The sequence below is a fragment of the Crinia signifera genome, chromosome 3 (assembly GCF_055691185.1).
Source record: "Crinia signifera chromosome 3, ASM5569118v1, whole genome shotgun sequence".
NCBI classification, from domain to species: Eukaryota; Metazoa; Chordata; class Amphibia; order Anura; family Myobatrachidae; genus Crinia; species Crinia signifera.
Genome location: NC_139219.1, coordinates 35,617,649 through 36,482,677, shown reverse-complemented (window position 1 = coordinate 36,482,677; position 865,029 = coordinate 35,617,649). Strand labels below are relative to the sequence as shown.

At 45.3% G+C, this 865,029-nt stretch overlaps 1 protein-coding gene and 1 long non-coding RNA gene across 4 annotated transcripts; both read right to left on the bottom strand.

Moving 5' to 3' along the window:
- Positions 1-164,839: 164,839 nt before the first annotated feature.
- Positions 164,840-175,875, bottom strand: LOC146062469 (uncharacterized). The gene is made up of 3 exons (XR_014471334.1): positions 175,522-175,875; positions 173,567-173,612; positions 164,840-164,958 (listed from the first exon to the last, which is right to left on the bottom strand). It is a non-coding gene; the product is annotated as an uncharacterized LOC146062469 (long non-coding RNA).
- A 52,269-nt stretch (positions 175,876-228,144) lies between these two features.
- Positions 228,145-860,276, bottom strand: PLCB1 (phospholipase C beta 1). 3 transcript variants are annotated; one of them, XM_083175632.1, is made up of 33 exons: positions 859,863-860,275; positions 823,604-823,681; positions 656,662-656,730; positions 513,579-513,719; positions 501,696-501,775; positions 462,114-462,167; positions 457,765-457,840; positions 451,470-451,570; positions 447,194-447,360; positions 402,917-403,063; positions 394,868-395,025; positions 390,216-390,298; positions 372,766-372,850; positions 370,500-370,677; positions 353,346-353,419; positions 343,826-343,922; positions 341,141-341,225; positions 339,283-339,407; positions 333,527-333,681; positions 331,979-332,143; positions 330,715-330,814; positions 327,558-327,662; positions 326,311-326,420; positions 319,260-319,392; positions 319,078-319,140; positions 316,782-317,001; positions 307,148-307,328; positions 298,604-298,680; positions 298,431-298,520; positions 296,940-296,997; positions 288,738-288,824; positions 257,785-257,864; positions 231,865-232,001 (listed from the first exon to the last, which is right to left on the bottom strand). In XM_083175632.1, the coding sequence occupies exons 1-32, from the start codon at positions 859,959-859,961 to the stop codon at positions 257,811-257,813; spliced, it is 3,495 nt and encodes a 1,164-aa protein (XP_083031758.1). In that variant the 5' UTR covers positions 859,962-860,275; the 3' UTR covers positions 231,865-232,001; positions 257,785-257,810. The 3 variants fall into 3 exon arrangements, with proteins under 3 accessions (XP_083031756.1, XP_083031757.1, XP_083031758.1); XM_083175630.1 differs by lacking the exon at positions 257,785-257,864 and having other exon boundaries at positions 228,145-232,007; positions 859,863-860,276; XM_083175631.1 differs by lacking the exon at positions 257,785-257,864 and having other exon boundaries at positions 228,145-232,001; positions 859,863-860,273.
- Positions 860,277-865,029: the final 4,753 nt, after the last annotated feature.

Sequence of the window (865,029 nt, the reverse complement as noted above, 5' to 3'; positions counted from 1 at the left end):
TTTTTTAATAATATTAGTGATTCCTCATCCTCAAGATGCTGTGCTCATGGCACAACTGTTCTCATGTCATATTCCAGGAGTAGGAAAAGGTTCGTACTCACGTCTGGGTATTATTAGGGCTGCACCGGACAGTATAATTGTTAGATTCACTGCCTCACAACACAGGTCATGTGTTTCATTCCCACCATGTCCCTAACTGTGCGGAGTTTGTATATTCTCCCCGTGCTTGCGTGGGTTTCCTCCGGGTACTCCGGTTTCCTCCCACAATCCAAAAAATATACTGGTAGGTTAATTGGCTCCCAGTTAAATTAATCCTAGAATGAATGTCTGTGCGTGTACATGTGGTCAGGAATATAGACTGTAATCACTGGGGCAGGGAGGGCTGTGAATGTTTAAATGCTCTCTGGAAAGCGCTGTGGAATATGTGTGCGCTATACAGGGGTAAAAGTGAGGGGGAACTCGTGGAACTCAGTTCCCCCACCTTTAATGGTAGGGGGAACTGAGTTCCACCTCCACCATAGCCCTCGACAGTAATTCCAACAGAAATGCCTTTCCCAGCGGCTTCCTTTTCTGGCACTGCGTATGTGATGTCATGCTGTCAACACTGCTGAGGTGAAGATGAGACGAGAGGTAGCTGCTGGATGGAAAGGGTCAGTCACAGATATGTGTCATTTGTCAGATACATGAAATGGGCACTTACTGTGGACATTTTTTGTTAGGGGTACTACTGATGTTGGCATTATGTGTACAAGCAATACTACTGTAGGCATTATGTGCAAGAGATACTACTGTGTGCATACATGTAAAAGAGACACTTATGTGTCATAATGTGAATAAGGGACACTACTTTGTGCTGTAATATGAATCAGAGTCACTACATGTGGTGTAATGTGAATATGATTGTGCTACTGTGTTGAATAATTTGAATTGGGAGTACTATTTTGAGATCACTGGGCCTTATTCTGCTCGATACGGTGGGATCGTATACCGGCGGATCGTTTTTTTTTTTTCAACTGCGCATGCGTAGCTTTCGCAATGCGCAGGTGCGGCGACCTCACACCGCTCACGGATGGGTCTCTTCGTGCGAAAAAACCTGTCCGCAAGAGTGCATTTTGGCCCAAAAACAGGTGGACGCCAAAAATAGCTCCGGACCACCCCTAGAGATACCGTATGAGAGTGGACGCCTGGGTCTGCTAATTAACGCTGATTACTACTGTACACCTGAATGTAACTAATAAGCAATGAGGGTTAAAATGATGTTTTATTAGGGTGTTTATTAGGGTACATAATTGAGTTAATAGAAAACAATTATTGAATAACAGTTTGAATAATTAATTAATTGTCTTAATTATAGTTCAAAGGCAAGATTTTCAGTGCCATATATGTGAAGGCTATGCCACCGTGCACGGACGTACGCTCACTCTAACGATCGTTGACACACGCTGTGGCGCTGCACTGTGGCGTACGCTCAGATATACGGAAGATGTCGGTGTGAAAATGGACGAGACCCGTCCATATACGGTGGCGTACGCTCTGTTGTACGCCAGTTAACGGCGTCTAAGAGGAAACCCGTCCATATACAGTGGCATACGCTCAAGTGTACGCCACTCCCCATTGTCAGTGTTTGTCCGTATGCGGCTGTTCTGTGGGCGGACTTACACTCACCGTCCGCGTACGGGAAACATACGGTGAAACGGACCGTACGTACGTTGCACCGACCGAACCAGAATAAGGCCCACTGTCCCTTTATAAAGTATAAGAGGTATGGCACAAATTTCGTAGTTTGCATGAAGTGCCAAAAACCCTGGCAGTACTCGCGGCTCCACCTAATTGGGCGGGAGTCCGTGGCAGGGGACATGAGTTCCATCACCTCTCTGGGACCACTTTAAGCCCTGGCGCTATATAACTACTGTGACTGGTTATAGTACTAGTTATTGTGTATAGTGCAGCACATTTACTGTACATAGAGATTGTGGATATTCCCTGCCCCAGTGCAGTTTACAATCTATTCCCTGCCACAGGTACATGCATACACACTAGGGTTTATTGTTGGGGGAAGCCATGTATATTTTCATTTTGTGGAAGGAAATCTGAACACCTGGAGGAATCCTATGTAAGTACGGATGGGATATACAAACGCCACCCAGTTAGGACTAAGGTACAGTAGGAATCAAACCTGTTTATAAAAACCTTAAGGCCCCCATACACATATGTGACTTCTTGGAAGCAGAAGTTGCATACAATTTACCTTGAACTTATCGTTAGCTTCCCGGGGGTGGCAGGATCGCATACAATACATCAGTGGTTTCTAATCTGGGCTACTCGTATACCTGGAGGTAGTCTACAGACCATTTGGGGATACACAAAAATAATATTGGTAATGGCAAAAGAAGTCTTCAGTTGCCATGGAGATGAACCATGTTGCTTCACTTCAGTGGATTTTTCAAATTGAGAGGAGGGTACTCATAAATGAAAAGCCTAATAAAGGGGTATGGGAACCGCTGCGATACATTGTGTACCTTTTTCAGATCCATTCGTTTTTCCATGTGTCAACCAATATTAGTTGACTCATTGACTCAATGTATTTCTGTGAGCCACAGGAGTGAATTAGATGCAGGCACATGGCGACTGGATCATGCCAATCGCCATGTACTGTATGTCGCACATGGCGATTGGTGCGTCAACAATGAGCGTGGCTTCATCTGTACTTACAGGGAGAGTGTGTCTTCATCTCGCCCACTAGTACTGTTATTATTATTACTATTATTAATATTGTTACTGCTGCAATATATTTGTATTATGTCATTTATATTTGCAATAAATAGTCATCTATATTTTGCTTGGTACTTTTTTGGTCACATTTTTTGATTGTTGAAGCATGCAAACAACTCATCAATACTGTATATATATACAGGATCGTAGAGAGCAGGCAATGCTAAAAAGTGGCATAATATGAATTGTTGGCACTGTGGGTATAATCTGTACCCTATAGGGCACGACTATGGGGCATACATTGGGCTCCTCTGTGTAGGGTTACCACCAGTCTGGGATTACTCCGGACAGTCCCGTAATTAAGACCGGCGTCCGGAGTCCGGAGGGATGGTGTTCCCAGACCATACAATGTCCGGGAATCGGCATCTTCATGGTTAAAGTTTATTTGGAGGCGGAGCGCCTCAGCCGGCCCACCTTGCCTGATTGAAGGAGACATCTTTGTCCTGCGGTGCACTAAGCCACCTCTTGCCGCACATTTAACATTGACAGTGGCGGGTGGGCGGGCACCGATATACAGAGGCTCTTTCCTCCTGACCGCCTCCCGAAGCCCCACTCCGATCTCGCTGACAGGATATAACCCCTGGCATAGGGCATATAATCCCTGGCATAGGGCATATAACCCCTGGCATAGGGCATATAATCCCTGGCATAGGGCATATAACCCCTGGCATAGGGCATATAATCCCTGGCATAGAGCATATAACCCCTGGCAGAGAGCATATAACCCCTGGCAGAGAGCATATAACCCCTGGCATAGGGCATATAACCCCTGGCAGAGATCATATAATCCCTGGCATAGGGCGTATAACCCCTGGCTCCCACACTTTCATCCTGGTTCCTACATTAAAAAAAAAAATTGCCAAGCCCTGGCATAATGTGTAATGGGCACTCCCCCCTTGGCAACGAGCAAGTACCCCCTGGCAGGCATCATATAACCCCTGGCATAGAGCACATAACCCCTGGCAGAGAGCATATAACCCCTGGTATAGAGCATATAACCCCTGGCATAGGTCATATAACCCCTGGCAGACGGCATATAACCCCTGGCAGAGAGCATATAACCCCTGGCATAGGGCATATAACCCCTGGCATAGGGCATATAATCCCTGGCAGAGAGCATATAACCCCTGGCATAGAGCATATACAGTAATCCCTGGCATAGGGCATATAACCCCTGGCTCCCACACTTTCATCCTGGTTCCTACATTTTTTTTATAATTTGCCAAACCCTGGCATAGGGCGGGATGTATTACTATTCATCGCCGCCCTTCGCCTGACAGCCGCCGCGATGCTGCCGCATATGTACTAACATATGCGGATAGCATCGGGTTGCGGTGACGGAGACCCCCGCGATACCTGTGATGTGGTCTGCGGGGGTCTCCGTCACATCCCGGCGGCTGCCAGTGTCCCCCTGCGTCTCCTCCTCCCCCCTCACACAGGTGTGGGATCTGTGTGAGGGGTGATAATCATCTGAGTGAGGAGAAAAGGAGCCCATACACGGCCCGTTGTGGACCGGCTCCGTTCTGTAGTACGGTAAAAAAAAGTATGTGCTGCACATACTTTTTGTACTAGCTACACATCGCATCGGATCGCATTGCATGCACACTGCATGCACAAGGCATGCGATCCGATGCAATGCGTGCTATTTAAGTCCCAAACCGATCCGTTAAACGGACCGTGTATGGGCAGCTAAAAAGCGGTGTGAGAGAGGAGAGCTGTGTGAAAGGGGGATCTGTGAGAAATCATGGGAGCTGTGTATGGGGGATCATCTGAGTGAGGAGCAAGCATGGTGTTGGGAATCTGCGAGAGGTGGTGTTCATGGAAGCTGTGTATGAGGGGATCTGTCAGAGGTGGTGATCATCATCTGAGTGAGAGGGACAGCTTTGTGAGAGAAATCTGTGTGGCATGGGGATCTGTGTGGGGTGCGGATCTGTGTGAGTAAGGATCACCGAGTGAGGATGTAGAGTGATATAAGAAGAGGAGCTTTCTGTGCGAGCTAGGATCTGTGGGAGGAGGAGGGAACATAATTTTTGTAAGGGGCAGACCGATGTGAGGAGAAAAAGCAGTGTGTTTAGGGCAGGGTTGCCGACTTTCAAAAAATCCTCTCCGGGAGAAGCCCGGAGAGGAATCTTGCATTACGAGTTTTGGGGGCGGGGGCTTAACAGTGATGTCATTAAGCCCCACCCCCATTACGGCAAATAGCCGAAATAACTGATATCCATGGAGGGGGCGGGGCTAAAATGACACGATTGTGCCGTTTTAGCTCCGCCCCCTTCCCTGAGACCCGCGGATTGCGGCATATAAATGCCGCGATCGGGGGCTCAATGGGGGTCCCCCTGATTCCGGGAAGGTTGCCCACCCTTCCGGGGGCCGGGAGGAAGGACCCGATTTTCGGGAGACTCCCGCAAATTACGGGAGGGTCGGCAACCCTGGTTTAGGGATCTGTGTGGGAGTAGCTCTATGTGTGTGTGTGTGTGGGGGGGGTTTGATCTATGGAAGGAAGAGCTGTGTGATGGGATGGCAGTGTGACAGAGAGAGCTGTGTGAGGGGGGATCTGTGTAATGGGATGTTTTGTGAGGGGGAGGGCTGTATGAGGTGAGGGAGCTGTGTGAGATGGAGGAGCTGTGTGAAGGGGATATCTATGTGAAGGAATAAGTTGTGTGAGGGGGATAGCTGTATGAGGTGGGGGGAGCTGTGTGAGATGGGGGAGCTGTGTGAGGGGGAGATCTACGTGAAGGAATAAGTTGTGTGAGGGGGATAGCTGTATGAGGTGGGGGGAGCTGTATGAGGTGGGGGGAGCTGTATGAGGTGAGGGGAGCGGTGTGAGATGGAGGAGCTGTGTGAGGGGGATATCTATGTGAAGGAATAAGTTGTGTGAGGGGGATATCTATGTGAAGGAATAAGTTGTGTAAGGGGGATATCTATGTGAAGGAATAAGTTGTGTGAGGGGGATATCTATGTGAAGGAATAAGTTGTGTGAGGGGGATAGCTGTATGAGGTGGGGGAGCTGTGCGAGATGGAGGAGCTGTGTGAGGGGGATAGCTGTATGAGGTGGGGGGAGCTGTGTGAGATGGAGGAGCTGTGTGAGGGGGAGATCTACGTGAAGGAATAAGTTGGGTGAGGGGGATAGCTGTATGAGGGGAATCGGTACATCTGCCAGACCAGACTTAGGTCTACAGTCATTAGACTTGGCCCATGGCGACCTTAAGTCATGTCGACCTTGACCCATGTCGACCTTTAACCCTGTTGACCTTGGGACCAGTCGACCTTCCTGGGTCGGCCTAATGACTGACGACCTAAGTGTGGTCTGACAGATGACCGTTTCCCGCAGTGGTGTAGCTATAGCTCCGCAGCCCCCGCGGTGGCGGGGAGGCGGAGAGAACATGTGGGCGCCGGGGGTCTGCGGGGCTATAGTTACGACTTACCCGCTGCTGTCTGGTGGCCTGCCATCACGGTCCTGACTCTCCTGGCGCCGGCTCCTGCTGCTATAATGAAAACACTTGGAAAATGGCTGCCCCCGTACTGCAGACAGTTTTCTGTCTGCAGTATGGGGGCAGCCATTTTCTAAGAGTCAGTTTTCATTCTAGCAGCAGGAGCCGGCGACAGGAGAGACGGGACCGTGACCGCAGATGCCGGCGGGCAGGTAAGGTCATGATGGGGGGGCGCCGAGGGGAGGGAGGGGAGGCGAAGTGAGGGGGGCGCCGATAATTTTGCAGCGGGGGGGGGGGATTAGGTAGTTACGCCACTGGTTTCCCGTATGAGGTGGGGGGAGCTGTATGAGGTGAGGGGAGCGGTGTGAGATGGGGGAAGCTGTGTGAGGGGGACGATCTTTGTGAGGTGGGACGAGCTGTGTGAATTAGGATGATCATCTTTGTGATGGGGTATAGCTGTGTTAACTATTGACCAGCTTATTATAGATTAAAATGCAATAACATAACAGGATTGCTGGTACAGTATGTGCTACGTTAGCTGCAACCTTAGGATGCAAAGTGGTTAGGCTTGGTTTGTGACCTGGTAGCATTCTTCTGATCAGGACACAAAGTGGACAGACAGACATGGGTGCCCACAGGGCAATTCACATGAGTTATTTTGTAGCGTAAAAGGTGATATATGGAGCAGTATGTGGTTCACATTAGTGTAAAACTAATCTATCTACCTTTCAACGTTTCGGTACTTGTTTCCTAGCACGGAGCCCATCGCATTGTATACCATAAGACTAAATATGGTATGCGATGCGATGCTGCGCGATGTTGTACAATATCAAATTGTATGGCATTGTATGCCATACAATGGCATACAATGCGATGGTATACGATTTTTTATTGTACAACCACCCAGACCCACTATCAACGCCAACCCGAAGCGTGGTGAGCGCAGTGAGCCCGCGAGGGGCGGCGGTACGCGTCCTCCGACCTTTTTCATACCCCCACTATCCACGTCGGCGTGGAGTTGATTTTATATAGTGTGGCGAGCGCAGTGAGCCACCGAGCCCGAAGCTTGGCGAGCACAGCGAGCCCCGCGAGGGGCCGCGGAATACAAGGTCCCCGTGGGTTTGCACGGGGGGACCGATGTTTTGTACAGACGCATTTCTGTGCATGTGCAGACGCAGGGTGCAAGCAGGCACGGCAGTGGGGGGCATAGCCCATGGGAACGCCCAGCGTTTCATGGGCGTTCCCATTAATACACTAATTCCCTAGTTCCTAGGGAAATCCAGCGATTACGAGGGATCGGAGTGGGGGGGGGGATTCGCAGCGTTGCATGCGGACCAGAATAAAGTCCTATGTGTGCGCTATTTCATGTGAGCGCTGATTTCATGTGACGTCGGCCCCAGCTGGGAACGCCAAGCCTATGTTCCCAGGGGCCGCCTATAAAACTGTGGCCATTTCCCTCTTTGCTTGGCAATTTTCACATCTATTTTTGACAAATTCACTTGGCACTCAAAGGGTTAATAACATGCAGAGGTCTTACAAGCTCCACACAGATTGGGCCATGGCCAGGGATCAAATGTATGACCCCAGTGCTGTGAGGCAACAATGCAAACTTACCTAGAGGCTTCCTCTATTAGATAAGCTCAGAGAGGATGTGAACGTAGGCAGAGATGAGGGCGGGGCTGGGCTAGGCATAAAACTCTTTGATATAAAACTACGCAATTCACGCATATTTGAGTAGACGCTGCCTTAAAAAGATTACCATAGCACATAGTGACCTCCCCTCCTGCATTCTGCAGGAGACTCCCTGAAATAGCAGCAATCTCCCTCTCTCCCTCATTAGTCTAGCAATCTCCCTCATGTCACCTAGCCCACATTACACTGTTACATCATAGTGACCTCCCCTCCTGCATTCTGCAGGAGACTCCCTGACATAGCAGCAATCTCCCTCTCTCCCTCATTAGTCTAGCAATCTCCCTCATGTCACCTAGCCCACATTACACTGTTACAGTTTTGAGGACAAAAGGAATGAACGATAGATACATTTACACTGAATCATCAGCACCATTTCCCAGCACTTTACCTACATTTGTATATAAGTCATAAAAGATTCCCCTCAGATGTAGCAGGACACACCCACGCTTCTAGGTGGTGTAATGTTCACAATCTCTTTTCACAACCTCTCCATATATGGAACTAGACACGCCCTTTGGGTGGAGCATGACACGCCCCCTTAATGGGGTGCTGTGTAAATTTCTACTACCAACTATAATCTCCCTGAAACTAGTTTTCAAAAGCTGGCAAGTATGCCATAGAATCATGTCATTAGGCCCCGACCCCTCCTCAGTGGTCACTGATTCCCATTATACTTCTCCACTAGGAAGTAGGCAGGATTTATGAGGAGTGTCCACTCTTCTGGAGCTGTGGTGGAATAGCCCAAAATGCTAACCACTGTGCTACTGTACTGCCTACGGTAGCTCTGCCAACCCTTTAACTTATACATACCTGTTTTATATGGGAAAACAATAATAGTGGAATGCTCTGTTAACATTATGGAGACAGTGGAGAAGTGGGAGTGTGCCGCTGATGGAGGAAATTGTCCTTCCTTCCTCCTAGCTTAGCTGTATCTGGACAGGTTACACCATTTTGTTTCTGAAACCCCCTCAGGACAAGCAAGAAAACAGAACCCACAGGTCTAATGATACTGCCGGCTTGTAATTAGAGTTCCACTTACAGGTGACTTTGCTGGACGCGCCTACCTTCCTGCAGCCTTTATAATATACACTGATTTTCCCTTTCAGCTCCCATGCATTCTTTATAACTCTGTATTTCTCTCACATAGACGTGTGTTCTATTGCTGCCATGTAATGCGACACAACTGTGGTCTCTACTCAGGAAGAAGTTATACCCATAGGACAGCTTTTTGCCTTATCCTCCGGCAACTATGCATTATACAATATGTACATGGCTGTAGAGAACTAGACAAAGGTAAAAAGACAAAATAATGAATCTACTGAAATTTGCAGCAGTGCACCAATAATTCAGGATTATACGTAAAGCTTTGTAGCCATATATGGCCATACATTTTATATTTTTCGAATTTACTATGGCCGATATACTATTCCAGGCTAGGCATATTTATATTTTTGAAATGGGAATGCATATGCCATCGAAAGAATACGAGTCGTAATTTAATTTACAAAACGGCCATATGTCACACTAGTAAGCCCGCTTGAATTATTGCCTCTGTGATTGCGTGTGTTTGTGCATGTGTGAGAGAGAAAGATGCAGGGTGGCATTTAATAGGATGCGATTTTTAGTCACTTTCCAAAATCGCACATTATCGCACTTTTCAAAATCACAGTTTTTGCCGCAAGTTTGCATATTTAATGAGATGTGAGTTCCGGGCAAAAACTTAAAAAATGCGATATTAAGTCATGATGAAGATGTGCGATTTTTAGTCATGAAAAATACTGGATGCCTTATTTTTTTGCTGCAACATAGATATCAGTTTGAAGTACACCCCCAACCACATCTAACTCTCTCTGCACATGTTACATCTGCCCCACCTGCAGTGCACATGGTTTTGTCCATTAGAGAGTGATTGTGCCTTTCCGAGTGAATCAGAATAAGCCCCTTTATTCGGTAAATTCCTTCACTAATCACAAATCCAGAAACCAAGCAAGAGAACGTAGCGCATCACACTTAAGGCCCATACGCACTGGGAGACTTTGAGCTGAAAGCCGCTAAAAACAGCATGTGTGAACAGCTTTCTGCTCAAAGCCGCTCAGTGTGTATGGCCCGGCGATGAGCGCTGCTGCACGCTCCCACATCATCACCAGGATAGCCGCTCATCTGCTGGTAATATCAGCAGATGAGCGGCTTTGAGGACGGCTTTGCATAACACTGCGCTATGCAAAGCCGTCCTCTCCCCGCTGACTATGCCGGGCAGGGGGAAAGCCGCTCAGTGTGTATTCACTGAGCGGCTTTCCCCCCAGCGATGACAGCGGTCATCGTTGTCCATACACGCTGGGCATAGTCGCCCATAGTCGCCTAGTGTGTATGGTTTTTGTCTGCACACCTAACTAGTTGCCATAAGACTGAATCGTGGGTCTATATGATAAGCCTTTGAGAGAGCTAAAGTAAAGAGAGCTAACCAACCAACCAGCTCATATCTACCATGTTACAGGCTGTGTTACAAATTACAGTAAGGATCTGGTTGTCTAGTAATTTATCTCTGTCCCCTTTATCTCTGTACAAGCTAGGGCTTAATGTCACCCAAAGCCATCTAGAGCTAACATCACCAGGAGCTTCTGGTCTTTGTTTCTTTATGGATGGTCTTTGAAGATTTAGTTCTACATGTGTTCGTATTTTCTTTCGCTAAAAGAGCCATTTTCTGTTAATGTACAAGACTGCAAATTGTCAAAATACCACAGCAGCCACCAATCAAAACAAATATTGCCAATTGGCCTTCATTTTCCAGCATGCTCTAGGAGTTTGAGAAAATTCTGTACATTGAATGTGCTGATAAACACGGCTAGGTATGCTTTGTATCCTGTGGGGATACTTCTATTATTATGTCATTAACATTTTTGTATATTTCATCACTTTCCCATAACATATTGTAACGTGTATCTCTGCTGATCACAGACTACATTTGTTATATTTTGCCTCATGTTCATTTTAGATTAGAGACCAATTAGCATTTTACAGCATCAAGTTAGCTATTTAACATGGGGCCTAAATCAGATCTGAACGCAGGGCACTTTTTGTTTTTTAGCAAATGGACAAAACCAAGATTCACTGCAGGTGGGGCAGATGTAACGTGCAGAGAGCGAGAGAGTATTGGATGAGTTATTTGTAAAGTTCTTCGGGTGACTGCCAGATGGCTGTGCCAATACAACTTGATGACAGAACCATTACTTATATACTTGTGCTACAGCGCCAGCTGGGCAGCCAAAAGCCAAAGTCTCCTTCACCCGCCACAAGCATTAGATCCTACCTGCCAGTTGTATAACTTCCATTACATGCACATGGGCAGTAGGACTGACGCATCCTTGAGTGCCCATACACGCCCATACATCGGCAGCATGGATGGTGTAATGGTTAGCATTACTGCCTCACAGCGCTGAGGTCATGCGTGATCCCCACCATGGCTCTAACTGTGCAGAGTTTGTATATACTCCCCGTGCTTGCGTGGGTTTTCTCCGGGTACTCCGGCTTCCTCCCACAATCCAAAAATATACTGGTAGGTTAATTGGCTTCCAAAAAATTAACCCTAGAATGTCTGTGTGTGCGTGTAGCGCCCCTGTCATTTACCGCACGCTGGCTCCTTCATACATGGGGGAGAAGTGGTATCAGTGCACATAATGTGCGCTGATACCCCTTCTCCTTCATAATAGCGCTGTCCCTGCTGTTAGCTCTGGGCAGCGCTGGGGATCTCGCATGAGCAGCGAGATCCTGCGCATGCCCAGTCGAGCCTGTCGGGGGACACGAGACAGGAGGGGACATCGCTGGAGGAGGGAGTTAGCGCTCCCCAGTTTCGGCAGACAAGATGTTAATGCATCTCGTCGATGTCCCTTCCTGCTTCGCCTCGCTAATGAGGCGAAGCAGGAAGTATTATAGCGGCGAGATAAGCGCCGCTATAATACATCTGCCCCTATGTTACATGTGTGACCAGCTTAATTAGCACTATCGACAAAGGTTGATGCTCAAACCAGGCTGAAAATAGGTACAAAACCATTGCTGAAAATAATTGGCATATATCACTCCAATCGCTTCTAACACTAAGCTCTGGTAGAACATTGAAGTGTATGTATATCGGCTAATGTGATGGAAGCTTTGTTTTGTATAAGGTTAGTTTTTATTAGTCAACCTTTCAGGAAAATACAGAACTTGTATTACAGAACATGAAATCCGAGAAACAAAACGACAGCCTTCAAAAAAGAATATATAGGGGTTTATTCTAGTTCATTCTTTCTGACAAAATCCTTCTTAGATGGACAAAACCATGTGCACTGCAGGGGGGCAGATGTAACATGTGCAGAGAGAATTAGATTTGGGTGAGTTATTGTGTTTCTATGCAGGGAAAATACTGACTGCATGATTTTACACTGCAATATAGATCTCACTTTGAAGAAAAACCCCACCCAAATCTAATTCTCTCTGCACAAGTTACATCTGCCCCACCCGCAGTGCACATGGTTATGTCCATCTAAGAAGGATTTTGTCAGAAAGAATGAACTAGAATAACCCCCATAGTGTCTGTCTTAATTTTACTAATGACCCTTTCTTAAATAGCCAAGATACAGTATAGCCTATGGCAATGCTACTACGTAAAACATTAGAAACATTCAGTAATACTTTAGCTGCATTATTTCCAAGCATACAGTTATAAAATTGCTTTAAATGGACAGCATCAAGAGGGTGTGTCTAAATATCAACATCATAGTTTTGATGTTGACATTGTTGAAATGTCAACAATGGACATGTTGTGAGCCGCAGAATGACGACATATGGCATGGCGACATTATGCAATGAACAGTGTGTTAGGGTTATGCTACAGAAGTGGAAGGTAAGAGTTAGGCACCAGGGGGATGGTTTAGGATAGGTACCAGGGGTAGGGTTAAGTTTAGGCTATGAGAGGGTAAGGTTAGGTTTAGGCACTGCAATGAGGGTTTGGGTTAGCTTATGGAAGGGATGGGTTATGGTTGGGCAACATGGGTATGGCTAGGGTAAGGCACCCAGGGAAGAGAGTTTTGCGGATATAGGAGGGTAGATTTAGGGTTAGAGCTCAGCTATGGGAGGGTAGGGTTAGGCACAGTTAGGGTTATGGTATGGGAGGGTAGGGTTAGACTTAGGCAAGATGGGGTGAGTTAAGGCCCCCTTACACTTGTTCAACTTATTGTTCAACAAATTGAACCTGATTGACTCGAGATTTATCCTATGTGCAGGAGGTTCAATCTCTTCCAATCTCTTGGTTATACCCAATGGCACAGGATTGTGGATTGTGTCCAACACATCAGGCACATAAGATTTTGTCAGATAAAATGACTCAAATTGGATTAAATCTCACAAAATCTCACAAGTGTAAGGGGCCCTTTAGGCTACAGAAGGAAAAGGTTAAGGCACCAGGAGGAGGATTAGGGTAAGGCTATGGAAGGGGGTGGGCTAGGGTTAGGGTTGGGCACCAGGAGGATGGTTAGGTTTAGGAGATGCAAGGGTAGGGTTAGTGTTAGGCACCAGGAGGAGGGTTAGGGTTGGGAACAGGCGGGTGGTTTGGGATAGGCACCAGGGGGATGGTTAGGTTTAGGCTATGGGATGGTAGGGTTAGGCTACATGGGGAGAGTTGGGGTTAGGTTATGCAAGGGTAGAATTAGTGTTAAGGTGTGATAGGATATGGAATGGAGAGTTATGGATAGGCACCAGGGGGATGGTTTGGGATAGGCACCAGGGTGAGGGTTAGGCTTAGGCTATCGGAGATTAAGGTTAGGTTTAGGCACTATAAGGAGAGTTTGGGTTGGCTTATGGGTAAGGGTTGGTCACCATGAGGATGGTTAGGGTTAGACACCTAGGGAAGAGAGGTTGAGGCTATAGGAGGGTAGATTTTTGGTTAGGCATGGGCATGGAGGGAGGGTTAGAGCTAAGCTACGGGAGGGTAAGGTTAGACACAGTTAGGGTTATGGTATGGGAGGGTAGGGTTAGAATTAGGCAAGAGGGGATGGGTTAGGCTACAGAAGAAAATTTTTTAGGGTAAGGCTATGGAAGGGGTGGGTTAGGGTTTAGGCTACGGGAGGGTTAGAGTTACGGAGTATATTTCAGCAAACCATTGGACTACTAAAGATAATCGTGACTTTGGTGGTGCTTCGGTCTCAGCTGGAAAAATCCACCTTTTCAGCGCTTGTTGATATGTGAGTATTATAAGCAATTCTGTGGGAACATCCTTCGCATGCTGGATGTTAGGTGCCTCTAGGGATCAGGTCTGCAACTACAATAACACCCTTTGTTAACTGTCACATGAGATCATTTAGTTATGTGTTAGCCTAAAGGGCCTACGATGACTCTATGCGCACAAAACTGACAAGAGAAGACTCTGCGGTAGCCAGCAGGCAGGTTATCTGTGTTCTTTGCTGGTTGTCCCTTACTGCTACGTTTCATGTTCTGGAAGCCAGATCCATTGTGGCTGACCAGGACTGGTTCCACCGTACTTTAAACAAAATGCAGCACAATTATTTTGTGTTGGGAATAAACAATGTCACTTATTATTACTTGTAATATATATGCAAGTCATAACTAGGGTAAAGACATAAATAAAAGATTCCATTAATCATTGCGATCTCCCCTATTTTCAGCAAAGATAACTTGCACGTGTAATACAAAACTCCGTAGAATTGTATGTTTCTTACATTTATGTAATTTTGTATACTTTTCCAAGTTAATAAAATGAGTCACAAAAAAGAATCCTTGACAAAGCTGTCCCTAGAGACAGTGAAACGCTTTGGAAGCTGCTTGCTCACTTTGGCCCCTCACTGCCATTGCCACACTGCGTTATTTGGATCCAACCAGCCGTTTACCATCTTATTTCTTGGAGAAAAAACCATCTTTCTGAGACCCTCCACCTGACTCCATATATGCCATTATCAAGCGGAGAAGATTGCATCCACAACCCCATACGGAGATCACAGCTTCTTCAGCAGTCCTAAATGGACACAAGACTCCCAAGGGACAAATAGTGGTAATTATATCCATCTTCTAAATTCGCTGACTTTTTTCAAGTGGAAACTTTACACACCATCTCAGTTCAAAAAAGAACTTTATTGGGTCCCTATTGAGATACCCACTCTACGGCACATATAGGACGGATCCTATTAACATCCCACAAAAAGTGGCAATCATTGAGGGCTTGAGCTTTTATTCATATATTTTATTGTGTATATCTTTATCATATTGGTTTATTTATTGCTATATTCATGTGTAATAAATTTTTATATTGATTTTCCTCATTGGCAAGCGCTACTTTATTTTTCTTTTCCACAAAAAAGAATGCTGACAGAATTCTACGGAATAAAAAAAAAAAAAAAAAATTTTTTTGTATTACAGTTTGTATTGAGTTTTGCATTACACTTGCAGGTTATCTTTGCTGAAAATAGGGGAAAGGCATACAAAATTTCACAAATGTAAGTTTCTTATAGCCCTTTTCACACTGCAGCTCTTAACCGGTATATTGCTGATTTTTTAGCCTTTTAAAATGGTTAGAGCTGCAGTGTGAAAGCACCAGTCTGCATTTACCGGTTGCAAATAACCGGTATTTGCAAACGCGTAAAAAGCAGAGTCCAGAGCCGTTGTTTTATGCAGTGTGAACGGCTCTGAACCATTATATACAGTAGGACTCAGGCAGTAGCTATGAGAGCACAGTGCATATGTAATGAGCCACTCATTACATATGCGCATGTGTAATTAGCGCTGTGAATATGTAATGAGCCTCTCATTACATATGCACATATGTAATGAGCTGCTCATTCATATGCACTACGCTTCTTATAGCTACTGTCTGTCCTGCTTTCACCATGCAAACCTGCTTGACCTGCGGTATTTATGTGCAGTGTGAAAGGGGTTTAAAACGGTAATATACCGTTTTAAATACCGTTTCAAAATACCGGGTCTCAAACGTTGAGGCAATGTGAAAGCAGCATTACATTTATGTCATTTTGTATACTTTTCCAAGTTAATAAAATGAGTAAAGAAAAAGAAGAATGCTGACTGAATTCTATAGAATTAAAAAAAAAAAATGTTTTTTTTAAATGAGTATTGTATTACACTTGCAGGTTATCTTTGTTGAAAATAGGGGAGATCACAATGATTAATGCAATCTTTTATACAAGGTAAAGCAGAAGATACAGGGGGTATATAACTATGGGTAAATTTACTAAAGCTAAAAATGAAAAGATGTGATATTGCCCATAGCAACCAATCAATCAGATTCCTTATATCATTTTCTAAGATACAACTGAGAAATGATGGACAGAATCTGATTGGATTGTATGGGCAACATCTCTTCTCATATTTAGAAAATTAAGTATTCAATGTTACTATTCCGTGGAAAAACAGTAAAATAGTGGCCGTTTCCACAACGGATAGATGGAATTCGCATTCCATCTATTTATTGTTTTTCCTTGTTCTCTCCCGGTTTTTGTAAATTTTGTGAATCCGGGAATCCATGTGTTTGGGGGGGGGGGGGGTTTCCTCAAAATGTCCGCTAATTCAAAAATGTAGAGCCGTTTGCAAAGAGCCAGGTCTGCAAATGAGAAAATGGCTGAGATTGGATAGTCAGATCCCCTTATTTTCAAAAAAAATAGGAAAGAAGGGGAAACCTTGAGTGAAATTTTCTTGACTGAGGTCATCAACCATATTTCAAATTTGATCTCACCAGTTGTGGTAAGAATAGGGACACCCATAAAACTCTGGGCACTCCCTTGCTGCCGCCCCTTGTCTGCCCTCCTTCCCTCCCCTTAATGAGCGAACGGTTCAAAGAGTCTGAAACTCACCAAAACCATTAGCTCCCCGGGTTTGCACATTCGCATATGCACGCATTCCCAAACCCGGAACATCGGGGATGAATTCAGCCAATAACAAATGGGTCTGAATCGCCCCATTAAGCGGGAGCAAAGAAAATATCATTATTTTTTTCTCCCATTGCTTCTAAACCCTGAATTTCAAAATGGAGAGGCTTCTGCGCCATTCTCCTTGTGGCCGGACAAGGGGATTACGTGTGTCCAGGCATTGGATGACGTAGAACATAGACAACCTTATCAAGTGGTGGAGTTGGTGGATTAATTGTTATGGTAAATGAATATTAATGAGATTATCCCTCTGAGAACAGAATGATGTAGAGAAAATGCAGAAGGAGTGTTGGTGAAGAATATTTTGGGCAAAGTGATATAAATAGTGATGTACTCACATCTGACATTGGATGTGAATATTTCTAAATTTATTTCAACGGCAGGAGCTGGCTCATCCGGTTCAAGACTCCACTACTGTGCACATTTTTAGAATTTCACCAATTTCAACGGAATGCTTTGTAAACCTAGGGTAAGAATCGCAGGATGGAATAGATCAGTCACTGTCCTCCCCCCCCCCCCCCCCAAGGAATGCATATATTGATCTCCTAAAATGTATTGTAGTTTATTTTAAATATTGATAGGTTCTGAATAAACAGAAGATTTCCGTAAGGGGTTTGAAAAGGAGGCAACGGACCCCAAGAATTTCCAGTTCATTCTGTCAAATGTGTTAAACGTAGAAGTAACTGTTGGAGCAAGTAAAAAAAGATGTGTTTCTCTCTCCCGGGCTAGCCTAGATCAACATTTATTCTGGTGGGTAAAACCAAAATATCAACATACAAGAAGGGTCTAGACGAGTGCTAGGGGGAAATTTACTAAGATGCGAGTTCTATTTCGCATAGGATGTTGCTATGGGAATCAGAATCTACTTATTATTTATTTAGCACCTTCGAGAAGATAATAGATAGTATCTGATTTATTGTCCATAGCAACATTCCATCTTAGTAAATTTCTCCCTTAAATTGAAGCTCCCTTAAATTTAAGCTCATACGTACTGTACTTCAAAAGAGATCAAGTTGTGGGGAAAATAAGAAGCACATTTCAAACCCCCCAACTGTACCTTTTTGGCCAGTACAGTGCTGTTTTTTTCTGGTCTGTACTGGCCAAAACAGGCTTTGTTAATTCAGCCAGATCGCATTTCCCAATATAAGTATAGGAAATGCAATCTGGTTATTAAAAAAAAAAAAAAAAAATGATAATAATAATTATTATTATTAAAGGGTTTGGAGGATGAAAACTGTTCAGAAAGCCCATTGACACATTGGGGTAAATTTACTAAGAAGGGAGTTCTATTTCACATGGGATGTTGCTATGGGCAACTAATCAGAATCTAGGGATATGGTCGGTTGGGATTGGATTCTAAGATAGTTGAATGGATAAGAGCATGGTTGCAGGACAGAAAACAGAGAGTTGTAGTAAACGGAGTACAGTCAAAGGAGGGAAAGGTTACAAGTGGAGTACCCCAGGGATCTGTACTTGGACCGGTGCTTTTTAATATCTTTATTGGTGATATTGCAAATGGAATTGAGGGTAAAATGTGCCTTTTTGCAGATGACACAAAGGTATGCAACAGGGTAGACACACCAGGAGGGGTAAAACAAATTATTGAGGATCTAGGCAGATTAGAGAAATGGTCAAGAGAATGGCAACTACAGTTTAATGCCAAAAAATGCAAAATCATGCACTTGGGTCTCAGAAATCCAAAGACTAAATATAGTATAAATGGCACTATAATGGAAACTACAGAGGAAGAGGGGGATCTAGGTGTCACTATTTCAGGGGACTTAAAAGCAGGTAGGCAATGTAACAAAGCAATGAAGAAGGCAAGTCAGATGCTTGGTTGCATAGGGAGAGGTATCAGCAGTAGAAAGAAAGAAGTAATAATGCCACTGTATAGGTCATTGGTACGACCTCACCTAGAGTATTGTGTTCAGTTCTGGAGGCCATATCTCCAGAAGGATATAAATACATTAGAGACTGTACAAAGAAGAGCAACTAAAATGGTGCATGGCCTATATCACAAAACATACCAGGAAAGACTAAAATATCTTAATATGTATACTTTAAAACAGAGAAGGGAAAGGGGGGACATGATAGAAACTTTCAAATATATCAAGGGCTTTAACAAGGTACAGGTGGGAGACATTCTTCACAGGAAGAGGAGTAGCAGAACACGAGGACATGCACTGAAACTAGAGGGAGGAAGATTCAGGGGAAATGTGAGGAAGAATTACTTCACAGAAAGAGTAGTAGATAAGTGGAATAGCCTCCCAACAGAGGTGGTAGACGCAAATACAGTAGTTAAACATGCTTGGGATAGGCATATTGATATCCTTACATAAAAATAAGGATCAAATATGGTTTGAGGTAACATGTTTAAAAAAAGGGGCAGACTAGATGGGCCAAGTGGTTCTTATCTGCCGTCAAATTCTATGTTTCTATGTTTCTAAAGATGGTCGACAGTCATTAGGTCGACACCGTTGGGTCGACATACGGGAAGGTCGACAGATGTCTAGGTCGACATGGCACAAGGTCGACATGGGACAAGGTCCTAATCTGTCTAGGTCGACACAACCGTTAGGTTGGCATGGGTTAGGTCGACAGTCAAACTGTCGACATGGGGTCTTTCACTGTTTTTGAGCCGACATGTGCCGACAGTCAGTATTTGATGCCCTACCATCCACTAGGGCGTGGTGGGATAATAAAATAGTGTGCCAAGCTTAGCAAGGCACCATGCCAAAGCGCAGCTTGCCATGCGAGGAGACGCGGTGCACTTAAAACTGTGTCCATGATGACGGTGTCGACATTCGAGTAAAAAAACAGTGAAAAACCCCATGTCGAGCTTTTGACTGTCGACCTAACCCATGTTGACCTAACGGTTGTGGCAACTTAGACACCTGTCGACCTTGTCCCATGTCAACCTAGACACCTGTCAACCTTGTGCCATGTCGACCTAGACACCTGTCGACCTTGTGCCATGTCGACCTAGACACCTGTTGACCTTCCAGTATGTCGACCCAACTGTGTCGACCTAATGACTGTCGGCCATCATTAGGTCGACCCAATGATCCCTTTCCAGAATCTATGTCTTATTTATTTAGCACCTTCTAGAAGATAATATACAGTATCTGATTGGTTGCCTATAGAAACATCCCATGTGGAAAAGAATCCCATCTTAGTAAATTTTCCCCATTCAGGTGATAGTAATATAATATGTAATAGGGTGAGAAAACGGGAGCCGGATAACTGACCGGCAGTTGGGATTCCATCAGTCATTACACCGACGTCGGAATCCCGACTGCTAAAAGTCCGAATGACGGGCATCGGCTTTTCTCCCTCGTGGGGCCACGACCCCCATAGAGGGAGAATAAAATAGGTGGAGAGCGCAGCGAGCCCGCAAGGGGCTTAATTGCTCCCCCCCCCCCCCCCCCCCGCTTTCTGAGTCCCTGCCAGGGGCAAACGCAGGATTTTCAAAAGGGGGTTTCCAGAGGGGCGGAGCAAAGCACGGAGATGGACACTTAGGTGACCCAATATATGCTTTGATGTCCCGCGGGTGGTAGGGGGTATTATATCAACCGCTCAGCATGTAGGGCCTGGATCAGTAATTTCCACTAATTGCCCCTTTACTGCACAGATGGTGAGAGATGAGGTGGGAGAAGGGGGCATTGGGCTGAATGAAGGGGCCCTGATACATAACTTCCGGGGTGGTAGAGGATGTTTAATACGCAGAGGAGGGGTGTATAGTGGAGTGGGCTTATTATTCATAATTTTCTGGTGGGAGGACAACTTGCTTGACTGCAGATATCTCCAGTTCCCGGAAATAGATTTCTTAGATTTTAATGGAATTAAAGACTAGAGAATCCCACCTACCAAATGTTATTGGGGACTAGGGGATCAGAGTTCAGGAGGCAGAGCAATCTGCTAACGAGTATATAAAACGACATACCAGGTGTGTGGAGCTGGAGCAGTAACCAGCTGCTGGAAGGCTGATATCTCTGATTCTGGGAAAAGTAGAGACAAGCCACTAGTGTCCATCAAAAGGGGGAGAGTCCCAGCTTTTGGAATATACCCTCAGAAAAACTCTAAGTCAGACAGAACCTGAAATATCTGACTGGGAAGAGCAATTAACAGGCTTGGATGGGGACCACTGCTTTGAAGTCAGATATCTCCGGTTCCCAAGGTCTGATTTTAAAAATTCTTGTACTCATGGAAAAAGGGGACCCTCAGCTTTCAGACTGCTGGGGGGGTTTCTGGGTACTCGGAAACCCCCCCTGCGTGCGCTACTGCCTGCAGTCGAGATTCCGACATCTGGTTAATGACTGTCGGAATCCCGACTGTCGGCCTGTTATACCACAACCGAGAAAACATCCTTTTTTCACATTATTTTAGTAAACATAATGTTAACAAATCTGCCCCTTAGAGAGAAACCAAGGGACACGGAATGCATCACAAACCACCTAGAAGTCATTGCACTGCAATAATAGAACCTCTCGTTCTGTCTTTGTATAACCATACCATATGACAGCTATTGTATTTAATCTTTTCTATATCAACTGTATTTCGGTGAGTCATGCCTGTATGAAAAAATACAACCTTTAAAACATCTAGACATATATATTTTGGGTTTCCTAGCATGCATTAAGCTACGCTCATCTGGAGCTTGCGAAGGTTGTAGAATGAATCATCCGCTGTCAGGTTTGATATCCTGGGGTCCAGATGCCTAGAGGGTGCCTGGCAGGTAAGTAGATCTGTGTTTGCCTTCAATATATAATATTTGCAGAAACGTCTTCATCATCCTTCTCTCATCACACAGGTGAAGTAGAATGGCTCTGTCCTGTTAATATGATGGTTATGACTCATGAATATTGTTAGGCTGCAAAAACAACCTGACTTTCAATACACAGCAGTATGCTGAGAAGAGAAGTAAAATAACACGCAGGTTTAAATGACAACGGCGACTTCGAATGAGAACCATCAGTAGCATCAGATATGGTACTAAGGGGCAGGTTCCGGATCACTTGGAGTGATCCGAAATAGGCCCCAGTTTAGATGGTCAATTTTTGTGCATGTGCAAACCCCAGCACCGAATGGCATCGGCGAGTAACACACTCGCTGGGCTGTTCGTTGCGGGGAGGGAGGGCCGGGGATGGACAAGAGTCAAAATGGCGCTGGATCATGGGAATGTCAATGCAGGTGGGCCGATGCCTGCCGGGGACAAACGGATGACGTCACAGGACGTCAGCCAGCCCACCACCACGTCTTTGGCGATTTTAGACTGACTGAATATTATTTCCAAAGGCAGGAGAATGATTTCTCCTTCTAGCGTCCGCATGTGCACGGTATTTGGTGGCGGGCGGCCATTCGGCCTGGCCGCGGGCAGCATCTCAGCTCTTGGTAAGCAGCGATTTTACCAAGTCAACCAGAATCAGGTTGAATCACCTAAAAGGGTGGACGTTGAGTGACGATTAAGATATTACTTACATAAAGCTCTGTCTAAAGACATTGTGCTTTCTAATTAGAGGTCAGGGGTGAACCTACTATTAAATTAATAAAGCTTTAGTTTCAGGCCCCTGATACCATAGGGCCCATTTTCTGTACTGTATGGTTATAGCATATCACCAATATCACCATGACAACCAGGCTTCTAGTCCAGTATAGCTGCCATTACAGCTAGGATGCTCGTGGGAGTTGCTGGGAGTCATCGCCTAGCTCTGTGATAGATCTGTAAATAGTTTAAAACGACATCTGCCCGCTGTAGACTCTCTCATCATGCCAAATACCTCATCTGTCCTCGGATAGACAGGCTGGTGGGAAGCAGCTCACTTATGGCCCTGTTTCAAGGACTCCACAATGTAGGTCTGCCACTGTTAGAGACCAGCTCAGTTGTGGTTGATAGCAGTGGCGGTACCAGAGATGGGGCTGCAGCACAGATTAGAATTCAAATAGGGAAGCCACACTAACTGCCAGAGAGTCAGTTTGGAATGGCAGTTGGAGTGGCTCCCTTTTTTGAATTGAGCCGAAGCCCCCTCCCCCTCTGGAACAGCCACTAGTTGACACCCACGATGTGGCAATGGTGTCGTAATATCAACATACAAATAGCCTCACATCCATTTACATTTTGCCCATAAATGTATGATTTTTTGGCGTCCGAAGACAATCTGTAAGATACCATAAATGTTGCATAAGCACACACAAGATCGCAGGTGACTTCAGCACCGTCTATAATTTAATTGACCCCATAATGGTTTTATTCCAGGATCTTTTTGCACTTTCCCAGTTTCTTTTCTTTTTTTTCTGCTGTTGGACTTCTAGACTTTTTTCCTCCTCTCTAATGACGGGTTCTTCCAGTCTAGGTATTGTTAGATGTATCCCACTGCACAGATTCATAATAGACAAAATAGCAACAATACTGATGAGAGGATTTGTTATAGTGTCATAATCCCCATTTCTATTATGTTGTTGCGCTCCTATTGCTTAGCTGAGTTCCGGTAAAGAGGCGAGGAGCGTGTTCCTGGATGTCTAGAAGTTACTGATGATTACAGAGTAAGCTCTCAAATTCCTCCCCTGAAATTGAAGGTGTTATTCCTATTGAGGCCTGTAGATTGGTGAACATATATCCCAAAGTATCTATCTATCTATCTATCTATCTATCTATCTATCTATCTATCTAGGCAAATATGAATGTATATTTGTTCTTCATAGGCTCCTACTGTCAGGGCCGTGGACGTTCGGCGCTGGGGGGCTGGTGCCACCACCTCTGAGCATGCAACCTCCGAGCGTCCGCGCGTCACTTCCGCCCGACGGGGAGACGCTGACAGGAACCCTCGGTGTTCCCCTGCAGCCGCTCAGCGGTTGCTGGGCAACAGGGGACGCCGAGGGACACGCGCTCGGCCACCTGAGCAGAATTGGGAGCCAGGGGCCGGGTCACGGAGGCGGCTGCTCATTTGCTGCACCATCCCTTTTAAGGGATGGCTGCAGGCAATATGGTGCCGGTTATAGCTAATGCTCAGCTTTTTCTGGATCCAGCTTCTGTTCCTGGTTATAGGCTCCCTGAGGTTCTGGTCCAGCTACCCAGTGCCTGGATCCTTTCTGCCCAATTCCCTCTCCTAGGGTCACGTAAGTGCTCCTGTGGAGCCTGGCTTTTTGTTATTATCAGTTCTTGCAGGAATTAGCCCTTTTCTCTGTTATCATTTTTGGCTGCCCAGCCTGTTTCTTTAGTTTAGGCTTAGGTTAGCCTTTTACCAGCCCTGCTCATATCTTTTGCCACTAAGGCTGGCTTTGTGTTTCAGTTATATTCTCCCACCTTTAGGGGTCCTTGTTAGGCAGGGAATTCATCCTGTTCTGATACCTGTTGTTTTGGGGTTTCGTATCTTTGTTATCTATATCTGTCCGGTGGTGATATCCCATACTCTCCCACTTGTGCTTGCGACTGGGCCGCGTCCCCGTCCTTGGCCTGGTGCCGGCAGACATGGTGTCTTTTTCAGTTAGGCCCGGTAGTTAGAGTTACCTCTTGAGCATACCTCTGACGATCGCTAGCCCTTTGTCCCCTTGTAAGACCTGGTTACATCGGGGTTGGAGCGGGCCTAACTCGCTCCTTCGAATGCGGCGGCCACAGGTAAACACTAGCACTCGCAGGGGCTTGACATCTGCCAGAGGTACTCAACAGAGTCAGTGTAGGGTTCGCTGTGGCCGTCCTAACCAGCGGTCCCGGCTATGGGCTAACGCCTAACATCCAGCTCCTAGCCCCCTGGCATAACACCTACAGCTTGATGGATCTGGAACAAACCTGGTACACATACCTTTCATTATCCAACTTAAAATACTGGCTGGTTTTAGACAGGGCCATACATCGGATATATGTAAAATTCATTGCTACTGTATTTTTGCCTGTTCGGTAATGCTTTCAGACAGCCCTCCACTCATATGGGTGAAACCAAAACAAGGTGGTCCATTTGGATCCTGTATAGGTTTAAGTTGGATTTTTGGCTCCAGTAGAACCCTACAGCAAAATTCGCTGGGCAGAACTTTGACCCAGGGAGCTTGATCTTGTCCGTCCACTTGAGGGTGTCACGGTCTCGGGCTCAGAGTAGTGAATACCAGGCTGGGGATTGACTGGACCTGATGCAGGGGTGCGGGATCTTACCATGTCCTAGGTTTTCGCCAGCAACCCCTGCAATTGGGATATGGGCTTCGCTGCTATAAATACGCCGGTCGCGCTACCCTGATCAGGTTCCCCACATGGTGCTGGTAACCTATGGTAGTCCAACAGGGTGAACTCAGGCATTCTCATGGTCGTCATAGCTTTCGTCAACATTAAAAGTCAGGAACTGGTACAAGATTGCAGACATGGAAGAGTCAGGTACAAGTTGGGTCATACACGGGATGTCACAGGAAGCGGTACACAGGGAGCAGGCAGGAGAATGGTCACAGGGCCAGCCACGGTCATACACAGGATTTCACGGATGCAGTACACAGGCAGCAAGCAGGAGAATGGTCACAGGACCAGCCGAGGTCAAACACAGTCACTAGTAGGGTGGCCAATCCCGGGATCAGTGGGGTCCCAGGATTTGGTACCAAAATGTCTGGGATTTCAATCCGGGGATTGGAGTATCCAATCCTGGGATTTTCCATGCGCAGTCTAATGCCGGGCAGTATCCTATTTTCTGAACTACCCCCCCCCCCCCCCACAGGCACACACAAAGACCCTCTTTTATTGGATTCCCCAGGGTGTGGGTTTTCATCCAACTAGTGCTGTATTTTTGTAGTGGTAACCATTTACAAAACCAACCTTCTTTTGCCTTGTAAATAATTGCTGCTTTAAAAATACGGCTATTCTCATAGAAAATCACACCCTATTACATAAAGTCAGGGGAGATCTTCTAGAGCCAGGGCACAGAGCGGGTGGCGTGGTCGCATTTGATGTGACCTTGACAGCGGACGCACTTCTGGCTGCTGTCAAATCACTTGACACGCCACCAGTTAAGCAGTGAATATACACAGAAGGCACAGAACCCGACAAGTCTTATAGGATACAGGCACTATTAGTAACCAAATTTTATTTGTACAGGATTGAGGTCTTATAAATTTGACATTTGTTTCATCATCAGGAGAATGATTGACAGTATGAGGTAAATGTGCTAAAGCTATTAAATGTGAAAAGTTGTGATGTTGCCTATAGCAACCAATCAGTTTCTGTCTATCCTTTATCTATTGCATACTAGAAAAACTAGATGATTGGTTGCTATAGGCAACATCAATTATTTTCATTTTTAGAAGCTTTAGTAAATTACCCTGAAGTCCTTTTCCACTCTATTTAGGAGTCAATCCTATTACCTGTAAAGTGCGAAACTTTCCATTAAAGTGGTGTGTAAACGGTGGCAATGGCACCACAATTCCCCTAACCCTCGTGGCCTGATCTCACCACGGATTTGTGGGGTAAAAAAGAGGCCGGCCAGTCTTTTGACAGAATTTTTAAAATTCTCCTACCTGCCCCGCCGCTCATTTGCTCCCGACTGCCCCACCACTGGAACTCAGCAGTTGCCGCCCGCCCCACCGCTAGACTTCATCAGCTGCTTTCTGATCTGCCGCCGGACTTCAGCAACTGCCGCCAGCCCCGCCGCTGGACCTCAGCAGCTGCTGCCAGCCCCACCGCTGGACCTCAGCAGCTGCCGCCCACCATGCACACAGGATCTATTGGATTGGACCCAATACATCATGGGTGTTAAAAAGCACCCACGATGTGCCACTGATGGGTCCCATCCAATAGATCCTTTGTGCAGCAGGTTCAATCTCTAGGGTTCGACTCAATGCACCTGGGACCATGCATCAGGTCCTATGGGATGTGAAACACATGCGATTTGGTCCAATTTATCGGCCCGATCCATTCTGAATCAGACCAAATTGCAGTAGTTTATGGGGCCTTAATTGTGGCATCCAGTCGCACCTACTTGTGCTACAACTTCATCACGGGAAATAAGATTGACCCCATAATATATTAGGTGGAACAACAAATAAGTTGGTCTCAGCAAGTTATATACAATAGAGATGTGTCAGAACCAATAGGGTATCACTCTCCACCAGGGGTGTATCTGTAATTAGTTCAGGGTATGTGGTGCACACAGGCCCTGGGTCCAGTAGGGCCTACTCCAATTATGATGGGGTAGGTCTTAAAAAACATGGAACGGAGGGGGCTCAGGCGGAGACTGCTCACAGTCTGCTCCTCACTTACTGTGTCACTGTTAGTCAGGACATGGCCAAAACTAGGATTTCTGGCTCCTGGGGCAAGGCAGTAATTTGGTGCCCCCACAACATAGGGTCACAAGGCTACAGAAGAACGGCGTGCTCCCTGCGGCGCAGAGGACAGCAGCCCAGCCACACAGGAGCGGTATCTACAGTATTCTCTGTTGAACACTATACACATTACAGAACACATGTACTTACCCTTATAAACGTTACAGAACACATGTAGTGCCCCTTATTCATATGGGTGCCGGACGGGGTCCCGACAGTCGGGATCCCGACAGGCATTCAAAACACTGACAGCCGGCCTGACGGCCACCTGCTATTTTCCCTCGTGGGGGTCCAGCGAGCCACCGTGCCCGTAACGTAGCGAGCGCAGCGAGCCCGCAAGTGGCTTAGTTGCACTCGCCATGCTGTCTGGGTCCGGCCAGTCGGGATCCCAACGTCGGGATAATGACTGTCGGGATCCTGACTGTCGGACCACTATAACGCACCCATTCATATTACAAGCATAGCAGTGTCTCTTATGCCCCTTTCCCACTGCAGCTCTTAAACGGTAAATTGCAGTTTTTCCCCTCAATTTACCGTTTAAGGCTGCAGTGGGAAAGCGCCAGAGTTGAAATACCGGTTAAAGTTAACCGGTATTTCAACCCGTTTAAAAAGCAGAGTCCTACACGTTTAAATACCGTTTTTTAAGGCAGTGGGAATGCCTCTTAAACGGTATTTAAAATCCCACACTACTTCCCCCTCCCCTGGTACCTTTCCTGGACCCCCCCTCCCTCCCCTGGTACCTGCCCTGCACCCACCCCCTCCCCTGGCACTTACCTGCGTGGGGGATCCGGGTAGCGGGGTCCGGCATGGGCACAGCATTTCCGGTCCCTCCCTGTGGCTGATGGATGCAGGGCAGTGGGGTGGCAGCAGGGTGGGATCCGGGCAGTCCCTGGGGCCGATGGTAACTAGTAGTTCCCACTATGCGCATGTGTAATGAGCGCCGTGCATATAAATGAGCCGCTCATTACATATGCGCATATGTAATGCTGCATCACACTGAGTGACTCACTGAAGTCTATGCATGCTCACTGCAGAGGATTTGCTTCTGCTGGGCTGCACAGGCAGCAGCCCATGGAAGCACTGTAGCTCTGGTGATGTGCACAGAATGGCTTCCTGCTGGAAAGCTATTGCTGTCATCGCTCTATGTACTGGCAGCCCAGTGGGGGAGGAGTTTTCAGTCCTTTGTATGATGGATGAACTCCTCCCCACATGAGAGGAAGTCACACATGGAGCCTGGTGTTGTGACCAGGGCCGGCGCCACCACTAGGCAGGTCTAGGCATTTGCCTAGGGCGCCGGCCACTGGAGGGCGGTAGTGAACTGGAAAGCTCTACCACCGCATCAGCAGCAGCAGAGGAGCAGGACAGAGAGCCGGAGGAAGGAGCAGGAGCAGGTGTTTGGTGAGGCACCCCCCCTGCCCCCCCCCCCCCCCCCCGGCGGCCGGGCGGACACGTCGCCACCCCCCCCCCCAGCAGTTGAGCGCCGGGGCACCCATCCCGCCTGGAGCACTCCGGTGCCTAGCACCGGCCCTGGTTGTGACTCCTGACAGGAAAGACATGTGATCATGTGACACATGAGGACTGGTAGAGACACAGACAGCCAGCAGAGAGCTCCAGAGGTAGATCCCCCCCCCCCCATGGGTAGAATATGCACCCTCCTCTTGCGCGAACGCGCGTGCACACCCGCGAACACACCGGAGCTCTAATGCTGGCTGTCTGTTTTAAACTGGAAACCTCCTGGTTTTCACCTTCGCCACTGCTCCTAGTGCAAGGGCCGGCTCTACCACTAGGCAGCTTTAGGCATCTGCCTAGGGCGCCGGGATCTGGGGGGCGCCACCAAGTCTGCAAATCAAAAAATCAAGGATGTCTATGAGGATCCTTGTAGTATTTAATGCAGGCGGCAGCTGCATAACTTCTAAGACCTCACCTCTATACTTTCCTTTGAGTCATACTTCCTACATTGCTGCCCCTTCTCCTTGAACTCTGTTGTAGGTGCATAGGACCTCCAGGATAAGCAGGGGACTTGGCCACCTACCCAGGGGGGGGGGGGGGGGGGGAGTAGGTTGAAGTTTTGCCTAGGGTGCTGAGAAGCCTTGCACCGGCCCTGCCTAGTGCATTGCTTTGCCCTTGGCCTACAATGCAGTTAAGATGGCCCTGATTATGTACACATTAACCTGGAACCAATATAAGAAAAAGGGACATTTCTGTGAATTTTTGGAAGTAAGAGAACTCTACCCTCCTGATGCTTATATATTCAGCATTCTGTGCTGATTCTGTGTCATCACCCACTACTATTTGTGCTGCAGTCTAGTGACAAGGGGATATACAGTATGTGTAATAAAATACTGTCCCTCCCTCTGTTTCTCTGGCACAGCTCGTTGTCACCACCCACTTTCCCTATTTCCCAGGAACTATCTCTTGCTGCATCCCAGTGCTCAGGCAGGATTACAGTCAGAAATAATCATTCTGCAAAGCACACCCCCGAGACCAGCATGCAGGCACCATTCTGAACAGAGACGTAACAGTAATGAGAGAGAACAACAGAAGGGTGAGAAAGTGACACATCATTAATGCATTGTTCCAAGGTTAATAAAACACATTGCAATACATTACTCCTGCTGCTGTAATATTTTGTATAATAAAACCCCTTTATTGCACAGTATTATAAATGAAGTCATGCATGACCCATTTATTTATTTTAAATTAGGGGATGGATTTAGGAGGTAATTCAGGTTGATTCGCTAGGCTGCACATTCGCAGCCTTGCAAGTCCACCAAACCCCACCGTGCAAATGGTGGCTGGGCACCACCCATTGGCAAGGCGAATTCGCACGCAGGGCATGCGAATGGATGTTACACAGTAACATCCATTCGCAGCCTGCTGGGATCCGCCCCCATCATTCGATGGTTGCCAATCATCAAATGATGGCGTAGGCTCACGCATATGTAAGGATGCCTCAGAGCATGATGCTTGTCTGCTCGGGGGGAAGTTGGCGTGCAGCTGACACCTGGGGATGTCAGCTGCCCGCCCTCCCGCCTGTCCGTCATGCCTCATTACCATGAGAACGCCCAGAGTTCACATGGGAACGCCCATGAAACACTAGGCGTTCCCATATGGTAATGGGGCAGCCAACTGCCCCATGCCCCTCTCCACCCCCTGCCCGCAAGGTGGCTTGCTTGCGCCCAGCGAACAATCTGTTCACCTTGGCCATATGCAACAAGCGCATGTACATGCGCAGAAATGCGCATGCACAATCAAAAACATCTGTCCGCTTGCGAAGGAGTGGCTATTGCGAATGGACCTGGATAAGGTCTTGAGTGGCTTTTGCAAGCCAATTACTGGCCACAGTTTTGAGCCCAGAATATGAAACAGAATTAGTGTTAAAAGCACAACACTTATTTTACAAAAGCAGAGATGCTGCGCTAATAGTTGTTATTAAGGCACCTCGGATGTATCCACAGCAGGGCCGGCGCCACCACTAGGCAGCTCTAGGCATTTGCCTAGGGCGCGGCACCTGCAGGGCGGCAGTTTGCCCCTCACCCCCAGTGAAGTGTGTAAAAAAATTGCTGCCCCGGCGTCCCTGCAGTGCTGGGGCGGTCAGGGGTGTCCGTGCCGTAGGGGTACCTGCGGCGCCGTCATGTGTATAAAGCTGGCTGCGGCCGGCGGGGTCCCTGTAGTGAATAGCAAATAACTAGCGCTATGCGCGCGGCGGCGCGGGAAGCACTAGTTATTTGCTATTCACAACAGGGACCCCGCCGGCCGCAGCCAGCTTTATACACATGACAGCGCCGCAGGTACCCCTACGGCACGGACACCCCTGACCGCCCCAGCACTGCAGGGACACCGGGGCAGCAATTTTTTTACACAGGTACCACCCCCCCTCCCTCCGGCACCGGGGCGCCCCCACCCCGACTCGCCTGGGGCGCTCCGGTGCACCGGCCCTGATCCACAGGCACACGCAAACAAGTGAAAACTTTAGATAAACAACAGATATTTATTATAAGATAATATAAATTAAGGTACTTATGTATTATCTGGGCTCCCATGTTAAATGCACCCCATTTTTTCATACCCCTACTATCCAACTACGCATGGAGTTGATTTTATATAGTGTGGCGAGCGCAGCGAGCCACCGTGCCCGAAGCGTGGCGAGCGCAGCGAGCCCCGCAAGGGGACGCGGTCTCATAAGAAAAACGGGAGCCCAGATGTTACATAAGTACCTAAATTAATTAGGCGGCCACCTAAAATAAATAAAATAATCACAATAATAGTTCATATAACATAAACATACTAATACCAGCCAGTCACTTGCGCAGTGATATACAAACTCCAATGGTTCTTGGCTATCTGCTTAGTTCCATTGTAGGAGGTAAGTGAGAGATACTGATAGCTGCCACTTCAATTTACACAAACTGAATTGACTTGTTGGGTGGCACCAGTGGCGGCTCCAGAGGAGGGGCTGCAGCACAGTCCAAAATTCAAAAAGGGGAGCAACACCAACTGCCAGTGAGTCAGTTTGGAATGGCAGTTGGTGTGGCTCTCCTATCTGAATTTTGAACTATTTTGCAGCCCCACCTCTGGAGCCTCCCCTAGGTGGGATGTGATGGATGCTCAGTGTGGCACCTGTGTGGGATGCCGGACGAACTTGTCATTCATTTACAAGGCATGAGTTTGCTGTGTAAGTGATTTCCGGATTTGTCCAGCATCCCGCGTAGGATTACATCCTGCCTTTGGTTTTGAATTTCCAGCTCACAAATATATAAGTTAGTAGCACCTTTAGGCACTAGTGTATCTATAATGGGTGCAGTGTGCATGATTCCCACAGGTTCCTGGGTCCAGGGGGCCCACACTCAGTGGCGTAACTATAGCTCCGCAGCCCCCGCGGTGGCGGGGGGGGGGGGCGCAGAGAAATTGGGGGACCCGCCGGGGGGGCTGCGGGGCTATAGTTACCCGCGGTCTGCGTCTCGCCCGGCTCTCTGTCGGGACCTTCCTGACGTCACGGTCCCGGCCGGCTCCTGCTGCAATGAAAACTGACAATTAGAAAATGGCTGCCCCCATACTGCAGACAGTTTTCTGTCTGCAGTATGGGGGCAGCCATTTTCTAAGAGTCCGTTTTCATTGTAGCGGCAGGAGCCGGCCGGGACCGTGACGTCAGGAAGGTCCCGAGAGAGAGCCGGGCGAGAGTCGGACGCAGACCACAGGTAAGAAGGGGAGGGGGCAGGTTAGGTGGGGGGTGCCGAATAAACGTGCGGCGGGGGGGGGGGGGGGGGGGGGGGCGATAAATAGTTAGTTACGCCCCTGCCCACACTGATTACCTTGCACCTATTTTTTCAATACTTACCTCTCTGGAGGCCATTGCATCATGCACAATTCACAGGCAAAATAGTGTGGTGGTCATTATCCCATTTTCCCAGAGCCCAGCACATGCGTAGTAGACTTGGGCACATCCCTGGGGGGCAATTTACTAAATAGGGAGTTCTATTGCACATGGGACGTTGCTATGGGCAACCAATCACATACTATATATTATCTTCTAGAAGGAGCTAAAGAAACAAGAAGTAGATTCTGATTGGTTGCCCATAGCAACATCCTATGTGAAATAGAACTCCCAACTTAGTAAATATTCCCTCTGGAGCCTACTGTGCTTCTAGAATCTAACTCTCTGCACATGTTGCATCTGCCCCACCTGCAGTGCAACATGGCATTGCCCATTTTGAGACCAAATTTGCCCTGCGATCGTTCTGAATTAGGCCCTTAATGCGTCCCTACCTTTAAGACACTTTAATGCATTAAATATATTTTATGGCTGTATATTTAATCATTTGAAACTCATCGTATTCCTGATTGGGGAATGGGATAGGAATTTTCTAAAATATTTGTATGGATTTCCATTATAAACGCAGTTCCAGCCTTCTGTGGAATCTGCCAGACAGGATAAGGCATTCCTTAAAACACATCACCGGCACCTTCTTCATACTAGAACATATACAGGATAAATCCACTGTTTAAAAGAGATATTAAATATTTATTATACATGAACTGCATGCATGCATTCATTACAGTTCATAAGAAATGGCATACATATTTAAACAGTGTCAAACTGGGGATATAAAAGATACACAGGGGAGGCAAATTGTAAAGTATCAATTGAAAATGACAATTTCTGCCAGTATTTCCTATCTGCCAGTGTGAAATACATGTTAAACAATAATATGTGCATTTTTCTAATATTCCTTTATTATTATTATTATTATTATTATTATTATTATTATTATACACATGCCACTGTGTATGTATCTATATAGAAGTATTAAGAATAATTTTTATCAGATAAGGGGATTCGGTATGAAATCCCGATGGTCAAAATCCCGACAGGGTCAAAATCCCGACAAGGACAAAATCCCGACAAAGGACAAAATCCCGACATTTAAAATCCCGACAAGGACAAAATCCCGACATTTAAAATCATGACATTTAAAATCCCGACAAGGTCAAAATACCGACATATAGAATGTACAGGTGAAACAGTTAACATGACTTTTGGTCGACAGGTCGAGAGGTCGACATGAGGTTTTTCACTGTTTTTTTACCTGAATGTCGACACGGACACAGTTGGATGTGAACCGCAGCCCCTCGCATTGCTCGCTTCGCTTGCAAAGCTTCGGGCACGGTGACTCGCTGCGCTCGGCACACTATTTTATTCTCCCACGACGCCCTAGTAGATGGCAGGGCATGAAAAACCGCCGGTCAGCACATGTCGGGTATTTTGACCTTGTCGGGATTTTGTCCTTGTCTGGATTTTGACCCATTCGGGATTTTGATCTTTCAGGATTTTGACTGCATCCCAGATAAGGACTGAAGCCTATATGACCACACAGAGAACAGGGAAACCGCAGGTGCACCTTAAACCAGGGATTTCAACCTTTATCAACTTGCGGCACACCATCAGACCCCCACGACGAACACCACATACACAAACCAGCCCCAACTGGGAAAAAAAAACCACACCAATTGGTCCCCACATAAAACAAAAAATCACATTAGTCCTCACATAAAAAAAACAATAATTTACACTGCACTCCATAGAACACAAACATACAACACACTGGCCCCTAGATGAACACAGTAAAGTACAGTACAGAATCTGTGCCAGGCTTATCTGCTTGCAGAACACAGATGAGACCTTATGCCAATGTCAACTGTTTTTAAAATGGAGTGAGCCAAGGTCATGTCAGATGCTTAGTTGCATAGGGCAGAGGTTCCCAAACTGTGTGCCATGGCACCCTGGAGTGCATCTGAACACTTGCAGGGGTATAAAAACAATAGCACAAAGTCTGAGGCTATGGCTTTATGTATCCATCCCCACATCCACTAGAGCGTAGTGGGAGAAGCATCGCGAGCGAAGCAAGGGGCTGCGGTTGACTTCCAACTGTGTCCATGTCGACTGTGTTGACATTCGGGTAAAAAAACTGTGAAAAACCCATGTCGACCTCGCAACCTGTCGACAGAAAGTCATGTTGAATTTTCACCTGTATTTTGACCTTGTCGGGATTTTAAATGTCGGTATTTTTACCTTGTCGGTATTTGACCTTGTCAGGATTTTGACCGGCTGTAAATGGCTGTCGGTATTTTGACCGTCGGTATTTTGACCATCGGGATTTTGACCGTCGGGATTTCATACCGAATCCAAGTATGAGGACAGACTAGCAAAATGAGGAATGTTACCCTGGAAAAGAGACGTTTAAGGGGAGACATGCTTAACATGTACATATATGTATATCAGGGGACAATATAACGAATCTAGATAAAAAAGCTTTTGTTGTTAAAAGTGATGTAGTCTTTTGGGGTCAATCATGGGGTCCTGAAGGGTAAAACCAATGTTAAGCACACATTAAAACTTTTATCATATAAATAGACCTAAGGCATAACAATTCAAAATGTAATTTTTGTGTTGTATCATTGTAAGAGACACTTTTCTTTTGTGAATGGTCTCCAAATTATCCACCAATATATACGTAGAATATGGCCGTGCAGCACAACCATGCCATTCCGCAACTAGTGTTTCTGTGGATAGTTATTCACATTGCGCTTGGGGAACAAAACTGTAGCTTGTGGCCAAATGCAGCACAGAATAAAAATACCACGAGCACAAAGTGCCAGCGTTACACAGCCGAAAGGAAAACTCTGACAGTGATAGACCATCTCCTAGGTACTGCTTCAGATTCCGTAGCCTTAAAGCACCTTAAATATAAGGGACAATTTGATCAAAGGGAGACGCTTACTAGATAGTGTTGAGCCGTTCTAAGCCAGTCTGGATAAAACACATGTTTCCGTAGGACCTATTCATTTCTGGGTAATTGTACATCTGCGGCCATGTGCTGAATTGTATGCATTTCTGGGGGGAAATAAGCAGAAAATAAAAATACAGCTCATGTATGACCATGTACTGAGGCCAGTGGCAGAACTTGTGAGTGGTGGGACAAGGTGCAAAAATATAATTTGGACCACCTCCTCCACCCCCAACCCAAGTTCCCAGTGCACAACATGGCATTGGGTGACAGGGAGAGGCAGTGGGTGACAGGAAGAGAGTGGGCCCCTTATTCTTCAGGAAGAAATCCTGAAGCAGCCCAGGGGTAACGCTAATGACCCGGCTTTGGGGGGGTAACACTGGTGGCGGCCCGGGGGGTAACACTGGTGGCGGCCCGGGGGGGTGGGGGGGGGGGTGGAGGGTGGGGGCAGTAATACTAATGATCCGGCTGGGGGGGAAGGGTAGTGACATCACCCAAGAGCAACCTGTGGTCATCTTCACACTGGTCAAAGCCGCGGCCAGCCACTGGGTAGTCAGGAGTTTGTGGCTACGGCCGCTAACCGCTGTGGTAGGGCGGTTTGTGGCCCAGCCAGGGGGAAAAGTGGCCAAATCTGGACCGGCCCACCAGAAAATGGACCGGTTTCCTGGCGAGCCAATCCACCCCTGCCTGCAGCACCAATGGTATTTCTACCTCTGACTCCGGCACACAATTTGCAAAATACATGGATCTGCACTTGTAACATTGGACCATAGTTTATGTTAAGCGGGTGTGGTTGGAAAGGTCTACAGAGTCTAGGTAAACAATTGCTAGGTCAACCACAAAAGGTCAACATGCAAAAGGTTGAAATTGACCAATGTTGACAAAATGTTGACATTTACAAATGGTCAACACAAGCAAAGCAATCAACTTGATAAAGGTAGACGGATGAAAAAGGTAAACATGAGTTTTTTACTTTTATTACATTGTTGGGACTTTTTTGTGCTTTACAATGCGCCAATATTCAGAGAACCACGCATGTGCACAGTCCGTAGCATGCATGCGCTAGACAGCCACGTCCTTTGAACGCAGGCTGTACTCTGGCTGATTGACAGGGCATTTGTGTGCAGCACCCTGGCATTTTCTTGTAGTGCTGCCAAAAAGCGCAGACGGACCTGGCCCTTGGAAGAGAAGGCCGCTGATGTCAACAGCTCTGATCACCCCTTGGCCATCACAGCGCCGAGTAAGTCTAGAGTTACGCGAGGCTGCACTTGGGTGGGGGGTTGTTATTCCGAATGGATTTCCCCCTCTTCGCGAGGTTACGATACCATTCGCAGCCTTGCACAAGGGCATGATTTGACTCTGGCGGGGAGAAGTCTAACTAACAAAAAGTTGCAGCCCTGCGATCAGGTCTGAAGCGGCACCTTTGTCAATTTCGACATTGTGCATGCGTAAAACACTTTTACTATTAGCATTCAACTGTGCTTAAAAAAACATTTTATACTGTAGATACATCTCATGTATAAAGAAATGCTCAAGTACTGTATAAAGAAATGGAGTACGGGGCTTTACACACACAGAAAAACATAATATTTACAAAAAATAAGCAAAGCACCAATCAGCTTCTGGTAATAAAACAGAAACAGCCAATCAGAAGCAGTCATTATCGTCAGCATACTGGGTTTATTTACTACAGTTATTATTTGAAAAAAAAAAGAAAAAAGATATTCGGTACTTGTGTATTATAACGGAGCCCACGAAATCGGCCGAAAATTGGCCGAAAATCGGCCGCAAATCGCATGGAAAAATCGGATGCGATTTTGCGGACGATTTTCGGCCGATTTTCGACCGATTTTTCACCTTTTCCGGGCAATTTGCATGCTGTTCCATTATTGCACACCTTGCACACCCCCGATTTCCATCGTAGTGCATCGCATGCAATATAGTGGCATGTGATGTATGCCATGCGATGCATGTGAAGCGATTCGATTTGTAATTGTACAATCACCCTGATGGGTGCTTACAATGTTAAATGCACCGCCATTGTTAACGCCACCCCCACTATCAACGCCAACCCGAAGCGCGGCGAGCGTAGCGAGCCCGCGAGGGGCGGCGGTACGCGTCCTCCGACCTTTTCATACCCCCACTATCCACGTCGGCGTGGAGTTGATCTTATATACCGAGCCCGAAGCGTGGCGAGCGCAGCGAGCCCCGCGAGGGGACGCGGAATACATTTAAAGTAATCCGCGTCCCCTCGCGGAGCTCGCTGCGCTCGGCACGCTTCGGGCTCGGTGGCTCGCTGCGCTCGCCACACTATCTAAAATCAACTCCACACCGACGTGGATAGCGGGGGTATGAAAAGGTCGGAGGACGCGTACCGCCGCCCCTCACGGGCTCGCTGCGCTCGCAACGCTTCGGGTTGGCGTTGATAGTGGGGGTGGCGTTAACAATGGGGGTGCATTTAACATTGCAAATCACATCGCATCGCATGCCACTTGCTGGCATGCGTTGCTATGCGATATTTAATTGTACAATCAGGGGCATTTTCCCGAAAATCACATCGCATACCATCACATAGTACCTGGGGGTGTGCAAGGATGGAATAACATGCAAATCATCAGGAAATGGCCGAAAATCGGCAAAAAATCGGCCGAAAATCGGCCGCAAAATCGCATCGCAGATCAAATCGGTCAAAAAACGGCAAAAAATCGGCCGCAAATCGGCCGATAAATTGGATGCGATATCGGATGCGATTTGGATGAAATCGGGCGCCGTTATAATACACAAGTACCAGATATTCCTGTTTATGTGGAAGCACTAGACACAGAAATGCCTATTTTCAAGCAGAGCCAACAATTAATTGTATGAGATGTTCCCCTTAACTTGTTTTGACTGCACTGATTATTGTGCCTTACATAATGGAACACTTAAAATAAATAATTGACACAAACAGAAGGGAGCTGGGTAAAGCACATGGCCAGATAGCTGACTCTGGTGAGCACAAAAAAGGTCTTCTCTGTGCGAAAAACATACCTGAAAATAAAATCCTGATATAAAACACTGGTCTTCAGTCGTACATACTCTACTGCAGAGTTGGGGAATGGTTTTTCTTAAATAAGTTTTTATTAGGTCACAGAATTACATCACTCTTTGAGATACATGGTATGAATATACAAAAAAGGGAAAAAAAACACGGACATACAAGTCAAACAGAGCAAATAATCTGGATGCACTCTAGAGTGGAAATGATGACAATACCTGCGCATAACCACTGACCTAAGTTTGATCAGAGAAAGACAAAATGAAATAGAAAGAGTAAGAGAAGGTATAGTGTAACCAGGTAGCGTAGAGCCAGAATAGTGGAGAGGAGAGTTAAAAGGGAAACAGACACAAAGGGGGCGGGGGGAAACAAGTAGCATTACAAAGTCAAATTAGACAACCTATAAGTGCGTGCCACTAGCTTTCACACTGGTCAGCTCAGGGATGAAGCGTTACTCATGCGAATGGGGGGGGGGGGGGGGGGGGGGCTAAGAGCTGACACCTCCCATGTATCTTCCCTAATTAACGTGAAGCCTTGGGATTCTCTAAACTCCGCCCATTTGAGCCACCTCAAATGGATCGAGGATGCCGAAGAGGAATATCGAGCATTCGTAGTTTCAAAGAGAAAGTGGTTATGTACCTTGTTAATAATTTGTCTAACCAAGGGTATCTCTGTCGACTTCCAGAGATGTCCAATATATGCTTTGGCGGCAATTAATATGTGTCTCAGAATGTAGAGGTCCCCTCCTGAAAATAATTCTGAATGGTGTAGTAGCGCAACTACCGGGTCTAGGTGTATTTGGGATCTGAGTACAGCACTGATAAGGGAAGATATATCTGCCCAAAATGGAGAGATTAGCGGGCATTGCCAGAATATATGTAGTATAGTACCTATACCGCCACAGTTTCTCCAGCATAAGTGTGAAACAGTCGGCCAAATGGCATGTAGTCTCTTAGGAGTGAAGTATGTCCTGTGACAAAGCTTAAAAAACATTTCGGCATGTTGTATGCATTTGGACATCTTGAATCCCGAATAGAAGATAGAGTCCCAAACTTCCTCACTAAAAGACACATTCAAGTCAGCCTCCCACTTGAGCTGGACGGGCAATTTCCCCTGTTTAGATTCGGAGATTAGGTAATCATACCACCTCGAGATACTGCCTTTATGAGACCTATTATTCAGTTTGGAGGTAAGAGATCTGGGAGCAGGCAACATAGGCGCCGGGCCCACCTGGGTGGCCGATAGCCAGTGGCGAATTTGTAAGTACTTATAAAATTCGTTTTTAGATAGGCCAAATTTCTCCTGAAGGACAGAGAACTGGAGTAGATGCCCCTCCTGAACCAAATGGCCCAGGTTGGAGATCCCCGCACCAATCCAAGAGTCCAATCTCAGGTTCGGGATGAGTTTAGAGATGGCCACCAGAGAGATCTCTGCACTCGGCAAGCCAAGCCCTCCCGTATCGCCAAGCACCCCAGACCACACCTCCAGTGTCGTTCTAGTGGCTAAGCTAAGGTCCGATTTGTTTGGGATGGCCGGGGAAGGGACCCAAAGCAGATCAACAAGTGGGATGTTCGAAGCTAATGACCTCTCTAAGACCACCCACGGCTTCGGGGTCTTGAGATCGAACCAGTCTCTAACCTGACTCAGTAAACAGGCGGTATGATATCTCTCAACATCAGGGTATCCTACTCCCCCCAAAGTCTTCGGCAGTACTAAAAATCTTCTAGCTAGGCGGGGTCTTGAACCTTTCCAGATGTACTTAGTAAAGAGGGAATTGATTTTGCAAAATAAAGACCTGGGAGGTTTTCTAGGGATTGCACGGAAGAGGTAGAGAAGTTTGGGAAGGAGGATCATTTTAGAGGCCGCTAGTCTGCCCATCCATGAAATCTCATGAATAGACCACTCAGTTATTAGTTTTTGGAAGAAGTTGATGAGCGGCAAAAAGTTGCAATCCATCAAGTGGGTATCTTTAGACACTAACACTCCCAGGTATTTAATTGCTCTCGCTTGCCATGCATAGCGATATTGATCTTTCATGCGAGCTACTTCTGCAGTATGAATATTCAATGGGAGGGCTTCCGTCTTGGTTGTGTTAAGCTTATAAAAAGATACGGAAGAGTATGTTTCTAGTACCTCATGTAAAGCAGGCAGAGACGTTTCTAACTTTTGCAAGCATAGGAGAACGTCGTCCGCGAACAGACAGATTTTATGTAAAATGTTTCCTATGACTGGTCCGACTATACGACTATCAGATCTGATCTTCTCTGCAAGGGGCTCAATAGCTAGCACAAAAATAAGCGGGGATAGTGGGCACCCCTGCCTAGTACCATTAGTTATCTGGAAGCTGTTCGAAAGGCATCCGTTCACAAACACTCTCGCGGAAGGTTGAGTATATAAGGCGAATATAGAATCCAAGAACCTGCCATGAAGACCAAAGCGTAGTAATACTTCTCTTAAGTACCCCCAGTGTAGCCTATCAAACGCTTTCTCAGCGTCTAATGAAAGCAATAGTAGTGGGGATTTAGCCCGATCGCACACTTCCACAACGTTGAGGACCCTGCGAGTGTTGTCCGGTGCCTGTCTACCTGGGACAAAACCCACCTGGTCACCATCTACAAGAGACGGGAGCAAAGGGGCCAGCCTATTAGCTATCACTTTAGCATAAATTTTTAAGTCTGTATTTAATAAAGCAATAGGTCGGTAGTTCTGGACCGAGGTGGGAGGTTTACCAGGCTTGGGGATAGTAACTATTCGGGCTTCAAGCATTTCGCTGGGGAACTCTTTATTCAAAGATGCCTCGTTAAAGACTTTCGTTAGGATCGGGCTCAGCTCCTTCTTATAACATTTATAAAAGTTAGATGGGAAACCATCAGGGCCGGGCGCCTTGTCATTTGGCAATCCGTCAATCACCGTCTCAACCTCTGACGGAGACCAAGGAGCATTAAGAGCCTGACAGGCACCAGAGTCCAACACGGGCAATTTGATACTATCTAAGAAGGCAGCTATACCGGCCTCTGAGGGCTGAGGAGTGTATGGGTCCGTACTTAAATTGTATAGCTTGGCATAATATTCCGCGAAAGTGTCTGCTACTTGGAAGGGATCGACAACTCTAGCACCCTTGGAATTTATTAAGAAGTCCACTTTAGCTTTGGCTCGTCTGCCTCTCAGCTTCCTAGCCAAAAGCCTACCAGCCTTGTTACCAAAAAGGTAGTATCGCTGATTTAGCTTAGAGATATTTTTTTGTACCTCACGGAATGAGGAGGCATTGATCTCTAACCTGTGCAAGTGTCTTAAGAACTTTTACGTCTGAGGGGTTATCCTTATGGGCCGCTTCCAATCTAGAGAGCTCCTCCTCAGCTGCCAACATATCTCTAGCCTCTGCCTTTTTTGCTCTAGCAGCGGCCTGTATTGCAGAGCCTCTCACTACAGCCTTCAGCGCACACCAATGTGTGAATATCCCAGTATCATCTGGATTGTTAGTAGTAATGTAAAGGGAGAGGGAGTCCTGGATGGACTTCTTGGAGTCCATATGCGTCAAGGCTGCACCTCCCAACTGCCAAGGGCCTGGAGGGATCCTAAATGAACCCAAATCCCACACCAGTTGCACCGGGGAATGATCTGACCACGTGGTGGACAAGATGTCAGCTCCACGAATGGAGGCCAGAGTCCATTTGTCAGTCAGAGCAAGGTCTATTCTCGAATACGACTGGTGGGGATGTGAGAAAAAAGTGTAATCCCTCAAACCAGGGTGTTTAGCGCGCCAAACATCTTGTAAGTCATATTCATTAATAAGTTGCTTAAATTTCCTAGAGTGATCAGGGGGCTGACGGGCTCTAGAGCTTAAAGAGCGGGACTTATCCATAGACGGGTCTAATACCATGTTGTAATCCCCTAGTATCAGGAGAGCACCTTTGGCATATTTCTGCACAGTAGAGAAGAGTTTCCTAATAAATGCAATTTGTCTAGTGTTAGGAGCATAGCAGGTGACAAGTGTGGTCTCAGTCCCTTCTAACTGGCCCACTAATATTAAGAATCTGCCCTCCGGGTCGGCATATTGAGAGGTAATGGTGAAGGAACAATTAGCAGACACTAATATGGCGACACCCGCCTTTTTATGAGGACCATTTGCAGTGTAGCAATGTGGATATCTGTTGTCGAGAAATCTGGGGGGGGCTGATCTGATAAAGTGGGTTTCCTGGACGGCAAATATATTTGCTTTCAACTTATGGAAGTAAGCCAAAGCCAACTTTCTCTTTTGGGGAGAATTTAACCCTTTAGTGTTCAAAGAAAGAATGTTAACCATATGGAAGTATTGAGGCAAAAAGCATATGATTGCTTCTATGGGAGGAAGCAATTGCATAATAGCGTTTACTCGCGTAAAGTGAAGCTACTTGAGACAGAGACATGGGAATACCAGACACATGAGGGAAAAGAAGAGTAAGAGAAAAAACAGAGAAAAAGAAAAGGTTAGAACTGGCGGCTCCTAAAGGAGTCGTAGTGAGAGACCTGTCCAAGGTCACCTCAACCATGATGTTTGGGGGGTAGTGGACTGTCACCCCTCAGAAGAGAAAAATGAAAAGTACGGAGAAGAACTTATAACATATAGCAACTGTAACCCGTAATATAATATAACTCAGTTTTAGTGTTAGCTAACACGGCTCCCGAGCTTGAACAACGTATGGGATAGAGAGGACCGCCTAGGATCAGGACACATACCTGAAGAAAGCCATCCCTATATTAGATAAATAAATATGCTGCCGTCTGTACAAACTTTATCTAACAAGTTAGTCAAAAATAAGGCAATGCCTACCGGTAAGTGTTTATACACCTACTAAATTAAATACCACCTACAGGGTAATCAGATAAAACCCCTGCCCCATCTGTTCACAGGAGCGCGGCGGGCCGGCGGCCGACCCAGGAGTACATGCCACCCTAAGCCCTCTGCTAGGGCAGCCCGCAGGTCCTACCTCTATCTCTACAGAAGGGGAGCCTTTAATTAGCCTTGTGTATAAATCTCCATAAATATAAACCAGATGAGGCATATGCCGTAAAGGGATCTACGAAAAAAAAAAAAAAACAGGACGCTTATTGGTGTAAGAGTTGTCTGTATAATGTATTAAATTATTGCTGTCTATTCTAGCCTTTTAAACTATAGGTTGAGACAGGGGAGGAGTGTCCAATAAAGAAGGGAGGTAGGGCCCTGTAGGAAAACACAACAAACAGGGTGGCACTGCAAAGCCCCGACTGCACACAGAGAGACGGTGGCACATTCAGGCAGCCTAAAGTATAATGGAATGAAATATCATTACTCTGTGAAAACATTCAAAGAACAAACTCGTAATAACAACACACGGATTAAGGTAGCTTATGAAATCAAACAAAGTCTAAATTAAGTTAGTGCACCGTGTCGGAGAGCTGGTCCAATGGAGGCGCTACTCCACCGACGACCAGTCCTGCTGGAGTCGCCGGGCCGGAGAGGCACCCGGGGCTGTATCTTGTAGCTTCCATTTGGACAACAGCTTCAGCCCATCCTCCACTGACGAGATTGTAATTGTAGATCCTTCCTGTTGAATTAGAAGACGGGTTGGGAAACCCCACCGGTATATTATATTTGCCTTCCGAAGGGCCGATGTAACTGGCAGGAAAGAGCGCCTTTTAAGGAGGGTTGCTCGCGAGAAGTCCCCAAACAGCTGGAGAGATCCCAGAGCCGCAGCAGAGTCCGCGGAGGGTCTGGCAGCTTTTAATATGGCCTCCTTGATATGGAAAAAGTGTACTCTCATCAGAACGTCTCTGGGTACACCCTCCGGGGCAGACCTAGCCTTGGGGAGTCTGTGAATTCGGTCTATCAGGAGGTCGGCAGGCGACGCTGAGGGCAGTAGTTTCTTAAAGATGTTGATAACAAAGTCATGAAGGCCACTGTTGGAGATATTCTCAGGTATACCCCTCATCTTGAGGTTGTTCCTCCGCGATCTATCCTCCATGTCTGCCAGCTTCTCTCGTAGGGCGACAACCTCTTCCTCCAAGGTAGCGTGGGAGTCTATAAGATCATTATGGGAACCCACGAGCTCTCCCATCTTAGTTTCGAGGGCATCCGTGCGCTCTCCCAGCTCGTCTATAGACCTCTGGCATGTTTGGAGGGAGGAACGGATTTCGGTTGTCACCTCATCTTTCATTTGGGTAAGCAATAGCTTTAGGGTGCCAACGGTTAAAGCAGCGTCGTCTGCAATCTCCGCCCTGACCGGGGGATCAGATTGGGTAGCAGGAGGTGGGGACAAGGCCACCGGGGTGTAGTTGGAGGCAGATGGGGAGGGTGATGTTGAAGGGTTCCTCATTTTACCCCCTGCACCTCTGGGAGATGGTTTGAAGAACGGAACCTGAGAGACCGCTTTAGACACCTTATTTCGTTTGGAGGGCATAGTTAATAATTATGTAATATAAACAAAACTGTATCCCGGTGGGGTGCACTGTGAGATCTAGTATAAGCTCATCTCACACACTCAGAGTTCAAACAGAACCATATCCGAAGTTGCTCAGCTAAATAAGATTCCTATCCGAGGGGTGAACTGTACATGCTCAGGGACAAACCACCATATTTCTCTGGGGCTCTTATCTCAGAGGTGGGGGTGGCTGGGGGAGTCCCAGAGGCAGCCTTATATTTAGTGGGGAGCACCTTAGATGTGATGTGAGGGAGGGTAAGGCTAGTGTGTGGCCTCTCCAGCCGTGTTACTCACAGGTTGCAGAAGTTTTCCTCCAGCTATGAATTCCAAGATGGCCGCCGCCGGAGTGGGACCCCAGGTGAAGCAGGCTTCTCTCTCGTCCCCCGGGTCCCCAGATAGGTCAGCAGTGGCAGGGGAGGTAGGGGCACCTCTCTCCTGTAACCCCCGCCGGAACCAGCGTCTCAGGGTGTCTCAGCGGCTCGTTAATAGCCGCGATGCGGCTGCGGAGCTCCGTCGGCGGGCACCGGCAGCTACTAGAGGTCGCGGCTTCAACCCAGGTGAGGGCCGCAATCCGCAGGACGGAGTTTCTCCCGTCCCCGACTCCGCGGCACTCTCACTGCTGAACCGGAGTGTGCCTGTGGGGTCTCTGGGCTTCCCCAGCCGGGCAAGAGCCTACTATATATTTTTTTTTTGCCTTTTCAAGGGCTAATTGCAGGAGCGCTGTGGTAATGCGTCCTGCTTCCTGCACAGCCGGACCACGCCCCCGGGGAATGGTTTTTCTTTCTACTATTTATGGCTCTGACAATGGCGTAGACTAAACTAATATAGATTTTAGCGTTAATAACCATTCCATAAAAATATAGTGAATCTTTAATGGATTCTTTCCTGTGTGACGTGCGCGGCAGGGTCAGGATCATACAACGCCAGAGCGCATTTAATCAGAATCATGATCAAAATTCAAATGTATGCAGCATCAGTTTTCATTCATCAAAAGCAAAGCCTCAAGGACTAGCTGTGTAATGTGAACAATATTAAGCATGATCTGTGCTATATTATCAATCTCCTGAGTCTTTGCAACCTGCGAAAGTATTATAGTGCACCTACTGTACTGACAATGCCTAGAGCTCCCATCATTTGGAAAGAGAAATCACCTATGTTTTCTCAGTATATAGAAGCCACGCTATCTTCTCTTATGTGTGCCAAATGCATTCACGTGCCAGGTTGCTGAAAATAAAGGCCTGGCATCTGTTCTCGGAAATACTTGTTAATGTATCAGTTATACTGGTACGTGTATGACGTGTTATACAGTTCTGCAAGCTTGAGTTTTCAATGAAAGCTCTTTAAAACGTCACCTAAAGCAACTACTACTGTATGAGGGTGGTATATGTTGTCAACATTCATGCAGTATATCAACATGCTTGGAATGTTGACATTGATTGCGTCAACATTTGTTATGCTGGCACTGATTCCATTTCTCCATGATTTAAAAGTTCATAAAACATCCTTGGTGGACTAATGGTGACTAGTCGGGTCTGGCGGCTCTAGTGCTATCTTCCGGGTCTGGCTGTGACATCCTGATGAATTCTGGAGGATCCTGCAGTGCAGTTCTTCTGGTGATGGGCACCATGATAAAAGAGGGTTTGGGTGGGGTAGGGGTGGTGTTAGTGGTGTCAGTGTACATGCTAAGAGAGCCGCAGAGAGAGGGTGGGAATGGGATTAAAAATAGGCCCTGGCATTTAGAGTACGCAGGCCCTTCATGGCGACAAAAGTGAAGGATGCAGAAAAGGGATGTGGCCACTCAGCAGGGGGCGTGTCCTTGAGTGTAGTGTACCACACCATATACAACTTCTACACATTATGCAACAAAATACTAGACCCCATTATACTTGTCCCTTGCACATGATGCCAAATGGAATGAGCCAAAATTCACATAATGCCACATGGATTGAGCCAAAATTCACATAATGCCACACGGATTGAGCCAAAATTCACATAATAACACATGGATTGAGCCAAAATTCACATAATGCCACACGGATTGAGCCAAAATTCACATAATAACACATGGATTGAGCCAAAATTCACATAATAACACATGGATTAAGCAAAAATTCACATAATAACACACGGATTGTTTCAAAATTCACATAATGCCACATGGATTGAGCCAACATTGAAATAATGCCACACGGATTAAGACAAAATTCATAAAATGCCATACGGATTGAGCCAAAATTCACATAATGCCACACGGATTGAGCCAAAATTCACATAATGCCACAGGGATTGAGCCAAAATTCACATAATGCCACACGGATTGAGCCAAAATTCATATAATGCCACACGGATTGAGCCAGAATTCACATAATGCCATACGGATTAAGCCAAAATTCACAATAAGCTTCATAAACAGGGACATTGTCTGCCAAAGGCGCATTGAACATTTACACCATAATGTCCATTACACATTAAGGGGGAAATTTACTAAAGGAAATTTGTAAAAAATAGCACATCAATACGAATACGAATTGCCTTATTTTCGGGATAGTAAATGTCAAAAATAAGTGAATTTCTGGATACAAATACACCTATTTTTTACAAATTTCCTTTAGTAAATTTCCCCCTAAGTTACTCGCCATTATGTCCATTCCTGGCAGATGTTGATATTCTACATGCTGCTATTGCGAACATGTGGACAATCTGCAGATGCCAACATATTCAATGTTGACATTTCAACAATGTTGGCATCATGATTCTCAACATTCTGGTGTTGATATTGTAGACTACATCCCACTATAACTTGTCAGATCGTCTACTCAACTGGAGGCACCGAGAAGTTCCACAGACAGCGGTATTTCCACAATCAAGTTGGGCTGGCAATACTGGTTGTTCCAGAGCAGAAGAACAAACAAACAAAAATAAAAACAACTGATGTGGTTATATTCCCTTTGCCTTTCAAAGTGGATGCCCATTGTACAACTTTAGATATAGCTGAACTGCTACAATCATGCAAAGGTTTGATTTTTAATGTCTACCTTGATGAAGCCACTCCAACATGGGTAAGGAAATAGGGATTGCAAAAAGGTTTGACCCATCGATGGGGTATTTGATGTTGTATTGGTTGTAGCTTGGTGAAACCTACAAGACAAGCAATTCTGATGATGGAAGTCCCTATAGCTCCTGAAAAGTTCTAAGTATGTTCAAGGAGGTTGATCTTGGCAGGTAAACATTTAGTAGACCCATGTAAACCCCATGTACTCAGCAATCGCTGAGTGAGAGGACACTCAATGGTTTGCCTATAGGTCCTGTAACCAGGGCAGCCATCAAGGGGGGGGGGGGGGGAATGGACTGCAGGGACAAAATGGGGGCCCAGGACTGGAGTTTATAAAGTATAATTTGTGAGAAATACAGTTCACATTTCCCTTGAAGCAATGTAGAGGTTGAGTAGTGCAGTAAAAACAGGTCTCACCAGGCAGAGGCGGCACTACCGCCGGTGCAGATGGAGCAGTGCACTGGGGCCCGAGGAGTTAAAGAGCCCGGTGCCTCCATCCGCTCAGCGCCTCCGTCCGCTCGGCATGTCGAAGTTGTCATTTTTTTTAAAATGTTGAAATGTGCGGAGCTATGCGTAGGTTGACCCACTCATCCCTTTAATCCGGGACACATATTAATTACACAGGTTCTGTGGCTGGCTTTCACCTGGTTTTAAACTGCCACATCTCAAGACTCCTGGGGCAGTTTAAAACCAGGTGATATGGAGTCTTGAGATGTGGCAGTTTAAAACCAGGTGAAAGCCAGCCACAGAGACTCCATATCACCTGGTTTTAAACTGCCACAGAACCTGTGTAATTAATATGTGTCCTGGATTAAAGGGATGAGTTGGTCACCCTAGCTATGCGCGCCCGCTTGCAGCGGGGGGGGGGGTATGCGGCCGGGCAGGATGGGGTGGGGTGGGGGGGTTATAAAGTTTGGCAGGATGGGGGTATGCGGCTGGGCAGGACCGGGAGCATGAGGATGGTCAGGGCGACAGGTGCATGTCGGAGAGAGAAGGTTGCAGAGGCAGTGGTAGCAGTGCCCTGTACCTAGTCTGCATCCATTCCATCCTGTAAATGCTAGTTTCCTTCGGTAGCCACAGCAACAGGCAGCCAATCGCAAGGCTGCCTGTTGCTGCTCTCAGTCTCCGAGTCAGACAGGAAGAAGAAGACTCCTGTCTGACTGCTCTGAGGCTGAGCATGGGAGGACTTGAGCAGGAGCGCCAGTGACAGGAAAAGCAGGACTTGCCCACCCGGAAGGTGGGCAAGTCTCCCGCTTTCTGGTGATAGCCCTTGCTCCCCCCTTGCCCGCTGGTTTAATTACCATAAATTGTGGGTCCGCGGTGAGGGGGTGGGGCTTAAATTACACGATCTCTGCATTTAGCGTAATTTAAGCCCTGCCCCTCTCCACGACCCGCGAATCATGGCGTTCCCAGCATGGGGGCGGGGTCAAGTAATGTCAGCCTTGCCCCCGCCCCCCTAAGAGGTGAAATCTAAAGTAGGCAAGTATGACACCTCCCCCCCCAGTCTATAACCCTAACCATACACATACACACACCCCGCAACCTAAATCTAACTATACACCCCCCACCTCTGCAGCTCAGCTCTAACTATACACCCCCACCCCTGAAACCTAACTCTCTCTCTCTATATATATATATATATACACCCCCACCCCTGAAGCCTAACTCTCTCTCTCTCTCTCTCTCTCTCTCTATATATATATATATATATATATATATATATATATATACACACACCCAGCCTAACCATAATTATACACACCCCAGTAGCCTAACACTAGCTATATACCCCCACAGCCAACCATTCACAACCCACCTGCAGCCAGGGCAGCCGAGAGGAATGCCGGGCCCCGGTAAAATGTCAGGGGCGTGGCCTAAGTGTGGGTGGTGTGGCCACCTCCCTCGCTTAGGCCACACCCCCAAAATTTTTACAGGGGGTGAAAGAAAACTCTAAAAACTCTAAACTCAGCAGCAGCACATGAGCTATCATGCTATCAGTGAGATGCTCATGCTGAGCCTGCTGTCAGCACAGCACATGCTGTAGGTGCGTGCTGCTGCTTCTGCCTGGGAGGGATGGAGGGGGAAGGGAGGGGTCAGACCAGGGCCTCTAGCAAGCCTTGGCCCGGGTAATTAGTACCCGCCCCCCCCCTCTCGGCTGCCCTGCCTGCAGCCTAACCCCACCTCTCCTCACAGTCTAAACCTAACCATACACCCCCCTGCAGCCTATAACACTAACCACACAGGCACACAAACCCTGCAGCCTACAACCCTAACTGCACCCCCCCACAGCCTATAACCCTAATCATACACGTACACACACTGTGCAGCGTATAACCCTACCCATACACACACACCCCCCTGCAGCCTATAACACTAACCACACAGTCACACAAACCCTGCAGCCTACAACCATAACCGCACCCCCCCCACAGCCTATAACCCTAATCATACATGTACACACACTGCGCATATGCCTATAACCCTCAACATACACGCACACACACCACGCAGCCTATAACCCTCACCATACACGCACACACACCATGCAGCCTATAACCCTCACCATACACGCACACACACCACGCAGCCTAGAACCCTCACCATACACGCACACACACCACGCAGCCTATAACCCTCACCATACACGCACACACACCACGCAGCCTATAACCCTAACCATACACGCACACACACCACGCTGCCTATAACCCTCACCATACACGCACACACCATGCAGCCTATAACCCTCACCCTACACCCACACACACCACGCAGCCTATAACCCTCACAATACACGCACACACACCACGCAGCCTATAACCCTCACCATACACGCACACACACCACGCAGCCTATAACCCTCACCATACACGCACACACACCACGCAGCCTAGAACCCTCACCATACACGCACACACACCACGCAGCCTATAACCCTCACCATACACGCACACACACCACGCAGCCTATAACCCTCACCATACACGCACACACACCACGCAGCCTATAACCCTCACCATATACGCGCACACACCGCGCAGCCTATAACCCTCACCATACACGCACACACACCACGCAGCCTATAACCCTAACCATACACGCACACACACCATGCTGCCTATAACCCTCACCATACACGCACACACCATGCAGCCTATAACCCTAACCATACACGCACACACACCACGCAGCCTATAACCCTCACCATACACCCACACACACCACGCAGCCTATAACCCTCACCATACATGCACACACACACCACGCAGCCTATAACCCTAACCATACATACACACACACCATGCAGCTATAACCCTAACCATACACGCACACACACCACGCAGCCTATAACCCTCACCATACATGCACACACACACCACGCAGCCTATAAACCTCACCATACATACACACACACCATGCAGCCTATAACCCTAACCATACACGCACACACACCACGCAGCCTATAACCCTCACCATACATGCACACACACCACGCAGCCTATAACCCTCACCATACACGCACACACACCACGCAGCCTATAAACCTCACCATACACGCACACACACACCGCGCAGCCTATAACCCTCACAATACACGCACCCACACCACGCAGCCTATAACCCTCACCATACACGCACACACACCACGCAGCCTATAACCCTCACCATACACGCACACACACCACGCAGCCTAGAACCCTCACCATACACGCACACACACCACGCAGCCTATAACCCTCACCATACACGCACACACACACCACGCAGCCTATAACCCTCACCATACACCCACACACACCACGCAGCCTATAACCCTCACCATACACGCACACACACCACGCTGCCTATAACCCTCACCATACACACACACACACCATGCAGCCTATAACCCTAACCATACATGCACACACACACACCACGCAGCCTATAAACCTCACCATACATACACACACCATGCAGCCTATAACCCTAACCATACACGCACACACACCATGCAGCCTATAACCCTCACCATACACGCACACACACCACGCAGCCTATAACCCTCACCATACATGCACACACACACACCGCGCAGCCTATAACCCTAACCATACACACACACACACACACACTGCAGCCCATCTTTGGTGCACACTGTTTTTTGAGTGGGGGGGGGGCAAAGCATATTTTTGCACCTGGACCCACAATACGCTAGTTCCGCCTCTGTCCAAGGCATTTCAGGTGTTTAAGAAAAGGAAGGGGGGCCCTGCCTATTTTGTCAGTCCCAGGCGTCACAATTTCTGATGGCAGCCCTGCCTGGATCAGACATAATGCTGCCTCTGAGCCAACCAGAAAGCTGGAAAGGCAAATGAACAAAACCTTCAGCTGGGGTCCAAATCTGCTAAAACATGCCACAAAAACATAATACACCGAAAGAACTACAGTTTGATAGACCTTTTTATCTTCTACATGCAACGTTGAGGAAGATGGTAGTCCTGATTAATGGTCTCCATGAATACATGTTATACTGTAGGTTAAAAAATGATTAAAACTCCATCAGAAATGAGGAACAAGGTAAAGATATATTTCCTGTTCTTAATCACCAAAGTCATGAACGAGCAGGTCATATACTGTATAAGCACTAAGAAGATGGGGATCCAATTATGCAGCTGTACATTTATCAAGCATCCTTTTATTGGAAATCCAGAGTGCACTACAGCACGACAATGACCAACTCTTCATTATTTAAAGGGTCACTACAGTAATCCTCAAATCTGAAAATGTAGGAAGGTAGAAACTGTGGTTCAATTTGAATCTGACATTCCACTGCAGCTGGCAATATTCTTTCTTGTTCCATTACAGACAGCTGAATCTCCGCACACACCTTTAGGACCTAATGGGATCAAATCCAGGTCAAAAGGCTGAGTCCACAGGCACTTGTCTTACTGTATTATTACTTGCTCCACCCCTCTTTAAGGATCAACCAATTTTCACAGTGAATTTCTGAAAAACAAGTCTGGCAAGCTGTCAGTCGTCACGGTCTGCCTGCTGTTGGAGAAGCAGCTTCCGCGTCACAGGGCAGCTTGTTGCAGAAGGAGGACACAGGGCATGTTGGACCTAAACCCTCAGTTGTTTTGTGTGCAATGAGTAATGCACAGCCTCTTATACATACTAACAGTGGCTATCCATGTTCTTCTTCAGAGAGTAGGAAATTAGTCTGCATACATTAAAGATCTGAATTTAAAGTATATGATAAGCCCCATACACACTAGGCAATATTGTTCACATTGTTGCTCAGAAAGGAGCTTCTCGGGCCCCCAGTGCAAAGGGGGTACTTCCTGCGCCTTCTGGGGAGCGGGTAGGGGGGTCCATGCCGACTTCTGACAGCTATCCGCCGGGCTATGCGGTGGCACGGGAAGAGCTGCCGAGTTTGAAAACACTGGCCGCACGCTGATTGGCTGAGATTCAGCCAATCAGCGTGCGGCCAGTGTTTTCAAAACAGAATCGCTTTCCGCGCCGCCGCATAGCCCGGCGGATAGCGCTAGTTATTTCTTATTCACTGCAGGGACCACCCGCTGCCGCCAGCTTTATACACAGCGCCGCAGGTACCCGCGCGGCAAGGACACCACTGCAGGCTCCTGTCAGACGCCAGCATGGACCCCCCTGCCCGCTCCCCAGACGGCGCAGCAGGTACCCCCCGCCCCCACCCCCCGGCACCGGGGCGCCCCCACCCTGACTCGCCTGGGGCGCTCCGGTGCCTTGCACCGGCCCTGCTTCTGAGCGATCTTGTTCACAATATCGTCCAGTGTGGACACCCAATACCATTAACGATGCACGCTCCGGCGCATCATTAACGATAATTGATGTCTTCCAAACATGCAGGTCAATTTGGCAATATTGGCAAGCTACCTGCATGCATGTTTAGCGGGCCTGGTTGACGTAAATGAGCGTTTGCAGCGGCCGATATTGTTCAATGTGTACAGACAATATCGGCCACCCACTATATTGGCCGCAGTCCCCATCAGCTAATGTGTATGGGGCTATACTGACAGCAATACAAGAGGTCCTAAGATGCACCGCACTATAGACCAATCCCAACTTTCAACCTTTATGCTTAGCTGATATTCTTGTGACTGGGGGTTTTATTCCTTTTTGAATAGCTTTGCAAACCCTCAGATAGATTTTGGTATGTAGTTATTATTTTATTTATTACCAGTTATTTATATAGCGCACACATATTGGGCAGTGCTTACAGAGAATGTTCAGCCACTCACATCAGCCCCTGCACCAGTGTAGTTTACAATCTATATTCTCTAACACTTGTTTTGTTAGGAGACAGTTCATCTACTAGTATATTTTTGGATTGTGGGAAGAAACTGGATTACCAGCAGGTAACCCACTCAAGCACGGGGAGAATATACAAACTCCGCGCTAACCATTACACCAACCATGCTGCGCAGATGATACAGATAGCTCCACTAATGTTAGACTGCATCTATGAGACTGGAGGTAACACTTTTGCTGTGGATTTAAGAAACTGCTTTAGTATAGTGAAATGGCCATCACCCTTTGGTGTTACTCAATGGGCCTTATCTCAGTCAATCTTGTTGTACCCTCCTGTTGCTGGTATGTGCAGCATTTATGATGAGGTGTCCTGCGTTCCATTTGTGGAGCATTGTCCTGTGGTCCATTTCTGGAGAGGTGCCCAGCATCTTTGTCATAATGGAGGAATACTTGTAGTCCCTCCCCCATTTGAATTTTAAACTGCGGTGCACCCCTCGTCTGTGGCCATCCCTTGTTGGTACACAAAAACATTCCCTCTGAAGAAGCAACGCTCCTCACAAAAGCAACACCCCTTAACGTGGCATAGATTCTTCAAGGCTGCACTGGGTGTCATTGGGGTGACACTTTTGGCTAGCCCTGTCATGCTTAATGCAAATGGATATCAGGACATGCAGTCACTTGGAGAACTGGAAGAAGTCCTGCAATGCACTTGAAAACAAAATATTTAAAAAGTAGCTACACACATACAGTACCACAACCAAGTCCTTTATTAAATAAACAGTCCCCGATATAGAAAGCAATAACCACTCCTCCATATATAATCATACACAGTAATACATTATTCATATTCACATACGTCCCATGAACATTATAGTAGGGTGCTGCATTCCCCCCCTCGTATTTGTTTTATCTATACATACCTACTTTTTATTTCTTCTCTCCAGGAAAAGCCTGGAAAGGAGATGTTTAACGTCCCTTCGGAGGCGGGGCCTGTCTTTAGCTCTGCCCCCTGCTCTGTTTTTATGAGTTTTACTGGTTTTATTTTCATCTTGCTGCATCACTATGAAGGGGGCAGGGTGGTGGGATAACAATAAGATTATTGTGTTAATATTCTCATTATAATCATCATCATTATTATCATTTCAATTGTTTATTATATTTATTTGTAATTTATGACCTAAATGTCAATAGAGTCAAAAAGAATGTTTGTATTGATCAGTATGTAGCTGATAATAATTTTATGTTATTAATAAAATAATGTTTTATGTTTTATTTTACAACCATTGAAACTCTACTTTGACTTAATTTCACGGCATACAGTTCCCCAGTATAGTGTAATGGGATTGGGTATAGGTCCAGCATTGCAGGGAAGAAAATATTACATGCTGTTCATCGGAAATGTAATCCACGTGTGACAGTAAATAGTTGGTTTGGTTCCAGGCGAGGATCAGTGTACTGGTAATCACCATAATAAGCATGCAAAGTGCATGGAAAGCAGCAATGATAATCCGCTACTACTTCCCATGCAAATACAAATGTATCTATATCTATAAGTGACTGACTTTCTGATGCTGTTTGGGGGCAGGGTGGGGCTCCGTTTGTGAAAGTGGAGGCGTGTTGCTGCCGTTTAGGGTATTTATCGCTGGGAATCCCTCCCCGTTCCAAATAGAAAAATAACTCCATTTGACAGACAGGTCAGCAGAGCTCAGCCAATCAGGGGAGCATGGCTGAGGTGACCCTCCCTGATTGCCGGCTTCTTCAGTGACAAGAGTCATAGGGGATATATACCATGGCGTGATCATTTTGCAGATCATGTGATATTGCAAATAATTTCATATTTAGGGATATATTTACTAGCAAAGAATGTAAACATTATGCATTATGTCGATATGGAAAAGGCATTTCCGTGTGTTTATGTCGACACGGATACCATATAAGTGTACCGCGTACCCTCGCATGGCTCGCTTCACTTGCTATGCTTGAGGCGCCATGCCTCACACTATTATATTCTATGCCCACTTGGATAGTAAAGTATGAAAAATCACTTATTATAAAAAAAAATATGAAAAACTCATGTTGACTTTTTCTATGTCGACCTAATGCATGTGTCGACCGAATGACCATGTCAACCTAATGCATGTCGACCAAATGACCATGTCAACCTAATGCATATCGACCTATTTCATGTGTCGACCTAGTGACTGTCGACCTACAGTGGTTGACCAAATGACTGTCGACCAAATGCTTGTAGACCTAGAGAACGCATCGGACCCGAGGGGGACATAAAATACATCTGATTTGGGCCGATTTCTTGGCTCGATCTGTTGTGATTGGGTGAAATCTGCCCAAATCGGACAAGTGTATGGGCACCTTAAGACCTTTCCTTAGCCAACTCTGATATTGTATCTGATATAAGGTTCAATCTTGGCATTATTTCTAAAAGTAAGCCCTTACTCCAGATACCAAAAAAAAAGAGAACAGGATTTTAAACAAACATTTAAACATTTAATCCAGGGGTGTCCAAACTTTTTGCGACGAGGGAAAGATTTGGTGAGGTGAAAATGTGTGGGGGCCGACCATTCAGCGTGACATTCTTTGAATCATTAAGCACATCAGAATGGTCCACCACTCTGCCCCCATTCACTTTATGTCCTCCAGCGTGCCCCCATTCACTGTATGTCCCCCAGCCTTGCCCCTTCACTGTATATTCCCCTGCCTGCCCCCATTCGCTGTATGTCCTCCACTCTGCCCCCTTCACATTATATTCCCTGCCTGGCCATCCTTCTCTGATTGTCCCCCAGCCTGCCCCTCCTTCACTGTATGCCCCCCATTCACTGTATGCACCCATTCACTCTGTCCCGTAGCTTGCCCCCCCTTCTCTGAATACCCGAAAGCCACCAAACACATCTCACTGTGGCGGCCGGCACCTCCTCACTGCTGCAGACAGCAAGGTAAAGGCACGCTCGCCGGGACCTCACCTTTAGTGTCCTGTGCTGTGCATCCTGCATCTGATGCTCCGCCCGCTTCTGGCTGGAGGCAGCAGGCCACTTGAAATGACGGCACGGGACGCAATTGGCCCCCGGGTCTGACTTTGGACATTCCTGATTTAAACAATTAAAAAAAGATTCAGGGGCAGATTTATTAAGCTCGGTGAAGTGATAAAGTCTCTGGTTTTTATCACCGGCCAATCTTCTCCTAACTGTGAAGTTACAGGCTTGGTTTAAAACATGACAGGTAGGAACTGATTGTCCGATGATAAAAACCAAACACTTTATCACTTCACCGAGCTTACTAACACTGCCCCTTTGTGTTTATTAAAGATAATTTGCCGTACAATAATTCCAGAAATGCTTACATAAAACAAGTTTTGATGCTAACAGAGAAAACAAAACACTTTGGGTATATCTCCCCAACCAGACATCCCACCCTTAATAAGGGCTTGAGTTGGCGACATTGGACCCCCTGGTGTAGAGCTCTGTAGCACCTTCACCGATATTTAGTAGAAAATAAATTGGCTTACAGCCATTCAGTCTTTGGCAGTAGTATTTTATTGAACCAGGGTTGCCGTCCCCCTAGAATGTGAACAGTCTCCCGTTGCCCCCCCTTTGGCAGGAATCACGTCTTTGTAGCCCTGCCCCCCACTGTGCAATGCCTGAAATACCGGCACTGCACAGCAGGGGGGGCGTGGCCATGAGGACGTGATCATGCTGACCACATCTCCACTCGAGATGATCCGCCGGCTGCCCCGCCTCCGTACCACCCCATCTGTGCCCTCCCCCCCGCCTCACTGAACTGGCTGCCCTCTCTCAGAGGGGGTAGCCAGAAAGTAGGCAACCCCGGGGTTGACTCATCTGTATCTTCATAGAGCCCCTACTTAGAAGGCTAAGTTGTTTTGGTCTCCAAGAAGCACAATTTATTTCCTCAACCAGAGGATCATCTGGTGATGTTGGGGGGGGGGGGGGGGATTGTTCTCCGTCCTGCATGACATGCAGAGAGAGGAGACTTCTGATGCTCAGAGGCAGCAACCAACTTGGACCCACCACAGTCCAACCCACAGAAGCTTGTGTTTGGCTTGGAAGGTTGGTTGTACTGGGCAAAGTCCTACTGGGTGTTTTCTATGGTCATAGGGTTTTTATTTGCCTTATTATTAACATGCACCACAAACCTCTATAAAGTAATTGACATGTTGCATGTCGATATACTAGCAACGTTGACTTAATAATAACTGTCAACATTTTGTTTGTCATCATGTAAACAGCATCACTTTATTGTACATTAACCTTTTTTCCAACCACCAGTGTGGCTTGAGATGTTCACAAATGTGTCACCAGATCTAGAGATGTCTACAGATGTCCACACCAGTTTACAACCACTGCCACCAGATCAACTGTTAATCAGTGGTCTGTTGGTTCTATGCGCAGGCCAATGTTTTTTTTATTTTGTTACCTGTGGGGACCAGTGTGATTATTTTTCATATGGGAGCCAATAGTTGTTTTTTTTTCTCCTGTGGGGCCAATGTGTTTTTTTTCCCTGTGGAAGTTTGAAGGAGTGGCAAACAATTTTAAAATCTTTCTTGGTGAAAAAGTTTGAAAATCGTTGCTGTAAATAGGGGCCTATTCAGTCCTGTAATCCTGGTGGGCAACCATACATATGTTGTGCGGTCCCTAGCAAGTGCAGGCTTGCCCCAGTCTGCTCGGGGCAGGCGGATGATGTCACATGACATCAGCACCCACCCCCAATTTGTTGGAAAGCGTCCACATGAAGTCCTGGATTACTTTTCATAACGAACAGAGGAAAAAATCATTCAATAGTGAGTATTGCAGGGATTCGGAAGGCAGGGGGGACGTGCATTGGGAAGGGCGGCGTTTACCTGCTCAATAGTCAGGGAATATCGCAGCCTAGCGAGCACATCTGAATTGGACCCATAGTGCCTAGTGCATTAATGTTTTCCTATACTCCCTCCCCTCAAGAGAGCAAAGAAAATAATGAGAAGTTTTATTTTAGTAACTACAGTATATGCCTACAAAGTAATGCAAACTGTTGTGGACTTTCCCCACTTTATTGTGAGGAGAGAACATTCATTTCTGGGTAATAATTCTGCATTAACCAAAATTTATTGGGGTCATTTCAGAAAGGTGCGAGTTGGGTCCTGTACAGTGGCGTAACTATAAAATTTAGGCAATGCCCCCCCAGTAAAATAAACCCCCGTCCTCCTCCCAACCCTGCCTTACCCCGCCGTCGCCGGGTTTGTGGCCAGGACCTGCAGAACTACTTGTCCTGGCTGGCTCCTGCTAATGAAAATGTCCATCACAAAATGGCTGCCCCTAACAACAGACCATTTTTGAGGATGGTATATATATATATATATATCTCCATCTGTTGCAAGGCTTGAGAAAGGGGTGCGACATCCCCGAAATGTTGCAGATTAAATTGCACCTTTTGCACAGAAAATTGTTGCCCTGAGTGCCGCCTGTACTGCTATTGTGTGTATATATATATATATATATATATATATATATATATATATATATATAATTTTTTATTTATTTATATGCCCTGGACCAATGTGGCATAATCACAGTGGCAGGAGATGTGCTCTCATGTTCCAGCTTAATTTAGCTTTTTTTTTTTATTCTGGGTTGACTTGTTGAAGCGGGAGCGTGTGCTTTGTGGCCGAGGGGGCTGCCAGCATTAAAAATGAATGATCAATTCTAACGACTGCAGACATTGAGCTGTACAGTGATGGATAGAGGGGGAACTGCAGTTTGGGGGGGAGGTGGGGATGCAGAAAATGAAACCCTGGCAGAGAGTAAATACTCTGTATTTAGAGCTCACTTTGTGACGTATGTTTCACTGGATGCTTCTATAATGACACCTCGTCCGACCAGTTACACAGCTTATTAATTTCTTTTTTTTTCTAGACTGAAGGTAATTATCTTCCCATGACTCACCAGCACACGACCAGTCTATAGGTACCATGCAGAGCTGATAATTATTTTAGCTGTACTATAATCTTTGTTTCCATAGAGAAAATGATTAAAACTGTTCATTTTCTATTGCAATGCAAATGATGTCGAAGTCATGCGTTACTGTTTTACATATGTACACAATGTAACGAGGTCTGTAATACAAATGCCGTTTTACACAATGAATCAGCATGACGGAAATCCATGTACAATCTCCTATAATTTCCAGTAATAGCTTTGTGCAATTTTTCTAGACTCCCTTAAAGGAACAGTGATTGATTTTTCCTGAAATCAAACATGAGAGATGAGAGCGGTCGTATTAAAAACTAATTTATTTATTTTTACAGCAATTTCAGCCCTGGCTTTCATTTGCTAGTGATTGTATAGAAGAGATTCCCCAAGGATCTCGGAAGGGGTAGCCAGGTTGGCACAGTAGGGGGTGGGTAGGGAGGGAACAGTGTAGGTGAGCGGTACAGGCGTTGTGGTGGAGCAATTGCATCACTGTGCCCCCTGTATACAATGCCGTGGTTACTTGTATTGTAAAGCGGGTCATGTGACTACAAATATGCAATGCAGTGCAAATCATTGGCTGCCCACTTTACTCAGCAATGTGCAAACGCAGCCCGGTAGTGCCACCCAAGAATCTAGAGCCCTAGGTTGTTTCAGGAGAGTATGATGTAATGTGTCTATGAAACCAGTTCTACATGTTGTAAAGGGATATTTAGCAAATGCTCTATAGTGCATGATTTCCCAGTAGGCATGGGATGCACAGGCATATGGGTGGCACCTGGTGGTGGTGGCATCACAGCAGTAACTGTATTTGCATGGCCCTGGCCTCCCTCTTTTGTATTAAATAACTCTACATCACTCCTCTCCGGCCTTGCACAGGCTAATATTAGCTGATGTGTCATGTGGCAAACCGTGATTGGCTCAATGAGGCCATCTTGCATTAAACCAATCACGGCTCACCACGTTATCGCTCCGCCTGCTTGCATCGGCTAATATAAACCCATGTGATGCCACAGAGGCAGTCTGATGGTGGACAAGGAGCAGTGAAGAGCTCCTAAATATACAAGATGGCTGAAAGGGTGGCCATGCAACAGAGCTTAGGGAAGTCGCCCGCAATCCCCCCTTGAGCCACCTGGGAAGGTCCCGGGTTGTAGGATTGCATGCGATATATCCAGTGGCGGCTCAGGAGGAGGGGCTGCAGCACAGTTCACAATTCAAATAGGGGAGCCACACCCACTACCATTCCAAACTGACTCACTAGCAGTGAGTGTGGCTAACCTATTTGAACTGTGCTGCAACCCTGCCTCTGGAGATACCACTGGATGTATTGCATGGGATCCCACCCAAGTCTGCCCGTCTCACCAGCAGTTCAAGAGATTGCTTGTGCAGCTGATGTGACTCACAGGCTCCGGTGCAATGCACATGGGACCACACATCGCATCGGACCTGCTGTAATTCACCTGCGATTTAGTCTCTTTTAGGGGGAGATTCTCTAAACTATAAATGCGGTAAAAACCCCGCTCTAAGCATTCCCCCGGCAGGTTATCGCGACAGGGGGCATCGCCAGAAGAATCTGGTGATGCCCCATAGAAGCCTATGGGCTTCTAACATGACCCACCGCCGCCCCGCACCGACCCACCGCCACCCCGCACCGACCCCCGCCGCCCCGCACCGCCCCCCCCCCCCCCCCCTCCCCTGTGTTCGGGCTGCTCGGACCTGTTGCCTCCTCCTCCCTGCACTATGATCCTCTTCCGGGTGCAGGGATGAGGAGAGCCCGGCGCAGCAGCAGCAGCGCCGGGTAAGGGAAGGAGGTGAGAGCTGCCGGGTCCCGGTGGGACCCGCTATCTCCCACCGCAAAAAACAGCTCTTAACGCAAGAGCTGTCCTTTGCCATAATAATCGCATATGTTACAGCATATGCGATAATTATGTTAGGGGTAGCCGGCGATGGGTGGCGGTAAGGGGGTGCGGATGTTAGAGCATCCCCCAATTAGTGAGATTGATCGCCGCACTTGATCTTTGAGAAAGCCGCTGACATAAGTAAGCGGGGAAACGCATCAGTTCACAATTCCTTCTGCCATCTGAAAGGTACTGCCGGCCGGCATATTGGTGCCTCAAACTGTAATTGTGCTGTGTCTCCAACTACCTGTATCTGAAATTTCACACTCAAGTGTTTTTCTCTGTGGACTTTGATGCTAACAGCACCTCCCTGATGCCCTCCAGCCGATTATAAGCAGGAATGTGGTAATTATATCAAACTCCAATTTAACACCTCTAATATTGGACTGATAACCAGGGCCGGATTAACAATGGGGCTGATGGAGCTACAGCTCCAGGCCCATTCTCTAAATAGGCCCATTCTGTAGCTGAGGGCCAGAGCTTTCCAACGAGCCCAGCCCCGTGTCGGTAGCCCCCCGGGAACCAGAGATACCGACAGGCAAACCTGGAACGTTTTCCCCATAGGATAACATGGGACCCGCTAATTCCGACCTCCACCCGGTTCCAACGGCTGCCAGTTCCCCCTCCGGCATCACAGAAGCTTGAGGTTGATCTCAGTCGAACTCAAATCGCTGGGCCTTCAATCTGATACCTGGTCCATATGGGTTCATTGGTTCTACAGATATTGCGGGTAAACCAATTTTCTTTCATTTCTGAAATGTAATTTCATGGCTGTTCATGTTGTTTGACAGATTTCTCTGGAACCAAATGGCCCAGTTTCACGGGACCAAAATCATTTGAAGCCTACATGTAAATCAGTCATTTGGTTCCGAAGATGGTTGTTTAAAGGGGGACGGGGGTTGTTTTCTCTCCCCCTCACACAAAAAAATGCAGGGACTAGGCTGGTGTAAAACGGTCCAGTCCGGGAATGTCCCTGCATGATCTTGGGGCCATATTCCCAGGTAAATCCCTGCATTTTCTGGTGTGAAAGGGGTATTATTACAAATAGCCGGGACATGCAGTGCTCTGAATACAGCCAGGCAGCCCCTGCTCTCTGCCCAGCTGTCAATGGCTGTCATTTCTGCCCGGCGGCGGCTATCCCCCAGTTACCGCAAGCATGTATTCCCCCTTGGCAATGAGCATGTAATCCCACATGGCAATGAGCATGGAACCCCTGGCAATAAGCATGGAACCCCTGACAATGAACATGTTGGTAAGCAACACTTAAGTAGCATCATTTTTCATAGGCATTATGGTGTTTGGCATAATACGTAATGGAGAATATGGTGTTTGGCTTAATGGGCATTATGGTGTAAATTTTTAATGTGCGCCTTCAGTGCGCAATGCCCCTATTTATGAAGCATATTGTGCATTATTGCTCAATCTGTTTGGTATAATAATGTGTATTTTGGCTCAATCCATGTGGCAAAATGTGTATTTTGCCTTAATCTGTGTGGCATAACGTGAATTTTGACTCAATCTGTGTGCCATAGTGTGAATTTTGGCTCAGTCAGTGTGAATTTTGGCTCATTCCATGTGGCACAATGTGTAAGAGGCAAGTACAGTATAAGGGGGTTACTATTGTGTTGCATGATTTGTATAAGTGGTATATGGTGTGGTAAATTTAGGTAGCCACATAAAAGGTGCTGAAATGTTGTCTACCAAGTTTCGGCTTTCAGTATTTTTTTTATGACTGGAATGCTGCCTCGCCCTGCAAGTATCTTAGAACATCGGTATCCTGCATGTGCACCTTTGGAGGGCGCCCGCCAATATATCTCCCTGCATTTTTCGTATGCCAGCCCCCTGCCTTTTCCAGGCATATATAATTAGTTGAAAGTACTTACACAAATACAGACACACCCATGAGCAGACCACCCAAACAGAACACTGGTCACGCCCCCCACATTATTAGGTGCTGGCCGCAACCCCTATTATTGTGCATAATAGGCCATTGATAATTTTCAGCTCCAGGCCCATTTAGACCTTAATCTGGCTCTGCTGATAACATATGACCACTTATTTTTACTAACAATATTGGACTGTTTATCGACTACCATTATTAACCCTCTACCAATTTGAGGCTGGCAAAAGTGGATCCATCCTATTACATTTAAAAGGGGACGGTTTGTTTTCCACTTGCAATTTTAGCTTATTTGATGATTTTTTTCTCAGGATAACCCTGATTTTTATTTGTATATTTTTTCTATTTCTAGTGTTATTTGTATATGTCTGGTATCGGCCGGTACCTATGAAATTGATTATTAAATTTTTTTATATTTAATTTGTTTCTGTATCTGTAAATGTCCTAATTATTACCCTAGACTGGCTTTAATCTATCCCTTAAATCCAAGTGCTTTCTTTTACCTTGCTTCGTTTGTTTCTCTTTGTTAGGATTGGTGATCCTAAAAAGTTAGCAGCTGGATTTTGGGGGTTGTGAAAATATATTTTGTCATTAGCGCTACTATTTTTTCTTTCTTTTCTTTGCCATAATTATCGCATATGTTACAGCATATGCGATAATTATGTTAGCGGTAGCCGGCGATGGGTGGCGGTAAGGGGGTGCGGATGTTAGAGCATCCCCCAATTAGTGAGATTGATCGCCGCAATTGCAGGAAAAGAGCACAAATTGCATGTGAATTGCATAATGTATGGGGCCCTTAAAGATCACTGCTCGCTGGGGGAAGAGAATTGAAAGCGACTAGAAGTCCCGGATGGGTTATGACCATGCAAAAGAGCTTAAAGGCTGTGGCCCACCAGATAAAGAGGGAAGAAGATGCCTGGAAGTCCCGCATGGGTTGCAGTCATACAAAAGAGTTAACACCTATATATCTCTCAGGAGGAGGCGGGGCAGCCAATGATGATTTGCTGAGCAGCCTGACCCTAAAATCTGCCTCGGCCTCTATATAAGTTGCCCATAGCAACCAATCAGATTCTTGCTACCAATTAGCTAGTAATTTGTGTAAAATGATAGCTAGAATATGATTGGTGGATCTTGGCAACACCACAGAATTCCACAAAGACACACATGCACAGGGAAATGAATCCAAGTAGCCTACTAGAATGTTCTGGTAGAAATCAGAGCACCCGCTAACTGGGGGTATATAGATACACCGTTCCTCCCAACTATCCCTTTAGCGATTGGACAGTCCTGCTGCATAGTGGAGATCAGGACTTTTCTCCACTATGGAACCTCTCCTCTATGGGGATCTGGAGAGCGCATCTCATGTGCTGTGCTGTCCTGACCATTGCAGAAGCGTTATATGGTGTTTATCGGCTAATGCTCCTGCACTGGCACTGCAAACGCAGGGGCAGATCATGATGTATTAAGCCCAGAGCCAGATTAAGGTCTAAATGGGCCTGGAGCTGAAAATGAGCAAGGGCTTATTATGCGCAATAATAGGGGTTGTGGCCAGCACCTAATAATGTGGGGGGCGTGACCAGTGTTCTGTTTGGGTGGTCTGCTCATGGGTGTGTCTCTATTTGTGTAAATACTTTCAACTAATTATATATGCCTGGAAAAGGCAGAGGGCTGGCATAAGAAAAATGCAGGGAGATATATTGGCCGATGCCCAACAAAGGTGCACCCGCAGGACGCCGATGTCCTCGGATATTTGCAGGGTGAGGAGGCACTCCAGTCATAAAAAAAAAAAAAATGAAAGCCAAAACTTGGTAGACAACATTTCAGCACCCCTTATACAAATCATGCAACACAATAGTAACCCCCTTATACTGTACTTGCCTCTTACACATTATGCCACATGGAATGAGCCAAAATTCACACAGATTGAGCCAAAATACACACTATACCAGGCATGTCCAAACAGTAGACATCCAGCTGTTGTGAAACTACACATCCCAGCATGCCTTGACATAGTTTTAGCAAATAGCAATAGTTGGCAATGCATGATGGGACTTGAAGTTTCACAACAGCTGGAGGGCCATAGTTTGGACATGCCTGCACTATACCAAACAGAATGAGCAATAATGTACAATATGCTTCATAAATAGGGGCATAGCACGCATGAAAAATTTACACCATAATGCCCAGTACATGTTAAGCCTCACACCATAATCTCCATTACGTATTATGCCAAACACTATTAAACATTATGCTACATAAGTGCTGCTTAGCTACATGTTCATTGCCAGGGGTTCCATGCTCATTGCCAGGGGTTCCGTGCTCATTGCCATGTGGGATTACATACTCATTGCCAAGGGGGAATACATGCACACGGTAACTGGGGGACTGTATTCAGAGCACTGCATGTCCCGGCTATTTAAAATAATATCCCTTTCATATCAGAAAATGCAGGGACTTACCCGAGAATATGGTCCCATACCCTCCAACATGACCCATTGCATTCGGTACACATTGCTCTGCTCCTGGACTTCCCTGGTAATGTATGATTGTCATCACCTGTGTGGAGCTAGGTAATTGATAAGAATGGTGTTTCAACACAGGTGATGTCAATCATACATTACCAGGGACGTCCAGGAACAGAGCATTGTGTACCGAATGCATGTTGGAGGGTATGTGGTCCCAGGATCATGCAGAGACATTCCCGGACTGGCCCCTTTTACACCAGCCTATTCCCTGCATTTTCTGGTGTGAGGGGGAGAGAAAACCACCCCCATTTAAACAACCAGCTATATCTTCAGAACCAACTGACCCATTTACATGTAGGCTCCAAATGATTTTGGTCCCGTGAAACTGGGCAATTTGGTTCCAGAGAAATCTGTCCTCAAATAACATGAACAGCCATGAAATTACATTTCCGAAATGAAAAAAAATTGGTTTACCCGCAATATATCTAGAACCAATGAACCCATATGGACCAGGTATCAGATTGAAGGCCCAGCGATTTGGGTTCGACTGAGATCAACCTCGAGCTTCTGTGATGCCGGAGGGGGAACTGGCAGCGGTTGGAACCGGGTGGAGGTTGGAATTAGTGGGTCCCATGTTATCCTATGGGAAAAAGTTCAAGGTTTGCCTGGCGGTATCTCCGGTTCCCGGGGGGCTAGCGACGCAGGGCTGGGCTCGTTGGAAAGCCCTGGCCCTCAGCTACAAAATGGGCCTATTTTGAGAGTGGGCCTGGAGCTGTAGCTCCATAAGGCCCATTGTTAATCCGGCCCTGATTAAGCCTGGTGAAGAGATAAAGTGGAAGGTGATAACGCACCAGCCAATCAACTCCTAATGGTTATTTTTCAAACATAGCTGATTGGCTGGTGCGTTATCACCATCACCATCCACTTTATCTCTTCACAAGGCTTAACACATCTACCCCACAGTATGCAGCTTGTTCTTTCAATATCAAAAGAACGGCCAGATAATTGGATGCATGTTCACACTAATGATAATAATGGGTAGCCGAGTCAAGATAGGGGCCACCTGGTGGTAGATATGCATCCAATACAGTATAGGTCATTGATGGCTAACCTTGACACTCCAGCTGTTGTTGAACTACACTTTCCAGAATGCCCTGCTACAGTTTTACTATTTGGCCATGCAGGGCATGCTGGGATGTGCAGTTCAACAACAGATGGAGTGTTAAGGTTAGCCATCACTGGTATAGATGAAACTATGCTTTTCGCTCCATGCACACAGTGGACGGGATGTACTAAGGAAAAAATGCGGCAAAACCCCTGTTTTCGGGGGTTTTACCGCATTTTCAAATGTACTTACAGTACTCGCAGCGATTTCGGTGCCCAAGGTATCGCCACCTTTGGGTGACAATAATCTATAGAAGCCTATGGGCTTCTTAACGCTGGTCACCGCCACAGCGCTACAGAGGGAATCGCCCTGATTCCCTGTAGAAGCCTATGGGCTTCTTACCGCAGCGCTATGTGTGTCTCAGACCCGGAAGTCCAGCGCCGCATCACACAGGACAGCTCTTATCGCAAGAGCTGTCCCCTGCGTTACTATTCGCAGAAGTAATACCGCAGCTTTCAATCTTCTGCGCCATGAATGTTATACACTACAATAGATGAACATATGCCTTATATTAAATCCGTACAGGAATAACATTGCTAGATCTGGTTGTTTCTGTCTCCGACCCTCTCTTCTGAAAGTCTGCAGCATTTATTTACTCCTGAAGTTCCTGAGCTGCAATCGAGGTATCCGCCTGAGCTGAGAGCAGGAGTCCTTGGGGGAAACACGGCACAGAGCCGTTAATGACATCTGAAGCCGAACGCTCCCACTCCTACACGCAGGAGCTGGCTCTCTCACATGGACCACACTGCACTGGAACATTGCCAGCTATTGACAGATAGGAAGACTGCAATTAGAAAACAATTTCCCTTTTCCATTTTATTGTCCCCCCGCATATAATCATCTATGATCTTATTACATTACTATTTTCAACCTCATAAAAATGAACTACAATACAAACTTATTAAATGCTGGCAAGAGGGCTCTGCTCAAACAATGGAGGCTATGCCAGCTGCTGCAGTATTATATAGTACTGTATATCACCTATACAGTATATGGGGCTATTCCATAAGGCGTCTACTGCATTATTGTGATGAACCTTTTCTTCTAACTTAAACCTTGATTACCCTTTAGAAGTAAATCACACGGACACGTGACCTGAAATAACGACACGGACAACCACTGCATAAGTTTAAAAGGTCAAGGGTATTTATTGTTGTTATGACCCTATTGAAAAGGGATGGCCTGGAGAGCGCTTGGAGACCAGCCAGTCATAAAACGTTAACAATGGCGGCGACTACAACGCCCCAACTTGTAACCAGGGCGATGAACCGCCCCCATTGGATTCAAAGCCAGCCTGTGCTGTGACTGTCTTGCCGCCCCTTCTAGTGCATGGTGAGGACAGTTCTAAAAGTGTCCTACGTCCCCCCTCGGGGGCAGGACTCACCAGCCTTCCTGGCAGAGGGTGGCAATACCTCACAGTGACCTCCTGTACTTCAAACTTGACTGCTGATCGAGAGCGCCCTCCCGCCAATTAAGATTGAAATTAATGAGAGCCAAATTTGTGTGAAGGCCAAAAGGCCAGGTGGTAGTTTTAGCACAAGGGAGGGAGGGTGGGAATCCAGACTCAAGAGGAAGATGGATCACCTGACTACCTCTTATATACCTCCACCTAAGCTACCACCCCTTCTACACCTGATTGGCTACCCCATCTACACTGCACCTCTATGGGTAAGTGACACTCTGATTTCTAGCTTTTGTCATACCATCCCAAACTGCACAGACTCTTATATTCCCTCATGCCTAGGCAGCCCTCGCTTTCTCAAATCACTCTTCAGGATTACCTGTTCGTTATCGCTGAAGCCATTTACAAAGCTCTGTTCCTAACTCAGACTGGTTCGCTGGGCTCCGTATGTTCACAGCCCCCGTAAATGCCCCCCACCCACCATTGGAATTTCCTCACTAGCATGCGAGAGGATGTGTATGGTAACACATCCCCTCGCATGCAATGACGCAGTCCATAGAAGCGGGATACAGTTGTTGGAGCTGACTTATATTGGATTGACATATATTGGGTCGACATCCTTAGGTGGACAGGCCATAGGTCGACACCTATAAAAGGTCGACATGGCTTAGGTTGACAGGAACTTTAGGTCAACATGACAAAAAAGGTTGACATGACAAAGGACGACATGGTATTTTAAAGGATCTTTTGCAAAAAAGGCGTTTTGTTTTATACCTTACCATCCACTAGGGGGTGAAGGGAGAGTAAAATAGTGTCCAAGTAAAGCAAGGCACCGTGCCGGAAGCATATCGACCTGTCGAATGCCGACCTACATTGAGTGGACCCAATGACCCATACCCATAGAAGCTGGGGTTTTGTGCATGTGCAGTGAGACCACCGCCTGCCCCGATGCCTGCAGGATCCATTGCTCAGGAGCATGGACCCTGCTGTCTCCACGCGTCCTCCTCCTATCTGGTCATGGACATGGTCGACATTGACAAAAGGGTGACACAAGCAAAATGTTGACATGAAAAGGGGGACACCTGAGCACGTGGACCCCAAATTAGTGCGCCGCGTCCCCTCGCGTGGCTCACTTCGCACGAGATCCTTCGGGCCACCCCGATAGGAGTTCTATTGATGGGAGGTTGCTATGGGCAACCAATTAGCATCTATTTTTTTTATTTAACCCCTTCCAGACATTTGACGTACATTTACGTCAAGGTCGGGATGTACTTCCCGACACATGGCATAAATGTACGTCATGCCATTTAACTGTCACCGCGTCTAGAGACGCGGTGACAGAGGGACGATGTCTGCTGTCCCTGACAGCAGACATCTTCCCTCATTGCCCAGGGGGGGGCAGCGATGCCCCCGCCCTTTGGCGATCGCTGTGATTGGCTGTTCAAATGTGAACAGCCAATTACAGCATTTTCTGTGTACCGGCGAATAACGTTCGCCGGTGACACAGGGATCGGTGGTGATTGGTGCTGTAAAGTACAGCACCAATCACCACCGGGTGTAAGGGTGACACTGGTGTCACCCCACCTCACCCCACCTGCCCCCAAAAGGCTGTGATTGGTCCGTCGGACCGACGGACCAATCACAGCCATTTCACCTCAGATGAAATAACGGAGACAGACCTGCAGCCGCCATTCCGGTCAGGAACAGCGTGCAGAGCGGTCTCCGTGCCCATCTGTGCCCTATACTGACCTGATCAGCGTTGGTGGCATCCGTGCTGCCAGCTCCTGGTGTGACTTCCTTGTGCTGCTGCTGCTGCAGCAGCGTCATTGTGTCAGAGATTTAAATTGTGTGCTATAATTTTGTATCTGCTGCCCCTTGCTGCCCCCCTTTTGTGCTGATCACTATAAACTAAGTGATCAGCACCTTTTTTGGGGTGCAGGGTTTTGTTTTTTTTATATATACCCTGTCAGGTTGCACCCAGAGTTGTGTGCCTGCTGCCCCTCACTGCTAATCAGTGTTGCATCACTGATCAGCAGGTTTTTTTTTTTGAGGGTGTTGTGGGTTTTTTTTTTAATTTATTTTACACCCACGGTGATTTTGTGGGTGTTCTGTGGCCGCTGAGCGCTGATCAGTGATGTACATCACTGAACAGCATTTTTGGCACAGGGTTGATATAATTTTTTTTCAGCAGTTTTTTTTTATTTTATTTTTTTGGAGAGTGCTGTGGGCTTTTTTTTTTAAATTGTTTTTACACCCACGGTGCTTTTGTGGGTGTCCTGTGGCCGCTGAGCGCTGATCAGTGACGTACATCACTGAACAGCATTTTTGGCACAGGGTTGATATAATTTATTTTCAGCAGTTTTTTTTTATTTATTTTTTTTGGAGAGTGCTGTGGGCTTTTTTTTTTTTTATTGTTTTTACACCCACGGTGCTTTTGTGGGTGTCCTGTGGCCGCTGAGCGCTGATCAGTGATGTACATCACCGAACAGCATTTTTGGCACAGGGTTGATATAATTTTTTTTCAGTAGTTTTTTTTTATTTATTTTTTTTGGAGAGTGCTGTGGGCTTTTTTTTTAAATTGTTTTTACACCCACGGTGCTTTTGTGGGTGTCCTGTGGCCGCTGAGCGCTGATCAGTGACGTACATCACTGAACAGCATTTTTGGCACAGGGTTGATATAATTTATTTTCAGCAGTTTTTTTTATTTATTTTTTTTGGAGAGTGCTGTGGGCTTTTTTTTTTTTTATTGTTTTTACACCCACGGTGCTTTTGTGGGTGTCCTGTGGCCGCTGAGCGCTGATCAGTGATGTACATCACTGAACAGCATTTTTGGCACAGGGTTGATATAATTTTTTTTCAGTAGTTTTTTTTATTTTATTTTTTTTGGAGAGTGCTGTGGGCTTTTTTTTAAATTGTTTTTACACCCACGGTGCTTTTGTGGGTGTCCTGTGGCCGCTGAGCGCTGATCAGTGACGTACATCACTGAACAGCATTTTTGGCACAGGGTTGATATAATTTTTTTTCAGCAGTTTTTTTTAATTTTTTTTTTTGGAGAGTGCTGTGGGCTTTTTTTTTTTATTGTTTTTACACCCACGGTGCTTTTGTGGGTGTCCTGTGCCCGCTGAGCGCTGATCAGTGACGGACGTTACTGACCAACATCTGTGCTCAATTTTTGGCGCAGGACCTTTTTTTTTTTCTTACACTTACACGTGTTAAAGCACTACATACACACTACATACCCCCCGTGTTGAAATAAAGTTTGTACCCCCCCCCTACACTATACACGTGCTGAAACACTACACTAAAAATAATAAAAATGTCCCAATCATCGCAAAGACTGTTTTCAGCGGAGGAGGCATATGCCCTTCTTGCCTCTGACACTGACACAGCCAGTGAAGTAAGCGATGAATTGGCATTTGTCTTAAGCTCCTCTTCCTCCTCTAGTGATGAGGGACCCCCTCAAAGACGCCCCCGTAGAGCAGCTGAGACCCCCCCCCCCCAATGATTGATCTCGTATGGACCCCACCACCAGACAATTTTGAGCCCCAGGTTCCTGAGTTTTTGGCCAACCCAGGAATCCAATTTGATAGTACAGGCCTCAAAGAAATTGACTTTTTCAAAGTCTTTTTCTCTGATGATTTTATAAATTTATTGGTGGACCAAAGTAATTTATATGCCCAGCAGTTTATTGCCCAAAACCCCACGTCATCATTTGCTAGGTGGACCCCTGTAGATGCAGTAGAGATGATGACGTTTTGGTGTTACATATGGGCATAGTTAAAAAGCCAGAAATTAGGCAATATTGGAGTACAGATGTTCTGTACAGCACCCCACTTCATCGTATGGCCATGACCCGGACTTGTTTTGAGACGATCCTTAAATTTTTGCATTACAACGATAATGCACAGTGCCCACCCAGAGATGATCCCACCTTTGACCGGCTATTCAAAGTCAGGCCGGTCATTGATCATTTCAGCGCCAAATTTGCTGAGATGTACATCCCCCAAAAATTAATTTGTGTAGACGAGTCACTTATACATTTTAAAGGAAGGGTTAAATTCCGCCAGTACCTTCCCAATAAGAGGGCAAGGTATGGCATAAAAATGTATAAGCTGTGCGAAAGTACCTCAGGGTACACCCACAGGTTTAGGGTATATGAAGGGAAGGACACAAGAATTGAACCGCCAGAATGCCCCCCCTCTCTCGTAGGTGTTAGTGGAAAGATTGTCTGGGATTTAGTGCACCCCTTACTGGATAAGGGTTATCACCTCTATGTGGATAACTTTTACACCAGCATCCCCCTGTTTAAGGCCCTTGGTTCAAGAGGTACAGCAGCTTGCGGTACTGTGCGCAAGAACCAAAGAGGCCTCCCAAAAACGCACATTGCCCAATTACTGAGAAAGGGTGAAAGCAGGGGAATATGCACCGAAAATATGTTGTTGGTCAAATATAAGGACAAGAGGGATGTCCTTATACTGACAACAATTCACGGAGACAGTACCACCTCCGTCCCTGTACGAGGTACCAGTACCCACACCTCAAAACCTATTTGTATCCTTGATTACAATAAGTACATGGGCGGAGTGGATCTTTCAGATCAGGTACTGAAGCCGTACAGTGCCCTGTGGAAAACAAAAATCTGGTATAAGAAGCTGGCCGTGTATATCATCCAGATGGCACTGTATAACGCTTACGTACTATTCCGTTCTACCAGCCAGACGGGGACATTTATGCACTTTCAAGAGGAAGTCATAAAGGGCCTAATATTTGGGAACCAGCAGGCAGAGGGCCCCAGTACTTCTAGTACTGGCCCCAGTACTTCTAGTACTGGCCCCCGTATTGTATCAGGGCAGCATTTTCCTAACGAAATCCCCTCCACTGGAAAAAAGGGCAGGACACAAAAAAGGTGCAAAGTTTGCTATAAAAAGGGAATACGAAAGCAAACAATTTTCCACTGTGAAACTTGCCCCGACAAACGCGGCCTATGTATGAAGGAGTGCTTTAAAATATACCACACATCTATGGATTATTAGGTTCATCATTTCACCGTGCTTCGGGGGTCTTGCTAATGCGACATAGCACCCACCATTCATTCCACCAGAATGTGTGATGCAAAATCCAAATATCACTTCTTCCCTGCCATGCACCCAAATGGTATTTTTTGGTCACATATGAGGCATTGCCGTACTCGGGAGAAATTGGGGCACAGATTTTGGGGTGCTTTGTCTCCTTCATTCCTTGTGAAAATGAAAAATTTTGAGCCAGAACTGCATTTTTGTGTAAAAAATGTAATTTTTCATTTTCACAGCCCAGTTGTACCACATTTGGTGAAACCCCTGGGGGTTTGAAATGTACACTATACCCCTAGATGAATTCCCTGAGGGGTGTAGTTTGCAAAATGGGGTCACTTGTGGGGGGGTTCCACTGTATTGGTGCTTCGGGGGTCTTGCTAATGCGACATAGCACCCACCATTCATTCCACCAGAATCTGTGCTGCAAAATCCAAATATCACTCCTTCCCTTTTGAGTCCTGCCATTTTTTGGTCACACATGAGGCATTGCCGTACTCGGGAGCAATTGGGGCACAGATTTTGGGGTGCTTTGTCTCCTTCATTCCTTGTGAAAATAAAAAATTTTGAGCCAGAACTGCATTTTTGAGTAAAAAAATGTAATTTTTCATTTTCACAGCCCAGTTGTACCACAATTGGTGAAACCCCTGGGGGTTTGAAATGTACACTATACCCCTAGATGAATTCCCTGAGGGGTGTAGTTTGCAAAATGGGGTCACTTGTGGGGGGTTCCACTGTATTGGTGCTTCGGGGGTCTTGCTAATGCGACATAGCACCCACCATTCATTCCACCAGAATTTGTGCGGCAAAATCCAAATATCACTCCTTCCCTTCTGAGTCCTGCCATGCACCCAAATGGTATTTTTTGGTCACATGTGAGGCATTGCCGTACTCGGGAGAAATTGGGGCACAGATTTTGGGGTGCTTTGTCTCCTTCATTCCTTGTGAAAATGAAAAATTTTGAGCCAGAACTGCATTTTTGTGTAAAAAATGTAATTTTTCATTTTCACAGCCCAGTTGTACCAAAATTGGTGAAACCCCTGGGGGTTTGAAATGTACACTATACCCCTAGATGAATTCCCTGAGGGGTGTAGTTTGCAAAATGGTGTCACTTGTGGGGGGGTTCCACTGTATTGGTGCTTCGGGGGTCTTGCTAATGCGACATAGCACCCACCATTCATTCCACCAGAATCTGTGCGGCAAAATCCAAATATCACTCCTTCCCTTCTGAGTCCTGCCATGCACCCAAATGGTATTTTTTGGTCACATATGAGGCATTGCCGTACTCGGGAGAAATTGGGGCACAGATTTTGGGGTGCTTTGTCTCCTTCATTCCTTGTGAAAATGAAAAATTTTGAGCCAGAACTGCATTTTTGTGTAAAAAAATTTAATTTTTCATTTTCACAGCCCAGTTGTACCAAAATTGGTGAAACCCCTGGGGGTTTGAAATGTACACTATACCCCTAGATGAATTCCCTGAGGGGTGTAGTTTGCAAAATGGGGTCACTTGTGGGGGGTTCCACTGTATTGGTGCTTCGGGGGTCTTGCTAATGCGACATAGCACCCACCATTCATTCCACCAGAATGTGTGCTGCAAAATCCAAATATCACTCCTTCCCTTCTGAGTCCTGCCATGCACCCAAATGGTATTTTTTGGTCACATATGAGGCATTGCCGTACTCGGGAGAAATTGGGGCACAGATTTTGGGGTGCTTTGTCTCCTTCATTCCTTGTGAAAATGAAAAATTTTGAGCCAGAACTGCATTTTTGTGTAAAAAAATTAAATTTTTCATTTTCACAGCCCAGTTGTACCAAAATTGGTGAAACCCCTGGGGGTTTGAAATGTACACTATACCCCTAGATGAATTCCCTGAGGGGTGTAGTTTGCAAAATGGGGTCACTTGTGGGGGGGTTCCACTGTATTGGTGCTTCGGGGGTCTTGCTAATGCGACATAGCACCCACCATTCATTCCACCAGAATGTGTGCTGCAAAATCCAAATATCACTCCTTCCCTTCTGAGTCCTGCCATGCACCCAAATGGTATTTTTTGGTCATATATGAGGCATTGCCGTACTCGGGAGAAATTGGGGCACAGATTTTGGGGTGCTTTGTCTCCTTCATTACTTGTGAAAATGAAAAATTTTGAGCCAGTACTGCATTTTTGTGTAAAAAATGTAATTTTTCATTTTCACAGCCCAGTTGTACCACAATTGGTGAAACCCCTGGGTGTTTGAAATGTACACTATACCCCTAGATGAATTCCCTGAGGGGTGTAGTTTGCAAAATGGGGTCACTTGTGGGGGGGTTCCTAACTTTTAGCATCTTATGGTGCCTAGAAACCTACATGGTACCTAAAAAATAATCTCATAAAAAGGAGGCTCCAAAATCAAGTAGGTGCTCCTTCTATTATGAAGCCTGTGGTTTGGTCAACGTGCACACTAGGGCCACATATAGGATATTTATGAAAACAAAAGAATTGGGGGAATCAATTTTTAGTCACATTTCTCTAGTAAAATCTACTGTGTTCCTTAGAAAAATGTATTAAAATTGAAAATCTGCAAAAAAAATGAAATTTTCAAATTTCACCTACACTTTGTTTTAATTCCTGTGAAACACCTAAAAGGTTAACAAACTTCCAAAATGCTGTTTTGAATACTGTAATACTGTGAGGGGTGCAGTTTTTGAAATGGCATCATTTATGGGGGTGTCTCACATACAAGTCCCTCAAAGTCACATCAGAACTGAACTGGTCCCTAAAAAAATCAGTGTTTGAAATTTTCTTGAAAATTTGAGAATTTGCTATTCATATTTTAAGCCTCCTAGTGTCCAAAAAAATTAAAAGGAGGTTGAATTAATGATGGAAACATAAAGTAGACATATGGTCTATGTTAGTTATTAACTATTTTGAGTGGTATGATTATTTGTCTCACAAGCAGAAAATTTAACATTTTGCAAATTGCAAAATTTTCAATTTTTTTTACGACATTTTGGTATTTTCCACAAAAAAACACAGACTGTATCGACCAAAATTTACCACTAACTTGAAGTACAATGTGTCACGAGAAAACAATCTCATAATCACTGGGATAAGTAAAAGCAAAAAAAAGTTATCCCCACTTAAGTGATACATGTCAGATTTGAAAAAAAGGGCTCTGTCAGGAAGGCAAAAACAGGCTGTGTCGGTAAGGGGTTAATTAGCACCTTCTAAAAGATAATAGTTAAAACCTGAATCGATGATTATAACAAAATGCCATCTTCAATAGAACCTCCCATCTTAGTAAATAACCCCCATGGATGGTAGAGTATGAAAAAATCCCCCCAAATCTCGAAAAAACTCACGTCGACCTTTTCATGTTAACATGTTTTGGCAAAGTCGGCATGTTGACCTTTTGTTGTCGAACTATTTACTATCGACCTAGACCAGGCACTGGCCAAACTGTGGCCCTCCAGCTGTTGTGAAACTACACATCCCAGCATGCCTTGCCATAGTTTTAGCATTCCCAAATAGAAAAACTGTGGCAAGGCATGATGGGACTTGTAGTTTCAAAACAGCTGGAGGGCCATGGATTGGACATGCCTGACCTAGACACTGTCTGTCAGCCATCCGGATAGCCCATTCCATACAACAGCTCAGAGATACTTAGATGTAGTAATTAGCTTCCAGCAGCAACAGATGTGATCACGTTGCTTCCTGCTGGGACGTCAGTATTCCCTCTTGCAGTTAATTATGTATATGCAACGTTGCATATTAAATGACGTCTTGGGGAAGATAATCCCCAATATTTCTTATTGCATTGTTCCAAAATAAAGTGAAAGTAAGAAGGAATCTTTAAAACACACTGACACGGAGAACTGACAATCTACTTTTGCTGTGTGATGTACTGGAAGAGAAATTAGACTGCACAACATCATATGTAGCTGCCCGAGAAATTGAACTTGACAGCTACACCCTCCAAAAAAGAACCCATGGGTATTGACAGAGAAGAATACAAGTGTGCTAGCAATTACTGTATGTAGGAGCCATGTGTATTCCCTCATTGGGGAGGGGGCAAACTGCCCAGTATTCAATGCACGGTGGGGGCTTGATGCTGAAAAAGTAATTTGAAAGTAAATCAGTAAAGAAAGAGTAAAGAAATTAAAAGTAAGGTCTGGTAGGGTTGATTGGCTGGAAATGAAGGATGAAGTCTTACTGCCTTTGGAGTTAAGTACTTTTTTCAGGGTGATGTCTATTGCCATGTACTGTAGTTGTACCACAGGAGATTTCTACCTCTGAGACTGTTCTGATAATAACGCTATCAGACAATGGTATTCCTGCAACTAATGCTGCCCATACACTTGTGAGATATGGCATGCAATCATTCGATTGATGATAAAATGATTGTATGCATTTTTTAAGGGACCATTCGAAGCGATGCACGGGCACACCGTCGAATGTTGTGTCAATAGATCTTATGTGCTGCGCATAATATCTATCAAATTGCAGGAGCGATCGAATGTGGTTTTTGCCACATGCGATCGCTCGAATGCAATCCGCGGGTGGGGGGGGGGGGGGGGCGGAGGGAAAGCTTTCGGCGGCATGGTGTTTGGGGAGAGGGGGCCTTAGGGACCACTGCTGGCGTGGGAGAGGGTGGCGAAGAGGGAGAGCTCAGCCAATCAGAGGGCTGCCCACAAAAACAGAAACAATTCTGCCGCCACCACTGACCCCCACCGCCCGCTAGAGCTACTTCTAGCGCTACACTACAATGCCGCCCTCTGCCCACCCTCTTCCAGACCCCAATGTGCCATCTCAAGTTGGCATGTGTCATCGGGTGCTGAAAGGGGGCACTTTTTGCACCACAAGGTGCGATCGGATTGGATGGACATCGCACTTTGATGTCGCATTGAATCCGATTGCATAAGGGTATAGGTAGCATAAGAATAATCCTTTCTTTTTATAAAACAGTTTAAATAATAATTGAGAATAATTGAGTTAGATCATCTTCTCCTTATCTTGTTTTATTGAGACACATGACAAATTCTGTTCTTGATAACTTTATTTGCTAACTACTTAACAAGAATCCCATGTTCTTACATCAAATAATAATATACGATGTGTAATATTGTGATTTGCAGTTACTAGTGTTGGCAGCCGTTTTACGCGTTACGAATCATAGAGCCTGCTAAATTGACCATGGTGTATCCTTATGGGGAGGTGGTGTGGTCTAGTAGGAAGTCAGTGTTTACTATAATCCAGGGTTGTGGCCTCACTGGGAGGGGGAAGGCGTGGCCTCACAGGAATCCATATCCTGGAGGATATGACACAATAATATGACAGTGCGGCATCTTGCTGCAGAGAAGCCGGCATTTCTGGAAGCTTAACACCTGGCTGTGCTCCCCCTGCAACCCTATTGTGATGAAGAGGGCTAATAAATTGGGACAGTCAGGGATGCTGTGACATACAGTACAGTGGATTTGGGTGATTGTTAGGGAACTCTTGCACTATTTCGTGAACCCTTAGAGCCAATCTACTGGAGGGTCTTCACCAATAACAGACACCCTTCTTCCCTTAGTGCAGATGGCACACCGGTACTTGAGATGCCGCCTGGTCTAAACCTGCAGGCAGTAGGGATTCATGTATAACTAGGTAAGAGACCGCAGTAGACACAGATTCAAGCGACTAATAAAATAATACTGAGAGCTAGACCAAAAGACTGAAGTAGGAATGGACTTTAGTGACAAAAAGAGCAGATTGAATTGCCAATAGGGGATTTAGTCACAAAGGCCCTTTTTCTGATTGAGTCGGATGGTTGCGTATTTCGGACGGGCACCGAGTGTTCTTAACCCCTGCCTATTGTACGGATCGCTCGTGTCGTCCGAATGCGGTAGTATGCCAAGCGAATGGACCGCGAGTGGATGTTGCATCTGAACACCCACTCGCTGGCCTGTGGCAACCTCCCCCATCCTCTGATGGTCAGGCAGCCACTCGGACAGTTATCTGTGTGAAAGCAGGTATATGGGCGGGCAGCTAACATCCACCTATGTCAGCTGTCCGCCCCCACATGTGTGTCACGGCCAGATTTCCATACACACGCCCAGCGCTTTCATGGGAACACCCATGAAACGCGGGGCGTATGCATATGGTAATGAGCCCAAACTGCCCTTTCTCGCCCCTCTCCACCCCCTGCTCGGACGGTTCCGTACAATCGTTTCCCACACGAAATTCACACCATGTTCGGACGTGCGAGGCGTTCGCACATGCGCACACACAAAACATCGGCTGTCCGTCCGCACACGCAGCCGTCAGACTCAATCAGAATAACCCCCAAAGTGTGTGAAGACAGAATTTGGAGGTGGTAACAGGCAGCGGTGGGGTAAACAGGTGCCGTCCTGGCCATTCAGAAGGCAGTTTCTGGATGTGCATAAATTAGCTGTTGCAATCTCACTTGCTGCTGGAGAGCCTGCTACGTACCAGGAGAGGGGCTCAGCCTACGTGTCGACAGAGGCACCCACCCAGCGACATGACCCCATTCGCAATGATGGTACCGATGTATCAGCAATTGTACGTCATTGACGTAAATGATGCCGAGCACTAGGCGTTCCTATGCTCAGATTATCTTCCTTTCATATTAGCATATAATGTAATTGCATTTTGTGCCTTCTGTCTATTCTATCCTATTGTTCCGCATCTCTTTATTGGGTAGGGAACCACATTTGCCAGTCTCGTTGGGAATAAAAGGGAAGAGCCTTGAAGAGAGATAAAGTGGACAGAGATAAAGTCGCAGTCAATCAGCTTCCAACTGCAATTATATATTACGTTTATTTGTGTCTGACAACCCCAGTACCAGCCGCAATTAGTAGCGCACCTTTCACACTACATTTTTTTCCCTTTAGTGCGGGGATTCGCTTGGTGAGTGAGGGGGAGAGGTCTGAAACAGGCTCTTTTTTGACCGTACAATTCTTCCCCTATACTCTTTATTACTGTACCTAAGGTACCTTTAGACACCTGTTTTCTGCCTGTGCAGTATTTTCTTGTGTTTGTAAATCAGGGTTTGTTATGTATTTAGAATATTGTATACCCTGTGTCTGTCTATGTTGGTAATATGCATAGTGTACCATCATATCTGGCGCTAGGTTCTGCTTTGATCCACAAAGCTTTTTTTCATTCCATTGTTCCATATAAACTTTCCATATAAATGTAATATCAAGTTTATGAAAGATTAATGCAGCTTTTCATATAAATCACCTGAACATCTTAGCGAAGGGCTGTTTAATATCAGGCTCTGTCATTACCCAGCGCTCACCTCTGTGGTTTCATCTGGACTTCCTTAAATGCTAAGTTCATGTGATATTTTGTGAACTGTACGCTATATTGATTTACAGCGTTATTACGGAAATAATCCCATTAATAACCTACTTGTAAAGGTATAAAATAATTCAGTAACTGATGGCAGTGCAGGGGCTAGCTGCAGTTATTTTATTCTGTGGCTCTGCTAGCCCTGTAATACAGATCAGCACAGGGGCAGAACTCTGGGAGGCAATGGAGTCATCTGCCGCAGGGCTCCTGCTCCCAAGGGGGCACCTCTCCTCCCCTGCTAGTTTCAAAAACTAATAAATCAGTTAATTGAAAGCCATTGATATCCCTTCTGTAACTGATTTCTGAAATATATATATGTGTTCTTTCTCTCTCACTCTCTCTCAATATATACAGTATGTGTGTGTGTGTATAAAACACATATATTTCAGAACAGACACATTTATTTATTTATTAACAGTTTCTTATATAGCGCAGCATATTCCGTTGCGCTTTACAAAGGGGACACATACACTATTATATTATATAAGGTTGGGGCACCAATATATATCTTGCCTCCGGGCAACTGTGACAAACTTACGCCACTGGATCAGCAAATCAATGAGGATAACGGTCTATCAATGGCAGGAGAGGGGCGTGGGGGGGGGGGGGGGTCATGAGGGGGGGGGTTAGATCATAGTGTTGACAGTAATTAGATCAAATGCACAAGGTTGACAAAAGCAGAAGATCGACAGAAAAGTTTTTCACATTTTTTTAGTGTACATTTGTAAATTTTTGCTGGTGGATCCCCCCATGTACGCCTTTTGCTTGTGTCGACCTATTGTCCATGTTGACCCTCCACACAGGGCTAGATTACCAAATACTGTAGGCCGAGTAGGCACCAGCCTATTGGGCCCGCGACAAGAAAATCCTGTAATAATGGAATCCACCCATTAGTACATGAACCATAGACATCAGACTCACATTACAGTTTCCACATGGGAGACTGTTGGTTGATAAAATGGAAAACATATTAGGAGATAATGGAGGTCATTCTGATTGGCTCTCCAAGCTAAAGCCGCCCGCCACCCATGCGAACGCCCACCCACCACGTGCACGCCGATGTCACCCGCACGTTTGCGAATGGATGTTTTGCATAAAGATCCATTCACAGCTTGCGTGCGATTTCTAAAGGTGCCCACAGACGCTACAATTGTACTGTGCTATGCGTTTTTGACTGTACAATGGTTCTATACAATTTTTCTTCCAGCTTGCTATGAGATGTGCACTTAATTGCATGTGATGAACCCATGTTTGTAATGTTAAATTTCAGATGTAGTCTAAAAAGTACGTGCAGCACGTACTTTTTTAGACATGCAATATCGGGCTCCAGGGAACATAAACACCATCCAATAATTGTACATAAGATGCAATTTGTGCTTAAAAAGTACAAAACGCATTCGATAATTGATGCGTCTGTGGGCACCTTAAGGCGTATGCAAATCTAAGTCACTCTCTGGTTACTTTGCAGCACCTTGGTACCGGAAGAGGACGGGCAGCTGACATCTGGTGATATCAGCTGCCCAGCACCCGCATCATGGGTGAATTACCATGGGAACACCCAGCGTGTTCATGGGGATGCCCATGAAACACTAGGCATCCCATGGGCACGACTCCAAACTGCACCCACACGCCCCCCCCCCCCCCCCGCTTGCACTGATCCGTGCGGACAGGCCGGTGACTATACAAGTCGTTGCGTCCGCTCGCACAGATGGTCGGCACATGTGCAGCCCATCAACATCGCTCACCGTTGTGAATTCGCAAAGGGGAGGATAGACCAGAATGACCTCCAATATACGAGGGGGTCCCTGAGATCTGAACTTCCTAGGGGCCTCCTCATTGTTCAATGCTGCTACATTAGTCCTTACTACTAGCTGCTTGTACAGCTTTACATTCACCATAGGGTCACAATATATGAAACTAACAAGATTTCTAAGGGCCAGATGTATCAAGCTTCAATAAGTGATTAAATGGATATAGATAAACAACCAGCCAATCGCCTCCTACCTGTCATTTTTCAAACCCATCCTGTGACATGGCAGGTAGGATCTGATTGGCTGGCTGTTTATTACTGGCCACTTTTTGAAGCTTGATACAGTACATCTGGCCCTAAAGCTTTCCCATAAATATTATTTAAAGCAGGGTTGCCTACCCTCCCGGATTGGCCGGGAGGATCCCGAAAATCGGGTCCCCCTCCCGACCCCCACCCCGGAAAGGCGGGCAATCCTCCCCGATTCTCCCTCACCCTCCACAATCTGCCTGGCCTCCTCCTTGAATTACCGCAATTTGCGGGTTTTTTTCGGGGAGGGGCGGGGCTAAATATGCAAATTGTGCCATGTAGTCCCGCCCCCTCCTCGAGGTCCCGCAAATCGGGGTGATTTTTTTAGTGCTGGCGGCGGGGCTTGATGACGTTTACATCAGGGCCTTGCCCCCAGAAGTGATGCTGTCAGTCTCCTCTCCGGGCTTCTCCCGGAGAGTTCAAAAGTAGGCAAGTATGATTTAAAGATGGCATTATTCTCTAACGCAGGGATGGGGAACCTTCGGCCCTCCAGCTGTTGTTGAGCTACACATCCCAGCATGCCATGCAACATATTTAGAATGGCCAAATAGCAAAACTGTAGCAAGGCATGCTGGGATGTGTAGTTCAACAACAGCTGGAGGGCCGAAGGTTCCCCATCCCTGGTCTAACGATCGTGGATGGGATTTTTCAAATCCTGAAGAGAGATACAGGGTAAAGAGATAAAGTATCATCCAATCAGCTCCTGTCTGCTTTCATACACAGCCTATAACATGACATCTGATTGGCTAATACGTTAACTCTCTCCAAGCTTCGATATACCTCCTCCCATGCAGCCCCATACAGCCGGATCCCCCTTATCTCTGCCGGGAGCAGTAGGGTCTGAGGTCTAGACCCTACTGTGCATGCGCAGATCTCTGGAGAAATGGTGCGGTGGCCATTTTTCTGGTGATTTGTGTAGCACTGCTGCTGCCAGCTTCACTGTGCGTGCCCTGATCATTATAAAAATTGCCACTGCGCCATTTTCCTGGGATCTCAGCAGTGCTTCTACTGCTGTACTCCGGGGGTGATTATTGGAAAAATGAGTGCAGTTTATGCGGTGTGGGGCCCTGAAGTCAGGGGCCCGTGTGCACCATGCACACTGCATCCATTATAGATACGCCACTGATCCCATGTATTTTCACTCATAACACTACACCAATTTCCATATTGGAAGGGGGGACGACACTTGAGCGTGATATCATTAAGCTAAAACGAGGCGATGATGACACTTTAGCCCAGCCCCCTCATCGGAGATCGGCATATCCGGTTATTTAAACGGCGCAGTCAGGGGGGAGGTAGCCAGGAACAGGCTCGGGGAGCAGGGGTCCCCCTGAAACCGGGAGGGTTGCCCACCTTTCCGGGAGGCCGGGAGGGGGACCCGATGTAGACAACCCTGTATTATATGATCATATGAAATATCTAATAAATATAATACTAAGATTTTATAAACTGGGGGAAATTTACTAAGATGTGTATTCTACTTATCATGTGATGTTTCTATGGGCAACCAATCAGAAGGGTGTTACATACTTGGGTACTTGTTTCCTAGAAGGGCGCCCACGATTTTGATCTTAGGCATCGCAAGGAAAAAAATTGCGTCGGTCACATCGCATGCGGCCAAAAAATCGCATGCGATGCGACCGACGCGATTACCGCGATTTTACATAGGGAACAATGTTAAATGGCCCAATTGACCCAATTTCACATAGGGAACAAGGTTAAATGGCCCACAGACCCCAAATACCCACCCTGAAGTGTGAAATGCCCCCCCCCAATTGTTAATGCCACCTCACGATCAACGTCAACCGAAGCGTGGCGAGCGGCGGGGGTACGCGTCCTCCGACCTTTTCATACCCCCACTATTCACGTCGGCGTGGAGTCGAGAATAGAAAGTGTGGCGAGCGCAGCGAGCCACCAAGCCCGAAGCGTGGCGAGCAAAGCGAGCCCCGCGAGGGGACGCGGAACACGCTCCCGAAGCGTGGCGAGCGCAGCGAGCCCCGCGAGGGGACACGGATTACTTAACATGTATTCCGCGTCCCCTCACGGGGCTCGCTGCGCTCGCCACGCTTCGGGCTCGTATTCCACGTCCGCTCGCCACGCTTCGGGCTCGGTGGCTCGCTGCGCTCGCCACACTTTCTATTCTCGACTCCAAGCCGACGTGGATAGTGGGGGTATGAAAAGGTCTGAGAACGCGTACCACCGCCCCACGAGGGCTCGCTGCGCTCCCCACGCTTCGGGTTGGCGTTGATCGTGGGGTGGCGTTAACAATTAGGGGGGCCATTTCACACTTCAGGATGGCTATTTGGGGTCTATGGGCCATTTAACATTGTTCCCTATGTAAAATCGGGTCAATTGGGCCATTTAACATTGTTCCCTATGTAAAATCGGTAATCGCGTCGGTCGCATCGCATGCGATTTTTTGGCCGCATGCGATGCAACCGATGCAATTTACATTTTACCATGCATTTCTATGTAAAATCGCGGCCATCGCATCGGTCGCATCGCATGCCATTATAATGGCATGCGATGTACATGCGATGCCCGCGATGAGCGCCCTTCTAGGAAACAAGTACCCATACTTGTTGCTGGAAAGTTACATGCTCATTGCCAGGGGAGGGGTGACATACTTGTTCGGGGAGTTACTGCTCAGAGCGCTTACGAAACCGCACTTCCCCTGGCAGATGCTAGAGATCTGGAAGGACCTCTAGCATCTGTCTCCTAGAAGGTGGCAGGGATTTTTGGGAGTCCGTTTTTACTGGTGTCATGCCGTCCAAATGGAGTCTGCAGAGACCCGGCTCCTGACCTACTGCACTGTGCTGCGCCCCCCAGGACCCAGCGCTCCAAGCTGTAGCCTATTGTTTGATCAGGCACTGTAACTCACATCCTAAACCTAACCATAAAATGGCTGAGGTTATAAGGTGACACAGAAAAGGCCACCCTTCCACCCAGTACAGTTATCTTCTCCTGGACTTCCCACTTAATTTCTCATTACAGTCACATCTAAGTGCCTGAGAGGTACACAGCGCCAAGTTTCCTGAAGGCAGTAATATGCTACTGTGATACGCCAGCATTTCTCATTCTGGAAATAAACTTGCTGAGTCACTTAAGATCCTGGACACAAACTGTCCCATTGTCACATAGAAACCACAGGCTCTATGATGCTGCCATGTAGATAATCCCAGTCTCTAAATACAGCATATAACAGTGACAGAGGGCTGGTTAGTGGCCGTGTGGAGGAAGGAGATTAGTTACTGTACTCATAGTGATTATAGGATATAGTGTATTATATTGTCACCAACTAGTTACGCAACTAGGCATAACAGCGAGGGGCATAACTTAAGGCCCCCATACACTTGTCCGACCATCCTCTAAGGCAGGGGTGGCAAAACCTGTCCTCAAGATCTACCAAACGGTGCATGTTTTCCAGGCAACCTGTGGATCTATAGTAGGAATGACTGCAGCAGGTTTGAAAATGTGACAGTTAGTAATGACTACACCTGTGCACCAGCTAGGGAGTCTGGGAAATGTGACAGTTAGTAATGACTACAGCTGTGCACCAGCTAGGGAGTCTGGGAAATGTGACAGTTAGTAATGACTACACCTGTGCACCAGCTAGGGAGTCTGGGAAATGTGACAATTAGTAATGACTACAGCTGTGCACCAGCTAGGTGATATGGGTCATGTGACAGTTAGTAATGACTACAGCTGTGCACTAGCTAGGTGATATGGGTCATGTGACAGTTAGTAATGACTACAGCTGTGCACCAGGTAGGTGATATGGGTCATGTGACAGTTAGTAATGACTACAGCTGTGCACCAGGTAGGTGATTTGGAAAACATGGACCATTAGTAGATCTCGAGGACCGGTTTGGCCACCCCTGCTCTAAGGCATGATGGGAGAATATAATAGTGCACCGAGACACCGTGCCCGAAGCAAGGCGAGCATTGCAAGCCATGCGAGGGGACGCAGAACACTTAGATGTTATCCATGCCGACTTTATCGACACTCGGGACAAAAAACCCCTCAAAAGTCGACCTTTTGACTGTCAACCTTGCCATTGTTGACCTTATGCTTAGGTTGACCTTCCAATCCTGTCGACCTTAACCATATCAACCTATTTTCAACCCAATGCCTGTCATCCTAAATAGAGTTTATTTAATGACCCATACCCCTCTGCAACACCAAATGCCCGCTGGTCAATCCCTGGGGATCGGTATCGCCAAATATATTTCTGCCATGTTTACATAAAAATGACACTCAGTGACTTTGCCCAGATAATGCCAATGATGGTGCCTACAATTTATAATAACGAATGTAAATATGCAAAGGCCGACTGGTTGTCGGAAAATAATATGAAGATAAATATAATTCTGAGATTCGGTTGCTTACAATGTATGAAAAATTTTCAAATGAAAAATTAACACGGTCTTCAAAAAATTCCATCATTTGTTCTTTGTCTGGCCTTTTGTTATACAGTCATTGTGCTTGTTTCTTGCTGAGCGCCATTGTCTCAGTATAGCACACGCCGTCTCAAGTAACCCGAGATCAGACGCACGCCGACTCTTCGCCTCCAGGCATTATGGGAGCCTCTCGGATTTGCAGGGATTTGCAATTTCAGATCAGCAATCCTTGTAAATCTTATGATTCCCTAATTTAGCTCTTTTCTAAAACCCGTTCAAAGTAACTCAATCCATTGTGTAAGTTTAACAAGCCCGGAGCTATGGCTGCCATCCGTATAAAACACTCTGGTTCTTTAAACAATTAGACTAGAGAACACCAACCAATTTCAGATCTGGGGCCTTATTCAGGTGGATGCCGGACAGGGTCCCGACAGTCGGGATCCCGACAGGCATTAACCCAACGTCGGGATCCCGACTGTCAAAACACAGACAGCTGGGTTCCCGACGGCCAACGGCTATTTTCCCTCGTGGGGGTCCACGACCCCCATAGAGGGAGAATAGAATAGGTGGCGAGCCCGCAAGGGGCTTTGGTACGCTCACCATGCTGTCTGGATCCGGCCAGTCGGGATCCCGACGTCGGGATAATGACTGTCGGGATCCCGACTGTCGGACCACTATACCACACCCATTCAGGTCCGTTCCTTTCTGATGGTGGGCGTATGCGCATATGCCGGGTATGTGCGGCCACGGCGAACATGGTGTTAGCTGGGCAGGCTTTGCGAGGGAATCGTCCTTGCGAATGGCAGCAGGACCACCATTCGCAAGGTGGGCTTTGGTGGACTTGCAAGGCTGCGAATTCGACCAGAAAAACACCCCTGGTGTATGGCTAGATAATAATACAAATTAAAAAGAAACTTCCTCATTAAGAATTCAGTACACCGTAACACTACAGCTTCCTCTAGCTGACATCACTGTATTAAATAACGGTGCAGATACAGACCCATTCGTTCGCATCCAAATTCAGCCTTGGTCCCAACGGTGGGGGTTTGCACATGCGCGAGTATGCGCATGTGCAAACCCTGGGAGCGAGTGCCTTCAGCGAGTTTCACATTCACTGACCCATTCGTCATACTTGCTTACCTGCCCCTCTCCATGTGGGAGAAAATGCTCTGTTCCTGGACTTCCCTGGTAATGTATGATTGCCATCACCTGTGGTGAAACACCTTCCTTATCACTTACCTAGCTCCCCACAGGTGCTGGCAATCATACATTACCAGGGAAGTCCAGGAACAGAGCATTTTCTCCCGCATGGAGAGGGTCAGGTAGGCAAGTATGCCATTCGTGCCAGGAGGGGTGGAATGGGGACGGACTGGAGGCGGCAGCAGGTGAACACCCAGCATTTTATGGGCGTCCCCATACAAATGCTGGGCGTTCCCTGGGAACGCATGCGGGTAGATGCCTATGATCAGGGCCATTTGGGTAGTTTCTGTTGTCATTATGATTTAGGGCGAGATGTACTAAAGGGAAAATGCGGTAAAACCCCCATTTTCCTATGTACTAATACCCGTTCGCAACGATATCGCAGGGCAGGGTATCACCACCTTTGGGTGGCGATACCCTATAGAAGCCTATGGGCTTCTTTTCGCCGCCCGCCGCGTCGCCGCAACCCCGCCGCCTCGCCGACCCCCCTTTCCCCCCTCCCTTGGGCTTACCTTCTTGCAGGTCCTCCTGGACCCCGGAAGGTAAGCCCTTCCTCCCCCTAGCAACGCAGCCGGACGTCCTTCCGGCTGCAGGGGGGGAGGAGGAAGCGCCGGGGACAGCTTGCTTAGCTGTCCCCGGCGTGAAAGCAGCAGAAGCCGGCTGGGAGGTGACGGAAACCCCCCGCAGACCACAGTACAGGTATCGCGGGGGGCCTCCGTCACCGCATCGCGATGCCAGCCGCATATGTTAGTACATATGCGGCGGCATCGCGGCGGGGGGGGGGCGCGAAGGGCGGCGATGTATTTTAATACATCCCGCCCTTAAAGAGAGTAAACACAGTTGTTGACAATAAATGGCGTCACCCAACCACTAACCATGAGTGAAAGAAAAGTCTGTGAGTTATCATATTCTCTGACAAATGGCCAGAAAATCACAAATTCTGCTAGGGTATGTAAACTTATGAGCACAACTGTATATGCGCACACACACAGTGTGTATATGTATATATATATATATATATATTCCAGAGGGGTAGTCGCACACACAAACTGAATCAGCAACTGAGTGCCCGGCCCAGAGACATGGCGTATTGTATAAAACAAAACTGTACACCAGCAACATCAGATTAAACAAAGTTAATTTTTATAAGGCATTTTTTTTAAAGTGCATGGGCCCTTATTCAGATCTGTGCGGCCGGAGCCGCATACGGTGCTCCGGCCGCACAAACCAATCCCCGCCCACAATACGGATCGCCACGGCCGTCCGTACACGGCTGGCTGGCGATCCGCATGAAAATGGTGGGGCGTACGCCTCCACCATGGTGGGAGCTGCCCCCTGCATTCGATGGTCGACGACCATCGAAGGCAGGGCCGCACGCTCCACCAGCTCACGCAAGCTTAGACCACACGGACAATCGTCCGTGTGAAAGCTTGTATGGGGGCGGAGAGCTGACATCCTGCGATGTCAGCTTTCCGCCCCCATCACTGGCGTCATAGCCTCATTACCATGCATACGCCCCGCGTTTGCATGGGAACGCCCATGAAACGCGGGGCGTATGCATAGGGAAATGAGGGTATTAAGCCCCTCACGCCCCTATACGCCCCCTTTGCGGCGTATGAAATTTTTGTGCGGCGAATTCCCCTGCACATGCGCAGAATGACCTCTGCGCATGTGCAGAGCGAAAACATCGGCGGTACGGCCGCACGCGGGCCGTACCGCACAGACCAGAATAAGGGCCATAGTGACAAAATATACAGCAAGAGGAGGCCGCAAAAAAAGTAATAAAAATACTTAGCAGCAGGTAAAGTAGAACAAGTCCCGGTCCTCCTCCATTAGGTCATTGTACTATATATATATATATATATATATATATATATATATATATATATATATATATGACAGCAGGTAGTGGACCAACGGCGCTGACAGGTGCAACTACTCCAGCCAATTTAGAAGAACTTGGTAATCAGGTTGATTTAGCAAGTCAGCACTAAATCCAATTTTTAGGACTGCAGCCTCCTCCAAACTCCCTGGACTCTGGGAGTAAACAATGGATCTGTCAAAAAAGAGGACAGGAGGGGCGCTCCATAGTGCATAAATGACAGTTTTAATAAAAATGATCATAAAACCACTTTCAAAAAAAGAGACAAACAATTGCTTGTACCATAAAAAAGAACGCTGTGGGCTGGGTACCACAAGGCTTTTGTATATACAACACGACCCGGCAAACTCCTACCAGCCGTCCGGAGCACTATCGCCAACCAGGATCACCCACTGGGAACACCGATGGTGAGAACAGCGTGTCGTTGGAAGCCGTAGGAACAGAGGCATGCAGGGGAGCCGGGTACACACACAGCAGACGTCACAGGCCTCACCCTAACTAGTTTCGTAGTAAAACTTCGTCAGAGGGCGTGGCCTGTGACCGTCTGCTCAGAATATTTATCAGAATGATCATCCAATCAGGACACTGCAAAAAAGGTGCTCTATACTAGTGCTGAATGAAACGGTGCTAGTCATTAGTTTAAGCTGCCGCAGGTGGTCTAAAGTCAAAAGACTGAATCTTTTATATAGGGAAAATAAAATAAAAGAAGCACTAAAGGAAGGGGAATAATTTAACTTTACGTATAAACATAGTTTACACCTCAAATATGAGGTTTTTAAGAAAAATATCATCTAATTAGATTATACAGAAAAAAACTTTTTATATACAATGGCGGCCGGCAATAGCAGATCGCAGTGTTAATGACACAAATGATCATTCTGAGTCACAGTAATACAATCAATTGGATACATAGCAAACCATAATAAAAGAGGTACAAGAATACATACATAAAATGACCACATTATATATAAGTATACACAATACATAATATTGAGAAAAAAAAATACATATATATATCATTCTATTGTATAGGTCGACACATGTCGACTATTATAAAAAAGCATACAAATTAGTCATAAAATATCTCTAAAAATACAGCTATGCATGAAGAATAACGGCAAGGATTCCAAATCTTACTAGGCATCTGAAAAACACGCACAAATATGGATAATTGTAAGTTATCAGAGACTATGTTGATAATACCAAACTTACATAATATGACAGTTGATACATATACAGGCTGGCTCTAAACGAAGCAATAATATAAGGCAGATACAAGTATAATAGCAACAAGGTTGACATAAAAAAGGGATAATATTAACGGTTAATAAAAGGAGTAATTTCGTACCCCTCGTTTAACCCAGCGGGGGTGAGGGTCCCGAGGGTTATAATCCAAAAAGTCTCACGCCTTAGGAGTGCCCGATCTCTATCTCCACCCCTTTTATTCGGGGGTACAATTTCAATTCCCTTCCATCTCAAACCACTCGGGTCACTATTATGGGAGTGTTTAAAATGTCGAGACACCCCATGGTTCAGAACACCATGTTTAATGTTCCGTGTGTGCTCCAGTATGCGGGTTTTTAAAGATCTTTTTGTTTTCCCGACATACCGGAGGCCACACGGACAGACCAACAGATATACAACGTAAGATGAATTGCAATTAATAAATTGCTTGATTTTATACACATTATTTGATGTTGATTTGAAAGACAACCCTTTATCAACTAATGGGCAGATTTTACATCTGCTACAAGGGAAACAGCCTGTCAGGTTTAGAAAAGTGGTAGAACTTTCTCTGGGGTTCACAATATCTAGCTGACTTTTAGACACCAAGTTTTTAATGGTCTTTGCCTTGGTGAACACAATTTTGGGGAGATCTTGGATATGTGGCCCCAAAATCGGGTCTCGTCTCAAGATATGCCAGTTTTTCTTTAGAATATCAGAGATCTGCCTCTCAGAATCATTGTATTTTGTAATGAAGAGACACTCGTCAGAGGTACTTAGGGCTTGATCTTTCTCTTTATACTGAATAATGTCTTCTCTAGCTGAATCTCTCGCCTTATTCAGGGCTGAGAGGACCACTTTCTGGGGATACCCCCTTTCTCTAAATCTTTGTGTATAGATTTCGGACTGAGCATCAAAAGTATCTATATTAGTACAGTTCCTGCGTAACCGCAGGAACTGGGAATACGGGATATTATTCTTCCACGGTTTATGGTGGCAACTTTCGTATTCAAGATAGCTGTTGCTATCGACACTTTTGAAAAAAGTGCATGTCTCAATGTGAGAAACTGATGGAAAATTCTCAACACTCAAGACTAGATCCAAAAACTTAATTTTAACCTCCTGAAAATTAGATGTAAAAACCAGATTAAATGTATTGGTATTGATGTCATGCATAAATTCATCAAACGATATTTTGTCCCCTCTCCAAATAATCAAAATATCGTCGATATATCGACGGAAAAAGAAAATGTTAGAGCTAAGGGGTCCACTCAGGACTTGGGTTTCCCACTCTCCCATATAAAGATTTGCCAGGCTGGGGGCACAAATCGTCCCCATAGCTGTGCCCCACAGCTGGAGAAACCACTCCCCCAAAAATTCAAAATAGTTGTGTTTGAGGACGAAATTTAAACAATCACAAATGAAGTCTCTAGTGGGTAAAGGCACAGAGGGGTCTCTAGAAAGTACTCTTTCAATAGCTGAAAGTCCTCCTTCATGGGGGATAGCAGTGTATAGGGATTGAACATCTATACTTGTATATATATATTAAGCTGTGACTTTCAACCCTTTGGTTTATTTTACAAAACCGTCATCATGAATTAAAATTTTTGAAAACTCATGTTGACCTTTTCCATGCCGTCCTTTACAATGTCGACATTTTCACGGTGAACCTTTTGTCCCTGTCGACCTTTTCACTGTTGACCTTTTGACCCCTTTGACCGTCGACCTTTGCACCCTGTTGACCTTTGGACCCTGTCGACATTTGGACCCTGTCGACCATTAGTGGTCGACCATATGACTGTAGACCTAGACATTGTAGATTTAATATACCATAACCCTCCAAGAGATCGTGAGCCAGCCTAGTCTTCAATGACCCGGGTCAGAGCCATAACTAACCTTGGTCACAACCTGTCGGGGGACACGGGACAGATCCATGATGCTCTCTCCACATTATCATTCTCCAAAGCTTAGAACATCTAACCCAAAGCCTGTTGCTTTATCTCTCACCACATTATGGGATTAATACATAGAAGCAGTGGCGTAACTAAAATTTTTGCCCCCCCCCCCGCTGATATTGACATCGCCACCCCCGCCCCATAGCCCCCCACCTTCCCGCCCAAGTAAAGTTAAGCACCCCCTTACCCCTCCGCATGCCGCCGCATTCCTGGTCCGGCACCGTAGATATCCTCCTGGCTCAGTCTCCTGCAGTTCTAATGAAAAATTACACGACAAAATGGCTGCCCCCTAATAGCAGACAGTGTTTAAGGATGCTAGAGGAGGCCGCCGCCTCCTCTAACATTCCTAAAAAACTGTCTGCTGTATGGGGGCAGCCATTTTGTCATGTAATTTTTCAGTAGAACTGCAGGAGACGGAGCCAGGAGGATATCTGCGGTGCCGGACCTGGAATGCGGCAGCGGTGGCACGGGCGGCTCTCCCGCCACCCTCTCTGCTTCTGCCACCTGATGAGCACTGGCAGCGCCCCGCTGGCGCTTGCTCCCCCAAGCAGCCGCAGTGGCTGCCATACTGTAGCTATGCCACTGCATAGGAGGGTATTCAATTCTCCCGCTGTTTGAAATACTGGCACATACCTATTCAATGCGTCCGTTTTCGGCAGCATCTCACCCCCCATGCATTTTTTTGACTGTTGGAACATTTACGACAGTCGGAGATTGAATAGTTCTTGTCAAAATGTTCCCATATTTTTGACTGTTTGAATTGGCACACACTGAATACACCCATTAAAAATAAAGGTAATTAAAAAATGACTCTTACTTCCTTTCAATCCTCTCCCGAGCACACTAAGACTGTATGATACTTCTGATACTGTCAGAGTGTACAGGAATATGAGTCATGCAGAAAGTAGGTCACCCCAAACATTGTAAACTGTTGTCTCCTCTTACTCCTGTCCAGAAGGCACCCATGTGTAAGAACGTTATAACATCAGACAGGTTATACTACTGCGCAGCTTATTCTGCTTACAAAGGACACAATAAGAAGAGCTTGGTTTTCATTTGCTTTCATTACTTTAACATACTTCGCAACTTTGGAGGAGGCTGTCGCAACTTTGGAGGAGGCTGAAGAGGGACACTCATATTTTCGGGGGCGAAAACTGCTCAGACACAGCGCCTGCCTAATTAGACACCGAGCAGAGCAGCGGCAGACAGGGGGACTCTCAACTGCCCCACCTCCATTGCAGGACACTAACGACCCTGGGCGGGATGTGGGACCTTCCCAAACAGGACGTCCAGCAAAAATCGGGAAATTTGGGAGGTATGCTTTAATCAAATTGACAGTGGTTTAGGTCTGGGTCTGCCACACGGGCATGGGGTGTTGCAGTGGAGGGATATTGCACACATTAAGGGGGGTATTCAATCTCATTTTTTTCACCTCGTGTAGTCGAGTTTTTTATGGTTACGTTTTGCTCGACAGAAATATTTTTTCCTGCAAGCCGTGATCTCGCCAAATCAAAGTGTCAATCCTCGTAGTCTCCTCCTGTCGACGTTTGGAACGCCCATAACTCGCAACATTGTATAAACTCGCCTTCGCGCCATGTCCGCGCCTATAAATAGGCTTGTAACTCGTGTTCCCTCGTAGTACTTGCTGGTCTCCTGCTCCAAGGCTCTGGCCATCCGTGCTGCACAAACTCAGCAGCTCCTGCCGATTCAGCCGGGTACATACAGTCAACAATTGTAATCGACCCATTCACAGATGATTCATAGAAGGTGTAGTATAGAAGTATAAAGAATTCACTAATCATATTAAAAAACAAGCGGAAAAAACACATGTACTTCAAAATGCAAACACAGCCGTTCTCCTAACGATTACAGCATTTGATGCATGTGCTGTGTATAGTTGAGGAACAGTAGACACCTTCTATAAAAAAAAGCTATTCAAATATTCTCCTTGAGAAGTGTGCTTCTGCACCATGTTTGTTGCTAGAAAATATGCACGCAGCATTTGCAATAGACATGCTGACTACACCGCTGCTGTTATGTCCTTCACAAAACAAGTTCTAATAATGGCCATAGTAGCAAAATATGTATGAGGAGTAACAGATGGAAACCTCAAACAATTTCGCAATAAAATACAAACATCACGCCTCAAGATGGAGGCGAGCAAAACACCCAGAATAATTGCCTAAAGTGTGTCGAGAAATACATACATACCTGAACATTGAATAGGGTGCGTGTCAAATCGAGTAAAAAAAAGGGTCCAAAAAGCTCGGCTACTCGAGATCACATAATCTCGACAGGCGAGCAAAAAAAAAAAAAAAAAAAAAAAACCCGAGCGCGGAAAAAACCCCAAGGATTGGAGATCCGAGATGCAAAAAAACCCTAAATTCTCAGGTGAACTTCATGAAACGCTTGACGGCGACCGAGCTCAAAAGACATTGAATACCCCCCTAAATCTGATCATTTTTGCAGATTATTTGGTACTTGTTTCCTAGAATGGCCACACCGATTTTGATCGGGTTGGAAAAATCGCGTCGGTCGCATCGCATGCGAACAACTCGCATGCGATGCGACCGACGCGATGGACCAGATTTTTACATTGAATCAAATGTGAATAGGGTCCCTGGGACCCTATTTTACATTGGATTCAATGTAAAATTGTCCCCAGACCCCAAATGGCCCCATTGTGAACGGCACCCCACGATTGACGCCAACCCGAAGCGTGGCGAGCGTAGCGAGCCCGCGAGGGGCAGCGGTACGCGTCCTCCGACCTTTTCATACCCCTACTATCCACGTCGGCGTGGAGTTGAGAATATAAAGTGTGGCGAGCGCAGCGAGCCACCGAGCCCGAAGCATGACGAGCGCAGCGAGCCCAGCGTTCTGCAAGCTTGTTGCAGTGGGAAAGGTTTTTATTACTTTATATGTTTGAGCACAGGTGATTTCATTAGTACCTCAGTTATTTTGATGTAACCAGTGGCGGCTCTTACCCTTGCGGAGGAGGGGGGCTGCTGCGATGCTCCCCCACCCTCCAGTGCTGCTGTACTCCCCGCTGCTGCCGGTCCCAGCTGCTGGTCCCCTGCATGGGGCCAGCGCATGTTCAGTAACTTCATACATACTGCGTATCCACTGGCCCAAGCCTCCATGGGCTGCCTTTGCAGCAGCCCCTGGAGGCATATTCAGGTTCCCAGGTCCAGCGCATGTGCAGTATGGTCTGCGGTACTGCTCGTGCGCAGAACCCGTTTGTGGCGCTGCCCCGCATTTGCGCACACCCCGGAGGGAGGGAACACTTCCCAATGGGACTGCCCTCAGTGACTGGCAGGTCGAACTTCAAATAGGAAGTCACTGCCAGTCACATTGAAGCCAGAGCAGTCTCACAGACTGTATCCCGCTTCACTTAGGCACAGAACAGTGGTGGATTTTATCTGTGGGAGGGGGATTGGGGGCTGCAGCCCATAGGTAAAAACCGCCACTGGATGTAACTATACAGTATGTAGTGAAACCTCAATATTACGAAAACCTGCAGTGCTAGTGTGCCTTGAGGAAAGAGGTTGGGAATAAGGATAATAAAAAGAACTTGGTGCAGATAAATGTCTTATCTTCACATTGAACAGTGGTGTCTACAAAATATTGAGTTTCGTTATGAGCTGCAATTTACGCAATTTACCAGAAACATATAATTATCAGGTAGTAGCTGACTTGTAATTACAGCAATTACAAATGTTGGTTCTTCTAAAATCAAAACTTTGCTCCTCCCCCTCTAATTGCAAACATCAGCTAAACAAGTATAACGAATATAAACATTTCAGAATGTAAACCAACCATACAACATTAAGGGCGGGATGTACTAAGGGGAAAATGCGGTAAAACCCCCGGTTTACCGCAATTTCCTATGTATTAAAACCCCGCCGCCATGTTACTGCAGTGTAGGGTATCACCACCTTTGGGTGGCGATACCCTATAGAAGCCTATGGGCTTCTTTTCGCCGCCCGATGCCTCCGCCGCAAACCCACCGACTCCCCTCTCTCTGGCTTACCTTAGTCCAGGTCCTCCTGGACCCGGAAGGTAAGCCCTTCCTCCCCCTAGTTACGCAGCCGGACGTCCTTCCGGCTGCAGGGGGAGGAGGAGGCGCTGGGGTTAGCCTGCTTAGCTGTCCCCGGCATGAGGGTAGAGGCAGGCGGCAGGGAGATGATGGAGAAACCGGCACACCACAGTACAGGTATCGCGGGGGGTCTTCGTCACCGCACCGCGATGTATTTTAATACATCCCGCCCTAAAAGTTGAAAATGACCATTGTTAGCTTGATTTTTATTATGATCAAATTGTGACAAGTAGTCCAATAGGTACTTGTGTAGTTTCACGGCGCCAGCACAGCCAGCACTTCCAGGTTCTACGCTCGCCACAACTATCTAAAATAAACTAACTTAACTCCATGCCAACATGGATAGTTCATACCCCCACTATCCATGTTGGCATGGAGTTGATTTTAGATAGCGTGGCGAGCCCGCAGTGTGGGCGAGCGAAGCAAGCCCCGCAAGGGGACTCAGACGCACGGCACCATGCTGGCGCCTGAAACTACACAAGTACCGTCCAATAACAAGTAAGCATACCCTGAGTACCCCCCCCCCCATGAACCCCCAATTACACTTACCTGCAATGATCTTGGAGGGCAAGGCTCTCATTGGATTCTGTTTTCCGCTGTGAAACCCTGGTGCTGTAAAGTGAACTCCCAGTGTTTTATGGGCATCCCCATGAAAATGATGGCAGAGCCGCAGCTGGATACCCAAGGGAGGATAGATGGGTAAAGGTCAGGAGAAGTATAGCTGCATGCCATTGGTATATAGGTGGTATTGGAGGCTATAGAAACTGTTGATTTCTCCTAGGGAAGAGGTGTCTGGGGAGAAGAGCAGAGAGTCAAGAGCAGAACCTTGTGGGAATCCAAGGTTAAGGTTAGAAACTACTGAGAAGAGTGAAGGTGCGTACATACGGATAGATTTGACAAAAGATCTGGGCGTTCCCGACCGATTGAAACGACCAATCGCTCAAATCGTTCCGTGTGTATGAACGATATATCGGACGATGCGCGTACCCGCCGGACGTTGGTAGAGGTCGCTGATCTTTCCTGCATGCAGAAAGATCAGCGACCAATCGTTAATGATGTGTACCAATCGTTTCATGTGTATGCACGATGAACGATTTGGTAAGGCTGATTGACTGGCTCCATCTCCCTCCACCATTGTTAAAGATCAATCCTTCATGTGTAATCTGTTGTTCAATCGTTCATCATTTGTCACCAATCGTTTGTGCAGGAGGTTCAGAGGATTTTTTTAACAAGATTGAATCGTTGGCCAAATCTATCCGTATGTACGCACCATAAGACTGCAGGGGTTAAGGTTAGGCACTACTGGGGTGGGTTAGGCTGCGGGGCTATAGGGTTAGATTAGACATCAGGTAGGGAGGGTTAAGGTTAGGGGGGTTCGGGATGAAGGTAAATATACTTACCTAGCCTCTGGGAGTAAAATGTATGCTCAGAAAGTGTATGTACTTATATAGAACATGGAGATCCTAAATTAAAGAGATGCTGTATCCAATTAAGAGCTGTATTCATTATATTCCATAACACTCTATTCGAGTAACTGATATGGAGTGGCGGCAAGGTTCATTACAGCTGCTAAAACGGAATAGTGGGGGTGTTGCTCATAGAAACTAATCTGATTGAGTGTCTTAAATAGATAAAAGCTACTTTCTGATTGGATGATATAGGCAACCAATCCTCTTTTTCTTGGAAAGTTCTGATAAATCTATGCCTATGTTACTAACACTGTGGGTGACATTTAATAGGATGCGATTTTTTTGCACTTTCAAAATCGCCCATTATCGCACTTTTTGCAATCGCACTTTTTGCAATCGCACTTTTTGCAATCGCACTTTTTGCAGCGAATTCGCATATTTAATGAGGTGCGTGTTCCTGGAAAAAAAAGTGTGATTAAGTGCGATAATGGGCGATTTTTAGGCATGAAAATGTGCAAATTTTAGGCATGAAAATGTGTGAATTTGAGGTAATGTGCGATTTTGTGTTTATATAAAAAAAAAATGGTGTGAGGTCCCCCCTCCTGAGCATAACCAGCCCCGGGCTCATTGAGCCGGACCTGGTTCCAAAAATACGGGGGACAAAAAGCATAGGGGTCCCCCGTATTTCTGAAACCAGCCCTGGACTCTTGGACCGGTCCTGGTTCCAAAAATACGGGGGACAAAAAATCTGGGGGTCCCCCGTATTTTGAAACCAGCACCGGGCTCCAACAGCCCGCTCTGTAGTACTCTGTTCTCTGCGGAGCAGCCGATGATCGGATGACACGGTACGCTATGCACTAAATGCCTGTGCAACCAAATACTCGCAGCCCAGCAATTAAGCCTGAATCAGGCCCTCTACACTGGCGTAAGCCAACCCTAACCCCCCTCTAGTTCCCAACTCACTTCTACGCTCATGTAGCCTAACCCTTCCCTAATGCCAAACTTAACCTCTACATTTAGTAACCTAACTCTACCGCCCCCGCTAGTGCCCAAACGTAACCTATATGCTCACGTAGCCTAACTGACCTTAAGCCCCGCAGTACTTAACCATACCCTGCTGTAGTCTAACCCTAAACCTCCTCTTAGTATCTAACCCTCTACTCAGCTATGCCTAATCCTCCTCCTAAGGCCTTACCCTAACCTTTACCACCCATAGCCTAAACTAACCCCACTAGTATCTAACCCTAACCTTCCGTTAATACAGCCTAAACCTATAACCCCTAGTACCCAACCTCAACTCTTCCCTCCCATAGCATCACCCTAACCTGCCCATCCCTAGTCCTTACCCCAGGGGCATTTTAAGAGAGGAGAGGACCCGTGTGCAGCCTCTGCTGTGGGCCCCCTCCTCTCTGATAGCCTGCAGACTCTTGCATTATGCCAGTCTACTCTACATGCGCATGTCAAAGTTTCCGGAAACATGGCGTCCACACCTTTTTCCTGGGGACATATCCAGTACACAAGCGGAAATTGCTCGGACATGGCAGTGGCGGCCTTTTTTTAGTGATTTGCATCTCCGGTGCTGAGATGCCGCCGCGGGACAGAGGGGTAAGTATAATGTATGGGTGCAGTGTGTCAGGAGTGGGCCCCGCTGGACCCAGGGAACTGTGTCCACTAGGGTGAGGCATAGAATCCCCTATGCCTCCCCCTAGTGCCGCATAAACAATACTGACACGTGTAAAGATTTCTCGTCTAGAAATTAGACCACAGCTGTTATTGTTTAATGAGTAGACGGAGCATTATATTACTTTTACCACAACTATGTTCTTTCTCAGTTTATTGTTGGCCTACACCCACAATGTAAATATATGTACAGGATCACACGTCAATGCATTGTGCTCTGCAAACTAAAACAGCTCATTTGTGAGTATAGAACCGGTGTTACATAGTTACATAGTAGTTTAGGCTGAAAAAAGACTTACGGCCATCAAGTTCAACCTTTGGTTAGTGGGTATGTTCTATTTGTTATATACCTGTATACAGGGGCAGAACTCTGGGAGGCAATGGAGTCATCTGCCGCCGGGCTCCTGCTCCCAAGGGGGCACCTCTCCTCCCCTGCTAGTTTCAAAATCTAATAAATCAGTTAATTGAAAGCCATTGATATCCCTTCTGTAACTAATTTCTGAAATATATATGTATTCTTTCTCTCTCACTCTCTCTCAATATATATATATGTGTGTGTGTGTGTCTAAAACACATATATTTCAGAACAGACACATACACTATTATATTATATAAGGTTGGGGGGGGGGGGGGCACCAATATATATCTTGCCTCCAGGCAAATGTGACAAACTTACGCCACTGCCTGTATATGAATTGTGTATTTTGATTTCATTTTGGACAAATTACGATTGGAGCTACAGCACCTGCAACAGGAGCGCATACGATGTATTGTATGTGATCTTGCCGCTGCGACCACGGCGGCTCCCCGCCTGGATATCGAATGCGAGGAAGGCATGGCCCATAGAGCAGCACTCTCTGCCCTTCCTGATGTCTCACTGGCCTAGAGCCTAGAGCCGGTCTCTGTGATCACCCTGTGGCATATAAGAACAAGGTCACATGCATAAAGCAAATAATGTCTATAGGTGTGTACACACGCATCAATTTACTTTCAATTCGATTTGATTTGATTTGCTTTCAATTTCCCCAATTCCACCACCTCGATTTGGCCTTTGCTTTCCATTAGATTTCACAATTTATTTGCACTTTTGCATACGATATTGATTTTGATGTGCATTCAAGGCCCAGCTCTGGGCACCATAGCATTTGCACCACCTGCACCTATAGCTGTTACATGCTTGCTTATACCTTCTCCGTATTGGATGCTAGAGATCAGTCTTAAATAGAAATAACAGATCCTCGTTCTCTAAGAGAAGAGTCACCAGAGCAGCCAGGGGAGAAGGACCATCCACCGCACAGCGCCACTGGAGTTTGAGGCAGAGTTGGAGGAGAGACTAGCCTAAAGGTGACGGGGGAAGCAAGAGGGGTCATTCCTTCAGTGACCTTTCAGAGAAGGTGCTGCTGCTGGGTGAGAGAGCCCTTGATGTCTGAGGAGAGCCGGAGTAGGGCCGTTGGCTGACTGACTAGGTGGCACCACCATTGAGCTATCCTCAGAGGAGGAAAGGGAGAACCACAATTGCGCAAATTAATAGTGTGTAAAGACATAATGAGATGGATATAATGAAGCCCTAGTTTGGTAGCCATGTGGGATGCTGGCCCAACTTGGACGGTTTATTAAAGGGGCAGTCACTTACAAGGCATGGTTTTACCTTGTCAGTGTTTGCCCTTTTAAAAAAAGTCCAAGTTCCGCTGGCATACTGCATAGCCGCCGAACTCAATGTGTGAATAGTTACACTACTCTGTGGCATTTGATTTGGGAGTACTCTTGCATGACCACACCCTTCCTCACAGGACCATGCCCATTTTATGGTGCATGCTACCCCTTTTAAATTAAGGGAGGGAACCAATGCTTTCTATTGTATAGGGCAGTGGTTCCCAACCCTGGTCCTCAAGTACCCCCAAAAGTGCACGTTTTCCAGGTCTCCACACAGAATCACAGGTGACATAATTAACTCCACCTGTGGATCTTTTAAAATGTGTCTGAATAATGAGTGCACCTGCTGGGTGACTTGGAAAACGTGCACTGTTGGGGGTACTTGAGGACCAGGGTTGGGAACCACTGGTATAGGGCAACAAAATGTCTACTTGGCCTGTTGGTGTCGTCTAAGGTTGCTGCAGAAGCAAAATGGTTCAGTATGTATCTGCATTGATCCTGTGCATATGGACAAAGCTCTCAGAATGCATCAATACCTCAGAACTGTGGAGCAAGTAATAGCTGATAGTCCAAATGCAAACATATGTACCACTTTGTTCAGTTCTATTGAAGATGGGATGTTAGACATAGCAGCCAATGAGAATCAACCTATTTATTTAGCACCTTCTAGAAGATAACAGATAGAATCTGATTGGTTGCCCATAGCAACATCCCATCTTAAATAGAACTCCCATCTTAGCAAAAAATTAAAAAGTGCATTCTGGCAGATCCCACTGGACAAGGAATCATCCACATTCATGACACTTGCATATGCAGAGGCCTTGACATATTCCAACAATGAATTGACTACCTTCTTCGAGATATACCCTTGTGAGGTCATTGTGGATGACATCCTCATTTGGGGTCACACCATAGAAGAACATGGCCTGCTCCTGTGCAAGGTCCTCCAAAGAATTCCATGAAATTAGCATGCAGTGAAATCCTGATAAGTCTCATTCAGAGTCGTTGATGTCTAAAATGTTGGTCATCTAACTGTTTGCATCAGACACCAGATACACCATTGGCCCCTTTATTTGTCACAAGGTGGGGGAGACCTAGTATATGTTATTTAACCTTTGCCGATGTTGCTCTTATCGCTCTCCAATTTACTCCCAGGGGCAGATATACTACTGATTTTGCATTTCAGTTACAGTTGCATAAAGGTAGGGTTGAGTCTTTAAGAAGGTTTTACAAGTTCAGAATGTGTAAGTAATTGACAGTAGGTGAAGATTCAGTGTGTGACTAGTGGAAGTCTAATATTTACATTAGACGTACACCTGTCCTTATACTGTACGTGTTTGCTGTGCTAACATTCACACTGTGACTAAGATACTAATCTCTAGCCACACAGGTGAAACAGGATATGGGTTGTTATTCTGCATATAAACTATAAAAACCATAGTTTCTACTCTGGCCAAGATATGACAAGGAATTTTCTTTTCTTGTTATCAGCGAGCTTAAAAGGAAAGTCCTTGCTGTCTTCTCCAGCTCCTCGTGTCCAAAATTTCCCCTGGGACTTCCATCCTTACCTAAATCACAAATCTGCTTTAGTTTGTAGTGTAGAGTACCCATATATGCATGACTAATGGTAGATTAGTCCTGATCTGCTAGCTGATGGGGGGTGGGTATAAGACTCCAGATTTGTGCTCAGAAGTAAATTTTCTTTAATCTCATATGCAGAGGAGGGAACATAACAAAACTGTTGTGTCGCAGCAGCTCGAGTGTTCTAGTTTGTCGGGTGTGTCTTACACTGGTGCCGATGAATGCCGGCATATCATTACCCCACCTGTGCTTGTGCATTTTGTTTTGATCCTTGTGGCTGTTTTCCATATGAGTCCTGCTTATTTCATCTCATCTTTGCTATGGCTTTCACAGGTCTTTTTGCATCAGTGAGTTTTTGGTTCCCATAGGCGTGCTGTTATGGTATTGCTTAAGTTGAATGTCCACTTGAGTTCTCTGCAGGGTTCGGCATTCAAAGACCTTCCAACTGGAAGGTTGTCATTGGGTTCCTCTGCATCCTGGTGCTGACTTAGCCTTATTTAATTTATGCCAAGTTATCCCCATCCCTACCCATTTCCCTGGTTTCCCTGCTTTTCCTTCCTGGTTAGCTGTCTATCTTAATTAACTTTCTTGTTTGTTTACAAGAGGCACCTTGAATGTTTGTAGTATTTGGTAGGGCACGGTTATGTGTATTGGTTATCCTATTGGGTTCGATCATCCTCCTCCTTGTATGTAGTCATGCTATTCACTGTTTGGGGCATGAGGACATGTGTTGGGAGGCTTTCCTGTGTAGGTCTGTTGCCCACCTGGGGTTCTGATTGTACTTCTTACAGCGGTGAATGATTTAGGAACTGGGCATCTCCGGGCTTGTAGTTCGTGTTTGCCCAGAATTTCTAGGTCATATATCAGAGGTGGCCTTAGTGAGGTGGGCACAATCCACCCAAAACAGATGTGCCCCAACATAATGGAAACTCGAATGTGGTAGGCTACCTAAAGCCACAACTCTCCAAAAGACCAAAGTGTTAATCTTTCTCTTATGTTAATCTTTAATCTGACATGACATTATGCCAGCATGAGATGATAAGGTATGATAATACCTTATCATCTCTCGCTAGCATGATGTTATGGCAGAATAAATATAAACATAAGAGAAAGATTAACTCCTTGGACTTTTGTAAATTTGTGGCTTTAGGAGGTTTAGCACATGACAGTTTCCATTAAGTTGGTGAACATCTGTTTTGGGTGGATTGTGTCCACCTCACTGATTGGGGAGTTTTTCTTTTTTTTTAGTTAGTGCTTTTTGTGTTAGAGTAGCTTATTTGAGTGATGGGTGAGGGTTCAGCTACTGGTCAGTGCCTAGTTTGGCAGGAAAAAATGGCAGCGTAACGGCCAACGAGCTGATTAATAGTTTTGCTCTCTATCAATATACCTGTAGGCTGGTTTCTTAACTGGGCATTATTTGGCATTGGTTGGGGAGTTGGTGACCTGTGTGCATGCATTTGAATTGCAATTGGACTTGCAAGAATATCGTTGTCAGCAAATAGTAAGCGTTGGTCTTGTTGGCTGCTTTTTTCCTTTAGGTGACCACCATAAAGAGTTTATTCTTGACATTTAAATATAAAAAGTCAAAAATGCCACTTCTGCTGTCTGTGTCCATTTTAGATTCAGTAAGTGTTAAGTTTAACTTTATTGGTATTGATTTATTTGTCATTTGCTGATAGGGCCTATAATGAAAATATAAGGGTGGAAGCAGGTGTATATGATCGTGGAGGCCGGAGAGGCTGAGCCTCACCCGTCATACTCTAATGAAAAGAGCTGTTATCAAAAGCAAAAAGAAATAAAATATTAAAATATTTCCATCGATATATACTAAATACATACTAAATATATACTAAATACTAAATAACATCTTTGTATATTCCAATAATTTTTATATTTTTTAAAAATTGCCAATTGGTAAAGTATTTCTAGTTATTGGGATGCTGGAGTGAGAATCTCTGTGCTGTTAATCCTATTGAGACACAGGTGAATATATAACTAATTGACATTCTCTTGGTGTTAATTGTGTGTACGGACGCTTGAGTAGGGGAGCATTAACGCATCCATGCCAAGTGGCCAATTGTCTAGTTATCCACCTATACAAATAAATACGTCTATACGTATGTTGTAAAGAATGTCGATATGAAATATGAAACAAATGATCACTTAACCAACAGTCAATGTGCAACCAGGTCAATTGAATGGTCAATGTAACATAACCTCTATCGCAGTTGTTCTCAAACTCGGTCCTCAGGACCCCCACACAGTTAATATTTTGCAGATCCCCTGACAGGTGCATTCATTCCTCATTGACACATTTTAAATGATCCACAGGTGGAACTTATTATTTCACTTGTGATTCTATGAGGATACCTGCAAAACATGCACTGTGTGGGGTCTTAAGAACCAAGTTTGAGAACCTGTGCTCTGTCAGGTTCTGTGTGTAAAACTGGCTCTGTTACTAGCCAGTGCCACTGCAGCCTGTGATATCACCACCCGTCACTGGGTGGAACCTGGAAGTGCTACTGTATATTAATACAGATATTACTTACAGTATGTTTGATATTGCAGTTATAACATCAGACATTGTCTTCCCAATCCAACTCAATTGTCTGTATCATCGGCAGATCATTTCAAAATGATGCATTGAATCAAAATATAAAAGTATGGGGCAGTAGTAAGTCACAGGAATGCTATTTGGTGTTTGCAGTACAACCACAGCAGCAGGGACCCATGGAAGCAGATGCTATTAAATGCAGTGTTCCTTCTGACAAAGTATTCAATGAGAAAAATTTGCCGTGTTTTATGGCAAGTTTGTGCTTTTCTCGCGTTGGACGGAGAATTTTGGTCTCAAAAAGCGAACAACCCTATTCAACGTGCACTTCTCGCCGTCTTTCTAAGTGATTTTCGCCGTGTCTCTCCGTGTAGCAATTCTCCATCTTTTCATGGAGAAGTGGAATGTGAACTTTTAAAATAAAAGTTTTTTTGTTTTAATTTTGGTGTAAAAAAATCAGGAATTTTGTGAAAGGGCATGTTATTTTTATTCATGCGCTAATAGCACATGAATATATATTTAATTTTGAAAAAAAATATATATATATTTTTACACAGAGCAGCCAGCAGGGGGCCGGGAGCTGAGAGCCGCTCATTAGATATTCATATATTCACTGCACCCGATCATTACATATGCACGATTGGGTACAGTGAATACCCGGTCCCCTGTTGGCTCTCCCGCTGCAGGGGTTAAGATTCGCCGCGAGGGGCAACTCTCCCCTCCGACATTGAATACAGGGAGAGCGAGTGGCAACCAGCCCTCCGGAACACAGCGAGTGTGCAGCGAATCCTAAACAGAATTCGCTGCACACGGCAATATTTTACATTGAATACTGTACATCACAGATCAATGTCCAAAATGTATGAAGTATCAATTTAAGTTATGGGACAAATCAGAATCGACCAGAGAGAAAAGACAAACATTTTTTCAATGGTTATTGAAATATAACAAACTAGTTAGCCCTTGCGAAAATGTTGCATGCGAACGGGCCAAAAGTCAAAAAGCCAATTTTTAACTTTGATTTGTAAACAAACAATACAATGTGCAATTCTAAATTAACAATTCATTAGAAGCGGAGAGCTTAATCTTTAAAATGGTACCTCGTTTATCGATTTTGGTTAAGTATGAAGCGAGAAAAGGGTATCGTCACCAAAAATCACCTTCTAGAAATAATATATGATGATGATCAGTGGCGTAACTATGCCTCCGCAGCCCCCGCCATGGCGGAGAGGCGCAGAGTAACTATGGGCGCCGGGGGGGCTGCGGTGCTATAGTTAGCCGCTGCGCTGCTGCCCGGCCGCATCTGCGGTCACTGTCCCGTCACCGGCTCCTGCTGATAATGAAAACTGACACTTAGAAAATGGCTGCCCCCGTATTGCAGACAGTTTTGGCAGCCATTTTCTAAGAGTCACTTTTCATTATCAGCAGGAGCTGGCGCCGGGAGCGAGTGACGGGACAGTGACCGCAGATGCGGCCGAGCAGCAGCGCAGCGGAGACTGGAGCAGCGCAGCGGAGACTTTGGGAGACTGGACGGGACAGTGACCGCAGATGCGGCTCTGTCAGGTATGGGTATGGGGAGGGGCACCGAGGGGAGGGAGAGGGGGAGGGGGGCGCCGAAAAAGTTTGGCGGGGGGGCGCAAAATATATAGTTAAGCCACTGATGATGATGATGATGATTGTTTTTGAGTTATTATTTGTTATTATTGCAAGCAAAGGTTCCAAAAAAGATGTGGAATATTTCACAAACCAAATACAGGGTGAAGCAAAAAAAAACCTTCCATATTTTCAAGGTTAACATAAAAGGCATGGTAAATTTCAATGGATTTTACATTATTTCAGCCAGATGGCGGCCTTCATTTGAGATATACAATTGTAGTCTAGTTCTTAATTTTGGCATCACTCGGCAGGTGATTCCATCGTTATCACTGCAGTTTTCTGTAGAAGCGCACTTTCATTTGTCTGGCTATGTTAACAAGCAGAATTTTCATAACTGGACGAAAAACAACCCTCATCAGCTTCATGAAAGGCCAATGAGAGCTGAGGTCTTCAAACATGGACCAAGAACCATTAATGAACTGAAGGCTGCTATAGGCCAAGAATTGGCGATGTAGTCAATACCAATAGAGTATAACATACTTTTTAATGTACTATAATATTTGGTACTCTTTACCTAGATGGGCGCCAGCGATTGAAATCGCGGGCGTCGGGGGTAAAAATCGCGGTCATCGCGGTCATCGCGGGCATCGCGGGTAAATCGGGATGCCCGCGATGACCGCGATTTTCCCATAGGGAACAATGTTAAAAAGGCTGATTGACCGCGATTTTACTGTTAAATGCCTCAATGGACCCGATTTGGCCATAGGAATCAATGTTAAATGGGCCACAGAGCCCAAATAGGCACAATTAACCCTTAAATGTCCCCCCAATTTTTAACGCCACCCCACGATCCACGCCAACCCGAAGCGTGGCGAGCGCAGCGAGCCCGCGAGGGGCGGCGGTACGCGTCCTCCGACCTTTTCATGCCCTACTATCCACTAGGGCGTGGAGTGAGAATAGAATAGTGTGGCGAGCGCAGCGAGCCACCGAGCCCGAAGCGTGGCGAGTGCAGCGAGCCCCGCGAGGGGACGCGGATACCTTCACAGGTAGACGCGTCCCCTCGCGGGCTTCACAGGTGTCGGCGTCGCCACGGACACCTGTGAAGCCCGCGAGGGGACGCGTATAACTGTGAAGGTATCCGCGTCCCCTCGCGGGGCTCGCTGCGCTCGCCACGCTTCGGGCTCGGTGGCTCGCTGCGCTCGCCACACTATTATATTCTCACTCCACGCCCTAGTGGATAGTAGGGCATGAAAAGGTCGGAGGACGCGTACCGCCGCCCCTCGCGGGCTCGCTGCGCTCGCCACGCTTCGGGTTGGCGTGGATCGTGGGGTGGCGTTAAAAATTGGGGGGGACATTTAAGGGTTAATGGGCTCTGTGGCCCATTTAACATTGATTCCTATGGCCAAATCGGGTCCATTGAGCCATTTAACTGTAAAATCGGGTCCATCGCGCCTTTTAACATTGATTCCTATGGTAAATCGGGAGCATCGCGTCGCGGGCATCGCGGGTACATTTATGGCCGGCCGCGACGCGACCGACACGATTTCCATGTTTAACATGGGTTTCAATGGGAAATCGCGGGCATCGCGTCGGTCGCGTCGCGGCCAGACATAAATGTACCCGCGATGACCGCGACGGGCGCCCAACTAAGTAAAGAGTACCTAATATTTAGTAGCATTTACAATTACTTTTTGTTAACCTTCAATATCTGGAAGTTTTCTTTTCCCCTCACCCTGTAGAAATAGCAAGTAACTTGGCACTTTGCTAAAACCATGTGGTACTGCTGGTGGGGCAGATGTAATGCTCAGAGAGAGATTTAGATTTACGAAGGGCGGGTCCAAACTTAAATCTAAATTGCAGTGTCAAATGAATGTTGTACAGCATTTATGGGATACATGCAAAAGCAGCCAGTTTTTACCCTACATGCAATGCGAATAAATATATGGGGGAAACCCAGCGCCTGACTGGACTTATATAATAAAATTTATACAATGAGTATCAAAAATGTGATTTAAAAGAAAGTTTTTTAATTAATATAAATATATGCACAAACTATATAGAATTTTTTGCATAAAAACAGATATACATACAATTGATACAGATGGGGTGGGTGGGGTGGGTACGGGGAACAGAGGGCAATTAGGTATATATATATATATATATATATATATATAAAACAATATGCTAATAAGCTATTGGGCTTTAAGTAAAAACTACAATAAGTACTTAGCTCAATAAAAGAAAGATAGTTTTTTAGAAGTTCTTTTTTCTAATTAGGAACTAGGAGGCAGAGCATCAGTTCCGAGGCTGTGTAGCACATCGTATTGGAGGATTGTCCCAACGCGTTTCGTCCACTTATGGACTTCTTCAATTGTATTGGGCACCCATTAATTATTACTTATGTTGCGCCCAGGGCCGGTGCAAGGCACCAGAGCGCCCCAGGCAAGTCAGGGTGGGGGCGCCCCGGTGTCTGCCGCCCGGGTACCTGTCCTGCGGCGCTGTAAAGCTGGCAGCGGTAGCAGCGGGGGGTCCCTGCAGTCAATAAGAAATAACGAGCGCTATCCGCCAGGCTATGTGGAAGCGCTTCTGTTGTGGAAAAACTGGCCGCACGGCGCACGCTGATTGGCTGAATCTCAGTCAATCAGCGTGTGGCCAGTGTTTCCAAAACAAAAGCGCTTCCGCATAGCCCGGTGGATAGCGCTCGTTATTTCTTATTGACTGCAGGGATCCCCCGCTGCCACAGCCGCCAGCTTTTACGCACATATACGCTGCAGGACAGGTACCCGGGCGGCAAGGGGGGGCGAAATACCACCCTCTAGTGGCCGGCACCCTAGGCAAATGCCTAGATTTGCCTAGTGGTGGCGCCGGCCCTGGTTGCGCCATAAAGCACCGGATTTAGCCACATACAGTATACACTGTATTAGCTAAACCAGTCTAGGTTCCCTGTTAGAGCACCCAAACTGCAATGTTGCCACTTCAGAAGGATTTGAGCGGCAATATTGGAGCAAATGAGAATCAGCCTGAAAATCTGGTTCTGGGGAAGATAACTTTAAACTGATATTATACTGAAATACATACTTTTCTTACTAAAATTAACAAAAAAGCACCCAAATTCACGAATACTTTTGCATTTGAAAACCGTCCTACTGTACTACCGGTATCAGATATAGTTGTATGCCAATATTGGATTCAGGTTGAATAAAATAATCAAATAGAGGTATACCTACTATAGCTTCTAACAATTAAGGGGGTTATTCTGGTTGATTCGCAAGGCTGCGAATTTGCAGCTTTGCCTGTCCACCAAGCCCCGCATTTCGAATGGTGGCCTGGCGATTCCCTCGTAGGGCCTGTGATAGGATGTTACACATCAACATCCATTCGCAGGCTAGGGGGATCCACCCACATCATTCGATGGTCGGCGAACATCAAATGATGGCGAAGGTACACACATATAAAAGTCACTTACATATGCGTGGCTGCTCGGGAGGAAGTGGATGGGCAGCTGACATCCGGTGATGTCAGCTGGCCGCCCCCGCGTCATCTTTGCATGAGAACACCGATAAAACGCTGGGCGTTCCCATATGCAATTTACCCGGCCCACCGCCCCATGCCCCCTGCCCGCACACTTGGGTGCATGCACCTGGCGAAACACCCTGTTAAAGGGATCAATGCTCACGGACCTGAATAAGGTCCTAAGATTCTGTCTATCATTTTCTGGGATGCAATAGAAAAATTAAAGACAGAAATTGATGGAAAAAAACAAGTTTGGTTTATTTTTGTTAGCCCATTGTACTCTATGTAATAAAAAATGACAATTTGTTTTAGTGAAATGCAAATTTCTTTATTAACATGGAACTGGGCCTTATTGTTATTGTTGTCATAGCGATCTTATGAGCAGGAAAATGTGCTCTTGGAGGCAACCCCCCCCCCAGCATTTAACCTTCAGAAGAACATTATACACAGTCAGCAATTGATGAATGTCTCCAGTTTCTATTCCGGAAATGTCAAATTCCTGCCCTTGGATGCTAACACAGTAATGTCCTAAAATACAGGACAAAGTGAGTTTGAATTGATGTGGAGAATAAAGTTTTCTGCTTTTTCATTTAATAAGATTGCTTGTTGGGAACAAGCCGATGTCTGTATACATTGAATAGTTTGACGGTATACTGGTCAGCATTACTACCTCACAGCGCTGAGGTCATGGGTTCGAATCCCACTATGGCCCAAACTTTGCAGAGTTTGTATATTCTCCATGTGCTTGCGTGGGTTTCCTCCGGGTACTCTGGTTTCCTCCCACAATCCAAAAATATACTGGTAGGTTAATTGGCTCCCACAAATATTAACCCTAGAATGTCTGTGTGTGTACATGTGGTAGGGAATATAGATTGTAAGCTCCACTGGGGCAGGGACTGATGTGAATGTTCAAATATTCTCTGTAAAGCGCTGTGGAATATGTATGCGCTATATAAGAAACTGGTAATAAATAAATAATAAATAAATTAAGACAACATTCAATATGAAAATCTAGACCCAGCGCTTGCAGTTGCTCAGAGGTTATGTAATAGAGACATATTAGAGACAGCTGAGGAATTTTATGCACCAGATGGTGGGTTGTCAAAGCCGGTGGTCATCGGCAGCTTTGCCAAAGAATGGTTTAGTAAATCTCCTCCAAGGAACACCAGATAAAGAGGAATACTTGGAATGACATAAGATTTGCATCTCTTTTCTGCATGGATCACTAGCTCCCATTCACTATTATAGGACTATCATGGGGCTGCTCCCACCCTGTAGAATGCCCTTCCACGCACAACAAAACTCTCCACTAGCCTCCAAACTTTCAAGCGCTCCCTGAAAACTCACCTCTTCAGGCAAGCTTATCATATTTAAGTTCCACACGCATAACCCTCTGAGGCACTTACAGATGGAGCGCCTCTTAATCTTGCGGGTCCTGGCGATTCTATCGCCAACTGCCAGGACCCGCCATCAGACAGAAGGGGGCGTGTGCGTACACTAGACACTTGCGTGCCCCATTCCATCTGAACCATCCGCCACCTTCCATCGATTACATGCCGATTATTGTAGACTTTGAGGTAAACATGGTACTCTAGAATAGTGTTAAGCATGTTGCTTTGTAAAGTGGAAGGGATGAGGATCTGGAGGAATAAACAAAGATGTGGGGAGAAATGTAATAGGGTAACATTTTTTAGAAATGTGTGATTTTTGGTCAAAAAGTCTGAATTTGCACGTTTTCAGAAAATCGCACATATAATAGGATGCAGATTGCCGTAAAAATCAAACTTTTTGCCATAAAATTAGCACATTTAGACCTCTCAATTTTTTACACACTTCAATTCACATCCAAATGTTTTCCCATTATAAAGTATACAACTCACAAATGTAATAGGGTGCGATTTTTGGTAAACATTACCAAAAATCACAAAAAAACAAAAAAGACCAAGTTCCGGCTGGGGAGATTGACAGAACCAGGTACAGATCAGTGAGATCCGTGCCTGGTTCTGTCCAAAAAAATATGTTAAATCGAAAATTTAAAGGAAAAAAAAACGGCATGGGGTCCCCCCTCCTGAGCATAACCAGCCCCGGGCTCATTGGAACAGTCCTGGTTCCAATAATACGGGGGACAAAAAAAACTAGGGGTCCCCCGTATTTCAAAGCACTGGGCTCCAACAGCCAGCGTAGACATGCCACAGCCGGGGGCACATTTTTTACATAAGGTCACCCAGCCGTACCATGGGCACTGTGGCTCGTCAGCACTAGACAGGGTACCTCGGGGAGTGGGGACCCCCCAGTAAAGGGCCCCCCCCCCAGGCTTCACCCATCCAAGGCTGAAGCCTGGGGCTGTCCCGGCATCCCAGGGTGGTGGACACAGAGCTGAAATTAGAATAAAAAACATTGCTATTTACAATTGAACTACAAGTTCCAGCAGGCCCCCACCACATGCTGGGACTTGGCGAACCACAATTCCCAGCATGCAAGGCATTAATGGGCCCCCTTAGACTTGTGGTTCAATTGTAAAAAGAATGTTAAAATAAAGACACATTCACCCAGAATGGTACAGCTTTATTACATTAATTTGTTTTATACCAATATACAATACCATCCCTTGCTCCAGTGGTAATCCTCTGCTGCAGCTCACCCCACAATGTCTGCGGGGTGAGCCCTGTCCCCCCGCAATGACTTGGGGAATGTCACTGTTCTCTATGCTGGAGAAGCCCTCAGATCTGATTGGCTGTAGGCGTCTCCATGGAGACGCTTTCAGCCAGTCAGGGCTGAGTTTCTTTCCCTTGACTTATTTCTCCTGACTATGTCCCCCATATTTTTGGAACCAGGACCGGTCCGAGAGCCGGTGCTGGTTTCTGAAATACGGGGGACCCCTACACATTTGGTCGCCTGTATTTTGAAACCAGGACTGCATCAATGAGCTCGGGGCTGGTTATGATCAAGAGGGAGGACCTCACACCATTTTTTTTTACGCAATACACTTTCATGTTTAAAAAAATCGCACATTTTTGTGACTAAAAATCACACTTTTTCCATACTAAAAATCGCATGCGAATCCTGCCTTTGACTTAAAAATCGCACCCTATTACATTTGCGAGTTTAACAAAAAACTAAAAATGTGCGATTTTAGACACGCAATTTAGTGCAAGTTTAAGACATGTCTAAGAATGTGACTAGGAATGCATGGATGGAGATGAAGGTAGGAAAGACTAGATGTTTGAATGGATTTGGCATGAAAAGCCGGCGGTCGGGATCCCGGCGTTCAAAATCCCGATGCCGGAATCCCGAACGCCGAAATCCCGACAAGGGGGGGACGTGGATCGCCCCCCTTGCGGGCTCGCTGCACTCGCCACGCAGCGGGCCCGGTGCCTCGCTACGCTCGGCACACTAATTTATTCTCCCTCCGAGGGTGTCGTAGACACCCACGGGGGGAGAAAGTGACGGGATTTCGGCGTTTGGGATTCCGGCGTCAGGATTTTGAACGCCGGGATCCCGACCGCCGGGATTTAAACTGCATCCCGTTTGAATACTGGATGGAACATAAAGGATGTTTGTTTCATGAGAGAGCTTAAAGAGATCTAAGGATACAGTGAGTTTGAAGTTAATAAGTCAGTATTAGAGCAAGACCATCTCAGCAGCACTGAGTTTTGGAAACACTTTTATTGGGATGGCTTGGAGCATTCATGGCTGAGGTTTACCGCGTCCAATTCTATGAGTTGTGGTGACAACCGAATTAAGGGCTGAAGAGAGAGTGCAGTTATATGGGGAGGCAGCTAGATTGGTTCATGACAGACAAAATATATAAAAGGAAGATTGTTAAAGTGTGGAAAAAAAGCATCAAGCGCATCAAGATGATAGTGCATGAAGTTACAGAAGGGTTATGGAAAGGAGATTAGATGCTGGGAGCATGTAGACTGGTTTGGGAAAATTGTAAATAGCACAGAGGTGGAAGAGTACAGGAGCAAGTGGTGGAAGAGGACGTCAACTGAGAGAACAATATAGAGAAGGAGAAAAGTTTGACAATGACAGTGTCACGCCTGGACTATCTGTGTTCCTGGCACTGACCTGGGTACGCCAGTGCAGGGCGCAGGGAACCGGAAGCGGGGAGGCTTGAGGTAGCTGGAGCTCATGCACAGAGGTAATGATGAGGATGACCTGCCGGGGACACAGAGGATTGGCTGAGACCTAAAGCAGAGGTGCGGGGTCTAAACCGACAGCGGTGTTCACCAGGGACCCCCGAAAGGGGATATGGACTTAGCTGCAACTGCCGACCAGGTTGCGGCCCTCTGCCCAGGGTCCTCTGTGACTTTGGCAGGGTTTGATACTCTAAGATGTTTGTGGGGTACTTAAACCATCGATGGGGATCGATGGCACTGAATGCTTGGTAGCAACACAGAGGGCACTGAGGAATATGGGTAGCAGGATGTACACAGTATTGGGGACTGAGTACCGTGAGATGCGGCCTGGGAGCCGGTCGATGGTATTCGATGGTGCGTCCTGTGAGCCGGAGGAGAATACTTGAGATGCGGCCTGGGAGCCGGAGGGAACTCGATGGTGATCACTGTGGATCGCTGGAGATCACTGGGGATCGCTGAGGCGGCCTGGAAGCCGAGAGGTGACGGGCATGGGAACCCACTAGTATCCGGACATTGAGGAATAACCTGGGCTGCACAGAGAAGGCCGGGTCACACGGCAGATGGAACTCATTGAAGCTTCTGGCGGGAGTGGAATAACCAGGGGCGCTGAGGATATCACAGGTAACAGCGGACTCAGGTAACCGGAACTCTGGAGCAAGTGGGGAGTCTTGAAAGAGCTAGACGCTGGAGAACTCTCAGGGGAACTGATGAGTTGTTCAAGATGGGGAGGAGACTGTGAGACAGGCTTTTATCCCTCCAGGTAATGAGGGAATGAGACGCAGGTGTGAGAATAGCCGCAGCAACAGCACACAGACCAGGAAGTGAGTTGGAGCTTACCTGGATCATGTGACCCCCAATCTGATCAGGGAATACACCTGGAGTTCTAAGTGACACAGGGAATGACTTGGAAGCAGGAGACATCACGGCAGGGGTTGCAGACTGTACCAGCAGCTGATCTGCAGAGCAGATTACACCAGCGTGCCGGTAAGGGGCGCACGCGAGCGGCATGAGAACCGGGGTTCCTGACAGACAGTCATTGAAATAATCTATAGGGATATTGACATCACCCAGTACGTCGGAAGGTAGATGACAGGAAGAGAATTGGAGAATCCAGACATCAAAGTTGTTAAGTAATTGGGAGACAGGTCTACTATATAGGTATATGTGTTTTTTGATTTACAAAGTATAAAACAGCTGGGACAACCAGGACCGCCATTAGGGGGGTGCTGTGGGTACAGCTGTCCCGGGCCTGTCCTCTCTGAGAGAGAGAGGGAAGGGCCCGGTCTACTCATTTTGCCCACTGCCCCCCCGACTGCCTCCGCTGTGCTGCCTGCGCTGCGCTCGGGGCACTGAATGAAGCAGGTCATGGAGAGCAGGCTTCTTAAACTCAGGATGCCAATTAAAATGCTGCTCCAGCTTCAAAGCTTGCGTACCGTTAGCCAATCAGAGAGGCTGCCGGTATGCGAGCTCTGATTGGCTCACCAGCCGGTGCTGCATTTTAATTGGCCGCCGGTGTCCTGAGTTGAAGAAGCCTGCACCCTGGACCTGCTTTGTTCAGTGCACTGAGCGCAGACAGCACAGAGGAAGGGGGATGAGGAAGCAGGTGCCGGGCGGTAAGTGAAGTGAGAGGGGGGTAGACTGAAAATCAGTCCTGGGCCCCAAAATTCCTAGTGGCATCCCTGGGGACACTATATAGCAGTGGTTCTCAAACTGTGTGCCTAGGCAACCTGGGGTGCCTCAGGACACTTCAGGGGTGCCTTGGGTTGGTGGACCAGGATCAATTCATATTATTTATGGTCAATGTACCAGGCAAAACCAGTGCTGGTGGCTGCCAATCATAATATATGTGGACAAAACAGAAGCAAATCCTGCCCCTCACCAGATAACTGTGACATATACACACAATGCACTTCATTTAATATATTTTTTTCTGAATTTATCGATAAGAAGCACTTGGCCTCGGGGTGCCTAGAAAATATTTTGATGCTCTAGGGCGCCGTGATTGAAAAAAGTTTGGGAACCCCTGCCATAGAGTATACTGTAAATTCCTCTTCGGCTGCACTGATATTTGCACAGACCACAGAGGAGAGTTGGATTCAGGGTGTTCCATGCAATGGTGCACCTAATGTTCTTTATAAGGAGTAAAATGATTTTAGTTCATTTTGGTTCCATGATAAAATATAAAAATTCCAAAGGGTGTGAATACCTTTTTATATGCAATGTACAATAACAGTCAGAGCTGTCACTTCCAAGAACATCACTTAAAGGGCAAGTCTTTATAGTCATTGACTCACCCACTGGTATCAAGAACATTTCTGGGGGTTGCCACCTTCTCTGGGAATCAATGACAGCATTTTGTCTGTCATGTTTCTACCTTTAATAACCAAGTACAGGTTTTACCAAAGGCAAAGTACCATGAACAAGACTCAAAGCAGTTAGGGGCAACTTGATACACTTCAGAGACGCTTTGGGTGGCCCTGTGCTCTTCAAAAGGGCCATACGGTACATTACCCTTGACCTCAATAGCAAGTTCAATGACAGAGACTCTTATCTGTAATAACAATACCAGTAGGTCTTTTAAACAAGCATTACAGCTATAACGAGCATACACGACAGCAAAAGCAGCCAAGAGCTGAAACGGGAAGTGAAGGAACAGAGGGTTTCATGCAGGGCTACCTGTTTCTGATTGCGGACTTAAGGTCATATGGTTATATACTGTATATTATGCAGTGATCAGTGAATAGATGGCGTGCACATGCAGTGATCAGTGAATAGATGGCTTGCGCACGCTATCTCTTCAGTGCAAGGATGGAACTGGGGGCTGCTCAGGGAGTGTTAGGCACACCCTCGAAATAATGTACATGCTGGGTCACTTTGCCTGTGCATTGCCCCCCCCCTTTTGCAGAGGATCTGCACATTTTGCCATGGCTCCGCCTCCTTTTCGTCAGGGTCGTGGCATGTCCTGCTCCTGGCAAAGTTGGAAAGTAGACATTACAGTATATGCAGCTTGAATACTGTCAATGATTCTATAGCATCTTAAAATGATTTCCCTGGACTATTTGCTGCTGGGCAGAAGTCATGATAGATTTGTCCATTACACACTGACGTTAGATTCTAGAGGGAACTGGATCTTATCCAGGTTTTAGGATGTTTAATTTACTGGTCGGTAGAGATGGGCAAAGTGACTCACAAAAGAGAGTGGTGACCGATTGAGCAGTGAAAAGAACCAGTTCTTTTTTGGGACGACTCACTGGCTTGCTTTGAGAAAACAAGAATGGTTATTTACGGTTTGAGTGTACACAGTGTAGTATCTGTTCATTTTATTTACATTTCAATTGTTTCTAGTAATGTAAAGCAAATTTCATACATTAATCCCACAGGTGGTTATTTTCACTTATTTTTCTTTTTATCCTGCTGAACACCGATAAGATCCCATATGCCGCCGGACCCACTTGCCCGATTAAGTCGCTAAAATGATTATCTCCACAGCGTCAGGCCTCAATGTGTTCAACACCACACACACAAGTGTGTAAATAAAGCCAGACAGGGGGGATACCAGACAATGATGTAGCACATGGCAGTTAGTGGTCCACTGATGTGATACACCAGGAAGTAAAGCAAGTGGGAGACACAGACAGAGGGAGCCCAGCTCACTGGATCTTTACTTCATAAATCTGGTGCTGTAAGTTAAAAGTACTACACATCCCAGCAAACACAGATCTAATAAATAAAAAACAAGTGCACCGCCTAGCCAAAGTCTGTGTGTCTGTGAGTGAGAATGTGTGGTCATGTTATTCACCTTTCTGTGATACTATGCTATTAGTCCAGAAGATGTCCAAGCACTGTCTTGCTGCTTCTGGTACTGGGTACACTGCTGTGAGCAACATACAGCTGTACCAAATCCTCTGCTGGGACCTGTGGTGCTTTAAGTTCTGCAGCAGCCCTGTTATTCAGCACTCCGCAGCTCCAATGCAATACTCTCCGGAGTTTGTACATCTCAGGCGCCACAGGTGGCAGTGCTGGGCTCAGACATGGTGTGGATTGGACTCTGCGGAGCTGGATGAACTACAGCCCTTAGTCAGTCAGTACAGTTCCTGTAAGCTACCATGTGTGGCACTGCTGTGCTCAGGCAAATGCATTTCAAAGGAACCATTCAGAAGAACTGGTTCAGTCACAAATGACCCATCTCTACTGGTCGGACCTCCTGTTGGTGTACACTGTCCAGAACTTTACCCAAGAAGCCTGTTCTAGGTATTCCACCCGATTGATTTGGAAGAAAACTTCAGAGTGATATCATTGGATCACAGAAATATACTAGGGGGTTGGGGTCTCAGTCAGACCTCCTATTGGTGTATGCTGGCTAGAACTTTGTCACAAGGAGCCTGTTCTGAGCCTGCCACTGGTAAGAACTGAAAGATATGACCATAATTCAATTGACTAACATAACTTACAGAAATGGAGGAGGGAAAACATACAATGTTGTGTACTCAAAAGCCTTTGGATAACAACAGTAATAACAAAAGGAAAACTCAACAATCTCACAATGTAAAAGTGATTATACAACAGTCACCTAATGGGTGTGTTTGAAGAGCTGCTCATTATTTTTAAAATGTTGACAGTTACATACAACTCGATGGTAATTAAATGACTTGGAAGATTTAACCCAGGCAATGCTGGCTACTTCTGCTAGTATATATAGAAAATTGTATGTCTGTATGGATATGTAAGATAAACGCAATAACTGATTGGGATTTTACGAAAATGTTCATTGAGATTCTACAAGTCACAATCGGCTATGAGTCATCTCACTTTCATGTTAATTGGCTAATTAGAAAACAAAATAAATACAATAAATGGTGTGAGGACGTCTTGTGGACAAAAAGTAGAATGCTACTAGAGACTGATCGGTTATGGAGTAACAAGGGATGTTTACACACCACACACACACACACACACACACACACACGTATACTATTAATTTAATTTTTATAAACTCAAAACAGCTCTCAACCAATTTTTATGAAGTTTTCTCTGAAATGTTTCTTGAGACCTTTGAATAACATAGGCTATGAATCACCTTGCTATAATACTGTTTTGCCATCACATCTCTTCCCACATGATGAGCTTCACCTCTCAAAGTACCTGAGCCATGTCACTCTGCTTAGAGATGTGGCAGCGCGCTGACTGTGACTGTTTCAGTTTGAGAGGTAGAGGTGGGGCAGATGTATTAAGCCTGGAGAAGAGATAAACTGGAGATAAAGTGGAGATAACTTGGAAGAGTTAACGCACCAGCCAATCAGCTGTGTTTGAAATATGACAGTTGGGATCTGATTGGCTGGTGCGTTATCTCCTTCCACTTTATCTCCAGTTTATCTCTTCACCAGGCTTAATACATCTGCCCCAGAGTGAGCTGTCTTGCTACCATCAAGCAAAGTTGCTGCGATACCTGAGGAAGCAATGGCAATGGTTTTCTTCCTATCGCTTCTGACTTATTAATCAAAAAGATTTTCTGGTCCCAACAGGAGCCTTAGAAAGAATAGCCATCCAGAAGTGGCAGAACTTGTATCTTGTGGGCCCAGGTGCAAAACATAATTTGGAACCCCTCCTCCACCCCAACCCAAATTCCCAATATGTAACACTACAGTGGATGTCAGGAAGATGCAGGGGGAGGCTGAGTGTGACAGGGAAAAGCAGTGGGTGAGAAGAAGAGGTTGACAGGGACACCAGTGGGCCTCTTATTATTCACTGCACCTGCTGCACCAATGGTAGTTCCGCCTCTGCTTTCAATGCTGTCTGTGATCAACTCATAGACCTTTTGTTGTTTATGGTTTAGCTTTGTGACATTCTCAGCAACTGTCTCAGAGAGCTGGATTGGGTCATGAGACAGCTCCCTCAGATACTTATGGCTGACTGTGACGACTCCATATTCTCTGTATGGCGATGGAAGACCAAACAGTTTGCTAGTGTGGCCAGACATTGAAACATCTTCAAAATAGCAGTTGTAAATAATGTCCGTGATCTGCTGGAACACCTTGATTAGAGTCTGACAGGGAAGCTTCATCTAGTGTGCGTTCTCCGTGAGCGTCATCCTCCAGCAGCCCAGGTGCTGTACGCACTGACTGGAATGTAGGGTGTTCTATTTCAGTAAGAGTTTTGAGACAAGCAAACGACTTTGGACCTTAGCTGCATTCGGCGTTGCCGGGATGTGCAGTGTTCACTTTACCTCGAACTTGATTTTTCTTCACACCTGGATGACTTGGCATTGGCTTTCCTTGTTTCCTTGTTTCCTCCTGCAGAACTTACAGTATTGTTCTTCCACACAAAGTATGATAGAAATTAACAGTAGAGGAGAGTTCTTGCAAAGGTGTCGCCTTTCTTCAGGCCAAAGAAGTCCAAGAGTGTAGTGTATTTTTCAGAGGGTTGTTGATACGTTCAATGACGTCTACTTTGGTAAAATACACTCTTTTACCTTCTCCAAAGGAACAGCAAGATGCTTGACAGGGGAAAACCGTTTGTGAATGGGGTAGCACAGGATCCGCCAGACTGCTGATGTGCCCCCTTGTCTTGTACCTTGTTACCAGGTCTAGCTCTTTCTCAAAAGTAAACCCTGCCTGGTCCGACCCTTTGTTGTATTTGCAGATGTATTTGATGGATTTTAATGGAGTTATAAAACTCAACGTTATCATGGGCCGAGACGGTACAAGACAGGACAGGGTTGCAAGGCACCACCCAACGTTTCTGAAGTTCAACGCCTTTGATGTCGACAGTGGACCCTTCCGTCTGCAAAGGACTGCTTGTGGTACTGAGGGTAAACATCCTCCCCAGTGTGGGTGTCACTGATGAGGGGCCTGGGGTACAGTAGTGCCCCTTGCTGCACGACCCATTGCTTACTATGCAAGGCGAATTCCAGTTGAGACTTCCATACAGGCGAGTATTATGGTCGACTTGACAATCTCATGGTGGGCCGGGTCCAGCTCGGGGTCAGGGATTTCAGCACAAATCACTTGGTCAATCAACGCTGGCTTAATTTTATCTACCACCCACAACAGAAGGTGAACCTGGGGGAGACCTAATTTCTTCCATTCCACTGAGAACATGTGAGACCCGGTTGGTATGGAAAGTCGTCTTTTTGTAAGGAGTTTCAATAGGCATTTAGGGGATTATTCAGGCCTGATCGCATGGCTGCGAATCCGCAGGCCAGGTGATTATAGACTGGCTGCTCATGCGTATGGCTCTTCAGCCGATGTATCTGATTTTGTTGTACCTTGTTCTTGTTCTCTATTGTATTCTAATGTAAGTGAATGTTTCCTGTATTGCTTATACATTTAGTATGTACTATGTAATTGGGATTACATAGATCTCTTTTAGCACCATATAAATAAAGGATAATAATAAAATAATAATACAAAAGCACACATACACATACATTGATTATTAGGTCGACAGTTTCTAGTGTCAAAAGTCAATTGATCGATCACTATTAAAAAAATGTCGACATGCACTAGGTCAACAGGTACAGATGGTCAACACAAGCAAAAGGTAGACAAGAAAGTGGTCCACACATGAAAGCTTGCCATGTGTTTTTCATGTTTTTTTTCTATGTTGACATATGTTGACAGGGAGCCCCAATTAGGTCCCTTCGCTTTGCTCGTCATGTGCCAACATGGATGGAGAAGTTGGTTTTCAAAAAAAATCATGAAAACCTCATGTTGAACTTTTCATGTGTTGAGTTTGGTCCATGTCGATCTAGTGCATGTTGATATTTTTCATGTGGCCACCGATTACCTATCGACCAATAGTGGTTGACCTATTGACTGTTGACCTATCAACCAGATTACCTATACACACAAACTTCTTACTGAAATCTATTTTATACATACCACCAGGGGCAGAGAGCAGTCTAGCGGCACTGTAAGTGGATTTAGGGGTCACCTTTTTGGACACCTAGGAGTGTAGGGAATAAAAATAATGGTGGTAGAGCTTTAGGACAGGTTTGGTCCCCCCCTGTTGTAGAGGATGTGGCTGTCTCTCTCCACCATTTGCAGATCTTCCGGAGACAAGAGGACAACACTGAGAGGGGAGTATTATTTTTATTCCCTACACTACTAGGTGTCCAAAAAGGGGATTGACTATTTGCTGAGTATTAATCCATATATTGTATCGTTCCCCCTAAGAGAGCTGGGGAGCTCTCTATATACGCAGACGGGCTGTTTCCTTAGTGTAGCACCATGTTATTCTTCAGAATCCACTGTTTATAGGATTTAGGGGTCAGGCCGCCCCTAGGCACAACGATTTTGGCCACACACATTGATCTTGACGTCACACACATTGATCTTGACTGGACCCAGAGGAATACCAGGGGGTGAGAGGTACATGGTAGTGACATGGGAGGCTGGCGTCCTGTCCTCACCACGGTGCACCCTTATATCTCCACCTGTATCTATGTTCCATGACAGCCTTCTCTTCCTTTTGCAGTAACCGATAAGTGCAGTGGGCTATTACCAGAGATGGGTCCCACGGCCAGTGCCAGATTAAGGTCTACATGGGCCCGGAGCTGAAAATTATCAAGGGCCTATTATGCACTATAATAGGTGTTGTGGCCAGCACCTAATAATGTGGAGCGTGAGCAGTGTTCTGGTTGGGTGGTCTGCTCATGGGTGTGTCTCTATTTGTGTAAATACTTTCAACTAATTATATATGCCTGGAAAAGGCACAGGGCTGGCATAGGAAAAATGCAGGGAGATATATTGGCGGGTGCCCTTCAAAGGTGCACCCGCAGGACGCCGATGTCCTAAGACACTTGCGGGGTGAGGCGGCACTCCAGTCATAAAAAAAAATACTGAAAGCTGAAACTTGGTAGACAATATGTCAGCACCTTTTATGTTGTCACTTAAGTTTACCACACCATACCCCTTATACAAATCATGCAACACAATAGTAACCCCCTTATACTGTACTTGCCTCTTACACATTATGCCACATGGAATGAGCCAAAATTCCCACAGACTGAACCAAAATTCACATTATAGCACACAGATTATGACAAAATTCACATTTTGCGCCATGGATTTAGCCAAATTACACACCATACCAAATAGATTGAGCAATAATGCACAATATGCTTCATAAACAGGGGCATTGCACGTCAAAGGCACGCATTAAACATTTACACCATAATGCCCATTACATGTTAAGCCACACACCATAATGTCCATTACATATTATGCCAAACACCATAATGCCTATCACCCAGGCAGAGAGCAGGGGGCTGCCCGGCTGTATTCAGAGCACTGCAGGTCCCGGCTATTTGATTAATACCCCTTTCACACCAGAAAATGCAGGGATTTAACCGGGAATATGGTCCCAGGATCATGCAGGGACATTCCCGGGCTGGCCCCTTTTACACCAGCCTAGTCCCTGCATTTTTTGGTGTGAGGGGGAGAGAGAAACCACCCTACCCTTTTAAACAACCAGATATATCTTCAGAACCACTGACCCATTTACATGTGGGCTTCGAATGATTTTGGTCCCCTGAAACTGGGCCGTTTAGTTCCAGAGAAATCTGTCCTCATACAATATGAACAGCCATGAAATTACATTTCAGAAATGAAAAAAAAATCGGTTTACCCACAATATCTCTTGAACCAATGAAACCATATAAACCAACCTGGTATCAGATTGAAGGCAATTTGGGTTCAACTGAGATCAACCTCGAGCTTCTGTGATGCCGGAGGGGGAACTGGCAGCCGTTGGAACCGGGTGGGGGTCGAAATTAGTGGGTCCCATGTTATCCTATTGAGAAAATGCTCCAGCTTTGCCTGGCAGTATCTCCGGTTCCCAGGGGGCTAGCGAAGCGGGGCCGGGCTCATTGAACAGGCCTGGTCCTTAGCTTCAAAATGGGCTGTAGCTCCATCCGGCCCATTGTTAATCCAGCCCTGCTCACATCCTGTATAAACATGAAACCAGAGGCGGAACAAGCGAGTTGTGGGCCCAGGTGCAAAAATATGGTTTGGGCCCCCAAACACACACAAAGAAACGCATAGTGTCTTTTTGTTTACTTCAAATTTAAAGCCCATTAGACATTATGCCGCACACTGTAGTGCCCTTTACACATTCACACACTGTAATGCCCATTACACATTCACACACTGTAATGTCCATTACACATTTACACACTGTAATGTCCATTACACATTCAGACCGTAATACCCATTACACATTATGCCGCACACCGTAATGCCCATTCCATATTATACTACACAACATAATATCCATGACACATTATGCCGCACACCAAAATGCCCATTACACATTATGCCACACACCATAATTCCCATTACTCATTGTGCCACACACCGTGATGCCCATTACACATTATACTACATGTAATGCCCCGTAGTATACAGTTAATGCCCCCATTAGTGCCCCTTACACAATGCCTCCAGTAGTGTCCAGACACATAATGCCCCCAATAGCATCCCTTATAATACTTTTTTTGCAGCCTGTCATAATGCATCTGTCCTCCTCCACTATTGCTACTGATGATGATTGGAGTGAAGGAGAGAGGTGCAGAGCTGCCACTGTGTCCTGCTTGTGTATGGTGGTGCCACTGCTCTGCTGGTGGCGGGAAGCTTCCAGGTGCTGTCTGCCGGTCTGCGCTGAGACGGGAGAGGAAAAGCGGCTTTCCTGCTCGGAGATGCTGCCGGCTAGAGCGCCACTACATGGCTTGGAGGGTACATGGGGAGAGGATACGCAGCTTCATGGCTGGCTCGGCGGGGATGGGGGGAGAGGAGCCGCAGCTTCATGGATGGATGGGGACAGGGAGAGGAGAGGTAGCTTCTGGGTGGAGCTTCCATGCCAGATGGAGGATGGAACTGCTAGGCAGGGGGGACATGCCAGGTCCCCTGCTACTGCTGGCTGCGCTGGGTCACACTATTATTTATAAAAATCTGAGAAATAAAATCAAGAGGGTGATTGACAGCTGCCACCCATAATAGGTGCCGTCCCTAGACCCGTGCCCCCACCCTCTAGAAATTTTGCATGCAGAAGGCTACATAGCTTTCTGTTGCTGCAGTTCTGTGATGCAGTAATGTCTGAGACGGAGGGAGTACTGTCTCAAAAATTGGGGGGGGGGGGGGGGTCATCATCGGGAGGTTTCCAGGTACTTGGAACCCCCCCCCCCACACACACTGCGTCTAGGTACAACAAAGTCCCTTCAATTAGAATTAGTGTGGAGCAACGACTATCTCTATTGTTTTCCCCATCCTGCAAACTTTACTAACTTTACTAGGAAACTTTTTCCATGTTCTAGATTCACCTCTTCTCTTGCCGGGGTCCAAGGGACTGCTGAAAAAAAATCTGTGACTCTTCTACACCTTCCATGAGAGCAGGTAAAAGGTAAGTATCCTCAAACAAGGGTAAAATGTGACAAAAAGGTCAAAAATACATAACACAATGCATAAAACTGTAATGATCCAGTTTCTATAGGCAGCATGTTTTCTGTAACACAGCTGTGTGGACAGTATAGAAGGAGATAGTTGGCAGTTTTCCCTGAGCTACTGAGCTACACAAAGACAATAGGCTGATGCAATTGAGTAAAACTTATCTCATGGAAAAAAAATAGGCCAATCATATCTATATTTATATACATATATAGTCAGATTTGCTGAACAAAGCCACAAAAATGATTATGATGCAGTTCACCCTACGCCTGATGCACACCAAAAATAAATGTGCTTAATGAGAGATCCTGCTCCTATCAAAGGAACCAATAGCCAGGAGAAAGTCTAGAGTACTTTATTAAATGCCTGACACTGTGGGTTCGTTAAGGGAAAGGACGAACATTCAAGGTTAGTGCTAGATACAGTATATTCTGAAATAAAATATTTAGGAAAGAATGCAACTAAGAGATGTAACAATCGAGGCATTTGATATGCCGTCTGATCCGATCCCATTTCCAATCAGACAACAGAGGCGTTATAAAGTGGAAAAAGTTGCTAAGATAAAAAGTATCAGTACTTGTTTCCTAGCATGGCGCCCATTGTGGGTCATCACATACCTTAACTTAAGGTATGCGAAGGACGCAACCGACGCGATAGTTCGGCTATTTTTAGCCTTTTCCCCGACAATTAAAAAATCGCGTCCATCGCATACCTTAACCCCTTCCTGACAGAGCCAGTTTTTGCCTTCCTGACAGAGCCCTTTTTTTCAAATCTGACATGTATCACTTAAGTGGGGATAACTTTTTTTTGCTTTTACTTATCCCAGTGATTTTGAGATTGTTTTTTCATTGTACTTCAAATTAGTGGTAAATTTGGGTCGATACAGTCTGTGTTTTTTTGTGAAAAATACCAAAATGTCGTAAAAAAATGGAAAATTTAGCAATTTGCAAAATGTTAAATTTTCTGCTTGTGAGACAAATAATCATACCACTCAAAATAGTTAATAACTAACATAGACCATATGTCTACTTTATGTTTCCATCATTATTTCAACTTCCTTTTAATTTTTTTGGACACTAGGAGGCTTACAATATGAATAGCAAATTCTCAAATTTTCAAGAAAATTTCAAACACTGATTTTTTTAGGGACCAGTTCAGTTCTGATGTGACTTTGAGGGACTTGTATGTGAGACACCCCCATAAATGATACCATTTCAAAAACTGCACCCCTCACAGTATTCAAAACAGCATTTTGGAAGTTTGTTAACCCTTTAGGTGTTTCACAGGAATTAAAACAAAGTGTAGGTGAAATTTCAAAATTTAATTTTTTTTGCAGATTTGCAATTTTAATACATTTTTCTAAGGAACACAGTACATTTTACTAGAGAAATGTGACTAAAAATTGATTCCCCCAATTCTTTTGTTTTCATAAATATCCTATATGTGGCCCTAGTGTGCACGTTGACCAAAACACAGGCTTCATAATGGAAGGAGCACCTACTTGATTTTGGAGCCTCCTTTTTATGAGATTATTTTTTAGGCACCATGTAGGTTTCTAGGCACCATAAGATGCTAAAATTTAGGAACCCCCCCACAAGTGACCCCATTTTGCAAACTACACCCCTCAGGGAATTCATCTAGGGGTATAGTGTACATTTCAAACCCCCAGGGGTTTCACCAATTTTGATACAACTGGGCAGTGAAAATGAAAAATTACATTTTTTTACACAAAAATGCAGTTCTGGCTCAAAATTTTTCATTTTCAGAAGGTATGAAGGAGAAAAAGCACCCCAAAATCTGTGCCCCAATTTCTCCAGAGTACGGCAATGCCTCACATGTGACCAAAAAATACCATTTGGGTGCATGGCAGGACTCAGAAGGGAAGGAGTGATTTTTGGATTTTGCGGCTCAGTTTCTGGTGGAATGAATGGTGGGTGCTATGTGGCATTAGCAAGACCCCCGAAGCACGGTGAAATTATGAACCTAATAATCCATAGATGTGTGGTATAATTTAAAACACTCCTTTATACATAGGCCGGGTTTGTCGGGGCAAGTGTCACACTGGAAAATAGTTTGCTTTCTTATTCCCTTTTTATAGCAAACTTTGCACCTTTTTTGTGTCCTGCCCTTTTTTCCAGTGGAGGGGATTTCATCAGGAAAATTCTCATTACTTGGGCAATGTGCGTTTTTGGGAGGCCTCTTTGGTTCTTGCGCACAGTACCGCAAGCTGCTGTACCTCTTGAACCAAGGGCCTTAAACAGGGGGATGCTAGTGTAAAAGTTATCCACATAGAGGTGATAACCTTTATCCAGGAAGGGGTGCACTAAATCCCAGACAATTTTTCCACTAACACCTACGAGGGAGGGGGGGCATTCTGGCGGTTCAATTCTTGAATCCTTCCCTTCATATACCCTAAACCTTTGGGTGTACCCTGAGGTGCTTTCACACAGCTTATACATTTTTATGCCATACCTTGCCCTCTTACTGGGAAGGTACTGGCGGAATTTAACCCTTCCTTTAAAATGTATAAGGGACTCGTCTATGCAAATGAATTTATCTGGGATGTACATCTCTTAAAATTTGGCACTGAAATGATCAATGACCGGCCTGACTTTGAATAGCCGGTCAAAGGTGGGATCATCTCTGGGTGGGCACTGTGCATTATCGTTGTAATGCAAAAATGTAAGGATCGTCTCAAATCAAACCCGGGTCATGGCCATACGGTAAAATGGGGTGCTGTACAGAACATCTGTACTCCAATATTGCCTAATTTCTGGCTTTTTTACTATGCCCATATGAAACACCAGACCCCAAAACGTCATCATCTCTACTGCATCTACAGGGGTCCACCTAGCAAATGATGACGTGGGGTTTTGAGCAATAAACTGCTGGGCATATAAATTAGTTTGGTCCACCATTAAATTTATAAAATCATCAGAGAAAAATAATTTGAAAAAGTCAATTTCTCTGAGACCTGTGGAATCAAATTGGATTCCTGGCATGGCCAAAAACTCAGGAACCTGGGGCTCAAAATTGTCTGGTGGTGGGGTCCATACGAGATCAATTATTGGGGGGGGGGTCTCAGCTGCTCTACGGGGGCGTCTTTGAGGGGGTCCCTCATCACCAGAGGAGGAAGAGGAGCTTAAGACGAATCCTTCAAATTCCCCGCTTGCCTCACTGGCTGTGTCAGAGTCAGAGGCAAGCATGGCATATGCCTCCTCCGCTGAATACATTCTTCTGGAGGACTGGGATGACATTTGGGATGACATTTGGGATGCCATTTTTATTTTTGTGTTACTGGTAGTGAAATGTTTCAACACGTGTATAGTGTAGGGGGGGGTACAAACTTTATTTCAACCCGGGGGGTATGTAGTGTATAGTGTGTATGTAGTGCAGAAAAAAAAAAATACTTTATACAGGAATTTGATCCCAATAAAAAAAAAAAAAATTGAAGGGGTTAAAAAAAAAAAAAATTGAAGGGGTTAAAAAAAAAAAAAAAAGGTCCTGCGCCAAAAATTGAGCACAGATGTTGGTCAGTAACGTCCGTCACTGAACAGCGCTCAAAGGCAACAGGACACACACAAAATCACAGTGTGTGTAAAAAAAAAATTAAAAAAAGACCCCACAGCACCCTCAAAAAAAAAAAAAAAGGTGATCAGTGATGCGACACTGATTACCAGTGAGGGGCAGCAGGTGCACAACCTTTGGTGCAACTGACAGTGCAACTGGCAGCAACTGACAGGTATATATATAAAAAAAAAACTCTGCACCCCCAAAAAGTTGCTGATCACCTCAGATATAGTGATCAGCACAAAAGGCGGGGACAGCAGACACAAAATATAGCACTATCTATCACTCTCTGTCACTATCTCTCTCTATCTCTCTATCTCTCACTATCTATCACTCTATGACACTGCAGCAGCATCACTGACAGTTATATATATGAAAAATAACCCCTGCACCCCCAAAAAGTTGCTGGGGGTGCACAAAAGGGGGGCAGCAGACACAAAATATAGCAGTCTCTATCACTCTCTGTCACTATCTCTCTCTATCTCTCTATCTCTCACTATCTATCACTCTATGACACTGCAGCAGCAGCACTGACAGGTATATATATATATAAAAAAAAACCTGCGCCCCCAAAAAGTTGCTGATCAGTTAATTTATACTGATCAGCACAAAAGGGGGGGCAGCAGTCAGTTATATAAAAAATATATAGCACAATCTGTCACTATCTCTCTATCTCTCTCTCTCTATCTCTCTCTATCTCTCTATCTATAACTCTATCACACTGCAGCAGCACAAAATATTGCACTCTCTGTCACTAGGCCTCTCTATCTCTCTCTATCTCTCTCTCTCTATCTCTCTATCTAATAACTCGCAGCAGCACAACACAGCACAACACAGCACAGGACGTCACAAGTAGTAGCAAGATCCAGGCAGTGATCAGGTAAGTATTTAGAGGGGTTCTGGTCAGTATATCGCGGCAGCTGGGCACGGTGACCGCACTGCACGCAATTCCAGACCGGAATGGCGTCTGCAGTGCAGTCACCGTTAGTTTAAACCCCCCTCCATGGCTGTGATTGGTTCGTCGGTCCGACGAACCAATCACGGCCTTTGGGGGCGGGCGGGGTGAGGTGGGGTGACACCAGTGTCACCCTTACACCCCGCGGTGATTGGTGCTGTACTTTAAAGCACCAATCACCTCCGATCCCTGTGTCACCGGCGAACGTTATTCGCCGGTGACACAGAAAACGCTGTGAATGGCTGTTCACACTGAACAGCCAATCACAGCGATCGCCGATGGGGGGGCGGCATCGCAGCCCCCCTGGGCATGCAGGGACATGTCTGCTGTCAGGGACAGCAGACATGTTTAAACTGTCACCACGTCTATAGACGCGGTGGCAGTTAAATGTCATGACGTACATTTACGCCATGTGTCGGGAAGTACTTCCCGACCATGACGTAAATGTACGTCAAATGTCGGGAAGGGGTTAAGTTAAGGTACCGATGTGACCGACGCGATTTAACATTGAATGCATTGTATTCAATGTTAAATTCCTATGTAAAATCGGGTCCATTGTATGCCATTATAATGGCATACAATGCGACCGATGCAATGGACCCGATTTTACATAGGGAACAATGTTAAATGGCCCAATGGACCCGATTTTTGATTGTATACCTACCCTGATGGGTAATTTGTATGTAAAAATGGCCCCCCATTGTTAACGCGTGGCGAGGGGCGGCGGTACGCATCCTCTGACCTTTTCATACCCCCACTATCCACGTCGGCGTGGAGTTGATTTTATATAGTGTGGTGAGCGCAGCGAGCCACCAGGCCCGAAGCGTGGCGAGCCCCGCGAGCCCCTGTGAAGTAATGCTCGCCACGCTTCGGGCTCGATGGCACACTATATAAAATCTACTCCACGCCGACGTGGATAGTGGGGGTATGAAAAGGTCGGAGGACACGTGCCGCCACCCCTCGCGGGCTCGTTGCGCACGCCACGCCTCGGGTTGGCGTTCATTGTGGGGTGGCATTAACAATGGGGGGGTCATTTGATCCATCAGGGTGGGTATACAATTAAAATTGGGGTCTCAGGGACCATTTTACATTGGTTCCAATGTATAAAATCGGGTCGGTCGCGTTGATCGCATCGCATGCAAATTGGTTGCATGCGATGCGATTGACGCGATTTTTTAAGACCCGATGGATACAATTAAAATTGTTGGCATGATCATCACATACATTATTGGCTTATTGGTCTTTCAGACTAAATATCCACTTTATGGGGAGTGGTACTGGCCATTCCTGTTGGAACCATATTTCCCTATTTTGATGCTGCAGGGAGTTAAGGGTGTGTCCAAGTGGTAGAGTGAGGTGGCTGGGACCATGGTTCCCTGATCGCATCATCACAGATCCGCCTCTGGTAGAGAATGCCAAAAACCAGGCACTGTATAGGGGCTACTGTGACGCGATTTATCGGGTCCCCTGGACCACCCACTTGTAATTTATTGTGGGTGGCCGAGGAAAGGTCGGCCTCCAGGAAAGTAGGGGACTTGCCTACTCTTTCTAGAGGCCCGGGAGGACCACCCAATTAATAGACGCCTCCCGGGAGAGTAGGCATGTATGGTTGGCGCTGGGGTGGGCGCCGTCACGATTTATGTAAATCTCTTATCTGGCTGTGGCTGAGGTTGCTCTGCTTTTTCTGCACCAATGCATCATTTCATTAATAAATGAATGATGTAGCTTTTTGCCATAGATATGTGCCTTTACATATTGTTTCAATTTGGGGTATTTTCTTTAAGGTGGCTTATTGATTCAATAATAAAATTATTGGTTGGCTTGAGATCTTCCAGCAAAAAGAGGCACTATGGGGTAATTCAATTGTTATCGCCATCTGATCTCCTGTCTAAAGTGAAGGGAGACCACTGTGCGATATTCAGTTGGTGGTTATTGTACTGATCCCACTCATTACGGTTGGGTTTAGCTGCGCACAAATGAACGCAATAAATCCTGTGTGGGTTGAATTACCCCCTAAGTATATATTATTTACCAAGTGTTTATTTGGTAGAAGTGAGATGCTGGTTTATTTCATTTTAAGGCCATACACTAAATAGTCAGTGGAAAACTTTTTAAGGGTTTGGGAAATTCTTGTATTTCGCCATGCACCTGCAAATGTTACGATAGAGATGAAGATTATAGTTTGTATTCCTAAAGAAGTTGTACCAGACAGAGCATCAGAAGCACAGAGCACACACGTTATCCGATGTTACCATTAGTCTTTCAGGCCCTCAGGTGAATGGTGATGCAGAACTGTCTGCACAGACAACAAATAGACCCTAAAATACAATGATCTGTGTGTTGTCCTTTTGAAGTACAGGCGGATAGTGCTCACGGCTGCATCACTTAACATAGATACTGTAGACTTGTCACATACTGTACAGTAAGTGCTGAGAGTACAAAGGGATTGTGGGCCAGATTCTCTAAGCTTCAAAAGTGATAAAATGGAGAGTGATAAACAGCAAGCCAATCAGCTCCTACCTGTCATGCCACAGACTGTGTTTGAAAAATGTCAGGCAGGAGCTGATTGGCTGGCTGCTTATCACTCTCTATTTTATCACTTTTGAAGCTTAGAGAATCTGGCCCTGTATTACAATCACATTCTGCATTAACTCATTAACAATTATATGCCATTATTCTGATCACATTGAGCGCTTTCCAAACACTACTTGGTGTGTTACCCAGTGGCGTAACTAAAGCACCGCAGCCCCCGCGGTCGCGGGGGGGGGGCGCGGTGCATGTGCGGGCACCGGGGGGCTGCGGTGCTATAGTAATGCCCCCGCCCCCCATCCCCCGCAGGCTTACCTGTCTGCGCGTCCCGGCTCCCCTCCTGGCTTCAATCAATTCTATGGAGACGGACCACGATAAAATGGCCACCCCATAAAGCAGACAGTTCTCTGAAACTGTCTGCGGTATGTGGGCGGCCATTTTATCGTGGTCCGTCTGCATAGAATTATTGATTATAGCCAGGAGGGGAGCCGGGACGCAAAGACCGGTAAGCCTGCGGTGATGAAGGGGGCCGGGGGGGGGGGGGGGAGGCGCCCCCCATTAACGGTGGGGGGGCGCCCCAAACCAAGCTATGCCACTGGTGTTACCCTTGGAAAGTGGTGACAACAAAGTGCTGGCTTTTCTGCAGTGACAGCAGCCAGTTGCTGCATTATATTCTCCTGCAGCACCTAGCTCCTCTCACAAAGGAACATCTGGCACCACACAGCCCCATCTCCGGGGGCAGTCAGCATGTCCAGGGATGCTGGGCACTCCCTCTGAGTAATGGAACAGTGACACTTCATGCTTGGCGTGTGCTCTGAAATGCACTGTCAAGTATGGGACCTTATTCAGACAGGTGTGTGCCTTCCTAAATCATGTCCAATCAACTGAATTTACAACAGGTGGACTTCAATTAAGCTGTAGGAAAATCTCAAGGATGAACAGTGGCCACAGACACAACTGGTCAGTGACCATCAAATGAGTCTTCCTAACACATCCCCTGGCATGGTTGTGGGGTGATACGGTGGCAGGGGATGGGTATTTGGCGGTGCAACATCACAGGGACTCGATAAGCTGAGAGCTTTGCATCTTACTGAGTCAATCAGAATGATCCCCTATGTACAGAGGCCCAGGACAGAATTGGGCACAGGGTCTGAGAGTTATAGTGGGCACTAGCGAAAGGTATCTGGGTATTGCTGAAGCTGTTGGGGGCAAGTCGTAGGCTTGTTACTGAAAAGACCGTTCAGATATGCAAAGCCGCTCACACGGATGGAGAAAGTGCACCTACCATAGGGCTGCTACAAGTTCCAAAGGTGCGCGGAAGGTGAGTGTAATGACGCACAGTGGGTCTCCCCATACTTTAAACATCAGACGCAGCATTAGCATACAGACGCAGACATGACTAGTCTAAAACATGCAGCTGCTCCATCTGAATCAGGCCCCTGATTGCATTTTTAATACAGTTTTTTTTCAATAACTATTATCATACAAACTGTATAACAGACTTTTGCGTCCAATGATGGATTTGGCTGTACAGGGGGGCAGCAGTAAAACATTTCCAGACACAAAGCTGTGTAACCTGGGACTGTCCTTACACAATATGAATATATGGCAGCTCTGCTGCAGTGTCTGAGAAGTGATGAAAGGCGGATGTTTGCCTATCACATTATGCTGTGCCGTACACCACATAAACGGCGCGCCAGAGACAGAACAGCATGAAAGAAAATAAAATTCTTCATACTGGAACATCTCAGCTTTCTCTTTTAGTAAAGCGGGTGTCCAATACAGAAAACAAGGGATTCCAGGTTAAAGAAGACAAAACATCTATTTGGTCTTGTTATTATTATTATTATAATTTTATTTATAAGGCACCACAAGTGTTTCGCAGCGCCGTACAAAGGAGCAATACAGGGAGACAAAGCTTGGCATAACATTGAATAAATAACAAAAATACAGTACAAATAAAGAGCGCCACAGATCAATATATATTACAGCTTAAATGTAAGTAGTGAGGACTCAATCAACATACAACTAGAGGCTTGATGCCAATGATGGAGATGAGTATGCGGACGAAGATGGTCACTGAGTGTTGGAGTAAAGGAGAGCTGTGAGTGACATGTGAAGAGAAGTGGGCTTTGACAACAGGAGGGAAGAGGGCCCTACTCGGAGAAGCTTTCAATCTAGTAGGAAGGGGAGACAGACAGATTACAAGAGGTGCAAGCAAGTGGGTGGTGGTTAGATAGCAGGATGTAGAAAGGCAAGAGGTCGGAGAACCAGCTGGTTTATGCAGTGGAAGGGTACGCTTTGATGAATAGGTGAGTTTTCAGTGCCCGTTTGAAGCTTTGCAAGGTCGGGGAGAGTCTAATGGAGCGAGGGAGTGCGTTCCACTGAAGGGGTGCAGCACGGGCAAAGTCCTGTACTCTAGCATGGGAAGCAGTGATCAGGGTGGAGGAGAGACGACAGTCGTCAGCCGACCGTAGAGGGCGGGAGGGTGTATGAATGGAGATGAGGTTAGAGATATATGGAGCAATTGTTAAATATATTATATAACCAGTGGTGGCTCCTACCTAATGGTAGGAGGGGGCTGCCGCTGTCCTCGATGCCGAACGCCCCCCCGCCGCTCCCCCTGGGCCCCGCTGCAGCGTTCCCGGTGCCTGTACAATGATGACAGGCGCCGGGACTCTGTACTGTGATTGCAGCCAATTGCTTTGGCAACAGCCCATAGAAGTAAAATCGCGGTCCCAGCACCTGTACAATACAGTTCACAGGCATCGGAACCAGCACATGAGCAGTACCGACTAAGGTACTGTGCATGCACACACCCACACACACACACAGGAGCCCATAGAGGCATCCCGGAGGTAGGGAACACCTCCCAATGGGACTGCCTTGGGTGACCAGCAGGACGGACTTCCAATAGGAAGTAACAAAAGAAAACGCTGCGCTGTTAATTGAATGAAAAGTGTCAAATAGATCAATGAAAATTATTTAATGACAATTAAAATACATTATTAAAAACAATAATTAACTTGATAAATGGATCCAATTTTATAGTCACCAATTTGTAAAGGGTTGAACCTGCACTGATCCAGGAAGACACGTGGCAAATGTATTACCATCGAAAAATCGGTGGTGGACTTTAGGCTCTAATAGCCCCTTAAAAATATATTCTCACTTCAGTGATAATAATATATTGTGATGTTAATAATAATGAGCAGCAGTCTTCAAAATTGCACTAGTGTCAGTGCAAAAAGATGGTCAAGTCCAGAGTCTGGAGGATATCCTGGACTCAGAACTTGCACAGCAAAATACAAAGTACCCAAAAGGGGAATATAAAGGCTGCGCTGGTTAATTAAAAATACTATATCCAATACACCATGGAGCGGAGCACATGTATAGCAACATCACCGGCAGCGTGAATGAGAGACACGCATACCGGCAACAACATCGAGGCTCCTCCGTCAGTCTCCTCCAGGCGAACACTCCACATTCACACTTTGCACAGGACTCCACCGCACGGCACCACAGGTGATGTATGTGCATACCGTGATCTGACACATTTATTGTCCAAAAGACTTTATTACAAAGTAACAACTGTCATTGGACAAAAAAACTGTTCATTGTGGCCCGGCAACATCATAATTATCTAAAGCGGCAAATTGTCCATATATGCAAGTCTGCAGTTTATATACCCAACTGTAAAGCTATATACGACCCGTGAATTCAAAGTTATTTACTTTGTCATTTGTTCTTAAATGTGCACATGTCTATTAGCACATTGGACGTGGATAGTGGGGGTATGAAAAGGTCGGGAGGACGCTTTACGCTGCCACTCGCCATGCTTCGGGGTAGCGTGGATAGTGGGGTGGTTTTAGGAACACATTCACAGCAGCCATACAAGTTACGGTACTTTAAATGCATACATCAGTACTATATGCATATAAAGTACTGGAATCGCATCGCACGGATCACACGGCACTAAAACGGGACATGCGATACGATTTCCTTCCGCAAACGTAGGTAGCTAAATTGGGTGCCCAACTAACACATAAGTACCTGTAAATGTGTTCTAAAATCTTAATTTTCAACTGTCTTTTTGTTTGTCCAATATGTTGTTTCCTGCAGGGGCAGCTAATTAGATAGATGACCCCCTTGGATTCACAAGAAATATGTTTTTCTAAATTGATATTCCTTTTTTTGTAGTTTTTGAGTGAAACGTTTTTATTGGTTTTGTTGTTTGTTTCATTTTTACATGCTTTGCTGTTTAGACATGAATAGAAGCCATTTGTCATGTCCTTTCGGTTGGGCTATTTCGGATGTATAAACATGACACCAATTCTTGTCTTAAATTTCTTGATTTTTTTATAGATTATTCTCAGTTTATTTGTTACTATTTGTTTCAGATCCTCATCTAGTTTTAAGATGTGCCAATTTTTTTCAAGGATCTTTTCAAACAATCGGTGATTGCTATTAAATTGTGTGATGAAAGTGATGTCTTCTTTAGTGTTCTGTGAGTTATTTGACTTATATTTGATGGTTTCTTTAGGATCCATAATTTTTAATGAGTTTAGTTGTTGACAGGTTTTTTTGCTGGTAGTGGTGGTAAATTTAATGAGTTCATATATTGTAATCTTTAAACTCTTCGAGTTCTTTTTCTGTACCTCCCCAAACAAAGAAGAAATCGTCTATGAAGCATTTCCACATTATGTCAGTATCTGTTGTTTAACCATATGGAATTGTCCTCCAATTTTGAAACAAAGAGGTCAGCATAAGAGGGCATGAAGGATGTGCCCATCGTGGTTCCACACGTTTGAATGTAGAATTTCCCATCATTCCAAAAGTAATTATGTTTCAGTATTTATTCTATCCCTTCCATAATGACGTTTTTTGGTGGTACGATAGAGTGGACTTTTTTAAATAGTGATGGGTATGTTCACATCCTTCTTGATGTCTAATGGATGTGTAAAGCGATGTCACGTCACTTGTTTCCCATATGAAGTGATCTTTCCATTCTAGTTGGTCCAAGATTTGTAAGATACAGAATTTGTCTTTTAACCACAGATACTAGTGGTTGTAGGAATGAATCGAAGTATATGAAGAGGTTTGAAGAGATGGATTGTATACCGGAAACAATTGGACGGCCAGGTGGATTTCTAAGGTTTTTATGTTTTTTTGGCAGACAGTAAAAGGTGGGAATTTTTGGATAGTCTATTTTGATGAATTTGTATTCAGTTTGAATGAGGATTCCCAAGGTCATAGCTACATATAGGATTTCTCTCAATTTTTTCGAGACTCTTTCTGTCGTTTTGTAAGGCTTCATATGTGGTGGTGTCTGACAGTAGACGTGTTATTACGTGTATTTTTAGCACACAGTAAAAGGATTGGTGTCAAGTTTTATACATCCAAAACTGCCCAACCGGAAGGACATAACAAATGGCTTTTATTCATGTCTAAACTGTGAAAATGAAAAAGGAACATCAACAAAACCAATTAAAACGTTTCACTCAAATATGAAAAAAAGGAATATCAAATTTAAGAACATATTTCTTGTGAATCCGAGGGGGCCATCTATCTTATTAGCTGCCCCTGCAGGAAACAACATATTGGACAAACAAAAAGACAGTGGAAAATCAGGATTTCAGAACACATTTACAATATTAAAAAAGACTGACAACCCATAGTCTGTCCAACCATTTTTTTTAGAAGTTCATGAGAAAAATCCGTCTGGTCTCCATTTCACTGGAATCAAAACAGTAAATCCACCTTGGAGAGGTGATGACCACATCAAACTTCTCAAACAGATAGAAACCAAGTATATTTTTGAATTAAAAACATTAAATCCAAATGGGATGAATTTAGATTTACATTTGGGGGGAATTTTACTAAAGGAAATTTGTAAAAAAATAGGTGTATTTGTATCCAGAAATACACTCATTTTTGACATTTACTATCCCGAAAATACGGAAATTCGTATTTGTATTGATAGCACATCAATACGAATACGAATTGCCGTATTTTGGGGATAGTAAATGTCAAAAATAAGTGTATTTCTGGATATAAATACACCTATTTTTTACAAATTTCCTTTAGTAAATTTCCCCCTTAATGCATTCCTTTAAATTATATTTTATTCCAAAATGTTATATACTTTTTTTCTCTTTCTTTTTCTTTCTTGCTGTCTAAATTATTTTATGCATCTATTTATGACATATATATTTTTTATCCTTTTATATGTCCCCTTAAATCATAAGGAACCTGTATACAACCCATACTAGGCATGTTAACATGTGTTTCCCTCTAATTTGGTTGACCACTTTCGTGTTACAAATAAAGTTTTTGTCCTATAAAAAAATAAGTTTGGAGCAACAAAGGCATTCTTGAAAAAGTGGGCCAAGCATGAAATACATAGAAGAAGCTGCCACCGTGGAGTCCGCTTCCCTACTCCCTCACATCATGCCTCACTGAAGCCCCATCTCCGCTGCTAGCGGTGATCGAGGACGGGCACGGTGACATAATCGCCAAGCACACACTAGCTCTGAAGAGAACGCTGTGCGAAGAGAGCAGCAGCTGGACCTCCTTAACATTGTCCAGCCAGGCGCACAGCCTGCGGTGGTTTAGATGTGGTGCAAGTGCAGACCCATGGACTTTCCACCAACTCATAAAAGACTGTAAACATTTTATTTATTTATTTATTACCCGTTTCTTATATAGCGCACACATATTACGCAACGCTTTACAGAGAATATTTGAGCATTCACACCAGTCCCTGCCCCAGTGGAGCTTACAATCTGTATTGTTGGTAATACAAGAGACAGTGACATAGAGAGCCACGGTAGGTCCCACTAGGCATGACCATGTCACTTAAAATTGACATAAGACTGGGAACCCACTGACTACCTTGCTTGCGGGAAGCGGGTCCTTCCTCCTTGAATATTTGGGAGGATGGTGCATGTGCACTAGAGAGTCAGAGTCTTTGCTTCCAATGCGTGGGCGCCATCTTCCCTAAGATATTACTGGGAAGATGAGCTTTAACCCTTTGAGTGCCAACATCTCTGTGAGAGATGCCAAAATATCTGCTAAAAATGCCAGCGTTGCTCACATTTGTTATATAAATTCAAATATTTTTTTTTTGTGTAAATAAAGATTACATTTCCTATATAAGGTAACATTACAGGCCATTATGATGAATAGAAATGCTTGCTTGGCAATTTTCACACCTATTTTGACAAATCCACTTGGCACTCAAAGGATTAAGTATAGGTATACTATATACCATGTTTTGAAGGTGCCATATTGATGAAAGTATTACTATGTAAATGTAAATAGTTTCTATATCTAACAATAGGCGCATACACACTGGGCGATTTCAGACCCTTTTCTAAGTGATCTGACCAGGAGCATGGATCACTCCTTGTGTATGCCCTGCAGCGATGGCGATGCTTGTACCCACGTGTTGCTATCACCCACACTGCTTGCACTGGCTTTCCCTAGATCACGGGGCTTTGCCTTTCCAGGTACTGGAAAGAGCAGCAAGATCCCTCTCCTGGCACAATAGTGGGCATGCCCTGTAAAACCTTCACGCACTAAAAGTAAATACCTATCATAATGCAGTGACGTTAGTCTCACATCCCATTTATTGATATTTCTCAGGAGATTCCCTGTATTTGTGATGCTTGCATCCTAACATGAATTGTCTACAGTAGATGCATATACAGTACTAAAATACCAGTAAGAGAGATATCTCTATATATATATTTGATGTTGCCGTTGAGCTCTAGATCCCTGAGTTTCTAACGTTTATTAGAAATCATGTCTGGTAGATTAGTCAGGAAGAAATATGACACGTTACAGGAGTTAGAATTTGTCAAATTAATTTTATAGTGACAGCATTATCTTCTTCTTGCTCTCATGGATTGGTGAGTAGTGACAGAAGAGCGGAGGCTTCCTGTCCTGTAATGGGAAATATAATTCAGAGTGTTCTATTACATCTCGGTTCCTTGCACCCAGCTCCCGCTGCACACCCACACACAGGAGCGAGGACACAAGTTCCAGACCAGAAATAAAAGCATGGAGTATTTATCCTGCAATCACATTACAATTCTCATGCCCACTGAGTCTTCCAATTATGCCAAAATAATTGCTTCTGCTGGTATCCCAGACCCACTCTACATATTGTGCCTCAGTCGGTGTTGTGGTACAGGTTAATGCCCTTATTCGGATCTGATCGCAGTACAAATTTGTTCTCAAAATGGTAAAAACCATGTGCACTGCAGGTGGGGCAGATGTAACATGTATAGAGAGAGTTAGATTTGTGTGAGTTATTTTGTTTCTGTGCAGGGTAAATACTGTACTGGTTCAACCTGACGAAGGTCAATAAAGATGGAAAGGTTGTTGTGATAAGTCGTTGTGCTATGTTATCTTATTAACAAAGTCCTTTGAGTGCCAACAACCTGCTCTGATATCTATAGTGTTTGCACACTCTGGATGGCACCTGGGCAACAAACAGTAATCAACAATTGGAATTGCAGTCCTACACTGGATATGTAGGGTGAGATTCAATAGGATGAGAGATTCAGAAAGTGAGAGATTTGGTGAGAAATCTCCATTTTTTTTTAAAGCGGCAATCATTTACACGGCAAAATCAAACTAGTTTTGCGGTGTAAATGATTGCCGCTTTAAAAAAACCTGGAGATTTCTCACCAAATCTCTCACTTTCTGAATCTCTCATCCTATTAAATCTCACCCGTAGTGTGTATATATATATGTATGTATATTTACATAGATATAGACGCTTACATACAGTACTATTTTTCAGCAGGAACTAGCAGGAACTCAGTTCCAGTACCTCTCATTAAATATTATATCATCAGGATCCGGGTTCCTGAGCCTGACCTGGGCTAAAATGTGCGTCACTTAAAATAGTTTTATTTTAAAGTTATTTTTAAGTACCTTCTTTTCTAAATAATATACTGGTATAGAGAAAAAAAAATTCTATCTATCTATCTATAGATATATATATATATATATATATATATATATATATATATATACACATTCTTTTTAAATAGCTCCACCCCCAGACCCAGAGTTCCTGAACTTATTTTTCCAAAAAGTAATGTTTGGGGTGACACCACCCCCCCCCCCCTACTGAACTTCTTTAAAAAAAGGTAGGCAAGTATTTATATATATATATATATATATATATATATATATATATATATATATATATTCTTTGAATGGGATGATCCGGCTCTCCATGTATTGAAGATGTCTGCGCCGGGTGCCCGCTCCAGTAAATAAATAGAAGGCAGGGGGGAGGAAAAGCAGCACTCCAGGCGTCTTGGCAATAAATCACAATCAGGCCATCATATATATATATATCCGACTCAAAAGTATAAAAAAGAACTCGACTGCATTATTAATGAAGCAACTACTACAGGAACTCTACCTGATAATGTCAAATCTTATCTCACCTCAGAGTTCCCAAATACCCCTATTTTGTATTGCCTACCAAAGGTTCATAAGAACCCCCCGCGCCCACCCGGATGGCCAATAATTTCGGCACGTGACTCTCTCTACAGTCCTGTGTCCAGTTTTTTGGATTTTTTTCTTCAGCCGTGCATCAAAAATACGTCTACCTATCTCCAAGACACCACAGATCTCCTTCTGGCAATGTTGACTCTTAGCAACCTGCCGACAGGTGTATGGCTGATCACCCTAGACATCTGCAGCCTATATACCAGTATCCCCCATGATGGGGGACTGGTAGCTGTACGCAAACTACTGTGCGATAACCCCCATTACTTTGGACCTCCAGTCGACCTATTTATCAAATTATTATCACTGACCCTCAATCGCAATTTTTTCTTGTTTAACAAGAGATATTATCAACAGTGATCTGGATGTGCGATGGGGTCCCCAGTGGCCCCATCGTATGCAAATGCCTATATGGCAGACCTCGAACAATCCCTGTTCTTCAATGACGATGTTGCACCATCGATTCTTTTCTACAAAAGGTACATCGATGATGTCCTGTTATTCTGGACGGGCTCACAAGAATGTTTCATCTCCACCATTGACAGTATCAACAACATGGACTGTCCCATTAAGTTCACATATACTATGAGTCAAACCTCTGTGAACTACCTGGACGTATGCATTCTAATCACAAATGGAGCCATTGAGACATCGATCTACTCTAAATCCACCGATAGAAATACTTTGCTTCAAGCCCAGAGTCATCACCCACCTGCCCTGAAACGGGGTCTTCCATTTTCCCAATTACTTCGGGTAAAAAGGATAACAAGCTCTCCCAGTGTGTTAGAACGTGATCTTGACTCCATGTCGGCTAAATTTAAACAACGCGGGTACTCACACGATACCATCACTAAAGCCAGGAGTAGACTTGATGGCTTATCACGAGCCGATACCCTGAAAAGAAAAAACAGAGATACCCCCATCCTGGACAGACTAGGATGGGTGAGATCATGCAACACAGGTGACACTCAAATCTCATCTGCCTCCAAACTATTATGGCCGCTCATCCAGAATGATAGAGATTTGTCTAAACTGAAAAATACATATTTCATGCCGATTTATACGAGAGGTCCAAATATCAGAGACTGGTTGGTGAGAACTGACCTATCGACCAGACTTACACCTGGCACCCACAAAAAACCTGGTGGGTGTTATAGGTGTACGGGATGCACCACCTGTAGTGCGCTGACCAGCACCAAATTCTTTACACACCCCCATTCCGGATACAAATTCAAAATAAATCATGCATTATCTTGCACTAGTACCAACGTGGTCTATCTGTTGGGTACTTGTGTATTTTGGCGGCGCCCGACTTGAGTATCGTTCGATGAACGTATCGCATCGTATGCCATGTACCCGATGGCATGCGATGCGACGCGATTTTTACCCCCTATACGATGAAAAATCGTATAAGCACCCTAAAGGGTGCTTTTGAGCACCCTAATGGGTGCTTACAATGTTAAATGCACCCCCACGCCACCCCCCCACTATAAACGTGAACCCGAAGCGTGGCGAGCGCAGCGAGCCTGCGAGGGGCGGCGGTACGCGTCCTACGACCTTTTCATACCCCCACTATCCACGTCGGCGTGGAGTTGAGAATAGATTAGTGTGTTGAGCGCAGCGAGCCACCGAGCCCGAAGCGTGGCGAGCGGACGCAGATACCTTCACAGGTAAACACGTCCCTTCGCGGGCTTCACAGGTATCCGCGTGCGCTCGCCACGCTTCGGGCTAATCTATTCTCAACTCCACGCTGACGTGGATAGTGGGGGTATGAAAAGGTCGTAGGACGCGTACCGCCGCCCTTCGCGGGCTCGCTGCGCTCGCCACGCTTCGGGTTCACGTTTATAGTGGGGGGGTGCCGTGGGAGTGCATTTAACATTGTAAGCACCCATTAGGGTGCTTAACATTGTATAAGCACCCATTAGGGTGCTTATACAATGTTTAATCGCATCGCATCGTATGGCATTGTATGCCATGTACAATGGCATACAATTTGAAAATTGTATGCCATCGTACACTAACCAACGAAATCGCGTCGCATCGCATACCATCGTATGCGTAATGGTATACGATGCGATGGGCGCCTCCAAAATACACAAGTACCATCTGTTGAAATGTCGGTGCGGACTTTGCTATGTCGGCAAGACCATCAGGACTTTTCGAGAGCGCATCGCACAACATCGATCTGCGATTCGGGCTGCTTTAGCAAATAAACCCAATGAACAACCTGTCGCCAAGCACTTCGCTTTACTGAAACACAACCTCTCGAGCCTCAGATATACCCTAATTGATCATGTGCCAGACAATATGCGTGGTGGTGACAGGAACAGACGTCTTCTCCAGCTTGAGACCCGTTGGATCTTCAAGTTACAAACTGTTTCCCCCAAAGGCTTAAATGAACAAATTTCATTTAACATTTTTCTTTGAGTCTCCCATCTGCATTCCATCCTTCCTTGCTGCTTTATTGTATACACACTGTTGTTCTGTTTTCATCATTTATTATTGCATCCTTTTGTCACAAGTAGTTTGTTTACTTCACGCTCTATTCTGTCTATTTCCAGGTCCCTACGCGTCATGGTTGCCAAGCAATCTGGACGCCTGCTCAGGATTACGGATGTGAGACGGCATGACGTCTCCATCACGTGACTGACTGTGGCAGGAAGTGCCCGGGACGTGCGGCAGATGCCGTGGGACGGCTGTCCTTGAAGACGGAGTAAAATCCGAAACGTCGGAAACTTCACTGTGTTGGTGTATTTCTTGATAAGTCCCCTGGAGTGCCACTACCTCTACCCGTATTCTATCCCGCTGAGTGCAGCACCCGGGCTGTTGTCACTTGTGTCTCCTGGAGTGCCAGTATCTGCCTACATATATATATATATATATATATATATATATATATATATAGGCGTGGTGACGGCGGCACTCAGTAGAAAAGAAGAGACAGGAGACCTGATAACTTCCCAACGTTTCGAGATCTTGCGATCCCTTTATCAAGGTGCAAAGAACAACAAAGTAATGTGAAAAACAACATACCTTTAAGCTGATCCGGATCCCTTCACGCCCACCAGCCATCCCGCCCGGCTCCATCTAGTGACGTCATCCAGGGGAGACTTCCGGCGTGGCTACGAAGGGCATCCACGATCTGCCCATACCTGCAATATTGTGATACAATATATTGTAAGTGCGAATAAAATACAATAAAATGCAATAAAAATACATGTGGGTCGCGTGTGCCAAAGACTATACTAAAAAACATGTCAAGTGAACACAATAAGACAGGCGTCCTATGACCCCGATCTGCTAAGTGCAACAACACTGCAATACATATAAACACGCGACTCGTAATACCTGTATAAAAATATCATTAAAAGTAGTGAAATAAAGTGCTTCTTATAAAGGAATTTAGTGAAAAATACATGTCCCTGCAACATGTGCAAAAATGCGTGGTTGGTCTCTAAGCAACAATATCACCGCCCACAACTTGTGGGGGGTGTGTTCATGTATATGCTGCAACTATCTAGAAACTCACTTAGGGGCTAAATGATAATTGGTACCCAAATAGAGATATTGATGGCGCAGATGAGCATTGGCCATATCGCCTTACAAAAAGCAGGAGAGTCCGGCATGCTCATTCAAGCCCCTGGGGGACAGTGTGTCGAGCCGATGTATCCATCTGCTCTGCACAACATTAGCCCTCTGTCTCCCCCTCTTTTTAATGATGGGATCTGTTCTATTATCCTGTATCTCAGGGAGGCTAGTGTGTGGTGGGCCATGGCAAAGTGCCTAGCCACGGGCTGTTCGCTACTACCTACTAATAGGGCTTGTTTAATGGCAGATCTATGGGCTGCAGCCCTCTCTTTAAACGTGCGGATTGTCTTGCCGACGTAATGTCGGCCACACGGGCAACTGACAAGATATACCACGTAATTGGAATTACATGATACCCTCTATTTGATTTTATAGGGTTTGCCGGAGTACGGGTGACAAAATGTGTCTCCTGCAATCATGAAGCTACAAGTGGTGCACCCGCAACACTTATAACAACCGGGTTTAGGTGTACCGAGGAAGCTAGAGGGTATATGGGGTTTTGCTTCAGTCACATCATTTTTGATGAGGTAATCCTTCAAGTTTTTCCCTCTGGTATAAGCACACATTAGTTTGGAATTGTGCAATGACCGCAATGCCGGATCAGTCCGGATGATGGGCCAATGGGATTTGGCCATTCTACTGATCGGCCTACTCTGTGAATATTACGCATTCACCCAAATGAATTTGTCTGTTTTATTATTGCGGTTGGTAGGCCTCATCGCTGCCTGGGGGTCTCTTTACCAACCTATATCTATCTATTTGGACAGCTTCCTACAGCCCTGTGTGCAAGGCCAGCCCACGTATTTAAAGGACACTACGTCTTTATTGTTGAAATTACAGGGGTTGGGACGATTACCAGGGGATTGTCTGTTGTGTACCGTGGACGTCGCAAGCCTCTACACATGCATACCGCATGAGGGGGGGCTCGCGGCGGTCAGGTCACTCATCACGGACAATCCGCTGTATAAGGGTCCCGACATTGACCTGTTTATCAAATTATTGAAGCTTACATTGACTAGGAATTTTTTCATGTCTAACAACCGATTTTTCCTCCAACAGTGCGGGTGTGCGATGGGGTCCTCTGTGGCCCCATCGCTAGCCAACAGCTACATGTTTACTGTGGAGCATAAGTTGTTTTACCAAGACCCCAGGATCAGCAGGCATCTGGTACTATACACCAGGTACATAGATGACCTGCTGATCCTGTGGGCAGGTCCCAGGGAAGAGTTGGAGGAACTATTGGAGAGCCACAATGCTTCTCCTTCCCCGGTAAAATTGACATACACCATCAGTAAAGAAAGCATCCATTTTTTAGATGTTAACATCAAAAACTGTGGTGGTATGATTGCCACTTCATTGTTTTGCAAACCAACTGATCGCAACAATTTGCTACTGGCCTCTAGCCACCACCCTCCCCCGCTTAAGGCAGGATTGCCATTCTCCCAAATGCTTCGAGTTCGCAGAATTGTCAGCGACCCAGAAGAAGTGGAAGGGGCTCTTTCCAATATGGTTGAGAAATTTAGTGAACGGGGGTACCCGGTGGAGGAGTTACAAAAATCTAAAAACAAAGCCTTAGCTCTGACTAGGGAACAAGCGATGAGGCCTACCAACCGCAATAATAAAACGGACAAATTCATTTGGGTGAATGCGTATCATTCACAGAGTAGGCCGATCAGTAGAATGGCCAAATCCCATTGGCCCATCATCCGGACTGATCCGGCATTGCGGTCATTGCACAATTCCAAACTAATGTGTGCTTATACCAGAGGGAAAAACTTGAAGGATTACCTCATCAAAAATGATGTGACTGAAGCAAAACCCCATATACCCTCCAGCTTCCTCGGGACACCTAAACCCGGTTGTTATAAGTGTTGCGGGTGCACCACTTGTAGCTTCATGATTGCAGGAGGTACATTTTGTCACCTGTACTCCGGCAAACCCTATAAAATCAAACAGAGGGTATCATGTAATTCCAATTACGTGTTATATCTTGTCAGTTGCCCGTGTGGCCGACATTACGTCGGCAAGACAATCCGCACGTTTAAAGAGAGGGCTGCAGCCCATAGATCTGCCATTAAACAAGCCCTATTAGTAGGTAGTAGCGAACAGCCCGTGGCTAGGCACTTTGCCATGGCCCACCACACACTAGCCTCCCTGAGATACAGGATAATAGAACAGATCCCATCATTAAAAAGAGGGGGAGACAGAGGGCTAATGTTGTGCAGAGCAGAGAGCAGATGGATACATCGGCTCGACACACTGTCCCCCAGGGGCTTGAATGAGCATGCCGGACTCTCCTGCTTTTTGTAAGGCGATATGGCCAATGCTCATCTGCGCCATCAATATCTCTATTTGGGTACCAATTATCATTTAGCCCCTAAGTGAGTTTCTAGATAGTTGCAGCATATACATGAACACATCCCCCACAAGTTGTGGGCGGTGATATTGTTGCTTAGAGACCAACCACGTATTTTTGCACATGTTGCAGGGACATGTATTTTTCACTAAATTCCTTTATAAGAAGCACTTTATTTCACTACTTTTAATGATATTTTTATACAGGTATTACGAGTCGCGTGTTTATATGTATTGCAGTGTTGTTGCACTTAGCAGATCGGGGTCATAGGACGCCCATCTTATTGTGTTCACTTTACATGTTTTTTAGTATAGTCTTTGGCACACGCGACCCACATGTATTTTTATTGCATTTTATTGTATTTTATTCGCACTTACAATATATTGTATCACATTATTGCAGGTATGGGCAGATCGTGGATGCCCTTCGTAGCCACACCGGAAGTCTCCCGTGGATGACGTCACTAGATGGAGCCGGGCGGGATGGCTGGTGGGCGTGAAGGGATCCGGATCAGCTTAAAGGTATGTCGTTTTTCACATTACTTTGTTGTTCTTTGCACCTTGATAAAGGGATCGCAAGATCTCGAAACGTTGGGAAGTTATCAGGTCTCCTGTCTCTTCTTTTCTACTGAGTGCCGCCGTCACCACGCCAATATACAGCCGGTCACCTACGGGCCACATTCCGGCGGGCACCAGCTCATCAGTTATACTGGAACGCAATTGGGAGTGCCGCACCGCTAACAGACTGTATATATATATATATATATATATATATATATATATATATATATATACAAAGAGCTTTGGCACTCTGGAGGAAGGGTATCAGCTTTGGGGGTGCCTTACTGACAGAGTCAATATAGATGGGTGATGTTCTGCGTAGGCAAAAAATCAGAGTCGGCACTCTCCAATAGTGATAAAGGATCTTTAGTAGAAAAAATACATTACAGGTGCTCCAGGTGGCAACCGGCCATTTCATCAGGATGTGGGCTGCGGGTAGAAGGTGTGCAGGTGCCAGGGCAGTGTGCTGTAGGTGCGATCTTACCTGACTTAAATAGTGGATCCCCAGGGTGTGAGTGCTGTCAGCTGCTGCTCCGTTTCGCGCCACTGTCCGATCGGCGTGTCTCACGCTTCCGGGTTGCGTCGCGTCACCACGTCCCCGTCAGGTGGCTTACGCTGAGCTTCCGGGTTCTGTGACACGCAGCCGCTTCCCTGGTGCGGTTCACGTGACGTCATTCTGTGGGCGGGACGGCTGTCAGATGCTGCAGTACGGAAAAAAGCAAAGAGATGTAACGGAAACCCTGTAGGTCTTTGCTATACGTGCATAAAATAACAATACAGTGCAAGGTGTATTTAACCGTGACAGTGGGGGTCCTGTACAACATAAGTGTGGCTAGTGGTAGCTAGTAAGGTCCGATGACCGAATACCTAAACTGGTGAGACAGATGGCTTACAGGGCCAGTGCTGACAGATATGAAAGATATGAGAAGAAGAAAATTAAAAAATGTAAAGAGTGTTAAAAATATAAAAATATAGATATGCATAATGGGACATATGACTCTGGTGGAAGAGAATATGTATATAAAGCATAAATGGAACAGGGGCAGGCATGCATAAAGAGATAATGAAGGTAAAGAAGATAATATACACTATGGAGGGGCTGTGCCATAAATGGTACCCACATAGAACCCCGTTGTGATAACCTAGCCCACCACCCCTGTATATGATAAACCATAGTGTATATTATCTTCTTTACCTTCATTATCTCTTTATGCATGCCTGCCCCTGTTCCATTTATGCTTTATATACATAACCCGGGATAGAGATAGAAAGAAATAGATTCTCAGAATGCGCCCTTCTTACAGTACTGGTAACAGGACAATTATTTTGTCTAGTACACAACAGAATTACAATAATAATTTGTGACTTTAAAATTTTGTCAATAAAAATTCTTTATTAAAAGATGTCTTCTCAGTGGTGGTATAAGCCCAACGCGTTTCGTCAACAACTTGACTTCATCAGGGGCATTTGACAGCAGAAAAATACACAGGAAATTCACACCGAAATAGGTTCCTTTAGTTTAGCCAATAAATTCTGAGGGAGTGGTGGCAAACCCGGATGTGAACTCCTGGATTCCAATCACTGAATGATTCAGTGATTGGAATCCAGGAGTTCACATCCGGTTTTGCCACCACTCTATAAAATACCAATTGGTGCCAATTATATGGCAATTATAGGAGGATCAGTGGACACCATTTCCACATAGGATATTTTTCATAATACTATCCAGCGATCTTATTGTTGAAAAAATCGTCACCATAGGAGAAATGACTGCTGTATATGAGCCTTACTAAAGGAACCTATTTCGGTGTGAATTTCCTGTGTATTGTTCTGCTGTCAAATGCCCCTGATGAAGTCAAGTTGTTGACGAAACGCGTTGGGCTTATACCACCACTGAGAAGACATCTTTTAATAAAGAATTTTGGTACTTATGAGTTATCTGGGCGCCCGATTTTTTGATTGTATGCCTTAAGTTAAGGCATACAATCAGATGCGATGCGATGCGATATCGCATCGCATCGCATCGCATGCGACCATCGGATGCGATGACCCGATTTTTCCATAGGAATCAATGTTAAAATGGACGGAGTCCATTTTAACATGGAATTCAATGGGAAAAAGGGGTCCTTTTCATACCCCTACTATCCAAGTGGGCATGGAGTTGGATATAAACCTGTGGCGAGCGTTGCGAGCCACCGAGCCCGAAGCGTGGCGAGCGAAGCGAGCCCCGCGAGGGGACGGTATTCTATGTCCCCTCGCGGGGCTCGCTACGCACGCTACGCTTCGGGCTCGGTGGCTCGCTACGCTCGCCACAGGTTTATATCCAACTCCATGCCCACTTGGATAGTAGGGGTATGAAAAGGACCCCTTTTTCCCATTGAATTCCATATTAAAATGGACTCAGTCCATTTTAACATTGATTCCTATGGAAAAATCGGGTCATCGCATCGCATCGCATCGCATCCGATGGTCGCGTGCGATGCGATGCGCCCGATCCGACCCGATTTAGAAATCGGGCGCCCAGATAACTCAGTACCAGAATTTTTATTGTCAAAATTTTAAAGTCACAAATTATTATTGTAATTCTGTTGTGTACTAGACAAAATAATTGGGTACTTATGTAGTATCTGGGCGCCCGATTTAGAAATCGGGTCGGATCGGGCACATTGCATCGCATCGCATGCGACCATCGGATGCGATGCGATGACCCGATTTTTCCATAGGAATCAATGTTAAAATGGACTGAGTCCATTTTAACATAGAATTCAATGGGAAAAAGGGGTCCTTTTCATTTTTTTTAAACCTGTGGCGAGCGCAGCGAGCCACCGTGCCCGAAGCGTGGCGAGCCCCGCGAGGGGACACAGAATACCGTCCCCTCGCGGGGCACGCTTCGCTCGCCACGCTTCGGGCTCGGTGGCTCGATACGCTCGCCACAGGTTTATATCCAACTCCATGCCCACTTGGATAGTAGGGGTATGAAAAGGACCCCTTTTTCCCATTGAATTCCATGTTAAAATGGACTCAGTCCATTTTAACATTGATTCCTATGGAAAAATCGGGTCATCGCATCGCATCTGATTGTATGCCTTAACTTAAGGCATACAATCAAAAAATCGGGCGCCCAGATACTACATAAGTACCAATAATTGTCCTGTTACCAGTACTGTAAAAAGGGCGCATTCTGAGAATCTATTTCTTTCTATATATATATAAATATACAATCCACAGTGACCGGCACTCCCTCTGCGTCGATCCAGTAATTCTTTACCCGGTGCCTCCTTGTCAGGACCTTGTGCTTAAATGTAGAATGTAAGCAAGAAGGTGACACTCCCGGATTTAGCAAGTGAAACAAAAAGCAATTTTATTGCTAGTACAGTTCCTCCGACATGTTTCGGGCACAATCCGCCCGTCCTCAGGGATCAAAGTACAAGTAGCAAGTGACCGTTTTTAAATACAGAAAAGAAACCCACCCCCAACAATCATTAGTGTACATTTTACTCACCTGTGTTCCCCAGAGTCCGGCTCCACGCCTGGCTCCACACGTCTCTCAGCGCTGTGGGTGACGCTAGGCTCAGCGCCTCCCCAACGTCGGCGCACCGCCATGACGTCATCCCGCATCTCCGCTGCTGCGTGTCAGACGCCGGCATCCAAGCTTAGCTCTGGCTTACAAAGGTTTCTGAAAAAGGATATTACACAACATTATAAATACAAAGTGCAGCGTGCATAAAACCAGCATATAATGTACAATGTACATGACAGCCTGTTAAGACAGTATAACATTACTGATAAGTGCAATAAAGTTGTGTGATAAAAACCATAAAAGTGTTGTGCTATAATGAAGAAAATATATATAATAAAAAAAAAATGTATATGCAGCACCATTTAACAGATCCATTTAATTTTCATTATGATTAATTTTAGGCTCGTGCTGATTATCTCATTGATATACATATCTTAGTGGACATATCATAATAGGTAATAATAAGGTGGGATTCATCCATTTATAGAAAATGATGCAATCCCAATTGCTCATTCAAGCCTATGGGTGAGATGGTATCAAGAAGGAATATCCATCTTGATTCTGCCTGTAAAAGCATCCTACCCCTGTTCCCTCCTCTTTTGGGGATGGGAATGTGGTCAATGATTTTAGACCTGATGCTGGCTATGCTATGTCCTTTTGATACACAGTGTCGGGCCACAGGTTGATCACTGTAAGTGCATGACGGATGGCGAGCGGTGGTTGTCTTGCCCACGTAGAGAAGTCCACATGGACAAGACAGAACATAAATCATGTATCGGGTAGTGCATGTCACCGGGTACCTAATCTTTACCTTACGCCCTGTGTGTGGGTGAGCTATCGTGTTGCCCACCAACATGGAGCTACATGTGGTGCACCCAACGCACCTATAGCACCCAGCTGGTCTACTCAAAAAGTGCTTGGGTGCTACCTCCTTGGTCATCTCTGTAACATCCACTTTGACAAGTAGATCTGCCAGGTTTCGTCCCCTCCTGTAGGCTGGCATGATCTTTTTGTCTCTGAGGCCTACCAGGTCTTTATCTGTGGAGACTAAAGGCCATAGTTTTTTTACCTGTTTGGTGGTCTCATGACTGCCGTTTGCATATTGGGTGACCCAGGGAATCTTATCAGCCACATTACTGGTTCTGCAAATGGGTTTGAGGACACTCTCTCTACTAGTGGACATCACCTTTTCTCTGATTTTGCTAAGGTCCCTGTGTTTGTAGCCACGCTGTTCAAATTTAAGCTGCATATTATTTAAATCAATGGTTGCTTTTTCCTCGCTGCTGGTGATCCTCCTCACCCTCAGCATCTGTGAGTAGGGTAACCCCTGTCGCAGAGCTGTGGGGTGGCAGCTATCATAGTGCAGCACTGTGTTTCTATCAGTGCTTTTAATAAAGATAGACGTGTTGACCATATTGTTGTTCAGGCTAATGTTGACGTCCAGAAAATTAATCTCCTGTCTACTCATTACATAAGTAAATTTCACAGGGCTAGTTGATTCATTGTGTGTATAAAAGACGTCTCTCAATTCTAACTCACTGCCTGTCTAAAACACAAGCAACTCATCAATGAAATGCAGGTACAGCAATACCTTATTGGCCTGTGGCCCCTGAAAAAAAAGGTCATTATCCACGGTTTTCATATAGGCGTACGCATACGACGGGGCCACATTGGACCCCATGGCCACGCCCAGTTGTTGGCAAGCATCCTTCCATCAAAATAAAAATAATTTCTCGTTAATACCAGGGACAACATTTTCAAAAACAGCTTCACAGGCGGACCTTTATATGCTGGGCTAGACCCTATGAGGCTGCCCACTGCCCGCATGCCCTCCTCATGCGGAATAAATGTGTACAGCCCCACTACATCTGCGGAACAGATGATCACATTTGGAGGCAAAGTTCCCAATGCATTAAGTGAGTCCAGAAGTGTGTTAGTGTCCTTTAAGTATGATCTGGTGCCCTGTACACAGGGGTTCAATAAGGCAACCAGGTAGGTTGACACAGGCTGGTAGAGAGACCCACGTGCAGACACAATGGGTCTGCCCGGGGGCCTCTCCAAGCTCTTGTGCACCTTGGGTAAGATGTAAAATAAAGGTATAAGGGGGTACTCCGTGCGCAATGCTGCACCCAACTCACCCGATATGTCCTTATCCAGTACCGCTCTTGACAAAATTTTGTCCAGTTCAGTTTTATATGTTTTTGTGGGATCTGTGGATAGAGTCTCATAGGTCAGTTTATCCATCAATTGACGGTTGCACTCCAACACATAGTCTGTTAATTCTAACACGACCACGGCTCCCCCTTTGTCCGCTTTGCAAACTATGATGTCTGTGCGTTTTTGTAGTCTTGTTAAGGCCTCCCTTTCTGGTTTGGTAAGATTCTGATGTCTTTTTGAATCGGTGGTTTGTGAGTTGCCTGCTGACGCCATCATACGCGTAAATGCCTTTATTGAGGGGTTGGTTGTTTGGGGGTCGAATGATGATTTGGCTTGTAATTTTTTAACCTGTGCCGGAATGTCCGTATCTTCAATGGGCATAGCTGTTTTATTGCCACAAAAATTCTTTCAGACGGAGGGAGTGACCAAATTTGAAGCAATCTAGCTTCCACTGAAATTTATTAGGTGGATGACTAGGGACAAAAGATAATCCCTTAGAAAGAACGTAGGTCTCTATGGGGTACAGAGGGTTTTTTTTTTATTAAATTGAAGACGAGGTCTTTCATTATTCGGCTGTTTTTGCGGCCGGCTCTGCCTGCTGTTCTGCTTGCCACGCTGCGTCCGCCTCCTCTTCCTCTGCCCGCCGGCGGTTTTAGGCCTGTTCTGGTCTCTATCCCTAAAGGGAGAGCCGCATTGGCTGTTGTTTGGGCCTGACTTTCTGCCTCACTTGCAGAGGTACTCGTACCTTCGTAGTCCGTAAATCGTTGTCTGGACCTACGTTGCCAGTTAGGGGCGTTGGTCCTACTCTGTGGGACCTATGTACTCAACCATTGGTAGACACAATTTTGTTCGTAATCCAATTGGACCTTCCATTTCTTTTCTCTTTTAAATTTCAGTAATTCTTTGTGGTACAGATCTATCTGCTTCTTTAATTTGGTGCTCCAATCCATCTGTGTATCTTCTGTTAGCGTGGGTAGATTAGTATCTTCAAATGTACGGATTTTCTCCCGTGTCAAAGCTAACTCCTTAGAAGACTCATTCACCACCAAAAGTACCAAGTCCATAGAGCATTTGTTTAGAATGCTTACCCAGCGTTTGCAGAAAGCAGTATTTTGTCTCCCGATGGTCGGGGCATTGTGTACCCGGAACCCCCGGGGTATCTGCTTTTCCTTGTAGTAGTCTGCTAATGTTGAGGCATGCAACATGAAATCAACCTCCCGTTTCTTTAAGAGGTACCAGTCCCTGTATAGGTATGTGTTCTCGACTACCAGGTCCTGTGTTTGTGACGACACAGCTTGCAAGATTGAGTCAACCTCTACATCCGAAAAGCTGAAGAAGTCGCCTGTGTCGATTTGTGAGAAACTCACTCCTGGTATTGGTTGTTCCATGTTGTTGAATGTATCAGCTCAGTTACTATAGTTCCTTCAGCCGCCTTCAATTCAACAGTGAGCATATACAGATGGGTGAATTCCCTTAATGAGGATAAAAGGAGACTATAGGGTGCCTTGTCAGGTAAACAGCTGGATAGCCACCTCCAGCTTTCACCAATACACAATCCATAGTGACCGGCACTCCCTCTGCATCGATCCAGTAATTTTTTACCCGGTGCCTCCCTGTCAGGAGCTTGTCCTTAAATGTAGAATGTAGGCAAGAAGGTGGCAATCCCGGATTTAGCAAGTGAAACAAAAAGCAATTTTATGGCTAGTACAGGTCCTCCGACATGTTTCGGGCACAATCCGAATATACTGTATATATATATATATATATATATATATATATATATATATATATATATATATTACGATAAAACAAATGAGTAGCGCTCCATAGTGTAAAACTAAAGTTTAATAAGCGATACAAGTGTTCGCAGATACAGCCACTGAGTGCTCGTACCAAAATAACTGCTGTGAGCTGGTTACCACAAGATTTTACAATTGAAAAGCCAGGCAAATGTCCTACCACCATCTGGGGCTCTGTGGGAACTCAGCAACCCGCGTTGCGGGTGAACACAGCCTGTCGAAGACCCGTTCAGGAACAGAAACGGCTGCGGGATGCCTGGCACAGCAAGAGCAGTCGTCACCAAGACCTGCCCTACCCCGTTTTGTCTCAAACTTCATCAGAGGGCGTGAGAGCACACTTCGTGTGTGTGCCTGGTAACATATATACATATCTTGCGGTATCCAGAACACACTGTGGAAATTCTTGGTACAAGCAAACCCCTGGCTTGTTCACACGTACTGTGGTTGGGTCCATTAAAAAATATATTTCTGGTATCGTCAGACTCACGGCCATCTCAGCCTGGATGACCCAACGCTTCCTGAAACTAAACATGGCTAAAACTGAACTTCTAATCTTCCATCCCCCGAACATCCCCTCTTCTCCCACTACTATCTCCATCAGCATTGGTGAAACCGAGATCAGTTCCACCGTCCAAACGCGCTGCCTCGGTGTCATCATTGACTCCTCCCTCTCTTTCACCCCCCACATTCGTGCTCTCTCACAGTCTTGTCGCTTTCACCTACGCAACATCTCGCGCATCAGACCATTCCACTCCACTGACGTGACCAAAATTCTCATTCACTCTCTTGTAATCTCCCGCCTTGACTACTGCAACATCCTTCTCTCTGGGCTACCTCTCACCCGTCTCGCACCTCTCCAATCCATTCTTAACGCTGCTGCTAGGCTCATCTTCCTCTCCCGCCGCTCTACCTCCGCCTCCCCCCTCTGTCTATCTCTTCACTGGCTCCCCATTCCTTTCCGAGTTCTCTTTAAACTCCTCACCACCACCTACAAGGCTCTCTCCTCCTCCACCGCTCCTTACCTCTCTTCACTGATCTCTATCCACACTCCCTTCCGTCCACTTCGCTCCGCCGACTGACCTCTCACCTAATCACCTCTTCCCACTCCCGTGTCCAAGACTTCTCTCGTGCTGCCCCCCTGCACTGGAACAACCTCCCGCCACCCATCAGGCTTTCTGATTCCCTTACCTCCTTCAAGCGCTCCCTCAAAACCCACTTTTTTCGACTAGCCTATCCCTCCTCCTAACCTCTTTTGATCTGCCTATCCTGCCTCCGTTCCCATCCGTTCTTATTTATCCTATTGTTTTTCGTTCATCCACCCACCTCCTTTTAGTGTGTTAACTCTTATGAGTAGGGTCCTCCTTCCTCACGTACTCACCCTACCTCTTTACCTCACCTGTGCTCCTGTCCTGTTCTTCCCTTCCTCTACTTCATCTTCAGCCTCCTCGACAATTTCGACACCTACTTCAGAACTGATGCTGATTTTAGTTCTACCAGCTATACCCCTATTTATGCTGTATTTTATCAACACACCCTGTACGTTACCTTGTCATTTGTTTTTTGTTTGCTATGTACGGCGCTGCGGACACTTTGTGTCGCCTTATAAATAAACGTACTACTACTACTCACTCATATGCTAAAACAAAGAAAAAGAGCCATCATGGGAAACACAGTGGAAGAATCTAAAAAAAAAATGAAATAAATGACCACTCAGCAAATACACATAAGAGAAATACGACTTCAAGCAGCGATAGAAGACAGAACTCAGAAATGTCAGCTAGAATTACATCAAGATTAAAACCTCATCTAGCAGCGATGGCCTGTGGGGCAGAAAGGATGGGTGGTCTCTTCTTATCCAGGAGATTTGCAATTGATGACAGCGGAACACCTGATTTGTGAACGCAGGTCTGGTCGGATCGCGTTCTGCGGCCGCACTGACACTAATAGCTGTCAGCATCAGGAGGCATTCATCTTCTCTTGGTATTAACAGATTAAATAAAATGCTCTAATAGACACTTATTATGTTTGACTGAGGAAAACAATTAATATGTGGCGAGTACTATTGAACAGAAGAGCAGCTAGCTACTGTATAAATGTGTTCATTCATATTTTATATCAATGCTTATAAATAGATGGGTTATTTTATATGACAGGAGAACAGATCAATGAATGCACTCAAGCCAACAGGAATACAGACAGTGTTTAATGCGTACAGAGGAGCATGAAGAATAAGGCTGCAGCCATTGGCGCACAGTGCGTTGTAGGTGATGACATTTCAGCTGTTGATAAGACATGTCAGGGGAATGCATGACAAGAAGCAGAGAGGCAAAGGCGATAATGCGTCAGTAATAGACTGTACACAGTAAATATATATTTTAAAAGTTCAAAGAGCAATAAGAAAATGCCTATGACAGCGGTTTTGAGAACTAAAATGGGCTTAGCAATTAGTGTTCTTTCCATACAGTTTATATGGGACACGTAGGGCCTGATTCAGCCCTGCACGCAATTCCTAATGTGGTCGAAACTGGCAATTATTTTTTTTACCCCGCTTATGTGCCATTCAGAAATCTCCGAGAAGGGGAGCAGAGTGGTTTTAGCCTGTGGGTGATTAGTCTTAAGCCCCGTACACACACTATATGACTCCGATATCAGTAACAATATCGGTGGTGGTCGAAGGTCAACAATATAGTACGTACACACTGGAGTTTTTTCTGGTTCACAGGCAGCGTTGTGAAGTTCTCAGCGCTGTGTCTGATTTTAACGCCGCCCGCAATTCGCAATGCCAACCGACCCCCTTCGCTCGACGAATTCACCCACGCGGCTGATAATGGATGTTTTGCATAAATATCCATTCGCAGACTTGTGGGCGAGGACCACTTTATTTGATGGTCGCCGACCATCGAATGATGTGAAACGAGAACGCAAGATTAAGACACTCTCAGGTGTCTTACCTTTGCGTGCGCCCTGTGCAAGGACAGGGCGGGCAGCTGACATATGGCGTCACTGCCTCATTTCCATGGGAACGTCCAGCATTTTCATGGTTCCCATGGGCGCATCCATCCGCCACCGCCCGACGCCCTCCGTTCACACTGTTGAGTGCGAATGTGACGCCGAACTTGCAGTTTACTTTTCCCATTCGCACCAGGCATCTGCACATGCGCAGATGCCAAACATCGCTCCATGCAAATGTGCTGGGGAGCGAACGGAACAGAACAAGGTCCTCTGAACGATGTTGTTCTGAGGGTTATCTTTTCAAATCTCATCTACTGTGTACTGGGCTATACTCGGAAGACTCTCCTCAACTTGCCTCCCTCAGGAGCAATCACATCCTAAAATCACTCCGCTCCTCAGAGACAGATCACAGATCTCTGTATAACTCTGCACCTCATTTTCCCAACAGTTTATTTTTATACATGTTTATGTACAGTATACCGTTATGTCCCATATATATCATTACCGGTAGTTGACCTACAGTAGGAGCCAGTTTCATCTTTGTTCCTTTGGCCATGGCTCACCATGGCTAGCCATGGCTATTCTATTGTTCTCAGCTGCAATGCAATACATTGAACAATAGAGTAGGGGATTAGCAGAGTAATCCAATTACTCACTTAATCCTATTATGGACATAGATGGCAGTGGCTCCCAGTGTAATTGGTTATCACAGGTGTGTGCATGCACAGATTCATCTGACTTGGATTGGGTCTGCTGCACCAGGAATGGGGGGTTACGGCAATACAGATAATAATAATGACAAATACCATCACAGGCAGTGAGGGGGGTGATGTAGACAAAGCCAACTATAAATATGGGCAGATATTGGCATGGAATTCCAATCACTGGAAGCAGATAGATTGAGAATATACTCTATCTTCAATTATCGTCAAACGGTAAAGACATAAACTTTCCACCAAAATCGGCACAAACTATACCCAGTGGGCCGGAGTAGGGGCACATACATACTGGGTGACTTTGAGCTGAAAGCAGCTCAGTTTTGTCATCTGAGCTGCTTTCAGCTCAAAAGCCAGTGTGTACAGGGCAGTGATGAGCGGTGAGCAATGATGCGGGGACATGCATCTGTGCTACTGCTGAGCACTGCAGCCCCCACTGAAGCCCACTGCTTCTAGAGCGCAGGCTTCTACTTTACCTCCGGACGCTGGTGGCCATTCAAAGTAGAGATGGATCATTCCTGAACGAAGCGGGTCTTTTGAACGGATTCCATAAAAGACTGAGGGAGCCGTCGTTCTTTTACTTTCAGTTTCGTTTTTCATTACAATGCATTTTCCTGATCTCAGCACTGCCACCTGTGGCAGCTGAGATGTACTAACTCCGGAGACTGCGTTCAGTGCTGCTACTGCAAGTAAAAGAAAGAATAACAAGGCTGCTGCTGCTAGGGATGGCCATCGGTGCAGACACCATCGACGGTTGCCATCGATGGCGATTCTGCACCCAGCCATCGATCAGTGTTTTACTCGGTTATGTATGTTCTTATTTGTTCAGCTTACTGTTTTAAAAAAAAAAAAAAAGTTAAAAAAAATGGCAATAAATGATTGTAAAACAAATTATGCTATTCTCAAATTACCCCTTCTTTCAAAGTGAACCGTTGATCTGCCCAAAAGATACAGATCTTTTCACCGACTGATCTGCTGGATCCCAGCTCTCGTTAGTGACCCGTTTTGCCCATCACTAATTCAAAGTGCGGCATGTTCTGGTGAGCGAGCCAATCAGAGCTCGCATACCAGCAGCCGCACTGAGGGGTAGATTTATTAAGCTCGGTGAAGTGATAAACTGTCTAGTTTTTATCACCGGCCAATCAGCTCTTACCTGTCATTTTTCAAACCAAGCCTGTAACTTCACAGGTAGGAGCTGATTGGCCAGTGATAAAAACCAGACAGTTCATCACTTCACCGAGCTTAATAAATCTACCCCTGATTGGCTTCCAAGTCAGTGCATATTTTAAATTGCCACCAGCGTGCGGCGGTGGAGGAAAAGACTGCGCTCTGCGAGCTGTGGGATTCAGCTGGGGTAGCGCAGCATAAGGGGAGGTGGGGGACTCTGCACTTCACTTCACTCTGGGTGGGGGGGGGGGGGGGCGGCGGCGGACTAGAAATCAGTCCCGGGCAGGCTCCACAATTTCTAATGGCAGCCCTGGGAAGACATGACAATGTTTTGGTGAAACGTAAGCCAACTCCGCCCCCTCCCGCCCACAAACGACTGCATTCTGTCAATCATCTGACATCTACAACCCAACTGTATCAAAAGACGCAGGATCCGTACTGCACATGCGCAGTTGCATTGGCTTGACTATCCCTCTAATCTAATACTGTACCCACTATATGGGCTTACCCCTATTTCTGAAAACCTATGTACAGTATCTGTATAATATGTGATATACTATTTGCCATTTGACGCACAACATAAAAGATGTCTATGATGGGTTTTCAAAACTGTTTACGGAGAATTGTAATTTAATTATAATGTGAAAATATGAACGATTTACATTTGCATTATGGCATATTACAAGTGATAGTTCTATAAATGTATAATTCTTTCCATGCATTTAAACATTACTTGCTGATATACCCTGCATATATTTATTATGTCGGCTATGGATTTTCCTTTTTTAAATCAAGATCTGGTGCCAGTTATTATCTCAGTGACAGCTGTGAAGGGAAACACTTACGGTAGTTGTTTCTATTTCTATACACATTTATATATGCAACATTTCCATCCTAAAAAAAATAATTACAGCATCCCTGCCAAACTGGAAATGCAGTGATATTGATCTGAAACATGTAGAAATGCAACTAATGATATTGCCAGATATTAAATGAATTGGCTGTCTGGGCCGTATTACACAGATGCTATGCAAATTTACTAAGAATTGCGTTTCTGCAATTTTGCTGATTTTATTGCAACAAAGTAGCAATTTTACAAATCACTAATTTACTAATGGGCAATTCACATGTAAATTGAATGTCAAACTCAACTTTGCACCAAAATTGTGGCAAACCACCATCGGAAATATGTGGTTCCTATGTATTTCAGTGAACCAGCACTGGGATCTTGAGCCAGTCCTGGTGTTGGAAACATAGGGGAAACAATGCTTTCAGGTCCACTACTGGAGGTAAAGCCACAGCCAGGGAACACAATTGACTGGGTCCTCCAAGCCAAAGCATTCAACCACCCAACTACAAACCCCAGCCTTGATGCTCCAAAAAAGTTGGGTCCACTCAATAAAATGGGGGCTATCTACAGCACCCCGGCCGGTGGGTGCCAATTTGATAACATTTGTGTAAAAGTAAGAGTGATATAGTCTTTTATAGGATGGCTACAGTTCCCAGAAAGCCTACCCTACATACTTGGAGAACTAGAAGTACCATCATGTGGGGCTTTAAGAGAATGCTGGTACCTGTAGTCCCCCTGTAAATGATTTTTTTTTTTAATCACAGGACACACACCATTGTCAGTACAACTTTAATACACAAAGATATTTACTTACCTTGTCCCTGGTGCCGCTCAGTTCTCCTTTTCAGTAGAATCCTTTACACAATGGGGGTTAGGTTAGATATATACGCACCCACCCCTTGCAGAAGAATGGTCCTCTTTTCCATTCGCATCCTGGAGGTTAAAAAAAAGAAAGAAAAACTTGTGCAGTAGCGCATCACTCTCAACCCTCGGACTCACCTCCCCATGTGTGATTCTGGCACACCACCTCATGTGTGACTTTGTCCTTCCTCCCCACATGGGCAAGATGGCAAGTCATTAGTATGTTTTTACATTACTGTGGAATGATACCACAATATTTTCCTCTTTATCACTCTTGGTTTAGTACATACCCCCCCCCCCCCCCCCCATTTTCCTGTATGTCTACAATGTTTTCTTGGTAAGATCATTTAAATCCTGCTTTGTGTTGTATGCCCAGATGTATGATGTCCCTAGGGATACATTCATATATAATGTAATTACCATCAAAATTAACCTTATTACATGAAATCAAACATTTCATTTGTCTAGAGTACCAGTGTGTAATTTCTAATACTGCCATCACAACTGTGTATTGTATAATACATGTGACCTTTTGCGTAAGTTATTCTGTTAAAAAGAAAGTGTGTTGCTTTTAGAAGCTTGTAATGTAGTTGAAAACAGTTTAAGCAAGGTTAACGTATTTTAAACTATACTAAGATAAATGAGTCAAAGAAATACATTCCTGGGAAAGGTAAATTGAAAACATAATTCAGGAAGCAGTATTAGCAAGGTGATTTAATAAAGATGAGAAATATAATCTAGACCGCAAACAGAAAGCTGTGCTCTTTCGTAATCTTCTTAAATAAAAACCATAAAAGAATCCTGAGACAGTAAATTGTTACATAAATAATGCTACAAAATACATTTTGTTTTGTGAAAATTTTGCCTGACCTTGACAAGTCACTTGCATGACCTTTCACTTGCATGACCTTTACTTAACTCCTTTAGCACTTGCATGTTGTCAGCATACAGGTGTTATCGGTGGCTCAAGGAAGAGGGAAGACGTGTACAGGAGAAGAGCAGGTGACCAAGGACAGAACCCTGCAGCATGCCAATAAGAAGGCTGGAGGGGGGTGGGGTGTAAGGTGGAGCCAGAAGCAGAGGAGTGGTTGGAGACTTAGTAGGTCAACCAGACGTGGACAGTGCTGGAGAGGTCAATGGACTGAATGGTGCATAGGAGAGGGTGAGTAATGATGTTGAAGGCCGCATAAAGGTCAAGAAGGATGAGCAAAGAAGTGGCCCTTAAAATAGGTCAACAGCAGATCATTGACATTTTTGGTTAGGGTAGTTTCAGTGGAGTGAAGTGGGTGAAAGCTAGTATGGTGAGGATCACTGATGGAGTTGACAGAGAGGTAGCTGGTGAGAAGAATGTAGACAAGCTGCTCAAATAATTTGGAGGCAAATGGGAGAAGATAAATGGCATGGTAGCTGTTGGGTGAGGCTGGGTCAAGGTTGGGTTTTTAAGAATAAGTGAGATAGGGCATGTTTAAAAGGCGAGGGAAATATGCCAATGAAAAAGTATAAGTTAAAGAGGTTAGTAAGGAAGGAACATGCAGTGAGAAAAGGGCAGTGGAGGAGGTAAGAGGGGACAGGGCCCAGCGGGCAGGTGGAGGGGCGAGAGCATAGTATTAGAGAGTGGACTTTTTTCGGCGGATGTAGCACAAGGGAGGGTAGGAGTGAGGGGATGGATTGGCAGAGGGGAGAGAGCAGGATATTTTATGGCAGATTTCCTCAATCTCAAAGAGAAATAGGCAAAGGCAATGACCGTGAGCAAGGAATGCAGTGGAGGCAAAGGAGAGTGTTGAAAGTGGTGGGGAGTGACCGAGAAGAGATGAACAACTAGAAGAAGAATTGCTTAGCAAAGCAGATGTAAGGAAGAGGAGATGAACTTGAAGTAGAAGAAATCTGCCAGACAGCGTAATTTCCTCCAGAGGTGTTTTGCAGTACATGGTCATTTTTGCAGGAAATGGGCCAGTTTTAACTGTCAGGGCTGTGGTTTGAAACAGCAGATGGAGGCATAGCATAGAGGGGAAGCATTATCTAGAGCAAAGGTAAGGGTAAGGATGTAATAGGGGGTCATCTGGTTGAGGCAGGTCATGGTGGATAGGAGTGATCAAAGGGAAATAACATAGATTTAGGTTGCTCCTTCAAAATCAGCAGAGAAGTAATATAGATCTGGTCACACCTGGTAAGGACCTTTGCATTAAGGACTTTGGTACATACCTACCTGCTTATACATCTGACCTTGCCTCCCTCGACTTTACAGAGTACAACAGTCACTTTTGTTCTTAACATTTAGCTGCCCGCTAGTGAGGATTTACCAACACGGATCAATTGGGATACTACTCCAGATACCTACCTCCAGCGGCCTCCAGATTGTTCAATCTGTGATCTTGGACTCCGACCAATTGGGATTCTTTGCCTAATGGTTCAGTGCAGGTTTTTATTTCTTTTAACAAATGGTCCTACTGTTTACTATTGTCCATTTTTTTTATTGTTGATATTAAATGTGTTCATTGATTCACTTGTCGTTCAATTAATTTTTTAGAGCAATGCTTCTTTTTGTTTCTGTTTGTGCATGTTTTGTTTGGGAATTGACTACTCCCATTGGCAGCTGCTTTCTTAGAGAACATCCGTGATTGATATGGGCTCGGGATTAACATATTGTTAATATCTTTTTTACCTGAAAAGGTTGACCCATACAAAAGGTCGATACAGTCAAAAGGAAGGATGGATTGTAAATGATGAAAAAGTTGAACAAAATTATTCAAAGAACCATATGTAGACCACAGGTGCATCGACCATTGAATCTATCAACCTTTTGTACCTGTTGACCTTAAGCACTGTCGACCTTATATGTGTCAACCTTTTCACTGTCAACATTTTGTATCTATCGACCTAAGGCATGTCAATGAGTTTACTGTTGATCTACCATCCAGAACCCGTTATACCGCCATGGGCTGCAAGATTACTATGTATTTGCAAATCTGTGGAATAAGGCTAATTTTATTACAAAATAATAATTTTGTTTTTCTTAATAAAAGTTGACTTAATTACTTCATGCAACTATTGTAATAAAACAAGTTCAGGTTAATATGAATATCTTGCCCTTCTATATTAGACTGGTAAATGACACATACAGTAGGTATAATATTACATGCATAATTTAGATGAAAGTGCTCTAGAACAAGGCTTATTTGAAAACTATTTTAATAAAAATAATACTAAAGACAAATAAAAATAAGGGAAACCATATGCAAAGCCTTCCATCGAAGGTAAGATTAAAGAGCATATAAATCCTGATTTAGGAAGTCATTTTCAGCTGCTGTAAAATATTTCAATATCATGTGTCAATCAAAACAAATGGCTGAATTAATTATCATAAGACATGTCTAGCAATTACAAATTGAGGTAACATGGCCATTTAGTCTTAAGGATTCCATACATTACAACGATTTTGCACAATTTCAGGTGATTAAGACCTTTCGGGACGATATATAGTTTGGGTACTTGTTTCCTAGAACGGCCACCATCAGGGGTAATCGTGTACCTTAACTTAAGGTACACGATTACCCCCGATGGACCCGATTTCCTTTGAAATCAGTTCCATTTTGCCGGCAAAGGCAAAATCGGGTCCATCGCGTCGGTCGGGTGCATTAACATGGCACGCGACCGACGCGATGCACCCGATTTTGCCATAGGGTTCTATGTTAAAATATTTTTAACATTGAAATCGGGAAAAAAATGGGAAATGGGCCACCCCACGTTTGAGGCCAACCCGAAGCGTGGCGAGCGTAGCGAGCCCGCGAGGGGCGGCGGTACGCGTCCTCCGACCTTTTCATACCCCTACTATCCACGTCGGCGTGGAGTTGAGAATATAAAGTGTGGCGAGCGCAGCGAGCCACCGAGCCCGAAGCGTGGCGAGCGCAGCGAGCCCCGCGAGGGGACGCGTATACCTGTGAAGTTATACCCCTCGCCAAGCTTCGGGCTTGGTGGATCGCTGCGCTCGCCACACTTTATATTCTCAACTCCACGCCGACGTGGATAGTAGGGGTATGAAAAGGTCGGAGGACGCGTACCGCCGCCGCTCGCAACGCTTCGGGTTGGCGTCAATCGTGGGGTGGCGTTGAGGGGGTTAAAATTGGGGTCTGGGGATAATTTTACATTGAATCCAATGTAAAATAGGGTCCCAGGGACCCTATTCACATTTCAATCAATGTAAAAATCGGGACCATCGCGTCGGTCGCATCGCATGCGATTTGGTCGCATGCGATGCGATGCGACTGACCCGATCAACATCGGTGTGGCCGTTCTAGGAAACAAGTACCATAGTTTGTAATGTGTCAAATCATTGGGGCAGCATGGACGATATAATGGTTAGCATTGCTACCCCCTAGCGCCGTGGTCATGGGTTCGATTCCCACCATGGCCCCCAACTGTGCGGAGTTTGTATATTCTCCCCGTGCTTGATTGGGTTTACCCTGGGTACTCCCACATTCCAAAAATATACTGGTCGGTTAATTGACTCCCATAAAAATTAACCCTAGAATGTCTTTGTGTGTGTGTGTATATATATGTGGTAGGGAATATAGAATGTAAGCTCCACTGGGGCAGGGACTGATGCGAATGTTCATTTATTCTCTGTAAAGTGCTGCGGAATATGTATGCACTATATAAGAAACTGTTAATAAATTAAATAAAAAAATACATTGTGTTTTCCATCTGATCCGATTCGATGTGCGGTCCCCTGCGAGTGTCGTATAGGAGCCCCTAGATCGCTCATACTGCACCATTGATTTATCGGAATCGGATGGAAAAAGGAGTGCTTTTTGCGCATTCGATATGTCGCAGGAAGTTTGACTGGCATTTCCAGTCCCTGTGGCCCCCTGATCCAGCCCTTCAGATATATCTTATGGTACAATAGTATACCATTAGATATATCTCATGCGATTTATCATGGCTTGATCAATCGCATGAGATATATCGGTACTTGTGTAGTTTCGTTGGGGCCCTTTATATAGTAGTTTCCTGAGAGTCAGGGTTTGGTACTTATTAGCTATTTTGGGAGTCTCTATAGTAGGAGCATCCTATTCAAAACAAACTGTTACGTGGAAATAAACAGCTAGAACTGGAAGTAAAGCAATGTACTATTTAAAATCCCTTATTATTTGCATTATTGCTTAGCCATGATACAAACTGTGAACACTGAACTCAGGAATAAGGTGATCCTATCCCCAGGGCTTCCGGTACGCTTCCATTAGAAAACAAATTTTACCCTATTAAAAATAAATCACACTTTTTCACATGCCGGTGTTAACTAGGACCCAATAATACGTCTACAGGAAATTGGCAGAGTTAAACAAATCAAGCCAAAACAAATGAAATTTATTACTGTAGTAATTAGATTGTCGAATAAATAAAAAAGACAATTTGTTTTACAAAGTAAAAAAGAACGAAGAAGCCATCAAAGATTTCAATGATACATTATAGTCAATCCCGAATGAGATTAATTGACTATCATGAAATTGCAAAGCAAGATAATAAGTCATTTACAACTAAATTATATTTTTCTGAATTTAGTCATTATTTAATATCACAAATAGGCAGAAAATGCATACATTGCACTTTTGCACCTTACAAAGCACATCTCTGTCCATATTATGAATCGACCAACCACTTACTCTTCCCAACCACAGCAGGGCAGAAGCTGCTGCAGCAACCAGACCAAGTCTCCAACTATCCACCTTTCCTTCCCAACCACAGCAGGGCAGAAGCTGCTGCAGCAGCCAGAGCAGGTCTCCAACTATCCACCTTCCCTTCCCAACCACAGCAGAGCAGGGAGTGCGCCCCTCCAGCCTGGCGCCTCCCTGCTTTGCAGGATCTGCTGAGCGGCTAGCACCGGCCCTGGAATTATCTGATATTCAGTAACTGGATGGGCTGAGTAGAGTTCCCCGGTAAGCTGAGGGTTCAAACAGCGTGTAATAATATTGTATTTTTTTTTTTTTTATATTATATGAATGCATTATGTACTTTTGTTATTGCCAAGCTGCCCCTTTTTCTTTTTGTTAGAATGCAGCGCCCAGCGTCTGTCTCCATACACTGTTTAGTGTGCAGCCTACAGACTGCCTTGTCCCCTTGCAGCCACTGTAGCTAGACGTCACCCTGAGTGACAGCTCGCATAGCGAATAGCAGGGCAGAGACCCCTGACCCTGCTGGCAGCGTTTCCTTTCCTGTAGGGAAGAGATAGCGTGATAGTGTGCCTCAGAGCGTGTGTGACATCCTCCATGCCTGTTTGCAGCTCCACGTGCACCGGAGCGCGTAAGAGCAATCCCCGCTGTACTCCCGTTACAAGCGTGACCTTTATACAGGGAGATTCATCATCATTGGCAGCAGCGTCGACTGGGAGAGATACCGCAGCATAAACCAGTTAATTGCCATTAACCCTGCACAAGCTGAACGCTACAGTTAAGTAACACCTGAAACTGTGATTCCCATGCATCAGTTGTATTACACCTGAAGTTAACTACTGAAGTACTGTTGTATTCTACAAGCCTGTCACTTGAATAAACCTCAAGTTGGTTATATCTTCTAAGTGTGTCGTCTAACAACCACACAGCACGTATTTATAGACACTCTGCCAATAGGTTATGGGCCCAGCACGTCACGTGCGCGAAGATTAACCCCCTAAAGACCAAGTGCTAGCGCAGTACATAAAAGAACACAAAGGAATTATTTCCAAAATTGTCATTTGTGGAAGAGTTAACGAGAATGCACAGTACAGGGCATAGCATGAACTTTCCAAAACTCAAAGGCTCAGAGAATTACACTACATGGAAGTTCGCTATGGAAATGCAGCTTAAAAGGGAGAAGCTATGGAAAGTCACAATAGCTCCAGGAGATAGTCCAAACCCAGAAGAGGTAGACAAGGCCATTGGCACAATAGGCCTGGCTGTGGAGCAGCATGTTTACTCTACAATCTGTGGGAAAGAGTCCGCTAAGGACTGTGGACTTGTCTAAGTTCTTAATGTTGATTTGAAGTTTTGATGTTCTGAATGTCTTTTCTCTCTAACCATATTTTCGGTTACAGGTATAACAAAAGGACAAAGTATTGTATTAAGTTCTTTTATGTAGCCGAAGACAGCCTTGAGCGAGGGGGAGTGTTAGAATGCAGCGCCCAGCGTCTGTCTCCATACACTGTTTAGTGTGCAGCCTACAGACTGCCTTGTCCCCTTGCAGCCACTGTAGCTAGACGTCACCCTGAGTGACAGCTCACATAGCGAATAGCAGGGCAGAGACCCCTGACCCTGCTGGCAGCGTTTCCTTTCCTGTAGGGAAGAGATAGCGTGATAGTGTGCCTCAGAGCGTGTGTGACATCCTCCATGCCTGTTTGCAGCTCCACGTGCACCGGAGCGCGTAAGAGCAATCCCCGCTGTACTCCCGTTACAAGCGTGACCTTTATACAGGGAGATTCATCATCATTGGCAGCAGCGTCGACTGGGAGAGATACCGCAGCGTAAACCAGTTAATTGCCATTAACCCTGCACAAGCTGAACGCTACAGTTAAGTAACACCTGAAACTGTGATTCCCATGCATCAGTTGTATTACACCTGAAGTTAACTACTGAAGTACTGTTGTATTCTACAAGCCTGTCACTTGAATAAACCTCAAGTTGGTTATATCTTCTAAGTGTGTCGTCTAACAACCACACAGCACGTATTTATAGACACTCTGCCAATACTTTTTACATAATTAAAATGTGTGACTTGCAATGCTCAACAAATGATTCTCAATGTGATTAAATTGACATATGTGCCAATTTAATTCATATCCATATAGGCCGATTTATCATGTGGTGTGCTGTGATAATATCAGCCCATTTGCAATGTTGTTGTTGTTTGGTAAAAGTTTAACTTGCATTGTCAAAAACTGCCGCTGGTTTGTCGAATCCACGATTGTTTTCAAACATCGACTTGTGGTTTTCGCCGATGTACAGTTTCCGACTGTCGGAATCTATTCCGACAGTCGGAAAAATGGACCCAACATTGAATAGGTCGAATGTAAATTCAACCTAATCTTGGTCGGAAACAGACAACATTTTTGCCTGTCGGAAATATCGGCAAGGTTTGAATACCCCACATAGAGAAACATTCCATTACATTGTATTTAGTTGTTTTTTTTAATCCATTTTTACAAATCAAGTGTTAATCCCCTTTTTTTATTTTGTTTCATTTTAGTCCTCAATGATAGCAAGAAAAATATTGATCCTAGGCATGAATCTATTTGAAGATCAGATTTAACGTTTTATTGACCACTGTGTGGCGTCTAGAAATATGACCATGGGGTTAAAGTTCGCAGGATAAAGGCCTACTACAGTCAATGTAATTACATTGCCCTCTGACTGTGCCGGATTCAACCATACTCATTATTGATCTTGCTAGGTGCTTCTATAAACACCCATCACACGCTTTTAAAATATATATTGAAGAACAAGTTAATGACCTCTCTTCCTTTAATGGGTAAAGTACTCAACATGCTGGATTCGTCATCTAGCTGTTTCTTTAGGGGAGGAAAATAGTATGTAGCTAAATTGCTTAAAAAGGCAACATAGTCAACGTTTTTAACAGTTTATTTAAGTTTGTACAGAACTGAGTTTATATACAAATACCAGGGGAATAACGGTTATAATTATCAACCACCTACCAGAGCAAGGTGATGCTTCCATATACCGTAGCTGTACTGTAGGTACCTGCAATATAACCAGGATTATAGAAAGCCTTCTTCAGGTGGACATGTGCACTTGGTGATACAATATATTATACAGAAGGTCAGGCTGCTGTGAGATTACCGCTAATTCCACATACAGTAAGGGACCTTATCTGATTGCAGTACAAATTTGTTCTCAGAATGGGAAAAACCATGTGCACTGCAGGTGGGGCAGATGGAACATGCAGAAAGAGTTAGATTTGGGTGGGATGTGTTGAAACTGAAATCTAAATTGCAGTGTAAAAATAATGCAGCCAGTATTTACCCTGCACAGAAACAAAATAACTTACACAAATCTAACTCTCTCTATACTTGTTACATCTGCCCCACCTGCAGTGCACATGGTTTTGCCCATTTTGAGGACAACTTTGTACTGCGATCAGATCTGAATAAGGGCCAATGTACAACAAACTGAAGGGGATATTTATCAAAGCTTGGAGAGATATACTGTAGTGGTAGATTTAACAATGAATGATATTCTTGTTAACACTCATTATAAATGATAGATGGTGTTCCAGCCAATCGGCTCTTAACACAAAACATGACACTTAGGAGCTGATTGGCTGAAGCACCATTTATCATTCATAACGTCTGAGAATAGGAATATCACTCGCTATTAAACCTGCTTCATAAAGTACCAACCAATCAGCTTCTAATTGTCACTCGAGGCTGTTTTTAAAAATGACGGTTGATTGGTTGGTACTTTATTTACTCATGTCACCGTTCATTTTTAAAGGCGAACCCTACTTAACTTACATGCATCACCAACAAACACCACTTTTATGACCTATAAACACTGTTGGAATCCATAAGGGTATACAGTTAGCAGTGATAACCAAAAGCATTTCAACGATTTCACCAGAACCTCATGACCACCAACATCACGGACAGAGGTGTGCAGATAAATGTGCAGTGTTGGGTTACAGAAGATAGCAGCAGAATCTTCTCTGTTCATCCAGACTTAAGGTGCATATACAATGGCCCTTATTCTGGTTGACTCACTCGCTCCTTGCGAGTCACCCTAACCCCGCCTTGCGAATGGTTAGCCGGCGCCACCCATTTGAAAGCGGGATTCGTTCGCAAGGCTTGCAAATGTATGTATGACTTGAACATCCATTTGCATGCCAGTGGGAACCTCCCCCATCTTTCGATGGTCGCCGACCATCGAATGGTGGTGAAGGCGCATGCATTTGTAAGGGTGGTCCAGACCACTCTTACATATGCTTGTAGAATTGCAGGGAATTGGGTGGGCAGCTGACCTCCGGTTATTTCAGCTGGTGAGCTGTCTGCCTCCTGCACGTGTGCCACGGATGCATTAGCATGTGCACGCCCAGCGTTTTCATGGGAATGCCCATGTCCCAGCCAGGCACCCCACGCCCCTCTCCACCACCACCCCCCTAAAAAGGCTGAGTGTGTGCACTCGGCGAACAGACTTTTCGCCAAGTTTGCAGGCACCCAGTGTATGCACATGAGCAAAACATCGATCCCTGTGTGAACGAGCACCCACTACGAATGAACAAGAATAAGGGCCAATGTGCGATCCCCGTAGCCACCGATATCAGCTTGCCAATTCAGGCTGGCAGTAAGCCATAATGGGACTCAGTATGTGAATCGTTCCGTTCAATGCAATCTCAACCCTTTGAGTTCTGAGTGAATTTGTCTAAATTGGTGGGAAAACAACATTTTTTATTTGGACTTATATAACAAATGTGAGCGACACTGCCATTTTTAGGGGATATTTTGCACATCGCTCACAGAGATGTTGGCACGCCAAGGGTTAATGGCTGAGGGTACATCACGTCAAACCTGTCACAGTCACGATGAGCTTCAGTACATCTGTATATAGAAAACACACACACCTAGGGTATAAAGGGCTTATTAAAAATAAATACCAGAAACCATTTTCAGCTCCTCTGGCATCCCATGAGTATCCAAGCATAAACATGAATGAAAACAATGGAAAATAATATACAGTGAAATGATTTTTTAAAAGGTGACATTTATTACAAAGAAAACATTAAAATATTGCACAGAATATATCAGTGCAAATAGAGCTCATCTGAGCCAAGAGGACAGCAATAGGATTAAAAGGTCCCAATAACAGGAGTAGGGTTAATGCGTTTCGTCCATCTGTATCAGTCATCATCATTATGCAGATGAGTACTCAGGGCCATTGCGACCACTAGGCAGCTTTAGGCATTTGCCTGTGGGCGCTGGCCACTGGAGGGCAGCAGTTTGTAGCAAGGCAACCCCCCTCCCCCCCCCTGGAGCCAGGTGAGCGGTGCTGCACTCGTACATATCCCCCACAATCCCCTTGGGACTTGGTTGGAGGCGGCCACATCCCCCCCCCCCCCCAGTGGAGCCAAGTGAGTGGCGCCCGCAGCCGTATAAACCCCAGCTCCCGCGGCTGTATCCCCCCAGTGGAGCTGTGAGGTGGCCGCACATCCCCCCATTTAGCTAAGTGAGTGGTGCCCGCGGTCACATACACACACCCCCCCCCCTGCCCCGCCTGGGGCACTGATAGCACTTGCACCGGCCCTGTGAGTACTGACTGCAGTGGTTTGCTGTCCTTTGCCAGGGTTGGGTGGGGAAGTTTAAGTTTAGGCTGTGGAGAGGGATGATTAGTGTTAGACATCAGATAGGAAGAGTTAGGTTGGTAGAGGGGTGAGGGTAAGTATACTTATCAGCCATTGTCCTGATTCTGATCATCAGTATTCTGCCGACCGGCTGCCGACTGCTGGATACCTGAATGTATTTATTACATCTAGAGGATAATGAAAATAATCTTTTGCTTTCTTAAGGTCAACAAAACAGTGAAGTGTCAATTAAAATGCTGATATACATGAAGGCTAAAACAGGCTTGGTTTACATTTATTATTATTCCTATTTAAATTCTCTCGGTCAGAGCTGCCAAACCAGCAGTTTAATAGGGTGTGGTATGACTGGCTGACGGTTGGAAACCCGATGGTCAGTATACTGACAACAGAATCCCAGCTGCCGGTACTCCGACAGGGGGGCGAGCGCGCAAAAAAGCCCCTTGAAGCCCCTTGTGCACTTGCCATGGGTTCTTTTCTCTCTCTATAGGGGACCCCCACAAGGGAGAATAGCCCCTGTTGGATGGGATCCAAGCTGTCGGGCAGTTAAACAGTTGAGATTTTGAGTTCGGTATACTGAGTCATCCAGCAACCCCTTCCTTAGGCCATTTCCAGTAATCTACAACCTGTTTGTTAGGGATCCCAACTATCGGGCAGTTGAACAGTCGGGCCGCTGGCCAGTCACCCGGCACCCGTATTATAAATATACCTTTTAAATGCAACAAAAAATTGCTGGCTCTGGGCGAGCCCATACATGCGGACTGATTTGCTTTGTATACCAGGATTGCTTTTATTGCATCTATCTGGTATAAAACCATATTGCATTTAATAAAGCATAGATTTGTTTTTGATGACGTTCCAATATACGGTATTACAACTAGACCTTAAAAACTCTGCTACATTCATATGGTATACTACATCTCCATTAATGAGAATAAATAAGGGATTGCTTCTGTGCTGTAACATCTGCCGTCAGTCTTGTTTATATTTTGTAGTCTGTGGTCTTCATTTATTTTATAGCAGCCCAATATGACACAGAACTTAATGTTCTCTCCAGTATTCCGCTGTACGAGTAGTTGTGTAGGATTACTGGAAATCTGGTGAAGAAAGAACATATGAGACTAAGGCCCTTATTCTGGTCCATATGCAGCCAGTCTGCGTTCACACGGGGACCGATGTTTCTTTAGTGCGCGTGAACATCCCAACATAGCAGGTGGGGGAAGGGGGGATGGGGGATGGAGATGGGCAAGGGGGGTGTGTGGCCAGCCTCATTACCATATCGGAACAAGGATGTTCATGCCAAAAAGTTTAGGGCAACCAGCAAACAAGGTTATGTGTGTCACAAGCAAGCTCTAAAAAAGCAGAGCAAGACTACAGGATACAGAGCAATGCAAGACAAAATAGCAACACTCTCATTTGCAAATATGTAGTATTACAGATGGCAGCCCGATAAAGTTGCATACTGTATGAATGACCCCTTTGAAAGTCAGGCCTCAAGCTGGTGATAAGTATAGATATAATCAGAATAACTGAGCTTGTGTATCCTACTCATTCCGTCAATGATCCATTATGAGGGCGAGATGTATCAAATGGAAAATGCGGTAAAACCCCGGTTTTACCGCATTTTCCAATGTATCAAAAATGATACCGCACTGAAGGGTATCGCCACCTTTGGGTGGCGATACCCTATAGAAGCCTATGGGCTTCTTTTCGCCGACGCAAACCCGCCGCCTCGCCGACCCCCCCCCTCTGGCTTACCTTCCTGAAGGGTCCTCCTGGACCCCGGAAGGTAAGCCCTGCCTCCCCCTAGTGAAGCAGCCGGACATCCTTCCGGCTGCAGGGGGAGGAGGAAGCGCCGGGGACAGCATACATAGCTGTCCCCGGCGTGAGGGGAGAGCGTGGCGGCAGGGAGGTGACGGAGACCCCCGCACACCAGTGTACAGGTATCGTGGGGGGCCTCCGTCACCGCACCGCGATGCCAGCCGCATATGTTAGTATATATGCGGCAGCATCGCGGTGAGGGGGCGGCGATGTATTTTAATATATCCTGCCCTGAATGAGCTGGAACAGCAAGAGAACAGATTAGGGATTTCCTTGTCTCAAAAGTAAACTCATTAGTAGAGAGAAAATACCCCAAAAACAGAAATCCTGCATCTACGGAGAAAATAATTAACTATACAACTTTCATTTGTATTTGATTAAAGCCGCAGCTACCTGTATGTATCTCAGTGACTAAAGGTTACCACTTGGAATTAGCATAAACATTATTAAAAACTCAACAGAACTTGGAGACACAAGTGCAGCCAGTTTACAGTAGCTTTGTCTTAGTCCTTTCCCTACATAACACTGACCTTTACCTCCTACATACAAGGCAGGATTGATGTCTTAGATAAAATATTACCCCTCAAAACAAGAAAGAGGATTGGAGAGAGATAAAGTAGATGGTGATATCTCCCTTCCCTTTATCTCTTACCAGGGCTTAGTAAGTAGGGGCCTATTTACTAAGTCTTGTATGGAGATAATTTGGAAGGAGATAAAGTACCAGCCAATCAGCTCCTCCAGGCTGTGTATAAAAAATGAAAGTTACTTTAGGAGTTGGTTGGCTGGTACTTTATCCCAGTCTACTTTATCTCCATACAAGGCTTTGTAAATAGATCCCTGTACCCTTTAAAGTCATACATTTGAACTCTTCATTCTGAAACTGAGCTTACACAGGCTTCCAGTCACACTGGGCCTTGTGAGTATTTGGCCTTGCTGGGTCCGGGAAATGGTTTTTCTGAAGTTCGACCCCCTTTACCCCTCCCCCGAATGACTCTACCTGTCAATCAGGCAGAGGTATTCATAATACTGAAATGCGAACTGTGGGTTGGGTCACTTATGTGATACAATCTGAATATGGCCCTATGAGAGTAATGTGAATGTTGACAATGTCAACATTCAGACCGTGTCATCATTCTGGTGTAGACATTCTTAATGTTGACATGATCACCACATACAACAAGATCTTAGTCGAAAAATTAAAGCTTCACTAGCACCTAGGTAAATGTACGGAGCCTATCACTCCCCCGGGGAACCCATCTGGAGCCACTGTAACTTCTGCTTGGACATTGAAAAAAATATCCCAGCTGCAAACCATCCTTGATGTTATTAGACCTGGGAATACCCCAACTAACATTGTTAATTACAGTAAAACCAGCTCTGATTATAATACGTTATAATACTAGCCACGAATAACTGAGCTATAAGAGTCAATCGAAATATCCATTGAACAGTATCAATTAAAATTCCAAAAAAATTGATAATTAAGTCTTCATTATCAGTATGTTTAGCAAACCAACCAAAGGCATTAAGCTACAGTAAAACGAAATGTGCTAGTGGTAGGTCGTACCACAAATGAAAGAAAAATATTGAAATAATGGTTTGCCAGTTTCCAATTTTGCCAAGATGACCAGTGTGGCAGCACAGTGCAACACCCATCTGCAAATGCAGGGGCATTTCCAGGTACATAACCATAGGTTTAGCCATAGTGGGGGAACAAAGTGCCATTGCTATGGGGCCCAGAGGAATAAGGAGCCCCAGACCCAGGTTGTGGGTGCATGGCCAGCGGCTCTGTGAGTTCCCAGTCCCTCTGTCTTCGGGAATAGGCACACAGGGTCTATTCACCACTTCTCTGCTCACCAGAGCAGTGCCGGGCAGAGGGGACCCCTAACTAATCCCCTACCACAGGACACTGCTGGCCCTGGGCAAAAATCAGGACAGATGGGAGGTATGTTAAAAATGCCGTAACTTGAGTCAAGGACATCATACATATATTTTATACATGTATGTAAAGATTGTTAAGATAAAGGGGGAAATGTATCAAACATTGGAGAGAGATAACGTATTGTACTAATCAAGCAGCTCCTGTCATTTTACAAACAGTAAAGTAACAATTTTACAAATGAAAAGGACAGTTAGGAGCTGATTGCTTGGTACTTTGGGGGGGGGGGGATGTACACAGCCTCGGGGAGTGATAAAGTGGACGGAAATAAAGTAGCAGCCATTCAACTCCTAACTGTGTTGGACAAATTACAAATAGTATGTGATTGGTTGATACTCCACTGTAACTCTCTGTAATGTTTGACACATTATTGCAACATAATCATTTCAGATTGTCCATAGAACATTTCCTGATCTACAGTAGGCATAGGTGAGCAGCAAGCCCTCCGAGGACCATTCCGCTTTCCAGCAAACCTCCATACAGGGTAGTTTTATATACATTTCTAAGAAATTCAATATTTTGTTAATAGCTGGTCCCCCTGAGAAGCCGTAACCACATTTGCTATATTATGTTCTACCTGCAGGGCTGGTGGATGTGTCACTTCCACTTTACAGAATTATTCCTTAATCATTGAATCCACAGCACCAGCCAAGTGCGTATCCCGATGGGAAAAGTTCTTGAATATTCCATTCCAGGATTGCTTTGATATGTGTGAACTTGTCTTTCTTTTATGGATTTTCAAAATGCCCAATATATAAACTCCATACATGTATGTTATTCTTTATTCATATAGGGGGTTAGTCTGGTTCATTTACTCGGATGCGAATTCACATCCTTGCGAGTGACCCAAAGCCAACCTTGTGTATGCTGGTACGCCGGCCCACCATTCGCAAGGGGCATTCGTTTGCACCGGGGAGCGAATGGATGTTTTACATAAACATCCATTCACATGCCACCGGGACCCTCCCACATCTTTTGATGGTTGGCGACCATCAAAAGATGTGGAAGGTGCACGCATATGTAAGGTTGCTCTGAGCAACCTTACATACAGGGCCGGCGCCACCACTAGGCAAATCTAGGCATTTGCCTAGGGCGCCGGCCACTGGAGGGCGGCATTTTGTGCCGCCCGGGTACCTGTCCTACGGCGCTGTGTATTTAAATCTGGCGGCAGCAGCAGCGGGGGTCCCTGCAGCCCATTAGAAATCAGGAGCGCTATCCGCCGGGCTATGCGGAAGCGCTTCTAGTGTGAAAACTCTGGCAGCACGGCGCACGCTGATCTCAGCCAATCAGCGTGCTGCCAGTGTTTTCACACTAGAAGCGCTTCCGCATAGCCCGGCGGATATCGCTCGTGATTTCTAATGGACTGCTGCTGCCGCCGCCAGATTGAAATACACAGCGCCGCAGGTCAGGTACCCCCGGCACCGGGGCGCCCCCACCCCGACTCGCCTGGGGCGCTCCGGTGCCTTGCACCGGCCCTGCTTACATATGCGTGTACGCTCGGGGGGAAGTAGGTGGACATCCGGTGATGTCACTTACCCACCTCCCGCATGTCCATAATGGCTGAATTAGCATGAGCATCCACTGTTCTCATGGTAACGCCCATAAAAAGCTGGGTGTTCCCATATGCTAATAGTCCTGTAAATTTTCTGCGGATATCTAATCAAATATTTGTTGATTAGCAACCAATCAGAAACTATCTAATATTTGCTAGAAGGTGCTACATAAATAAGAAATAGAATATGATTGGTTGCTATGGGCGATATCCCATCTTCAATAGAACTCCCATCTTAGTAAATTTACCCCTTAATATTTTATCTTACGTACTTGTTTTATTAAAATTCATTTATATTTTAGTCTATGGAGATTGCTTCGCAAATAATGTCAACGTTGTTTGTTATTTTGTCTTGCAAGGTGAAGGAACACATTGCAGGGAATGTCAGCCGTTGTTCTATTCATCAGTGTAAATGACATTATGTGAGGTGTGTTCCAGTAAGTTCTCTCTAATTGAATCTTCCACTTTAAAACGGCAAAAGATCATGGTTCTCAAGACCAATGTTTCACCCATAATGAATTGTGGTTGACAAAATGCTTCCAATTTGCTTAATTCCGTACATGAACAAACAAGGAGCAATACGTCCTGAACAAGGGCGACAGGAAAATACATTATGTTTACTAACGATTTGCACAAGTGTCATTAGATGACAAGCACAGGCATCTTTAGAGAAAGGTCACAGAGGCCGAGAGGGCTATTTACTAATATTGCTCTAAGGTGGAAATATCTTCGGCCCATAACAAGCAATTAGCTTTTATCCGTCTAGTGCAAGTTTAACCGTGAAAACTATCGTCAGCAATCAGTGTCAGTAACACAGTCAGTGGCGTAACAATGACACTGCAGCCCAAGCTATGGCTTGGGGGAGCCGGCGCTGTGGGGGCGCATGGTCTCTGCGGATTCCAATAGGTCTGGCCATCCGTATGGAATCTGCTGAAATGTCCCTCCAAAAATGGCCACTATCTTAGAGGAGACAGATGCTAGAGGTCCTACTGGGTAGCATATACAGTACATATGCCTACTCTGAAATTACATATTTCGGGTAGCAAAATATATAGATATATTTCCCCTGGCAATGAGCATGTAGAGCCCTGGCAACAAGCATGTAACTCCCTGGCAATGAGCATGTAACCCCCTGGTAATGGTAACAAGCAAACAACCACTGGTAATGAATAAGAAACCACTTTTCAAGATAACCAGCGTTGGCTTCGTTTCTCAAATAATTTAAATAATGACGGTTTCTTTCAATTTAGAAATGTAATCAAATAAAATCATAATAAGAACATATATTAAAAATGGAACACATACAATGTATATATAGGTTTAAAATGGGTGGATACCCTTAAGACACTCTTACACTCCTATATCCAGGATATTTGTAAGCAACTGGGAGGGATGTCTCTATTATAGGGCATCAATATATTACCAGGCAGCCGATATCCAGATAAATGGTGCAATAGTAGCAGATGAATTCTGGTTGATTGTCTGGTAAACCTGGGTAGTGTGTGTGTGTGTGATTGCTGCTGGTCCAGTCCTTTTAATTAATGAAATGGTGAATGACCAGGTAGAGATGGTAGGTCCCGTATCCAGTGGAGCTGTTTTAGTTTGTAATCCTCAGTAGTGTGGTAAGTGTCAAGGGTATGGTAAGTTCTGAAAAATCTCTACGCATTTCTCTATGAAAGGTATCCCAGTTTTATCAGGATAAGAATTCCCTCCAGCCAGTTTGCATGGTGTTCACTTGAACGGTTGATAAAACAATTGGAATCAGTTGGTTTTCTAAGCACTTTGTACATATTTTATTTTAAGCAATATAGATCCACAGATCCAGATAGGCTAGTTCTTTTGACTAACAGAGGGTAAAGTCAGTGGGTAAAGGGGGAAAACTTTTTTTAGGTATATAAGTGAAGGGAGAAAAACAAAAAGTGGAATAATTAGACTGAAGACAGAGAGTGGAAGTTTTCTTGAGGGGGACAATGTAATAGCAGATAATATTAATAATTATTTCTGCTCAGTATTCACTGCTGAAAGAGAGGGGAAGGGGCCACAGTTAAGTTGCAAGTATAGTCAGAAAACTGAGGGAGAGACAAGTACATTTACAGAGGAGAAAGTCCTCACAGAACTCTCAAAACTGAAAGTGGATAAATCAATGGGGCCAGATGGGATACATCCAAGGATACTAAAAGAGCTTAAAGGGGAGCTGGTAAAGCCAATAACAGAATTATTCAACCAGTCACTAGCTACTGGAGTAATCCCCGAGGACTGGAAAACAGCGAATGTAGTTCCACTGCACAAAAGTGGAAGCAAGGAAGAGGCAAGCAACTATCGACCAGTGAGCCTTACATCAGTAGTAGGGAAATTGATGGAAACACTCTTAAAACAAAGAGTTGTAGAATATCTCAAAACCAGCAACTTACAGGATCCAAAACAGCATGGGTTTACTGGGGGAAGATCATGTCAAACAAATCTTATTGACTTTTTTGACTGGGTGACTAAAGTAATAGATCAAGGTGGGGCTGTAGATGTAGCTTATCTAGACTTTAGTAAAGCTTTTGACACTGTCCCACATCGCAGACTGTTAAATAAACTTGAAAGCTTGGGATTGGATTCTAAGATAGTTGAATGGATAAGAGCGTGGTTGCAGGACAGAAAACAGAGAGTTGTAGTAAACGGAGTACAGTCAAAGGAGGGAAAGGTTACAAGTGGAGTACCCCAGGGATCTGTACTTGGACCGGTGCTTTTTAATATCTTTATTGGTGATATTGCAAATGGAATTGAGGGTAAAATGTGCCTTTTTGCAGATGACACAAAGTTATGCAACAGGGTAGACACACCAGGAGGGGTAAAACAAATGATTGAGGATCTAGGTAGATTAGAGGAATAGTCAAGAGCATGGCAACTACAGTTTAATGCCAAAAAATGCAAAATCATGCACTTGGGTCTCAGAAATACAAAGACTAAATATAGTATAAATGGCACTATAATGGAAACTACTGAGGAAGAGAGGGATCTAGGTGTCACTATTTCAGGGGACGTAAAAGCAGGTAGGCAATGTAACAAAGCAATGAAGAAGGCAAGTCAGATGCTTGGTTGCATAGGGAGAGGTACCAGCAGTAGAACAAAAGAAGTAATAATGCCACTGTATAGGTCATTGGTAGGACCTCACCTAGAGTATTGTGTTCAGTTCTGGAGGCCATATCTCCAGAAGGATATAAATACATTAGAGACTGTACAAAGAAGGGCAACTAAAATGGTGCATGGCCTACATAACAAAACGTACCAGGAAAGACTAAAAGATCTTAATATGTATACTTTAGAGCAGAGAAGGGAAAGGGGGGACATGATAGAAACTTTCAAATATATCAAGGGTTTTAACAAGGTACAGGTGGGAGACATTCTTCACAGGAAGAGGAGCAACAGAACACGAGGACATGCACTGAAACTAGAGGGAGGAAGATTCAGGGGAAATGTGAGGAAGAATTACTTCACAGAAAGATTAGTAGATAAGTGGAATAGCCTACCATCAGAGGTGGTAGACGCAAATACAGTAGTACAATTTAAACATGCTTGGGATAGGCATATTGATATCCTTAGAGAAAAAAGAGTTGTGTAATCCCAGATGGGGAATTAACCTCACCTGGGTACACAGAACCCGGCGCTCTGTGAGTATATAAAAAAAAAAAAAAAATTTTGGGTAGTATTCAACTTTCTTACTCAACTGCTGCACACATCCAGTGAGCAAGCCAGAACTCACAGAAACAGGGAAAATTGGATTAAGTACAATTGGATGATATTGCGCCGTTGAGAAGAATAGTATCTGAATTGTGTCTGCTGAATAGAAATGAGTTCGGACACACTGCTATAAATGTAACAATTTTATAATCAATAAAAATGCATAGAAATATACATCACATACAATCAATAAAAAGAAATAAGGAAAAAGATATACACATAATAAAAATTACAGCCAATAGTAGCAAATTGAATATCTGTTCCCTCTAATGGGGGTATAGGGATTATATGTCTCCTGTTGTTATTTTTATAGAACGATCTCAGGTGCTACAGAAAGCAACAATGGTTTGTCTGGCAGTCCATATGACCAATAATCAATCTATAACACTCCGGGCAATATGTTTCAAATAAGGTGTAAACAGTCCATCCTTAAGCGTGTAAGTGACACGCAAAGTTTGTAATAATGCAGAGACGGACTGAGCAGCGCAATTTGTATTTGGACCGTGTGTCCACAACTCAGTGTCAATTGATAAGGTGTTTTGTGCTCACCTACTAGGAGTCGGTGTCCGGTTCAGTGTAGTCGGGATAAAGAACTTTGGAAGCGCCGGCTGCAGGCTGGCTAGGAGAGCCGATGTGTGCCTTAGTGGATGTGCTCGTTTGTATGAGCCGTCACGCTGGCGTCCCGGGAACCGGACAATCAGGTCCTTCTGCGCTGTGGAGGGCTATTGCCGCTGGTTGCACTTGGATAGGCAGTCTTGCAGGTGGAGCGATGTAGCAGAGCTCAGTCAGATTTGTGAAGCTCAACAGGAGACAGGAATTGCGTCAACGCGTTTCGTAACCCTTTGCTTGCGGGAAACTTTTTCAAGACAGGTAACATCCCATGGTAGTGAGGCTATTTAAAGGCTGAATTTGCTTAGCTGGTTCTCAATTAGCCAATTATTAATTGTAATTCAATTATAAGAAAAAAATCACATAAAAATATTCACATGTAGCAAATTCATATAAAAAGCAGTGTGTCCGGCATTTGGAGTCTAGTATACTGGCCATAAATATAATACATCCTATTCATAACCGTCATGTCAGTAGGAGTCTGATATTAATTTAATAGAAGTATAATTCATTCAATTCTGGACAGTGCCTATTGTTCTAATAGAAAGTTTCAAAGAATTAGGACATCGAGGATGGCAGCATCTGGTATATGCATATAATGAGGATATTTTTGCAGATATATTTAAAAGATTTAATATACAGAGAATACTTAGTATACAGAGAGAAACTAATATACAGGGAGATACTAATATACATGAAGGAGCTAGTATACAGAGAGAAACCGATATATAGAGGAAAAACCTGTATAGATATAACAAGCTCAGGTTGGATTTGTAATAAATCGAGTAGTCCATGTTGAGAGCATGTATTTAAAAATTAGTGCGTGTCATTATGGTTCTGAATGGATTTTTAGCAATAAAGATATGTTCTGAATACATATCAAGAGAGGGGAGAACTGATTTGATTGCAAAAGGATTTTTTTATAGAAATTATATATAAAGATATACATCTAGAATTAATTGATACATTTATTTAGCTAAGTCGGGGATGGTCAGAGAATAGAGAGAGTACAAAGGAGAATATACGGGAAATTCATATAGAGTCTATATACATTCTATATATTTGTGCATTTCTATTAGTCCTTAATTAGAGTTCCACATACAAAGAAAATTTTTATATACGAATAAATTGATCCGAGGGCATAATGGGGGAAGAATGGGGAGGAAGATATATATATATATATATATATATATATATATATATATATATTTTTAGCAACTTTGAGGTCGCTTCAATATTTATATGAGTTTTTAGTTATCCCTTAGTAAGAATAAAGTTCTATTTTATTTTATTTTATTATATTTTATTATATTTAGTGGAGGAAACCCATAGGGGTTGGGGGAGGAGGGGACTGCAAACCGTCAGTGTCGCTTTCAAAAAACGCACAGATGGTAGACCCCAATTCCACCAACCCGCATGGAGCTCCATGATCTTGTTAGAGATTTATTTCGTCTTAGAGAGAGTCTTATATGTTAGTCCATTCCTACAAAGTCAAGGGCCTCATTCAGTCCCTGAGGTTTCAGTGTTTCTAGCTTAAAAATCCATGATGTTTCTGCTAAGCATAGTTTTCTGTAGCGATCTCCCCCTCTTTTTGTATTGGTGATATGTTCAACTGGAGTAATTGTTAAAGTATTGGGGTTCCCTTCATGTTGCTCACAGAAATGTCGGGGGATACTATGATTTTGGATTTTTCTTAGTATATTATTCCTATGTTCCCTGAATCTTGTTTTTATGCTGCGTATCGTACGTCCAACGTACTGCAGCTTACATGGACATTCTAGGACATAAATACAGTATGATGTCTCACAATTAATGAATTGTTTAATTGGAAAGGTTTTTTTATTATTTGTTGAGGTCATTAAGTTTCTTTTATTAGTGATCTGTTTGCAAGTTAAACAGATGTTTTTATTGCATCTAAAGCTGCCATTGGGTTTGGTTGGAATCCATGTTGCCTGTGGCTCTGTTTTCAGCGAGGGAAGTAGGCTCGGTGAAATGTAGTCTTTAATATTTTTGTTTCTCCTAAAAGTCACTCTCGGTTTTATAAGATGACTTTGGAGTATTTTGTCCTGATGAAGAATTTCAAAGTTATCCAACACAATTTTTTTGATTTGATTCGATTTTGTGTTGAATTTGGACACAAAATTCATTGTGTCTTTGGCAGTTATTATATCTCTCTCAGATGTTTTTTTGGGAGATAATAAGCTGGTTCTTTTTACTTTTTTCACCTCATTCAGAGCCACATTCAAGATGGATTCTGGATATTTGCGTCTTCTAAAATGATCTGTCATTAGCTGTGATTGGGTATGATATTCTGAGTCCAATGTACAGTTTCTGCGTAAACGCAGTAATTGATTTTTAGGTATATTTTTAATCCATGGTCTATGGTGACCGCTATTAAAATGTAAATAGTTATTTGTGCCCACTGGCTTCCAATAGTTTGATGTAATCAGTACATCATTTTCGATGGAGAATGCGATATCCAGGAAATTAATAGTGTTATAATTAAAAGTGTGAGTAAAGGTGAGATTGAAAGTGTTAGAGTTAAGATGGTTCACAAAATCCAAGGCCAGTTCCTGTCCCCCTTTCCATATTATAAAGAGGTCGTCGATGAAACGGCCATAGAGGACCAGATTCTCTCTATATGGACCGCCCCATATAAGATGTTCTTCTAGGCGGCCCATATAGAGGTTCGCAGAACTGGGTGCGAATCTGGCTGTCTTGAAAAAGTTTCCCGCAAGCAAAGGGTTACGAAACGCGTTGACGCAATTCCTGTCTCCTGTTGAGCTTCACAAATCTGACTGAGCTCTGCTACATCGCTCCACCTGCAAGACTGCCTATCCAAGTGCAACCAGCGGCAATAGCCCTCCACAGCGCAGAAGGACCTGATTGTCCGGTTCCCGGGACGCCAGCGTGACGGCTCATACAAACGAGCACATCCACTAAGGCACACATCGGCTCTCCTAGCCAGCCTGCAGCCGGCGCTTCCAAAGTTCTTTATCCCGACTACACTGAACCGGACACCGACTCCTAGTAGGTGAGCACAAAACACCTTATCAATTGACACTGAGTTGTGGACACACGGTCCAAATACAAATTGCGCTGCTCAGTCCGTCTCTGCATTATTACAAACTTTGCGTGTCACTTACACGCTAAAGGATGGACTGTTTACACCTTATTTGAAACATATTGCCCGGAGTGTTATAGATTGATTATTGGTCATATGGACTGCCAGACAAACCATTGTTGCTTTCTGTAGCACCTGAGATCGTTCTATAAAAATAACAACAGGAGACATATAATCCCTATACCCCCATTAGAGGGAACAGATATTCAATTTGCTACTATTGGCTGTAATTTTTATTATGTGTATATCTTTTTCCTTATTTCTTTTTATTGATTGTATGTGATGTATATTTCTATGCATTTTTATTGATTATAAAATTGTTACATTTATAGCAGTGTGTCCGAACTCATTTCTATTCAGCAGACACAATTCAGATACTATTCTTCTCAACGGCGCAATATCATCCAATTGTACTTAATCCAATATTGGGTACTTGTTTCCTATCTGGGCGCCCAGGTTTTCTACGTACGGCACCGTACTGAAATCGGATCGCATCGCATCGTACACATACACGATATTGAACGATGCGATGCGATGCGATGCGATGCGATCCGATTTCCCATAGGAAACAATGTTAAATGGCTCAATTTAGCCAAATTATCATAGGAACAATAGTAAATGGGCCAAAAACACCCCTGAACATTGAAATGTCCCCCCAAAAGTAGTTGACGCCACCCCGCCATCAACGTGAACCCGAAGCGTGGCGAGCGCAGCGAGCCCGCGAGGGGCGGCGGTACGCGTCCTCCGACCTTTTCATGCCCTACTATCCACTAGGGCGTGGAGTGAGAATAGAATAGTGTGGCGAGCGCAGCGAGCCACCGAGCCCGAAGCGTGGCGAGCGCAGCGAGCCCCGCGAGGGGACGCGGATACCTTCACAGTTATACGCGTCCCCTCGCGGGCTTCCCAGGTGTCCATGGCGACGCGGACACCTGGGAAGCCCGCAAAGGGACGCGTTTACCTGTGAAGGTATCCGCGTCCCCTCGCGGGGCTCGCTGCGCTCGCCACGCTTCGGGCTCGGTGGCTCGCTGCGCTCGCCACACTATTCTATTCTCACTCCACGCCCTAGTGGATAGTAGGGCATGAAAAGGTCGGAGGACGCGTACCGCCGCCCCTCGCGGGCTCGCTGCGCTCGCCACGCTTCGGGTTCACGTTGATGGCGGGGTGGCGTCAACTACTTTTGGGGGGACATTTCAATGTTCAGGGGTGTTTTTGGCCCATTTACTATTGTTCCTATGATAATTTGGCTAAATTGAGCCATTTAACATTGTTTCCTATGGGAAATCGAATCGGATCGCATCGCATCGCATCGCATCGTTCAATATCGTGTATGTGTACGATGCGATGCGATCAGATTTCACTACGGAGAATAGCATGGTGCTCAATTAACTTAGTGGGCGCCCAGATAGGAAACAAGTACCCAATATTGATATCCTTACAAAAAAATAAGGATCAAATATGGTTTGAGGTAACGTTTAAAAAAGGGGCAGACTAGATGGGCCAAGTGGTTCTTATCTGCCGTCAAATTTTATGTTTCTATGTTTCTAACATTGAGCTATTCACAGAAAGCTTCCAATTCTGATTGGCTACCACTCCAAATCAATAAAATGTCGTTGATGAAACGTTGTCAGGATACCAGGTTTGCCATGAGTTTGCCACCAGGCCAATTTTTTTCCTCGCCCCCATTTACGCCAACAAATTGGCATAACTAGCGGCGAACATTGTACCAATAGCCGTTCCGACAATTATTATTATTATTTTCAAGTAAAAATTTAATACCATCAATAATAAAAGTTTTTAAAAGGGGTAATAAATCAGACTTATTAAGAAAAAAGAAATGGCCTTGATACCTTTTTGTTTATCAATGATGGTAAAGTGGGGCAACCCGGAACTTCCAGTGATGGCGTGGGACTTCTGGCCACGTTCCGGATGCATTCTGTGCACATGGGAGGACAGTGGGAGTGGTGTCAACTCCCACCTTAACATATAAACATTAAGAAGAAAGACTGTTTTGGGGGATAAAAGGAGACCTTTGTTCATTTCACTTCATACCACATTTCTGATGAAGGACCATCCGTCCATGCATTAAGGCCCTTATTCTGGTTGGTGCGGCCGGAGCCGCACACGGTGCTCCGGCCGCACAAACCAATCCCCGCCCACGAGACGGATCGCCACGGCCGTCCGTACACGGACGGCTGGCGATCCGCATAAAAATGGTGGAGGCGTACGCCTCCACCATGGTGGGAGCTGCCCCCTGCATTCGATGGTCGTCGACCATCGAAGGCAGGGCCGCACGCCACAGCAGCTCCCGCAAGCTGAGACTACACGGACAATCGTCCGTGTGATAGCTTGTATGGGGGCTGAGAGCTGACATCCGGCGACGTCAGCTTTCCGCCCCCATGAGTTGCGTCATACCCTCATTACCATGCATACGCCCCGCGTTTGCATGGGAACGCCCATGAAACGCGGGGCGTACACATAGGGAAATGAGGGTATGAAGCCCCTCACGCCCCTATACGCCCCCTTTGCGGCGGGCGAAATACGTCTGCGGCGAAGGGGGCTGCACATGCGCAGATTGACCTCTGCGCATGTGCAGAATAAAAACATCGGCGGTACGGCCGCACGCGGGCCGTACCGTCCGAATCAGAATAAGGGCCTAAGTGTGGTGTGCATTGTTTGATATTCCCTGTCTGGACGATCCCCCCTGCTCCACCCCTGGATCACCCAGAGGACTTCAATTACTGGTACCCTGAGCCTTGCTTTTCCACCAAGGTCTAGGACTGGTTGGATGCTGGGGTAGCAGACTGGGTGTGGTGTGGGGCTCCAACAGTGGGGATCCCGACAATCAATATCCCGACATCAGGATCCTGACTGCCGGTGCTCCGACAGGGGGGCGAGCACAAAGAAGCCCCTTGCTGGCTCGCTGCACTCTCCACGCTGCGGGCCCGGTGGCTCGCTGAGCTCGCCACAGGTTCTATTCTGCCTCTATGGGGTCCTGGACCCCCACAAGGAAGAATAGCCCATGTGAGTCGGGATTCCGACTGTCGGAGCATCATCCGTGGATTTGTGAATATATGCTTGTTTTAAAATACCATTGTGAGTTTTTTTGCACAAATGAAACTAACTCTTTTATCAAAATACTAAACAATTATGTTTTTCATTATGCTCCAAACACAGTCCAAAAGTCACCATGGCTATATTGTGGAAATTGATAGTCAACGTGTGTCGTCAGGTACTATTGTGTGCTTTTACATCCCCTATATTAATATACAATAGTGTATAAAGTGTAGGGAGTAATGGAGGGGGAAGAATGGATTATGGCATGTATTAAATAATAAATGTAATCAAAATAAATGGATATAAAATATTCACACATCAGCAACATCTGGCCCATAACAGATGGGTGATGAACTGGCAGGCCATGGCTGTACTGAATGTCCCGCTACCAGTAATGATGGCAGCCAGATTAAGTGAACCAGAGCTGTCGAACTTAATCCTATGCTAATCCCCTACTGTATTGTTCTATGTATTGTATTGCAGCGGAGAACAATAGGCCTTGGTGAACCATGGCTGGTTATCCAGAGAAAGCTAGCTGAAGAAGGCTCCATCTGTTCTTGCGCATATATACATACACTAGGTGATTCATCGCGCCCTACGGGCGCTCTTCACACCGTCGTAAGGGGCTGCGCCCCCTTAATTTGTGAACGTTAGTATATGAGAAATATGGTTAGAATTGAATGAAAGATGCCCTGTATTGCAACTTAGGTGTCCGCGAATCGCGGGAGGGGGGGTCGCGGAGGGTGCCGCGAATTGCAGGAGGGGGGGTTACGGGGCGGGGGTTGCGGCGAATCATGGGAGGGGGGGTCGCGGGGGTGTGCCGTGAATCACGGGAGGGGGGGTCGCGGGGTGGGTGCCGCGAATCGCGGGAGGGGGGGTTACGGGGCGGGGGTTGCGGCGAATCATGGGAGGGGGGGTCGCGGGGGTGTGCCGTGAATCACGGGAGGGGGGGTCACGGGGTGGGGTGCCGAGAATCGAGGGGGAGGTGTGTGTGCCGTGAATCGCGGGAGTGGGGGTTGTGGGGGGGGTGGGGGTGGGGGGGGGGTGACGCAAATCGCCACAAGAAAAAATCAACACAGAAAGGTCAACACATGTAAATGTTGACATAAGTGTGGCACTTCATTGGTGTCCATGTCGACACATGAGAATGAATATGAAAATATTCAAAAAATGAAAAAAAAAATCAAAAACTCATGTCAACCTTTTTCATTGTCGACCATAGCCATGTCAGTGTTTTCCATGTGCAATTTAATTCTGGAGCTGCCGCGAATCACGGGGGGTGCCGCGAATTGCGGGAGGGGGGGGTCGCGGGGTTGGGTGCCGCGAATCGCGGGAGGGCGGGGTTCACAGGGGTTCCGGTGGGGGGTTGCCGCGAATTGCGGGAGGTGGGGGGTCACGGGGGGTGCCGCGAATCGCGCGGGGGGGGGTTGCGGGGGGGGGGGTGTGACGCGAATCGCCACAAGAAAAAATGGTACTTCTTTACTTTCACGGCGCGTACTTCCGGGTTACGCTCGCCACTAACTAAGTAAAATAAACTAAGTTAACGCCATGCCAACATGGATAGTTCATACTTCCACTATCCATGTTGGCATGGAGTTGATTTTAATTAGCGTGGCGAGCGTAGGGAGCCACCGAGCCCGCAGCGTGGGCGAGCGAAGCGAGCCCCGCAAGGGGACTCTGACGCGCGGCTCGATGCTGCCACCGTGAAAGTACAGAAGTACCGAAAAAATCAACACAGAAAGGTCAACACATGTAAATGTTGACATAAGTGTGCCACTTCATTGGTGTCCATGTTGACACATGACAATGAATATGAAAACATTCAAAAAATGAAATAAATCTTCAAAAACTCATGTCAACCTTTTTCATTGTCGACCATAGCCGTGCCAGTGTTTTGCATGTGCCATTTAATCCTGGGGCTGCCGCGAATCGCGGGGGGTGCCGCGATTTGCGGGAGGGGGGGGTTGTGGGGGGTGGGTGCCGCGAATCGCGGGAGAGCGGGGTTCATGGGGGTTCCGGTGGGGGGTTGCCGCAAATTGCGGGAGGGGGGGGGGGGTCGGGGGGGGTGCCGGGGTGCCGCGAATCGCCGGAGGGGGGGTTGCGGGGGGTGTGACGCGAATCGCCACAAGAAAAAAATCAACACAGAAAGGTCAACACATGTAAATGTTGACATAAGTGTGGCACTTCATTGGTGTCCATGTCGACACATGAGAATGAATATGAAAATATTCAAAAAATGACAAAAAAACTTCAAAAACTCATGTCAACCTTTTACATTGTCGACCATAGCCATGTCAGTGTTTTCCATGTGCAATTTAATTCTGGAGCTGCCGCGAATCACGGGGGGGGGGGGGGGGTGCCGCGAATTGCGGGAGGGGGGGTCGCGGGGGTGGGTGCCGCGAATCGCGGGAGGGCGGGGTTCACAGGGGTTCCGGTGGGGGGTTGCCGCGAATTGCGGGAGGTGGGGGGTCACGGGGGGTGCCGCGAATCACGGGAGGGGGGGTTGCGGTGGGGTGTGACGCGAATCGCCACAAGAAAAAATCAACACAGAAAGGTCAACACATGTAAATGTTGACATAAGTGTGCCACTTCATTGGTGTCCATGTTGACACATGACAATGAATATGAAAAAATTAAAAAAAATAAAAATAAATCTTCAAAAACTCATGTCAACCTTTTTCATTGTCGACCATAGCCATGTCAGTGTTTTGCATGTGCCATTTAATCCTGGGGCTGCTGCGAATTGCTGGGGGGTGCCGCTAATCGCGGGAGGGGGGTCGCAGGGGGGGTGCCGCCAATCGTGCAAGGGGGGGTCGCGGGGGGGTTCTTTTTGCCGCGAATCGCGGGAGGGAGGTCGCGGGGGGGTGTTTTTTCCGCGAATCGGGGGGGGGTCACGGGGGAGGGTTTGCCGCGATTCGCGGGAGGGGGGGGTCGCGGGGTGGTGGTTATGCCGCGAATTGCGGGAGGGGTCATGGGGGGGTTCTTTTTGCAGCGAATCGCGGGAGGGGGGGTCGCGGGGGTGTTTTTGCTGCGAATCGCGGTAGGGGGGGTCGCGGGGGAGCGGGTGTTTTTGCCGCGAATCGCGGGAGGGGGGGGCGCGCGGGGGGGAAGGTTTTGCCGCAAATCGCGGGAGGGGGGCGCTCACCTGGTGGCTGTGGAGTAGCAGTGCTGGGCAACATGGGAAGGCAGTGGGTGTCTGGCACTGTCTGTGGGCTCACTGGGCTGGTTCTCTGTCACATACCTCCCAACATGACCCTCTCCAGGAGGGACACAATGCTCTGTTTCTAGACGTCCCCTTAATGTATGATTGCCATCACCTGTTTTAAACAGGTTAATTTCTCAGAAAGGTGTTCAGCACAGATGAAGGCAATCACACATTAAGAGGAAAGTCCAGGAACAGAGCGTTATAGACACAGACACCCACTTTGAGTGACAGATGTAGCCAAATATATAGGAGATGCATATATATTATATACAAATCCATACATATGTGTATATGTGCATGCGTGTGACCTGCGGCCTATAGCTACCGCATATGAATGTTCAATTGCACATTAATAAAGTTAATAGCAAACAAATGGAAAACAATCAGAGTGTAGAATAGTAGAAATATAGCTGAGAATTGAGTAGCTGCACCATTGCCAATATGTGAGCCCCAGCGTTCAGTAAGATGGAAACTCCTAGTGAAAGTGATGGATAGGAAGGTAGGCAGGGCAGGGCACTATGTTTCAAATGCCGCCAAATCGGTGGCATATGCGGTTGGGCACCGCCAGATCCGCTATCGGACTGGTACGTGCAAGACCATCCTGCTGTTGGAGCACAGCTGGTCTGACCTCCGCAGGTGCCAACCCACCCACCTAAGCCACTTGAGGCGAAGAATCGCGGTCTCGGTAAGTAGCAACATGTCACACACTGCACCTGTGAAATTTAGCATGCTAATGTTAGCACACATGTGGTGAAAGAGTAGACGTGTGTGTAAGTGTATGTGTGTGTGTATGTATGTGTGTGTGTGTGTATGTATGTGTGTGTATGTATGTATGTGTATGTATGTATGTGTGTGTATGTATATGTGTATGTATGTATGTATGTATGTATGTATGTGTGTGTATGTATATGTGTATGTATGTATGTGTGTGTATGTATATGTGTATGTATGTGTTTGTGAGGACTGAAATATTTCTACATAAAAACACAATTCATTTACGAATGTAATTCTTTTTCACTTCTTTTCATATGTTTGATGAACAATTACGCATCAGAGAGAGAGAACGGAGGAAGCGCCCAAGAAGGGAAATGGTGGAGGAAGTGGAGGAGGAGAAGGCACTTCCCCATGACCATACCCCCCAAACCCTCTACCTGTCCATCTCCTCTCCCAAATCCCACCCCATGCTTCCTACACCCACCCCATGCTTCTTACACCCCATCCCCTGCTCCCTACACCCCATCCCCCCAATCTTCTCATTCCCCCACCCTTATTTCCTACACCCCATCCCCTCAACCTTCCCATTCCCCCACCCAAAACCCGAACATTGTTTACTACACCCCACCCCCTCAATCTTCCCATTCCTTCACCCAAAACCCAACCCATTGATCCACACCACCAGCCAACCAATATGTGGATTCCTCAACGCAAACTGGCATGGAGGACATAGAATTTGTTTGCTTATGATGAGCTGGGCCATAAGTACTATATATTTTTTATGTTCTATGTATGAATGTATGTATGTATGTATGAATGTGTGTGTGTATGTATGTGTGTATGTGTGTGTGTATGTGTGTTTGTGTGTGTTTGGAATTACAAAGGCTAGCTTAATTTATACAACCATTTCCCATCGCTACAGGTCCACCACGTGTCTATACCAGACAGCAAGCTATAAGGGTGGTCCTGAGCGACATTGCCTCACACCTCCGGGACACTGCACTCTGTATTACTGCACCAGCAAATGTTGGAGTCATTTTGTTATTTTTTTAAAGTTCTACATTTTATTTTATAGGGTGGGGAAAAATGTGTTTGATTAGGGATCAAGATTTTGTGTGTGTGTGTGTGTGTGTGTGTGTGTGTGTCCATGAATGTGTTTGGTAATAAATGTTGTGCTGTGGTCATAAATGTTGTATGGCTGTGTTTCTATAGGGTAGTATTGTAAGGATATAAATGCATATGATTGTCAATGTGTGATTGTGAGTGTGAATGAGATGTCTAACTTACTGTACATGACATTCCTAGCACAGTGTGGGGTGAAGCCAAATAAGGTAATAGTGGATTTTAAATAACACATTTAAAAAAAAAAAAAAAATAACATGACACAAACATTGAGCATCAAACACATTTAGGTATAAAAACCCATGAAACATAGGAAAGGCACACGTGTGTTTTTAAAGGCAGGACTTGTAAACAGTTAATTGAAAAGTGATAATAGACACTAATTAATTTCATTAGTTTTAACATAGGCAATGAGGTAAGGCAATAGATATAATTGAAGTGTAGTGATGAGCATGTTTATATGGGTTGTGTGCATGTGTCTGCATGATCCTGCGGTCGCGTAAATGTGCCTATGAGCACACAAGTGTGCGGGTAGTTTGAGTACACTCGCCTTTGTGTACCATTGCGAACACACCCGTCCGCATGTGGTATGGGCGTCGCTTCGCATGGCTGCATGCGCTATTGATGGCTGGCGGCTGGATATGGTAACAGAGCGACACAGACTAACGCAGGATATACTGAAAATGCAGCTGATGAAGTGACCAGTGGCCAGGATGCAGGGAATACTGATCATGTCGCTGGGAAATTCAAAGTCATTCCAGAAAATACTGTGCTAGCTTACTGCTAGCAGGAGACTGTGCTGTAACCACAGGCCCTGTGCTGCTGGCAAATACTAAGGCAGCCCCGATACTGCTAATGGCAATGCATGTAGTAATAATAACATGGTAATGTTGCTTGGAAATGCAAAGATAGTCCAGAATACTGTATGTAAGGATATTGCTAGCACAGAGCTATGCAGTAATAACAGGTTCAACGATGCTGGGAAATACAAAGGCAGCCAAGAACATGCAAGGATACTGCAATCATAAAACCTTATAGTACTGTAATAGCAATTAAATGCAAAGGCATAGAAACATAGGGGCAGTTTTCTTGCCCATTTGAAAATAAAAGTCGGTTAAAACTGACTTTTATTTCCTCCCAGATCGCCAAAAGGAGGCAGGCACTGATGTCATGTGACCTCAGCCCATACTTGCCTACTTTTTAATTCTCCTCCCGGGAGAAGCCCAGAGAGGAGACCAGGCAGCAGCTTGACGGGGCAAAACGATGTGAACGTCACCAATCCCAGCCCCCATTAGCAGGCAAAGGAGGCAATTCGTGGGTCCACTGATTGTGGGAGGGTGTAAAATGCAGTGAAATGACGCAATACGTGGCATTTTAGCCCCGCCCCTCGTTGCGGACCCACAAAAATCAGTATGTATCGCAGTGGTGAAGAGTGGTGCAGAGGACAGCGTGGCGGATGCGGGAGACTTGCCCCCCTTCCCGGGGGGCCGGGAGGGGGACCTGAATTTCGGGAGCCTCCCGGCCATTCCGTGAGGGAAGGCAAGCCTGACTCAGCCACCTGCCCCCAGCAGGCATCAGTCCCTCTGCGTTCCCAGGGAAATGCCCATTGTGTTCATGGGGATGCCCATAAAACACTGGTCATTCCCCCGACACCGCACATCTGTCCACCTCCTTCCCTACCCTGCCCATGCAAACTCTTCGGTGAGTGTGATACTTGCCAAAGGCATCCGCACAGGGGGTCTGCACAAACATTTGTCAACAGAACGGGGAGGAATTTAGCCCCGTCTGATTAAACTTCAATTACCCCCATAGTACCAAAAGTTATATAATGTGAGAATCAGCAAGTGAGAGATTCTGGGAGAGTTTAAAAAAAAAAAGAATTCCCAAGCGGCAATCGTTTACGCTGGAAAGCCAGGATGATTTTGCATTTAATTGATTGGCGCTTTAAAAACATGGGAAAACTCTCCCAATAGTTCACTTTCTGATTCTCACACCCTATTACATTTGGCTCGTAGAACACACACACACACACACACACACACACACACACACACACAGGGGCATATATAGGTTAATGCAGGGGGGGGGGGGTTTGCCCAGAAATCCCCTCTTTAGATTAGATTAGATACAACTTTATTGTCATTATCCTAATTTAGGACAACAAAATTCGATTTAGCATCTATCCGTATACAACCATATTATAAAAAAACCAGAAGTCCATACAATTTACAATTTATACAATGAATACTAAAAACCCAATAACCCCCCCACCCAAGCTACATTCCCTATTTAATTTAACAATGGCCCTTGGGAAAAAGCTATTCGTCATCCTAGACGTCCTATTCCGTAGGCACCTAAACCGCCTACCTGACGGTAGTAGTACAAATAATCCGTTTGCTGGATGAGTTAAGTCTTTTAAAATGTTGTGTGCTCTACGTAAGCAGCGTTTACTCTGATTCTCCTCAGTAGACGGGAGTGTAGTGCTCATTATACGTTGGGCCGATTTAATCACCCTCTGTATAAGTTTCTTTTCTGCAGTGGTACAATTTCCATACCAAACAGAAATGCAGCTGGTCAATATGCTCTCAACTGCACATCGGTAGAAATTTAACAATATACGATGTGACAGTTGATATTTTTTCAACATTCTAAGGAAAAAAAGGCGTTGATGAGCCTTTTTCACCAAGCACTTAATATTAGTTGACCAGGTTAGGTCCTCAGAGATCTGAGTTCCTAAGAATTTGAAACTGGAAACACGTTCCACCCATGCTCCATTAATTTGTATTGGCATGATTGGGGTAGATTTTTTCTTACGAAAATCTACCACAATCTCTTTGGTCTTGCTAGCATTGAGGAAGAGATTATTTACTCCGCACCAATCCACCAGATGCTGAATCTCATTCCTATATGCTATTTTATTATTATTGTCAATTAGCCCAATCAATGTCGTATCGTCTGCAAATTTAATGATGGTGTGGCTCAAATAACAACAACAATAGCAATTGTGTATAATACGATTACTAGAGCTGTCCCTACGTTGTTCAGTGTAAAGGACACAACTACAGTACATCATGCAGTGTAAGGGAGACATGTGAGCTACTGCACATGCCCAGTGGTAGCAGCTTCTTCTACCAAGTTTGCTGTGTGTGTGTGTGTGTGTGTGTGTGTGTGTGTGTGTGTGTGTGTGGATCTAAGTTCTCAATCAGTGCACTAGACCAGAGAGCAGCTACCATGTCTAGTGTCCTTACTAGATTCTTCTACCGACCCCCTAAACCGCACTAACTGCAATGCTCTGCAGATTGGGAGATTTTGGACTTCATTTGGAAACCCCCTTCACAAAATCCTGCATTTGCCACTGATACAAACTCCACACAGTTAGAGCCAGGGTGGGAATTGAACCCATGACCTCGGTGATATGAGGCAGTGATGCTAACCATTATACTATACGCTAAAACTTCTCATGAGCAAGGAGTCCATTAAATCCAAGGAAACCAGAGAGGACCAAGGAACAGTTCCAAAAATCAAATATACTGTAGGAAAAGGAGCAATACACCAAGACAAAGTTCACAGTGATACCATTGATACCATGTGTGGTGCACATGGGCCCTGGGTCCAAGGGGGCCCAAACTGCACACACTGCAAAATATAATTATACTTCCAGAGACTTATGCATGCATAGTAAAAAGGTCAGGGGGACAGTGGCATGTGTGCTATGTTCCCGGAGACCACCTGCATATGTATAGTGCAAGGCCAAAGTCTACTGTGCTATTAATAAAGAAGGGGCCATCTGGAACCATTATCTGGGCCCTCTACTCTCTTAAACTGCGTGATTCAGTGAAGTTTGAAGCAAATCTTCCATTAGGCAGGAAGCAGTGATGCACAAAGGTTGCTTTACAGTTAGGCTTATTAAAAAGTATAGTGAGACTATGGGGTAGATGTACAGTATGAAGCAGTGATAAGGGAGGAGAAGTGATAAAGTGCCGGGTACTTTATCACCGGCCAATCAGCTCCTGACTGTTAAGTTACAGATTGGGTTTAAAAAAGGATAGTTAGGAGCTGATTGGCCGGTGAGATAAAGTACCAGGCACTTTATCACTTATCCCTTATCACTGTTACATACATCTACCCCATAAGGGCTCTATTTGAAATTATTTTGAAAATCTACTATCGCAAATGCTTTTAGCCCAAAGGTATGCCCTGGGCTATATATATATCTCTTATATATTTAGCCAGATCTGTCAGTCAAGCAGTGTGGCAAACGGTGGGCGGGGTTTCACGGGTGATTGACAGGCCCATCTACCGTCAGCCACACTGCAAAAGCAAGGCACCTCTGTCCTACTGTTCTCCACAAGCACACACCCCTCCTCGCACACCACTCCCCATGCCTGCCCACTAACTCCATCCACGCCTGCTCACCACCCACAACCCCTCCCCTAACACACTCATCCCCAGGCATCTACACACCGCGCGCCCAGACCCCCCCTCATATACGCGCGGCGTCCCACCGCCCCACCGGACATTTCACCCGCCCCCCTTCTGCCTCATACCTGCAGCCAGAGGCGTAGGGAGGGCGGAGGCACCGGAGCACCCGCTCCGGCCGCAGTTGGGGCGCAGGGCGCCGCCCCCCCTCCGCACATGAGGTGAAGTCCTGCTGCCCTGCAATACTTCATTTCACACACGCAGGGCAGCGTGCGCCGGCGGCTGCCCTGCCCGGCGGCTGCCCTGCTCACCTGGTCCCGGCCTGCCGCCGCGACGTGATGGGGTGACGTCACGTGACTCACTGCTCGCCTCCAGTCCAGTCCCTAATCAAGCTGCTGCTGCTGCTCCTGCTCGGGCTGGCTCCCGGCCAGCGCTGAGCAGCAGTAATAAGGAAGAAGACTCCTCCCTGCCTATACAGAGAATATCTGTGCTGTGCTCCTTAAGGTAGACTTTTTTGGGGTTTTTTATTAATTATCATGGGGTCTGGGGTTTTGGTGGGGTGGGGTTTTGGTAGGATCTCTCAGGTTTCTGCTGCCACCCTGCTCTTCTCAAGGTGGATTTTAGTTTTTTACTAAAGTGGGAATAATCATGGGGTTTGGGGGATTTATGGGGGGGTGAATCTCTCTTATATGTGTCTTATATAGCGCAGCAGATTCCTTTACAGTGTCTTATATAGCGCAGCAGATTCCGTTACAGCGTCTTATATAGCGCAGCAGATTCTGTTACAGTGTCTTATATAGCGCAGCAGATTCCGTTACAGCGTCTTATATAGCGCAGAAGATTCTGTTACAGCGTCCTATATAGCGCAGCAGATTCCGTTACAGCGTCCTATATAGCCCAGCAGATATAGCGCAGCAGATTCCGTTACAGTGTCTTATATAGCGCAGCAGATTCCGTTACAGTGTCTTATATAGCGTAGCAGATTCCGTTACAGCGTCTTATATAGCGCAGCAGATTCCGTTACAGCGTCTTATATAGCGCAGCAGATTCCGTTACGGTGTATTATATAGCGCAGCAGATTCCGTTACAGTGTCTTATATAGCGCAGCAGATTCCGTTACAGCGTCTTATATAGCGCAGCAGATTCTGTTACAGCGTCTTATATAGCGCAGCAGATTCCGTTACAGTGTCTCATATAGCGCAGCAGATTCCGTTCTACTTCTGATGGGGCGAAGCCCCTCACAACGGTGTGAAGAGCGCCCGGAGGGCGCGATGAATCACATAGTATATATATATATATATAGTACATGCAGATTTTTTTAAATATATGTTTGTAATGTGTGTGTGTGTGTGTATGTACTCCGTAAACATTCATTATCATCTGGAATATATACTGGCAGTTCAGTTATATCACTCAGGTGCATTAAAGGGATGGGTAATTCTGAGTAAGAATAAATACATTGTTTCCCCCAGCACACTGAATGATATCAGTAACCAGATTTAAATACCATATACAGTAGTAGTAGAATTCAGAGATCTTGGTTACATGCATTTTGCAAATACATGGGTAAGCCTTCCAAGACATCCGTCAAGGCTTCTCTGCGTATTGGAGGTCCCTATTGGTATATCAAGGTGCGGGATGCGGCACCCCAAAAAACAGCACAAGCCAGAAATCCCAGAGCAGCACACCAGTGAGAAAACTAAAGTGTTAGTAAGTGTAAGAAGCCCGAGCTATGTACATTCATCATGTATTACTTTTGTACATAGCTCTGGCTTCTGACCTTAAAGAGTTCCCTGATCAATGCTTTTAACTCCACAAATATCCATTACGTAAAACACAGAAGATAATGTTGTATCTGGGCAGCTAAAGGCTGTTAAACCCGTGTTAGTATCTTGCCAGATGTTATTTCTGTCTGTTTTCTGTGCGTCCCCAAATGACACAATTCTGCATTTTGTTGGATGATTTCCATGGATTTATTTCATTTTGAATAAAAGAAACCATTTTTAGTCCTTCTAAACTTCTGAAACTATTCTGTTGCTTGCAGCCAAACTCCCAGTCCTGGGGCTATGTTCTTATTTTAACATATCAGCCTGACCTTTAGTGGGAATCCTCTTCAAATGATTTTATTATATGATGGATTATATTTGCAGTTTCTTCCAAAATCTAACCAATTCTCCAATCATTCTCTCTGGTATTTGTGGTCAGTTAAATTAAAAGACCAATAGATGATATCAGTTGGATTATTAACGTTACAAAGAGAAGATTATAAAATGTAGGCGTTCGGAGTCAGGCAAAGCAAATTGACATATCGTACTGTACACAGAAATATCTATGGGTCATACACGACATCCTAATATCAGACCATGCCCCCATTTCCATATCCCTTCTACACCCCAACCCGGAACCATGACTAGACACTGGAGATTTCCATCCACACTGTATAAATCAGAACAATTTAACCAATTCATACAAAACAAATGGCACGAGTTCGTAGATGACAACCTGCAACACTGGGACGACCTGTCCTTATTCTGGGCTACCTCTAAGGCAGTCCTCCGAGGACACATTCTGGCCTACCAATCTAAATACCGCAGAGATCACCGAGAAAAATATAACTCTTTACACAAATCAGTTTCGGAGGCCTATCAAACATGTAGGAAATCATTCTGACGCCATGTTTCTAGACTATAAACAAAAACGGCAATTAATGGAGAGCTTCCTACTGGCGGACGCTCGACGGCCAGTGGGCTTCACATCTAACCGATACTATAGATGGGGCAACAAAGCTGGCCGTCTCTTAGCCAACATGACAAAAGGACACACAACCCTCAAGTGTTCCGGAACTTCTCCAAGCGGCCACAAACAGCTGAAGCCGGCAGCAGGGGCTGCTGCAAGCTGTGGTGAGTATTTCTGGGGCAGGACAATCCTGACCTGGAAGGTTTGTTCTGCCCCAGGAAAACCCACCACTCAAGGGGTTAAGGGTCCACGTACAGATTATTGAAGTCAGTTGGTATCCCGCGTGGTCGGGCCAGCATACCACCCCCGTTTTGTTTACTGTATATCAATTTATTGTTTTTCCAGCCCACAAGTTCATCAGCAGTGGACACGAACCATATATTCAATCATTGTGATTGCAGGAGCAGTTAGTGGACAGGAAATAATGTAGTCAGTGAAGGGATGTGGACCCTTTTTGCAATTTTTTTATAACTATAATCAACTTAAATTGCTGATGCACTACTGTTTTATCTCTTAGACCGATTCCCTTAACATTTATTTGATTATAATTAACACAGTAATTCACATCCTCCGATCCGTGCTCAAGGTCAGACCATTAGGAACATCTAAAGCTTTTTTTGCATGTTGGAAATCACAACCTGCAGCTCAGAAACATATGACTGATGTCGCTTCAAATTCCAAATCAACAACTTCAATCAAGGGCTTGCAGCAGAGCGCACTTTACGAATCGGATTGGCTTGCTGTTGTCAAGGGCAAAAGTGGGAGAGAGGAGATTTTTTGTGTTGTTTTTGTCTTAGAACCAATTTACAGAGAATTTACAATGCAATCAGGCGAGCAATCAGGGTGGCTTCCAGGCTCGAGCCTCGTTGTTTTGTGCATCAAAATAAATTTTGGTCATATAGTTTATGTAGAATCTCCATATTTACAGAAGAGAGCTCTATATTGCTGCGTCAAACATATAAAGTGGTTTTGGTACTTGTTTAGTTTCACGGCGGCACTTCCCAGCAGATCGCATCGTATGCAAATCATATGCAAATCGTATGTAAATCGTGTGCGCTATTTGCATGTGATTTGCATATGATTTTCATGCGATTTGCATACAATGCGATCTGCTGGGGAGTGCCACCGTGAAACTAAACAAGTACCGTGATTTTTACGGAGGTCCAAGAGGGATGTAGTTGGTGTTAATTATAAATGTGAGGGTATTCCTATGTTTGTGCAGCTTGTAATGTTATGAAGATAGCGGCCTATGAGTTTGTCATCAAATACAAACGCCTCTATATTTGTCATTTTTGGCTCTATATTTCCAAAGTGAATCTCCTTATTTGCAGGAATTGAAACGAAAATTACAAATAATAAGACAAATCTGGGAAGTATGACCCCCCCCCCCCTCCCCCCACACAAAAAAGTGATGGATTCCAGGAACACTTTCATGCCTGAAAGCAAGAAACCCCTGGCAAGAAGCATGAAACCCCTGGCAAGAAGCATGTAATCCCTGGCAATGACCATGCAGGTCAATTAATTATAATTAATGTAAGGGGGTGTCAGAAACTTTTTTGGCAGGGAGGTGCAACATTTCTAATTACCCTGCTGGAAGTCAATGTAAATTCCATCTAATTCTTAAGCAATAGGAGTTTTCGCCCTTTTCTAAATAAGTCGTTGTGTTCTCTACTACAAATCTCTTTTTAAGGATGGGCCGCTGCTCAATGGCCTGTGTTGTGTCCCTTCCACCAAGAGCCGGTGTAAGGCTTCTTGGCAGCTTAGGCAAAACTTCAATGTACTCCCCCCCACACACACGGACACCAATACTCACTTTCTAGCTGCATGTGGAGGTGGCATCTTAGAAGTGCCACATAGACATCCTTATTCCTAGCACCCTAGGCAATGGTCTAAAGCTGCCTAATGGTAGAGCCCAGCGGCACTTTAAGAGGAGGAGACCTGTGTGCAGCATCCTCTATTCGGGCCTGCTCCTCTCTTCCGGCCCATCGCAACAATCTGAGCACTAGAGCTCTCAAACTCTACTGTGCAAGTCTGAAAAAATAAGATGGCGGACATTTTTCAGCTGATCCGGCACCACTGTTGACTTTCAGACACGTGACTCCGGACATGGAAGTAGTAAAAATTCTTAATATGCCACTGGTAGAGCCATCCCTGCCTGCCCCCCAAGCTAAAATTTGCCAGCAAGTCTATGCTATAAAGCCACAAAAGCCACAAAAAATCAGAACAGAAGAACCAACCGGAGAGGCTAATATGCAAACATCACTCCCACTATCCCTTACATTCAAGTTCTTTCTGGCCATATAGCGTGTGATACAAACATTGCGTGATCAAGCGTAGATGAAAAAGACATACTGTAGGGCAGTGGTTTAGTGTGATCAATGAGGGGGTTATTCTGGTTGGCTTGCTAAGCAGCGGTACTTCGCTGCTTAGCGGTAATTCCGCTGCTGTGCAAATATCCCAGACGCTTTGCGAATGTATGTTTCGCATAAATATCTATTTGCAGGGTAGCATGTGGAGCCGAAATCGGTACTTGTGTATTGTCTGGGGCCCGATTTTATCATTGCATGCCACTACTTGTATAGTCACCCATGGGTGATTTCATACCCCCACTATCCAACTACGCATGGAGTTGATTTTATATAGTGTGGCGAGCACAGCTACCGAGCCCGAAGCGTGGCGAGGGGACGCGGATTACTTACCATGTATTCTGCGTCCCCTCGCGGAGCTCGCTGTGCTCGCCACACTTCGGGCTCAGTGGTTCGCTGCGCTCGCCACACTATATAAAATCAACTCCATGCGTAGTTGGATAGTGGGGGTATGAAATCACCCATGGGTGACTATACAATAAAAAATCGGGTATTTAAAATGAAAAATTGCATTGCATGAATTGTATGCCACTATATTGCAAGCGATGCGATGCAATGAAAAAATCGGGCGCCCAGATATTACACAAGTACCCCGAAATCATTTGATGGGCGCCGACCATGGAATGCTTTCTACCCTGCTCGCTTGTGAGCGACACGGCGACTATGCAATCGCCGAAGGCGCCCACACAGCAGCCTTGCACATGCGCAGTAAGAAAACATCGGTCCCCAGTGCGAACACGCCGGGCACCGAGTCAATTGCAGTGAGGGCCATAGTGTCAGCACAAAACTAAATATTGTCTCACCTCCTACTATAGTCTTGAAGTTTCCGCACACATCACTGTCTCCCATATCTACTGCGTCTTGTGAATAACATTACTAGACTCACTTATAGACTCGTTTACTGCACACAAATGCACACCATATTTTCAAATAACATTATATCCTCAGGGACCTATAGGAAATTGCTGAACAGTCGTCCCGAAATCTGTTATGGTTTACTCAATTGTGTGATGTGTCTGGCGTTTTTATTTCTGTGTGTTATTTATCAGACACTCTCTCTCTCAGCTGAGATCGCCAGTGTTCCCTTGGTATCATTCATTTCCGCAGAACAGAAGCCTTATCTTTATGTACAAAAATATGTCACATCTAACCCAAACTAATCTTAACTGAATTTAAACAATTGCATTTTTTTTTTTTAGGAACAAAATTAATCCCTGGTATTTTGGAAAATAAGGCTGGGAAAAGGCTTACGCCTGATTAACCCTTTGTGTGCCAACATCTCTGTGGAAAAAAAATGTGCAAAATATCAGCTAAAAATGCCGCCGTCGCTCACATTTGTTATATAAATTCAAATAAAAAAGTGTTGTGTAAAAAAAAAAAAAGATTATATTTTCTATATAAGGTAAACATTACAGGCGATTGGCTTGGCTTGGCCATTTACAGTACACCCCCTTTTTTGACAAATTTACTTGGCACTCAAAGACTCATTCCATAATGCCATGTTTTCGGCCCATGGAAAAAGAATAGTGTACTGTACTTACTACCGGCTGAGTTTAATGGCTCTTAAAATGCCCCTGAGTTCTGTCAGCAGCAAATTGGTGCTTCTAAAAATAAGAACAATACAGTGCTAAAAATAATTTTGTTTTAACCTTTAAAGACCGTTTCACTTTCCTGATTTGTCTGACTCATGTCTATCATGTTAATCCACCTTCATGAATTATATTGATCAATTATAATATATACAGTATAATAAATATATTAATTATATGTAATTAATTATAGTAATCAACCTTCCTTAATATTGATTACAATGACAATTTATAGAAGTAACTACTTTTTCCATTATGTATGAAATTATTTATATATATGTTGGTTTTGTTTTTATGACAATTTATAACATTTTTGCTATACGCACATACTGTATTATTATAGATTATGCTGTATATATGTTACATGGATAATCTTTGAACAAGCTGCCTGTATAGTAATTGACTGAAGTGGAATTTGTGTTATTAATATGAAATGAAAGCTTACAACAATAAACCGTGTCGCCTGCAATTAAGGATCAAGCCCTATTCAGACTGGATCCCTGCTGAGCGAATGATCAGCAGCCAGCGATCAGGTAAACGCCGCCCACTACAGTGAAATCCCGCCCTGCAAAATAATGTGCTGCTGTGCGAATAGATGTGTATGCTAACGGACACTTTGCAGCAGAGCGAAATTCGACACATTGTGAACGCTGTGATAATTCCACCATATTACTTTCCTAAATGGGTAAGGGCAGGGCCAAAACTAGGGTTTCCGGCACCCGGGGAAAGGCAGTCATTTGGTCGCCCCCCCAAATAACTGCCTTGCCCCTGGTGCCGGAGGCTGAACGAACCCTGCGCCCACATATCTGTTGTGCTGCGGGGTCCAGGGGCGGCCAGTGGGGGTTCCGGTCCAGACAGCAGGGGTCCGAGGACGGGCAGCGCAGCGGCAGCTTTCACTTGCAGCAAGCTACGCTATTTGCCTGGTGGCGGGAAGCGCTGCTGATTTTGAAAAGACTTGCCGGACGCTGATTGCCTGAGAGAATTCAGCCAATCAGTGTCCGGCAAGTCTTTTCAAAATCTGCTTCCCGCCAGGCAAATAGCGTAGCTTGCTTCCAGCTGCCGCTATGCCCGTCCCCGGACCCCCGCTGCCCGTCCTCGGACCCCCGCTGCTCGGCCCCAACAGCGCCCCCCCTCCTACATGTAGCGCCCGGTGCGCATGACCCCCCAGCCCCCCCCCCCCCCTAGTTACGGCTCTGGTATGGGTTATAGGGTCGTCAAGAGGAAGGTCAACATGCATTATGTGTGACCACTGAAGGTCGACATGCATCAATGTCGACTTGTCTGAAGGTCGATATGGAGTTAGGTTGACAGGGTCATTAGGTCGAGGTCTACAGTCAAAAGGTCAACATTGGGGTTTTTCACTTTTGTTTATCCCAAATGTCAATACAGTCATGCTTCGGGCGCACTATTTCATTCTCCCACTGCGCCCTAGTGGATTGTAGGGAATGGAATACCGCCTGTCAGCACATGTCAGCTAAAAGAGAAGTCAAAACTCCATGTCGACCTAATGACCCTTCCATTCTTACCCCATGTTGACCTTCAGTCGTCGACCCAATGCATGTCATCCTTTCTCTTGTCAACCTATACCTTTATAACGCTATATCATTGGGGTGTCAGATAATGTGAACTGTTTTAAATGCTCTCCGCCCAATGCTGGAATTATTCATTGTTTGTGCTCTTGGTTTGTACATCTTATCTTATATACAAAATGCATTGCACATCCCCTTCACTATGGGCCTTATTCTAGTTCACTCTTTCTGACAAAATCCTTCTTATATGGACAAAACCATGTGCTCTGCAGGTGGGGCAGATGTTACTTGTGCAGAGAGAATTAGATTTGGGTGGGGTTTTACTTCAAAGTGAGATCTGTATTGCATTTTAAAAATAAAGCTGTCAGTATTTACCCTGCACAGAAACAAAATAACTCACCCAAATCTAATTCTCTCTGCACATGTTACATCTGCCCCCCTGCAGTGCACATGGTTTTGTCCATCTAAGAAGGATTTTGTCAGAAAGAGTGAACTAGAATAAGGCCCAATGTCTCTGCCATGGGGGATTGTTATCACTCTGCAAACACACACAGACCTTCCATAGATGACCGTCTTCTACCAGCACAAGTGGCAGCGGTGCCCAAAAAAACACCTTATCCAGGTGGATTTACCCTGACCCTCTATCTCTTACTTTAATGATGCCACGGCTGCAATATCTATACCAAATGGACTGGATCAATTTTTCACTAGAAGCTGAATCCAGAGCACTTATATAAATATGCTGACTGCCCATAATAGCGTTAATATTCAAAGAATTGTTAATTTAACTACTTAATATAATATGGAAATATTACACAATGGTGTCCCGTCCGTCTAGAACATTCAATAAACTTACAATCGGCAATCCTTATGCCCCAACACTTTAATAACTTATCTAATCTTATCTAAACTTAACACTAAAATAAAGAGACAGACACAAGTGCTGGCGTTTCAATATGAATGTCAAATTTATTGATTGACAACTATTTATATTGATTTCTATAAAAAGAGGGTGGCAGCCCTAAAGAACGGTCATAGAGAAAAGGAGGGCTAAGATGACATCACACCATTCACACTTCGTAGGTGTTCAAACTCTCCCACGCAACCCACCCGTGCGGATGGTGTAGTCCATCCCCTGTCCAAGGGGCATGGGCTAGTAGCGTATGAATGACGGGAGAGCGCACCCCACTTATCCACATATCACTTCCATTTGAACAAGGACCGTTCTTTACCGCCACAGCCAAGCCTTAGGCTGCAGCACCGCCACCCTAAAACGCTCAGCACTACCAACTAACAACAACAGAACCTCAAACTAAAAACCTCTAAATAAATCGTCCAGGAATATGGCCATTCCTTCAGGACTTAGATGGACACCGTCCGGCCTATACAGGGAACCCCGCCTATAGACGATGGAGTCATGCCTGATGACACCACCGCTATTTGCCAACAGGTATCACTGCACCGCAGCATTCACCTTTCTCCGTGCGCCATCCAAGCAGGGCCCCGACCTAGCATTCCTCCAGACCCGCCTGGGAATCATGGAGGACCGTACTAGTCGGCAGCTGGGGAGTGTCTGGGCTACAATGTGCAGGTCTCTGATGATAATCGACCTCAGCTCCAAGGCAGTGCAACGGCCAAGATCGTTGCCGCCCAGGTGCAAAATTAGCACCTCAGGGACCCCAAAGTCCCGCACTGACCTCTGCAACAGGCCCTGCAACGCTCCCCAAAGCTTGCCTCGCACTCCCAACCATCTGACCTTTCGCGCTTTCACACGCATACTCTCATCCAAACATGCACTCGCTTTCGAAGCCCAGTGGACAAACGAGTGTCCCATCACCCACACCATCTTGTCATCTCTGCGACCTGCAAGATGTAAACAGGTTAGGACATAATCCATCAATATCTCACCGCTCTCAACAATTCAAACACACTGGAGAGGGAGAGAAGAGAAAGTACAACCGTAGCCGACCAGACCTTGAGGCACACTGCACAGAAAACCCCCGGAGTAAACTATCCAGGACGCCATGTCAAATTGGAATTAAACCGAATTGTGCCCCCGGGGGAAAGTGGACCACCTCAAGACTCCCGCTAGAGTGAGATGAGTACTTATGCATCCAGTCGGCTACGGTCAGGCAGATGGACAGATAAACCAGGCCTAATGTATCTGCGAAACACTGCCGAACGCCATTGACCCAGAGACTGTATCTCTGTGTCGGAGTGACCCCCCAGCAGCAGCAGATGTGGCCGCCCCGATCCGGAAGGAGTGTGTGCCAAACTGCTTCGGATCCAGGCCAAGTGATACCAAGGCACGTCCAAAACATGGCAGAACTGGTACTTGGTCAATGAAGAACCATCTAAATGCATCAACCATGCCCCAGGGCGGTTGGGTCGCAACAGAGCATAGGCGCAAGCCATCGTCACTGGGCAAACCCCTTCCACCGGGCATGGCTGTAAGGACAGCCATTGACCACTCCCAGCCTGATCCGTCTTGGAACGCCGCACCCGGCACCAAACCATATCAACCTGAATTAATACATCCGAGGTGCAGGTCGATGTCTTGATGCGGCCACCAGCTCGCCGACCCTGAAAGCTCCATGAAATGCCATGGCATACGCCAGGCAAAACAGTTGGACCTCATAATTGGAATGACATATATCCCAAACTGCCCTCAATAAAGGAGGCAGCAGGGACAAGTCAATGGGCCTTCTGCTATCTGGAGCCACAGGGGAAGCGCGCCGCCAGCCTCTCAAGGCCCGAGACACCAGAAAAGACCGACCGGGGTCCGATCTCCCATGCAGCGATGAGAAGAACGACACACCGGCCAACAGCCGTCTCACAGCTGACACCGAATGCCCACCAGAGTATAAGCTCCATACAAATGCCAGCATGACATCGCTCTGAATCTTACCTGTTTGGGATGCGGACATTGTTCCCATTCCAGCCAGCCAGCCTGGTAACAACGCAGCGTCCTAGGAGCAATAGCCCGCATGGCTAGTTCCTCCATGCCGGCCTGATAACCTGCCAAACATAAGGAGGACATGGCTCACCAACCAGGTCCGCCCCCGGAGCCAGTGACCGAAACCTAGCCCAGTCCTGCCTGGACAGGGCGTCGGCTATCGAGTTGTCCACCCCGGAAACGTGCCTGGCAACAAAATGCAAATTCACCTGCAGACACCGCAACATAAGACGCAACATAAGACGCGCAAGCAAACGCACCACTGGCAGAGAGGAGGAGCTTTGTCTATTAATGGCCTGCACCACCCCCAGGTTATCACACCAGAAGGTGATGAAGGCATCGCGCAGACGATCGCCCCGCAGCATCGGTATAAAGTTGTAACTCCTCGCTGCTGCGCCGGGGGGTGGGCCAAAGTAACACCCCGTTAAAACTGCGGAGGAAAAATTCCCATACCCGTAGGTCCCGCTTGAGCTCTGCGTTCAGCCGAACGAAGAACTGGGACCTATTCGCCCCAGACATGGCCAGCTCTAGTTTCCGGCAAAAGACACGACCCATGGGGATGACACGGCACGTGAAGTGGAACAATCCCAGGAGGGACTGCAGCTGGCGCACCCGGAGCTTGCCGGAGGCCAAGGACTGCGAGATCGCCCCTTGCAGCCATGCTAGCTTATCAAGTGGCAACCTGCAGCACACGGCCCCCGTGTCAATCTCAATGCCCAAGAAAGAAAGGCACGTAGTCGGCCCCTCTGTCTTGTCTACCACGACAGGGACTCCGAAATGGGCAAACAGCTGCTGCATTGTGTTCAGGAGAGCCCCACAATGCGGGGAGTCCGCAGGGCCAACGCACAGGAAATCGTCCAGGTAGTGGGCGACCCCCGTCTCGCCCGAACACTCCATGACACACCAATGCAGGAAGCTGCTAAAGCACTCGAAGTAGGCGCAGGACACGGAGCAGCCCATGGGTAGGCAACGGTCTATATAAAAACCCGAGGGCAGCTTAAAACCCATGAACCTGAAGGACACAGGATGCAGAGGCAGCAGTCTAAAGGCCAACTCTATGTCGATCTTACCTAGCAGCGCCCGCTCCCCGAAGCCCTGCACTATCACTAATGCCTCCTCGAAGGATTGGTACCGTACCTGACACAACTCCGCCGGAATTGCATCATTTACGGAGGAACCCGGGGGATGGGATAGGTGCTGTATGGGCCGGAATTTGCCCGGCTCTTTCTTTGGCACCACCCCCACAGGGGACAGGACCAAATCCGGAACCGGAGGCTCGGGGAATGGTCCCACCATCCTGCCCAGGTTCACCTCCTTCGCCACTTTTTCCCAGACGACTTGGGGCATGTCTATTGTGGATTTTAAGTTTCTCTGTGACCCAGATGCCACCTCCCCACGTATGGGGAGAAGGAATCCCCGCAAAAAAACCCTCAGCCAGAAAATCCGCCTCAGTCCTGAGAGTCCTGCAGCCAGCCGGCTATGCGGTCGCCTTACTGAGGAGGGGCAGCGGCCGGAGTGGTTCTGGCGTTCTGCCTGGAAGCCCCTCCCGCCGCCTTGGAATGTGGGCAGTTCTTAACAGAGTGACCACCCCAGCACTTTGAGCACTGGTGCTTGAACTTACAGCGGTTCCCCGCTGCGCAACCTGCCCCATTGTAGGCAAAACATCTGCCGCCAGACTGCCCCCCACCGGCGCCCCCCGCGAAAGGACGAAGGAGCCTTGACTGCTGATGTAGAGGTGGTGGCGGGAGAAGTCGACGGCTTCTTACACATCCACACCTCGACATCCTTGCACCCGAGGGCCATGATATCGCAACCCGACTGCTTACGTCCATGTATGTGGACGACACTTTCGCCGTCGTCCACATACATGGCGTGCATCATATGGATGTAACGTATAACATTCATATGTTCTTGGGGCCTCGTTTCCAGGTAACAGGCTACGAACATAAACAGCCCCGTTTGCCATCTCTGGTACGTACAGTACGCCTCCTCGCCTATGCCCCCCCCCCCCCCCCCGACGCTTCACATCGCGGTAGTCTTTTTCATCCTGTGCCGTCATGGTGAAAAAGCTGACATATTTGCCTTCCCCTATCCTATCCCGAATGCTGCACCGTAGACCCCTCAGTACTGCCGTGTTCTCGCAGAGTACCACCTCCCCCCGGGGGAAAAGTGGGGAACCAGAGTCGCCACTGGAGGATTGGGAACGCCTGCGATGTCTCCTGGACCGCCTGCGCCTATGTCTGGATCTACGTCCCTCCTCCTCCCCGGAGGTCACAGAATCTGACCCCGAGGAGGAGGAGGTACGCGAGTACCTGCGCCTGCGCTTCTTGCGTGAACCAGAAGACCCACCTGTAGCAGCTCCTGCTGCGGATACTCCCGTGGCCCCTGACGGGCCGGCCACCAGGTCCTGTACGGCCACCGGAACGGATACCCCAGATGTGTGCACCGGAGGGTCCGGCCGCACTACGGCAGCGGCTGGATCAGATGTGGCAGGGGGAAGACCCAAGGCTGCCAAAACATGGGAGGAGGCACCCCGGACAGCCAGAGTCCCAGAGGAGGGAATCGCAGCAGGCTGGCCCCTAGGACCTGACCCGGAAACCCGGGACGATGGCTGACCCGCCAGCGGCGTCAGCATCGCCACCAGTTGCCTTACTACTGCCATGTCTATACTGGAGCCCGACGCTTGTGCAGGAGCAGGGGGCAAAACAGGCTCTCCTGTAGTGGGCTGGGCCTGTGCGCCCTCTGAGGGCCTGGCGCGTTGCGGGAACAAACACTCAACTCTACTCAACCACCTCCTGCGTGCTCTCCTTAAGGGAGTCATAGGGGATCCTGTATTGGGCTGTCCCAGGGAAGGGGGTGAAGAGCCCCCTCCCCCACTCTGTGCGCGCGGAGGTGGTGCCGCCAGCCTGCTGGCTAGAAGGGGGTAGAGGCGGGAGAGGCAATGGCACTGGAGGGGGCCGGGGCTATAACCTGCGGCGGCTGCCCCGTCATGAGGACCGCCCCCGGGACCTGGCCGGCATGACCTGGGAGCCTCCAGCGGTACTCCCGCCGCCGCGATGCGCCGCCGCGGCCTAGTGCCGCGCGGCGCCGCGTCATCAGTAGGTGACGCGGCTCCCCTCGTGCCTCGCCGCCATGTCCCTGTGCTCCCCGCAGTCCTGCTGCCCGGCCCGGCAACTACAGCAGCAGGCGGGGACTGAGCAGCGGGGGAACCGGGCTGTCGGAAGCGGGTAGGGTGTGGGAGATCCTGCGCGGGCGCGGCATGACTAGGCAGTCCAGCACAAGGAAAGCTCTCTGCCCACAAGAAAAAGCTGACAGACGCAGCAGAAGTAAGAGTGAAGGAGGATGAAGGGAAAGGAGAGAGATAAGGTACAGTGAGTTATAAGGGTGAAAACAGTGAAAAGGGGTTTTTGCAGGAGGGGTGTTCAAAACCAACCTTCTCCTATGGAAAACGGGCCAGAGAGGCAGGTCACCTGACTATCTGGCTATTCCTAACTGCAGGAACTCCTCCCCTGCTCCCTAATTGGCTATTGCTGCAGCATCATAGCCCCTAGCAAACCACAACTTTAAGTGCAGGCATCTCAGATTCCTTCGGTAGTTTATGTCACCTCATGGCTTAATCAGCCTTCGGTTTTCTTTCTTTTCCCACTATGGAAGATTATGTATTTGATATATATGTTTCCTTAACCCTTTGAGTGCCAACATCTCTGCGAGAGATGTGCAAGATATTGGCCAAAAATGCCAGCGTCTCCCTCATATTTGTTATATAAATTCAAATAAAAAATGTTTTGTTAAAAAAAAAAGATTATATTTCCTATATAAGGTAACATTACAGGCCATTCTGATAAATACAAATGTATGCTGGCAATTTTCACACCAATTTTGTCAAATTCACTTGGCACTCAAAGGATTAATCCATTGTGGATGTGATATATATGGTCTTCTGATATGTTATATAAGACATGTCACGTTAATTTTTTTTTATTCTGTATTTGTATTACATGCATTTAAAAAAATATATATATTGTGCAAAAACTCCTTCCATGAACACTAACTGTAAACCAATAAATCATATACAGTATACGTTATATGTCAACGAATTACTGAAATCCTTTAAAAAATGATGCCTACTGTATATTCCAGAATGAATTTAATCTCATTTCAGTATTTTGTACGGGTTATTGTAGGTCATGCAGAGGTTTTCTTCGAATGTCACTCAGCACCTCTGGGGGGTTTGTGCCACAGAGCGAGTTTAGCTAATTGTGTTTGGAGTTGATCATGCTGTCTAGTTAAATGTCCTCAGACGGCCCTAGTTTAGTGCCTACCAATTTGTCAATCTTTATCACAAATAAAGATAAGCATTCCATTCCTGTGGCTAAACGAGGGGCACATACACTAATTTATTTTGAAACCACATGCAAAGTTCTGGACTCAAAGGCCCTTATTCAGATCTGATCGCAGTACAAATTTGCTCTCAAAATGGGCAAAACCATGTGCACTGCAGGTGGGGCAGATGTAACATGTTCAGAGAGAGTTAAAATTGGGTGGGGTGTGTTGAAACTGAAATCTAAATTGCAGTGTAAAAATAATGCAGCCAGTATTTACCCTGCACAGAAACAAAATAACTCACACAACTCTAACTCACTCTGCACATGTTACATCTGCCCCCCCCCCTGCAGTGCACATGGTTTTGCCCCTTTTGAGAACAAATTTGTGCTGCAAACAGAACTGAATAAGGTCCAAAGTGTAATAAAAGTATACAACACATATTAAGCTACAAACACCCCAAGGCAGTAAAACAGCCAAGTACTTTAAATATATATACAATCTATAACTTGCTCTTTTTTTACCTGCAGTAGTATCAAACAGCTGTCTCCTTACCTATTGCTGGCTTTGGACTGGGCTGTTTATTGCATGATGTCCACTGAGGGTGCCGGATGATGCTCCGTAAGTCAGAATTCTGACTGTTATTAGTGCGTCATCGGAATCCCAACTGTTAAATGCCCAAGAATCGGGTTCCCAACTGACAGGGGCTATTCTCCCTCATGGGGGTCAACAAACCCATAGAGGGAGAAAAGAATCTGTGGTGAATGCAGCGAACCACCAAGCCCACAGCATGGCGAGCGCAGCAAGCTGTGAGCAACTCAGATGCATGCGCCGTTTACAGATAATCGGTCAACTCTGTTAACATTGGCATTGCGTATGTCTCTGAACCAGGCCCATTGTCCCTATTCTACTCCCTTCTGTTAACTCGCCCTTTGTTCAGTCTGCCTTTCATATGCCCCATAATGCACCGCCCATTGATGTCAAAGACTCTGACCATCGCAGCTCCAGCCATTATATGGTCCGGCTTGTTCTTACATAGGTCAGTGAATGGTGTATAGGGAGGGGCAGTCATTGCTGGCGCTTCTCATTTTGTTTGGCAAGTCATTATTATGGGGAAGTTTGGTTTTTCATAGATGAATACAATACTTTTGAATCTGGCTGTCATGGTTTGTGGCTAATTTAAAGCTTCAGATGCAGTGGCGTAACTATAGTACCGCAGCCCCCGCGGTCGCGGGGGGGGGGCGCTGTGCATGTGGGGGCGCCGGGGGGCTGTGGTGCTATAGTAATTCCCCCGCCCCCCATCCCCCGCAGGCTTACCTGTCTGCGCGTCCCGGCTCCCCTCCTGGCTTCAATCAATTCTATGGAGACGGACCACGATAAAATGGCCGCCCCATAAAGCAGACTGTTCTCTGAAACTGTCTGCGGTATGGGGGCGGCCATTTTATCGTGGTCCGTCTGCATAGAATTAATTGAAGCCAGGAGGGGAGCCGGGACGCGCAGACAGGTAAGTCTGCAGCGATGGGGGGGGCGGCACAGGCGGCCGGGGGGGGGCGCCCCCCAATTAACGGCGCGCGGGGGGGGCACCCCAAACCAAGCTACGCCACTGTTCAGATGTTTATTGATGTGTCAGGAGCCATTGGTTATGGGGCTGGTTTGGTGTGATTTATACCTGCATCAGGCTGAATTCGATCCCCTTTGCCGATTTTTGGGGTTTGCGCATGCCTTCAGCGAGTATCACACTCGCCGGGCATTTGCTCCAGAAAGCACAGACAGGGGACCTCCCAGCATTTCATGGGTGTTCACACACAAATGGTGGGGGCTCACATAGAAACGCTGGAAGTACACCCGCGAAAAACATTGTGTCGAGGTCCTAACTGTCAACCACATTCCCGTCTACCTAACGCTTGCATCTAACTTTCGTTACTGTCGATCTAGACGCGGTTGACTATCTTTAGGCATCTAACTATATGGGTTGGACTAAGAGTGGTTGACCAGAACATGGTCTATCTAGACACCATTGATCCACTATACCACAACCCCAATATTGTTATTTCCCTGTACATTGGTACATTCTGGTACGGTGACATTGTGTCCGTTATTGGGTCAGTTCTATACCTGCTACCTGCCAGTATCAGTCTCTTGCTCTGCCTCCTATAGTCGCATTGTCCTACTCGAAGACATGGGGGCATCAGAGTATCGGCTGGACCTAATTCACTTGAGAAAGGCAGCTGCTAAAGGTGAAGCCGAGTTTTGCAGGAGGCTAAAAGACCGCTGGGCAGGCGGAACAGATTCTCTGTATGAGGCTTTGGGGCAGAACTAGTGCACCTCAGCAGCAGTGCACTTCCCCATTGAGAGCAGCATGTTTTTCTCTACCACAGGGCAGGACATAGGATCTTATTATGGTAGACTCCCAATTTCGCAGCCTTGCGAGTCCACCAGACGCTGCCCACATGGCCTCCCACCCCTTCCCCCCTGCACACCTTGTTCCTCAGCAGGGCTTGGAATGGATGGTTTTTGCATAATCATCCATTAGCAGTCTTGGGTGTGTCCATCGCCTGTAGATCTGAGACACCTCTGTGGTGTCTCAGATCTCAGAGCACCCTGTGCGGGAAGCGGACGGGCAGCTGACATCCAATGACGTCAGCTGCCTGCCCAATGCGCCACGGGCCATTACCATGGGAACGGTCAGTGTTTTTGCCCCACGCCGGCACTGCTAGGTGCGATTGGAATGTCGAACATGCAGTTCGCCATGCCCGCTCACCCCAAGCATCTGCACATGTGCATAACTGCGCATGTGCTAAAAATCGATCCCCCCGTGTGAACATGTGATCACAGATCAGTACTATAGAAGTTGGCAGAATTTTATTGGTTACAGCTAATTCTTTGGACAGAAGGGTATGTAACACAGGAAAGTCTAGACAGTGTTTCCCAACTTCAATGGAAAAAAAGGGGGTGTACTCGAGATGGGATACTCAGAGTAGGAACGGGCGCCTTATGGGGTGTTGCGCCAAGCTGCTCCAACTAGAGGGGTGTCAACCCTCTGTGACGGGGGTAAGGTTATGAAAGAAAAGGTGGAGCGCTGTACATTAATAAAAAACATCAATGACAATTGTATGTGTATAAAATAAGGACTGAGAAGAATTATACTTATGTCTCTGGACTGCTGCTGATATTATCCCATCTGAATGATGGGCTACTTGATTCAGTGGGTATAGACCCTGTGAAGATGGTAGAAACAGGGTGCCGTCCTGGAATGCACAAAAGACGCTGGAGGATGATCTTAGCCCCAAATAGATGTGGGGTCCTCACAATAATGCGAAATTTGTAATGCACAGTGGGTTGGTTGGTTCACGCTGGAGGATGATCTGATTCCTAGGTACAGGAAAAGTCCTCACGATGGATGCGGAAATAAAAGTCCACAGTGGGTGGGATGAAGATCCCAAAAATTGGGGGGAGGCAATCCAGTGTTTGGAGGCAATAAGGAGGGTCCAAGGACGGGCAAGGAGTGGAGGGCAGCAGTATGCAGAGGTGCTTCTGAGTCCAAGTTAGATGTAGCAAGTGCTGCCTCCTTGCAGGCACCACAAATGGAACAAACATCACTAAAAACACTGAGCATGCCGTTAAAGATTAACCACCTAAAACAGCACAAGAAAAAGTAAAACGTAGAACAGCGACCCTCTCTGGAAGCTCCCGAGGGGTAACATCCAAAAGACGGGGCCAAAGATGGTAGAAATGATAGCAGCAAAAAAGCAATGAAAGTAACCAGGTGCCCAAACGGGGAACTTATGGCACTGGAACAAGTACAGCTGGGCTGGAAGGAAACTCAAAGAACTGGATGCCAGGAACAGACCTCAGGATCTCAGGAATGGTAGAGAGCAGGCAGACAGACAACTAAAACATAAGCTATCACCAGCAGGGGGTGGTCCCAAAGCAGCTCCAATAAAAAGGCCCAGGTGACCAATCCTGATGGGGGCACAGGACCAGCCCACCTCCTAACTATAATCAGCTGCGGGCTGGCCTGCCCATTGCCTGGCAACCACCAACCCGGGGAAGGGCCCATCACCCGTTGGCTTCCCCATTGCTAGGCAACCATGCGTGCATCGGCCAGAAGCGGCGCTTGACTATGTTGTCCCTGCCCAGAAGAAGCTAGGGGAAGGGGAGAGAGCGCCCGGGAGATGCTGCAGCCCCGGTACCGACCACGCACATCCCCTGCATGCAACAGTAAGCTTCTAATATTGAGAAATCTTCAGCTTCCTTTGCAAGGTCAGATAGCTTATGAATAGAAATGATCTGGAATGTACACCCTTGGGTGTCACCCTGCGCTCAGTTTCACTTAACAGTTTGTGTGTATGTGCTATGATGTAAATTGCTTGCAATGCAGTAATCACACACTGTGTTATAATGAATAAATATAAATAATTTTATGTTATTTTGAAAAATTCAACATATTCTGGGAATTCATCAAATGCATACAATATTGAGGAAATTTAAAAATATGGAAATGAGAATGTAAATAAACTTTAAAATAAATTAAAATTAAGGTACTTAATTTCCCACGATATTAAGTCGTACGACATAGAATCGCATCGCATGCCATACACCCGATGCGATTTAAAATTGTATAAGCCCCTATACGATTTTTAATTGTATAAGCACCCTAATGGGGGCTTACAATGTTAAATGCACCCCCACGCCACCCCCACCATCAACGCCAACCCAAAGCGAGCCTGCGAGGGGCGGCGCTACGCGTCCTCCGACGTTTAAATACCCCCACTATCCACATCGGCGTGGAGTTGATTTTATATAGTGTGGCGAGCGCAGTGAGCCACCGAGCCCGAAGCGTGGCGAGCCCCGCGAGGGGACGTGTATTACTTTGTATTCTGCGTCCGCTCGCCACGCTTCGGGCTCGGTGGCTCGCCACACTATATAAAATCAACTCCATGCCAGCGTGGATAGTGGGGGTATGAAGGATGCGTACCGCTGCCCTCGCCACGCTTCGGGTTGGCGTTGATAGTGGGGGTACTGTTGGGGGTGCTTTTAACATACTAAGCACCCATTACGGTTAATTATATTCTAGGGGGCACATTTAACATTGAAAATACCCATTAGGGTGCTTATACAATTTTAAATCGTATACCATTGTATATGCCATACAATGGCATACAATGCGATGGTATACAATTTAAAATTGTATAACATCGGCTGCCATCGCGTAACATCGCATACCATCGTATGCCTTATGGTCTGCGATGCGATGGGTGCCGTGCTAGGAAACAAGTACCAAAATTAAAAATACAAATACAAATAAACCAGCTAAAAAATATGTATTTGCACTGGCTATTAAATTGTAATAATAATAATAATAATATAATATTGTGGTGGTGGAATAAAATGGATGCTGTATCAAATTCTTCAAGTTGGAAGACTTCTTCCTAATCTACCTAGTACCGGTACACATACCACAATGGGGAAGGTGGGGGGTAGGGATGACAGACATGTGACTAAATAAGAAGAGGTTTGAAATTAAGTTCAAGAATATAGGTATTAGTAATGGAAGTGGTGGGGGAAGACAACAAGGGCAGCCAGGGATGCTGGGCTTCAAAGAGGATGGCACACTCTACCCCCCCCCCCCCACATCAAACATCCACTATCACTTTTTGCGGAATACATGCATTAACTTGATAATCATTACACAGATTGTTGTCAATTGTAAACATGCTTGTAACGCAAATAAAATGTACTGGTTGACTTTAAAAAGTAATTAAAGAAACACAGGGCTGTTTAAAAGGAATACAGATATACAAGAGTACAGGATGGTGGCCCTTAGTCAGTGTCTCCTCCTACTGGGTGGGAATTCGGGTGCATGAGAGCAGGAGGCTGGGCTATGAGGCATGATAGGGGCATTTGGGCAAAACAGCGTCAGTGACTCCCCAGTGGTGGAAGTTACGGTTCAGGAGAGCAGGAAGCTGGGTAGTGATAGGGGTGTGTGAGTATACGGGGGACTAAAGAGGGGCTTAGGGGTGATGCCGTGGGTGGATGCCGTTAATTGCGGGAGGGGGGGTCGCGGGGGGGGGGTACCGCGAATTGTGGGAGGGGGGGGGCGCGGGGGGTTGCAGTGAATCGCGGGAGGGTGGGTCGCGGGGGCGGGGGGTTGCCGCAATGACAGGAGGGGGGGTCAGGGGTGGGGAATCGCGGTAGGGGGGTCGTGGGGGGCACCGTGAACCGCGGGAGGGGGGGCCCAGGGGGTTGGCGCGAATCGTGGGAGGGGGGGGTCGCGGGGTGCCGCAATCGCAGGAGGGGGGGTGTCACGGGGTGGGGCCGCAAATCGCGGGAGTCACCGGGGGTGCCGCGAATTGCGGGGGGTGTGCTGCAAATCGCGGGAGGGGGGTCGCGGGGGGTGCCGCGAATCGCCACAAGAAAAAATCAACACAGAAAGTTCAACACATGTAAATGTTGACATAAGTGTGGCACTTCATCGGTGTCCATGTCGACACATGAGAATGAATATGAAAACATTAAAAAAAAGAAAAATAAATCATCAAAAACTCATGTCAACCTTTTTCATTGTCGACCATAGCCGTGCTAGTGTTTTGCATGTGCCATTTAATCCTGGGGTTGCCGTGAATCGCGCGCGGGGGTGGGGGGGAGGGAGGAGGTGAGGGGTGTCCACGAATCACGGGAGGAGGGGTCGTGGGTGGATGCCATGAATTGCGGGAGGGGGGGGTCGCGGGGGGGGGGGGTGTGGGTGCCGCGAATTGTGGGAGGGGGGGGGCGCGGGGTGTTGCAGTGAATCGCGGGAGGGTGGGTCGCGGTGGCGGGGGGTTTCCGCAATGACAGGAGGGGGGGTCAGGGGTGGGGAATCGCGGTAGGGGGGGTCATGGGAGGCACCGTGAACCGCGGGAGGGGGGGCCTGGGGGGTTGGCGCGAATCGTGGGAGGGGGGGTCGCGGGGTGCCGCGAATCGCAGGAGGGGGGGTGTCACGGGGTGGGGCCGCGAATCGCGGGAGTCACCGGGGGTGCCGCGAATTGAGGGGGGTGTGCTGCAAATCGCAGAAGGGGGGTCGCGGGGGGTGCCGCGAATTGCCACAAGAAAAAATCAACACAGAAAGGTCAACACATGTAAATGTTGACATAAGTGTGGCACTTCATTGGTGTCCATGTCGACACATGAGACTGAATATGAAAACATTGAAAAAGTGAAAAATAAATCTTGTCAACCTTTTTCATTGTCGACCATAGCCATGTCAGTGTTTTGCATGTGCCATTTAATCGTGGGGATGCCGTGAATGGGGGGGGGGGGAGGGAGGTGCATACCCAACATGACCCTCTCCAGGAGGGACACATTGCTCTGTTTCTGGACTTTCTTCTTAATTTATGGATTACCATCACCTGTGCTTAAACACCTTTCTTATCAATTACCCTGTTTAAAACAGGTGATGACAATCATAAATTAAGATGGAAGTCCACAACCCAGCGTTACAGCTCCAGACACACTTTGAGTGACAGATGTAGCCAAATATATAAGAGATAGCTGCAGTATCATATCATATTATATGATATAAGGGCAGTACGGATGGTGTAATGGTTAGCATTACTGCCTCACATCACTGAGGTCATGGGTTCAATTCCCACCATGGCCATAACTGTGCAGAGTTTGTATATTCTCCCTGTACTTGCATGGGTTTCCTCCGGGTACTCCGGTTTCCTCACACAATCCAAAAATATACTGGTAGGTTATTTGGTTCCTAACAAATTTAACCCTAGAATGAATGTGTGTGCGTGTACATGTGGTAGGGAATATAGATTGTAGGCTCCACTCAGGCAGGGACTTATTCAAATATTATCTCTAAAGAGCTGCGGAGTATGTGTGCGCTATATAAGAAACTGTTAATAAATAAATAAATAAATAAATGATACCAGTTTCCTCGTATGTTTTGTACTGCAGCGTTTGGTCTGGCTCAAAACTTGGACTCTTATTTATATTATTCTGCTTTCACTGCAGAGTAAACAAATCCACAAATAGTATTTTTTACGGGACCTGCCACCTACTTCTGGCTGCCTATTCCATGTGCATATTGTATAGTACTTGTGCTCTATAAATGCATAGAAAAAAATGCTCTCGTACGTCTACCCTGGAGACCACTTGTACAGCTGCCAAACTCAAGTCCCAAGGCATTCAGGTCTGTTCTTCTGCGGTGCCAACGCTGGGAAGCTGGGATGTGTCAGTATAGCACACTGTACAGCTTGGCAAAGTCGGCTACATTAGAAGCACTCTCCTGGGCAAACAGGTCTACAGCAGCACACCCTTCCCTTACATGCATAGTGCACAAAGTACTTGGCAGGATGTACATAAATATTTATGGAAATATTGTTAGGACTTCCTCTGGAATCCCTTGGACACCCCCCACCCCAACTAATAAATAATAAAAAACAATTGGAAATTACCAATTACCTCAATAAGCCCTTAATTACCCTCCAAATCAGTCTTCTTCCTCTGGATCCCAACAGATTAGTCTTCTGCAGCAGCAGTGTGTTTATGTGTGAGACCCATGTGACCCCCTGTCAGGTTTGTGTGACCCCCGGCATGCGTGCATGTGGTTTGGTCCACAATATAGTATATTGTATATACTATCACTGTATACAGCAATGGGTTATGCAATATTGCTTCAGTCTATAATTTCTTATTTTTTATTATGATCTAAAAAGACGAAGCAACACTGTCCAACCTTATTTTTTTCCTAAAATGATAATATATTAACAATAATAATAATAATAGTTATATGGATTCATATTTGTGTTAATATTTTATTTGTCCTTTGGATCTGTGAGGAAAGCACAAAAGGTACAGCTGGAAGAAAACACCATGCCACAAAATTGCATAGAATTTTTACCCAAAAATAAAATTAATTTGTGAAATTCAAACCAATTAGAAATAAACAACCTAATTACATAGGTACCTTTTATTCCTACGACTTTGACATATAAATTCACAATGTCCATTAAATCACTCACAATATTAATACCATGTTTAATATAACATTCATTTTGCAATTTCAGACAATGCCCCTTTAGTGTGTGAGCTTTAATTAACATAAAAAAAATTGGAGAACGGTAAATTCAAAATGGCCGGCATTTGTTAAAGAAATTTGTGTTAAAACTGGTTTTTGACTTGGAGAACCCAAGCTAATCTCAGTAGTATATAGATAACCAAAGTATGCAATCTAAAATATTCACTGTATATAGGTGTCATTAAACATGACAGAAAATTCACCATGAACGACTTCACACTCAACACGTAACAAGGTAAACACAAAAAAGGCACAAGACTAGTACATCGGAAAGACCCTTTTTTAAATTGTTTAAAATCTAGTTCAAGTAATATTAAAGCATGCCTGACGCATACATGCAGTGAAGGCAGCCATTTTGTTGCCAGAAGCAATATTCAGTAAGGTCACAAAGTGTCACAAATTCCTAGTGATACGATTCTTATGAATAATTGCTCAGATGACAATCTGGCTGCCTGTACCACATATAAGTGGCAGATATGCTTTAAGATTGTTACTGATACTTGCTTCACGTCATAGCCAAAACAATGCAAGATGTGTAACACAATACATTACTAATGCAAAAAAAGTGTCACTTTATAGATATAGTATAAAATAGTATATACAGTAAATTACTAGGACAAATGTCTTTTTTTCAATTAGTACAGTCAATATGTACAGCATTTCTCATGTGATTAGATGCTTTATTTAGGAAAAAAATGGGGTTTTACTGTATAATTGTGTTAGTAGCACCACCATCGGGTTACAGTGTAGATTATAGACAATGTCTACATCTATAGTCACTAGGTCGACCACTAATGGTCAACAGTGAGTAGGTCGAAACCGAAAAAGGGCCAACATACCTTAGGTTGACACTGCCAAAAGGTTGACACAAGCTTATGGTCGACATAGGCATGGTCTACATGAGTTTCCCGTGATTTCTTGTTGTCTATATAACTGTACATCAACATGGACACCATATATATGTAGCTTGTTTTGCCATGCTTCGGGCACGTTGCCCACAAAGTATGAAAAACCACCTTTAAAAAAAAAACTCATGAAAAACCCATGTCGACCTTTTGACTATCGACCTTGCATATGACGACCATAAGCTTGTGTCAACCTAAGGTATGTCTATCCGTTTTAGTTGTTGACCTAGTCATGGTCTATCCACTGACTGCAGACCCAACCATCGAACGTCAAAGGCCAGTAGCTTTACTGTAGTTTCAGCGTAATACTTTACTGTACTTCATTATACCTTTCTAAATCTTGTGTCCCCTACTTCATCTTGTATCGATCTGTGATAATGCTTCAAATGACAACACAATAAATAGCAATGTTAGACTTAAAGTAAGTTGGTAATATTGGATTTATTTATTTAAGTATGCTGCTCAGCTGGCAATATCAGCCTTAGGGGCAGATTTATTAAGCTTGGAGAAGAGATAAACTGGAGATAAACTGGAGATAAGGCAAAAAGAGATAAAGCACCAGCCAATCAACTCCCAACTGTCATTTTCAAACAGTTCATTGGTTGGTACTTTATCTCCTTTTGCCTTATCTCCAGTTTATCTCCAGTTTATCTCTTCTCCAAGCTTAATAAATCTGCCCCTTAGACCCTTTTACACTGCTGTAATAACCCAGGTTATTGACGGATCAATCCAGGTCATGGCTCACTGACAAACGTTACCAGAATAGTAACCTGGGACCAGTAGCTACCAGGGTCGGACCCGAGTACGGCTTCAATGTAAGCAGGTGACCCAATAAAAGCCAACAGAGAGCCGGCTTGCCAGGGCGTGGAGATGATATCATTACCAAGCGCCAGCAAAGGGAAATTACGCCACTAAGCCAGGTCCAGCCTGCATTGTGAATGGAGTTGAAAGCCCTGTTTCAAGTCCATTGTGAATGGACTTGAAACCTGTGTTCTATTACCCAGGCCAGACATGTTTTTTTTAGTGGAAAATGGGTATTAATCTGTGGTATTCTGGCCAGCTGGCATTGGCAATATCCAACTTATACTGTATTATGCTGGTCAGCTGGCACATGTCTAGGGGAGACACTTGATAGTGTGTGTGTGTGTGTGGGTGGGGGGGGGGGGTAGAGAGGGTGGTACAGCATTCACACTTGCAGTCATTACAACTTATTATTTTATTTTGTAACTTGTAAAGGAGGAGGAGGCAATAGTCAGGTGAGGTTAGTTTTACTTTTGCAGTCAGGAGGACCTAGCCCGAAGGGGGAAGTGATTTGATGGAGGGTGACCGATAATGTTGTGCCCAGGGGAAGCCTTACTCCTAAATTTGCACCTGGTTACGGGTAGGGATAGCTGAGCAAAACCAAAATGTCGGCGTTTTGGAGTTCTAAGCCAGAAGTGATGGTGACATGACCACTGGGACACAGAAGACACGTCTGCAATAAGCATACTGTTGGGCCACCAAAATGCCCACAGTATCAAGTGCTCGTTATTCTATCCTAGCAGCGGATGGACTACCACTGGAGCTGCCCAAGATCTAATGGGAAAAACAGCCCATGCAGCCACTGTAATTTGACAGTAACGTATGTGACCATTTCAATTGGCATTATGTTTTATTAAGTGTGATACCAGTGTTGCATATGTTTTATGGGGTGCAGTGGGGCCACTCTACCTGCAGACAAGGTCTCCTCCCTGGTTTTTAAAGTATGCAAGGTGCATGTGTAATAAAATCCAATTTTGATTTTAAATTAAATGAACTACGTGCCTGCCGCTTATAGTGCAGAGATGGGGCCTTTCTGAGACCAGATGATGAAATAGGGACCAGGCGACAGAATGTTATTCCGCTGGTTAGGGACATCTTAACATTTAGGCACACTGTACATCTAGGGGCTGGGTGGTGCCTCCTAGCCAGCAGCCAGACAGGGAAAGAATGTCAGCATGCTAATTGGTGGAAGACTGGAGCTTTCCATCCAATCCGAGTGCTGACAGCTATTCACTTTATAGAAGCCTATGTTTTGCCCATAACTTATAATGCTGTTACGATAGACCTGCCTTTGGTGTGTCAAAAGGTTGCAACTAAAAATGAAATCAAGTATATGACAAAATGGAAAATTCGTATGATATATATAAAAAAATTATTAACTTTAAATGAAAATGGATTATGTATATTTCTCAATATTAGGTTTATCCATACAAATTATTACTGCTTTTAATTTATGGGCCACATATGTATGTTTTATATTGCCTATTTTTGAAGACATCTATAACGATCATCAATAAGTCATCGGAGAACTAATATTAGCTTTCATACTAGCCTCATGCAAGTTAGATTACTGAAAACTAATGTCTAACTGGTTGCAATGAGTCACCTATTTGTGCGATTTACAAGTATTGTCCATATCTGTGTGCTACTAGTCTTGGCATTTAAAACCTTCAGGAAACAAGAACGAAGGGTGCAGTGTGATGTCACTTCCTGTTCAAGAGGAAGGAGAAACACGTGTTGCCTTATTCTTGATCAACTAATGATTACTGTAAAATCTTGTTAAACAGCATTTAGCATATTTTCTCCTATGTGTAATAATGAAAATATAATTCCTTATATTACTTTTTTTACATTAAAACAATGTAGCTTATTGTATAAATAAAGTTAATTAACAATAATGGTGCAAAAACAATGTTTTGACATCTTTCATATATTAAGATGCAGTATGACATTTAAGTCATAGATGCAATACAAATATATTGAGACAATTAGTGTAATCTTCAACCCTAACATAACTGCAAATGGGGGCAAGTTATGACAATATTTACATTTCCTGCAGTGCGGATTCAATTACCATACCCAATCATTCTGCAGCACTTTGGGACGTGCGACAAAGGGACATTGGATGTGCCTTATGGTTCCTAATCCATAAGCACTACTTTAACCGCCTCCTCTCCAGGAACTAATCCATTAGCCTACGGTTCGGATGGGACGATACAGCCCCCAGATCGGGTCTGTCCTCCCTAAATCAGGACCGTTGGGACCATGATCAACGCTAATAACCAGGTCAAGGATTATAGATAAGTCCACTCGCTCATGTATAATAAGTCCCTCTGTCAATTACATAACCATTCTGTTGGCTGCGGACCAATCAATTAGAAACCAGTCCTGTTTGTCTCATAACATGACTTTAATCTCAAAATGATGATGTTAAGGTTCCGAGAGCACTTACTGGCTGTATAACCTAGAATATTGGTTTATCTTACAGCGTTCCACAATAAGGCTGCCCCCACTGTTGCAAAATTTACAAGCTGCAATTTCCAGGTACTGGTTACTTGTTTCTATACCTTTAGTAGCCACCACAGATGAACCTCTTAAAGATGTATCTGGACATGCTCTAAATTTGTCTTAGACCGCTGGGTGTAACCTTACACCCACACCTTATAGGGGTGTAAGCGCACACCTTATAGGGGTGTCCTCTATCGATATTCCTGCTACTTTCCTTATAGATACTCCAACATGCGATAATGCTTTCATTTCAAGGGGACCAAGACCGACCTTATTTTTGAACATATCACAATATTAGATCTCTTCGGGGGTTTTCCGTTTGCGTTGTTTACAGTTATAAAAAAAAATGTACATAAACTACAGTACTTTAAAATCAATATTTTTGAACCTGCAAAATATATTTATATATATATATCTGTATTTTTAAATTTATATCCAAAGACTATTTCAACGTACAGTACAACACGAATTAATACCACATAGGGGTGTGGGGATGTGTTATATTACACCTATCTTTGTTACTGATTTGCAGAATCTAACCAACACGTTAGTATTCTTTGTTCAAACATGCACATGTGACTCCCTTATTTGTTCCGTGGGGTGCACTTCCCCCATAAAAATCCCACGCGTCCGATACATCTTTGTGTATACGATATGTTGTGGGTATATCTCAATAAATATTTTGCTGCAGAGGTCTCTCACACGTTGACCACAGTTCTCAAAAGACATAACCATTATCTCTTATGTTACAGGTACATAAAATATCAAAACAGCAAGCAACCAGTGCCTGCAAAAGCAACAAGTTGAATCTCTCAGTGCAAACATCAAGCCAATAAGGAGCTGTTTAGAAAACAATAACCACTGAAGACATTTCCGAAACTATCCCACAGACTGCTGTGCAGAAAAGGTGTGGCCAACTGCAGCCAACCAATCAATCAGATGCCCGCTTGCATTTTCTACAGTGGTCTAGACCAATGAGCTCTAAAATCTAATTGGTCTCATTTTTACAGAGTTTAATCTAGAACAGTTTTCACGAATGCCCAAACTGTGCTGCCCTTCTCCAAACCGGCCTTGGCTGTAGCTTACTGTGATAGCACTTCCATGCTAATGTCTGTGCACTTGATCCAACAAAAAATAAAAGTCCTTTTCACACTTCCGTAACAGTGTGCAGGCCAGGAAGTTCGTTTTTTTGCGTACTCAAAAACACCAACAAAGAAGCAATATATGATCAAATCTGCATGTTAATCCTTACACAATAAATGCACCAAGACTGGGAATAATATTAAATACTAAAATAAAAACAGAGTGCTGAGTGCAATACAAAATTGCTTCTCTTGGAAGTGTGCATTAAAAAAAGCACTGTAAGCTTCCGGCATGGACTATTATCCAGAGTCAGCATCCACATTGCAAACAACATGTAAAGGACAATGCGGGAAAGGACTCCTTGACAGTACTAGAACTATTGCAACCGCTCAGTCCAAGTTAGAGAGATGTATCCAATGGTTTGTCCGGAGTCTCCGCTTCTCCTTCCTCCTCATGATCTTGGCTTTTGTAGTTTCCCGAATTTGAAGACTTCACACTGTCAGGTGTTAAGATAGCAGCGCTGTGCTCTCCGTCTTCGCTAAATTTGCCCTTCATTGCTTCCTGAACAAACTCCTGAATTTCCATCGGAAGTCGTTTGAATTTGTCCTGGTATTCCTGATCAAGTTCAACCTGAAACTGGAACACAAAAGGAAAATATGATTTAAGGATGGAGTTAGACGCGTTGGAACCCATTTCAAAATGTGCTGTCAACTTATGCATAATTTCACAAAGTAGTACAGTAAATAAGAGACAATCTGTTCGATATAGTCTAGAAACTAGCACCTATAAGTTGTCTATATGGAATTCCAAAGCAGGATATGTTAGTATATATTTATTTAAAAGCAAAAAGACCCTGAAATTACATATATTCCAGCAAAGGTGGCTACTAATCAGTACCAGAAATGTGTGACTTATACTGTATCCTTTTCACACAGAAAACCAAATTTCCGGGTGAAGCAGTTCTACCCGATAATGTGCCATTCAACGCGGGTCCTTTTTCTGTGTGAAAGGGTCAAACCAGGGTCGTAAATCCCAGGTCTCCTACCCAGGAATTTACCATGGTATAGGATCCGGGATATTCGACCTGGGTTGATTCATTCACAGAGAAGAAATACCAGTATTATTCAGCAAATTACCGGGTAGGAATTTTTAACCAGGTAATTTGCTTTGCTGTGTAAAGGGGGGTCAGACTGGGACCGGCAAAATGACCCGGCAGAGTAAAAGCAGTGATTTTCAGACCGAAAGTGGTTACAAAGAGGTCAAAAATAGTCACTTGCAGAATCCATTCCTTTTTGTCCAGCATAATGAATGACCATACTGTAGGAACAATGGAAACAAATGATCTTTGATCAAGGAACTGAACAGTTACTGGAGTCTTAAAAGTAATTTTGGGGGGGGGGGCTAATTGTATAACCTGGCATTGATACTAATCATATACCCATACAACCCATACAGCTCCAATCACGTCAGTAGGGTTCTCAGACTATAAAAGTTTCATTGTTTGCTCTGGGCACATAATTGCTTGCACCATTTTACCAAATAAACCTCTGTATGGGCGGGATGTATTAACATACATCGCCGCCCTTCACACTGCAGCCGCCGCGATGCTGCCGCATATGTACTAACATATGCGGCCAGCATCGGGTTGCGGTGATGGAGACCCCCGCGATACCTGTGATGTGGGCTGCAGGGGACTCCGTCACCTCCCGGCGGCTGGCAGCGTCCCCCTGCGTCTCCTCCTCCCCCCTGAAGCCGGATGTCCTCCCGGCTGTCACACCAGGGGGAGGAGGAGATTTTGGAGGACGGGGGGGGGGGGGGGGGGGGGGGCGCGGACGTCGTACGGCGGGAGGCGAAAGAAGCCGGCCTTGCGAAAACGGGGCGGAAGGGGATTGATACATAGGAAAATGCCGTAAAACGGGGGTTTTACGGCATTTTCCCTTTAGTAAATCTCGCCCTCAGTGCAGTGCACTCTTGCACCATTTCAGCTGCAACTTACCTAAAATCTACACAATGCTGTATATATATATATTTTTTTAAAACAGCTGTAAGCTAAATTTGCCATCTGCAGCTGCAACAATCAATGGGCAGGATGCATATCAGTGTTTACTAACGCCGTATGCATGAAGACTTTAGCAAAGGACGGCTCTTGCGGTAAGAACGGTCTTTGCGGTGATAACACTTCCAGTTTTAGGATTTCTGGCTCACGCCACAGAAGGTGCTGGGAGGGATCGTGTTGGATCCCTCACAGCAGGGAGGTACGATAAAAGACCATAATATTCTATAGGGCAACACCGATCTGAAGATGGCGTTGCCCACCATATCCAAGCCCTGAATAGCATTTTCTGAGTTTTGACCGCTTGCTACTCTGCTGAATCTTACCCAATGCTTTGCCTTTCATTTTGTTAATTCTCATCTAGTGAATAGTGAATACTTTCCCGTTATGTCCAGAGAATCACAAGTTCCCCTGTGGACTCTCAGAAGATTAGACCAGCCTCCTCCATTCTGCCCGCTTGCTCAGAGAACTGTGCCGAAGTGATTGGCTTAAGCTCCTTACACACGGAGCAATTTGGTCGCTGAGTGATTCTGGCTCAGCGACCACATCGATGTGTGTCTCCTTTTCATCAGTGATCAGCGATGGTCGCTGATGAATCACTGTAGGAGAAAGTCGCTGGTGGCAGGAGCATGCTCCTCTGACCAGTACTGGGCTGGTCGCAGGAGCGCACTCATAGCTAACGTCACCCTGTACACACAGGGATATGGTCACTCAGCAACCATATTCCTGGTGATATTTGCGGAAATCTCCCCATGTGTACGGGGCTTTAGAGACATGATTTGTGTCATTAAGTTCCACCCCCTGCTGCCTGCTACCGTGGTGTGCATTCAGGTGAGACTTAATGATCCTGTTACCAAACTCTCCAATCAACTGAATGCCCCTCATGGACCTTATAGAGATCTTCCTCTGTGGAGGCAAACGTCTCCAGCAAATATGGTTTAACTGTGTCCAATCAGAGGTCAGAGACAGATTTGGTCATTAGATTATTACAGTTGAAGCTACAAGTATAAAATAACAGATGTTTCATAAAAAAAAATGCCACTGGGATAAATCATTGTAAAGTCTACTTTATGCAGGGAAGAAAGCCCCATTATATGGAGCCTTTTTATGTTACTCTACATTTCTTACAGAAAGTGCATCTTAGAACATAGGGCCTTATTTTTGTTAATTCTTTCTGACAAAATCCTTCTTAGATGGGCAAAACCATGTGCACTGCAGGTGGGGCAGATGTAACATGTGCAGAGAGAGTTAGATTTGGGTTGGGTTTTACTTCAAAGTGAGATCTATATTGCAGTGTAAAAATAAAGCAGTCAGTATTTACCCTGCACAGAAACAAAATAACGCACCCAAATCTAATTCTCTCTGCACAAGTAACATCTGCCCCCCCTGCAGTGCACATGGTTTTGTTCATCTAAGAAAGGTTTTTTTGTCAGAAAGAATGAACCAAAATAAGGCCCATAGTCCTACTGTACTTACATGCAATACAACTATTTTATTTCCTTCAAACTGTAATGGCTGTATAACTCCATTTTATTTTTCTGCATGCCATTCATTTTAACTTGCCTTTCTGCTTTAAAACCATACCTCCCAACTGTCAGGATTCTAAGCAGGACAGTCCTACTAACTGGACGCTGTCTATCGGTTCCTCCCACGGAGATCTTATTGTCCCACAGGTGGCGGGGACAGTGCGCACGGCATCTATTAGTGCAGTGCGGGTAGCCGAGAAAGCGCTGGGCACGCCCTCAAAAATTGAACCAAACCCACTCACCCCGCAGCTCCACCCCCTTTCTGGGACAGATCCCGTTTCAAAAAGGAACAGAAGTTGGAAGGTATGCTATAACTTTAAATCAGTGTTGACCTTTGCAAAGAAAATTTCTTGATTTATGGGTCTTTGGTTAATTTTAAGTCTAAATTACACAAATTCATGCCGTTTAGACACACTCCCCGTTTGTCCCACAATTTGGCTAGGAAGTGGTGGAATGCAGGAAGAACACCTACTCGGGAGTCTCCTGCAACCTCAGGGAGAGTAGTTAAGTTTGGTCTTACCCAATACAAATTCATTAACGGCATTTAATGGTTTGTGTATTAACATCTAATTTTTTTCATCCTCACAGACCTAGATTATACCACAAATCTAGCCAATGATAACTCAGTTTAATTTGTATAGTCAGTTTTTTTCCTCTTTTAAAGTTAGGGGAAAATAAGAAGGTCCCTTCTTGTGTCTACTGATGGTTCTAGAAATCAACAGACAACTATACTGATGTTGAACGGCTTCTCTGTAAACTGAGGGTCCCTGTTGCTGTATCTAGCACCCACTAATCTCTTTACTAACACTATTTATTTATTTTCATTTATATTCATTTTTTTGTATCACTTTTTGTATATAGCTCTGGCTAACTACCACTTACACTTATTAACACTTTATTTTTATCACTGCTGCGTTGCTTTGGGCTTTCTGGCCTATGCTTATTTTTTGGAGAGCCACACCCTGCACCTAGATATAGATATAGGGACCCCTAGCTTGGGGGCTAAATCATACATCTGCGCAAATATATGTAACCAATATCTCTGAATTCTATTATCATGTAGTGTTTAAGACTGGTTACCGATCGGCATGCCACTTATTATTTTAATCAGCAAGGTCTGCTTGTGCGTCTAATTCGCATAGCAATGTGAATAAGAAGCATTTAAAAGTTTTTAAAGTCGCACAAAATGACGTTTAGCACTACCAAGTAATGGCATGGCATGGCGCCCCTGGAATTAGAAGGGCTGTTTAACATGCAAGCAGGCTAGAGGTATGTGGACACATATGTAGATCTTTTATTTTTCTTTCAGTAGTCTCAATTCACACCGTTTAATACAGCCTCTCAGCATGCCCCCTCCTGCCAACTCTGCAGTCTCTACCTCTTTCTCCCTAATCTGAGCTGGCCAGTCCACCTGGTTTATCAAGTTTTCTGGATTCAGTACCAGTCCGTTGTTGCCCTGGAAACATGAAAGGTGGCATTGTCCTCCCAATAAAAATATTTGTCGTTTCCGTAAAAATGTGACAATGTAGAGAGCGCAGAGTTATCGATGACATCTCTATATTTAGGACCTTATTCAGGTCCCTTTGCTCCCCCGTGCATGTGCAGACGCATTTCAGCGCATGTGCAGAAATAGGCTGTTCGCCATACACACACCCAGGATTGCAGGCTGGGGCGTGGGGTGGCGGGCATGGACGATCTGCCCATGAGAACGCCCAGCGTTTCATGGGCGTTCCCATGCAAAACGCGCACGCGCGGGGGGGGGGGAGGGGTGTGACATCACCGGATGTCAGCTGCCCGTCCACTTCCTCCCGAGGGTGCACGAATAGCTCAGTGACCTGAGAGTCCCTGAGCTATTCGTGCATCTTCGCCAAAATTTGTGCACCCTAGTCTGCAAGTGGATGTTTATGTTAAACATCCAATCGCTGCCAGTGCGGGCGGACTCACGCTGCGATGGGGGGTTAGTGGCCCGGGCGGTGTTTGGAGGACTCGCAAGGCTGTGAATTCACAGCCTTGTGAGTGAACCAGAATAACCCCCTTAATGTGACCATGCATTACAACTAGTAGACCCCAACCAACCCAGCTCAACAGCATAACACTCCATACTGTAGGTACTGCACACCCTGGCATCAGAAATTCTCGTGGCAACTCTGCACCTCTAATTACAATGCCCCCTTTTAGTATCATCTCTGTTACAGAATGCACATACTCCCGTGATTTGTTGAAAAGCTGCCGCTTGCTACAGCGTACATGTATTATAGCATATTCTGTGATGAATTAATTATTTACTAAATTGATCATTCCTCTGCTGGGGGCAATGTTCCTCTTAAGACTAGTTTATATTTAATATCATTTCTGCAGCCTTTTCTCATATTAATAATGGCAGAGATGCGGAGAACAAAGGTTCTTCCAGCAGAAAGAGTTATTCTATGTAAACCTGTTCCGGACGTGAAAATAAACTCAGTTTATAAATAGGGACTGTTTTCCCTTCAAAGACGCCAGCTTAGGCCTTTTCATGACATTACTACATATTTATCACAGGTCTACTGAAAAATCTACAGAATTTTTTTCTATTGTCAGACCTATAATCAGATGAACTGGAAAACTTTTAAATTTCTATTAGAAGCTGACTTCACAGTGGAAAAGAATTTAAAACCAAACCAACGAAGCTTATTATATTACTAATCTGCGGCAGAAAGAGGCAAGCTGGGGCTTGCCTGCTGTTGTGACACCACAGGCCCTAGCAGGTCTGTCTTGGCAAGACCCGCTGGGATTTGTAGTTTCACAAGCACGGTAGAGCCAGAGGTTCAAATATTTTGTTCCAAAAATGAAATGTATCAATGCGGCATCTTGTCTAGTTTTCAGAGCTGTGAATTGTCACAATAATGCCATTCACTGCCATTTCCACCATCAAGGAAATCACTGGAGAGTGGGCTGGTCTACTCTGCTGGGAATCCCTGAGAGCCCCTTCCCCACACCAGCCGTGGGATTTGGGAGTTGCATTGTAGGAAACAATGAGAAATACAAATCTAACTGCTACATGTTTTAAAAGGATTTAAATTCACATTGTCTAATGCTGTGTATACACAGTGCGATTTGGGCTATCGATTTTGACTATATAGATAGCACGTTAGAGCAAAAACGCACCGTGTTTGCCTTTACCCGATCCCAATGTGCAGCGCAGTCTATTTCTATTATGTCAGAACAAGAGCCATGTTACTCAATGCAGCATGATCCTCACTCCGCAGAATCGCCCGAGTTATGTAAAGATGCGTATGTTTTATGTGACATATATGTGACTCAGAATAAAGTCCTCCATTTTATCACTATTTGTTCCTCCGCTACAAGGTATCTGGATGGCTCACAGACAATCTCTAGCTAGACAGTCAATAGGTCGCCACTAAAAGATTGACACTGAGAAAGATCTACATGCACTAGGTTGACACTGACAACGGTCGACCCAAGTTAAAGGTCGACCCGGCAATAGCGGACTCATGAAAAGGTCGAAATTAGGGTGGCCAATCACGGGATCGGGATCAGCGGGATACCGGGATTTGGCCCCAAAATCGCCAGGATTTCAATCCTGAGATTGGCGTCTCCAATCTCGAAATTTCAGGATTAGAATCTTAATCTTAGTCTTAATGCCAGGCAGCATCTGAGCACTCGCACAAACGCTACCTGTCTGTCTGTCCCGACCCGGCACCCAGCGTGGCGTAATGCTAAAGGTCACGCTGAACAGGCCGCACCCACACACCGCATGCTCCTCTGCCAACAGCCCGGCCGCTCAGTGCGCATCACCCACCCCGCTGCTCCGTCTGGCCTGCTCCCCAGCCTCACCGCCTGATGCACCAAGTACTGTATGTAAGTACTGTAAATGTGTCAGTCTTTTGGGGGGACGTAGGAGGATTTTTTTAAAATTAGGGATGCAATCCCTGGATTGAGCATTTTCCAATCCCAAATCCTGGGATTGAAAAAATGCCCCGGGATTGACATCCCTAGTTGACATTGGTTTTTCTAAATTTTTTTGATTCTTTACCATCCACGTGGAATCCGATTGGGAATAGTAAACTGTTCAGAAGCACGACGAGCATCCGCACTACACTAATCGGGGGGTCCGCTTGCTCAGGTGTCGACATTGACACCAAAAGAAATCTGAAAGACTTGTGTTGATTGACCTGGACATAATCCGTGAGTTATACCACCCCCCCCACTACATATGGTGACCACAAAGCAGAATTTTAGTAGATAAACTCCTTTATATGTTTAACTAGTTAGCAAAATAACAACAAGGTATATTTCTTTACAAGTCGTGCCCACTAAGCGTCATGCACCCACCTCCCACGTAGCGCAATGCAAATGAGATGTGTCTATCTGTCCCTTTAAATACTGTTAAAATCCTGTTTAAATTGTCCTTTTTGTGCCTGCTGTATTGTCTCCTGGAATAGCCTCAGGAGACCTACTTACTGTACAGTGGTAACGCAAATCATAAAAAAAGCTTGCTGACCTTAATATAGCAATCCATGTGTACCACGGTTTCTAAATAAAGAAAACAGGTCCTGTTGCGAACAACATGCTCAGATGTTTTCAAGTGAAAGCAGATTTCTTTTTGAAAGAAATGCTTGTAATGTGCATTTATGTAACAATGGTTACCTTTCCCCACATGATGCCCAGCATGGAACTGTCTCTGTAGGTCTCTGTAGAATGCTATGATAACCTAGCAAACAAGGGCATTACGTGCTATCACCCTCGCCTTGCCATCATCACCGCCCAGTGACCAGCTCTGTGTAGCCTATCACCCTGCTTCTAACATGACATTACAGAGACGAGCATCCTGCAGTGTAATTGCAGCAGAGGGGAAACTTACAGAGTAACCTTTTACAAAAAAAAATCAAATGTCAGACTACTTGCTGATAAAGTGGACATTGCAACTAGGAATACTTTGTGTCCTACAATTACAGTTATTCGCCACCTGGGTTCCTATTATTAACCAAACATCTACTTACGCAAGTCAGTTTGGGACAGAAAAGTTCAACCAAATGACTACTGCGGTTTGAGCTTACTTTGGGGAAGTAAGGCCCTTATTCTAGTTCACTCGCAGAGGTAAATTCCTTCTCAAATGGACAGAACCATGCGCACTGCAGGTGGGGCAGATGTAACTTGTGCAGAGAGAATTAGATTTGGGTGGGGTTTTACTTCAAAGTGAGATCTATATTGCAGTGTAGAAATAAAGCAGCCAGTATTTTCCCTGCACAGAAACAAAATGACTCACCCAAATCTAACTCTCTCTGCACAAATTACATCTGCCCCACCTGCAGTGAACATGGTTCTGCCCATTTGAGAAGGAATTTGCCTCTGCAAGTGAACTAGAATAAGGGCCTAAGTTTGTAGACTTTGACCTATAGAAATAATATCAGGACTTCTTGCTTTTTAATGAGTGTGTTGGGTATAGTACATACTGGGACATTTTAAGGCCACAGAGGCCCCATGTGCAGCTGGCTGCTCTGCTCCCCAAAATTGTGCTGTGCTCCCCCCATTCATGTTCCTGGCTGTACCATCTTTCTAGTGATCAATTTGGAAAGAGGACACAAGCAAAAAAATAAATAAAGCAAAGATAAACACCCATTTCCATAGGGCTTATGTACTTTGGGCCTGATTCTTGAAGTAAAAGCAAGAAGGGTTGGTTGAGGATTTTGAATGGTACTCTGTCATACGCATAAATTGGGACAAGTCAGTGGTGTTTCTGTTGCTCTCATCTACCTGTCATCCCTCTGCATATACTTTCCTGTTACGGTGGTGCACATAGTTTAAATATCTAGGGTAGTTCAAGCTGGGTGTGCCTAGGTCAATAATTTTATGAGGGAGGGTGTTCTTCAATCATTTGATACTCTGGCTGCTATATATGGTATACCTAAACACAATTTTTACTGATACCGTCAGCTCTGCCATGCTGTGACTGAGCAGTAGGGGGAGTGGAGCTACGCAACTCTCTGAGTCCCCTGTTCACGCACTAATAAGAAATATGCCACGGCACAAAATTATTTCAGTTCTGTACTCCTCTCGCCTCTCCTGGGACAGATGGTCTGATTGTGGGTGATTGATTTAGGCTCACTGAATTATGAATTCTGGGACTGCATTATTAGTTCCCCTAGGTGTGCCACTGCCTATGCTAGGTTCCAGCAGATTCAATTGTACACCTACTATCTTTACTGGACCCCAAGTAGATTACTTCCAATTAGAGGTTTATTGTCAGGTACCTGCCCCAAATGCTCAGCTATTGAGGCTGGTTTCTGGCACCTTCTGTGGCAGTGCCCTTGGTTGGCCTCCTTCTGAGGAGTTGACTACTAGCGTTGGTAGTACGGGCAGATCTGTTCCTCTTATGACCACCCGCATAGGTGTGTTTGGTTTACAATTAGCGGAATCTCTCTCACCTATCTCCGGTAAATAATCTGTTTACCTTGCCCCGTGTATGTATACCAAACGTAAATGTGCTTCCCTGTCTGTTAGTTTTGGACCTCTTTTTTCTGTCCCCCAATGTCTATCCAGCTACCCATCCGCTTACTTGCTTATTATTTATAGTTTGCTTTTATTTGTATCCATGTATGGAACTACTGTACATCAAACTAACTTTCAACCATGTGAATGATATGATTATCTATCTGTGATTGTATGTCTATCATTTCATAGATAATGTTTGTTAGGTACTTTGCTCTGAATTTGGCTTTATAATTTAGAGCAGTGGTTGCCAACCCGTAGCTCACGGCAGCGAATCGGGTGGCTCGACCACTCTGACGCCCGCCCCTCCACTATATGCCGCCGCTTCCCTTCTCCCCCTGAGCCTAAATTTGAGTAGGGTGTTTTCAAAATAATCTAAATGGCAGTTTAAAAGAACATTTGTGGGCTACATGCAAAAACAGCCATTATTTACTGTGCACAGAAAAAAATTATAAATATAAATGATCCTGTTGTATAGCAATATAGTTTGCTCCAGACACAAAGTTACTTGCTTTATTTGCTGTACTTACAATCACGAATCACACCCTATACCCAATAAGAAATCCATTTCGCCATTTAATAAAGCAAGAGTTAAATGACTTGTCCAATTTATAAGCTCAAACAACCTGCAAATCCACTTTCACAGAAATAGAACACATGACAAGCTGGAAGCATACTCCTATTCTGTAAACACTTACTATGTAGCTCATGATTTATTGAGTATACAGTGTGCCATAATTCCATGCATTCACTGTGGGTCATATACAATGGAGAACAAAGGATCCTCTTTTTAGAAGTCACATATTTGCCTTTTTTCATTGCCGTGCCTGAATGCGCCTACAGTACCTTAGCACATGGCCATGGTTGACAAGGTCAGATACCGGCTACGTGTTTTCCAGCCCCCGGAAAAATGTACAACGGTCTGATAGATTGATAGATAGAATGAACAACAGTCTGATAGATTGATAGATAGAATGAACAACAGTCTGATAGATTGATCAGATTCTGTCTATCATTGCATGCACATGTGAATCTATGGCTGCGCCTACACAATGCATTTTAGCAGAATGCGGTCAAACAGGAGCTGTTTAGCAGGATGCTTAATCAAGAGCAGGGCTGGCACTGGAGGCACTTCCTCCCCTCCTACGACACTGTAGCTGTGGGCTGCTGGGTGCCGCAGCCTGCGCCTGTCAAAGTATATGTGGGGCAGGCTTACTGGGACTTGTTGTTCCACAACATTACGCAATAGTTTCATCTATTATTAAGCATTTATCAGCTTGGTGCCTACCACCCCAGGGGCATCGGGGACAGCCCCGGGCTTCAGCCTGGGCAGGGTTAACTCTGAAGATGGAGGGACCCCTTTATTGGGCGTTCCCGCTCCTCTAGGGTCCCTGCGTGAGCTGACCAGCCACGGATATGAAAGCTTTGTCCGGGGAAACTTGCATTAAAAGTTTCTCCCGGCTGTGGCATTATCCTGTTGGCTGTTTGGGCCCGGTGCTGGTTGCCAAAATACGGGGGAGCCCTACTCATTTTGTCCCCATATTTTGTGAAACAGGACCAGCCCTTGAGCCTGGTGCTGGTTTTAGAAATCCTGGGGATCCCCTATGTTTTTTGTCTCCTGAATTTCTAGAACCAGCCCCAGGTTCTTTGAGACCGGGGATGGTTATGCCCAGGAGGGGGACCCCACGCCATATTTTTTTTTTAAATAATTTTTACTTTTACACAATTTTTTGGACAGAACCATGCACAGATCGTACTGGTCTGTGCATGGTTCTGTCCAACTCGCCATGTTGAAATGGGTCCATTTGTTTTGCGATTTTTGGTAAAGTTTTCCAAAAATCGCATCCTATTAAATTTGTGAGTTGTATTCTTTATAATGGGAAAACATCTGGATCAGAACTGAGATGTGAGAAAAAAATCAACAGGTCAAAATGATCGATTTTCGCTACAAAATGTTGGATTTTTAGCGCAATTTGCACCATATTAAATTGGCAATTTTGGAAAAAAAAACATGCAAATTCACCTGTTTTTTACTGAAAATCACAAAAGTCAAAATATCTCAACCTATTAAATATCACGCTTAAGGTGCCCATACACCAGGGGTGGCCAAACCTGTCCTCAAGATCTACCAACGGTGCATGTTTTCCAGGCAACATGTGGATTGATAGTAAGAAGGGATGCAGCTGGTTTGAAAATGTTACAGTTAGTAATGACTGCAGCTGTGCGCCAGCTAGGTAACCTGGAAAACGTGGACCGTTGGTAGATCTCGAGGACCAGTTTGGCCACCCCTGCCATACACAGTATATTTCCATGCATTTTGAACTAGATGGCATTGCACGCAAATTGAATGCGATGCGATCCGAAGCTAGTTAAAAATGCATGGGCTGCACAGACCTTATGTGCTGTGCGATGGGATGCCCGCGGGAGTGCGCATTGCATGGCCCCCTCGCACCATGTATGGGCACCTTTAGGCTCTGTTCTGTCAGGTTTCCCTGCAGTTGGATTCTCCAACACCAAAGATAAGTTAATTGACTAGTCATCTATTACCAGCATGGAATACACTTGAGAACCAGCAATTTAGTTTGCCAGAGCTAAATTGCCAGAGCATTGCTGGGACATTAATGTTTCCTATTCAATGCTGCAGTGGTTCCTACTGTATATTCCAATGTTCATTGATGTTTCCTGTGGTGTACTTGTGACCCTCTGTAACCTGCCTTGACAAGCTTCCTTTCCAAGCTGTACTGCCTTGCCAAGATTCCATGCCTGTTAAGCCACGGAACATCTGACATTAATCCAGGGTTGCCTACCTGACCCTCTCCTTCAGGGAGAAAATGCTCTGTTCCTGGGATTCCCTGGTAATGTACTATTACCATCACCTGTGGGGAGCTGGGTAATTGATAAGAAAGGTGTTTCAACACAGGCATTGGCAAACATACATTACCAGGGAAGTCCAGGAACAGAGCAGATGTTACCATTTTGCCTTCAATTGGTTCATGGACATTATGGGGTAAATTTATCTACAGTAAGTGAGAGATTTTGGAAGTTAGAGATGTTGCCCATATCCACCAATCAAATTCTGCTTGTCATTTATCTAGTACCTTCCAGAGCAGGTCTGACTAAACTGTGGCTCTCCAGCTGTTGTGAAACTACACATCCCAGCATGCATTGCCAGTTTTAGCATTTTCTAATAGCAAAACGGTGGCAAGGCATGATGGGACTTGTAGTTTTACAACAGCTGGAAAGCCACAGGTTGTCTAGCCCTGTTCTAGAGGTTAAAAGCTAGAAATGGACTGGTTGTTATGGACAACATCACACACTTCTAAACACTCTCACCTTAGTAAATTTACCCCTATGACCCGTATTCAATCACAGGTGAAAAAACTGCAGTTTCACCAGTTTTTTTTTTTTTTTTTGGGGGGGGGGTTTAGATTTGCCTACTCAATCCCAGTGCAGATTTTTCTAAAAAAAGACCCAGCATCAGACAAAACCACGTGTATCGGCGAAATTGCCGAAAATTCACGTGGATTCGTCAAATTTGCGGCCGTTTTCACGCATGCCATTTGGCCCCCCTCCCCCAAAAAGTGGGGTTTTTCCCTTTTTATTATCCCGAATGTCGACACAGTCAACATGGACACTGAAACATAGCACAGCCATGCTTCGGGCTCGGTGCCTCGCTACGCTTGGCATACTGTCATTTTCTTCCATACATTACTAGATTTTCGTTCCCACCAGACAGATTGGACGGATAGATCTTTACGTGTGTCTCCAGTTTTAGGTAAAGTGTCTGACAGGTACTTTATCACTTACTGATATAAGCATTCCTAATAACTAATATGCTATTGCATTGTTGAACCAAACAATATATCATATAAAATAGTATATATATATATATATATAAACAAAGTTTTCAAAACGGCACTCAAAGTAAGTTCTTATTGCATCTGTGGTGCAGGGTCCAATTGAATTTAAATAGAGTTAGCACTTACCCAACTTTGCAGGAGGGAAGAAGACAGACCAGCACTCGTTTTGTAGTAAGAAAAGAAAAATGTATTTGAAAGATGCTTACAGCATGGCAAACATCGTATACAACATCAAACAGACCCGACAGTCTGTTTCAACTGGACTCACGCCAGTTTTCCTCAGGGGTACAACACAGTAGCAAACTAGGCAGTATTTATCATAAAAAAGGGCGCCAGACCCGCCTTGGGGTTCAAAGTGCGCTGTCAATCAGCACCACGCACGGGGCTGAAAGCTTCCTGTTGCTAAGCAACAGAGAGCTGGTCTGAGTCGCGTCATGGGGGATTCCCTGTGATGCCTGTTAATTGTGTGCTACATGCCGTTTGAGGTTGCAATAATGAGGTAGGAGTGCGGGGGTGCAGAGCGGGGTACAAAAGAAATTTCACCAAGTGAGTTATGTGAATAAAATGACCATAACTTGTATGTGACGGGAACACCGATAACGAAGTGCACGCAAGGTGAGGATGTAGCGCTGTCAAGTTAATAGCAGGTGTTTAATTGCACGGAAGCCAGATTGGTGAACTCCTCATGTGTACAGATAGTGAACGACTTAATTGTGCATATGGACCGCTGAAAATAGTGTCACTGAGCGGCTGATGTCCAGAGTGTTACATCTCTGGTTACATAGTTGCCCTGACAAACATTGTAGTTTGTCGGAAGAAATGCTAATGCAATCACATATACAAGCATAGCGCACGGAGGCGCTTCATTGCAGACTTATAACAAATCATTCACAGTATAGTATTAATCCCAACAAAGGGATATCGTATTCAAGTCGCCTAACATGATTGTGATAAATAGCAAAAAGACAAGGTGCACTCGGCGGTGCTACATTCAGCAGTTCAGTGTCCAATGAGTACAGTCTAATATATATGTGTTGACACACGGCGGTGTCAGCTTTGGTTGAACTTGCATATGCATAATCGCACTCGGAGGTGCTACAGTAAGTTATTATAAATTCAGCTCAAAAGACTGTATAATTAGACACACGGCGGTGTCCAGCAGGTCCCAACAATTAGTAGGCGGCGACACACGGCGGTGTCGACTCTTGTATGACTATGTGTCTGAGATGTAGTTAAAAAGATGCAACAACCTGGCCAGAATAGCGGGGAATCCAGTCTGCCAGTGTTGTATCTAGGAGGTATAGGCGAATGGGCTTATAATATGTGCAACTGCTGCTATTAGACTATAGGAGGGGTGAAACATCAGTTAGTTCAGTATGGGAGTGCACTCAGGCACTGTGCGTGCGGTGGGTTCATATGAAGCAACCCATTTTGTAGTCTTCATTTAGACCATGCGGAGTTAGGGAATTAAGTCGGTGGATCCATTGTAATTCCCGTTGTAGCAGCAATCTGTCACGGTCCCCACCCCGTCTGAGTGGGGGTATATGATCAATTAGATGGCATTTGAGGTGTGTAATATTGTGACTCTTCTCCAGGTAGTGTCTGGCCACAGGGAGTTGCTTGAGGTCCAACGTCTCGTTGTTGTTTGCAAAACATTTCTTGATGGATGATCTGTGCTGTCCTAACCTTTCTTTAATCATCCTTGTGGTTTTACCCACGTAGAAACTTGCTATTACAGTCTAATCTGTGATTGATTTTAAATTTTTGTCCATTGGTGGGATTCTTGAACTCATTGCCGGTGACCATAAAGTTGCAGTTCGTGCATCCGGAACATTTGTAGACCCCATGTTTCCTTGAAAGCCAGTTGGTGGCACTTGGAACGTTGGCAGAAATGTCTGTTGCCACTAGTAAGTCCTTTAAATTGGGGCCTCTCCTATAGGCAAACCTTGGTGGTTTTTTCAGTATCGGTTCAAGGACAGGGTCACTGGCAACAAGGTGCCAATGTTCTTTGAGTTTGGTTTTGATGTGGTTTGAAGCAACGGTATATGTGCTGCAGAAGTTCATTCTGTTGTCAGATTCTTCATGGCTCTTTGGTTTAAGTTTTAATAGGTCATTCCTATCGATGTTGCGCACTTTCAGTCGTGCTGCTTGTACATCTTGCTTGCTGTATCCCCTTGTGAGGAAGCGTGTGCTCATTTCATCCAGTGCTGCTGGCAAGCTTTCTGGGTTTGAATTGATACGACATACTCTGAGCATCTGAGAGTATGGAAGCCCTCTTTTTAGAGCTTCTGGGTGAAAGCTTGTGGCATGGAGCAATGTGTTTTTATCCGTGGATTTTGTGAACACTTGGGTAGAGATGGTACAGTCTTTAAGCGTAATGCTGACATCGAGAAAGCTGATGGCTTTTTTACTGAAATTGATGGTGAAACGAATACTGCCAGGGATCAGGTTAAGGTAATTAACAAAAGCCAGCAGGTTGTCTTCACCGCCTGTCCATAAGAGAAACAGGTCGTCTATGTATCTTACATACATCTTAATGTATTTCCTGTACTGTAAATTTCCATAGATATGTTTGTTCTCATACGCCGCCATAAAGAGGTTTGCGTAGGCTGGGGCCATATTGGACCCCATCGCAGTCCCCTGGCGTTGCAAATAGAACCGGTTCAAAAAGAGGAAATAATTTTTATTGAGAATAATTCCCATCAGTAATGAAAGATAGTCAATGGGCGGACCACTGTATTCTCTACTGGAGGTGATGATCTCTCGGCAAGCAGCAAGTCCCTGTTCATGAGGGATGTTGGTGTACAAGCTGGATACATCTAGGGTAACCAAGAGGGTATCAGGTCTGATGTTAGTTACAGTATTTAATTTTCTTAAGAAATCTGAGGTGTCCTCAATGAAGCTCTCCGTTTGCTTGACCACTGGTTGCAGAAAAAAATCCACTAGCTGCGATAGGGGCTGGCATAATGAACCCCTAGCTGAGATGATCGGTCGTCCCGGAGGTGCCACAAGTGACTTGTGCACCTTAGGTAAGGTGTATAAGATTGGAATTATGGGATTTTTTTGTGTTAGAAAATCTGCAGTTTCCTTGTTGATGTAGTTATTGCAGACACCAATCTCAATGACACTGTCTATTTCTTTTTTGAACTGCCAAGTGGGGTCACGCTCAAGTTGAAGATAACAGGACTGTTCTGCAAGTTGATTTAAGGCTTCTTTGACATAATAAGAGTAGTCGAGCAGTACTATGCCACCCCCCTTGTCGGCAGCTCTAATGATCAGATCCTTATCATTTTTTAAGGTTTTGATCGATTTTCTCTCTTCAAGGGTAATGTTGTGGAATGAGATTTTGTGTTTTTCCACAAATGGGCAGGTGTCCCTTTTGAGTATTCTCATGAAGGTGTTGATTGAAGGGTTCAACGAGGGGGGGTCAAATTTGCTGGGTCTTTTTAGAGTGCTGGTATTGGTTTCTGTCATATTTATGCGTTGGGGTGCTGGATTTTTTAAGAAGTAGTCCTTTAGTCTGAGTTGCCTGCCAAACTTGTATAGGTCGACTTGCCACTTAAACTTGTCCTGGGTGAGGGTGGGTACGAAGGACAAGCCTTTATTCAGAAGGGATACTTCAGCCTCCGTTAATTGGTGTTTAGACAGATTATAGATCACTGAGCCGCTTGGTTCCTGTTGCCCTTTCTTTTTTCTTTTACTCCCACCTCTGCGGGTGGGTAGAGGGGGTTTTTTGGCGGCCTTCTTTGACGCTCTGAACGAGCCAGGTAGTGTGACTCCTGGGCTGAAGTAGCTGGAGCGTCTGAGTCGCTTGCCGAAGTCTGGGAGTAATTTTCAATATCCGTAAATTGTGTGTTGGGGCGTCTGGTACCACCCCTTCGGAATTGTGGGCGGGGTCTGCGGCTCTCGCTTCTAGAGAACCAAGTATAGACTCTATTCTCCTTGTAGTCTAATTTGACCTGTTTGTACTCTAAAAAGACCCAGCAAATTTGACCCCCCCTCGTTGAACCCTTCAATCAACACCTTCATGAGAATACTCAAAAGGGACACCTGCCCATTTGTGGAAAAACACAAAATCTCATTCCACAACATTACCCTTGAAGAGAGAAAATCGATCAAAACCTTAAAAAATGATAAGGATCTGATCATTAGAGCTGCCGACAAGGGGGGTGGCATAGTACTGCTCGACTACTCTTATTATGTCAAAGAAGCCTTAAATCAACTTGCAGAACAGTCCTGTTATCTTCAACTTGAGCGTGACCCCACTTGGCAGTTCAAAAAAGAAATAGACAGTGTCATTGAGATTGGTGTCTGCAATAACTACATCAACAAGGAAACTGCAGATTTTCTAACACAAAAAAATCCCATAATTCCAATCTTATACACCTTACCTAAGGTGCACAAGTCACTTGTGGCACCTCCGGGACGACCGATCATCTCAGCTAGGGGTTCATTATGCCAGCCCCTATCGCAGCTAGTGGATTTTTTTCTGCAACCAGTGGTCAAGCAAACGGAGAGCTTCATTGAGGACACCTCAGATTTCTTAAGAAAATTAAATACTGTAACTAACATCAGACCTGATACCCTCTTGGTTACCCTAGATGTATCCAGCTTGTACACCAACATCCCTCATGAACAGGGACTTGCTGCTTGCCGAGAGATCATCACCTCCAGTAGAGAATACAGTGGTCCGCCCATTGACTATCTTTCATTACTGATGGGAATTATTCTCAATAAAAATTATTTCCTCTTTTTGAACCGGTTCTATTTGCAACGCCAGGGGACTGCGATGGGGTCCAATATGGCCCCAGCCTACGCAAACCTCTTTATGGCGGCGTATGAGAACAAACATATCTATGGAAATTTACAGTACAGGAAATACATTAAGATGTATGTAAGATACATAGACGACCTGTTTCTCTTATGGACAGGCGGTGAAGACAACCTGCTGGCTTTTGTTAATTACCTTAACCTGATCCCTGGCAGTATTCGTTTCACCATCAATTTCAGTAAAAAAGCCATCAGCTTTCTCGATGTCAGCATTACGCTTAAAGACTGTACCATCTCTACCCAAGTGTTCACAAAATCCACGGATAAAAACACATTGCTCCATGCCACAAGCTTTCACCCAGAAGCTCTAAAAAGAGGGCTTCCATACTCTCAGATGCTCAGAGTATGTCGTATCAATTCAAACCCAGAAAGCTTGCCAGCAGCACTGGATGAAATGAGCACACGCTTCCTCACAAGGGGATACAGCAAGCAAGATGTACAAGCAGCACGACTGAAAGTGCGCAACATCGATAGGAATGACCTATTAAAACTTAAACCAAAGAGCCATGAAGAATCTGACAACAGAATGAACTTCTGCAGCACATATACCGTTGCTTCAAACCACATCAAAACCAAACTCAAAGAACATTGGCACCTTGTTGCCAGTGACTCTGTCCTTGAACCGATACTGAAAAAACCACCAAGGTTTGCCTATAGGAGAGGCCCCAATTTAAAGGACTTACTAGTGGCAACAGACATTTCTGCCAACGTTCCAAGTGCCACCAACTGGCTTTCAAGGAAACATGGGGTCTACAAATGTTCCGGATGCACGAACTGCAACTTTATGGTCACCGGCAATGAGTTCAAGAATCCCACCAATGGACAAAAATTTAAAATCAATCACAGATTAGACTGTAATAGCAAGTTTCTACGTGGGTAAAACCACAAGGATGATTAAAGAAAGGTTAGGACAGCACAGATCATCCATCAAGAAATGTTTTGCAAACAACAACGAGACGTTGGACCTCAAGCAACTCCCTGTGGCCAGACACTACCTGGAGAAGAGTCACAATATTACACACCTCAAATGCCATCTAATTGATCATATACCCCCACTCAGACGGGGTGGGGACCGTGACAGATTGCTGCTACAACGGGAATTACAATGGATCCACCGACTTAATTCCCTAACTCCGCATGGTCTAAATGAAGACTACAAAATGGGTTGCTTCATATGAACCCACCGCACGCACAGTGCCTGAGTGCACTCCCATACTGAACTAACTGATGTTTCACCCCTCCTATAGTCTAATAGCAGCAGTTGCACATATTATAAGCCCATTCGCCTATACCTCCTAGATACAACACTGGCAGACTGGATTCCCCGCTATTCTGGCCAGGTTGTTGCATCTTTTTAACTACATCTCAGACACATAGTCATACAAGAGTCGACACCGCCGTGTGTCGCCGCCTACTAATTGTTGGGACCTGCTGGACACCGCCGTGTGTCTAATTATACAGTCTTTTGAGCTGAATTTATAATAACTTACTGTAGCACCTCCGAGTGCGATTATGCATATGCAAGTTCAACCAAAGCTGACACCGCCGTGTGTCAACACATATATATTAGACTGTACTCATTGGACACTGAACTGCTGAATGTAGCACCGCCGAGTGCACCTTGTCTTTTTGCTATTTATCACAATCATGTTAGGCGACTTGAATACGATATCCCTTTGTTGGGATTAATACTATACTGTGAATGATTTGTTATAAGTCTGCAATGAAGCGCCTCCGTGCGCTATGCTTGTATATGTGATTGCATTAGCATTTCTTCCGACAAACTACAATGTTTGTCAGGGCAACTATGTAACCAGAGATGTAACACTCTGGACATCAGCCGCTCAGTGACACTATTTTCAGCGGTCCATATGCACAATTAAGTCGTTCACTATCTGTACACATGAGGAGTTCACCAATCTGGCTTCCGTGCAATTAAACACCTGCTATTAACTTGACAGCGCTACATCCTCACCTTGCGTGCACTTCGTTATCGGTGTTCCCGTCACATACAAGTTATGGTCATTTTATTCACATAACTCACTTGGTGAAATTTCTTTTGTACCCCGCTCTGCACCCCCGCACTCCTACCTCATTATTGCAACCTCAAACGGCATGTAGCACACAATTAACAGGCATCACAGGGAATCCCCCATGACGCGACTCAGACCAGCTCTCTGTTGCTTAGCAACAGGAAGCTTTCAGCCCCGTGCGTGGTGCTGATTGACAGCGCACTTTGAACCCCAAGGCGGGTCTGGCGCCCTTTTTTATGATAAATACTGCCTAGTTTGCTACTGTGTTGTACCCCTGAGGAAAACTGGCGTGAGTCCAGTTGAAACAGACTGTCGGGTCTGTTTGATGTTGTATACGATGTTTGCCATGCTGTAAGCATCTTTCAAATACATTTTTCTTTTCTTACTACAAAACGAGTGCTGGTCTGTCTTCTTCCCTCCTGCAAAGTTGGGTAAGTGCTAACTCTATATATATATATATATATATATATGGCCATTTTTTAGTACAGTAAACAATTATTAATACTTCTATTGCAGAATATTCCATGTCAAAAAGATGTAATTAACACATATTGCTCCTACAATGGAAAAATCAGAGCGCTAAATGGTTCAGTCCCATGCAATTAACTGTGAATGGCCTGACTTGGTTCTTACTTGTTACTCTCCCAGAAGTTGCGGGAGACTCACAGTTTTTTGGGTAGATGCCTACACCCATCAAAGAGTAGGCAAATCTTCCAGTGAAACTTGCAGGATGTGGAGAAAGTCAATGATATTGCGGTGCTGGGGGGGATGGTGATATTTTATGCAAATTGCAACATTTAGCCTCGCCCCCTAATCATGGACCCACAAACTGCAGTGGTTTTCTTAGGTTGGGGCGTGGCCTAATGACATGTGACAGCTACCGTCCTCTGATTGACAAGCTTAGTCTGGGTTTCTAGAATCACTCGTACATATAATTATTTCCCATCACTTTTGGTTGGGGTTTGGACAGAGCAGGGACTTTCCCTTGGAGGTGTCTGACCTGGAACCTCTGGTTTTAAAGTGTTATTATTCAAGGACAAAGACAAGACACAAATATTCATCTACTATTCTTACCACAATATGCAACATGGCAGTGGGTGGACAGAAGAGGATGACAGTCCTCAGGGGCTCCGGTGCACTGCATGTACTGCACCGATGGTACTTCTGCCCCTAGAGGGTGTATCCTGGACCAAACATGGTTTTATAAAATGACAGTAACCCCATTTATCACCTTAGCATTTTTTATACATAATGTACACTATATTACTTAAATATTATCACTTAAGATCAGTAGTGGCTCCTGCTATAGGGCTGCAGCCCCTCCAGTTAAAATCAGAACACCAGAGACACAGACAGACAACACCAGAACTCCGGTGCATCCCCCCGTGGGCACCCCCCTCAGGAGCTCTGGTGCTGGCTGTCTGTGTCCCTGACACACTGGTAACCTCTTCTCACCAGGCTTCATGAAGCAGACACAGCAACAACCCAATCCCTGTAGTAGATTCCTATTGGAAGCTGCTACTGCTCATCATACACAGAGCTGGAAACTCCTCCCCCTCTTGGGCTGCCAGTACATGGAGCGATGACAGCAATAGCTTCCAACAGGAAGCCATTCTGTGCAAATCACCAGAGCTACAGTGCTTCTATGGGCTTCTGTCTGTGCAGCCCAGAAGCAATTCTCTACAGTGAGCATGCCCAGACTTCAGTGAGTCACTCATGGAAGTTTTTTTTTTAATAATATTTGTGTGTAGATCTTTATTAAGAGTATAATTTTGTGTACTTTAATTAATATTAAAGTTATTAAAAGAGTGTATTTTGCTCTGTACCTGTGTTTGAGTGCATATGAGTACATCATTTATTTACAGTGAATGCACACAAACATTAGTACAGCGCAAATCAAACTAATAACCTGCAAATAATTAATGACTGCTTGCAACATGCAGTACCCAGAAAATTGCAACCCCCTTAAGTCTAAAGGCAGGAGCCGCCACTGCTTAAGACCCATACACACATGGGGACCTACCCCGTGCCAAGCAAGCTGGCTCAGCACATATGCAGTGCACCTGCAATGTGTGCTGCGCGATCTGTGCAGAGCAATGTTTTGCTTATACTTATAGGCAAAACACTGCGATCTAAGCGGGATAGATAGTGCATGCATTGACTACCTCTGCTGGCGATTCGTGCTTCATTTCTAGTCAAATTGCTTAGCGATAGGGCTTAAATTGCCCCGCCTGTATGTCTCAGACGCAGATAATGGGCAGGATGTACTAAAGTGAAAATCTGTTGAAAACCCCATTTTCTTTGTTTTTACTCCCTTTCCATATGTAATAAACCGGATTCCTTCGGTGCAAAGAACAAAGCCACTTTTAGCTGTTGTTTCCCTATCGAACCCTATGGGCTTCTTTCTATATTCGCACCAAGAGGGATCCATTCAAATTCCTCCCAGCACCCCCATGGCCACTGCGTCACTCTGCACATGCATAGACTCCTATATCATAATCCCGGACGTCCAGAGACCAGCACTCTTATCAGGAGAGATGTCTTTTACGATACTAATCGCATATGTTCGTGCATATGGGGTTAGTATGAATGCGATGTGACAGAGACGGTTAGTACATCCCGCCTACTATTTCTTTATAATTAAATCCCTACCCGTCAAAACCTGCTGCCATTTTCAGCTGACCAGTCCACAAAATAGTAGCAGACCCCTGAGGGTGTTTACTAAAGGTCGATTTTCGTCAATTTAGAATCGATCTTAATTGATGTTGGGCTTCCAGGGATAAAACACACATTTACTGACAGATTCATTGTAATATTCGTTTTTAAATGTTAGTAAATGTGTGTTTTAGCCCTGGAAAGTCAACATCGATTAAGATTTTAAACAGATCAACATCGACGCAAAATCGACCTTTAGTAAAAAAATACCTTTTGGTCTCTGTACAGTGCAGATTGTAAGTCAACATAGGGGAAATATGGCCACGTTGGCAATCCAAACAAGTATGGCCTTATCATTATGCAAGCATTTCCGATGTGGGCAGTAGTAATGCCCTGATACAGGATAGGTGTATGGGACACTTCTACAGTTCTAATTTCATTCCATTATGAAAGGCACAAAATAATCATTAAAGATATTACAGTGATCACATGACTGGATGTGATGATCCATCAATATACAATTCTACAGGTCGGGTCTCCCTTATCCGAAAAACCGAAATATTCTGAAAACCATGTTTTTTTTTTTTTACCCCAGCCCCTTTTTTTCATACTTTCCTCAGCCCCCTCATGTCGACGGCCTCCGGATCCTCTTCAGCGGCATCTCCGGTCCCAGGGGTGCATTGTGCGTATGCCGCCGAAGAGGAACTTGAAGGCCGCCGTGGACGTCGGGGGACCATCAGGGCACCACCAGAAGACCAGGTAAGTATGAAAAAAAAAAAAGGATTCCAAAATCCGAAAAAAACCCTTATCCAAAATGCACGTGGTCCCGAGCATTTCGGATAAGGGATACTCAGCCTGTATAATGTAATAGCCAATCAGAGTATACTGCATCTACCACAAATGCAAAAAACATACAATGTACCGTAATAAAATACTTACCATGTGATGACAGCTCATTACAAAGGTCTCCCAACAAACAGCATTTTCTTGCACCATGTGAAAAAACAAATACAAGAACACAAGTATTATATCATTTGTGTTGTGTTTTGCGGTCAGTAGAAATCTCAGAAACAAATGCTAAAACATGCTTATAACAAAGTGCATATTGTATACAGCATTCATGTTGGGGCATCGGCAAAGCTTTTGCCTATTTTAAAAGAGGGTCTGGAAATGTGGGGGAAATTCCCATGTATTGTATTAATTATACTCGCCAAACAGGCTATTGTCTCATTCCCACAATGAAGGTTGATGTTTTGAAGCGGATATGCTTCGGTGGGTGGCAATTCTCTATCTTGCATCACTACACTGATAGCACGGGCAGGATGTACTGCTGCACCAGTTCAGCGGCAGTGCGGGATGCCTGCATCGCCCAGACTTTTTTAAAGGGGCAATCACTTACCCCTTTTAAAAAAGTGGAGTATAGGATGGTCTAACTCTGTTCATGTTCTAGTGCTGACTTCAGGTTGGTTCTAGACCCACACACTTCTTGGTTGTCCATAAGAGAAAAGGCTTCAGTAATACAAGAGGCATTTTCACCCAAATTAAATGCATAGTGAATAGGAGAAATCTATACGCTGAGTCTCCGATACCTGAAATGCTTGGGACCAGAAGCATTTCATGTATCAGATGACATTTTTTGAATTTTGGAATACATGACGGCAGAGGGATCAGGTGTGTGTGTGTGTGGGGGGGGGAGTATGGGAGAAGGAGGCAGGTGTCGTTCTGGGTTATAGCAGGGTGGTGGCGGAGTGCAGGCAGCAATAGAGACAAAGATTATTCTAATTCTAATCTTATCGCCCCCCCCCCCCCCCCTGCGCGTTCACATGGGGTGCCAATGTTTTGCGCCTGCGCAGGCTGCGAGCAGGCACGGCAAGCTACATGTTCGCGTTCCTCTCGCACCTAGCAGTGTGGGTGGGGGGCACAGCCCATGGGAACACCCAGCGTATCATGGGTGTTCCCATGCAAATAGCCTGATGCCGCCGGAGTGGGGGTTGGGCAGCTGACGTCAGTGCTTGTTTCCCTGTTTCCCGCACAGGGTGCTTCGCCATAGAGGTGTCTCAGGTGTCTGAGGTGTCTCAGATCTGTGAGCGCTGGAGAAATCATTCGATAATCGCAGACGTGCGGAGTGGGGGGATTTGGGGGTGGGTGGTTGTTCGGGTCTCATCTGGGGGACTCCCAAGCCTGTGAATTTCGCAGCCTTGCGAGTCAACCAGAATAAGGGCCAAAGTTCCTGGTGAGTGCTGCAAATCATATTGCCTGCCACACCCACACTTTCAGTCATAGGCTATTGATACCAGATGATTTCATGATGTCAGGTCACGTCATGACATCATCAAACCTGAAAAGTACAGCTGCTTTAAAACGATTGTTTTCTGAATATTTCACTCAACCTGTACTACGAGAAACAATTAAAAATAAAATTTGTTACAAAATGATCCACGGGTTAACATGTTACCTATTTATTTTTTTAAACAATGCTTATGACAAATACCCACTATTTGCACACATTGGGCCTTATTTTGGTTCATTCTTTCTGACAAAATCCTTCTTAGATGGGCAAAACCATGTGCACTGCAGGTGGGGCAGGTGTTACTTGTGCAGAGAGAATTAGATTTGGGTGGGGTTTTACTTCAAAGTGAGATCTATATTGCAGTGTAAAAATAAAGCAGTCAGTATTTTCCCTGCACAGAAACAAAATTACTCACCCAAATCTAATTCTCTCTGCACATGTTACATCTGCCCCCCCTGCAGTGCACATGGTTTTGTCCATCTAAGAAGGATTTTGTCAGAAAGAATGAACCAAAATAAGGCCCATTATTAGCACACTAAATGTAGTAATACTAAATACAGCAAATTAAAATGATGTGTCCTCCTTAAGTGAGTAGAAAACAAACAATCATTTTGCTGTAAGGAACCCCAGGCCTGGGATACATGCAGCTTTGCATGCGCAGTACTGAACATACGCACCTTTGCAATCTCCAGATGATTGTGACTCAGACGGATTTAGGCTGTTCCTCTCCATATGTGACATGGGTGTCTGGTGTCACCTGAGCATAAGCACAGAAGGAAACCATTTTGTGGCAGTGGCGAGGGCGTGAAGCCGGATTTGTGTCTTTGCCCAGGGAATACTTATTTTAGATTCTTGTACTGAGCATAGGGTAGGAGTAAGGGTGGTATTAGTAAGGGTCAGCTGCCCTTGCAGACAGAAAACAGCGGGGGGCGCAATGCGTATGAATGAAGATGTGCATATCGTCACATTGTAATTCTGCCAGCAAGATATCCGCATTCCAATTGCAGCCGCAAATAGAGCTAGTATTTATTCCCATTTGTACAAATATTAGTTTTACAAAAAAAAGGGCTAGAAGTATTTTTTGATTGGTTACCCATAGCAACACCCCATCTAAAATCGAACTCGCATCTTAGTAAATAAACTCCAAAATGCACTACTGAGTCTAAACAGACCCACAAATACACACACAACAGTAGTAAAAGCAAGCATGCCCACACACTTAGCAGAGAGTTACATATTTTCTCTCTGTAATGGATTAATCATGCCTGGTGCTGCTATTACTGTATTTTCTCTCTGTAATGGATTAATCATGCCTGGTGCTGCCATTACTATATTTTCTCTCTGTAATGGATTCATCATGCCTGGTGCTGCCATTACTGTATTTTCTCTCTGTAATGGATTATTCATGCAGACAGCATACCAGTTTGCTGGTGGTAAAGCATCCGTTTAGTGATAATGGAACGTTAATTAGGCCATGTGAGGACCCTGTAATGTGTACAGGCATCTGCTCCTCACCAGATGCAATGTACGCGGACTTTGTGTCTACAGCAGAACAATTTCCTTGTGATTTTATTTTTTTTGGATTGCAGCCTCTCAGAGCAATTACTATAGTTCTGTGGTCTGTTTTTTATTGCTGCATTGCAAAGCCTGAGGTTTAATACAGTACTTACCCATTTTTAATGGAGCATTCACAGAATTGAAATAATGCTATTGGTTGCAAAGTGATTGGCTTTTTTTTTAGTGCATTGTTGTAGAACTACGGTATGAGATATTATTTTAGGAAATGTGCTGCAACAAGGTAGCAGCCATTAATAGTGTCCATGTAATTGGTGATTCGCAGGTCTTCACAACCTCTAGATGGGTAAGCAGTTAGGCAGAACTCTTAATGGCCCAAACGGCAATGATCTGCTTGTTCAGGTGTTGGACTGAACAATGAGAATGGAACAGTCTGCACTGCCGTCAAGGCCACTGAGACATGAATGGTGCCCGGGGGCTGATGGGGGTATGACCAAATCCAGGAGGTCTGGCCAAGCCTCCATAAAAAAAAAAATGTCAAAGAATACTATGCGCAGTGCCACACACTACAAAGGGGTACATCTGTATCCATCAGCACCTGACGTGCTTTTGAAAGAGCCCGGACCCAGATAATCAGTACCCCTCTTCCCCCCTCAAGGCACCACAGACTGCTAGATGAATTTTTAGAAAGAAACAATAATTGCATATATAAATGTTCTAATGTTGTCCATGCATTGCTTTACATTGCACCCAAACAACCAATCATCCAACAACAAGAGGGGAGGAGCGACTGCCCAATACTCAGAGCACCTCCATACACTACACCAGTGGTTCCCAAACTGTGCGCCTAGGATCCCTGGGGTGCCTCAGGTCGGTGGTCCAGAACCAATTCAAATTGTTTATGGTCAATGTAATGGGCAAAATCAGTGCTTGTGAATTTCAAGCGAGGCACAATTCTCTATCTGCCTCCCAGCCTGCAGCCAGACAGTGAGTGACTGTTAATAAGTTGATTGGTGGATGGCTGGAGCTATCTTCAAATCAGAGCACTGACAGCCATTCACTGCATGTCAGTAAATGGACAGACGGCGTAGGACCACAGGATGGGCATTATGGGTGTTTTTCTGGTCCATATGCAAGGCTGCGAATATGCAGCATTGCGTGTGGACTAAAGGCCATCCGCAGGTCTGGCTGCCACCCCCTTGCACACCGGGTTGGCAAAACATCCATTAGCAGCCTATGGGGCACCACTGACCATCGAATGATGTCAAAGGTACAAGCATATCAAGTGACTCTCAGGTCCCTTAGATATGCCTGCACACGTGACAGGAACAGGGTGGGCAGCTGACATCCAGTGATGTCAGCTGCCCGCGACTGCGTCACCGGGCAATTTGCATGGGAACTCCCATGATACACTGGGCATTGCCATGGGCGAATACCCCCTGTTCGCCGTACATACATGGCGCATGCACAGAAATGCGCAAACAAAACTTTGGTCCTCCGTGCGTGCGTAACCAGAATAACCCCCTGTATTAATTGGTTCTTGAGAAAAGGCCCAGGGCATATTATGCAGTTAAGATGGTCCTCACTATAGAGAGTCTGACCGGATGAATATCTCAGGCACTATCTTTGGAAATGTGGTGTCAATGTCATATGTCCACTGATTTTTTTTCAAAACATACCCAAATAAATCACCATAATAATGGTGTGAGTAGCCAGCAGATACCTCACGGGGCCCTAGGCAAGATACCGGTTTGGGGCCCTTGTCTCACAAACAATCCATAGCTCTATATTTTTGCAGCTGATTGCAGGTGGCATTGATACCTTGGCGCATGCACAGTCTACCGATAGTCAGCTGTGTGAACATCGGCGTTGTGTACAATCTGAATCAGGCTTTAGGTCTTTTGGAAGTCGGCTGAATACCTGTGTCACATTTATAGTAACCTGACTGCCCACATACAGTGGATGGAACCATTATGTGTGTCCAAAAATGTTTTATTGCATCAAAGCACGTTTTGGATGGACAGGGTATCTTTATGGGGTCCCTTATGACCTGCTGGGCCCACATAATCATCCATTCGCAGGCAGGGAGAACAACTGTACTGCAACAAGGTAGCAGCCATTAATAGTGTCTATGTAATTGGTGATTCGCTGGTCTTCACACCCTGTGTCTGCACATACGCAAAACATCCGTCCTCTGTGCGAATGGACCCAACGGATCTGAATAAGTTCTCTTTAAAAAAGTCAGTCCACACAGTCTCAAGCGCTCTCCCCCTGCAGCTGCTGAATCCCAGGTGAAAATATTCAATCAATGATTATTTCAATGGACAATCTCTATGCAGAAACAGGGATTATCTGCAGCGCTGGGTTAATGTGCAATTCTTTATATGGGGTTCGCAGGTTTTCAAAATTAACAGATTGTTCCAGAAGTTTTTTCTTCTTTTACTTAAAAAAACTTTTATTTATGAAGCCAATATATATGCAAAAAAAACTTTTGCCAAAGATATAAGTAAAAAACTTTTCCCAAAGATATGAATAAAAAATTGCAAAAAATACAAAATATAAAACACAGTATACAGTCTCGTTCCTTGCAGAAAAAAAGTTTTAAAAAAGGCTCACCGGACCTCTCGGGGGCAGAATCTCCTACCACTTAGATGTTTCTCAGTGGGATTTCTTTAGCAGGATGAAGTGCTCTTCCCTTCAGGCACCACACTGCCACTGTGGTGACCCTTCGGGTTTTCCCTGTGTTTGGATAAAGTATTCCCTCGTGTGTAGGAGATAGGGACAGGTAATCCTTAGAGCAAAAAGAACACACAGCCTGCGTTCCTCTCACCAGCCAGCACCTGCCTGCGCTCGCAGTCTGGCAGGGTCACCGGGACGCTGATCTTTAAATGTATGCTGTGGGGCTCCGATGTTATCTGGATACCTCTCCCAGGCTTCACTTGAATGTATGTGAGCCTCTCGGGGTGCGATTGTATATACCCCGGTACTGCTCCCTTGTGTCTGGCGGCTTTTTACTTTTCTGTGAGCTCCAATCTCCAGCTGCTCATTAACCCAGCGCTGCAGATAATCCCTGTTTCTGCATAGGGATCTGAATAAGGTCCAATGTTTCTCATTCAGGAGATGTGTCAAACCTTCTAGGTAGACAAAGTGAATAAAATAATGGAGATGTTTCCTCGGGTTTGAAGTAACATTTATCAAGTGTAGTCCATAAAGTTATTATAAGTATCAGTCTGTGAGCTCCTAGCTATCATTTTTCTAACACAGCACATAACAACAGTTAGGGGCTGTATCACTCTCCAAGGCTTTTAGTACCTAGAACTTGATTCAGAGATGGGCACAGAAGTGCTGAAATCGCCTTCTGCACCAGAGCGCACATGTGTGAGCACTTACACTGCAGTCTTGCCGTGACCGCAGTTTAAGTAGCGATGGGGGACGGTGGTGATGGACTGTTAAGGGGGCGAAGATGGGACATTTTGTGGGAGCTCAGACGGGAGGCAGCGGTGGCTGCGTGACTTCACTGTGGCCCAAAACACAAAACATGGCCGGCCGGCCTGCGCCTGGCTGTGCAGCCTGGGGTGTAGCAGGTACTACTGTGTGAGCTATTCGTGGTGTAGAAAAATGTGTGAGCTATTCGTGTTGTAAAAAATGCTCGCACTTTAGCGATGTGCCCACAACATTTCCGCTGTGCGTGATGGGTTACCCTGTGCTGGGTGGCACCCTGGTGCCACAGGTTGAAGTTTAGGGAGTCCTCTATAAAGGTTTTTTTTTTGCACACCTTGATTTGAAACATGGTCTATCCCGGTGGAAATATGAGCTCCTAGCTGGCTTTAATAGTGAATTATTCATCTCAAATAATAATAATAATAATGCGTTTGGGTCTTTCTTTTTTCATTTTAAGCTTTGAATATATATTTTTTTGTAATCATGAAAGACAGCTGCAGAGATCCTACAGATGACAGAATACACTTGAGAGGTGGGGAATGTACAAATTCATTAGTGCCGGCTTGTCCCGCTGTCCGTATCCATGACATAACGATGGTCAACTTTCCATACTATATTTGAGTTAATCGGATGTTAACTTGTGTTGCCAGATGGCAATGGCTAAAGCACTTTCAGTCTATACAATGTGTGACCTACTTATAAGACCAACAATCTGTTGCCTACCAAACAGCCGCTACTAAGTGGAATTTTGATTCTCAGTTTAAATGAAAACATGACATCCAGTATAGAGCAGGGTCTATTTACTCTGTCTGAGCACAACAAACCATTAGGACATGTTGCTTATCTGACAGTACAGATTATATAATTGCATTGGAAATATTTTATCATCTGCTTTCGAAATAAAGAGAAAAAGAAATTCGAATACAAAAGTATAAACTGACATATCCAAGCAACACAATATAATCCTAAATATATTAAATGTTTTATGATTTGAAAATGTAAATGACTTTGTTGTATTAAAAAATCGAGGATCTCAGTGGGTACCATAGTGCCGCAATCCTCTTACAGCCGCCTTTATCAATCTATGATGGCAAAAATATTATTTATTTTTTTCTTTTTATAATGAAAATGGTACTGGAGCCCAAGCAATTCTGATATCTACATATTTAATATAGTTCAGTGGGAGACATTTCATGCAAAACTTAAAACAGTGGGTTCTTCCAAACTGATGAGTGCCAGGAAATTGGGGGCAGAAGTGACAGTCATTGATAGCCGGGCAGAGAGCGGGGAGCTGCCCGGCTGTATTCAGAGCACTGCAGGTCCCGGCTATTTGAAATAATACCCATTCCACACCAGAAAATGCAGGGACATACCCGGGAATATGGTCCCAGGATCATGCAGGGACATTCCCAGGCTGGCCCCTTTTACACCAGCATAGTCCCTGCATTTTCTGGTGTGAAAGGGAGAGACAACCACCCCCTTTCCCCCCCTTAACCGGCTATATTGTATAACCAGCTATATCTTCGGAACCAACTGACCCATTTAGTGGAGACCAGTATCATATTAAAGAACTTTTAATTGGGCTTCGATCGATTTTGGTCCCATGAAACTGGGCCATTTGGTTCCAGAGAAATCTTCCCCCAAAGAACATGAACAGCCATGAAATTAATTTTTTAAAATAAAAAAATCTGGAACCAATTAACCCATATGAACCACCCTGGAATCAAATTGAAGGCCCAGCGATTTTGGTTTGAATGAGATCAACCTCGAGCTTCTGTGATGCCAGGAGGAGAACTGTCAGCCGTCAGAACTTGGTGGGGGTCAGAATTAGCGGGTCCCATGTTATCCTATGTTGAAACCGTTCCAGCTTTGCCCGGCTATATCTCCGGTTCCCGAAGGGCTAGCGACGCGGGCTGGGCTCGTTGGAAAGCCCCAGTCCTCATATTAAAAATGTGCCTATTTGGAAAGTGGGCCTGGAGCTGCAGCTTCATCAGGTCCATTGTTAATCTGGGCTTCCCCTCTGTCAGGAGGCTCCCCAGCCAGAACACAGTGACATCATTAGCTCTCCTGATTCCTGTCCCAGTATATACGTATTACAGAGGCTGCTGCTATTCTTGAATGTGACAAGATAGATGATACAGTAGATTTTATTTTTCTATGTTTACTGTATCTTAAGGTTTTTAAAGTTGTTTTTGTTCTACTACAAGTAAACTTTATAAAATAATTGTCTCTTAATTAAGTAGAGCTGTAAACAGCTCCAAGGCATAATTAAACTTTTAGTTGAAATCTAATATACTCCAGTGGTTTACATTTAATATACACAATCCATTACCCCAACATCCCGGGGGGGATGAAATCCTCTCTACCTGGACTCTCCGCTTAATTTATAATTGCAAATCACCTGTGCTTAAATTTCTGTACTATAAATCAAATAGTTCAACACAGGTGATTCCAATTCTACAGTAAGAGACAGGTCCCAATAGAGAGCATTTTGTCTCTCCTCGAATGGATCATGTTGGGTGGTATGCATCTAATAACCCCAGTGACGTAAAACTCCCCTGAAGCATAGCCGAGCACCGTATTACAGCCATTCTGAGCCACTCTGTGTTTTTTTTTTTCTTTAAACATTTAAATATATAATGCAGAAACTATGCTGCTGAATTATTTAGGTTTTTTTTTTCAGTCAAGAAAAAAGGCCAACAAATCATCATGAAAGACTAAAATGAAACTCCACCTTTTTTACAACCATATCCTTGCTCACCGACCAGAGAGACTACAACAAATGTAAAGTATATTAACATAAATCATAAACGCCCACTTCTGACCTGGGGTCAGCCAGTTTGGAGAGGCGGAGGGCATGCCGTAGCAGAAGTGGGCGGCGCAGGAGGAGAGATGGCATAATTGCATTACCGTAGCCCCGCCCCATTATGCAAAGTTAATTCCCAGCATTGTAAAAGGCGGTGGTGGAGATCAATGAGGGGAGGAGTTTCAAAAGAAGGAAGCAGCACAAGAGAAGTTTGGAAGTCTGAGAATGACAAAATATGTTAATGTTTTATGTAAAATACATCTCTAGCACTATATTTACTGACTCTGCAGTCAGATTTGTGTCCACTGTAGTATGACATGTAACCTTCTTTCTACACAAACTAACAGTGAACCATTGCGGATGACTGATCTACCTGACAATGTCTGGGAAAATGTTGATGTTGATTTCTATGGGCCAATGTACAATGGAAAATACATATTAGTCGCTGTGGATGAATATTCAAGGTATCCTGTTCTTGAAATAATATCTTCAACGTCTGCCACATCTGTCTTACCAGCGTTGGACAAAATATTTACTACTTATGGAATTCCAGGAACAATAAAGACTGATAATGGTCCGCCATTTCAAGGTGATGATTTCAGCAAATTCATGAAACATTTTGGAATTCGACATCAAAAGATTACACCCCTGTGGCCACAGGCTAATGGTCTTGTTGAACGTTTCATGCGTAATCTGGGAAAGCAAATAAGAATTTCTAAGGTATCCAGAATTCCAATTCAACAATCTCTAAATCAATTTCTTAGACAATATCGCTCTGTGCCTCATTCTACAACAAATGTCCCTCCTCAGACATTAATGTTTCAAAGAAAAGTAATCAGATCCACTCTTCCAGAAATCAATTTGACTCCTTCATCTAGAGATCTTCAGGTAAGAAAGAAGGACTCTGACAATAAACAAAAGGCTAAACAATATGCAGACCGGAAAAGAAGAGCTATTGTTTCAGACTTACAAGAAGGAGATCGTGTTCTGGTGAAACAAAAAGTAGTACGCAAGGACATGACGACTTTTCATCCAAGTCCACTGACTGTAGTGAAAAGGAAGGGAACAATGGTTGTTGCAGAAAATGACAATCACACTGTGACAAGAAATGTGTCCCATTTCAAGAAGATATTCCCATCCTTTTCTTCTGATGCACCAAGTCAAGCTGATGTCAACACACCACCTATAACATCCTCAACACCAAGTGATTCTATTGTGTCTGTTCCTTTGAGTGAAGGATCATACATTCAGACGAGAAGAGGTAGAGCCATTAAACCTCCCACAAGGCTTATTGAGCAGATATGACTTTCAATTTATGGTTCATAATTTTTTGTTCTAAAATGTTTTTCAAGTTTAATGTGTATTGCATATTGTGGGTCACTGTTTATGCTCAAATGCAGTCAGTACATTGTTATGTTAAAAGTAGTCATTTACATATGAAAGGAAGGGGGAGATGTAGTATATATAAAGATAGTTTATGTGCATTAGCTAGATAAGTTAGTATCTCTTTAAGAATCTTGCAGTGGGATAGAACAGGTGACCAGGAAGTAAGGGGATAGAAGAGGAAGAAGGAGAAGGAGAGCAAGCATGTGGGGTTGTCTAACTGTACTCCTGCAAATATGATTTATACATAAGAAATAAAACATCTAATCTTCAGTGTGCAAGATTAATTGAAAGCAACAAAGGTATGTCAAGATACAACATCCACCAAAGTTGTATTGTTCTCATTCAGCATGTGCGATAATCCAGTTTTAGTTATTTGATAAGAAAAATCACAAATCAGGTGTCAGTACTGTGAAAAAAAAAGAACTGCCCATATTTATAAAATACATTTAGAATTACAAGTATCGGAGACAAGCATAAAACTTTCTTATTTAAACATATTTTCCTAAACTCAACAATAAATGTATAATCCGCTCGTATTAACCAGCCAAAATACCTACTTTCCCATTTGTACAATATATTTCTCCAGCACAGTCGAGAGCATTTTAGAATAAGTTGAAAGCTTTGAAAAGTAGGTCACAGCGCACTTTCATTCCCCTCTTTACATAAAGTAACTCGTTTTCTATGAACCACTGGTTAGTGTTGTGCAAAAGCAATTAGAAATATATTTCTATGCAAAATACTTTTTTTTTTTATTTTACTTAGGAAGAATCCGAAATGTTTCTTCTAAGAAATATGAACAGACCGATAAAGCCTTCATTTCATTGCGAATTATTATTTAGCATTTTGCAGAAGTGATGGGGATTAAGACGGTTTGCTAAAGTGTCTTAAAAAGTTTCAGCATGTGTATAATTAGGGTAATTTGCTATTGCAGCTCAACACGTACAATTAATATGCTTTTTTTTTTTGGGTGGGTGGCGCGCGCGTGAGGGGGGTCAGTTCCGGGCCCCAACATTACTAGTAGCGGCCCTGAGAATTACATTTGGGTGAGTATTTTATTTCAGGGTAGGTACTGGCTGCTTTTATGCTGCAAATTAGATTTCAGTTTGAACACATCCCACCCAAATCTAACTCTTCCTGCATCTTACATCTGCCCCGCCTGCAGTGCTGCATGCTTTTGCCCATTAGACAGGCTCCTGACTTGTGGAACTCGCCCGTGAGCAGAGGCCCCACCCCCTGTCTGCGCTCAAAATGCCAGTGCTGGAAAGCAGCCCCAGTCCTTCCCTGGTTGCGGGTCTGCTACATACCATGACTTTTGGCACATCAGTATATATATATATACAGTATGTATGTGCAGATAGATCATATTCTGATGGTGTACACTGGACAATCCCTTTAAGTAATACCGCTTTCACACTGCCGAAACATTTCAAAAACCGGGTTTTGTAAACGGTATTTAAATTAGGTCTGAGCCTTAACATTGTAGTAGATACCATTTTAAATACCGTTTAAGTACCATTCACATCAGTCAACCCGTTTAATCCCCTGAACATGTTTCAAGGCAGAATGTAGTGAAAATCCTATCACAGGTCTGTAGTCTGTTGTTTATACTAAATACCGTTTCAGAGCCATTCTCACTGCATAAAAAACGGCTCTGAAACGTGTAAGACTCTGCTTTTTAAACGTTTTGAAATACCGGTTATCTTTAACCGGTAAATCAACTCTGGCGCTTTCCCACTGCAGCCTTAACTGTTTTGAAATGGGAAAAAAATGGCAATATATCGTTTAACAAGTGCGGTGTAAAAGGGGTATTATTGAAACATTTTTAAGGACAGAAATAGTATAAATGAATGCTCTGCTACAGGTATTAAACGTGAGGGACAGGGTCATTATTCTCCTTACACGTACTAGAGCACAGTTAGTAAAAAGTACAACATTCCTTTCTAAATATAGATTATTGCTATACGCGGTAGCTGACAATGCTACAATATTACACACTTGTTGCACATGAACTGAGACCAGATAAACAGGTTCCAATCTACTTTAGTTACGTTTTGTTTCTGGATTGAGTAATGTGTATCTACAGTATAACAGTTGTAGCTGTCCCTACACTAACCGCATTAAAGAGTGCAACATCATTTATTATATCTAGCCAGTGCTAGGATCATACGTAATGTACAAGGGTAGAAAACACCCTGTACCCAATCGGTACATAATCGGAAATGATCTGGAAAAATTCTGGTCAAGATGTTTGATAGAAAGAAAAGATTTATTGTTTGCAGATTTTTTTCCAGAAAAAAAAAAAAGTAATAACTTGGTGTGAAAATAATCAAAGCCAACAAGCTATTCAAATACGAAGCAAGGAAAGGGTGGAGGTGTAAGATCTGAATCCTTTAAAAAATAATAGTGCGTACACTTGGGAGTTTACACTGTAAAATGGAACCTTTTGTTTAGTTTCAGCGAAGTTTCCCTTCCTCTGGTTAGTCATTATAATGCTACCTTCAATGCTGGGAAGTTGCTGAGCACTTAATCTTGGGTCTGCCTCAGCTTTGGCAACATACCAGAAAGAAAGTAAATGTATCCATACAGCAAGTATTTTCCTGTAGTTCATGTAAGGCACAACTGCTCACTTTACGCCGGACTCAAGTTGCATGCAAGATGGCTGCAGTTACGTACACACCCACTGCGCATGGACCCAAATGCGGATATTCACCCTTATGCCGAATCGTGTGTATCTATGGTAACTCCCTACCTCTGTAATGCTCGGTCGTCATCATTCCAAGTAATAAGGGTAAACTGTGTAAATAACAGGTAAACTGTGTGTAACTAAGGGGTACACTGTGTGTATGTAATAGGTGTCAGGGCCACCACTAGAAATGTTGGGGCCCGGGACTGACCTTCAGTCAGGAGTGCACACTGCACAGTGCAGCATGCAGAGTGCCAAGCCCCTCTGTATCCTGGGCTAGGCGCTCTGCAGGCTGCACTGTGTATTGTGCGTGCCTGGCTGGGGGGTCAACGGGTGGGGAGGCGTTGTGCGGGTGGTGGCGCCGTGACACTGTGGGCAGCTGCCTGGGCTCCTCCAGAGCCCGGGGCCCTGGACAGCTGTACCCACTTCACCCCCCTGTCGACGGCCCTGATAGGTGTACTGTGTGTAAATAATAGGTGCACTGTGTGTAAGTAATGTGTGTACTGTGTGTAGGTAACAGGTGCACTGTGTGTAAGTAATAGGTGTACTGTGTGTAAGTAATGTGTGTACTGTGTGGAGGTAATGGGTGCACTGTGTGCAAGTAACAGGTGTACTGTGTGTAGGTGTACTGTGTGTAGGTAACGGGTGCCCAGTGTGTAGGTAACGGGTGCACCGTGTGTAGGTAACGGGTGCACCGTGTGTAGGTAACGGGTGCACCGTGTGTAGGTAACGGGTGCACCGTGTGTAGGTAACGGGTGCACCGTGTGTAGGTAACGGGTGCACCGTGTGTAGGTAACGGGTGCACTGTGTGTAAGTAACGGGTGCACTGTGTGTAGGTAACGGGTGCACCGTGTGTAGGTAACGGGTGCACCGTGTGTAGGTAACGGGTGCACCGTGTGTAGGTAACGGGTGCACCGTGTGTAGGTAACGGGTGCACTGTGTGTAAGTAACGGGTGCACTGTGTGTAAGTAACGGGTGCACTGTGTGTAGGTAACGGGTGCACTGAGTGTAGGTAATGGGTGCACTGTGTGTAGGTAACGGGTGCACTGTGTGTAGGTAACGGGTGCACTGTGTGTAGGTAACTGGCGCACTGTGTGTAGGTAACGGGTGCACTGTGTGTAAGTAACGGGTGCACTGTGTGTGGGTAACGGGTGCACTGAGTGTAGGTAATGGGTGCACTGTGTGTAGGTAACGGGTGCACTGTGTGTAGGTAACGGGTGCACTGTGTGTAAGTAACGGGTGTACTGCGTGTAAGTAACGGGTGCACTGTGTGTAGGTAATGGGTGCACTGTGTGTAGGTAACGGGTGCACTGTGTGTAGGTAATGGGTGCACTGTGTGTAGGTAACTGGTGCACTGTGCGTAGGTAACGGGTGCACTGTGTGTAGGTAACGGGTGCACTGTGTGTAGGTAACTGGTGCACTGTGTGTAGGTAACGGGTGCACTGTGTTTAAGTAACGGGTGCACTGTGTGTGGGTAACGGGTGCACTGCGTGTAGGTAACGGGTGCACTGCGTGTAAGTAACGGGTGTACTGCGTGTAAGTAACGGGTGCACTGTGTGTAGGTAACGGGTGCACTGTGTGTAGGTAACGGGTGCACTGAGTGTAAGTAACGGGTGCACTGTGTGTAGGTAACGGGTGCACTGAGTGTAGGTAACGGGTGCACTGTGTGTAGGTAACGGGTGCACTGAGTGTAGGTAACGGGTTCACTGTGGGGGTCTCTGTATGTGCGCAGGTGCTAATGTGCATGTGCAACCCCCTGCAGCGAACGCTTTCAGGGAGATTTTCACTCGCCGGGGCATTCCCACATTGATTGGCAGCCAAAGGGCATTTCGCGCCGGACACCCAGTGTTTCAAGGGCGTGCTTGCAAAAACGGTGGACGCACCCATAGAAACGCTGGGCGGGCCCAAGGGGACGCAGGCGTTCCCCTGCCTGCTCAGGGCGGGTAGATGATGTCACAATTCGGACAACAACAAGTAGCAAAAAAGTAAGTCCTGGGCTACTCTACTGATATGAACCATCCAATCACTCCTCTGTGAGGGCGCATGTGAGTGGATGTATAACCGTACACATTCGCTTGCAGCGTAGCCAGGGGATGTGGGTGTGTGTGTGTGTCAGCATTCGCCAGAGCGGCTCTGAGTATACCCAGCCCTAGCGAGCAGGTCTGAATAAGGCCCTTAGTACTATAGCACGATGAGCCCTTAATAAAGTGACATATTAATGTTTTTATTTTCAACTGAACTGATAATGCTGCTGCGTAATCCACTTATTACTAACACATTACACTCATTATTGATCAGGTGCAACCTGCACAAGCGGATGTTTGACTCAAAATATATGGTTCCCCTGAGTATATCTGTAACCAGTGGCTGAAATCAATGTCTAAATTAATATCATTACAGGCTGGCTAATAATACACGCATCGATTTGTTTTTTCTCTTTCTTGCAAAACATTTTTCCATTCATCTCTGTAGGAAAAAATATATATCGTAAATGACAGGAGAGTTCACATGAATTATTCACTGCATGCTCAACTATATGCAAGTGGCAGTTTTATTTTTTTTATGTCTGCGCATTAAGGGGGTTATTCAGACCTGATCGCTGCTGGGTGATTTAGCAGGGCCCTGCGATCTGATAGCCGTCGCCCAGACAGAGTGAAACCCCGCCCCATTCAAATCTGCCAATGGCTTGTAAAAATCACGCCGGTCGGTGCCCAGCTGCAAATCCATATGAAACCCGCTCAGCATTGAATGATTGCTCCAGTGTGTGCAGTCTGTGCGTAACCCCGGCCCTTTCACAGGTGTGCTACAGAAACAGGCAAATCGAGGCCAAAGATAACGTCACACACCTACTCAGGGCCACCACTAGGCAGCTTTAGGCATTTGCCTAGGGTGCCGGCCACTGGAGGGCGGAAAATGGAGCAGGTGTCCTCCACCCTGGATGGTATAGAGCAGGTGAGCGGCAACTTCGCGGCCACATCGCCCATCCCCCCGCCCCCCAGAAGGACACCCTGGAGTGACAGGCTGGGGTGACACCCGCGGCTCACACCACACCCTGCATGCAGCGTGCCCTGTCCTCCTGGCGTGTGGACCCGACAGCCGGATCTGGTATGGAGGTGAGCCGAGCGCTAACAAATCCCCCTGCCGCTCTGCATTGCATTGCCTGGCGGCACCCCACCTCCCCGAGCCTTGAGTGGGTGAGCACCGGGGCGCCCCCCCCTGCCTGGGGCGCTCCGGCGCCTTGCACCAGCCCTGGACCTACCCTGAAAACGATTGGGAATGCCTGTGTTTTTTGTTTTTTCTGACACGCCCAAAAAACAGCCGGGTGACACCCACAAATGGCGGCTTCCTGTCAGCGGCTTGCGAAAAGAGTAAACGCTGATTTTTGTTGCTGTTTGGCCTAGCACAAGCATGATATGATACAAACGCATGCCCAGTCTTTCCATAATCTGTCGCCATGCGTATTCCCACAGCCTGAATAACCCCTAAGATCTTCCACGAGCAAAGTACAACCTGCCTCTAGCAGATGTTCTCAAGTTTTATATCTGTACAGGAAAGAACTGTCTCTTGGAATTACTATATTATTTTACATATTAAGCAGGGTTATTAAGTTACAGTGTATCACCTGGTGTTTCCTTCCTCACTGAGCAGGAAATAAAAGGATAAGCTCAGTAAGAGAAGGCGGCTGTCTCAATAACTTCTTGTGAGGTCTCCAAAGTTATATTCAGGCTCCCGATTGCACCTTTAAAGGGGGAATTCAATTAGATGTAAATAACACGGTAATTAACAGTGATCAGACATTTTTCGCCGAGGTTGACAAAAAATAATAATGAAAAAGCGGCTTATTGCGTGTTTGTCACTTCCATGATTCGCCCTATTCAATAGCAAATTCTGTAAAATAGGATTCCTGCAATAATTCTTCCTGTCAAAACTAGGGAAAGTGTAGGAGAAAATATGGAAACCATACAGAAGAAGTCAAAATAAAATAGTTTGGGGTGATAAAATGGTGTCAAATGGCTGTTATACTGTATGCATTATAAAAAATAAAGTTTAGTGTTTTTCAAAAAAATAAGTGCTCGTATTGAATTGGGTTACATAAATAGGTATATGTTATAAGTATATATTTGAGACATTACTCCCACTTACAAACCCTTGCCCCACTCATAACGAACCACGGATATACCTGTCCCACACCTTGTACCCCAATTTCCATAATTTTTTATTTTTGTGGCACCAAAAACGACTTATTAATATTGGGCTATTGAAAACAATTAAAGACTTCTAAGTGTCTACTTAGTCATTCAAGGGAGAGTTTCAGGGGTTCTGAAGCAAATCCGGACATTTTTACCTTAAAACAGGAATTTTCTACAAGCTTAGAACCTGCCCAGAGAGGGTGAAGTGAAATTTGTGGTAAACCTTTGGAGAATTAGACCGAAAATGTATTGAGGACAATTGAATAGTGGGTTATTGTGTTTTTTTTTACTGTGAAATGGGGTTGTCACGGATAACTGAATTCCCCCTTTAGATTGCACAAAATCAATTTGTGTCCTACACCAACATTTATGAGAATACAGTGTATCAGTCTAAATATACACAGAATACAAATATAAGAAATAACAGTGGTGTATAATAAATAACAATGGGGCGGTAGACCTCAAGACCTTCACCTTTCTTGAGGAGACCCAAGGTAAAGGGAGCAGCGCTACAGAAATCCCTGTGAAAACGTCCACCTCGCCATTTTTTTCTGGAGATATGTGGTGCCTGGTTGACTATTGCGCTGGGCTTCGCTGTGGTCGGCAAAGAGGAGGGGACACAAATGGAGGAGGCTGCACGCGGGCCTCCTCCTCTCTTTAAGCACCCCAGAAAAATAATAATCATTCTCATTTTTAATCTACAATGAACCCATGATGTTTTGCCAACGACAATTATGGCAATACATTCACTAGGAACCTTTATTAAATTGTAGATCCGTGACTGGTTCCTACCCTACAGAGCAGCCTTTATGGAACTTTCCGATCATCCGGATCAATAAATTATAATCTTTGATTTTGATCTGAAATGTACAGGTGTTAAGTACGAGATTCTGCGGCATCAGAGGAGTGCTGACTGTAAACTAAAGTCTGCTCCACTTGTACAGCCTGCTATAATAAAAAAAAAATGCATGCTGTATATGATCTTAGGGAAGGGGACATATTTCTATTTGTCTTGAAGATCCAGCCGATCAATACGGTATTTAATTAAAACATAATTTGCAGACTCGTAAAGTCGGATAACAAAATGAGGTTGCAATTATAGAAATGAATTATTTTAACAAATGAAATTAAGGCCGATGTCTGATGTTCTCGGTCTTGTGATTACAATCAAATGAAATTGCAGAGGTAAATTACATGTGTATCGGGTGCTTTCTTAGATTAGACGGATCCGAGGATGAGCCATATCCTAAGGAGGTAATTTGTTAGATGAGAAAGGCAATAATACACAAAATGCATTAATGTGCCAAGGAATACTCAAGTCAGGATCATGAAATGATTGCTCTGTCTAGTAAAATCTGTCATTACTGATCTGTTTATATATATATAATATATAATTTATTTACCAGTTATTTATATAGCGCACATATTCCGCAGCACTTTACAGAGAATACTTGAACAATCACATCAGTCCCTGCCCCAGTTGAGCTTACACTCTATATTCCCTACCACATGTACACGCACATGCAGACATTCTAGGGTTCATTTTGTTGGGAGCCAATTAACCCACGCAAGTACGTGGAGAATATACACTCTGCAGTTAAGAATCAAACCCATGACCCCATTGCTATGAGGCATTAATGCTAACCATTACACCGTTCAGGCCGATTATATATATATATATATATATATATATATATATATATATATATATCTATATATATATATATATATAGATATATATATATATTTATACCCCTGATTCACACTTTAGAAGATATATATGTCAATATACGCAATGGGATATTCAGATCCGATGGCAGTACAAATTTGTTCACACAATGGGCAAAACCATGTGCACTGCAGGTAGGGCAGATGTAACATGTGCAGAGTGAGTTAGATTTGTGTGTGTTATTTTGTTTCTGTGCAGGGTAAATACTGGCTCCATAATTTTTACACTGCAAATTAGAGTTTGGTTTCAACACTCCCCACCCAAATTGAATTATCTCTATACATGTTATATCTGCCCCACCCTCCAGTGCACATGGCTTTGCCCATTTTGAGAACAAATACTCCGATCAGATCTGAATAAGGACCAATACAAGGCAGCCTTATCCACAAGCTTCCCTGCTGGCAAGGGGAAAAAAAACAACGTATGTACTCAATTGGTGTCACCAGAATTGTATAACACGAAAGTCCATATCAAAAGTTCTTTCTTTATTAAGAGTCTTTTTTTCAATAAAAATGTTTACTGATGACATATGTTGTAAATTTGGAAAAACATGTACTGCATCAGGGTGCTACATCAGATGAAGCATGTTTTATTACAAATCAGGGTTGCCAACCCCCCCGGAAAGGTGGGCAACCCTCCCGGATTCCGGCAGTCCCCTTCCCCCCTCATGTACCTGGTGGCAGAAGCTTGAAATTGCCGCGATTCGCGGCTTTTCAGCGGAAGGGGACGGGGCTAAATATGCAAATCGGGCATATTTAGCTCCGTCCCCTCATTGGAGACCCGCATATTGCAGGATTTGCATCACTGGGGGCAGGGACTGGTGATGTCTCCATCAGGCCCCGCCCCCAGAAGTGATGCTGACAGTCTCCTCTCTGGGGTTCTCCCTGGGAGGAGACTGTAAAAGTCGGCAACCCTGTTCCAAATGCACAACAATTTATATAAACTCTGCACAGTTAGGGCCATGATGGGAATCCAACCCATGACCTCAGTGAGGCAGTAATACTACCCATTACACTGTCCATGCTACCCATGATGTTTCATTTGTTGATGTATTGCTTGAAAGCAAAACCGACAGAGGGTCCAAGTGAAATGTAATAAGGTCTGTTTTTGGCAAAATACATTTTTCTTAGCAACCTTACCAAATGATTAGAAACTCCAGGGGCCAGATGTAATACTACCCACGTTCGGGGGGTCTTGTGGGATGCTGACCCAACTCTGACCTTTTTTTAAAAAAAAAGGGGCAATCACTTATGGTTTTGCCTTGTAACTGAATACCCCTTTAAAAAAAAACATTCGAATTCGGCTGACATCACGCACTGCTGCCGAACTCAGGCATAATTGTCAATTTGTCAAACTTATTTAGCACAGAAGGTGCATAGGGAATATAGTTTAGTAATATAGTATAGGAATGTGGATGTATATTGTATCCAGAAATACAGTATCCAGGATATAGAGGCTACTGAGTGATGTCATAAACATAGATATGACCAGGAGCTGTGCTAAACAATGTATGTACCAGCAGTGGCGTAAGTTCATCCAAATTGCCCGGAGGCAAAATAAGTGTTGGTGCCCCCCCCCAAATAGCTCAATCAGTAAGGTGTCTGTATCCAGTAGGGTCATGGGATCTAATACATGGTGTGATACTTGCAAAAATGATGTTAGAAGGAGGAGTCAGTCACATTAGCAATATCAACTGCTTTCAATTAACTGATTCAAACTTGATGGGAGGAGAGGTGCCCCCTTGGGAGCAGGAGCCCGGCGGCAGATGACTCCATTGCCTCCCAGAGTTCTGCCTCTGTGTACCAGAGTCCTAACAGTATTTTAGGCATTGTGCAACCAATTAAAAGAAAGCACCGTTACCATGAAATTTTTAATCCCAAGTGTTCTATCTATTACATCACGCACTGTATGTTTTAAACACTTGCTAACAAATTTCCTAGGCAAGCCGCTGCTAGCCATATTAACCAAGAAATACAAAGCGACAAAACTCTTGAAAGCAAAACCTGCCGTGTTTTACTTAGAATACAGTAAGAATTACAGTAGAATACAGTTCCCATTCAAAATGTCCAGCTTACACAAGCTGACAAGTGGCGGGTTATACCAGCAAAACTAATGAAGTGATTTAATTGATTAAGTAACTGGGCTGGTTATCGGCTGATGTGTGCCTACATAACACCAGCACACACATCATTCCCAACACTAACACACCTGGGGAATGTAGGTAGTGGGTCAAGCGGGTAACGTCATGACACAACATGACGGGACGCCCGCCTTCTCCAGAATAATGGGATACATATGGGATACCGGAATCCCGGTGGAGGGAATCCTGATAAGGGTCAGGTAAGTCTACTTATCCCACCCCTGTCCTCCCTCCCCAAAGCCTAAACCTCCCTTCCTGCAGCCTAACCCTCCCTACTAGTGCCTGACCCTAATCCCCGTTCTCCACTCCACAGCCTAACCCTAACCTCCCCCCCATTCCCCAGCCTAACCCACTCGCATGCTTGAGATCCCAGCAATTCTGGCACCGGCATCCTGATTGATATCGGGATTCCGGTTCCGTTCTCCTGGTGGTAGTTGGGGGTGCCTGGGTCGGTATTGTGAATGCCAGAATTCACAGCAACAGTCAGGAAAACATAAACATACAAAAATGGGTACTTGTGTACTTTCAAGGCTCCCATCGCATGCCAAATGTAGTGGCATGCGATGGGATGCGATTTTTGTAGTTTTTAAGCATTTTTTGTAAAAATCGCATGCGATCGCATGCGATTTTTAACAGAAAAGCATCCAAATGCATTGAAATTAGTATCAAACATGTTCAATGGCCCCCAAATGTAATATTTCAGGCTTTACCACCCCCACTATCAACGCGAACCCGAAGCGTGGCGAGCGCAGCGAGCCCGCGAGGGGCGGCAGTACGCATCCTACGACCTTTTCATACCCCCACTATCCATGTCGGCGTGGAGTGGAGTTGAGAATAGAAAGTGTGGCGAGCGCAGCGAGCCACCGAGCCTGAAGCGTGGCGAGCGCAGCGAGCCCCGCAAGGGGACGCGGACACCCGTGAAGCCCGCGAGGGGATGTGTATTCCTGTGAAGGTATCCGAGTCCGCTCGCCATGCTTCGGGCTTGGTGGCTCGCTGCGCTCGCCACACTTTCTATTCTCAACTCCACACCGACGTGGATAGTGGGGGTATGAAAAGGTCGTAGGACGCGTACCGCCGCGTTGATAGTGGGGGTGGTACAGCCTCAAAAAATGACATTTGGGGGCCATTGAACATGTTTGATACTAATTTCAATGCATTTGGATGCATTTCTGTTAAAAATCACATGCGATCGCATGCGATCGAATTGCATGCGATGCGATCGCATGCAATTTTTTTGCTATGCGATGGACATCGTGGGAGCCGTGATTCTACACAAGTACCCAAAAATTTATAAAACACACTCTAACAAACAACATCAATACGTAAATGCATACAGGAATACATAAATGTATGGAACATGGACCGGGTTTCTATTGCTGCGTGTAGTTCGGCGGTAAGCAACTTAAACCGTTTACCAGTTTAATAAATGTGTAGCTGTTATTGTTCTTTGGTTTATTCCCAGAGCTGAACAAAACAAACGGTATAATGCATGAGTTCAGATAGATTTCTCCATCTGCAGCTTTGAGTAACAATATGTACCCTGCATCCAGCCCTTCCCTTATGTGTAGCGCCTGGCCTTGACCACTGCAACAGAAGCAGCAGCACAGGAAAACAGGAAATGTAATTTACTGGCCTCCGCTTTCCATCTCTCCAAATATAATCTGTGGTTTGCTAGTAACAGAACGCGCAATGCAAACACAGAAATGGCCTAGATTTATTACAAGTGTCGATTATTCTGTTTCCATCCACAAATAACAGTTTTCTTCCTTAGGCTTTGTTACAACGTGATCGATATTAGCTAAAGTGACCATGATAGACTCTTCCTGTGTCTGTATACTGTACTTGTTTATTATTATAAATCACCTCCCTGGTCACAATGGGGTACATGTATTAAGCCTTAAAAATGGATCTGACATGCCCTACTCAATCAGCGGGCCAATCTGACTGTCGGATTTGGCCGCTCCTGCTGCTGACCCAGCAGGTGCCGGGACCTGGTGAGCGACTGAGGAGGTGGAATGTATGCAGCGGGAGGTGGGACCGGGTGAACGGTGGGTAGGCGGGCAGGAGGATGGCGGACGGCACTGGGTGAGCTGCTGCTGCTCACCCAACACCGACCTCCCTGCCTCATCTCCTCAATCTGACTTTTTTTTTCAAGTGGATCCGTGGCTATTCGGCCAATCCACATGGTTTCGTGTCAGAAAAAACGGACCTTATTGAATAGGTCAGAGCCCATTCAGACCTATTCAAGTTGGGAACTGCCGTCTTTCCAACAAGACAGCAGTTTCGACTATAAATTAATATACCCCATAGTCTACGAGAGGCACAAAAGTTTTCATCTCTTCGTGGCAAAGTGCATTCGTGTGTCTTCTATTATTCCCACATGCAAAAATTACTTATTCTTTTACAGGAAAAGATATTTAAGTCATAGTGAAATTAAAGGATGCATTTATGGGGACAGTTCCTGTCAGCTGGTAGCTTTTAGAGCCTTGCTCTTACTGATTGTTATTGGCTAGGATGATAGGCGGAACTGGTAATTTGAAATCATGTTTTCATATAGATCCACATGAACCTAACAAATAATGCCAAACAGCCTTGTTTGGCAAACCACAGGCTTTGTAACTTAGCCACATCATCAACTTTTTCTTTAAGTATACGTCCAAGTGGGTTATTCAATCTCTCCCCTTATTTCCGATATTCGTGAATTTCGCTATTCAATCCCGGACATTTTCACCATGTTTCTCTTTGAGAAGCCGAATCTGCATTCACGGGAAATGGTGGCTAAAATCGCGAATTAGCAATTTTTTTTGTGGAAGATGTGGATTTACGGATTCACAACTTTTTCCAATTTTTATATTGCTTCCCGCAAATAGGAAAAAAAATAAAAACCTTTGAATAGACGGAATGCAAATCAGTCTATTCTCCACAAAATCAGCGGCTATTTTGCCCTTTTGCCACAGATTGGTCATTGAATACCCCTTTGTATGTGATGCTTTTTACAAATTATTTTACAACAAATTTACTAATCCCACATCTTTAGTACACTATAAGGTGCAAAATCCATGTATCCTTATGCGTAATCTGATGCTTACCATTCCTTTGCAGCAAAAAAATATTAAACGTACATACAGTACATTATTATCTAGATTATTATTTATTTATACGGAGAAATAAGGGATCCGCAGAACAAAGTATATTAACAAATGATCAAAATAAGAAAACTACTTCTGGTACAAGACAGGTAGGACATGATACAGTATATGAACTTTTGCTGAATTAGGGTACATGACATTAAGATAAGCATCAGGGTGGCAGAAAACAAAGGTTAGGTTCTGTTGTAGGGAGTATAGAGTAGAAGATAGTCTAAGAAAGAGAAGGTAAAGAACATGAGGGCAGAAAGCCCTGCGCGTGAGAGCTTACATTCAAAATAGGAGGGGCAGACAGAGGACTAGGATGAGAGAAGGCTGGGTTTGATGAAGAAGTGGGTCTTGGGAGCCCTGTTAAAGCTTTGTAGAGAAGTGGAGAGTCTGATAGGGAGAAGGGGAGAATTCCAGAGGTAGGGCACACCATGGATACTACACTGTTAGTGAATTAAGACACACAAGTACTCTGCAGGGGAATCACTTCCCATGGTTGGAGTGTCTCAGTCACATCAGGGATCTTGCATCATATGATGAACTAGCCAAACCCGCTCGAAGCAAAAGCTTCAAAAGCTAGTCTGCTACCTTGTGATTTCCTCTGTGTTTCTGTATGTGTGATTGCCTCTGTGTTTCAGTATATGTGAAAGAGAAAGAGATGTAGTTTCACTCGCTGCCAGCAGATGGCAGTGTTTCGGTTACACACGGACACTAGATATACAGTATATATAAGATGAGGAAATACATGGGTACGTGTATTTGCACTATATGCTCTAAAATAAACATTTCCTATAAAATATTCAAACACATTAATCTCATGATTAATTTAACAAATAAGTACAGTGGGAATAACTAATGATTTACAAGAAATTTTGGAGAGATTCAATTCGGCGTGGGCATTGCCTCACACCTAATTGAATGTGCTGCCTGATTCAATTATCCCCAGGCGCTGCAGGGAAAAATGTGTTAAAAAGCAAACTCTGCATTTTGACGAGTTAGATTTGGGTGAGTTATTTTGTTTCTGTGCAGGGTAAATACTGTCTGCATTATTTTTACACTGCAATTTAGATTTCAGTTTCAATACACCCCACCCAAATTTAATTCTCTCTGCACGTTACTTATGTCCCACCGGCAGTGCACATGGTTTTGCCCATTTTCCAAACAAATTTGTACTGCAATCAGATCTGAATAAGGGCCATTGTGTGGAATCTATGGCATACCATGCATTAACCCATGGTTTACTGCATGGGAAAAATGCCCATTAATTGAATAGCTCCAGACATGAAACCCAGAGCTATTCCACTCAAGGCAAACTCAGAACTCAATTGAATTCCTCTCATGGAAACATGAACAGGTGATTGGGTGGCCCTAGAGCAGCGATTCCCAACCTTTTTTTCTCTCCTGTACCCCTTGATAAGCTCTTTATGAGAACTCCCCTCCTCTCAATATGAAATATCCACAACACTTACGTGTGGAGTGGAAGTGAGCGGTATGCGTGTCCTTATATTAAAGAGTAGAGGAGGAGGAGTGTGTGGTCAGGAATCGCGTCTATCTGTGTCTTGCCGCTGGCTGAGTACTGTCTCCAGGATTCCCAATAATGCCTGTAGGATTAATGCCGTTGCTTCCTCCACCTATGTCAGCGCGGGGCAGATGACAGCTGATGTCAGAGGGCAGATTAGGTAGCTCCCAGTGGATTGCTGGTTGGGCAAAAGCACGAGGAGACGCTGATGACAATGCTGCAGACGAAAATGGCAGTGGTGCAACGTGATTTGACTCCATGGCAATGGGGAACTTCATCCGCTATTACCAATATTATTTTCAAGTACCCCAACCGGTCGGATTGGTTGTGTACCGCTGTCCTAGAGGTATAATAAGCATGGCTGTTTGCAGCATCTTTAATCAGACACACTAAGATCTGGTGCATCCTCTTCAATCTTAAACTGTTCGCAGTCCAAACAGCAGTATGGCTACAGGTCCCTTGGGGTCAAAATCATCCTGATACTGTACATGCTCCGTTACCAGCATGATCTGACATCATTGGAATAATCATTAGGTTCTCAAATCCATTATCATTATGTTTGTCTTTTATTCACTTATGGTCTCAAATCTCTAATGTTCTGTGCTCATATTTCAGAATGATTTTACGGCTACTAAGAGAGGTACAATCCCAAAGCTTCAGGTTATATCCTGTAAGGTTTTCTGAAAGAAACCGATAATCGAATCACATGAAATCTTCGGAATTTCATAATGGGCTAGAATATATAACATGAACTAGAAATGTTATAGTCCACTTGTGTTCTGAAAGTGGGCGGCAACAGGGTCTATGCGTCATTGCTAAATTTATATAAAGGAAGGTGAAAATTAATATTTAACATTTTCACCCAATATAATGTACACTAAGGGGGTGATTCAGGTCGGGTCGCTATGTTGCGCATTCGGAAAGGTGTCCAATGTTTTCTGCCTGCGCATGCGCAGTAGGTGGGGGTAGCCATGCAGGAGGCGTGTAGAGGGCATTCGCTTGCGTACCCACAAAAGAGATGGGTGCGCCCAGTAAAAAAACTGGGTGTCCCCATGCGACCGGGAGTGGCTACTGGCTTCCGTGGGCAGGCAGCTGAACATCCCCGGATGTCAGCTGCCCTCCATGTTCACGGAGCAGGGCGATGCTAATCTAAGGCACCAGAGAGGGACTTAGATCAGCGAGCGCTTCAAAAGTCATTCGATGGTTGGCGAGCATCGAATGGTTTGGCTTGCAAAGCAGCGGACTAACGCTGCTTCAGGAGTCAACCAGAATGAGGGTCTAAGTGTCAGCTCCATTCATGATAAAGGTGATGCAAGAGACATCATAGACACATCTGAATCCAATTACTAATATGGGGACCTAACTTCATAATGCTCCAAAAGTACAAAATATTTGGAGACTGACTGTGGGAGCATCCCCCACCTTCAGATGGTGTTTTTTCCTGCACCCCCCTGCTTACCTATGGGATGAAGATGGATCCATTCAGATGTTTCCACCACCACTCTGCTCCTTTGCTCGAGTCAGACTTGGCAATGATCAGTTTTACCCCTATTAAAATAGGATCAGCTGTATTTGCTGAATTATTGGGGGCTTCTCACCCCCCACCCCCATAATTAACATAATGATTAAGCCCTTTAACATCACCCAAAATCAACCAATAGCAGTAGCATTTCTTTAAAGTAAATTTTGCTGCCCCTGATTTAAAAAATATATAGGCCCTAGTAATCGGGGGACTTAGCAGAATACAAGTATGACAAATGTTTTCTAAAAAATGGTTAATAATGATGATAATAATAATAATAACAACAATTTTAACCTATTTCTGGATAAATGAGTCAATCCATATATGAGGAAAATCCTATAACAATAACATGGGCAGGGAACGTTTAGAAAAGTGATAGAACTAATTCTTCATCAATGCTGAACTGCAGAAGTGGGAAGTAAGCAGGCAATTGCATTTGTGGCCCCGAAGAGGTTATGTTATTTTTCATCACAGTAACCAGGCAATATGTAACTGTTCAAAGACAGCGAAGCCTGGGATTCAGAGGAGCATTGTTTTGTAAAGCTTAATATTACAGTAGGCAAACATTCCCGGAATATCACCCATGTTTTAGTAGCTATGGATAAAGTGCCTTCATGTACATTTGCAGAGGCTCGCCCAGATATCACTTGGCCTCACAATAAAGTAACCGCATTCTCATCACCACTCTGCACAGTATACTATTTCCCTTCCCATAATTCCCAACATTGAACTTTAAGAATTATAGTTTCATCACATACTTATATAGCACATACATGTAATTGACCCAATATGTGACACAATGAATACCCTCAGTGGCGTAAGTTCGTTACAGTTGCCCGGAGGCAATATACATATATAAAATATATATTTCTGTTAAGAAATATAGATAGATAGAGAACACATATATCTTTAAGAACTCAGCCACAGAAGCAATATCGTTGGCTTTTAAATAACTGATTTAAACTTGCAGGGGGGGCAGAGGTGCCCCCTTGGCAGCAGGAGCCCGGTGGTAGATGACTCCATTGCCTCCCAGAGTTCTGCCTCTGAATACCCTTATGAATGCATGATTAATGACTTTAGAAAATAGTGGAACTACCATGGGTGCAGTGCTGGCACCACTACAGGGCCTGGAGATGAGATACACACTCCACCTACTCCGCCATGCTCCTGGACACCTCCCAAGTCATGGAAGCACTGATCAATGGGAAAAGCATAGGAAGGAATTGTTCCAAACATGTTTTATACCACAAGATTAAAGATCAAGTACAGGCATGTTTTGACAGTAATATACAAGAACTGTTGTGTTACTGCTGAGCTAAATGTCAAAAAACAAAAACGGAAATGAAAATTTTGAAATAACTAATGAGACAACATTTATTGTTCGGTAAAGGACCATACACACTAGTCGATTTTGAGCTGAAAGCAGGTCACTTTATGCCATTTGAGCTCAAAACGGGCTAGTGAGTATAGCCGGGCGATGAGCGATTATGCACACTTCCACATCATCGCCGGCCCCAAACACCGTCCTGTTTGACAGGTGTATATAGTCTACTACTATGAAATGTCGTTCAACCCCGTGAAAATTGCTCAGTGTGTATGCGCTGAGTGAATTTCCAGCCAGCGTTTTGAACATCATCGCTGGCCATTCCCGCTGGGCAAAAACGCCCAGTGTGTATGGACCTCAAGTTTGCAGCAGTGAAAAAACAGAGTTTGTCAGCATGAAACATGGAAATAAATGTAAAGCATTACAAAAGATGTTTACAGACTGCAGAATGATTTCTAAACAGAGTAATTGCAGCAACATTACTGTGAGCTAACTGAAATTCTCTGCTTTGCTACTTGAGCCTTTTATCCTGTATTCTACCAGAGCCACTACATACAGACACAACTGTAGTACTGACTTTTGCATTTTATTTTCATGCTTTTACATATAGATCTTTCAGTTTTGAAGTCCAGGTGTCCTCAATATAGTAAGCAACAACCTCATCCACACACAATATTATTGCTTTTTAAAAGGTCAACCACACTATTACAGGATCTACTCGCCAATGTAATGAATGTCTATGAGATGGACAGTTGGTTCCATAACAAAACAGATAATGGGCCAGATGGACAAAGCTTGAAAAGTGATCAAATGGAGAGTGATAAACCACCAGCCAATCAGCCCCCAACTGCCATGTTATGGGATGTGTTTGAAAAAATTACAGTTGTGATCTGATTGGTTGGTGGTTTTTCACTCTCCATTGTATCACTTTTCATGGCTAAGTACATCTGGCCCTCTGTTTGATAAGTAGGGATAAGAAAAGCAAATCAGTGAGTCAAATGTTTTCTGGAGCTCCTGTAGAAACCAAACCGGAGAAAGTGAAATAAAATGTAACGTTTTCAAACTTGAACTTTCTTGAGCAAATGATCCAAGAAAAATAGAACTTCTGGGCCAGTGACTAATTATTTTATGCAAAACCGGAAAGTCCGCTCGTCTGTAATCCTGATGGTTTGTATTGTGGGATTTGGGTGTAGATGAATTACAACAGCGGAATTTATTTGTTTAGCTGACTTTTTATATCGGCTGTAGTTCTGCCAATGTGAACAAAAGTCATTCATAGAATGATGCCGCATGCTAAGTGCCTAGTGCCTGTCAACAATAGTGGGTAGAACATCACATCAAATTAGGACATATACCAATATGACAACACTATGCCCTCATCCATCTACGGAGTCCCCACTGACATAACTAAACCGCTTTGGCTTTGCAGGACTGGGCTGTCCCTGGGGACTATTACAGCACTGCCAACTCCTTTTCATTGATAGGAGCCAAGCGCTTCAGCTTAATGTCACACTGCAGCATCTGGCTCCTGTCCCTTGCAGAGGTGTCGGAATTTTGGTGTCACCCCCTGAAAGAGTGACACCTAGGAATGGCCTGAGCTCCCCTTGTGATTCCAATGAATTACAGTGTAATGAAACTGGCAATTATTAATTTGAAACCTGTTATTAAAACTGTAAATGTCTATATATATATATATATATATATATATATATATATATATATATATAGGTCCCCATACACACTGCGATAAGCAGCGAGCGATGCAACGCGTTATCGGTTTGATCACATTGCATCGCACGCACGCGTTTTGCATGTGATTTGCGTGCAATGCGATCAGCGGGCAGTACAAAAAGTATGTGCAGCACATACTTTTTGTGCTGTGCGATGCGATGCCCGCGGGAGCGGCCATTGCACGCTGATTATCACAGCGTGTATGGGAACCTTCAAAAAGGCTATTTATGCCTCTCCTCTATGAGATGAAGTACCACCACTGACCACTAGAGGCCACTCAAAGGCCCAAATTACTCCTTTGTGTGCTAAAAGATGTCATAACCAAAAGTGAAAGCAATTTTGGCAGATACACTGATCAATTTCAAACTTGCTGGGGATGGAGAGAGGGAGCTGTGAAGACAACGATTGGAGGTAGTGCTTGGGGTGGAGAGTTTGTGGGTAAAACTGTCACAGCTCAAAGTGAAAGTAAAAATGGTCACAGCTCAAAGTTTCAGAAGCCGTCATTCATGCGCAGACACCCACCATTGGGGACGGGGGCGAATTCGGAACTGTGTGAGCAGGTCTGAATCGGGCCCCTATATGTATAGGTCCGGCACCCTAGTTACATAAAGGGGGGATGCTCTTACATCCGCGCCCCCTTACCGCCGCTCATCGCCGGCTGCCGCAAACATAAGTATCGCATATGCTCTAACATATGCGATAATTATCACAAAAGACAGCTTTTGCGTTAAGAGCTGTCTTTTGCATTGACCCGGCGATGAGCGGCGGGTCCCGGTGGCTCCCCCCTCCCTCTCTTACCCGGCCTGGAGCTGCTGTTGCAGGGGGGGGGCGGGGGCGGGGCTGGCTCTCCTCCCTGCACACAGAAGAGGATGTACAGTGCAGGGAGGAGGAGGGAGCAGCTCTGTGTTGCCCGGACACAGGTGAGGGGGGGGGGGTCGGGGGGGGTCGGCGGTGGGTCGGCGCGGGTCACGTTAGAAGCCCATACGCTTCTATGGGTCATCAACAGATTTTTTTGGGTGATGCCCCACGTTGCGGTAACCCGGCGGGGGATGCTTAGAGCATCCAAAAATGCGGTAAAAACCCGATAACGGGGTTTTTACCGCATTTTTAGTTTAGAGAATCTCCCCCAAAGACTTTTGAGAAAAATAGAAACAGATTAGATTAAGCCATGAAAATGGTGTATAGGCTGCCTACCAAAATTAATCAGCAAAGCTGCCCATGTACAACTCCGAGGGGCGAAAGGACAGAGGAGATATGAGAGTAGCATTCAGATATATTAATAGAATTTAGAAGGGCTGATTTCTAGAGCAAGGGCACTCAGTGATATTGGATGGAGAAAATCTAGGCAGTTACATAAGGAATAACCCATTACAGCGAGGAATAACCTTCCAGCTGGTGTGCTGGGGGCTCATATGTAAAAATGCATAGAACAGACTAACGGCCATTGTTAGCACCTTAGTAATATTTAGAAAAACCACAGAGTATGTAACCAGAATGTCTCTGATTACAATGTCAATATTCACAAAGTCGACAGCAAAGTGTCAGTATTAATGCTGAAGACACAGTACATTGATATATGAGCAATGTCAACATTCCATCAGTGCCAACATAACGACGATGTTGACATTCTGAACATTAACAAAATATACCAAACCAAACTAAAGAGCACGGGAGATTCAAATCTTCAAATTCTAGAGCAGATGTTTTAAGCTTGCTGAAGTGATAAAGTGGAAGGTGGTAACGCGCCAGCCAATCAGCTCCTAACTCAAGTAACAGGCTGGGTTTGAAAAACCATACGTAGGAGTTAATTGGCTGCTGCGTTATCACCTTCCACTTTATCACTTTGCCAAGCTTAATAAATCTGCCCCTCCGTTTCTATTTGGCCTTTTGTCAAAACAGCCAAATGATGTTTGTGGGACCTATTAATAAAACTACCATCACATACTGTACAGTGTTACATTGGCCAAAAGAGCGGTGTCACAAACTGGTCCAATTAAAAACGACTAAAAACAAAACAAAAACATTTCAGAAACAATTTAAAAGCCAGAGATGGATCCAACAAATGAAGTAGTTGGGAACAGCACAACCTTTATCACAGCTATTAGCAGAACAGAGTATTTCAGCATAGGTGACACCTACATGTCCATGTGGAGGAGATTTTGAGGTGGAAATGACTAGGCTAATTGTGGCACCCACACACCATCATCATCAGCAATAGTACAGAGTACAGTGTGCGGGTCTCCAGTGAGATGTAAGCGAGGAGGTTGAGGTGTTCAATGCGCAGCACTGTGTGTCTATATAAGTTCATACAGTTAAATGGTCTAGTTGCAGGCAGCTAGCAAGCATAAAGCATGCATTGTTTTCAAAGCTATTTTTATAAATGGGCGAAAAGAATGCTAACGTGCGGTGAGCTCTGGGGTTAAACAATGACATTTTTTACATTCTGTTTTTTTTAAGGCTAAAAATAGATGTTATATAAGACAGAGGTGGGTAGTTGTGGGGAACGTTACCTTGGGCTTTTCATCCAGTATCTGCTGACGAATCTCTTTGTGCTTTTCTATAAGCTTTTCTTGTCTTTTGCTCTGAGCATCCTCTAACTAAAAAAAATAATACCGGGTATAGATCATTATCACCATGAGAGCCAAACAAATGTCATGAGAAATAAACATAAAGATACCATACAGACAATAACAGGCCACATCCTGAAGTGTATAACGTCATAACAAACACATGATCATGAAAACACAATGACACCTCGGTACCCCATAATTGCCTGCTCTCCAGGAATGTCCAGGAGACTTGCGAATTTCAGGAAGGTGTCCAAAACATGAGACCGCTGACCTCGGTTTGTCAAACCGGTCCTCAAGATCTACCAACAGTTCCCGTTTTCAAGACCAAACTGTCACAGTTTCAAACATGCTGCATTCATTCCTACTATAGATCCACAGGTTGCCTGAAACGTATGAATTGTTGGTAAATCTTGAGGACAGGTTTGGCCACCCCTGCCATAGACCATCCTCCTGGAGATCTGCCGACTGGAGACTTGATCATGTGATTGATATTATTGGGCCCTGCTTTCGCTGCACATCCATGCTATTTGTGTAAATGCACTAAGGTTGGCAGTGTTAGAGAGTAATCTATGCTGCATACAAACCGGGCACTAGTAAACGGAGGCACTGGATGATCTGACCTCCAACCTGATGATGTCACCACCAGGCGACTGAGCATGTGCATCCAGTGATATCTGTAATGTGCAGAGTATCACTGCAGGGCCTGATGGCTCATTGTTTATCACCGTAGGACTTATTTCACATTTACCGGAGTGGGAAAATTTGCTGTACCTATTGTTCTTGAAGGCAATCATTTAATTCAACCCTCAATATTGCTGCTTCCACTTAAGTGTAGGTGATGGGTGCAGACAGTGTATCCAAGGTCACCTCTCCAGCAGTACACAGCTCAGAGAGTTCTCAGTTCGTACAGTCCACAATCAGACATTGTGTACTAGAAAGGCTGCAGTTACTGATACCCCTCCATTTGATCTATTTTCAACCAGTTTAAAGCTGTGTAATGGTGGAGCTGAATAATGATGGTTTCAGTATAATCAAATTGCTTTAGTTGGCTGAAGAAGAGATTCCACAAGAAAATCGATGTATTTGATGAATAAATCAGAATCATCATTGTAATCAATCTTCTATAACACGTCCGCTGTAACTGTGGTTGTATCTCGTATCCCGCAGACAGCCGTTACAGTTTCCATTTTTAACCAACATGGAGACAAGAATAGAAGACTAGAGATGTTCAATGGAAAAGCACAATTTATAGGTACTCTATCCAGCCATAATTCCCTTCATTATAGGCCTTTAAATATAGCACCGTCTGCTTAATGTGCAGCAATGACATTTCAGGTTAACTCTTTGTTTTCTCTTGCATTGACTTGAGTGCAATGTCTCACTGTGTCTGCAACAGCACCATGGATACTTCACAATATGTGGATCTGTGGAATCAGGACACAAGGTTTGTCTGAGTCATAATGGGGGTGTGGCCGATGGACCACGAGAACCAATGTAAAGTCTGGGCGGCACCTGCTCATAGCTGCTTTGCATTGCTCATCTCCATTGGTATTAAGCAGACAACGCACAAATACCGGTGCTCGTGGCTCATGGGGTAGATGTGGCTACATACTCAATGGATGAGAGAAGCTAAGAGGTGATGCTAAGAGGGGGCAACTGGGCTAGACCATAAAGCTTGAGTGGGGCTGGTTGCTGGGGGCATGGCTGTAGACTGGGAGCAGTTATGCCCCCATTATCTACTAGTATTGGGTGCATTATAGCAACATCATAGAAATAGGGTGTTTACTCCCCCCCCCCCCCCTTAAAAATGCAGGTGCAGTTCTCCAGAGCACTGAGCATTAATTAACCTAAAAAGAACTAGGAGGTCACCTGGACATGGTGGGTGGGCCCATATATTTTTGGCCAACATTTGTGCCAAGCACCTAATTTTTGCTCTATGTTATATTGCAGAGTTTATAATTATTATTAATAACAGGGTGTGCGTCTGCAATTTCATGTGTGAAACTACAAGTCTCAGCATGGTAGCACCTCTCATTATGTATTATAGAATTATGGTATCCAATCTAGTTCCCCCGTATTCTATATTATGCACATACATACACATGAAGCAGAGACTAGCACCCCCCTTATTATGGTAAACCTCGAATAAATGTATACAATTTGTCAGTTTTAGGGATGAGTTTGGGGCCCGGTACCCTCTGGATTGGTGTGGCCTGGCTGCCTTGGTTCAGTATGATTTCCCAACAATCAAAATACCGATAATCAAAATACTGACCACCACTGGCTGACAGGCAAAATGCCGACACGCCCAAAGAGCCAACATGTAAAATGTTGAAATAACCAAAGGTCAACCTGATTTGAGGGGTGTCTATGCCCACATAGGTCGACATGGACACCAAATAAATGCACCGCGTCCCCTTGCACTGTCAGGCTCACTTGCGCTCCCCATGCTTTGAACTTGCTGCGCTCATCAAAGTTTTGAAATCTAACTCTATACAAACTTGGATCATGAAGTAAGAACAGATCGGTTTCAAAGAAAAATATAATGAAAACTCATGTCGCCTTTTTGACATGTCGACATTTTAAATGTCAGCATAATGGCATAATGTATGTCGGTATGTTGAGCGTTGTCAGTGTTTTGACTCTCGGCTAGTGGTTGGTATTTTGATTGTCGTAATATGACTGCTTCCCAGGTGCCTTGGTGCATCACATTACAGTATAGTATTTAATAAAGCACCTTTTTAGCACTATTATTTTATTACCTATGTAACAAGTATCATTACCTCTCACCCATGTAACACTTGATGTAGCGTATGCTTTTTATTAACACTTCCCACTACTTTAACCTCTCACTAGTGGGATGCCTGGGGGCGTTTGGTGTGTACAGGGCCGGCGCCACCACTAGGCAGGTCTAGGCATTTGCCTAGGGCGCCGGCCACTGGAGGGTGGTAGTGAGCTGGAAAGCTCTACCACCGCAGCAGCAGCGGAGCAGGAGAGCCGGAGGGAAAAGCAGGTGTTCGGTGAGTGAACACTCTCCCCCCCCCCCCCCCCCCCAGCAGCACGGCGACCATATCGCATGTCTGGGAAGACACACCGTGCACTGCCCCACCCCCTGTGTCCGGGCAGACACACGGCGCACCCCCCTCCTAGCAGGAAAGAGACTCCGAATTCCCCCCCTCGGCGGCCGGGCAGAGACCGTGCGCACCCCCCCAGCAGTTAAGCGCCGGGGCACCCCTCCCGCCTGGGGCGCTCCGGTGCTGGGTGTGTACTGACTTGGGGTCCTATATCCTGGACTTGTATCTCGGAAAGAGAGAACCCCCTGATCATGAGGTCACCTTCCGTGGTGCATGGTCCCATATATTTATGCCCAAAATTGATGGAAAGAATCTGATTTTTGTTTTATGTTTAATTACAGAGTTGCTATGATTGTTATCACGTTGTTATACGTGATCTCCTATTGTCTGACAGTGCTACATCCAGTCTTGCTGAGGGTCCCTTTTATTCCCAAATCATTTACTTTCTGCTGCCAATGCTTATCCTATTGACATATGATGCTGGGGAGAAAAGGGTTCCTGGCTGCATATGCAAATATGTATTACAGTAGGTTAGGTAATTAAATACTCAGGAATATAAATTGACTTTAAGTACACATTATTCCTCTTATCAAATTATGTGATGATTACAAAATGCAAATTCATCCCAAAAATGATTTAATATGCCATTGCCATTTAGTGCTGGGGAGGGGGGTATACTGTATCCCGTATATTTATTTAATGACTTTAATTATAGCTCCCGCTTTAAGCAGACGATATTTGACACTGATACCTGCAAGTCGCCATTATTTCCCTTGTGTGATTACATGACTGTTACATAATATTCATGGAACTCTGGAATTATACATAGATCCCGGTAAAGCCCTCCAGCAGTGATAACCTGGGATTTGCAGCATTCATGAGGGGAACTGATACAGGGCAATGCCGGACTTCTCTTGTTAGTATGATATAAGTTTGTCCATTTATACATTATAATAACATTAAAAGCAGGAGAACCATCCTCTGTACTGGTTTTATATCACCTAAGTGGATGGGCCACAAGCAACAGATGTTGGCTTTAAGTGTATTTCTCTACTCTGGCAGAAATCCTTCCAGATCCCGCACTTAATGCATGTGAATTGGGCAGGCAGGGACCAGGCCTAGTTTAAGGGACAAATGGGCCTGAGGATGGAAATGGTTTAGGGCTTATTATGAGAAGCACTGTGTGTGTGTGTGTGTGTGGGGGGGGGGCATGGCTTGTGCAGTGTGGGCATGGCTAGTGTCACGTAATGATCTAGACCGATACAATATCAGCCCCAATGTCTCCCTATATATGTAACAGTACAAATAAAAACTATAACTATCTATAGCTCTCTCTCTCTCTCTCTATATATATATATATATACATACACAGTATACAAGGGCGTAACTACCATGGGTGCAGGGGGTGCAGCTGCTATGGGGCCCAGAGCTGAAAGGGGCCCACTTTGCCTGTCAAAGTATCATATGCTATATACATTTTTCAGCATTAGGTGATAAATAGGGGCCCTTAAATACTTTTGCTATGGGGCCCACATGTATCTAGTTACGCCACTGACAGTATATATATATATATATATATATATATATATATATATATATATATATATATATATATATATATATGCAAAAAAGGTTACACAAAGCGCCACATAAAATTACTAGTAATCCCAGTTGAAGTAGGCTTAGAGTTACTGTAATTGCACCAAAGTCCAATTACATCCCAGCTGCAACCTTTCTTGAATGAGGGACCTCTGGGATCCACAGAGGAAAATCTAGGCAACAAAAGAAAGAAAGGTGTGCTCCATAGTGCATTAAAAGCGTTTTTTAATGAGGGTATAACAGCATCCCAGGTACATCACAATAAAGCCTCGTACCAAGTAAGGGGGTAAGTAACGGAGGGTATTTATTGCACTTTGTCACTCACTTGTACACTCACTTATTGTTTATCCTGACGACGGGGGAGACCCCGAAACGTTGATGTAAAGGATTAAAGCCTGTCCTACTTTCACCACTACATTGAAAGTCCCTGAGAGCCCATTCTTTCCTTCCCATATATATATATTTCTATCTTCAAACAGAAAACCATCATGCAGAGTTTTAAAAGAGGTAGAAACCTCAAGGACATCTTGATGAAAACAAATATTTCAGCAAAGGACCCTCCCACTTTGTTTAACATCCAAAAGAAAAAACCGGGATGTTACCGGTGCCCATCATGTACCACGAGTAACTCGATGGAACCAGGGACAGAATTTAAACACCCACAAACTGGGAAAAAGTTTTAAATCAGACACGTACTGGGATGTAAATCCCAATTTATCGTGTATATCATCATATGTCCTTGCGGAAAATACTATGTCGGACAAACCATCAGGACCTTCCGCGAGCGGATGGCACTCCACCGGTCTGCGATCAATGCCTGCCTAAAAGGCGAGGACATTGACCAGCCGGTGGCCCGACATTTCAAAGAATGTGGCCACACTCTCGCCAGTTTGAAATGCAAGATTATAGACCACATCCCCCCCCTAAGTAGAGGTGGCAACAGGCGTAAGCTGCTAACCTAGAGGAAGTCTGAATGGATATTCAGACTGAATTCCCTGAAACCTGCGGGCATAAATGAAAAAATAGACTGGAATGTCTTTATTTAAATTTTAATGTGATATTTGTCCTAAACTGCTGAAATTTGTTATGATAACATCCATTATTGATTCAAAATGTTCACATAATGTGTATACAAGGTCCAAATAATGCTGAGCTAGACTATGAAAATCAAATACATAGTTTTTTGCATGTTCTAACCATTGACTGATTTACCCCATACATCCAGAAGTGACAGGCTTGCTTTTAGCGCACTCTGTCCAATAATTAGCCCAGCAAGGGCTAATATTTTAAACTTTATATATTCACCTACAGGCTAAACATCAGACACAGCCTGATCACAGTTCGTTTTGTATGAGCACGTTTTGACACATATCCAACAATGTTATGTTGGTCTTAATTACAGCTGACTACACAGAGACCTGACGCGCCCAGCAGGAGAAGCGTCCGGGAGTTGCTAGGAGATGGAGACGGAGGAGTCCGGTGCCGTCACCGGCACTTCCAGAGGTCCGACTGCGGGACGCTGAGGGAAACTGCATGCTTTCACTACCTCACAGATTAGCTATTTAAGGTAAGAAAGTCTTTGCTTTCTTTTGGTCACCAGCACAGCACTACTTGCACTTTATGGTACTAGTCTTGAGGAAAAGACCTGTTGGTCTTGAAACGTCGACCATGATGTATCTGACACTATATGGAATAAAATCTGTTTAAACTTTGTCTGAGACCGTGGAGTGCCGCTTTTTCCTATCTGGACCCTGCCAGGCCAGGAGGTATCGAGACTATATATAGGTTATTGTCCTGAAGACGAGCCACAGGCTCGAAACGCCGTTGGCAGACACAGTAAAAGTTACTGTTTTCACCAAGTGCCAGGAGTGACGTTCTTCTTTCTTATCGATATATATATGACTAAATACTCCTCCCCTCTGAGGTGAAGTACCCCAGTGACCACTAGAGGCCACTGGACAGACCAAATTGCTCCTTAACTGAAAGTGAAAGCAAAATGATCTGTTTCAAATTTTCTGGACAGAGGGAGCTGTGAAGACAGGAATTAGAAGTAGGAGCAGATAGGGACTAAAGCCATCTTTTTGACAGGCTTTTAGGCAGTAGAAATATCATTTAATATTTAGGATTTATGGCCGAACGTGTGGCCAGGTGTTGGCTGGTGATCATTATGCTGTAATGGGCCTTTTTTTATTTGGGGGCCTGAAGCTCCATCTACCCCCTTGGTAATCTGGCATTGAAGCTTGACGGTGGCTATAAACCTACAATGCCTCATTTTGTCCAAGGCTTTTGTGTGGTAGAGGTCTAGGCCAAAGGGAATGTAACTGGTTCTGTGAAACGTCATCATGGCTACGCCCTTGTGGCGCAATGCTACATGTTGTGGCACCACGACTGGATTTCCCTTACCCGGAACCGGTATCCAGATGTTAGGTGGACAATCATTAGCTGAACACCATATGATCAATATGAGGTCGACATTTCAAAAGGTCAACAGATGAAAGGTTGACGCAATTTTTTTCTACATATTTCCCAAATTTTGCTTGATTTACTATCCATGTGGTTGAGTGGGAATACTTCCTGCCTGAAGTATGGTGACTGAAGCGAGCCTGCCAGGGTACATGTTTCCACTGGCCGTGGTCACATGTGATGAAACATTCAAAATGTCACCTCAAAAAAACTTAAACCCCACCCCCACCCCATAACTTGTTTCGACCATTTCTGTGTTGACAATGTCATGTTGAGGTTTTGACCCCCATCGACCTCTTGTGCTCTGTGCTGTGCTTACCTAGTGGTGAACGGCGGTATTTATACAGGTGAATAAAACTTTATGTAAAAACTCACTGACAATACTCTCTGTACATTTATAAATGCTTAATAGACCCGAAGCGCTGCCTGTTCCAGTTTTCGGTGTGCCCGTCCATTCATCAAGTGACTGTCAATGCTCTCCTCCATAGGGATCTTTGCTCGCTAGATTTAATTTAGATCAAGCTGCGTTCACCATCTGGCAATTGCACTGTACCAAAGGCAGCCATAACGCGGCATGTGTCACATTGCCTTAGCCAGCTGATCCCATGTCTGTGTCACCGTACTAAGAGGATAATGGATAATGGTTCTGATGAGCAATGATACATCATTTATCAAATGTAAGACACAGTATGCTAATGTACCAGGCACACATGCAAGGATCTTCTGTTTCATTTTATCTGTACGTACTAGCGCCGATCAACCGGCACGGTTCCTGTTCCTGGCGGATTCGATTTTTACCCCATCATTTACATCTATGTGTCTCCCATGACCCCTATTATTTTTCCACTATCTAATGTTTTAAAGTCATTACCCAGATGAAACATAGCTGCGGCAATTATGCAACACAAGGGAAAATAATACGTCTGGCACGGATCATTGGCAACACATTTATGGCTAAGTGGAACATAGATGTTCTATACAAATACAGTGTAATCCAATATCATACCCTTTTAATGTACTGCACAACTTCCTGTATGTAGGATCTGATCATTTCTGTCTTCTCCCTATGGAAAAACACAAATGAGATTTCTCACTGAATGTGATGGCAACGCAAGTCTGAGCATTGCTCTGCTTATACGGATTTTACATTTATTTATACTGTATACAGTAGTATCATCATACTGTGTCGTTATTTACAATCAGGAACAAACAGAGAAATAAAACCCATGATTGAACTTGTGGGATGTGAGCCCAGGTACAAAAATATAATTTCAACCCCCTCCTCAACCCCAACCAAAGTTCACAATATGCAACACGGGAGTGGGTAACGGGGGGAGGCAGAGTATGACAGGGAAAAACAGTGGGTGACAGGGGTAGCAGTGAGCCCCTTAATCATCAGGGGCCCCGGTGCAATGTACCTGTTGCTCCAATGGTAGTTCTGGCTGGGCATTAACAGACAGGAAGGTAAAACCAATTTAATAATCTATAGAATAATCAGAGATTGACACATGAGGTTATGGCCCTCACATCGCATATTGGTCACCAGAGACCAATACAAAGGTGCCTTACAGGATAAGTATTGTTTGGTTGAGGGTCTCAGTAGGTTGTCTGAATGCAGAAAGAAATCTCATACATGTACATTTTGCGTGACCTGTGTGGAGAATACTTGCCTACTTTTTAGGACCCCTCTTACTGGGAGGAGCCCAGAGAGGAGATGCTGCAGGCAACTTCAGAAGATGGGGACCAGACAATTAGCAGTAAAATGGCGCGATCTGTGGGTCTGCGAAGTGGAGGGGTGAAATTATACAATTCAATGCCCCAAACTGGAGCTACAACTCCAGATGTGGTCTCTACATCCTACTTGCTTCAAGCGGATGGGTTGCAAGAGATTTTTCTACCCTTTCGAGGAGCTGGGAACTACCCAAATTGTCAGGAGTCTCCTACAACTTCATGGATAGAGTAGTCAAGTATGGTGTGATTGGCCTGTTTGGTGGATACTGGGTTAAGATGTGCATTTAAAAAGTGCTAAAGCCTCAACAAATAGCCACATGCATTGCACAATGGATCTTAGCTGCGATCATTTTTCATCTTTTTCGCACCGCTGAAAAATAAACCCATCACCTTGCAAACTGACGGCTTATGGTACTTGTACCTCTTTGTGCAACTGTGTCACACATCTGTTGAAAAAATCTTCCTCCCACTATGTTTTGTTATAAATGTGACTTTGTACATGATATACCAATTTCTTTGTGACAAAAAGTTACAACATACAGACTGTGCTACCAACTGTAGGTCAGATTATCAGCAACCAATCAGTGGATAGGTATCACAGGAGCTCCAGATTCTGTTGTGGAAGATACAACCCTTACAATGGGTGTATAATATTAAATACGTCTTGTGGCAGGGTCAGCATACATGAGATGAATGTAAACTATCGGACCAGGTGTTATATTATATATAAACATAATATAAGGAGCATATGATGAAGCAGACTTACTCTTCCATTTGACTTTTATCTTTTGACTTTGTTTCTGTGACTTTCTCTTGTCTCTTCTTGTCCATCTTCTTCTTTAACTCCTTCTTTTCCCTGAAGAATACCAGGCAGAGTAAGGTGAAACGCGTAATTATAGCACAGAGCCATCAATGTTGTACAGACAGAAAAATCATTACTTTTCACAGGTTTCCTTGAGTTTTTTCAGCTGGTTGTTCTGGCATTCCTCTGCCACATCAGTCAGCTTCTGGATTAGCTGGGATACAGAGACACATATGTAAATTAATTAACAGTAAATATGATTAGAGTTCTATAGGCTTACTGTGACATTTGTTTAGGTGACTAGACAATGATGGTGAATTATGACCAAAGAGCATAGATGTAGCTTTTTATCTGATACTTATTCTTGAAAGCAATCTGATCCCTTAGTGAGAACTATTTTGGCACTGTCCACTATGGACAATTGCACAATTTATCACAATCTGGAGGTGTTACTTTGACCCCTATGACTATGACCCCCATATTAAAGCAACATACTGGATGTTGCCACCTGCATCTTATTTATATCAGATAGGAAAAGAAGATTAAGCCAAATTGGTCATTTAATAATTGTACAATATTCAGACAGTTACAGCAATTCACTTTGGAAAATTTGCAACTTCCTGATGTGTCCCATGCAAACACTGTGCGCTCTCATTTCAGGAGATGGGAATAGACATGCCGACAAATGTAAAAATGTAATTGTACCAGTGGCAGGCCAGTATACATGGCATTGTACAAGTACCCACCATTGCGGCACATATCCCAGTGGCTATTATATGGTTCTGTAGGACACATAATGCACCCTCTGCTGGTACACACGGCACTGTACAAGTACCCACCATTACAGCACATATCCCAGTGGCCATTATATGGTTCTGTAGGACACATAATGCACCTGCTGCTGGTATACACGGCACTGTACAAGTACCCACCATTACGGCACATATCCCAGTGGCCATTATACGGTTCTGTAGGACACATAACGCACCTGCTGCTGGTACACACGGCACTGTACAAGTACCCACCATTGCGGCACATATCCCAGTGGCTATTATATGGTTCTGTAGGACACATAATGCACCCGCTGCTGGTACACACGGCACTGTACAAGTACCCACCATTACGGCACATATCCCAGTGGCCATTATATGGTTCTGTAGGACACATAATGCACCTGCTGCTGGTATACATGGCACTGTACAAGTACCCACCATTACGGGTACTTGTGCTTCGGGGGTCCCCTTGATTTTATGAAACCAGCACCAGACTCAAGGTCCGGCGCTGGTTCCCAAAATACGGGGGACAAAGTGACTAGGGGTCCCCCGTATTTTAAGAACCAGCACCGGACACAACCAGCCAGCAGGCTAATGCCACAGCCGGGGGGAGACTTTTTATACAAGTCCCCCCGGCCAAAGCATTAACCCCCTGGCTGGTCAGCATGGGCAGGGGTCCTGGGGAAGTGGGGACCCCCCCAATGAAGGGGTCCCCCCCCTCCAGGACTTACCAGCCCATGCTGATAGTCCGGGGCTGTCCTCCATGCCCCTGGGCTGTGGGCATGGAGCTGATGCTTTGTGTAAAAAAAAGAATGTCAACTATTGTTTTACACTGGCGAACTATCAGTCCCAGCAAGCCTACCCCGCATGCTGGGACTTGGGGAACCACAAGTCCCAGCATGCGGGGCATTAAAGTGCCCGCTGGCACTTGTAGTTCTGCAGTGTAAAAAATAGTGCACAAAATCACACTGACACCCTGAAAAATAAAACTTTAATACACACAAAACACACTGATACTTACCTACCTTGAGCCCGTAGGTCGGTCCCTGGATCCTGGATTCGTCCTCCGGGGCTCCAGGGCAGAAGAGTCCGGTTCCGGGGCCTTGGTCCTGGTTCCGGGGCTGGTCCTGGGGTTCCGGGGCTCCTGGCGTGAAGAATCCGGGGTCCGGGATCCGTGGTAGTCCAGAGGGGTACCTAAGTAGGAAAATCCAACTCACCTGCTCCCCGGCGGCGACCTCCGGTGACAGCGCTGCTCCCGACTGGTACCCGGCTTCAAGGAGTTGGTCCGGCGCTGAGATGTTGCTCCCTCGACGTCTCTGAACAGAATGATTTCTCGGCCAATCAGGAGCCGAGAAAGTCGGCTCCTGATTGGCCAGAAATCATTCTGAATATAGACGCCGACGGAGTAACATCTCTGCTCTGGATGCGCTGAGATGTTACTCCGTCGGCGTCTATATTCAGAATGATTTCTGGCCAATCAGGAGCCGACTTTCTCGGCTTCTGATTGGCCGAGAAATCATTCTGTTCAGAGACGTCGAGGGAGCAACATCTCAGCGCCGGACCAACTCCTTGAAGCCGGGTACCAGTCGGGAGCAGCGCTGTCACCGGAGGTCGCCGCCGGGGAGCAGGTGAGTTGGATTTTCCTCCTTAGGTACCCCTCTGGACTACCACGGATCCCGGACCCCGGATTCTTCACGCCAGGAGCCCCGGAACCCCAGGACCAGCCCCGGAACCAGGACCAAGGCCCCGGAACCGGACTCTTCTGCCCTGGAGCCCCGGAGGACGAATCCAGGATCCAGGGACCGACCTACGGGCTCAAGGTAGGTAAGTATCAGTGTGTTTTGTGTGTATTAAAGTTTTATTTTTCAGGGTGTCAGTGTGATTTTGTGCACTATTTTTTACACTGCAGAACTACAAGTGCCAGCGGGCACTTTAATGCCCCGCATGCTGGGACTTGTGGTTCCCCAAGTCCCAGCATGCGGGGTAGGCTTGCTGGGACTGATAGTTCGCCAGTGTAAAACAATAGTTGACATTCTTTTTTTTACACAAAGCATCAGCTCCATGCCCACAGCCCAGGGGCATGGAGGACAGCCCCGGACTATCAGCATGGGCTGGTAAGTCCTGGAGGGGGGGGACCCCTTCATTGGGGGGGTCCCCACTTCCCCAGGACCCCTGCCCATGCTGACCAGCCAGGGGGTTAATGCTTTGGCCGGGGGGACTTGTATAAAAAGTCTCCCCCCGGCTGTGGCATTAGCCTGCTGGCTGGTTGTGTCCGGTGCTGGTTCTTAAAATACGGGGGACCCCTAGTCACTTTGTCCCCCGTATTTTGGGAACCAGCGCCGGACCTTGAGTCTGGTGCTGGTTTCATAAAATCAAGGGGACCCCTATTTGTCGGGGACCCTGATTTTATGTCACCAGCACCGGCTCAGTGAGCCCGGGGCTGGTTATACTCGGGCGGGGACCCCGCGCTCGTTTTTTTTTTAATTTAACCATTTATTTTATTTTTTACAGCAGAACCCTGCACGGAACATTGCGATCTGTGCAGGGTTCTGCCTAATTCGCCTAACAGACCCAGGTCTGAAATAAGTGCGAAAATTAGTCACTTAAATAATGCGATGTGCAAATGCGCATAGCATTAAATAAGCGACTTGTATACTTTTCTGTGCGCAAACATCTGGATGCGATAAAAATGCGAATTAATCTCGCATTTTTATTCACCAGACATTTACGCACAAAATATGCGATTTCAGCCCCTGTGCGCATCCCATTAAATCTGCGATTTAATGGGAAAATGCGATAGCGCCATTTTGTGGTCTAATTACCGCAAAATAGCGCTAATCGCATATCATAGAATGTCACCCATAGAATGTACAGGTGAAACTGTCAACATGACTTTGGGTCGACAGGTCACAAAGTCGACATGGATTTTTTCACTGTTTTTCTGACCCGACATGTGCCGACAGGCGGTATTTCATGCCCTGCCATCCACCAGGGCGTGGTGGGAGAATTGCGAGCGATGCAAGGGGTTGCGGTTCACTTCCAACTGTGTCCATGTCGACTGTGTCAACATTCGTGTAAAAAAATTGTGAAAAAACCCATGTCATGTTGACAGTTTCACCTGTACATTCTATATGTCAGTATTTTGACCTTGTCTGGATTTTAAATGTCGGGATTTTGTCCTTGTCGGTATTATGACCCTGTCGGGATTTTGACCCTGTCGGGATTTTGACTGTCGGGATTTTGACTGTCGGGATTTCATACCGATTCCGTAAGGAAACCTGTAAAATCTTGGCAGACGGATAGTTTAACATCCAATGATGAGGCCTTGTACTGTAGCTTTATATGGGTCTCCTTAGTAACTTTGCATCATAGTGAAATATTATGTCACTGGTTTAAAATAAATATAAGTTTAGACTAATTTCTACTACTGTCCACACCAGTCACACGCACCCCAACATTGGAGGTCTCTAAAATGGGATGCAATTAACATGCTGGTGGTTGAAAACCTGACGATCAAATTGCCAACAGTGGCACCGCGATGGTCAGAATCCCTACAGTACGTACTAGGGTAAGGCACTAGGAGGGTGGACTAGGTTAGGCTGCAGGGGGAACGGATGTGGTGGGGTAGATTTAGGTAATAACAGCAGATGAGCGGCTGGGGCAGCAATGACGCTGGAGCGCGCATCAGCTACCACCTACTTTCGAGCTGAAAATCACCCAGTGTGTATGGGCCTTTACGAGCAGGGCCCTCTTACCTTTTTGTCTGTCTGTTAATACCCAATCTATTTTTTATTAGTGTTTTTCATCCCAATTCTAAAGCAGTGTGGAATATGCCAGTGCAATACAAATAAATATAAAAAATGTTTCTTTTGCAAACACTTGTGTCAGCCCAGAAACTGTGTAAGTCATTGGTGTACATTTACTTAGATGGGAGTTCTATTTTAAAGGTGTTACTAACTTACTATGGGCAACCAATCAGATTCTATTATCTTCTAGATGATGCTAAATAAATGAGAAGTAGGTTCTGATTGGTTGCCAATAGAACTCCTATTTTAGTAAATTTACTCCTTAAACTTAAGGTTACTGCATAGTACCGACCAACTTAAACCACTGCATGTGTTTGACAATGTACCTTGTGTTTTCTGCTTTTATTTTAGATACAGACCTACACGAATACAAGATTTCTAAATACTGTAGTATGCATATGGAAATTCTTCAATTGAGTAATACGTTAAATAAGATAATAATTAGCCCACAGCTGAAATGAATGCAAACCATAATTGCATATTGTATTTTGTAAGAGAAAAATCTCTCTAGCCTTGAACAATGAGCAATTCATCAATGAAATACCTACTACAAGAACAGTTGGCTCATCCGTGTGTGAAGAAGATTTAATTGTGAGCAAATATTAATTTAAATGGAGCCCTGGGGGATACCGTAATTGTACCTTAGTCCAAGTACATTGCTGAAACACTGAGGAATATGAAACAGCACAAGAATGGTAATTGGCTTAAAATAGGTAAATCCACTGAGGAAAGTGTGGAGAGCTTTTTTAGGTAAGAAATATACGGCCTACACACATGCCGATATTAAGGCATTTTCTAAGCGATTTTGCTTAGTTTGGCAAAGTCGCTTAGCAAATGCCCTCACATCGGTGTATGTGTGGGGGCTATATCGGTATCCGTGCGCGTCCCCGCGCGTCTTTATCGCTGGCCGAGATTGATGGACAGTGTCCATCAATCTCGGCATCGGCAGTGTTCTCCCACCGGAGAACACTGGCGCTGTCTGCTCGCTTAGCACACAGAGCTGACAGCTCGCTCTGTGTGTGGGCTGTCAGCTCTGTGTGCTAGGCGATAGCGGCGCAGCACAGCCCGACCTAGCATAGCTAGGTAGCCCTGCACACATCGCAATGTGTGTAGGGCCCATAAGTCTCATCTTCTAATGAAGTGAGTGCTCAGAGTATACTTAATCATTTGCTTTCCGCTTATCTTATCTTATCTAAGGCCTGGTGAAGTGTTCCCTGGGAAAATACTGCAATATAATGGTGGCACTTTAACCTTTTGAAGCGCAGATGAACTAACCCTTGGAGAGCAATAAAGTAGAGAGAGATAAACTGTCAATCATCTCTTAGCAAACACAATCTGTAATGGCAGACAGATGGGTAGATTGCCTGGTAATTTCTTCTCACTTTAGCACTCTCCACATATTAGTACATAAAACATAATGCTTGATGTTTAAAGATTATTGGAATGTTCTGTATGCACTAATTTAGGCACTCTCTTTATACTGTATGTACAGATGTGTCCACATCCATCTATCCTCCATTCGATACATGACGAGTTATAAATAATGTGTGAGCTCTGTATGACTATTATGCTGGGAGTCTTATTTGAAAAACAATGCAACTAATTTGCAAATCTGCTGATTAAAGTGATATGCAGCATGCCTATATTCTGTGTGTGACTGCCACTGTATCCGCATACTGTACAAAATTCTACACGACACTGTATTCCTGGGTAGCACTGAAATGTATGCAAATGCAGAGGCAGTCACACACAGAATATAGGCATGCTGCATATCATTTTAATCAGCAGAAGCTGCCATTGTGAAGCAGTCTTGCAAATAAGACAGATTTTAATGGAAAAACCCCCCACAAATGTGCTACTAGGGATTCGGTATGAAATGCCGGCGGTCGAAATACCGACGCCAGAATCCCGACCGCTGAAATGCCGACAAGGGGGGGCCGTGGATCACACTATTTTATTCTCCCTCTATGGGTGTCGTGGACACCCATAGAAGGACAAAGTGCCAGCATTGTGGTGGTCGGGATTCCGGCGTCGGGATTTCGTCTGTCGGGATTCCAACCGCCGGCATTGACCGCATCCTGCTACTAGAAGGGTTGTTTAACACAAAGGAGGCTAGATTTATGTGGAAACATCTGTAAACCATAAATAGATTTTATTTTCCTAATACACTGGAGTTTGGATGTATGTGATCTATAGTCATGTTATTAACCCCTTGGGAGGTATGCCCATCACCATTGCCCCGCTTCCCCAGCCGCCAGGCAGTTTACAGTAGTGACGTAGGCGGCAGGCTCGGATAGTCGCGCCCATGGGAATGCCAGCGTTTCATGGGAGTTCCCATGTAAATGCTGGGCGTTCCCATGGTAATCGGGCCGTGTAGGGACGTCAGTGCTGGGCAGCTTACATCACTGGATGTCGGCTGCCGGCCCACTTCCTCCCGAGGGTGCACGCAAATCTAAGTGACCTGAGAGTCTCTTAGATATGTGTGCATGTTCCACATCATTCCATGTTAGATATACATTCGCAGGCACTGGGAGCAAACACACGGTGCTAAGGGGGGCGTACCACCATTCTCAGGGCGGGTTCTGGTTGACTCGCAAGGGTGCGAATTCGCATCCCAGCAAATCAACCAAAATAATCCCCAATGTTTCAGGGATTAAAAACAATGAGACATGTATTTTGACAGTAATTGCGGGATGTACCCTCAAAGACAGCAGTTTTCAGGGGATACCTGCAAAATATCATAAGATCTTCTAATTGTACTATGGATATCTCTTATATCTGCCACAGTCTATCTATCTTTGGCAGCAGAATAAGCCCTCATAGATTTCTATGGTGGCTGCTCGGCTGTCATATTTTCAAAGCTCCGGAATCAGTAGTACAGTGGGGTCATAAAAGAGGTGTGAAATGATTGTGGGGGAGATTCTCTAAGAATCTCCGCCCCCCTTCACCGCCCATCGCATATTTAATTATCGCATATGTTGTAACATATGCGATAATTAAGGCAAAGGACAGCTCTTGCGTTAAGAACTGTCCTTTGCGGTGAGAGTCGCCGGGTCCCAGCAGGTCCCGGCGGCTCCCCCCTCCCGCACACACCCGGCGCTGCTGCGCCGGGCTCTCCTCCTCCCTGCACCCGGAAGAGGATCAGTGCAGGGAGGAGGTCACAGGTCCGGGCAGCACAGCTCTGTGCTGCCCGAAACAGGTGAGGGGGCGATGAGGGGCGGCGGGGGGTCGGCGCGTGGCGGCGGAGGGTTGCGATAGAAGCCCATTGGCTTTTATGGGGCATCGCCAGATTTTTCTGGCGATGCCCCCCGCCGCGGTAACCCTGCGGGGGAAGCTTACAGCATCCCAAAATGCGGTAAAAACCCAGATAACGGGGTTTTTACCGCATTTTTAGCTTAGAGAATCTCCCCCTGTGTCACGTCCTTACTGCCCATTTAAATGCCTACATATCACAGGGATGGGCTCCTCAGTGCCGCTGAGAGTGTGAGGGTAGGCTTGGGTACTGGGTGGCATGACTAAATTATTGAGGTGTGGCCACACCCCCTAAAAAAACCTGTTAAACAAAATACAGGGCCTGATTCTAATCTGCTCGTTAAACTGCGAAGCTTGCATCGTACCAAGCATTTGTGAAACCCCCCCCCCTGCCACCGTATCCCCTCACAACAATGAAATGCTGGTCGCTCCCATGCCCCATCGCTGCCACCGCCCCCGGTGCAGCACAGAGGTACTGTATCCGGAGTGAAAGAACATATTTCACCTGTCTCTCTCACATCTGAAACCCATAGACTACCCTGGGGGTTGACACATCACTGCCCTCAAAGACAAAGGGATTTATGTACTAAGCCACGGAGAAACATAATGTAGACAGAAATAAAGTACCAGTCAGTCAGCTCCTAACTGTCACATTGCAGGCTGGGTTTGAAAATTGGCCATTGGGGGCTTATTGGTTAGTGCATACACCCATGGTTCTTCATACAAGTCCTCATCCAATTTTATTTTTATATAAACTTTATACAACAATTTAGTGGTGGACGCCATGGTACCAGTCGTCATTCATCCTTGCAGTACAGCACAAGCCGGAGATGAATGAATTCCCACCTACCTGTTTGATATGTTCCCTCTTCTGATACTTCTCGCTGTAGTACTGCTCCTGCCGGAGGTTGAGAAGTTGCTGTTGCTGTTGGTCCTTCAACTCTATTAATTTCTGCGCCATCTCTGCATCTAGTGCAGCTAAATCTTGCTCCACAGTAGAGGAATTATGATCCGGACTCCCAGAGTCACATCTGCAAGAAATATAAAGAATGCTTACACCCACACTTATATTCAGGCACATGTAAGCCACAAACACGCTACACTAGTAATGGGGACTACACACGTAGCGATGCTGAAGTGTTCCGAGCGATGCTTCATCGCCCCAACCGCTTCCGCATGATTGCTCAGCTCATAGTTCTGTGTCAGCGCTATGTACTGAGCAATCTGTTAGGGTCAGTGTTCTACGGTAAGAACACCAGTGTGCTGGTTATTAATCACCGGCGATAGCACCGCGCATCGCTATTGCCCCTACACACGCAGCGATGTTGGGGCATTTTCTGAACAATCTAGTGAGATCTCTCAGAAACTGCCTGTATATCGCTGCATGTGTAGGCCCCATTACACAACTAATGTCGCTCTGCATTTTGCGCTGTCTAGAACGCTTCAGCGAACCGGCAATATTCGCTGATGTCATGTTGTGGGGCGGGGCAGATCAGTGGAGCGCCATCAGGGGCGGGGGGGGGGGGGGGGGAGGCAGCTGTTTCAAGCATTGCCTCTTCCTATGTGTGAATGGGTAACTCGACCCGATTAACCTGTTCACACCGCAAAGCAACACGGCAACGAACCGGTAGGGACCTTTCTTTATTCTACCAGTTCGTATTGCCGTTTTGCTACAAGTTTGCGGGACCCGGTAACCCCTTTTACATAGCACCAATTACCGGGTCAAACTGGCAAGAAACCTGCATGAACCCAGGTGCGATGTAATACTGTATATTATGTTTAATACCATCACCCTTTGCTTTAGTTATAATGACAGGCAACTTATCAGATTAACAACACATCCCACTGCAGCTTGAATAGAAAATAATAGTGTGAAATGTATTACTGGGTTCTACGTGCTGTGATCCTTGAGCGCATAGCCACCTGCTCCTAGATAGCAGGAATGCATATGGGCAGTATGTATGGTGTAACGGGTTAGCAGATCATGGGTTTGTCTCCTACCATGGCCATAACTGTGAGGAGTGTATATATTCTCCCCCTGCTTGCGTGGGTATCCCCCTGGTACTCCAGTTTCCTACTACTAACCAGAAATTATACTGATAGGTTAATGGCTCCCACCAAAAAATGAATCTAGTTGGCCCAACTATCGGGCATAAAAAGACACACACACACACAGGGTGATAATGTGATGACTCTGGGCCAGATGCACTAAGCTTCAAAAAGTGATAAAAAGGAGAGTGATAAAAACCAACCAATCAGCTCCTACCTGACATTTTTCAAACACAGTCTGTGACATGGCAGGTAGGAGCTGATTGGCTGGCTGTTTATCACTCTCCATGTTATCCCTTTTGAAGCTTAGTACATCTGGCCCTTTATCTGTTACTGTACTACTGCGCATATACGTCAAGTCCCTCTGGGGACTTGAGGCCCAATTCAGACCAAAATCGCACAGCCAGTGTTCAGTTAAGACGCTGCCCCGTTAAAGTGAATCCCGCCTTGTGAATCAATGTGCACGCCGTGCGGATATGTCCAAAACCCCTCGTAACAGGCTCGTCATCTAATGATTTTTACACTGGGCACAAGTCATCGTAGGCGCCGCGTATCACTGGAATTATTCGGCGGCTGCGATGAAAATAGGCATATCCGACCTTGAGATGTAGTCACAGACCCCCACCCTACAGCTCTCAGGCACACCTAGCGTTTAACCTGACACTCCCAGCATTTTCCTAGGCACACCTGTGTTCTTCTTAGCCCTCCCACTAAACATCCAGGGTGAGATTTAATAGGATGAGAGATTCAGAAAGTGAGAGATTTGGGAAGAAATCTCCAGTTTTTTTAAAGCGGCAATCATTTACACTGCAAAATCAAACTGGGTTTGCAGTGTAAATGATTGCAGCTTTTAAAAAACTGGAGATTTCTTACCAAATCTCTCACTTTTTGAATCTCTCATCCTATTAAATCTCACTTCCAGTTTCTTCCGCCAGTCACCTACTTCATGTCAATCACCTTGCGATCAGAAAAAGTTCCAGGGCTTCATCACAGGATTGAATATGATGTCAGTGTACACCAAAAGTATTTGGGTGCGTTGAGAATTTTTCTTTGCATCGGGGTCCCATTTATATGGAAGGTATGAATAAAAGATTATAGCACAGAAGGTGCTTGTCCCCTCTGCAAGCCAACAATGACTAAAACTGTATACCCTCTACATAAAAGTGCAGACGAGCGTCTGTGGGAAGCAGCTCGTTACTGATGCTCACTGTCACCGCCCAGCAGGCTGGTTCTATAACCATTGCTGAGACCTTCATTACTTCCTAACAACGGTCCCTACATCTGCATCTTTCCAGTTCTCTGTATCAGAATCCTTGCAAATGACGGCCATATTTTCTATTAGCAGACTTATAAAACATACAAGTCATCTTTTTCACTGTCAGCAAAATGCTGGGGTTTTTTTTCCTCCGCTGATCTGACAAGTGACAAAATCACCAACAGAAGTGTCTGTAAGCCTTAATTTACTGCAAAATCCAGCAATGTGCTGATTACTGCATTGTAGATTGTGTTATTTTCTGCTATGGGAAACTTTTCTGATATCCATTGATAAGCCAGCAATTTGTATGCAGCTGCCAAAGGAAGATCCAGCTAGACACAAATTGCTTTTCCAGTGTGATGTGAGAACCAAGCCAGTCTCTCGCTTCTGAAGTTTACTGCAATCTCTACACCTTGCACATTCCCGTTATTAAAATCTCCACTACAGAAGGTTCTGTGCGTTCCGGTTACAGGATGAGAGGAAGAGCAGATGTTATGCAATGCTCAGGCATGGCAAGGCTGTTGTGCTTGATGTCCTATCAGACACAGTAGCAATAGGCACCGATGAAGGGATCTAGTCAAAAGCTCCACAATGGCAATGTTGACGTTCATTATGGTGACACCACAAAATTAGTAGTTTTTTTGTTGACATTGCTAAAAACAGGCAACATGTTGACGTGTCTCAAAATGCTGACGTGACAACACTCTCAGAATGTTAAGGCTGCGGGATGGGATTAGGCAGTATTGGGAGATTTATGGATAGAGGGGGGAACTTATCGGAACACTGGAGGATCAGGAGAGTTGTGTGCGTGCGCACAGCTAATACCACTTTTACACCAGAATGCCGAGTAGGACCCGGGAAATTGAACACAGGAAATTGCCAGGGCATGCCCTGCCTCAGACCCCATTTACACTGCACTTCAATCCAGGTTATTCCCGGGTAATGCCCTTTTACACTGAAAACGGATCAGCCCTGCCTTTCCTTGCTGCTGTCATAAAAAAATGGATTTTTGGCCTGTTGATGATGAGGTCACAACAAATGGAACATGACCCTCTTAGAGTTTTTTGCTTTATTAAGCTGAAAATATGCATAAAATCATCATGCATTGGAATCTTTATAGATGTAATGCATTCTCATAAAGAAAGATGAAGATGCGTATGAATACAAACTTGTAACACACTGGGGCACACTGGGCGGTATTCAATGAGAATACCTGCGAGGTGCAGCGAATCCTTTTTAGGATTCGCTGCACATTCGCCACGTTCCGGAGCCGGCGGGCTCCGGTATTCAACGTGTCAGGGGCTCGCTGCCCCTGACTGGCGAATATGAGCTCCTGCGGTGATTGCCGCAGGGAGCATGAGGACGGTAGCAGGCAGAGAGATGGAAGTCTCTATGCCTGCCCCAGAACTTTGTGGGGGGTAGGTGGGCTCCCCGGGTGCCAGGCAGCACAGGCTACCCCCCGGGGGTGCCAGCAGGGGACCGTATATTCACTATGCAGTGAATATATGAATATGTAATGAGCGGCTCGGCTCCGGCGCCCCCTGCTGGCTGCTGTGTAAAAAAAAAAAATTTTATTTTTTTTTTATTAAATATATATTCATGTGCTTACAGCACATGAATGAAAATAGCATGCCCCTCCTCAGAATAAAATTCCTGATTTTTTTACACCAAATGTAAAAAACAAAATACTTTATTTTAAAAGTTCACATTCCACTTCACCATAAAAAGATAGCGATTGCTACTCGGTGAATCATGGTGAAAAAAACCTTGAAATGTATTCGCCATGTGGTCATTGAATAGGGTGATTCACCGTTTTAGTCAGAAATTCGCCAAACAGCACAAATTCGCCATAAAAACATGGCGAATCAGGCTCATTGAATACCGCCCACTGTGTGACAGCCAGCGTGTGTTGCTGCAGATGAAGCTGTTAATTCACTGGGGAGAGTGCCTCCAGCACAGACTGTTGCTGTAGTGTAGGGTACAGGCTGCAAACAGCGTGGTAACGCTGCTTCTGCTGCGCTGCTCCATGTGTGGGTCTCCAGCAGATGACATACTGTAGGGCGAGATTCTCTATCACAGAAATGCGGTAAAAACCCCGTTATCGGGGTTTTTACCGCATTTCTGTATTCTCTAACCTCCCTCCGCAGTGTCAGCGCTGCGGAGGGAATCGCCAGAAAAAGCTGGCGGTTCCCTGCAGAAGCCTATGGGCTTCTTACCGCAGCGCTGTGTGAGGGATCCGTCACGGATCCCTCCCAGCATGCTCTGCGGCCGGCGCGTCAGTCTGCGCATGCGCAGACGGACTCCCGGGTCATAGACCCGGAAGTCCAGCAACGGCGCCGCATCGCAAGGGGACAGCTCTTACCGCAAGAGCTGTCCCTTGCGTTAATGACCGCATATTTTAGAGAATATGCGGTCATTAGAAATGCGAATGCCGGCGATACTGGGCTGCGGATTTTAGAGAATCCCGCCCATAATGAGCCAGAGCCGCAGAAGCACCAATCAGCTCTATGCGCCCTTCTCCCCGCCAAATAACCCGGATAATTACCATTTACACCACCCTGAGCCCCGGATAAGCCCAGTGTCCGACCCTGAACATTTGCCAGGTCAGATTCCTGGGGAACAGTACCCGTGTTCTTTTTTTTTTTTTTTTAGACCATTTACACCACGCCCTGCCCCAGACTGGAGAGGCAATATCCCGGGTCCAACCTCTGGTGTAAAAGGGGTATTAGAGGGTTACACTGGATCAGAGGTGCTTTCCCAGAGGTAATGCCAGGGCCACTGCAGCTGACAGGAGCATACCTCCCAACTGACAGTCCAACTAACCGACCCGCAGGTCCCGTAGGTATGTGTGGGGGGAGGTAGTTGGGAGAACTGGACTTCACCGCTGTTCTATAGAACAGGGAGGGAGGTAGTGCAGGGAAGGAGTCGGGGGCTGCCTAGCTGCTAGTGGAGGCCTAGCCTATGAAAACTGGGGGCCACGGCACTAGGCCACACACCTCCAGTAGAGGACATGCCCACCCAGTAGCCCTGCCTTAGGCGCAGCAGGTGCCGAATTGAAACAAACAATAGTTAGGAAGTATGTGTCGGGGATGATATAATGACACTGGAGCATGTTGACATTCCATATCTGTTTAATGTCGACGTTGTGAATGTCAACATTATGACTGTCAGCATATACCACATTCGCAATGAATATTACAAGACACAGAGCCTGATTTGGACACATCCCTGACCACTTTTCCATATGACTCTATTCTGGCTGCCCTAGGCTAATACCCTTGTAGTGCACCCCCCAATTCTCATAGTCTAAATCATGTGGATATGTAAGTTGGTGGGAGGTGCTGGGGATGTGGAGTTGTAAACTGACATTGTAGCCATCCCCCTATACAAAGAGTTGATTGAGTTTCCGCTGCAATGGCGTACAGATAATAGCACCAGCATTGGAACCCCCCACCCAGAGCCCTAGGCATGCTACAGACACAAAAATGTGAATCCAGGGCCGTCTTAACAGCAGTGTGGGCCCCTGGGCAAAGCAATGCACTGGGGCCCTTACCCATTCTCCAGCCTCCTAGGGGCAGGGGGTGCTATCAGCAGCAGCTTTGATGTCCCACGGGTGGCAGGGGGTGCTCTATCTTCCATTCAACATGTAGGACCTGGAGCAGTAACTTCTGCTAATTACTCCTTTACTGCACAGGTGGTGAGAGGGAGAATACTAATGTGTGGAAGGGGGCACTGAGCTGAATGAAGGGTCCCTTGTAAATGACTTCCAGGGAGGTAGGGGGTGTTTTATACGCAGGGGAGGGTTGGATAGTGGAGTGGGCTTAATATTCGTCATTTTCCGGTGGAAGGGCAGCTTGTTTGACTGCAGATATCGCCATTATCTGGAAATAGATTTCTTAGCCTTCAATAGTATAAAAACCTAGAGTTCCAACTTTCAGGAGGTGCTGGGAACTTGGGGATCAGAGATCAGGAGCCAGAGCAATCCATTGACAAAAATATAAAACTGTACACCAGATGTTTGGAGCTGGAGCAGGGACTGGCTGCTGGAAGGCTGATATCTCTGGTTCTGAGCATGATAGAGACAAGCCGCTAGTGTCGACAGAAAGGGTAGAGTCCCAGCATTTGGAAAATACTCTCAGAAAAACTCAGTCAGAGAGAACCTGAGAAATATGACTGGGAATTGCAATTAACAGGTCGGATGTGGACTGCTGCTTTGAAGTTGGATATCTCCAGTTCCCCAGGGCCGATTTTCAAAATTCTGGTATCCCTGGAAAAAAAGGATCCTCAGCTATCAGCATAGGGCCCTTATACACCTGGGGCCCCTGGGCAAGTGCCAATTATGCCCATACGAAAAGACGGCCCTGTGTGATTCTGGCGGTACCGTAAGTGTGGCTTAATGCGAGTGAGCCACTCGTAACTGAATTGATCTCTGTGTCATAAGAAAAAGTGCCTGTCAGCAATGTACCTTTTTTTTCATCCAGAAAAGCCGCTTTCCACAAAATAAATAATCTATGATTACTTGCATTTAGGTTTTATTATTGTTATCCGCTTTTATGTTAGGTTCAGATGATTGTTACTTTCTGAATTATTAATCGTATAACGTCGTTGGAATCTGGAGGGAATTTCATCCCCATACAGCAAAACAAGAAGCTAAATATTTACTGTAAGAATTACAGACTATTATGATGGTCGACTACTATTACTGCTACTGCTACTACTACTACTACTACTACTACTACTTCTATACAAATTTACTAAAAGGAAGCATCTGTGAGGACAAATGGCAAAATGTAATGGGAAGTGTCGTTATGCGCAGGTTGGGTACTTACATGGAGAACAGGTTTCACAGAGCAGCTGGGGAGGACAGAGAAGGCGTTTCCTTCCCATGAGGGTGCTCAGTGTTCTATTACTGGCCCATATTAAACCATTTTTTTTTTAAGTGTTTAACAGAAAAAAAGGTACTTGTTTCCTAGCACGGCCACAACGATCATTATCGTGGGCATCGTGAGGAAAAATCGGGGGCATCGCGGCCATCGCAAGCACTAAAAAATCGGGTGCGATGCCCGCGATTTCCCCATAGGGAACAATGTTAAATGCCTCAATTTAGCCACGATGCCCCCGATTTCCCATAGGAAACAATGTTAAATGGGTCAATTTACCCAAATCATCATAGGGAACAATGTTAAATGGGCCATAAACCCCCCAAACACCCCTGAACAGTGAAATGTCCCCCCAAAAGTATTTTACGCCACCCCACGATCAACGCGAACCCAAAGCGTGGCGAGCGCAGCGAGCCCGCGAGGGGCGGCGGATACCTGTGAAGCCCGCGAAGGCACGCGTTTACCTGTGAAGGTATCCGCGTCCGTTCGCCTCGCTACGCTCGCCACACTATTCTATTCTCAACTCCACGCCGACGTGGATAGTGGGGGTATGAAAAGGTCGGAGGACGCGTACCGCTGCGCTCGCCACGCTTCGGGTTCGCGTTGATCGTGGGGCGTAAAGTACTTTTGGGGGGACATTTCACTGTTCTGGGGTGTTTTTGGGGCTTTCTGGCCCATTTACCATTGTTCCCTATGATGATTTGGTGAAATTGAGGTATTTAACATTGTTCCCTATGAGAAATCGGGGGCATCGCGGGTACATTGAGCCATTTAACATAGTTTCCTATGGCGAAATCGTGGGCATCGCGTCTGGACCATTTAGGCTTTTTTAGCCGCATACGACACGACCGGCGCGATTTTGACTGTTTTCAATGCATTTCAATGGGAAAATCGGGGGCATCGCGTCGGTCGCGTCGTATACCACTAAAAATGACATACGATGCCCGCGATTGTGGCCGTGCTAGGAAACAAGTACCGAAAAAAATTCTATTTAATTATTTAACAAACAATAGTTTGCGGAAAAATGTAAATTAACAAATGGTTATAAAGTAGGTGACTATTTGATGTAATATTTTACGGTTTCCAGCAAATGTTTTACCAACGTGTAAATAAAATCTGGTAATACTGGTGGGTGGGCAGGTTAGGCAGTCCACATCTCACTGGTTCACACTTAGGTCCTCATACACGTGTACAAATAATACCAATGTTCTGTACTTTGTGCATGTATTGGACCTGTACTGCGCGTATACAGTACAGGTCCTGCATCGTTGGACAAACTACAGTTGCAGACTGTCAGTGGCTCTATCCACTAGGTTGCCAAGCAAGGGGAGCAAATATGTTTCTTTTTTTTTCTGTGCAGGGAAAATACTGTCTGCTTTTGCATGTAGGCCATAATTGTTAGCCAACTTGATTTTTGTTGCAGTACGGATAGTGTAATGGTTAGCATTACTGCCTCACAGCGCTGAGGTCATGGGTTCGATTCCTACCATGGCTCTTACTGTATGGAGTTTGTATATTCTCCTCATACTTGCGTGGGTTTCCTCTGGGTACTCCGGTTTCCTCCCACAATCCAAAAATATACTGGTAGGCTAATTGGCTCCTAACAAATAAACCCTAGAATGTCTGTGTGTGCGTGTACATGTGGTAGGGAATATAGATTGTAAGCTCCACTGGGGCAGGGACTGATGTGAATGTTCAAATATATCCTCTCTGCAAAACACGGCGGAATATATACTGTATGCGCTATATAAGAAACTGTTAATAAATAAAAAAAATTTTTTACACTGCAATAGAAATTCTCTCTGCACCCTACCTGCCTACTGTTTATCACTCTTCTCCGGTAGAAGCCCGGAAAGGAGTGAAAGGGGGCTGGGACAAGGCTATGTGTTGGGTGCGGGGCAATGCTGATGTCACCAAGTCCCGCCCCCATGAGTCAGCCACGTAAATTCGTGGGTTTGAGGATTGGGTGAGGGGCTAAAATTATGCAAATTGCGGCAATTCGTGTCATTTTTGCCCCGCCCCCTCCCAGCTGACCCACGGAATTTAGGATTTTATACAGCGAGGAAGGGAGGAGCGTCGGGACTGCGTCGTTGGGTAGGCAAGTATGCTCTGCATGTTATGTTATCTGCCCCACTTCTAGGGCAATACGCTTTGCCCAGTTGCTTTCTTGCATTACTTAAAAACATGAATCCGGCCCACTTTGCAGCATTTTGCATCAGCAGTAAAGGTAATAAGGCCTCTATTATGCTGGACACCCACTTTCAGAACTACTGCCCACTGGGAAGGGCGGCCAAACTCACTTCCTTTTGCTGTCTCTTTTCGCCGTCTTCTCCAGGATGGCCCGCCTCCTCATGCAGTCATTCTGAATCTCATTGTACTTAGTGGTGTGCTCTTTGATCAGGTCAGTAGTTTTCTTATGGTGCTTTTTTACAAGATCCTTCATTTCTTTGTAATGCTTCTTTTGCAGCTTCACAAAGGACTTCTGTTGTTTCAGCTCTTCGATAGTTTGCGCTTCCACCTCTGCAATACATATTTACAGAGATGGTGAGGCTCGGGTATTGTTATATTATAAACAATGCAATGTCATCCTTCTTGTGTTTCTATACATGAAAACAGGTATGTAGACAAACCTCAGACATATCAGAACTGAGGGCCTGATTCAGAGCTGGCCGCTTGGACTGCAAATCTTCGGAGCCCAGCAACCACGTAAACGCCACCCAGCCAGAGTGCCCCCCGCCCCCTTTGCATGGCTGAGAATACGTTTGCAACCGTGCACACGGGGAAAACCATTGGCAATCACTCATCATGTAATGGTTTTCCCCCTCTTTGCGGCAGTCTAGACTTATTTGGTGCTGCAATCACCGTGGGTAAATGGAGACCGTTGCTGACCACAGCAGCACTTCCTCCCCACGGCTGTGCCCATCTGCGTTTTTAGGCAGCACTCGCTGGCTGTGATCACACGGAGGGCACATGAGCATTCCTCCGATAATCGCTTAGGATGTAAATACAGCGAATGGGGCTGAATTAGCCCCTTAGACATTCATATGGAGAAACAATGGAAATGTCACATACATTAAATGAAGAACATCATTGATTAACTGCTCCCCTTGAAGAAGTCCACAGCTGGACGAAACGCGTTGGGTCCCTCCACCAATCCTCTATGCTACTAAGCTATGGACTGATAGCTTAGTTTCCGACCAGGGAAAGGACTTTGAGGAAAAAAACTCTCTTAGCGAGCTAAGTACACTAAACGATTCTTTAACATTGGAAGAAAAAAACTTTTTTTGTCAAATTTTGTACCAATTTATCCCACTTTCAGCCTCTGTCCCCCCACCCCAATCCCTTTCCATTTTTGTGTTCCTCAGCTGATATACCCATGTATATTATATATGTTTTTTTTTTTAAATAAATGTTTTTTTATATATTGAATGTATTATATTTCTGTGGTCATATTGTATAGAAGTAAGGTTGGGCGCCTGTTTTCTCTTCTCACTTCCTACAAAAATCCACCCGATTAACCAAGTCGGCTTATAGGGAATTGGGCTGCCACCTCATAGACGGGTGCCGGACGGGGTCCCGACAGTCGTGATCCCGACAGACATTCCCGACTGTCAAAACACAGATAGCCGGGTTCCCGACGGCCGTCGGCTATTTTCCCTCGTGGGGGTCCACGACCCCCATAGAGGGAGAATAGAAAAGGTGGCTCGCATAGCGAGCCCCCGTGCCCGCAAGGGGCTTTGTTGCGCTCGCCATGCTGTCTGAGTCCGGCCAGTTGGGATCCCAACGTCGGGCTAATGACTGACGGAGCCCTGTACCACACCCCTCATAGACTGTATATCTAAAAAGTCCTAAGGCAGTGGTTCCCAAACTTTTTTGATTCACGGAGCCCTAGAGCATCAAAATATTTTCAAGGCACCCCTAGGCCAAATATATTAAAAAATATATTAAATTAAGTGCATTGTGTTCATATGTCACAGTTATCTGGTGAGGGACAGGATTTGCGTCTGTTCGTCCACATATATTATGATTGGCAGCCACAAGCACTGGTTTTTCCTGGTACATTGACCATAAATAATATGAATTGATCCTGGTCCACCAACCCAAGGCACCCCTGCAAGTGTACTGAGGCACCCCAGGGTGCCTAGGCACACAGTTTGGGAACCACTGTCCTAAGGGTTTTTTAATCTAAAAGAGAGAGATTTCTGAGGAAATAAAACTTTCCCAACACTAATCACTATACATATATTTGGGTAGTCTTATGCGCCGGTGTCTTAGAGCTTTGTTTTGAAATAACTATATATATATATAGCAGCGACCCAGATAACCCGGACCTAAGCAGCCTCTCTGGTGATCAGACAGTGAGATAGAGACACAAAGGACAGAAAACAGGAGATATAGGAGGCAGGAGAGGGTGACACTGAGACCAAGAAAGAACAAGGGAGACTCCTGGGAAAAAAAGGGAAGACGAAAGATAAAAGTTACAGAATTAAATAAATAAATTCAATGACAGGGTCAAAAGCCAGTATATGGATGGCAATCAAAGAACATATACAGTACATTATAACATTGTCTTTGTCAGAATATTATATAATCTACCTGTTAATACGCTCAATATGAGGTCCTCAGCAGGAGTCGCCTTCGCAGGAGCCTTGACTGAACCTAGGGGAAAAATAAAGATTTCCTGATATATGAATGTGAATAGAATTCCTTCTATTATTATAGGCAGAGTCAGTATTTATAGCACAGGATGAAGCCTCAGCAGGAGAGTGTTTCCATACCTGGAGCTGGCTGGTTGTGAACTGACTGAGATGATGGCTTTGGCGTTAACGTGGAAGCATGATTCAGGCCATTTTCTGCCGGTGCCGGCCTGGGCTCACTGTTGGCTTCTGATGGCGCGTCACCTGCTTCTGCCTAGAAAACAAGTCACAACTGTTGTTATGTCCCCGATCACGCAGCATGTCAGTAGGTTTCCAACATTTGAAATATCTGCAGTAATCCCGATAGAACATGTTAGTGTTGTGTTATTTGCTTTTTATATTGAATATTGCCCCTGTTTACACAGGCACCTTCACCAGTCACTAGAAACCAGCAAAACCTCAGGCAGTTCCATGCATGTTGGCTAAACTTCATCTAGGCCCTGGGGAAAACAATGCACTAGGGTAAATGCCCATTCACAGGATTACAATGCAAAAAGAACAATCCTAGTTTACCCCTCCTGCAGTCACCTCTTCATATGTTTCCATACAGTGAATGGCTGATTGGTGGAGAGCCCCAGGCATCATCCAACCAGGTAGAGGGCCAGATGCACTAAGCTTCAAAAGTAATAAAATGAAGAGTGATAAACAACCAACCAATCAGCTCCTGCATGACATTATTCAAACACAGTCTGTGACATGGCAAGTAGGAGCTGATTGGCTGGCTGTTTATCCCTAACTATTTTTTACATTTTTGAAGCTTAGTGCATCTGGCCCAGAGAATGCAGCCTGTATTCTCTGATTGTGGGGGGATGCTCTAACAACCGCGCCCCCACATTGCCACAGATCGCCTACATAATTATCGTATATGCTCTAACATATGCGATAATTATCGCAAAGGACAGCTCTTGAGTTAAGAGCTGTCCTTTGCGGTGAGAGACAGCGGGTCCCATTGGGACTCCCGGCAGCTCCCCCCTCCCTCCCTTACCCGGCGCTGCTGCTGCTGCGCCGGGTTCTCCTCTTCCCTGAATCTAGAAGAGGATCATAGTGCAGGGAGGAGGAGGTCACAGGTCCGGGCAGCACAGCACTGTGATGCCCGGACACAGGTGAGGGGGGGTTGATGCGGGGGTCGGTGCATCGCGGTAAAAGCCCATAGGCTTAGAGCATCCCAAAATGCGGTAAAAACCCAGATGCTCCTATGCTTGCCTCTCTGTATGATTGCTGTCACCATTGCTGAACTAGTTCATTGATGAGAAAGGTGATGGCGATCATAAATTAGGAGGGATGTCCAGGAACACAGCAATTTGTACCTAATGAAAGAGGTCACGTTGGAGGGTCTACAAAAAACACTCAAACCTACAGTATATTCTCACATACACACTTGCAGGGGGGGGGCTTGGGTTTAGGCACTAGCGGAGGGAAGGTTAGGGTTAGCTGCGGGGAGGGGGTGTTAGGGTAAGGCTGTGGGGAGGAAGCATTAGGGTTATGCACTAGATGAGGGAAGGCTAGACTATGGGGAGGAAGAGTTAGGTTTCAGATGTAGGGAAATTATACCTAATGGAAAGGATTCATTTAATCAGAATGGGCAGCACGGACGGTGTAAAGGTTACATTACTGCCTCACAGCGCTGAGGTCATGGGTTCAATTCCCACCATGGCTCTAACTGTGCGGAGTTTGTATATTCTCCCCGTGCTTGCGTGGGTTTACTCCGGGTACTCCGGTTTCCTCCCACAATCCAAAAATATACTGGTAGGCTAGTTGGCTCCCAACAAAAATTAACCCTAGAATGTCTGTGTGTGCGTGTACATGTGGTAGGGAATATAGATTGTAAGCTCCACTGGGGCAGGGACTGATGTGAATGAGCAACTACAGGTATACTCTGTACAGCGCTGCGGAACCTGTATGCACTATATAAGAAACGGTTAATAAATAAATAAATGCCAGAGTCAGTATTCTGAACGTATTCTGTATTCCTGATATAAAGTCGTCACACTCTAATAATAGTTGTTTCTTTCATTTAAAATTCCAGTGAGAGCAGATGTCTCAGTAATACTTGTGGATAAAGCTTATATATATAGTTTAATACATACTGTAACGCTATCATTACTGATGTTACCTGAGCTGTAACATGTACCTGCAATTATACTGTATATTCAGGATGTTTCGATAGAACTGTACAGGTTTATGTTTATGTTCGGTTGGGTACATTATTGATGCTTAGAACACAGAACATTTTCACATTACCAGTTATACTGTATATGTAGCACAATAGAAGCTTTAGTGCCATCCAGTGAAAGTTGCGCACCACTACATTAAACAGCAGGGGGGAATTATTAACCTCTAGGGCAGGGCAGAAATAGGGCACACAGTTTTGTTCCTTTTTTATAAAGTAATACAGCTTATACAGTATATACAGTATGTGTCACTGTTTCCTGCCTAGATGACTTCTAAGAAAGGTCTATACAAACATAGAGGTCTGATTCTCAGATGGAATATACTTACCTACTCTCCTGGAAGTTGTGGGAGACTCATGGTTTTTGGGGTGGTCCCCTGCAATCACCGGAAGAGTGGGTGCTTCTCCTGCATCCCACTCGCTTCCTAGGGTAGTGGGCAGGATACGCAGATAAAGCATGGATTTTCTGTTCCTCATGGAGGGAGTAAGGCTAATTTACATAAATAGCCATCATTTTAGCCTCATACTCTCCACCAGGAGCTGCAATTTGCAGGATTTACCATTATGAAGGGCGGGGCAATATGATGGCCCTGCTTGGCTCCACCCCTGAGGACCCCTGCTGCTTAACCTCTCAGACGCTCTCCCAGAGAGTGGTTTTAAAACTAGGTAAGTTTGAGATGGAAGCAAAGCATATAGATTATGTAGCAATGAAAAGAGTATAGAAGTGGACCAGTAGGGAAGTTGCTCATAGCAATGAATCAAATTTATCAAATACATTGTCAATAACGATAGGTTGAAGCTAGTTGGTTGCTACGGACAACTTCTCTGATCCTCTATTCTTTTCACTGCTTCGTACATCAACCCCTTTGTATGTTGAAAAGCAAAAGGGGCAAATACATTTATTTTCCATTTTTGCATGTGGTGTCTCAGATCTGTAAGCACCCTGTGCGGGAAGCGGGCGGGTAGCTGACATCAGCTACCCGCCCCGCGTTACCAGGCCATTTGCATGGGAACGCCCAGTGTTTACATGGGAATGCCCAAGAAATGCTGGGCATTCCCATGGGCTTTTTGCTTTGCAAATAAACCTGGATGAGTCCCCTGGTATCTGGCCCGAAGCATGGCAAGCGAAGCACGCCATGCGAGGGTATGCACTACACTAATTGGGGGTCCACGTGATCAGGTGCCGACATTAACACTGAAAAGCATGTCGACCGTTTGCTTGTTTCGAGCTTTCACATGTTGACAGTTTACTTGTGTAACTCTTTTGTCAAAGTTGACCTAATGCATGACGACCTTTTGGTGTCAACCTATTGGAATGTCGACCTAGACCAGGGGTGGCCGAACCGGTCCTCGAGATCTACCAATGGTCAACATTTTCCAGATCCCCTAGCTGGTGCACAGCTGTAGTCATTACTAACTGTCACATGATCCAGATCCCCTAGCTGGTGCACAGCTGTAGTCATTACTAACTGTCACATGACCCATATCACCTAGCTAGTGCACAGCTGTAGTCATTACTAACTGTCACATGACCCATATCACCTAGCTGGTGCACAGCTGTAGTCATTACTAACTGTCACATGACCCATATCACCTAGCTGGTGCACAGCTGTAGTCATTACTAACTGTCACATGACCCATAACACCTAGCTGGTGCACAGCTGTAGTCCTTACTAACTGTCACATGACCCATATCACCTAGCTGATGCACAGCTGTAGTCATTACTAACTGTCACATGACCCATATCACCTAGATCAGGGGTGACCAAACCGGTCCTCGAGATCTACCAACGGTCCACGTTTTCCAGGTTACCTAGCTGCTGCACAGCTGTAGTTATTACTAACTGTCACATTTTCAAACCTGCTGCATTCATTCCTACTATAGATCCACAGGTTGCCTGAAAAAATGAACTGTTGGTAGATCTTGAGGACAGGTTTGGCTGCCCCTGCACTAGACACTGTCGACCCTTTGATCTCCACCCCGGTCCCACAGCTCAGTTTTGCTGCTCTTATTGTACAATGCTTGTACTAACATTTCCTTTTTACTAACATACCTACATTGTGTGTATTTTTATTTCATTGTTTTACTATTCAAATAGGTTAAGAAATGGTGTTTCCTGGATATTTCACCAAGCTTAATGAATATGCCTAGGGGTGCAGGGGCGTTTGTGTCCCCATTTGTTTGACCATAACAATTTGGCAGGTATGAAACATGACTTGGAGTCGTGTAGGGTCATCAATTTATGTCACCCGTGCCCACAAATATCTGTCCGTGCCAATGAGTTCCTTTTCTTTCTTTTTTTATAACCTAGATGGGTCAAAGATGAATAAATGTTCTTGCTCCGGAAATAGCGTCTCCAGTGACTAATGTCCTAGATAGTGTAGGTCAGGTGCGTCCTTATGCCCTCATTCCTGATCATGTACAGGGATGGGAGCGTTCTATTTGTTATAAGAACTTCTTGTCTGCATATGCGTTCCACCTCATCTAGGTCACACCACAACAAGTGAGACAAATGAAAGGAAAGTTCAGTTTATTTTTAGCTTCACAATGAAGATGAGTCAGTTCCGTGTGGAGGAACGCAATTAAGATAATTTAAGAGCCGGGATGCAGCCGCAGTAGTGTGTGGGTGGCCTGGGTGCATTAGTCGCCATGCTGTACACTACAGCACTTACAGCCTGCGGCGCACCAGCTGTTCCATAGCCACATGTTCTACCCATGGGGATGGTGACACTCTGTTGGGGGATAGCAATGGATTAAGACAACGTTACAGTATTGCATTGAGACACATCAATGTGTGTGTTTAACCAATCACACAAAGGGCCCAATTTATCCAGTACTGCTGGTCTTTCATCTATAAGCCTGCCCCCATACTCCCATTGGCTAGTTTCACAGGGGGTTGGGATCATTCGTCAGAATGATTCTAGGTCTACAGTCATTAGGTCGACCCCACTAGGTCGACTGGCAGGAAGGTCGACCTGACTTAAGGTCGACATGGGCCAAGGTCGACATGACTTAATGTCGAATTTGCATAAAGGTCGACATGAGGAAGGTCGACTGGTCATAAGGTCGACATGGGTTTTTCACTGTTTTTTTATCCGAATGTCGACACAGTCGACATGGACACAGTTGGCAATGAGAATCGGACCCTCGCATCGCTCGCTTCGCTCGCAATGCTTCGGGCACGGTGCCTCGCTGCGCTCGGCACACTATTTTATTCTCCCACCACGCCCTAGTGGATGGTAGGGCATGAAATACCGCCTGTCGGCACATGTCGGCTCAAAAAACAGTGAAAAACCCATGTTGACCTTATGACCAGTCGACCTTCCTCATGTCGACCTTTATGCAAATTCGACCTTAAGTCATGTCGACCTTGGCCCATGTCGACCTTAAGTCAGGTCGACCTTCCTGCCAGTCGACCTAGTGGGGTCGACCTAATGACTGTAGACCTAAATGCATTCTGACGAATGACCGCATCCCTTTCACAGGAGCCTGGGGGCGGGGCTTATACAAGAGGTGATGCTGAACCCCAGCCCAGGGACAGCAGCTGCAACTGATCCCTGCAGTCAGAATCCCTATGGATCCTGATGGTAAGTACAAGCGTTAGGGTTAGGGGTACTTATGTAATATCTGGGCTCCCGTTTTTCTTATGAGACCGCAACCCCTCGCGGGGCTCGCTGCGCTTGCCACGCTTCGGGCACGGTGGCTCGCTGCGCTCGCCACACTATATAAAATCAACTCCATGCGTAGTTGGATAGTAGGGGTATGAAAAAATACGGTGCATTTAACATGGGAGCCCAGATAATACATAAGTACCGGGTTAGGTACTAATGGGAGAGTTAGGATGATTACCTAATTAATAACTATATGGTGTAACAAGAATAATATTTAGAAGAGATTATATTGAAATTGCATACCTCCCAACAGTCCCAAAAACCGCGGGAATGTCACGGTTTTCGGGACATTCCCGCGTCCCTCCCGCAGCCGGCAGTGCCCCGCGGTGAGGGGGGGCTATTGGGAGTCCCCCTTGTCGGCTGATGAGCAGCTGGGAATAAACGCTGTGCGCAGCCAGGGGGCTGGGGGCACGGCTAGAGGCTCACAGAGCCTCTGGGTCATGCGCTCATAGCGGCAAAATGGGGGCGTGGCCTCACAGGTGAGCCACACATATAGGCCACTCCCTCAAAATTAGGCCACGCCCATGTCCCTCCTCCAGCTCATAAGAAGTTGGGAGGTATCAATTGCTGCTATCCCCGGCCACTCTATCACTATAGGAAGGCAACACTTATGGAATTGTAAAACCCTGGGGATTGCGGATTACTACATTATCTCATGAATAACACTGGCAATAAAGACAACTATGATAATTAATTGTAACTCTTTGTATATATCAAGGATATTACGAGTACAATATTCTATTATATGGTTTCATAAATAATACATATCCACAATGAAACAACAGTGACCACACTAGTCTAGTACTAAGGCCAGCTGTGTTAGTGTTACACTGCCACCTTGTGGTGAGAAGTGGAATAGTAAATCTTAGGAACAATGAGCCATACTGTATACAGTATGTAAGGGACACATCCCATGCCATAACCAAACTGTGTATGATACAGGGATTTCCTTTGGTAGATGTTATAACTATATTCTGAGGAGCACCTCCTAGTGGTCACTGAGTGATAAGGAAATAGTAAGATACATTGATTATGGAAATAATAGGTTTAACTGTCCGTATACTACTAGAAAGCATTTGGAACAGTTCTTAGTACAAATTAGCATTTGGTAATGATATGGTGATAGTCAATAAGGCTGTAGCTAGATCTGGAATTGGAGGCTGACATGTATAACAATATTTCATCATTCCATGCTCAGTACCTGTAAAATCTGCTATTTCTGTGCTAAACACACACAATTAGGCAAATATAACCGTGACGTGTAAGTGGCTCTACGTGGAATAATCCTACCTCTTTCTTTACTTCTTCCTCGTCTTCCAGTGTGAGTGCAGCCAGCTGTCTTGATCTCTGCTCCATCAAATTGACATATCTAATTGGATTTGATAAAGCTTCAATCACATCTGCAGGAAACATACGACACAAGTGGAATTACGTGATAATATAATAATACAGTATTACTTATTGGCATAGCATGGCACAGAAGTATTGAGTTGAGCATAAATTCAGTGGATGTATACTGATAATATAGGACTTTTGGAAAGGATTACAGAACGCGAGGGGCCAGAAGAATTTTGTACACCCAGATAACGAGTGGTACGCCCTTGGGCGATACCGGCATGATTTGTTGTTTCTGGAACAGTGTGTATGCTCATTTGCGCGATCCTACGGGCCCCACATGATGTCTTCTGGTGGGCTGTGCTGCACGGCCAATCGGAAAGAGGTTGTGTGGGACAAGGTGCACTGTAATAAAGGACAGCATGACATTTCATTCTGTCATTCACTAAATTGCACCGGAGCAAAGTACCGATTGTCTGCTCGTATGCGAATGGGTCCTGAGGCATAGTATTTCAAGGAGGGAGGGGTGACTTTGGGCTCTGTTTGGAAAAACAGAGGTGTGTCCCTGCTGTTTAGGGGGTAGGAAGAGGTGAGTAGATGTTTCTATAGTAACACATTCAGTTTGATGGAACTATCTCCTACATAGACAATAGTACTGCAGCCAAATAATTCAGCTTGGATCGCTAATTAGAGAATTTGCAAATTGAGCAATTAATATTGTTAATTATTCAGTGATGTCACTTGGCTGCATGTTTGGATGACAGGAGAAATCGTTAACAATATAGTGAATAAATACTAAATAATATCCTATTTATCATGTCTGAGTCTGATTCCTGAATGAGCCAACGCTTGAATTTCCGAACACGTTGTGCAGAATATCTGAACTGCTGCTGCCACCTAGTGGTTCTGGTACAACATGCACAATTATAGACGGACCACAGTCATTTGGGACACACGGCACCATGAAGCATCTGCTACGGAGCTCAGTCATACCATACATGAGGTGGCCTATGGATTGCTTGGGTTAGAAGCATAATCCTCTCCCAAACAACCGTGCTACAACTGTATATGAAAGAGAGATACAGTTAATATGCCGGGTGTTCCCAAAACATAGCTGGAAACTTTAAGATACAGATAATGAAAGAAATGTTTAAATGGTTTGAAGTTCATTAAAATAATAATAAAATAAATAAATACTGTACCTGCAAATGTGTCGGGGACGTAATCTTTCACCTCTATATAAACAAAGATGGCCGGCAGCGTCAGGGGCACATTCTTCTCATTTCTCAGACAGATATAGTGATAACCTGCGCAGGAAAGGGATTTATGTTTTATAAAGTTTGAAGAAAATACAGTTAGGTCCAGAGATCTGTTAGTCTGATAATGGCAGAGCGGCTCGGCGCATTTCGCTCCCGAGAGTAGAATTAGTGACCCATCAATCAAATCCTTATCCGTTCCCAAATTAAATATTTGGTGGTTTCTCAAAGCGCGATTCACTTACAGGGAAATACCGGACCACAGAGGAATCTAACATCGGCATAGGAATTGCGCGTTAGTACCTGTGAGATTGGCATGTTATACTGACATGTAGTACCTGTCCTACATACTAAGGACACGTGCCGGGTGCTGTGTTGTAATGACTGAGAGCATAAACAGCTGCTTTGTTCTGATTAGTACGTACAGGCAGTATATGGGTACGGATTAAAACGTTCTCCAGTATCTAGGTAGACAGTCAATAGGTCTACACTGGACAGTGACAAAAGTTGAAATGCACATGGTCAACATGAGATTTCTGGCTTTTTTTATGTCAATGTCGACGCTTGAGCATGGGAACCCCCAATTAGTGTAGCACATACACTCTTCATGCTTCAGACCCGGTACCTCGCTCCCCTACCACCGCTCTCGGCATACTTCACCGTTCCCATTTGTAGTCCACGTGGATCGTAAAGCATGAAAAAGTCCAAAAAAAAGAGAGGAAAGAAAATCACGAAAAACACCCTTTCTTTTGTTTACTATTGCCACGTCGACCTTTTGTTTGAGTTGACTAATTTTTGTCAATATCGACCTAGTGCATATATTTCTTTTGAAAATGTCGACCTAGTGCTTATCGACGGAACATTTTACAATTCCCAATCGGAGTTCTCGTAAATGTTAAAGTATAAAAAAAAGTCCAAAAAATGAAGAAATAAAAACATGTAAAAAATCATGTCAACCTTTTACTGTGTTGACCATTGCCGTGTCGACATTTTGTCAATATTGAACTTGTGCATGTCGACCTTTTGTTAATGTGGACATCGTGCTTGTCGACTGTTTGGTGTCGTCCTATTGACTGTCTATCTAGATACTGTTGACCTATCATCCGATACCAACACATACAGTATTGCTCTAAAAGGAACGATAGCCTGATTATCATATGGTCTCCTGTCAGCCAAGTGGTACAGCTCTAGTCTAGGAAACTAAAATGTTTGAACTCTGTGAATGGCGGCCTAAAGACAACTCTTGGTGTTGGGCCCATAGTTCAGGGGTACCCAATCTTGCACTCACTCCCCTCCTGTCTGTCCTGCCGGCTGTCCATACCATTTTTGGTGACAGCTTTCAGAATATGATGTTAGTGCCATATAGCTTATCACCAGAAATATAATGATGGTACCATTGTCAGGGCCGGATTAAATGAAGGGCAATAGGGGCAGTTGTCTCGGGGCCCCCACATCGTTAAGTTGTGTAACCCCTTTTATCTTTTACTATGTAAAGGTTAGAACTAAGTAACTAAGTGCCTCCACCCAAACTTTATTTAATTAGTGTCGTCTGGGAAACACTCATCTAATTAAGTATCTGCCTCTCCTATAATGTTACTCCCTAATGAACCTGGCTAACCCGTCAATAGAATAAGTAAGTTTAATACAATTTCTATTTATCAATACATAAGCATACAGGAACATATCAATAATAACATACAATACATTTTCATGCTCTTTATACAATACAATACAGTACCCTCTAATCCTCCCAAATCCTATACAGAAATACTTGCATGCATTACAAAAAACACCTTAGCTGGCCAGCATTAAAGGAATAATATATGCGCATGTTGGGGCCCAATGTAAGCGTACAGTTCAGTCTCCCTTTGAACTAATAAAAGTGTATTTATCTGAATGTAGTAGTTGAAAAGTATTAGTATTGGATACTAATGTATGTATCCAATATAATCAAACCTTTTCTATGTCTCTGAGAGTTCTTTATATACAATGTTTCCAGTTACTTAAATCTGGATTTTGAGTGGCATGTGAGAGTAAGACAAGGTGTCCTTTAATTATACTCTCCTTAGCTCTGTAGTTTCCTCTTTCCTTACAATTAAGCTGCAGTCAAATCTCTTATGTGAAGTGTGAACTAGTCTTATCTCACCCTTCTGTCTGCTGGCTCCTTAACTCTTTCTCTGCTGCACTTGAGTGGGATATGATGACATTTTATTTTTGCGGCTCAGTGGCTCCTCTGCTGGCTGGGCGGCTCTGCCGCTGTGATGATGTGAGTACCTCCTGCTTTAGGGACTGACACTCCCTTCGGGCTTTGGCAGAGCAATACTGTCAGTCACCGCTCTGCCTCCTCTGTCTTCCCCAACTTATAGCACTAGGCCACAGTCCTCCTGCCTGCACCGGATGACAGATGCTGCAGCTTGCGTTTTAGTTGGACGGGGAGCGGGGTACCCTGCTAAGTAGTAACTCCTTCCTGGCTCACTTAGTCATATTTAGATATTTAGCCACATAGTATAGCGCCTAAATATCTACAGCTCTCAATGTTCACAGCTATGCGGCATCAGAGAAGGTAAACGCTGGATAAAGGAGACTGTCAGTCTAAGGCCAGCAGCGTTTCTGGCAGCCCTTCAGAGTCAGCTCACTGGTCAACTGCCTGGCTCAACTGCCTGGCTCAAGGACAGTCCTTGTTCTCACTGATTGACAGCCTAAGGAGTCTCATGGGGCTCTGGAAATTTCCAGTGCTGTGCTTGTTGCTCTACAAGTCTTTAAGCCAGCATGGCAGTATACCATACATATAATATATGTACACCATTAAATATATTCTATATACATACATATACATCATATACATGTATAACCTAAAGTAGGGTTACAGTTGCGTGCTTGGACATCTGCACACAGACCCTTCTATTCTTACAATGCCAGAAGCTAGATGATACCCTCCCTCCGATTTCATCATCAGGAAGGGAAACTCAGGGGTGGTACACCCACTATCAAGATAAGGATGAAAGATACTGCTTGGGGGGGGGGATCACCGTTACCATGACAACACTTGCATCAAACATTCTGCGATATCTACTACGTTCAATGGATTCTGCTGTGAGCGTACCTGGCCGGATTGCAGAAACAGGTAATATTCGATGACCTATGAACTTTCCTCCTTCTTCGTATGCTGCTATCCTGAGACATGCCAGGGAGGGAAGCACTACCTGATAAAAGAAAGAACAAAACACCATATTTATGAAGAAATACTTTGACACAGCTGGCAGGTATGGCTTTCCATACATAAAATGAGTGAGTGGCATGGTAGCATTCTGCAGAATGTAGAAATATGCACCAGTGTGGGCTGAGAAGCAGGGTACATGGGAGGAGATGTGGCCAGCTAGTGGAAGGGCAAATCCAGTCCATGGAGGGTGTAACTACCACCACATGCCAGTGTTTGGTAAGGTTTGGCTGTCTTTGTAAATGCCATTGAGGTGGGAGAGACGAGGTCAGTAGGATTAGTGATTTAGGAAAGAGCCCTCGAGTGATGTGTCAGATATCCCTGCTGTCCCGATGGTCCAGTCCTATGATGTTTGTCAGTGCTTCCCACTTTAACTTTTTTTAGAATGATGAAGTATATGTTTGCTTATATTAAGAGGGGAGATTTCAATTGCCGTGACTTGTTCACCCGGTCAAATTCACATGACACCCAAGGCAATTTACGGCAGCAGGATCTCACTCAAATGGGGTGTGGTATAACACACCGACAGTCGGGATTCCGACAGTCAGTAGCCCGATGTCGGAATCCCGACTGCACAGGGGGGGCGCAATGAAGCCCCTTGCGGGCACGGTGGTGAGCTACGCTTGCCACCTATCTTATTCTCCCTCTATGGGGGTCATGGACCCCCACGAGGGAGCAGTCGGGATTCCGACGTCGGAGTAATGACTCTCGGAACCCCGACTGTCGGTGAGCCGTCCGGCACCACTCAAATGTGTTTACTACCTCAAAGGGGAGTGAGAACTTTTCAGCAAATCAGGGGCAAATCGGTTGGGAGAAGGTGCGCGTCGGGATTCTGTTGCCAGTGTTACCGCAACTCGCACTATTTGGCAGCAATTGAATTCCCCCCTCGATCCCCAGCTTATGTCTATCTCGTACTAGTAAGTAATATTTAATCACAGCAGAAATGTCAGAAATTGATATTTTATGTATGTATATAAATAATTAATTAAATAAACAAATACAATAATGCTTCTGTTCCACTAATTGTATTGTGAGTGGAATGTTTTACAGAACAATATGATGGAGACACAAAGAAATGTTCCAGCATTATTAGAAGTGCTAAAGAACTTAAGGAACTTCCATTTACAATTATTTTTTTTCATTAAAACACCTTTTTAAACACAATGGGCTCCTCTTCCCATACTGGGTTCACAGCGTTGCCTTGCGATGTCTTTGTTTTGAAAGCTTTTCTCTTGGTGTCGACTGGCAGCCCAAACATATCCACTTCTACGTATGTGCCAACCTTCTTATCGGAGAGGAACTGTCCTGATATGATCTAGAGGGCAGAGAACATGCAGATGCAGGTCTGTGATGGTATACTGGATGACTCTCTAAAGGGGTGCTTTGTAGTGAAGCCAATGGAGGACAAACAATAAAAGATCAGGAAAGCGACACAACTGTGCGGCACAGAAACCGGGCACATCCAGCAGTGGCACTGCAGTGACAGACAGGATGGCAGTTTTAAAAACTAGGCCCCGAGCACCGTGCGTGGACACAACGAGAGAAGCAGCGTGGAGCGTGTACAGAGACCCAGGAAAACTGCATAAACACTCAGTCAGCATCTGCAATGTAGTACCATAGGAGGGATTATGTTTTCATTTAATTTTGCGTTGACGACGGAAAAGATAAAGTAACTTTTAGTTGTCTAGGAGGACCTGATAGTCTTAAACACTAAAATGAAGTTGACCTGTATCAGTCTATTGACCCCAATGAATCCAAACATTAACGGTTATAATGTAAATTTCCATCTTACACTTAGGCCCTTATTCTAGTTGAATCGGGCGGATGCGTATTTCGGACGGGCACGAGTGTTCTTAGCCCCGCCTACCATACGGATCGCTTAAACCGTCCGAAAGCAGTAAGACGCCGAGCGAATTGTAAATATAAAGTATCAGCCAATCGGTTTTGGCCTTACATCTTACAAGCTGTGGGCCAGATTCTCTAAGCTTCAAAAGTGATAAAATGGAGAGTGATAAACAGCCAGCCAATCAGCTCCTGTCTGACATTTTTCAAACACAGCCTGTGACATGGCAGGTAGGAGCTGATTGGCTGGCTGTTTATCACTCTCTATTTTATCACTTTTGAAGCTTAGAGAATCTGGCCCTGTGAGAGATACTCTGCCTACTGGGAGGAAATCAGAACTCGCCACCACCCCCTCGACTCCGTCCCTCACTGCCAGCCGCAGCTGTCTCTCCTCCACTGCACGCATTTGACTCTCCAGGAGGCGTGGTGTACATGACGCCCACCCTCCTCTACTGTTGTGCCGATACGCCACCCCACCACACGAACATCACTCCCCAGGAGGCGTGGCCTACGTGACGCCCGTGACTCCACCCACCCTTCTCTACTGTTGCGCTGATACTCCGCCCACTGGGAGGAGAGAAGTAAACAGCATACACTCCCTTCCATATTATACAGTATGTCCTTTCCATTAAATACATTGCACAGGTAACTACAGTTGCGAAACAGCACATCCTTCACACATATTTCACACAATCAACGGGTTCACATATTAAGGGGGCGAAGCCCCTTACGACGGTGTGAAGAGCGTCTGTAGGGCACGATGAATCACCTAGTTGATCAATAAATAAGTAGGCTGAGCAATCGATGAAGAGATAGACACAGACAGACAGACAGATAGACAGAGAGATAGATTTACCTTTACAGATAGCGTGTTTGCGACTATTCCATCTACCGTTGTCTCAGTGAATGGATCAAAGTGCTTATCAGGCCTTCTCATAAATTCTGGTTTCAGTCTGTAGCCACATTTGCCATTATATTCATACATCCCCATATTTAGCTGCATAGAAAAATCTGTGAATAAAAGGTGGTATCCTTATCAGACAGATGATCCTAACTTTACATAAAAAACATATCAAGCCTTTAAAATACAGATCTGTATTCCCAGGAGTGCACCTCACCCACCTGCCTAAATGACTGAGCAGGAAGGAAGGTGCTTTGCTAAGTATCGGCCCATACACACTAGAAGATTTTCATTTCCAAAGACTTTGCCAATATCTCTGATAGATATATATTTCATCAAAGTAATGCGTACACACTGAGCTATTTTCCCCAGAGCAAGAGATGTTCAGAAGGTGAAAGACTTTTCAGAAAATCTTTCATATAAAAGAGTATTTACATAATGGGCTGGGTTTAAATTCCAAGGGCGGGAGCAGCGGCCATTGTATTCAGTGCATTTTCTGTTCTTGGGGCCTGATTCAGAACTGATCGCTGGGATGCATATATTCGGAGCCCAGCAATCAGGTAAACCCCGGCCCGCCAGGGCAAAATACCACCCATGTGTACGGCAGGTGTATTTTATTTGCAGCCGTGCACGTAGGAGAAATCCATTCACCTGCTTCAGCAATGTATATGTTACCGCCATAACAAAATATACATTTTTGACCAGTGCTTGCGCCAGCCATGTATACGTTACATCCATAAAAAATATACATTGGTGGGCAGTGGTGACGGTAAGGTATACATGGCTGGCAAGGTACACATCACTTCTAAAGGTGGCCATACACATGCAGATTTATCTTCAGATCTGGCTGGTTGGAACAAAAACATGGTTATGGATGAGAACAAATGACAGTTGACCATTTGCTTGGAAATGCTGGAAAACTGACAAACTGTCACTCATCCATAACCATGTTTTGTTCTAACCAGCCAGATCTGAAGATAAATCTTACTAGGTGGCAGTAGGTGTGGCTCCCCTTTTTGAATATTGGACTGTGCTGCAGCCCCAACTCTGCAACTGCCACTTGCAGGGAAGTCCAGGAACAGTGCATTTTGTACCTAATGGAATGGGCCATGTTGGAGGGTATGATGAAGTTACACACACTTTCCACTCATTCAGTTTACGGACAGATTCTACAGTATGTAAGGATCCTTGTGTATATGCAGTGCCGTGGTTAAATGTATTCAGGGGTTAAAGTGAGGGGGAACTGGGTGGAACTGAGTTCCACCACCTCTAATGGTAGGGGGAACTGAGTTCCACCTCTACCACAGCCCGAACAGTAATTCCAACAGAAAAGCCTGTCCCAGTGCCTTATTCTTCTGGCACAGCGTATGTGATGTCATGCCATCACCACCACTCAAGTGAAGAAGAGCTACTAAGAAGAGCAGGCTCTGTGCATGCTGAAGACAAGATGAGAGGGGGCTGAAGGGACACAGAGGTGGGGAAGCTGCTGGAGGGACACGGGGCATAGAGCTGCTGAGGGACATGGAGAGTGAGCTGCTGGAGTGACAGACATATGTGTATAAGCAGCACAACTGTGGACATTATGTGTATAAGGGGCACTACTGTGTGATTTAATATGAATCAAGAGCACTACATGCGGTGTAATGTGTTACTATTGTGTGATTACACACCTTCCTTGTGGGGCCATTATCCCTTTTTTGGGAGGTAGAGTACAAATTCCCTGGCACTGGTCTGGGCTCTGCCTAATGAGGAGGGGGGGGGGGGGGTCAGTGTTAGGGGAATGGAGTTCCACCACCTCTCCAGGACCACTTTAAGCCCTGAATGTATTGGATAGTGGGCCAGATGCACTAAGCTTCAAAAGTGATTAAATGGAGAGTGATAAACAGCCAGCCAATCAGCTCCTTGCTGCCATGTCACAGACTGTGTTTGAAAAATGTCAGGCAGGAGCTGATTGGTCGGTTGATTATCACTCTCCATTTTATCACTTTTGAAGCTTAGTGCATCTGGCCACAGTGTCATTTACTGTTTGAACATACCATCCAACTTTGTAAAAAGGTGAAGCAGAACTCACACACCTGCGTGCTCCTGAAAAGAAGATCGCAGGAAGTAGTGGCACATCCCATTTTTGTCACTATAGGGACATGCTCAGTACTCAGTGAATACACAGCATAAAGCATTGTTCCAGCTCAGTCCCATACAATATTGTCTGAGTGATTTAGTACTAGTGTCTGTTGTGAAATAAAGCGTAGTATGAGGTTCTGTTCCACCACCTACATGGTTATTAATTATGCAAGGAAAAGCTTTTTAAATCTAGGTCAAGTAAACAAGAGCAAATGTTTAATATATAAAGATCTGGTGCTTTTGTTTAAGGCTAATTAGACATTTAAGCCGATCTTACTGAGTAATTAGAAGAAAGTAATTTAATCAAGGGGTGGGTATCACTATGAAGATGATGTGCTGTAAAGCGTAAACGGGGTCACTGTTAGATTCTGTAGGCAGGGGGGTGCTGCAGGTACCTATGTCCTGATAGACAGTCGAGCTCAGGCCGCCTCTGCAGAAAGCTTCACCGCCTGTACATACACAGCGCTTCTACCACACTAGCAAAGTTGTATAATCCAGGAAAGGAAATCAACAGTTACCTCAGGGTTGCCGACTTTCAGTCTCCTCTCCAGGAGAAGCCCGGAGAGGAGACTGTCAGCATCACTTCTGGGGGCGGGGCCTGATAGAGACATCATCAGTCCCTGCCCCCAGTAATGCAAATCCCGCAATATGCGGGTCTCCGGCGAGGGGGCGGGGCTACACATGCATGATTAGCATATTTAACCACGCCCCCTTCCGCCGAAAAAGCTTATACAACCAGGTACGTTAGGGGCAGAAGGGGGTCTGCCGGAATCCGGGAGGGTGGCCCACCTTTCCGGGGGGCCGGGAGGGGGACCCAATTTTCGGGATCCTCCCGGCCATTCCGGGAGGGTTGGCAACCCTGAGTTAGTTATTGGGGTAAAACCTAGATAAATAGTCAATACTGTAGATCGCTCAATATTCATAGTGATTGCATACATTTTTTTTGGTATTGTTGCCAGATTCGGGGCAGGCCCTACCATTAGGCAGCCGTCTAGGGCATCTGGATCTGGGGGGAGGGGGTGCCATTGAGTCTGACTACCACAACATTAAGGATGTATATGAGAAAGGCATCCTTGTTGTACTTAATGCAGGTGTTGGTTGTGGAACTTATAAGATGCAACCTCCACACTACACTTGAAAAGCTGGAAAGTGGGTATTTTTGGCATTGTTGGGTCAGAGAGATAAAGTACCAACCAATCAATTCCTGTCCTTTTTAAACGCACCTTGTAAAATCACATAAGCTAATTGGCCGGTAATTTATAGCTCTCTACCATTGAGTCATCTACCCCTATAATTGGCCTCTGGGCTAAACCAATATAAAGAACGTCAATTTCCTAGGCATCAGTGACATCTCTGAGGCACTGCATTGTTATTAATAATAATATTATATTAGACAAGCATGACTGATATTTTTTAGTCCAGGTACATGGAGTTTTATTCGACATTTATATCCTATCATAACAGTGTTAAAAATTAAAACATTTGAATTTAGTGTTCAAGAATTACTATGGGAGGTATTCAATCCCCTGCCACTATTTCCCCGTCTGAAATAGCAGTGGGTGCCTATTCAATGCTGTCTTTGCCAACAGCATTGAACAGGAATCTCGGCAGAACTTCAAAGCAGTCGGGCCCAATCTGACTAGAACAGCCGTGGATTGTCGAGAACCCGGCCGTATCTCGACGATCCACAGCCGTGTCTCGCGTTTCGGCATTCGGAAGGCAGGTAATTGAATCCCGCCTGCCGAGATGCAGACGAGCGGGCTGAGAACAGGACCCGGTCACGACTGTCGGCCCGGCCCGGTGCGAACCACCCACCCATAATATTAAAAGGATTGTAAATGTATTCTTTATCTATGCATTTCACATAAACACACAGAGAAACATTATTTAAAGGTTTGTTTTGTCAATAAATATATATCCCACCCAAGAGGAAAGAGTAAAGTAAATGGTTTATTAAAACATTATTTGGTACTCTTTACCTAGAAGGGCGGGCCATCGCATGCACTAAAAAATCGCATGCGATGCGTCCGACACGATGCCCGCGATTTCCCATAGGGAACAATGTTAAATGTCCCAATTGACCCGATTTTCCTGTTCAATGTCTCAATTGACCCGATTTTTCCATAGGAAACAATGTTAAATGGCCCACAGAGGCCAAATAGGCACCCTGAAGTGTGAAATGGCCCCCACAATTGTTAACGCCACCCCAAGATCAACGGCAACCTGAAGCGTGGCGAGCGCAACGAGCCCGCGAGGGGCGGCGGTACGCGTCCTACGACCATTTCATACCCCCACTATCCACGTCGGCGTGGAGTTGAGAATAGAAAGTGTGGCAAACACAGTGAGCCCGAAGCGTGGGCGCCCTTCTAGGTAAAGAGTACCCATTATTTTAAGGTTCATATTTTATCCGGGTAGTGTTTGGGGAGCAATATCTGCAAAGCATCTATCCAAAGGTATCATAACTTTATTTTTATTTGCTAGTTATTTTACAATCGGTGAAACAACAAATAAACCGAGGACCTTATTCTGGTTCCATCGTTCCCCTGTGTGTTCGAGCGGGCCCCTGCATGGTGCTCGCATGGTGGGTGGTGTGGCTCATGGGCACGCCCAGCATTTCATGGGTGTCCCCTTGAAAATCCTGGTCGTTCCCATGCACATGCAGGTGGTACTAAGTGTGTCAGGCGTGAGCGGTTGACGTCTTATGATGTCCGCCTTCCGCCCTGTCTTCATCCTGCTATCAGTCTCCACTGACTTATATTTGCGAAGGCGGGTGAAATCATTTGGCGGGTGAAACCATCGAATGATTTCTCCTGCTGCGGGCACATGCAAGGAGTTATATTTTCAATTTCATAACACATCCCCTTGCATGGTTGCAAGGGGATACTGCGGTGAGGGGGTGCGCCACAACTGCTCGGTAATCGGCGAGCTTCGCAGCATACCAAGCTTATCAGAATCAGTCCCTGAACCTGTAGACATGAATACATTAGTTATAGCGAACCTCGCACGCCCAACCGATGCTATGGAGTCACAGGCCCCACCAGTACAAACGGTTTCATTTCACAGTGGACTCTCTAAAATTATTATTATTGCATTTGTGCTAGTAGCTGAGAATAATATATTATTGTGGTTTTTGTTTAACATTGAAATACAGTTACTGGAAACAAATTGACAACAAAAAATATGACTAATATTTCAAAGGATATTTATCTATAAAACAGTTGTATTACAAAATATGAAGATGGGATGTTGCCCATAGCAACAGATCAGATTCAATCTATTATCTTCTAGTAGGTGTAAATAAATGAAAAGTAGAATCTATGATCAACATCCAATCTTCAACAGAAATCCCATCTTAGTGAATTGACCCCGTTGACTCACGGGTTTGAAAGGGAAATTCATGACATTCCCAGTGTCCGGTAAGGTGTAGTAGACCTTACTCCATTGGTTCTCAATGCAAGTCCCCAACAGGTCACGTTTTGTGGATTTCTGCAATCATTCACTAAATGTATTTCGCTGGGTCATAAATGATCCCACTTGCCTCACCCCAAACACAAGACAATCGTTTCGGCTGCAAGAAGAAATGCTCTTACCTATTGTTTGGAAGTTAAGAGCCACCATTTGACAACCAGCATTCCAGAAGACCTGAGGCATGTAATTTGAGGAATCTACACGTGTTCCTTTTGGGTAGATTCGACTAAGCTGCATTTTGTTATATCTGTAAACCTTTGGTTAAGAATTTTTATTTAATTTTTTGAACACCACACGGAAAACGAGATCTCCATTTGTAAAGCTGAAACCTTGAGTCATGATCAGTGATTCCAGAATAACTAATGGTCGGAGGTATGGATTACCCAAGGGCAATCCTAGAGGAATACCCTGCTGCTGTCAGACCACACATTATAAACAGATCTACAGTAGCGATATGAGTGTACGGTCTCTGATATACTGTATTCCTTGCTTTGTCTCTCCTGTTGCCTTTATCTCCTAGCTTTGACTACCTAGTTTGTTTTCCTTTGGTTACTATGGCAATTTGATTGGCAGTCGACGGCCGTTTTGGGGGCGGCATGCCGGTGTATTCCGAGAGCCCCAGAAACCGCAGGCAGTGCCTGTTTGTTGGGAAGGAGGGCCTCTGATGTCAGCAGGGGCCTGATTCAGGTCCGTACACTTGCGTGTGAATTTGCACGCGAGCGCAATGTTTTTGAAATGCACATTTCTGTACATGTCCATGCGCCGGGTGCGTGCGTCCAGATTGTTCACCGGGTAAATTTACACAGATGGAAGTTCTATTGAAGATGGGGTTTTACCCATAGCAACCAATCATGCTGCTTTATATTTGTTGCTTTCCTTCTAGAAGAAAATAGAAATGATCTGATTGGTTGTCATAAGCAACATCTCATCTTCAACAGACCTCCCATGTTAGTACATTTACCCCGCAGTGAGCGGTGTGAGAGGAATGTGGGGGACAGGTTTGTCCTCATACACTGTGGTTTCAGTTACACCAAGTTCTGTTGTGCTTTATCTTTGGCCTTCTATATGTGTAAATGCCTGCTGAATGGCAATCATTACGTTGTCACTGATGAAATGTCAATATGATTAGAATATCAACAAAATGTCCAGTGGTCTAGTCATGACTGACCAGGTATGGTGGCTCCGGTAGTCTCTTCTGAGTCTGGCGGTGACGTCTTAATGACATCTAACTCATCCTATGGAGCTACTGATGGGAAATATATCCCTAACATCAAGTCGTCCTCACGGTGTCTAACCCTAACCTCCCCTCCCATAGCATAACCCTCCCCTAGTGCCTAATACTAACCCTCTCCTCCCATAGCCTAACCTTCCCCCTAGTTCCTTACCCTAACCTCTTCCCCGGAGGCCTAGCCCCAACCTCTCTTCCCAAGGCCTAACCCTCCCCCTAGTGCCTAACCCTAACATCTCCCCCTTTGCCCAACCTTACCCCATCCCCGTAGTGCATAACCCTAACCTCCCCTCCCATAGCCTAACCCTCCGCCTAGTGACTAAGCCTAACCCTCCCCTACTTCCTTACCCTCCCCTCCCCTCCCAGAGCCTAACCCAAACCTCCTTTCATTTAGCATAACCTTCGCCTTAGTGCCTAGCCTCTCTTCCCTTAGCCTAACCCTGGTGCCAAAGTCTCCCCTAGTGGCCTATACCTAACCCTCCCCCTAGTGCTTAACCTCCATTCCCTTAGCAGAACACTTTCCCCTATTGCTTAACCCTACCCTCCTCTAGTACTTAACCCTAACCTAGTGCCTAACCTTAACTTCCCTTCCCTTCCCTTAGCCTAACCATCCCCCTAGAGCCTAAGCCTAACCTCTCTTAGCTTAGCAACAAATTAGGAAAAAGCTGAGAAGAGTTAAACCTCTTAAAATGTATATAAAGTATAAACATAAAAAAGAAATAAATGAGGAAAAGGGGTTGTAAAAAGGATCCTCTACAAATTCCACTGGAGATTTTGTCAGCTGCTCCAGTCCCTTGGTCTCCACAAAGGAGGACATTTCATAGCTCTTGTTTCTCTCTGTAAAGACAAAACAAAGGGTGAGTACAGGCAGAGCATATGATTCCAATAAGACAGTGATTACAGACAGCCCTGGATCGGACTGATTGTAAACCTTGGACATAATCCTTACCTTATTTATTTTGAACAAAATACTCACATTACTGAGCTGCGTAACATGCCTGAGATTACGGATATGGTTACAATTACCTAAATCTATTCAGCATGTTCTCTGTTCAACCCTTTGGAGAAAGGTTGCTCTATATTATGTCATCAATATCACATGTATCTACCTTGAAGCTGACAAATGTCCCCAATTTCCAAGGACACAGGTGTTAGAGATATGCAATGTCCTTATTTCCCATTACTGACCCTGGCCGAGTGACTGTCGACACCTTATACCAAAACTGTGGTGGTGCTGTGGAGCAGGTCTATGATCACCAGTATGTCCATAATATATAAGGGTAGGACTTGTAAGTTTTATTTAAAAGCAGATATACAATTGCTGCTGAGCTCTCCCCCATTCATCATGGAGACTGCAATAGCACAATTAAATACACATGTATACAGTACTAGGTGATTCATTCCGCTCTACGGGCGCTCTTCACACTGGTGTAAGGGGCTGCGTCTGTGAACGCATTTAATGCGTGGGTGGGGGTCGCATACCTCCCAACATGACCCTTTCCAGGAGGGACACAATGCTCTGCTTCTGGACTTTTCTCTTAATTTAGGATTGCCATCACCTGTGGTGAAGCACCTTTCTTCTTAGTTAACCTGTTCAAAAACAGGTGATGGCAATCATACATTAAAAGGAAAGTCCAGAAGCAGAGCATTGTGTCCCTCCTGGCATGGGTCATGTTGGGAGGTATGGGGTCGGATGCAAGGTTGGGGGTGTGGGAGTGGCTGGGGATGCTGCCGGGGGATTGAGGAGTAGGGATGGCCATCGGGGGATTGAGGAGTAGGGATGGCCATCGGTGCACATGCCAGCAATGGTTGCCATCGATGGCAATTCTGCAACCAGCCATTGATAGTGGTAAACTATTTGATGGATAACCATCGATAGTTGTAGCTATCGATGGTCATCCATTATATGCCAGTGATTGTTGCTCTTGATTCTAATTCTGCACCCAGCCATCGATAGTGGTAAACTATTTAATGGATAACCATCGATCGTTGTAGCTATCGATGGTCATACATAATATTTGACTGAATGGCACGTGGGCTAATCAGAACTCGGTGGCGGGACTTCCGGGTGTTGGAGCTATGCTCCGTGTCTCGGCAGTGGCTTGTTGAAAAAACAAAAAGGAAACATTGGTTCTCCTTTGCCATCGATGTAGGGGGGGGGGGGGGGGGGGAGATTGCCGCGGGTGAAGATGCTGCCGGGACCTAGCAGTGGATGATGAGGGTAGAGCTGCTAATGGCACTGTCAGATTAATTGCTGTGCCACACGCCGATTATATAAACAATTATGCAGATGGAGAACACACTCCTTTTTATATTTAGACACCGAGGTGTAAACATTATAGTCAAAAATATGTCGGGTAGGAAAAACCCAAACAACAAAGACGTTTTTCTTAATTGGTCAAAATACCAAATGATTCAGGCAGCATTTAACCCTTCCCGAGCCACAAGATGTTTCATGTGTCGATAATGGTTATAATGAAATTCGGAAAGTACTAGACTTGGTGGGAAATTCAATGGGGAAACTTACTAAGACGGGAGTTCTATTTCACATTGGGGCAACCAATCCGATTATTTTACCTTCTATAAGTTGCTAAATAAATAAGAAGTAAATTCTGATTGGTTGCCCATAGCAACATCCCATCTGTAATAGAACTCCCATCTGTGTGTTCCAGGGAAGGCACACAGCTCATCCCCAATACCTATTCCTGCAGGGGTGTTCCAAGAGAGGAAGGTGTATTATGCACTCCCTATCCAAGCCCCCTCTTCTGTAGCTGGCAGTGTACTGTGCAAGTGGTGACGGGTTGGGATCATTTGGTCTACAGCATGATGGCCGACAGTCATTAGATCGACACCATTAGGTCGACATGGGAAAAGGTCAACATGGGTATAGGTCGACATGGGAAAAGGTTTACATGGTTATAGGTAGAAAGGTCATTAGTTCGACAGGTCGTTAGTTCGACAGGTCATTAGTTCGACAATGTCTAGGTCGACAGTAAAAAGGTCGACATGGGGTTTTTCAGGTTTTTTTGTCCTGAATGTCAACACAGTCGACGTGGACACAGTTTAAAGTGCATCGCATGCGCTCGCCATGCGTCGGGCACACTATTTTATTCTCCCACCATGCCCTAGTGGATGGTAGGACATGAAATACCGCCTGTCGGGACACATGTTGGCTCAAAAAAGAGTGAAAACTCCATGTCGACCTAGATCCATGTCGACCTTTTCCCATGTCGACCATAATGCTGTAGACCAAATAACCACATCCCGTAGTAAGCGCAGAGTCCACTGAAAGTCTTTGGGAAAAAGGATGACTTTGTTACACTGCTGCTGTCAACAATGGACTCCTGAGAGGCAAAAAGTAAGGAATGGGTGCAGCTTGTGCCCCTCATCACTGTTATTAATCTGTGACATGCTCTGTGCTTCGATTCTTTTCTTACTTTTAGATGTCTCAAAAGACTCAAACTTCACCGGCTGAATGTAGTTAACCAGGTTAGACATCTCCTCTGTGGCACTGGCTTCATTCCCAGCTGTCCCCTGCAATGACAAGACACACAAGTCATCATTATCTTCTATGGAGTAAAGCTTAACTTCACCTTTATTTCATCTTCATATTCTGAACCTTGCATTGCCTTATCGGCTGATGATAGAAGGACACATTTACTAAAGTTACATGGGGGACGATGTATTAAGCCTTAAAAAGAGATAAACACAAAGAGGAAAGAGTGCTAAACATCCAGTCAATAAGCTCCTGTCATGTTATAGGCTGTTTGAAAATCACAGTAAGGAGCTGATTGGCTGGTCCTTTATCACTCTTTATCAACCTCCACTTTATCTCTTGTTAAGGCTTAATACATGTCAGTGGCAAACGCAGGATTTTCAGAAGGGGGTTTCCAGAGGGGCGGAGCAAAGCACGGAGATGAACACTTAGGTGACCCAGTATATGCCAGGTCAGTTCAAGTATTATAGATAGACCAAATGTATATAAATAATAATAATAATAATATATATATATATATATATATATATATATATATATATATATATATACACACACACACATATATATATATATATATACATATATATATATATATATATATATATATATATATACAGCGTGGGTGTAACCAGGTATAATCCAGGAGACAGACAGACAGCGGCACTCAATGGGTTTTTGAAAGTGGTTTTAGTGGTACTCCAACGTTTCGGGGACTAGCCCCTTTGTCTTACACCTTGACAAAGGGGCTAGTCCCCGAAACGTTGGAGTACCACTAAAACCACTTTCAAAAACCCATTGAGTGCCGCTGTCTGTCTGTCTCCTGGATTATACCTGGTTACACCCACGCTGTATTTTGGATCCTGAGGGCACCTGGGAAGCTGTTTGTAAGAGAAGGAGTGCCAAGCCGCAAATCCCAATATATATATATATATATATATATATATATATATACAGGGGCGTCAACAGCAGTGTAGACCCGTGGGCATAGCAATGTATTGGGGCACCTACCGATCCTCCAGCGGTAGGGGAAGCTTTGATGTCCTGTGGGTGGTAGGGGGTATTATATCACCCGCTCAGCATGTAGGGCCTGGATCAGTAATTTCCACTAATTACACCTTTACTGCACAGATGGTGGGAGATTGGGTGGGAGAAGGGGGCATTGGGCTGAATGAAGGGGCCCTGATATATAACTTCCAGGGTGGTAGAGGATGTTTAATATGCAGAGGAGGGGTGTATAGTGGAGTGGGCTCATTATTCATAATTTTCTGGTGGGAGGACAGCTTGCTTGACTGCAGATATCTCCAGTTTCCAGGAATTAAAAACTAGAGAATCCCACCTACCAAATGATATTGGTGACTAGGGGATCAGAGTTCAGGAGGCAGAGCAATCTGCCAACGAGTATATAAAACTACATACCAGGTGTGTGGAGCTGGAGTAGTAACCAGCTGCTGGAAGGCTGATATCTCTGGTTTTGGGAACAGTAGAGACAAGCTACTAGTGTCCATCAAAGGGGGAGAGTCCCAGCTTTTGGAATATACCCTCAGAAAAACTCTTAATCAGACAGAACCTGAAATATCTGACTGGGAAGAGCAATTAACAGGCTTGGATGGGGAGCACTGCTTTGAAGTCCGATATCTCCGGTTCACAAGGGCCGATTTTTAAAATTCTTGTACCCTTGGAAAGAGGGGATCCTCAGCTTTCAGCCTAGGGCCCTTAGACTCCTGGGGGTTTCTGAGTACTCAGAAACCCCCCCTGCGTGCGCTACTGCATGTGGCCCATTGAGTGATAATGAGGAGCAGGATACTTGGGAAAGAGAGGCAGTAGCATCTTCCTATTCACTCAGTTTTACTAAACTCATACTTGACAATTGAATGATGTCCAATTATTGATCCTAGAAGCCATACCGACCCACAGGGACACTGGGGAAACCCCTAGTGATCTTCACTGCCTGAGGACCCACCCTAACCTCTTGGGATCAGGTGTTCTAGACTAAAGGATGCATGGTAGGCGGTGCACACAGGCCCACACCACGCTCCCTGCCCTACAATTATACCTAGGTTACACTATAATGCACAGGACTATGGGATACTTTCTATAGTGCATTGCTGTTTTTAGTCTTGTCATTATCATGCACTAATAGTATTTACTATATGCATATATTTATAAAGAGGCCCAGACACTCCCTAATTGTTAGCCACACCCCCTCTGGAGGCTGACCACACCCCTAAGCATGGGCACCTACCATAACATTTCCGGGTGGGTTCTTCATGCACCAGTCTGACACCATTTATAACAGAGCTCACTGATGAATTGAGAAGAGGGTTTGCACATATTAGCTTGATTTAGAGCGATCATATTGTAGACTGTGTCCACTGTATGATACAAGGCTGCCTAATACATGATCTATATATAAGGCTAACTACTCCTCACCTCTATAAGGTGAAGTACCGCCACTGACCCCTGGAGGCCACTCGACGGATCCAATTACTCCTTTGTGTGCTAAAAGATGTCATAACAGAAAGTGAATGCAATTTTTGCAGGCATACGGATCTGTTTCAACCTTGCTTGGAGAGAGGGAGTTGCGAAGACAGAAATGGGACTGGGGGGTTGGGTGGAGAGTTTGTGGGCTAAAAACTGTCACAGCTCAAAGTGAAAGTAAAAACTGTCACACCTTAAAGTGAAAATACATTGCAGCAGCCGTCATTTTGATGGGCTTGTAACTAGTACTTTATAATACATAAACCCTGCTACTAATATAAACTAATATGGATGATCAGATCTATGATATAACCAGCTTTAATCTAGGGGTTATACACTATATTCAATTGTAGTAAAATGTAATGCATGTGATTCTAATCATAATGTTGAAGTAAGTCTCAATATATACAGTACACAAAGCAATAACTGGTTATCAGATAAAATCACTATATAACAGGTCAGTCTTGGTTATCTCACAACACTGACTGATTCATCTCAGCTACAACTACATTTCAAATAAACCCACTCAATTGGAGTAAATTATAGCTGTACAGTGTACTGTCTGAGCTTATTTCACTACACAGGGGATAGAGTAGGACAGGGGTCAGTGCAGAGGCGTACTATAGCACCGCAGCCCCCGCGGCCACGGGGGGCGCTGTGCATGTGTGGGCGCTGGGGGGCTGTGGTGCTATAGTTAGCCCCCTCCCGTCCGCCCATCTGCCGCCCGCAGCCTTACCTGACTTCACTGGTCCCGTCCCAGCTCCCTTGCTGGCTTCATTCTTCTGCTAGTGAGACGAACCACAATAAAATGTCCGCCCCATATAGCAAACAGTTCTCTGAAACTGTCTGCTGTATGGGGGCGGACATTTTGTGTTGGTCCGTCTCACTAGCAGAAGAATGAAGCCAGCAAGGGAGCCAGGACTGGACCAGCAAGACAGATAAGGCTGCGGCGGGGGGCGCCCCCCATTAGCGGCGGGGGGGCGCCCAATTCATAGTTACGCCACTGTGTCAGTGTATTCTTCTGGTGTCATACATAAAATCCTGTATGGCCATAATAAAACACATGTTCCCATCAGATAACAGACAAAAAAAAATTAGAATTCTTCAAATTTGTGTATTTTTAGAAAAATAAAAAAATTATCGACAAAAGGTTCATTGTCAGAGTCTAAGGGGTAAATGAATGAAAGCTTCTAAAAATGAAGAAAAATGATGTTGCCCATAGCAACCAACCAGATTCCGTCTATCATCTAAGTACCTCACTTTTAGTGCGTACAGATGGGGTTATTTTGGTCCATTGGCAAGGACGGTACGTTTGCACGGTGACCGATGTTTTGTGAATGCGCAGCCGCATTTCTCTGTGCATGTGCATACGCCGGGTGTGTGCGGCCTCGGAGAATAGACTGTTTGCTGGGTTCACGCACCCAAGGCTGCAATCGGGGGGCGTGGGGCGGCGCCGGATAGCCACGCCCATGGGAATGCCCCGTGCAGTGGCGTGACTATAGCCCCGCAGCCCCCGTGGTGGCGGGGAGGCGCTGAGGGGCTGTGGGCGCCGATCTGCGGGGCTATAGTTACAACTATATTTAACAACCCCCCCTTACCCCTCCGCATGCTGCCGACAGCGCCGCCGCATTCAGGGTCCCGACTCCCGGCCGCAGCGCAGATCTTGTCCTGGCTCCGTCTCCTCCTGCAGTACTTCTAATGAAAAACAACTATGAGAAAATGGCTGCCCCCTAACAGCAGACAGTTTTTGGGGATGCTAGAGGAGGCGCGGGCCTCCTCTAGCATCCTTAAAAACTGTCTGCTGTTAGGGGGCAGCCATTTTCTGATGGTCATTATAGAACTGCAGGAGAAGACGGAGACGGAGCTGGCTGCGGGACCCTGAATGCGGCGGTGGCATGCGGAGGGGTAAGGGGGTTTTTAACTTAACTTGGGAAGGTGGGTGGGAGGGCTTGGGGGAGGCGGCGCTGCCGATATTGGCGGGGGGGCGCACAAATTCTAGCTACACCGCTGGCCCACGTGGGTACTTGGGGCGGGCAGCTGACATCACCAGATGTCAGCTGCCCGCCCACTTCCTTCCGAATGCCCGCCCACATCTCAGAGTATCCGTAGATGTGCGTGTGCCTTCCACATCGTTCGATGGTCAGCAAACATCGGATGATGTGGGTGTTCCCCCACAGCCTGCGAATGGATGTTTATGTTAAACATCCATTCACAGACCGTGTGTATGAATGTGGCTTGCGAGGGGGGGCCTGAGAGGGGGGTGTGCGTATCAGCATTTGCAGGGCGACGTCTGGCTGGACTCGCAAGTCTGCGAATTGGCAGCCTGAATCAACCAGAAAAAGGTCCAGAGTGCATCGACATTTGCAGCATCTCTTATTAAACATATAAATGAATGTGTACAGTCCAGCTACACCCCAATGATTCCATCCAATGTTTTCTTGTATTTCTCAGGGTCTGACCGTACAGTCACACATTACAGTATGATGCTTTACCTAAATTGTACCACAAGATGGCGCCATGCGCACACTATACCCTTTATCTAGTCATTTTATTCTAAATAATGGCGACATTGTAGTAATAACAAATGTTTTTCAGTCAGCGTAACAACGCATTCATGTATTTTGAGGTAAACTTTATCATTGAATTTATTTTTGAACACACTGTTCTGATGCTGAAGAAAAATTATACATTTACACAGAGAAAACATACATAGTTATCTAGTTGCCAATTCTTAGATGATGTGTAAATAGTAAATTGTTTAATAATGGCAGATAATCCTGGATAATAGAAAATTACCTCCAAAGTGTTGTCAAGTGTACAACTGTATGATAAAACTTCATTTACACATCATCTAAAGGGCCATAGATCGCTTAGAAATAGAGAGCGGATCGCTTGGTATGGTATGTGCCCTGCAGTGATGTGCAGTCCCGTGTGCCGCTATCACCCGCAAGTAAAGCCAATATGTGCACTGGCTTTCCCTAGATTGCAGGGCTTTGCCTATTATAAAAATAGGCAAAGACCCAATCAGCACGATCACTCAGCACAAAGCATCGTGGTGTGCTGAGCGGGTGTTCCGCTATGTGCTGAGCATTCATGCTGCAGCACGTCACTCAGCCAGAAGCCGGGTCACCCCCGTATGTACGGGGCTTAAGGGCTATCTGCCATTATAAAACAATATTGCAGTGTGCAGGCTAACACCTCATACAGGTTGAGTATCCCTTATCCAAAATGTTCGGGACTAGAAGAATTTTGGATAACGGATTATTCCGTATTTCAGAATATTTTTATATTTCAATGAGGTATCTTGCAGTTATGTTCTTTAAACACATCAAACACATGAAATACACACAAAAGATTTTATTAGTGTATGAAACAAGGTTTGTCTACTATCTCAAATACTGAATTTGAATGGCAAGCAATCATTTTCTTGCACATATTTAGTGCCAGTTACAGTGGCGTAACTATAAATTTTGCCCCCCCCCCCATGACGTCACACGCATAATGGAGAAGCTGAAGCAGAAGAGAGGCAGAGAGACCAGCAGACACTGCTGCTTCCCCTGGCTCCAACGCATCCCAGGCTGCCCCAGCACGCCCATCCTGTACACAGTAGCCAATAGCCGGCTCTGTGTATAGTCAATTGAATCAGTGGGGGGGGATTTGTTGTCTCTGTCATGGCCACACCCACGCTGCAGCTGACTCAACTCCGGTGCTCAGCCAGTGGGCAGCAGCAGGCAGCAGCATATCAGTGTGTCGAGCGGGTGCCAGCGCCCACACAGACCCCACTGCCGCTTCCTCCCCCAAGCGGCAGCTGGGGCTGCCTTACAGTAGTTACGCCACTGGCCAGTTATATATCATATCCTCAGTAGTGCCAGTTACAGATGTCCCAGTAGTTTCCATAGTTTCCAGAATTACATTCTGGAAACTATGAATAAGGTATATTTTGGATAAGGGACACTCAACCTGTACTACAATGCAAAGTATTGCAAACTATGAAGCAAAATCGCGTTGTTGAGACCAGAAAAAATGGTTCCAATAACTTTGAATGAATACAAGACCAGTGTCCTGAGGTCAATCACCCGCATGTGCAGAGGCGTACCTAGATAATCGTGGGCCCCATAGCAAAAGTTTGTCAGGGCCCCCTATTTAGCAACTGATGGTGATAAATGTATGCAAAACATATACTTAGACAGCAAAGATGGGCCCCCTTCAGCTCTGGGCCCCATAGCAGCTGCACCCCTTGCACCTATGGTAGTTACGCCTTTGCGCATGTGTGATATCATTGTCCGTTGCCTTTTCCATTACTGTACATTCACATCTGGGTCCATACTGTATATGACACCTGTATATGCTGCAGAAAACCTACACATCTTTAGTCTGTATGCAGGTCGATAGGCCGGCAGTGTAAAGGTCAACAGTCAATAGGTTGACACATAAAAAAAAAGTCGACATGGTGTAGACCGACATATTCAAAACATCAACACAACCAAAGCATGGGGAGCACTGCGAGCAATGCGATCGGATGCAGTACACTAATACAGTGCCAATATCAACATAAGCATCCGAAAAAAATCAAAAACGCATGTCAACATTTTTGACATGTCGACATTTTGTGAATGTCGATCATTTGAACACGTTCACCTAAACCACGTCACCCTTTTCTATGTTTTCTACGCTGGCCTGTTGACCAATAGTGGTCAATCCACTGACTGTAGACCTACCGTATTTACTGTCAACAAAACGATCCACACCCTAATCCAGTTACTGAAATGAGCCTCTCTGGGTGGCAATGGACTCCAAGAATTCTACGTAGTAGATTTCAAACCCATGGTTACAGTAATTTAAATTTTATATAGCGAGGCGTTCCGATTCAGCCTCTGACTTCTAGCCACTTTCTACGCTTTCTATTGTATGAAATGATTTATTTAACATTTGCACCATGAAAAAAGAAAAACTGAGGCATTCCAAAATAGCCCATTGTCCAGCTGAAAACGCCAGGAAGCTGTGAGAGTATTCCTGGAAGACGCACCACTAAGTATCCGCTCTCTGGCACATCCTTTGCTTCTCTTGGCATACGCCAGAAGAAGTGACACTTCTCCCTGTTCCAGGAGAAACAGCACTTGAGTTTATTGATAGTAATTCTTAATGCACTTCAGTCCTTCGCAGATGGCTAAAGCCCAGCTCGCTAAGATAAAAATCAGCACTGCGTACTGTGGTGTAAACTAACGGAGCTGCATTGGGTTTAATGAGGAAAATTCCAGTGACGTGCGTGCTAGTCACTGGTATGAAATGTTAGAAGAAAGTATAAGGTGACTCATTGGACAGATTTCACAGTTCAATTACTGCAAAAAACCCCCTCTTAGTAGCAAAATAACAAAAACGAATAATAGTTCTCGCATACAATAATACCTTACCCAACCCTTGTTATAATCATAATACAAGCCATGTTTATATAAAGATACTATGCTAGTGACTTTACACACTTATAAAGCACTACAGCGGGGGTAGGCAACCTGCTGTGGAACTACACAACATCCTGGCATGTCCGGTCATAGTATTGCCTTTAAATCTGTGGCAAAGCATGCTGGGATGTGTAGTACAAAAGCAGCTGTAGTGCCGGAGGATGAATTGCACTAATTTACAGCCCTACATGCTCCTCATCTCATTGGTGAGACTTCAAGTGTTTGCAGTACATGATGCCTGCCTGGTGGTGCTTAGGGATGGCCATCATTGCCATTGATGGTTGCCATCGATGGCAATTCAGCAACTGGCCATCGATAGTGCTTAACTATGCAATGGATGACCATCGATATTTTTACATATCGATGGTCATCCATTGTGTTTGATTGATTGGCCTGTGGGCCAATCAAAACACGGGGGTGGGACTTCATGGGTGACGTGGGCGGAGCTATGCTCCGTGTCCCAGCACTTTAAAAAAAAAAAAAAAGCAAAACTTCGTTTTGCTATTCCATCTATGGAGGGAAACCATCTGGTACTCCCCCATCGATGGCAAAAGTATTCGACATCGGCCATGAACCATCGATAATTTTGAATCATCGATGGTCGATGGCCATCCCTAGTGGTGCTATTCAAGCGCTGCGCCGTTCGGCCACGCACAGCCGCCAGCGCCGACATTACCGTTATGTTGTTCCGTCATTTTGACGGACTGGAACTAGCATCTGTATAAAAGTCTGCAAATAATAGTTTTATTGCAATAGCCGCAACTATCTGTACAGCTCCATGGGTGTAGCTAATGGCACTAATTTACGGTATGTGGACAATGCGCCTGATTCTGTGACGCAAGTCCACACATAGCTGTGAATTTGTGTGCAGCAGCTGTGAAAAAATATGCAAATGTTACGATAATCCCACGTGGCTGTGTACAATAACACAGGACACACACATCCCGGCGCATCAGGCCGAGAAATTGGATGAAAAGTGTCATATCGCATGTTTTACCTCTAATTTTGATCCGATGCACGGTCCCGAGTGCATCAGATCACAGCCACAGATCACAAGTGCGGCCTTTTAGCTGTATCGGAACCGGCAGCCTTGGCTAGGATTGCATATGATACATTATATGCAACAGGACTGCTTATCGTGTATCGTATGGGATCCTACCACCCAGGAAGCTGCCGGGGAGTTCAAAGGACATCGTATCCGATGTCTCCCCTCCCAGAAAATCGCACAAGGGTAACGGGGCCTTTACCGTTTACATTTTCTAATGTCATGTAGGATTCAGGTTGTCTCTATGACCTATAGACTGGTTATAAACTAGCTACCATTCATAGAAGAAGAAACAGAAAGTACCGCCCCACCAGACCGCCCCACCTAACGTACCGCCCCACCAGACCGCCCCACCTAACGTACCGCCCCACCAGAATCTAACGTACGTCCCCCAGTTGGAGGCAATGAGGCTCATCCTACATGTGCAGAATATCATGCAGATTACTGATGTTGCAAACATATATAAGGAATCTTACTTCATCCATGAAAGATTTCTTACAGTCATCGTCATCATCATCATCGTCTTCTTCACTCTCTATATCGGCTTCGCCTGGAAGACAGAGCAAAGGAAAAGTAAGAGACAAAGTCCCATTTCAGTGATGATTTTACCCTACAATGAAATTCACATCCACGTTTAAATGAATACCAATATGGCAGGCCCAATAATGCAGTGGTCTGGTCTGGTCTGTCCAGGTGTAGATGTTATTTGTTTTAACCCCACATCAGAATATGGGGATCACTTGCAAAATTTATTGGCTGGGAGGGGCAGCCAGGTTGATGTTGCGGCAAAGAGGGCGGACAGTCGGGCGCGATGATGCGATGGAGTCATTATGGCCCCTTGACGCAGGGCGGGGCCACGACTACCCATTTCCGAGCTATTTGAATCATCGGCCACCCAGACTGGCTCCACCAGTAAGTCCATTGAAAAATAAATCGCTTTTAGATTTTGAAGTTCACTAACTATTCTGAAACTCCACATTTCAGTAAAACCTATTTTTTTGCCAAGCTCAGTTATATTAAAATAACTAAGTAGAGACATCATTTGGAAAAAGGTTGAAACAAGATGTAATGCTGTGCTTGCCAGTACAGTCACATATGACGTGTGCGCAGACCTTGTGAGCAATAGTCATTTATAAATCATGTTTATCTGCTTAGAAGTGTGGTTTTCAGCAGTGCTGTAACAAGTCCTCCCGGTGCACTGTGCTGGCCCCGCCTCCTTAAGGTGTGCACAGGGGGTGGGGTCGCCATCACCTGGAAACTTGGGCCACTGTATTCCACACCTAAGACCTTCTTTTGGTTGCACAGGGGACCGTTGGTGTGCGTCTGCGCTTGTGCACCCATCCTACACAGCAAGCGTGGCGGAGATGGGTGCGGGGCACCGGGCAGCCTCATTTCCATATGGGAACGCCCAGCGGGTGCGGGCAGCTGACATCACCGGATGTCAGCTGCCGCCTTGTCCTCGCACAGGGCGCCCGTAGTTTAGAGTCACCATATAGCAGGCTTGCCTACCCTCCCGGAATGGCCGGGAGCCTCCCGGAAATCGGGTCCTTCTCCCGGCCCCCCGGAAAGGTGGGCAAGTCTCCCGCATTCTGGGATTTGCCCCGCTCCAGCCTTGCCCGCTGGGTAAAATTACATGAAATCGCGGGTACGCGGGGAGGGGGCGGGGCTTAAATGACGCGATCGCGTCATTTCGCGTCATTTCGCGGCATTTAAGCCACGCCCCCTCCCTCTCGGCCCGCGAATCACGGAGGTTTTCGTCATGGGGGGCGGGGCCAAGTGATGTCAGCCTTGCTCCCGCCCCCCTGATGTGTTGCCTCTCCGGGCTTCTCCCGGAAAGGTGAAGATAAAAGTAGGCAAGTATGCCATATAGGTGTCTCTGAACTGCGAGTGCTGGAGAAATCATTTATCGCTGGGGCACACTCCCATCACTGGCAATATGGTTGCCAGCGACCATATTCCCAGCGATTTCAGCCCCTATTGCCCCCGTGTGTACACAGCATTAGAAGTTCCACAGCCTCCACCTGTATTAAGTGCAGCTTCCTCATGAACATTTTTAATGTTGTGATTGGTTGCGCCCCCTCCCAAATCCTGTGACCGGCCGCTCAGAGCCAGCTGCCTAAATCTGCCTAATGGTAGAGCGAGCCCTGACAGTAACTGACATTACAACTGGGCAAGCACATGTAACCGTCTGCCCAGTGGTGACGTCTGTATTGACGGGCCATTTGGGGGATAAGGAAAAATGGCAGCGAGAGAGAAGACATGGATTTATGCTTGCAGTTGCAAGTTTAAATACTATGTTTGACATGAATTATTTTCTCAAAATGACAACATGCACAGAAATGTATATATTTTGCAGGTCTTTATATAATCTCTAAAATCAGTCCCCAGTATATACAGTAACAAAATTTTATTTTGTATTTGAACCAGAAGAGGGCGCTCACAGTTAACTTTTTGTGTTCTGAAACCTGATCTGTTGAATTGCAGATGACCTTATTGACTTGTAGCTTTTTGCCTTTTTGTATTTTATCAGTGTAATAATAAAGAAAATCTCAGAATATTATTTTATATACAAATGTCAATATATGTGAGACATATAAGGGGGGGGGGGGGGTATTCAATTTTGTACAGATAACATGTCTATTTAATGTGGTCATTTTCACCCGTCTTTTACTGATACAGAATCAAAAATCGACACAGATTGAATACTTCCATACAGTGCATCCAGAAAGTATTGACAGCACTTGACTTTTTCCACATTTTGTTATGTTACAGCCCTATTTCATTTTTTCCCCCTCAAAATTCTACATACAATACCTCATAATGACAATGTGAGATTATTTTTTTCAAATGTATTAAATATAAAAACTAGGAAATCACATGTACATAAGTATTCACAGCCTTTGTTCAATACTTTGTTGATGCACCTTTGGCAGCAATTACAGCCTCAAGTCTTTTTTAATATGATGCCACAAGCTTGGAACACCTATCTTTGGGCAGTTTCGTCCATTCCTCTTCGCAGCACCTCTCAAGCTCCATCAGGTTGGATGGGAAGTGTCGGTGCTCAGCCATTTTCAGATCTCTCCAGAGATGTTCAATCGGATTCAAGTCAGGGCTCTGGCTGGGCCACTCAAAAAGATTCACAGAGTTGTCTTCAGGGCCGGTGCAAGGCACCGGAGCGCCCCAGGCGAGTCGGGCTGGGGGCGCCCCGGTGCCGGGGGGGGGGGGGGGGGGGGGGGGGTGGTGTGTGTGAGGTGTGGGGTGGTACCTGTCCTACCGGCGCTGTCTATTTCAAGCTGGCGGCGGAGGCAGCGGGGGTCCCTGCAGTCTATTAAAAATCACGAGCGCTATCCGCCGGGCTATGCGGAAGCGCTTCTAGTGTGAAAACTCTGGCAGCACGCTGATTGGCTGAGATCAGCGTGCGCCGTGCTGCCAGAGTTTTCACACTAGAAGCGCTTCCGCATAGCCCGGCGGATAGCGCTCGTGATTTTTAATAGACTGCAGGGACCCCCGCTGCCTCCGCCGCCAGATTGAAATAGACAGCGCCGGTAGGACAGGTACCCGGGCGGCATTTTCCGCCCTCCAGTGGCCGGCGCCCTAGGCAAATGCCTAGGTTTGCCTAGTGGTGGCGCCGGCCCTGGTTGTCTTGAATACACTCCTTTGATATCTTGGCTGTGTCCTTATGGGTGTTGCCCTGCTGAAAGATGACCCGTCACCCCAGTGTGAAGTCAAGAGTGCTCTAGAGCAGGTTTTCATCCAGGATGTCTCTGTACATTGCTGCATTCATCTTTCCCTCTATCCTGACTAGTCTCTCAGTTCCCGCCGCTGAAAAACATCCCCACAGCATGATGCTGCCACCACCATGCTTCACTGTAGGGATGGTATTGGCCTGGTGATGAGCGGTGCCTGGTTTCCTCCAAACATCCTCAAAACTCCTGGCATTCACTCCAAATAATTCAATCTTTGTCTCATCGGATCAGAGAATTTTGTTTCTTATGGTCTGAGAGTCCTACATGTACATTTTGGCAAACTCCCGGGGTGCCATGTGCTTTTTACTAAGGAGCGGCTTCCGTCTGACCACTCTACCATACAGGCCTGATTGGAGGATTGCTGCAGAGACGGTTATCCTTCTGGAAGGTTCTCCTCTCTCCACAGAGGAATGCTGTAGCTCTGAACCGGGTTCTTGGTCACCTCCTTGACTAGGACCCATCTCCTATGATCTTTCAGGTTAGACAGGCAATTGCTCTAGGAAGAGTCATTGGAAGGGTCCTTCACTAGGGCCCTTCTCCCACGATCGTTCAGGTTAGACGGCCAGCTGCTCTAGGAAGAGTCCTGGTGGTTCTGAACTTCTTCCATTTAAGGATGGAGGGCACTGTGCTCCTTGGGACCTACAAAGCAGCAGATATTTTTCTATTCAGTTCTCCAGATTTGTGCCACACGTTGACTCCAATTAAGCTGTAGGAACATCTCAAGGATCATCAGTGGAAACAGGATGCACCTAAGCTAAAGTTTGAGTTCATGGCAAAGGCTGTGAATACTTCTGTACATGTGATTTCTTAGTTATTTTATTTGTAATAAATTTGCGAAAATCTTCCCAAAAATTGTTTTCATGTGGTCATTATGGTGTACTGTGTGTAGAATTTTGATGGGAAAAATTAATTTATCCAATTTTGAAATAAGGATGTGAATACTTTCCAGTATATCATTTTAAGGATGTGGCTGCAGCATGGTGTAAAGCCATCAGTGAGCTGAGGCCCTTGGTAAGAGCGGGCCCCTATTAGTCTGGACCCCAGTACCCACTGTGTCCCCTAAATGATGGCTCTACATGTGCACAGGGAAGTCCCATTATGAAATCTTGTCTTCTTCAGACATACACTGTAGGGCAGGACAGGCCAACCTGTGGCTCTCCAGATGATGTGAAACTACAAATCCCAGCATGCCTTGCCACAGTTTTAACACTCCCTTATAGCAAAACTGTGGCAAGGCATGATGGGATTTGTAGTTTGACAACATCTGTAGAGCCACAGGTTGTCCAGGCATGCTGTAGGGGGATAATTATCAATAGATCACTGTTTGCAGAAATACAATTTTGTCTTCCCTGAATCTACCCTACAGTATTCTTAGGTCCAAAATGGGACAGATGGGAACATTTGCCCATTTATACTATTACTTTGGGGTGATCAAGAGTTTAACAAAGGAAAATTAAATATTTCGTGTTTATGTTTTTGTTTGGAGAAGGGACTGTGCAAATAAAATAAAACAAATCAGGACAAAGGGCCCGATGCAGACTGGATTGCTAGGCTGCGAATCTACGGAGCCCACCAATCAGGTAAACGCTGTCCCACCAGAGTGTTTCCCCCACCCCTGTGCACGGCTGTGAATGCGTTCATAGCCGTGCAAACAGAGGGAAATCCATTTGGAAACACTCCCCCATCAAATGCATACCTCTGCCCCCCTATATTCATCCATTTGCAGCCTTGCGTGCAGGCACAAAATCATTCGATGGTCAACGATCATCGAATATTTATTTTAAGCGCTCGCAAATGGAAGACACCTCTTTAGTGTCTTAAAACTGCGAGTGCCTGTATGGGAAGCGGTCGGTCAGCTGACATCCGCTGATGTCAGCTGCCTCCACCCGCACCATCAAGGGATTACCGTGAGAACGCCCAGTGTTTTCATGGAAACGCCTATGAAATGCTGGGCATTCCCAAGGGCGAATCCCCTGGCCCGCAAACCCACGCCCCCCTCCCGCACTGTTGTGTGCGAGCGCCCGGCGAACGATCTAATCGTCGTTGCCGCTCGCACACAGAGGCTTCACGTGCACATAACTGACTATGCGCAGTCGCAAAACATCGCTCCCCTGAAAGAACGCGGGCCTTATTTTGGTTGACACGCTCCCCTGCGCAAACACGCAGGGGAGCGTGTCAACCAAAATAAGGCCCTTACTCTGTGCCGCGATAACCCTGGGGAAATGGAGGCTGCTGAAAATGTCAGCGAGCCTCCCTCCTTATGGCTGGATGCCACCGGCATTTTACGGGGCACTCTGAGAAAACGCTAGGGTGCTGGCTACAAATTCTGGCCAAATGTCAATCCACTTGCGAATGGCCAACGATGACAAGCCATCACTGGCTATGTTCTCAGGGAGACCCCGTGCATGTGCACCTGGTATCGTCATTCTATAAGCCCTGCAAATAGGTCTGAATCGGGCCCAAAGAGAAGCGTCTCAGGAGGAGTCTTTGTAACAGACTTGGGTTACATGCTGGTCTAGCTACAGGTACAATCCATTGATTCCTGACACATTGGGAGAGCAGACCGGTATACTACAGCTGACAATGTGCAGTTGGTATGTGCAAAAATTATTTGTTTTAACTGGACTTTATTGCCAGCTGCTGTGTGTGCCGTATCAGGGAGTTGTTTCTGTTTTCGAGAACAAACAGTTCCTAAAATCTTTAACTACAGCTTGGAAAGAACAAAAGGGCTTGTTGACTGATATTCTCGGTTGTTAACAGTATTTGTTTGATCAGGGAAAATGGTTGCCCTTTGAATTACCCTTAGAATTACAAGTGGGACGTCCCCTCACATCACGACAGCCATGCTGCAGTCTTGAAGCAGTTTAATCGTGGACATACACAGTAATACGTTTGTTGTTTTTTTTTATTAGGCTGAAAAAATTTCTAACGGCGCCAATATGCTAGCAAGATTTGGTTCTTTTCTACACAATTTTGATGCACGGAGATGATAAATCTTGTGAAAAGTGTCATGTTGTATGTCATTTACATATGATCTTGATCTGATGTGCGGTCCAAAACGCATCGGATTGGATCCGCAGATTGTCATTGCTGTGCCAAGGTTCCATCGTATCCCGGGGCAGTTAATGGGATCACATGCGAGACATCCTATGCAAAATGACAGCAGTCGATGCAATGCGATCTAGCCACCAGGGAGCCCTATGTGGATTTGCTGAGGTATCGCATGTGATACCTCAGCATAGTATATGGGGCCTTAACATGTTGTCATTGATTGGTTGAGTGATTAAACTTATATGCCAATGTTCTACAATGTGATTTATGGACCCCCAAAAGGGAAATGTAATTTCTGCTTACCTACTTTGTTTGTAACTAACCTTGTTGGGGCCTTCTTATCCATGACTATGTACACAATGGGCGGTATTCAATGTGGATTTTGGCGATGTGCAGCGAATCCTGTTTAGGATTCGCTGCACATTCGCCACTGGTCGCCGCATTCCGGAGCCTCGCCGGCTCCGGTATTCAACGAGTCTGAGCCTGAGGACGGTGGCAGGCAGGGAGATGGAAGTCTCCCTGCCTGCCCCAGAACGTTTGTGGGGGGGAGGTGGGCTCCCCGGGTGCCAGGCAGCACAGGCTGCCCCCCCCCCCGGGGGTGCCAGCAGGGGACCGCGTATATTCACTACACCCGATCATGAATATGTAATGATCGGGTGAAGTGAATATATGACAGCACATGAATAAAAATAGCATGCCCCTCCTCAGAATAAAATTCCTGATTTTTTGCCACCAAATGTAAAAAACAAAACACTTTATTTTAAAAGTTCACATTCCACTTCACCATAAAAAGATAGCGATTGCTACTCGGTGAATCATGGCGAAAAAAACCTTGAAATGTATTCGCTATCTGGTCATTGAATAGTGATTCACCGTTTTAGTCAGAAATTCGCCTTACAGCACAAAATCGCCATAAAAACCTGGCGAATCAGCCTCATTGAATACCACCCAATATGTTGCATTATGCTAAATGCATTGTTACTTATGCATTACTTCAATAAAAATATATTTTAAAAACAAATAAATGCTCTTATAAAATTTGGGGCACATGAAGCACTGAAAGGTCTTTTTTGGTAATTTGAGCCCTCAGTAGGGTGCGAACAGAAAAAAAAGAGTTACTAATTGGATTAAAAAATGTATTTATATTGTACATTTGCAGAGATAACATTGACTCGTACCTTGTGTTCTCCAGCCCACAGGGAAGTTGACGGAACTCCCGAGCAAAGGCGCAGAGTCTATCTGGACAGTGGTTTTCACCAGGGATTCCCGTATTCCAGGAGCCGGGGAACACCAGACTCGCTGGAGAGCTGCCTCCTGCAGGCAGACCAGGGAGCGGCGGCTAGGAGGCAGCAGAGGGACCCGGTGGGGAGCCAGCATCTGGAGCGCCCGCCTCCAGGAGTACGAGATGTGGCTACCGCCGGGACCTGACCCTTCAGTCTTTTCCACATTTGTTCCAGTAATCCAGAATGTGACTGAGCTAAAATGTATTAATTTATAATTAGCTGGACAGGAGCTGTGCAAATCCACCTCCCCTCAAGGTTTTTCCACCTTCTCATCTACCACTGTTTGCAACTGTGTGCCTGCGTAAGATGATAAGGCTGAGCATACCCAGTATTGTCTCTGAAACATCGGGGGACAGCTCTCCACTCTCATGAGATGGAAAGACCATCATACAGATACAAAACTTTAACCGACAAGGGAGCCAGCCAAGAAAGTTTGTGCATTTGTCTAGCATCACCCCCTTCAAGGGACCTGAGTGGAACCATGCCCCCAATGGGGAGAGGATTCCGAGCCATCTAGCCGTGTTTGATCTGATAGCAGGTGTTTCTTTGATGGACATGCATAGATGTACAGACTGTGGCCCGTGGGACGGGACATTCTGTAAGCGGGACTGGGGAGCCTTGCATGTGCTGTCTGGGAAGAAGCTCACAGGAGAACCGAAAGTGCAGCGTAGACTGTGAGGGAACTATCGATCATCTGTGCCATTCAATAAATCCACTGTGAGTGTGTAACAACACCACCAAAGTAATCTGGAGCTCCCTGAGCACTGCGGACTGTACCATGATCAGCAGGTCATCCAGCCACTCTAACTCTTAGATACCCTGCTGACTAATGGTGAAACGAGGGTAAGTTCGAGGTGAATGTGCGCTAGGGTCGGCTGCCTTGTGGGGTGTCAATGATGAAGTGGTAACCCTAGAGACCACAGGAGACATATGCAGAAAGAAAGATTATCAAAGTCTCCTCCACTGGCGCCGAATAATACGTCCCTATAGATAAAGGGGCGGTCCTCTTCTCCAAAAACTAGGGAAGGTTTATTGGTGAAATACCGTACGCCCCTTTTAGGGTGAAAGGGGTCCTCTTCTCCGGATATGGAAAGCTCAAAAATGGGTCCACCAGGAAGGCTATCACACTGATGATGGGTTATGGATGCTCGCGTCCCGTTTATGGTGGAGAACTAGGATAACATCAAAGTTCTCAAAAAGGGCTTGAAACTGAGCGGGATTGATCCCGGGATGACCACAAATCCCTGCTCGGTCCAGGTGCCGGTCTGAAATGCCAAAGGGTCCACAGTCCTCTTTAAGGAAGGTCCAAGGAAACACACTCCTTCAACCTCCTTGGACCTTCCTTAAAGAGGACTGTGGACCCTTTGACATTTCAGACCGGCACCTGGACCGAGCGGGGATTTGTGGTCATCCCGGGATCAATCCCGCTCAGTTTCAAGCCCTTTTTGAGAACTTTGATGTTATCCTAGTTCTCCACCATAAACGGGACGCGAGCATCCATAACCCATCATCAGTGTGATAGCCTTCCTGGTGGACCCGTTTTTGAGCTTTCCATATCCGGAGATGAGGACCCCTTTCACCCTAAAAGGGGCGTACGGTATTTCACCAATAAACCTTCCCTAGTTTTTGGAGAAGAGGACCGCCCCTTTATCTATAGAGACGTATTATTCGGCGCCAGTGGAGGAGACTTTGATAATCTTTCTTTCTGCACCCTGCTGACTAAGATTGGCCCTTAGGATCGCCAACATATATAAAGGAGTGGCTGAGTATCCAAACCCTAGGCACAGCATATAGCATGTCGTCGTTTGAACCAAAGAACAGGCTGGCGTATCAACCATGAAACTTGAATGTGTAGTCTTCTTGACACCACTGAAATAACTGAAAATCTCTGATGCGTCCTCCCACCATACAGCTGAGACCCTCCAAGGATGACCTCCCGATGTGGAGTCCACAAGTGCAGCTGCTCCCTCACTGAGGAAAACTTGTCTGAGGGCTTAGAGCCCATTCCCCCGGACAACCAGGACCGTTCGCTATCTAGCCTGGAGAGTCCAGAGAACTGTATTTGAGAAACTCTGACCCCTGTCCTTGTCCGAATTCCAAGGGGGGCAAGAACAGAGCCCAGGGGAGCCATAGAGGGCTAAAAGCTGACTAATAAGCTCTGCTAGAAGATACCAATTTGTAGAATTCAGGACCAAAGCTGACTTCAGGCAGTACTTCAAAAGTAGTTTGGGGCTGCCTGTCAGGCCCAGAGTAACGGAGCCAGGCCCTCACAGCATAGGAAGTAATCTGTGAAGTTAGAGAGTCAGATTAACTGCTGCTTCACCCAAAAATGTCAATGCATAGTGTAATATTAGTCACCATAGTTTCTGCACATGGGATACCCGCAGGAAACCACCAGCAACTGTATTCCCCTATTGACGTAGGACCTGAGCAACTACTGCTGAGTACACCAATAGCTCCTAAACTGAGCATACAGAAATACTGTATGTGCTTAATAAAGCTTCTCCATCTTCCTGGCAGCTGGATCCCTAAGAAACGCCGTGAAGGAATTGGGAGAGTGGATGTTCACACGTGTAAACACTGGGGGAGGAGTCTCCCACATAGCCCCATTTTGTAAAGGGAGCGGGTAAAGAGTGGGAAGGCTTATTGACAAACCAAATATGCGGTTAGGAGTCTGTCAGGTGTCTGGGAACATGTCCATTAGACACCCAGACCCAGGAAAACAGGTATTAGCCCTTCTCTTCTCTAAAGCAAGGCCCCTGTGACCTAGGACTCAGGTTACTTAAACACTTCCAAGTACACAACCTCCTTATCTGCCTTAACCAGAGACTCCACTATAATATTAAAGTGAGTGAATCTTGGAGAAGTGGAAACCTATACATCAGTAGAGACTAAGCTAGTTTCCTCTGAGTCAGACTGTGACCCGAGTGTAAAGGTGCAGAGTGACAGAGAGGTGGAACCACCCATATATACAGCCCCCACTTTACACTTGAATATGTCAGTTGTGCTGAAAGCTCTGAACCAAGGCACACAATGAACCCAACCAAAGGGGTTCCAGCAAGAGGGGAGTCTAACCCAACAGGGCCACAAGCGGTACCACAGACTGTCGGGTGGTACAGAGGCTATCTACTGTACCAGCTGCGCCATCACCTGTGTCAGAGACACTGCCCAAGCCAGCTTCTGAGAGGAGGCTGATGGTTGAGAGCTGCTTGTAGGCAATGACAGGGCCGTTTTTTCGTATGGGCTTAATGGGCACTTGCCCAGGGGCCCCAGGTGTATAAGGGCCCCATGCTGATAGCTGATGATCCCCTTTTTCCAGGGATACCAGAATTTTGAAAATCGGCCCTGGGGAACTGGAGATATCCAACTTCAAAGCAGCAGTCCACATCTGACCTGTTAATTGCAATTCCCAGTCATATTTCTCAGGTTCTCTCTGACGTAGAGTGTTTCTGAGAGTAGATTCCAAAAGTTTCTGTCGACACTAGCGGCTTGTCTCTATCATGCCCACAACCAGAGATATCATCCTTCCAGCAGCCGGTCCCTGCTCCAGCTCCAAACGTCTGGTGTACAGTTTTATATTTTTGTCAATGGATTGCTCTGGCTCAGTCCTGATCTCTGATCCCCAAGTCCCCAGCACCTCCTGAAAGTTGGGACTCTAGTTTTTTATACTATTGAAGGCTAAGAAATCTATTTCCAGATAATGGCGATATCTGCAGTCAAATAAGCTGCACTTCCGGCGGAAAATGACGAATATTAAGCCCACTCCATTATCCAACCCTCCACTGCGTATAAAACACCCCCTACCTCCCTGGAAGTCATTTACAAGGGACCCTTCATTCAGCTCAGTGCCCCCTTCCACACGTTAGTGTTCTCCCTCCCACCACCTGTGCAGTAAAGGAGTAATTAGCAGAAGTTACTGCTCCAGGTCCTACATGTTGAGTGGAAGATAGAGCGCCCCCTGCCACCCGTGGGACATCAAAGCTGCTGCTGATAGCACCCCCCATGGGTAAGGGCCCCAGTGCATTGCTTTGCCCAGGGGCCCACACTGCTGTTAAGACGGCCCTGGGCAATGACAGCGCTTACACACAAGCCATCCTGCATGTTCTCCTCATGGGACAAACCAGCAGCACCAGCTGTACATAGCAGCAACACTGGAGCCTCTGTCTCCTTCTGGTACTGTACTTTCCCCTGGAAAACACAATGCAGGATCTATGTACACTATAGTGATTATTTTGCGCCAAATGGTACAGTGCAGGGAACTGGCGACTGCTTCTCCCATGCCATTCCTGCCATACAAGCACAGAACAGAGCAAATAAAACAAGCTTATTTTAACAACTACACTGTAGCAGCAACTACTGTAAGTTTGGCCAGGGGGAGACAAACCCACAGACAAAGGGTAAAGTCAGAGTGAACTGAGACCTTTCTCCCCCTCACAGCACACATGCACATACAATGTTCCAATCAGTCTACTAGGGGTGGCCATCGGCACAGTCGCCATCGATGGTGTTACTGCAACCAGTCATCGATAGTATTAACCTATGTGATAAATGACCATCAATAGTTTTACCTATCGATGGTCATCAGTATTCTTTGACTCACTGGCCAGTGGGCCAATCAGAATGTGGGGGTGGTGCTTCGTGGGTGTTAGGGGCGCAGTGCCGCCTGCTATGTTCATATAGAACTGTGGTCTTTAATTATGATATTTCAGCAAGGCACCCTTATGTATGACACTTATCGTTCAGAGTGCCAAGGTTAATTTCTGCTTTAATATATATAAAAGGAATATATATATATACATATATATAATGAATGTATAATATATATATATATATACACACATATATACTGAAACTGACAGCCGGCACTCCTGGGATTTTACAGCAATGATACCAACACAGAGAATGTGTTGGTATCTTTTCTTTATGAAAGTTTCACATTGCTGTAAAATCCCAGGAGTGCCGGCTGTCAGTTCCAGTCTATATTACCCTATACAAACAGGGTTTGCAGGGCACCCGGTTCGCTGATGTTTCAGCGAGTGCCAGGATCCTATTACAGATATATATATATATATACACACACACACACACACACACCACACACACACACTACTATATTACACACTATGGTAAACAAGCAGGCCTTTTCTGATTATTGATAAACAAAATAAATCGTTTACATCTCTTTAATTATAATTTCTCTCCGCAAATCTGTAGAGGGACTGGTTAAAATCAGCAACCCATTTTTAATGTATACCCCGGTTAACAGTTGTAAGCTGCAGACATTAATAGCCTCCACAGGCTTTGTAAAGATTAATGCTGGGTACACACCAGGACGACTAGGGCCCGATCCCCTCAATCTAGATCCAATTCCGACCAATTGGATGTAGATTGTGTGGTGATTGGGCCCTTTTCTGTCCTGGTGTGGACCGATACCGATCCGATGCGCAGTCCCGCGGGTTGGTCGGTCGTTATTGAGATCCTACCTGCTACAGGTAGGATCTGAATGACGACCATACAGCCGGGTGCGGGTCGCCATCGGATCGGACCCGCTCACGGTGCACATCGTGAGCGGGTCGTGCCCCCCCGCGTCACCGTGAGCGGGTCGGACGAGACACTGACGACCCGCTCACGATGTGCATCGTGAGCGGGTCGTCGTGGTGTGTACCCTGCATAATGCTGCACCCCAGGTTACAGGGAATTTTCGTAATTTTCGTTCCCATGGAAAAAGAAAACACAAACCTTCCAAGTCTTTGCAGTTATCAGCACTTTTAGAACAGATCCAGTTCTGTGCACCTACTGTACATGACAAATGAAGACATGGTTGATCTGGAAATATACGACGTATCTCATGAAGCCGTTTTGCAATGCTATTTGTATTAGGAAGTTATAGACATTGCATTTGAAAGGTTTTATTCACAGGATTCTAATGCGTTTTCTTAAATGTGCATTCGGTACACTTAAAGGCACTCTTGGAAAGCTAGTCTATTTTCTGGTTCACTAGTTGCCTGTACCAATATGTGACACCCACCGTGGTGCCAGCCATTGACTCACTTAATAGCTTTTTCATGCGTATGTATGTGCAGTATAGCACTCAAACTGCCGCCTTTAATCTGGTCATATTTCCGTGCTTTTAAAGGGGAAAAAAAAGCCCATTAGGAAATTTGAATTGGAAATCTAGGAGGGAATGATTATTATCATTTATTTATGAAGTGCAGCTGTGTGCAGAGAGGAATCATAAATAGCCGGCATTACATATGGCGACACTGCTGTGCACGTACGCAGTCACAGCAACAGCAGTTTGCGATATTATCCGTTACTAATGTGGTCATTTTTCTAGATCTGTAAATGATCAATCTAAATGCGACCTAATCTACTACAGGTTATTGTTAGTAATAGTAACAGTGACTGGGGATGTAAAATGCTAGGACATTATTTCGCATTCGGTGGGTGACATCATCAAACTGGTGGATTACAGGTATTTGTGGGAGTTGCAGAATTCCAGGCAATGTTTTTCTTATCGTCCATAATAAGAAAGGAGGTTTAGTGTAAAAATGGAGATACTCCTAGCACTCCCCAGCTCAGCTCAGTGCTCCTCTTAGGGGACTGCAGGAGGAGTTACTACATCATGTCTGTGCTTGTGATGTCATGATTCTACACTTTTCTGTTTTCAGAACTTTTGGAAAAATTTACCATTTTAAAAGATGACAACTTCATTAACCCCCGTGTCCAACCCAGAGCCCCCATCTGTCATGGGCTCCCTCACCACCCTCGGCCAGAGCACAGTGACAGTACTAGCTTTCCCGATTCCTGTCCCAGTATGTAATACCCCTTTCACACCACACAAAAAAACCTGGGTCAATCCTGTGTTTTTGCCGAGTCGGCGAGCAGTGCGAAAGGGCCATTTCGAATATCCTGGGTCCAGCAACCAGGCAATCCGACCCGGGATAAAAGAAGTGTTATTCCCGGTTAGGACCCCGGTGGCTGGGCAGCATAAACAGGTAACCCGGGTCGAGCGACCCAAGTCCCGTTCACTTCTATGGAGGAGGTAGTAGCATCAATTTAGTGCTGCCTCCTCCCCCCATCTGACGCTCCGCCCCGCCCCCCCGGATGATGTCAGCGACCCCTGTGAGCAGCTAAATGGCGCAAATAAGTAGTACAGAGGCTGCCGCATCACCTGTGTTGAAATTGGGCCATGTTGGGGGGTATGCTGTCATAGAAAAGCCGATGAAGGCTTCCAATACGTACCAGCTACCTGCTGCAGTAAAGCCTTTTAGAGCACAGCTATAATAGATCAGTTTGCAGTGTTGTGTTGTGTTGTAGAGACTGGCTTTTGTCCCAGTGAAAGTAGTTTATACAAAGTTTTTATTTTATTGAGTTTGAAAACACTATTGTAAGAAACAAGAAAATAACATGTTTGCTATGCCATAAAAACAGCACTATAATTTGTTGGGTGCAGTAAAACATCTCCAGAGGCGTCTTTAGTTTTACTGTAGGTATATGTACACTCTAAGTTAATGATTTCCCCTAGTAATAGCGGAGTTCCTCATATCATGTATCTGAGATGATACTAGTGTCTGATTGAGAGATGGACTCAATGCTAGGGATGGCCATCGACCATCGATGACTTGAAATCATCGATGGTTTATGGCCGATGCTGAATACTTTTGCCATCGATGTGGGAAAACCGAAAGGTTTCCCTACATCGATGGCAAAGGAGAACCAATGTTTCCTTCTTTATTTTTTTTTTTCAAGGTGCTGGGGCACGGAGCATAGCTCCGCCCCCTGACACCAAAAAGTCCTGCCCCTGAGTCCTGATTTGCCCACGGGCCATTCAGTCAAATATAATGGATGACCATCGATAGCTAAAACTATCCATGGTTTTCCATCAAATAGTTTTCCACTTTCGATGGCAACCATGGTGGTGTCTGCACCGTTGGTCATCCCTACACAATGCCTGAGTTTGGAGAACCCTGCAGAGGACTATCTTAATGTGTGGGCTTACTGGACAGCTGCTGAGGACTCCTTGACTATAGGAATTTCAAGCAGGGGCTGGCTGGGCCAATCAGAGTCCACCATTTCTCTACCTGCCAGCAGTTAGACAGTGTACGCATGGCTGCTAGCATGCTGATTGGTGGATGGCTGGAGCTGTCCCCCAGACCGCTGACGGCCCTGTCACTGAGTGCTAATATAACACTGGTTACCCAGGAAGGGGTCCTTGCTCATTTTCCTCTTGTAATTGCTATTAATGTGCGCAGATGCATATAGCACAAGGTTCAATGGAACTTACACTTAAATGAATCTCTCCCTAATGGTTGTTAAAGACAGAAAAACATTACAGATTAACTTGTATAACCAGGGTTGCTTCCCTCCCGGAATGGCAGGTAGGGTCCCGGAAATAGGGTCCCCCTCCCGGTCCCCTGGAAAGAGGGGCAACCCTCCCGGAAAGCTGCCTGGCTCCCGCGACACACACCCCCACCCCCACTCTCTGCGGGGGGATTCGCAGGGCAAAACATGACGCGGACAAATGGCAAATTACATTTTTCGGTACTTCTGTAGTAGCACGGCGCGATGGACCCGATTTTCTGTCTTTAACTGGCTCATTTGCCGGTAAAAGTCAAAATCGCGTTGATCGCGTCCATCGCGGCCCAACGCGATTTTCCCATAGGGAACAATGTTAAAGTGAAAATCTGGTTGATCGCGTCCCTCTCGGGCCATTATAATGGCCCGAGATGCGATCAACCCGATTTGACATAGGTGACAATGTGAAATTTCACATTGAATATGTGTAAAAAGCATGGTTAATGTCCCCCCCCCCAAACCGAAGCGTGGTGAGCGCAGAGAGCCCGCGAGGGGTGGCGGTACGCGTCCTCCGACCTTTTCATAAAAAGATTATAATTAATGTATGGAGGGAGGGGCAGAAACTTTTTTGGCAAGGGGGTGCAAAATTTAAATTTAAGCCACTGCTGGACCCTTCGTGCTCCTTGAGGACCCAATTTGGGATCATATATATATATATATATATACTGTATATATATATATATATATATATATATACTATACAGCAATGAAGACAGCGTCACTCCGGGACTTCAGTGAAATGAAACAAACTTTACTGCATCACGTCTACGATGCCCGAAACGCCGTAGACGTGATGCAGTAAAGTTTGTTTCATTTCACTGAAGTCCCGGAGTGACGCTGTCTTCATTGCTGTATAGTGTATTAGGGTTTGTTAACCCCTAAGGCGAGCACCCGGGCAGTCATCCCCTGTTGCCCCAGGTTGTAGCCAGGAGTTGCCGGACTGAATGTGCTACTATATATATATATATATATATATATATATATATATATATATGCCACAGCATATGGATGCTTAGTTTCAGGTGGTTGGCTTAGTACATCTCCCCTCTACCTCTTTGAGTTAAGCACTTTCTTGATCAAAGCATTGCATGGCAAAAGTGGGATGTGTCAGCAGACGCAGCATCTCTGTATGCCTGTGTTGTGCTTGACAGATGAAGACACACGTTAAGCAACATACTCTCAGTTATCCCACCTGCTCCGGGCGACGATGGTTCAAACACACTGGAAGAGTCACTGCATGCATTGGACGCTTGCTCTGCAAGCTTCTTCTTTGAACTTCCACTGGACGACTTGTGAGATTTCTTTTTATTTTTCACTAGGATTTTATACTTCAGATCCATGGGGCTTGGAAGAGGGACCCCTGATTCCAGCTATAATGTTAAAGAAGCATCAATTTAGAATAAAGAAAAAGCTACTTGTAATGATGATAGAAATGAAATATATCTGGAAACTCCATCAGTTAAGGGGCCCCTTACACTTATGCGATTTTGTGAGATTTGACCCAATTCAGGTGGATTTAGTCAATTTATCTGACAAAATCTGATGTGCTTGATGTGTAGGACGCAATCCACAATCCTGTGCCATTGGGTATAAATAAGTTACTACAGTTCCATTTGTGACCAACAGATGGTGGTAGTGATCCAAACAAACTGGTACAGAGCGCAAATTGCCGTTCAATTGAAATAGTGGACTATGCGATTTGGTCCCGATTTCACCCGATTCAGATGGATCGGGCAGTGAAATCGTGCCAAATCGCATTTTTATGGTGTGTACACACTTGTACAATGTGCATGAGATTTTGACTATATAGTCAAAATCTCATCTGGATCGCACAGGTTTTATCCCTTGCGATCCCGATGCTCGCTCCCGTATCGCAGCCAAAAAGTCTTGGATGTATAGACTATATAGTGTAGATCTGCACTATATAGTCTAAATTGTATGCAGATAGTCTAAATTGTAATATAGTCTAATTTGTACAAGTGTGTACACACCATTAGACACCCGGTCCGACCCGATGCGCGGTCCCGTACGCATTGGATCGGAGTCGGGAGGTCGGGCCGGCTGCACATAAGATTTGCTAAATCTTACGTGCAGCCGGGCAGGGGACTCTGTGAGGTGGCTGGCTGGTGGGGCACACAGTCGGCAGACACCGGTGAGGGAGACAGGCAGGGGGAGCCAGAGCAGGGAGATGTCAGTGCTCCAGGCAAGTGGAGGGAGCAGGGGGATGGGGGACGCTGCAAGGCGGCTGGCAGGGGATGCTGCTAGTAGGGCAGAGGCAGCAGACGCTGCGGGGGGCACAAAGGCGGCAGTAATGGAGAGCCGGGCAGGGGGAGCTGGGAGTGGTCAGCACTGGAAATAGAAAACCCCATACAATGAATGGGAGAGAGCACTCAGCCAATCACAGGCTGCCCATTCATTGTATGGGCTTTTTTTTTCAGTACTGACAGCTCCCGGCTCCCGCTGCCCGGCTCTACGTTACTGCCGCCTATGTGTCACTGTCCCCCTCAGCGTCCCCTGCCTGCTGCCTCTGCCCTACTAGCAGCATCCACCGCCAGCCGCCTCGCAGCGTCCCTCGCCCGCCACCTCGATGTCCCCCGCTCCCCTGCTCCCTCGCCCCCTGTCCCCCGCTCCCCTGGTCCCGCAAATCGGGTCCCCCTCCCGGCCCCCGGGAAAAGGGGGGCAAGTCTCCCGCATTTTTCCCACAGCGCATGCTCCCCCCTTCCCCGTGGTATAAAACTACGAATTTTGCAGGTCCGCGTGGAGGGGGCGGGGTTTAAATTTCACAATTCACGTCATTTTAGCCCCTCCCCCAATCCAAGAACCCAAAAATTGATGAGGCTGTCATGGGGGTGGGGCCTGGTGACGTCAGCCTTGCCCCGTCCCCAAAGCAAAGCCTTTTCCCGCCCCCCTTTCACTTTGAGAGGAGTTTGCAAAAGTCGGCAGGTATGCTTAACACCAACTGTTAAGGTGCCCATACACTAGTAAGATTTATCTGCAGATCTGGCTGGTTGGAACAAAAACATGGTTATGGATGAGTGACAGTTTGTCAGTTTTCCAGCATTTCCAAGCAAATGGTCAACTGTCATTTGCTCTCATCCATAACCATGTTTTTGTTCCGACCAGACAAATCTGAAGATAAATCTGCGTGTGTATGGCCACCTTAAGTCCTGGCCGGTGGTGGATGGCAGCGTCTGGGGTGGCAGTTGGTGTGGCGCCCTTATTTAAATTATGGGCTGGGCTGTAGTTCGCAACTCTGCAACTTTCACTGGATGTTAGGGTGAAAGCTCCCAAGAAAAATCTTTATTTAAAAACTTATACTTAAGTAATATACAGTATACTCAGCATATTAATCATATTGCATATTTCCATAGGCAGCTGTAATAAAGGCTAAAATGACTAATGGTGACATGAAATACATACTAGGGCTCATGTGAGTGCATAGGATAATGAGATCTTACTTGGTACTTTTCTAGTGGCTCTGTCAGCAACCCATCCCCAAAGATCTGCTTGCAGTACTCGGCCATCTTGGCTTGTTGTTTGGGTCTGTAAAACATAATGAAAACATTTTTTATGTATTAAGCATTTTGCTAAAAAAGTTCTGACTGAAAGTAACAAAAGACAGATAGATGTAAAATATGGTGTTTTGTGTTATGAGGAGGAAACCAGATTGGTGCGACACTGGTGTGTCTGGAGGGGATACGGTCATTAGGGCTACAAGCATTGGGTCTACACCACTAGGTCGACAGGCAGCAAGGTCGACAGGCAGCAAGGTCGACATGGGTTTAGGATGACATGGGTCAAGGTAGACTTGGATCTAGGTCAACAGGTCATTAGGTCGACACAAGCATTAGGTTGACGTGGGCTAGGTTGACAGTCAAGAGGTTGACATGGGGTTTTTCACTGTTTTTGGAGCTGAAATGTGAAGACAGGCGGTATTTCATGCCCTACCATCCACTATGGCATGGTGGGAGAATAAAATAGTGCCCGAAGCATCGCTCGTGATGCAAGGGGATGCGGTGCACTTCAAACGGTGTCCATGTCGACTGTGTCGACATCCGGGTAAAAAACTGTGAAAAACCCCATGTCGACCTTGCCCATGACGACCTAATGCTTGTGTCAACCTAATTTCCTGTCGACCTAGACAAATGTCAACCGTGAACCATGCTTGTTGACCTAGTGCCTACCATTCTGGCAATTTCAGCGGCTCATCTATTTTGGGATTAATCCACCCCTGTCATTATCTGCTATGCACTTTATTATCAGATTGTATCGGCTGTTTGGGGAGAATTTGACCCACTTCTATTTGACCTTTGGATGTATTTTATGTGATTTTAGTTATTAAAATACTTCACTATCGATGCTCTCATTTTTCTCCATATGACCATTGATGCTGTGGGAGAAAAAGGAGTTATTGAAAAATGAACCCTATGCGCCTGGTAAAGATATGTACCACAGTACCAATATATCTTTTGCATTGTATACACTGGTGGAGGGTTAAGGAAAACCTTTCTTGGGTACTAAACTTTACAGGCAGCAAGTTCGCACGGACTGGTGATCACAAACATTTGTCTTGTATAGTTGGAGTAGACCTAACGACCCAAACCCGTCTGGAGATAGTAGTGAGAGTCTCTGTAGGAAAAGGCAGTGACGAAACACTGACGCTTAACGTTACGCAAATTGGCCAGGGTTCCACTCATGGGACGCTTTTATGAAAAACGTAAAAAAAAAATTCTAAAGCCCCATACACACTGTGCGATATTACTTGTAATATTGGATCTAAATCAGACTTGATCCCAGGACAAATTTGTTCTCAAAAAGGGCAAAACTATGTACACTGTAGGTGGGGCAGATGTAACATGTGCAGAGAGAGTTAGATTTGGGTGAGGTGTGTTCAAACTGAAATCTAAATTGCAGTGTCAGAAAAAAGAAGCCAGAATTTACCCTGCACAGAAACAAAATAACTCACCCAAATATAACCCTCTCTGCACGTTACATCTTCCCCAAATGGTGTGCAGCACGGGTTTGTCCATTTTGAGAACAAATTTGTCCTGTGATCAGGTCTGAATTAGGCCTAACGTACGGTGTGTGCGCTAAATTTTGTTAACGATGCATGCTCCCGTGGGTTTTTAACGCTGTCCTCGGAACTCAATTTTGTACAGAGCGGGGACCCGATGACACCACTGGACGATATTGTTACTGATATCGTTCAGTGTGTGTGTGCACTATATAGTTCACCCAGCAGTTCAAGGGAAGACGCTGACAATATAAAATTATATTATCTATTATGTATGGGAATTAAGGGAACAACGTTCATGAAAAATTCACAATTTCATGTTTTATTTATGACATAAAAGACATTTGCAAATCTACTACTGTCACCTCCACCAAACTCAAATTTACTAAGATGGAAGTTCTATTGAAGATGTTGCCCATAGCAACTAATCTGCGCTCTGTATCACCAACTGTTACATTTCAAAAATGCACAAATTTCCTGGAAAACATGAACTGTGTGGGGCAGGTCCTGCGGACCGAGATTGAGAACCACTGTTCTAGAAGGTGTTAAATAAATAAGTAGAATCTGATTCAGGGCTGTATTTATAATGGGTGCCCACAACCCCGAGTGTCTCAGGGGGACCCAAACTGCACACACCGCACCCATTTTTAAAATACTTACCTTCCGGAGTCCCTCGATGGCGGCAGCAGCACTGTGGCAAATGCCAGAAAAATGGCCGCTGTGACAGTTTTGCGGAGAGCTGCGCATGCGCAGTGGGGTCTGAATGCTCGAATTCTCAAACTACACAATCCTGCTGGTGCGGAAATCTCCCGAAAAATGGCTGTCTCTCCATGTTACCGGAGAACATCGCTGTAGGGTCTGATCGTGTTAGTGCTCAGACCTTACTACTCTGCGCTACTCCCTACAGAGAGGAGGCGGCCCGGCCGGAGGAGCCTGCGCACAGGCCTCCGCTCTTAAAATGCCCCTAATTTGGTTGGTTGCTAGGGGCAAAATCCCATCTTCAATAGTAACTCTTGTGTTACTAAATTTACTCCATAATGTCATTTTATGATATCTCAATATGTTACATGGCTCCTTAATGGTCTCAAACTGCTGAATTCCTGTGTTTGGCTTCTGAATTGTAATATCTAACTACCTGCACTCTAGGGTGCTGGTCCTTAGGAGGCGCTAGAGCCTGCATGTGCAGCAGCTCATAGTTGCCTACCCTCCTGCATTTTGCAGGAGACTGCCTTAAATAGCAGCAATCTCCATCTCTCCCTCATTAGTCTATCAATCTTCCCCAAAAAGTCTTACATTTTTGGGGAAAAAGGAATGAGAGACAGATACATTTACATTGAATCATCAGCACCATTTCCCAGCACTTTACCAAGTATAGTAGCTCTAACTAACTGCTTGACGGCTCATCTACATTTGTATATAAGTCATGTTAAAAGATTCCTCTCAGATGTAGCAGTACACATTAATGCTTCTAGGTGCCATGTTCAGTCTTTTTTCACAATCTCTCCATATATGGAGCTAGACACGCCCTTTGGCTGGAGCATGACACGCCCCCTCAATGGGGCACTGTGTAAAATTCTGCTACCAACTATATTCTCCCTGAAACTAGTTTTCAAAAGTAGGCAAGTATGCAGTAGCTTGCAATCATGAGCTAGAGCAACTAATTGAAGCTATAGATTCTAATGGAGAATGGTTAAATCCATGGTCTTTATTACCAGAGTCGCACGGGGTCCCGCGTGGGTCAGTATCACACCTAGAATTTTATGCTTGCGTTAGGATAAGAAAAACCCATCGCTGAATACTAACCAAGGTCAACCGTTAAAGATTGTTGACTAATGTTATCTGATAATCCTTTGCTGTATCTGTAACACTGGCATCACAATTAGCATCATCTAGTTATTGTTTCCAAATATATGAATGTATTAAACCAGGATGAACGGTTGACGATTTTTTGTTCTGTCATGTCAGACACAAAACAGGCGATTTACAAGCTCACCCCCCCCCCCCCCCCCCCCTTCCCCGCAGGTTTTCTAATCTCTTGTCCAGCAGAGTGTAAGTGCTACATAACAGCTGACACTTTTTGCCTGGGGGATCCAGAAAACATGCCTCTGACACTGCTGACCACATAGAGCTGTGTGCTAGGCAGCTGCACAAGATCATCCCCCAGGGAGGTTCTAACTATCCGTAGCTGTTAAACTGACTTCCTGGGAGAGTACAGATGGATCTGAGTAATTGTGTAATGCAAAGAGGTTCTGACTAGAAGCCCCCAAGCACTTCTGCGCACTGTCCTGCTGGAAAGAGGACTGAGAGGACATGAGATATAACTCCCCAGAGTGGCAACTGAAGAAGTAACCTAGTTTTATATGACAGCATTATGTCAAATACAACTGATATTAATGAACAGACGGATTGCCCCATCGGGGAGCAGGACAGCAGATGGGTGGCCCTCAGATTAATAATAAAAAATAGTTATACTGTGCATTTAGGAGGTCATTCTGGTTGACAAATTCGCAGCTTTGCTGTCATATATGTGCCACCCGCACGACTGCCCGCCCCCCGCATGCAGAATATCCTACGCATAAACATCCATTCGCAGCCTTGCGTGCGGTGACCATCGAATGATTGTGCAAGCGCTCGCACATCTAAGACAACTCTATGGTGTCTTAGATCTGCGGGCTCTCTGTACCGAAAGGGGGTGGGCAGCTGACATCCGCTGAGCGTTCCCGTGGGTTAGCCTATCCCTGCTACCCTACGCACTGCACTGCTAGGTGCGAACGGGACGGTGAATAATCAATTTGCCAAGCCCGCTCTCAATAAAGCGGCTGCACATAGGCTTACATGTGTATGCGCAGTCGCAAACCATCGCTCCCCTTTGCGAACATGCATGGGCTCTAGGATTTGGCAACAGGGAGTAAATAAAATGGGTTCTCAATTATCTTCATGTTTGCATGAAACCCGGGTTCCGGGTTTGTTTTTCACAGTACGGGGTCGATTCAACGCGGGGCGCAGTGAATGGCGCTGGAAGGGAGCTCCCGGAGATACTCTAATCAGTGCGCCGCTAGGTTGGAAAATGTGACCAGAAATCCACTGGTCGGTGTTAGCGGCAAGCTCATAAGAACATCTGCGGGAGCTCCCTCTCGTCACTATTCACCACGCACCATATTGAATCGACCACTATGATATAAAATCTGACCATAAAAGGGTTTCAACCTCAAACACATATACAAAAAATTAAGTAGTCCAAAGTAAGGCAGACCCATAATGTTACAACTGTGCTGGACAACTGCTGGGAGCGGGCCTTGAAGGTCGTTGAAGTACGGAATTATTGTGACTCCCTGTGTTCTTAATTCCATCATGACTGCCATGACCTTGGTGAAGATTCTGGGTGCAGAGGAGAGACCGAACGGCAGTGCTTGAAATTGCAGGTGTAGAGCCCGCACCGCATAACAAAGAAACGCTTGGTGCGGAGGCCAAATTGGGACATGAAGGTAGGCATGGTTGAAAAACCTCTGGGGGGGAAGTCTTTGAAACAGAATTTTGTAACTGTTGGCTACCAAATCCTTTACCCAGGCATCGTGACAAGTTTGTGACCACACGTCTTTGAAGTTTTGAAGACGTGCGCCAACCCTGGGATCCCCCAGGTAGGAGTGGATACCGTTATACCGAGGAATTGGCAGAGGTCTTTTGTTTGGGCTGAGAAGAGGAAGCTTATTGGGTATGTCTAACATCGGCCATTGGGAGTGCCTAACACCGCCAATCAGGCATGTCTACCATCATCTATTGGCACTCACTACAATATAAAACGTCTCTCAGCCACACCATAATCTCCTGCCTGTTTTAGGCTTCTAATTACTCTGTGTGACAGTACATGCAAATAAAGCCAAAAACATATATGGATGACACAGGTATGTAGTGGTAGGACAATGGTCTAGTACAGTGGTAGCAAACTCCAGTCCTCGAGAGCTACCAACAGTTCCCATTTTCTCGACTACCTAGCTGCTAAAAAGGTGCACTCATTACTAGCTGAAACATTTTCAAAGATCCACAGGTGGAATTAATTACTTCACTTGTGATTCTGTGAGGAGATCTGGAAAACATTAACTTTTGGTAGCTCTTGAGGACTGGAGTTGGCTACCCCAGGTCTAGTACAATTAACAATGCAAAAATACACATAAGTGATTGATGGGCGCTTCTTTTAATGAAATACAGTTCTAAAAAGCAAAAGTCTTTGGTAAAAGGTATTGCTGGTATTGCTAGCAGCAGGGAGGTGTTCATAAGTGTGTGCACAGCATTAGGGGGTGCCTGTATACCCCTAGCACTAAATGTGCGCACGCCTATGGGTCCATGCTATTTTTATTGTTTTCATGCATTGTGATACTGTATGTCATAGGAAAGCTTAGGACTTTATGAATAAAACACAATAAACAGACTTTATTAATTGAACAATTAAAGGCCTATAAGGGTCCATTAGATGAAAAAAATTTAACTTTACAAAACGTTTGACAAACTGAATTAATAAGCGACTCATCAGCAAAGTGGTCTATGAATCGAATACTGTAGATATCATTGTGAAATCCATGTCAGATCGATCCCCAGTCAGATCAATCCCCAATCCGCTTCTCCCTCCACCTGCCCGCTCGATCCTATCCCCTCCAATATTATCCATCGTCTCAGTCTGTCAGTCTGATCTCACCTGGCTCACCTCTTTAATCTTTCCCTATCCTCTGGGACCTTCCCTTCCTCCTTCAAACACGCTCTTGTCTCCCCAATTCTCAAAAAAACAAATCTGGACCCCAACTCTCCGTCCAACTACAGGCCCATCTCCCTCCTCTCTTTTGCCTCCAAGCTCCTAGAACGTCTGACCTATAATCGTCTCCTAAGCCACCTTACTGCTAACTCCATTCTAGACTCCCTCCAATCCGGGTTACGCCCCTTACATTCCACTGAAACTGCCCTGACCAAAGTCACTAACGATCTACTATCGGCTAAATCCAAAGGCCTCTTCTCTATCCTCATCCAGCTTGATCTGTCTGCTGCCTTTGACACTGTTGACCGCCCTCTCCTGCTCAACACCCTCCGCTCCTTTGGCATCACTGGCACGGTCTTCTCCTGGTTCACCTCATACCTCTCCGATCGCTCCTTCTCCGTCTCCACTCCGAGGTCCTCCTCTCCTACTACCCCGCAGCCAGTCGGTGTTCCCCAAGGGTCAGTCCTTGGCCCTCTCCTCTCTTCTCCCTCTTCTTCACCTCTCTGGGCACCCTCATCAGCTCCTATGGGTTCCATTACCACCTCTATGCTGATGATACCCTAATCTATCTCTCCTCCCCCGACCTATCCCCATCACTCCTGTCCAAGGTCTCCGAATGCCTCACAGCCATCTCAGCCTGGATGACCCAACGCTTCCTGAAACTAAACATGGCTAAAACTGAACTTCTAATCTTCCATCCCCCAAACATCCCCTCTTCTCCCACTATCTCCATCAGCATTGGTGAAACCGAGATCACCTCCACCGACCAAACGCGCTGCCTCGGTGTCATCATTGACTCTTCCCTCTCTTTCACCCCCCACATTCGTGCTCTCTCACAGTCTTGCCACTTTCACCTATGCAACATCTCGCGCATCAGACCATTCCTCTCCACTGACGCAACCACAATTCTCATTCACTCTCTTGTCATCTCCTGCCTTGACTACTGCAACATCCTTCTCTCTGGGCTACCTCTAACCCGCCTCGCACCTCTCCAATCCATTCTTAACGCTGCTGCTAGGCTCATCTTCCTCTCCCGCTGCTCTACCTCCGCCTCCCCCTCCCCCTCTGTCTATCTCTTCACTGGCTCCCCATTCCTTTCTGAGTTCTCTTTAAACTCCTCACCACCACCTACAAGGCTCTCTCCTCCTCCACCACTCCTTACCTCTCTTCACTGATCTCTATCCACACTCCCTCCCGTCCTCTTCGCTCCGCCACTGACCGCCGACTGATCTCTCACCTAATCACCTCCTCCCACTCCCGTGTCCAAGACTTCTCCCGCGCTACTCCCCTGCACTGGAACAACCTCCCACCACCCATCAGGCTTTCTGATTCCCTTACCTCCTTCAAGCGCTCCCTCAAAACCCACTTTTTTGACTAGCTTATCCCTCCTCCTAACCTCTTTTGATCCTCCTATCAGGCCACGGGAGGGCGGCAGTTTGCCCCTTGCCTCCCGTGCAAAGGGGGTACCGGCTGCGCTGTCTGGGGAGCGGGCAGGGGGGTCCATGCTGGCTTCTGACCTGAGCCTGCAGTGGTGTCCTTGCCGCACGGGTACCTGCGGCGCTGTGAATAAAGCTGGCGGCGGTGGGGGGTCCCTGCAGTGAATAAGAAATAACTAGCGCTATCCGCCGGGCTATGCGGCGGTGCGGGAAGCGCTGCCGGGTTTGAAAACACTGGCCACACGCTGATTGGCTGAGATTCAGCCAATCAGCATGCGGCCAGTGTTTTCAAAACAGAAGCGCTTCCCGCGCCACCGCATAGCGCTAGTTATTTCTTATTCACTGCAGGGGCCTCCGCCAGCTTTATTCACAGCACCGCAGGTACCCGCGCGGCAAGGACACCACTGCAGGCTCCTGTCAGACGCCAGCATGGACCCCCCTGCCCGCTCCCCAGATGGTGCAACAGGTACCCCACCCCCCGGCACCGGGGCGCCCCCACCCCGACTCGCCTGGTGCCTTGCACCGGTCCTGCCTCCTATCCTGCCTCCGTTCCCATCATTTCCTACTTATCCTATTGTTTTTCGTTCGTCCACCCACCTCATTTTAGTCTGTTAACTCTTATGAGTAGGGCCCTCCTTCCTCACGTACTCACCCTACCTCTTTACCTCACCTGTGCTCCTGTCCTGTTCTTCCCTTCCTCTACTTCATCTTGTCTCCTTGACAATTTCGACACCTACTTCAGAACTGATGCTGATTTTAGTTCTACCAGCTATACCCTTATCTATGCTGTATTTTATCAACACACCCTGTACGTTTCCTTGTAATTTATTTTTGTTTGCTATGTACGGCGCTGCGGACACTTTGTGGCACCTTATAAATAAACGTACTACTACTACTAGTTATTTTTTATCTTGATCTTATTCATCAAGGGTTTTTGGGATCTTCTGTACCTGCTGCAGCAGCTCCTGACCTGCTGTGGTTGGAAAGGGAAGGTGGATAGATGGAGACTTGGTCTGGCTGCTGCAGCAGCTTCTGCCCTGCTGTGGTTGGGAAGGTTAGGTGGATAGTTGGAGACTTGGTCTGGCTGCTGCACCAGCTTCTGCCCTGCTGTGGTTGGGAAGGTGGATAGCTGGAGACTTGTTCTGGCTGCTGCAGCAGTTTCTGCCCTGCTGTGGTTGGCAAGGGTAGCTGGATAGTTGGAGACTTGCTCTTTCTGCTGCTGCAGAAGCTCCTGCCCTGCTGTGGTTGGGAAAGAAAGGTGGATATTTGGACACTTGCTCTGGCTGATGCAACAGCTTCTACCCTGCTGTGATTGGGAAGGAAAGGTGGATAGTTGGAGACCTGCTCTGGCTGCTGCAGCAGTTAATCCAACAGTAATTTTTGCATTGTCGATGTCTCGCCTGATTTCATGGGGGTTATATTGGCACAGCATTTGCAACCCTATAATCGCAAACAAGCAATTACATACTGTAAGCATAAACTTTCGCCCATCCATCAGACGTGCCTTAAGACTAGTTGAACATACTGTATGGTGATGGGTTGTGGATGGAAGGGTTTACAGTATTTTGGTCAACCGTCACCAGGTTGGCACCAAAAGGTTGACTCTGCTAGACTGTCGACATGCAAAATGTCAACACTGACTAAAGGGCAAAATGCAAAAGTTCAACTTTTGCAAAGATTGACACAATCAAAAGGTCAACGTGAAAAAGGTTGTCACATAATAAGGTCCGCCTTAGCTTTTCAGTTTTTTTTGTGTCGATGCTGACACCTTTCAATATGGACCTCCAATTGGTGTAGCACGTACCCTTTCATGGTTCGCTTCTTTCTCAATCAGAGTCCACATTAAAGAATGAAAAATTCAAAAAATGTGAAAACAATGTGAAAATGTCGACCTTCAGTCAACGTTGACATTTTGCACATCGACATATTGACCAAGAACCTGTAAGACCTATCAACTAGATACCGTTGAAGGTCGCACATTTCATGTTACCTGAGAGCTCAAGGTGGTAAATATATATATATATATATATATATATATATATATATATATATAGAAGTTAAGTAGGCCCTTATTCTGGTTCACTCTCAGAGACAAATTCCTTCTCAATTGGACAAAACCATGTGCACTGCGGGGGGGGGGGGGGGGGGGCAGATGTAACATGTGCAGAGAGAATTAGATTTGGGTGGGGTTTTACAAAGTGAGATCTATATTGCAGTGTAGAAATAAAGCAGCCAGTATTTTCCCTGCACACAGAAATAAAAAATAACTCACCCAAATCTAATTCTCTCTGCACATGTTACATCTGCCCCCCTGCAGTGCACATGGTTTTGTCCATTTGAGAAGGAATTTGCCTCTGAGGCCATTCCGCTGGATTTTAGCTGTGCAGCCAATCTTAGAGAAGTGTACACAGTACCTAGGGACCATTACCGTTCCAAAACCAGTCTGGCACCTATCTGTTCATTGATGTGTGTCATACTATGGGGGAAATTTTCTAAGAATACGAAAATTTGTATTCTTAATATGAATGCATAAGACTGGCATCGCCATCGTATAACATTTCCGTATTTTAACTTACACACATGTCTCTCTCATGTTGTTGTTTTTAGCGGTCGCATAGCAACCCAGCAGCAGTCCGGACACGCCGGCCGGCGTGTGTCGCCTGGGGTGACGTCATTGGACCTGGACCAGCGGGGGTAGCGTGAGACTGCATCGCACGGGTGATGGTGAGTGGGTATATATTTGTTTTTTGTACTGTATGCACTTGAGGCTTGATAACGGTAATAAACCGAAACGTTGCTGGACTTTGGTGTCCGTTGCTTTATTCTACTTTTATAAGACCCACGAGTGCCACTACCGTCTTTTTCTACATTATTGTGCGGGAGCACACGAGGAGGCACCGGGGCAGCAAGATTTATTATCTCCAGGAGTGCCCTGAAAATCGACTGTACACATTGCAAGTTTCCCCTGGGACTCTGGCACATGCGGCACCCTCCTCCATTTAATAGCTTCACTACCATCTACAAAGGAATCGCTCTGTTGGGTGCTATCCACAGATTATGCAGGAACATGCGGGGTTCAAGAATGTAACTTTACCGACAGGTGAAACCCTGACATATTCTGACATCGATATAAGTGGCGTCCTATTTAAGGATGACCTAGCTTCTACCGGAGGAGCTGAAACCAGTGAAACTCTTTACATCAAATTGCTTAGACTAAGGAAGCGTGAAATTGATTTCTATCTGCACGGGGTAACATTGTCAGATTACCATAGATCGGGACAAATACCGAGGGGGTTCCGCATACGTAATACCCCCACGATTGGTAAATACAATCAAGACTTCTGCAGAAAATGGGTGGCAATTTTAAACAAATGTAGCCTTGATTTGATTATTCTGGTGATAACGGAGGTCACTAAGGAGTTGAAAGAAGTCAAAGAGAAAATTGCCCAATTCGAGCTGACAACACTGCCGATTTTACAAGCGGACACAGATAATAAATGGTTGGATAAGCTCAGCAGTCAAGTCGACTCCTATCGGAGAGAATTAATTAAATTTAAAAGGAATAAATTGGAAATAGTCCAGAAGGACTATTCAGAGCAGCGAGTGTACGCCTGGGTGTACAACAATTCCTCTGATCAACATAAGAAACCATACAGGAGACGCCAGTTTCAGGGGAGACGCAGGTGGGGGGGACACGGACACATCCAGTGGGGGCAATTCCTCACAAAGTGAGAGAGAAGCTTCCACCCAGCAAAGACCCCCTTTAGGTGTAAAGACCCGTGCTCAACGGGTCATAACAGGGGACATCCTACCAGAAGAGGGGGCCAATGCACAAGGATACGGAAGAAAGAGAACAAATTACAGGACCAACAAATAGTGTTCAACTTGTCTGATAGAACACTGACGCCCGAGGAGATGACAGTGCTCAGCAAGGGCCTCTCTTTCGTCCCTTCCCCTAAATTCGATGAATTTCAATGGCGGGTCGAATCATATAAGTTCAATCGGAGATTACGTCTTAAAGAACATTTCTACAAAAAAGACGATACTGTATCACCTGATGAACTTGCTCCATTCCGTCCACACTCAACCTTCGACCCCCTAACTAACAATCAGACTCTCAAGGCATTTAACAAAGCCCTGGACCACCTTGCGATTACTGAAGGTAAACGTCCACCTTTGAAACCACCCAATCTCTCCAAAAAAGAATTTGACAGTCTCCTGAAATTAGGTGAAGATCCTAATATTACCATCCGACCCGCTGACAAAGGCGGGGGGATAGTGGTACAAAATATCAAGCAATACCGCGATGAACTACTTCGCCAATTATCTGATGCAGAGGTGTACACACTACTCCCAGGAGATCCCACGATGGCGTATAATGCTGAACTGAAGCAAATTCTGACGGATGCCGTATCTGAGGGACACATCACATCCAATACAGCGAAGGCTCTGTTTGAGGACCATCCCATTGCCCCTGTATTATATTCCCTGCCCAAAATGCATAAGGATGCCTGTAATCCACCCGGCCGCCCCATCATTGCGGCAAGGAACTCAATATATTATAAAGTATCCAAATTCCTTGACTTTTATTTACAATCATCGGTACAATGTCAACCCACTTATTTGAAGGACACTACCACACTGATTACGAGACTTCAGCAATTGGATGATTTACCCGATAATTGCATTCTGTGCACATTGGACATAGTCAGCCTCTACACCAACATCCCACACGAGGAAGGTGTGGAGGCCGTCAGACTTCTATTGAACAATAGCAGGTGCTATGAGGGACCTAACATTTCTTTTTTTGCTAAATTGTTATCTATGACTCTTAAAAGAAATTATTTTCTTTTTGACAAAAAGTGGTACTTGCAGCGCAGGGGCTGCGCGATGGGTTCTTGCGTAGCCCCTGCGTTTGCCAATGCCTTCATGTTTCAGGTGGAGAAGGAATTGTTTTTTAGACATGAGGGGATTTACAGCAAACTACGCCTGTTTCTGAGGTATATAGATGACCTCTTGATTGTTTGGTCAGGCGATGAATCTGAGCTACGACAGCTGATTAATGATATCAACCTCAGAGAGACCACCATTAAGTTTACTTGTGAAATGAGTAAAACCTCCGTTCACTACCTTGATGTTCAAATTTCCTTGTCCAATAATCAAATTACGACAGGTCTGTACAAGAAAAGTACTGATAGGAATACCCTTTTACACGCTGCCAGTGCACATCCCGAATCTACCAAAAGAGGTTTACCCTTTTCGCAATTTCTGCGAGTTCGCAGGATATGCGATGACCCGTTAAATACCGAAAAAGAAATTGACCTAATGATCCAGAAGTTTCTGGTGAGAGGTTACAAATTGAGTGACCTGTTACAAGCTAAGCAAAAAGCACTGTCCATTCCCAGGGCTGATACCCTTAGAACTAAAATTAAACAACCTTTGCAAGACAAAATCCCCTTTGTACATTCCTTTAATGGTAATGCCCAAGCTGTTACCACAGTGGCCAAAAAACTATGGCCCATGCTCTCTGCCGATGCAGATCTGAAGATGTTTACACACATCAGTCTGCTACCTAGCTATAAAAGACAACGCAACATCAAGGACTACCTAGTCCATAATGATATTACCAACCTGTCCACCGCTAATACCACTGGCTTTTTACAGCGCAAACCTGGGTGCTACAAATGCGTGCAATGTACGACTTGCGGCTATCTTGAGACGGGCGATTCATTCCAACACCCCCACACGGGTGAAAAAATCCCCATCAAACATGTAGTGACGTGTAGTACAACACACGTTGTATACATTATCAGATGCCCCTGTAGTTTGATGTACGTGGGTAAAACCACCTGTCAATTTAAAACCAGAATGGCGGGGCATAGGTCTAGCATTAGGGCATCCCTGGAGGGTAAAATTGCTAGCACGGAACAACCTGTCGCTAGACACTTCAGGGAGCAGAGACACAGCTTGGCCAGTCTTAGATACAAGATCATAGACCACATTCCCACTAACAGACGTGGTGGCAATCGGGATAAATTATTACTGCAAAGAGAGACCAAGTGGATACATCGCTTAAATACGGTGCACCCACAGGGTCTTAATGAAGCTTGTAGTTTCCACTGCTTTCTTTAATCTCCTCCGTGCGTTTGATGCTTGTCCCGCTCACCTGCTGATTTGTGTTGTTTGCATTAATATTAAGACATACGTTGTGATATTATATTATGATATGATGTTGGGCTCTGTAGATATTTCAGTGTCCCTTATGTGATTTAACATTGCTTATTGTTCCTTTGTTCTGCGTATTTTAACTTACACACATGTCTCTCTCATGTTGTTGTTTTTAGCGGTCGCATAGCAACCCAGCAGCAGTCCGGACACGCCGGCCGGCGTGTGTCGCCTGGGGTGACGTCATTGGACCTGGACCAGCGGGGGTAGCGTGAGACTGCATCGCACGGGTGATGGTGAGTGGGTATATATTTGTTTTTTGTACTGTATGCACTTGAGGCTTGATAACGGTAATAAACCGAAACGTTGCTGGACTTTGGTGTCCGTTGCTTTATTCTACTTTTATAAGACCCACGAGTGCCACTACCGTCTTTTTCTATATATATATATATATATATATATATATATATATATATATATATATATATATATATATATAGAAGTTAAGTAGGCCCTTATTCTGGTTCACTCTCAGAGACAAATTCCTTCTCAATTGGACAAAACCATGTGCACTGCGGGGGGGGGGGGGGGGGCAGATGTAACATGTGCAGAGAGAATTAGATTTGGGTGGGGTTTTACAAAGTGAGATCTATATTGCAGTGTAGAAATAAAGCAGCCAGTATTTTCCCTGCACACAGAAATAAAAAATAACTCACCCAAATCTAATTCTCTCTGCACATGTTACATCTGCCCCCCTGCAGTGCACATGGTTTTGTCCATTTGAGAAGGAATTTGCCTCTGAGGCCATTCCGCTGGATTTTAGCTGTGCAGCCAATCTTAGAGAAGTGTACACAGTACCTAGGGACCATTACCGTTCCAAAACCAGTCTGGCACCTATCTGTTCATTGATGTGTGTCATACTATGGGGGAAATTTTCTAAGAATACGAAAATTTGTATTCTTAATATGAATGCATAAGACTGGCATCGCCATCGTATAACATTTCCAAACTCGTATTCGAGAGGAAAATTTACTAATCAGTCGTATTTGACTGATTCGTATTTTCCGATGTGTATGGATTCATATTTATTCCGAAACAAATTTGTATTTTAAATAAAAATTCGTATTTTTAAATACAAATTCGTATCAGCTGCAGTGATAAAAAAAAAAAAAAAGTCAGGTATAGCGTGTTTTTTTTTTGCAAAGTCCCGGGGATTCTACTTCGGAGCGAAGAGGACTTAATCTACACCGGAGGACCTGGTGAATATGGTTTCCTTCCACATGTACCCAAAGGATTTCTTCAGGACGTGCGGACGGACGTAGACCTACCTACGGGCTCAACATAGGTGTCTGTACGAAAGGGCTATATATGGAATAAAGTTTTATTTTACTGGTGTGACAGTGTGTTTATTTTACTTTTTGTATTGCTGTGGAACTACAAGTTCCAGCACCCTTTAATGCCCCACATGCTGGGACTTGTTGTTCTCCAAGTCCCTGCATGCGGGGGAGGTTTGCTGGGACTTATGGTTCCACAGCAATATACAATGGTTTATTCTATTTTTTTATACCACAATCAGCCCAATGCCCACCGTACAGGGGCATCGGGGAGAGCCCTAGGTAAATTCTAGGGGGTTGGGGTGGGGGGTTGAAGGTCCCCAGGACGCCTGCCCAGGCTGACCGATCAGGGGGTGAATGCTTTGGCATGTCTTGTCTTGTATAAAAGTCTCCCCTGGCTGTGGTATGACCCTGCTGGCTGGTTAGGGCTGGTTCTGAAAATACGGGAGACCTCTACTCATTTTGTCCCCCATATTTTGGGAACCAGGACCGGCCCTTGGGCCTGGTGCTGGTTTTAAAAAAATAAGTGGAACAATATTTGTTGTTTTCCCTGATTTTTTAAAACCAGGACCGGCTCTGGTATTGTTTATGTTTTTTTTTTTATTACACCGAAGCCTGCACGGATATGACTGATCCGTGCATGCTTCTGTCAAATACACCAGGAAAATTAAGTGTATTTTCCTGGTGTATTTGGCCGGCAATTAGCAGCCATTTACCGTTAATTAACGGCCGTATTTTAAGTACGGCTGCTTAGTAAATCATTCTTTTGAACGGTGATTCCTATTCGTATTCTGTCGATGACATATACATTTGTACTTGTAAATACAAATTAGAACGTGCCATGAATACGAAATTACGTATTTTCGGGATGGTAAATTCCGAAAATACGAAGTCGGAAAAATAGGTGTATTTTTGTATACGAATACTTTTAGCTTACTAAATTTGTCAGAAACTGTGAGGGAGAGCTGGAACATCCCAAATATGCTTTGTGGCTCCAGAACAATACTTTACAAATATTAAAACTGTATGAAACTGACATTTTTTGATAGATTTATATTAAATACTGAGGTTTCATTCTTTTTCCAAATATTACAGACATGTGGAGGTTTCAGTCCAGTGATTTTCATTACATTTTTCCGAGAAGCTAGAAGCAGTACAGTATGGCTGTAACACAATAGAATGACTGCAGAATGCCGTTTAGTCGCCTTATTTGTGGAGGGTGTTTTTGATTTAAACGGAAGTGTCAGACCCTTTTTTTTATTTTCCTGCACTCAAACAAAAAATGTCTACAAGTCTGGACTTACTCGATGCAGCGATGACTGTGTGGAGAAGGAGAACTCTAAAGACATCAGCGTGGGAAAGATCTGATTGCAGCACCTGTCTATTTATCCTAGCTACATCGCGCAAGGGTAAATTATTTGGCCTAAATCCATAGTCCGATCAGCGGGGCATACTTTACTCAGCCCCCCCCCCCCCCCATCCCATACCTCCCAACTGTCACGATTTTAGAGGGACAGTCCCGATTTTCGGGTCCTGTCCCGCTGTCCCACCCGCGGCAGGCATTGTCCCGCTGCGGGGGGTGGCAGTTGGGAGACCCCCCAATCTACAGCGTCTATTCTCGTATGAAAATGAGGTCGCGGCTAATTAGCATAAGTCGCACCCTCATTTGCATACGTCCCACCCCCTTTTCGGGCGCTCGCGGGAGGTATGCCATCCTATCAGTGACACACACACCACCTCCCCCCCCCCCCCCACCCCGGCCACAGGCAAATCACTTAACCTACATCCCAGTATAGTTTCCACTAGCAACCAAAATTGTGGATGTGAATTCCGAGTGGATCCTTTCCTTTCTGTGGGTAGTACACACAGACGGAAAAAGTAAGGTTTAAACATAAAGATGGAGCGCCTCTGATCCTTGTCCGGGGATCTCCGACGGGCAGGGATAAGGGGGACGGCGGTGTGGTGAAGGGCACCGGGGGGGGGGGAGGCGGCGGGGGAGGCAGCGGGCAGCGGAGCTAGCTCCCTAGCCACAGGGCGCACGCAAGCATCTTGTGCGCACACCCCCTGGCGAGAACCAGCCGCTGGCGGGGGCTGGCGATTCTATCCCAGCCCCTGAAAAGATTACGCAGATCTATAAAAGTGCGCTCTGTAAGTCCCATACTGTATTTATTTCATGCTATAGTATGAAAGGAAAAAAAAAAGATCTTTTACTTACGAGTCCACATGATTTTCGAAAGACAGAAGAATAGGGTACGGTGAGGTCTTAAAAGCACATTCGGCAATAGCTTCTATAACTTCCTAAAATGAAAAGACACATTTACATCACTTCATATAACCGCACAATAGGAAATTTAAATCTATGTTACAAAAACACAGATCGCATTACAGAAGAAATTAAATGAATCTGGGAACACATACTGTAGACAAAATACAAAAAGCACTGTGACCAGAGGCAATAAAATATGAGTTTCTTCATTTAAAAACTTTAGAAAAATTAAATTAGAAGAAAAGACAAACTGAAAACATCACCTGCTGCTGCCTCTGCACCGAATGCATCTCCCCCATAAGCCATACTTGCATACACTCCAGGAACAACTGGGAGGCTCCAGAAGGTTGGGTAGCCCTCCCAGCCCCCAGGGCAATAGACAAGTTTCCTGGGTCATGCCGCACAGGCCCCACCCCCAGGTACCCCCTGCACCTGGCCATCGAAAATTAAAATGGACAGATGTAAAAAAGAAAACATGTAGTAGTCAGGTACTGACTACTACAAATGTAATAACACCTTTCCTACATCCACTCCTCCAGAAACTTATTTTCTATATGACATTAGTTTTATTATTTTATTGAAAAATGTTACTTTTTATTCATAAGGATACATTTATGAGATATACTGTTGCAGTAATGGAGATCCAAATAACAAGATATGAAAAGATCAAATATAAATCAAATTAAACCTTTATTCTATAACTTTTAGTGTAAAACAACGTAAACTTCATTAACTATATAAAGAGGGACAAACTGTCAGCAGGGCACTGGTAGAATGATGTCACAATAGCTAGTGATGTCACAATAGCTAGTGATGTCACGATAGAGCTTGGAGGGTAAAAAAAAAGCTGCGCACTGCACAGAGACCATTATTGTTGCAGAGTCACAGGACATAGAAGCAGCTCTGACAGATTTTGTCTTATTATCTTCTCAAACCATGGCAGAAATACCCTGCAATGTTGCGGTATACAGTACCGTATGTATGGATGACCAAAAGATCGACTTGGTGTATTCAGTTACAAAGAGAGTATGTGATGATGGTGAAATTATTCACCCAGGAGATCTACAAGAGGACCAACTGATGGTGACTATCAGGGATGGCTCTACAGAGATCGAGATGGTTGGTGCTCCAAAAGCATGGAGCTATGATCGTTATTTAGGCTGGATAGAAGAGGCACATAACTATAGTGCCATGTGGATGCTCACAGAAAGTCTACTGCCTCATACTGTCAGCACGGACGTGACTGGCGATGATAGGAGTGACAGAGAAAGGAGCGGACAGCTGGAGGAAAGCATACAAGAGACTCCAAATGACGACATGATGGACGCATTACAGCTCAAAAGAGAAGTGGAGGAGGAAATAAAAAAGAAAGAAGCTGAACTGCGAGAACTCCATCAAGTGAAGGAAAGTTTAAATGACATTCTAAAAGAAAAGACCCCACGCTCAGGCTGGCGAGGCTTCGTCAGCGGCATTAGAGGGTCAGTGCGCAATATATTCAGAAGACGCAGCAGCACTTATTTCCTCACTACAGAGGGTGTAGCAGGCCCACAGGCTGAGACAGACATTAATCAATGGGGCTCCTGGGGAATGACATATTCCCAGCTCCTATACTAGATCAGATTTGTCCGTGGGATAGGCTGAGCTCATTCCACACCTGAGAGATGAGCATTGAAGCCCCAAGGCTGAGCTCATCCTGGTGCAGACATTCCACACCTGAGAGATGAGCATTGAAGCCCCAAGGCTGAGCTCATCCTGGTGCAGACATTCCACACCTGAGAGATGAGCATTGAAGCCCCAAGGCTGAGCTCATCCTGGTGCAGAGATTCCACACCTGAGAACTGAGCACATGAAGCCCCTGCCCCTTACACACCCTCTGCTGCACCACATTATCCTGGAACAGAGATTCAACACCTGAGATACCATCACATACAGCACCTGGGGATTAGGGCTACTGGCGAAACCCCATTAAAAAAAAACGACACAGTGCAGCCACCTCGTGGGTGTGTTGGAAGAGCTGCTAATTATTTATAAAATGTTGACAGTAATTACTAGAGACAGGATTATATGCACCATAAAAAGCTTGAAATATGCATGCAAATATGCATGAAAAATACTTAAAATATGCATGAAAAGTGTTAAAATATGCTACATTAAATAATAAAAAAAGTAATTTTTAACTTATTTATTTAAAAATCAGCATAAAATTAGTTGCAAATAAACCTCAAAAATAGGCCCACAGCATCTGCAGATGTCTAGTGCTGTACACAGGACTTTTTTTCTCCCTGGCTGCTACAGCAGACTGCAGCGTCCTAGGTTCTTCTTGCATCAGCTACATAGACCCTCATCTCCAGAGCCGATGGATCAAATGTCAGCATAGCATGTGAGGGCGGCGCAGTGGAAGGCTTCCTCCCTGCGCCGCATACTCACTGTGACACGGCATTTCCTCCACGCCACGTGATGTCACAACCGTTCTGTCCACCTCCTCTGCTGCAGAAGTCTGTCTCTTGGTGTAAAGTCCCAGGCCAGGGGCAGGTAAAGGTTCAGGAGCTTCATAATGGCATCCGCCCCGACTGACTTTTATAAACATGGATTGGCAGCCTAGAGCAGTATCAGACATAGCGTACATCCAAGTTTCCCCACTCTGCGCACATATTGCCCCAGCCTGCACACTCTACCACTACCCGACCAGCAACAGCAGGGCAAAGCAGTGCTGTGACTCGCGGGTGGAAAGGGGGCGGAGCCTAAAATATGCACCATCACTAGATTTTAGGTAAAATATGCAATAACCAGTGAGAATGGGCAAAATATGCAAATGCATATGCAAATATGCAAATGCATATAATCCTGTCTCTAGTAATTACATCTAACTTGTTGGTAACTTAATTACCTGAATATTTAAACCCAGGCAACGCTGGCTACTTCAGCTAGTGCAGTGATTCCCAACAGTGGTTCCCTTGGGTGCCATCTGACTCCTGCAGGGGTGTCGTCTTACAGTAGGTTGGTGGTCAAGTTCCAAATCTAATTATTTATGGTCAAAACTATTGGCAAAACCAGCGCTAGTGGCTGCCAATGATAAAACATGTGGACAAACAGATGCACAACTGTCAACCACAACAGAACTAAATAATGACAGGTAGGCAACATTTACTTCATTTAATATTTTTCCCAAATTTGTCAATTCAAGTAAGTTTGATTCAAGTAAGTTTGGCAACCATTGAGCTAGTTTAATAATATATGTGCTGGCTGTCATACCCAGTGAACAGCAGCACCACTGTGCTTCGCTGACCTTGCCGCAGCATAGGACACCGCGCTCAGCTTGCCTGTCTTCTATAAGCCCACCCCCAGATTCCGGTAGGCTACTTTCCCTGGAATCTGGGGGTGGGTTTATAAAAGATAGACAAGCTGAGCGCTGTGTTCTGTGCTACAGCAGGTCAGTGAAACACGGTTACGGTATAGATGATAGACAATGTCCAGGTTGGCAGACCACTAATGGGCAACTCTGCCAAAAGGTCGACACAAGCTTATGGTCGACATAGGCAAGGTCAATAGTTAAAAGGCTGGTATAAGGGTTACATGATTTTTTGGTGTCTATATAATTGTACGTCGACATGGAGACCGTATACATACCTCCCAACTGTCACGATTTCCGCGGGAACGTCCCGATATTCGGGGACGTTCCCGCCCGGGGCCACCATTGTCCCGCGGTGGGGGGGACAGTTGGGAGCCCCCCCAGATTGCCGAGAATAGACGCTGTGCGCATGCGCACAGCATCTATTCAGCGCTGACGAGCGCGAAAACGGGGGCGTGGCCGAAGTTTGCGTCACCCTGTGAGGCCACGCCCCCTTTTCTCGAGGCCACGCCCCCTTTTCGGGAGCCGCGCAAACGTCCCGACCTCCCAACTTCAAAAGTTGGGAGGTATGCGTATATGTACCGCTTTGCTCGCCATACTATTATATTCCATCTTTATGTCCACTTAGATAGTATACAGTAGTATGAAAAACCACCTTTTTCTGAAAAAAAAAATAATGAAAAAAACCTTGCTCATGTCGAACATAAGCTTGTGTCAACCTTTTTGACAGTGTCTACCTAAGCTATGTCGAACTTTTTTAGGTGTCTATATAGTGTAGAAAAAAAGTGAAGTAAGGCTTCCCTAAAGCAACCCCTCTATTAGGTGCATCTGGCTCCTGCCAGCACCCTGACAAAACTGAGTCCTTTGGCCTGAAGGCGGGTAGAGGAGAGGAGGAGCCGGGCTGCCTGGAAGGCAGTGAAGTGTAAACCTCTGGGGTGCTGGAAGCTCTCTCCCACTGTAAAGCCTGGGGCCCCTGATGTGTCCCGAAGAATAAAAAGGAGTTAGTATTTACTCTGCAAAGAAACAAAATAACTCACCCAAATCTAACGCTCTCTGCACATGCTACATCTGCCCCACCTAGTGAACTAGAATTACTGTAGGCCCACATTTTATTCAAGCAACCTACAGTATTTATTAATACAACAATGATGGGGGGGGGGGAGTTCTGAATAAATTGTCTTGCTAGACATATATGTAATTATTAATCAAATAGGTGACATAACAATCAAGATCAAAACCAACAGTCTTGTACCTTAAATGATATTTCAGTGGTCATAGTGAATCCGTGTGTAATTACTGGCTCTTCCTCTGCAGTTCGCCCTTTCCAGCAGTCCAGTTCCACACAGCGACAGCCAGCCAGAAGCACTTGACGATACATCTCTACTGAGGAGTTACCAGCCAGCTGTCCCGCTGTCACAAAAAGGAGAATGGAAGGAAAACCATATGAATATGAACAACAGGGTACTATAATATTACAGAATATGAACTCCAGTAAAGCACTGTAATGTTGCACAATTTTAAGTGTGGCATAATATGAACTGGGGGCACTGCAGTGTGGCTTAAAATGAACTTGGGGCACTGTATATCATAATGTGAATTGGGTATACTGTGTGGCATAATGTGTACTGGCAGCGCTACAATGTGACAAGATGTGAACTAGGGCATTACTATGATTCAGAAAGTTAAGTAGGGATTTACTAAGGTTCAGAAAATGGATCAGGACACTACTATGGTGTATAGAATCAGAGGCGTAACTATAGCACTGCAGCCCCCGCGGCCGCGGGGGGGGGCGCTGTGCATGTGTGGGCGCCAGAGGGCTGTGGTGCTATAGTTAGCCCCCTCCCGTCCGCCCATCTGCCGCCCGCCAATCCGCCGCCCGCCAATCCGCCGCCCGCAGCCTTACCTGACTTCACTGGTCCCGTCCCAGCTCCCTTGCTGGCTTCATTCTTCTGCTAGTGAGACGGACCACAATAAAATGTCCGCCCCATATAGCAGACAGTTCTCTGAAACTGTCTGCTGTATGGGGGCGGACATTTTGTGTTGGTCCGTCTCACTATCAAAAGAATGAAGCCAGCAAGGGAGCCGGGATGGAACCAGCAAGACAGGTAAGGCTGCAAGCGGGGGATGCGGCGGGGGGCGCCCCCCATTAACAGCGGGGGGGCGCCCAATTCGTAGTTACGCCACTGTATAGAATGAATTGCTGCAGAGAAGCATAAGGACAGAAGACCCTTTTAAATGTTTCTACTGGGCCCATACACTTTACAGTTTAGGGCACATCTATTTTATTTATTACAATTTTCATTTTCTACAAAATATAGCTTGAATATTTTCATGACATCAGTTATTTCCATATACCCTATATGATTAAAGGCCAACCCTGCTCCTTCACTGTATGGAGCGAATCCAGGTGTTTTATAATGTCGGCGGCCACCAGATGCCTGACCGAACAATTATTGTAATATGGGCCTAATTCAGACTTGATTGCAGGGCAAATTTGTTCTAAAAAATGGGGAAAACCATGCTGCACTGCAGTGGGACAGATGTAACATGTGCAGAGAGTTAGATTTGGGTGAGGTGTGGTGTGCTCCAATAGAAATCTAAATTTCGGCGTAAAAATAAATCAGAAAATATTTACCCTGCGCAGAAATAAAATAACTCAACCAAATCTCTCTCTGCACGTGTCACATCTGCCCCACCTGCAGTGCAGCGTGATTTTTGCCCATTTTGAGAACAAAATTAGTCCTGTGATCAGATCTGAATTTGGCCCCTTGTTCCTTTATTTTGACAGGAGGTGACAGTAGTGTCCCACTAAAAGTAATAGCTGATGCCAAACGAAATATCAGATACAGTGCAAAAATTAAAGTTATTTTGGGTAGCATTCTCCCTCCCCTACATCTAATCATGTATTGTTACACATAATCCATTCATTTGCATTGAGCCCATAATTACATGCATTAATATTGGTTGCTCTGTTCCTGGACTTCCCTGGTAATGTAGGATTGCCATCATCTGTGGTGAAACACCTTTCGTACCAATTACCCAGCTCCCCACAGGTGATGGTAATCATACATTACATACAAGTCCAGGAACAGAGCATTTTCTCCCTGAAGGAGAGGGTCAGGTAGGCGTACTTGCCTACTGTTGAAAACTAGTTTCAGGGAGATTATAGTTGGTAATAGAATTTTGCAAAGCGCCCCATTGAGGGGGCGCATCATGCTCCACCCAAAGGGTGTGTCTAGTTCCATATATGGAGAGATTGTGAAAAGAGATTGTGAACGGGGCACCTAGAAGCGTGGGTGTGCACTGCTACATCTGAGAGGAATCTTGTAAAATGACTTATATCCAAATGTAGATGATCCCCAGAGCAGTTAGTAAGAGCTACTATACTGGTTAAAGTGCTGGGAATTGGCACTGATGAGTCAATGTACATGTATCTGCCTCTCATTCCTTTTTCCCCCAAAAATGTAACAGTGTCATGTGGGCTAGGGGAAATTAAGGAGATTGCTAGACTAATGAGGGAGAGAGGGAGATTGCTGATATTTAATGGAGTCTCCTGCAGAATGCAGGAGGGGAGGTAACTATGCAGGTAGGCAACCCTGTGATAATATGTGAGTACATTTTTCTGAGTTCCTAAATTCACTTTTTGTGACTTGCTGCCTAGTATTGTGCAGGCATATTATACCAGCATGTAATGTGGCAGTTTCTGTTTGCTATAAATAAAATATGTTTTCACCTGAAAATCACAACAATATCACATGAAATACTAAACTTCTATTATTTGGTTTTCTTTTCTATTTTGTTTCATCTCAGAAGCCTGAAAACTCGTTTCCTATTGATTGCATAGGAGCCAAAACACCTGCTTCAGGGCTGCTCGGAACAGAACAGATTATAAATTAACAAGAGAGGATGTTTGTACTGTATTTGAAAGTCTGTGTTGGTCTCAGATGGTGTAATGGCCTTCAGAGCACACTACAATGAATTTCTGCAGATAAAAGTGAACAGTTCACTATAACTCAGGGTTGCCAACCTGACCCTCTCCTTCAGGGAGAAAATTCTCTGTTCCTGGACTTCCCTGGTAATGTAGGATTGCCATCACCTGTGGTGAAACACCGTTCTTATCAATTACCTAGCTGGCAATCATACATTACCAGGGAAGCCCAAGAACAGAGCATTTTCTCCCTGAAGGAGAGGGTCAGGTAGGCAACCCTGCTATCACTATAAAAAAAAAATATATATATATACTAGGTGATTCATCGCGCCCTTTGGGCGCTCTTCACACCGTCGTAAGGGGCTGCGCCCCCTTAATTTGTGAACGTTTGTATATGAGAAATATATTAGAATTGTATGAAAGATGCCCTGTATTGCAACTTGGGTGTCCGCGAATTGTGGGAGGGGGGTCGCGGGGGGTGCCGCGAATTGCGGGAGGGGGGTCGCGGGGGGTGCCGCGAATTGCGGGAGGGGGGGTGGTTGCTGCAAATCGCGGGAGGGGTTGCAGAGAATCGTGGGAGGTGGGTGGGGGGTTGCGGCGAATCGTGGGAGGGGGGGTCGTGGGGGTGTGCCGCGAATCACGGGAGGGGGGGTCACGGGGTGGGGTGCCGAGAATGGCGGGAGGGGGGGTCGCGGGGGTGTGTGTGTGTGTGCCGTGAATCGCAGGAGTGGGGGTTGCGGGGGTGGGGGTGTGACGCGAATCGTCACCAGAGAAAATCAACACAGAAAGGTCAACACATGTAAATGTTGACATAAGTGTGGCACTTCATTGGTGTCCATGTCGACACATGAGAATGAATATGAAAACATTCAAAAAATGAAAAATAAATCTTCAAAAACTCATGTCAACCTTTTTCATTGTCGACCATAGCCATGTCAGTGTTTTGCATGTGCCATTCAATCCTGGGGCTGCCGCGAATCCCGGGGGGGTGCCGCGAATTGCGGGAGGGGGGGTTGCGGAGGGTGGGTGCCATGAATCGCGGGAGGGCGGGGTTCACGGGGGTTCCGGTGGGGGGTTGCCGCGAATCGTGGGAGGGGGGGTTGCCGAGGGAGGGGGGGTGTGACGCGACTCGTCACCAGAGAAAATCAACACAGAAAGGTCAACACATGTAAATGTTGGCATAAGTGTGGCACTTCATTGGTGTCCATGTTGACAAATGAGAATGAATATGAAAACATTCAAAAAATTTAAAATAAATCTTCAAAAACTCATGTCAAACTTTTTCATTGTTGTCGACCATAGCCATGTCAGTGTTTTGCATGTGCCATTTAATCCTGGGGCTGCTGTGAATTGCGGGGGGGGGGGGGGGGGGTGCCGCGAATCGCGGGTGGCTGCGAATCGCGCAAGGGGGGGGTCGCCGGGGGGGTTCTTTTTGCTGTGAATCGCGGGAGGGGGGGTCTCGGGGGAGGGGGGGTGTTTTTGCCGTGAATTGCGGGAGGGGGGTCGCAGGGGGGGGGGGGTGTTTGCCGCGAATCGCAAGAGGGGGGGTCGCTGGGGGCGCTCACCTGGTGGCTGTGGAGTAGCAGTGCTGGGCAGCATGGGGAGGCAGAGGGTGTCTGGCACTGTCTGTGGGCTCACTGGGCTGGTTCTCTGTCATGTGAGTCAGTCATGTGAGTCAGAGGCTCGACCCAGCGTTATACACACACTCACACACTTTGAGTGACAGATGTAGCCAAATATATAAGAGATATTTGCATGCTTGTAGTCATGCGTGTTATACAGGTTTGGTTAATACAGATTACCCCAAACCAGACAAGATACTAGAGTTTTAATTATGCAGACAGTCAACACACCTGTAGTGTTTCTGACCAGGGGTGTAAGCTCATACCATGCGGGGTGTGGTATAGGGGTCCGACAGTCGGGATCCCAACAGTCATTATCCCGACGTCAGGATCCCGACTGGCCGGACCCAGACAGCATGGTGAGCGCAACTAAGCCCCTTGCGGGCTCGCTGCGCTCGCCACGCTGCGGTAGCGGAGCCACCTATTCTCCCTCTATGGGGGTCGTGGACCCCCACGAGGGAAAATAGCCGGTGGCCGTCGGGAACCCGGCTGTCAGTGTTTTGACAGTCGGGATCCCGACGTCGGGTGAATGCCTGTCGGGACCCCGTCCGGCACCCACCATGCAGCAGGAGGCAAAATAGAAGATTATGCTGGATTATGTCTGCAATCTGGTGTTGATAGATGTATGTTTATAAGCAAAAATCTCATTAAAAATTACTAAATTTAAAAAAAAAATGTATGGGGGGGGGGGGGTAGATTTTTTTTTTTTTGTCAGGAGGGCACAGAATTTCTAGTTATGCCACCATTGGGAGGTAATAGCTGCATGTTAACGTCACCCGCATAAATATATCACCTTTGAAAGTCATGTGTAGGTCACTGCACACCATCAGTCTCATTCATAGGGATACACAGTGAATATCTTATTATTCTCCACAATTTCCTTCATCACATTTTCTAAAATAGCATTAAAGATGCGAAGACGATCTGCACATGTTTTAATAGAAATCTGCCAAGACGCATGCATAATCTGCCAGCTACAATTCTATGTGTTATTACTATGGTTCTCATGGAGTTGTAGAAGAACCAAATCTATTTCTGCCAGTAATAAGATATACTGTATTTTTCACATGTTTCACGCCTCCCAAATAATAAGGGGGTACTTAGCCCATGTGTATTGCATGTCATCTAAAAAAGAATTTACTCTAGACCAGCGGTTCTCAAACTGTGGGTCCTGACCCCAAAGTGGGTCCCGACCACCTCAGCATGGGGTCACGACTCTATGTTGCTGATCATCAGGCTAATGTGTCTGTGGAGGAGGGGCAGGGTATAACTCATTATGTAAACACCCACTGCTTACTTCTTCCATCCCCCTGTCGCCCTTCTCCATCCCCCCCATTACCCACTGGCGCTTTGTCACAATAGCAGTCAATTCATTTCACTGACCACTCATGTGGCGGCCATTCAGTGGTAATTTGCTGGGGTCCTGTAATAATTTTTATTGTCTGACGGGGTCCCAGAGCAAAATAGTTTGAGCACCCCTGCTCTAGACCAGCGGTTCCCAACCGGTGGTACGCGTACCACTAGGGGTACGCGCTGGTCTTCCAGGGGGTACGCTAAGCAGAAGCTGGTAATGGCGGCTCTGTGACCCGGCACATGCGCAGGACGCCGGGTCACGCTGCCGCGGCTGGAAGGACGGACCCCTGGCGCATGCGCAGTTGCGCAAGAAGGAAAGACCGCTGCGCCTGGAAGAAAACCGCCGCGCCTGGAAGGACGGACCCCCGGCGCATGCGCAGTCGCGCTGAAGGACACTGCCTCGCCTGGAAGAAAGCCGCCGTGCCTGGAAGGATGCCTGGATGGAAGGACGCCGTCGCTGGATGGGCGGATTGATCCACTGGGATGCCAGGTGAGTATGCTTTCTGTCCCTCTTGCTCAGTCTCTCATCCTGCTGCACTACTGAATTTCTGGACACTCTCATGTTTCCCCATGTTTTCCCCTGAGGACTGGCTCACGTCTGGCAATAATGATATGTAGATAGGTTGCAATGGGAATTGTGTGTGTCTACCAGGCAGTCAGACCCTTACCTTACTGGGAATACTGGCCCTGTATTTATCTTGAAACTGACACTGTGCCACACTTGAAAGTGGCAGCCACTTTTCAGAGCCCACCGGGCCTGCAAATGCCCCATAAATGGCTGAGTGGGTTCTCTGTCCTCTCACTCCCAGCGTCTGTTACCTGCCCTGATACCATAGCCTCCAACATGACCCATTCAGTACACAATGCTCTGCTCCTGGCCTTCTCTCTTAATGTAGGATTGCCAGCACCTGTGTGGAACAAAATAATTGACGAGGAGGGTGTTTCAACTCAGGTGACAGCAATCATAATTAACAGGGAAGTCCAGGAACACAACAAGGTGTACCGGACGCAATGGGTCCTGTTGGAGGGTATGTAATGATGTCAGCCACCTATAGCTTGTTGATGTATGTGGTAATAGGAACGACAGCCACTTTAGTTTGCTCTGGTGTCTTTGTGTTTAAAAAGGGGGGGGGGGGGCTATGCTGCTGCAATGTGTATAGAGGGGTTATATGCTGCCGTAGTGTTAAAAAGGGGGGACTATGCTGCTGAAATGTGTATATATAACATTACTATCTAACAACAACCAACTTTTCTGGTGAGGATGGATGGGTGGGGGGGATTTATGAGAGGAGGGGGTACTCAAAAATGAAAAGCCTAATCAAGGGGTACGGGAAAGAAAAAAGGTTGGGAACCACTGCTCTAGACCATGATGATTATTGTTAGCATGCTGCAAACATAATGGAACATGCTCCGGTTAGCAATCTGGATGGTAATTATTCTGTGGAGACAAGCCATCAACCTCAAACAGTAATGAATGTGTATGTTTAATGCATGTCACAGCCCTAATGACTGGTACGTGGCTCACAGAGCTGAGGGCCTACAATTCATTAAGATTAAAAAAAAATTGACGGCAAAAAGTTACATAATCTGGACATTGCGTAATCCACATAATAGGCAGTCCCATAGGGAGGTGTTCCCTCTCACTGGGGCTGCCAGTCCGACCTGCAATAGGTGAAGAGCTAGGTTCCTGTAGGAAGCCACTCTCTGCCTTGCAGTGCATCCCTATCCGGTCTCTATGGGCTGCAGCCGACGCAGCCCGTAAAAGCCAGGCTTTTGTGCATGCGCAGTACCACCGCTGGTACTGTGCATGCACCAGGCTCGGTGAATGACAACTGTATTGTACAGTTGCCAGGACCCTGGCAGCTGGGACCAACGGGGACCAGCGGAGACCCCGCCAGTGACACAGCTGCCAGGCGCAGTTCCAGCAGCGCGGACGGCTACAGCCCCCCTCCTACTCACAGGTAGGAGCCACCGCTTAAAACATGCCACCCGGAAAAGTGCAGTACTGCCCCTGATGAGGTGATTCAGGCTTCAAACAAGATGCCACACTCCAGAAATATCCAACAACTGATAAACCAACAGGAAGATGCAGGATGGAGGGCAAAATCTTCACAAATATGCTACTGTAAGTAACCTTTCACCTACCCTTAAATACATCTCCTACCCACCCCTAAAGATCTAACTGGATAAATTCAACTCTTGTGACCCCACATAATACACCCATAGCCTCATGGTTCAACCCACGACAGGCATAGTCTCCCTTCTAACCTTCTTTTCACCATTTTATTACATACATCATTTAACTCTTAAAACTGCTGGAATGTCTAATTTCCCTGGCAAGCAGTTCGCATGAAAGAATAATATCATTTAAAAAAAGGCTCCTGTAATGGCCACTCACCTGTGAGGTAGGTATTGTGTGAGGAGTTAATAAAATAATGGGAAAGGGGCTGAGACATATCTTCATTTAAATCCAGTTTTTCAGGTGGCACGACTCCATTTTCCTCCCCGTTTAGATACCGCATAAATCCTTCAACAGATATCTGCCCTGAAACACAGGAGAAAGAAGGTTGCTGTAAAACATTATTACGTAGCACCAACATAAAGTATTCTGCAGACAATCCATAAGGGATGATAAATACAAACACAAACAAAAAGCATTAGGTTAAACACAACAGTCTGCTAACGTTGGGGTTATGATTGTTCTTATGATTTGATTGGCTGGATGTTGCTATAGGCTTGTGAACAGTGGCTGAGTATACAGTGACAGTAGCGCACGCAGGGGGGGGGGGGTTCTGTGTACCCAGAAACCCCCCCAGGAGTTTAAGGGCCCTAGACTGAAAGCTGAGGGTCCCCTCTTTCCATGGGTACAAGAATTTTAAAAATCGGCCCTTGGGAACTGGAGATATCTGACTTCAAAGCAGTGGTCCCCATCCAGGCCTGTTACTTGCTCTTCTCAGTCAGATATTTCAGATTCTGTCTGACTTAGAGTTTTTCTGAGGGTATATTACAAAAGCTGGGACTCTCCCCCTTTGATAGACACTAGTAGCTTGTAGGGTGACCAACTCATCCCTTTAATCCGGGACACATATTAATTACACAGGTTCTGTGGCAGTTTAAAACCAGGTGAAATGGAGTCTTGAGGTGTGGCAGTTTAAAACCAGGTGAAAGCCAGCCACAGAACCTGTGTAATTAATATGTGTCCCGGATTAAAGGGATGAGTTGGTCACCCTAGTAGCTTGTCTCTACTGTGCCCAGAACTAGAGATATCAGCCTTCCAGCAGCTGGTTACTGCTCCAGCTCCACACACCTGGTATGTAGTTTTATATACTCATTGGCAGATTGCTCTGCCTCCTGAAATCTGATCCCCTAGCCCCCAGTACCATTTGGTAGGTGGGATTCTCTAGTTTTTAATTCCATTAAAATCTAAGAAATCTATTTCCGGGAACTGGAGATATCTGCAGTCAAGCAAGCTGTCCTCCCACCAGAAAATTATGAATAATAAGCCCACTCCACTCTACACCCCTCCTCTGCATATTAAACATCCTGTACAACCCTGGAAGTTATGTATCAGGGCCCCTTCATTCAGCCCAATGCCCCTTCTCCCACCTCATCTCCCACCATCTGTGCAGTAAAGGGGTAATTAGTGGAAATTACTGATCCAGGCCCTACATGCTGAGAGGTTGATATAATACCCCCTACCACCCGAGGGACATCAAAGCTTCCCCCACCCCTACCCCATACATTTCTAGGCCCTGTTGAGGCCCCGTATGTATGTGAGATATATATATATTTATTTTTAAATTATTATTATTATTTATATACATTTGGTCTATCTATAAAACTGACCCGGCATATACTGGGTCACCTAAGTGTTCATCTCCGTGCTTTGCTCGCCCCTCTGGAAACCCCCTTCTGAAAATCCTGCGTTTGCCCCTGAGTGAGAAGGTGTGCACCTATTGGGGGTTATCGTCCAATGTTCTGCCCCCCTGGAGCAGACTGTATGTTGCTCACTGTCAGGTTGATGACTTCTCTGATCTCTCAGACATTGATCCAAGGAGTCTGAGAAATATGTAGAATTGTCTGTTACTTCAGACTCCTCACATCACTGGCTTAGAGATCTAGTCATCAGACATGCTTCCTGCCATCCTCTGCTTCCCCGTCACCCACTGTCTCCCCGCCATCCCCAAAGCCTTCACAGCAGATATGAGCTTTAACAGCTGCATGAATGTATTTAAAAAAAAAATGCAAGGCAGGGACTCCCGAGAGGAACTCATCCCTGCTACTGCGTAAGAAATAAAATGGCCACCTCACTGTTTTGTGTCTCCGCAATGCTGGCAAGCATGTGAGGTCTGCTGAACATGCAAGTGTGGCAGCCATTTTGTGGTAGCTTGCTGGGGTCCTGTAACAATATATATTTTGCCAGGCGAAGCCTGGCCCCAATTCACACCAGAAGCAAATTCCCGGGTTAAAGGTTTTGAAACCATGAATTTGCTGAAAAACCTGTGTTTTTCTGTGGTGTGAAAGGGTCAACACGGGTCTTAAATCCCGGCACTCCCTGGTCAACTTGGGTTTTTCAGCAAATTCCTGGGTTGAACATCTTTAACCCGGGAATTTGCTTCTAGTGTGAAAGGGGTATAACTGATAGGTAAAGCAGCAGCAAAGGTGTATTTTTAAACTGATCAATTAGTAACAGATGCAGGAGATTGTTAGTAATCAGCCCGTAGGGGCATCATCCAGACATTTTAAGTACTGAAGCAGCCCATACACGCTGTGCGTTCTGTGCTTTGAGGTGCGCGCTCCTGCTTGCACATACTTTTTGTACTTTGTGTTCTTCACATTGCATCGCATTGCATGCACAACTTGTGGGGGAGAGTTAATCCCCAATTGGTAAGTGAAAAGACAAAAGGAATATAGAACAGCGCTTGTGCTGTACTGAGGTATGAATACAATAACACAGCTAGGTATAACAGAAAGTTTTAATGAAAATGAAACATAATAAATAAATTTGCATGCATAAATTAAAAAAATGAGATTAATAAAATTAGCCTAAAATTCTCTAGTGGGCTCGTCTGTTTGTATACTGCACCTCCACAAGGTTGATTGGGGATGGAAGTAAATCATATAGAAGTCCGGTCTATTATCCAGCTGTTGGGAAAGAATCCAGGCAGATTTTATATCTGTATTGAACAAACTCTGTATTCATATGCAAGGGGTCCACAAAGCAAATTGTAGTGGAAGCTGCTCCCTTGCCGAGTTGAAAGGGGTATTATCCGCCTCTTTTAAATTGCTGGAACGCCAGCTATAGTAATTTTTCGCCTTAGCATTATATCTTTTGGAATGTATTGTGTGTTTTTATTTATTTCTTATTATTAGTTTTTTATATAAAAGAATGGTACTTGTTTCCTAGCACGGCGCCCACGATATTCAGTCGTATGGCATTGTATCCCATCGCATGCCATATACCCGCATGCAATGCGATTTAAAATTGTATAAGCACCCTAATGGGATTTTTCAATGCTAAATGGTCCCCCTATACGATTTTTAATTGTATAACATTACAATGTTAAATGTACCCCCACGCCACCCCCACTATCAACGCCAACCCGAAGCATGGTGAGCATGGTGGTCGTCCGACCTTTTCCTATCCCCACTATCCACGTCAGCGTGGAGTTGATTTGAAATAGTGTGGCGAGCGCAGCCACCGAGCCCGAAGTGTGGCGAGGGGCCGCGTATTACTTTACATGTATTACGCGTCCCCTCGTGGGGCTCGCTGCGCTCACCACACTATCTAAATTCAACTCCACGCCGACGTGGATGGTGGGGGTATGAAAAGGTCGGAGGACGCGTACCGCCGCCCCTCGGGTTGATGTTGATAGTGGGGGTGCTTTTTACATTGTAAGCACCCATTACGGTGCTTATACAATTAATAATCTTATAGGGGGCCATTTAACATTGAAAGCATCCATTAGGGTGCTTATACAATTTAAAATCGTATACAATCGCATTGTATGCCATATACAATGGTATAAATTTTAAATTGTATAACATCGGGTGCCATTGCGTCGCATCGCATACCATTGTAAGGCTTATGGTATACGATGCGATGGGCGCCGTGCTAGGAAACAAGTACCAAAAGAATATTAACATATAAAAAAGTGAGTCGTGTCTTAATTGAGCTACTGGACCTCATTATTATCATATTATTTGTAAAATTAAATGACAGTAAATTTCAACGCTGTGACTTTTTTCTACGAAATCTTTATTTTTAGACTGTATTTTAGAAAATGAGTTAGGACGAGCCCCCATCCACTTCCTAAATATGTCCGCACAATTACGGTTTCCCCTACAGCATAACATGATTTTGTCAGGCTATAAAATTGCAGTCGAGCTAGAATTACTCCTGATTTTAAAATGAAGTCCTTTATGATTTTGTTCCCCACTGATAGAACAAAAGGTGACTGGAAGTTTGTGTATTACTCCAGTAGAACAGCGGTTTAAAATAATTAATGTATTTTATTGTAGCAAAGCAGCGCATTGTGGAATTTGGTTAGGAAATAACATTCTATACCAGAATCCTTTGCTAAATGCTGAAGAATAAATCAGAACGGACTAATAACACCTCTACAAGGCTTCTTGCCGTTTCAGATGACATCACTCATTGGCCGCTGTGCTGGTGTCAATGTTTCATTGTGCAGTATTAACATTGCCAAGCATTGAGACAAAGCATTCAGATGCCACTACTTACCCTTACACTGAGCACAGAGCTAAAGACTGGACAGACTGAAGCTCACAGATAATTAAGGTTAAATATTACTTCTCAGCAGATGGCAGAAATATGCAAAGTTCCTAAATGTTATGAGGCTATGGGGGGTATTCAATCCCCGCCTTTATTTCTGACAAGTAATTAGCGGTGAGCGCCTATTTAATTCTGTCTTGCCAGACAGCATTGACGAGGCAGATTTATTTATTATTATTTATTTACAGTTTCTTATATAGCGCACACATATTCTGCAGCGCTGTACAGAGAGAATATTTGAACATTCACATCAGTCCCTGCCCCAGTGGAGCTTACAATCTATATTCCCTCCCACATGTACACACACACACAAACACACACACAGACATTCTAGGGTTAATCTTTGTTAGGAGCCAAATAACCTACCAGTTTATTTTTGGATTGTGGGAGGAAACTGGAGTACCCGGAGGAAACCCATGCAAGTACGGGGAGAATATATAAACTATGCACAGTAAGGGCCATGGTGGGAATCAAACCCATGACCTCAGTGTTGTGAGGCAGTAATGCTAACCATTACACCGTCCGTACTGCCCCAGCTCGACGGAGATTTTAAAAGCAGTCGGGCCCGTTTTGTCGATTATGGTCGTGAATTGTCATGATCGAATATCGTCAATCCACGTCTGTTTATGCGGTTGTCCCAGTTAAAAGTGATTGAACGTGAACTTATATGTATTTGGTAAAATATTTTTGCACAAATGGCGTAACTGCATGTTTTGCCTTTATCAAAGCGTTCTTCAGTGCATAAAACATTATATAGGAAGGCAGAGGCGCTTCTAGAGAGGAGGATGCCCGTGTGCAGACTCTACAGCGCTGCCGACTAAAGAGAAGTGGAGTCTGCACAGAGGCACCCTCCTCTTCTGTAGCTGGTTGCGCTGTAGGATCTAAGGTCACTGACTGGCGGACCATAGAGCTGTCCCAGAAACTACTGTACCTGTGCAGGTCTCCGGGAAAATGGCACAAATTTTTCCAGTGATTTTCTTACTACGCAAAACGCTGTGAAAATACAGTGAATTATAACAACAATTCTGAGATGAAAAAGAAAGCATTCTGGATAAAAGATCCCATGCTGCAAATCATGTCAATATGATGGATAAATGGGTCATCATTTTTATCTACCTTTTTTATGTTTTGAAATTTTAATTTTCTCTCTTTTTTTGCAATAGCAAACATTTTGTATTTGAAAGAAAACATTATTTCATCTGACCTCGATGACTTCTACTAAAGAGGATACTACTGTTCCTTCGTTCTGGTTTTACAAAGATAAATTACCCACGTATCTGGGAAATGATCCCAAAATCCTCTCTCATCTAAAAACTCTGATGATATTTAAAAAAATAAATGGCAAAGCCAAGCTGTGCAATATGCCAGGCAAATATAAGACTTACTCTAATTTATTTCACTTTTTATATTGGGTGGTGTGACATTTTCGTATGACATTTATTTTACCATTGTGGGTATATTCTAATATATTTTATCTATTTTTATTTTTTATGTTCCTTTTATTTATTTGTAGTAATTCATTTTTTTTTTAAATATCTAAATGTTAATATAATAATTTTTTATTATTATTATTACACATCTATTTGATAATAGCTGAAATCACCTAATAAATAAACTAGGGGGAGATTATATGGCAGTAAATACATTTGCTAAGTTTAGTTACTTGAAGAAAATCTTTATATTGTTAAATTGTTTGTATGGTTATTGTTTTAGTTTGTGAGATTTGGGGGAAGAGGAAATGTAAGATGAATAAAGGACAAACTAAATAATCAAACTTTTTCTTTGAGCCTATGGTATAGCACTGGGACCATGGGTATTGCAGGTCTTCTGACCGGGCACTAAGGAGTTAAACTACTAGAGTGCAGCTGGGAGAGACTCCTCCCCAATACCCATCCTACCCCAGGCCAGTCAGGTGCAGGGTGCTTTTAGACTTAATTGAAACTTTTTTTTTTACTTTCATTTTCACTGTGCTGCAGGCGCTGTGTAAGCAGTGCGCCTGCAGCAGCATGACAGCTGCGTTGACCTCCACGGCCAGAATCCCTGGCGTCTCCACAGGCATCAACCTCCTCCGCCGGTGGTGGTCGCTGCTTAAGGTATGTTGGAGCCCCAAACAGGATTCTGCTTACCTGAGTGACGCTGTCCTGCGCTGCAGCACCTCCCGAACAGTTTTTACCAATTCCTCAACTCAGGTGAGCATCATATTCTCCTCACGAGACTTAGCTTGATCAGTGGCCTCCTCGTCTTCCTCTTACCCAGTAGATCCCTGCTCCTGTAAGGGACCCTCTGAGTCAGTAACATCTGCGCAGGAAGGCGTCACTCAAGTAAGCGCCTAAGCGGAATCCCGTTTGGGGCTCCAACATACCTTAAGCAGCAACCACCACCGGCGGAGGATGCACCGCTGGTGGTCTCGATCATTCGGTCATCCCTCTAGGCCACCAGGGATGACCTTTTAGGTCATGTATGGGCTATATGTCCTGGTATATGGCTCTGTGCAGATTTTTTTTAGCGGCCAATAGCTCCGCCCCCTAGCCCCAGCGCGGGTCTCTGTCTGCAGCTTCCTGCCTGGGTGACGTCACTCTCTCCGTCCTCCCTGCTCACGGTGGCCATTTCCTCACGGAGCACCGTATTGGCCAGCCACTTCGAGGAATAAGGCTCTGGGGTTTGTCTACCCGGCCAGTTCATATTGGACGTGACTGAATCAGCACTTATTCAACTGCTTTTTGGTTTTAACCTGCACATCACCCTGCAAGGAGTGGTGGACACAGAAGGAGTGACTGGCGCTGAGTGTATTCTTTCCTACACTGCCCTGGTGTCAGGTCGTATATTCCCCTTCCTCACCTCATGGTGTTGCTGGTTGGGATTAAATGCCTATATTCTCACTAATTTGGGGATATCTGTAATAGCATTTTCTCAGTATTATGTTCAGGATACTATCTTACCTTACAGTTTATTATTGCTGTGGTAGGCTCATAGACACAGATACAGGATCCACTTATTCATAAGGATGGAACAGTTCTCATTTGAGCTGCTCTTGGCTATTCTATGGCCAATCACCGTCCGCCATCCTCCGACAGAAGGGGACACGCACGCACGAGACGCTTGTGCACCATGTGTTGTCGGAGGCTGTAGCAGCCCTCCGCACGGCTCTGCCTCTCCGCTTGCTCTGCCCCAGCTGCCCTTCACTCCCTGCCTGTCTCCCTGAAGTGGAGATGGGCAGGGAAGTCGCTCCCTGCCACCAGGAGCTGTCAGATGGAGCTGCTCCATCTGTATTTGCGGTTCGCCCAATTAGTGTAGTGCCTGTAATTACCCACCCATTATTTAGGTTTGTAGGAGTGTGATTTCTGTCTCTGTATTATTTTATTGGTGTCATGACTTCCAGGGGGCCTTCTCACAAGGGTAAATCACTGCCCACTCGCTCCGCGCAAGCTGAGCTAATTGGGCTTCTAATTTGGCAGAGGCTATGCGAGATATAACCACCCAACTGGCGGTGCCTAGACAGTCGCAGTCTGCCCCTGCAACAAATGCGGTTCTGCTCCAGTCTGCCACTGAGCCAGCTTGGGTTCAGGATTTTACGCAGACAGTACAGGGGTTGGTGCAGGTTTCGGCGAATCTGCAGAAATCCCTAGGGGATAACCGCAGACCTTGGGCTAGGTCTCTCAGGGTCTTAACTAAATCAGATGATACTGACTCAGAGGGTCCCTTACAGGAACAGGGATCCACTGGGGAGGAGTAGGAGGAAGATGAGGAGGCCACTGATCAGGCTAAGTCTCGTGAGGAGCATAGGACGCTCGGTTGAGTTGAGGAATTGGTAAAAGCTGTTCGGGAGGTGCTGCAGATTGCAGACTCAGACCCTGCCCCTCCTTCACAAATGCCATTTTTTAACCATAAACAGAAGGATTCTATGGTTTCCCCTCCATCTCCTTAGATAGAGGGACTTTTTAAAGAGGCGTGGAAGCACGATAATAAAAAGTTTTACTGAATTCTATCCCATGGCAGAAGGGGATATAAAGATTTGGGAGTTTCCACCCTCCCGCGGACACAAATATTGCCCATCTGGTCCATTCTTCCACTCTCCCCATGCCTGACGGGACTTCCCTTAAGGAACCTACGGACAGGAAAATTGAGCAATTTCTCAAAGGAATTTACTCTAATGCTGGGACGGCTATTCGTCCTGCTACTGCAGGGACTTGGGTGTCCCTAGCCATCAGTGGATGGCTGGATACTCTAGAAGAGAGTCTAAGAGGGGGTTCCTGCAGATCAGACCTTATGGTTTTCATAGATAACATCTGTGAAGCGAACACCTATCCTGGTGAGGCTACATTAGTCTCAGGTACCTTCGCAACTAAGATCTCAGCCGCGACAGACGTGCCTTATGGATCCGCTCTTGGCGTGCTGATAGCAAATCCAAGAAGGCCTTGGAAGCTCTCCCCTTCTCAGGGGAGGGTCTTTTTGGTACCAAACTCATCAAGATTGTAGCTACCATTGCTGCATCAAAAACAGCTTTCTTGCCCTCTGTGGCTCAAAAACACTTGGGTTTTGTTCCTTCCGTCCCCAATGGAAGGCAACGGCCAGCCCTCCTCATGCTCAGCCTAAGCCACAACACCCGCCCTAATGCCCCTGACTGGCTGAAGGGTGTTTCGCTCATTACCACTTTTCAGTGTATGTTGTTAGTATGGTATAGTATGGTTTGGTATTTTTCCTTTCTTTTCCCTTCCCTTCCTGTACTCCTGGAGGCTTTTTAAGTTCAAACTTGAGCCTGAAGGCGGGGTATCGGGGAGGAGGGGCCTGGCCTGCATCCAAAAAGCTTATCCTTGGTGCCTGTCATCATGGCTCCACCCACACCCACTGTCCCAGTATCCACCAAGGATTCAGAAATAAGGATTTTCCAGGTAAGAACCAAAATCCAGTTTTAACAGGTAATACCAAAAATCCTGTTATTTATTAAGATGATCACAAGGATGGAAAACGATTGTGCAAAGGCTCAAGGCCTAAGGGAAGGCACTATTGCTGCCCAAGTGATATCTGAATTTGACTTGAAGGGTGTCTTGTAGGTGCTTAGTAAGCTCTTAAATTACAGTTAGACTCCGACTCCTTGCCACCTATATGTGACGTATAGTGGCGGGTGGTGGAAAGGCCGGCCTGGGGTGTGTACTATGGTTCTGTTCAGATCAACTTGGAGGAGATTATGCTATTCTGCCCTCAGGTCGAGCAGTAGAACCTCTTCTTAGAACCCTTGGGATCTAATCAGCCTTCATCACAGAGAAGACTTTGGATTAAAGCCACTGATGGATATCTTCCAAACCACTTACTAACAATTCGGATAATGAAAAATTTAATTTTAAAATGATTAGCGTAGAGACTTTGACAAGCAACAGACACTTGTCTACTTGACTTGTCTATTTCAAAGCAAGGCCATGAAACACTGATATACCATACTTACCTACCATCGATCCAAGAGATGTGACGGAAAGGTAGCAAAAGAGTTGGGTGCAGATAACACAATCTTAACTGTTTAGTGGTAGGAGTAAAAATGCCATCAAGCCCCACCCAATTAAGCAAACAAAGTGTCAGGGTTCTAATAACACCACTCCTGCTAGATATTTACTTAAGTGGGCGAGGCATCTAATGCAATTCAAATTAAGTCCCTAACCACCTTGAGGAAAGCAAGCACTCTCGGCAGAAAATGCCCGCTCTCTTCCGGTAGGCCTCCCACAATTTATGAAAGTTCACACAGAGAGAAGTAATCAACAATGCTATTTTCTTAATACGAAAATAATATGATCTTATAGAAGTTTGTTGCAAAATTGTAATCTCTTGCACTTGCCTAATGTACAACATATACACAAATTTGCTCAAGCCCATAAAACAATGGGGGTTATTTTGGTTCACTCTTTCTGACAAAATCCTTCTTAGTTGGACAAAAACATGTGCACTGCAGGTAGGGCAGATGTAAAATGTGCAGAGAGACTTAGATTTGGGTGAGTTATTTTGTTTCTGTGCAGGGAAAATACGGACTGCTTTATATTTACACTGCAATATAGATCTCACTTTGAAGTAAAACCCCACCCAAATCTAATTCTCTCTGCACATGTTACATCTGCCCCACCTGCAGTGCACATGGTTTTGTCCAACTAAGAAGGATTTTGTCAGAAAGAGTGAACTAGAATAACCCCCAATGTCCCTAAAGCCAGAATATATAGGGGGTTATTCTGGTTCACTTGCAAAGGCAAATTCCTTCTCAAATGGGAAAAAAACATGTGCACTGCAGGTGGGGCAGATGTAACATGTGCAGAGAGATTTAGATTTGGGTGGGTTATTTTGTTTCTGTGCAGAGTAAATACGGGTTGCTTTATTTTTACACTGCAATATAGATCTCACTTTGAAGTAATACCCCACGCAAATCTAATTCTCTCTGCACAAGTTACATCTGCCCCACCTGCAATGCACACGTTTTTTTCCATTTGAGAAGGATTTTGCCTTTGCGAGTGAACCAGAATAACAACCATAGTTTTTTCCTTTGTTTCAAACTTTCTGCTGTGGCCGAAGGATGCTCCCTAGTAACTGTAAGACATAACCCAGCATCTTCCGCACACAGATCTTCAATCTTAATTTTTTTTTTATGACACTACATACTATTAATCTGCATAGTTTACATAATTAATTAACAACACGACATCGTGTAATCTAGCCATTGTGCTAAGGAGCATCTACAGCGCCAAACCAAGCTAAATCACATGCGACATTTCATAATTAGGAATCTCTCCTGAAAGACAAACAGCATTGAGGGGAAGATTCATCAGGAGAAATGGCTGTTTGCGAAGGACTGTATTTATGGATCTGTCTCTGAAGTACTGGCTGAACCTGTACAACACATGGCACAGATTGTAATCACTAACATTTACTACCAGAGACAGCAGATGACAGATAGCACTATGAAATCTCACTTGTAATTATTTCAATAGGGGGAAAATGCCGAGCGGGCAATTCATTTCACTAACCAGTCACTAATTCCAGCCGGCAGTGGAATCTACTTACGTAGCAAATCTGAGCATAATTCATAACAGCCTCGGATCATTTACATTTCAAACCCCCAGCAAGAAGACGCGAACAGGGTTCTTTCACGGAAAATGCAGAGTATGGTTAATTACATCTATCTTTTATAAAACGAATAACGTATTGCATACGACAAAGTGCTGCTCTCTGGAGCACATCACAGCGCGACATTCAGCAAATAATTTCTATAGGGAATGACATAATTGTCACCCATGTTACATAAGCTTAGAAGGCTTCACTCCATGACTCTAAAGCAGCAGGTTAAAGGAATTCTTAAGCAGGCAGGTGACATTGTGTTAAGATAATGCTGGTGTGTTGTGGGTCTGTGCCTGGCACGTCTCTGTATTGTACTGTTTGGTTTTCCTGCCTACTCACCCCCCCACTCCATACAGTTTGCCTCCTTCCTTACCCCTCCACCTCCGCATGCCACACAATTACATACAAAGAAATTTAGTCTTATTTACTTTTTTTTTTTTCATCTTTTGCTATTGGTTTTATTAAACATCCCAACATCTTATGTATCCCCTTAGCATGTCATACTTATACATTCTTAACTTATATAACTAAACCTGAAATAAAGACTCGAGGCATAGGTTTGGCAGAAATTGTTAACTGATTTATTTGTAGCAATATTTTAAGCTAGATTGATTATTTAAATTAGATTAATTAATGGTGGCCAAGAAAGAACGGCTACTACTGTAACTCCACCCCAACTCTAAACGTAACTGGCCTAACTCAAAACAAGCGGTATCCAACTCCACCCAACAGCATTGACTACCCACCCAGCCGGGTGGTGCCGCTGTCCCCGAACGGGTGATCCAGCGAAGGCCTAAGCCAATGAGAGGTGAGTGCACCGAAAACAAGCCAATAAACGTCAACATCAACACGTAGTGTGAGCTAAATTGATTAAAACTGCCGTTCTTTCCCGCCTATCAGCAAACGTGATTAAAACCCACCACCCTCGATAAAACGAAAGGGAAGGGAGGGCGTGGAATTCAGCAGGAAGAAGAGGAAGTCTCCTCCTCTTCCTGCAATCTTAACTCAGTCAACCAGGCAGCCCTATGCCCCTATTGGATCCCCGAGTCACATGCATCCCAGTGTGACACGCAGATGGGGATGTTTAATTCACTCCATGTCTAGTGCTGGCATTACGTTACTCTTCTATACATATTATTTTCCTTGTTTTTCTTTTATATGCCAAGGTTATTTAGGGGGTATTCAATATATGCTAATATTTCAGCATATCGGCATGCGTCTATTCAATTCATCTGATTTGGACCACATTGAAGCCTGCGCATATTCATTTTTTCTAAAAGTTGAGTCTGCATTGTCGAAAACGGCCGATGTATTGTGGAATGCGCACCCATTTTCAAAAACAAAACAAACGTGGATCCGACAATCCACGTGTATTCCAACTGTCGAAACGTTTCCGATGGAAGATTGAATTCCAACTGTGGAATTGACATCGACTTGACCGATATTTCGACTGTCATAAACAACATTGAATACCCCCCTTGGGGGGCAATTCAGCCCTGTACGCTATGGTCTGAGTTAGGTCACCATGCCAATGGTGGGGGTTTGTGCATGAGCAAGCCCCGAAGCGAACGCCTTCAGTGAAATTCACACTCGCCGGGGCATTTGCTGCTCAGTGATGGGCAGGCAGGGGGCGATCGCTGTGTACCGCCCAGCGTTTTATGGGTGGGCACGCCCATGAAAATGCTGGACGTACACCAATTCACGCCCCCATTTCGGCCATCACCATCCAGGATAGTGGAATGGATAGTAGCGCAAGGATTCACTTGGAGGGGCTGCGTTTTGGAGGGGCTGGCGTCATTTACCATCTTGCTAAGCAGAGAATATACGCTGCCTAGCATGCAGGTCTGAATCAGGCCCTTAGTGTCTTTCCAATTTTGTAGTGACAGCTCTAAAATGTTACAATTTAGTTTTCCCTGTGTTTTACCTTGTATTGCCTAATGCAATAAACTGCTGCAATGTTCTGATCCCTCAAGGGTCGGGTCAAGGAATCAAGACTATAACGCCTGTTTTTGATTGGTTGGGATCAGGGAAGTGGACAGTTTTTACATTTTCCCTGTAGGGTTGCGATCATCAATGGCCACCGATCCGCTTACCGGTGCTGGTGGGTCGGGGAATTCATATCTGCTCCAACCCCTCTGCGAATGTCGTGTGAACCTACATACTTAAGGTTTGAACACACGGTTAGATGTGGAATTCAATTAGATTTTGAGTCAATACGATCGGGAATTCGATTTGATTTCTACTATATAGTCTTGCCTGGCAAAGACTTTTTCTTTTTTCGGTTTCCACTAAATGTGAATGCGCATCGGGATCGAATCTGCGTTGAAAGCAGCTAAAGGCATTCAATGCGCATTTGATTTTCACTACATATACTGTATTCAAAATCAAATGTTATATCTAACCGTGTGTACACAGCATTACTGTATATACAATAGAATCTGTCACACTACCACGTAACCTCATATGCCATTAGTGGTTTTGTGGAACACTTAGCCACATACAAGAAGCGTTTCACTGTGTTGTCTTTTATCTCACCTAGGGCGGGATACTCTAATAACCCCGGCAGCACATCGCCGGCACTCGCATTGTTAATAATCGCATATGCAGTAACATACAGTATGCGATTATTAACGCAAAGGCTATGGCCAGTGGGTCCCCCCTCCCTCCAGGAACCCTCACCAGGCTGGGAGGGCTCCGCTTCCTCCTCCCTGCACCCGGAAGCGGTGCAGGGAGGAGGAGATCACTGGTCCAGGCAGCACAGCAGGAGGCTGCCCAGACACAGGTGAGGGGGGTGCATCGCGGATCGGCCGGGGGCATGCCGGGCGGCGGGGGATGCGAAGTGAAGCCCATAGGCTTCCATGGGGTTACACCATCGAGAACTGGCGTAACCCCCCGCAGCAAAGCCCTGGCGGTGGGGCTTTGCTGCATATGAAAATGCTGTAAAAGCCCCAAAAACTGGGTTTTTACTGCGTCTTTAGTTTGGTCCATCTCGCCCATAAACCTGATCCATCTGCAGTCATGTGATTCTGATAACTAACATGTGCCTAAATAAACAAATCTCCAGAATATCATCCTTATAAAATCCCCATCATATAATTTCTTCTACAGTGAAACAGACCTACAGAACAGTAAAAAAAAAAAAAAAAAATATATATATATATATATATAAAAAGGCCGCTATAAACTCGCATAGCTTCCTTCTAACAGCTGCTGGTTCAACAGGTCACCACTAATAGAACATTACCCTTAATAAACCAATTTGATATATAGTACAATTTAAGGAAACGTCTGCGGACTTGAGATGAATTATTCTCGCTTCACGGCCAGTTGTAGAACTTTGCTTCCAGATCTGCTGAACCCTGATTAATGCGATACGTTTTATATCTATGCTTCATCAACCAAAAACCTCTCCACAGTTTTTCAAATCAGTTTAAAAACATTAGAAAATGCAGGTTCACAACCCATCTGTGACTGTCTCTGGATGTGATGGATTGAATGGCTTCCAGATAAAGAGGCTGATTGACTTTAGGTATCGCAAAGCATGCACTGAATATCTTGTTAGAAGCACTTGATTAGGAGAAAATCAAGCAAAATATATATTTTTATAACTCAGTATTCAGAATAAATATACTGATGAAAGACAAACGTGGCTTTAATCAAACATTGCAATATGGAGAGCCTATACATTATATTACATTGTTCGCGGGACAGGTGAGTGACCTCCTTGATGTTGCTCATCAGTTTATTGTTCAAGTATTACATCACTTTTACTGTTTCTGGTGTATTTACTAAGGTGGGGTAGGGGGGCTGTACAGTGTATTACTGGGCATGAGGCAGTGCATATTAATGAGCATGGCACTGACAATCTAGATGCTGCTGCCCATTTTTAGGCGTCTTAACTAGTCAAGGTCGATCAAGTCATTGGCAGGTATTCAATTAAATTTCTCGATATGTGCAGTGAATCCTGTTTAGGATTCGCTGCACATTCGCCGGGTTGCCAGCCCTCCCTCTCACCCTATTCAACGACTCAGGGAGCCGGCGGACGGTGGCAGGCAGGGAGATGGAAGTCTCCCTGCCTGCCCCATAATGTGTGGGGGAAAAGGAGGGCTCCTTGGGACACAAGCAGCACAGTGCTGCCCCCCGGAGAGCTGGCAGGGGATGCAGACGTGGTGGAGGGAGCCGCTGCGCTGGTCCCGCTCCTGCATATGTAATGAGCGCGACCAGTGTGCAGTGAATATCTAATGAGCGGCTCCCCACCGCCTGATGGCGAATGTGTAAAACATTTTTTTTTTAAATAAAAAATTAAGGTACTCTTTACCTAGAAGGGCACCCATCGCGGGCATCGCATGTACATCGCATGCCATTATAATGGCATGCGATGTGACAGATGCGATGCCCGCGTTTTTACATAGAAATACATGTTAAAATGTAAATCGATTACCGCGATTTCCCATAGGGAACAATCTTAAATTTCCCAATTGACCCGATTTTCCATAGGGAACAATTTTAAATGGCCCACAGAGGCCAAATAGGCACCCTGAAGTGTGAAATGGCCCCCCCAATTGTTAACGCCACCCCACGATCAACGTGAACCCGAAGCGTGGCGAGCGGTGGCGGTACGCGTCCTACGGCCTTTTCATACCCCCACTATCCACGTCGGCGTGGAGTTGAGAATAGAAAGTGTGGCGAGCGCAGCGAGCCACCGAGCCCAAAGCGTGGCGAGCGGACGCGGATACCTTCACAGGTATCCGCGTCCCCTCGCGGGCTTCACAGGTGTCCGCGTCCCCTCGCGGGGCTCGCTGCGCTCGCCACGCTTCGGGCTCGCCACACTTTCTATTCTCAACTCCACGCCGACGTGTATAGTGGGGTATGAAAAGATCGTAGGACGCGTACCGCCGCCCCTCGCGGGCTCGCTGCGCTCACCACGCTTCGGGTTCACGTTGATCATGGGGTGGCGTTAACAATTGGGGGGGCCATTTCACACTTCAGGGTGCCTATTTGGCCTCTGTGGGCCATTTAACATTGTTCCCTATGGAAAATCGGGTCAATTGGGACATTTAACATTGTTCCCTATGGGAAATCGCGTCGGTCGCATCGCATGCGATTTTTTGGTCGCATGCGATGCGACCGACGCGATTTTTTACCTTGCGATGCCCAAGATCAAAATCGTGGGCGCCCTTCTAGGTAAAGAGTACCAAAATTGAATATATATTCATGTGCTGAAAGCACATAAATAAAAATAGCATGCCCCTTCACAAAATAAAATTACTGATTATTTGACACACACAAAAAAAAACCTTCATTCTAAAAGAACACATTGCAGTTCACCTTAAAAAGATGTCGAATGCAAAACGGTGAATCATGGCAAAAATCATGCTGAAAGCAGTTCTCCATCCTAGCATTGAATACACTCTCGGGAAATCACAGTGAAAACCCCACTGAAATACACCAGCGTCTTGCAGCAAGCATGAAATGGAGAACTGGCCGGCATTCACTGTTCGCTTTTGGCGAACAGTGAACATTGAATAGGGTGAATCAGATTTTCAGTGAAAAAGATTCACCGCAAGGAGTAAAAACAGACAGATTAGCCGAAAAAAAAGGTGAATCGGGAGCATTACTTACTGCCCATTGTCTATCTAGACATCCCCGATCTTCTATACCATAACCGTATCAGAGGGCATGGCGTATTACTAGGCATGATACAATGTATACTAATGGGCATGGGCCAGGGGTAACAGAGGGAGTATTACTAGGCGTGATACAATGTATACTAATGGGCATGGGCCAGTGGTAACAGAGGGAGTATTACTAGATGTGATACAATGTACAGTATACTAATGGGCATGGGCCGGGGTAACAGAGGGAGTATTACTAGATGTGATACAATGTATACTAATGGGCATGGGCCAGGGGTAACAGAGGGCGTATTACTAGGCGTGATACAATATATACTAATGGGCATGGGCCGGGTAACAGAGGGCATATTACTATATGTGATACAATAAATACTAATGGGCACGGGCCAGAGGTAACAGAGGGCGTATTACAAGATGTTATACAATGTATACTAACAGGCATGGGCCAGGAGTAACAGAGGGAGTATTACTAGATGTGATACAATGTATACTAATGGTCATGGGCCAGGGATAATAGAGGGAGTATTACCAGATGTGTAAAAATGTATACTAATGGGCATGGGCCAGGGGTAACAGAGGGAGTATTACCAGATGTGATACAATGTATACTAATGGGCATGGGCCGGGTAACAGAGGGAGTATTACTAGATGTGATACAATGTACACTAATGGGTGTGATACAATGTATACTAATGGGCATGGGCCAGGGGTAACAGAGGGAGTATTACTAGATGTGATACAATGTATACTAATGGGCATGGGCCTGGGGTAACAGAGGGCGTACTACTAGATGTGATACAATGTATACTAATGGGCACGGGCCAGGGGTAACAGAGGGCGTATTACTAGATGTGATACAATGTATACTAATGGGCATGGGCCAGGGGTAACAGAGTGAGTATTACTAGATGTGATATAATGTATACTAATGGGCATGGGCCAGGGGTAACAGAGAGAGTATTACTAGATGTGATACAATGTATACTATGGACATGGGCCAGGGGTAACAGAGGGCGTACTACTAGATGTGATACAATGTATACTAATGGGCACGGGCCAGGGGTAACCGAGGGCGTATTACTAGATGTGATACAATGTATACTAATGGGCATGGGCCAGGGGTAACAGAGAGAGTATTACTAGATGTAATATATTGTATACTAATGGGCATGGGCCAGGGGTAACAGAGAGAGTATTACTAGATGTGATACAATGTATACTAACGGGCATGGGCCAGGGATAACAGAGGGAGTATTACTAGGCGTGATACAATGTATACTAATGGGCATGGGCCAGGGGTAACAGAGGGAGTATTACTAGGCATGATACAATGTATACTAATGGGCATGGGCCGGGTAACAGAGTGCGTATTACTAGATGTGATACAATGTATACTAACGTGCATGGGCCAGGGGTAACAGAGGGAGTATTACTAGGCGTGATACAATGTATACTAATGGGCATGGGCCAGGGGTAACAGAGAGAGTATTATTAGATGTGGTACAATGTATACTAATGGACATGGGCCAGGGGTAACAGAGGGCGTATTACTAGATGTGATACAATGTATACTAATGGGCATGGGCCAGGGGTAACAGAGGGAGTATTACTAGGCGTGATACAATGTATATTAATGGGCATGGGCCAGGGTAACAGAGGGAGTATTACTAGGCGTGATACAATGTATACTAATGGGCAAGGGCCAGGGGTAACAGAGGGCGTATTACTAGGCTTGATACAATGTATACTAATGGGAATGGGCCAGGTAACAGAGGGCGTATTACTAGATGTGATACAATGTATTCTAACGGGCATGGGCCAGGGGTAACAGAGGGAGTATTACTAGGCGTGATACAATGTATACTAATGGGCATGGGCCAGGGGTAACAGAGAGAGTATTATTAGATGTGATACAATGTATACTAATGGACATGGGCCAGGGGTAACAGAGGGCGTATTACTAGATGTGATACAATGTATACTAATGGGCATGGGCTGGGTAACAGAGGGCATATTACTAGATGTGATACAATGTACAGTATACTAATGGACATGGGCCAGGGATAACAGAGGGAGTATTACTAGATGTGATACAATGTATACTAATGGACATGGGCCGGGGTAACAGAGGGAGTATTACTAGATGTGATACAATGTATACTAATGGACATGAGCCAGGGATAACAGAGGGCGTATTACTAGATGTGATACAATGTATACTAATGGGCGTGGGCCAGGTGTAACAGAGAGAGTATTACTAGATGTGATATAATGTATACTAATGGGCATGGGCCAGGGGTAACAGAGAGAGTATTATTAGATGTGATACAATGTATACTAATGGGCATGGGCCAGGGGTAACAGAGGGCGTATTACTAGGCATGATACAATGTATACTAATGGGCATGGGCCAGGGGTAACAGGGGGCGTATTACTAGGCATGATATGATGTATACTAATGGGCACGGGCCAGGGGTAACAGAGGGCGTATTACTAGATGTGATACAATGTATACTAATAGGCATGGGCCGGGTAACAGAGGGCGTATTACTAGATGTGATACAATGTATACTAACAGGCATGGGCCAGGGGTAACAGAGGGAGTATTACTAGGCATGATACAATGTATACTAATGGGCATGGGCCAGGGATAACAGAGGGCGTATTACTAGATGTGATACAATGTATACTAATGGGCATGGGCCAGGGGTAACAGAGGGTGTATTACTAGATGTGATACAATGTATACTAATGGACATGGGCCAGGGATAACAGAGGGAGTATTACCAGATGTGATACAATGTATACTAATGGGCATGGGCCAGGGGTAACCGAGGGCGTACTACTAGATGTGATACAATGTATACTAATGGGCATGGGTCAGGGGTAACAGAGGGCGTATTACTAGGCATGATACAATGTAAACTAATGGACATGGGCCAGGGATAACAGAGGGCGTATTACTAGATGTGATACAATGTATACTAATGGGCGTGGGCCAGGTGTAACAGAGAGAGTATTACTAGATGTGATATAATGTACACTAATGGGCATGATACAATGTATACTAATGGGCATGGGCCAGGGGTAACAGAGAGAGTATTACTAGATGTGATACAATGTATACTAATGGGCATGGGCCAGGGGTAACAGAGGGCATATTACTAGGCATGATACAATGTATACTAATGGGCATGGGCCAGGGGTAACAGGGGGCGTATAACTAGGCATGATATAATGTATACTAATGGGCACGGGCCAGGGGTAACAGAGGGCGTATTACTAGATGTGATACAATGTATACTAATGGGCATGGGCCGGGTAACAGAGGGCGTATTACTAGATGTGATACAATGTATACTAACGGGCATGGGCCAGGGGTAACAGAGGGAGTATTACTAGGCATGATACAATGTATACTAATGGGCATGGGCCAGGGGTAACAGAGGGCGTATTACTAGATGTGATACAATGTATACTAATGGGCATGGGCCAGGGGTAACAGAGGGTGTATTACTAGATGTGATACAATGTATACTAATGGGCATGGGCCAGGGGTAACCGAGGGCGTACTACTAGATGTGATACAATGTATACTAATGGGCATGGGCCAGGGGTAACAGAGGGAGTATTACTAGGCATGATACAATGTATACTAATGGGCATGGGCCGGGGTAACAGAGGGTGTATTACTAGATGTGATACAATGTATACTAATGGACATGGGCCAGGGATAACAGAGGGAGTATTACCAGATGTGATACAATGTATACTAATGGGCATGGGCCAGGGGTAACCGAGGGCGTACTACTAGATGTGATACAATGTATACTAATGGGCATGGGCCAGGGGTAACAGAGGGCGTATTACTAGGCATGATACAATGTATACTAATGGGCATGGGCCAGGGGTAACAGGGGGCGTATTACTAGGCATGATATAATGTATACTAATGGGCACGGGCCAGGGGTAACAGAGGGCGTATTACTAGATGTGATACAATGTATACTAACGGGCATGGGCCAGGGGTAACAGAGGGAGTATTACTAGGCGTGATACAATGTATACTAATGGGCATGGGCCAGGGATAACAGAGGGAGTATTACTAGATGTGATACAATGTATACTAATGGGCATGGGCCAGGGATAACAGAGGGAGTATTACTAGATGTGATACAATGTATACTAATGGGCATGGGGCAGGGATAACAGAGGGCGTATTACTAGGCATGATACAATGTATACTAATGGGCATGGGGCAGGGCCAGGGGTAACAGAGGGCGTATTACTAGATGTGATACAATGTATACTAATGGGCATGGGCCGGGGAACAGAGGGTGTATTACTAGATGTGATACAATGTACAGTATACTAATGGACATGGGCCAGGGATAACAGAGGGCGTACTACTAGATGTGATACAATGTATACTGATGGGCATGGGTCAGGGGTAACAGGGGGCCTATTACTAGGCATGATACAATGTATACTAATGGGCATGGGCCAGGGGTAACAGAGGGAGTATTACTAGATGTGATACAATGTATACTAATGGGCATGGGCCAGGGATAACAGAGGGAGTATTACTAGATGTGATACAATGTATACTAATGGGCATGGGGCAGGGATAACAGAGGGCGTATTACTAGGCATGATACAATGTATACTAATGGGCATGGGGCAGGGCCAGGGGTAACAGAGGGCGTATTACTAGATGTGATACAATGTATACTAATGGCCTTGGGCCGGGGAACAGAGGGTGTATTACTAGATGTGATACAATGTACAGTATACTAATGGACATGGGCCAGGGATAACAGAGGGAGTATTACCAGATGTGATACAATGTATACTAATGGGCATGGGCCAGGGGTAACCGAGGGCGTACTACTAGATGTGATACAATGTATACTAATGGGCATGGGTCAGGGGTAACAGAGGGAGTATTACTAGATGTGATACAATGTATACTAATGGGCATGGGCCAGGGGTAACCGAGGGCGTATTACTAGATGTGATACAATGTATACTAATGGGCATGGGCCAGGGGTAACAGAGGGAGTATTACTAGATGTGATACAATGTATACTAATGGGCATGGGCCAGGGGTAACAGAGGGAGTATTACTAGGCGTGATACAATGTATACTAATGGGCATGGGCCAGGGGTAACAGAGGGAGTATTACCAGATGTGATACAATGTATACTAATGGGCATGGGTCAGGGGTAACAGAGGGAGTATTACTAGGCGTGATAACTCATTTAGAACTTTTCCAATGCAGCAGTGTGGATTTCTATACAGATACAGAGTAAATGTTGCTGTTTAACCAAATAAGTAGTAGAAGCAATTATGCTATAAATGCGGGGGGGAGGGGGGGGGCTTGTTAAGTTTCCTAAATCAAGAATAATAATAATAACAATAACATGGTAGAAGAACCACCACAGAGCCATCATGTATGGAGATGTCTTGCTCTGTTTTATTTCCTACTCATTTATATAATTGTATCTGCCGAAAGCAGGTGTCATTGTATCCACTACCTTAATTGAATCAATACTTTGATTAATTAGGTAGCCAAACTGTCACTTTTAATTTAAATCACATGGAAAGCACATTGTTTACAAAGTCTGATTAAATGATTAAATTAAGCAAATGGGGATAATGAAAACAGGTAGAGACCAGAAGAAAAAGCAAGAGACATGCAGATATATACACATCGATAGAAGGAAATATTGCATTAGAAGTCTACATGGGATTCCTCGCCCGTTTATGTTACCTTTCCAGCATCGCAACAAGCACTGATCCCTGTGTAAATTCCTTCATCGATGGGACAGTGACAGCAGGTAACTAGGATGCACCCTCAGGCAGAAACAGAGCTTAAATCTCAAAGGATGCTGTGATAGGCTGTAAAACATGTGATCTGGGAACTTGCTGAGCTGCAAACTGCTAACATTGCCTTCTCTATTGCAGACTAACAAATACATATAACCTTTATCTCCAAATCCACAACCAGATCCAGACAAAATGGGCTAGTATCAGCAGGAACTATGGAACCGGAAGTATGAGGGCCTGGGGCCCCCAACCATTCTGCAAACTAGCCCTGGGCTTGTCATTAGGAGAATGAATCAGTGATTGATAGCTTGCTGCCATTTCGTGGGGCGCCGATTACCTCCATCTGTGAAAACGGAGTTGTGTTGCTACCATATAGAGGGTCTGACCTCTGCCACGGATGGCTTGAGTGGCACCATATAGAGGTGGAACTACTATTGGTTCAGCATTTTTTGTCTACTTATCCTTTTCCTGCAGAAGGAAAAAAGCGATGTGAGACACCACCCTCAGAGGACCCATTGGTTTCGCGTCTTTCAAAAAAGACGATTTTGCCTGTTCCGGGGGCTTCTTCTTTAAGAGAACCTTCTGAAAGAAAGCTAGAAACAACCCTGAAATCCATCTACATGGCTGCGAGTGTTCTTCAGAGTACTGCTCAGGTAGGTATGCTGGGTAAACAAAGCTATGGGGGTTTGGGCTGCCCAAATCACCTCTCATTTATGCACCGACCCTGATGTAGACACTCTTATCATATTGGCGGAACATATCCACGAAGCCTCTGCTTACTTAGTGGAGGCCTCCTCTGACATTTGCATCATAGCATTCAAAATCTCAGCCCTATCGGTGTCAGCCCGTTGAGCCTTATGGCTCAGGCAATGCCAAGTGGACGTGAAGTCTAAAAGGCAGTGGAAAAACTCCCTTTTAAGGGTGAAGTCCTTTTCGGGCCTGAATTGGATAAATGGATATCACAAGCTACAGGTGGATAATTAAAATCACATTTTCTTTATACAGCTGCTCCTTCTCCGGCCCCTCGTCAGGCTCCTCAGGGTCCCTCCTTTCTGTTCTTTCAACCGTCTTCCAGGTTTCATGGCCATTCAAGAGGTGGCATCTCTCACAGAGGTGCCAGGGGGCATGGACGAGGTGTTTCCTCGTCTCAGCCTGAACAAAAGAGCTCTGCATGACGGTCTCCTATCCCACCTGGGAGATCCCAGGGTGGGCGTACGTCTTCAAAACTTCAGACGTGTGGTCACGATCTTGTCACGATGCCTGGGTAAAGGATTTGGTAGCCAATGGTTACAAAATCCTGTTTCGGATGCCCCTGTAGAGGTTTTTCAAAGCCGGTTTACCAGTTTCTCCAGAAAAGGGTAATCTTCTGATAATTGCCATATAGAAACTAGTAAAGTCTGGGGTGGTAGTACCGGTCCCACAAACTCAGGCCCCAAGCGTTCTATTCCAGCTTTTTCTTAGTTCCGAATCCAGATGGTTCGATTCATTCCCAATCTAAAGGACCTGAACCCTTACCTAAAACCAGTAAAACGCAAGAGGGACTCCCTGCAGTCAGTAATTGCTGGGCTGGAACAGGAGGAATTCCTGAGGTTCATCGTCATTAAGGATGCCTACCTTCATGTCCCAATTTGGCCCCCGCATCAAGCGTTCCTTTGCTTTGCGGTGCAGGATCAGTTTGATCTACAGTTTCCAGCACTGCCGTTCCGTCTCTCTTCTGCACCCAGAGTCTTCATCAAGGTCATGACGGTCATGATGGAATTATACGGACGCAATCCACCCTTATCGAACATGGCTGGATTCTGAACTACCAAAGGTCTATTTTATAGGGATGTTCATGGATATGGTCCAGATGAAGATATTTCTGGTGCAAGAGGTCCTACAAACAAAATGGTTGTTGGTGCATCTTTGCACAAAGCTTCTGGTTTAGATGGTAGCCTCGTTTGAGGCAGTTCAGTACAGGTGCTTTCATTCTCGTCCTTTTCAACTTTGTCTCCTCAGTCAGTGGTCCGGTTCTCATCTGTGCCTCCATCACAGAGTGATCCTGTCCCCTCAGGTTCGTCTCTCCTTACTGTGGTGGCTCAACTCCGCCAGTCTCCAACAAGGCAAAACCTGCGGCATTGGTTATTGGTTGCTCCTCACCACGGAAACTAGTCTTAGGGGCTGGGGAGCAGTCACCCAAGAACATCAGTTCCAGGGTCTCTGGACCCCACAGGAGGCTCTCCTGCCCATCAATGTCCTGGAGCTCAGAGTATTATACCTTAATAGGAGCAGAACACCTGCTTCAAAACCGGCCAATTCAAGTCCAGTCCGACAACTCCACGGCAGTTGCCTAAACAGGACGGTACACGCAGTCATGCAGCCATGCGGGAGGCCAGTCGAATCCTTCTCTGGGCCCAAGACAACGCTCAGGCTATTTCAGCAGTGTTCATACCAGGGGTGGAAAATTGGGAGGCCGGCAACAAGTGCATCCGGGAGAGTGGTGTCTCCATTCTCAGATCTTCCAGAAACTGGTGAGATGTCCCCAGACAGACTTGATGACGTCTCGACACAATCACCAGTTACCCCTTTACTGCGCCCAAACTCAGGATCCAGAGGCAGTGGGAGTGGACTCCCTGAGGATGCCCTGGCCGTTACCCATGCCATTCGGAGAGTAACGCCCAATGTCCTTCTTATGGCTCTGGTTTGGCCTTGCCGATCCTGGTACACCAGCCTAACGTCCATGCACATAGACAAGCCCTGGCCCCTTCCCCTTCAGGAGGACCTTCTCAGTCAGGGTCCCTTCGTCCACCCAGACTTAGGGCGTCTTTAATTGATGGCATGGCTACTGAGAAGTCCATCTTGAGGAAGGCTGGCATCCCTACAGTGGTCATCCATATGATGATGAGAGCAGGAAGGAGGTTACATCGCTGCATTACTATCGCATCTGGCGGGTATATATCTCCTGGTGCGAGAGTCAAGGTGTTTCTCACAGCCTGTTCAAGAAGGCCAAACTCATTCTCTTTTTACAGGCAGGTCTTTCTTCTGGCTTGCGGTTAGGTTCCCTTAAGATACAAGTATTTGCGTTATCAGTTTTCTTTCAAAGAAAGTGATCTTTTTCCAGGGAGTTTTACGCCTCCAGCCACCTTACCGGCCGCCCACAGCTCCGTGGGACTTGGAATTGGTTTTAGGAGTCTTACAATCTTCACTGTTCGAACCCTTGGAGACTGTGGACCTAAAGTATCTCATGTGGAAGACAATGATGCTACTAGCCTTGGCTTCAGACAGACAAGTATCTGACCTAGGGGCTCTATGCTGTAGAACCCCCATTTTTTTATTTTCATGCGGATAAAGCTGAACTATGGCAGCTCTATATGCATGAAGCATGGCTTTTCTCCCAAAGGTAGTAACAGCCTTTCACATTAACCAGCCAATAGTAGTCCCGGCATTTGCTGGAGACTAGCAGGATGACAGGTTTCTTGATGTGGTCCGGGCTCTCTGTATCTATGTGGATAGAACGGCCTCCATTCGAAAAATTGATGTTTTGTTTGTGGTCTATGATCCAGCAAAATGGGGTTGGCCAGCAACCAAACAGACTCTGTCCAGATGGATTTGTCTGACTATCAAACAAGCGTACATTGCAGATGCACACCCTACTTCTTCTATTTCTGCGCACTCTATGCGTTCGGTGGGACCTTCCTGGGCAGCTGCATGTGGAGTCTCCATCCAACAGCTCTGTCGAGCTGCCACTTGGTCAGGCCAGAGGACCTTTGCCAGGTTTTACCGGTTTGATACCTTTGCAGACCCTGCTTCTCAGTTTGATCGCGCAGTTTTGAGGGGATCTCAGCGCTGTCCCACCCGTGTTGGGAGCTCTGGGATGTCCCCACTGTTACTACAGTGACACCTGGTGGATGAAGGAGAAAACAGGATACTTGTCTAATATCTGGGCGCCCGATTATTTGATTGTATGCCTTAACTTAATGCATACAATCAGATGCGATGCGACGCGATTTTCGGCAAAATCGCATCGCATCGAGTCAAAAACGCATGCGATGCGGTCGACGCGATTTTCCATAGGATTCGATGTTAAAATGGTCCTGTTCATTTCCCCACTATCCAAGTAGGCATAGAGTTGATCTTATATAGCGTGGCGAGCGCAGCGAGCCACCGAGCCCGAAGCATGGCGAGCGCAGCGAGCCCCACGAGGGGACGCGGATTACTTAAAATGGGTACTTGTGAGTTATCTGGGCGCCCGATTTTTTGATTGTATGCCTTAAGTTAAGGCATACAATCAGATGCGATGCGATGCAATATCGCATCGCATCGCATCGCATGCGACCATCGGATGCGATGACCCGATTTTTCCATAGGAATCAATGTTAAAATGATTCCTATGGAAAAGGGGTCCTTTTCATACCCCTACTATCCAAGTGGGCATGGAGTTGGATATAAACCTGTGGCGAGCGTAGCGAGCCACCGAGCCCGAAGCGTGGCGAGCGTAGCGAGCCCCGCGAGGGGACGGTATTCCGTGTCCCCTCGCGGGGCTCGCTACGCTCGCCACGCTTCGGGCTCGGTGGCTCGCTACGCTCGCCACAGGTTTATATCCAACTCCATGCCCACTTGGATAGTAGGGGTATGAAAAGAACCCCTTTTTCCCATTGAATTCCATGTTAAAATGGACTCAGTCCATTTTAACATTGATTCCTATGGAAAAATCGGGTCATCGCATCGCATCGCATCCGATGGTCGCATGCGATGCGATGCGATGTGCCCGATCCGACCCGATTTCGAAATCGGGCGCCCAGATAACTCACAAGTACCTTAAAATGTATTCCGCATCCACACACGAGGCTCGCTGCGCTCGCCACGGTATATAAAATCAACTCTATGCCCACTTGGATAGTGGGGAAATGAACAGGACCATTTTAACATTGAATCCTATGGAAAATTGCATCGCATCGCATGCGATTTGGTTGCATGTGATGCGATTTTTCCGACCTGATCAGAAAATCGGACGCCCAGTTATTACACAAGTACCGAAGACAGGATTTTGTACTTCCCGTTAAATCCTTCTCTCCGATTCCACAGGTGTCACTGGACGCCCACCTTGGCGCTGTTCTCTTCTTTGGCTCTTGCAGTTCCATTCACCTACTAAAGTTAGTTCCAGTTGTGTTTGGCAGAACTCTCTTATGTTGCATGTGTGGTTACAAAATTTCTTAAATATTTTTTTATTTTCCCAACTGTTGTCTTTCTATCCTGTTCTGTGGATGTGTTAGGTTTGGATTAACCTCCTCTTCGGAAGAGTGTGTCTGTTTCTTCCAGCTCCCTCAAGGCACAATCCTTTTGACTGTCTGGGGGGGGGGGGGGATTAGAAGGGGATGAGTTGGCCACACACACATTTTAATTCTTAAAGTGCCCATGCTCCCTGCAGTCGCCCTTCTATTCCCCACTGTTACTCCAGTGACACCTGTGGAGTCAGATTTAACGGTAAGTACAAAATGCTGTTATATATACAGTAGTGTGCATATTTTCAGCCTGTGGTACAATCATGTGCTCTTAGAAACTGATTGGGGAAAAGCAGTCCTACAGTGCCATCTTGTTTGTGCTGGATATTATTTATGAGTAATGCTATAGCTGTACTCCCAAATAAGAAAACATAGCTATAAAAGTTTTGTAATCGTAATATAGATATAAATGGTTAAGAAATACATTTGTTCTTTTTTCTCATTACCTTTGCAACTACGATTTAATTTTCATTGTCTGTACAGTGATTCTTATAATGTAATTATATCGCACAGTTGTTGTCGTGTTACAATAAAAAGAGATGCGTGTTCTGTGTGACTATTATTTTAGGAGAATAAATTCAAGCAGTGGCTGGAGAGGCTCTTACAGCGACACTGGCACTCAGCCCAGATGAACCAAACCACTGAGAATAAAAAAAGAATAAAATACACTATAAAGCGTATTTGGATTTCTGATATCGTCTGCACGAAGATTAATTAGCAAGCGACGGTTCTGCTATTATTAGTTGTACTGAGTAAGGCATTGACATATTCATTTGTGTATTAGTTTAGCTTGATGCCTGCTGAGAATTACTATGATATGAATAAAGTTAGTTTTAGCAGCAGCCAATGGCAAGTTTTTATTAGGATGAATGATATTAGGAAGTAATTGATAAGGAGAAAGTCATGTTTGTGTACACTGGCCACAAGGTATACGTTGTTAGGTCAACATACACTGGGTCGACATGAGCCAAGGTCAACACGTGGGAAGGTCGACATTAGCTAGTTCAGTGGTTCTCAAACTTTGGGTCCTGATCCCAAAGTGGGTCCCGACCGTCTGTATTGTATACAGTATGTGTAACTAGAGGGCTCTCTGTATTGTTCATAAGTCACTAGTCAGCACTATGTACTGTAGATCACCAGATTATGCTTTGTGTATCATTCAGATTCTCTGTATTGTATATGTCACTAGATTGCTATTTGTATTGTATCTTAAATATTGTACTGTTCTCTGTATAATATACAGGATCTGTTAATAGACTGCTCTCTGTATTATATCTAACTTCCAATACTACTCACTGAATTGTGTATAAGTGTTAGTCGCTGGTCTGGGCGCCACCGCGTCCCTGCTTGCCTGTCAGCTCCAGTGCTGCAGGCACAGGGACAGTGGCTACCTTCCGGCAATCAACGGGCAGCTCAGGGCGGAAGTGTCGGGACGTTGCTAAGCAACGCCCAGAACTTCTGCCGCACAGACGGCAGCAGGGGGGAGCCAGTTGTCGGGTGCCCCTGACGTCACTTCCGCCGGGGAAGGCGGCAGTTTTGAATAAAAGCCGGCTGGGCTATCTGACAGGTGCCGGTTATAGCGTCCTGGGCCCTGCCTAGCTGGAGCTCTGTCGTGTGTTCCTGGTTCCTGTCTGAAGCTCTCTGCCTGCTGGTTCCTGTGCCTGTATTGCAGTTTCGGATTACGTTATCTGTGGTCTAACATCTTCCCAGATAAGTCAGGGGTTACCCCTGCAGCATTTTCTCTATTTATTGTGTATATTATCACCACTGTGCATTGTTGCACCAGTATTGTGTATATTATCACCACTGTGCATTGTTGCACCAGTATTGTGTATATTATCACCTCTGTGCATTGTTGCACCAGTATTGTGTATATTACCACCTCTGTGCATTGTTGCACCAGTATTGTGTATATTACCACCTCTGTGCATTGTTGCACCTAGGGGTGTTTCCCCGCACCTGGGAAGACCTTAGAGGTATCCCAGCCTGCTCTGTCCTTGTTAGTTAGCTTTCTTCTTGCATCCGGATCACCTCATAGAAACATAGAAACATATGAAACATACCTCAGTGAACATGTTGTCCCTCATAAGGGCTGGCGACATCGGGGCTGGTGCCGGCATAACCAGCTCCTTTGAACGCGGCTGTTAGAGATGAAGCTTAGCACTGAATGTGTTCGCAGACCACGGTCAGGGGCAACAGAGTTAGGAGGCAGGTTCGGTGGCCCCCCTCAGAGCCCTTACAATAAGTTACAGCTTTTTCTATTGTACATCAGTCACTAGAATGTTCTCAGTTTTGTAAACTGCCATAAGATACTGGATAAATGTCAGCCTCCGAGTTGACGGAGGTTCAGGATTCTGTGAGAGTCTGCATGATTTTTTTAAAGCAAAAATCATCTATCTGCAAGGTAAAACCAACCTGGTATTGTAAAGAGGTCTCAAAACAATGCTCAACGGTTGGCCTCTCAGACCAAAAACTACCATTGCTTCTCTAATCTCTGTGCATAACAATGATTGCACCTGGTTATAATATAATTTTTTATATTTGAAGTACCCCTCTTGAATTATCATTGCAATCAGATTAGGATAATAACATTTAACATGAAAAATAGAAAAGTAAATGCAATGCTCAGCTTATAATTCTTGAAAAACTAGTAAGCCCGCTCGAAGCTAATGCTTCGAAAGCTAGTAGATATTTAGTTTCACTTGCTGCAAACAGATGGCAGTGTTTTGAAGTCACAGACACTAGAGATATTATATTATATTACCACCGCTAGCAGGGAATAGTTTATGGGGGTCCTTTACATTTGCCATTTGATTCACGCGAATCTGCATAAACACACACTCATGCACTCACTTTTATGAAAAATACGGTACACTAACTGCCACACTGTAGCAGCAATGCTGCATCAGGGCCTTACTGCAGAGAACACTTCCCAACTCTTGGTGGGAAAGTCCTGCTGCCTAGCAAACAGGTTGTTAATGCTATTTTGCATCATCCGGGAAGGGGACCCACTGCCACACGCACGGTGTGTGGCATTAAAATATTACCATCTCTGAAATAAATGCCCACAGAGGCATGGTCACACCGTCACTGTGCCATGGCCACACAACATTCCCGCTAAGTAGCGATGCGGTGTTAGTATGTCCGACGAATTCGGAAGGAGTCTTGTTTTACATACTTCGGAACAGAGATGAGAAACTTTAATTTTTGCTGTAGACATTAGCAGGAAACATTAGTCTGCAATGTAAGTTCTCTCTTCCTCTGTACCTCATTGTACATTTAACATTCAAGCAGGCTCTTGCTAAGCTCCCTAGGCACCAGCTTAATGCTCACAATCCTTTCTCAGAACAGTTCATTTTATCTTGACAGTGCAATCCAATGGGAAATAGACTGAATCAGAAGTAGAATTGGGAATACTGACAAACATCACAGATCTATGTGAGATGTCAAACCTTGTCTAATGGTGCTTTTCATCAGGCTATCTCCCCAGGGATACACAGTTCACACTCAGCGTGGGGCTGTTCATTCTTTAAAGTTCACAGAGGAACATGCAGAGCGTATATATCAGTAAATTAGAATTAGAAACACCATGTATTGCATGCTAAAGGTGAAACATCTGCATTTGTACAGTAGGTTCTAGTGTGGTTGTAATCTTTAACTGTCTCTACAGTCAATTTCCACATATTTAAACTGAATACATACAGATGACCAGCATTGGGATGTCGGTGGTCAGAATTTAGACACCAACATCCCATTGAAGGGAATCCCGTCAGGGGTCTGGGAAGTAGTCTTATGCATGGAGACCTTAAAGGTCATTGACAGCCTGTAGTACTAGCACTCCTGCTGGAGCTCTTCACACACACACTGCCTGCACACTACAGGCCCGACTTAGAGATCTTTGCGTAGACTGCTTTCACCCACCACTTCCCCTGTTTGTTCTTTAATTAGGGCTGTGAGAACAACTATTACCCCTTTAAACACTGCACAAATAACCCAGGTCAATCCCAGGTTGTTGCTGAGTCGATTCCGGACGACGTACAGTGTGAAAGGGCCATGTCGAATATCCCAAGTCCAGCAACCTGGCTATCAGACCCGGTATAAAAAAAGGGAATTTTGTACTTAGGGTTAAATCCTTTTCTCCGATTCTATAGAGGACACTGGAGATACAGTGGGGAATAGAAGGGCGACCACAGGGAGCATGGGCACTTTAAATAAAATTGACTGTGACTAACTCTTCCCCTTCTACTTCCTATCCCAGGCAGTCTTGAGTAATTGTGCCCGGAGGGAGCTGGAAGAAAACACACTTCCGAAGAGGAGGTTATAACAAACAATACAAACAAACACGTAGAACAGTTTTAAAAAATAGAAAAGAAAAAAAAACACAGTGGAAACAATCACACAATCGACCTGGCAGGAACTACCAACCAAGTAAAGTCAACCTGAAAACCTGAACAGCGCCAGGTAGGTGTCCAGTGTCACCTATGGAATCGGAGAAAAGGATTTAACAGTAAGTAAAAATTCCCCTATTCTCCTTCATCCACTAGGTGACACTGGTGTTACAGTGGAGACATCACAGAGCTCCCAACACAGGCGGGACAGCGCCGAGAACCCCTTAACACTGAGCGACCAAACTGTGAAGCAGGGGCCGCAAAAGTGTTGAACTTGTAGAATCGCACATAATTTCTCCTGCCCGACCACGTAGCCACACAACACAGCTAGTAGATAGACACCCCACATGCAGCCGCCCATTAGATGCCAACCAAACGTGTGGAGATGGAAGAAGGCAGAGCTCTGGAGGCAGCTATATAAGCCTGACAAATTATAAGGCTGGCCAAGGCTTATTTGGTAGCTGGCCAACAAGGACGGGTGGAATCATAGAGGATAAACAGAGAGTCCGACTTGCAGATAGACTCCATCCTAGCCACATAGATGTGGAGTACACGGACTATATGCAACACTAATATTGCACCACGCGTAGACAAAAGGGTGAATTATAGACATGAGTTAAGGCACCCTGAAGACAAACAAAAATCTCATCAGAGACCTGACTATTCAAACAATAGGAGAAAGGATCACCTAGAGTGGAGAGATCGTAGACACAATCATTCCCTTGTACATTTATGTCAAGGAGTACAAATAGACATACAGAGATACTCTGAATATGGAAATAATTGCAGCAATCAACATCATAGTCAATATGAATACAAGTGGAGAAACTTTCCTCTGGGAGAGAGAAAAAAGCGATTAGCTTAAAAAAGGAAAGATTACCCATGGAGAGAGACAGAACTGGTCCCCCAGAGAAATTCCCCCATTACACTATCCAACAGATTCACCCAAATGAAACCTTATCCTTTTTTAGGAAAAAGTCGGGGTTTGGACGATCTACAGCAGAGGGGGATAAGAGGGGGTGTTCTAAAACAAAAGGAAAAAAAGAAATAAAAAAGTAAGCTCAAATGCCAAAGTCTAAGAGATTTGGAAACCACTGACCCTGCGAGTCCTCCAAATAAGGATTCTATGAACGAAAGAGTAAAAATCTTTAACCTTAGTGATCACTTACTACTAGCAGAGTAAAGAACATACTAGAGTTTTCATTTTTGTCCATCAACAAAGATTAACCGATTTAACATCTACATAGATGTCCAAAAGTTCTGCAGGAAATTGCAATAAAAGGCTCTTTGAATTAAGATCAGGCAAAGAAGTAGTAGAAGATGAAGATCCTGGCCCATCCTTCAGACCAAAGTCCACCTTTTATGAAAGGGTGTTACATTGAGACTTTTGGTAATTTGGTCATTGAAGATCTACAGAAATTAGCCGAAAAATCCACAAACATAAAAAATAAACAAGTTAACAATGAAAGAAGAATGTGCCTTAGAAAAAATCTAACAAAAAATAAAAATGTAATCATCAAGCCAGCAGACAAGGTATTTTCAACAAAATAGACTATGAAAGTGAGATATAGAGACAATTGGCTGATAGGGGTATCTTTAGAAAAATCAAGCTTGAATAAAAATGTACAAGATTTTATCATTGAGGACATGAAATTCATTTTAAATAATAATTATATTATTTTTAAGGAGGAATATTTTATGCAAAAGAAAGGTACCGCCATGGGCACCAGGTTCGTCTCAAGTTATGCCAACATATTCACAGGAGCATGGGATGAGGAATTTGTGCATAACATTAATCCTTTTGGGGCAGGCCTGGTGTCATGGCGGCGGTACATAGATGATATGTTATTCATCTGGAGGGGGGAGAAATCAGTTTTAGACCAGTTTTCTCTTGATTTGAACATTTACATAGAAGACGGTAAAATTAAGACGAAAAAACTTTATAAAGCCCACTGACACAAGATCCTACATTAATGGTGAAAGTTGTCACCAAGAAACTTGGTTAAATTAAATTCCAATGGGACAAATCAGGCAATTGAAGGAGAAACTGCAGAGTCTGAAGTTTTTAATACTCAAGCAGAGGAAATGAAGAAAACATTTTTAAGTAGTAGATATAAGAAAATTGAAGATTGAAGAATCAAGGAAGAACAAAGTTTAGAAAGGAAGGAGTTAATACAACCTAAAGAGGAAACAAAGAGATCAAGATGCTTTCAAATGGTCGTATATCACCGACTTTGACACAACACAATCAAATTAAAACCGTTCTTAAAAAACATTGATCGATTCTAAAAAAGGACCCAGTGATTGCCATTTTATTATCAAACTTCCCTAAATGCATTTTTTGGAGGGCCCATAATTTGAAATCCAAATTAGTGAACAGCTTATGTCCAAATTTACCAAAGAAAGAAATCATTCGATTTAAGGGATTTTTTAGGTTTGGTTCCTGTGTGGGGTGCAAATGTGTCACGAACAACTTTGGAACCAAGTTAACTGAATGGGCGATTAAATGGGTTAAAGTGCAATATTAGGGATTTTTATTTGTTATCATCATTTATACCATAGAGTGTACTTGCAATAAAGTCTATATAGGACGCACCAGTAGATCGTGAAAATCTGGCTTGGAGAACATCTCCATAATATTAAAAAGGGTCTCTTGTCACACATGCACTTTCTTTGCACTTTAAGGAAAAACATGAGTGCAATCATATACTTTATCAAAAATTTTGAAGTTTTAAGAAAAGTTAATAAAAATGAAGGAGGTAGTATTGTTACTAAATTAGCCAAGTGTGAGATGAATATGATTTTAAAACTCTAATGTGAATGGCTTAAACAAAGATTTTTAAATAAAGTGTTTTTTATAGGTCAAATGATTTTTAAATGTTCTTAAAAAAAAAAAAATCGTTATCTTCCTTTCCCCACTCTCAAATTTTTACACATATTTCTTATATATATTTTATGTAAATTTCATGTGTGGCAATATTTTTAATCTAATAATTTTTCTTGATATTTTATCATTTCAGATTTGATATTGGACTACAACAAAATGGCGGCCGTAGGCCGGTATCATATGGGACAAATGGGGAGGGACCCTATATCAGTGAAGACATTCCCAGATCCGGCTTGAGGACTCCAACAAAATGGTGGCCGGAAGTCAATATTATATGACATCAATGAACATAGGACCAATGACGAAGGACTCCTCACTATGAATGATATTTCTTAATCCGGATTCAGGAGAAAGGTAGCCGCGGTAGGACAGACAGGAAGTAGACGTCACTTTTGATACCGGTATCGTGAGAATAAAACACACCCCACTTCTGGTAATGCGGCAGTGGAATGCACTTCTATGTAGGAAGGCAGCAGCGTCACCTTGGTGCTGCCTCCTCACCCGCCCCTGCCAGATGCTCCGCTTTCCTCCCCAGATGAAGTCAGTGACCTGACAATAAGCTGGGTTCCTGTAAGCAACAAACAGTCACTCCTGGGACATGTCCAAATCCTGGGTGCGACCTGGCATTTGCGATGTGAAAGGGGTATTATTAGCCCTGGGAAAAACAGGGGGCATGAAGATGTTCTGAGGCTATCTGGAAAGGGTAAAGCTAGACTTACTGTAATTTAGCACAGATGTAATGCCTTCTACAGTCTAAGGAGTGATCTAATTGCTATTCCATTATACAGTAGTCACTTACCACTGTCACTAGATGGGCTGAACTTTCATTGTTGTGACCATAATTATTACTCTTTGTAGAATATTAGAGGATTTTGTTTACCTACCGGTAAATCGTTTTCTCGTAGTCCTTAGGGCATACTGGGGATTCAAGTAGACAATGGGTATAGATGGGTCTGTAGGAGCCGTGCACTTCAATAAAAATGAACATCCCGCGTGCTGGCTCCTCCCCTCTATGCCCCCTCCCACAGCCTAGGCATTATTAAAGGTTAAATTTTATGTATCAATATTTGACTTTCCGTGCACCTACATTATACTTCTTTTTCTTGTTTATGTTATGTGTCTGTATATAAAGTAGTAGGTAGCACCTCCAACTGTCAGATTGTGTGGGAACAATATCCCCCAAAAATATCAGTATTGGAGGAGACAAGAAAGTCCCATTATTAAAAGATTGGTGTGGGTATCATCTCCCCATTTTCTCTGGTTTATATGGAAAGCTGACACCACTTTTGGGAGGAACTTTGGCCCTGTATGAAATTCCGCCCTGTCGGCATGAAAAATTAGATACTGACTCCTGCATGAGAGGGCGCCCAGCTCCGAGACTCATCTTGCAGAAGCTAAGGCCAGCAATAGAACCGTCTTCCAAGTAAGAAATTTTATTTCAGCTGATTTCAGAGGTTCGAACCAGGAGGATTGCAGGAATTCCAAAACCAGATTCAAATCCCAAGGCGCCACAAGCCTTACAAATGGGGGCTGGATGTGCAGAACGCCATTTAGGAAGGTCTGTACCTCAGGGAGAACTGCTAACTGTTTTTGGAAAAATATTGGAAAAATATAGATAACGCAGAAATCTGTACCTTTATAAACCCTAGTCGAAGGCCCAAATCCTCCCCTGCTTGTAGAAATCTCAGGAAACGGAACAATCTAAATTCGACCGGAGGGTACTGGCGGATTTCACACCAAGAAACGTAAAGTTTACAGAATTTGGAATTGTGTTTTGATGTGACCGTTTTCCTAGCCTGGAGCATAGTAGGTATAACCGTGCCTGGAATGCCTTTCCTCGCTAAGATTTCCCTTTCAATCTCTATGCCATTACATTTTGCCAACATAAGTCGTGATAAATGAATGGCCCTTGTTGTAGTAGATCTGGTCGAAGTGGCAGCGGCCATGGTTCTCCAGTGACAGGGATAGAATGTCCGCAAACCAGGTTCTGCGTGGTCAACATGGTGCAATGAAAATCACCTGTACTGTCTCCCATTTTATTCGTTTGAGAAGTCTCGGGATTAACAGAATCGGAGGGAACAGGTAAATGAAGCGGTAATCCCATGGTGCTATTAGGGCGTCCTCTGCCACTGCCTCAGGATCCCTTGTTCTTGAGCAATAAATCATGAGTTTCTTGTTCAGTTGGGATGCCATTATTTCCACCTGCGGGCACCCCCATCGGTTTACAAACATCTGAAAAACCTGAGGGTGTAGACTCCACTACCCTGGGTGTAGAGTGTGTCTGCTGAGATAATCCGCTGGTAAGTTCTGTGCTCCTGGAATGAAAATGGCCAATATGGCCTCTGCATGACTCTCTGCCCACCTTAGGATCTTTGAAGCTTCTTTCATGGCAGCCCTGCTTTTTGTTCCCCCTTGGCGATTTATGTACGCCACTACCATGACATTGTCCGACTGCAGCCAGGCTCGATGGATTGCTCTTAGCTCCAACACGTTTATGGGAAGAGAGGCTTCCTGTGGCGACCAAAGGCCCTGAAAGTTACCTCCCTGAGTTACTGCTCCCCATCCCCTTAGGCTGGCATCTGTCGTTACCAGTACCCAGGAGTAAATGCCGAACCTCCTTCCTTCCAAAGGAGTGAGACTCTCGTTTCCGAGGATAGAGTGACTAGGGAATGCATCTGAATATGTGAACCCATCCATTTGTTCAAGAGGTCCAGTTGAAATGTCCTCGCATTAAATCTGCCGTAAGGGATTTTTCCGAGCAGTCGGATACAGGATTGGACTGAAATCTTGCGAGGCGCACCGTTTGTTCAATCGCCAGAACCTTCTCCATAGGAAGAAAAACTTTTTGGACCACAGTGTCCAATATCATCCCCAGGAACAGAATCCTTTGTGACAGATTCAATTGTGATTTTTTTGCAGATTTAGGATCCATCTGTGTGATGACAGGACGGCGAAGGTGGTGCGAACACTGTTGTCCAATATTTCTGGCATGCGCCCAGCATGCCAGATGCCGGAGGACTCAGGAGAAGCCGCTGCAACCGGTGCGGCCACAGGTATCATTTTAATACATGACAAGGGGGGGGGGGGGGGATGTTTGTCAGTCCCGGGCCCCACAATTTCTGATGGCAGCCCTGATGGGGCGGCAAAACTACGGGTGTGCTCGTCAGTCCTCAGCAACTGCGGTGCATCACCCTCCAGGAACTGGTTCTCATCAGAGGGACACGGACCATTAACCCTTCAAGAGGTTGGTTTCGTGATCCCTCCATCAGCGCTGCAGAAAATAGTTACTTGCTGCAAAAATAAAAAGTTCAAATAACAAATATATGGTTATAAAAAGACTGGAGCTCCAGAGTGTGCTACCGGCCCTGAAGGCACTTTTTTCTAAACTGGGCTGTGGGAGGGGGCATAGAGGGGAGGAGCCAGCACACGGGATGTTAATTTTTATTGAAGTGCACCGACTCCTACGGACCCATCTATACCCATTGTCTACTTGAATCCCCAGTATACCCTAGGACGTTAGAGAAATTATGAAAAATGACATTATTGCAGGACAACTGCTTAACAGTTATTAAATAGTCACTTAATTATGCAGAACATGAAACTAAGAGAAATCCTTGTTGAGCACAGGGCCTTTGGTTAGCTTGGTGTGAATACCAATTTATTTCTACCCTCCCATAAGCCCGGCTCTGAGTACCGGCTCCAGCACCCCTGGCAGACTGCTTATTAGCATTTGTATGCCACTACTAGAATTCTAGCTTATAATGTTATAGTAGTATGCATGGTTAAGTAGGCTGATACAAATATATTCAGTATCACGGTCACACTTTGTGATATGATACAACTCTAATTTGTAATTGCTGCAGTATAAAAAATGTTTATTTTCTTCTTCTTGCTACTAAATGTGCGTTCAAGATGAGATCTTCACACAGATCTTCGGTGCGAGTCGGGAAATAGCAGTAATGAGTTGGCAGGTATAGATGCGCTATAGGCTGCAATTAGTACAAAGTAAGGGGACTGTGCCTAATGGACCAAAATAAATGTGTTGGACCATTAGCGCTAAAAATATTCTAGTCCTCAGCTTTCTATATATCAAGACTACATGCACTTGTGCGCAGGCACGCACGCACGCACACACACACAGAAAGATTAATCCCTTCTATGTCTCTCCAGCCCCATCCCCCAATATTCTCTCCAGCTGAATGCCACTCATGTCTCTCCAGCCATATGCAAACCCTGTGTCTCCAACTATCAGCCAGTGGAGAAACTAAAGGTGTATAAAGGGCCCCTTTGCACCACTCAATGGTGAAAACTGCATAGAACATATGTAACTGTGACAGGAAAGGTGGCCCCTCTCAGCTCTGGCCCCATAGCAGCTGCACTACCTGCATCTATGGTAGCTACACCCTTGCTGTCACCCATCCATCACTTTCACTCTCTCTGGAGGAGTTGGATCAAGCAGAGCAGTGAAGTGGACACGATGAGAGGTTTCCCGTAGCAACCGGTTTATCATTTTATAGAATGTACTTTAAAAATGCTAGTTAGAAGCTTATGGGTTGCAATAGGCAACATCTCCACTTGTCCAGTTCGCTACTCTTAAGTGGCTTGATAAATCTCTCCCAGGGAAAATGTTTGCCCATCAACTGAATAATCTTTTCCATTTTTCTCTCAAAACATTTTCTCTCTGCAAAATGGGATATGCGGATCCAATATGGTAATGCCTGGTCTAGGGTTGCCTACCCTCCCGGAATGGCTGGGAGGGTCCCGGAAACTGGGTCCCCCTCCCGGTCCCCCGGAAAGGGGGGCAACCCTCCCGCATAATACTCCATCTCCCGCAAACTGCCCCTCGGCGGGGGGTCTGCGGGATCTAGCCACGCCCCTAAACAGATTATCACTGCCGTGGCTCCGCCCCCGCACCGCCCCCTTTTTACTCCCGGATTTGGCCCGGCCCTCCTGCCATAATGAGCTGGTTGTCCTCTCCCGGAGAGTGCAGCTTCAAAGTCGACAAGTATGGCCTTGTCCTTTACAATTGTAACCTACTTGTTCTAAAAAAAACTATGCACCTTGGTGGAAATCTAGATGTAACTGCACAAGAAGGAAGACCAGTCCTATGTAGCTGCAGTTTTGATTTTTTTATAAAGGACAGCCACATACTGGACACATACCTAAGGAAAGGATAACTTTACATGAAGTCACACCTTCATTTTGGGGAAAAAAATAGCTTTCCACCTTTTTTTTGTGTCATTCTGTATAAGCCAGTGTCTGCTATAACCCAACTACACTGAGCGCAGCAGTATATGCACCGCGCACACTTGCTCCCCAGTGCACCGGCTATGTACAGTATGACAGGATTTCTTGTCAATGGGTGGTTACACCAGTTTCTACAATGAAAGAGTACTTAATTCGCTTGTGAATCTTTAATGTTATCCTCTCTTCACTGGCTCCCCATTCCTTTCCGGGTTCTCTTTAAACTCCTCACCACCACCTACAAGGCTCTCTCCTCCTTCACCGATCTCTATCCACACTCCCTCCCATCCTCTTCGCTCTGCCGCCGACTGACCTCTCACCTAATCACCTCCTCCCACTCCTGTGTCCAAGATTTCTCTCGATCTGCCTCCCTGCACTGGAACAACCTCCCGCCACCCATCAGGCTTTCTGATTCCCTTACCTCCTTCAAGCGCTCCCTCAAAACCCACTTCTTCCTTTTAGCCTATCCCTCCTCCTCCTAACCTCTTTTGCTCCTCCTATCCTGCCTACCCTACCCCTCCATCCGTTCCTACTTATCCTATTGTTTTTCGTTCGTCCACCCACCTCCTTTTAGTCTGTTAACTCTTATGAGTAGGGTCCTCCTTCCTCACGTACTCACCCTACCTCTTTACCTCACCAGTGCTCCTGCCCTGTTCTTCCCTTCCTCTACTTCATCTTCAGTCTCCTCGACAATTTCCACACCTACTTCAGAACTGATGCTGATTTTAGTTCTACCAGCTATACCCCTATTTATGCTGTATTTTATCAACACACCCTGTACGTTACCTTGTAATTTGTTTTTTGTTTGCTATGTACGGCGCTGCGGACACTTTGTGGCACCTTATAAATAAACGTATTACTACTACTACATGGGTTTCCGCTGCTCTGATGCAGACAATCAAAGATGAGATAAAATAAATGTGATGCGGCTTATGGGGAATATTCAATTCTGGGACAATTTTCGCCCGTTTTTGGGGGAAAATTCGCCTTATTCTATCCCAGTGATGATTTTTCACCTGGTCAAAATGTCCAGCATCATCAAAAACCATGTGGATTGGTGAAATTGCCGCAAATTCACGTATTTTGGCAAATTTGCATCGGTTTTCACCCATCTCAATTCATCCCCCCCAAAAAACTGTGAAATGGCAGTGGCGAAAATGTACTCCACAACGGGAGAACATGTGAATACTAATCAGCGAATTATTGCTGATTTTTCACCTGACCAAGGAATTCTGCCGGGATTGAATAATTTCCCGATGTATCCTACTCACAGCTGTTGAGTCCAACCAGTAGAGGTAACAGAACTTCAGTGAAAGTCACATAGCCACCAACAGAATATATGATTCACCCTGTTGCCACTGAAGCTAGGTCTCATGTGCGTATACTGTAATTGTGTACACTGTAAACTATAGAAGGTCTTTAAGACAACTGGAACTACTAGCGCAGCAGTGGGTTTGGCTGTCCCCTCACATCGGGGCCCCCTAACCGCTGTGCACACTTGCAGTGGTGGTAGTTTAGCAGCTGCCCACAACTACATCTTCAACGGTTTTATCGTGGATCACAGCAACTTAAAATCCCCGGCACAGCAGTTCTTGGCAGGTGATTTTTTTAACAGTATTTCTGTCAATATAGGGTAAGCCCACCAATGCTTATATTGGTCTGTGGTCCCGATTCAGAGTTGATCGCTATTTGTGCGAATTATCGAATTACTTTGCATGCCTAAGATTGTAGCGCACATGCGTGAGGCCGAGTAGCAACAGAAGGAGCATATGGATCGTAATAGCAATCCACCCGTAGTTTGATATCAAGTTTTAAGGAAAGGTCTGTGACGTCAGTGCCGGCCTCGATAAACCTGTTGGTAGGGAAAGACTTATGCTGGGTACACACCAGCACGATACTGCGCGTGAGCGGGTCGTCACAGGAACGTACGACCTGCTCACAAGCTGAAAGAGCTGATGACCCGCCACCGAAAAAGCCCCTGATGTGATCGCGATCCGTTCGCGACCCGCACCCACTAAAATGGTCGTTTCGGAGATCCTACCTGCGCATTGGATCGGGATCAAATCAAAAGGGCAGCGAAATGGCCCAAAACATGGACATACAATCAGTCGAGATTGTATCTAAATTGGCTCATTTTGGGACATATCATCCTGGTGTGTACCCCACATTACTCACATTTGCACAGACTGGAAAAATTCAAAGACGGTGAATTACGTATGCAATTGCGGGTGGATAGCGAATATCATTTGCAATTCAGTCACAGATTTGTTGTTTGTGGGTTTTCTTTCTGTCTGGCCTGCTGCTATCTACTCGCAGTGATCTGTAACTCTGTCAATGAGAAATTAGGTCTGAATCGGGCTCTATATCATTAATGATCCTATTGCCCTTTGGTCAGGACAGCTTTCTCTGTTGATGTACCTGACTTGTTCGGCAATGACATGTGTTAAGGTGCTGCACTGCTGCTCTCAGATGAATCCTTAGTGATGTTGATACCATTCATAATTGAAGGTAGTACATTTCATTTGCAACAGTACTTTCCTATGCATAGAAGAAATATACTTAAGATGCTCTGACTGTCATATTGGTTTTGACCAGACTTTCTTTGTAGCCCAAGCAAATACTAACCACTAGGGATGGCCATCAATCATTGATGATTTGAAATCATCGATGGTTTATGGCCGATGTCGAATACTTTTGCCATTGATGAGGGGAGAACCAGATGGTTTCCCTCCATTGATGGCACAGCAAAACCGATGTTTTTTTTTTTTTTTCAAAGTGCCAGGACACTAAGTTTAGCTCCGCCCCCGACACCCATGAAGCCACGCCCACATGTTTTGATTGGTCCACAAGCCAATTAGTGAAAAATAATGGATGACCATCGATATGTAAAACTATCAATGGTCATTCATTGCAAAACACTATTGATGGTCAGTTGCACCTTGGCCATCGATGGCAAAGGCAGCAATGGTCATCCCTACTAACCACTGACCTTAGTTTGTCTATTCTTTTTTTTACACACTTGTGAAGGCTGCCATGGTGACTGCCTGTTGCTGACTGCACAACTGTACTTACCCTGATAAACAAATGGTGACCAGTGGGGCTGGTATGGGAGCTGTGACCTGTGGATATGCCACTATGAGACCCAAGCTCCTCTCCATCGGCCCTTGTTGGCATTCCTGTTATGAGCCTACACACGTAGCGATATCTGGCCAATTTTACTTAATTTAACTACAACGCTCAGAAAATTGCTCCATGTGTAGGGGCATAGCGGTGAATACATTTCAGTTAATTGCTGGGGTCAGGGCCAGTGTTCTCACGGAGGTCGCTCAGCGTCACATCGCTGTGCAGCGCTGAGTGAGCCGAGTGACCTAGCACCACTTACAGCGCCCATCACTACGTGCGTAGTCCCCTTTAGACTGCATTTAGTGATTATTGTACATGTAGAGGTTATTTGTTCAGCATGATGGATAGATTTCTTTATGTGATGCCCGTGACTGGAATACCACACAATACATAGTAACATTCATGACATATTAATTCTCACCTTTTGCTGCCAAGCTGCTGTTAGGCTCATACTTCTCGATTAGCTGCTGGACCTGTTCTTGTTTCAGTGGCGGATAGAGGATCTCATTTAGCCGTGGATCCCGTTGCTTGACGTTAATGAATTCTGTCATGTGGTCAACACTGAGGTATGGCTTGCCCTTCATGCCTCTGCAAAACAGCCGATACACATTGAGACGACTGACAATACTTCACCTACAAGTAGCCAACGCATAGGCAAACGCCAGCCGGGTATGCAGTTGCACCGAAACCACCTTACCCATAGCCTGGCTAGCAGCTACTAGAGGCAGCATAAACATTCCTCCCAACATGACCCTCTACAGGGCGGACACAATGCTCTGCACCAATTTATGATGTGGTGAAACACAGGTGACGGCAATCATACATTAGGAGGGAAGGTCAGGAGCTGAGCATTGTGTCCCTCCTGGAGGGGGTCATGTTGGGAAATGGAGCTAATGGCTGTACCCACTAAATCAAGGGCTCTCAAACTCGGTCCTCAGGCGCATTCATTACTCATTGACACTTTTTGAAAGATTGACAGGTGGAGCAAATTATTTCAATTGTGAGTCTGTGGGGAGACCTGCAAAACATGCACTGTGTGGGGTCCTGAGGACCGACTTTAAGAACCTGTGCACTAATTAAACGCATACTTGCCTACCTGAACTTCTCCATGAGGGAGAAAATGCTCTGTTCCTGGACTTCCCTGGTAATGTTTAATTGCCAGCACCTGTGGGGAGCTAGGGAATTTATAAGAAAGGGTTTTTAACACAGGTGATGGCAATCATACATTATCAGGGAAGTCCAGGAACAGAGCAAGTATGATTAAACGTAAGTAACACCGCATGTTAAGCCCAAAGATTCACCGTCCAATCGGACTACCCCCTACCCGTGGGTCACAGCCTGCTTGTTTATCAGTCCCCCCAACATGACCCATTCCATTAGGTACAAAATTATGTTTCTGGACTTCCTTACCAGTAGCAGTTGCAGAGGTGAGGCTGCAGCACAGTCCAATATTCAAAAAGGGGAGCCACACCTACTGCCACCCCAAACATCACTGTCCTGGACTTACTCGCAGTTGATGTGACCCCCCCTCTTTCAATATTGGACTGTGAAGTCCAACCTCTGTAACTGCCACCAGGGAAGTCCAGGAACAGACCATTTTGTACCTAATGGAATGGGTCATGTTGGAGGGTATGTTGTTTGTGGTGCCCAGTGCAGAACGCTGCAGGCACCAGCTTCTGGCCGCCGTCCTCCGCGGCTGCATCTAATGGCGGCTGCCGCTGATAAAGATAAGGCCATGCGCTCTGCCACTCTGCGGAACTCCCGCTGCCTGCCACTGCCCAGTGACCACGGTAGACAGAGCCGTGGACACCGTAGAGGCCGAGAGGCCGCCTGGAGCACTGCCACCGAGGCCACGCTACTCGCTGCCGTGTTTGCCCCTCTCACTATCTCGGCAGGCGGAGGCTCGGCGCCCCGTAGCTCAGAGCCCTTCTTCTCGGAGGGGACGCAGGCAGCCCCATGAGGCTGAAGGGTGGAGAGATATGTTTAATATAACCACAGAAAATGAAAGGAATATGATAGGAAATAATAGCAGGAGAGGACAGACAGTGACAGAATAGGGAAGACCAAGCTGAAAGGAGGAATGGACAGGACATTATTATTAGAATTACGGACTGATGGGAACCTATATATTCCCTCTCCTAGGCATCCAGAAAGAGGCAGTCCCTATGTAACAGCTAGACAAAATGTCCTCAACCCAACCCTAAACACACCCCGAGCAACCTTATTGGCCAAACTGCACAGCCTGTTAACCCTACTGTCCCCAGTGGTTACCCGGGTTTAATATGAAAGCGCTAGAGCCCGGGATGGGGTGTTTGTTTTCCCATCTATAAATATTCACAAAGTGCATAGCTATAGGATTGTATAAAATGAGTTATTATACACCATAGAAAAAATAGAGATGGAGCAAAGGTCACTGGGACACAGGTTTGGTTTTTGGTAAGCACCAAAAGTATGCCTGTAGTCTCTACAGAGAATATATTGACCTTTCTAGGACTAGGTGAACCGTGCAGTGAATGCAGTATTCCATGCAGTCTCGTCATCCCCATAGGATATAGTTCACGCAGTTGTAAAGGAGGTAGTGGCCATTTTGAAAGGGACATTTACTAGAGCTTCTGCCACTTCTGAACTAATTGCATAAGTTGAGAAATGCATTATTGACTATTGTGTGAGATATAATATGGTGTAATGGACACTCTAGTGTGTGGCATAATACCTGCAACGTGAAAGGGGCACTTTATGTTAAAGGGCATATAAGGAAAAATCATAGAACATAAGAACATAAATCAGGATTTTTTTTTTTCCTGTGGTGGCGATCATTTAGAGCAGGGATGGGGAACCTTTGGTCCTCAAGCTGTTATTGTGCTACACATCCCATCATGCCCTTTAACAGTTTTAGCATGGCCAAATAGCAAAAATGTAGCAGGGCATGCTGGGATGTATAGTTCAGCAACAGTTGGAGGGCCAAAGGTGTCCCATCCCGGACTTATACCCCTTTTCAACTAGCCTAAATATCTCAGGTGTTTGCATGGGAGTGCACAAAACCCAGGATTGTAGGCAGGTGGAAACGCTCCCAGTTGAAATGATGCATTTCAACCCATGTAGCGACCAGGGTTGAACACTGGTTCAAACCGGGTTACTGCGTAGTGTAAACGGGTAACCTGGGTTGATACGACCCGGGTCGTATCACTGCAATGCAAAAGCTGGCACTGGCACCGCCACGACCCCACCTCCTGATAAAGTCACCAACCCGGAATTATGCTGGGTGGGAACTCTCGTGTAAAAGGGTTCGGAGCCAAGAAGAAATCCCGGGTACAACCCAGCTTGTAGATGGAAAAGGGGTATTAGAGTAATTACAGAACATGCCAGTTCTTGAAAATGTTGCACTTTATCTGATGAAGAGATTTGGTCTCAAAGTCGCCAACATTCCCCCCCACGCTCAAGGGACACATCTAGAAGGTAAGCGTACCTGTCAGCTCTATCTATTATGTTATTTGATCTACTGTATATAATAGAATCAACTGCTGATAAAAATGATATTGCCGTGATGGAATATAACAACAGTTGGTCTGAAGTCCACCAGTGTCAGGGATGCACAGGAAAGGGTGAAGGTGAGAGTGAGACAGTGGGGGAAGAAGAGCTAGGATAAAGTATTGGGGTGGGGAAGAGGAGGAAATGGAGGAGAAAGCACGAGCAGAGAGAGAAATAGAGATAATGAATTAGATGGATAGAATATAAATGGAGAGGGGGGCTGAGACAGAGAGAAAACAAAAATGTATTAAAAAAAAAAGCCAGTCAATGCAGTGCATTACAGCTGATACATTAAATCAATTTACTTATTCGGGATGCGGTCATTTGGTCTACAGCATGATGGTCGACACCATTAGGTCGACATGGGAAAAGGTCGACGTGCATTTAGGTCAACATGGGAAAAGGTCGACGTGGTTCTAGGTCGAAAGGTCATTAGTTCGACAGGTCATAAGTTTGATAATGTCTAGGTCGACAGTCAAAAGGTCGACATGGGGTTTTTCCACTGTTTTGTAAACCGACATGGGCCGACAGGCGGTATTTCATGCCCTACCATCCACTAGGGCGTGGTGGGAGAATAAAATAGTGTGCCGAGCGTAGCAAGGCACCAAGCCCGACGCATTGAGAGCGTAGCGAGCGATGCGGTGCACTTCATTCTGTGTCCATGTCCACTGTGTTGACATTCAGGTCAAAAAACTGTGAAAAACCCCATGCCGACCTTTTGACTGTCGACCTAGACATTGTCGAACTAACGACCTGTCGAACTAATGACCTTTCGACCTAGAACCATGTCCACATTTTCCCATGTCGACCTAGACCCATGTCGACCTAATGGTGTTGACCTAATGACTGTTGACCATCATGCTGTAGACCAAATGATCCCAACCCACTTATTCAATCAATATCATTATGGGGAAGGTTTCCTTTATAAATAAAAACAGAAGACACATTTTGATTCTAGAGCAGGATCTAATGCTCTTTTAAGAGGGGCCTGGAGCCACAATTCTGTCACTCTATTAATCTGGCATTAGGGGTCCTGAGCACAGGAACTAGTAACAGAGAACATTTCTCCCCAAGCAATAAAACCTTTGTGGCAACTCTAATTTGTTTTGTTCATTCAACTGACTAAATATGAGTAAACAGACAGATATGAAGACGTAGCTGTTCCTTACATCTCTGAGAATATAGTGTCTATCTCCGGTCTTGGGCACATATTGTTTAAGAAGACTCGGTAAACCTCTGGCGTGAAGTCATCTTGAGGGACTGAATCACTCTGCAATGAAAGATTCACATTCAGAATGCAAACATATAAAGAGATGTTACCAAAGTTATGTCGAGGAGAAAACGAAATTGTCTTAATACTAATTTGTTTATTCTGTTTGTTGAAACTGATTTGAACAACATGCATGAAATACGTGGCACTGTCATCGTGATGGCATAAATAATAAATATCCAGGGAGACGCTGGAGATACAGTATATACAAGGGTGGTATACAGTGGCATACAGATGGTAAGCTAGAATACTAGCCTTTGGGACAGTGGCGTAACTATAGCACCGCAGCCCCCGCGACCGCGAGGGGGGGTGGGGGGGGGGCGCTGTGCATGTGCGGGCGCTGGGGGCTGCAGTGCTATAGTTACACCCCGCCTCCCGCCTCACCAACCCCCGCAAACCCCCCCATCCCCAGTCTTTATCTATGTTCAGTACGCGCTGGTCCCGGCTCCCTTCTTCTGCTGAGGACCACCACAAAATGGCCGCCCCCATATAGCACACAGTTCTCTGAAACTGTCTGCTGTATGGGGGCGGACATTTTGTGGTGGTCCTCATAGCACAAGGAGGGAGCCGGGACCAGCGCGTACTGAACCTAGGTAAGACTGCGGGGGTTAGTGCGGCGGGAGGCAGGTGAGTGGCTGAGCGCCCTTCCTTTAACGGCGGGGGGGCGCCCAAAATGTAGTTACGCCGCTGATTTGGGACACTGATACAGTGCTGGACACAGGGCCTAATTCATGTTTGTATGTAATGGCTGATGTTCATGCAACGGAACAATCGTCAGAAGTTTTTCAAAAATAAATAAAAAAAAATTTTAAGACGCATGGCCAAATGATTTTGGTGGCTGTATGGAATGCCGGCTGATCTCTGAGGTTTTTTAAGAAAGAGATCGGACAAAACTATGCCATGTAAATGATTGCCCCTTTAAAACAAAAAAAAAAACTGAGTTCATCCGGCATCTCGCTCAGCTGCCAAACTCAGTGGTTACTGAACTTGGCCGGTGTTTCTTTGCGCACTGCACATCAATTTTCAGCTGTAAATGTAACTTGTTACTGTGTGCCACTAAGGGGCTGAAACAGGGTAAGCACACAGTGCCAATGTACATAAAGGGGTACATTTAGAAAAATGGGACTTCTATTGAAGACGGGATCTTTCCCATAGCAACCAATCAGATTCTACTTATTTAGCACCTTCTAGAAGATGATAAATCGGTTGCTATGTGCAACATCCCATCTTCAATAGAACTCACATTTTAGTAAAATTCCCCCTTAGGAGGGTATTTAATCCTGGCCGATATTTCTGATATTCTAAATTCAGCTAAAACCTATTCAATTCCAGCAATTTTCATCCGGGACTCGCCGCTGCAAATTCGACTATTTTAAAAGTCGAATATGCATTTTCAGAAATTGACACTAAATTGTCGAATTAGCATCCGTTTATGACCATAAAGGAGGGGATTCGCCGATCTACGTCTTTTTCGACTTTCAGGGTGTTTCCAAAACAGGGAAGAACAGAACTAACATTGAATAGGTCGAATGAAAATTTGACCTATACTTTTCAAAAACAGACAACACTTCCGAAAATCGGAAATATCGTCCAGTATTGAATACCCCCCCTAAGGACGTATAACTGAATTGCAACTGTAATGGCAGCACGGCTGATCCCGTTTGCCTGGATGGGCCTGACTGATGATGAAGATGGATGCAGTCCGAGTCTGATTGGATGAAAATGACTTAACACACCCATTTATGCAAATACATTTGAACTGCTGCAACAGTGTTTTCAAGGTCAAACTCTGTTCAATAAATACTTGTTTTACATAAAAAAAAATGCTACATACTCTGCTGGGGAGAGGAAAGCTTCATGCACCGTAGGTTTATAAGCATTGTCTTGAATAATAACAATATTTATTTAATTGTGTCTGGGTTCACTTGACAATTCAGGTACCATTTGGGTACTTATTTTGTGCACAATTCAGGTATTAAATGCATTTGCATCACACAGCGATTTGTAGCTTTTTTTGGTACTCAGTGAAGCCACGCCTCCAGTCTTACCCTGAACACATCTAACCCAGATACAAGAAGGGGACGGAGATGAGGGCATCAAGCAAGGGTATAAGAACCGGTGCCGCCTCACAGAGCCCCGCCCCTTCTGCATAATGTAGTGATGTCATGATCTTGTGGGCATGGCCAGCAGAGGGTGCTTGTAAGCTCTACTACGGCATTGGATGCATTTATGCACGTGACCAACTCTGACATACTGTATCACAATAATGTGACACTTCCACTTTGCAATTCCATCTGCTTCCATTTCTTCAGAAGTTGTACTTCGTGGCTATTTTACCAAAGTCATTAAGAGTTTCAGATCTCCTTAAGTTTTCTTAATTCACATACAGTACAAGTTAAAAATAATAAAGGCTACGAACATAATGGAAAAACTTGAGCCCAAACTTTAAGCTATGTGAGTTATTAAATTCACATAAGTTAAAAAGTCATTAAAGTCTCTAAGGTGAAGACTTGCACCTCCAGGTCTCAGTCGGTTGGTTAGCAAATGTCTTCTTTTATTAAAATTCAAATCGCTGTTACTAAGTAACAGATGGATGATAGGATGATGAGTAGATTACTAATATGTCTCCTTTCCAAACAGAATCTCAAGCAGTTGTGGTCTACTGTAATACATACAGTACATTCAGATACTATACCATTATTTAAGTTGCTTAAACTGGTATGACCAATAGGGACTAAAGGGGTGTACACACGGTGAGATTTTGGCAGGCGATTTCGACTAGATAATCAAAATCTCCTAGAAGGTTAGCCAAAATCTCCCAGTTTTTCTCCTGAAAATAAAATATATAATATTGTCTAGCATAGATTGCTTAGCATAGATTGACTGTGCAGGCAAAGCAATTTTGACTAGATCATATTAGACAAAATCGCCTAGTCAGAATCTCGTGTGCATCTAGTCACAATTGCTAGCCAATATGTCAACATGTGTACCGGGCTTAACCGCTTCAGTGGTGTTTTTTTTGGGGGGGAGTGCTCCCAACTGGGTGAGTTTTTTATGGGGAGCGCTCCCTTTAAAAAACCCCATCATGGCCTCCCTGGGTCAATCAGCGGCTGCCCGGACCTGCGCCCCCGCACGTCCCTGTCCCTGGCAGCCGGCTTGTCATAAGCCGGCGCCGGGGACTTCCATAGAAAACCCAGAGGGGAGAGGGAAGGAGGAGGCGAGACGGAGGGGAGGGAGCTGGGCAGCGCTGAAGCTGCCTGAGTTCATTGATTGAACTCAGCCCGGCTCCAAACAGTGGCAATCCCGAGAATTTCCAGGGCTGCAGAGAGGTATGCCGGGCCCGGTGAAATTTTGGGTGTGTGGCCACCTCCCATCTTAGGCCACGCCTTCAAAATGTTTAAGGGGGTGGAAAACACTCTAAAGTTGAGGGGTGGGGGGGTGTTCCCCCCCACCCCAGTAGCAGCAGCACTGCAGCACACACCTACAGCATGTGCTGTAGTGAGAACAGGCTCAGCATGAGCTCTCACGCTGTCAGTGAGACGCTCATGCTGATCCTGCTGTCAGCACAGCACATGCTGTAGGAGTGTGTGCTGCTGCCCCGGAGGGATGGAGGCGGAAAGGGGGGGGGTCGGTCCAGGGCCCCCGCCGGGCCCCTCCAGCAAGTCTAGACCCGGGTAATTAGTACCCACATTCCCCCTTCCCTCTCGGCGGCCCTGGACAGGAGCTGATTGGCTGGTACTATTTCTCCATCTACTCTATCTCTTTCAGAGCTTAGTAAATAGACTCTTTAATCTTTTTTAGAACTTTAGAACTTTTTTAGAACTTTACTGAAGAATCAGTGTCCCCACGGCTATCCCAGACTGTATCTGTGTGCTGGTAAAACTGAGACGTATCCCCTGTGCTTTGTGTAACTAGGCCCAGACATGAAGAACCATTTCATCACTTCATTAGGAATGTTGTTGAATCTGTAACTGTCTCCCATACAAAAGCCCAAGACAAGCCCGAGTCACAGAGAACCATCATTTTATTTTTTAATTACATTCAACAGCTGTTTTCTCCAAATGAAACGTTTCCATCTGGGAAATCCTAAATTAGATATGAACTTTAAGAGCACCTGACACCATAAATTAAAATTTTTTAATCATCAAAATACCTACAGTATATAAAGTGATTGGTAATCATGAAAGAGATAGTTGCCTTAGTCATTTATCTTCTCTTAATCTACCTCCTCTTTAACCTGGCTAATTATTTTTTAGAAGGTTTGATAAATCCCGATACAAGTATTACAAAAACGACTGTAGGGTCTGCTCTAATATCTCTTTTTCTGACCGCATGTTGCATTGTTCAGATAGGGGCTTCTCCTGTAATCCGCACGGCCCATGTCTATGGGGTAGATTTGTTCTGACACTTTAGTTTAAAATAATTAAATGTTTGGGCCTATGTACCTTGGAGAGAGTGGATGATGGAGAGATTTAGGACCAGCCAGTTGGACATTTTTAAAGACGGCCTGTAACATGACAGTTAGAAGCTGATTGGCTTATACTTTATGTCCATCCACTTTAACTCTTTCCAAGACTGATTACATAGACCTCTTGAGCCCCATCACACTACCCGATTTTTTAAGAAGGACCCTTCTGAGCGATATCTTAAAAAAAAAAAAATCATATAATCGTGTGTATTCTAAAGCCCCATATAAATTAGAGCTGGGGTGGCCGACCCAAGGACCTTGGGCCACATGCAGCTCTTTTCGTAATATGATGCAGCTCCCATGATTAGGGCAATCACCCCCGCCGTAGTTATTTTGCAGCCGTGGCCGCTGGAGTATAAGGAATACGAACCGGGAGGCATTCACATGTTCCTCACTTCCTGCCTCTGTACACCGCTTGGTTGTGGGAGGTAGTTACGTACGCCCTTGGTTTTAAGTTTCCCCTTTGCTGCCTGTTGGCAGCCAAAGGTCGTCATGTGGCCCTCCCTCCACCATTTGACAGGGAACATGGCAGCATCCTTGCAACCGGAACACCTGCCAGAACCAGAAGACTGGAATCTGCAGGATCTGAGGAGCGTGCTGGTAACTAGTGTCCTGAACCTGGAACCGCTGGATAAAGACCTTTTCAGGAGCCGGGGCCCACAGAGCTAGGGTGCAAATGAAGGGAGTAACTGAGACTCATGCCCTCATTCCAGTATTGCACAGTCTGTGTCTCCAAAGTTGCTGTGGGTCTACAGTATATCACCCAGCATGCCAACAGCCAGATATTTTAATTAAATTGTGGATAGGCCGGGGAATGGGGATGATGTTTATCTTTAGAATTTCTACGCTACTTTTGAAGCTACGCTATTAGCGCAGCCCAACGGCTGCCTTACTTGAGTAGTTATAAGGCGGCAGCCTAAGCTACATTATCAGCGTAGCCCAACGGCTGCCTTACTTGTGTAGTTTCACGGCGGCAGCCTAAGCTAAATTATCAGCGTAAGCTGCCGCCGTGAAACTACACAAGTAACTACCGTACTGTTGCCGGAAACTGCATCTCTGTCCCCGGTGTCCCTGGCAAGCCTACTCAGCACCTCTCTCACACCGCCGGCAACAGCATGATCCCCTCTCTTTGGCAGAGAGGGGATCATGCTGGCGCCGGTGGAGAGGCGCTCCATCTTTTTGACACGCAGTAGTGTCTCAGACGCTCCAGCAATGAGACGCTCCTGCTAGCTATTACGGCAGGGTACAGCAACCCTGCCTACAGGGTTAGGGGTTCTGTAGCACCTTTTCAAACCCCCACTATCCACGGCAGCCCAAAGCGTGGCAAGCGCATGCGTCCTTCCGACCTTTTCATACCCCCACTATCCACGTCGGCGTGGAGTTGACTTCTATATAGTGTCGAAAAATAATAATAATAATAACAAAGTATTACCAAAAATATAATTTTGCAGTGCATGCATATACAGTAGAACACACAGCAATTGAATGGGTTATGCAAATATATATATATATTTGCATACCTAAGGGTAGCAGAGAACCTTATAACCATCTCTTAACAGTTTGTTAAGAGGAATTAAAAGAAATATAAATGAGAGCATTAACAAAACAGAAAACAACACATCAATGCAATTTTCAATGACGATTGCACCACTGTGCTTCTGTTCTTGATTCTGGAAGAGATAAGAGGACAGTGTATTATTTAGTGCAGTGTGTCTGAGATACTTACTCTGCCAGGTGGAAGACTACAAGCCTCTAGTGCAGTTTCCACACGTTTTCTGTCTGTGGAAAACAGGCGATATATGCTACAAGGAAAAGAAACATGATATCGTTGTTATCTATTTCTCTAGAAGAAAGAAAAATAACATTTATTGTGCACTTTTATGAATATGCAATTGTATAGGTCTTAGATTAGCACTACACCAAACCTACGTTTCTGCGATGTTATAGCAGAGTGTGATCTCCATAAATGCCTGAGATGGGAACTGTCTCTCTGCTATTCTTCAAGTCAATTCTCCAGCAGGATCTTTCTCATTTCATTGACCTACTAAAAGAGCCCTAAACTTATCAAGATCGGAATTGCCTCAGACAATATTCACGTTTCCTTTCATCTTCAATCCTCGCTTATTAAGCTTCTCCTTGGTATATTCCCAAATGACAGATAGAAATACATCTATTTAATATGCTTAAAAAGTGAAGAAAAAAAAAGTTACTTCAAGATTCCAAACCATTGCAGAATAATTATATTAATTATGCAATGGGTTGAAATATTGAAGTCTTGATTAATTTCAATTTAATATTTTGGTTCCACATAGCTGTCAATAACAGGCCGTCTGGATAGGTTCTAGGCCAGAGGAACAATAGGGTGTGGACGTAGCTACGGCAACAGGCCACCTCATAAAAATTGGCCCACCTTAATGGCAGTGTGATATTGAGCAGCCAGTTGGCCGCACGGTTCCATAAATCATACAGTTTTATTTCTATTTTTCCTCACAAATATATTTAGGGGCAGATTTAACAATAAGTGATATTCTCCTTATCACCTGTTCTGAATAATAAATGTTGCTTCAGCCAATCAATTCCTGGCATTTTGCAAATATACTGTATGACAGGAGCTGATTGTCCGGAACACCATTTATCAATCATAAAGAGTGATAATAATGCTAGAACTTGTGGTTAAAGCTGCCCCTTAGTGAGACTGATAGTGTAAGGTGTGTGTCCACGCTCACACAGCACTGGCTGGTCACAGCACTTCCCCTTCTCAGAATAGGCTCTTGATCATTTTCAGCACCCATGTGGAAAAATGTATCATTTTTATAGCTATTCAATAAAACTAATAGAAACACATAAAATTATATATATATATATAATCTCCTGGGGTATATTGAATCAATCAAACATAAAATAATAATTTAAACGTTATAAGCGGGACATGTATTTACTGTCGGCAGGCAGCCTCTTATTTTGGCCCAAAGACGCTGTAGACGTCCGTTCTCACTTGTCCAATGCCAGAGAGACGTGCCTCAGCCGCCAGCCACGCAGGCGGTTACCTTTCAAATCCACAAAGCACTTTTGAGCCGCAGACGTTACACTGTCCGGGAGAATATCTGTGGCTAGCTTCGGGAAATGGGGCGTCCTTCTTATTTGTTCAGTCCCGGGGGAAATTCGCACCAAGAACCAATGTTTAACCTCTGCACATGTGCAGGGCTGCTGAGCGGGCACCTTCGGCATAGTCCACGAGGCGTTCACATGGGGACGCTCAGCATTTCATGGGTGTTCCCACAAAAACACTGGGTGCACCCAGGAAAAGGCTGGGTGTCCCCATGCGAACACAGGCGGGCAGATGCCTGCCAGGGGCGGGTGGCTGAGAACGTTAGACGCCCGCCTCTGTGTCCGCCATGGGGATGTGCGGACACATTCATTTGCGTGAGCGGCATTAGTGACGTTCTGCTGCTTATCGAGTCAACCAGAATCACCCGCCAATATTTCACTTTGAGCCAGACACTTGCCGGATCCCAGACAGGGAATGGGATCATTGGGTAGACAAGCATTAGGTTTACAAGCATTAGGTCGACACCACTAGGTTGACATGACTGAAGGTGGACATGCAGGAAGGTCATCAGGACTGAAGGTCAATATGGGTTAGGTCGACAGGGTCAAGGGTTGACATGGGGAAGATCGACAGGGTCATAAGGTCGACATGGGGTTTTTCTACTGTTTTTTTTTTCCCCAAATGTCGATACAGTCGACATGGACATTGAAATGTAGCACCGCATCCCTCGCATGGCTCACTGCGCTCGCCATGCTTCGGGCACGGTGCCTCAATACACCCGGCACACTATTTTATTCTCCCACCACGCCCTAGGATGGTATGGCATGAAACCACTACAGGCCGCTCAATGGACCAAATTACTGATCTGTTTCATACTCGCTGGCTATGGACAGAGGGTTCTGTGAAGACAGAGATTGGAGGTAGGAGCAGTTAGGGACCGGGATAACCGTCATTTTAACAGGCTTTTAACTAGTATAATATAAAGCTCAGACATGAAAAAGTTGTGTATAATCTTCTAGCAAGTTCCATATAGAGAGGACATTATGGGGAGGGATTTGGGATCCGGACATAATTGAAATGCCCCAATGCCAACAGCTGAACAAACATTTTTAATAAATATATTCATTGATTTTATTTATTTTTACCAATTTTTGATAGGAAAACCTACAGTAACATTGCCATCATTCATTGGCAGGTAGAACCCTGAGGATCACATCATCCAGTAGCAAATACTGTACATTTGTTACACTTTCAGGCTTGTCACTTTGTAATTGAATTACTGCTTAATGCATCTATAATTAGAAGAAATAAGCATCCTTATAGCCCGGATGCTGTAATGTGTTGCTTAGGACAGACAGTTTATGAGCTGATGAATGTGGATTCTATCTGTTTATTACCACTTGCATTGTGCACAGCATTCTACTAAGGCCATATAACCTCTGCTCTACATCTTATTTACACCTACTCATTGACAGTTTTGTCTGCATTTTATCAGCCATTGTGAAGCTTGGAGTACTGATCACATTATGATTTAAATAAAATGTAAGTATGGGTTTATTTACAGATGTTGCATGCTTGTGATACCGCTTTCACACTGCCAAAACGTTTAAAGAACCGGTATTTTTAAACGGTATTTAAAACGGATCTGAGCCTTCACATTGCAGTAGATTACCGTTTTAAATACCGTTTAAGTACCATTTCACATCAGTCAACCTGTTTTAATCCCCTCAACACGTTTCAAGGCAGAATGCAGGGGACAGCCTATCATAGGTCTGTAGGGATGCAGTTAAAATCCCGGCGGTCGGGATCCTGGCGTTCAGAATCACGACCGCCGGAATCACGACCGCCAAAATTCCGACACTTTCTCCCTCCGCGGGTGTCCACGACACCCCTGGAGGGAGAATAAATTAGTGTGCCGAGTGTAGCGAGGCACCGGGCCCGCTGCGTGGCGAGCGCAGCGAGCCCGCAAGGGGGGCGCTCCACGTCCCCCCCTTGTCGGGATTCCGGCGGTCGGGATTCTGGCGTTTGGATTTTGAACGCCGGGATCCCGACCGCCGGGATTTCATACTGAATCCGGTCTGTAATCTGTTGTTTTTTGCTAAATACCGTTTCAGAGCCATTCTCACTGCACAAAAAATGTCTCTGAAACGTGTAGGACTCTGCTTTTTAAACGTGTAGGACTCTGCTTTTTAAACGTGTTGAAATACCGGTTATCTTTAACCGGTAAATCAACTCTGGCACTTTCCCACTGCAGCCTTAAACGTTTAGAAATGGGAAAAAAACGACAATATCCCATTTAACAAGTGCAGTGTGAAAGGGGCATCACTTTGCAAAAATTAGTTGTAAAATCTATAAGTTACAGCCATGTCTGAAAAATAAATCTTTCAGTGGAAATAAAAAAAAAAACTCTGAACTTCATCGGCGGTATGTTGTACAGTCCGAGTCCACCAGAGGTGCAGGATGCCGTGCGAATTCAGATTTATTTTTAAAAGCGGTAAACGTTTACAAGGCAAGGTTTTGCCTGGTAAATGATCCCCCTTTCACACTGCACTTGTAAAACGGTATATTGCTGTTTTTTCCCCATTTCAAAACGTTTAAGGCTGCAGTGGGAAAGCGCCAGAGTTCATTTACCGGTTAAAGATAACCGGTATTTCAAAACGTTTAAAAAGCAGAGTCCTACACGTTTCAGAGCCGTTTTTATGCAGTGAGAATGGCTCTGACATGGTATTTAGTAAAAAACAACAGATTACAGACCTGTGATAGGCTGTCCCCAGCATTCTGCCTTGAAACATGTTGAGGGGATTAAAACGGGTTGACTGATGTGAATGGTATTTAAAACGGTAATCTACTGCAATGTCAAGGCTCAGACCCGTTTTAAATACCGTTTTAAAATACCGTTTTTTAAAACGTTTAGGCAGTGTGAAAGTGGTATGATTGTTGTTTTAAATAAACATTCACATATCAACATCTAACATACTTAATTGACCTTATTTACAAATGAATAGTTGTATTCATAAACCACCTACTTTTTAACGGGTATCCGTCCCTCTGTATTGACTTGGAGTTTTAGCTTGGTATACCTAAACATATAATAGAAAAGAAGAGAGATTATCATAAAATATATTGGCAGTAGGTTGATAATCCTTGCTAGCATGTCCTAACAAACCATACTGAGGTGTAAATTAAGAATTTTTTTGTACAGCATTCCAATTATATTACATTTCACCAAACATATACAAAGTACATGTTCTATGTCGACATTACAAAACTGTTGGCACAGTAACCATGAACACAGGTGTCAACATTATGATTGTTGACATTGTAAATGTCAACATAATGATTGAATTCCATTTTAAAACAAACACCGAATATGACTGCTGGGTGAGGCGGAATCTAAAGGTTTTTCTGGGAAAGATGAATATTATCTATTTCTATATTAATATATCAGCTAAAAATATGAAAAAATAAAATAGGAAAAAACTTAAGTGCCTTCGTAGCGCACCAGCGTGGCGGTAGCTGCTGTGCTTTCCTGAGCTGCCGGATAATTGCAGTGATAGGAATAGGGTACGGCGTTGAAGACTGTGGAAATTCATTGACTACTGCTACAGTATTTTAGTTGGAGAAGTATATTGGCCCTGCCCTGGTTTCTGTACTAGTCATCAATGGCTCCGCCTATACTCTCCAGCAAGATAGGAACATTGCAAATTGATATGACAATTAATAAAGACAATGGGGTCAATAGAATTAGCAGCAAATGTACAAGGTGGTTGGTACTAATGAGTCTATGTATTAAGCCAGTGGCGCAAGTTTATCCAAGTTGCCCGGAGGCAAGATAAATATTGGTGCCCTCTCCTATCTCACACATTCCCAGGATTAGAACCTGTGACCTGTCTCACTGGAGGCACACACCTTACTGATAAAGCTATTTGCTCCTGCTCAGTAAGTGTTCAGATTCTGACTATGTATAATGGTTTCTATTAGGCAGAGCTATGTAGTTTAGTAACTTCATATAGTTAGAATTCTCCTGCTTCCTACACATGAGAAAATACTTAAAACTGAATCACTAAGGTGTCTGCTTCTAGTGGAACAGGTCATGGGTTCTAATACAGAGTGTGACACTTCAAAAATTATGTTTAAAATAAAGAGAGTGTGACATCTATGCTCCTGCTAGAAGGAGGCGTCAGCCACAGAAGTGATATCAACGGCTTTCAATTAAATGATTCAAACTCGCAGGGGAGGAGAGGTGCCCCCCTTGGGAGCAGGAGCCTGGTGGCATATGACTCCATTGCCTCCCAGAGTTACGCCTCTGTATTAAGCCTTGCAGAGAGATATAGTGGACTCTTTATAAAGGGCTCGATGCCGATATGGAGGAAAGTTACTTACAGTATTATTGGGTTTCAGACCCAATAATTAGAATTGTGATCGCTGATATTTATTTGTAGCCATAAGAAATGAACATTTCCCAAAATGTACTAATAATCATATACAGGGACAGAGGTGTAAATAAGTGAAATTATCGCAGCAGCAATCATAGAACTTCTATATAGGGAGTCGGGCCCATTCTGCACACGAGCGGATCCTGACTCTGGAGATATCGGATTGGGGCCTACAGCAGCTGCAGCACTCATAGGTTTCTATGGGGGCTACAAGCTGTCAGGTTTAACAAGCTCTTAGATTCCGGGGCTTGGCCCCAGGTGGTGATGTTCTATGGTAGCCTAGAGGTTGCTAGTTTATAAATATTACCGGGAGAGGGATCCTCCGGAACAGATTTGTACCCCCATAGAAACTGGGGTATGGATCATTGGATAGACATGAACTAGGTCGACAAGCATTAGGTCGACACCACTAGGTCGACATGCCTGAAGGTCGATATGGGTTAGGTCGACAGGGTCATTAGGGCGACACAAGCATTAAGTCGACATGGGGAAGGTCGACAGACAAAATGTTGACATGGGGGTTTTCACTTTCGCTGCGCTCATCATGCTTCGGGCACGGTGCCCCACTGCGCTCGGCACACTATTTTATTCTCCCACCACGCCCTAATGGATGGTAGGGCATGGAATACCGCCTGTCGGCACATGTCGGTTAAAAATGAAATGTGAAAAACCCCATGTTGACTCATTCTGATTCTCACACCCTATTACATTTAGCCCCACATGGGCACACACATTTACAGTATATACACCAGGGTTCTATTTCGGTCAGAAACCAATTAACTACAGTACCTGTATGTTTTTGGAAACCCTGTATCCTACACGTCTCTATCAGCATACTTCCCTACTCCCATAAGTTGCAGGAGACTCCTGATTTTTCAGGTAGACCCCTGCACACCTGGAAGAGCAAGTGGATCTCCTACATTCTCTCTGTATCCTAGTGAATCAGGCAGGATGGGGAGATATTGTAATGATCAGCAATTACTGGTCCAAAAAATGCCCATGTTCTGTAAAAAGCCGAGATATCTCTGACTCTGAAAATATTTTGGTGTGGGGATAAATACATAAAATATCATTATTTGCTTGGGAGGCTACTTTCCGTTGCACATTTCCTGAGGAAGAAATGTCTGGTGTTAGAAGATTGGTCCTCACACGTTTGTCCTTCAGATCTCTCTGTAACTGACAACGCACAAATTGCAGATCATGACTCTCCGCACACATGGCAAATGCTGTATACTCAGGAGTGAGAGTCTCAGGCAGACGACTGTCTAAGTAATTACAGCAGGCATCTCTCTTGTAAATTGCTCTGGCAGTAATGGGACAGCTCTCTATTCCGGTTTAATCTCATCCTGATACATTGTTTGCCGGCTGAGAATCCCTATCTCCTATTCAAGCATCTGCAAAACTGGATTCTGGCAGCGATTCAGCTAATGTTGGTACTGGAGACAGAAGTACAAAATAACTATAACATTGCACACTGCAAATATTTACATACATTTGTGTATAATTTGGCGGCGAGAATAAACTGTAGTCAGGGTTATATAAAGAACGCAGGCGTCGCTTCTTTGATCTTTACAATTCCCAAATGCTACATAAAAAAATGGTACTTTCTATATACAGTATGTGTTGTCAAATAGATATGTTTGTAGCCTCAGTTCCATATTTGTTTATTACATTTCTTTACTACATTTGTTTTAAAGCCAATTATGTCCACATGATTTTATTTTCTGTTTGATGTCTAAATATACCGTGTATAATGCTCCCGATTCACCGTTTTTTTTTTCCCGGTGAATCGGGCTGTTTACACTCCTTGCGGTGAATCTTTTTCACTGAAAATCTGAATCACCCTATTCACTGTTCACTGTTCGCCGAAATCCCTACAGAGCATTATTGGTATGTTCAATCATTTTGATGGGCTGGTAACTAGTGTTAATGCAACAAAGAAAAATATAGAAATGTCCTACAGTGTCTCCGGGATATGTGAGAAGAGAAATGTATTACTGTGAGTCCTGCTGCCTAACATGTAAATGTTGGGAGGTATGATTTTGTTTGCTTTGATTGCAAGTCCGAATCATGCCCAGAGAGCACTACAGTAGTTCATTCAGTGAATGTCTCAAAAAAATGATTTAAAGTGATTTAGTACCAAATCAGTAAACAACTTCCTAATAGTGCCCATACACTAGTAAGATTGTCATCTGATTCGAACACATCGGGCCGAGAAATCAAAAACTGCCAAAAGCGATTCCGCGCGCATTGGATCGGAGCCGGAGATCGCAAGGGCTGCACTAAAGATTTTTCAGATGTCGCAGCACTTGCTGGAATCACATACAGTACAGCATTGTATGCAATAGGACCGCATACTGTCAGTGGCGTAACTACTGTAAGGCAGCTCCAGCAGCCGCTTGGGGGAGCAAGCAGCAGCAGGGCCTGTGTGGGCGCCGGCACCCACTTGACACACTGACATGCTGCCTACTGCTGCCCACTGACTGAGCACTGGAGGCGAGTCAGCCGCGGGTGGGGCTATGGCAGAGATGTCAAATTCCCACACTGATTCAATTGACTGTACACAGAGCCAGCTATTGGCTACTGTGTACAGGATGGGCGGGAGGATGAGCGTGCTAGGGCAGCTTGGGATGCGTCGGAGCCAAGGGAAGCAGCAGTGTCTGCTGGTCTCTCTTCCTCTCTCCTGCTTCAGCTTCTCCGTTATGCGTGTGATGTCATCACGTCACATGCTGAGAAAACATGCTGGAGAGGAGCCTGGAGGGGGGGGGGGGCACAAACTTTTTGGCAGGGGGGGAGCAAAATTTATAGTTACGACATGCTAGTTTATAGCATGAGCGGGAATCGCATGAGACTTCTCCCCTTGGAGAAGGCACACAAGTGTATGCGCACCTTTAGTGAGTGGTAGCAGTCTTCTGGATGGCCCTACTGTTTTATTTTTTGGAAACTTCAACTATAATAAAGAAAGGATGCAAAAAATAAATAAATAAAGAGAGCCGCACAGATGAGCTTGTACATCAATGTTATTTGGTGTGGTTCTAATTTTATATTCATTATGTACAGTACTCACAACTGTTTGATAACTCTACACTAGAGGGCACTGTCTACACTCGTTATACACACATATATATTATGTACAGTATGTGAGTACATGTAGTATGTGTGTGTGTGTGTGTGTAATATATATTCATATTTCATACTGTATTTAAGATATCATTTTTTTATACATTTTCTTTTATTAAAGCGTTAAGAGAAAATTCAAAACAAATAGTTTGTGCACTAAATACAAGATATAAATCACACCGTAATTTGACAAAATATAAAAGTATATTATATCAATGCAGTAAAAAGGCATATAAAAAGGCATAGTAATTAAAGAGAAGATACAAATACATATATCAGAACGTGGTGTGTCCACGTTCATTTCCAAATCAATAGTCCCACTTAGGGTTAGTCCAAACAAGAACATAAGGTACTAATGCTAAATAGCATTAAAGGGAAATCGGGGATCTTGCATACAAATTCCGGGAGCACCTCCATACCTGATCCTGTATGGCATGGGGTTGAGTATCACCGTAGCTTTCCCACGTGTTAAAGAATTTTTCAGTAGCTATGCCTTTCCGCAAAGATGCATCCAACCACTTATTTAGAAAATATGGTGTAATTTAGGGCTGTATTCAATGAGAATTATTCTCCGTGCATGGCGAGAGATTTTTTCTCTCGCCATGCACTCGCCCTGTTCCGGAGGGCTCGCTGCCACTCCTGCTCCCACTATTCAATGTGGTTAAGACTCGCCGCCACTCGCGGCGAGTCTTAACCCCTGCAGCGGATGAGCGTCTGCGGCAGGTAGATGGCAGGGAGCTGGGGGACGGTGGCAGCCAGGGAGATTAACCCCTTCCCGACATTTGACGTACATTTACGTCATGGTCGGGAAGCACTTCCCGACACATGGCGTAAATGTACGTCATGGATTTAAACTGTCACCGCGTCTATAGACGCGGTGACAGTTTCAACATGTCTGCTGTCCCTGACAGCAGACATGTCCGTGCATGCCCCGGGGGGGCTGCGATGCCGCCCCCCCGTCGGCGATCGCTGTGATTGGCTGTTCAGTGTGAACAGCCATTCACAGCGTTTTCCTGTGTCACCGGCGAATAACGTTCGCCGGTGACACGGGATCAGAGGTGATTGGTGCTGTAAAGTACAGCACCAATCACCGCGGGGTGTAAGGGTGACACTGGTGTCACCCCACCTCACCCCGCCCGCCCCCAAAGGCCGTGATTGGTCCGTCGGACCGACGGACCAATCACAGCCAAGGAGGGAGATTTAAACTAACGGTGACTGCACTGCAGACGCCATTCCGGTCTGGAAAGCGTGCAGTGCGGTCACCGTACCCCCCTGCCGCCATACTGACCAGAAATACTTGCTGCAATACTTACCTGATCGCTGCTGATTGCTTCCTGGATCCTGTGCAATAATTGTGCCATACTGTGATATTGTGCTGCTGCACTGTATTAGTATTAGCTAGATAGATAGAGAGATAGATAGAGAGAGATAGAGAGAGATAGAGAGAGAGAGATAGAGAGAGATAGAGAGAGATAGAGAGAGATAGAGAGAGATAGAGAGAGAGATAGTGTCAGAGAGTGCTATATTTTGTGCTGCTGCAGTGTGATATAGTTATAGATAGAGAGAGAGAGATAGAGAGAGAGAGATAGAGAGAGAGGCCTACTGACAGAGTGCTATATTTTGTGCTGCTGCAGTGTGATAGTTATAGAGAGATAGAGAGAGATAGAGAGAGATAGAGAGAGATAGTGACAGATTGTGCTATATATTTTTTATATAACTGACTGCTGCCCCCTCCTTTTGTGCTGATCAGTATAAATTAACTGATCAGTAACTTTTTGGGGGCGCAGGTTTTTTTTTATATATAGATATACCTGTGAGTGCTGCTGCTGCAGTGTCATAGAGTGTTAGATAGTGTTAGATAGTGAGAGATAGAGAGATAGAGAGAGATAGTGATAGAGAGTGCTAAATTTTGTGTCTGCTGTCCCCGCCTTTTGTGCTGATCACTATATCTGAGGTGATCAGCAACTTTTTTGGGGGTACAGAGGTTTTTTTTTTTTTATATATACCTGTCAGTTGCACCAAAGGTTGTGCACCTGCTGCACCTCACTGGTAATCAGTGTCGCATCACTGATCACCTTTTTTTTTTGTGTGTGTGCTGTGGGGTATTTTTTTAATTTTTTTTTTTACACACACTGTGATTTTGTGGGTGTCCTGTGGCCGCTGTGCGCTGATCAGTGACGTACATCACTGATCATCTTTTTCGGCACAGGGTTGATCTATTTTTTTTTTTTTTTGATCAAATTCCTGTTGCCTTTGAGCGCTGTTCAGTGACAGACGTTACTGACCAACATCTGTGCTCAATTTTTGGCGCAGGACCTTTTTTTTTTTTAACCCCTTCCTTTTTTTTTTTTTTAACCCCTTCATTTTTTTTTTTTTTTAACCCCTTCATTTTTTTTTTTTTTTTATTGGTATAAAGCATTTTTTTTTTTTTTCTGCACCACATACACACTACACACTACATACCCCCCGGATTGAAATAAAGTTTGTGCCCCCCCCTACACTATACACGTGTTGAAACATTTCACTACCGGTAACACAAAAATAAAAATGGCATCCCAAATGTCCTCCCAAATGTCCTCCCAAATGTCCTCCCAATCATCCAGGAGAATGTATTCAGTGGAGGAGGCATATGCCATGCTTGCTTCTGACTCTGACACAGGCAGTGATGCAAGCGGGGAATTTGAAGGATTTGCCTTAAGCTCCTCTTCCTCCTCTGCTGATGAGGGACCCCCTCAAAGACGCCCCCGTAGATCAGCTGAGATTCCCCCCCCAATAATTGATCTAGTATGGACCCCACCACCAGACAATTTTGAGCCCCAGGTTCCTGAGTTTTTGGGCATGCCAGGAATCCAATTTGATTCCACAGGTCTCAGAGAAATTGACTTTTTCAAATTATTTTTCTCTGATGATTTTATAAATTTAATGGTGGACCAAACTAATTTATATGCCCAGCAGTTTATTGCTCAAAACCCCACGTCATCATTTGCTAGGTGGACCCCTGTAGATGCAGTAGAGATGATGACGTTTTGGGGTCTGGTGTTTCATATGGGCATAGTAAAAAAGCCAGAAATTAGGCAATATTGGAGTACAGATGTTCTGTACAGTACTCCATTTTACCGTATGGCCATGCCCCGGACTCGATTTGAGACAATTCTTAAATTTATACATTACACCGATAATGCACAGTGCCCACCCAGAGATGATCCCACCTTTGACCGGCTATTCAAAGTCAGGCCGGTCATTGATCATTTCAGTGCCAAATTTGAAGAGGTGTACATCCCTGAAAAATTTATTTGTATCGACGAGTCCCTTATACATTTTAAAGGAAGGGTTAAATTCCGCCAGTACCTTCCCAATAAGAGGGCAAGGTATGGCATAAAAATGTATAAGCTGTGTGAAAGCACCTCAGGGTACACCCACAGGTTTAGGGTTTATGAAGGGAAGGATTCAAGAATTCAACCGCCAGAATGCCCCCCCTCCCTCGTAGGTGTTAGTGGGAAAATTGTCTGGGATTTAGTGCACCCCTTCCTGGATAAAGGTTATCACCTCTATGTGGATAACTTTTACACTAGCATCCCCCTGTTTAAGGCCCTTGGTTCAAGAGGTACAGCAGCTTGCGGTACTGTGCGCAAGAACCAAAGAGGCCTCCCAAAAACGCACATTGCCCAAGTAATGAGAAGGGGTGAAAGCAGGGGAATATGCACTGAAAATATGTTGTTGGTCAAATATAAGGACAAGAGGGATGTCCTTATACTGACAACAATTCACGGAGACAGTACCACCTCCGTCCCTGTACGAGGTACCAGTACCCACACCTCCAAACCTAATTGTATCCTGGATTACAATAGGTACATGGGCGGAGTGGATCTTTCAGATCAGGTACTGAAGCCGTACAGTGCCCTGCGGAAAACAAAAATCTGGTACAAGAAGGTGGCCGTGTATATCATCCAGATGGCACTGTATAACGCTTACGTGCTATTCCGTTCTACCGGCCAGAGGGGGACATTTATGCACTTTCAAGAGGAAGTCATAAAGGGCCTAATATTTGGGAACCAGCAGGCAGAGGGCCCCAGTACTTCTAGTACTGGCCCCCGTATTGTACCAGGGCAGCATTTTCCTGATGAAATCCCCTCCACTGGAAAAAAGGGCAGGACACAAAAAAGGTGCAAAGTTTGCTATAAAAAGGGAATAAGAAAGCAAACTATTTTCCAGTGTGACACTTGCCCCGACAAACCCGGCCTATGTATAAAGGAGTGTTTTAAAATATACCACACATCTATGGAATATTAGGTTCATCATTTCACCGTGCTTCGGGGGTCTTGCTAATGCCACATAGCACCCACCATTCATTCCACCAGAATCTGAGCCGCAAAATCCAAAAATCACTCCTTCCCTTCTGAGTCCTGCCATGCACCCAACTGGTATTTTTTGGTCACATGTGAGGCATTGCCGTACTCGGGAGATATTGGGGCACAGATTTTGGGGTGCTTTTTCTCCTTCATTCCTTGTGAAAATGAAAAATTTTGAGCCAGAACTGCATTTTTGTGTAAAAAAATGTAATTTTTCATGTTCACTGCCCAGTTTTATCAAAATTGGTGAAACCCCTGGGGGTTTGAAATGTACACTATACCCCTAGATGAATTCCCTGAGGGGTGTAGTTTGCAAAATGGGGTCACTTGTGGGGGGGGTCCACTGTATTGGTGCTTGGGGGGTCTTGCTAATGCGACATAGCACCCACCATCATTCCACCAGAATTTGTGCTGCAAACTCCAAATATCACTCCTTCCCTTCTGAGTCCTGCCACTTTTTGGTCACACATGAGGCATTGCCGTACTCGGGAGAAATTGGGGCACAGATTTTGGGGTGCTTTTTCTCCTTCATACCTTCTGAAAATGAAATATTTTGAGCCAGAACTGCATTTTTGTGTAAAAAAATGTAATTTTTCATTTTCACTGCCCACTTGTATCAAAATTGGTGAAACCCCTGGGGGTTTGAAATGTACACTATACCCCTAGATGAATTCCCTGAGGGGTGTAGTTTGCAAAATGGGGTCACTTGTGGGGGGGTTCTACTGTATTGGTGCTTGGGGGGTCTTGCTAATGCGACATAGCACCCACCAAAATTCCACCAGAATCTGAGCTGCAAAATCCAAAAATCACTCCTTCCCTTTTGAGTCCTGCCATGCACCCAACTGGTATTTTTTGGTCACATGTGAGGCATTGCCGTACTCGGGAGAAATTGGGGCACAGATTTTGGGGTGCTTTTTCTCCTTCATATCTTCTGAAAATGAAAAATTTTGAGCCAGAACTGCATTTTTGTGTAAAAAATGTAATTTTTCATGTTCACTGCCCACTTGTATCAAAATTGGTGAAACCCCTGGGGGTTTTAAATGTACACTATACCCCTAGATGAATTCCCTGAGGGGTGTAGTTTGCAAAATGGGGTGACTTGTGGGGGGGTTCCACTGTATTGGTGCTTGGGGGGTCTTGCTAATGCGACATAGCACCCACCAAAATTCCACCAGAATCTGAGCCGCAAAATCCAAAAATCACTCCTTCCGTTCTGAGTCCTGCCATGCACCCAACTGGTATTTTTTGGTCACATGTGAGGCATTGCCGTACTCGGAAGAAATTGGGGCACATATTTTGGGGTGCTTTTTCTCCTTCATACCTTCTGAAAATGAAAAATTGTGAGCCAGAACTGCATTTTTGTGTAAAAAAATGTAATTTTTCATTTTCACTGCCCACTTGTATCAAAATTGGTGAAACCCCTGGGGGTTTGAAATGTACACTATACCCCTAGATGAATTCCCTGAGAGGTGTACTTTGCAAAATGGGGTGACTTGTGGGGGGGTTCCACTGTATTGGTGCAACATAGCACCCACCATTCATTCCACCAGAATGTGTGCTGCAAAATCCAAAAATCACTCCTTCCGTTCTGAGTCCTGCCATGCACCCAACTGGTATTTTTTGGTCACATGTGAGGCATTGCCGTACTCGGGAGAAATTGGGGCACAGATTTTGGGGTGCTTTTTCTCCTTCATACCTTCTGAAAATGAAAAATTTTGAGCCAGAACTGCATTTTTGTGTAAAAAAATGTAATTTTTCATTTTCACTGCCCACTTGTATCAAAATTGGTGAAACCCCTGGGGGTTTGAAATGTACACTATACCCCTAGATGAATTCCCTGAGGGGTGTAGTTTGCAAAATGGGGTGACTTGTGGGGGGGTTCCACTGTATTGGTGCTTGGGGGGTCTTGCTAATGCGACATAGCACCCACCAAAATTCCACCAGAATCTGAGCTGCAAAATCCAAAAATCACTCCTTCCCTTCTGAGTCCTGCCATGCACCCAACTGGTATTTTTTGGTCACATGTGAGGCATTGCCGTACTCGGGAGAAATTGGGGCACAGATTTTGGGGTGCTTTTTCTCCTTCATACCTTCTGAAAATGAAAAATTTTGAGCCAGAACTGCATTTTTGTGTAAAAAATGTAATTTTTCTTTTTTACTGCCCACTTGTATCAAAATTGGTGAAACCCCTGGGGGTTTTAAATGTACACTATACCCCTAGATGAATTCCCTGAGGGTGTAGTTTTCAAAATGGGGTGACTTGTGGGGGGGTTCCACTGTATTGGTGCTTGGGGGGTCTTGCTAATGCGACATAGCACCCACCAAAATTCCACCAGAATCTGAGCCGCAAAATCCAAAAATCACTCCTTCCCTTCTGAGTCCTGCCATGCACCCAACTGGTATTTTTTGGTCACATGTGAGGCATTGCCGTACTCGGAAGAAATTGGGGCACATATTTTGGGGTGCTTTTTCTCCTTCATACCTTCTGAAAATGAAAAATTGTGAGCCAGAACTGCATTTTTGTGTAAAAAAATGTAATTTTTCATTTTCACTGCCCACTTGTATCAAAATTGGTGAAACCCCTGGGGGTTTGAAATGTACACTATACCCCTAGATGAATTCCCTGAGGGGTGTAGTTTGCAAAATGGGGTGACTTGTGGGGGGGTTCCACTGTATTGGTGCTTGGGGGGTCTTGCTAATGCGACATAGCACCCACCAAAATTCCACCAGAATCTGAGCTGCAAAATCCAAAAATCACTCCTTCCCTTTTGAGTCCTGCCATGCACCCAACTGGTATTTTTTGGTCACATGTGAGGCATTGCCGTACTCGGGAGAAATTGGGGCACAGATTTTGGGGTGCTTTGTCTCCTTCATACCTTCTGAAAATGAAATATTTTGAGCCAGAACTGCATTTTTGTGTAAAAAAAATAATTTTTCATTTTCACTGCCCAGTTGTACCACAATTGGTGAAACCCCTGCGGGTTTGAAATGTACACTATACCCCTAGATGAATTCCCTGAGGGGTGTAGTTTGCAAAATGGGGTCACTTGTGGGGGGGTTCCTAACTTTTAGCATGTTATGGTGCCTAGAAACCTACATGGTGCCTAAAAAATAATCTCATAAAAAGGAGGCTCCAAAATCAAGTAGGTGCTCCTTCTATTATGAAGCCTGTGGTTTGGTCACCGTGCACACTAGGGCCACATATAGGATATTTATGAAAACAAAAGAATTGGGGGAATCAATTTTTAGTCACATTTCTCTAGTAAAATGTACTGTGTTCCTTAGAAAAATGTATTAAAATTGCAAATCTGCAAAAAAAATGAAAATTTGAAATTTCACCTACACTTTGTTTTAATTCCTGTGAAACACCTAAAGGGTTAACAAACTTCCAAAATGCTGTTTTGAATACTGTGAGGGGTGCAGTTTTTGAAATGGCATCATTTATGGGGGTGTCTCACATACAAGTCCCTCAAAGTCACATCAGAACTGAACTGGTCCCTAAAAAAATCAGTGTTTGAAATTTTCTTGAAAAATTGAGAATTTGCTATTCATATTGTAAGCCTCCTAGTGTCCAAAAAAATTAAAAGGAAGTTGAAATAATGATGTCAACATAAAGTAGACATATGGTCTATGTTAGTTATTCACTATTTTGAGTGGTAAGATTATTTGTCTCACAAGCAGAAAATTTAACATTTTGCAAATCGCTAAATTTTCCATTTTTTCACGATATTTTGGTATTTTTCACAAAAAAACACAGACCGTATCGACGAAAATTTACCACTAACTTGAAGTACAATGTGTCACGAAAAAACAATCTCAAAATCACTGGGATAAGTAAAAGCAAAAAAAAGTTATCCCCACTTAAGTGAGACATGTCAGATTTGAAAAAAAGGGCTCTGTCAGGAACGCAAAAACTGGCTCTGTCAGGAAGGGGTTAAAGTCTCCCTGGCTGCCCCAGAACATATGTGGAGGGGAGGAGGGCTCCCCGGGACCCAGGCAGTACAAGCTGCCCCCCCCATAGCCAGCGGGGGACCCAGTATTCACTGCACCCGATCGTGCATATGTAATGATCGGGTGCAGTGAATATATGAATATCTAATGAGCGGCTCGAGAGCTCCGGCCCCCTGCTGGCTACTCTTTTCTTTTAAATTAAATATATATTCATGTGCTATAAGCACATGAATAAAAATAACATGCCCCTTCACAGAAAAAAAATCCTGATTTTTTTGACAACAAAATAAAAAAAAAACTTTTAGTTTAAAATTTCACATTCCAGTTCTCCATGAAAAGATGGAGAATTGCTACACGGAGAGACACGGCGAAAATCACTTAAAAAGACGGCGAAAATATCACATTGAATAGGGTGGTTCACTTTTGGAGAGCAAAATGCTCCTTCCAACGCAAAAATAGCACAAACTCGCCATAAAACAAGGCGCATTTTTCTCATTGAATACTGCCCATAGTGAGGAAAAGGGAGAATGGAGGGGCTGTTGAGTGCAGTCAAAATTGTAAAATTAATTTCTTAGCATCAGTGACAGTGGAAACAATAATCAATTAATTCCTTCTGGCATAATTCCAAATATTGCCAACTCAGGGGTCAGTAAGCAAGCCCATCAAATACCGAGTATGCCGTGACAAATAAGTCCCGTGAAACACATTAAGAAACAATTCTACATAGGAAGCAGCAGGAACTAATTTAATGGAAGCTTACAGATTTTTTTTAACAATTTTTGTGGTCAGCGAAGAAAGGTGAATTCTCCATTGTGCCTACCCTGCACGGAGGCCATCGTGCTGATAAGGGGTGTGGAGTAACAAATAATAAACCAAGATTGCCTTAAAGGGGGCATTTTTTCATCTCAAGAGAGCATCTAATGGATACGTATAGTCCCTCAGGGAAAGCTCCCTGGGGAGACCAGCCACATAATGTTGGGCCTGGAGAAACACCAATTGGAAAGACTGTAATGTAGGGTACACACCAGGACGACCACCATCGTATACGACCGATAGACGACCATGGAACGATTTCCCTTGGACTTCCCGGGAGCTCCCAGGCAGTCCCCAGCAAACGATTAGCAAAAATTGTGGGTTTTTGGCGGAACGATCCAGATCCGATCCCGATGCGCCTGCGATGGTCGTTAAGACGGTCGGATCGCTGGTTTTTGTTTTTTTTGCAAGAACACATGCGACCGTCGTCAGATTGGCCTTTGAAATTTGAATGAAGGGGCTGGAATAGCAGAGGGGGAGGACTAGCAGAGGGGGATAGGAATAGCAGCAGCCATTTTAAACCAGTGTATTTCTGCTTTGTTACTAGTGAGGCTTGGTTTATACCTGCTGAACTCTGGACATAGCTATTTACACATTACTTTGTTTTGCCTGCCATTACAAAGTGTCTTTTAACCCTGCACTATGGAGAATGCAGTGATGGGTAGTCACCAGCAACAGTACCTGCTCTATTATGCAGTTTTGAAGCTCAGACGTCAGAGAGCCCAGCGCAGGAGAGAAAGATCATGCTGGACAAAGCAGTGGCTACTTCAGCGTCAGACTCGTTCGCACATGCCACTGCTCAGGGACATCAGGGAGAATAACCCAGACGATTTTCGTAACTTCTTGAGGATGGATGATGCCACATTCCAGGAATTGCTGCGTCTGGTGACTCCCCACATCGAGAAGCAGGATACCAAGTATCGCATGGCTATCCCTGCTGAGGAACGGCTGGTGGTGACCCTGAGGTTTCTGGCGACAGGACGGTCTCTTGCTGACCTAAAGTTTGGATCCCTCATCTCCCCGCAAGCTTTGGGCCTCATCATCCCGGAGACCTGCAAAGCCATTGTGAAGGTGCTGCAGTACCAGTATTGCAAGGTAAGGATGAAATATACACCGTACACTTTATTGTGCAAACAAAATATTTTTATTTATAATTTAGGCCTAGGACAGAAACAGGTTTTTTAGGCCTTTCATATGTAAAACATGTGTAAATAGTAAAATAGTAAATAGATTTATTGTGTCAACACAAATATATTATAATACCATATAAAAGATATTGTACAAAAAAACACACTATATATAAACATTTAAGTATGTATGACCCAGTTTAAACTTTCCCAATAAGTACGGGCTACTGTGTGGCAGAGGATGTCTGCCGCAGATAAGTAAAGGCTGCGGCCCACATGGCGCATGGCGCAGATGCAATGGTCCCGGCCCCATTGATGTGCGCCGTACGACATGTGAGCAGTGGCCATCACATACCTGCAGCTGAGACCATGTCTTCCGCACAGTACCCCATACTATTGGTAAAGACAAAAGGGCAATAAATGGAGTTTGCTATCCAGATTGAGGAGAATCCTGTTCTCCCTCTGGTAATGCAGGTACAGGTAGCAGCATATAAAAATACAAAAAACACACTCTGGTAACTTTTGGAACAGGCACTTACAACAGTAGGGATAAGGTACTGTGTGGCAGAGGATGTCTGCTGCAGATATGTAAAGGCTGCGGCCCACATGGCGCATGGCGCAGATGCAATGGCCCCCGCCCCATTGATGTGCGCCATACACCATGTGAGCAGTGGCCATCACATACCTGCAGCTGAGACCATGTCTTCCGCACAGTACCCCATACTATTGGTAAAGACAAAAGGGCAATAAATGGAGTTTGCTATCCAGATTGAGGAGAATCCTGTTCTCCCTCTGGTAATGCAGGTACAGGTAGCAGCATATAAAAATACAAAAAACACACTGTGGCCCTTGTGTGGCAGAGGATGTCTGCTGCAGATATGTAAAGGCTGCGGCCCACATGGCGCATGGCGCAGATGCAATGGCCCCCGCCCCATTGATGTGCGCCATACACCATGTGAGCAGTGGCCATCACATACCTGCAGCTGAGACCATGTCTTTCGCACAGTACCCCATACTATTGGTAAAGACAAAAGGGCAATAAATGGAGTTTGCTATCCAGATTGAGGAGAATCCTGTTCTCCCTCTGGTAATGCAGGTACAGGTAGCAGCATATAAAAATACAAAAAACACACTGTGGCCCTTGTGTGGCAGAGGATGTCTGCTGCAGATATGTAACGGCTGCGGCCCACATGGCGCATGGCGCAGATGCAATGGTCCCGGCACCATTGATGTGCGCCATACGCCATGTGAGCAGTGGCCATCACATACCTGCAGCTGAGACCATGTCGATGGTAAATGATAAAATAGCCTATTTTTTAAGACAGATCCTCAAAAACAGCAGACTCTGGATCTTCTATCAGTAAAGAACTGTAGAATTGACGGTACTGGGGGGGTTGAGAAGGCTGTGTAGGTGTTGACTGGGTATGTGTTGGAATTGTGCTCGACTGGCCTGCTACGGTGGCAGGCGGAGTAGGCACTGGTGATTCTAATGACAGTGGTGTGTCTGGTGCACTACCCATGCCAACTATTTTAGTGCCACTGTTGAGATACCCTAAACTGCCATTATACACCAACTCCATGCATAACTTTTCAAAAGTAAGTTGCTGATCCGGAGCCATGTTGCGAACACACTCTGCCACATAAGTGAAGTAGTTGTCATGTTTGTCCGGGTTTCTTTGCAGGACTTGATGTGCCCGCATCATAAATTCTTCATGTGCTGATGCTTCTCCTTTTTTTCCTTTGCCACGCATTTTTTTGTCACGGGGGAGTGGTGGAGTGGGTTCCAGGGTGGGTGGCGGAGTGCGTGCCGGAGTAGGAACTTCGCTTGATGTGCATGCATTATCGGATAGTACAGATAGGTCTGGGGTTGCAGGTGGGTAGTCACCAAGCTGTAAAGAAATTGAACATGTTTACTAATCAATTCTATTTACTTCTAATTTCAGTTCCCTACCAGTGTGAATGAATGGAAAGTCATCGCAGAGGAATTTGAACAGCGATGGAACTTTCCAAATTGCGGTGGAGCCATTGATGGCAAACATGTCCGCATAGCCCAGCCTATCAATAGTGGTTCCTACTATTTTAATTACAAGGGCTATTTTAGCATTGTACTAATGGCTGTTGTTAATGCGAACTATGAGTTTATCTTCCTGGATGTAGGAAGGAATGGCCGTGCATCGGATGGTGGCACTTTCAAAGACACAAAGTTCTACGAAAGGCTCATAGCGAACACCCTTCACTTGCCGTTTGTCCAGGAAACTAAACAGGGGCTTAACTTTGTTTTTGTGGCTGACGAGGCTTTTGGCCTGCATGAGCATGTCATGAAGCCATATGCGCAAAGGGGGTTGAACCATGACAAAAGGATCTTTAACTACAGGCTATCCAGGGCACGGCGTGTTGTGGAAAATGCTTTTGGCATCCTGGCTAGCCGGTTTCGCATTTTCCACACTGCCATTAACCTGAGGGTGGACAAAATTGACTGGGTTGTCACGGCGTGCTGTGTCCTGCACAATTTGCTCCGCAGAAAAGCCACACAGCAAAGGGCTACAGGCACAGCACTCCAAGAAGACCAAGAACTGCCAGAGGAGGTAGTGCAGATATCCTCCTTGCAAACCCCAACACAACACTACACAGGGAGTGCACGAGCAAAACAGGTGAGGGAAGAGTACATGGCCTACTTTAATGGGGAGGGGGCTGTGGATTGGCAGGAGGAATCAATTAGATAGCCAAAAAAATAGACTTACTGATGCAGACTGCGAATTCTCCTCCTCCTCCTGCGCCGTGACTTCTTGGTTTTCATGTTCTACCATCAGGACTACTCCTGTCCTCATCGACTCCTGGCTGAGGGTGAATGTCAACCGATCATAGTACCAGAGCGATGTTTGATACATCTCGTCGACTCCAGCACCAGACTTCTTTGCAGCCTCCACCTTCTTGTGTTCCTTTAAGAACACCGTGCGCAGATTCTGGATGCGTTTCCTCACCCATTCAACATTGGCCTCTGGGTGAAATGGAAGACTGTAGCGTGCCAAGTCCTCCAAGGCTTGGTTTCTTTTCATTTTGTTCGAATACTCCTTGGATTTTGTTCGCCACAGGCATTCGTGTGAACGATATTTTTCAATAAACCCTTCCAAAAACTCTTGTTCCTTTGCGTTGGACATTGGGACTGTAAAAAGATAAAACCATTTTAGTTGTTATAGTTATATCCATGTTTTGTTTCATATTTAAATTTTTATAGTTATAGTTATATCCATGTTTTGTTTCATATTTAAATTTTTATAGTTATAGTTACCAGTTTACCTAGTTCTTATGTTTTAAGTATTTAAAATGTTAATAAACTTTTATGAAAACCACTATACATTTTATTGTGCAGATTGCTATTCACACACACAGGTGAATGGGGCCTAGCAGAGAGGAGTGCATGGAATACTGCAATGGTGGACAATGGTTATATGTATATATACACAAACTAAACACACACACAGGTGATTGGGGCCTAGCAGAGAGGAGTGCATGGAATACTGCAATGGTGGACAATGGTTATATGTATATATACACAAACTAAACACACACACAGGTGAATGGGGCCTAGCAGAGAGGAGTGCATGGAATACTGCAATGGTGGACAATGGTTATATGTATATATACACAAACTAAACACACACACAGGTGAATGGGGCCTAGCAGAGAGGAGTGCATGGAATACTGCAATGGTGGACAATGGTTATATGTATATATACACAAACTAAACACACACACAGGTGAATGGGGCCTAGCAGAGAGGAGTGCATGGAATACTGCAATTGTGGACAATGGTTATATGTATATATACACAAACTAAACACACACACAGGTGAATGGGGCCTAGCAGAGAGGAGTGCATGGAATACTGCAATGGTGGACAATGGTTATATGTATATATACACATGGGGCCCACCCGAGCAAACAGTGACATGGTCGGGTGCACGGTTGACAAACCAGTGCTCTATACACACTATATACATTGGTGGCAACAGTGGGCATGCATAGGAGAGCATTGGGAGTGCAAACATACCAGGTTGTTGTTCTGGGAGCTGAGACAAGAAGGAGAGTCCAACTGCTGCGCCAGCGCTGTTTGCTATGTGGAAAAACATGGCGCCGGGGGAGTGTTTAGGAAATGCCACTCAAATAGGCTGGATCAAACGACAGACGCACCGGCGGACGTACGACGGAGGCAGCAAAAAACACTCACGATCTGCATACGATTGACGGTCGGTCGGCCTGGGATTGCCGGATCCTACCTGCAGCACGTAGGACCAAAGATGCGACCAAACGAGCGGCGTGAACGCGCATTGGATCGGAATCGGATCAAATAAATGGCAAAAACACACGATAGTACATACAATCTGCATACAACCGGTCGGAATTGGATCTAAATTGACAGAATCGGACCCTTATCGTCCTGGTGTGTACCCAGCATTACATTGGGAACTTGTGCAAATTTTAGTGGTTTATAAGTTTCTGTATTTCATATTTAATTATATGTATAATATATTACCTGCTCTCCTGTAATGTCCCCAATATGTCCACCAAATTTCTGAGGATTCACAGGACCAGTCACCCATAAGCCGCCTACCATTGTGTGAAGTGATTGGGGCAGCAGGTTTTGTTGTTGTACTCTCTGCATCATTGCTACAATTACAATTATGCAAACAACCAAGCTCTCATCGTTTCTTGAATATTTGGTGTATTTTTTTCATTTGTGGGAATTCAATATTTCTCTAGGGCAGGGTTTCCATAAACTCTGCCATTCCAATCCAGGTTTTAAGGATATCCATGTTTGAGTCCAAATACATTGGAGTCTTAAGAGAGGAGAAGGCCCGTGTGCAGCCTCCCTGTCCGGGCACTCTCCTCTCTGCCAGGCCTGTGTGCAGCCTCCTTGGCCAGGCCCCATCCTCTCTGCTAGGAGCGGTGCCGGGAGCAGTAGAGTCTGAGCGCTCTAGTGCTCAGACTCTACTGCCCTTGCGGGAACCTCCGCTGCCCTGTGGAGTCTGAGCACTAGAGTGCTCAGACTCCACTGCACATGCCAGATTGTCGCGGGTGGGATTCGGGACCATCACCAAAGAAAGGGGTGGTCCTGCAAAAATCTGGACAGTTAGGAGGTATGCTTAATACATGGTGCTGCAAACTAGCGCAAGATTCTAGTCTTTTATTTTACTTTATATATAGTGTAGCAGGGATAGCATACTTCCGCATGAGGTGAATGTGGAAGATCCAGTCCAGGATTTAGAGCAGCAGGAGGGCTAGTGAGATCCAGTGTGGATTTTCCGAAGATGTATTGTGAATCACTGCTAATTAACAACTCCTGTTACTTCCTGTTATTTGTTTGTTCAGAGCGGAGGGTCAGTGTTCCCAGTACCTTTTAGTAGCTGGGCCATAGGCTGGGGGGAATGTGGGGATTACGTTAGGGATTCTCTAGAGTACCCTGTGTGTTGCCTGCTGAAACCTGCCATTGCTGTAACCTGAGAACTGCATTGCTGTATCCTAAGAATTGCCAAGCTGTTTTCCTGGTATGCTGTCTACCTGCTACAAATAAAGAACTAGACTTTGTTTCAATTTGTGAGTCTTTGTCACATAGTTGTTGTTTTTGTTATGTCGTGAGTATAGTTAGAAACCGCTTTCCCAGTTTATAAATACACTTTCATATCATTTTCCAGGCAGCATAAGTGTGTGGGCTGCCTGCTTTCCATTGAAACCAATAGTTAGTAGGAGTTGCAAATACACTACACAAATACACTACTTGCTTACATTTTCTTTCTCCTCTCTGGAAGAAGACTCCCGACCAATCCGGGAGGGGTGCTGGATGATGCACCGACAGTGGGGATCCCGACAGTCAGTATCCCGACGGGGTCCCAAATTCTGGTGCTCCGACAGGGGGGATACCGACACACAGGGGCTATTCTCCCTTGTGTGGGTCTACGACCCCCACAGAGGGAGAATAGAACCTGTGGCGAGGGTAGCGAGCCCCCAAGGGGCTTCTTTGCGCTCGCACCCCTGTCAGAGCACCGGCAGTCGGGATACCGACATCAGGATACTGACTGTCAGGATCCCCACTGTCAGAGGCGCATACCACACCCCTCCGGGAGGGTAGGAAGGTATGTGAATGGTGGATGTCTGCAGCTATCCACCAATCACAGTGCTGACACTGTATGAAAGCATATAGAGATATGGGGTGCGACTGTAGGATGGGCATGTTATGAATTGCTGGGAGCAGCGGGACCCTTCATCTCCATTACACTGCCCAGTCTGTGTTCCCAATTACTGATTGTGCAATCTACTGATGGTGGTAGGGTTGTACAGAAGCCATTCTAGAAATATATAGCTGACTTGTTTCTTATATAGTGCCTTTAGTACAATTACTGTAACCTAGCTCCTTGCTTATCCTATGCACCTGCACCACTTTCTCCAGTTCTAGTATGTGTGATTTAATATATATCTCTCAGAGTGTGTTCCGCAGTGCTTTCCATATATATATATTGCTCATACGGCTGGAGCCTCGGATTTGCATTTACAGTATACTGTGGGGTCTGAGTACAGCCTCAGTAGCTCCCAGATAACACTCCATTCCATGTGCTTGCTAGCCGCCTCCATCTTGCCACTGCTTTCATCTGGAGTGTTGCGTTCATATACTACATCAATGATGTCTGGCTCGCTGAAACAAATACTCCAGGCCATTAATGTCTGCACTCCAAGGATCCTCGGAAACTTAGAGATGTGGAAATGTTGTCCTCGAACATTTGTCCCAGTACTGGTGGCCAGGGCCGGACTGGGACTAGAAATCGGCATTTGGCATTTTGAGCACACAAGCCCACACGCAGTAGGTGGGACCCTTGCGCGTCTTTGCCGTGCAGCAAAAAGGGGGCGTGGCCTCCTGGGAAGGGGCATGGCATCACAAAATCACAAAAAGGAGGCATTACACATGATGGAACACACCGTAATGCCCATTACACATGATGGAAAACACAGTTATGCCCATTACACAACACATTATGGAACACACCATTATGCCCATTACACATTCCCACACACTGTGTTGCCCATTACATATTATGCCAGGGCTTGAAGGAGCGAGTCGTAATGCCTATTACATGTCATAATGCTCATTACATATTATGCCTTTGCAACGTGATGTCCCTTACACGTTATGCCACACATTGTAATGACTATTACATATTATACCATTCCTTCCCCCTGTGTCAGCCATGTCCCCCTCCCAGTGTCAGCCCTATCCACATTCCCCTGTGTCAGCCCTGTCCCCCTCCCCCTGTGTCAACCATGTCCCCACCCTGTGTCAGGCATGTCATCCCTCCCCCCTGTGTCAGCCATGTCCCACTCCTCCTGTGTCAGCCATGTCCCCATTCCCCTGTGTCAACCATGTCCCCCTTTCCCTGACAACCTCCTTGCCTTCCTGGCCTCCTTGCCTTCCCGGCCAGCCCAGCACAGTCAGCAGGTAGAGCACAGCCTGCTTAGAAGAGGGAAGCACGGAGATGATCGCTCCGCCTCTGCATGGGGGCACAGCCGGGGACAGACATCGGCACGGAAGTGCAGTGGAGGGAGAAGAGGGGGCTGGTGGTGCACCCCCTCTCCTCCTCAGCAACTGGAGGAGGGGAAGGCCATTTAGCTGTGACGCTAAAAACGTGATTTGGGCGGCAGGAGCGGCATGGGATGCTCAGCATCTATGCTCAGCGCTACTGCACAAGGCCAACGGCCCTACTAACATTTGCCAGAAGCACCAGATGGCCAGTCCGGCCCTGCTGGTGGCTGGCTCATCCGTGCACAAAGGAGGCACTGGTATATTTATGACTCTGCAGAAGAGAAAGGCATGGTCCGATAATATATCATGCTCCTGTGCTCATTATTCTAGTTTACTGTATGTTCCTCATATGTTTGAAATTGCCTGAATATTTTTGTATCTACTGTACACTGTATTTCTATTGCTATATCCCGTTGCTGCTGAGAGATCCAGGCTAGATATAGCTGAGGTCATGGGTATATTGCCTCAGTCACCCCATGTTGTTGTTATCCTTTATTTGGAGGTCTGATCAAATTAATATTTTATGATCATGTGCTTTTTATTTTGGGTCACTGGAAGCTCCTTACATATACTGGATTGTTTGTATTGTTCAACTATTATTTCTCTTCATGCTGTTATTATCAAGCTATGGCACTGCTTGACTTTTATATCCTAACAATGGTGGGACGTCAGTTTTGTACCAGATATGGCTGCAAATTCGCATCGAATGAGGCATGTAAGTGTCTCACTCACGCGAGCATCCCATTCTAGGGGAATGGTGTACAGAGATGGAAAGCTGTAGCGCCTCCATGGGATGAACAAAGGTGGCTCCATCTGTTTCTAGGTTTGGGTTAGGTTATACAGGGTGATGGTGTTATGGCAGGGATGGGTAACCTTCGGCCCTCCAGCTGTTGTTGAACTACACATCCCGGCATTCTTTGCAACAGTTTTAGCAAAACTGTGTAGTTCAACAACATCTGGAGGGCCAAAGGTTCCCCATCCATGTGTTATGGGGAGGTTTGCTTTGGGAAGTTTGATTTATTTTATTTTGGTTACTTTCACGTTTGACCGGCCACTTGGTTTCCGGTTTATATTTTTTCTAGCTTCGCTGTACAATTTCCTTAGGATTTGTAATGGCGGCTTTTTCTTTTTTATTCCTTCTTTAATTTACATTTGTATTCTCCTAATTTTGATTGTGGACTGGGTGTCTCCAAATTCTCCGCCTCATTCTCGGCAAAGGATATGCGAGCATGCGAGACGCTCGAGCGTCCATGTTCACCGGCTTGCCCTCCGCCACCAGATACTGATATCTGGTGCGCTGGTGGCAACAGGGAGAGCGGCCTCATCTGCATGATGTCATTCCTATTTAGTGCAAGTTCCCTCGCTGCACGTTATGGCTTGTACATGTAGCTCAATCTGACAATATCATTAGCGACTGCATGTACGGTGCGGTGGTCCATGTGACGGACCAATATCGTTAATGATATCGATCAGTTTGTAATATGTATGCGCTATGCAATTCTATCAAGGCACCAGCGATATAGTTAATATGCCAGGAATAGTCTAGTGCAGTGGTTCCCAAACTGTGTGCCTAGGCTCCCTGGGGACACTTGCAGGGGTGCCTTGGGTTGGATGACCAAGATCAATTCATATTATTTATGGTCAATGTTCCAGGCAAAACCAGTGCTGGTGGCTGCCAATCATAATACATGTGGACAAACAGGAGCAAATCCTGTCCCCGACCAGATAACTGTAACATATACACACAATGCACTGAATTTCTCGATAAGAAGCATTTGATCTAGGGGTGCCTTGAAAATATTTTGATGCTCTAGGGCGCCGTGATTCAAAAAAGTTTGGGAACCCCTGGTCTAGTGTGTACTCAGCTTTAGTTGTGATAAAATGCATCTTTTTACTATATGATTTTCAAATAAAATTATACTTAAACATTAGGTCTACCAGTTTTCAAAATTCTACTTATGTTATTACAGTACACATGCTATAATTTAGACAAGTACTGTGTGCTGGCCCCTGTGCTGATGGCTATCAGTGCCCCTCTCACAGCAATGATGCATGAGCCCATGCTGTTAAATTTTTAATGACGGACTCTCAGCTGTGAACTGACGTCTGCGTAAAGAGTTTAATCATTCAACTTTGCACAGTCTTACTTACTTTTGAAAACAATAATCATGGAGATTACGATAGGATGTGCCGCAATGGCTTGCTTAGCTGCAATTATAGATGTGTCTATGCATAAATGCTTTTTATTTTTATTTTTAAATATTGCTACAGGTGTGTCCACATACATCCAGCTTCCTTTTGCGGTAGACACCCCTCCTAGTCGTAGCATGCCATGTGTGACTTGGTAACATCGGTACATTTTTCTCTGTTAAGTAGAATCTTGTTTGCAAAAGGGACCGAATAGGCCGCACAAGCAGCTTCTGAGATTTAAATGATATGTGGCATGTCTATATTCTGTGTGACTGTAGCTGTATCTGCATAAGATGTTATACTGTTTTCCAGGACAACAATGTTTCATTTCTTATGCAGATACAGAAGCAGTCACACACAGAATATAGTCATGTTGCATATCATTTTAATCCACATTTGGATTCATTTTGCAAATGAAACCCCATTGAATGGGAAAAGTCACAAAAAAGGCATCCAGTGATATAGATTTACACGGAGCTCACACGTTTTGGATAATTCCACTTGTATCTCGTGGAGGATAGATGTATGTTATACATCTCTATACAACATTAATAACAATGGCCCTTATTCTGATCTGTGCGGCCGGAGCCGCATACGTTGCTCCGGCCGCACAAACCAATCCCCGCCTACAATACGGATCGCCACGGCCGTCCGTACGCGGACGGCTGGCGATCCGCATGAAAATGGTGGGGCGTACGCCTCCACCATGGTGGGAGCTGCCCCCTGCATTCGATGGTCGGCGACCATCGAAGGCAGGGCCGCACGCTCCAGCAGCTCCCGCAAGCTTAGACCACACGGACAATCGTCCGTGTGAAAGCTTGTATGGGGGCGGAGAGCTGACATCCGGCGATGTCAGCTTTCCGCCCCCATCACTGGCGTCATAGCCTCATTACCATGCATACGCCCCGCGTTTGCATGGGAACGCCCATGAAACGCTGGGCGTATTCATAGGTAAATGAGGCTATTAAGCCCCTCACGCCCCTATACGCCCCCTTTGCGGCGTATAAAATTTTTGTGCGGCGATTTCCCCTGCACATGCGCAGAGTGACCTCTGCGCATGTGCAGAGCGAAAACATCGGTGGTACGGCCGCACGCGGGCCGTACCGCCCAGATCAGAATAAGGGCCAATATATTTTGGAAATTTTTTCAAGTATTGACAGTAACATTGCTGTCTGCAATATAGGGTTTCTTACTTGCAACTATATATATTCACTGTGATATTCATTCTCAAAGTATACATGACTAATGTAATATCTACGCAATAAATTCCAAATGCAATTTGACCGTGTGTGAATTTATCCCTAAGCAAATAAGTGTTTTTGGAGTATTACATATTATTTCCCTATAGATTGTAAGCTTGCGATCAGGGCCCTCATACCTTTGACTGTCTGTAAATACCCAGTTTGTTGTATCACTGTCTCCTATTCTAAAGCGCAACGGAATATGCTGCGCTATATAAGAAACTGTTAATAAATAAATAACACTGGACTGTCTGCAACTTGTAGGCACTACAGTTCTTATATTTATTGGATGTGCTGTTTTCCTTTCCTACTGTATATAGCATTAGCCAACCACACAGTCTAATTAAACAAATGTGTTTAACAAAAAAAAAAAATACTAACAAAAATTCTTACCCTAATCACAGCTCACTACAATCAGCAACAGCAAGCTATGGATGAGTGCACACTGATGAGTCATCATTAGTGAATCCAGAGCAGCGACAGCCAATCACAGTGATCACACACTCCTTAGTGGCAGCCCCTGGCAGACTTTGAAGAATCTGGGAGATTAGAAGTTCTATGCAGGGCAGCAGGAGATTTTAAATGTGAGCCACCTGCAGGATATGGGAGGGTAGGCGACTATGACAACACCCGTCCGGTTATGTTTTTTACATATTTTATTACTTACTACGGGGGGTGCTGCCTCAAGAATCAAAGTAGCCTGTACATACTAAAGTATTCATCGCGCCCTACGGGCAATCTTCACACCATCGAAAGGGGCTCTGCCCCCCTTAAGTTGTGACTGGTTTAATTGGGAGGATGTCTTGGGTAGGGGAGGGTTCAATATAATTGGTTTAAAACCTTTCCATTACTCAAAAGAAGTGAGATGCAGTGAAATATAGTGGTTAAAATGAGAAAAACGAACACACACACACACACACACACACACACACACCTATAATGTGCTTGTAAAATACAGTGTTATAAAAACAACAAAGTGTCCACTTAAAATGTTTCAATTATTAATGTTATTATTACACAGCTGCTTTAATTTGTCCTCTTCAATCTTGGGGTATTCTACCATGATTGTCTCGGAATTCAGGCCCTAATTACTGGGTATCCAGATTTTATTCCTGTTGTTATTCACAGATTCTAACGACCAATCAACATGCGCTTGTGCATTGAGGTCATAACTATATTTAAATATATGTTAACTTAATTCCACATTGCTTCATAGCCTCAAGCTCCTATCTTTTGCACATGTATAATAATGATGGTACCATAAATATGGTCATTATATAACAGTTTCATTGCAGAACACAGATCATAGGGCGTGATTCTGGTTTAATTGGTCCCAGCACGTTCGCACGTGCATAGTCAGTTTTGCGCATGTGCAGCCACTGCGTGCGAGTGGCCACTGTGAATAGATTATTCGCCTGGCGCTCAGACACAACAACGCAATCGGGGGGCGTGGAGCGCAGGCTGGGGGATGTCAGCTTCCTCCCCGCTTCCCATACAGAGAGCCCACAGATCTGAGACGCCAAAGAGGTGTCTCAGATCTGCGAGCGCTGGAGAAATCATGGTGGTCACCGAGCATCACATGAATTCTCCCCCACACCCAAGGCTGGGAACGGATGTTTATGCTAAACATCCATTCACAGCTGTGTGGAGGATAGAAGCTTGTGAGGGGGGCGAGTGGGCGGCCATGCGAGCGGCGTAAGGGGGCGTGTCATGCTCTACTTAAAGGGCGTGTCTAGTTCCATATATGGAGAGATTGTGAAAAGAGATTGTGAACGTGGCACCTAGAAGCATGGGCGTGTACTACTGCATCTGAGAGGAATCTACTAAAATGACTTATATCCAAATGTAGATGAGCCCCAAAGCAGTTACTAAGAGCAACTATACTTGGTAAAGTGCTGGGAAATGGTGCTGATGACTCAATGTAAATGTATCTATCTCTCATTCCTTTTTTTCCCCAAAAATGTAACAGTGTAATGTGAGCTAGGTGACATCCTAACCTTCTGTTTATGCTCCCTTCTTCCCCTTCTGTGTCACCCCAGTCTGTCTAACCTTCCCCTTTAGAATGTAAGCTCTCACGAGCAGGGCCCTCTCTCCTTATGTGCCTTTCTTAGAATATATAAACCTCTGCCACCCTGATGATTGCTTCAGTGTCCTGTCCTCTGTTGCAACTATCCATATTTACCATGTACTTGTCATAAACTTGTCTTGTACTGTAATTCGGTATGTTTTTTTGCTCATAACTATGCTCTGTAAAGCGCTGCAGAATTTGTGTGCGCTATATAAAAACCTGTTAATAAATAAATACATAATTGCTAGACTAATGAGGGAGAGAGGGAGATTGCTGCTATTTCAGGGAGTCTCCTGTAGAATGTAGGAGGGTAGGCAACTATGGGTTTAGGTTTAGGCACTAGAGGTATACTTAGGGATAGGCTGCAGGGAGGGAGAAAGGCACTAGAGAGGGGTGTGTTAGGGATAGGCTGCACTGCAGGGAAGGAGGGAGACACTAGAGAGGGTTGTGTTAGGGATAGGCTGTACTGCAGGGAAGGAGGGAGGTACTAGAGAGGGGTGTGTTAGGGATAGGCTGCACTGCATGGAAGGAGGGAGGCACTAGAGAGGGGTGTGTTAGGGATAGGCTGCACTGCAGGGAAGGAGGAAGGCACTAGAGAGGGGTGTGTTAGGGATAGGCTGCACTGCAGGGAAGGAGGGAGGCACTAGAGAGGGGTGTGTTAGGGATAGGCTGCACTGCATGGAAGGAGGGAGGCACTAGAGATGGGTGTGTTAGGGATAGGCTGCACTGCAGGGAAGGAGGAAGGCACTAGAGAGGGGTGTGTTAGGGATAGGCTGCACTGCAGGGAAGGAGGGAGGCACTAGAGAGGGGTGTGTTAGGGATAGGCTGCACTGCAGGGAAGGAGGAAGGCACTAGAGAGGGGTGTGTTAGGGATAGGCTGCACTGCAGGGAAGGAGGGAGGCACTAGAGAGGGGTGTGTTAGGGATAGGCTGCACTGCAGGGAAGGAGGAAGGCACTAGAGAGGGGTGTGTTAGGGATAGGCTGCATAGCAGGGAAGGAGGAAGGCACTAGAGAGGGGTGTGTTAGGGATAGGCTGCACTGCAGGGAAGGAGTGAGGCACTAGAGAAGGGTGAGTTAGGGGTTAGGTTGCTGTGGAGGGGTTAGAGATAGGCGAGGGCAGGGGGAAGGTAAGTATGATTATCCCTGATGGCATTCCCTTCATCAGGATGCCAGCGAGGGTATTCTGACCTCCGACATGCCCCTGTATTCCCTCCTCTTAACTCCGCACACACTTATTCTTACATTAGGGGGCATGACCCATTCTTCTTATCACTCGTTCGGAATGATAAATGATGCCTCAGCCAATCACATCGTAACTGTCATTTTTTTTAAACACATGACCGAGCCTGTGCAATGGAACTGAAAGGCGCCGGGACCTGGCCGGGTGTTGGCAATATTGTCCTCTCATCATACGGCCAGGAGCAGTCCCCTTCCTCCGCACAGGTAGCAGCCATCGCCGATAGATAAAGCTATTTCAGCAAGAAAAATTGCCACTTTTTTGGGCTTTGCTCCCAAATCTGAATGAGCCACATAACCTACAATACACAGGAAACTAAATAGAAAATGAAATGATCAAAGTTGACAGTAAGGTAACTGATCTATGTTCCCAAGAACTGCCTGTGTATGTTATGTTCCTAAGATCTGCCTGCATATTATCTTCTAAGGAAACCGTCAGAGTCACAATAGACGGAGAAACGCGTCAAGATTTGATCTTCTTCCGACACCCACTGCAATTTGGATAGCCCATACTGCCACCATCTGATTGCCAAATTCTAATTACTGACCCAATTCAACCTACCATATGATCCTTGAGATAGCGTCAAAAGGTGTGATAAGAGGCGTCCTTCCATCTTGGTCACCCGGGTGTGAGTAACCATTCTGCAGCCGTGTCAGCTCCCAGCGCCGGCTTCCCTAACATCGAAGCTACGCTGGTCGCTAGCAGACCGGCCACCACCTGAATCCACTGTGTCTGCTCCCGGTACCGGCTCCCATACCATTGGAGCAACACCGGTGGTAGCGGACACCTGGAAACCAGACCTTAGCCGCATCCATTCATCTATACCAGCCGGTAATATGCTTCTATTTCTCCAATAGGAACATTGATTCTAAGGCAGGTATTCAATGCTTTCTATGGGGAGCTGCAGCGAATCCTGTGTAGGATTCGCTGCACTTTCTCCCCAATTCTCCCTGTAGGGAGATTCGCCGGGCAGCCGCCCGTTCTCCCTATTCAACGCCTCAGGGGCTCCCTGCCCCTGGCGGCGAATTTTACCCCCCCCCGGCGAATGCCGCCGGGGAGCTGGGGGACGGCTGCAGGCAGGGAGATGGAAGCCTCCCTGCCTGTGCCGGACACTGCGGGGGTGAAGGAGGGCTGTGGGGGACAGAGAGAGAGCCCCCAGAGCTGGCAGGGGGCTGTGTTAGGGAGCCGCTACACAATGGTCCCGATCGTGCATGTGTAATGATCGGGACGAGTGTGCAGTGAATATATGAATATTAATGAGCGGCTCCCGGCTTGGCCCCCTGCTGGTGAATGTGTAGAAAAAAATATATATATATTGTTTAAAAAAAAAAAATATATATATATATATATATATATATATATATATTCATGTGCTGCAAGCACATGAATAAAAATAGCATGCCCCTTCACAGAAAAAAAAAAAAAAATATTTAAAAAAAAAAAAAAAAAAACGCTTTATTTTCAAAGATCACATTCCAGTTCTCCAGAAAAAGATGACAAATGTAAAATGGAGAATCCGGGGGAAAACCACTGGAGAAAGCAGTTCTCCACTTCAGCATTGAATACACTCTCGGCAAATTCCACTAAAAACCCCATTGAAAACCACTGGCGAATCGCGGAGAATCACAAACAGAGAATCGCCAGACATTCGCTCTTCATTTGCAGAGAATTGTGTCCATTGAATAGGGCGAATTGTTTTTCCAGTGAGAAAATTCCCTGTAAACCCGGGGAATTGCCTGATTCCCCAGAAAATATGGCGAATCAGAGGCATTGAATACTGGCCTAAGCAATAAACAGTTATTACAGCTTCTGTAAATCAGAAGGGAACTGTTGCATTTTTACCAACCAATCTGGAACTTTCCATGATTTATTGTTGGTTACTAAAATACTAATACGGGCTCAAAGTGGTTACAGTCGGATGTTTAATATTTTATTGTATAAATGTATGTATTTTATAGTTTTGATTTTATTGTGTATTTACTGAATTAAATAATTACTGAGTAAAATAATAACAAAGATCAACACAGTGCGCTCTCTTCTATTCTTGTGTATTTTGTACTGCATATTATTTCCCAGAATGCATTTCCATTTCCTTTTGTAAAAGGTCCCAAAAGACCTTCTGTCCTTCCCAAGTGTAAGTATGAATGTGTGGCCCTTTATGCGCACAAGCAGCTATAATAGCCAAGTTAAAATCCAGAGCAGGATCTTCTCTCACAAAAAATAAAAGTTTGAAAGTGTTCCCAAATATCACTTATCCGGTCCGGTCAAATAGCAGAGGTTTCATGATGAATCTATATGCACATTACAGTACTGCACAGCACCTGTAGTAGCTTCTACATTGGGAGCAATGTGATATGACATCACTGCGCAGCACTTCCATGAGAATTTAGCACCATAGGGTTCTATTTATTAGAGAGTGATAACCCCATTCTCTATGAAAATTGTTATCTCTATCACAGTCCCAGCAAGCTCAGTGCTGTTCACAAGTGTGTGATGCCCTATGCCCTTCATAGCCCAGCCTGGACACTCTGCCCATCCACTAGTCCACAAGTGCTGAGATTCAGTTCCTTGTGAGAACCCTGCACACTGAGAGGGTAGATTTTTCCTTAAAGAGCTGCAAGGATCTCTAGTCGATCGTAAGTTGATTGACAGGAATCCAGCGCTTGGGGGTAGTAACCAGGGCCGGCGCTACCCACTCAGCGGCTCCTGCGGTGTAGGGAGGCGCCGGACTGAAGAGGCACTCAAGCCTCTCAATGCACTACCACTCTGCCGGGACACGGTGCCTCCTGTACTGCGCCTGTCATACAGACAGCGGTGCCGGAAGCACAGCAACAACGCAGAGGGGACTACCTCATTGGCTATTGCTTAATCGGGTCTTCCCCACCGCGAGTGTCCCAGTTACCAGTATTTTCAGCAATAGCCTGGACACCGCTGGGGCAGCTGCAATGTTGCTTTGCTGCCTGTGTGACATGTGCGGGACACGTCTGGAGCTGCAGCTACAGCATGGAACAGTCCTGCTTTCTCTTCACTGCCTGGGTTAGGTGTACTGGGGAGAAGGGTAGGTTGTCTGGTAATAAACACTCGCTGAGTGCTTTCACCCTAGACCACCAGGGAAAGCAGTTATAATAGATAAATGCTTATTTTAAAAGCAATTAAATATGCTTATCTAAAACCACACAAATTAAATGTAAGTTATCACACACATATATACAAATTGCCTGACCCTAACCCCCTCCTTGCCCCAGTACTGCCAAAACTGCTGTCTACCTTTACCATATAAGCATTTAATGGTAACTCCGTGGCAACAAGCATGAAACACCTAGTAAGCAGCGTGTAACCCCTGCATTTGAGCAAGAAATCCCTGGCAATGAGCAAGTAACTCCTGGCAGTGAGCATGTAGGTAAGCACCACTTATGTGGCATAATATATAACCGGCATTACGGTGTGTGGTATAATATGTATTAGGCATTATGGCGTGTGTTATAATATGTAATAGGCATTACGGTTGTGGCATAATGTGTAATAGGCATTACAGTGGGTTATAATATGTAATAGGAATTATGGTGTGTGACAATGTGTTATGGGCACTACGGTGTGTGGCAATCATGTGTAATGGGATTTACAGTGTAAATTATGGTGTAAATTTTGACCTATCGCACCGCACTATCACTGGTTTTGATGTGTGTGTGTGTGTGGGGGGGGATCAATTAATTTTCTAACACAGGACAACAAAGTGTCTGCATATGTACATATGGTATTGCTGCTACTAAGCCCATTACGTGTTTTTTCATCATGCGCCTTCAGCAGGCATTGAGGGCGCAAATTTTTAGTTTGCAGGGGGGCGTCGAACACCCTAGCACCGGCCCTGGTGGTAACGGGCTGTTTTCTGGGAGTGTAAGGTAAATGAGCTTTAGGGAAAGTCGTGTGATGCCAACTCCAGTCACCATCTGCCTGTCTCTAATGTAGGGTACACACCAGGACGACCCGCTCACGATGCACATCGTGAGCGGGTTGTCAGTGTCTCGTCCGACCCGCTCACGGTGACGCGGGGGGGCACGACCCGCTCACGATGTGCACCGTGAGTGGGTCCGATCCGATGGCGATCCGCACCCGGCTGTATGGTCGTCATTCAGATCCTACCTGCAGCAGGTAGGATCTCAATAACGACCGACTGACCCGCGGGACCGCGCATCGGATCGGTATCGGTCCACACCATTACAGAAAAGGGCCCAATCAGCACACAATCTACATCCATTTGGTCGGAATTGGATCTAGATTGAGGGGATTGGGCCCTAGTCGTCCTGGTGTGTACCCAGCATAAGTCCTGGGCTACGCACAGATTGCACACAATGGGAATATAATTTGATGGGCAGTGGCTTCTGAATGGATTGGCAGCTAATCACAGGCCTCTGATTCTTCACAATCCGCGTTAAGCAATTAGCAGGCTTGCACGGGACACTTTGGCGGGGCGACGAATCCCTGATCATGCGATCAGGTCTGAATCTGCTTCAGGACAAACAGCTCCTACAGATTAAAATCATTTGCGCTATTGTTGCATCTGCATAAGAAATGGAATGTTACAGTGTTTCAAGCATATTGTATGCAGATATAGCTGCAGTCACACACAGAATGTAGGCATGCCACATATCACTGTAATCAGTAAAATCAGTAAAAGCTGCTTGTGCATCCAATTTGCTAGCGTTTTGCAAATAAGAAGGGAAAAGTTGCAAAACAGACTACCGAGTGGCGCCATGGCATGACTAGAAGTGCTGTTAAATGCTAAAGCTGTATGTGGACACATATGTATTTTATTCTTCAATCTGAGCTGACTGCTTCTGAACCATGTCAGGTTTCTGGATTTCGCTCCATCTTATCCGAATAATTGCTGCTAATTCCTCACTGCCCCTTGTATTTGTGGTAATTTGTTGCCCTGGCATCTGAAAGCAGATTGCAGATTATGACTGTAATGTTTTATTTCTATTGTTAGTACGTTTCTCTAGCATTATCCATCAAATGAAAGAACAATTGAAGTGGGATTTCAACCCTTTGTCTCCTACATCAAAGGCCGCCCATAACTGTTATGTTTATTCTGTAAATGTGTCAGTGTACTAAATTATTAACTGAACTAATAGTTCACATACTAAAGTGTGTTACAGCTCAGTGATAACAAATGATAGCAGCAACAATGGGAGCAATGTGCTTAAGGACATTACATTGTCTCCTATAGTCTTTGCTAGATATTAAATATGTTGCAGACACTATTAGAGGATGGAATAGTACCACACTGGATATGTGCACTGCTAGAGGATGAAATAGTACCACACTGGATATGTGCACTGCTAGAGGATGGAATAGTACCACACTGGATGTGTGCACTGTTAGATGATGGAATAGTACCACACTGGATATGTGCACTGTTAGAGGATGGAATAGTACCACACTGGATATGTGCACTGTTAGAGGATGGAATAGTAGCACACTGGATATGTGCACTGTTAGAGGATGGAATAGTACCACACTGGATATGTGCACTGCTAGAGGATGGAATAGTACCACACTGGATATGTGCACTGTTAGAGGATGGAATAGTACCACACTGGATGTGTGCACTGTTAGAGGATGGAATAGTACCACACTGGATATGTGCACTGTTAGAGGATGGAATAGTAGCACACTGGATATGTGCACTGTTAGAGGATGGAATAGTACCACACTGGATATGTGCACTGCTAGAGGATGGAATAGTACCACACTGGATATGTGCACTGTTAGAGGATGGAATAGTACCACACTGGATATGTGCACTGTTAGATGATGGAATAGTACCACACTGGATATGTGCACTGTTAGAGGATGAAATAGTACCACACTGGATATGTGCACTGTTAGAGGATGGAATAGTACCACACTGGATATGTGCACTGTTAGAGGATGGAATAGTACCACATTGGATATGTGCACTGTTAGAGAATGGAATAGTACCACATTGGATATGTGCACTGTTAGAGGATGGAATAGTACCACACTGGATATGTGCACTGTTAGAGGATGGAATAGTGCCACACTGGATATGTGCACTGTTAGAGGATGGAATAGTACCACACTGGATAAGTGCACTGTTACAGGATGGAATAGTACCACACTGGATATATGCACGGTTAGATGATGGAATAGTACCACACTGGATATGTGCACTGTTAGAGGATGGAATAGTACCACACTGGATATGTGCACTGTTAGAGGATGGAACAGTGCCACACTGGATATGTGCACTGTTAGAGGATGGAATAGTGCCACACTGGATATGTGCACTGTTAGAGGATGGAACAGTGCCACACTGGATATGTGCACTGTTAGAGGATGGAATAGTACCACACTGGATATGTGCACTGTTAGAGGATGGAATAGTACCACACTGGATATATGCACGGTTAGATGATGGAATAGTACCACACTGGATATGTGCACTGTTAGAGGATGGAATAGTACCACACTGGATATGTGCACTGTTAGAGGATGGAATAGTACCACACTGGATATGTGCACTGTTAGAGGATGGAATAGTACCACACTGGATATGTGCACTGTTAGAGGATGGAATAGTACCACATTGGATATGTGCACTGTTAGAGGATGGAACAGTGCCACACTGGATATGTGCACTGTTAGAGGATGGAATAGTACCACACTGGATATGTGCACTGTTAGAGGATGAAATAGTACCACATTGGATATGTGCACTGTTAGAGGATGGAATAGTACCACACTGGATATGTGCACTGTTAGAGGATGGAACAGTGCCACACTGGATATGTGCACTTCTAGAGGATGAAATAGTACCACACTGGATATCTGCACTTTTAGAGGATGGAATAGCACCACACTGGATATCTGCACTTTTAGAGGATGGAATAGCACCACACTGGATATCTGCTCTGTTAGAGGATGAAATAGTACCACACTGGATATGTGCACTGCTTGAGGATGGAAAGTACCACACTGGATATCTGCACATTTAGAGGATGGCATAGCACCACACTGGATATCTGCTTTGTAAGAGGACAGAACAGTGCCATACTGGATATCTGCATTGTTAGAGGATGGAATAGCACCACACTGGATATCTGCTCTGTTAGAGGATGAAATAGTACCACACTGGATATGTGCACTGCTAGAGGATGGAAAGTACCACACTGGATATCTGCACATTTAGAGGATGGCATAGCACCACACTGGATATCTGCTTTGTAAGAGGACAGAACAGTGCCATACTGGATATCTGCATTGTTAGAGGATGGAATAGCACCACACTGGATATCTGCTCTGTTAGAGGACAGAACAGTGCCATACTGGATATCTGCATTGTTAGAGGATGGAATAGTACAATACTGGATATCTGCACTGTTAGAGAAAGTAATAGTTCCATACTGGACATTTGTATCACTATGTATGGGCATAACACCTAGAGCAGTGGTTCCTAAACTGTGTGCTGTGGCACCCTGGGGTGCCCCGGGTTGGTGGTCCAGGACCAATTAAAAATATTTATTGTTCATTTAACAGGCAAAACCAATGGGTACTTATTTCCTAGCACGGCGCCCACGATTCTTATCTTATGGCATCTTATGGATCTCATGGATCTTATGCATCTTATGGATGCATAAGATCCATGAGATCCATAAGATGAGATCCATAAGATGCGATATTGTACATACAATTAAAAATCTTTTCAATTGTATGTGATCGCATAAGATTGTATGCCTTAATTAAAGCATACAATCTTATGCGATGGGCGCCGTGCTAGGAAACAAGTACCACCAATGCTTGTGGGTTCCAATCTTAACATACAGTATGTGGACAAACAAAAGTGAATCCTGTGTCTCAACTTTAAGGATGACATCTAAACACAATTAACTTAATTCAATGGTTTTTTTTTTAATTTCTCAAAAAACTTTGGCCTACGGGTGTCATGAAGAAATTTTGATACTCTAGGGTGCTGTGATTCAAAAAAGTTTGGGAACCACTGTCCTAGAGACAATGGAGTCACCTGCCTCCGGGCTACAAGCCCTTATGTACAGCAGCACCTGTGATGTTAACAGTGGGATCCTAGGGTGACCTACTGCTGCAAAGTTAATCGCTCTGGCCTACGAGCCCTGCTAACACCTGCAGTAGGGGACGGGATGGCTCCTCCCACCTGGTATTGCTCAGCTTTCACTGTAGCCACCAATGGTGCACCCAAAGCTGAACCTGGACCATGAGATGGGACCATCCAATGAATGTGGATTCTGCATGCTGCAGAGGGTTCCTGGTCATTCCCTGCTCAATGCCTTATCTGTATGAAGTTTATATGCCCCCCCCCCCCCCCCCCAGTGTTTTCGAGGGTTTATCCCCCACCCACACAGCATGGACAACAGCCTGCATCATATAAATGGGTGTCACTAGCATTAGCTCTACAGATTCTCCCATTAACAAATGGTAGTAATATTCGGTTTCCATGGCTGATCCACAACAGCCACTTTGTGTGTCCATGTGGTAGGGAATATAGATTGTAAGCTCCATTGGGGCAGAGGCTGGTGTGAATAACAGACGCATTGTGGAATATGTGCGTGCTATATATAATATTAAATGAACAGTCCTTTACTGGAGATCAAGTTTTCAACCAGACATTTCAGCATCAGACAAGAAAAGTACAAGAAAAGTTCTAGAAGACGGAACAGTCTGTACAAGAGATAAATGTCAGTAGAAGACAGGAACAGTTTCATACATGAGATTAGTGCCTCTACAAGTAAAAGACACCACAGAACCAGGGCAGCTCCGTATTAGAGATAAATGTCATTTATAGAAAAAAAGGTCAGTTCTTTATTATATACGCTTTGACAATAACAGTTCAGTCTGAGATTAGGGCCCCTGAAAATCTGAATTGCGAATATAAAGTTGCCAAGCATTTGTGGGCCAATGTATGAAAATCCCTGCTGCAAAAATAATAACTATTTGCACCAGGTTGGGCATGATGTGCCAGCGTTTAGGATCCCGGTTGGTATTCTAACCCACCCCTCCAACAGCCTTACCGTAACCACCGCTTCCACAGCCTTATGCTGGGTACACACCAGGACGACAAGGGTCCGATCCCATCAATCTAGATCCAATTCCAACAGATTGGATGTAGATCGTGTGGTGATTGGGCTCTTTTCTGTCCTGGTGTGGACCAATACCGATCCGATGTGCGGTCCCGCGGGTCGGTCGTTCTTCAGATCCTACCTGCTGCAGGTAGGATCTGAAGAACGACCATGCTCCCGGGTGCGGGTCGCCATCAGATCGGACCCGGTGCATATCGTGAGCGGGTCGTGCCCCCCGTGTCATCGTGAGCAGGTCGGAAGAAACACTGACGACCCGCTCACGATGGTCGTCCTGGTGTGTACCCCACATTACCTTAACCACCCCCTACCGCAGCCTAACCCTAACTTTCCCTTTCACAGTCTAACCCTAACTGCCCCCTCCTGAAGACTAACCGGAACCGTCATCTCCTGCAGCCTAACCCTAAATCACATGTAAAAAATGGAACATCAAGTGCCAAGTTGGATGAAGACCTCCAGGGGAGCTGCCTGAGGGCAATTAAAAGGAATACTGGTAAGACTTGTGCCTACGACAAGTCTGAAAAGTGTATGGGGCCTTAATTCTATCCCTAGTGTCTAACAAGGGCCAGCTCTACCATTATGTAACTTAAGTGGTGCAACTGAGTCTGCCTATCACAAAATTAAGGATGTCTATAAATAAGGTTGCGGCTGTGGCCTATTAATGCAATTGGTGGCTGTGGAACTTCTAAGACACCACCTCTTAGTAGGTTGGAGTTTTGCCTATGGTGCCAAGGGATTGGGAGGAGGGATGGTAAAACATTTTTTAGGGTGCCCAAAAGCCTTACACTGGCCCGTGTATAACCCTTCTCCTAATGTTCACTGTTGGCATTGTGACCTTCAGGTTCCACTATTGGGAGTCTGACCTTCAGGATCCTGAATGCTGGGATGTTGGATACCTCCCTTTGCACTGCAGCAAGGATTGTCCAGGTTACTTGCCGGTTCCTGCTGTACTCCCAAAACCAGGCCCTAAGAGATTAATGTTTGTGTTCCTTCTGCATAAACACAGTGTTGCACATCTCCCTAAGTACAGAATGCATTTAGAAGACCCAGCTGCTTCCTCATCCGAATCTCTCCAAAAAGAAGGGAAAACACTAAATAAATTAAACCAAATTCCTGGCTTAGTAAATATATCCAATTCATATTCGTCTTAAGTACACTATATACTTGATAAATATTTAATTTATAAAACTTGTGCTCTGTCTGTTCAATATTGCAGATACTCTCGGATACTTCCAGGAGGAAAAGTGATGTTTATACAAGTGACATCTTATTCCATCATAAACAATGAAGGGTAAAATGTCAAACAAAAGAAAAAAGGAAATTAGCTTGGAACGCGTCAGCCATCCTGGTCTCCGTAAATAACAAAGCTACTTACGCTTTTTCCAGAAATGAGTCCCGGGACATGTTCTGTGCCAGCAAATTTGTTGCCAGATTGAAAATCTCATCTGTCCACTCCTAAGTAGATATAAAATAAACATGCTTTAGCTAAAGTACAAAACCCATACAATGTTTAGTAGGCTCTCTCTTTTGTAGCCAAGCAAATATTTTTATGTTGCATGGTAAGGAGACAACACTGGTGTAAGCAACGTCTGGTGTCATTCTTACCTGTGGACACTTAACAAAAGCAAAATATACATTACACAAGTAACGAGACAACATACTGTACTGCCATCGTCTGAAGTCTCTAAAGGTCGATCGTGAAGTGTAAAATCTGCAGGGGCGCAGTTACTTTCTATGCACACTTTCCTCCTGGCCCTCTGAAAGGACAGGCAAGTCTCCCGTTTTTTTTTTTTTTTGAGACCTTCCACTGCACAGCCACCAACTTAGCAAGTAAAGTGGTGGTCCGAGTGGCTGATGATGCGATTTTGGCTGACTCGCGTCATCGTAGCCATGCCCCCTGCTTTACAGGTAATCTTGGCATTGCAAGGGAGGAAGAGGAGGAGCTTGTCTACAGTGACACAATCACAGCTACCACTCCCCAATCCTTCTTTTAAAAGTCTCAGCTCCACCCAGCCTTTCTTGCACCACTCTTTCCAGCTCCATCCCGGCAGAGTCAACCTGGATGTTTCTATTTGGGATGTGCCTTACAATCTGCCTTGTGCATCACACAGAGCTCACCCACAGCAAGCCTTCGTAGTGAATTTTAAAACTGCCACAGCAGCCCATCATCATATGTCATCATGCCCCCCTTTCCCCTCCCCCACAACCTCTGTGATACAATGGCGATATTATGGACACTGCAAAGTGGCTGCGTGGCTATGATGCAGTGATTTACCGCAAATCGATTCATCAAACTCTCACTTTACTCTGTAAGTGGGCAAACCCCGGCTGATGGTGAGCAGCTGCGGGAGTCTTGATTGCTCTTCCAGGGTGGCCGGGAGCACCGCTCGAAATGCGGGAGCCTCCTGGACAAGAGTAGGCCAGTAAGCATCCATTGATGCTTAATACATTCTTAAACATCCTACATTTTTAAGCTGTGTACAAGAACAAAGGGCAATGTAATAAGAAACAAGTAAGGGTAGGTGTCACAGTGGCAGTAACAGAGCTTACGGTGTCCGTAACAGCCCCTATCCCTTACACATGTCAATTAAACCCCTTTTGAATGAGAGCAGCACCTGTTCACCACTGTGTGTGGGATATACATTCCAAGCTTCTGGCCCAACCAGGACAAACCTGTCCCTATCAGGACAGAGGGACACGATCCCCAAATTGTAGATGTTCTGCCTATTGCCCCAAACCAGGCCTACTCAAAGGAACTACATATACTAGCATGCCCTGCCACAGTTTTCCTATTAAGTCATGGTAAAACTGTTGCATGGCATGCTGGTATGTGTAGCTCTACAACAGTCGGAGGGACATATGTTACAGTATATATCCCTGGCAGTGGTGGAACCTGTGAGTGGCAGGCACATTTGCAAAAAAATCATATAGGCCCCTTCCTCTTCTCCCAACGCAAGAAGTCCTTGCTGGACTGGGTAACAATGGGCCCCTTAGTCCTCAGGGGCCTGGATGCAATGCACCTGTTGCACCAATAGTAGTTCCACCTCTGGACCCTGGAGTAGAAAGTTGACGTTTACTGTGAAAGGGTTTATATGGTCTTTCATGTGTTCCAATATACAGTAGAACATTTAAGCATTGCACTTATGTTTGCTGCAGTTCCATGATGGTTCCCATCATTCACCTGGAAAGTAATAAAATATTTAATAGTAGCCAACTGTGTCTGTGACACTACAACGACGTGCTAGGCATGCACATCCAGCAGGGTTCTAGGAATTGTATGTCCTGACATTTATCTGTGCCTCCAAAAGTTCCTTTACTCACAGCTCCTATACAGTATTTCCTGCCAGCCCTCGCTGGGTCAGTAACTATTTATTGTACTATTGGTGTTTTACAAGCAGCCTCTGCCTTTTTGATGTACAGGGTATTACCTAATACCTATCATAGGTCCCCCACCGCTACCTTCATTCTATAATTGTGAAAAGGTGTTTGAGCACATTCTTTCCATTAAACTACAGTATAAATCTTCATAAATACTATAGCACCTCCTGCAAATCACACTGTATTAGAGAAAGTGCGAAAATATGGGACTGCTAATGCTATCTCAGGGTGGACAGGAAACTGACGGCCACTGTTGCCAGGGAACAGCCCATTAAACATCGGATATCACTGTGACGAGTAGTGATAAAAATAAAACGGTAATTATATGTTAGTTGGGCGCCCACAGTTAGTACGCTCATACCCCCACTATCCATGTCAGCATGGAGTCGATCTTATAAACTGTGGCGAGCGTAGCGAGCCCCGCGAGGGGACGCGTAAAACTAAGCAAATAGCTTAGTGGGCGCCCAACTAACATATAAGTACCAAAAAAAACATTGAATGATTTTTCCAGTGTGTGCAGTCTGTGTGTAGCCCAGGACTTAGGTTGCCCATACACTGAGGCGATTTGGTCCGATTTCGGCCGATTGCGACCAATCGGCCCGTTAATCGGACCATATCGCCTCTCCCTGACATGCAGTCGGGTCCGATGCGCGGTCTCATGTGCATCGGACCCGACCACCTGTTCTGGGACCTCCCTTCAGGCGGCGAGGCGGGCGGGAAGCAGGGACGCATGCGATCCATCACAACGGATTACATGCGTCCCTGCCGCCGGTAAGGTCCCGGCGGCTTGCAGGGGTATCGGGTGTCTGAACACTGCTGCGAGACATCGCAGCAGTGTATGGGCACCCTTACTAGGCGGCTGTGATAAAAACAGGCTGATCAGGGCCAAAGCTGACATCACACAGCTGCCCCTAAAAGACCTAAAACTTCCCCTGACACTTCCAGAAGACCGCCATTTACCACCCTAAATGCTGCCTTCATGTAAATCAACTTGTGTACAGCCAGCGATAAAAAAATTAGCAGGACTTTATCGCATGAGTACTACAAGTCGTACGGATGTGCAGATGTTCGATTATCGCACGCACGGCGAATTGGCAGCTGTGCAATCAGGTCTAAACAACCCCCATTACCTGTACAGTGCTGCGTTCTATGATTGAAATAATGAAGTTGGGCATGAAAAATGTTCTCACAGGCCCAAATGATCTGATCTGATCATTGGTCAGCCTCATCTGGCAGTGTAGTCAACTGCCCAACATTTAAAGGGTGAAAAAGGAAAGGTTTCCTCCAAAAGGAAGGAATGCAGATATGGGGGCATATGCAAAAGGTTCCATGTCAGCCAATCCTGTACATTTATTTTTTTAAAGAGGCATTCAATTAAATGGCAAAACCAGGTTGGCTTTTGCCTTTTTAATGATTGCCGCTTTTAGGGAATGGCCAGTACCCCGCACCTCTGGCAAACTTGGACCCTATTACATATGACCCATCCATGGTATTTGCCCATTATGTGGGGTATTCAATCTCGCTTGGCGGAAATATCTGTCCATTTTTAATCCCTACCATTTCACCTATGCAGATTTTGTTAAAAAGTCGAATCTGCATTGTCGCAATTGGGCGCTAGATCGTCAAATCCATGGCTGTTTTCTAATATTGGCAACTATTTTGCTTTCTTTAATAAAAAGTTTCTATTGAAGCATCAGGTACCAGGTTTACATATCAAATAATACCAAAGAACAGTAGTGGAAAGACAGGGTTTACGCAATCAATAACATGAATTATTATCTTTATGCAGACATCAGAACAGCCGGTTTCTAATATCGGTGACCGTTTTGGCCGATGCACAGATTTTCCAACTGTCAGGAAAAGCGGAGCTGACATTGATTAGGTCAAATGTAAATTCGACCTATTGTAGTCAAAAACATACGATACAGTATATATGCCTGGAGGAAATATGGGCCGAGATTGAATACTTCCATATGTAGAGAGGAGATATGATAGATAGATAGATAGATAGATAGATAGATAGATAGATAGATAGATAGATAGATAGATAGATAGATAGATAGATAGGGGGGTTTATAACAACAGACTATAGCTCACAATTTCAGCAGGACCATTTCTCACAATGTTGATTAAACCTTCTATCGTCTAGCCTGGAAATGCAATTCCAACACAGCACAGTTGTTTTAATAATGAGCAGCCCAGAAATAATGTCTCTCTCTTTTCCTCTAACTGGAGCAGTAATTCAAGTTTATGTCCCTCTCAATAAAAAATGCTCAATACCAGAGTCCTATTAACCAGTGCCTGAGAAGGCAGGTAGAGCGTCATGGAAGCCCATTTGTCAAAGAGGAAGACATTAATCTTCACACGGAGTTTAGTAAAAGAGTTTCACTTTGTCATGGACAATTTAGTAACTAAATAGCAAATATTTAACATACAAATATGTGAAATTCTGAATGTAAATAGCGGTAATGAAATGAATAATCAGCTGAAAATTTGGCACAGTGAATGAATCTTCGTTAATAATTGCTGGCTTACAGGGAAGTTATTTATCGGCTTTTTCAAGTGCGGTTAATCTGGTGTGGCTACGATTAAAATAGAACCTTAAAGGCATATCGCCCTAAAATAAAGAACAATACGCTATGTTCTTTTTTGTTGTTGTTTTGATTGGGTTAACAAATGTACTCTTCTGTCTAAAGCGGAGTACACACTGGGACAATATCATGATGGTTAACGATATTGTGTGCATATCATCCGATGTGTGCATCCAATATTGGTAACGATGCTTACGGCCAATATCGTCAAGGACTACATGTATGGTGCAGGGGGGGACAGGTGAGGTCACTGACCGATATCTTGAACAATATCGGTCAGTGTGTATTCGCTACATCAATACGCCCTGCCGATATAAAATTCAGTGTGTATTCAGCTTTAGAAATGTTTCGCTGTTACTTGGTAGAATTAGTATTGTATCGATGCAGTGTACAGAACGCAGATTAGTCTTATTAATTATAATAACGAGCCTTGACCACTAGGAGCACTGTTGAAATAAATTTTTTATTCATTGTTTCATTGGTGTCTCAGTCAAGCAGTACCAGCTATCACGTATGATATATTAGTAATACCCCCTTTCAGACATAAACCCCAGGTTTGACTCTGGCTCAGAACCGGTGAGACCGAGGATGGGTTGAAGCTGGGGTTTCCTGTACTTTACCCCGGTTCACACATGGGTGACAACCCGTGTTATTCTTGAGTCATCATCCACTACACCGGACCAGGTCTACCAGTGACCCAGCTCTTCCGGCGCACAGTAGATGCTTAGAGATGATGTCATCTTCAAGCGCTACTGTCCACACCAATTCATTTATTGCAAATCCTAGGAATAACCCTGATCGGTTGTAGGGTGGTGTATCCAGACTTAGTTGCATAGCTGTGAATTTGCAGGCTTAGCAATTATCAACAGATTGCGCATGCGCAAAAAATCAGCCTAGGGCACCTTGAACCTGATTTTATGGGTCAAGGTGCCCTAGGCTAATACATATGTATTTCCCCTTATAATGCTGCTATACACACATGAATGGGTGCTCAGGGATTTGCCATTCATACAGCTCATGTGCATGTAACATAGGATATACAACTGGCAGGTAGGATCTAATGCTTGTGGCGTGTGTAGGAGACTTTGGCTTTAGCCGATTGGTTAATCAGGGCACTGCGTGAGGCCTTCCTGCGATAGAATCCTGCACATTTTCGAATCGTAGCCATGCACAAGTTGATTGACGGAAAGCCGTTATTTGTGGGCGGTGACGGGACATTTTCTGTGAGTGTCAGGCTGTTTCTATCACAACCACCGAGTAAGTCCTGGGCTACGCACAGACTGCACACATCGGAAAAATCATTTGATGATGAACGGCTTGTAAATGGATTTGCTGGGAATCGCCGATCCAGGTCATTTTCGCAAGCTGTGCTAGGCAATTTGCAGGCTTGCACAGGGCAGGATTTCACTCTGGTGGGGCGGTGTACACCTGATTGCAATTTAGCAGAGCACTGATGAAGTCTGAATAACCCCCATTTGTACTATATAAGTACCATGACATGAATAGAACTAGAATATCTTTTCATCAGCAGTAGTTTCAATAGAAACCGCCACCAAATCACGCCCGCCACAGCGGGCTGTCATCTGCTAGCTGATGGGTATCGACGTCAAATTCACTTCAGACAGAAAACCGCTGCTTAGTAAATACTACCTAATAGACTTGAATACCTGTGGCGGTTTTGGAAAGACACCAAACCTGCCAGGGGCTAAGTTAGTAAATGTAGCCCCTGGTTTCTGTACTGTCCCTTTTGTACATACTGTTGCTTAGAAGTTTAACTCTGCTTACATAAAACATACCTCCCAACTTCTGTTCCTCTAAAGTAGGGAGATTCGCACGGCGGAGCCGTGCACGTGTCCGAAAAGGGGCGTGGCCTAAGCTAATGAGCGCGCGACTCCCAACTGCCCCCCCCCCCCTTGTCGCGGGACACTGCCAGCCCCAGGAGGGACGCGGGACCGTCCCAAAAAAGCGGGACGGTCCTGCGAACAACGGGATAGTTGGGAGGTATGATAAAACAGTAGGGAAAGTGAAAGATGTGAAAGATGGAAAAGACTAAATGATTGTATTACCAACTAACAATGACCCACTGGTAGTTAGTTGTCACTTTAGAGCACTTTGTTGCCAAAGAGGCGATCGCCAATTACAATCCATCACAGGAATAGACGGACCCCAATGACAGGTAATTAAATGTTATAAGGGATATCACGGAACTGGCAGCTTAATTTATCTTATTTCAGTAATTGCAGGGTTATAAAAAGTGTATCATAGACTTATTTATGAGGATATTAAAAACAACCAACTTACATTTGTAATTATTATTGTTTACTGTTTACAAAAATAATATATGGTATTGATTACACTGCATCTCTTCTACTATAGAAAATCAATGTCACTTAACCAACATACTTAATATGGGCCAGGTTCCGTTTCCTTATAGTGAATACACAGCCAGGTGGATTGTATGCTGTGATATAGATCTACCATTTAATGTCCTCCTCTACCAGGGGGGCATAACCAGAACTTTGTGGCCCCCATAGCAATATATTGAAGGGCCCCCTGTTCTAAGTTGTATAAACAGCTACCTCTTTGCAGTAGTTAATCATGTTATGCGACATAATAGTGCCCTAGCTCAATTTTTGAACCATAGCAGTGCCCTAGTTATTGTTATTTCCCATCAAAGTGCCCTTGCTGTTGTTAATTCCCGTATAAGTGCCCTACAGTGTTGCCTACCCTCCCGGAATGGCCAGTCGGGTCCAGGAAATCGGGTCCCCCTCCTGGCAGCCCTCCCGCATTACTGTCCACCTCTAGCAAACTGCCCCTCGGCGGGGAGTCCGCGGGTTAAATGAAGCGGTCGCTGCATTTTAGCCCCGCCGTGCAATGCCTGAAATACCGGCATTGCACGTGGGGGGGCTAAAATGCTGTTATCATTATAGACACGCTCCCAATAGAGCATTGCTTCTGTGGCTCCGCCCCCGAACCGCCCCTTTCCCTCCCATAGATGGACCTGCCCCCTACTTCACAGACCTGGCTGCCCTCTCCCGGAGAGGGCAGCCTAAAAGTCGGCAACTATGGTGACCTAGTTTATGCACCATAGTAATTCCCAAGTTTACATAATGCCACTTTGTATGGCTGCATGTAAACAATATGCCACACAGTGCCCCCAGTTCATATCATGCCACATTACAGTGCCCCCTGTTCCTACAGTGCCACATTAGGGCACACTAGAGTTCAAATTATGCCATGGTACAGTGCCCCAGTTCAAATTATACCACACTATAGTGCCTCCGTTTGACATTGTGCCACATAAAAGTGCCCCTGTTCTAATTATGTAAGATTAAAGTGCCCTCAACATTTCAATGATGAGATCGTGAAACATTTCAGTGCCCTCCAGTTTATATTGGGCCATAAATTCAAATGATGACCCCTTACCATCCACTACACACGCCTCTCACTGAAAATGTAACGGCACACAATGTAAACAACTAAACCATCTCAAAACATTTTTTTAGCAGTTGCAAACAATAAAACCAACAATGAACAAACTACAAACAAATAAATAAATAATAGCGGAGTATTATTTCAACCTATACCTATTTATTATCCTGGTATTTCAGAATCTCAAAGGGTTGAGCGTGTGAGACAGTTCTGTCTATTCAACAATCTTTCTGCAATTTGATGAGTAACTAGAGTTTTATCTCGTAATATCAGACACTGATCTTAATCATGTCTGACTGCGAATGTCACACTACCTGACCTAAAGTTCAACAATGTGACATATTTCTGTCATCGTGCTGTCCCAGATATTGCAAAGCTACAGTATGCCTCTCCTCTTAGCAAAGTGTAATAATAAACCACTCGAGACTACACTTACTATACTACTCTAACACAGTATATTACATTGTGGCCCTTATTCTGGTTCACTTGCAAAGGAACATTCATTCTCAAATGGACAAAACCATGTGCACTGCACGTGGGGCAGATGTAACATATACATTTTACCACAGAAACTAAAAAGTCATCAAAAAGAATGATGAAGATAATTACCATGAAATGGTAAATAATGTTAGAACTACACTATATGTATATTGTATAATACCACTAGCGGGTTTCACTTATGGGCTACAGGACTGCAAACCCCCCAGGTAAAATCCACCACTGTGTGCTGAATAAGTGAAGCCAGATGCAGTCTGTGAGACTGCAATGGCTTCACTTTGACTGGCAGTGACTTCCTATTGGAAGTTTGACCTGCCACTCACCAAGGCAGTCCCACTGGAAGGTGTTCCCTCCCTCCGGGACACCTTTCTACGGGCTGCTACGGCTGCAGCCCATAGAATCTGGGGTCTGCGCATGCGACCGAGCCACAGGAACAATAATCTTACTGAGCCATAGGAAAACCAAAAACCTACAGACAATACTTAGACTTGGTCGTCTACAAGATCTATGTATTAAAGAAATCAAGGTACTTGTGTAGTTTCACGGCGCCCGATATATCGGATGCGATATCGGCCGATATTTCGGATGCTATATCGACCGATATATCGATGCAATCCAAAGCAATTTTGGTACTGCTTTCCTAGCACGGCGCCGTCTCCTTGATTGTATGCCTTAAGTTTAAGGTACTTAAGGCATACAATCAACGCGATGGACCCGATTTTTTAATCTCATGGATCTTATGCATACATAAGATGCATAAGATGCATGAGATCCATGAGATGCATGAGATAAAAAAATCGTGAGCCCCCAATAACCATTGTTAACGCCACCAGCACTATCAACGCCAACCCGAAGCGTGGCGAGCGCAGCGAGCCCGCGAAGGGCGGCGGTAAGAGTCCTCCGACCTTTTCATACCCCCACTATCCACGTCGGCGTGGAGTTGATTTTATATAGTGTGGCAAGAGCAGCGAGCCCAGCGAAGGGACGCGGACTACTTTACATGTATTCCGCGTCCCCTCGCCACGCTTCGGGCTCGGTGGCTCGCTGCGCTCACCACACTATATAAAATCAACTCCACGCCGACGTGGATAGTGGGGGTATGAAAAGGTCGGAGGACGCGTACCGCCGCCCATCGCGGGCTCGCTTCGCTCGCCACGCTTCGGGTTGGCGTCAATAGTGGGGTGGCGTTAACAATGGGGGGGCCATTTCACCCATGAGGGGGGGTTAGCAAATAAAATTGGGGTTTTGGGGACTGTTTACATTGATTCCAATGTAAAAATCTCGTAGATCGCGTCGATTGCATCATCTCATGCATCTTATGCCGCACAAACACATAAGATGCATGAGATGCTTGAGATATCAGCCCCACACATACAATCTAGATCGTGGGCGCCGTGCTAGGAAAGCAGTACCGCAATTTTTATACCTGTTCATAACCCCACTATCCACTACGCATGGAGATGATTTTATATAGTGTGGCGAGCGCAGTAATCCACGTCCACTCGCCTCGCTGCGCTCGCCATACTATATAAAATCAACTCCACGCGTAGTGGATAGTGGGGTTATGAACAGGTCAAAAATCGCTTCGGATCGCATTGATATATCGGCCGATATCGCATCCGATATATCGACGCCGTTAAACTACACAATAGGGCCATTTGCACTAACCTTCGAAAGTGATAAAATGGAGAGTGATAAACAGCCAGCCAATAAGCTCCTACCTGCCATGTGACAGACTGTGTTTGAAAAATATCAGACAGGAGATGATTGGTTGGTTGTTTATCACTCTCAATTTTATCACTTTTGCAGCTTAGAGAATCTGGCCCATGAACTGAAATTAGACGCTTAATAAAGAAACATCTACAACCACAATCATAGTTTTATCTCAAACATCTATATACTGAGAAGGTAAACTCTTAACATATATTATATATATATTTATGTACAATATTTATGAATGTTACTAAGCAACCATTTTATTTGTGCAGCTGTATTGTTTTGCATTGTCGCTCTTATTAATATTATAAAACATAGCGATAACATAACTTAGCCGACCTTTGTTCCAGTAAATATAATATAAATATTGGAACAAGCTTCTGTTCCACTGTTCACAAACATGTATCACAAATCCCCACAAGCCTGTCATTCCTTGACAGACTTAATTACTATAAATCTGCATATCACCGTGGGGAAAACACCATCAAGAAAGATGTAAATGTCAGACAAAGTCAGTCAGGATTATAACTTGATTAATAAATCAGTCAACATAAGCGTTATAGTTTAGACCTCAAAAAATGTGCACAAGCATCCAGTAATGAGATAAGCAGACCCACTTTGATACTGTATATCACGCCGGTTAGACGTGTTTTTGTAGGGAAACTCAATATATTTGAAAATGATCCTAGTTTTGGTAGTTCTGGGAGATAACTGCAGGCTTTGATGTAAGAGAAGTCATTTGTAAGTACTTTCACTTCAATTTTTTAAGCGTTACAGGAAATCTGATGTTACGCCTTAAGAAATTGCCTGTAATTTGTTACAGGCCTCCTCATGATTTCATGGCATGCACCTACATCCCACTATTGCTGCCTCTATGCCGTCACTAATTTCTATGTCATATAGGTCCAGATGCACTAAGCTTCAAAAGTGAAAAAATGACGAGTGATAAACAACCAACCAATCAGCTCCTGCCTGACATTTTTCAAACACAGCCTGTGACATGGCAGGTAGGAGTTGATTGGCTGGCTGTTTATCACTCTCCAGTTTATCACTTTTGAAGCTTAGGGCATCTGGCCCTTACTGTCTGTCTTCTCAACTATGTTGGTTCCGCTCACAGTGAGACTGAGCATTTTCAGATATGTGTCAAAACTACTAATAAAGCACATTAACTAATACATTATTTGTTGGCTAATATAGATCTAACTACATATTGACATAAGCTATCATTTATTTATACTTCTTTCACATTGCAAAACTAAACCAGGTCTATTCCCGGTTGTTGCCAGGTCAACCCAGGTCTCTTTGCAATATGAAAGGGACTTTTTTTAATTTCCCGGGTCCATCAACCCAGCATTCTGACGAGGGTTAAACCCGTGTCGAGCGACCTGGATCCCGTTCACACTATGGAGGAGGCAGCACTTGAAGACAGCGTCAGCTCCAACTGCTGCCACCTCCGTGACTCCCGATGACACACCCCTGCCTGACGTCAGCGACCCAACTTTTTGCTGGGTCACTCCCAGGCCAGACAGGTCTCTCCCGGGTGCAACCCGACATTTGTGATGTGAAAGGAGTATTATTGTGTTACTTGTACAGTATTTGTAAATACTCCTACATTGAAATACAGATCGTAGACAGAAATTTACCTTTGCAATTTCTTCTTGATATGCCACCAAGTTAAGATATGAGATGTTAGTCAGATCTGGGCCATAGACAATAGTAAACATTCGATACTCCAACCGTCCACCAAAATTCCCAACTTCCAATTGCTCCCGCAGCTTTGGGTCCTACAAAGAGAAAGAAAAATTTTGAGCATTGCACATCTATTTAGATTTAATGGTAGTAACATACACTAGGCTGTGCCAAGCAGATTGGCAGAGACTCCAACTTGTTTATCTTGTACTCTCAATTCACAAAATATGCAAACGTTCTCACACATACTACAGATTTAGAATTATAAGGATTGGGTAAATCCATTTCTGGGATAAACAAATTAACAATTTAAAAGGGTGTTCCAAATATATAAAAAAATATAAATTAACAACAGATGAACAAAAAGAGGATATTTCTGGACACTATTTCTGAATCATTGTTGCCAAAATAATAAAAAAAAATGTTTTACATTTTATCACTGTTGTGTAAAGCACAATGGCATTTGCTGCACTATATAAGAAAATGAATGAAAAAATAATACACTTAGATTTATAGTATACATACAATATACGGTACACACAAAGTTGGTATATATGAATACTGACTTAGTATAGTCTATAAACTAAAGATATATTTTTAAATAAACAGTGTGAATGAACATGGTCCACATCTGCCTGATGGTCTAAATTAGTTTAGCAGCTTTTACAAAAAGATCTTCATCTTTTTTTATATCATTGGCCAACATGTGGGGAATCTGCAAACCTGCCAGTGGGGATTTTATATATAAATTATAATATCTTAGTATTCCATATTGGATTGACAATATTCACTTTTTGCAAGCAATTGAATATCAAGGAGGCTTATGCTGTGTACACACGGTGAGATTTGACATTAGATTTTGACTATATAGTCAAAATCGCATGCAGATAGCACAGGTTTTTTTACCTTGTGATCCCGATGCGCGCTCCAGTGGCAGCACAAATCGAAACCCAGATAGACAGGACAGCAATGACTATATAGTGCAAATCGAATGTAGATTGTATGAATTGTATGGAAATAGTAGAGATAGCAAAGATTGCATAGCAATCAAATCTTAAGCCGAATAGCAAGGGAATCTCACCGTGTGTATACACCATTACAATCTAACATGGAATGGGTACAGGTGACTGGGACAAGAGGAGAGGTTGTGTCAGTTGGAAGATTTAAGAGGAAGAGTATTTTGAGATAAGGTTTCAAATGTATGAAGGGGTGTTGTAGAGGTGAAGGTAAATGTGGGTAAATTAAATAAAATACTGGAAGGCATGGAGAAGCATGAAGCATGAGCATCTATATAAAGAAAGATACCTTTATAAGGATGACAACATACAGGCAAGTGACTACTGCTACGCACTCTAAAGATACCTTGATGCAAGTTTTGTCCCTTACTTTTATGAAAGTAAGGTACGATCTAAAATAAAAGCAACCTAACAAGTCGTAAGGAAACCTTGATGTACTTTCCTTCACTACACTTGCGTGTAAGTGTGGTGCGAGAGATAAAATAGAAGTATTTATTTATCCTCCTCTCATTGTGGTATACAATTAGGAATAGCACAATTTTTACACATCCCCACGTATACTATTTTCAAACATAGTCTTCCCTACGTTTATTCAGTCCTCTCTGCGAGAAATCTAAAGAGGAAATGCAGCTGGGTGGGGATGGGGGTGGGGCCAGATTAAGGTGTCATTAAGCCCCACCCCTTCACTGGGGAATTATTGCTATTGATACATATTTGCATAGGGGTGAGGCCAAGTATATATATATATATATATATATATATATATATATATATATATATATAAATAGAGGTCGGGTCCGGCACTCGGATAAATAGCAACGACCGGGGTGCCCTCCCAAGGGGATGTATAACATATGAGTATCAAAAGACACAGAGGGGGCGGCACTCCAACGGAATTCAATGCGAAAAGAAACACAGAGCCACGATGTGGTGATCTAACGTTTAGATCACCACATCGTGGCTCTGTGTTTCTTTTCGCATTGAATTCCGTTGGAGTGCCGCCCCCTCTGTGTCTTTTGATACTCATATGTTATATATATATATATTGTGAGAGAACATGTATGATAACTCACAAACTTTTTGAACACTCATGGTTAGTGGTTGGGTGAAGCCATTTATTGTCAAACAACTGTTTTTACTCTTTTAAAATCGTAATGACAACAGAAACTACCCAAATGACCCTGATCAAAAGTTTACATACCCAGTTCTTAATACCGTGTATTGCCCAAAACACAAGGCTAGACTGCTATGGCAGCCTCCGGACAGGATGGGGGCCTGCACATATCCTTTACACAGGCCCAATCCTCTCTTTATCTGTCCCTGTTGTAAACATACTGGTAGGTCAATTGGCCTCTGACAAAAATGAACCTTAAGCTCCATACACACTAGGCGAGATAGTAAAAGATATCGCTCAGAACAGCCCTTCCAAGTGTTGTCTTTAACTATATCGCCTAGTGTTTACACTGAATTTCGTTACCGATGCATTGTTAAAGACCCCTCCCTCGTATAAACATGTACAAATGAAGTTGGTCCTCCTTAAAAACGGCCATGCTGCAGCATGGCTATTGCTCCAACCATTGCCCCCAGCCTTCACTCCTTTTCCGCCGGCACCACTGGGTCCCCGCTGCCACCAATATCGCTGATGGTGGGGATCGGCTAGTGTGTATTGTGTAAGCTCCACTGGCTAAGGACTGATGTGAATGACTGAAATATTTTTTTTTTCAAGATGCTGCATAATATGTGCGCATTATATAAAAAAATGTTAATAAATAAATAATAAGGCATACAAATCAGAGGTGGTTTTACCTATGGGCTGCAAGGCTGCAGCCACCCCAGGTAATGTCTGCCACTGTGTGAGACTGCACTGGATTCACTGTGACTGGCAGTAACTTCCTATTGGAAGTCTGACCTGCCAGTCAGTCAAGGCAGTCCCACTGGGAGGTGTTCCCTCCCTCTGGGACACCTCTCTTTGCGCAGCTGTGGTGCAGCCCCTAAAAACGGGTTCGGTACATGCGCTAACAGAGGATGATACATGCACCGGACCCAGGACCAACAATACAATTCTACGGGTCTGCTCCCGAAGCAGCCCCATAGAGGCTGGGGCCAGCGCATGCGCAGTACCGAAGTGGCTACTGTCCATGCGCTAGTCCCGCGACAGTGATCAGGATAAGAAGATGGAGGCAGCGGGGACCTGTGGGGACCAGCAGCGGCAGAACCAGAGGGGGGGCCCTGGCATCTCGGCAGCCCCTCTCCTCCGAGGAGGTAAGACCACTGATAAAAAACAAACAATGGGTGAAATGTAATCGGATGAGAGAATCAGAAAGTGAGAGATTTGGTAAGAAATCTCCAGGTTTTTTTAAAGCGGCAATCATTTACACTTCAAAACCAGATTTTAAATGTAAATGATTGCCGCTTTAAAAAAAATCCTGAGATTTCTTACCAAATCTCTCACTTTCTGAATCTCTCATCCTATTACATTTCACCCAATGTTCCTGAAACAGCCACAGACATCATTTTCTTCAGTACTGCTATTTTCTCTGCTTTTACTAGAAAAGACTACAGACAAGACACGTGCTACTGTAAATCGATAGCGGAGTGTAAAATTCTAGCAGCGACATTGGCACCAGATTGAATTCCACAAGAAATAAGTAAGGTAACAAGGTGAGGTCCTGGTTTGTGGAATCAGATCTATTTTTAGTGTTATATCAGTTAGTTTTCTGGCCTTTGGCTATATAACCCAATCATAACAAAATAACACACACAATCTATCACAACCAACAGTTATAATTTATCACGGAGCAGAGTAATGTGCTTCACTGTGACTCACCATGGCAGACCAATCTTATGTGAGGACACGGATCACTGGTCCAAAATAGGTTCTCAATGGTGTAATGCATTTAGATAATATCACCAATATACAAGTAAGCTCACAATAACTCACACAGCTCACAAATAACAAATGATGTCGACTCGGTTCATGAACAGACTTTTTCATATTATGTGCATTGTTACATGTTAGAGAATTATTATTGAAATATAATTTTTCTGATGTCTATATATATATATATATATATATATATATATATATATACAAAGCAGAAACAGAGTGCGCTAAGGGTGAAAGTACACAATTTTTCCTCAGTTTATAAAATATTTCATAAAAGCCAACAACACGGCTTATAAAAGATACACAATTTACACTGTCATTTGGTGGAATCAATTGACATAGAATATGGTAATTCAATACAACAGCAGGCCCAACGCGTTTCGTCAACTACGTGACTTCATCAGGGGCATTTGATGACTTGATTTACACAGATGTAGTTGCAATTTTACCAGATAACAGAGCTCTTGTTAAAACTGGCCCAATGGTATAACCCACTCAGTAACAGATGTCAGCATCAAAATTCAATCTCGAATTAAATAATGCAGGGTGACCGGAAGTGTGCTCAAGTGTATCCAAAAAGCTGAATGATACACTTGAGCACACTTCCGGTCACCCTGCATTATTTAATTCGAGAATCTATTTATTTTATAGATGATTGCATACGATTTATATAACTTTGAGATCTATTTTTTATTGGTGGCATTACGGCTCTGTAAACTATTGCTTCTTATCGCGACAATCAGAGTTTTCCAGTGTTAATTTATAATAAAAAATATTCTAAACTGGGACAGCAGCTCACTACATGAATCCCAAATCTCCCTCACTATATCCAATCCCTGGGCTCCCTCATTACTTCCAGTCACCAGACTCCCTCACTACAGCCAATCCCAATGCTACCTCACTACATCCAATCCCTGGGCTCCTTCACTACATCCAATCCCTCAGCAGCCTCACTACATCAATCCCAAATCTCCCTCACTACATCCAATACCTGGGCTCCCTCATTACTTCCAATCACCAGACTCCCCCACTACATCCAATCCCTGGGCTCCTTCACTACATCCAATCCCAAATCTCCCTCACTACATCCAATCCTTGGGCTACCTCTTTACTTCCAATTACCAGACTCCCTCACTACAGCCAATCCCAAGGTTACATCACTGCGGGCCAGATGCACTAAGCTTCAAAATTGATAAAATGGAGAGTGATAAACAACCAGCCAATCAGCTCCTGTCTGATATTTTTCAAACACAGTCTGTGACATGGCAGGTAGGAGCTGATTGGCTGGCTGTTTATCACTCTCCATTTTATCACTTTTTAAGCTTAGTGAATCTGGCCCTACGTCCAATCCCTGGTCTCCTTCACTACATCCAATCCCTGAGCTCCCTGACTACATGGAATCCTAAATCCCCCTTCCCCAAACAAAAGAAAAGGCATTAGTGATCACCAGACGTCATTACCAATTACGGTTCTGGTTTGAGATGGTAGCCAATACCATGAACTGAACCAAATCTAACACCATTACTGGTAATAGAAATGCTTGGAGGGAAATGAAGCTGTACACAGCGGTCCTGCCTCTAGTATACAGCTTCACATGGTTGCTGTGATTTACACATGGAATATAGGCTATTTCATGTAACAATGCAATGTATAATGGAAAGGAAAATAATCCTGTATTGGAAACATATGCTCAGGATTTTCTCCAGATGCAAACAGTCAGTGGTTCTTTTCTGCAGGTCATCAGTGTTACAAGGCAGGAAAGTAAATAAGTTACTGCTTGGTGCAATATCTGTGGTTTCCATTCATGAGACATTGTGAACTGCAGCTTAAAGGGGAACTAATCACAAGACACTTTTCTTTTCTCTTATTCTATTCAGTAGAATCATTGCTAACCCCTAGCCCTCCCCTCCATGCAGCCTAACTCTAACCTTCCCATCCCACCGCCTAACCCCAACCCTCCCCTCCATGCAGCCTAATTCTAACCTTCCCATCCCACCGCCTAACCCCAACCCTCCCCTCCATGCAGCCTAACTCTAACCTTCCCATCCCACCACCTAACCCCAACCCTCCCCTCCATGCAGCCTAACTCTAACCTTCCCATCCCACCACCTAACCCCAACCCTCCCCTCCATGCAGCCTAACTCTAACCTTCCCAGCCCACCACCTAACCCCAACCCTCCCCTCCATGCAGCCTAACTCTAACCTTCCCATCCCACCACCTAACCCACAGCCTCCCCTCCATGCAGCCTAACTCTAACCTTCCCATCCCACCACCTAACCCCAACCCTCCCCTCCATGCAGCCTAATTCTAACCTTCCTATCCCACCGCCTAACCCTACTATTACAGCCTAACCTCCAACCTTCCCCGCTATGCAACCTAACTAACCATCCCCTCACAGCCTAAGCCTAACCCCAACCCTCCCCTCCATGCAACCTAACTGTAATCCTCCCCTCACAGCCTAATCCCAACAGGGGCAGACTAGTTTTGGTCCCAATGTGCACATGGTTTTGCATATTAGATTTTGCTCTTGCGATCCCTACTGAATCAGGTCTATAATTGATGCCCAGACAACACTGGGGTAATTCAGCATAGGATCACTCACTCACCGTAGGACAGTTTAGGTGCAATCAGCATACAATCAACATATCTTCAAAAATGAGTTTCTAGTAATTTTTTGTTTTATTGACAATTAAACAACAGAGATGCATAGTTTGGGTCTCTAGAAATTCAAATCCACACAAATTTTCCAAACTGGAACAAAACCCGGGATCTTCAGAGTAGATCCGATCCAAACCGAGTCCCGGTTCGGATCTTCCTGCAGAGACTGCACTGTGACTGTCAATGACTTCCTATTGGAAGTCTGACCTGCCAGTCAACCAAGGCATTCCCATTTGCAGGTGCCGCTATGGGCTGCTACGGCTGCAGACCATAGAATCTGCGCATGTGCAGTACCAAGGCCGATACTGCGTATGCCACCGGTTCTAGTGCCTGTCATTTGCAGTGTACAGGCACCAAGACACTATTATTGCTGATACGGCTCATGTGCAGTACCGAGGAAGCTACTGCGCAGTGGAGGGGCGCAGCATCACGGCCAGTGGAAGCCCCCTCCTACACTGAGGTAGGGGCTGACACTGATATACATATAGGCCCTTATTCTTGAGAAGGCAAAATCCTTCTCAAATGGACAAAACCATGTGCACTGCAGGTGGGGCAGATGTAACTTGTGCAGAGAGAATTAGATTTGGGTGGGGTTTTACTTCAAATTAAGAGCTATATTGCAGTATAAAAATAAAGCAGTCAGTATTTTTCCTGCACAGAAACAAAACAACTCACCCAAATCTAATTCTATCTGCACATTTTAAATCAGCCCCACCTGCAGTGATCATGGGCCCTTATTCTAGTTGATTCGGACGGATGCGGTAAGACGCAGAGCGAACGGACCACGAGTGGATGTTTCATGTGAACACCTCCTCCATCTGTGGGAACCTCCCCCATCCTCCGATGGTCGCCGACCATCGAATGATGGACCAAGGGGTCAGGCAGCACCGAGTGTTCCAGACCACTCTGACATTTTTTCGTATGAAAGCAGGGATATGGGCGGGCAGCTGGCATCCGGCTATGTCAGCTGTCCGCCCCCCACATGTGCGTCACAGCCTCATTACCATATGTACGCCCAGCGTTTTTCATGGGAACGCCTATGAAACGTGGGGCGTACGCATATGGTAATGAGCCCAAACAGCCCTTCACGCCCCTCTCCACCCCCTGCTCAAATGGTTCCGTACGATCATTTTCTGCACGGACCTCACGCCGTGTTCGTACATGTGAGGCGTTCGCACATGCGCAGATACGCCTCCGCACATGCGCAAACACCAACCATCGGCCGTCCGACCGCACTCTGAGCCATCCGACTCAATCAGAAAAGGCCATGGTTTTGTCCATTTGAGAATAGTATAACATTCAGCAACAACAAATATACCTATTTATTTATGTATTTGATATACTGCATACTTACTTGTTTCGGTTTACTGATGACCTTAGGAGACACAACATGATAATACTGCTGCCAACTCTGCTCACTACAAAGTCTGTCTAGTTATGTCTATTGCACATATTTTTTATCTTCTGGAAATTGCATTGTAAATCTTCAGTGTGAAAGAGTAGCTTAATGGAATTACCTGTGTGTCTTCTGTGGATTCAATCTTGTGTAAAACGAATGCGAAAGACTGGATGAAATATTCTACCTGTCTCACATCATCACACAACATAAGACCATGTGCTTAGATTCAAAAGGACGTGAAACCATCTCTCCGCAAAATCAATATATATATATTTTTTCTCTTTACTTTGATAACGGGAAGCCTTGCTACGGCTGATTTGTTAGTCAATCACATTTCACAGACAGAGAGACAGAGAGAGAGAGAGAGAGAGAGAGAGAGAGGGGACAATACTAAAACTAAACTATTGACTGTCCCATGATAATACTCAGATAACAAAGATTCTACGGGGGTGATTCAATTGCTGACATCAAACCAGAATGGGGGAAATTTACTAAGATGGGAATAAGACTTCACATGTGATGTTGCTATCTGCAACCAATCAGATCCTGTCCACTATCTTCTAGAGGGTGTTAAATAACTAAGTAGATTCTGATTGGTTGCCCATAGCAACATCACATGTTATGTCTTATTCCTGTCTTAGTAAATTTCCCCCAATGTGCGCCAGAATTGCTTGGATTTCATTAAAGAAATGTGTAGCTCAGCGGCCAGGGCTTAAAGTGGCCCTGGAGAGGTGGGGGAACTCATTTCCCTCTGTCACATAAATACCCCCTCCCCTTCCTCCATTAGGCAGAGCAAGGTCCAACATTAAAGGGGGTGGAACTCAGTTTCACCCTGTATCCCCCTCAGACTTTAACCCCTGCTCAGAGGTAATGAATACTCCTTCACCTAAAATGTAGGGGTCTATGTACTAAAGCCCCATACACACTAAAGCAGTGGTTCTTAACCTGGGTTTGATTGAACCGCAGGGGTTCGGTGAGTCAGTCCCAGGGGTTCGGCAGAGGTGTGTGTGTCCTTTCCATTTGCCGAGGTTGCCAGATGCATTAATATACTTTTGGCATTCACACAATGCTTTTATGGCATTTTCAATGTTTCACCGTAAGAAACTGAAGGCTATTGACGAATATTTATGATAAATTCAAAAATGTTGTTGCGTAATTTATGTCAAAAAATGCCATACATGGCACAACCTGGCAGCCCTGGGGTTCCCCCACTGGAATGATTTGTGATGTCACGCTCAGCCTGGCCATCATTGAGTCGACTTGCGACTGTCGCAATTGTACGTCATTTGTGATTTCCTTTTTCAATATTCCAATCCCTTCGAGCAAAGTAAGAAAGCGGTTGGACGAATATGTACAATATGGATTCACGTGTATAATGTAATGTGATGGAAGTCAGCGTCTTCAATGCATGATTTGCAATGCCAAGTTGAGTAAATCTAGTCTAGCACCGTCAACACTAAAGCTGTGTGGAGATGGGAAATACAAGAACACGACGCTTGCTGAATTCAAGGTGAAGAAAGCCAGATTGGGCCCAGAAAGGGCCGCTGTTCTCGGCTTTGTACCCATCGACAAACCAAAAAAAAAACTATGAAGGGTTCAGTAAAGGGTTCGTAAGAAAGCTTGTGAGCGATATTGTATTCCACTTTATCGCTCTCCAAGGCCTGATACTGTACATCTTCCTCCCTGCCTATTTCGTTCCCAATTGGCGCTATATATGGTTGATTGGCTTCTGGCAAATTACCCCTTGTGGGTGTTAATGTGATAGTTCATTTTGATGATATATAGACATAGCATTACTGTCATTCATCAATCTCCAATTACCTGGATTTATACAGCGCATGGCTCCTGCTGCATTGGATGCTGCACTATAATATAAGGCGCTTTGTATTATCCTGAGCTGAATGCATCTATGCAATCACACTGCCCACAGCCCTACAGCTGCTCTCCAGGCATTGCTAGCAATGCCATTTGCACCTATCCTTCTAGTAGGAGCAGAAGGATCAATGGTAGGGTTTCTCCTAAATGCCCAGAGTCCATTCAGCTGCCAGTGAGACATGACTGTGCTGCATGAGACTCAGAATCCCTTGTAGCTGTTCTAAGCTGCATCTTGTTCGTTTGTTAGTTTGCTTGCCTACTCTCCTGGATCAGCTGGGAGGGTCCTGAAAAATGGACGACCATCCCAGACTCACGGAAGGGTAGGAAAATCTCCCAGACTTGTGCACCACTGGGACACGGTGCCCAATTTGCGAGTAACACCTGCCCTCCGGGCGACCGATGACGCAATTCTTGCTGGAGAGAGCAGCCAATAAATTGGCAAGTAAGCCAACAAGTATGATTCGGACTCAGAACCTGGGACTCAGAATCAGGCCTTAAGTGTGTAATGTGTAAGTGACACAAAGAGGCAGAGGACAAAGAATTATTTCATAACCCTGTCTGAAATCACTGGATATGTTTTAAGTTCTATGTAATTCTATAACTTTTCACTTTGTTAAAAATGAAAAAAAAAAAAAAATTCCAGGACTTTCCTCCACCCCATTCCCAATTACTAGCAGCCCTCTTCGTAAAGTTACAGCAAACTTCTGCAAAGCTTAAGCAATAAATAGCTTCCATTTTCGCCGCACCAATAAATGTCAACTGAAAAAGTTTCAACCCCATTATATGTGAAATGTAAGCGCCAATCTCAGTTACTGCTCTTTCAATTTGAAACACAGAAGAAGAAAAAAGAACAAAAGAAAGTACTGTCTGCAGGCTTCAAAGGCTGGAGATCAGCAAAGGTGTCTGTGCCAGCGAGCTCAGTAACAGCACAGCAACCAGCAGCAGCCTGCGCTTCTCAGGATCCTGACTTTGAATTAAAAGTTCTTCTCTGTCATCAGCTGAACACAATCCGCTATCAGAGGACAAATAGTGACGTATCACACAGGCCTAATTAACGACCGTCATTGTTCTATTTATGATCCGCTGAATAGGAGGAAACCGTAAATATTCAAAACCGTATGCAATGAACAATACCAGCAATTTTAAGCCATGTAAAAAAAAAAAAAACTGGAATAGATGAGAAATAGATAGATCTTTCATTGATACATTTTCGGGAGGCTGGATGAATTGATGGGTAAAGGGTTCCTCCTGTAGCATCATCATCACATTGGGGGTGTCACAATTTGCTATGCTGTATAGGTCCTGTCATCTGACCGGAGGTGCACATCAGAAACCAATCTTACCTCCTTCCGAATAATACAGGGACCTCCCTTCTACCTGTGACTGGTTCTCTGTGCCCGCCCCTCAGGTTACCTGCTGGCAGTGCCTATACTGTGCTGATACTGTAGCTGCACAGAATATACAGTAGCAAAGACACTGGATTGGTGTCAAAGATATTTGTTACCTTCCACACCTGCATCAGATTTATGAAGACATAGAGAAATAATGGGGGGGTTTCCCATTGCCTGGAAACACCCCCAACCTCTCAGAGAGCAGCTCAAATTCTGATCACAGTAGCAATAGTATGTAACTTACAGAGCTGCTCCTCATGTCCAGTATAGCAGCTTAAACCTCAATTACACCAAAAGCCGGAGGCGCTTCCTGAGCCGGTAAATGGAGATGACGTCATCTCCGAGCGCCGGGAACCCCACAATGTCATCGCCGCACAAGGTAAGCTGCTGGGCAGCCTCCGTGCACCGCTAGCCCCTGAGGTGAATGGATGCCGCACACATGCATCCATTCCCCTCCTTCCTGCCTCCGTTGCTGTCTGCAACAGTACAGCAGACAGCAGTGGAGGCTGTGTACGCCCCCCGCACAACCAGGTGGCTGCAGTCGGGAGGTTGGGCTTCCCCTACTGATGTAAACGGGAGCTGGGTTGGATGACCTGGCATACCTGTTTACACTGCACCCCAAGCCGGGTCCTCCGTGTGTTCTACCCTGGTCAGGACAAGGGTAGAATTCGCAGGGAAATGGACTATTTTTTCAGTACCCCTTTTATACCGACACTATTATTCTACCACATTCAGTGCTAGTGTGGCCCACAAGGGAAATCACAGATGGGCCCTCTCCTGTTCTGGGGATCAGGGTCCAGACTGTGCATTTGAATTACAGTATACATGTTACCCAATGTTCCCTCTAATTTTACGAAGGCTGTGTGCGGCAAAAGATTTTGGCTGTGCAACTTTGGAAGGAAATGTACATTTTTGTGCGTCACTTATATATAACTCGACAAGCCGGCGGTGACCCGGGGGAAGCGCTGGAAGCGACATCGGAAGGGGACGCGCGCGCCTCTCGTGCGCGCGCGTCCCCTTCTCGCTATAGAGATGGCGCTGGCGGGGGATGGCGGCTGGCGTCGCCATCACCATCCCCTGCAAAGATGGGACCTGCCCCATCTGTATATATTTATAAAGGGGCCCGGGACATGGTCACTAGAAACATAGAAACATAGAATTTGAGGGCAGATAAGAACCACTTGGCCCATCTAGTCTGCCCCTTTTTTAAACATGTTACCTCAAACCATATTTGATCCTTATTTTTTGTAAGGTTATCAATATACCTATCCCAAGCATGTTTAAATTGTAATACTGTATTTGCCTCTACCATCTCGGATAAGAGGCTATTTCACTTATCTACTACTCTTTCTGTGGAATAATTCTTCCTCAAATTTCCCCTGAATCTTCCTCCCTCTAGTGTCAGTGCATGACCTCTTGGTCTGCTGCTCCTCTTCCTGTGAAGAATGTCTCCCACCTGTACCTTGTTTAAGCCCTTGTTATTTTTAGAAAGTTTCTATCATGTCCCCCCTTTTCCCTTCTCTGCTCCAAAGTATACATATTAAGATCTTTTAGTCTTTCCTGGTACGTTTTGTGATGTAGGCCATGCACCATTTTAGTTGCCCTTCTTTGTACAGTCTCTAATGTATTTATATCCTTCTGGAGATATGGCCTCCAGAACTGAACACAATACTCTAGATGAGGTCGTACCAATGACCTATACAGTGCCATTATTACTTCTTTCTTTCTACTGCTGATACCTCTCCCTATGCTTCCAAGCATCTGACTTGCTTTCTTAATTGCTTTGTTACATTGCCTACCAGCCTTTTAAGTCCCCTGAAATAGTGACACCTAGATCCCTCTCTTCCTCAGTAGTTTCCATTATAGTGCCATTTATACTATAGTTAGTCTTTGGATTTTTGAGACCCAAGTGCATCATTTTGCATTTTTTGGCATTAAACTGTAGTTGCCATTCTCTTGACCATTTCTCTAATCTACCTACATCATCAATCATTTGTTTTACACCTCCTGGTGTGTCTACCCTGTTGCATACCTTTGTGTCATCTGACAACAGGCACACTTTACAATCAATTCCATTTGCAATATAACCAATAAAGATATTAAAAAGAACTGGTCCAAGTACAGATCCCTGGGGTACCCCACTTGTAACCTTTCCCTCCTTTGACTGTACTCCCTTTAGTACAACTCTCTGTTTTCTCTTCTGCAACCACACTCTTATCCATTCAACTATCTTAAAATCCAATCCCAAGCTTTCAAGTTTATTTAACAGTCTGCCATGTGGGACAGTGTCAAAAGGGTACTTCTTTACTTTCACGGCGCCAGAGTCCCCTTGCGGGGCTCGCTTCGCTCGCCCACGCTGCGGGCTCGGTGGCTCGCTACGCTCGCCACGCTAATTAAAATCAATTCCATGCCAACATGGATAGTGGAGGTATGAACTATCCATGTTGGCATGGCGTTAACTTAGTTTATTTTACTTAATTAGTGGCGAGCGTAACCCGGAAGTACGCGCGGCGCCATGCTAGCGCCGTGAAAGTAAAGAAGTACCGTCAAAAGCCTTCCTAAGTCTAGATAAGCTACATCTACAGCCCCACCTTGATCTATTACTTTAGTCACCCAGTCAAAAAAGTTAATAAGATTTGTTTGACATGATCTTTCCCCAGTAAACCCATGCTGTTTCAGATCCTGTAAATTGTTGGTTTTGAGATATTCTACAACTCTTTATTTTAAGAAGTGTTTCCATCAATTTCCCTACTACCGATGTAAGGCTCACTGGTCTATAGTTGCTTACATCTTCCTTTATTCCACTTTTGTGCAGTGGGACTACATTCGCTGTTTTCCAGTCCTCTGGGATTACTCCAGTAGCTAGTGACTGGTTGAATAATTCTGTTATTGGTTTTAACAGCTCCCCTTTAAGCTCTTTTAGTTTCCTTGGATGTATCCTACCTGGCCCCATTGATTTATCCACTTTCAGTTTTGAGAGTTCTGTGAGGACTTCTCCTCTGTAAATGTACATGTTTCTCCCTCAGTTTTCTGACTATACTTGCAACTTAACTGTGGCCCCTTCCCCCCTCTTTCAGCAGTGAATACTGAGCAGAAATAATTATTAATATGATCTGCTATTACATTGTCCCCCTCAAAAAAACTTCCACTCTCTGTCTTTAGTCTTATTATTCCACTTTTTTTCTCCTTTGACTTATTATATACCTTAAAAAAGTTTTCCCCCCTTTATGCACTGACTGGGCCATTTTCTCTTCAGCCTGTGCTTTTGCACATCCGATTTCCTTCTTAGCCTCCTTCTGTCTAACAAGATACACCTCTTTGTCCTCATTATTCTGCGTCTGCTTAAATTTATTAAAGGCCAACTTTTTTGCTTTCACAATACTTGCTACATCTTTTGCAAACCACAATGGCTTCCTTTTCCTTGTGTTTTTCCTAACTCTTTTGACACAAAGTTCTGTTGCTTTTAATATTGCACTTTTCGCTCAGCGTCTTACTGCATTCGGATGGTGTGAGCGATCCGTGCGGTAGGTGGGGCTAAGAACACTCGGTGGCCACCCGAAAATATGCATCCGTCCGAGTCAACTAGAATAAAGCCCATTGTGCGCAATCCACATATAGGGGGACATTTACCAAAATGGATTCGTAGAAAAAAGGTGTATTCGTAGGGAGAAATACACCTTTTTTTTACGAATTTGTATTTTCGGGATTTACAATCCCAAAAATACAAAAATTCGTAGTCCTAAAGATGGAACATTCGTATTTGTATTTACAAATACGAATGTCTACACCATCGATAGAATACGACAGAAATCACCATTCAAAAGAATGGTGGTTTCTGATTTACTAAGCAGCCGTACTGATAATACGGCTGCTAAGTGGTGTGAAACACCCACGCAAATACGACAGGAAAATAGAACACCATTTTCATGTCGTATTTGCGTTTTAGCCTGCACGGATCAGTCAGATCCGTGCAGGCTGCAATGTGTAAAAAAAAATAGAAAAATAAATAAATAAAAAAAAAACCGGCGTGGGGTCCCCCCCACAGCCGAAACCAGCACCAGGCTGACAGAGCCTGGAGCCGGTAATTAAAAATCAGGGAACCCGACAAATAGGGGTTCCCCGATTTTTAACAACCAGCCCCAGGCTCCTGCTCTGGGGCTGGTTCCCAAAATACGGGGGACAAAATGACTAGGGGTCCCCCGTATTTTAAGAACCAGCCCCAGGCAAAACCAGCCAGCAGGCTAATGCCACAGCCGGGGGGAGACTTTTTATGCAAGTCCCCCCGGCCAAAGCATTAACACTACCGACCAGTCAGCCTGGCCAGGGGCCCTGGGGGAGTGGGGACCCCCCCAATAAAGGGGTCCCCCCCCTCCAGGACTTACCTGACCAGGCTGAAGCCTGGTGCTGTCCTCGATGCCCCTGGGCGGTGGGCATCGAGCTGATAGTTGTGTAAAAAATAGAAGAAACCATTGTTTTTTACTGTGGCACTACAAGTGCCAGCAAGCCTCCCCAGCAAGCTGGGACTTGGAGAACCACAAGTCCCAGCCTGCTGGGCATTAAAGGGCCCGCTGGGTCTTGTAGTGCCACAGTAAAAAAAATAGTTAAATAAAACACACTGACACACATTTTAAATAAAAGTTTAATACATACAAAACACACATACTGATACTTACCTAGCTTGATCCCGTTGGTAGGTCGCTGGCTCCGGTGTCGGCGGCTCCGTGTCGGCGGCTCCGTTGTCGGCGGCTCCGTGTCGGCGGCTCCGGGGTCGTCGGCGTCCTGTCCGAAGATAATCCATGTTGGACCTGTGGAAGGAAATCCTACTCACCCAGGTCCTGCATGGATGGTCTTCGTTCTTCATCCGTCGACATCCCGGTCTTCTGACAGCTGCTGGCGACTTCCAGCAGCTGTCGGCATCTTCCGCGACGCTCCCCGGCTTTCAGAGCCGGAGAGAGAACCTTCCTGGTCGGCGTCTGGGCTCAGAATGAATTCTGGCCAATCAGGAGCCGCCTAGCCGCCTAGCGGCCAATCAGGAAAGACCTTTCCTGATTGGCCGCTAGGCGGCTAGGCGGCTCCTGATTGGCCAGAATTCATTCTGAGCCCAGACGCCGACCAGGAAGGTTCTCTCTCCGGCTCTGAAAGCCGGGGAGCGTCGCGGAAGATGCCGACAGCTGCTGGAAGTCGCCAGCAGCTGTCAGAAGACCGGGATGTCGACGGATGAAGAACGAAGACCATCCATGCAGGACCTGGGTGAGTAGGATTTCCTTCCACAGGTCCAACATGGATTATCTTCGGACAGGACGCCGACGACCCCGGAGCCGCCGACACGGAGCCGCCGACAACGGAGCCGCCGACACGGAGCCGCCGACACCGGAGCCAGCGACCTACCAACGGGATCAAGCTAGGTAAGTATCAGTATGTGTGTTTTGTATGTATTAAACTTTTATTTAAAATGTGTGTCAGTGTGTTTTATTTAACTATTTTTTTTACTGTGGCACTACAAGACCCAGCGGGCCCTTTAATGCCCAGCAGGCTGGGACTTGTGGTTCTCCAAGTCCCAGCTTGCTGGGGAGGCTTGCTGGCACTTGTAGTGCCACAGTAAAAAACAATGGTTTCTTCTATTTTTTACACAACTATCAGCTCGATGCCCACCGCCCAGGGGCATCGAGGACAGCACCAGGCTTCAGCCTGGTCAGGTAAGTCCTGGAGGGGGGGGACCCCTTTATTGGGGGGGTCCCCACTCCCCCAGGGCCCCTGGCCAGGCTGACTGGTCGGTAGTGTTAATGCTTTGGCCGGGGGGACTTGCATAAAAAGTCTCCCCCCGGCTGTGGCATTAGCCTGCTGGCTGGTTTTGCCTGGGGCTGGTTCTTAAAATACGGGGGACCCCTAGTCATTTTGTCCCCCGTATTTTGGGAACCAGCCCCAGAGCAGGAGCCTGGGGCTGGTTGTTAAAAATCGGGGAACCCCTATTTGTCGGGTTCCCTGATTTTTAATTACCGGCTCCAGGCTCTGTCAGCCTGGTGCTGGTTTCGGCTGTGGGGGGGACCCCACGCCGGTTTTTTTTTTATTTATTTATTTTTCTATTTTTTTTTACACATTGCAGCCTGCACGGATCTGACTGATCCGTGCAGACTGCTAGAAATAATTCGTATTAGCGGCCGTATATACGGCCGCTAATACGAATTCCTACGACATCGGTGGGTTACAAAGCAGTCGTATATGACTGCTTTGTAAATCCCCCTCCGGAACACGACTTTGCATACGACTTAAACAGTCGTATGCAGTCGTAGGGAAAATACCAATACGAAAAACTAGGTTTTTCATATTGGTAAATTTCCCCCATATTCTCAACTTCACTTTTCTTTCAAAACTTCCCTTATAAATGTCAGCGTCGCTCACATTTGTTATATAAATTCAAATAAAAAAAATTGTAAAAATAGATTATATTTCCTATGTAAGGTAAACATTACAGGTCATTATGATGAATACAAATGTTTGCTTGGCAATTCTCACACCAATTTTGACAAGTTCACTTGCCGCTCAAAGGGTTAACTGCATCGCTCAGCACAGATGCTTAGTCGCCCCGTGTGTATGGTGCATGATACCTATTTTAAATCATTCCCAATACAATTTTATTATATTAATCTACATGTACTGTAGGAATGATATACTGTAAGTACACTTTGTGTAAACTGACTCTGGGGCAGATCTATCAACGAGTGATATCCTTGTAAATGAAAAATGGTGCTCCAGCCAATCAGCTTCTGTCATGTGTTAAAAAAAATGACAGGTAAGGGCTGATTGGCTGAATTTGTAACGAGTGATAACAAGAATATCACTTGTTCATAAATGTGCCCCTTTGTCTTTCTCTCTGTGTAGGGATAAGTATGAAACCTTGGAGAGAGATTAAGTATGAATCATTAAGACCCTAACTGTCATCTTGTTAAATAAAGCCTGTAACATGACAGAAGCTATTCGGCACTTGATCACTCTCCACTTCCTCTCTCTCCAAGCATTAATTCACCCCCCCCCCCCCCCCCCGAATCACTGTATAACATTTATATATAATGGTGATGTATAATGTTTATGTATACTGGTTTTGTGCTGTAGTTCTGTAAAACATCTCGACACCCCTCCATCCCTGTGTGAAAGCAGCGCTGGCAAATAACCCCCCCCCCCCCCTTCTACTTCCCCTCCCCTCATTCCATCATCTCACCCACCACATACTCGTACATCATGGCTAACAAAGATATTAATCAACAATGACACCAGAAACAAATTGATTTTAATGAATCACCCTACTGTACATTGAGTGGGTGTGACGTATATATATATTTTGTTTATTGGCGCAGTGCATTGTATCCTGGGATCTGGGAAATAAAAGTGCCACCTGTTTTATATCAAAGAAACTGACATTCACTTTAAGTTTTATTGTATCCATGGAAACAATACCAACAGATGTGTACTATGAAGAATGGGGAGGCAGGCACAACTGGGAAAATCTGGACATATTCATTTTTAACAAGTCCTTTAATTGCTTGCATACCACGTTCGGGAATTATGCTACCACCAAGTGGGAAGTACGATTCTGTAATTACCAAGCAATCCCTAGATGATGTACTGAAAAGTTTTATCGCCCATGAAAAGTATGTTTACTGTACATGTAATCGGAATTTATTACTTAAATACACACTATTATGTGACTTCTATAGTGTAGAATAATGCAGATGGGAAAATCCATACATACACTTGGCATACACGTACAGTAAGGGGAGTATTCAATCCGGTGTCACGACTGCAGAGCGACGAAAAGGGGGCGTGGCTGCGAGAAACGGCCGGAAATAGTCGAGCTGCGGCCAGGAGCTCGACAATTCCCACCCGTTTTCGGCAGAACGGGCTCGACTGCTTGTAAAGTCGGGCCCGTTCTGCCAAGATCCCTGTTCAATGCATTCTGAAGACAGCATGAATTGGGCCCGCCCCTATTTTCAAGTCGGGAATAGCGGCGGGGTTTTGAATACCCCCATAAGGGTATGCCCCCCATTAAGTCACAGGAAATGATAAGAAAGATCTGCAGCAGAATGCCATGTGAATAACTGAGTGTATACATGCATTAAAGTATTTTTATAGTTAAAATATTTTAATGAGTAAATTCCAGCCAACTTTCAGAGTTGAGTTTTATATGATGAAATTACTGGCACTGTGGAAACAGGGCTGACGGCTCGGATTCCAAAACTTGAAAGACACAAAACAAAAAAATAATAATCTTCAATGCTTACTGACAAACTGCTCGGTACAGAGGATAGATCATCATTATTTATATGGTTTGCAGAAAATCTATTTGATCTATAACCGGCATAAACAGAAAATGGCTTATAGCAAAAGTACTGTACCACAAAGTTGTAGGCTAAAATATCATGGTTTTTCCTATTGATTTCAAGGTACTTGTGTACTAGCACGGCGCCCACGATATTTGGTATACATATAATTGCATTGCATCGCATGGCATACACCCGATGCACTGCGATGCTATGCGATTTAAAATTGTATAAGCCCCCCTATACGATGTTTAATTGTATAAGCACCCTAATGGGGGCTTACAATGTTACATGCACCCCCACGCCACCCCCACTATGAACGTGAACCCGAAGCGTGTCGAGCTCAGCGAGCCCGTGAGGGGCGGCGGTACGCGTCCTACGACCTTTTCATACACCCACTATCCACGTCGGCGTGGAGTTGAATTTATATAGTGTGGCGAGCGCAGCAAGCCACCGAGCCCGAAGCGTGGTGAGCGCAGCGAGCCCCGCGAGGTGACGCGTATTACTTTACATGTATTCCGCGTCAGCTCGCTGCGCTGGCCACACTATAAAAAATCAACTCCACGTCGGCGTGGATAGTTGGGGTATGAAAAGGTCGTAGAACACGTACCGCCGACCCTCGCGGGCTCGCTGCGCTCGCCACGCTTCGGGTTGGCGTTGATAGTGGAGGTGCCGTTGGGGGTGCTTTTAACATAGTAAGCACCCAACACGTTTAATTAACTTATAGGGGCCACTTTTAACATGGGAAAACCCTTTAGGGTGCTTATACAATTTTAAATTGCATACCATTGTATATGCGATAGAATTGCATACAATGCCCAACAATTCGATGGTATACAATTTAAAACTGTATTACATCGCATCGCATACCTTATGGTCTGCGATGCAATGGGCGCCGTGCTAGTACACAAGTACCGATTTCAATATTACCCGGTGGCAGATCCTACCTGCCTGTGATAGGGTGACACCACAACAGTCAGCCCATCAATTGGGTCCCACCACCTGCACAATGGATCTGGCAGCCGGACTATACATGTGTAGAGTACACTAGCTTCTATGGACTGCATGGGCTGCAGCCCATAGAACCCAGTTCGGCTGCACTAAAAGCAGGGAATGGGATCTTACAGAAAACACACTCTTTGCTTATTGCTGGCCAGTCTGGCAGTCCCAGAAGCACTAAACACCGCCCCCTGGAGCAGTCAGACTGCATCTGGATCACTGTCACATAAATGGGATTGTGGATTTTACTGGGGGAAGGAGACATTAGGGCTACAGCCTATATTTCACCAATATAGTAACACAAGTTCTCAACCCCAGAGTACCATCAGCATGTCATGATTTTAGGTCATACACAAGTGCAGTGGCGGTTTTTACCTATGGCGTGCAGGGCTGCAGCCCCCCTAGGTAAAATACGCCACTGTAGTGAAGCCAGATGCAGTCTGTGAGACTGCACTGGCTTCACTGTGCCAGTCACCAAGGCAGTCCCATTGGGAGGTGTTCCCTCCCTCCGGGACGCCTTTCTGCGCGCTGCCGGGCATTATCGGCAATTGCGCATGCGCTGGTGCTTGTAATTTATATTGTACAGGCACCGGGACCAAGATTCCTTCTATGGGCTGTTGCCAAAGCAGCCCAATGAAGCTGGCCACATGCACAGTACATATGTTTGTACTGCGCATGCGCCAGTCCCGTCGCCTGCAATCATCATAGGACAGGCGCCAGGAACCGGAGGAGAGAGGCAGCATTGGCAGTGGCAACAGGGGGAGGGGGGTGCCTACGGCCAGGGGCAGCCCCCTTCCCCCCAAAAAGGTAGGAGCCGCCACTGCAAAAGTTAAATAAGCTATTTATCCAGCCAACTATTTAACATTTTTTAATCAATCTCCCTTGCAGCATCCTTCGTGTTAATCCCCCACATCCCTAAACACTTTCAGTCACACACTCCTTTATTAAAAGCACACATTTGAAAATACTATCATACTCATATCAGGAGGTTTTTTTTGGCCCTGGGCACCAAAGTGTCTAGTTACAGTTCTTTTGGCCATGATGCTTGCCCAGCGGCGGTACCTGTAGAAGAGATGGGTGAATTGATGCGCCTGATTCTGTAGTTCGGCTGCATTATTTAATGCAGGAGCCGTATTTATGATGCGGCAGCTTCTCGTATTTCAGATGAAAATTTAAAGTGACACAAACATTAAATATTTAATCTAGTTAACTGGGAAAAACGTACTCCGGCTGGGTTGCATTGGGTTTAATGCAAGTCCAAAAGAATGGGCAAATATGGGTAATGTATGTTAGCATTAAAAGTGAATGACAATGTTTGACTGCACTGACTCCAGACTCACTAAGTAAACTGTGGAGGAAACACTACTAAAAAAAAAAGAATGTGAATAAATATACCACACACTAAAAAGTCAAATTATATAAAATTCTGACTATTTTATTAGTTTCCATTTTGATATAGCAAGTAGCTTCCCCTGCCCCCATGCAGCAGATCAGATGTAGCTCTTGATTTATGTTGGTGCACCTAGATTTGCCGCAATGTGCAGAAGTTTGAAGAGCATGAGGTTAGCATTCATGCTGGAGCATACTTTGGTACTGCCCAATAGGTGTAGAGGGTGCTCCTTGCTAAGTACAAAAGTATTATACAGGGGTGCGCAAGGATGACCATCGACAACCTCTGGTTAACAACCAACGATGAGTTGCTACAGATGACCAATGGTTTTGCCATCTATGGCATGGATCTAGTGCAGTTGTCCCTAACCCTGGTCCTCAAGTACCCATACCTCCCAACATGACCCTCTCCAGGAGGGACACAATGCTCTGCTCCTGCACTTTCATCTTTATGTATGATTGCCATCACCTGTTCCACACAGGTTAATTGATAAGAAAGGTGCTTCAACACAGGTGATGGCAATTATAAATTAAGGAAAAGCCCAGAAACACTTAATCCTGAAATATGCAGGAGGGTTGACAAGTATGTGGTATCACCTTTGATGGCCATCCTGAGTAGGCTATTTCTGATTTTTTGAGTCAGTCCTTTCTTCGATGGAGGGATAACATCAATTAGAGTTCACAAAAACACTTGAATCTGCTTAACCCCTTCCTGACACAGCCAGTTTTTGCGTTCCTGACAGAGCCATTTTTTTCAAATCTGACATGTTTCACTTAAGTGGGCATAACTTTTTTTTGCTTTTACTTATCCCAGTGATTTTGAGATTGTTTTCTCGTGACACATTGTACTTCAAGTTAGTGGTAAATTTGGGTCGATACAGTCTGTGTTTTTTTGTGAAAAATACCAAAATGTCGTGAAAAAATGGAAAATTTAGCAATTTGCAAAATGTCACATTTTCTGCTTGTGAGACAAACATACCACTCAAAATAGTTAATAACTAACAAAGACCATATGTCTACTTTATGTTGCAATCATTATTTCAACCTCATTTTCATTTTTTGGACACTAGGAGGCTTCAAATATGAATAGCAAATTCTAAAATTTTCAAGAAAATTTCAAACACTGATTTTTTTAGGGACCAGTTCAGTTCTGATGTGACTTTGAGGGACTTGTATGTGAGACACCCCCATAAATGATGCCATTTCAAAAACTGCACCCCTCACAGTATTCAAAACAGCATTTTGGAAGTTTGTTAGACCTTTATGTGTTTCACAGGAATTAAAACAAAGTGTAGGTGAAATTTCAAAATTTCTTTTTTTTTGCAGAGTTTCAATTTTAATACATTTTTCTAACGAATACAGTAGATTTTACTAGAGAAATGTGACTAAAAATTGATTCCCCCAATTCTTTTGTTTTCATAAATATCCTATATGTGGCCCTAGTGTGCACGTTGACCAAACCACAGGCTTCATAATAGAAGGAGCACCTACTTGATTTTGGAGCCTCCTTTTTATGAGATTTTTTTTTAGGCACCATGTAGGTTTCTAGGCACCATAAGTGCTAAAAGTTAGGAACCTCCCCCACAAGTCACCCCATTTTGCAAACTACACCCTTCAGGGAATTCATTTAGGGGTATAGTGTACATTTCAAACCCCCAGGGGTTTCACCAATTTTGATACAACTGGGCTGTGAAAATGAAAAAATTTAATTTTTCATTTTCACAGCTCAGTTGTATCAAAATTGGTGAAACCCCTGGGGGTTTGAAATGTACACTATACCCCCTGATGAATTCCCTGAAGGGTGTAGTTTGCAAAATGGGGTCACTTGTGGGGGGGTTCCACTGTATGGGTGCTTCAGGGGTCATTCAACCAGAATCTGTGCTGCAAAATCCAAAAATCACTCCTTCCCTTCTGAGTCCTGCCATGCACCCAACTGGTATTTTTTGGTCACATGTGAGGCATTGCCATACTCGGGAGAAATTGGGGCACAGATTTTGGGGTGCTTTGTCTCCTTCATTCCTTGTGAAAATGAAAAATTTTGAGCCAGATCTGCATTTTTGTGTATATATACATATATACACATATATATATATATATATATATATATATATATTTATATATATATATATATAGTTCATATAAATAAATTGAAACAAAAATCAAAGATTTAACTGTGCTGCTGCTGGCGGGGGGGTGGGAGGGGGGCTGGCGCTGCGGCTGCTGGCTGGCTGGGTGGGAGGGAGCTGCCGGGAGGGAGGCTGCCGGGTGGGAGAGCGGGTGGGAGGGCGGGCTTAGCCGCCGGTAACACAGAAAACGCTGCAATTGGCTGTTCACTTTTGAACAGCCAATCGCAGCGATCGCCGACCGGGGGGGGCACCCCTGCCCCCCCTGGGCGGCGAGGGGGGATGTCTGCTGTCAGGGACAGCAGACATCTCCAAACTGTCACCGCGTCTATAGACGCGGTGACAGTTAGAAGTCATGACGTACATTTATGCCATGTGTCGGGAAGTACTTCCCGACCATGACGTAAATGTACGTCAAATGTCGGGAAGGGGTTAAACCTGGTGGGTAATACAGCTGGTGGGTAATACAGCTATTGCCCTACATTTTGCATTTTTTCACGGATCCAAGCAATGCATTTTACAGAACACCATGAGAATCCTACATTAAAGTCTCAAACAACAAGTGTCACATGCAATGTAGGCAATTGCGATACGCCATCACTCTCAGGATTAGCATTAATCAAGCAAGTGAAGATGGACTGAGCTGTATTTTAGATGAAAAAAAAAAGTTGTATTCAATAAAAGGAGAAGTTTTAAAATGGAAGAATGAGGTTGGGTTTGACAACGTCTAGGATGAGGTTGGATTTGGCAATTTCTAGGATGAGGTAGGATTTGGAAATGTCCAGGCTGAGGTTTGAGGTTGTATTTGACAATGTCTAGGATGATGTTGGATCTGGCAACGTCTAGGATGAGGTTGGATTTCACAATTTCAAGTATGAGGTTGGATTTGGCTACATCCAGGATGAGGTTGGATTTGGCTACATCCAGGGTGAGGTTGAATTTGGCAATTTCTAAGATTAGATTAGATTTGGCAATGTCTAGGAAGAGATTGGATTTGGCAATTGCTAGGATGAGTTTGGATATGGCAACTTCAAGGTTGAAGTTAGATTTGACAACATCTAGAATGAGGTTAAATATAGCAACTTTGAGATTGAGGTTGGATTTAGCAACTTCTAGTTTGCGTTGAACTTGAAGTGCACTGGGAGGACCATATCCCTTGAAGAGCACAAAACCAAGGTGTTGTGTTCAATAAGTTTACTTGGAAAGACCCTTTAAATTCCAATTCAATTCTAAAACCCTGATCTCAACGTATAGGGCACACAACCACTTGTCAACCTTTTTAAATGTTCCCCTGGGCCCAGCAATTATTTTTATCTCTTCTGCTTTGATTTATCTATATATGTAAATATTATTTTGAATAAAACATCTAAAAGAATTGTTAATCATTAACATGCTTTCATGTGCAAAGTACTTGCCCTGGTATATGGTAGTTTCAGCTAACAAGATAACAGAGCCGCATAGCTTAGATAAAGATGCGAGATGCCACTTCCAAATATGCATGTCATTTTTTTTTTTTTTTTTTTTTTTATATAAGAACACAACCCTGCTATCCATTTATTTATTTTAATGAACCAATTTGTCTGTAGAAGCCTTTGAAAATATTGTGGATCTAATTAAAAAAATCTCACTGTTTACAGTGAAATGTGAAAACAAATGAGGTATTTCAATATATTTATTGCAGAAAACAGAAAACTGATACTTTGTACAATGTTAACAATGAAAAGTTTAAGAAATCAATATGTGTGTGGTTATAAATATACCTAATCAGGGCCGTAACTAGGGTAGTGCGGAGTGTGTGACTGCACATAGCACTGCAGTGTAGGGGGCGCTGTTGGAGGGACTTGTAAATTATCTGTTTTAATTACTTTTCACTAATTGCCACTATTCTCTTTGAAACCCACCATCTCCTGACTGCCCCTTTCCAACCCCTTTCTTTGCTAATACCTACAATATACAACATTCATGAACTTATCTTGAGAGCTCAATCACACTATCCATTATTACATTTCAAGGTGCTGATATACAAAAGATTTGAACCCATCACCTATGAAATTGCAGTCATACACTCTATGCATGAGCTATCTGAACCTACATAGAAAGACTCTCCCCAACAAAGGCATGCACCTTATATCCCTAGCGGAAAAAATGTGTTTGTGTGTGTGTGTGTGTGTGTATGTGGGGGGCTCTTTGTGGCACAGGGCAGCAAAATATCTTCATATGTGGATCAATGGGTTTGTTTTTTTCCTGTGGAGGCCAATGTGTTTTTCCCTGTGAGGAGTGGTTTGTCTTGGCAATTTTAAAATCTTGGTAGGTGTGCCGCAAGTTGAAAAAGGTTGAAAATCACTGATCTATAGACTGCTGTAAAATTCGTTATTGCTATTTACTAATCCAAGTGACCGACTTGCAATGTGGTGCAAATTTAAGAAATAGAGATAGAAGTCTGATTGATCTTCTCGGGAAATTTAGCGGCTCAAGATCATACCATTCAACCTCTTCTTCAATAAGCCACTTCTTTTTTTCTAGTTCAGCTCAACCTAAAACTAATCTCCTGCACTTGGCTATAAAAGAACATCTGAGTCCCATCAGAGTGCTTGAACTATTATTTCTTGTTATACAAAGGATAGTGCAATGGCCGTAGTCAATCTCCATTAATTTCACTCTGCATTAGGTAAAACAGGAGCCCTGAACAAATGTCACAGAGACACGCATAGAGTACCTGGATTGTACAATGCGACGGCGTGCTAGACTAATGGCTCAAACACATGAATGACTTCAACTCTGTAATGAAATAAAGCACATTTCATGGATAGGGGCAGCAATAACCCAGAGCTTTATATGAAGGTGAAAAGCGACATAGCTGTACACTCAGTGCCCTAACTAGACAATGCGGTGCTCTGTGCCAGAAAGGCAATTGGCGAGCCCAAACATAAGGAGCGTGGCCACATAATGGTATCAATTCACATTACACCACACAGTGCCACTTGTACATACTGCACCAAGTAGAGCCCCTTAGAGACACTGCACAGGTAGAACCCCTTATAGACACTGCACAAGGTAGAGCCCCTTATAGACAGTGCACCAGGTAGAGCACCATAGACACACTGCATGAGGTACTCCTCTTGGCACATAAAACCCACAGGAGTGGCACCTCTTACACACATAATACTCATAATTCAGTGTGTCTAAGGGGCTCTACCCCCTCACAGTGTAAACCATGTCGTCGTCGTCCCTTGTCAGCCATGTCCCCCTTTTTTCCCAGTGTCAGCCATGTCCCCCCCCCCTCCCCAGTGTCAGTCATGCCCCCCCCCCAACCTAACCCTAAACCCCCCCCCCCCCCCCCAGTGTCAGTCCTCATTCTAGGGGACCCATTTATCAAGGATCGCATTTACAATGCGATCTGGGCGGAATATTACCGCCCTGAATCGCATTGTAAAATGCGATCCTATCGGCGGGATGTATTTAGCCCCGTGCATAGGGACAGGGCACCCTAGTTACAGCCTTAATGCCATCCAGAAATGTCCATGTCATGCAAAGAGTCCTGTCCAAGGTCCATCCATCTCAAGATTGGATGGCTATAAGGAAAAATGCATGAATTAGAAAATGATCTCTGTAAAGTATAATGAACTGCACCTGACAAATGTGTAAGGAGGCAGTATCTGTAAGGCATATACGTATAATACGTATAAAATGTCCAAAACGGACCACTCCCCTACTTCCCTATGCCACATTTCCAGTTGACTATAACAAACGTTTACGCTCTTCCTATCCATGTATTGTAAATCCCTTGTAGGCCTTTTGCTCAGCTGCTGCACTGTACATCTCAACCAAAAATACAAAAATATACATTTCTTCATTTCTTATGAATTAGGAACTGTTTCTGTTTTTCATTTTATTTTTATGAGAGGGAGTCAAGAACTGAGAACTCACATTTTTCAGATGGCAGAAACATAACACAATATTGTCTGCTCAGCTGCAAATTCCGGCATTGTGATTACATGGCTGGCTTTCCTTCTGACAGCCCAAATTTATCATTTGACAGCTTCGTATTTTACATACATTGCGCACTCAGATCAGGACGGAGACTGGAAGCAAGTGCAAAGGAGCAGAAAAGAGGCAGAGGTATGCCGTCACTTGTATACACAGTATGAGTACAGGAAATGGACGACGACGGAGAGCCTGGTCTAGGGTTAGGAACAGGATATACCGCGGGAAAAAGCCAGAAGGACGTTAGACTCTTACTGGCCACTGTTTGCAGTAGTATGATTCCCCTTGTAGGACAGGTGGCGCATATTTATTCTAGAGATGTGCAGGCTCTGATTTACTCTGATTTCAAAGCAGGAACTTATTGGCTATCAACTATCAACAACTGTCATGTGATTTGGGAAAGCCAATAATATCCTGCTTTGAAATCAGAGTAAATCAGAACCTGCACATCTCTAATTTATTCTGTCCCTTAGTTCAAACAGTGGCAATATTTTATTTTTCATATGCAGATTGTGGCTATGCTATTCATAATGACAGCATATGACTGGCCTGTGGTTTATGGAGATTGCAATTATTAACGGTAATTTAGAGGAGAAAATTGCGGATACATTTTCCACACACAGTGGGACTGACAGTGAAAGGCTTTTCCATATGACCAAAGCATTCTACTAACTATGACCCAATTATGCTGAAAATCGATATGACTGACAGTCGCTGGGACGAGAGGGAGGGGGGGTAGGTGCGGGTATTAATTACCTGGGCCCGGGCTTGCTGGAGGGGACCGGAAGGGGCCCTGGTCCGACCACCCACCCATTCCTTTAACCTCCCTGCCCGAGAGGTTAGAGCATGTGCTGAGCTGACAGCAGGCTCAGCATGAGCATCTCACTGACAGCGTGAGAGCTCATGCTGTAGGTGTGTGCTGCTGTTGAGGTGGGGGGAGGGGGTGGGTAGGACTGGTAATACCACCCCCCCCCCCCCTTCGACTTTAGAGTGTTTTTTCACCCTCCTTAAAAAAAAATTGGAGGTGTGGCCTAATCATAGGAGGCAGCTACACCTCCCGCGATAAGGCCACAACCCCCAAAATTTTACATGGGCCCGGGATACCTTGGTGGCCCTGTATGTGTCTACAGATGCAACTGTCATCACTGGTATATAGAGACTCTCACAGGCACCATGGAGCTTATTCTGATCGTAGCGGCCAAACGTGCGTACGTTCGCTATTAACGTACGCTATCCGTACGCGGCCGTTGGGGTTAGGTCCACCCACAACTCAGCCGCATTCGTACGGCCAGAAACATCGGCAAAGGGGAGTGGCGTACAATTGAGCGTACGCCAACGTACACGGACGGGCCAGCCCTTACACTCCGACAACTGGCGTACAATTGAGCGTACACCACCGTTTACGGACGTCTCTCGCCCGTCTTCCCACCGACTTCTTACGGCTATCTGAGCGTACGCCAGCTTGCATGGACGGGTCCCTATTGTTTTCAATAGAAAAGTCAGCTTATGTCACCGCTCGTGAGAGTGAGCGTACGTCCGTGTACGCTGACATACCCTTCATATATATGGACCTGCAAATCGTGCCTTTCAACTATAATTATGAAAATTAATTAATTGATTGAATTAATTAATGTGCAAAATAGTGGCCATGGGCTTAAAACATTGCTGAAACATCCTTTGTAGGTGTTAGATGTGGTTTATGTTCTTGTATCATAAATACAAAACCTATGTTTGTATTAGAGTGAACACGTTGACACATGTCGACTTGTGTAGATTGAGTGTGCTACTGTGTAAAGTCTATGAAAGCACGTAGTGAATGTGTATAACTGTTTAACAAATACCTACCTTAGCATATATAAGCAGGTCTTAAAAAGATTCTTACCTTAAATTAAACAAACCTTTAAATGTAGAGAAGTATAGAAAGATAAGCTTCCAATGTGTTTGAGTGCTGTGTGTGGCTTGCAGGTAGTGAAATCATGGTTTGGACTTAATAGACTGCAGCATTGCTTATTACATTCAGGTGTATGTGTTTGAGTAGTAATCAGCGTAAATTAGCAAACCCAGGCGCACGCTGGCATGCGGTATCTGTAGGGGTGGTCTGAGCTGGCGGTTGGCGGCCGCCTGTTTTGTGTCCGAAATGAACGGTGCTTTAGTCGATCGTGCGGTAGTAGCACCGCTCATTTTTGGTGCACACCCCCGTGTACGCCCATATTTACGCCCATTTTCCCTCATTATTTCGGCCGCTCCCCTCATCACGCCCCTATGCCGCCCCCATTGCCCGTACACTCGCGTATAGGTTTTTTCGCACGTAGAGACCCGGCCGTAAGCGTTGTGGAGTGTTCGCGCCTGCGCATTAGCGAATGTACGCATGCGCAGATCATAAAAAATCCCGGGACGTACGCGTACGGCCCGGCCGCTCCAACCAGAATAAGGCCCCATGTGTGGTGCGAATGTTCAATTAGCACAGGTGTCCTATCTCCATCCCAATGCTACAATCATGCACATAAATTGGATTACACACTTACACACCCATGTCACTCCCACAACACTCCCATTAACTGACAGTGTAACCACCCAGTCACCACTTAGTCACACCCATTTCATGGAAAATACAGTATATTCCATCAAACGCATCAATCCATCCACAGAAGCGATCACCGTCAGATAGTGTAGGTCCGATCCGATGCATGTGCAGCCTAAAATTTATTTCTATTGTGTATGAGCATTATGCCGAAATCCTTTACATCCATATCTGCCGATACTTCCGACTATGAATCAGGCCCCATGCACCTATAGGTTGAACTGGATTCTCTGCAAATTGCATCAAAAGCCCTCTGACTGCCCACTTCTCTGGGAAACTAGGTGGTATCTGAGGGCTTTCCGAATCTCCCTGGAAATGAGGGCATGTGAAGGACATTTCCAGGGACCAGGAAAGTGTGGTGCACATTCTTCTTCATGCTGTTCATGGTTTTCCACAATTCCCAGAATGATGTCACAAATCTAGCCCCACCCACCTCACCGAAGTAGTGCCAGGCTTGTCCACTCTTCCAGAAGACTCTCATTAAAATGTTGGGAGACTGTCTGAAATTTGGTGAGAGCGGTCAACTATGTGGACCTCCATGCAACTGTTAGGTGATGAGTTCTTCTTTATGTGACTGTTTAATGATTCTTTTTTATATTTCAGTATTTTAAAGTGCGATTTTGGGGGGTATGTTCGTGGCATAATTCGGAGGTATTAAATCAGGTGGACTAGATCATCTGCCAAGGGTTCTAACCTCCTGACTATGGCCCAAAGGCACCGCCCATTTGTTACTATCCACATTTTGTTTTCTTAAATATTACATTGAGATACTTACTTATAGTGGGGCTGCTGATGTGCAGATGTAAAATGATTTGTTGTCTAAGGAACCTGGGCTTGAAATAAGACATAGATCAGCCAATTGTTTAATGGCCTGTCATCGGTCTTCTCCATCCCTCATGCAGAAAGGATACTCAAGGCTTGTCTTAGGTGGGGGAGGTGGAAGGAGTTAAAAATGAGACGTAGATGGGTATTCATGTTATGTAGAAGCTACTGGGGAACTAGTCATGTAAGCTTGCGATCAGGGCCCTCCTTTGACTGTCTGTAAATACCCAGTTCGTTATATCACTGTCTCCTATTGTAAGCTCAACGGAATATGCTGCGCTATATAAGAAACTATTAATTAATAAAATAAATAAAATGTGGAGGCTACTGTAGGGACTGTTCATGTTATGTAGAGTCTACTGTGGGGATTGTTCATGTTATGTGGAGACTACTGTAGGGACTATTCGTGTTATGTGGAGACTACTGTGGGGACTGTTCATGTTATGTAGAGTCTACTGTGGGGACTGTTCATGTTATGTAGAGTCTACTGTGGGGACTGTTCATGTTATGTGGAGGCTACTGTGGGGACTGTTCATGTTATGTGGAGGCTACTGTGGGGACTGTTCATGTTATGTGGAGGCTACTGTAGGGACTGTTCATGTTATGTAGAGTCTACTGTGGGGACTGTTCATGTTATGTAGAGTCTACTGTGGGGACTGTTCATGTTATGTAGAGTCTACTGTGGGGACTGTTCATGTTATGTGGAGGCTACTGTGGGGACTGTTCATGTTATGTGGAGGCTACTGTGGGGACTGTTCATGTTATGTGGAGGCTACTGTGGGGACTATTCATGTTATGTGGAGGCTACTGCGGGGACTATTCATGTTATGTGGAGGCTACTGTGGGGACTATTCATGTTATGTGGAGGCTACTGCGGGGACTATTCATGTTATGTGGAGTCTACTGTGGGGACTATACTTGTTATGTAGAGGCTACTTTGTGTACTGTTCATGGGTAATATTGTATATACAATAGGTTTCAGTGGTAAGCATCATCAGAAAAATAATCTACAGTATTTAATTCAACACAATGTGAAATAACAGTTCAAAGAAAGTAAGTGATTTAATACAGTTGTATAAGGGCAATTGGCATTGTCGAGCTTCACATACTGGAATGATTAAATCCCATTCAATGAACATTTAATAAGTATGTACGCTCCCATCATTGGGGATCTGAGCACTTGGACCCAGAGAACCATATGTGCAAAAAGTGAAACGTATATATTTTCTTTCCAGCTTCGCCCTTGGAACCTGCTCATCTAGAAAAGTCATATCTGCAGGGATGGACCATCGGACAGCGCAGGGCCCAGAACCAGTAGCTGGCCTAGGGCCCCATAGTGCCTTAATCTGGCTCAGTTCCCCACAGTGTAATATGGTCTCTCTCTTCCTTTAACATGTAGAATGTACAGCGCTTAGTACATCCCAGCCTAATGACACAGGGATCTATTTCAGGTGCCTGACACTGGATCTCTCACAAAAATCACAGCAAGGATCTCACTCAGCAATCTAACACCTCAGATGAAATGTCCTCGCTGCTTTCTGCCACTCTCCCTCTGCATTTGCCGGGCAGATGGCTGACAATCTGTGCTTAGTTGCATGCAGGAAGCTGAAACGCGACATGTGTTTCCCCTCACAGCTTATATATTGGCTAGGGACAATCGCCATGCCTGTAAAGGAAGGTCACAAGTCTATTTCTGAAGACACAGAGGAGATGTAAGATATTAAATCATATATTTCCCTTTGTTCCCAAGGTACATTACCTACCGCCTGTCTCCCGTGGTTATTGGATTTTGGACAACCAGAAGTCAATTTTCGATCATACAATTGATGCCAGCCATAGATTGCAAATCACTGTGGGTCATACACAAGGTTTGTGATTACTCTGCAATTGATGTCATAGTGCCTATGTGTACCTATATGGTGCCTAAAGGGGCATACGCAAGGGGTGATTTTAGCCCATTTTCGAAGCGATCTGTCTAGATCACTTAGAAATGAAGCATGGTTTGTGCCGGTCCTGCGCATCGCCTTCGCCTGACTAGATCTTGACTATATGTAGGGATGATTATTTTTTTCACAAAGCTTTCTATGCAGGGTCAAATAGGTCATGAATAGAGCGTCTGACTGCAATGCCACATGCAAAGGGTTCGAAACCTGGGTATGTCAGCATCTTGAACGGACAGTCTGACTAAATAAAAGAGAGCTCTCAAGTTAAGTTCATGAATGTTGTACATGTATTAGCAACAGAACGCACAGGGTAATTAGAAGGGGCAGTCATTAGATGCCGACGAAAGAAGCTGCAAATTTAAGTAATTAAAACAGATAATTAACAAGAGCCAACAACAGCACCCTTTTCCCTGCAGCACAGAGGTGTCACACCTCGCACCACCCTAGTTACAGCCCTGGCAGATACATTGACTTTTGATAAATAATCAGAGGTAGTTTAGAATGCCTGTCCCATTTATGTGGGATAATCTTACTATACTGTAGTTCTATTGAAATGGGATGTGCCCATAGCAACCAATCAGAGCATAGCATAGGTTGCCCATAGCAACCAATCAGATTATTTCTCTAGAAGGTTCTAAATATATAGCTCCCATATTAGTAAGTACACTCCTCATTGTATATGCTTCTGGCTATGCAGAAGCTGGGATTCTGCTTGAACAGAATAAAACTCTTAACGAGCAGGGCCATCCGCCCATTTGGTTCTTATCCTACACCCTTTATTATTTATTTTATTTATTAACAGTTTCTTATATAGCGCACACATATTTCGCAGCACTTTACAGAGAATATTTGAACACTCACATCTGTCCCTGCCCCAGTGGAGCTTACAATCTATATTCCCTACCACATGTACACGCACACACATATGTTCTAGGGTTAATTTTGTTGGGAGCCAATTTGCCTACCAGTATATTTTTGGGGATTGTGGGAGGAAACCGGTGTACCCGGAGGAAACCCACGCGAATACGGGGAGAATATACAAACTTTGCACAGTAGGGCCATGGTGGGAATCAAACCCATGACCTCAGTGCTATGAGGCAGTAATGCTAACCATTACACAGTCCATACATCCCTTAAAGGAATATGTAAAAGGATGCATGTTCCATAAACCGCCATATGATCGGCAGTAATGGTGGTATTTTAAACCATTGCCATTTCAAAGTTATAGCCTTAATTGCCGAGTTCATTGCTAGTTTCAAAAGAACCTCAAGACCACCCCCTGTGGTGAGACACCAAATAGCAGCAGTCGTGCTTGATTTATTAATTTATTTAAATACAGAAAACGTTTCTAGTTTTACAAAAGTCCAACAACCTGTTCATTTGGTTTAACTTGCACGGTAGTACATCCAACATCGTATATCACTCTAATCTCTAAAGGGGTCCATTTATTCCATTATTTCATTACAATCCATGTCATCTTCTGTACAAAATAATAGAAAAATTCAGGGAGGAGAAAAGAACCACAGCTTGGGCAAAGAAACGTAGTTTGAACTTTCCTTATAATGTTATACTGCAGGTGTACATGCAGTCCTCAGCCATCCGGCTGCTTAGCAACCGCAATTATTCCTGACCACCACTTAAGGTCTGGATTGAGATATTACTTATGTATTTCTACAGGTGTCAGAAAATGAGGTCTCTGACAAAGTCATATAGGCCCTTATTCTGGTTGGTGCGGTAATATCCGCGTGCGTTCGTGCCGCCGATGTATTCAGGGGCGTAGGGAGGGCGGAGCCGGCGGAGCACTTGCTCCGGGCGCAGATAGATCAAGTGGCGCCGGAGCCGTGCAAACTGTGCCGCCGGCTCCCCCGCCCTGCTTACCCGCTCCTTCCCCCGCCTGGCTGCGGCACTTACAGTGCTAGTAGTTCAGTCAGTGTGCGGAGGTGCCGGGATTCTGCATTCAGAGGCAGGACGGAGAGGCAGGGACAGTGGCATCATGGGAATTGTAGTTTAAATGTTACTGCTCAGACTTTGAGCAGTAAACGATTAAACTACAAATCCCATGAGGCCATGCTTTGCCCTGGGCAGGAAGCCAGGAAGTCTCACACTGAATGAACAGTGTAAGCACGCTGCCTGGTGACATGCCTGCCCTGCTGAGTCAGACAGAGACAGTCAGTGCAGTTATAACGATAAGGCTGTTCTGGAGGGAGACAGCTCTGCAGTTCTCTCCCTCCCCCTACCTCCCCTGCGTTTACATACCTCCCAACTTGTGTCCGGATGCCGCGCGAGCGCCCGAAAAGGGGGCGGGCGTATGCAAATGAGGGCGTGGCTTATGCTAATTAGCCACGACCTCATTTTCATACGAGAATAGACGCTGTGCGCATGCGCACAGCGTCTATTCTACTAGATTGGGGGGTCTCCCAACTGCCACCCCCCGCAGCGGGACAATGCCTGCCGCGGGTGGGACGTCGGGACAGGACCCGAAAATCGGGACTGTCCCAACGGAATCGTGACAGTTGGGAGGTATGCGTTTATCTAAGCAGCAGGAGCAGCAGCAGCAGGAAGAGGACCCTCCGTTCACAATGTGTCATCAATGAGGGTAAAGATCCTGTAAAGTGGCTTGTAGATAATTAAATTGGCATTATACAAACAGTATTATCTGTTACTATTAATTTCACCACCTGCAAATGGAGTGTGTTTGTGTGTATGTTATATGCGTGTATGTGTATATGTTATATATATAATATATATGTGTGTGTGTGTGCAGGGCCACTGGAGGTAGGTAGGTGGGAGCAGGGACACCCCCTGGATGAAGGTGAGAGGCGATTCCCCCCCAATCCCCCCCCCTGCCCGAGCGACTCAGCGGCTGCCCCATCACCCCCTTCACATGCCGCCTGCACCAAGCATCTCCCCCCTCCCAAGCTCCCATCCCCCAGGACCCTCTTACTTGCTGCAGGAGGTGCCGGTCAAAACACTTATGTTGATTGGCTGTTTCCTGTCTCCTGCCGCCGCAGTAGACCTAAGCCGGCCCGGCGCCCAGCAGGTGACTTTAAGACCACAGCCTCCCTTCAGCGCTGCAAGTCACAGAGGGCCAGATGTATCAAGCTTCAGATAGTGATAGAGTGTAGAGTGATAAACAACCAGCCAATCAGCTCCTTCCTGTCATTTTTCAAACTTAGCCTGTAACATGGCAGTTAGGAGCTGGTTGGCTGGCTGTTTATCACTCTCCATTTTATCACTTTTTGAAGTTTGATACATCTGGCCCAGAGTGAGCAGTTATTTACATCAGCAGAGTAGCCTGCAGCCCGCCTGCAGTCCCTCCATCACCATATACACCCCGACAGTGGTGAGTCCTTTCTGGGTTGTGGGTGGCACCCACTGTGCGTGTGTGTTTGTGGGGGGTTTGTGCTGACCACTTGCCGGGGAACCTTGCACCAACCCTGTGTGTGTGCATACATATAAATGGAAGCATGATGGCTCCCGCCAGCGGTGTAACTAGAAATTTTGTGCCCTCCTTCCAAAAAAGTTTTTGGTTTTATGTGTCAAATGTGCAAATGGGTATTATGGTTTTATGGTTTGCACATGCGCAGACACAATACATCCAGTGGTGTAGCTAGGTGCCACGGTCAACAGAAACCTATGGTGCAGCACAAGAGAAGCCGCCTGTCGTAGAGGCCAGAAAATCTCCATGCTATCATAGCGAGCCCTGACTTCTTTCCATGCCCTAAGTGGCCGTGACACAACTCTGTTTTCACGAAATGAGGCTGTTGCAGACTGGCTCATGCAAATGCAGAACGGGTGCAACGCATAGTTGCCTACACTCCTGTATTCTGCAGATGACTCCCTGAAATAACAGCAATCTCCCTCTCTCCCTCATTAGTCTAGCAATCTCCCTCATTTCACCTAGCCCACATTACACTGTTACACCATTGTTACCTCCCCTCCTGCATTCTGCAGGAGACTCCCTGACATAGCAGCAATCTCCCTCTCTCCCTCATTAGTCTAGCAATCTCCCTCATGTCACCTAGCCCACATTACACTGTTACATTTTTTTGGGAAAAAGGAATGAGAGATAGATACATTTACATTGAATCATCAGCACCATTTCCCAGCACTTTACCAAGTATAGTAGCTCTTAATAACTTCTCTGGGGCTCATCTACATTTGGATATAAGTCATTTAGGAAGATTCCTCTCAGATGTAGCAGTACACACCCACGCTTCTAGGTGCCACGTTCACAATCTGTTTTCACAATCTCTCTATATAAGGAACTAGACACGCCCTTTGGGTGGGGCGTGACACGCCCTCTCAATGGGGCACTGTGCAAAATTCTGCTACCAACTATAAACTCCCTAAAACTAGTTTTCAAAAGTATGGTGCAAAGTACTGAACACCAACACTGTATGCATGATAGCGTGTGGATAAACTGTAACTTAATGACCCCTCACATCTCTGAGCAATATGGTGCAAGTGACCGAGCGAAGCGTATACTGGTGGAGAAAGAAAGATGTACACAGAAGGACTGCAGGACTAGACAAATACAATATACATACACGTACTGTATGGTCTATGCACCTTATGCTCCAATGTTCTACTGATCATGTCTAGTATAATACAAATAGCTACATAGCAGAAATAAACAGGTGTGTCTCCCGCTGTGTAGGGTCAGACTCCAGAAGCAGCTAGCAGAGCCTGTAATTGTATATAATATAATAAGAATTCCTAGGCTCCCATTTAATTGCACTCATTTATAGCATAATATCATTTTTTATCACCAATTAATTTCAATGACTTTTAAATGAGAGCTAATTAAAGCAAGGATATGGCTGCACATGTGGTATCTAACCATCCAGACAGGTTCACAGACAAGGCCATTAATGAGAAGTATACGTTGTTGTTATTTTTCTGGCTTCGTTTATTCCTGTCTGTTATTTTTCGGCCTTCGTTTATTCCTGTCTGTTTTTTTTATAGTATTCTTTTCTGTTTCTAGCGACAGTGTAACAGGGTGCGGGCTATAGGGTCAACTGTATAAAGGTCAACATACATTAGTTCAGCCGCTAAAGGTCGAGAGGTCTTAGGTTGACACAAGAAATAGGTTGACATAGCTCACGATGATGGGCTAAGAAGGTCGACACAAGCAATAGGTCGGCAACGGTAAGGTCGACTGTCAAAAGTTCGACATGTGTCTTCACGTTTTTGTCCCGAATTTAAACGTAAGTCAACATGGACCCCGTATCAGTGTACCACATCCCCTCACATGGCTCGCTGCTCTCGCCATACTTCGGGCACGGTACCTTGCTGCGCTTGGCGCACTATTATATTCTCAATCCATGCTCTAGCGGTAGGGTACGAAATACCGCCTGTCGGCAGAAGTCGGCTTAAGAAAACGTGAAAAACTCACATCGACCTTTTGACTGTCATCCTATTGTTTGTGTCAAACTTTCAACCCTGTCGACATTTGTCGACCTATTTCATGTGTTGATATTTAGTGGTCAACCGAATGTATGCCGACCTTCATAGAGTGGCGACTTAGCGACTGACTGGTAGATTTATTAAACGTCGATCAGGGGAATATGCGCTATCCCCGTGCGTTATAGCAGGGGATAGCGCATCCCCTGATCTATCACACCCGCCGAGCGTTTACTCTAACGCTGGCGGTGTGGGGCAGGAGGCATAGCGCAGGGGCGATGTTTTGCACTGCGCCCCTGCCTCCTGCCAGATTTATGAACGGTCAGCATCGCTGACCGTTCCGCCGCCTGCAGCTGTCGACTTCGCCAGCTGCAGACGGCGATGCCTATATCTAACAACAGGGACAGCGCTGTCCCTGCTGCTGGGGCTGAGCTGCGCTGGGATCTCGCGATACTAGCGAGATCCCGCGCATGCGCAGTAAGCCGGCCGGGGGGGAAGGAGACGGCGCATCAGTATTAACTGATGCGCTGTCTCCAGGAGGGACATCGCCGGAGGGGGGAGTTAGCGCTCCCCCACTCCGGCGGCAAGATCTTAATAGATCTTGTCGGTGTCCCCTCCTGCTTCGCCTCGCTAATGAGGCGAAGCAGGAACTGTTATACGATAGGCGCCGCTATAATAAATCTACCCCTGTGTCCCTTGTAACATATACAAGGGGGAATTCAATAAAGAATACTTTCAGGCGCTTTGCTTTGACAGGGCTGAGGGGTGAATTTATGAAGGTGATAATGGTTCAGCCAATCAGCTCTTACCTGTCAATTTACATATTGTAGCTGATTGGCTGAACCATTATCACCTTGCTCATAACGTTCTTTATGGGGATAGATAACACTTCTCCAAGCTTCATAAATTCACCCCTCAGTTTCTAAGTAAAGCAGCTGCTTAATAAGGGGATAGTCAATCCAATATCACCAAAGGAAAAAATGCACACAATCACGCTGTAAGCAGCGCTTAAAAAATGTAATTGCAAGTTTGGATAAGGTAAATATAAAACTTTACTGGTATACACAATTGATACACAGGATATACACAACAATAATTGTTTTTTTAGAATTTTTAGAATGATAGGTAAGTATATAAAAGGGTTGAAATGGTTAAAATCAATACCACTTTCTCAGGAATTGTATGGGGTAACCTTGCTTGATAATCCGAATGAATGAGAAGTCACAGGTAAGGGCACTATACCAATTTTGGGAACCACCATTAGTCGGTGGTCTCCAGTCTCCACAAAAGATGTTATCCTCACTATTTCTACGGAGCTTCTGGCCGCCGCTGGAGGGGTATATGAAGAATGATGTCAGTTGACCTTGCACCCTCTTGCGCTGGAGGCTGGATGTTTGAAGCCTACTGCGCTGAGCAAAACTATCCCAGTACTCCTGGTATTCAGCATATACGGTAAATGAATGTTACTGTAAGTCTTGTACTCTAGCATCCAAAGAGGGATATTTATTAAACATTGCTGCCCTTAAAACATGTGGAAACTGCTGGTGCTGTATGTTTGTGAGCCAAATGAAGTTTCCCTTAAATGTGCCAAAGATAAAAATGGGAAATATTAGTGATATCGCCTGATTTCCGGGCACCAGCCTCTGCTGCAGTTATCCCTACAGTTTTCTATAGGGGTGAAATTTGACAAGCTTTGTGGATCCTGCCTATTTGAGCGTTATCCCATTGACTGCAATGGGGCATCCCTGCTGAAGATGGATCTTGGAGGGGGGTGCCTGGCCGCTGTGCTGCTCCGAGGTAGGGGGTGCCCGGACGCCAAGCTGCTCCGTGGGAGGGGGGGTACCCAGCCGCTGTGCTGCTCCGGGGGAGGGGGGGGTGCCCGGCCGCCGTGCTGCTCCGGGGAGGAGGGGGGTTATGGGGAGTGCGATGGCGCCATGTTGTGCCCGCCGTGCTGCCCCTGGGGGGGGGGGGGTTTGCCGTGCTGCTCAGGGGGGGGGGGGGATGCTGTGCTGGCCACTCACCGAGAAGCATCTTCCTTCCGCAGAGCGGCTCTCCTATGCTCCTGCTGCTGCGGTACCTTTCCTGCTGCTGCTGGCCTGCAGCTCACTACCGCCCTCCAGTGCCCGGTGCCCTAGGCAAATGCCTAAACCTGCCTAGTGGTGGCGCCAGCCCTGAATATAATACCACTGTGACTGTCTACCCCACACAGAACTATTAGCCCAGTACTGACTTTCATACCCACCTAAAGCCCCAGCATGCAACTGGCACATTTCACCCCATCCCCCGTGTACAAATGAAACTTTAAACTACTACCATAACGTAGAAGTAACCTGGCACTGTGACCAGAATATAGTGTTTTTGAAATAAAATAGCTGTATTAGCACCTTTGTGCCCTACCACTCCTCCTTTCTTTACCAGCGACATTATACATCACCACAGAGTATAATAATAGGATAGTAGAGGTTCTTGGGATATCAATTTGGCCATGAAATATTTGCCCACCAACCAGCTTCACGGTGACTTCATTTCTGGTGGGTCCCTAATAGTAAGTTTGAACCCCACCTGATCTGAATATCTATTATTGATTGATTGATATGGAGTGTGCATCTGCACCATGTGTTTTTCTTTGCAGAACTACAAGTCCCAGCATGATAGCACCTCATGTATATAGGGTGTGCATTCTAAGATCCCCCCCCCCATATAATAATAGGATACATAATTGATGCATAAGGACATGACAGGGTATTGTCTAATCGCTGTGACCCATATTTCCTTGACCCCGCTTACCCAATAATGCCACAAACACTTCTTGTTGGATAAAATTGGCCACAGCGGCCATCTTTATTAAAACAATAAACAAGTTTAACAATAACCAAAACATTCCCAACGGAGGTGGTCCCCGAGGCCCCAAATAAACCGATCCACACATTCAAGCACTTCCAGGAGTTCTTACCCCCAGCCGATAGCAATTGGCTCGGGGGCACCAAATGTCAACACCCAGTGCTCATTACTTAACCTCACCCAGGGGAGTCCAGCCCCCTCATGGGGCCCTCCCCGCCACATAAATAAGCCTCAATGCCACCAACCTCGAGGACCCCCCTCCGCACAGGCCACTGTGACAAAAAGGACATAATATTACAATCATCTACCTAAACTCTATAAAACAGGGAGGGTGGGTGGGAGCTGCTGTAAAAAAACTCCCAGTGTCCCCTTTTCCCGCCTGGACCCTGCTTATAAACCCCTCCAACACCCTGTTAAGCCCCTCCCACTATGACCCTTTCCTTTGGAACCCCTTCTATAACTTCCCCACTAATCAGCTCCCTACAAACCCTGTCAGGGAAGGCCTACCTCTAGGCTTTGCCTCAAGTCCGGCCCCTACATGACAGGGTATTGTCTAATCGCTGTGACCCATATTTCCTTGACCCCGCTTACCCAATAATGCCACAAACACTTCTTGTTGGATAAAATTGGCCACAGCGGCCATCTTTATTAAAACAATAAACAAGTTTAACAATAACCAAAACATTCCCAACGGAGGTGGTCCCCGAGGCCCCAAATAAACTGATCCCCACATTCAAGCACTTCCAGGAGTTCTTACCCCCAGCCGATAGCAATTGGCTCGGGGGCACCAAATGTCAACACCCAGTGCTCATTACTTAACCTCACCCAGGGGAGTCCAGCCCCCTCATGGGGCCCTCCCCGCCACATAAATAAGCCTCAATGCCACCAACCTCGAGGACCCCCCTCCGCCACCAAGCACGGGATTAATCCCTTAACCCCGTGCGCCCCCCCCACATCCGGACCGCTGTTTCCACTCCCTCTTGGAGCCCCAAAGACCAAATATCTATCCCTACAGCATTCAGATGTACACCATCCCCTCTCCAAAACGCACCAGCACCGGATTCGAGCTCCCTGTGCCTCACCACCACTGCCCCATTCCTGGCCATAAAACGCCCAACCGCCCTGTTGACCTTAATCCTCGCCTTATTGATCTTGTCAGCCGACCTCGCATCCCTCCAAAATTGACGTGGCACAATATCCGACCATACCGTGATCACATCAGGAAACATAGCCCACAAACGCAGGAGATCAAACTTGATACCCCGTATCAGTTCCCTAAATGGTCTGCCCCCAAGGTCATTTCCCCCAACGTGTAAGACCAATATATCGGGTGCCCTATCGAGCCGAACAAAGCGGTGGAACTCCCGCAATACTCCGCTCCATACCATACCGCGCTTCCCCAGCCAGCGGACCAACGCCTCCTCTCTAGCCAAACCCAGCTGGCGGCCATTCGGTCTCACATCAGCCCGTAACGCTCCCCAAAAGACATACGAATGGCCTAAAATCCAAATTAGGCATGGAGGCTGCCCTAAAACAGAAAAAGCACGAAGTCAAACATTAACAATCCCCTAAGCGAACATAAGAACGAAAACGAGACGATTCCCAACGCCCAATACGCTTGATCAACTCATCACCAAACCCCATCCTAGCAGCCTCAGTTGCGGCCCCAATCCGGAAAGAGTGACCAGCATATTCCTCCCCTTTGAGGCCCAACGCCCGAAGCACTGCCCTGAACACACTTATGAACTGGAATCGCGACAGAAAAGACCCATTTGCATGCAACAACAAAGGATCACTTCCCCTGCCAACTCTAATTTCCTTAAACTTCCCGAGTCGTGCCACCGGGCACATATCCGACCATGGTACAGAGAAGAGGACCACCCGCTTCCCCCTCCCCAACTGATCCGTCTTTGACCTCCTAACCAACAACTCCAACCTATCCGAGTATAAATCCACATCCTCTTCCAACAAGCCCCCCGGCCTGGACACACTTGGACTCACAAGCTCCCCTATCCGCAATGCCCCGAAAAAAGCAAGCGAAAAGGCTACCCCAAACAACCTTTCCTCAAAATTGGAACTACAAACCGCCCCTAACTTCTTGCCCATATTCTGCAACAACTGAAAAGAAACCGGCCTTCTCTGATCCCTGACCACATGACCTCTCCTCCACCCCTTCAATGCTTGCGAAATCAGAAAATTCTTTGTGACATCAGACCTACCACATGAACGAAACCCAAAAGCCAAACCCGCCATGCAACGAGTAATTTTTGCAACTGACCAACCAACCTCCTTACAATGGCCAATATATAACAGGACAGCCAACTCCTAATCATCCTCCGGCAAACCTACTACCTCACGCCATTCCATCCAATTCCGCCAGTCCTGATTATACGCCGACCACGTGTTCGGGGCCAGAGATTCCCTGATGAGCTGGTCAACTACCTGTCCAGCAGAGCCCAGAGCCGGCTCGGGCACACGGTCCCTTCCCTGTCCGCATCTGGCGCCAAATCCCGAAAACGCTCCCACTGTGAACGAGACAAAGAATCCGCAACACCGTTAGAGACACCAGGGACATGCCTCGCCACCACCCACAAATTCAACGCCAAACATTCCAACACTAACTGCTGCAAAATCGTGACCACCGGCGGGGAAGATGCCGACAATTGGTTGATGGCCATGACGACCCCTAAGTTATCACAATGAAAACATACCTTCCTGTTGCGGAACAACTCCCCCCAAATCACCACTGCAACTAGAATAGGAAACAACTCCAACAGTGCCAGGTTTTTTACCATGCCTCTCTGTACCCAAGACTCCGGCCACCGGCCCGCGCACCAATGTCCTTGGCAATAGGCCCCAAAACCGACACTCCCGGCCGCGTCCGTGAAGAGGTCTAAATCCGTGGCCACACACGCATCTGACATCCACAACGCTCTGCCATTAAAAGCCTCCAAAAATGCTGCCCAGACTCGCAAGTCCCCTTTCAATTCACTACCCAGTCTGACAAAGTGATGAGGAAGAACCACCCCCGCTGTCGCTGCCGCCAGCCTCCTGCTGAATATGCGGCCCATAGGCATAATGCGACACGCGAAATTCAATTTACCCAGCAAGGACTGCAACTCCCGCAATCTAATTTTCTTCAAAAGCAATGCCCTCCCCACCTCAGCCTTCAGCCCCAGCAATTTATCCTCGGGCAAACGGCACTCCATTTTCTCAGTGTCAATGACAATACCCAAAAAACTGATCACTGTAGCAGGGCCCTCTGTTTTACCAGGCGCCAGCGGAACCCCAAAGTCTGCCGACACCCTTTCAACAGTCCTTAACAACAAGTCACAGACCCCGGCCCCCCCCGGTCCAATACATAAGAAATCATCCAGGTAATGAATAACTGAACTGCACCCGAAAACATCCTTAACCACCCACTCCAAAAAGGAACTAAAGGCCTCAAAGTAAGCGCACGACAAGGAGCAACCCATCGGCAAACACCTATCAACGAAAAACTCCCCGTTCCAACAACAACCTAACAAACGCAAACTGGTTGGGTGAACAGGCAGCAAACGAAAAGCCGATTCAATATCAGTTTTTGCCAACCGGGCCCCTTTCCCAAACCGCTTCACCCACTGAACAGCCGCGTCAAAAGATGTATAAACCACCGAACAAATGTCAGGGTCAATGCCATCATTGACCGACGCCCCCTTCGGAAAAGACAGATGGTGTATAAGGCGAAACTTGTTCGCCTCCTTTTTAGGCACCACCCCCAACGGTGAAACTATCAAGTCCAGCCATGGTGGCGACCCAAAAGGCCCAGCCATACGACCCAGCTGCACCTCCTTAAACAGTTTGTCCTGAACCACCTCAGGGTGATCCCTTGCGGACTTCAAATTCCCCTTAAAAACACCTGAAACCCGCACCACGGAAGGTATCTTGAAACCCTCCCTAAAACCCTCTTCCAACAACGCGGCTGTCCGCTGATCAGGGTATCTACGCAGATACCCCAGCATCCTTTCCAGCCGCACCGGCGTCTCCCCCTTTTGAAGTAGCATCCCGTGACTTCCTCCTAAAGCATTTATTTGCACCATGGGTACCCCCACACGAGGAACATTCATGCTTAAATTTACATTTTGCCCCAAACCGGCATGACCCGTCATTGAAGGCAAAACACAGGCCCTTCTGTACGGCCGTACCATTCGTAGCCTCTCTCGGCCCCCCCCCATCCCCACGAAAGGGCTGCCCCATCTTAATGGGCGCCGTAACCTTTAACCACAAAGCAATGTCCTTATGGTCCCAGCGCAAATTAGGACGCACCGCCTTCCTCTGCCTAAACTGCTCATCGTACCGCAGCCAGGCCAGGCCCCCATAAACCCGGTGCGCCTCCCCTACCGCATCCATGTAACAAAACAAAGCTGAGCAATTTTCAGGTGCTTTTTCCCCAATCACACTAGCCAAAATAGCAAATGCTTGCAACCAGTTCGTGAACGACCGCGGTATCAACCGATACCGCCGCCGTTCCTCCTCCTCCTTCTTCTCCTCCTTACGGGGCCTATCCAGATTAAAACGCTCCAAAGGGAGCAATGAAAATATATCAACATACTCCCCTTTCCAAATCCTCTCCTTCACTTCCTGCTTTAAGTGGGCCCCCAAAGGCCCCTCAAAACAGACATACACCTCCCCTTTTGCAGTGTCACTGAGCCTCCCTAACTCCTCCTGTGTCTCCCCACTGCTCCCCTGAGCCCCCACACTACTGCTAACTGGCACACTACTGCCCACCGGCACACCACTGCTAACTGGCACACTACTGCTAACCGGCGTGCCTGCATTCTGCGGAACCCACGCCGCCGCCGGGGACGGCCCCGCCCCCTGCCGCAAACCAGCCAACCAATCAGCAAAACCACTCAATAAATCAGCAAAACCCCTGCCCATCTCCCCCTGGAGGGCTAACCCCCCCCCCCCCCTGACTCTGCAACAAGGTATTAACAGACATAGAGACAGACTCACCAGGCTGCATGGGGGCTGTGGACCCAGCAGCCGCAGTTCCAGTGTCCCGACGAGCCACGGCGTCAGTGGAAGGACCAGGTACGTCACCATCACCCGCTGCAGACGGCATCCCGCTTCCCCTGGCATCCCGACCATCAGGGACAGTGCCAGCCGGCGTGACATCATCGGAGGCGGAGCCAGCCGGGCGCTGCTCGTTCCGGACACCAGGCCTGCTCCCATCCGCACTCTCTTCTGCCCCCTGGCACAGCCCACCGCGCGCCGGGCAGCAGCATGCTCCGCATGCCCCACCGCTCCAGGTCTCGCACCCCGCACCGCCGGATCTTCTTGCACGGGGGGGGGGGATCCCCCCCGCGCGTCGAGTTCCGCCTCCTGGCCGGATTCCTCCCAGACCGGGTCCTGCGGGAGGAAGGTGCCGGTCCCGCAGCCCGGCCTGGAAGGTCCCTGACGGGGCTCCGTGAACGGCGCTGAACCCTGGAGGACACAGATGGGCTGAAGCGCTCCGGAGGCCGGGACCTCCGAGGCCGTGCGCCCGCTGGAGCAGCCTCCTGCGCAGTTGCTCCCAGTCCCCCTAGCAGACCGGACATCTGCTGCTGCAGCCATTCCGCACCTCTGGTGCCCGCTGCCTCCCTAAGCGCAGCAAGCGCAGCGGATACCACCAAGTCAGCAGCGCCTGGGGAAGCCATGGAAGCTGCAAGCTGCTGTAAAAAACTCCCAGTGTCCCCTTTTCCCGCCTGGACCCTGCTTATAAACCCCTCCAACACCCTGTTAAGCCCCTCCCACTATGACCCTTTCCTTTGGAACCCCTTCTATAACTTCCCCACTAATCAGCTCCCTACAAACCCTGTCAGGGAAGGCCTACCTCTAGGCTTTGCCTCAAGTCCGGCCCCTACAATAATATTGCCAATATCCCAGCATTCTATATGAATATATTTCCCCGTCATCAGGATGGGGTAATATATAGATGTTATTTACATGTCTCAATTAATATTTTCAGAATATATATATTTTTTTATTAGTTGATATTTATTATGAGCTGTTATATGTGGTATTACTCCTTTGAAATGTATAGTCACATTTAATTAATGCATTGTATATATTCCATTGTTGCTGTGTTGCTTCTAATTGCCTTTCTAGCAATTGAAAATCCACATTGTATAATGCTGGATTGTTTCGTCACCCTATCTAAAATAGCCAACAGAAAACAACACCCAGTGGAGCAATGAATGAAACATTGTGTAGTCTTAAGGGTTGTACACTCGGGGGTAGATGTATGAAGCAGTGAAAAGGGAGAAGTGAGCCAAAGGGGAAGTGGCCCATGGCAACCAATCAGCACTGACGTAACATCTATAATTTGCATAATATAACATTATACAGAGCAGCGATTGGACTGAGCCCCATGTGTATGCCATCAGAGATAACTACGGTGCATCCGGTCTTCCCCAGCCGCGGCCAAATACACAGTGTAGATGGCGTCTAGTGAAAATATTCTTGCCTGCACTATCTATGTGGCTGGGCGATAGCAACACTGTAGGGTCGCGCATCACTATCGCCCGTATCGCTACACACGGGTTGATTCTGCGTAACCTTTTAGATTTTGACAATGAAGTCAAAATCGCCTGGAAGACTCGCCCTGTGTACGTGGCTTTGGCCCTTATTCTGATTGATGCGGTACGGCCCGCATGCGGCCGTACCGCCGATGTTTTCTCTCTGCACATGCGCAGAGTTCACTCTGCGCATGTGCAGGGGAATTCTCCGTTTAAAAAAATTAGACGCCGCAAAGGGGGCGTATAGGGGCGTGAGGGGCTTCAGTCCCTCATTTCCCTATGTATACGCCCCGCGTTTCATGGGCGTTCCCATGCAAACGCGGGGCGTACGCATGGTAATGAGGGCATGACGCCACTCATGGGGGCGGAAAGCTGACGTCGCCGGATGTCAGCTTTCAGCCCCCATACAAGCTACCACACGGACGATTGTCCGTGTGGTCTCAGCTTGCGGGAGCTGCCGCGGCGTGCGGCCCTGCCTTCGATGGTCGTCGACCATCGAATGCAGGGGGCAGCTCCCACCATGGTGGAGGCGTACGCCTCCACCATTTTCGTGCGGATCGCCAGCCGTCCGTGTACGGACGGCCGTGGCGATCCGTAGTGTGGGCGGGGATACGTCTGGTGCGGTCGGAGCCGCATATGCGGCTCGACCGCACCAACCAGAATAAGGGCCTTTACTATGTATGCTAGATAATTCAATTTACTAACACAATATAACTCAATGGAAGGTCATTGTGAATGCAGCGTTCCTCTACAGCCCTGGTGCTTATGGATTATGCTGGCAAGTAAAGAAAATGTTTGACATTTATGAACTCGCAGAATATGATGTTCTCAGCTTGTAACTTTGTCTCGCCCTGCTCCCTGCATGCCACAAACACATAACATTGTATGACAAAGGAAGAGGGGTCATCACAGTTTGCCAGCGTGGGATTCAGCCAAGTAACAGCTGAACTCACTGTTCTAATGATAGAAATGGAAGGTGAGAGAACAGATTTGTCTCTTATGAAAGTGGTGTCAGTATGTAAGTATAATAGGAGTTGGGCTAAATAGGTCTCACGCAGGAGGACTCCAGCGTCTCATGAAAAGAAGTTGTTCTCTGTATCATGAAGGGAAATTGTTGTCAGATACAGGGCAGCCGAGAGGTAAAAATTATGGGGCGTGGCCCCCAAGCCAAGCCCCCAAAACATTTAGGGGGTAAAAACACACTTTAAAGTCGAGGGAGGAGTGTTATTGTTGCTACCCTCCTCAGCATCAGCAGCAGCACATACCTACAGCATGTGCTGTGCTGACAGCAGGCATGAGCTCACGCTGTCATTGAGACGCTTATGTTGATCCTATTGTCAGCACAGCACATGCTGTAGGTGTGTGCTGCCCGGGAGGGACGAGGTACATTCACGCGATAAATGGGACAGTTGGGGAGTATGTAGATGGATGAGGGGTGCAGATAGGGGGGGGGGGGGACAGGGGGACGACGACAGGGGGAGGGATAATGAAAGAAAGTTGGCAACTATTCACTGAATTATGACAATCCCCATTACTTTGCCACCCCAGGACTGGACCAATGTGTGTTCAACTTATGAATCAGGAGCAACAACAAAAAAATAACAACAACTTTGAAACAGAAAATAAACTCTTACAGTACAGTATGTGTTTGTTTGGTAATCTCCAATAATAACTTTAACAGGTCTAAAATTACATAACATTCTTAGTATGTGCTGGGCCAAAACTCTGTTGTAAAAATAGAGAGTGATATATTAACCTCTTTTCTGTATGTCTCAGCTATTTATAGGTAGACAGTGTTAGCTAATGAGAGAGGCAGCACAGAATCACACAATGGTCTGCAACCAAATGCATACAGAGAATAATTGTATTTAAGCTCCATGCTGCTATGTATATATTAATACGTTCCAACCAGTGGCGTAACTACCTAATTTGAGCCACCCTCTGCAAATTTTTCGGCACCACCCCTCCCCTCGGCGCCCCCCCATGCCCGTACCTGCCCGGCCGCCGCCTCCTCTAGCATCCTCAAAAACTGTCTGCAGTATGGGGGCAGCCATTTTCTTAATGTCAGTTTTCATTATAGCAGCAGGAGCCGGCGCCGGGAGAGACGGGACCGCGACGGCAGGCCAGGTACCGGCAGACAGCAGCAGGTAACTATAGCCCCGCAGACCCCCGACACCCAGACTTTCTCTGTGCCTCCTCGCCACCACGGGGGCTGCGTAGCTATAGTTACGCCACTGGTTCCAACATAATACATGGGTAATGTTTATTGGATTACACTTGTAGCACATACTGATACAGAGTAGTGGCTTTTATTCAGTGGGCTTAACCAATAGCCATTACATGCATTCTTTCCATTCAACGGAACCCACTGACATCAATGAATTGACAGCAGATAAGAAGCACCAGGAAGCTTATATAAGGGTCTCTAGAGTCAAAGATGTAGCTACTATAGGTGCAGGGAGCGCATCTACTATGGAGCCCAGAGCTTACAGGTTGGTAAATAGGGACCCTTACAATCATTTGCCTTTGGTAATAGAAAAGTTTAGACTTGCACATTGTAATGTGGTATAAAATGAACTGGTGGGCATTATTACAGTATGTTATACAATATGAACTGGGGCTCTGTAATGTGACACAATATATTCATGAACTGGGGCCACTGTGTGAGATAATGTGAATTGGGGCACTGTATTGCATAATGTGTACTGGCAGCCCTACAATATGACATAATGTGAACTACTGTAGGGCACTACTGTGGGGTATAAAATTACCTAAGGCACTATTATGGTTCAGAGCCTTAACTAGGGCACTACTATGGGGCATGCAAAAAATTAGGACACTACTAGGGTTCAGAACATTAACTAGGGCACTACTTTGAGGCACAATATTATCTAGGGCACTACTATGAAGCATATAATAAACTAAAGCACTACTATGGTTCAGAACATTAACCACAGCACCAGTATAGGGCATACAATAAGCTACACCACTACTATGGTTCAGAAGATTAACTAGGGCACCACCATGGTTCAGTGCATTAACTAGGGCACTACTATGGTTCAGAACATTAACCAAAGTCCTAATATAGGGCATACAATAAACTAGGGCACCACAATGGTTCAGAGCATTAATAAGGACACTACTATGGGGCATAATATTAACTAGGACACTACTATGTGGCATAATATTAACTAGGGCACTACCATGGGGCATAACATTACCTGTGGCACTATAGGGCATAACCTTAATTAGGACACTTCTATGGTGCATAACATTAACTAGGGCACTACTATGGTTCAGAGCATTAATTAGGACACTACTATGGGGCATAATATTAACTAGGGCACTACCATGGGGCATAACATTACCTGTGGCACTATAGGGCATAACCTTAATTAGGACACTTCTATGGTGCATAACATTAACTAGGGCACTACTATGGTTCGGAACATTAAATAATAGGGCATTACTATGGGGCATATCATTACCTAGGGCACTACTAAGGGGCATACCATAAACAACTGCTTCATACAGGACTCTCTGCAGGGATTGCTCACAGCAACCAATCACATTTAAGCTCAATGAATACTGTATGTTGTGGCAGTTGACGTTTGGAAAGATCAGGTAGATTGTATCTAGAATATCTATAAATGTGGAGCTGTATGGCACTACGGATTTAGTTAAAAATATATTGTGTAGAACAGGATCCATATTCTCTAGGTTTATGCAAAACTCACTGTCAGGAGACTCTGCGCCGTTAATGAAGCGGTCTCCGTCTGTATAATCCTTATGTTAACTTTACAGAAGCAGTACTAACGGCACATTGAATTATCTTTTTACTTAGCACAAAACATGACACATAATTAATCAATGTTTCAGCACAGAAGGGTTTTTCCTTCTGCCTTTGCAATTTATTTTAATGGGCGAATACTTTATTTATTGAATGTGATAATATTTAGACTTGCATTATAATGAAAATATTACTATAACACCGATTGGAATGGTAACAAGGGTGCTCTTAAGCCTCACCCAAAACCTTTGTTTTCTGGTCACTTTAAGGTAGAGTACATCAATGGTAAAACTAGCTCCAATCGATGTCAAACTATTGGATTCTACATGGTCAATGGTTACCCCCTTGCTGACGGAATGGGTAAACGTGGAAACTGTCCCTCTTACCACCTTGTAATAACTACCCAGCTGTGTTTTTATTGCTGTGTTTTGTTTAAATTCTTACGCAAAGCAGAATATGCCAAATGCTCTATTAAGAAATGGTAGTAGCAGTAAATAATAATAATAATTATTATTATTGTTGTAATAATGATTCACAGTTAGTTTGGGAATTGTAGGGCACATTTAACAATGAGAGATAGTCTTGTTTTGAATGATAAATGGTAATTCAGCCAATCAGCTAACTGCAATTTTCAAACACATGACAGGAGCTGATTGGCAACAAGAATATCAATCTTTTAATGGGCTTACAGACTGAGGTGAGATTTTGGCTATGTACAGTACAATTTTAAATATGAGATTTCCCTTGAACTCCCCAGAGCGCAGAACCATACAATATTGCCTATACTTACTTGAGATTTTGACTATACCACAACACTAGACTGTATACAATAAAGTCAACATTGGCTTGCTTGCACAGTGTTTTTTTTCCTGTAATGCTGATCACATGGGGATGAGCATCAGCATCAGCATTACAAGCTGTATACACCCTGTGCGATTTGTGATAACTTTTCTTCCGACTGCATTGTTAAATCTACTCCATCTATCTCTATATATTCTTTTATATGGTTTAATACCATGGTGTACTCTTTTAGCTTCAGACAAAATTACCTTTGTTAATGTACAAGTACACGTAAGACAAGCTGGAAATAGCGCGTGGAAATGTGTGACATGCCTTTTAAAATACTTTTCCAAGTCTACTGAAGAAATGTCACGGCGGGAGAAATGGATCTCATTAATTTCTCTATCTTCTCTCTACTTGCTCTGTCCTAATTAAAAGCCTACATATCCAACAGAAGACTGAAAACTCATGAGGGCATTTAAAGCTGTTGTTAATGTGGCCCGCTAAGTGTGACTAATCCGTGCGGTAATCAGTTCGGGAGCTGCTTTGTCCTCTCTATCAATTCACTTCTAATTTTTAAGAGCAATTCTAAAGCCCAACATTTCCATTTCATGGCGCTGAAATATATTTGGAAATGTCTAACAAGGTATGCATGCAACAAGAGTGAAGGGCAGAGGAGGGATAGGGGTGTAGATTTGGGACATACAGTAGCTTTCCAAAACCCATGTACTAGTATAGTAAAGGCCCCCATACACTATGCGGCTTCTCAGAGGGGAGAAGACGCATCCATTTCCCCCTTGGAGGCTCCCATGCGATTTGGCACTTGATGTGCCAATTTTACACGTGATTTTTGCATGTAAAGACTCCTGGGGAGCTGCAGCAGTGGTAGGGAACAGGAGAATTAAAAAAAAAACCTAAATAAATGGGTGGCCGCTGATTGGCTGACAGAGGTGACTCAGACAGTCAACGGCCACCAATTCTTTTGAAAGTTTTTTTTCCCCCCAAATCTCCTGTCCGCCGCTCGGAGGTGGGACCTGCAGATAGGTGTGTGCGCCAGCAAATGGAATCGGACACGGTATCAATGATGGAAGATCATGGATCTCCACCAATGATGGCAAAAGCATTGACCATCTGTGGCAAACCATGGATCGTTGCTCACAATGCATGGCCAATGGCCATCTCTATCCACTGTAAGCCAGTATCACATCTGCACCTAACACATGAAGATTGCAGAACCAGCTGTATAGAAGTTAAGCCAATACGATACTGGTTTTCATTGCATTCCAAAAGGACTCGGTTGTAATTAAAATTATGCAAAACTACATAGTCACTTATTCACATTACCATTATGGAACGAGCTCATTATTATGAAGGGAAAATGGACAAGGTTAACAATGGAAATTATACACACTAATAACGAATTAATCTTTGCTAGCAATCCCCTTGATGTGCTCAATCACTGAAGGCTAATTATAAAATCCAAATTAATGGAATGAAGGTATGTTTACCATAGTGTTGGGTCTATTGGAATTTTTAGAAAAGCCAATGCAGATTTTTTTGTATAGAATTATGATTGTGTCACATGTAAATGAAGCAAAGGATTGTACGGGGGAGGCTCTCTATGGTAATACATAACCTGGGTCACTACATTATCTAATGGAATCTGACTCACGTAATAGAGGAGAACATAACATAATCTCTATCAGTATTCAAGTAACTACAATCACATACTGTATCCCTGATGTGCATAAATATGTGCACTATCCGATCAATCTCTTCTCTCATTCGCGCTCTTATGTGATTTGACCTCATTTAGGAAAAGTATAGATATTTGGTTTTTGTGAGCAGCCATTGTGCCGTTCTACTTGCAGGGCTGTTTTCTGGGGAACGTTTATATCTGCAGGGCAGTAGAGAGCTGGGCCGGGCCCAGGTATACTTTTTAGGAGTATGGCCTAATTAAGGGAGGTTGGCCATGCCTCTTTGAAAAAAACGCTGAGCCCGCTCAGCCAAGATCAAATCCAGGAGGGTGGTGCACAATTAGCGTGATTACTACCTCCACCCACACTTGCAGAGACTGCTTCCAGGTCAGATGGGATGGCAGTCGACCTGACCTCTGGGGCCTATTTAGACCTATTAGTTTGGGTCCGAATTTGGCCCTATGTCCGATGGTGGGGGGTTTTGGGCATGTGCGAATATGCGCATGCAGAAATCCCAGGAGCAAACCGCTTCACAGAGTTTCACACTCGCCGATCCATTTATTCTGGACTGCGAGGTTATGGGCATTCCCCAAAAAAACAGGTGGGCGGCTGACGTCACATGACAATGGAGTCCGCCACTTTTTGGCCATCTCCCTCTAGGATAAAAGGAAGAATAGTCTTACCGCGCCCATACACGGTACAATTATTGGATGCAATTTGGACAAGATCGCATCACATTGCATACATTTTGCAATACGATGAGATGAGATCTAGAACCGACAGTACTTTTGGAGCTGTGCGATGAGATGTACGCGGGAGTGCGCATCTCATCGCGCCCGGCAATTGTACAGTGTATGGGCACCTTTACTTTTATCCACGAACAGAGAAAAAAAATCATTCCATAGTCAGCGACCATCCACTGATTTTTCATCCAGGAGGCCGCATGCTAGCGAGGGGATGCAATGGGGCATTCGGCGGGGCTTACCTGTTCTCTAGGCTGTGAGTACATGCAGCCTGTATATACAGGGCTGAATGAGGCCCTCTGTCTGGCCTATTTAAATATTACCCCCCCCCCCCCCCTCTTAGCACCACTCTATCTGTGTATGGGAATAAAGGGCGTTTTTATTAATTATCAGGTTCATAACCCATTATTTATCATCATCCAAATGTATGACTAAACCATACCTCCCAACTGTCCCGATTACAGCGGGACAGCCCACTAATTGGACACTGGCCCTTATTGTGTTTTACTCGCAAAGGAAAATTCCTTCTCAAGTGGACAAAACCATGCTGCACTGCAGGGGGGCAGATGTAACATGTGCAGAGAGAATTAGATTTGGGTGAGTTATTTTGATTCTGTGCAATGTGTGGTCTAAAACAGAGGACACCTATAATACGCAGGTTCCATCAGAAAATGGTTGTTTTCAGGTAATATCCTGCAGCTAATAATTGCTAAATAGGCCCTTTTTGTACTGACAACCCACATATAAGGAAGGGTTGGGGCAACCCACATATAAGGAAGGGTTGGGGCAACCCACATATAAGGAAGGGTTGGGGCAACCCACATATAAGGAAGGGTTGGGGCAACCCACATATAAGGAAGGGTTGGGGGCAACCCACATATAAGGAAGGGTTGGGGCAACCCAAATATAAGTCAGAATGGCCGGGAGGGTCCCGGAAATCGGGTCCCCCTCCTGGCCCCCCGGAAAGAGGGGCAACCCTCCCACAAAAGTGCCTGGCTCCCGCGAACCCCCACTGTCACCCGCGACCCCCCCTTGGCGGGTCAAAGGACGTGAATCATTGCACGTTGGGGGTGGCTAAACCGATGCTATCGCTCTGGCCACGCCCCAACATTTAGCCGCTCGTGTAGCTCCGCCTTCTCCCCACCCCTTTTCACTCCCGGCATCCCGGCTCCCCCCTCTGGAGCCTCCCTTGCTAACTTGTCACTTTATTCACCGCCACCAGACAAAGTATAAGAGATAAAGGGACGGATGTAATAGCATTCACAGTTCTAACGTGGACGTTTTTTTAAAGGGGCAATCATTTACAAGGCATGGTCTACCCATCAATAACAAGCTCTATGGTCAAAAACGCATGATATAAATTTTTATTTATTTTTTGTCCATAGAGCTGGTTATCGAAGCGTAGACGGGAATGAAGATTCTTCCCTGACGATAGATGCAGCAACTATTCCATAATGTTTATGGTTGTCCTTTACGGAAACACTACCCGGCTGTCCTTTTGTGTGCACAGAGAATATCGCCATACGCTCCCACGCAATCTGCTGAAATGACGCCAATTATCTCTGTGTAGTGATGTTAGCATGTTCTTGTCACTCTGAGTTGTTTCCTGTAAACGGCATGGCACCCGCTTCCTTCTCTAATCAAAGAGACTTTCAATAAACACTGCTGATTAAGACAATTTCTTCTCCCCAGGGACAGATACTTGGTATAATGATGTCTTCACATAAAGTGTCAATATTTGGAAATCATCCAAATGTCAGAATGTTCTCTGCTGTAAAATATTCATCATCATCCTAAGCATCAAGGCACTAGACATGATCCTAATTTGGAGTGTCACATTCTAGTCATAGGCAAATTTACAATGGGTGCGGGGTGAGCACTACACACAGGCTCCTGGGGGCCCTGCACCGTAGACACTGTGCCAGAGTCACGGCTCTCGTCTAGGTTGTGCTATTTTCCCCAATATCCCCGGGAAGGACCCGCTTGCCAGCACAGGGTAATATGGGCCTGATTCAGACCTTATCACAAATGCTAAATCTTTTTTTCAAACGGGCAAAACCATGCTGCACTGCAGGTGGGGCAGATGTAAAAAGGGCAGAGAGAGTTAGATTTGGGTGGGGTGTGTTCAAACTGAAATCTAAGTTACAGTGGAAAGGGCCCTTACACACACGCAGATTTATCTTGAGATCTGGCTGGTTGGAACAAAAACATGGTTATGGATGAGAGCAAATGACAGTTGACCATTTGCTTGGAAATGCTGGAAAACTGACAAACTGTCACTCATCCATAACCATGTTTTTGTTCCAACCAGCCAGATCTGAAGATAAATCTTACTAGTGTATGGGCACCTTAAGAACGATATATCTGATGCTGAAATTGGATGCAATCACCCTTAAACTCCTCCTGGACCTTCCTGGGAGTGATTGCATCCAATTTGGTACTTTGGTGTCATTTTGTGCATGCAATTTGGTTTGATAAATTGTATGAGATTTATCTGGCCAAATTGCATGTGTACTATACTTTCTGCAATACATCGCATATACGCCAAAAGCGCTCCATTTTCCTTCCGATTACATCAGATTCCGACAAATCACAAGTGCGGTCCGACCAACCTAGAGGCTCCCATCTGATTCTCACCGGATCGGATGGAAAATAGAAACAATATGGCACTTTTCAGACGATATATCGGCCCGAAACATCGAAATTGGCTTAAATCGTTCTAATGTAAGAGGGCCTTTTCGAATTAAGCAGCCAGTATTTACAGTATAGAATTAAGCAGCCAGTATTTACAGTATAGAATTAAGCAGCCTGCACAAAAACAAAATAACTCACACAAATCGACAGTAATTCTCTCTGCACATATTACATCCGCCCCACCTGCAGTGTAGCACTGTTTTGTCCATGTGAGAAAGGTTTTTCATTTGCAATCAACTACTATGATAGTATAATGTTGGATACATCTTTTATGGTTTCATGTTGAATATTGAGAACTCCTATCTGACCTTTATGAATTCTTTATTATGTCATATTTATTTGATTTGTTAATAAATATCAATTGCAAATCAGTTTTCTGTTGTTGTAGAGCCATTGGGGGTTATTTTGGTTCACTTTTTCTGACAAATTGCTTCTTAGATGGGCAAAACCATGTGCACTGCAGGGGGTGCAGATGTAAAATGTGTAAAGAATTAGATTTGGGTGAGTTATTTTGTTTCTGTGCAGGGAAAATACTGACTGCTTTATTTTTACACTGCAATATAGATCTCACTTTGAAGTAAAACCCCACCCAAATCTAATTCTCTCTGCACAAGTTACATCTGCCCCAGCTGCAGTGCACATGGTTTTGTCCTTCTAAGAAGGAATTTGTCAGAAAGAGTGAACTAAAATAACCCCCATTATCACTAATGAAAACAATCTTTTTCCATCTAATTAATGCGCACATCTAGCACTATGTTGTGTCACTGCTTACCAACCTTCCCCTATGATTATAATATGGCTCAACCATTTTCCACCTAGAACCCAAAAAAGGCTATATGCCATTGATGCGGTTCCCAATTGTCCGTACTTACTGTACATTTGGGAAGACATTTTTATCAGTAAGTGGCTTATGTGTTGTCTGCACGAACCCATTAGAGATGTCTCTGGTTATTTGTAAGTCACATGTATAACTGCACACTGTCATCAGCACCAGGTAAATTGCTACTTATGCTGCCTCGCTCATTAAGAGCATACAAGATTTCTGCAGTTTTTGGATGATTTTTCAAGTAACACACAGTTATCAGGGTTGAAGTCTCTAATTATAATCACAATAATTCCTCACGCTGGAATGAAAACTGATTGACAGTGCCTGATTGTCCCGCAGAAATCAGAGACCACGCTGTTCCTGGTGGATGCGACAACATAATTCTGTAAGTCAACTTCCCTGGATTTGGGCCCAAATTCCTATTTTACCAAAATACCAAAGTTCGCGCACCTGTGCGGTTACCGACAAACTGCGCATGTGCCAAGATGCTATTGCGCATGTTCCAAGGTTTGATGGAGCTTATAATGAGGATTTCATTGCAGAGTGATTGCCAGGAAGAGACCGCCTTGGGGGAGGTAATGCTGTGGTGATAGAAACGGGGCGTTTACAGGATGTGTATCTGCCTTCAGCTGCGATCATATACATAAAGAAACATTGTGCCACTACTGGCACGGCCAGACTATATGGCCATACGACTTGGGGAGTTATGGCAATGCTGTTGCGGCATTGTAAAGCAGGGGCGGGGCTATGAGGATGATGCAATTAAGCACATATTGCATCATCACCCCGCCCACATTTCTTCCGTTGCCGTACTGCCGACAGACAACATCTCGGATGTAAGTATGCCAGGGAGAGTAAGGATTAGGCTGTGATGGGGGTGGGGGCTGGGTTAGGCACCAGGGTTAAGGTCCCCATACACTACGCAATATGGGTCTGATTTCACTTGAATCAGGCGGATCGGGCCAAGTAATCTGCCCAAATAGCAAGTTTATGACATCTGAACGGATCAGATCGTAGTCGGAGGTCAGTCAGCTGCACATAAGATCCGATACTGTGCTTGATGTGGTGGCCGGGGAGCGGAGTGTGGCAGTGAGAATTTAAATATCCTATTCAAAAGACTAGGCGGACGCTGATTGGCTGAGAGAGCTCTCTGAGCCAATCAGCGGTAGCCTGAATAGCGGCTGCCCGAATGGCCCATCAAGTGTCAAATCATAGTGAGCTCTGCAGGGGAACCTCAGGGGAAATCAGGGCGAGTTGTCAGCCTAATACATGGGGGCCTTTAGTGTTAAGCTGTTGTGTGGGGGAGGGGGGGGTTGGGCACTAGAGGGAGGGTAATGTTAAGCTGTAGGGAGAGAGGGTTATGGTTAGGAGGAGCGTTAGGGTTAGGCTCGAGGGATATGGTTAGATTGTAGGGTGTGTGGTTAGGGTTAGGCTGCAGATGGTGGGTTCTGACTGGGGGAAGGGAGGGTTAGGGAGGGGAGAGGGTTAGTATATTTACCCACTAGGTGTCAGGATTCTTAGCATCGGAACACCAGTGTCGGTCTTGTGAGCGCCGACATTCTAAGCACCGAGATCCCATAACCCAAACCCATAAATTGCTTACCAGCAAACTTCACTAAATATTGTATTATGGAACTTTTCTATTTCCCTGTATTGTATGGTCTACAGGTAAAGTAAATCACAGAAGTTACTTTTGGGTCACTGGATGTTCTATACCAGGGGGTCAGGGAGCTTTTTTAGATTTTATACCAAAATATATTTAGATACACCGAGGTTACCCTCTTGATTTGAAAGGAAGGAAATCATATAATTGCAATGCACACTGTACCCACAGAAATTGATGATATATCCTGCTAGTATGGTACACAGCCTGGCAGCCATTGATGATGACTACCATGCATGGCTGTGTCTCGGCAGCACGACCATCCATTACCCCTGTTCTCTGACCAAATTCTATACTATTCAAAAGGTAACTTCTTTATATACAAGAATATTTTGTTACAGAGGATTTTCTATAACAACATAAACCTGAATTATAAATGTTATAATATAAATCAAATTATGAAAGTTCCTCATTTACATAAGAAGAAAATGTTTCCAGATGATGACTATGAGACTAATTTCAGAGCAGATAATTAGATTAACTCTCATGTATTAGTCATTATGCTTTTGGCCATGCTTACCATCTCATATGTGAGTCTGCATATTGATACTGTGTTAATGAATTAATTATGGTTCCTTCATTAACCAACAAATATCTAAATACATTCTTGGTTCTAAGCAGGATACAGTATTTTAGTCTTAGAACATAAATATACTGCATATACAGTACATAGGCGTGCGCAGCCCATTTTATTGGGGGGTGCACCATTGGAGGGGTGTGTTCATCACGCCTACTGGGCGTGTCCATCAAAGGCTACTGGGCGTGTCCATCACGCCTACTGGGCATCAATGCAAACTAAATAGAAGGTGACTTATTTATGTATATGGGCTTCAGAATTAATCATCACACACACGAGAAACAGGGACAGTGCGCGCCAAAGGCGCGCTGCAAAAATTTACACTGTAATGGCCATTACACATAATGCCACACACCATAATGCCCATTACACATAATGCCACTCACCGTAATGCCCATTACACATAATGCCACACACCATAATGCCTATCACACATAATACCACAGACCATAATGCCCATCAAACATAATGCTAAACACAGTAATGGACATTCCACATTATGCCATAGCTTGACGAATTTTTGTAAAATAGGGATAATAAGGACAGTGTGCGCTGAAGGCGCGTGCCAAAAATTCACACTGTAATGCCTATTACACGTCACACACCCACATGCCATAATGACCAATACACGTTATGTCACACACATTATACCAAACACTGTAATTCCCATTACACCACAAACTGTAAGGCCCTTTATATATTACACCACACACCGTAATGCCCATTACATGTTGTGACTCACACCGCCAAGCCCGTTACACCTCACACTGTGAAGCCCGTTACACGTTGCGCCTCACACTGTGATGCCCATTACATGTTGCACCTCACACTATGATGCCCATTACACATTACACCTCACACCATGATGCCCCTTACACATTGACCCAGACCACGATGCCCATTACATCTCACACCGTGATGCCCATTACACATTACGCCTCACACTGTGATGCCCATTGCACATTATGCAATAATGCCAAGTACACATTCCACAATGCCCATTACATATTATACCACACATTGTAATAGCTATTACATATGATGCCACATAAGTGTCGCTGGGGGCCCCACACGCTGTACACCCTTCACCCATTTAATTCTACTTACCTCATCATCGGTCCGGCAGAGCAGCGGTAAAGACCACTGGGAAAATGGCTGCGTGGTGATTACCACATCACATTACACAGCATGTAGTGACCCATAATCACTATACACAGCATGCAGTGACCCATATTCACATTACACAGTATGTAGTGATCCAAATTCACATTACACAGCATGTACTGACTAATATTCGCACTTAGTGACTGATATTCACATTACACAGCGCGTAGTGACCCATATTCATATTATACAGCGCGCCCATACTCACATTATACAGTGCGCAGTGACCAATATTCACATTATACAGTGCGCAGTGACCAATATTCACATTATACAGTGCGCAGTGACCAATATTCACATTATACAGTGCGCAGTGACCAATATTCACACGTAGTGACCCATTTTCACATTACACAGCAGTGACCAATATTCCCACATAGTGACCCATAGTCACATTACACAGCGCATAGTGACTAATATTCACACATAGTGACCCATAGTCACATTACATAGTGCGTAGTGACCCATATTCATATTATACAGCGCACAGTGACCAATATTCACACGTAGTGACCAATATTCACATTACACAGTGCATAGTGACTAATATTAGCACATAGTGACCCATATTTATATTACACAGTGCATAGTGACTAATATATGTATTATATGTATACGCTAGATGTACCCTGAGAGATATAGATGCAGGGAACATATATTCGCTGAGCTGTGCAGGGCTTAGGCAGCCATCAGCTGTGCCACTGGACCCCCAGGTGGGTAACTATATAGGCTAAGACGGTACAGTTATCACACAGGGAACACGTACCTGTCGAGCAGCACAGAGCCTAGGCAACCAAAGAAAAAAATTCTTATCCACGGCGCCACTGGTCGCCGCAACAGCCCTGCCTGGCTGTTGCGGCGACCAGTGGCGCCGTGGATAAGATAATACAGCAGGGACAGTACGGTTAATACAGCAGGGACAGTACGGTTATCACACAGGGCACACATACGTGCTGAGCTGCACAGCGCCTAGGCAGCCATCAGCGGCGCCACTGGTCACCGCATCAGCCAGGCAGGTAACAATACAGCAGGGACATTACAGTTTTCACAGTTATTTGCGGGCGGTGTTCTACTTGCTAAGCAGCAAAAGATTGTTGCTTAGTGAGTGATCCTGAATCAGGCCCCCTGTTCCCCTCACTACATTCTCACACACAGCCCACTCCCTCACAATAAATGTCACACTCCCCAGTCTCTGCACACATTACCTTCAGGCTTCAGCCAGGAGCCAGCCTGGGAGCCTGCCACAGTGACAGAACAGTAGGCAGGGCCGCTGCAGCTGCAGTGTGGTCTACCCGGGCACAGGAAAAGGCTGGGGCGTGGCCTAATCACGGACCCCCGTGGCCATGCCCCCTTTTGAACACTCGACTCGTGCTGACTGCTGCTGAAGGAGCCCAGCCAGGCCAGCAGCAAAGCGCAGGTACTGCTAGCCGGCCGGTAGAGGGGGCACTGCCGCTGCCGGTCATTAGGAGGTACTGCAATTGTCCGGGGGGTGCCTGTGCACCCTCTGTACGCACGCCTATGCGCATATATATATTTTATATTTATTATACTCGTGTATATAGCACAGAAAATAGCAAAATAAGAATTTAAATAAAACATTTAACAAATTGTTCTAAGGAAATTGCTATTTTGCAGAAGTTATGTAATAAAGATTTTTGTATTGTTTCGGGCTAAAAATAAATTATGTCCTTATGACATTAAAGTTGAAGAATAGAACAAGAAACAACCTTTGTACAGGTAGATATAATTTGTAAATGTTCATATTATTGTGTCTGTACAGCAGTACATCCCTGCCTCACTGACAGCAGCACATCCCTGCCTCACTGACAGCAGCACATCCCCACCTCACTGACAGCAGCACATCCTGCCACACTGACAGCAGCACATCCCTGCCACACTGACAGCAGCACATCCCTGCCACACTGACAGCAGCACATCCCTGCCTCACTGACAGCAGCACATCCCTGCCTCACTGACAGCAGCACATCCCTGCCTCGCCGACAGCAGCACATCCCTGCCTCGCCGACAGCAGCACATCCCTGCCTCGCCGACAGCAGCACATCCCTGCCTCGCCGACAGCAGCACATCCCTGCCACACTGACAGCAGCACATCCCTGCCACACTGACAGCAGCACATCCCTGCCTCACTGACAGCAGCACATCCCTGCCTCACTGACAGCAGCACATCCCTGCCTCACTGACAGCAGCACATCCCTGCCTCACTGACAGCAGCACATCCCTGCCTCACTGACAGCAGCACATCCCTGCCTCACTGACAGCAGCTCTGGGAACAGTGGCAGGTGGAGAGTTTGACTGGGGCAGTACACTTGTCAAACTGTAACGCAGGTGTCCTAAGGCGAGCTCAGGGAAGACAGAAACCTCTTGTGAAGCAGATGCTCTTCAGGAGGTTTCTGTCCACCCTGAGCTCGCCTTTGGACACCTGCTGTCATCCCTGCCTTACTGACAGCAGCATATTCCTGCCTCACTGACCAGCAGCACATCCCTGTCTCACTGACCAGCAGCACATCCCTGCCTCACCAACAGCAGAACATCACTTCTCACTGACAGCAGCACATTCCTGCCTCACTGACAGCAGTATATCAACTCCACATTGACAGCAGTACATTCCTGCCTCACTGACCAGCAGTACATTCTTGCCTCACTGACCAGCAGCACATTCCTGCCTCACTAACAGCTGCACATCCCTGCCTCACTGACAGCAGCACACTCCTGCCTCACTGACCAGCAGCACATCCCTGCCTCACTGACCAGCAGCATACCCCTGCCTCACTGACAGCAGAACATCACTTCTCACTGACAGCAGCACATTCCTGCCTCACTGACAGCAGCATATCAACTCCACATTGACAGCAGCCCATTCCTGCCTCAGTGACCAGCAGCACATTCCTGCCTCACTGACAGCTGCACATCCTTGCCTCACTGACAGCAGCACATTCCTGCCTCACTGACCAGCAGCACATCCCTGCCCCTGAGAGCAGCATATCACCTCCACATTGACAGCAGCTCATCCCTGTCTCACTGACCAGCAGCATATTCCTGCCTCACTGACAGCAGCATATCAACTACATTGACAGCAGCGCATCCCTGCCTCACTGACCAGCAGCAAATTCCTGCCTCACTGACAGCTGCACATCCCTGCCTCACTGACAGCAGCACATTCCTGCCTCACTGACCAGCAGCATATCACCTCCTCACGGATGGCAGAACATCCCTGCCTCACTGACAGCAGCACATTCCTGCCTCACTGACAGCAGCACATTCCTGCCGCACTGGCAGCAGCACATTCCTGCCGCACTGACAGCAGCACAACACTGCCAAACTGACAACAGCCCAATGCACATTAAGGGATATTTTGGCCCTTCTGAGCAATATAGTCTGTAATACTGCTTAGTGTCTGTGCTCAATATTGTTAACAATGCACTTTTCCATGGCTCATTAACAATGTCCTCTGCCATCTGTACAGGCCGCTCAATTTTAATATTGTTACAGATGTCTCTGAACAATAGTGTTTACAATATGGTTTAGTGTGTGTGTGCACTATATTGTTTGGCCAGGAGTTAAGGGAAATCGTTCACGATATCACTCATTGGGAATCATCTAGTGTGTACCCGAGTTAAGGGACCTAGAACTCATCCTGTCCAGAGCGACAGAGAAGATGTAATTACTTTACAAAAATCTTCATTAAATCAATTGTTCTACACTCAGAGATATAACAATTGGGTTCCAGTTACAGGTCAAGATTCCAGTTGCATGAATGTCATATTCCTCAAGTGTAGAGACAAAGTCGAAATAGGAATTGATAAGGTTCATGTTGAGATTCATACTGTTTTTATTTATTGCAATGAAATATTTTCTATGGAACATTTTGGGAGAAGTAATTACAATATCATTTGTTTAGATGGGGGGAGACTGTTAAGTGCCACAATAATGCTAAAGTTTAAGTCACCAATAATTAATAATAAACTGAAAACAAATAGCACAGTATATTTTATCTCATTACAGATGCAATTAAAGTCATTATATACAGTAGCCATTTTGGGGGGATGCACCCACTTCCGCCGCCCCACTTTACCAGCTACCGCATTTATATTTATTGCATCTGCGCTAACATATGCGATTATTATCGCAAAGGACAGCTCTTGGGTTAATAGCTGACCTTTGTGAAGCAGCAGGGACTCCACTGGCTCCTCCTCCTCCCTGCACCCGGAAGGGGAAGTACGGCGCTAGGGAGGAGGAGGTCACTGGTCCGGGCGGCACAGCAGGAGGTTTCCTGGACATCAAGTGAGGGGGTGGGGCATGGGGTGGCGGTGGAAGAAGCCCATAGACCTCTATGGGGTATCGCTAGCTTTTGCAGCGGTAACCCGGCTTGTGGGTTTTAGTGCATACGAAAATGCGGTGAAAACCCTGATAATGTTAGAACATCCCGCCCTTTATCACATACTTACCTACCCTCCCTTAAAGGCCCGAAGGTCTCCTGAAAAAAAGAATGGTGCGGAAAGGAAGACAAGCACCTGCTTTCCCCAGAGGCCCCCTGCATCCCTCGTCACTGTCCCTAAATGTATTTGTTGAGTACACGTGTATTAGAAATACAGTATGCATTTCTAGTAGCTTATTAAATTTTGAATATACTTTGAGTTAATCTATTATTTATGTACTAACTGGCACAGAAATAAAGGGAGCGATCCAAACTCAAACAGCCCTAAACTAACAAGAAACAGATCCTTCTGAACGGTGATGCGTGACCTATTTTTATAAAAAGTTTTTAAACGGAATAAAAATATGCAAGAAAGCCGTTTGCCAAGGGACTATTTACAAAGACTGAAAACAAACGTGATGCACAACACACAAAGCATTAGTGGTACAAAACATTCACAATCAGTTTACTTTATACCAAATCATCTTAATCTAATTTACAATTGGAACAGAATTTAGCTACTGGCTCAAAACATAGGTATCCTGGATAGTGCGGTAAATCACTTTGGGATAATTAGTACTCTATCTGTAAGCTAATTTGTTTTTGGCATGACTTCATATCATTTTCAGATAACTAGTGCTCTGTTTGCAAAAGCACAATCCAGCTCTTCAGAACAGGCCCTTCTGGTGATCTCACGCACCTGCAGACTGACATCGTGACGGACAGAGTGGGACAGTGGGACTGGGGACTGGATACATCTTACATATTCATATTTCCAGATCAAGATTGTGTCCATCACCCAGATTACCATAGGAAATAGCACTAATTACTTCGATATCAGATATACCCAATATCTACTGTTATACGCAGGTAAGAATACATATAATAATCCTACATTAAATGTAATGATGATAAAATGTATTATCCAATATCCACTGAGGGGCTTAGATTCTCCTAAAACATTGTTATTTTTGGGGGGAGGTGAAACCACGGTTAGAAGCAGTGGAGGCTCTTACGTCGTTGGAGGAGAGGGGCTGCCGCGATGCAGGCTACCCCCCTTCCGGTGCCGCCGCTGCTGGTCCCCACAGGTCCCTGCCGCTTCCATCTTCTTGTCCTGATCACCATCGCGGGACCGGCGCATGTGCCGTAGCCTCTTCGGCACTGCGCATGTGCTGGCCCCAGCCTCTATGGGGCTGTTTCGGGAGCAGACCCGTAGTATTTTATTGATGGTCCTGGGTCCGGCACATGTGCATTATCATCCATGGTACTATGCATGCCCAGAATCCGTTTTTAGGGGCTGCCCTGGAAGGAACACTTCCCAATGGGATGCCTTTAGTGACTGGCAGGTCAGACTTCCAATAGGAAGTCACTGCCAGTCACATTGAAGTCAGTGCAGTCTCACAGACTGTATCTGGCTTCACACAGTGGCGGATTTTACCTGGGGGGGCTGCAGCATAGGTAAAAAACACCACTGGTTAGAAGGGATCCCAAACTAGTAGGTTGCCTAGAGCTCTTACGACAGATGTGTTACCAACCGGGCCATAACTATGTGTGCCAGCGGTGCCTTGTCCACTGTGGGTGCAGAGACAGTGACAGCGTTTCCTCTCCATGCTGCACTGCGCTCCCCAGCCGTTGGGATCTCAGTCAGTCACAGAGCTGCCTGCCAAGAAGAGTGCCGAGTCTAGGACACAGAGGTGAAGCGCTGTTGTTTTAGCTGTCAATGGTCATACGTTTTCTTTGACTGACTGGCTCATGAGCCAGTCATAACATGGGGTGGGGCTTCAGTGTTGTCAAGGGCTGAGCTATGCTCTGTGTCCTGGCACCTTGGGAAAAAAAAACATTGGTTCTGCTGTGCCATTGGTATTGGAAAACCATCTGATTTGAAATCATCGACGGTCGATGGTCATCCCTAGACTGGGGAACACAATGCAGCATGGAGGGGACATGCTGTCACTGGCTGTAGAGTGGAGAAGGGCACAGTAAAATGTGTACAAGATAATCGCTTATCGACACTTGTGGATTGATCCACTGTAAAATCCATAATTTTATACAGTATAAAGGCCTGTCATTTCTGTGAGGGTACGAGTTCCTCAATCACTCAGACACCGAGCAGATGAAACCAGAAGAATGGTTTATTTTCCACAGCACGCACAAATAGACAATAAACAGTGGCAAAGGTAAATTGCAGAGTACAAAGATATTCAGGTAGCAGGCCCAAACAGACAGTCCTTGTATAGTCACAGTCCCAGATCAGTTCCACAGGGCAAACTATCACTTAATCCCCACTACAGTGATAGCATATAAGTCCACACGATACCTAGACAGAGCATAACCTCTTAGTCCAGGACAGTCCATCAAATTCTCTTCCTCCTGGCTTGTGTGCCAGTCATTTTAAAAACTTCCAATTTCCCACGCTTCTCCATACCATCAGTGGGCTTGCACTCAATCCCTATTGGTGGATTCAAGTCAGGTTTATCCCCCCTCCCAGGTAATGCTGCTGCCCATCTGCTTCTGCCCCCTGCTGGGGTCGGTTCCAGAAAGTCTGGAAGTGGTCAAGATATGCATAGCAAGATACAATACAACACAAGATTACGTTATGGGCTGATCACCCCCTGTGGTGCCGGGTTCCACTAAGTCTGGTATTGACACAAAGGAGCTGAAGGTAGAGACACAATCATAGTCTGATTACATTATGTCCTGATTACCCCCTGTGAACATTTCCTGTTGGTAGCAGGGGAATTGAATCACCCCCTGTGAAGATTGTCCCTCAGCTAACACCCTCCTGTGATAGCAGGAACAAAAGTATGGTAATGGGACATAACCTTTTGGTGAATTATTTCCTGGGTATTTCCTGGCAGACCATATTAGGGCAAGAGCGATCTGATCTGGAACTACACACACATATAGGGAGTATATAGACATATATGGAGAACAAGAGGGTACCGACGGACTAAAATAGTACATTAATTACTACACCTAATAAAATATAGTAATTACAGATTTACAGTGAGTATGATAACCTCACATTCCTTCCCCTACTATTGTAGTCCCGGTACCAAGCTGTTCTGGAACCAATAACAACCTGGAATAGCGGGATGCAGAGCAGAGAATCTGGGGTTTGGATTTACCACCTGAGTCCCACAGGGTGACATCATACCAAACCCATCTTGTAAAAGGCGGCTGGTTTGCAGAACCAGCAAGGGCATGATTACAGTCTAAGTCATACATTGGAACTAACAAGGGATGTAGCGATTCCTCTTCTTCGGATTCTGGGTACCCCCCCTCTGCAACATTGTAACCTACTAATACTTTTGCCTCGGGCACAATGGGGCAGGGACCACTTTCCACCTCCCCCTCTTGCCCAAGGAACAGGGGCCAAACAGCAGGCCAATATAGGGGCTCTGGCCCTGGCACTTCCACCACCCCGTCATGTCCTTCCTCCCCCAAACCCAAACTAGGGGCATGGCAAATTTCAGTCCAGCATTTGGTCTCAATGTCCAGAGCTGAGGAGGGACCCTCCATCACAAACAATTCCGCTGGTGGCTGCAGGACAGGCTGTGTCAGCTCTGTCCCCTTAAAAGCCAGACGCTCACCTGCAGCTACTTCTGCGCACACCTCCTTCTCCGCGATAGCCTCCTTCCCCAGCTGAGTATGCTGGGCAGCCCGAAACACGACGTCATCTGTGACTGGTGGGCTGGTGGCCTGGATGTTGTCGGATACTCCTCTAACCACGGCGATCTCTTCTTGGACGCAGTCCTCATAGATCCCCTGGCAGCAGGATAATAGCTCTGCATCTCCCACCTCAGCAAAAGGGAAGCAGTAGTGCAGCTCCTCCTGAATAACCTCCTTCACTTTGGGGATAACCTCCCCCTGCAGAGAACACTGAGCAGCTTCCTCCCTAGGATGGGGGAGAAGCAATTGCAAACTGTGCCTTTCATCACGCCCCCTGCGACACTGATCTTGCCATGCTGGGGTATCCAGGAGCCCCCGATCAATCGCCTCTTCCTCTGCCACCACGAAGCACTCCTCCAGACACTGCAATTGTTCCCACACACTCAACTGTGCACCGAAATGGAGAATCCATGCTCGGTAATCAGCAAATGCATTTGTAGGATCTCCCTGATCGTGAAGGATCTGCTGAAGGATTTCCCCGCGAGTGCAGGATCGGATGGGTATCCCTCGCAGCTGACCTTCTGCTATCAGCTCCTCCATACTCATTTCTTCAAGGGCAGTTAGGGGCCCCCCTGACAACGACCCTTCTCTTGCAGTAACAATTAATTCTGTGGCAGACCCCTCGGTTGTCTGCCCAGATTGCAGTAGCCCCCTTCTAGACCTTTCCTCTGGTTCTATCTGGGGCATCAATGTATTCTGGACTTGTCCTTCAGCCTCAGAATATTGTCCTCTTTGTAGCATCTGGGTAACTGTGGCAATCACTTCCTCTGTAAATTCTACAAACTCTGGCTCTCCTAGCAGATTCCAAGAAGTGGCCTCACCTTTACAGTGCAGGAATGCATCCCCCAGGTAACACACTTTGTCCTGTATGCTGGATACTCTCCACCCGCTGACCATCTGCTGAGCGTCTTCCCAGTACTTCCAGATATACTGCATTTTCCTGACAATAAATAACAGATCCGGCTTCCCAGCCTGCCGATACACTGAAGAACCTCCATCCCTGAGCTCCTCTGCTACAGGGGTCTTGAGGCATCGATTTTCTTTCCTTGTAAACATTTTCCCTTTCACAGGACTGACACCTGCTCACTTGCTGAACATCACCTTATTGCATTTTCCGTTTCCTTACATATGGTCTGATCCTCTGTTCTCTGTGCTTTCTGTGCTCGATGGTTGGTGTCTGAATGATCCCACTGTCGCTGCCGCCAAATGTGAGGGTACGAGTTCCTCAATCACTCAGACACCGAGCAGATGAAACCAGAAGAATGGTTTATTTTCCACAGCACGCACAAATAGACAATAAACAGTGGCAAAGGTAAATTGCAGAGTACAAAGATATTCAGGTAGCAGGCCCAAACAGACAGTCCTTGTATAGTCACAGTCCCAGATCAGTTCCACAGGGCAAACTATCACTTAATCCCCACTACAGTGATAGCATATAAGTCCACACGATACCTAGACAGAGCATAACCTCTTAGTCCAGGACAGTCCATCAAATTCCCTTCCTCCTGGCTTGTGTGCCAGTCATTTTAAAAACTTCCAATTTCCCACGCTTCTCCATACCATCAGTGGGCTTGCACTCAATCCCTATTGGTGGATTCAAGTCAGGTTTATCCCCCCTCCCAGGTACTGCTGCTGCCCATCTGCTTCTGCCCCCTGCTGGGGTCGGTTCCAGAAAGTCTGGAAGTGGTCAAGATATGCATAGCAAGATACAATACAACACAAGATTACGTTATGGGCTGATCACCCCCTGTGGTGCCGGGTTCCACTAAGTCTGGTATTGACACAAAGGAGCTGAAGGTAGAGACACAATCATAGTCTGATTACATTATGTCCTGATTACCCCCTGTGAACATTTCCTGTTGGTAGCAGGGGAATTGAATCACCCCCTGTGAAGATTGTCCCTCAGCTAACACCCTCCTGTGATAGCAGGAACAAAAGTATGGTAATGGACATAACCTTTTGGTGAATTATTTCCTGGGTATTTCCTGGCAGACCATATTAGGGCAAGAGCGATCTGATCTGGAACTACACACACATATAGGGAGTATATAGACATATATGGAGAACAAGAGGGTACCGACGGACTAAAATAGTACATTAATTACTACACCTAATAAAATATAGTAATTACAGATTTACAGTGAGTATGATAACCTCACAATTTCCATCCTGAATTGTGCACCTAGAGCTGCACAATATCCCGGTTTATAGGGTTGTATAATCATCTGCTGATTAGAAGATGACACATTTGCAGCATGTTGTGTACCTGTTGGCCATTCTATTTGAATCACAAAGAAACATTGAGGAAAGTATTAGCATTTTAGTGCATTAGATTCCACAAGAGAAACTTGTTTTTTTTTGTTCTGATTGCAGACGTGGGTCGGGTAACAGGTTATTCACCAAAGGCTTCTACATGACACATTGCACACAACTCAGGATCCTTGTACCTCAAAGTACTATGTATTCTTTAAAGGGAATAATTCCCTTATTTACACATCAGACAATTATTAAAGTAATGCTGCCCATACATATGTGGGATATCGAATGCAATCATTCGATTTCGACCACATCTGGCCGATAAATCGAATGATTGCATGCATTTTTAAGCTGACATTCGACGCGATGCGCAGGCATGCTGTCAAATGCCGCATCGATAGATATTATGAGCTGCACATAATATTTATCGAATTGCATGAGCAATCGCATGTGGTTTTTAACCACATGCGATTGCTCGAATGCAATCAGTGGCAGGTTCAGGGAGCGGGGCGCCGGTACCTTAATGCTTGGGACCAGAGGGACTGGAGGCATGGCGGCTGAGTAGCGGGAACCGGAGTGGTGGAGCTTTCAGGCGGCGGGACTCTGCAGCGGCAGCAGATGACTTGGACGGCCACTGGACGGTCCTGCCGCCTGAAAGCTAGACCGCTATGGTCCCCAGCTCCAGTCCCGCCTACACAGCCTCACACCACCCCTCTTCCAGCACCCGATGTCCATCACAGGATGGCATACGACATCGTGTGCTGCACTGTGCACCACTTGATGCGATCAGATGCGATGGGACATCGCATTGCGATGTTCCATCGCATCTGATCGCACATATGCATGGGCAGCATAACAGTTAAGGCAAAGTATTTTTGTAGACTGTGTAGTAGCATGTCTTGATCTTCCTCTGCAAAAAGAAAGAAGACTGTACCGGCCTAGTAATATGGGTATGGATCATTGGATAGACAGCAACTAAGTCAACAAGCATTATGTCGACACCACTAGGTCGACATGACTGAAGGTCGAGGTGGGGTTATGGGGTCATTAGATCGACATGGGGAAGGTCGACAGTCAAAAGATCAACATGGGGTTTGTCACTTTTTTTGACCCGTATGTCAACGCAGTTGACATGGGGCGAGATTCTCTATTACAGAAATGCGGTAAAAACCCCGTTATCGGGGTTTTTACCGCATTTCTGTATTCTCTAACCTCCCTCCGCAGTGTCACCATTGCGGAGGGAATCGTCAGCAAAAGCTGGCGGTTCCCTGCAGAAGCCTATGGGCTTCTTACCGCAGCGGTGTGTGAGGGATCCGTCACGGATCCCTACCAGCATGCCCCGCGGCCGGAGCGTCGGTCTGCGCATGCGCAGACGGACTCCAGGGTCATAGACCCGGAAGTCCAGCAACGGCGCCGCATCGCAAGGGACAGCTCTTACCGCAAGAGCTGTCCCTTGCGTTAATGACCGCATATTTTAGAGAATATGCGGTCATTAGAAATGCGATGCCGGGCGAAGAGGGCTGCAGATTTTAGAGAATCCCGCCCATGGACACTAAAAAGTGCACCGCATCCCCTCACATGCTTCGGGCCCTTTTTTTATTCTCCAAAAATGCCCTAGGGCATGAAATACCGCCTGTCGGCTCCAAACCAAAAAAAAAAAAGAAGTGAAAACCCCATGTCAACCTTCCCCATGTTGACCTAATGCTTGTTTCATCCTAATGACCCTGTCGACCTAACCCCATGTAGACCTTCATGCATGTTGACCTTCAGTCATGTCGACCTGATGCTTGTGGACTTAGTAATATCCCGGCAATATCAAGGGGCACAGAGTGTGAGTGCATCTCCTTGCATGACGTGGGAGAGGGGGGGGGGATCGCCTGCTCTCCTCCTCCCGGTCTGCTCCAGGCTCACCACTATTTGGGGTTTTGATCAAATTCATTCTATTATTCTATTCATTTTTGCTCCATTTTTGTTTTATGTGCTAAATAACATTTATAAAAACAAACAACCGATTGCTCTACTTTAGTAGTGTATAACTTTCATTTGTAGACCTCCATAGACTTAATAATGACAAGTTTTTGTTTATGTATACCTGGCACTGTATATACTGTATATATTTGTGGAATGTGGGATCCATTCCATTTGTCCCCACAGGGGGCATAAGTCCCACTCCTGCAGTGCACTATGGGTGGTATGCAGATAACTCTAATCAGGCGCTTACAATGGGAATGACTCACTTCTTCATCATAAACACAATACAGCACAGACTGCTACTGTATAATATGCATGACTGATAGAGGTACAATAAATATTGTATTATTCTGCTTGATGTGGAATAGCTACCCAAAGGCGGAGGCAAGATACCGATTTGTGTCAAACAATCCATAGCGCTATGGACCTTATTCTGGTCTGCACACAACGCTGCAAAATTTGCTGTGTTGCGTGTGGACTAAACGCCGCCCGCCGCCAGCACTGCCGGCCACCCCCCCTCGCACGCATGATCCCCGCACGGCTGTGAATGGATGATTTGCATAATCATCCATTTGCTGCCTTGGGGGTGGGGGAGAAATCATTCGGCGAATGATTTCTCCAGCGCTCACAGATCAGCGATACCTCTGGTAGCCAACCCTAGCCCTCGAGAGCTACCAACGGTGCACATTTTCCAGACAACCTAGCTGCTGCACAGCTGCACTCATTAATCACTGACACATTTTAAAAGATCCACAGATGGAGCTAATTAGCTCACTTGTGATTCTGTGAGGAGACCTGCAAAACATGCACTGTTGGTAGCTCTCGAGGACTAGGGTTGGCTACCTATGGGTCTGTGACCTGTGAGTGCCCTGTGTGGGAAGCAAGGCAGGCAGCTGACATCCTATGATGTCAGAGTCCCACCGCCCCTCCCCCGCACCTGCATCACTGGGCGATTAGCATGGGAACGTCCATGAAACACCCAGGGCTGTGCCCACTGCCACCAACCCATGCCCCCTGCACTGCTAGGTGCAAGCTGGACGTGACCGTGTAGTTCGCTGTGCCCGCTCGCACCCTGCATCTGCACATGAGCAGAAATGCGACGCACGGGGGACTGAAAGAAATTAGAATAACCCCCTACTGTATATCTTGTTTCTGATTGCAGGTGGCATAGAGAGAGTACTTTGGCGCGTGCACAGTCTACCGATAAATGCACAGCTGCATGAACATCGGCATTGTGTACGAATCTGAATCAAGCTCTAGGTCTTTTGGAAGTAGGCTTAATATATGTGTCACATCAGTGTAAACTGAATGCCCTCATACAGTGGATGGAAGTATTATGTGTGTCCAAATATGTTTTATTCTATCCAAGAACATCAAAGGGGCAGGTGCTTGTGATGTCATAACACCACGCGGTAGTCACGCAATGCTCCTCTGGGAACATTCTGAATGGTCAGGATATCTTTATGGGGCCCCTAGGGACATACTGGGCCCTAGGCAGACACCTAGGTTGCATGGTGATAAGCCCTCATCTGTAGCTACCAGAAAACTATAATATGCCGTGAATGAAATCATAAGACAAAAGAACTGTACCACGTTACACTGACACCTCCACACTGTTACTGATGAAAAACAACCATTCTATTTTTACTTATTAGAGACCAATTTGTGCACTTATTGTCATCAAGCAATTATTGCAGCGACGGAGCCATTTCATTCGTCAGAATTGTATTTTTGTCTTTTGTTGAAAGAAATACTTCAACACCGTTCAGCAGCCCATAATACAAGGCGCTACAAAAATGCTGCATATCAAAGAAAGATCGGTTTGTGTCGCTGTACGGGGCGCAGCAACATCCCGTAGCTTCCAGCGGGAACAGAAAGGTATAGAAAGCAGACTGACAGCTCTCTGACTGCAGGGCACATTATCCCTAATGGCAATGAGAGGAGGCCATCTGCTGTGTCTGTATAGATGCAGCACACTGTAGGTAAGGAAAGTCACAGGCATCGCCCTCTGCACAACATCTGCTAAAGGGCACTAGTCAATCACTTTTATATCTGTCATGATTCAGATGTGCATCATACCTGCTTAGTGGGAGTCAGTGGATCTGTACAAAGAGACACCATTGGTCGCACATCAGTAGCAACATCAGATCTCTGAGCAGCACTACGGTTGGAGCCACCAGCAAGCTGCCGGAGCCTTTGAAACTCTGGGGTAGATGTATGAAGCAGTGATAAGGGAGGAGAAGTGATAAAGTGCATGGTACTTTATCACCGGCCAGTCAGCTGCTGACTGTTAAGTTACAGGCTGGGTTTAAAAAGGGGCAGTCAGGAGCTGATTGGCCGGTGATAAAGTACCAGGCACTTTATCACTTCTCCTCTGTTGTCACTGCTTCATTCATACAGCTACCCTCTGTGCGAAGTCGCAGGCTCATACAAGCCCCTGATATGTTCGTGACATACCTGCGATTGTCTTGTTACCTCCCATAAACAGTCACTACCTGTCACTCACTCTGCATCCCTGCCACCGCGCAATAAGTATGTGATGCGCGTGCAGTTCAAAAAACATTTGACTAATTCAGAACTAATTGAACGGACGCAAATTTGCATTAACAACGCCCCCACGCTATAGTGAAATACCGCCTCGCGAATGAACATGCTTGCTGTGTGTATGGACGTGTATGGCTACACATCCATATGCAGTGATTTTTATACTGGGCACAACTCATCGCGGTAGCCTTGGACTTACTAAGCGCTGCAATGGAAACAGGCATATCCCGGCTGAAGCTGATGTCACACACCCTCACACACACTAGGCGTGCTCAGGCAAAGTGTTTTCCCAGACACACACCCAGTGTTCTAGGCACACTTGCATTTTTCTTGCACCGCCAGGTGCCTACTTCCTGTCAATCACTGTGCAAACGGCGTGCGTATAGAAATAGTTGCGGTATTTCATAGCAAGACAGCCTCACGCATGTGCGTGCCTCCCAATATTTGTAATTGGGAGGAATGCACCCTCCCACTCTGAAAAGGGTATACGGGGCTAAGTGCGGGTTTGGCCTAGCACCGGGACCCCCATTTTTTGTATATTTATTTGGGCATGCCCAGCGCTCCCCTAGTGACTGGCTCCATCCCTCCCTCAGTGCACTTCATGCTTCATCACAATGCTTCAGTGGTGATCACCGGCTCCCCCAACTGCCCCCCCCCCCCCCCCAGCGCACATTGCCAGCCGCAGGAGGGACAGTCTCCCAAATAGCGAAACTGTCCTGCTGTAATCAGGACAGTGGGGATGTATACATGCATACTGCTAATTGTACACTTACCCAGTGTATCGATAATCGGCCATCGTGCGAATTTGCAGCATTGCGATCAGGTCTGAATTGGGCCCATTGTTCAAATCAGGAAAACATTTCACATATATGTAGTGATACAAATGCTGGTTATTGGAGGCACACTCTCGCTCTGACACTTCTTCAAAGCTGGTTTATTTTGTTAGGATGACCGCAGACCAGTAACTTTTAGAGTAAATGCTCACGCCCCTGTCATTTACTAACAAAGAGCTACTACAGTACATTAATCCATACTTACCATATCTCCAGGGATGGCTGGGGGGCTCCCGAAAATCGAGTCCCCCTCCCAGCCCCCTGGAAGGGTGGGCAAACCTGCATTCTTGGCCAGCTGCATCAGCCACCCTGCAGCCTCCTCTCAGAGAGGAGACTCAAAATGTAGGCAAGTTTGCCCTAGTCACCGGCCTGTAACTGGCATCGGTCATACAGACAAATGGCGTAAAGAGACCCTTTTATACCCCAGACTCCTCCTCCCCATCCCAAGACGAGCCTTAGCATTATACTGTACATAAACGTGTAGATAGACCATAGATATGATTGTTGGGAGCAGACATGGCTGCCTCTTCCCAGTCCCGTCAACCCAGTCTTTCTCAGACAAGCAATACGTTCTAATGCTATTGGGAGGGAGCTGGAGGAAGAGGACCAGAGGCAAGGGCACTGCAGACGTCACAGCACCTTGGTAGCTAAATACATTGCTAAAGCTCAATATTGACATCACTCAGTCCATACTTAGTAATATACTGTAAAACAGTGGTTCCCAAACTTTTTGAATCACGGTACCCTAATTTATCATAATATTTTTCAAGGCACCCCTAGGCCAAAAGTTTTTTACTGAGAGTTTCAGAAAAAATATTAAATGAAATAAGTTGTGATTCAATTGTATCCTTAGGTCCAGTTATATGGTGAGGAACTTGATTCACTTCCGTTTACCCACATATTTTATAATTGGAAACCATGAGCACTGATTTTGCCTATTTCATTGGCCACAAATAATTTTAATTGGTTCTGGTCCACCAACCTAAGGCACCCCTGCAAGTGCTCCGAGGCACCCCAGGGAGCCTAGGCCCACAGTTTGGGAACCACTGCTGTAAAACATCTCCTCTCTTGCAGTAGGAATACCCAAAGTAAAATGCGGGACAAGGGGGGTCTTACAGAGCAAATTTATGCAACCACAACACAATATATAATGATAAAAAGATTAGAAGCATTAGAGCTTTGGATGTAATAGAAGTAGCATATGGCCTGAGTCCTGAGGGCCTTGTACTAAATTTGCAATCATTCTATGTATCAATTATTATGCATGGCATCACAGTGGAAGATACACAACACATAACCAGAAATAGAAACATAATAGAAATGTACAGTCAATGGTAGAAACATTGCAGACAGAGACATCATAGGACACTAGGCACCATTGTGGTAAAGACCATAGCTGCCTACCCTCCTGTATTCTGCAGGAGACTCCCTGAAATAGCAGCAATCTCCTTCTCTCCCTCATTAGTCTAGCAATCTCCCTCATTTCCCCTAGCCCACATTACACTGTTACATTTTGGGGGAAAAAAGGAATGAGAGATAGATACATTTACATTGAATCATCAGCACCATTTCCCAGCACTTTACCAAGTATAGAATCTCTTACTAACTGCTTTGGGGCTCATCTACATTTGGATACAGTATAAGAAAAAGAGAAACTAAGTGGAGCTCTTAAAACAAAATTGGTCAGTTAATAAATAATTGGTTAGATCAATTGGGTATCACAATAATAAAAATTAATTGATTCAATTAATATAAGAGTAATGTGAAAATAGCACATGTAATTGGTGCCTAGGCAGTGCAATAGGTATAAAATCACAATAAACAATAAATAGACAATAGCATCAAGTATTATATGAGTTTATTGAAATAAAAACAGCAAATCATCGGTATAGTCGCCATCGGCCACTTCTCCTCTGGCTCACTTCTCCTCCTTATCACTGCTTCATACATCTACCCCCACAACCACCCACTGTTCCTTTGTTATGGTCTGTACCTTTTTTGGGGCCTCCAACTGCTCATTGTAAGTATAGGAAAGGGGGCATGGCCAGGCTCCCTTTACCTCTGACCACGCCCCCTTTCTGAATTTGTACCAGTTTTTGTTCTTCAAGTGTTGAAGGGGGGAATGCCCATACATACATACTATTCTATCCCTGCTGACACCGATATTGGCGACAATGGGGACCCAGCATGGGCAAGTGCATACAAAAAGGTGTGATGGCAAGGGGGGCAGGGAAGCAGCGGCCCTGCTGCAGCATGCCTGTCATTAACGTGGACTTGCCTCGTCAGTGCATGCACATTGTTAACGATATTCAGTGTTCACACTAGAACATACAGTATGGTAAAAGATTTCGCTCAGAAAGCAATATTTGGGCGATATCTCAGGGTTGCCTACACTCCCGGAACGGCCGGGAGGGTCCCGGAAATCGGGTCCTCTTCCCGGCCCCCCAGAAAGGGGGGAAACCCTCCCTCCTGGAAACTGCCCCTCGGCAGGGGGGTCCGCAGGTTAAATGACGCGATCGCTGCATTTTAGCCCCGCCCCCGCCGTGCAATGCCTGAAATACCGGCTAAAATGCCATGATAGCTCTAGACACGCCCCCAATAGAACATTGCTTCCATGGTTCCGCCCCCAAACCGCCCCTTTTGCCTCCCATAGATGGCCCCGCCCCCTACTTCACAGAGCTGGCTTCCCTCTCCCGGAGAGGGCAGACTATAAGTTGGCAACTATATGCGATATCTTTAACTATATCCTCTAGTGTGTATGGGGCGTAAGGTGTCAGATCGGACATGTGCAGTGTTTGTTCAGGAACGCACTAATAAGTAGCCATAGCTGCAACATCTCTGCTTTCCACAGGTATTTTTAAAATGAATAAAACAATCCTGACATAAAGAAGTCAGTAGGATAGGTAATAATTGCGGCATTTAGCAGAACGCTAGTCAGGGTGTATTAACATATCAGTAAGGGGCTTAGTCAGGTTTTGTCAGCCCTACCGAAACAAAAAAAGTAATATTGAAATAGCTGCAGTGAATAAAACCTATAATAATAATAAACTGTATTTAACGCAATGATGAATGAAGAAAAAAAGCCTTTCAAATCAATAAACAACAATGCAATAAGAAAAAAAGCTTTCATTTAAGGAACACATCAAAACACGAGTTCCTGTTCTTTGTACTCAGAGGAACGGCTATAGCTGTGCACGGAATAATAATGTTCTGTATAAAAGTACTGAATGCGTAACGCAGAATAGGAACACTGAAACATAACTTTCCATAGAGAAAACCAGCTGGATATTGTACCTTATCCAAAAGCCGTGTTCTCACTTTATAATGCACTCCAGCCTTTTTTTTAAAGCCGTATTCTTATCCAGAGCTACTTTAAATCAACCCGTTTAACAACGGCTTATCCCCTTCCTCTGACATCTGTGATGTTGCTATGCAACCAGAAAAACTCTGCACAGCTATTCGTGAAAAGAAGCTGCACCAAGTCCTCTGCAGGGTGATGCCAATCTAAGTAACACAGCTATGACATGGGCCCTTATTCTGATCGGTGCGGCCCGATCAGAATATGCGGCCGCGACCGTGCAGGCGAATCCCCGCCTTCCAAACGGATCGCCACCTGCCGTCCGTACGCGGATATATGGCGATCCGCATGAAATTGGACGGGGATACGCCTCCTCCATGGTGGGAGCAGCCCCTGCATTCGATGGTCGCCGAACATCGAATGCAGGGCCGCACGCTCCACCAGGTCCCGCAACACAAGACCACACGGACACTTGTCCGTGTGAAATCTTGTATGGGGGCGGGCAGCTGACATCCGGCGATGTCAGATGCCCGCCCCGTACCCACGCGTCACGGCCTCATTACCATGCATACGCCCCGCGTTTGCATGGGAACGCCCATGAAACGCGGGGCGTATGCATAGGGTAATGAGGATAAGTAGCCCCTCACGCCCCTCTACGCCCCCTGTGCGGCGTATAGAGAATCCTTGCGGCGAAATCGCCTGCACATGCGCAGAGTGACCTCTGCACATGCGCAGAAGATAAACATCGGCGGCCCGTACGCAAGCGGGAATATCCGCATCGATCAGAATAAGGGCCCATGGAGAGAATGTTTGTGACTTCAGCACAATTACTACGGCTAGCCGGTCTAGGCTATTGCTCATTCCACGCCCCATATCATCAAGATCCGTTTCCAAGTTGGTGACATTTACAGAAAGCCAAATAGCACAGACGTGACCGGGAAACGGAGGCCTGCTAGGGTAGTTGTCAGATGCCTTGGTCCTGTAGAGCAAAAGCTGTTTTCTGACGGCAAGCATATATTTCTGGGCACATATGCCCTATACAGTATGTGGATTAGCTCAAAGATGATAGAATGAGGAGTCTTTTGTGAGAGCATTTATTTTCTTTTTTACGCGAGGGCACTTCCAAAACTAGAAACGTAGTTTGCACCTTAGTACTCTATGGACCTTATTCTGGTTCACTCGCAAAGGCAAATTCCTTCTCAAATGGACAAAAAACACAAAGAAAAGCAGCGCTCAGATTTAAAAATGAGTGAATCAATTTATAAAATTTTAATTATTTATTCTTAAGCATATAGATAATGCATAGGTTGTCATGCATATAAAAAACACATGTGTATTCACAGAATTAAGCACATAAAAAAGAAGAAAAAATTGCACAATATTTTGACAAAAAATACATATAAAAAAAATGTTGTTTTAAAAACAATTGGATGACCAGATCTCGTGTGTACGGAGGTCCCCTGATTGGGGTTGGAGGAACAATGATCCTGCACTGTCCACACACTGTATTGTTCCCGGAAGGTGAATGGAGTCCAACAATCGGCAATTATAATCCTGTGGGCCCAAACGAGGGAGTGGCTGTTGTTGGTAGCCTACCTTCAACCTCGTGGCCAGGGATATCCAATTTGTAGGAATGAGCCGGAGACTTCCAAATTCTGGGAAAGGTGGTCAGACAATTTAGCAGGTAGGTCAGAGAATTTAGCAGGTAGGTCCTCCAATAGACTTCCAGAGAGCTTCCAAGATCTGGCACCAAGCAATACCAACGCGTTTCACCGGTCCAACGCCAGCTTTGTCAAATGGACAAAACCATGTGCACTGCAGGGGGGCAGATGTAACGGGCAGAGAGAATTAGATTTGGGTGAATTATTTTGGTACTTGTTTCCTAGAACGGCGCCCAGATTTTCTACGTACATTAACATAGCTAAATCGCATTTTTTTAGTTAATTTATTCACTGCTCTTTTTGCCTCATGCCATCTCATCGCATCGCACCTCCCGCAAAATCGCATGCGATTTTTTTTGATCGCATGCGATTTTCTGGGGTGCGATGCCATGCCAGACACTTGTATGACATTCAATTAGGTTTGAACCACACTACCACTATCCACGCCACCCCGAAGCATGGCGAGCACAGCGAGCCCGGCAAGGGGTGGCGGAACGCGTCCGCCCGACTTTTTCATTCTGCCACTATCCACGTCGGCATGGAGTTGATTTTATATAGTGTGGCGAGCACAGCAAGCCACCGAGCAGGAAACGCGGCGAGCCACGCTTCGGGCTCGGTGGCTCGCTGCACTATATCAAATCAACTCCACGCCGACGTAGATAGTGGCGGAATGAAAAGGTCGGGCGGGGGCGTTCCACCACACTTCGGGGTGCCGTGGATAGTGGGGGGGGGTCATTCAAACCTAATTGCATGTCATACAAGTGTCTGCATGTCATACAAGTGTCTGCGATTTTGCGGGAGGTGCGATGCCATGCGATGAGATGGGCCTGGGGACATAAGAGCAATGAATAAATTAACTAAAAAAATCGCATCACATGCGATCACGTGCGATTTTGCCGGAGGTGCGATGTGATGAGATGGCCTGGGGACATAAAAGCAGTGAATAAATTAACTGAAAAAAAATCACATGCCACTAAAATGGCCCATGCGATGCAATGCAATTTTTTGACACGGAATAGCCCTCTAAGCAATTGGCGTAGTGGGCGCCGTTCTAGGAAACAAGTACCGTTATTTTGTTTCTGTGCAGGGAAAATACTGACTGCTTTATTTTTACACTGCGATATAGATCTCACTTGGAAGGAAAACCCCAACCAAATATAATTTTCTCTGCACAAGTTACATCTGCCCCACCTGCAGTGCACATGGTTTTGTCCATTTGAGAAGGAATTTGCCTTTGCGAGTGAACCAGAACAAGGACCTATGTCTGAGACAGACAAGCGAAACACAGGTTACTTCCATATATTTTGTGGTATTGTTATTGTCCTTTATGCGTTTGTTGAAAAACTGTATGATTTTTATTTTATTCTTAACCATACCACTACCTAAATCATTTGTACTTTAAGGAAAATATTTTAACCAACTTGATTATGCATCAATGTTTTTTACTCAATGTCTCTCAATGGCTTTTCTTTTGTACCTTGTTATGTCACTTTTTCAAAAGGCTAAACACTCCAAAGCAAATATATATATATATATATATATATATGGCTAAACCATCCTTACCTTTTAGAAGTGAAGCATCGCCAGTGACCACTAGAGGCCACTCGACGGACCAAATTACTCATCCGAAAACAAAAACCAAAATGATAGGTTTTAAACTTCCTGGATATGGACAGAGGGAGCTGTGAAGACAGAGATTGGAGGTAGGAGCAGATAGGGACCTAGGGGCACATTTATCATTGTATATTTGTGTCTAAATCCCCGAAAACTAAGTATCCTCCGATACCTGCTATGATCCCTCCGGCACCGCCGCCGGCCACCTCATCCATAAGATTCCATGGGGAATGCGAAACTGCCCGATGTATCAACATCGGGCAGCAGCGCATCCCATCCCTGGGCTACCGCCATTCTGAGAGGCGGTAGCCCATTGTAGCCTATGGGTTACACACCGCACTGCCGAGCAACAGGTAAACGCCGCCCGCCTGACCTCCCCCTACCAATGAAATAAAAAGCCTGGACTGACTTTTTTTTACAGTACAGTGACATCAGCTGCCTGACCCAAGCAGGCATTGCCAGGTCTGAATCTACAGAGGAATGCCCAGTGTTTTTAAGGGAACTACCATAAAACGTTGGGCATTCACCCGGCTGCCGCCCCCTTCACGCCGTTCACTCCTGGGGTTTGCACATGCACAAACCCCGACCATCGGAAACGGGTCTGAATCGGCCTCAAAGTTCACTTTAGCAAAATACAAGTTTTGGTGTGACCAAGGGGAATTAGGGTATACATTACTTAGCGTGAAATGGGTTTGGTCTAGTGGAATCTTGGCATGCTTGGAGGTGGACTAAGTTGTCCAGATGAAGGTGATTTGGGAAAGCACCCAAGGAATGGTGCACAGTTAATCAGAAGTCTCCTTCGCAGCTGTATCTGTATATTTTATCGTAAATGTATCTTCCATGTTTTTGTAGATGTTTCTTCCGTGTTTTTGCCCTACACATGTTTCGGGGCTGAGCATACACAACTACGATGGAGTCATACACAACTCAGCAGCATTTCCTCTTTTGGTGGAAGGAACTGACTGGATGGGATCAGGAAGTCAAATATAAGCCAAGTCCAGTGATAGTGATAGTGTGTCAATAATCTTTACACTAGTTCTCTATCATGAGTTGTGTGTGCGCTGGTTTTCTTTGGCACCAAGTCTAAGGTGTTTGCAAGTGTGCACAATTAATGATGATGGCTACGAATCCAAATGAACCCATAGGGTCAGTGTGGCACCAGTATAGTCACCTACATACTCTGCATATGGAGGAATACACATATTTAGTCCTTTGTGCACAATGCATTGAGGCCTTTAGCGACCCCCTCCTATGCACACCATGTAACACCTTGGTTTGCATATCACAGTGCCTACCTTCTCTCTACTCTTGGGTGTCCGAACCGCAAGTTTGACGTTGCCTGATATCTGCTCGCTCTGCCTTCCTTAAAGATGCCATGCTCAACTCATGGCCTCCATCCTTGCAAATTGCTTAAGAAGTGCAGTCACCTTGCCCCCTAAGCCTATACTCCTAACTGAGCAATGACCCTGTATATACGGGGGAGCAGCCATAATCTGCCATAAGATGCATTACATGAACAAGCCCGAAGATCACGCAATATCCAAAGTTCAATGTGTTTCTAGCTCTCAGTGCTCTGCTTTAGGCGGATCATTTCATAGGGAAAATGTAAAAAAATAACTCATTTGCATACATGATACCGACAAAAAAAATCTGTTGATGCCGCTGTAAATCAAAATTGGCTTATCATTGCAAAACACTGGAGTACTTTAAAAACTTAGGGGGCAATTCACAGCCGACCGAATAAAAGTCAGTTTACCCATGGGAATGCTCGGTGTTTTCATGGGGACTCTCATAACACGCTGGAGGTTCCCATGGGTGATTGCCGTCCACCACCGGCCCGCCATGATTCTTGCGAACGGCTCAGCGACTATGCAAGTTGTCATAGCCATTCGCATTATTGCGAGTAGATAAGAATAGCCCCCTTGATTCTTCCAGTATTATTTTTTTTTTAAATGACGTGGTAACAGATCACTAGAACAAAAAGATAGTAATCGGATAAGTAAACAGATCAGCGCGTATAATGTCAAATGGCTACAAGCACGTTAAAAAGAAACTAAATACACAATTAATTTGGGTAAAATGGTGCAAGGCATTGATCCTTTACATCGTCATTTATCTGTGTAATAAAGATTCCTTCTGTCCTTCTGTACAGTATCCAGTTCCAAAAATACCTCAGTTTACTAAAAAAAAAAAAAAAAAATCAGCCTGCTGGAGTAGAACATAATTGTTACAACACAGTGTCCCATTGTGCGACTGTGAATGGTCCGCTGGCAGCATGACTGCGCTGTGGGATATAAAACAGGCCCTTTTTTTTCACATGCTTTCAAAAAGTTGGTGGAGGAAGCATGAGTCATACGGAGTACAGATGCTTAGATATAAATGAGGAGGACGGGGATGTACACTGTAAGGATGACATAAATCATTTCCTCGCTGCAATTACTCAATGAATATTCTCATAAATACCAGATGACATTACAGTTGCAACGGCTCAGATGAAGTCTCCGTTTAAAGCGGCAGCAACATGGAAGATATACATAGCGGGGAGCCCTATTAAGGAAGCGGCGTCAACATCAATGATGCACAATAAAGGCAGAAATATTCCATGCATAGATGTAGATTTCTGGCAGCACTAATATTGGGATATTCACAGCACCCATACAGCCGGCACTAAGGGTCAGACTAGCCAAATGGTGTACTGGGAAATCCTAGATACAGTATGCCCCACTGCTTGGCTTCCGCTCCTCTAGGGGTCACTAACCTGTTGGCATAGGGTCATGGTTGAACTTGGGTGCTTAGTTTATTCTTATGGAAATGACAACAAGATTCACCCTACTGTGATCCTGATAGCATGCCGCTAGAGTACCGGCAGTTGGAATACGCACACACCGCCACTGGTCAGAAACAGGACATCGCCCACAATTCTGACAGTCGTCATCCTTATTGGAAGTATGGCGGGAGAGATATGGCTAGGCTGTGGGGGTGGGGTTTGTAGTTAGGATTAGGCTCTAGGGAGGGGAGTGGTCATGGTTAGGCTCTAAATGGAAGCAGTTAGGGTTAGGCTTTAAGAACAGTGGGTGGGTGGGGGTTAGCATAAGTTAACCATAAAGAGTGGCCACTCTTATGGTTGTCAAGTCAATTTGGCCAATCACACCTCATCTAGTAGCTAGCCACGCCCTTTAAGCTTGGTCCCCTATCAATGAATATCCCAGTGGGCCCTTCATAAACCAGTCTGACACTGCTGGACACTGCCCAAGGTACCAGCTTCATTTTATGGGGCAGTTTCCTGTTTTAAATAAAAGCAGAAACACCACCCACAAACTCTATACTAAACATAATAATAATTCACGATACAGTAAGTCGCTGGGGTTTCATTGCAGTTTGAATGTTTGTTAACGGACCAGCAAAGCCAGGTCACACAGTCACATAGCGGACCAGGACTGGCCAGCCAATTGGTTAAGATTCCTTATACTGCTGCTAACAACCAACAAGTTTTTGATAAATTAACATGAAAAACCCCCTTGAAAAAAACAAAAACTTTTCTTTGTTATTCGGAAGGTCTGGTACAAAACAAAGCAAAAAAAGCATCGACCATCTTTGTGGACCATTTCCATGTCAACCTTTGGAACATGGCAACACTTCAACCTTCAACCTTAACCACCGTCAACCTTTCATCTGTCTTTTGTACCTGTCGAACCTAATGCATGTCAACAATTCAGTGTCGACCTAAAAATGGTCGCTCTTTTTATCCACACCCCTTATCTTTACAGGCCAATATGATTGACAGGTCCTACAGTATAATATGGTCATAACTTAATTTACTCCTCCTACAAAAACAACAATAATAATAATAATAATAATAATAATCATTACCGCTATCACCATAGTGCGTATTGTTAAAGATGTGCGGTTCTCGACTAATGAGTCATTCATTCATTTTAATGCGCGTGAATACCAAAGCCTGAAATCACTTTTTTAAACTGACTTATTCATGCAGAGATATTTATTAATTAAATAGAATATTTCTGTATACCTAAAAAGAAAACAAGAAATATGTTTATTATAATGGTAATAAAACCATTCCCCTTATCGCCTTACTCCAGATTACAAAGCAAATGAACTAATTTATCTCCAGTTGGCAGAGCACTAAAGGGGCCTACACATGGGGAGATGCGGCTGAGCGTTCTGAGCTATGCTAGATGGCTCAGAACCAGCGGCGTAACTACATTTTGGGCGCCCCCCCGCCATTAAAGGGAGGGCGCCCAGTCACTCACCCGCCCTTCCGCCCGCCGCCCGCCGCACCAACCCCCGCAGTCTTACCTAGGTTCAGTACGCGCTGGTCCCGGCTCCCTTCTTCTGCTATGAGGACCACCACAAAATGTCCGCCCCCATACAGCAGACAGTTTCAGAGAGCTGTGTGCTATATGGGGGCGGCCATTTTGTGGTGGTCCTCAGCAGAAGAAGGGAGCCGGGACCAGCGCATACTGAACACAGGTAAAGACTGGGGATGGGGGGGTTTGCGGGGGTTGGTGCGGCGGGCGGCGGGGTGTAACGTAACTATAGCACTGCAGCCCCCGGCGCCCGCACATGCATAGCGCCCCCCCGTGGTAGCGGGGGCTGCGGTGCTATAGTTACGCCACTGCTCAGAACGCTCAGCAAGATCGCTCAGCAGAGATGTGTCAGCGCTGTGTGCTGAGCGATCTGTCATCTCCAATGTTCTCCGGTGAGAACACTGGCCCTGCCCGGTGGAATTATTAGATTTATCCAGCATGCTGGATATTAATTATCGTGCGATAGTGAAGCTGGTGGCTGCATATCGTTATTGCTATGGCCCCACAGGGTCGGTGCTCACCCGCTCCACTGTGGAGGGGAGGCGGGGCGGTGGATGATGAGATGCCTTTCACCGGTCCTGCATCTACATATTAAGAGTCGTTCCACGGTGGGTGCGGCCACCCCACTGCTCACCCGCTCCACGGGGGAGGGGGGTGCGGCTGCCGCCGACCTGTTCACCAGCCATGTAACTCCATGGGGTGTGGGGGTGCGGCCTCTGCCGAGCAGCTACACGGGGAGGGGGGTCATGCTAACTTGCTCTGGCGCACTCACCGCGCTCCACGGTGGGGGTGCGGCCGCTGGCCTGCTCCCAAGTGCCGCCCTCCAGTGGCTGGCACCCACAGGAAAATGCCTAAAGCTGCCTAGTGTGTAGGTCCCATTAGAAACTTCTGTACATTACTTAATGATCCACAATATGTTAGTACATATGCGATTAGTGTCTTTGTGATGTGTGGTGGGCCGTACCGTTGTTGCATGGTACATCCGCCCTATGTGTAATTAGATAACATTAACCTGAAATAAAGCAGGATCCTTACAATTTGCGCAACACAGATTTTTTTTGGCCCATTTATCATTAAATATACGCAGTTTATTCCTGAAAACATCTAATCAACCACAAGTATAAAGGGTCAAATATACTATAGCTTCTACAAATCAAGAGGTGATGATACCCTTAGCAACCAATCAAAATCTGTCTATTATTTTCTAATATGCATTAGAGAAATGATAGACAGGATCTGGTTGGTTGCTATGGGCCTCTTGAAGCCTTAAAGCTACAGGATCACAATTATGACTGGCAGAGGGTTCCCCTACGCAAGCATGGTCAGCGGAATGCACATGCTCAGGAGTCCCAGCATTGAAGTGAACATATCACAGGTATGGGCTCCTTTTGGGGCACCTGTCCCTGTATGTGCTGCTTCATAGTGGTGTAATCGCATTCTGCAATGCAAAGTTGTCTGTTAATATTGTGCCTATTGCAAACAGGAATATTGATAAATGGGCTCCTAAGTACCAAGACCATCCCAACCTTCAGATGTGCAACTGGAAAAGTGCTCTATTCTCTATAATATAATAGAAAAGATGAACACCCTAGACTTATTTTTTTAAATATCCTTAATTTAAAAGCATTCATTAAAAAAATGGGTACTCTTTACCTAGAAGGGCGCCCGTCGCGGGCATCGCGGGTACATTTATGTATGGCCGCGACGCGACCGACGCGATGCCCGCGATTTCCCATTGAAACCAATGTTAAACATGGAAATCGTGTCGGTCGCGTCGCGGCCGGCCATAAATGTACCCACGATGCCCGCGACGCGATGCTCCCGATTTCCCATAGGAATCAATGTTAAAAGGCGCGATGGACCCGATTTTACTGTTAAATGGCTCAATCCACCCGATTTGGCCATAGGAATCAATGTTAAATGGGCCACAGAGCCCATTAACCCTTAAATGTCCCCCCAAATTTTTAACGCCACCCCACGATCCACGGCAACCCGAAGCGTGGCGAGCGCAGCGAGCCCGCGAGGGGCGGCGGTACGCGTCCTCCGACCTTTTCATGCCCTACTATCCACTAGGGCGTGGTGTGAGAATATAATAGTGTGGCGAGCGCAGCGAGCCACCGAGCCCGAAGCGTGGCGAGCGCAGCGAGCCCCGCGAGGGGACGCGGATACCTTCACAGTTATGCGCGTCCCCTCGCGGGCTTCACAGGTGTCCGTGGCGAGGCGGACACCTGTGAAGCCCGCGAGGGGACGCGTCTACCTGTGAAGGTATCCGCGTCCCCTCGCGGGGCTCGCTGCGCTCGCCACGCTTCGGGCTCGGTGGCTCGCTGCGCTCGCCACACTATTATATTCTCACACCACGCCCTAGTGGATAGTAGGGCATGAAAAGGTCGGAGGACGCGTACCGCCGCCCCTCGCGGGCTCACTGCGCTCGCCACGCTTCGGGTTGCCGTGGATCGTGGGGTGGCGTTAAAAATTTGGGGGGACATTTAAGGGTTAATTTGGCCTATTTGGCCCCAAATCGGGTCCATTGAGGCATTTAACAGTAAAATCGCGGTCAATCTGCCGTTTTAACATTGTTCCCTATGGGAAAATCGCGGTGATCGCGGTCATCGCGGGCATCGCGGCCATCCCGATTTACCCGCGATGCCCGCGATGACCGTGATTTTTACCCCCGACGACCGCGATTTCAATCGCTGGCGCCCTTCTAGGTAAAGAGTACCAAAAAATGCATTTGACATATATTTATCAGTAATATTAATAATAATAATAATAATAATAATTATTATTATTATTATTATTAGTATTATTATTATTATTATTACTACTGTTATTTTGGAGCTTACAATTTAAATTTTACTAATCTGTAATTGTATATCATATATTATTAATAATAATAATATATATAATTTTTTCTTTTTGCTAATGTAAAACAGAAAGCGCGGTTGAATCTAATGTGTCAAGCAGTCTGGAACAGAATACCAGCGTGGTGGCTGTCACAATACACTCATTAATCCTCCACAGAACTTGAGCCACTTAATGCGTTTATGATGTCATTGTGAATAAAACATTGCAATACTTCTTGTTAAGACTACAGTATATCAGCATATGCAACATTAGCAAACTAGTGTTTGGCCTTAAGGACAATACAAAGGGCGGTATTCAATAAGCCTGATTCGCCAGGTTTTTATGGCGAATTTGTGCTGTTTGGCGAATTTTTGACTAAAACGGTGAATCACCCTATTCAATGACCACATGGCGAATACATTTGAAGGTTTTTTTCGCCATGATTCACCGAGTAGCAATCGCTATCTTTTGATGGAGAACTGGAATGTGAACTTTTAAAATAAAGTGTTTTGTTTTTTTACACTTGGTGTCAAAAAATCAGGAATTTTATTCTGAGGAGGGGCATGCTACTTTTATTCATGTGCTGTAAGCACATGAATATATATTTAATTTAAAAAAAAATATTTTTTTTATTTTACACAGCAGCCAGCAGGGGGCGCCGGAGCCGAGCCGCTCATTACATATTAATATATTCACTGCACCCGATCGTTACGATCGGGTGTAGTGAATATAGGTCCCCTGCTGGCACCCCCGGGGGGCAGCCTGTGCTGCCTGGCACCCGGGGAGCTCACCTCCCCCCCACAAACGTTCTGGGGCAGGCAGAGAGACTTCCATCTCTCTGCCTGCCACCGTCCTCATGCTCCCTGCGGCATTCGCCGCAGGAGCTCATATTCGCTGGTCAGGGGCTCGCTGCCCCTGACTCGTTGAATACCGGAGCCGGTGAGGCTCCGGAACGTGGCGAATGTGCAACGAATCCAAAAAAGGATTCGCTGCACCTCGCAGGTATTCTCATTGAATACCGCCCATTGACTAAGAACAGACTAAGAATAAAAACAGGTCAAGAGTGGCTATGCAGCTACGAAGGAACTACAAAATATGCGTGCGCTATATAAGAAATGGTTACCTTTATTATAATAATAATAATAATATATCTATATCCTAGCAAACCAAATGTGTAGCAGTAATGCCAGACTGCACATCTTTGCTCTAAACTATCATGTTAACCTTTACGGGTTCAGCAAAAAAGTATTCTAGGACCTTGACTATCTCGCTAAAATATATAGGGCCAAATATAATTGGAGCCACGATAACACATGGGATCAGGAACTTATCCCAGATCCCCTGTGTTATCAGACGATAACGGGACATTATTCTCCCGAAAATATGGGCAATTATTGGATAGCCCGATAATAAGCATATTATAACTGGGCTAATTGGATACATGCAATACAGTATACAATAAGGTTCAGTTCTAGCTAATATCATCATCGTGACCTTGTAACTCCAGATTTGCCATATACTGTACCTCCCCCAATCTGCCCAAAAACTTCCCACTTTTAGGGGAAAACACCCCTTTTGGGACTTGCAAATTTTGACTGTCCTGGGAAAAATTAACAAATGAGTGGTATACCTAACCTTATTTCTCAGATTCATTTCATAAACCAAAATTCAGAACGCATGTGAATAAAAATAATTAACTTGAATAAGTTTGTAATTCTCTTGGCGAATCTGTAGACAAAGGGAGATTCCAATCCAGGAATTCGATTGTCGGAACATCCCGTCTGAAGAATCCCAGACTATTTACATCTGATCCAATAGTAACTCGACAGTCAAATTCAATATTCCGACTGTCAAGTGGCTGAAAGTCCGTGGATCAGCGAAAACCGCAGCGGATTGATGAAAAATGGCCCCGAATTCAAAAATATGTCGGGAAACATCAGCACAGACTGAATACCCCCCAAAGAATGTTGGTGAAGGAAAAAATTCCAATAGCCATTAAAAGAGAGAACAGAGGGACAAATAGAATAGTATAAATCGCACCACCATAACTGTCAACAATTTACAAATCAAAAATCATGACAAAATAATCATCTCTCATGATCCGTTGAAACTGATTTGGGCACATTGTGCCTACATTTGCCCAACAATTTCCACATCATCTATTGTTTTATAATATTATTTTAATGAGTTTTATGAAATTTATATACAGTATAAGCAAGCAAATTATATATACTGTGGCCACTACAATACAATTTGAGAATTAAAAGAAAGAAAACGGACATACTGGCATATTCTCTAACCAGCAAACTGTTTTCTATAAACCCCCCTACTTGTGCAGTCGCAGCTGTGTAGGTTTCAACGGAGCCAAGCAGGGAATTGGCATATTAGGAGGGAGCAGTACAGAATGCTGGTCAGAGGCATTCCCAGGGGACAGACAAACAAATGGGCAGTCACCAGGGTACTAGTGCGGATGCCAACCTTTGTAGGTGGACATCAAAGACAGAGGACATCCTCAGTTATTTGACAGGTAACAGGGGGTCAGGTGGGCCCAGCAGGCAGCAGCGTCAGGATGGTCGCTGCACATTGATCTGGTAGTCCTGAACTCCGGGCTGTGGCTTCAAGCCTTTCCAGACACCACAACTTGGTGGGCCTCCTTCAAATTGAAGGACATTTTGCCAGTCTAGCCACCCTGCAGTTGCTTTAATGATAATATACCAAGCCAAACAAGGATACAATGATAATACATTTTGTGGGTGTTACAGATGGAAGTTTTGAGAGGATGGTTCTGATTCCATAACACCCATTAACCCCTGATGCCAGGGTCCTCTGGGTCAAAAGTTTATCCCATGCCCTCCTTCCGTCGGATCCCATGTCAATATAAGACCTCTACAATAGATTCTGTGAGAGCTAAATGATTCCATAGAGCAGGCATGTCCAAACTGTGGCCTTCCAGCTGTGATGAAACTACACATCCCAGCATGCCTTGCCATAGCTTAAGCATTCCCTAATAGCAAAACTGTGGCAAGGCATGATGGGACTAGTAGTTTCTCAACAGCTGGAGGGCCATAGTTTGGGCATGCCTGCCATAGGAGGATGGATATTGTAAACCTGGATATTATGTTCACAGTCCCATTAAGCTATTTCTACTTTTCTGTAGTGCCCATACCTTTAAGGTCCTGTAGATCAAAGCTTTTAGGAGGCTTGCAGAATGAATAATGATTTAACAACAAAGCACGGGAGTCTTGTAGGGTGTTCACAGAATGCAGTTGTTATTATATACCAAAAGTGGTCCAAGGAAGAACTAGGTCCACTAGTGCGCATGGGGAGTAAAGGCTAGCCCGTCAGGCCTGATCCCACAGAAGAGCTACAAATTCCTGCAAAATAATTATTCTGCTATATAGACAGGTGTCAAAACACTGAATCCATCGCCGATTGCTGTGTATGCGGCTCAGTATCAGACTGATCAGTTTGCTCATGCTGACCTCTGTCCACCTACAATGGGAATGTTAGTGTCAGAACTGGACCATGGAGCTATAGAAGAAGTTGGCCTGGCCTGATGAACCATGCTTTATATTATACAATGTAGATAGCCACGTGCGTCTTTTACCTTGGCGCCAGGATGCACTATGGTAAGAAGGCAAGACGGATTAGGAAACCTTGTTTCCTGGCAGTCCTTTGGATGCTCCTCGACCATATAACATCTACCTAAATATTGTTGAGGCCAAGTGCAACCCTTCGAGGCAACAGTAATCCCTGATGGCAGTGGCCTCCTGCCACACTGCATGAATTGATCCAGGATGGCTTGAGGAACATGACAGAGAAGAGTTCACAGTGTTGACATGGCTTCCAAATCCCCCATATTACAATCCCATAACTAAGGCATGGGACATGCGGGAAAAAAACAAGACCGGTCCATGGAGTCCCCACCATGTACTTACAATGCTTAAAGTATCGGCTGCTAACGTCTTGTTGCCAGATAACACAGGACACCTTCAGAGTCCATGCATAGACGGGTCACAGCTGATTTGGTGGCACAAGGGGAACCTACATAATTGGGCAGATGGGATTCATTTTATAGCTGATCTGTGTTTTATTTAGACAAATTCAAAAGAAGCGGCAGCAAAAGAGGAAGGTCATTAGTGGCAAACATTTAATAAGTTTCGCACCTTCATTGGATCCTTTGTAGGGGGAAGAGGAAATAACAGCTGTATCGGAGGTTCCAGCTTTTGCACACACACATCACACACCACAGTCTGACAACGGTGTCTTATTCTTCCTCCAAACACCAAATATTACTCCTGTCCACACAACACATATAATCCTCCTGACAATACGACTTGTGAAATGCTCACTATGTCAAAACTTCAATTTGTAGAAATTTCTCAGATTCTTGACAGCAAAATTTCAACCTATTATCTGTGAATGATGAACAAGGATCAGCGTTCCGGGACACTGTGACAGTTGTACAAAGGGCCTGATTCAGATCTGCGTATATTCGCTGCCTAGAGAGCAGGTAAACACCGCCCCATGGACCGCATGTCCCCCCCCCCCCCCCACTGATCGATTTCCTGTGCACTTACACATCCACTTGCTTGCAGCCGCACAGAGGAAAAATCATTCGATGGTGGCTAACATCGAATGATTTTTCCTTCGTTCGATCCTTTGTTCATGGATAAAAGTAAATCTATACCTACTTTTATCCTGGACGCAGAAAAGGGGGCGGGGGCTGGCGTCATGTGACAACAGCCCAGCATTTCCTCTTCTACCACCCCATGCTCACCTCCTTCTCTCCCATTATTGAGCGAACTCTCCAGCGAGTGTAAAACCCGACGAAGGCACTCGATCCGGTGGGCTTGCACATGCGCAAATTCGGGCAAACCCTGCACATTGGATAGGGAAGCAAATTCGACCCACAATGAGCGGTCCTGAATCGCCTCCAAAGTGAAATCTCAGCAAATGCACATTTACAATGAAGACATCTATGAACCTAATATATCAGTGTCATCCCTTAGACGCTGTGCATATGCGCACAGTGTCTATTCCTGCAGCCAGAGGGGCATGGCTAACAGCTGACAAAGCCGCTGGCCTTACCCCCACAGAGGCAAAAATGAGGGAGTGGCCTCATCATGGGAGCATTGTGAGTGTAGGCCACGCCCCTTGCCACTATGTCACGCCCCCAGAGTGTCCCTCTCTACCTCTCTTCAATGTTGGCATGGGCACTGTTTATAGCGCCACCCAACAGAGAGATTATTTTATCTTTTATTTGGGGGGGGGGGGGGAGACAATGTAAACAACCTTAAAACACACACAAAAAAAAAAATCTACTGAATCATCTATTTTGTCACGGCGGTTTTTTGCTTTACTGAAACTTGCCCATAGTACAATATATTTGTTTGCAAGTTTATTTCTATGTATCTCATTGAACAAAATCATATCTCCCAACATGACCCATTCCAGGAGGGACCCAATGCTCTGCTCCTGGACTTCCCTCTTCCCAGCTCAGGGAATATTACATGTTGTTGTTATAATGATCCATCACTACGTGATGGCGTTGATATTACGTTACAGTTGCTAGGCTACATTAACTCCCCAGTAACCCTGGGAGCCGGAACTGCGCTCAGTAGGTAACTTTTAGCACTGTTTTCTTGCAGTAGTCAGCTGAGATACTGTATTGGGGGCGATGTTTAGCATCTGCGCATGTGCATAAAGATTTAGGCTCATGTGCAGATGCTTGTTGCGGGCACGGTGAATTGGTATGCATTCCTTTTGCAAATTATATATCATATGTGATCACAGCAAGGGCTACCGGATCTGATAAACCTGTAGTACAGCTCTTGCAATCTCCATTTGTAATCCAATGTAAACAGGACAGTGCATCGGATCGAGATCGGAGCTGAAACGCATGGAATTTTACACTTTCATCCGATTTTTCATCGGAATTGGATGAAATGAGCCCAGATAGCAATAGTTTATGGGCACCTTAACCCTAACCTACCACGGCCATCCTTACCCTCTTGCCCGCAGCCTAACCCTAATGTTAAAATTCCTACAGTGTCATTTCATCTGATGATATTCTGAGACTCTCAACACATTGCCTATCAATATGGTGACAATGTTACTATCATAACTGAACAGAGACATTGTCATTGTTGACCTTTATAAACTAAATGCCATCGTGAGGAGAACAACGCAGCCATTTCCACTCTATAGAAGGACTGAAACCTTACACCAGCTGGCAGAGATCAGGAATCATCAGACATTTAATGGGTCTGGTATTGTATCTTCCTATTGTACTTCAGCAATGGAAAGATAACTTGATAAGAAGGTGCAGCCCTGATCTAGTAGATGGTTGGATTTTGATATGAAGTTAACACATCTGCAAAGTCTGACTGTAAATGGAGGCAAGCATATACTTTGCAGGGGGAGAGTTCCCGAGAGTAAGCTTGTGACTTGGTGTTCAGGACTTTGCCCGTGCCCCTTCAGTGGAACGCACTCCCTCGCTCCATCAGACTCTCCTTGACATTGCAAAGCTTCAAATGGGCACTGAAAACTCATCTATTCATCAAAGCGTACCGTTCCGCTGCATAACTTTGTCCTGAGGCTTGACCTCCGACCCCTGCCACACGCCTTGACCATCTCTGCCTGCTTACATCCTGCTTTCAAGCCACCTTCCACTCGCTTGCACCCCATGTAATCTGTCTTTCTCCCCATCCTACAAGATTGTAAGCTCTTCCGTCCTCTTGTTAAAGCCATCATCTCTACAAAATTCCCTCACATCTCTTTCCCATACTCAAACACTCAGCAACCATCTTCGTCCTCATACTCCTCTCCATCTCTGGCCACCGCCCCTAGTAGCAGGTTGATCAAGTCCTGACTACTTACATTTAAGCTGTAATGTGTATTGAACTGCGGCGCTCTATTACCTGTACTCTATTTTTGTTATTTATTCAATGTAATTTAAGTTTTGCGTCCCTGTACTGTTCCTTTGTACGGCGCTGCAAAACAGTTGGGGCGCCTTTATAAATAAAATTATAATAATAATAATAATATTACTTCACCAGGCTTAATACATCTGCCCCCTTTGCTTCCTGTCTGTCGATCCACTAGAAGTTATAAATGAGGCGGCGGACTAAGAACACAATACTACCGTACCTTCCATCTGTTTTGCTTTAGGAGAACAACTTCTAAATGACTGAACCTCAAAAGGGGGAGGAGTTTACACATAAATGGGCGGAGAGCGTCTCCCGATTTTGCAGGTCTCAATGCTGGGGAAGCATGGATTATTTTATTCTGCGCTTTTAATAGCGCTGCCAATGGAGAAGTTTAGGGGATATTTATTATCACCACCTTTTGTCTGTATTTATCAGTATATAAATCTAGAAAATGTACTGTATATATAATATAAATAAAAGAGTGTTAGCTGTCTCAGTTAACAGTAGGACATGTAGTGTAGGGTGGCCAATCCCGGGATTGGTGGGATCCCGGGATGTGGCGCCAAAGCACCAGGATTTCAATCCTGGGATTGGTGTATCCAATCCCGGGATTTCAGGATTAGACTACACAGTCTAATGAACATCGCTCAGACGCTGCCCAACTTCCCCTGTACCCAGCAGTGTGGCCCTGCGCAGCGCGACGAGGTCATAGGTCACGCTGCACAGGCCGCACAGACAGCCTAAGAAGTGTCCTGTGTGCTGGCTCCCGGATAACTCTCTCCCCCACCCGGCTTCCTGCCTGCTCCTGTCCTAGACAACATGCTGGCTGGCTCCCGGACACCACGCCTACCTACCTGGCTCCCTGCTCCTGGAGACCCCTCCCGGCTCCACGCCCACCCTCCCGGCAACATCACCATGCCCATGTAAGTAAACATGCAGGCATTTTTTTTAGGGAAGCCAATCCCGGGATCCCGGGATTGAACATTTTTCAATCCCGAATCCCGGGATTGAAAAAATGCCTTGGGATTGGCTTCCCTAATGTAGTGTTAGCTTGAGATCTTTGCAAAGCTCAATATGTACAGTCCTCCTGCTGCCAAAGCTGTGTTGGTGCTACTCTTTCATTTGATGAAAAAAAACAATTACACCTTGTCAATCACAATCTATTTTTCTATTAATAAATATGATGGCAGTTTTGTAATATTGTAGTGCTAGGTGAGGTGTGCAAGCCTGAGACCTCATCGTTTGTCTGCCTTCCACATTCTTCCATTCCCTGGGGGGGGGGGGCATTGTTTATTCTGATGTTGTACAAGAAAAGTCAGGAAGGTGACCAGTGACTGCAATACTGCCCAGATTCCGGGGGGCATACAATATATTTGTTTGGTTCTATTACATGATAGCTTGTGACTGAAGCCTCAAAGCTAATCAGTTTTAGACTTGATCAGTCCTTTGTGTCACCAGGCAAACAACTGGCTAAATCCTCATAGAAATATACCATGTTATCCACGTGAATCCGAGATTTGCAGCATTTTATCTTCTATCCTGACCACATCACTGGGAAGTGAAGAGGACGAGACAGGACACCTATTCTTCCGCTGAGTCATGGGGACTAGTCTGACATTTGGGAATCACCCATATATTCCTGTAAAGAAGGTAAGTAAACTCATCACTTACCACCTTATGCTAACTACACAGGCACTCCCGATAATCACACAAATAACTTCACAGCATTATCCACAAACCAAAAATAAATACCAGTAAAGAAGAATGGAAAAAAGAATAGGGTGTGGTATGACTGGCCGATGGTCAGGACCCCAACCGTCAGTATGCTGACATCGGAATGCTGGTACTCCCTGAGTGCAAAAATGCCCATTGTACAGTAGGTTAGCTGCGCTCGCCACACTGCAGGCTTGCTGGCTCACTGCGCTCGCCACAGGTTCTAATCTCCCTCTACGGAGAATAGCCCCTGTTGGTCGGCTTCCCAACTGTTGAGCAGGGAAAGAGTCAGGATTTCGGCGGTGGTATATTTGTCAGGTACTCCACCGTCCAGTCATCCAGCACCCAAAAGCATACACAGCCTACATACAGAGAAGTAAAAACACACATTGTAAGGTAGAAAAAGATCCAAAAAGTACAATAGTAAAGATGAAAAGAAAATAGATAACGCTAAGGCTAGAATTAAATCAAATGCTGATACGACACTTATAGGCCCTACACGGAGCAACCCTGCTTGATCACTAGAACGCTCAGCAAGATCGCTCAGCACAGAGCGATGTTTCAGTGCTGTGTACTGAGCTACCTGTCCGGGCCAGTGTTCTCCAGTTAGAACACTGGCCCTGACCCAGGCAACCCCAGATTAACCACTGGGGAGATAGAGCCACGTGGGGCCATGCATCGCTATCGCTATGCCCCTACACACGGAGCGATGTAGGAACATTGAGTGATCTAGTAAGGTTGCGGCGGCCGCATCCATCACTGCCCGCTGTACATCCCTGCCCGGAAAGGAGACCGCCAGCTGGGACCCGGCACCTGCATAAAAACATCTGGCAGGTACTGTGACCAGTGTATGTGCATAACCAGCAATGTGGACTGTGCATGTACACATCTTCAGTTACTATGAACTGCATCGGTAGAAGCTGGATAGTGGCTTCCCACTGCCTTTCCTGCGGGTGACTGGCAGGTAGGACTTCCATTAGGAAACCACTGCCAGAGATGCCGGAGCAACTGAGTCACTGAGGTGGTGGATTGTGCTTGGGAGGTATCGGCCCATAAATAACATCTGCCATTGGTAGTCACCCTCTAACATGATATCATGCAGAGAGTATCAGTGACCGCCACATACAGTAACACAGAGAGCATCAGTGACCGCCATATAATATAGAGGAATGGAATACTGTAGAGCAGGGGTGGCACAACCTGTCCTCAAGATCTTCCCACAGTCCATGTGTCTCAGGCAACCTGTGGGTCTATAGTAGGAATGAATGCAGCAGGTTTGAAAATGTGACAGTTAGTATTGACTACAGTTGTGCACCAGCTAGGTGATATGGGTCATGTGACAGTTAGTAATGACTACAGATGTGCACCAGCTAGGTGATATGGGTCATGTGACCGTTAGTAATGACTACAGCTGTGCACCAGCTAGGTGATATGGGTCATGTGACAGTTAGTATTGACTACAGTTGTGCACCAGCTAGGTGATATGGGTCATGTGACAGTTAGTAATGACTACAGCTGTGCACCAGCTAGGTGATATGGGTCATGTGACAGTTAGTATTGACTACAGTTGTGCACCAGCTAGGTGATATGGGTCATGTGACAGTTAGTAATGACTACAGCTGTGCACCAGCTAGGTGATATGGGTCATGTGACAGTTAGTAATGACTACAGATGTGCACCAGCTAGGTGATTCGGAAAACGTGGACCATTAGTAGATCTCGAGGACTGGTTTGGCCACCCCTGCTCTAAAGTAATATAATGGGCCAGATGTATCACACTTCAAAAAGTGAGAATATGGAGAGTGATAAACAACCAGCCAATCAGCTCCTCACTTCCAAATTACAGACTGGGTTGAACAGGTAGGAGCTGATTGGATGGCTGTTTTTCACTCTCCACTTTATGAAGCTTGATACATCTGGCACAATAACTGTTTACTGTGAATAGTTATTGATTTGTATTGTTTTTATTTTCATTAATTAATTTATTTTAATTAATTGAATGAATTCATTTAATTTCTACGATTATTTACCTGCTGTCTTCTCATAGGAAGGTGCTCGTATTCCATTGGGGGTGGTAGTTCTCACCAGTTTCCTGTAGATACGAGTCTATCTAGCTGATTTATTATCACTACCTAAGCTACGTACATGAAACAATAGCCGTACCTACTGGTATTCTCTCCTGGAATTCCAACAAACAATGGCTACAAGCCTTCTCTTATAGAATTACAAAGAGATTGCTCGCTGGCTAATGATATGTTGCTCGCACTAATCATTCCTTTTGGTTGTTTTTTAGATTATTTTAAGGGCTCGTTTTGTGCCTATCAAGTTTAATTATACCAATTACATTAAAGCTGCAAACATAAAATCCCCCTTTAATGACCAAGGATCAGCAAAGTGGCGCATAACGTCAATCGCTACTGTTTGCTATGGCCATTTACTGCCTTATACTGTACAATGTTTCAGTGAGTATTTGCTACAATCTGATTTTAGTGACTTTTTTGTTAAGCCAGAACCTCAAGTGCCAGTTTCCCATTGTTCTGATTCTCGAAACCTCTGTGTGATAGAACTCTGGGGCATCAAGGGTCGGTGTGCCAACATTCTGGACTCCCAAACATCAGTGTGTCCTTATTCGGTTACTGTGCCAGTATACTAGAATCACAAGCAGCAGTGTGCCAGTATACTAGAACCATAAGCAGCAGTGTGCCAATATACTAGAACCATAAGCAGCAGTGTGCCAGTTTACTAGAATCACAAGCAGCAGTGTGCCAGTATACTAGAACCACAAGTAGAAATGTGCCAGTATACTAGAACCACAAGCAGCAGTGTGCCAGTATACTAGAACCACAAGCAGCAGTGTGCCAGTATACTAGAACCACAAGTAGAAATGTGCCAGTATACTAGAACCACAAGCAGCAGTGTGCCAGTATACTAGAACCACAAGCAGCAGTGTGCCAGTATACTAGAACCACAAGTAGAAATGTGCCAGTATACTAGAACCACAAGCAGCAGTGTGCCAGTATACTAGAACCACAAGCAGCAGTGTGCCAGTGTACTAGAACCACAAGTAGAAATGTGCCAGTATACCAGAACCACAAGCATTAAGGTGCCTGCATTCTTTTGCCCTAAGCATTAGCATGCCAATACTGTGGTACTCCACGCAGCAGTGTGCCAATACTGTGGTGCCCCAAGCAGCAGTATGCCAATACTCTGGTACCCCAAGCAGCAGTGTGCCGATACTCTGGTACCCCAAGCAGCAGTGTGCCAATACTCTTGTGCCCCAAGCAGCAGTGTGCCAATACTCTGGTTCCCCAAGCAACAGTGTGCCATTACTCTGGTACCCAATTCAGCAGTGTGCCAATACTCTGGTACCCCATTCAGCAGTGTGCCAATACTCTTGCGCCCCAAGCAGCAGTGTGCCAGTACTCTGGTACCCGAAGCAGCAGTGTGCCAGTACTCTGGTACCCGAAGCAGCAGTGTGCCAATACTCTGGTACCCGAAGCAGTAGTGTGCCAATACTAGTCTGGTACCCCAAGCAGCAGTGTGCCAATACTCATGTACCCCAAGCAGCAGTGTGCCAGTACTCTGGTACCCGAAGCAGCAGTGTGCCAGTACTCTGGTACCCCAAGCAGCATTGTGCCAATACTCTGGTACCCGAAGCAGCAGTGTGCCAATACTAGTCTGGTACCCCAAGCAGCAGTGTGCCAATACTCTGGTACCCCAAGCAGCAGTGTGCCAGTACTCTGGTACCCGAAGCAGCAGTGTGCCAATACTAGTCTGGTACCCCAAGCAGCAGTGTGCCAATACTCTGGTACCCGAAGCAGCAGTGTGCCAATACTAGTCTGGTACCCCAAGCAGCAGTGTGCCAATACTGTGGTACCCCAAGCAGCAGTGTGCCAATACTCTGGTACCCCAAGCAGCAGTGTGCCAGTACTCTGGTACCCCAAGCAGCAGTGTGCCAGTACTCTGGTACCCGAAGCAGCAGTGTGCCAATACTAGTCTGGTACCCGAAGCAGCAGTGTGCCAATACTCTGTTACCCGAAGCAGCAGTGTGCCAATACTAGTCTGGTACCCCAAGCAGCAGTGTGCCAATACTCTGGTACCCCAAGCAGCAGTGTGCCAGTACTCTGGTACCCCAAGCAGCAGTGTGCCAATACTCTGGTACCCGAAGCAGCAGTGTGCCAGTACTCTGGTACCCGAAGCAGCAGTGTGCCAGTACTCTGGTACCCCAAGCAGCAGTGTGCCAATACTCTGGTACCCGAAGCAGCAGTCCCGCGGAACAGGTAGCTGTAGAGGCCTATTAATCAATGAATATTTGCTGGACACTTTTTTTTACATGCAAATATGAAAGATTCCCAGATGTACTATGGAGAGAATGCAGCAGATATATCCATCTCCCACAAATACAGCTCTTCACCACCACCGACCGGAGCCCACCTCCGGGCAAGAGCAGTATAAATTCCTGTGAAATGAAGTTTCATTGTGATAATTCTGCCCTTTACTACAATATATCGGTTACAAAAGCAGAAGAGAAAAGCTGATGTCAGGTGCCTGATTCAGAACGCATTGCGATTGCAAGCTGTAGTAGAGAACAATATAAAGATTTCTTCTCTCATTTTTTTTGGCATGATTAACACATGCCTGTGGGTTCCAACAGCAGGCGTGCTGTGCGGAGACAGCGAGAGCTGCAAGGCTTGGGAACCGCATAAAGTTCTCGCACCCTGTGTGACTACTCTCCCAGCGGATGCTAGCCAGTTTGCAATTTGCCTGTTATCACCTCATCATTGTTACCATCTGTCAATTTATTCAGAGTGACTGAATGTCCTCAACCCTTTGAGTGCCAAGTGAATATGTGAAAATAGGTGAAAAATTGGCAAGCAAACATTTTTTACTCATCATAATGACCTGTAATGTTTAACTTATATAGGAAATATCATTTTTTTTTTACACAATATTTTTTTATTTGAATTTATATAACAAATGTGACCGACGCTGGGATTTTTAGCAGATATTCTGCACATGTCTCACAGAGATGGGAGTTTTAATGTCTACTGTCAACAGTCATAGTTCACTCATCCTAACAAGGGCCTTCCTTCATAACCTTGTACCTATACATTTCTTTTTAAATATAAAAGGGGATATCCTGTTATGCCCGATACAGCTTGGGATGATAAAAATGGGCGGCGACCATAATTGACTGATGGTTATTATCTTGTATCAATTTTTTATTGGCCAAAAAATGGACTCGTTATCGGGCAAAAACATTTGGGATCGGGAAAAGTCCCCATGTGTTATCGACCGCAGGTCACGGCAGCTGCCTATAAGAGATTCTGCATGATAAGTTAGTATCGGCAGAAGGGATGCCAGCATTTGGGCTAATAGGACAGACCTGTGCCATGGTGAATCACCACTGCTAATAGGATATTGGTCAAATTTTATTGAGACAGTCACAACAAAAGGAGGCAATGAGATACAGACAGTCATCAATCAACAAAAGTAAAGTCGACAAAATAGATCAATAAACAAAATAACAAATGTAAACTCAACAAAACAAAATATAAATAATACCATTTTGAAAAAAAAAATCTGAAAGGAGGATTTTAGTAGTTTTTTTTTTTTTTTGGGGGGGGGGGGGGGGGTTGCCTTGTGCTCTGCTAAACAAAAAGTTGCCCCAGATCTTTTTATACAGATTATAAATTCTGCGAGATTTAGAATATGACATTTACAAATACTGTGGTCATTCATTGGAACAGCAAAACCAACACATACTGTCCGAGGTTATTCTGGTTAGATCGGTCCTCCGAGTGCACGCACAGAAGACCGATGTTTCTCTTTTGCGCATGCGCATTTGTGCGCATGTGCATGCGGCAAATGAGGCGACCATCAAATGCGAATGGATGTTTATGCAAAACAGGCTACGAATGGGGGGCGGCGGAATACGCGAATGCCGGGCGGGATGAAAATGACACGCAGCGCTGCGTGCCAACCAGAATAACCCCCATAATATGAAGGCTGCATTGTTGACCTGCTCCGCTGGACTCACAGGAGAATAGATCGGGCTCTCCGACGCTCTGGGACTTGATGACATGATTTGCAGTAAATCACATCAAGATGATTCTTCTTCGAACCATGGCATAGCTCAGCGGGGGCCACAATTATAAAAACAAGTCATTAGTATGATTACGTAGTATATTATGCATTCAATTTCATGATTTATGGCTCTATTTTTAGTAAACATAAAAACAACTTTTTTCCGTCATTTTAGCTGGGAATTTATTTTTTTAAATATTTTTTCTTCCTATTTATAGAAAACTGCAGTGAAATCATCAATATCAAAGTTGCTTCCCCCTCTTCTCTTAGTGATGCAGCCGCCACAGGTATGAATAGGGAATGTGTACTCATTTATTGGAAAAGAGAAAATCAAATTCTTCAGACTGTTCTCCAAAACATCATCTATATACATGTCTAGTGTCCGTGAGTCTCCGAAACACTGCCATCTGCTGGCAGAGAGTAAAACTACAGCTCTTTCTCACACATGCACAAACACAGAATCTAGAAGACTAGAATTTGAAGCTTTTGCTTCGAGCGGGCTTACTAGTAACACTATATCTAAATGGTGTTATGGTAGGAGAGAGGCCACCAGTAATTATGTATGCTGTTAAAGTAATAATAATAATAATAAAAATAATGGATAAACTGGGATCTTTGTTTGGGAAGCTCTGTCTGTATCTCATGACACCCGAGTCTGTGTGTCTACCTGGTCTGCACACTGGCCCTTATTCTGGTTGGTGCGGATATATCCGCGTGCGTTCGGGCCGCCGATGTTTTGTGTTTGCGCATGTGCAGAGGTGTCTCTGCGCATGTGCGAGCGGGGCGTACGGCCAAATCCCGCATGAAATGTGAACACTCCGAACAGGGGGTGGAGAGGGGTGTGATGGGCTATTTGGGCTCATTACCATATGCATACGCCCCGCGTTTCATGGGCGTTCCCATGCAAACGCTGAGCGTACGTATGGCAATGCGGCCGTGACGCACGTGTAGGGGGCGGACATATGACATCGCCGGATGTCAGCTGCCCACCCAGATCCCTGCTTTTGCACGGAAAAATGTCCGTGTGGTCTGAGGTTGCGGGAGCTGGTGGAGCACTCGGTCCTGCATTCGATGGTCTGCGACCATCGAATGATGGGGGAGGTTCCCTTAGATGGAGGTGGCGTATTCTGTGTAAAATACACGTGCGGTCCGTTCGGCCAGCTTCTTACCGTGTACGGACGGAGTTGGCGATCCGTATGGAAGGCGGGGTTTCGCACGTACGGTCCTGGCCGCATAATCGGATCCGGCCGCACCGACCAGAATAAGGCCCACTGTCCTGCTTGCATTCTGGCTGCCTGGTTCTACTGCTGCACAAGAGGGAGAGCTAGTAATATCACTGTGCTCCAGCCACCAACTCACCAATGATACATCTGGGAGAATATAGATTCCTTATTGCCACTTATTGCTCCAATGATGAATCTTTATTTCCAGGTGCTGGCTTTAAGTGGTAATAAACACATAGTTGCCTACCCTCCTGCATTCTGCAGGAGACTCCCTGAAATAGCAGCAATCTCCCTCTCTCCCTCATTTCACCTAGCCCACATTACACTGTTACACTGTTGGATTTATCATATGCAGTCGCTGATTGGCTGAGAGAGGTCTCAGACAATCAATGGCTTCCTAGTCATCTGTATGGGCATTTTTTTTCCAAGTTCTCAGCTTCACCCGGCTCCTGCCAGTGCCCAGCAGCCAGCGTCTTTTCCCTGCCCGGCGCCCTGCTCCCGCTGTCACCGCAACAGCTTCCTCCTGCCCGGCTCCCTACTCAGCCTCCCCCTGCCTGGCTCTCTATTAGCCGGTATACCCCGCCCGCTGCCGTCCCCCACACGGGTCCGGGCTGAGCATAAGATTTAGCAAATGTGCAGCTCGTCCGACCTTCCGACTCCGATGCGCACGAGACCGCGCATCGGATCGGACGGGATGTCTACAAGTGCAATTTGGACTGATTTAACGGCCCGATTCATCCGAATCGGGTGAAATCGTGCCCAAATCGCATAGTGTATGGGGGCCTTTTGTCTGATAGTTGCAATAATAATGATTGCAATCTATGTGCAATACTTGATACATCCGGCCTTCTACTGTAACATCCCTATGATAGACTACTGCTTTTTACAATTAGCTGCATAATTCACAAAGAGGCGGATATAGGACCTTATTCTGGTCCAGACACAACACTGAGAATTTCGCAGCGTTGCGTTTGGACTAAACGCCGCCTGCAGGGATGGCCGCCCCCCTCTCACGCCGCGATTCCCAGCACGGCTGGGAACGGATGATTTGCATAATCATCCATTCGCAGCCTTGGGTGTAGGAAAGAAATCATCGAATGATTTCTCCAGCGCTCGCAGATCTGAGACACCCCTGTGGCGGCATTGAGTACTACACAGTCTACCGATAAATAGATTTGCACAGACAGCAGGGTCTGTCCGAGATTTGTTTATGGGTCTGCGCGTGGATAGCATCTTGCAATTTAACCTGGAGAAGGGACTCTCTGCAGCACTTGTGGGGTTGGGGGTGGAGCTTGATGTCATTAAGCCCCACCCCATTATAGTGAACGCCTTGATTCAAGGCTCTTCAGGAGGGCACCATTTAGCTCCGCCCCCTCCCTGAAGAGCTATGAATTCCACTATTCTACTTGCAGAGGAGGGGTTATGTGTGTGTGGGAGGGGTGGCGCGAGGGGGACCCGATTTTCAGGAGCCTCTCGGAAATTCCTGGAGGGTGGCCAAGTATGATTTTAGTACATCTCCCAAATGAGAGAAGTTGAGAAGTAGGTTGGATTACTTTTATAGTGCTGCGAATACATTTCTGAAAAATCTTCCCAAAATATGCTATACATAAGAGGTGAAGAGGTTAACATCTGGAAGGGAATGCTGGAATGTGTAGTTCCACAGCAGCTGGAGCGCTACAGGGTGCCTCTTGCGGTAATAACTCAATGGCGCTGATACATTCTGGGCACACATTGAAAAATAAATTTTAATTAGGTGAAATATTTCTATGAACAAAAAGGCAGCGCTGTCAGGAGATGAAATATGACAAATATGCGTGTGCTTCCTCTACACTAAATCATTATATATATTATTTATATACATAAAGCCGCTCAGTAAACATCATTTGTAAAGCATATTTTAATGTGTTTTTTATTTTAAACATTCTGCATTGTGTTTTCACCTCTCATCTGCGTGCCATTAAAATGTCAGTTTAGCTCTGTCTCAGTTAATTATTGTGTGAAATATGTTACAGTGTTGATAAGAAGCTGGAGCTTATTGAACGGGATACTTCTGAACACCCTCCAGCTTTGACAGAGAGACTTCACAAGATGCACAGCTGCGCGCAGCAGATTTGTGCAATGGGCCATGTAGTCCTTCACTTAGGGCAACAGAACTACACGCAGCAACAACATTCTCTCATGTAAGACTGAAAGCCCCGGGAACTCTAGGCTCATGGAGGTCGGGTGAGTCCGCAAAAGTGACCTGGGAGTTCCAAAATATGAAATCCCAGCCTGCTGATTACTTTCAGTCAAAGAGTATCACTGACAGACTACTAGGCATCTCTATGGACAGAATTGCACCTGAAATTCACAAAGTGAGCAAAATAATGTACAACTCCAGGCCTGAGCCACTGAGACATTGGACAGGCCTCGGTACCGGCGAAGAATGGCCACTGGAGGGCATCACACAGCTGATGTCTGGAGAATAAAAGGCAAAACAATCTACTGGGGCCATTTACAGGAATACACAGTGATTGGCTGTCAGCACTCTGATTGGTGGATGGCTTTAGCCATCTACCAATGAGCCATTCTTTACTTGCTTCCCAAGAAGCTCCAATGCACTAGCCAAGGGGTCAGATGCACCCTGTCCCAGACCACACCTGCTGGAAGGCCACCTAGATTTGTGGGGCCCTGTGCAGCGGCCCTATATGTTAAGATGGCCCTGCAGGACTGGGCTTCACAAGATTATTAATTATAAGGGATACGGTCGAATGGTTGACCTAAGGATGGTCGACAGTCATTAGGTCGACACCATTGGGTCGACACACAGGAAGGTCAACAGGTGTCTAGGTCGACATGGCTGAAGGTCGACAGGAGTCTAGGTCAACATGGGACATGGTCGACATAGTTCTAAGTCAACACATACGTTAGGTCGACAAGGGGTTTTCACTGTTTTTCAATGCATCACACGTCATCATTTACTCGCTCTTTTCTAATAAGTTAGTAGATGTTTGATCAATGTGTCATGCATAAGTTGCCTTTGACACCAGCCAGGGCCGGTGCAAGGCACCAGAGCGCCCCAGGCAAGTCGGGGTGGGGGCGCCCCGGTGTCTGCAGCCCGGGTACCTGTCCTGCGGCGCTGTAAAGATGGTGGCAGCGGGGGGTCCCTGCAGTCAATAAGAAATAACGAGCGCTATCCGCCGGGCTATGCGGAAGCGCTTCTGTTTGGAAACACTGGCCGCACGGCGCACGCTGATTGGCTGAATCTCAGCCAATCAGCGTGCGGCCAGTGTTTCCAAAACAGAAGCGCTTCCGCATAGCCCGGCGGATAGCGCTCGTTATTTCTTATTGACTGCAGGGACCCTCCGCTGCCGCCGCCAGCTTTTACGCCGTAGGACAGGTACCCGGGCTGCAAGGGGGGGCGAAATACCGCCCTCCAGTGGCCGGCGCCCTAGGCAAATGCCTAGATTTGCCTAGTGATGGCGCCGGCCCTGACACCAGCCATTCTGCATTGAGCTATGAACACAACGGCTTTGCACAGTGTTCATTCATACGTGCACAATAAAAACACATACGGGCTGTTTATGTGCCCAATCAATAAGCGCTCAGTCTAAAGGCCAGATGTATCAATCTTCAAAAAGTGATAAAGTGGAGAGTGAGAAACAACCAGCCAATCAGCTCCTACCTGTTTTTCAAACCCAGCCTGTAACATGGCAGGTACTGTAGCTTCTGATTGCTGTTTAATCATATATCTCACTATTCCAAATCTGGGTATGGGCAAGTATGCAGACTATAGTATGGGGAATATAAATATGTGCAGCTCTATATCATGCTGAAATAATATGTGCTGCTGTGAGCATTCTGCTGCGTAATACAGCTACATGTGCTATCACTACCCAATAACAAAGCAGTGATATAGCAATGGCTCTGAGAGGTGAATGAATAACATTAGCAGGACTGCGTGGGGTAGTGATCAGTACATGAAGGCCCCGCTCCATGGCATTCTCACACAGCGACAGATGCTTCTCATGAAAGTGCTGGCTCAGTAATATACAGTAATAGCATACTGCGCTCTCACATGTCACTGAATCTCTATGTATTAATGACTTACATGTTTCATTCCAAAGTGCCTGTTAGGGTTTCCACAGAAAACAAAGTGCAGCGCAAGAATGAGCTGTCATCCGTCATAACTGGAATTTAGTGATTGTGTGTGCTACAAAATACATCAGATAAATTGGAACAGTTATCCTCTATCTATATATTAAATGCATACATCTTAGCTACACACAGGGGGGCCAGGAACTTCCGCTACGTGAGGCTAACAAATGGTGTTCTTAGGATATATACACCCATTGTGATGGCCACATCTACCGGAGGTGTGTCCACAGGCATTCCTGCAATCACAACCCCGCCCCCCTGCACCTCCAATAAACCCATGTCCACATTCGCTACCTCCAAAAGTTGGGCTGTATGCCAACAGAGAGCCTGATTGAGAACTTGGCCAATGTCCACAGTTTATGTAGTAGAATATTTTTTTTCAATCATGCCAGGAATCTCATGCTGCATGGTGTATTGAGACTAAGGGGGGTGTTCAATCCCTGCTGCTATTTCCGACAGGGGAAATAGCGGAGACCGCCTATTCTTCCCTGACAGCATTGAAGAGGCAGATCGACAGAACGAGACTTTGAAAGCTGTCGGGCCCGTTTTCCCGAGAACGGCCGTGAATTGTCACGATCACGGCCGGACCTCGACAATCCAAGGCCGTTTGCGCGGACATGCCCCCTTTTTGATGATCGGCAGGCATTTTGCAATCGAACAAAATGAAAATGGGCCAGGGTCACGGAACCGACAGTCATGACCCGGTATTGAATACCTCCAAGGCCACCATCAGGGGGGTGCTATGGGGACAACGGTAGGGCACGGGCAACTCTGTCCCCGCAGCATGCACTGCCGCCAGCACCCCCCCTTCATTACACAGCCGGCCCCCCAAAGCAACGCCTGGCCGACACATCCCCAAAAGCAGAAGGCCGCCGGTCACCCGCAGCCCGCCGCAGAGTTATAGCCGACCTTCATTAACGACCCGACGCCTGCTGCCCATTCAAGTGGGCAGTGCAGTGGGCAGCAGGCCAGCCGGGAGCCCCACCACGTGACGTGATGTATTGATGTCATGCCGCGCGCACCAGGAGTACGGCGCCGCCATTCAGTTAGAAGCGGTGCAGCCGTCCTTGCAGGGATCTGCGTGTGTCTGCTCTCCCACCGGCCCCCCGTTTTATCAGCATGTGTCCGACCTACCTTCCGCCCGCCCGTGTTGCATCAGTGTGTGGCTGTAAAGTAAATTATTATAATACACCAGGGAAGGGGAGGGAGGGGGCCCCACAATTTCTGATGGCAGCCCTGAATACCCCCCTAGATGTATGAGTATGCATGTGTGTTTGAGCGCATTTATTGTGTCCAAATACTAACTGCTATGATATTTGCATATGTCTGTAGGCCCATATTACGCAGTACTGTGCAACCACAGACAGCCCATAAGGCTTTTAAAAATAATTTCCTAACCACCGGCCGACATATTCAGCCTCTATTCCTGCTGCCGGCAAAGCAGGAATGGATGCAGGGTGTGCGGATTGTAAAGCGCAACAGAATATGCTGCGCAATAGAAGAAACTGTAAATAAATAATAAATACATATGCCACCGATGTATTTTCAGATCATGACGGAGACCCAGCTGCACCCAGGGAAACCCAAACACACACTCACAGAGATCAGATTCTCTAGAATTGGCGAGGATTCCAAACGGGACAGATAAGTGTACAAACACATCATGTAGATTTCTGACCATTTACGGTAGGACCAATGATATCATATTTATTAATAGTCACTTTGCTTTTTAAATCTGTTCCCTAGGAAAAATGTTGAACATAAATGTTAGATTGGAAAAAGGGATTTTTGTAAGAACTTACCGTTCGAATCCCTTTCTCTGATATGGTCCTGGTGACACAGCTCAACACTGGGATGTAGGAGGGTCCGAAGGAGCCAGGCACCTATCCTAAAGTTTTAGAGGGTAGGCTCCTCCCCTACTGCATCCCTGGACTCTTCAGTTCATCTTTCAAAGCCACTGGAATACATTAACTCAGTACAAACGCCTGCACATATTATATGCACATTTTATAACAGAAACTGTTAACTCTTAACCATTTTAACATGAACATCATGAAACTTCTGGCATACTTACTGAGCGTAAGGGAGGGATCGCTGTGTCACCAGGACCATATCAGAGAAAGGGATTCGAACGGTAAGTTCTTACAAAAATCCCTTTTTCTCTTTCAATGGTCCTGGTGACACAGCTCAACACTGGGACGTTCCAGAGCCGGTCCTTTGGGAGGGTACGCTCAGGTCTGCAGCTCTCAGCACTGCTCGCCCGAATGATGCGTCCTCCGACGCGAACTCATGGAATCTATAGAATTTGGCAAATGTGTGAACAGATGACCAAGTGGCAGCTCTGCAAACCTGCTCAGCTGTGGCCCCATGTCGAACCGCCCAAGAGGTGGCGACTGACCTGGTGGTATGCGCATTTATTTTGGCCGGTACCGGTCTACCCACTTTGGTGTATGCAAAGGCTATCACAGACCGCAACCACCTAGCAATAGTCTGCTTAGATGCAGGCCAACCAATTTTGTGTACGTCATACAATACCAACAATGTGTCAGTTTTCCTGACACTCTTCATTCTGTCCACATATATGCGTAAAGCACGCACAACATCCAAAGTTCTCAACTTGTCCCTTTTCTTAGAACCCTCTGGGGGTTGAAACACAGGTAGAACTATCTCCTGATTTAAATGGAAGGCAGATACCACCTTCGGTAAAAACTGAGGCACTGTTCTCAAAACAGCCCTGTCATCATGAAAAATTAAGAAGGGAGATTTACATGACAAGGCTCCCAACTCTGAAACTCTTTTAGCAGATGCTACAGCTAACAAAAACACTAGCTTCCACGTGAGAAACTTAAAGTCAGACGACCTTAACGGTTCAAATGGTGCCTTCTGAAGGCATTCCAAAACCAGCGATAGATCCCAAGGTGCTACTGGTTGCTTGTATGGAGGTTTCAACCTGGATACTCCTTGTAAAAAAGTTTGGATTTCCGGCAATATGGCTATCTTTTTCTGGAAATAGATGGATAAGGCCGAAATCTGCACCCTCAGTGACTGAAGGCTTAGACCCGATGAAAACCCATCTTGTAAGAATTCCATCATTCTTGATAGCTTAAAATGAGATGTGTGAGCCTTTCTTCTCTCACACCATCGAATGTAAGTCTTCCAGACTCTATAATAATTTGCCGAAGATACAGCTTTTCTGGCTTTTATCATCGTCTGTACTACTGCCTCAGAAAACCCTTTCCTTTTCAAAATGGTGGTTTCAATAGCCAGGCCGTCAAAATCAATCGATCGGAATCCAGGTGATTGAATGGGCCTTGTCTTAGCAGGTCTGGTCTCAGAGGTAGACGCCATGAGTCCACAGACAACCTCTGCAGCCTCGAGTACCAGGACCTCCTTGGCCAATCTGGGGCCACTAAGATCACTGGAACCTTCTGCCCCTGTATTTTCTTCAGAAGTCTCGGTAACATTGGTACTGGTGGGAACGCATAAAGGAGATCTCCCTGCCAGTGAATAGTCATGGCATCCACTGCCTCCGCTAGTGGATCCCTCGTTCTGGCATAGAACCTGGGCACTTGACGGTTGACCCTGGATGCCATCAGGTCCACATCTGGGATTCCCCACATCGAGGTGATCTGGTGAAACACCTGAGGGTGTAAGCTCCATTCCCCTTCCTTGAGCTCCTCCCTGCTCAGGAAGTCGGCTTCTATGTTCTCTATTCCTGGAATGAATATAGCCGATACAGCTGGAACATTCTGTTCCGCCCATAGGAAGATTCTGGACACCTCCCACATGGCCAATTTGCTGCGTGTACCTCCCTGGTGATTCAGATACGCCACAGCTGTGGCATTGTCGGTCTGAATCCTCAAAGGGAGGTTCTGTAACCTGTCTCCCGCCAAGGAAATCACTTTCCAGACAGCTCTCAGCTCCAAGATGTTGATTGGTAACGCTGATTCCTCTGCCGTCCACAGGCCCTGAAGCCTGAGATCCAGGACTACTGCCCCCCAGCCCCTGAGACTGGCGTCGGTAGTTACTACCAACCAGTCCCAGGTCTGTAATGACCGACCCCACTGAAGGGAATCTACTTCTGTCCACCATTTCAAGGATTCCTGAGTGTCCGAAGACAGCACTATCATCTCGGATTTCATGGTCAAAGTGTTTCCTGACCAGGCTGACAAAATGTTCCATTGGAACCTCCGAGAGTGGAACCTGGCAAATTGAAGCGTCTCGAATGACGCCACCATTTTCCCCAGGAGCTTGAGGCACCTCCATACTGAAATGCTCTGAGCCCTGAGAATCTCCTGGACTAGGGTGACCAGATCCCTGGCCTTTATCTCCGGGAGGAAAACCCGATGAAGATGGGTGTCCAGTATGACTCCCAAGAATTGGAGCCTTTGTGACGGTACCAACTGAGATTTTTGCAAATTTAAAATCCAGCCGTGAGCCTGCAAAAAACTGATGGCCTCTGCCAAGTGACTCTGCAGCATGGCTGCTGACTCTGCTTTGAACAGGAGATCGTCCAAATAGGGTATTACTGTGATTCCCCTGAGCCTCAGCACCGCCGCCATCACTGACATTATCTTTGTGAATACCCTTGGCGCGGTTGCTAGCCCAAAGGGTAACGCCCGGAATTGTAAATGCAGGTCTCCTATGGCAAACCTCAACAAGGTCTGATGCTCCGGGTGTATAGGGACGTGCAGATATGCGTCCTGGACATCCATGGACGCCAAAAATTGTCCCTGGTCCAGACTCAGGAGTACTGACCGTAGGGACTCCATTTTGAAATGGTCTACCCATAAATGAACATTTAGAGACTTCAAATTTAGTATTGGTCTGAAAGACCCGTCTGGTTTGGGCACCAGGAACAGCGTGGAGTAAAAGCCTTTCTTCCACTCTGTCTTGGGGACTAGTGTAACCACCCCTTTTTCCAAAAGGGAGTGCGCTGCTCTCACAAGAGCTGTACGCAGCCGTGCCTCCTTTGGTAAGGATGTGGGAATGAACCTCTTCGGAGGTGGCCCTCTGAAAGGGATTTTGTAACCCTGTGTTATAATATCTAACACCCAGGCATCCTGGCCTAGAGAAGCCCAAGCGTCCCTGAAGAGTGTGAGACGCCCCCCCACTTTTGTCACTGTCGGGCGAAGCCCCTGACAGTCATGCAGAGGGTTTGTCCTCTCCTTTATTGGCAGACTTCTTGTGAAAAGAGCCAAATTTTGACTTTTGTGTCTTGCCTCTAGAGGACTGAAACCTTCCCCTGAAAGACTGTCCTCGAAAGGACGCACCACCTCTAGGGGAGGGCCGAAAGGACGGCTTAAAAGCAGAAAATCTGGACGTCTGCTTTGCTGAGGAGGCCGGCAGGAATGTACTTTTGCCGCCTGTGGCCTGTTTTATAATCTCCTCTAATTCGGTACCAAAGAGTACCTTTCCTTTGAAGGCTAATGTTTCCAGAGCCTTCTTGGACTCATTGTCTGCTTCCCAGGCTTTAAGCCAAAGCACTCTCCTGGCATTAATGGAGACTGTGGACACTCTGGTTGCCATTTTAATAGCTTCCTCCTCTGCTTCAACTGCATATTCTGCCGCTGCCTTAATCTTTTCTGCAAGCAGTAATGCACCAGGGTCAGCCTGCAGCATGGTGCATAATTCACCAGCCCACTCTATCATGGCCTTAGAAACCCAGGCTGAAGCCAGGGCCGGCGCTACCCACTCAGCAGCTCCTGCAAAGCAGGGAGGCGCCATGCTGAAAAAGGCGCTGTCTCCCTCCCTGCTCTGCTAAAGCTGTCTCAGCCCTCACTGTCACTGCCTCCTGCAATAGCAGCATGCAATGCGATGTGCGCTCCCGCGGGCATCGCATCATACAGTACAAAAAGTATGTGCTGCACATACTTTTTGTACTGCTTTCGGATCACATCGCACACACATTGCATGCATGCCGTGCCATGCGATCTAGCCCATTACGTATGCGATTCTCGCAGCGTGTATGGGCCCCTTTAGTGCCTGCAACATTTTGCGGACACGTCACTGAGATGGTGTATGCATAAATGTACATGCACCCGAGATCCTCCATAGGATCGCATGTTGCATACGCTCCCACAATCGGGCTGCAACTTGTTGCAATGGCAATGTGGAAGGGCGCAAAATGTATGGTTTGCAGGAGGGCGCCGGACACCCCAGCACCGGCCCTGGCTGAAGCAATAAGGGGTCGTAAGGTAAACCCCACCCCTTCAAAGATAGCTTTGAGGTTTCCCTCCAGCTTTTTATCCACAGAATCTTTAAAAGCTGCACCGCCTTGTACTGGTAATACAGTAGCCTTGGACAAACGTGCCACTGAAGCGTCCACAACTGGGACCTTTTCCCAGAGCTCCGCATGAGACTCTGGCATGGGGTACAGACTAAGGAATCGCTTAGGCATCTGAAGCCTCTTATCAGGAGTTTTCCAAGCCCCTTCTAACAATTCCTGTAACCCCTCATCTGAAGGAAAAGTAACAGCCTCCTTCCGCTATCGCTTAAAAACACCTTTAACAGGAGTCTTATCCTCCACAGAAAGCTTTAAAGCCTGCTTCACAGCTACAATGAGATCCTCTATACCAGCAGCAGAGTTCTCTTCCAAATCATCACCCTGATCCCAGGGGATGTCAGTATACTCTCCTTCCTCTTCATCTACCACAGTAGTTAAAGCATAAGACCTTCTAGGGGTCCCTGCCACATCATCCATTTTGTCCAGCATTTCACTGAACCTGTTAATCCCTTTTGCAGTATCCTGCATCACCTGTATCAGTGCAGGATCTGCCTGGGTAAGAGGCAAGGAGCCAGACGACTGCTGAGATGATGGCATAGGTCTCTGTGATTCTACCAGCCCATCACTCTGCCTGTCCAAAAGCTGCACCAAAGCGTTTACTGACCTGCCTAGGGCCCTGGCCCACGCAGGTTCCATCTGCTCTGCCCTATGGGGATCACTGCCCATGGGTCTCACATCAGCGCAAGTAATACATAAGCCCCCCTTGGCCATCTGCTCAGGGACAAACTTTTGTGTGCAAACATTGCACGCGCTCAGTGCACTAAGGGCTCCCTCCCCCAAAACCACAGCCTGATGCTCAGACATGATGCAAGTGATAAATGTATATCTATCAGTATACACAGTGCAAACAATGTACAAGCGTTTATACAGAGCAATGCACCCAGTCACTTATCTGTCTGTTGGTTTCAACTGCGGGGAAGCGATGCCCAGGAAATCCAAGTCACTCTGCCAGGATCAGTAAGCCAGCTCAGCTCCGCTGCAAGCGTTCTGAAAGGCGCCAAAGTCAGAGTGAAGGAAGAGACCACAGGTCCCTGCTGCTGCGGGGTCCGTGACCTTTTGGCGCCAACCACCCCCAGCAAGCCGCTCCTTAGGTAGGATTTCCTAGTTCCAGTGTCTCCCCCTCAAATGGGGATCACTTGGAACATGCCTGTCACAACGCTGCTGTCCTCTCATCTAGGAGCTCAGCGTGTAAGCTCTGCATAAAATGGCCGCCGCCATCACGGAGCGCCTGTCCCCCATGATCCCCACCTAAACGTGGAGCCGGTTTCAGGGTACTCCGGAGCCCAGGCAGCCTTTTAGAAAAGGCTATAAGCGCTGCACAGGGAGACCAGACAGTGTCTCCCCTGTGCACAGTGAGCTGACAGGACGCGCTTCTGTCAGCTCCTGCTGCGCAAGCAGTGTGAGGATTCACTATGAGAATCCTCACACTGTGCCTACCTAGCTAGGGTAAAAGTTAATAAAATAATAAAAATCCCCTAACTACTCTAATTCTTCGGCTGCTCCTGCAGCCCTTTAGAATAGCACCCACTCCAGTGGGCACCTAACACGAACTGAAGAGTCCAGGGATGCAGTAGGGGAGGAGCCTACCCTCTAAAACTTTAGGATAGGTGCCTGGCTCCTTCGGACCCTCCTACATCCCAGTGTTGAGCTGTGTCACCAGGACCATTGAAAGAGAAACATTTTTTTCATTGGAAAACAATTTTTTGTCTGAATGTTACAGAGCACGGCGCCGTGTACTACAGAACAGATGAGACACCGCACTAGATTTATCAATCAATAAACCCTGTTAGCCTCGACTAGATTGAAAACCACTAGGGAAAATGGATCTCTGCACAGTCTTATGTTTTTGCTGTGCGATAAGGTTTTTAGAATACTGTATGTACTAATGTATAGACATTGTGCTGTGCTGTTTTGTTATTGCTATAAATACAAGAATTACACAGAAATATGTATATAATCCCAATGTAAGAACTACAGTAGCAGATGCTGCATTTCCACAAGGAAACGTCAGGTTGGGATCATTTGGTCTACAGCATGATGGTCGAAAGTCATTAGGTCGACATGGGAAAAGGTCAACATGGGTCTAGGCTGACATGGGAAAAGGTTGAAATGGTTCTAGGTCAAAAGGTCATTAGTTCGACAGGTCGTTAGCTCGACAGGTCATTAGTTCGACAATTTGTAGGTCGACAGTGAAAAGGTCGACATGGGGTTTTTCAATGTTTTTTTTACCTGAATGTCAACACAGTCTACATGGGCACAGGATAAAGTGCACCACGTTCCACTGCATGGCTCACTGCGCTCGCAATGCATCGCACTATTTTATTCTCCCACGACGCCCTAGTGGATGGTAGGGCATGAAATACCGCCTGTCGAAACATGTCGGCTCAAAAAACAGTGAAAACCCCCATGTCAACCTTTTCACTGTCGACCTAGACACTGCCGAACTAATGACCTGTCGAACTAACGACGTGTCAAACTAATGACCTGTCGACCTAGAACCATGTCAACCTTTTCCTATGTCGACCTAGACCCATGACGACCTTTTCCCATGTCGACCTAATAACTGTCTACCATCATGCTGTAGACCAAATGACCGCATCCCGGAAACGTCCTTGCATCATACAATACAATAATGTGTCTTCATCCAGGTCCAAATCTACAAAGTACAGTATGGGCCTGATTCACTAGTGATCAGTCCCCGGCGTATTCGCTCCCGGGAACCAATGGTGCGGCTGTGCACATGTGTATAAGTAAATATACGCATTTGCAGGACCGCTGCGCAAACAACTGTGAGGCATTCACACAAAGGGGGGAGGACAGGGGGCTGGCTCATGGGGACGCCCACAAAAATGGCATGCGTGCCCCCCCCCCAAATGCAGGCTGTCCCCTTGCGAACCTAGGTGGGTCGAGCCCTGCATGTGGTGGATGGCTGACGTCACCGATTGGTTTCCCATAGCAACATCCCATTTGAAACAGAACTCCCATTTTAATAAGTTCCCCCCCTGTAGATCTATCATCCGGAACCATCTGGGCTACAATAAATAGAACATTTCTGCGATATAAAGGTAGTTAATCTCTACAATGAAAAGCCCGGTGTCACCACAATCTGCACGCAGACCTCAACTACCGAACAGAAAACCAATTGCGCCATCGGAGGAAAATTTAATCTGTAAAAATATACTTACTAGTGTCATCAATTTAACAAAACATTATGCTACATATAATATTGAGTACCTCCTTGGCGGAGGGGAGAGGGAGAGCACTTCGTAATAAATTAGGCAATGTTTAGACAAGGCAGAAGAACATGTTATACACCCTTATCTGCCAGACTGGATAATGAAGAACTAAACTCGGGAGCTCACAGCACAGGAACTGTGGCAGATAAATATTAGAACAATCCAACGGTAAAGAAGAAAACCGTAATCTTACTTCAAAGGCAGATGATTTCAGCAGTGTGATGGACTCAGCATACACAGCGATCCAGTGCTCTGATTGGTGGAATACAGGGTTACACCGAATCATAACTTTTGCTGTAGTTTTTTTTTTTTTACAAATCTGTTCCAGAAACAGATTAATGAAATAATTTTGGAAATACATAAATTCACTGAACACGTATCAGCGGTGAAGACGCTACTGTAAGTCTTGCACCAACTTGTAAACCTAGGTATGTACAGTACAGACACAATTTTTTGGCATATCAGCATATTTTTTCATCTTAAAAATTTGGAAGGTAACTTCGGTAATGCAGTTAAAAAGGGGCAGGGTGATGTGGCCTTGTGGTATAAGATGACACACTCCTAGGTTCCTCACCCTACCATGCTTATTGACTTTCTGGCTTTCCCATGTGGAGCCAGGTCGGTATGATCGGGGGGAGGGTCCTCAGCGCGTGATCACATCATTGTAGTCCTGCCCCCGATATTCAATACCCAGATTACTGGCAATGAATAGTGGGGGGAGGAGCTCCATATCGTGATTCAGCGTAAATCATGTCATCAGCCTCCCCGAACCTCCCACTATGAGGGATGTTTGCAGGGAGCTCTGTGGAGGTGTGGGGAGTTGTTTGCCTGTTCTTCCAGGAGTGAAACGTGAGTGCCACTCGATTTAGGAGAGCCTCCCAGACTATCCAGAAGAGTAGCCAAGTAAGCCCCTCCCCCAGTTATGCTGCCTAGTTTTTGGAAGTCAGAGCATCAATAGTGAATTTAATATTATTCCATACTTTCCTAATGTCCTGGAAATTACCACAAATCTCCGGGAGTAGCTAACATCCCTCTGCCCACTTTCCGAGTAAAGCAGGTGGATAGTTTGGCTGATGATGCAATTCATGCCGATTCACGGCATCATAGCTACTCCCCTCCGAGAATTGTATAGTGGGGGTGTGGCTACAATTACACAAATCCACAGCCACGCCCCCACCCACATCTTGCGTAAACTACTCTTGTGACTAAGGGCACCTGACCCCTAAATCTGACTCTCCATGGTTGCTAATCAGTGGATCGTAGATCAGTAGGTGCGTGGGAATGATTAACGACCAACTTGAGGCGGGACTTCAACAAAACCACGTGAGATGGCAATAAATCACTAAAATAATATAGCCACAAAGGCGTGCACTCAGCAAAAAACAGTGATCACACTCAGGAAAACCAGTACACTCCTTAATATGAAGTCACCTCTGTGCTTATATTTCTTATGTATTAACGTGTTTCTTATGTATTAACGTGTTGATGCTACCAGTGATCTGACCTGGGACATAACCACCATGCACATAGGGCCACTCTGCTATGTGCAAGGCGTGTAGATGCTGCAGGCCCTTTACAGGAGACCTCTTACTGCCTCTTTGGAAACGAAAAAAAAATGTCCCCTTTGTTATTATTGCCTATCCTACAGCTATATGAAGATTATTAATTCACATATAATTGGTGTATCATATATAATTCATATACAGTATGAAGGCATTTGACATTACTACCTGCTCTAATCTGTTGTAAAGAAAGATAATTAAAAATATATAAAGTAAATCACATAAAAGTATACAATCCAATTCCAAGCTCTCATCATCGTTCATTCGCTCCACCGGTTCTAGATCACAGATGACAGCACAGTATAGGCTATGGAAGTAAATGCAATCAAGATCATTATCTATGGTCTGTACAATAAGTGGACATGTAAGTAGCATGAAAAATACTAATAGAAGTAAGTTATAGAAGATATAGGATAAAACGAAAGATACGAGTATATAAAATCAGAAAACCGTAAAGCTCAGTAATTCTTCCGTACAATTACCTAATTGACCCACCTAACTGGCAAAGGATGGAACACAGGTGGTGATTACAAGCCAAATTAATTTAACTGAATTGTTGAGTATTGTCTTGATACAGAGTTTTTTTTATTTTTCTTCGGAATTCGTCATCTTGGATCCCTTTCAAACCTTAAAGTCAGCACTTCAGCGTTGCTGCCAACTTCCCAGTGAAATCTGTTTTCGTCCTGATTGCATGCAGAGCAAAATGACTTTTGGAACTAGACCGTGGTAACAAAAAAGTTACAGAGCAGTACTGATATCTCAATGGAATTATTTAGATTTCTAATAAATACATGAACAGCAGTATTATCACCAGATCTGTGACTTCATGAGTGATATGTAATGAGAGGCGATGTTAGTGCGATATTGTGAAATGTCATCTTCTCCCGATATCCAGAATCCCTACGTGTGATGTCACACTTTCTCCGAAAACTGGAAGTGAGAGAGTACCATACGATGAGATCTCCCACAGAATCAACCCCCCCCCCCCCCCCCCCCCCGATTTATATAGAGAGTGCTGCTAGTATCAACTCACCTGACATATGTGAGAGACGTTCACATAAAGGGTTCTTTGTCTCTCTCTCTAATATATGTCTAGAATGCCCACTCTGGGTGGGGGTCAATTTACTAAAGTTACTAAAAATGAAAAGAGGTGGTGTTACCCATATACCTTTTTTCACCGTGCACAAATAACCAGGCAGTGTTCCGTAGTGGGGTGGAGGTGTGTGTGTGTGTGTGTGTGGGGGGGGGGGTAGTTGGGTTACCCCGTCACCCGTGAATAGAGGCTATGCACATACATCTATTCATGCCCACACAGCGGCATAAAAAGGGGCGGAGCCTTGTGGGAGCGGCACGAGTATAGGTCACTGCCCCTTTCTGCTAGGCTATGCCCCCCAAATTTTGGCGGCGTGGCTCCTCACTCCTCAAAGTTGGGAGGTATGGTCAAACCTGGGTCACCCTGTGTATAATGTGACCCATGTTTAGTGTGAAAGATTCGGAACCAGGTAGGGTCCGGGATCTTGATCCCAGGTCCGACTTGGTTTTGCAATGAGAAAGCGGTAATAGAAAACAATCAGATTCTCTTTATCATTTCTCAATTGCATCAGAGAAAATGACAGACAGAATCTGATTGGTTGCTATGGGCAATATCACCTCTTTTCATTTTTGGAAGCTTTAGTAAATTTACCCCATTTGTGTCTCGAACAGGAATCCATTCAGTAGACTTAATTATGGGCCCCTCCAAAAGGTTAGTTTACATACTTCCCAACATTTGAGCCTCTGAACACGGGACTCCTCAGTGGCCTCATCAATAGGGACATGGCTTTTGTGGGGATGAAAAAGTCCAAAAGGCTTTCTTTGATTGGTGGATTGACTGTTTGGATGCCGATTCAGATAAAAAAGTGGTTTATTATGCACTCGCCAGCCCCGTATATAGTCAGATAGGCAGCAAGGGGCGGAGAGACATTGCTGGTCCCCAGTGGAAACACTGATGCTATTTTTCTCCCTTAGGACTGTTATCTAATAAATAATTGCTATGGGGGTTAAACCCCATACACACTTGGTGATCCCTGCGTGGAAGGGAGTATATACACAATTGCTGGTGCCGGCGGGGAAGAGAGTGATGGGGCCATACTGAAGCCATTATCAATGAGGACCTCCGTCATCAGTACACATCTATAACGATATTGCATGTACACACTGGGCAAGATAGTAATAGATAGCGCTCAGAAGGGCCCATCTTTTGCTATCTCGTCTACTGTGTATGGGGATTTTTGTTTTGCCTTTCTCTTGATTAGAATGCTGCATTTTTGTTTCTCAATTGGACAATGTAACATGCTCTTCACCGTATAACTGCCATCTGTAAATTACTTTTTTCTGTTTTGGGCAAAGCCTGCATGATAAAGGAAAGCCATTGCATTAAACATGATTTCCTCTTAGAAAAACAACGTCTGCCGGAGATGCGGCAAAGTCTCAGCATACTGTACATTCTCCTGTAAGCTTCTACGCTGAGAGATTGTTAAAATTCACCATTCCTGTCAACAGGGATTTGCAGCCAAAGGACTGCACACTGCATTTATTCTATCCTCTTACAAATATCACTGTGTCAAAAAAACAACACATTAGCAAGCCATAGTAACCTGCCAAAGCCTAAATCAGACAGCCAAGGCTTCATTACAAGGTGACATGGCGTTCCGCTACCCAGTATATACTTATTCATTTCTGACGCTGGAAAAGTGCAGAACATATTTCTCCTTGGAAACAGTTAGAGTGTATGCAGGGTTAATATAATCCACATTTATCTCTACTATAGGTAAAGATTGAACATTTTCACCGTAATTTACGTTTTTCCTAAAATCTGTTTTAGATCAAGACAAACATTCGATGCCCGTTCCTGTTTGTAACGCCATAATGAATTAATTTAGCATTTTACTTTAATCAACCGAGATCCGGAGGATAGGTCAACAGTGTCTAGGTCTACAGTCAACAAGTCAACACCATATAGTCAGCATGCATAAAATCGACATGTATAGTGGTCAACATGGTGCTTCAGTACCACGTGAAACAGTTGACATGGTTTTTTTTTATCCTCTCTTTGAACATTTTCTTCCTTTGCCATTCATGTGGACTCTGATTGGCTAGTCATGCGGGGGGTACGCAGTACACTAATTGGGGGTCCACATGCTCAATTCTACAGATTTACACCAAAATAACGTGAAAAACCAAGTTTACCTTTTCAAGTGTTGAGTATCTCCATGCCCACCATTTTCTTGTTTCAACCTTTATTTCATGTTGACTTTGTGTATGTCGACCTTTTGGGATTGACCTATACACTGTCCATGTAGTAAATGCATACTTACCTACTATTTAAAACATCTCTCCAGGAGAAGCCTGGAGATGTGGAGCCACCAAGCAGGTGCCTCATTAGGCCCCACATGCATGATGGCAAATCCCGCGAATCTCAGGGTCCTCAAAGAGGAGGCAGGGCTAAGATGGAGGTGAACCGCATCATTTCAGCCCCGCCCCTCTGCAAGGACCCTCGTTTCCCTGCTTTGTCTGCATATCCGGACAGCTTTCCTGACATGAGCACACCCCATTCGCTGACATGGGATGGTGATCAGCATGACGGGAGCCGCTTTGATGAGAGCAGCTCCATCTATAGTTGTGCACAAAATGGGGTGCGCAACAAAAATGGATGGGGAATGGCAGTCAATAGGGTGGGAAGATAAAAGATAACCAACATCTAATCTGTAGACCAACATTCACTTGCTACACCAAATGTTCCAAAAGACCCTGTCAGGTCTTCCATTCGCACAAACCGCTAAAACGGGTTCACGTTTTCCAAATCCCCTAGCTGGTGCACAGCTGTAGTCATTACTAACTGTCACATTTTCAAACCAGCCGCATTCATTCCTCCTATAGATCTATTGGTTCCCTGATATACATGAACTGTTGGTAGATCTTGAAGACAGGTTTGGCCACCCCTGCCCTAAAAGATATCTCCTCATTTAGTCAAGTGTTTTGTGTGTTTAGCCACTTAGCAGACAAGATCCCCCACCCTGGTATAGCCCCACCCCCTCACCTTATAGCAGAGCACAGCAGAGCATGGGACAGGGGGGAATGATCATCAGGAGAGATCAACATTGCTGTGCTGGGGAGGGGAGCTGCAATCCAGGGCACTAGCACTGGAATGACACACACAAGGCATTCAAGGGGCGTGAATTCAGGAGTATGTGATGCGACTTCAAAAACAAATACTTTCACTAAACATTTGAAACTTTTTGGCTTGCCGGAACAGACAATATTAACTCAGAGGGCTGACATTTTGCACAGTTGATATTAACCCAGAATGGCAACTTTTGGGCACTAAGGCCAAACTCCGCCCTCACTTTCGTGTTTTTCAACCCACCCTACATGGTAATGCACTTCTGACTGCGGTCGCATCACATTAATTTAAACCAGGCAAGTGGTAATTCTTTCCTGGGTAACCTGACAGGTGGCACAGTCTGATGTTCTCTACATTGTCATTCTTCATTTGAGAGAGAAGGCATATGAGGAGCAAGAGTCCATGTGAAATGAGAATACACAGCCTGCAGCTAGTTCTCCAGCGCACACCAAACAGCTGTACATAGTGCTGCAGCTTATGGTTTCCAAGCATAGTAAATAATACAGAACAGAAATGTAAATATGTGTAGACCAGCCATGTTTTTGAACTTTTTCATACCTTACCATCCACTTCAAGTACGATTGGGAACAGTTAAATGGAATGAAGCTTAGCAAGCAACATCAAACACCAAAAAAGTTAAAAATTAAAAGCCCCATACAGTAGGCTAAATTTTCCTAAGGACAAGTCGGACCCGATTTCCCTTGAGCTCCCCCAGTAGCTCCCCGGGAGGGCTCACATATGGTTTGGCACTTGATGTGTTATTTTTACATGAGATTTATCGCATGTAACTCCTGGGGAGCTGCAGGCAGGCAGGCAGGCAGGCAGGCAGGCAGGGGGGGGGGGGAGAATAATAATAAACAAAAAACTATACAAAAGAATCAGCGGCCGCCCATCCTTCTCTATTCAAATTTTCAAATATCCTGTCTGCCGCTGCAGGGGGTGCAGAGCGGAAGTGCCCATTGCTTCCCTTCTCTGCAAATAGGTGTGTGTCAGCATTGGGGCACCACTGGAACACACCTACATGGACCGTATCGGATGTGATTCATTGTGGGAGCTAAATAGCTTGTGGCTGCACATATGATTTATCTTATGGGACCGCGCATCGGATCGGATGTCATACACGTGCGATTTGGGACGATTTCACCTGGTTTCTCGGGCAGATCTGCCGGAATCGGGTAAAATCAGGCCCAAATCGCATAGTGTATGGACCTTTTCATGTGCCAGTCTTTTTCATATCAACCTTTTGCTCGAGTCTACCTTTTGCCAGTGTTGACCTAGTACATGTCAACGTAGATACTGCTGACCTAATGAGCCCCACACCCAACGTTTGGGGGTTCTCTGATATGTCTTCTTGATGATGGGGTGCATCTGACGTTTAGAATGTAAGCTCCCATGAGCAGGACCCGCTCTCCTCATGTGCTTTGCTGAGAATATATATCTCTGCCACCCTGATAATTGCTTCAGTGTTCTGTCCCCTGATGCAAATGTCTTTATTTACCATACAATTGTTTTAAATTGCCTTGTAGTGTCATTTGTTATTTAATTTTTTTTTGGTTTTTGTTTGCTCACTTATGTATTGTTAGGCACTCCGGAACCCTTGTGGCGCCATATAAATAAACAATAAGAGAGTAGAACAATTTAAACATGCTTAGGATAGGCATTTGAGTATCCTTACAAATAAATAAGGATTAAAAAGGGTTGAGATTACCTGAAGGGTAAAAAAAGGGGCAGACTAGATGTGCCAAATGGTTCTTATCTGCCGTCAAATTCTATGTTTCTAATAATGATAATATTAAATAATACAATTTGGATATAACCGCTGCAGTGCCTTTGGCTGAAGTGTGTGGGGGTGTGGTGCAGCACCGGTCAAGGCCGCACTACCCGCTGGGTCCCTCCCCGCGATGTGCCTGCATCACAGGCGCATCACTATAGTGCGAGTGTAGCGAAGTACTCACACATGACCAGCAGCTCCCTGGCTGCGAGTCCATGTTTCCGGATGCAGCGACTGCATTTGACGCTAATGCCCTTTCCCGGAATGTCCTGGACACTCCTGCATTTTCCAGGCCGCTCCTCACAATATGTTGCATCCCGCCAAAGCAATTCCTCGTTGCAGCCTCGTCGCAACTTAATGCGGAAATCGACAAATACCAATTTCCGCACTTCTGCGGGGAGCTCTGAATATCTCGCTGTGTCACAATTAGGCAAAACACAATGGCACAGAAATGTAATAAGTTCCCTTCCTCGCCAAAGAAAACAAAATATGTTGCAATTGCAAACATTCTGTGACTTTTTCAATATAAAAATAGCCTTTCCATGCTTCTAATTCAATCCACATTTAATGGTACATTTCAGCCTCTCTTTAATCATACTTTACAATTGCCTGTAGCACTGGGCGTAATAGAGGAAGAGTCATTTTGCAGCTATAAAGAAAATTAAGAACAGATATGTGTACATTTTAAAGCTTGTTGCATTTAAAGCTTCAGATGCTTTAGATGAATGTTTCATAAATAGATTTATTTTCTATTATAGACGGCAAAAGAGAAAATGTAGTCACGAAAACGGCCTTTTCTCTCTATAAAACATTTCGTATGTCTGTTTTAATTTTTCCTATATCAAAAGCACACATTAAAATGATAGGTTGTTTGATGTTTTGCATGCAGGGATTGATTTCCAAAATTTCTGTTTAATTCAGGATTTAGCACTGAGAAAATAAAACGCATAACATTATGTCAAATATAACTTAACGTAGATATGGGATTAAAAGATAATTCCGTACTTGATCTAAAGTTCTTTCTGTCTTGTATAGTTCTGTAATTGTTTTTGCCCTAGGATTTCAAGAGGTAACAAATTCAAATTTTATTCTTCAAAGCGTGTTTTATATTTTTGTGCAATGACAAATAAAGTTGATTTGAATTTGTTTTTGTATACGGAGGCATCTATCAGAAGAAGCGGCAGAAGCGGTTGGTGTCCTCCCGCTCCACAAATAATGTGAAGCACACTTGCTTACTTTTAAAAATTAGTTTTAGATCAGTGGCGTAACTACAGCACCGCAGTCCCCGCGGTCGCGGGGAGGCGCTGGGTAAGTGCGGGCGCCGGGGGGGGGGGGGCTGCGGTGCTATTGTAATGCCCCATCCCCCGCAGCGTTACCTATATTCGCTGCGGTGGTCTCGGCTCCCCTGGCTTCATTCTGCTATTGCGACGGGCTATCATAAAATGTCCGCCCCCATATAGCAGCCAGTTCTCTGAAACTGTCTGCTGTATGGGGGCGGCCATTTTGTGATGGTCCGTGTTTCATATCAGAATGAAGCCAGGATGGGAGCCGGGACCAGTGCAGCGAATACAGGTAAGTATGCGGGGAATAGGGGGGGGGGGGGGGGGCATGGGCGTCCGGAGTGGTGGTGGGGTGAGGGGGGGGCGTGTTTTATTATCGGTGGGGGGGCGCCGAAATTATAGTTATGCCGCTGTTTTAGATTATGATTATTAGTATAAGGCTCCATGCAAAGTTTCGTTGATGGGGCATGCCATGCCGTGCCCAAAAGGGTAGGTCTAGTTCCACATAGGGGAGATTTATGCTTAAATACTTTTTGCGAGATATTTTATATCACATTCTTGATACTTACACTGCCTATAATCACTTGACTGATTTTATTGGGAGGTCACAGCGTCCTATTGGTTGGCCTACATGTCCAATGGAACGATTCAATGCAGGCTTGCCTACCCTCCCGGAATTGCCGGGAGGCTCCCGAAAATCGGGTCCCCCTCCCGGCCCCCCCGGGAAGGTTGGCAATCCTGGAAGCCCACGCACCCCCCTTTCTTACCGCACTAATTAGCGGGTTTTTTACGGGTCCGCACCATTTCGCGTCATTTTAGCCCGTCCCCTACTTGCGGACCCGTAATCCATTTGCCTGGATTTGCGGTGGGGCTTTCATTCATCAGCCCCGTCCCCGCCCCCTGACCTGAAGAACCGGCTGTCCTCTCCGGGCTTCTCGAAAAAGTCGGCAAGTATGATTCAATGACCAATGCGGTGTTGTTACATGCACAATGTAATTATACAGTTTTCCGTTGTAAAGAGGATGGTGCAGTGTGTACAGCGGTGCGATATATAGTTACACTGTGCCACCAGGTAACTGGATCACACCATAGTGATGTGTGTACCCATCTTTAGCTTGGCGTAGGCAAAACATGTTACGTGCAATGTGACAAGGAATCACATACACTGGATAAGATGAAGTCTTGGTCTGTATTTTGTAGCAGGTAAACAGCTTACCGGGTAATCAACATAAGCAGGGGTGGTTACAGAATTACAGCACACAGGTGTCACAGCATAGTACAAACTCTTCAGAAAGCTCCAGTGGTCCCTACCATTGCCCACACCCCGGCCTATCACTTGGGCAGCTTTTCCACCATCAGGAGAAATGACCCTCTGCCCTGGAAACCCTTTTATCAGGAGAGCACAGGTGCTGCTAGTCATCCCAACCCTGATCACATCAGTTTTCCTGCTGCGGCTGCTGTTGCTCTAAAACCTGGACCGGATTCTTCACATTATCTTCATGTGGGTATGCTGTCCCTGACACAGATATGAATTGATGGCAAATCCCAAGAATAATGCAATATTTTGAAGAATTGCCCCTTTACATGTTTGTACTACAATCTGTCATAATTTTCTGGGCGTTGTAAAATGAGGATTTAAATTGCAATCAAAATGTTAATACATGCCATGATGAGGACTGTAGTCCTTTAAGGCTCGCTGAGATAGAATTTCTGGTGCAGATGCTATTTTCACATAATGCTCACTGTGTATTGAGGAAGCCATTGATGCAAGGGCATGGTGACCGCTGGTCCGCATGACTCGTAGCCAGGACAAGAGATATTATGTTAAGGTCTAATGCATAATAGATGACATGCAGCTAAAGATGGAGACAGGATGTAAACATGCAGCGATGCCTGTAGGACTTGGCATGTGGTCATGGATCTTCTGCCTTTATTTTTAAATGCGACTAACCATTACATCTAACCGTGCAAAGCAAGCAATGCATGGAACCATCCACCTGTATATATGCTATACTTTACACCTTCCCCGCTTGGTACCATGATGGATTTCTAACAGGTCTAATACTGTATGTTACTTCATTGCAAATTGGTGAGTGATGTTTTCAACGGTGACATACAGTAAGAGAGTATGGGGCATAGGCATGAACAAACGATTGGAGATAACTCGGCATCTGTATTAAGCCTTCACTAAATGAGAGTGTGATACGGAGTGATAAATGCCCAGCCACTCAGCCCCCAACTGCCTTTTTGTTTTCAAATATAGCCTATAACTTTATCACCCTCACATTTATCTCTTTTAAAGGCTTAATACATCTGCCCCAATGTACCAATCTCTCAAACACAGCCTGTAAACCGTTAAGGCCCCCATACACTATGCGATTTGGGCCTGATTTCACCCAATTCGGATGTATCGGGCCGTGAAATCGCCCCAAATCGTATGTGCAGACATCCCATCCGACCCGATGCACGTCGGGTCAGAGTCGGGAGGTCGGACAGGCTGCACACAAGATTTGGTAAATCTTATGTGCAGCCTGCAGGCGGGCAGGGGTCAGGGCATATGGGAAGCCAGGCGGAGGAGGGAGCCGAGCGGGGGGGGGGGGGGGGGGGGGGGCTGCAATCAGAGAGCCGGGCAGGGGAGGCGGCGATGGGAAGCCGGGCGCCAAGTGGAGAGGGGGGAGCTGCAAGTAGAGGGCAGGGGAGGCAGTGGGCACGCTGGGCCGGGCAGTGAACGCATCAAGAACAGAGAATGGGGAGCCAGGCATCAGGGGGCGCACATAGAAAAAAAACACATAAAAAAGGAATGGACAGTCAGTCATTGGCTGAGAGCTCTCTCAGTCAGAGAGCTTGCAGCCAATCACTGACTGTCCATTCATTTCTATGTGTTTTTTTTCTATGTTCGCCCGCTGATGCCTGGCTCCCCATTCTCTGTTCTCCACTGCCTGTCCCAGTGTGCCCACTGCCTCCCCTGCCTGGCTCTCTACTTGCAGCCCCCCACTCCGCTCGGCACCTGGCTTCCCATCGCCGCCTCCCCGGCGCGGCTCTCTGTTGCAGCCCCACCGCCACACTCAGCTCCTGGCTCCCTCCGCCTGGAACTCTCCAGGGACTGCATGTGAATAATCGCATGCGATTCTGCATATATTTGCTAGAAGAATATAGTATACACTGTATTGAGCGCTTGTCAAGGCTGGATGCTCAGTAAGAGCAGCTACTGGGGGATTAGTCAGATATAAGAGAACGGTAAATTCTGAAACTAAAACAAGATGGCACTGGTGACCTGAGCACTGGTGACCACAGGTGGTGGATGAATGATGGGGGGGGGAACCTGTTCTGGAAAGAAGGTTATATTCCTATGGTGCAGTCCTGGTGCAGTCCACTTGTAGTCACTGGAGGTGTCCGGTTCATTGCTGGACTAGCAATGATGGCGGATTTTCTATAGAGTGCCGCTGGGTTCCACAGTGAATGGGTGCTCCAATTTAAGGGGAAAAAAGCAGCAACAGTCCAGAGAATTATGCAATTAACATAGTAACATAGTAATTAAGGCTGAAAAAAGACGTTAGTCCATCGAGTTCAACCTATCTGACTTGTATCTGCTGACATGAGTAAGTCATATCTATAGGATTCCCTTAGTGGCCAAAAATGCATCCAGCTTTGATTTAAATTCATTAACAGTAGTTGCTGTAACCACCCCCACCGGCAATGAGTTCCAGAATGTTACTGCTCTTATGGTGAAGAATCCTCTTCTTAATTCAGTTGGGAATTTCTTTTCCTCGAGCCTCAGGACATGCCCGCATGTCCTAATGCCACTTACACATTTTGCCACCATCAAAGGGCAGCTTTTCCAAAGTACTTAGCTGCCCTTTGATGGTGGCAAAACGCGTAGGTGGGACTCCTGGGACCTCTTTATTCATATTGGACATTTACCTGCATAATTCTCTGGACTGTTGCTGCTTTTTTTCCCTTAAATTGGAGCACCCATTCACTGTGGAACCCAGCCGCACTCTAAAGAGAATCCGCGATCATTTCTAGTCCAACAATGAACCGGACACCTCCAGCGACTACAAGTGTTATCCATCCGGATTCCTCCATGGGAATATAACCTTCTTTCCAGAACAGGTGTCCTCTCCACCATCCATCCACCACCTATCAGATCACCAGCACCAGGATGGACATTCATCCTGAGCTTGGTGCTACAACGCAGGAATGTCCTAAATCTACATTCGCTTGCACTGCTGTCTTGGTCTATTCTAGAACATCATATTCCGCGTGCATGTCGGATCCTTTGCTTTTCATACAACTTTCATCTCCCGGCTGATTTGCTAGAACTGTATTGTACATTTAAAGGTAGCTATTGAGAAAAGTCTAGGCATCCATCCACACAGAATAACATATCATTGTATACTTTTCCTCAAGAAAAATATATTCCTCCCAAAACTCATTCATTTCTATCAGATGTCTACTTTATAAGAATCCGAGGTGCCGGCTAGCAAACACATTATGGGATCAGTAACTGCTAGAGGCTGGGTGCGCTGCAGCTATTAGCATGCTGAGATGAAAATGGCAAAACATCATCTAGTGAGAATTAGCTGTCACAGGACATACTGTACCCAGCTTGCTACCAGCCACTCCTGCATCCTGACTAAATGTCAGACCAGATATTAATAAAAACAATATTATTGGTTCTAAAACATTCAGTTTTTATTGTTCTTTTTGTTATAGCCTGAATCAATGAATTGATAGTAAAGGTATTATCAACAATGCTGGATTAACAAAAGGGGGACTGGTGCAGTTGCCCGGGGGGAGGGGGGGGGGGGGCACCCACAGATTCAGGCAGTATCCCAGGACAGACTGGAACTGTAGATCAGACATGGCATCAGCCTGCACAGCTGTATGACAATGTGGCTTGGTCATGTCACACAGGTGTGTGTTGCGAGTCGGAGGGGGGTGTGGCTCCTCCCCATCTCTGTATGTGGTTGAGCATACCTCCCAACTTCCGTCCGGAGGAAATAGTGCCCGAAAAGGGGGCGGGGCGTATGCAAATGAGGGTGCGGCTTATGCTAATTAGCCGCAACCTCATTTTCATACGAGAATAGACGCTGTGCGCATGCGCACAGCGTCTATTCTACTAGATTTGGGGGTCTCCCAACTGCCACCCCCCGCAGCGGGACAATGCCTGCCGCGGGTTGGACAGCGGGACAGGATCCGAAAATCGGGACTGTCCCGACGGAATCGTGACAGTTGGGAGGTATGTCAATTTGAGCAGTACTGTGGGAGGTGGAGCTGCTGTGATAAGCTTTTGGGCTGGAGGACTTGAGAGGAAGAAGTACTGTGGCATAACATGTACTGGAGTACTGTGGCACAATATGAACTGGGGCACTGGTTGGCAATGGCATAATGTGAACTGGGGACACAGTTTGGCACAATGTAAACTGGGGGCACTACAGACTGTTGCTCACACTTTGACAATTTACAGTATGTACAGATGTGTCCACATCCAGCTAGCCTCCCTGTGCATTACACAACCCTTCTTGCCGTCTTACTAGTAAATCTATGTGAATATGATGCACAAGCAGCCTTTGCTGATTAAATTGATAAACGGTGTGAGTAGGTTTGTAGCTGTATCTGCATACGAAAGGCTACATTATAGTGTTAAGCCCCATACACACACGGGGCTATTCTAGCCTGGAGATCTGGTCACTGAGTGACCATATGCCTGTGTGTACGGAGCGACGATCCCATAACCTCCAACATGACCCATTCCATTAGGTACAAAGGGGCAGATGTATGAAGCAGTGATAAGGGAGGAGAAGTGAGCCAGAGGAGTAGTTGCCCATGGCATCCAATCAGCACTGAAATAACATATATAATTTGCATACTATAAAATTATACAGAGCAGCTGATTGGTTGCCATGGGCAACTTCTCAACTGGCTCACTTCTCCTCCCTTATCACTGCTGATTTATACAACTGCCCCAAAATGCTATTTTCATGGACTTCCCTGCCAGTGGCAGTTGCAGATGTGAGCCTGCAGCACAGTCCAATATTCAAAAAGGGGAGCCACACCTAATACCACCCCAAACATCACTGTCCTGGACTCACTGGCAGTTGATGTGACCCCCCTCTTTGAATTTTAGACTGTGCTGGAGCCCCACCTCTGAAACTGCCACTGGCAGGGAGGTCCAGGGACAGAGCATTTTGTACCTAATGGAAAGGCTCATGTTGGAGGGTATGCGGTCCCCAGGAGCGTGCTCCCGTGACCAGCCCTGGTGTGGTCGCTGGTCGGAGGAGCATATTCCTGCGACCAGCGCCTTCCGCAGGCAGAGTGCATAATTTTTAACAGCAACGATCTCTGATCGCTGATGAAAACGGAACACTGAGCAATATGATCGCTCATCATTTTGGCGGACTCCTGCGCAGCAAAAATCCTTCATTTGGCGACTTATTGGCTAAATCTACAATACATCTCATGCTGCCAAAGGACACTACCTATTGGGAAGCTCCACAAGGTTCTTGATATTCCTCCAGCGCCTGTTCAACCTACAAACAAGTACATCTCTGCATAATAATGAGGACCATGGACCAAAACCTGGAAATAATCCCAAACTAAAGTGGTGAGCCTTTACATTTGCCAAACAAACTGCCATAAACTGCCGATATTTTCTTATTACAAAGGAGGATCGATTAAACCATATAGTGACCAGAAGAGGGTATCAATTACTTTTTAATATCTTTTTTATTATATGTTTTATTGTTGTGTTATTAATAAATTTACTATAACAGGCAATCCCTTATGTGTTAATTATACATGCAGCGCTGCCATTTCTCTGTCGTTGTGTTACGTATCCATAAGTGGTTCACTATAACCACTCACTGGCAGCTGCTTAGTCGACACTAACTGAAAACACCTCATACCAGCGCCCGGTTCAATAATACCCCTTTCACAACAGAAATGCAGGGACAAACCCAGGAATTTAGTTCCCGGGACAAGCAGGGACATTCCCGGGTTTGGACCCATTCACACCAGAAAAGTCCCTGCATTTTCTTGTGTGTGAAGGGGGCGGGAAGGAGGCCGGCAGGAGGTGGGGAGGAGGCGGGCAGTCAGCGGGATGGCGTCGGGCAGTCGGCGGCGGAGGTGGTGAGAATACTCACCCCTGTTGCTTGTCCTCTGTGCAGGTCGGGGATCCACACAGGCGGCGGCGCAAATGACGGGACAGGTGGTGGAGGAAGATGACGCAGCTCTCCGGCGCCCTCACTGCCACCGGAGAGCTGCGTCATCATCATCCACCACCTTTCCTGTCATTTGCGCCCGCCGCCTGCGTCAATTCCCGGCCGCACAGGACACCAAGGACCAGCAACATGGGTAAATATCCCCTACCCCATTCACACCAGTCAGGTCCCCGGGTTGAACCAGGGAACAACCCTGCTACCTAGCAGGGTTGGATTGCTGGCAAAGTAACCCGGTAATTTGTCCCGGGAACCTTTCACACTAGCGCTAGTACTGGGTTGTTCCCGGACTCAACCCGGGAATTTAGGCTGGTTTGAAAGGGGTATTATTTACCTTGGTAAATTTACATTTTACTAAAGTGATAAAATGGAGAGTGATAAACCGCCAGCCAATCAGCTCCTAACTGCCATGTCACAGACAGAAAATGTCAGACAGGAGCTGATTGGCTGGTGGTTTATCACTCTCCACTGTATCACTTTTGAAGCTTAGTGCATCTGGCCCTCTCTGAGCTAACGAGACATGTGTCGGTTTGTTCATTTCAGCCATTTACAAAGTGAAGTTATGATACCAACGGATACATTTACGAACGTATCCAAAAATGAAAAGAGATCTGTGTATCAATTTGTAAGATACAATAAAGAAACGATAGACAGAATCTGATTGGTTGCTATGGGCAACATCATTGATTAAATGCACCCCCATGTCTTCTATGGGTATAGGTCATTGGGTCAACCCACTTTACGTCGACATGCATTGGGTTGACCACTGAAGGTAAACAGGGCTTAGGTTGACACATAAAATAGGTCGACAGGGTTGGAAGGTCGACACAAGTATTAGAGTAACAATGGTAAGGTAGAAAGTCAAAAGGTCGACATGAGTTTTTTTTTGTCCTGACTGAATGTCGACATAGTCAACATAGTCGACATGGGCACCGTCAAAGTGTACCGCGTCCTCTTGCATTCGAGCACGGTGGATCGCTGCGCTTCCATACTATTTTGTTCTCCCACCACGCCGTAGTGGATGGTAGGGCATGAAATACCGCCTGTCGGCACTTGTCAGCTAAAAAAAAACGTGAAAAACTCATGTCAACCTTTTGACTGTCCACCTTGCCATTGTCGACCTAATGCTTGTGGACTGTGGACCTTAGTCATGTCGACCTATTTTAGGTGTGAGCCTAAGCCCTGTCGACCTTCATTGGTCAAACCCAATGCGCGTCGACCTTAATAGGGCTGATCTGGTGACGCATTCCATCTTTTATAACCTTAGAACGTTACCAATTTGGATTGGCGTGAAAGCGATTGTTTTCCCTGCGAATACAGCCGCGACTTGTTTTCCTGTCGGAATGCCTTGGTGACACAGAAGGTTTGGGGAAGAAACAATACAGGTCTTATCCTACTATTATTATTTTGACAAAAAAAGGCACCGAAAACCTGACATAATTGGCTTTACCCGTTGAACAGTCATTGTTCCTCGGAGCGTATGGTGACAATTTAGTTTGCAGTTTGTGACATGAAAATTAGTGTTATCATGACTCGGAAATTGACAGGAATGCAGGGTGAAGAAAGTCCTAAGTGCAGGGGGATTAGATATATCTGCCGCACAGCAAAAGCTTAAACTTTAAATCAGCTTTATATACATTGAAGGTAGAAGGCAACAAAGGCTATATGAAAGGGATTAGAAGAGAGAATATAAAATAGGATATAAATCTACTGCTGGAAATAAAATACCATCTGGAGAGAACAAAACAGGAATTTAGGCCTCAGGGAGGAAAACTTCCTCCTAAGAAATTCCATAAGCACGGGAAGGATGTCATTGCAATGTAGCAAACAGATGTAACACAAGGTTACCTTAAAGCGGACATGACAACACTTGAATTGCACCATCGGGTGCCATCTAGTGGCCGTCAATGCCTAAAACATTGAATTCCCCCCATGGAGATGAGGAGCAGAGCTAGCCTTTAACTATATAGGATTCATGCCTACAATCATTTTCAATAAATTCCTTCTGGGCACAACACAGAAATAAACATTAATACCACAAAGGGGCTTTGACCACATCATGCTGGGGCATGCCCCATGCCAGTGGCTGATGTATACCTCCCAACATTTCTACATCCACCAGGCAGAACCCTGTGAGCGGCCCAGCAGCGCGGTAATAAACAGGGTGTGTGGCCTTGGGAAAGGGGGTGTGGCTATACACACCGTTTTTGTCACTGTTGGGGCACTAAGCAGAGCAGCACTGGCAGAGGGGACTTCCAATCGTGAACCCCCCCCCCCCCCTATTGTGGGACACTGCCGAACGAAGGTGGGATGAGGGAAAATGAAAGAAAATGGATCTGCCCACATGAAAATCAGGATAGTTGGGAGGGTGATGCAAGCGTGTGTGTTGTGGACATTCTGTACGCAAACATGGTTTCCATTAAAAATGGAAGTCAATATAATAAGGAGGGCGGTGTTATCAGGTGTGTGGCTGCCCCTCCGAAAATAATGCCAATGACCACATTATCTTAAGGGTCTGACATCACCACTGCCAGGCCTTGATTCCAGTTCAGGCCCCCAAGCAAACTTGGGCCCACTGCATTTGAATTAATACCAGAAGGACTGGTTACCTGCAAGTAATCAACTGGTAAGTGCAGCTGGGGAATTATTAGGGAAAACTGGAACAGTAGATTATCACATGGGTAAAGTGGGTCATGTTGGTAGAACTGACAGGAAGGTGTCCCTTGGCTGCACCATTCACACTAGTGGGACTCTCTCCCTAAAGTCCAGAGTCTTGTGTTGGTTGGAAAAGGCCTAAACAGAAAGAGCTGACTGGTACAGGTGCCAATGACATGACTGAAACATGAAGAAGCATGGAACCAATGCCAATACTGTGACACAGGAGTAAATGCAGGCTTTCTAGAGCATTTGAAGCACACATTCTCTCACTGTATGCCTATCTCTTCTTGCTGGCAGCTGCTCTCTTATCTCTGGTGCACTGATTGAGTGCTCAGATCCACACAAAGACTTAGGGGGTTATTCTGATTCACTCGGAAAGGCACAATCACTCTCTAATGGACAAAACCATGTGCACTGCAGGTGGGGCTGATGTAACATGTGCAGAGAGAGTTAGATTTGGGTGTTTTATTGTTTCTGTGCAGGGTAAATATTGGCTGCTTTATTTCTACACTGCAATATAGATCTCACTTTGAAGTACAAACCCCACCCAAATCTAACTCTCTCTGCACATGTTACATCAGCCCCACCTGCGGTGCATATGGTTTTGTCCATTAGAGAGTGATTGTGCCTTTCCGAGTGAATCAGAATAAACCCCTTAGTAGGAGAAGTTGCGACCACTTGGGGCTGGGCACGTGCAGCCGCTCCGTTCTACCCTTACACTTCATGTTGATGCCACACTCTCAGTAAAGTCATACTGTATAATAACCAACTGCTATCGTGATCACGATAACAGCCTTTAGCCAGGTATTGGTTGTGGTGGATTGAGGCAAATAACCCGACCCCCCTCGCGCTACGTTCCCCTATGTGATGATTTGTTGTTTTAACATTTAAAGTAACAATCAGAAACCTTGTAGCTATATTGTAACTAGAAAATATAAACATACCATTAATAGAAACAGTTTTGACACAGAATTATCTCCTCCCTGTATTTCATTAAAAGAACACCCAAAGCGCATCCTTGAATATCTCCCAGTCTTATAAATATTATATGCATAAAAATACTTTTCCCTAAGCCTTATCCATGTGTGAAAAATCCTCCCAGACATCTAAAAGCACTTTTACACGGAACCTTGTTATAATTGCTTACCTTCCGTTGCAAGCGGAATGAGAACAATTCCTGCTTCACGGAATGACATGTTACTTTTTATGATGTAATAGTTACAAACATAAGTTTACAAGGGACATAAAGCAGAAAAAATATCTGGGATATTCATGGTAACTGTACAGTGTAGATCAGGGGTGGCCAAACCGGTCCTCGAGATCTACCAACGGTCCACGTTTTCCAGGTTACCTAGCTGGTGCACAGCTGTAGTCATTACTAACTGTCACATTTCCCAGACTCCCTAGCTGGTGCACAGCTGTAGTCATTACTAACTGTCACATTTCCCAGACTCCCTAGCTGGTGCACAGCTGTAGTCATTACTAACTGTCACATTTCCCAGACTCCCTAGCTGGTGCACAGCTGTAGTCATTACTAACTGTCACATTTCCCAGACTCCCTAGCTGGTACACAGCTGTAGTCATTACTAACTGTCACATTTCCCAGACTCCCTAGCTGATGCACAGCTGTAGTCATTACTAACTGTCACATTTCCCAGACTCCCTAGCTGGTGCACAGCTGTAGTCATTACTAACTGTCACATTTTAAAACCTGCTGCATTCATTCCTACTATAGATCCACAGGTTGCCTGGAAATCATGCACCGTTGGTAGATCTTGAGTACAGGTTTGGCCACCCCTGGTGTAAATTATGTTGTACAGCTTCTCTTTTTCAGCAGGAAGAAACGCGCTAGCCACAAATAAGACGTGTCTCATTTGGAGAAGATTTGACCCCATCTACTTGCATCACTTATTTTCCAAGTGTTGATAAAAATGATAATACCGTATTACATACACCACAGCACATCTATAGATGTGAATCAGACCAGGGGAAGAAGGTGAGAGGTACAACAGGCAATGCTTAAAAAAGAAACACTTAAACAGAAATCCAGATAGTTACTTAGTATTTAAGTGATATTGATGTAACAGTTAGTGCTACACCTTCTTTCAAAGTAACATAGGCCGGTATACACTAAAGAGAAAATGCAGTAAAAACTCTTAATGCACTAAACCCCTCACGTCGGGGTTTCGCTGCTGATCACATCACCTCTTTTTTTGGAAGCTTTAGTAAATGTACCCCTTAGTATTACAATATAACTTTATTGGGAATATGTGAACGTGGCAGAAAGCGTTCAGGCCCTTTCTCTCACAGAGTGCAACTAAGCTGATCATCCACTCACTGGTCATCTCACGGCTTGACTACTGTAATGCTCTCCTCACCGGCCTCGCTCAATCCCAACTGGCTCCTCTCCAACCTGTCCTCAACTCTGCAGCCAGGCATATCTTCCTCTCCCGTCGCTCTAATTCTGCCACTCCCCTTCAACAAAATCTGCACTGGTTTCCATTCCCCTACAGAATCCTCTTCAAACACCTCACACTCACATACAGGGCCATCTCTAATTCCATTGCTCCATATATCTCTAACCTCATCTCCATTCATACACCCTCCCGCCCTCTATGGTCGGCCGACGACTGTCATCTCTCCTCCACCCTGATCACTGCTTCCCACGCTAGAGTACAGGACTTTGCCCGTGCTGCACCCCTTCAGTGGAACGCACTCCCTCGCTATATTAGACTCTGACCTTGCAAAGCTTCAAACGGGCACTGAAAACTAACCTATTCATCAAAGCGTACCCTTCCACTGCATAAACTAGCTGGTTCTCCGACCCCTTGCCTGTTTATATCCTGCTATCTAGCCACCACCCACTTGCTTGCACCTCTTGTAATCGGTCTGTCTCCCCTTCCTACTAGATTGTAAGCTCCTCCAAGCAGGGCCCTCTTCCCTCCTGTTGTCAAAGCCCACTTCTCTTCACATTTCACTCACAGCTGTCCTATACTCAAACACTCAGTGACCATCTTCGTCTGCATACTCATCTTACATCATTGTAAAATAACAATATAAATTGTAATGACAAAAACAACATTTTTTTTTGCTGCTGGAAGTGGCACCGCACCTCACTACAGCACATTATACATGTTTTGCACCTCACTGTGCTACATTGGAACCAGGTAACCACAGCCACGCTGCAATATGCCACAAATATAGCCTCTTACCTTTGGAGTTCGGGCATGTTTCCCACACCTGGCGTCCTTTACCAGACTTATATCCAACAGTTCAGTCTCCTAGAAAGAAAGAAAACAAATAAAAACGTGTATAAAAGATGAAAAATTGTATCCTTACCTAAGGTTCTCTCAGCAGTATGCAAATAGGTTACTAGCAATGCACTTAGGAGGAAAGCCACAATATGAAAAAAAAAACTCAGAATAAAAAATTAAGTCTATTAACCTTTGAGAGAGAGACAGGGTGGCAAATCTGGGTACAAGGCTGCACTGCATACCTTTGCACAGTGCAGTGTTATGCAAAGCCGTCCTCAAATCCACTCATCTGCTGGTAATACCTGCTGGCTTTCCCGGTGATGATGCAGGAGCGCGCAACAGCGCTCACCGCCGGGCCATACACACTGGGCGGCTTTGAGCTGAAAGCCGCTCAAACTTGCTGTTTTGAGTGGCTTTCAGCTCAAAGTCGCCCAGTGTGTATGGGCCTTAAGTACGGAAGTCTGGGAGAGCGGTAACAGCCCTGAAAATTGGCCTTTTTATACACTGGATACTGTATGGAAAACAGTATTAATATACTTAATAATATTTAACAGTACAGAAAAGAAAGATAAAGTAGCGCTTGCAAATGAGGAAAATCAATATAAAAATTTATTACACATGAATATGACAATAAATAAACAATATATTAAAGGAGTACACAATAAAATGTATATAAATAAAAGCTCAGGTCCTCAGTGGGTGCCACTTTTTATAGAATGTTAATAGGATCCGTCCTATATGTGCCGTGGGGTGGGAGTCTCGATATGGACCCAATGGAGTTCTTTTTGAACTGAGATGATATATAAAGTTTCCACTTGATTAAAGTCAGCGAATTATAGAAGATGAATATAATTACCACTGTTGGTCCCTTGGGAGTCTTGTGTCCATTTAGGACTGCTGAAGAAGCTGTGATCTCCGTGTAGGGTTGTGGATGAAATCTTCTCCGCTTGATAATGTACAGTAAATGTGGTAGAAGAAGCTGGTACACTGGGCATGTGTGGCATGTGTCCCTTACATTGATGTAGTGGCAGCTATATTGATCATATTATATACCAGTGCTAATGTTGTCATAATTTAAGGCACTTGCCAAAAGGTGGGTTTCCGGACAACAAGAACCACCCCCCCATGTTTGCCTATGCTGCGCCCCTCTTGTGTATCTCCACATACTGTAGCCTAGCCTGTTATCCAGAGCTGACCTTGGGCACAGACCATGTACATTAATGCCTGGGGCACTATTGCTTCAAGAGGGCACCAAGCAGCAGTGGCGTCACAAGCTGGGTGCGGCCCACACATGTGTCTCACCCAGGGAGGGCGGGGGGGGGGGGGTCTGTCAGAGGAAGATCTGGCACAACACAGAACCCAGTTTTCAGGGTCAACCAGGATGTCCAGGGATGCTGGACACGCCTCCACGGCAGAACATCGATCCCACAAGGCCACACCCTCTTTCTATTAAATCCTGCCCCCTTTTCAAGCAGCTGCACCTCTGGTCAGGGGTGGGGGGTGTAGTGTAGAGTTTGCACATTGTATCAGCACACCTGGTGACACCTCTGTCCAGCAGTCATCATGGCAGAATGGCCAAAACTTGTTTAAGGGGTACCAGCTACTTTCTTGCCTAAGGCACCAAACTGATCAGCGCCAGCACTTGTTAGATTCCAAACACAATCTGGCTTACGTGTAGCAATGTCAAGGTAAATTAGCTATGATTGTAATGTTGTTTGCGAAATTATTCCAGAGATAACTTTCTTATCATAGCTGGACCTTTAATTATAACCAACTTTAACTATACAGGCTTAAAATGACAAAATGATCTCTAATTGGTTTATTCTCATGGTAATAGTACTGTATGAGTGCAAAAGCTCATATAGCGACTTAATTTCCCTTAGGAAAAAGCAGAACTGTAAATGCACAAATTGAGGTCAAACATCAACAATTAACATCTTTCTTTAAATTCCCCCTTCAAACGAGTCTTTCATTGAATATATGCAGCATGTCGAAAAAATGTGATGCTTACTGCTATCTAGGTTAATGCGTCTGTAAATTGCTTATGAAAATACCTCCTTGTGTGTATATGTATATTTATATCTCTCTCATGCACTTAAAAGAAAAAAAAAATTTCCTTTCCAAGAAAAAAAAAATATATATATTAAGAATGTAGGCAAAAACTCAGGAAATATAAATTTACATAACACTTTGAATCCGGCGCAGTCTGCTAAATCTGACTTTCTAAACAGATCACAAAGTTGGGACAATTAATTAAAACGTTTACGTTTGGGCACTTGAGTGTTCTGGCTCCCAGGCAATTGGAGGGGGGGGGGTGGCGTGTGGTCGAAGGGGTGAGCGACATGTGTATGGGGCAGCTATGACGGTGAACACCTACAAGTTACTGGCATGGCCGGATATCTACTGGTGAAGCCGGTGCCGGCAACGCAACTCTTTCCGGGCATACCACCTATAAAAGAGGTTCAAATTTGTCACATTTTTTGGAAATCTTTAGATAAATCTTTGTCAAAATGTACTTTGCATTAAATCTTTTGTCCAGGACTGATCTTAGGGAAATCCTAAGGTAAATCTTAAGATCACATATCTTTCTAGTTTGTGGGCACCTTTAAATCCCGGGGATGTCAAAATCCATGCATTACTAGCATCTTCAGGAAATCACTTCTCAGTAATGTGTTCCAGAGAATTAGGGTATCCCAACAACTCTCATTTCCCTGTACTCTTCTATGGGGATGGTTCCACCAATCCGGCCACCCATATGTCGTTCCAATGAACTTCATATACAAAGTTGAGAATTAAATCCCCCTTGTTAATGCTAGACTAGCTGGTTTCTATGGCTACACCATCTACATGCAATATCAATATGTCCACCCGCATTCCCATTTGCAGTTTTCCGAACGGTTCCTGCTCCATCTTACTTGTTTCAGCGCAAATAAAGGAAGCTCCAGTATCCTCCTCAAACGATCACTACCGTATATACTCGAGTATAAGTCGACCCGAATATAAGCCGAGGCACCTAATTTTACAACAAAAAACTGGGAAAACGTATTGACTCAAGCGGGACCCTCACTCGAGTATAAGCCGAGGAGGGTTTTTTCAGCATAAAAAATGTTCTGAAAAAGTAGGCTTATACTCGAGTATATATGGTAACCATTGCAGGTATAAACATGTTCAAGGGCAAATACAAGCTAATGGAACCCTTTTTTGTTTGTGTTTTATAGTTTGTTTTGTACCTAAAAAAAGTATTCCTCTGCACCACTAAAATCAAAACAGTCACATGCCAACAGATGCAGTGGTTCAGCGTGGAGAAAGTTAATATATTAAACTAGTATTTGTGCAAATGTAATAAGAAAATTCTCCTTCAGAGATTTCTCCTTCAAGAATCTTGATCTAGAAGCAATTATAATTTTTTTTTTTAATAAAAGGAACCAACAGTATTACTTCTAATCACCAAACAGATCACAGCATGAAAGAACACATTAAATTCCAATTTATAAAACCATAAGCCTGCTAAACATTCCCTGTTGCAAAAGGGCATGGCAGAATTTCTATTAGAAAAATAACAAACAAAATATCAAATAAGAGAGAATAATGAACTATAATTATTCTGTGTGTTTCTCAACGCCTCTATTAATTACTGAAAAGCATTAAACATGTATTTAAAACACTTTCAGAAGTCAATTCCTTTCTCATTAGAAATCATACATATTGCATGCAAAACAGGGGGGCGTGACCAGCCACCACAGAGGCTTGGCCAATCATTAGAGAGGACACAGCCTGCAGACAACATGGCTACCACCTACAAGGCTCTCTCCTCCTCCACAGCTCCCTACCTCTCTTCACTGATCTCTATCCACACTCCCTCCCGTCCTCTTCGCTCCATCGCTGACCGCCGACTGACCTCTCACCTAATCACCTCCTCCCACTCCCGTGTCCAAGACTTCTCTCGCGCTGCCCCCCTGCACTGGAACAACCTCCCGCCACCCATCAGGCTTTCTGATTCCCTTACCTCCTTCAAGCGCTCCCTCAAAACCCACTTTTTTCGACTAGCCTATCCCTCCTCCTAACCTCTTTTGATCCTCCTATCCTGCCTCCGTTCCCCTCCGTTCCTACTTATCCTATTGTATTTCGTTCGTCCACCCACCTATTTTTAGTATGTTAACTCTTATGAGCAGGGCCCTCCTTCCTCACGTACTCACCCTACCTCATTACCTCACCTGTGCTCCTGTCCTGTTCTTCACTTCCTCTACTTCATCTTCAGTCTCCTTGACAATTTTGACACCTACTTCTGAACTGATGCTGATTTTAGTTCTACCAGCTATACCCCTATTTATACTGTATCTTTCAACACACCCTGTATGTTACCTTGTAATTTTTTTTTTTTTTTTTGCTATGTACGGCGCTGCGGACACTTTGCGGCGCCTTATAAATAAACGTACTACTACTACTACTATAGAGCATGGTCTGGATCCCTTTATAAATGCCCTTTTATATTTGTTATATTTGTTAGCTGTGGGGACCAGTGTGATCGTTTTTTCATATGGGGGCCAATGTGTTTGTTTGTTTTTCCTGTGGTAGTCTGATGGTGTGCCTTGGCAATTTTATAAATCTTATTTGGTGTGCCCTGAGAAAAAAGGTTGGAAATCACTTCCCTACCTCAATAAAGTGATGATGCGTTTTTTTTTTTTTTTTTTTAACGGGGGGCAGTGATGACACAATCACATTCCATAGCCCCCATAACTCCCATTCTATTCTGGGACCTGTCAGAGGGTAACACTACAACATGTGCAAGTATGCTCATACTATGTCTATTCTTTTGTAGACAAGGGGTAGACTTTAAAATTACTAAAGAAGAGTATGTTTAAATACATAATGATTAAATAAATGGTTCTTCTTGAACAGATCATTAATATTGATGAGCAGAGTTTTAAATTAACATGAGGATGTCAGTTTTAATCTCGCAACTCACCTCACTTACAACGAGAAAGCTAATTGTAGCCGGCACGACTGTTTATTTTCTGCTTTATTGTACCATATGATTAAACACTGACACACTAATGGACTTGATTGATCACATTTGTTTAATTATGGCTGAGGTTTTATTTTCTTTTTAATTGTTAATGTATATTGTTTCGGAGAGCACAGTAATCATCACAGTACTGTAAGAAAATGTTAAAATGTCATCAATGCAGTAGTCGTTTCCTAATACGAATTCAGCACTAATAAATAACATCACTAACAAAAATAGTTTGGGGAATGACACCGCCATTACAACATATACCAACGTTTAAAAAAGGTAATGGATGGATAATAAATATATACTGGCTTCTCTGTTCTTTTTTTTTTAAGATAGATTGTCCAGGACAATTCAGCACATTAAACCAGTAATGTCACACATAGGAGGCAGTGTTGAGTCTCAGAAGAAGGGCTATGCCAGAAGCATTCTAAGGGCGAGATGTATTAAACTTAAAATGCGGTAAAACCCCGGTTTTACCGAATTTTCCGATGTATCAAAACCCAGCCGCACGGATACCGCATTTTAGGGTATCGCCACCTTTGGGTGGCGATACCCTATAGAAGCCTATGGGCTTCTCTTCGCCGCCTCCGACGCAAACCCGCCGCCTCGCCGACCCCCCCTCTGGCTTACCTTCCTGAAGGGTCCTCCTGGACCCCGGAAGGTAAACCCCTCCTCCCCCTAGTGAAGCAGCCGAACATCCTTCCGGCTGCAGGGGGGAGGAAGAGGTGCCGGGGACAGCCTGCTTAGCTGGGGAGCAGGAGGCGGCAGGAAGGTGACGGAGACCCCCCGCACACCACAGTACAGGTATCGCTGGGGGCCTCCGTCACCGCACCGCGATGCCAGCCGCATATGTTAGTACATATGCGCTGGCATCGCGGCGGGGGGGCCACGAAGGGCGGCGATGTATTTTAATACATCTCGCCCTAAGGCATAGTTGCCTACTCACTAGAGAACACTGGCCCTGACAGATAGCTTAGCACACATCGCTGGCACATTGCTGGGACCTGCAGATTTACTTGTCTGTGGTCCCGACGCTCCTCCTTTCTCCTGCGACTAATAAAAACTGACCTTCAAAAAATGGCTGCACCCATACATCAGAACGTTTTTGAGAATGCTAGAGGAGGTGGCGGCCATTTTGTGAGGGTCAGTTTTCAATGGCAGCAGGAGCCAGGAGGAGAGGAGTTGGAGGAGAGGGGTTTGAGGACAAGACCGGAAGGGGATGCCGCATATGGAGGGGTAAGGCAGGGTTAGGTAAGGGGGGGGGGGGGGTTAACTTTACTTGGGGGAGCCGACTACATTTTTTGGCGGGGGGGGGGGGGGGGGCACAAAATTAGTAGTTACACCACTGATTGCTCAAAACACTCATCTATACACATCGCTATGTGTGAAGGCCCCATCAGAGAGGAATACATGCAGATGTGTCTACATACTATACATCTAGTCTTCTTCCTTTCGCATTAAACAGCCCTTCTAGTCACGCCATGCCAAGGTGCGACTCGGTAAACCCAGGTGTCTTTTTGCCGCATTTCCATTAAAAAAAATTGTAGGACATGAATAAGATGCACAAGCAGCTTCTGCTGATTATAATGATATGCAGCATGTCTGTATCCTGTATGTGACTGCAGCTGTATCTGCATAAGAATTGTAAGGTTACAGTGTAGCATTGCATATACATATACAGCCGCATCACAAAGTCACATCAAGTGGCGCATACAAAGCATAGCTCAAATCTGACACTTCAGGTGCATACATGCTGGGCGTTTGTATAGAGACTGTGGAAAGTCTCACTTGGCTGGTAAAACAGGCCATGGACGGTGGCGGCCGGCAGTGATGCGGTAGTGTGCATCACCTCTCATCACCCGACCACACACACACACGTGAAACTGAGCTACAGTACTTTGAGTTCAAATTCACCTGTGTATGGGTCTTTAGGGATAAATTTACTAAATCTGAATTCTATTGAAGGTGGGTGTTGCCTATAGCAACCAATCATATTCTACTTATTTATTTAGCTCCTTCTAGAAGATAGATAGATAGAAATAATTGGTTGCTATTGGCATCATCCAATCTTCAATAGGACTCCCATCTTAGTAACTTTACCCCTTACTCATTACCTGTATTATGTAAATGTCCAGCGTTGGCAGCACTGAGCCCTAAAGCAAGAAGCTGAGAAATAACTTCTCTGGTAAAGTTTGAGCCCCTGGCGATTTCCTGCTTTTATTTATTCATCAAATTGAAATATATTTTCCGTTTCAGAGTTCCAGGGAAGCTTTCAAAACCTTCACTTAAAAAACGTACACGCAGATCACTGGCAAGAAGCACCTGGTAAGGTTTATACTTGTGAAAGTATACACAAATATTAAATATTCAGGCACCATTGCATTAAGGATTTTTAGCCAGCATTTGTTTCCCTCACAAACCCTACCAGAAGCTAGAAATGTATATGTATTTATTGCAAGTGCAGTAAAGCATGAATTAAACATAAAAGATGTAATATATATTTAATTGCACAGAACTTTATATTCTGAGCTAGTGGAGGAACGAATGCCAGATTAAAGCCAAAAAGTTCTTAACCCTTTGAGTGCCAAGTGAATTTGTCAAAATAGGTGTGAAAATTGCCAAGCAAACGTTTCTATTCATCATAATGGCCTGTAATGCTCACCTTATATAGGAAATGTAATCTTTTTCTACGCACATTTTATTTGAATGTATATAACAAATGTAAGCGACGATGGGATTTTTAGTGGATATGTTGTGCATCTCTCATGAAGATGTTGGCACTCTGTGTTAATGATTCCGTATTTTGGCACATAATATCCTGAAAGTCACTGATACCCAGCCACTGATACCCAGCGGTGTAGCTAGGAGCCATGGTGCCCGGAGCAAGGGCATGTTTCGCGTCCCCCCTACCCACTATCACTAAGCCCCGCCCCCATGCTGTTAAATCAGCTAAATCACGGATCTCCGTGGAGGGGGCGGGGCTAAAATGACGCGATTGTGCCGTTTTAGCTCCGCCCCCTCCTCTGAAACCCGAGGATTGCGGCATTTTAATGCGCCAGTAAAATCGGGGGCGTGGCCAAATAGCGGGAGGCATGGCCACGCCCCCTTCGTGGGATTTTTTTTCGAGGGGGACACTTTGCTCATCCTCCGGCTCCGACCTCCCCTCCTAAGCAGCACAGCACACTACAGCGTGTGCTGTGCTGACAGTGACAGCATGAGCTTCTCATATGCTGTCACACAGTCGGCCTGTCATATAGTCAGTGTGACAGGCACAGCGGCGGACGGCAGCAAATACACTGTAACATCAGTAAGGTGCAGAGGGTGAATTGAGTGCCGGACTCCCGGCCGGCTCAATTGTGGAGAAGGGGGCGGCGCCCTACGCCCCATCGCCGCCTGACTCCACCGTCCCTACGCCTCTGCTGATACCACACAAATAATCCAGGTCTCTCTGCTGTGTGAAAGGGCCATTTCAAATGACCCGGGTTCCGCAGCCCGACATTCCAACCCAGGTTAAAAGAGGGATTAATCCCGGGTCAGACCAGGGTTGCTTGGCAGTGTGAACGGGTAACCCAGGTTAAGGGGGATATTCAATCACCTGCGACCATCTCCCGACGGTGTCTTCCTCAACAGCATTGAGCAGGGGATCTCGTAGAATGAGCCCAACTTCACAAGCAGTCAGGCTCGTTCTGCCGAGAACGCCCGGGAATTGCCAAGCTCCTAGCCACAGCTCAACGATTCCCGGCCACTTCTCGTAGCCATGCTCCTTTCTCAGCGCAGCAGGCGGGACATTGAAAACCGCCTGCGATTTCTCGGTCGAGCTGACGGGACAGGGTTACGCAACCCGGGTCCCGTTCACACTGGGAGGATGCCAGTAGGACTCAGCTGGAGGCAGCATATTTCTATACCGACATTTACACTCACGCGGCTTGAAAGAATAATTCTAGAAAAGACTCCGTACAATGATTTCATCCTGGTTATAGAAGCAGGAAGAAATTTGTTTTAAGTTATGCAAAGCAGATGTTCATTAAATATTGATGAGACAGACTTAGATCTACGCAGAAATGTAAAAATGTATAATTTAGCAGCCTAAAGCAGCCGTCCGGACAAAATCAAAGGGAAGTCATTTATGTCCATAGTGACAAACAGTTACCAGGCCATAGCGCACTGTGGGGCAGATTCTCTAAGCTTCAAAAGTGATAAAATGGAGAGTGATAAACAGCCAGCCACAGACTGTGTTTGAAAAATGTCAGACAGGAGCTGATTGGCTGGCTGTTTATCACTCTCCATGTTATCACTTTTGAAGCTTAGAGAATCTGCCCTGTATCTTTTAGTTTTAACACCTGCACAAATGTTAGGAATTCTATATCTCTGTAACTAATAAAGGCTTGGTAACTACATACGTGTCAGTAATTCTAGTGCACAGGGAAACCGGGCCATTTTTCGGTGGGCTGGTACCAGTGCCAGATTAAAGTCTAAATGGGCCTGGAGCTGAAAATGATCAAGGGCCTGTTACGCGCAATAATAGGGGTTGTGGCCAGCACCTAATAATGTGGGGGGGCGTGACCAGTGTTCTGGTTGGGTGGTCTGCTCATGGCTGTGTCTCTATTTGTGTAAATACTTTCAACTAATTGTATATGCCTGGAAAAGGCAGGGGGCTGGCATAGGAAAAATGCAGGGAGATATATTGGTGGGTGCCCTCCAAAGTTGCACCCGCAGGACGCCGATGTCCTAAGATACTTGCAGGGTGAGGCGGCACTCCAGTCATAAAAAAAAACACTGAAAGCCAAAACTTGGTAGGCAACATTTCAGCACCTTTTATGTAGTCACCTAGGTTTACCACACTATATACCCCTTATACAAATCATGCAACACAATAGTAACCCCCTTATACTGTACTTGCCTCTTACACATTATGCCACCAAAATTCACACCGACTGAGCCAAAATTCACACTAGGGCACACGGATTGAGTCAAAAGTCATATTATGCCACACAGATTAAGGCAAAATTCACATTTTGCCACATGGATTGAGCCAAAATACACACTATACCAAACAGATTGAGCAATAATGCACAATATGCTTCATAAACAGGGGCATTGTGTGCATAAAAAATTTACACCATAATGCCCATTACATGTTAAGCCACACACCATAATGTCCATTACATATTATGCCAAACACCATAATGCCTATTAAAAATTATGCTACATAAGTGCATGCTCATTGCCAGTGGTTCCATGCTCGTTGCCATGTGGGATTACATGCTCATTGCCAAGGGGGAATACATGCTCATGTAACTGGGGGACAGCCACCACCAGGCAGAAATGACAGCCATTGACAGCCTGGCAGAGAGCAGCATGCTGTCTGGCTGTATTTAGAGCACTGCAGGTCCCGACTATTTGAAATAATACCCCTTTCACACCGTTAATATGGTCCCAGGATCATGCAGGGACATTCCCAGGCCCCTTTTACACCAGCCTAGTCCCTGCATTTTCTGATGTGAGGGGGAAAGATCCCCCCTCCCCCCCTTTAACAAACCAGCTATATCTTCGGAACCAACTGACCCATTTACATAAGACCAGTATCATTTTGAAGAACTTTTGAGTGGAATTTGAATGATTTTGGTCCCGTGAAACTGGGACGTTTGGTTCCAGATAAATCTGTCCTCAAACAACATGAACGGGTGCCGGACGGCTCCCCAACAGTCGGGATTCCGCTCATTCCTCCGACGTCGGAATCTTGACTGCGCCCTCGTGGGGGTCCACAACCCCCATAGAGGGAGAATAGGGTGCCCGCAAGGGTCTTTATTGCGCTCCCCACGCTGTGCAGTCGGGATTCCGACGTTTGAGTAATGACTGTCGGAATCCCGACTGTCGGGGAAATATACCACACCCACATGAACAGCCATGAAATTACATTTGAGAAATAAAAAAAAAACGGTTTTCCCACAATATCTCTGGAATCAATAAACCCATTTGGACCAGCCTGGTATCAGATTGAAGGCCCAGTGATTTGGATTTGACTGAGATCTGGAGGGGGAACTGGCAGCCATTGGAACCCAGTGGGGGTCGGAATTAATGGGACCCATGTTATCCTACGGGAAAAACGTTCCAGCTTTGCCTGGTGGTTTCTCTGGTTCCCGGGGGGCTAGAAACGAGGGGCCAGGCTCGTTGGAAAGCCCTGGTCCTCAGCTACAAAATGGGCCTATTTGGAGAGTGGGCCTGGAGCTGTAGCTCCATCAGGTCCATTGTTAATCCGGCTCTGGCTGGTACTGATTTGCCCGCTTTTTCCCCTGGCTGTGCCGCAGGCCTTGCATCCGCACTACCACAGCGGTTAGTGCCTGCAGCCGAAGCCACCAACTCCTGGCTGCTCAGTGGCCACAGTCAATATGGCCTCGGCTGTATTAAAGTGTTGCTATGGCCACCGGTCGCTTACGGGTGACATCAAATCACCCGGGACTGAGCTAGTTCAGCGTGCGTGGTGGTGGCGTGGCACTGAGTCATCGAAGCCAGATAAGTGGCAGTGCCCCCCAAAGGCCGGGTCTTTACCATTACCACCCCCCCCCCCCCAGCAGTGTCATTACCGTTACCACCCCCACCGTGTCATCTGAAAACAGCAGCTAGCATTGTAAGATCTGTAAATAAAAGTATGGTTTCCTCTTAGGAAGTGCACATATATGTGTGAATCATGTTCATTTTCTTTCAGAACCTAATTTCTGCTCTTAGACAAGGAGGTTGCGAAAAGAGGAAAATCCTGAAGACCAGACACAGTGCCCTGCACACTGGATGGAACTTGCTTTGTGGACGGCTGTAAGTGGATATTGCAATGACTTTGTAGACAAGTTTTTTCAACACAGCTCACCCATCAAGCTGGCACACGACAGAACGCGGCCGAGCACAGCTGCTGTCTAGGACGTCCCAGTTTTACATTCCAGGACATTAATACGGGAGAGTGGCTCCAATAAAGCAATATAAGGAATACTTACTGACCCCGGCATCTTGATACGGAGAATCCAGACAGGGGCTCATTAAGTGAATTAACCCTCTTTCCCCTGCCCTCAAACTCTCACTACTTGCAGATTTACCCTAAACCCTTCTGCAGCATAACCCGAACCCTACTGCCTGTACCCCGCTGCCTAGACCGGCCAAGCAGCCTAGCCCCGCTAACCCCTTGTAACTGCCTAAACCAGCCCTTCCCTGATCCTAACTTGCTTTCTTACCTCCCCTCACAGCCTATTGGCCTGAGACTACCCCTTCCCTGTCCCTGACTCTAACCTGTCCCTGCATACTTTCGTTTAGGATGCTGGATGGCGGAATTCTGGCATTGGCATTCTGATCCATTTAGAGGTTGGTGTCCTGAATATACTAGATCGTATCATACAGGGATGTAGTTAAATATTCGGTACTCTTTACCTAGAAGGGCGCCAGCGATTGGAATCGCGGGTGTCGGGGGTAAAAATCGCGGTCATCGCGGGCATCGCGGGTAAATCGCGGGTACATAAAAATCTGCTACCCGCGATGACCGCGATTTTCCCATAGGGAACAATGTTAAAAAGGCTGATTGAGCGCGATTTTCATGTAAAATGCCTCAATGCCCGCTATTTGGCCATAGGAATCAATGTTAAATGGGCTACAGAGCCCAAATAGGCAAAATTAACCCTTAAATGTCCCCCCAAATTTTTAACGCCACCCCACGATCCACGCCAACCCGAAGCGTGGCGAGCGCAGCGAGCCCGCGAGGGGCGGCGGTACGCGTCCTCCGACCTTTTCATGCCCTACTATCCACGTCGGCGTGGAGTTGAGAATAGAATAGTGTGGCGAGCGCAGCGAGCCACCGAGCCCGAAGCGTGGCGAGCGCAGCGAGCCCCGCGAGGGGACGCGGATACCTTCACAGGTAAACGCGTCCCCTCGCGGGCTTCACAGGTGTCCGCGTCGCCACGGACACCTGTGAAGCCCGCGAGGGGACGCGTATAACTGTGAAGGTATCCGCGTCCCCTCGCGGGGCTCGCTGCGCTCGCCACGCTTCGGGCTCGGTGGCTCGCTGCGCTCGCCACACTATTCTATTCTCAACTCCACGCCGCCGTGGATAGTAGGGCATTAAAAGGTCGGAGGACGCGTACCGCCGGCGCTCGCCACGCTTCGGGTTGGCGTGGATCGTGGGGTGGCGTTAAAAATTTGGGGGGACATTTAAGGGTTAATTGTGCCTATTTGGGCTCTGTAGCCCATTTAACATTGATTCCTATGGCCAAATCGGGTCCATTGAGGCATTTAACAGTAAAATCGCGTTGGTCGGGCCATTTAACATTGATTCCTATGGGAAATCGGGTGCATCGCGTCGCGGGCACATTTATGGACGGCCGCGACGCGACCGACGCGATTTCCATGTTTAACATGGGTTTCATTGGGAAATCGCGGGCATCGCGTCGGTCGCGTCGCGGCCAGACATAAATGTACCCGCGATCACCACGACGGGCGCCCTTCTAGGTAAAGAGTACCCTAACATTTATCAGCTTATTTCCAACATCCATCTGGAATACAAGGAGGCTCTCACTGGTACCTGGATACACACTAAGGAATCTATTCAAAGCCTGCTCCACCAGCCTGCTAAGCAGTGCTGTGTTGTTTCTATTAAATCACACCACCCAGGGGATGGCATTAAACCGGATCTAGGGCCAGATTCTCTAAGCTTCAAAAGTGATAAAATAGAGAGTGATAAACAGCCAGCCAATCAGCTCCTACCTGACATTTTTCAAACACAGTCTGTGACATGGTAGTTAGGAGCTGATTGGCTGTCTGTTTATCACTCTCCATTTTATCACTTTTGAAGCTTAGAGAATCTGGCCCCTAGAGAGGTACCTTATTTTGTCTGGCCAGACAAGTCAAAACTGGTAACATTATACTATTTTTATTTTTAAAAGACATGCTAATGACAACTAATACCATGTTCTCACTGCCAGTGAGTGCCGGGGACTGCAGGGACTGCAAGGCAAATTCCCGGGTGAAGAAGTTCTACCCGGTAATTTGCCTTTTAACACGGGTTTTTATGCAGTGAGAAACCATGTCTGCATACCCGGATTTCAAACACGGGTAAAAAGAAGGGTTTTACCCGTGTATGAGATCCGGGTATGCAACCCGTTGACACTGCAAAAAAACCTGTGTTAAAAGGCAAATTTCCGGGTCGACATGCTAGACCTGGGAATTTGCCTGCAGTGAGAACGGGGTATAATATGCATGCTTTAAAAAAAAAGTAAAACTGGACTACTAACATTTAGTATAAGACACTTCAATAATAACATCTGAGTTGCAAATCAATTAATTATTGTTTTTTATGTTATTTTTCTGTGTAGGTGTATGTATTATTATTTTTTTTTTAATGTTCACTGGCCAGTGATTTACAGTATATACAGATAATAAATTTAAGTTATACTAAGGCTGTCCCCAGCGCAGTTTTTATAAGTTGTGTGTTTGATTCATAGGTTAGTTTTTTTTCCACGAGCCACGTTTTCAGGTTAGGGAACAGAAAGAAGTTGCAGGGAGCCTGCATCCAAGTATGGTGGATGCGGCAATAATTCATAGCGCAATTCATGTAATTTTGGCTGCTTCCGGATGAGGGAGCTGGTGCATTGTCGTGGTGAAAAAAAAAAACAACTAACCTAAGAATCAATCTGAAATTTGTTATGGCGTTGTTTGAAAGATGTTAGTACATGATAGCAATACCAACTTTCCTCAGCAACGCCACCTGTCTTCAAACACAGGTACTTATTGATCCACCCTCAAATATACAGTAGAAATCCCATCTTATACCCCTTTCACTCAGAAAATGAAATACCCGGGTGAAGCAGTTCCACCCGGGAATTTCATTAAATACACGGGTCCTTTTTCTGTGTGAAAGGGCACACCCGTGTCGTAGATCCCGTGTCTCCGACCCTGAAATTGACCAGGGTCGAGGACACGGATTTATGACCCGTGTTGACCCTTTCACACAGAAGAAATACCAGTGTTATTCAGCAAATTACCGGGTAGAAATTTTCAACCCGGTAATTTGTTCTTCTGTGTGAATGGGGGTCAGGCTGCTCCCGGCAAAATGACACGGCATTTGAAATGCCGTGCATTTGCCGGGTTTTTCAGACTTTTCTGTCTGAAAGGGGTATTAGTAAATAAGTGTGTTACAGTGTCTTAAATACACACAAATGTTGTTATATATTTGTATTTGACGATCATTACAACTGCTTTAATTCTGCCAAAACATCCATGTCTGCAAGATGTTACGGCTGGGAGGGTTACATAAATAGGCCCAAACATGATTTACCCTTTGGGGCTTCTGAATGAAACAATATGAGTCATTTTAAACGAAGCTAAATTGTTAATCTCTACACAAGTGTTATAAATGCAGATAAATGTGATTGTGTCTGCTGCAATCACCCCTCTATCCACATATGCACTAAATGGAATCTGCTGCCCTGAAACATTCCCCTTCTAGGGGCAGCATGGTGTGCATAGTGGCTAGCATTACTACCCCACAGATCAGAGGTCATGAGTAACGCCCCATACACACGGGGCGAGGGATCCTCCGTGCTGAGCGATACTGTTTAGCACAGATTGATCAGCACACATCGCTCAGCACCCAGCAATGAACCAGCAATGTGTACTGAACGATCTGGCACGGACAGTGTTCTCTGGTGTGAGAACACTGGTGATCCGTGTTTCTTTACCAAGGCAATATCTGTGTTGGGTTTGTATGTTCTCCTCGTATTTACATGAGTTTCCAAGTAGTCTACGTGTCCCTGTGATCGGGAATATAAATTGCAAGCGTCACAGGATAGAGTCTGATGTAAATTACTGAAATATTGATGGGAACAGTGGCACACCTCGGGGACAGAATGAGTGACCCAATCACTAAAGAGCTAACGGCGCCATACAGATGTAAGCACTAAATACAACATAAATGCTCAGTGATAAAGTACATTGCCCAGAGGACAGCTGCAGGGGATCAAGATGTTCTTCCTCTCTTGAGAGTGGTTGTAATCTGGGAGTCCATACACCTGAGTGTCTGACGCACTAGCATGGGAACATGGATTGGTTATAATACTCCCTGCAATGTTATATTTACACCTGACATAACCACTCCGTGTGCTGAACCGCAATGTTGTAAAAGTATCCCTCCAAGAGATATAATGCATATTATCTACATGGTTTTCAGTATGTTTATTGCACGGTCGATTAGAACAGGGTTGTGGTAGTGTTTAATCAATTCTTCCGTATTTGTTTCCCTACCATAATCTTTTTATAGCTTCTATTTATAGTCATTCTGGTTACTTATAAATGGAAAGAAAAGCATCCAAGGTTACAAGTTACACTCAAGCTATTTTCATACCTCCGGCGTCTGAGAGGCCTTGACGGCCTTCCTCTTCCCAAGCTGTAGCATGCACGGCTGCGGTTCCCACCCAGCCCTTACACACTCAGTTATTTATTTACAGGCTGCTGGAAATGCTAAACTTCTTGTTACTTGCACACATGGCCCTTCTCTGTAAATGACGTCTAACAAAGTCAACACTAAGGGTAATTTATGAACCCAAATAAATGACGACACTCTGTGTTTAGAGTACCTATTTGCCCGTTGACTGGGTATTAGGGTTAGGGTTGCCATAAGCGGGGGACTGCGGGCAGTGCAGTCCATGGCCTTCACAGAGACAGCATTGTTAAATGTAGAAGATGGACTCATTGTCTATTTTGTCAGTCCTGACCCCCACAATTTCTGATGGCAGCCCTGATCGGGGTGAGTGGCGATGCAAGATGTCTCTTTGCGGTGACATAAGTCACGTTTTGATATATTTTGGGGAGGTGTATCAAGCCTTCTAAAGTGCTGCCAAGAGGACAGGTTACCTATATCAACCAATTAAGTTTTAAGAAGAATTGATCAAGTACATCTGTTAAAATGGCTAGTGTTTGATGCATTTCCCCCACTGTAAGGGCTGGATTATGCCCTATGATAGGACTGCACTTTTAAGTGTCCTGCCTACCTTCACTTTCGGACAACCATCAATTTATTACAGCCGGGGGTGGAGCATCACTGGATGCAGTGGCCGCTCCAGGGGTGGGGCTGTAGCACAGTTCAAAATTCAAATAGGGGAGCAACACCAACTGCCATTCCAAACTGACAATAGGGGAGCAACACCAACTGCCATTCCAAACTGGTTGTAGCTCACCTCCTCTGGAGCCGCCACGGACTGGACGTGCAATGGCTATGGGGCCCAGGAGTAAACTGGGTCTATCGGTAACAGGAGACAAGGTGGTGTTAGCGGAAATGAAGAAGCATCAATGGGCCCGGCTCCTCTAAAACCTTTTGCTTTTGGACCAGAGATTGCACATTACCTCTTCAAACGCATAACACTGTTTACTCTCATGAGTAAGGAGTTATTGACTTTTAATGTGTCACGACTGAACACTTATTTTATTTTATTTTGGCTAGTGCATTATTGCCCTTTCCTTTCCTGCTATATACAGCTAAGTACACACAGTCCTTGGGATTGAATGAAACAAAAAAAGCAAAGTTGACTAATATAAACAAAAACTATAAAAAATAAAGTAAAAATAAACAGGTACTTTGGAAAACAGAGTCAACTAAACGTAATTCAAATTGCATTTGCAATGATTTCAGGACCACTGTGCCTGCTACAATGTAACACAAGGGGGGCACTGAGTCATCTAGTGTAACACAGAGTCTGTACCAAACAAGGATAACGTGTGTATGGCCACCTGAAGGATATATCTTGAGTGGTTATAGAAAGCAAAAAATACCAAAAAAAAAAATACTAAAAGTAAACTTATTCACTTCAACAAATGTCATATTCATTAAAAGGAGAACTCTGACAGCAGAAAGGGAAGATTCTGTGCCAGGGAGAACATCATTGAAGCAATGTGTTCTGTACCCTTATATCCATAAATGTGTGCAGAAGCGCTTTGTGTAAGGCAACAGTGGGACCTCACACTTAATTGAATCTGTTTATTTTTAAAACCAATTAGATGCTTGCTTTACAAAAATGATTGGTCATTGTGGACAACACCAAATAATACATGTGCACCAACTGTCAAAAATATATTTTACTGAGCAGGAAAATCTATAGACACGTCCACATGCTCAGAGTGAGCCCATTTGGCGCACCACCGAATTTGCCACTTAGCCAGACAAGGCTTCCCACCACAGACCTTTTCTTAATCGATACATCTAATTTTACTAAAGTACAACATAATAGTACATGGACTACTGGCACCAGCATGTCATGTACTGTAATTCTGTGTGCGAATATTTCGCTAATCTGGTTAAAAAAGGCAATAGACAAAGTTCCAGTACAAGCGACAGCGTCACTTACTGTGAAACAAAAATTGTGTGTGGCTGCAGTGTGAATAAGGGGCATTGCGTGTGGCTGCAGTGTGCATAAGAAGCAAAATTTAAGAAAAAAAAACCAAACCGCTACCCTTGGCGGAGGAACTAAATTGCATCAATCATCCTGTGCCATATAGTGCAAAAAACCCTGAGGACTCATCTGTATGGTAAATAGAAGTTATGATTTATGTATTTAATGACAAGAAAATCAAATGACAGATTATTTCATAAATTGTTTTATGACTTGACTACAAGTCAGTCGAGTTGAAGGTACAGTATGTTTGTCTACTCTCCCAGAAACTCCAGGATTTCAGGGAACTGTCCCCGATTGCAGAACAACCTGCTTCGCCCATCAATTTTTCCATGAGAGCAGGCAGTATGGGGCTCAATGACTCAACTGACAATGAAACCCATCATCAAGGACTAACTGCGCAACAATGCAAATAGTGGAATTGTACAACGGGTAGCAAGGTTGCGTGATGCGATTCACCGCCTATCTTGGCCTCCTCCGCCAGCATCAGATACAAAGACCATCGAGCTTGGCTCCACTAAAGTGAGTGACCTGTACTTTGTCAAGGGCATTGTCTAGTGTTGTGTTTGTAGCGCTGCATGAGCGACTGCTAGCTAAATGAGCACTTTGAGCAGAGTAAGACAAGTAGTCCGTTTAGGAACAAGTCACAACCCCTTTAGCACATCTGTTCTGTAATCAGCCGCAATCTTACAGTACTGTAGCTACATGCTGTTTATATGTACCGCTCTTGCTAAATATAGATGGCATAAGCGGTACAGACTCCATTACTGACAATGGGCCTAATCAATCTCCAATGAAGTCTTCCAGGTGATAAGCGGTCATTATGTAGACAGTGTCTAGGTTGAAAGTCAAAAGGTCAACCACTATTGGTCGAAAATCAAAAGGTCCACACATTAAAAAGGTTGACATGCATTAGGTCAACATGGTCAATAGGTCAACGCAAGCAAAAGGCCGACATGAAAAGGGTTGACATGTAAATAGGCCGGCATGAGGTTTTAATGATTTTTTTTTTCAAACCAACTTTGCCCATACTTTACCATCCCAGAGTGAGAGTATAATGATGTGCCGAGCGCAGCGCGGCACTGTGCCCAAAGCATGGCGACATAGTCGCTAAAAAAAACCTGTGAAAACCTCATGACGACCATTTACCTTGACGACCACTTTTATGTCAACATTTTGCTTGTCGAACTGTTGACCATGCCAAACTAATTCATTTGGACCTTTTCATGTGTCAACATTTTGCTTGTCGACCAATAGTGGTCGACCTTTCGACTGACGACCTAGACCAGGGGTGGCCAAACCGGTCCTCGAGATCTTCCAACGGTCCAGGTTTTCCAAATCACCTGGTGCACAGCTGTAGTCATTACTAACTGTCACATTTTCAAACCTGCTGCATTCATTCCTACTATAGATCCACAGGTTGCCTGGAAAACATGCACCGTTGGCAGATCTTGAGGACAGGTTTGGCCACCCCTGACCTAGACACTGTATAGCTCATGACCCATAGGCTTGGCTGTGTCCGTGCAGAGGACCATCGCACATAACCAAAAGCGGTGGAAGGGTCAGAAGACAACACCACCTAAGAGACGGACACCACTGGGCCACGACAAACAGGGAAGTTATATTAAATGCTGGTGGAATATTCAAACAAATTCCTGTTCTAATAAATGAAATAAACCTCCGGTAATTGGTTTTGATCTTAAATGGAAGACTTAGAACACTGTCATTTTATGACCTGGAAGCTGCAGCATTCTAAAGGCGCGCGCATCACATTTCTTGGTGAATGTTCCTATTCCCTCACGCCAAAGCAATTCCACCCTGAAAATGCCACAAGCTGTGCACTGACAGCACAATCTCCTGGTGTGACAGAGGAGCTGTTCTCCCCATTCTCGCATGATATGGTTGCACAACACTGTCATATACAAAAGCACAAACGTTCTGACTAAGGACCTTGTTCTAGTTGACTTTCAAATTCACAGCCTTGCGAATCCCCCAGATGCCACCCACACGGCCACCCCCCCCTCGGTGGTATCTCAGATCTCACAGCGCCCTGATATCTGCTGCCCACACCCCGCATCACCAGGTCTTTATCATGGGCACACACAGAGTTTTCATGGGAACCCCCTGCCGCCACCCCACACCCCCAACCGCACTGCTAGGTGTGAGCGGGATGGTGAACATGCGGTACGTCATGCCCGCTAGCACCTGAGTGAACGTGCGGGGACCGATTAAATCAGAATAACCCCCTATGTGACGTCTACAAATAATTACACTTTTAAATACTGACTATTAAAGATGATCAAACAGTAATTTTTTTTTTAAAGTTACAATTATCCCTACGTTGACAGTATTACAGTTATCACATAGCTGCATATCTCTGTTATTACTATTTTATATAATTTGCTGATATATGATAATTTTTCCGAAATTAATCCCCCGAGCTGATACATTTTGTTTGTTATACATCTGCTTCAGTTGTGACTTTTAAATGAATGGTGAGAATCAGCCACTGTAATTATCAGCTGATGATTGGCACAGAAAGAGTTTCCCTACTCACAATAAAGTGACAATATTGTCTATGTGTTTTGGGAGATCTTATGAGATTGTTTCAGGGTAGAGGAAGACACATTTCAGCAATTAAGGTTTCCTAAGGCCTAGAAGTGAGTGTATGGTGTCCTCTGATTAACCTCAGACATAGGACAGCACACAGACATATAAGATCAGCTATATAGCTATAAGCAGGGCCGTCTTTTCATATGGGCTTAATGGGCACTTGCCCAGGGGCCCCAGGTTTATAAGGACCCAATACAGATAGCCGAGGATCCCCTTTTTCCAGGGATACCAGAATTTTGAAAATCGGCACTGGGGGCACCAACTTCAAACCAGCAGTCCACATCCAACCTGTTAATTGCATTTCCCAGTCAGATTTCTCAGGTTCTGTCTGACTAAAGGTGGCCATACACACGCAGATTTATCTGCAGATCTGGCTGGTTGGAACAAAAACCTGGTTATGGATGAGAGCAAATGACAGATGACCATTTGCTTGGAAATGCTGGAAAACTGACAAACTGTCACTCATCCATAACCATGTTTTTGTTCCAACCAGCCAGATCTGAAGATAAATCTTACTAGTGTATGGGCACCTTTAGAGGTTTTCAGAGAGTAAATTCCAAAAGCTGGGACTCTCCCCTTTCTGGGAACACTAGCAGCTTGTCTCTATCATGCCCAGAACCTGAGATATCAGCCTTCCAGCAGCCGGTCCCTGCTCCAGCTCCAAACGTCTGGTGTACAGTAATATATTTTTGTCAATGGATTGCTCTGGCTCCTGATCTCTGATCCCCAAGTCACCAGCACCTCCTGAAAGTTGGGACTCTAGGTTTTTATACTATTGAAGGCTAAGAAATCTATTTCCAGATAATGGCGATATCTGCAGTCAAACAAGCTGGCCTTCCACCGGAAAATGGCGAATATTAAGTCCCCTCCATTATCCAACCCTCCCCTGCATATAAAACACCCCCCTACCTCCCTGGAAGTCATTTACAAGGGACCCTTCATTCAGCTCAGTGCCCCTTCCACACATTAGTGTTCACCCTACCACCACCTGTGCAGTAAAGGAGTAATTAGCAGAAGTTACTGCACCAGGTCCTACATGTTGAGTGGAAGATAGAGCACCCCCTGCCACCCGTGGGACATCAAAGCTGCTGCTGATATCACCCCCCACCCCTGGGGGGGGGGGGGGGAATGGGTAAGGGCCCTAGTGCATTGCTTTGCCCAGGGGCCTACACTGCTGTTAAGACGGCCCTGGCTATAAGGTCAGTAAATTCATTAATTAAGTTTGCAGCGCTCATTAAGATGTAAAGCTGGCCATACATCTACAGATTTATTGTCCGATCTGGCTCGTTGGAATAAAAACCTCGTAATGGATGAGAGCAAATGACAGTTGACCATTTGCTACAAAATGCTGGAAAACTGACAAACTGTCATTCAAATGTGACCAGGGTTTTGTTCCAACCAGCTAGACCTGACAATCTACAGTATATGTAGATGTATGGCCAGCTTTAGACTGAATGATCTGCAAACCGGGTAGTTTGCAATATCTCCAAAGTTGTAATTTCCTGCTCAGCCGCATAGCTACAGTACAGTATTTAGTGTTTCCCTACGAAATGTACGCAGCTCCCCTCTCAATTACTGGATGATTCAATAAACCACTCCAATTCAGAATCATTGACTACCGAGAAATGCTATTTACATGGCAGCCTTTCAAGTTAATTATTTAACCACTGGGCTTTCATGAGCGTTTCACAGTGTGGGGAGCGAAATTCACCTCCAGAGAAACTGTCTCACACTTTTTAGAGCTCATCAATGTTAGAAAAGGAGTAGGTGCACGATATACATAGGCGTGCGCACATAGAGTGTTAGGGGTGCACAGGCACCCCCTAATGATGTGCCCACCATTATATACTTTTGCTTTTTAGAACTGGTATTCCATTAAAACAAGCGCCTATCAATCAAGTATGTGTGTTTTGCATTGTTAATTGTAATAGACCATTGTAATATTACTACATACCTGTGTCATCCATATATGTTTTTGACATTATTTACATGTACTGTTACACAGAGTAATGAGAAGATTAAAACTGAAAAAGGAAGGAGATTATGGTGTGGCGAGTGCCAATAGATGGTGGTAGGCATGTGTGATTGGGGGTGTTGGACACACCCAGTAGACGTGTAAGACACCCCCTAATGAAATGTTCACCCCCTAATGAAATGTGCTGCGCACGCCTATGACGATATAGAAGAAGAGCACTGTAGCAGTCCGGGAGATTTTCTGAGCAAAATCTTCTTACTGGCGAGCTGTAAAACTGGATTCAGGGGCAATTGCAAGATTTTCAAGATATTATAAATATATATATATATATATATATATATATATATATATATATATATATAGTTTGCGTGGTGGCCGGCACTCCCAATAGTAGGTCCAGTCGTTTACTGACCCGGTGCCTTCCAGTATGGACCTTGCGGCCCCAATGCAGGGTGTAGGAAGCAGGCGGCACTCTCGGATTTGGTGAAAGCAAAAAGTGAGTTTAATCCGACATGTTTCGGGCCAAGTCAGCCCGTCCTCAGGGATTCCATATATATATGGAATGGGATCATTCGTCAGACTGCATTTAGGTCTACAGTCATTAGGTCGACCCCACTAGGTCGACTGGCAGGAAGGTCGACCTGACTTAAGGTCGACATGGGCCAAGGTCGACATGACTTAAGGTTGAATTTGCATAAAGGTCGACATGAGGAAGGTCGACTGGTCATAAGGTCCATCGGCCCTGGGGAACTGCAGATATCCAACTTCAAAGCAGCAGTTCACATCCGACCTGTTAATTACAATTTCCACTCATATTTCTCAGGTTCTCTCTGACACTAGCAGCTTGTGTCTATCATGCCCAGAACCAGAGATATCAGCCTTCAAGCAGCTGGTCCCTGCTCCAGCTCCAAACGTCTGGTGTAGTTTTATATTTTTGTCAATGGATTGCTCTGGCTCCTGATCTCTGATACCCAAGTTCCCAGCACCTCCTGAAAGTTGGGACTCTAGGTTTTTATACTAGGCTAAGAAATCTATTTCCAGATAATGGCGATATCTGCAGTCAAACAAGCTGCCCTTCCACCGGAAAATGACGAATATTAAGCTCACTCCATTATCCAACCGTCCCCTGTGTATAAAACACCCCTTACCTCCCTGGAAGTCATTTACAAGGGACCCTTCATACAGCTCAGTGCCCCCTTCCACACGTTAGTGTTCACCCTCCCACCACCTGTGCAGTAAAGGAGTAATTAGCAGAAGTTACTGCTCCAGGTCCTACATGTTGAATTGAAGATAGAGCACCCCCTGCCACCCATGGGACATCAAAGCTGCTCCCCTAGGAGGGGAGAATGGGTAAGGGCCCCAGTGCATTGCTTTGCCCAGGTGCCCACACTGCTGTTAAGACGGCCCTGCTGCCTAGAAATTGAAACAGAATTGATATGTAAAATGATACATAAGACAGTTTACACTTACTTGTAATACTTATTGTAACAGTTACTGTTTTTCAATAACAGACTGCAACAGTTATTTCTTATTTATATACACAGGATTGTCTATCTTTGTATATGCACTGCAAAGAGAGCAGCATAAATCCAATGTCATGTATTTCAGTGACACTGTGTGAAATATAACACTGCATAATGGCCCTTAATCAGACCTGATCGCAGTACAAATTTGTTCTCAAAATGGGCAAAAAAATGCTGGACTGCAGGTGGGGCAGATGTAACATGTGCAGAGAGATTTAAGGTGGCCATACATCTACAGATTTATTGTCCGATCTGTCTGGTTGGAACAAAATCCTGGTAAAAGATGAGAGCAAATGACAGTTGACCATTTGCTTTGAAATGCTGAAAAACTGTCATTCAGATATTACCAGCTGTTTGTTCCAACCGGCCCAATCTGACAATCGATCTGTAGATGTATGGCCACCTTTACATTTGTGTGAGTTATTATGTTTCTGTGCAAGGTAAATGCCGGCTGCATTATTTTTACACTGTAATTTAGATTTCAGTTTCAACACACCCCACCCAAATTTAACTCTCTCAGCACATTACATCTGCCCCACCTGCAATGCAGCATTTGTTTTGCCCATTTTGAGAACAAATTTGTACTGGGATCAGGTCTGATTAAGGGCTATTATGCAGTGTTATATTTCACACAGTGTCACTGAAATTCCATTTATAGTATTTGTGCTTCTTCTATTATAAACACGTTCAGGAGAAAACACACAATATTCACAATTGTGACCATGAAAATGGGTCAATTATTAGGGATTTTTTCTCCCACCAAAGTCATTCACTTTGCACTAGGACAAGCTCGTACTCTCTTTTACTATGCTAAAGTATATTAATGAACCACTCTAAGACATCCTGACATAATTTTAACTAGATCGGAGCATCTTCATAGTTTTCGTCATTTTCACCAAAAAAGTGAAACTTCAGGCCTCTTGCCAGAACAGAAGATGTTGACTCAGATCAAAATGCTTTTGCATGTTTCTTATTCAATTCAAGTCACAACTTTTCCACACTAGCCGATTTTGAATTTCTCAATTTCAGTTTTTTCACTCCGCCCTAATATACATATATACATACAGGAAGAGAGATATGTTGTATATAGCTAAAACTTACACTTGGATGCAATGCAGCAGTTTTTGTTGGAGGCGGGGTCTGGTTAATTGTGTCTGTATGCCTTATCCCTTGCAGCAAAATGCCTAAATTTTAAGGAAATAAAATAACATATGGAAATCCTGGCATTATGTGATGAGGGGGCGTGGCTCCAATTGTGGTCACTAAGGCCCTGATTCAAGTTTATTTGGAAGGATTGAATTTGGCCCCGTTCCCATGTTTGGCATGTGCATTCCCTAGCAACAAACACATACCTCACAACTTTCAGGGCGCTGGATTCGGGACATAGTTGATGCGCCGAAATTTTTGCCGCTAAGGGGGCATGACCCAGAGGCTATCTGAGCCTCTAGCCATGCCCCCAGCCCCCTGGCTGCGGGGATAGACGCTGTGCGCATGCGCACAGCGTTTATTCCCCGCTGCTTAGCAGCCGACAGGGGGGACTCCCAACAGCCCCCCCTCACCGCGGGACACTGCCGTCCACGGGTGGGACAGCGGGACAGGCCCTAATAATCGGGACTGTTGGGAGGTATGCAAACGGCTTTGGTGCATTAAGAGAGGGGGGTTCCCATGCACAGGCACCATGCAGGATCCCCCCTCTCCAGCGGTGCAGTACAGTCTGGCTTTGTATGTATAATTATTTGGGCGCAGCGTGTACAGTGGGTGGGTCTCCCTGCACCGTATACCCTGCACCCATTATACTGTAAATACGCCAGTGGCACGGACTCTGAATGCTGTACGCACAGAAAACAACTAAACAGTGTCCATTAACGACATTGCCTGTGTAAAGTGCTTACAATAATACTTGGGGGCCCAATTGCCTTCTGTAATATCTCTAGAAAGATAGAATAACATAACATTACACGCTGCTTTGTCACATGGTAAGTGCGTACCGAATGTTTGGTTTATCTGCACCTGAGTTCCTTGGGCTGAAATGTACAATTTATTTTCTACTTTACTGAGAAAATAGAATTTTGCTCTTGACTTCCTGAATGCCCAACAATCTTACAAAGTGTGTGATTCAACAGTTCAAAAAAAAAAAAAAAAGTGCAATATAGAAAAACGTACACTGATGCCTGTGAGATTATGGGCCTTATTCTAGTTCACTCTTTCTGACAAAATCCTTCTTAGATGGACAAAACCATGTGCACTGCAGGTGGGGCAGATGTAACATGTGCAGAGAGAATTAGATTTGGGTGGGGTTTTACTTCAAAGTGAGATCTATATTGCAGTGTAAAAATAAAGCAGCCAGTATTTACCCTGCACAGAAACAAAATAACTCACCCAAATCTAATTCTCTCTGCACATTTTACATCTGCCCCCCTGAAGTGCACATGGTTTTGCCCATCTAAGAAGGATTTTGTCAAAAAGAGTGAACTAGAATAAGGCCCTATGTTACAGTGGCCACAAACATCACAAAGCAATATGATTTTAATCAGTCAGGTACATAAACCTGGAAAATCAATCACTTTATATCGTATGAAAGATCTGGCTGCCTCCACTAATCATGACAATGGGGATGGCAATAGGGAAAGTAGATGAATTCATTTTACCTACTGAATGCATCGCCCTATAAATACATTTATTTCATACGGCGCTTTATTTCACAGCGAGAGCAGCTTGCGTTTGTTTTTTCTTAAATGGAATCTCCAGTTTCCTAACATGTCTTGAGACCTCCAGAATACTGAATTATTCAACAGAAATAACAGATTGATAGTAGCATATTTTAGACTACAGATTAGAAAGACTTGAAGCCAGTAAACTATGGCTGAGCTTAATTAAAACCCTAGGTGGTTCCTGCAGTGCAGTGGTTCTCAATTGCAGGTCCTCAAGGCACACCAACAGATCAGGTTTTACGGTTATCTCTGCTTATTCCCAGATGGTATAGTATAATCAAGCTGACTGAGGTACAAAGGAAAGTCACCTGTGCCTTGAAGACTGCGGTTGAGGACCACTGTTGCAGAGTACCTATCCTCAACCTTTTAAGAACTTGTGGGTTCTGAAATGACGGATTCATTTTAGAATGAGAGATTTGCAAACCATTTAGGTGGGGTGCTTAATGTTATTTAAAATCATTTATTTTATGTAATTCTCTGATTTATTTTGGAAATCCATCACTGCCTCGCTGGCATTTGTCTATTCTCTTGTTGTTTGTTATTGAAGTTTTGCATGGTGGTGATAGAACTGCTGCATTTTTATTTATTATTTAGATTAAGTGGGTGTGCTCTCCTATTTTTATAAAGACCAATTGAATGTCCCTACTCCCAGTACTTCCATCCGGGTATGCTAAATAATTGCACAGAGTTGAAAACAAATGTTTGGGTTTGTCTGCATGGTTGGTGCCTTGTTACTGTATGTCACTTGGATTTTGGTCTGTCACCATCATGGCCGTAACTAGGATGGTGTGGAGTGCAGATGGCCTGTAGGCAAAACCTCCCGCCGCCTCACATCTCAGCGGTGCAACATGTATAAAGAGCGATACTGTAGCATTATGTGTATAAGGGTTTCTACTGTGGCATGATGTGTATAAAGGGCTCTACTGTGGTTTAACGTGTATAATGACACTCGATTGTGGCCTAATGTGTATAAGGGGGTACAGTGTGTCATAATGTGAATAAGAAGCTTTAATGTGTCATAATGTGTATATTGCGATCTACTGCGGTGTACTGTGTATAAGGTGCATAATGTGGCATAATAGGCGTTATTCTGGTTTATAAGCTTGCATGCGAGCGCAATATTTTTCATATGCGCATCTCTGCGCATGTGCTGGGTGTGACCGGCCATGGCGAACAGAGTGTTCGCCGGGTGCTTGTACCTACCTCTGTGGGTGGGGGGCATGGGACGGTGGCGGGTAGTTGTGCTCATGGGAATGCTAAACATCCATTTACAGGTGTGCGGGGGAATTTACCCTGCAAAGGGGGGCGGTGGCATATGCGACCGGCGGGCAGGTGAAAAATGTCACGCAGTGCTGCGAACTTCGCAGTGCTGCATATCAACCATAATATCCCCCAATGTGTATAAAGGGCTCTACTGTGGCATAGCATGTATAAGGGGTTTTATTTTGGTGTAATATTTATAAGGGATACTACTGTGTAATGTGAATAATAGAGACTACTGTGCAGTGTACTGTGAGTAATAAACACTAGGTACTGCTTTCCTAGCACGGCGCCCGTCTCATTGATTGTATGCCTTAAGTTTAAGGTACTTAAGGCATACAATCAACGCGATGGACCCGATTTTTTAATCTCATGGATCTTATGCATCCACAAGATGCATGAGATCCATGAGATAAAAAATCGTGAGCCCCAATAACCATTGTTAACGCCACCAGCACTATCAACGCCAACCCGAAGCGTGGCGAGCGCAGCGAGCCCGCGTGGGGCGGCGTACCTCCGACCTTTTCATACCCCCACTATCCACGTCGGCGTGGAGTTGATTTTTATATAGTGTGGTGAAGCGTGGTGAGCGCAGCGCGCCCCGCGAGGGGACGCGGACTACTTTACATGTATTCCGCTGCGCTCGCCACGCTTCGGCCTTGGTGGCTCGCTGTGCTCGCCACACTATATGAAATCAACTCCTCGCCGACGTGGATAGTGGGGGTATGAAAAGGTCGGAGGACGCATACCGCCGCCCCTCGTGGGCTCGTTGCGCTCGCCACGCTTTGGGTTGGCGTCAATAGTGGGGTGGCGTTAACAATGGGGGGCCATTTCACCCATGAGGGGGGTTAGCAATTAAAATTGGGGTTTTGGGGCCTTTTTACATTGATTCCAATGTAAAAATCTCGTTGATCGCGTCGATTGCATCATCTCATGCATCTTATGCTGCACAAACAAACATACGATGCATGAGATGCTTGAGATATCTGCCCCACACATACAATCTGGATTGTGGGCGCCGTGCTAGGAAAGCAGTACCAAACACTACTCTGTGGTCTAATGTGCACTGGTACCAAGGGCGTAACTACCATAGGTGCAAGTTGCTATGGGGCCCAGAGCTGAAGGGGGACCAACTTTACTGTATAAGTAACGTTTTACACACATTTATGGTTGCATACCATAAGTGCGCACTATCCCTATTTTGAATTTAGGGGGACAGAAGGATATTTTCTTTCTGGTACAGGGCACCAAGCTGTCTAATTACAGCTCTACAATAACAATACTTTCATTCATCATTAGTCTGAAAATTACATTATTGTCTTTTTAACAAATCTGTACTAAAATTGTAAATGTCTGTGTTTGTGCAAATCTGTTTTCCTGTGTAACCTTACCCCCTCCTATACAGCACAAACATCATTGTGTACATACTACAGGTATCATAATTGTGAGTTATATCAGAAATAATGTGTATTGGATTCTGTTGTTAAATTTGTGTTTTTGGAGTTCACTATCTTAGTATTGCATGTAATCTCCATTGTAGATATATTCTGCCAGCGGCGGATTAAGCACGGTGCGACAGGTGTGGTCGCCGGGGACCCCACACAAAAGGGGCCCCCCACACCGGCCTGTGCTTGGGCAGCGGGGTTGGGCGGCGCAGCACAGGCGGCCCCTGCAGCGGGCTGGGCAGTCAGCGCCGGGGTCCCTGCCGCAGATGGGAACTCAGCGGCGGGGTCCCTGCGGCGTATGGGAACTTTTAGCCAATACCTCAACTAGTTCCCATCTGCTGATGGGACCCCGCCGCTCACTTCTCATACACTGCAGGACCCCGGCGCTTACTGCCGAGACCGCTGCAGGGACCCCCTGCGCTGCCCAGGTACCAGCCTCCCCAGGGAGGGGGGGGCGCGGCTGTCTGTGGGGGGTGTCTGTAAAGGCCCCCACAAGTTTGCTGTCCAGGGCCCCCACAGACATTAATCCGCTCCTGTATTCTGCCATGATTAGTATTTAGGATATTGCTAGCCATAGGTCGCCCTAGATAGCGCCCCTCTTTCTCCTGTTGGAACAGTTGACCTCCCAAATTAGAGGTGTGCCTTGGTTCATACTTTACCATCCAAGTGGGCATAGAGTTAGATTATAATAGTGTGCCAAGAGTACGCTTGTCTGAAGCATGGAGAGCGTAGCGGGCCATGTGAGGGGACACTGTACACTTACTTGGTGTCCGTGTTGACCTATGTCGACATAGCCACCAAAAAAAGTGAAAAACTCATGTTGACCTTGTGACTGTCAATTAGACTCTTGTCGACCTAACAACTGCGTGTAATGTTCGTTACTGTCGATTTAGACGCTGTCAGCTATCTTTAGTTCAGGGTTGCCGACTTTAGAAAGTTCCTCTCCGGGAGAAGCCCTTCAGCAGGCGTTTGGGGGGTGGGGCTTAAATGTGACATCATTAAGCCCTGCCCCCATGAAGGAAAGTGCCTCAATTTGACGATCTCCGTGGAGGGGGCGGGGCTAAATGACACAATGCTGATAATTTGGCCCCGCCCCCTCACCGGAGATCGTCAGAAAAGGTCATTTAAACGCTGCGGCCGGAGTGGGGGAAGCCGCAATCAGGGGGGGGGGGGGGGGGAGCGAGGGTCCCCCAGACATTCCGGGAGGGTAGGCAACCCTGCTTTAGATGTCTAGGTAGACGTGTTTGAGTAAGCAAGGTCAACCATAACATGTTTGATCTAGACAAAATCGATCCGTTAAACCATAACCTTGGCTGCTGGGGGAAATTCATGCTGTGTGGTCAATACATTTTCATTTATTGGCGGTGGATGTATTGTCCGCGGTTAATGTTCCCTGTGAGCCAATGTACTATAACATTTATTCGGACATTACATCTACTGTAATAAGCACTTATTTATAACATATAAAATCTATGCTTAGTCCGTGCAATTAGCCCATTTGCGTTTTGACATGACGTAACATTTTCTACTTGTAAAACAGTTACACAAAGGCGGCATTATTCTTATGAGAATACATTCGGGGAATATTTCAGAGTGTGGGACTCAATATGTTAGAACAGCAGAACAAGTGGTAGTACAACAATCAAACAAGTAAGATCTCATTTTGCAAATGTAATTTTGCAATACAATACAATAGTTATTTTTCAAGCTTTCATTTTATTTCCGTATCAAAATTAAATTGAAAATGTTAAGGTTCTGCAGAAGAATCTTATACTAAACTTTTTAGCTATACAGTTGAAAAGTGGGGCAGTACGGATGGTGTAATGGTTAGCATTACTGCCTCACAGCGCTGAGGTCATGGGTTCCATTCCCACCATGGCCCTAACTGTGCGGAGTTTGTATATTCTCCCCATGTTTGCGTGGGTTTCCTCCCACAATCCAAAAATATACTGATAGGTTATTTGGCTCCTAACCAAATTAACCCTAGAATGTCTGTGTGTGCGTGTACATGTGGTAGGGAATATAGACTGTAAGCTCCACAGGGCAGGGACTGATGGGAATGTTCAAATATTCTCTGTAAAGCACTGTGGAGTCTGTATGCGCTATATAAGAAACTGTTAATAAATAAATAAATAAATAAAATAATCATTCACTTGGGGATGAAGCAACTTTGTCCGTCGCAAAGTAACGATCGGTACATTGAGCATAAGCGTATGCCAATGGGTCCTGCGACCGCATCAGACTGTCAGATTAAGGGGAGGGAGTGGCGATTCAACGCGATTTTGCCCCCTATACGATGGAAAATTGTATAAGCCGCAATTGGGTTCTTACAATGTTAAATGCACAGCCACGCCACCCCCCCCCCCCCACTATAAACGTGAACCCGAAGCGTGGCGAGCGCAGCGAGCCCGCGAGGGGCAACGGTACGCGTCCAATGACCTTTTCATACCCCCACTATCCACGTCGGCGTGGAGTTGAGAATATAAAGTATGGCGAGCGCAGCGAGCCACCGCGCCCGAAGCGTGGCGAGTGCAGCGTCCCCTCGCGGGCTTCACAGGTATCCGCGTCCCCTCGCGGGGCTCGCTGCGCCCGCCACACTTTATATTCTCAACTCCACGCCGACGTGGATAGTGGGGGTATGAAAAGGTCGTAGGACGCGTACCGCCGCCCCTCACGGGCTCGCTGCGCTCACCACACTTCGGGTTCACGTTTATAGTGGGGGGGTGGCGTGGGGGTGCATTTAACATTGTAAGCACCCATTAGTGCCTATACAATTTTTAATCGCATCGCATTGTATGGCATTGTATGCCATATACAATGTCATACCATTTTAAAATGGTATGACATTGTACAACATATCGCATCGCATATCATCGTATGCCTTTTGGTATGCGATGCGATGGGCGCCACTATAATACACAAGTACCCAAAAAAAAGTAAATCTACTATACCAGTGATTCTCAAACTCAGTCCTCGGGACCCAATACAGTTCACACTTTCCAGGTCACCCAGCAGGTGCACAGGTGTACTCATTACTGACTGACACATTTTAATTATTTCACTTGATTCTGTGAGGAGACCTGCAAAACATGCACTGTGTGGGGTCCTGAGGATCGACTTTGAGAACTGTGTTCTTTACAGTATTAAACAAAAATAATGTGTTAAAAACAGTAATGAAATGTGTCTAGTTTTGCCTTCTAAAAAAGAAACCCAGTTTTTTTGTTGTGCTTAAGCATAATACAAGAATGAAATTGTGAGGGTAATTTACAATCGGTGATGCCGATCTGCAGCTATTACAATTAGCTATCTGACAGATACCATACTCTGAAGTGTGATATCTGATCATTTTCAGATTTACAGGTGATCTTCCAGCACACTCTCTCTGAATACAAAACCATAAACCAATTATCAAATAGAATATGGTCTTCAATAACAGCTGGCTTAAGAGAGAAAATGAGGTAAATCAGACCGGCTTAAATGGCGATGCAGAATATTTTTGTATTATGTGAGGACTACTTGAAAGTGTAACAGATATCCAGTTCTTCAGACATTAGTCACACAGAGGTATAAAGCCAATGAGAACGAAGCGTTCAGCATTCATTATACATTGAATTTCTTTATGCCGAAGGGATTTTCATCCAAAGCAGAAAAAAAAACTAATTTTCAATTTAATAACTTGGGTCCCAGCTTTGCAGAAGTGCAAGAGCTACAATATCTCAGCTCCTGGTGGCATGAGATTAAGCAGAACCTCGGCTGGTCATTCCGGAAATCTCACCAATGACTCCCAGCAGTTTATCTACAGTATACAAACTTCAGTGATGTCAGGGGGTAAAAAATACTGTTTGCGTCCTAATTTGTGATAGGTGTAGCTATAGCCAGAATTAAGTCCTACACCAGGTCATGTACAAATATTTATTCAGTACATAACCAGGTGAAACTTTGTCAGTGTGCAGGTGAACAGAAGATTTATTGCCACTATGGGGCTAGGCAATTTAATGCCCCAAGATTTTGGCTGGTGCCCCCTAGCATCATCGACAGTTCCGACCATGACCCAACACCCCTCTCCCAGCACATCACCCATTTCCCAGCAGAACAGATCCCAGCAGAAGCCATTATCATCTGTCATCCATCGCCCATAGCAATCCTCATCCACAGAGCCATAACTAGACATTTTGGGGCTCTGTTCCAGACCCCAATAGTTTGAATAGAGACAGAAATGTGTGTGGTCTTGCTGCGAAGGGGTGTGGCCACACAATAGTACCAAATCATATTACAGTAGTGCAACCTTATTCACATTACATCATGATAGTGTCCCTTATTCATGTTATGCAACATAGTAGTGTCCCTTATTCACATTACATCACATGATAGTGTTCTTTACTCATGCTACGCCACACAGCCTCTCTTTACTTTACAAACATTATGCCTGTCTCAGTCCATTGCTGCCCACTGTCAAAGTTAGCTGGCCCTATGCTTCAAATGCATGCCCATAGGCATTCCAAATGCCCAAGGCCTAGGGCTGGCTCTGGGGCTAGTGATGTCAGGCTACTGGGCACCTATAGTCACTGTTATAATGGGGGTCTATGGATAGGGGGACAGGGGGTTGGATCTGAGACACTCCCTAAGAAATTAGGAATATTTGTTTTTCTTACAAAAAAATATTTTTAAAAACTTCATAAAAAAATGGAAAAAAATTTGAGGGCTTTTATGGTATTTTTTTTTAAGGTTAACTGGTTAAGTGGCTATCTATAGCTTTATGCACAAAGGGCACCGGCTCTTAGCTGGCCAGCAAAATAAATAGATGCCTGCAGGAATTGACCTACGTGACACAGAAATAGTCTCTGATGGCCCCGGGAGCAATTGCAGTCGACGAGGGCGCATACACAGGGCATACGAGAGCAGGTGATGACATCACCGCAGAGGGAGTTGGCAGCACAAAGGGCTGCCCATGATGGGCCATCAACAGCCATCTCCCTTTAGTCCAGCACAGAATGCATCATCAGGGATCCCGCCTCACAAAACGTAGTGTCCGGGTGTCCGGGTGCAGCGGGGCAACAGGAGGTCGTGAGCCTTCCTCCTCCCAATAATTTTCCTTAATCCCCATTTTTCTTTGCATTTCACTATGTATATTTTGTTGCAAGCGGGCACAGCTGAGGATAGATGGCAGGAACGAGGTAGGAGATAAGGACAGTTCGTTTTACTCCCGCCAGCCAACCAACACCATGATTACTATATCCAGTATATGAAAAAGGATGTAAAAGGGATGCTGCAACCAGAGGCATAGTAAGAGAGGAGGAGGCCCGTGTGCAGCCTCCTCCGGCTTAGCCCCCTCCTCTCTGCTGGGAGCAGCCCTGTGTAGTAAGTTCTGACCCTACTGCACATGCGCGAATATCCCAAAAAATAGCGCTGCGGCCATTTGTCCGGAGATTTGCGGATAGCGCAGTGTTGTGACGTCTGAGCACAAGTGCGTTGAACTCCACAGTGCAGATCGCCGGGAAAATGTCCATTGCGCCATTTATCAAGCGATTTCACCAGCAAAGGAACTGTAACCTTTCCACTCTAGCCTAAAATTATTGTTCTTTGCAGATATTGTGATTATACACAGTGGCCCTTATTCAGATCTGATCGAAGTACAAATGTGTTCTCAATATGGACAAAACCATGTGCACTGCAGGTGGGGCAGATGTAACATGTGCAGAGAGAGTTAGATTTGGGTGAGTTATTTTGTTTCTGTGCAGGGCAAATACTGGCTGCATTATTTTTACACTGCAATTTAGATTTTAGTTTCAACACAACCCACCCAAATCTAACTCTCTCTGCACGTTACATCTGCCCCACCTGCAGTGTACATGGTTTTCCCAAATTTGAGAACAAATTTGTACTGCGATCAGATCTGAATAAGGGCCAGTTTCATATGACATGCGCTCCATAGATATACATCATTATTGTACACACATTCTGGGCCTGATTCTCTCTCTAATGGACAAAACCATGCTGCACTGCAGGGGGGCAGATGTCATATGTGCAGAGAGTTAGATTTGGGTGGGGTGTGTGCTTCAAACTATCTATATTGCAGTGTAAAAAGTATTTCCCCTGCACAGAAACAAAATAACACCCACATATAACGCTCTCTGCACGTTACATCTGCCCCACCTGCAGTGCACATTGTTTTGTCCATTAGAGAGAGAATTTGCTTTTGCAAGTGAACCAGAATCAGGCCCTCTATACCTACAGCCTCCAGGCACCATTGATAGCTAATCAAGGCATTTTACATTCAGCTAATGACATTTGGACACAATATACAGTATACTAATGAGAATAATAACAAATGCACAGTAACTGAAACCCAATGAAAGTGTATTTGTAAATACTAAAATGGAATGATTCAGAACTGTGCAATTTACTAGCATATTTTCAATGCAAGGATTCAATTATATTCACCATTAGTGCTGGTCTTCTGTTCCTCCAGTGCTGAAGAAACAGTGCTTAATGGAATATAAATAATGAGATATTTGATGCATTGTACAGACATTCTGTCTGCATATGTATCATTAGAAATGTTACGCAGACCTTATCCATCTTCTACGTACAGAAGACTATTAACACAATGACAGATTATAATGCTGTATGGAATCATTTATTAACCCAAAGACCCTGAAATCATGATGTACTGAGACCACACATAAGTAAAACACATACCGTTCCTATATTCGTTTAAAATAAAACCCACAGGCTAGGCTGGAAAGCATGGCTGACCTCTGCTCGGTGCAACGGGCCCACCAAGCACTTTAAATGTGGGTAGTGCCAGACATGAAACGGTGTAACAGGAATTTCTGCCGTGCTAATTGGTGATTGGTTGTGCTATCAGCCAATCAAAGTGCTGGAAGACAGGGCAGAACTGATGGAAGCCAGCAATCTACCGGCAATATGTCACCAGCAGTGATTTGGAAGTGGGCACGTGAAGGCACAAGCCAGCCAACCTCCTGGAGGTATATCTTATGGTGGCCAGACACTACTGTGACTTCTCACAGCAGTATATGGCTATCGGATCCCCCTGACCTGAGCGATAGGATCGCATGCGACCCCGTTCCCCGCCGCCAGGAGGGAGTCAGGGGTCGGACGTGTGGGCAGGTCCGACCTCTGAATCTGATGCGCACGGGACTGCAAATCGGATGGGATGTCAAACACATGTAGTTTTGGCTGATTTCGGCTGATCCGTCAGAATAAGGTGATATCGGCCCATTTGTTTATGGGGGGCCTTTACTATATTTTGACTTATATGGATCCTTCACGATACTCCTACGGTATCAAGGTGTATATCTTTGGCAGCGAAACCAATTAGAACACGGGAAATAGTATTCCGCAGAACTTGCAAAACTTATAGGGTATACTGGGGGTTATTCAGCATGGATTGCTAATAAATTAATTTGCAAATGAAGTGATTATCAAATGTCGGCAAATGTGCAGCGCTCGCGTTGCATGTGCGCTAGTAGAATTAGCAACTGAAAATGCAAATGGTTAGCAATCGCATTGCAGTCACAGTTTGTCTGACAGGAAGTCATCGTATGTGGTGGAAACACAGCGTTTTATGGGTGTTTCTGAAAAAACTTTATGATGTCGACGTATTGACTGTTGACCTAGTCATTGTAAACCGATCAACCAGATACCCAATGGGAAAGCTGCATAGAAACGGACAGACTAGGGTTACCACCTCATCCCTTTTATTCTGGGCACATATTAATTACACGGGTTAATTGGTGATTAAAAAAAAACAGTGGAAATGGAGTCTTGAATTCAGCCAGCCACAGAGGGATGAGTTGGTCACCCTAGGTGGTAACCCTAGGACAGACAAATGGACAACTGTATTGAATGATTACCTTTATTGCGTTACACTAATGATAGCTCAGCAATATAATATTTATCTGTCCATTTTCCGCTGGCAACCTGCAGGAAGCAATTACAATGGGCACATGAAATCCCCTATCAGAGCTAGAGGAGTGACTAGTGATTGCCATGGTAACAGATAAGGGACTTCCTGTTTAAGACCAATTTGTAGATAAAAAGATGATAAAGAACTATGAAAGCCCTGAACTGATCCTACACAACCAGTTCTGGATGTCGTCTTTACAGCAGACAGCATGACCTAGACTTCCGGGAGTCCTTCCTGGTTCTTCCAGGAGGTCAAGCAAGCATGATACTACTGTATGTAGCCCAGTAACACATGTGTGCAAACATACAGTAACTGAACATATGCTAGTCATTATACAATAAATAAGAAATCATCGATTGGCCTGTATAATGCACTATGGGGGTGATTCTAATCCCCTCGGAACGGTGCGAATTCGATCCCGCTGTGATGGTTGGGGGACTGCGCACAGTCCCATAAAACGCTTGGCGTTCCCATACGCAAGCCCCGTCTTCGCCCCCATCCCTCATGCCCCGCATCTAACGGCCCAGCGACTGTGTAACTTGCCGAAGCCGTACACTGTACATGTGCAAATACGCACAAGCAGAGACCCCCCCACCATTGGAACGAGGCCTAATTCGGTCCCTTCCGAATGATGATGAAACACCCCCCATAGTAATTTGGAAAATAACCAATCCTATCTGTCACCTGACATTAAGATATCCCAAATGCTGTTAATACTTTTCCGCTCTCTGGTGGATAATAAGAATATATTCCAGTTTTTTCTCCAACCCATCTATTTAATAGCTAACATTTCTATCCGCAATAAACATGTGAGTCGGAGCAAGGTTCTTTCTAATCCTTTTTCGGTTGGACTTCTCATACTTTCCTCTGACCATTGTTTAAATAACAAATATGTTCACAGCGACCAGCCCAGGGCACTGAAATGTACATGTGCTCAGTGACATTTAATGCATAACCTCATTTACTGTCTGAGCATTGTTTTACATATTTATAATTCGTTCCAAATTTCATTTCATTTCCATTATGTAAATATAAGCACAACTGCAATAAAGCCACGTGCGCTGGATGTTCTGGATTTAGTTATTAGCATCTGACAGATGTTTGATGGGTTCCAGCGTGTTACATACATACCAGCGAGGTATAGTGATACCTTACTGACATGCTGCACGCCATGAACCGCAGGATTAGCCCAGCAGCATTACAAAACGACAGAAATATTTGGTTTATAACCGACCGACTGGTTGTGAGGGGTCAGTTGAGGACGCATGTATATAGAACTTGCAGCATTCACAAGGCAGTGCTGTTACAGGTGTCATTGGCATTAAAGTGTAGGTAGTGTGTGTGTGTGTGCAGGATGGAACTTGCGCCTCCCTATTCCATGTGTGCAGGACCGGAGCTTCCATTAGGCAGCTGCCTATGGGCGCCAGGGGTGTGGTATGGGACTCCGACAGTCGGGATCCCGACAGTCATTATCCCGACGTCGGGATCCAGACTGCCCGGAGACACAGTATGGCGAGCGCAAAAAAGCCCCTTGCGGGCACGGTGGCTCGCTACGCAAGCCACCTATTCTATTTGTGGACCCCCACGAGGGAAAATAGCGGGTGGCCGTCAGGCACCCGGCTGTCGGCATTTTGACAGTCGGGATCCCGACTTTGGGTAAACGGCTGTTGGGATCCCGACTGTCGGGACCTTAGGGGCGGTCTGCTGTCACTGCCTGGTAGAAAATTGAAGACACAGGGCTGTCTGACCCATTAGACACGTTGCGCAGCTGTGCATGGCACCGCTACAGATACGTGTGCCATCACAGTCTGCTGCAACACCTGCCACTGCTGTCCGGCCGCTAGCCTCATGGTGTCTGCTCGCTAGCCTCATGCTGTCCATCCGCTAGCCTTAACCTGCCTGCCCCCTACCAGCGACCTCCCGGGTGCATACAGCGGGTGGCCAGGGGCAGCTGTTACAGACCTCGTGTTGAGGAGAAGCCTGCGGAGGGGTCTGTCGCTTGGGAGACCAAAGCAGGAGGGGTGTCTGGCAGCCATCCAATTTTTACTTTTTAATTTGTCATCTAGCAACCTCATAAACCCCCAGTGTCTAGAGTTAATATATATATATATATATATATATATATACATACATATACACACTGTACATCAGGCTGTCAAGAGCAGGTGACAGAGGTGCTCATTGTGCGGGAGTCTGGGGAGGGGTAAGTTCAGCTTGTCTGGGTGTTTGCAGGATGGAACTCGCATCTCCGTCTTCCACATGTGCATGGGATGAAACTTGTGTCTCTTTATTCCATGTTTCCATGTGTGTGCAGGGCAGTGACGTAACAATAACGCCGCAGACCCCGCGACGGCGGGGAGGCGCTGACTAAGTGTGGTCATCTGGCGCCATGGGTCTGCGGGGGCTATTGCTACGCTGCACCATCTGCTGTGGCCGGGAGTCGGGAGTGGACCCGCAGATTTACTAGCCTGGTCCCGGCGCTCCTCCTGGCTGGCTCCTTATGAAAAATATCCCTTACAAAATGGCCACCCCCTTAAAGCAGATAGTTTTTGAGGATGCTAGAGGAGGCTGTGGCCTCCTCTGCGGCTCATAATTTATTGTTATGCAACTGGTGCGGGATGGAACTTGCGTCTCCTTATTCCATGTGTATGGGATGGAACTTGCGAACTTTAACTTTAACCACTTGAGTGGTATGCCCGGTATGCTACCGCAGTGGGCTGTCCCGGAAAATTTTCGGGTATACCACTATGTAGTAGGTGCGCGCCAGTAGCACACTACCTTTAGGGCAACCCCCCCCCACCCCCCCCCCCCCCCCCCCTGTTGGTCCCTCAGGGTCCCTCCGCTCCGTCGTACGCCGGAGCTCGGGCATGTTCGGGGCGACTTGGGGGGACTCGGCAGAGTTTAGGCACCTGAGTCCTCCTGAGCCGCCGCAAAACATCCCCTGATGACTGACAGGAGCTGGGGCAGCTCTGGCGTACTAACACCGGAGCGAAGGTCTGTGTGTGTGTGTGTGGGGGGGGGGGGGGTGCCCCAGATAAACCCACCACTCAAGAGCTTAATAGTTACTTTGAAGGATTTAAAAAATAAATGTTATGTTATTTCAGCATCCCGAAGAACCAGAATTAGCAATGGAAGCCGGAGGAACGCAGTTGCACATAGAGCACAGGCCAATGCTTTGCAGGTAGATGCCATTTCTTAGGAATCTCCCGTAGACTTGTACAATAGTGTTTGCATTATTTATTTATTGGCTTCCACTTCACATTCTCTGTGTTACAGAAAAAGAACTTATGATGAAGGAAAAAAAAAAAGAATGGAACGGCTTCTGCAGTGGTAAAGTAGGGCATAAGGCTCAGACACAAAGGCACTCAGACAGCAGGTATAATGAAGCCAGGCTGCCTGATGGGCATCTTATTGATCATTCAGAAAATATCTCTCTTTGTCATGTTTTCATAGATAATCGAAGGGTCGTCCTGCAGAGTGGAAAGTATTAAAGTCTCAGACAATTAGAGCTTCATACTGTGTGGTGTACTAACAACAATCCATACCTTCAAACTGTCCTGATTTTGGCAGCACCGTCCTGTTTTTTTTTTTAGATGGTTCCAGGTCCCGCATCCTGCCTGAGGCTGGTAGTGTCCCGCTGTGGGGTGGGGCATTTGGAAGTCCCCCCTACCTGCCACTGTTGGTGAATAGACGCTATACGTACAGCATCCATTCCTGCAGACAAAGGGGCTTGGGGCATCCCACATAGCTGCCCCCAGAATGGTGAAAACGCCGAGGGCATGGCCTCGCAAAAGTGACAGGATTTGCAGACCATGGCCCCTGGCCACTAGGCCACACAGTGTGATATTACTAAAGGTCTCATGCTTGCATTTATGATCCAGTGCTGCATTTTAGGACGCCATCAGCCGGCTATGTGACCAAGCTGCCACCTCAGTGCCTACAAAAAGGTCAGAAAATCTTCTTCTTCTGACGGAGATCCTGGTCTTGGCATTCTCTCAGAACATAGGTGGGCACGCCGCCCGCTGCAGTTCTTATAAAGAGGCCAGGAAACAGGAAATCTCTGTTTTCCATAGAAGATCCTGGTCACAGCACTCTTCCGTAACATGAGTGTCACACCATTGTTTTTGGAAACGGAGGCCATCACTGGTCCCTCATCAACAGCAGATTCCTGCAGACGGTCAATCTACTGATGTCTGCAGCTGTAGTGTATCCAATGACGCAGGGCCCGTACTGCACATGAACAGAATGGCTAACGCAGCACTTTGTGGCAGGAGCCACAGATGCTTAAAGATCTGAATTAGGACAACCAGGCTAAAGCCAAAACCATGGAAAACACAACAGCATTCAAGCTAATCTGCTTCCTGTCATTAGCCAAATGAGTGTAGTATGAACACATTGAGGTGCGGCTTGTGCAGAATGAAATAAGATCTGAGTTTTCAATTACAGGTTGAGTATCCATTATCCATTTATCGGTTATCTAACTTATTCCAAAAACTATAGTTTCCGAAATGCACTCTTTTTTTTTTCTTCAAAAAAACACTATTGGGTACATCTGTAACTGGCAATACTGGGGACATTATATGTAACAGTCACTACTGGGTACATCTGTAACTGGCACTACTGGTACATCTGTAACTGGCACTACCGGGGACATCTGTAACTGGCACTACTGGTACATCTGTAACTGGCACTACTGGGGACATCTGTAACTGGCACTACTGGGGACATGATATGTAACTGACCCTACTGGGGACATCTGTAACTGGCACTACTGGGGACATGATATGTAACTGACACTACTGGGGACATCTGTAACTGGCACTACTGGGGACATGATATGTAACTGACGCTACTGGGGACATCTGTAACTGGCACCACTGGGGACATGATATGTAACTGACACTACTGGGGACATCTGTAACTGGCACTACTGGGGACATGATATGTAACTGGCACTACTGGGCACATGATATGTAACAGTCACTACTGTGGACATGATATGTAACAGTCACTACTGGGGACATGATATGTAACAGTCACTACTGTGGACATGATATGTAACAGTCACTACTGTGGACATGATATGTAACTGACACTACTGGGGACATCTGTAACTGGCACTACTGGGGACATGATATGTAGCTGACACTACTGGGGACATCTGTAGCTGGCACTACTGGGGACATGATATGTAACAGTCACTACTGGCGACATCTGTAACTGGCACCACTAGGGACATGATATGTAACTGACACTACTGGGGACATCTGTAACTGGCACTACTGGGGACATGATATGTAACTGGCACTACTGGGCACATGATATGTAACAGTCACTACTGTGGACATGATATGTAACTGGCACTACTGGGCACATGATATGTAACAGTCACTACTGGGGACATGATATGCAACTGACACTACTGGGGACATGATATGTAACTGACACTACTGGGGACATCTGTAACTGGCACTACTGGGGACATGATATGTAACTGACACTACTGGGGACATCTGTAACTTGCTCTACTGGGGACATTATATGTAACAGTCACTACTGGGGACATGATATGCAACTACTGACACTACTGGGGACATCTGTAACTTGCTCTACTGGGGACATTATATGTAACTGACACTACTGGGGACATGATATGCAACTGACACTACTGGGGACATCTGTAACTTGCTCTACTGGGGACATTATATGTAACTGACACTACTGGGGACATCTGTAACTGGCACTACTGGTACATCTGTAACTGGCACTACTGGGGACATCTGTAACTGGCACTACTGGGGACATGATATGTAACTGACACTACTGGGGACATCTGTAACTGGCACTACTGGGGACATGATATGTAACTGACACTACTGGGGACATCTGTAACTGGCACTACTGGGGACATGATATGTAACTGACACTACTGGGGACATGATATGTAACTGACACTACTGGGGACATCTGTAACTGGCACTACTGGGGACATGATATGCAAATGACACTACTGGGGACATCTGTAACTTGCTCTACTGGGGACATTATATGTAACTGACACTACTGGGGACATCTGTAACTGGCACTACTGGTACATCTGTAACTGGCACTACTGGGGACATCTGTAACTGGCACTACTGGGGACATGATATGTAACTGACACTACTGGGGACATCTGTAACTGGCACTACTGGGGACATGATATGTAACTGACACTACTGGGGACATCTGTAACTGGCACTACTGGGGACATGATATGCAAATGACACTACTGGGGACATCTGTAACTTGCTCTACTGGGGACATTATATGTAACTGACACTACTGGTACATCTGTAACTGGCACTACTGGGGACATGATATGTAACTGACACTACTGGGTAAATGATAGCGGAGAGGAACTGGGTAAGTCCATACTTGAAAAGGATCTAGGAGTCCAAATAGACAGCAATCTAGGATGTAGTGCCCATTGTAATGTAGCTACAAAAAAGGCCAACAAAATTCTGGCATGTATTAAGAGGGGAATGGAAACTAGGGACTCAAGGGTAATTATGCCACTATATAAAGCATTGGTGAGACCTCACCTAGAGTACGGAGTACAGTTCTGGGCCCCACACTATAAAAAGGACATCATAGAATTAGAAAAAGTCCAAAGGCGTGCAACAAAGCTTATTAGGGGAATGGAGAATTTAAGCTACGGGGAGAGATTAAGCAATTTGGGACTATTTACATTAGAAAAGAGACGTTTAAGGGGGGACATGCTCAACATGTACAAGTATATCAAGGGCCAATATAAGGAACTGTCACACACCCTATTTTCTACTAGAAAGGAATCTAGGACGCGAGGGCATGAGTATAGATTAGAAGAAAAAAGATTTCATTCAGCTAGTAGAAAGAATTTCTTTACGGTCAGAACAGTCAAACTCTGGAACTCTCTTCCCAGAGAGGTGGTAACGGCTGGCTCATTAAATGCGTTCAAGGCAAAGTTGGACAAACATTTACTGGAGAAAAACATCCATGGGTACAAATAAGAAATATAATTTGTCTGTAAAATACCAGAACCTACCAAATCAGCAATGGATATCTATACCAGGTTGAACTAGATGGACGCAAGTCTTTTTTCAGCCTTACCTACTATGTAACTATGTAACTATGTAACTGGCACTACTGGTACATCTTCAACTGGCACTACTGGGGACATGATATGTAACTGACACTACTGGGTAAATGATATGTAACTGGCACTATTTGGGACATCTGTGACTGGAACGACTGGGTACATGATATGTACAGATGGAGCCGCTCTCGTTAGCCCCTGCCATCCTGTGCCATCCCTGCCCCATTTGCCAGAGAGTGGTGCTCGTACACCCCATTCTTGACAATGGGACACGCAAGCACGTGAGACGCTTGCGTGCCCCAATCTATCGGCCACGCCCCCCAGATGCCACGAGAGAGGCTCCATCTGTGACTGGCACTATTGGGTACATGATATGTAACTGGCACTAAATATGTGCATGAAAATGATCGCTTAGCCTGTAATTGGACACAAACTTTGTTTCATGTTTTGAAACCTTGTTTCATGCACAAATAAAATATCTCTGTGTATTTCATGTGTTTGAAGCGTGCATACAACATAAGTGCATTTTGTGTTGTCACATGGGTCCCTTCCTAAAGATATCTTATTGAAATATAAAAATATTCCAAAATACGGAATAATCCATTATCCAAAATGCTTCTGATCCAGAGCATTTTGGATAACGGATACTCAACCTGTAAAGGTGTACACATGGTGCGATGTGGTCGCTCAGCAACCATTTAGCCAGCGATAATGGCTTAAATCTATTTGACTGCCCGGCAATCGGGATCCCGACAGTCAGTATAACAACATTGAAATCCCGACTGCCAGTGCTCTGACAGGGGGTGAGCACAAATAATCCCCCTCGGGGCTCGCTGCGCTCGCCACCCATAGTCCCTGTCAGTCGGGATCCCCCCTGTCGGAGCGCCGGAAGTCGGGATTCCGATGTCTTATAATGACTGTCGACTTTACTTATTAAGGTTTCCATTAGTAAGTTAAACCTAGCACTATACAGTATGTAAGGATAGGGGTTTTATCTTCCTCACTACCTGTTATTCTTAAGGCATCACTGCAGAAGGCCACTTTGGTATGGCATTATCTATCAATGGGCCTTATTCAGACTGGATCGCTAATGTGAGAATCCAGTGGACTGTGAGGGCTATTTCACGTGCTCCGGCTCCTGCCGGGCGACGAAACCCCAGACGGCCAAAAGCCATGCCGCACACAGTAGTTAATAATGGACATGATTGTGTCCATTTACACTGGACGGCCACAGCCGCCCGGTTGCAGCCGGATCCCACCACTGGAAAGGACGGCTGCCGGGCTGTGGCCATCCCCTCCATTGTAAACTTCTCAGTGTGGCACGGCTTCTTGGCGCATGTGCTGCCACTGCTCCTGCTAGCACCCCCTTGCTGTCACGATCCCTGGACCCGGGGGAGGAGAGTATAATATTTTTCTACACAGTGATCAGCTTGTGTGTCCATTAGACACACACACAGCGGATCACACTGGTCCGGTTTCCCTGCCTAGGAGCAGAGAAAGCTGTGCAGAAGCCCTGATTTGCATCCTCGCCCTGATATTCACCAACTGAAACTGGCGTTTTTATCATAGGGGCCCGATGCGATTTTTTTCCTACATTATTTTCATAAAAATAATGTCAATAAATGGACCCCTTAATGTGATGATAAAGGAGCTGGTTTAATCGCCATCATAACAGTGCCAGCCGCGTCCCCACAAAGTTTTTCGACATCATGACCATCGCCAATTTCACCACCTCCCGTAAATAATAAAAACAATACAGTTAAAGGTTAAAAAAAAAAATGAACCGGCAAAGTGCCCCAGGCAGCAGTATTTGTGTGCAAACAGAGACCAAACAGATGTAGGAGAGGACATGAGATTGATGACTATTTACACACATTCACCTAACCATAAGCAACATATGATTAGTGCCAGAGGGAACTCTTTACGTGTCATAATAATAAGTATGGAAAGGTTAAAGTAATTTACCAGCAACAAACAGGAGCCGCGGATTAGCCCGGCCTAGGCAATCATTTCAAATGAATTTTAGAACGCCAAGGAGCAGACGGGAGTATCCGCAGCATAACAGAGTTCTGTTTGTATAGGGAAATGAAAACAGAGCAACAGCAGCTTAAGCAGACAGAAAGTAATAGAACCAAGTTGTTTCTATATTCAGGTGTAGAATGTCTGATTGATCAAAGAATGCTGTATTTATTTTAGAGAAGTCCTCTGTATTTCTCTTCTGCCCAAAAACTTCCTTATGATGATACTCATCAAACAGTAAATAAACACTGATCAGCATGTGCACTAATAATAGTTTGTAAAAGTGTTACGCCAGCATAGAATCAAAACACAGTTCTAAAAAAAAATAATTGGTGCTAGTATAGTCAGTGGCATAATAAGAAAATCGCCCCCCCCCCCCCCCCCCCCCAAAAAAAAATTGCGGCGGTGCCCCCACCCCCCAAGAAAGGTTAAACTACCCCAACCCTGCCTTACCCCTCCGCTTGCTGCCACCGCGTCTGTAACCGGGACCCGCAGATCTACCTTTATGCGGTCCCGGCTCCTGCTAATGAAAAATCACACTTACAAAATGGCTGCCCCCAACAGCAGACCGTTTTTAAGGATTCTAGAAGAGGCCACCGCCTCCTCTACCATCCTCAAAAATGGTCTGCAGTAAGAGGGCGGACATTTTGTGAAGGAGATTTTTCAACAGCAGCAGGAGCCAGGAGGAGCGCTGGGACCGCAGACAGGTAGATCTGCGAGTCCCGGACATAGACTCGGTGGCAAGTGGAGGGTAAGGCAAGTCAGTGCAGCAATAACCCCTGCGGATCCCCGGTGCCCACACTTACTCGGCGCCTCCCTGCCACCGCGGGGTCTGTGGGGTTATTGTTATGCCACTGTCTATAGTAACTCTCCTAGAGGTGTGAGAAGCCGGATGACCGCTACTTGGTAAATGCGCAGTAAGTCATCGGATACTTTGGGGGACATTTACCAAAATGGATTCGTAGAAAAAAGGTGTATTCGTAGGGAGAAATACACCTTTTTTTTACGAATTTGTATTTTCGGGATTTACAATCCCAAAAATACAACAATTCGTAGTCCTAAAGATGGAACATTCGTATTTGTATTTACAAATACGAATGTCCTACACCATCGATAGGATACGACAGAAATCACCATTAAAAAGAATGGTGATTCCTGATTTACTAAGCAGCCATATGGATAATACGGCTGCTAAGTGGTGTAAAACACCCACGCAAATACGACAGGAAAATACACCTTGCTTTCCCTGTCGTATTTGCTTTAAGCCTGCACGGATCAGTCAGATCCGTGCAGGCTTTAGTGTAAAAAAATAGAAAAAAAATTTAATATAAAAAAAAAAACGGCGTGGGGTCCCCCCCACAGCTGAAACCAGCACCAGGCTGACAGAGCCTGGAGCCGGTAATTAAAAATCAGGGAACCCGACAAATAGGGGTTCCCCGATTTTTAACAACCAGCCCCAGGCTCCTGCTCTGGGGCTGGTTCCCAAAATACGGGGGACAAAATGACTAGGGGTCCCCCGTATTTTAAGAACCAGTCCCAGGCAAAACCAGCCAGCAGGGTAATGCCACAGCCGGGGGGAGACTTTTTATACAAGTCCCCCCGGCCAAAGCATTCATCCCTACCGACCAGTCAGCCTGGCCAGGGGCCCTGGGGGAGTGGGAACCCCCCAATGAAGGGGTCCCCCCCCTCCAGGACTTACCTGACCAGGCTGAAGCCTGGTACTGTCCCCGATGCCCCTGGGCGGTGGGCATCGGGCTGATTCAAGTGTAAAAAATAGAATAATCTATTGTTTTTTACTGTGGCACTAAAAGTGCCAGCAAGCTGGGACATGGAGAACCACAAGTCCCAGCCTGCTGGGCATTAAAGGGCCCGCTGGCACTTGTAGTTCCACAGTTAAAAAAATAGTACAATAAACACACTGACACAATGAAAATAAAAGTTTAATACATACATTACACACATACTGATACTTACCTTTCTTGATCCCGTAGGTAGCCCTGGTCCTGATGTCCTGTGTCGTCCTCCAGGTCCATGTCGGCTGTCTGCGTCGTCCTCCAGGTTCATGTCGGCTGTCTGCGTCGTCCTCCAGGTCCATGGCGGTGTCCGGGTCCGAAGAAATCCATGGAAGGAAATCCTACTCACCTGGTCCTGCGCTGAAGAAGTCTTCTCACTGTCCGACGTAATCCAGGTAATGTTGAAGCTGTCGCCGGTCCCCGCTGTCGGCGGCCCATAGAATTAATTCTGAGGAGAGGCGCCGAGTATGAAATATCTCGGCATCTCTCCTCAGCGCGAAGCGGAGACAGCGGGGACCGGTTTTTTTTTCCATTTTTTTTTTTTTTTTACACTCTGCAGCCTGCACGGATCTGACTGATCCGTGCAGACTGCTAGAAATAATTCGTATTAGCGGCCGCTAATACGAATAGTTACACCATCGGAGGGTTACAAAGCAGTCGTATATGACTGCTTTGTAAATCCCCCTCCGGAACACGACTTTGCATACGACTAAAACAGTCGTATGCAGTCGGAGGGGAAATACCAATACGAAAAACTAGGTTTTTCATATTGGTAAATTTCCCCCTTTATGTCTGCAGATTGACAATTGGGGGAGGGCGGGAGGGGGGGGGGGGTTGATGGCCTCTGGTTTTCAAAACACAGACATGATGCCTTTGCTTTGGAGGAGTGCCAGGATCTCCGATGGAAGATGGAGATCTACTGGCTTCTTGGCAGGAGCTGCGGCAGCTGGACTGAGTGGCCCCATGAGTTGCGCAGCTGTCCGATGGTGTAGCGGGTGATCCGATACTGTGTCTCAAAGCTGGGTATATTATGAAAGATTAGATTTGTCTGAGTCCAACGGTTTGGAATGTCAAATCATTCAGTGTGTATGCACTATATAGGGTAAATGTACGATGCAGTGATAAGGGAGGAGAAGTGATAAAGTGCCTGGTAATTAATCACCGGCCAATCAGTTCATTTACAGGCTGGGTTTAAAAAGGGTGAGTTAGGAGCTGATTGGCCGGTGATAAAGTACCAGGCACTTTATCACTTCTCCTCCCTCATCACTGCTTCATACATCTACCCCTGTATCACTTATGATACACTACACGCTCCTGACGTGGTCAGTGACATCCTCTGTTATTTGTACATGCGTGACGATGGAGGACATTGCTAGTGAGGCCCATGCAGCGGAATGCAGCATGGCCGTCACTGCCGGAAAGTAGGTATGCACTCCCGCCGGGTCACGCCACACACAATCTTGTAGGGTACACATGTGGTCTAGTGTGTACTCATCATGGATCACTTATGCATGCAGGAGGCTTATATCAGGAGCCTCCTGCTGGATTACTATACTAGTGCATCGCTGCCATGCCAACAGCCATGTACCCTCCAACCACATCTCAATTATACCCAATGTCTAGAGGATCGACAGATACTCCAGAGAAGTACAGGAGAGACTTCCACGGATTTATCTAAACTATAGGCGAGAATAAATAAAACACAGAATCAAAGAGGTTGTGAGTCAGCAGGTAACAGCTGGACTAACCAGTTTATAGCGCCCCGACAGTTGAGATTCCGACGGTCAGAATACTGACATCAGAATCCCAAGCGCCGGGACTCCACCAGTAGGGCGAGCGCATCACCACCGGGCTCACCATGCTGCAGTCACGGTTGTGGACCCCCACAACAGAGAATAGCCCCCGTAAGTCGGTATCTCCACTGTCGGGAATTTAACAGTCGGGGTTTCCGAATGCGGTATACACTGACCATCGGAATCCTGACTGTCGGGAGGTCATCCGGCACCTGTTTGGTAGCAGACAAAATTGTGAAAGTGAATTAACAGCAACATATCACAATGTTTTGAGTCTGGCGATACTAATGTATGTACTAATGTAATGTATGTACTAATAGTGATTGATGAAGTAAACAGTGGGAAAGGACACAATGCAGCAATGTGTGTTGTGCTGCCAAGTGAAAAAGTCAACTTTAAATAAGAGACAGTAAATAAATCCAATATACACTTTGGAGACCTCTGGTAGTGCTTACAGTATGCAGGGCCAGCGCCACCACTAGGCAGCTCTAGGCATTTTCCTAGGGCGCCGGCCACTGGAGGGCGCCAGTGTGCAGCAGGGAGCAGAGATGCAAGTGTCACCGGCGGCCTCCTATACCACCCCCCGCCAACCCCGGGAAATGACGCAGCCGCCACAATCACCAGCATCCCCCCCTCCTGTACAGCGGCTAGGGGGCGGGTGAGCACCGGAGCATCCCCCCCGCCTGGGGCGCTCCGGTGCCTCACTCCGGCACTGCCAGTATGTGTACATGGGTATCTATTAGATGTGAGCTAAGCAGTATTTACATAGCAGTATGCCTCAGGACTGGCATGTGTTATACGTGTTTAAACACGTACTCGTTCCTTACCTTCAATAATTAATTCACTTTATAAACACAATAAATCAAACATGTGTCTGCCTTCCTACAGCAAAGGAAGAAATTATCTGTAAACTCATAGTACAGTATATGGGTAAAAACACCTGTTTATAGCAGTTACTATGGTAATACAAATCGTAGTTACCTACCCTCCAGCATTCTGCAGGAGACTCCCTGAAACAGCAGCAATCTCCCTCTCTCCCTGATCAGTCTAGCAATGTCCCTTATTTCACCTAGCCCACATTATGTAGCGGTTACTTTTTGGGGGAAAAAAGGAATGAGATATACTGTAGATACATTTATATTGAATCATCAGCACCATTTCAATGTATTAAGCCTGAACAAGTGATAAATGCAAGGGTGATAAAGAGAGATAATGGCCAGCCAATCAGCTCCTTACTGACTTTTTTCAAATACAGCCTGTATAATGGCAGTTAGGAGGTGATTGGCTGGATTTTTCTCTCTCTCTTCATCACTGTGGAAGTTGAAATTGCACCTCTATGAAATGAATGTATTGCGAACGCCCTCTACGCCATTTAACTACGCTATTTGCGTAGATCTAGTTTAAATCAAAAGAATCTTAAATCGAGGACGGACATGATGCAGTAATATGTAATCATTGCCTAAGTATTGGAATATGATCGTCCATACTTTATTGTTTAGTATTGTTGAAACCACCGTCACAGACGCAAGTTCATTAAACTAATAGCAATGCGAATAAATACACAACTCCAGAGATATATGTATGTATAGATGTGTATGTGTATAGGGAATGGAAATGGCTCCAACAAAGGAACAAGGGGCTGTAAATGTAGCTGGTTTGACCAGTTATAACCTGTGACTAAGAAGGACTCCAGATGGACATCTGAAACCTAAGAAATAAGGAACCAATGAGAAGACGCTGGTCTCCTTGTCTCACCCAATGATCATCAAGACTGACCCTCCAGCCCCTTGCCTATAAAAGGGAGCTACACTGGGCCCGGGCACACATGTGATCTATCTAGAGCACATTCCCGGGATCCTGGGGGAAGCGTGTGCGATCGCATCTCTGCGTCTGTGACGATAACTGATATCCTTATATGTGTGTTTGTTGCACTGTGTTAGCTGTACCTGCGTTCTGTAGTCATTGCATTCATTGTATTTAGGGATGCCAATCCCAGGGCTATTTTTCAATCCCGGGATTCGGGATTAAAAAAAGCCTTATCCCGGGATTCCCAGGATACCCGGGATTGAGTTTGTCAATATAATGACGAACTTTAGTCCCCCCCAAACCCAGTCTAACTCACCCGGCCATTGCTGCGGGAGCCGGGCAGTGATGTTCAGAGGCCGGCGGCTTTCATTGGGGGCCGTGTGCGGGTGGTCTGGAGGCGGGCAGATGTGCGGTAGCCGGGCAGCGGTGGTCTGGAGGCCTGCAGATGTGCGGGAGACTGACGTCGCAGTACCCGGGCAGCAGTGAATGCACAGGTACCTAGCGGTGAGCGTGCACGGAGCATCAGACGCGCTGCGCAGCGTGACCTCTGACATCAGGTCACGCTGCACGCAGCCACAGAGCAGCGTGCCGGGGTTTGGGAGAAGCCGGGCAGCGTCTGAGCTGGTCTCAGCGCTGCCCGACATTAGATTCGCGCATGCGCAGGCCAATCCCGCAATCCCGGGATTGGAACTTCCAATCCCGGGATTCAAATCCCGGCGTTTTTAGGGCCAAATCCCGGGATCCCGCCGATCCCGATCCCGGGATTGGCCACCCTAATTGTATTGTATTGTATTTATATATTGTCACTTGTTGTATATTGTTACGTTACCCCTTACTTATATATTAATTTAAAGATACGGTGTTGGATCCGTTTGTCTATTTTAAAGGAATTGGTCTGGTCTCCTTATTTCTTATTTAATGAGAGAATCTGTGTTTACTAGCTTAAAATATCTCAAGAAAGGGTAAAACCTGATAAACCACAGAGACAATGGCGTGTGTTTGAACCTATTCATATGTAAATGTGTTTTACAATCTCACAGTGTCTGTAAAAACAGCTCCACTGCTGTACATGAAGTGATTGCAATGTAGTTGCTAGGAGTAAAGTGAAAGTTGCGCCGTCTGGGGAGCGGGCAGGGGGGTCCATGCTGGCGTCTGACAGGAGCCTGCAGTGGTGTCCTTGCCGCGTGGGTACCTGCAGCGCTGTGTATAAAGCTGGCGGGGGGTCCCTGCAGTGAATAAGAAATAACTAGCGCTATGCGGCGGCGCAGGAAGCGCTTCTGTTTTGAAAACACTGGCCGCATGCTGATTGGCTGAATCTCAATCAGACGTCGCAGCAGGTACCCCCTTTGCACGGGGGCGAGGGGCGAACTGCCGCCCTCCAGTGGCCGGCGCCCTAGGCAAATGCCTAGACCTGCCTAGTGGTGGCGCTGATGGAACCACGTATAAAACACAATAGATGAACAATCCCTGACACTTATCAGCTCTTACTAGCTGCTTTGGGGCTCATCTACATTTGTATATAAGTAATTTTAGAAGATTCCTCTCAGACGTAGCAGTACACACCCACGCTTCTAGGTGCCACGTTCACAATCTCTATTCACAATCTGTCCATATATGGAACTAGTGGGGAATGGGGGTATACTCGAGATGGGGTACTCAGAGTAGGAATAGGCGCCCTGTGGGGTGTGTTGCTCAGCTGCTCCTGCTGGAGGGATGTCAACCCTCCTATGGGTACGAAATAGGGAAAAGAAAAGGTGGAGCGCTAGGTGGATCAATTGGATATCACAATTTTAGGTACTTGTGAGTTATCCGGGCTGCCGATTTCTAAATCGGGTCGGATCGGGCACATCGCATCGCATCGCATGCGACCATCGGATGCGATGCGATGCGATGACCCGATTTTTCCATAGGAATTAATGTTAAAATGGACTGAGTCCATTTTAACATGGAATTCAATGGGAAAAAGGGGTCCTTTTCATACCCCTACTATCCAAGTGGGCGTGGAGTTGGATATAAACCTGTGGCGAGCGTAGCGAGCCACCGAGCCCGAAGCGTGGCGAGCGTAGCGAGCCCCGCGAGGGGACACAAAATACCGTCCCCTCGCGGGGCTCGCTTCGCTCGCCACGCTTCGGGCTCGGTGGCTCGCTACGCTCGCCACAGGTTTATATCCAACTCCATGCCCACTTGGATAGTAGGGGTATGAAAAGGACCCCTTTTTCCCATTGAATTCCATGTTAAAATGGACTCAGTCCATTTTAACATTGATTCCTATGGAAAAATCGGGTCATCGCATCCGATGATCGCATGCGATGCGATGCGATATCGCATCGCATCGCATCTGATTGTATGCCTTAACTTAAGGCATACAATCAAAAAATCGGCAGCCCAGATAACTCACAAGTACCCAATTTTATTATTTTAAAAATATATATTGTAAAAACAATTAATAAAAATAATTATAAACAATAGCATTTATGTCAATGACAATAACAATAAAATGAATGGACAAGGAAGATAATACAATGAAAGGTGACAATGAAAGGGAAAAGTCAGGGTCGGGGGGGGGGGGCCAGCGGAGGCAGACATTCTTCCTGGTCCAATTAAAATTAGCAAGTGCTGCCTAACATGTTTCGTCGTGATGTCACGACTTTATCAAAGGTATGGCACTTGGTCAATGGGCTTGGTCAATGGCACTTGGTCAAACCTAGCCCATTGACCAAGTGCCATACCTTTGATAAAGTCGTGACTGCACAGTAGTATTCATTATTACCATTACACTACACTACACAGTAGTGTCAGTTATTCACAGTACATTGCACATTAGTGTCTGTTATTCACATTACACTACACAGTAATGTCAGCTATTCACAGTACACCGGACAGTTCATTATTCACATTACACTGCACAGTTGTGTCCCTTATTCACATTACACTGCTCAGTAGTATCCAATTTTCACATTACACTATATAGTAGTGTTCATTATTCACATTACACCACACATTAGTTTCCATTATTCACATGACACCACACAGTAGTGTCTATTATTCACATTACTCTGCTCAGCAGTGTCAGTAGTTATTTTTACAATGCACTGTAATGTCTCATTAACCCCCATTACACCAAACAGTGGTACCCATTATTCACATTACATCAATCAATAGTGTCCATTATTCACTTTATGCCACACAGTAGTGTCAGCTATTCGCGGTACACTGTACAGTAGTGTCCATTATTAATTTTACACTACACAGTAGTTTTGGTTATTCACATGACACCGTACAGGATTACTCCTTATTCATGTTATACCACACAGGATAAACATATTGTGATAAACAGAAGATCCCCTTAAACATATTGCACAACAGTAGCCCCCTTTTACACATTGCAAAACACAGCAGAGTCCTAATACACATTACGCTGCAGAGTGGTACCTGTTATACACACTATGCCACACAATAGAGCCCTTTATACACATTACACCAAAGCCTGTTCTTTTTCGTTTCATCATATCATCATTCCGCCCTCACATTCACAATTGCCCACCCTTCCCAGGGATCTATCAGCACCCACCTTGCCACTTTTTTCTGATTCCTGCTTAGTGGGCTGTCACTGTGTGCTGCATGCCCCAACACCGCTGCCATTCACAAGCAGACAAAAGCAATTGCAGGTGAATGTGGGTGGTTCTGTCACAGGGCATATGCCCTGTAACTGACACACCATCCTAGTTACAGCCTGGATCATCTTGGCCAAAGTCCTAACAAGATGTATGTGTATCAGGGGCTCAAAAACAAGACTGAACATAATTAGCTATTGCTAAAATGTTTGGTACGGTATTTATCTGATATGCTAATTGTCTGGAATAGTGTCTTTTTGGATTTTCCTGTAAAAAAAAATAGTGTACACTCTTTGCACTTTGCATAATGGGCCATTGTATAGGTTGTCATAGCAGATATGCTAACTGTTCATATATGGAAGACAATAAAGATTAATTATTGAATTGAAACAAATTATATAGCTACTGTACATAAAAAAAATTAACAAATCTATATATCTATACATATAAAAGGCTAACTACTCCTCACCTCTATGAGGTGAAGTACCGCTAGTGACCAAAAGAGGCCACTCGATGGCCAAAATTACTCCTTTGTGTGTTAAAAGATATCATAACAGAAAGTGAAAGCAATTTTTGCAGGGACATTGGTTTGTTTCAAATTTGCTGGATATGGGGAGAGGGAGCAGTGAAGACAGGCATTAAGGAGCCCACACACGCACCGTTGCCGGCGGTGCGATGCTGTACGATGTGGTGCGTGCTCCCGCGGCACCTCATCGTACAGTACAAAAAGTATGTGCTGCACATACTTTTTGTACTAGCTTTTTCTAGCATAGCATCGCATGCACATCGTATGCACAAGGCATACGATGCAATGCTATGTGTGCTAGTTAAACCCACAACGCACGCCGGGATCGGTGCGTGTGTGGGCTCCATTAGAGGTAGGAACAGATAGGAACTGGGGTTGGGGTGGAAAGTTTGAAAAGACATTGCAGAAACCATCATTTTGACAGGCTTTTAACTAGTAAATGGATATTGTTTTAGTGTTGTATGATTAGTGATCCTGATTAGGGATGGCCATCAGTGCAATCGCCATCGATTCTGCAACTAGCCAATGATAGTTACAAACTATGTGATGGACAACCATCGATAGTTTTAGCTAATGATAGTCATCTTTTCTCTTTGACTGACTGGTCCATATTTTAATCAGAATGCGGGGGAGGGGCTTCAGGGTTGTCGGCGGGTGGAGCTACGCTCATTGTTCCGACACCTTAAAAAAAAAAAAGAAACATAGTTTCTGCTGTGCCGATATAGTGAAAATGTCATGTTCTTCCCCAGCAATGGCAAAAGTATTCAACATCGGCCATAAACCATTGCTGATTTGGATGGTCGATGGTCATTCCTAATCCTGATTCCTGAGCTAGTTCTGATGATCACAATGGGAAATTTTGGCTCTGGATTTGGTGCTTTGCCCAGAGTGTTTTCCACGTTTGTAGTTAATAACATTTTCAGTTCTCCCCATGCAGAAGTTGGTAATAGCCGCCATCCTTTGACCCCCCCATTCTTTTATGTTTCAGATCTAGCAATCTTTTTCCGTAGGCTTTCAAATTTCCAATACTCTCTTCATATGATGTTGAACTACTGAGACGTCACCTTTTAACTACGTACCGGGTGCACCATAAGAAGACATCACTGCGTATTTTTTATGAAGTATAGGAAGAACATTTTAAAGCAGTATTTCAAAAAGCATCCGTCCCCTTTTAGTAAAAATACCTGCCCTGTGCCTCTAGTACCGGCTTAGCCTGTTACTACTTAAAAATCATAACTGTGTTTCACAGGAACACTAATTTTGGATCATTTATTCTGCATATATAAGCACAAATCATCGCATCCTCAACACACCGGCACACATTCTATTTTAGAATTCAACCTTCTTAGTGTTGATATGAGTCATCGCAGGATTAGAGAACAGAGTAGGCGCGGAGATGGAGAATAACAGGCATTGTTGCAAAACGATTTCACGGATACAGGAAGAAATAGAGAAGAACTCAGAAGCGCCCATAGCTTACCGACCCTCTTAGAATCATTGCTATAATGTTTTTTTTTCAAGAAACAGAATAACAAACAAAAAAAAAATCTCTTAAGATAAAAAAGGAATATATACAAGTCTAAAAGCGTTCATCGCAACTGGCAAAAAACCCAGGCACAAAACACTGGTTTTAACAACTCATTTTTCATATAGCCTTTGTAATGTAATATTGCATTCAATGGGAATAGGGGACAAGAACGACAGTGTCAAAACAAAACTTCAATACTTAGATATTGTATTAATTAGCAATATTATAGACATACTGTGCTGTCATGTTACAACGTAATAGGCACAATGATGGGATAATAGCCAAGATACAGTAAAACGATTTTGGCTATAGAGCACAAAATAACAACACATAGGCGTTCATTCTGATCGACCCGCAAAGCTGCAAAATCTGCAGCTTTGCGGGTCATCTAAACGCCACTTGCACAAAGGTCCGCCCGCCGCCTGCCACAGATTCCACCCGCACGCATACGAATGGATGTTTTTCATTCGCAGCTTGCATACGGGGCAGAAATCATTCAATGGTTGCTGATCTCTGGTGTCTTAGATCTGCGGTCCACCTGTACAGAAAGTGGATGGGCAGCTTCCGTCCAGTGAGTTGAGCTGCCCCCGTAGGTGCATTTCCATGGGAACATCCATGAAATGCTGGGCGATCCCATGGGCACTACCTGTGGCCGCCGCCCCACTGCCTCCGCCCGCACTTCTAGAGAATGCATCAAAGACTTAGGGGGAGATTCTCCGCCGCCCTTCGCATTTATAATTATCGTATATGTTGTAACATATGCGATAATTAAGGCAAAGGACAGCTCTTGCGTTAAGAGCTGTCCTTTACGGTGAGAGTCGCTGGGTCCCAGCAGGTCCCGGCGGCTCCCCCCTCCCTCCCACACCCGGTGCTGCTGCTGCTGCGCCGGGCTCTCCTCCTCCCTGCACCCGGAAGAGGATCAGTGCAGGGAGGAGGTCACAGGTCCGGGCAGCACAAAACTGTGCTGCCCGGACACAGGTGAGGGGGCGATGCGGGGCGGCGGGGGGTCAGCGCGGGGCGGCGGAAGGTTGCGGTAGAAGCCCATTGGCTTCTATGGGGCATCGTCAGATTTTTCTGGTGATGCACCCCGCCGCGGTAACACGGCGGGGGATGCTTACAGCATCCCAAAATGCGGTAAAAACCCAGATAACGGGGTTTTTACCGCATTTTTCGCTTAGAGAATCTCCCCCAGAATGTTTTTTCCTATACTTCCTGTAAGTTAAAACGATCTGAAGCAACAAATGACAATTGTTGCGAGTGTTGACGAGGACATATCTGTCATGTGACAAATTGGTCACAATGAACATTTATAGCATAGTTACAGAAACATCCATGTAAGTATTTTGACTATATTAATAATACTTTAGTTTATATAAAATGTTGAAATTGTCTATTTCTTTTATAGTAACCATGTATATTGTTGGAAAAGCGAATGATTATAGGAAGGATGACATCTCAGAGAAAGTTATAGTCATTTGCTGGACCCCTAACCTCTTCTTTATCACAGACTGGAAGGCAGAGCAGTCTAACATACGCCGCTGACTTCTGTAATGAACGTTGTGAAGAAGCAATGAAGCGCTATATGGGTTTGTCAGCGAGAGATACAGTACTGTATGCACGGTTACTGGCGAGGAATATTTATGTCTGTTCTGACAAGGAAGAGCCGGACTTTCAGTGTGTTGTACACTGGAGAGTAAATGATTTGTGGTCAGGCTAAACAAAAGACAGAATGGTGAATAAAACCAGAGACCTTGTCTACAATATATATAGTAGCCTTCCTGAATACTGCTCATCTGGAGAGGTCTTAGAATGAATAAATTAGTGTCTGCAGAACAGTTCCACAATGTGATCTTAAGGTGCTGGGTGAGAAGGGAGGTCTTATGTCACCATGGTAACAAAAGTTTAGATTTTCTGTAACTTATTAATAGCTCAAATCCAAATGAGCTATTCCTAGAGGTGCCCATACACTTAGGCGATTCACGTGGGGTTTGGAATCTTTTCATGCAATTGCAGCGATCAATGTGTCCAAATCACATGTGATTGACAGCAGGTCCTATGCGTTGCGTGGATCCCTGTGCATCGGGCCGGAGCCTGTGAGTCGCATCAACTGCAGAAGTGATCTGTTGGATCGAATTCAAACCGGACAGGCATGGCTGGGATCGCATGCGCTATGTTATATGCAAAGGCCCGCATTCGATATATTGCATGTGATCCTGCTGCTTGAGAAGGGCAGAAATACTTTCTACAGTATTTCTATTGTTCCTCTCTATATATATTTTGTTAGTTGCCCACTTAAGCTGGTTCTTTACTGTTCTTTAGACTCTGTAAGGTGTATTTGTCTGTTGTCCAAATTACCATTGCCTTATTTCCCCCCCCCTCTATATAGAGGGGTCAGCAATGTAGTCTAGGGCAGGCTTGTCCAAACTGTGGCCCTCCAGCTGTTGTGAAACTACACATCCCAGCATGCATTGCCAGAGTTTTAGCATTCCCTAACAGCAAAACTGTGGCAAGGCATGATGGGACTTGTAGTTTCACAACAGCTGGAGGACCAAAGTTTGGACACGCCTGGTCTAGGGGAAAGAGGGGTCATAAATGTAGTGATGGGCAAAGGTGTCATTTTCCGGGAGAGGGTGTCACCTTCAGAGGGCATTACAACAACGAGCCACCACTGAAGACAGCCCCGTCTCCAGGGGCAATGAGCATCTCTGGGGATCCTGGCCACTCCCCTGGAGTGATGGAAATGGGTCTCCTGCAAAGCACCTCCCTTTTTAGATAGGCCATACTGTCTTTTGGATGGGATTGTGGGTGACAATGGTGAGTGTGCACTGAGTTTCACTACACCCAGAGACACCTCTGGTGCCAGTTATAGCCTATACCAGGAGTAGCCAAACATGTCCTCAAGATCTACCAACAGTTCATGTTTTTAGGCAACCTGTGGGTCTATAGTAGGAATGAATGCAGCAGGTTTGAAAATCTGTCAGTTAGTAATGACTACAGATGTGCACCAGCTAGCTGATTTGGAAAACGTGGACCATTGGCAGATCTCGAGGATTGGCGTGGCCACCCTGGCCTATACAGTTAAAAATGGGACAGATTACATGTTCTTGGCCTGGAGACCCAGAGGCATTGTAACATTTTGCCTGCAATTTTCTTGCCGCAACTGCAGTGCAAGGCTTCAGAAAGGACTTTAGAAATGTAACAGAACGAGGGTGTAGTGTCTTATTAATATGGTATTTTTTATGTCTTGCAGGTCTGCCATTTTATACAAGCTTTCCAGCCCCTAAGGTTAATAGATCCTGATGTTTTACAACCCTTATTTAATGCAACTAATATCGGACATTATAGGACATGGCATCTGTATCCTACCTGCTCCCGGCAAAAGCAGAGATTGTGTAGGAAAGTTGCCTCAAAAATCAGTCTTTAGGGATCCCACAGGTTGATTCCTGTACTGTATTGTTAAAACATATGAAGAAACTTTGAAAGTCCTCCATTCAGTTATTTGACAGCAAGTACATATTAAAACTATTCCTAGTGCATGTCATAGTTGCCTACCCTCCTGCATTCTGCAGGAGACTCCCTGAAATAGCAGCAATCTCCCTCTCTCCCTCATTAGTCTAGCAATCTCCCTCATGTCACCTAGCCCACATTACACTGTTACATTTTTTGAAAAAAGCAATGAGACATAGATACATTTACATAGAATCATTAGCACCATTTCCCAGCACTTTACCAAGTATAGTAGCTCTTACTAACTGCTTTGGGGCTCATCTAAATTTGGATATCAGTCATTTTACAAGATTCCTCTCAGATATAGCAGTACACACCCACGCTTTTAGGTGCCACGTTCACAATCTCTTTTCTCAATCTCTCCATATATGGAAATAGACACGCCCTTTGGGTGGAGCATGATGCGTCCCCTCAATGAGGCACTGTGCAAAATTCTACTACAAACTATAATCTCCCTGAAACTGGTTTTCAAAAGTAGGCAAAAGTAGGCATGTCTGTCTCAGTATAAGGGGCAACATGGTGTTCAAGCAGAAGCGGGGAGCTGCCTGAAATGTACAGTTTCCTCAGACATTCTTTTATAATATGTGGGATTGAGGTAAATCAGCAAATTTGGGGATAAAAGTCTGATATTTATTAATTCAATAGGTGTTTTACTTCTTACAAAAGATCCCTTTGTTATGTTGTGTGTCATAGTTATGAATTTGGATCTACAAGGCCGTAAGACAACACTGTTACCTGAAATGACATATATTTATCTTTTCTTTAACATACTACCCTAGCCAGAAGTGTCCTTAGATTCAGTGAATATTTTTCCTTTTCTTGCGGGAGATATTGATTTGTCTCCATTGTGTGGATACAAGAAAGACAGAAGTCGTCCTACTGCACTAGGGGGGGTTATTCGGGTTCAATCAGTCCTCCACGAGTGCGCACGGAGGATCGATGTATGCACATTTCTGCACATGTGCATGCAGCCGCAGCGAACGGTGTTCGCCGTCGCTTGCACCCAAAACTGCCGGCGGGGGGGGGGGCATGGTGGGTTGTGCCGGGGGATTTGACCCATGGGAATGCCCAGCGTTTCATGGGCATTTCCATGAAAACGCTGGAGTTCCCATGCAAATCCATTGCCCAGTGATGCGGGTGCGGGGGGGGGGGGGGGGGGGGGCGGGCAGCTGACATCACCGGATGTCAGCTGCCCGCCCTGTTCCTGTCAAGGGTGCATGCAAATCTAAGGGACCTGAGAGTCACTTAGATACGCGTGTACCATCCACATCCTTTGATGGTCGGCGACCATCAGATTATGGCGGTGCCGCCCAAAAGGCTGTGAATGGATGTTTTGCTACAACATAAATTCGCAGCCGTGCGGGCAACCTGGCGTGCGAGGGGGTGGCGGGCGGCCTTTAATCCACACGCAACACGTAGAAATTTGCATCTTAACGTGTGGACCAGAACAACCCCCAAACTCTCTTTTCTGTTTCTTTCTTTCTTTGATACCTTTCCTTTCTTTTTGGATTCTTAATTGGGTACAAAAATATATTACTGGTTATGTGGGCTGTGCTAGGCCACTTTTTGAAGCTCAAGAATCAGACAGACTAGTGTAGTAATATGCTTACTTGCAAGTACTGTTTTTCTGTGTGGAATGTTTCTAATTTGAATTAGCCTTATTACACAGACTGATGCTTTGTATATGTATATATATATATATATATATATATATATATATATATATATATATATACTTCTCTCTATCACAATAAAAATGTTTTTGGAAAAAGTCTAATGCAGCTGCGATGCCATGGAGTGCATGTGTCCTAATATTGTCACTGTATAGATTTGAACCGATAATATCAGTAATGTGACGGGTATCTACAGATGCTCCAATCTGTAATTGGACATTGCCAGTGGGCGTCTTAGACCTAGCACAGGGAAGGACTTGATAGCCGCATAAGCAAAAAGACGCAGACAATACTGCAGCAAAAATCTTTATCTGACACAAAGAAACATTTTGTAAGGGCCACTATGTGAGTGGCTTACAAAATACATCTACAGTACAATGCATATGTGACCTGGATGATAAAGGTGACCCCACTATCTACAAGACTCATAGCAGCTATTTCCACCCTATGGCCCATTCACTAGACTGGGGAAGTGGGCAGGATCAGGGAGGCTTGCCTCCTATCCTGGGATTCGTCTAAAACAGACAAGTGGAGGCAACAACCAGATTTAGATTCAGTCTATATTTTTCTAAAGATGCAACACAGAACCTATAAATATAGCTACTTTTTTCAGTTTTAGATTCTATAGAAAATCTACCCTGGTAGAGCTCCCCAAAATTCCTGGAGAGTACGATGAATATAAAATGATTTTTAACCTTTTTTAACTTGTGTCACACCCAAAAAATTGCCTAGGCCAGGGGTTCCCATACTTTTTGAAATCACGGCACCCTAGAGCATCAGCATTTTTTTCAAGGCACCCCTAGACCAAATGTTTCGTATTGAAAAATTCCACAACAAAAATTAAATGGAGTCAATTTTATTTATACATTATCCTTATGGTGTGGGACAGGATTTGCTTCTATTTGCCCACATATGTTTTGACTGACGGCCACTAGCACTGGTTTTGCCTGTTATATTGACCATAAAAATTTTAAATTGGTCTTGAACCACCAACCCAAGGCACCCCAGCAAGTGTCCTGAGGCACCCCAGGGTGCCTAGGCACACAGTTTGTGAACCACTGGCCTAGGCCAACCTTCAGGCCCCACAGGGGAAAAAAAACACACTGGTCCCCAAAGGTCACAAAAACATTGGTCCTCACATGAAAATAAGAGACCAGCAAATGGTGCTGGTGACTGCAAATTTATGTGGATATCTCTAGATCCTGTGGCACACTTGAGAACAGCCCATGGCACACTTGTGGCTATGTGTGGTTAACATGTGTGTGACACTTGAGGACATTTGGGTCACTTTCAGATGGTTTTCTTGCATTATACATGACATTGCTGGTGCCACACCAGTCCTTCGGAATAGTGCACAGAAAACCACTGTCCAAATGAGAAATCCATAATGAACCAATCTCAAAGCTGAACTACTTCTTGATTTACTGAAAATCTGCATTGCAATTTGCAGATTATCCTCCTGGTGCCCACCAACATTATGCTTGGTGCCACCAGGAGGATAATCTGGTAGTGTTAGACAGTTTAGGACTTTCCTGCTAACAAGTGTGCCCTGACACAGCAGTTGAAACAAGTTGCAATTGATGCATACCTCCCAACAATGCTCTGGAGGGCCAACTTTTTTGGGGAACGGCCTCGCGATAAGGGGGCATGGTCTATTGCCACGAGGCCATGCCCTGTTTTCACCGCTGTGGGGGCATGGCTAGCAGCTCTGTGTCCCAAGCCCGTCAGGCTGCAGGAATAGACGCTGTGCGAATGCGCACAGCGTCTATTCTTGGGAGATAGGGGGGGGGACGACGATTCCCAACTGCCCCTCCCTGCCACGGGATGCATGAACATCCCATAACAAACGGGACATTCCCATGAAAAGCGGGACAGTTGGGAGGTATGTTTTATGGAATGCAGTCTACCAATCCATTAGGATTCAGTATTAGGTACCAGTTCATTATAGAACAGTAGACATGTTCCTGATCGCCTTACTTGTGCTATAGACAGAAGCCAGGAGCCACTTGCAGATGTGCGGACAGAATTCCTGGATAATAATGCTATTTTACTAAGCAAGGAAATGTTAAACAGATTTCAGAGTACAATATAAACTAATTTGAAGAAGAAATGACCATTTCTCTGCTAAATCTCTGAAATGAAATAACAGCGCTTAAAATAGCACGAGCACTAAAAAAGTAAAAAATAGTCTTTGGCCACGCCAATGGGTAAATATTTACATTAAACAAAATGCCAATGTGCGAGAGCGATTGCTACTTTATAAGGAGAATCAAGAACCATTTACTTTTTATTTTTGAACATGGAATAAAAATGTCAAAGATGTTTATGAATTGAAGATAATATGTACTTTTAAGCATCTCGATAAGAAATGTTTGCAGGTCGGACTACCAAGTCCAGTTGTACGAGTCCACTGTGGTCAAAGAGAATATATTTTAGGGATCGCAGACACATTATATGACAAATATACAATAATCGGCAATATACTGTAGCTATGTGTGGTTAACAGATGTGACACTTGAGGACATTTTGGTCACTTTCAGATGGTTTTCTTGCATTATACATGACATTGCTGGTGCCGCACTAGTCCTTCGGAATAGTGCACAGAAAACCACTGTCCAAATGAGAAATCCATAATGAACTAATCTCAAAGCTGAACTACTTCTTGGGTTACTGAAAATCTGAATTGCCCATTGCAGATTATCCTCCTGGTACCCACCAACATTATGCTTGGTGCCACCAGGAGGATAATCTGGTAACTTTAGTAGACAGTTTAGGAATTTCCTGCTGATATATAGATTTCACAGACCCCTTTATCCGTAGTGGAACATGCCACAATTGTTCTAGGGATTCCTGTGCTTTACCAAATGGCTGTTGATATGAGTTTGACGGGTAGATGTATGAAGCAGTGATAAGGGAGGAGAAGTGATACAGTGCCTGGTACTTTATCACCAGCCAATCAGCTCCTGACTGTTAAGTTACAGGCTGGGTTTTAAAAGGGACAGTCAGGAGCTGATTGGCCGGTGATAAAGTACCAGGCACTTTATCACTTCTCCTCCTTTATCACTGCTTTATACATCTACCCCTGAGGAGGAGCTTCGATAATACTTTCTTGGGCATATTTATTAAGCTTGGCGAAGTGATAAAGTGGCTGGCACTTTATCACTGGCCAATCAGCTCCTAACTGTGAAGTTACAGGCTTGGGCTTGAAAAATGACAGTTAGAAGCAGATTGGCCCGTGAAAAGGTACCAGACACTTTATCACTTCACCAGGCTTTATACATCTTCCCCTCTGTGCTTAAAACTTTTTATTGGTCACACCCCTATGGGATGTACCCGAATAGTTGCATTGGTACTATGGGCAGTGGTGGGTGTCCTACTAGTCCCATGCTGCATTAGGCATAGCAGGCCCCTCCCCTATCTGCATCACAGCCCCTCCTCCCTATTATGTTCTGCCTACAGATGGCCTGGCATTAAATCAGCCAATAATTATGGTAATCAACAAAGGGGCAGTGAACAAATCAGTGAACAACTGCCGCTAAAAGGAATTATCTAATTAGAATACAAAATTTGTAACTCCCACCACAGCAACTGGAGAAAGTGCTTAATGGAGCTGTATGATCCAATCAGGAGTCACAGAGGGTTTCTGTATATAGAATGAGGACACATGTTACCTTGTATGAACTGTGTACTGAAGTAAGTAGGTAGCAGATACTAGAATGAGGCCAGTGCACTGGGCATGTTGGAGATCCAGCAGTGTGCATCCTGCATAGGACCGTGCGGATATATTAGCATTGCAGCAGAGTAGACATGCAGGTAGCTCTGCAGTACAGATATTATTACACAAGCTGCTACATTTACTGTCATTTCATTGCTCAATGTGCAGATCTGGATTTTCAAGCCAATCAGCTTCATGAGTCACTAGCAATTAGGCAGAAATGCATCATTAATGTAAGCTGGCATACACAGAGTCTTGGCCCGAGACTGAGGAAAGTTCTGTAAATGATAGTGCACCTGGAATGATGTCTAACCAATTTGTCACTGTAATGTTTCTGTCCCATTGGTTTGTGTCACTTGTACTGATATCAAAGTGACAAGCTGGCAGCGGCCCTGGATTTACCATTATACATATAGGAAGCAGGTAAACGCCGCCCAGCCAAATGCACCCCCCCCCCCCTCCCTCCTGCTGAGCGAATCCTCACACTAGCATGCGTGCGGATGTCTACACCATCCAATGGCATGCAGCCGCACAAAGTGAAAATCATTCAACGGTCGCTCACCATGAAATGATTTTTCTCCCTTCGTGGATAAAAGTAAGTCTATACGTACTTATATCCTGGGGGGGATGTCCGAAATGGGGGCGAGCGGGAACATCATGTGACATCAGCCGCGGACATCATGGAAATTCCTGCGTTTGCCAGGGTACGCTCATAAAACGCTGGGTGGTTCCCTGGCTGCCCATCACTGAGCGATGCCCCGGGGAGTGTGGAGTCACTCCAGGGGTTTGGGACTGGGGACTGGATTTGGACTTGATCAGGGCTTAAAGTAGTCCTGGAGAGGTGGTGGGACTCCTTTCCCCTAACACCGACCCCCCCCCCCCCCCCCCCCCCGCTCATTAGGCAGAGCCTAGACCAGTGCCAGGGAATTTGTGCCCTCTACCTCCTATAAAGTGATAGTGGTCCCACAAGTAAGATTGTGTGTAAAATTCCAACAAAGAACAGCATAACCATATACATATTACACCGCATGTAGTGCCCTTGATTCATATTAAATCACACAGTAGTGCCCCTATGCACATAATGCCCACAGTTGTGCTGCTTATACACATCAGTCTTTTTCACTCCAGCAGTTCACTGTCCATGTCCCTCAGCAGCTCCATGCTCAGTGTCTCTCCAGCAGCTTCACCACCTCTGATCCCTCCAGCCCCCTCTCACCCTGTCTTCAGCAAGCACAGAGCTTGCTCCACTTAGTGCAGGGGTGGCCAAACCTGTCCTTAAGATCTACCAACGGTGCATGATTTCCAGGCAACCTGTGGATCTATAGTAGGAATGAATGCAGTATGTTTTAAAATGTTACAGTTAGTAATGACTACAGTTGAGCAGCAGCTAGGTAACCTGGAAAACGTGGACCATTGGTAGATCTCGAGGACCAGTTTGGCCAACCCTGACTTAGTGGCTCGTCTTCAATTCAGCGGTGGTGACAGCATGATATCACATACGCCGTGCCAGAAGAAGAAGCCGCTGGGACAGGCTTTTCTGTTGCAATTACTGTTCAGGGCTGTGGTAGAGGTGGAACTCAGTTCCCTCTACCATTAGAGGTGGTGGAATTCAGTTCCACCCCATTGCCCCTCACTTTAACCCCTGGACTTGAGCAATCAGGTCTGAATTGCTCCCATAGTACGAGGGTTTGCTCAGTAAGTTGCCTTGAAAAGTGACAACGTTAACCAACCAAGCAGCTCCTGTCAAACACAGCCTGCAATGTGTCAGTTAGGAGCTGATTGGCTGACACGGTTATCTCTCTCCAATACTTGGTACAGCTCCTCCCTGAGAATGGTTCCTTACTCACTGAGCCACCCTGGTATTTTCCTTTAGGACTGTAGGGAAAATAACGGAGCACCTGTGTAGAAAAAGTAGCTCCCTTCATCTGAGTAAACATAAACTGATGCTGAGCCTCAGAATGAATCCGGCAGCTTTAATGTCTTGCAATTTTGTTCAGTGATGCAATTTGCATTAAACCAGATGAAAAATGCTAATTATTGATGTCAGAACGTTTCTACAATAACAAGTTAATCCTAAGAATAAAAACAGGAAAAGTCATTTTTTCCTACAGATGTCTTAATATCATTAGCTCACTTGTTTTTTGCTGTTGTTGTTCATTTACAGATTATTCTATAACTATGATACAGTTTGAGTACAGCGCTCCAGTTCTAGCCACGGCGGAGGTGCTGTGTAGCTGGGGGCTTTGAGATCTGAGCATGGGTGGAGGAGGAGTCTTGCTCCTCCACTTATACAGTACATCAGCGGGAAAAGATCTGTGCTTTCAATGTATATTGAGACCAGGGCCGGTGTAAGGCTTAGCACCCTACGCAAAACTTCAACCTTCTGCCGCGATTCTGCCGGGGCGATTTTTACCCCGAAATGAAGATCGCTCCATGTGTATGGCCCTGGACGACTATTATTCACGGTCCCGTGCATCGCTATCGCCCGCAGACATAGACAGTGCTTGCGCTGTCTTTCCTGCCAGATCGTGGGGTTTTGCCTATAAACAATAGTGATGTGTGCTGAGCGATCTGTGCTTAAGGGCCAGATGCATCAAGCTTCAAAAATATGTAGAGTGATAAACAGCCAGCCAATCAGCAACTACCTGTTATCTTTCAAACCCAACATATAACATGGCAGCTAGGAGCTGATTGGCTGGTTGTTGATCACTCTCCATATTATCACTTTTTGAAGCTTGGCACTAAGCCAGCTCGCTCAACAGAGCTTCCCATGGCGACATGTGTGCGGGGCTTTAGTGGCACACTGTGTGCCTGACTGTATTAAGATGCATCAAGCCTCCTAGAGTGAAAAAGTGGACAATTGGAGATATTGCCCATAGCAACCATTTTCTAGCTAGCATTTATAAAGTACATTATATACTATCATAGGTAGAAGCTGCTTGGTTACCATGCACGCCCTCTCCAGTCTTTAAAAGGCAAAATACATCTTCCCTATAGTGAGATGTGCTCCCAAATTGGGGATTGTTAGTGAGTATGGGAAGGTTGTTAAAACACAAAGTAAAAAGAACTGATTTCATAGGTTGGATCCCATCAGCATTAGTACATAGCTACTTATTGACAATCATAGGCCACACGCTTGAGTGATGGGTGTCGGCAGATAAAAAAGTTGCTATGCAGGACTTAGGTGGTAGTATAGGCCTAAGCGGGTCTTGGATTTTGGCGATGCTCAATGCTAGCCGATGGTGGGGGGCGGAGGGAAAGCTTTTTCAGAGGTGTGGGGATGGGGCCGGAGGGACCGCTGGCGGCGTGGGAGAGGGCGAGTCGAGGGCGGCATTGTAGCTGTAGCGCTAGCGGGCGGCAGGGGTCAGTCAGCGTTGGCGGCAGACATGTTTAAAACAATGGGCAGCTCTCTGATTGGCTGAGATAGTTCGGCCAATCAGAGGGCTGCCCAGTGTTTAAACAGTTCTGCCGCCAACGCTGACCCCCCGCCGCCCACTAGCGCTACATTACAACGCCGGCCTCTGCCCGCCCTCTTCCAGCACCCAATGTGCCATCTCAAGATGGCATGCGGCTGTAAGGGTGCACTTTTTGCAGCACAAAATGCGATCGGGTTCGAAGGATATCGCACTTCAATGTTGCATCGAATCCGATCGCATAAGTCTATGGGTAGCATTAGCCTTATTTCTATGTGTATTACAAATGTTACGAATATAAGTAAAACACATATAAAAATACAAGTGAAAGATGACAGTTACCGACAGTGCTTGTTCTGTTGAATAATTCATGTTCTTATACGCACATATACTGTAATTGTATCAACTCAATTGGACGTGTTGGAAATTTCACCACTAAAACACTAAAATCGGATCAGTATTTATGTAGAGAATTGTCAAGATAATGTTTTGTGAATGTGACCTAAAAGCTAAATATAGTATATGGAAACCTATAATTTACCCGCTGCATCAGCCAAAGCCATTTTTATGCAAATTTGAAGTCCTTTAAGCTAAGAACAAACTGAACTGCTTGGAAATTAAATAAACATCCAGCCACTTACAAAGCTATTAATACTAAGCCATGCGAGATTATATACAGCGCTATAATGGTTAGGCACAGTTGCTATTCCTGTTTGAATTCGCAATCTTATCTTTGTGCCCAATGAGAAAAACAAAATGAGTTTACTACGAAGGTTTTAAGGTGTCATTATTATTCAGCCACTGGGTAACACTTGTGGTTTTGTCAAACTAATAAAGCATTATAATCTAACTTTTTATTGGTTAAGGTGCCCATACACTAGTAAGATTTATCTTCAGATCTGGCTGGTTGGAACAAAAACATGGTTATGGATGAGTAACAGTGGTCAACTGTCATTTGCTCTCATCCATAACCATGTTTTTGTTCCAACCAGCCAGATCTGAAGATAAATCTGCATGTGTATGGCCACCCTTACTCCTTGCCAATTGATTTGATTGAAATATTTGGAAGAGATTTATGGAAATGTAACATAAATAGTGTGAATTGTATGAATACACTGTATATATATATATATATATATATATATATATATATATATATATATATATATATATATATATATATATATATATATATATATATATATATATATATATATAAAGGTTGAGTATCCCTTATCTGAAATGCTCGGGATAACAAGCATTTTGGATAAGGGATTTTTCGGGATTTTGGAAAAAATGTTTCCATACTTACCTGGTCCCCTGGTGTTGCCCCAATGGTCCCCCGACATCCACAGTGTCCCGGCATCCATAGCGGCCTTCAGGATCCTCTTCAGCGGCATCTCCGGTCCCATGGGTGCATTGCATGCCCGTGCACTCGCACAATGCACCCCTTGAATGCCGGGACACCGTCTACGTAACACGCAGAAGGAGCAGGTATCCGATATCCGCATAAATCAAAATCTTACATATCCACTAAGTAATGTAGGGTACACACCAGAACTATTTGACCCAAATTGACCCGATTTAGATACAATCTCGACCCTTCATATGTAAATTGGCGCATGTTTTGGGCCAATTCCGATCCGATGCACGGCCCTGCAGGTCATTCGGTAGTTTTTCAGATCCTACCTGCAGCAGGTAGAAAACGACCATTCAACTGGGTACAGGGTCGCAATTGGATCGGACTCAGATCATACGCAAGTGAGCTCCACGCATCGTTCTGGTGTGTACCCAGCATAACACAGCAGTGGTTGTCAACCTCGGTCATCAGGACCCTCCCCCAACAGTGCACATTTTCCAGGTCTCCTGGCAGTTGCACAGGTGTATTCCTTATTCACTGACACAGGTGGAGCTCACTTGTGATTGTGTGGAGACCTGGAAAACGTGCACTGTTGGGGGTCCTTGAGGACCGAGGTTGACAACCACTGCACTATAGCATCACCAAGCGCCAGTTTCAACTTTATTAATGTCATATTAGTATTACATTACAGTAACAGTGGCAATTTCTTGTAATGTTCAGAGGAAAACACATTCATTTTACCTAAATATTTTTGCGCATTCATGGCAGCTGAAAATACCTGTACAGTATGTTCTCACAGAAATGAGAGTACCAACATTTCAAAAATGAATTGGTATCATTAAATTGTAATAAATGTGGTTGCAAATTGTTCTCATTCCTGTTTTGTAAAAGGTCTACAAGATGGAGCATAAATAGTTCATTTACCTTTTATAGCTTTACATAAAACTCACATTTTCTCATTATAAGACGTACAGAAATGTTTTACCTACAGCAGCTTCCTCTGATGTACACGGCAATTGCTATGAGAAATATCTGTGCTAAAATGTTCTACAGTAGCTACGTTATTCATTCAACTGTGATAGGAGAATTCGAGCAACTGTCAGACACAAGGTACAGTACCAGCCCCTATCTAAAAAATTACGGTGTAACTAGACTTTAGTTGGTGCTTGGAGGCAGGGCTGCCTAGGATTTCTGGGGCCAAGTACAAGCTAAACAAGTGGGGCCCCCAAACAGAATCACACAGATAGAAGGGTGGGAGGATGCTCCCATGGGATGGGTGGGTGCTGGTAACAACATGGAGCTCTCAGACTGCTGACTAAGAGCTTCCCTGCTCACCACACTGATGCACTGGCTGAACGTTCCCTGTGGCGGTGGCACTGTTATGAGGATTTTCACCCCATGCCCTAGTGGATGGTAGGGCATGAAATACTGCCTGTCGGCACATGTTGGGTCAAAAAACAGTCAATAACCCCATGTCGACCGAATGCTTGTGTCGACCTAGAACCATGTTGACCTTGACCCATGTCAACCTAGAACCCAAGTCGACCTAATGGTGTCGACCTAATGATTGTCAACCAACTAACTGTAGACCAAATGACTGCATCCCGTTACCGCTGCCCTTAACCCTGGTGAACATGGACATCCGCCCGGCAGTAATACTTCAACGTGACATCTGTATATGTAATCTACTTACTAATATAAAATAATACAATAATTGTGCGATATTCACAGTTTTAACCAGGCAAAGATTTGCTGGGCAGAATATTTGACCCCTTTTGACCCCCTTTTAGATGCCGGATTTTGACAAATTTCTGCTTAGTATTTGGCTGCAAATAACCATCACAGTTTTCAGACCACCCAGCAGGTAATATATTCCACAGGTCACCCAGCAGGTGCATAGAGAGAGTTCTCGGTCAGTTTTTTCCAGAGCACAATGGTGATGCATTGTAAATGCAAGGTTTGGCCACATTGTTCGAAAACAAAGAAACCAATTACAATGCCATTTTGTTTTTTCAAATCTATGGACATAGACCTTTCGGTACTTATGTAGTAACTGGGCTGCCGATTTTGAAATCGGGTCCATCGCATCGCATCGCACCCGACCATATCGCATGCGATGCGATGCGATGCGATGGACCCGATTTTTCCATAGGATTCAATGTTAAAATGGACTGAGTCCATTTTAACATGGAATTCAATGGGAAAAGGGGTCCTTTTCATACCCCTACTATCCAAGTGGGCATGGAGTTGGATATAAACCTGTGGCGAGCGTAGCGAGCCACCGAGCCCGAAGCGTGGCGAGCGTAGCGAGCCCCGCGAGGGGACACAGAATACCGTCCCCTCGCGGGGCTCGCTTCGGTCGCCACGCTTCGGGCTCGGTGGCTCGCTACGCTCGCCACAGGTTTATATCCAACTCCATGCCCACTTGGATAGTAGGGGTATGAAAAGGACCCCTTTTTCCCATTGAATTCCATGTTAAAATGGACTCAGTCCATTTTAACATTGAATCCTATGGAAAAATCGGGTCATCGCATCGCATCGCATCGTATGCGATGCGATGCGATATCGTATCGCATCGCATCTGATTGTATGCCTTAACTTAAGGCATACAATCAAAAAATCGGCAGCCCAGATACTACATAAGTACCGACCTTTCATTTAATATATGATGTGCCCTGCTCAGACAAAGGCATGAGGGAAAAATTATGGAAAATCCGTACTTCTGCTAATAATATAATAATAATAATAATAGTAATAATAATAATAATAATAAAAGCAAATACATAAGGATGATAGTTGTAACCACTGCTAATGTGGTTGTTAGTGTTGTAGAACAGCAATGATAAAATGTGCCTGTTGTTTGTGGCATTCCTTGTACCAAGTCAACATCGATGGAAACTAAAGCTACATTATGTACGTGTGGGGATCATTGGGTTGACCACTGAAGGTCGACTGGTCCACACATGAAAAAAAAGTCGACGTTGCTTTAGGTCTACAGGGTCATTAGGTCAACACAAACATTAGGTCGACATTGGAAAGGTTGACAATAAAAATGGCGAAATTTTTTCAAGTTTATTGTCCCGAATGTCGACACAACCGAAAAAGTGCCCAACTTCCCCTCACGTGGCTCGCCATGCTTCAGGTTCGGTGCCGCGCTACACTCAGCACACTATTATATTCTCCCTGGGGCATGAAATACCGCCTGTCGGCTCAAAAAAAACCACATGAAAAACCCATGTTGACGTTTTGACTGTCGACCTTCCCGATGTCGACCTAATGCTTGTGTCGCCATAATGATCTTGTTGACCTAAAGCCATGTCAACCTTTTTCATGTGTCGACCTTCAGTGGTTGACCTTATGCATGTCGACCTTTGGCATTTGACCTAGTGACCGTATACCGTACATTTCCTGGCATTTTGTGAGCGCTGCCTGTAGTCTGCCCCAGGAGCCGCCTGTCATTGCTCAGCATTGCTCCACTAACATCCATCAGTGGAACAATAGATGTGTGACCTTTAAGAGAAAGCTGATTTTACAATAATAGAAATTGAGTTTTTTCCTTAATATGGGACATCCAGGCTTCTCTACAAATCCCTGCTTTATAAGGCCAAGCAAGAGTTGGACCGGGTGGGGGCTGTACACCGTAGGATGACATGCAGTAGTAGTAACTCCCAACGACCCAGTGCCACCATTGCCCACCAGTATATATGCTCAGTGTATGTATTGCGTCAGATTTACCATACAGTATGTCACTTCTAATTTGAGGGACAGATTTTTTAAGTTTTTTGGATCATCTCTTCAGTCTTAAGGCGTCTCTTCAACGACATTAAACCACCTCAGCTACAATATTATTATTATTATGACTGATGGTATTATCATATCCTAGTACAGGGACCAGGGCACCTCGGTCTGTCTCCTGCCTTACAACGCACTCTGCCTGTTGCTCCGTTCCATCCTTGTTTTGCTCTGTCCTGTCTCAGCCTCTCTCTACCCTTTGTGCTGTCCTGCGCCCATCTCTGTCTGCTGCTCCACGCCATCCTGCTCCTGCTCTGTCCTTTCTCACCATCTCTCTGCCCTTCCTCTGTCCCAGTGCCAGATTAAGCCTTCGGGGGACACGGGGCACTTTAGACAGGGGGGCCCCCCTTGCACTTGTCATTGCTGGCCGCAAACTGCATAGGAGAATATTACACTGTCAAAACACAGAGTAAAGGCAGTATAAACTTGGTCAATGGGTAATTGCAGGGGGGATATATATATATATATATATATATATATATATATATATATATATTTATTTATCACATGAAAAGCCTATGTTTTTGTCCCTCTGCACCTTACTCTGCACCTTACTCTGTAGGACTGTAGGAGACCTCACAATCCCAGTGCTGCCTCTGAAAAACCCTCCCATGACTAGGCTCCTGCTGCTGTCCTCCATGGGCCTGAGAAGCATGTAATGAGCTCCACCAATCAGAGCTCAGCACAAACCTCTCAGCCTCTGCCCTCTGGTGCAAAGTGTCATGGGACTTAGTCAACTCCCAGTAATGCACAGCACACTTGTGCAGTCAGTGTGCCTTGACTCCCCATGCTCAGCACCATTAACATTGTCACATTGGCAAATAGGTGAAGCTGCAGCACTACCCCACTCCCATGCACAAAACCATTAGCTATAAAAAAACAAAACATTTTTTTTAAATACATGCCAACCACAGGGGGTCCTTAGCTAGAGGGGGGCCCAGGGGTACTGACCCCTTTTGCCCCTGCTTTAATCCGGCCCTCTCTCTGCCCTTCCTCTGTACTGTCCTGTATCCATCTCTGCCTGCTGCTCCGCTACGTCCTGCTTCTGCTCTGTCCTGTCTCACCCTCTCTCTACCTGCTTTGTACCCACTCTGCCCTTCCTTTATCCTGTCTCACCCTCTCTCTGTCTGCTTTGTACCCGCTCTGCCCTTCCTCTATCCTGACCAACACCCATCACTGCCTGCTGCTCTGCTCCATCCTGCTTCTGGAGTTGCACTTATAGCTCCACTCCATAAATGGGGCACTTCCGTCAACACCTGCTCAACTGGTTTTAGAGAAGTCCATCTGGAGAAGGAGACTGGAGTATGACATGGAAACCTGAGATGGATCCAGGCAGATCATTTTAATTGACAAAACATCATCCAAGCCAGTTTGTGCTTTGCGCGGAGCTGCCAATCCATAGAGTTAAGTTGCCCATGCACGGTGTGTTTTGCAGGTGCGATGCGCGCTCCCGTGCGCATCCAATCGCACTGTTAAAAAAGTATGTGCTGCACATACTTTTTGAACTAGCTTAGGATCGCATCTCACGCAAATTGCATGCAATGCGATGCAGTCCAAAACATAATGCAATTATTGTAACTTGTATGGGCTCCTTTACGTGCTGTCTGCATGCAACGATGAGCAGAATGTAATAAAATATGTTTTGTTATTTTCTATTGACAGCAGCAAATAATTACATGTGTTAGTTATATATGAGCTAGAGGACTCCTAAAAAGATTTCAGCTTAGTGGTCCATGAAGCTCAATAAAACACCATGTGACCAAGGGCTATCCGCAATGTTATCTTTATGCATTAACCTCCAGAGTCACTGTGCGCAATGAAAATACAATATTGCCATTTCAGTGTTTGGATTGTTCTTTGAAGTGTAAAGATTACAAATACTTATTTGTAATTGAATCCTCTGTGCAAATTAGTAATGATGCATAATGCGCAGAGAATGTCATTAACATTTCAATGTTTGATGTACTCCGTTCTCAGTCACATAAATGATATGATAAAACTCAGGATGGTACAATGTATTCCGCACAGCACAGGGAAAACAGACAAAAGCTTGGAAACTGCTCTCAGGATTGCCAAGCAATTTACAAATAATTACAAAAGTTGTACAATGCCGAAGGTTAAAAAGACCAAACGGCAATTATAAAATCCACCATCTCTTTGGTAGTTTGCTGGATTTAGTTTTGTATTTAGTGTATTGTCCATTTCAATCGCCTGAAACGCAGAAGCTTTGAAAAATGCCACTTAGTAGATTTATATACTAATCCTTGGAGAGATAGCAGTTAATCAGCTAATTACTGTCATTTTTAAGTCCAACCGGAAACACATGGCAGCTAGGAGTTGATTGACTGGTACTTTATCTCTGTCTATTTTAGCTCTCCGAGGCTTAATACATATGCCCCTTAAATCAAAGTCTGTCAAACTGACAATCCTTTGGGCACGTGTATCCCTCCAATGAACTTACCTACTTTAGAGCCGGTGGGGGAGGTACTTAGGACAAGGGAGGTGGACTAAGGGCTAAATAAATGCACACACGCACACACACACACACACACACACACACACACACACACACAGTATAAATAGATACATACACACAGCAGCACACATACATCAACATACACACAATATATACATACACAAAAATTCACTACATACATACATACATACCTACCCACATACATACATACATACAGCATGTAGTCCGGAGTAAGGATCCCATCTTGATTAGTATACAGGGAAGACCCCTCACTAGTAGACAGTACTGGGGAGGATACCATTTCTGGTTTCTAGAATACAGTGGACACCTCTCTAGTAGACAGTACTGGGTACAGATTCCATCTCTGGTGACTAGAATACAGTAAAGAACCCTCTCTGGTAGACAATATTGGATGTGGAACCCATCTCTGGTGACTAATATACAGTACAGTGGAGACTCCTTTCTTGTAGACAGACCACAGTGAGGAACCCATATCTGGTGACCAGTATACAATGAAGAGTCCCACTCTAGTAGACAGTACTGAGTGAGGATCCCATATCTGGTGACCAGTATACAATGAAGAGTCCACTCTGATAGACAATACATAGTGAGGATCCCATCTCTGGTGACCAGTATACAATGAAGAGTCCACTCTGGTAGACAATACATAGTGAGGATCCCATATCTGGTGACCAGTATACAGTGAAGACTCCACTCTGGTAGACAATACATAGTGAGGATCCCATCTCTGGTGACCAGTATACAATGAAGAGTCCACTCTGGTAGACAATACATAGTGAGGATCCCATCTCTGGTGACCTGTATACAGTGAAGACTCCACTCTGGTAGACAATACATAGTGAGGATCCCATCTCTGGTGACTAGTATACAATGAAGACCCCTCTCTGGTAGAAGTACTTGGTGAGGATGCCATCTCTGGTGATTAGTATTCAAGGAGACCCCTCTGTAGTAGACAGCACTGGTGAGGATCCCATCTCTGGTGACTAGTATACAGTGAAGACTTGACTCTGGTAGACAACACATAGTGAGGATACCATCTCTGGTGATTAATATACAATGAAGACCCCTCTCTGGTAGAAGTACTTGGTAAGGATCCCATCTCTGGTGATTAGTATGCAGGGAGACCCCTCTGTAGTAGACATTACTGGTGAGGATCCCATCTCTGGTGATGAGTATACAATGAAGACCCCTGTATGATAGACTGTACATCGTGAGGATATCATCTCTCTGGTGACTAATATACAGTGAAGACTCGACTCTGGTAGACAATGCATAGTGACATAGGTGCCGATTTTGTGGGTGCTCAAGGGCCTGAGCACCCACAAAAATCTATGAGCACCCACTGGGCCGCAACCTCCCAAGTACCACTGCAAGGCCACATCCACCTGCCAATCTGCATCTGCTGCACCCACACCGCCGAACCTGCCACCTGGGACACACGACTGGCATATGTGCACCCGCACACACAAGACTATGCCTGGCATCATCACAAAGCCGCCGCTCCGGCGAGCATCAACCACCGGACAGATTGCACCGTGCGTGCTGCCCAATGTGTGCTCTTCCCGTACACACACCACCCTCCCCGTGCAGCATGTGTACCCACAGTGGCAAGGCAAGCACACCCCCATGTGCCGTGTATACAGTGTGCAGCACTAGCCACCGCTCACCGTGTGCACACGGTGACCCAGGACCGCCCAGGCCAGCACACTGCAGGGCCACACCTCCCCAAGCACCCCCCAGCAAAAACACAAATCGGCACCCCTGTGAGGTTACCATCTCTGGCTACTGGTAGACAATGAGAGGACCTTGGACTTGCAATAGTATCCCCAGATCTGTCCTGGGAAATTTTGACAGGAGACGACAGGAATATATCAACTAAAAATGGGACAAACCTTTTTTAATTTATTTTTTTATTTTAGTGCAGATTACCAAAAACCAGGATAACTTGCTTCTTACAATATTTAAAATACATTTATAAATACAGGGACATTAACAGGCGGAATGAAAATGGGAAGATAAAGCACAAACAAAGCAAATAAATACAATAAGACTAGTGAATAGCAAAGCAAGCGAAGAACGAAAGGAACTTGTGCTTTCTGAGGTATGTTAAGCATTTACAAGAGATTATGCTGGAATACAATGGTATTAAAAGAAGAAATTAATTTACATACTGTGCGCCACCGACTGGAGCAGAGAAAAAGCAAAGTCACTGGCAGCATTAAACAAAACCATTTGAAAAACACATTTTTGGCATTCGTTGCCTGAAAACGAAAACATGATTATGTTCTAGAGCATTTCCTTTCCTTCCAAATTCCGCTCTAACTGTTTAAAGAAATAAACAAGGAATAATACCAGGAACCCAATGAATGAAGACACTTGAGGGCAATGAAAAGAGAAAGCTTTAAAGGTCCAGTCCTACACTCTCATAGCCCACAACACATATGAAGAGTTACATAGAATTAGATGGCAGATAAGAACCATTTGGCCCATCTAGTCTGAACATTTTTTTACCCTTCAGGTAATCTCAACCCTTTTTAATCCTTATTTCATAAACATGGAAGAAATACTATAGGCATGAAGTAGACAAACAGAAGGAAGTATAATCAAATACAGTCACAAAGGATAAATAGACAATTTCCTCCAGTAATAAGCATGCAAATCAATCAATTTCTCTCTCTCTCTCCACACTTCAAGTGCTCAGTTGAACTCCATCTTGTGGTCAAAAAGCACAAAACTATAGAGGTGAGGACCCACTTCACTCTGTCCCTCTAGTGTAGTGGTCGTGTCCTGAGGAAGGCTGCACTTGGCAGCAGCCAAAGTGGCGATTTTTAAAGTTTATGGATGAGTATATATATATAGATATATCTATATATATATATATACACACACACACACACACACACACACACAGTATGTATATATATATATATATATATATATATATACATATACACACACACACACACACACACATATACAGTATATATAGCTCCCAAAATCCAAATACTGCCCAATACAGAGACTCGCATGTCCCATCAATATCTTTAATAGTCATCGTCACTCTTGGGATTTGCTATCAGTGATGTGATTTTTGTAAGGAAATTTGGAAGTGCCAACAACTATCGAAGACATAGGTGCCGATTCTGTGGGTGCTCAAGGCCCGAGCACCCATGGAATTTGATGAGCACCCACGGGCCCGAGTCCCGCAGCTGGGCCGCCATATTAACTTGCTAATTTGCGGCTGCAGCACTCACATTGCCGGACCTGCCACCTGGGAAACAGTATGCCGGGAAGAGTGTATTCTGTCCGCGGAGTACCTGCACTGTGGGGGCATTTATGTACTGTACCTGCACTGTGGGGGCCTTTATGTACCTGCACTGTGGGGGCATTTATGTACCTGCACTGTGGGGGCCTTTATGTACCTGCATTGTGGGGGCATTTATGTACCTGCACTGTGGAGGCATTTATGTACCTGCACTGTGGGGGCATTTATGTACCTGCACTGTGGGGGCCTTTATGTACCTGCATTGTGGGGGCATTTATGTACCTGCACTGTGGAGGCATTTATGTACCTGCACTGTGGGGGCATTTATGTACCTGCACTGTGGATGCATTTATGTACCTGCACTGTGGGGGCATTTATGTACCTGCACTGTGGGGGCATTTATGTACCTGCACTGTGGGGGCATTTATGTACCTGCACTGTGGATGCATTTATGTACATGGACTGTGGGGGCATTTATGTACCTGCACTGTGGGGGCATTTATGTAACTGCACTGTGGGGGCATTTATGTATGTGGAACTCTGTTGCTGTAATTTAAATATTAGAGACAACTGTGCTCCGTAATATAAATTGGTATTATTTTGTGACCACACCCCTTCCCCATGAAGCCACTCTATATTTTTGGCTTGAGCACCCACCAGCAAAAACATAAATCGGCACCTATGATTGAAGATATATATATATATATATAATTATATATTTGAGAAAGGTAATAAATTTACCGAAACGTCATATCAAGGTGCGGGCGTTGGTCTGCATCCTCTCGCAACATTAATAATCCGATGAGTACCGCCCGAAGGTATGTATATGTATATATATATATATATATCAGACAATGGACAAAGTGCGCCCTCTTGAAATATATCCACCACCAATAGAACAAATGGTGACAATGCGGTCACAATACAACAAATTTAATGTATAAAACAGATAAAATATAACAATAAAACAATTTATTCATCTGTGGTGAGTCATGGATTCTAAAACGGTCAATCATGCACAAAACCCAACGCGTTTCGTCGTTAAAACGACTTCCTCAGGGGTAACCGTCTAGGTGGTGAAAATAAGCATTATTATTTATACACTAATTGAAGGCTGAGAAATTAACAAAGACCTAAATGGTCAGTACTGAAGGTTCATTTAAAGGTACATACCCACAAGTAACCTAATGTCTCTCAGTCAAAGTGTAATACAGCTTTCATTAGAAAGAGAGGGAGTGGATCCTTAGCAGATCTCAATCCTTATGCCTGTCAGCATCTAAAAACATGAACTAAACATATACAATATGTCAGGGAGGGAGCAAGGTAGGACAAAGGAAAAATGATAATAATGGCAATAATAAAAATAGAAATGGAATAAAAACATACCAATTTCCATACCAACTGAAAGATGAAAGATGGGGTAATGTCCTGAAGAAATTCAGGATTATTCTTAAGTGTGGTACAAACGGACCTACAATTATGATGGATCATGTAAACCATAGGCATGGACCCAACAGAACAATAAGAACTGGGTAAATTGGATAAATTAGTGTGGATCAATAAGAATATAGGAATTAAATCCAATTCAATAATAAATTAAAATTAAAAGGAATGGGCGCTTCTCAAAAAATGACACAAGACAGAATAATTATTATTAGTATTAGGGGCAAATGTTTGGAGGGAACAGGTACTCCCCAATAAATGACAAATATGCAAACATAAATTATTTCTAGGTGCATATAATCACCAATAGCAATTTGTGTGTATCATACACTAAACTCACAATCAATGTAACATGCTCACAGCAGAGAGCAACAGATCAAAAATAGTTATATTCCAATGGATATGATATAAATGATAGGAATAAATCACATTTAGGACACAGATGGCCAAGTGTCCAATGTATAACATAGAGGGAAACATAATAATACAAGCCATAGTTCTTTGGAGAGAGAAAACCAGTTCTTACATACCTCACTAGTTTTAGTTAAGCAGCCAAATCAGGGACCAGACTCCAGGTAATTAATCAGGAGTAGCTGGCCAGTTTATATGGGGATTACCAGGTGACGTCACTTCCTATATGGAATTGAACTAAAGAATAAGAATTGAGGCACAGACGGGACAAGATAATAGACCCCGTAACATTTGATGGATCCAGGACGCCTCATAGATAGAGGCTATGTTAGTGTGATGACATACTGATCTATAGAAGTCTGTAAAGCACGGGGAAATCCCGCGTGCGTTCCATTTTGCGTTCCATAGTCACTTCCGTGACATGACTTCCGCCCGGGGGAATCAGGACGCGCAGTCAGTATTGACGTCACTTCCGAACGGATGCGTAGGCCGGAATGTGCGTTCCAATTCAGCGGTGAAGCACATCCGGCTTGCGTTCCAATGTAGTCAGCGTTACTGATACAGAGTCGTCACCATTGACGAACATGAAATCTAGATCAGGGATATTTTCGCCTATAGCCTCCACTGGTCACTAGTAGGATATTTTAAATGGGGCATGATTATATATGCGCTGGTTACTATTAGAAGGAGAATTTTTTTTTTTTTTTTTTTTTTTTCAATGCTGAAGTAACGGTAATGGGAGCTGGATGTTTTCTCTCCAATTACACATAAAAAATACATTTTCACATTGAGGCATAGTACAGAAAAAATACAAAAAAGCCAGAAAAACCAAGGTAGTAATAAATTTTAAATATAGTCAAAAAGGTCCAAATCATTTACGACATCGATGGTGTTGATATCGCAATTCACAAAAAATGGCAGATACCAACACGGTGACATTCGAATAATGCAGCAATCGTTAATCGATAGTTTTAAGTTTTAGATGGGTACAGTAATATATAACAGATATGCTAGCATCAACATCGGTTTTAGAAGAGACATCGATGTTGTTAGTATCGCAATTCATAGTCAAATGGTAAATGCCAACACAGTGACATTCAAATAATGCAGCACTCGTTAGTCGATAATTTTAAGTTTTTGATGGGTGCAGTAATATATAACAAATATACTTGTATCAACATCGGTTATAGAAGAGGCATAGTGATAACCATCAATTGGTTGATGAAACAGATTTGGGCCTCAGATTAGTACAACAAAAAATACATTCACATTAATTATTATAATACATAATGAAAATTAATCAAATTGTGTATATTCACCGGAAACTATAATACAGTGCAACCTATAATAGTAGCATTTGGCATAAAAAGAAAGTTTTGTAGTGAATATGTTTTTTCAGAGTTCTGCAAGACCCATATAACCAGAAATAAGGTGCAACATATAATAGTGACATTTAGCCACAAAGTGAAAATGAATGAAATATTATAGGTCGATTATTTATAAGTGATAGGTAGATACAAGTCCTAACATTTAAGTGGGTGAAGAATATAAGTGCTGTGTTATAAAAGCGGAACAGTTCTATGGGCCTTATTCTAGTTCACTCTTTCTGACAAAATTCTTCTTAGATGGACAAAACCATGTGCACTGCAGGTGGGGCAGATGTTACTTGTGCAGAGAGAATTAGATTTGGGTGGGGTTTTACTTTAAAGTGAGATCTATATTGCAGTGTAAAAATAAAACAGTCAGTATTTTCCCTGCACAGAAACAAAATAACTCACCCAAATCTAATTCTCTCTGCACATTTTACATCTGCACCCCTGCAGTGCACATGGTTTTGTCCATCTAAGAAGGATATTGTCAGAAAGAGTGAACTAGAATAAGGCCCTATGGGTTTAATAACCTAAATATTCAAACATTATAATTATCCAAAAAAGGGGGAGTATGAACTAGATTAGCCCAGAAATGAAACTATGTCTACGTTCTCATTCAAACCATGTGGATGAAGAGAATTCAATGAGTAAATCCAGAATGTCTCTTTTTTGGACAAAGTCAGGTCCCTAAAAAAAAAAAAGAGACATTCTGGATTTACTCATTGAATTCTCTTCATCCACATGGTTTGAATGAGAACGTAGACATAGTTTCATTTCTGGGCTAATCTAGTTCATACTCCCCCTTTTTTGGATAATTATAATGTTTGAATATTTAGGTTATTAAACCCATAGAACTGTTCCGCTTTTATAACACAGCACTTATATTCTTCACCCACTTAAATGTTAGGACTTGTATCTACCTATCACTTATAAATAATCGACCTATAATATTTCATTCATTTTCACTTTGTGGCTAAATGTCACTATTATATGTTGCACCTTATTTCTGGTTATATGGGTCTTGCAGAACTCTGAAAAAACATATTCACTACAAAACTTTCTTTTTATGCCAAATGCTACTATTATAGGTTGCACTGTATTATAGTTTCCGGTGAATATACACAATTTGATTAATTTTCATTATGTATTATAATAATTAATGTGAATGTATTTTTTGTTGTACTAATCTGAGGCCCAAATCTGTTTCATCAACCAATTGATGGTTATCACTATGCCTCTTCTATAACCGATGTTGATACAAGTATATTTGTTATATATTACTGCACCCATCAAAAACTTAAAATTATCGACTAACGAGTGCTGCATTATTTGAATGTCACTGTGTTGGCATTTACCATTTGACTATGAATTGCGATACTAACAACATCGATGTCTCTTCTAAAACCGATGTTGATGCTAGCATATCTGTTATATATTACTGTACCCATCTAAAACTATCGATTAACGATTGCTGCATTATTCGAATGTCACCGTGTTGGTATCTGCCATTTTTTGTGAATTGCGATATCAACACCATCGATGTCGTAAATGATTTGGACCTTTTTGACTATATTTAAAATTTATTACTACCTTGGTTTTTCTGGCTTTTTTGTATTTTTTCTGTACTATGCCTCAATGTGAAAATGTATTTTTTATGTGTAATTGGAGAGAAAACATCCAGCTCCCATTACCGTTACTTCAGCATTGGAAAAAAAAAAAAAAAATTCTCCTTCTAATAGTAACCAGCGCATATATACCGTATTTTTCGCTCTATAAGACGCACCGGACTATAAGACGCACCTAGTTTTAGAGGAGGAAAACAGGAAAAAAATATTCTGAGGATGAGGTTATGGGCAGGAATGATCTGGCAGAACAGCAGAGAGACATAGGCAGAGAGGAAGAGACGTAGGGAGAGAGGCAGATAGGGGCAGAGAGACATAGGCACAATGACATGGGCAGAGAGGGGCAGAAATACAATAGCAGAGAGGTGCAGAGTGACATGGGCAGAGGGGCAGAATGGCAGAGAGACATGGTGGGCAGAGTGATAGACATATAGAGAGAGGGGGGGGCATGGGGAGGAAAGAAAGTGGTAGCTCATTCGTCCACTTATTAAAAATGCACTGTGTCACCCCTCCACCATGCAGGTAGCCCCAGGCAGGTGAGACACAAACCTGCTGTAGAGTCGAGTCTCGCTGCAGTGCCTAAGAGGAGCTGCCTACAGGTGACTGCTCCTTGTTAATGTCAGGAGGCTGAGAGCTAAATCTAATGGGCAGCTTCAAGCAGGGTGAAAGGTCTGCCTTCTAGCCAGCGGACGCGATGCCAGGACAGACCAAGTGGGCAGTGGGTGGTGTTGAGCGGGCACAGAGTACTGTAGCCCGGTGTCAAATGACTGCCTCACATTCCCCCTCCTCCACACAGCTCCCAGCATCGGCAGCGCGCTGTCCCCCTTATACCCGGCTCCCAGCGGTGCCAGCCTCCTGGAAGCGCTGTCTGTCTTCCCCTTAGATACTGGAAGCTCCTACCTTCCTCTTACCCGGCCGCTCCGTCCCTCCAGCAACGCGGCAGCTCAATCCCTCGGTACACCTGGTGATCGGACATATGGGGATTGGAGACAGAGACCCGGCTCCGTGGGAATGTTAGGGGGTGAGTGTAAAGGTGCCGGGCGAGGGATGATGACATGCTGGCAGCGGTAGAGAGACGCTGGGGTGAGGTCCGTTTGGCGAATGGCATATCGTCGGCGGGGTCCCTGCGGCAGATGGGAACTAGTAGTGCTAGATCCCATGATAGTTCCCCGCCGATGATATCCCATTCTCCAAAAGGACCCCGCTGCCCGGACCTCTAAGTCTAAGCTGCTGACAAGTACCACGGGAGGGGGAGCGGGCTCTGCTGCAGCTCCTGAGATGCTGGTGCAGCAGCACCAGCATTCAGGAGTTTTTTGCATGTTAATATTCCAATATTTGCTCCATAAGACGCACACACTTTTCCCCCCACTTTTTTGGGGAGGAAAAGTGCGTCTTATGGTCCGAAAAATACGGTAATCATGCCCCATTTAAAATATCCTACTAGTGACCAGTGGAGGCTTTCTAATGAAAGCTGTATTACACTTTGACTGAGAGACATTAGGTTACTTGTGGGTATGTACCTTTAAATGAACCTTCAGTACTGACCATTTAGGTCTTTGTTAATTTCTCAGCCTTCAATTAGTGTATAAATAATAATGCTTATTTTCACCACCTAGACGGTTACCCCTGAGGAAGTCGTTTTAACGACGAAACGCGTTGGGTTTTGTGCATGATTGACCGTTTTAGAATCCATGACTCCACACAGATGAATAAATTGTTTTATTGTTATATTTTATCTGTTTTATACATTAAATTTGTTGTATTGTGACCGCATTGTCACCATTTGTTCTATTGGTGGTGGATATATTTCAAGAGGGCGCACTTTGTCCATTGTCTGCTATTCTTCCCCTTTTTCCCCCACTAACAGGGGGGACTCACATAGTTGCTGCCCATATATTTCCTGTAGCGCATTGAAAGGGTATCCTCTCCATATATATATATATATATATATATATATATATATATATATATATATATATATATATATATATATAAAACACACACATATACAGATACACACACACACACACACATATATATAGAAACAATAAAGTGTCACTCTGGTGCAAATAACAATGACTGATAAGCACTGTATCCAATGTTATTTGCATCAGAGTGCCACTTTATGGACTGTATGTTACCTGTATGTTATTTGTAGGTGGCTACGAGGCAGGACACCTGGAGATCACCTGGGACAAGTATTTTAAGGATCAATTGAGTGATTTTGTACCCTTTACAGAAAAGTGAATTGTGCTGTTGGCCAGATAGGAACTTCCAAGAACACAGTCAGGGACAAAACCTTCCAAGGATTAATCTTTAAAAACAGAGTTGCCAACTGCATGTAACTGTCCCTGACTCTAGGTTGTTGTAGAGATGGAGGAATATGCTGCTCTAGAACTCTCTAATTAAGCAGCTTGATATGTAAATCAATTTCCCAAATAAAGGCCTTATTTTATATACTGTAGCATGGGTCCTCAAACTGCGGCCCTCCAGATGTTGTGAAACTACAAATCCCAGCATGCCTTGCCACAGTTTTAACACTCCCTCATAGCAAAACTGTGGCAAGGCATGCTGGGATTTGTAGTTTCACAACATCTGGAGGGCCGCAGTTTGAGGACCCATGTTATATAGTTACTAATTACCAGCCCGTCAAAACGGCAGAACAACATAACAGTAATGTCAGCACCGGCAGCTGTGGGCATTGCTGCGGACACTTGCATGGCACAATCTTACCCCATCTACTGGCCACCGGCATGTAAATCGCTTGAATTCCCCCCATAGAGGTGAGGAGCATTAGCTTTTTATTACATATTAAGTAATAATGGTGATAAATGCAAGTCTAGGAAAATATACTATATTATAATGATACATCCAGTCACACAACACACGTTCCGCATGACTGTTTTATGAATTGTTTTTATCTATCAAATATATTGGTAAAGAGCATTAAAACAGATAATACAGAAACCAGCACGATACCATCTACAGAAGATTCCTGGCACTTATTATCTTTATCTGTCCTGTAACGCACAATACTGAATCTTCAATTTTAAATACCAAAGCAGAGACAATAAATCCCCGCACCCCCTTATTGTCTTTTTGATATGTGTTTTATTGGATAGATAGATCATGGAGTGCACCTTGTGTGCATGAAGTGACATAAGTTTTATGACCTATGCATGAAATGTATTCCAGAAGCCCTCGGCAACAAGGGATGGGGTGTTTTGTTTTTCTGAAGGTCGGATTGGTTGTTATGTATCAAGCTGTTATTGGTTAGGAATTGTTATGGGTGTGGTTAAGGTTAGGATTAGGGGAGATTCTAGAATATTCAGCCTCTTTGATTTCAAACGTTGGACTGATAAGTACTGTGTTGAATCAGAGACCATATATCACTGTTTTTCACCATCTTTATCTATATCTATCCTTTATTTCTTTTATTCTTATTGCCATTCTGGTAATTTACCTCACCTACTCTATCTTTCTGTCATCTCCTTTATAGCTTTCTATCTTTCCTTGTTTTTACTTGCTCTGTGTTGAAATGTCTGCCAGGCCAAGGAGGGATGCTGGTGTCCCTGCTCGCTTCCTTCAGGGAGCAGGGGTGCCATCTACCTCAAGTGCGAGAGGGCGGGCAAGGGCTAGGGAGCAAGCAGGGCCTGGTCCTGCTTCTGTCCCTTCCCGAGTGCGCACCCGCCCGCCTGGCAGAGATGCGGTGAGAGGCCTGTCAGGCTCTCCTGCACCGCTTGCTAGGCTGCGTTCACCCGCGGCTGATGCTCAGTCAGCGCGCGGGCGGCTGGAGGCAGGCCCCGAGGCAGACTTTATGTCTGCTGACGGGCAGGTTATAATGGCGCCCACGGTTGCGGCGCGATCAACTCGCGGGCGCCGTGGGAGGAGGGAGTCGCCCGCGGCTGATGCCCAGTCAGCTCGCGGGCGTCGCTCTGTGTCACAGCAGCCCGCGGCTGCTACAGCTCGCGGGCGGCCGGTGAATGTGGGAGCGCCGGCTGCTGGAAGAGGCCGCGCGCAGACGGCGGAAGGATCCAGACGCCGGTCAGTAATGGCGCCCGCGGTTGAGAGACCTGCTCGCGGGCGCCGTGTTAGTAGTGGGACGCCCGCGGCTGGCGCTCAGCCAGCTCGCGGGTGTCGTACAGGAGCGCGGCAGCCTGCGGCTAGTGCTGCTCGCGGGCTGCGCGATAGTTATGTAACGGGTCAGGGGTCAGTGGCAGTGACTGGCTCTGGGCAGCAGCAGCGAGGGATTCGCGCTGCCAGGGGGGTTAACCCCAATATTACAGTAGGCAGCACAGGGCGTCAGGGACAGCCCAGGCGCCCTGCTTCAGCTAGGGGGGGTAGGCCTGCGCATGGCAGAGGCCGCTCAGGGCTGCCCCCTAGTGGTGCTTTAGTAGATGCTGGGGAGAGGGACATAACTCCCCAGCATTATGAAGAGGATTTGTATTATGCTCCGGTTGCAACCAATGCCAGGGCAAGGAGGAGGAACAGGAGGGCACTGAATTTTGACATGCCTGCCGAGGGTTCAGGGGATGGAGGTTCATCCTCTGGGTCCTTGGAGGAGCAGAATGTTGTGGCATTGGTTCCGACCGGAGGCAGGGGTAATCGCTATGGGTCCCACCGTTCTTATGCCGAGGTGGTGCGGGAGGGGGTTGCCCCCTCTGGGAACACGGATTCGGTATCCGCGATCTGTGCAGCAGTGGTATCCGCCATAGTGCCCCTGTTAACCACCGGTCCAGGTGGTCAGGGTGCTGGTGGTCAGCGTCCAGTAGACGCTGCAGCACTGACACAGGCCATGGTGCCGGCCCTTTCCTCTGCCCTGGGTGCCACCAGCAATGTGTCGGCAGGACCTGCTGTTGCGCATGACTTGATTGATGAGACAAATGTCCATTTTGTGCCCGCAGTAGCAGGCACTTCGGGAGTCATGGATCAAGCAGCAAGGGGACGTCGACGAGGTGATGGCAGCAGGTCTGGAGGATCGTCACATTCTGATGGTGAGCTACCATCCGACCCCGATTGGGTTAACTCAGGCGGGTCGGGGACAGGTAACACTGGCTCTGAGGGAACTAGCTCATCAGGAGGGGGGAGACACAAAAAGGGTAAGCGTGGCAAGCGGTCAGGTAGGAAGCGCGGTCGCAGGCACTCGGACAGTTCGCTGGCCTCCACTTCTTCGGAGTCACCCTCCTCGTCGGATGACGGGGTGAGGAGATCCAAGAAGAAGAGGAGACGTACGAGGCGATCTCCAAGTGAGGATTCAATAGTCACGGTTGAATCCGATTCCGTCCAGTGCGCAAACACCGCAGTAATGCGTGGGTTGCGTCCACGGATGCGGGACAGGATTAGGAAGGGCAAATATGTTAACATATTTGCCCTTACTAGCAAAAGTCAGAAGGCGCTGATTGCGGCGAGAAAGAAGGGCACTGACAGTGAGGAGGCGCTTATGACTTATAATAACTGGGTGCGAGGAATGCTGGTCTTCGCAGCTTGTTATATGGAGTCTAGGCCGGATGAGTATATGAGTTTGATACGGTATCAGTATTTGATTCATAACCTATACACATCATACCGCGGCTATGGATGGCGCACGTATGATGAAGAATTCCGGCGTAAGCAGCATGGGAAAGATATTTGTGACTTTGGCAGAAAAGACATTGAGCTTTATGTTGAGGTCACAAATTCGGCCGTACCAATGGGTGAGGCTTCCTCAAAACCTTGGAATAGGAAGCAAGGGGGCCAAGTGGCAGGGGGCAGTGCAAAAAGAGTAGGTCATGGGAAATGCTTCGCCTACAATAACAATGTTTGTAACCTGGGTCAGAAGTGCCGTTTTCGGCACTCCTGTATCAGGTGTGGAGGCGGTCATCCCATTAAAGACTGTAGCAAACAATCGCAGGGACAGGGTGGAGCTTCCGGCAGCAGGCAAATCCGCGGTCCAGCGGAGCCAAATCATGCTTAGAGCTCCATCTCCGGTCCGGCTGCAGGCCATGTTGCCGTGGTTGGAGAGGTACCCCTTTAGAGAGGAGGCAGAATTCATTAAAAATGGATTCTCAGAGGGGTTCGCCTTGCCAATCTCGGGTAACATTAATCAAGGGTCTGTGAAGAATTTGCGTTCGGCATATCAGTTTCCTTTAATTGTTAAGGAAAAGGTTAGTGCCGAGGTGAATTTAGGCCGGATGGTTGGTCCTTTTGAAGAGCCTCCTATTCAGGGCATGATCCTTTCCCCAGTAGGAGTAGTCCCCAAAAAGGTGGAGGGCAAATTTAGGCTGATTCAGCATCTATCCAGCCCAAGGGGTGCATCAGTTAATGATGCCATCCCTGAGGAATTGTGTAGGGTGGTGTATCAATCTTTTGATGAGGCCATTGCATTAGTGAGGTCATTTGAAAAAGGGGCTTTGCTTTGCAAAATAGATGTTGAATCAGCGTTCAGGTTATTGCCTCTGCACCCATCAGCTTTTAAATTCATGGGTTTTAAATTAGAGGACGGGTATTATTTCGATAGATGCCTTCCCATGGGGTGTTCCATTTCCTGCGCTTATTTCGAGCGATTCAGCACCTTTTTGCAATGGTGTTTGCATGAGGTTTCTGGAGAGTCCGGAATAGCGCATTACCTAGATGATTTTCTGCTAGTTGGGCCACCAAACTCTGATAGATGTTTGGCCCTATTAGAGTATACCCAGACACTTTTTAAGTCGTTTGGAGTACCAATAGCGGAGGATAAAACCGAGGGCCCAACTACAGTATTAACCTTTTTAGGGATCGAAGTGGACACAGTACAGGGACAATGTAGGCTCCCAAGAGACAAGATTAACCGGTTACATGAGGAAATCTTGTTTGGCCTCGCAGCAGGTAAACTGACGCTTAAACAGGCTCAATCATTATTGGGTGTGTTTAACTTTGCTTGCCGGGTAATACCCATGGGGAGGATTTTCATGCGAAAATTAGAAAGGGCTACCGTGGGGATAAGGAGGCCTCATCATTTCATTAGGCTCACAAGCGAAATACGACGTGACCTGGTTATTTGGGATGCCTTTTTGTCTCAATTTAATGGGGTTTGCATATGGCAGGAGGCACCTATTTCTAATTCTATTCTGGAGCTATATACCGATGCAGCGGGCGCCACTGGTTTTGGCGCTTTCTTTGCCGGTAGGTGGTGTTCAGAATCCTGGCCTGCTAGCTGGGTAGAGAAAGGATTCACGAGGAACATGCTTCTATTAGAAGTATTTCCCATTATGGTCGCCCTTGAGCTGTGGCATGAGGTCTTAAAAAATAAGGAAGTGGTTTTTTGGTGTGACAACCTAGGGGTTGTTTACGCTATCAACAGACAAAAATCCACTTCCTTAGAGGTTCTCAGGGTTATCGGGCAAATTGTGCTGACGTGTCTGGTCAGCAACATAACGTTGAGAGCCAGACATGTCCCCGGGGTACATAATGAAATAGCCGATGCCCTTTCGCGTTTTGAATGGCAGCGTTTTAGACGTCTGGCACCAAATGCACGTTTAACGGGTGACATTTGCCCTTTTTATGTATGGCAGGTAATACACCCGGAATGGAGGGGCTAGCACATAGCTCTTTGGCGCCGGCTACGTTTGCCGCATATTTGTCGGCTTGGCAGACTTGGAGCCAATTCCTATTGGAAAGGGGCAACAGAGGTAAGACTTTAAAATCATTAATTCTTGCCTTTGCGTGGCGTTTCTATGTAGCCGGGAAATCTCGTGGCGCAGTGAGTAAGGCCTTAGCAGGCATTTCTTACTTTCTGCGTTTGAAAGGGAAAAGGGACATTACAAAGTCCTTTTTCCTGCAGAGAATGCTCAAGGGCTGGGCGAGATTACAACCGCCCATTCCCGACAGGCGGCGGCCGATTGACGGCCGTCTGTTGGGTAAGCTGGTACGCGCCTTGAAAGCAGTTTGCTCCTCTCTGTATGAGGCCAAACTGTTCGCCATGGCTTTCGTTATGGCCTTCCATGGGGCGTTCAGGGTAGGTGAGCTGGTGGCACCATCTCGGTCATCGGCTTCACCTATGCTGACAAACCATGTCGTCGTTGCCCCCGACGGGTTATGGTGCAGGGTTCAACGGTCCAAGACTGATGTAGTTGGCAGGGGGCGTTGGGTACGAATGGGGTCCTGTCCGGATCGGCGGATTTGTCCGTTGGCTGTGGCAGGGGCTTATTCGTCCTTGCGTCCTGACGTGCCGGGGGGATGGCTCATTCATATTGATGGGTCTCCCCTGACTCGTTATCAGTTTAATGCGGTTTTGAAACGGGGTATTCTGCACCTGGGTCTCTCACCGGAGATGTATGGGACACACTCTTTTCGCATCGGCGCCGCTTCGGCTGCCGCTGCGGCGGGTTGGTCTGATAGATCTATTCGGGCACTGGGTAGATGGAGGTCTGGTGCGTTTCGGCGTTACATCAGACCTTGATCTGGCAGTGCGCCCCCTTTGAGGATTAGCCGCTCGCTCAAACACGCTTTAGTGTTTGGGGGGCCTTGAGGAATTTTTTATTGCCACCGGTTTTAATTACGGCTTCTGCCGGCTGGTGGGTGTGTTTTTTGCCTCAAGTCAAATTGGGGCGACCCAAATCCCCCCCCCACCCCAGCCCAATGTTAGGGTTTAAACAAAGCCAATGTCAGGTTATACTCTATTTTAAATTAATCTAATTCAAAAAATCATACTAATTTTTCTAAATATTCTTTTTCAGGCATGAGGATTGACCCGCAATGTATCTGGTTGTTGGGTCATTCCTTTGTTTACTGGTTATCAGTTTCCCCAAATGTTCTGGATTACTCTCAGTATCCAGAACTGAATCTGTTCAGATGGGTAGGGCACCGTGGGTTGCGGTTTTCGCAATTTAGGCAGACATTCGAAGAGGCAGTGGATAGGTTTGGTTTTCCATTATTTTTAATTGTGCACTTAGGGGGTAATGATTTAACGTCCAGAACCTGTCTGGAGGTTAGATTTGAAATCAGGAACGAGTTAGTAGATATTTTGCAGCGTTTCCCCTTTTGCAGAGTTTTTTGGTCAAACATTATACCAAGGCAGAATTGGAGGGGTGCTCTTAATCCTGGTGCAATTGACCTGGTTAGGCGGAGGGTGAACTCAGTAGTGGGTCGAGCTGTCTGTCAGCATGGCGGATACTCGATTCCGCATGCGGGTATCACCTTCCGCGATCAGAGATTGTACAGGAGCGACGGAGTACACCTTTCAGAAGAGGGTATGGCCTTGTTCCTTAGGGATATTGTAGAGAGTTTGAGGGGTATGTAGTTTAGTCTATGGTGGCGGTGCCGGATCGGGAGATCTCGGCAGGTGGCCGGTCTCAGAACGGTGGCTAGGTTAATTTGTACATTAACACCTTTTGAGATTTATTTCGCTTGAGGGGCAACTCCTTTGGAGAAAGTGACTTTAGCATGGCAACAGTTTTTCCTTCAGGGGCATCACCGATCCAGGTGGGCCCCTTATGTCGCTTTAGTTGAGTTGTGACCTGATGGGGAATATTTAGATCGTTCAGGTAGGTGGCCTGAACTTTATTTTAAGGACAGGGATGTGGCAGGAGGCCTGTTCTTGTTCTTTTGGGCAGTCGGCCCAAGAAATCTTTATTTAAAGCTGTTCTGACCTCGCCACCATAGATAGTTAAATTTAAATATTAAATTTAAATATTATAATTAGATCAAATAGGCCGCCCTCTTTCAGAAAAATAAAAAGACGACCCCATTCACCACATTTCAGTTGTCCGAGTCGTTATTTTAGATAAGATGATTTGAATGGTGCATGAATGCAGTGGGTCATGAAAGACTTAAGATCATGGAGTGCACCTTGTGTGCATGAAGTGACATAAGTTTTATGACCTATGCATGAAATGTATTCCAGAAGCCCTCGGCAACAAGGGATGGGGTGTTTTGTTTTTCTGAAGGTCGGATTGGTTGTTATGTATCAAGCTGTTATTGGTTAGGAATTGTTATGGGTGTGGTTAAGGTTAGGATTAGGGGAGATTCTAGAATATTCAGCCTCTTTGATTTCAAACGTTGCCCGCCCGCCCGCCCTAAATGGTAGGTAGTAGTTCAGTTTCATTTTATTTGTCGTCTTTTATTGAGAGGCCGGTCTCAGAACGGTGGCTAGGTTAATTTGTACATTAACACCTTTTGAGATTTATTTCCCTTGAGGGGCAACTCCTTTGGAGAAAGTGACTTTAGCATGGCAACAGTTTTTCCTTCAGGGGCATCACCGATCCAGGTGGGCCCCTTATGTCGCTTTAGTTGAGTTGTGACCTGATGGGGAATATTTAGATCGTTCAGGTAGGTGGCCTGAACTTTATTTTAAGGACAGGGATGTGGCAGGAGGCCTGTTCTTGTTCTTTTGGGCAGTCGGCCCAAGAAATCTTTATTTAAAGCTGTTCTGACCTCGCCACCATAGATAGTTAAATTTAAATATTAAATTTAAATATTATAATTAGATCAAATAGGCCGCCCTCTTTCAGAAAAATAAAAAGACGACCCCATTCACCACATTTCAGTTGTCCGAGTCGTTATTTTAGATAAGATGATTTGAATGGTGCATGAATGCAGTGGGTCATGAAAGACTTATTATTGGATATTTGCCATGGTGTGTCTTTCTTTGAAGAATGGTCCCAATATTGCATGTTTAAACAAAGGTATAAAAGGCAGGGCCGGATTATAGTGGGGCACAGGGGTGTCAGTACCCCTGGGCCCCCTCTATCTAGGGGCCCCCTGTGGTTGGCATGTATGCAGCCTTACCCTAACTGCAGCCTCACACTAACTGCAGCCTTACCCTAACTGCAGCCTTACCCTAAATCCAGCCTTACCCTAAGGCTAACCCTAACCGAAGTCAAACCCTAACTGCAGCCTAAACCTAACCGCAGCCTAACCCTAACTGCAGCCTAACCCTAACCGCAGCCTTACCCTAACCGCAGCCTAACCCTAACCAAAGTCAAACCCTAACCGCAGCCTAACCCTAACCGCAGCCTAACCCTGACCGTAGCCTAACCCTGACCGCAGCCTAACCCTAACTGCAGCCTAACCCTAACTGCAGCCTAACCCTAACCGCAGCCTAACCCTAATTGAAGTCAAACCCTAACCGAAGTCAAACCCTAACTGCAGCCTTACCCTAACCGCAGCCTATCCCTAACCGCAGCCTAACCCTAACTGCAGTCTAACCCTAACTGCAGTCTAACCCTAACTTCAGGCTAGACCTAATTTCCACTTTCATTTAAATAATTTGCTATCTGAAGGGAAGTAGGTTCTGCATTCAATATTGAATGGTTCCACATTTATCACTGTGCAAACACCCAGTTATCACAGTACTGAAGCCAATGCCAATGGGAAGTAATATCTTTAAAACTTGGCTTTCTAGCAAAGGAAATAATCAGCCTGATAATCTGCGATTTGGCCTGAATCAATATGACCAAGTTCCTCATTGATTGTAATTTGCAATGTTGTAGAAAGTGACTGCTGAGTATACAAGCAGTACACGGCAGAACCTCAGGGGGTCCACTCACACACAGAGATGTTGGGTATTGTTCTCAGGGCACAGGTGGAAATAATGGCTGCAGTCCCAGGAGCACCGCTCTCCTCAGAAGAATGGTTATTAAAATGTATGGCTATGAATTCATTCTGACAGCACAGAATGGTATAAGACTGTAGATAGGCCCTTATTCTAGTTGAATCGGACTGATGCGTATTTTCGGACAGGAACCGAGTGTTCTTAGCCCCGCCTTCCGTACGGATCTCTCACACCGTCCGAATGCGGAAAGACGCCGACCGAACGGACCGCATGTGGATTTTTCATGTGAACACCTCCTCCATCTGTGGGAACCTCCCCCATCATTAGATGGTCACCGACCATCGAATGCTGGATCGAGTGGTCAGGCAGCACAGAGTGCTCCAGACCACTTGGGCATTTCTCCGTGCAAATGCAGGGATATGGGTGGGCAGCTGGCATCCGGCTATGTCATATGTCAGACCCCCCCACGTGCGGCACGGCCGGATTACCATACGTACGCCCAGCGTTTTCATGGGAACGCCCATGAAACGCGGGGCGTACGCATATGGTAATGAGCAAAATCAGCCCTTCACGCCCCTCTCCACCCCCTGCTCGGATGGTTCCGTACGATCAATTTCTGCACGGACCTCACGCCGGATTCGGAAGTGTGAGGCGTTCGCACATGCGCAGACACGCCTCTGCACATGCGCAAACACCAACCATCGGCCTCCGTTAGCATTCGCAGCCAAAATGTAGAGACTTGTATACAGTACTAGTTACCAGCGGGTCAAAATGACAGAACATCATCAGTAATGTCAGAGCCGGCGACTGTGCGAGCCAGTGGAGCAACACTTAAATTGCTCTTTTAGGTGTCGTCTGTGGCCTCCTGTACACACAACACTTGAACTCCCCCATAGAGGTAAGGAGCATGGTTAGCCATTCATAATAGCCTGAGGTACCGCATCCTGGAAACAGGAGAAAGAAATCCAGGCGGATTGGTGAAATATTCACATGGTTGCTGGATACTATGGTATACACAGGTTTGTCTTCACTAGCTGGTTCATAACATACAGTATTATGGGACACAGGTCACTACATTCAGACTCATGGAGCAGAGAGCTTTAAAAATGTACATGCAATTTACAAGATAGGCAGCCATTTTGTGGGCTGGTCCAAGTTCATGGCAGCCTTTTGAGTCACTGGAATTGTTGGCATAATCTCAAAAAGAAAAAAAAAGTTCCTTTCTCCTCCAAATGATGCCCCAAAATGATTTAAATGTATTACTAATTACAAAACGAGATATAATAAGACCATGACAATGGTGTGACCATTATACTAACAGGTATCCTTTTAACTAACCGGTTTAAAATTCAACATCATACGCAAAGTAACCACTAAAATAGCACAACTACAAATATAGACAAAGTAAACAAAAGTAGCCAAGGTACTGTATATCAAAGCACAGGAACAAATATCGTACGTCTTCCAAATGATAATATTATTGCGTGGTCCCACAGCCTTTTCTGCCACATAAATATGTTCAGACAGTAGGAGCTTTGCTGTACAAAAGTATTTTTGCACTGGAAGCGGTGTTGTTTTTAGAAGATTGCTATGTCTACCCAGAATCCTTCATCTCCCCACGGGATGCAACCGATTCTCTGTGTCCTGGGAAATAACCAATTTCATGGCATCAGAACAAATGTAGCAAGTGCATAAAGTTTTGATGTTGGAAAATGTAGTCTGTAATAAACTACCATCTTTAATATAAATAATGATTATTATAATACTGTGTGAATAAATAGGTCCTTCTTTGCGGTCCTCGGTTCTTTGAAGGCTTTCTTTCTATTCACTATCACCATCCTGGCCAGTAAAAGAAGAAGCTCTGCATTTCTCCTCTAGGGACTACCAGTACTTTCTGTAAGTGTCGGGATAAGGGATGGCCATCGCTGCCATCAATGGCAATAGTACAACTGGTCATCAATAGAGGCATACTATGCAATGGATGACCATCAATGTTTTTAATTATCGATGGTCATCCAATTTCTTTGACTGATTGGCCTGTGGGACAATCAAAACATGGATTTGGGGATTCAAGGGTGTCGGAGGCGGAGCTATGTTCCATGTTCCGGGGCCTTTGGGTAAAAAATGAAAAATATTAGTTTATGCTTGACAGCGATGGAGGGAAAACATCTGGTTCTCCCCCATCGATAGCAAAGACCATAAACCATCAAAGTTTTTAAATCATCAATACTTGATGGCCATCCTAGTCGGGAGTGGTCAAAAAATAATCACTTCTTCCTAGCATGTCCCACAGAGAAAAACATGCCAAGGGAGATCATAATGGCCAGTGGTCAGGGCTTGCTATAACAATAGCTCCAGAATTTGTGGGTCTACCACAAAATTAAGGATGACTCTTAAGAGAGGCATACTTGTTGAACTTAAGGTTCTGAGGTTCTGGAAAGTCAGTATTGGTGTGTGGGTGTTGGTGGGATCAGTAAGCTAGATTTGCCTAGGGTACCGATAAAACCTTGGACTGGTCCTGCCAGTGGTTGTTGCCATATTATGAAGAGAAAATGCAGCAATAATCAAATCCTTTCATATGAGGAATAGCCAGAATCAAACACTTAATCCCCTCTGAAGATCTGCCAAAAGTCATACATGCATTTGTATCATCTCGTTTGTATTACGGCAATGCCCTCTACCTTGGTCTCCCAGCAAAAGAACTGCACCGATTACAGATGGTACAAAACACACCTGCCAGGCTGTTAACTAACCATCTCCGTTCTAGCCACAATACTCCCATTCTCTGCTCCCTTCACTGGCTGCCCATAAAATGGCGAATCATTTTCAAGATCAACTTACTGAGTTTCAAAGCCCTACATGACCAAGGCCCAAGATACCCGAAGCAGCTTCTGTTTCCATACTGTCCCACCCGATTACTGTGATCTGTAGATGAAGGACTTTTAGCAGTACCTGGGATCTCCAGTAATTCATTTGGGGGTTGAGCTTTAACCATGCAGGTCTGACTTATGGAACTCACTTCCCCACACAGTTCGAGAGGCCCCCACTCTAGAATGCTTCAAAAACAGGCTCAAGACTTTCCTGTTTACTCAAGCATTAACTTCATTCACTTAAGTATTGCTTATGAAAAGCTTTTGTGTACTTCATTGTTCCTGTACTTTATTACATTCATTCTATCTGTTAAGTGCCATGAGTCCTAGTGGAGAAAAAGTGCTATATAAATAAAATTATTATTATTATTATTATTTTTAATCTGCCTGGCTCCTTTCATAAGAACAAGCAGAATTTGGATCTACTGAAGACCCTGCCTTCTTATTTGCAAACCCAAGTGAATACAATAGGAACAAACTGCCTGATTCTGACCTGTTGGCTAGGTTGCACATGTTCGCCGCCTGTGACCCAACCGAACCCCCACTGCATGAATCCCTGCATTTGCCATTTGTCAGGGGATGCGTACAACCCTGGTCAGGGATGTGTTCAACCCTGGTCAGGACCGGGGTAGGATTCCAGTGTAGCTGGACCTGGGTTGGCCCCTTTACACCAACGCTGACCTGGGTCCAATCTGGGTTTTTGCCTTGGTGTAAAAGAGGTATCACACACGCTTGGGTTAATTTTTTTTTCGAGCCAAGTAACCTACCAGTATATTTTTGGAGTGTGGAAGGAAACCGGAGTACCCAGAGAAAACCCATGCAAGCACAGGGAGAATATAAAAACTCCACACACGGCCATGGTGGGAATCAAATTTCCAACCACAGTACTGCAAGGCATAAATGCAAATTCTATAAAATGATCGGTTGCTATGGGCAACTTCCCCACCGAATCTCGCTCCAGGGTTTGATATAACTCCCCCAAGGTCATGTGGAAGAATAAAAAATGTAAATAATTATTGGCAAACACATCACTATTTCTTATTTCCTATCTGGCAGTTGGGTCATTATTTAAAGGAAAGAATCTATAACTGCAAACTAGTACAGACTACAAGGGACAGAGCAGGGAGCTTCCCCTGCCGTGATTTATAGCTACTAATCCATTCAGCGGTAAAATAGGATCATTCATAATGATGACTGTGACAGCAAGGAGACAAATGGGATGTAGGAAGAAAATAGATCGCAACTGATTGATCTTCTCCTTCCGTGTCCAAGCATGAAACAAACACAACAGCAACTTCCTCTGCAGATTGTCCACACACGAAAAGGCCAAACCAAACAAATACCGGTATTTAAATGGTTTGAATGAGGAGAAAACAATAGAAGTGAACAAAAATACATGAAAAGTTTAGCTTTGTTCATCGGTTATTTGGCAGAATTTTAAGGCTTTCAGATGACGAATACGACATTCGAACTGGAGAAACGGTTTATAAATGTTTTTCTAGACCTGTTATTATTACCGAGCATAAAGTATTTTATCTGAAATACCTGGTATAGTCATTTATACTTAAATGTGTCCGATGTGTGATAGTTGCTTAGGTGGGCGGTCCTGCTATCTTGCATCAAAACAAATATAACTGATATGTGCTTTATCATTTCAGCTTGTTGTCCTGTTTTAATTTCTGTCTCAAAGTTGATGTGTTTGGGATGGCAGTTTTCAATTATAGAGGGGGAAGAAATAGATTTTAATTATAAACAAAGCTGTAGTGGAAAGTCAGGGTAAGAATGAGCTACATATTACGCAAAATCTATTTTTATACAGTATCTATCTATCTACGGGTGTGGTATGGCGCTCCGACAGTGGGAATCCCGACAGTCAGTATCCCGACGTCGGGATCCCGACTGCCGGTGCTCCGACAGGGGGGCAAGCGCAAAGAAGCCCCTTGTGGGCTCGCTGCGCTCGCCACAGTTTCTATTCTCCCTCTATGGGGGTTGTGGACCCTCACAAGGGAGAATAGCCCCTGTGAGTCAGGATCCCCCCTGTCGGAGCACTGGCAGTCGTGATACTGACTGTTGGGATCCCCACTGTCGAAGCGTCATCCAGCACCTCTATCTATCTATCTATCTATCTATCTATCTATCATTATTTGTTGTTGTTTAAGTTAAATAATTAAAAATAAAACACTAAGGGCAGCACTGTAGTCCAGTGGTAATGCCTGTGCCTGGGAAACTAGGTGCCGCAGGTTCAAGACCCACCTTGCCCATAAAAAAAAATCAAAAAAAGAAAAGAAAACAATACTATGCGATTTGAGCACGTTTGCACCCGATTCCGGCAGATCGACCCGAGAAATCGCATGTGTAAGACATCCAATCCGATGTCATGTGTGCATTGTATCAGAGTCAGAGGTTGGACAGGCTGCACATAAGATAGCACCCGCGATGTATCGTATCCGATACGGTTCGTAGGTGTGTGCTAGCGGTGCTGCACCACTGGCATACACCTATCTGGAAAACTGGGAAGCGCCGGGCAGAAAAGACTCTGCATCCCCGGAGAATGCCAAACGGCAGAAAGCAGCAGCCGCCCGTTCTTTTGAATGTATATCTTTTTAAAACTCCACCCCCCCCTAACGAAAAGTCAGCTTAGTGCATGGGGGCCTTTACACTATTTGTGCCCTTATTTGACCATTTGAAATGTTAGGAGATACCTGAGAATTAAGGCCAAGCAGTGTAGAATGAGTTTTTCTTAAGAACATTGCAGTTAAACAAATAATAGCAGAATAAAGAAATACAAAAAGGACTAAAATTATTTCCTATATAATTTTAAAAAAAATTGACATGGTAGAAAATTCTATAAGCAGCATTCAAAGCTTGAAGTGTTTCAATTTCACCTAGAGGGTTTATCCACTAAGCCAAACGTTACTAATTCCTAAAATGTGCCAAAACTGCTTTAGGTTTGATTGACGTTTTTGGCTGACTGTGAGTGACTGGGTCCATAATAAACAGCACTTCACTTAATTAATCTAGTACAAAACTGTGTCTTCCAATATGTTCCAAAATGTGCTGTCTCAACTAAATGCACTTTAAACACTGCTGGCTCCATTTTGTGGTCTGAAACAATATCTTCAATTAATTAGTTTCAAAACATTATGAACTCTTCAAACTTAAAAAAAAAATTTTTTGCCTAAAAAGTCCATATTTCGACCATCTACACATCCCCCAACTAGCCGAACTGTGAGTTTCACATGCCAATTCTATCATGATCACTCAATCCTCCCAAACACAGAATTTCAAAGACAACCCCACCAGAACAGTATCTCAAAATCAACCCCACCAAAACGGAATCACAAAGACAACCCCACCAGCACAGAATCTCAAAGACAACCCCACCAGAACAGAATCACAAAGACAACCCCACCAGCACAGAATCTAAAATACAACCCCACCAGCACAGAATCTAAAATACAACCCCACCAGCACAGAATCTCAAAGACAACCCCACCAGAACAGAATCACAGACAACCCCACCAGAGCAGTATCTCAAAATCAACCCCACCAGAACGGAATCACAAAGACAACCCCACCAGCACAGAATCTCAAAGACAACCCCACCAGAACCGAATCACAAAGACAACCCCAGCAGCACAGAATCTCAAAGACAACCCCACCAGCACAGAATCTCAAAGACAACCCCACCAGAACAGAATCACAAAGACAACCCCACCAGAACAGTATCTCAAAATCAACCCAACCAGAACGGAATCACAAAGACAACCCCATCAGCACAGAATCGCAAAGACAACCCCACCAGAACAGAATCTCAAAGACAACCCCACCAGAACAGAATCAAAAAGACAACCCCACCAGAACAGAAACACAAAGACAACCCCACCAGCACAGAATCTCAAAGACAACCCCACCAGAACAGAATCACAAACACAAGTCCACCAGCACAGAATGTCAAAGACAACCCCACCAGAACAGAATCTCAAAGACAACCCCACCAGAAAAGAATCACAAAGAAAGGTCCACCAGCACAGAATCTCAAAGACAACCCCACCAGAACAGAATCTCAAAGACACCCCCACCATAGCAGAATCACAAACACAAGTCCACCAGAGCAGAATCACAACGTTAACCCCAACAGGACTGAATCACAAAGACAACCCCACCAGAACAGAAACACAAAGACAACCCCACCAGCACAGAATGTCAGACAACCCCACCAGAAAAGAATCACAAACAGAAGTCCACCAGAGCAGAATCACAACATTAACCCGACCAGCAGAGAATCACAAAGACAACTAAATCCCACTAAAACATCAGAGGTTGAATGTAAAGCAGTGCCGGTTCCTGACCGAACTCAGACTTAATTTAAAAGGGCAATTACATACAAGGCAAAACCAATCCTTGTAAGTGATTGCCCCTTTAAAAAAGCAGCATTACATTCTGCCTCAGATGTTGCCTGATGTACGATTGGTCCCTGGTTATTAAGCCCTGAAGGACGGTTCCTGATCAGGGAAGGCATCACTGTGATCGCTTCTCCACTTAGAGCATATTTAAGGAACAGTTGCCAACTTTCTGGCAGCTCTCTCAGGAAGGTAGGCAGGGTTTGGCTTGATATAGAGGACTATATGAAGGCTTGACAAGGAGTGCGGGAGACGAGGATGCATGACCAACCAGCTCGCCAACCAACCAGCTCGCAAGATTCAACCTGCACCCCCTGCCACCAAGGGAAAGTGTGGCTATGGCATCTCAGAACTTCCACAGCTGTAAATAAACTTCCCCAACCCTAATACTGCCTTAATTATGTTGAACTATTTAGGCAATTACTTTAAAATAAAATAATAATAATAATAATAATAAAAAAATGGACTAACAAGTAACAATAAAAAGGTACTTATATGTTAGTTGGGCGCCCACTAAGCTATTTGCTTAGTTTTCCACGCCCCCTAGCTGCACTCGCCACACTATATAAAATCAACTCCATGCCAACATGGATAGTGGGGGTATGAGCGTACTAACTATAGTGGGCGCCCAACTAACATATAAGTACCAAAAATTCTTCTGGTCCCTAGCATTTAGGATAAGGGATACTCAACCTGTATTAAAAATAATGATTATAATATTTCATTTATTTTTATTTGATGAACAATGATATCATTGTATATTATATTTATTTAGCACCTAGCCACCAAACAGACTTACACTTCATGTTAGGTACCGTACATAAGGAAAATTGAAGTGGAATATTTTGCTACATGTCTACAAACCCATAAACCATATAACACAGAAAATTCTTTAAAAAGAAAAACCTGGCGGCTAAAAGTAGAACATATTACTTTTACTGAGCTCAATGGCTTTAAATTCTGAAATGTAGGAAAAACCCAGATGGTAATATTGACATTGTTATAGTGGCTCCAATAGCCCGTACTAGGTGTAAAGGGTCAAGTCACGCACACCATTCTTAACTGCTCATTACCTTGGAAATTGTAGATGGCAGCTGTGTGGAATACAATGAAGAGAAAAAAAAACTTTGAAACTTTTCACTATAATAACCCCTCCCCCCTCAATAAAAAATAAATAAATATTGTACTGGAAATATTTTATGGATATATCAATGAATGTCTTTATGTAGATTCAGTTGCATCTTATGCTTACGACACTCTGGGGAGTCGGGGAAGGGGGAACTAATTACCTAGGCCCGACGGAGGTCTGGGCCAGCTGATATCCCTTTGCAGTGCATGGTGCAGCTTCAAAAGGCCATCCGTATTATTTAGCATTTGTTTTTTTTGCAGAGGGGGTGAACCAGCACTTAAAATGTTTGACCATGACCCTGTCAGTATCTGGGGCCCATGGCTGTCTCAACAGCTCTGATGACTGATGCCTGAGAGGCACTCCATCTGTATGTACTAACATATGCGATTATAAACGATAAGAGCTGTCCTTTGCGAGGCGGCGCAGTCGCTGGTCTTCCAGGTCAGAGTGACGGCACGGACCACGGGGCATGCTGGGAGGGATCCGTGATGGATCCCTCAAACACCGCGTTGAAGTGAAGCCCATAGGCTTCTGTAGAGTAACGCCAGCTTTTTCTGGCCTTACTCTATACTGCAAAAATCCGGTGATCAGGTTTTAGTGCATGGGGGAAATGCATTGCCCCCAAAATATGCTTCTGTTTTCTCCTGGTGTAAACCTGGTGCATATTCTATTTTTTTTCTTGAATGATCCTGTTGCAGAAACTCTTGTTTTCTCTTGGTTCCTATTCTACTTTTGCATATCTGGATGCATTTTAAAATATATCCGTCTGAGCGTGCGCACTGAAGTATGTCTTTCTTATGATGCATTTTGTGTCCTCGCTTATACTGTAGTAATCTTTCCTGCCCAGAGTCATTAGATGTTCTGCAGCCGATAGTCTTGGCTGAATGATACCAGCTCTACCTTTAATAAATGTGACCCAAGGAATATATATTACGTTATTTCTCTTCTGGCTAGGATCTATGGCTTAGAGAATATCAGTTTTTGGAGCCGCTGTGATTTCCTATAATAGAGGAAGTGAGGTAGAAGCATCGGATCTGAAGTACACGCAAGCAGAGGTGGTAGACGATTCGCGGGACCAGCCCAATGGTTATTCATACGGCTGCATATGAGCAAAATGTCAGGGTCTTAAACATTATTATCAAAACTGGATAGGCCAGAAACTTCAATATTTAAGTGGTTTTCAAACAAAAAAGTTACATAAAAAAAAAAAATGTTATTTCAAGTATCAAGGAATAAAAATGGGCCATTAAATACATTTCAAAAATCTAAAACCAAAGTTAACCCGCAAACCCTCCAACTGTCACAATATTCACGGGACAGTGCCTTATTTAACCCAGGGAGAACGGTGTTCCATGATGGAGGTTGGGGATTTGATTTGGGTGGCAGCCTGCCACTTCCTGCAGCTGGGAATAGATGTTGTGCACATATGCACAGCGTCTATTCATGGGAGACTGGGGGGGGGGTTATTCAATGTTACTGTACGTCTGCTGAGCGATGAAAATGGGGTGTGTCGGCGAAAACAGTTGTGGATTGTCAAGATCCGTCCGTGATCTTGACAATCCACAGTAGTCTTCGGCAAAACGGACCCGACTTTTAAAGTCGGGTCCATTCTGTCAAGCTGCCTCTTCAATGCTGTCAGGAACTACAGCATTGAATTGGCGCCGCCACTATTTCCCCTGTCGGAAATAGCAGCAGTGATTGAATACCCCCCAGAGGGTCTAGGGCAGGGTGGCCAAACTGGTTGTCAAGATCTACCATTGGTCCGCATTTTCCAAATCACCTAGCTGTGCACAGCTGTAGTCATTACTAATGGTCACATGACCCAGATCACCTAGCTGGTGCACAGCTGTAGTCATTACTAACTGTACATGACCCATATCACCTAGCTGGTGCACAGGTGTAGTCAATACTAACTGTCACATGACCCATATCACCTAGCTGGTGCACAGCTATAGTCATTACTAACTGTCACATGACCCATATCACCTAGCTGGTGCACAGGTGTAGTCAATACTAACTGTCACATTTTCAAACCTGCCGCATTCATTCCTACTATAGATCCACAGGTTGCCTGATATACATGAACTGTTGGTCGATCTTGAGGACAGGTTTGGCCACGCCTGGTCTAGGTGCATGGCAACAGCTCACAGAGGCATGCCCCACAAAAGCGGTATGCACTTTCCCACATTTCCACAAGTCCATCACCCCTTTTGGAAGTCCGGACTCAGCATGATTGAAATGTATGGAAATGCAATAACTGATAATATGTGATAAATTACAAAGTTCTACCTAAATAGGCCAAATTCATAGGTGGAGACAATGCCAATATTTGCTACTGTGCCTGGGCGTTCCTTGGCGGTGACTGGGATGTGGTCTGAAGTGTTTGCAAAAAAATGGAGGGGGGCGTGGCCATGGCTGACACTGCCTCTCTCCCCCGCTCAGCACACAGCACTGAGCAGTGTGTGCTGAGCTGGGGGGAAAGGCTGTGCTGCAGCAACCTATCCTCTCTCACTAACTTCCTGCCTTTCTGCAATGCAGGAGGGGGGAACGGGCCATGGGGGTGTCAGTGAAAGGGGCTGCATACTCCTGCAGACAGAGATCCCCAACCACTGAGGCCACGTTTAGACAAATCTGAGATGTAAACACTGTGCAGCCCACAGGATGTCACAAGTGTCAATTGGGCAAACAATGGTGCACTGATTGTGGAGTGCTCAGACCCTCAATGTGTTCACACTGTGTGCAGACACTAGAATGGACCGGTCATCCCTTTTACACACAGTCACATTCTGATGTACTGTACAAGGGGAAGGTCAAAATAAGCCAGGATTGCGTACCCTCCCGGAATGGACGGGAGGGTCCCGCATAACCCCCCATCTCCCGCGAACCTCGGCGGGGGGTGTCCACGTCATTTTAGCCCCGCCCCTCAGTGCAATGACAGAAATACCGGCATTGCACGGTGGGGGCGTGGCTAAAATGCAGTGATTACCCTAGGCATGCCGTGCCCCCCAACAGGACAACCCGTCTGTGGCTCCGCCACCAAACTGGACCTTTTTTACTCCTAGAGATGGCCCCGCCTCCCTGCCTAACAGAGCTGGCTGCCATCTCCCGGAGAAGGCAGCTCCAAAGTCGCAAATATGGAATAAGCATTTGCATTATATCATTCCCACTGTACAGAAAGTGGCAAGTACTGTGGATGCAGCAGTTCCACCGCTGATCATGCCCAAAGTCTGTATACCTGTAAGTAAGATACAAAATCTAATATTACAGTATTACAATATAATACTGTAGGTAATACAAATACAATAGTTATAACAAAAACAATATATGGACTAAGGATAAATGCAAAAACAACGGGTAGCAGTATTCATAGCAGTAACAATAATAATAATAATAATAATAATAATAATAATAATAATAATAATATAAATGGGAACCTAGTTACACATGCACACTAGCATTTGCACTTGCAGCCCGGAGCATTTGTGGTCAGGGGCAATCTTTTATAGACCGTCTGCTCTATTTACTTGTGTCCTCTGTTGACCAATGTGATCACAAGACCAAGAGCTCATTACCCACTGACATTAATCATCCTAATGCTCTCATTCCGTGGAGAAGAAAAGAAAAAGTCAATTAAAGCGAATGATTGTCCCTGATGAGGTTGGACACGCTGCCGACACGTTATCATGTCCTGCAATGTATAACAGTTCTTGCTTACTTCACTCCATGCCTTTCCCTTTAGTATTTGAAACACATTTTATCACTTTATTGCTGGCTACAATCTAACGCCAGGTACACACTGATATGTGATAAACTGTTCATACAGCTGATAAATTATATTTTGTGAAGTGTGTTCACCCTATATGTCTCTTTACCATACTTGCCTACTTTTGAAAACTAGTTTCAGGGAGATTATAGTTGGCAGTAAAATTTTGCAACACAGCCCATTAAGGGTGTGTGTCATGTTCCACTCAAAGGGCGTGGCTAGTTCCATATATGGGCGCATTGCAATTATTTGCTGTGATATTTAGTTTCTTCTCTCTCAGCACAACATACATTATAATTATTGTGATGCTGATGCCATAGATTCCAAAGGCAAATCCCATCTGATTGTATATATCTCTGATTTCTTTTTGTTTCCCCATAAAAGGTAACAGCTGCATAATATGGGTTAGGAGAAATCAGGGAGATTTCTAGACTCTTCAGGGAGAGAGGGAGATTGCTCTTTTTTCAGGGAGTCTCCTGCAGAATGCAGGAGGGTAGGCAACTATGCTCTTTATTGCAACCCCTGAGGTGTGGTTCCTGTTGATAGATCTACAGCAGTGGTGGCCAACCCGTGGCTCTTGAGCCTCATGCGGCTCTCCCCCTTGTAAAGTGTGGCTCCTGCTCCCACTGCTGCCCACCGTCCGTCCCAGTCCCCCCTGCTGCCGGTTCCCTGAATCCCTTCTCCTTCTGAGGGGAGGAGAGTGCGTATCGCGCATCTCTCCTACCCCATACTGTGCATCCTTGTGACTGGGCCATCTGCCAATTAGAGCTCGCGGGCCAGCAGCCAATCAGGAGCCTGCCAGCGAGCTTTGATTGGTGGACGGCCCAGTCACAGGGAAGTGAGGGGGAAGGAGACGCGCGGTGTGCTGTGCTCTCCTCCCCTCGGTGACATCACAGGACTGCAGGGGGACGCTAGACTGTCCTCTCCCTGCCCGGCAGCAGCAGCAACAATGGTGAGTGCTGCTGCTGGGAAATTTGCACTGTGGGGGCATAGCAGTTTGTGGCACTGTGGGGGCATACCAGCTTTTTGGCACTGTGGGGGCATACCAGCTTTCTGGCATCGTAGGGGCATACCTGGCACCGTGTCGGTGGCATATGTGTATCTGGCACTATTGGGGGCATATGTATATATGGCACTGCACTATTGGAGGCATATTTGTATCAAACCCACCCAAGGGGTCAAAATAGACCACGCCCCTTTTTTGGCGCATGCGCCTTCGGCGCGCGCATGATGTCGGCTCTTTAGCTTGACTACCGATATTTTTCGGCTCTTTACCTCTGACCAGTTGGCCACCCCTGATCTACAGTGTCTCAGCAGTCAATAGTTTGATATGAAATAGGTATAGGTCAACCTAAACAAAGGTAGACACATCACAAGGTCACAACCAGTTTTTCATGCTTTTTTATTTTAACCGGCTTGCTTCACCATCCATGTTGGCACAAAGGGGGAATATATGCGAGGCACCGAGTCCGAAGCATGGCGAGCACAGCCAAGCGAGGGTATGCGTTACACTTGTTGGGGGTCAATCACGATAGTTGTTGACCTTTGACAGCACAAACATGTGAAAAACTCATGTCTACATTTTTTTGTGTCTGCCTTTTCCATGTTGACAGTTTGACTCTATCTAATTAACTACACCACTGCAGCGCGCACATCATGCGGCGCATGTGCAGATAGGACCCCGGGTCCTAAGCTTGAAGACTATTCTCATCACAACACTTCTTACCGGAAAAGGGTTGTCCTTTGTGATTTTCATACATAGTAAATGCCGACATGCATGCAGTTAGCGGCAGGATGAATCACATGTAAAACCTCTGATGCATTCCGCACCGCTGTATATCTGCGCCCTTAGTGATGCATTCCGCACCCCTGTATATCTGCGCCCTTAGTGACAAGTAGGGGCAACAAAATGACTTCATTATTTTTATAAAATGTAAAGTGTCCATCCCCGAAAACCCTTTTGCAGAATTGCGGTAATGCTATATGTATACTGCATCCCCCTCATTACTGTATCACTCACAGTGATCTAAATTGCAGTGTAAAAATAAGGCAGCCAGTATTTACCCTGCACAGAAACAAAATAACTCACCCAAATGTAACTCTCTCTGCACATGTTCCATCTGTCCCACCTGCAGTGCACATGGTTTTGCCCATTTGAGAACACATTTGCAACTGCGGTCAGATCTGAATAAGGGCCATAATGCAAAACGTGAGGATATTATCCACTGACTCGTTACCTTCCCGTCTAAACGATGGAGATGCTGGGAGTGTGGCATGCTGATCCTTGTGTGTGTGCGTGCGTGTGTAGTAATAGGGTCTGCGTATGTGCACACCCACATGAGGCTCTGTTGGGTGCCACCTAATGACCACTGGTGCACCATCTAGGTGAAGAGCAGTGTAAGGCATTTATTACACAGGATTAGGCTGAAGCAATGATTAGCTGCATTTCATGCATTAGTGCTAAATAATATTATTTGGCATTGATTCATGATGGGACCAGTATCAACAGCAGCAAAATGTATCCTTATCATCATCATCCTCAGTGACAGGCATGGAGACGTCCTGTGTAAGCATGCCATGCTGTATAGTGGTTTAGTGACCTACTGTAGGTGTAACCTTGGTTTGTCCCCTTATCAGTGTCTTTCTACATAAGCAAGTATCACGTGGCCCAGGCTGCAGACAGAGCTATCCGATTGCCTGCTTGAAAAATGGTAAGTAGATTCTTTGTAAAGGTTCAGTGCTGCATGATAGATGCTAATTGTATTCATACTGTGCATTGTAAGATTACAGATGTGTGTCCGATATCCTACATCTTCCTGTGCTATAGTAGCAATCCCTGGTACGTGGAGATGTGTGAGATAGATGTAGTATGGGCAGTGGTGTGACCATGCTCATCCAAGCTTAACAATAGGGAAGGGAGACGGGGCAGAGGGACAGCATTTTACCATGTATTGTGTCATATTAAACCTGTTCCCAAGGCAAAAGCAAGTGTCAATGTGCAATTGTCCATACATGTAGAATTATCAGTAATAGATCGTTCGTACAGACAGCGAACAATATATTGTTAAGTGCATCGGCTCCTGTACATCCTATACAGCCCCATACACACGAAACCTGATATTGGGAACAATATCGCTCAGAGAGGGGCTTCTGAGTCATCTAGTGTGCACACTAAATATCGTTAACGATGCTCGCTCCTGCACTTCATTAACGACCATTGATGATTGATTTTAATAAGTTATCTTGAGGAATCTTGCAGTTATGTTGTATAAACACATCAAACACATGAAAAACACACAAATATACTCATGAAAGAGGGTTTCAAAACATGAAACAAAGTTTGTGTAATATCCCAGGCACTGAATTTGAATGCCAAGGAATATTTATCTTGTACATATTTAGTGGCAGTTACATATCATGTCTCCAGTAGTGCCAGTTACATATCATGTCCCAATGTAGTGCCAGTTACATATCATGTCTTCAGTAGTGCCAGTTACCTATCATGTCTTCAGTAGTGCTAGTTACATATCATGTCCCCAGTAGGGGCAGTTACATATCATGTCCCCTGTAGTGCAAGTTACATATCATGTCCCCAGTAGTGCCAGTTACATATCATGTCTTCAATAGTGCCAGTTACATATCATGTCCCCAGTAGTGATGCTATAGATGTCCCCAGTAGTGGCAGTTACATATCATGTCCCCAGTAGTGGCAGTTACATATCATGTCTGCAATAGTGTCAGTTACATATCATGTCTTCAATAGTGCCAGTTACAGATCATGTCCCCAGTAGTGATGTTATAGATGTCCCCAGTAGTGCCAGTTACATATCACGTCCCCAGTGGTGGCAGTTACATATCATGTCTTCAATAGTGTCAGTTACATATCATGTCCCCAGTAGTGCCAGTTACATATCATGTTTCCAGTAGTGGCAGTAACAGATGGCCCCAGTAGTTCCACTTACATGCAGTATCATGTCCAAAGTAGTGCCAGTTACAGATGTCCCCAGTAGTACCAGTTACAGATGTCCCCAGTAGTGCCAGTTACATAACATGTCCTCAGTAGTGCCAGTTACAGATGTCCGCAGTAGTGCCAATTATAGATGTCCCCAGTCGTGCCTGTCTTCAATAGTGTCAGTTACATATCATGTCTTCAGTAGTACCAGTTACATATCATGTGCCCAGTAGTGCCAGTTACATATCATGTCCCCAGTAGTGCCAGTTACATATCATGTCCCCAGTAGTGCCAGTTACATATCAAGTCCCCAGTAGTGCCAGTTACATATCATGTCCCCAGTAGTGATGTTATAGATGTCCCCAGTAGTGCCAGTTACATATCATGTTCATAGTAGTGGCAGTTAAGGCCCCATACATTAGGCTGACTTGTCCTAAGGACAAGTCGGCCTAATGTCTGCCCCAACTTCCACTGAGCTCCCCCGGCAGCTCCTGATATAACTTGGCACTTGATGTGCCATTTTTTACATGTGATAAATCGGATCGATTTATCACATGTAAATCCGGGGGAGCTGCGGGAGAGCAGGGTCTGGGGGGAGCTTGCAGGCGGGGGAGTGGGGACCGGAGAGCAGGGTCCGGTCCGTGGGTGATGCAGAGGGGGTAGTCAGCTAGCGGCAGGCGAGGTGGCGGGAGAATAGGAAACATCCTATTCAAAAGACTGAGCGGCCGCTGATTGGCCGAGAGCTCAGCCAATCAGCGACCGCCCTGCCCGCCCAGTCTTTTGAATAGGATGTTTCCTATTCTCCCCCTCGCCGCTACCTGAACTCGGTTATGCGCCGTGCGCTCCCTGCTCCCCGCTTGCCGCTACCTCTCCAGTCCACCCGCTAGCCCACTACCCCTCCTGCAGCTGGACCGGACCCTGCTCCCCGCCACCTCTCCTGCCGCTAGCTGACTACCCCCTCTGCATCCCCCACGGACCCTGCTCTCGGGTCCCCACTCCCCCAGACCAGCTCAATGTCGGCTGCACATAAGATTTATCTTATGTGCAGACCGTCCGACATCCAGATCTGATTCGATACGCACGGGACCGTGCAGCGGATCAGAGTGGATGTCATACCCTACGCGATTTGGGCAATTTCACCTAATTTCTCAGCCCGATCCTCCGGAATCGGGTGAAATTGGGCCCAAATCGCGTAGTGTATGGGGACCTTCACAGATGGCCCCAGTAGTTCCACGTACATACAGTATCATGTCCAAAGTAGTGCCAGTTACAGATGTCCCCAGTAGTGCTAGTTACATAACATGTCCACAGTAGTGCCAGTTACAGATGTCCCCAGTAGTGCCAGTTACATATCATGTCCCCAGTAGTGCCAGTTACAGATGTCCCCAGTAGTGCCAGTTACATATCATGTCCTCAGTAGTGCCAGTTACATATGTCCACAGTAGTGCCAGTTACATATCATGTCCTCAGTAGTGCCAGTTACATATGTCCCCAGTAGTGCTAGTTACGGATGTCCCCAGTAGTGCCAGTTACAGATGTCCCAGTAGTGCCAGTTACAGATGTCCCCAGTAGTGCTTTTTAGCAACCAAATTTTTTTTAGAAAAAAACCTTCTGGAATGTATGGTTTTCAGAATAATTTGGATATCTGGATAAGGGATTCTCAACCTGTTTAACCAAAAGACCTGCATGTTAAGTGGGGCCCCGGTGACGTCACTGAACAATATCGGCGGCCGATTCAGTGTGTATGTTTAACTATATTGGCCGCAGCCAGTGTCGGCTAGTGTGTATGGGGCTTAAATATCATTTTGGCCCCACACCTAGGGAAGGTCACGGGCAGCTTAAGGGGGGATAGCCAGTGACTTCTCCGAGAGGATAACTTGCAGTATTCTGTGGTGTAGCTAGGTGCCACAGTGCCCGGAGCAATTGCATATTTTGCCCCCCCGTGCCAGCTCCTTACCCCCATGCCCCCGGTGCTTGATGCCTAATCTGAGTCCCCTGTGCCTGCTCCTTACCCCATGCCTGATGCCTACTCTGTGTCTCCTGTGCCTGCTCCTTAAAATGTGCCCCCTGTGTCTGATGTCTACCCTGTGCCCAGGCAAGGCTATGGCGCCCCCGGAGCTCGTGCTCCATCCTCGTTACGCCCCTGGCAGTATTGTATGGGCACCCTCAGGCATAAAATCTAGAGCTTTGTATTTTGCAAGAAGTTGGGGGTACAAAGCATATTTTAAAGTTGCCTGAAATTGGGACAACTCAGAATTTAGAGTAAGTATCCAGATACAATAGCATACTTTGTAAAAGAACAAGTAAATAAAAAAAAATAAAAAAATTAAAAGAAAAACTACTCAGCAAAGAAAACGTCAGGAATCATTTGTTTTAGCTGTTGACTTATGCAACATTACACCAGAATTGTCACTTTGGGTAAATATAGGGCGATGAGTGCTACGAGCCAGCACAGGGATGTAAAAAATAGATTCAGCTTCCCAAGCTGATGAAGATACTGTTTGTACACCTGGCAGATATTCCGTCTTTCAATTCCAATAGCTGCTTCAAGATTCTATTCAATTCAAGAAGAGGCACTACATCCAGATCTGTAGAGGACCCGGTGAGACGCCTTGCGCACTTTAAAGGGAAAGCAATCAGCTCAGATGTTGCAAATAGAATTTATGAGCTTTACAATGTACAAACGGAAAGTGAATCATCACAATAACTTGAGTTCGGTAATACTGTTTACAAAGCCTAATGGCCCCTGGTTTTGACACAATTAATGGCGTATTTATAATGGGTGCAAGGTGTTTAGCACACATAGGTACTCCACGCTGCACACACCCTACACATATATACTGTATATATATATATATATATATATATATAAATAGGGTACTTGTGTAGTTTCACGGCGGCAGTTACGTAGTCAGTGTAGTGTTCCTGTCAGAATCAGGGTAGTGTTCCCGCGGCCAGCGTAGTTAGCGTCCTTGTCAGTATCAGCGTCGTGTTCCCGCAGCCAACGTAGTTAGCGTACTCAGCATAGTCAGCATAGTCATGCTTCGGGCTGGCGTGGATGGTGGGGGTTTGAAATGGAGGCATTTGCCAGTATTTAACATGGAGCACTGGCAAATGCGTCCATTATTGTGCATGAGATGCACTTGCGCACCGCACCCCCCCTTTGTGCATGAGGCGCACGCGCTACCGAACCCTATCCCTGTCCGTCTCCCTGAAGCGGGCAGGGTTGCCATACCCTGCCGCAAGAATGACTGAGATGCACAAGCGTATGAGATGCTCGTGCATCTCAGGCAGATGGAGCGCCTCTCCGCCCGCGCTCGCATGATCGCCTCTCTGCCAGCGTTCGACAGCACAGGGGATCACAGAGCTGCAGCTCGCGGGGCCAGTACGGTGACTACGCTGCCTGACGGGGACACTACACTGACAGCGTAGCGTAAGGTGCCGCTGTGAACCTACACAAGTACTATATATAGTTATACTGACCACTACACTGCCCAGTGGCGTAACAACTCAAGTGCTGACAGGGGGAGGTACCCAGCGCAGATTACATGCGGATGAGCTGGAATCTGCTTAAAATGGCCATTCAAACATGGCCGCTGCCTTGGAGAAGACAGATGCTACTGGACCTCAAGCATCTGTCAGGGGAATGGAGAGTGTACAGCGCAAAACGCCTGCTGTGAACATCTAACCCCTGGTAAGGAGCATGTAACCCCTGGCAACGAGCAAGAAACCAATGGCAATGAGCATTTAGGTATTTAGGTAAAAAGTCCAGGAGGGCCAACACGGCACATGCTGTACCCCCCAGGAATCACCAAGATGAAGGCAGCGGCACTACGGAAAACACCAGAAAAATAGCCCCCGCACCATTTTTTCCAGAGATCTGCACCTCTATCGCCCAGATAGAGGATGTTCCACGTGGGCCTCCGTTCTTAAAACACCCCTGCATGCATAGTAAAACTAACGGTACTTGTTTCCTAGCACGGCGCCCAAAAATGCTTTTATCATATATATTATATTAAATAAACTGGGATCTTTAGAGGTTATGTATATTCCCAGTCTAAAGCGTTCTATGCCGTACTGCTTATTTCATCCGTATAATTAACTGTTCGACAATTAGATCAATGTCAATAACATTGTCAGCTGACTTTGACAGACAGTATATTGGTCACAGAACATCAGTGATCAGACGTAATAGATGTGACTGGGGCATGAAAGAAAGGAAAAAAATGTTCAAAATGTGCCTCTAAACGCAGCAAGACTCTGTCACTTGGCGGCGTAGATGACATTTCTTTGAGCTGTGTATGTGTCGCTGTGTCATACTCTAGTCTGTGGGGGCATCTGATGCCTTGACACTGGTCTCCATAGACTGAAATAACGCATCGCATCCGCTCTGATCTAGGAGAGCACAAAACACAATATTCAGCTTCAAAAGAAAAAAGTTTTAACAGTAACAAATACATTTAGGCTGTTACTATATATATAAAGCACTGTCTACTGATCTGTAGTATGTTATTAGTATAGGGCAGTGCTAACCAACATGTACACTACCGTGTGAAGGGCAGAACTATTCTCATAGTATATGGTAGATGGCTGAAAACACACCAGACATACTAGACAAAAATGTACACACATACACACAGCCAGAAAATACAAAAACTCCCCCCTCCGCAAAAATGTCACAAAAAAAAGCACAAACCCTCACCCAAAAAATAAAACACACATACGCACAAACACACACACACACACACAAAGACAGGCATCCTGGACACACATAACACAGACACCCAAATAAATGGGATGCAGTCAAAATCCCGATGGACAAAATTCCCGACAGGGTCAAAATCCCGAATGTGTCATAATACCGACAAGGACAAAATCCTGACATGGACAAAATCCCGACAAGGTCAAAATTCCGACAAGGTCAAAATCCCGACAAGGTCAAAATCCCGACACGGTCATAATACCGACAAGGTCAAAATCCCGACAAGGTCAAAATCCCGACAAGGACAAAATCCCGACAAGGTCAAAATCCCGACATTTAGAATGTACAGGTGAAACTGTCAACATGACTTTGGGTTGACAGGTTGCGAGGTCGACATGGGTTTTTTCACTGTTTTTTGACCCGACATGTGCCGACAGGCAGTATTTCATGCCCTACCATCCACTAGGGCATGGTGGGAGAATAAAATAGTGTGCCGAGCGCAGCGAGGCATCATGCCCGAAGCATCGCGAGCGAAGCGAGAGATGTGAGGGGCTGCGGTTCACTTCCAACTGTGTCCATGTCATTCAGTTAAAAAAAAAACAGTGAAAAAACCCATGTCGACCTCGCAACCTGTCGACCGAAATTCATGTTGACAGTTTCACCTGTACATTCTATATGTCGGGATTTTGACCTTGTCAGGATTTTAAATGTCGGGATTTTGTCCTTGCCGGGATTTTAAATGTCGGGATTTTTACCTTGTCGGTATTATGACCCATTCGGGATTTTGACCTTGTCGGGATTTTGACCCTGTCGGGATTTCATACCGAATCCAAATAAATACCTACCAACATTTACATATACAACACTGCTGGCACTGAGACATGATGAAACCAGAGGGCAATAACATGACAGAATCAGGGGGCAAAAGCATGGCAGGACTGAGGGCGCATATGACATGTGGCATCCTGGGCCAACCAGGTTTTACCATGTAAATAATTGCCGGTTTAAAAATATGGGCATTCTCTTACAAAGTCCCAAGCCACTGGCATCTCGCAGGCTGTTATATATATAGAGCCTGGATTCTACATAGGCCCTGATTTATAAACGATTAGAGAGAGATAAAGTGGAGAGTTATAAAGTGCCAACCAATCACCTTCTGCCAGCCATGTTACAGGATGTGCTTGAAAAATGACAGCTATGGGCCAATTGTTTAGTACATAGAATTGAAAAATATGTACAATGATTTAAACTGCATTGCAATTAGGGAAGCCAATCCCAGAGCATTTTTTCAATCCCGGAATTCGGGATTGAAAAATGCCCAATCCCGGGATTCCTGGGATCCTGGGATTGGCTTCCCTAATTAAAAAAACCCGCCCCGGCCGCCCCGCATATTTACTTACATGTGCAGTGCGGCCGGGCGGGTGTTCGGTGAAGCTGGGAGGGTGGGCGGTCCATTGCTGGAGCCGGGCGGGAGGCAGCCACTTCACTTCCGGAGCCGGGCAGGGAGGTGTGCAGGCGGAGGGGCAGGCGGCCGGGCGATGACAGGACGGGGCTGCGCAGCTTCTTGGCCTGCGCAGCGTGACCTCCGGCCTCGTCACGCTGCGCAGAGCCACAACGCCGGGACGGGAGTAGCCGGGCAGCGTCTGAGCACTTGCTCAGACGCTGCCGGCATTAGACTGCGCATGCGCAGTCTAATCCCGAAATCCCGGGATTGGAAACTCCAATCCCGGGATTGAAATCCCGGCGTTTTAGGGGCCAAATCCCGGGATCCCGCCGATCCCGATCCCGGGATTGGCCACCCTAATTGCAATCATATTTAATGACATCACAGTAATTGTTCCATGTGTGGCACATATACGTTTAAAACTAAACCAAGAGATCCTTGATAGTGTAATTGCCTGTTACTTGAAATTGATGTGTTTGTGAGAAACTAAAGACTGGAATAAAGCTATTTATCTGCACATGCTCCAAACCAAAAGAATACATCCAAATCTACTAAATTCTTATACTAAAAAGTATAGAGAATAATGCCATATTTCCGTGTCCAGAAACATAATTCACTAAGATCAATAATGCTAATGAACGCACTGTGTGCAAAACTTAAGATGTATTGACTGTAGAACTAGTAGGTGCATCTGCTTTCAAATTGGATAGCTGCTGGTTCTCAGAGGCCAGAAAAAAATATTTTTAATTAACTAAAGCTTAAGTGACATTTGGGGGTCAGCATCGAGGTCTTGTTATTTTATGGTCAAAACAGGCAAAATGTAATGCTTAGAAGTAATGCATGTTAATTGTTTGCATTGCAGTTAGCGAGACAGCATAAAGGGCGTAAAGACTTTAGGGAGGTATTCAATTACCCACATTCATTGATTGCGGGTAACTGGGTCGCTGGAAGCTATTCCAAACAGGCAAAGAGAATTTGTCTAAAGCAGCCCAGTTATTGGCTGAAAATAGGGCTGGTTCTAGCGAAAACAAACAGATTTCCTGGAACCTGGATGTTTATGGGAGAATTTCTTTGGGGTGACCAAGTTGGGTAGCGCCTCAAAAAAACCTTGGTGAAAAATCCTAAAATTTCTTCATACCTAATGAATAACCTCCTTAGTATAGTATTAAAGACATACATTGTGGCAAAGATACACAGGTGACATTTGAAGTCAATTTGAGACAGAACTACAGTAATATTCATTGGAATGTCCTATATAACAGAAAGGGGGAAACTTACTAAAGGAAATTTGTAAAAAATAGGTGTATTTGTATCCAGAAATACACTTATTTTCGACATTTACTATCCCAAAAATACGGCAATTCGTATTCATATTGATGTGCTATCAATACGAATACATATTGCCGTATTTTTTTGGGATAGTAAATGTAAAAAATAAGTGTATTTCTGGATATAAATACACCTATTTTTTACAAATTTTCTTTAGTAAATTGCCCCCATAGTATCTAATTAACTGATACCCCTTTCACATTGCAGCTTATGGGCGGGATGTATTAAAATACATCGCCGCCCTTCGCGCCCCCCCTGCCGCGATGCCGCCGCATATGTACTAACATATGCGGCTGGCATCGCGATGCGGTGACGGAGGCCCCCCGCGATACCTGTACTGTGGTCTGCGGGGGGTCTCCGTCACCTCCCAGCCGGCTTCTGCAGCATCCACGCCGGGGACAGCTAAGCAAGCTGTCCCCGGCGCTTCCTCCTCCCCCTGCAGCCGGAAGGACGTCCGGCTGCGTTGCTAGGGGGAGGAAGGGCTTACCTTCCGGGGTCCAGGAGGACCTGCAAGAAGGTAAGCCCAAGGGAGGGGGGAAAGGGGGGGTCGGCGAGGCGGCGGGGTTGCGGCGACGCGGCGGGCGGCGAAAAGAAGCCCATAGGCTTCTATAGGGTATCGCCACCCAAAGGTGGCGATACCCTGCCCTGCGGTGACGTGGCGAACGGGTTTTAGTACATAGGAAAATGCGGTAAAACGGGGGTTTTACCGCATTTTCCCTTTAGTACATCTCGCCCTATAAGCCTCCGATACACGGTTCGTTTTTGCGGTCCGTTTTGTACTTTTAAAGTATCGGATCGATGCCTTGTGCATGCACTGCGATCCGATCCGATGTGTACCTAGTACAAAAAGTATGTGAAGCACATACTTTTTGTACCGTACTATGTGATGCACAGGAGCGCGCATCGCATAGTACAAAACGGAGCCGTCAAAAACTTCTATGGGCTCCTTAACAGTGTAAATTGCGTTTTTTTTTACCGTTTTAAAACAGGTACAGCTGCAGTGTGAAAGCTCCATGGTCAATTTACTGGTTACAGAATACCGGTATTTTAAAACGTGTTAAAAGCAAAACCCTACATGTTTCTGAGCCGTTTTCCCTGCAGTCTGAACAGCTCAGAAACGGTGGGTGAGATTTAATAGGATGAGAGATTCAGAAAGTGAGAGATTTGGGAAGAAATCTCCAGGTTTTTTTTTTAAGCGGCAATCATTTACACTGCAAAACCAGTTTGGTTTTGCAGTGTAAATGATTGCCGCTTTAAAAAAAAACTGGAGATTTCTTCCCAAATCTCTCACTTTCTGAATCTCTCATCCTATTAAATCTCACCCGGTATTTGCTACAAATGATAACCACACAAGGGTGATAGGTTATCTCCCTGCATGATCCCCGCCCACAAGCAGGAAATAAACAAAGGAGATTCATTGCAAAGAAGCACTGCTTGAACTTGTTGCTTGAAACGGGTTGAACTGAAAGGTACCAAAACGGTATTGAAACTGCAATATATCGTTTTCAACATGCAATATGAAAGGGGTTTAACTGGCTTTTGACCCGTTTTAAGACACGTTTACAAAAACGGGTTAAAAGCAATGTGAAACCAGCATTAGAGTACTTCTGTTGGTGTTTTTCAAAATAAAATACAGAATCCTAGTGTGATTTATTATATGTATTGTTTTTACCTTGTAATTATCATGTAGCCACATAAGGTGATAAGTGTTTTATTACCTGCATTGAAGGTTCTGGATTGCAGCTATGACATATCAAAGCCAACAGCTTGTAGCTGGTTGGGATTATTTTTAATTGTCAGATGCAAATATCGATAAAGTCTATTGACAATACTGTACCTAGCGCAGGCATGGCTGATTGGCGTAATACACCTTCTATATTTCATTGAGTGGTGTCAGTTGCTATGGCAATAGACATTAAACAATGCGTGCAACCTAAATATAGAAAGCAGGTAGGAAGAACATGTCAAGCAGTGTGGTAGGAAGTGCTCAAGATAAAAATATAAAAGAATCTCAGTGTTTCAAGTGCACTATAGAATTGCATCATACAAAGAACAATGTATTGTCAAATTCTCTGTTTCTACGAGATCTATTTACTAAGATTAAGTGGACAAAGGTAAAGTACCAGCCAAGCAGCCCCCAACTGTCACGCTACAGGCTGTGTTTGTAAAATGATAGTTAGGAGCTGTTTGGCTGGTACTTAATCTCCTTCCCCTTTATCTCCATCGAAGGTTTAGTAAATAGACCCCTATGTTTCTAGGTAAGTGTTAATTTTCCACTGACTCGTTCCTCTTCAAAATGTCCTAGGAACAACATGTGGGCACAGTTTTGGCTAGGGGTTACTCTGTATCTGCAGTAAAGTACAGAGGAGGAAATTCGTGAGTCAATGGAATTGGCTGGCGATGGGCCTCTGCACTGAGGGGGGCACCACTCCTCAGGGATGCCATCACCTTCAGTGGGGGACTGGAGTCCTGGCAGGCAGCCGCAGCCATGTAGAGATAAACGCCAGTGCTACTACAGTCTCCTGGTACTGGCCGTCGCTGTGAAGGCAGGATGGGGGAGGGGGGGTTGTGGTCTGCTGCCGACTGTCCCTCCTCAGACCCCGTGCTCTGTCAGTGGCCATCACAAACACCCAGACACCAAGGTAAAGGCTGGGTGTTAAAATGTGCACAGAGCATCCCTCGAACTAGTCTAAATGATCACATCCCAACTTGCTCTCAACAATGAGACATAAAGCAGCCAGAATAATGGGAGCAGTGTATGGAAAGTTTTCCCCCCAGGCCCCAATGCAAACTTATGAAGTAACACAGTTAAAGAGAGACTTTCACCGAAACCCAGTACTATGACTGGGTTCTTCAGGGGCCTGATGAACAGGAAAGGAGGAACATTAATACACAAGTGTCCAGATTGGACAAGTTTCCATGGCCAACCAATGAGGACTACCCATCAGTATTTTATGTGGTACAATGATTTGGCTTCTCCTCTACTTTCCATAAGCCTCAAGCATTGAAGCAGACAAAGTACTAAGTGGAGATACAGTATATCGAAACCTTCTAAAGGTTGGAAGTGTCACCCACAGACAATATACCGTAAACAAAAAAACGAATCCTAAATGGGGGCGGGGCTACACATTATGGTTGCCATGTTCCTGCCTGTTCTTTTTTACCATTTGCAGTAATTTACAGTGGAGGGCGGGATTATTAGGGCATGAATCATTGCGAATTGTTTAATCCAACCTCCAGACCTCGGAAAGTACGTAGACCGGTAGATTTTATCACTCTGATAGGTGATCCTGTCAGACCTTCCAGGAGCGTTGGCAAGTATGGTTTAACCAAGTGGTTTCCAAACTTTCTTGAATCATGGCGTCCTAGCGTATCAGCAATTCTTTCATGTCACCCCTAGGATAACAGTTTTTATTGACAAATGTTGAAAAAAATATTAAATTAAGTACCTGTCATCCTTAGGTTCAGTTATGTGGTTATTAATGGTTGTGATTTTGATTGTCCCCGTTTTATAATTGCCAGCCCTAGCACTGGTTTGGCCTATAACTATCACTATAAATTATTTGATATGGTCCTGGTCCACCAATGTGAGACACACCTGCAAAAACCTTGCAACTCCCCAGGGTGCATAGGCACACTGCTTGGGAACCACTGATGATACCCAATACTGTAGATACTATAGATCAGATTTAGGCACCCAGTCTCCCTTCAGATGCTCTGTGTGGGCATAGTAAGACTTGCTAGAGAGCCGTGTTTCTTAACACTGGCACATATTTGTATGCTTAACAAATACCCCTTTCACATCGCACCTAATTACCGGGTTCATGCCAGTTTCTTGCCGGCAATAGGTGCGATTTCAAAGGGGTTACCGGTAACAGCAAACTGGTAGCAACACGGCAATACGAACCGGTTAAAAAGAAGGGTTCTTACCGGTTCGTTGCCGTGTTGCTTTGCGGTGTGAATGGATTAATCAGGTTGAGTGACCCGTTTCCCAATCACACTATGGAGAAGGCAGTGCAGCGCCAGCTCTAAGTGCTGCTTCCTCTCTCGCCCTCGATGACGCTCTGCAGCACCCCCAGATGATGTCAGTGAACCGGTAAAATTGCCGGTTCGTTGATGCGATAGGAACATTCCACGCACATGCAAGCTCGCACCGCGACTGAACCGTTTCAAAGTCCCAGTGCGACCATGGTCGGATTTCCCACTAGGCACGTGAGGCTTATGCCTATGGGCGGCACCTGCTGGGGGTGGCACGGCATCCCCTCTTCTCGTGGGAGGGGGGGTCTGCGAATCATGGGAGTCGTGAGGGGTCTGCAAATTGTGGGAGGGGGGGGTCTGAGAATTGCGGGAGGGGGGTCCGCGAATAGCGGGAGGGTGGTCGCGGGTGTCTGCAAATCACAGGAGGGGGGGAGGGGGCAGTCCGCGAATCGCGGGAGGATGGGGGCGCCTATGTCGGGCCTATGGGCGGCCTATCACTTAAATCCGTCCCTGGGTGCGACCCTACATTTGCAGTCTGAAAGTGGTAAAAAAGGAGGCATATAAGAAACCCCAGGATTATTAGCAGTGGCTGTCGAGATCAAATATATTCAAACTCTTAAAACCGCACATTAGTTATACAAAGAAAGATTCAATTTTTTTTCCTATTTGTGATTGTTGATAACAAGATTGTGAAAAATGATAATAGACGTATAGGAAATCAGGCATTCTTAGTTATATGCAAACTGCTGTGGGCAGGAAGCCTAATTACGCGATCATACATGCCAGCGGCTTTCTTCCCTTCGCATATTGTAAACAAAAGTTCATTTTACTTATGATGAATACCAACTGCTGATTGCTCACATTAATTATCAATGTATGGAATTCCTGAGCCCCCCACGCAGGAATGTATATACTAGCACATGAAAAGATCATAAAAGGAGTCAGCTTTTCTTGTAAAACAAATACTCATTCTAATTTGTTGGGACGTTTGATTAAACGTAAAGGTGGGCTAGAACGACAGATTTTTACTTTGCAGTTGTCAACGTTTTCTGGAACAATAAACACGGCTCATAACAATGCTATGTAAAGTTTTGTTTGTAGAACGGTTACATACAGTACATCTGGAAGCCAGACGTCTCAGGAACGGCATCAATAGCTGAACAGCGCTAATGAACGTGGGTAATAGACACAGCCGAGAAGCATATTGTTCTTAGGAAAGGTTCACCTTGACCTTTTTGAAACAACCAAAGCTGAATGACAAATTAAAAAAAAAAAAAGTTATACACCGCTTTGTTTTTATTTCAAAAAGAAAGAATTAAATGAATAAATGGTTTGGGTTCTTTCTTGCTACGCTTCCCTCCTGGCAGAACTGGGAGGCGTTTGAGACAGATTTTTAATGCTATTAAAAAAAAGTGACCAAGCAGGGCTGTCTTACCTTATGGGCACACTAGGCAGCTGCCCAGGGTCCCACAATTTTAGGGGTCTTTGATGCCAAAATGGGCTGGGGGGGGGGATGCAGTAAGAACAGGCACAATAAAAACACTTAACCAATAAAACGTAATAGTTTTTTAGGCTCAATATTCCATTCTTACATAATTGACGTACAGCACAGTATACGTATAAAGGTGCCCATACACTACGGCAGATAAGGAACTATATATTTGTCAGCCCTATAGCAAAAGTTTGGAAGGGTCCCCTATTTAGCAACTGATGGTGATAAAGGAGTGTAAAACATATTACTTAGACCAGGCATGTCCAAACTATGGCCCTCCAGATGTTGTAAAACTACAAGTCCCATCATGCCTTGCCAGAGTTTTGCTATTAGGGAATGCTAAAACGATTGCAAAGCATGCTGGGATGTGTAGTTTCAAAACAGCTGGAGGGCCATAGTTTGGACATGCCTGACTTAGACAGTAATGTCTCTTTAGCTCTGGGCCCCATAGCAGCTGCATCCCTTGTACCTTTGGTAGTTAAACCCTTCCAAGGGGAGAAGTCGCCTGCGATCCCCCTTGAACCACCCGGGAACCTCCCTGGCGGCAGGACTTCATATGATACACTGTATGCATCCTTTTTGCATACGATGTATTGGAGGCCTTACCATCCAAGCCTGCAGTTAAGTATTCGATATATCTATTGTGCATCCCGGGCGATATTCAGGCTCCGATGCGATGTTCATATACTATACAAAGTTTACATGCAATTACGGCATTGTGCCATTTACATTCAATAGCATCGTATCTTGTTATCGTTTCTAGTGGTTTTCCCATTATTTCCTAAAACGATAATGATGCCTTAAATTACTGTTACAGAAATGTATGCAAATTGGGACAATATTTTGTTATTTACTGAAGCCTCGGTTTCCTTTAGTTGAGTCTTGGCATCCGTCCCTGTTACTTGTTCGCTGCTATAAGTGGGTCAAATGAGAAAAAAGTGCTCCGTTTATTTCTTGACATAGATCACAGACAGCAATGGGCTTTCTTCAGCTTCTGTCATAAAAACTGACGGGTTTACGCTCTATATAGACCTAACCTAAATACCAGATGGGGGAAATAACTCTGCTGTAACGATACAGTTTACAATCTAACATTCCATAAATAATGCTAAAATAACTATAAATGACAATATCCATTCTGCCAATTTAGTTTAACATACTAGCTATAATAATTTCAGCTTCTCACAAACACAGAGCCTCACACATTCCTCTCCAATTTACATCTCTGGCACTATCTCCATTCACACTCCCTTCTGTCCTATGCTCTCGCTACTACAGGCTGCCTCTCCTGCCCAGGGGCATCAACAGTAAAATGGAGGGGGTGTGTCCACAACCCTGTAAAAAAAATAAAAATAAACGAGAGGGAGAGAGATGAGAGGCTGCCGCTGCAGCTATCCCTCTCCCCAGCTCAGCACCCATCACTGAGCAGTGTGTGCTGAGCTGGAGAGAGAGGCTGTGCGGCAGCTTGTCATCTCTCTCCCTGCTAGCTGGCTCCCTGCAATGGTGGGGAAGGGGGAGCACGACCCTGGCACCATGCACATTGCACCCTTTATAAATACCCCACCATATTAAACCCTTAACCCGACCCTGGGGATGGACAATGTTTTCACGCAGTCAGGCTATTGAAGCAGTGTCCTAGCACACAGCCACTGGCCTTGGCAGTCGCATTTTAAAAAACTCTGGACGTTTCTGCAACTTCCTCGCCGGCATGTCAATTGTGGTGGCCAATCCCGGGATCGGGATCAGCGGGATACCAGGATTTGGCCCCTAAAACGCCGGGATTTCAATCCCGGGATTGGAGTTTCCAATCCTGGGATTTCGGGATTAGACTGCGCATGCACAGTCTAATGCCGGGCAGCATCTGAGCTAGTGCTCAGACGCTGCCCGGCTACTCCCGTCCCGGCCAGTGCGGCTCTGCGCAGCGTGCCGACGTCAGAGGTCACGCTGCGCAGGCCACACAACACCGGTTCTGTGTGCACCGCGCTGACCTCACACCGCCTCCATGAGACCGCCCACCCCCCAGGCTGCCTGCACTTCCCTCTTCCCGGACCCCCGTACCATCGCCCGACGCCACCCACACAGGCTCCATCCTCTCTCCTACCCATCCAGGCTGCATCCGAAGTCCGCACCGCACCTGTAAATATGCGGGCGGCCGGGGCGGGTTTTTGCATTAGGGAAGCCAATCCCGGGATCCCGGTAATAGGGCGTTTTTCAATCCCGATTTCCGGGATTGAAAAAATCCCGGGATTGGCATCACTAGTACAACTGTCTGCGTATGTGCAGATATCAAAACATCTAAAACCAATAATAATAAAAAGGAAAGTCAGAAGGCCCCAAAAACCCCCATGGGGACATCCAGCTGTGATTGGCCAAGCTGAACATAAAAGGTGCAAAAAAAAAAACCACTCTTGACGTTAACATCTACACGTGTCTAAACGTCATTGTTTGTCTTGTTTTCTGAGTTCTTCGGCTGGTATCAGTTACTGGGCATGTGTCTATTAGAGGAGTTTACATATCAGTACGGTGAGGTAACATGCAATAAAAGACACTGAACATCCTGGCCTGCTGCAGCTGGAGTGTGAGATTTACGTAGAACACACAGAACATTAGGAGACATACAAATACTGTATATGAGTATGTATTATTGCATAGATATAGCCTGCTGAAGACTTGGGAATGACATGGCGAATAAGCGCTGGAATACAGGGCCTGATTCATAAATGTTCCCAAACCTGATTTTTACACAGTTCAGGGATAGCATATCACTGGGTATGTGCTATGATAACCTTGCAACGATGGTCGGGAGAGGATTGTTTTGCACAGTGATTGACAGTCAGGGACAGTTAAGGGGCGGATGCAGGGAGCATGGTCATACAGGCATGTCTTGACCTTTCAGGCAGATCTCACCCTGCGGCTGTGATCCCGTAGTCACTTATGTCATCTTACTTCCTGCACCCTTTCATGCTGCGCGCCAATATGGCTCTTTAAAAGTACCATCACCGACACTGCATCTTTTTACATCTCAAACAGGGCATTAACATCATCAGCCGGATGTTTGAAGCTTCAAAAAGTGATAAAGTGGAGAGTGATAAACAACCAGCCAATCAGCTCCTATCTTAGTGTTCATTCTAGCACCCGCTATCTTTGAAAACCCATGCAGTTCCTGTTCCATGCCTGGGGGTGTCGCTGTCTGCTGTGGTGTTTCTAGCACAGGTCTGGTTTGCATATCAGTGCTGATATACAGACCACACCGTGCTAAATGCACTACAGCAGAGAGCGACACCCCAGGCAGGGAAGAGGAACTGCATGGGTGCTAGAATGAACACTAATATCTGTCATTTTTCAAACCAGCCTGTAACATTACAGGTAGGAGCTGATTGGCTGGTTGTTTATCACTCTTCACATTATCACTTTTTGAAGCTTGATACATCTGGCCATATATCTCTGAAGCAAACTCATAGTAAAACCCTTGCTTCTTTACAACAACTCTTTTACAATAATACATCACAGAAATAACCTGCAAACAGGAAAAATGTGGGCACGCAGGCGGCTGACATCACATGATCACATCACATGATGTCAGCCCCCTGCCCTGTGTTCGTCCCACTGAGCATAAATATACATCAGTTGAGACTGACTTAAGGGCCCCATACATCAGCAATTAATTGTGACAATTTTCAGATATGGAGATGATTGCCACAATTAATTTTAGATGTGTGGGCTCCCCCTTTTGGCAATCCCAATCAAAATCGCCAATCGATTGCTTAATCAGGTTTTTAAACATGTTTAATAATCTGGTATTATCTGCAGATCTTTTTTATATGTGTGGGCATTCCCAATTCGTCTTCTTCATCTATTTACATTATGAACAGCTGAAATGACAATCGATTGGGCAATTTCCAGATATGAAGATGCAATCTTTAGATGGAAAAATCTGCCGATCACTGAAATAAATCTGTAATGTGTGGGCAAAGTCAGAAAGATTGTAAAATCCATTTATCTGGCCAAAAAATCCCTGTATCTGGAAATCCATAAATTGTGATTGCTGATGTATGGGGCCCATTATATTTGCAAAGCTAGGAGAAATCTTTCGATGGTTGGCGACTGAAACAGCGACCAGTGAATTATTTCTCCCGCAGCGGCGGCATGCGAGGGGATAGGTCTTTGTTACACTTCCCCTCACACTGTTGCAAGGGGGAAATGGCAGCGGCAGGTGGGGTGGGCATGCATGCAGCGGCATTACATGGCTGGCTAAGCAGCAAACATTTAGAATCACCCCCTAACTACGGGCATGACCTTGCGAGACATGGTTGGCCTTATTTCTTAAAATATCCACTTGTATATGTAAAGTAAGAGTGGACTTCCGCACAGCAGTGGCAGATCAGTCAGTGGTGCAGGGTAAACCAGGCTGATTTATTTGTGCCGAACACTCTGCTTATTTTGTCACTTGCCACGTGCGTGTGGCGGTGTCACCTCCTAATCTACAGCCCTACATGCGGAAGCTTTCATGATCCAGGGATGACACATGTCTTCACTAGCAATAGATTTTCCAAACAGGCAAGGTCGCAATCCTTATTGGTCCCCAAAGTCCATAAACCTTCACCATTTATGATGTTTTAGCAGTTGTCTTATGTAGGGTCTCCTTTACTCATTGGAATATAACTGTTACATTATGCAGGACCTTAGCTTACTTACAGATCAGAACTAGCATAAGCTGGATTTACTTTCATCCTTTACTGCCTCACTGCGATCTTTTGAAATTTGCTTCCACCACAGTTTAAACAACTGTCCTGTTCTCCAGACTGAGGTCAAGGGTTAAAAATTATCTCTCATAGCAGTGCATAATATAAAATAGGGATAATAATAATCAGGGGCGTAACTAACTATTTATCGCCCCCCCCCCCCCGCCGCACGTTTATTCGGCGCCCCCCACCTAACCTGCCCCCCCTTCTTACCTGCGGTCTGCGTCCGACTCTCGCCCGGCTCTCTGTCGGGACCTTCCTGACGTCACGGTCCCGGCCGGCTCCTGCTGCTACAATGAAAACGGACTCTTAGAAAATGGCTGCCCCTATACTGCAGACAGAAAACTGTCTGCAGTATGGGGGCAGCCATTTTCTAATTGTCAGTTTTCATTGCAGCAGGAGCCGGCCGGGACCGTGACATCAGGAAGGTCCCGACAGAGAGCCGGGCGAGACGCAGACCGCGGGTAACTATAGCCCCGCAGCCCCCCCGGCAGCGCCCCCAATTTCTCTGCGCCCCCCCGCCACCGCGGGGGCTGCGGAGCTATAGTTACGCCACTGATAATAATAATAATAATAACGACAAGGCCTCAAGCGATGAAGTGACAAAATATTATGGTACTGTAGGAAGCGGTTTGACCTGGGCCTATTTATTACATCAGTGCAGTTGGGAGGTAATAATATTGACTGAATTCACAAAGCAAAAATGTACATTTTCCCTTGAATTTAGAATAACTCTCAATTTACTGTAGCAATCGGGTTCCGACCAGAGCCTACCCCAGCCTAGATGCTAATAGCTTGTCACAAAGAGGCGAGACACCGCCTTTTTGATGTGAAAGGGTCGACCCTGGTCTTGCATCCTGGGTTTGACCTGGGTCGATTACCCGGGTCAAACCCAGTGTAAGCAGTTGCTAGTAACCTTGCAATGACTCTCGTGGGCTCTGTCCAATTCTCTTGGCAGCAGCTTCACCTGCAACTATAAGCAATTCTGTAGCCCAAAGATTTGCAAATGTGTGGATGGAAAGGTCTACAGTGTGTAGTTAGGTTGTCACCAAAAGGTTGACGGGCAACACTGATAAAAGGTCACCATGAAAAACGTCGACAATGACAAAGTGTCGACACCTTCCAAAGGTCGACATGAAAAAGGTAGACACATGAAAAGGTTTATTTTTTGACAGTGTCGACACCTTTTGACATGCACCCCAAATTAGTGTAGAGCGTACCCTCATTTGGCTCACTTTGCTCTCTTTCAAGTGAAAAACTCACGTCGTCCTTTTCATGTGTTGACCTATTGTCAGTGTGGACCTTTTGGCAATGTCGACCTTTTGCATGTCAACTTTTTTCATGCAGACCTATTGAGTGTTTTTTTTTAAAGGACCCACTCCGATATGTACATTAATATCCAAAAAGAGGACAATCAGAAATCCCATCGGAGGATGATTAATTATAAATGCATAGAACTTTTAGGGGTAAATTTAATAAGCAGCCGGTTTCAAACCTCATTATCTGCGCTAAACACAAAAAAGTACATTGGGCTAATTTTCAGTTTGTTGACAAGAATATTGTGCTTCTGCATAATGTACATTGATATTATGAATGAAGAGGTGGCCTGCTGGCTCACATGAGTGCAATTAGCGGTTGCCGAGGTGACATCGGGCCGTATGTAAATGTTTGCAAGCGATGAAGGCCACCAAAGGTTCCGCTCCTTATGTAATTGCAAATGAGCCACCGGTTCAGCCGCAACTACCGATATTTCCATTCCAATATTTGCCAGTGTCTTTCAAGTTACAATTACAGTTCTAGTACTGATACATTTTATTTCAAGATTACTCACAGAGCAGGCTTTATATTTCTAGGTCAGTTCTAGAATGAGTATGCCGGCCCCTATAGTGGCTTTATAAATATTAATGGCTGGCATTTTGTATGGAGCTTAGGATGAAATATTCAGATCACACATCAAAGAGAATAAAAATACAGTCATTTTTTTTTTTTTTTTTACGTAAGATATTTCATATAAAAAGAGAACACTGTCAAATGGAATATGTAGCAGGCGTGAATTTATTTTTAATTTAATGGCCTACTTTCATTAACTGGCGAAACACATTTATAAAATAAAGATTATATTCCCGCCCATACATTTTAGTGTTCATTCTAGCTCCCGCCATCTTTGAAAACCCATGCAGTTCCTCTTCCCTGCCTGGGGTGTCGCTGTCTGCTGTGGTGTTTCTAGTACAGGTCTGGTTTGCATATCAGTGCTGATGTACAGACCACACTGTGCTAGAAGCACTACAGCAGACAGCGACACCCCCAGGCAGAGAAGAGGAACTGCATGGGTTTTCAAAGATGGCGGGTGCTAGAATGAACACTACATTTTATCTCATACTGGGGGAGATTTATCAAAGCTTGGAGAGAGAGTGGAGCGGGATAAAGTACTGACCAATCAGCTTCTGTTATTTTACAGGCTGCCTTTGGAAAATGATGGATAGGAGCTGATGGTTGGTACTGTGTGCCCCATTCAGACCAGTTTGCTGCATGTAAAACTTAGCGAACAGGCAAGTGTCGCCCGCCGCTCATCAGCATGCAAGGGGATGTGAAGAGAAGGGACAGAAATCGTCCGCTGGTTGCTGACTATCAAATGTTTTTCTCCCCCTTAATTAATGTAATAAAAGTAATTATAAACTGACTTTTTTCTGCTGCTGATCGTCCAATACGGGGCAGGTCTTGATGTAATCGGACGCCAGTCGCCCACCCGAGCAGGCACTGCCATGCCTGTGTTTCCAGGGGAATGCCCAGTGTTTCTATGGGGACACCCAAAAAAAACACTGTCCGTTCCCCTGCTCCAGCTCCCAGCCCCATGAATTCTCGGGTGCCGGACAGGGTCCCGACAGTCGGGATCCCAACAGTCATTAACCCGACGTCGGGATCCCGACTGTTAAAACACAGACGGCCGGGTTCCCGACGGCCGTCGGCTATTTTCCCTCGTGGGGTTCCACGACCCGCATAGAGGGATAATAGAATAGGTGGCGAGTGTAGCTTGCCACCGTGCCCGCAGCGTGGCGAGCGCAGCGAGCCCGCAAGGGGCTATGTTGCACTGGTAACGCTGTCTGAGGCCAGGCAGTCGGGATCCCGACGTCGGGATAATGACTGTCGGGATCCCGACTGCCGGTGAATCATACCACACCCGAATTCTCAGGGCTTATTTTTGAGCCTTAACAACTGCCAGTGAGTGCTGGCTGGCAATGTTTGGTAGTGATTGGGGTGCCAGTTGCGGTGTCGCTTTCAATATTAGACTGTGCCGCAGCCAGGGCGGCCGAGAGGAACTCCGGGCCCCTGTAAAATTGGGGACTTGGCCTTATCACGGGAGGCATGGCAACCTCCTGCGATTATTACATATGCGCATATGTATTTTTTCGGTTGAATTTAAAAAAATAAAAAAATAAAACCCTTTTCATATTATTTTGTATATTCAATTTATGTATACCAGTAGTAAGACCCAAATACCCCTTTCACACTGCAGCTCTTAACTGGTATATTGCAGATTTTTTTTGCCTTTTAAAATAGTTAGAGCTGCAGTGTGAAAGCACCAGTCTGCATTTACCGGTTACAAATAACCGGTATTTGCAAATGGGTAAAAAGCACCTACATGGTTCAGAGCCATTTTTTATGCAGTGTGAACGGCTCTGAACCGTTATATAGGACTCTGGCAGTAGCTATGAGAGCGCAGTGCATATGTAATGAGCCGCTCATTACATATGTGCATATGTAATGAGCGCAGTGAATATGTAATGAGCCGCTCATTACATATGTGCATATGTAATGATTGGCTCATTCATATTATGCACTGCACTCATTACATATGCCCATATGTAATGAGCAGCTCATTACATATGCACTACGCTGTATTATAGCTACTGTCTGTCCTGCTTTCACTGTGCAAACCTGCTTGAGACCCGATATTTATGTGCGGTGTGAAAGAGGTTTAAAACGGTAATATACCGTTTTAAATACCGTTTCAAAATACCGGGTCTCAAACGTTTAGGCAATGTGAAAGCAGCATAAAAGGGGAGAAAAAAATCAGTTGATAATATCACTTGAAATATTTAAAAATAGGACATCTTATATCTGTATATAAATTTATTTTCAATGTGGATGATAAACCATAACAACACAATAACAAAATGAAACATTAACAAACGAAATTAAAAACAACCGGTCTTTAATCGGAAGCCAATTATACATTTACATACAATATTTGAATATAGTAACTTCTTTTTTTTTCTGAGGACTATTTTGTTTTGGAAGGATTTGTACAAACCTACACCAAAGAACATATTTTTGGATGGATTTCAACCATATGCCACTGGGCATTATATTTGGGATTAATCTCAAGGCCATATGCCACTAGGTATTATAGTTTGGCTAGAACTTATATAGCAACATTTTCAAGCTGGGTTTTCTAAAATATGCATTGGAAATGTCCCGGGGTTAGAAAGACATTTTTATATCCCTCCATGTAGTAGGTCAACGGGACTCTGAAAATAAATGGCAGAAAATGTATAAGTTAATTTGAATAAACAATATTTCTTCTTTGCTGTCCAACGATCTTTACTGTGAAAATAAAATGTGACTTTCTTATCGCACAAGCACAATTAGTGCTAGATGTATCAAGCTTTAAAAAGTGTTCAAATGGAGAGTGATAAACAGCCAGCCAATTACTGTAGCTCCTACTGGTCATGTTACAGGCTGGGTTTGAAGGTACTCTTTACCTAGAAGGGCGCCAGCGATTGGAATCGCGGGCGTCGGGGGTAAAAAATCGCGGTCATCGCGGTCATCGCGGGTAAATCGCGGGTACATAAAAATCTGCTGCCCGCGATGACCGCGATTTTCCCATAGGGAACAATGTTAAAAAGGCTGATTGACCGCGATTTTCATGTAAAATGCCTCAATGCCCGCGATTTGGCCATAGGAATCAATGTTAAATGGGCTACAGAGCCCAAATAGGCACAATTAACCCTTAACTGTCCCCCCAAATTTTTAACGCCACCCCACGATCCACGCCAACCTGAAGTGTGGCGAGCGCAGCGAGCCCGCGAGGGGCGGCGGTACGCGTCCTCCGACCTTTTCATGCCCTACTATCCACGTCGGCGTGGAGTTGAGAATAGAATAGTGTGGCGAGCGCAGCGAGCCACCGAGCCCGAAGCGTGGCGAGCGCAGCGAGCCCCGCGAGGGGACGCGGACACCTGTGAAGCCCGCAAGGGCACGCGGATACCTGTGAAGGTATCCGCGTGCGCTCGCCACGCTTCGGGCTCGGTGGCTCGCTGCGCTCGCCACACTATTCTATTCTCACTCCACGCCCTAGTGGATAGTAGGGGTATGAAAAGGTCGGAGGACGCGTACCGCTGCCCCTCGCGGGCTCGCTGCGCTCGCCACGCTTCGGGTTGGCGTCAATAGCGGGGTGGCGTTAACGGTGGTGGGGGGCCATGAAACATTTTTTTTTAAAACATATCCAATGTGAAATGGCCATATTGGCCAATTTCACATTGTCATTTTATTTTAACATTGTTGTCTATGGGAAATCGGGTCCATCGCGTCTTTTAACATTACTGTCTATTGGAAATCGGGTCCATCGTGTCTTTTAACATTACTGTCTATGGGAAATCGCGGGCATCGCGTCGCGGCCCCTTATAACGGCCACGACCGACGCGATGCCCCCGATTTGGGCTAAATTGCGGGCATTGCGTCGGTCGGGTGTCCTTAAGTTAACTAAACTTAAGGACAAAATCGGCAGCCCGGATAACTCACAAGTACCAGCATGTTATCCTATGGAAAGCACTGGTAGGCGGAGTTAGGGGCTGGGGGTGGCTTTATATGCAGAGATTTATCTTAAGACCTTGTTTCCCAAGAATTCTGATCCTTTCCTCTTGTTGCCGGCTATATTGTAGGGTGGTTGGTTACTGATGGGAAAGAATATCTGTCTAGTGGTTATCTTACTGCAGTTATTTATTCATTTATAAACCCCTTTATTATATCGGACAGACAGATCTGCTGAACTTGGAGGCATGGTTGTGTAGGTTTTACCAAGGAAGTGACAATACTGATTTATTTATTTATTTACAGTTTCTTATATAGCGCAGCAGATTCCGTTGTGCTATACAATAGTAGACAGTGATAAAACAAACTGAGTAAGACAACAGACAGACTTGGAGGTAGGAGGGCCCTGCTGCAAGCTTGCAATCTAACAAGGACAGCCACCAGTAATAGCATAGCAGTCCCACCAAGTTACAAGTCCAGAAGGGAAGCTATATAATAGATAAGTGCTTCAGAGGGTTATGTGTGTGGTACTTAAATATGATAGGCTTGCCTGAAGAGGTGAGTATTCAGGGAACGCTTGAAAGTTTGGAGGCTAGAGGGGAGTCTTATTGTGAAGGAACACATTGTACAATATTACAAATGATGTTGCTCAGAAAGGCCAAAATGAGCGATGTCTTAATAATTAGTTATTAAGCCAACACACGAAAATATCAAGGGCTCTAAAATTTGTTCACAATAAAGGAAAAATATATATATTTTCCACCGGAAATGTACCACAAATCATTAAACCTCCCAAGTGCTTAGCCAGGTGTAGATTTTATTAAAGTATATAACTTTCACATTCCCCAGATCACCTAGCTGGTACACAGCTGTAGTCATTACTAATGGTCACATTCCCAGATCACCTAGCTGGTGCACAGCTGTAGTCATTACTAATGGTCACATTCCCAGATCACCTAGCTGGTGCACAGCTGTAGTCATTACTAACTGTCACATTCCCCAGATCACCTAGCTGGTGCACAGGTGCAGTCATTACCAACTGTCATATGACCCATATCACCTAGCTGATGCACAGCTGTAGTCATTACTAACTGTCACATTCCCCAGATCACCTAGCTGGTGCACAGCTGTAGTCATTACTAATGGTCACATTCCCAGATCACCTAGCTGGTGCACAGCTGTAGTCATTACTAACTGTCACATTCCCCAGATCACCTAGCTGGTGCACAGGTGCAGTCATTACCAACTGTCATATGACCCATATCACCTAGCTGATGCACAGCTGTAGTCATTACTAACTGTCACATGACCCATATCACCTAGCTGGTGCACAGTTGTAGTCATTACTAACTTACACATTCCACAGATCACCTAGCTGGTGCACAGCTGTAGTCATTACTGTCACATTCCCCAGATCACCTAGCTGGTGCACAGGTGCAGTCATTACCAACTGTCACATGACCCATATCACCTAGCTGGTGCACAGCTGTAGTCATTACTAACTAACATTTTCAAACTTGCTGCATTTATTTTATTCCTACTATAGATCCACAGGTTGGCTGCGAAACATGAACTGTTGGTAGATCTTGAGGACATTTTTGGCCACCCCTGCTCTCAATACTAAACACGGCTATTCAGAATAATTTTAAACTATGCAGTATAGCAGTGGTTCCCAACCTGTGGTACGCGTTCACCCGCTCGGGGGTACGCGGCGGCCCGGCCTGTAATGGCGGCCGCGGCAGTCAGACAGGTTGCTGGAGGGGAGGAGAGTGCAATGCGCATCTCTCCTACCCCTCAGTGTGCTTCCCTGTGACTGGCCGCCCGTCCGCCAATCAGAGCTTGCTTGTGGGCTGGCAGGCAATCAGGAGCCGGCCCGCAAACTTTGATTGGCGGGCAGCCCAGTCACAGTGAAGGGAAGGAGAGATATGCAGTGTGCTGTACTCTCCTTCCCTGAGAGAAGCAGCGGCGGCTGCAGCTACACGGCAGCGGGACACTGGACTGTCCTCTCCCAGCAGCAGCGTCAATGGTGAGTGTGCTGCTGCTGGGAAATACTATGGGGGCATACTATGGGGGCATTGCTGGCACTGTGGGGGCATACCATATTGCTGGCACTGTGGGGCATACTTGTTACTGGCACTGTGGGGCATACTTGTTACTGGCACTGTGGAGCATTGCTGGCACTGTGGGGCATACTTGTTGCTGGCACTGTGGGGCATTGCTGGCACTGTGGGGCATACTTGTTGCTGGCACTGTGGGGCATTGCTGGCACTGTGGGGCATACTTGTTACTGGCACTGTGGGGCATACTTGTTGCTGGCACTGTGGGGTATTGCTGGCACTGTGGGGCATACTTGTTGCTGGCACTGTGGGGCATACTTGTTGCTGGCACTGTGGGGCATACTTGTTGCTGGCACTGTGGGGCATACTTGTTGCTGGCACTATGGGGGTATACTTGTTGCTGGCACTGTAGGGGCATTGTTGGCACTGTGGGCGCATACCCAGTACCATGGGGTCATACCTGGCACCGTGGTGGCATTCCCGTTTCTGGCACTGTGCGGGCATACCTGGCACCATTGTAACATATGTGTATCTGGCACTTTTGGGGGCATATGTGTATCTGGCACTATTGGAAGGCTAACGTGATCCGTTGGAATGTCTGTTGCTTCAGTAATAGAGATTTGACAGTGTTCTGTTATTTTATATGCTGTCCGCAGAATGGGCTGAGCTTATATTGTGGTCAAGTGGTTGCACTTTTTTTTTTTCTCGTCATTGCCAGTATGACTTGCCTCTGTTAAGCCACACCCTTCAATTGAGGCCACACCCCTTTTTAGGCCACACCCCCTAAAATTTCAGGAGGGGGTACTCATAAATGAAAAGCCTAATCAAGGGGTACGGGAGACAAACAAGGTTGGGAACCACTGCAATATAGCATTAGAGTAGAATTGAGGTATCATTTTCGACCAAAAATATGGACCCACCACCCATGGCCAGGTGACCTCATCTGGTGGGTCCTTAAGGTTCCTACTGTTCAAGTCCAGAGCACAGGAAACCCTAACCCCCCCCACCCCCCCACCCCCCCGCCCAATGCCAACGCAAGCCAACCGCTCCAAGGCATGACAATAGTGAGATGTTTAAGTGTTAAAAAGTCTTACATTTACTGAAGTTAAGCAGGAGTTGCTTGAACAACCGTACTCAACCTGGATGTAGTGGAGCTTGAGCGGTGAAGCAATCTGTCAGTATTCACAGGATATGGTAGAATACTTTCGCTGGGTCTCAGAGCTACAGTAAGTAGCAGACGTCTCAGCACATACACAGCACAGCGCATGCACAGAATCCCAAATGGTGGCTTATAGAGGAAAATGCTTTAGTAAAGGAGTAATCGACAATTCAACAGTTTCCAAGTGTAATATTTGATTTCGAATAGAGGTAATAAAATAGTTCCTTTGTTCTTTAGAGCGTCAGAAATGATATGTCTGGGGAATACACACAAAGCATAGCACAGCATAAGATAGCATATTGTGGTGTCTGGAAGCCCCATCCGTATACAGCTCATATACATCACAGCAACAGTGTAGGTAGTTGTTCTAATATATATTGCAGCGAATTAGGATGAAGCTGTTGAACAGTTTCCATGGTAACCAAAGTAAGAAGAAAATTGCAAAAGAACAGGACGTAAATGCCTGAAATAACGTCCATTTAAGTTTTCCATTGAAATGACCGCTACTTGAAGAAATTGCTAGGAATTCTGGTCATTTAGGTGGTAATTCTCAGTTATAAACTGCAGTCAGAATTTACCTCCAGCTGAAGAGCATACAAGTAAGTACTGTATGCATGGACTGAATGCAGGAAATAATTTTATATAACAGATCACATTATATAAAAGGTTATGTGATGGAGCAGTTTATACAATGGACCTGTGGGTAGCAGGCGGAAATGGCAGCACTTTAGATTCGCTTTGTGCCCAACCACCCACCATCCTCGTCTCACAAATATAGAACAGTTACATAAAAAATCGTGAAGGCAACGTGCAATTACAGACTCGTGCAAAGGGGTGTAATCCAGTGGCAATGTCATCTGAATGGCAATGTCAGTTTCTACACCTCCTTTAATGGTTAGTATTACTGCCTCACTGCACCGAGGTCATGGGTTCGATTCCCACCATGGCACTAACTGTGCAGAGTTTGTATATTCTCCCCGTACTTGCGTGGGTTCCCTCCCACAATCCAAAAATATACTGGTAGGTTAATTGGCTCCCAACAAATTAACCCTAGAATGTCTGTGTGTGTGTATATGTGGTAGGGAATATCCACTGGGGCAGGGACTGATGTGAATGTTCAAATATTCTTTGGAAAACTTGGAGGAATATGTGTGCGCTAATGACTGTTAATAAATATATATAATGGAGTAGTTTGTACATCTTTTATATAATAGAGCAGTTTGTACACCCTTAATATTATTGAGCACTTTTTATGCGGGATCAGTTTTTTACAACCATTACACAATGAAACACTTTATAACCCTTTCTAACATAGATCAATTTGTAAACTCTTTATATACCATTTTGTACAACGTTTATATAAAATATCATTTTGTATACCCTTCTATACGAGATCATTTTGTACAACCTTTATATAATAGAGCAGTTTGGACAGCCTCTAATTAGGCAGTTGGAACATGATTTATATAATAGATAATTCTACATTGGACAATGCAGTATACCATATTTTGCCCAACATCAGTGCGAAGTTAAGGGCCCCATACATCAGCAATTAATTGTGACAATTTTCAGATATGGAGATGATTGCCACAATTAATTTTAGATGTGTGGGCTCCCCCTTTTGGCAATCCCAATCAAAATCGCCAATCGATTGCTTAATCAGGTTTTTAAAAATGTTTAATAATCTGGTATTATCTGCAGATCTTTTTTATATGTGTGGGCATTCCCAATTCGTCTTCTTCATCTATTTACATTATGAACAGCTGAAATGACAATCGATTGGGCAATTTCCAGATATGAAGATGCAATCTTTAGATGGAAAAATCTGCCGATCACTGAAATAAATCTGTAATGTGTGGGCAAAGCCAGAAAGATTGTAAAATCCATTTATCTGGCCAAAACATCCCTGTATCTGGAAATCCATAAATTGGCCCTTATTCTGATCGGTGCGGATATTCCCGCATTCTTACGGTGCGGTCCGCACGCCACGGTGTTTTGCCGCGTGCGGCCATCGTCCGTAGAAACGCCCACGTGTCCTCCGCATTCGGACGGACTCACTCTTTAAGAACAGGGCGTGTTTACGGACGACATACAAAGCATGCGTGTGCGGGAGAAACACTCCGATTCGGCACGGTATTACAGAGTATTACAGAGTATGCTCGGGAATACCGCATCCGAACGGGAGCCAAGCGGTGCTACCGCACGTAAGCGGAGTATTTACGCCAAACAACCCACTATGAAGTATCTTCTGCTATACATCACATGACCCACTTATTCAATTACCTATCCTCATAAAAAAATGCTTATTTGGAATTGGAATCAATTAGATTCCAATATATCCTTACAAGCATGCCTAACACATGCATTGCACACATTAACCCTTACAGCAATTGAAGCAGCAATGGTTTCAATTAAAGCACTGACAAGCGTCCTATTAGTGAGTAATGAGTAAAGGAGTAGATTCTATTGGGTTCAGGTGTTAATGGTTGTAGTCATTAGGCGTACGTTCGCCTACCGCATGAACGAGTGGTGTCCGCAAAGCAATAGTACACTTGTGGACACCGCACATTTCTGGCCTTTTTGATCGCGTGCATTCGGAGTGGTTTCCGAATGTACGCCCCCCAACATAAGTGTACTCCCCCGTGTCCGCCCATGTTTCCGCCCCGTTTTGCCCACTTTGAAACTACGCCCATGTGTCATTCCGCATGACGCCCATAATACGCCCCTATTTCCCGAATGATAGCGGTGAACAGTTCTGGACGGGATCTGGCCGAACTGGTACCGAGTCAAGGCGTGGCACATGCGCGTTGCGTTCTCCACGCATGCGCAGACGCCGTAAACACGCGATCCGAAAGTATGCGGTAAAGTCCGCGTCAATCAGAATAAGGGCCAATGTGATTGCTGATGTATGGGGCCCATTACACTACAACACAACAATTAATATTAATATATCGATTTTAGTATAAGCATAGAATTTGACAGCAGCTTAGAACCACTTGGGCCATCCAGTCCATCCCTTTTTTTTATCTTATAATGATCTCAATCTTTAGGATTCGTATGTCATTGTAAGGATAGCATTATGTCCAGGGCCAAACCTGTAGCCGATGCGGATGAAGATCTCCCTGCCAACAAAAAGGTCAGTTTCCTTGTGCGGCAAGGGGGCATGGCCATGTGGAATGGCCCCCAGGCCTGGGAGATGATCAACAGAGATATAGATTATTTTAATGAATTATTTTGTCAGTAACTCTTGACACTCAAATACATTAATGCAGTGAGAAACTAGAAGCCGCCGCGGCAACTATAAAACATTCATATTAGTAAAAAAGAAAACGTGAATGGCTGATTAACGTAAACCTTCAAGAAGAGGGGGTAGGATCGCTGATGGGTATGATTTTAAAATATTTAAATGTAACATTCATACAAATTCCAATAGACATTGCACATATATAGGTTTCAGTAACAGATTAAGAACTGAACACTTTCATAACCAGATACCATAATCCCAAATTAGTTTTTCTTATCTAGAGTAATCTTATCTAATTAATACATAATAATATTAATAGTTTATGCAACACAATTTATCATATCAAAGATAACTACAGATGTGTCCACATACATCTATCTTCCACGTGCTACAAGTTGTGTTACACGTAACACGTGAATGCCGTGTGTCGCAATAGCACTGAAGATCTTTGTGCGTAACTTGTTTTGTTAAAATATGTCTTATTCCCAAACCGATATGAAAAGGACGCACAAGCAGTTTCTGAATATTAAAATGATATGCAGCATCCCTATAGTCTATGTTCATATGTTCAACGTATCTGAATAGGAATTGTTACATCACAGTGTTTTACTGGAAAACACTGTAACTTAGTATTTGGTATGCACAATTAGCTGTGGTTGCACACAGAATATAGGCATGCTGCATGTCGTTTTAATCGACAAAAGCTGTTAGTGCGTCCCTGTTGTTTTGTGATTAAGACACATTTTAATGAAAAAAGTTGCACGCAAAGATGTTCGGCTCTACCAAGTCATGCAAGAAGGGTTGGGATCATTTGGTCTACAGCATGATGGTCAACAGCCATTAGGTCAACGCCATTAGGTCGACATGGGAAAAGGTCGACATGGGAAAAGGTCGAAAGGTCGTTAGTTTGACAGTTCGTTAGTTTGACAATGTCTAGGTCGACAGTCAAAAGGTCGAAATGGGGTTTTTCACTGTTTTTTGACCTGAATGCCAATACCGTTGACATGGACACAGTTTAAAGTGCACCACATTCCCCTCGCCGTGCACACTATTTTATTCTCCTACCACGCCCTAGTGGAAGGTAGGGCATGAAATACTGCCTGTCGGCACATGTCGGCTCAAAAAACAGTGAAAAACCCCATGTCGACTTTTTGACTGTCGACCTAGACATTGTCGAACTATGACCTGTCAAACTAATGACCTGTAGAATTAATGACCTTTCGACCTTTTCCTATGTCGACCTAATGGTGTCGACCATCATGCTGTAGACCAAATGACCACATCCCTGCAAGAAGGGCTGTTTAACCCGCAAGGAAGCTAGATGTATGTGAACAGATATGTACAGCAGATTAGAGGTGTTTTAAACAACTGTGGTGCATTGTTAGGTTCTTGACAAGGATACAATTGCCCTAGATATAGGATGACCTATTCTTACTACTAATCCTTTGATGTGAAACACTTCATTAATTCTTATATCCCAAAACATAATTTTTACCTGAAGGCTTTTATTCTAATGGGAAGAGACAAAATTGGTGCCCACCTAGTAACTACAGAAACAGGCATAACATATTTCCCTCTGCTATTCAGAGACTGAACACCCTGCCAGGTTCAGAAATAGTCACAAAATATGTGGGATAATGGGATTCACAACATACATCTGAGCACTAAACTGTATTTCCTACGGCGTGCACATTACTCAGTCAGGGAAAGTAAGGATACACACTATCGATTCGCAGGGTTCTGCTCCATCCAGAGGCTCTGTATCAGTAATCAACGGTGATAACTGTTTCTATCTCAAGCGGGTCAGAGGTACACATAGGGAGAGGAGGTCAGAGGTACACATGGGGAGGGGAGGTCAAAGGTACACATGGGGAGGGGAGGTCAGAGGTAAACATGGGGAGGGGAGATCAGAGATACACATGGGGAGGGGAGGTCAGAGGAACACATGGGGAGGGGAGGTCAGAGGTAAACATGGGGAGGGGAGGTCAGAGGTATACATAGGGAGAGGAGGTCAGAGGTATACATTAGGGAGAGGAGGTCAGAGGTACACATGGGGAGGGGAGGTCAGAGGTACACATGGGGAGGGGAGGTCAGAGGTACACATGGGGAGGGGAGGTCAGAGGAACACATGGGGAGGGGAGGTCACAGGTACACATGGGGAGGGGAGGTCAGAGGTACACATGGGGAGGGGAGGTCAGAGGTACACATGGGGAGGGGAGGTCAGAGGTACACATGGGGAGGGGAGGTCACAGGTACACATGGGGAGGGGAGGTCAGAGGTACACATGGGGAGGGGAGGTCAGAGGTACACATGGGGAGGGGAGGTCAGAGGTACACATGGGGAGGGGAGGTCAGAGGAACACATGGGGAGGGGAGGTCACAGGTACACATGGGGAGGGGAGGTCAGAGGTACACATGGGGAGGGGAGGTCAGAGGTACACATGGGGAGGGGAGGTCAGAGGTACACATGGGGAGGGGAGGTCACAGGTACACATGGGGAGGGGAGGTCAGAGGTACACATGGGGAGGGGAGGTCAGAGGTATACATTAGGGAGAGGAGGTCAGAGGTACACATGAGGAGGGGAGGTCAGAGGTACACATGGGGAGGGGAGGTCAGAGGTACACATGGGGAGGGGAGGTCAGAGGAACACATGGGGAGGGGAGGTCAGAGGTACACATGGGGAGGGGAGGTCACAGGTACACATGGGGAGGGGAGGTCAGAGGTACACATGGGGAGGGGAGGTCAGAGGTACACATGGGGAGGGGAGGTCAGAGGTACACATGGGGAGGGGAGGTCACAGGTACACATGGGGAGGGGAGGTCAGAGGTACACATGGGGAGGGGAGGTCAGAGGTACACATGGGGAGGGGAGGTCAGAGGTACACATGGGGAGGGGAGGTCACAGGTACACATGGGGAGGGGAGGTCAGAGGTACACATGGGGAGGGGAGGTCAGAGGTACACATGGGGAGGGGAGGTCAGAGGTACACATGGGGAGGGGAGGTCAGAGGTAAACATGGGGAGGGGAGGTCAGAGGTATACATATGGAGAGGAGGTCAGAGGTACACATGGGGAGGGGAGGTCAGAGGTACACATGGGGAGGGGAGGTCAGAGGTACACATGGGGAGGGGAGGTCAGAGGTAAACATGGGGAGGGGAGGTCAGAGGTATACATATGGAGAGGAGGTCAGAGGTACACATGGGGAGGGGAGGTCAGAGGTACACATGGGGAGGGGAGGTCAGAGGTACACATGGGGAGGGGAGGTCAGAGGTATACATAGGGAGAGGAGGTCAGAGGTACACATGGGGAGGGGAGGTCAGAGGTACACATGGGGAGGTCAGAGATACACATAAGGAGAGGAGCTTAGATGTACACAAGGGGAGGTCAGAGGTACTGTAAAAATGGGGAGGTCAGAGGTACACATGGGGAAGGGAGGTCAGAGGTACACATGGGGAGGGGAGGTCAGAGGTACACATGGGGAGGGGAGGTCAGAGGTACACATGGGGATGTATGAGTCAGAGGCACTAATGGGGAGAAGGGTAGAAGACATTCATGGGGCAGAGGCATTAGGCAAGGGGTAGAGCTAAACATGGGTTGGGAAGATTATGTGCCTGCACATGGGGAGGTAGGAGGCAGAGGGACTCATAAAGAGGGCAGTCAGAGGCCGAATTGGTGAGGCAGGATGCAGAGGTTCACAAGGGGATGGGAGAGGATAGGTGCACATTGGGATGTATGAGGCAGAGGCACTCATGGGAAATGGGTAGAGGCACATTTGGGGAGACAGGGCAGAGGCAATTTCGGTAAAGACTTGCCTATAACACTGATGACTAATGGAAGCAGGTGAGGGAGGAGCATTAAGGAGAGATGGGGGTGGGGACATTTAAAAAGATGATTTCCTGAAACCTTCTATGAGAGGGAGGAGGGACAGGGAAGCTGATGCGGATTCATCTCTGCAGAACAGCTACTGCAGTACCACTCTTGGCCAGCATGTGCACTGTAGAGCACTGCACTGAAATGTCGCTGCTTAGTTATTTCAGTGATAGAATCATCTCTTGTCCCGCTGGTGCATTTTATCACCAAAAAGTAGATTTTCACTTTTTTTTGTCTGTACTGTATGGTTACATCTCATCACCAATATCACCATGATAACCAGGCTTCTAGTACAGCATAGCTGCTATTACAGCTTGGATTCTTGTTTCTTAGCACTGCAGGAGCTGCTGGGAGTTGTAGTCTAGTTCTGCGATATGTGCTCTATAAATATCGTGAAACTTGTATCCGTATTAAACTACAATTCCCGACAGCCTTCTCTTGTGATATTCCCACGAATGGCGGAACCTTAGAGGGCGCGTCCTAGGAAGGAGGCTGGGAGCAATGACAGGTGAGAAGGCATCTGGGACAAGGAGGCATCTTAATAAGGGCACTGTGCTGTCACTGAGTGCTGTCAGGAGTTTTGAATGGGGGGCGGGGGTGGGTGGTGCTGTGATTACAGAGTGCTGTAGGTATGTCGCTACCTGGGGTACCATCTCGTGACTGGTTTCGCCTGGGCAAGCTGGATTACTGGATTTTACAATAACGCATTTTTCTATTTTCAAAAGCCAGAATCAACCAGCATCTTTCCTAAAGCTCAATGGGCTATTAAAAACTCTTGGAGCCGCCATATTAATCAGAATGCAGACTATTCATCATTAGGAACTAATAATGCAACTGAGGCCTAATTCTAGGGCAATAGGTGCACTGTATTATAGGAAGGATTCTGGTGTCATTACAGGTCGAGTATCCCGTATCCGAATATCCGTTATCCAAATTATTCCGAAATACGGACTTTCCAGAAAGTGAAAAAAATTTTTTTTTTGCTAAAAACTCACTGGGGACATTTGTAACAGCATCACTGGGGACATGATATGTAACTGGCACTATATATGTGCAAGACAATGACTGCTTGGCATTCAAATTCAGTGCTGAGATAGTACACAAATTTTGTTTCACGTTTTAAAACCTTGTTTTTTGAACAATTAAAATATATTTGTGTGTATTTTATGTGGTAATAAAATATATTTGTGTGTATATTATGTGTTTATACAGCATAAATGCAAGATACTTCAAAATACATAATTGAAATATTAAAATATTCCGAAATACGGAATAATCCGTTATCCAAAATTCTCCTGGTCCCGAGCATTTTGGATACGGGATACTCAACCTGTATTATAATGGGTGCCAGATGATGCACCGACAGTTGGGATTCCGACGGTCCTTTCTTCGACATCGCAACCCCAACTGCAAGAAGCACAACAGTCAGAATCCCTGCCTAATTTTCTCTTGTGGGGGCCCACAACCCCCATAGAGGGAGAATAGAATAAAATAGAAGGGGCTTCAATGCGCTTGCCCCCATGTCGGGCTCCTGACAGACAGGGTTAAGATGTTAGAAAAATTACCATCGGAATCCCAACTGTCGGTGAGTTCTACCATACACATTATTATTGACTGTACCTGGGAAAGCGCAGTTGCTAGAACACAATGGAATATGCTGGCGCAACATAACAAAAGAACTAGATCTACTACAGATGAAGCTGCTGCTAACATCTGGATATGCTGGAAAAGTGAAGGAGGAATAAGACTGTAATAAACAACAATCAGCGATGACCGGGAATCACAGAGCTGAGCCGTAGGTTACAGGAGCCAGCCACAGAGAGACCTGCTGTCCGTCTGGAGTCAGCGCGGATGTTTCGCTTTCCTGTCTAAGTCTCCTGGCAAAGTCATACATTTTTGTTTTGCCTTCCTGTAGGTCATGCTTACACAACCTGTGGCTCTCGCTAATAATGGACAACAAACCTCAGCTGGCTTTTCCAGCCTTAAGAAGTTGCAGTAAAACAATAGGTCGCATCTTGGCACTAGCCCAACATAAAGAGAATATTACTTGAAATTATTTCTCATTTAAGTAACGATATATGCAAGAATGAAACCTCCATATATTTTTTTTAGACTGGTTCCTGACATAAGAAAGAACTAATTCATGCAATTCAGCGCTGGATAATGGCTTTTTGAGAGGCTGAGCACCTAAAAATGGGGGCTCTTAGTTCTAATATTAATATCATAGGATCATCATTCACCAGGGAGGCAGAGTTATAATAGGGGGGGAGGGGGTAATGGCGCATGTAAGGAAAAAAAAAACAACTGGAGGGAAGAGGGCCCTGTTTGCGAGAACTGAGAGCTTGAAATCTATAAGGGAGGTGGATTGTCATACAGTGTGGCCTCTGGTGAGGGATGTGGCTTAGCGGGGTGTCAGCGATCGCGAGGCTACGCCCCCGTTTTTTGCCGCTGTTCGGGCATGGCCAGTGCCATTAGAGGTATGTTAAAAAGGGGTGCTTTGGAGAGCAACAATTTATTATTCATTACTAATAAAGCCAGAGAGGTTTAAGGCCTGTGGTAGGAATTCAACTGGGTGCTAGGTTTTCTCCACATGGTCATTTTTCCTAAAAATAAAGATTTTAGGAAAATGAGATCTGCTCTGGAATTTTTTGAAAAAGTCAGAGAAATTGTCTGGCAACACGACGGCACCCCCAGAGGAGAAACTAAGAAAATAAAAGTTTCCAGTTAGCTTAATCGGTCTGTAATTAATTACTCAACTTCTGAAGTGTGTGTAAGTTTGTGCAAGTGTGCATGTCTGTGTGTTTGTGACCCCCATCTAAGAGTATGGCAAGCGCAACTAAACCGCAAGAGGCTTCTATTTGTTTGCTCCCCTGTCGGGTTCCTGACTGTTGGGATTCCAATGTTGGAGAAACGACCGTCGGAATCCCATCTGCCGGAGAGTTATACCATACCCCTATGTCTAGAATAGCACTGCTATGGTTACTGCTTTATTACTAATTATTTCAACACACACACACATACATTTATATACACACACACACACACACACACACTATTTTAACTGCTCACCATCTCGAGACAAATTTAGTATCAAGAAAAGAAAAAAGAAAAAAACATTCCCTTGATACAGATAAAAGGTCATTAATAACAATAAGCAGCCAATAGTTATATGAAGAAGAAACAAAAGAAAATAAAAAGAATGGGAAGGAAAGAGGGTATTGGGTGTAACTTAATCGTTCCCCAATGCCGTTATGAATGGATGTTTACGCAAAATATCCATTTACATGCTTGCGGTGGATCGCGGTGTGCGAGGGAGTGGGGGGCGGTCAGCCGTGTGGGTGGTGTTTGTGGACTCGCAAGGCTGCATAATTCATAGCTTTGTGAGACAACCAGAATAAGGACCTTAGTCCTCCAAGTATGCAGCCTTGAAGCCACACATATACGAATACCCTGGGATAGACTCATCCTCCAAAAATATTCTGGCCTCATACCAAGCCGTGTGGTGAAAGCAAGTTCTAACCTGCAGCTGGTTGGAAGCCAGCAAAGTATCCACATCCTTTTCCCATAATTCCAAAAAATTCCAACCGATTTAAAAAAAGAAAAAAAAACATCCATAGAATTGTAACTGCTAGCAAGAAGCGTTCCCTACATTGTCCAGAGCATCTTTCCCCCCTATGTAAAACTCACTGATGTGTGGACGGATGTCTTACTGTCATTGTCACCCTGTACAGGATACGGCTGCGCTAGTGATCATATGAGTGTTCTGCACATGGTGACGTGACCCGGCTGCTCAGTGCTGGTAAAATGATAGACTCAAGCTTGATGTAGTATTGCATATTATTTAGTGGTTCCAAAACTATATGTGACTGTACTGAGACGCTTGCACTTTCCCGTCATAAGGAGCTCCTGTCCGCGAGCCTGTGCCATCTCAGGACATCTGGCGATCCTGCAGGTTGGCCGACAGGTGCCCCATCTGTAACTCTAACCCTCTCCACCAGTGCCTAACCCTAACACTCATACCCTGCCATCTCACCCTAAGCCCACACCTCTAACCCTAAACCTCTCTTCCCGCAGGCGAACCTTAACCTCCCCCCACCCACCCTTCCTCAGCCTAACGCTAAACCGCCCTGCATACTTATGATCGGGATACCGATGCCGGCATCGTTATTTTGACTGCCGGCATCCTGACCTTTGGGATGCTTTCCACATCCCGTTAACATTGCTGACAATTTTTTGTTATGTGTGTGGTGATGTTTCCACTTCTGAAGGATGCTTAGAAATGGAACGAATATTAGTTTGTCCGCAAATTCGTCAACTTCTCAAAAATGAAAACGTTGAAGTCCAAGTTAATGAGAATGCCTCTCGGGAAGCCTTTAAAAAGGTGTGCACGACTTCTTGGGTTACAGAGGACCTGGAAACTATGCAGAGATTGGGAACAACCTTCTAGAAAAGTATAATCAATTAGGCTGCAACATGTCACGTACAATCCCCTTATTCGACTCTCATCAGCTGCGGTGCTGTGAGTGACGAGCATGATAGATTCCACCAAGACATATCAGCAGGAAGGAATATAATAGGGCAGGTGGAACGCATCTATGTTTACTGAGTACTGACAGTGACAAGAGGTGGCCCAGTAGCAGAGTACAAGAGACGAGCAACGGAAGGTTCTCCTGAACTGGCCATTATTTGAGACCGTACTTAGGTTGCTGAATGTCGTTACGTTTTGTGTTCTGATTTGCGATTGATTTAATTGAAACAATTGTTATTTATGTTGCATCAAGAAAACTTCAGATTATTTAAAAAAAAACTGCTTTTCACTATTACTAAAGTACATATAGCGCAAGTAGTGTAGCTCAAACATTAGCGCTAATAAAAACATTCAAAAGTCACTTTAGTTTTTCTTGACCCCTGTTTAGTAGAGTAGGCCTATATCTGGAAGGAAAACGTTGGGTGTTCCCCTGCTATTGCCTCCTGTCTGCCCCCTTCCCTTATTGAGCGAATGGTTCAACGAGTGTGAAACTCGGCAAAGCCGTTGGCTCCCGGGGTTTCCGCAGGCATCCTAGAAAATGATATACAGAATCTGATTGCAGTAGCGCACGCAGGGGGGGTTTCTGAGTACCCAGAAACCCCCCCAGGAGTCTAAGGGCCCTAGGCTGATAGCTGAGGGTCCCCTCTTTCCATGGGTACAAGAATTTAAAAAATCAGCCCTTGGGAACCGGAGATATCTGACTTCAAAGCACTGGTCCCCATCCAAGTCTGTTGATTGCTCTTCCCAGTCAGATATTTCAGGTTCTGTCTGACTTAGAGTTTTTCTGAGGGTAGATTCCAAAAGCTAGGACTCTTCCCCTTTGATGGACACTAGTAGCTTGTCTCTACTTTTCCCAGAACCAGAGATATCAGCCTTCCAGCAGCTAGTTACTACTCCAGCTACACACACCTGGTATGTCGTTTTATATTCTCGTTGGTAGATTGCTCTGCCTCATGAACACTGATCCCCTAGTCCCCAGTACCATTTGGTAGGTGGGATTCTCTAGTTTTTTATGCCATTAAAATCTAAGAAATCTATTTCTGGGAACTTTAGATATCTGCAGTCAAGCAAGCTGTCCTCCCACCAGAAAAATGTGAATAATAAGCCCACTCCAGTATACACCCCTCCTCTGCGTATTAAACATCCTCTACCACCCTGGAAGTTATGTATCTGGGCCCCTTCATTCAGCCCAATGCCCCCTTCTCCCACCCCATCTTCCACCATCTGTGCAGTAAAGGGGTAATTAGTGGAAATTACTGATCCAGGCCCTACATGCTGAGTGGTTGATATAATACCCTCTACCACCCGTAGGACATCAAAGCTTCCCCCACCCCTACCACTGGAGGATCGGTAGGTGCCTCAATACATTGCTATGACCAGGGGTCTACACTGCTGTTGACGCCCCTGTGTGTGTGTGTGTGTGTGTATATATATATATATATATATATATATATATACATATATATATTATAAATATTATTATTATTTATATACATTTGGTCTATCTATAATACTTTAACCGACCCGGCATATACTGGGTCACCTAAGTGTCCATCTCCGTGCTTTGTTCCGCCCCTCTGGAAACCCCCTTCTGAAAATCCTGCGTTTGCCACTGGATTGGCGGATATGGGCATCATCAACTCTTTTGAATTTTAGAAGCTTTTGTAAATTTGCACATGAGTCTTTAAAATGAAACAGATCCATACATACAGAAGTGAGCAGAACCGCAGATCGATCTGACAGGGAAACCTCGCTCGTGCTTCACCGTCAGCAAGGCGGAGGGGTGCGGCTTCCCTGCCCGTCTCCGCTTCAGGGATACGGGCAGGGAGCGAGGGCAGACTGGGGCAGGGCAGGCGGAGGGGCAGAGCCAGGTGGAGGGTTGCTACAGCCTCGTACAGAACGGGGCTCACGAGCGTTTCTTCTGTCGTAGAACAGAGGCGGGCGGCGATTGGCGATAAAATCGCCAGAAGCAGCTCAAATGAGATCTGCTCCATCTGTACACTAGCCCCCCAATTGCATAAAATGATTACATTATTATATAATTAGTATTTAATCAATTTGAACAGACTAATCGTAAGGTACCATGAAACGCAGCAGTCACCGTTGCAGCTTGATATGAAATACTTATGATAAAAAAAAGCAAAGTGTAAATTGAATCCACTGTTTGCACAGCTGAAACGTAAATGTGACGGGATTTCGGAACTCTCACTGTGATTTATAGCTGCCACTCTCTTATCACAATGTCACATCTGTGTTTCTATGACTAGCATACTTTTTAAGAATTAAAGTTATTAGGGAACAAGTCATTGACCTTTGACACCCGACCTAGAACTTATCTCGTGAGATCTAAAATTAGTAAGTGCCAGAAATAAAACAGTTGAATCAATGGATGAACAGAAAATAGTTTAACTCGTTCAAGGTTCTGAATTAAAATCCAGAATTTCAGCAGTTTGTCGTTCTCTATGAGTTATTTATATTTTTTAAACAATAGGGGTTATTCAGACCTGACTCCACGGCTCCAGCTCCGAGCAGCCTGTTTCTATCGCACTGGACGAGTCGGTCCTGCATTACGCACAGGCAGCACACACTGGAAAAATCATTCGAATGGATTTGCACCTAATCGCAGGGCTGGATTTCACTCTGGCCGGGCAGCGGTTACCTGATCGCAGGGATGTTCAAATTAGTAGACAGATGATCAGGTCTGAATAACCCCAATATCTTTTGGATATTTAATTTTTTTAGATTAATATCTTTCAGATTTTAGTTTTTATCTATATAGTACATTCCCTATGGTTGCTTTTTGCCATCTACAGATGGGGCCTCATACATTTTTGCCTCATTATGCCATGGCGTGTGTGACCTGACCTGTCCCATGCTACACTGTTAGTGTAGGGCTATTCAAAAAAAATGTGTCCTTTTGCATTGCTATGCAAAGAAGATGCACAAGCAGTCTCTGCTGATTAAAATGATATGTGGCATGCCTATATTCTGTGTGCGACTGCGTCTGTATCTTCATACAAAATGCTACTTTACAGTGTTTTCGAGGAGAACACTGTAGCATAGCATTGTGTATGTACTGTAGATACAGCCACAGTCACAAACAGAATATAGGCATGCTGCATATCATTTTAATCAGCAGATGCTTGAATATCCTAGTCACACTGTTTTGCAAATAAGTAGGTATGGCATGACATTACATGACTAGAAGCGTTAGTTTTAATGGACACATCTGTATTATTATATACTGAGCTGTTCTTTATGACAATTGGTAAACAGTCTTCTGAGCGCAAGTCACAAATTCCAGAAAATTGTATTTCACAATAAGGGCCAGATGGATCAAGCTTCAAAAAGTGATAAAATGGAGAGTGAATAACAACCAGCCAATCAGCTCATACCTGTCATTCTTCAAACCCAGCCTTTAACATGGCAGGTAGGAACTGATTGGCTGGCAGTTATCACTCTCCATTTTATGACTTTTTGAAGCTTGATACATCTGGCCCTTAAACTGTGGTAAAGTAGCGTTGTAGTGGAAGCACGCAAACTGGTTCCAAACTACTTCACCACTGGTTTATTTCTTTTCGATGACTGCAAAACTGTAACAGTATAGCGTAGTACAATGTTCATGTTTTTGTCACTTTCAAACCAAATCCAGAGTCCCCCAGCCACTATCTGGCAATGGTCATACTGACAAATGGCCTGTAATGGGCTTAAATACCAAAAGGTTCTTTCTACCTCTTCTAGATTGACAGACCAACCACACCTGGCCTTAAAAAGAAAGGCCATCACAGGTGTTCTGATTTGGTCACTCAGGCAGCAAAACTGCAGGGACAGGCACAGTGAAAACAACCAGCAGGTAAACACAACTATAATCCATCAAATACATGACTTGCCTGGGCTTACTAGCTAACAAACACTCCTGGTTCCTTTGCTGCGCAATGCCTGTTTTGCCATAAAGGGTATTCAAGCACCAGTACATAAGTCACTGATCCAAAATGGGTGTGGGATAGGGTACCGACAGTGGGGATCCCGACTGCCCGGACTCAGACAACAAAGCCCCTTGCGGGCACGGTGGCTCGCTACGCTTGCCACCTATTCTCCCTCTATGGGGGTCGTGGGCCCCCACGAGGGAGAATAGCCGGTGGCCGTCGGAGTTTTGACAGTCGGGATACCGACGTTGGGTAAATGACTGTCGGGATCGCGTCCGGCACCCTCCACAATGCTATCACATGGGCCAATAAATGTTTAGAGGTCATCCTATACATCCCAAAATGACCCTCTACAGGAGGGACACAATGCTCTGTTCCTGGACTTTCCTCATAAAGCATGATTGCCATCACCTGTTTCACACAGATTAATTGAAAAGAAAGGTTCTTCAACACAGGTGATGGAAATCATACATTAAGGGAGAAGTCCAGAAACAGAGCAATGTGTCCCTCCTAGAGGAGGTCATGTTGGGAGGTATGGTCATCCAACTCTTACAATTCAAGCTATTTGTACAATTATGTATATTGTCAAAAAATGTAACTGCAGGACATCTAAATATTTTAGCTAATCATTTAAACTATTGCCCCAAAAGGCATAGTTATTCAATTACATGAAAAAAGCCTTGAAAATTAGCATTCCTCATCACTGCGTACTACACCAATTTGTAATGCTTTTTTCAGGGCATTGTCACTCATTAAGCAGATCCTGGGACACAAGAGTGCACAAATGATAAAGGAGAAGCATAGATCACCAAAGGGGTTTCCTACCTACAGCCTTAGCTTTCCTTTTCAGCTGTCATATTCGTGCGAAGAATGTTTTTGTTCAGTGACGTCATCCAGGCCCCGCTGAACATGACTATATAATCAAAATGTAACTGCATGTTCAGACAACAGAGAAGCTTGTTAATGCCCCACGGGAGCGTGCATTGTTAATGATATGTTGCGTACATACTACACGATATGCATAATAATATCATAAATGATATTGTGCACGAAAATATAATTAACAATATCTTTATTGTGCATATTGTTAACTATTATCGTATAGGGTGTACACACCTTCAGTTTTGGCACGGGCGAGGAACAGAAACACACGTCGTTCAACGCGACATACCAGTGATTTTCAACTCGTGGCCCACCAAACCAAATTTTACAATTGCCAAGGCACACCATTAGACTCCCACAAGGAAAAAACACATTGGACCCCACAGGAAAACAAACAAACTCATATGAAAAAAAACTCATATGAAAAAAAAAAAAAAACAATCACACCAGTCCCCACACGTAACAAAAATAATATACATTGGCCCCCACATGAAAACAAGACACCGTTGAATAACAGCTGAACTGGTGGCAACTGGTGGCAGTGGCTGTAAACTGGTGTGGACATCTCAAGCTCTGGTGGGACACTTTAGAACAGCTCAAGGCAAACGCCAATATAAAAAGATGTTGGAGGCCCCGCAGGTGAGCGATACTGTGCATACACAATGATCAATAACGATGAAACGGTTTTCTGTGTGCTCAACGGATGTGGATCATTAGGTCGACCATAGGAATATCAACATGCATTAGGTCGACACACTCAAAAGGTCAACATGCGTTTAGGTCAACAGGGTCATTAGGTCGACACACTGAAAAGGTCGACATTGGGAAGGTCAACGGTCACATGGTCAACATGGGTTTTTAACTTTTTTTGTCCTGAATTTTGACAGTCGACATGGACAACGTATTGGTGCGCCATGTCCCCTCGCATGACTTTGGGCATGGTGCCAAGCGTAGCTTTGCCCACTATTATATTCTCCCTCCACACCCTAGTGGATGGTAGGGAATGAAATACTGTCTGTCGGCACATTTTGGCAAATAAAAAAGAGAAAAACACATGTCGACCTTTTTTGGGGGGGGGGAGGGGGAATTGGCATATTTTGCCACAGAAGCAGCGAAACTCGCGGGCTAAATGCTGCAGCCTCGCTGTTTGGAGGAATCCTCACTGTCCTGTGACAGCAAAGATTCCCCCAGAACATTGAATAGAGTGAGTGGCCGACGCGGAGGTTAAACAGCGAGGATTGCTGTTTTTTTTTTTTTACGATCCCCCCGTTTAACCCCTCGCCCGCCATACACCCCTGCATTGAATACTGCCCACAGTGTAGTGATCTATGCACACATCACAAATGAAAGACAACCGTGTGCGTTCCACATTATATTTCCTCCTTTGTTTGATATCCCTTATATGCTAAGTGATATCAGCAAATACCTGATTACAAAACATATAAAAGTTAAAGCCTTCATTTCATCTACACTTAATTCTGACATATAAACCAATTGTGCTAATGACTAACTTCGTTACCTAATAAACTGTGGAGAGAAGCCAGAAACTGCAGCAAGCCACATGCAGCAGTAAGGACAATAGCTGTGCGCTTAATCCAAAGCAATTAATCATCGTGTTTATACACATAATAAAGCTCAAAGAACCAATAAGCAGACATGATAATGAAATGATTTCAAAAGCCGCTGATGGCAGAGCAAACAGAATTAATATGGGGGGGAAATGGAGATTCACAAAGTAAAGAAAATTAATTAGCTGTCACATTTGATATACAGAACAAAATACACACATTATACAAGTCATTTCTGCGGCATTTAGGACTGAACTCTGTGACCAATACGTTGGAAAATGGGCAGGTTTGCAAATCAGCAAAGGTTCATCACACTTTGGTGATAGGGTGCAGAGTGCGGATCCAATCTAGTGTCTATCCTAGCTGGTACAGTCAAGTAAAGGCGTAGGATTGTATTCAGTGCTTTTTGCGAACTGTGACAGTGCTGACTGCTCGCTGTCACAGCTCGCACGGTCAGTATTCAACTGACCCCCCCCTGCACACGCCGTTTCCCCCTCACTGGGTTTTTACAGCGACACGGAAACTGCAGGGAGCGGGCTCCCTGCATTAGCCGCGAGCCTCACTGTTTGGGGGAATCGTCTCCCGTAACGGTGAATACGGTGAGCGGCCAGCACGGAAGTTCAACGGCGACAGTTGCTTGTTTTCGGCGATCCTCCCAGTTTAACCCCTTCGCCGGCCGCATTGAATAGGGCTATTAAGCTTGAGATGATGAGACCGGGTGGGGGAGCCAGCAACGGCATTAGCATACAATCTTACCGATGCCTGCACAGTGGCCCTGCTGTATCTGTCAGCATGGTCATCACTAGCATCATAAGTAACATAGTAGATACACATTGGACGACCTGCCCGCTATGTCAGCCCGATTGGCTGTTTCAGATTAAACATTGTCTAGTGCAGTGGTTCTCAGACTTTTTTTTTTTTATCCTGGCACCCTAAAGTAGTATCATTTTTCCAGGTAGAAAAACAATGTAGAAAAACAATAAAATGAAGTACACTGTGGTCATCCTTAGGGTCAGTTTTGTGGTGAGGGGCCAGATTTGCTTCCGTTTGTACACGATTGGCAGTCACCATCACTGATTTTGTCTGTTACATTGACCATAAATAATACAAATTGGTCCTGAACCCCCAAACCAGGGCACCCCTGTAATAGCCCTTTTACACCCAAATATCGGATCCGAACTACTATGTGGAACACTGTTTCAAACCAGATCGGATCCAGGATTTGCACCATTTACACTGTGTTGCCGACCCGCCGTGTAAACGGGAGCGACGCTTGGAGATTACATCACTCCAAGTGCCGGGACTGCCGATCACCCCACCGGGACCGTCAATTGTCGTGCTGGGGGCAAGCCCAGCATCAAGGTAAGCTGCTGGGCGGCCCCCAGCCCCCCCATCTGCGAGGTGAATGGATGCCACACACAGGCATCCATTCACCTCCACCCTGCCTCCGCTGCTGTCTGCAGAGTACAACAGTGGAGGCTGTGTGTGCCCCCCCCCCCTCCCCCCCATCCAACCTGCAGACGCTATGGTCTGGAGGTTGGTCTTCCCCCATTGATGTAAACGGGAGCCGGGTCGAATGACCGGGCGTACCCATTTACACTGCCCTCTACCCAGGTCCTGCCCGTGTTCTACCCTGGTCAGGACCTGGGTAGAAGTTCAGTGTAAAGGAACACAGATTATCCCCTTTTACACCGCCGCTGACCCGGGACTACAAGGGAAAAACCCAGGTTTTTGCAGCAGTGTAAAATGGGTATTAGTGTCCCGCGGCACACAGTTTGGGAACCACTGGTCTAGTGTGTGACCTACTTTACACACGATGGGCATGGGAAACTTGTTTGACTTTGGACTTATTAATGACAGCCCTCCCACAAAGAATTTAACGCATCGGTAAAAAGTGTCTGATAATGACATTGGTTTAATCTCCACATATTTAGAGACTTCCACAATACAGTAGGTCCAGGGGTGTGGTAGCATCTCAAGGAATAGCAAGGTATTATCTGATTGTCCAGCCTTTAGAGGCATTTTAAACTGGTAATCTACCATGAACTTTGTACTTTGATCTATTCTATATGATACAACAATGCAACCTTTCGGTAACATTTGTTTCATATATCATCCTGCTTACTTCATTTATGAGTGTAGCCAAGGATTCAGAATTCCAGAAACACACAGAAAGATTTCAAACAAAGTAAATTACATTATATAAGGAAACAGAGCAATATAGTAAGGATATATGTGTACAATAAACACCACTATAATTACATAACCTACAGGTTTCACAGAAATGGAAAAACATCAGGATACAATATATTCCGTTATACTGCATGTATCAGTCAATTGCGGACATGTCGGATTAATGCACACAATGTAAATAAATGTTGTATTTCTTATTAAATATGACACTAATTGTAAAGACATAATAGACTCCGTGATACCTATACTGTATATTATTAGCTAATAATGTGGCATCAACATAATGCAAGGCAGCCTGGTCCAGAGGTTCAGTTGTTGTCCAGCCCAAACACCAAAATGGGGACGAAATTTGATCTGACTTTGACCTTGCAATAATTGCTAGTTCCAGGTGGACTGGTTTTAGATTTACCCAATATATTGATCTCCATTTATTTTAACACACAATCTCTAGAGTGTACAGAGAATAATGAGCCAGGGACACTGGTCCTTATTCAGATCTGATCGCAGTACAAATTTGTTCTCTCTGTACATGTTACATCTGCCCCACCTGCAGTACTGTGATCAGATCTGAATAAGGGCCATTATGAGGAGGGGACAGAGACTGGACAGAGAGGGTGCCCTGGTGACAGTGGTGTGTGTCGGGTCTGGGCCTCCAGCTGGTTGCTACTGGCACACCTGCAAGCATCCATGGAGGGACAACAACATTGGTATTTTGAATTTTCTGACGACCGGTTCTCCAAGGCCGGCAGTCACATTTCTATTTAAGAGTATTGCCCCATTAGAACTTAATATACTAATATTTACCATCATACAGTACTTTACCAGTCTATGCTATAACAGACTGATGAAATTATGGTATTCATATGCACGCTATAGAGGGAGGGTTGCCTGTTTTATCAGTCTTGGGCCCAGTGGCGTAACTAAAAAATTTCCCCCCCCCCCCCCACCGCAGTTAAACCCCCCCCCCAGTGCCGCTGCGACTGCCAGGCACTCACCTGTGGTCGGAGCCTGGGACCCACGGAAGATTTGTCTGTGGTCCCCTGGCTCCTCTGTCCGCTCCGTCCTGGCTCCAGCGTCTAATGAAAACGGACCATCACAAAATGTCCGCCCCCATATAGCAGTTTTCTGCTGTATGGGGGCAGACATTTTGCGATAGTCCATTTAGATTACAAGCAGAAGCCAGGAGGGGACAGGGGAGCGGGGACCACTGAAAAAACTTCTGCGGGTCCCGGGCTCTGACTACAGGTGAGCTCCCAGCAGTGGCAGAGGCAATACAATAGCCCTGCAGACCCCGGCGCCCACACCTATACAGCGCCTCCTCCCCCCCGTGTGGTCTGCGGGGCTATTGTTATGCCACTGCCTGGGCCCCATAATATATGGGTTTAGTGTGTGTGGGGTGGACCTCAGGGGCTTTGTGCATTGCACCCATTATAGAAATGCCTAGGATTTGTTCACTGAGAGCCATGTCCCTGGAAAGATAATGAACACTAAACCAGGAGGTAGTAATGAGTGTTGAACCTGCCAACATACCACTGGGAGAAAAGGGGCGAATAATCTAAATTCTAAGTCAATGATAGTATATGACTGTGCACCCAGTAACCAATCAAGGACATACCTTTAAAAAAAAAAAAAAGATTGCTAAATCAGGGATACAAGGCCCTGCCTGACCTTGAAGACTTTTTTGCTTCACATTCCGGGATTTTTTTCCCACTCTATACAAACTAGGAGAATATAGTTACATATACTAACATAGTAGTTAAGGCTGAATAGAGACTTGTGTCCATCGAGTTCAACCTTTAGCGAGTATGATCTATTAGCTTCATCCCTTGTTATATATAGTGTATTCTGATTTCTTTAAAGAAAGATTATGTTACTTATTCGTACCCCTGGATGTTTAACCAATAGATTTTTGTCCAACCTTATTTTAAACGTATTAATAGTGTCTGCAGACACCACATCTCCAGGAAGAGAGTTCCATAGTTTGACTGCTCTGACCGTAAAGAAATTTTTCCTTCTTAGTGAACAAAATCTTTTTTCCTCTATTCTAAACTCATGCCCACGTGTCCTAGACTCTTTCCTTGCAGTAAAAAGGGCGCTTGACAGTTCCTTATATTGGCCCCTAATGTATTTATACATATTGAGCATGTCCCCCCTTAAACGTCTCTTCTCTAATGTAAATAGTCCCAGCTTGCTTAATCTCGCCTCATAGCTTAAATTCTCCATTCCCTTTATTCGCTTTGTCGCTCTTCTTTGGATCTTTTCCAGTTCTATGATGTCCTTTTTATAGTGCGGGGCCCAGAATTGTACTCCATATTCTAGATGCGGTCTAACCAATGCTTTGTACAGTGGCATAATTACTTTTGAGTCCCTAGTTTCCATACCCCTTTTTATACATGCTAGTATCCTGTTGGCTTATTTGTTGCTATATTACATTGAGCGCTACACCCCAGTTTATCTATATGGACTCCTAGGTCCTTTTCAAGTTCTGAATTACCCAATACCTCCCCGCTTAGGTTATAACTAGCACACTGGTTATGTCTCCCAAGGTGCATTTATCCACATTGAACCTCATCTTCCACTTTTTTGCCCACTCATCTAATTTATTAAGGTCGCTTTGAAGCCGAATATAAATTTATTGTGTGCACCAACTTTCACTATAGTGCTACTTAGAGGTTCCTTATTCCAGCTGTAGGCTGTTTTATCTTTACTCCGAATAAGACAACCAAATACTATATATAGATCACTCTACAAAAGAATATTATTCTTATTAATACCATTGTCTTTTATTTGTGTAAAGTTCTGACATAAAACACTTCAGACAGCAGCCACTTCCTTTCTCCAGTGTTCCGTAAGTATCCAGAGTGAATTGTGTTCTTAAGAGAACGGGCTCTTTTGTCATAATTGTAAAGACTGCTTTGTCAGAATGTTACATACAGTGTTTCAATCAGTTAGGGTGGCCATACACACGCAGATTTATCGTCAGATCTGTCTGGTTGGAACAAAAACATGGTTATGGATGAGAGCAAATGACAGTTGACCATTTGCTTGGAAATGCTGGAAAACTGACAAACTGTCACTCATCCATAACCATGTTTTTGTTCCAACCAGCCAGATCTGAAGATAAATCTTACTAGTGTATGGGCATCTTTAGAGTAGACCTGGATTTTTTTTACCAATAAATGAGCAGAATCAAACAAATACAGAATCTGCTCCTCGTCTAGATAGCACATCCTCTGTATCCTCACATCACTTTGTATTACTGATCAATAACAATTTACTACTGTACGTCAAGATTATTCCTCCAATGCTGTAGTCAATATATGTATTCTCCTGATCATTTCAGACATTTTTAAAGTACAAATTTGGCATTGGGCGCTAAAGCGTAGCTGGAGTTGTTCATGTTCTGCATTTGTGTGACTCAGTATAGGATGCAATAGCTATGTCGTATATCATTTACACCTAGGACAAATACATAATCTATATATGTTATCTATATATGCAGTGGCGTAGCTATAGCTCCGCAGCCCCTGCGGTGGCGGGGAGGCGCAGAGAACATATGGGCGCCGGGGGTCTGCGGGGCTATAGTTACCCGCTGCTGTCTTGCCTGCCTTCATGGTCCCGTCTCTCCGTCTCCACTCTCCCGGCACCGGCTCCTGCTGCTATAATGAAAACTGACTTTTAGAAAATGGCTGCCCCCATACTGCAGACAGTTTTCTGTCTGCAGTATGGGGGCAGACATTTTCTAAGAGTCCGTTTTCATTATAGCAGCAGGAGCCGGTGACGGGACCGTGACTGCAGATTCGGCCGGGCAGGTACAAGCATGGTGGTGTGCGCCAAGGGGAGGGCAAGGGGGGGGCGCCGAAAATTTTGCGGCGGGGGGGGGGGGCATAATAGGTAGTTACGCCGCTGTATATATGTGTCTAGTGTCCGTGAGTCTCTGAAGCACTGCCATCTGCTGGTAGAGAGTGGAACTACATGTCTTTCTCACACATGCACAAACACAGAAGGTAGCAGACTACCTTTCGAAACTCTTGCTTCGAGCGTGCTTACTAGTCAAATATATATACCCACTGTATAATTTACATGTTATCTCTTTATGTTGTTGAATCATAATGGAAATATTGTGAACATTACGCTATAGATCAATGCTTAAATGTTCTGTAATGGAAAGTTAAAAAAAATAATGAAGTATATACATCTGTGAGAGATCCTGAAAATGCGAGCTTCATCATGAAGATCAATAAAACTTTCAATGCTTATATCAGAAAATATTACTGAAAAGTTATCCAAAACTGAACCTATGTTCAAAAAAGGCCCTGGTTGAGGAGGTCATGAAAAGGATTTTGGCAACTCTGTAGGTAGCAGGTTTCATGAATGACACGGGGGAAATTGTCTATGGGACAACAATAGCATGAACCGTCAGTTAGTGGTATTCAGAAAACAGAGATTCACAAACCGAGGGGAGAAATAATCAGAGGGTTGATGAGATCTAGTTAAAAAGTTCTCTTCGCATTGCTAGGTAAGGATTCATTGCCGAATACCCAAAACTGCATCTATCCAAAAATGGCGGGGCAGGATTTACCATTAGGCGGCTCTGAGCCGCTGCCTAGGGTGCCGAGATCTGGGGGGACTCCAGTGAGTTCCCCCAGATCTATTGGGAGAAAAGTGCTATATAAATATCATTATTATCAGGGGCTGGCTGGCAACTTTTAGCCTGGGGGGCAAGTCCAGAGCACTGGTCCATAAGTAACAGCGCATCGTTAAATTTAGGTTTTGCGGTTTAAAAATATGTATTAATTAAAAAAAAAAAATAATAATAGGACACCACAGGCTGCTCCCCTGTATAATATCAGGACACCACAGGCTACTCCCCCTGTCTTATAATAGGACCCCCACAGGCTGCTCCTCCTGTATAATAATAGGACCCCCACAGGCTGCTCCCCCTGTATAATAATAACGGGACCCCCACAGGCTGCTCCCCCTGTATAATAATAATGGGACCCCCACAGGGGGAACACACAGAGTCTCTGTAGTGGCCTCCTGCACTAGACATGTCCTCAGTGCAGGAGGCCGGCGGCCATGTTCCTCAGAACAATGGAGGCCCGCACACAAAACGATCGAGCGCCCCAATGGGCACATGGCACCCTGCCCCCCGGCCCAGCCCGCCCCTGATTATTATTATATTATATGTCACTGAGAGACTTTCTTGATGTACTCAAAGCCTCTCTACTTTCACCAGAGGGAAAAATCCCTAGGATTTTGGATCTTTATAATTTACCAGGACAATAAACCAAAGCATACAACAATGGAGTAGATTAAATACAAATCAATCAAAGGCGTAGAGTATCCTAGTCAGGTCCAAGCCCCAATCTTATCAAATTTCTGTGGAACGAGAAGATTTATGTTCCTCATAGTTCTCCATCCAAAATGATGGGAACTCAGGAGTAAATGTATGAAGCTTGGAGTAGTGGTATCTATCCCCTCCCCATAAAGAACGTTATGTGCAAGGTGATAATGCTCCAGCCAATCAGCTCCTAACTGCAATCAGCTCCTAACTGTCAATGAACATATTGGAGCTGATTGGCTGGTGCATTATTACCTTGCATATAACGTTCTTTATGGGGATAGATAAAACTTATCCAAGCATTATACATTAATCCCTCAATCATGTTGCAAAAAGGAAAGGTTTAAAATCACGTGCCAAACATCTAGAGACTTATACTCCAAATATACAAACAGACCCACACCTGTAACTGCAGTTAGTGGAGCTCCTGCCATCTATTAAAATAACTGAAGTGAAGTATGTTTGTTGTTGTGTTATTATGAATAGACTTCAAAGTTGTTTTTGTTTTGATTTTATATTTGAATATTTGAAGTTAGTAGAATATTTGAAAGTTAGTAGAATATATATAACATTTGTTTTGATTTTATATTTGAATATTTGAAGTTAGTAGAATATTTGAAGTTATTAGAATATACAGAACATTTGTTTTGATTTTATATTTGAATATTTGAAGTTAGTAGAATATACAGAACATTATATACAGAAAATGTAAAGTTAGTACAAGCAATACTATTTGAATCAATCCATTTCATTTTACAGTATTAAAAAATAAAATATAAAAAAATACGACAGGGGGTGGAAACTTTTTATTTCCACTGTAGAGTCACAATAAAAATGAAAGTTTTATAGAATTTGCATTACCTTGTTCTGATCCACCCAGTGAAGGAAAAATCCATTAGGATCCATTTTAAGGACAACAGGATACACGAGAGTAGAGTCCTACAATTAATAGAAAGCAACAACATTAAAACACGTTGTAACTAGTAATTCTACACTGCATAATCAGGCACACATAATTAATAAACTATGCAGAGAAGCTCAGACCTGTATTGCAGCTGTTTGGTTACACCACCCTGATTCACTTCACCTTCCACTGAATATACGGGTAATATGTAACAGGATGAGAGATTCAGAAAGTGAGAGATTTGGTAAGAAATCTCCAGTTTTTAAAAAGCGGCAATCATTTATACTGCAAAATCAAACTGGTTTCGTAGTGTAAATGATTGCCGCTTTAAAAAAAAAAAAAAAAAAAAAAAAGGAGATTTCTTACCAAATCTCTCACTTTCTAAACCTCTTATCCTATTAAATTGCCCCTTATGTTTTAATGTTACGGTCATAGGGATCACACTATTGTTATATTTATTGTAGCATTATTTTAATATTTTCGTCAATTGTGAAAATGCCTAGCAGACTTTTTTTTTTCTTTTTTTTAATACATTGACTCGAAATTACTATGAAGCAAAATACATATAGGCAAAATGACTATATAAATATAATAATAAAAGTACATGTTGAGTCTCACATATCCAAAAAGACAATCTTTGGCAGACAGTCAAAATACCGACATGTTCAAAATGCCAAAATGCATTATGCCGACATGGTCAAAATCCTAAAATTTAAAATGTCATGCCAAAAAGTCAACTTTTTTTTGGTATTTGTTGCTGTGGGCAACCAGAGACTATCTATTATCCTCTAGAAGGCGGTAAATGAATAAGAAGTAGATTCTGATTGGTAGCAACATTCCATCTGAACGAGAACTCCCCTCTTAGTAAATTCCCCATTTTTGATATTTTGACCATCAGTATTTTGACTATGGGAAATTGACCGCATCCTATCTGGACTGCATTAAGTGCTCACATGGGGACAACTACGAATGCATGAGCCCCATAACAGGGTGGTGATGGGACCCTTAATGCATGATATTAACATCATACCCAAATCCTAACAGTGCCAAGCAGGTCAGAGTAATACTGGCATTAGTGGCACTTTAACCTGCACTGTATATAATAGTCATAAAGGGAGATTTATCACAGCTTGGAGAGAGATAAAATGGGGAGGGATTCCGGGACAGATGTATAAAGCCTTGGAGAATGGTAATGTGCCAACCAAACAGCTTCTGTCATTTTTCAATCACAGTCTGTACCACGGCGTGATTGAAAGGAACTGATTGGCTGGTACTTTATCTCTCTACACTTTTTCGCTATAAAGAGTTTAGTGCATTTTCCGATCTGTTTGAAAATTGGCAGTTAGGAGCAATGTAGTTGGCACTTCATCTCTCTGCAAACTGATCGATCTCACCCATATTTGCCTTATTAGCCTGCAAACATAAAGAGCCTGGACAAAGCCACTATAAAATTAGGTTTCCTTTGTACTTTAAGACCATTTTGCCCTCTGAGACAGTGCCCCCTGTGTAATAGGGCCCCGTAGCAGTCACATGGACTGTTGCTATTGGTTACAGCTTGAGCACTGATTACAGATGAGTCTGCCAACAGACAAGAAGATCTTGATGCTACCTACTGCATGCTCCAAAGCAAATCATATTAAACAAAACACATGAGCATAAAATATTCTAGGCAGAACTTCATAATTTTTTTTGTGCTGCATCGTTAGGTCAAATTAAATGTTGCTCGAGGCTTTCATAGAACATTATTGCAAATGGACTAAACAAGATTATTTATTAATGTCCGCATTTTTGCCATGTTTATTAACATCTGTTACCCGTGCAATTCGTAGTGATCACAGATGAATTAATGTGGCAATCTATGACTAAAGTCATGCCAGGACAGGAGCCTACTACAGAAGCTGTCTCAGTGATAAAAATCCACCATTAAAGCACTAGGACGGATTTCAAATAAAGCAAGAAAGCAACTGCACTGCAGGTGGGGCAGATGTAAGCAGGGCAGCCGAGAGGTATGTTGGGCCCCGGTAATATTTTGGGGATGTGACCTAATTGTGGGAGGCGTGGCCAACGCCCACAATTAGGCCACACCCCCAAAATGTTTAAGGGTTGAAAACACACTTTAAAGTCGAGGGGGGTGTTATTGCCCCCCCCCCCCCCCCAGCTGCAGCAGCACCACATACCTTCAGCATGTGCTGAGCTCAGTCAGCATGACCTCTCACACCGTCAGTGAGATGCTCATGCTGAGCCTTCTGTCAGCACAGCACATGCTGTAGGTGTGTGCTGCCCGGGAGGGACGGAGGGGGAAAGGGGGGAATGGACCAGGGCCCCCGCCAGGCCTCTCCAGCAAGCCTGGACCCGGGTAATTAGTGCCTGTTCCCCCTCCCTCTCGACTGCCCTGGATGTAACATGTCCAGAGAGGTTTAGATTTGGGTGGGGTGTGTTTAACCTGAAATCAAAATGGCAGTGTAACTAAAGCTGTCTAAAGCTGTCCCTGCTTTCGATTCGATTTTGCTTATAGAAGCAAAATCGAATCCACATCGAATGGTTTTTAGGACACTTCTCAAAACCGAAAAAGAAAAAGAGATTGGTACTTATGTAGTATCTGGGCTGCCGATTTCTAAATCGGGTCGGATCGGGAGATCGCATCGCATCGCATGCGACCATGCGATTCGATGCGATGCGATGCGATGCGATGACCCGATTTTTCCATAGGAATCAATGTTAAAATGGACTGAGTCCATTTTAACATGGAATTCAATGGGAAAAATGGGTCCTTTTCATACCCCTACTATCCAAGTGGGCATGGAGTTGGATATAAACCTGTGGCGAGCGTAGCGAGCCACCGAGCCCGAAGCGTGGCGAGCGAAGCGAGCCCCGCGAGGGGACGAATACCGTCCCCTCGCGGGGCTCGCTTCGCTCGCCACGCTTCGGGCTCGGTGGCTCGCTACGCTCGCCACAGGTTTATATCCAACTCCATGCCCACTTGGATAGTAGGGGTATGAAAAGGACCCATTTTTCCATAGGAATCATTTTAACATTGATTCCTATGGAAAAATCGGGTCATCGCATCCGATATCGGATGCGATATCGGATGCGATGCGATGCGATATCGCATCGCATCGCATCTGATTGTATGCCTTAACTTAAGGCATACAATCAAAAAATCGGCAGCCCAGATACTACATAAGTACCAAGAGATTTTCTAATGCAAAAGTACAGATCTAATGCCAAATTGAATGGGAAGATCTAATGCCAGATCTAATAGAAAATCGAATCTAAAGCAAAAGGAAGTGTGTGTACGTATCTTTACATTTGTGGGCTGCATGCAAAATCAGACAGAATTTATCCTGGTCAGAAAAAAATATAGCCCATTCAAATCTACATTTCTCAGCACCCATATCTTCTGCCCCATCTGTAGGGCACATGGGGGGTGATTCTGTTTGATGTGCTAAGCAGCAAAAATTCCTGCTGATGCTTGTTCATCTCAGCAGTATAGATGGTGTCATACTGGAAGCTCGCAGCCACCTGGCCATAGGCGGAACTACCATTGTTGCAGCAGGTGCAGTGCACTAGAACCCATGAGGACTAAGGGATCCACTGCTGCCCCTGTCACCTGTTTTTCCCTCTCACACTCTGACTCCCCCTGTCTCTCCCTGTCACCCACTCCCTCCAATGCACTAAGCCTTGACAAGTGATAAAATTGAGAGTAATAAACCACCAATCGGCCCCCAACTGTCATTTTTCAAAGACAGACTGTAACACGGCTGGTAGTTTATCACTCTCCATTTTATCACTTTTTAAGCTTAGTACATCTGGCCCCATGTCACCCACTGCTGTGTTGCATATTGTGAACTTGTGTTGGGGTGGAGGAGGGGGGGCCCAAATTTATATTTTTCCCTCCCGGGCCCACCACCAACAAGTTCCACCTCTGTACCCGGCAGCACATGTACATAGTCCAAGCATCTGGTAATAGTGTAACCTACAAAATCTCAGTCTCCAATGAGCCTTTACTAAACAGTACCAATACTGGAAGGATAATACACAGTCAGTCTTATGCTTAATTTAATACAGGGTTGCCGACTGTGTTATTCTCCTCTCCGGGAGAAGCCCGGAGAGGAGAGTTTCAGCAGCCGCTCAGGGGGCGGGGCTTAAATCGTGACATCACTAAGCCCCGCCCCCATGATGATAAACCAGTAAATTTACGGATCTCCGTGGAGGGGGCGGGGCTAAAATGACACGAGTGTGTCATTTTAGCTCCGCCCCCTCCTCTGAGACCCGAGGATTGCGGCATTTTAATGCCGCAATCCAGGGGACAGCGGAGGTGCCCCCTGAATCCGGGAGGGTTGCCCACCCTTCCGGGGGCCGGGAGGGGGGACACGATTTTCGGGAGACTCCCGGAAATTCCGGGAGGGTCGGCAACCCTGAATTATAAAATAAAATAGAATGTAAATGTGCAACAACATTTCTATGCATTGTAACCTAGTCAGAGGCAGAACTCTGGGAGGCAATGGAGTCATCTGCCACCGGGCTCCTGCTCCCAAGGGGGCACCTCTCCTCTCCTGCATGTTTAAATCAGTTAATTGAAAGCCATTGATATCACTTCTGTGGCTGACTCCCCCTCCCAGCAGGACCATAGAAGTCACAGTTTCTTTATTTTTAAACATAATATACATAACATACATACATACATATATATTTACTGTATGTAAGGTGCAGTGTGTGTGTGGGGGGGGGGGGGGCACCAATATTTATCTTGCCTCCGGGCAACTGGGACGAACTTACGCCACTGAACCTAGTCGTCTTATTTTCTGTTCTCCATCATGATACAAGTGTGCTATATGTTTTCCCCATACAATCAGCATGTATCAATGTCAGCTTGCAGGAACTCTGATTTACAGTATGATTAAATGTGCATGACATAGATTTCAAGTGACGACAGTCAAAATTTGCTGCAGTGCAAAGTGATTTAACACTAGAAACTCTGTTATGAGGGAATAAAAGTGATTTATGAATGATGTCTGCAGTGTCTCTGTCCTGGAGGAAGATTCAATTGTTGTGCAAATAACTTCACTGTCAGACAAGCATCAACGCAGCTCATAAATAAAAATGTCCACTTCTCTGTGATTGCTGTGCTACATATTTCACCCATTTCCAGGTTATTGCTACTGTGTCAGTCCGCAGAATCAAAGCATGGTGGAAGGGGATTAGGTCACTGTCGGTGTCTACTTTGGATGCGGTGGACACAGAACTACTGTATGTGCTAAGGGGGGTCCTTGCTACTTCCTTGCCTTGTGGATGGTCATTCTGAGAGACCGTAACACAAGGAAAGTTTAGGCTTCAATGTCAGACCCATTTCCAAAACTGCAAAATGCAGATCAAGAGCACAAACACTTTTTGATGAAATGTAACAACTATTTCTGCGCAGATGTGAACAAGGTTTTAGTACATACAGTACATTACATGGAGAATGCAATGGTGCAAAATCTGCTCCTTCTTACAGAAGTAGAGGTGAGCGGCGGGCACTTTTTCGGGTTTTGGTTCTGGATCTCCCTTCGTGTTTTGGATCTGGATTGGTTTTGGCAAAACCACCCTTGCGGGTTTTGGTTTTGGATCTGGATTTTTTTTTTTTTGGGGAAAAATGCAAAAAATTGCTAAAATAAAAGAATTGGGGCCTGATTTTGCCCCTAAAGTGTTATTAAGCTCAATAACATTAGTTTCCACTCATTTCTAGTCAATTTCGATCACTTCACAGCTCACAAAATTGTTTTCATTTACTGTAGTTGGCCCAATTTCCCCTGTATGAGTTTGTAGAGGTGCAGAGACTGACCTCTAATCTGCAGTGTTTATCTGTTCTGATCAGTTTAAAATCTAATAAGACCCCTATCTGTCGTGATCAGGTTGATGAACTCTGGAAACATTACCAGTTGCTCGTCACACTAGACTACCACCACACTAGACTAGATCACCACACTACCCGCCGGCGGTGTAGTGACACAGTGACTGCACAGCAATACAGCTGAATATCCAACGTCTCTGTACCTAGGGATTCCCGGACACCACTTGGACCGGCACACTTCTTCCCTACCAGAGCAGCCACTTCAGAACAGGTACGCTATCCTTATCTCTCTATACTCTGACACTCTCTCATTGGGGACATCGGGAAACCCTCTGTATTGCAATGTCTGTTTAAACAACAGTACAAAAGGGCCACCAGATCCCCCAACAGCAGAAGTGTCGCTATACTCTTCTCTGACCCTACAGCACGGGAAAAGACTCTCTCATCCTGAGTCCAATACACATTTGCAAGACTCAGTGAAAGCAGCAGGTCCTCCCCGACTCGCTGAAAGGTCATCTGAAATCAGAACGTTTGAGATAGTGTCACCAGCACATGACACAAATTGACCGACAACTGTAAACCGACACAAGTTAAAGTCGACACAATTAATCTTAGACATGGTTTCTATGTGATTCTAAACACTACCAACCTTATTATTCCCGCTAATGTGTCACACTTCTGTAGAATGTGGTAAGCAAATTGACCCAACCATCAGGTGCATTGCATAGTTTGGAGAGCAAAATTGATCCAATTTATTGCATGTTCAGCGCAACTTGGCGCAATTTATTGCTGAATTTAATCTGACCAACCAGATTGGATCAATCTATTGCTGAACCAATCTAACCTTCTAAATGACATACCTACAGTATATCACACCCTGACTACTGTAATTGAATTTAGAAATTGGTGATGAACCAATTTGAACTCTCTATTACCTTGCAAACCACCTCTGACTGAAGAAGGCTGAGGATTACCAAGCACTCTCCTTCTCCACTACAGAACTTGGCACAATTCAAGAAACAACCACTGTGTTAGTACTATATTATTGATTGTGGAATTCATTTATTGCACAATTGTGTTTAGCTCAAATTACGTCACAGGTCCGCTAGTACTGTAGTGCTTAATCATCAGTGGCACAGATAATGTGGCGACCAGTTGTTGCATATTTGTGTCTAATTTAACAAATTGTGTCACAGGGTGACAAACGGTAAATAAACTGCCTGCCCTACATCATCTAACCATTGGCGGCACAGTAAAAACCAGTGCAAAATACACTGCACAATTACTGGTAATTTTCTTGCTTAGCATGAACCGCATGTTAAGACTATAGATTGAATACCTGTCAATCGCGCTTTTTATGTATTGCAGTCAAACAAGGGAATACTACCCTCATATTACTACATTGTCCCTTCAGACGATTCCTAGTCAAGTGAATTATCAGCCAGACTAGGCGCATCCTCACTACTTCAAGTCCTATAGTGTAAGAACCACTAGGTCTAAATATCAGAAAGTTCCACTATAGATGAACCCACGCTTTTTACTTCGCATTGCATAGCATATATTTTCAAAAGCTCACTGCAATCAATGTTTGTTGAATCTATGGGGGAAATTTACTAAAGGAAATTTGTAAAAAATAGGTGTATTTGTATCCAGAAATACACTTATTTTTGACATTTACTATCTCGAAAATACTGCAATTCGTATTCGTATTGATAGCACATCAATACGAATACGAATTGCCGTATTTTTGGGATAGTAAATGTAAAAAATGAGTGTATTTCTGTATACAAATACACCTATTATTTTACAAATTTCCTTTATTAAATTTCCCCCTATATGTTTGTCCTTATTGATTGTTGGAAACCAACCAGTGTGGTAGTCCAGAATATAAAAAAAAAATAAAAACATTAAAAGCAAAGTTTTAATAAATATCATATTTCCAAGAGTGCCCCACAAAAAGAGTCCACTTTTCCTCTCCTCCCTTTAGTAACAAAGACTGTCAGTCAACACAAAAAAAAACAAGATTCTACTTATCTCCTTGCATATTCAGCTTTTGTCTACTCTAAATCTGAGAGCAGGCTAAAAAAAAACCCAAAACACCATAAATACATCTGAAAAACTAGTGCTGGTCCAGATCATTGCAGCTAATGCCAAAGAGCTGTCTCTTGTAAACTCATTCAAGCTCGTCCACCGAATACATAACATAGACACATGGCAAGAATTCCGTATCTTCACCAAACAGATACAGACTGTTCCAAAGGCTTTGAAGCTCTGCAGTTTCCAGGGAAACTGTAAATAAGGTCATATTTGACACGTCTTTAGATAAAAAGAGTAATTTATCTAAAATGAAATGTAGTAATAGAAAGCCTGCATAGAAATCAGAGCTCACCATGGAATTCCACTTTTATACAGTATATTGAGTTATGTTACAAATAACTATGTGAACGTGGAATGATTAGCAGAATGCAGTCTGTGTAACACATGCTGGCTGTAAATATACTGTGGAATATTACGAAGTAGTAATAGCAACAATCCTAAAACTGATGTACCGGACAAAAGCTGCACGGGCAACATGTAGTATACTGCTTTCACACTGCACAATGCAGGATCACACCGGGACTTTGAAACGGTCCAGTCCCGATGTGACCCAATGCGCTTTCTGGCTCCTTCAGTGCACCGGCAATATTGCTGTTTCGCTGATGTCATGCGGTGATGGGGCAGAGCAGTGGAGCTCCATCAGGGGGGGGGGGAGGTGCGCTTAGAGCTGGCGGCACTGCCTCCACCATTAGTGTGAATGAGAAAACAGCTCGACCCGATTAACCCATTCACACTGCACAGCAACGAACCGCTAAGAGCCCCTCTTTTTTTTTTACGGTTCATAATGCTGTGTTGCTGCCGGTTTGCTGGACCCGGTAACCCTTTAAGATCGCACCAATTACCGGGTTGAACCGGCAACAAACCAGCATGAATACGGTAATTAGGTGCGATCTGAAAGGGGTATGAGAGATGCAGGCTGTTTGGGAATACCTGCATGGTGTGATGGTCAACGCATGCAAAGCTCTACATGATTTTTTGACAATTTTATTTCCTTTTTTTTTTTACGCAGTATACGAATTGGGGTTCATGTGCTCAGATCTACAAAGAAAAAAAACATTGAAAAACTCATGTGGACATTTTCATGTATATATATTTATCCGGTTCTACCTTTGCTCAGTCAGGGAGTAATTTAGTGTTCATACTATTCCCTATGCAATCCTACTTTGCATGTTGGGCTACAAAAACATACAGAAATGTATTTTAAAACATAATAATTAAACATAATACATTTTTACAATATTCTGGTCCAGCCACGCATTGTTCACCGCTCACGCTAACAGCTCCACAATAGCTTTCATCCACAGTAAATATGATGGCTTAATAGTCTAAGGGGTCAATCCAATTTCAGGTCGAAACTTCACCCCAGCAAGTCCCCGCAAGTCAGTGTAACAACAGCCACAACCTATGGCAGCATGAACTCGCACAAAACTGTGTGCAGCACTAAGGCCAAAAGTTGGGATTCTGACGGTCAGTATATCGACATCAGAATCCCTACCACCGCTTGCCACTCGTTCTATTCTCCCTCCATGGGGGGGGGTTGTGGCCCCTGACTCTCAGCCATTTGAACAGTTGGGACTTCATCCGGCACCCCAACTGTGCGAATTCAGTCTTAAATCAGGCTACGAGGGGTGAGAGATGCGGTGTCGGCATTAAAAACATCACAGCTACAGCGACTCGCGCCCTTCACATCTCATTTATTTTTGTGATAGTGCATTTGAAGCCAAGGTCTTGAATTGGTCTCTGTAGATGAGAAGCAATCATCATTGTGAAGCGAGAAGCAAGAAGCCTGAGTATGGGTTTGGCTGTACAATTCATGATGGGAAAGTTCTATGAAGGGGATTTCTGCTCAACTCCCGCGAACAAAGTGAGCTAAACTATAGGACGCATAACACTGTACGCAATTAGAAAAAAATTGCTGCTTGTTTTGGCATACCTACCAACTGTCCCCATTACAGCGAGACACTTCTGCTATTTGGAGACTGTCCCTCTGTCCCCTCCCATGGGTAACAGACAGCATCTCTTCAGTGCAGGGAGGGAGAGAGTAAAGGGAGCCAGAGGCTGCACAGCTGCGAGGGGTGTGCGAGGGGCTCCCCTTAATATGATAAAAAACAGGGGTCACAGTGCTAGGTCACACCCCTCTACCCCAGTCCACCCCCAGAGGCCGTTAATTATGGATCCACTTGCTAAAAATCGACACTAAAGAATGTGGAAATCTCATGTACGACCTAATATACCGCACCCTCTCTCCTCTAAAAAATGTAATCCATGTAACATGCACCTGCCCCGGCCCTAGGACCTTATTCAGGTCGTATAGTTGCATGCGAATTCGCATGCGAGCTCGATGTTTTGCGCATGCGCAGCCGCATTTCTGTGCATTTGCATACGCTGGGTGCATGTGGCCACGGCGAAAAAATTGTTCTCTGGGTGCATGCACACAACATTGCAGGCAGTGGAGGGGCATGGGGCCGCGGGCCGGGGTCAGTGGCGTAGCTTGGTTTGGGGCGCCCCCCCCCGCATCGCCGCAGGCTTACCTGTCTGCGCGACCCGGCTACCCTCCTGGCTTCAATTAATTCTATGCAGATGGACTACGATAAAATGGCCGCCCCCATACCGCAGACAGTTTCAGAGAACTGTCTGCTTCATGGGGCGGCCATTTTATCGTGGTCCGTCTCCATAGAATTGGTTGAAGCCAGGAGGGAAGCCGGGACGCGCAGACAGGTAAGCCTGCGGGGGATGGGGGGCGGGGGCATTACTATAGCACAGCGCCCCCCCGTGACCGCGGGGGCTGCGGTGCTATAGTTACGCCACTGGCCGGGGTACTTGCCCATGGGAACGCCCAGTGTTTCTTGGCCGTTCCCCTGGTGATCGCCGGGTGATGTGGGCGGGCAGCTGACATCCACCCGCAGCCTGCAAATGGATGTTTATGTTTAAAATCCTTTTGCAGCCAGTGCGTGCGAACACACACTGCGAATGGGTGTCGGCCAGGCTACCATATTACAAGGCAGGGTTTGGTGGACTCACAAGGCCTTGTGAATCATCAACCAGAATAACCTCCTAGTGTGTGTGCGTGTGTGTGTATGTTGATGTAACGGGGCATGTTTATGGCAATTATGAAACGGCGGAAATTTTTGTCCAATCAAAAGGCCATTGATAAATTCTTTATCTATGGATCATTTAAATAAACTCCCAGGGCTGTTTTCTGCACAACCTGAAAAAGGACGAGTCTCTGTATTCTCAATAATAAGTCATCTATAGTTGGCAAATTGCTCATGATCACTAATCCTGCAGCTGTTTCTCCTGTTGGCTTGTCAGTTATCTGTGAATGAAGGCAGATGACAGCCCATTACGATATACATGCTCAATTCCAATCAAAGACAAGGGCTACAGCTAAAACTAAAAGACACACACTTATCCCCTATTTTATCTTCCTTTTATAACTGTTTAAATATTATGATACCGAGCTTAGCATTATTGATGTTGCAGGAATGTCCCAGCCCTCCGTGGAGGTGTTACACTGCTTGTAGTACTTAGATTTCCCATGCAGCAATTGTTTTTGTATCTGTTCTATAATCCCTTTATCTCCCTAATGCAGTGGTTCCCAACCTGGGGTACGAGTACCCCTGGGGGTACTCTGCAGACCAGTTGGGGGTACTTGAAAATAGTATTGGTAATGGCAGAAGATGAAAAAAAAGTATTTTGATGGCAGAAGAAGAAGACTTATTGCTATGGAGAAGATCTATGTTGTCACTTATGGTTCTGTCTTCAGCGTCATCAGCATCATCAGCGTCTCATTGTGCTTTTGCCTGACCTGCAATCCAATGGGAGCTACCCATGCTGCCCTCAGACATCAGCAATCATCTGCCCTGCACTGACACTGGTGGAAGAAGCAGAGGCATTAATCCTACAGGTGTAAGTGGGAACCCTGGAGACAATACACAACCAGCAGCCAGACACGGAAGGGCACAATTCCTGTCCGCTACTCCTTAATATAAGGACATGCATAAGGACACGCAAACCGCTCACTTCCACTCCACTCGTATTGTCTATATTTTAAATTGAGAGGAGGGGTACTCATCAATGAAAAGCCCTAATCAAGGGGTACGGGAGAGAAAAAAGGTTGGGAACCACTGCCCTAATGCATCCATGTGATATTATATATGTGTGATAATTCTCTCGCAATATAACAAGTTAGGGTCAGTGAAGTAACGACTGACATCACTGAGGGCATACTGTAGAGTACAATGCAAATGAAGGAGTGGCCAGACACACACACACACACACACACACAGGCACACACACACACACAGGCACACACACACACACAGGCACACAAAAAAAGATTGCTCATTCAGATGTGTTCTCATTCACCTAACATGCCACACACAAGTATATATCTCCCAACTGTCTCGTGGCAGGGGGAGCAATGTGGAGTCCCCCCTGTCATCCGGTGAATAGACATTGTGCGCATGTGTAACAATTTTTGATTGGTTGCCAATAGCAACATCCCATCTGAAAAAGAACTCCCATCTTAGTGAACTTCCCCAAAAGGTAAACAACTATTGATCGAAGGTCAAAAGGTCGAAATGCTGAAAAGGTCAACAGTCAAAAGGTCATCATGGTCAAAATGTCATCATGGTCAAAATGTCATCATGGTCAAAAGGTCGACATGAAAAAGGACATCAAAGTCTGACATGAGTTTTTTTGTGTTTTTGTGTCTATGTTGACCTAGATAGACATGGACACACCGTATAAGTGTGCACTCGCTGCGCTGGGCACACTATTATAATCTATCTCTATGCTCATGAATGGTAAAGTTTGTACAAGTCGGTTTTTTACTAAAAAATAAAACTCATGTCGATCCATTGTTGTGACTGGTTGCCCACAGCAACATCCTATCTTCAATAGAACTCCCATCTTAGTAAATACACCCCATAGAGTAGGCATTGCAGGCTCGGATGAACCAATGTGCACGGGGGAAGGGCTTCTGCTAGTATTGGTGTAAATTTACATATGTGCTTGCCGCAATAGACACAAACACGGACGCTGCTATATCCGGTTCTGATCCAGCCCCAACACGGCCAGATGCACAATGAGGGTCATGTGACATGGGTGTACATTTATAGTTATGTAAAACATGGATTTGGAAAAGTCTCGGCTCTTTGTATATTATATGTCCAGTCTTTTCCTCAACGTTCTACATGGCGACTGTAGATGTAACCCTCCCTATATAATGGAACGGTAGCCGGCATCCATTGGGGCAGATTTATTAAGCTTGGCGAAGAGATAAACTGGAGATAAAGTGGAAGGAGGTAACGCCCCAGCCAATCAGCTGTGTTTGAAATATGACAGCTGGAAGTTGATTGGCCGGTATGTTATCTCCTTCAACTTTTTCTCCACTTTATCTCCAGTTTATCTCTTCTCCAGGCTTAATACATCTGCCCCATTGTCCCTTATCCTCCGAGTCTTGTAGCTTTACTATGCCCAGAAGAATAGGTACAATACATAGCTGCGTTATCACTGATCACCGGATAGTTCTGTGTAGCGTAGACGGTTTGCAGCAAACCACTTGAATGAGCAGATGGTGATACAGTTCTCTATTTACATCCCAATATAAACACTTGTCTGCTCCTCTTCAGGCAGACATTTGATACAAAAAGAGAGAACATACAGGGTACTTGAACTGACAAAAGTGAAGGTGATCCGCAGACTAATAAATGCAGCGTGCCAAAGAGACATTTAACACATGGGGCTAATCAGGGGTTAAAGTGAGGGGGAACAGGGTGGAACTGAGTTCCACCACATCTAGGCCCTTATTCTGATCTGTGCGGCCGGAGCCGCATACGTTGCTCCGGCCGCACAAACCAATCCCCGCCTACAATACGGATCGCCACGGCCGTCCGTACGCGGACGGCTGGCGATCCGCATGAAAATGGTGGGGCGTACGCCTCCACCATGGTGGGAGCTGCCCCCTGCATTCGATGGTCGGCGACCATCGAAGGCAGGGCCGCACGCTCCACCAGCTCCCGCAAGCTTAGACCACACGGACAATCGTCCGTGTGAAAGCTTGTATGGGGGCGGAGAGCTGACATCCGGCGATGTCAGCTTTCCGCCCCCATCACTGGCGTCATAGCCTCATTACCATGCATACGCCCCGCGTTTGCATGGGAACGCCCATGAAACGCTGGGCGTATTCATAGGTAAATGAGGCTATTAAGCCCCTCACGCCCCTATACGCCCCCTTTGCGGCGTATAAAATTTTTGTGCGGCGATTTCCCCTGCACATGCGCAGAGTGACCTCTGCGCATGTGCAGAGCGAAAACATCGGCGGTACGGCCGCACGCGGGCCGTACCGCCCAGATCAGAATAAGGGCCCTAATGAGGTGGAACATTATAACCTCCACGTTGGCCCTGCACAGTAATTCTCACAGAAAAGCATTCTAGTCTGCAGGGGGAAGCCAAAAACCCTACCCCTAAGGGGGTTATTCTGGTTCACTCGCAAAGGCAAATTTACTCTCTAATGGACAAAACCATGTGCACTGCAGGTGGGGCAGATGTAACATGTGCAGTGAGAGTTAGATTTGGATGACGTTTGTACTTCAAACTGATATCTATATTGCAGTGTAAAAATAAAGCAGCCAGTATTTATTCTGCACAGAAATAAAATAACTCACCCAAATCTAACTCTCGCTGCACATGTTACATCTGCCCCACCTGCAGTGCACATGGTTTTGTCCATTAGAGAGTGAATTTTCCTTTGCTAGTGAACCAAAATAACCCCCTAAGCCCTGAGGCTACTGTAGATGCGGTCTCTATTAATGCTGCTTCTTTCTTTGTAAAGGTGCAGGAGGCATCTAGTGCCTCGTGCCGCAGTAGTGATCCGAGCTGCTTCCTTAGGACACAGGCATCGGGACCCTGTGACACCATTGGGTGGATTTCGGCACCCATTGAGCTTCTTCCCTCCCCTCTATCAGCATCAGTCTGTCAATCACTGAAAGTCTGATGCTGAAGCCGTACTGCATCCGATATCACAGATCCCCATTCGCGCGCACAAAGAACAGGTCCTACATATGCGCAAAGTACCAAACCTTGGCCTTATTCTTGATTCCGCCCTCTCCTTGAAACCACACATTCAACACCTCTCACACTCCTCTTGTTTGCACCACAAAAATATTTTCAGGGTCAGACCTCACCCAGGATGCTACAAAGACCCTCACCCACTCAATAGTCTTCTCCAGACTGTAATCTCTTAAGGTCCATACACACTGGGCGACTATGCCCAGCGTGTATGGAGGGGAAAGCCGCTCAGCGCATACACACTGAGCGGCTTTCCCCCTGCCTGGCGCCGATAGATCGGGGAGGACGGCATTGCATAGTGGAGTGCTTTGCAAAGCCGTCCTGAAAGCCGCTCATCTGATGGTCTGCCCCTTCACTTTAAAATGTTCACGAGCAGGGCCCTCTCTCCTCATGTTCTATTTTTTAGAATATAGCTCTGCCACCATGACAATTGTGTCAGTGTCCTGTCCCCGATGCAACTGTCCTTAACTGCCATGTACTTGTCCTAATTTGGTACTGTAATTCGTTATTTTTCTTGGTTCGTGCTCATCTATGGGCGGTATTCAATGCGGCCGGTGAGGGGGTTTGTGCGGCGTGGATGGCTTGTTTTCAGCGAGGATCGGCAAAAACAAGCCATCCTCGCCGTCTAACCCCCTCGCCGGATGGTCGCTGTATTCAATGTTCCGGGGAAAGATACCCCGGAATGGCGAGGTTCACCATAAATGCAGCGAGCCCCCTGCATTTTGTGGTGAGCCCCGTTGTTTTGATGCCCACACAAGCCGTTTCCACCTCGCTGAAAAGAACAGCGAGTGAAGGGGACGCCTTGAATACTCTATTTGCTGTCAGAGGCTCGCCGGCACCAATGAATATACCCCTATGTATTGTCAGGCGCTGCGGAACCCTTGTGGCGCCATATAAATAAATGATAATACTTTGCGCTTTAGGGGACAGATCCTTTGTGACCTGAATTAGCCCCATTGACCATTGCTTGTTAAAGCCTTCTTGATCTCAGCAGTCATTCTCTCCCCCCCAGTAATGACCTCCTTAGATCAACAACTATGCAGATGCAGATTAAATCAATTTTTCAAAATGATCAAATACTATGGTAGTTTTTCATTTATTGTATTGTTGGTACTATGACCTTTTACATTTTTGACTTGATTATAGACGCCATTATAACGTATGACTGCTGCTTCTTCCACTTTAACTGCCATTTCATCTCTTTAGCCGCCAAGCCAATATATGAAATAACACGTCAGCCAGGCAGAGAGTGATATGGACACAGCTGCTGTTCTGACTGTATAGTAGCTCATCAGAACGGTTTCATGCCCAAGTCTCTGACCACAGCCAAGAGCCTGAAAAAGGCCAAGAAACCAGCAGATGACTGAAATGATAATGTATTCACTGGTTTCATATGCTTGTTTAATTTACCAAATACATCCATTTTTATTGGTGTACAGGTACCTACTTGTGTTCAGGTGTACTAATGGCCATACGTAGGTTAACCATCAATGGTTAAGGTCAATGGTATGAAACAAAAGAAGGAAGGGGAGAGTACACTATCGATGGTTTGCACCTATCAATGGGTCTCCCTGCTGTGGGAATTGGCAGGCGGTGAGCCAATCAAGACAGGGGGTGGAGCTCAGTGGACTGATGGGGGGGGGCTAAGCTAATTTTTCCCAGTACAGAGGTTAAAAAACAAACAAACATTGCTGCCTCTTTATGAAGTTCTTACATAGTTACATAGTAGTTAAGGCTGAATAAAGACATGCGTCCATCGACCACCATAGAGGGAGAACAGAACCTGTGGGTTCGAGCCACCGAGTCTGCAGCGTGGTGAGTGCAGTGAGCCCGCAAGTGACTTCTTTGCGACCGCCCCCCCCCTATGGTACAATATAAAATGGAGATACTATATTGCGGCATAATATGAACTGGAGCACTGTAATGTGGCATAATTTGAACTTGAGGTCACTATAATGTGGCATAGAATGTACAGAGGCCACTGTAATGTGGCATAATATGAACTGGGGTCACTATCGGCATCTAGCATTGCTTTTTTATGCATCCCACCGCATCTCATTTCATCGCATGTATGTCGGCTTTTTCTAATGCCGGAGGCATGAACAAATACCAAACCTTTTTTCCAATTGTTTCACATCAATAAAAATGACAAAATACATTAGGGTTTTCATACAGCACAAACATGGTACAAACACGTCACAGTCGCCGTGTTACAGCTATGATGACCACTGACTAGAACGGCGTTCATGCCTTTTCCATGTTCCACCTCGCGGTAACAGTTCAAGTTGATCCGGCCTTAACATAACATACGGCACAAAGCCGTTGCTGGTAAATGGACGGGCGGACAAATCTGCTGTGTGTGAAATAGCCGTACGAGTGTAAAACATCTCTTTTTTATATTATGAGCAGATGTGCATTCTTCTCTGTAGCCAGTAATTACATATCTGGTGCAGGCAAGCAGTTTATAAATAAAACAAATACATTTTGCTAAATCTTGTCGCTATTCTTGAGACTAAGCACAAATATGTCATTAGTAGTAGTAGTAGTACGTTTATTTATAAGGCGCTGCAAAATGTCCGCAGCGCCGTACATAGCAAACAAAACAAATTTCAAGGTAAAGTACAGGGTGTGTTGAAAAATACAGCATAAATAGGGGTATAGCTGGTAGAACTAAAATCAGCATCAGTTCTGAAGTAGGTGTCAAAATTGTCGAGGAGACTGAAGATGAAGTAGAGGAAGAGAAGAACAGGGCAGGAGCACTGGTGAGGTAAAGAGATAGGGTGAGTACGTCAGGAAGGAGGGCCCTGCTCATAAGAGTTAACAGACTAAAAGGAGGTGTGTGGACGAACAAAAAACAATATGATAAGTGGGAACGGATGGAGGGGTAGGGTAGGCAGGATAGGAGGAGCAAAAGAGGTTAGGAGGAGGAGGGATAGGCTAGGAGGAGGAGGGATAGGAGGAGGGATAGGGTATTACAATATGAAATCTAAATGGCCATTAGATTAAACATATGATTTGTTTTGACACATTGTGCCCGATTCAGACCCATTCGGATGTGCGCTGTATACTGTGTGCATGAGTGGGGTCCCCTTACATATGGACAGTGTGAAGGGTAGCCTTTGGTGGCCGTACGCCAGGTGACTAACAGGTATCACTGGGATTTCCCTCAGTCTCTGGGAAGAATCGCATCTGACTATATACAGATGAGGCTCTTCTAGGGCGGGATTCTGGAAATGCATTTTTATTTAACCCCTTGGACTCCTACCGGACAAGTGGGACCAACCTACTGGGAGCATGTGGCAAGGTGAGTATGTATGTTTGCATTGGTCATGCTGGTGGGACTACAAGTCCCTGCGGTGGAGGCCTGCTGGGACTAGTAGTATGACAGTACCCAATGTTATTTTTTATTTATCAGCCTGGCACCCATTGCCCAAAGGTGCCTGGGACAGCCCCGGGCTTCAGCCCTGAATGGGAGAAGCCCCTTTATTGGGGTGGTCCCTGCTCCCCCAGGGGCCCTGTCCAGTGCTGATCAGCCAGTGGGTGATATTATGGCCGGGACAGCTTATATGAAAAGTCTCCCGGGGTTGTGGCATCACGTATAATGGGACCACTGGCATGGGATCCAGCAGATATGTCAAAGCTGCATCCCAAGACAGTCCTTTGTACATCGCAAGTGGATATATGATATGCAGCTGAATATATTTAAGCAGTCACACTTTAAATATCTCAGTCATTTCTTGACCTCAGTAATACAAAGGCTGTCATGGCAGTGCCCACAGTAGTGATCAGGAAGTCACAGCCTTGTGTAAGGAACCCTTGGATAGTGCCACGTAATCCAGCCGTTCTTTATTCCACTCTCATTAATAAGGTTTTGGACTTGCTGGCTGAGCGTGTGTTCCCAAACTGATGAGGCTCAGAGAACAATCACTGACCCATCATAGAATTTCAGGTCATCTATACAGGTGAGCAGTTTCTCAAAGTACTGTACGAGCAACAGGAGTGGTCCCCGATTATTATCGGAGTGTGCTATACAATATCACCCAATGGCTTCAACAGTTTGTTAAAATACTATTAAAAATGTGAGAAAATCACTCTTCATGCATCCGATGTTTGTGTATATTCAAAATGAGACGTAGAATCCGTTCACATAAGAAAAATATTTTATAAAGAACAAAACCCAAAGCGTTCAGAGGTATAGCGAAACAGAACAAGGAGATCAGAACATCAAATAATATTCTTTCTAGTACAAATATATACAATCAATTTGAGCCAGGTGGGGGCTGTGCTGATTGGACCAGAGGGAAAATTCCCTTTCTTAATTTTGAAAACAGTAAGGGCTATTTCACACGCTCCGGCTCCTGTCGGGTGGCGAAACCCCGCACGGCCAGGATGCTGTACCGCACTCAGTGGTGGGATCCGGCTGCAACCGGGCGGCCGGGCAGTGGCCGACCCGTGTGAATGGACACATTTGTGTCCATTATTAACTTCTGTGTGCGGTATGGCTTCCTGGCCGTGCAGGGTTTCGCCGCCCGGCAGGAGCCGGAGTGTGTGAAATAGCCCTAAATAGCAATCCACTCCTTGGTATAACCATTTTAAGAACTGGAAATCTAAAGGCTCATTTTGGCGTTCCAGGGACATTAGCTGATGGGGCAAGGGGGGACATTAGCTGCCGGGGCAGTGGGGGGACATTAGCTGCCGGGGCAGTGGGGGAACATTAGCTGCCGGGGCAGTGGGGGGGGACATTAGCTGCCGGGGCAGTGGGGGGGGGGACATAAGCTGCCGGGGCAGTGGGGGGGGACATTAGCTGCCGGGGCAGTGGGGGGGGGGGACATAAGCTGCCGGGGCAGTGGGGGGGGGACATTAGCTGCCGGGGCAGTGGGGGGGGGACATTAGCTGCCGGGGCAGTGGGGGGGGGGGACATTAGCTGCCGGGGCAGTGGGGGGGGACATTAGCTGCCGGGGCAGTGGGGGGGGGGACATTAGCTGCCGGGGCAGTGGGGGGGGACATTAGCTGCCGGGGCAGTGGGGGGGGGACATTAGCTGCCGGGGCAGTGGGGGGGGGGACATTAGCTGCCGGGGCAGTGGGGGGGGGGGACATTAGCTACCAGGCAGTGGGGGGGGGACATTAGCTACCAGGCAGTGGGGGGGGGGCATTAGCTACCGGGCAGTGGGGGGGGGGACATTAGCTGCCGGGGCAGTGGGGGGGGTCATTAGCTGCCGGGGCAGTGGGGGGGAACATTAGCTGCCGGGGCAGTGGGGGGGAACATTAGCTGCCGGGGCAGTGGGGGGGGGACATTAGCTGCCGGGGCAGTGGGGGGGGGGACATTAGCTGCCAGGGCAGTGGGGGGGGGACATTAGCTGCCAGGGCAGTGGGGGGGGGGACAATAGCTGCCGGGGCAGTGGGGGGGGGGGACAATAGCTGCCGGGGCAGTGGGGGGGGGGGGGCAATAGCTTACGGGGCAGTGGGGGGGGGGACAATAGCTGCCGGGGCAATTGGGGGGGGCAATAGCTGCCAGGGCAATGGGGGGGACAATAGCTGCCGGGGCAGTGGGGGGGGGGACAATAGCTGCCGGGGCAATGGGGGGGGGACAATAGCTGCCGGGGCAGTGGGGGGACATTAGCTGCCGGGCCAGTGGGGGGACATTAGCTGCCGGGGCAAGGGGGGACATTAGCTGCAGGGGCAGTGGGGGGACATTAGCTGCCGGAGCAGTGGGGGGGGGGGGACAATAGCTGCCGGGGCAGTGGGGGGGTGACAATAGCTGCCGGGGCAGTGGGGGGGACATTAGCTGCCGGGGCAGTGGGGGGGGGCAATAGCTGCCGGGGCAGTGGCAGGACATTAGCTGCCAGGGCAGTGGGGGGGACATTAGCTGCCGGGGCAGTGGGGGGGGGACATTAGCTGCCGGGGCAGTGGGGGGGGGGACATTAGCTGCCAGGGCAGTGGGGGGGGGACATTAGCTGCCAGGGCAGTGGGGGGGGGGACAATAGCTGCCGGGGGGGGGACAATAGCTGCCGGGGCAGTGGGGGGGGGGGGGGGGGCAATAGCTTACGGGGCAGTGGGGGGGGGGACAATAGCTGCCGGGGCAATTGGGAGGGGCAATAGCTGCCAGGGCAATGGGGGGGACAATAGCTGCCGGGGCAGTGGGGGGGGGGACAATAGCTGCCGGGGCAATGGGGGGGGGGACAATAGCTGCCGGGGCAGTGGGGGGACATTAGCTGCCGGGCCAGTGGGGGGACATTAGCTGCCGGGGCAAGGGGGGACATTAGCTGCAGGGGCAGTGGGGGGACATTAGCTGCCGGAGCAGTGGGGGGGGGGGACAATAGCTGCCGGGGCAGTGGGGGGGTGACAATAGCTGCCGGGGCAGTGGGGGGGACATTAGCTGCCAGGGCAGTGGGGGGGACATTAGCTGCCGGGGCAGTGGGGGGGACATTAGCTGCCGGGGCAGTGGGGGGGGGCAATAGCTGCCGGGGCAGTGGCAGGACATTAGCTGCCAGGGCAGTGGGGGGGACATTAGCTGCCGGGGCAGTGGGTGGGGACAATAGCTGCCGGGGCAGTGGGGGGACAATAGCTGCAGGGGCAGTGGTGGGACATTAGCTGCAGGGGCAGTGGGGGGACATTAGCTGCAGGGGCAGTGGGGGGACATTAGCTGCAGGGGCAGTGGGGGGACATTAGCTGCAGGGGCAGTGGCGGGACATTAGCTGCCGGGGCCGTGGAAAACATTTGGTGTCCAGGCTATTTCTGTTCTAAATCTTCACAAAAAGAATTCATTATTCATAACCGCCCTCTTAGGATACTCCCAGAATAAATGAAGCATAAGCCCCTGCCAGTACCAGTGATAGTGACATTTTGGCAAACATCTACATATACATACAGACAGATCCAAGCTCTGTAGAGAACGGTTTTGGATTTCCAGATTACACTTGCGAGTTGCTTCAGACAAATGTGAGTCCTGTATTTGCTGAAAGGTGTAATTAAAATCAGTTTTCCTGTGAATGAAGCCATGTGTATATGGGTAGGCCTATAATAAAATAACATATGTGGTAGCCTTTAAATACATTATTGCTGTATTATAGGAGGCATTTATGACACGGGGTGATCTCCATCCAGACTGTACAAATTGGAATGTTTGGAGATATGCTAAGATGCATACATTTAATGATTGGAGGAGCACACCAATAAATTACCGGACCATTAAATTGCAATATTCAAATCACCAGATATGAGCCGTAAATAAAAAATGTAATTTTCAGTATCAACTAACATTCCACATCAGCAATCAGTGAGTTATTATTATCTCTTATTTCTAAGGCGCCACAAAGTGTCTGCAGTGCCGTATATAGGGGGAGGGTGTGCGACAGAACACATTTATAAAATAAAAGGACTGAATGTTACACTACGATCAACAATCTGTGCCTAATAGTACCTAAATAATCCTGCAACTACAGACCAGGCATTCATGAGAAGAGTGGGCAGAATAAAAAATACACGGATGCAATTAGCAGAATAAATCAGAGAGCACAGGAACACACAGTACCCAATAGACATCTGTCTATCCCAAATTATCTTGCTGATATAGGGGGGTACTCACTCTCGTTCGCTGTATTCGCTTGGGGAAACAGCATCCCTCGCCTATTCAATGCTGCCGTTTCCAACAACATTGAAAGCAGATTCCGACAAAACAGATCGACTAAAACAAGTCGGATCGGTTTTGTCGGAAACGGCTGCAGATTGTCGGATTTTTCGACAATACACGGACGTTTTTGCCGACACGGCCACTTTCCAAGGGATTGATATGAAATCCCGGCGGTCGGTATCCCGGCGTTCAAAATCCCGACCGCCAAAATCCCGACAAGGGGGGACGTGGACCACCCCCCTAATTTATTCTCCCTCTATGGGTATCGTGGACACCCATGGAGGGAGAAAGTGTCAGGATTTCGGCGGTCGGGATTCTGGCGTCGGGATTTTGAACGCCGGGATTCCGACCGCCGGGATTTGAACTGTATCCCCTTCCAATACACGACAGCCGGAACATTGAATTCCGGCTGTTGAGTTTCAGTCAAGCTGGGCGAAAATGATAATGACTTTGATATAGATTCATACATTTATTATTTATTTATTAATAGTTTCTTATATAGCGCACACATAATCTGCAACTCTTTAAAGAGAATATTTGAACACTCACATCAGTCCCTGCCCTAGTGAAGCTTCCAATCTATATTACAATCTAAATTCCCTACCTACTAATTTCTTGAGAGCCAATTAGCCAACCAGTATATTTTTGGATTGTGGGAGGAAACCGGAGCACCCGGAGGAAACCCACATAAGTACGGGGAGAATATACAAACTCCGCACAGTTAGAGCCATGGTGGGAAGCAAACCCATGACCTCAGTGCTGTGAGGCAGTAATGCTAACCATTACACCATCCATACTGCCCTGACATGTCAACTATTCCTATATTGAAGAGATAATACTGTACCTTCAAGATTTACAGAGATGTCCCTTAAAATGTCCCTAAAGTTCAAAGAACAATTGCACAATAAATTATTTTGTTATCATTATAAAGAAAAAGCAGGGGTGTGTGGTGGGGTGTGTGTTATGACCTGTTGACGGTCATCGTGTCGCCCAGATCACACTGTCAGCTTGTTGACAGTGACCCTTTTAACATTTGTAATTTCTACCAGGAATGACATGTCAACATGATGAACTGTTGACAACCAGTCCCCGGTGGTCTTGTGGCTTCTTGACTCCTCCTACAAGCAGCAGAGGCTCCAGCATTTTTCTCCAGGTCCCAGCAGCCATGAGAAAGCCACTTCTGTAGCCGTCCATTGATGCTGCAGTGTTCCAGTGAGTAATCCCTACCCATAATGCCCAGTGCCTAACCCTAACCTGTTCACATTTCCCATAGCAACGACATTTCAGATGTTGACATTATGAACCTATCAACAGTTTCAGGATGACCCCCTAGTGTGCCAGGCTTCTGAACAACCACATGGTTACCATCGGCCATTCTTCCACATACCATTTTCCATTTCCGTAATCTGTGGTCTTGATACAGTTTAGTGCAGGGGTTGCCAACTCCAGTCCTCGAGAGCTACCAACAGTTCACATTTTCCAGACAACCTAGCTGCTGCCCAGGTGCACTCATTACTCACTGACACATTATAAAAGATCCACAGGTGAAGCTAATTACTTCACTTGTGATTCTGTAAGGATACCTGGAAAAAATGAACTGTTGGTAGCTCTCGAGGACGGGAGTTGGCGGCTACCCCTGGTTTAGTAAACATACAAAAAGTGGGATGTTTCCAAATTTCCGGCGCAGTACTTGAGTACAGGTGAGTCTGAAAGTCCCCAGAAATCTTCACAATTTTCAATTAGTAGTTCTCAAAAGAAGAGAAGAAGAACGGGATCAGTTGTTATACTGATTCATATTATATAAATTGTTAATGAGGCTTATACACAGGATAGACAGATGGGCGTACCCCACTCACGGTAAGTATGGCAGTGTACAGGCACGTAGCGGTTTCTTTCGACCTGGTCCTCTGATCTTCCTTTTTTCTGTGATTTTTCTCCTTTGGATGTAGATGTCTCCACTCGGTAAGTTGTGTAAAATATGAAAATGAAAATTCCGGATTAGTGTATGAGTCAGTAGCGTAGTATAACACCCCGTGTGATCTGGAAAGAAGCTAGGTGGTCGTACCTTACTCACCCAAGGAAAGAGTAAGATACATATATAAAGGTATCTTTATTTGGTGTATCAATTAGATCCAAAATAATAGGTTGTGCGTACCGCACTTACGTGAAGAAAAGCTGGGTATATGCCCGTAGCGTGTTCTTGTATTCACTGTGTATCCACTGTCCTCATTAGAACCCCAAGGGAGTTTTTTCTCAATAGGGATGTGATGAAAATGGATAGAAAATTGGTATCAGTGTCCAAATATATAGTTGAAACAAAATCTATTTAGAATGACACCACATGTGGTTTTGAAGGAGAATAGTGATCGTACCTTACTCACCCAAGAACAGAGTAAGATACACATATAAAGGTATCTTTTGAGGTGAAGATTTGAAAGATCCAAGTTGTGATAAATAAATTGTGCGTACCGCACTTACGTGTTACAAAGCTGGATATGTGCACGTAGCGTGTTCTTGTATCCACTATGTGTCCATAGTTACCATTGGAGCCAGTTTTTTTCTCAGCATCAATTCAAAAGAAATGGTGATAGGACAGTATTAGTGTCTAATATATAGTGTTACTGTAGTAAACAGATAAGTGGAAACCGTAAAGTTTAAATAAGTGAAGGTACTGGATGGCGTACCGTGACTCACACTGTGATGAGTAGGAAAACACCCAAAAAGGTTTCTTTAACAGGAAGAGAAGAATTGCACCACCTTTCGTGAATATGTGGATAAGTGGAATTGTTAAATACCCAGAGTTTATGCAACAGATGAATGATGTGCGTACCAAAACTTACACATTTGTAAGTATAACACCTCCTATCGGGGTTTCTTTATAAAGATGGTAATTTTTCCAAAGAGTTGTTCTTAACCACGAGGGGATGATATTCTTAAAAAGTCTTTATTTATGCAGTAGAAAAAATATATAAAACATCCTCCATCCCAACAATGGAAGGGTGTGTACAAAGTCCCAAAAATTAGCAGCAAGAAGAACAGTCCAAAAAAAGCTTTAACCCAAAAAACTTTTTTAAAAAATTTTAAAAATTAAAAAAATTAAAAAAATACATACAATCAGTCCAAAAGGTATCCGAGATGGTGAAGGAAATGATGGCTGCTCACTCTCCACAGTACTTGTCGACGCGTTTCGGTGTCTGGGAACACCTTTTTCAAGACATGACTGTGGTGAGTGAGAGTCCATCTATTTATACCAAGAGCAGCCTATCACATCAAACAGGAAGTGAGGTTCACATTAGACTTCCTGTTTGTATAAATTCTTAAAAAACACAACAAATGGTAACTTTATATAAAATAATCCATTACATAAACATACATGAATGTATAAACACAGTGCGTTGTACAATATTCATCTTATAGCACATATTCATTTCATTCATAAGAACGGTTGCCATGACAACGCGTATCACGTTTCCGGGATATGCCGTGGAGGCATGAATGAGAAAATCTTTCATCCAGATGAAATGCTCTAAATAATGTCCGTTGGATGACAATGCATCCAGTGTTGATAATAGGAGCATAAACCCCATAATACGTGGTGAACCGCTGAACAGGCAGTATGACTTCCTGGTTTGACGGTGTATGAACCGCAAACTACGGAAGCCGCAATGGGGAAAAAAACTGAAAAAGGCAAAAGAGCTGAGAAAAAGAATACATCGCGTCAGCGACCCGCGGGCTTCCGGTTGCTGGACCGCATACTATGGAAGTCCAGCCTGGTCAGACGCCGTCATATCCGGGAGTTGGACCGCATATTTGCGGAAGTGTAATGACGCCGGACTCTTCGTGATGTTGTCATGGCAACACGTTTTTCTGCAACATATAACAGAAAGAAAGAGCTTTATATACATGAATTTGCAGTTAAGGAATCAGCAATAAGATATAGGTGGAATGATCGTATTAGCAGATCGCGAGCTGAAGTGGTATTTAAAGAAACCACTTCAGCTCGAAATCGCTATTTAAACCTCCGGGTAATAAGGTTCTACAGTTGTAAATTAAATTCATCTCTGATTTTGCTAAGGAGGAGGTATTATCATTAGAACGAATATTTTTGTTAACCACCTTCAATCCACAAAAAGACACAATCTCGGTCGGGGAACAGTTATGTACATTCTTAAAGTGTGCCGATAGTGCATGGCATTCCAGGCCTTTTTTGATGTTTCTAATGTGTTCCCCTAGCCTTATTTTTAAGGCCCTAGTAGTCCGACCGATATAATGTTTGTCACAACTGCATTTAATGGTATATACAACATTCTTTACATTGCATGTTATAAAATCTTTTATATCCATTTTGTAGCCATTTATCTCGTATTTAGTTATTATTTAGTTTAGTTAAGAGCAATTATGTCAACAAACCACCTATGACAAGGATCACTTCAAAGGGCTTCTACCGGTGTGGTAGCTGCATTGGGTGCAAGAATATTAAAAGTGACGGGAATAATAAAATAACTAAATACGAGATAAATGGCTACAAAATGGATATAAAAGATTTTATAACATGCAATGTAAAGAATGTTGTATATACCATTAAATGCAGTTGTGACAAACATTATATCGGTCGGACTACTAGGGCCTTAAAAATAAGGCTAGGGGAACACATTAGAAACATCAAAAAAGGCCTGGAATGCCATGCACTATCGGCACACTTTAAGAATGTACATAACTGTTCCCCGACCGAGATTGTGTCTTTTTGTGGATTGAAGGTGGTTAACAAAAATATTCGTTCTAATGATAATACCTCCTCCTTAGCAAAATCAGAGATGAATTTAATTTACAACTGTAGAACCTTATTACCCGGAGGTTTAAATAGCGATTTCGAGCTGAAGTGGTTTCTTTAAATACCACTTCAGCTCGCGATCTGCTAATACGGTCATTCCACCTATATCTTATTGCTGATTCCTTAACTGCAAATTCATGTATATAAAGCTCTTTCTTTCTGTTATATGTTGCAGAAAAACGTGTTGCCATGACAACATCACGAAGAGTCCGGCGTCATTACACTTCCGCAAATATGCGGTCCAACTCCCGGATATGACGGCGTCTGACCAGGCTGGACTTCCATAGTATGCGGTCCAGCAACCGGAAGCCCGCGGGTCGCTGACGCGATGTATTCTTTTTCTCAGCTCTTTTGCCTTTTTCAGTTTTTTTCCCCATTGCGGCTTCCGTAGTTTGCGGTTCATACACCGTCAAACCAGGAAGTCATACTGCCTGTTCAGCGGTTCACCACGTATTATGGGGTTTATGCTCCTATTATCAACACTGGATGCATTGTCATCCAACGGACATTATTTAGAGCATTTCATCTGGATGAAAGATTTTCTCATTCATGCCTCCACGGCATATCCCGGAAACGTGATACGCGTTGTCATGGCAACCGTTCTTATGAATGAAATGAATATGTGCTATAAGATGAATATTGTACAACGCACTGTGTTTATACATTCATGTATGTTTATGTAATGGATTATTTTATATAAAGTTACCATTTGTTGTGTTTTTTAAGAATTTATACAAACAGGAAGTCTAATGTGAACCTCACTTCCTGTTTGATGTGATAGGCTGCTCTTGGTATAAATAGATGGACTCTCACTCACCACAGTCATGTCTTGAAAAAGGTGTTCCCAGACACCGAAACGCGTCGACAAGTACTGTGGAGAGTGAGCAGCCATCATTTCCTTCACCATCTCGGATACCTTTTGGACTGATTGTATGTATTTTTTTAATTTTTTTAATTTTTAAAATTTTTTAAAAAAGTTTTTTGGGTTAAAGCTTTTTTTGGACTGTTCTTCTTGCTGCTAATTTTTGGGACTTTGTACACACCCTTCCATTGTTGGGATGGAGGATGTTTTATATATTTTTTCTACTGCATAAATAAAGACTTTTTAAGAATATCATCCCCTCGTGGTTAAGAACAACTCTTTGGAAAAATTACCATCTTTATAAAGAAACCCCGATAGGAGGTGTTATACTTACAAATGTGTAAGTTTTGGTACGCACATCATTCATCTGTTGCATAAACTCTGGGTATTTAACAATTCCACTTATCCACATATTCACGAAAGGTGGTGCAATTCTTCTCTTCCTGTTAAAGAAACCTTTTTGGGTGTTTTCCTACTCATCACAGTGTGAGTCACGGTACGCCATCCAGTACCTTCACTTATTTAAACTTTACGGTTTCCACTTATCTGTTTACTACAGTAACACTATATATTAGACACTAATACTGTCCTATCACCATTTCTTTTGAATTGATGCTGAGAAAAAAACTGGCTCCAATGGTAACTATGGACACATAGTGGATACAAGAACACGCTACGTGCACATATCCAGCTTTGTAACACGTAAGTGCGGTACGCACAATTTATTTATCACAACTTGGATCTTTCAAATCTTCACCTCAAAAGATACCTTTATATGTGTATCTTACTCTGTTCTTGGGTGAGTAAGGTACGATCACTATTCTCCTTCAAAACCACATGTGGTGTCATTCTAAATAGATTTTGTTTCAACTATATATTTGGACACTGATACCAATTTTCTATCCATTTTCATCACATCCCTATTGAGAAAAAACTCCCTTGGGGTTCTAATGAGGACAGTGGATACACAGTGAATACAAGAACACGCTACGGGCATATACCCAGCTTTTCTTCACGTAAGTGCGGTACGCACAACCTATTATTTTGGATCTAATTGATACACCAAATAAAGATACCTTTATATATGTATCTTACTCTTTCCTTGGGTGAGTAAGGTACGACCACCTAGCTTCTTTCCAGATCACACGGGGTGTTATACTACGCTACTGACTCATACACTAATCCGGAATTTTCATTTTCATATTTTACACAACTTACCGAGTGGAGACATCTACATCCAAAGGAGAAAAATCACAGAAAAAAGGAAGATCAGAGGACCAGGTCGAAAGAAACCGCTACGTGCCTGTACACTGCCATACTTACCGTGAGTGGGGTACGCCCATCTGTCTATCCTGTGTATAAGCCTCATTAACAATTTATATAATATGAATCAGTATAACAACTGATCCCGTTCTTCTTCTCTTCTTTTGAGAACTACTAATTGAAAATTGTGAAGATTTCTGGGGACTTTCAGACTCACCTGTACTCAAGTACTGCGCCGGAAATTTGGAAACATCCCACTTTTTGTATGTTTGGTATCTTTTGTGGTTATAGGGTGATAACCAGGGATTAGTACAGACACTCAGGCTGCAGGGCGCCACTTCAGGTCATATCTTAAAAATCTTGTTGCAATTGTATTTTTTTCACCCCTGGTTTAGTGTTTATTCAGTTGACTGCTTTAGATACAAATAGGAACATTAAATACGGTGAAAGTAACATGACGCTAGGTCGACATACACTAGATCGACATATAAAATATGTTGACATGGCCATAAGGTCCACACAAGCATTAAGTTGAAGGTCAATAGTTAAAAGATCAACATGAGTTTTTCACGTTTTTTTGAGCCGACATGTGGCGACAGGTGGTATTTCATACCCTACCATCTACTAGGGCATGGAGGGAGAATATAATGCCCAAAGCATGGCGAGTGCAGCAAGCCATACACGGGGACATGATACATACAGTGTCCATGACGACTTACGTCGAAATTCGGGGAAAAAATGCGAAAAACTCATGTCAACCATTCGACTGTTGACTTAATGCTTTTGTCGACCTTCCGACTCTGTTAGACCTTAGTCATTCATTTTCCAATAGTGGTTTTATTTCCTTTTACAAGTAATGTACAGTGAGAGTGGGAAAGCGCTAAAGCTTGTGGGTGCGCAAAGTACAAAGCAGGATATCTAGGATCTGCTCAATGTCCGCCCCGCCCACTTGTCATGTGATTTGGATATGAACGTATACTTATAAGTCCGTACTGTATGGTTACAACATAACAACAACATTCAACGGAACCCTATAAAACACATTCTTTAGCATTCTGTGTTTGACTTTGCTATTTCATTGCACAGGTCTGCACAAAATTCTAGGAACAAACATGGAATTCTTGACATGGAATTCTTGACATGGAATATTGAGGAGTATAAAACAATGGAAGATCACACTATTCACAACCACAAGGACATCACAAAAGTATCACTGTTCAACGGTCGTATAATAAGCACCTACAGCAAGTTAAACCTCCAAACATGTACATATGCCAACAGGCAACCACATCTGTGCGCAACTAACATATAACCTCAAACCAATGCGATCCGCACTAAAGGCAAACAAATAGTGAAAATGAAGAACATATTGTGCTATTTTAGGCAGGGGCGAGGAAGCAACGCCAGCAGAAGCGGATTTTAAGAAGAAAACACATACTATAGGATCTTCAGGCAAGCAAGCCGATGGGTGACCAAGGTCATCTGTGGCTAATGTGGGCACCAAGGACCCGTGAGCTGTGTTCTCCAGATCTCCTGGCTGTTGCAGTTGTGTATTTGGAACTGTTACATTTTAAATGCATTTATTCCACACAGTAATTACACATTTTAAAGATCCACAGGTGGCCTGGAAAAAAAGAACTATTAGGGGTCACTGACACGGGTCTAGGGCCCTTATTCAGATCTGATCGCAGTACATATTAGTTCTCAAAATGGGCAAAACCATGTGCACTGCAGGTGGGGCAGAGAGTTAAATTTGGGTGGGGTGTGTTGAAACTGAAATCTAAATTGGGTACTTGTGTATTATCGCGGCGCCCATCGCATCGCATCGCACTAATTAAGGTATGCGATGGGACCAATTTGAGGCTTTTCCCGGGCAGAGTGTACCATTTTAATATCGCGTCGCATCGCATGCCATTATAATGGCATGCGATGTGATGCGACGGGATTTCAATGTTAAATGCCCACCCAGACCCGATTTTTAATTGTATCCCCACCCTGATGGGTAATGAGTATGTTAAATGCCCCCCCATTATTAATGCCACCCCACTATCAACGCCAACCCGAAGCGTGGCGAGCGCAGCGAGCCCGCGAGGGGCGGCGGTACACGTCCTACGACCTTTTCATACTCCCACGATTCACTTCGGCGTGAAGTTGATTTTATATAGTGTGGCAAGCGCAGCGAGCCCCGCGCATAACTTCACAAGTATTACGCGTCCGCTCGCCATGCTTCGGGCTCGGTGGCTCGCTGCGCTCGCCACACTATATAAAATCAACTCCACGCCGACGTGGATAGTGGGGGTATGAAAAGGTCGTAGGATGCGAACCGCTGCGCTCGCCACACTTCGGGTTGGCGTTGATAGTGGGGTGGCGTTAACAATGGGGGGCTTTTAACATAGTCATTACCCATCAGGGTGGGTGTACAATCTAAAATCGGGTCTGGGGGGCATTTAACATAGGAATTAGGCATCTGGATGCATGTACGACTTAAAATCGGTCGCATCGCATGCAATGCAACGCGATTTTTGGTTGTACAATGTTGGAAATTGGGGGCGCCATGATAATACACAAGTACCCTAAATTGCAGTGTAAAATAATGTAAAATAATGCAGCCAGCATTTACCCTGCACAGAAACAAAATAACTCACACAAATCTAACTCTCTCTATACAGTTCATGTTCCATCTGCCCCACCTGCTGTGCACATGGTTATGCCCATTTTCAGAACAAATTTGTACTACGATCAAATCTGAATAAGGGCCTATGTGTTCTAATCCACATATAAACACTTCTGACCTTGGGGGTTATTCGGAAGTGATCGCTGTTGTGCTAATTCACAAGGGGATCGATTAGCGCAATGCCAAACAGTGACAAAAACAGAGATTAATCTATTTGCAATACCCCCCCCCCACACAGTTTGACTTACAGGAAGTCGCCATTTGTGGTTGGTAGCCGACTGTTTTCTGGGTGCGAAAAGATGCAGGCATTTTCAGGGAGGGGCTGTGACATCAGCGCCAGTCTCCATCAGCCTGTCTCTGTCGAACAGTTGTGGAAGGATCAGAGAAATGCACTGTTGCACAGATTGGGAAAATCATCCAATGGTGAGTGAATATGCAGATCAGCATTCCAATCAGCATTCAGAGACTTGCATGGGGCTTATTATCACTCTGTCTGGGCGGTGACTATCTGATCGCAGTCCTCTCTAATTCGCACAGCAGCGATCAGATCTGAACCAGGCCCCTTGTGTGGAGCAAGTAGAGGAGGAAAGGGCAACAGGCAGAGGAAGGGTACATCAAAGTCAGTGCTGCCCATGGTGCTGATTAAGATGCTTCTCTGTGATAGGCTGGGACTGAGGGATTACCCTGTGACATCATAGCTTGTCATGCAGGCAGCATCACATTATAGGGTGTGCTCTAGAGAGGATGATTGTAAGCTAATGTGTGAGGTGGTGCATCAACGTTATATAACCTAAGGGGCCTAGTTTGGACACACTGAAAAAATATTAAGTATTTAGGCCTTATTCAGATCTGATCGCAGTACAAATTTGTTCTCAAAATGGGCAACACCATGTGCACTGCAGGTGGGGCAGATGTAACATGTGCAGAGAGAGTTAGATTTGGGTGAGTTATTTTGTTTCTGTGCAGGGAAAATACTGGCTGCATTATTTTTACACTGATTTCAGTTTCAACACACCCCAACCAAATGTAAATCTCTCTGCACATGCTACATCTGCCCCACCTGCAGTGCCCATGGTGTTGCCCATTTTGAGAACAAATTTGTACTGCGATCAGATCTGAATAATATAATAATATACGTGTTGATAATAATAGGCTAACAGTAGGAGACAAAATAAATCACTTTCTTATTAAACACTTATTAGTCCTGGGTCTTCCTGAGATTATACCAGGACTAATTAGAGTTTAATAAAATACTGATTGATTTCATTTCCTACTGTTAGCCTATTACTATCAACACGTATATTATCACAATCAGGGTTATAGTCACAACATACTGTACACTACATACGATCAACATATAGAAGGGGACCGCTTAGTCCACAAATATATACTCAGCTATTTATTGTCAGGCTCGGACCACTCACTTCCTACTAAGCAGTATGTATATACTGTATATAGATTGTTGTGTGTGTGTGTGTGTGTGTATGTGCGAGGATAAATGGAGAGTAGCTGGTTACAACTATGCATATAGTCCTCAATTAGTATACACAGCTACACAGAATGCGCACACTATAACACACACTGTAACACACACTGTCACGGACTCCTGCTATGGGAACTAGTGTAATGCCGGAACATATACAATGGACTTTCAGCATTGCTAATGAAAGGCTTCTCAGGTGCTGTATACGGTTTCGCATTTGGAGTATATCTCAGAAATATTTTAAAAAGCCGCCAGTCGCACTTATCATCTCGGCTTTTACAGCACTTTGGTCACATGAAAAGATAAGAGGTGGAAATATTTAACTGTTTCTAACGAGCTATTGACTTTACCACCAAGAGATACGACTTTGTAGAAAAATAACGCTTCAATAAGGAATTATTAGAATTTCAGGCGTCATGTATATACAGTATCAGTTGCTTTGCAACCTATGGATCATATCCAAACACTAATAATCATGGCATTCCGATGGGTCACCCGGAACCCCTATAATACGGCATATGGTCGACCACTCTTGGTCAAACGCATCTAGTTAGACACCTTAACATAGTTCACAGCATCTAGATCAGAGGTGGCCAATAAGCGGTTGTTGATGGACTACACATCCCAGCATGCTTTGCTTTAGTTTTGCAATTTGGCCATGCTGAATCTGATGCAAGCCATGCTGGGATGTGTAGTTCATCAACAGCTGGAGGGCCACTTATGCCCCACCCCTGATCTAGATAGACAGTAAGGAAAGATAGACACGGGATATGATCGACAGTTAACAGGTTAACACGAGTGTTTCACATTTTTTGGGTGTTTATGTCGACATATGTCAACATGGACAGCGTCTAAGTGTAAAGTGTACTGTTCTATGCTCGGCACACTATAATCTACCACTACCTGGACGGTAAAGTACTAACCAAGTCTGTCTTCTAAAGCAAAAAAAAAAAAAAATTATTGAAAAATAACAGAAACATAGAATTTGATGGCAGATAAGAACCACTCGGCCAATCTAGTCTGACCCTAATAATTTCCCATCATAGTTATTTGAGGTTTTTGTTTATTGACTTATAATGGAACGTGAGTGAATATCGGAGCTATACTCGGAGCACGACTCCAGCCGAATGTAATGCCCGGTACACACCAGGACGATGGTGCTCGTGAGTGTGTCGTCGCAGGAACGTACAACCCGCTCACGAGCTGACGGCACCGCCGACCCGCCGCGAAAATGCCCCTAATGTGATCGCGATCCGATCGCAACCCCCACCCACTACAATGTTCGTTTCTGAGATCTTAGGATCTCAGAAATGACCGACCTACTCGCATTGGATTGGGATCGCATCAAAAGGGCAGCGAAATGGCCCAAAACACGGCCGATTTACATACAATCGGTCGAGATTGTATCTAAATTGGCTCGTTTTGGGCCATATCGTCCTGGTGTGTACCCCACATAACTGTAAGTGGACCTCGATGGTCAGTTGCAATAACAGGGCTATTTCCATGTCCTTCATTGGGTAGAGAGAAGTGGCTGAGCTACACAGAAAGTGCAGGATTATATATAGAAATTAGGCGCGCTGTTCCAGAACAGCTAACACACTGTATACACAGCCACCTGTTCGCTGTATCAAGCAATGGCCAAGTGCAATCCAGTGACTGTGCCTTTGCCTAGCTCGTCTGTAATCCATTGTAACGACAGTACCTGTTCATTAAACACTTGGGGATACAGTACGAGGTGACAGCTGTCACTCAATGGATGTGTCTCCGGTACACCTCAAATACCGACTCACCATGAAGCCACCTGTCTCCTGCATCCTACAGCCCCACTGCCAGTACAGTCTGTAGGAAACAGCGATTTACTGCACCCCCATCCACTTGTCACTGCTTCCATGTGACAAGATGCCTTATTCAGTGTGGGCTGCGGAGACCTTACGCTCTCTGGAGAAATATTTATATCCTGATTTTTGAGTCATCTTGTTGGAAAAAAAAACCCATACCAAGGGATTGTCATTGGAGTTAATCACTTCTACAGTCTGTTAACCCTTTTTATGCAGCGATGGGGACCCTGGCATAGGGAATGTCCATTGTGCAGCATAAAATCAGATTGATGGACCTGACTTTTTCTTCCCTAGCCACTTGAGCACATCGCATGTCCACCAGCTGTTACTGACAGCAGCCCATTCATTTCCTCCAGACCAGCCCTTTAAAGCCCAGAGTGACCCTTATGTCCCCAGCACTGGGTGCAGATTAGCCCCAGTGCACATGGTGCTGTGCCCACACTGATTGCTTAGAACCCCAGGCACATGGTACCTCACCCCCACTGACTGCACATGGTGCCATGCCCTATACCTGGCCACAGGTGAGTTTAAAGGGCTAGATGCAGCACATGGGTGACTGACTCCCATCCAGGCAACACAAGTGACACATACATATATGTACATGAGAATATATATATATTTATATACTCACATCATCCCATTTGATGCACTTGGATCCTTTCTTCAAGGTGTCAGAGACGCAGACACGTTTGAGCTGCAGCGCGTGAACCCCTGGCTGTGCCCCTGCCATGTCCACACATTTATACCTCCACAGTGGGGGAGATGCAAGGAAATAAAGCCGGCTCGTGGACGCGATCCCAGTCCGGTGGAGGAGAGTGGCCGGGTGGAAATGCGAGCTGTGGGATGCACAGCTGATCTATAGGGAAGACAGACTGAGCCGGCAGCAGCAGCAGCAGCAGCAGAAGCACAGTGCTCCCAGTTCTGCCTACTCCTCCAGCTGCCTCCTCCTCCTACTCCTCCAGCAGCAGCAGCAGCATTCAGCACTTCGCCCCCTTTGCCATGCACAGAGCAGCAGAGCCAGCAGCGCACACATTGCATATGCAGCACCCTGCGCCCTGCCCTGCAATCACAGCCAGCCAACTTCACCAGCACCACCAACAGGATGGCATGGCTTACGGGACAGCGCCACCTACCGGGTCATGAGACACACTGCACCGGCTCGCTGGACTTCCCAGTGCACTGATATTGTGTAGTGCTTTTGTGTTGCACCAGTCCCTACAGTCGGCACCAGGTTAAGGCAACTTGTAGACTCTACAATCAGGTGCAAATATATTACATCATCATGTAAACAATTAAGTCTAATCACAACTCAATGTAATACAAATGCAAAAGAGTTGTACAAACACTGCAGGAGAAACTGGGAGAAATGATATGGCTTTTTTAGACAAGCTTATTAAATTGCATTAACATCCACATAACTTCTACCCAGCTGGTTGCCCTTATACAGGCCGTACATAACTACACTCTGGGGGTGATACAGATCAGATCGTTTCGGGCCGATTTCGGTCGCCCCGCATGTTCAAACTCCCTGTGCGAAACCCTCCAGCGATTTTCACTCTCACCAAGGCGTTTGGGTACTTGTGTATTATCTGGGTGCCCGATATATCGCATCACATGCCACTAATTAAGGCATGCGATGCGATGGGACCCGATTTCCGGCTTTCCCGGGCAGAGTATACAATTTTAATATTGCGTCGCATCACATGCCATTATAATGGCATGCGATGCGATGCGATTATACCCAATATTACATTGTACAGGCACCCTGATGCCTGATTCCAATGTTAAGTGCACCCCCAGACCCGATTTTTAATTGTACACCCATCCTGATGGGTGATTACTATGTGAAATGCCCCCCGCCCCCATTGTTAACGCCACCCCAGTATCAACGCCAACCCAAAGCGTGGCGAGCGCAGCAGTACGCGTCCTCCCACCTTTTCATACCCCCAATATCCACGTCGGCGTGGAGTTGATCTTATATAGTGTGGCGAGCGCAGCGAGCCACTGCACCCGAAGATGGGCGAGCACACGCAGAATATATGTGAAGTAATCCGCGTCCCCTAGCGGGGCTCGCCACGCTTCGGGCTCGCCACGCTATACAAAATCAACTCCGCGCCGACGTGGATAGTGGGGTATGAAAAGGTCGGAGGATGCGTACCGCCACCCCTCGCTGCGCTCGCCACGCTTCAGGTTGGCGTTGATAGTGGGGTGGCGTTAACAATGGGGGGGCATTTAACATAGTAATTACCCGTCTGGGTGGATGTACAATAAAAAATCGGGTCTGGGGGGCATTTAACATACTAATCAGGCATCTGGGTGCCTGTACAATTAAAAATCGGGCCAATCGCGTTGCATCGCATTGCATGCGATATGATTGCACGTGATGTGATGCGAAGCGATTTTTTGCCCTGCGATTAAAAAAATCGGGCACCCAGATAATACACAAGTACCGGCGTTTGTTCAGTGAGGGGAAAGAGGGGGGCAGGCAGAGGTCAGGAACCAGGGGATGTCAGCGCCCGCTCCGAATTCGGATGACAGCGTGGAAATGAATAATCAGACCAGGCTGACCCTTCATTACGAACGGCAGAAAAATAATTTGATGATGAGCGATCATCGAATGATTTTCCGCCAGTGCGACCGCATGCTAGGGAATGAGTAAGCCTACACACCCACTCGCATGCAAATGTGGGAATCCGCTCGGCAGGGGTGCTGACGTTCATCAGGATGGCAGGACGGCGATTACCTGTTTGCTAGGCAGGGAATATATGCTGCGTAGCAAACAGGTCTGAATCAGGCCCTTTGTGCCTCCACCGTGCAGCCTTTGCAAAACCTTCCTATTGCCTTCTGTCTTCTGATCTCTTGTGTTGTCCGTTGCGGCGGTGGCTCATCTCTCGGCGTTCCTCACTGATAACATCGGGCGTGATGACATTACACATGACATTCAGTGCGACCACTGGAGGAAGACAGGGGGAGGAGGGATACCGGCCACTCTGGGGTCCCTACAGTATGTTTGTGGGGCCCCCAAGCAGTAACCCACCAAGCCCAGTGTGAAAGATGGTCCTGTATATGGGCCTATATATTTACATTATTTTGACAGAAGGGGGTGTTTTCACGCCCTTTTCTCATTGTTTTAGTGGTGTGGATTATTATATAGACCAGGGACCGGCAACTGACGGACCGCGGTCCATCTCCGGACCACAAAGGGTAGAAAAGCGGACCATCTAATCTCCTTAAACTGCATGCACTTTAGGAGGTGATAGTGGGGGCCTTGAAAAAGGTCCAGAGGTGGACCGAAACGTTGGCCCATGGCCCACTGTCATGCACATTGCACTTTATGATAAAATTGATGGAAATGAATTAAAAAGTATTTGATATCCAAACCAGAAGCCCGGTGAGTGTCCTCATATTTTTTCTGCAAGCTATATTGGTCTACTGGAGTAATCTGGGACACCTGAGCTGGCACCCCGGCAGTTGCAGTGTTATTGGAGGAGAGTGTGATCCACACATTTGGAATATATATGTATATATATATATATATATATATATATATATATATATATATATGAAGGAAAATCCTGGCACTCAATCCAATACTGGCAAAGACTTGGGTGTCCCTCTGTCCTTGCACGGCGGCAGGAAATGTAGACAATATACAATAGAGGTCACTCACAAGATTTTCATGCTGCACGGCGGCAGACTGGCAATAATTATCACAACTGACGCAAGTAGTAGTGAGTCAACGTTTCGGGCTGGTCGCCCTTTATCAAGACATGTCTTGATAAAGGGCGACCAGCCCGAAACGTTGACTCACTACTACTTGCGTCAGTTGTGATAATTATTGCCAGTCTGCCGCCGTGCAGCATGAAAATCTTGTGAGTGACCTCTATTGTATATTGTCTATATATATATATATATATATATATATATATATATATATAGCATACGAGTGGGTGAGGCCGGCACTCCCTGGTTCCAGTGGATACTTGCCCCGGTGCCCTCCAAGGTATGGGATACTGAAATACAAACGTAGGCTGGTAAGGCGGCACTCAAGGGTCCTGGTATGAAAGAATGAGACTCCAAACTGTGGGTTCCTTATCGACGTTTCAGTCGGCTAAGACTTTTATCAAGAACAGGATAGCATATAGTGATATGGGTGAACATACACGTGTTATATACAGAAAGATAATGATGAAATGGTGTGCACCTGCGTCTTGTGGCCACTCCCCCTGCCGGGCGCCGGCTGATGACTCAGACCCTCACCTTCCCTTCACTCACCTGGGATCACCTGAGGTCTGTTTGCCTTGCAGCGTGGTGTACAATCTCGTGGCTCCGTCCCTGTCTATGGATTGTCGGCGTCCGGCTCAGATGACGTCATGACGCCGGCACCATGACGGTCGGTTGCCCTGTAGACAAACCCACAGTTTGGAGTCTTATTCTTTCATACCAGGACCCTTGAGTGCCGCCTTACCAGCCTGCGTTTATATATATATATATATATATATATATATATATATATATACTTTCTGGGGGAGGACCGGCACTCATCCATGTCCATGTCTGAGAAGCACATCCTTAATCATCAGTATCTGGAAACACCCTCCTGAAAATCCTGTGCTTTTGCCCCTAACATCTGTAACTGTTGCTTGTGTAGCATTACCGCACCTGCCGCTGCTGCCGTTGTCACAGGATAGAAGAGTCCTAGGAGCCAGTCACATGTGACTCCTGGGAGTCACAGGTTCTGTCTGTAGGATCTGGGGGTCACAGGTGCGGTCTGTAGTTTCTGGCGGTCACAGGTGCTGTCTGTAGTATCTGGGAGCTACTGATAATTTCTGTAGTATATGGGGGGGGGGGGTAACCAATTTTATCTGTCGTATCTGGGGGTCACCAATGCCATGTATGTGTAGCTGGGGGGGGCACTACCATCTGTGTCGCTTTCAGGCACCTGGTATGAACTTACACCCCTGGCTCCCACCCTATGGAATGCCCTTCCACGCACAATAAGATTCTCCACTAGCCTCAAAACTTTCTAGCGTTCCCTAAAAACTCACCTCTTCAGGCAAGCCTATCATATTTAAGTACCACACGCATAACCCTCTGAGGCAATTATGTATTATTTAACTTCCCTTCTGGACTTGTAACTTGGTGGGACTGCTATGCTATTACTGGTGGCTGTCCTTGTGTTTCCCTCCTATATCCCATAGATTGTAAGCTTGCAGCAGGGCCCTCCTACCTCCAAGTCTGTCTGTTGTTACCCAGTTTGTTCTATCACTGTCTACAATTGTAAAGCGCAACGGAATCTGCTGCGCAAAATAAGACACTGTAACGGAATCTGCCGCGCAATATAAGACACTGTAACGGAATCTGCTGCGCTATGTAAGAAACTGTAAATAAATAAACAAATAATCAAGAACTTCTGCAAACTGTCTGGACCAAAATATGCATCACTTATCTTTGTGCATCAAATACCTATTTCCTATTAGATTGTACAGTAATTTTGAGAGCAAGACCCTCTGACCATGCTGTGGGGTATACACCTTGTTTGTTTTATTACAGCTTTGCAATGCAGTGGTAAAGCAATAACTGCCAATGGCTTAATGTTCCGAGATGTTTTCCTTTTCAATCCAGTCCATTGTAGTGTTGCAGCGAGGCCACAAGGTCAAATGGTGAGAAATACTGTAAATAGCACAGTTTAATATTTCCATATGTGCCAGCCCCTGATAAATGTTTGGGATATGGTCATTAAGTTATGTAATGAGTTTTTGATGTTATTTTGAGTCGACATGTGCCGACAGGCGGTA

Excerpts from the sequence above, each read along its gene's own strand:
- PLCB1 (XM_083175630.1), bottom strand. The coding sequence starts at position 859,961 with ATGGCAGGGGCACAGCCAGGGGTTCACGCGCTGCAGCTCAAACGTGTC. Across the intron at positions 343,923-353,345 it reads AGAAATCTTTCATGGATGAA|GGGACAGCTGGGAATGAAGC; the intron begins GTAAGATTCCTT and ends TTGTCATTGCAG. Across the intron at positions 333,682-339,282 it reads TCTTAACTTCCAAACAATAG|ATTTTTCTATGCAGCTAAAT; the intron begins GTAAGAGCATTT and ends TTTTATTCACAG.